General features: G+C 39.6%; 1 protein-coding gene, 2 long non-coding RNA genes, 1 other non-coding gene and 1 pseudogene across 13 annotated transcripts; 3 read left to right on the forward strand and 2 right to left on the reverse strand.

Moving 5' to 3' along the window:
• The first annotated feature begins 229,040 nt into the window (after window positions 1-229,040).
• Window positions 229,041-229,143, forward strand: LOC125094585 (U6 spliceosomal RNA). The gene has a single exon (XR_007125598.1). It is a non-coding gene; the product is annotated as a U6 spliceosomal RNA (small nuclear RNA).
• A 103,395-nt stretch (window positions 229,144-332,538) lies between these two features.
• UNC5D (unc-5 netrin receptor D) lies at window positions 332,539-890,900 on the forward strand. 10 transcript variants are annotated; one of them, XM_047717048.1, is made up of 18 exons: window positions 332,539-332,938; window positions 649,939-650,157; window positions 664,427-664,570; window positions 689,201-689,304; window positions 782,758-782,938; window positions 783,778-783,945; window positions 785,679-785,843; window positions 803,806-803,838; window positions 818,413-818,427; window positions 819,187-819,372; window positions 823,191-823,568; window positions 829,639-829,723; window positions 849,096-849,264; window positions 850,900-851,127; window positions 859,676-859,825; window positions 866,594-866,758; window positions 873,792-873,970; window positions 886,015-890,900. In XM_047717048.1, the coding sequence occupies exons 1-18, from the start codon at window positions 332,833-332,835 to the stop codon at window positions 886,217-886,219; spliced, it is 2,880 nt and encodes a 959-aa protein (XP_047573004.1). In that variant the 5' UTR covers window positions 332,539-332,832; the 3' UTR covers window positions 886,220-890,900. The 10 variants fall into 10 exon arrangements, with proteins under 10 accessions (XP_047573004.1, XP_047573007.1, XP_047573006.1 ...); XM_047717051.1 differs by having other exon boundaries at window positions 819,187-819,333; XM_047717050.1 differs by lacking the exon at window positions 818,413-818,427.
• On the forward strand, window positions 572,287-574,721 carry LOC125092735 (uncharacterized). Its single transcript, XR_007125058.1, has 3 exons — window positions 572,287-572,399; window positions 573,632-573,845; window positions 574,692-574,721. It is a non-coding gene; the product is annotated as an uncharacterized LOC125092735 (long non-coding RNA).
• Window positions 646,281-647,038, reverse strand: LOC125092733 (rRNA-processing protein FCF1 homolog; annotated as a pseudogene).
• On the reverse strand, window positions 802,373-804,208 carry LOC125092734 (uncharacterized). Its single transcript, XR_007125056.1, has 5 exons — window positions 803,893-804,208; window positions 803,429-803,549; window positions 803,070-803,133; window positions 802,773-802,946; window positions 802,373-802,459 (listed from the first exon to the last, which is right to left on the reverse strand). It is a non-coding gene; the product is annotated as an uncharacterized LOC125092734 (long non-coding RNA).
• Window positions 890,901-1,153,433: the final 262,533 nt, after the last annotated feature.

The raw sequence follows: 1,153,433 nt of genomic DNA on the forward strand, positions 1-1,153,433 counted from the left end.
TAGAGTCAATCTATTTTTGCAGGGTTTCTGATACTTCTGTTTCCTTTACTATGATTGTTTCCCAGTTACCATGTTGTACTGTGTTTCTTGAGTCTGAAAAAGTAGTAACTGCCTTTCCTTCATGAATGTGCAACTATTCCCCTTTATTTTTCCTATCATTGTTGATGTAATTATGTTGTCATGAGCGCCTGAGTAATGCAACCATTCATCATTAAAATAATATAACTTGAGTTAATATTGTCATTCAGAAAACCCTCTTACGACATTTTCCCTAAAACTCAGGACTCACAGTTATCTTACAGTTATAGAAATAAATATGTGCCCTGCATCTGACACTATATGCATTATCACTTTGAATGTCCACAGAAAATTGTCAGCCTCTGCTCTTCAGTGCCTGAAAAATAATAATAAATGAAAATTTTGCTATTATATAGAAAGAATAAGTGTCTCTTTCCATCACTCAGAAAAGATCGCTCATCTTATTTGTAGCTTCTCGTGTATTTTCAAAACTTCTAAAGATGAGTAAACTCATTCAGGGTGTTTTGGTTTCAGTCCGAACAATGTTGAGGAGGTAATTGGTCAAAGAGTGAAAGGCGGCATTGCTAGCCGTGGCATATTATTATCTTGCTGTCTGGGCTCTAGCAAATGCCATTCAAAGAAGCCAGATGCATCTGCCTAGGAAAGAGCCTGAAGAGGGACATTGTTATCATTGATATTCATTGCTGATGTTGATGTGATCATTATGAGGAATAAGGAAACCTGCCAAGTATGTGGTGAAATCATAGACTGGCCTCCACCACAATAGAAAATGTCTTAACAAAGAAAAAAAAAATTAGGACATGTTCTCTGGAAAAGAACAGAATCTCATCCAAGGGCAGAACTAGTAATAAAGAGTCCATATTGGATGAAACAAAACACTGATTGAAGGCTTGTGGACATCCTTGGAGAAAATGATGTAGCCTCGGATTGTAAAGGCTCAGTGCCTACTGACAATAAGTTTCTTTCTCTTCTTAGGAATAAAACTCAGATTCACAAAAGACAAACAGTATAACTCAAGGAAGTTGTACAATTACGAGAAGGGGTTGGCTTCTGGAATCAAGAAGCAAAATTCTGGAGGCACCTGGGTGCCTTCATGACTTCATGACTTCAGCTCAGGTCATGATCCCAAGGTCCTGGGATCGAGCCCCTCAGCAGGCTCCCTGTTCAAGGGGAAGCATTCCTCTCTCTCTCCCACTCCCCCTGCTTGCGTTCCCTCTCTCACTGTCTCTTTCTCTGTCAAATATATAAATAAATTTAAAAAGGAAAATCTAAAAAAAATTTTTTTAAAAAAAAGCAAAATTCTGATAAATCTGAAAGAAGAAGTAAGATTATAATGCCTGGGCATCTGGAATCTGTAATGAAGAGAAGAAAATATTTTCACTCGTTTCATTTTTCAGTACTCTTGTCTGTAACAGGATACAGCATAGTTATTCTTGGAACACTATTAATCCTTAAAAATGTTAATGTATGAAAAAAGCAAACTTTGGTGACATTCCTACCCTTTACTACTTACGCAACATTTGGTATCATTAAGATTTGAAATTGGCATTGTTATGCCTTTACTATTCTATGTTTACTTGGAAAGTTTCTAATTTTCTCCATCCCCAGGGAAAACTACTAGGTCCCCTGTTGTGTTCATTAGCATCGCCCAGTAAATTAAAATGTAGAAGATAGCCTGAAAGGAACAAGAGAGTACTATTTATTAATGAAGCATCCTACCTGAACAAGTTTTTACTCTTCAGGCTAGGGAAAACAAAGCTATGTTCAGCAAAGTGCCCATGCAGGGGAGAAGAGGGGAAGGAATCTTTGATTGGGTAAGTGAGGAAGGAGCTGGTATTCAGCCTAACCAACAAGGTCGGCCCTCCCCTGGCCTTTGTGCAGGGTCCGTGGCTGTGTGGTTATAGCTAAGTCCATAAGGATGTTGAAATGTTTGTTGAAATGGAGGATTACTGAGACATGTTCAGGATGTTGGGTTATAAGCAAACAACAGGGTTTTTTTCATGATGACGAAGGGCAAAGTGAGGGGACTATGTGTTCACATGGACCTCCCCTCAGTGTCTCCTCATTCTTACCTGTAACCTGCCTCGGCCAGCCAATCAGTGTTCAGTACCTCCTCCCTCCAAGTGGCAGTCTCCCACCCCATTCGACCAGCACATTCCTCGTAGTGATTGTCCTAAAAAGAAAAATCTGATCGTGTCACTCATGTGCTAAAAACCCCTTAGAGGTTTCCATAACCTGAAGGATAGAGATCAAAGTCTGTCGTCAAGCAAGGAAATCCCTGTTAGACCTGGCACCAGATGACCTTTTCGGTTTTCTCTCTTTCTGGTCTTTACCGTGTACACACTTGAGCATTAGCTGTACCAGACACCACCGCACCCCATCCTCCGTCAGACCACTGCACATGCTGTTCTGTGGTGAACATTACCACCCTCCTCCTCCCCATTCTGATTACTGATTAGCAATTACCCTTCCTGCAAGACTCAGCTCCAATACCATCTCTTCTCATAGTATGTATGTAGGGACACATGGATATGCATATATACACACCACCCTCATTGTGCCCAACAGTCCAGGACCATAAAAGTGAATGTGCAAGTCCAAGCCAAAGTAATCTTTTTATATTTTCCAATCAAAGTGATCATAATAATCAGTGGGAAAAATATATTTTTCCAGGACCTTTAAATTTTTGTCAAAATATTAAAAACTCTCTATGTCAGTTATCAATGTAGACAGAAACAATAAAATGATTATTTAGCACACTGATTAAAAACATTAGAAACATTAAGAATGAAAGTATTTTATTTCTTTTTAGAAAAGGTAAGGAGTAGTTTGAGCAGGGCTTTCCTCCCTCTCCTCATGGTATAACTTAAAATGTAGAGAAAGCATTTTCTCTCTCCCTTGGCAAATCTTCATACTCCTTTCTAAGTTTGGATTGGCTTCCAACATTTTGTTTTTTGCAACTTCCAATGTCACGAAATATCTTCTGAGTTTCTTTAACATGAAGATTTTTTTTGCCAGCAGCACTTCCATTGGGGCATCTTCATCCTTTTCCTTCACTTTCGTTCCTCATTTATGTCGACAAGTTTGTCCTTATTGAGTTCTTCTGGCTATAATCTAGGGTTCCTTGGATGGCAACATTATCAACATTCCCACAGTCAGCTATTTCTTTTGTAATTCTATTCGCATTTAATTTGAATTTCACTTCCAATGTCATCACTTTTCATTTCTTTGCTGAGATGTCATCTTTGTTAGCCAATTTCCTCTTTTGATTATTTATACTTGTAAATACCACATGGATTGGTAACTAAGAGACAAGAAGGCAATGCAACTACACACTGTTATCTATGCCTAAAGGTGCACAGTGAACAATTACTGACAGAATTCTTTTTTTTAAAGATTTATTTGTTTGAGAGAAAGAGAGAGCAGGAGTGGGAGGAGCAGCAGGAGAAGAGGGAGAGAGAGAATCCTCAAGCAGACCCCTCAATGAGTGCAGAGCGAGATACGAAGCTCAATCCCAGGATCCTGAGATCGTGACCCGAGCTGAAACCAAGAGTCAGCTGCTTAACCTAGTGAGGCACCCAGGCGCCCCAATCACTGACAGGCTTTATTTTTTCAAATTTGTTTATCTGTTTGTCTGTCAGAGAGAGAGCACGAAGAGGGGAGCAGCATGCAGAGGGAGAAGCAGGCTTCCTTCTGAGAAAAGAGCCCGATGTGAGACTTGATCCCAGGACCCTGGGATCATGACCAGAGCCTAAAGCAGATGCTTAACCAACTGAGCCACCATGGCATCCCATCACTGACAGACTTTAAAAGAAATGACATTTTAGTCACTTGATGCACATCTGTTATTTACATTATGATTTGTAAATGGAAGAGTTAGCAAAGGAGTTTATACTCTCTGCAATTACTCAGTTAATATACTGTAGAAACTAAAATTTAGATCATGTTATTGAAAAACTGGTATTATTCAAGCAAGCCGTGAGTCACAGGAACTGAAATTTATGCATACTGGCATGGTGCAAAGCTGAGACTGCCTGTGTGTATGCATGACTGTTAGGTAACAACTAGTGTGTGTATTAGATATGTAAACTATGAAGACATGTAGACAGGATCCCTTTCTAAAAAGAGTTAAAATTTGGTGTGTGTTGGGGAGAGTGGATAGGAGAAAAAATAGAAAGTAGGGAATATCAAACTCTGGTAATCAGTGAAGATTTAAAGGAACAGTGAAACTGGAGGTAAAATTTGAGGATTTGCCAGCAGAGCTCCAAGGAGATAAATAGATGAGGTCCTTCCAGGTAAAAGGAGCAAAGGTAGAAAGGCATGAAGCCATGCTAGAACATGGCATATTTGGGAGAATAGACATAACTCAGAAAGATTGGACTGTGCAAAGCATATGATAAAAACTGACATGACACCTAGAGTAATGGGCTCTTTGGGCTCTGCTAAGAATTTGAAATGTTGTCGGGGCACTTGGGTAGCTCAGTGGGTTAAAGCCTCTGCCTTCAGCTCAGGTCATGATCTCAGGATCCTGAGATCAAGCCCTGCTTCGGGCTCTCTGCTCAGCGGGGAGCCTGCTTCCTCCTCTCTCTCTGCCTGCCTCTCCACCTACTTGTGATCTGTGTCTCTGTCGAATAAATAAATAAAATCTTTAAAAAAAAAAAAAAAAGAATTTGAAATGTTATCATATGGGCTACAGGTAGCCATTAAGAAATTTCAAGCCGCAGACTCACATTAACTGATTTTTTAGTCAGAAGGGGCTTTGGGAAGGTGACCTTGAGAAGGGAAGTAGGAGGCAGTTGGAATCTTCTAGCTAAGCGACCATGGGAGTTGGAGGCAGGTAGCAGCAATGTACTTGAAAGGAGTGAGTGGCCATGGTGGAGAGACTTTGAAAATATGAAGCCCATACTGCTTGCTGATTTATTGGATGGTGGGAGAGAGGATAAAGGAGAAGAAATAGTCTGAGACGATCTCCAGTTACTAGTAATCAATGGGAATTAGAATATTTTTCAGGCTTTAGGAATACACTGAGTTAGGAAAATCCAAAAAGAGCTAAGTTTTTATAACTTCAAGTTCTAGCAGCCAAGTGTTTAATGCACTGTTGATGCTTGGTAATTTTTTAAAAGTTATTTCTAAATTGCCCAATGTCCTCTTACACTGCCCCCTCTCCGACCAATCCTGCAAACTCCCATTAAGAAAGACAGCATGACCTAATATTGTTTCTTTAAAGAATAATTTACGTGTTTCACTCTTCAATATACATGATGAAAATGTTGAGCGATAAGTTAGTAAAATGCTTTGACTATGTTCAAGCTTTGGAGCTCAGTTCTCACATTTATGAGCTGAGCATTCGGCCATCTGGATTTTCCACATGGATCCATTTGAAAAGGAAACTCCAAGGGTTTATAATGCTAAATTAACTTGTTTCAAGGGCCAAGCAACACATTTCTTTCTCCTTGTCTATCTTGACAGCTTACTTCTTTGCATTTCATCTGTGCACATATTTGAAGAGAAATGTGTCTTTCAGTGTGATTCCTGACAGCCATATTATTTAAGATTCGAAGTGTTTTGCCTCCTGAGAACTCGAGTCACATTTGTTAATTTTGATTTATAGCTAATGTTTGGTACTCCACTCATGACTTTCACTTAACACACTTAATGAGCATCAGTTCTCACAGTGCTCCATATGTGGTCTGAAAATGTTATTTACAGCCTCTCGATGAGGGAAATGGCACAACAAGAACTTAAATCTCAGCAGGCAACACAATAAACCAGACTAGGATGAGCTGGGATTCGGTAACTTCATACAGGCAATTTCAACAGGTCACATACTCAGAGGTGATCTTTCCTGTAGGCAATGGGTGTATATTTAGCTGGATAAATTAGTATCATTACAAAGTTTTCGACATCCAATTGTTACAAAAAATCAAGATGCCATCTTAGAGATTGAGACACTAACGGGCATTTGGATTTAACCAGTAGGTCATGAGTGATCATGACAAAGGTATTTTCAATAGATAGTAGAGTAAGAGGTCTGTTTTGGGGTTGAGGTAAGAATGAAAGTAGAAAATGGGTGCGTGGGTGGCTCAGCCAGTTAAGCAACTGACTTTTGGTTTCGACTCAGGTCTTGATCTCATGGGTCGTGAGATGGGCCTCAAGTCAGTCTCCATGCTCAGTGGGGAGTCTGCTTGAAAACTCTCTCTCTCTTCCCCTCCCCCATTCACACTCTCTTTCTCTCTCTCTCTCTCTCTCTCAAATAAATACATCTTTAAAATAATGAAAGTGGAAGAGTGTACACTTAGTTGTAACTGCTCTTGTAAGAACTGTAGTGGTGAAGGAAAGGAGAGAGAAGACTGTGGATTGTGAGTAAGACAATGGTGGAGAGGTTGGTTTTAACACCATTTTTGTAATGGTTAATTCTGCAGCCCATTTCTAGTTTAAGGAAAAAGAGCCAGTAATGAGACAGTTTGAAGAACAAAGAGAAAAAGGGAATGAATAAATGCTGGAGAAAAGAAGAAAAATTAAGTCATGCAAAGGAAAGATAACTGATTCTCCTTATGTTACCTAAAATGGAAGCAGAACTTTGATTTATTAGATTACATGTGATTAAGGAAATTGACTCCAAACAGAGGAGATTTGTGGTGAATCTAATGCAGCTTATTTTTAAGAACTTTTATGAGAACAGACCCCTCTCATTCAAGGCCCCAAGAGGAGCCCTAATAATGTTTATCTGTTCACATGTGTTTATACAGTTTCAAAAACACATGTTATTTTATAAGCTGTTGATAAAGATGATTATATATTCCTACTCCAGCTTCATTTCCACCGGGCTTCTCCTTGTGTCTGGTGGACAAAGAATGGCCATGGGCATAAGTGGGATTTAATTTAGAATAGATCAGTTTAGTTTTAGTGTAGCTTATAGGTATAGATAAACTTTTTTTTAAAATTTTTTAAATTTATTTTCAGTGTAACAGTATTCATTGTTTTTGCACCACACCCAGTGCTCCATGCAATCCATGCCCTCTCCAATACCCACCACCTGGTTCCCCCAACCTCCCACCCCTTGCCCCTTCAGAACCCTCAGATTCTTTTTCAGAGTCCATAGTCTCTCATGGTTCACCTCACCTTCCAATTTCCCTCAACTCCCTTCTCCTCTCTAACTGCCCTTGTCCTCCATGCTATTTCTTATGCTCCAACAAATAAGTGAAACCATATGATAAACTTCTGACCATCATTTCAGCATCAGGAATATGTTCCAGGAATATTCCTACCATGCACTTGTCTACTCACCAGGAACCGGGACATTTAAAGCATTAAGACCACAGGTTATCTGGTGGCTTGAAGGTACCCAGATGGTGTGGTACTGAAGTTTGAGGGTGATGGAGCAGAAGCAAAATATGAAATTCATGTAGCCAGAAGGCAATCTTTGGGAAAATCTTCCAAACAATGCAGCTAAAAGATGAAAAAAGAAACTTGGAAAAGATCCCCAAAATGGACAACATTCTAAATTTTATGACTTTATCAATGAGTTGTAAAGCTGAAAGGTACTTTTAAAAACTATCAATACTTAAAATGTAACAAGTTTAATAAATCGTAATTATTTTTCTATAGAAAATTGTATTTGAAAATCATTATATAAAGGAGCTGTCATATACTATAGCTATGGTATATATATTTCATATATATTCATAAATATAGTATATATGTTTCATATATACTATTTTTATATATACTATATATACACTATAGTATATATATTTTATATATACACTATAGTATATATATTTTATATATATACTACATATATATATACACTATAGTATATATTTCATATATATACTATAGCTATAGTATAGCTAAAATATGTAGGATAAAAAGAGTTTAGATGTGTCAAGCAGTTAATAAAATCTTTGCTATTTTTCTAAATTTTCAGATGATTAGGCTCTTTATCATTTCTTTAAAGTTCTTATGTTAATTCCCATGTAGTTAACATACAGTGTTGTATTAGTTGCATGTGTACAATATAGTGATTCAACACTTCCATACATAACCTGGTGCTTATCACGACAAGTGTACTCCTTAATCCTGAACACCTGTTTAACCCATCTCCCTACCGTCCTCGCCTCTGGTAACCTCCAACTTGTTCTCTATAGTTAAAAGTCTGTCTGTTTCTTGGTTTCTCTCTCTCTCTTTTTTCCCTTATGTTCATTTATTTTGTTCCTTAAATTCCACATATGAATGAAATCATATGGTATTTATCTTTCTCTGACTTATTTTGCTTAGCATTATACTCTCTAGCTCCATATATGTTGTTGCAAATTGCAAGAGTTCATTCTTTTTTATGGCTGGATAATACGTCATTGTATGGGTAGATAGATAGATATAGATATATACATATCACCTCTTCTTTACCCATTCATCAATTGATGGGCACTTGGGCTGTTTCCGTTTCTTGGATATTATAAATAATGCTGCTATAAACACAGGGTTACATGTATCCCTTTGAATTAGTGGTTTTTTATTTTGATAAATCCACAGTAGTGCAATTCCTAGATCATAGGGTAGCTCTATTTTTAGTTTTTTGAGGAATCTCCATGCTTTTTTCCACAGTGGCCCACCAACAGTGTACAGTTTTTCATTTTTCTCCACATCCTCACCAACACTTGCCATTTCTTGCATTTCTATATGACAATGAGGCAACAGAAAGAGAAACAAAGAAAGCAGTCCTATTTACAATTTCACCAAAAATAACAAAATGGCTAGGAATAAACTTAACCAAGAAGGCAAAGGACCTGTACTCTGAAAATTATAAAACACTGATGAAATAAATTGAAGACAACACAAAGCAATAGGTAGGCATTCATGCTCGTAGATTGGAGGGACAAATATTGTTAAAATGTCCGTACTATCCAAAGCAATCTACAGATTTATGCAATCCCTATCAAAATGCCAACAATATTTTTCACCAGAGTTAGAATAATCCTAAAATTTGTATGGAACCACAAAAGACCCTGAGTAGCCAAAGCAGTTTTGAAAAAGAAAAGCAAAGCTGGAGGCATTACAATTCCAGATCTCGTGTTACACTACAGAGCTGTAGTCATCGAAGCAGTATGGCTCTGGCACAAAAACAGACACCTAGATCAATAGAAAGGCATAGAAAGCCTAGAAACAAACCCATAATCATACATTTGCCAAAATAGGCAAGAATATGCAATGGTAAAAAGAAAATCTCTTCAACAAAGGGTTTTGGGAAAATTGGACAACAACATGCAAATGAATGAAACTGGACCACTTGCCTACACCACACACAAACATAAATTCAGAATGTATTAAAGGCCTAAATGTGAGATCCAAAACGATAAAAAACCCTGAAGAGAACACAGATAGTAATTTCTCTGACATCCCCCATAGCAACATTTTTCTAGATTTGTCTCCTGTGACCAGGGAAATAAAAGCAAAAATAAACCATTGAGACTACATAAAAATAAATAGCTTCTGCACAGTTAAGGAAACCATCCACAAAACTAAAAGGCAACCTACAGAATGGGAGAAGGTTTTTGCAAATGACATATCCAATAAAGGGTTAGTGTCCAAAATATATTTAAAAAATCTTATACAACTCAATACCCAGAAAACAAATAATCCAATTAAAAATGGGCAGAAGACATGAACAGTCCTTTCTCCAAAGAAGACATCCAGATGGCCAACAGACACATGAAAAGATGCTCACCATCACTTACCATCAGGAAAACACAAATCAAAACTACAGTGAGATATCACCTCACACCTGTCAGAATGGCTAATATCCTATTTTAAATATGTAATTTGTTGCAGTATCTTTCCCTTTATAAATATTCATCTTTGTACTTGACTTCACATTAGCAATTTTGTGGTCTTCTTCTCAAAAAGGGCTACCAAACTTGTATAAGTTTCAGGTCACACAAAAGCTGGATCCCCTATGGCATGTGCCTTAGTGTCCACCGATGGGTCAGGGGCCTCCAAATTTGAGAACAGGAGGTGAAAGAGACAGGGACCCTGGTGATTCACTACAGGAAAGAGAAGCCTAACTTCATAAATTCTTGTGTTCTGACAATAGGACCAATGGAGGAAAAGTGCATTTATGGTAGTATGTGGGGGGAGGTATTTATAGATCATCACAGCTCTCCAGACTCCACATGTCTTCTGATTCATTCAGTCCTCTCAGTAATAATATCTGACCCTTCTTGAACATTTACCCACTTACATTTGGCAGGTACTATTCTAAGCGTTTTATGTGCATTAACTAATTCAACCTTCATAACACACATATGAGATAAGTGCTATTATTATTCCTCATTATACTGTTCGGGAAGGTGGTCAGAACCCTAATTAGTGGGGGAGTCATAATTTATACACTGTTCTTTGATTTCAAAACTATAACCTTTTTTTTTTTTTAAAGATTTTATTTATTTATTTGACAGAGAAATCACAAGTAGGCAGAGAGGCAGGCAGAGAGAGAGGAGGAAGCAGGCTCCCTGCTGAGCAGAAAGCCCGATGTGGGGCTTGAACCCAGGACCTGGGATCATGACCTGAGCCGAAGGCAGCGACTTAACCCACTGAGCCACCCAGGCGCCCCTCAAAACTATAACCTTAATCCCTACAGTATGCTTGACCCACAGTGACATTTAATCCGTTGTCTTGCTCCTCTCAACTATACAACATCAGATAATCTGAATAATTTGTTCAAGGTCACATAGATTGTGATGGACCTGCAATCTAAAATTCTGAATAGTTTTGGGGCACCTGGGTGGCTCAATCCTTAAGTGTCTGCCTTCAGCTCAGGGCGCGATCCCAGGGTCCTGAGATGGAGCCCCACATCAGGCTCCCTGCTCTGTGGGAAGCCTGCTTCTCCCTCTCCCATTCCATGTGCCTGTGTTCCCTCTCTTGTGGTCTCTCTCTCTCTCTCTGTCAAATAAATAAAATCTTTAAAATTTTTTTTTTTAAATTCTGAATGGTTTTGAAGTCTACACATTTTTCAGCTGTTCCAAACTGCTGCTTATTAAGGCGAATCACTCCATACTGTTTGATCACCAGAAAACCCCCAAACATGACAAAGGCAAGAAGCACCCATGGGTCAGTTTATTGAAATTTAGGAACAGAAGGTCCTTTTCTTTTCTGATACTTAGTCCTCAGACCGAAGCTGGGTGAGGAAGTCAGAGAGAAAATCTTGAAGCATTTAGTCTGTGCACAATAGGACAATGCTCTTGGGCAAGTCATAGAGTAGAACTGTTGGGAGACATAATAGAAAATCAAGCCCTGAGTCAAGAGGGACAAGTCAGTGTAGGTTACAGCTTAATGTAGGTGTAACTTCAGAAATGAGAAATGCTGAGTGACTCATTGTAATTTGTCAGAAAATAGTGAGATAAATGAATTCATGCCACCTTTGTTTTCAAAATTGCTTCCTGTTTTGGAGAGATTTAGCTTTTGTTTTTTGTTTTTTTTAAAGTCAGGGAGAGGTTGTTCTCATTATACTTGTCACTGAAAATCACTTAGTAAACTATTAAGTGTATATGACATGACATAAAATGACAAAATCACTTTTTTTCCCCCTGAACTTAAATCACATGGGACAGTCAGCACTAGCTAAGGCAAATGGGAGAAGGCTTTTTAAAGTGTATTTATCATGAGTTATCAATAATGTGTATTCATTGCTGTGGCCATACCAATTTGGCAGAAATTAAATAAAGCGTAAATCACCTAGGAATTGTGTTCTAATTTTGGGAACAGACATTCATAAACAAAACTTCTGGATAAGAATGAATGTCCAGAACATGACATAGGAAGTCAGAGAATGGTGATAATTAAAATATAAGACTTCATCTAGTCTTCATATATTGAGTAAGATTAGATATATAGTGATTTTTAAAAAAAGAACAGAAGATTCATTATTAAGAAAGGGTAAAATGAAAAACAGAATGATATGATGGAGGACTGAGAGAAAAGAGGGTTTTTTTTTTGGTTGGAAAACTATGGCAAATGATTTTTGACAGATAAGTTGGATGTAGATTTTCAAGGCTGAATCGAGGAATCTAGACTTCATAGATGGAGAACTATCAAAATTTGAAAGATACCAATAGGTGGGTGAAGTCTATTCTTTTAGGAAAATTTATTGGGTGGCCATATGCAGAGTTATTTGAAAAGTATGAGTCACAGGAAAGATATTGAATGCAGGAAAATCCTGTAGGATATTATTAAAATTTTCCAGGATGAAATGCTAAGAGGCAGAAGCAGTGTGGGAAGTATAGGAATTCACATTTTTTAAAGATGAGAAGGGACTTGATGACTGTACAACTTACCTGAATGGGTGAGGAAGAGTGAAAGTATTTACCAAATAGGTACTATAGAGACATGATATGGTGTCCTCCCACTACTTCAAAAGAACTAAAAAGAGAGATTGAGAGAAAAGACATCATGTAGGAAATTTCAATATTCATGGAAGAGATTGGCCATCTGTGGATGTAAACCAAAGGACTAAAAATGTGTAACCTCTGTGTTTCGGGACACTAAACTCTTTAAAACATTATCTACCCCCCTTTGCTCTAGATCTAAGCTCACTGATCAAATTTCTAACTGTTTATTTGATTTCCCCTATATGTATATGGGAAATACATACATACATATATATATATGTATATGTATATACATACATATATGTATATATACATACATAAACGTGTGTGTGTGCACCTGCTGAAAATCACAAATACTATAGCTTTTAAAAAGTAATATCACTATTAGATGGGACAAAGACAGGTCACCCCAAAATGTGTCACTTGGTGTATTGATTATTTTGAATTAAAGTTACTTAAGAAACAGCTACTGCCAGAATATCCTGACCCACATTTTCCTCCAGAAAGGAAGAAATGAATCTGTACAAAAGGTGTCTTCTCTATACCAGGAGGTAAAATCACCAGAGCTAGAGAATTCAGGGCCAGAAGGTTATATATAAACAAAACTTGTATCTTTACTAATTTACTAACAGCCCAAATTCAGCTTAGAATTCCTTATTATTTGAAGCTCCCAAACATAACTTTTCTTTGTCCTGCCGATTCCTCAAAGATTTGTTTTTCTTTGCCTAAAACAAAAACTACATGTTTTGATCATTTCTTTGCATCTTAATTTTTTTATTAGGCCTCCCTATGCATGTAATTAAACATTGTTTTTTCCTCCTCTTAATCTGCCTCATGCCAGTTTAATTCTTAGACCAGCTAGAAGCATCTTGAAGCAGAGAGTAAAATTTTTCCTCTTTAGCACCATTGTAGGTAAACCATTGGCGTTCTTGTTTATATATATGACTCCTGTAAATTTGGCTAGCTAAATGTGTTCCATTGGGTCCAGTTAACTTTGGGGATTGAATAAACAAAGGTTCTGAGACTAGCTCTGAACTGTGCCCAGTTAACCAAGGTAATGTTTCTTGTTTGGTTCTTCTGTCTTGGTGCTGGTTTAGCTGTGTAGTCTCCCTGTGGGGTACACATATCATCATGTTGAGTCTTTCAAATTGCAACTCCCTACGGAGAGGAGACCATCCCTCTACTGGCTAAAATGTAATTTCTCTGTTTTATCCTTGAAGGCTCATTTGAGAAGTAAAAATTTTGCATTGATGATATGATTTGATCATTTTAGAAGGTACGGTGGAGAATATTATCCTGATATAAGTTACATTTTAATTATGATACAGTATTCATAAATAGATGTGACTTTTCAAGGAGAAAATCTAAGAGAATAACTATGAAAGAATCCTATAGGGGTGCCTGGGTAGCTCAGTGGGTTAAAGCCTCTGCTTTCAACTCAAGTCATGATTCCAGGGTCCTGGAATTGAGCCCCGCATCGGGCTCTCTGCTCAGCAGGGAGCCTGCTTCCCTTCTCTCTCTGCCTGCCTCTCTGCCTACTTGTGATCTCCATCTGTCAAATAAATAATAAATAAAATATTTTTTAAAAAAAGAAGAAAAAAAGAATCCTATGGCCTCAGTCCACACAGTCTTATGTGACCAACACTAAACCACCACATTTTGTCTTCTAAACTATAAAGCAATTGTGAGAAGTAATCAAATGTATTCCTATTGATTTGTTTCCCCCCATGAAAGGTGCTTCTATAAGGAAAACAAATACAATAAGAAGCAATTTATGATTATAGAAATGTTCTTAAATGACTTACAGCTTTATAACTTAATGATGTACAAACAAACACTATATATGGATTTTTATCCCATGTGCAGCAGACCATTAACCTATGATAGATCAGAGGCTAAATGTTTCTTCTCTTCTTTTTCCTCTTCCTTTCTTTGCCTTTCTTTATTTTTTGCTTTGTCTACATTGGAATCTATGATATACTGCTTCATCATTTCTATATCTTGATTACATTTTAAAATAAAATCAGAAATCCCGTATGATCCATGAATGTAGAGAAGAGAAGATAGAAATGAAAGGGTGTGAATGTTGTATGTATTTGTGAGATTAAAAAGAAAACAGAACAGTGTATCTTAGGAAAAGAGGCAATATCTCAAAAACCCAAACCCAGATGTAATCAGATTTCAATTCAATCTAACATCTTTTCAAATACTTTGCATCTAATAACAGCAGAAATGGGAGTGCATTACATCAAAATGACATATAGAAAGGGCTCACCCAGCTGGCAGACAGAGGCTCTTAGTGCTTGGGATGGTGTTATTTAATGTGTTTATGACTATTGCTTAAGCATGTTCAGAATTTTATAACAGAGATATGAATAGTACTTACTGTATCTCAATATAGCCACATCTGCTCAAAAGGCATATGGAAAATGAATTCCCTCTGCACACTTTACCCCAAATTACCAGTGTTAATGGATATCCAGGAATTTTATTGGAAAAACAAACACTGGAAATGAAAGCAAAGGTACAGTTGTCAGGAAGGAAGTTTAATTCTAGGATTTATTAGTAAGGAATATTTCAAACAAGCTTTTTATTAATTGCAAGTTGATGACTTCATCTTCAACTATGTATGTAATATGGTATCATTTTTCCCAGGCATCAAAGTGATGTAAACACTTTATCCCATAAAGGGGCTTTTGCTGGTCCTTTCAAAGTAGAAACACAGCAAAAGAAATACACACTATTGAATTTAGCCAACAAAACTGAGAAGGGACTCAAGTGAAGGGTGAATCCCAAGGAAAGCCATGTGACCACATACTTAGTGGCAGAATGCTAAGAGATTTTCAGAAGTATATTGTGAACACAAATAATCCTTGCCTATGTAAATGGTTTTGGGGATGCTGTACCCACAAACTCCTTGGAATATGTGGGACAGTTTACATTTCTCAGTATTTCCTAGCCTCTGAATTTAGTAGGTTCCCTGTTTTTCTATAACTCTTTTTTTTATAGCAGCAATTTTCATGTTTTTATAGCATTTTTATGACCCATTGAAAGGGCTCTTGGCACAATGTTTGGCAATGTTTCACCTCAGATGCTGTCACAAAAGAATTCACAATAGTAGGGAGAGGAGCTTCATCAAGGAATCCAACCTACACTTGCCCCAGATATAATGGATATCAGCCTCCATGTTTCTCAAATTACCACACAACTAATGTGATTCCACTCAGTCCTCAAAACAATGATGGCTAAGCCTGGACAGAAATTAGGAGAGCCTTTCTCATGAGTGGGTGAGTCCATAGCTTTAAGCCCTCTATCTTTGGGCCACCACATGGGAATCAAACTACTGTGTTGTCCCAATCCATTTAATTTGTTCCCTTACATAGGTTCAGGGGAGACTTTAGTTTCCTACCAAGACCAGAACCTTGCAGTAAATTGCAGATTAGTTGGTTGAAAAAGTACATTTCCTGCTCATTTTTTGCCACCTTCTTCATGCCACTTTCCCATGCCCCATGTTCTGGATCTGAGCCCTATAATCTTAGAATCTGAATGGAGCTCTACCTGAACTTAAACAAACCTTCCTGAAATTCTGATGCCTGACCCTATGACTGTCTGGACATTCTCAATGCTATCTACACCCCAGTTAGATTCAGTCCTGATTTCTATCTTCTACTCCTCATCCTGACCTCTGACTAACAGTACCTCTTTTGTAGGATCAGATTCACCTGTCTGTCCCTGGACAACTAACTTTGATAACTGGATCTACCTTATGAGATAGCCCAATACCTTCAATTTCGGTGCATCCCAAATATTGTCCCAGAATATACTCTGGCTAGCAGCTCAGACAGCTGGAAGATGAAGGTAAAAACCCATTTTTTCAAAAGAAGAGAGCCATGGGGAACAAAGGTCCAAGACAACCTAAACAGTGATTAAAAGGCTTAGATAAGTAGCAGATAAGGTAAAGGGAACTCAATTTTCCTTTCAGTCCTTCTCAGTTCAAATTCTTTAGTTGTTGTTTGTCAGAAGTTAATTATGAATCTCTTACTTTAAGAGCCTTATGCAGTCTGAATTAATGGCAGCCTGAGAAGCCTACTAAAGTCTTGCAAAAGTTAAGCAACTTCTATCCTGAGGACACTAAGGAGATTGTACGGTTTTATTTTTCCAGATCCCTCCTCTCTACCCCTAACACTATGCTTTAGTTACACCAAACCATTTCTTATGTCTTTGCTACATACCAACCTACTTTATATCTCTGTGCTTTTTAAAGATAATATTTCCCATTTCTGGAATCCCCTTTAGCCCCATTCCTGTGCAGGGAGCTGCAATTGATTTGTCAAACCAACATTAGATGTTACTTCCTCTCTGAAACATCTTCTATGGTACCTGTCCCTGTTTCTATTGACATAGTAAATCATCTTCCCCTCAGAACATTGTACAAATTTATATTGTTTCACAGTGCATGGTGGGTAATGGGAAATATACAGCTGAATAGGTAGATCACAGTACAGTAGACAGAAATGGCAATAATTATAATAGATTGTGATGACTATAAAATACAGTACAAATATACATGAGGTAGAGATTGATGGATCAAATTTATTTTTTTAAAGATTTTATTTATTTGAGAGAGAGCATAAAAAGGGAGAAGGTCAGAGGGAGAAGCAGACTCCCCATGGAGCTGGGAGCCCGATGTGGGACTTGGTCCTGGGACTCCAGGATCATGACCTGAGCTGAAGGCAGTCGCTTAACCAACTGAGTCACCCAGGTGCCCAGATGGATCAAATTTAAAAAGTGCTCTTAAGTCAATGAGTATTTTCCTGGGTGGAATTTTCATTTAGTTTTCCAAAAGACTCTGACTATATTTTACCTCACTTAACTTTTTTTGGTAGTTGTCGTAAATGAAAAAATAATGGCATGTGTATTTTGATTTACCAAACCCATTTGGACTCCTAATATAATTGATAAAAGATCAAAATTCAAAAATGCTTCGACAGACTGTATAGGTGGATGAAATTTAACTTACGGAATGGGGAATGGGTCCTGGATAGTCTCATAACTTGCTGATAGAATTGCAAATTCATTGATGCGCTTTTTTAAACATTGCAATATATATTAAAAAAATGCATGACATTTGAACCAAACATTTCACATCTAGAGATATTTTCAAGGAAATCATCAGATGTGCTGTTTAATTTTTTAATTTTATATACATGAATACCAGTTACACATTTGAAATGGTAAAAATGAGAAAGTGATAACATATTAGTGATGTATACCTATATATATATATATATATATAAAACATATATGCTTATATTAAGTATGTCAAACTTTGCAGATGACATGGCACTCTATAGAAAACTGCTACAACTGATAAATTCAGTAAAGTCATAAGATATAAAATCAATGTTCAGAAATGTTGCATTTCTATACATCAATAATGAAGCAGCAGAAAGAGAAATTAAGGAATCAATACCATTTACAGCTGTACCCCAAAACAGTAAGATCCCTGGGAATAAGCCTAATTAAGAGGTAAAAGACCTGTGCTCTGAAAACTATAAAACACTGATGAAAGAAATTGATGCCACAAAGAAACAGAAAAGCATTCCCATGTTCATGGTTTGAAAGAAAAAAATATTAGAATGCCTATACTACCCAAATAAGTTTACATACTTAATGCAATCCCCATCAAAATATAAACAATATTTTTCACAGAGCTAGAATAAACAATCTTAAATTTATATGGAACCACAAAAGATGCCAAACAGCCAAAGCAATCTTGAAAAAGATAAAAAGAGCAGAAGACATCAGAATTCCTGACTTCAAGTTACATTACAAAGCTTTGTGATCAAAATGGTATGGTACAGGCACAATAGACACATAGATGAATGGAATGTAATAGAAAACCCAGAAATTAATCCATAATTATATGGTCAATTAATTTTCAATGGTACAGGAAAGAATATTCAATGGGAAAAAGTTACCTCAACAAATGGTTTGGGAGAACTGGACCACTTTCTTATACTATACATAACAATAGTACAAAATGGATGAAATACCTAAATATGAGACCTGAAAACATAAAACTCCTAGAAGAGAACACTGGCAGTAACCTCTTTGACATCAGCCATAGCAACTTCTTTCTAGATATGATTCTGGAGGTAAGGGAAACAAAAGCCAGAATAAGCTACTGAGACTTCATCAAAAGAAAAAGCATCTGCACAGCAAAGGAAACAACAAAACTGAAAAGCAACCCATAGGTGGGAGAAGATATTTGCAAAGTAGATATCTGATGAAGAGTTAATATCCAAAATATATAAAGAACTGATACAACTCAACACTCCCCCTCAAATAATCCAATTTAAAAATGGGCAGAAGACATAAATAGACATTTTTTTCCAAAAAAGACACCCAGATGGCCAACAGACACATGAAAAGATGCTCAGCATCACTCTTCATCAGGGAAATGCAAGTCAAAACTACAGTGAGTCAGAACAGCTAAAATCAATAACACAAGAAACAACAGGTGTCGGCAAGGATGTGGAGAAAGGGGAACTCTCCTGCACTGTTGGTGGGAATGCAAACAAGTGCAGCCACTCTGGAAAACATTACGGAGGTTCCTCAAAAAAGTTAAAAACAGAACTACCCTATGATCCAGTAGTTGTACTACTAGGTATTTAACAAAGAATACAAAAATACCAATTCAAAGGGATATATGCACCCGATGTTTATAGAAGCATTATCTAAAATGGCCAAAGTATGGAAATAGGCCAAGTGTCTATCAACTGATGAATGGATAAAGAAGATTTTATATATATATATATACACACACACACACACACACACACACACACACACATATATACACATACATATGTATATATAACAATGGAATATTACTCATATATATAAATGGAATGTTACATATTTATATAAGTGAAATATTACTCATATATATAATGGTATATACTCAGCTACAAAAAATAATGAAATCTTGCAACTTGCAACAACATAGATGGAGATAGTATAATTCTAAACAAAATAAGTTAGAGAAAGACAAATACCATATGATTTCACTCATATGTGGAATTTAAGAAGCAAAAAAAATAATAATAATAAAGGGAAAAAGAGAGAGGACCAAGAAACAGATTTCAATATAGAGAAGAAACTGATGGTTACCAGAGGGGAGGGGGATTAAGAGTACACTTCCTGTGATGAGCATGAGGTGATGTATAGAAAGTATTGAATCACTAAATTATACACCTGAAGCTAATATACTGTATGTTAACTAGAATTTAAATAAAGACTTAAAAAAGAGAAGTATGTCAAATGCAACACACTTTAAAAATTATAAAGTATGTAATTACAAGATAAATAATATTGTATGAAAGTGAAAGACAAAAAACATAAGACCATTTGAATAATGTTTTATAAAGTCATATCATAATTCCATATATTACTCTAAGGTCATCGCAGACCACATTGGCTCTGAGAGAAATAGTTAAAAGCTTGATTTCTACTCTTTAGTCATGATTTATGGAACTGTAAATTATTCCCCCAAATTTCTGCTCCTTCCCAAGGGCTCAAGCACTCCTCCTGATGCAGCACCTAAATTTATGAATTATATCATTTTCAGGCTTCATCACCCCAGGTAAAATGTTCCATCTTTTTATCAGTTTCCATAAAATATCCACTCACACCAAGCAATTTATGAGTTTTTACTGAATTCATTGGAGATAAGGCAGCGTGTGTGGGGGTGAGCTGGGGTGAGGTATGGTTACAGAGGGGACATTACACTGCATTGCACTTGACTTTCCACTACATCTCTTGGCCTCCACAATTCCTGCCCCCAAACCCTGCCCTCTCCTCTCATCCCTGGTCCTCACCCCCTTGCTCTTGGTCCCTTGTTGTTATTCAATAATCTGTCTCTGCCTAGGGATCAACTTCTACTTCACAGATCAACAAGTATGATTATATATGTGTTAGCTCTTACGGTAATAATTCATTCCCAGCTAATGACATTTGCATAGATGAAAGACACAGCATGGGAGTATACCAAAACTTTAAAAGCATTTAATCATGGGGGCAAATTTAAAAGTGTTTTCACTTTTATTATTTAATCTATAATTTATAAACTTTCAAAAATGGACAAGTGCTACTTTTTCATTATAAAGAAAAAAAATTTTAATGGAGTTGTTTGTCTTATAATATGGTAAATTCTCCAAAATTAAAGACTAGATCATAATTTTAGAAACTCTTTTAGAGGTAATGGTATAGGAGGGCCCTTCTAACTATAGAATGTTATGATTCAAGGGTGTTTTTAAAATAATATAAAAGAGAGTACTTTGAAAAGTGTGGGTCTCCATAAAAATATGCTATTATTTTGATGCTTTGTGGTGCCATGATAAGTACAATTGTTGGTACTGAATAAGATGTAAACTTCTAGAATAAAGTAGAACAGAAATTTCAGGGTAGATCTAATCTAGTGGTTCCCAAAATTCATATTTGAAAATACATCCTGTCTCTTCACTTTTTCCCTTCCCTTTCTTCCTGATCTCTCTCTTGACCTGTGGGCAGTGGAAAGAAAAGAAAGGATAATCAAAGTTTCATCCCAATATCATGGTGAGTTTAAGAATTTGAATAAGTAACTATTGTCATATGATGTTTTATTTTAACCTATGACATCAGAGATCTCTAATCCATGTACTGTGTCTGTCATCGTTTCTAATCTCATAATTTTATTGTGCATAGAAGTCATTAAAAAGCAGATTCATGAATTTTTTGTAAAAAAAAAAAAAAAAGCAGAGTTTATAGGTAGGAAGGCTGATAAATTACATTTGGGGTTAGTAAAGTAGTCTGCTCTTTTCTGATTGCACCAGAAAAGACTAAAATCAAACAGATCCCTTGCTTGTTGGATCTGACAGTACTAGAAAATCTTTTAAATCATGATGGGTTCTTGTTTGTTTGGGTTTGTTTTTAATTCTTGTCTAGGTAATTTTAAGTAGGGCTTAGGATATAGAAAGAAAATCAAAGGGAAAATGTCCTTAAAAATATGAGGTCCCTGTCATCATTTTCAAGGAGTGTCATCCATGAATATAAAACATACTTTTGGCGCCATGAAACCTTCGCATTAAGATTATTGCACATTTTATTGGCCTTTCCTAGGCTCTGAAACTAGAAATTCATCTGCCTCTAACCTTTCCACCCAAGTCGACTTCATACATAAGTAAAGAGCAAGTTGAAATTACAGGGAGCTGTAAAGAAATAGAAGTTCTCCGCTTTCTTCTTTCAAAACCAATATTAAAATATATGAGGTGCAATTGTCAAACTAAAAAATCGCCAGATGATTCATAAGGAATGAGTGGCCGGCAGGCTAGTCTGACTGCTCCCTTGCATTACCGATTTTTAACGGGTCTTTGGGAAGGAAGATGGTTATTCCCCCATGGAAGTCAGACAGCAATGAAGATGGGGGATAGCAAGCAAAGGGGAGGGAGAATGACCAGATGCTGAACACAAACGGAAGATAATGCTACTCAGCACAGCATGCTCACATGTTAAATTTTTTAGTAAACAGCTTGTAAATGAAATCCCAAAGGACCCAATTTCTCCTCCTCCAGTTCCTTATCTTTCCCACCTGCCCCCGTCTTATCTTCTTCCCGAGGGGGAACAGGCATACCTGTCAGGCATCCTTTTAACTCGTCAGGGACTTAACTCTAGCAGAGGCAGTTAGACATTATAGCTAAATGGATTTACACATTTGAGGGTGAATATCTGCTTCTGTTCACTGAGCCATGGCATTGATGTCTAATTTGTTGCTTACATGTCACAGTAGCTTTGATTATTGTAACCAGTCAGTGCAGGAGGCAGGGGTTCCAGGTGAGCATGTGATCCTGTTTGCCCTGATTTGGCCAGCAGGGACCACATCTCTCTGAAAGGTCCTGGGTCAGCATCTTCTTGACTTGCTGGATAAGAAAATAGTATGAACTTAGAACGAAAGCAAAGGGGATATGAAATCTTAATCCTATTCTTCAGAAATCCCAGCACCACTTTTAAAGACTTTATTTATTTATTTGACAGACAGAGATCACAAGTAGGCAGAGAGGCAGGCAGAGGGGGCGCGGGAAGCAGGCTCCCTGCTGAGCAGAGGGCGTGATGCGGGGCTCGATCCCAGGACCCTGGGATCATGACCTGAGCTGAAGACAGAGGCTTTAACCCACTGAGCTGCCTAGGCATCCCATAAATCCCAGCACCACTTTTATGAGCATCATGATGAATAATGTCTGAGGCTTTTGCCTGCTGATTGGTCTATGTTGGGTACTGTGCGCTGACTTCTCCATTGATTCATTAAATATGTATTGAGAATGTTTATAAAGTTCTAGCAACTGTCCTCCAAGGCCTTGATTCTTGTGAACATGAAAACTGAACTGAACATATTCATATAAATATTTATATCTAGGATTCCCAGGGGACTGGGAAAGGGGTTTGCCAGCTGGAATTGGGCATTGTCAGAGTAAATTGTTGGAGGTTCTGATTGCATGAAAACCAGATAAACCTACTGGCAAAGATGGCTGTGATATATTGCAGTAAATGATCAGTGCTGGAGCTGGGACAACAGCATAAGAAGAGGTATAGGCAGTAAGGGTCCTTTCCTCTTGGGAAATGTATTAGCTGGGAAAATTAAGGTGGTATGGATCATGCTATAGGCACATTCATTGAATATCAGAGATGAGGAATGATTTGAGTGGGATGTTGTATGGTATTAATTAAAGCATTTTGTGACCTAGTCCTTCAGGGAAGACCTACAAAACCACTGTCTAAATAAGTTAAACAAGTAGCTCCAAATAATAGAGAAGTGATACCATGAATGATTAAAAACTAAAGAAAGAAATGGAAGTCCAAGCCCCACTGTTTGTGGTTTAATAAATAATCCTACTCCAGAGGGACAGAGCCCTTCTCCTTTCCAGCAAGGCAATTGCTGAAGTAAGGTTAGATATCAGAAAGAGAGGATCCATGGAATGATGCCATTAAACCCCAGAGTCAACTCACAGAACAGCTTAGAGTGAGAGATGCTACTGTAGATGGCAGGAGTGGGGTTACAGAGTTAGTAAGATTGGAAACAGATAATCACTGACAATAGTAACACATGTTTTTCAACCCTAGCTACACAATAGATTCATCTAGGGAGCTTTTAAAAAAAAATGCTGTTGTCTGAGCTCTACTGTTGCTCTGACATGAAACCCTCTCTCTACTGATTAGAATCCTTGGAGATTTTAATGAGCAACCAGAGTTAAGAACTACTACCATAAAGAGACATAGGGACTGGGTTAGCTGGTTCAAGCAGTTAAGCCAATGGGTCTTGGAGCTACAGACTAAGGTTATGATGGCTCACATCCAAACACCTGAAGACACTTGCAGTGGGTTGAGAAAGGCAATCTATACATAAAAGATCAAACAGATAAATATCATGTGTCTCCAGCCCGCATATTGGCCATAATCCAATCATGTTTTGTCCTATAATCCAAAATAAGTCTTAGGATATACATATTCAATACACACATACACACACAGTGATAATATAATAATAATGAACTATTATATATTCAATGAAACTGGCATTGATATATTCTTAGTAAACTGATCAAGAAATTCCCTATTTCTTTGCAGTAAAGCTAAAATACTCTTATGATCAAGAAGGATTTCAAGAGAATTTTTATAGGCAAGTGAAAGTGTGTGAGTAGGGAAAGAAAGAATATTCCAGACACCGGGCACAGATGTCTGACAAGGGTTTGAATGATTAAAGAGAATATTTAATAGGGTGGTTTTTTTTCATTTAATTTAATTTTTTAATTTCCTCTTCTTTTGGAAATGACCTCTTTTCCAGGGTGATTTTTTTTTCAGTGTTTATTTACAACCTGTGTATCTCTTAAGAGGATGGCTGATTGTAAGGTAGAAAACACTAAAACCATGAACAGGTCTCTCGTACAATCCCTCAGTAGAATTCTATGTTTTCTTATCTTTCTTTACATTAATTTATTTTCTAATTGCCAAGCATTGAAAATTATTGACCATCCTCTGCTCATGCAGGATCACTCTGTGTGTAGCTGACATTGTGTCTCTTTTTGGCCATTTGTCCTTCTGAGGTATTTAAAATAACTTCTAAAAGGTGATTGGAAATCCATTCAGAATCAAACAAAGACGGACAGTGACACAATAAAGAGAACTCGGCAATCCCTCTGATGTTAGTCTGATTGCCGTGTCAACTCGTTACCTTCACAATGCCCATGTGAGGTTCACATGAAGTATAGTGTCCCTATTTCAAAGGGAGAGAAACTGAAGAGAAGTAAATCGGAGTGGCTCTCCTAAAGAAATACAATGCATCAAGAAGAAAACATGAATACGTTGGCTTTCCTGTGACTGTGAGTGTTGGGCTTGGATTCCTGTGATCACAGGGTAATCCATGAGACAGCCATCTCGAACGAGGTCTGTTTTCCAGCCTTATTGCTCACCCTCTGTGTGATCTGACTGTTGTTGAATGTCAGGGTCCTCACGGCCAACACAGAGATAGTACTTGTTTTATAAACACTGGTGTGGGCGCCTGGGTGGCTCAGTGAGTTAAAGTCTCTGCCTTCAGCTCTAGTCATGATCCCGGGCTCCTGGGATCGAGCCCCGCATGGGCTCCCTGCTTAGTGGGGAGCCTGCTTCCTCCTCTCTCTCTGCCTGCCTCTCTGCCTACTTGTGATCTCTGTCTGTCAAATAAATAAATAAAATATTTAAAAACAAACAGTGTTGTGGAATTTCAGTGGGATGGCTATGCTATGTGCTGAGTATAATAAGCATTTAATAAATGGAAGTTATTATTGATCTTAATAATTGTATCTTAATTATTGATAGGATCCAACTTATGTCCAAATGGACAGATTCCTGGACTGTAACAAATAAACCTTTAAAAGGCAGCAATAGAATCAGCTTCGTTAAGGTGGGCACTGTACTTTTTGTTGTGAATCATCAGTGAATATATGATAACATGCAGCAGGAGACCATTTTTTCAGTCACATAAACTGAGCCAGAAGATGGGATATGAGAGACGAAGAGGAAGATGGAGTTACCGTTACTTCCTGTATATAGAAAGTGTGGCAGTGTGCAGGAAACCAGAGGTTTGAGGAGAGGGGCAGAATCAGCCAGGTTGGTGCTAGAATACTTCTTAAATATTCTTCTAGTACAAACATTTCTGTATGTGTGTGTGACTGATAAAAAACTCTGGACCTGAGCTAAAAGATGTACCTAAAATCTCACTGCTATTTCATGGTATAGATAAGACTAGAATCCCTAGATCTCCAAATGCCCAATCATTTTTTTAAAGATTTTATTTATTTATTTGATAGATCACAAGTAGGCAGAGAGGCAGGCAGAGAGAGAGAGGGAAGCAGGTTCTCTGCTGCAGAGAGCCTGATGCAGGGCTCGATCCTAGGACCCTGGGATCACAACTTGAGCCGAAGGCAGAGGCTTAACCCACTGAGCCACCCAGGTGCCCCGCAATCATTTTTTTTTAAACTCTTCTTCCCTTTTTACAATTTTGTCTATTATTCCAGTGTTTTCTAAGTTTAGCACATCTAAGTCAAATTATTTCCAGTCTTGCAGCTTTATTTTATATGTCTTACCCTTCCAAATGTTATATACCTCATCTGTCCTATGAAAACTTAGGGCCTCTCTGTGGCGATTAGTTTATCACCATAACTGGCCCCGAGATGATGGAGTCAAACCAGTCCCACCAGGAGACATGTGAAATGGAGGGACCACAAGAAGCCTTGGCATGAAGCTCCCGGGTCATATTTTCACCAAAAATTCCAATGAAATTACATCATCTATTTCCACATAAGCTAGACTTTGGAGGATAACTGAAGCAGATATACTTAAGAAATTTCAGTAATCCATTCATTCTCCAACACCAAGAATATAAAAGCTGATCATTTTGATTTAATGTGAAAACAAGACACAGGGGATATGAGACCACAAATCAAGTATCATTTATTTAGAAAAAAAGACAAATTTAAAATGTTTTGTTATTAATTGATAGCTTGCAAATTAATTTTCCAAATCCTATAGCATCCGTTCCTCAGTTCGAGGAAGACTGCGAGGGAGGCAGTGTTCTCTCCATCAGGGAGGTTCAGTGATTTTTCTGAAAGTCACACAGGTCCAAAGTTAAGAGTCTAGTACCTGAAGGGTGGTTTGACTCCCAGTATGATGTTCTTTCTAACATAGCACTACCTAATTGCCTCCAAATTATTTGGGTCACTCTGTCTTCTGGGCTGAAAATGAAATAAATGTGTGGGGCTTTGAGGTTTTAGGATAGGATTTTCCTGTAGCATTTTGAGCATAAACTGTATAGACAGAATGCAAAGAGGAAACCTCACTGGAAAGAGAATCTTCAAAGGTCGACTGGTTTGAGAGGGCAGTCAAGGGAAGCCATCTCAATTTTAGTGTGTTCTTGATATATGGATCTAAACACAATCTGAAAAGACTAACCTAATATCTTTCTGACCCAGAGTTGACCCAAACTCAATCCTAACTTGCAAAAGAAGGAAAAGCTGAAGTTGAAGGTTTGAGGCCATCAATCTTGTAGCATATCATAGATGGAAAACATCAGCAAACTATCCAAGAAAAGAATTACTGATCAAAAGTGAAGGAAAAGAAATAAGGGGCAGGAATATTTTTAGATGCACATTTAAAAAAAAAAAGGACTGTGGGTTTAAATATGATAAAGACCTCTATAATGGCAAAAATTTTCTGTATATGAACTGCTTATCTATACATATACCCACATGCATACATAGAAACTTCTTTTTTTTTTTTAACCTGGAAAATCAGTGTAGAAAAAAGGATAGAATATTGAGGAATGACCAACCTTTTCTCATAAGGAATTTAGAAGTATAAAATGGGACAGACTGTGTTCGAGTTTTGCAGAGAAACCGAACCAGTAGAATGTATGCATGTATTATATATATGTGAGTGTGTGTGCATGTGTCTGTATATGTGTGTGTATACATACACACACACACACGCACACACACAGGAAAAGAGAATGAGGAAGTAAGAGAGAGGAGAGAGCAAGAAATGAGATAGATAATTGATTCATTGTAAGGAATTGTCTCACTGGCTTATGTGACTATAGAAGCCGGCAAATCCCATGACCTGCAAGGTGAATTGGCAAGCTCAAGACCCAGGAGAGTTGATGGTTTAGTTGCACTTTGAAGGCTAGCAGGCTGGAAAATGAGGAGAACTAATTTGACTATTTAGAGAAAGGTCAGTCTTTTTGTTCTATTCAGGTCTTCAACTGATTTTATGAGGCCCACCCACATTGAAGAAGGCAATCCGTTTTCCTCAGACCCCCAAATTTAAATGCTAATCTCAACTAAAAACACCCTTCAGGAATAATATTTGACCAGGTATCAGTACTCTGTGGCCCAGTCAGGTTGATACATAGATTAAAATTAACCATGATAGTGACTAGAAGTAAAGAGACCAACATTATACAAAATCCTTAGAGTTTAAGTGATTATGGCCCTTCAGTATTAGTTCCTTTTGGTTAAAAAAAAAATATATATATATATATGCATATATATATGTATTTTATATTTTTATGTGTGTGTATACATATATACACATATATACACACACATATATGTGCTTATTACAGTAATGTGGTAGAAATGTTAATATGATGCCCTTAATTCAGGTGACATTTGCAAAGGATAAGGACCTCCAAGAAGAGAAATCCAATACTAAATTTAGGTTATGTGAAAGATCAAGTGGTTATGGAAAAGAAACACAGGGTAAGGCTTTCACCCCACTCAGTCTTAGGGCATATATGTGGAAGATTTTGTATCATCAGAGAAGTGTGTGCATGTGTGTGTGTGTGTATCAAAAAATGGCACTTGCATTGTTTCTTGATTATTCTTCCACCAGCAGATGAGGTAAATATAAGGTGGAATGTAGGATTTATCTAGCTTTAGAACAGTCTTCAGAAAAATCTTGCATTTCTTGGGAAATGCACAGAATTCTAAGATAGGTAGAAAATGTCTCATTTTGTGAAAAGCATTGTCTGTAATTAGCATTTTTTAAGAGAAGCTGGACAGGTAAAAATCAAAACAAACAAAAATATAAGAAGGCTTTAGAAGTGGTTAGCAAAGTGTGAGTTCTAAGCTTATTTTAAACTCCTGACATTCGTACATATATGGTTTTTCTGATATTTTTCCTCATTTTCTATTTCATGCAATTAGATACTGCATGTACTCACCATCAAACACCTAATATGGATGTAATAATATATAGTTACATTTCCAAACACTTTTAGATCCATTAATGATACTCACAGAATGTGTCTGAGGTTGATAGATTAGGTGTCTTATCTCCAGTTCACAAATGAAAAAATTGAGGCACCAGGCAGGATAATGACTTTCCTAATATGACACAGAAATTGAGACACAGATCTGGAAAAGGATTAGACTTTCTAGCTTTTATACAACAATACCATATATTTCCCATGAGTCTTACATAGATCATGCTTTCCCTGTGATTTCTGTATACATCTCTCCAAGGTTTGGGTTTTGTTTTTTAATTGTTTTGGAAGAGGAGATTATATATAATTTTTCTCTTTCCTATTTTCCATGGGCAAAACAACTCAATTACATCTGAATCAGAGGGACTGCCATTTTGTAGCTGTCTGGCCTCCTCCTGCTGCCCTGTGCCTGAGATGAAAGCCTGATGCATTTGCTCAGATCTTTACTTCAATTGCTTCAACAATGAAGAAAACATTATCCTAATCACACTCCGTGTGCACTATCTCTGGGCACAGCACTGGTGCATTCCTTCCAAGCCCAGCCATTAAGAAGTCTTACCAGTGAGAGAGCCCAGTAAGAGTGCAATACCAGACACTTGCCCTCTCACAACATCCATTTTTGCTTTCTTGCGAATCCTGGGAAAGACACCCTGTCAGGCAGGGCTTCGCAGTCCATAACTCTCCTTTTATTGTCACTTTCCGCCCCCACTCCCCTAGAGGGGCAGTTCGTGAGCCAACTCCAGAACACAGCCCATGAAACAAAAGCTTAAGCATGGTTTGGAGTCAGCCTCTTTATCAAATGAGCCCATGGAGTGTGAGCAAAAGCCAGCCTCTGAAAGATCTGCTTTGGCAACTGGTCCACCAGTGAAGATGCCTGTAGGAAAAGCAATTGGTATCAGAGACTAAGAATGGCACACTATTCTGGCTGCCTCAGAAACAATAGCTTAGGGTCCTTTCCTCCTGCTAACTAAAGTAATGGAAAAGAATTGTTAGTGGCCTTTGAAGATCACATTGCTGACCTACTATGGGTGGGGTTGGAGTTTTCCATCAGTGGAAATGGATGATGAGAATGCCAGATGTGCATTAAAAACTTGGTTTACAAAATGCATGCACTTCTATTAACTCCTTTGAAGATATAAACGCAAAAAATATGGCTTTTCAGTCCAAGATCTCTGCTCCTTACTAGTTATGTGTAAGTGTTATATATAACTAACTCCCTTCATGGAATATAGAGCCTCTCATTAAATGGTGGCTCTTAGTACTGACTGCAAAAGCCATGTGATCTAGGATCATTATCATTTTAGCAATGAGAACATTGAGGCTCAGATTTCAGTGACTTTCCGCATATCACAGACATGAAAGGGAGAGAAAAAAAAAAAAAAGCCATGACCCAAACATGTCTTCTAAATATAAAAAAACTATTACTTCTGTCATTCTAGAAATTCAGAAACCAGACACACAGCCAAAAATCAAAAGGCCTGAAGTTCTTTACCTTAGCCTTTTTTCATCTTTGAGTTGCAAGTATTTATTTTTTTCTAACATATGATGTATTATTTGTTTCATGGGTATAGGTCTGTGATTCATCAGTCTTACACAATTCATAGCACACACCCTCCCCAGTGTCCTATCACCCTGCCACCCCATCCCTCTTACCCCTCTCCCCTCCAGCAACCCTCAGTTTATTTCCTGAGATTAAGAGTCTCTTATAGTTTGTCTCCCTTTCTGGTTTCATCTTGTTTCATTTTTCCCTCCCTTTATGATCCTCTGTCTTATTTTTCAAATTCCTCATACTAAGTAATACTAATGTTATCCCCAGAATGAAATGACAAAAGTGAAACACAGAGAGGTTAAGCAGTTCACCTCATATCACACAGCTAGGAAATGATGGTGTTGACATGTAGTCTAGCTCCAGAGCTCTTTTTTTTTTTTTTTCAGAGCTCATTTTTGCATCCAAGATGATATATCCCATGCCAACACTTCTTGATCAGTCTATGGTCAAAGACTCATTTTATAGGCCATGTGCAAATACTTTTATAAGCTACAGGAAAAATCTGATAGTAGAAAAATGTAATTGAAATGATATCTAAAATAGAACTCCAGCTCTTAAATTATTATGAGACCTAACATGCATAAAACTACTCTGCAATTTACTGTATGTTTCTAAATGTCTTATCAGTGCTGACTCACTTCTTTATGGCCTGTGGTCCATGGTGTTCCCCCAGGCACACTTCGAGTAATACTGCTCAAGGCCTGGGTGGCTGATGGGGGCTAGGCACATTCTGTGTCATTGACATGAGTGAAGTCAGTTTCTATACAATAAGGCCAAATCTGATGCCAAGAACCCTGAGGTCTGTGTTCTCTCATCAACTCGATTAACCAGTCCATATACCCTGATTAAGAAATTAGCAGATGGAAGGATCCTTTAGAACTGAAATCAGGATTTGTTCTATGCCATACCAAAGGAAGCTGACTCTTCTACTCCATTAATGGATAAAACGAATGTTGCACTATTTCTCTTTCTGTAAGAACTAGCAATCTTCTTTCCCATATTTTTTCCTGTGTCTTAGTATGAATTTCCCATTTCCTCCAATTTTCTCATGATTAAAAGTATTTGGCCCATTTCCTGAAAACTACTAGATATTCAATAAATGTGACTGAATATTCACTTTTATTTCAGCGAATTCTATTTGTATTAAATGTTTAGGTATGAATGATACCATAGGGATACTACATGAGTCTTAAGTTGTGATACGCTCCCTATCTGGGTCTTTAGTACTTAAGGAAAAATATTATGGACAAATATCCTAAGTAATGGTTTATTCAAATGAAGGGGAGGTGAGGAAGGAAAGAGTTAAACTCAAAAGTGTTTACCACTTTGCTTTATTAAAAAATTCAAATATTTTAATATCCATGCTATAAACTTAATGTTCTTGTTATTATAACTTGGAGGCTTTAAGTAGTGCATGATTGCTCACACAATAAAGACTGTCTTCATAATGAAGTTTTGTATAAATGTCTTTAAATCAAGAGCGCCAAAGCTCATGTTAGTCTTCAAAAATACAATTAGTTATTATTTTTCTAATAATGCATGGATATGAGTCACACATAATGAGAGCATGCAGTTTGTCACATGTGGAAATCAACAAATCAATCTCAGCACCTATTAAATGCTGAGAACTTTCCTAGGTACTACTGGATAAAGATGGGGAGGGGACAAAGAAATAATATAAAATTCTGCTCACACAGCATTTCATTTAGTTGGGAACACACAGAAGAGTGAGGGAATGGTCCTCTTCCCTTTGTATAGCCAGACTGTGTTCCAATTCCCACAGCCACCCACAGTGCGAGCCCCACGAAAGCAGAGGAGAGAAGAATGCCTAGCTTTTCATTAAGTGTTGCCTTGTTTGGTCCCTCTGTAGGGCTTGTGGGGATCAGAGCACAGGTAAAAGCTGTCTGACCACTGTCAGTATCTTTTCTCTTTCTTATCAGAGTTTTAAACCTATTGGAAACTTTAGAGATCTTTAACCTAACTTCTCTCTTAGAGAAGAGAGGAATTTGAATCAGCTCCTGGAAGATACGGTACATTGACCCCTCCTCTTCCTCTTTATTGCCTTCCCTGCTAATGTAAAGTGACCGCAGGGTTTAGGACGCTGAGTGGTCTATAACACACTACAGTCTACATTGCCCTCCCCAACCCACACCAGATTCAAACCATAAACTTCACCTCCTTTTAGAATTAGTCTTTAAGCGAGTCTGTGTATGAGAGTCATAACGATCTCACCCTGTTTCCCATAACCATTAAACAAGTGAAAAAAATCCAGTCTCTTGGAACAGTAGGTACAATTCTGAACCTTCCCTTCTCTGCAAGGCATAGAAGGATTTTTCTCTAGGTTTTCTTTCTGAGGCATTTAGCTTTGTCTTTTTAGCTTATCTTCCATCTGGAATGGATTTCCTATTATCATCTATGTCGACACCCCCATTTTCAAGCCAGTCTGAGCCATCCTGTCCCTGATATAAAGATGTCCCAGAGCAAGAGCAGGGACGAAGAATGCCTGCTGCACCGCGATGACAGAACAAGAAAGTTCCATGATTGGTCATCTCACAGCTGACATTTTAATGTGGCTACACATCAAAGAAGATGGGAGGGAGATTCCTCCTGGTCAAGCTGGTCAGAAGACGAATTACCCAGAATAAGCTGGAATATCCTGTGGTAAAACATAGAGTCTCAAATTTTGGTGAATATACCCAGAAATGGCATATTTTTTTCCTCTGTGAAGTTAAGTATGCAAGACCCTAGGGATTCCCTGCCAACTAATGACTCAGGGATCCAGGCTCTTGCTACCTCATGGCAGCATTACCACCCAAGGCCGCCTGTTTCAGTGTCCGGGAAACACTTGAGAGCTAATGGCCTGAGGCATCCATGAATGTAATGAATTAACTTCTCTCTTATGCATCTAAAAGGCATCTCCTAACTGTGTGCCATTCTGGGAAGAACTCAGGAAACAGTGGCACGAATAACTTTTTATGGGCCTTCCCTTGCTCGCAGAACCTCAAATGTCAAAGTCTATGTCAGGATTTCCTTGGACTTTTCCACTAGGTCCCCTGTGTCCAATCATCCAAGAGAGAAGAATGTCACGAATTGCTTATGACCCACCTAGGGTCCACCTAGGGAGTGAGGTGAAACACTTTCTCCCTCTTTCCATGGGCCAGAAAGCCCCTGCCTGTTTGCAGGAAGTCCAGAAAATGGAATTTTCCTGTGTGCCTATGAAGAGGAAATGTTTTTGGTTTTGAGCATCTAGGCCATCTCTGCCATAAGAGCAACACAGGTAGTTGTGTAAGGCTTTATCTGATACCTTGTTTCTTCCTGGTGGATCATTGACCTAATTTACATAACATACTTTATTTTTTTTTAATTTTATTTATTTATTTGACAGAGAAATCACAAGTAGGCAGAGAGGAGGCAGGCAGAGAGAGAGGGGGAAGCAGGCTCTCCACTAAGCAGAGAGCCCGATGCAGGGCTCAATCCCAGGTCCCTGGGATCATGCCCTGAGCCGAAGGCAGAGGCTTTAACCCACTGAGCCACCCAGGTGCCCCTACAGAATGCACTTTAAAGATGCCTGGAACATAGTAGGTGCTGTAAAGGTGTATTATGATTATCGTCATCACCATCAACAGGGTTCTTACTACCGTTATTATCTGACATGAGCAATGCACTCTGTTGTAAAGATCCTCTTCCAAGTCTCTGTTCCTTTTGAAAAGAGGGAAGGAAGTTCCTGCAGGTAACATCTAGCTCTCCTCAATCAATCCATGGCTCCAGAATTCTTTAGTCCTTCATTCTTAACTGAGAACACAGGGAAGGGGGCTGTCTCTGGGAGAAGGGTGCCATTCCAACTAGGGAGGTGCTCTGGCAACTTGAAGCCTTGAGTAGCTATGACAACAGAGGTCCCAGCCAGAATCTCAACAGCAAATGCTAATGGCTGGGACCCCTGACCAGGAGCCTAGGGCCCTCTGGTCAGGGTGCTGGATGCAGGTGCTTGGTGTGGCCTTGCGCCAACCAGGGCAGAGGCGAGAAACCTCAGAGCACACCAGACTGAGTGGGGCTTTGTAGCATGCCTCCCACATCCAACGTCCCTCAGTGTTCTTCGAACTCCCTGGGACCAGTGGTAAGGGTTTTGCTTAGCCCTTCACAGTCCGTGCAATTTCATTGTCCCACTAAAATATCTAATTCCCCAAGGGAGCCTTTCCTACAAGCTTTAGTGCACTCCAGTGAACTCCCCAAACCTCCCATCTCAAGTGCCAGCCACATGCTACTGACTACAAAGCAGAGACCTCCCAGGGCAACACAGAGTAGCTTTTAATTTGCTTACTGTTCTCAACAACCCCCACCCCTTCCCCAAAAAGGACAAAAAAAAAAAAAAAAAAAAAAATCTACATCTTTACTGCTCCAAGCCTGAAAGGCTAGAAAGAATAGAGACAGAAAGATCATTTCACTTTACTGGAATTATCTTGCACGTTTTTTTTCTTTTTTCTTTTCTTTTTTTTTTTTTTGGTACTTCTAAAAGTTCCCATTACTCTGTTGTCATGGGTTCGCTTAACACTTAAGGTCCCCATTTGAAAGGAGAATGAAGTGTATGGAGAAATGGTTTCAAAATCCACTTTCCACAGAGAAAAGACCCCGGGTCCATTTTTGGACAGCTGGCAACCTCTTGAACATTTGTAGGTGTGTTCCTGCCTAGGAGACAAATGTGATGGTCTGTTTCCTATGACAGCGGCAATTTCTTCGATGGACTGGTCTTCACCCCAGTCTCTCATTAAAATTGTACTCATCCTTCAAGACCCAAAGGCAAATGCCTCCTCTGCTTTCTTTCCCCACCCCTCTTACAACTTTCATGGTACTTACCTCTTACCTCGAGGGGACTTGAGCTCCCCCACTATATTAGGAAGCTTCCAGGAATAAGATTTGTGTCTGATTCATTTCTGTATACCTCTTGGTGATTACCACAAATTAAAAGCCTAATAAATATTTTGAGCTGACAAACTGACCGCAGCTCATGTCCGCAATGCTGCCTGAAATGAGAGTGAACAATCAAATCCAGAATGTAGATCTATCACAGGATAAAAAGTAAATGTGAAAGACCATTCTAGGATGTGCATGAAATTCAAATGGAATTATATTTCATCTTCACTATGTGAATACATTCTCTTCAAAAGAGCAAAGTTACAAATGTCTACAGTGAAATATTTGCTTAAGTATCAACATATATATACAAATGTTTATTTTTATCTCTCCATCCTTAATTTAATTTTTTAATCCAAAACATCCTGTTAGTCCTATTCTATAGGTTATTAGTAACAGACAAGGCTTTTACCTACAGTGGTACCTAAAGATTACCAGGAAGATAAAATAAGACACAAATATGAGAGCATAGAGGTGCACATGGCCTTTCAGATATATTGTCTTCTGTTTTGTTTTGAAGATTTTATTTCTTTATTTGAGAGACAGAGAGATAATAAGAGAGAGCAATTAACAGGGAGGAGAGTGAGAAGCAGTTTCCCTGGGAGCAGGGAGCCAGTGTGGGGCTCGATCCCAGGACCCTGAGATCATGACCTGAGCCAAAGGCAGAGGCTTAACCCACTGAGCCACCCAAGTGTCCCTCACATGTGTATTTAAAGTGAGGGTTTTTTTTTTTTCCACATTTAAAAACATCACACAAAAATGTTATTGACTCCGGGCTATGTATGGGTATTAGATATTTGGCCTTTCAGGATATAGAGTGATGGATAAGTTCCACCCCTAGGAGCTTCCATTCTAGTTAAGAGGAATGAAACAAATACAAAAATAATAGGATACAATAAATGTCAGGCACCTAGGTGGTACAGGTCATGATTCCAGGATCCTGGGGTCCAGTCTTGCCTTGGGTTCCCTGCTCAGTGGGGAGTCTGCTTCTCCCTCTGCCTGCTGCTCCCCCTGCTTGTGCTTTCTCTCTCTTTCTGATAAATAAATAAAATTTTTAGATTTAAGCAAATTGTTAAGAGTGGTAAGAGACAGGACAAATTGTATCTCTTCTGATGAATCAGGTAAAAGATCCTACTAGGTGGCTTCTGAAGAGACCTCGATATTGGGAAGAATGTGTCTACAAAATAAAGTGATCAGAAGTAGCAAATACAAATAAATAAATAAAATCTTAAAAAAAATAAGGGAATAGTTAACAAAGGGAACAGTCCACCAAGAACAGAAGCACATATGATAAGGACTTCTGTCGTTCCAAAAACTTTTGTGATAAAGGAATCTTCTTTATTTAAATACGTGACTCTATGGCCTTCCCTCAACTTTATTCAGATGGTACTGTCATTAATTAATTACATGCGAGACGGTGAGGTGCGCCTTAGTGGCGCTGTGATGCCTTTTATGGTTTTACTGTAAGACTGGCCCTCCCAGAAATCCTTGGCTTCAAAAACATTCCTTGGGTTTTTGCCTCATTTACTGACTCTCACCATCTCTACCTTGACATTTTCCTTGGCTTTGACTAGTCCTTGTTGTCCCTGCCTCAGACTTCTCTGCGATTCGAGGATAAACACTGTTTCGTTTGCTCCAGGAGACACCCCTTCCAGGTTTTCCTTGGGATTCTGACTCTTGGTTTCATCTCCTTGATCCACCATCATCCCAAACTGGGAAACCAGGAAGTGCCCTACTCACACAGTTACAGAGCAAATACCAATTAATATGGCGAAGGTAACTTTTGGAACGTGTGAACTGGGAACCAAAATTCTTCTCTTTATTTAATCAAGATGTTCCTGTATAAAACAACTATTTTGAAGGCATAAGTAGATGTATCTTCCACGAATAACCAAATCTTTCCTGCGCCGACCCTATTGTATTCAAGAGATGGAATGAAAAAAAAACTTTAAAAATATTAACTTTTACAATGGAAATGTAAACAGAGCTACAGGTTGTGATTATTTCCCTGCTTGTGCTCAGTTCTCCAAGCTCTGGCAACATGAACACAAACGCATTAGGAAACCATTCCTGATAGACTGTGATCTGTTTTAAATCCATGCCAATCCTGCCCTCTATCACAGCTGGGCTTTTTAGCATGCCTAAAGGGAAGGAAATCAATGTCTGATTCATTTGTATTTGCTTTTCTTTGCCACCAGAACTTAAATATTAATTAATCGTGATGACGATGGTATGTTATAATTATTTTTAAAAATATAGAAAACACAGCAGCCACCTACAGAAATTCCATTTCTTCCCCAACTGCTCCTTCCCTCAGGCCATACAGCCTACTGCCTCGCCATCTGTTATCCCCCCTTTTCTTCATGCCTCATCCCCTTGTCCTTTTTCCAGGCTCTTCTACCTTCATTCTTTGCCAGACATTTAACGTGAGGCCCTCACAAAGAAAACAAGTTTAAGAGAGAAGAAGATAAATCCTGCAATTTCATAAAAGTGGTTGTTGTTTTCTGCATTTAGCTAAAAAAATTAATTTTCTCTATGCACCCACACCAGTGTTGTCTGCTTTAACAGATAAGCTTCTTGGGAGCAGAGACCATGTTTTTCTTAATTAAGTACAGGCTTTTTTAAAGCTTTTCATCCTGGACCAAGGTCTCAAGGTCCCTATAGGTGCTCGATAAATATTAAACACAGGCAATCATTGTCTAATGGCATTTATTAAGCATCCCCTTGCACATACTGCTGCTCAGAGAAAAGTTCAACAGTCAGAAGGCCTGCCTGCTAGGAACTGATGCTGAAAAATGGATAGCACTAATGCGACATTGTACTGAATTGATAAAACTAAGGAGATATTTTACATTGTGTTCATATAGACAAAGAATTGGCATCCTTCTCTTAAGTAAATACTCACAGTCTTGTCTTTGATTGGCTTTCAATCAAATCAGCTCTCATTTGCAAAATGAGTGACCACTCCTACGACAAGTTCCGAGAAATACAGAGCATTTGGAAGTCTCCTTCCATAAGAGACCTCACAACTTAATCATTGTTAAATTCCTATGTTTAGGGCACCGGGGTGGCTCAGTGGGTTAAGCCTCTGTCTTCGGCTCAGGTCATGATCTCTGGGTCCTGGGATCGAGCCCTGTATTGGGCTGTCTGCTTGGCAGGGAGCCTCCTTCCTTCTCTCTCTCTGCCTGCCTCTCTGCATATTTGTGATCTCTCTCTCTCTCTCTCTGTCAAATAAATAAATAATCTAAAAAAAAATTCCTAGGTTTAGAAATAAGTCAATGACTTGCATAAATGCTGTGACTTCATACATGGGAAGTCACATGACTAGATAGATGGTTTACATGGAGGTTAGAGTTTGAGTGGCCTTGGGGAAATGTTGAGTGGGTTTCTGCAAGCATCCCTTATTAGACCTAAACGTACTTAAAAAAAAAAAAAAAACAGTTGTAATTCCTCTAATCTATAACTGAGAATGTCAGTCAGATACCCACCTCCTCACCCCACCACTATCTACAATTTATTCTAAACACTTACTATAAAATGGGGTAATTCCTGATCATTTTCTTTCAAAGATAGGAACTACAAATTCATATGGCCCAGAGTGGCTTTAGCTCCTGAGCTGACTCTGGCACTTCATGAATGGAAAAAACTCTTAATATAGTATTGTAGCCTTTGAATCACTAAACAAGCAAGATGTCACTAATAAAGTAATAGTAATACATTCAGTGAATTATTCTGAAAAAAAAATACTCAATAATTCAAAAAACATTTCCTATTGGGTTATGATTTTCCTGATCCATAAGATAAGTAAGGGCATCTTGCTCAGATATTTTCCCAAAGCTTTGACATGTTGATTGATTACTACAAATGACCAAAGCAGTCATTCATTCACTCATTCAGTTATTTCATGACGCACACTATATGTCATGCAAAGTCCTGTGTGCTATGTATACATGACTGAACAAAACAGTCTTCACCCCTATAGAGTTTTCACTCTGATGAGAGAAGCAGATAAAGCAGGAAGGGGGGTATAGAGGATGCTAAAACTGGGGTTGCACTTTTACAGAGAGTGCTCAGAGAAGTCCTTGCTGAGAAAGTAACATCTAAGCATGAGTTTGAAAACAGTGAGGGAGCTAGTCACATGAACACTGAGAAGACAATGCTCCAGGATGACATGTGAAGTGGGTGCTGCCTGGCCCTTTTGAAGAACTCACTCCAAGAACCCAGTGAGACCAGAGCAGAGTAAGTAAAAGCATAGATAGTAGGAGTGAGTAGAAGAGGTTAGTGAGGAGAGCAGTATGAGTGTGTGTGGTGGAGGGAGAGGGGCTCTAGGAGAGGCTGGGGACATGTCCTATTGCCCGTGTGGTACTTCGGGTTTTACTCTGGGGAAAAGGGAAAACCTTTGGAGGATTTTGCTTAGAGGTTGGATACAAGCCGACTTAGGGTTTCACTCAGTCACTCAGGTTGTGGTGTCAAAACCAGACTGTAGAAAGACAAAAGTGGAAGTAGGGAGATGTATTAGGAGGGTACTGAAACTATTTGTATGACAAATGATGTTGACAAGGACAAGAGTAGGCACAGTGGATGTGGTAAGAAGTTGTGACTGTTTATATCTGTTCTGAAGGTAGTACCAACAGTATTTGCTGATGAGAGAGAGAGAGAGAAAGAGATCAGGGCTTCAAAAATGACTCTACAATTTTTGGCCCCAGAAACTAGAAGAATCACTTGCCATCCAATAAAATGGGGGAAATGAGAGAGGAGCAGTCTTTGGTGGGAAGGTTGGGGCCTCCATATTGGAGATAATCAAGTAGAGATAACTGGTATACATAAAAAAGAAGATGCCAAGTAGACAGGTGGACGTATGGGTCTGGAATAACAGGAAGAGGTACAGCCCGGAAGTATGAACTTGGTGCTGGTACCAAATTTATAACATGTGTAACCACGAGGGTTGTTGAAATAACCAGAGAAGTGAGTGCTAACAGTGAATAAGTTCAACATTAAAAAAACAGACATGGTTGAGTGACATTGAGGCTTTGAGACTACTCTTCATTTCCTCAACTGGGAAAAAAGCCAGTCAACATGGTTTCTACAAATTTTAGCATGATATAGTCTGACTTATTTTAAGTGTTGGCAACTCCTTATCCAAATAATTTATATAAAAATTGTTTTTTATGGCATTTTCTTCATTTTGGGGGAAATTATACAACATAGAGACACAAAATAAGGTTTTAATCTAAAATGAGGCGGGATCACCTTGGTTGTGAAATTTCAAGTTTAACCAGAATTAGGTTCCCATTACATCTGGAATCATATAGCTGTCATCATCCTCCAAAAGAATTATTTCTTATTTTGTAAGGACAATTTAACTTCTACAAAGTAGATGCCAAATTAGATGCTATAATAGGTGTAGGTTGACCAGGAAGTTTAAATACAGCAGCTAGCTGATTGGAAAAATGGTTTTTATAACTATAGCCAGCATATAACCCTGAATTGCTAAGTTGTCTCTATGGATTTCTGTCCTTATTTGAATCATGCAGTCCCTCTGTAGAGAGTCCCCTTAATTAAAAACTATTTTATGTAAGTAACTGGAGAGAGATCCTAGGGATGAAGGAAATAAAATTAAAATTCTTTTTGCATTACACATGTGTTTCTATGGGCAAATGGTTATATATCTAGTACTTCCTCATACACATATGCAGGTTTGTTTGTTTTTTAGGCAAAATAGTGGCTCATTTGAAAGGAAGTCAAAGAAAATATCTGGCATCAACAACTTACATTTTGGACTCTGGATGTTTTTTAGTTATACTGGGTAAAATTAATTTCTAGGAATATCATAGATTTCTCTGTTATAATCACCTTGACTTAGTTTTTTTTTTTCTTTCCTTTTTTTTTTTCTTTTTTGCTTTGCTTCGCTCTCTGAAACCAAAGCTAAAATAGCTTTTAAATGGAAAAGTGTGAAGTGTTAACATTTTACCAGGAAAGGCTTGCACATATAGTGTGAGCTCTGTTACAGAGAGATTATCAAGAGAGCAAGGATGGTTGCTAGATGTCTTTCCTTCCCCCAAACTAAAAGCTAACAGAATTTTCTCTCAGTGATATTGCTTTAGTAGGAACAGACTAAAGACTATGCTAAAATCAATAATATCATTTGAAAAGCAGCAGTATATGCTAGAATGAGCACAATCTTTGGAAGGGAAAAATGCAAATTAAATTCTAACTTGGTCTCTTCCGTCCTATGTTCCCTGAACAACTTACTTAACCTTCATGAGCATCAGTCTCATCATCTGGAATCTAGAAAGACTATTGGTAAACCTTAAATAAGCAAGATACAAAAGTGTATGAAGTGCTCCCTACAGAGTAGACAGTCACTATATTACTCCCTCAATTTATAATGTACTTCACTCAGCTTTGAACTTTCTTAACAGATACATATTGTGACAAAATTGTTGTTTGTATTTATAAAGTTGCAAAGGTAGAATGTTATTCTTATTGTATGTTATTCTTATTGTAACATGGGCATTCATGGTACCAAAGAATTATTGAGTTTTACATTGGATTTCTACATTTAGTTTGAAATATTTTCAGAAAAACTGTACTGTGATGCTGTATTAAAAGGAAAAGTCTTGCATATGCAAAGGTGCAGAGGGACAGATCTTCATGGTATAAATTCATGATACAAAAATGTACTTGACAGGACATGAAAAGGGAAGACACCCACAACTAAGAAAAGCTATGTGTCCTTGTCACTGAGACACTTGCAAAATGACTGCCTGTCACATGTCAGGCAAAGCAATTAAATGCTGTAGAAATTGCCAAATATCTTGGAATAGATCATAAGCTTTCCAAGTCGGGAGAGGTTATATGAACAAGTCATGACTCATGGAAAGTTATTCTTCACATGATGAGCATCTATCTTCAAATGCTTTCTAACCAACTCTCAGGAGAATCTGTCTAAATTCCATAGATTCTTAATTCAATCAAGGCAAAACCAACACTAATGTGACACTGAATCTTAAAGTATCCCATCATGGCTAAAGGGTGGCTACAAGTCAGGGACTATGATAAGCAAAATATCCTGATACATACTTTTCTTGTCGATGACCAAATGTGATTTAAAAATAAACTCTGAATACAAAGAGATCTGAGACAGAAGGTTGTTATGCAGCTGTATAAGAAATTAAGGTATAATTGCATTGGTAAATGCATGCCATTTTTGCTGGTTGAACAAAAGAGAAATATAATTTATTTCTTTCTATAAATAAAACTTGTTATGATACTATCAAATGTAATTTTAAAATAACAAATGATTTCTATAAGGAATTATAAAAAATAATATTTTTCTTTCTACATGGTTAAGTATTCCCAATATATTTAGAAACTATATATATATACATATATGTACATATATATATTAAACTATTTCTTTTTTTTAAAGATTTTATTTATTTATTTGACAGAAAGAGAGAGAAAGATCACAAGCAGGCAGAGCAGCAGGCAGAGAAAAAGGGGGAAGCAGGCTCCCTGCTGAGTAGGGAGCCTGATGTGGGGCTCGATCCCAGGGCCCTGAGATCATGACCTGAGCTGAAGGCAGAGATTTAACCCACTGAGCCACCCAGGCACCCCTATATTAAACTATTTCTATGAAGTATGTAATAATATATTATTTTATAGATAGAAGAGTAGACACAGAGATGCTCCATGGCATTGCTCTTATATTAGCTATTACATAACAAATTATCCCAAAATATACCAGCTTAGAACAACATTATCAAGGGGTGCCTGGGTCAGCCAGTTAAGTGTCCAACTCTTGATTTCAGCTCAGGTCACAATCTCAGGGTTGTGAGATCGAACCCCACAATGGGCTCCGTGCTGGACTCTATTTAAGATTTTCTCTCTCCCTCTCCTTCTGCCCCTGCACTTCTGCTCTCCACCCCCCCACCACCACTGCCACTGGTTCTCTCTTTAAAAAAAAAAAAAAAAAAAAAAAACCACCAACAACAAAACATTATCTTACAGAGTTTCTTCGGGTCAGGATTTCAAGAGGGCCATAGCTAGATTCTGCTTCAGAGTCTGTCATGAAGTTGTAGCCAAGCTGTTGGCCAAGACAGTGCATCTCTGAAGACTTGACTGGTGCTATACAATTCACTTCCAAGCTCACTCAATGGCTGTGTGACTGTTAGCGGAAGGTCACCATTCTCCCCCACAAGGGCTTCTCTACGAGACTGAGCTCAATATCATTTCCCCCCAGACCAAATGAGAGAGCAGGAGCAGAACAGATGCTATGGTGTCTTTTATAATGTCAGAAATAAAATACCATAACTTCTTCCGTATTGCATTGATCACACAGACCAAACCTGGTAGAATGTGGGAGAGAACTATACAAATGGATGACTACCAAGAGACAGAATCACTGAGGTCATTTTGGAGAATGGTCACTGCACTTAGTGTAGCATGATTGGTAACAACGCTGGTTCTAGTGTGCCCATCCCACTCGAAGATTCAAGAAGAAGAAAATTCTATTTAGAAACTAAATCACTGCTCTGCATCCTGAAAGGCTGAAAGACTTAGAATCATCTAATTTACTCCTTTTTGTTTTGTTTTGATGGTAATTAGAGTTAATGATTTGGTGACATTCACCAGGAATTTGTCTGAAAAAATGATACAGTAGTTCAAACCATGCACATGTCCATGCACACAAATGGACATATATGTGAGGAAGGGAATGATTGGGTAATGCTCCCTAAAACATGCTAAATTGAAAGCATGCTTACTGAGTGCTCCTGGCCTAGCAATGTGGAGCAGAAGGTAAAGGAAGCACTGGAACTCTTGACTAGATGCTAGAATGGATTGGGAAAGTCCATTTCTAGCCTGTGATTTTAGCAGCTCCAATCTGTGTAATACCTCCAGAAATATTCTGGTAGACAATTGTCTAATTTTCAAAGAAACTTTCAGAATAATATGAATGTTTGCAACTCAGAGTGAAAGGGTCCCAGTAGCAATAGCTATTGAAAATCCCAGTGTACTTAAGCAGTTGGTAATGGCACATAGTTTTAAGCTAGAGAAAAGTACTGGTCCTCCATGCCATTAGGCTCCATTGAGAATTTCACTGTGGCTCCAACCTCTCCTCTCATATTTTTGCCTCAATTTATTCAGAATCAATCCTTCTTTTATATCTTAAATTATTGCATCAATTCAGAATTAAAACAGGATTCTTGTGCCTTCATTAGGGTATGATTGCTATTATAGTTGTTTAGAATCTCTTAGTTTCATCAACTGAATCAAATCACTTGGACTTTAGAGCATCTATATTAGAGAACTTTTTTGGGACTATTACATGGTTATTAGAGAAGTTCAGTGGGTCCATGAAGCCCCAAAGAAATATGTACATCCTCTCAGATATTTTTGGTACCACCTACCCTTTTCCCCCAATAGCAATAACATTGTTTCTGGTTTGAAAACCTTCATATAAATAAGAGATGCTCTCCTTATCTAACCAACCTCCTTACAGGTATCCTTTTCTAGCGCCAGGGGGATCAAAGAGAATCTAACCAGATTGGCCCAGCCAAGTTGACTCACTAAATTTGTAAGCTATCTCCCCATCTTAAAATTTGGAAAGGCAGAATAAATAAAAATCTAAGAATAAATTCATGGTAATCCTGGAAGAATAAAAAGATGCCATTTCTAGACTGAAGCAGTGATTTCTAAAAGATATAAATATATTTAATGGAATGAAAGCCAACAGAGGACCTAATAAGCAATTAGGTCCTCTGCTTTTTGTAAATTATAATAAGCAATTACAAATGAATGGCAAATTCTCCAAAAGGAGGTGTGTCTTCCTGACAGAAAGTTATAAGGACTCAGTTAGTGGGATCCAATTAAAAAGAAAAAAATGGGCCATGGGCTAGTAGGCTGGTGTATTAATCAGCTTTTGCTGGAACAACAAACACATCTAGAATCTCATTGGCTTGCAGAAGTTCACGTTAACTTCTTGCTATTGTATGCGAAAGTTGGCTATGGAAGATTTGCTTGAGGTAAGAGTTAGGTTCAGCTTCTTTCCATATTATGTTCCATTCCAGGACCCAGGCGCATCCTCTCTGGAGTGTCCTGTTTCCATTATCAAAGCCTGGAGCACAGTAATGTGAGTGGAGTTATGTGTTTCCAACACCTCTGCTTGGAACTGGGGTATATTCCTTTTGTCAAAGTAAGTCACATGACCAAGCCCAAAATCAAGGGGACAGCAAGTATTGTCCAATTCACAGAGGGTGGGGAAGAACAGTGTTATTTAAATAATAAAACCTACTAGTCTTCCTTTTTAATTACAAATACTCACTTGATACAACACATAAAATACAGTCACCTTCTCTGCAATGAAGAAGCCCCAGAGTTCCCTTCAAACATGCCATCAGGCCCCAAATCCCTTTACTGGTTATAGATATAGGTCGTCTTGATTCAGAGACTTCTCTAAAATGACAGTTTAGGGGCATCTGGGTGGCTTAGTGGGTTAAGCCTCTGCCTTCGGCTCAGGTCATGATCTCAGGGTCCTGGGATTGAGCCGCATCAGGCTCTCTGCTCAGCAGGGGGCCTACTTCCCCCCCCCCCACCCCTCTCTCTGCCTTCTTCTCTGCCTACGTGTGATTTCTCTCTGTCAAATAAATAAATAAAATCTTTAAAATAAAATAAAATGACAGGTTATCTCCTCCCACAACACCCCACATGAAATACACACACATTCAGAAAGGGTAAAAGGGGAGACTCGTGGCAGTTCTGAAATCCGACAAGACAAACTTTGCAAGGTCTCTCATCCAGGTGGTGAGAAAACTAATTAGGTAACAGTCTCACCCCTGGGATTAACCCCTATTCCATTCTTCGTTGGCTCTTAATTCTGCCCTTAGAAATTCTTCCTTTTCCATTTCCCTCCTGGAATGCATCCAAAAAAGGCATTAGAATGTATTCACTCTCAGGTGGCTGAGCAGCATTCCCAGCCTGCTTTCGGGCTAAATCTGGGCTCCAGGGATCTTTTATATCTCAGAGTCACAGGCTTTTTAATATAGACTGGAAACACATTGGTCAAAAATTTCATGGTTTGTGTTTCTTTATTTGCCTTGGGCTGGTCAATCTATTTCATTCCATTAGCTCCATATACCAATGTCCTCATCCATAATTCTTTGCAAGAAATGATTCTGAGTTCATAGCTTTGAGTTTCCTGTGTGTCTGTGGGAGCTTGCCCTTAGTATCTATTATGAGTCATTCTGATCACCAGAAAGGGTCATCTGGGGTCAGACTAATCCAATCAGTGGATTTAACAAAAAGTGTAATCATCATGTCCTTTTTAGATCTTTGCCCTGAGGTCGAGTCTTGAACTGGGTCTTGCTAGGCCCTTTCTCACTCAAAGTGGTTTCCAATTTTATCTTTGGTTGTCAAAGAGGAAAATAATTGCATCATTCAACCCTGCATAAGGAAAATTGTGGATTTTCTCTTTTACCTCTCATTCCTAATTTCCAGTGAATTCATCTTTTCATTTGTTTTCCTTTAAGCTAACGTCATTTTCTTGTAGCAATTTCTCAAACACTAGAGGTAAGAATCCATTCAACTACAAATATTCCCTCTTTCTACTGCATCAACCAAAGGCGTGAGTTTTCAGATCTTTTGACTACTTTCTAGATTTTGCAAGAGGAAGTTTAATCAATTGCCTTGCTGCGATAATATATGGATTGCCTTTTTTCCAGCCTTCTCTAACAGCTCTTTGCCATTCATTGCTCTGCCCCAAAGCTAATGATATATAGTTTAGTTTCACTTTATTGTTGTTTTTGTTTTTTTAACAGCATCGCCCCATTCCTGGTACCAAATTCTATATTAGCTGGCTTTGTTGCAATAACAAATCGTTTCCAGATCTCAATGCCTTGGAATAAGCAGTTCCTTCAAGTTCACAGATCTGCAGTGGCTCTATTCTAGGCTTTGGGATGAGGTTGAAGGTGTTCACTTTTGTTATGTCCTCTGGTTTTCCAGGGTGCAGACTAAAGGAGCAGCAGATATCTGGGAAATTCTCTTCTCATGCTTGAATGCAGGAGTAAAAGAGGACAGGCAAACAACACAGATATTTTTTAAAGGCTCTGTGCCAATTCAGCATGTCCTTGCAATAGCCGAAGTAAGACACGGCAAAGCTCAGCATTATTGGGGCAGATGGGTAATCCTTCCACAGATGGGGTAAAACAGAAATGAATATATACTAAATAATAATGCAATTTGCTATAACCAGGCAGTAATCAATAGCTGTTGTTGAAAAATTGTGTCAAGTATGCATTTTCATATAAATAGGCATCGGTATTTGCCTTCAGGATAAAACTATGAGTCAAGTTTACATCTCACAAAATAATTAGAAATTCTGACAAGAGACTCTCAAAGCAGGTGCTGGCATTGTAGAAGTAGGACATCGTCCTACATAAATTATTTCTGCCAAACGAGGCAGGGAAATCTTACCCCCGGAAGATCCATGCAAACCACAGAGCAGGATTTATTAATGTGACAAGATAAGGGAGGATCAGTCCTTATCAAGACAGAAGACTTGTTTCATTTGACATTGTTTCGTTTTATTTGAAAAAAGGAAGACATGATACACTCTCCAGTTCTTCATCTTCACGGTAGCCAGCAAGCCTTACTCTCTTAAAACTCCAACAGCTTCAAATATTTGCTTTACCTACTTGGTCTCTAAAGGCAAAGCTGTCTCTCCAGTTCTGCAAGGACAGCCTGCAGGCCACAGATCTCCTCCTGAATGCCCTACCTGGTGCCAGGGGCAAAGGCCACATAACTGGAATTCTTGTTGACTGCTAGGAAAACAGAGTTTCCCCAAAGCTAAAGAAATCCTCTACTGGGACAAAAATTAGTCAAATAGAGAGTCTAAAGGAAAAAAAGTTTGAGAGAAAAATGATTATGAAACTAAGCTTAGAAATCAATACACAAGAAAGGAACTCAGTAAAGGAAGAGTTAACACAAGAAATATAAAGAGAAACTAGCTATAACTTTTTCCAGTTTTACTGAGAAATAATTGATAGGCTTCACCATATATGTTGAAGGTGTACAATATGATGGTTTGATTTACATATATTGTAAAATGATCACCCAACAGCTGCACTTAACATCCATCATCTCATGTAGATACACTAAAAAGAAAAGAAAAAAAATTTTCTCCTTGTGAAACTAAGTGCAATTTTAACTCTGAGATATAAATAATATAATAAGAAGGAAAATGGAAGTAAGAAAGGAGTATAAGAATGGGTGAGGTAGGGAAAGAAAGGACAGGGGGATAAAGAAAGAATGGAGATGCCACAAAAGAGCAGTGATCAGAATTGTTGGAAATTAAATTCTGAAAACTATGGTTGCAACCACAAAAGAAATAGAAATAAAGGGCAGATGTTCACAGACTGCATATCTTTAATATATAAATTTAAATTAGTTTGTAGCAAGAAGTATCCTTTTAGATTGCCAATACAAAGTGAAAAGGATAAAAATTCTGAGATTAAAAAAAATAAGAGGTATAGAATATTTGTGGTGAACATTCCATATCCCACCACACAGGGAAGATGTTTGTGATATTCGGCGAACCACTCAGCAAAGGGACCAATACCATGCCAGTCAGAAGACAAGTGGCCTTGGACACCATACTGGTAGTGAGCTGATTATTAGCACAGCTTTAAAAGGAGACCCTGGAGTAGAAAACAGAAAGAGCGAAGAGGGAACCATACTTGAAGTACTTAGGAAATAAAATTTTAATTTAGTTAATAAGGAATAAACTAGGTCTAGAATTCTAAACTGTAGTATTCCTGCTGGACTACAATAAACCAAATTTCAGAGTTCAGTGCAATAATAATAATGATGATTACTGTGATAATGACTATTCCTTTTTTTAATGATTTATTTATTTATTTTAGAGAGGGAAAGAGCACCTACGCATGTGAATGGGAGGAGAGGCAGAGACAGTGAGGGAGAGGGAGAGAATCTCATGCAGGGTCCCTACTGAGTGCAGAGCCCCATGCCAGCCTAGCTCTCAGGACCATGAGATCATGACCCAAACTGAAACCAAGAGTCAGACACTTAACCAACTGTGCCCCCCAGGCATCTGAGAATTACTGTTCTTTTTAGTTATTTTTATTCCTTAATTCTATTTGTAAGCAGTCCCTCCAAATAATGTCAGTCTTCACCTAGAAATGAAATCTCTTTTCCTATTGACTCAGTTTCGCAGCCATCTTGATTTTTCCATAACAGTTCAACTCCAAAAGTACTACCATTTTAGTGGACTCTTTTGCCTTCTTTATACCCAACCACCAAAGACAATGAAGAATTATTTAGAGAAATAGGAGAACTGTGGATTTTCACAAGGAAGTCCTTGGTGCTACCTATACCAATTTTTTTTTGTTTTCTCTCTTGCCTCTTGGGTAGATACAGCTGACCTTCCTGTCTGGCTTTTGATTTTGTGGTTGCCCCCAAGCATGGTCTCATATTGGCCTATAGGGTGGTAATCACATCCTATTTCCACTGCTGCCCATGCCAGGATCTGAGAATGTCACAACAGTTGAAGAATCCTAAATAGAAACTATGGCAGTAGGGAACTTGCTGTCTTTGAGATCAGAAATGAAGACATTTTCTCCCTAAGATGTATAGTGTCAGGCAAGTTGATGATCAGTTAAACCTTGTTCAAAAACTATCAGACCATAAATCAACTTTGTCCCATCATCAAAGCCAGAAGTTTTTTTTCTTAAATTTCATGTTGTTTGCAACTTTGTTCTCATAGCAGAAGATAAGGGAACCAGGGGGCCTAGTAGAAGGAGCCTCCCTTTCCAAACAACAAAGGCCTAAATTTGAGCATAGCTGTCTGAGTTTATCATACCAGTCTTATGACTTAGAAGTTGTTTGGACATCTCAGCATTTCAATCTCCTTCATAGATAATATGTGACTAACTCCTAACTTGCAGAATTATTGGGAAAATTTGTGAAAAAATTGTATCTATTTTTACTTTTTTAATTATTCTTTTGCTTTTAAAAGATTCTGAATTTTCCACGCAATAAGGACAGTATAGAGGAAGATTTCTGCAGAGGGGAGCACTATTCCTGGTTTGGCAGCCTGGTCAACAGAACGATTTGTGAGCTGGGGTGCCTGGGTAGCTCAGTGGGTTAAGCCTCTGCCTTCCGCTCAGGTCATAATCTCAGGGTCCTGGGATAGAGCCCTGCATAGGGCTCTCTGCTCAGCAGGGAGCCTGCTTCCCCTTCTCTCTCTGCCTGCCTCTCTGCCTACTTGTGATCTCTCTTTCTCTCTCTCTCTCTCTCTCTCTCTCTCTCTCTCTGTCAAATAAATAAATAAATAAATCTTTTTTAAAAAAGGATTTGTGAGCTGAGTGATGGGCCAATTTGTCGCCTGGATGAATTATATTAAAATAACTTTATATATCCCTCCAGAGAACTGTTTATAGGGTTACAAGCTCATCCAGATCCTGCCCTGTGTAATGGAAGCTGATTGAGTTTGAACTATGGTACCTTAAAGCAAAACCAGGCTGCCAAGTGTCTCACAAAACTGACTGGAGTTCTGTCGTCCTTTGCCCTCCACTTCCTTCTATTTTTGACAACTCAAGGTTGCAAACACCATTTCTCTGTAGCTAATGCTTTTAGGGCTGCAATCAAGTCTTGGAAAGGGAGAAATTTCTTGAGTGGACAGTTTTGTCCCTCCCAGGAATTAGCAGGCTCACTTGATCCCCTGAAGCTATCTCAAAGATTTGTAGAAATGTTAAAGATGGGGAGGAGAGGACGCCATGCCTCTGCGTAGTTTCTGTTAACGGATTCTAACATTAAAATTTGAATATGCTGCTTGTCGGAGTAGTTGCCTTACTTTGTTGGTAGATAAATGTTAATTAATAAAATATTACCTAGAAAAAAGTGTGTTGCATACATTATGTTTCATAAACAGTTCCTACATTGTTTCTTCATGACACGATGGGGAGCAATTGCATTTGTTTTTGAATAAAAGATGTGTGTGTTTCTATCCATTCCTCGAGTTTTCACATGGAGCATTTCTTTTTTGACCTGACTTTCCAGGGTCACCTCTTGCTGTAAGTCCTGCAGGGGCAGTCATTTCTACCAGAGTAGAGTCTGTCCAGGAGGATTTGTCACATGGGGACTTGGGTTTCCAGAGGATTATTCTCCTAAGTCATATCTATTTTCTATAAGCTCTTTAATTGGCCTTTAATCCTTCACCCCGCCCCCCCACCCCGTTCCTGTGCCAGAGCTAATTAAATCATATAGGAGAGCAGGCAGTCTCCATGATGTCTGCAGGATGGAACGCATGGGGAACAGGCCTGGGCTTCTATGGTGGAGACCATCAGGGGGCCCAGTGCAAAGATGGGAACATCTGGTTCATTGACCCCAACAGAGGAGCAGAAGTACCATAATCTTTTGGAGAAGATGGGATTTCTCCATTGGGAAGAGCATTTAATTCTGGGAAATAACGCAAGAAGGAGGGAAAGACTTCTGTCTAGCCTGAAGTCATGTTTCATGATGAGACAGATCCCAGTGGTGTAGCCAGCCACCACCACACATCTCCCCATAATTGGAAGGCGTCAGCTATGCCAGGCACACCAACAAGATATGCAGGGCTTTGGTTCCTCTGTGAAGTCTATCACCAATTACCACCCATCCATGCTCTCATTCTTCAGACCTTTTGTATTGTAACTATTGTATTACGATAATTCATGTGCTTCCTGATAGCATTCGTCTCAGTAGCTTGAAGGATTGTTTAGCTATATACACGTATCTTCAAATGTTTGAATATCTCATTTCTCGGGAACAGGTCGTACATGTATTTTTTTCCTTATGTTATTTTGCTAATCACATATAGTCTTCTAAAACCTCTACAGGTAAAGGCTTTTTGACTAGAAGATCCCAGTGGGTTGTGATTCGGCATTGCCAGAAGGTCAACTCCATTCCTCTGCCATTCATGCATCAGACAAACCTTTGATAAAGTAGGTTTACTTTTCCACAAAGTTCCTACCGTGTCCTGGGCTGTAAGGGTGCCTGAAAAGGGGACTCTTGTTCAAAAGGATTTGAGTCTCCACCAGAGCAGGGCCATCCAGGAGAACTTTCTGTGGGAAGCATTTTGTGTGGGAAGGTGTTCTCCAATCTGCACCATCCAGTGAGGTAGCAATCCGTTACATGTGGTGATGGAGCCCTTGAAATGTGGTCAGTGTGACTGAGGAATGAAACTTCTCATTTCGCTTTATTTTCACTTTAATTAAATTTTAATTTAAATAGTTCTAGTATACTGACCTCTACAATCTGTTCTGAGCCCCTCCCCAACAACAACAACAACACGCACGCGCGTATATGCACACACACACACACACACACACACACACACACACACACACAAAATTGCAAAATGCAGTTCAGTTTACAAATAAAGATGAGGTCTTTTTCCCCCTGGCTATTTACAAAGGAAACAGAAAATTAAAGTCATGAAGAGAAAGAAGCCCAAACCAAGACCATTCTGGGGCTGCAGAGCCCGCTGGAAAAGGGGGAGCCCTGCCTGCAAGCAGCTAATGAACTAGCATAGGAATTGCATCGAGTGAGAGATGTGGAGATAAAAGAACACAGATTGAGCTGTTCAGTGGCGTGGAGCGCCTGCCTGGAAAATAATTTAACCTTTGATAGTTCACTCTGGGGAATGCGGAAGAATGGATCTTACTTTGCCAAGAGAAGTGCTTTCTTATAATGGATCCCCATGCCGAAATGGATGAACTAGCTAGCAGCTTTTAACTAGATTGCAGATAAATGGAAATGATTATAGAAAGCCACGCAAATTAGGCAATGACTATGACATTCTCACTGACTCCCCACAGACACCTTTGGAAACACATTACGATCAGAGATAGTTCTGCTCATTTTTTACCATCTTATTTGTATCCCTCCCCTTCTAGGATATGTCACCCGGGATGCTTATGTAACACAAGCGGGACAAGATGATCTGGAGAACTTTGGAGCCCCTGCTGTTACCATAACATGGCAGAGGCACTCTGGCAGACTTACCACAAGCAGGCTGGTGACAGGTAAGCCCAAATTTTGTCACACCACACAAGGAGTTCCCATGAGCAGGAGTCGCTGAAGCTGAGCAAATTATCCTCCTGCTTGAGGGCTTGCTTGCTCTCACCTCCATGATCCTTTCGGACTGGGGTTTTGCCCGACTTGTGGCTAATGAATCAGAACCTTGTACACTGAGTGATCGCAAGGACGAAGAAGGTATTCATGGCGGGCATGACTCCAACAGTAACACTCAGATTCATTAACACTTGGAATCAGCATCATGAAACTGTCCACATTACTGGGGGTAAAAACGGAAGTCAAACACAGCAATGAATTAAGTGGTACAAAAACCTACCATTGTTCCCCACATTAATGTGTAATGTTGACGCTTCCCTGCGCACATCAAGAAAAGCACTTTGGGGAAATTCTACTCAGCTTCCAGTTCTCTAAAGGCAGGTAGAGTATTTTGTGCTAAACCGTCTAAACGTATTGTAACATAATTAGAGCTGCTCAGAGTTCTAGGGAACAGCCTGTCAATTCTTCCCAGATTTCATTTTTAATTTGCCTCAGGAGCATAGGACCCACTTCAGAGTCTGTTTAAATAGAGACAGTCTTGCACAGGTAGGAATGTAAATAGCCCTCCAAGGCTAAGTGGTGATGCCGAAAAGAGTCGCTACAGACATTTGCCAACTGGTTTGAGCTACACACTTGAGAAAGTCTGTTTTCTGGGGAGACCATTTTTGAATTTTATAATTGCCTAATAATTTTTCCTTATTCCTAAATATGCTCTTGGCTTTGTTATTTCTAAATGTGTATAGTTTGGGATCTTATGATTAGGCAATTCCATTCCCTGCAATGGACCCAGTAGGGGTGAGTATGTGTGTGTGTGTGTGTGTGTGTGTGTGTGTATGCACATGCACACGTGTGTGCTTGTGTTTCCTCACCAAAAGATATGTATAAGATTGTTCAAAGAAGCACAATTTGGAAACAGTCCAAATATCATCTACCAACAGCTGAATGGATAAATACACTGTGATGTATTGTTCTGGGGGAATACTACACAGCAATAAAAAAGGACCCATTATGACCACATGCAAGACAGATGTATATTACAGTATCACTAACAAAGTATTGACAAAAGAGCAAAGATAAATATCTTTATCTTGTATTTATGATTTTATATATATATGTGTGTGTGTGTGTATATATATATATATATATATACACAAAAAATGAACAATTTTTGGAGTTTCAACCCAAGATAGTAGAAGAGGGCACACAGAACTGTTTGAAGTTCTAGGGAGCTAAGGATATTTTCCTTCTTTCTTTCTTTTTTTTTTTTTTTTGATATTTTCTTTCTTGATCCAGACTTATATTATGTGTTTAGCATAGAAAAATTTATTAAACTGGTTCTGTCCTTCACTAAATAAATGACATAGCATATCACATAGCCTTTGTATGCTCTGGTTATATGAAGCAAATGACACTTGAAATCTCCTATTTTAATCAATATAATAAGGCATACGTTTGTGAGGCACCTGGGTGGCTCAGTAGGTTAAGTGTCTGCCTTTGGCTCAGGTCATGCACCCTAGGCAGCTCTTGATCCAAGGTCCCAGGATAAAGCACCATGTGGGACTACTGGCTCAGCAGTAAGTCTGCTTTTCCCTCTGCCCTTCCACCTACTTGTGCTTGCTCTCTTTCCTCTCTCTCTAATAAATAAATAAAATCTTTTTTTTAAAGGCATTACATTTGCTTCTGTCTAACTTTTCTTTTGCAATAATTTATACAATAATTACTGAATGTCTAGTTTATTCTCAGCTCTGTGATAACTCAAAGAAGTATATAACATGATTTCTTCCAAAAAGTTTACATGAGTTAGGAAAATAATGGATATGTAATAAACATTAATACAAATCAAGAAAGACTTTACAAGCAGTCTACAGGTGAGTTATAGAGAGAATCAAAAACAAAAAACAAAAACAAAAAAACACCTCCCAAAGACAAGTTGTCCAACACTGATATAAGTATCTTCTCAGCAAAAAAAAAAAAACCCAAAACACTACTAAGGCAGAAAGATAAAGGTTTTCTATGAACTGAACTCTTCGTGAGGATTCTGCAAAAATATTTTCCATCATTACATGGGTTCAGGTAATAATTCTCCAGAGATCATTTTAAAGAAAGTCTCTCGATCCAAACAATGTGCCAAAACAAAACTAAAAACTAAAAACATGTATTTTATGTGCTCGCTTCGGCAGCACATATACTAAAAACATGTATTTTATGACAATTATAAATGAAGCCAGCATCAACTCTTCATTGCTTAACTGAGCCCTAATTGTTTCTCCTATAGCATTTAATGTCCATACAGTGATTATGCTCTAGTTTCATGCAGGAGAAAACAGCTCTTACTATTTTAAGATAAAGAAAAGCAATTTTCCAGGAGGATCTAAATGGTTTAGAGAGGACTTCCCAAGCATACAGACTGACTTGGAAAATCAACAGCAATAAACCCAGCTTCCAGGTCTTACAAAATAGGAAGTATAACTATAGTCTGTTAGCAAGTACACCTACCAGGACACTTCTGCTGCCCCTATACTACACTGCCAGGAAAACTGGGACACCTCTGTGCTCATTGTTGTACACCACCAGTATCACAGCCACTAATGTTTGCATCACTTGCTTCAGATTCCAGGTCCTAGATGAGAGCATCTTATTGGCATCAAATGGCCAAGTTAGCTGCTGGAGTGAAGAGAGATAGAGAGAAGGTGTACCTTGCTCCTCACAGATTCACAGCATTATCTGCCACCAAAACACCAAGTGGGAAAGCATTCCCAACCAGGGAAGGTGAATAAATGCCAAATAGAAAAACAAATGCATCTGTTCAACAGTAAAATGATCCTATATTGTAATTGCTTGTCTCTTTTGTCTCTGCTATTGGTCTGTGATCAACCTGACAGCAGAAACAGCATCTTATTATATCTCTCAGTGCTTATAAGAATGTTTGAGTTTGCACGTATAAGAGAAGCTCAACGACTGTTTGATGGGTAGATGAATGAATGGAAACAGTTAGTGAATCAGCTCAAACCAGAAGCTATGCTTGCATAATTTTGTAAAGCTCTCAAAATATTCTTGTACTTGAATCTAAACTGAATCAGTATTTGATTTGACCTTACAAATAAAAAAGAGACTAACATTTCCACAAAAACAGAGTACTTAAACACAAAGTTCACAAAGGAAGAGACACAAATAATCAATTCACATATGAAAGACTGGCCAGTTGCTATTAAAATGGAAAATAAAGCAAGTATGAGACACTCTCTGGTTCCCTGGAATCTAGAGCAGATCTAGGTATATGTTTAATACAATAACCATTCCTTAGTGAATATTCAATTTACTGAAGAATGAGTGACATAATTCCACTCTCAACCATAAAATAGGCAAAGATTGATTAAATTATCATAGATAATGTTTAAGTTTGTGTGTGTGGCGGGGGAGATAAATAGGTGCAAAGTTTCCAGAAAACAGTTTGGCAAAATGTGCTAAAAACCTTTAAGTTCAACTAGTCACTCAACCATTTGTCTAAAAATGACCAAAACTCTACAAAAGATTTACATACAAGGATATTCATTTCTGAGAGGCCATCACCCACCTCAAATGTTAGACATAGCTCTAGATTCCATGCTCTCCCAGGCTGTTCCATCCTACTGCAATGGACCTAACAGTGGGCAAACTTGGCTCAAAATCTGAGAAAACTCTGAAAAGCCACTATTCTTATTACTAAATTTGAACTTGGGTAAAGACCATTCCTTCTCTGTGGGCATTTAAGAACTTTCTAGAACAATATGTTCTATGAGCCCTTTAAGAGGTCATGTTAGAACTCAGACTTTGCCTGCAGGTTGCTTCAGTTTGAATCCCAGCTCTTCCCTGTGCTATTTGAGTAATGTCCTGAACAATTAATTTAACTGTCCAGTTTCTTTGTTTCCCCATTGGCAATATAGACATAATTCATGGTAACTACTTCGTAGGGTTTTGTAAGGATAAAAGCTAGGGTTACATGGGATGTGCTCAAACATTACATGGGATAGAGTCAACACCACACAAGTGTAGCTCTTCCCCAGGTTGATTACACAGCCCTGCCTGTTCAATACAATCCCATAGCTTTAAATAACAATTTGAGAAACTAGGAAAGAAAAGAGCTTTGAATAATGTCAGGTATCAAAAAAAACTGAATAACACACCATTATTGGAGAAGTTAGGAGCCACATATACTAGGGGTTGTAGACATATTCCAGAAAGAGAATGGGAAAGAGAACCATCGTAGCATCTAAAACAGTCAGTGAGAGTATTTGCCTGATCTATGATCTCCTTCCAAAAAGTATATTTTCTAGACAACCCCTCCACCCAGAGGGTTCCAGGAGCTTGACAATCTGGAAACTGGATGAGATCATGAGGCTTTAGAGACTGCAACAATGAAGAGGCTTTTGATTCACAAACCAGAAGAAGGTCTGTGAGTTGCACATAGGCTGGCAGCGTGGGGTGATAAGGGAAGCTACAACTCAAGAGTGGAAATGATCACCATGTCAAACGATAATGCGCTTCCGCTTTTCTCTCCGTTCGAGTGCGGCTTCTCCAATGATAGAGCTATCACGAGAGTCGTTCACATTTCCCCCGAATTTTCATTCTTCTCCTGTTTGTTCCATAATCCGCAGGCAGGACCGTTCTCAGTATCTGGCTTTCACTAACGTTATCGTTTTTTCCGGTTTATTTGGCTCATCGCCAGCCAGAACATCGCTGCTATTCAGTGGCAATTTGAATAGACATAAAATGATTTTCCGGTGCAGATTTGACCTGATAATATTAAATCAACAACAAAATTCTTCTCTACGTTCAGCCTATATGGACAGTAATTAGCTATGACCTCTGGGTAGGAGAAAATAAAATGAAGAGTCTGCTCTCCCAAAACTAAGATATCTGGTAATTCTGGCAATAATTTTTTTTATAAGTTACAACATCTTGCTTATTTTTTTTTAAGTAAGAAGAAAAATACAGTACCATAAGGGAGAAATTCCCGAAAAGTGTAAATCCGTGGGCCCCAGATACCGCTATTTTTAGGAACTGAGAAAGAACCATATTAGAGTCAAGGCAAACTGGAGAAGAGGGTACTGTAAATCATACTCCTTTTTTTTTAAATAGTCAAAAAATTGGGTGAGTTCTTACATTCAGTCTCACATTCTTCTTTAGTTATTTTCTCAAAAATTTCTTTAAAAGAAGAGCATTTTTCATAGAATTTGTGGGAGATTAAAGGTGGCTCACGTACTTTGCCACTCCTCCCACTGAGACATCCCGTCTGAGTCCTCTCCCATTGAGTCTGGGCTCGCCTTAGTGACTTGCCTGACTGATAATAATTCCAGGCCTTCTGAAGTTAGGGTTCTGCCCAGGACTCTGGAAGCACCCCTTCCTCCACCCCCTTGAGCTCCTGAGCTGCCATGCAAAAAATCTAGCTCTTGGCCACCATGCTGAGAAACCGATGTGGAAAGCCAGAGAAATGACATGAAGCCAAGCGAGAGAGATGCCTCAGCTCAGCTATTCTAACCTCTCTAGTTGGTGAGTCAGCCAAATTGAGGGTCCAGATGCCATGAAGCAGAGACGAGTCAGCTCCACACATCCTGCCCAAATTTCAGACCTGAAAGAAACATAAATGCCTATTGCTCTGTTAACTCACTCATTGCAGGCCTATTTGTTATACAGCAATAGCTACCAGGAGCATAATTAATAAGTGTACAACCAACTTCCCTGACCAAGAAACATGAGCACACCTGGGTCAGGTAATACATCCCAGTGCCGATGACCCAAAGGGGAGAAGGTGCAGTATTTTGGAAGCCATAGAGGGAAAAGTACATGATCAAATACTTGCTTAGAAGGAAATTCTTAATTTGGGGCAGGCTCCCAAGTAGCAGCAGCGTCACATACAGCTTATATGGTCTCTTTATGCTGGAAACATGCTAAATGAATATTTCAACAAGTAATGTGGGGTTCATTATTCTACCAAGGGCTGCTCATGGGGTTTACAGAAAAGCTGGTCTCTAAAGTGCTGGTCTGGGGCACCTGGGTGGCTCAGTCGTTAAGTGCCTACCTTTGGCTCAGGTCGTGATCCCAGGGTCCTGGGATCCAGCCTAGAACTGGGCTCCTTGCTCAGCAGGGAGTCTGTGTCTCCCTCTGCCCCTCCCCTTGCCCGTGCTCTCTCTTCCTCTCTCCCTGTCTCTCTCTCAAATGAAATCTTAAAAAAAAAAGAAGTGCTGGTCAAGGTTTGGCTCCTGCCGTTCTTCAACTACTCATTGAGTTCCAGAGTTAGTCTTTTTCTCTTTTAATAATACTTTCTTGATATTTTATTTCATTTTTGGAATAAGCAAAGCCTCTAGACCTCAATGCCTGATAATATGGCTTAAATCTTTAATACTTTTCTATAATCTTTACCACATAGTAAGGAGTTTTGTTTTTTCTCCCTACGGATTCTTTTTTCATTACAGTATTGACTTTTGCTTTGAATATATATATTTTTCAATCTTTTATTCACAGTCCTTGGCTGAGGTAACAAAAGTCCTAGCAGCCAGTTGGAAGTGCTTGCCAACAAATGACTTAAATAAATATTTTTCTTATAAAAGTCACCTCTGATTCATTTTATTGGGATTAAGTCAATAATATCTCCTTTTTGCTTGTTTAGAAATGAGATATTCAAGAATGTGAAAACATGCTGTTAAGTAAAAAGAAAAAAGTAGTTTCAGCACTGTCTAGTATGTATCATATGATGTTATGTGAAATACAGACACACATATATGTACACAAACACAGAGAAAAAAGTCTCCCCACCATTTTTTAAATAGTTTGAGTAGTGGGTTCAACAGCAAGGGCTTTTAAATTTTCTCCTTCAAAATACATATTTTTAAAATCTCTATAGTTAACTTTTATAATTCAAAGAGAACACTTTTTTTCCATTTCATATGACATATATAAATTAAAGAGTAGTGTTTGCCTAATAACTTACAGTGTACAGAGCACTTACACATAATTTCGCTCACTTAATCCTCAAAATAATTCTCTGAGAATAAAATATGAATTTCTTTGGACTTCGTTTTTCTGGGACCCTCACTTTAGCTCTCTGGCATGAATTTTAGGCTGGCATTTCATTTTACAAATAAAAGATTCCGGGTTCAGAAAAGCCTTCCATAAAAGTCCCATAACTTAAACATGGCAGACATCTGACACCCAGAGCCTCTTGTGACATGCCCCTGTGCCAACTTCCTAGATACTCTCAGCTCATTTCTACATTCTCTGCAGCTTCATTTCTTATACCCTTTTAGGACACCTCTTGCTGTTTCTCTGAGACAATTGGTTTGTCCAAATGAGTTTTGCCTAGTAGTGTATGCTGGGAATGCATATGCTGATTCTGGCCACTTAGCCGTCCTTCCACCATGACCTGCACTCCCTCTCACACATTCACCCCCACTGACTCCAGATCTCAGCCCCATGCCATGGTACTTAAGTTCATGAAACGGAAGACTGGCCATGCCAGCTAAAGAAGTTGTTCCACCTTCTAGAACTTAAGTTGTTTCGCATGTCAGATGAGAATTATGGACATATTTCCCATTATTTTGGGGAAAGCTTTATGGGCACTTTACCAGAAAACTCTAAATAATTGAGTAACACCTTGTTAATTCTATATTAAGGGAGCTATGAAAAAAAAAGAACTTTAAGTATATATTATCTGATATTTTATTTAAGAGCAATAAGACATTTAAGTCAACTAGGGAGAAATAGCTACTTCAAATTCATGCTGTTTTGAATAAAACTATATCAATTTAACAAGATTTCATTGCACAAAGAAATGCTCTTGTTACATTGTTGCATACATTATGGAGAGGTGTATGGAATTATAATGGTGCTGGCCAAATTCTCATCTTCATGCTGATCAAAGTTCTGCGACATTTGCCTCTACTATTTGATAGCTTTTGGTGTGGGGGGGTCTTACCCTCCCTCAGGGCAGGCCTCCCTTAGCTATGTGTTTCCACTTCCCCTATCCTACGACTCTTAAGCCAGTCCAAACCACACATCACAGCCCGTGAAGACAAAATTACCAGGAGTAATAGCAACTGTCTTGGAAAGTGTGCTTCAAAGATGTCCTTCCATTGAAAGGAACTCTCTAGCTTGGAAATATTCTGCATTACTCTTTTGCATCCCTCAGTCTTCAATTTGACATAACAAGTTGGTCTCCCCAGCGTCTGGCCTTTGACTTCCTCCTAGACGCCTTGATACATGTCTCGTTTCTTGCTTGTCCTAACTTGCCACCTGTAATCTTGGAGGAGGGAGCTGAATGTGTGAAACCATACCTCGACCTGGCACTCGGGCTTCTGCCACAGTGAGATCACTGTATCTCACCCAGAGATCATTAAGATGTCTGTACTTGAGGTTGGTACCATGGCTGAATGTTGGTACCTGGGCTACTAGATCAAACCCTATAAGTAAGTTCTCCAATGGAAGAAAGGGAAGAATGGCAGGTGTCCTCAGGAATTTGACCGCATTTTCCCAATAGATTGGATTTCCATAGTCTTTAAGGTTTACAACATGCATCAGATGACTATCACTGTAACATGGGAAGTGTTGACAATCTGTTTTTATAGATTAAAAAAACCCTGAAATTCTGAAGCATAAGTGGCTTATCTAAGGCCACACGGATATTTAGCATATCAAGTTAGAATATCTTGGCTTGAAGACTGTTTTTATCATTTCCATTGTTGCAAGCTTTTGGACTTAGGCCTTAGGGTCTGGACTAGGAATGAGACAAAGCCCAGATGTCAAGATTTCTAAATCCAGAGTTTTAGGACTTCTGTGCCAGGAACCAAAGGCAGAGATGAGTATGTATATTTTCTATCATCTCACATCAGTGTTATTGATTTCATTCATGTAAGAGTCTCTCTGCCTCACCTTCTGATGGAGGTGTAGGTAGGTATAACCAAAGTTCAAAGATAAAATAGAAGAGCAACTCTAATGAGCAAAACCCTGGAATATTTACAGTCATAATCTTTCCCCAGATGTGGACAAGCTGACCAAACATACATATCAAATTCTCCGTAGCCAGAGCATAGGTCATAGAAGTTGGGGATTTTTCCCCTCTCTCTCTTTTTTATCTCTCTCTCTCTCTCTCTGTCTCTTTATCCTTTGATTGTTTTGGATGGCAGCAAGTGTCTCTTTTTCTATTACTGATGCATCCAAAAGCTATAATATTTGTTTCATCTTTTACTTTTGCAAATAAAACCTCTCAAATTTACTGCAGGGATTTGCTTTATTTTATCCTGCCTTTTGTTTCTTTATATTTCTCCTCTATCCTGGCTGGTTAGAATTGTTAGCTGCTTTGCCCATTCCCTGGAGAAAATCTTGCAAAGCTAATGATGCTGGTAGGGGTTCCATTCATTGCAGGAAAATGTCAAACAAGGTACTTAGGAAGTGGAATTGGCTGGAGAATGTGGCTGTACATTATTATTTAGAGTGGCGGGGGGAAGGTAGGTCTGTCAATTGCTTGCATTTAAATGTCATTCTTGTCTGTTTCACGGAGTTTTATGTCAGATTGAATATGACTGAGATTCAGCTAGTATGAGTTAATGGAGCTACTTCTGCTTCTAAATCCCTTTTTCCCCTTGTTTTCAGAGGTTATGTGAAAATCTGGGCAGTCTGATGAAAAATCAAAGTGGTTTTTTGCCTTACGCAGGCGTGCACGTGCGCACACACACGTACGCTTTCCATATAGTCTCTTGTGTCACTAACTGTATGATTCATGTGGGAATCAAATCGTGGGTCCTGACCCAGCAAATCTATTCCATCAGTATTCATCCAAAAAGCATGCATTCTTCCACCAGATCGTCTTACACAGAATCAGTCTGCCTCCTCTGTCTTCCCATTTTCCTCCTCGTTCTTTTCCTCCTTCTATAAAATATGTCCAGCAATATATATATATACTGTCTCTTTCTTACATATGAAGATTATGAGTCCAGTTGGTCTTTGTTATGAACTGAATTGTGTCCCCCCAAATTACAGATGTTAAAACACAAGCCCTAGTGTAACCACATTTGGAGATAGTGCTTTTACGGGAGGCTAAAGCTAAATGAGGTCCTAAGGCTAGGACTCTAATCCGAAAAGACTAGCATCCTTATAAAAAGCAGAGGAAATACCAAAGATTTCTCACTTTGCACATATGCACAGAAGAAAGGCCATACTTTTCTCTACCTAGTGAGAAGGCAGATGTTCACAAACCACAAGAAGAGGTCTCACTGGCAACCAACACTGCTGGCACCTTGATCTTGGATTTCCAGCCTCCAGAACTGTAAGAAAATGAATTTCTGTTTTTTTGAGACTTCCAGCCTATGATATTCTGCTACAGTAACTTAAACAGACTAATAAAATGCTCAAAAGAAAGCTTATCCTAAATTGTCTTCTTTCTTCTTAATGATGAATATACTTCATTTAAATTATGTGTACTTTCTCATCTTGCTCTCCTAAAATTATTTTCATGTATTTTTTTTTATTTTTAAAAGGGTTCTCCAAACTATAAGTAGACTTCCAGAAATGGCAAAAATAGGACACAAACTTCCTGTGTACCCTTCACTCAGCTTTCTCTAATGTTCACATTATGTACAACCATAGCAAAATTACTGAAACCAGAAAATTCACATTAAAGGGACATGATTAAATAATCTGTAGACTCGATTATCATCAGTTTTTCAGCTAATACCTATTCTACAGCTCTGGGTCCAATTCAGGATTCGATATTGCATTTGATCATTATGTATCCATTTTCTCCGATCTGTGACAATTCCAGTCTTTATTATTTCCAGGTTATTTCATAGTATGATATTGATCTCTCATGTACTTCATTATCTGAAGAATACTGGTGACATGCATTTTATTTTTACAGTATTTTGAAATTTAGATTTCTCTGCCATTTGCTCAGGATGAGATAAAGATTCTGCGTTTTTGGCAAGAAAACCACAAGAAGGATCATGTGCCCTTCTCAGTGCTCCCTAACAGGGATGATTATTGGTGATGTTAATTTTGATCAGTTTGGTAAGGTAGTATTTGTTTGGTATCTCCACTTCATAGTTACAATTTTTCCATGTGTCATTAGTAAGTATCCTGTAGGAGATACCTTGAGATTAGGCAAGTCTCCGTTTTCCCGTCATATTTTTGTCCCTAATTTTAGCATCCCTCAATGATTCTTCCCTGCCACTATTATCATTACTGTGGTGCTTTCCTAGTGCCAGTTTTCCATATGTTGTTCATTCTACTTTGTTTAACTGGACTTCTTTAAGAAGGGGCTTTCCTTTCTCCCTAATCTATTTATTTATTTCGGTTATTTATTTATATCAGTACAGTCCCAAGGATATTTCTTTTTATTCTTTGTATTACCATCTCTTGGTGTCGTTTTGTTGTTACTCAAGTTGTCATGCATTTGGCCGTTGAGAAAGCCTTCACTTGGCTTCAGTGTTCTCTTGGCATACCTCCATTATGCTTCAAGCGCTCTGACTTTCTGGCAGCCAAAGATCTCCCAAGATGGTCCAACCCTATTATCAGTCACACCTCTGAGGAGCCCTTCTTCTTTGTTGAAGGATGACATTAGAAAACAAGATCTGGCCACTAGATGTGTTCCTTGCTACAGGTATCCTTGCTTGTAGGTCCTCTGTTTAGACAGAGACAGTGAGGCGTACGTATACTCACGTGTACCTAGAAACAGCCTTGTTTTTTTTTTTCTTATCTTTAACTTGGTTTTCCAACAGTGTGAAGGGGAACAAAATTTGTCACCCCAAAATGTGACTCCTTGGCATAACAATTGTTTTAGGCTGGTTATTTGTAAGAAAGAGCAGATGCAGGAAAAGTTATAAAAACAAAGTAGAAGTTACCCTTTTGTAAGACATTTACATTTAAAAGGGAAATTTCCATTTGTAAGAGGGCCTCCCTCTCTGTACCAGAGTAAGAGGACTTTAAATCTCTAGAAATGTATCAATGGATAGGCAACACCTTTTTTAAAGCTCGCGTTTTAATTCCAGTTAGTTAACATACAGCGTTATATTAGTTTCAGGTGTACAATTCAACACTTTTATACATTCATCCAGTGCTCATGAAGATGAGTGCATTCTTAATCCCTGTCATTGATTTCACTCATTCCCCCACCCATTTCCCAAGTTAACCCTCTCTTTGTTCTCTACAATTAAGAGTCCATTTCTTGGTTTGTTTCTTTCCTTTTGCTCATTTGTTTTGTTTCTTGAAATCCACATATGAGTGAAATCATATGGTAGTTGTCTTTCTCTGACTGACTTATTTCACTTAGCATTATATTCTAGCTCCATCTCTGTTGTGGCAAATAGCAAGATTTCATTCTTTGTTATGGCTGACTCGTATTCCACCATACACACACACACACACACACACACACACACACATACATATGTGTATATATATGTATATAAAGAAGATATATTTATCTTCTTTATCCATTCATCAATTGATGGACATGGACACTTGGGCTGTGATAAGGTGATAACTTAAATCTAGATAAATAAAATAATAAAAAAAAGTTACCCTTCCTTACTCTACTTTTCCTGGAGACTTCATATTTTTTTAAAGATTTTATTTATTTATTTGACACAGAGAGAGATCACAAGTAGGCAGAGAGACAGACAGAGAGAGAGAGGTGGAAGCAGGCTCCCTGCCGAGCAGAGGGCCCGATGTGGGACTCAATCCCAGGACCCTGAGATCATGACCTGAGTGAAAGGCAGAGGCTTAACCCACTGAGCCACCCAGGTGCCCCTCCTGAAGACTTTTTTAACTGACCTCCCCTATCATCACCCCCCTAATATCTTCTTTTGTCTTTAGCTAAAAATGTTATTTAAGGTGGTGGCTTGGGCCATTTTGGGAAGTTACTCAGTTTTCCTGAGTCTTTCCCATATATACAAGAAGTATACAAGTTATTAAACTTCTGTTCCCTTTTCTCCTGTTAATTTGTCTTTTATTACAGGGAGTCTCAGCCAATAACCTAGAAACGGGGGGGGAGTTATTTTTCCTCCTCCACAAGTGAGAAAACTGGCTCTTATGATTTACTATGTATTTACTTATTTTCTCATTCCAAATATATACATAAATTATGTTCAGAATTACTAGTCCTATCCCTGTGGAAACCAAATATACTAACAAGAATGCCCTGTCACCACACACTTCTTTTTGCTGTTATCCTTACAGCATATAGCTGAAGTCATGTTTTCCAAAGTTATTTAGGTCTATCCTTTTCTTTGTTCCATCTTAAATGTGATTATGTTATTCAAGTTATTCAAGCATGACACAGTAACCCTCATTTGTTAGATTTTGAATTCCATTTGGGATTCCCCTCACAACATCCTTATTGACTTTAACTATTTTTTTTTTGAAGACTTATTTATTTATTTTAGAGAGGGAGGGGAGGTGGAGAGGGCAAGGAAGCGAGAATCTCAGGCAGGTTCTGTGGAGCATGGAGTCAACATGGGGCTCGATCCTACAATCCTTAGATCATGACCTGAGCTGAAATCAAGAGTCACATGCCTTACAGACTGCACCACCCAGGAGCCCCTTAACTATTTATTTGTGGAATAAGGGGTTCTGATCACTAAATTCTGACAGGAGGTGGATTTCTACTCACATCCAGTAAGCAATTTTTAGATAATTCAACTCAGTTCTGACACTATCTACTAGAGATACCTAGCACCAGGTACCAAAGGTTAGGGGCTCAGTCCTACCACACTGTTTCACCACCCCCTTCAGACACCAATTGCAAGCCCAGGTCATTACTTGTGCTTGTCTGGGTACAGATCAGAGGTTCCCAGGACCCCTTCCCTAGGTTCAGTTAATTTTCTAGAAGAGCTCACAGAAATCAGAAAGACATTTTATGTACTAAATTACCAGTTTATTATAAAAGGATCTATCTCAGGAAGTCAAATGGAAGCAATGAAATAGGGTAAGGTATGGGGTTAGGATGGGTGCAGAGCTTCCATGCTCTCTGAGAACACCACTCTCCAAATATCTGAGTGTACACCAATTCAGAAGCTCTCTGAACTCATCCTTTTTTGGGTTTTATGGAACCTTCATTACACAAGCATGATTGAGTAAATCATGGACCACTGACCATCTAACTCCAGTCCCTCTCTCCTCCCCAGGGGTCAGGAGTGGGACTCAAAGTTCCAACTCATTAATTACATAGATGTTTCTCCTGGCAACCAGCCCCTATCCTTAGGTGCTTCCAAAAGTCACCTCATTATGGCAACAAGACAGTTATATTGCTTTCCTCCCTTGGGAAATTCTAAGAGTTTTAGGAGCTCTGTGTCAGAAATGGGGAGGAATAGCAAATATAGATACAGATATATAGGATATTGATGTAGATATATAGACAAAGACATAGACTTAGATATAGATATTATATCACATGAAACATGTAAAACTTTACCTGGGTGAACAAGAAGATATATTTAAAGAAGTGTCCCTCTCTCCTCATCCCTTCCACTATTGCATTACATTCCCCCTGCATCCCATTCTTCTTCCTCACTCCTGTTAGGTCATCTGTCTCACTAGTTTCTGGATTGTACTTTCTCGACTTCTTTTTTGAAAATGAATAGATGTGTGCATACTGTCTCCTATCTCTTTCTTTCTTATAAAAGAAGATAATATCTTGTAATTAATTTGCATGGGTCTTGATAAGAAAACGGGATATATCCCAAGACATAAAACTGAAACATAGCTTATAAAACTGGAGACTAACAACCCAGATTTTGGGGGCGAATTGGAGCCCGACTCAATCAAGTACTAATTGTGTGGTCTTGAGAAAAGTAACATGATCCAAATCTTAGTTTCTTTGTCTACAAAACAAAGATAACGTTAGTATCTGTATTATAAAACTGCCTAAAAATTAAATATGCATTACATCTGAAGCTCTTAACATAGTGCTTGACATTTGGTGAAATACTCAAGAAATGTGGGAAGTATTAATAATATTAAGTATAATAATAGAGTAACTATCATTTTGTAATTAGCTAATTACCTATGGCTAGCAATTTTTTCTGTCATAATTTCTGTCTTTAAATAAAGACTATCATAAGTGCAAATGAATTTTTTTCCCAGGGAGTTATATAAAAGGCAGAATTGATCTCACTATGAATTTGGAAGAAAGCCCTCAACTCTGCCATACGGAAATTACAGTTCAGTGCGTCTGTTTTTTAAATGTGAACTAATCTTAATTTCTTTCACTTTCTACGAGAGTCAGGAAGCCTCTCTCTGCCTTGAGTTCATATATTATTTGTGACAGTTGAGTTTGTATAAGACAAGATCTTTATGGCTTCTCTAATTGTACTAGAAAAGGCAATGGTGGCTATGTAGTCCGATCATCAGCTACAGGTATGCTGTTGGAGTAATTTTCGTTATTCTATTTAAATACAAATTTAAAGTAGATGGGTCTTATGCAAACTAATCAGAATTGGTTTACTCCACCCTGTTCTGGCAAAAATTTAATTCATGATCGTTCATTAAGGGCCTGATGTAGGTCATGGGTATGTTAGGCAGTGAAGGTAAAATAATACAAAAAGAGATATCTCCTCCTTCAAAACCCTCACAGCGTAGCCAGCTCCTGCCAGGTGTTTGAGTTGGTAGAAAACTGTGTGAAAACTGGACCTTACATCTCAGATTCTCTTTGATCCAGGAAGAATCTGTCTGGACCATTCAGAAATAGTTAGGGCCATTTAGATTGAATTTTACTCATTATAATCAATTAGAATAATCTTTTCAGCCCTCCTTCAATCTACAAATATATATTGCATACATATTAGATGCCAGGCACTGTTTTAGATGCAGGACCTACCACAGTAAAGCACATTCCCTCAGGGCGCTCACACTCTAGAGGAACAAAGCAATTAGTTCATCCATCCATCCACACCATTCAGGTGAAAATAAATACTAGGGACGAAATTGATGAAGCGTATGGAGAACAGATGAACTGGATATCTTGTTCAGATTAAAAAGCCCTCTGATAACCGAATATCTGAGCAATTTAAGAAATTGAGGGTGGGTGGTATGTGTTAATCTGGCCAAAGTGAGTTCCTTGAAGCACATTTGGACTTCCACAGTTGTGGAACTGTGTGGCATGTTTCCATATGACTGGCATACTCTAGAATCAGCAAGAATGTCATAGGGAGAAAGAAAGTAAATGAGAGTGTAAAAAGACGTAAGGTCAGTATGGAAGTGAGTCCCTTACCTGTGAAGCTATGGGACAATTTTTAGCACCATTTAGCCATTTGGCCATTGTGCTGAAAATAGGCCACACAGGGATTTGGGTCAAAGGAAAAAACAAAAGTTGGAGAGGATGAATGATGGGTTCCTGGACAAGAGTATAAACAGTGGATCGGGTGCACCTGGATGCACCTGGGTGGCTCAGTTGGTTGAGTGTCAGCCTTTTGATTTTGGCTCAGGTTATGATCTCGTGGTTGTGGGATCGAGCCCCACATCTGGCTCCATGCTCAGCAGGGAGTCTGCTTGAGATTCTGTCTCTCTCCCTCTGTCCCTCCCCCCACTCATGAGCTCTCTCTCTCTCTCTCTCACTCTCTCTCTTAAATAAGTAAAAAAATCTTTTTTTTTAAAAAAGAGAGAGTAGGAACAATGGAGTGTTGATGTTCTGGTTTTCTCAAAGTATTGTGAATGTAGAACCTATAAAAAGTCACATGGGATGTGCAAAAAGAGAAGTTAAGAATGAATATAAAGTTTGGACATGAGCATCCACAAAAATCAAATCTGAATTATTTATTGTCTATTCTGGGTCCCAATACAGAAAGCATCCTCTCATCCCTTGTTGGGGGAAACTGTATCCCATATCTAGAGAGAAGAGGGAAATGACCTGAAATTAACAGAGAGAGAGAGAGATAATGTTTGAAACTGACAGAGGCTCCTCCCCTGCAACGCTTTGCTTATTACCTTGCCTGGAAAGACTGAGCATTGTGGTCTTTCTTGCTAGCATACAGTAGAGGCACCCAGAGCTGCAGGGACATGTTCTGATTGTGAGGAACAAAGGAAAAGCCAAGGAAGGTTCATTCCTATGAAGACCAGTTCAAACCTGAGTCAATGTGGTTCAAGTCCCTCGATTGTAATCTATCCACTTACTATGTCCTCTTTGGGGCTAGAAATAGACTGGACTCTATAGCCACTTTAGAAATTTTACTCTATTGGACTAAATGTCTTGGAATTTATTTGTAGCTTAGAAACACCATGCTTGAAATTATACAGTATTTGTCAAAAAATGAGCTGGGGTCCACTGTCTGTGAGGTTAGAACATTTTCTTTAGTGATAGAGTAGGATATGAGATTTTGCTACCCCAGTGTTCTTCTCACAATTTAGAAAAATCAGATATTTCTTTGCCAGTGGTAGAGAAATATATATAATATTCTGTCTTATTTCTAGATATGAAGTTTTCCTGTATTCTTTCAATTTTTGAAGGCCATAGGGTAGATTTATTTATTGTTGGGAATTGTCTATTTTTTTTCAGTCTGAAACACGTTTTTTTGTTTTTTTTTTTTTTTTGTTTTCTCTTCCACAGTGTGTCAGGTTGCCTACATCTATCCAGGTTCTTAGAAAAATAATAAGACTGACTTGAGGAAGTGAATTTATGTTGGCTTGCCCCTACTGCACTGCCATGTGCATTTTAGATGACCCAGAGGAATTATCCATATTAATAAAAATGAATTATTAATTGTGTCTTATAATTTAACAGTTGAGGGCTGATTTCTTTAAGTTTATTTTTAGAAAGAGGTTCCATTTAGAACTCTAGCGGGCACATTTAGGTATACTAATCTTTTTTCAAACCCTGCTTTCAGAGAAGGCAGCTCTAGTTACAAATCTTGCCACAGAACCAAAGGAGGAAGAAGTCCATGCGTGAATGTGACACTTGGACTATGTTACAGAAGCAGAGCAACAGCCTAAACTTTACTCCTGGGGTTTCTGGCAATGCATGCTGCTGGTAAAAACCCAATGAGCCTGTCGGGTCTAATGGGAACGACTGTGTTTCTGTACACATGGGCTCCATTTGTTCATTAAAAACTGCAAGTAAGCATTGCTCCCATGAGGATTTAAGGTCGGGTTCATAAGGGACCATGTCTACTCCTTCTGTTTCCCAGGCATGATTAAGCGAACTCAACACAGTTAATCCACTGATGTTCCAAGGGAGAGCACGAAAAGAGGGCTGGAATCAAAGTGTGGAACCAGATATTAAATGATGCTATTACAGGATCACAGGGTTCTTGTCTCACAGAGTCAAAGAATGAATCTCACGTACAAAGGAGAACGAGCAAAGCGGTAGAGTTTTATTAAGCAAGGATACAGAAAAAGCTCTCAGGAGTGAGAGTGGTCCCGAATAGGTTGCTACGGAGGATTTTAGTGGCATTTATGGAGAACTGACTGGGAAACTTGCGGCCTTGAGTTTCTTGTATCATCTTGGTGTGAGCATGGAACATCCTTAATGACTTAATTCTTTGAGGTTTGGCCATTTGCTATGATTACACTGTAGCCACCAAGGAAAATACTCCCTAACATTCAGGGCCAGGTGATCTCTTTCCTTATCTCTTGTTCACTCTGGCTTAGTGCTTCTGCCTGCCAGGAATAGTTTCAGAGCCCAGCCAGGGGCCCCCTCCTTCTCTCTGTCTATACCTTAACCCTTTCCTTATTCAGTGTGATGAGTGGCAGGACACATCAGCTTTTAGAGCCTTGGTTTCCTTGTCTGAGAAAGGGAGGGGGGTTGCAGTTAGAGTAAGTTCTAAAGCCACTTCTGAATTCGAAATGGAAAAGTTTTTTAAATGTTATTATCCTTTAGGAGGCTACCGGTATCTTAAATGACTTTTGATAATTTAAAAAGAATGGTTGTGCATGGACCAATGATAATGCACATCTGTGGCCACTTTCTTCCTTCACTGTCAGTTAGGGAAGGTCATGTAATGTGTTCAAGATCAATATCAACCCTTTGGCTTCTGACCCGTGGCATGGCTAAGGGCTGCCAAGGATCCCATCCTCCTGCTCTTACATCAGAAGGATGAATTACCTGGATCCATTTATATTTAACTCAGGACCAGATGCCTTTTAACTCTAAGCCCTAATAATTTAAAACAAGCTCTGACTCCAAAATGTCTCGGGATTCAACCCAAGTGGGTAGTCAGAATTTTTCTGTGAATCTCCTGAGAAAATGAAAGGAATGAAAGCACGCTTACTTCAAGTCACATCACTTAAAAACACAAATCCTAGATACGGGGAAGCCCTTTTGATCTTAAGAGATTTCTTTTGTAATTCTAGTCCTGGCTTGAAATGATCTCTTAATCATAGGAGAACCTCCCTCCCTAAGCCCTAATTATAACCCGGGCTCATCTATTAATGTTTGGAAAGCCAGAAAAGTGGCAGACTACCAGCTATTTAACACTTAACCAACATTGTTAGTTTCTTCCATCCTTAGAATTTCCTAATTTAGCAGGATTGATCATTCTACTTTTAATATGAAGAAACAGAGGAACAAAGATTTCAAGTAACCCGAGCTAGGTTACGGAGATGGCCAGGAGCTCAGCCAGTTCTGCAAAGTCTTGATGTTTTTGACTACTGCATCAAAAAAAAAAAAAAAAAAAAAAAAAAGGAGTGTGCTTAGTTTTTCATTTGTTTATTTTGGTTCCTGAAACTTGATGGCTTTGATTTCAGAATATATTTTTTAAATAGAATTTCAGAGAGCAGTGTAAATGAAAGTCATCATGTTTGGAGCATTAGAAATAAATGACCCAAACAGAAAAACCTTAAGGTTGTCAGAACTTGGTAACTAATATTTTCAGGCCTTCAAGTCAAACAGCTGTGGGTAATTCAGCCCCCTCAATGATGAGTATGTAATCTTGGGTGAGTTACTTTTACTGTCTAAATTCCCAAGAGGCTTGAATACCAGGCAAGTTTGCAATTCAGCAGCCCAGAAAACCGAGATCCAGTTCTAGGAATTAGAGTGTAAGATGAGAATTTGGTCTGAAATCCATATCGGAAGACCTGATACTTAAACAAAAAGAGAAAGGAGGAGATTAGAACCAAAGTTGGTTTGACTCTGAATGGAGTCACCTCAGAATTTCATGAGGACTCTCCCCTAAAACCATCCCTGACCTGGGGTACAGTTGAATCAAGAGCTCACAGTCAGTGACCACTGGTGTTAGCATTCATGCCTCCAACCTTGAGAAGAGGACAGAGAAGGAGTTAGAGATCCAATCTTACCACAACACAGAGGAAAATGATGAGGCTGGTATTTGAGCCGTGATCCACAGTGTTTCCTTCTGTAATTTGCTTCTCTGTTTGCTAATACTTTACTTTCCTCGCTAGAAAATTGGGGCAGGTAATTTCAGGGAGGGTATTTCTCCCCTTGAAAGCAAATAATCACCCAAGATTGTCATTGTTTCACAAATTCTTTCTCATGAGCATTCATCTTACTGAAAACTACCCAACAGTTTGCTACTCATCCTTTACTTCCTTGAAATCAGTTTTCATATGCCCATAATCAGATTAGGGAAGTTCTAGGTCAATCACAAATACTAATCAAAGGCCCTGCCCATGAACACCTATCAATTTTTCCTTTAACTAAGAGCTTCAAGGGGCAACTAGGTGGCTTAATCAGTTAAGCCTCTGACTTTTGGCTTTAGCTCAGGTCATGATCCTCAGGGTCCTAGGATTGAACCCAGTTTCTGACTCCCCACATAGCAGAGCGTCTGCTTGTCTCCTGCTCTCTCTTCCCCTCCCCCTGAACACACTGACACTCTCTCTCTCTCTTTCAAATAAATAAATAAATAAATATTTTTTAAAAAAAGCCACACACACACACACTTCAACATACTAAGAATTCCATGAAAACTTTGATGGATGCTTTAATGGATGCTTTGATGGATGACCAGCACCACTGGGGAAAAAAAGGCCAAATTCTCTTGTTATGAAATTAAAAAATTCACACATATCATTGACCAGCAAGTAACAACTGCAGTTTAATAAATTTTCCTGCATCCAAATGAACAAGTGACCATGAAAAGCAAACACACACAAAGAGTGAGCTTCCTTATTACTCAAGGCAACTAACTTCCTTACCAACCTCAAGGCAGAAAGAGATTCATTTTCTCTTTTCCTGACTTTTTTCTTCTAACTTGCATGAAACCTGATGATCAAACATGATATGTCCAAGACATGCCGCAGCAAGAAACACAAGCTCACCCCTCTGTTTCTGCTGTTCTCTGGAGTTCTGGAGTGAAGCAGAAAACAGAAGTGATATGCCAGCCACCTTGTGGTACAGAGGGACGTTCAGGGACTTGCTCAATGTTGATAATCAAAATGCTTGGCCATAAGGTGATTTGGATGGTTTCGTCATGTTTATTGGGAACATAGATGAACTGGATGTGATAGCAACTTGGATTCACATAACAGAACTTACAGACTAATTGGATTCTTCCACATGACATGCAAGTATAATGCGTTAATAAAAAAGTAATCACACCTTCATTGTTTCTACAGGTTCAGCTTAATTACATGGCAGTTAGAACTCTCTTTCTCTCCTTAGTCATACTCAAGGTCTGCCTTTACCATCTGCTGATATTTAATTAATATACACTATACACCCCGCTCTGTTATTAAATGTAATTTCATAGCTTCTTCTGTACTCTGTATTCAGGGTGACATGAATGGAAGATGTAAGAAAGCAGAAAATACTCCCCATATTAAAATATTATATATATTTATCCACATGCTACTTAATTTAATCCAACTTAGAAAAGATATTTTCCACCTCTTAAGTATGGATAGAATGACTCTTGGAAGCTTTTGGAGTTCATACTTTACTAAGAGCCAAGAGAGAAGTTTCTTGGCTAGCTGAATTATCTGATTTGAAAATAGCCTTCTGTTGACCCTATTTCCAAAGCCTGGAAATTTGAAGAATTGGCAGATGATTAGAGTGAACACAGTGTGTGTTTCTTCTTATCTAACATTTCCAGTAAATGTTTAATACTGATTTGTTCTAATGTGCAGACCTCAGAGGTGAAAGAGAGTGATGACAATTTAGAGAACATAGTTGCACTTGTTATAGAAATTCAGAATGTATCAAGGTTTCCCAGTAAATTTATATGACTGGCATTATAAACCAAAGACTATGAAACCTGTAAGTTTCTAAATTTTATAAGTTAGGGAACCGACCCAACCATTGGCATACCCAAGATTGCTTAGGTGAGATGGCAAAAGAATGAAATCCCAAGCCAATGATATGGGGATGCAGTTGGGATGGTCTGCCCTCTGACACAGGTGCAGGCAATGAAGGGGTAGTATACTGCCTTAAAGAGAAATTAACAACAATTATAAAACCAATGAAAATCAGGCACTTTTTATTGTCACCATGATGCAGCTGTTTCTATGAAAAAAATCCTCCTCCCCACGGGACAGGCTGCTCTTCCCAAATTTCTCTCCCCATGGATGGGTTACTATTCAGAGCTGCTGACTCAGCATTCTAAGCACATTTCATGACCTCATGCCATCCAATCTCAACTCATTTTCCTGGGGGAAAAATGCTAATAATGTATCAAATGGGCTTTATAGAGGTGGCTTTAGAGAGGTAAAAAATCCATGTTAGGTATATCTGAGCTCATCCAAATAATGCAGAAACCAGATTCTTTGAGAAGTCCTGGCATTAAACCATATTCTCTGAAAATATAGCTTTCAAAGAACCTCCATATGTACCAAGTTTATAAGAGGTAGGAGACAGGAGGGTCTCAGGAGTCCCCCACTCTGAACTGTCATCCCTGAATATCATTTCTAAGAATGAAATTATAGAATGACATTGCTGAATGAACCTACAGGTACCTAAGAATTACTCCATTATTTTAAAGTGAGATAAAGAAGTCGTAAATGATAAGTTTCTTTCTTGTTTGTAGGTTTCTTCCTCATAGGAAAGTAAATGTGACATTAACAGATAATTAACAGAGAGATAATCTATATGCAGAGTCATTAGGACTGTGTTTATTCCCTTCTCAAATCAAATTCAACTTGCCCAAAGATGAACACCTAATAAGCTGTGGATTTGGGACTGGGCTCAGGTGTCACAGCCTCAGTACTCTCTCCATGACAGAATGCTAGACTATCCCATACCTGAGTTGGATACTCTATTCTCTCCTGAATACCCCCAAACATCTGTTCTCTACCAACTTCCACTTACTGAAACTACTTCAAACACATATTATACATGTACAATGATTAATATGTGCCAGGTACTTTGTTAATTGGGGGAAAGGGTAGTAGTGAACAGAACTTTTTTTTTTTTTTTGACAGAGAGAGATCACAAGTGGGCAGAGAAGCAAGCAGAGAGAGAGAGAGAGGAAGAAGCAGGCTCCCTGCAGAGCAGAGAGCCCGATGCAGGACTCGATTCCAGGACCCTGAGATCATGACCTGAGCTGAAGGCAGAGCTTAACCACTGAACCACCCAGGTGCCCCAGTGAACAGAACTTTTAATGGAACAGGGAAGAGAGACTCTAAACTTGAAATTACAGTTCAAATATAGTGAGTGTTAAGATAGTGGTGTGGAGTGAACCCATAGATCTAATTAGCTCTTGGGTCAAGAAATGTTTCCCCTAGAAAAGATATTTAAGATGAGAGCTGAGGATCAGCAGAAGTTATACAAAATAAATCAGAGAAGTAGAACAACTTGTGTGAATTCTGTAGAGCTAAACATTATGGTATGCTCAGAGAATTAGAAGAAGAGCATTGGATGCCACTGCTGGAGCCCAGTTGGGAGAGGATGGCTGCCTGGGTGGCTTTGGTGGAACAAGGAGCAGCAACAGTAAGAGATGGGTACTGTTAGCAGGTGGGGGCCACCCCCCATGAGGAACAAAGGATGGTTCCTCACAGCCTAGGTCATCATGTCCTAGTGCTCCTACTCTCTATGATGCATGCAGCATACTCTATGGTACCTGATATTAACGTTCACTGTTGTCATGTCAAGTTCATAGAGGAGGCCCTATATTCTCCTTTATGCCTCTAGTACTTTGATCAATGCCTTTCATGTAGGTAACTCTAATGTCTATTAAATTGAAATTATTTGATCATAGCTCCTGTTCTACCAGATGACACAGAAAAAGTTAATTGAGATTATTTGTGTAAGATCACGTGGCAAAAACAGCAAAATTCCACATTTCTGCTTCTGAGATTCTCTTCTCAAAGTTCAAATAGGATCTATCTTTCTAGTTCAGTGAGGGCTAAAGGTTCAACTTTATTCCCTCAGGGATGATTTTTCAAGAGCCTCTCTCACCTCTTTATCTCCAGCAAAATCAAAATCCCCCTAGCATGAGTAATTTAAAAGACCTAAATGCCTGAAGTCTTGGTTGCCTTTGCAGGAACAGTAAAGGGAAGATGTTCTCCTCGTCATTGTGGCTGAAGTGACCTGTCACTCATTATTGACAAAAAAGTGCCAACAAAGCTATCCTGGGACCACGTCTCCCTCTCTGCTGATAATACTTGATAGGAAATGCTCAGTGAAGTTGCTGTCCCACAAACCAGTTCATTCCCAGAAGTTATGCAAATGTATCAGCCAAGACATTACCATCATTTCAGGGTTGCTTTTACTTTTTATTCAGTTATTTATTAGGGGGGACAGAAAGGTGGAGAGAGATCAAAGGGGAGAAAAACACCCAGTGGAGGCCTTGAACTGATAGTAGATAACAGCCCCAGGTGGCCCTCTTCTTTGTTTGATTTTATAAGTTGAAATTGAACATATCCCCTCTTCCACACACAGGAAGCCATCAGCAATTTCATTGCTGGCAGTACAGGGGCCATGCGCAGAGCAGAGAGTACCAGGCCCTGGTGTGGCCCAGCCTTATGATGCTCTCCCTGCAACAAGGTGATGGTGTTTCAGGCTGGACATAGTTACAGCCTTGCCATATTTCTTTCTACTTACACATGTCTGACCTCTGAAAAACATGTCCTGTTAACTGCTAAAGTTACATTTTCTCTTCTTTCTCACTTCCTTTTGCAGCACCAAACATTTTAAACATTATGTAGAGTTGGAAATATATTTCACATTGTAATCCTCTAACCATGCGCCATTAATTTTTGTGCATTTAAGTATGCAGTTGACCCTTAAGTAGTGCGGGGTGAGGGAAGAGGCGAAATTAGAGGTGCTGACCCCGGCACAGTAAAAAATCCACATACAACTTTGGCGCCCCCAAAACTGAACAACAAAATAGACTCATGAACCGATAGCATAGTCAGTTATCACATTGTTTATATGTTACATGTATTATATGCTGTATTTTTACAATCAAATAAGCTAGAGAAAAGAAAATGTAATTAAGAACATCATAAGGAAGAGAAAATGCATCTAAGGTACTGTAGGGCAAAAAATCCACCGTCGAGGTAACATGATGGCAATCCACAGATCTGTCTCTTATAGCGTTGGACAGAGGAGACCCAGGGATGCCCTTTCTTCCAGCCCCTGACCACCCTCCAACTTTTTCCATTCAACTTTTGAAACATCCTCTCAGCCATCCTCTGCCCCTCAGACCAGCTAACACCAGTCTCTTTAGCTTAACTCTCTATGGCCATCAACCCTGAGCTCCAACGTTCACCAGAATTATTTACTGAGATGAGGCCGCCATGAAGCATGTGATGGACATGCATGTGGACTGAATATTTGTGTCCTCCCCAAATCCGTATGTTGCAGCTTTAATCTCCAGTGTGATGGCGTTCATAAGATGGAGACTTTGAGAAATAATTGGGTTTAGAAGAAGTCCTGAAGGCGGAGCACTTGCGATGGGATTAATGCCCTAATAAAGAGGTGAAGGAACCAGAGCTCACTCTCTCCATCATGTAAGGATGTGAAGACACAGCAAGAAGCTGCTTCTACAAGCTAAGAAGTGGGTTCTCATCGACCCCAAGTCTGCTAGCACCTTGATATTGGACTCCCCAGCCTCCAGGACAGTGAGAAATAAATGTTTGTTGTTTAAGCTACACAATCTGTGGTTGGTTGGTTGGTTTTTCTAACAGCCTGGAGTAAATATGACAACTAGTGTTTTAATTTAATCTGTAGCTAAAGAAGACAGAACAAGTCACTTCACCCTCCATAGATTACTTTCATATTTCTCTCTCCATATTCCTTGAACTCAGTCTCTGCAACAGGATATAAGTTAATCAAAGTCCCCAGATATGAGCAGGACCACCTGACCTCTGCTCAGACATAAGCAGGAGCAGGTAAAGCAGAGCAAGGTTATCTCTGAGATCTCTTTTGTCATGTACCATCAACACAATAATTGTGGGTTTGACCAAATATGTGGGTCAAAGTTATTGTCTGGAGAATTTATTAATTGCACTAGTTAATGGGTAATTATCAGATCACACCCTGATGCTCTCCCCTTCTCCCCCCCCCACCAGTACACATAATACAGCAACAAATTTCCATTTAATATATTAATGGATTTGCCTTATCTTGTGTTTCACTGGGAATTTGTTTCACCAAGACTTCACTGATATGAGCAGTTGTTTAAATTGAAAAATCTCAATGCCTTCCCCAACAACCTTGATACAAGTCTTATCTGTGCGTGAAAGTGACAAAAACATATCTTTTTGTTGAGACAGTGTTGGAATGAGCTAAGCTACATAAAGATGTTATTTTCTATCTAGGATTGGAAATAAAGAAAAGTCCTGGTCCTTTCTTAGGGTTCACCTGATTGTCAACACTAACTTGATGTGAACGTATAACTCTGTCACTTCCCTCTGGAACTGAGAAGCCTAAAGAGGGAGGGCACTGGACTTACATGTACAGAAAGGTGTGGGCTTGACATTTAGGTTTAGGATGAGAGGAGATGATGGACTCGCAAGAATTTTTATGCAGGCTTCCTAAGTATAAATGGTTTATTAGATCAACGAAACATTTTTGTAGGGACAGCTCTAATGTATTTTATTAACAGACTGTTTTTGCGATGGCCATAGTTAAGCATCAAGATAATGAAAGAATCCATTCAGAAACGATTCCTTGACAAGGAAATGCCTGGATATGCCATAACATTTTGCATTTCCCCATCATTTATCATTATAATTTTCTTTACTATATGTAATGGTAGAAATGATAAGGACCCATGGTGTAGAGAGGAGGAAGAATGATTGTGCATGTATCAACATGTGTGTAGGTGTGAGTGTGTGTGCTTGAGAGTGTGTGTGAGAGAGAAAGAGAGCAGTGGAAGAGAGGGAATAATGTTATGGTTAGATATTAAGAGTATAAATGGCCAGATTACTAGACCTTAGGATGTCTACAGTTGGATGAGAAATGCTCCTCAGAGAATTACAGCTGGTTCACAGAAACGACACTTGCTGATATATGCACCAGGAACACACCGTTTCCAGATAAATCATTTCACAGAAGCCTATTCCCTAGGTGAGCTAGTAAAAGTAGATTATTAGGATGGAAAAAAAAAAAAGAACCAGGGAAAGATCACATGGTATATTTTAGGGTCTTAACTCAGTTCCTCAGCCTCGTAAAGATAAAAAATTAAAAAATAAATTTAAAAATTCTTGATCTCTCCAACTGAAGAGTGCATAGGATAAATATAGATAGTTTTCCTCATTGACATGCAGAGTCCCTGAGCTGGCAGTAACAAATTCATTATTATGAGGAACTTTGAGATGTCTTCAATCAGTTTTTTAAAAAAGTATAGACACATACATGTATGTAATATGTGCATGCACACACACCCACACACACACCCGCGCGCGAGCACACACACACACACACACTTAAGTGTATTATTGTTTGTACTTCTTTTCAGCAGCCACATCATCCCCAAAAGGGTTGGCTCACTTATTTATTTCTATGTATGTGAATGAAATGTATTTGTGTATAAGAGAATATAGTCACTGACCTTTCCATGATATAAGGAAACACCATGAATCTTAGTTCCTAATCACTCACTCCTCAGCTAGTCCTCAGCCCACAAGGCATTGGTAAAACATTACCTGTAAGAAAATGAAATTTTAAGAAGTCATGCAAAGGAATGACAGTAGCAAAAGACACCTGGTGCCTATAGGCAAAGCTAAGAAATTCCACACATGGCTCCTCATGGTGACAGAATTAAATGCTTCTACAGCTTCAGAGGCTAGTCTTGACTAAATTCCCTTCCAAATTTTGCCTCCTGGGATTCAATTCATAGCCTGTCAGCATAGCGTTGTCTTTTAGTTATCATGAGAAATGTTTAAGCTCCTTTGAGGGGATCAGTATTAAAGAGAAATGTCTTGACTTGGGCATAGCAGATGAGGGCAAGTAAATTCCACACTTCTCCACAGGGCTCAGGACTGGAGTAGGTGCAGATACAATGCTCTCAACTCTGGAGAATCTCACAATCCTTACCACAAGGGCAAGAAATCTCGACGTTGAACAGTGATAGAACAACCACACTAATCAAACACATCCTGTTGGTTTTGCTTGCATTAGCTTTAGTTCATATAATAATCTTCACAGGTAAATATTCTATTTTGCAAATGACTATGTTAAGGTTTAGACTAATTTCTTTTCTCAGGGTCACCCAGTTTCAGAGTCAAGATTTGGTCATCAGGTCTAATTGATTCTAAATTTTGCCATTACTTTAGAGTCAGAGTCAAGATTTGGTACAGGTCTAATTGATTATAAATTTTACCATCACTTCACAAAGCTCCTCAAGGGTCCAGGCTTGGAGCTGTTTTCATCCAAAATCATCCGGCAGTCACTCTCATCATAATACATGTGTGCTTTCTTAATATAAGATAGTCTGCTAAGTACTATGGGTCCACTTATGCAGACATACCATCATAGGAGAGAAAGAAACAGACACAGCACAAGAAAATTGTGGTGAATATATAGTAGATACAAGCACAACAGGGAGAAAAAAGGTCAGAAAAAAGGAAGAATAGGAAATAAATAGATTAAATCTGCTTTGGATGATTAAAAATATTCGTGAAAAAGATTTAAATTTAATGATGCCTTGAAAGATAACTACACAGATATGAGGAATGAGTGCATTATACCTAAAGCAGAAAAGAGAAGATAAGCTGTGAGCAAAAGTGTATGGCAAAATCTGGAAGTTTCATGATTTAGCTGGATTAATGGGTGAGTAAGGTTAAAGTAGACATTAAAACTAGTCCAGTTAGGGACATAGATCTCAAATGTAAATGGACTAAATGCTCCAATCAAAGGTAAAAAAAGGTAACCTACTAAAGGGCAAAAATATTTGCAAATCATATATCTGATAAGGGTCTGCTATCCAAAATATACAAAGAACTCATACAATTAAATAGCAAAAAAAACACAAACGATGCAATTAAAACACAGGCAAAAGATCTGAATAGACCATTGTCCAAAGAAGACACACAGATGGCCAATAGATATATGAAAAGTTGTTCAACCTCACTAATCATTAAGGAAATGCAAATCAAAACCATAATGAAATATCACCTTATACCTGCTGGAATGGCTATTATCAGAAAGACAAGAAATTAAAAGTGTTGGCAAGGACGTGGAGAAAAAGGAATCCTTGTACACTATTGGTGGGAACGTGAATTGGTGCAGCCATTATGGAAAACGGTATGGACATTCCTCAAAATTTAAAAACAGAACTACCATATGATCCAGCAGCAATTCCACTTTTGTATATTTGCCCAAAGAAAATGAAGATACTAACTCAAAAAGATTAATGCATCCCCATGTTTATTGTAGCATCAATTACAATAGCCAAGATATGGAAACAGTCTAAGTGTACATTGATGAATGAATGGATAAAGAAATTGTGATATCTATCTATTGGTGGATTGATAGATAAAATGGAGTACTCTTCAGCCAATTGTGACAACATAGATGGACCTCAAGGGTATTATGCTAAGTGAAATAAGTCAAAGAAAGACAAATACCGTATGCTTCCACTTATTGTGAAATCTAAAACAAACAAAACCAAGCTCATGGATACAGAAAACAGATTTGTGGTTGTCAGAGATCAGGGGTGGGAGGGAGAAATGAATGAAGGGGATATAAGTTTATTAAAAAAAAAAAGTTGGGAAATTTAGGTTGTGTTCTGCACACAAAGAGAGTATTTGAATTTTTCTAAGAAGGAAAGTGCTGTGATTGTTAGATTATGAACATAATCTGGTGCTGGTAGGCAGAAGGTAGAACTTAAAAGTCTTTAGGCTCTGGGCAGAGTACATGGAAATAAGAATAAAAATACCTGGAGGGGCGCCTGGGTGGCTCAGTGGGTTAAAGCCGCTGCCTTTGGCTCAGTCATGATCTCAGGATTCTGGGATCGAGCCCCACATGGGGCTCTCTGCTCAGCGGGGAGCCTGCTTCCTCCTCTCTCTCTCTCTCTCTCTCTGCCTGCCTCTCTGCCTACTTGGGATCTCTGTCAAATAAATAAATAAAGTCTTTAAAAAAAATACCTGGAAACAATATTTCTGCCTAAAAACAGATTTGAAAAGAGTAGTTGAGTGTCTTGCCAATATGCATGGCCCTAAATACCAATATGTAATGACCCAATGCAATTAGAGTCTTCATGTCTAGAAACTCATTCCTTGCACTAAAAAGATGATGATTGTTTTTAGAGGAATAGTTTGAATGTATCTCCTCCAGAGAATAAGCAATAAACATTGCTTCCACGAACTGTGCTTTGTATGAGCATTAAGGGCAGTGAACTTCCTGACAAGTGTCTTGGAAGCAGTAAAGGGTGGAGTCTTATCTCTTAACTCCTTGCTAAGGTAAGCTTTGGCTGACATCCTCTTATAAAAGTTGAGAATCTGGAGAAAACACATCTGTGCTTTTAAACACACTCATTTTCTCTGCACCTAGGCCTCCTACATATACATGGAAAAAAGATCAAAATTGTCTCTAATAAGTAGCTTCCAGTGGCCACATCAATCACCGAACTGCAACTTGCCTCCAGATTTTTTTTTAATATTTTATTCATTTATTTGACAGAGAGAAAGATCACAAGTAGGCAGAGAGGCATTGCCTCCAGATCTTAAACTATGATCATATAGGTCTAAAGATATTTAAAGCAGACAAACCCAAACTCTACACATCCTCATGATCATTTTTTCCAGGAAGGCTCCCAAGGATTCAATTGTGGATTTACTGCAAAGCTAATGAAGTTCAAGTCTCAATGCTCCTGATTTGCAGGACCCTTCTAAGGTTCTAGAAAGATCCTGACAACTTGTTAAGTCTGTGGTATTTGTTGGCTTTCTGTTTTGAGTTGCAATTTGTTGTGATTTATCTATTTATTTTTAAAGTAGACTCCATTCCCAGCATGGACCCCAACTTGGGGCTTGAACTTATAACCCGAGATCAAGACCTGAGCCAAGTCAGATGGTTAACCTACTGAGCCACCCAGGCACCCCTGTTGTGATTCATTCTTGTCTATGTAAACATTCACACTTCCACTGATTTTTTATTCTGTTTTTTAAAGAAGTCTTCCCCAAACATTAAAAGCTACCTTCCCTGATCAGCATGGCTGCTTTACCTTAGGCCATTTAACTCCCTGGTGGTCTCTCCACAGTAATTTGGTTGAAAATATTGGCCTAGCTAACTAAATGAATTAACTCACTAAATAAAATATTGATTCCGAGTCATTTAAAATATTAGGGATCCTATACCAATCATTAAATTGGTTTCATGATATTCGTGTTGTCTATTAAGACCAGTCTTTCTTCCTGACAAAAATCTGTGTAACCTGCATATGAGAAAAGGCATCATCATTTTGTTCTCTGTGGTAAAGGGCATACATCCATTTATCCAAGGGTGATTTCAAGTTATCAAGGACAAGTTACAGATGGAGATGAAGAACACATCTCCATTTGGAGTTGCTAAAAATTGAGTTGTTATCTGATATAGCTCTACTGCTACTATGAGAAAAGATTTATATGAACAATAAAAGCCCAGTCACCAGAGCTTATATTGAGCTCCAATAGTTTACCTGACAAACAATTCATGTCAGAGAGACAAAGAAAATTAAAAGGTCAATACCAGCCATAATCTTATATTCTTCCAGCTGAGTTCTACATACAATGATAAATAATGCCATTAATTGGGGGTCAACAGCAATATGACCATACATCAAGCTTGTTATCTCTTGGTGTAGAATATCAGCCTTAGAATGAACAACACAACGATCAATAAGAGAACTGGCAAATGTTTTATATGGAATGTTTAATGAGCTAATGGCAGCTAATTAGGAGAAATAAAGTTTTGTTCTTTAAAAAAAAAAAAAACCTGGTAAATCCTAAATGGGTTCTGGCAAACCAGATCATGTTTATGGAGTCAATCAAGGTAAGTAAAGTAGCAAGAATGTGTGTCCACCAGCCAGTAAGAGCAGAAAATCAACCCAACTTTTTCTTAAGTTTGTTGAGTTTTCTCCCGATCACGTAACTAAACACATACTCCCAGAATCTAGTCAGAGAATGGGTTGGCTTAATGAAGTTCAGGACAGTTGGCCTGCTTTGTGAAGCTTGGAAAAGAAGCTCCTTTTTGTTCATTAGGATCTGCACTTTTCCTTCACTCCCATCCCAGATCTGTTGGCCAGTCCAGGTCTTTGAGTCTCATTACATATTGTGATCACACTTGAGGTTCTGTGTTCTTAAAATTTCTATATGAGTAGGCAACTAATGTAAGTATGACAAAAAGCCTAGAAGAATTCTTAATATTTCCCAATATTAATTTATTTTGTTTTACATTGATACCCACTAATCCTTGTTAAACTTGACTCAGTCTAGAGCAAGAGTATCCTTTTCACTGATACACTCTGATGATAGTATTGTTGTTATGGCATCAATAATCTTTTGGCAATGAGTTGGAAGGGAAGCCTTGTTTCAAAGGACCAGAAGGAAATTTTACATTTTAATGATATTTATTACATATTTTCTAATTACAGAAGTAGTAAGTGTTCCTCTGAAAAACAACATGATTTTTTAAATGTGATTGTCCACATTCCTACTTCATATGTAACCTCTTGATATTCTGATTCAATAGCTTTGACATAGGACCAAGACATCTGGATTTTAAAACATTCCCCAAGTACACTAATTTTGAGAACCAATTTTGATTTATACATGCTGTATTTTTGTTATATCGCATATATTTTTAAATATATATTTATATACAAATATATACATATATAAAATATTATAACATTTTTATTTCATTTAAATCCTTTGAAAGCATGATTTTTGATAACCTCATGGTTTCCCATCATCAAAATGGATTATAAAGTTTAAATTATTTTTCTATTTTTAATATATAAGTTCATTCTAATTTTAATCTTATAAATATGCAACAATAAACATTTCTATATATAAACTTTTCAAACCTTCTGATAAAGTTCAGTAGCTAGATTCCTACAAGTAGTATTACTAGATCAAAAGATGTAGTTTTTTTAAGACTTTAAAACATGTTGCTAAATTATTTTCCAGAAGTTCTAATAATTTATACTGGTAGTTATGATATTGCTCTCATGACCCCACTCCACCAGTTTTAAATGTTCTAATTATTTTTCACATTGCCAATTTGACAGCTGAAAATACTAATCTCCTTGTATTCTTAATTTGCATGTATTTGAGTATAGAGGTTAAAAGTTTTTGTCTGTGTTTATGAGCTCTTGATATTCTTTCTTTGCTGAACATTCTATTCAGATCCTTTTCCAAGGCAGAAGTAAAAGCCCTCAGATAACCACAGATCACCAAAAGATTTTGAAATGCCCCAGAACATCTAACCCTTCTCCTTCCTCAAATCTTTCCAGTCTAACTAATGATGGCAGGTTGGGTCCCAGGTTACAACTTAAAAGTGTTCATCAGTCTACAGTGTTTCTTCTCAGAGCAAGGGATGATGGAAAGGATTCAGCTACCAATGTCATTCTCCCTCCCTAGACCTCATGCTACCACAGGCAGGAGGGAAGTTGGGGCCCCAGATTTCTGTGTGTTCCTGGTGTGACTCCATTCCATCTCCTGGGAAACTCCCAACTTTACCGACACCATCTAAGAGAGCATCAAGAGGAATTCCTCTGGTCCCTCTAACCCTGTCCACTACCCTCCCTACAAGAAACTCAGCACTACTAACTTTGTGCACCCAACATCCCCTAACCTAAATTTATCTCCCATGTCACTGGAATCATTTTGTTTTTGTAGACTCTACAGCAATAGTATTAGATTCCAGTCCATGAATTATCCCCCACCCCACGACCATTTATATCTTCTCTCTTTCTACAAGTACTTAAAAATCCTCAGTCTTAGTTCATGGCTGATTCTTATTCTTCTGAGGAAATAGGAGCAATGAGAAAATAACATCTCCATCTACTCAATTTAATGTGTCCTATCTACACTGCCTTGGCTCTTGTTACTACATACGGAAGATAACATTAATGGGTTTTCCATTCCTCTCTCTAGACACACCCTATGCCATTTTATTTGACAGCCCTTCTCATTAAGAGATGGATTATATTTCCTCACCTCTTGATTTTTGGATTTGACAGTTGTGACTTTTTTCGGCCAACAGAATGGAGCAAAAGTGATGGTGCCAGTTCTAAACTTTGGTTTCAAGTGGGCTTAAAATTTCTGACTGCTTTTCCTGTGCTTCAGTCATTACCATGAGCCTGAGCCCCAGAACAGGAGACATGTAGATCAGACCTGAGCCCACATCATGGAGACATGGAGCCCAAATCATGGAGGCACCTATAATTACCTGGAAAGAGTTGTCCAGCTTCTCCAACCTAGCTTAGATGTGCTGAACTCCAACACATCTGCAGAGCTATATAATGTTCATTGGTATGAGTCACTGAAGTACTGTGGTGTTTGCTATGTGGCATTGTTATAGCCATAGTTTCCTGCCACCCTATAAATAAGATAGGTTATCTATGGCCAACTTTTCCATTAAATTCCATTCTCTCACAACCACTTAATATTCCCAATGAGTGTCTCCTCTCCTCTGTATAATCCACTTTTCCTTCTCTCCTTCTTTCCTTCCATCCTAATAAAAAACATAATGAAATATCTGGCATTTTTAGAAACTATTTCTTCCTGACCCTATGCCTTTTTCTAGTCACCAACAAATTGCTCTCTTCCTATTCATAGCACATTTGCGCATTTTCTCCAATTCTCCTCCAAATTTCTTTTGAACCAACTTTCATCAAGCATTTACTTTGACCATTCAATGAAACAGTTTTGCCAAGGCCAACAAAAACCTCTACACTGGGAAATATCGAGGTCAGTTCTCAATAATCAGCTTATTTGAATTATTAGCAGCTTTTGACACAGTAGTTAACTCTTCTCTTGGAAGTGATTTCTTTGCTTGGCTATCAGTACACTCACTCACCTGGTTTATCTCTAGTCCCCACTGGACGTTCTTCTATGTCTCCTTTGCTAGTTTCTTCTTATCACTCAAATCCATATACTTTGGATGCCCTGGTACTTGGCCTTGAACTGCTTCTCTTCTCCACCTAAACTTTGTATTAGATAATCTCATTTGGTTTTATGGTTTAAATACCAATATATGTTATTGGGTTCCAAAATTATTTGTCCAGCCCAGGCCTGTCAACTAAACATAAGATTCATAGTATAACTTTGTAACTGAACTCTCAGTATAGAAGACCCCCATGGATCTCAAACTTCACAAGTCTGAAAACAAATTCTTATCCTCCAACAAACCCGCTCCCTTCCGTAGTCTTTACCACTTTAGGATGTAGTAACTCCATCATTCCAGTAGCTTAGACTAAAACTTTGGTGACATCCTTGAAAACACTTTCTCTCATCTCCTGTGCCCAGTCTTTCAGCAAATTCTCCTTTCTGTAATTCAAAGTATCCTCCAAACTCCACAAATCATCACCTCCACATCTAACACCCCTTTGGAGGCCATACTGCTCTTCCTTTGATTTTGACATAGGTTCTTTCAAGCCTTCTTACTTTTACCCTTGTCTTCTCCACCAAAAGACAATTCTCCATGAGGCAGGGAGGGTGCTCATTTTATTTTATTTTATTTTATTTTATTTTATTTTATTTTATTATTTATTTATTTGACAGAGATCACAAGTAGGCAGAGAGGCAGGCAGAGAGAGAGAGGAAGGGAAGCAGGCTCCCTGCTGAGCAGAGAACCCGATGCGGGGCTCGATCCCAGGACCCTGAGATCATGACCTGAGCCGAAGGCAGAGGCTTAACCCACTGAGCCACCCAGGTGCCCCCTGGGGTGCTCATTTTAAAACAAAAGTCATATCTCCTCTGCTTAAAACTTTTGAGTGGCAGAACATTCAGAAAACAAATACAAGTCCTTACAATGTCTCCTATTTCTCTTGTTAGCTTGCAGAATCCATGGATTTGTACTTTGCCCCGTGCTTATTGCATTCATCCACTCCACACTCTTTTTTTCCTCAGTCATTCTAGGCATACTCTTACCTATACTGGCTCTTCCTTCTTCCTGGAAAACTTCCCTCAGATAGCAACATGACTGGATTCAGTTTCTTTAGGTCACTCTTCCAACATCAACTTGCCTGACCAACTCACAGAAAATAGCATCCTCCACCCACTCACCACCTGGCTAGTACTCCCAATCCTACTCACTTGGTGTGTGTGTGTTTGTGTGTTTTCTGCGAGCTACCTATCACTTTCTGTGTACTCATTTTTGTTTATTGGTTATCATCCTCCCTTAAAATATGAGCTCAACAGGAAGAGCAACGTCTGTTAGTTGATTATTTTCTCATCTCACAGTACTCCTAAAACAGTGCCTGGAATATATAACACACTCAGTGAACATTAAACAAATGAATGGCAGTGATAAAATCTATGGCCCCAACCTCCAACAAGAAATATTTTTAAGCGTTTTCCCATATTTAATTTATACACACCAAATTCCACTAGATTTTATTCATCACTGATTTTTTTATTTTTTAATAATTTTAACTAAGAATTTTATTTTAATAATCATAGATTCACATATGGTTATAAGAAATAATAGGCTGCATGTATCCTTTACACACTTTCCCTTGTAAAGCTGAAATATCATATCACAACTAGGATATTGACATTGATAAAATCAAATGAAAGAACATTTCCCTCCCCACAAAGATCTCTCATTAGTACATTCTTATTCTTGGTACCACAGTTTGTTTAACCATTTACTCATTGAAGGACATCTGGGCTATTTCCAGTTTGCAGATGTTATAAATAAAGCTGCTATGGACATTCTGCATAGGATTTGGTGTGAACATAAGTTTTTCATTTTTGGGGGATAGATGCCCAAGAGAACAATTGCTGGGTGCTGTGATAATTACATGTTTATTTTTTTAAATATACAAATTGTTTTCCTGTATAGCTATACCATTTTACATTCCCATCAGCAATGTATAAATGATCAGTTTTTCCTTATCCTTGTTAGAATTTGTTGTTGTCACTCATTTTCATTGTAGTCATTTTGATAAGTGTGTAGAAATATCTCACTGTGGTTTAATTTGTGTTTCTTGATAACTAATGATGCTGAAGTTCATGACTGATTTTGAAGAGGGATTTTATATATTTTTTCGTATGTGTCTCCTGATACAACTAATTTTTTAAGTGAAATATAATTGGCATATAATAACTATTAGTTTCAGGATATCTAAACCATGTCTATGGCTTTCAAATTATGGCTGTTAGGAAATTTACCACTTCTCCCCATTACTCCCCAGTGGCTTCTAAAGCAGAAATTATTAACTCTATGATAGATAATGTTGATGAAGTAGTGAAAGATGATCAAAAATCATATGTTTAACAAACTCTAACATCCTTAAAAGGAGAATGTAAGTGTCAGAAAAAGTCACATCCTCACTTGTAGGAAACCACATCAGGAATGAATGAACACATTCAGGTCATAGGACAGGGGAAATTCAATGGTAGAATTCATAATATTGACATATATGTCGTACTTTTGCCCCGATACCCAATAAAAAAATAAATTCTAAATTAGAAGATCAGAATGATAACTGTTCTAACATCTCATCTCCTGGAAACAAACAATATTAGATACATTAATAAAGCAACACTCGTACATCTTCACCTTTCAGATCTCAACCAGTCATAATGTGGGAGAGATGGTGCATACTCAACAGAATATCTTAAATTTAAAGGAATAGAGCTCTTGACCTTGCTATTACTCTCAGTTCCAGGAAATCAGCTTTTTCCAGCAGAGTACATGGTTCCATCTGACTGACCCAAATGAAAATGACCCAGATGACTCTGTTCATCTGAGACAAAGTGGAGTTTGATTTACTAGAAATGGGGAAGATTATAGGAGTATGGGTTGGGTTTGGGTCTTACTGGTAAGTCAATCAAATAATGTTTTGTTCTTAAGGATTATAAGCAGGCAAAAGCTTGCATAAACATTTATGGAATAATGGTAGGAAATAGCATCACTCCAATAAACCAAATGTACCAAGGTGAAGAGAGAAGACTCAGCTTCTAGATCTCTTGATTTTCTGGTATGAGCTGTTTGAGGGATACAGCCTCTAACCGTGGAAACCCTGCCAAGATACCTTGAAGAACAGCTCAGAGGAGAAGTCTCTGAGCATTAGGGTTCAGATCCTCATTTATATCACCAAACCTACAACCATCCTCCATGCCAGACATCATTAAAAAAAATTAATAACGATAAATATTAGAGTAAAAAGACTTTCACTTTTTACTTTTTAAAATAATGACTATATGATAGACAGTTAAATGCAAATTAAAACTAAAATATGAGCAAAAATAAAAAGACTCAAGTAAAAGTCAAAATTTTTAAAAATTAAAATTCTAATAAGGTTAAAAGTTTAAAGGTTAAAAATAATAAGATAAAATAGATGTGATTCAAAATAAAAGATAAAGAGCAAGAAGCCAATAATAAGATAAAAGGTTAAACAAATAAAAGTAGAGAAAATAAAAATTATGATAAAAGGCTAAAGCACAGAAGATAAACAGTGAAATACGTAAAAGAAAATTAGACTAAGGATTAAGAATAGAATGGGCAACTTAAAACATAAAATCAAAAAATGTGAAATTGAAAAAGTAAAGAGCATCAGAAGAAAAACATTTTTATTTTATTTTATTATTTTATTTTATTTTGTATTTCTTTTCAGTGTTCCAGAATTCATTGTTTATGCACCACACCCAGTGTGCCATGCAATATGTGCCCTCCATAATACCCACCACCAGGCTCACCCAACCCCCCACGCCCCTCCCCTCCACGACCCTCAGTTTGTTTCCCAGGGTCCACAGTTTCTCATGGTTCATCTCCCCATCCAGTTTCCCCCAACTCACTTCTCCTCTCCATTTCCCAATGTCCTCCATGTCATTCCACAAGTAAGTGAAAGTAAGAGAAACCATATGATAATTGGCTCTCTCTGCTTGACTTATTTCACTCAGCATAATCTCTTCTAGTCCCATCCATGTCGATACAAAAGTTGGGTATTCATCCTTCCTGATGGAGGCATAATACTCCATCGTATATATGGACCATAACTTCTTTATCCATTCATCCGTTGAAGGGCATCTTGGGTCACAGTTTGGCAACTGTGGCCATTGCTGCTATGAACATTGGAGAACAGATGGCCCTTCTTTTCACTACATCAGTATCTTTGTTGTAAATACCCAGTAGTGCAATTCCAGGGTCATAGGGTAGCTCTGTGTTTAATTTCTTAAGGAATCTCCACACTGTTTTCCAAAGTGGCTTCACCAACTTGCATTTCCACCAACAGTGTAAGAGGGTTCCCCTTTCTCCACATCCTCTCCAACACTTGTTGTTCACTGTATTGTTAATTTTGGCCATTCTAACTGGTGTAAGATGGTATCTCAATATGGTTTTGATTTGAATCTCCCTGATGGCTAATGATGATGAACATATTTTCATGTCTCTGATAGCCATTTGTATGTCTTCATTGGAGAAGTGTCTGTTCATGTCTTCTGCCAATTTTTTGACATGATCATCTGTTTTGTGTGTGTTGAGTTTGAGGAGTTCTTTATAGATATTGGATATCAGCCCTTTGTCTGTAGTGTCATTTGGGAATATCTTCTCCCATTGCGTGGGTTGCCTCTTTGTTTTGTTGACTGTTTCCTTTGCTGTGCAGAAGCTTTCAATCTTATGAAGTCCCAAAAGTTCATTTTTTTACTTTTGTTTCCTTTGCCTTTGGAGACATATCTTGAAAGAAGTTTCTGTGGCTGATGTCGAAGAGGTTACTGCCTATGTTCTCCTCTAGGATTTTGACAGATTCCTGCCTCACATTGAGGTCTTTTATCCATTCCAGTTTTCTTTGTGTATGGTGTAAGAGAACGGTCGAGTTTCATTCTTCTACACATGACTGTCCCAATTTTCCCAGCACCATTTACTGAAAAGACTGTCTATTTTCCACTGTATATTTTTTCCTGTTTTGTTGAAGATTATTTGACCATAGAGTTGCGGGTCCATATCTGGGCTCTCTAGTCTGTTCCACTGGTCTATGTGTCTGTTTTTGTGCCAGTACCATGCTGTCTTGGTGATCACAGCTTTGTAGTAAAGCTTGAAATCAAGCAACGTGATGCCCCCAGCTTTGTTTCTCTTTTTCAACATTTCCTTAGCAATTCAGGGTCTCTTCTGATTCCATACAAATTTTAGGATTGTTTGTTCCAGCTCTTTAAAAAATGCCAGTGGAATTTTGATAGGGATAGCATTGAAAGTATAGAGAGCGGTAGGCAGTATAGGCATTTTAACAATGTTTATGATCCATGAGCATGGAATGCTCTTCCATCTTTTTGTGTCTTATTCAATTTCTTTCATGAGTGTTCTGTAGTTTTTCATGTACAGATTCTTTACCTCTTTGGTTAGGTTTATTCCCAGGTATCTTATCGTTCTTGGTGCTATAGTAAATGGAATCTATTCTCTAATTTCCCTTTCTGTATTTTCATTGTTAGTGTATAAGAAAGCAACTGATTTCTGTATATTGACTTTGTATCCTGCTGAATTGCTGTATGAGTTCTAGTAGTTTGGGGGTGGAATCTTTTGGGTTTTCCACCTAAAGTATCAAGTCATCTATGAAGAGAGGGAGTTTGACTTCATTGCCAATTTGAATACCTTTATTTCTCTTTGTTGTCTGATTTCTGTTGCTAGGACTTCTAGTGCTATGTTGAACAAGAGTGGTGAGAGTCATCCTTGTCATGTTCCTGATCTCAAAGGGAAGGCTGTCAGCTTTTCCCCATTGAGGATGATAGTCACTGTGGGTTTTTCATAGATAGATTTTATGAAGTTGAGGAATGTTCCCTCTACCCCTACTTTGAATCATTTTGATCAGGAATGGATGCTGTATCTTGTCAAATGTTTTTTCTGCATCAATTGAGAGGATCATGTGGTTCTTCCCTCTTCTCTTATTGATTTGTTCTGTCACACTGATTGGTCTGCAAATGTTGAGCCACCCTTGCATCCCCTGAATAAATCCCACCTGGTCATGGTAGATAATCTTTTTAATGTACTGTTGGATCCTATTACCTAGGATCTTCTTGAGAATCTTAGCATCCATATTCTTCAGGGATATTGGTCTGAAATTCTCCTTTTTGGTGGGGTCTTTGCCTGGTTTGGGGATCAGGGGAATGCTGGCTTCATAAAATGAGTCCGGAAGTTTTCCTTCTGTTTCTATTTTTTGAAACAGTTTCAGGATAATTGGTATTATTTCTTCCTTGAATGTTTAGTAGAATTCCACAGGGAAACTGTCAGGTCCTGGGCTCTTGTTTTTTGGGAGGTTTTTGATCACTGCTTCAATCTTGTTACTAAATATTGGTCTAATCAGGTTGTCAATTTCTTCCTGATTCAGTTTTGGAAGTTTATAAGTTTCCAGGAATGCAACCATTTTATCTAGGTTGCTTAACTTATTGGCATATAACTGTTGATAATAATTTCTTTTTTTTTTTGCATTTTTAAAATCATTTTTTAAATTTATTTTCAGCATAACAGTATTCATTTGTTTTTGTACCACACCCAGTTTCTAATTATTGTTTCTATTTCCTTGGTGCTAATCATGATCTCTCCCTTTTCATTCATAATTATATTAATTGTGGTCTTCTCTCTTTTCTTTTGGGTTATTTTGGCCAATGGTTTATTGATCTTATTGATTCTTTCAAAAAAACAGCTTCTACTTTTGTTGATGTGTTCTACTATATCTCTGGTTTCTGTCTCATTGATCTCTAATCTTGATTATTTCCCTTCTTGTGTGTGGGGTTGGCTTAATTTGTTTATTTATTTTTTTTTTATTTTTTTTATTTTTCATCCTCGCCAGCATCTCTCATTTCCTGACTTGTTAATTTTAGCCATTCTGACTGGTGTGAGGTGATATCTCATTGTGGTTTTGATTTGTATTTCCCTGATGCCGAGTGACATGGAGCACTTTTTCATGTGTCTGTTGGCGATCTGGATGTCTTCTTTGCAGAAATGTTTGTTCATGTCCTCTGCCCATTTCTTGATTGGATTATTTGCTCTTTGGGTGTTGAGTTTGCTAAGTTCTTTATAGATTTTGGACACTAGCCCTTTATCTGATATGTCATTTGCAAATATCTTCTCCCATTCTGTCAGTTGTCTTTTGGTTTTGTTAACTGTTTCCTTTGCTGTGCAAAAGCTTTTGATCTTGATAAAATCCCAATAGTTCATTTTTGCCCTTGCTTCCCTTGCCTTTGGTGTTGTTCCTAGGAAGATGTTGCTGTGGCTGAGGTCGAAGAGGTTGCTGCCTGTGTTCTCCTCAAGGATTTTGATGGATTCCTTTCTCACATTGAGATCCTTCATCCATTTTGAGTCTATTTTCGTGTGTGGTGTAAGGAAATGATCCAATTTCATTTTTCTGCATGTGGCTGTCCAATTTTCCCAACACCATTTATTGAAGAGGCTGCCTTTGTTCCATTGGACATTCTTTCCTGCTTTGTCGAAGATGAGTTGACCATAGAGTTGAGGGTCCATTTCTGGGCTCTCTATTCTGTTCCATTGATCTATGTGTCTGTTTTTGTGCCAGTACCATGCTGTCTTGATGATGACAGCTTTGTAATAGAGCTTGAAGTCCGGAATTGTGATGCCACCAACTTTGGCTTTCTTTTTCAATATTCCTTTGGCTATTCGAGGTCTTTTCTGGTTCCACATAAATTTTAGGATTATTTGTTCCATTTATTTGAAAAAAATGGATGGTACTTTGATAGGAATTGCATTAAATGTGTAGATTGCTTTAGGTAGCATAGACATTTTCACAATATTTATTCTTCCAATCCAGGAGCATGGAACATTTTTCCATTTCTTTGTGTCTTCCTCAATTTCTTTCATGAGTACTTTATAGTTTTCTGAGTATAGATTCTTAGTCTCTTTGGTTAGGTTTATTCCTAGGTATCTTACAGTTTTGGGTGCAATTGTAAATGGGATGGACTCCTTAATTTCTCTTTCTTCTGTCTTGTTGTTGGTTCTCCAGTTCTTTAAGGTGTAAAAAGAGCTGGTGTTTTCTGAATTTTTCAGTTATTGTTTGTTGTTTTGTTTTGTTTTGTTTTGTTTTGAGGGAGGCTTGGATGGCTATATATTTCCCCCTTAGGACCACCTTTGCTGTGTTCCATAGATTTGGAGCCAAAGTGTCTTCATTCTCATTAGTTTCCATGAATTGTTTAAGTTCTTCTTTGATTTCCTGGTTGATCCAAACATTCTTAAGCAAGGTGGAAAAACATTTTTAAAGGAAAATAGAAATAGAAAGCTTGAATAGTAAAGAAACAGGTGGTCTTAAAAGCATCCTCCAGAATGAGAATTTACTATTACGTATTTCTTAGGGGAACTTGTACCATTCTTCTTCCTCCAGTGGAATTTGTCCTTTGGAATCGCAGCCACCCTCCAGAGCCCTACATGGAGAGAGCTTCTCAATGCAGTACCTTATGGTAGGTCCTGGGGCTCAACTGCATAAATTAACAGTAGAATTGGATCCAGTTGAAAGAAACGGCCCCATTGTGCCCTCTGGTAAATTCTAGGGGGAAAAAATTGTGATATATTGACTCTATACTCATCACATACATTTGCCTGTTGTGTCAGTTGGTGAAGCACTTTCCAATTTATTACTTTCTTGTGACCTTCAAATCAGCTTCATGAGGTAGGCAGAGATAATTTGCCCCTTTGAGAAGAAAGCTGTTCTTAGAGATTGGAGGCTGATCCAATCCAATGATTGGAGGCATGGGGTCAGGTAGCATTATACTATGCATGGGGTCTACAAGCATGGGGTCAGGTAGCATTATATTATGAGGAAAAAAACACTAAATATGAGCCCAGTTCTTCTGAAGCTGAGCAATAAAACCATGTTAACACACTCATAAAACAGTAGGTAGAACTCAGGGTGGATAAGAGGAAACATTTCAGATTTTTTTTGCAACGAAGCCCATTTGCACGTCCTGTGCTGGAGGACCTCCATGAATTGCCTTAGGAAGAAGGAAGTCTCTAGAAGGACCTCAGTGCTATTTCAATAAAATCCCTTTCCTGTTTTCTGCTTGCCGTGCCGTATGCAATCTATCCCACAGCCATTTGTGCAGCCGCCTAGTGACCTTGCCACGGCAGGTAGGAAATGAGAAATTTTGAGGATGGCTGCACTCCCTGGGTTTTCATGGCCTTGGCATAAGAATATTTAGTACAGGTGCTTTCAAAGCAATGAACTGGTGAGGAAGGGTTGCAGAGTTCTCTGAGCCTTGAAGTCACCTTTCTGCCTATAAGGGGCTGCCCCAGCCTTGAGGGTTCTGGTAGTCTGTAAATACCAAGGCCAGCAAAAGGAGAATTATTGTTTCCTGTGCCATCATTAAGGAATTCCCACTTCCATGGGGCTTTTCCAGACTTTGCTATCAAAAAAAAAAAAAAAGTGTGTGTGTGTGTGTGTGTGTGTGTGTGTGTGTGTGTGTGTGTGTGTGTGTTTGGCTTTCTGCTGACCTTTGAAGGGGGACATTTTATAACCAAGAATTAACACGGATTTGGAAACTTTCTGGGTTTGAAAGAAGCATCATAACTTGTTGATAAACCTTGATATTTGATGTTAGAAAGCCTCTGGAAGAACTGGGCAAGGATGATTATTTACCATCCAGCCCCTGCTTCCTACAATTCTGAATTTCCTTAATACAATGACTTGATTTTCTCTGCTCTTGAGAGGTTGAAAGATAGAAGCAGCTAGATGCAGAAGGGAACAATTAACAAGGGCAACAAAATAAGGCTAGCAAGACTTACCTACTCTCTGTTGTAGGTAATAGAGAAAGACTCAAAAGACATTTTTACAGAACCAAAGTTTTCCTAGAGTCGTAAATACCCCAGAAATCTTAAAAGTGTCTCCTGTGGCTCCTGCACTATAGACTCATGTGTCTTCTCTGCTTTGACTTTCACTCCCTTTTCCTCCTCTCCCTTTTCTTTTATTTTCCTGACTTTTTAAAAAGTTAAGTTCACAGCTTCCTTCTAGTATCTTCAGCTCCAGGTAGCAGGAGCATAATATCACAATCCATTCAATCATCTGTCTTTTATTTAACAAATATTTTTGAGTAACTGTGATAAGCTGAGCACTATACTGGATGCTGATAGAGCTAATCACATTAAATGCTTATAATGAATATCTGCTATGTATAATAATATAGAAAATTAATATAGAAAATTCGCACAAAGCCTTCAGAAAGAAATGCTGGCTCATGCTTCCTTCACCAAGAAATGAATTTCTGCAGCAATCAGTTGGCTGCAAAGTCACTTCAAATACCATCTTTCTTCCCTTGACCTGTGTTTTTCATCTGCAGGAAGAAAAAGCACCAGATGGTTCTTGCTTATCACTTTGTGTCAATTTCTTATTCACCCAAATATCATTTCTATTGGCAGAAAAGTTGTAACTGGCATCTATCCTTTATCTGATGACAAAATATTAATGGCTTCTACATTTAAAGCAGAAAACAATATATAAAAAAGGGTTATCATATGAGGCAGGTCAGAATTTAAATGCAATGAAGACTGAAGACTTATAAACAAAAACATTTTTTTTAAATCTTCCAATTCTTTAATGCAACCCATTTTGCTATTGGACCTTTTTTAAAAAGCTTGGAATTAAGAGTAAAGGTCACTCCATTGTGAGATTTTGAGACCAGAAAATGTGTCACAGATGCTTGAGCCAGAATTAAACAGCAGGTATTAACAAGAAACCTAGAGGAAGCAGGTGGTACCATTACATCTCAGAAGACATCAACAAACACTACCCAGGGATGCAGAGCTCCAGCAAGTTGAAGCATGCTTTCCAGAATGTCAGAGTGTGATAGAATAACAGAGGCCCTTCTCTCTGTACCAAGTTTCCAACCTGGGAAGGAATATGGAGAGAAACAGTCTTGACAGAGAATTTAGCATTCTGAGTTGCCTAAAAGGAAGTTTCATTAATATAATTTAACAAGATTAACTATTTTTTCTCAGGAACAAGATGAGACCATGAAAAATATAAAGTAAATTAGCATTTTGGACAGAAGGGTCATTATATTTCAGATGACTTTCTTACACATTCCTTGGTCTACTTGGCCCTACCTGGAACTCTTTTCAGGAAGGAAAGCTACACATGTAGATTTGGTAACTGTTGATCTGTTAACAGGATGCCAGAGAAAAAACAGACCAACAAGTAATGTCAATTCTAATATGAACTTAACCTTACCTTTCAAAAGGTGTTCTAACACATGCCTTCTTGATGAGAACCTGGGCTCCCATTGTTGAACACCTGGAAACGAAAGCAAGTACTAGAGAATTTTTTTTTTTCCCATTACAACTGACCTGAAAGACTATTTGATCCAACCTTCATATGTCAGCTATACTTTTGTCATCTACCACCAAGCTCAGCAAACCAAAAATGAAAGAATTAGTCAAGTAAATGCATTGTTCTAGTAAATATATCACCTCCTTTATACCCTGTATTGGCACAAATGTAACTGACACAACACCTAAGAATTGGAAAAGGAAAAAGAACATTTCATAATGCTATTTGTTTCTTGCCAGTTTAAAAAAAAAAAAATCCACAAGTGATGAAGTTGGAAATACAGTCTGCCCTAATCAGGAGACTCTTATTGTTCTTTTATGTTCTCTACTGAAGCATTCGTTACAAGGACAAGATCTGGAGGTTTAATTAGGGAGGGACTCAGCATGGGACATTTGTGTCTTAGTTGGATGCAAAATCTCACCTGATTTCCAACATCGTTCGATAATAAATATTTAACAGGGAGCCATGCAGAGATGGAAGATATTCAACTCAGAGAAAGAGGTAGCACACCAGGCCAATGGTTAAACCAAATTACTGCATGTTGCAACTGGATACAGCAGATTTATAAGTGAACTGACAGAAAAATTGAACCACCACCTAAAGAGCATTGAGTCTGAAAGATGTTAATCCATCGCCTGGCCTCAATTATTTTCATTTAATTATGTATTATATGCATTTTCATTTAATTGTGTGTTTTCATTTAAAAGTCTATTTTCACTGAAACATGTATAAATACTTCATTTAAACACATATAACATGTAAACACATAAAGAAGGGAAATTTAGAAGGAGGAAATTTAGAAGACCAGGTAACCGCTGGTCCAGGTGATAGAGATCAGAGAAAGATGAACTGTAAGGAAAGGGTGGTATCTGTCATGCCCTGCCACAAGGACAAGACCCTTAAATGATTGTCTAGTCTGGTCAACACTGTAAATCAAATAGGATGGGCCTTCCATCAGACAACTAACAAGTTCTTAGTGAGTTTCTTACTCATCTTCAAAGCCTCTTCAAAGGCTGGTGACACCTGTTACCTTCAATCCCTCATCATTGCTCATGCAGACATTTGAAGATAGGGATTCCAGATTTAACAGGGTTTCCATAAGGTCTCATAAAATCAGAGACACGTAAATAGGTTAATAAATAATTAAAAGATGGTTCTCCAAAAGCTGTTTGCAAACCAATTTTCTTACAATCTGAGTTCCTTTTAAGTAGACCCAAGGAAATTTTGCCTTAAAGACAGCCCTGTCGTGAATCCTGTAAAAGCAAAGATTGCCTTGCATTTATTTTGTATGCTAGATTCCCACCCATGGAATTCCCTAAAGCATAGAAAACATAAATACCAGTGACAAAACTTACTATGAGGTTTTTAAAATGATCTGAACTATTCTTTTCTTCTAGCTTTCTTCCATCCCTTCAATTTTTCTTTCCACACATTTCTCCTTAAAAGGAGACTAAGTCTGATCTTTCAGGGCCATTAATTTTCTGAAGACAAAAGACATCATCCAACCTCCTTCCTTCTCTGTCCCCCACCTTGTTTCTGTTCACACCCTATGAGGGACCTAACTGTCTAATACGGGTCAGATATGAATATAAGAAAAGAAGATTTATGGGAAGTTGTCTTTTTCCACTTAAAATTCTTGAACTACACACATATTCTGACAGAGTCTTATGAAATCCAATAGCTTTAATTCATTTAAATTATAATCTTTCTCTTTTCCTCCTGTTTAAAAAAAAAAGGTATTCAATTCAAGTGACATTTTCCTAATACTGATCATATCCTTCAGTGACTATTTAATAATCTTGTAAGCTACTGACACTATGCCTTTGAGTTCTAAACACTGACTTACTGAGCAGTATGTACATGCATTTGGTATACATTGAAAATTTTAACACTTTTTAAAATATAAATTCTAGTTAATATACAGTGCAATATTAGTTTCTGGAGTAGTATTCAGTGATCATCAGTTACATACAACACCCAGTACTCATTACAAAAAGTGGCCTCTTTAATATCACCGCCCATCTAGCCCATTCCACCACCCATCTCCCTCCATCAACGCTCAGTTTTTTCTCTATTGTTAAGAGTCTTTTATGGTTTGTTTCCTTCTCTCCTTTTTTCCTCCCTTTCCATATATTCATCTGTTTTCTTCCTTAAATTTCACATAAAAGTGAGATCATATAGTACCTGTCTTTCTCTAACTTATTTTATACAGCTTAATACATTCTAGTTCTATCCATAGTCATTGCAAATGACAAGATTTAATTTTTTGATGGCTGAGTAATATCCCATTATATATATTATATATTTATATAATTATAACATATAATTATATAAATTATTATATATAAAATATATTTTTATGTATATAAACACACACACACATACACACACACATTTTGGCTCTCTCAGTAGTTTGGCTATTGTTGATAATACTGCTATAAACAAATGTATGTACCTCTTCAAAACTGTATTTTTGTATCCTTTGTAGAAATATGGAGTAGTGCAATTGCTGGATCCTAGGGTGGTTCTATTTTTAACTTTTTTTTTTTTAGATTTTATTTATTTATTTGACAGAGAGAGCACAAGTAGGCAGAGCAGCAGGCAGAGGGAGAGGGAGAAGCAGGCTCTCTGCTGAGTAGTGAGCCTGATGTGGTGCTCGATCCCAGGACCCTGAGATCATGACCTGACCCAAAGGCAGATGGTTAATCCACTGAGCCATCCAGGTACCCCTCTATTTTTAACTTTTTGAGGAACCTCCATACTGTTCTCCAGAGTGGCTGCACAAATTTCCATTCCCACCAACAAGCAAGAGGGTTCCCCTTTCTCCACACCCTTACCAATACCTATTGTTTCTTGTGTTATTAATTTTTGTCATTCTGACAGGCGTGAGGTAGTATCTCATCATGGTTTGATTTGTATTTCCCCAATGATGAGTGATGTTGAACATCTTTTCACGTGTCTGTTGGCCATCTGGATGTCTTCTTTGGAAAAGTGTCTATTCATATCTACTGCCCATTTCTTAACTGGGTGATTTGTTTTTGGGTATTGAGTTTGTTAAGTTCTTTATAGATTTTGGATACTAACCCTTTATCAGATATATCATTTGCAAATATCTTCTCCCATTCTGTAGGCTGCCTTTTAGATTTGTTCATTGTTTCCTTCACTGTGCAGAACTTTTTATCTTCATGAAGTCCCAAAGTTCATTTTTGCTTTTGTTTCCCTTGCCTCTGGTGATGTGTCTAATAAGCTGTTATAGCTGAAGTCAAAGAGGTTTCTGCCTGCCTTCTCCTCTAGGATTTTGATGGTTTCCCATCTCACATTTAGGCCTTTCATTCATTTTGAATTTATTTTTGTGCATGGTGTAAGAAAGTGGTCCAGTTTTATTCTTCTGCAGGTTGCTGTCCAATTTTCCCAGCACCATTTTCTGAAGAGACTGTCTTTTTTCCATTGGATATTCCTTCCCGCTTTGTTGAATATTAGTTGACCAAATAGTTATGGATCCATTTTTGGGTTCTCTATTCTGTTCCATTGATCTATGTGTCTGTTTTTGTACCAGTACTATAATGTCTTGCTGATTACAACTTTGTAAGCTAGCTTGAAGTCTGCAATCATGTTGCCTCTAGTTTTGTTTTTCTTTTTCAGGATTGCTTTGGTTGTTCAGAGTCTTTTGTAGTTCCATAAAAATTTTAAGATTTTTCTAGCCCCGAGAAAAATGTTGGTGGAAGTTTTATAGAGATTGTATTAAATGTGTAGATTACTTTGAGTACTATAGACATTTTAACAATGTTTGTTCTTTCAATCCATGAACGTGGAATGCTTTTCCATTTCTTCATGTCTTCCTTTAATTTCTTTCATAAGTGTTCTAAAGTTTTCAGAGTGCAGATCTTTTACCTATTTGGCTAGGTGTATTCCTAGATATCTTGTTGTTTTCAGTTCTAATGCAAATGGGATCAATTCCTTGATTTCTTTTTCTCCTGCTTTATTATTGGTGTGTAGGAATGCAACAGATTTCTGCATATTGATTTGATATCCTTTAACTTTGCTGAATTCATGCATTAGTTCAAACAATTTTTTATGGAATCATGGATTTTCTACATAAAGTATCATGTTGTTGCAAATAGTGGAAGTTTGACTTCTTCCTCACCAATTTGAATGACTTGTATTTCTTTTTGTTGTCCAGTTGCTAAGCCTAAGACTTCCAGTAGTTCATTAAATAATAATGGTGAGAGTGAACATCCTTGTCTTGTTCCTGATAATAGGCAGAAGGCTCTCAGTTTTCCTGCATTGGGGGTGATATTAGCTGTGGGTTTTTTGTTTGTGGCCTTTATGATGCTGAGCTTTGTTTCATCTATCTCTACCTCACTGAAGGTTTTTATCAAGAATCAATGCTGTATTTTGTCAAATGCTTTTCTGCATCTATTGAACAGGATCATATGGTTCTTATCCTTTCTGTTATTAATGTGGTGTATCACATTGATTGATTTGCAAATATGAAACCACACCTGTAGTCCAGAAATAAATCCCACTTGATCATGCTGGATAATACTGTTATAAACATCGGATTACATGTACCCCTTCAAACTGTATTTTTGTATCCTTTGGGTAAGTACCTAGTAGTGCAATTGTTGGATCCTAGGATATTTCTATTTTTAAATTTTTAAAAAGATTTTATTTATTTATTTGAGAGAGAGCGTGAGAATGGGAGAGAGAGAGCATGAGAGGGAAGAGGTCAGAGGGAGAAGCAGGATCCCTGCCAAGCAGGGAGCCTGATGCAGCACTCAATCCCAGGACTCCAGGATCACGACCTGAGCTGAAGTCAGTTGCTAAACCAACTGAGACACTCAAGCACCCCTCTATTTTTAAATTTTGAGGAACCTCCATACTGTTCTTCAGAGTAGCTAATCCATTTTGCATTCCCTTGTAGGAAACATATAGATGGATTGGTTTTTTATCCATTCTGATACCATATGTCTTTGATTGGAGCATTTAGTCCATTTATATTTAGAATGATTATTGAAGGATATGAATTTAGTGTTATTGTGTTACCTGTAGAGTTGGTGTTTCTGGTGATATTCTCTGGTCCTTTCTAGTCTTTGTTGCTTTTGGGCTTTTTCCCCCCACCCAGAGATTCCCCTTTAATATTTCTTGCAGGGCTGGTTTAGTGTTCATGAACTCCTTTAATTTTTGTTTGAGCAATTCTTTGCATTCAACAGTTTGCATTCCCTTGTAGGAAGCATATAGATGGATTTTTTAAAATCCATTCGATACCCTATGTCTTTTGTCTTTTGATTGGAGCATTTAGTCCATTTACATTCAGAACGATTAGCGAAAGATATGAAATCAGTGTCATTGTGTTACTTGTAGAGTTGATGTTTCTGGTGATGTTCTCTGGTCCTTTCTAGTCTTTGTTGCTTTTGATCTTTTTTCCCCACCCAGAGACTCCCCCTTAATATTTCTTGCAGGGCTGGTTTAGTGTTCGTGAACTCCTTTCATTTTTGTTTTTCTGAGCAACTCTTTATTTCTCCTTCTATTCTGAATGACAGCCTTGCTGGATAAAATATTCTTGGCTGCATATTTTTCCCATTCAGCACATAGAATATATCCTGTCATTCTCTTCTGACCTGTAAAGCTTCTGAGGACAAATCTGCTGCAAACCTGGTCTATCTTCCCTTGTAGGTTAAGGAATTTATTTTTTCCCCCTTGCTACTTTCAGGATTCATTCCCTGTCTGTGTATTTTGCAAATTTGACTCTGATATATCTTGATGATGAGAAGCTTTTGTTGAATTTAATGGGAGTTCTTTGTGCTTTTTGGGTTTTGAGACCTTTATCCTTCCCCAAGTTAGGGAAATTTTTAGCTATGATTTGCTGGAGTAAATCTTCTTCCTTTTTTTCTCTCTCTTTGTCTTCTGGGACTTTTCTGTTACAAATGTTATTCCATTTTAATAAGTCACTGAGTTCCCTAAGCCTACTTTTGTGGTCCATTACTATTGTTTCCCTCTTCTTTTCAGCTTCATTATTTTTCATAATTTTATCTTCTCTATCACTGACTCATTCCTCTGCTTTGTCCATCCTCGTTTTTATGGCATCTTGGTTAAAGCATGTTTAATTTCAGCTTGACTGATTTTAGTTGTTTTATCTCTGCTGTAAGGGATACTCTAGTGTCTTCTAGGTCTTTTTCAAGCCCAGCTAGTATCTATATAATTGTTGTTTTCAATTCTAGTTCATACATCTTACTTATATCTGTATTGATTAAATCTCTGGCCATCAATTCTTCCTTTCCTTCTTTTGGGGTGAATTCCTCCATCTTGTCATTTTGGAGGGAAAGAAGAAAAAAAGCAAAATAAAATTTAAATTTTAAATTTTAAAAATAATTAAAAAGAATAAAATACATAAAGGAAGCTAGATCCTAGGTGTGTTTTGGTCTGCTTGCTACAAAAAGCTTGATAGAAAGAAAGAAAGAAAAAAGAAAAATTTTTTAAAATGTAAAGTAAAAATTTAAAAATTTTTTAAATTGTTCTTTCTGCATTTAAAAAAAAAGGACCAAGACAAAAAAAAAATAAAGAAAGAAAAGAAACAAACAAACAAACTGAAAAAACCTTAATGGACCCTAGATCCTGTTTATCCTAGAGCTGAGGCTTTGTAGCCCTCTGAAATCAGTAGCGCTCCCACCCCCCAGGCGGGGGCAGGGCTTGGTGTAGCAGCTCTTTTCTCCTTGGTGGTGCTGTAGCTCATTGAGGTGGATCAAGCTGGTGGGTGCAGGGAGAAAATGGCTTCAACCCATTCTTTCATCTCTGGAGTGGAAAATGCATGCCACCCCTCTTCAGTAAACCCTCACAGATGCGCAAACAATGATCCCTCCTGTGTCCCTGGTTGCCATCAGATCCCCGCCTTTACCCTGTGTCCAAGCTGTCCACCTACCAAAGGGTTCAGCACTCTGCATTTTATCTCAGCCATGGTTGTGTTTCAAAACCCCACACTTCAGAGCCCCCTGCAGTGTGGACCCACAGTGATCCTCTGGGGGAGGGTCTCCCTGCCCTGTGGCGTGTGCTGGCTTGTCCCAGCATACAGTCAGACAATCCCACCAGAGTTCAGACTTTATGGTAAATTGCAGCATATAGCTGGCACCAAGGATTGCTGCCTTCAGCCTTTGTCTTTGTTCCTGTGTTGGTCAGCTGAGAAGCTTGATAGCGTCTGCAGGGTCCTTTGCTCTTGGAGAAGCCTTATCACCTCCACCAAATGCACTCCAAGCTGGGGAACTGTTTCTCCCTGTGTGACCCTGGGGATCCTGGAGCGCTGCCCTGCTACCCCATCAGACCATCACTCCACTCCCCAGGAGCCACACTGATGATGTTGCAGACCTCTAAAACTTCAGATTCTGTGCTCCACTGTTGACAGAAAACTGGTGGTACTGTAACTCTTTGTAACCCTTTCCTTTTCCCCCATCAATGGTTTTGGGAAACAGTTTTCTTATGCAGTCCTCTGTCTGTGGTCTGTATTTTCACTCTTTTTTCTTTTCCATGCTTTCTCTCTCTCTCTTCTCCTTTTCTCTTGCTATTCCCTCCATGATGAGTGCTCCCTCCCCTGGGCAGCATCCATGGCTTTTCTCTCCCATGAATCAACTCTCTGCCATCCCTACCTTCCACAGGTCATTTTTCTGGTGTGTAGATGTGCAGCTTTGTTCTCTGAGAACAATCAATTTCTTGGGTATTCAGAATGATTTGATATTTGTCTGGTTGTGTTTGAGGGAGGAGGCAAGGTTAGAGTCACCCTACTCATCCACCATCTTATCTCAAAAATTTAATACTTTTTAAGCTTTACATTTTTAAATAATGTAAAGGAAAGGTAACAGTATTAATAATAGCTAACATTTATTAAGAGAATACTGTATGTCCGATGCTGTTCTAAGTACTTTACATGTACTGATTTAATATTTACAACAATCCTGTGAGATGGTCATACTGTCCCCACTTAACGCAGGAGGTAACAGAGAGGCTGAGTTACTTGCCTAGGGAGCATGGACTGGAAGGGGCAAAGCCAGCATGTAAGCCCTGATAGACTATCTCCAGAGCCTGTGCTCCTAATGAACTGAGAGAATGAAGGAAACAAAAGCCTCTTTTAAGGAGAATGAGGTAAGATATCCCCAGGGGTATAGTGATTGAAAGAGTAAGCAATGCACAATTACTTACTGGAGAAGAGATGGCCAGAGATAAATATCCATGGCACAGCAGTCTTCCTCAAATCTTTTCGAGAACAAGTGGAACATGGAGAGAGAGCTGGTGTTCAAGATGTTCAAAAAATCCAAGGATAAGAAAAGGAATGGAGAAGAAAGTAAAGCAAATACCACTCATCCTATGATAAAGATGAGTTTGTTAAGAGAAAAGTCCTGAGAGTCAAATCCATAATCCATCAGCTGAGAGTCAAATCCATAAACAGCATAGCAGAAGGTAGAAGAGCAAGTACAAAGCTATGGACCTGAAGGATTCTAGGGAAGAAAAATAACACAATGCCTAGGGATCTATAAATTGTACCTATAAGTGAGAGGAAGGGCCCCTTCCTTAGAGAACTTGTGGCTTAACCACAAAAGTCAGGGAAAACTGTTGTTAAGCTGAAGAGTCAGTCCCAGCTGTGTTCACAATGGACTGCCACCAAGATTCAGCCTCAACTATTCTCAGAACACCTAAGTAGATTATTTCTCTACCATATGTTCTCAAGAAAAGCCAGAGTAATCCAATTCAAATATACATAAAAATATATAATTTCTCTACTGAAACTCTTCCCAGGGCTTCCCATCAATTGGGAACAAAATCTAAACCTTTCCTGTAGCCCACAGGCCCTTCCACACTGGACTTTACTTACTGTGTTCTGTCCTCCTTGCTGTTCTTCAATTCTCCTAAGTAATCTGTCTGCCTCAGGGTCTTTGCACCTTCTGTCCCAGTTGCCTGGACTTCTAGTTCTTGAAACATCAGTAAGCCTCCTTTCCTTTCTTCTTTATGTCTCTGCCCAAATGCCTCCTTATTTTGAGGCCTCCCACATAAGGCACTCTGTCTCTCCTGCTATATGTTATTCATAATCCATATTATACCGGGTATACTATTTACTTATTCATTGTCTCTTCCCACAAGAATGCAAACTTCATAATGATAGGTACCTTATGTTCATTGCTATATCCACAGCACTTAAAAACACTGGGTACACAGTAAACCTTGAATAATAATTTTTGAATGAGCAAATGCATTAGACATTCCTGAGAATTTTGAATAATGGCAATGGTATTAAAATATAGAGGGAGGAAGCCTTATTTTACTAGTCTGGGGGCAGTAGTGTGAGGGTTCCTAGGCTGACTGCAGTCCTCAACCATGTTTTGTTTTATCGGCAGAGCAATTTCCAACAATATAAACCAATATTTAAATATCAAGAGAATTCACATAAAAAGCCAGGATGCTGGCTTCTTCCCAAAATGTGAAAAGATTTGGCATCCCCTGGACCTATATTCTCACATTCCAATGATCATTTGAATTTGAGTAGTAGCTGCCTTTTTAAAGCCAGGCCTGCCTCCTCCAGTTTGTACACATACCTACAACTACATCCCCAACATCAAAGCCAAGTGTGAGTCACCATTTATCATTGTTATTGTACCTTTGTATGGATTAAGGCAGAGAAACATTTCTCTGTACCCATGTCTCTGTCAACAGTAGGAAAACGAAAGACTGAGAGAGCCACATGATTCAAGAAAAACAGGAGTGAATATATTTCTTTGTAGAAGTGAAGACATTCCTATATGTATAAAATGCCAACATTGGGCCACTTGTGCCATCTATATTACCTGCCTGGCTCCTGTAATCACTTGATTTTGCCATTCCTGTGCTCTACACAGACTTAGATAGACAAGGGAAGATGGTTGGATCCAGCTGGCTTCTTGGGAATTGGACTGCAGTGGACAGAATCTTGACTCAATATGTGTGTCTACTTCTGCACTATTGCTTTCAGTTACTACTTATTCTATGTTTGCCTTGGTTTCCTAGAAGAGCTTCTTTGGAAAAAAAACTCTGTGTCTCAGGTGAAGAGTATAAAATCTAAGACTTATTACCAAGTACTATGTGCCTTGAACAATGCTAAATGTTTTACAGGTACTTAGCTCATTTTATCTTCCCAGCAAACCTACATAATGATAATTACCATGTTACTTTATTTAACAGATAGGAAAATTGAGGCACAGATAGGAGAAATATCTTGCCAACAGCACCAAAGTTAGTAAATGGCAGAGGGAGAATTTAATTCAGATCTGTCTGACTCTGAAATCTGTGCTCTTAACCTTCTCATTGTGCTGCCTCCACTATAAACACCACAGCAGACTCACCACCTTGGTGCTATTGACATTGAGTGGTGGGCAGAGCTGTCCCATGTGTTGCAGGATGTTTAGCAGTGACCTTGGCCTCTACCCACTAGATGCTGGTAATAATCTCCCCATCCCCCACCATGTGACAACCAAAAATTTTTCTAGATATAGCCAACTGTTTCTTGAAGGACAAAGTGGCCCTTGATTGAGAACCACTTCAAGGAGAGGAAACTAAGCTTTGCTCGTCCCTTCCTGGCCACATTAGTTAGAAGACTCAGAGGAATGAAAGCAAAGGTGGTGGCAATATTGAACTGAAAAATTTAGATACAAATTTTTTTAAGAAAAAAAATTTAGATACAAGCCCAAAATGTGGCATATAGACAAAGAATAAACCGCAAGACCTGGAGAGATATATGGATACTAATGATTGTCAGTCCATTCTCATCATGAATTTCTCCCTCTCAAGTGATTCTGATGGAATCTAAAGCAAAGACACTTGCCAGACTTATCTCCATTGATCTCATTGAGATGCCGGAGCAAAGATGAACTGGAAAGATAATAGAACTAAAAGAGTGATAAATACTAAGATAGCCTAGCAATGCACTGGGCACCTAATTGGTTTTTAAAACATATATATTGATTGATAAGCTGATTGGTTTAATTTGTGAAATAGAATTAAAATATGTAGTTTGAAATTTCACTTTATGAAATACACATGTTTTCCTCCTATCCTAGTGTGAAATAGCGTTAAGAGTAAAATTATGATCTTCCCTGCCCAGATTTGCTTTGTGCTATTGCTACTCTTGCTAAGTGCCTCTTCTCAGATTGTCATTGTCAGTGCCCTTCGCTATAGAGTGGAGGCACCTTGAGTTACAAGGGTCCACTCCAGTAATATCTCAAGGCAATAAATGCTATTTCAGTTTCATTGAGCCATAGTGGCTTTTGGATTTAGTACTAGCTGTAAGATTCAGATTTAAGAGAATATTTATACTTCATAAAAATAAATATTGGCTGAAATATCTAAAGGAAATTTGTAGCTATAAAATAAGAATGAAGCAATTGATAGAAAAAAACTAATATAGCCAAAGCTCCTTTTGTGTATGTGTATTTGAGTATGCTTTCCCTTGTACTGAGGGAAGAATAATAGTATGTGTGTGGCTTAGCAAAATAACATTTATTCTTGAAGAACTGTTTGACAAGTAGCCTGTGTGCAAAAGAGTGCAAATGGGAGGCTGACATAAAACCCTTGCTTACAAGTAACTGAGGCCATCTCGAACTGGTTTAATCATAGGAAATTTATTAGAAAGATTCTCAGGTGCTGCACGAAATCCACAGATATTATTAATAACCACGACTTGCGAAGATGGGGGCCAGAGCAGCCTGGAAATCTTAATAGAGGAAGTTAACCAACTTTCCCTGGGGTTGTGCAGTTCACACAATCCACCCTTCATTCTCAGCTCTCAGAACCACGTTGGCCCTTCCTAGGTTCCTGGTGAAATCACCTACATCTAAGAACTCAGAATCCCATGGTCTGAGGATAGCTATGAGGGGCTCGTGTCTTGCTGGAAGTAAGGGCAGTTCTCAATCAATAATGTCTTAGCAGACACTCCAATAGATGTCTGGGATTATGTTTTTGAGATAGAAGAAAATACACATGTAGTATGCGGAGACGTAAGAATGCAGAAATCATGGGAGTACAGCAGAGATGTAAAGAGCATGGTCTCTGAAAAATTTGGATTCAAATTCTAGTCTACCACATGCTAATGCTGTGAGAGTGAGCAAGCACTTAACCTCACTGTGCCTCAGTTTCTCCATCTGTAAGAGAATGCCAGTAATATCTGACTTATAGAGTTGTTGTGTAGATTTAATAAGTTAAATACTAAGATAAATATTTAGCTAGTGCCTGGCTCATAGTAAATGCTAGATAAGTGTTCACTAGTATTACAATGGTAAAGACATAACCCAGATGGCGGGCTGACTGTGTAGCCTTGGCTCTTGGCCTTGCCCATCTCCAGAGCATACCAAGTCCAGACTTTGAGCCCACTCTAAGCACTCTCCAAAAACATTTCCAACTCCCCAATATATTAGTAAGAAAGAGAGAGAAAGTTTTCATGGGAAGTCAGAGTAAAAGGTTTTCATACATATCAAAATTCAATAAAAACCTTACTAGGTATCTCTGCTCTTTCCTTAAATTCCTCTGCTGCTGTGAGTTCATTCCTTCCTTTTCTTTCCATTCAGGCTATGAGTTCATTCCTTCCTTTTCTTTCCATTCAGGCTTTGAGACTCTTCTAATGGCTGCCTCACTTCAACCTGACTCCAAATTTGCATTCTGTTGAGAGAGTTTAAAAAAAAAAAAGTTCTGCAGTTAGCCAAATTCGCCATCCATGCCAAGGGGCCTATCTAAATACCCACACCTAAATCAAACAGGCCCTGTCCTGTCCCGGGTACTGTGAAAGGGAAAGAACAGGAAATGGAAGAACAGGGATTATGCTGCTAAGAAAACCTAAATTTTATTCCAAGTTTTAAAAATTTCAAGACTGGAGAATGTAGAAATATCATTTGTTGCAGGGCATAGGTCAGAGAGACGTGTAGAGAAAGAGTATATTGTTCTGCCTTACTGGTGGCCAAACAGGTGCAACAGGCCTGAACTACAAAGAGGGTCAGTGGATGATCTCATTTCCTGGGAAGAGGAAGACTAGAATGGAGGAAACCAGGGAAGGTGCATGGAGGACCACTGGTGGAAGGTGGGCCTTCTGATATCTGACACCCTTCAACCTGTGCTAAAGGGAGCCAGGCAAGTCTATGATCAGCACTCAAGCTTGGAATTGCAGTTCAGCAGCTTTACAGTAAGCCTTTGGCAAATTACAAGATCTCCTTGTAGTCCAGTTTTTCCATCTATAAAATCGGGATAAAAGTAACATATTCCTCATAGGGTCGTTTTGTTCATTAAATAATATAATATGTGTGCAGCGGTTACAACAGCACCTGTACATCCCGAGAACAAGCTATTATTATAGTTATCACGATGTATAATGAGGAAGGTGTCTTTCCATGAGGCAGATGATGCCTGGGGCTCAGGGGGACTGGGGATGAGCATGGGGAATCTGATACAAAAGCCTGCTCAAATTCCAAAATGGTTTAAGCTATGGATATTTTATCTGATATTTAAAGTTATGAAATTCTATATTTACATATCTTTCTTGTGATTGCAACAAACTATAATAAAGTAATTTTTCACCCTGAAGGATGGGGAGATGAAAAGGAGTTAAAAGGAGTAAGTCATGGCCCAGTGAAATGTGGTAGAGAAAGAGTCCTATCAGTTTCCGTCCTCATACCCAGTGGCTTCAAGTGCTGGGTCTCCCACCCTCAAAGTTGGCCTCACAAAAGCTGGTACAGGGTGAGTCGTTGGTTGCGCCCATACACAATGCCTCCCAAGGGCAGTTATCAATCTTCAGTGTCATCATGATCCAATACCCAGTTCAGCGCCTAGCTCAAGGCATATTTATTTAATAAAAAACAAGGTACTCTAGCAGGCACGTCATCCTCTTAACCTTGTAAAGGATGTATTATCGTCCACATTTACTGACAATGAAGCTGAAGTTCAGAGAGATAATGAACCCTCCAAGATCACACAACTGAGCAGTAGAAGCCAGGTTGAAGCTTTCTTCAGGTGTAACATTTTGCAACATTTTTTTTTTTTTCTGGAAGAAAACAAACAAAAAGAAAAACAAAAGGAAAACCCTCCTGCTGCTTCTCAGTGCAGTAAGGAGTCATTAGACTGACATTTCCATTTCTGCAAAGATCTCCTATCCATCCACCTTTCGAACCTTCCGTCCCACCTGTTTCATATGCGTGTTTTGTCTCCAGCCAAGCCAGACTGCTCTTGCTGCGTTCCCGAAATCGCTGCATGTCTTGCCTTTGCTCTGGTTTCCACTGCCTCAAGTAAATCATCCACATCCCCGTGTCTTTTCTCATCAAGACTTTTCTGACTTCCAACCTGGAATTCCTCGCCCTTATTAATAACGAGTGCACATATTTTTATCTGTCTGTTAAAGCATTTTTCATTTCTTAACTAGAAAATGACAATTGATCTGCCCTTTTTATCCCTGGAAACTTCTGAAGAGAAGGGAATCACATATTATACATCACTGTGATGCTTAAGATAATAAAGTTTCTGCAGCCTCTAACAGTTTGGGAGATAGGGGCATACTCAATCACTGTTAGTAAGAGAACGAGCATAGGAGATCATTTACGGAGGTGTTAACTAACTGGTAGAAGAGTGAAATGCATTTTTGAATGCTCATTTAGGTATGGTGAAACCTAGAATGCAATAGTTCCATGGCTAGGTAATGTCCTGTGGGTATGATATGTGATTTGAGCCCCCAGATAGCCAGGATGCTCACATCTGGAACACAAAGGTGAAAAAGAATGGATCTTCTCACTAGGATATCTAATGACCTACTAGAAGTTTCTTGTTTCTCATTCTCAAAAAAATGGGTTCCTTTTAAAATTCTTTTTTTAAAGAGTTTATTTATTTGACAGATAAGAGATCACAAGTAGGCAGAGAGGCAGGCAGAGAGTGAGAGGGAAGCAGGCTCCCCGCTGAGCAGAGAGCCCAACGTGGGGCTCGATCCCAGGACCCTGAGATCATGACCTGAGCCAAAGGCAGAGGCTTAACGCACTGAGCCCCCCAGGTGCCCTGGGTTCCTTTTAATTAGAAGTCTTAGTTTCCAAAAAGAGAAACTGCCAGGTGACCCAGCGATGGTTTCACTGACCTGATAAGTTGAGACTGACACTTTGGGATCATCAAACAGATTGTATGTTGGCTGGGTGACAAATTCTGATTATTAAGGGGAAACAGTTACTATTATACAATGGGGCATGAAGGAATATGCCTGTGATCCAAGGGATTCTCTGGGGAAACTCTTAGTGTCCCTGTATTTCATAATGAAAGTCAGTGAGAAACCACAATAACAAAATACAAGCAAAACTATTCAAAGCACAAACGCACCAGGATAAGACCCATCTGGGGTACTGGCTGAGTGCAAAGGAAAAATGAAGTGAGCAGTGGAGAGAATTATAAATCGCAGTTGTAGCCTTACCACCAGTTGCAAAAATGAGAACCAGATTATCCATGCATATTTTAATTGTTTTAATATATATGTATATGATATATCTTGTGTATGATACATACACACACTATGCCAGTCCATTTTCCCTTCTCCAATTTACTTTCTATCAGATGAAAGATGTGTTAATAGAGGGTGGTGTATGAAAGTGTCAAATTACTGTACTGGACACCTGAATCTAACATAATACTCTATGTTAACTAACTGGAATTAAAAAGTTTTAAAAATTAAAGAATAGGATGGGTTAATAGGCATTAACTCTATAACTCAGTATTTAAATGAAAGGATATCAGAAGGATTGTAAGTTACCAGAAGAGTGATAAATATCACTCAGGGTGAATAAAGTAGCAGACACAACTTGATGTGTCCATTTTGTGAGGAGATGAGAAAGTGTTTGTAGTCAGACAGCAGTACCATGTTAGCCAGATGTTGTTCTAGTCTTTCTTCCAAAGTTACATGGGGGTTAAAGATGTGATATGGATACTAGGTCAGCAAAGGGGTGGACTGTGTTAGATTGTAGATGACAACTTTTCACTAAGTCTTGCATGCAATGGCCATGAGAATGTGGTTCCCAGAGCTCAACTGCAGAGAGCCCACTTGTGGAAGGGCACTCCTGTGTTCTCTGAGATCCAACACCACCACCATACTGAGACCACACTTCCCTCAAGCTATATCCAGCCAGTGACTGGGTATGGCTACTGTATAAGGCAGGTATCTTTTTGGGAGGCCTGGGATTCCTCTACTGACTAACTTTGCCTTGAAGACTCCTGATATCCTGGTGAACCTCCTTTAGACTTTATGGCAGTATACATCATTTCTATCCAACCTTCTTTCTCTCTTGCTTTGCTAATAATCAAAATAGCATAATGATGCAAAGCTCCCTCCTAGCCTTCCCTAGCTTGCTCTTTATTTTTTTCTTACAGGCATTCCCCCTAACAAAAACTATGCATTTAATTCCATCTTGGAGTCAGCTTTGTGGATGAGTTGCACTAATGCACTGCCATTTAAGATCTAACCTTCTTTGGGTTAGAAGCCAGGGGCTACATTTCTAAGATATTCCTTTCCTGTATGGTTCTTGGAGAAAGTTTACCTATGAAAAGAACCTGTGTGAAATTTAGAAAACAGAATGGAAGAGGGGTCATTATCCTTTGGAGGTCTTTGTGAACAAATCTAATGACCTTATAGACTTCTCTGTGAGCTATCTCTTCACTATGGTAAACTGGGAAAATGGTGGCATCTTTCCCAAAGACTTAAAATTTGCAGTGGTTTATCACAGTACTATTGAAAAACACTCACTTTAGTGTTTCAGGCTGAAATTTTCAGGAACTCTTCTAACTGCAGTCTTCTTCCTATCATCTCAAATCTTCTAACTGTAGCCTCCCAGAATGTCATTGCCCAAGTCAGGTATAAACCATAACTCTTAAGTTGAAACCCTTTAATCCAGGAATAGCTTCATTTTCCTAATCCTATTCACACTGATGCAAGAAGAAACTGAGACTTTCCACCTCTACATGAAGTTTAAGATACATAAGCATCCTTCAGCATCCCCCACAGTATTTGAACATAGAACATGCTCAATAACTGTTATTTAAAAGAATGAATACAGTGGTTCATTTAAAAGGACATAATTATCAATTTTTAAAATTAGGTAAAATGCCTGATTATTTTACCTTTTTGACTTATTGTGCCCTATTCCATCATCTCCATAGACTCTTTTATTTGTACTCCTACCTCTACTCCTATCCATTGAGTTTTCAGTCCTACCCCTCCATTTCCCTCACTCACATTAAAACTACCATTATTCACTAGGAACTCCTCCATTCTGAACCAGACCACCACCTCCTGTTGGTTCACTTTGGTTTCTCTATTAATGATTTGCTCTTTCCACAGAAAATACAGTGCTCTCTCACACACAAGCCAGCATTATCTTTCCAAACCACAAATCTGATTATGTCAAGTTTCATGCTTAACATGTTTAAATGCCTTCCTATCGGTTTCAGAATTCAATCCAATTCAGTCAAAAATTCTTAAATTGATTTCAAGGCCATGTGTAATATTTCTGTTGTTATTTAAAGCATATTCCCCTTGCTCTCTATGCTTCCACTACCTCTTCTTGGGATTTCTCTAATGTATATTTTACTATTTTCTGTTTCACAGGTTTTTTTTTTTTCTCCTACATTATGTCCCTCTCCCTGAAATACTTCCTTCTGTAAACACACTCACTGGCTTGTGTATGCATGACACACACATCTTTCACACTATCTTTCTAATCTTAGTCACATTGCAAGTTTCAGCTTAAAACTCCCTTCATCAGGAAAGGCTTTACTGACACCCACTAGGTCAAATTCCTGTGTTATAAGTTTTCAACTATGATTGTATTTTAGTTAATTTTTTTGCAATACTTTATTTCTTTTCCATTTTCCATTTAATCTTCTTGTGGGAAGAGACCAACATTCTTATTTTTGTCATTGTATTCACACACATTAGACACATAATAAACATTTTTGAATAAATATGTATTCCTCATATCAACAGGCAAAGTTCATAACCTGTATTTTGACAGTATGTCTATTTTCTGTGTTGGGGTCCCAGAGTAAACTAGTGACAGCTCCTCATCTTCAAGACAAAGTATTGAAACTGGAGAGAACATATCCCAACTTTGTTTTCCTGGAAACATGATAACTTACTGGCTTATCAAGAGCCCAGATTCGTACAAGGAAGAATGGAAAATCACAAGGAAAATAAATTATTTGATATTGTTAGATAACTTAAACCAGTATCATTTAAAAAGACAAATTTATGTCCACGATGCAAATTTCTGTGGCTAAAGAGATAAAATTAGTAGTCTTGGTTGAATTTATTATAAACAACCAAAGAACACCACATATAGACAAGTTCTGATAAAACAATATTGGAAGCATTGCCCAGATCTTTCTTGGGTTAGCAGCATAGGATTATCAGATGGAGAAATGTGTCCTCCAAATTATATTTCAGGTGCACACTTGCCTCTTTAATGTTTTATAAAATAAGCATGCACAGCCATGCTTTAAGACAAGACTCCCACACTTCCCACTGACTTTGAGATGAACTATTCTATTCTGTACAAATAAAAATACAATATCTATTCCATTACTAATTTCAGAAAGAGGTAATATCTGGGAAAAGAACAATACTTCTGGCTATGCTAAAAATCCAAACAAGCAAAAAGTCACCCTTGAAAACCTCCATTGCTAGTAAATGGATTGTATTTATGTTACATGCTTCATTTTTTTTCCCTCCCAACTGAAACATTAAGAATGTCTCAAGGCAATCTGGTCTATTTGTCTAAACAACACCCCAGTGGTTATATATCATTCTTTTGGACCTTGACCTCAAAAAAATCTTTTCCTTTTCCTCACTTTTTTTTTAACTTTTCACTTCAAAGTTGGCTAATATCACTGGAAAAGTCTGTTTAAGCTTACCACGTACACAGTTCTAACAGCCTTGGTGAGTCATATTATATGCAGTCCTGGGCATGTATAACTTTTGGATAAATAAAGCCAGAACTCAGAAGCCCAGGAATCTAGAAATTGCCACCATTGTCCAGGATAGTTACCCCAAAGCATTATCCTTTCACTGAGACTATTACAGCCACCAGTGCCACCATTAAGGGCTTCAAAGATTTAACAGTAGGTGATTTTTGTCTTCATTAAACTCACCTGTTTGCCAGGTACAAAATTCTGTAGAGTGACTATAGGTTGTTATAAATTTAATCAGATGGTGATGTTTATCATGGCTATAGTTCCAGAAGTCGGATTTTCTAACACAAATCAACTGGCTCCTGATACTTGATATGCAGATATTGACTGAATTAATGATTTCATTTTAGTCTACATCACCAAAGATAATCAAAAGCAGTTTGCCTTCAGGAAGCACAAACTGCAACTCCCCTTCATGATCTCTACTTAAAGATAAGTCAACTCCCAGTCAATTATCTGGTGAGCCAACAAGATCTTGATATCCCATTGGAGACTACACTGGTCCATTACATTAAGGATAATTTTCCTCATTTGTCTTGGTTATTTCTTGCCATTATCCTATATGCTTAAGCAAGACACATTCATATCAAAAGAAGAGAGATAAACCCAATGAAAGTGCAGAGACTGCCACATTGGTGAAGTTTCTAATGGTCCACTGACAGGGGGCTTGGGGGGAAAAAAACACCTTTTAAAGTAGGGGACAAGTCTCTGTCCCTGTTACCATTCAACACAAAGGGACACAAAATTTGGGGGGGTCTCTTTGGATTCTGGAAGACAACATAGGCTAATTTGAATATGTTGTGCTAACCAATTTCCTAGGTAACCTAAAATGCTACCTGTTTTGAATGAGTTTTGGAGGAAGAGGAGACAGTGCAGCAGGTTCAGGCTATAACGTAAGTGGCCCTGTTACTTGCATCTTATGACCCAGGAGACCTAATGGTGTTATAAGCTACCTGTGGAACATAGAGATGACTTACAGCATCTGTGACTAAGCTCGCTAGCCATTTTGAGTAAAGTACTATTGGTTCCTGTAGATATATCTTCTATTGAAGAGCAACTGCTAGATTACTACTTGACTCTGGTAGAGACTGAATACCTAACAATGGGACATGGAGAGTCCCCTGAAATGCTGTTCAAGAACTAGGTGTTACCTCAAGAAACAACAAATGTTGACGAGGATGTGGAGAAAAAAGAACACTTATGAACTGTTGGTGGAAATGCAAACTGGTGCAGCCACTGTGGAAAACAGTATGGAGTTTCCTCAGAAAATTAAAAATAGAACTACCCTATGATCCAGCTATTAAACTACTGTGTATTTACCCAAAGAATAACAAAACACTAATTCAAAAGGATATACATGCCCTTATGTTTATAGCAGCATTATTTACAATAGCCTGAATATGGAAGCAGCCCAAGTGTCCATCAACTGATAAATGGATAAAGAGGTGGTACATATATACAATAAAATATTATTCAGTCACAGAAAAGAAAGAAATCTTGCCATATGTAATGACATGGCTGGAGCTAAAGAGTATAATGCTAAGCAAAATATCTCAATCAGAGAAGGACAGAAACCATATGATTTCACCCATATGCAGAATTTAAAAAACAAATGAGCAAAAGAGGGGGGGAAAAAGACACACACACACACAAATCAAGAAACAAACTCAATTATAGAGAACAAACTGATGGTTACCTGAGAGGAGGGGAGTGGAGGGAGGAGTTGAATCGGTGATGGGCATTAAGGAGGGCACTTGATGAGCACTGGGTGATATATGGAAGTGTTGAATCACTATATTGTACACCTGAAACTAATATAACACTATATATTAACTAACTGGAATTAAAACAAAAACTTGAAAATTCCTCCTGCAAAAAAATAAAGGGCATACAACTTCATGAAATTTAAAAAAAAAAAAAACTACTGTGTGTCATCTGATACATGGAACCATAAAATCAGATGATAAATCCATTTTCAAATAGAAAATAGAAATGCTATATATAAGGAGGTCCAAAAGTTACAAACAAAGTTTATGAGCAGGTGGATCAGATTCCTTTGGCACCTACATATCTGTTGGCCCCTCTCCCTTACCTCACATACATGATCAGGTCTGATTTATGGGTAGGCATGAGTACTATGCTGGTACCAGCTAGAAGCGGGTAGTTGCTACATTATAGCCCTACTGAAAGTTGGTTCTGAAAAATCAATGCTGAAAGGAAATCCTCCCAGTATAAAGAATACCTAGCAGAAAAACCCAGTCCATTTTCTTTGAAGAAGATATGATCAGAGGTACAGATAAATTTTGATTATCAGAGAGTACCTAATAGTTTTAGTGATCAAGGACTTGGAATACGATTGAAAAATTGATAAGATGGGAGACTTGGGGAGAGGTTATATGGTGGAGTTTCTTAGAAGGGGAAGAGAACGTAGAGCTATCTATAAATGTCCATCAGAAGGATCCATAGCTAGATTGTCAGTCTGCTTCTTTTCCTAGCCACCCCAATTTTTGCTCAAGATACCAATTTTAAAAGTGGTCATGGTGACAAAGATGGAAGTTTATCTTGAGCTCAATAACATGAATTTTGCTTGACTAAGGTTGCTCATACCGTGCCACTGCTGAGTGCCCAGGCTGCCATCGGTAAAAGCCAACGCTAAGCCTTAGTATAGCATTAGTACCCAGAAAGAGCAGACATCTATTTGGTTGCAGATTTATTACAATGGATCCGTTTTCATCACAGAACAGGCAATAATTTGTTCCTAATAGGATCTACAGTTAGAGTGTTGTCCTACAAGATGCAGCATGTTTCTTTCATGTGTAGGCAACATATACTTATGTCTACCCATAGTCAGTGTGTTGGTCCTGGCATCAAGGAATGCCAATGGAAGAGGTCACTTTAATACCTAAGACTTGGGGACTTCCTCTGGTCCTTCCCCATTAGCTTGAGGACAGTGGGTTTGGAGGTTTTAGTGTCTAAGAAAGAAGTGATTCTGTTGGGGGAATATAGTCATATTTCTGTTAGATTTTAAAACTGAAACTGCCTTCTAGCTATTTGATGTTCCTCATGCTGCTTAGCCAAGAGGTAGAAAAAATAATCACTCTACTAGCTGAGATGATTCATCCAGTTTACTAAGAGAGAATTATATATGTCAAGGAGTTATCGCTGAATATAAAAGATTCATTCAGATGCTTTTTTGAAAAGGAGTTTATTTGAGAGAGAGAGAATGAGAGAGAGAGAGAGCATGAGAAGGGGAGGGTCAGAGGGAGATGCAGACTCCCTGCTGAGCAGAGAGCCTGATGCGGGACTCGATCCCAGGACTCCAGGATTAGGACCTGAGCAGAAGGCAGTCGCTTAACCAATTGAGGAACCCAGGCATCCCCATTCAGATGCTTTTTAAATAATCATATTAATCAATAGAAAACTGAGGCAAAGTGATAAGATCTAGACTGCCAAGGACCCCAAAATTATGGTTTGTTTCATCCCACCTGGTAAATAATGCCTTCAAAATTATATGTGACAGACAGCAAGGGGATCATGGAATAAGTGGGAGAAAAAAGAGAATTTTGACTTCTAATCAAGGTCTAATGAGCAGCTATAGAAGTAGAGGCTTTTGCATCTGTATGTTATTTTAATTAATTGCTTTTTTGATAACGTCTCTTTTCCTTTTTTTTTATAATACAGAGCATATTAGTGAGGGTGAATGTTTTGGGCTTCACATGGAACTATGACTAAAATTACACACTCTATGATGAGATGATGACTGATGAGACTTTTTTTTTAAGATTTTATTTATTTATTTGACAGACAGAGATCACAAGTAGGCAGAGAGGCAGGCAGAGAGAGAGGAGGAAGCAGGCTCCCCACTGAGCAGAGAGCCCGATGTGGGGCTCGATCCCAGAACCCTGGGATCATGACCTGAGCCAAAGGCAGAGGCTTTAACCCACTGAGCCACCCAGGTGCCCCGACTGATGAGACTTTTAAAAGATACACATTGTCACCTAGGTAAAGAAACAAGAATGGACTATATTACATACTGTCATCGTCATCATATTTATCCCTACCAGTTACACTCTCCATCTTTTGTACCATTTGTTGCTCAGAAAGCCTAAACTGTATGGACTGCCTGAATCTTCTTGCCTCTGTTTGGATTCAGCCAATGAGAGGCAGTAAGGGACATCATAGGACAGAGGTTTGATGCCCTTGCATCTGTTCCTGTAAGGCCAGGCACTGATAAAAGTTACATTCCTCAACTGGGAGTCACATCTCCTTTCTGGCAGCCCTCTCCTATAGTTATATCTCTCCTCTAGATTTGGTAACCCTTACCTCCCATGGTCCTTTCAATGGGGCGGGATGACTTCATCAACTCCTAATACTCTTCATTAACCTTGTCAACATCTCTGAAAACAGTTCCTCACTTAAATTATCTTCATGTGTACCTTTTGAATGTGCCACGCATTTCCTGCTCTGATTCTGACTTGAGCAAATTCCACTCTCCTTCCATCCTGGGACTCTTTGTTTCTTTTCAGTGCTTGTTCTCTCTCATCTCCAGGGTTGACTTAGGCTTTTTCTCTTGCCTGGAAGATTCTCCTCCAATCGTACTATTAAATATACCATAACTATATACGCTTCCTTAAACTCAACATGTAGGATGAGTATATTCCTCTTACCTATTCTCATAGCCTCTGCACCTCCCATAGAACTTAGCATATAATAGGTACTTGATAAATATCTGCAATAAATCATTCTATGCCCTCAAATGCCCCATCCAGAAAAATGTTGCCCTGAGCCTTTATTTTTTTCACAAAAGTATTTCATGTAGCCAAAGGTTGATAATTCATTTTTGTTACCTGTCCTGCTTTCTTTCATTCATTATATTCTCAATTAAACTGAAATTACCTTATTTGCTCCAGGGGTAAATGTTTCTCTGCTTCTGTGACCAACATGAACTTGCAGGACAAATAGAATACATGATGATCCATGGAACATCGACTAGGTTCTAAAGTTTCTGAGCTTCCAACTTAGAGACAAAAAGTAATGTGTTCACTTCTGGTTTCAGCGTGAATATGTAAAAGGCATGGAAGTTGTCACTCCCATCTGTACAAGAAAAAAACTGAACAAACTAAAAAAACATGAATGGACCTCTCAGAGTGAGTTTGCAGGACAAATTTCTAGCTGGAAATCCAAAAAGACAGGGAAGTCAAGGGAGTCTCTGCTCATACCTAAAGCAAAGGTTTCTGGAGTCAAAAACTCATAGGAACACATAAAGTAAGATATTCCTGAGAGCTGCAGTCTGAAAGGAGTCCCCAGACTTTTGTGGGTTTTACCTCCAGGAATCTACAAAGTGAAGATCTAAGAAAGATTCTCTCATAGAGCCAGGAGGAAACTAGTCACTGTAAAATACCCCTAAGAGTGTTCTCCATAACAAAGACCTTCTCTTGAGGAGAAAGAAGATCTAACCAAACCTTATCTGAAATGAGGGGAAAACATTGCTGCCACTTTTGGCCCTCTAGTTTCCTGTCTCATCTAAAGGAAGAACAGAGCTATAAAAATGGAGAAATACTTGTGAAAGTTATGAACCAGAGACCCAGGCCCTTGAAAACAAGATTAAATCAGAAGATTATCAAATCCTTTTTCTCCCCTACTTACCACCACATCATGGCATCCATGATAAAAACTCTCCACAACTAGTAACAGAAGGTAATTTCCTCAACTTGTTGAAGAACATACACACACACACACACACACACACACACACACACACACACACACACCTACAGTTAACATTACACTTAATAGTGAGTTACAAGTTGCCTTTCTGGCTAAGATCAGTAACATTATTGAATGTCCTCTCTTATTTTTATTCAACATAGTACTGGAAGGCCTAGTTACTGCAATCAGATAAGAAAAAGAAATGAAGGGACGCCTGGGTGGCTCAGTTGGTTAAGCGGCTGCCTTGGGCTCAGGTCATGATCCCAGCATCCTGGGATCGAGTCCCACATCGGGCTCCTTGCTCGGCAGGGAACTTGCTTCTCCCTCTGCCTCTGCCTGCCTCTCAGCCTACTTGTGATCTCTCTCTCTGACAAATAAATAAATAAAATCTTTAAAAAAAAAAAAAGAAAAAGAAATAAAATATATTGATAGCTTGACAAAGAAGTAAAACTTTCATTTTTCCCAGATGATAGCATTTTTTATGCAGAAAATCCCAAGGAAGCAACAAATATACTCCTGAAACAATACCAAGTATAGCAAGGTTGCAGGATATAATGTTTATATACTAACATCAATTGCTTTGTCATATACCACCAATAAATGATTAAGATTTAAAATAAAATGAAAATATCACTAATAAAGCACACAAAAATTAATTCTTAAGTATAATTCTTAGGTATAAATCTAACAAAATGTGTGAAGGACATATATGTGGAAAACTATAAATGTCTGACACAAAAAGAATCCAAAATTATCTGAATAATTGGAGACATATTTTGTGTTCATAGATTGGAAGACTCAATATTATTAGGAGGTTGATTTTTCACAACTTGATCCAAAGATTAAATTTAATCCTAGTCAAAATTCCTGAAAGGTATTTTATAGATATTAATATGAGCTGATTTTAAAGTTTATGTGTAAAGGCAAAAGACCTAGAATAACCAGCACAATCCTGAAGCTGAACATAGTTGAAGAACTCACATCACCTTGATTCCAAGACTTAATACAAAGCCTCAGGAATCAACACAGTATAGTACTAGTGAAAGAACAGACACAGAGGTCAATAGAAGAGAAAAAAGACCCATCCAAATGTGATCAACTAGTGTTTAACAAAGGAGCATGGATAAGTCAATGGAGAAAGAATAGTCTTTTCAACAAATAGTGTTGGAACAAGTGGATGCCCCAATTGGAAAAAAGAGACGATGGGAGGGAGGGAGCCTAGAGAAAGGTCTTACACCTTTCAAAAATTAATTTAAAAAGATCATAGACCTAAATGTAAAATCCAAACTATATAACCTCAAAAAGAAAACATAGGAGGAAATTTAGGTGACCTTAGACTTACCGATGAGTTTTTGCATACAATATTAAAGGAAAGATCGAAGGAAAAAGTAAGTAGGACATTATAAAAATGTTTTTAGAAAAAAACTTATATTGTGTGAAAGATGCTGTTAAGAGAATGGAAAGATGAGCCACAGACTGGGAGAAAATATTTGCAAAACACATATTTGACAAAGGACTTATATCCAAAATATACAAAGAATCCTTAAAACTCAACAGTAAGAAAACAAACAACCCAATTAAAAAATGGGCAAAAGTCCTGAGCAAACACATCACCAAAGAAGATATACAGATGGCAAATAAACATATGAAAAGATGTTCATCATCATTTGTGTTAAGAAATTGCAAATGAAAACAAGTGAAATACCACTAAAGCCTATCAAAATGACCAAAGAAAATAAAAGACAATACCAAATTCTGGCAAGGATGTGCATTAACAGTAATTCAAAACTCTCATTTGCTACGAGTGGAAATGAAAATGGTATGGTCACTTTGGGAGATATTTTGGCAATTTCTTACAAAACTAAACATAGTCTTATCATATGATCCAGCAGCCATGCTCCTAGATATTTACCTAGCCGATGTGAAAATTTATGTCCTCACTAAAACCTGCACTTGAATGTTTATAGCAGCTTTATTTATAATTACCAAAATCTGGAAGCAAGCAAAATGTGCTTCCATATGGGAATAGATAAGCAAACTGTGGTATACCTATACAATTGAATGTTATTCAGCAATAATAAATGAACTAGCAAGCCACAGAAAGAGATGAATAAATCTTAAGTACCTACTGTTTTGAGTGAAAGAAGTCAGTATGAAAAGACTATATGGCATATGATTCTAATTATAGGACATCCTAGAAAATCTAAACCAATAAAAGAGGACAAAACAATAAAAAGATCAGTAGTTCTGGGGGCTTGGGGAAAAGGAAAAGAAGGCTAAATAAGTGAAGCACAAGGGACTTTTTAGGGTACTGAAACTATTCCGTGTGATGTTGTAATGGTGAATACATGACAATATGCTACTGTCAAAACTCATGGAACTGTACAACACTTAATGTATGCAAATTAAATAAGCAACATGTAGGAGGTCAGGAGAATCCCAAGATGGAATGCAGAATGTGACAAAACAATCTAACTCTATTACAAATGTATGAAGCAACCTCACTCTAGGGGATGGGGGAAATTGCTGATGTAAGTAACTTTGGAAATGAGTAGAATATGTCAAACTAAAGGAAAAAGAAACTATATGTAAGAGTTGTATTCTAGTTGATAAAATTGTCCTATGAGGATATAGATTAATCATTGATACTTATTACATACTAGAATTGAACACATTAAGTAAATGGACAATGGAAAAGAACCAGGTTTCTCACTGTTTGGTTAAGTTAGAGCAGATAAGGAAGGGGAAAGAGACTAGAATGATCCATTTGAAAGTGGATTTTAATTGGAGATACCAGTATGCACTCATGTTTGGGGTAATATAGATACAGACTGTTACACATAGAAATACTCTTAGCTGTGTCTATAGGTTAATACATAGGTTAGCATACACACATATATTACCTTGTTTTGTCAGCTAAGAGGATCTGGAAGCAAGGACACACCTTGTCTTTAGACCTTGGTTTCTAATACCATTTTCCAAATAAAGGAATGGGGGCAACTTGGAGAAATGGCTTAGTCTAGAGATATATATCTAGGTGACAGATAATATGAGTCTGGAGTATCTTGAAGTGCCCAAAAGTAAGAAATTACTATAAATACCTAAACAAACAAACAAACAAACAAAAAACCCCAAACACATAAAGGGGTATGTCAAAGAGATACCATAGCCATCTGAAAGAACTTATAATGGCCAAAGCTGGAATAATTTGAGCAACACAATAAATGATACAGTATTATAACCCAAAGTATAAAATAAATATCCATGAGTGCATACTGAGATAAATAAATGATATGTTGAATAAATACATAAAACAGAAGAGTTCCAAATAATTTATGTACATACTCTACCTTCAAGGAGGTAGAGTATAATTTCCCCCTACTTACATTTTAGGTTGCATATGGTGACTTGCAGAAGAAACAGATTGTGGCTGCTGCAGTGGGGAAAGAGCCAGTCATGGAGAAAGGCAAGAGAGAGACTAGCACACAAGGGAGCACACAGGGAAAACAAATCCCCATAGCAACTGGCCTGGAAAGTGAGAGGGCCTGAATTTCATGAATTCTTGCAACTACAAGGGCTTAAAGCCTAGAGTTTGGATGGTCAGGATGCTTGGCTCTGGGAGAATTCAGAGAACATTGGAGCTGCTCTTAGAGAAAAGACAGGCAAATGGCTATTGGTCATGTAGCATGTGAATAGTGATCTGAAGAGTACCTGGGGCACACAGTGGGGAGGTTATTTACTCTTCTTAGAGTATGAGCGAGAGACAGAGCTCACAGAAACACTCCAGGAACAAAGTAACTGGCAGGTGCCACTTCCCTCCCTTATCCCTCAGCATAATCACAGGGCCAACTGCAGTAACTAGTGCAGCACTGACATTTGCTACCTACCTTGCTTATACCAAGCCCCCTTCCCTGCTCCAGTGGGACTGCCCCTCCAATTCACCCTTGCCTGAGTCCCAGTGTGGCCAGCCCCTTTACAAAGAAAGCTAGTCCAAATCCAATACTATGTCTCCCAACCTGGGATTTTGGTGAGGTCTTGGTTTCTGTGGCAGTGGCAAGAGATTTCATCTCACAAGCACATTAGAGCACACCTAGATTTTAACAAATGTACTACATTTAGGACAGAGACAAAACACTGCACACAATAGGCAAAGAGAACCTCTGCAGACAACTGGCCTAAAAGATATAGCAGAAAGTATGTAATAACAGAGCACATGCAGCATACATTAGAGACACTTATAGAAGCTCCAGACCCCAAAGAACAGGGGACACTACACTTTAGGGCACTATAGGACCTCTTCTTCTTTTCTTCTTCTTTTTTATTTTTTAAGATTTTATTTATTTGACAGAGCCAGAGAGAGGGAACACAAGCAGGGGGAGAGGGAGATGGAGAAGCAGGCTTCCTATCAAGCAGGGAGCCTGATGTGGGCCTCGATCCCAGGACTCCAGGATCATGACCTTAGCCGAAGACAGATCCTTAATGCCTGAGCCACCCAGGTGCCCGGGACTTCTTCTTCATAAAGCCATTACCCCCAAGAACAGGGGATGTCACTGATTTTCCTAACACAAAGAAACGGGCACAGAGACTGAGGCAAATGAGAAGACAAAGGAATTTGTCCTGAATAAAAGAGAATGAGACCACAACAAGAGATCTAAACAAAACAGATATAAATAATATGCCTGATGGAGAATTTAAAGCAATGATCATAAAGATACTTCCTGGAATCAAGGAGTGAAGAACATTAGTGAAATCATTAACACAGAGATAGCAATAACATAGGCGAGATAAAGGGCTCAGTAAATGAAGTTAGGAAAACAGTTGATGGAATGCATAACAAACTGGAAGAAGCAGAGAAACAAATTAATGGCCTAGAAGACAAAATAATTGAAATTAATCAGGCTGAACAAAAGAGAGAAAACAGAATTATGCAAAATGAGAATGGACTTAGGGAACTCCATCAAACATAATAGCATTTGTATTATAGGAATCCCAGAAAAGAAAGAGAGAAAAAAAGGGGACAGAAAATATATTTGAAAACATAATAGCTGAAAAATTCCCTAATCTGGGGAAAAATCGTCTAGATCCAGGAGGCACAGAGAACCCCCATCAAAATCAACAAAAGCAGGTCAAACCAAGACATATTCTAATTATATTTGCAAAATATAGTAATAAAGGGAAAAAAAAAACCCTAAAAACACAAGAATAAGAAGAGAGTTACATATAAAGGGAACCCCATAAAGCTATTAGCAGATTTTTCAGCAGAAACTTTCCAAGACCGAAAGGAGTGGCTTCATATATTGAAAGTGCTAAATGGGAAAAACTTGCAGCCAAGAATATTCTGTCCAGCAAGGCTATAATTCAGAATAAAAGGATGGATGAGGAGTTCCATAGACAAACAAAAAGTAAAGGAGTTCATGATTCATGATCATTAAACCAGGTCCATAAGAAATATTGAAGGGAACCCTTTGAGTGGGAAGACTAAAAAGGATCATATGAAGATAGGAAACACAAAATCAGTAAAAATGAATATTTGTGATTTAAAAAAAATCAGTTAAGGAACTCACAAAATAAAAGGATGTAAAATATCACACCATACACCTAAAACACAGGAGGAGAGGAGCAAAGAACAGGTTCAAACTTAAATGACCATCAATTTAATATAGACTGCTATATGCAGAAGATGTTGTATACAAATCTAATGGTGCCACAAATCAAAAACCACCCATAAATATGCAAAGAAAATAAAGAGAAATCCATTTAGATCAGTGAAGAAAACCAGAAAACTATGAAGAGTGAAAGGACCAGAAAAGAAAGGACCAGAAAGGACCAGAAAAATCTTTAGAAACAACACAAAACAAGTAATAAAATGGCAATAAAAATATCTATCAATAATTGTTTTGAATATAAATAGACTAAAATCTCCAATCAAAAGACACAGAGTGATAGAATAGAATTTTAAAAAAACAAGACCTATCTATATGTTGCCTACAAGAGACTCATTTTAGACCTAAAGACACCTGCATATTGAAAATGAGGGCATGGAGAAACATTTGTCATGCAAAGGGATGTCAAAAGAAAGCCAGAGTAGCAATACTTCTACAAGACAAATATAGACTTTAAAACAAAGACTATAGCAAGAGACGAAGAAGGATACTATAGAAAAATAAAGGGGATAATCTAACAAGAAGGTATAACAATTGTAAATATTTATGCAGCCAACATGGGAGCACCCAAGTACATAAAAGTGTTAATAACAAACATAATGAACTAATTAATAATAATACAATAATAGTAGGGGACTTTAACATTCCAGTTACATCAATAGATGGATCATCTAAACAGAAAATCAACAAGGAAACAATGGCTTTGAATGACTTAATGGACCAGAGGACTGAATAGATATCTTCAGAACCTTTCATCCTAAAACAACAGAGTACACATTCTTTTTAAGTGCACATGGAACATTCTCCAGTATAGATCATAGGTAGGCCACAAAACTAGCCTTAAAAAATTCAAGTAGATTGAAGTCATAGCATACACCTTTTCTGACCACACCACTATGAAACTAGAAGTCAACCACAAGAAAAAAATCTGGAAAGATCACAAATACATGGAGATTAAATAACATGCTATTAAACAACAAATGGGTCAACGAGGAAGCCAAAGATTAATAAAAAGGTACATGGAAAAAAATGAAAATACAATGGTTCAAAATCTTTGGGATGCAACAAAAGCAGTTCTAAGAGGGAAGTTTATAGCAATACAGGCCTATCTTGAGAAGAAAGAAAAATCTCAAACAACCTAACCTTACACTTAAAGAAGCTAGAAAAAGAAGACAAACAAAACCTAAAATCAGCAGAAGGAAGAGCAAAAATAAAACAATAGAAGAGATGAATGAAACCAGAAGCCGGTTCTTTGGAAAAAACAAAACAAAACAAAAAAAAAAACCAAAATTGATAATCCTGTAGCCAGACCTAATAAGAAAAAAACAGAAAGGACCCAAATAAATAAAACCACAAATGAGGGAGGAGAAATAACAACCATTGCCATAAAAATCCAAACAATTATAAGAGATCATGAAAAACTATATGCCAATAGGTTGGACAACCTAGAAGAAATGGGTAAATTCCTACAAACATATAAATAAACTAGAACAGGAAGAAAAATAGAAGATGTGAACAGAACAATTACCAGCAAAAAAATATTGAATCAGTAATCAAAAAACTCCAACAAAGTTTCAGGACCAGATGATTTACAGGAAAATTCTAGCAAACATTTAAAGAGTTAATACCTACCTTTCTCAAAGTATTCCCAAAAAATGGAAGAGAAATAAAAACTTCCATACTCTATGACACTAACAATACCCTAATCCCAAACCAGATAATCACAAAAAAAAGAGAACTATAGGCCAATGTCCCTGATGAAAATACATGCAAAAATCCTCAACAAAATACTAGCAAACTGAATCTAACAATATGTTAAAAAAATCATTTATCATGATCAAGTGGGATTTATTTCTGGGTTGCAAGGATGGTTCTGTATTTACAAATCAAGCAATATGATACATCACATCAAAAAGAGAAAGCATAAGGACCATATGGTCATTTCTAGATGCAGGGAAAGCATTTGAGAAAGTAAAACATCCATTCATGATAAATATACTCAACAAAGTAGATTTAGAGGAAACATACCATGACATAATAAAGACCATATGAAAAACCCATAGCTATCATCCTCAATGGGGAAAAATTGAGAGTTTTTCCTCTATGGTCAGGAACAGGACTGTTGTTTTATTCAACATAGAATTGGAAGTCTTAGTCATAGAAATTAGACAACAAAAATAAAAATAAAAGGCATCCAAATCAGTAAAGAAGTAAAACTTCCACTATTAGCAGATGACATGATACTATACAAAGAAAGCCCAAAAGCCTCCACCAAAAAACTGCTAGAAGTAATAAATTCAGTAATGTCACAGGATATAAAATCTATCTATAGAAAACTGCTTCATTTCTATACCCCAGAAATGAAGCAGCAGAAAAGGGAATTAATAAAACAATTCCATTTATAATTGCACCAAAAATAAGATACCTAGGAGTAAACATAACCAACGTGGTGAAATACCTGTACTCTGAAAGCTATAAAACACTGATGAAAGAAGTTAAAGACAACACAAAGAAATGGAAAAATATTCCCAGCTCATGGATTGGAAGAACAAATATTCTTAAAATATCTGTATTACTCAAATCTACACACTTAATGTAATTACATCAAAATACCAGCAGCATTTTTTTTACAGAACTAGAACAAATAATCCTAAAATTTGTATGGAACCATGAAAGACTCCAAATAGCCAAAGCTATATTGAAAAAGAAAAGCAAAGCTGGAGGTGTCACAATTCTGGACTTCAAGTTATATCATAAAGCTATAGTAATCAAAACAGAATGGTACTGGCACAAAAATAGACACATGGATCAATAAAGTGGAATAGAAAAACAATAAATAGACCCACACCCATAAAGTTAATTAATCTTCAACAAAGCAGGAAAAATATCCAATGGGAAAAACACAGTCTCTTCAACAAATGATATTGGGAAAACTGGACAGCATCATGCAAAAGAATGAAACTGGACCACTTTCTTACAGCATACACAAAAATAAATTCCAAATGGATTAAAGACCTAAATATGAGACCTAAAACCATAAAAATCCTAGAAGAGCACACATTCAAAAACTTATTTGACATCAGCTATAGCAACTTACTAGATATGTGTCCTAAAGCAAGGGGGAAAAAAAACAAAATAAACTACTGGAACTATATCAAAATAAAAAGCTTCTGTACAGCAAAAGAAATAATCAACAAAATTAAAAGGCAACCTACAGAATAGGAGAAGATTTTTGCAAATGACATATCTGATAAAGGGCTAGTATCCAAAATAAAAAACTTACAAATCTCAACACTCCCCTCAAATAATCAATTAAAAAAATGGGCAGAACACATGAACAGACTTTCTCCAAAGAAGATAGTCAACAGACTATCAAAAAGTATACAACAGATGGTCAACAGACACATGAAAAGATGTTCACCCTCAGTTATCAAAAGGGAAATGCCAATCAAAACTACAACAAGCTGTCACCTCACACCTATCAGGATGGCGAAAATCAACAACACAAGAAATAACTGGTATTGACAGGTATGTGGAGAGAAAGGAACACTCACGCACTGTGGGTGGGAACGCAAACTGGTAAGGCCACTGCGGAAAACATGGAGTTTCCTCAAAAGATAAAAAATAGAATTATTCTATGATCCAGTTTTGCTCTATTGGGTATTTACCCCGAGAATACAAAAACACTATTTCAAGGGGATGCATGTGCCCCTATGTTTATAACAGCAGTATTTACAGTAACCCAGTTATGGAACTAGCCCAAGTGCCCAAAGATTTATGAATGAATAAAGGAGAGGTGGTATACACACAACACACACACACAGGAATATTATTCAGCCCTAAAAAAAGAGTGAAATCTTGCCATTTTCAATGACATGAATAGAGCTACAGAGTATAATATTAAGTGAAATACATCAGTCAGAGAAAAACAAATACCATATGATTTCACTCATGTGGAATTTAAAACAAAATAAATGAATATGATAGGGGGGTGGGGGAGAAAGGAAGACCAAGAAACAGCCTCTTTTTTTTTTTTTTTTTTAGATTTTATTTATTTATTTGTCAGAGACTGAGACCACAGGCAGGGGGAGCAGCAGGCAGAGGAAGATGCAGGTTTGTCACTGAACGGAGCCCGATGCAGGTCTCCATCCCAGGACCCTGGGATCATGACCTGGGCCGAAGGCAGTTGCTTAACTGATTGAGCCACCCAGGTGTCCCAACAGACTCTTAAGTATAGAGAACAAACTGATGATTACCAGAGGGGCAACGGGCGGGGGTAGGGGGTGCGAAATAGGTGATGGGGATTAAGGAGTGCACTTGTGATGAGCACCTAGTAAATAAAATAAAAACTTCCTTAAAAAAGAGAAAGGGAATATCACAGGATCTCTGTGGTTTTCCTTTCAAAAACGCCTACCCATACCCCAGTCTAATGATGAGAAAAATACCAAATTCCAGTTAAAGTACCTTCTACAAAAGACCTGATAAATCCTCCTCAAAACTATCAAGGTCATCAAAAACAAGGAAAATCTGAGAAACTCTGATAGCCAGGAGGAGCCTAAGAACATATGATGACTACATAGAATTTTGTGGTGTTTTGGATGGAATCCTGGAACAGAGAAAGGACATTAAGAAAAACAAAGAAAAACAACTAAAGAAATCTGAATAAAGTATGGGTTTTGATTAATGCAAGGTAAACAAATGATTAATCAATTAATCTTACCAAGAAATGTAATGAGTCGCATGTTCAAGTCTTAATTCACGCAAATGTTCCAAAATGAAATGCTTTCTCCTTCAGTTATTTAAGTCCATTCACTCTTTAAAATTATGCTAGAAACTACCTTTTTTTACCAAATACCTGACTCTGCTATTCTAAAAGTCAGTGATCTCTCACACTAGGCACTTAGTGTTAGAGTAGGTTTGGAGCCACCTAACCCCTATGTACATGTTACGATTTTCCTCTCTATTCTTTTTTTACCAGTATGCTGGCTCCTTGAATAATTTCAAGTGGCTTCGTCTTTACAAACTTCCTTTATATGGCAACCATCTTTGAGTACAATTCTAGGCTTAAGGTATGTGGCAATTAAAATCTATTGATTAATTCACAAATATCATAAGTGATAGACCTGCAAGATACCTTTTCAGGCCCAAAAGTATGTCTAACACTATGTACCATTTTCCTGTGTGTATGACCTATAGTTATTGAGAATTATAAGACTGGCAAAGACTAACTGATCTTCTCTTTCAAAGGATTCTGTAGTCCCCAATGACTGAAATATAAAATCTCAATTCATCTGTCTCTTCACAAACTAAATTCTGCCAACAACTTTGGTCTTAACCCCTTATATTCTCCCAAATTTACATTCTGCTCCAAAAAAACAATTCATTTATTGGTGGGGAGTGAGGGGGATTTTCATGCTCTTCTCTACCTCTGTATATTTACAATTGAACTTCTCTCTGCTGAAGCCATTTCCTCAATAAAGCCACTCCTAACCCTTCAGCTAGTCAGTCTTGGGTACTTTTTCTCTTGTCTTTCAATATTATTTTAAAGTATTATATCACATTATTTCAAAGTAACTATCACAATACTTATTACAGTGGTGTAATTACATTTACCCATCCCTCTATCCAACTATACTATGAGACTGTCAGTAATAAGGACTATATTTTCTTCATATTTACAGCCCCTGTAATTCAGAGTAATTGGCACTTAATATATCTTCAAATGAGAACTTATTGAATAAATGAATAAATGAATATGAATATGGTATGCAAGAAAATAATGTATTCTAGCCAGCATGATTCCCAAGGCCTAAAAACCCATAGAAAGTTGGCGTTGTTAATATATTTCCAATAATATTCCAGGGAATGCAACCCTTCTAAGAAATTCCCATGGGGAACAGCCACCAACCTTCTCAGTGAAAGATCTGAAGCTTTAAAGCATGTAGTCCATAGATGATATGCTGTATATATATGGCTTTTCTTTCACTTTATATTGTATATCCCTTATAACCTATCCTATGCTGTATACAAATCTTGACCAAACCATCTATTAGAAGCACAGATTATGCCTTTCAGATGCAAGCTCCCTTTGAAGTTTCTCTACAAGAATCTGAACTACCTGAAAATGTAACCTTACCTCCTATAAGCTTTCAGCCGAGCAAATGGAGTTTGCAAGGACATTGGCCAAGTGGCAGGTCTACACAGACACATAGGTAGAGCATTGCTTGCAGAATGCACTATCAGAGTATGGTAAAGCTAAAAGTAGGTTCCCTGCTTTCAGTCAGCACACATTTGGAGGCATACTTACTATGAGCAGGTGTTATGCTCGTCTCAGGGAGAGCTCCAGACCAACTGTTTCATTTCAAGCAAGTAAAGACAGAGGTCTAGACAGGTGGGTCGATTCGCTGCAGTCACCAAGTTAATTACTGACAGTAAAGACTAGAAATCAGGTCTCTAAGATTTCCCACTCACTGACACTTCCTAGACACTCTTCACTGGTGGAATCCTCCAAAAGGAAAAGTCCATACTTTCCAGAGTGTCCTCAGCACTGAAATCCCACCATCCATTCCTTTGGGCCTCTTCTCTTTCAAATTCACCTGAGAAAAAGTAAAAAATTAACATTATTAACACGTGTAATACTTCGGAACACATTAATTCTTAAGTGTGGATAAATTGGAACAGCACAGAAATGCTGGACACCTGGCAGGAAATAGATAATAAAAAAGGAAGGATAAGGGGCAGGAAGGAAACAAAATCTACGTGACGCAGCGACAGATGCCAAGTGCTCACAACATCGCCTCAGGCCAAGTTGGCCTGTTTCAGAATGGAGTAATTAGCTTGCTCAGGTCTGAGACCTTGGTTCCTCTGTCAGAAGGTTTCCTTGTGGTTTATAAACTTCATTCTTCTGCCTCAGAGTAAGCAGAACTAGTGAAAAGTCACCTATGACACGAAGTATACTGCTGCTTAACAGGATTCCTCCAGGGGTGCTCACTCTGGAGTCCGAAGAACAAAGAGTTTCAAGTGTTGATTGCAACAACGTTCTCCCTTGTTATGGGTCAGAAACATCAGCAGGAAGAAAGGACATTTAAGAAAAGATTTTTTTTTTTAAGAAAGGATTTTTTTAATTGTCAAGACCAGAAGAAATTCTAGCAAGAGCAGAAGCTTTCTGATAAGAGACAACCAAAAGACAGCCTAGCCTACCTGCCTGATTTTTTTTTTAAACTCATAAATTGCTTAGGAACAGTAGGTAGACCCTGGGTGAAAATAGGAAAAAAACACCCTGGACAACCCACAGGTTAAGCTTAATGGGGCTGTGCTTGGGCAGGTGGCCTGTTGGGTGAGTGCTTCCTATTCAGAAGAGAATATCAAAGAGAAAGGTTGATGCATTGCATTTTAGAAAGCCATTTTTCTCCAAGTTTCATACAAATCCAGCCACTAAAATCTAGGGCCACAAAAGGGAAGAATGGACCTATTCACTCTGCACTCCTCTTGTGGAAGTTTCCATAAGCACCTGACTATGTGGTTATTGCTGCCAATGACCCTATGCATACAGCATTTGGTATCAGGTGTGATGGCAGCAAAATCACCCTCCCTGGGAGGACTTGGCCAAGTCCATTTAACATGGGCCGGTCTGACTCTTTCACTCAGCCTCTTTGCTCAAAGACCAAAAACACCTCCTCGGAAAGAGTCGATACATTTACAAGCCCTGTCTTGAAGAGGTCAACAACAAAAAAAGAGAGATTGGATACCTTTGGATGCCATTTCATTTAGAAATGAGAACTTGTGTCTCAAGGGAGAAGCATTCGTCGGAGGGGAGTGAAGGTTTAGTCTTTGATTTGGAATCTGTGTATTTGCTGTGGGTTTTCATTCAAAATAGAGCAGATAACTCTGATTTACAAGCATAGCTGCAAGGTGTCTGGTATTTCCCTGATGCTAAATCTATACTTTCTTTTGTCTGTTTCTTTCTTTCTTTTGGCTTTTCATTGTGGAAGAATTCAAACATAAATGTGTAGAAAGAGTACACATGGGTGTGTTCAGGCACCCATCACTGAGATGCAAAATAAGAACTGTTGGCCAGGGACACCTGGGTGGCTCAGTGGGTTAAGCCTCTGCCTTCAGCTCAGGTCATGATCTCAGGGTCCTGGGATCAAACCCCACATCGGGCTGTCTGCTCAGCGGAGAGCCTGCTTCCTGCTCTCTCTCTGCCTGCCTCTCTGCCTACTTGTGATCTCTCTCTCTCTCTCTGTCAAATAAATAAATAAAATCCTTAAAACAAAACAAACAACAACAAAAAAAACTGTTGGCCAATCTTGTCTCCCACCCAACACCCACTGGGTAGTTTTAAAGCAAATCTCAGACATCCTGTCATTTTGTCATACATTCTTCAATGTCACTTCCCTTTGTATGACCTATAATTCTTAAGGTGCTTTGAACTGGTACCAAAAAAACTGGTTGGTTCTGCTGGGGATCTGATGTAGCATTTTTAAACAGCACACCCACCTCTCTATGCTTGGAATATTTCTTCTGTTGATGAAGATATGCCAATGAGCCTCTGATCTGGAAGCTTAGGGAGGAGTACAGTTAGAGACAAGGGGAGAGAGCCAGTTGATGGCATGGTGATTACTTCCGCCTGGCCCTTTGGACAGGGTTCAAGTCTCTATGATTCAAGGCAGGGCAAAGTGGATGGAATGATCTCCATGTGTGACTGAGTGAGCATCTGAGTCTGGGGCTAGTGCCTGGAGAGGTTGTTTAGGGGAACACAGAAAACACTGATCAAAATAAAAACTCTTCAGGGGCCCATGTATGCGATGGGTCTTGGCAGAAAGTCACTCTTCTGACTTTTGCATGGAATTTAGCAACACTCTGACATTTTGAGATTTATACAGTATTCGGAAGTAACTGCATTAGCAGAGTTTCAGGCATTTACACAAGGGATGCTTTCAGCTCTGGCAAGAGCAAATTCCCATCATTCATTCATTGTTTTTTCATTTTATTTTATTGTATTTTATTTATTCAAGAATGTATTAAGCCTCTGCTGTCGTCCAGATACTGTTTGTGTTACTGTGATCATAGCAGAGATTGGGATAGAAAAATTTGCTCCCATTTTAGAGGGAAAGAGGGACAATATGCCCTGAATATATAAGGTCAGGTAGATAAATGCTATAAGAAGGAAAGCAAACCAAAAAATTTTTTTAAGATTTTATTTACTTATTTGACAGAGAGAAGAAGCAGGAGAAGTGGCAGGCAAAGGGAGAAGCAAGCTCCCTGCTGAGCAAGGAGACGATTGCAGGACTCAATCTCAAGACCCTGGGATTATTATCTGAGCTGAAGGTAGATACTTAGCCAACTGAGCCACCCAGGTGCCCCAACAAACCAAATTTTAAAGAAGACTAACTTCAGGCGAACGGTGACGTTTTACACAGGTAGGATCTCTATGAAGAGATAACTTCTGATAAGAGGCGTGAATAAAATATGGAGACAAGGTACCCACAAGTGTGGGTAAAGGACAACTGGGTTAAAGGTACAGAAAGCACAAGCTCCCAGGGTTTAAATAAGTGTGTTGTGATCAAGAAAAGAAAGACCAGAGGTGCCTGGGTGGCTTAGTTGGTTAAGTGACTGCCTTGAGGGGAGCCTGCTCAGTGGCGACCTTGCTTCTCCCTGTTCTCCTCCCTCTGTTTGTGCTCTCTCTCTCACAAATAAATAAATAAAATCTTTAAAAAAAAAAAAAGTATGGCTATTATGTCGTGATCCAGGAGGAGACTGATAGAAGATAAGCCCAAGAAGCAGGTCAGGCCAGGTTTGCAGGGTTCTGGAGACTACAGTTGTATATTTATCTTCTTTTTTAAAAAAAAGATTTGATTAGAGCACCTGGGTGGGTAAATTGATTAAGTGTCTGCCTTTGAGTTAGGTCAGGATCCTGGAGTCCCAGAATCAGCCCTGAGTGGCGTTGGGCTCCCTGCTCAGCGTTAGGAGTCTGCCTCTCCACCCCCACCAAAATAAATAAATGAAATCTTAAAAAAAAAAAAAAAAGATTTAATTAATTTATTTGAGAGAAAGAGAGAGAGTGAGTCAGGGGAGGAGCAGAGGGAGAGGTAGAAGCAGACTCTCCCCATTGAGCACAGAGCCAAACACGGGGCTAGATCGCAGGACCCCAAAATCACTGCCTGAGCTGAAGGCAAGAGTCAGATGCTTAACCACTGAGCCACCCAGGTGCTATGTATTTGGCTTTTTAGTGTGTGTGCCTCAGCAGGGCCTCTACATTGCTTAATGACAAGGGCACCATTCCTACTCCCCAGAGTTGGCCAGGACACTGTCTGCTTCAGCAGGGCCTGTGGGCCCAAGGATATGGTTTCAAGCAAGGAGTAACAAGAAGGTAGATTCTCTAAAGCCAATTATATGAGGGACCTGGCATAATCAATTTCATAACAAAGTAGGATGGTTTTTGTATGGGACTGAGGGAAGGAATGAATGGGGAGTCATTGTAAAAATGGTTAAAGAGTTTCAGTTTTGTGAGAAGAGCTTTGGGGCTGGATGGTGGTGTGATGGTTGCACAATGGGAATGTACTTAATACTACTGATCTGTACACTTAAAAATGGTGAGGATGGTAAATTTTATGTTATATACATAATACCACAATTAACTTTTTAAATTAAAGATTAATTATTCTTGGGGGAAAAATAAAAGGCTGCAGATTTTAAAAAGAAGCCCCTATGAAAGCAAGTGATTCAGGGCAATACAATGAAAGCTGAGGCCTTATGAAAAGCCACTAGGATAATCTGGCAGGAGGAGATAACAGGCTGAACCTAACAAGGAGATAATGAGATATGTGTGGATTTAAGCTGCATTACCAGATGGAGCTGATAGGACTTGCTGATGGATCAAAGGGCTGTGGGTGTGGGGGGAGGAGACACACATCTTTGGGGTCTAGGCAGCAAGGTGCACAGTAGTGCCCTTTACCAAGATGGAAAAGAGGAGGTTGGGAGGGATATAGGTAAACACACCTCTAGTTCCTAACGAACCTTTCCTCCTTGTTCTCATTTTTCTGCTTTGTCAATCTGTCCGTTTCTGCTGATCATTCCTAGAAGTAACAAATGTACAATAACATTTCCCACCTCATAGCCACTCCCTTCAACTTCCTGGTTTTGCAGGGTCTGGCCGCAACAGGCTGCATATCCCGTGCTCACAGGTTAGCTGGCCTCTGCTGGATTTGACCAGTGAGAGGAAAATGAGGGGTGGGAGGGGGGAGATTGTAGGACAAGATGAATGAGAACTGAAACTCTTCTCCAGGCCCTCTGCCTCAGTGGCATCTCTGGTAGAACCAAGGACTTTGGCGTCCCAACTCTATTGAGCTCTGGAAGGTCAGGAGAATCCAGGAAAAGGGACTAAGATGGAGTAACCAACAGAAGAAGAGGAACCTGGGGATCAGTTGATTAAGTGTCAGCCTTTGGCTCAGGTCATGACCCCAGAGTCTCAGATCAAGCCCCACATCTGGCACCCTGCTCAGCAGAGAGTCTGCTTCTCCTTCTCCCTCTGTCCTTCCCCCCTGCTCATTTTCTCTCTCTCTCTCTCTCTCAAATGAATAAATAAAATCTTTAAAAAAAAAAAAAAAAAAAGAAAAAGAGGAACCCCATAAACCAATTCATAAATACTTTTCCAAAAGAGAAAACAATCAACTCTGTCAAATGCTGCTGAGAAGTAAAGTACGATAATGGTTGAGAATTATTTATTATATTTCACAGTTGATACTATAAGACCAATTTGGTAGGACTGGTGAAGCTAAAAGCTTGACCAGGAGAGATTCATGCAAAATCTGAGAAGAAGTAGAAACAAGTATTGCTACATTTTAAGACAAGAGAAATATGACCCTCATTTAAGAGGAATATGGTGTTTGGGCAGGAATTGTCTAAAGATGGGAGATCTATCCATCAGAGTCCACCCAGTAAAGCAGAAATCTCTCGAAGCATTTAAAACAAAGGTAATTTAACCAGATAATGCAAGAGTGGAGACAGCAATAGGGTCAGATGAAGGAACCAAGATTAGTGCCTGCAGACCTCTACTTCCTTCTGGCTAAAAGGACAAAGGAAAAAAACATGTTGCTAGAATCCAAAATGTATGGTCACCTAAAGAAGCTGGAATCACAGCATTTGTGTCTGTCTGAAGCTAGAACCCATGAAGAAGACCCAGCTTCTATTAGATGTATTCTAATTATTCAAGATTCTTCTCGCTGATTGTTGACTTCCAGGCAGTGATTCTTAACCATGTTTGTAAATACAGATCATCTGGGAAGCCTTTTAAAAATACCAGTACCCAGACTCTACCTCAAACTAATTAAATCAGTCTCTATGAAGTGGAGAGCCAAGCTTTGGTACGTTTTAAGAGATGGCCAAATGTTTCTAATATATAGCCAGGGCTGAGAACCACTGCTCAAAATTCTGTATGATAAAACAGTATCAAATGCTTCCTCACACAAAACTGCCTCCAGCACTCAAATCTGGTCCTAAGGTATCCATCATAGCAACAAATGGTAAAAACCTAAATGGCGAAAGCTCCGGGCATCATTGAATTAACTTTCTTAATGAAATCGGCTGCCTGAAAGCTCCCATCCCTTTAATGCTCTTTCGAGGTTAGAAGAGCAAAAGATGAAAAACCCCAGAAACAACATTCTCTGTGTTTCCTTTCACCGTAACAGAATAATTAAGCGGTGTGGTTACCCACATGGTGCCGAGAGACACATTTTTCAGGATACCATAGGTCACCGCTGATAGACGTAAAGGGGCGTCCGCTGCCCACGTGGAGGGAGGAATTAACGCACCTGATCTCTTTTCAAACCACTCCAATGCCTTTCAGAGTAGATCATGTTTGTACTTCTCTAATTTGGAATCTATTATGTCGCTCATAATTAGGGCTTCGCTCTTTCTGGGAGCCTGAAACATTTGTCACTTTTACAGAATCGAAATTTTGAGTCTGTGGATCAGAAATAAGCTCCTGGTCTTTTATTGGGAATCCTGCCTTTCGGGGAAGTAATTTCCCCAAGCAGCTGGGATTGAGTCAGTGTTCTTAGTTATAATTAAATGATAAATCTTCACATGGAAGGCATCCAACACCAAATATGTCAGTTCCATCAAAGTGGAAGAGAGCACAAGATACATTTACCTAGGAAAATGATTCCACTTTGGAAAATTATATTCTCTTGTCAGAAGCCAGATGACAAGCAGTTGCCTGTGAACAGTCGATAACAAAAGGCTCTTTAGTGGCTCGTGATGCATCTTTCAGACCCCGCATTCATGCAGTTTTCTGGAAATAGTGAGTAGCTCACTCCCTGTCTGACATTTCCTTATTGGCGTCAGCATCGCCGATGTCCAAATAGGCTTAGTGCTCAACATTGATTTAGGGATGCTGGAATCTTCTGGAATGTGAGGCACATCACAGCCTCCTGTGGCACCCCCATTGCTCTACCAGTCACTACTGTGACTTACATTCCTTTCAAACCTCTTCACTCAACAACCATTTATTAAATACTTACCGTGGACTGGGCTTGTACGAGGCAATGTGGGAGGTACAACACAGACTGTGACAGTTTTGATTCCTTTGTCCAGTCAGGCATCAAGAATTCATTAAGATGAGGGGAAGCAGAGAGCTTGGAGTTGGTAATTCAAAATTGTCCTTTCAACATTGAAAATGATATGGCTCTGTTGACATATGCTTGTGTATATGCATGTGTGTTTATATATTTAAATACAGTACTGTTTAACTCATTTCTGTATCCCATGTGTCCTAGCACGACGCACTGTAACTACTAAGAATTCAATAAGCTTCTGTTGACAATGCATTGCATGAATGAGATAATTAATTATGATTGCTGGAAATGCATAGCATAAATTTTTAAATGGTAACTAACACAAAGATCGCTTACTGTGTGCAGAACACTCATGAATCATTTAATCCTCACAAGAACCATAGGAGGTAAGTATTATTATTATTTTCACTTTAAGATAAAAAGTGGAAAATGCTTAGAAATCAAGGAATACATCCAGGCACACACAGCAGGTAAGGGGCAGAGAGAGAGTGTGTACTCGGGTTTTCTGGTGTCATTGCCCACCAACAAAACTAGAGTCAAGAGAGCTGCCATAAGTTAGTATTTCACCTAGGCTAGCATAGTTTCTCAGAAGTAGGGAAACATGGACCCTAGAAAGGTATTTGTCTTTGGGAACCAATATACCCAGCTGCACATTGATGGGCTATGTGACCTTGAGCCAGTTCATAGACCTGTCTGAGCGTCAGTTTCCTAATCAAAATTATAACTGTGCCCCTCTTGTTAGAAAACAGACTCTGAAGCCAGACTGTCTAACAGCCTCACAAAGCAAGCGATGTCACTTCTCTGGGCCTCAGTTCCTTCTTTGTAAAGGGGGCACAGAAAGGGGTAACTATCTGCTATGGTTGCCGTAAGGGTAACATGTATCTATGAATGAAATACTTTGAATAATGCCAACACCCACCAAGGGCATACTATCAATATCAGTTATTACTACATTGCTATAGATATTCCTATTATATTGGGCTTTATTAGACATTAAATATTTGTATTGCTATGTAAGGCCAACTCTTCCACTTGGCAATAAATCAGACTCTCAGGGCTCCTGGGTAGCTCAGTGGGTTATGTCTGCCTTCAGCTAGGGTCATCATCTCAGGGTCCTGGGATGGAGACTCACATTGGGCGCTCTGCTCAGCAGGGAGCCTGCTTTCCCCCCTCTCTCTGCCTGCGTGTCTGCCTACTTGTGAACTCTCTCTCTCTGTCAAACAAATAAGTAAAAAATTTTAATTAATAAGTAAATAAATAAGACTCTCTTTCCCCTACTCAAGGATTCATTCCAGGAATGCCTCTCTCTTTGTCTAGTATCATCCTCTCCACTGATCACTCTGATCAGTATTCAAACTTGCTACATTTCCTCCTGTATTCAAGAAACAACTCATTTTATTCCATTTCCATCCCCATTTCTGCTCCTTGTTATAGCAGTAGTCCATAAGTTGTCCATATTTGTCATTGCCAATTTTCCTCCCATTCTCTCTTGTTACAGTATATATAACATATATAACATCAAATTTATCTTAATCATTTTAAGTATACAGTTTAGTGACATTAAGTACATTCCTATTGTACAGCCATCATCACTGTCCATCGCCAGAACGTTTTTCATATTTCCAAACTGAAACTCTATGCCCTTCAAATAATAACTCCCTATTCACCACTCCCCCAACACCTGGTAGCCCCCATTCTACTTACTATCTCTATGATTTGGCCTACCCTTACTACCTCACATAAGCAGAAGCATACAGTATTTGTCCTTTTGTCCCTGGCTTATTTCACTTAGCATTTGATCCTCAAGCTTCACCTAGGTAGCTTACGCTAACTTCATATATTTGATGCTCTGTTATTGGGTGCATACATGTTTATAATTATTGTATCTCCTTATTGTACTCAACTTTTTTTCACTTGAAAGTTTGACTTTGAAAGTTTGATTATAATGTTTCATGGTGAGAATCTTTTTAAGTTTGCTGAATGGCGTGGGTGCTTTTTGACTGTCACTCACTTCTCCCCATGCTTGGGGAAGGACAGGATATAATACTTGGGTGTACTGGTCCAGCAGCTGCTGTGGGCCAGCTCTGCTCTTAGTGGACCTGAGATGTGAGATTCTCAGCATTCCTGCTCCTCCTCCCTGAAACAGCCAATTTTGCCTTGAGTCTGTGGTAGAGCTTGTGCAAAAGAGTTTCTCACCTCTCAGTAGGAGACCTTGAATATAGGATCTTCAACCTAAAACTCCTTCCTATTCTTTCTCTAGAACTAAAGGGATTTTTCTTCTGTCCTTTCCCAGAAGAAAAATAATAATAAGATTCACTGCCCCTTACCAAGAAGCTTAAAGCTTTTCTATTGTGTGAGCCGAGGGGTCTGGGGTAATGTGTGATGTTTTATGCCTGCTCTAGAGTAGCAATCAAACTCTTCTTACAAGCCTATCGCAGTGTGGGAGAGTCTCTGGTCTCCTGCTCTGCACCACCAATCTTTCCACCAAGCACCTGAATGATGTCCATGAGAAATAGCTTGTAAATGAGTATGAAATCTCATTGTGTCTGGGGCTTCTAGGGGATCTATGGTGTCATACTAGTCCATATTCAACTATGAACTGTTCATTACAGTATTTACTGATTTTTTTTCTTACCCATTGAATGACAACTGGTGCTTCTCCCTCCCCTTCTCTGTTACTTCTCTCTCCTTGAAAGGTCTTGTCCTTGACCTTTAGGCTGCTTGGATGCCCTACTCATCAGCTTTGTGATAGGTTCCAGAAAATTTAATGACTGTAGTTTATCTTCTTGTTGTTTTGGCACAAGTGACACATGTTGTAGCTTGGCACATTCTAATCATAAGCAACATTTATCCATTATTTTTTATACTAAACCTTTCAACTGACACAGTGAAAATCATCAGGCGGCTCTATACTGCTAATTCACTGGATAATTCTCAGTGCTAGTCTTTCTCCATTAGTAACACTAGGCAGAGTAGATCCCTCCCTTGTTCTGTAACATTTTACTTGGTTTTCACTACACAATATGCTCTAGCTTTCCTCTTTTATCCCTAGTGTTCCTTCTCCCTTTATCTTGTTGATTCCTCTTCTTCTTTTTAGTGTCTTAAACTCAGAATACTCCTGCACTCAATTATTTCACCTCTTTCCTTCCCTTCCCATATCCATTAGTAATCTCATCCAGTCTTATGACTTTAATATTAGCTCAAATTTTTCACTATCTAGCCCAAACTTCTTTTCTGCCACACGTCTATAAGCTTATTATTTGGCTTCTTCACCACAGTGTTTAATAGTTCAAACATATCTTATCAAAAAAAGTTAATTCCTTATCCTCATATTTGAATCTGTAGCACACACATTTTTTTCCATCTCTCCACATTAAAACCTCTTATTTCAGATTCAGAGGACAAAAACAAAAACTTAGTTATCATCACTTTCCCTCTTTCACTCACATCACCCAACTAACTCTTTAGCAACTGGTGTTGGTCCTAAAATAAATATTTCATTTATTTTTAAAACAAAATAAAAAATTCAGTTCCTTCTAACCACTTTGATTATTGCAACCAAATTACCATCCTCTGTTATCTGACTTACTATAATTATTTTCTCTCCAGTCTCCTTCATTCTACTTTTGCTTCAATACGTTTTCATCATGGCATTAAGAGTGAATTTTGGAGTGTATTTTATTAAATGAATAAATCTTCTCATTTCCATTTTTTTCACTATATAGTTTTATTTTTTTAATTTTTATTTTATTTTATTTTCAGTGTTCCAAAATTCATTGTCTATGCACCACACCCAGCACTCCATGCACGGGTGCTCCATGGCCTCCATAATACCCACCACCAAGCTCACCCAACCCCCACCCCTCCAAAACCCTGTTTGTCTCACAGAGTCCATAGTCTCTCATGGTTTGTCTCCCCTTCCAGTTTCCCCCAGCTCACTTCTCTTCTCCATCTCCCAATGTCCTCTGTGTTATTCCTGATGTTCCACAAGTAAGTGAAACCATGTGATAATTGACTCTCTCTGCTTGACTTATTTCACTCAGCATAATCTCTTCCAGTCCCATCCATGTTGATACAAAAGTTGGGTATTCACCGTTTCTTATGGAGGCATAATACTCCATTGTATATATGGATCATATCTTCTTTATCCATTTGTCCATTGAAGGGCATCTTGGTTCTTTCCACAGTTTGGTGACTGTGGCCATCTCTGCTATGAACATTGGAGTACAGATGGCCCTTCTTTTCACTACATCTGTATCTTTGGGGTAAATACCCAGTATGCAATTGCAAGGTCCTAGGGAAGCTCTATTTTTAATTTCTTAAGGAATCTCCACACTGTTCTCCAAAGTGGCTGCACGAACTTGCATTCCCACCAAGAGTGTAAGAAGGTTCACCTTTCTCTACATCGTCTCCAACACTTGTTCACTGTCTTGTTAATTTTGGCCATTCTAACTGGCGTAAGGGGTATCTCAATGTGGTTTTGATTTGAATCTCCCTGATGGCTAATGATGATGAACAATTTTTCATGTGTCTGTTAGCCATTTGTATGTCTTCTTTGGAGAACTATCTGTTCAAGTCTTCTGCCCATTTTCTGATGTGACTATCTGTTTTGTGTGTGTTGAGTTTGAGGAGTTCTTTATAGATCTTGGATATCAGCCCTTTGTCTGTGGTTTCATTTGCGAATATCTTCTCCCATTGCGTGGGTTGCCTCTTTGTTTTGTTGTCTGTTTCCTTTGCTGTGCAGAAGCTTTTGATCTTGATGAAGTCCCAAAAGTTCATTTTTTACTTTTGTTTCTTTCGCCTTTGGAGACATATCTTGAAAGAAGTTGCTGTGGCTGATATCAAAGAGGTTACTGCCTATGTTCTCCTCTAGGATTCTGATGGATTCCTGTCTCATGTTGAGGTCTTTTATCCATTTTGAGTTTTTGTTGTGTATGGTGTAAGAGAATGGTCAAGTTTCATTCTTCAAGACATAGCTGTCCAATTTTCCCAGCACCATTTATTGAAAAGACTGTCTTTTTTCCACCATATATTCTTTTCCAGCTTTGTCAAATATTATTTGACCATAGAGTTGAGGGTCCATATCTGGGGTCTCTAGTCTGTTCCACTGGTCTATGTGTCTGTTTCTGTGCCAGTACCATGCTGTCTTGGTGATCACAGTTTTGTAGTAAAGCTTGAAATCAGGCAACATGATGCCCCCAGCTTTGTTTTTCTTTTTCAACATTTCCTTAGCAATTCGGGGTCTCTTCAGTTTCCATACAAATTTTAGGATTGTTTGTTCCAGCTCTTTGAAAAATGCCGGTAAAATTTTGATTGGAATGGCATTGAAATTATAGATGGCTCTAGGCAGTATAGACATTTTAACAATGTTTATTATTCTGATCCATGAGCATGAAATGGTCTTCCAACTTTTTGTGTCTTCTTCAATTTCTTTCATGAGTATTCTGTAGTTCCTTGAGTACAGATCCCTTACCTCTTTGGTTAGGTTTATTCCCAGGTATCTTATCGTTCTTGGTGCTATAGTAAAGGGAATTGATTCTCTCATTTCCCTCTCTTTATTGTCATTGTTAGTGTATAAGAAAGCAACTGATTTCTGTACATTGATTTTGTATCCTTCCACATTGCTGAATTGCTGTATGAGTTCTAGTAGTTTGGGGGTGGAGTCTTTTGGGTTTTCCACATAAAGTATCATGTCATTTGCAAAGAGAGAGAGTTTGACTTCTTTGTTGCAAATTTGAATACCTTTATTTCTCTTTGTTGTCTGATTGCTGTTGCTAGGACTTCTAGTACTATGTTGAACAAGAGTAGTGAGAGTGGGTATCCTTGTCATGTTCCTGATCTCAAAGGGAAGGCTGTCAGCTTTTCCCCATTGAGGAGGATATTCACTGTGGGTTTTTCATAGGTAGGTTTTATGAAGTTGAGGAATGTTCCCTCTATCCCTATACTTTGAATCGTTTCAGTCAGGAACAGCATTACCCTAATCCCCAAACCAGGCAAAGATCCCACCAAAAAAGGAGAATTTCAGACAAATATCCCTGATGAATATGGATGCCAAGATTCTCAACAAGATCCTAGCTAATAGGATCCAACAGTACATTAAAAAGATTATCCACCATGACCAGGTAGGATTTATCCATGGGATGCAAGGGTGGTTCAACATTCACAAATCAATCAATGTGACAGAACAAATCAGTAAGACACAAGAACCACATGTTCCTCTCAATTGATGCAGAAAAAGCATTTGACAAGACACAACATCCTTTCACTTCCATTTTTTAAAAAAGAGTGAATTTTGGAAATAATAGGACAGATCATGTCACTTTTCTACCCCAAATCCACTAGCAATCCCTATTTAAGCCAGAATGAAAACCAAAGGTATTACAAAAGCTCTTTCTTTGGACCACACTATCTTAACATCATCTCTTACTGCTCTTCCTCTCACTCTCTAAGGTGAATAATGGGACACCTGGTTGACCCAGTTATTAAGTGTCTGCCTTTGGCTCAGGTCATGATCCCAGGGTCCTGGAATCAAGCCCCTCATCAGGGCCCCTGCTCAGCAGGAAGCCTGCTTCTCCCTCTCCCACTCCCCCTGCTTGTGTTCCCTCTCTTGCTGTGTCTGTCTCTCTCTTTCAAATCAATGAATAAAATCTTTTTAAAAAATTAGATGAGGGTTGCCTGGGTGGCTCAGTGGGTTAGGCCGCTGCCTTCGGCTCAGGTCATGATCTCAGAGTCCTGGGATCGAGCCCCACATCGGGCTCTCTGCTGGGCAGGGAGCCTGCTTCCTCCTCTCTCTCTGCCTGCCTCTCTGCCTGCTTGTGATCTCTCTGTCAAATGAATAAATAAAATCTTTAAAAAAATAAATTAGATGAATAATAAATTTAGTCTACTTCATTAAAAGTAAATTCTAACTATATTTGACTCTTCTTTGAAAGTACCAGGCATATTCTCCCTTCAGGGCCTTTGAACTGCATGTTCCCTCTCACTGGAACTCTTCTCTCCTGGGTATCTATAGAAATCATTTCTTCACCTTCAAATATTAGCTCAAATGTCATTTTTTCAAAACAATAACCATCCAACTTCCAACAAGCACTTTTTGTACTTCTGACTGTGCTTAATTTGTCTTCCTATTACCTTTACCATAGTATACAATTATTACTTCTACCACAGTATATAATGTACTTATTTTCTATCCTTATTGTTATGTTTCCTTCCATTAAAATAGAAAATAATAATTTTGTCTATCTTTTTCACCACAGTAACCCCAGGGTTTAGAATAGTATCTAACAAAGAGTAGACAGTCACCACATATTTCTTGAATGAACTATCCAGGTTGATTGCATGAATTAAATTAATTAACATAAGTAAAACACATAATATCCAACAGAATCTCAGTAAATACTTTCCACGAATAGAACAAGCAGTGACAGACACAAATATTCTTTGATAAACTAGTGTGACTTTTCAGTTTTTAAGTTTTAAATTTCCTATTCTGAGTAGAAACAAATAATGAAAAAGTACATATTTAAAAATTATAAGTGAGAAAGTCAGGGTAGTAGAGTTTTTCAAAGTCTGAGTAGAGTTTTTCTTCAACAACACAAAACCATGTGCTACAAGTACTTATCTATGAAAGGGTCCTAGGGTGCCAGTGAGAATCACCACTGTGACATAGAGACTTATTTTTCACTGAATGCATTTTGTACTTATGATTTTCTTAATAATATACATGTATAATGATTCAAAGCAAATAAAATCTGGTAATTATATTTATAGATATATTTGAATTCTATAGAGAAACAGAAAAACGTATGTGTGTATGTGTGTGTGTGTGTATATATGTGAGAGAGAGAGAGAATTATTTTAAGAAATCAGATAACATGATTATGGAAGCTGACAAGTCCAAATCTGCAATGTAGAAAACTAATGGTGCAGATAAAATTCAATAGGGATAATTTCCTATTGCTTGAAGAAGCCAATTTTTTTGTTCTGTTCAAGCCTTCAACTGATTAGATGAAGCCCACCCACATTATGGAGGGCAATCTTCTTACTCAAATTATAAATGTTAAGCTCATCCAAAAACTTTCTCCAAGTTGACACAAAAAATTAATTATCAAAATAGTTATTTAAACACTGTAAACACACATCAAAAAAAAACTTGTACAAAAGTTTTCATAGCAGTTTTATGCAGAATAGACAAATCTGGAAACCTCTCATTTGTCCATCAGTGAGAGAATACACAAATAAATAGTGGTATAATTATAAAGTGAAGTACTACTCATCTGTAAAAAGAAACAAATTCCTTATCTGCACCAATGTAGATTAATCTCAGATACATTAAGCTGAATGAAAGAAGGCTTACAAAAAAGAATACATAAAGTATTATTCTATTTATACAAAGATCTAAAACTGGCAAGACTAATCCATAGCAGAAAAGAAAAACAGGGGCAACTGGATGGCTCAGTGGGTTAAGCCTCTGCCTTCAGCTCAGGTCATGATCTCAGGGTCCTGGGATCAAGCCTGCATCATGCTCTCTGCTCAGCAGGGAGCCTGCTTCCACCTGTCTCTCTGCCTGCTGCTCTGCCTACTTGTGATCTCTCTCTCTCTCTCTGTCAAATAAATAAAATCTTTTTTAAAAGAAAGAAAGAAAAAAGAAAAGAAAAATAGAATGGTGTGTGAATCTGAGGGCATGTGGGTAGTTATTGATGAGAAAAAGGTATGAAGAAACTTTCCAGTAAAATAGTATTGTTCTGTATCTTGGGGACATGTAGGTGACTCAGTCAGTTAAGCATATTCCTTCAGCTCAAGTCATGATCCAAGGGTGCTGGGATCAAACCCCACCTCTGGATCCCTACTCAGTGGAGAGTCTGCTTTTCCCTCTGCCCCTCCCCCTACTCATGTTCTCTTTCTCTCTCTCTCTCTCTTTCTTTCTCATAAATAACATCTTTTTAAAAAAAAAGGAAAAGAAATATTCTGTATCTTAAAGGGATTATGGTTTTCACAGATGTATGCAGATTTCAAACATAATGAATTATACACTAAATTTTTTCATATAGTTATATAAAAATTATACCTTAAAAACAATAAACAAATGTTGAACACTAGTTAATGATATGTATGCTGAAGTATTTAGAGATGTCTAAACACTTCAGCATGCATATCATTAAGTAGATTTTAATATTTATAGCCTACAACCTACTTAAAATGCATCAAAAAACTTAAGTGGATTTGTAGATAAACAATGGGACAGATAGATGGTTATGTGAGAAAGCAAATATAGTACAGTTAATCAAGGAGTCTATGTGGTAAATATATGGGTATTCACTATACCTTTCTACGTTTTTCTATATTTGTAACTTTTTAAACTAAATTTTTGGGAAAAAATAAAATGTAAATAAAATAATTATTTATAAAAGTATCTTCCTATGCATTTAACATAACTGACCTCCTTTGGGAAAAAATGAAAACTCATCTTCCTAATTAATTTATAATTAAGTAGAAAACATCTACAAGTAAAAACTATAATAAGTTTTCATGTTCCTCTTTCAGTTCATTTTTTTACTGTAGAGCAGAAGCATAATATAAAACAAACTAAAGCATTGCTTGTTAAGAAATCCACATGATTCGTGCCTTCAACCAGGCATGAAAGGGAGAATTTTAAAGGAAAGCTCATGAGGTTCCTAACTTCCTGTCTAAAAAGTATTATTATAGCTTTTGCTATTAGAACGCTAGACCTAGGAGCCATGGGACATATTACTGGAATGTTGAAAACGAAGCATCCTTGCATCACTGAAATTCTAAAGTTGATGGGCTCTAAGTACTTCAGATAGAAGGGAGTGGTACATATCAACACTTTAGTCTGATCCATGATTGTAAAAATGAAGGTCTCATTTCTCACCACAAGTTTCACAATAATTTGTATAAACTGGTCAGTGACTTTGCAAATTAAGGGTTGAGAGAAAAAACAGTGAAACGTCAAAGTTTACAATGAAAATTTCAGAGGTAAAATAAAAACACTGCTTATATCTGAATGACTTCTATTAAGTTAATAATTCTGTAATAGTTATGGTGAACTTGATCATAGATACTCCCCATTACCATCTGGTAAGGACTCAATTATCTCTTCTAAATTGGAACCTTCTGGATCTCCATCCCACTTTTGTTTCTCTCCATTATCCCACTTTCTTGGAGTCCTCACTCAAATACGCATATGTTAATGCACATAGACATAGCCTAATAACGTTGAAAAAGTATTTTCCAATAATAATACTTCAATGCCAGGGTGCCTGGGTGGCCCAGTTGGTTAAGCATCTGACTTTGTCTCAGGTTATGATCTCAAGGTACCGAGATCAAGTCCTGTGTCAGGCTCCGTGATCTGTGGGTAGTCTGCTTCTCCCTCTCTATCTCTGCCCCTCCCTCTGCTTGTGCTCTCTCTCTCAAATAAATAAATAAAATCTTAAAAAATAATAGTGGTACCTCAGTGCCTTTCATTCACATAGTGCCTTATATTTCAATATACTTTAATAATAGTCCTCCACTAAGACTCAATAGGTAATAAGTAATGCTGTCTGCAACAATAGTGCTTAAATCATTATTAAAATAAAGTAGCATGAAAATCACTGGTGGCTTATTTTTTTTTTAAAGATTTTATTTATTTCTTTGACACAGAGAGAAAGAGATCACAACTAGGCAAAGCAGCAGGCTCCCTGCTGAGCAGAGAGCCCAATGTGGGATTCAATCCCAGGACCCCAAGATCATGACCTGAGCCGAAGGCAGAGGCTTAAACCACTGAGCCACCCAGGCACGCATGGTGGCTTATTTTTTTTTTTTTAAGATTTTATTTATTTATTTGACAGACAGATCACAAGTAGGCAGAGAGGCAGGCAGAGAGAGAGAAGGTAGGAAGCAGGCTCCCTGCTGAGCAGAGAGCCCCATGTGGGGCTAGATCCCAGGACCCTGGGATCATGACCGGAGCCAAGGGCAGAGGCTTTAACCCACTGAGCCACCCAGGCGCCCCTGGTGGCTTATTTTTAAACCAGGTTTATTTAAAACCAGGTTTATGAGAATGACCTTTCAAGTACTCAAAGAGAAAGACAGAATTCTTTAGATGGTACCCAGAAGTGTGTGTGTGGTGGGTGTGTGTCCTTTCACTCAAGAAAGTTCAAGAATCACATAGTCTTACCAATTATGCCTCTTCTTTGGCATGACAATCTTGATTGCAATTATCACCTGGGTTCCAGCTAGTTAGGACAGATATTTGTAACATACATGTAGAACTTCTGAAATTTTGAATTGGAAAAAAAAAAAAAAGGTTAATCGAAAATACTTCAATGTCCATGATGGAACGGCTTTATTAGAGCATGTATGTATGGAAAAAGAGAGGGACAGAGGTATAGACTGTGGAAGAAATAGGCAATAATTAGAGTAATATTTAAAATGTTTCCGGTTGTAATGCCTTATCCTTTCTTTGTAGCAATTAGTGATAATACTAATCAAATAAGCTTAACAACAGATCTTTGTTTGGTCATAGTCTTTTCTTTCTTTGTCATCCTGGGTCGCCCTTCTTTATCTCTGATTTCCAGTGGAATGATGGCTTCGTTATGGCAGCTAGGAAATTTCAATGTTGGGTGACAATTATCCTAGGTTTCTCATATTTCTGCATGTCTTATAAGCAGAGACACTGACTATATGATTGTTCTCACCTATAGTTTCTCAAATGTTTGCCTAGCAAGCAGCCTTGAAGGATAGAGATAGTGTCTTCATTGAGAGCAACAGGGAGGATTCCCTAGTGCCCAGCATAAAAAATGCATGTTTCCTAAAGCTCAAGGTTTCTTTCCTGTAATATAACGCACCACATGTACAAGTATCACCTGGTCCTCTACACATCACCTTGTGGGTGGCTACTGTGTAATTAATCATCCTTTATCTCTAATCTGGAGGTTATTTAATCTTCTTTAATCATCTGTGGTGGGGTAATTTACCAGTTTAAAGGTAAGATAAAATTCCAGGGGCTTCACAGTTTTGACAGTGAACTGCATGACATTTTCCATTTCTCTCTTACTAAAAGTTCAGACTAAGCAGCAAGCCCTTGAAAACTCTATTTGTATAATCTAGTTATCTCTATCGATAATTTACAAACTTTCAAGTGACTCTTTAACTTTGTAGAAAATGTAGAAAACACTTCTACAAGTAATTTGTAGACCTAGACATGACATCCCAGTTCTAACAAGGTCTGCACTCTCATATGTTGTCTCTCCTGAGAATTCTGATTTGCATTCTACTGAAGGGACAGGCTGGCATTTTATCTCACTATGGTCTCTGTATATGGAGCAACTTGCAGTTCAAATCTGAACTTAAACATATTCTCCCACTGATTTTATGATTGATTTTCTCAATGTGTCTAATAAATCTGACCATAGTTGCCTATGCAAGTGGAGAGGAAGGAGGATGGTAGGGTTGCCTTACCAATTTTATCTCTGTAGTCAAAACACTTTTATTTTGTTCCCCCCCCTTTTTTTTGCATATGTAGTATCATAGACTTAAATTTATTTTATTTTATTTATTTATTTTACAGATAGAGATCACAAGTAGGCAGAGAGGCAGGCAGAGAGAGAGAGCGGAGGAAGCAGGCTCCCTGCTGAGCAGAGAGCCCAATGTGGGACTCGATCCCAGGACCCTGGGACCATGACCCGAGCCGAAGGCAGAGGCTTTAACCTACCGAGCCACCCAGGCGCGCCCATAGACTTAAAGTTCAAAAAGATTTAAAACTCATCTCTGTGCAACTTCCTACACAAACTATAAGCAGACACTGCTTAATATCTACAGTGATGGTTGGGGCTCCTGGGTGGCTCAGTGGGTTAAAGCCTCTGCCTTTGGCTTAGGTCATGATCCCAGGGTCCTGGGATTGAGCCCCGCATCACATCGGGCTCTCTGCCCAGCAGGGAGCCTGCTTCCTCCTCTCTCTCTGACTGCTTCTCTGTGATCTCTGTCTGTCAAATAAATAAAATCTTTAAAAAAATAATAATCTACAGTGATGGGAGTTTATGGAATTCACAGGAAAGGGTTTATCATGATTAAGTTTATTTAATATTTAGAAATGTCTTACACTAAGAGTAAATCACTTATCCTAATCATCTCCTAGGACCATCCTCTGCAGCCTCCGCTGAATTTATCTATTACCTCTCAGATTCATAAGCGATTTCCTCCCCAAACTAAACTTAGCCTATTATTTTTTTAAATGGCATGACTTCAAAATCTTTGGGTGTTCTGGCAAAATCCATACTAAAATGTACTTTAGATGCTCTCATCCCACAACAGCCTAATAGCGAAGGTTAATACTGCATTTGTTTTTTTATGTGTGTGGAAATGCATCATATTATTGATTTATATTATGTTCACAGTTAACTAGAAATGTCAGGTCTTTTTCATATGAATTCCTTACAAATCAGGTTCATCACATGTTAAACTCACACAATTGATTTTTTTCTCTTATCTAAAGTAATCAAAAGGCACTGTGCTAAATTAGTTTGCTGGGTTTTAATCCATGTTCTATTCTCTTAGGAGTCTCTTTAAATGTTATTTCTGCAATCAAAACTATTGGTAGCTTTTTCAAAATTTGTCATTAAAAAATCTGAAACAAATGCCTTTAAACCTTTATCTAAGTTATTGATTAAAACATCAGATAGAATAGGACCAGTAATAGAACCCTTCGATCTTTAGCTTTCTCTCATAATTGACATGATTTTTAAGTCCTGTTTTTATGTGTCATTACTTAAAAGGTTTCAAATTTACCTTTCTATATTATCAGCTAGAATTTATTTAGTTATCTCATTCCCAAAGTTACAAAGACTTGAGTAAATTTAATGTGCTTTGCTGAAATTTGGGGAAAAATATTTTATTAATCTTTATTATAAAATGTATAAATACTTTTTTAATTTTAGATTAAGACCAAAGCAAAGATGAGTGAAAAGGTCAAAGAACAACATGTAAATATGATCTCACAGAGCACAACGAATTCTACTTTTAAAATGAATTTTAAAATGAAGTGAAAATGGGAAAAATAAAATAAGTTCACTGATTGGAGTAAAGAAAGACAACCATTCTAAACTGATGAATTAAAAAAGGAAGGTAAAAACAAAAGGGAATTAGGGCGCTATGAAAGGTAAAAATAAAAATATAATTTCTAGAACAAACAAAACAAAATGAATCCTTCCAATATACTAAAAGAAACTTTTTTTAAAGATTTTATTAATTTATTTGACAGAAAGAGAGATCACAAGTAGGCAGAGAGGCAGGCAGAGAGAGAGGGGGAAGCAGGCTCCCCGCTGAGCAGAGAGCCCGATGCAGGACTCGATCCCAGGACCCTGAGATCATGACCTGAGCTGAAGGCAGGGGCTTAAGCCTCTGAGCCACCCAGGAACCCGAAGAAACTTTTTATTTTAAGAAAAGGGAATTTTATGAGAAAAAAGTCATACATGACTTTCCAGAAATGTTCAATGTTAACTAGAATTCCTTCCAACCTCTCCTTCCCCACCCCCTCTCACCTTTTTCTCATTCAATCTTGGCTCTCTCCGTGGGTATCATCAGTACAAACTTCAATTTTTGGATTGCATTTTCATTTACTATTTCATCATGAGCATTGTCTATGCCAATAAATGTTCACCAAAAAAACATGACTTCTAATAGATTCTTATATATTCCATGTAATGGATGAATTGTTATATTCTTCTGAAATCTTGCTGGCTCATTCTGTGTTTGTGATCAAACATGCATCCATTATTCAATCATTTAACATGTATTTGTAAGATGTCTGTTGTATACATCTGTGAGCAGGATAGATGTATTCTCTGCACTTCTTGGAGGTCCTATTAAGTAATTATATGTTGATAACATGGAATTAATGTTAATAATTTGGAAACTGAGAGAGGTGTGGGAGCACGGTTTAAAGGGATTTATGTCAATCTGGAGATAAAGTCTAGGCCTACTTTAGGTACCCCTGTGGAAGGAAGTGAAACTTAAAATGAGCTGTGAAGAATGTGAAGTGGGCCTGGTGCCAAGAGATGGGAACCATTTGGTTAAACTTTCTTAACGTCTCCATTTTCTATCACTTTTAAAGGTTACATTTTTCTTTGACTTTTGTCCTCTCTCTGAACTAGATTATATTTACTTTTTTATTTCTAGAAGACTTGAAATTATTTTTTTATTCCAGTATAGTTAACATTACAGTGTTACATTTGTTTCCAGTGTACAATATAGTGACTCAGCAATTCATTCTTTCTTTCTTTCTTTCTTTTTATTTCTTTTCAGCATAACAGTATTCAGTGTCTTTTGCACCACACCCAGTGCTCCATGCAATACGGGCCCTCTTTAATATCCACCACCTGGCTCCCCCAACCTTCCATCCCCCGCCCCTTCAAAACCCTCAGATTGGGGGCACCTGGGTGGCTCAGTTGTTAAGCATCTGCCTTTGGCTCAGGTCATGATCCCAGGGTCCTGGGATCGAGCCCCGCTTCAGGCTCCCTGCTCAGTGGGGAGCCTGCTTCTCCCTCTCCCTCTGCTGCTCTGCCTGCTTGTGCTCTCTTGCTTTCTCTGTCAAATAAATAAATAAAATCTTTAAAAAAAAAAAACCCTCAGATTGTTTTTCAGAGTCCATGGTCTCTCATTGTTCACCTCCCCTTCCAATTTCCCTCAATTCCCTTCTCCTCTCCACCTTCCATGTCCTCCATGTTATTTGTTATGCTCCACAAATAAGTGAAACCATATGATAATTGACTCTCTCTGCTTGACTTATTTCATTCAACATAATCTCTTCCAGTCCCGTCCATGTTGCTGCAAAAGTTGGGTATTCATCCTTTCTGATGGAGGCATAATACTCCATAGTGTATATGGACCACATCTTCCTTATCCATTCGTCCGTTGAAGGGCATCTTGGTTTTTTCCACAGTTTGGCCACCGTGGCCATTGCTGCTATAAACATTGGGGTACAGATGGCCCTTCTTTTCACTACATCTGTATCTTTGGGGTAAATACCTAGTACTGCAATTGCGGGGTCATAGGGTAGATCTATTTTTAACTTCTTGAGGAATCTCCACAGTGTTCGTACACAAAGATAAACTCGAAATGGATAAAAGACCTCAACGTGAGACAGGAATCCATCAGAATCCTAGAGGAGAACATAGGCAGTAACCTCTTCGATATCAGCCACAGCAACTTCTTTCAAGATATGTCTCCAACGGCAAAGGGAACAAAAGCAAAAATGAACTTTTGGGACTTCATCAAGATCAAAACCTTCTGCACAGCAAAGGAAACAGTCAACAAAACAAAGAGGTAACCCATGGAATGGGAGAAGATATTTGCAAATGACAGTACAGACAAAAGGTTGATATCCAGGATCTATAAAGAACTTCTCAAACTCAACACACACAAAACAGATAATCATATCAAAAAAATGGGCAGAAGATATGAACAGACACTTCTCCAATGAAGGCATACAAATGGCTATCAGACACATGAAAAAATGTTCATCATCACTAGCCATTAGGGAGATTCAAATTAAAACCACATTGAGATACCACCTTACACCAGTTAGAATGGCCAAAATTAGCAAGACAGGAGAGAAATTGTGTTGGAGAGGATGTGGAGAGAGGGCAACCCTCTTACACTGTTCTTGGGAATGCAAGTTGATGCAGACACTTTGGTGACTCAGCAATTCTATACATCATTCAGTGCTCATCAAGATAAGTGTGTTCTTAATCTCCTTTACCTATTTCACCCACAGAAGCCTTGAAGTTTTTATAAAACATATCGAACCTCCTGTTTTCTCTAATCATGGTGTCTTCATTCTTGTACTGAGATGGGAAAGTACCTAATTTTCTTTGTTTCCTTCTCTGTTGCTCTTCCTTCATCAGTTTTGTTGTTAGAAGCTAGAACTTTAGATTCAAATTTTATGAATAATAATGTCTTTTATTATATATCTTCTTTATATATCTACAGTGGAATATTAGTCATCAGAAAGGATGCATGCTTGCACCTTACATCAACATGGATGAATTGGAAGGCATTACACTGAGTGAAACAAGTCAGTCACAGGAAGACAATTATATGGTTTCCCTCATATGTGGAATAGAAGAAATAGTGCAGAGGATCATAAGATAAGGGAGGAAAGACTGAATGGGAAGCCTTCAGAGAGTGAGAAAAACCATGAGAGACTCTTAACTCTAGAAAACAAACAGGGTTCCTGGAGGGGAGGTGGATGGGGGGGATGGGGTAATTGGGTGATGGGCATTAAACAGGGTGCATGATGTGATGAGCACTGGGTGTTTTTTGCAACTGATGAATTACTGAACACTACATCTGAAACCAATGGTGTACTATGTTGGCTAATTGAATTTAAATTTTAAAAAATAAATATAGATGTTTGCTCTATTCTATAAATATTTTAGTGACTGTTAACTTTGTGTATGGTTGTTGAGTTATTTTATACCACCACCTGTCCATTTTCAATTTCTCCCCACCCCCCCCCGGAAAGTAATATCCTTGTTGATATTTACATATATATCTTGTGTATGACATTTTTAAGGGAGATTATAGTAATTTAATTTTAGTAATTTAATCAATAAGGAAGTATGTTGTGGCAAGATTTATTCTTACAAATGAAATGATGATGGGTGCTGGGGTGGCTCAGTCAGTTAAGTGTCCAACTTTTGATTTTTGGCTCAAATCATGATCTTGGAGTTGTGGGATCAAGCCCCATGTAGGGCTCCGCACCCAGCATGGAGCCTGCTTGAGATGGGCTCTCTTCCTCTGCCCCTCCTCTCTTCTCTTTCTACCTCTCTCTCTTCCCCTAAAAAAGAGGAAAAACATGAAATAATGGTCATTAAGAATCAATTTAAATCCCATTTACCTGAAATGTTCAGGATAGGTGAATCTATGGAGACAAAGACAAGACTAGGGTTTGCCTGGGGCCATGGGACTGGGGAGCTGAGGTGCAAAGCTAAGTGATACGGCGTGAGGTTTCTTTCTGAGATAATTTAACATAACACTCATTGTGGTGATGTACCCACAACTTTATAAATATACCAGATGTCATTGAATTGTAAACTTTGGGTGGATTCTGTGGTTTGCAAATTATATCTCAATAAAACTGCACAAAATGAGTCAGCTTGTTATTTTCACTGTTCGGTAGCCTATTATTTGCTGAAACTTATCTTCTTTTTTGAAACCAGAGGCATCATTTGCTAATCTCTAGGCTTTTGGCATCTCTCTTCTTCACTGTGGTTTCAAACTCAAAGTATGAACTAGATGAAAATCACAGCAGAGAGAATTTCACTCTGTCTTGGCAGGATATAATAATATGGATTTCAAAATCACTTCCACTATGTACTTTTTGTTCTGCTTTGGTTTTATCTGTGTCTCTGATGTCTCACATTCTGCACTCCCCACACGTTCACCCCTTAGCCAAATAAGCTATTATGAATGTATCTGATCAACTGTTTCCTGTGTATAAAGGCTTACACCATGACCCCTGGAAACATCACAATGACAGAAACCCTTAAGTCGAAGAGCAAAGGTGCTAATGATGAAATTTAAGGCAACAGAAGAGATTAGAGAAGCAGTCGAGAATACAGAGATTGTCTGGTACCCTGCAGTCAGGACATGTGTGGGTCTGTGACCATGTATCCTGCTGAGGCTGGCTCTTGAGTGCACCTAGTTTACATTTCCTTTTGCCCTATAATTCTGAAGGCCATTAAGGCTGGTTTTTCACCAAGGACTCCCTTTTGTCTAAGCTGGGCTAGGTTTAAGATTTATTTACTTATTTTACATAGGCAGAAGGAGGGACAGAGAAACCTCAAGCAGACTCCCTGCTGAGCTCAGAGCCCAATGCGTGGTTTGATCCCAGGACCCTGAGATCATCACCTGAGCCAAAATCAAGAGTCAGTCCCTTAACTGTGATAGGTTCAATAACTTTATCATCCTTAGCTTGGATTTTTCCTCCTCTCCTTCATGGTCATCCCTCTGCAAACTGTAGATGGAAGATGTTTAAGGCCAATGCCATGAGGAAAGTTATAAGTTCAAAGCATTCTTATAAATGTATGTTGCTTTATTGAAACCTTTTATGAAGCTTGGCCTTTTTTTCTTCTCTTTATCTAAACGAATGCTTCACATACTTAAAATTACAGACAAGGCATTGATGAAGCCTTAGAAAGGAAAATAAGAAAAATAGAACTGGAGGAAACATGCTTTCTAAAGATTACCTGTATTCTTCTGGGAATTTTTCTCAGTAAGTAGAGGAGGAGGACAAAAAGCCATATAAAGATATATTTTAAATTAACTCAGCACTACCACTGGCATCTGGAGGTCTGTGGAAGTGAAGTCAACAGGACTGACACTTCCCAGTGAGCGCCAGCCTCCTTGGGAACTAGAAGAATGATAATAGAATCCAGGACTTCGGAGGAGTCATCTAAGGTCCCACCATCCCCTGCCTCCACCTCTATCCAATAGTGAGGGCTGTATCCACACAAGCTCTCACTGCTCACAATCAGATCCTTTTATGGGGGGGGGGGGGGGGGGATGGTCCTTTCATTCCAGGTAGGGTGCTGCTGTTTAACAACACTAACAGTGACATTTTTTGCTATTTTTGGACTACTTCAACACTCCTCAGCTTCAACATAGCCTTTTCTTCTCCCTCTTCTTGTGTCCAGTGGAAATGAAAGTTTATCATCCTTTCTGGGTTTCAATGTTGTTTATTGCAGATTTGCAAGTAAGGTCATCTATCTTTCTGTTCCCCCTGTCCTCCTCTTCTTCTTCTTTTTTTTTTTTTTTTTTTTTTTTTGGAAGTGGGTCTCAGAGACTTCTCTTACAGTTTTAATTTTAGCTCACATTGCAGAGTTGAACTCTGCGTCCTCTTCAAGGAGAAGCGCCCTCCTAGCATCAAGTCCTCCCACTTCGGAGGTTAGGGACCCTCGCTCACATCAGACTTGCTGGCCGATGGATGCTCTGCAAGGACTCCCAGGAGGCTACGGGTCCATCGCGGCCGCTTAGTCTTTCTCCTTCGCGTTTGCCCACAGCTCCTCCTGCCCTGACCGAGTTTGCTTTGGCTTTCTAAGAAGAACTTTTCCTTTGTTTCCCCTGCCCTTTTGCAGCTTTTCAGGGAGCCATGAGTGTCAGCTGCTGAGCCGCTTTTTAATTACGGACTCATCAGCCTTGGCCTTCCCAGGGGGAAAGGGAAACTGCTTTTTCCCATTTGTGCTATGGAGGGCCATGTGGAAGACACGATAAATAAATAACAGCGCGTGATGAATGTCTGATCCTCTGCAAGCCGCCAGAGAAAACGTCTGTCAAAGCAGCCATGCTTCTTTCTCCTGGTAACAAAGCATCACCGCCTTAGCTGCTGCCCCAGCTGCGGCCTGCAGAACCGTGAGCGAGCACTTCACGCTCCCCCAGTTTTGCTGGGCGCCGACGAGGAGGGGGGCAGGCTCCATAAATCCTCCATGGTGGGGCTCATCCATTTTCATCCTTCTCCTGGACCATTTTGAAGGGAAGAAGAACGGAAGTGAGAGTTGCTCTCTGGAGACCCGCGTGCGTGTCCTTGCTTCATCATTGCGGGGTTCCCAGCCGCTCCCTCTCGGAGCGCGTTAGGGTCTTACCTACAGAATAGAAACGCGACCGCGCTCTGTCCGCTCCGTGTCATTGTTAGGACACCCCGATGAAACGGGATGCGTGGAAACTAGGAAAATCGAAAGGTTTATCAGCAGGAGGTATTTTTCTGTTTCCCTCCTTCTTTAAGTTGGTGGATATTTGAAGGTCTGGGAAAGCTGCCCTTGACTTTGCTCACTGCTCTTCCTCAGGTACCTAAAATTGTGAGCACTCGTGAAATATTCGAGGAGTAAATGGCTGAAGGAATGAAGAAATGAGTTAAGCTTCTTCCGTGTGGTCACTGTGCCTGATGCTGGCTAATATGAAGGTGACTAAAATGGGCATGACTCCTGCCCTAGGGAGTCTTAGAGACCACATACAGATCACACATCATAGAAATTAGGGAGCTTGAAGCCAAGATACTGAGTTCTGCCTCCCTCCAAGTTAGGTAGACTGGATAAAAACAAAGAAAAGGAAAAAAAAAAATGCAACTAAGTCTAGGTCTAACGTTAGGTGAACTTTGGAAGCCAGCAAAGCCCTCTTAAAGAGCCGGCTTTTCTCTCTTATGTTCTCCCCGCCTCTCCTTAGCGACTTTCTTCCCCGCCTCTTCTCCTCTGTCAGATTACCCCCTTGTGGCAAATTCCGTTTTCCCTGTTTTCATACTCTTCTAGAAATATATCCGCGATGTTCATAATATTAATGCATTTCTCAAACTCGTGTCCTGGGAGATGCCAATATTTGCTTCCAGGAAAGCAGATTTTGGTACTGAATAGCTCTGGGAAATGGTTGCTTAAATGATGTTCAGTAGGATATCATTTAATGCATAGATGAATTTGGCAAGAAATGACATCTTTGAATGATTAACTCTTCCAATCCATAAATATGTATATCTCTCTTTTTACATAAGCTTGGGGGTTTTTTTTATCATTTTATTTTATTTTTTCATGATGATAAGTGCACCCTTTAATCCCCATTGCCTGTTTAACACAACCTTCTGCCCACCTCCCATCTAGTAACCACTGGTTTGTTCTCTGTACTTTGAGAGTCTTTTCTTGGTTTCCCTCTCTCTCTTTTTCCCCCTTTACTCTTTTGTTTTGTTTCTTAAATTCTGCATATGAATGAAATTATATATTTGCCTTTCCCTGACTTACTTCACTATGCATTATACTCTCTAGCTTTATCCATGTTGTTGCAAATGGCAAGATTTCATTGTTTTTGATGGCTGAGTAATACACACACACACACACACACACACACACACACACACACCACTTCTTCTTTATCCATTCATCTACCAGGGACACTTGGGCTGTATCCATAATTTGGCTATTATAGATCATGCTGCATATATCAAGGTTCATCCCTTTGAATTTATATTTTTATATTCTTTGGGTAAATAATCAGTAATCCTAGATCATAGGATAGTTCTGTTTTTAACTTTTTGAGGAACCTCTATACTGTTTTCCACACTGGCTGTACCAGTTTGCATTCCCATCAACAATGCACAAGTGTTCCTTTTTCTGCACATCCTTGCCAACACCTGTTGTTTCTTGTGTTGTTGATTTTCACTATTCTGACAGGTGTGAGGGGATAACTCATTGCAGTTTTGATCTGCACTTCCTTGATGATGAGCATCTTTTCGTGTTTCTGTTGGCCATCTGGATGTCTTCTTTGGAGAAATATCTGTGTCTTCTGCCCATTTTTAATTGGATTATCTGGTTTGGGGGTGTTGAATTTTGTAGGTTCTTTATATATTTTGGATACTAGCCCTTTATCAGATATGTCCTTTGCAAATATCTTCTCCCATTCTGTAGGTTGCCTTATAATTTTTTGATTGTTTCCTTTGCTGTGCATAAGATTTTATCTTGGTGTAGTTCCAGTAGTTTAATTTTGCTTTTGTTTCCCTTGTCTCAGGGGGTTTATCTAGAAAGATGTTGCTATGGCCAATGTCAGAGAGGTTACTGCCTGTGCTCTCTTTAAGGACTCTTATGGTTTCAGGTCTCACATTTAGGTCTTTATTTTGAGCTTATATTTCTATATGGTAAAAGAAAGTGGATAAGTTTAATTCTTTTGCGTGTGGTTGTCTAGTTTTCCCAACACCATTTGTTGAAGAGACTGTCTTTTTCCCATCGTATATTCTTTCCTGTTTTGTTGAAGACTAATTGATCATATAATTGTGGGTTTATTTCCAGGTTTTATGTTCTTTTCCATTGATCTGTCTGTTTTTATGCCAGTACCGTACTATTTTAATTAATACTGCTTTGTGATATAACTTGGAATCTAGAATTGTGATATCTCCAGTTTTATTTTTCTTTTTCAAGATTGCTTTGGCCCTTAGAGGTCTTTTGTGTTTCCAAACAAATTTTAGGATTGTTTGTTTTAGTTCTGTGAAAATGCTGTTGGTACATAAGTCCATTTAATTACATTGAGTAATGTTTTGTAGTTTTTTTGTGTAGGAGTCTTGCACTATACTTTTAAAATGTATTCTAAAGTATGTTGCGTTTTTATGTTATTTTAAACACTAATTTTGAAATTAAATTTCAAAGTGTTATTAGCATACAGAAATACAACTGACTTTTGTATATAAACATTTTATCTTCTGACTTTAACAAATTTATTTATTTATAGTTGTTTTTGTAGATTCTTTGGGATTTTTCTTTTGTAGATGATGAAGTCATCTGAGAATAAAGCAAGATTTTTTCTTTCCAATAGATGTCTTTTATTTTCCTAGCGTGCCCTATTTCATTGACTCAGACAGCCAGTTCAATGCAGAATAAAGTTAGTGGGATTAGACATTGGAAGATAATGTGCTCAAAGTTTTATCCTTATCCTGATGTTGTAGGCTTTTTTTGTAGATACCTTGTGTCAGAATGAGGAAGATTTCTCCTATTCCCAGTTTGATGAAAGTTTTTACTGGAATAAGTTTCGGATTGTGTCAGATGCCATTCTGCATCTAATGAGATGGCAGTATGATTTTTTTTTTATTCTATTAGTATGTCAGATTACGTATTGATTGTTTGTTGAATGTTAAACCACTTCTGCTTTTCTGAAAATAAGTCCTGTTTGCTCATAATATATTGTCATTTTATGTATTGCTAAATTTTATTTGCAAATATATTTCTTAAAGTTTGATGTCTATGTTCATGAGGAATATTTGCATGTAACATGTTTATTTTTGGAATATCTTTGGCAGGCTTTGATATCAGTATTTGGCTGGCCTAATGGAAGAGCTTGGTGTTTCCTCCTCTACTTTCTCAAAATATTTGTGTAAGATTGATGGTATTACATTCTTAAATGTTTGGTAAAATTCATCACTGAAACAATCTGGACCTGGAATTTTCTTTGTGGAACAATTTTTGATAAAATTTGAATTATTTTAAGGGGCATATAAATCTTCAGATTTTGTTTCATCATGTACCATTTTTGGTAAGTTTTAAATTTCAAGGAATTTACCCATTTTGTCTGAGTTTTCAGATTTAGTAGCAGAAAATTGTTCATAGCATTCTCTTAGTACCATTTAATATCTGTATATCTTCTGATACACTTTGTTTCATTGGTAATTTATGTCTTTCTCTCTCTCTCTCCCTCTCACACACACACACACATACACACACACACACACACACACACCAGTCTACCTAGGGTTACATCAATTCCATTAATACTTGCAAAAAAACAATTTTTACCTTTTTTTCCTATTATATTTTTGTTTTCTATTTAATGATTACCTGCTCTAATCTTTATTACTTCCTTGTTTCTAATTACATTATATTTACTTTGCCCTTCTAACTTCTGAAGGTGTACCTATGGATCATTGACATTAGACCTCTTCTGTTTTCAAATATAAGCATTTAATGCTATCAAGTTTACACTTAATTCTACTGATTTTGATCTTTTATCTTTTTAGTATTATTAGATAAAAAGTAATTTCTAATCTCTCTGTGATTTATTTATTCTTTGGCTTGGGGTTATATAGATATTATTACTAATTTACAATTTAATCTCATTATGAACAGAGAACATTGTCTATAAAATTTCAGTATTTTAGCCATACTGAAACATTAAAACTTTTGCCATATCAAAACTTTTTACTGCCCAGAGTATGGTTTATCTTGGTGAATGTGCAAAGTACACTTGAGTAGAATACGTATTCTAGTATAGAGTTCTATAAATTATAATTAGTTCAAGGATGTGTATAGTGTTGTTCAGAGCATTTATGAGCATACTAATTCTTTGCCTCGTTGTTCTATCAATTATATAGAAAGGGGTGTTAAAATTTCCAACTGAATGTATAAATTTTAATATTATTCCTTTCAGTTCATTCAATAGTCACATCGTGTATTTTAAAACTACTATTAGCCATATACATACTTATGATTGGTATGTATGTATATGGCTGAAAAAAAGACATATTGACCATTATGAAATTCCCTTCTTTTTTTTTTTAAGACTTTATTTATTTATTTGACAGACAGAGATCATAAGTAGGCAGAGAGGCAGGCAGAGAGAGAGGAAGGGAAGCAAGCTCCCTGCTGAGCAAAGAGCCTGATGTAGGGCTTGATCCCAGGACTCTGGGATCATGACCTGAGCTGAAGGCAGCAGCTTTAACCCACTGAGCCACCCAGGTGCCCCTGAAATTCCCTTTTAATACCCTTTAACTTGACATCTCCCTTACTTGATATCAGTATAGCCACTCCAGCTGCCTTATGTTTATGGGTAACATTGTGTATTTTTTCCATTTCTTTCTTTTTATCCTCTCCTTCTTTTATTTTTTATAGGAACTTATTTTTTTGAGCAGTTTGAGTTTCACCAAAAAATTTATGCGAAGGCACAGATTTACCCCCTGCTCCAGCAGATGCACAGCCTCCCACATTGTCAATATCACTCACCAGAGTGGTGCTCTTGTTGTAACCAATGAAACTACATTGACAAATTATCATCACCAAGAGTCCATAGTTGGCATTACAATTTACTCTTGGTGCCTGAGCATTCTGTGGTTTCAATGAATGTATATATCAAGCAGCCACAGTGATATCACACAGAGTATTTTCACTGCTCTAGAAATCCTCTGAGCTCCTCCTCTTCATCCTTCCCTTCCCTCAATCCCTGGCAACCAATCATCTATTTACCAATGACCCTTTGTTTCAGCAGTTTCCCCATTTACAGAATGCCATATGGTTTAAATTAAATAATATATAACCTTTTCAGATCGGTTCCTTTCACTTGTAATATGCATTTAAGTTTCCTGCATGTTTTTTCATGGCTTGATAACTCATTTTGTTGGGCACTGAATAATAGTTCATTGTCTGGATATACCACAATGTATTTATCCATTCACCTATTTTTTTTTTTAAGGTTTTCATTTATTTGTCATAGAGAGAGGGAGAGAGCACAAGTCAGGGGTGGGGAGTAGCAGGCAGAGGGAGAAACAGGCTCCACGCTGAGCGAGGAGCCTGATGCGGGACTCAGTCCCATGACCCTGGGATCATGACCTGAGCCAAAGGCAGACACTTAAACAACTGAGCCACCTAGGTGTCCTTATCCATTCACCTACTGAAGGACATCTTGGTTGCTTCCAAGTCTTGGCAATTATTAATAAAGCTGCTATAGACATCCATGTGTAGTTTTTTGTGTGGACCCAAGTTTTTCAGCATCTTTGGATAAATACCAAGGAGTGTGACTGCTGGGTCATATAGTAGGTGAATGATTAGTTTCATAAGAAAGTGTCCAACTGTCTTCCAAAATAGTTGTACCATTGTGTCTCCCTGCAGCAATATATGGTAATTCCTGTGTTCCACATCTTCACAAACATTTGGTGTTCTCAATGTTCCAGATTTTGACCACTCTAATAGGTGTGTAATGGTATCTTATTGTTTTAATTTGTATTTCCTGATGACATGTGATATGGAGCATAACTTATATGCTTATTTAGCATCTGTATATTTTCTTTGATGAGGTATTTGTTAAGGACTTTGGCCCAAATTTTAATCAAATTTTTTTTGCTTTCTTATTGTGGAGTTTTAAGAATTCTTCATATATTTTGTATGACAATCCTTTATCAGATGTGTGTTACACAAATATTTTGCCCAGTCTGTGGCTCATCTTCTCATTCTCTTGACACTTTCACAAAGCAGAAGTTTTTAATTTTAATGAAGTCCTGCTCATCAATTCTTTCTTTCATGGATTGTGCCTTTTGTGTTATATCTAAAAAAACCATTGCTATACCCAGGGTCATCTAGGTTTTCACCTGTTATCTTCCATGAGTTTTATAGCTTTGCCTTTCACATATAGGTCTATGATCCATTTTGAGTTAATTTTGTAAGGAGTGTAAGGTATGAGTTTACTTTTGTTTTTATTTTGTTTTTGTTTTGCTTGTGGATGTCCAGTTGTTCCAGAGCCATTTGTTCAAAAGTCTGTCTTTGCTCCATTGTCGCGCCTTTGCTCCATTTTTGGAGATCTTCCAACTTTCTTCTTCTCCTTCAATATTGTGTGGGCTATCCGGGGTCTTTTGCCACTCCATAATAAAGTTTAGAATAAGCTTGTCAATATCTACAAGTAACTTGATGAAATTTGGTTAGAATGTATTGAATATATAGATCAAAGTAGGAAGTAGAGACATCCTTACAATTAGGGTATCCCCACTCATAAACATGGAATATCTCTCCATTTATTAAGATATTCTTTGATTTCATTCACCATAGTGTTGTAGTTCCCCTCATACAGAACTTGTACATATTTTGTTAGATTTTTACAAAAGAATTTAATTTTTGGATGCTAATATAAATGGTATTGTGGGTTTTTTAAAAAGATTTATTTATTTATTTGAGAGAGGGAGACTCAGGGTTGGGGCAGAGGGAGAGAATTTTCAAGGAGACTCCCTCATGTGTATGGAGCCAGGAGTAGGGCTCAATCTCACAACCCTGACATTATGACCTGAGCCAAACCCAAGAGTCAGATGCTTAACTGACCAAGTCACTCAAGTGCCTCAATGATATCTTGTTTTCAATTTCAGCATTAACTTGTTAATTGCTGGTATATAGGAAAGCAATTGATTTTGTATATTGGTTTTTTAGTGATGTGGCTATAATTGTTTATCAGTTCCACGAAGTTTTTTGGGTTTTTGTTTCTCAATTCTTTCAGATTTTCTAAATAAATGATTATGTCATTTGTAAACAAGGATTTTTTTTATTTATTCTCTTCAGATATTTATCCTTTTTATTTTCTTTTATTGCCATTGGCAAGAACTTCTAGTAACATGTTGAAAAAGAGTGGTGAGAAGGGATATCCTTACCTTATTCCTGATGCTAGTGGAAAGCTTTGAGTTTCTCACCATTAACCATGTTTGCTAAAGGATTTTTGTAGACATTCTTTATCTAGTTAAGAAAGTTCCCTTCTGTTGTTAGATTGCAGAGAGGTTTTATTATGAATGGGTGTTGAATTTTATCAAATGTTTTTCTACATCTATTGATATAATCATGTGTTTTCTTCTATAGCCTGTTGATGTGATGGAGTACATTGTTTTTTGAATGTTGAACCAGCCTTGCATACTTGAGATAAAGCTGGTCATGAGAAAAATTTAGTCATGTATAATTCTTTTTCCTTAATGTTGGATTTAATATTTCAATAATATTTTGTTGAGGCTTTTTATATCTGTATTCATTAAAGATATTGGCTTGTAGTTTTCTTTGTTTGTAGTAGAATAATGGTGGCCTCATAGAATGAGTTAGGAAGTATTCCCCCGTTTCTGTGCTCTGAAAGAGATTATAGATTATTGACATAATTGTGTACTTAAATATTTGGTAAAATTCACTAGTAAATCCTTCTGAGCCTAGTGTTTTGCCTTTGGGGAGTTTAATTGTTGATTCAAATTCTTTAACAGATAGGGGCCTAATTAAATTGTCTAGTGCTTATAGTGTGAGTTTTTGCAAATCGTGTTTTGCAAATATTCATTTTATTTAAGTTATTAAATTTATGGACATAAAGTTGTTCATAGTATTCCTTCATTTTTCTCATGATTTCCATGGAGTGTGTACTGATGTTCCCTCTTTCATTTCTGATATTAGTAGTTTATGTCCTGTTTTTCTTTGTCAGTCTGGCTAGTGGCTTAGGGATTTTATTGATCTTTTCAAGGGCTACCTTTTAGTTTCATTGATTTTTGCTATTGATTTCCTATTTTTAATTTATTTCAGCCTTAATTCTTATTATTTATTTTCTTCTGCTTGCTCTGGATTTAATTTGATCCTCTTTTTTTAGTTCCCTAATGTGGAAGCTTGAATGGTTGATTTTAGATCTTTTTTCTAATATATGCATTCAGTGCTACATATTTCCATCTAAGCAATGTTTTCACTACATTGCACAAGTTTTGGTAAGTTGTGCTTTCAATTTCCTTTAGTTCAAAATATTTATTAAATTTCTCTGATTTCTTTTTAACCCATGTCTTATTTAGAAGTGTCTTGTTTAATCTCCACATACTTGGGGGATTTTTCAGTTATCTTTCTGTGTTGAATTTCTAGTTTAATTTCATATGATTTGAGAACAGATATTGTATGATTTCTCTTCCTTGAAATTTGTTAAGGCATGTTTTATGGCCTGCAATATCATCTACATTGGTGAATGTTCCATATGAATTGGAAAAGATGTGTATTGTTGGATAAAGGAGTGTGCAAATGTCATATCCAGTGGATAACTGGGATTATTGAGTTCAACTATGTTCTAATTGATTATCTCCCTGCTGGATTTGTCCATTTCTGATAGAGCAATGTTGACATATCCAGTTTTAGTAGTGAATTTATCTATTTCTCTTTGCAGCTTTATCTGTATTTTTTGTTGTTGTTCCATGTGCAGTTTGATGCTCTGTTGTTAGGTGTATATGCATTAAGGATTGTGGAAAAATTGAACCTCTTACATGACAATCTCTATCTTTTAATAGGTGCATTTAGACTGTTAATGTTCACACTGATTACTAATATTGTTGAATTAATATCTGGTGTATTTGTTACTGTTTTCTATTTGTTGCCCCATTCTTTGTTTCCATCTCCTATTCTTTTTCTGCCTTCTGTGAGTTTAACTGAACATTTTATGTTTCCATTTTCTCTCCTTTCTTAGCATATCAGTTATGCTTCCTTTTTTTTTAACTTTTTTTAGTAGTTGCCTTAGAGTTTACAATATACATTACAAATAATTCAAACCCAATTTCAAGTAATACTCTACCAGATGAATGGATAAAGAAGAGATGGTATATATAGGCAATGGGATATTATTCAGCAATAAAAAAGAATGAAATGTTGCCATTTGCAACAACATGGACAGAGCTAGTGAGTATTATGCTAGGCAAAATAAGTCAGTCAAAGAAAGACAAATGCTGTATGATCTCATTCATATGTGAAATTTAAGGAGCAAAACAGAAAAAAGGGGAGGGGCAAACCAAGTAGTAGACTCTTAACTATAGAGAACAAACTGATAGTTGTTTCCACAGAGGAGGGGGTTAGGGGGGGTGAGTAAAATAGTGAAATAGGTGATGGGGATTTGTTTTGATGGGTATTGGATGACATATGAAATCATTGAATCACTATATTGTACACCTGAAATTAGTATAACACTATATGTTTACTGGGATTTAAATTAAAAGTAAAAATATAAAATTAAATTAAATTAAAAATACCACTTCACAGGTAGTCTGAGTACTCTATAATACCAAACAATCCTAACTCCTTTTCTTCCTCTGGTATCATTGTTGCCATTCATTTCATTTTTATATAGATATATATGTAAGCATATAGATATAAAGAATACATAAGCACACCCAGAGTGTATTGTTACTCTTGTTATTTTGAACAAAATCTTAACTATTAGATCAATTAATAATAAGAAAAATAAGTTTTTTCTTTTAACCTTAATCCTTCCTTGATGCCCTTCCTTTCTTTGTGTTGATCCAAGTCTTACATATTTTACATAAATAAATAAAGTAGTTTTAACATTTCTTGTAAGGCAAGTCTGCTGAAAACAAATTCCCTCATTTTTTGTCTGAGATAATCTTCACTCTTAAAGGATAATTTTGTAGGATACAGAATTCTAGGTTGGTGGGTTGTTTTTTTTTTTTTTTCTCTCAATACTTTTACTATTTTACTTTACTCTCTTCTTGCTTGCATAGTTTCTGAGGAGAAAGATGTATTTATCTTTGTTCCTCTATGGGTAAGGTGTTTTTTCTTCCCTCTAACCTCTTTCAGAACTTTTATCTTCAGCTTTGGTTTTTTTGTAATTTGAAAATTATAGATTTAGGTGTAGAATTTGTTGTTGTTGGTGGTGGTGGTGGTGTTTTGTTTTGCTTTTTGCATTTAGCATTTATCCTGCTCTGTGTTCTCTAAGCTTCCTGGATCTCTGGTTTGGTGTCTGACATTAATTTGGGATATTTCTCAGTCGTTATTATTTCAAACATTTCTTCTGTTCCTTTTTCTCTTCCTCCTCCTTCTGATGCTCCCACTGTGTATATGTTCCACCCTTGGAGTTGTCCCACAGTCCTTGGATATTCTGTTCTGGGTTTTTTGTTTGTTTGTTTGTTTTTTAGTCTTTTGTCTTTTTGCATTTCAGTTTTTGAAGTTTTTATTGAGATATCTTCAAGCTAAGAGATTCTCTGCTCTGCTTCTAAGCCTTTCAAAGACATTCTTTATTTCTGTTATGGTATTTTTTTCATCTCTAGAATTTCTTTTTTGGTTCTTATAATTTCCATATCTTGGCACACATTGCCCCTCTGTTCTTGCATGTTGTCTACTTTATCCATTCTAGCCTTTAGCATACTTGTTTCAAATTCCTTGTCTCATACTTCCAACATCCCTGCCATGTCTGGTTTTCAGGATTGTTCTGTCTCTTCAACCTGTGGGGTTCTGGTTTTGTTTGGTTTTGTTCAGGGTTTTTGTTTGTTTGTTTGTTTTGCATTTGGGTATGTCTTATAACTTTTTTTTTTTTTTTGATAGCCATGCATGATGTTCTGGGCAAAAGCTTTATATAGTTCTATGATAGGTCTCAGTTTTTTAGTGAGGCTGTGACTCTGCACTATGAACTTTACGAGTGTATCTCAGTTTATTGTCTCTCCCCTCAGGTAAGAGAGGATGGCTAGAGTGGGCTAGAGTTGGGTATTTCCCTTCCCCCAGGTCAATTAGGCTCTGATAAAACACCAGCAGATTAGGTTCTAGTTAATTAGTTTCCCTTGAGGGCAGACCTTGTTAAGAAGAAGAGTGCTCCTGTTATTTCAAAATGCTTCCTTTTCTCCTCCTGGACAGATGCTTGAAGGGATGTTTCTTTATTATTTACTGTGGGAATCTGGTTGAGTTTCTGTAGGTAAATTTCACAGTATTTGGGGGCCCTCCCTATGACTAGGTCCCTGCTAGAGTTTTTAACTGTTAGAATTGTCCAAACTAAGTCTCTGGTTGTTCAATTACATTTTGAGGTTTCTCTACCCTGGCACTGATTCCTGCAGTAGTTTTCCTGCGTGAGTCTCTGCTCCAGTGAGTTGTTATTCTCTGTATTTCCCTGTCTCTCCAATATTGGGTTCAGTGGTTTATCTGGTGTCCTCCTCTTTTGTAGGTTCTAGAGGAGTTGCTGATTTTTCAGTCTGTTCAGAGTTACACTTGTTATTAGGATGAAGTGGCAATCACCAAGCTTCTTACCTGTGGAAGCAGAAATCGTAATTCATAATTTCCTGTTTTAATGCATCATTCCCACTCCTGGTCACACATGCTGTCATTCTCTTAACTCAATATCCCTTTCAGCAATCATTTCTCTCTTCCCCTTTATAAGAAAACTTGTTTCAAGAGTAAAGAGACATCGTCATTGCAGTCAATTAGTTTCCCATTTCCCCTGGGTTCATGCCAATAGGGCTTTCACCAGTAACACTTTACAGAAATCACTCTTATCAAATTCATATAAGCCCTCTATGATGGTAGGTCTGATGAGTAATTCTTAGTTATCTTACTTGTTGTAACACTAATACTTTGCATAATCAATCATTCCTTCCTCTTGGAAATATTTCCTCTACTTGACCTGAAGGATATCATACTCTTTTTTTTTCTTCCCCTTCACTGAGGGATGCTTCTTAGTTTCTTCATCTGGTTTTCCCTTATCTCCTTGCCTCCTAGGTAATCTAGGACTCACTCTTTGGACTTCTACCCTTTTGCATTTACTCTTCTCATTTTGTGATCTTACCCAAGAGACTAGCTTTAAATAGCATCTGTATACTGATGTCTCCCAAATTTGTGGGGCCGCCTGATCTTCTCCTATGAATTCCAGACTTGTAATTCCAACTACCAGCTATTACACTCAGCATGCCCATTAGTAAAAAGGCATTTCAGATTGAGTGTATGACCTTCTCCTCTAAATATACTCCACCCACATTCTACATTAGTTAGTGACAAGTGTGCACTACTTGAGATAGCTTAGGAAAATCTATCAGGAAATTGATTAAGAAAACTTCCTGTCTCCACCACAATATATATTCAGAATCCTCCATTATCACAATCCCTACTATAAGCCCCTTGCCAAAGCATCATTTGCTCTTTCCTGAATTATCAACATATTTTTATTACTTGTCTTCATTTTTTCTCTTTGCCAGAGCTCAGCATGCAACCAACTAGGCTAGATCCTCTTACATCTCTGCTCTGAACCTTCTGATGGCTTTCCACCCAATTTAAAGTAAAGGTCAGAGATCTTTCAAGAGCCTGGATGGTTCTACACAATCAGCCTCATCCATTACTTCTCAAATGTCATCTCCTACCACCTCTGTTTACTTATTCTGTTCTAGCAACACTGGCTCTCTTGGTGTGTGTATGTGTGTCCCACATTTTTTACATGGTTAGGACTTTTTGATAAAATGTTCCTATTTCCTGGAATGTCTTCCTCAGATAGTTGTGTGCTTGTTTCTTTTCCTCCTTCAGATTTTTACTTAAATGTATTATCAATGAGGTCTTCCATGATCATCTTATTTATAACTGAAACATTTCAACCTCTCTAACTTCCTTCTTTATTTTTTATTTTGGATCTAAACCACTCCTACTGTGCTACATGTATCTATTTATCTATTTATTTTTTGTCTTCACCTCTCTTGGTTCCATTTGTGGATATATGTTTGTTTATTCTAATCACACAATTAAAATAAATATATATTTATGGCCAAATATTAATTTTTCTAACCAGTGGAAGATAGAGATCTGAAGTATGAATAATGAAATAATTTTAACTGTTGAATAATTAAAGTAACCTTTATGTATTGAGAATTTATAATATGTTAACCTCTAAATTAAGAGCTATACTCATAGTATCTCACTTAATCATCACAGCCATCCACTTAGGTAAAATTGTTTTTTCCCAAAATTTCAGGCAAGGAAACTAAAGCAAGAGATGATGATTACCAAACAAGGTGATGGTAAGGTTAATATTTGAACCCAGGTATTCTGATTCTAGAACCCATACTCTCAGCCACCACACTAACATCTGACATAGGTCTGCTTTTCTACCAGGGATTCTTCCTGAGTTTTGCCTTTGGGTTGCTTTGTATGGGATATTTGTAAACAAATATTATTTATTTCTCCCATAAATTACACTCTGCCAGTGAGAGATCAGATCCTATCTTAGTCAACTTTGTATATAGGGTTCAGAGCAGAAAGGAGCTCGTTAAATGTTGGCTTAAGAAATAAAACCAATGTGTGGCTTTTTGATGACTTGATGAAATTTAAATAGTAACTTTGCTTATGGAGGTTTGATTCTAGAAACACAGGGAAGCTGTCCAATTTCCATCCTTTTTCTTTTAGTTAATCCATATCATCTGTTGCATGCTAGGAGATAAAAGCAATACTTTCTCTGAATGTTGCCAAGTTGATCTACTCTCGAACGTTGTAGAGCATACAGTTTTCTTCATCATTCATAAAAATAGAAGGGATTGATGTCCATAAAACTATAATTATGCAGGTTAAAGACTTCATAACTAATTAATGGCAAAGCACTCTTCTAGCTTTGTAATATATAAAAAGATGATATAAGTAAATTTGTCTTTCAATTAACTTGAAAAAATCTAATTGCCATTAAGATGGTTCTCTCCCCCTAAATGTAAACTTCCTTTAAATATCATTAATCAGGAAAATGAAAGCTTCTAAAGTTTTTTTGAATTAAAATTATAGAACCATCACACCTTGATAGGCTCCCCATCATGAGTTATGCAATTGTTAAAGTTACATTTTTTCTGTCATGGGCAGCTTTGAATTTACGGCTCTTAAAAACTCCTAAAAGGACACAAATAAAATTTTAATGGGCATTTCAGCAAATTCTTTCTGAATTTTGTATTAGATTTCCCTTTAGCCTTGGGTAAAGCCATAAAAAAAATGCCTGCTTAAAAATGTAATCATCACACAGGAACCTTCCTAAAGTCAGCATCAAATAGAATAAAATATATTTTATTAATGATACAATTCACAAAATTACCAGCCCTGCCACTCTCTGCCCTCCAGGGACACCTCCTCCTTCTCTTACACATACACCAGTAAGTGGTGTTTGTTCTGTGTAATTTAACCTTCTGATTGCCTTGAATGTTTAATGAGCCAGATTAAGTGAAATGCTGATTAGGAGTGTTGACTCCTGTTGGTAAAGTGGGCCAGTGAAATCCCTTTTTTGAGCACAGCCCAAGCAAGGCCCAGTCCTGATTAAAGAACCAGAATTAAGAAAGGACAGGCAAGCTTTGTTTGTTTTCACTTCTAAAGTGAAGTTTTAGTAAGTAAGTGGAGTCCGTTTTCAAAGATTCAGTCAGACCTGGGAATCCAAGCTGCTTTGCAGGGGAAGTGACCCCTTTCTACTTAAATGACTTATTTCTTCCTCAAGGCATATGTCTAGGACTCATACCAAATTATAACTGATCTCCTTTCTTTTGCCTCAATTTAGTCAGCTTATTCTTGTCTCAGAACTAAATAAGTTTCTTCCTCAAATGTGTCTCAGAGAAAGAGGAGGTGTACCTTCCTGGGAGACTAGTTCACAAAACTGAGGTTAGTTCCATTATAAAACCAACACCTTACTCTTTCAAAGACTCCCTGCAAGGTCCTGTGCCTTCTTAGAGAAGAAAAATTCTCAGGGAAAAAATGCTTAGAGAAAAATGCTTAGAGAAAAAATGCTTATCCTGCAATGGCCACAGTTGCCAATCTGTGGAAAGAACCAAGATGCCCTTCAATAGACAAACGGATAAGTAAGATGTGGTCCATGTATACTATGGAGTATTATGACTCCATCAGAAAGGATGAATACCCAACTTTTGTATCAACATGGCTGGGACTGGAAGAGATTATGCTGAGTGAAATAAGTCAAGCAGAGAGAGTCAATTATCATATGGTTTCGCTTGTGGAGCATAAGGAATAAAACGGAGGACATTGAGAGATGGAGAGGAGAAGTGAGTTGGGAGAAATCGGAGGCGGAGATGAACCATGAGAGACTGTGGACTTTGAAAAGCAAACTGAGGGTTTGGGAAGGGAGGGGTGTAGGGGGTTGGGAAGACCAGGTGGTGGATATTAAGGAGGGTGCATATTGCATGGAGCACTGAGTGTGGTGCATAAACAATGAATCTTGGAACACTGAAAAATAAAATTTTTTTTTTTAATATTAAGAAAGAAAAGAAATTCCAATTGTTTTTAGTGTACTACCAGCTTGAAGCATTCTGATGTGGAGGAAAGAACATACTGTTTAAAATCAGAAAGACTATAATTGAAAATTATGTTCTATTTGGAAAGTTACTTGAGCACTTTCATGGCCTGTGTCTACAGACTGGAATCATACATTAAAAGAGATATTATGGTCCAATTCAAAGTCAGTATATAGTGGGCACTCAAAATAAATTGTAGCTAAGGAATCCAGTGCTTGAATATTATATTTCTATTTTTAAGACAAGTTGTCATTGAAAGTTGTCCACATAGAGATGATGTGTTACCTTGGACTATATTTTGTTCAAGGAAGAATCACTTGAGTGCAATCCTATTACTATACAAATGTAAGACTCCTGGGTACCCAGTGACCCAGGGGAAAAAACTGTGATCAGATTTTTTTTATGTAGGCCGAGGAAGTCCAGTTACATTTAGTTGATGAGCTTTGGACAATAAGGCAAGCTAAAGAATATCAATGGGCAAATGGATGTCTCTTACTGAAAACCACCAAGGCTTCTATGAGTGTTTGGAACAGAAAAAAAAAAAAATCATCGTATCAGTGAACAAGATAGCTTTAAACTGGTTGGACCCATACTTCTTTGATTGCTAAGAGTATAAGCAGCAGTAATGAAGCAGCCCTCTAGCAGACTTACTATGTCCTACACTGTTTTGCCATGATACACTGGAGCAGAGGAAGCATCCTTAATTGCATGGACAATTCTGCCCTATTAGCAAATAGAGATTCGAGACATTTGCAACCTGAAAAATTTTTAATGTGTAACCTTATTCAATAATAGCAGTTAATTAGGTTGTAACCATTTCATTATTGTTACTAATAACATTATAATCATTATTAGGTAATGGCTTCATAGAAAAACTCCATGGGGAGAACAGAATGGCCACTTCTTCCCTCTTTCACGCCCCCTGAGTGTCAAAGGTTTCTCTGAAGCTTTTATTTTTTTTTTAAGTTCAGGCATCCAAGCTTCTGAACCAACTTCCTACCAATTTTCAGTGAACTCTTCTATTCTGCTTCTTTTCCAGAATACTCCATGGATCACACAGACACCATAAAAGCAACTGGATACTTCTACTTCCTCTTTAGAGAAAATGCTATCATGTCTTGTCTTCCTAGAAAAACCTTAAGCTCTTAGTAGGTATATACTATTTTAGGCTTGATTTGTGGTTGATTCTACATAACATCCAGCACAGTGAGTAGTTATGATTGATGGATTGGTTAGTTGTGAAAACATATTTTATAGTGGGTGGTGAACCTGGGAATTGAGAAAGCTCTCTGTCACAGCTGGAATTTCCAATATCCCAGAGGTATACTTATTGTGACTTTCCCATTGCTTTGCTGTGTGACATATGTTTCTCATCAGCATTCACCAAATGTTACTGTCCATGTTTCACTGTTCTTCATGTTGACTTTCACTGCTGCCATCCCCTCACCACCACTACCATTCCCCCAAAAAACCACTCACTGGAGATATTTTTGGTGGTATAGTTCATATATTCTAGTTGCTTTGGTATAAAATGGCAAGTCTGTGAAAATCTGTTTTATACAAACACCAACAAGAAAAAAAGAAGGCAGTTGCCATAAAAACTTTATTTAACTTGTCCTTCCCCAGCTCTAACATTACCTCTTTTGAACCCTTGCTCTTGCTCTTGCTTTTGTTATTCTGTTCTGTGACCACAACTATATTTAGTACCTTGACTATCTTCATTCTTTAAAGTGAAGAAAATGTTAATTGTGTCAAGTACTAAGCATCATTTAATTATACATTTTACAGAAAGTTAAAGGCATTTAAAATATTTAATCACCAGGTGAACCTCAGTAAAGTAACAAGGTTAGACAGGACAGTGTTCCAATTCACTGAGCAGCAAGCTGAATTTAAAGAATGTAAGTGAATGGAAGAGAAAATGTGATTAAAATGTCAGTCCTGCCGATTGTCAATTACTTTTCCCAAAAATATACTAATAGAGTTCTTTAAGCAGTTTATTGTGTTGCTTATCTGCATCATCACCTTTCTTTTGGGGGCCAAATAAGGCCTCTCATATGTTTCCTAAGTCCTTTTTTTTACCATTGAAGCAGATGTAAGCCTTCAAAAATTATAATTATTATTTGAAAAAACCAGGCGCTTGAATTTTCTGTCCTGGTTTATCTTCCTACTAGCAATTTCAGCCCTGAGACTTTCAGCCACCCAATTCTCTGATTCAGACTCATAATAGACTGAAAAACTCAGTGTGGGTGATTGGGTAAATGAGGTAGAAATGACTCATAAATGGGAGATGTAATAGGGAAGGATAAAAATTGATATCCAGATTAAGTCCAAAGTGCAAAGGGCAGGTACTCACCACCATACTCCCATTCTAAGGCTTCTCAGATATCAGACTATCCAGCATCAGTCACCACCCCCATCCATTCTGTTCTAATTCACCAAGTTTATATTTTTAAGTCTTTGCATTATTTATTCATTACAATCATTTAAAAGTAAACATATTTAATACCCCCTCTAAGCCAGTTATCATGTTAGAGAAAATGATTTAAAGAAATTAAAAGGTGGGGGACACCTAGGTGGCTTAGGAAGTTAAGTGTCTTCTTTCAGCTCAGGTCATGATCCCAGTGTCCTGGGATCAAGCCCTGCTGGGGCTCCCTGCTCATCAGGGAGCCTGCCTCTCCTTCTCCCTTTACCTCTGCCCTTCCCCCAACTCGGGCACTCACACACTCTCTTCCTCTCTCTCTCTGAAATAAATTAATTATATCTTTAAAAAAGAAAAAAAATAGAATGTATTATGCTAAGTGAAATAAGTCAGAGGAAGGTAAATACCCAAATACCATATCATTTCACTTATATGGGAAATCTAAAAAAAGAAGAAAAAAGGAACAAACAAACTAAACAGACTCTTAAATACAGAGAACTAATTGTTGCCAGAGGGGAGGTGGGGGTGTATGGGTGAAATAGATGAAGGGGATAAAGAGGTACAAACTTCCAGTTATAGCATAAATAAGTCACAAAGATGAAAACTATAGCATAGAGAATATAGTCTTTTCAACAAATGATGCTGGGAAAACTAGACAACAATATGCAAAAGATTGAAACTAGACCACTTTCTTCCACCATACACAAAAATAAACTCTAAATGGATTAAAGACCTAAATTGAAAAAAAAAAGACCTAAATATGAGACCTGAAAACATAAAATTCCTAAAGGAAAACATAGACAGCAATCTCTTAGACATCGCCCTTAGCAACATATTTATGAATATGTCTGGAAAGGGCAGCAAAAGCAAAAATAAACTATTGGAAGTATGCTGAAGTAAAAAGCCTGTGCACAGAAAAGGAAACCATCAATAAAACAAAGGCAACCTAGTGAGGAAGAAAATATTTGCAAATGAAATATCCAATAATGAGTTAAAACAATATATAAATATATACAATATATTTTTAATATACCATAGAGAGAGAACTCACACCACTCAACACCAAAAATAACCTAATTTCAAAAATGGGCAAAGGACCTAAATAGACATTTTTCCAAAGAAGACATCCAGATGGCCAACAGACACATGAAAAGATGCTTAGCATCACTAATCATCAGGGAAATGCAAATCAAAACCACAGTGAGATATCATTTTCCACCTGTCAGTATGTCTATTATCAAAAAGACAAGAAATAACAAGTGTTGTTACAGATGTGGAGAAAGGGGATGCTCTTGCACTGTTGGGAATATAAATTGGTACAACCACTGTGGAAAACACTAAGGAGGTTCCTCAAAAAAATTAAAAATAGGAATACCACATAATCCAGTAATTCCACTACTGGGTATTCAGCAAAAACAAACAAACAAACAACAACAAAAACCCATAAACACTAATTCAAAAAGATACATGCACCCCTGTGTTTATTTGCAATAATCAAGATATGGAAGCAACTCAAGTGCCCGTCAATAGATGAATCAATAAAAATGTGGTATATATACATTGGAATCTTCCTCTGCCATAAAGAAAAATGAGATCTTGCCAGTTGTGACAGCACGGATGGACCTAGAAGGTATTAAGTAACAAAAAGAGAGAGAGAGAGAGAGAAGAAGAAGAAGAAGAAGACGAAGAGGACAGAGAAGGACAAATACCATATGACTTCACTTTTATGTGGAATCTGAAAAACAAAACAAATGAACAAACAGAATCCAGACTCTTAAGTCCAGAGAACAAATTGGTGGTTGCCAGAGGGAAGGTGGAGGGGTGATGGGCAAAAGAGAGAAGAGGAATTAAAGGTACAAACTTTCAGTTATAAAACCAGTCACAAAGATTAAAAGTACAGTATAGGGAATATAAAATCAATAATATTGTAATGATGTTGTGTGATGACAGATGGTAACTATACTTATCATGATGAGTATTAACAACAACAACAAAAAAGTGAAATAGCATTTGAAACTTTTCCTAAGAGGCTCACACAGTCTTTCTGGGGCGCATTCAGATAAACAAATCAAAGTCTGCACCTAATGTAGTAGAGCATAGAAGAAAGAATACCCAATTTATGTAGGGTCACCAGCAAAAACATCACAGATGCATAGAGTTTGAGCTTTGGCCCAATAAATGAAGAGTAGGTAACACATGCCCTTGGAGAGGACAACAGGAATGAATGCACAATAGCATAAAAGGAAATGATACCTCCAAGGATGTATTTGTTGTGATGTCAACAGTGCAGGGTACGTAGAGGAAGGGCAGCAATTACAATAATTGAAACTAAAATTTTTTTTTAAAATGTAGGTTGAGCATAGGCCATAATAAAAGATTATTTCACTGATGGGAAGCTACTAAAGAATTTTGTTAAGGAAATCATGTGATAGTTTAAATAAGAACCAAGTCAAGGAAACTAATAGGAAAGTCACCCCAATAGCTGTGAAAAGAAAAGATAAAAGCCTTTGCAAAGGCAATGGTGATGATTATGAAGAAGAAAGAGGTTGAAGAGATACTGGAAATTAAAATAGACCTAATTGAGTCATACAAAAAGATGAAAAGAAGACTAGAGGGATTCCCTGGTCTCTGATGAGCTTCTGGGCAGCTTAGATTGTCTTTAATAAAATTGACAATATGTGAGGATGCACAAGCTTGGGTGGAAAACATAGCATTCTGATTTCACCATGTTTATTTTTGAGTTATATGTGGGATTCCCGAGGCATGGGCAGCCATATGTATCTGTAATCCAGGAAAGGATTCTGGTCTACAAACTTGGATGTAAGACTCATCACCAGACAGGCACTAAGAGCAGCTGTGTCTGAACCATTCAAGGTTCTTACCAACCCATTTCAACCTACAATCCCAACACCATCTATGGTATTTTTCTAATCAATTCCTTTCCTATAGAGAGCACATTCTTTTTACTATCTCAACACAAGTTTTATGCATTTTTACCCCCATGTCCATGTTAATCCTATTGCATTTTCCTGAAAGATCCTCTTCCTCTTTCTTGATGCCCAGCATGTTATTTTTCCTTTAAATTAAATCTGAGTCCTCGGGGCACCTGGGTGGCTCAAACAGTTAAGTGTCTGCCTTCGGCTCAGGTCATCATCTCAGGGTCCTGGGGTCAAGCCCCACATCTGGCTCCCTGCTTAGCAGGGAGTCTGCTTCTCCCTCTCACTCTGCCCTTCCCTCCACTTGTGTTCTTTCTCTTTCTCTCTCTCTCTTTCTCTCTCACTCACTCTCTCACTCAAATGAATAAATAAAATTTTTTAAAGAGAAAAAAAAACCTGAGTCCCTGTTAGTCTGGAAACCTGTTCCTGGGTAATTCAGTCTTACTAATGCTTTCACTCCTTTCTAATTCCTATTGGATATACTATCTATCTCCACTATTAGTTAATTATATATATCCTACTTAGCATTAAATTTATAATTTATAATAATTTATATAAACATAGAATATAATACACATATTCATAACATACATGTAAATACTTCTGTTTTATAAACTTATTATTTTTGCAAGCAATGGATTATAACCTTTATGGTTGTATATAATGTACCATAGCACATACATAATGGGTATGCAACAGTATCTGCTGCGAGTTTTATAACATACCTGTTGTAACTATACTACTAATAATGCTTATAAGACCCCTACAAAACTGTTGTGAGGTTCAGGTGAAATTTATGAAAAGTAAATTCTGTGTAATTGTAAAGCACTTTATAAATTTGAGAAAGATTATTGGTATATTAATTAAGGTATATATGTAAAATTACATACATTACTATATCCTTTATGCACAGTGAATGATTACAAGAAGTTTTGGATCAGCTAATGGATCATTACAGGCCAAACCTTGTGAAATATTGCTTCAGAGTCTTAGACTGTTGGCCTTTAATAGTAGGACCCCTATTTTATGATGAGGGAAATGTTTGTGTTCTGAACTCACAAAACAAAAGAAAAGAACAATTCTAGTTGTTCTGGAGGATATCATGTTATTTTCTTCTTATACATCCTTAGAATTGTTTTTGAAAAATGATGTCCATTTGTATGCATTCTTTAGAATGTAGAAATGACCATAGAAAACATCTCTTAAAAATAAGAAGTTGGGAGTTGATATCCAACTTCGAGACTTTAGTTATAAAGACAGTGTAGTATTGACATCAAGATAGGAAACTAGAGAATGATGAAAGTGAATAAGATATCCAAAAATAAACTCACGCTTACATAGTAAATTGGTTTTTTTTTTTTTTTTTCATTAAGATACCAAGAGAATTTATGTGAAAATCTTTCCACAAATGGTGCTGGAACAATTAGATACCTACATGCAGGAAACGAACCTTAACCTCACAGCTTAAACAAAAATTGAATCAAAATTGAACATTGGCTTAACTTTTAATTTTAGAATTTAAAATCTAAATTTCCTAGAAGAAAACGGAGGAGAAAATATTAGAGACATTGGGATTGACAATAATTTTTTAAATAGGGCATAAAAATTATGAACTATAAATGCAAAAATCAATAATTTGGACTTCATCAAAATTTGAAAAACTTGCTCTTCAAGAGATACTCTGATAATAGTGAAGTAACAATCCAGAAACTGAGAAAATTCTTGCAAACATTTATCTGAGAAAGGCTTTGAGTCTAGAGTATTTCAGTCTACAGAATATTTATAACTCAGTGTTAAGAAGATAAGCAACCCAAATTTTTTACATAGGCCACAAAGTTGTGAATGGCAAATTAGTATGAGAAAAGATGTTCAAATCTTTAGTCCTTAGGAAAGCACAATTTCTTCTTGCAACTAGATGGTACTACATACCCACTGAATGTCTGAAGTTAAAAATAATGATCTTATCAGTTGTTGGTGAGAATGTGGGAAAATTCGAACTCACATTCACTGCTGGTGGGATGTAAAATGATTCAACTACTCTGGGAAATGTTTAACAGTTTCTTAAAAAGCTAATCATAGGCATAAAATATAAGACAGATTATCAACTTTAGACATTTACCTACCCAAAAGAAATGAAAATATATGTCTAAACAATGATATGTACCTGAATGTCCACAGCATCTTTATTTGTAATAGAAAAACTGGAAACAAGATGTCCATCTATATATGAATGAATAAACAATTTACAGTATATCCATACAATGGGATATTAGTTGACAAGGTATAAGTTACTGATATACACAACACTATGAATTTATCTTAAATAGTTATGCTGACTAAATAAACTAAGTAGAGTTCATACTGTATGTTTCCATTTATATAAAATTCTAGAAAAAGCAAATAGAATTCTGGTGACAGAAATCCTATCAGTTGTTGTCAGGTTGGGGTAGAGGTGCAGGGGAGGAAGACAGAGAAAGGAGTTACAAAGAGGCATGAGACAATTTTGGAGGGTGATAGATATGTTCATTATCTTGATTAGAAAATGTATAGATGTCAAACTTATCAAAGTATACACTTTATAGTTTATCAAACATCAATTATACCTCAATAAAACTATTAAAAAATACATTAAAGGCCAAATGTCTACTTCAAACAAAAATCATGCCTATGTGTATACCTTCCTGAGAAAGTAGAAATTGCCACCAGAAGTTCAGCTATGTTAAGCAGAGTACCTACTTTGCTTCATATTTCTCTTTTTGTTCCTCCTAAAATCCCCACTTTCATACTCCATATAGTGTTTGTTCTGTGGAATAAGAAAGCTGGTGTTCCATCTAGGGACCAGGAAAGACATTTATCTGTCTCTCCAGCCTCACACACTGCTCATCAGGGCTCAAATGGCACTGTGTTTGGGTGAAAATTTTGCTAGGTCAATAAAGCAGGAAGCATTTCTTCTCACCAATATTGATCAAGTGATTTCATGACAAACTCCTTTTGTTTGAGACCAGACCTTTACCGTTATATATTAGAAGTCACTCAACACAGTAGAACCTATATGAGACACTTTTATCATCCCCTTCACAGAGCGAATCCTGAACCTTTTCTTGCCTCGGTAATTCCATTTTCTGACATCTGTGTGTTTCTAGGTACATCTACAGATTGTAGATATTTACATAAAAGTTACAACAGAAAGTTACAAAGAGAGTATGAGTTATTTCTGTAAGCAGTCTGAGTTTAGCTCAGTTGATGATGGAATGGGTGATATGTCCAAGAATGAAAGAGCTTAGTGTTCCTTGGAGGAAAAGAATCTTACCAAAAGAGAATGAGAATTGGAAACTCGCCTTCACTAGGCTTTTTCAGTATCATGCATTGAGAGGATCACTTGCGGACTGAATTATGAACCAACTCTGACCACGAGCAGCAGTATATCAAGAGATGCCTTCCCACCATCAAAGAGCAGTAAGCCTGAAGTTTCTTTCTGCATTAAATTTGGTGTCAACTTTGAATACATGTGGTCACTGAGTGTAGCTTCCCATTACCCATCTCTAAACAGTTTGCCTAGTCCTAAGATTTGGTTTTCTGAATCGTCTGATTACATTTCAATGCACTTCAGTGAATGGTCACTAAATCTTACTCTGTGCATTGAATTCTGTTAAATCACGGGACCACAGGGATAAATACTGATTGAAAACTCACTAGTACATGAAATAGAAATCTAAGAAATACACGGACCTTGATCTCAAGGAACTCCTCTAAAATGGGAGACTGATCACCAAGCTTCTTACTAATCCTGGTCCTATATCTATTTATTGATTGGTTCCACACATCTCCTCCTGGGGCCACTTTCTTTTGCTGACCCAAAACTCTTGCTACCATAACGGAGATCATCTTGGGCTTCTTGGGTACGGATCCACAATGTGTGTTTTCCAAAAGTTTGGGCACTGTGATTTGAATAACTGGCAACCCACCTTGGGATCATCCCTTCAGTTTGCTGTTAATACAGTCTATTCCTGCCTTCTTTATCTTCCCTAGAAGCTTGCTATAATGTTCCATGAATCTCTGTATCCAAGACTGACACACTAAGAAACTCCAGTCAATATTAGCTCCAAATATCATTATGACTCAATTTAATATTCAAATATTGTCCTTGACTTACCAGAAATTCAGGGAGGGCATCCAAAGTAAGTGAAAATATCAATGATCAAGAACTCAAATGCCAAGCAGAAACAACAGAGACCATAATTTTATCCAAATATTACAGTAGAATAATTTTGGCATTGTAGAGAGTGATCAAGAAAACTCTAACTTTTCCAGAATAATGGAATCTGGCCTTTGCTCTTTTACACAATAAAAGAAAGGAAATTGTAGGCAGGGAGATGCTCAAAGAGAGGGTTAATCCACTAGAACTGATTCTAAAGACAAGTGGATAGGAGAAAATGTTGGCAAAAATGAGGGATATAGTTTTATGCCATAATAGAGAGAAGAACAGGAAGGACACTGATATGTATTGAGATGTTAAAGAAAGTGAAGAAACTCAAGTCAGAAGTTTTCAATTCTGCCAGTATCATAACTGTAGTTAGAACCTTTAGGTGACATGTGCAGGGGTGGCAACCTAAGGAAATTAATAATGTGGAATAATGTGGAATAATGTGGACCAGTGACTGTGGGGGATGCTTTGTTGCATCCCTCACATATAAATAAATAGATCAAGGATTACTGAGCAGCATGGAAGGCCTGACTGTGTTTACTTAGCATGAAATTGCAGTGGACCCAATTATTTTAGTTTTGTGACTTCCTTTGTCTACTGCTGGCAGCTCAGCAGAAGGAGATGGAAAAGCTTGATGGGGTTATCCTGGGTTAGGGATCTATAAACTAAACTAGACAGAAGGTTGGGAGTGGTGGTAGAGAATCCTAAGATGTTAATGAGATGTCACTGAATTGTCCGACCATAGGTTTCAGGCTTTAGGGAAGGCAAGTGGGTTCAGAGAGAATTGTCAAACTATAAGAACTGGGAAAGTTTCAGGAATTCACATTTATGAAGCAGGTAAAAAGTATGTCAGAAGAATAAAGAATTAGAAAAAGGGCCTTTTAAAAAGATGATAGTCACCAATAAATAAATAAACAAATAAAAGCATCCCAGAGATCCCAAACTGAATGAAAATGAGGTCTATTAAGCATCCTTTCTGTTAGGTATGTGTTATGAAATAGAAGGAATATGAAGGTCAAGACAATCACAAAAAAAGTGGAAATGTGTAAGCGAGATGCTATGCCCATTGCAAAAGATAGGGCAACATCACGGATGTTGATAGAGGAATGTGGTGCATGTCTTCAGTCACCTAAAGGATGCTAAAGAAAATGGCATAAACTTCAAAAGTAAACAAGTTATTCAGTAAAGCCATAGTCTGGAAGAAGTTACAGCATGAAACAGGTTAAAAAAAATTTGACTCCGGGGTACCTGGGTGACTCAGTGGGTTAAGCCTTTGCCTTCGGCTTGGGTCATGATCTCAGGATCCTGGGATCGAGTCCCGCGTCAGGCTTCCTGCTCAGTAGGGAGCCTGCTTCCCCCTCTCCCTCTGCTCCTCCCCCCATTTGTGCTCTCTCTCCTTCTCTCACTCTCTGTCAAATAAATAAATTCTTTAAAAAATTTTTTTTGACTCCATCAACTTGTCTCAAGAATTGTCAAAGCAAGAGAACAAAGAATTTGGTAAGGAATTCAAGAAAAGGAAGCCATTGGAGAAAGCCAATTTTCAATTAAAGCTAAGAGATAGAAAGAGAACAAACAGAAAAGTCTCTGATAAGAGGGAAATTTCCTTGCTTACAGTACCACAGTTTCCATATAGGAGAGGAGATGGGAAATATGGAGGGCTGCTAAGACAAGAAAAGTTGAACCTGAAAAAAGTGGGAGTGACAAAGACAGGAAGGAAAAGTATTTGCTCCTGCAACAGCAAGTGTTGGTACTTGGCATGAAGGGAGTGTTGTTGGAGAATAAGAGATGTTAGCTCTACTCAACAATCCTTTGCTCAATTCCTTACACTTTCACATGACTACTTAAGGATAGTACTTTAATATTGAAAAATAAATCATTAAAGGTTGGTGGAAAAAAGAAGGTAAAAAGTAATGTGAGAAATAAATTTAGAATTCAATCAATTCTCACAATACAGAAAGTGAATTTACTGAAGTAAAATAACCCACCTCAACTTTCTCAGCTTGGAACTAGAATTCACGTCTTTTAACCATCTGCTCCTAATTAACTGTCAGTCAAACAGACTTGTATTTTTGCCTCATCTCTGCTGTTATGCACTTTTTGCTTTGTTTTTAATCACTACTTGCTCCTTTTCTCTTATCTTTCTTTTACATGTAAGTCCCACCAAAAAGACAGAGTGCTTGAATCTCCCTATGTCTCTTGGTAGGGTGACCTCAGCCTGACACCATACACTAGCAATACTGCATAGGGCTTCATTTCTTTTCTCAAGCAGAATGGCAAGATAGACTTTAAAGCTGATTTCAAGATTCTCACACTTCCACTGACAACTTTTGTCAAAATCTTATTTTATTAAAGTTGCACACAACTACAGGGTTTTCATTCTAGCCTGTGCTTTCCCTTTTATTTCTTATATTATTTCCCTGTAAAATAGTATGTAAAACATTAACAGACTTTGCTACTGACAAATGTTTGAACTATATCAAGTCAGTTCCTCTTCCTGGGACACTAAGTCATTCCTGTGTGAAATGAAGAAGTTGTACTACACTATTCCTCAAGTCATAAAAGCATATATAAGAATTATCTATGAAAGCCTTCATCTTTCCTATTCTCTCTTCCCTTTCTCCAGGACGTATCAAGATTTTCCCCAATCTCTATGGGTTCAAAAGGCTGTTTCATTCTGAAATGTGTAGCAGACAGAATCTACCCTAATGTCATGCTGTTGTAACAAATAACCCCCAAATTGCAATTTTTTTAAATTTTTTTATTTATTTGTCAGAGAGAGAGAGAGAGTGAGAGCACACAAACCGGCAAAGTGGCAGGCAGAGGCAGAGAGAGAAGCAGGCTCCCTGCAGAGCAAGGAGCCCGATGCGGGACTCGATCCCAGGACACTGGGACCATGACCCGAGTGGAAGGCAGCAGCTTAACCGACTGAGCTACCCAGGCGTCCCCCAAATTGCAATTTATATCCAAAGGGGCACAAAGTTTCAGTTATGCAAGACCAGTAAGTTCTGGATATATAATGTACAGCAATATGACTGTGGTTAAGCATAATATATTGTGTACTGGAAGTCTGGTAAGAGGACATATCCTAAGTAGTCTTACCACAAAAGAAAAGAAAAAGCTAACTTTGTGAGGTGACATCTATGTTAATTAGTTTGATAGTGGCAAGCATTTCACAATGTATATGAATATCATCAAAACATCAAGTCATACACCTTAAAAGTATACAGTTTTTGTAAAAAGATTTTATTTATTCATTTAACAGACAGAGATTACAAGTAGGCAGAGAAGCAGGCAGAGAGAAAGGAAGGGAAGCAGGATCCCCGCTGAGCAGAGAGCCCGATGCAGGGCTCGATCCTAGGACCCTGAGATCATGACCTGAGCCAAAGGCAGAGGCTTTCACCCACTGAGCCACCCAGATGCCCCAAAAATATACAATTTTCATTTGTCAATTATAACTCAATAAAAATGAAGATGTTAGTCATTCATACCAAGTCCACTATGAATCCCAAATTAACTTTTTTCCTTGTGAAAGCTCAGCATTCCAGGCAACTTTGATTTCACAGTGCCTCTCCCCTAGCACACACAATCAAGTCCTGGGTGAATAGATAGTCAAGCCCTAAAAATGAGATGCCTTATAAGAAGGTGACATGCAGTGCTTTTTAGTCTCATTATATAGGCCAAAGGGGTCTGTGGCTTTGTAGAATTTCAGGGGGTTGGGAAGTGCAATCCTCTATTCTCCTAAAAAGAGAATAGGTCAATGAGGAATATTTGAAATACAAATTATTCAATGGAAAAGTGGTATTTAGGTTCCATTTTTCCCCACCCTAAGTGCTGATAATAGCTAGAAATAATTCAATATTCTAAGCATACTTACATTAATATGCTATTAAAATGTGTATAGTTATACACAGGTACACATATCTCAGTTTAACCATTAGCTAAGGAAAACCAGTTGCTTTGTAAATGGTTATAAAGAATATCTGAGATTTTTGAACCTTAAATCACAGATGCCCATGGATTTAATTCTCCGTATTTTCAAATTCTGGCAGTTTTTATTATTTATGGAATTGGGTTTTTCTGTTTGAACTTTGGTCTTGGGTTTTGGTTTTTTTGTTTTTTGGCCTGTAAAATCATGTAGAATCCAAAAATCACTTATCCAATATAGATACCTGTTGTGCTAAATTACATATTACAATAATATAAAAATAAAATTCTTACCCAGCATGTAGTTCTGTGCTACAGTAAATAAAGGTTCCTAGCAGTACTATTTAAAAAGGGAAATAACAAAGAATAAATTCACATGCAAAAAGTTTGAATTTCTCATCATCCACATGGCAAAATTACCCAAAATTTATGGAAAATTAGTAAGCCTAAGATAGGCTCTCTGGATCTATGCTCTGAGATTTTCCTGAAGTTGCATCTTACAATGCACCTCATCATTGTCCTTGATTTGCACTTTACGTATGAAGAAGAGATGGACACATTTACTAAAAGCCTGGCAATTCATACTGGGCATTTTCTTAACATACTTCACTCTAAAATTAGTGGCTAATAAATAATCAATGACTCTATATCCTCTATAGGCTCTTTCTCATATAGTAGATTCCTACAATAATTACCAAGTAGACAAGTAGGACTCATGATTCTGAAACTTTCCCCATAGACGACCAGACCAAGGACAAGGGGTCACCTGACTCCCAAGAAAGTGAGAGACACAGTGTCTACCTTGGAAATTCTGAGCACTTTCTGAATCTGGCTGAGGAACACCCTGAAAACTAGCTACACTTCCCTCTCTGGTTTCCAGAAAATCATTACTTTAACTTTGGGGAAAAAACTTTTCTTTCTTTTTTAAGATTTTATTTATTTATTTGACATACAGAGATCACAAGTAGACAGAGAGGCAGGCAGAGAGAGAGAGGGAAGCAGGCTCCCTGCTGAGCAGAGAGCCCGATGCGGGACTCGATCCCAGGACCCTGAGATCATGACCTGAGCCGAAGGCAGCGGTTTAACCCACTGAGCCACCCAGGCACCCCAACTTTGGGGAAAAAATTTTTCATGTGTTTGCTTTGCTTAAGGTAGTTTTTAAACTTTTATATCTCTTTATAACCAAATTATCCATGATGAAGACACAAGGCATATGCTTAGATAATAGTCACAATGACAGGTAAAAATGTTGAGAATTTACTCTTTCAAACACTATTCTAAGTGCTTTTTATGTATTAATACTTTTAATCCTCACAACTACCCAAGATAGTCACTAGTATTATTCCCAATTTATGTAAGGAAACAAAAGCAAAGAAAGCTGAAATCACCTGACAAAATCACAGAGATACTAAGTGGCAGAGCCAGGATTCAAACCTATGAAATCTGACTCAAGAGCATGTGCTTTCACAACTGTGTTGTAATGCTCTGGTAGGCAATGGTGCTTGGTGTCTCTCTGCTTGGGTTTATACTTACTAATTCTGAAGGCAGAAAATGGTGGGTCTGAGAAGTTCCAAAGTAGAGAACCTCTAGTTTAAGATGTCTGGGAAAGCTTTGGGAAGCTGAGAGATTTTCGGTTCTAGAGATGCCACGGACTTATATACAGTAATCAGAACACTCCAGTAACTGCCTGAGAAGTTTGTTGAAATCCTTGCCTGGAGCAATGGTGGATGTGGAGTATGAAAGATATGCCTGGTGGTGGTAAGAGGAATGCTTCTGCTATTGCCGTATAGCCCCCTAAGAATTTATAAACTAAAGCATCGGCTTTATTATATACATGAATCATTCGCTAGGTGACTAGTTTGGTAAGTTTTTACCTTTCCTGAAAGATAATTGATTTCTATGTTTTGAACTATATCCTTTCTGTTGCTGATAAATTCAGTACTGTAGTGACTGGCAAAAACTTAACGGTTATGTTAATAATCAGGTAACTCCAACAATTGAATTAGACCCTGCTGCTTCATTACCAGCGCTAAGCTAGGCAAAGCATTCTGCTACCTGAAGATATTTCTGCAAAGACCCTTCCACAAGTCATGCTTTTCACTTCTTCCCCCTTGACAAGAGACATCAAGTATGTTATGAAGGGTGGCTGGTTTTATCCACTGTGTTAAACAAAGCACCTTTTGTTACCTCAATCATACTCCATTCCTTCATGGGAAACACTCAGCATGACTCATGGTACCTGCTGGTGCTCATTACCTTGGGCTGTGTAAGAGGTAAAATAAAAATGATCAGATTTAAAGAGGCAGAAGTAATAAGGAAGCAGAAGGAAAATCATCTGGAATAAATGGTTGTATGAGGACATGGCAAGTGCCCAGTAGCTAAGCATTGAGCCTTGGCAGTGCTTCCAGGCTCCCACGTCACATAAAGGCAAAACAAAATTTCCTACATTCTAAGCAGTAGGAAACAAATCAGTGACCCTGCAGGGAGAAATGCTCATGATTGTTCTGGCTCTTACATCTAGAAGTGTTAAGCAGATGAGTTAAAATCATTGCAGGATATCGAGAATACTTTACTACTAACAGGTGAACATAAAGTTTAGTATCCAGGCTGGGATAAAGGAGACAGTGTTAACTAATAGATCCATAAAAAATGTTCCCAGATGGAGGCTACTCAGCTATGTGATTCACTTTTCTTTCCTTTTGCCGAAGAAGTCAAAATGCTTTTGACAAATTTGGAGACTGAAATTCTGGACAGGCTACTTGTGGAACAATGTGTCACTCCCTGTAGCTGAAAGTTGCAGCTCCGGGAGACTACAAACCTTTTACTAGAATTTGGGAATTTCCTAAGTGTCATAGCCCTTGTTGGGAGCCTTTAACTGCTACAGTAATAGCCCCTTTTCATCAATTTGGCATTTTTTTTCTAGCAATTTTAGAGGATTATCCATCACTTTCATGGGGAGGGGAGCAGATGTATCATCTCAGGAGGTTTTATAATCTGCAATTTCCTTATCTGTTAGGCTCTTCCATCATTGGTCTATGTTAGGGATTTCCAAACATTTTTATATAAGAATCCCTTGGAGAGATAATACTTTTATACCAATGGCTGGGATCACTCCCAGTCGTTTTGGGTGGGGTCCGGAAGTCTAAATTTTTAACAATGACTCAGCTGATTCCTATGCAGATGCTCCAAGGACCACACTTTGGGAAATAACTCCTGTGAATCACCAAGTCTACAGAGCCCATTGCTTAGGAATAACCATGGCTAGGGCTCTACTGAATACCAATATGCAATTATGTTCAGAGGAGAGCCGGAGAAGGAAAGATAGATGAACAGGAAAGTTTACCCCCAGCCCATGATGCATCTATCTCCAGTGCATTTGCTGGCTGTCCATAGAAGCAAGTCTAGTTTTTTGTTTTTGTTTTTGTTGTTATTGTTGTTGTTTTAAGATTTTATTTATTTATTTGAGAGAGAGAGAGAATGAAAGAGAGAGCATGAGAAGGGGGGAGGTCAGAGGGAGAAGCAGACTCCCTGCTGAGTAGGGAGCCCGGAGCAGGACTCGATCCCAGGACTCTAGGATCATGACCCAAGCCAAAGGTACGCACTTAACCAACTGAGCCACTCAGGCGCCTTGTAAGTCTAGTTTTTGATGACTAGAAAAAGGACTCAAGAGCAAATTTCTAGGAAAATGGAGTTTCCTAATATCATAGATCCATTCATTCTAGTGGTCAGAATCTTACCCATTTTCAGTAACCAAGATAGTTCTGGAAGGTAAAATGATCTGACTTCTCATTGAGATCTGCAGTCTCAAGATCGTAGCTTTGCTCCTCTCTGATTGTGGCCTGGAAATCCCAGAGGTGCATGTCGCTCACAATTCTCTCTTTACTTAAGGAAACGCATACCAATATATTTTGGTATAGTTTCAGTGTCAGTGCTATCGAGTCCCGTAAAGTTACACTTTTGACCAGCCTGAGGTCTAAGTCCCAAGAGGAAACCTGTGATAGTTCAGTCCATTGCTAAATAACTGTATATCATGTGGCTGAATTTATTCCCTACCCCACATAATCATGCATATATAAAAAAAAGACCTACTGCAAAAAATCAAATGTGAAATTGATATTCTATAAATGTTTCATGGTAAAATGGATGAGTGGAACTATTACATTCTGAACAAAATACCAGTTTTAAAAATATTCTATTTTCCCAAACACTTTAATAAACCAGTTTATGCAACCACTAAACAAAGTCCTCTGATACCGGTAGTTAGGAGAACCAAACCATTTTTGAAACTGTTTAAAAAAAGAAGTGGACCTTGTTGATGTACTGTATGGTTCCTAACATAACTAGCTAACTAACTAAATAACTAAATAAATAAAATAAACACATTAATCTTAGCCAAAGAATAAAAAAATAAAGAAGTGGACCCTGTAATTAATTAAACTTTCAACCCCTGCCTGCCTCTGTGAATTAGCAAGATGATGCTTTGGTTCTTATTGGCTCTTCTTTCTTTTGGAATCTAAGATAAATCAAAATGGGGAATATTTCTGGCTTCTGAATTGATTAACTGCTTAACCAACATTTACAGAAGGTATCCATTAGGATCTATGGGAGCAATTTCTTAAAATAAGTACTTACAAGTTGCTTTCTATTTGCCCAAAGTGATCCTTCCCCTTAAAGAATAGTGAAGTGACTGAATGTCAGAGCTATTTCTTTGATGGCTAATAATGAGCCTTGCACTAAGGGCAGTGGCCTGGTCCATTTTCAATGACATTCCCGAGAAATACATCATGTCTGACACTTAACCCTTTTACAATTCAGTGGAAATACTAGCCCCTGCTGTTTCAGTGCCTATGGAAGAATCAAATGTGCTCAGGGATGAAATTGCTCCTTCTTAAAAGAAGATTTTGCCTTCAAGTAACCTGTTTTTAATATTTTTCAAAAGCTTGCAGCTCAGCGTAAATAAACCTGTCAGCAAAAATTGCTCATATTAAAATTTAATTGTATTACTTTTACAGAAGAGCGGGTGACTTCACGCACTTGGCTTTCTTTGACACCAAGTACAGGAACACAAGAAGCAGAAGTCACAGAGATAAAAACAAAATCTTGGAATGGTAAAGTGTAATAGGGATTTAGAGATGATGATGTCGACTCTCATTTTACAGATGAAGGAAGTGAGGTCCAGAGAGGTGTGTCTTGGCTCTCCCAGTACATCCCATTTTCTAGTGACTCACTTTTCTATCTCTGCCTGGAAATTCCAGCTGCCTTTTTTCCATGACACCAGCTTCTACACACTCTAAACAGAAACTCAGTGCTGCAACTCCATAGGACATTGTTCTTAGGATACACTTCTAACAGTATTCTTTAAATTATTGGCTGCACACCCATGTCTTTAGGGGCAGTGCCTTCATTGTCTTTCTAGTCTCAGTTCCAACTACAATGCGTTGTACAGAGAAGTTTCTTAAAGAAAAAAAAAATCAGAGTAACTTGCTCAAGTTCATACAAGTAGCCATGAAAAGGGTCACCGGTTTGGTTTTGTTTTTATTTTTAAACTCTCTCCACCTAATATTATTTCTACTTTGTTAGATTGGCTCAGAGGTTGTAGAAGAATTGGCTGTGTCTGTTATGTTTCTCTTTTTATCAGGATACATCTGGAAAAGGTATAAAGTGTTGAAAAGATTTAGCCAGATACATTTTTTTTAAAATAACAATGGATCCCGTATTTATAGAAAAGAGAAACAAAAACAGCAGGACCCATAAGGACTTACATAGCATAGGGTTAAAATGCTCGTTCTACTATCTATTTGTGAAATTATTCAGCGAATCTGAAATGTCTACCTGAAAAACAAATGTATCTGAAGCCCCCCTTCCTAAAAGGATTATTATAAAAATTAAATGAGGTTGTTTGTAAAGTATGACATTTTGTAGAAGTCACTTCTCTCCTGTCTTTCTCGCTAAGTTAACACTACATAATTTCCAGGATTTTGTTTCTAACATTATCTCAGCTGAGTCATTATAGCTCTGTGAAGTGACCAAGAGAGATATTACCCTCTAATTATAGGCAAAGAAAATGACATGTTTGAGATATGTTTCTGAAGATCATATAAATAAAAAACAGGCTTTTTTTTTTTTGCATCTATCAACACAGTATCCAACCAGTGCCAGGAATCAAAGCTTGATCTTCCCATGTGCTGATATATAAAATAAATATAAGCTCTCCCTTCCATGGATACCTGGACTTTCCTAGAAAATCCCAGGACAATCCAAGATGAACTGTGCTAAGGCCTCAGAAATAACCACAATCCAGTATGACAAGGACTAATTTGGGTCAGGCATGCTATCAATGTGATAAAACTATTTAAAAAAAAGGCAACTAAAAATATACATCAAACAGGATGGTGATTGCCACTCATTTGTAAATGAAATATAATGACATATCTTTCAATACAGCACCGAGGTGCTTCAGGTGATAGATGACCAATATTTTCTCTGGGTAGGTCAATGTATTCACTATGTCCCCAATCTCAATGATGGTTCTAAACCCATTTGACTAGCTGGTGGACCCAGGAAGCTCTAGTCATCCCTTATGTGACAGAGAAGACAGAAGTGAGATTGTTGAAGTACAGTGCTGCCCATGATTCATGTAAACTTGTGGTTATCCAGTTTTCCCAAGCTCATTTATTAAAAAGACTACCTTTCTTTTTTTTTTTTAAGACTTTATTTATTTATTTATTTGGCAGAGAAAGATCACAAGCAGGCAGAGAGGCAGGCAGAAAGAGAGAGAGGAGGAAGCAGGTTCCCTGCCGAACAGAGAGCCCAATGAAGGACTCAATCCCAGGACCCTGAGATCATGACCCAAGCCGAATGCAGAGGCTTAACCCACTGAGCCACCCAGACGCCCCAAGACTATCCTTTCCTCAGTGAATATTCTTGGCTCCCTTTTCAAGTATTAGTTGACAATATACATGAGGGTTTGTTTCTAATTTCCCAATTCTGTTTTTGTTGATCTGTCTATTTGTATGTCAGTATCATACTGCTTTGATTACCATAGCTTGGTAACATGGTTTGAAGTCAGGATATGTGATGCCTTCAGGTTTGTTCTTCTTTCTCAGGATTGCTTTGGGTTCAGGGTCTTTTGTGATTCCAAAAAATTTTAGGACTTTTTTTTTCTATTTATGTAACATAATGCCATTGAAATTTTGATAAGGACTGCATAGAATCCATAGATGGTTTTGAGTAAAATGGATATTTTAAAAAATAAGATTTTATTTATTTGACAGAGAGAGATGTGGTGATAGAGGGAACACAAGCAAGGGCAGAAGGAGAGGGAAAAGCAGGCTTCCTGCTGAGCAGGGAGCCCAATGCAGGGCTTGATCCCAGGATCCAGGGATCATGAACTGAGCCAAAGACAGATACTTAACAACTGAGCCACTCAGGTGCCCCTAATATGGATATTTAAACAATAATAATCCTTCCAATCCATGAACATGAGCTATCTGCCATTTGTTTGGGTCTTTTTCAATTCCCTTTATTTTTTATGATCACTTATATTATTATTTACTAATCAGTTCTTTTTAAATTTTTATTGAAATATAGCTGACATGCAATATTATATTAGCTTCATTGCACAACACAGTGATTCAATGATCATTTACATTATGAAATGCTCACCAGAGTAAGTATAGTTACTATCTAATCACCACATAAGTTTATTATAATATTATTGACTATATGCCTTATGCTGTACTTTTTCATCTTGTGATTTACTTATTTTATAACTGGAAGTTTGTATTTCTTAATCCCTTCAGTTATTTGACCCAATCCCCCCATCCCTCTCTTCTCTGGCATCCACCAGTCTGTTCATTCCATTTATGAGTTTATTTCTGATTTTGTTTGCTTGTTAGATCAATCATTTTGTTTTTTGATTCCACATATAAGTGAATTCATATGGTATGGTCAAAGCCCTGTTGTATTCAATGTACAGATCTTCTACTTCCTTGAGTTAAATTTATTCCTAAGTATTTTATTGTTTTTACTACATTTGCAAATGAGATTGCTTTCTTTACTTCTTTTTCAGATGTTTTGTTGTTGGTGTTTAGAAACACAACTAATTTCTATATGATTATTTTGTATTTTGCAATTTTACTAAATTTGTTAATTTTAACAATTTTTTGGTAGAATCTAAGATTTCCTATATATAAGATCATATCATCTGCAAACAAAAATAGTTTTACTTCTTTCTTTTCAGTGTGGATAACTTTCATTATTTTTTTATTCTGTGGTTGTCCTGGATGTAGGTTTGATATGTGGCTGTATTGTATTGAGGAATGTTACTTCCATATTCAATTCATTCAGCATTTTTATTATAAAAGGATGTTTTATTCTGTCAAATGCTTTTTCTGCATCTGTTAAGATGATCATATGACTTCTATCTTTTATTCTATTACTATGGTCTATCACATTTATTGATTTGCTTATGTTGAGCTAACTTTTCATCCCAGGAATAACTCCCATTTAACCCTGATACAAAAAAACAGATAAGAGCACTAAAAGAAAAGTAAATTATAGAATAATGCCACTGATGAGTATCAGTGTAAAAATTCTCAACAAAATATTAGTGAACTTAATTCAACATCACATTAAAAGGATCATATACTGTGAACATCTAGCATGTATAAAAATTTTTCTGGAGTAAAATGAACTTGAATGAAGTACTAGTATATCTTTTTTTTTATTAACATATAATGTATTATTAGTCCCAAGGGTACAGGTCTTTGAATTGCCAGGTTTACACACTTCACAGCACTCACCATAGCACATATCTTCCCCAATGTCTATAACCCAACCACCCTCTCCCTTCACCCCCTCCCCTCAGCAACCCTCAGTTTGTTTTTTAAGGTCGATTATGGTATGTGTCCCTCCCAATCCCATCTTGTTTCATTTATTCCTTTCCTACCCCCCAACAACCCCCCACATTGCCTCTCAACTTTCTCATATCAGGAAGATCATATAATTGTATTTCTCTGATTGACTTATTTCACCCAGCATAATACCATCTAGTTCCATCTACATCGTTGCAAAAGGCAAGATTTCATTTCTTTTGATGGCAGCATAGTATTCTATTGTATATATATATCACTTCTTCTTTATCCATTCGTCTGTTGATGGACATCTAGGTTTCTAGGTTCTTTCCATAGTTTGGCTATTGTGGTGTTGCTGCTATAAACATTCAGGTGCATGTGCCCCTTCGGATCACTACATTTGTATCTTTAGGGTAAATACCCAGTAGTGTGATTGTTGGATCATAGGGTAGCTCTATTTTCAACTTTTTGAGGAACCTTCATGCTGTTTTCCAGAATGGCTGCACCAGCTTGCATTCCTACCAACGGTATAGGAGGGTTCCCCTTTCTCCACATCCTCGCCAGCCTCTGTCATTTTCTGACTTGTTAATTTTAGCCATTCTAACTGGTGTGAGGTGGTATCTCATTATGGATTTGATTTCTATTTCCCTGATGCTGAGTGATGTGGAGCACCTTTTCATGTGTCTGTTGGCCATCTTGATGTTTTCATTGCAGAAATATCTATTCATGTCCTCTGTCCATTTCTTGATTGGATTATTGTTCTTTGGGTATTGAGTTTCATAAGCTCTTTATAGATTTTGGATACTAGCCCTTTATCAGATATGTCATTTGCAAATATCTTCTCCCATTCTGTCAGTTGTCTTTCGGTTTTGTTGACTGTTTCCTTTGCTGTGCAAAGCTTTTGATCTTGATGATGTCTCAATAGTTCATTTTTGCCCTTGCTTCCCTTGCCTTTGGCGATGTTTCTAGGAAGAAGTTGCTGCGGCTGAGGTCGAAGAGGTTGCTGCCTGTGTTCTCCTCAAGGATTTTGATGGATTCATTTCTCACATTGAGGTCCTTCATCCATTTTTAGTCTATTTTTGTGTGTGCTGTAAGGAAATGGTCCAGTTTCATTGTTCTGCATGTGCCTGTCCAGTTCTCCCAACACCATTTGTTGAAGAAACTTTTTTCCATTGGACATTCTTTCCTGCTTTGTCAAAGATTAGCTGACCATAGAGTTGAGGGTCTATTTCTGGGCTCTCTATTCTGTTCCATTGATCTATGTGTCTGTTTTTGTGCCAGTACCATACTATCTTGATGATGACAACTTTTTAATAGAGCTTGAAGTCTGGAATTGTGATGCCACCAACTTTGGCTTTCAGTTTCAACATTCCTCTGGCTATTTGAGGTCTTTTCTAGTTCCATATAAATTTTAGGATTATTTGTTCCATTTCCTTGAAAAAAAATGGATGGGATTTTGATAGGGATTGCATTAAACATGTAGATTGCTTTAGGTAACATAGACATTTTCATAATGTTTGTTCTTCCAATCCAGGAGCATGGAACATTTTTCCATTTCTTTGAGTCTTTCTCAATTTCTTTCATGAGTAATTTATAGTTTTCTGAGTACGGATTCTTTGCCTCTCTGGTTAGGTTTATTCCTAGGTATCTTATGGCTTTGGGTGCAATTATAAATGGGATTGACTCCTTAATTTCTCTTCTTCTGTCTTGTTGTACCATGGTGTAAAGAAATGCAACTGATTTCTGTGCATTGATTTTATATCCTGACACTTTACTGAATTTCTGTACAAATTATAGTGGATTTGGAGCGGAATCTTTTGGGTTTTCCACATAAAGTATCATATCATCTGTAAAGAGGGAGAGTTTGACTCCTTCTTTTCCAATTCGGATGCGTTTAATTTCTTTTTGTTGTCTGAATGCTGCGGCTAGGACTTCTAGTGCTATGTTGAATAGCAGTGGTGATAACGGACATCCCTTCCTTGTTCCTGACCTTAGCAGAAAAGTTCTCATTTTTCTCCATTGAGAATGATATTTGTGGTGGGTTTTTCATAGATGGCTTTGATGATATTGAGGTATGTACCCTCTGTCCCTACACTTTGAAGACTTTGGATCAAGAAAGGATGCTGGATGCTGTACTTTGTCAAATGCTTTTTCAGCATCTACTGAGAGTATCATGTGGTTCTTGTTCTTTCTTTTATTAATGTATTGTATCACATTGCTTGATTTGTGGATGTTGAACCAAACTTGCAGCCTTGGAATAAATCCCACTTGGTCGTGGTGAATAATCCTTTTAATGTACTGTTGGATCCTATTGGCTAGTATTTTGGTGAGAATTTTCGCATCTGTGTTCATCAAGGATATTGGTCTGTAATTCTCTTTTTTGATGGGATCTTTGTCTGGTTTTGGGATCAAGGTAATGCTGGCCTAATAAAATGAGTTTGGAAGTTTTCCTTCCATTCCTGTTTCTTAGAACAGTTTCAGGAGAATGGGTATTAATTCTTCTTTAAATGTTTGGTAGAATTCCCCTGGGAAGCCGTTTGGCTCTGGGCTCTTGTTTGTTGGGAGATTTTTGATGACTGTTTCAATCTCCTTACTGGTTATGGGTCTGTTCAGGTTTTCTATTTCTTCCTGGTTCAGTTTTTGGTAGTTTATATGTCTCTAGGAATGCATCCATTTCTTCCAGATTGTCAAATTTGTTGGCATAGAGTTGCTTATAATATATTTTTATAATTGTTTATATTTCTTTGGTTTTTTTATATTTCTTTCATTCATGATTTTTCTCTCTTTTTTTTTTTTAATTTGACAGAGAGATCACAAGCAGGCAGAGAGGCAGGCAGAGAGAGAGGAGGAAGCAGGCTCCCTGCTGAGCAGAGAGCCCGATGCAGGGCTCGATCCCAGGACTCTGAGATCATGACCTGAGCCGAAGGCAGCGGCTTAACCCACTGAGCCACCCAGGCGCCCCTTCATTCATGATTTTTATATTTCTTTCATTCATGATTTTATTTATTTGGGTCCTTTCTCTTTTCTTTTTGATAAGTCTGGCCAGGGGTTTATCAATTTTATTAATTCCTTCAAAGAACCAGCCTCTAGTTTCGTTGATTTGTTCTACTGTTTTTTGTTTGTTTGTTTCTGTTTCATTGATTTCTGCTCTGACCTTAATGATTTCTCTTCTCCTGTAGGATTTAGGCTTTCTTTGCTGTTCTTTCTCCAGCTCCTTTAGGTGTAGGGTTAGGTTGTGTACTTGAGACCTTTTTTGTTTCTTGAGAAAGGCTTGTATCACTATGCATTTTCCTCTTAGCACTGCCTTTGCTGTGTCCCACAGATTTTGAACCATTGTGTTTTCATTATTATTTGTTTCCATGAATTTTTTCAATTCTTTAATTTCCTGGTTGACCCATTCATTCTTTAGAAGGATACTCTTTAGCCTCCATGTATTTGGGTTCTTTCCAAATTTCTTCTTGTGATTGAGTTCTAGCATCAGAACATTGTGGTCTAAAAATATGCAGGGAATGATCCCCATCTTTTGGTACCAGTTGAAACCTGGTTTGTGACCCAGGATGTGATCTATTCTGGAGAATGTCCCACGTGAACTAGAGAAGAGTGTGTATTCTGTTGCTTTGGGATGGAATGTTCTAAATATATCTGTGATGTCTATCTGGTCCAGTGTGTCATTTAAGGCCTTTATTTCCTTATTGATCTTTTGCTTGGATGATCTATCCATTTCAATGAGGGGGGTGTTAAAGTCCCCTACTATTATTGTATCATTGTTGATGTGTTTCTTTGATTTTGTTATTAATTGATTTATATAGTTGGCTGCTCCCATGATAGGGGCATTGAAGTACTGGTATATCTTTAAGGAACTTGAGTCAAAGAACAAAAATTTATGGGAGAGAGGGAATAATAAACAAATAACCTATATCCAAGCAATATAGAGAAAGACATTCCCAAAACTGCATCTTGGATGTACAAAATAATAGCTGGTGACTTTGGGCTAGTAACTTAATCTTTCTGAGATTAAGAATATTCTTAAAAAAATAAATCTTTCTCCATAAGCATGTTTGGAAGATAAAATCTAAATCATTTAAATTGACATGGATGTAGTAGATTATTATAGGTAAGAAATTATCCTCAGGAGCTCTACTGCCTTGGTTCATACTCTACCTGTCCCACTACTAGTTATGTGACAAGTTAGACAATTTGTTAGATTGGATAATTTGGTTAGTTTCTTAGTTCTTAATTTAATCACCTGTGAAGTAAGAAAATGGTAAAGCAGAAAATTGGGCAGGCTTAAAGTGTTACCAAGAACTCTGATTTGTCTACTCTGAGTTTGTTAAGTCTTTGAGAAGGACTGGACCTATTCCAGAGAGAATTCATGGCTGGAGATATAAATATGGGAATGACAGGCATATAGGTGGTAACTAAAGTCAGTATTAAAGGTAGGGCTGATGGTCTGAAAACGTAGGAACTATTAAAAGTAATAAATGAATTTAGTAGGGTCTCAGGTTACAAAATCAATATACAAAAATCCATTGTATATCTATACAGTAATAACAAAATAGGAGAAAACTTAATTAAGAAAATAATCCCATTTATAATTCACATAAAAAAGAATAATTTACTTAGGAATAAATTCAACTGAAGGGGTGAAAGACCTGTACTCAGAAAACTATAAGATGTTAATGAAAGAAATTAAATGTGATACAAATAAATGGAAAGATATACCATGCTCATGGACCAGAATAATTAATATTGTTAAATATTCATACTACTTAAAGCAGTTGACAGATTCATGGCAATACCTATGAAAATACTACAGGGGTGCCTGGGTGGCTCTGGAGATTAATCACCCAACTCTTGATTTTGGCTCAGGTCATGATCTGAGGGTCCTGAGATATGACCCATGCCATGCTCTGTGGTCAGTACAGTGCCTTCTTAAGATTCTCTCCCTCTTCTGTCCCTCCTCACACCCTGCTCACACTCTTTCTCTCTCTATCTCCAAAAAAGGAAAAAAGAAAAAAAATCTGGCAGAAAAAAGAAGATGGTGAAGAGGTAGGGAACCCTATTTCAACCAGTCCCCTGAATTGAGCTGTATATCTACCAGACCATTCTGAACATCCACAAAATCAGCCTGAGATGTAAGAAGATATATCAGGATCTCCACAAACAGAATATCTCTGGTGGCTGATCTTGAGGTATGAAGTGGAGAGCCATGATTCTTCAGGCAGAAAAAATGAAGATAAACAGAAAGGGGAGGGACCTGCCATAAATGCCTGAGCCAGGAAGGTGAAATCACACAGGAGCACACAAAAGCCTCCCATGCTGGGACCAGGCACAGATTTGCAGACCAGTAGCATGGGGAAGGGACTTTAGGTCAGCCCCCGAAACCTGGAGCTTTGGGGGCATATATGTGAACCAGGAATGGCTTATAATTTTAGAAGCACAAAGGGCAGAGTCATGCCCAGACCTAGAACCAAGGACTGGGAGTGCTGCTCTGGGGTGTGTACAACCTTAGACACTGTGGTTTTTAGCAGCACAGAAACGGAGACAGTGTGGCCTGGAGAACTCAATGAAGATCAGACTGAGATATCTCTATGCTGAGACAGAGGTTTGGATACAGTCATTTCTGCTCTGATTCTCAGAAGAGTTGCAGAAAGCTACCAGGGAAAACCACCAGAGAACAAAAGCCACAAAAAAATGGTTTTCACTGAGCCCATCATCTCCCCTGCCCCTGCCATAGGGAGCACGGCATCTCTGTTCTAAAAGGGTTGCCTGGGTAATAGTGTGGCAGGCCACTCCCCCAGAAGATAGGCTGGAAGAACAAGAAGTCAACAACCCTAATGTCCCTATGAAACAGATGAATCTTGCTTGGGTTGTGGTCAATAATTTGGACTCTGTACATTCCCTCAACCACACCTCAACAGAATGACTAGGAGGGAAACCCCCAACAAAGAAAAGATTCAGAGAATGTGGCTTCTGCCACAGAACTACTGGATATGGATATAACCAAGATGTCAGAAATTGACATTAGAGTGACAATTATCAAGGTGATATCTAGGCTTAAGAAAAATATTAACAACAATATAGAATCTCTAAAGGCAGAAATGGGATCTAATCAGGACTAACTATGATATCTAACTATGACATTTAATCAGGCTTACAGATGATAGAAAAGATGGAAATTGAGGTGCCATGGGAAAAACAAATTAAAACCCAAGGACTCAAACAGAGAGATTAGTGACAGAACAAAATGTTCTAATATCAGAATTATTGCAATCCTTGAAGAGGTGGGGGGAGAGAGAGGTCTAGAAGATATATTTGAGCAAATCATAGTTGAGAACTTCCCTAATCTGGGAAAGGAAACAAGAGGCAGAGAGGACCCCTCCCAAGATCAATGAGAAGAGACCGACACCACGACATATCATAGTACAATTTGCAAATCTTAGATCCAAGGAAACAATCTTGAAAGTGGCAAGAGGGAAGAGATTTCTTACGTACAGAAGGAGGAACATCAGAATAATGTCAGACCTGTCCACAGAAACCTGGCAAGCCAGAAAGGGCTGGCAAGACATATTCAGGGTACTAAATGAGAAGAACATGCAGTCAAGGATACTTTATCCAGCAAGGCTGTCATTCAGAATGGATGGAGAGACAAGGAGTTTCCAAGACTGGCAGAAATTGAAAGAATATATGACCACCAAGTCAGCACTACAAGAAATTTTAAGGGGGGAGGGGTTCAATAAAAGGAGAAAGACCCCAAGAGTGATATAGAACAGAAATTTAAAGAGACAATCTATAGAAAGCAAGAGCTTCTATAGAAGCAAGAACTTCAAAGGCAACATGATAACAATAAAATCGTATCTTTTCATAATCACTCTCAATGTGAATGGCCTAAATTCTCCCTTGAAATAGCACAGGGTTTGCAGACCGGATAAAATATATGATCCATCCATATGCTGTCTACTAGAGACTCATTTTGAACCTAAAGATGCATCCAGACTGAAAATGAAGGGATGGAGAAAAATTTTTCATGCCAATGGACCTCAAAAGAAAGCTGGGACAGCAATTCTCATATCAGACAAATTAGATTTTAAGCTAAAGACTGTAGTTAGAGATACAGAAAGACACTATATCATGCATAAAGGGTCTATCCAACAAGAGGATCTAACAATTGTAAATATCTATGCCCCCAACATGGGAGCAGCCAACTACATAACCCAACTGTTAACCAAAATAAAGGAGACATATTGATAATAATATGCTAATAGTAGGAGACCTCAACATCAGACCTCAACATACGCTGATCATCTAAGCAGAAAATCAACAAAGAAACAAGAGCTTTGAATGACACCCTGGACCAGATGAACCTAACAGATAAATACAGAACATTCCACCCTAAAACAACAGGATATTCATTCTACTCGAATGCACATAGAACTTTGTCCAAAATAGATAACATACTGGGTCACAAATCAGGTCTGAGCCAATAACAAATGATTGAGATTATTCCCTGCATATTCTCAGACCACAATGCTTTAAGACTGGAACCCAATCACAAGAAAACATTTGGAAGAAATTCAAACACTTGAAAGCTAAAGATCATCCTACTCAAGAATGTTTGGGTCAACCTGGAAATCAAAAAACTTAAACAATTCACAGAAATGAGAATTAAAACCTTCATTCCAAAACCTATGGGATATCACAAAGGCAATCCTAAGGGGAAGATACATAGCCATCCAAGCCTCACTCAAACACACACACACACACATACACACACACACACACACAGAGAGAGAGAGAAAAATCCCAATTAACTTTACACCATAAAGAACTGGAGAAAGAACAACAAATAAAGCCTAAGCAATGCATTAGAAGAGAAATAATTAAGATTAGAGCAGAAATCAACAAATTAGAAACCAGAAATGCTGTAGAGCAGATCAACAAAACTAGAAGCTTGTTCTTTGAAAGAATTAGTAAGATTGATAAACCACTGGCCAGACTTATCCAAAAGAAAAGAAAAGAAAATGACCCAAATTAATAAGATAATGAATGAAAGGGGAGAGATCATGACTAACACAAAGGAAATAAGAACGATTATTAGAAATTATTATCAACAACTATATGCCAAAAAATTAAGAAACCTAGAATAAATGGATGCCTTCCTGAAAACCTATAAACTACAAGTCTGAGACAGGGAGAAATTGACAAACTGAATAGACCAATAACCAGTAACAAGATTGAAGCAGTGGTCAAGAACCTCCCAAAAAACAAGAGTCCAGGACCAGATGGATTCCCTTGGGAAATTCTACCAAACATTCAAAGAAGAATAATACCTATTCTCCTGAAGCTGTTTCAGAAAGTGGAAACCAAAAGAAAACTTCTAGACTCATTCTATGAGACCAGCATTATCTTGATCCCTAAACCAGACAAAGACCCCATCAAAAAGGAGAATTTCAGACCAATATCCCTGATGAATATGGATGCCAAAATTCTCAACAAGATCCTAGCTAATAAGATCCAACAGTGCATTAAAAAGATTATCCATCATGACCAGGTGGGATTTATCTCTGGGATGCAAGGAGGTTCAATATTCACATCAATAAGTGTGATAGAACACATTAATAAGAGGAGAGAGAAGAACTATTTGGTCCTCTCAGTTGATGCAGAAAAAGCTCTTGACAAAATACAGGATTTTTTCCTGATTAAAACTCTTCAGAGTGTAAAGATAGAGGGAACATTCCTCAATTTCACAAAAACCGTCTATGAAAAGCCCACAGTGAATATCAGTGAAAAAGCTGAGAGCCTTTCCCTTAAGATCAGGAACATGACAAGGATGCTCACTTTCACTACTATTGTTTAACATAGTGTGAGAAGTCCTAACAACAGCAATCAGACAACAAAAAGAAATAAGAGGTATTCAGATTGGCAAAGGAGATGTCAAACTCTCTCTCTTTACAGAAGACATGATACTTTATGTGGAAAACCCAAAAGACTCCACCCTCAAATTACTAGAACTCATACAGCAATTCAGTAATGTGGCAGGATACAAAATCAATGCACAGAAATCGGTTGCTTTCCTATACACTAACAATGTAACTGTAGAAAGAGAAATTAGGGAATCAATTCTATTTACAGTAGCACCAAAAACCATAAGACACCTTGGAATAAACCTAACCAAAGAGGTGATGGATATATACTCTAGAAACTAGAGTAGAGGAGAGTAGAGGAGAAGTAGAAGTGTAAAGTTTGGAGATTCTATTGAAGTTAAGTCGTTATCACCTTATAATAGGGGTTTATAAATTTTGATATTTTATGTAAACCTAATGGTAACCACAAGGGAAAATCCTGTGGCAATTATGCAAAAGAACATGGTAAAGAAGTCAATGTATACTGATATTGAAGGACATTAAAGCAGCCAAAAAAAAAAAAAAAAAAAGGATAGCAAGATAAGAAATAAGCAATAAGGAATCTGCAAAACAACCAAAGAGCAATAATTAAGAAAGTGGCAATAGTCTTTACCCATCAATAATTAATTTTTAAAAATTATTTTAAATGTGAACAAATTAAACTCTTCAAAGACATAGACTGGCATTAAAAAAAAATACAATGATATGCAGCCTACAGAGGCTTACTTTAGCCTTAAAGACACACATACACCAAAAATGAATGGATGGAAAAATTCATTTCAAACAAACAGTAAGAAAAACAACAACAACAACAAAAACAGGGTTAGCTGTATTTACATCACACAAAATAGACTTTAAACTAAAAATATGGGGAAAAAAAGAAAAAACAAAGAAGGTCGTTACATTATAATAAAAGATTTCATCCATCAAGAAAACAAAACAATTATAAATATTTATGCTCCCAAGATCAGAACACTTAAATATATAACATAATAACAAGAGATAAAAGGAGAAATAAAAAATAATGCTCTAAGAGTTGGGGACTTCAAAATCCCACTCTTGATGATGGATAGATCACCCAGACAGAGATTCAAAAACGAAACAGCAGATTTGAACAGCACAATAGACCAAAAGGACCTAACACATATACAGAACATTCTCTCCAACAACAGAAGAATAAACATTCTTATCAATAACACATGGATCATATCCTAGGATAAACAATATCTATGCCACAAAACAAATTTTAGCAAATTGAGGATTAAAATGTCTTTTCCGACCACACAGTATGAAATAAGAAATTAACAAAAGGAAAACTGGAAGATTCACAAACACATGAAAACTAGAAATTAATAACAAAAGGAACATTAGAGCGCACCTGGATGGCTCAGTCAGGTAGCCATCTGTCTTCCTCTTGGGTCATGACCTTGGGGACCTGGAATTGAGCCCCATTTTAGGCTCCCCACTAAGTGGAGTGTCTGCTTCTTCCATTCCCTCTGTCCCTCCCCTACTCATGTTTTCTCTCTGTCTCTCTCACTCTTTCTCAAAAAATAAAATCTTTTTAAAAGGGCAGGGGGAGAACACTGGAAGATAACAACACCCTGCTAAACAACGAATGGATTAAAGAAGAAATTAAAAGAGAAATAACAAAGTTTCTTAAGACAAAAGAAAATGGAAATGCAATATACCAGAACATATGGGATGGAGCAAATAAACCCTAAAAGGGAAGTTTATAGCAATAGACGCCTACATTAAGAAGCAAGAAAGATTCCAACAAACTAAATCTGCTTTAAGTAATTGGAAAAGGAAGAATAATCCAAGCCCAAAGTTGGCAGAAAAGGGGAAATATAGAGATTAGAAAATAAATTAATAAAATAACAGAAAAAGAAAATAATAGAAAATATTAACCAAACTAGTTGTTCTTTGAAATAATAAAATTGAAAATCTTTAGCTAGACTGAGATATAAAAGTACCCTAATAACAAAAAAATAAATAAATGAAAAAGAAAACATTACAATGACTAGAAGTACAAAAGATCCTAAGAGGCTACTACAAACAACTATATACCAACAAATTGGACAATGTAGAAGTAATGGAAAATTCTTGGAGAAATATAACTTACCAGAACCGAATCAGAAAGAAATAGAAAATCTATATAGATCAATTACTAGTAAGGAGATTAAATCAGTAATCAAAAAAAAAAAATGTTTCTCAATGAAACAACCTCATGACCAGAGGGCTTTACTGGTGAATTTTACCAATCATTTAAGGGAGAATCAATACCAATTCTCAAACTTTTTCAAAAATTCAGAGGAGGGAACACTGCCAAACTGCTTTTGCAATGCCAGCATTACCCTAATACTAAAACCAAAACAAAAAACAAAAACAAAACAAAACAAAAAAAAAAAGCACTGCTAAAAAAGAAAACTACAGGCCAAGTTCTCTGGTGAATGTAGATGTAAAAATTCTCAATAAACACTAGCAAACCAATTTCAAAAGCATATTTGAAGAATCATTCACCATGATCAAGTGGGATTTATCCTTGGTGTGCGAAGATGTTTCAGCATATGGAAATTAATCAACACAATACATCATGTTAATAGAATGAAAAAAAAATCATATGATCTCAATAGATGCAGAAAAAGCACTGGACAAAATTCAGCATCTGTTCATGATTAAAAAAAACTTTTAACAAATAAGGCATAACAGAAACATATTTTAACATAATGCAGGCCATATATGACAAGCCCACATCTAATATCAATACTTAGTGGTGAAAGGTTGGAATTTTTCCCTATAAGATTGCTAAGACACAAGAATGCCCACTTTTACCACTCCTATTCAATATAGTACTGGAAGTCCTAGCTGGAACAATCAGGCAAGGAAAAGAAAGAAAAAGTATTAGAATTTGCGGCACCTGGGTGGCTCAGTGGGTTAAGGCCTCTGCCTTCAGCTCAGGTCATGATCCCAGGGTCCTGGGATCGAGCCCCGCATCGGGCTCTCTGCTCAGTGGGGAGCCTGCTTCCTCCTCTCTCTGACTGCCTCTCTGCCTACTTGTAATCTCTGTCCATCAAATGAATGAATAAAATCTTTAAAAAAAAAAAAAAGAAATTCCTAACAACTCAATCAAAAAATGTCAGATCTAATCAGTGAACTCAGTAAAGTTGCAGGATACAAAATTAACACACAAAAATCAGTTGTTTCTATACACTAACAATAAATTTCCTGAAAAAGAAAAAATTTGATTTCATTTACAATAACATCAAAAACTATAATACATTTAGGAATAAATTTAACCAAGGATAAAAGCTCTCTACTCTGAAAACTAAAAGACATTGATGAGACTAAAGAAGATACAAGTAAGTGGATATATATATTCATGGATTAGAAATATTAATATTGTTGAAGTGTCAATACTACCAAAAGCCATCTATAGATTCAGTAAAATCTCTATTACATTTTCAATGGAATTTTTACAGACGTGAACAATACACTCTTAAAATTTAAACGGACTCAGAATAGCCAAAGAAATCATGAGAAAGAAGAACAAAGCAGAGGAGGCATCACACTTTCTGATTTCAAGGTAAACTAATCAAAACAGTACAGCATAAAAACAGAAAAATAAACCAACAGGACACAATTAAAAGCCCGGAAATAAACGTAGGCACATATGGTCAAGTAAGAGTTCACCAGGGTGCCAAAAATACTCAGTAGAGAAATACAATCTCTTCAATAAATGTTACCGAGATAATGGATATTCACGTGCAAAAAAAATGTGGCTGGACCTGTGTCTTCCACCACTCACAATATACTCAATTGATTGAATGTATTAAAGATTTAAACATAAGATCTGAAACCATGAAACTCCTGGGAGAACACATAGGAATACACTTTTTGACATGGGTCTTGGCAATGGTTTTTTAGATGTAACACCTAAAGCTCTAGCAACAAAATCAAAACAAGTGGGACTACATCAAACTAATAAATTTTTATAGCAAAAGAAACCATCAACAAAGTGAAAAGCCAACCTATGTATAGGAATAAATATTTGCTAACTGTATATCTAATAAGGAGTTAGTATCCAATATATATAAAGAACTCATACAACTCAATACCAAAAAGAAACTACCACATGTTGTGTTCCCCACTAAGTGGAGTGTCTGCTTTTCTCTCTCCCTCTGTCCTTCCCCCTGCTCATGTTCTCTCTCTCCCTCTCTCTCAAACTATGCAATTAAAAAGTGCACAAAGGACCTGAATAGGCTTTTTTTTTTTTTTCAAAAAAGGTGTATGAAAGACCAACAAGGCATTAAGGAAATATAAATCAAAACCACAACAAGATATCATTTTATGCCTATTAGAATGGCCATCATTTAAAAAGCAAGTGATAACAAAAGCTAGCATGGATGTGAAGAAAAGGAATTCTTGTGTATGATTGGTGGGATTGTAAACTGGTATAGCCACTATGGAAAACAGTATGGAGGGTCCTCAAAAAATTAAAAATAGAATTATCATATGATCCAGCAATTCCACTTCTGGAATATATCCAAAGGAAATAAAAACATAAGATATCTGCACACACACTCACAAACACACACACTGTTCACAGCAGCATTAATTACTATAACCAAGACATGGGAAAAAAAAACCTAAGTGTCCACTGATAGGTTAATGGATAAAGAAATTGTGGGATAGATAATAGATGATAGGCAGATGGATAGATGATAGGTAGATAAATAGGTAGACAGATGATAGATATATAGATAGATGGATAGATGATAGATAGATGGATAAATGATGGATAGATGATAGGTAGCTAGATAGATGATAGAGAGGTTATAGATTATATAAATAGATGATATAAATAGAGATAGATAGACAGACAGATAGATGCACTGGAATATTACTCAGCCATAAAAATGAGAAACCGTGCCATTTGTGGCAGCATGGATAGAACTTGAAGACATTATGCTAAATAAAATAACTCAGACATAGACATAGGCCTTATGATATCACTTATGTGTGGAATTTATACATACATACATACATACATACATACATACCAAGCTCATAGAAAAAGGGATCAGACATGTGGTTTCCAGAGACATGTGTAGGGATTGTGGGCTTTGCAATGGTATGACAGGGTTTTCTCTTTTTCATTTAGTTTTGTTTTGTAAACTTCCTTGTCCTTATCCTTTTTTTTTTCTTGCTCTTCCTTTTTCCTTTTATTTCTCCTTTCAAAATAAATGAAGACAATCAAAGGAAACAGGAAAATTTTACTGAATCAGAGTTTACTATAGCAAGAGAGTCAACCACCATCACCTGGGTTCTGGCAGAGATGCAAAAGCAGTCAGAAGAAAGAGAAATCTTTAGAGTGGTTAAAAAAAAAAAAAGTCTCAAGTGGGCCCTGATTGGAGATTGTTGGCATGGGAGGCTGTAGGCAGGCAAACTGGAAGCGGAGCATTTTATATGCTTAAGTATGAGTGCATATTTGACTTTTTATGGTTGGTCCAAAGTTGGAAGCAGGGACAAAATTTAGAGAAGTTGACAGTTAGTCATCAACTCCTTGCCATTTGGGACCAATTGTTATAGAAGCTATTGTTCCCCTTCTTGGATTGTTATTAGATACCAATCTGGCTTCTGATAAGTGATTTATAGAAGGCTGGATTCCTGAATACACTGTCAATAAAGGGGTTGGTTTTCCTGAGCAAATTGCTGCAAACTGTGGGTCAAATTTTTGTTTTCTTGCATGATCTGGCCATTGTCCTTATGTATATTCAGTTTCTTACTCCTCAACTTTTTATCTCCTCTTCTCCGTATCTTTTTCTCATCTTTCTTTATTTCTTCTTAATATTTATGTATTTTCTCAGAGCTTAGTAAAGATTGGGGAAAGGGAATGTGAAATGTGGTAAAGGTCCCGTGTTTAAGGAAACATTTTGTTCATTCATGTCACGTTCTGAATAGCTCTTAAATAAAGGATAGGCAATTTGGTAATTTTGTGATCCAGAATGTGCAATAAAAATTGTTCTTATGAACCAATATTAAATAACATGTTATTATTTAGCTATTCTCAAACATAACAATGAAGTGCTTTTTTTGTATAAGTTTCCCAGAAAATAGAAACTTAAATCTGAAAATGTCATTTAGTATCTTCTGAAAGTGAGATTGAACTGAACAAACCTTCGTTTCTCTACTCTAGACTTGCCAACATATGGGACTATTTTGAAATAAGACAGCGGAAAAAAATAACATAGCCTCCAATATGTACCTCCAAAATGTTTAATCTTTTTCATTTTAGAGACTATGAATGAATCTTAAGTATAACCATTTGGCCTAACAATTCTTCCTATTTGAAGTTGCATTCAAAATTTTAAAAACAGGCTTTAGAGAAAGTGGATGTTTGTTGTCTTTTTGGAATATTGCCAACCAAAGCAGTAAACCTAAGTGAGTCAGTGAGAATCAAGAGAGTTGGAAACTCATTTAAATTAACAGCCAGATCTGATATTTTTATAGGACACCTGCTCCTATGTGCTGAAGATCTATGATCAAAGTGCTAGGAGTATAGAAATATTTTATATTCATTGCAGATTTGCTAAGTTTGTGGATCACACTTTATTATGTGAAATGTCTTTTTACTGGCACTCCCTCTTTTCTGGACTTTTTAAAGCCAATTAGGCATCGATACCTTTAGCTGCGAACACCTATAGCATCTTCTCTTATCCACTCTTCATCTAGCATAACACTGGTTTTTTCCAGGGGAAATAATGTTGCTGTATAGCCCCAAGCCCAAGGAGGAAGGTGGTAGGTTAGGCCTCCAGATCATAACAGCCTCCTACTATACAAATGTGCCCAAGAACAGCATTTTTTGAAGGTAATCCAGCTGTGCAAGCTGAATCATTGCTCACAGTAATTTTACTAATGCATTCCATCCTAAATTTAAAAAGCCTGATGAGTCACCCTGTATCACCAACTGCTTACATTATTAAGCAGAACATAAAAGCATCTACATACATTGGCATAATCCATTGCTGGATCAACCACATTAACTCCTACTTTTATAACCCTTCAAACTTCACATGGACAAAATAAATTGTTCTTTAGCCAATAGAATATGCTGGCAAATATAGAATTAAAATGTCAGTTATTCTACTCTCTCTCATATTTTATGCCTATGTTGTTCTTCCATGGAAGTAGTTAACCAGTACACATGAATTTGAAGGACAACAGAGGACGAGGTTAAGTTGTCTAATGTGCTAAATGATACCCATGTAAGGATATAGGATGTTATCCTGGTATGGCTTAACAGGACAGAATCCTGATATTAACTTAAGAGAGGCAGAGAGTGGACTAAATTCTCTCTGAAAAGTGTATTGAGTCTAGAAAATTTTCAACTTCAAGAGAACCAGATCCTTATTAAATTTGAATAGAGTCCTTTATTCTTAAAAAAAGGGGGGGGATGTCACTGTGTTTTAAAAAAAAAATAGCTTTTTCCAGGTAACAATAGTGTCTCTATTCCTGTGGCCATTCTCTACCATTACAATCATCACTCATCATTTATGGTACATGGCACTTTTGATCTTCAGGACATTTGAGGCATTTTATTAAATTTTCCACACATCACTAGGAGGCACAGCTGCCTGTAACAGTAGATATCACACTGTACTCTTGAAAAGTATCTTGGGATTTTATTTACTGAGTCATTAATGATAGGAACAGAACATCTATATTTATCATCATCTCTAAAAGAACACAGTTGGTCATGTGTTCAAGACATGAAAGCATTTGCTTATAATCTCTAAGGAAAAGATATTATTGTTTCCCATGTTGTACTTTTCTCATGTAGTGCTTTCTCATTGTGCTTTTTATATATTTGCTCGGTATCCATTTCATGTTACCATGCTGTGTCACTAAACATCTAATATGGTCATTGAACATTTTATACCCAATGTTCATGAGATAATGATCTCATATAAACAATAAAAATATAACACATTTAGATAATATTTATGCAGTATCAAATCATCTTAAAGTTCCAGGGGTCTTGTAGAATCCCTAACCCTTTTTAACAGATGCTTGAACAGCTCTAGCAATAGATAACTTACTACCTTAAGCAGCTCAAGGAGATGTTAGTTTCAAAGCTGTATGGGGACTAGATTATAAACATGCATAAAAAGGTAAGAGATAAGGTTATAAAAGGATACAAAAGTGAAACTGAGATTAGCATATAAAATCAGAACCTCTGTAGAAGTACAGACTTAGCACATATGTATACTAGAAAATTATCTGCATACCAAACTAAGAAGAATCACAGAAGTTTGTTTAGGGTCTTCAATTCTTTGTTTTATTATGGCTTAGTTTCTGTGCTTGGGAAGAACCCTCTCATTCAGAAATTATATTATATGGATTTGAGATTTAACTTATTATACCCGAAGCATTAAAGAGCACCCAACCCCAAGCTAATTAAAAAAATAGTCCTTGACCAATGACAACTCTGGGGAGCTAACATAAAACACCTCTCACACATCTTAAAGTGTGTGAACCTAGGAATCTCTCCAAAATCTCTCCAAAAATCTCAGCAATAAATCATTTCATGAAACAAAAGTATAAAACATATAAGGAAATCCTCTACTATAAGTGAGAGTGAGGGATATTGGAATTAAAGTACCCTAAGATCTTTGTATCTTTCTCAAGAGGAGAGATATACTGCATATTAATTGTTGAATCCAAAAAGTCAAGTATACATGTTAAAAAAAGCTAAGGTTACATATAAAAAAAAGAATATACAATGTTAAATCAGCAGTGGTACATGGGAAAAATAATAAACTCTAGCAGACAGGGAAAAAGAAGAATCAAGATGTACCAAAAAGCAAGTAAAACAGATAGAAACAAATAAGATGGAATATTAAAAATCAGTGTGGGAAATTACAATTCTAAGAAGATGGAGTATTCCTATTTCCCTATTCTTCCCACTAAGTACAAATAAAAACTTGGACATTATAAATAAAATAAATATAAGAAGACTCCGAAAGGCAGAGAGAAGATAGATTGGCTGGGGATCTTGGAACATAAGAAACAGTACAGTAATGATTTCCCTGAGTTTTCTTTTTGCTTCATACATTCCATATGTAGAGTTGAAACAGACCGTAACACAGAAATACCAACATGTACAAAGAAAAAGAGCCCACAAAAGACTGTCCTCTTTCCTCAGAGGATCAGGAAAGACAGAAAAATTGTAGGAAATAACCATTCTATTTCAGTCAAACACCAATGGGGAGGGGGAACTGTGACCAAACCCCCATCCACATCAGAAAAAGCCAAAAGAGAAACCTAGAGTTACACTCTCAAGACACTATAGGCAGGTATCTTGGTATCTCTGCCAGGGTGGCATCAGAGATGACCAAATGGAAGCTTGACTTTGAATCCTTTTGTCTAGTAACAAGTACCACACCCATGAAATATCAGATGAGATTACATAAGAAGCTTGAATTTCAATACCCACCCAACACTGACAAGGTGCCTCAATTCGTTTCTGCTAGAGTGGCATCAGAGGAGGCTTAGTAAAGAGTCAGGACTTCCACCATTGCCCACAAGGGGGTTCCTCCACCCTCAGCTGTCAATAAACAGTGAGTGGGGGACCATCCATAGACTTCTGACTCCACACAGTAGGAAGGCAGGACCCAGGCACTCCCAACTTCACTGCCAAAGCAGTATCAGACAAAACCAGCTAAAATAGAAGATTTAAATAAGAACCAGAGTCTTATTTTTTTAAGATTTTATTTATGTATGTATTTATTTATTTATTTATTTATTTGTCAGAGAGAGAGAAAGAATAAGAGAGTGAGCACAAGCAGGGAGAACAGCAGGCAGTGGAAAAAGCAGGCTCCCTGCTGAGCAAGGAGCCCGAAGTGGGGCTTGATCCCAGGACCCCAGGATCATGACCTGAGCCAAAGGCAGGCACTTAATGACTGAGCCACCCAGACATCCCAGAACCAGAGTCTTATAGTATAATATGAATATGTCTGAGTTTAAATGGAAAATCATTCATTATATGTCACAAGGTACTCAATTAGAATTTTTTTTAAAAAGACAGACAATATATATCAACACAGATAACAAAGCTGTTACTACCTGACATAAATTTTAAAGCAGCTATTATAATAATGCCACAATAAACAATTACAAAAAATGCTGGAAACAAAAAAAGAAGTCTCATCAAAGAAATAGAAGACAGAGAGAAAATGCAAAAGGACACTTTAGAACTGAAAAATAGAGTAATCAAAATAAAAATGAATGGGCTCAACAACAAAATGGAGTGGATAGAGAAAAGAGTCAATAAGCTAGAATATATAGGAAAAGAAATTATCCAGTTTGAACCACAGAGAGATTATGGGCTAAATAAATAACAAGAGAACCTGAAAGGTGAGACTATAACAAAAGATTTAATATTCATGCCATTGAGTCTGGGAAGGATATGAGAAGAAAGGCAAGGCTGAAAAGGAATTCAAATAATTCTTTGCACAAAACTTTCCATGTTGGCAAAAGACACAAACCTGAAAATAAAAGCAGTGAGGGAAACCTAAACAGCATAAAACCAAATAAATCCATGCTAAGACACATCATAAGTAAGCTTTTGGAAACTAAAAAAAAAAGAAAAAAATCTTGAAAGCAGCACCAAAAAATGACACCATATCGATAGAGGAAAGACAATTAGAATGAGAGTGTATCCTTGTCAGAGAGGTCTTGGAGGCCAGAAGCGAATGTCACAATATTTAAAGAAAACAACTGACAACCCAGATTCCTCTACCTAGATAGTATCCTTCAAGGAATGAATGGGATCATCACAATATTCTCAGGTGAGGAAAACAAAAATAATTTGTCATCACAGACCTACACTAAAAGAATGACTAAACAGAAATGAAATGACATAAGAAGGAATTTGCTGTATCAGAAAGGTAAAACACAGTAAACAAAAATATAGGTTAATACAGAAGGCTTTCCCTCCTTCTGAGTATTGTAGATTATATTTGATGATGGAAGCACAAATTACAGAACTGTCCGATGCAGATCTACATGGGCGGAGATAAAATATTTAAGATGATCATATTATAGAAACAGGAAAGGTAAAGGGACATAAAATAAAGTGTGCTTTCTGCACTTCACTTAAATTGGTAAAATGTTGACATTAATACACTGTGATAAGTTATGTGTATGTAATGTAATACCCAGAGCAGTCACTTAAAAAAGCTATAAAAAACTATAGTCAAAAACACTGTAGATAAAACAAATCAAAATACTAAAAAATATTCAAGTAACTTAGAGAAAGTAACTTTAGAGAAAGACAGAAAAAAAGAAAACAGAGAAACAGAGAACAAACAGAAAACAAAAATTATAAGGCAGACTTAAGTGTTTATCCCAGAGAAATGAAGATTTGTGTTCACACAAAAACCTATATAGTAATTTCTGTAGCAGATTTATTCATGATAGACAAAAAATGGAAACATCTCAGATGTTCTTTAATAGGGAAAGACCTAAACTATAGTACATACACTACATTGAATACTACTCAGTGATCAAAAAGGAGCAAACTATATGATATACACAACCTGGGTGAATCTCCAGATAATTATGTGTATGGAAAAAGCAAAGTCTGAAAATTATACACAGTATGATTCCATTTATGTAACAGTTTTGGAATTAAAAATGTATGGATTTTTTATGGTTGGTTTTTGTCATATATCTTTCCTTATCCCTTTATTCTCAACATGTTTGCACAGGTGAATCTAAAGTGTGTCTCCTGTAGGCAGAATAGGCTATGTCTTTTAATTCACCCTGACAATCTCTGTTTTTAAATGGCTGTATTTACACCACTTCCATTTAATGGAATTGTTAATGTGTTAAAGCTTAAGTCTGCTATTTTTCATTTTGTGATCTCTGTTTTTCATTTTTGTTTTCTTTTCTGTGTGTTCCTATGAGATATTTGAATGTTCTTTAGTATTTCTTTTTGATATATCTATATGGTTTCTGAGTGGATGTTTTCTATAGATACTTAGTAGTTGCTTCATATATTACATTTTATATACAAAACATAACACAACCTATGAATGTTGACATTTTACCAATCTGAATGCAATGTAGAAACCATGCCTTAATTTACCTCTCCCCTTTTATAATATAATGGTCAAATATGCCCTCTATGATTATTTAAATGCATATCATTTAAGAGTGCTATAATTTTTGCTTCAGTCATCAAGCATAATTTAAGATGCTCAACATGACAATAACCTATTAAATTTATGTATGTTCACTGATACCACCCTGTGGTGAAAGATTTTTACCGTTTCCATTGTTCATTCATTCTTTTTGATGTTTTCTTCTTTTGTCATTTCCTGTTTAAGGGACATCTGTTAGCCATTTTTTAGAGCAGGTTTACTGGCAATACTTCCCTTAGTTTTCCTTCATCTGAGAATGTCTTGATTTCTACTTCATTCCCAAAGAACATTTTCACTGGATGTAGAATTTGGGGCTGAAATTTCTTTTCTTTTCACACTTAAAAATGATATGTTGCTTCTTCTTGGCCTCCATGTTCTCTGATGAGAAATCTGCTGTCTGTTGAATTGTTTTCCCTATAAGTGGTAAGGTATTGTTCCTTTCTCATTGTTTTCAAGACTTTGTCTTTAGTTTTCAGAATTTTGGCTGCACTGTGTTTTGATGTGAATATCTTTGAATTCATCATGTTGGGGTTTTTTTCAACTCCTTGAATCTGTAGGTTTATGCCTTTTGCCAAATTTGGATATTTTCAGCCATTATTTCTTTAATTACTTTTTCTGCCCTTCTGGGACTTTAGTGATACAATTCTTTAGTTACAATACCATAGGTTGCTGAAGTTTTGTCCTTTTTTTTTTTTTGGAATATTTTCTCTCTTCTTTTCAGAAAATTTCTATCATTTTGTCTTCATATTTACTGATTCTTCTTTCCTCCTCACCATTCTGCTGTTCTGCTAATCCACAGATATTTTTATTTTAGTAAATAAATATTTCAGTTCTAAATTTCATCATTTGATTCTTTTTATATCTTCTGAATGTATTAATTATTCACTGACACATTTTTGTGATGGTTGCTCTATCAATGTAGGATAATTCTAACTCCCATCTCAAGGTTGGTGTCTATTGATTATCTTTTTCCTTTTTTTGTTCAAGTTGAGATTTTCCTTTTCTTTTTTTTTTAAGATTTTTTTTTAATTTATTTGACAGATCGCAAGTAGGCAGAGAGGAGAGAGAGACAGAGGGGGAGGCAGGCTCCCCGCCAAGCAGAGAGCCCGACGTGGGACTCTATCCCAGGACCCTGAGATCATGACCTGAGTCAAGGTAGAGGCCTTAACCCACTGAGCCCCAGGCTCCCCTTTCCTTGTTCTTTTTATAATGAACAGCTGCCAGTTGAAGCCTAGACACTTTTATATTATGTTATAACACTTTGGATTTATTTTTATTAATGGATTTATTTTTTTAATCCGCTTTCTATGACACTGCTCTGACAAAGAAGAAGGGTGTGGGAGAGTGCTGCATTGTTGCTGCCATATCACATAAAAGTCTATGATCGCTCATTGGCCTTCACTGACATCCAATTAAGGGTGGGTGGCTCCTCATCACTGCTGAGCAGAGGTGGGAATACCAGCTAGGACAGGAAGGGGTGCTTTATCATTGCTTCCCATACAGCTCCACTACACTCCAAGCTCCTTCCACTAAGGAAGGGGGCTTTGTTAATGCTGGATGGTGGTGAAAGTTCTGACTCCAGTAGGCCTCTTCTAATATCATTCCAACAGGAAATGAGTAGGTTTCCTCATTATTGCCAGATGGGTGAGTAAGTAGATGTCTAGGCCCCGCACATTGTCTCTGGTGATACCATAGGAGTCAAAGAGGGGAGAACTTCACCATCTAAGAGGGATAAAACTCTTAGCTTTGTACTCAGCCTTCTCTGACACCACCACAGTGGTAAGGTGTTAAGGTGCCTCATTTCACCCTGGTGGGAATGGAAGTCTAGACTTCTAATTTGGCCATTGTTGACTTGGGTGAAGATGAAATATGTTCTGTGGTGTTTGGCTGAAGAAGAGTAATTATTGCCTTAAAAGTGTTCATTGTCTAATCCTACACCTTTCCTGATCCTTCAACTTAGACTGAGCAAGTTTCTGTTAAGGCTGGGGTTTTCTATTTGTTTTTTGTCTTTTTGATCTGTGCCCATTTTTAAGTTGCTGCTTCTAGTTTGGGACATATGAGGCAAACTGAAAACCTGGGGGACTCACCAAGTATTGTTCCTTAATATGAGGTTCCTAGCCATTCTATTTTTTTTTTCCTTCCAATCTGTCTGAATCACGTGGTTGTTTTATACATAATGTTCAACACATTTAGTTGTACCTGGTGGGAGGAATAGGAAAAAGTACATGTGTTCCATCTTCCTAAAGTCAAATTTCTTTAGGTTCCTTTTTGAAACTTCTTGTTCCCTGGAATAAAATATATTATAGCCAAGAGAACATAACATTTGTACAGCAGCTTGATACTTTCTTAAGTCTGTTTGCTAAACTTGGATATCTCTTCTCCTAAATTTAACCCAAGGTCAATATCCAAAATAGTGAAGGAAAAGGAAAAAAAATAAAATTAAGTGTACTTTCTTTATTGTATATCAATATAACATATTGACATACATATAACATATTGACAACTTCCCTCACACCTCTTTTTCCTTTTTCACTTTTTTCACTTCTTTTTTTCTTCCTTTTCACTTCCTTTTTTCACTTTTCTTTTTCCTCGCAGACTTTTTCCTTTTATGGTCTTCTAGTTTCTAATGTAATTTTAACATGTACTCATTATTTCTCATTATTTTTAGAGGTTTGCATATTTTCAATCCTACTTGCTATAATTTTTAATCTTAAAAGTAATTTCTCATTTTCCACTACAATTAAGTTAGTGTCCACTATGAATTTTACCAAGTGAAATGTGTTTTGCCAGTGATTCTACTATTGTTAATTTTAGAATGATGTGAATATAGATTTTAGAGTTATTTACTCATAAAACATATTTTTAAAGATTTTATTTATTTATTTACTTATTTATTTATTTATTTTAGAAAGAGCATGTGTGAGCAGGATGGAGAGAGAAAGAGAAAGAGAATCTCAAGCAGGCTCCGTATCAAGCAGACTACACACTGATTGTGGAGCCTGATACAGGGCTCAATCTCAGGACCCTGAGATGAAAATCATGGACTCTAAGCCAAAATCATGAGTCTGCCACTTAACTAACTAAGCCATCCAGGTTGTCCTCATAAAATATATTCATAAAACATACTGACTACATAGAAAAATAAACAGACTTCTCAGTCTCCATGGAAAGAGATAAACAAGTAAGCAAACCAAAATATACAGTGACTACATGTTGTGGTGAAAGTTATGAATGACTTTAAAACATAGAATAGTAGAATACAACAAGGTAAAGCAACCTAGAAAGTTGAGTCATTAAGGAAGGCTACACTGAAGAGTTTATAATTAAGCTAAGCCTCGAAGGAATGAAAAGAAGTCAGCCCACAAAGCATGAAATGGAGGGTGTTCTAGACAATGAGGGGCAAGAGAAAAAGTAGAAAATATCACAAACTAACACAAGAGGTGTAGTGAATGGCCCCACGATATTCTGAAACTGCCTTCCAGGGACCATTTCCAGTTTGGCTTTCTTCAACTTTTCAAGATGTTGTTTCTGCCTACCATCTGCTCAAGCAGAAGGTGGTCAAGCCTCAGGGACATTGGCAGTGCCAGTTTTCCTGGTGCTCCAGAAGCCTCTGGTCACTAGCTGATTACCCATTCCATCTGAATTCAAAAATCTCAGAACAATAACATTTTCTAATCTATCCAATCTCCAAAGCCCAACCCATGAGGAAAGAAGCTAAATAAAAAGGAATGTTTTGATGGAACAATTGTAGACTGTAGACAGGGAATAAAATACTGGAGTTCAAGGGCTAATTCTGCCATGCCTCATTTTTTTTTTTTTTACACGTATAGGCAATTGCCTTCACTTGACAAATTATTCTTTTCTCCCTGGAAGGATAAAAATCTCAGAGGTGGAAAAGATCTTATAGATTCAGCGGTATAGCTCTATTAACAGCACAACCAGGTACACACCAATTTTCAACCCTCATATCAAGAGATCTACTCCACCTCATAGCTGTTACACATAAAACCTGCCTTGTCTGAGCTCCCAGGAATTTAAACTGGAATAAATGCTAAGTGATCAGTCTACATGTGAATGTATGTATATAGTATTTATAAACATAATCTATATACATTTTTTAAAAACACAAGTGTAAAATAGTTGCACAAATGCTTTGATTTCCTCAGAAGAACAGCTATGCATATGCAAGGAAATGATAATGTTAGAGAAGAAGCGAAGTACATACAGTTTTTCTACCTCGATGTGTATTCCTACCTCTGCTAAAAGCAAAGATAGTTAACTAGTAATTGCCTCAGGAAGATGAGACACAGAGAACATTTTCTCTTTTCAGATAATGCTGAGCATCTTTCTAGAGAAGAATAAGACCTGACAAGGGGGGAAAGCATGGAAGAGATTTGTTTTTAAGTGATCTAAACACCAACTGTCAGCCTCAAAGGAAAATAATATGCAAGACAGAAATAAAAATGAATGATGACTTAATCAGGACATTATTAGAAAGGGCACTGAGAATTTTAACTCTACCACTTAAAAGTTGTTCTACTTTCAAAATCGAGGCATAATCTATGGCCAAAGATGAATCTAGCAAGAATTCAGATCAACTTTATGTTTCTGAAATTTAAATTTTTTTCCTTTTTTTTTTAAAGATTTTATTTATTTATTTGATAGAGAGAGAGAGAGAACAAGCAGGGGGAGCAGCAGAGGGAGAGGGAGAAGCAGGCTCCCCACTGAGGAGGGAGCCCCCATATGGGACTCGATCCCAGGAGCCCGGGATCATGACCCGAGCTGAAGGCAGACGCTCAACCGACTGAGCCACCCAGGCACCCTAAAACAAATATTTTCTGTTAACCATAAGTAATTAACATAAATATAGTTTGACTCTAGTGACATACTCTACCTTAACCATTGCTTAATGAGTTTCTTTGACGTGACAGTACCCACTCTACCTCTTCCAGGACCAAAATCTAAAGCATCTTCTGAAAGTCCCACTGAAGATTCAAAATATGCCTCAAAAAAAAAAAAAAAAAAACTCAGCTAAAAAGATTTCATGTGAAGTTAAATTCAAAAAATATGGAGCGAAATGAAGCTACATGTATATCTTCTTCAAAGATCTTAGCAAAATGAGCTGCATTTGCCATGTACATTTGAGCAAAGAACATATCTATGCATCAAAAGAGAGATTCTAGTGTTCCTTGAAACATAACTTGGGAGCAAAACCCTGGGCACTCTAGTCAGGCTTCAGTATCAATTCATACTTACTTCAGCATCACATATATTAAAATTGGAACAATACAGAGAAGATTACCATGACGCCTGCACAAGGAGACAGGCAAACCACAATTCATGGAATCCCTGTGTGAAACCAAAAATTACTTCCCCCTTCATGTTGCAGAAATGTTCCATTGGATATAAATCTGATCTCATTTGCCACTTAAGGAGCACAGTTTTGTGCTCTTATAACTTTCAGAAGCACAGAATGTTTTCCTTTATTCTCCTAATCTACCTCAACGCTTGTATTCTACAGTGTGATTATCTAATCTAGTTTTGTAGCTCAGAGTAAGTACCAGGAAATTTACCCTCAATATTCTCACATTTTTTTGTCTTTTATATTATGTATCTTTTGCTATAGTTATATATAGTTATATTTTATATTGTTATAAATAACAAATTCATGCTCATTGTAGAAATTTAACCAAAATATAAGAAAAGTAAAATCATATGATTTGATATTGTATAAAAGTATCTTAAGGTTTATATTGAGTAATAAATTCTTAAGAAAAACCAAGAATATCATGAAACAAAATAAAAGGAGTAAAGGTAGTATAGGAATTTGCCTTACCAAATATTAAAATATACTAAAAATTCACTTTAATATGATCAGTGTGATAGAGCATAGGAAGAAACGAATAGATTATGGGAACCAAACAGAAAATCGAAAAGTAAATCCAAGGAAAGATAATAATTTAACAGGTGACAAAGGGGTATTTGAATTCAGTGGGGAAAGATTATATATTTTTTAACAGATATGTGGACAATGGTTATACATTAACAAGAAATCAAAATTATATCCCTTCTTCATACCATATACAAAAATACAAATAGATTATACACTTAAATTTGTTTTTTAGCAAGACAATAAAACTCTTAGCAGAAAATCTAGCATAGTACATGTTAAAAATTTAAAGAAGAGAAGACATTCTAAACCAAACAAGAAAACTAAACCTATAGGTAAACTTAAAACATGTAAATATGTAAACTTTTGTATGCCAAAATGCATAATGAAAAAAAAATGACTGGCTTTGAAAAAATAATGCAGATGACAAAATAAGTACTTTTATTTGAAATACACAAGGATTGTTTAGAATACAAGAAAAATACAAACAACCCTATAGAAAAGGCAGAAAAATGGGAAAAGGCAATTCATGGCATAGAAAATTTTAATGACAAAATTAATACTAATTAGGTAAGTTCACCCTTAACATAACTATAAAATATAATTTTATACCACTAAGGTTGGCAAATATTTTTTTAAAGATTTTTATTTATTTATTTGACAGAGAGAGATCACAAGTAGGCAGAGAGGCAGGCAGAGAGAGAGAGAGGAGGAGGAGGCAGGCTCCCTGCTGAGCAGAGAGCCCGATGCGGGACTCAATCCCAGGACCCTGAGATCATGACCTGAGCCAAAGGCAGCGGCCCAATCCACTGAGCCACCCAGGCGCCCCTAAACAGTATTTATTACTAGCAGAGAAAGGAGATGAAAACATAAATTGTTACCATGTTTGTAGAATGTAGGAAAAAATCTGGCAGGAGCAATTACAAGCAAACATACCAGGATGCCTGGGTGGCTGCTGGTTGGTGTCTGCTTTTGCTTCAGGTCACAATCCCAGGATTCTGGGATTGGGCCCCCCATTAGGCTCCCTACTCAGCAGGGAGTCTGTTTCTCCCTCTCCTGCTCCTCCTGCTTGTGCTCTTTCTCTGTCAAATAAACAAAATCTTTTTAAAAAAATAAAAAATAAAGATAAATAAAAGTAAATATAACCTCCCCAAAATGTAAATATACTTATACCATTTGACACTGAATTCCTGGTTTTGGTCATACTTTCTATCGAAAAAAATCATCAGTTAATACGAATGTATATATAGAGATGATTAATATGAAATTATTTGTAGTGGCAAAATAGTTTATCTTTCACTGGGAAGTAGAAAGATGGAAAAAGAAGAGGATTAAGAGTATACTATCCAGGGTGGCTGAGTGGCTCAGTCGTTAAGCATCTGCCTTTGGCACAGGTCATGATCCTAGTGTTGTGGGATAGAGCCCCACATCAGGTCCCTGTTCTGAGGGAAGACTGCTTCTCCCTCTCCTGCTTCCCCTGCTTGTATTCCCTCTCTCACTGTCTTTCTCTCTTCTCTGTCAAATAAATAAATATTTTTTTAAAAGGGTATACTTATCCTTTTTTTCATAATGGGTTTGCCACCAGAACACAGGTGTCGTGAAAACCTCCACTAAACCTAAACCAAAATGGGAAAGGAAAAGACATCAACGTCATCCTCATTGGACACATAGATTCAGGCAAGTCTACCACTACTGGTCTTCTAACCTACAAATGTAGTGGGATCAACAAAAGAACTATGAAAAATTTGAGAAGGCTGCTGAGATGGGAAAGGGCTCCTTCAAGTATGCCTTGGTTTTAGATTAACTGAAAGCTGAATATCAATATGGTATCACCATTGATATCTCCCTGTGGGAATTCAAGACCAGTAAGTTTATATGACCATCACTGATGCCCCAGGACACAGAAACTTTATTAAAAATATCTCAGGCTGGGCGCCTGGGTGGCTCAGTGGGTTAAGCCGCTGCCTTCGGCTCAGGTCATGATCTCAGGGTCCTGGGATCGAGTCCCGCATCAGGCTCTCTGCTCAGCCAAGAGCCTGCTTCCTTCTCTCTCTCTCTCTCTCTCTCTCTCTGTCTGCCTCTCTGCCTACTTGTGATCTCTGTCAAATAAATAAATAAAATATTTAAAAAAAGTATATCTCACGCTGACTATGTTATCCTGATTGTTGCTGCTGATTTTGGTGAATTTGAAGCAGGTATCTCCATGAATGGGCAGACCCATATGCATGCCCTTCTCTTTACACATTGGGTATAGAACAACAACTAATTGTTGGTGTTAACAAAATGGATTTCCTGAACCACCCTATAGTCAGAAGAGATATGAGGAAATCATTAAGGAAGTCAGCACCTACATTAAGAAAATTGACTACCACCCCAACAAAGTAGCATTTGTGCCAATTTCTGGTTGGAATGATGACAACGTTCTGGAGCCAAGTGCTAACATGCCTTGGTTCAAGGGATGGAAGGTCACTTGTAAAGGTGGGAACACCAGTGGAACCACACTGCTAGAAGCTCTGGATTGCATTCTGCCACCAACTCATCCAACGGACAAGCTCTTTTATCTGTCTCTCCAGGATATCTACAAAATTGGTGTTATTGGTACTGTCCTTGTGGGCTGAGTGGAAACTGGTGCTCTTAAACTAGGCATGGTGGTCAGCTTTGCTCTAGTCAATGTTACAACTGAAGTAAAGTCTGTTGAAATGCACCATTAAGCTTTGTGAAGCCCTTCCTGGGGACAGTGTGGGCTTCAATGTCAAGAATGTATCCATCAAAGATGTTTGTTATGACAGTGTGGCTGGTGACAAAAAAAAAAAAAAAATGACCCACTCATGGAAGCAGCTGGACTCATGGCGGAGGTGATTATCCTGAACCATCCAAGCCAAATCAGTGCTGGATATGCAACTATACTGCATTGTCACACAGCTCACATTGCTTGCAAGTTTGCTGAGCTGAAGGAGAAGATAGATCGTCGTTCTGGAAAAAAGCTGAAAGATGGTCCCAAGTTCTTGGAATCTGGTGATGCTGCCATTGTTGATATGGTTCCTGACAAGCCTATGTGTGTGGAGAGCTTCTCACACTATCCTCCTCTGGGCTGTTTTGCTGTTCATGACATGAGGACATGTCATGAACATGTTATGACAAGACATGTTCATGTCTTATGACATGAACAAGAAGGACAAGAAGGCAGCAAAGCAGCTGGAGTTGGCAAGGTCACCAAGTTTGCCCAGAAAGCTCAGAAATTAATATTATGGATATTATGATTCATATTATGATATAATTTATATGAATAAAATAAATTAATAAATAAATATTATGAATATTATCCCCAACACCTGCCACCCTAATCTTTTTTTTTTAATTTTTTATTTTTTCAGCATAACAGTATTCATTATTTTTGTACCACACCCAGTCTGCCACCCTAATCTTAATCAGTGGTGGGAGAATGGTGTCAGAAATGTTTGTACCAATTGGCCATATAAGTTTAATAGTAAAAGACTGGTTAATGATAAGAATGCATCATAAAACCTTCAGAAGGAAAGGACAATGTTTGTGGACCATTTGTTTTTTGTGTGTGTGGCAGCCTTAATTTATTAGTTTTTAAAGTCATACTTTTTAATGGAAAAACTTGACTAAAAATCTGTCATAGAATTTTGAGACCCATTAAAACAAAAAAGTTTAATGAGAAAAAAAAAATAGAGTACATATACCTTGATGAGCCCAGAGTAGCACATAGAATTGTTGAATCATTGTATTATACACCTTAAACTACTATAACACCGTATGTTAATTACATTTAAATAAAAATTTTTTTAATTATTTTTTAAAGAAAAGCATAGATTCCATGAACAATAAGAAAAACCTAGAACAACTAAAAGTTACACCTTTTCTTAACCCCATTAGAGAAGCTGGAGTAACCAGAGATGGACAGGCCCATCCCAAGAGAGACAAAATAGACAGGCTGACTAGTTTGTGACAGAGCACAGGGAGAGGAGCTGGCTATCCAAGCTATTCCCATGGGTTCATTTGGAGGCTGTTTTTCACAGAACCTCATCAGGTGCTCCCAAGAAATACTGGTGACAGGACAGGAGAACAGAAGGTACCCCCCTCACACATCTGCTTTGTAGTGCAGATATGCAAGAGGGGATTAGTAGCCACAGTGGGAAGGGCACAGACCCACACCGCCCTTAATCCCCTACCACAGACATTTTTCACATTTCAAACCAAAGCCTGAAGCTTCTAAAAAGGTCTTTAAAATGCTGTTACCTGTAGGGTACACATCAAGACCCATGGTAACTGGTGAAAGGATAGAAGGAAAAACAAAACAATTCGACTACTGATGGAAAAGCAAATAATAATAATAATTAATAATAATAATAATAGTAATAATGGATCCTAAACCCCTTATTAATGCCATTATACGTTTCCTACCACTGAAGAGTAAATAAGAAAATCTCTTCTACACAAGATTTTCCAGATGCAGAGAAAGCTTTGGTTGTCATGGAGAGGAGACACCACCATGACAAAAAAGTCCCACCCAAAGACCCAAGCATTCAGGGCCAGCCTAAGGGGCTAATATCAAGACTAGCCTGGCAAAGCACTGAGAACCAGAGTCTGGCAATGAGGAAGGGGGCAGAACTTAGAGACAGACCTTCCTGTGTACAAGCGTAGGTAGGTTAGAAGGTAAAAGTAGGACACAAACACCAAGAAAAGCCCTCTGGCACCACAGCTACCTCCCTAAGCCCAGGGCAAGAATAGTGAACACTTGAGAACTTTTTTAGTAACAGCTTTATTGAAATACAGCTCACACATATACAATTCATCAACTTAAAGTGTACAATTTAACTATTTTTACCACATTTAAAATAGTTTTGTGCAGCCATCAGCAGAATCAATTTTAAAACATTTTTATCTCCCCAAAAAGAAACCCCATACCAATTAGATACCCCAACTCTACCATATCAATGACCCCCACCACAAAATCTAAGATGACCATTAATTTACTTTTTGCGTCTGTGAATTTGCTAATTCTGGATGTTCTGTATAAACAGAATCATATAATATGATTATTAATTGCAACCTTTTGAGACTGACTACTTTCAGCATGTTTTCAAGGTTCATCTATGTCACAGCATGTTTCAGTACTTCATTACTACTTACAGCTAAAAATATATTTAGCACATTTTGTGTATTATTTCATCATTTGGTGAACATAAGAGTTGTTCTCACTTTTAAACCTATCATGAATAATGCTGCTATGAATGTTCACATGTAATTTCTTAAAGATTTATTTATTTATTTATTTATTTATTTATTTATGGGCGAGAAAGCATGAGAGGAGGGGGGAGGAGCAGAGGGAGAGAGAGAAGCAGACTCCCCACTGAAGCAGGGAGACTGACATTGAGCTTGATCCCAGTACTCTGGGATCATGACCTGAGCCAAAGGTGGATGCTTAACTGACTGAGCCACGCAGGTGCCCCTCACATACAATTTTTGTGTGGATAAATGTTGTTTTGTGGGCTGTAGATACATAGGCATGGATTCACTGGGTTATATGGTAATTCTGCATTTAATTTTTTTGAGGAACTGCCGAACTATTTTCTACAAATTCTCCTGCATTATTTCCATTCCCATCAGCAGTGTATGTGGGTTCTAATTTATCTACAACCTTGCAAAATATATTACCAGTCTTTTATTTTTTTTAAGATTTTTTAAAATTTATTTATTTAACAGAGAGAGATCACAAGTAGGCAGAGAGGCAGGCAGAGAGAGAGAGAGGGAAGCAGGCTCCCTGCTGAGCAGAGAGCCCATTACCAGTCTTTTAGATTGCAACCATTCTAGTTGATGAGAAATGGTATCTCATTTTGGTTTTGATTTGCATTTTCCAAGTACTTAATGATGTTAAACATCTTTACATATATTTATTGTTCATTTATATGTCTTCACTGGGAAAATGACTATATAAACCCCTTTATAAACCCATTTTTATTAATTTTTTATTTTTTCAGCATAACAGTATTCATTATTTTTGCACCACACCCAGTGCTCCATGTAATCCGTGCCCTCTACAATACCCACCACCTGGTGCCCCCAACCTTCCACCCCCCACCCCTTCAAAATTCTCAGATCGTTTTTCAGAGTCCATAGTCTCTCATGGTTCACCTCCCCTTCCAATTTCCCTCAACTCCCTTCTCCTCTCCATCTCCCCTTGTCCTCCATGCTATTTGTTATGCTCCACAAATAAGTGAAACCATATGATAATTGACTCTCTCTGCTTGACTTATTTCACTCAGCATAATCTCTTCCAGTCCCGTCCATGTTGCTACAAAACTTGGGTATTCATCCTTTCTTTTTTCTTTTTTTTTTTTTTTACAGCTTTATAAACATATATTTTTATCCCTAGGGGTACAGGTCTGCGAATCGCCAGGTTTACACACTTCACAGCACTCACCATAGCACATACCCTCCCCAATTTCCATAACCCCACCCCCCTCTCCCAACCCCCTCCCCCCATCAACCCTCAGTTTGTTTTGTGAGATTAAGAGTCACTTATGGTTTGTCTCCCTCCCAATCCCATCTTGTTTCATTTACTCTTCTCCTACCCCCTCAACCCCCCATGTTGCATCTCCTCTCCCTCATATCAGGGAGATCATAGTTGTCAAAGATAGTTGTCTTTCTCCGATTGACTTATTTCGCTAAGCATGATACCCTCTAGTTCCATCCATGTCGTCGCAAATGGCAAGATTTCACTTCTTTTGATGGCTGCATAGTATTCCATTGTGTATATATACCACTTCTTCTTTATCCATTCGTCTGTAGATGGACATCTAGGTTCTTTCCATAGTTTGGCTATTGTAGACATTGCTGCTATAAACATTCGGGTGCACGTGCCCCTTCGGATCACTACGTTTGTATCTTTAGGGTAAATACCCAGCAGTGCAATTGCTGGGTCATAGGGTAGTTCTATTTTCAACCTTTTGAGGAACCTCCTTGCTGTTTTCCACAGTGGTTGCACCAGCTTGCATTCCCAGCAACAGTGTAGGAGGGTTCCCCTTTCTCCGCATCCTCGCCAGCATCTGTCATTTCCTGACATGTTAATTTTAGCCATTCTGACTGGTGTGAGGTGATATCTCATGGTGGTTTTGATTTGTATTTCCCTGATGCCGAGTGATATGGAGCACTTTTTCTTGTGTCTGTTGGCCATCTGGATGTCTTCTTTACAGAAATGTCTGTTCATGTCCTCTGCCCATTTCTTGATTGGATTCTTTGTTCTTTGGGTGTTGAGTTTGCTAAGTTCTTTATAGATTTTGGACACTAGCCCTTTATCTGATATGTCATTTGCAAATATCTTCTCCCATTCTGTCAGTTGTCTTTTGGTTTTGTTCACTGTTTCCTTTGCTGTGCAAAAGCTTTTGATCTTGATAAAATCCCAAAAGTTCATTTTTGCCCTTGCTTCCCTTGCCTTTGGTGATGTTCCTAGGAAGATGTTGCTGCGGCTGAGGTCGAAGAGGTTGCTGCCTGTGTTCTCCTCGAGGATTTTGATGGATTCCTTTCTCACATTGAGATCCTTCATCCATTTTGAGTCTATTTTCGTGTGTGGTGTAAGGAAATGATCCAATTTCATTTTTCTGCATGTGGCTGTCCAATTTTCCCAACACCATTTATTGAAGAGGCTGTCTTTTTTCCAGTGGACATTCTTTCCTGCTTTGTCGAAGATGAGTTGACCATAGAGTTGAGGGTCTATTTCTGGGCTCTCTATTCTTTTCCATTGATCTATGTGTCTGTTTTTGTGCCAGTACCATGCTGTCTTGATGATGACAGCTTTGTAATAGAGCTTGAAGTCCGGAATTGTGATGCCACCAACTTTGGCTTTCTTTTTCAATATTCCTTTGGCTATTCGAGGTCTTTTCTGGTTCCATATAAATTTTAGGATTATTTGTTCCATTTCTTTGAAAAAAATGGATGGTACTTTGATAGGAATTGCATTAAATGTGTAGATTGCTTTAGGTAGCATAGACATTTTCACAATATTTATTCTTCCAATCCAGGAGCATGGAACATTTTTCCATTTCTTTGTGTCTTCCTCAAATTCTTTCATGAGTACTTTATAGTTTTCTGAGTATAGATTCTTAGTCTCTTTGGTTAGGTTTATTCCTAGGTATCTCATAGTTTTGGGTGCAATTGTAAATGGGATGGACTCCTTAATTTCTCTTTCTTCTGTCTTGTTGTTGGTGTAGAGAAATGCAACTGATTTCTGTGCATTGATTTTATATCCTGACACTTGACTGAATTCCTGTACAAGTTCTAGCAGTTTTGGAGTGGAGTCTTTTGGGTTTTCCACATATAGTATCATATCATCTGTAAATAGTGATAGTTTGACTTCTTCTTTGCCGATTTGGATGCCTTTAATTTCCTTTTGTTGTCTGATTGCTGAGGCTAGGACTTCTAGTACTATGTTGAATAGCAGTGGTGATAACAGACATCCCTGCCGTGTTCCTGACCTTAGCGGAAGAGCTTTCAGTTTTTCTCCATTGAGAATGATATTTGCGGTGGGTTTTTCATAGATGGCTTTGATAATATTGAGGTATGTGCCGTCTATCCCTACACTTTGAAGAGTTTTGATCAGGAAGGGATGCTGTACTTTGTCAAATGCTTTTTCAGCATCTATGGAGAGTATCATATGGTTCTTGTTCTTTCTTTTATTAATGTGTTGTATCACATTGATTGATTTGCGGATGTTGAACCAACCTTGCAGCCCTGGAATAAATCCCACTTGGTCGTGGTGAATAATCCTTTTAATGTACTGTTGAATCCTATTGGCTAGTATTTTGGCGAGAATTTTTGCATCTGTGTTCATCAAGGATATTGGTCTGTAGTTCTCTTTTTTGTTGGGATCCTTGTCTGGTTTTGGGATCAAGGTGATGCTGGCCTCATAAAATGAGTTTGGAAGTTTTCCTTCTATTTCTATTTTTTGGAGCAGTATCAGGAGAATAGGAATTAGTTCTTCTTTAAATGTTTGGTAGAATTCCCCCGGGAAGCCGTCTGGCCCTGGGCTTTTGTTTGTTTGGAGATTTTTGATGACTGTTTCACTCTCCTTACTGGTTATGGGTCTGTTCAGGCTTTCCATTTCTTCCTGGTTCAGTTGTGGTAGTTTATATGTCTCTAGGAATGCATCCATTTCTTCCAGATTGTCAAATTTGTTGGCGTAGAGTTCCTCATAGTATGTTCTTATAATTGTCTGTATTTCTTTGGTGTTCGTTGTGATCTCTCCTCTTTCATTCATGATTTTATTTATTTGGGTCCTTTCTCTTTTCTTTTTGATAAGTCTGGCCAGGGGTTTATCAATCTTATTAATTCTTTCAAAGAACCAGCTCCTAGTTTCGTTGATTTGTTCTACTGTTTTTTTGGTTTCTATTTCATTGATTTCTGCTCTGATCTTTATGATTTCTCTTCTCCTGCTGGGTTTAGGGTTTCTTTCTTGTTCTTTCTCCAGCTCCTTTAGGTGTAGGGTTAGGTTGTGTACCTGAGACCTTTCTTGTTTCTTGAGAAAGGCTTGTACCACTATATATTTTCCTCTCAGGACTGCCTTTGTTGTGTCTCACAGATTCTGAACCGTTGTGTTTTCATTATCATTTGTTTCCATAAATTTTTTCAATTCTTCTTAATTTCCTGGTTGACCCATTCATTCTTTAGAAGGATGCTGTTTAGTCTCCATGTATTTGGGTTCTTTCCAAATTTCCTCTTGTTATTGAGTTCTAACATTAGAGCATTGTGGTCTGAAAATATGCAGGGAATGATCCCAATCTTTTGATACCGGTTGAGACTTGATTTAGGACCGAGAATGTGATCTATTCTGGAGAATGTTCCATGTGCACCAGAGAAGAATGTGTATTCTGTTGCTTTGGGATGAAATGTTCTGAATATATCTGTGATGTCCATCTGGTCCAGTGTGTCATTTAAGGCCTTGATTTCCTTGTTGATCTTTTGCTTGGATGATCTGTCCATTTCAGTGAGGGGAGTGTTAAAATCCCCTACTATTATTGTATTCTTGTCGATGTGTTTCTTTGATTTTGTTATTAATTGGTTTATATAGTTGGCTGCTCCCACGTTAGGGGCATAGATATTTAAAATTGTTAGATCTTCTTGTTGGACAGTTCCTTTGAGTATGATATAGTGTCCTTCCTCATCTCTTATTATAGTCTTTGGCTTAAAATCTAATTGATCTGATATAAGGATTGCCACTCCTGCTTTCTTCTGATGTCCATTAGCATGGTAAATTCTTTTCCACCCCCTCACTTTAAACCTGGAGGTGTCTTCGGGTTTAAGATGAGTTTCTTATAGGCAATTTATAGATGGGTTTTGTTTTTTTATCCATTCTGATACCCTGTGTCTTTTGATTGGGGCATTTAGCCCATTAACATTCAGGGTAAGTATTGAGAGATATGAATTTAGTGCCATTGTATTGCCTGTAAGGTGACTGTTATTGTATATTGTCTCTGTTTCTTTCTGATCTACTACTTTTAGGGTCTCTCTTTGCTTAGAGGACCCCTTTCAATATTTCCTGTAGAGCTGGTTTGGTATTTGCAAATTCTTTCAGTTTTTGTTTGTCCTGGAAGCTTTTAATCTCTCCTTCTCTTTTCAATGATAGCCTAGCTGGATATAGTACTCTTGGCTGCATGTTTTTCTCATTTAGTACTCTGAATATATCATGCCAGCTCTTTCTGGCCTCCCAGGTCTCTGTGGATAAGTCTGCTGCCAATCTAATATTTTTACCATTGTACGTTACAGACTTCTTTTCCCGGGCTGCTTTCAGGATCTTTTCTTTGTCACTAAGACTTGTAAATTTTACTATTAGGTGATGGGGTGTGGACCTATTCTTATTGATTTTGAGGGGGGTTCTCTGAACCTCTTGAATTTTGATGCTTGTTCCCTTTGCCATATTGGGGAAATTCTCTCCAATAATTCTCTCCAATATACCTTCTGCTCCCCTCTCTGTTTCCTCTTCTTCTGGAATCCCAATTATTCTAATGTTGTTTCGTCTTATGGTGTCACTTATCTCTCGAATTCTCCCCTCGTGGTCCAGTAGCTGTTTGTCCCTCTTTTGCTCAGCTTCTTTATTCTCTGTCATTTGGTCTTCTATATAGCTAATTCTTTCTTCTGCCTCATTTATCCTAGCAGTGAGAGCCTCCATTTTTGATTGCACCTCATTAATAGCTTTTTTTATTTCAACTTGGTTAGATTTTAGTTCTTTTATTTCTCCAGAAAGGGCTTTTATATCTCCCAAGAGGGTTGCTTTAATATCTTCCATGCCTTTTTCAAGCCTGGCTAGAACCTTGAGAATCATCATTCTGAACTCTATATCTGACATATTACCAATGTCTGTATTGATTAGGTCCCTAGCCTTTGGTACTGCCTCTTGTTCTTTTTTTTTTTGTTGTGAATTTTTCTGCCTTGTCATTTTGTCCAGATAAGAGTTTATGAAGGAGCAAGTAAAATACTAAAAGGGTGGCAACAACCCCAGGAAAATATGCTTTAGCCAAATCAGAAGAGATCCCAAATCGTGAGGGGGGAGAAAGGGGATAAAAAGGGGTTCAAAAAGAAAAAAAAAAAAGAAACTATTTAAAAAAAGAAAGCCGATAAAGAAAAAATATAAAAAGAGGAAAAAATATATATATTAGATAAACTATTTAAAAAACGTTAAAAAAGATAACGGTAAAAGTTAAAAAAATTGAGCAGAAGAAGAGAAAAAGAAAAAAAAATTGAAAAAGAAAAAAAATTAAATTAACTGCAAGGCTAAAAAATCATGGGGAGAAAGCCATGAGTTCCGTGCTTTGCTTTCTTCTCCTCTGGAATTCCGCCGCTCTCCTTGGTATTGAAACAGCACTCCTTGGTAGGTGAACTTGGTCCTGGCTGGGTTTCCCTTTGATCTTCTGGGGGAGGGGCCTGTTGTAGTGATTCTCAAGCGTCTTTGCCCCAGGCGGAGTTGCACCGCCCTTACCCGGGGCCGCGCTGAGTAGCTGAGTAATCCGCTCGGGTTTGCTTTCGGGAGCTTTTGTTCCCTGAGCGCTTTCCGTAGAGTTCCGGAGGACGGGAATGAAGATAGTGGCCTCCCGGTCTCCGGCCCGGAGGAGCCGAGAGCCCGGGGCCCCACTCCTCAGTGCGCCCTCAGAGAACAGCGCCCAATGACTCCCGTCACCCTGGCCTCCGGCCGCGCTCCGAGCTGACCGAGCCTGCAACCGGTTCAAGGCAACCCCGAGCTGAGAGTCTCTCCTCGGCTCTGTCTCTGCAGCCGGCTTCCCCGTTCTAATACCGGTAAGCTCTGCGACACTCAGACACCCCTGATCCTTCTGCGACCCTGCGGGACCTGAGGCCGCGCTGACCCCGCCTGGGCTTCCAGTTAAGCCTCTGGAGCGATGTCCCTCAGCAGAACAGACTTTTAAAAGTCCTGATTTTGCTCCGTTGCTCCACCGCTCGCCGGGAGCCGGCCCCTCCCACGCGGTCTATCTTCCCGTCGCTTTGGATTCACTTCTCCGCCAGTCCTACCTTTCAGATAGTGGTTGATTTTCTGTTTCTAGAATTGCTGTTCTTCTTCTCTTTAATCTCCCGTTGGATTTGTAGGTGTTTGCAATCTTTAGATAAGCTATTTAGCTGATCTCCCGCTACCCGAAGTAGTCTCAGCCTGCTACTTCTCCGCCATCTTGACTCCTCCCTCCCCTCCTATAAACCCATTTTTAATTGGGTTATTTGCCTTTTTAACATTTAGTTATAAAGATATTTTATGTTTTATATATAATTCCAATATATAATTGGCAAACATTTTCACCCATTGTGTGGGTTATCTTTCACTGTTTCCCAGCTTTATTCAGATACAATTTACACGTATATATTGTGAAATGCTTACTCCAATAAGGTTAGTTAACACATCCTTTACCCTGCATAATTAGAATTTTACTCTTGTTGGTACTATGGTTACAACACTAATGTTCCACTCACAAAGCAACTTTCAAATAAACAATGTCATATTGTTAACTACAGTTGATGTTGTACCTTAGATCCTCAGAACTTATTCATCTAATACTGAAAGTTCACACCCCATGACCAAAGATCTCACTTTCCATTCCTCAGCCCCTGGAAATAATCATTCTATTTTATGTTTCTATGAGTTTGATATATTTAGAGTCCACATTTAAGTAGGATCATACAATACTTTTCTTTCTCTGTATTACTCATTTCACTTATTATAATGCTGTCAAGGTCCATCCATATTGTCACAAATGTAGGATTTCCTTTCTTATGGCTAAATAATATCCCATGATATAAATACAGATCACATTTTTTTACTCATCTATCAATAGACATTCAAATTGTTTCCATGCCTTGGCTATTGTGAAGAATGCTGAGGTGAACATAGGGGCACAGATACCTCTTTAAGTCATTTTTTGGGGGGAGGGGGAGGGCATATACCTAGAAGTGGGGTTAGCTGGGTCATATGGCAGTTCAATTTTTAATTTTTAGTGGAACTTCCATACTGTTTTCCATAGTGGCTATACCAATTTACATTCCCAAGAACAGTATGCCAAGTGTCCCTTTTCTCCATATCATCACCAATATTTGTTATTGTTTGTGTATATGATGATAGCTATTCTAACAGGGGTGAGGCAGTATCTTATTGTTGTTAATGATTTGCATTACCTGAATATTAGTGAAGTTGGGCATCTCTTTATACACTTGGCTCTTGGTGTATTTTCGTTGGAAAATATTTGTTCAAGCCCTCTGCCCATGTTTTAATTGGATTATTCCTGGGGTTTTGTTGTTTCCTTTTGGTTTGGGGAGGTTGCTTTTTTTTTTCTTTTGGGTTGCAGTTGAGTTGTATACATTCTTTAAATATTTTGGATATTAAACCCTTATCATATAAATGGTGTACAAATATTTTCTCCCATTCCACAATTGCATTTTAATTTTGTTATTTATTTCCTTTGCAGTGCAGAAGATTTCAGTTTCATGTAGTCCCATTTATTGATTTTTGCTTTTGATGCTTGTGCTTTTGGTATTATATCCGCAAAAATTGTTACCAAGACCAATGTCAGAAAAGCTTTATCCATATAACCATATCCATTCTTCTAGGAGTTTTAGTTGCAGGTCTTATGTTCAAAGTCTTTAATCCATTTTGGATAATTTTTGTAAGTGATATAATATAGAGGCCAATTTCATTATTTTGCATATGAATATCCAGTTTTCCCAACATCATTTATAAAGAGACTATCCTTTACCCATTAAGTATTCTTGGCTCCCTTGTCAGATATTAGTTAACCATGTATGTGTGTCTTTAATTCTGAGCATATAGTTTGAATCAGGAAGTGTGATGCTTCCAGGTTTGTTCTTTCTCAAGATTGCTTTGGCAGTACAGGATCTTATGTGGTTCCATATGAATTTTAGGATTTTTTTCCCTTTCTGCGAAAAATAGGAATTTTGATAGGGATTGCATTGAATCTCTATATGTCTTCGAGTAGTGCGGACATTTTAACAATATTAACTCTTCAGATCCATGAAAAAGGAATATCATTGCATTTACTTTTGTTGCATCATCAATGACTTATAGTTTTCAGTGTGATTGCTTACTTCCTTGGTTAAATTTATTCCTGAGTATTTTAATTTCTGATTTTATTATAAATGGGATTGTTTTATTTATTTCTTTTTCAGATAGTTCGTTGTTAGTGTATAAAAATAAAACTGGGGGGCGCCTCAGTGGCTCAGTGGGTTAAAGCCTCTGCCTTCAGCTCAGGTCATGATATCAGGGTCCTGGGATCGAGCCCCACATCGGGCTCTCTGCTCAGTGGGGAGCCTGCTTCCCTTCCTCTCTGCCTGCTTCTCTACCTACTTGTGATCTCTGCCTGTCAAATAAATAAACAAAATCTTAAAAAAATATATTTTTAAAAAAACTGATTTTGTATGTTGATTTTATATCCTGAAACTACTGATTGTGTTCCTTAGTCCTAACAGTTTTTTGGCAGTCTTTAGGATTTCCTATATACAACATCATGTCATCAGTGAACATAGACAATTTTACTTCTTTCTTTCTGATTTGGATACCTTTTTTGTTTTCTTGATTTCTGCTTGCTTGGAATAGAGATTCCAGTACTATGTTGAATAGGAATAGGAAGTGTGGGTACACTTGTCTTCCTCCTAATCTTAGAGGGAAAGCTTTCAGCCTCTTATTATTTTTTGGGATACGAGGCATGGTTTTGTCATATATGGTCTCTATTGTGTTGAGGTATGTTCCTTCTATACCCAATTTCTTGAGCATTTTCATAATAAATATATGTTTTATTTTATCAAATGTTTTCTCTGCATCTGTTAAGATGGTCATATGATTTTTGGTTTTTTATCCTATTAATGTGATATATCACATTTATTGATTTTCATATGTTGAACCATCCTTGTATTCCAGGGATAAATCCTGTTTGATCACGGTATATGATCCTTTTAATGTAGTATTAAATTTGGTTTGCTAGTATTTCTTTCAGAATTTTTACATCTGTATTCATCAGAAATATTGACCTGTAGTTTTCATTTCCTATAGTATACTTACGTAGCTTTTGTATCAGGGTAATGTTGGTCTCACAAAATAAGTTTTGTAAGTATTCCCTCCTCCTCAATTGTTTTGAAGAGTTTGAGAAGGATTGGTCATAATTATTTAAATGTTTGATAGACTTCACCAATAAGGCCATATATCTGGCCTTTTTTGTTGTCATTGCAAGACACTGGATTAAAGTTTCAGTCTCCTTATTATTAATTGGTCCATTCAGATTTTCTGTTTCTTCATGATTCAGACCTGGTAGATTATGTTTTTTAATATCTATCCATTTATCCTAGGTTATTCAATTTTTTGACATATAATTCTTTATAGTAATCTTCTACGGTCCTTTGCATTTCTGTGCAATCTATGTCTCTTCTTTCATTTATAACTATTTACTTAAGTCCTCAATTTTTTTCTTGGTAGGTCTAAGTAAAGTTTTTTCAATTTTGTTTATCTTTTCAAAAAACAAATTCTTAGTTTATTTATCTATTTTATTGTTTTTCTGGTCTTTATTTATTTCTACTCTTAACTTCATTATTCCCTTCTCTCTGTTAACTTTGGCCTAGTTTGTTCCTTTTTTTCTAGTTCCTTGAGGTGGAAATCAGTATGAACTTCTCTCTTAGCCCTGCTTTTACTACATTTTGTAAGATTTCATATATTGTGTTTCCATTTTCATTGGTTTCAAGATTTTTTTAAATTTTCCTTTTGATTTCTTCTTGACCCATTGATTGTTCAGAAGAGTGTTATTTAATTTCCACATATTTGTGAATTTTTCAACTTTCCACCTGTTTTGGTTTCTATCTATACCATTGTGGTTAGATTTATAGCTAAGTATTTCACTTTGGGGATGCTAGTGTAAATGTTATTGTGTTTTTAATTTTGAACCCACTTGCAAATATTTACTTTGGTATATTTTCTTGCTATTATTGCTTATTCTTATTAGTTCTAGTAACTTTTTTGTTTATTTTTAAGAAGACATACAGATATATAGAGATATGTATATCTGCAAACAAAGATAATTTTATTATTTCCCTCACAACCTATACTTTGAGCCCTTTTCTTGTCTTACTGCAATAACTAAGACTTCTAGTATAATGTTGAAAGAGGTGGTGACAGGAGACATCCTTGTATTTTACCAAGTTAATGGGGAAGCTTCAGTTTTCTCATTATTAACTATGGTGTTAGCTACAGGTTTTTGTAGATATTCTTTATCAAATTGAGGAAGTTCTGTCTGTTCCTTACTACCAAGAATTTGTCATGAATGGGTGTTGGATTTTGTCATATACTTTTTCTGAATCTATTGATATAATCATGTGATTTTCCTCTTTAGCCTATTATGCAATGGATTATATTAAGTGACATTTGAATGTTGAATAATCTTGCATACCTCAGATAAACCTCATGTTTTCATGACATGTAATTCTATTTATACATTGTTGGATCTAACTTGCTAATATTTTGTTGAGGGTTTTTCATCTATGTTCATGAGAGATATTGGTCCATAGTTTTCCTTTGTTGTAATGTCTTTTTCTGGTTTTGGTATTAGAGTAATTCTTCTCTCCACAGAATGATTTCGGAAGTTTCCCTCTACTTCTTTTTCTTTTTCTTTTTCTTTTTTTTAGATTTTTATTTATTTATTTGACAGAAAGAGAGATCATAAGTAGGCAGAGCAGCAGGCAGAGAGAGAGGGGGAAGCAGGCCCCCTGCTGAGCAGAGAACCTGATGTGGGGCTTGATCCCAGTACCCTGAGATCATGACCTGAGCTGAAGGCAGAGGCTTAACCCACTGAGCCACCCAGGTGCCCCTCTACTTCTGTTTTCTAAAATAAATTATAGAGAGTTGGTATAATTCCTTCCTTAATTTTAGTTAGATTCAACAGGGCATCCATCTGTGTCTGGTGCTTTCTGTTATGGAAGTTCATTAATTAGACCCAATTCTTTTTTATCATTATTATTTTTATTGACATAAAAATGACATATAATATATTACTTCCAGGTGTACAACATACTGATTCAATATTTGTATATATTGCAAAATGATCACCACAATAAATCTAGTTTTCATGCATTACCACATATCTTTACAATTCTTCTCTTGTGGTGAGAATTTTAAGATCTCTCAGCAACTTTCAAATATACAATACAATAGTATTAGTAATAGGCACCAGGCTGTAATTTATATTCTCATGTCTTATTTTATAACTAGAAGATTGTATCATTAGACTCCACCCATTTTGCCCCCAATCCCACCTCCCAGCCTGCCTCAGGAAACCACTACTCTACTGTATTTCTATAATTTTTTTCTCTCTTAGATTTCATATACAAGTGAGATGTTAGGGTATTTGTCTTTCAATGTCTGCCTTTTTTCACTTAGCATATTGTCTTCAAGGTCCCTTCATGTTGTTGCAAATGGCAGGTTTCTTTCTTTTATGTGGTTCAATAATAAACTGTTATATACATATGCCACATTTTCTTTATCCATTTATCCTTTAATAGACACTTAGGTAGCTTCCATATCTTAACTACTGTAAATAATGCTGTGATAAACATGGGAGTGCATGTATCTTTTGAGTTAGTGTTTTCTTTTCTTTGAATAAGTACTCAGAAGTAGAATTGCTGGATGATATGGTAGTTCTCTTTTTAATTTTTTGAGAAACCTCCATACTGTTTTCCATAGTGGCTGCATCTATTTACAGTCCCGCCAGCAACCCTTGTCAACACTTGTTATTTCTTTTTGGTAATACTCATTCTAACAGGTATGAGACAATAAGTCATGTGGTTTTGATTTGTATTTCTCTGATGATTTGTGATGTTGAACCTATTTTCATGTACCTGTTGGCCACCTGAATGTCTTCTTTAAGAAAAATGTCTATTCAGATCCTCAGCTTATTTTTTAAATTAGATTGTTTTTGTTGTTTTGGTTTTTTGAGTTATGCTATTGAGTTGTATGAGTTATTTATATATTTTGGACATTAGACTATTATCAGGCATATGATTTGCAAATATTTCCTCCTTCAGTAAGTTGCCTTTTCAGTTTGTTGATGGTTTCCTTTGTTGTTCAAGAGCTTTTTAGTTTTATATGGTCCCACTTGTCTTTGATGTTTCCATAGAAATTTAGGATTGTTGGTTCTATCTCTGTGAAAAATGCCATTGCGATTTTGACAGGGATTGAACTGAATCTGTAGATTGCTTTTGGTATCATGGTCTTTTTAACAATATTAATTTTTCCAATCCATGAGCATGGAATATCTTCTCATTTATTTATGTCTTCTGCAATTTCTTTCAGTATCTTAATGTGCATTGTACTGCCATCTGGAAATAGTGACAGATTTACTTCTTCTTTTCTAATTTGTATGCTTTTTTTTTTTCTTGCCTAATTTTTATGGCTAGGACTTCCAGTAGTATGTTGAATAAAAGTGGCAAGAGGAGCATCCTTGTCTTAGTCCTGATCTTGTTTCAACAGTTTGTTATTGGTATGATGCTAAATTTGAGATTCATAGACTCAATTTCTCTAGTAGATACAGGCCCATTCAGGATATCTATTTCTTCTTCTGTGAGTTTTGGTATATTGTGTCTTTTAAGGAATTGGTCTGCTTCATTTTAATTATCAGATTTGTGGTTCATAGTATTCCTTTACTATCCTTTTTAATGTCTGTGATATTAGAGTGATGTCTCCCCTTTCATTTCTGGTATTCATGATATGTGTTCTCTTTTATCCTTAGTTAGCCTGGCTAGAGATTTATCAATTTTATTGATTGTTCAAAAAACTAGTTTTGGGTTTCATTAATTTTCTACACTGGTTTCCAATTTTCAATTTTGTAGATTTTTGCTCTTTTCCTCTCCTCCTCCTCCTGCTGCTGCTGCTGCTGCTTCTTTTTCTCCTCCTCCTCCTCCTCCTCCTCCTACTACTACTACTACTACTACTTCTTCTTCTTCTTCCATTAGTTTCAATTTGCTCTTTTTTCCTAGTTTCCTAAAGGGAAAGCTTAAATGTTTGATTTTATATATTTCTTCTTTTATTTACTCAATGCTTTGAATTTGCCTCTAAGCACTGCTTCTGGCAAATTCCACAAATTTTAATAAGTTTACTTTTACCCTCATTTAGTGCAAAATACCTTTAAATTTCACCTGAAAGTTCTTCTTTGCCCTGTGTGCTATTAAGAGGTATGTTTTTTAATCTACATATTTTTTATTCATTATATTTTTTTATTCATTGTCCTGTTCTTTGTTGCTATTTTTGTCCCTTGGTCTTTTTCTGCCTTTTATAACTTTAATTCAGCACTTTATATGTTTCTGGTTTTCCTCCTTTCTTAGCATATCATTCATACTTTTTTGCTTTACTCTTTTTAGTGGTTACCCTACAGTTTGCAGAATACATTTACAACTAATCCAGCTCCATTTTCTTTTCTTTTTTTTTTTTAAGATTTTATTTATTTATTTGACAGACAGAGATCACAAGTAGGCAGAGAGGCAGGCAGAGAGAGGGGGGGAAGCAGGCTCCCTGCTGAGCAGAGAGCCCAATGCAGGGCTCGATCCCAGGACCCCAGGACCATGACCTGAGCTGAAGGCAGAGGCTTTAACCCACTGAGCCACCCAGGCGCCCCAATCCAGCTCCATTTTCAAATAACACTATACTCCATAGGTTGTGCTAAATTCTTATAACAACAAAAGTATCCTAATTACTCCCTCCCATCTCTTGTGCCATGTGCCACTGCTGTTATTAATTTCACTTATATTTGGGGTGTGTGTGTGTGTGTTTAGTATACCTTCTGAAGTTACCCCACAATTCTAGCATTGTCTGTTCTGGTCTATTTTCTCTTTGCTTTTAAGTTTTGGCAGTTTCTATTGAGATTGCCTCAAGCTCAGAGATTATTTTCTCAGCCATGGTCAAACTATTATTAAGCCCATCAAAAGCTTTCTTAATTTCTGTTACATTTTTCTTTTATCTTTAGTATTTCTTTTTCTCTTTTCTCTCATAATTTCCCTCTGCTTATATTTTCTGTCTGTTCTTACATCCTATTTACTTTATCCATGGAAGTCTTAGTATTAATCTAGGTGTTTTAATTCCAGGTCCATCAATTTCAACATGCCCACCACATCTGAGTCTGATTTTGATGCTTTTCCTGTCTCTTAAAATGGGTTTTTTTTGCCTTTCATTATGACTTACAGTTTCTTCTTGGTAGACAGGCATGAGAAGTACTAAGTAGAAGAAACTTTTGTAAATATATTTTTAATTATGTTGGTAAGGTGTTAAGATAGGGGAAGTATTTTATAGCCCTATGATTAGGTTTCATTCCTTTAGTGAGAGTTTGCCTCTGAAATGTGAACTTCACTAATTCTTTCCAGTTTTTCCTTTCCTTAGGTGGGACAGGATAGCTAGAGTAAGCTGGATTTGCAACTCAATTTTTTAATGGCAAAAGATTTGGATAAATATTTCACAAATATGATATACAGTTGAAAAAAGCACATGAAAATATGATCAACACCATTAGCCATTAGGAAAATAGATGTTAAAACAATGATTTACAGACACACACACACACACACACACACACACACACACACACATATATATATATATATATAAAATCTTAAATTGGCCTCTGTGTTAATTTTATTTGTTGTCTTGTTTTTGTTTTTATTTATAGTGTATTATATTACCTGGTAAGAATTCTTCCCTTATTACTTTTAATATTCAAAATATTTTATTTTAATTTTTGAATCTTTAATCAAACATTTTGCAGGGTTCCCAGTCATTTTATTTTTACAGAATTATTTATTCATGCTTTCAAATTCCAAAAAAAAGAGACCTTTTGAGATTTTTCAATTCATTTGTGTTTAAACATATAAAATAAGTTGACATCCATAAAATAATCAATCTTCTTGTCCAAGAATGAAATGAGCCTACTGGCTTAATTCCTGATCATTCCAAAGTTTCGCATTGATGATGCTTCCAATCGATGAGGCTTTCAGTTACCTAACCTCTTCTCCTCCAATGGTCTTACCTTCCTCGTACCTCATTTATTCACTCCTATAATCATATCTTGGGCTTCTTGTGCCAAGGATTACATCTCTTCTATATCAATTTCAAGCACCATCTCCTGTCTTTCCAGTTCACTGCCCTTAGAATCCCAACTTCAAAGGCCCTAAAGTCCTTAGATCTTATAATCTCTTTTCACTTTCCACTACACTCTTTATATCCTCATCAGTTTCCATATACAATTTGGGTACTAGGTTCTCATTATATTGGTGATTATTCTTTTGTATAGATATATTCAACTCAGTTGCCCTTCTCTCCATTGATCCTACTTGCTCAGAAATTGAACCCTGATTAAATTCAGTTCTCTTTCTACTTATACCAGTATCCATGTAGCAGAATGTGGTTGGAGAAAAGCATACACCCTGCTGACTATCCTCACTCTAATTCACGACAACCATCTTCAGAGGGCCCTCGGTACCATGGGAGGATCCTATTTCCTTTCCCCTTTCCATTCAATTTCCAAATCACCTAGTCACTACTTCATACATTTGTTGCAGCCTTTAATGCTTTTTGCCTTTCTCCTCATTTTCAACTTATGATGTTACTTTTTTTTTAATTAAGAAAATACAAACAATTATCAAACAGAAAAAAAGTTCACATGCTCCTATCAGTACAACTTCTATGTCAACTCTATTTGTGTCCATATGGCCTAACTTCCATTCTGTTGTTTTGAGAGTTAAACTCTTTCTGCGGCTTTATAAAACCACACAATGATGATATAAATCTACCTGTACACCAAATTCCATTCCCTTTTTGCCTACCCCAAAACATAACTCTAATAATTGTTCCCTACTTCTACCACATCACAAAATTTCTCTTCTCTGTAGATTTATTCCAATTAGTATATGAATTTTTCCCATATTAAAAAAAATGTTATGTGAAGTCCTCTTTCACCAAATACTTCATTTACCAGGTTCTTTTTGCAACAAATTTTGTTGAGTTTTCTATCTGTGGCATCTCTAATTCTCTTCCCTTCCATTTTGTTTAAAACTACTCCAGTTATACATACACTCCCACATTCTATCCAAAAAAAATTTATCAGGATCACTGAAGTCCTCTTTTTTGTTAGATTTAATGCTCAATCCTCATCAATCTATCACTAGCATCTAACTTGATGATTGTATCCTCTGATTCCTTTTTCTTTCTTTCTTTTCTTTTAGGTTGGTTGCCTAGACAACACAGTTTCCTTCTTCTCCACTTTTCATCTCCTTGGTTAGTTTTTCATCTCCCCTCCAACAGCCTAAAAGAGACTGTCTCGAGTCCCCATCCTTAGTACTCTTCTCTCTCTGTATTAACAACATGGGTGATCACTTCCAGTTCCAAAGATTTTTATTAGGTTGAACCATATGAAATTGCTGCTATTTGCAGTCAAAAACCATCAAGCATTCTCAGTCATATATGGTTTAACTTCTATCCCATCTACATGGTGCCAACCCTCAGCCCAGATGTATCTTCTAAATCCCAATCAATATAGCCAAATGCCTACTCAGTATTTCCGTTGGCTATCTAATAGATATCTCACCCTAAACTGTCATGACTGAACTCCTGCTCATTTCCACCAACTTACTCTTTTTCATGCTAGCCATCTAAATTGATAGTAATTTCATTCTCTCATTGCCCAAACCAAAAATCTCTGAGTCATCTTTGCTCTCTTTTTCCTGTTCCCCAAATGCAAGCTGCCATAAATAAATAAATAAATAAATAAATAAATAAATCCCATTGGTTCTATCTTCAAAATATATCTAGAATCCAATCAACTTTCATTGCCCCCTACCCCACTCTTAGCCTAGTGCTAATCACCATCTTCTTTCTTCTGGGTTTTTGAATTTATTTATCTTCTAAGTCTCCTTGCTTCTACTTTTGCCCTCTATACTCTATTCCCAACAGAGTAACCATAGTCACCTTTTTAGAACATAAGTCAGATTATTTCACTTCCCTTCTCAAAACCATCTTGGCTCTCATATCACTCTGAATAAAGGTCAAATTTAATCCATTCATCTTTAGGACTCTGCTAATTTGGCTTCCAGTGACTTCATATCCTTACATTATCCTCCTTCCATCATTGGACTTTGGTCTTGATGGCCAAAGATTCCTTCTTGATGGCCTTGGTTCCTTCTTCCTGGAGTGTCCTTCTCCAGGCAGCAAAGAGGTGAACTTCTACATCTATCTCATATTCTTTCTTGAATGTCACATTTTCAGTGAGTCCTACCTTAACAACCAGCCCTCCCCCTGACCCCCACTGACACTCTCAATCTCTAAAATCCTGATGAATTTCTTTTTATTATTCCATAGCACTAACTATCCTTTAGCACACTACACAATTTACTTGTTTATTATATTCATGGCTCATTTTTACCTCTCCCTGTCAAAATGCAAGCTCCAAGATTGTCTGCTTTGTTTATGGATTGTATTCTAAGTACCTGGAATGGTATCTGGTACATAGTAGGTAATAAATACATATTGATTGACCCATAAGTGTGTTTATTCTTTAATTTTAAAAATATTACCTAAATATTAGAAAATCTACAAAATTTTACTTTCCATATTGATTGAGCTCAACTCTCTGCCATATAAAATTGTTGCAGTTCTATTTCTCCAATTACTATCACCCAGATATTCCTATCTTAAATTATGGGCAAGCCTCATTTTCCCCCTGATATCTATCACTTTTTGTTCATGCTTCCCTGCTTTTTTCTTTGGACTTCAAAATGCTGTCCAAAATCTTTGCCATGGACTGTGTTGACATCCAAGTTTAAAAGGAAATATCACTATATTTACAGTCCTTAAAACCTCTATGACGACTCACAATATAAAGTTTCTTTAATAACCACAGGTTTCCTAAATCCAGTTTTACCAGAAATGAAATTTCTTTAACTGATTTTTTTCTCTCTCCTTAAACTTTTTAGCTGACACACTAAATTGATGCAAGTCATGTGATATACTGGAATATGAATCTGCCATCCATCTTGATACATCCCAATTCAATGTGTCAGCTGAATTCATTTTCAAAAGCCTTGCAGCTCCACAGAAATGCAGCTTTTTAAAGTCACATAAAAATAATAAAAGATTGAAGGTTGGATGTTAACTTCTGAAACACCACAAGCAGTAAAAGGAATGCCTCAAAATGAAGTGCTCCCTACCCATCCCTCATAATGGTATGCACCACTCAACAATGATATGCAAGATATGGCTCATTGATCCTGGACTTCTTCCATGGTCTGTTTCTACAGTAATCCAAAAATCTTTATAATAAAGTGATCTCACATATATGCTGCCATCCCACACATGGACAGACATCAAAGCTGGCACAGAATATAACATTCAACTGTAACAGAAAAATCTTGCTCTCTACTCCTTTGAGTAACAACATTCTCTCTAGCCATCTCAAATGAGCGATCTGTAACTGACAAATTGTACTTCTCTATATACAATAGAAATACATTGTGAAATCAGATGTTGCATCTTCATTTATTGGCCCTGGATTTAGGTATAAGAGATCTGTTTCTCTTTGCCAAAAACAAATGCTTAGAAGAAAGGTTCTCATTAGGTAATGGTTAATTTTATCTGTCAACTTGGCTGGGCCATGGTATCCAGATATTTGAACAAATATTAGTCTAGATGTTATAGTCAAAGTATTTTTTAAATAAGATTAGCATGGAAATCAGTAGACTTTGAGTAAAGCAGATTACCCTCCATAATGTAGAAGGGCCTCACTGAATCAGTTGAAGGTCTTAAGAGAAAGATGGATGTCCCCAAGGAAGAAGGTTTTTGCCTTCTCTCTGCCTTCAGACTTGAGCTGAAGCATTGATCGAGTCTCTAGCCTGCCAGCTTGCCCTAAAATTTTGGACCTGCCAGCCTCCACAATCACATGAGCCAAGTCCCTAAAATAAATCTCTCTCATGTTCCTATCTTTCTCATTAACATGTAATACATATATGGTAAGATATATACATGGATTACTTATATATGTCTATATACATCTTATTGGTTCTGTTTCTCCGGAGAACCCTGAGAAATATACCTAACACTGAATACTACTAAGAAAACCATGTTCCAAAATAATATGAAGGCAAGTTAAAATTTGTTATTGCTTGTCATTCCCCTCCTTCTTAAACTAAATTTGGTATCAGTGAACCAAGAAACTTATTTATTTGGTTATTTTTAAGAATGCATGTTTCTAAGAAGGAAAATATTTCCTAATTTGGACTCCCAACAGAAGATTATATAACACTTCCCACAGTGGTATATTTCAGAGACTTAAATGTTTCTCTTTGCTAGTATAGGCTCTTGAGTATCTTTTACAGAGTGGTCTTAGAGAGCACTACTCTTGGATGACATTTGGAAAATTGTTTTTTTAATCAAAGTGTTTGAAACACTGGGCTTAAAATTTATTCTCAAAAGTTTTTTTCTTTGTCCCAAGATAACATAAGTAGGAAAAATAGGCTTATGTCAGAGCATATTATTAAATATGCTTGAACCTTAGGGGTGGGGAGAAGTAAATTTTTAATCTGGGTGAAGAACACTGTTTCTTACAAGCATGAATCAAGTTTGGCCATCTCTGTGTTGCATTTAGCAAAACTATGTGACAAAAAAATTCTAAAATGTTTAAATTTCTTTTTGAGTCATGCTTTAGTTGAAAACTGCAAGACATCATGGTGGTTACAACTGTGTCTGAGTCTGAATTTTAATTTTTGTCACCATTTTAACCATGTAATCAGGAGTTTTAAGTTCTCTGACCTTCTGTTTCTCATCTCTACAGAGAGAAAATAATTGTATCTTTCCAAAAGTTTTGTGCTGCTTAAATGAGTTTAATGCGTATAAACCCCTTAGAATGTAAGAAACACTCAAGCCATGTGGTCTTTGTGTATAGTGTATATATATTTCTTTTTTTTTAAGATTTTATTTATTTATTTGACAGACAGAGATCACAAGTAGGCAGAGAGGCAGGCAGAGAGAGAGGGGGAAGCAGGCTCCCTGCTGAGCAGAGAGCCCAAAGTGGGGCTCGATCTCAGGACCTTGGGATCACGACCTGAGCCAAGGGCAGAGGCTTTAACCCACTGAGCCACCCAGGCGCTCCTCTAGTTTATATTTCTGATTGTGTTTACATGTAAAACTAGTGGAAACTAAGAGACACATCTGAGTTCAGTGTAACAAATAGGAACTTGTTACTAATAATTTGATTTCACAAGTTTTATTTGATGCCTCCATTTGGGCATATTGGCTAATTGAACATGAGCTGTGTAAATCCACGTAATGGAGTTTCCCGTGTCATGACTTCATTTCTGGATATGGCTCTTTGATGGGAGGCCTCATACTTCTGATGATGATAGCAAGTAATCAGCTCTCCTGGATAGAGGGTATCCTTCTGAGAAATTTTCTGAAAACCATGCCCTTCTGCTATTTCAGCAACAATTTATAGACAAATAATTCCTCTTCAAATTCATTTCAAAAAAATTTTCCATGAAACACTTGAATATTTTTCCTTGTTCATCCATCTTCAATCTCTGTCCTTTGCCATATCCCTAATGAGTTGCATTCTTTCTTTGCTATTAGATTACATCTCTTTTTTGTTTTTATTTTTGCTTTTGTATCATAACTTCTACTCTAACGATTGACTTTACTTTGGTTTTTCTTTCTCATTTTCATTTTCATTTAGTTGCACTGTTGTTCCTTTTGTTTAATGACAGAAAGTAAAACTAAAAATCACATTCAGATTCATAATATGAATATCTAAAACATAAAATAATTCATTAAACAATTTCCTCCTAAATAAATTAACTGGATCTCAGTTGGCTTTTCAGCCCATGTTTTTCTATTGTCTCTTTAATCCATAAAATCAAACTAAATTCATATCCTTTCCTCAACTACAGGGGAAAAATTAATCTTTACATTTCCCCACTGTCTCATTTTACGTAAGGTAATTGCCATATGGACATGTTAAAAATGACATCTAAAATTGTATGTATGCAGATGTTCCACAAATACTGGTTTTAGAGAAATATAATTTTTTTCTGAAAATCTGGAACATCAGACATGTTCCATCTTTATTTAATGAAACAGTCTAAACCTTGCTAAAATTATAACTTTCATGATTGATTACATCATTGATCAAACCAAAGCTATTCTGGCATTAACATCTGTTAATCAACCAGATGTTCTCTATGGTCTCAGTGACTGAAGAAGACTCTTTCCCTGCTGGTTGTGGACTAATGGGGAAGTGCTTTCTGCAAGGGACGCTTCTCAGTGCTGAAGAAGGAACAATATAAATTCTAAAACAACAAAAATGGATGATGAGTCTCTTTAGATTTGTACTCTGGCATATTGGAGTTGAATATATACAATCTGTCTTCTTCTTTGGGTTAATAAGTATGAGTCACTTTCTGACATCAATTCCAATCTTATTTTAAGGGAGCATATTTTGACTCCCTTTCAGTGAAACATCTGGAATCCATGCACACAAAAATAAGTTACTTGTAAACCAAAGATCTTTACCTATTTTATAACTCAATCTCTTACCAACCTTTGGCTTATCCAAGTGAAATGTAAATATAGAAATATACCTACCAGCAGTAATGCCAAGCTCTCCATGACTAATTCATAATCAGAATCTCTTTAGTTACATCCATGTAGAAAAAAAAAAGAATGCTCCAGTGAACTTAGCCTTATCTTTTTTATTAAAAAGGAAGGAAGGAAAGAAAGGGAATGGAATGAGATATCATACTCTTTAATTTATCCTATCCCTAAGGATGTCTTAAATCGACATAGGGCCCAAAATTATCCCTAAAAAGTTTGAGGTCAAAGGAAATTTTAATTTTTTTGATCTTCCTTTTCACCTCATTCCATCCCCCCCGCCTTTTTTAAGATTTTATTTGTTTATTTGACAGACAGAGATCACAAGTAAGCAGAGTGGAAGGCAGGGACGGGGGGGCTGGGGGGAAGCGGGCTCCCTGCCAAGCAGAGAGCCCGATGCGGGCCTCAATCCCAGGACCCTGGGATCATGACCCGATCCAAAGGAAGAGGCTTTAACCCACTGAGCCACCCAGGTGCCCTCCATCCCTTAATATGTGCATAAGATCTGCTCTAAATAAACACAAAGGAGCACCAAAAGTTATAAGTTGCAAAACTTTTCATCCTTAGAGGTCTAAGGGGAAAAGGTAATTCCAAAACTAAGAATTGGTTTTTGTATTATAGGAAAGCTGAGGAAATACCTGCAGGTTTAAGCCCTGACTTGTTTTAGCAGCAGTTCACAGATCAGCCTTGGCTCCCTCCCTTCCCCCTATCTCCTTGCACCACATGCATGTCATCCCTGTCCAGGTAAGTGGTCATGGCAAGGGAAAAGCAGGACTTAGCACATCTACCCAAAGGCAATGGAAATAATACCACACTGGCGCTATATGAGGCTCTTTTTGTCACATTTTTTTTTTCCTTTATATCACCTTGTTTTCATCCTGACAACAAATCTGTGAGGTAAGCATGACAGCACTAATTTCATAGCGAAGGGAACTAAGGCTCAGAGCAGTCAGATGGCCACCCAGGGCATACACACATTGGAGCAGCTGGAATTCTTTTTTTTTTTTTTTTAATTTATTTATTTGAGAGACAGAGAGAGAGCATGAGAGGGGAAGTCAGAGGGAGAAGCAGACTCCCCATGGAGCTGGGAGCCCGATGTGGGACTCGATCCCAGGACCCAGGGATCATGACCTGAGCCGAAGGCAGTTGCTTAACCAACTGAGCCACCCAGGCGCCCCAGCAGCTGGAATTCTTAACCCAGTTTTCAAATCTCATGGTAGACGAGTTCTTCCTCTATTCTCCAAAGTCAAGGAGGTGGTTCACTGAAATGAGAGTGAAAGGTCAGAGAGGATCGGTGCTGAACAAGCTGCCACTTCTCCTTCCTCTGTATCACAAATTCTCTCAGCATAATGTACACAGACCCACCAACACACACTCAGATGAGCTCACACATCATCCTGGATCCCTAATGGGGAGAGGACATTTCCAGAGACAGTAGTCCAGCCATGTAACAATTGTCTGTATCCATGGAGAATGAAAGAACACTAATAAATTTATGCTCACAAGGAACCCTTAAAAAGAAAGAGGGGTGCCTGGATAGCTCAGTGAGTGAAGCCTCTGCCTTCAGCTCAGGTCATGATCTCTGGGTCTTGGAATCAAGCCCCACATCAGGCTCTCTGCTCAGTGGGGAGCCTGCTTCCCCCTCTCTCTCTGCCTGTCTGCCTACTTATGATCTCTCTCTCTATCTGTTACATACATACATACATACATAAATAAATAAATAAATAAATAAATAAATAAATAAAACCTTTAAAAAAGAGAGAGAGAGAGAGCCAATGGGCGCCTGGGTGGTTTAGTTGGTTAAGCACTGGACTCTTGATTTTGGCTCAAGTCATGATCTCAAGGTTATGAGATTAAGTGCCAGGTCAGGCTCTACACTCAGCACAGTTCCCTGGAGATTCTCTCTCTCCCTCTTCTCCCTCTTCCCCCACGCCCACCACCCCCTGCTGTGTGTGTGTGTGTGTGTTTCTCTCTCTCAAATAAATAAATAAATCTTAAAAAAGAAAAACCAAGAGCCAAAATTCATATTTTTGAGTGATTCCTGTCATGTGGAACAATTACTAACCGCTTCCTAAACCACACACAGTATTGGGTTTATATGCAGCCATGCTTCACCATAGAAAAACCACAGTGAGAATTAATAGTAACTCTCTGGACAGTAAGAAGGGTGAAGAGACTTTGATTTTAAAGCAGAAATTTGGCAGACCATTACCACTTTGAGCTTCTCATACAATATCCCAGAGTTAGGAAAAGCTGGCTTTTTTAGGAGACAAATCTTTTCCTTTCTCAGCTGAGTAGGTTTCCAGCTTCAGCCAAACCCTACCTGAAAAATCTCCATTTCTCCATTTCACAAGACGACCACAGACCAGGTGGTATAAAGGAGAAAGGAACTAACTCCGTGAGGTCAGATGATCTACCTCATAACTGAGAAGTGATAAAAATTGCTTCTAGCTCATAAGAGGGTCCCTATTCACCTTCCTGTCTTCTGCCTGGACTGGAGTAGAATTTTTCAGCTAAGTTGCCACATAAAAAAACCATTTTTCTAACCCCCTTCAAACTTAAGAAAAAGCAGTTTTCTACAGATCTTATGAGATTCCCAAGGACAAGCTCAGCTAATTATCAACACAAGATAACAAGGTTCAGCCCACCAGCCCACCACCCTTAGTCTCAGTCTGTCCAAGCTTAATCCTTTTTTTTTCCACTTTCTTTTGTGGTGACTGGTAAGCTCTATAGCCTTGCTTTATAATAAGCAGGTTGTCTTAAGGTATAAGAGTTTGTGTTCAAATGCCAGCTTTACCAATTTTTAGCCTCACTTTTTCCATCTGTTTAGTGGGCATAATGATAACTAACTTTTAGGGTGATCGTGAAGTGTATAAGAGTAAAATATAAAAAGCACTTAGCACATTGCCTAGCACATAGCAAGTGTTTAATAAACAGTAACTCTACAGAGAGCATAGGATTATATGTATCCCTCAAAGAAAAATAAGGAATACATCTCACACATTAAGGTGGGGCGGGGGAACTAAAGGAGAAAGAAAACTGCTAAAGATATAAGTCACAACTGAATTCTATTTCTTTTATAAGTCTTTCTGAAGTTTAATAATTTTAAAAGTCCTGCTTGTAGCTATCATACTATATCCCTAGCCCTCTTTCCAGCTCCTCAATCTGCTAAATCCCAAACCCCAGCTCCAGTGTTAGCCCTTCTAATTGGACTTGTTAATGCTATTGGCTCAGAGGAACAGGTAACAGCCAATCAGGATCACAGAAGGCGAGACTCTCTTCACATTGTCCTTTATAATTTAAAGGAGCTGAATGCCTTGTATACTCAATGGGCAATTCAGAGCAATGTCAGGTTGATTTCCCAAAGGGTAGAATTCAATGTTATAATCATCACACATATGGAATCCAGCTTCACACACTGGAAAAAGAGCTAAGCTAGAATGTATTCCTCGTTTGAAGTTAATTAAAGTGGTAGGGAAACAGCCCTTAAAACACTGTCTGCGGCCAACTAATTCTACTCCAGCGAGAATGTTGATCTATCTTGCTTCTGGTGCATCTATTTTTTCCGTTCTGCTACTCAAATAAACAAGAGTGCATTTTTTGTGTGAAAAATTACCGGAGACACTTAAAAGTGGGTCTTTCAAGGGCTCACGGCTGTCTTTTGTAGGCTGCCCACTTCAGCTCACACAAAAAAGAACGAGATCACTCTTCATTGTTTTAAGGTCAGGTAGGCTACAAAGAGAGGTAAGTTAGGCATTTACACAGGCTAAATATGGAAACCAGACATTTGTTTATCTACTTCTCTTCTCCCTGCACCAAGAACAGAGCCTGAATAGGTTATAAGTCCTCATGAATGTCTGTTTTGAATGCATACATAAATTTCCATTCTTCTTTTTTAACCTCTTTGTGCCCATACATTCACTTTGTATAGTCAGTAAGAATCAGGCAATTCCTAGATGCCACAAGCTGTTCTTCTCTTTCCAAAATTTCACACCAAGAGCCTTCTCTGAATTCACTCTGTATTACATCCATCCCAATAGCCTGTTGTGCTCCTGTCCTGCCAGCACTCACATTTAGAATTATTTACTAGATAGCTGACATTGTGCTATGCATTTTATAATCAGTGAGTTTTTTTAAACCTTAAAACACTCCTAGGGGGTATATATCATTTTCAATTTTAGGGATGAGGAAATGAAGGTTAGAGAATTTTAACGGTTTGATCAAAGCTGCATCATAGGGATGATACTAAGGCAGAGCTCATTTCTTCATGATTACACTGCATTGCCTTAACTAATAATTTGATTCACATTTGTAGAGAGAAGGGACTTAGAGAACGTTGAGTCCAGTTGCTTCATTTCACATGTGGGGAAACTAAGTGAGATTAGATGTTTAGCCCAAGGTGTCAGGGCTAAGCAGATCTAAATTAGAAGCCATAATGCAAATTCAAGTCTATGTTCTTTTCACATTTCTAGGATCCACAATCTATGGTATAATTCACCTCAACAAAAAACACACTTTGCCAATGCTTGTATTCATTGCTAATCGATACCATCCTTTACCTAGTCTCCTGCCCCTTTACTTTTCTTGCATTTTTCAGCAATTATTTCTGTCTTTACCAATTCTCATGTCTCTGTCTTTCCTCTCCTCTGCCCTTCTCCTGCAGTATATGCCGTTTTGAACTCCCCTTCCTTTTGCACTAGTCTGCTTTGGCTCCCTTGACTGTCTTGTTTCCCTATCTTCTTTGCACAAATCTGACTGTCTTTTTCTTTTCTTTTTTTAAGATTTTTATTTATTTATTTGACAGACAGAGATCACAAGTAGGCAGAGAGGCAGGCAGAGAGAGAGAGAGAGGGAAGCAGGCTCCCTGCTGAGTGGAGAACCCAACGTGGGGCTCGATCCCAGGACCCTGGGATCATGACCTGAACTGAAGGCAGAAGCTTTAACCCACTGAGCCATCCAGGTGCCCCTGTCTTTTTTGAACTCCTTTGCTTGCTTATATTCCTCTACCATATCTTACAATATGTGGCTGCTCCTGGTTCGTCCATGGTATTCCCTTTATCTCAATCACAACTTTGTTTATACTACCACCCCATCCTAATAATTCCCACATCAGAAACTCCATCCTGATGCTCGTACTCAAATTTAACACTACCTGCAGAATATCTCAACCAGCATGAAGTTAACACATGCAACACTAACCATGTCCAACCTTGAACTCATTTTCTTTACTTTCCATCAAACTTGCTTTTTAAAATTTTTGGTTCCATATCATCAACATCTGTGGATCATTGTAGCCAAAACTGGCCTATTGGTCACCAGTATTGGTGTTCTGTTCCTTAATGCCACCCATTCCCTGATTTCCTTGAGGTTAAATGGATCATGTGACTTAATGGAATTTGGGTGGAAGTGGTGTGAAGCCTTTCTGAGTCTGATCCTAAGGCCTTTAAAAATATTCCACTCTGTCTTTCTCTCTTACCTCACCTGTTGGCTCAATGCAGAGACTTCAGTGTAGGAATTCAAGTTCTGACAAGGTTGTGGAGCTCAGAATGGAAGGAGCCTGGGTCTCTGAATTACTTCATAGAACAGAGCCAGTCATGGTCACTCCTCTGTCAACTCACATTAGAATGTAAGTAAAAAAAAAAAAAAATACATTTTTATTGAGTTCAGCACCGTGTGGGGGTTGTCACAGAAATTAACTTACCCTAACAGCATCACCTAAGTAAGTAACTTTAATCATTAATCACCCCATACTTTTAGTTCTTTTACCTGGTCATTCCCAATTCCCATTACTTCTTCCTATCATTTTTGAAAATCTCTCCATTTTTACCACTATTATCCCAGTGTAATTGTTCCCATTTATTTCATGCTTTCATATCTTTTACTAGAACTAAGGCACTTTATTCTCCATTGTCCTTTGCTACAAATATCTGGCCAAATTCATTTGCTAACACAAGTCAACATCTAAAATATCAAGTCTTAAAATCATTCCATGGTCTTAAATCATTGTTACCAGGGAGAAGTCCGAACTTTATCTTGGCACAAGTTTGTTGACAGTTTTCTATTCTTTTACTGCTCCAAATTATTTAGCATTTTACTTGAACTACTCACACCCCTATTCCATCAATTTTTTATTCTATTTTTAAGTACATAATTATAAAAAATTATAATTCTTTTTCCTCCACTGTCAAAATTCATCAAGGATTAAAATCATAATCTCTATGGTACTTTCTCTAATCCCAAGGTCAGAAATGACTACTATACCCTTTGTGTAACTGTACTATCACATTGTTCACCTTAGTTCTGAATACACTTGTCTCTTCACTCCTTTGAGAGATTCTTAAAGCCAAATATTAGTGTCTTTTCCCAGTGTTTATTTTCTGGTTCCAAGTATTTATTTCTAGACCAGACTTTATAACTTAAAGTAAGTACCCAATAAAGATTCAGCAAATCTTTGAGGAAATAAATATATGGTACAAACGCAATATCAAAACATATTGCCCTTGTAGACCGCATTGCTAAGTACCAGTATTTATTAAAATGGTTCATGATATACTGTCTGCTTTCAAAACAAGGTCTAATGGTCTCTGTCTGTATATTCCAACTCATCAAAGATCTGTTACTGTTGTTTTCTATAGTTGTTCATTTATCTCAACTCTTTGAAGAGGTTGGAGTTCAAAGCTGCCTTTTAACTTCTTTTTTTCATTTTTTATGACATATTTTAGGTTTTCTTGAATTAAGAAGCATAAAACCACTTACCTTAGAAAATGCATAAGAGATCAAAGTCTCTGGAAAGTACATTTAAGAATTAGAAAATGGTAGTCATATTACCATATAATCATTTTAATTTACCCATTTTTCAAAGCCAGAAGAAGCCCCCTTTGCTTCTCTAGACCATCAGTGACCACCTCCTATGAACACATAGAACATGATATACCACTCATTTGCTAATTAATTGTTGACTTTTTAACATCCTCTGTTGTTGTTTACTACTATTATTATGCTACTTAATATGAAAAAGCACACACCTGATCTCTGCAAGATTTTAAACTTTTTAAGCACAAAATCTCCTTGGAAATGAGTGGTCTCCTCTATAACTTATTCAAATAATAACTGGATTTTTGTTTTGTTTGAATCCCTAGAACACAATGAAATATTCATGCTTTTTGTGTTTTATTTGGAGAAGGGGGTATATTCCTTTGGCTTCATTTGGTTAATTTAACTTTATTTTCCATGTTTGGCCTTTGCTATCCCTTACTTGAGTAATGGTGATCGCTTGATTCCAGCAACACTCACTTGGTGTATTTTGATTGGACAGAAGTTATTTGGTGGGATGGTATTAAGGGAAATCATTTGTGACTCATGTTATTTTGCTCAGGACATGAGTGTTTAAGCATACATGATTCTAGGATTGGTTTTGAGAAATGACAAAAAGGAGAGGACGAGATTCAGTCTGTGTTAATAACAGTGGAGTTTAAATGCCAAGACTGATTTACACTCAGTTTTCACTCCCATGGGCCAGTGGACTGTCAACTATTGCTTTACTCATTTCATTGTTTTTGTTTACTACACATATTGTCAGGAAAGAATTTGCCTCCTTAATGGTTATGCACTTGCCTCAGATTCTTATTCATATGTTATTTGAGTGAAGGAGAATCGAAAGCAAATGAGGGCTTGCAACTGGGTCCTCAAGGCTATTTAATTAAGAAATAAACTCTAAAGTGACCCATCTGTCTTCCTTCACCCTCCATTTTGAACTGGGGAGAAAGAGAGAGGAAGCAGTCAGAAGCAGGGGCAGAATTAAAGGTAATTATAAGAAAATTAGAACACCAGTGTTGCTAAGCATCCCTCTTTCTCTTCTCCCCATAACGACAACAGCAACAAGAAATTCAAGTGACTCCAGTTACATTTGGAATGGGAAGATAAGGCTGTATTGGTATTGAGTGTTTTTCTGAATTTTCTTCAGGGCAGCTCCATTCCGACCTCAACACAGCCATAATGCCTGGCCAGGTAAGCATCCACCGAAGAAACCATCTATTGACCTGGCAGCACCCTGCTGGGTTGTGGAGGATGGACAGTTTTAGATGTTAGAATGCCAGTATACAACCTGCTGTTCAAGGCCTCTGGAACCCCTGAGCCAGAAAGTCTACTTGCAGAAAGAAAATCCTTAATCGAATGTTCAAAGCTCGTTATGTCTATGGACATCTGAACTTTCTTCCCCGAGACCACCTGACAGATGGGAAAGAGGGACAATCTACTGTCATGGTGTCTGCAGGATGAAAATCTCGGTTCATATTTGTTAATAACATGAAGCCTTATATCCTCAGACAGTATTTCTCTTTCGTTTCGTCTGCAAATGCCTCACTGTCCTTTTTTCTGCCGAACAGAGTTAATTCCCAGAACCGGCACTAAAATAACACACAGGGACAGCTTCCCCTTCAGCTCAGTTTGGGGAGCAGGCAGTGTCGGGTTCAAAATGGTGGTTCCACGTCCGGTTGCCTTCTGTTCCCCAGTGGAAAACTGCAGCCAAACTTAATGAAATCTGCCTCAAAGTCAATTTGCATTGGTCTGTCCCCTGCCCTTTGTTACCAATAGGTGGAGCTGCTGCAAAGCAGATCAATATATATATATATATACTGTGCCTAAGGGATTGTGCTAGACAGACAGCGGCGGAGACTTGTAGGCGCTGGAGCATATGCGATCCAGTACGCCCTAACAGCAGAGGGACCAGCCTCAATTCTATCGCCAAAAACGGTATTTATTCATTAAGCGGGGGATCATCCACAAACTAAAATAGTGTAGGACTGCAAAGGATCCAAACTTTGACCTATATTTAAATAAATCTAGGCTTTCCTTTCATCATTTTTGGATTCTTTGCTTTAAATGAGCTTAACTATAGTTTACCTCATTAAAATATTTTACATATTCATTGCATTACAATTCCCTCAGCAAGTCCGGTTAGAGTATTGTTGTCAGTTTTAAGTATGAGGAACAAGTTTTCCTTTTTTTTTTTTTTTTTCTCCCCTTTCTTCCCTTACCTGACGCTGTCATCCTCAGCTTTGAGGAAAATAGCGTCTAATCGTGCCATGGGCCATGGACAAGAACACAAGCTCTGACTTCAGAAATCTGTCAGAGACAAGGAAGGAAAATCAAAACTGGATCAAAGAAGATATACACACACATATACCCATATTTATACATACAAATCTATGTGTATATATGTATGTATGTTTATCTTTCCTACAAGATTCATCTATGTTTTATTCATCAATGCCTTTCATATCTTGACAGAGAAAATGTAGTCATTTTATTAAAATGACATGCATAAAGTGAGGTTAAAATAACAAGTAACTCCTATACATCTGAAATGAGTTGCTGATCATGTAAAGAGAAGCTGCAAGGAAGTACAAGGTAAGTAAGGCCAGTGATCCTCCCCACCTTATGCTTGTCCATGTCCATGACCCCCATGTGGGGGTCTTTAGCTGGTGAGTGATATTGGGGCTCTGCGTCAGAGAATATTGATCCTACAAAGAATGTCATGTGGACCTATACAAACTCTTCCAAATTCCCAAGACATCTCTGAATTTTTTGCTTCATAGAAACATGACCTAAGCCTTTCAAAATTGATTCTGAATTTTTTTTGCTCGTAATTCTGGCAAAGCATTGATTTCCACTGATACCCAATATAACTTCCCCCTACATCATTCCCTCCCCAGGAGGCTACCAAAGGAAACTGTCTCCAAAAGCCACATCATTAAGTGAGAACAGGCAAATGGTCATTTCCTAAGCTTGGAAGAACAGGGAGGATAGTAGTATCCCAAGGCAGATACCAATAGAAATGGTTCACACTCAAGTCCCTGGAACTCACTTGTTCTCAACTCCAGGTGCATCACCAGTGAAGTCTCTTGGCCTGCCAAGCTCAGCCTTTGTAACAAGGGGCCATGTCCCCAGAAATGGGTTCAGCACATTCAGCTCAGTGTTCAGTGCATCTTGCACAATTATAGGTTTCTGGACATTCTTAGGATATCCCATTGGCGAAAGTTCCATGACTAATATTTTAAAATATCTGGATTCAGGAACTCTGTCTCTTCTATGTTAGGTAACAATGCATTTCTATATAAGAGAAATGTGACAGTATCAGGGAAACATCTCTGACACCCTGACCTCCATCCAAATAGAAAATTATTGAACCATAAATCCAATATTATGAAAACCAATTGCTAAACCTCCTACAGTGAAACATTAAGTTTGTTCCTGCTTTCCATGCATGATTACTCTACGTCTCTCCAGATGCTCTTTTAAATTAATTCATAATTTTCTTTAAAAAGATATATTATATCTTCCATTTCTAAAGATAGAATACTTGCAGCACAATTGAATTATTTCTCCTTGATAGTGAAAACATTCTTTAAGTCAACTTAGTCAATGCAGGGTCTATCCTAGATGACTATCGAGAAATTCCCTCTATTTCTGGTCTCTCTCCCACTCTGCTTCCCTACTTTTTATTCACCAAATAACATTTTTAAAAGCAAACAAAAAAATAGATGCTGAGCCTACTTCAGGAGATCCTTGTCCACTTGCTATGCAAGCAAGAGATTTTAGAACCAGAAATTTAGCAGAAGATTATAGTTTATTAAATTTCCTTTGAACAACATATTTCCAAAGCATCATTTCAGAAGACCCATTACACATTCATTGGTCTCAGTGAATTTTTGTTAAGTTCTTAGCCAGTGGGACAAATGAAATTTTAAGGCTCAAATTCCCCAAAGTGGTTCATTTCAATCACAGAACAATATTCTCAGTGGTACTCATCGCTCTTCCAAATTATTTATTTATATGCACATGTATTTTCTGACAACCAAATTAAATCTTGATCAAAAAAAATTTGATTAGGGTTTGATACATAGGGATTCAACAATTACAGATAAATAATGCCTTACACATGCTGTTGTTATATATGAAAATAATATAAAAAGTTAATTCACCTTCATTCATTGTTGGTGGGAATACAAAGTGGTATTAAGACAGTTTTGAAACCAGTTTTCCAGTGTCATGAAATTAAACACACTTGCCATATGACCCAGCATATGTGGGACCCAGCAATCCCACTTCTAGGTATTTACTTGAGTTGAAAATTTACACCCACAAAAAAATCTGCATGCAGATGTTCATAGAAAATTTGTTCATAATGGAGCTGAAATTGGAAACAGCCATGGTGTCCTTTTATAGGTAAATGGATAAGTGAACTGTGGTATATCCATACCATGGAGTATTACTCAATGATAAAAGGGAATGAGCTCTTAATGAAATTTAAATTCATTTTTCAATTTAAGTAAAAGAAACCAGGCCCCAAAAGCTACGTGTGGTGTATGGTCCATTTGTGTGACATTCTTGAGAAGGCAAAGCTATAGCAGAGGAAAACAGTATTTGTTTAGGGGATTCAAGGAGGGAGAGTGATTGATGCACAGAGGCATCTATGGGAATTTATGAGGTGATAGAACAGGTCTGCATGGCACTGGGAAGTATAAATGACTATGCATTTGTCAAAACCCACAGAACTTTAGTACATACTAATTAAACAAACAAATAAACAGAGCATGTTGGGAATCCCAGATGGAATGCAGACTCTGACTAAGAAATCTAACTATATTACAGATATGTGAGAAAGTCACTCTGAAGGGGGTGGGGTAAAAAATGAGATGACCTAAGTAAATTTGGCATGCAGTAGTTTAACTGGAAAATGTAGGACTGAAGACAAATAAGAACTTGACCTAAGCACTGTACTATGGTCGGTAACTTTGTTTTTCAGGGATACAGTTAAGCAATTCTGAAGCACTTTGTGTGTACTCTAGTGAGTTTAACACTCAGTAAATTAGTTGTAAATAATGGAAGCCAACTCTCTCACTGCCAAAGTAAGAAATGGGTTAGAGTAAGAGATGGTGTGTGTCTGTGTGCATGTGTGTGTGTGTGTGTGTGTGTGTGTTTGTGCATATGCAGAGAGAGACAAGTGGGAAAAGGGAGGGAGGGTGCTGAAATGTAGATATGAGAATATCCACAGGATAATTTCTGTACAAATAAATTTCCCAGTTCTGCGCAGTGAGAGGATTATAAAGCAATAACAGGCTAGTAGCAGCAAGCACACAGAGCTAGTGCCCAGGCCTTGGTTTCTAAATTCCTTTCTCTGATCATAGGCACCGAGACTTCTTGGGAAAATAGTAGATTCTATGGTTCATGAAATACAAGATAATATTAGAACATCTTGAAATTCCAGAAATTAAAGAAGTGTTCAAAAAAATAAATGGAGGCCCCTGCGTGGCTCAGTTGGTTAAGTATCTGACTCTTGATCTCAGCTTAGGTCTTGACATCATGGTCCTGAGTTCAAGTCCCACGGGCTCCACACTTGGTGGGGTGCCTACTTTAAAAAAAAAAATGGAGGCATGTCAAAAAGACATGAGTTTCTAAAGGCCAATACTGGAACAAAATAAAGAGAATATTAGATTACAACTCAATAATATAAACAAACATCTATGACATACTAACACAAATAAGCAATTGAATAAATGAATAAACGTGCAAATGGACAAATATTCCATATAGAAGAATCCCAAATGATTAATACAGAAGAAGTGAGGGAAATAGAAAAGCACCTTTAGACCATCATAGTAATAACTACTTTTTTGTAAGATATACTGATAGATGCTAAAGTTAATAAGCAAATGTTAAGAAGAAATAGGATAAATGAATAGCCTCAAAGCATGTCTCCCAGAACACTTAATAATTGCCATCATCATCTTTACTATATTTCCAGAAATCCTTTCATACTCCTTCCTACAAGAGATACGGCTTAATTTCCCTCCTCTGATGTGGGTTGGCTACACTTAGTGACTCACTTCTAATGAATAGAATATGAAAGGGAAAAAAATAATAACTTAGTAGAGAGACCTAACAGACAAAACTTAATAAAGTGTGTGAGGCTAACATTGCCAGTGATAAGTCACAGTGGCATCACATGCCCTCTGGTATAACGTGATGTTGGGGACACTTCATCTCTTCAGTTTTCTTCTTCAAAATCCATAACCTCCGTCTTGTCATGAGAAAACCCAAGACAAACACAGACAGAGGTACAGTCTACAGAACACTTGTTTAGTGCCCTTCAAAAATGTCAAGGTCACACACACACAAAGTCTAAGAAACTGTCACATATTGGTGGGGACAAGATGATGTGATGATTGAATGCAGTGTGCAATCCTGGATTGGATCCTGGCACAGGAAAAAGGTCATATTGGGAAAAAAGAGGGAAATCCAAATCAACTCTACAGTTTAGTTAATAGTATCATACCAAGCAAATGTCTTAGTTTAGATAAGTGTACCATGATTATATAAGATGTTAACATCATGGGAAACTGGATGGAGGGCATCCAGGACTCTACAGAGAGAAGTTTACAACACTTCTGTAGATCTAACATCATTTCAAAATACAACTTTAAAAAAGAAAAACAAGTTGATTAATGATACCTGCCAAATGAGTAGTGAAGACCAACATTGAGAAAGGACATCACTGTGAGCTCGAATGAGCAGATAAGGAATGGGGTGTTGCAGGGTGGTTGGGATTCGGACATGGAGAAAGTAGGAGGAATGTGTAGCATGAGCAGAGTTAGAGCCAGGAAGGGCACAGCTGGGTGGAGGTCGCCGTGAATGAGCCAGTCCAGCTAAACCTCAGGTCGGCAGAGTCAACAGGACTCCCTTCTTGTATAAATAATGGTTTTGCAGTATAGGCCACTGGATTTAATTGCTGGCAATATTCATTTTTCTAAATGAAAATATCTTTACCCTTATTCTTAGATAAAAGGGCGACTTCCTTAAAATAATCCAGACATTATCTCATCAACTTGTGACTGGTAAAGACATGGTGCTTGTTGTGATTTGGTTTTGGATGTTTTTTTCAGCTATCAGTGACTCCATTAGTGGTCCAAATGGTTGATAAAACATCTGTTTCTGTCAGTGTCTCAGAAGGAGGTTATATAGAAAAATTAAGACCTTTGAGTCTGATTGACTGTTATTATATGCACTACAACACTTGATATGACATGACCTTCCCCGGATCACTATGTTTTTTATATAGTTTATACAGTTGTCTGTCAAAGATCCCTATTTCTTCTCACAAGGAGGTTTCTACCCAGACATCTTGCCATCTTTGTGCATGAGGGATTTGAGCTCTTTTCTGGAAATGCTAGTAGTGTTTCTATATGATTTAACATTTATTTTAGTTAAGGAGTCTGCCTGGAGTGACTGTGGCATTGTGTATTTTCACATCCCCATAATCCTCATCGAAGGCTTCCTGCAGCACTCAAGAGCCCTCTGTGGTCTTTAGTGTGTAGCATCTTTGCCACTTGGACATTTTATGGGAGAAATACAAAGCTAGTCCTCTAGGGGTCTAGCATGCTACTTAGCTAAAGTTCAATTAATGATAGGAGCCACTACAGATACAGCATGGAAGCTAATTCCCATCACTGTCTTTGTTTCATTGACAATCGTTAAATGCTACGGGCAAGGTGCTTCCAGGTAGCAATCCCGCCATCCAAATGCACACACACATTGCCCCTCCTCATTGCAATCAGCACTTACACACACACACACACACACACACACACTAACACCCCACACAGACTGACACACACTCTTCGCTTTCATCACAGAGAATCAAGCCTAGAAATAATTGTCTGCTTTTGGAGAGGAAGATTCTTTCTTTCCTGCTAGTTGTGAAAAGTGTAAAAATGTGTCCATGAAAACTCTGTCTCTTAGGAATTCACTGCTGCTTGAGCCAAGATCTCGCTGGCAACAAATTACTGAGGGGAGGCAGGGAGGGACCCTTGATGGCTTTGAGGTGTCTTCATCAAATTCCAGGCACAGATCTGAACAGTCAGTGACAAATGAACCCTGGGAAGTGAGTATATACTTTGCACCACCCAAATGTGATCAAATATAGATAATTTTTAATAATTCTAGTTTTGTTCTTAAAAGTAATTATGGGGTAGTCCAGAAAGCACTGAAGATTAGTCTGCCTGACAAGAGTCTTATTGTAGGGGTTGGCAGGAAAACACTTTCCAGGATATGGACTTAATTAAACTGAAAATACAGAATGTTAACATTAAAACCTTAGACTCACAGTGTGGTTGGATCCAGCAAAAAAAAAAAAAAAAAAAAGCAAAGCCCCTTAATCCATGCAGAAAGTAATGGTGCACTAGAATGTGAATTTGTTGTCAGTGAGGGATCCTGGCCAGAGTTCCAGAGGCCAAGAGAAAACCAAGGTAATTGTAACCCAGAGCCCTCACCATAGCCTCCCTGCCTGCCTGGTACCTTGGCCTTGTCCTGCAAGTACCTCCTCTTTACAGAGCAGCAGGATGCTGCGTTCAGACTTTGGCATCACTCTGGAGATTCAAACACTTCTTTGGAGAAGTGGCTTTCAGCCTGTGGACACCCCTTGTTCTGCAGGGAAAGGGACAGTGTTTTGATACAGATTTTTTCCTCACTCCTCGGTGCTGATGAATTTGCCTGCACAGTCCTTTTCGCTCTCCCCGTGCTCTCAAATCCTTTTTCCTTGGTACACACACACACACCTGAAATTCACCGGAGCTGAGTCCCTGAGAAACCTGAGACACGGGCCTCTTTTTTATGCATGGTGCCAAGCAGGAGCAAACACTGTCTGCTTCTACCCATAAATTCTGTTTCATTTCAACAAGAAAGCATGCTCTTTTTCTGTCGCCATCATCTTTCTCTCTCTCTCTCTCTCACACACACACACACACACACACTCTCACTTGCACACATTGACTCACAGAAATTTTCTCCCTTTCAGCTCATGATCAATAGGAGGATACACTTCTGAGGAAAGTTGCAGAGGGGGCCTCTTGCATCTTGAAGAAACTCCGGGAAAGCTTTTCCTGGAAGAACCATCGGAGTGATCAGCGGGAAGCCTGATTTCAGTCCCCAACAGAGAAATTGAGTGAGCATTGACCAGGGTGAGTTGGTATCTACCCAGTCCCTTCACCAGCTAAACTTGTTACTGGCTGTTCTGACATGATGGCTTGACATTAGGTAAATAGATACACAGAATGAGAAATTGCTGAGGAAAATAATTGCACCTAACAGAGAGGGATGGTGTGACATTTCTGGATCCCCAACTGCCTTTTCTAAGAAATCATTCTCTGGCATCAAAAAGTCTCAGAGTTAAAGTCTGATAAGGTTAAGGGATTTTACTCTTTGTAAAGGAAAAAGAAAAAGAAAAAACAGTCAAACAAAAAATTTTAATAGGAAAACAATACCATGGTTTCTTTCACACCTCAGATGAGAAACTCAAAAATCAATTTACAAAGAAAGTCTTGCTTTTCTTGTGAATTAGGAACTCTGCAGATGAAAAATTCCCCTCTTTGACTTCAATTTCTGCTGCAAACCTGAGAAGCAGCTAGCTGATGTTCTTGAAAGTTCCCCCTGTTGAGGACTTACGATGTCCAGTTTTTTGGATAAAATGATCTTTTCCTGTCTTAGGCATACACCTTTCCTTTTTTTCTCCTTGATGTGTCAACAAATACAGGCAAGATTCTGCATTCAAGAAGACTTTGTCTTCAGTCTCCCTCTAGACATCATGCCTGAGTCTGACCTGAGCAATCTCAAATACTGCTCGATGAAATAATTTCCTTTGCTTGAAAAAAAAAAAAGGAGTTCCAAGCTTTGAAATATGATGTTATTTTTTTTTAAACCTCAGCTCATTACAATCCCCTTAAAAATAATCAGTAATGACCCTTTTTTAACTCTGAAATCTATCTTGGGCTAAAAGATTCATGAAAGTCAGCAGAAGTGGTATTCTCCCTTTCTAGGCAATTTGCTCTCAAATGTGTCTTCCAGAGTGTTCCCTCTCATCCGTGGCCACCTTGCTTTCCTTTCTGGGGTAGCTTTCACTTTACTCACATGCTTGTTTTTAAAGAATGATTCACTGTAAAATGAAAAAGTGACTTCCAGAACAAGGAAAATACTACCTTGAAAAGGAAGAGAGGAGAGATGGACCCCACCCATCCTCTATCATATGTCATAATGCTTTTTCTTTGTAATAAGCATATTCCAGGCATCACTGATCTCAAGTAGCAAATAAGGAGCCTGGGAGTGATTCACGCACAGCTCAGCTGAGAGGTAGGACCCGAAACCAGGCTTCTGTTACTGCTGAGCCTACCTTCCCTCTGCCACAGCGTACCCTCCCCAAGGTCATTAAATGGGCTTGTGAGATCTAGCAGAAAGGGTCCAGGAAGTCTCAAACTAGGCATTTTTTATTTCCTTGCCTTTCCAATAAAAAATCGTTAAGTCCTTCAGCTTCAGTTTTTAATATTAATGTCATAAGATTTTTTTTTAATGAGCACTAGGAGAAATCAGTTAATATAAAATAGTCTTCAGAAACTAATAAACGTATATGTTTAATTCCAAGAAAAATAGGAAATATTTTTACCTCTCTTTAAGCATCTTCTAGACCTTTTTAAAAAATGCCAAGAAAAGGAAAATGGCAGTGCTGAAAGCCAGAAACCTAATAGAAAAAATCTGGCCCTTTAATTACCCAAGCTGAATGGAATATAAAAGCACACAGTGAATGATGAGAAATCTTCTTTTTCCTCTGGGGGAAAGAAATCTATCTTATGTTAGTAACAAGAGCACAAAGCGTTTTTAACTCTTTGTGTAAGGCATTTACAAGTATACCTAGATCAACAGGTAAAGAATCACTACCCTCTACAAATTTAATACAATGTTAGCATTGTACCCTTAAAAATCTAATTTATGCAACTCAATTTATTGATTATGAATTAAAATGTGTGTGGTAGGGGCGCCTGGGTGGCTCAGTGGGTTAAGCCGCTGCCTTCGGCTCAGGTCATGATCTCAGGGTCCTGGGATCGAGCCCCGCGTCGGGCTCTCTGCTCGGCAGGGAGCCTGCTTCCTCCTCTCTCTCTGCCTGCCTCTCTGCCTGCTTGTGATCTCTCTCTGTCAAATAAATAAAATCTTTAAAAAAAAAAAAAAAATAAAATAAAATAAAATGTGTGTGGTAGAGAAACTTGAGGAATCATATACTTGAAAATCTATATAGCAATGAATACACAACATCTAATTGAATTCTCGTTTGTTTATGAATTTTGTAATTATAATTATTTTTCATGGAAGGTAATTATCAGAATACTATAACAAAGACTAGCTGAATATTTCACCAGTATTAGAAATAAATTTATAGAAAGTAGAAAAGCAATAGTTATATATTGCATATATCTGGTTTTAATGTATAATGTGTATGTGTGTATACTGCTTATTATGTATCTACACATATATATAATGTATAATGTGTATGTGTGAATGTATATTATGTATACACACACATTATACACTAAATACACACACGTTATACACACACATTTACTTTTAAGTTACAAGTAACTTTTTGTAACTTGTGAATTATGATACTTTTGTATCAGGGTTTGGCAAACCACACCCAAGGGCCACATCCTGTCCCTTTTTGTAAATAAAGTTTTTTTGGAACACAGCCACATTCATTTGTTGATATATTATCTGTAGCTGTTTTCATGCACACCCAATGCAGAGCTGAGTACTTGTACTAGAGACAGTCTGGCCTGCAAAGCCTAAAATATCTACTATTTGGCCCTTTACAGAAGAAGTTTGCCAATCGCTGATCTATGTATGACCTATAACTACTGATCAGTTTTTGTGGGATTTAGTTTCATTAAGGATCTTTCCTGAATGCATTGCAGCAACAGATTGTATAAGTTGCTGAACTGGTAAATTCATATGCTTGAATAAACTCTGTGATTATGTTTCTGTTTGGCATGATAAAAGGGAAAAGTCATTTTATATATATTGAGTTATATAATGTGGTATATAAGAAAACATGGACATATATAGGCAAAGTTCCTATGAACTTTCACAGAAGATTAGAAGTTGTTCCTTATCAACTCTGAGGCCTTTGTAGGCCTCAGTTTCCCATTGGTAAAACAATTTTAATAATAGGCATATTACTGCATACCGGCATCATATTGCCATAAAGATGAAAGGAAATGAATGCTTGGCAGAGCGCCTAGCACAGACTAAGCACTTAATAAGTGTAAGTTACTAATATTTTTATTACTGTTGTAGCTGTTATCAGGAATCTTTGCCCACAAGCAAGCACCTCTATCCATCTCTGAGACGTGGGAGACGTGGTGTGTAATTTTTATTGGGGGAGGACTTCATGTCATTATCTGAAAATGTTAGTTTTGCCATCTAGACAAGTTTGTAGAGCCTTAATGTGCCAACAGTCTGGACTCCAGGTTCTTGTCAGACCTTAATCTGGGGGAGCTCCTATTCGACTCATGTGAAAAGAAAACTCCAAATGATTGGAATATGCTAAGGGCAGTATAAGGAAAATGCTATTCGTCCATTCTTACAGGCTTTCTTGAGTTTTGGTTTTTTTTTTTAATTTTGTTTATTTATTTGACAGACAGAGATCACAAGTAGGCAGTGAGGCAGGCAGAGAGAGAGGAGGAAGCAGGATCCCTGCTGAGCAGAGAGCCTGACATGGGGCTCGATCCCAGGACTCTGGGATCATGACCTGAGCCAGAGGCAGAGGCTTTAACCCACTGAACCACCCAGGCACCCCCTCTTGAGTTTATTTTATACGAAGTTCACTGGTAAAGAGAACACATAATCTAGGATGTACTTCTTCACTTCGCACCAATTTATTGGGTGCCAGGGAACACCTTTGAGGCATCACAAAACACTAGCCCGGCCTTATAAAAATTACTCCAGATTGGGGGCTTGGGACATCCAATGACATTTGAGGTCTACATCTTTCCTGTACCTCTTTCTTTGATCAGCTCAACCTGCTTTTTGAATTATCGATGCCAGGTAATAGTTTCTTGTCTCTAGCTCTGGTTTCTCTCTCTTGAATGGTTTTTATCTTCTCTTGTATATTCCATCATTGCAGTGTTCAAATCTGTTTTTACTTAATTACAGAGAATTAATAAGATAAACTTGCCGTTTCTTCAGCAAACTTTCACCTCGGTTGGTACCACATGAGATATAGTAAAATACTCTGACTGAATTAAAATCTAACATGACATCCTAAGTTTTATGCAGGATCATGATAAGAAATATATTCATGGGACACACGGCTGACTAGGTCGGTAGAGCTTGCAACTCTTGATCTTGGTGTTATGAGGTTGAACCCCATGTTGGGTATAGAGATTACTTAAAAGTAAATAAAATATATTTTTTTTAAATAGAGATAAGTGTGTTCATGAAGTAAGATTTGCATCTTCTAGCAAATTTTCTTTTGAAGGACTCATTTGTTATTAATCAGGAACTCTAACATGAGGATCTATATTAAGTTGTTCCGTACAGAATTCAGTGTCAGACATTGTCTCTTTGAAATGAAATATATGTTTTTTTCAGGCTGTGAAAGGCGATATACCTTTTCTTATCTAACTATCTGTCTGTCTAGGGACTGGCTATCTGGAAGCTCTGACTAAATATGACATGTGAGACAACTATTGCATTAGCTAAGTTTCTATGAGAATTTTTATTCCATTTTCTGTGAAGCCACACATCTCTTTTGGGGACTTAAGAGCAACATGAAAACAACCCCCAAAATATATTTTTTTTGTTGTGAGATTCTTCTGATTTTTTTGTTCTTACGATTTATAGATAAGTTGGATTTAGTACTAGCATACCATATGTTCTGAGTAAATAAGCACTACTTTACGTTACAATGATGCCCTCTATATATGTTTGAAAAAAGAGTCCCTTTGTGAAAATGCATGGAGAGAAAATCAGATGCTTTTAAATCTGTGTATTGTTACAGATATCCACTGATATAGTATATCGGTATTTTAGCTTAATAAAGATACAGAAACAACAGTCTGCCTGTAAATAGTGATTGTTATATAAGGTAGGACACTAGATCTTGGGAAGTACAAAAGATGACATAAATACTTGCTTAAAGGAAATTGCCATTATTTTCCCTGGCTTCACACAAAAATTCAGTAATCTCCCTCTTAGTTCTAAGAGTCAACCAGCTCCATGACAGTGGTGTCACTTAGGGGCCTCCCACCCCACTGCAGTTAGGTAGTCATGAAGCCAGAGTCATCTGGAGTCTTTCTCACTCATGTGTGGTGCCTGCATGGGACGTCAGGGGATCTGCTTGGGCATGTCTTTCTCGCCCTCACAGCTTCTCTCCGTGCAGCCTTTCAGCCTGGGTTCCTTCCTGGCATGGCAGCCTCACAGTCATTGAACTTCTCACCATGGCAACTGACTTCCTCTAACCAAGTGTACCAGGAGCTTAAAATCATTTTAGGAGATAAAATAAAGCAATAGTAATATTTTAAAGAGTTATTTATTTGAAAAAGAGAGCATGAGAAGGGGGAGGGGCAAAAGGAGAGTTGGGGAGAGAGAATCCTCAGGAAGGCTCTCCACTGAGCCGGGAGCCCAACGCCCCTGCAATCACGACCTGAGCGAGAACCAAGAATGGATCACTTAACCAACTGAGCCACCTAGGTGCTCCAACAGTAGTAATATTTTAATGAGTACCTGTTTCTATGCCAGGTGTTATGAATATCTTTTATTTTATTCTCCTAATAATCTTGCAAAATGAGTATTATTTCTATTTTAAAGATGTGGAAACTGAGATTCAGAATTGTTACCTAATTGGGTTGGTCCACATTCCTGCAAGGTAGGCTCTCCAGGTTGTCTGATCTAGTTGTTTTGTCCAATTTAAATCCAAGCTCTTCTCTCTCTAGAACCCATATCCTTTCTCCTATGTTGAGCCAGTACTCATAAAACCATGAAAAATTAAATGGCACTACAAGAGATAAATAACAGCTCAATACACAATGCACATGAATCCGGTATGATTATTCGCTAAATTAAAATACAGATAACAAGTACTCTAGGAGTACAGCACGAGAGAAGTCCCTATGAAATAGTATTTCTGAGGAGCTTTTTTAGAATAAGTGATCTAAGTGCCACAAAGTTATGTTCACAAACTGAAGATAATTCAACAAGGTATACATTTTACTTATTTATTTATTTATTTTGTTTATCAGGTATTTTTTGCTTCCCTCAAAATTCTGTAGATGTCTTTTTCCCTCACATAGATATTAAAATTCCCGATCTGTAAAAGGCAGAGCAGATAGCATTTTCTCCAAGTGGCTTGGCTAATAACTCTTGGTCATCTAGATAGTTTTGCTGATTTCCTTTTTACTGTATTAGATTATATGGCCATTATTATTTAATCCTAAAAGAGTGTCCAGTCCGCTGATTAAAGCAGGAAGAAAAGACTAGTTCATTAGAAGAGGCATTGGTACTTTTCTCTATGGGGAGAATGACGATCACAACGGTACATTGCAGGAGTATTTTCTCTCCTCGTCGCAGAGAGAAAGCAGATAGCAAGCGAGGATTTGTACGACCCTAAAATGCTCTTCAAACTCTGCTTTGTGCCTATTGGATGTGTTAGTAGCAAGTTTAGAGCTTCAGCTTCTGTTGACTCTGGCTTCCGACTACACCCCGCCTCCCTCGTGAGAGCTCCAAGGAGGGTCGGTGCCACCAAATACAGACTCCATGCAAAGAGAGAAATGACGCATGCTCAGAGGAGACCTGCCGCCGATTCATCTTCCTGCTGATTAAATTGCCCAAATCAAGTAAAGGGAGTCCATGACAAATTAGGCAGTGCAGCCCTTTGATGGGTCTGCAAGCTGGAGACACAGAATTCACAGTTCACAGAATTCGCTGTCGCCAGAGCAGGAGCTGAGGGGAATAAGGTTGTCCAGGGCAAGCCTGGACAAGTGTTGTCCAGACTTTTTTTTTTTTTTTTTTTTGGTCCTCTCTCATGATGCTTCCCATTCCTGGACGTACACATTTGTAAGACTTCTCTGGTACCATCCAGAGTCTCTTAGTTTGGTAAAAAGAGTAACCCAACGATCCTGTCAAGGCATGGAAACTCTCCGCTCCTGAATCAGGCAGGAATGTAAGCAAGACAGTCAGATCCTTCCTGGCAGCGAGGGTGGTGTTTGCCCGCAATGATATTTCCTTTGCAAGTCAGCACCTCTTGCTTGCACACCTTGTACGCAAGCGATACAAACTCCCACAGCTGGCTTCCTACCCAGCTCAGGCTCTGGGGCTTGTCCACATGCCTTGCCATCATTCTTCACGTGCCTAGCTGCAAGTTTCAGCTAGGTGTTTTCCCCTCCAGGAAACTGTCCAAAGCCCCATTCCACGCCATGCGTGCTTCTATCACATCCCTGAACTAGTCTGTCAGCGGCGTCCATGTAATATATCTGGTTCCGTCAGCTCGCTGAGACTAAAGATCATCTCTTCTCGCATCCTTGCATCTCCGTGCCCAGCTCCAGGCCTGACTGGTAGTTTGAGCTCGGTTCCATTGGTTGCACAGAAGAATGGGATGAAACAGGAACTCGATGAGGCTAACAAGAGAGCTGGGCGTCCCAGATGCCACCGGCGTCTTCCTCGTCTCTTGGAAAAGGATTGCTTGTGCAGGAATTTTCTCCAGATTAACTCCACGCTGCCTCCCAGAAACTCAACTCCATTTATATTTCACTTTTTTAAGATCCAAAACTGCTACTGAAAACAGAATGGGGAAGTTCTAACAAGTCATTGAATCCGTCCCAGTTCCCTTAGGAGGGTGGGAAGGCCCAGGAGGAAAGAGGTAGAAACTGATGCCACCAGGGGGGTGCCACAGGCGTCAGGGCTGGAGTGGGGGGTTTCTGATGATCACCAGAGAAGCCCTGAATCCAGCAAGCAGACAGAATGGAGTGATACCACACGAAAAGGGTGTGCTCTCCTGGCACAGGAGAAAAGACAGCAAGCCAAAGAGCTTAAGCATAAATGGAAAGGAATTCAAGTTAATTTCCTAGAAGAACTGACACTTTTTTGAGACTTGCTTGGATGTGCCAGATTTTAAGCAGCCATGGGCTGAATAGATAGTGAGTGCTGGCTGCCTTGCGGTGCCTTCCAGAGATCAGCTGAGTACTCTGGTCTGCACCACAGCAGATCAGACATGAGAAAGCATGGGATGATGGCTGCCCCTGTGAAGGATCCCAGAGCCTATCAGCGGATCACCAGTTTATTTAAGGCAAGAGGAAACGAAAAAAGTATCAGGGTCCTCCTAAGGCTTTCTGATGAGCTTGGAAGGCAAGGCAAAGGGACTCAGCAGACCGTCCTCCAAAATCAGCGAACCATCATTTCCATCTCCTTGGGGAGTAGGGGATGGTGCCAACATGAAAGGACAGGAGGGCATTTCCTTCATTGTCATGCTGTGAAGCTGCTGGGAGCTTAGTCCCAGCCTCACTTGCTCCAATGCTCTTTGAATTAGATCTTCTGCCAAAATGCCGCTTTTGCAGAAGATGGTGCTAAGGTTTCTTGTTGGGCTTCAAGAAAAAGAGCAAAAGAACTGCTTCATCCTGCTCAGCCTCCTCATCAGTGAATGGGATTCATGACCCCAGACAGATGGAGATTTTTGGCTTCTCCCTGGTCAAGTCCTGTCCCCAGAGCAAGGCACATGGCTTGCCCTGAGCTGTTGAGAGGTGCTCCTGGACAGAGGAGAACAATGAATTGTGGTTCCCAACTGCATATGGAACGTTTCTTATTAGCTCACTCTCCTTTGCTGTAAATCAACTTAGTCTCCATTACAATAGATGGCAATCGTGCATTACTTGTCAGCAACATGCCGCATTAATAAGGCTCTTTCAGACTTCCTCGCAAATACGATCGTGATGTCTGTGGAAAAATAGAACGGCTTTTAAAAAGAATATGAGCAATAGCTCTGTAATAGGGCAGATACACTATTGAAACAGGAAGGTTTCTGAATTTTCTTACATCATGACAAGAAATTTATTGCGGAGAACATGGTGAAAATTCATTATTTAATTGGAAACTATTTATGAAATTGAGGTCCTATTAATTCAGCAACAAAAATATAGCCTCCAAAATATTCAAAGCCTGCTGAAACCACAAATTATCTGGTGGACTCTGGAACCAGCTGGAAGGATGGGATTCAAAAGCTTGCCTCTGCAGCTTACCGTAACCCGGGTGACTACAGGTGGGCTACTTAGACCCCCTCCTTACGTTGTCTAATGGAAGTCATAACAAGACACCAATACAGGCTTGTGGATTAAACAGGATAATATCTGTGATGTGCTGTAGCCATGCCTGCAACACAAGGGTCTGATCGATGTCATTTATTATTATCTTATGACCAATGTTTTCAGTTTCTAACACTGGGAGACCAGCAGCGCCATTTAATTCAGGACACCCGTAGGATGCCTGCTCCTTATTTCTTACCCTTCCCTTCATGCCAATATAGATTTGAATTCCCAGCAAATATTCCAGGAGGATTGAATTCTGAGCTTCCCAAAGGGAGAAATAAAGAGACCAAAGTCAGCTTGTCCCCACTGGGTTGGCATCTGACAAAGATCTGAAGTGGCTGTGAGGCATCACGGCGAATGGCTGAAAATCACATTGTCAGCCTGAAACGCATCAAAGCTATTTGCTGGCCTGAGCCACCCCAGGGAGAATCTCCAGTCGGCTTCGTCTATGCACAATCACTTTTGGCCCTGGCGGGATGGAAACTAACTTACCATCCCATATGGCACCTAGTTTGTAGTAAGCACTTGACGAGAAAGAAATCATGACAGTCATAACCCCTCTTCACCCACAAACAATACCCAGCTAAGGACATCTGGTACCATTATCCCCACTGCCACAAATTCTGATATTACCTGCAGCCGAGCAAAACCTGATGAAGCTCTTCCCTTTGTAGCTAACAAGGAGAGTGTCTCGCCTATGCTGTGAAATTAAGGAAGTCCGCCAGTGGCATCAAGCATGCCTACCCCCGCCCTCTGTGGCTGTCTTGTTAGCATATGGAGAGCGCTGATACAGCCTCTTTAAGTTATTTTTCTTGTGCTTAATTCCACTTCACTAGCAAGAATCTTCCTCTTTGTACCTCTGGATAACCCAGATTCAGCGCCAGTCTTATATTTCCTATTGGCTTAGGTGATGAACGTGTGCCCTCCTACCAGAAAGGTCTCTGCCAACTTGGGGAAGAAGTTCCAGCTAGATCCAGACCCAGGATAAGTCTCTCCTTGCTCGCTGAACGCATCAAGCCACTGCAGGTGCACAGGTCACGTGAACCTGGAATAATTCAGCTTCTTAGTGACCAGGGGTATCCAGTGTTCCTGGGACAGTGGTTTATAAGAAATAGGAAATCACTTTCAGTTTCTTTATTGATTTCAGGTTGTGCTACATTATAGGCTCTTTCTACCCAGAAGGAAGCAAGTTAATGACAGAAGGAGGCAGTTTTCCAAACTCCAGTATTGGACAAACGTCAGCCCAAAATAGAGACCTTTTTTTCTCATATCATAGCAGGTCTCAATATTCTGGTTGGCTAGGAGGAAATAAAATTTGCATGCCTGATGACTTCAAAGCAATGAGTAGGTCAAAGCCCAGTGAAATGTCTTCAGTCAGGGCAAACACTATCCACAACGTAAGTGATGAGTGAGAAATCCCTGCTTCCTCTTGCTTTAGGCACTGGTGTCTTTTGGAGCACTTGGGGGATGTCTGCATTTTCATACATGCTCCTCCTCGTTTACTCATCACCATGCATAAAAGATTGGGCAAGGGCACCTGGGTGGCTCAGTTGGTTAAGTGACGGCCTTCGGCTCAGGTCATGACCCTGGACTCCTGGGATCGAATCCCATATCAGGCTCCCTACTTGGCAGGGAGTCTGTTTCTCCCTCTGACCTCTCTCCTCTCATGCTCTCTCTCTCTCTTTCTCTCTCAAATAAATAAATAAAATCTTAAAAAAAAAAAAAGATTGGGCTAATGGTGAGATATTCTGATTCACAAAATCAGCTAGAAAAACTTGGAATTTAGTTTTTCTCTTTGTCACTGAAAATTGTTAGCATTCATGACCCCAATGCCACAAAAAACCTGTTGATACATAGGTAATATATTATTTGATCCAAAGCGGTCCAAAAACAAAAGTTCTAAAGGCCTGAAAATAAAAACCGGGGCTTAGGTGAGTAGAGTTATTCTTGACTTGTAAGAGATTGAGTTTCATACTTTGTTTTCTGTTACCTGTGTTCGGGTGAGCCCTTCCACCCACCCCTCAAATTACCTGTCCTCTGTAATCCTCCTCTGTCATGTGTAAAACAAGGGAAATAATTGTCCTATCTCATAGAGTTGTCATAATGACTAAATGAGCTAATCCACCAATGACATTTAATATTGTGCCTACAACACAGATTACCCATAGTGATGATGTGAAAACTCCTATTTCGCTTTGCATTTTAATAAACATTTCCATGTATACGAGCATGTGGGATTTTCTTCCCCATTTCACCCCTTTTGTTCTTTACTACTAAAAGGAGGGGACCATTTGAAAGATGGCCAATAGCCGCAAGAGAAAATTTTTATTGCCTTGTAAAATGCTCCACCCTTAAGGAGGTGAGTATCCAAGGCAGGAGATGAGAATTTCCAGAGACTAGTTTGTTTTAAGTGAGGATCCTAGGAACAGCAGTAGAAAAGGAGGGTGGTTGTCTCAGCTAGGCAGAGGGTACACAGAGCTGCCTTTTTGGGAGGTGAACTTGTCACTGATTGAATAGAGACCCAGGACAAATGAAGATGATAGTTATACCACCTCCTGAGCACAGCGTCTGTTCCTAATTGGCTACCAGTAAAAGCAGAGTCTTTTGGGGACGGGACAACGTAAATACTTCTCAGATATTGAGGACACAAAGGCAGGGTTATGTTAGTTTTCCACCAGTGTTTCAACTGGTGCCTCTGAGGGAGGCAGCAGCATTATCGACGTTAACAGTGTGGACCGTAGTTCCTTCTTAACCTTCTTGGGGTCACGCTCATTTTTTTTATCATGATAAAAAATACAACAGAAGATCTATCCTCCACAAATCAAAAACAATACTGTAAGTATTGTTAACTATAAGCGAAATGATATACAGATTTATCTAGAACTTTTTCATCTTACATAACTGAAACTTTATACATAAGGAATAACAACTTCCTGTTTCTCTCTCCCTCAACCCCTTGGCAACCATCATTCTACTGTCTGTTTCTAGGAGTTTGACTACGTTAGATACCTCATAGAAATGCAGTATTTCTACCTCACTGGCTTATTTCCCTTCACATAATGCCCTCAAGGTTCATCTATATTGTTGCGTGTGGCAGGATTTCTTTCTTTTTTAAGGCTGAATAATATTCTATTGTGTTTACACATGACACAGGGAGAGAGCTCTTGTATCTCTTCCTACACTGAGAAGCCTTATCAGGCAAGGTTCCCTTGCTTATGACCTCACTTAACCTTTATTACTTCCTTATAAACCTTATCTCCAAATATAGTCACATTGAGGTTAGGGCTTCTACATATGAATTTTAGGGGAGAGAAACATTCCATCCATAACGTGCACCATTCTGCATGTGGGGTTAGGTAGTAAGAGAGAAACATTTGAGCTTCTTGTACCAACGTGTCACAGACTGTACATTCTTTATGTTATTTAATCTCTGAGAGGTATTCTTGGGTAATTTTTACAAGCTTAGATGGTTGATTTCCTATCAAAAAAAAAAAGGGAAGAAAATTCATGCTAGGTTAGTGGTACAGTCTGGATCTGCTAGAGTGGTTTTCTTCCATCTAGTCAGCATGCGGTTTCCTTAGGATGGAGCTCTTCACATGCTGTTAATCATATGTCAACATCGATACACCATTAAGAGTTTCACTATATAAGATTTGATGGGGCAAGTGAAGTCTTGCATTTCTATTCCCACTGGACTGGCCGGCTCTCACAGTCTGGTGGTTGAGATTTTGTGTTCGTGGGACTTTAATGTAATTTTTGATTATAATAAGAACAAGATGATTCAGAAGCAGTGGATAGAAGCAGCTGGACCCCAATGTTTCATTCAGCTACCTTTCTACCTTCACCCACCCAACTAGGCTTCAGTGGACAGAGGAAGACATTTTTCTCTTCCATCTTTCACTTACCAATCTCAGCAGTCATTAACAGTTCAAGAGATCCTTTTTATAAGTTCAATGAGTGCTGTCATATCCCCAGAGATGGTCTTAAGCTGATTCCTCTTCCCTGGGGGGGGTTGTTTAACTGTGTATACTTTTGGGCGGGGGCGGGGGGCAGTCAGCACTGCACCATTGCTTTCTCACACCTTTTTTTTTTAACATAGACCATATAAATTAGCAACTTTTTATTTTTTATTTTTATTTTTATTTTATTTTGCTAAGTTAATATTCCTTGTCTGAGGTCCAAATCAAAAGATATTCCAGGGTTTAAATGATCTTGAAATAACAGGGTTTGAGGTGATTCCCTCCATGCAAAACAGCTTATACCACCATAACTTGTTTTCTGTTTGTTTTTCCAGTAAATTATATTTATTGACATATATATTTATTTGACATATATTATATGACATATATTTATTTGACATATATTATATGACATATATTTATTGACATATATAATGTCCATATATAATGGACATATAATATTGTATAAGTTTAAGGTGTACAACCTAATGATTTGACACATGTATACATTATAAAATGATCACCACAATAAGTTTAGTTAAAACCCATCACCTCACATAGTTATAGTATTTTTTCTTGTGATGAAAGTTTTTAATATCTACTATCTTGGCAAATTTCAAATACACAGTACAGTATCGTTATCCACAAACTCACATATATACAGTGAACTAATATTTGACAAAGAAACTAAGAATACTCATGGAGAAAAGACAGTCTCTTCAGTAAATGATGCTGGGAAAATTGGGTATTCACATGCAAAAGAATGAAACTAGATTTCTATCTTGCACCATTCACAACAATTAACTCAAAATAGATTAAACATTTAAATGTAAGACCTGAAACCACAAAGCTCCTAGAAGAAAATAGGGAAAAAGCTCCTTGACAATGGTCTTGACAATGATTTTTTTTTTAATAGGACACCTAAAAGCAACAAAAGCAAAAATAAACAAGCAGGACTACATAATGTTTTATTAATAACCTAAGGATGGCAACTAATATTTCTTTGTCCTTACTATAGGTGAGTAATACGCTAAGTACTTAATATGGGTTATAACATTCAATCTCATAACAGCTCCATGAGGGAGATGCTGGGGAAGTATCCCTATTATATAGATGAGGTAAGTAACTTAAGAGAGTTTAATGGCTTGCCGAGTGACAGACGAGAAGAGATAGTAAAATCAGGGTTTGAGCCTGGGGGGTTCAAATTTCCATCTTTACTTGTAACCACTATGTTCAGATGACAGATGACTCACTGATCAACCATCTTTCTTGTCACAGCTTTCTTCTTCCCTTACTTTATTTCCTTTCCTACATCTCAGTAGGGCTGGTGGTTGTGATTACTTGTGGCATAAGGCATTCGTTTATGGAACAAATACTTACAATAGCCCGTGAGTGTATAAAAGCGATTTCAACTGATAGATGAGGGTGGGGAGGGAATAGATACACAAAGAATTATTTAGTAAAATCCTAGATTATTTCTTTCCCCACATCTTCTGTGTTGGGTATAATCTCTCTATCCTGCTCTCTCCTATAGAGGCTCAGTAGCTTTTTTGCACTTAAAAAGCCCTACTTTACACTATGCAGTGCTGTGCACAACAATGTGTAAGATGTTTTAAAGACCGTCTTGGGTGACTTTGCTGTAATGTTTGAATCTGAAATGTTTTCCCCTAAACCCACAATTTTCCATATAGGCAAGCTGCTAAATTGCCTCTCTGAGAGGCAGAAATTACTCTGCTGATTTGATTTCTTTTGTTTTCTTAAGCAAGTATAAGATATTACTGATTTCTTTTTAATCCTACCACAATTGCCACGTCTCCCTTCTCACTTTTAAAACTCTAGACAGTTTTCAGTAATAAGTACCTGGAGAAATATTAATTTTGACGGAATGAGAAAAAGTTTGGGGTTCTAATGTTTTAATTGGCATCCTTAATGACTCTTTGCGAACTTTCTAGTCCAATTTCTAGCAGCAAACAAGCAATCACAGCAGCCAGGAGTCAGCATCGTCTTCTTGCTGTGCTTCCGTGTCTCCTGTTTGTCAAGCGGTGATGGCTAGCCTGCCTTAAAGGTCTCCCGTAAGAACCAGAGACAGATGTTTCTTGAAGACTTTTCTATGTGCTTAATTAGGCAATATGAGAAGATACGGACCTTTGCGTTAAGAAAATTTGTCACAGAGGTGGCACTCCTTCGGGTAGAGACGGAGTTGGACTCTTGTTCTACGCGTATCAGAGGTACTTAAAATTAGAAGCAAGCAAGTAGTTAATGACTAGCTTCTTCCCTGAACCTGGATCATGACACAATTAAGTCAAGAGAATATCAAGTAGGGATAATTTCTCTCAGTTACAGAACAAGTAAAGTATTATAAGGATTTATGCCACTTCTTTAAATAACCGAACCGATGATTCAAGAGCTTGAATTTGATTATGTACTTGTGACCAGAATCCCATTTTTGTACCTACTCTATAGAAAATTCAGCACCTCCTAAGAGTTTCTGCTTTGGCGAGAAGTTTCTCTATAGAATTTGGTCAGATTTTGAATGTCTGTTCCCTTTCATCTTAGAATATTTTGCTTATTCACTCTCAGAGTTGGTTTATGAGCTAGCTGAATATTGGTTTTGTTCTGTGGTATCTGATTTGGGATATATTAGGACTTCAAGGTAAAGATTTCATCAAGTTTATTTGAGATACCCATTAGGAAATGAAGGCTTGTGTGCTTCTGTGAATAAAAACAGACTACTTAGAAGTTTCTGATTTAAGGGGTGCCTGGGTGGCTCAGTCGGTTAAGCATCTGTCATGATCTCAGGGTTCTGGGAATAAGCCCTGCATCAGCTTCCTGCTCAGCAGGAGTCTGCTTCTCCCTCTCCTCCCTCCTTGTGCTCTCTCTCACTATCTCTGTCTCTCTATCTCTCTCAAATAAATGAAAAAAATCTTTAAAAATGAATTTCTGACTTAAACACATATCCGTGTGTACACACACAACACAACCTAAATTGATATATACAAAAATTCACTCTCACAAAAATAGTTTGGCTTTATTCAAGCTAAAATGGAAAGGCCTAGAATACGCCTCTCAAAAAAAGTGATTATTTTGATGAAGCATGTTTTAACTGGTTTTTATATACCTGAAATGATTTTCCTATTGAGATAAATCAAAGCCCTTAACTAAGTAATGAATTGAATGTTATTGGCCATAATCTCTTACACAGAATTTTAGACTTTAGATAATATTTATGTGGATGCTCATAAGTATGAAAAATAGGCAGGGAAGTTAATTTGTCCTTACCTGGTATTAAGCCTTCTTGCTTATCATGGTGCGGGGCTGGCTGAACAGAGCTGAGGTGACCTGTGTGTGAGGGAGAGAGCCTCCGGTAGAGGCTGGGGTGATCACCAGGCACAGACCCTGTGGTTACCATTTCAGTACACCTTGTGGAGCATTGTAGAATCTCTTATCACCCCACGAGCTTCTTTCATTTCTGTACCAATTCCTAAGCCTTCCATCCTGTGCTCTCCCAATCTTTTAACTCCTAGTGGCTGAACATGAAGAGACAAGTCATGAAAATGTATTCTCTGTTATCTCTTAACTCATCTGTCCCAACTCAATTAGACTGCCTGTACTATCCAGAAAAAAAACTTATTTATCATCTCTTATTTCCTTTAATAGCCCACAGCAGGTGATTCTACACCCCTTTCATAGTATTTGGATGCCCAGTATCTGTCATCTCCACATCCCTAACTCCCAAGGGGTGGCCTTTCTTCTTCTTCCTTACCTAGTTGAGAAATGCTAGCTCATCCAGCCTTAATTCCTGGTTCCATCTCTCTTTCACCTGATCATTGTTTCCCATCATTTCAGGGTTCCCCTGAATGTTGTGCTATGCTCTCTTTCCTCCTATCATGAAGAACAAGACATCTCTCTGTGTTACTGACACTATAGTAGACACTATAGTCTACTGCATCTCTAGAGAACGTCTTCATATTTCTTTTTCTTCACAATTCTATTTTGTGGCTTTCCATTGGCTTTTTCCCTTTTGTTTTTCTCTGTGTGCAAGTCTCCTCATGTATAAAAATAACTAAAAGCTAACAAATAAAGAGCACCCTAGTATGTAACGGCAAGAATTTAAATCAGAATCTTCCCCTTGTCCTCTAGGAAATCACAGAAAGAAATAATGAAAAAAATAAGTGCCCACAAAAAGATGCACACACTCCGTTTAAAATGAAACAAGAAGAGAGAAAGCTGTTAGGGCAGGGGGAGGGTTGTCAGGGAATTGGTGTAATATTTGGAATCAAGAGCAGCAGTGAGCCATGAATGAAATGAAAGGACCTCAATGTGGGAGTCCCCAGAACACCCTGGCAAAAATAATTCCTAAGATAAAGGTCATATCCTAAGGTCCAAAAGCTGTCTAGGAATGTTGAGAACAGAGGTGGGGATTATCCAGGAGACTCAATGCACAGAGATAGCAAGAAAAATGGTAACAAAGCTTGGACAAGAAGACAATTCATTACTGAATTAATTATTGATTAAGAAACAAGATGGAGGGGCGCCTGAGTGGCTCAGTGGGTTGAGCCGCTGCCTTCGGCTCAGGTCATGATCCCAGGTCCTGGGTTTGAGCCCCGCATCAGGCTTTCTGCTCAGCAGGGAGCCTGCTTCCTCCTCTCTCTCTGCCTGCCTCTCTGCTTACTTGTGATTTCTCTCTGTCAAATAAATAAATAAAATCTTTAAAAAAAAAAAAAAAGAAACAAGATGGAATTGGGAGGGAGACAAACCATAAGTGACTCTTAATCTCACAAAACAAACTGAGGGTTGATGGGGGGAGGGAGGTTGGGAGGGGGGGTGGGATTATAGACATTGGGGAGGGTATGTGCTATGGTGAGTGCTGTGAAGTGTGTAAACCTGGCGATTCACAGACCTGTACCCCGGGGATAAAAATATATTATATGTTTATAAAAAATAAAATTAAAAAATAAATAAATAAATAACCCAAAAAAAAAAAAAGGCATTTAGTGAAATACCCCTGAAATACATCGCATGAAAACAGCCCTTGCCAGCCCAGAGCTTGGTAGCAGAAGCCCTCCTGGACCAAATTAATTTCAGAAAAGGGTGGAGGCCTATTCACAAGTCATAGAGAGAAGCACACAGAAGTGTCATGCTGGAGTAAACAGCCTGTTGTTCCTCTGGCAGCAGAAGACAGACGCTTGAGTTATGTGGCCTTTTCCTTGCCCTGCACTTCTCCAGTCCCTCCTGCGAATAGCTGATCCAGAAAATTTTAACCCAGTTGACCTTGAGTCATAAAAGAACAGTGGCACAGAATCCATTCAAAAATACTATTAAAAATGTGTAAAGGAACAGTAAAACTTTCCAACAGGAGAACAGTCACTGGAAAAATATTGTCAAGTTGTAGCTGAAGATTTAGCCAAAGATCCCACCATTAAAATGAGTTATGAAGCAATCACAGCAAGAGGGAGGACCACAAAGCAGGAAAATAAGAGCATGTGGGAAAAGGCCACACAATGCAGACAAATGAAACAAGAGCTGACAACATTCAGAGAAGGAAGAGACAGAAGACAAAAAGATAGCACAAATGAAGATTATCGAAAAGAGCACAGAAGAGTTATTGTGGCTATCAGTAGCCCCAAGGGACAGTAGAAATGATAAAAGAGAAGAAATAAAATGGATGAACTCTTTTAACTCTTAGAAGTGTAAAGGAGAAAGGCAAAGGGCAGGAAACATATTCATATTTGGAATCCTTAAAATTCAACAACAAAAGCAATGGAATGAAACAAATGTTTTAAAATGTAATTCAAGGAACTTTTCTGAAAATAGAGAAACTCAGACTACATTGTGTTCTAGAAAATACGGACCAGAATAGTCAACTCTATGATGAATGCTAGTAAAGTTACTGAATGTCAAAAATAATAAAAGAATCTTCCAGATATAAAACAAAACAAAACAAAACAAAAGTCCTAAAGGAAAAAACCTCTATACAATCAAGGTAACATCAGACTTGTCTTTCTACCACAACATCCAATGCCAGAAGATGAAAGACAGTGAAGTAGCACTTAAAAAAAATACAAAAGGCACATAGATTATGAGTCAAAATTTTATATCCAGCTAAGCTATCCTTTAAGCATATAAGATATAAAAAGCCATATATGATAGCTACAGGCAGTTTAAAATAGAAAAATTCCAATAATACGTTTTCTATAAGCTCTACTTGAAGAAATGATTCAAGAATTTCACTCAGTGAAGAGATGACTGCAGAAAAGTTTAGCAACAGACTGTGGGATAAACTGTGAATATGTTTTGCTACAACTATAATTAAGACAAGTGTGGGGGTAAGGGTAACAGCGTCATATGGAAATACAAGATGGCTTGGTAACATACAAAGAAAACAGCTTTCAAAAAGAAGAAGAGAAGAATATAGACCAAGAAAAGAGGAACCACAAAAACAAAACTGAAGCCTTTATTTTAGGTCTTAGAACTGCAATTCAAGAGCACGGATTTGGGTAGCATCCCAAATTATGCCCTGTTGACATAAAAGACTTTATGATCAGGGCACCTGGGTGGCTCAGTCAGTTAGGCGACAGACTCTTGGTTTCGGCTCGGGTAGTGTTTGCGGGGTCCTGGGATTGAGCCCTGTGTCAGGCTCCACACTCAGCACACAATCTGCTTTAGAGTCTCCCTCCCTCCCCTTCTGTTCCTCCCATCTCTACTCTCTCTAAAATAAATAATTTTTTTAAAGCCTTTATTAGCAGATGGCAGAAGTGTTAGGAAACATACACAAATTGTTTTCCAAAAATTATGACCAGAAGATCTAATGATATTTTATCATTCATTGGTTTTCTGTGTACATTATGACAGTAACTAGGAAAATAGGTTTTTCAGTATCAAACTTTTATCAAGAATGGGGGTGTAATGCTTTGTGTTCAGTCATCAGCCCTTGCCCAGCTCAGTAGTTCAAGGTGGTTTTGGTTTCAAAAGGCTGGATAAAGTTTTCATCTCCCCAAATAAAGACTGCAATGTTCAGGGAGTTTACAGAGATTCACAACTCAGAGGGTGCCTGTAAAATAAATTTGCTAATGCCTCATGGTTGGTAGCCAAGAGGCAAGAGGTAGCGCTAAAAACTGGCAAATCGAATAACAGAAATATTTTAAATATCAGAGGATGTACAATTTTTAAAAAGCAAATAGTAAACACAGTGGAGCCTACCCTCAGGAAAAATGAACTAACTGGAACCTAACTGGAACCTAACTGACTTGGGGGAAGGGAAATACCCCACGTGAAGCAACTCCAGGCATCCCCCTCTACCCAGGGGAAGAGAAGACACCCTAAGAAACACTTGGAAGGCATGGGTTCAAGAAAAGTCTGAGTCCTGGGACAGCTGGGTAGCTCAGTCAGTTAAACATCGGACTCTTGATTTTGGCTCAGGTCATGACCTCAGGGCTGTGAGATGGAGCCTGGGTAGGCTCTGCACTGGGAATGGAGGCCGCTTAAGATTCTCTCTCTCCCTCTTCCTCTGCCCCTCCATCCCCTAAAAAAAAGATTGAGCCCTGACTACAGCATTACTGAATGCTTCCCCTTCCCCCACCCTTCACTACTACATCACTAAGAGCCCACTGACAGCAGTAAACACAATGGAACTCATTCATACCATACCATTCATACCATACCATGGTATGAATGGTATATTCATACCATACCATGGTATGAATGGTATATTCATACCAGCTTGTATTTGCATAAAGAAAAATTAAGAAAGAGATTCAAGAAGATGATTCACGTAGTGGCCTATTAAAGGCCAACTGACAAAACCAGTAAATGGAGACTCATCTTGACATTACACTTTTCTCTTGGTTTGATTTTTTTTTTTTTAGATTTTATTTATTTGAGAGAGAGAGAGAGAGATCACAAGTAGACACAGAGGCAGGCAGAGAGAGAGGGGGAAGCAGGCTCCCCACCGAGCAGAGAGCCCGATGCGGGGTTCAATCCCAGGACCCTGAGACCCCGACCTGAGCCAAAGGCAGAGGCTTTAACCCACTGAGCCACCCAGGTGTCCCAGTTTGATTTTTTTTTCCCAAAATGAGTATATTACCTGTAAAAATATAATTTTTATTCAAAATAAAAATTTAAAAATTTAAAATTAAATATTTAGAAATAAGACAAATTACATTCCAATAGCAAAATTTCATCAGAAAACTGTCCTTTGATTCTATTGTCCCTTCACATTACCACCTGACTTCGTTTTAATGTACATGCAGACTTCTTAGAAGTGTAATACATATTATTGTAATAAAAGCTTGAGTAAATTATATCAACTTTCTCCACTTTCTCACCCTTTTCTACTTATCACATAAATATTTGCAGTTAACTTCCCAAGGTCACAATGATCTCATGTGGACAAAGCTATAAAAAATTATCATCATTAATATACCTACTTTCACTTACCAGTTCTGTATAATGTTGTCACTAAGTCAAATGTCACTAAGTCAAATGTTGGTGAATTGAGAATATTAGGGAAGCTCACTATTTAAAGGAAATCAAAAAAGACCCTTTTTTTAAGCAAATGATATTTATCTCTTTTATTTGTTTCTTATGTTGCAGGTTTTGATAGTTTCAGTTTTGTTAATGTTAGATGAAATGATTTTGATTTTTTGAAATGAGAATTTAGTAAGAATATTACTTTTTGATTCTGTTATTTAAAAAAGGTTTGTGTTTTCCTACATTTACACAGGGCTTCATGAAATGTCCACACCCCCATTCCAGGGCACCAACTCACACATTACAATCTGACCACCCAATTCCACATCACATAGCACCCACTCACAGAAGCTCCTTAAACTCCTATCCCAGGGCCTCTTCTTAGATCCTCTCCCCCTACACTCCCACCGGTTCTGAGAATGTTTATTATTGTAGCAATAAATTCATCTATAAGTACTTGCTTCCTCTAGTTAATGCCACCTCCATTTTCCAGACTTGGTGTGAAGAAAAAAGAATCTGAAATTGCATTTTGTCTGAAGTAATAAGGGATCACTAATTTTCCTGAAACAACTGAAAGAAAATGTGTTTTAAAAATAACAAAGAACATATAACCTGCAAAATGGCCTTTGTTTTCCTCTCGCTGCCAAAGCTTACTTCATTATGCTAATTCCAGAGGGCCAGCAAGAGAAAACTGACTGAAATTGAAGAGTAATCCATAGTGAAACTGACTAATCTTGTTTCAGTTATTACTGACTCTGTTAAATGCAAAAGTAGTACATTAAATTGAAAATAACAGAAGACCAAACCGTATTTCTAAATTGCTAATACATTGGAAAGTCAACATCTTCCAGCACGAGGTATGCATGTAGCATAAGGCACATGTGTCAAATGGGAATTTTGCAGCCTGTTCTTATTAAAAAAAAAAAAAAAAAAAAAAAAAAAAAAAAAAAAAAAAAAAAAAAAACCTGTGTGAAACTCTATCAGAATTCAAAAGCCAGGGCTGCCTGGGTGGCTCAGTGGTTTAAGCCTCTGCCTTCAGCTCAGGTCATGATCTCAGGGTCCTGGGATCGAGCCCCATATCAGGCTCTCTGCTCAGCCAGGAGCCTGCTTCCCTTCTTCTCTTTGCCTGCCTCTCTGCCTGCTTGTGATCTCTGTCTGTCAAATAAAATCTTAAAAAAAAAAAGTGCAATCCTTTAAAAAAAAAATTCATACACCATAATCTTTAACTCAGGCAAGTCAAAGAAACATTTTTATCTGGCAAAACCAAGCACAAACAAAGAAGAGCAGGTAGATGGCAATTAAGAATTTCCTTAGGAAAAGCCATAAAACAATACAAATGTTCACTAGGCTATGTGAAGGATTTCCCTTTTCACAGATACCTCACATCTACACATTCCCTGCTCTCATCACAGAGGAGCCTCTGGAATGACAAGTTGTCTTCTTAAATACTGTCTCAGTTCCAATTAAAACAGCATTCTCAAAAATATAGAAAAGTATGTATGGTTTGCTATGATTCAGCTAAGGGAGGAAGGGAATATAATGTGTGTGTACATAAATATGTGTGTGTGTGTGTGTGTGTGTGTACATATACACGTGATATGTATGTTGCTTACATTGTTAAGAACACCTAAGAGGGGATAGGTGAGAATAAGGTAAAGGGAACAACAATTCAAGTTAAACTTCTTTGAATGTAGCTTGTTTTCTAAATTAGAATTTGAAATCATGTACATGCATTATATAATTATAAAACAAAATGTAAATTTAAAAAATGATCCTAGAAATAAAAAATAAAATGAAACAAATAATAACTGTGTAATTCAATTTTTGGCATGGCCAGTCAGAAAGGAAATATTTCAAGGGACTCTAAAACAGAATAATTTGGCTGCATGTCCATAGTGGAATAGATCCCAAGGGAAACAAATTACAAAAGAAAAAATGTAGCTGTTTTCAGTAATCATATTATTGGTGGTAATTTTGTATTATTGTTATGAGACTGTTGTGTCTATGAGATAAAGGAAATGAGTAATTACATTGATGTTACTGAGAACTAAGATTTGGGGCATGGGATAAGTAAAATCCTGATACTAAGTAAAATCTCTTTAGTCTTGATTTTTAATTGGAAATATCAGTATAAATTCACAGTGCATTTTGGGTCTTTTAAATGTATATTTTCCAGTTTTGTTCTCCTTTGAAGACATAGGTGTTACCAGGAAGAAAAATGTGTCTTCTCAGAATAATCAAAGACAGGATACCTGGGAAAGCATTAGGATTATGGAAGAAACAGGATGAGCATTTCTACACCAGAAAGCAAGGGAGTTACCTGACACAACTACACTGTGTCAAAAGAACTTAGGAACCAACTTAAATAGGTTCTCGCTGATCAAAGATGTGACAATTTGAGCTTTTTTTTTTTAAGGTTTTATTTATTTATTTGTTAGAAAGAGAGAGAGAGAGAGGGAGCGAGCATGAGCACAGGCAGACAGAGTGGTAGGCAGAGGCAGAGGGAGAAGCAGGCTCCCCGCTGAGCAAGGAGCCCGATGTGGGACTCGATCCCAGGACGCTGGGATCATGACCTGAGCCGAAGGCAGCCGCTTAACCAACTGAGCCACCCAGGCGTCCCAAGATGTGACAATTTGAACATCAATTAAGGTAATGGCCACAGTAGCTTGAAAAATATTAAACTATTTAAATCCATAAGTTCATAATTATGCCTAAAAACTCAGTCATCACCTTTGGAAAATATTAAGTCTCACTATTTTGAAAGCTCATAAATGGAAGAAAATAGCCAAGCATTAAACCTTTGACAGTGATACCTTAGGACAACCAAAGAGTTGATGAAGACAGATTTCTCTTTATAGAAGTATTCACAGTAATGATTGAAGAAAGAATGATGGAATATTACCCTTCTATAACCTCCAATGAACTAATTCATCTAATTGCTGATTTTCAATAACTACTACTATCATTAACAACAGGGAAAACTGGAAATTAGGTACACCTTATGGGAAGGACACACCACCACCTATAAAGTAGTCTGGAAAAAAAAACAATCTAACTTGAATATGATGATTACCAGGGTACATGAGATACAGAGAACAGAGTGTGTTAACATTATATATATGACTTCCATAACATAACAAACCTCCATAACAGTCTGCAATGAATTCTACAGGAAAAAATGACTGAATTCTATATCAGGAAGGGAAAAAAAATGCAAGAAAAAAAGAAAGATGGAGAAGACACTTAAGGGATATGCTAGTCACAGTGCATGGATCTTGTTTGGATCCCAGTTCTATAAGCAGAGTAGAGTTTATGACAAGTGAGTGATGTATCTAATGCTGACTACACCACAGGAACATTCCCTGTCTGTTCCAGATGTCAGAGGCAATGGTTCTTGGGCCTGCTGGACTCTTCCTGCATCTCTCTGAGGACATTTTCTGGCCTCAGAATCAGGCCAAAAGTCCCAGAACATAACTTTCAACCAGTGAGATGTGACAGAGGATAAATACCGAGTCTCCTTGACCTTCTGTGGGATGATTTGGGTGACTTAGACTTAGACTGGAGTGTGATTATAGGTTGATGTTCCATTTTTTTTTAAGATTTTATTTATTTATTTGACAGACAGAGATCACAAGTAGGCAGAGAGGCAGGCAGAGAGAGAGGGGGAAGCAGGCTCCCCGCTGAGCAGAGAGCCCAATGCAGGGCTCGATCCCAGGACCCTGGGATCATGACCTGAGCTGAAAGCAGAGGCTTAACCCACTGGCCACCCAGGCGCCCCAATGTTCTATTTTTTTTTTATTTAACTTTATTTTTTCAGTGTTCCAAGATTTGTTTTTATGCACCACATCCAGTGCTCCGTGCAATATGTGCCCTCCTTAAATACCCACCACCAGGCTTACCTATACCCCCACTCCTTTCCCCTCCAAAACCCTCAGTTTATTTCTTAGAGTCCACAGTCTCTCATGCTTTGTCTCCCCCTCCGATTTCCCCCTACTCACTTCTCCTCTCCATCTCCCAATGTCCTCCGTGTTATTCCTTATGCTCCACAAGTAAGTGAAACCATATGATAATTGACTCTCTCTGCTTGACTTATTTCACTCAGCATAATCTCTTCCATGTTGATACAAATGTTGGGTATTCATCCTTTCTGTCGGAAGCATAATATTACATTGTATATATGGACCATATCTTCTTTATCCATTTGTCTTTTGAAGGGCATCCTGGCTCTTTCCACTGGTTGATGTTATATTTTAAAAAGAAGTCCTTTTAGAGATACTTTCTAAAACCTTTACAGATAAAATTATATGATGTCTGAGATTTGTTTCAAATTAATTTATGAGTTGCTGGCAAAGTAGGTGACATTAGAGACATCCAAGATTGCCTGTGACTTGATAACTGGTAAAGTTATACAATGGGTGTATGGAGGTTTATTAAACTGTTATCAGTACTTTTAAAGATGTTTACTATTTTCTGCAATAAAAAGTTTTATCAAATTAAGTCCACACTAATGGCATCTCTGGAAGGATTCAAGGAAAATACAAAAAATTGTTTTCCTCTAGTAGGGGTCACCAGAGGGTAGGAAAATATGGTGGAAGGGAGATTTTTCACTGTATAATTTTTTATATCTTTTACAGTTTGACTATGAGACAGCATTACATTTTCCAAAAAATATAATTCTATAATAATAAAACTAGAGTTTAGAAGAGAAAGTGAAAAACAGTATGACTGATCACACCACTTTCGTGCTTAAAACCCTTCATATGAAGCCCATTGGTATAAATTGGTATAAAATCTTTACATGTCCTAAAAGTCCCTGCAGGAGAGTCCGTGTCCACTTCTCAAGTTTTAGGTGTTTATAACTTGGTTCATTATGCTCCAAACATGGACACCTGACTGGCTCAATTGGAGCATGCAACTCTTGATATCAGAGTTGTGAGCTCAAGACCCATGTTGGGTATAGAGATTACTTTTAAAAAGAAAAAATATATGTATGTATATTTATAGCTCCATATCTATATCTATCTATCATCTATCTAAATATATATCTCCATACAGATTTTATTTTTGTTTTTGTCAATCCTTTTCTCTCCTCAAAGACTTTGCACAGGCAATTCCCTCATCCTTAATTGGGCATTTCCTAATCCCAGACTATGTCCTCATTTCATATACACTCACAATACTCTATTCCCCTGTTGATCACAGTTGTGATTTCATTATTTTTATGTTATGTAATAATATGTACCACATCTATGATTTTAGTCCACAAACCCAGCTGTGTAAGAAACTTTATTTAGTTTCTGTGTAAGAAATCTTTATTTAGTGTCTCTTTCTCCCGTGTTAGGACTTCATCATTTTTTTTTAATCTTATTTATTTATTTATGAGAGAGAGAGAAAAAGCAAGACCAAGAGAGCACAAGGTGGGGGAGTGGCCGGCAGAGGGAGAAGCAGGCTCCCACTGAGCAGAGAGCCTGATGTAGGGCTCGATTCCAGGACACTGGGACCATGACCTGAGCCGAAGGCAGATGCTTAACTGACTGAGGCATCCAGGAATCCCAGGACTTACTTCATCTTTATGAACACAGTTACACTACCGTGGTCCCTTTGAAAACTCCAGCATATGGTAGACACTCACTCAGTATTTACTAGAAGGAGAGGGATGGATGGATGGATGGATGGATGGACAAATAAGTAAATGAATGGATGCATCCATGAGCAGAATCTTTTGAATTTTGGCCATTGATTTTGTTGCCCAAAGATTTGAGTTAACATGTGGCTGATCTTTGTATTTCAGTGTTTATAAAACCAAATGAAAGCCTTGGTTGTCCACTCGTATAAGGAGAAAGGGAGGATACTTGGTTGAAGTGAATACCTCCAGCTAAGCCGAGGCCACTCCACCCCCGTGTGTCAGAGTAAGCATCACTCTCTCTCAAAACTTAAATACTGCAGGCAGTGCAGAGAGGACTCTGTCTGCTCCACGACAACATGGGAATGTTTAAATGTCTTTGCAACGTTATTCCAGGTGCCATTAGGTAATAATATATGTCAAAGTGCCTTGCAAATGTCAAGGGTTTTAAAACCAAAGTTAGTTGGTACTTTAAATGATGTGAAAGTGAAACATGAAAGCCATTCTTGGGCAGGAAAATTTGTTATAAGAGACAAAATGCAGACATGGGATGTTCCTGGAAGAGAAGAAGATCATGTTGACTGTGGGTTTCCAGTGGAATTCAGTTGGCAAATTAGTTCTTCTTGTTCATTACATCTCATCTTTTCAGGATCAGTCTGTCCACTGGAATGTGGCCTTCTTTGAATTCAAGATGAGACCCTCACCAAAGCACCCTTCTGCTTCATGTTTGTAATGTATTTATTCTGTAACCCAGCCAACATCATTCCATATTGTTGGGAAGGTGAACCATCCCAACAGCTTATTTTCATGACTCCAGCTTCCAGAGAGCATCAATGTGCCTACAAGGGAGAGACTGTGCTTGTAACCTGGAGGGAGGTAATTTGGGAACACAAATTAGTTGCCTACAGGCTTCAGACCTGTATGTTTTATGTTCACATACATCCACACTGCTAATATTCATCCTGTATTTTTTCAAATTTTCATGGAAGATCAGACCCACCTCACCACTGGGGTAATTAAGAGAAGAAAAACTACACACCCTCACCCACAGGATTCCACAGTAAAGAATTCAGGGCATAGACGCTCCATGTGCGTTGGTATTCCTGAGGACAAGTCTCCCTACTTGATTGCCTCCCTCTTTACAGGGCAAGCATGCAAGCAACATGATTAGTGAGGATACCTACACATCTTGGGTTCCAGACTACACAGGTATGATTACCAGCAGTTTGCAGGAACTTTCTGGAAATGCCTGCTGCCCAGAAGCTAGGACTCCTGTAAACTTGCTCTGGCTCCCGTCCTGTAGGAAAGATCCCATGAATCCCTAAAGAAGCTGATCTTTGAGGCAGCCCCTCTAGCTTGGAGACACCCCTCCCCAACCTGTCCCACTAGCTAGCTCCTTGTCCAGGCCACCTGGAGGAAGTCCAGGTTCATTTTCAAACAGTCTTGCTCCTTGCATCACAGAAAGCGACGCTAACATCTGTTCAAATTCTCCCTGAGTTAGCAGGGGCATTCAGCACACAAAACCAAAAGTGGGCCGACCTGCACTGCCAGTCAACTAAAAAATTCAAGACTGAAAAATATACTTAAATAAGCAGACATGTTCCAGCTGTCCCTACCTGTGGATTCAGTTAAAGGGCTAACTTAAAATTCCCTTGTTTTTCTCCTGCTTATATAAACCCAAGGCCACCTCTCCTCAATTGAAGAATGCGTATATTCTTATGGCCATGCAATTCCCCCTCATTTCTATATAGAAAAGAGGAACAGTGTGCTCAGAAATGAAGAAAGATCTTGAAATCAAGAGCACAAATTGGAGCAGTAAAGAGAACCATTTATTTGCTGGCAGCAGGAGGGGATGCCCTCCCTTCAGGTAGTTAGCCGAAGTTTTATATGGTACAGCCTGGTCAGATGAAAAGCAGAGCAGGGAAATGAGCAGGTGATGTGAAATGAGGGAAGGACTTGCAGCGGAAGACCAGCAAGGTAAGCAGGTGCTGTGCACTAAGAGCCGGCCATTCTTGGTTCCATTGGTGTTACGAAAAAAGAAAAGAAAACAGCTCTTGGTCATGTAGGGGTTTCCAACACAAAGGTCCACCCTATACAGTAGCAAAAATGTCACAAAAATCACAGAAACAGCATGACCATTTTGATACTGTTCATACTGTTGAAAACAAGTGAAGAAAGTCTTTTAATTTCTAGGCAAAATCATTGTGGCAGGTTCTTGGTGGTACAAGATATAATATACGCTCATGAAAATGATTTTCCCCCCATAGGCACTTAATCTGATTTTTTTTTTTTTTTTACCAGCACAGCCGGTAAAAATCTATCCTTATATACTAAGTTGTATCTTAATTTTTAAAAAATACTTTCCAAAGAGAGCGAATATGTTGATTCCCCTTTCAGTTAGCTGTAATGACTCACAGAATCATCCCTTCTCCTTTCCCATGGCACTAACGTGTACCCCTGACTCAGCTACAAAATCAATTGAGTCATCAAGCTGATCTGTAATTGTTGCAAGAGGTTCTCATTCATCTTATGATGTTGCTCTGGAGTACCCAACACCAGACCCTGTGCATATGGTGTCACTAATGTTTTGTCTCTTGTAGTCATCTATTTTTACTTACTGATTCAAATGAGGGTCTTGACTTACATTCCAAACAGCTTCTGAAATGTAAATAATTACCAAATCTTCAATTCTTCCAGATTCTGCTAAGATTCTTAAGTGTTAGGCTATCCAGTTATGCGTGGTTTGATTGTTCAGGAAGCACAAATAGTGCTTAAATTGGTGTTTAAATATTAAGTGTTACAGGGTGGCTTAGTCGGTTAAGCAGCCAGATGTGGATTTCGGCTCAGGTCACCAACTCTGGGTCCTCGTGGGGCTCTGTGCTCAGCAGGGAGTCTGCTTGGGATCCTCTCTCTCTCTCTCTCTGCCCCTCCCCCTGCTCTCTCTCTCTAAAATAAATAAATAAATCTTAAAAAAAAATATCAAGTATTGCACAAGGTCCATTGTCTTTGAATTCCACCCACCTCCATCACACAATGAAAGAAGCATGGGAGCTGCCATTGTATCTGTGGTTTCCCAACATGACACTCTTTGAACCTACCTGGCACTCTCTGAACGTAAGGGACAGATATTTTTCCATGGAACCACCTGAATCCAAAGCACTAACAAGGAGAGGTTACCTGAATTCAGACAAGGCCCAGCCACTCCCACATCACCAGAACACAAGCTAGAGATCCCCCATGATAACCAAAAGGCAATTTTTTTTGGGGGGGGGAGGTTATAATCACACTTTTATAAAATACTAACATATTTACATTTTTGCACAGAAAAAAATGAGAAACTATCCTGTAAGGTGTTTCTAGTGGATTTTTCCAGGTGGTGGGATCATGAATATTATTTTCCTTTATTATTTAAATTTTTAAAAACTTTCATGAACATTCTTTTTGAATCTTTTTCTTCTTGCTAATTTTTAAAATTTTTTTATTTTTTATTAACATGTAATGTATTATTAGCCCCAGGGGTACAGGTCTGTGAATTGCCAGGTTTACACATTTCCCAGCACTCATCATAGCACATACCTTCCCCAATGTCCATCACCCAACCAAAAGGCAGATCTTTTTAGCAACAATACCACCACTCAACTCAGCTCCACTCGCCACAGCCCGTGGCTTACTTACCATTTTGACAAGTTTTGCACCAGTAACTGTGACTATTCACTAGAGAGTCATGCACACTCAAGAAATATTTTGGCAGAGCTCTGTTCTCATGTCTTATTTGGGTCACTATAACAGCACTGTGAAAGGGCATACACCAAAAATATCAGTTGGTACCAACGCAGAAAGACAGTGCTAAATGATGGTTTGGCTCAGTGTGATTATTTTTATAGCTCTTCTTACTGTAAGTCCTAACTCAAGGAATTACTCCAATAAGGCCAAGTTGGCTCCTTCCTCTGTGTCTAAAATATGAGGGGGAAGAAAGAGTCTAGATATAATTTAATTCTCTCATATACATAATAATATATATATGAATGGATGAATCTATGAATTTCATAGCCCAGGCATGTACATATATATACATTCATTATATATATATGGAAATATATATGTGTCTATCTACTTATTGTACACATACACACTTGTGCATACATATAATGACTTTCTGAGAGCCAGTAGTTGCCTTGCATTCTTACTGGGTTGCTCGATTCTATAACTGAGCACCTTGGTATGCTTTGCATCATTTACTAACATGCTAGTAATTAAATAACTACATTCAGGGAGAAAAAACACCACCAAGCAGATGTGGTATACTCAAGGAATGTCATATTTATTCTACAGTTCAAAACAATTGTATTAGTTTAAAGTAGGTAGATGTTTAGCGCAATCTTTCCCATGCCGTGCTTGTGCTTTTCCTCAAACTGTATGTACTCTATTCTGAGAGTATTTTTCTATTTCAATCCTAAAAGCCACTTCCAAGGTGTCAGTAAAGAATCGCCTATTTTGGGGCACCTGGGTGGCTCAGTGGGTTAAAGCCTCTGCCTTTGGCTCAAGTCATGATCTCAGGTCCTGGGAATCGAGCCCCGCATCAGGCTCTCCGCTCAGCAGGGAGCCTGCTCTTCCCCCCTTCTCTCTCTGCCTGCCTCTCTGCCTGCTTGTGATCTCTGTCTGTCAAATAAATAAATAAAATCTTAAAAAAAAAATGAATCGCCTGTTTTCCCTTGTCTGTAGCACGGTAAGTGAAAATCAGAAGTGAGCAGGTCATTTTCACAAGCAACACCAAACTATCCTTCCTTCTCTTGTTTTGTGATTTGCAGTTCACACTTTTCAAGAAACAGAATCCTCTTACACAAATGCTTATGCATAATACAATTCATTTAATTTATTTTTACCAGGTGGCTTTGCTCTGACTTGTTTCTTGGTACTTGAAATTCTGCCTTGTTTGTATTTCTTTCTGAGTACGTTTTCTTTATGTCATGATTTTTGTAAGAACCCCTAGATGATAGGGATACTGTCTGCCTTGTGTTAAAAATAAATAAAAACGAGCTGGTTAAATTGTCAAACCTGCTTTTCTGTAATGCAGCAAGAGCAACACTGACTGTGGCCAAGTTAATGTTGTGATGAATGGTGTGTTCATTCTTTGACAGAACACTTGAGCAATATACAATAAAACTGTTTTAAGTTAACTTAAAACTTATAACTTAAGGGGTGCCTGGGTGGCTCAGTCATTAAGCATCTACCTTCAGCTCAGGTCATGATCCCAGGGTCCTGGAATCGAGCCCCGAATTGGGCTCCCTGCTTAGCGGGGAGCCTGCTTCTCTCTCTCGAGCTCCTCTGCTCATGTTCCTACTCTCACTGTATCTCTCTCTGTCAAATAAATAAGTAAAATCTTTAAAAACAAAACAGAAAAACAAATTTATAACTTAAGTTTTAAGTTTTAAGGTAATAATCATATTGACCTGGCATAAAAAATAAGAACACATAAGCTTTTCATTTCTAAAGCGACATTAAGCAAAACATAATTGTATTAAATACTGCTTTGGGTGGGGCTGCTGGGTGACTCAGTCAGTTGAATATCTGACTCTTGATTTCAGCTGGGGTCGTGATCTCAGGTCACGAGACTGAGCCCTGCATCCAGCCCTGGAGCCCATTCCTCTGCCTGCCTACAAAATGGAGGTCACCCATCAGAACTCCAAAATACACACTGCACACCACAATGTTGCAGCAACAGGTAGGATTATTTATTTAGAAATTCCTATTTTTCTTTGTAATAAGTAAGATTTCTTGTCTGTCAGTTTAATATAGGCTTGGAATTACAAAGCAGCCAAATCAGTTGAGGTCAAGTCACTGAGAATAAGTTCTTGAACCCACTAAGGTGAGACAAGATTTTTGATTTGCAGTGTCAGAAATAAAGTGTAGATGATCCTTGTAGCCATGCTTTAAGTTGAATGCCAACTTCTCTCTGTCCAAGGTAGCCAATTGTTTTTGTCACATGCTGGTTAGTAAGCAGTTAATGGAAATACTTAAAAATAATGTGGTTTTTACAAGGCTAAGATTTTAGTTTCTCTATCTTCAATTTATTTGTTCTAAAATTGTCAGGATGCCTGGGTGGCTCTGTCAGTTAAGTGTCTGCCTTCGGCTCAGGTCATAAATCCAGGGTCCTGGGATTGAGCCCCACATCCAGCTCCCTAATCAGAGGGATGACTGCTTCTCCCTTTCTGACTCCCCCTGCTTGTATTCCCCCTCTTGCTGTCTCTTTCTCTCTGTCAAATAGATAAATAAAATCTTAAAAAATAAAATAAAATGAAATGAAATTAAGTGTCAATATTCAGAAATACCCTATCTTTCTTTATGATAAAATCTTTATCAAAATCATCATCATCATGGGGTGCCCGAGTGGCTCAGTTGGTTGGGTATTTGACTCTTGGTTTTCAGCTCAGGTTGTGATCTTGGGGTCATGGGATTTAGTCCCGTGTTGGGCTCCACACCCATTGGGGAAACCATGTGAGATTCTCTCTCTCTTCTTCCCCCAACACCCCACCCCCATTCTTCTACTTTCTATCTATCATTCTCTAAAATAAATAAATAAATCTTTTTTTTAAAAAAATCATCATCATCACATTTGACAGACAATGAGCCGTCTCATGATTCCATAGGCAAAGAGAGTTGATACTTACAAAGAAGTAACTCCCTTTACAACAATGGAACCAAGGCATTGTTTTATCTCTAGTAGAAGAACCACAAGTCCAAGGGTTGGGGTAATTTACCCAATGACACAGCTTCAAACTTTATATTTTTACCAATAGAATAATGTTATTTACAAAAAATAAATGAAATGCCATTTTTCAAATGAGTTTTAATAAAAATGTAAATTATGTATCAGATATACTCTTTCTTATTTTGCTTAAGGGGGCTGACTCCATACTTCAAGCTTTTTGTAGTGTGGAATTTACCTGTGAAATTTTGTCATGTGATGGATCCTGTGAATATTCATACTTTTAAATATCTAAATAATTGTTTTATGCTAGTCAGGAAAGATGTAGTTGTTTCTTAGGGCTTGTAAGGAAATGCTAGTTGTTGAAGTAGAGATTTAAAACATAAAAACGGTTTCATCTCTGGCTAGGTCCTTTGCCCATTTTTAATAGGATGTTTAACTTTTGGCTGTTGAGTTATATAAATTCCTTATAATTTTTTAATATTAAGTCCTTCTCAGATATGTAGTTTGCAAAATATTTTCCCATCCATAGGTTGTCTTTCATTTTGTTATTTCTTTTGCTGTGCAAAAGCTTTTTAGTTCATTATATTAGTGCATAGAATTAAAAATAAAAATAATGTGGTCATCTTAATAGGAAGAAAAAAATTTAGAGAAAATTCAAAATCAATTAATAATAAAAACTCTGAATAAACTGGGTATTGGAAGAACATACCTCAACATAATAAGGGTCATATATGACAAGTTCATGGTTAATATCATACTCAATGGAAAAAGGTTGAAAGCTTTTCCTCTAAGATCAAGAACACATCATGGGTGTTCACTCTCACCATTCCTATTCAACATAGCATTGGAAGTCCCCAAAGCAATCAAGCAATAAAAAGAAGTAAAAGTCATCCAACTAATAAAGGAAGAAGTAAAATTATCCTTGTTTTCAGCTGACACAATTTTATATAGAGAAAATCCTGAAGATTCTACTAAAAAACCATTTAATATGGTCAACAAGTTCAGTAAATTTCAGAATACAAAAATCACATAAAAAATCAGTAGCATTTCTATACACTAACTACAAATTATGTGTAAAAGGAATAAATAAAATAATCCCCTTTATAATACTATAAAATAATAAAATATTAAAAATAAATTAAACCAAGGGAGTATAAGATCTGTCTGTACACAGAAAACTATAAAACACTCTTAGAAGAAATGAAGAGACGCAAATAAATGTGTGTTTATACAATTGGAAGAATTGATATTGATATTTTTAAAATCTCCGTACTACCCAAAACCACCTATATACTTGTTGCAACTCTTTTTTTTAATTAATTTTTTAATTTTTTAATAAACATATAATGTATTTTTATCCCTGGGGTACAGGTCTGTGAATCGCCAGGTTTACACATTTCATAGCACTCACCATAGCACATACCCTCCCCAATGTCCATAATACTTGTTGCAACTCTTAATCAAGATTCCAATAGGATCTTTTGCAGGTAGAAAAAAAAATCCTAAAATTGTATGGAACCACAAAAGACCCCAAATAACCAAAGCAATCTTGAGAAAAAAGAACTAATACTGAAAGTGTCACACTTCCAATTTAAAGTATACTACCAAACTATAGTTATCAAAACAGTAAGGTATTAGCATAAAAAATAGACATAGAACAGATCAAGAGTCCAGAAATAATCTCAAGCATATACTGTCAACTAATATTTGACAAGGGAGCCAAGAATACTCAGTGAAAAAGACAGTCTCTTCAAAAAACAGTGCTGAAAAAAATTGGATATTCACCTTTAAAGAATGAAACTAGACCCCATCCTAAAGCACTCACAAAAATTCAGTTGAAATAGACTAAAGACTTAAATGTAAGACCTGAAACCATAAAACTCCTAGAAGAAAATACAGGGGAAAATTTCCTTGATTCTGGTCTTGGCAACAAGTTTTTGGATATAACATCTAAAACACAATTAACAAAATTGAAAATAAACAAGTAGGACTACACCAAACTAAAAAATATACTTTTCTTACAATGTCCTTGTTTGGCTTTGGGAACAGAGTAATGCTGTCATAGAATGAGTTAGGACGCATTCCCTCATTTTCTGTTCTTTTGGAGGTATTACAGAAGGTTGGGTGTTAATTTTTCTTTAAATATTTGGTAGACTGTACCAATGAAGCCAACTGGTAACTAGGCTTTTCTTTGTTGAGAGGCTTTAAATTACAGATTCCATCTCCTTATTATATAGAAGTCTATTCAGATTTTCTACTTCTTCATGATTCAGCCTTGGTAGATTATAGGTGTTTTTTTTTTAATATGTTCATGTAAGTTATATAATTTTATGGCAAACAATAGTTCATAGCACTCTCTTATAATCCTTTGTTATTTCTGTATAAATCTTTAAAATGTCCTCACTTTCATTTCTGGCTCTAGTTATTTGAGTTTTCTCTCTTTTTTCTTAGTCAATTTGACAAAAGGTTTGTCAGTTTTGTTGATCTTTTTGAAGAACTAAGTCTTGGTTTCACTGTTTTCTCTAATCTTTATCATATATTATCAATTTTTTTCTCTCCCTGCTATAATCTATGTTAACATTACAACTATAAATTTCCCTCTTAAAACTGCTTTGGCTGCATCTTAGAAGTTTTGTATGGGTTTTTATTTTCCTTTGTCTCAAGATAGCTTCTAATTTCATGTATGATTTTTTTCTTTGACCCATTGTTTGAGTGACATGTTTAATTTCCAAATATTTGCAACTCTGCTATTGATTTCTAGTTTTATTCCACTGTAATCAGAAGTGATACCTTGTATGATATTAATCTTTGTAAAGGATTAAAATTGTTTATGACCTTATGTTGATCTATCTGGAGAGTGTAATATGTGCAGAAGAGAAAAATGTATATTCTGCTATTTTTGGGTGGAGTACTTTGTATATGTTTGTTAGGTTTAGCTGGTCCATAGTGTTCATGTCTTCTATTTCCTTATTTATCTTCTCTCTGGTTGCTCTATTGATTAATGTAAATGGGGTTTTGAAGTTTCCTATGTTATTGTAGAGCTGTTTATTTCTCCCTCGAATTCTGTCAATGTCTGCTTTGTATACGTTGAAGCTCTGATATTTGGTGCATATATGTTTATAATTGTTATAGCTTCTTGGTGAATTGACTCTTTAATCAATATATAATGTCCTTTGTCTCTTGTAACAGTTTTTGACTTAGTCTACTTTGTCTGATTTTATTATAGATACCCCAATCTCTTTTGATTATTATTTGCATGAATTTCCGTGTCATCCTTGTATTTCTAACTTAGCTCCATTCTTAAATATAAAGTGAGACTTGTAGACAGCAGATAGTTGGATTTTGTTTTTATATCCATTCCACCAGGCTAAGGGTTTTGATTGGGAGGTTAGATCCATTTGCAAATTTTAAAGTAATTACTGATAAACTTATTTTGGACATTTCGTTAATTCTCTTTCTTGTAGAGGACACTCTTAGGCAACAGGCTTGAGCAATGGAAATCCTAGTAAGGTAAAAAAGGGCCCACGGTGACTACCAGGCTGAATGCAAATAGGCCCATTAGGGTGACCCACCTCAAAATGTCCATAAGCCCTAGCTAACCAATGGGCTACTTATAACTGTGCACTGGTACCAAAAAAGGAAAATTCCGTATGTTCCCATACCTCTTCACCTTCCCCCACTTAACTACAGCTCCCCACCACTGCCTCCTGGTAGATAGTCTCTACTTTGCTGTCCTACCTGCTTCTGTCCCTTTTGTTCTGTCTTAGGTGAAGCCTTTTACCACCTGTGCTGCACCCTCCACCCAACTGGGTCATACCACATGTCTTAAAATTTTATCGTCCCAGCTATATTTCTAGTGTTTTTTATGGTTTCTATTTCTCCTTCAGCATTTGGTTGCCTCTTTACTGAGTCAATTTTTTTTTATTTTTTAATTTTTTTTACTGAGTCAATTTATTATATTTTAATTTCAGAGTCCTGAAATTGTTCATTTTATCTAGTTTAAAAAAAATTTTTTTTTCAGATAGATTCCATGGAACTTCTTTTCTTTGAGTACATTTATAAACTGTTAAAAGGTTTCTCTACTAAATCCAATGTCTTGGCCCAGTGAATTTCCATGACTATCTTTTTTGCTGAGGATAGGTCACACTTCCCTGTTTCTTTGAGTGGCTCATAATTTTTGTTTAAAAATTGGACATTTAAAATAATATATCTTAGCAACATCCTGGGTTCTTTTCTGTTTTTTTATTTTGTTTTTTTCATTGTTTTGTTTTGAATATCTTGCCTAGAATGAAACCACAAAGTCTGTCTCCCACTCAGTGCAACTGATATTTCTCTTTATTTTTTGATTTTTCTATTTTATGTTCTAGTCTGGTTGCCTAGGGTTTACCCTGATGTCTGCATAGCTTAGTGGTTAGCGAGGTGATTTGGAAAGAGCTTATACCCAAACACCTGAAGCTCATAAGGCTGCCATCCTAAGCATTTAGATCTCTTTGTGGTTTGGGTAGTACATTCAACTTCAGAGCCAATGCCCACATCTCCCTTGCATTTTACTTTTTGCCAGATTGCTCCTGTATGTAGTTTCCCAGCCACCTAGGTAGATAGAGAGAACTTATCTCAGCACCTCTATAGCTCTCATCTTTCCAGAATCACATATTAATTTTTGCATGATTGCTTGCCACAACTTGGGACCTCAGTCTAGGAACTGCACAGTTGCAGGTGTTTCCCATTCATTTCCTATTGAGTGTTCCATTTCAAGTTGACAAAGCTACCAAATGTAACCCCTGCCCAAAACTGAGCCTCCCACTCTGGCAGCAAAACTGCTAGGATTGTTGCCACTGTTATGCTGATAAAGCTATAGTTCTTACCAGTCAAGATAGGAAGGAAGGATAGGAGTGTCCCAGGCCAAAAGGCCACAGACTGTCACTGTTCTTACCCTCAAACTCTTCTCATTTTGTCTCCTTGGTTTCTCTTGCCATTCTTAGAGCCCTAAAATGGCTTTTCCATCCAAAAACTTTTTCTATATAGTATTCATTAACACTCAATGCCAACAAAGGCCTAAGTTTGTCTTCTTTATCAAGTTTGAATACTCTGAAATAGTTGTTCTATTCTGCAGTCCACCAAGGTAAGTTAAATAAAACAATACTCTATGGATTGCTTCTTAATTTTGTTTTCATAAATTGTCTTGCAAAATTCTGTCTTCAGCTATATTGGCGAAGTTATACCAACCACAAACTCTTACTGAACATCTCTATCTACTAATTGTGTGTTGGATTATAAACATATAGAGAAGGATGACACACTCTCTGCAACCTTCCTGAGGGAAATGATCTATTTAGTCTTTTTGTATAACATCTTGTTTCTTGCCAGTCTATTTTTGATTATTTTATTTCATTAAATATCATAAAAAGTCTTATTTAAATTGTATAAACAAAATTGCACTATCTAAAATTTTCAGTAATGTGATTCTTTAGCTTGCTGACTCTGTTGATGGATTCTTCTTATTGATGCTTATTTTCCAGTATTTGTCATACAGATTGTAAGTTTATATTTGCCTGAGTTTTATCGGGAAAAATTCCCAGTGATCAAGAGTACTCGCTCCAAAGAGGACGTTCTTTTCCTCCTGCTACATACGTTGGGCCTGTGACACTACCCGTCTAGCACAAGATTTCATGATTTCGATTTTCTGTAACTACATAGGTAATATAATTTTGACCCTCAAACCTACATTCAGGGAGGCCTCATTTAAAAGTGTTAGAAATGGGTTTTTTTGTTGTTGCTCTTTTTTTAAAACCTAGATCTTAGGCCAAGACAGATGAGCCTTTCTGCGGCCTCTCTGCTGATAAGTGGATATTTCTGGTCCACACTTTCAGTTGTATTGAAATACTTAATGGGTCCCTGGTTTGTATGAAGATCTCAAGTCTAATTCCTCTCTTTTGGAAGACCTAAGAATTAGCGTCTTGTCCTCATAATTAGCATTAAAATGCAAGGCCCTAGTCTGTAGACATTGTCAAATTCCTCAGAACAACCACAGCCTCAAAGTAAGCTTATCATTCTGATTTCCAGGTCTTGAAAAAATTTTTGGCTTCTGTATTTTCCCCTTAGTTTAATGGGAACTTGACAATGCACTACAGAGAAGTTTGTGATATTTTATCCAGCATTTCTAGTTTTGTTTTCTTTTTCCAGGTGCCACAAGCAGAAATCACCATAGGGGTTTTAGTAATTTTTAGAGATTAGTTTCTACTTAGAAAATTATATGTGTATAAAGAAAAGAAATGATAATCATACATGTATAAATAATGTTTGTTTACTAGTCTCCATTATGGTAAGTATAATTTAATGATACAATTAACCTTTGAACAACATGAGTTATGGGTTCACTTACATGTGGATTTTTAAAAACAAATATAATTTTTTAAGATTATTTATTTATTTATTTGACAGGCAGAGATTACAAGTAGGCAGAGAAGCAGGCATAGAGAGAGAAAGAGAGAGGAGGAAGCAGGCTCCCTGCTTAGCAGAGAGCCCGATGCGGGGCTCGATGCAGGGCTCAATCCCAGGACCCTGGGATCATGACCTGAGCTGAAGGCAGAGGCTTTAACCCACTGAGCCATCCAGGCACCCCAACAAATATAATTTTTAAATTGTTCGAGATTGGCAATATTTGAGAAAACTTGCAGACTAACCACGTAGCCTAGAAATAGTGAAACTCTAAGACAAAGTTAGGAATGTTGTGAACCCATAACATGCATGTGGATGTTTGTTTTATCATATGTTACCATAAAATATGCACAAATCTATGACATACTAAACTTGCCCACACGCTTACAAACCATATATGGCCCCATGCCCAGTCTAGAGGAATGTAAACAAATGTTAAGATGCAGCATCGAGTCAGGACTGCATAAAATTAACTCTACTAGCTATTGTACTACTCAAATAATTTTGTAGCCTCATCTGGTTACTATTGCAGTGAGCTCAAGGGTTATGAGTATCCACTTGAAATGCCATGTGAGCCTAATCCTCTCTCCATGAACAGTTCATCTCTCCAGTATATCCCATATCACAGAAAAAAAGTGATCTCTTGCATTTCTTGTGTATTTTTCATCATGTTTAGTGCAATGGTGTAAATTTTGAATAATACCATGGGACCCTACAAAGTGCCACTAGTGATTCTGGAGATTCTCCCAAGAAGCAGAGCAAAGTCATGACGTTACAAGGCAAAGTTGAATTGCTTGATGTGTACCATAGTTTGAGGTCTATAGCTACAGCTGCCCATCATTTCAAGATAATGAATCCAGTGTAAAGACCATTGTGAAAAAAGAAAGGGAAATTTGTGAAGCCACTGCTTCAGCTAAGCCAACTGGCATGAAAATCTGAAATTTTTTTTAAATGTCTTTTTTTCTCGTATTGAAAATGCAGCTTTTATGTGGTTCAGGATTGCTATCACGAAGGCATACCTGTATACCTCTGATATGATTCAAGAGAAAGCGAAGTCATTATATGACAACTTAAACCAAAAGGAAGGTGAAGTGTCTAAAGCTGGAGGATGGATTGATAGCAAAGAATGGATTGATAATTTTACAGAGATGCTTTATTGCCAGGTGGACCTGGGGAGACCCCCTGGCCCTGAGGCCTCTACCCAGCCCTGGGTATTGGAGGTTCTTGGTCTCTTAGCAAGAAAGAATTCAAAGACAGACAAGACACAATGTTGAGCTTTGCAAGTAGGCAAGTTTATTAAAATGAGAATATACTCTCAAGGTGTGAGAGCAGGGGAGTTAAAGGGACAGATGAGCCCACTGTTTGGATCTCTATCTTTTATTGACAGTTGTTAAGTAGGGGGTGGGATATTCATTATTTGGGGAGGAGATTTCTTTGAGAGCAGGGTTTCATGCCTTTTCTGCATTCTCTGTCTTGGGCCTCTCTGGTTTGTTCCAGCTTCTTATGGCTTTATTTTTGGAGGGCTGCCAGGATAAGTCTCTGCCCCCCCACCCCATAATGGGTCATGATGTCCCCCTTTGGTGGCCTTTAGGTATCCTGTTAAAACCTAACTAACAGTGTACCCTATTAGTTAGGCTTAAAAATTGCAAGATAACATTAGAAGTATCTTCTGCCCAGCAAGAGGAAGCCAACAAGTCCCTAGGGGCCATTAAGAGATTTATTGAGGACAACAGATATCTGCATGAACAGGTTTTTTTTTTTTTAAGACTATTTATTTGACAGAGAGAGAGAGAGATCACAAGTGGGCAGAGAGGCAGGCAGAGAGAGGGAAACAGGCTCCCCTCTGAGCAGAGAGCCCAATGCAGGACCCGATCCCAGAACCCTGAGATCATGACCTGAGCCGAAGGCAGCGGCTCAACCCACTGAGCTACCCAGGCACCCATGAACAGGTTTTTAATGCGGGTGAAAGTGCCCTATTCTGGAAAAAAAAAAAATGCCACAAAGGACATTCATTAACGAGGAAGAGAAGTGAGCACCAGGATTTAAGGCCAGAATGAATAGGCTAAGTCTAATATTTTGTGAAATGCAGTTGGGTTTATGATCAGGACAGCCCTTGTCTATAAAGCTAATAACACTGAACCTTGAAGGGAAAAGATAAATGGCAGCTGTTGGTCGTTTGGTTGTACAATAAGGAGTCTGGATAATGAAACCTTTTTCTGGGTTGATTATAGTGATGTTTTGTCCCTGAAGTCAGGAAGTCCCTTGCTAATAAGGGACTGTCTTTTGAAGTTCTTTTGATATTGGATGATGCTTCTGTCACCCAGGATCCCATGAATTCAACAGCAAAAGTGTCAAAGTAATCTACTTGCTCCAAAACACGATGTCTCTAATTCAGCATCTAGATTGGGGTTCAGAAGGACCTTTAAGTCTTATTATACACAATACCCTAGGGAAAAGATGGATTGTCAACCCTATGGAAGAGAAACTCAATGAAGAGAACATCATGAAAGTCTAGAATGATCACAGCATTAAAGATGCCATCATTGTTATTAAAAAAAAAAAAAAAAAGCCATGAAAGCCATCAAGCCTGAAACAATAAATTCCTGCTGGAGGAAACTATGTCCAGATGTTGTACGTGACTCTTCACAGGATTTAAAAAAGAACCAGTCAAGGAAATCATGAAAGAGATTGTGGATATGGCCATAAAAGTGGGAGATGAAGGGTTTCAAGACACTGACCTTGGAGAGATTTAAGAGCTAAGAGACACCACACCAGAGGAATTAACCAAAGACAGCTTGATGGAGATGAGTGCTTCTGAACCAGTTCCTGATGACAAAGAAAAAGACATAAAGGAAGCAAAGACAAAAAAAATCCCCCCCAAAACAAACTGACATTAGATCACATGGCAGTAAGGTTCTCATTACTCAAAACTGTTGGTGACTTCTTTTACAACATGGACCCTTCTATGATATGGGCACTGAAACTAAAGAAAATGGAAGAATGATTGGTACCATATAAAAATATTCTTAGAGAAATGAAAGAGCAAAACATCCAGACAGAAGCTAGGATGTATTTCTGTAAATGTAACACTGAGTCCTGCCTTACCCCTTCTGCCTCTACCACCCCTGAGAGAGCAAGACCAACCTGTTCTCTTCCTCCTCCTCAGTCTGCTCAATGTGGAAACAATGAGGAACCACTTCCATTTAGTGAATAGTGAATAATGACGATGCCACACAGTTAAAAAGCCTACCTGTTGTTTATGTGTGTCTTTGTAGGAAGATCTAATAACCGTATAGCAGAAACTAGAGGAGACATTTTGCATCATCATCATCCTCACTTAGATATTCCTTGTGTAATACATGGCATGCAAGGCTCATGCAGAAGTAATTAGCCATGGGGCACCTGGGTGGCTCAGTCATTAAGCATCTGCCTTCAGCTCAGGTCATGATCCCAGAGTCCTTGGACCAAGCCCCACATCAGGCTCTCTGTTTAGTGGGAAGCTTGCTTCTCCCTTCCCACTCCTCCTGATTGTGTTCCCTCTCTTGCTGTCTTTCTGTCAAATAAATAAAATCTTAAAAAAAAAAGTGCTTAGCCTATCTTTACATAGGCATCATTTAATATCAATATTTAATATTGATAGCAATATTTAATATCAATTAATATTGATATTTATTTATTAATATATATATTAATAATTAAATAATTATATATAATTTTATATATAATATATATAATGTAAATATTATATATAATTATATATAATTATATATAATTAAATAATTATATATTTATTAATATTGATAGCAATATTTAATATCAAATTAATAATGTGGGGTTTTTTTTACTGTTATAACTTTGCTTTTGAAGAATGGCATTACTGGACATTATGTCTCTTTCTCACATAAACAGAGAAACTATGTATCAGCATATCATCATAGGTAAGTGCTTTTAAAAAATTACAATTTTCTAATACTGTATTGTGACTATGACTGCAGTGCTGTATTCCATGAAATTTTGTAATGATTAATTTATTAGTGTATGGGCTAGGCTACCATGAAACAATCATATCAATGACACAAAGCTGCCATCTGGTAATCGTATCAGTACATGAATCATTATATCTGCAAGTAAATATGAATTTCTTTTTCACATCATCTTTTCATTTTTATGCCTAGTGTTAGTAATATGTATAACAACTACACTGTTTTGTATTATATAAGACAATATTGATGTAGGTACTGACAGACGATTCACCTTGTAAACAGACCATGTAAACACAGGGTATTGGAAATATAGTACAGGACTGTAAATGTATTGTCTCTTTCTTATGATTTTCGTAATAACGTTTTCTTTTGTCTAGCTTACTTTATTGTAAGTGTACAATATATAATACATACGACACATAAAATATGTTTTAATCCACTGTTTATGTTATCAGGCTTGTGGTCAACAGTAGGCAATTCTTGAGGAGTCAAAAGTTACACACGGACTTTTGACTGTGTGGAAGATCTATGCCCCAGACTCGGCATTGTTCCAAGGTCAATTGTAGTGCATTACAGTGGCTGAATCATCCTGAACCTTGTTAAAAAATTAGGATGAGAGCACTGTAGTTCATTCGCAGTTTTAACGAGAATGACTATATTTTGCTTTATAAATTTGGCTCTGGGTTTGGAATAGTCAATCATAAGAGTGTCTTCCTCTTTTTAGGTTAATAACTTTTAGTCAGAATATATACCCAAAATGTAGCAAATGTCTTTTTCACATCTATTGGGATGACTGCCAAGTTTCAAGTATTCAAGTACTATAGTATTTTTGCCCAGCAAGGGACAGATGTTATCACCTTCAGGGGAGGAATCCCACTCCACCAGGAGCCACAGTCTCAGGACGTTGACTCCGTCCATGGTTTGGTGTGGCAACAAACATAGGAGTCACACAAATTTTAGACGGAACAAGGTCTACTTCCGAAGAGACAGAGCAACATCAGCTTTAGTAGTGGCTGTTAGGCCCCCCACAGCCAGTGGGTCTCTTCCCAAAGTGACAGAGAGATGGTCTTCATGCACCCGTATTCTGCAAGCAAAGGGTCCTGGCCCCTCCCCCATGGGGTCTGAAATTCAGAAAGCTGGGGGCGTGGCTGAGGGTCACATGATACATGCCCTTAAGCAGAACAAAGAAGCACACATCAAGCCCCAAATGGGGGAAAATACTCCCAGATGGGGAGGTATGCCCAGCACAGGCTGTGGGGACTTCTTGGCGTTCTGTAAGGAAATATTACAGGCCCAAGGCCACTCTTAAGCAGACATGCACGGTAGAAAGATACATGCACGAAAGGAAACAAAGGCCTTTCCCAACAATGTTCTAATTTTTTTTTTTTAGATTTTATTTATTCATTTGACAGATAGAGATCACAAGTAGGCAGAGAGGCAGACAGAGAGAGAGAGGAGGAAGCAGTCTCCCAGCTGAGCAGAGAGATGGATGTGGGGCTTGATCCCAGGACCCTGGGATCATGACCCGAGCTGAAGGCAGAAGCTTTAACCCACTGAGCCACCCAGGCGCCCCAACAATGTTCTAATATTGAACCACTCTGCATTCCTGAAAAATCCTTGCTTGGTCATATTTTACATGTATATAAACATATATGTAAATGTATATATTTTAAATATATATTTTATATGTCATATATGCATACATACATGTATAATATATTTGTTTTAATTTAGAGCTTTGCAGTTATATTCATATAGAATTTATTTTGTACACTCTGTATATTTCAGTGAATTATGCTACTTTTATAATTAGGAAGGAATTTTTCTTAAATTTTCCTCATCAAATTTTGAATTTCAAAGGAAATACCTGCTCATTTTATCTAGTGGAATAATGTAAGGATGCAAAAAATAAAGGTAGCAATCTCTTCCCACTGAAATTTCTCCCACTTTATTTCAACATTTTACTGTTAATAAAAATACAGAAATACTTTACATATTTCATTTTTTTGGTGCTTTGTTATTCTTATTAAAATAGAATCCATAGTGCTCATGACTTACTTTCCTCAATTGGATAAATTGGGTATCTCTTCAGGTCTATATGTACAAATGTGTCATCTGTTTTTTTTTAAGGGTTGCACAGTATTTCCCAATATGGATGAGTTGTAATTTATTCACATTTTCCTCCCATGGATGAAATAGGATTTACAAAGAATTTGTTATTGTTTTGTTTTTATTTGCCTTTACCAAAAATTAACATCTTTGTATATATAAATCATATGCAAATATTTTTAAGTTTATAAGATAAACTTATCCAAGTGTCACTGTAGTACAATAGATATTCTCAGAAAAGTTTCCCAAAGGGTTATGGTAATTCATGCTCATCAGTAAAATATGGGTGAGCATTTCTTCTTCACACCATCATTTTTGTATTGTATCTTACATTATAGGTGAGCAGTGGAGGAACATTTTATATTAAATTGGCTTTTCTTAGACTACTAATGAGATTGATCACTTCACGTGTTTATTTTCCATTGGATATTCTCTTTTAAATAATTGCCTTTCTTATCTATCCAAACTGCTCTTATCTATCAATATATAGAAGCATGTCATTATTAGAAACTATTTTTAGTTATTTTAGTAGCTATTTTTTGTTATTTAAGTTGCAAAAATATTCCCCATTTTGCTGTTTGTTTTTTGACTTAAAAAGTTATAACGTGGGGCGCCTGGGTGGCTCAGTGGGTTGAGCCGCTGCCTTCGGCTCAGGTCATGATCCCAGGTCCTGGGTTCGAGCCCCGCATCGGGCTTTCTGCTCATCGGGAAGCCTGCTTCCTCCTCTCTCTCTCTGCCTGCCTCTCTGCCTACTTGTGATTTCTCTCTGTCAAATAAATAAATAAAATCTTTAAAAAAAAAAGTTATAACGTTTGTGCATAATTTTTTTTTTTTTAAGAGAAAGAGAGAGTAAACCTGGGAGTGGGGTGGACAGAGGGAGTGGGAGAGAGAGAACCTTAAGCAGGCTCCAGATCCAGTGCTGAGCACCACATGGGGCTCGATCTCAGAACCCTGAGATCATAACTCTAGCTGAAATCAAGACTCAGACGCTTAACCAACTGAGCCACCCAGAGCCCTGGACATAATTTTTCTAAAATCATTACTGAAGTGTAAATTACATGTAGGAAAATGAACAAATCATAACTGTGGAGCTTAACTTATCATGAAGTGAGCATAGCCATGAAACCATCACCCAGATTAATAGGACAAAACCAGGAGCCAAAAACTCTCCTGTATCTCTTCTCATTTCATCACACTCTCCCTCATCCTTCACTTTTAACATCATGGATTAGTTTTGCTCATTATTAAAATGTACATATGTACACATATCTTAAACACATTATAATTTCATTGTTACAATCAATTTTCAGTTTACTAAAATTTATTGCTTTTCTTCTCCATTTTCATATTTGTCCTTTCACACGGTATCCTTCTCCTTCCGCCTGAAGAACTGCCTATTAGTAATTCCATTATATGGTATCTGCTGATGATAAATTAATTTTTTCATGTAAAAAAGTCACCCACTTTACTTTCATTTTGGAGGGTATTTTCACTGAGTCTAGAATTCAAGTTGACATTTTTTATAATTCTTTTGATTACACTTTTCCACTGTCTTATAACTTCCACCATTTTGTTGAGAGGGGAGCAATGATTATTATCATTACTCTGCCATTTCTTTGTTTTTACTGCTTCCTTCTAAAAACTAGTTTTGTCCTTCTTTTTTACTTCTTCCAACAGGTTTACTTGATGTGGTATTGTTTTATTTGGTATCCTGCTCCAGCTTTTTCACACTTTTGAACCTTTATTTATTTTATTTTATTTTATTTTTTTAAAGATTTTTTTTTTTTAAAGATTTTATTTATTTGTCAGAGAGAGAGGAGAGCGAGCGAGCACAGGCAGACAGAATGGCAGGCAGAGGCAGAGGGAGAAGCAGGCTCCCCGCCAAGCAAGGAGCCCGATGTGGGACTCGATCCCAGGACACTGGGATCATGACCTGAGCCGAAGGCAGCTGCTTAATCAACTGAGCCACCCAGGCGTCCCTTATTTTTTTAAAGATTTTATTTATTTATTTGACAGACAGAGTTCACAAGTAGGCAGAGAAGCAGGCAGAGAGAGAGGAGAAAGCAGGCTCCCTGCTGAGCAGAAAGCCCGATGCAGGGCTTGATCCAAGGACCCTGGGATCACGACCTGAGCCGAAGGCAGAGGCCTTAACCCACTGAGCAACCCAGGCACCCTCTGAAACTTTATTTTAATAAGTTCCATTGATTTAATAAAAATTTCAGGCATTATCTTTTCAATATTGCACCTGCCCTTTCTTCGTTCTTGTCTTCTGCTACTGAAATTCCAAATTAGGCTTTTCCAGAATATAGTATGTCTCTTTTGCTCTTTTCTCCTTTTATTTTTGTTTATTTTTCAGTGCTTCATTCTGGATATTTTCTTCTGATCTCTCTTTCACATCACCAATTATCACTTCCTCTGTGTCTATTATAATGTTACCCATCCAACAAATTTTGAATTTCAGTTACTAAATTCTTTAGATCTAGAATTTCTAATGGATTATTTTGACTTTTCTAGTTCAGTGATTAAATTTTCCATATTTTCATGTAATTTGCTAAAAATATTAATCATATTGATGTATTGATCTGTGTCCCTTAATCTTTTAGTGTATAAAACATCATTTAAAATGTTCTATACTATAGATTAAATTAATTATATTTTACACTGATACTTATTTCAGTCTAATAGTCTATCATTCCATCGTCTTTAGCCATCCATAATGGCTGATGTTAAATCTGTTTCTTTCGGGGCGCCTGGGTGGCTCAGTTGGTTAAGCGACTGCCTTCGGCTCAGGTCATGATCCTGGAGTCCCGGGATCGAGTCCCGCATCAGGGTCCCAGCTCCACGGGGAGTCTGCTTCTCCCTCTGACCTTCTCCTCGCTCATGCTCTCTCTTACTGTCTCTCTCTCTCTCTCAAATAAATAAATAAAATATTTAAAAAAAAATCGGTTTCTTTCTACATAATATGTATTTTTTTAAATCTCATAACTTTTATTTTTTTTAAATCTCATAACTTTTAGTAGTTATTTTAATCTTTTGTATTCTGTCATATCACTGTGATGTGTTGATATGTGCATATATTTTTTATGTATTTACTTAGTAGTTTAGTATAACTTTCAGCTGAATAATTACTTATGTCTTTAATCTTGGAATATTTTCATTTTCTCTTTCCTTAGAAGTTATTTCTCCACCATTTCCTTTATGATAATTTTCTGCAACTCTTATTAGATGTTTGTCAGAGTATCTCAATCTAGCCTCGTAGTCTTTTAATTTTACTTAAATTTTTCAATTATCCTTGTATATTTTTTCTATATTTGATGTCTCTTCAGTATTACTTTCAAATTGACTAGTTGTCTTTTCATCTTTACCAGCCTTGAGCCTTGTGTTTATTATTTTTCTGTTTTTTGACCATAACATCAAGTTTCTAGATTGATATTTTTTCATATCTACTAATACTCATTACATTTTGTTTGTTTGAATTCAGTTATTATTCATTTTCTATAATTTTGTAATCAATGTAGTTCTTTCTTTTATTACTTGGAGCATCCCAAATACATACATTTTAAATTCTTTGATGCTTTTCGTCTATAAAGTGTGACTTGATGTCCAAACATTGATTGTATTTTTCTGTGTCTTTTAACATCATGTTACCTGTTAGTGTTTTAGGATGCTGGTCAGTATGCTCATTTTAAGGGAGGGGGGTTCTTTTTCTCTCCCCTCCTCACTATCATCGGTCACCTTCTGGGATTACCACTCTTTGAACTGAAGATTTGTGTCCACCTTCACCTAAACCCAAGGCCCTAAGTGGAAAACTAGGTCTTATAAAAGTCATTCAGGACATCTGAGTTGTAGTATTAATGGTATGTATCACATTCAGCCCTTAAGCCAGTGTATGGTTAGGTACAGTTCCCAGTGAAGAAGCTGTGTCTTTGTAATTCTTGCTTCCCTAAATAACAGTCCTAGATTGGCTGAGTGTTTTTCAGGCAATTCCCTTGTGTATGGGAATTCCATGCCAATTCCTTCTTTAAGTTGTGCAACTGGCTCTGACATCTCATTTGTCATGGAGCCATTTGTTCCCTATTACATTGCATTATTCAGCCTTCCATATTCCACTGCCTGCTTCAAGAACCAGGACCCAGAAAGTACATGGATTTAGCCCCACTCATCATTTATCAGTTTTGTTGATGATCCATACAGATATTTATCTTGGTTTTGAGCCAGGCAGGCTGTATTTCTTCAGTTTCCTATTTGTTACACAGTCTCATGTCTAGATATATAGAGCAGACAAAAGTTAAAATTATGAGGTCATCTTGGTCAGAAGTCATCTTTTCTTAAAGAGCATTAAAAAATACTTCCGAGGGGCGCCTGGGTGGCTCAGTGGGTTAAAGCCTCTGCCTTCGGCTCCGGTCATGATCCCAGGGTACTGAAATTGGGCCCCACATCCGGCTCTCTGCTCGGCGGGAAGGGAGCCTGCTTCCCCCTCTCTCTCTGCCTGCCTCTCTACCTACTTGTGGCCTCTCTGCCTACTTGTGATCTCTCTCTCTGTCAAATAAATAAATAAAATCTTAAAAAAAAAAAACAGACTTCTGAATATTTCAGTTCTGTTTTCTCACACACACACACACACACACACACACGTACACACTTTGGTTGGATATGCCAGTTCATTCAAATACACACATAACACATACATGCATGTATGTTCACATATGTGATACATAATGCATGTGTGTAAAGATATATTGATTCATTCATTCATATATACAAACAGTTCATTCATATATGTATTTGTAAATATATAACATTCATTCATATACATGTAAATGAAATGGAACATCTGCCCAGAGTGTGTAAATATATGTATGTTATATATGTATTTGTGTGTATATATATGTATATGTATATATGTGTATATATATATATATGTATTTGCTTTCTCTTCTCAACAGAGAAGTATATTGTCAGTATTGAGTGAAGGAGAATCAAAGGAGTTCTAGCTTTATTTTCTGTTTGGATTAGTTTCTTACCAAAGTAATAATAATGATCATGGTCTTCTAGAGATTTCCCCAAATCTACTCTAGAACTAGATTGTCTATCTCCAGGGAAATTGGTTCTTGAATCAGGATGAAGTCATCCTTATACCTGACAAGATGAGTGGAATCTGTGGTTGAATTACATTGCAAATGGTACTCTCTTAAATTTTATTTTCAGTAAAATACTACTTAACATGTAAAGTAGATCTTTTCTTCTTCAAAATGCATGACAGCCATTTACTAATGAATGCTTTTAAATCTACTGCCTGAGCCTTAAGATACAGCAAATTATAAATTCATAGGGTTTTTAGGGGTTGGGCAATAAAGATGGAGAAAGGAAACAGGTATGGTAGGATTTGGACCATGAAAGTCAAAGCTTTATTTAAAAATTGGAAACAACTCTGTTTGTTAAGCTAGCATTTTCTCTTTGCACACCATCAAGTGGAATCGTGTAATAGTTACTCAAGTCCTGCTTTAAAGAATCTGCTAGAGTTGTCATCCTTTTCCTAGTGACAGAGATTAATTTATAATATCTTATTCCAGATGAGAAGTCAAGGTAAGTGAGGGGAAAAGGAAAATGAGACCAGAAAGTAAAAACTAGGAAGAAAACTTATGGTTATTGGTTTTTATTTCGTTTTGTTTTGTTTTGTTTTGTTTTGTTTTTTACCTTTCAGAGAGCCATTCCTTTCTTTTCTTAGTGATTTCTAACTGGCATTTGTACAAGTGGCTTATTATGATTAAAGACTTTTAGATAAATTCCTTTGTAGCATAGGCTACTCCCTAGATGTGTACACTAACATTCTGTTTGTTAGGTTTTTGTTCCAGAGGCCAGGTTCTGGTTCTGGTACTCTAAACAGGTGCATATTCCCTTCTAGTTTCCAATTTTGGCATGCAGATATCCTCCTGACTGTGTCCATTTATTACTTAGCCCTTGCCAGGGAGGAAAATGGGTAGCTTTAGTGTAAAAAGATACCTGCTGGCCCTCATCATGTCTGTATATGGAAACTGCACCAGACCCTACTTTCCCACAACAATTTGCTCTGGGTGATGTGCCAGAACCAGGGAAGTCAAACACCTCTGGATCTTGTAATGTTCATGAGGGGAAGGGAAGGTTGGAATATGAGTTTGCTTGACTTGTTACATTTTTGACTCTTGAGTCTATTCTTGACCAGAACCTGCAGGACAACCATCTCCTCCAGGCTTCAGCCTTCTGTTTGGAGATTAGCTGTGTGGTTAAATTGTGTGTTCTAGAAGGGTACACATCAGACTTTGAACTATAACTTTAATTGTCTTTGTTTTTTTCTTTTTTTAAAAAAAGATTTTATTTATTTGTGGGTGTGAGAGAGAGAGAGCTCGGGGAGGAGCAGACGGAGAGGAACAAGCGGATTCCCTGCTGAGTGCTGACCTTGACTAGGGGCTCCATCTCAGGACCTTGAGATCATGTCCTGAGCCGAAACCGAGAATCGAATTGGATGCTTCACCGACAGAGCCAGCCAGATGCCCCGATTTTACTTGTCTCTGGATGTCTCTTCTTTTTTTTTTTTTTTTAAAGATTTTATTTATTTATTTGTCATAGAGAGAGAGAGAGAGTGAGCACAGGCAGACAGAGTGGCAGGCAGAGGCAGAGGGAGAAGCAGGCTCCCCACAGAACAAGGAGCCCGATGCGGGACTCGATCCCAGGACGCTGGGATCATGACCTGAGCCGAAGGCAGCGGCTTAACCAACTGAGCCACCCAGGCGTCCCAATTTGGATGTCTCTTCTCTTGCCTCCTCCAGTAGGTATAGTGTCTACCAGAAGAGGTGAAGAGGAAAAAGATGAGTGAATGACTAAATGATGTCCCAAGGCAGAATGGGAAGGGAACAAATAGAAAGAAAACTGAGCAGGAAAAAACCTGCCCCAAATACACACTCCACAGAGGTTTGGCAGCAACCGCCACTTGGAAGTACGAGCTGTGGTGTTTTCTCCCAATGTGGAAAGACACCTACCACAAAGTGCCGGGATGTGTACATTGTCACATGTCTGATGCTCAGTACCAAGGTCAGGGAACTCAGGGGTCCCATGTTGTGCTGTCATCCGGGGCTGCATCTCTGATGGGTAAACACATCTAATCTTTTCTCAATTTATTCTTTTTTTTTTTTTTAAGTACTAACACATTAATTTTACTGCCAAAGAATTGTGTTTCTTGTTATTATTATGACGTTCTTTCATTCGTCTGTGTCAGCAGCTGAAGCTGAAACTCCAGGATGCGTGATTCCAGGAAGAATTCCCTGGGTACAAAATGGGGAAGGCACACTTGCAGTGTCAGGAAAAACTGGTTTAGTTAGCCTCTTATCTTGGTGCCCCGCTGCCCTTTTTAAACAAATGTATTGGATTTTTGTACTTTATTGCTGCCTCATCGCCCAATATCTCAAATGGACTTCTCTAATTTTGTGTGAGAGGGTTTACTTAACAAAAACGATCCCATATTGCTTTTAACAAGGAGGACTGTTAACCTGGATTATTGTGCACAGATAGAACATGACATGTGAGGAACTCACAGCTCCCTGGCTTTGAGCATCCTTTTTTCCCCCATGCTTCCAGCAGGTTCATGAATCATGAGCTGGGCTGTGAGCACACAGTGCGGCTGAATAAAATTCAGCATGTTCTCTGAGAGTCGCATGCATTTCTAAAATGGGCTGCTCTGATTGAACAAGACCTTCTTGGGAAATGACTGGCACAGAGTATTCCCAGTGGAAATAGTGCTTGCAGAATATCTCATTTACTTCCATCGTCAAGTTCACCCGTTGAAGTTGCCAGCTGTTGGCCTTTTGTCCAGTTGATTTTTGGTCGTCCTTATTTATTACTGTAATTGTATGATTAATAGAAATGGTGGCTTTTGTCAGAAATGTCCGCCAGTGGCAGCGCTAGAAGTACTTGTGTCTTCAGAAACAGTCATCAGGTTTGGGGAGGAGAGAGCCTACGGTGCTAACATCCCAAATGTGGGAAGACAGTTCTTCCTCTATAACCCATGCCTAGGAAAGGAACTGGGCGCAGCATAGAAAGGCCCTACAAAGCTTAGAAATTCTTAGAGCAGTTCTAACTAAAATTGCCAGTTGAGCCCAGGTTAGGTAAAATACACTACCAATATATTGCAGAATTCTTTTCGGTTCCTCTTTCCCTTAGTCTTTTTTTTTTTTTTAAGATTTATTTTAGAGAAGAGAGAGAGAACATGAGCAGGGGGAATAGAGGGAGAGGGAGAAACAGATTTCCTGCTGAGCAGGGAGCCCTACATGGGACTCAATCCCAGGACCCCAGGATCACAACCTGAGCAGGAGGCAGCTGCTTAACCAACTGAGCCACCCAGGGCCCCTTCTTTCCCTTAGTCTTAATGTTCAATGTTCTTAAGCCCATTTCCTCTCCTTTCAGCTACAGCTGTGTTCTGTTCCCAAGGGTCTTGATCTCACTGATTTCTGACACCCTGCTTTTGTTCAGATTTTAAATGAGGTACTTCCTGTTCCCAGAAGAATGCAGGTCAAAGGTTTAGGACTGTCCCAAAATATCTCCATACTTTTCAAAAGCTTTCATGTCCAAGGTCCTTTTGCTCTCTCCTGAGTGTCTGTTTCGTCTTCAGTAATCTAGATGCAAACTATAATCCCTTCACCATTTTCCATAAATTCACTTGCCTCTGTAACCTTAACGAGGATTTGGAGCTCCCAGGAGAAAGGCCACATCTTAGCCGGGTCTTGGCTTTCCACCAACCCCTTGGCCCCCCTTTTCCTTCCCCAAATCCTATAACAACAGACTTTTCCCCTTACTCATGTAGAATATTTCTATTTTCTTTAACTTCCCTTAGAGTTTTACTATTTACACCAAGCAGGTTGGCTAAAGTATTTAAATACTTTTTTCCAGACAAATACAGAGCTTTTCCTAAGGAATTATAGCAAGTCATTAAAAAAAATTCATTATATTTGGGGAAAAAAAATGTTACATTTGGAAGGACAGATCTCTCTATGCCCAGTCTCTATCTCCCCTCCTCTAATTAGATTCAACTCAGACATTTTCTATTTTTGAGACTAGTTGGGCTAAAGATGGCCAAAAGGCAATGGGAGTAGGAATATTCTACCTCTTTATCTTTATGTATAAAGTGTTAGAAAATAGGCATAGTCAATTCAAGCAACAAAGAATTGAGGACCCCTGGGGATAAAAATATATGTTTATAAAAAATTAAAAAAAAAGAATTGAGGAAAACACTACCAAGTCTGTTCACTGAATTAATATTACCTGGTTACAGCTAATATCTTTAGGGTGGCTATCATTCCAAATAACCTGTCTAGAGCACATTTTGCCTTTGTTACATAATTGCCCCAATTCCAGAACAGTGGCTTAATTTCTGATTTGGTTGTACTGAGTATTCAAAATCATAACATGCCACAGTTGAAAATGATGGATCTTAAAATCCTCTAGTTAAATACTCTCCTTTTCCAGATGAGGAAACTGAAACCAGGTGTTGACTTGCCCTGGGCTACGGAGCCAATCCCGGCAGCGTCATGGCCCTAGTCCCTTGGTTCCTGACTCTCAGGCTGGTTCTTCTACTATGCCTTGCTGGCTGGAGACGTTGATCCTGGGTAGTGACTATTCAATTTGTTTCTCCAAATGGAATGGGATACAATTCATACATGTTTAAAAATAGCCAGAATTAGATTAATACAGGATATTCTAATGTACAGAATTAATTAATGTGTGGTATATAATTCATAAATGATGTATAATATGTGGGGGTTAATACTGAAGACCCAACTTCTCTCAACTCAAAATAGTACTGAGCACGATGAGTGGAGTATCTATTTCTGGAACACCTGATTGAAAGGATACCACCTCAACCTTATCTTAGGTTTGGAATTCACAAACCCATGTCTCATTCTTGATGTTTGGACACTTACCTACGTGATCTTGGGAAAGTCATTCCTATACTCAGCCTGACTTTCCTTATCTGCCAATAAGGGATAATAGTACCTATATTCTAGGATTTGGTTCTGCCAAGGGAAAAGAAAAAAAATATATATATATGTGAAACAACCATTTCCTTGAACAGGGTATGCACTCAAGTTTTCTTATTTTCTCTCTCATTGCATTTGTCATTGCAATTTTACTTTAATGATTAATATTAGCTCAACTATTTCCCAGATTTTTTTTTATTTTTCATTTTATTTTATTTAGTTTTTTAAAAGATTTTATTTATTTATTTGGCAGACAGAGATCACAAGTAGAGAGGCAGGCAGAGAGAGAGGAGGAAGCAGGCTCCCTGCTGAGCAGAGAGCCCCATGTGGGGCTCGATCCCAGGACCCTGAGATCATGACCTGAGCTGAAGGCAGAGGCTTTACCCCACTAAGCCACCCAGGGACCCCTAGGTGTATTTTTTTAAAATAAAATTGTTTTTACTTTTGCTCCCCTCTGGGGACAGTAGTAATACTTAAATACTATCTTGGAAACATAGTAAGTCTCCCCAACCCCCACTTTTTTTTTTTTTTTTTTTTAAAGAAAGTGCTCATTTGTGATAGAACTGCCACGTACTCTTGAAGAATAAGGAACGTCAGAGGATGAATGACTACTTTCCAGAAGACAGGTAAAGCATATTTGGTAGATTAATTCTCAATTCACCTTCTCAGAGGAAAAGGACAAAACGCTCATTTACCAAGATTCTAAAGAGATTTTCAGGCAAGTCCCTAGCCAGCCCCACATTAGTCTTTGCTTTGAAGCATTCATTCCCCAGAGCTTGGTTTTCTTGACCAGGACTCAAACCTTTTATTGAGCTGCAAGAAGACTGGAGGAAGCAATTGGCTCCTCTCCACATTCACGGGTCTGGTGGCATTCAGGAGAGGGATGGCATATGTGCTTATCAGGGAATCAATCTTTCTGCCTCCTATCCTCTTTTTCTTCAGAAGAAAGCGAGTTAACGCAATTACCTCATCCAGAACAATTACCTCACTTTAAACTGTAAATTCTCCGGAGAAAGGTGTTTGGGAGCATGGAGCACTTTGGCAAGAGAGATATGGGTTTTTTTTAGAAGTACTTCTATCAATATTGAGTGTGGGCAGTGAGGAACTAACGGTTGGGAAGGTTTTCTTTTGAGCCAAGACTTCATTTTGGGGGCAACCAGGCAAAAGGGGACATGTGTTCTAACCGGTTGAGTTCTGGCACCATTTTGGGGGCTCAATGCTGTGAGAGATGGCGCGTGCTCTGACTGTGGAGTCTTGAACTCAGGGCCAACTCCCCAGGTGTGTTCTGTGCTCTGAAACTGCGTGGCCTAAGGCAATCTGTCCAAAGTTACTACTTCCGGAGAGAAGAGTAACAGGCAACCATGAGTCCTTTCAAAACCAGTTAAACAAAGATTTGACAGTTTATTAAAAATAAACCACACTTCTAAGAAAAAGTCTTTCTTCCTTCTTGTTACAAAGGCCAGCAGGACTCACTTTCCCTGATACTTAGAAGAAAGGCAATTCCCAGGGCCCAGATTAAAACAAACAAAACCAGGAGGCGTCAGAAATGAGGAAGCTTTCAGATAAGTTTAAAAAAAAAAAAAAAAAAGGTAGGAATAAAAATCTATCACATACCCCTTAAAGCACCCTTGACTGCAATTTCCCTACCTCTCTATTTATATGCATGGAGATTTAGCATAGCTACAATAATGGATTTATTCTAGTGTTATTTTTCCCCACTTGGCATTTAAGGCTTTCTCTTTTTTCTTTGAACATTTCGGAGTGCGGTCTGATCTGACATTAAAAAATGGAAGCAGGAGAGGCAGGACTGAGAAAGGGCTCAAAGTTGCACAAAACAGAGGTTTCCTGGAAGCGGCAGAATCTGAGTTGGACTGCCGAGATGCTCACATCTTTCCGCGCCGGGTTCGCCTCCAAGAGGCCCGCCGGCGCCACTCAAGTCCGCGGGCGTGCGCTCGAGTACCCGAGCCGGGCTCCGGACCCGCTGCCTCTGTCCGCGAGCGGGGGCCATTTGCGGCGCGTGGAGGAACCCGAGGGCGCGTGCCGCCACCGCGGGGCTCACCTGCGCCTCCCGGCCTCCCGCCCCGCGCGGCCCGCCGCCGCCCCGCCCCGGCCCGGCTCATTGGCTGCCGCTGGGAGGGGAGGAGAAGGGGCGGCCGCGGGGATCTCATTAGCGATGCGGACTCGCTCCTCCGCGCGGTAGTCCCGGACCCGGCAGCGGCGGGAGCGCGGCGAGCGGTGCTGCGGGAAGGAAGCGCGACTCCGGCAGTGGCGGTGGCGGCAGCGGTCGCCCCGCCGTGGGAGGCTATGGGGGCGCGTGCTGGCTCCCGGTGCCCGGCCAGCGGCGGCTCGGAGCGCCCTGCCCCGGGGCTGTAGGGAGCCGCCGTGGATCAGTTACTCGCCGAAGACCTCCGGGACCCGCTCGTCTCGGTCCTCGGCTCGCCGTGCTTCTCCCGGGAGCCCGGGGCGTGGAAGAGGAGCCGGACTCCGAGCGCGGCGAGGAGCATGGAGAGAGCGGCCGCCGCAGGAGGAGGAGGCGCTGGAGGGGCGCGCCGGTGGCTCTCGTGGCTGGGGCTCTGCTTCTGGGCGGCGGGGGCTGCGGCTGCCCGAGGTAAGCGTCGGGCGGAGCGGGCGGCGGGGCCGGGGGAGAGGCGAGGGGACGACGGCGAGACCCAGCGGGACCCGCGCCCATGGCGCTGGCTTCCCAAGTTGCGCGCTGCACCTCTGCGAACGCGGACCCCACAGGGTGGGAATCGGGCGGAGGACCTCGGAGGGGACCGCTCCTCCCACCCCAAGTTTGCGATCAGCCGCAATCCTACAGGTTGCTGTGACGGGGGCCCCTACCCTTGACGCCCACCGCCTGCTCCATTTTCCGAGCCCTCCCCAATTGCTGCAGACCGGGGTACCCATCTCTTCACTCCAGTCTCGCTCTCCCCTGCCCTCTCCACTTGCCTCTAAGGCGAGAGACCACGGGTGGTCGCGCACAGTGGTGTCCGAGAGTTCCTGGGAGAGGGGCGGGGTGATGGGAGTCTCTGTAGGGTGGGCTTGAATGGTGAGGAAGCCTTTTCCCTTTGGGGAGCGACAGCCAAGCTAAAGTCCGCTGAGCTTGGCAACCTACGGGCGACACTAACCCGAGGTCTTAGCACTGGGCTTTTTTTCGAGGAGGCCGCGGTGTGCGGGAGCCGGGGAGAGCTGTGTGCAACCCGCACGATTAGCTGTGCCCGCTGTGCGGAGCCGGGATAAGCATTTGGCCGGAGGCCGCTCACCCGGCCGCTACCCGGTGCCTCCTCCGGCTAGGGAGCTAGGGAGCTAGGGAGCGCAGGGCTCAAACCGCCGCTTCTTGCTGACTTTGAAAGACAAGCCCCGTTTTCCTGGATCCTCCGGACTCCAGTAGAATGAAATTTTGCAACTGGTTTCACCTCCACTGTGAACGAGAACCGGGAGCATCAAGTTAAAGATAAATCCCGCCGACTTGTTTTGAAGACGATCAGAAGCGATTTGAGACATAGCTTGAGTATTGTGGCTTTACCTTTGAAATAATCCCGAAGCTTCTCCTTCCCGCCCGTCTTTACCTTTCTCCTTCCCTGTGTGCCATCCATTAGGTTTAGAATATGTAATTGCACTGAATGATTTACCTAACGCTTGTCTGGCAAGAGCGGGGAACTGAGCTGACCGCCTCACCTTCTGCTCTCTTGGCTATCCTGGACATAATGAGTAGCCGGGAGACAAGAGGGAGGAAGGGGCTGTCCGCAATCATAAAAGAACCAACATAATCTAATTTTTATAACAGCTAATGGTGTGTTAAAAGCAGTCAGGGTGCCTAGAATGAAGAATTAAAAAAAAAAAAAAAAAGGAAAGAGGTAGATAGAAGCTTCGTTTATGGTCCTGTTCAGTGACAATTTGCATTTCATTTCCTGAAAACTTTTTTTTCTTTTTTTTTTGTTTTTGTTTTTGGTGGAGCAGCCTTCTTAAAAGGCAGCAAAGGTTTAAAAATGAGCCTCAGTGATTGCACACTCTGGGTTCTGGTGAAGCCTGGTTTTTTCCCTTTGCTGGAAGAAGCACAAGCTTCAGCCATTTAATTTACTATGGAGAATGCCTCCTTGCAAAGTCAGCTCTGAGTTGGTTTTAATGCACTGTTCTGGGGAAAAAGCGGGCCTTTTCTTTTCTAAATTTTCTAAGTGTCTGAATTCCCAGTTGCTGTTTGATGTGGAAATACCTAAGAGCACCTGACTCTGAGTACTGACCCCTTGGAATTTGGTTGTTGGAGTTGTCTTGAAGCTAGCGCCCAACGAGAGGTGGGGACATGCCAGAAGCCTCTTGGATGGAGTTTTGCTGGCTGGGAAAGTAAGGCTAGCACCTCTTGTCTGCAAGCTGTTCTTTAAAGGTCTTCTAGAAAACATGCTGTACACTCTGCAGGCTTATTTACAACAAAATGTCTTGCACAGATCATAGTAATGTTCAAGACACATGGAGTAGAGCAGTAAATCTGCCTAATATTTCCCTTGTAGTATTTTATGTTTTGGGGGGGGGGGGGGTTGAAGCCCGTTCCTTAGCATCTGTCAGGGATTCTGCATGAAATGAGCCGTAAGCCAGCTCTGGAACCTGTGAAGCTGTGGCACCTGGCTTCGGGCAGGTGGCCACCATGGAGTTTTCAGAATAAAGGGTGTGTTTCAGTGATACTTAAGTTCTGCCCATTCATTAAAAGCAAGATGAGTTGCACTCTTGTGGTATGTTTGTTGAGTCGTCTCACCAGACTCTGTGGGGTTGGCCTCAGGTTGTTCTTTATCCAACGAAATAGGTGTTTTTTTTGGCAAGTCTTTCCATGTTGATTTGAACCAAGGTATTCTGTCCCCTCCCCCCAAACCACAGGATGTATAGAATTATGTAGTTTGCGTTGATGATCTAAGAATATTTAACAATTCAGTAGCATTTTCTTTATAACGACTTATGCTTTTGTTTGCAAGATGAGTGCACCAACTTTTTTTTTTTCCTTTTCTTCTCCTCCATACTTAATGTAAAACCATCTGAAAATCAGAGGGAGGTTTCAGGTGATGGGCTTTAAATGAATATACTGGAAGAGGAAGATGCTTGGGACAAAGGACCACCCATAGAAACTGGTATGGCCCAAGGAGGAATGTTCTGGTTCTTTCCTTTGCAAACAAGACTTACGTTTTCAGATTTATGTTCCTGACTGCTGGCCTACTGTAAGGAAGGCACTTTGGTGCCATGATTACCGTATATCTTAACACTTTCCAACTTAAAAGAAGGTTGTTTAAAAGTTATTCATGACCTGCCAAGTGCTAATTGAATCCACATCGTGTTGTCATGTTGATTTGTTTTTGTTCTTTGAAAAAACGGGAGTAGTGCTGTAGATCTGGTTGTGATTCCCGTATTAGATACTGTACATAAAGATATCCTCATCTAAAGGCAGGGAGTGAGGTAATCTTAGATAGGCTAAACTTCCGCACAGTTCCCTGCTTTAAAAAATGTCCTGGACAATGACATCTTCCTTATAATCGCTATAGTAATGCATTAAGGGCAAGAGAGGTACACATTTATTTTCTGGGCATAATAGGCTCAGACCCTTTACACATACTTAAATCCATTTATCTACCTGGTTCATGCGTTTTAAAATCCATAGTCATTTCCTTCTTAACAAGCTTTATATACCCCCATTTCCCCCACCCCCCAATTCCCCTCTCTGGCCTTTCTCATTTTGCTCCTTTTCCTCAAAAAACTCTCCCTCCAGAGTGCTATGAAGAAAGTGTCTTTTCTCCCACTTTCCTCCCAGGAATGTTTTCTTCTGATTTTTTGGGTTGTGCTCTTAGCTTGAACAGTCTATGGCTGCTGGTTTTCCTGCCTGACGAAGTATTCTGCTCAAGAAATGCCTTCAAGCGGGGCAGTTGGGTGGCTCAGTGGGTTAAGCCTCTGCCTTCGGCTCAGGTCATGGTCTTCCCGTCCTGGGATCAAGCCCCTCATCAGGCTCTCTGCTCAGCGGGGAGCCTGCCCCCCACCCCCCCGCCTCTCTGACTACTTGTGATCTCTCTCTCTCTCTGTGTCAAACAAACAAACAAATAAAAAGAAATGCCTTCAAGTATTTTAGTTCTTAAGAAGAGATTATTTGTTCTAATCTGGCCTTTAGAAAGAAAGTTGTTCTTTTGCAGGGTCTTCCTATGAAAAATAAATGGCTTTCCTCAGTCTTTGACATGTGTGTGGTTCTGGAAGTGGTGGCCCATAGGGTGGGAAAAGCTATGGGGCCGGAATCCTCCTTGAGCGCTCAGAACTGTACAACTGGGTGAGTCAGGTAGTCTCAGACCCTGCCTCTTACTAGTTAGGGAAGCACGTTTCTCTCTACCATGACTTTGTGGTCCGCCTTTACTATGTATAGTACCTAGCTTAAAATGTTGCAACTCTAAAGATTTTCCTCAAGGAATTAGTTGTACAGGAGGTAGTGAATATTTGATACCGTGTCTTGTGCCTTTTCTTCTTTTTTTAATATGAGGGTTAGAGACCCAGGCTACATACATTTACGTCTAATCCCAAAGACAGGAATATGTACTAAGAAAGTTATATTCTATAACATCCTCTTAAAGAAGGTGGTAGTGGAGTTACAGGTGTCCCTGTAATGGACAGGCACACACACTGACAGAAAGTCCCGATGGAGATGCTTTTTTTTTTTTTTTAAGATTTTATTTATTTATTTGACAGATCACAGGTGGGTAGAGAGGCGGAGTGGGTGGGGGGGAAGCAGGCTCCTTGCTGAGCAGAGAGAGCCCCATGCTGGACTCGATCCTGGGCTTGATCCCAGGACCCTGAGATCATGACCTGAGCTGAAGGCAGAGGCTTAACCCACTGAATCACCCAGGTGCCCCTGGTCATGCCTTTCGATTGCACTTTTGCCATTAATTCTAATCCCATACTCAGGAAAGTGCCAGCCATTGACCAGCCATGTCATTGTCTTCTCTTCTGTCCTCCTCCCCCTCCTAATGCCTTCATGAACTGATGGCATGACCGCATGGCCAGCGGGGACTTTACTGTAGTGAGAACCACAAACTCTAGGTGAAGACCCCTGAGCAGCTCGCCTCCCTCATTTGCTAAATGGCCGCTTTTGGCATGAGATCTCAACGTCCGATTGCTGCCGCTCTTTACATCATGCCTATTCCTTGAGAGGAGGCATTTTTGTAGCCTTGTTTGAGTGCGAAATAATCATAGCAATTATTGTATTCAGTGTGTGCCATTAATTATCCTAAATGCTTTACATCTGTCAACTCATTTAGTCTTTAAAATACCACTATGAAGGGGTACCTGGGTGGCTCAGTGGGTTAAGCTTCTGCCTTCGGCTCAGGTCATGATCCCGGGGTCCTGGGATCGAGCCCCGAGTCTGGCTCCTTGCTCAGCAGGGAGTCTGCTTCCCCCTTCTGTCTCTGCCTGCTTCTCTGCCTACTTGTGATCTCTGTCTGTCAAATAAATAAATAAAAACTTAAAAAAAACTGCACTCTGAGGTAAGTAGTATTCTCATTTTAACATAGGAAAAGGAAGGCAAAGAGGGGTGAGATAACTTGTGCAAGGTCACAGAGATATGACGGAGGAGCCTGGATTCGAACTTATACCATCCTGCCCCAGAGCCTACAACAAGGACTGTTTTCTAAACTATGCCAAAAATAAAACAACCCTTATATTTTGGTGACAAAAGGACTAAAATTATTTCTCTATCACTGTGAGAGTTGTAGAGGAATTCAAAGTAGCTTAAATAAATCTATAAATACATTCAGATAAATCTCAGAGATTTGTGTTGTACGAAAACAACCACCCTCTCACCATTCAGCTTAATATACTTTGGGATTGGAACCACACTTAAAATTCTGAACGCCAGTTTCTAATATGATAGCTTGCTTTTTTTTTTTTTGTTTTGTTTTCAATTTTGAATTTCAACAGAAAATATTACTCTGATTGAATGCGCCATCCATGGAATGGCAGATCCCAAGAGAGTATTTGTTGCATGTCTTGTATTTTTAGCCTTGTTTGCCGGCGAAATGTGGAGCATGAGATTTCAGAGTAGATTGTTAACACCAGAGGCTGCTGTTTCTGCTGTTTTGGGTACTCCTGCTGCTGCTCTTTCGAGGCAGATGGCTCGATTCATTTATAGAAAATAGATATTCGTTCTATTTTGCATTTCCACTTTGAGAAGAACTTTTAATTGTTTGTGCCACATTGCGTTGTATGGCCTTACCGGGCGCACACACATGCTGTGTGTAGATAATTTTCAGAATTAGGCGGATGTTCACGTATTCCCTTTGGACTGCCTTAGAAATCTGCTGTGAACTCTGCGGTGCTTTTGCAGTATTTTCTTCTGAAAGCGGGCATGCGTGTGCAGGACGGGGTGTGAACCGCGTCTGCTGGGCTCCATCCCCTGTCCCTCCCCACCGACTTCACTGAACTAGTAATTGGGGGCAGGAGTCCTGGGTTGTGTTTCTGGGGCTTGAGTAGAAACAACACACCTGTGTGATGCTTCTCAGGTATATCAGACCACTCCAGGAATCAGAGCATTTCCTAATGTTGTTACTAACAAGACGAACAAGGCGAGGTCCGAATTCTTCCTCTATGACCAGTTACTTTCTTCATAAATAAGGAAACTGGAAAGCCAAAAGCTGCCTTCCAAGTTTGGTCAATGACAGCTTCACTTAAAGCAGATTTTGACTCTCTGTCCCCAAGTTTCTGGTTCATAAGGTGCAGAAGGGCCTTCCTCCCCAGAAAGAGAGACTTTAGCGTGCCAGTATCCCACCCACCCAAGCTGGCATTGTAAGACTAGGAGGAATCATGGGGGGAGAGCATCACTGCAGCAATGTGAAGCTTGAATAAGAATGAATTTCTCAGATGCTTTGTTGTTATCTAAAATCAAATGTTGTAATTTCTCAAATCAGGTGAGTCCACGGGAAAGTGATCTTGCAGAAATTTCAGAAGGTAGGTGGTTGGCAGGCAAGCATGGGAAGAAATCTTTCTGCATCCTTCAAAGGCTCAACTCACGCTGGCGTAGCTGTGTTTTGTGTAATATCATTCACAGATTTTGATAACTTACTATAAAGGCAAATTTATTTTCTAAATATTGGATGAGAAATTTGCCTCAATATATTTGTGCGCTTGTTGGGAGTAGTGTGAAAGTGATTGGTGGCTTCTGCTAGCCACAGTACTTACTTAGGACTTACCATCTTTGTTTGAATTTAATTTAATAAAATCTACTCGGAGAGGAGGGGAAACCAAATGATCCTGGGTTATGGAAGCTAAGCTGGTAATATCTTTGAAACTCACAAATCAGTGCTCTTCAGATGTTAATGTGCATGCGAATAACTGCAGATCTCCTTTAAATGCACCTTCTGATTTACTCAGCCCGCAGAGGGGGCTGGTTCTGCATTTCTCACAGGCTTCTAGATGACCCCATCCAGGGACCCCATCCCTCTTTGAGTTGCAGGGCCATATGGGATAGTAATTCAGAGTTTGTATTTTCAATATTGTTTTTCATGTGCGAGGCAGTAAGAAGTGGAATTCAGTGTAAGACTATTTTTAAAATGTCAACAGAGGAAGAGGCAAACACAAATGTCAGTTTTAACTCAGACACGCAGCCACTCATAAAACGAACACATTCAGGAGCTCCATTCTGAGATGATATATAGTCCATCTTCCAGCATTTATAAAGACAGATGCACTATTTGGAAAGTCTTGAAATCTGTTTTGAAGGAATTGAGGATGGATATTTGCATCTAATTTATTGCACGTAATAAAGAGGAAACTGAGTCCCCGGGAAGTTGAGCAGTTTGCACAAAGTCAGATTTTTGTTAAATAAGCTTTTCTACTCCTGTGATCACTCCTTCATTCTATCATATCTCTTGACTGTAGCTGCCTGGAAAATGATCTGGAATTCAAGATAATGAGAGAACGAGGGTATAGTTAAGGAAGAGGTAGGGTAAAACCAGTTGGTTCAAAACAAAAACAAAACGAAACAGAGCACTGTTCATAGAGCGTACTGAGGCTCCCCAGCTAGCTGGGTTGTCATTCTCAGGACGTTGTGTAGGAGCTGGTGTTTGGGGTCTCTGTCTCTGCTGCAAGGTAGCTCTCTGTACTTAAAGGGCCCATTGTGCTTGCCATTACTCACCCAGCCCCTGACAGTTGTTGTCCAATAGCCTACACCAACCAATATTTTTGACTCCAACCTCATTTTGTTAAGGTATGAGTACTATTTAGGTGGAAGTTCCTAAAATTTATTCAATATTGTGATAAAATAACTTAGGAAAGTTTAATTGCCAGAGAAAGAATTAAATAACTGTAAGAGGTTTATATATATATATATCTTTTTTTCCCTTTGATGGGTTGGAAAGCCTATATGCCTAGACAGACTATTCTAGAAATATGGTTAAGTGTAAGAGTGACACTCTCATGGATGAGTTTTTTGAGTAATTGTTCATTTGCATGGAACTTGACACTTTTAAGGGATGTTCACAAGTGTGATTACTCTGTATTTGTACATCCGCTCTGATCTCGAACAGATGATAAAATTAGATTTAGAGATTCTTCAACCAAGGCCAGACAGGGAGCAGTAAATAGTACCAGGCCTAGAAGCTGAGTCTCCAAATGGCTTCTGGGCCTTTTGGACTTCTTTACCTTGTAATTCTATTTTCTTACCGGATGGACTGATCAGACCTGAGCCAGATGATACAGCATTTTGCTGTCATTACACTTGAGACAGGGCCGTGGATGGTGGATGCGTGAACATATGTGAAATACATGAATAAAAATTTTGGTTGAGGGGAAAAAAAAAAAAGGTAACCTGTGTTGCTTTTTCGGTCTATTGGTATTACGCTTCTCATGGTTATAAACAGAGGTGGCCCTGCCTAGGAAATGTGCCAGAAGTGATTGGAGGGAAGTAAAATTGTGACTGTATCACGATGACATGCTATGGTATGGAGTAGGTTGTATGTCAGATACCCTGAGAAACTTGCCAAGCAGTAAGATTGTCTTAATCAAAGGAATGAAAGTGTTCATTAAAGTAGGTAAAAATCACAAATTAGTTCTCTGGTTTTATTTTTGAAGATGCCATTGTAAGCCAGGCATTTTAGAAATAGAAACGAGCCCCTCCATCTGCATGGCTTTCTAAATACCTTGTCTTTATTATTAATTTTGAGTGTATGTGCTTCATTTTTTTGTTCTGCGTATATTTTTAAAACAAGATTAAAGTCTTTCAATTTGTATTTGAAGGTAGTGCCGTGGCACAAGGCAGTTGCACTTCCAGTAACAGTTTTCATCAGTGTGTCTTCAAGAATTTTCCAGCCTGGGCTGCCTGGGTGGCTCAGTGGGTTAAGCCTCTGCCTTCAGCTCAGGTCATGATCCCAGGGTCCTGGAATCGAGCCCCACATCGGGCTCTCTGCTCGGCAGGGAGCCTGCTTCCTCCTCTCTCTCTCTCTCTTTTTCCCTCTCTGCCTACTTGTGATCTCTCTCTGTCAAATAAATAAAATCCTTTAAAAAAAAAAAAGAATTTTCCAACCTGTCTTTAAAAAAGAGATAGGGCGAAAAAAATACAGACCACCGAATAAAATTCTTTGCCAGGCAATATAAAATTCTTTGAAAACCTGTTTTCAAAGGGGCTGGAAAAAGTTTAACTTTCCTGCATCTAAATCGACAAACCTTGTATCTACCTTAGTCTTGGGACCAGAAGCTACACTGATTACATCAGATTTCCAAAGTTGTTTTCCTACGGGAAAAAAAAACAAAAACAAACCACACAACAAAAACAATCAGGAGGTTCACACGTTTTGTCAGTGTGAGGTGTGTGGGTGGGATATAAGTGTTCGGGGGTTTGGTTTAAAGAAATGAAGCTGAATAAAAGATTTGTTGTTAATTTCTTTGTTTCTTTTTTTAAATTTTACATTAGGGCAAAAATAAAGCCAAAAAAAAAAAAAAAAAGGAAAACCCATACAGCCCATTTAATATTTTTTCAAGTTTAACAGACAGCTTGAGGTGCATTTCGACCTCTGGACTGGTACTGTGAGAACACAGCTCTACCGTATCACATCCTGCAGCAGAGAAGACCATCACTTACATAGCCAATTATTAATAATTGTCAAGTTGATAAGTGTTTTAATACATGGGTATCTGTGTATATATTATATATTAGTGGAATATCCTATATCATCCTTATAGCAAACTTAGATCATTAAAGTTCTATGCTGTTAATTTAAATGACATTAATAACACTTGTATGTGAGATGTCGTTTTAATTTTGACTTCTGAGTCAGCTTCTTAATTTAGGTACTCCCATTTCTCTCTTTCTCCATGGTATATCTCATCTAACCCCCAAATCTTTGTATTTTTAAACTTTTAAAAATTTATTTATTTGTTGAATTTTTTTAAAAATATTTTATTTATTTATTTATTTGACAGACCGAGATCACAAGTAGGCAGAGAGGCAGGCAGAGATAGGAGGAAGCAGGCTCCCTGCTGAGCAGAGAGCCCAATGTGATGAGGGGCTTGATCCCAGGACCCTGGGATAATGACCTGAGCCAAAGACAGAGGCTTTAACTCACTGAACCACCCAGGCGCCCTGTCTGTATTTTTTTAAAAGATTATTTGAGAGAGAGAGAGTGAGAGAGTGTGCATGCGTGGATGTGAGCCCGGGAGTAAGGGGCAGGGAGAGAATCTCAAGCAGACTCCCCACTGGACATGGAGCCTGACGTGGGGCTCAATCATGACCCTGAGCTGAAACCAGGAGTTGGATGCTTAACCAGCTGTGCCACCCGGGCCCCCTGTCTGTTTCTTCCTCAAGTCACTTGCTTCTCCTTTAAGCAGTGTGATGAGCCTCGGAAGCTCTTGACCACATATTCTTGAACACGTTGCTTCGTTCTGTTTTTTTTTATTTCTACTGTGAGAAGAAATGACTAAATCACCTTTAAAGCGCCTGTGTGCTCTAACATTCTATGACGCTCTCCATTGTTTTCAGTCCCTTTCATTCACAGTATTTTTATCATTCCAGGAAGCATTTCTTGGCATTTTAAGTATGTATCAAAATCTTCAATAAAAAATGCTGTGGAAGTAGAATTTTCAGGACAAGTTAGTGGGACTTCAGGAAGGATGGTGTGGTAAGCCTTCACTTAGCCATTTTGAGGAATGTACCAATACCATAAAAAATTTAATTCCAGGTATCAGTTTCTCTTCAATCAGTAGTTGTAAACTAAAGCATACATGAGCAATTCTAGCAACCGAGGTGGGTTTGCATGGAAAATGGCCGAAAGTGTTAGGACCCCCCTCAACCCCACGGTGGCTCATTTTTGCTCAGTTGGGGGCAGGCACTTGTAGTTGTTAGAGTGACTGATTTTTTCTTTCCAATAGAAACCAGATTTATGAAATTTTATGTTTCCAGGTTCCGAGTCTTCTCACATTATTTTAATAAAACACCTTTGATAAACAAAACTCAGTATATAGAACACTCAGTCTTCTGGTTTGTCTCAGTGACCTTGGTGTATTTTGTGAAGACATTGAAGGGATCCAGGAGACAATCTCTTCTCACATTCAGTACTCCTCTTTCTTTGAGCTGCGCTTCTAAAATGTCGTCTAGCTTCGTGGAGGGGCACTGCCTCAAAGCAGAAGACAGAAAGCATTTACGTGACCATCCGTTTTACGTTTGATAAACATTAATTTGATCACCGAGTTTCTATGTACTTCTGTTTCCCACTTGTAGAGGAAAATCATAAAATTACTTCCCTGAATAAAACCCTAAAATTTCTAGGCCAAAGCCCAGATTTTTACAGGAACAACCAAAGTCTAGAGAAGCAAAGTAGCTTTCTTGACTTTTATAGGTCTTCCCATTGGTGCTTGCCTGTGAATCCAGATCTTCACTTTCTCAATGTCATTCTTACCTCTTTTCCTTTCCAGGGCTATAATAACAAAAGTGATCAATAGAGGCACAGAAGAATTCAAAAGAAATGATACCAGAAGACTAAAGACTATTGATCATTTTTCCTCTGTGTTAAAGGATGTCTTCCTTTTATTTAAAATGTTTGTATTTTTCTAAACACCTTTGAAATAATATAGATTTCTCTTCTTGGCTTAGTTCTTAGAGAACATTAGGGTTTTGATTTGAGGGGCTCAGGTTAGTTCAGTGTAGCAGAGCTAATTAAAGTCATACAAAGGATTTACATTATGGGTTTGTTCCATGTTGGGAGGAAATTTGGGGTGACCTTAAGCTTTTGTTTCAATTACTTCTGCATCCTTGGTAATAAATGTGTTCATTATGAACAAATACCAGTATCAGGGATCTACTACAATCACTAATAGGTCCTAAGTACTTTCTAAATGTTATTATTTTAAAAATCTGTACACAGAAAAGAATAGTATAGTAACTGCACTTCCACTAATTGTGATATTGGTGCCGTGAGTTACGCTTTACGTAAAGGATATGGTTTTAGAAAGGCATTTGCCGCACAGCTACAAATTCTTATCTGGGTAAATAAATCACTTCCAATTTCCAGTTTTCCGTGTGTAAAGCTGGGTCTTGAGGTGTGGTGAGAAAGTAACCTTTTCCAGTTTGAATGGTCCGCTGGGCCCATTATGAGTTGGTGGTATTCAAGTAGATATTAAGGTTGGACACTCAGGACACGGGGCGGGGCAGATTTCAAACGAGCATCAACATTTGACTTGTGGTTGTTTTAAGAGAGCTTTTGATATTGGCAGCCGCGTGCTTCTGATATCCACAAAAGGCTATAAATCTGCAATCAAAGAGAATGGATATAATTTTAAAGGCTTCAGTTGCTGCTTCTCCTGGAGTCCCTATTTTTCCTCATTTTCAAGTGAATTTTGCCCCTCTGAAGGCCGGGATAACTTACACAAAGCCATCCCTGTGGTTGAGGCTGGAATTTCGGGTGACTGGATCATGGCGATGATTCACATCCGAGCCACCTTGCTGGGGAAGCGTGAAACACATGGGGTTTAGGAAACTTCCGATTCCTGGAGGTTAGGTGTTGGAGTGTTCAGGTTTTGTTATTTTATTTTATTATTTTTTTATTTTTATTTTTTTTTTTAAGCAATTACCAGTGAGGGCTCTTGCTGCTGGAAATGGTGATCAGGTTTTAGATCAGCAAATCCCTGGTCCTCACCCAACGCTGTTTTTTTTCAAACCCAAGCAGAAAGGCAGACTTCTGTAGTGTTGTCAGCCTGGATAGGGGAGAAAAATCTTACGCAGGTATTTTGAAGGTGTGTGGGCATATTAACCTTTTTTTTTGTTTTAGCTTCAAACTGATGTTTAACAGTTTAAAGTATGTTTAAACAGTTTTATCGAGACACAGTAGATAGAAAGATGAGCACCAAGTGTTTATGTAGCCCTGGTTTATAGAAGTCCATATGGGTGTGATTTCAACCATGAAGACAGTGTCTCTCTGACGTTCTCAGTCTGCGGGGACCTCTAACTCAGAGCAGTCGAGTTGGAATCTCCTGGGGGAATGACCCACTCTTATATTTTTAAGCTTCCCAGGTGATTCTCAGTTTGGGAAGGCAGGATTGAGAGCCACTGATTTTATGGGTGCATTGATTGTGTACAAATATAGACTCTGATCTTCTTCTGAAATTTAGAGAATTGAATTGGAAATCACTGTCCTAAGGGATGGAAGGGGACCATACACCATTTGCCTCCCCTTCTGTGTTAGGTGTCGTCTTTCCACGTTGCTCCCCAGATGACTTGGATGAATGAAATCGGATGCTGGCACAACACATTTCAGCCTTTGGGAGCCCGACTTCTGCTAGGAGGGAACAACTGGGGTATTACTAAAAGGGATGACATTATTTGAGAGGGATTAGGTATTAAGAACCCAGGTTTGGAGGTTGTACCAATTTTCCCTTCTGGACAAAAGCACAGGGCCCACAGATAGAGATTCCTATCCCCTTGAAACGTCACTGAACATCTCCTAGGCCCATGATGTAACGTATAAGTGGTCCTATTTATGAACGGATTAATCTCTTTTTACTAGTCTTGGTGTCTGAGGGATATAGGCAGTGTAGCTCCTTCTGCAGTGTTGGGCAAAGTACCAGGCAGCACCACTGTTGTTGACGTAGAGTAAGTGGGGACGCCATTGCCATTCCAGGCATCTTGGTGTAGGAACTCTTCTGAACGCGCATATTTCTAATAATACTGCCCTGTTCCCAACTGCCAGTGGTTCCTTATTGGTCTGTGAATTCAAATACAAACTGTAAGACATTTTATATGAATGATTTTTTAAAAATCAAATTAAACTGGGTATTTGTCCACTTAGCACCTCATGTAAGAAGCAGGGCACGGTTGACCTGTGACTGTCAACATGTGTGTTTCTCCCATAATGCACTGCTCGGGTTCTCCTGCCCAAGCAATCGTGGCTCACATTCTGTGCTCATCCTCTCCTTGTTTCTAAAAAAATAAAAAAGCTTCAACAAATATGTATGTACTTTGACACAGACACAGTTTACTTCTGCTTCTTCTTGAGATGTATTTAAATTAGAGTCTACATATTTCTCAGCAGTCATTTGTCACGAGAAGATTGTGTTTCGTCTCTGTTATTACACATACCGTTGATTCACTTCCCTCAGATACAATATTCCGTGGTGTGACTCAACCGTAATTGACTTATGTTGCCATCAGTGAAATTTGGGCTTGTTCAAGTTTTTTCTTTTTTCTCTTATGAAAAGTGCTCCCAGGAACTTTGTTAGGCAAGGCTCCTGGTACCCATTTTTAAGTGTTTCTTACCTATCTGAGAGGAGATTACTAAGACCTAGAGTGTGAGCATGTTAAATTTTCCGACGATGCCACGTCATTTTTCAGCAAAATGTAAGTTCTCATCATTTCCCGTCAGCTACCACTGGATATTAATAGGCCTGGAGGTTTCTGCTCATTTTGAGTGGGTTACAATATGATTGTCTCCACACGGACTTAATTTTCATATTTCTGATTGCTGATGAAGTTTAACATTCTTCGTATATCTCATTGCCATTTATATTTCTTCTACAAAACACCTACTCAAGTCTTCTGCTCATTTTTTCCCTATGATTGTAGCTTACTCAATTGTAGTAGTTTTGAGTGTATATGTGTCATACATGTTTTATAGATATAAAATCCTTAATGTGTTAAGTGTGATTGAAATTTCTTCTAGTTTTTTTTTTTTTTACTTTATAGTATATTCTAATAATTTGAATACTTTGTTATTTTTCTCATGAACTTTAGTCTCAGTTTTAATGTAATCAGTGTTTTTGGTCTTACTATGCTTCGCTCCTTTGGGTTGTGCTTAGGAAATCCTTTCTGAATGTAATTAAATACATTCTCCTCGATGCTAAATTCACTATCCATGAATCTTCCCCACTCCTGGAGATTAACTTCTTTTTGTTGAATACTGTGTTTCCATAACTTGACATCACTTCTGATACTGCACCAATTAGACCATATTCTGGTTTTTTAAAATATGTATAAGTCTCTCCTGCTCTTGATTTTTACTGCCTGAGGTCAGAGGCGATTTTCTGTTGTACTGTATCTTCTCAACACCTAACACAGGGCCATGTTTGGAATACATTAGGTTTCCAAGATACTCTGAATGCAGCACCAGGCAGGCAAACAACCAAAACTTTTACGTGAGCTTATAAATATGTTCTGTTATTCCACCATTTTGGTGTATAATTCATTGTGATAGAATCATTGTGCTACTCCTTCTAACAAAATGTATGGGAATGATAACACACTTACACAAGTTAGCTGTTATCACGCTAGCCTAAATTAGCTGAAGAACCTGGTCTAAGTATACAAAGGTCCCACGTTGGGGCACCTGGGTGGCTCGGTGGCTTAAGCCTCTGCCTTCAGCCCAGGTCATGATCTCAGGTTCCTGGGATCGAGTCCCGCATGGGGTTCCCTGCTGAGCAGGGAGCCTGCTTCCCCCTCTCCCTCTGCTGCTCTCCTTGCTCGTGCTCTCTCTCCTTTTCTCACTATCTGTCAAATCAACAAACTCTTGAGGTGCCTGGGTGGCTCAGTGGGTTAAAGCCTCTGCCTTCAGCTCAGGTCATGATCTCAGGGTCCTGGGATCGAGCCCCGCATCGGGCTCTCTGCTCAGCATGGAGCCTGCTTCCCCCTCTCTCTCTGTCTGACTCTCTGCCTACTTGTGACTTCTGTCTGTCAAATAAATAAAATCTTTTAAAAAAAATCAACAAACTCTTTCTTTTAAAATTTTTTATTTTTTTAAATATTTTATTTATATATTTGACAGAGAGAGAGATCACAAGCAGGCAGAGAGGCAGGCAGAGAGAGAGGGGGAAGCAGGCTCCCTGCTGAGCAGAGAGCCCGATGTGGGGCTCGATCCCAGGATCCTGGGATCATGACCTGAGCCGAAGGCAGAGGCTTAACCCACTTAACTTAACCCAGGTGCCCCAAATCAATAAACTCTTAAACAAAAAACAAAGGTCCCACGTTAGGGAAGCTTTGCTGGGTTAAAAACAGGCTGGGTCTCTGAGTGAATGATGCTGTATATTTGGAATCTGTATAATCAGAAGAGAACTTAAGGATCGTAGGCATTTGAGTTGAAGGTTCAAAAGAGGACAGTTATGGGAAAAGGAGTGGAAATAAGGGGGTACCAGCTACAAAATGCTTTGGTTCAAGAGATGGCCTTGCAGTGGTTACAGTTCTGGAGTAAGCATTCCACCTTGCTCTTACTTGTAAGTCATGAAGGTGAACTCTTGAGTGTCTCCTCCACTGCTGGAAGCTTCCAGGCAGGAGAACATCGAGAGGCTAAGTCCATGAGCCAGCAGGGCTGGGAGTTTCAGGAGGTGGCATTCTCTTTTCCATCCTGGAAGTCACGAATCAGCTAAATGGTTAGATTAGTGCAACTAGGGAGCCCAGGGGAACTTAACTGTACTTACTCTGAGTGGTTCTTTTAGGTGCAAGTCTTTTTTCCCTTAATTTTGAAAGTATGTGTTTATTAGAAGAAATCTGAAAATATAGGAGAGTATTAAGAAGAACCAAATCCCAGTAGAGACGCAAAAAATAATCACTCAGGGGAATTCTCCAGGTAGAAGCCGTATTCCTCACAGTGCTTCTGTTAGTTAGTCTGTAAATCCCTGTTGTTCCTCTCTGTCTCTACCATTTTGAAAGAGGAACAACCAGTTATCTGAATACTAAACCAAATACTTCAGTTCTTCTGTTCTTTTCAGAATGTTGACTTCTCGGTAGCAGATTCTGAGTCTCCCTGTGACATACCTTCAGTGCTTTGGATAATGTGAGAACAGCACATATTTGTTATTTTTCGAACACGGGCCAGAGCTTCTGGACACCCATCGTAACTGCCGCGCCCCAAGACCCTTGACAACAATGTCTCTGGAGAACTTACATAGTAGTGCTTTGTGTTCATTGAGCTGACTCGATAAAAGAACACCAAATCATTTCTTAATCTTTCAGTATGAGGATGGTATGTGATTTGGTTACTGCTTTGAAATTCAGAATGGCAGTTTTTGTTCTTTTTAACATTCCCAAGACAACTTTGAAGGATGCTTTTTCTATACCTGGTACGTTACCACATATGGATTTTATCTCAGCATCAGGATGAGTCAGACCTTAGCTAATAAGAGCACTTCTATTGTAGACTGAAATAAATAGGGATACATTTGTTTGGAATATTTGTTGTTCTTACGTGTATGCAGGCTGTCTCAGTTGTGGTGAAGTCTATCCTTTGGTAGCCAGTAATAATCAGCAATACATACAGTCAGGTTCTGTATTTTTTTCTTTTCTTTTCTTGCTAGAAAGAATTATAGAATTTTCATAGGTAAAATTAATGAAGATTAGAGCAGTTAGTCTTTGACAAGTGCCCTTCGTACTTTCTTCTTAAGCTGATTTGTCAATAAAATGTATCTGAAGTAATTAAGATGTAGAAAATAAAAATCTGAAGACCATATTTTTTGGCAATGTGTGCCTTAACATGTTTTCAATGCATCTGTCCCCTCACCATCACCACCACCTCCCTTAGCTAAAATCCTCACCTCCAAAATGAAAGCTTCTGAATTTCCTAATGTACACAAATGTTTTCCCCAATGTGTGCATATCTGTAATGGTATCAGAGTTTCATAGCTGGTGGTCATCTGTGTAGTGAGTTGAATGCCTGTTTATGTTTCCATATAAAACACCTTGATGACAGGCTGGTTGTTTTCTGAATCTTTGCAAATACTTGTGGTTTGGTACATTTTAGTAATTCAAGGAATAAACGAATAGATGAATGGATGAATAGTTACTAAGTACAACGAATATTTGTGTGTTAACGGAGCTCTGGCTTGCTAACTGTATGTGATCATGAGACTGACAGCTATGTGTGCCGTTCAGTATGGTAAATGGTTGTCGTATATATGCTTTAATTCCTGCAATAACTGTGTCAGGTAAGCATTATTATTTGTTTCCAAATAAGGAAGTTGAAACTCAAGTATACTTTCCCAAGGCCATACTCGTAACAGTGGAAGGGGGAATTTGAGCCCAGGTCAGGTTAGCTTTAACACATGTAGGCTTTTCTGCATCCTATCAAGGTGCCTTCCAACTTTATGATGAAGATTCACACGAGTGTCTGAGATTCTTTGTATAAAATACTCCTGTGCAAGCCAGCTGTGGTTAGTTTTCCCAGCCATTTCTTAGTTACCAGGTATGGCACCCCTTCCCTAAGTGAATGTGTATTGGGATCTATCCTTTGGTTCTGTCCTTGGCTATTGTCTCTCATATCAGCAGTTTGTTGATTATAGTTTTTACTAATATGTAAATGTCCTTGAACACTAGCCCTATTCTTCTCTTTGGTAGTGGATACAGCAAGCATGAAGGAGGCTGGCTCTCTGGGGGCTCTGCTGGTCCTGTAAGCCCACTTCACTGGTCTCCTGTTGTACAGTGACCGGGCCCTAACTTGCATGGTCCTTGATGTTTCGGGGTCGATGCTTCCTGTGCACTAAGAAAAAATTGCAATAGTAAGCTTTCTGCCACGGACTCTGCGTTATGTATGACTGACCTTGCTTTGGGCAAAGATGGTACTTGAGTTGATGTAGAACTGATAATAGTTGGTAATATTAATTACAGACCAAATGATCACCTCAGGTAAAAATCAGGTGCCTGCATTTCCAACTGGGCTTTTATTGCCTGAGACTCACTACGAGAATTCGTCTCATTGGCGGGTATTTGGGCAAGAGAATGGACGTGTATTTAACATCCATGTGTGGTGCTAGCCAGATTGCAGGGCCTTTTTTTATTTAGTTCTCGAAAGGAGGAAACTGAGATTGCAGAGAAGGAAATAAAATTGGAAGATGTTAAATGAGCTCTTTTGGGATCATGCATATTGTAAATGATCTGAATTTTTTAATTCTCCCAAAAAACAATTGAGTATGTTTACTGTATGCATACATTATTTTTGACAGGCAGTGAAGAATAGCGATAAAGCACACAGTTTTTTGAATCAGACCATTTGAGTTTGAATTCAATTTTTAAATATTTTATTTATTTACTTGATAGAGATCACAAGCAGGCTGAGAGAGAAGAGAAAGCAGGCTCCCCGCTGAGCAGGGAGCCCCATGTGGGGCTCAATCCTGGGACCCTGGGATCATGACCTGAGCCGAAGGCAGAGGCTTTAACCCACTGAGCCACCCAGGTGCCCCTAGAATTCAGTTTTTAGTGCTTATTAGCTGTGTGGCTATAGGAAAATGGCTTCAGCTCTCTCCTGTAACATGGGGATAAGTGATAGAGGTATTCTGAGGATTAATTAATACAGTCAAAGTATTTAAAAATAATTCTGATACCGAATCATTTATATTTATTACTAGAACTACTGTATTTGAGTCACTGTGTTGGGAACGGGGATCTAGAAATAAGAACTATTACAACTGCTCTCAAGAGTCTTACAGTCTCATGAGGGGGATGGCAGAATAAACCTTACAGGGTATTGTGGGAAAAGAAACCACAGGGTGCCCTGGCTGCACGGAGAGCCCCCTCCACACCTGCCCACCCACCCCCCAGCCTTGGAAGTGTGAGTGTACCCGGAGGAACTGATACCCGGGCTGAGTGATGGATTTTAAGTAGGCAGGTCGCGATAGTAGTTCCAGAAGCGTTGCTCCCCTCAGACTTGCCACAAAGGTTTGGGTGGAGGCAGTGCCTCAGGCTGTGCTTTCCCCAGCGCCGTGTGTCCAGATGCTGGGGCTGCCCCCCATCACGTCGGCAGTTCATTTTTACCTTTTCCAAGTGAACACTTGAGGCAGACAGATTTACCTTTTTTCCTCCTCTCTGAAATAGAGAAGTGCTCTTTAGCACTTTTACCCTTTGAAAATATAAAATCACTCAAGGGCTTTCATATTTTCAAAGGGCAGAAGCAACTTTAGCGAGAGAGAAGCTGACTGATCTTTTTTTTTTTTTTTTTTAAGTGCTGTAATGAAAACATGTATAAGACATATCTTCCGGGCCCGCGTGTGTGGACGCCGCTAAAAAGGTAGATGAGGGAAGGAGGGTGAGAAGGAGAGAGGGATGCGTATTTGGGAGAGTTAATGACTGCTTTCTCTGTTGCTAGGATTTTTTTTTTTTTTTTAATTTTTCCCCTTTTTAACTTACTGGAGAAGAAAGAGCCCTTATCCCTGCCCCTCCCCCACGCCCAAGCTCATGCAGAGATAAAATAAGTGGTGTCCCTCAGAATTTTAATGGAGGACACACCTGCTTCCTTCCTCGGCACTGATTTGCCAAATGACTGACCCCGGAGAATGAAAGCATAACCATCGGGAAGGCGGCAGTGGCATTCCTGAGTGAGTTTTGCTTTCAGAGTGACGGGTGTAGTTATGTCTCCTTGACAATGCAGAGAGAACAGTTCACACGTCAGGTAAGAAACAAATAACCGAGCCACCAGCCAGGCCCATTATCTTCCCTCCGCACCACACCTGTGCACGGTAGGCACCTCTGGGGTGTCCGTCATTCGAAAGGGCCATATTTTACCCAATGAGGTGCTTACCACGAGCAGCCATCAAAATGATCTACTAACTCCGGCTCCGCTGGCAGGGCTGGCTGTTGGCGTCTATGCTGGATGGGCTGTTTGCCTTCTCCCCAAAGCGCGTACAACAAGGTATTATCTGCAGGCACGGTTTTACTTCTTTATGTTTATTATCGAATTCACACGTGAGCAATGGCCTAGGAGGTTTGTGGCGTTTGAGGTTCTGAAATGCTATTTGTGAGAAATGGTGTCTTCCTTTGGGTCCCTGGGGGCCACAGCATTAAGGCCAAGGAATTGCCCCAGACCCTCCTCATTTCAAGAAGACACCCAGGACATCACTGGCCGTTTGCAGAATGAGTTGGGTTGGGGTTTGCTAGAATCTAAAGCTGATAAGCAACACATTCTGCCATTTCAAGAACTCGGTGGTATTGTCATGACTCTGACACTCCGTCTCTCTCTCTCTCTCTTTCCTTTTCCCTCTCTCTTCTAAGACAGCCTGCACTGCGGTAGTCAGGAGACAGGGAGAATGTTCTGAGTGGTCGAGTTACACTCTTCCTTGAATTTACTACAGAGAAGCAATTAATTGTGAAACTGGGTAGGAGTTTATGATTCTGCTTCATATGGACTTGCCCGTCAAAGGGCCACTTAAAATTCCTGCACAGTAGCAACTGTGAAGGAATACCTAAGACTCATAAATAAAGCAAACCTATCTTAATTTATTGCCAGTACCTTCTATACCCATTGAGCTATTCAGAACTGTGCACAATTGATGTTTCTTTCCTCCAGTTATTTCAGTAAAAAATGAACTCTATTTTATGCCACACAAGCATACTAATAAACCAGTGTTTTGCTGCTTATAAAGGCAAACTGTCACCTGTTAAAATATGTAACTGTCATAGAAAGATAAAAAAGGATCATTTAATAATGATGAACAATGTGCATGTGGCATAAATAGAATCCAAAAGGTAAACAGCAGTTTATTATGCTATAGCCAGCTAGAGCTATCCCTCAGTGGAGGCTCTGTGCTCATCTTTGTACCCTTCCTTTTAAGGGAAACATAACCTGGCTGCACAATAATTCGTGTGTGCATGTGTGCACGTGTGTGTGCTTAACAGAGGCTCGTTACTGGTGCAAAATATGGACTTGCTCTTATTATGGGGGGAGCAACGGTTTTCAGACATATTTTCTTAACTCTGATGGGAGCAATCCCAAGTGCTCTGTGTTATTGTTTCCTAGTGCTGAATAATAGGGAGCATTTAGAAATTTCATTTTGCTGGTAGGTTTGGAAGGAGGATATTTTTAATTAAGCTCTTCAGCTTCTCCCCCCCCCAGTGTTGGAAGCCAAATATATCTCTAGCAAGAATATATCTGATGCTATTAAATAAAACCAGAGCTAGCAAAAATAAAAATGGGCTCGTTATATCTACCTGGGTTTCTTGATCTCTTTTTATTGAACTTTACAAATAATACCTCCAGGATACAGCAGTGAAAACTCTCCAGATTTCCTTCATGATGTAAGGGGACAATGGCAGGCGGTGGTACAGGGTTAAACTTTTGTACCTGCACAGTAAGTTTCAACAATCTTGGGGGGAGGGGTCTGGGTTTAGGTGCAACTAGTAAGAGATGATAGTGGGACTTTTTTAAAATTAAAAAATACTTCTGTTGTAGTCTATTAAACTCCAGGAAATTCAAAACCAGGAGAGTTACCAGGATAAGAGCTGCTTCTCTTTCACGGCTGTTTCTTCCCCCTGTTTCCAGTTAGCATGTATTTACATCGACTAATGTCTTGGAAACGACAATTATGGCTGGGTGAATAAATATTGAATGTTTTAAAGATTGTGTAAATATTTGCCCAATAGACAGCCCTGGCTTCTTAAATATTTGGCCTTTTATATTAGGTTCAATTTGAAATGATTTAAAAGCTTAACTATTAACTATTAACTATTAACTATTGAACACAGCCATACCAGCTTAAAAAGGAGGAAACAAAAAAGCGCCTTTTCAAGCATAGTTAAATTTAAAATATTGTATTCAGCAGGAAATAGAATTTTACCCAAGTCAGAAGAGCTAAGATTGTATTGAAAGAATTAAGAAGGGCTTCGTTGGAAAGCACAGGGTGAGCTCCAGTTCCTGGGATTGGGAGCTAAGGTTGCTGGCGTCCCAGCTCTACATCACAGTGCCCCCCTCGTGGGGAGATTCCTTGATCTAGAAATTTCATTTCTCAGCAAAATGCTTAAAATAACTGTGTTGTTTGCCCAAATGATTTATAGACCTAGAAAAAACAATCGCTTCATAAATTCAAGGTAGAATCTTCGTAACATTAGGTACTAGAGCAAGACTGGGCCACCTTCCCAGGTCCCATAGTTCCGTTAACCATTCTACCAGGAATCTGCTTCTAAAAGCCTCATTTTTATTATTCCCTCCCCTCCCCCGCACCAGTGGAAAGCAGTTCTCCGGTGCCTTTAAGCGGAAGTATACATTCCTTCATAATGTCATTTGGCCTCAGTGACTCTTCTGGTTTCATCTACCGTGTACTTTACACTTCAATCACAAAAACATTCCCTGAACTTTTCCCAGCTCTGCAGCTGTGCATATGCTTTTTTTCTAAGACACAAATTTGCCTGACCTTTCTGTTGGGCTGGTGAACTCCTACTTCGTCTTCTAAGCCCATTTCAAAGGTGAGCCCCACTGGAAATTCTTCTAATAATTCCACGGAGCGGAATGAATCACTCCTCTCTGAAGCCAGTAGTTAAAATTTGGCATTTGCTATATTAAGTTGAAATGAATAGATTGCCTATTTCTCGTAAGTTTGTACTAAACTTTAAGTGATTGTGTGTGTGTGTGTGTGTGTGTGTAAGGATTTTATTTATTTGAGAGAGGTGTGTGTGTGTGTGTGTGTGTGGTGTTTAAGGATTTTATTTGAGAGAGGTGTACGTGTGTGTGTGGTGTTTAAGGATTTTATTTATTTATTTGAGAGAGAGAGCAACACGCCAGAGAGAGCATGAGCTGGGTGAGAGACAGGGAGAAGCAGACTCCCTACTGTGCAGAGAGCCCAACGATGCTCGGGACTCTGGGATCATGATCTGAGCTAAAGGCAGACGTCTGCCTAACTGATGGAGCCACCTGGGCACCCCAGGGGATTGTGTCTTATTCATCTCTGCAGCACATTACAGAGACTTAATAAATTGTCATTTTTCTTTTTAACTAGTAATGGGCTTTCTCATTCAACCTAGTGGTGATGAAGACTCTCCACACATTATGACTTTAGACTTTAGAAGAGCACCTGACTATTAAGCCTTGATAACAGTAAGAGCAGATATGAGAAAACAAACCAAACACACAAACTGACCTTAGGAGTGAGAGAGTGACGTGCTTGATGTTTTCCGTTCTTCCCATCCTCCTGGATGACACACGGTTGACCACCGACTTGACTTGTGGCTGGCTGTCAGCAAATTTCCTAGCCTGTAACCTTCTCATTTGACAAATGAGAGTAAATAACGCCATTCTGTCCTTCTGTACTGGATACCAACTCCACTGGTCTAAAATTGCCATAAATTTGTCTGAAAATAATATTCACATGTGGCTTTTTTTTTTTTTTGACAGTAATTAATACCAGTACTCAATTTAATGTACTTCCCAGAAAAAGCAAAACCCAAAACACTTTGTGTTTTTTTTGAGACAGGGCTTACATGGGTCTTCTTTTATTTGGTCCAGGGGAAAATGTAATCAAAGCAGGACATGTGATTTTTAAGAGATGGTGACATTTTGGGGAGTGAAAGCATGGGCTCATTTATATCCAGCCACAGAATATACAGACTAAATCGACAGCACAAGCTGTAGCTTATCAATTCATTGATCTCTTTGCTCGGGCATTGCAGATGTTTTAAGTGCACATGAACGGAGGGATAAAATTCTCGCACAAGCCTTCAAAGTGGGGTTTGCAAGAAGATCTCTTGGTGTGCAGGAGCAACATAGGTTTTCCTGCGAAATATTTCAAGTACATACAAAGGCACAGAGAATACTATATTGTGATTATCTGTGGTCCCTGTCCCAAGCTTTGTCAGACATCTAACTTTGTATCTAGAAAATCATCAAAGATATTATGCTTTTAAAATATATAAGACACAGATTGGCTCCTGTGCCCACTCAGGCTACAGCAGGACCGTCCCGTGGCACATGAGGGGCTGGGGGGAAGCGGGGTCGACACAACCTTCAGGGCTCCAGGGGATGCTAAGGCATGTTCTTGTCTTAACTCATAGATATGAAATGAGCAGACGGGTCATGCTTATTCCTGCAAACGAACAGTACCTTGAAAATAGTGCTAATGAGGCAAGCGTTGATGAAACCAGAAGAAAACAAGAGTGATGTGCTTTTTCAGGTCTGAGTACGTGTACCCTGTGTTCTGAATTGTGAGGAAAAACAGTAACAATCAAATCAGGTTTGACAGAATGTCAGCCAGATCATTTTAAAGTGACGTTATTTGACTACAGTGAATAATTAATCCTGCCTTTAGTTTATATGTATATGTATATTTATATTCAGACTCTTACTGAATCATAGAGGGAAGCTATTTCCATATTACCAATCTTAATATGGGACTATAATGACTAGCAAGGCATATTATGTTACCTTTCCTTTTATTATTTTTTTTTAATACTTCATCTTTTAAAGTAGGGGTTGGCAAGCTTTTTTTGAATAAGGGCCAGATAGTAAACATTTTTGGCCTCACTGTACTTAGGCTTGAAGCCATAGGCTTGCTCTCACAGCAACTTAACTCTGTCAATGAAAGCAACTGTAGACAATCCATTAGTGAATGAATGAGTATGGCTGTGTTCCAATAAAACTTTATTTATAAGAGCAGGCAGCAGGCTGGATTTGACCTGCAGGCTGTAGTTTGCTGACCGCTGTGTTAGAGACGCATACAGAAATGCTTATGGAAATAATATGATATCTGGGATTAGCATCAAAATGTCCTGGGACTGTGGGGGAAGTGTGTGGAGATAAAGACAAGAAAACATGGGCTATATTTTGATAAATGTTGAAGTTGAGTGACGGATATATGAGGGCTAATTACATATTTCTGACTGTGCCCATTTAAACTTTTCATAAGAAAACCAGCCTTCAGGGCATTAGGACAGACCTCTCCCCGCCCCCCCCCCCCCCCAGAGTGTTTTAAAATCAGCATTCGGTGCAGTAGTTTATAAAATTTCACTATTTTTGATGACAAATGCTTAGGAACTTATTTGAGGCATCTTTAGGCCAAAAGGTAATTGGCTAGATACTACTGGAAAAAAAGTTTATTTCCCTTTCCTTGGTAAAAATGGATGAAGTAGTTAGTATGCCCCAAACATTATGGCATTCAAGTGAAATGCATTCCTGTGCTGACAATTACTGTTGGAAAACAGGGTAAAAAATATCAAAGCGTTCAAGGAACAAGTATTTTCACCACATGGGAAGTTTGTTGCATAGTTAGGTAGAAGTACAGAAGTTTCAACATCTCAGAAGTTATGTTGTTTGTTAGATTATGTTCTAATAGTGAAATATATAAAGATCTGTCCCAGCGACTATTGTATAATAAACCTTCCCAAGTTTAGTGGCATAAGACAACCACCATTTATTATGCTCTTGAATTCTGTAGGTCAGAAATGGAGGAAGGTGCAGGGAGGGTGGCTTGTCTCTGCCCCATGATGTCTGGGGTCTTAGTTAGGATGACTTTGAATGCTTATAAAAGTGACAAGAACGGCCGGGATTGGAATCATCTGGAAATTTCTTCACTCATACACCTGGTAGGTCGGAAGTACCTACATGTGGCCTTTCTCTGTGGCTGAGCTTCCCACCACAAGGCAGCTAGGTGCTCAGAGAAAGTATTCCAAGACCAGGCCTCCAGAGGGCAAGGGTTCCAGTCAACCTTGGAACCTCACTTCTGTTACATGGTGTAGATTGAAGCTGTCGACCAGCCCACCTGAATTGCAAGGAAGGGGACACAGACCTCACCTTTTGATGGGAAGAGTATCACCGTATTGGGGAACGTGGACAAATCTATCACAAGGACTGAATTTTTCTTTTGATGAGCCATTAAAGGGAAGTCAGAGAAGATAAATCTCAAGTGTAAGCAATACATCTGTGTGAGTGTAATCGCTGGTGGAGCAGCCATGTTGATGGCGATAAAAATGATTTTTTTCAGAGTCCATTTAATGAGAAACCACCTAGAGGAAGTTGATTTGTCTATCCTTCAAGACAAAACTCTCAAAGTTGAGAACCCTCAACCAGAGCAACACACTGAATAGCATGTTGCATTGATATACTTTATTTTATGAGAGAATAGAACTTGTTAAATTACTGTAGAATCTTGACAGTATTTTGTGATGAGTTGGGAAATGACTATGAACACTTTTGGAGCCATGCTGAGATTCTCTGGTTATCTTAAGCAAAATGACCTAAAGAGTTGTCAGATTAAAAGACGAATATCTTTTTTTTTTTTTCCTAAAAAGATTGTTCCAAGTTTGCTAACCTTTTCTGTGGTGACAAGAGAGTGTCACTAGATTCTCAGCAAAGTTTTTGAAAAATTACATTTGATTTTTTTTTTTTTTTTAAGATTTATTATTTGAGAGAGAGAGAAAGAGAACATGAGCCAGGGGAGAGACTGGGAGAGGGAGAAATCCTTAAACAAACTCCCCGTTGGCCTCAGAGCCTGACAATGCAGGGTTCGATCCCAGGACCCTGAGGTCATGACCTGAGCCAGAGTGCTCAACTGACTGAGTCAAAACCAAGAGTCTGAAAAACAAAACAAAAAAAAAAAAAAAACCAAGTCTGAAACTCAACCGACTGAGCTTCCCAGGTGCCCCATATATGATGTTTCTCATAAAAACAAGTAAAAACTTAGTGATTTTTAAAATAAACTACAATGTACAGACCATTTGAAAATGAGACTTTGGAAATGGCTTAATTTATATTTTGTTATCAAATACTGTTTATGTTCCCTAGAAATTTCCATATTCATTTAGAAAACTTAGAAGCAGAACTTATAAACCTACTTAAAGTCTTCCAACAGTTAACATTTTCAGTATCTTTCAACCTTTTGTTAAAAATATAAAATTTTCATATCTTCTAATTCATTTTTAGAACAACTGAATGACTTTAGCAAAAATGAAAATTTACTGGATGAAACTAACAAAAAATAGCTGAAAAACAGGTGGGTAAAACTGAAGGGTGATTAAACTACTTGTGAGTGCATGTGGAAATGTAACTCTTCTTTTGGTCACCTTGTTTTCCTGGGAGATCTGTTGTGATTCTAATGGCCATCATCTAGTTAGTGATAAATAGAATTTAGAACCAGAGCCGTGAATTCCTTCATCACCAGGTAAACCAAGGTAATCACAAATATCAGAGTATGTTCCATCACATTTCTTTTGCTAAAGATATTAATAATTGATATTTTGTGATATCAAAACTTTTTGTGCTCTTAATAAAATGACGTGTCTTAAAAATATTTATTTCAGGTTTTCTAATTTTTTAATATTTTCTGTTTTGATACATTTTTTAAATAATACTATTATAGTAGCTAACTTGTATTTAGAACTTGTAGATTCTGGGTACTGTCCTAAAAATGTTGCTCATATTAACTCATTTTATCCTCATACCACCCCTATGAAAAAGGTACTGTCATTAATTCCACCTGGAAAAGGTACCATCATTATTTCCACCCGGAAATCATGGAGAAGTGTCTTATACAAGGTCTCACAGTTAAATGATGTAGATAATGGTGAAATATCATTGTGTATTAATAAATGTACATTTATTGGGAGTCTGTTAACAAAATTATTAAGAGAAAAAGGCATATAATGATATTAAGTTTGGCTGCCATTAACCTAGAGGGCGAAATTCATAAAGCAACTTCTGGACCTCTTCATAGCCTGGCTCTGGTCCATAGTGACCCGATATCCTCAGGTCTAGTCAGGTCCCAAGTGGCCCTAAACACTTGTCTTTTTTTCATGCCTCCAAATCTGGGCTCTGCTCTCTTCTTTCCACGTGCTCACTTATTCTTGGAGATGGAGCTCAAATGCCTCCGTTTCCATGCTGTCCACCTTGACTATCTCTGCAAAATTTCTGGTTCCCATGTGCACTGTTTCCACTTATTTTATGTACCATACATGTATTCCTGCATTACCTCCCTTTTTGCTTAGTTTTCTCATTTATCTTTCCCAATAGAATATAGTTACACAGACCAAGAAGCAGGACTGTTGGATTTTTAATCCCCAGTGGCTGGCACAATGCAAGGCACATCCTGTTATGGTTTCTGCCATTGCTGGGTTTGTACTCCTATTCCCACTCCTGATTTATTTATTAAGCACTGTGTGTATTCAGCACTTGAGTAGATTATTTTGTTTAATCTGAACAATAAACCTAATAAGGGAGGTCTTGGGGGAAGCTGAGTCATCCAGGCAGATGAGGAGAGTCACACTCAGGTCGGTGACTATGAAATGCTGGCTCGCGTCCTCCTAGAGAGGTGGATAAAATCCTGTGTTCAGTACAACTTCGTTGGCACCTGCCAACCACCAAAGTTGGAGACATCTTCAGTTGTGCAAAAAAGGATTTTAAAGTTGTGATTAGGATGGGAAGAGAGCTGCTGTTCTGCCACTTGACTTTGAATATTTTCTCTTCTCGACACAATACAAAAATTGAGGGTAGGGGGCAAGAAATGAAATGGAGGCCGATGGAGATGTGAATTTTTACTTTCCAGTAGCCCTGGGATCTACCCCAGTTTCCCTTGTAAGAACTTCTTATTTTCTTCCTGTAATTTTTCAGTCTGATATGAAGCAATCCCCTACTAGATGCTTGTGTGTGACCACATAAACTCAATGTGGTAAGTAGTTCTTTTTTTGGGCTTTAGATATAAAATTGCATGTGGTTGTAGCTCTTTGTAGAATTAGGTACTAGATATTGCTGTGCCTACTAGTCTTACTGATTTCTTTATTTTGAGAGAGAGAGCTAACGTGCACACATGCGCATAGTGTGGGAGGGGCAGAGGAAGAGAATCTTAAGCAGGCTCTGTGCTGAGCGCAGAGCCTGACGCAGGTGTCAGTCCCACAACCCTGAGATCATGACCTGAGTGGAAATCAAGAGTCCCTTGCTTAAGCAACTGAGCTACCCAGGTGCTTCTACCCTTTCTGACTGACTGATTTAAGATTTTTAAAATTTTAGAGAGAGAGAATGAGCATGAGGGATGGGAGGGGCAAAGAGAGAGGGGGAGAGAGAAGAGTTCAGCAGACTCCCTGCCGAGCATAGAGCCCCCACATGCGACTCGATCCCAGGACCCTGATAACATGACCTGAGCCCAAATCGAGAGCCAGCTGCACAACGGACTGAGCCACGCAGGCACCCCATCCTTAACTGATTTAATTCAACCATTGGCCATCCTTGCAAGGGAATCAGTTTCTACTCCTTTTCTCAGTAGACAAACTTGATGACAATTTTCTCATTCTGGTTAAAATTAATTTTAAGCCTTATCCATCCAGCTTTTGCCTTTTTCTTCAGAATAACTTTAATAATAACAATAATAATAACACAACAGGCCGTCTTACTTTATTAGTTATTATGACAATTGATAGAGTGTGTGTAATTATTGTTATAGTAGTGGTTGGTGCAATCTAGTATATTCTTCAAATTAAAAGTAAAACCATGTGTCCTGTCAGATTTTAAATTATAAGGTCTAAGACAGAGTTGCACTGTTCATTTATATTTTTATGAACCTCTTCACTTTGTGCAAGTCTCCAGCAGACACCTGCTTCATGGCTATTTAAAACAGTGCTCATAACATGTCATAAATTTATAGGCAGTCATTTCTTGGATTCGCCAGCTTATGGTACTGTACTTGTGACTGCAATAAAAAAAATTACTATTTATTTCCTTAACTTTTAACATCGAAATGTGCCCCTAAGGTACATTATGGATATGTTACTCTATTCCTGGGGGTGGCCTCCTGCCATTTCCCATCCGCTGAGCACATCTGTTTGGGTGAGATTTGTTTTTAAAATATCCACATGTCATAATAATCACAATTGATCTTTTAGGGAGAGATTAATGAATTCTGTCCTATACTTACATTGCAGAAAAGTAACCATCCTTAAAGATAGTGTGAAAACTGGATTATCAGTGTTTCTTTTATTCAATAACAAATATATTTGCCAGGCATTGCTGTAGACACTGGGGTGAGAGGGACAGGTTTCTCCCCTCACGGGGCTTCCCTTTGTGTATGTTTAAAATAAATTGTATCTCTAAGGATAGCTTTTTAGAAGCCTTTGTGTCATTGCTGTAGATAAAATTATCATGGAAAACATAGTAAGGATGGAGGCTTTTTTGTAGCTACAAGCACAGTGTAGCCTCAGTTAGGTGTGACATATGGACAGTCTACCCACCACTGAAATAAAACTCCAAAAGATCCTAGCAGCTGTGGAATGGAGTTAACGCAATGCTGTTTTTGAAATTGTTGGATTTTTAGGGGGAAAAAAAAAGTGAAGTTGAATTGCTGAGTGTTTATGCAGCCGCAGACAAAACTGAAAAATGATACATAAAAATAAATATTACTTGAAGTAAAATTTCAGTTGTCTAGCTGGAGAGTATAATATTTTCTTGCATTTTTGAATGTTTCATCTTAAGTAACTGTCGTAGGTTGGGTTTCCTGAGAGGCACATGGCGGGATCCAGACCAGCATGCAGAATATTTGTGGCAAGCGTTCTGGGAATCAGTCCAGGGCAGGGAGAAGGGGGCAGGGAGAAGCTGCCCAGGAAGAAGGCAGTGTGGCTGCTATGGAGGCCTCAGGGGTTCCTGGGTCTTTGGAACCTGGAATGACCCTTTAGAATTGTCCCCAGATGAGGCAAGTGCCTCTGACTTTAAATATACTTCTTGGTCCCATTTCTGACCCCAACAGTCATGAGATCTGGCCTTCCCGTGGAGTGCTTCTTCAAGGCATGGCACTCTTTGAGAGACCACCCGAGGTGTCCCTGGCTCCCCAGTGGGTACACGGGGACCCTGCAGGGAACTACAAGCTTGAGATAGTTCAGAGTTTCCACCCTGGGTAGTTTTCCTTTCAAAACCAGGTTTCAGTTGTCAGTATGGGAAAAAGCAAGTACCATGTGAGAAACAATGCAGAACCGCAAAGGAAGATGCTAAGTGTCCAGTCTTTGAAGACTTGAAAAGTGTAGCACCTGATGGGCCCTAAGACATTAAGATTTGAATACATATTAAGTTGTTTGACCTACTTATAAGTAGTAGGTTAGGTAAGCATCTTTCTCATTCTTTTTTACAGATTTATTTATTTGAGAGAAAGAGAGAGCATGAGTGGGAGGGGCAGAGGGAGAGGGAGAGAGAGAATCCCAAGCAGACTCCATGCTGAGCACAGAGCCTGATGCAGGGCTTGATCTCATGACCCTGAGATCGTGACCTGAGCCAAAACCAAGAGTTGGAAGTTTAAGCTACTGCACCACCTAGGTGCCCCTAGGCACCTCTTAATTTAAGCAGTGCTGTGAAAGGCTCCCAGTTTGAGGAACATTAGAAGGGTGCTGGGAGAGGAGGGCTTAGCTGAAAGCCATCCATCTGAATAGCTGGGGAACACGTGCTTTTGTCCTGAAGGATGGAATCTGGTCGCAGCACATAGCATTCACTTTAATGACCAAGAACTGAGTGTCTCATAACCTTCCTGCCAGATACAAGTCTTGAAAGTCTACAGGACAAAATCAAACAAAACACCGCTTCCTACGTGAATCCGCTAGAGCCAACTGAAACAGTGATGCATGTGTGGCAATTCGTGTTTCTTCGGATCCGTTGGTTGCTCTCCACCATGTGAACACACGCAGACGTGTATCTGGGGAAGTGTAGAGCTGTTTCAAGATGGAATCAGAAGGTGTGATTTAAGCTCCTTACCCCACGTTTGCACTTTGGATCTTCATGCTGGATCTTGTTAGGATGAGAAACTGACAGCCTGGCCTCTTTTGGACTTCAGATAATCCAACTTCCCTCATGGTGGAGGGTCCTCCAAGTTCTTTGAAACAGTGGTAAAGAGCCCCTGGTGTGTTCAGAAAGCTCCCCAAAAAGTTGACTTCAGACTTAATTTTCCCCAGGGAAGGTAGGAAAAAAATGACTAATTAAAACTCAACAAAAATATATTCAACTTAATTTTGATATTTTACTTTCATATAACTATTCCAGGTCAGTAATTAAACATGTGCCATGTGACTGATGGATATTTATTGGTTTACCCAAATCCAGTTGCTTTTCCCGTAAGTGTGAGTCAGAAGGTGTCCATAGAGCTGGAAAAGTTTGTTAAATGTAAGTCTCACATCCTCCGCATTAATTTTATTTTTAACTCTGGGAGAAATACAGGGGTTAACCTCTCAAAGCATTTTTTGTTCTTTCCCTAGGTTTCCTGGTGTCATTTTTAAGCCTGTTATGAACTTTTAATTCATTGTGAAGTTTTTTTTTTAAACTTTCTCCAGAAGGAGGACTCATTTGTCTACTTCAACTGCGCATAATTATGGTTTGAATGGAGCCCATTGTAACCTTTGAGAATCTCAAATCTTGTCTCTGTAAAGTTCAAAAGATCTTGCTGGTTACCAGCTGGCATTTAAAGAGTAAAATCTTTTCTTAGTCATCATAATATTATGTAGGTTTCCTCCGATGATGATGTGAGTTTGAGGCTTTAAATACCCCTCAAAGCTAAAGGACTAGCTGGGTGAAAATCCTAAGAGTGAAATGCTTTCTTCAGATGATTTAGGGAATCTTTGGGAAGGATTTTTCTTAAGGACCCATGGCCTAAGTCCAGCGTAACAGCAATCACATTCTCAGAAACTAAACTGTCTCAAAAGGGAGAGAAAATGGTTTTCCAGCCGAATTGAATTTGTAATCTGTTTACCCAGCAGATATTGGATGAAGTCCAGCGCCTTTGGGGGGTTGGGGTGTGTGTGTGTGTGTGTGTGTGTGTGTGTGTGTGTGTGTGTGTGTGTGTGTATGCATGCGTGCGCCTGAGTACGGGTGTGCATGGGTGCAGCCGAAATGGTAATGACAGGAGGCTTCATGACAAGCGGTTTTATCAGCCTGGAAGAGAACCTTCAAACCTCATTGCTTTATGATATATACCTCATGGTGTCCTTTGGTGGCAGAGTTTAACAACATTAATTCCTTGTTTGTTCCCTAACACAGGTGGGCTGAGCAGCAATTTTATCACTTCAAAGTTCGTCTCTCTGGGTCTGAAACATTGACTATGTATTTTAATCATAGGTAACTACAGCCAGAGAAAATGACTTAGCAGGCAAAACGACTAAATATGTTGTGAAAGTGGTTTAAATTGATCAATTCTAACAATCTCCTTTTGATCAAAATATAATGAACAGGAAAATAAATCTGCACTGCTTTCTCCCTGCTCTTCCTCATTTGCCTTCCATATTTTGGCCCAATTTCTTTTCATAACTGCTCCTGTGTTGCCTGTTTTTTTCCACCACCCCTTCTCCCAAAGTCTTTCAGCAGAAGAAATCAAGTATTTTAGATTAAAAGTTGATAACAAGTGTCACCATCTGTTATAAATTAATTAGTGTGTCCTAATTTCAGGCAAAGTGTGTTGGAAAAAAAATAGTCATATAAACACAAATCAATATTATTGTGACAAATCAATGTGACAGACATGTCTTTTATATAGAGGAACTCAATTTGCTTCTTTTCTCTGGAATGATATAATTGAAAATTGGTATTCATTTTCTTAGGTATGTTTTTTTCTCTGCTTACGTTCAGCTCCATGAAATTATGCTTATTTAATTTGTCTTCATTATTTTAAAAAATATTTTATTTATTTGAGAGAGAGAGAGAGAGAGAGAGTACACACAAGTGAGCAGAGGGGCAGAGGGAGAGGGAGAAGCAGCCTCCCCACTGAGCAGGGAGCCTGACGTGGGGCTCGAACCCAGGATCCTGGGATCATGACCTGGGCTGAAGGCAGATGCTTAACCGACTGAACCACCCAGGAGCCCTGTCTTCTTATTTTTGAAGTGCAGCTGGTATGTTCACAAGAAGTGTGAACTTCGGAATCTGGCACGTGTAGGTCTAGGCTCTACCATTTGCTCTCTGTGAGACCTTCAGGCAAGCAGTGTCCCCGGTGGTTTCCTTATCTATAAAATTGGCATCCTGACCTTGAGATAGTATATAAAGTGCTACTGATTTGCCTCTAATTACAGTTTTGTTTGCAGGCTGTAACTCGTACATATCTCTGTCAGTGTATGGACCTATGTTTTTCATTTGAAGTTTCAAATTTATTCTCATAGCACCGAGCCCTTTGGTAAACAAAACAGTTGTAAATCTCTAGGGAATTAGGGGCAGATGGCCAGGGAAATAGGGATAGATAGGTGCATGTAATGATTATATTTTTTGGAAGTTGGTGGATAGAGAAGATTCCCTGTGACTTACTAGATGATCATTTTTTTATTGGTGATTCAGGGAAATTGAAAATAAAATGCACATTTTTTTTATAGACAGGTTATAAAGCTTCCAATGTATTGGCATCTAATTACCCCTCAATTTTTTTTTCAAATTCTTTGAGAAAATCGTCAGTACAGGGGGTTACACTGAATTGCCCCATAACAACCCAATAATAATGGCAGTGAGCTTGTCCTCTGAGTGTAAAATTGAAAAGTGACATGTCGTAGAGGAAAGGTCTAATATGTGGCATTTTATTTATTTATTTTTAGTCAGAATTGCTTCTGGGCGCGCAAGATTTGACTCTGACTAGAAACTGGGTGATTGAATTAACATAATGACCCATTCAAATATCCATCAGACTTCAGTGCTTGAACAGGGGGCCTCAAGGAGACCCTTGTGGCTAATGCCAGTGCAAGCACTCCCCAACTTACAGTGAGCTTTTGCCAGTGGATTTGAGCATTTTTGAGCCATTAGTATGGCGATATGCACTTTTAGATGGCTGTATCCAGTTACTCTAAGAGGATGCCATTAAAGTTTGGTTTATCCATCTCTGTCCATGAGCCATCCCGTGCTCAGTGAGCAGTCTTTTGAGTTATGATACATGTCCCCATGTAGGTCTGTCTGTGTGCAAGGAGAATCTGGGTGAATGTTGCATGGCGATTATCTATCACTGTTAGTTAATGGATCAGCATTTGGAAATACTGGTTTGTTGGTTGGCAGGCATAAATTCTAAGGACAGTATATTTTAAGGAATGGTAAATAGATTGTGTATTGTCAGAGCTTTTTCTCTGGAAAGACAAGTTTTCAATTACTTGTTCCTTTGATGATTCTTTTCCAGTGTTGGCTCTGTTCCCTGGCTGGTGTTCTTTTAATGCCTACTGGCCATCCTGGGCCTGCCTTCATTGCCCTTTATCTTTTAATTTTAAATTTTTATCACTTTATCCTTCCCTTTGGGTCTTGGGAGACTTTCCTTAAACTTTTTGCTTTGCCACCCTCCCCCCACCGGTTTCATTGTCACCTCTAAATCTCTAATTACCTGGGTTGGGCTTTCTCTTGGATTTCCTGTTTTTGACTGCTGCCTTTATTGACCACCTAGTCTCATTTCAGAGATGTGTGTCTTTTTGAGTTCTGCTAAAAGAATGCATTCATTTTTTATTTTTGAATTTTTTTTTAATTTTATTTTTTATAAACATATAATATATTTTTATCCCCAGGGGTACAGGTCTGTGAATCGCCAGGTTTACACACTTCACAGCACTCACCATAGCACATACCCAACCCAATGTCCATAATCCCCCCCCCTCCCCCCATCAACCCTCAGTTTGTTTTGTGAGATTAAGAGTCACTTATGGTTTGTCTCCCTCCCAATCCCATCTTGTTTCATTTACTCTTCTCCTACCCCCTTAAACCCCCATGTTGCATCTCCTCTCCCTCATATCAGGGAGATCATATGATAGTTGTCGTTCTCCGATTGACTTATTTCGCTAAGCATGATACCCTCTAGTTCCATCCACGTCGTCGCAAATGGCAAGATTTCATTTCTTTTGATGGCTGCATAGTATTCCATTGTGTATATATACCACATCTTCTTTATCCATTTGTCTGTAGATGGACATCTAGGTTCTTTCCATAGTTTGGCTATTGTAGACATTGCTGCTATAAACATTCGGGTGCACGTGCCCCTTCGGATCACTACGTTTGTATCTTTAGGGTAAATACCCAGCAGTGCAATTGCTGGGTCATAGGGTAGTTCTATTTTCAACCTTTTGAGGAACCTCCATGCTGTTTTCCAGAGTGGTTGCACCAGCTTGCATTCCCACCAACAGTGTAGGAGGGTTCCCCTTTCTCTGCATCCTCGCCAGCACCTGTCATTTCCCGACTTGTTAATTTTAGCCATTCTGACTGGTGTGAGGTGATATCTCATTGTGGTTTTGATTTGTATTTCCCTGATGCCAAGTGATGTGGAGCCCTTTTTCATGTGTCTGTTGGCCATCTGGATGTCTTCTTTGCAGAAATGTTTGTTCATGTCCTCTGCCCATTTCTTGATTGGATTATTTGTTCTTTGGGTGTTGAGTTTGCTAAGTTCTTTATAGATTTTGGACACTAGCCCTTTATCTGATATGTCATTTGCAAATATCTTCTCCCATTCTGTCAGTTGTCTTTTGGTTTTGTTCACTGTTTCCTTTGCTGTGCAAAAGCTTTTGATCTTGATAAAATCCCAATAGTTCATTTTTGCCCTTGCTTCCCTTGCCTTTGGCGATATTCCTAGGAAGATGTTGCTGTGGCTGAGGTCGAAGAGGTTGCTGCCTGTGTTCTCCTCAAGGATTTTGATGGATTCCTTTCTCACATTGAGATCCTTCATCCATTTTGAGTCTATTTTCGTGTGTGGTGTAAGGAAATGATCCAATTTCATTTTTCTGCATGTGGCTGTCCAATTTTCCCAACACCATTTATTGAAGAGGCTGTCTTTTTTCCATTGGACATTCTTTCCTGCTTTGTCGAAGATGAGTTGACCATAGAGTTGAGGGTCCCTTTCTGGGCTCTCTATTCTGTTCCATTGATCTATGTGTCTGTTTTTGTGCCAGTACCATGCTGTCTTGATGATGACAGCTTTGTAATAGAGCTTGAAGTCCGGAATTGTGATGCCACCAACTTTGGCTTTCTTTTTCAATATTCCTTTGGCTATTCGAGGTCTTTTCTGGTTCCATATAAATTTTAGGATTATTTGTTCCATGTCTTTGAAAAAAATGGATGGTGCTTTGATAGGAATTGCATTAAATGTGTAGATTGCTCTAGGTAGCATAGACATTTTCACAATATTTATTCTTCCAATCCAGGAGCATGGAACATTTTTCCATTTCTTTGTGTCTTCCTCAATTTCTTTCATGAGTACTTTATAGTTTTCTGTGTATAGATTCTTAGTCTCTTTGGTTAGGTTTATTCCTAGGTATCTTATAGTTTTGGGTGCAATTGTAAATGGGGTGGACTCCTTAATTTCTCTTTCTTCTGTCTTGTTGTTGGTGTAGAGAAATGCAACTGATTTCTGTGCATTGATTTTGTATCCTGACACTTTACTGAATTCCTGTACAAGTTCTAGCAGTTTTGGAGTGGAGTCTTTTGGGTTTTCCACATATAGTATCATATCATCTGCGAAGAGTGATAGTTTGACTTCTTCCTTGCCAATTTGGATGCCTTTAATTTCCTTTTGTTGTCTGATTGCTGAGGCTAGGACTTCTAGTACTATGTTGAATAGCAGTGATGATAACGGACATCCCTGCCGTGTTCCTGACCTTAGCGGAAAAGCTTTCAGTTTTTCTCCATTGAGAATGATATTTGCGGTGGGTTTTTCATGGATGGCTTTGATAATATTGAGGTATGTGCCGTCTATCCCTACACTTTGAAGAGTTTTGATCAGGAAGGGATGCTGTACTTTGTCAAATGCTTTTTCAGCATCTATGGAGAGTATCATATGGTTCTTGTTCTTTCTTTTATTAATGTGTTGTATCACATTGATTGATTTGCGGATGTTGAACCAACCTTGCAGCCCTGGAATAAATCCCACGTGGTCGTGGTGAATAATCCTTTTAATGTACTGTTGAATCCTATTGGCTAGTATTTTGGTGAGAATTTTTGCATCTGTGTTCATCAAGGATATTGGTCTGTAGTTCTCTTTTTTGATGGGATCCTTGTCTGGTTTTGGGAACAAGGTGATGGTGGCCTCATAAAATGATTTTGGAAGTTTTCCTTCCATTTCTATTTTTTGGAACAGTTTCAGGAGAATAGGAATTAGTTCTTCTTTAAATGTTTGGTAGAAATCCCCCGGGAAGCCGTCTGGCCCTGGGCTTTTGTTTGTTTGGAGATTTTTTTTTTTTTAATTTTTTATTTTTTCAGCATAACAGTATTCATTATTTTTGCACCACACCCAGTGCTCCATGCAATCCGTGCCCTCTACAATACCCACCACCTGGTGCCCCCAACCTCCCACCCCCCACCCTGTTTGGAGATTTTTGATGACTGTTTCAATCTCCTTACTGGTTATGGGTCTGTTCAGGCTTTCTATTTCTTCCTGGTTCAGTTGTGGTAGTTTATATGTCTCTAGGAATGCATCCATTTCTTCCAGATTGTCAAATTTGTTGGCGTAGAGTTGCTCATAGTATGTTTTTATAATTATCTGTATTTCTTTGGTGTTCGTTGTGATCTCTCCTCTTTCATTCATGATTTTATTTATTTGGGTCCTTTCTCTTTTCTTTTTGATAAGTCTGGCCAGGGGTTTATCGATCTTATTAATTCTTTCAAAGAACCAGCTCCTAGTTTTGTTGATTTGTTCTATTGTTTTTTTTTTTTTTTTTTTTGGTTTCTATTTCATTGATTTCTGCTCTGATCTTTATGATTTCTCTTCTCCTGCTGGGTTTAGGGTTTCTTTCTTGTTCTTTCTCCAGCTCTTTTAGGTGTAGGGTTAGGTTGTGTACCTGAGACCTTTCTTGTTTCTTAAGAAAGGCTTGTACCGCTACATATTTTCCTCTCAGGACTGCCTTAGTTGTGTCCCACAGATTTTGAACCGTTGTGTTTTCATTATCATTTGTTTCCATGAATTTTTTCAATTCTTCTTTAATTTCCTGGTCGACCCATTCATTCTTTAGAAGGATGCTGTTTAGTCTCCATGTATTTGGGTTCTTCCCAAATTTCCTCTTGTGATTGAGTTCTAGCTTCAGAGCATTGTGGTCTGAAAATATGCAGGGAATGATTCCAATCTTTTGATAATGGTTGAGACCTGATTTAGGACCAAGAATGTGATCTATTCTGGAGAATGTTCCATGTGCACTAGAGAAGAATGTGTATTCTGTTGCTTTGGGATGAAATGATCTGAATATTTCTGTGATGTCCATCTGGTCCAGTGTGTCATTTAAGACCTTGATTTCCTTGTTGATCTTTTGCTTGGATGATCTGTCCATTTCAGTGAGGGGAGTGTTAAAGTCCCCTACTATTCTTGTATTATTGTTGATGTGTTTCTTTGATTTTGTTATTAATTGGTTTATATAGTTGGCTGCTCCCACGTTAGCGGCATAGATATTTAAAATTATTAGATCTCCTTGTTGGATAGTTCCTTTGAGTATGATATAGTGTCCTTCCTCATCTCTTATTATAGTCTTTGGCTTAAAATCTAATTGATCTGATATAAGGATTGCCACTCCTGCTTTCTTCTGATGTCCATTAGCATGGTAAATTCTTTTCCACCCCCTCACTTTAAACCTGGAGGTGTCTTCGGGTTTAAGATGAGTTTCTTATAGGCAACTTATAAATGGGTTTTGTTTTTTTATCCATTCTGATACCCTGTGTCTTTTGATTGGGGCATTTAGCCCATTAACATTCAGGGTAAGTATTGAGAGATATGAATTTAGTGCCATTGTATTGCCTGTAAGGTGACTGTTATTGTATATTGTCTCTGTTTCTTTCTGATCTACTACTTTTAGGGTCTCTCTTTGCTTAGAGGACCCCTTTCAGTATTTCCTGTAGAGCTGGTTTGGTATTTGCAAATTCTTTCAGTTTTTGTTTGTCCTGGAAGCTTTTAATCTCTCCTTCTCTTTTCAATGATAGCCTAGCTGGATATAGTATTCTTGGCTGCATGTTTTTCTCGTTTAGTACTCTGAATATATCATGCCAGCTCTTTCTGGCCTCCCAGGTCTCTGTGGATAAGTCTGCTGCCAATCTAATGTTTTTACCATTGTACGTTACAGACTTCTTTTCCCAGGCTGCTTTCAGGATCTTCTCTTTGTCACTAAGACTTGTAAATTTTACTATTAGGTGACGGGGTGTGGACCTTTTCTTACTGATTTTGAGGGGGGTTCTCTGAACCTCCTGGATTTTGATGCTTGTTCCCTTTGCCATATTGGGGAAATTCTCTCCAATAATTCTCTCCAATATACCTTCTGCTCCCCTCTCTGTTTCCTCTTCTTCTAGAATCCCAATTATTCTAATGTTGTTTCCTCTTACGGTGTCTCTTATCTCTCGAATTCTCACCTCGTGGTCCAGTAACTGTTTGTCCCTCTTTTGCTCAGCTTCTTTATTCTCTGTCATTTGGTCTTCTATATCGCTAATTCTTTCTTCTGCCTCCTTTATCCTAGCAGTCAGAGTCTCCATTTTTTATTGCACCTCATTAATAGCTTTTTTTATTTCAACTTGGTTAGAGTTTAGTTCTTTTATTTCTCCAGAAAGGGCTTCTATATCTCCCGAGAGGGTTTCTCTAATATCTTCCATGCCTTTTTTGAGCCCGGCTAGAACCTTGAGAATCGTCATTCTGAACTCTGGATCTGACATATTACCAATGTCTGTATCGATTAGGTCCCTAGCCTTTGGTACTGCCTCTTGTTCTTTTTTTTGTGGTGAATTTTTCCGCCTTGTCATTTTGTCCAGATAGGAGTATATGAAGGAGCAAGTAAAATACTAAAAGGGTGGCAACAACCCCAGGAAAATATGCTTTAGCCAAATCAGAAGAGATCCCAAATCGTGAAGGGGGAGAAAGGGGATAAAAAGAGGTTCAGAAAAAAAAAAAAGAAAAAAAAAAAGAAACAAGAAAAGAAAACCAATAAAGAAAAAATATAAAAAGGAAAAAAAAATATATATATTAGATAAACTAGTTAAAAAACATTAAAAAAGAAAATGGTAAAAGTTAAAAAAATTTAGCAGAGGAAGAAAAAAAATTGAAAAAAAAAATTAAATTGACTGCAAGGCTAAAGAATCATGGGGAGAAAGCCATGAGTTCCATGCTTTGCTTTCTCCTCCTCTGGAATTGCGCTGCTCTCCTTGGTATTGAAACTGCACTCCTTGGTAGGTGAACTTGGTCCTGGCTGGGTTTCTTGCTGATCTTCTGAGGGAGGGGCCTGTTGTAGTGATTCTCAAGCGTCTTTGCCCCAGGCGGAGTTGCACCGCCCTTATGCGGCCTGGCTGAGTAATCCACTCGGGTTTGCTTTCGGGAGCTTTTGTTCCCTGATCGCTTTCCATAGAGTTCCGGAGGGTGGGAATGAAGTTGGCGGCCTCCAGGTCCCGTCCAGGAGGAGCCGAGAGCCCGGGGCCCCACTCCTCAGTGCGCCCTCAGAGCACAGCTCCCAATTACTCCCCTCACCCTGGCCTCCGGCCGCGCTCCGAGCTGACCGAGCCTGCGACTGGTTCAAGGTAACCCGGAGCTTAGAGCTCACTCCTCGGCTCTGTCTCTGTAGCCGGCTTCCCCGTTCTAATACCTGTAAGCTCTGCAACACTCAGACACCCCCGATCCTTCTGTGACCCTGAGGGACCTGAGGCCACACTGACCCCGCGTGGGCTTCACCCCGGTTAAGCCTCTGGAGCAATGTCCCTCAGCGGAACAGACTTTTAAAAGTCCTGATTTTGTGCTCCGTTCCTCCGCTGCTTGCCGGGAGCCGCCCCCCCCCCCCCCCCCCCCCCCCCCGCGGTCTATCTTCCCGTCGCTTTGGATTCACTTCTCCGCCAGTCCTATCTTTCAGAAAGTGGTTGATTTTCTGTTTCTAGAGTTGCTGTTCTTCTCTTGGATCTCCCGTTGAATTTGCAGGTGTTTGCAATCTTTAGATAAGCTATCTAGCTGATCTCCTGCTACCTGAAGTAGTCTCAGCCTGCTACTTCTCCGCCATCTTGACTCCTCCCCCCTTATTTTTGAATTTTTTAAAAAATATTTATTTATTTTAGAGAAAGAGCACATGCAGGGGGAACGCTAGGCAGAGGGAGAGAGAGAAGCAGGCTTTCCACTGAGCAGGGAGCCCAATGCGGGGCTCCATCCCAGGACCCTGGGACAATACCCAAGCAGAGGCAGATGCTTAACCATCTGAGCCACCCAGGGGCCCCAAAGGAATACCTTTAAAATCACTTCTCCTATTTCCTGTTACTATTTTTCTTAGGAAGACAATCGCTTTGTTTCTTCAAAATTTTGTTTCTATATTTGGTGGTTGGGGGGAATCTATGCTTTTCATAGGTTGGCAATTGTAGTGTGTTCTTTCAGAGAGGATATTAAGGGCCCTTCAACTTTCTCAGTCTTTAATGAAAGAAGATGGTAAATTTTCATAGATTCCATAGCTTGGGCTGCGGTGACCAGAACCAAAGCAGGTATCCCTACAGCTTGACCTGCTTGCCCGTTCCTTCTATATTTCTATAGTGTGATATGCAAGAACTAGTTGGGACTACTGTCTCCTTCCTTGGCCTGGTCTGGTTTCTCTAATTAGCAGGCAGCCAGGACTCTGCTTCATTCTTCATGCCCAGTGAAAGCCAAGTTTAATCCAGCTGTGAGTTCTGATGTGAAGTCCTGCTCAGGGAGCCTTCCAGCCACTTGTGCCCCCGAGATGTGTTAGGAACGTCACAAGCGCCTTCTATCACACCCACACTCATTTTCCAGACCTGCCATTGCTACCTAATGGGCATTAGCAACATTGATTTTCTGGGATCCTTTCTCCAACCTTCCCAGGTATATACTTCCTTTACATGTGAGATGTGTTCATCAGGTCATGCTTTCCCAAATTTTGATTGCATCCGCATTATATCTAACAAAACGTCCTTTTTGTGCTGTAAAAAAAAAAAAAAAGCAGGTTATTTTTCATTTGAAAATATCCAGTTGTTGATCATTTCAGTGGGTATCTTAATTAGGGGATGGAGCATCGTGTGTTCAAGGCTGTATATTACCCAGAGAAGGAGATGATATCTTTTAAAAACAATCCACTAAATGTTGTAGTAGTATTGTAGGTACCAGTTACTCTCTCCAGTAGTGAGTAATCATCTTCCCTAGGAAAGATGCAGGATTCAAGTAGATCAGCTTTCCGCCCTATCGCAGACTCCTTGCTCTGAGCCCCGCCAGACCAGGAGCATCTGGAGAGCTCTGGCAGAACCTCTCTCGCCCCGCAGAGATGCACCGAGGAAGATGAGGATCCTCTCCTGAATTCTAATAATGTTGTGTGGACTCAACATCTGTTTGTTCAGTCACTTTGTAAATAGGGACTGGTGCTTATGGAGTTGTGTTAAGGCATTATTCTAGAGTGTTTCCAAAAAGGGAAGATAAATACACTCAAAAGGAATAGGTGTGTCTTTACTCCCTTGGCCACCTGTGACAAGCTGTATTTGTGTTTTCTTCTGCGGTCAGGGGAGACGAGGTTGGGAATGAGGACCAGCTATCTCTGAGATATAGTGATGAACTTGTAAACTATTTGGAGAACATAAACATAATACAAATTTTATGTGGGTGGCAAATTGCTCCCAAGTCTCTTGACCCTTTGCAATGAAGAAAAAAATTGTCAGTGTTGTATTTTTGTTGTAGGTCACACTGGTGATTCATGAACACGGATCCCAAACATAAAATGTGGAGGAATCGGTCCTCCACGGCCAGTTAATAACCCAGTCTACTACCACAGTAGACCTCAAGGGATGATGATGATTTCCCTCTCACCTTCATCTCCTCTCCCTCCACACACATACAGAAGCGCTCTGATGAGGAACACTTCTGAAATGACCTTGCTTTGCTTCAGGAAGCCACGGGGGCAGAGACAGGCTTAGGCTGTTGCCGCTGCTGACTGCCATAGGCAAAAGATCCCCGGCTTCCGATCAGCCACAGCACATTGGAGCCAAAACAGAAACAGAAGATGGAACCTATGGATGTGGAAACATTCAGGATTCTGAAGGCTGTCATGGAGGGAAGGGGACATCACCTTTTCAGCCGTAGAGTTAAAGGCTCAGACAGCATATGACCCGGTAGGAAGATGTGCTGCCTTCTCTTTCTCGGGCTTCATCTGGAATTCCTCCACTCTGTAAAATGCCTGTGCCACAGGATCTTTTTGAGAAGACACTAGTAAAGTCTTGATATTGCCTCTGCATTAGTATGGGGAATAAATCCTGTCATGCCTTTGATGCTTCTTAGGAGATACTGTTCACTGCTAGCCTATGTCCTTGGTTTCATTTGGTGAGTGGTGTTCCTGTAATACCCCTCAACTCGTACGTTCCCTGTTTTACGAATTACTTTTATATCACTTCTTGAATATTCACATTTAATGATGTACCCCTTCACAGGTACTCATTTTTTTTTAGGTACTAAAATACTGGTTTTTTTTTGCATCACTTCATAGCAATCTAGGCAAAGAGTCAGTTGTAAAAAACAGTTCTCCATCTCTAAAGGCTCAGCAGAATTTGCAGAGGCAGGAATTTGGTCAAATTGACAGGAAAATCAAATATATATATATGTATATATATATATTTCAAATATATGTGTGTGTGTATATATGTGTGTGTGTAAAGTTAAATAAAAAATATATATTAACTTTACACACACACATATATAAATATATATTCATATATAATTTATATAATATAAATATATTTAAATACAATAAATTAATTATAATTAAATTTTATGAATAAAATATTTGTAAAATTATATACATATCTTAAAATAAGAAGAAAAACTAGTCCTAGATGGCCTCTTTCTAAAAATGCCTCATGAAACAGTGGCCACTCTCTGAATACTGCTGTTGCTGTTACCACATCATCCAAGACCAAGGAGAGCATTCTCTTGCCTTGCTGGCTGCCAACCCCATGAACAACTTCATTGCGCAGTTTTCCTTCCTTTTTTTTACCTGTTTTCTGCTAAAGTTGAGTTGCAAATAATGTAAATGTAGTGCAGTAAACCCCCTCTCCTGTAATAAGAAACAACAAACCAAACTTACACTCTACCACTCCTTGATCCTCACCCCCAGTACCAGTTTTAATCACTTTCACAAATGCATTATCAGAAGTTGTGTCACAACGTAAGTTCTCTTTAACAAGGAGGAGAGGTGGTTAGGAAAGGGTAGAATTTCTGTAGTTTTGTCTCGTGTCTGTAACTTTACATAAACCCTTCCAAGTTACTGAAGTTGGTATACAGGAGTTTATAAAACTTAACCCAGTACCATCATTTCTGAGGTGAAAATGCTCCCCATGCTTTTCAAAATGTTATTTCTGGGCTGAACTTTATTTTGCTACTTTAACAATTCAGAAAACACAACATATTTCCTTTTTTTTTTTTTTTTTTTTTTAATTACTCATTTGAGAGAGAGCATGCAAGTACCAGTGAGGTGAGGGGCAGAGGGAGAGAATCTTCAAGCAGCCTCCCTGCTGAGCTGGGGCTCCATCTGAAGACCCTGAGATTGTGACCCTGAGATCAGGGCCCGAGCTGAAACCAAGAGTCAGAGGCTTAGCCAACTGAGCCACCTAGACACCCCACATATTTCTTTCTGGATATTCCATCCTGGAGCGATAATATTTATAAGCTAAGAAAATCAAAATACTACTAATGGAACCTTCCAGATATATTGATGATGGATGTTTATTTTTTAAATGTAGAGTGAAGCGTCTTGTAAAGGAATCGTTTTTTCTTAAATCGCTCATTATATGAAAACATCAGTACATTTATCTTTTTTTTTTTTTTTAAAGATTTTATTTATTTATTTGTCAGAGAGAGAGAGGGAGAGAGAGCGAGCACAGGCAGACAGAGGCAGAGGGAGAAGCAGGCTCCCTGCTGAGCAAGGAGCCCAATGTGGGACTCGATCCCAGGATCGCTAGGATCATGACCTGAGCCGAAGGCAGCTGCTTAACCAACTGAGCCACCCAGGCGTCCCTGAAAACATCAGTACATTTATCTTAATAGACTTTCAGTCTTGACAAACACTTTTGATGTTTTATGAACTCCCAGTTTGGCTAAAACTATCAGTTTACATGTAGTTTACACGAGCATTATTCATTCGAAGACTTAATGCTCTTCAGGGCTTATTTAGGGAGGGTTCACTCTTGAGGTTGTCCATAAGAGATATAAAACGTTTTTCACAAGAAAATGGGATAGTCTGTAATTAAGATTGAGTACGGTAGACTGGAGAAAACAGAGTCTCAAAGGAAAAACTTGATTTATAAACAAAAACTGAATTTCTAAATAGAAGTTCAAAATGCTTTTATGAAGATGTTTAGGACGACAGTTTTAATTTCACATGTTGAAGTAAAACTACCATATCATGTACAGGGGGAGAATAATTTAATTTGAGAAAATTGACTCATGTAATAATTTCTCTTTTCCTTTTTTATTTTTTATTTTTTTTAAAGATTTTATTTATTTATTTGACAGAGATCACAAGTAGTCAGAGAGGCAGGCAGGGAGAGAGAGGAGGAAGCAGGCTCTCTGCGGAGCTCGATCCCAGGACCCTGGGATCATGACCTGAGCCTAAGGCAGAGGCTTTAACCCACTGAGCCACCCAGGCGCCCCTCTTTTCCTTTTTTAAAACAGAGCATTATCTGTTGGGGTCTTTCTGACTGCCTTTGTCCCCAGTATGCAAATAAAAGGGTTGATTTCTAACTATTCGTGGTAGAGTCGGTGACTGTGGTCAGCACTTACTGTGTTTTCTCTGTAGCAACATCTGCAGGTGGTGAGATGAAGCATAGACAGCTCTGCTGGGGACATGTGCCCCGTCAAGTCACAGAGTAGCCTGCAGCAGAGGTACCCAGATGTGGGCTGGAATCGCTTGGGGAAGCTTAAATCTACGGATGCCCACGCTCCATCTTCAAAGATTCTAATGTAGTATCCACGAGAATGGGGCCCAGGTGAGCATTTCTTAAGGGTTTCCCAGACAATTCTAGCAGAGCCAAGGGTGAGAACTACATCTATCAAGAATCATTCAAGTACCTAGACTCTTCAAAAAAAAATCTTGAAACCTTTTCACTTGAGTCATTTCTATAGGTGTGGAAAAGGACTCTTACTGGGAAGAAATTCATTTTAGAATAAGAAATGCTTTAGTGAGAATACCAACAAAAATATCTCGGTCTTGGCCAGGTTTGTGAATAAACAGAAAAAGATGATGATTACATGAAGCGAAATCAGACTGTATTATCCTTCTCTATACTTGTTGCTGAAATAATTGCATTGACTTCAGAAGTTATGTATATAAACTGGTTATAGGCTCAGAGGGCATAGGTAGCTTTTATTAAACTAATAATGAATATTATTTTTAAAACCTACAGGTTGGAAAACCTTTTTTAATTTAAATTTTAAAAATTGCTTCTGGTGACAGATTTTCTTTGTACATGAATGTCAAAAATATCACCTTCCTCTGCCACCTCCAGCGCTATCCATCTAAACTCCAGGGTCATGCAGTGACTTGGAGATAAACTACTTCCTGACAATTTCAGTAATCTGTACTAGTTATCCCTGGTAAAGAAACCACATCTCTTTTTGATTTAGCAGTGGGGAAAAATACTTTAAAAATACAATGTGCACAACATGGGGGGGGTTAAGGGAGTAGGAGAAGAGTAAATGAAACAAGATGGAATTGGGAGGGAAACAAATCATAAGTGACTCTTAATCTCACAAAACAACTAGGGTTGATGGGGGGAGGAGGGTTGGGAGGGGGGGTGGGATTATGGACATTGGGGAGGGTATGTGCTATGGTGAGTGCTGTGAAGTGTGTAAACCTGGCGATTCACAGACCTGTACCCGTGGGGATAAAAATATATTATATGTTTATAAAAAATAAAATTAAAAAAATACAATGTGCATTTTCTATAAGTCAAACATTTCTTGCTCTGAATTATGTACTATACAGTTAAGTTGTTTTAATCACTTTGCCTCCATTGATGTAGACTACATTTTTGCTTTTTGCTGCCTTTTTGACCTGTGATCTTAAAACAGACTCATTCTCGGGGGCTTTGAGATAGTTATTAGCACTTAAATAAAATACTCACTAAAGGGGCGACACTCATTTCTGGTGTGTTTTTAAGCTTATGCAGTCCATTACAACATCAGTAATTGTGTAATCGTAGTACTTTCACTTCCGTGGCCTACGAATCCCAACTTGTAGCTAGATGGATGGGCAGCTGTGTGACAGTGGTAATAGCCTTATTGTCAGGTTCATAGATGAGGCAAAGGCACGTGGGTTTCTTCAGCCCATTCTCTGCAGGATGAGGCCAATTTATCTTCAGGAGAACACCTTTCCCTGGGTCTCAGTAGGAGAATTATAGCATTCATGGTAAGACATTCTGTAGCAGAGGGAAGGTAACTGTTATTCCAAATGTTTGGCTACAATATTGATAGTAACTGATTTTAGAGGAAGCTTTGAGTAAGTTCGATTCCTAGGGTTCTATGGATCTGTAAATAAAATTAAATTTCTTCACAGGAGATAATAGATGAATCTGGGTGAATCTTCTGGGTGAACCTTCTGGAGAGCATTTCCTTTGCTATTATGTGAGATAAAGGGGAGGAAACTCTCAGGGTAATTGATCAAATTTATTCAGTGATTCGGGGTAAATAGTTTGTTCCTTTGGTCCAGAGCACAGAATGGTGAAGAAAATCACATCAAGTTAAGCTTCTTATTGAGGAACCCTACCCTGTTAAGACCCAGCAAAAAGGGTTTTGCCTGGAGAAAAGTTACCCCACAGAGGGCTGGAGGAATCCAGAGATCTGTTTCTTCATCTGTGTACCTGACAATGAGGCCGTCAGCACTGTCTAGCTGTTTCACATCTGTCTATCTATGGTTTGGAGTTGGCAAGCCACAGAGGCGCAAGTCCTATGATTATGTAGTTAATAACTTTCATGTGACAGTATAAATTTGAAAATAACATTAGAAACAGAAACATTAGAAATATAACATGATGGGTACTGGGTGTTTTACGGAACTGTTGAGTCACCATATCATAAACCTGAAACTAATAGAACACTGTATGTTAACATACTGGAACTAAAATAAAATTAAGAAAACTTGGAAAATGAATAAAATTTAGACCAGCACTCCAAAAAAAACGAAAAAGAAGTCACAGTTTAGTGAACCTGTCATTTCTAAGGAAAAAATTCAAAATGATAACTATTCATGGGACCCCAAAATTCTATATAAAGATGAAAAAGCTGTTTGGGAGTTATGAATTACTGTAACCTTCTGTTAAATCTGTCTTGACAACTGTTAAAAGGCATTATCATCAATAATAGGGCTGCGTTTCACTCTGTCCGTCAAATATAACCCACAAATCGGACTTTAAGAAAGTGTGACTACAAGGTGTGTCAAAGCAATTGGAAGAAATAGGCAAAGATCAGCTACTTGCTACTGTTGGAGAGAGCCTTTCGAATAAAACCCTCAAACCAATGTCTAGTACCCTAAGTGAAAACCGAGTTGTTCAGAATTCTCATTCATAAGCTGAGAGCACGTAGTATAAAGGATTTGAAATCACTTCTCTGTGTATAAGTCAAGCAACCCAACTAGTTTACATATGAATATTGGAAATGGCTCTACAAGGTCACATGACTGAGGATCATGTGTGGTCATGAGGCACCGTGTCCCAGGGGCTTCTGGAGCAGTTGGTGGCTGAACAGGCCACTGCGGTGGAGAAAACATTGAGTGGCAAACTGAAGACTTGGTTCTCGACCCAACTTGACCTGTCCCTGTGGTCAGCCCTTAGATACCTGGGTTTCTTCTAGACTCTGCTTCTTAATGCTTAAATGAGAGTAGTGGTGGATTGTATGGCCTTTAAGGCCATCTCACCTCTGACATGCCTTGACTGTAAATTCTCCTTCTTTTATTTCTTCCTCTTGCATTGTTGAATTTCAGGTACTATATAAATAGCAACTTGTAAATATCAGCAATATAAATATAGAAATATATATTACATATGTATATAATATATATACATAAAATATAACAAAATATAGCAATATAAATATAAATCCTGTGACTATTATTATGTATTTAACTATGTTAATACTATTTAACTGTAGTTAAAACTAATATTTAACTATATTAAATTTTTTTTTTAAAGATTTTATTTATTTATTTATTTGACAGAGAGCGAGAGAGAGAGATCACAAGTAGGCAGGCAGGCAGAGAGAGAGGGGGGAAGCAGGCTCCCCACTGAGCAGAGAAACCCATGCCAGCCTCGATCTCAGGACCCTGAGATCATGACCTGAGCCGAAGGCAGAAGCTTAACACACTGAGCCACCCAGATGCCCTTAACTATGTTAAATATTAAATGCATTATAAATATGTTACTTTAAATAAATTATATAAATATAATTAAATATTTATTAAACGGTAAGTATAATATTTACTTATAATATTATAAATAGCTACTTTTTTATATAAATAAAATTTAAAAAATAAGTACCTGCTTAGACTTTGAACTGAATTTCATCTTTATAGCAAGTGGTGTCACTCTGAGCTACATTTGTATCTGGTTAGTTGAAGTTCAACCCTGAAAAAGTTATGTGTTTAATATATTAAGTATAAATTTTTGCTATATTATATAGCAATATATAATTATTATTTTTATTTTTTAAGTTTTTTTTAATCCATTCTAGAGAGAGAGAGAGAATCTTAAGCAGACTCTGTGCGGAGCACAGAGCCTGATGTCAGACTCGATCTCACAACCTCAGCTGAAACCAGAGAGATGCCCAACCAAGCCACCCAGGCAGCCCAGAAATATATAATTATTGTAAATATATTATAGCTATATTGTAGGATATATAAATATACTATATTATATAATATATACATATAAGCTAATTATATAATTAGGTGTAATTATATTAGGGTATAAATCAAAGAATATATGTACATATAATCCTATATGTAATAAACCAAATTTATTCTTCATGAACTTAACTTGAAATGGTTGCTGTTGGTTATGAAAGATTTGTGTAGCTATGTCAAAAAGATATATTTTTCCCTAAGGCACTCACCACTGGTTTCTTCTGGTGCCTGAGACCACTGGTTGTCTTTCCCCCATTTTGGCTATCTAACTAAAGTTAACTAAACCTAACTAAAGTTAACTAAAGCTAACTAAGTTAACCTAACTAGAGAGATTCATAACCATAAGTTGGCCAGTTTCTTGGGAGATTTTGGAAAGTCAAAATAGCTGGAAGGAATTTTAACAATTCTCAGACTCCAAATCCCTTTGAGACAAATGCAGTTCAATTTTTCCTTATTTTTCTTGATTTGTTGTTTTTCCTCCCTTTGCTAGTTCCCAGTTTTTGAGGAGGGAACTAAAGTGTCCGAATTGCATTCAGGGCATTTAAAAAGAATTTGTTCTGCATCTCTAATTACCTTTATCTATTATGTTAGGATTTTACTCATTTTGCCAAATTGCATTGCTACAAAGCCCATTAGAGATTTTAAAAACCAGGATTAGTGCATATTCACAACTTCAGTTATTAATTCATTTCTAGTGGAAAATTTTTGTTCTAATTACTATAGCATTGCAATATTGGACATTGGTCAAAGCTTCCAGAGATAGTTATAAAGCAACTTGAGTTATTTTAAAATAAATTAGTTGATTATATTCAGGGTCAAAAATCAGTGTACCAGACCTGTCTCTCATATAGCACACTGTCTATTGTGTAAATCTCATATTTTCAAGTCCGAGAGCATTCAGCAAATAATATCATGCCAAATCTGTGTCATTCAAAGTCAACCACATAATAGCATTGGTGTTGGTGGATTCCTTAGAGTTGAAATGCCTATCTATGAAATTTTTTAAAAGGTGTTTAGTTGAATCAAAGGCACAAAAACAATTTTATTAGTTGTAGGAAAAACAGATGTTTAGATAATGACTGTCACTGGGAAGCTTATGTTTGTCTCCGTTCATTGGAATCAGCAGGGTTGACCCCAGGCAAAGTTGTGTTCTGTCTGACCATTGTTTTTGATGCCTCTCAAAAAAGTAAATGTTTTTTTAGAAAAACATTCTCTATTTAGAAAAATTTCTCATAACTAGTCATACAAGTATTCTTTGACTGTTGGATTTATTTTTAAGAAAACAATTGACTCTAAATTTTCGCTTAACCAGCTTTATCATTTTTCAATAAATTACAAGCATCTAGATATCAGTAAAACAATATGCCAGGAGGTTGGAGATGTTTCTGAAATGATGTTGTGTCTAGTTTCTTGGACCTTCATTTCCAGTGGTTTGAGTAGCAGAGGTTAGAAGGATTTATATGTTGGAGTCTACATCCGTTAAGGAGATTTTTTTTCCCCTCAAGAGGCTGACCGAGGCCATATTGGGCAGTTGAAGAGCCAGAGGGACCTAGAATTTACTCCAGCAGTTACCATTTGTCCTCCAGTGGACCTAATCTTAATGATGAAAGTGGGTAGAAAAGTTTCAGTCCTTTCCCTTTAGCATTTAATAGGTGATAGCTGTGACAAGTATGATTTGTAAACTCTTCTGTTTATCTTTTTTTTTAAATTTTAGCAAATTAAATATCTACACTCATCAGGGTACCAAGAATGGTACACCCTCGGTGTTACTCAAATTTGGGAGAGTCCCATGACTTCCTCTGGGTGGGTTAAAAAATGGGGCTTCTTGGTGTCTAAAACAGAGGGTAGGAGCCTGGTCTTTGGTCAGTACGGTTCTCCCTTAGCTTCACACTCAGCACTGGTGTTCTTTCTGACTAATCTCAGAGATGTTGCTCAACGAGCTGCTCCCTCAGGGTGAGACCCTAGGCTCACCCACAGGGGCCTCCCCCGTTGCTCTGGAAGGTCACCTCTACGCAGCTGCATCTCCTGACCGTCAGAGCCTTTTTCTACTTGTGTGCTTTGCATACAAGCAGGATATAAGACTCTTAAAAAAACACGCCCCCCCCCCCCCCCCCCCCGATCCTTCCTACTCCCAGAAAAGCCAGTCTTGTCTCCGCAGTCGAGCTGTTGGCCTTCTCCCACCTTTGGGCATTCCCAACCTGCCTCACCCCTAAACTTTGGCTCCATGGCCTCTTTGAATATGTTTTGTTTAAAAACCACCGTTAGTTCGCTTTTGGGAGGAACACTTGGTACAATGTAAGCCTAAAATTATTAGAAAGAGTTGCGGGAAGACATATAGTTTTGTGCCTGATTAAGTGGGGTGAGAGATAGTGGGGGTTGGGAGGAGGGCGAAAGGGTAGAATTTGACTCTTGTTAATCCAGTTTGGGTAAATGCAACAGCTGACCCTTCTGCTTGAAATATTTATTCAGCATTGAGCGGCCCAGTGGTGCTGTTGGGTTTTGAGGAACCAGAGAAGCTCCAAATCTCTAAATAGAGATAGGCCAAGAGCCAAAAACAGCAAATCCTTTCATGGGAGAAATTCAATCTCTCCACTCTTCTTAAGATTCTGGATGTTTCCTGCATTATAAAAGGGGAAAGCTAAGCCCAAATGCAACTGAAATGCAGTGCAACAAAATGACCTTACTCCCAAATGCGAGAATTACCAGACTCATTACATATTTTCTTTTCTCTGATACCGTATGACATCACAACTTTTAGGGGACTTTTCAAAAGCTGCTTGGAAGAACCTTCTTTCCAGGACCACGTGTAATAGCGGTAGCTGTGTGTGTGTACCTGAATGCAGAAGGTAGAATAGAGAGAGCAAGGACTTTGAAGGGATACTATCTGAAGGCAGGGTGGAAGATGAGATTATTAAAAGTTCTTTCACTTCTTTGGAGAACACATGTTAAGCATTGACAAAAATCTTGTATTGCAATGTATTAAAAAGAAAATAATGATCTAGGAAATTTAGATAGTTAATTAGGATTTTAAGGTATTAAATGTTCAAGATAAGTAGGCCGTTCTATTGTGTAATGTAGTAGAATTAATAAAAATTACCATTTATTGAGTGGTATGCCAGACACTAGGGAATATTGTTTATATATGTGCATTTTAATTTTTATAAAACCCTACAGTGTAGTTATTTATCCTCCTATTTGACAGATAAAGAATCTAATGTTTGGAGCAGCATTGTCCAATAGAAACATAATGCAAACCACATATGTACTTAAAAATTTTTTTTTACGATTTTATTTATTTATTTATTTATTATTTTTTTTTAAAGATTTTATTTATTTATTTGACAGAGAGATCACAAGCAGGCAGAGAGGCAGGCAGAGAGAGGAGGAAGCAGGCTCCCTGCTGAGCAGAGAGCCCGATGCGGGGCTCGATCCCAGGACTCTGAGATCATGACCTGAGCCAAAGGCAGCGGCTTAACCCACTGAGCCACCCAGGCGCCCCACGATTTTATTTTTAAGTAATCTCTACGCCCAGCGTGAGGTTTGAACTCATGATCCGGAGATCAGGATCCTCACACTCTACTGACTGAGGCAGCCAGATACGCCTGTAATTTTTAATTTTTAGTAACCACATTTAAAAAGGTAAACAAGTGAAATTAATTTTAACTGTATGTATATTTAACTCAATTTGTCTGAAATATCACTTTACTAGGTAATTATATAAAACACTCCTAATGAGATATTGCACATTTTTTACTCTCTGTCTTTAAATTGGCACTTCTTTATACATTGACATCTCAGTTTGGATGCTAAATTTTTATTGGAAATAGTTGATCTGTATTTAGATTTCACAAAATGTACCACTGAAACAGATTTATATACATAGGTTGTTCCAACATGCTCAGGGTTGTTCCAATAATGGAATAAAGTTACCTGTTTTTAAATTCAAATTTTAATTAATTAAAATGAAATAGAATTTAAAATTCAGCTCCTCCGTCACACTTAACCACATTTGAAGTGCCCAGTAGCAACATGTGGCTGATGGAGATCACAGGGGACAGAATGAGTTCAGAGAATTACAATTAGTTACCCAAGACCTCAGAGCTCATCAGTGCTGGAACTGACATTTAAATCTGAATGAACATGGCTCAGAATTTCATGATCTTTCCTCTAACTTCTTGTGCGAAAATACCCGTTGCTTAGCAGAAGCCGGGAGGTCACGAGCGTTTGAGTAGTTGAAGGTGTTCTCCCCTCTGCTTTTTGGTGATTGTATTTAAGCTGATGGGCCGAGGGCCTCTAATCCGTTGTCCACTGTGAGGCGGCTTGTTTATAAGCACGAGCAGGCTTCCAATCCTTCCGAGAGGATCAAGCAAACACAGTTCCTAGGCAGAAATGCTAATGTCTTTCTTGGTCAATCCCAGTCATCACCACAATGCAATGAGGACAAAAATGCAAATGGTTCGCTGAAACCATTTCACTCTGAAGGCTGGTTCTGTTTTACCCGGGTTCCCCCATGGAACTTCCTTAGTAGTCTGAGTTGTTTGTCCTTGTCATATCCTTTTTATTTTTGTTTTGTATATTTTGGGGCTTTTTCATGTTAAAAAAGAAAAGGCAATTAGATTCCTTCTCTCAAGGGACTCCCACTGATCTCTCCCCAGTGAGGGGTTTTGGCTTCTAAAACAAGAGAAATCTAGACAAATCCTTTAATTGCCAGAGAAAATTGCCATGGACTTGATTCCCACCCCACCCCCAGCATCATTAGAGAATTGCTTTGATGTTTTATATTTTTTACTACTACTAATATTTTTAGGAACCGTGCAAACACATTGGTTTCATTTCTTGATGCTGACCTGTCTGTTACGGGCATGTTTCTTAGGATAGACGCTTACCTGTTAGTGATTTGCATTTTGACAACGGGTTTTCCTTGGGAAAGTAAAACGTGCTGGGCAGTATCTATGAAAACAGAAAACCATGTTCTTGACTTTGACCATTCTTCAGATGGTGTATAATTGTTTTTGTACACAGAGAAGGAAAAGCGTAAAAGAGGAGAAATTGAATGACATGCGATTTTAGTTAATTTCATAATAACTTAATCTACATCAGACAAAATAAAATGAATCACAATGTAAAAGAAAATGACCTTTTAATGAAAATTATTCAGGCATGTCATTTATGTGTGCATGTTTTCCTATTAAACAGAAAAGCCATTCAATAGGAAAAAAAAAAGCAAATATTAAAAACCTGTAATAATTTTGTAAGCCAGTGTTTTGTTTTTCTCTTAGTTTTCTATATGAAATGTTGGATGCAAATTATATGGGATAAAATAATTGTTCTCTCCCTGAACTATAGTCACAGGGTGACCTATTGGGTTTGCTCTATTTACTGTGTCTGCGGCATAATTATGAAGACTTAGTGTTCTCCCAAATAGTTACAGATGTGGGAGAAAAATAAATTACTTTTGCATGCTAGTCCTGGAAGTTGTGCTGTTGTAATATAATGTAATCGGCCATGAACAAAAGGAAGTTATTATATTCATTTATATTAGTTTGAAAGCCAGAGAAATGTATTATATTATTTTAGGCTGAAGGATTGAAGCTGTGCCATTGATGATTTCCACCCCCACCCCGCTAATCCAGCTCTATCCTGAAGGTCATCTTCATGAAACGTGGTCATCCCAGCCTTTTCATTTTACTTGATATATAAGCAAATGATGATAGCTATCATCAAATATTTGAAGACTTACGGAAGAGGGGTTCTATTTGTTCTGTAGGACTTTGGGTGGGAGAAATAGGATCAATGGCTGGAAGGGACAACACAGATTTTAATTGAATATAAGGAAGTCATGATCATGGGCAGAACTATCTAAAGGCAGAAGGGAATTCCTTGAGAGCTGAGGAGTTCCCAGTGCCTCAGTGTCCTGGGAGGTTGCTTCCTTTAAGCGACCTTGATCTGAGTAACTAGATAGGTGGATTTAAAAACAACAACAGAAAGCATCTAAAGTCCTTTTACTTCCAGTCTCGAGACCCATGAAATCAGACCTCTAGAGGGAGCCTGGGTTTGTAGCAAAATACTGTTGAATTGTGAGGGAGCCACTTGGATATCGTGACTTTGGGAAAATTCCTCCTACCACTATGTAGGTATGCACACCTAGGAAGAGAGTGATAGGAGGAATTTTAATGTATAAATATATAAATTCCAAGTGTATTTAAAAAGAAGGTAATGATACTTTTTTCCTTTACAGGCAGAAATTCAAATAGGTTAATATGGCTTTCTGTGATATACATAGATCTGTTTGCTAAACTTTAACTATCACTTTAACATAAAGATATTGAAGTGTTTTATTCTTTATCTGGAACGGCAAAAGAACAACAAGACGTTGATTTAAACTGTATAGGGGAGTGCATAAATGATGCAAGATAGGCAAAAAATATATAAATATGTATGTACACACACACACACACATGACCTTTGAAAGGGGAGGCAGATGTTTTCCATGTGCTTTTTTTTTTTTTTAATTATTTTCATTTGTAAGATGTTTTCAGTATGTTCTCACCTAATGATCACCCTTTGACTCACCGGCTTAAAAATATCCACTTAATTTTTCTGTTTCTCGAGATTGCCAGTTATGTTTTCAGGTTTGAGATACACTTTTCTAGACATAATCTTGGTCATTTTTTAAATCACTCCGTTTTAAAGGGACAGATACTGTAAGCAGTGTCATTTTATCTGAATACCATGAAAAATTATTGAGACGTGTACACAGAGCGTGAGAGGCAGAGACACAGTGAGACAGGGATGTGTATCTCTTGTAAGGGGTTGTTTTGAGTGAGCCTTCTTAATTATTTAGGTTTTTAAATGCCTGGTGAAATTTTAGCAATTCTTGGTTACCAACCAGCTTGGTAAAACTTATGAACTACCTCTGGAAAGGGATTAGTTTAAGTTTATGTAAGGGCAGTAGAGGAAGAAGACCTCCCATAATAAATCATCACCATCACGAAACATTTCTGAAATTTGACATAGGGTTTTTGGTTTTTTACAAAGGGTATTTACTGAGTTGGAATTCACTTCTGGGGTGAATGGACATTTTTTTCTCAGCCCAAAATTCCATTTATGTTTGAAACAGTTCAAACTTGTTTAATGGGAAATTTGAAACATTACTGATTCCATTTACTCTGTTGTTGCACTTTTGTTTTTAGTTTGTCACTTGATATTTTAAGTTGAAAGACAGTTTGGCAATTCTCACATTTTGTTAGGAAAAGGACTCACAGTTTGGAACTTAGAAAATGGTAGTCCACACGGTAGCTTAAAATCCAAGGACAGGACTTACATTGAGGTAAGCGATGTACTTTGCATTGCCTCGTTAGTATTCACTGGTTACAGGTCATCCTAAGATTTCTTATCTGCCTGCTGTTCTCTCGTTCTGCCCTTTCCCAAGAGTTTCGGGTGAGATGGCATTGTTAATCTAAGTAGCTGGGTAATCTTTAGTATTCTCTGAGATGGTTGCGACCCAGCCATTTTCCTGGAGCTAGTTAACTAATGGGATGATGAGAAGACTTACCAGTGATTCTTTGGTTAAAAGAGAGCGAGAAGGGATGAGTTGGGGGAAGGGATGTCCGCTTAGTGCAAAATCATTGAAATGGCCTTAGATTGAAATGATAGAGTTTGAAACAGAAAAGGCAATGCGTCATCATTTGCGTTGTACCCGGTTTAATTAACCTTGCATTTCCACTTGTGCAGTCTTTGGGGTAGGTGAGGAGAGAATGCTCTGGGAAAAAAATTGACCTTGCTTTCCTACACATGCATATGGAAATGCCATGCAGGGACTTTACAATTAATATTGATTCAGTGTCAGAAGCACCACATTGATTGTGAGGGAAAAGACTATGGGGGGGAACATCCTGAAATTTTCATTTGGAGTGTATGAAAGTGCAAGCCCTAATTATTGACTGCTGGGGAGATCTTGAGGATATGTGCTGAGGCCAGTGATGATTCACTTCTCATTTGCTATAGAAGCAGTTTTTCAAACCACTTGGGTTATGTCATATCTATTTCTTACTAAAATGAAGGAAGGGTTTGCAGCAAGAAGCCACAGAGTTACCTATCTTAAGCCTTTTCCATGTAATGATAGACATAGGTCTCTAAACAAGCTTAGCGAGAGAGCAGCTCGTGAATTTTGTGTACCAGGGGTCTCTGTCAGAAGGACATCCTGTCAGTAATTAACAGAGCTGTATGTGGAATAGACACAAATTAGTAGCCACATTCTTACTGGTTAATACAATGCTCTTCTCACCTGGGACCCTCTTCTGTGACATGAATCCAAGGACGTTCTTCCAGGGAAGCTGTGGACATGCGAACATGTTTTATGACCAAACAGGACTGGGTTAACAACTACCAAGGGGAAGTCCAATTAACAAATTTATTCATTTGGGCCCTATTTACAGTTCTGCTGTCACCTCTAATTACTTATTTTTGAAATAAAAACTTTGGCCTTCACTGTGGTCTCCAGCGCCTGTCAGTGAATGATAATCTGTTTGAATCTCCTCAACTCTATTAGAATTTCACAGGTCTGCCATCTGGTAGTAGGAACCAAAGCTCAATCAATATTTATACATACAGAATGACAGTTCCTGAGAAGGGACCGTTTCAACTTCAGTGAACGCATGGTTAGTGTTTATACTAGAATTATAAGCACAGCCATGATTTGTGAGTCAGTAACGATTATCCCATGCCGTGGATGTTTTTAGTCTTTAATAGGAAGGAACCATTATGCTATGAAAAGTAGAGGACGTGAAACCTGTGCTTTCCCTGACGGAAGGCAGGAGAATTGGAGGGAGAGAGCCAGGTTGGAGAGACAATAGATAACCTCGAGCCACACGGGGTAGTGATGGCAAGACAGCCATGCTGCTTCCCACTTGCTTTGTCCTTGGTGCCTTCCATGAAAACTGCTGTCCACGAGAACACTGGCTCAGCTGGGCTCTTTGTTATTCCTCAAGAGTGAACAGCTCTGGAACCTTCAAATGCTTGGCAACTTCTCTCACAAATTTGGTATCAATAAACACTAATGTTTGCCAATGAACAGAGCTCCGTTTCAGCGTAGGGGTTTAGAAACTGAAGCATGAGGCCAATGAATGTCCTTGCCCCCCAAACACTCTCTCTCCTCAGTAGAAGGAGCTGCAGTGATTTCTAGCTCTACCCACTTGTGTTGCAGAGGTGGCACTGAGGCGTGGAGGAGTTCAGCTGAGGGATAGATGACGTGGTCGCTCATGGCCGCATTGGCTTAGGGACAATGCCCAGAGTCACCTCCTGTCCAGTCTTTCAGCCTTGTCATTTACTCGAGTTCTTCGTTGTCATGGGTCTTTGATGTTAAGTAGGAAATATGTGTCTGGAAAATGAACTTTTGTCACTATAAATATTGCTTAAGTGTGAGTCGGCTTTGGAACAAACTCAGAATGCTACAACATAAATATTAATTTGAAAGGTTAATTGTGGGTATTTAGTGGCTTTCCAAGCTTCTTTGTTCTGTGCTGAAATAGAGGATTCCCATGAATCATTTCACTCATATTTTTGTCAATACAAGGTATCTATCATGTTTTACCTAATAATCTGGAATGTTCTCGAACTTTCAAAGACAGAAGCTTTTCCTAGGGAGCTTATTTAAGGTGCAGACTCTTGGGGTTACAGGCCCCAGAGATTGCTGTCGAGTCCTGATGTCACAGGGCCCAAGATGTGATGCGTTCAGCTGGTGTTCTAGGTGGTTCTATTACAAAAAATCAAAATGACATTTTGGGACTGCCAAGTGTGCTGATTTTGAATTCTGATTATTTTTAAATTTTAGTCATTGTTTTTCTGAGAAATTTGTGAATTACAGCATTACCTTGAAATGAAATACACAGAAGTGATTCTCTAGTTTGGTGCTCTTCAAGATTCTTCATTTCTCAGCCTCTATTCTGATAACTCGATATTTTTTTTAAAAAATATTTTATTTATTTATTTGACAGAGATCACAAGTAGGCGGAGAGGAATGCGGCCGGGGGGGCGGGGGCCGGAGGGGGGAGCAGGCTCCCCGCTGAGCAGAGAGCCTGATGCGGGGCTCGATCCCAGGACCTCGAGATCATGACTTGAGCTGAAGGCAGACACTTAACTGACTGAGCCACGCAGGCACCCAAGATGATGAGTTTAAACAGAACCTGTGAAGAGCAAAGCTGGCATAGGACCTTGTGGGGAAAGCTTCATGGAGGGGATTATATTTGAAACCAGTCTGTGGTGCCAAATACGGTTTTGTAAAAGGAGGGGGAGGCAGAGACTTGGGGCAAGGGGAATGGCAGATGCTTATTTGGGCATCTACACATAGAAGAGATAAAAGTGAGGAAGTGTCCAGAGAAGTAGCAGGGCATGAAGCTGAGAGGTTATTTCAGAGAACGTTAGAAAAGGTCTTGACACCATGCTTGTGATTTGGACCGTGGATGACCGGCATTCATTTGTGAGGAGAAGTCACTTGATCCCTGGGTTGTAGATCCTGTAGCAATGGTCAGAAGTTCAGACTCCGACGCAGGGTGTTGTATGACCTTGGTTGGGTAAATTCCTTACCTTCAGAAAACCGTAGATTCCTCAGCTCCAAAACAGGGCTAACGCCTCCCCATCTTCGGGAGGCTGTTCTGAAGAATGAAGGAGAGAAAGCATCTGATGCGCTTGCCTACAGTGGACACTCAACCCTGGCTAGAGAGGAGATCATTTTTTTCACTTGGTAAATACATGTACGGTAGGTGTGATGCTCCAGCCAGGGGTTTAAGAATATGAAAATGATTGGGGTGCCTGGGTGGCTCAGTGGGTTAAAGCCTCTGCCTTCAGCTCAGGTCACGATCCCAGAGTCTTGGAATGGAGCCCCGCATCGGGCTCTCTGCTCAGCAGGGAGCCTGCTTCCCTTCCTCTCTCTGCCTGCCTCTCTGCCTACTTGTGATCTCTGTCTGTCAAATAAATAATAAATAAAATCTTTAAAAAATATGAAAATGATTAACACAACATAGGATTTACAATACATTGTCACATCGTCTGCACCTGCAATCAAGGCCAAGAGTTTGAGGAGTTGACTGAGAAGGAATTGGGGGAGGTCCTGGAGGCAAAGAAAACAGATCACAGCTATTTTAACAGTACAAGGAGGAGAATCTTCAGTTGGGTTCTCAAGAATTAGTGGGATGTGTTTTCATCTGTCGGATTGAGTCCTGGTCTCAACACTCCTCACTCCACATTGGCATAATACATTTCCATCTGTTTCCTAGAGCGATGGGGGGAAAAAATCCCCCATTCTTCTTTTTCTTTTGTCTTTTTAATTCCCTCCTTCTTTTAAAATTCTTGCTTTTATGCTCACACTGTACTCCAATCAATCAGTATTTCATTCTCGGAGGTAAAGTCATGTTTCCCAAACTAACATTGTTTTTCAATTAATTAAAATCAGTTAAGAAATATTTAATTGAGTGCTGTCACCAGCTCCATAAATCACTGTGATGCCTTGCTGTCATCACTCAGCTTCTGAAAGCACCTCTCGTGGCAAGATCCGACACAGCTTATAGTAATATCCAAAATGTTTAACCAGGATGACATAATTGTCAAATATGTAATTGTGCTTTTACTGCCTGTAGCATTCACTACCATTTGAAAATGTCAGATATTACTACCACAGGCAAGTCGAACATTTAAATATATGTCCGGAATACATCCTCTGCCAAGATAAAAAAGCATCACTTCTCCTTGGCGACTTTAAAGTTTAATGTCCTGTGTATCAAGAAGTGTCTGCCTGTGTGTTCACACTACATTTCAAGTTTGGGAAGAATGCAGGGTTGTCCAGCCCCGGCTGTGTGACTAAGAGTTATTAGATGTGGAAATTGGATACAAGGATCTTTTGATGGGAATAAGGATGGGTTTGTCATACTGGGTAATATTTTAAGATGAATTTTGACATGTTCAATAGACTTCCTAACAAATGATTAGCATCTCAGAATACTTATGGACTGTAGTGACACCAGCTGTCTTCGGAGGATGTCAGATCATAGGTCAGATTCACTGGGATCAAAGGAAGTGTTGAACTTGTGTTGAAATTTCCCCTCTATGTTAGCAGTTAGCGTTGTGACTTTGGACAGTATTCCCGAATATAAACTCTCACTAAATTGTCACTGTTGTCTAACATTTATTTACTCTTTGGCTTCATAGCCTAAATTGTCAAATTAGTGCCCCCTTGCCAGCCTCCTCCTGGACCAGCAGAGGACCTGGCTGTATCAATGGACATTCATTTGGTAATTTGGTCTCAGATGGCAAGACAGTTCCGTCTAACAGCTGGATAACCACATTAAAAGAATTCAGCAGGTCCTTTGAAAGGAATAATCTGTTCAAATTCAACGGCGATGTCTACTTGGAGTGGAACAGCCACCACTGGAATAGTTAGTCCACATGTATTTTATCAGACCACGATATGTCATTAGTATGGACTGTGCTTTTCTTAAAATACAAGGAGTGCAAAGTCCTGTAAGTTGCAAATATGATGCATCCATTCAAATATTTATCTAGAAGGATATAGTTCATGGAAATCTTTTCTCTGTCATTGAGTACAGTAATGCTCTTTAATATCATGGTGCTTTGTTTCTGTGATCCTGCATTCAACTGTGCTGAGCTGAAGCACAGAAAACATGGGAGCATATCATAGACTGCTCATCAAATTTTCTCTTCCATGAAATGAAATAGAGCCATGTCCCAAGTGATAGAAAATTACTTTAATTATCCCATTCTACATGGAAGCTTTGTCATTATTGGCTGAAAGAGAATCCAACAGTCCTTCACGCCAGCAATGGGCAGACTCTTGTGGTGGTCTTCCACTGACCTACCTTCCAAATGAGGGAACAGAGGTGGGAAGTCTGATTGATTCCACCAGCCATCAGGGACTGATTTGAGTTGTCTGGCTTTGTCACCCCCACTATAATTAAGAGGATGGACACAGGATGGGGCTGTCCAGGTCTAAACACTGGCTCTGCCCCTTAGGAGCTGTGTGGTTTTGGCAAGTTACAACCTTTTTGTAAGTGAGTTTCTTCATCTGTTACATAGGCATCATAACAGTAGCACAACCCTATAGGATTATTTTGAGGATTGAATGAGTTTATGTTTCCTTCTGTCTGAGAGCCGTGCCTGACACATAGTAACAACTCAGTAAATTTAGCCATTATTATTATAACTTTTGTTAATATGAATTGATGTGTTGATGTTAAGTACTATTAAGTTTTTTGATGCTTCGCTGAGCACAAGGAAGGTGTCAGGAGAATGGAAATGTTCTAATTTTCTAAATTGATGGAACATTTGGATTCTGAAAATAATAGATTGTTACAGTCTCTCCTTTGAAAAATTCTAGTTGAAATTACTAAACAGATGGCTTGTGAGTGCTCACAAAAAACCGTGGTGGTCACCACCATCATAATGTGTTAATTAAAAGCAAGTCATTTCAAACTAGCCTAATCCCGTTTTTGGAGAGAGTTATAGGGGTTGTTGGAAAAGAGATGCCTTATTGGGATTTCTGCAAGGTATATGGATGCTTTCGTTACATATTTTGATCAAAATGAAAAAAAAAAAGTGTTCAAATAGTTTCTATTTTTGTGGGTAAAATCCCACAAGAATGACTGTTATTCTCAAGGCAGCATAGCTCAGTTTAAAAAAAGTACAGTTATTTTGCCCCTTTCATTCAGTATTTGTATCCCTGGTTTCCATGAAGACTAGGGAAAGATGCATATTATGTGAGTGACACACATTTCGGAAAGGTAGCTGATGTTGATGACAAATGTACATTAAAAAAAAAGTAGAACAATGGTACATATGTAAAGTCATTATTTTTTAAAAACTCACAATAGTAAAGCACTTTAGGGTTAATAGAAATTTATTTAAAAATACTTTGAACCTTGGGGTGCCTGGGTGACTCAGATGGTTGGCCGCCTGCCTTCAGCTCAGGTCATGATCTCCAGGTCCTAAGATCTAGCCGCATGCAAGGCTCCTAGCTAAGTGGGGAGTCTGCTTCTCCCTTTCCCTCTGCCCCTCCCCTGCTTGTACTCACTCTGTGTCTGTCTCTGTCAAGTGAATTAAAAAAAAAAACAAAAAACAAAAAACAAAAAACAAAATAACTTAAAAAACCCACAACACTTTGGAACTTTAAATGCAAAGAGTTTTCTTTTGGAGTCAACTCTGGTTGGTTAGATAAGGTTGAATTAAGAGGTGTGGTAAAGAGGAGTCCCAGGTAAAAATGGTAACTAATACCCAGCCGTGACACAGGCCCTACTTTCCAGGAGCTGGTAGAATAGTGTTGGTGACAAATCTACAAGTAAAAATAGCAGGGTATGGATATACCAGAAGGGTGTAAGCACAGCATTCTCAAAAATTCTCAGGAAGGACATTTAACACCACAGAATGGTGTCAGCCATTGATCCTCAAAAGAGGCTCTAATTAAACTCAGAGGGATAGGAGTTTGTGAAGTTAGGGTAGGGGCATTGTATTGTATTCTAGGTTGATAAACTATGGAAAGGGCCAGAGATGGGAACACGTGGGTGTTCTAGGACCATTTGTACCAGTGGTCCAAGTAACAATCGAATGTGAGGTAGAGACCACTGAGTTTTGCTTTTTTTTAAGATTTTATTTATTTATTTGACAGAGATCACAAGGAGCAGAGAGGGAGCGGGGAAGCAGGCTCTCCGCTGAGCAGAGAGCCTGATGCGGGGCTCGGTCCCAGGACCGAGCCTTCTGAGCTGAAGGCAGAGGCTTAACCCACTGAGCCACCGAGGCGCCCTGAGACCACTGAGTTTTAATACCTTATATTCATGTATGTCTGGTACATGTGAAAGTGTTTTACTTTCCTAACTCATTTACTAACTCATTTAACTGTGTTTTATCCCATAGTTTTGCTGCATAGTAAACCCACAACTCGGTGACTTGCAACAGTCCCTTACTGTTATTTTGTGAGTTTAGGAGTCGGCAGGGTAACTGTTGGTACTGCAAGGCTTGGATTGTCTTGGCTGGATTTGCATCTTATCTTCATTGCTGCTCAGCTGGTTATTATTCATCTAATCCGGATGGTCTAAAATGATCTCACTCACATCTCTAGTAATTGCTTTGCTTTTGTCTGGGGCAGCGGAAAAGACTTGACCCCTTGTCTCTGGTCATTCAGCGAGTAAGCCAGACTTGTTCACCTGACAGAAGGTTCGAAGATCAGCAGGAGGACTGCTCTCAATGTTCAAGCACATTTACAGCCTCTGCTAATGTCCAAAGCAAGTTCACGGGGTCACCCCGGATCGAAGGGTGTGAGAGACGTGATTCACACCTTGAAAAAAGTGAAAATATGTATGACCAGTTTTGTAATCTGCTACAACTTAAAAATAGACCTTGAGGGTAGGTGCTTTTATTGTCCACCCCAGTTACCTCTAAAGTATGGGGAATATTTAGCTTGGTCAAGGTCATATAGTCATCAAGTGGTAGGTCTGGGATTTTCCAACAGGGCAGTCTGTTTCTTGATTCTCACCCACTGTAGTCGACTGGCATTTTAGGGAAGAGGTAGGATAGGTACAAGACTACGAGGAACAATGTATGTTATTGTGAGAAGTTGGGCTTTTATCCTGAGGGAAGAATGATGATCAGAAGACTAACACAATCATCTTTACAGCTTGGAAGGATCAGTAGAATTGCATGATGGGGAATTAATTCTAGGAGGACCATATTGAAATTTGACTCATCAGCCCACTCCTCAGTATATTAATCTGTCAGGATGCTGACGGAAGACCGACCTAAGGTAGTAGTAGTAATTGGATAGCTATATAGTTTTATCTAAATTAAGGAAATGCCATGTTAAAAATGATCAGACTTATATGACACTATTGACTGGCTGTTAGTAGCCGGGAAAAACTGGGATTGTGGGTCCGTAACACATTTTGGGAGGTACAATTACTTTATCATTACTTAGTCAATAATGAGTAATCAAGGCAGATAATTTTAGTTGATATAAATAAATGATTGAAGTTGACAATAGAGGTGTGAAAGGGACTTCAACGAATACATTTGCTAATTGGCTTTGTAAAGATGCCAGTCGCCATTCTTTCTCTATAAGGGAAACATGTAAATGGCACTTACTCAGTGAACACAAAACTCCTTTGTGATTGTCCATCTGCCAAACTAACTCGCAAGGTGTGAACATACATTTTTACGGAATACTGATTTAGCATCTAAGAAAAATCAGATACATTGCCCTAGCTACTCAAGAATAAAAGAGGGATTTTTGTTATCTTATTTGATTTAGCAACTCACAGCCTCTTGATTTCTGGGATGCTTCATGTGAGCCCAAATGAAAAGGATGACAGACTTAATCGAGAGTATAATTATTTAGGTTAGATTTTTATCGAGCCTGCATTTTGGTGTGATGAGTAAGTAAGGTCAGAGATAAGGCAGAGACTATGATTAGTTTTCTTCATTGCTTATATTATGTTGCATTTTCAGGAAATACACTGTCAGATGGGTTGGCAATATTAAGGGCCACCAGAGGACATTCATTTAATCACCGAGAGCAGCCATAACAGCCAAAGAGCCAATATTTGAAAGAAAAAGAAGTCATTTCAGCATAAAATAAAATGCTCTGACTTTTAGAGGATCAGCTAACATCTTAAAGTGAGAGAACATTAGAGCTTTGGAAGGGACCTCGGACAGCATGTATTTAATATCTCCATTTATGGATAAAGACATCCAGGTTCAGAACAGTTAAATAACACTTCCAAGGTTATATTGTCAATTAGCAGCCTGATTAGGGAAATAACCCAGCTTTCTACTTTTCATCCAATGCATTATCATTTAGTTATGATTAAATTGATCCCCAAATATGTTCAGAAGAGTGTGTGCTTATTCCTGCTAAAGTGAAGAACTCTATTTGCTGATGGAGAACATCTCTCCTTGAATAGTTACATGGTTCTGAAGCTATTTAGAAGAAAGCACCCTGGGTTGTATTGGCTAGCTGACTTCACTGTCTAGGAAGGACCTTGTAACAGTATCTGGGTAAGTCTGTCATGGTCAGAGGCATAATTTTTTACTTACCAGCCCAAAAATTACATGATGACAGTATACAGGATGTGACTAAGGATGCTACAACACATTAACTATACTTGGAAGACACTTACAGGTAGAAAGCAGAGTGTTCATCAGCTCATCGCATTACAATGACCATCAGTCAAAGGAGACATTCTTTTGGCTTTCTTGTGTGCACTGTCCTGCTTCCACTGACCTGGGAAACCAGGTGACTTGTCAAGGTCAGAGTTAGACTGAGAATAGGTATTGGTAATTGTCAGTTATTTCACAGTGCCAAGCTAATGTTGCCTCTTCTGTCTGTGTCTACTGTGGGACTGTCTTCTGCCAGGACACGTGGTTTGGAGGCATGCATAACACACCTTTTGGTCACTATGACCACTATGACCATAGTGACCAAAAGGTGTGACCAAAGCTGGCATGTTCTCAAGTTCCGACTCTCATCTTTTCTGATGGCTACTCCCGCCCCACCCCAGCCATCGCATATATTAATACTTTCCCAAGTCTTGTTAGACATCAGAGATCTCTCTGAAAGGGGGCTTTACATGGCTCTGATCTCCTTTTACTATTTAACTTTTGCAAGGCAACCTAATTCCCTTTACCTGCCAATTCTTGGAAGGTACCACATCACCTCATTGTCATTTCTGCATTCTGCCTCTAGCCCTGCCTCAGCTGGAGTCCAGATTCTACATAAATGTTGACATACTCTGCCAGGGGTTTAGCTGGACTGATGTAAAGAGCAGTTATCTTCCTGGTGCTCAGCAAACCTTCATAAGTACTAATTCTCATTCACCTATTAATAGCAATGAAACTGGTAGATTCTGTTTCCTGTAAGCAGTATAAAAAGTAAGCACATGAGAAATACATGAATCCCTGACATAGGGACAAAAAAGATGGACTTGGAAATCAGATGTTGAAGCAGGCCTCACCTCTTACCAACTGGGACGTGGGGCATCTGATTCTGTTTTGTCATATATGACATTTTATTTTTGTTTTTTAAAAAGATTTTATTTATTCATTTGAGAGAGAGAGCGAGAGAGAGCAAGTGAGCACAAGTGGGTGTGGGGGACATACAGGCAGAGGGAGAGGGAGAAGCAGGCTCCCCACTGAGCAGGGAGCCCCACGTGGGGCTCAATCCCAGGACCCCGAGATCATGACCTGAGCCGAATCAGATGCCTAACTGACTGAGCCACTCAGGCGCCCTTCATATATTATATTTTAATGATATTTGCCTTTTAAGATTGTTAAGATTTAAAGCAGTTCTGTACATGAAGGCTTTATTAGTATGGCTACCACATAGATGTTTACTAATTCTATATTGTCTACCCGAGAACTGTAGAGTATTCATATTTAAAGATGGAAAAAGTGACTTCACGTTGGCTAAGACTTTTGGATATCCTTAGCATAGTCAGAACAGCCTAAAAACTGAGCAGGGGGTGCTTCAATGTAGCACCTTCTCGGTGATGTTAACCTTAAAAATAAAACTTATTTTACCAGCGAAGCGGCTGTATTCCAGAACGGCAGAGAATTGCCATTGGGAACATGCAAGCTATAGCAAAACCGTCCGCAAGTCCAACAAACGAGAGGACCATTATTTTATGAAGAAGAGGGTGGAAGTTGGGAGCGGCTGTTTTGAATGAAAGTCCACTCAAGAAAAGCAGGGGTTCAGGGTGATAATGGTTTCTCATTGGCTGGGTTGCAGGGGTAGGCAGTTCCTTGTGGGGGACTCGGTGTGCATCCTTCCCTCTTGGGTTGTGTAACTGAGGATTCTTTCCTGTGGAGGGGTCTTCTGTGGGGGTCTGTAATTGACGGTTCTTTGTATAATTGACAATGAGTGGCACTGCTGTCCCTCTGTCCTCCCAGCTCCCTCTCAGTGAGGGTTCCCTGTATTAATTTTCACAATAAGACTATGAATTTTCACCAGAGACCTTTAGATACCTAAACTGTAACGATGCGAATTTCTGGAATCGCCGTAACTTACCTATTCAAGATGTAGCTGAGAGTGTTTCCTTAGAACACACAAAAATTAATCCTCACTTAGGAGTTTCCTTTAACAGCCAGTCTGCCTGAACGCACAGAGTCTTCGGGAAAGACCTCATCGACATTCCCTGAACAATAGTCACCTATTCTTTCAGGTCTTTAGACAAAGAAAGGATTCGGATGACCCCCCATGGTAGCATTTCGTAACCATATGTTGTCTGTGTTTAGCACTTAGCTGACAAGGCATCTTCCAGCTCAGCTGCACAAGTTGTGGTGATAAAGTCTGGATTTTTCCCCCTTGTATGAAGCATCCAACCGCATTATAACTTCCTCTTAAAATCTACCCTTCAGGCCCACTTAACATCTCCATTATAGAAACATGAACATATCTCCCTCTGCCCCCCACTGGCCTCGACAGTGTTGACTTGCTACAGTTTGTAGGATACATTTTTAATTTGCTCCTTCACTTGTCAGTAACAGCCCACATTTTGTTTTTGTTGTTACATAAGCAGCAGCCCAGAATCTTAAGGGATGCATGTAAGGCTGTCTGAATCCTTGGTACAGCGTGCATTTGGATAAAGGTCGGATTAATCTGTATTCCTTAATAAGATTGTTTATTTCTCTATGATATAGAATAGCTTTTGTCTCTATGAAAGTGTATATGGGTTAAGACCACTCCACTACCAACTTCCTTTCCACAAGCCTCTGCCTTTTTCTCCTTTAAAACGGTGGTTTGTTAAGAGAACCACCAGACTGAGATAAATTGACTTCAATTTACATAGTGAAGATGCAGAAAAGAACAAGACTGTACTTTGGTCATAAACTGCTGATAGGATTGAAACTTTGTAAAGTGGCTGAAGAGGATATATGCCTTCGTAATTCTCATGTTCTTCTGGGAAATATCAGTAGCATCTGGAGACCAAGGAGAAGTGGGGATTGTATATTTATTTCTTGTACCATGACTTATTTTGGACAGTGGGCTATAAGGATAGTAGGTCTTAGACCAAACTCTGTTCAACACAGAAACTTCTGTTAGGAGGCAGCCCCAAACTATCAGACAGCCTTTCTGTCGCTTATGTCGGACCTTCTGTCCTCATGACAGCAGCCAGCGTTGGGGACATGGAAGGTTAACTCCGTAGCAGGTTCAAGGGTATACAGATAATAGGACCGGGTGACTGTATAAGCAGATCAGAGGCCAGAGTCTCCCTTGAAGTCGGGGTCCCTGGGTCACCAGGATTTTATATTGTAAGTGCTGCCTCTAAGATGCTAGGAGGCTGCTGGCTTTCTATGCCATGATCATGTCTCATTTCACCATCCCTTAAACTGATTAACAAATACTTGTGCAGAATAAAAGAAAGTCTTTTGAACTGTTAGATAGATGTTTCTCCCTGTCTTGTAGGCAGGAAACGAAAATCCACAGTGCCTATTTCATGTGTACCTATTTCAAGGACTGCTTTAGGGACATATGTGTGAAATGCTCAGGCTGGTGCCCTCAACACAGTACACATTAGCTTTTATTATTGTCCACGTGATCAGTCATTGGTTGAGGACAAAAAAAATTTTTTTTTAAACATTTTATTTATTTATTTGAGAGAGAGAGAGACAGTGAGAGAGAGCATGATCGAGGAGAAGGTCAGAGGGAGAAGCAGACTCCCCGTGGAGCTGGGAGCCCGATGCGGGACTCGATCCCGGGACTCCAGGATCATGACCTGAGCCGAAGGCAGTCGCCCAACCAACTGAGCCACCCAGGCACCCGAGGACAAAAAATATTTTGAATAATTGATGTGAACATAGTATGTATTATCATCGGATGAACAGCTCCTGGTGTTAAGAGTTAGCTACAGAGGCCCTTGGGTGGCTCAGTCAGTTAAGTGTCTGCCTTCTGTTTGGGTCAAGATCCTGGGGTCCTGGGACTGTGTTCATCTCACTTCGGGGGGAGCTTGCTTTTCCCTCTCTCTCGACCTGTCACTCCACCTGCTTGTGTGTGTGCTCTTTCTCTCTGTCAGACAAATAAATACAATCTTTTAAAAAAGAGTTAGCTACAGTGAAGGGGTTATTTATTGATTTGATCAAGGATTTTCTCCTTCCTTCTTTCTTTTCTTCCATCTTTCCTTCCTTCCGCTCAGTTCTCAGGCTGAATTTCAAATACTTAATTGTTCTTATTCCTGACACAAAGAATTGAAAACAAATAAGGATTTTCTCTTCCCTCCCTCCCTCCTCTCTGGCTGCCCTCCTCCCTTGCTTTTTCCCTTCCTTCCTCTCTCACTCTCTCTCTCTGTTCCTTTAAATTAGACAAGAATTTTTTTTTCTGCAAGAGTACCTCCTGAATCAACTAAGACAAAGCATGTGTAAATCTTCATTTTACATACTCACCTTCTTAGCTTCTTGGGATTAGCATCTGCTCTGGGTACGTCCCTTTGCCTATGGTCACATACTCCCTGTGTCAGTCTCTTGTTTTCACACATTTATACAGTTTTGGATTCCCCCTGGGAACTAAAGGAAACATTGTGCTTTAATCCCCTCTCTGACCCAGCTTCCTTGGGAGGACTTAATCATGATGTGAATAGGGAATAAGTGTATGCGAATGTCTCTCATTTGCAATGCATGTTGTGTCTGCCTCTTTAAATAAAGTAAAGGTTAATATGTTGATTTCCTATTTATAGGTAACTTAATGCTTCTAATTTTTCCTAATCATGGCACAAGGTTTTGGCTTAGTACTATGATTTCTTAAATGATCTTTCTAAATCGTTATAATGATTTGATGAGTTTACTACTCTCCGAAGAGGTTGGATTGACAGGTTTAAAGAGACAAGTCATACAGTACTTTTTTTTTTTTTTTTTTGCCACATAATATCTAGTTATAGCAGCAGGTCCCTTCCATTAAGCAAACTGTATTTCTGGTTGATACATCTTTAGGCTTTTTTCTTTGAGCCTAGACATGTCTTCTTTGGCAATCCAGTTTTAACTAGGGCTCGTCTGACCTTCACATATATCAGAATAGAATCACACACTATTTAATCTGAAAGCTGAACTAATACTCTTCATCAGAGAAAGTAGATATTAATTCATTACATCATTTCCATTTCTGACATTAGAAAAAAAAAGCTTGACATTTTACTGTTTTTTTTTTTTTCTCCTCTTTCTCTCTCTCTCTCTCTCTCTTTTTTTTTTTTTTTTACAGGAATCAAAACTGTAGAAAAGCCTGTCAGACCTGGAACCATCTTGAGGAACTAACCAGTTACTAGTCTCTGCCTCGAAAGACTGGGAACAGGCTACCTAATTGGGATCTTTATGTGTTTTGTACAATGTATTTGATGCAGCCTTTCTTCTGGGTCACTTGGCCTTCTAAGGAAATGCAGCATACCATCTGTAATGAGTTGCAAAGTGACTCATCTGCCCACCTTCTAGTCCTTTATTATTTTTGAATCATTCTGGACAGTATAAACTATAAAAAGATACAGGTTTTCCAAGTAGAAACAGGTCTGAAGGATCATTTCTTGATTCACAGATAACCCTGGAGCAGCTCCTCATGGCAAACATGGTATGGGCGCTCCGAGTACTACTACCGCTAACTCCAGACAGAGAAGATATTGATGGTGTGGGGAGCAGAGCTTTACACGTTTTTACATAGATTAATCTAGTTTCCTTGGAACATCCACATGGGGCAGGGACTATTAGTATTCCCATATTAGCAAAGAATAAGCTGAAACACAGAGAGCTGGTTAACTTTTCCAGGTTGGAGTGGAATCTGTCCCAATGCAGTCCATCTCCAGAATCTATCCTGTTAAATGTGTCAAAAACTAACATTCAGCCCAGTAAACTTGAAGATCTAATTTGTTTTATTAAGCAGTTCATGAATTCGGCAGCAGCCCGTTTAGCCAGTAGAAAGGAGCTCCTAGGAGTTGTATAAAATGGAAGGTTTTTATTTTTATTTTAAAGATTTTATTTATTTATTTGACACACAGAGAGAGATCACTAGTAGGCAGAGAGGCAGGCAGAGAGAGAGGTGGAAGCAGGCTCTCCGCTGAGCAGAGAGACCCACACGGGGCTCAATCCCAGGACCCTGAGACCATGAACTGAGCCGAAGGTAGAGGCTTAACCCACTGAGCCACCCAGGCACCCCGGATGGAAGGTTTTTAGAAGAAGGAGGGTGCAACAGGGATGTTAAGAGTAAAACAGAAGAAAGGATTATTTCGGTTCAGGTAACTTTCCCTCAGGGGGAACGAGCAGGGCCTCTCAGCAGACAGATTAATTCAGCATCCACTGGGGACTTGGGAGGGTCCTTGTGGCAGATTACCTCCTTGGTGCCTACCAGAGAATTCCTGACTGGGCGAAACTCCATTTCTGAGGTGGGGAGGCTGACACTGCGTCCAGGTTACGTATGAAGCCCAGTTTGGTGACGTGGCCTAGCACAAGTGACTGTCTTTCGAGCCTGTGGTTTTCTTTATGACAAATCCAATATACATGTAACCAGCTGTACAAAAGTAACTGACAACAAAGTCATTGCCTTTGTCCTGCTCACAGGTTGGCCAGTCGGCCATTTTTGTCAGGAAAAGTCTCCCTGTTCCGCTCTTGTGAGCAAGCCCTTTGTACCCGAGTTCTGGTCAAACATAAGAATAGTGGTGGTTCATTCTACCCTCTATGCATTAGATGGATGTTTATTGAGTACTTACTATGCATCAAGTGCTATATCAGCCAAAAAGAGGAATAATAGAAACCATTTTCCCAATCTCATACGCAGTTTAAGCTGTTCATTACATCATTTCCATCTTTTGTTTTCCTGCTGTTTTAAAGTACTTAAAATGGGTAATGTAGATATATAAAGAGCGCTCCATAAATTCTAAACCGCTGTGCAGATATTAGGTTTTATTTTTATCATTGCTTCTTTTATTGAACAGCATCTCATGTGCCCTCCTCATAGGTAACTTTGGCCATTTGTTCATTCCATTTATATTCCATCCAAATGATTAAACTTGGTGTTGTGGTTACTGAGTAAAAGACACATAGTCAATTAAAATTTCAGAACTAATATTCAGTATGAGATGGCCATGTTGCTAAATGAAAATGCATATTATATGATGAAGGGAAGCTGCAAATTTACTTGGATTTTCCTATCAAATTAGCAGCTTGCTTGTTACAGAAAATGAATGCTAATTAGTTCTCTGTTCTGCAGAAGGCAGCCCATCTCTGCCCCAGGACGGTATTGTAAAGCCGTCTCAATTCTGAAGGACTGTTCCTGCCTCCTTTTTACCGGCACCTGCAGGAGAAAAGGACAGGGGAGGGTCACTGTCCTGTGCCAGGAGCTGTGTTGAATGACACCACGCATCACCTCATTTGCAGGCATGACTAAACCGGAGATGATCAGGTTTCTCAAAGTAAAAGCAAACCTTGGAAAGACTGGGGGTTCCAGATGAGGTGGGTTGTTCCTTGCCAGTGAAAAACGGATGCCTGTAAAGGCCGGAGATGGGGGACTCTTGGATTCAGGGCTGAGGCAGACAAGTGGAATCCAGTGGGAAATGACAAAGCCATCTTTATCAGTGAGTAAGGAATTTTGCACTTAGGGGTCAATGCTTAAGGAACTGATTTTCAAGACAGATCTTCTAAAGCCACAGTGTATAGAGGCTGGGGGTTGGAGACACAAAACAAATTTTCTGGTGATTATCTGAAGAGGGACTTAACTTGATCATGCTCCCCACATACCTCTAGGTTGAGATCCTGAGACCACCAGGGAAAATGGAGGAGGATCATACCTGGTTTTGTGACGGGTAGCTAGACACAAGGGCCAGGACAAGGAACACAGGCAGAAAAGTACGACTGAGGAAGCTCAGAGTGACATGGCGAGTGGGTGGGGGCAGAGGGAGGATAGGGCAGGTGTCTGTGTTGAGTGACCAGGGCGTGGGTACTGAGTCGGCACGAGGAACCAGGAGTGTATTAGAAGTGTAGCATTAGTACCAAACAAGTCCCAGTACGGCTCTGCACTGGCATGAACACACAGGAGGTAATGCATTCCATTCTGGGTTCCACGTTAAGAATATATATGTACTGGGGTGCCTGGGTGGCTCAGTCATTAAGTGTCTGCCTTTGGCTCAGGTCATGATCTCAGGGTCCTGGGATCGAGCCCTGCATCGGGCTTCCCGCTGAGCAGGAAGCCTGCTTCTCCCTCTTGCACTTCCCTGTTTATGTTCCCTCTCTCGCTGTGTCTCTCTCTGTCAAATAAATAAAATCTTTTAAAAAAATAGAATATAATCAAGTAGAAGGGGGAGTTTCCACTAGTATGAAGGGATTTGCAACTAAGAGACTGTTCAAGGAGGGATGACTCTTTACGTGTCTGAGGGACTGGCTTTTATGTGGGAGAAGGGGAGATAGAAAAGGAAGAACATCTGTGTATTGTCCCCTGTGTTCTAGGCCCTGTCATAGAGACTAAAATGTCACAATTAAGCTTCACCAAAGAAAATCATGGTCACTCAGTATGGAGTTGAGAAAATGAGGCTTGTAGAGGTTGGGTGTGATGCACAAATTCACAGCAGAAGTACCCTGTGTTGTCATGATCCCCACTAGGATCTCCTGGCCTTCGATGCCCATCTTCCTTATTTTCCACTTTGTTCTGTCCTCGGGGGTTAGAAATTGAGACCAATAGGCAGAAACTTTCACGATGATTTAGATTAATATAATAAATCCTTTTCTACCAAATTCTCTTACCATTCAAGAGGTTTTTATATGGGAAAGGAATTACGCAGTCCAAAGCAGGATGTCCCCTCAACTGAGAGTGTTTTAGGGACAATTCTGGATGACGTCCTCTAATATCCCTTCCAACCCTGAAAGTGTGTGTTTCCTGATTTTATGAATAAACCCGGATTGAGCAACAATTGAGCATCCAAGTGTAGTTAGCACATTGGAAACGAAGGAGGGTAACTGAATGCAGGCAGAGAAGGGACAGGTCAAGGTAGACAGTGAGAAACCAGAAGATATGTTTAAAAGGCAAGGCAGGGAAGGCCCACAGAGTAGCCCAGAGGAGCCGAGAGAGCTAGGTCTCATGTGGAAAAGAAATAAACAGGCCATCAGCCGGGCTCAGTCGGTGAAGTGTGTGCCTTCAGCTCAGGTCATGATCCCAGGGTTCTGGGATCGAGTTCCTCATCGGGTTCCCTTTTCAACGGGGAGCCTGCTTCTTCCTCTCCCTCTGCTGCTCCCCCTGCCTGTGCTGTCTCTCATTTTCAAATAAATTAATAAAATCTAAAAAAAAAAACAAAAAAAACAAAAAAAACAAGTCACCAGTACCTGGAGAGCATTGATTCAGAGGGGAAGTTCTGCAGAGTCCGCAGTCCCCAGTGACAGGTACAGTACCAGTGTGTGGAGTATAGGATCCTGGGTGCTCTACTCTGTATACATAGGTTGACTTCCAGGAGTAACATCATTTTGTTTTAAGGTCCAGCTGCGGTGGGTTGTAATGAACATTGCCCCCGACTGGGTTGACTGGTGGTGGTGGGGGGAGGGCATTTGTCTGAATCAGTGGAAGTGGTCGGATGTGTACCTGTATGAAGGGCCAAGAACTGAAGGCTCATTACCCAAGTGTGTTGGCAGAGAGATGAACAGGAGGAATTTCCTGTTAAAATTAGACGCCCACGGAGCTCTGAAACATACAGCCGTAATGATATTTTCTAAATCATGTTTCCCAAAGGATATTTTAGTGATAAGCATACAGTTCACTTACTTGAGACTATGTAAATTGTAGCAGTTAATTTTCGCATGGACTAAATGGCCTTTTCAAATGATTATAGCGATGCCCTTTGCTCTGGAATGCATTTTCTGCGTGTGTATGTCACAGGTGGCACGTCTGAGGACCCATCTCCTATCAGGGACCTGTGCATAAGTGGTGTCCGTTCATTCCAACCTCCTGTGCTCTAAGAAGGAGTTCCCAACTTCTAGAAAATGCCACATAGTCCCTATTTGTCAGGAAGACCCTTTTCCTTCCAGATTTGTGACTCCAGGGGGAGGACTGACAGGGCTCCTCGGCTCTTCTGCATTGACTGTCCAAATGCAGGATGCTTATCTCTTACAGGGGGAACCTGGAAAGCTGGGTTCCTAACCCGCTTAACTTTCTGAGCTTGGTGGTGGAACTATGACTGCTTTCCGATCTGCGGTGATGGATTGAAGGTGACAGTCTGAGTGAAAGTTCTGAGCTCCCAGCTGGTCAGTTGATTTCACAAGTACAATGTTGCAAGAGTCATTTATCAGAAGTGTGAACCCAGAGATTTAGATGTTTGAGGTGACAGCTGTTAGACACACTGCTTAGAGAAATAACTCACAGAAGATTAGGATAAGACAGTCTGTGATAGAGGACAGTGGGTTCATTTGTTAATTTTTGGTCTGTGCGATTGGGAAATCGTGGTAAGGGAAGATCTCCATGGACGTTTCTCTGTTTCCATGCCAGGATGGTTTCTTTCTTACTTGTGCCTGGAATAACACCTGCAAAGATTTGGGTGACCCCGTGTCTCATTGGCTGTAACCCTTGTATAATGTCTGTGTATGTATTTGTGGAGAAATATAAAAACCCTAAAGGGAAGATATCATGGAAATCATTTTTAAAGCAGGTTTAACTTTTTGTGTGTGTGCCTAATGCTGCCTTAACAGTAATTTGGTAATCCTTTTGAAAAGACACACATAGGGCGCCTGGGTGGCTCAGTAGGTTAAGCGTCTGCCTTTGGCTCAGTCATGATCCCAGGGTCCTGGGATCGATCCCAGCATCAGGCTTCCTGCTCAGCGGGGAGCCTGCTTCTCCTCTGCCTGCTGTTCCCCCTGTTTGTGCGATCTCTCTCTCTCTCTTTTTCTCTGGGGCATGTCTGTATTCCCTCTCAAATAAATAAGATCTTAAAATTTAGAAAAGCTGCACACAGCATTGGTTCAAATCCTTTTCAGTCACAGACCACGGAGTTCATGAGTGTCAAGCTCTTCAGACAATGAGCTCTTTCAGCCTCCCAAGGGAAGTAAAATTAAATCATTATTTCTGACACTCTTTTTTGTTTGTTTGTTTGTTTGTTTGTTTTAATTGTCTAAACATTGGCTTTGAGGAAGCCTTTTGACATTCATTTCCTGGCAGGGACCTAGGCCCAATTTGTTTCTATGAACTAATTGGCTCCAGTCACCGCAGAACCTCAAACTCTTTCTTTCTTCCCGCTATAATAATTAGGCAAATTACACTCCCAAAATATGTCTGTGAATCTCCCTTCTTGCAAACTTTCGCTGGTATCAGGCCGCCCGATGGAACATACTGGGACTTATGTTGTCACTCCCCAAGGCAGATAGGACTTAGAGTTGAGAGAAAATGTTAATACTCCAGCTGAGACGTCACATATAAACTTACTAAGGTCAGACTGGCCTGATGTGTCCACTGTTTTTCCAAAGCTGTCTGTGTCGGGAGCTGCGTTGACTCTTTGAGACAACGGGAGAAAGGCTTGAGCCTATTACTCGCGTGAACTGGTTCTTCCATGATCCATTTGGAAGTATTGTCTTTTCACACATGCATACTCATTACACTATTTGTCTTTCTCTGTTTCTTTTCTTTCTTTCTTTCTTTTCTTTTCTTTTTTTTTTTTTTTTTTTTTTGTATCTGCCCCACATCCCTGCTTTAAAAATACACACACTCATGCCCGAGTTCATGATCTCAATCTTACTCTCTGAGATCCTGACGAGTGAGGCCTTGGCAGAGTTCCCATACTTATAAAGTCCTCTTTCTCTCCAGTTTTGCTTTTTTTTTTTTTTTTTTAAATTTTGTGGAGGATAGCCTTTTGGTTTTGTTCTGTGTTTGGTCTGCTTCATCTCTGATGTGTGTTATACCCGCTACTCATCACCGGCACCTGTAAAATAGATATGGTTTCTCTCTTGTACAGGAAATTGTGCTCAGAGAGGTGAAATTACTTGCTGGAAGTCAGAGCCAAAATTCGATTTTGGAATTGTCTACCTTCAAAGTTCATTTTTTCCCTCCATGCTGTAGTCCCCAGTGCTTCTCCCTTTTTTCTGTGTTTAAGAAAATTACATATTCCTGATCAAAAAAAAAGAAAGATAAGCATCTGCCCTCATAGGCAAGGAGTGTAAGTAGGGAATATTCCCAGTTTCCTGGTTCTTATTCGGGAGACATATCTGGAAAAAAAGAAAAATTAGATGTCAATCCCAAAAGCGGTAAATTAGATGGGAGTTCTAATGAGACCAGAGACTAGATAAGCACCTGAACCGTCGTTATTAACTTCTGTTAAGAATGGCTAAAGTCTCATTCATTATTTCAGTTGTATTTCGTTATTTCCTTCTCCCTGATTCCTTTCTGTGTATTAGGCTACAGTCAGGTTTGCTATGTAGTTGAACCTGTAAAAACAAAAGCCTGGGAACTAACAATAATAAATAAAAAGTCTGAATCTGAGACCCTGCCCAGTGTGCCCAAGGGAGCGTCACTCTAACTAGGATCAGTGGCATCTCTGCCCTTTGCATTTGCCTCTGGGACTGTTCTGAACTCACCCCATTATTAATTCCCATTTCTCTGCTGGTCTCTAGGCTTGCATTTATAGCCCTAGAGCAGATATGCACAATGCTTTCTTCTCCTGGTAATAACAATAGCTAACATTTAATATACCTTTACTAAATTCCAGGCACTGTGCTAAACACGGTAGGTGCATTATCTCATTTAATTGTTCACACTCGCAAAGGAGAGGGTGACTGTGGGATAACATTGGGATATTTGTAACTTGTCTGAGGTTTCACAGGTGCTAAGTGATTTGCCCAAAGCGGCAGAGATAGTGGGTGGGCAAGTCAGCTTCCAACTCTTCGTTCTTCTGACTCCAAGGTCTCAGTCCTTGCACGAGATATCCCTTCTATGACCCAGTCTTTGTTCATAGTCATTGCTCGGAAGGGCTATTCGAATCGAAAAGAGTGAGACTGAATTCTGTTGAAGCAGACCACGGGCTTATAATCAGAAGGTCAAGGTTTGAATTGCATATTCTCCACTTTTTGCTTTGTGACCCCAATAATTCACATCACATCTCCGCACCCCCTTTTTCCTCAGCTTTAAAATGCGAGGGAAGGGGTTTACTGAGCTCTGAGTTCTCTTCTAAAAACTGACAAATACAGTGAGGAGTGGGGACTGGGAAAATCACTCAGAACTGCCCGCCGATGCGCCTGGTGGTGTGCAAATAGCTACGGGTTTATTCTAGTCGGTCTTCACTTCAGCTGGAGTGGCATAATTCCATTTAGATCCAATCTAGATACGTTTTTGCAGGGCCTCTATCATTTTTCAGAATGTTTGAAAAACAAAATACATTTAGGCCTCTAACCCCGAGTTTGGAAATCTGAAATATACATAAGATGATATGAACAGGGCTGACTTTGATTACCATACAGTGGCATAGCTGGGGGGCTGCAATAAAAAAAAAAAAAAAACCTATAAAATTGAACCCGATATGAACCGTGACAGGCCTCCTTAATGTGCGGATGCTTTGGCTTTCAAGTGTATTCTTTCGCTGCATTATACAAAATATGGATAAAGTGATAAGTGAGTTTAAAAATGATTGTATAAGTGAAGTGCACTGTCATACTGTAAAGCATTTTGCCCGGGGGAGACCAAAAATGTAAGGCAGCCTCATTTCCTTTCTTTTAAGTGCTTTCTGGGTTGCTCAGGGTTGCCATTGATGGGCTGGTTTGTTTGTTGTTTGCTAAATTGAGATAATCTTAGTCCTGAGTTTTTTTGTGTTTTTTTTTTAATGCATTGTTATTCAAAGGTGATTTGTGGAGAGGCAGAAACAAAAAGGCAGCAAGACGGAGAAAGATAAGAGCTGAGAAAAAGAGAAAAGAACCAGAGAGAGCGAAATAGATGTTAATTCATAAGCCTATAGATAGATACTTGAAACCATAAAAAGGCACAGGGCTGGTATCTTGGGGAGGACGCTGGGCTTGCTTGAAGTCCAATGATGCCAAAAAAAAAACAAACAAAAAAACAAACAACCAAAGTTGATGACCATGACCGCTTCTCTAGCAGTTTATAGACCCCCGAGTGTGGACATCACCTCTTTCCCAGCCTTGGATCCATGAATGTTCACAGAGCCCTTTGCTCTTCTCATATGGTAGACTGTCCCGTCCGTGGAGGTAGCAGTGGAACAAAGCTTCCAGAGGACCCGCAGACTGGAGGAGTGGAGAGGAGCTGTGTCTGTCTGTCTGTCTTATCTTCATGTCTTCAGTCATCTGCACCACTTGTCTGATAGGTCAGTAGCTAACCAGAGAGAAAGCGGTTTCTATTACCAGTCAGTTGCACCTGTCTTGGAACATGCACCAGCCTTTGAGGTCAGACCTCACTTTATACACATTTTTAGAATGTTTCCTTCCTACCCTGAGCCAGTTGTTCTCACCAAGAAGGATAATGAAAGTGACATGAACACCATCCAGCTGCCTGAGACACAAGATAAGAATGGGTTTTTGGATTCAGCCTTACATCCTGCCTCTGACACTATGGGCAGAAGGAAATTTTCCCAGTGCTTCTATCTCTCTGGGCCTCATTGGAAAAGAGGAATACAACGTTTCCTTCGGCAGATCTTGGGAGAGGTGGGTGCAGTACCCATAAGTCATAGTTCCTTGCGTATAGGTCAGGTTCAATGTTTGGTAGTCATTATTATTTCACTTGCACTTGTTCTCACTCTTGCCTGAAGGGAGCAAACTCTTAAGGGAGGGAGGCCTTGGAGTTGAACCATCTACTGTGAGTTGGAACTTCGGAATGACTCGTGAGGACCCTCCGTAGAGCGATAAACTCCTAAGCTCGCTGATTCAGGCCCAGACAGGCTAAAAACTAGGGTGGGCATGGTGCCAGGAGTGTGCTCCCTGGCACTTTTAAACTATATAATGTCAAATGCAGGTGGAGCGCCCAGGCTGCATCCTTTTCGGAGGCCTTCATGATTCGACCGGAATGCAGCAGAGCAGGTTCATAAAGAGCTCTCTCTCGAAGTTCCTGGTCGCATATTCCCAAAGGCATATCTCCCAGGTTCCAGCGGAGGATAGTGGCAATGTCACCACCACCACACGAAGCAGGTGTCACTCCTTTATTATTCAGTAAGAACCTGAAGTATTGCACACAATCCATGTTCAGTTGTATAGGGGCAGACCAGTCCTGCTCGAGACCAAGCAGGTTCTGGATGTCTCAGTTCTGGGCTAAGAAATCTGCTAATGGGCCACCACTGATGAGTGCTAAATGCCACTCTCCATCCAGCCTCACCCGGTAACTGCCCTGGGGTCAGAGGAGGGGTTTAGTTTGAGGTCTGGGAAGCTGCAGCATCGCCACCTGCCAGGTTCTCACCCCCGCATTCACCAGTCCCACATAGGCACCCATCAGAGCTCCAGATCCCCATCCCTCTTCTTCTCCTCCCCGTCCCCTCCCTCCTCCCCCCCTCCCCCCTCCCCTCCCCCTTCCCCTTCTTCTAGATTTTATTTAATTATTTGACAGACAGAGATCACAAGCAGGCAGAGAGGCAGGCAGAGAGAGAGGAAGGGAAGCAGGCTCCCCGCTGAGCAGAGAGCCCAATGCGGGGCTCAATCCCAGGACCTTGAGATCATGACCTGAGCCGAAGGCAGAGGCTTTAACCCACTGAGCCACCCAGGCGCCCCAATACTGTGACTTGTGTCAATGACTCGTTACCTGGTGTTCAGATGTGGGAAAATGTGGGAGAGCCTCAGGTTCAAACCCAAGTTCTCTTAAGTGAATTAGAATTGCATCCATAGAAATGCCTCTAACAACATTTCCTTCTGTAGGTAACGTGGGGCAGACAGCCTCCTTCAGCACAGATCCAGTTTGAAGATTTTTTTCCCACTTAATTTTATATGCAGGGTGTGCTTACCATTTTTACGTAACTTCACAACCCCAGGGATTAGAATAGCAGGCAGTGAGGAAAATAGACGAAAAGAATAAGTAAGAGAAAAGACCCACGTAGAGAAGCAAAACGTAACAAAACTGGACAGATCACAGCTGGGAAAGGTGGGCTGCGTCAGTGAGAACGGAGCAGCCACGTGGGGCCATTCAGGGTAGTGGTGAATTGATCAAAACTGAGATTGTCCCTAGGGATTTCATTGCAGGGAGGTAACAATCACACATTAGAACGACAGGCATCAATTAGCCCTTTATATTTAAATAGAGGAAAATAAGTGATGTTGCACTAGGTAAAACTGAATTAAACTCAACATGCTTCTTTTGCTACGGTAGAAATTTTATCATATCTGAGGCTCTATGTGTGTGTGGGCTAATGCACAAGCTTTGGAGTTGGAATGCTGGCGTTTTAAATTTAGATACAGTTAATGTACAATAAACTGCACACATGTAAAGGGCAGTTTGATGAAGTTTGGCCTATATTGTCCGTTTGAAACTGTCACTTCAATTAATAAACTGACCTGTCACCCTCAAACATTTCCTCATACCCGTTATGAGTCTGTCCCTACCTACTGTGTACTCACCTTCTAGGCATTCACAGATTATCTTTGTGTTACTGTAGATTAGTTTGCATTTTCTAAAAATTTATATAAATGGGGGCACCTGAGTGGCTCAGTGGGTTAAAGCCTCTGCCTTTGGCTCAGGTCATGATCTCAGGGTCCTGGGATCGAGCCCCGCATTGGGCTCTCTGCTCAGCAGGGACCCTGCTTCCCCCTGTCTATCTGCCTGTCTCTCTGCCTACTTGTGATCTCTGTCTGTCAAATAAATAAGTAAATAAAATCTTAAAAAAATTTATATAAATGGAATTATATATGTTCTTTTTATTTTTTGGTCAAAATTCTCACTCAGCTTGTCTTGAATTTCATGCACTTGTCATTACTTTTTATTGCTGAGTAGTATTCTGTTGTGTGTACATGTGACAGAGTTTATCCGTTTACCTATGGTGGATGTTTAGATTGCCTCCATTACTCAGCTATAACAAAACTGTTCTGAGCCTTCATTTGCAAGTCTTTGTTTGGCCATGCATTCAATCTCTTGGGTAAATACCTAGGAGGGAAACGGCCGGGTCCTATGCTAAGTGTACATTGACTATTTGGATTTAAATCTCTGTTGTACCACTTAGTAGTTGATGACATTGCATTAGTCATTGAATCTCCGGTATGTAAGGCACAAGTCTGTTTGAAGGATTCAGTCATAGGATTCATGAGAAGTGTTGAGCCCTGTGCCTGGCTTCTAGTGTTCAGAGGTGGGAAACTTTGGGAGCGACATTGATCATCTTCACTGTAATTTTTTTAACTTTAAATATTTTAAAACTTTAGAAAATTTCATTGTGGAAATTTTTTAGCTTTATTTCTTGGGGAAATTGATTCACAGGCAAAGGGATTATCCCACCATGCTACATAATGGCGGATCTAATAAATACTTTACTTAAAAGATACGTTTACTTGTTAACAGGAGTGATGTGCTGTGTGCATAGTTATCAGCCAAGGAAATACATAGAATGCTTACCAGGCTGGCACCCTTTGAAATGGTAGAGTGAATGAGAGATTTCAGTTTCCAAAAGACTATCCATATATTAAAATGCACGAAATTTGTAATCTGTTCAATGAGGGTTAATAATAAGTATCCATTTATATATGAAAAGTAAATGATAAAAGAGCTAAGATAAAGCAAATGCAGTTCTGTAGCTTCTCCTTGAGTTGTGGTGTAGTGCTTGAGGAGCGATCTCTGGTTTGAGAGGGGATCCACTTTCCTTATTAGCTGTGTTGCTCTAGGGACATCGTTTAACCTCTCTGCCACTTCGAAGAATTAGCCTCCAGCTCAAAAATCTATGATTCTGTGACACATTATATGACGTGATACTTCTTTAGCCATTCCGGCACTCCCTCAAATCTAAACATTGAGTTGAAGTCCTTTTTTAATTATGCCCATAGAGAGTTTTATGATTACTTAAGGAGAGGTGTAGCTATTAATGCATTCATGCAGAAGTCCGCACTGGGTGTCCGGGTTCAGTGCTGTTGTTATCTTTCTGGTCTGCATGCTGAAAACCAGCCAGGTATCACAGGAGACCAAGCTGAGCTCTCAGGTTTTATTCCCTCTGATGGAGGGTCAGAACTGGGCAGCTGCCCTCCCTCCAAGTTTGCTTGAAAGTCTCTTAGAAGTGAGCAGTATGCAGTCATTTTTCTTTCCTCCCAACCGTGGTATAGTACGTGAAAGAAAAAGCCCCTTCTGAGGATGTGGTTTTTGGGACACAAAGCCCAGAGAGACACAAGGAAACGCTGATTTTTCTTCTACTTTAGTTTTACTGTTGTTTGGATTCTTTTCGGCAGTGCCTTATATGAAATTAACCATCACACTGCACTTAAATTGACACCTGCTGTCTGTCTTTTCAACTAGCAGCTGGATGAACAGATGCCAGTGAGCAATTGCTGTCCAATAACCACCCTGCACTGTTTTGCCAGGACTATTATTTGCATTTTTCATATTTATTTATTTATATGTATAGCTGCTTTTCCCTGAGTAATATTCAAAACGCTGACCCCATTGTCGGAGAGTAATGATTTAGAAATACTGCAGTGGTTATAAATTCTGATACAATATATCATAGACTGGAACTGCAGAGCGATCTTAACGCTGTCTCTTTCAGAGGCACACTTGAGGAGACATCAGTGTCTCTAATAAATTTCGGTTTCCCTGCCACCACATCTCCGCAGGACCACCAGAGCCATCTGCAGGAGAGGAGTTTTGATAGGAATTTCCAAGGTTGTTGCAAATATCTCTTCAATTAAAAACCAGTTACTTTATTTGAGGAATCCTCAAAGGCCGAGTAAGTTTATTTGGCAGTATCTTATTTAGAGCTTGCTTTTAAACAGAATGATTTCTTTTCCATTCTGACATAAGGAAGTGATGTTTTGGGCCACTGCTGACATTTTATTCATGCGTTTAGCCTATACAGTGGGTCCGCTGGGACTGAGCACATGCACTGACTTCGGCTTCCAGTCATCAAGAAAGCAGTCAGCTTTTCCTACTGAGTTCAGAGAATATGTCCCAATTTGTGGGTAGTTCCTTTTAGCATTCCAGTGTGGTACACAACATACATTGAATTTTGTTCCCTTCAGTAAATCGCTAGAATGTTTTCTCTCAAACAAACTGAACTTCTGATCATCTTTGTTGGAAAAACTGTAAAAGCCTCATTCTATGCAAATATGGAAAAACTGTATTATCTTTCCCTATTCTGGGGCAAAAAAATAAAAAAAGGCAAATCAGATAGTCAAGAAAGTCAACTCTTGGTTTAATTTCAACATTCCCAAAGTGGTAATCATATTTTTAGTTATTACTGTCAAAGTTATAAATTATTAAAGGTCTGTGTTTGTGATATTTTTTACTTCTGCTTTATCCAAATTGATTGGCATGCGGTAAAAATTTAATTTGCCTTTTGCTTTCTCATTGCTTTAAAATGTTTGCAGAATGCAAATGGTTATATTAAAATTGTTGTACAGTATTCATAATCAGTGTGCTAGTTCATGTTTTAAAAGGAAACTCAAAATGAAACCTTTCAATGCTCATCCATTTATCTTCTTGAATGTCTTTATTTTTTTAACCTAATTTCTGGGGAATTAAATGACCATTTAACATAAAGTAATATATTCTCCTGTAGAGTGTAGAAATTCGCCTAGAACCTATTCTCACAGGATAGGCTGCCAAATGCCAGTATCCCAAAAGGGAGATTTGTCCAAATTTTCCAATTTGCTATTCTTAAGGGTTTTTTCTTTTTTAAATGTTAAGCAACTAATTAACAGCAATTGGCAGGAGGGATTTGTGTCTAAAATTCAGTGATGTCTTCAGCAATATTCATTTAATCAAATTTCGCTTCATGTGTGTGTTGTGTGTGTGTGTGTGTGTAAAATAAGAAAGACCTATGAGATGATTTGCCAAAAAACCATGTTTGATTCCTTAGGACAGATTTAAGAACCAGATCAACTAAGCCCAAGAGCACTCGGTGCATAAATCATATTCAGATTTTCCTGTGACCTTGGATATTTTCTGTTAGAGAAAATGCAGGATTGGCCTTGGGACACAGGGGCAGAGGAAGAGTTCTGTTTCCATCTCTGACTTCGATATGCTTTTCTTCCCACCTCATTGTTCAGAAACACTTCATTTCTTCACTGTTTTCACACCGCTGTTTACCTTACCCTCCTTCTGGCCCATGCCCCCATGCAGAGCGCATTTAACGAGGCAGTCCAGGACCGGTGAAAGAATTATCAAAGGCACTTTTGCACACCCCATGCTCACAAAAGGATGCAAATCAGTTTATCTCTATAGTACAAAATACTTCTCTGTCTGATAGCAGGAATATATGTTTCTAAATGCAGATATTCTTGGGAATGCCTTGTTGGACACCCTGTACGGGATTATGGAGAACACTGTAAACTGTTGAATGACACATCCGTCAACCTAGCACATGGTCGTGTGTGGACCAGAGCTGTTCTTACTCTGTGGGGTTTTATTTGGTGACAGATTGCTTTACTTGCAATATGGTCATGAGTTTGGTGTGTTTGCAGGTTTATGTGGGCATTATAAAGTGTAGATAAAAACAATAAGGCAGCAGATGCCATCGGAGAAAGTGAGTATCTCTTCATGGTCACTGGGGTAATTTGGGATATTCCATTTGTAACTTAAACAGAGAATTTAGGTCCGTTTTGTCTCTGGCACTCATGTCTTGAAGTCTCTGCTCCCTTCTTCGCAGTGTGCTTGGTCATATGGGATATACCACTGGGAGAAAAATATGAATGTGTGTATGGCAGTGTGCAGAGCATGGATGACATAGGACTCTGAATTTGTGACCCTATAGCTGGGTTATACATAGTAGCCACACAAGGGGACAAAAAGATTTGTTGATTACCAGCCTTGAAGCTCAGAGGTCATATGTTTCTAGTCAGATGTTTGGTGGGGAAAAAGTATTTGGGTCAAAAATCTATTCCTCTGTGGGACACCTGGGTGGCTCAGTGGGTTAAAGCCTCTGCCTTCGGCTCAGGTCATGATCCCAGGGTCCTGGGATCGAGTCCCGCATTGGGCTCTCTGCTCAGTGGGGAGCCTGCTTCCTCCTCTCTCTCTCTGCCTGCCTCTCTGCCTACTTGTGATCTGTCAAAAATCTATTCCTTTGATACCTGCCTTCTTCCTGAGAGTACAAGATATTTCCAGGAGAATAGAATGGTTTTCTAAATCTTATCTTTCATAGTTTAAAAATGGCTGATTTCAGAATTTAGGAACATAACCCTGACCTATGGCTATTGGAACAGCAGTTCTCTGGGATTATTCACCTACTGTATTCTGTGTTTACACAAGGAAATCACCAAGATACCAGTTTTGGGGAGCTGTAACAGAGCAAAACCCCTAGGATTTTCTACCATATAAATTATATTGAAATAGTTATGATTTTTTCCATTATAATCTAGAAATGATTTCTAAAAGTACTCAAAACTGAGCCTGTGAAATCGAAGACATTTGGCATCCATTTTTGATATATATCTAAGGTGGAAAGAGGCCAGGGCTAAGTTAAACAACAATTGTCTTTGAGTCGAGTTCAGCCTCATTCAACCCTGTCTACATGGGTTTTAATCCTGACTTATTTATTGCTCAGCGGGTCTTCCAGGTAGTGAGCAGACAAACCAGAACCAAAATTGAGGCAGGAATGTCAGGGAGAAGCTTCTGTTTTCAGAAGGGACAGATTCAAATGAAGTTGACTGAAGTGATCCTTGGGTATGCTAACAGCATTGTGTTTTCTTCTTCCCCTTCTCTTCCCCCATTTTAAAACATTTTAGCTCGTCATCTTGACGTAACCTTTACACAAGTACTCAGAAGAAAGTCAAGATGCTTAATAATCATGTAAATTAGGCAGAACAGACACATCTTTGATAGGAGAAATAACTACTAACAAAACATGTTATTAACAAGTGGCCAGTGATGTGACAAATATTTCGCATAAATGGAATTAATAGTGAAATATGCAGCTGCCAGCTAACGTTTTTTTTTTTTTTAAGATTTTATTTATTTATTTATTTGACAGACAGAGATCATAAGCAGGCAGAGAGGCAGGCAGAGAGAGAGGAGGAAGCAGGCTCCCTGCTGAGCAGAGAGCCCGACGCGGGGCTCGATCCCAAGACCCTGAGATCATGACCTGAGCCGAAGGCAGCGGCTTAACCCACTGAGCCACCCAGGCGCCCCCAGCTAACGTTTTTAAAATGAGAAAATCATAGCTAACTCAGCTTTATGAGACAGACGTATATGAAAAGATGTTGTGTAAATGGTTCATGCAGTAGCATGTGGGTTGTCCCCCCCCCCAATTATTTGTATTTAGGAGATAGGGGTATTCATCTACTGTGTGACCTGAGAATCCGAAGTCGGAATGTGTCTTGTGGATGGACAGAAAGAAGGAAGGCTGTTCTTGTACTCACTGAAACTCGTTCTTATTTATTGTGCGGGACTGACTTGATCTTCTAGTGAGAGACCACATGGCGAGTTTTGCATGTGTTCTGATTCAAAACAGATTGATTATGGTCTTCTGTGGTAGGTGCAGGAAAATAGGAACCATCAGGAAGTTGTTGGTAACTACTGTGTGCAGATAATGGGAGCGTGGGCCAGAGAAACACACCATAAAACCATCTGCGGGGTTGGTTTCTCAAATATAAATTGCTTGTATCTTCCGAGGTCGATGACTGCTCTGCCAAATCTATCGTATACTAACAAATATGGAATTTCTCTACAGCAGTGTTTTTTAACCATGCTCTTTTAAAGGGATGTAAGCCGTCATCCCAAGGAAAACCCAGGACACTTGGTAAAAACCCAGATTCCTGAGCACAGACCTGTTGTAACAAGATCTCTGGGAAGACTGTGTGTCATGTCCGCTGCATTTACAGATACTATTTGCCAGATTCTTTTTGTATCTCTTCTATCTAATGCAGAGGGGATGTTGTAGCACAAAGTCAGTTGCAGACCACTTGACATGTAACATTTCAAGCAAGTTTCTGCAGCCACATGATAATAAGTTATAATTTGAAACCAGTGTTCTGAGGAGTGGTTCCCCAGTTTGAGCATGCATCAGAATCTCCTGGAGGTCTTGTTAGAGAGTTTCTGGCAAGTTTAGTGGGTCTGGGCTGAGGGCTAGGGATTTGTGTTCCAACAGGCTCCTGGGGAAGACTGACACTGCTGCTCTGGGGACACTTGGAGAAGAGAATCTCTCGTAGCGTGTTGAAATACAGATTGTGTTTAATGAGGACTCAAAAAAAAAAAAAAAACCCACACACTTGTTTTGGGTCGCCTGGATGGCTCAATCAGTTAAGTATCTGACTCGTGGTTTCAGCTGGGGTCATGATCTCAGGGTTGTGGGATTGAGTGGCGGGCGAGCTGCTTGCTTAGCAGGGAGTTTGCTTGAAAGCTTCTCTCCCTCTGCCCTGCCCCCTACTTGTGCTTGGTGCTCTCTCTCAAAATAAATAAGTGTTATAAAAAACCAAAACAAAACTTATTTCTAGTGCAGTCTATTAACTTCCTTTTCTTTCTTTTTTTTTAATGCCTCTAATTTCTATAATTGGATGAGAATGGAGTGATACTTTAAATTATGCCATATATTTGTATTCTCATCAAATGTGTTCTTTTTTTGTTTGTTGTTTACTAAGTTCATCAGCCAAGAACCAAATACCCTGGGTGAGAACACAGATGAAGACCCAAGTCCAGTGCACGGCGTTCTTGGGGCAGGTTGCTCTGCAAGGGCTTGCATTCTAAGGACATTAGAGTGAGGACCCAGATGTATTGGGTGAGATTAGTGTTATCTTATAACACTTTTTTTTTTTTTTAAGATTTCATTTATTTATTTGAGAGAGAACGAGAGAGAGCATGAGTGGGGTGGGAGGGGGAGAGGGAGGGGGAGGAGCATACTGCGCACTGAGCAGGGAAGCCTGATGTGGGGCTTGATCCCAGACACTTAACTGACTGAGCCACCAGGTGACCCTGTAACACTTCTTTTTTTTTTTTTTTTTAAAGATTTTATTTATTTATTTGACAGACAGAGATCACAAGTAGGCAGAGAGGCAGGCAGAGAGAGAGAGGAGAAAGCAGGCTCCCCAAGGAGCATAGAGCCCGATGTGGGGCTCGATCCCAGGACCCTGGGATCATGACCTGAGCCGAAGGCAGAGGCTTTAACCCACTGAGCCACCCAAGCACTCTCCCTGTAACACTTTTTATTTAGTCTGAGTACTACTGTTGGGAGGATGTAAGAAAGGAGGGGACTTTTGGAATAATGTATGGCATTGTCACTAGGTAGCTGACGCTTTCTTATACAGAACAGGTAGGGCTGTGGGCTTTCTCTGGCTGACCATTATGGACCTGAGGGCGTATTTGTTGGAGATGGAAATTTCCAAGGAAATAAAGAGATGAATACCTCGAGGCAGGGACAGCTCTGAAAGCATCTAACAGCATCTCTCAGAGCTTCCCAGCAGGACTGGGACCCATGGCGCAGAGCAACCTGGTCTGATCTATATCATGTATTGGCTTCCTTCCCTTCCCTGCTTCCTTTCCATCACTATACCTCCAGACATCGCTATTCCCCATATGCGTGCCAGTGCTTCCTCGAAATACATCCCAAAGAAACCAACTTTCACTTATATCCCTGTCTCATAGGTTGCTTCAGGCGTGGGGAATAAAAACTTAAACAATGCCAGGAAAGTAGAATGAGCACCTAAGAAACATTTTTATAGCAACTCAGCTTTTAAATAACTCTTTGTGAAGTATACTTACTTTATTAGAAATGAATCTTCATTATAGAAGAACTAGAAATTTCATTTACCAAGACTTAAAAGTTTAAGTCACATAGCATCTAGAGGTGAATGTGGGGGTCAAATGACATACCATCATATACCCCTAACCGCGACTCCCAGAGTCTAATCTCAGAGCTGTAATGTGTTCAGAAGGACACATCCATCAACAGAGAAGCAGTTATAGTAGCACAAATTCTTTAATTGTATTTCTTGAAATATTTAAAGGTTAAGTATGTGAAACATGGTAATTCACTTCTAATATATCCTTTTCTGTCCGTACCTGTCAAATCCTAGGGCAGCTCCACAATTTTTTCTTTTTAGTAGTACAACTTCTTCTAAAACTCCCCTCACACATGCAAATCTACCCAGAATCAGATTCTTTTTGTTCCTAAATTTACATGATATTAGAAGTCTGAAGGAAGGGTGCCTGGGAGGCTCAGTCAGCTGAACATCTGACTCTTGGTTTTGACTCAGGTTTGATTTCAGGGTCATGGGATGGAGCTAAAACATCAGGCTCCCTGCTCTGGTATTCTGAGGTATTCAGGCTCCCTGCTCAGGGTATTCTGCTTTTGATTCTCTCTCCCCCTCTCTCTCCCCCTTCCCCTGTTTGTGTGCATGAGCTCTCTCCCTCTCGAAAATAAATAAAACTTAAAAGAATAAGAAATGGAACAGCAGTCTGAAGGAAGATGTCTGACTGACATCTGGGTCACTCCTTAGAAAGCTTGGGAGGGAAGTTACTGCAGAAGCAGATCCCCAGTCTCCCTTAGCAGGGTGGGTGGGGTTAGGGTGATCTGAAGACATTAATTGATTAATAAAATGTGTTCTAAGACACAGATATTTATAACATGCCTTATTTTTTGGTGACACTTTTTTTTTTCCACTTAGTGATGCATGAATACTTTCCTTTTTAAGAATTATGTATGTCCGGTCATCACTACTCTTGGATTTCATAGACTCAATCCAAGACTATATCATAGATTCAATGAAAGACTATAATTTATTTGCCCAGTCTCCTACTGGGCATGTATGGTATTTCCATTTTTTTTCTCCGATAGTAAGTTATGCTGTTTACATGTCTATATACTGACTTGATAATTTCCTGAGGATCATTTGCAGAAGTGGAATTACAAGGTTGGAGATTGCAATTTTCAAATATTATGATCTGTGTTCCTAACTTACCTTCCAGCAGTACATGGCTATGGTGATTTTGCCAGGACCTCAAAAACCCAAGAGGTCATCATTCTATCCTAGTCTTTGTTGATCAGATAGGCAAATAACAAATCAATAATTAATATCGTGTAAAACATCTGTTTTTTTGACCACTCTCAATATTGATACTTTCTTTTTGTAAGGTAGAAAATTCCGTTTTCATCGAGCAAATTGCTTTTCTGTCTGTAGCTTACTTTTCTGGTGAGGTTGTTAGTCTCAATGCTTTGTATTGAGGGGCTTAATAGGCAAAAGAACTTATATATATATCTGGGAACTATTTCCCAGTTTGCACATTTTCTGTTTATTTTTTAAAGATTTTTTTTTTTAATAAAAAGCACTTGAGCGGGGGATGAGGAGGGGTGGGGGGTGAGGCAGAGGGATGGGTGAGCCAACTCCCAGCTCAGCACAGAGCCCGTTGTGCTGAGGGGCTCTATCCCAGGACCCTGAGACTATAACCTGAGCCAAAATCAAGAGTCCCAGTGCTTGATGGACTCAGCCCCCCAGGCGCCCTTGGCATTTTCTTTTTAGCATGTTTAGCTTTTGTAGTGGCTACTTGAAGAGTTATACTTTTAATAAACAAATTAAAGATCTTCTTTGCTGGCTGGTTCCCTTTTCCCTTGTGGCTGCTGCAGGCTTCAATTCTTCCCATCACAGCACCTGAGGTATCTTGTCTGTGGTGGCCACTGTTTTTCAGAGCTTCCCATGTCGGAAGGCACTTACAATTCTGTAGCTTTGCTATTTCGAGCATAAATGAATTTGTTTGCAGATTCCCATTAAAGACTGCTTTTGTCATTCTCATGGCTTACAGTTATTTGCCTACACAGAAAAGTCATGAAGGATTCATCCGAAGGTTATATTAGATTGCGTATCAAAGTTGGTGTTAACAAGTGCCAGAGGATTTTAGAGAAGGCTTTGACCATTGCCATTGGAACCGTTGCTTCTCGTGGAGGCAGTGACTTGGAATGGCTCTGTTGGGGTCTCAAGAGGTAGAGAGGTAGGGAAAGGCAGTTCTGAGTCTGGTTCTATTTTCTCTTTACCAAGTGTGATAATAAAGGAAACTATTTAAAATGGAGTTGGGAAGCTCTAAAGGGGGCGCTCTCGTGCGCTTGCCACTCATTCAGTGCAGCCCTTAGAACCAGCAGAGAGAAAGAAGGTAAGAATTACTTGACAAGGGGCACCAGGTTGGTTAAGCATCTGAGTCTTGATTTTCGCCCAGGTCGTGATCTCAGGGTCCTAAATCAGGCCCCGTGTTGGGGATGGAGTCTGTCCCCGCCCCTCGTCCCCCTCCCCCCAAAAAAAGTATCTTGACAAGGGAGGACATTTTCCACAAAGGAATTTATTTCATCCCTGCTTTTAAGCAGAAGAAGGAAGATCCTTCGCTGCCTCATCAACAACACAGGAACCACCACTTGTAGCCAATGAGAACCCTCCACAACCTCAAACTCTTGTTCTTATACAGTGAATTTTATTTAAAACAACCTTCCTTGATTTGTTCCCAAAACCTAAGAAAAGCTGGCCCTTCCTCTGTCTCTTTGGTCTTGCCTGTGGTTCCCGATACCTTGCATGTCCCTAATTGCCATTCTTCTGCTATTCCAGAATAAATTCACTTTGCTCATGAAATAACTGTGCATTTTACTGTTAAGGTTGACACAAGAAAGATCTCGTCCAATACAAAGCAAATATATAAAAATAAATGGCAGTGCCAGTACCTGGGCCAGCTGTTCACTCACAATTGAGTTCCCCAGTATCGAGACTGACGTGGCCAGATGACCTGGGCTACTCTTCACATGCAAAACACATGATAGCTTGAGTCTTGGGTCATCCTTGGCGGCAAAAGTACTTGATCTCCATGATTCTGCTTGGAAAGAATTTTGCCTTCTTCTTTGTCTTTATTTTGGGTTCACAGGCATTGGCTCAGATAATCATACGGTGTAACTTTAGAAGACTGTAAATGATATTCCTTGATATGCTGAAAAGCTGTGCAGGAATAGAAATGATATTTATGAGGAAGTTGGGAGTGCTTTAAATATTGTGAAAACGCTGACTTTGACACATTGGGGATAATGATGCAGAAACAGTAGGCTCTTTGTAAACTGTTTAATGGCAACAATTTTCTAAATCAAAGCAATCTACCCTTCCCCATGTACAATTTCATCTCCAACTACTACAGTCTCATAAAGAGGTTTACTACACAGAATCTTTTGCTTTTCCGAATGGTTATCCAGTACACTGATGCTTCAAACCATTTATGTTTTATCTTTTAAAAACTTGGGAATGTTACTTGGGGCTTGGACGGGTTTGTCATTTTGGCCAGGACATGGTATTGTTAATCGTTACAAAATTTATGTAAGAACCACAAGTTTCAAAATGTGAGATGATGTCATGTTAATGTTTAGTATCCTAGATAAATACTAGTACTTCTGTAAGTGGGTTTGTGTGCTTGTATAGAAATAACATAATGGTAATATACGTTATGTCTCTGGCCTGTTGAGTAAAGTGTTTGCAGTAGTAAATGCCAGAAGGGTTCCACGGTACAACTCAGTTACACCTAATGTTTCAAATATAGCAGAGTTTAATCTATATATTAACTTCTGAATTTGCTAAATCATAGGCATTTACCTCAAAATGCATATTTTTCTCCTTGCAGGAGCCGGAAAGAATTCTTGTAATCTAATTATATCTAATTGTATCCAGTGCTGTTTACATTTCATAATGCCTACATTTATTCCTGACCTGCTCTATCTTCATTTCATGAGTTTCTCTGAGAATTTTCCATGACCCCTTTGCTTACATTAGAAGAGAAAATAAGTTGCTATAAAATAGCAGAAGTGTGAGAGAAAAATGCCTCTTGGAAAATACTTAAATCTTCCCTCGGGAACTCAGAGAGAGCTTTCCTACTATGTGGTTCTAAAAACAAAAACTCTGCCCCACTCTGCTTTAGGTACATTTGAATAACACATCTCAATGTTGGTAAGTTTCCTCTGACTCCATTTTCATTTAAAGAGAGGGATTTCTTTTATTTGGGAAAGTAATTTTCATCATCATTGACAGTATAAGGCATGGGAAGAAAAGTAAACGTAGCTGTGTGCACAGAAACACAATATGCCAACTTTATATCTCTGGGACTTTGCTATAAACTTTTATTTTAAATGTTCTTCTGTGTGCTCACAAAAATTTAGAGGATATGAAACACATATTAGATTTTTTTTTTTTTGGCCTCAAACACTGAATAAAAACTCATGCATGAAAGTGCCTAATAAAATGGATAATGTCCAAAGGAGGAACAAGGATTTTATGATTTTAATATAGACCTGACAGAAAAAAATGAAGTTCAAAAGCAGAGTCCTCTCTTTGTGAGGTGTATCAGCCATGAGTTGAAAGAGAAAGAAGATTTTGCACATTAAATTCCTGGTGGTCTTAAAGGTCTCTCTATAGTCTACCCTGACCTTTTGGGTCATGGTACATAGTTTCTGTAGAGGAGTTCCGAATCCTTCTTCAGCCGTTGAAATTCTTAAGAGAGAAAAAACATTCTGTGAGTTCAAAAACACTTTGCTGTACCTGATGCTCCCTTTCTATTTTGTATATTCTCCAGGGGAGAAAAGGAAATGAACTCTAGCTTGGTATAAAGTAGTCAGAAATGGTTGGTGGCCGCCATGATATCATCATTTAGATAAGTCAGAGCTGACAGAGGAATCCTGTGGAAACAGTCATTGTCTTTGTGTGGAATTGCAAATCCGATTAGAGACGTCCAGTGATAATAATGACTAATTAAATATATATTTATAGAGAAAGTAATGAAAACTAATGAGGGCTGCAGAGATTTGAAGGATTAACATAAAACCCTGGTGACAAGGAATTTGAGGTGTATTTTCATCTTTAAACATATGTGCGATTTTGCTTTTTTCCAATATATGATTGGACAGTGTATACATTATATAGTTGAAGCAGGCTTAATTGTAAAAAAAAAATTGGAGGGATAATATAGCGGAGAACAGTTTCCAGTCATCGTCTTCAGGAAAAATATAAAACCGTGGAATAAAGAAATATATATATATACATACACACACACACACAAACATATATATGTATATATATATATAAACTATGTTAAAATATAGATATTAGTATATATGAATAAATATTGCATCTTCATATAACCAAAAATTTTTAAGCTTAAATATTAATGCAATAAAGAATCAGAGGAAAATTTTGTCTTGAGTGTACAATGGAATCAGTTGCTCATTTGGACGGTAGATAAGGAAATATCACCATCCTAAACATTAATCTCTTTATTAGAGTTACAATGAGTGTGACTATTCTGAGGAGTCAGTAAGCCTTCACTATTCCTTCATCTGTACACCTTTTGTATATGTATTTTTCCCCTAATGATTCTATGTGTCAGGTATTGGCATCCACAGCAATGATTTTCTCTTTCTGTTTGTGTTTGTTTCTGCAAAACCACCCTGGATCTCTTCAGAGTAGCACAATACATCAATGTAGATGAGACAATTTATACATTAGAACACAATAGCCACTATTCCTTGGGTTAATTGGAGCTTGGCAGAAGTGGAACTGAAATTAAACAAATATAAGAGAGGGATGCTTGCCACTCTTAAAAGGATAGTGAAGAACAACTTAATGTTTTGGAAAATGGCTTTGGAGGCTTGTAATGTAAGTGTGGTCAACAGATCACACCAATTGATAAGTTAAAATAATTGACTCATTTGGACCAGAAATAGGTTCTTTTTCACAGAGCCTAAACAGAGGCTAATTCCAGGAGCAGCAGCTGTGGTGGCTCATGAGCTAATCATCTACCCATGTGGTAGGTTGTGGATGGTGTATATTTAGTCATTGTCTTTTCAGGATTTGTAACCTAAACTTCTGTACCATATTGTATGACTGAAATATGGCAGTGACCAGTCATCTTTAGTCTATACTCAATTTAATCCAAATACATTTATGGGGTCACTTTAATTATAGCTGATGTGTGTTCTCTGGGATGAATGAGAATTCTCTTAAGAACACTAATGCAGAACTTTTGCTAGAATCATCATAGTTGGTGTCATTCCCGCCTTGCCCAATATGCTTAGAGCTCATTCTCTTAAAACCATGATGTGATTCCTTTAGGGTTTGGTTGGAGGATATTCAAGTGCCCCTGTGCAGTGTTCAGACTCCCAACACATCCCTCCTGGCTATGTCCACTCCTATGAGCCTTGATATGGTCATAGATAGCAAAGAAAGAAAGTGACCTATCCTTAAGATCGGTGCTCCTTGCACATTATTGACTGTCATTCCAATTTGTGATTTTTGTATGATGATCTGAACTCTGTACAATACTCTAGAATTCGATTTACATTAATGCTGTGTAACCAAGCAAGTCACAGTGGAAGACCAGGGTAATTTACGGAAGACAAATGAGGATCTAACATAAGCAGAACTAAGAGTAACTTCTGATTGGGAACTCGGGTGAAAAAGAGAAGTGAAAAAGATTAGAGCAGACATATGTGGTCTCTGTGAGGGTGGGTATTGTTATCTATTTCATTCATGCTTGCATCTTTAAATAAGTAAAAGTGCCTAGCACATAGTAATGGGCACTCAGTAAGTGCTTTTAAAAATTTTTAAAAATTTTTTTTTTAAGAAAGTGAGCAAGATGAGAGAGTGATGGAGGGAGAAAGAGCGGCTCAGGCAGGCTCTGTGCCTAGTGTGGTGCTCCATGTGGGGCTCAGTCACACAACCCTGAGATCACGAACTAAGCCAAAATCAACAGTCCAATGCTTGACCAACAGAGCCACCCAGGCACCCCACTCAATAAGTAGTTTTTTTAAACAAATCAATAATTTCCATTAATAAAATTTCAAGAGTGTGCAAAACTAAACAATACAATGTTTAGAAAGCACCAGGGGAATAAGCTCCTTCAACCCTTCCCACTTCGGATTTCAGAACTCACATCTCGCTTTAAAATTGACTTGAACAGTGAGTTCAATTTTCCAAATGATTGTGTTGGCATAATTATTAGAACCAATCAAATTTCCTATCCTCCATCTTCCTTGGAAGTCTTCATGGAAGTGAGGTTTATCGTTCCTTCAATAAACCAGGGGATGGAGGGAATGTGGTTTAGAAAAATGGGTTAGAACATGCTGTTTTCTGTTTTTGCATGTGTTTTGATTTACAATCTGTGTATGCTCTTCTTTTGTGACCATCAAGTGCTTGTGGATTGTTGCATTTGCTGCTGTTTCCGTTGTTTTCCTATATTCCCTATACTTATGAAGTGAAAAACATTAGGATTTTATTTAAAGGGGAGTGGTGGATTCTGAAAATTAAAAATTTCTTCTAAATAGACGCTCATGTCTTGAGGCTCCGTGTTATTCTGGTGAGGGGGATAGGCTCCCCGCTGAGCAGAGAGCCCAATGTGGGGCTCGATCCCAGGATCCTGAGACCATGACCTGAGCCGAAGGCAGAGGCTTAATCCACTGAGCCATCCAGGCACTCCTCTTTTTTCATTCTTTATTCACCTAGTCCCCACATGGCTCGTGTAACTTTTTAAACAGTTACAGCTTTTAAAAGTTAGAGGTGATCATAGGGAGTGCGTTCTAAAATATTCCTGATAGTGGCATTTAAAGCAGCTGAGCTCAGAATATTAAAGATACCTATACATTTTATAAAAATATTTTTCAAGTCTCTTATATTATGGCAAATGGTACCATCAGAGTAGCTTCTTCCTTGCTAAATTATCGTCAGGGCCATTCTATCTATGGTATTCTTGAAGACTGTTGAACCAAACAGCTGCTCTTCTGCACATAAAGGCCAAGAATGATTATCTGAGGAAGGGAGAAATTCATTGCTTTGAATAACTACCACCTCCAGAAAATGAAATTTACTAATTTCATTGTCCCTAGGTGACATTCATCAGGCAATTGCCTACTGTAAGAAATGGTTTGTGTTAGTGGAATTATAAATGATTAAACTATAATTCTATTTAAAAAATGATTGATAATGAAAAAATACAAGTTAAAATATGAAAGTACCGTGTTTCCCCTTTGAAGATGAACAAAGGATTTAAAGTTTGATAACTGGTGCTGGTATTGGCATGGATGTGGGTATTGGACGTGTGTACACAGAGAAATTGGTGCTGGGCAATTATCTTGATGGTAAGTTCTCAGTACTTATCAAAATTCCTTGAAAGTGGTTCCTATATTCCCTTTTTTGAAATTTTTCCAGGAAGCAGAAAATAATCATGTAAATATACAGAGATGTTTTTACATAAGGACACATCTAAATATCTTTAGTATTTGCCAAAATGAAAAATAAGCTAAACCCAACATTAGGGGTTTGGAAAAATATATAAATTTAGAGGGTATTATATAATCATTAAAATAAATATAAAGTTCTGAAGTTATTGATACAAAAGGATGTTCTAACAATGTTAAATGAAATAATCACGTTCAATTTTTTGTTAAAAATCATACATATACACATGCATTGAAAGAAAGCAGGAAAGATATATATATGAATAATCGCTGTTATTCTGGTAGAGAGATTTCAACAATTTTGGCTTGATTTGATTGGTCCATACTCCCTTTCCAGGCTTTTCATAGCAATGATTTGTTGCGTGTTTAATTTTATTCCAACATATTGACACGTACACCTACTTTGGAATGACTATCCATATCAAGATCATTAACACGTTTGTCACCTCCCAGAGTTAACTATTTTTCTGTGCGGAGAACGCTTCAGATCTACTCTTCAACAGCTTCAAGTGTACAATACCATATTTTAAATTACAGCCGCTCTGTAGTATATACATCAGATCCTAAGAACTTAATCATCTTATAACTGAAAGTTTCATACTGTACCTCATTTCCCTCTCACCCCAGCCCCTGGAAACTGCCAATTTATTCTCTATTTCTGTGAAATCAGGGTTTTTAAAAAATTAATTTGTTAAGATTCTATATATAAGTGATAATACACATTATTTTATATTTCTCTTATTTCACTTAGTGTCACATCTACTAAGTTCGTCTATGTTGTTGCAAATGTCAGGATTTGTTTCCTTTTTTTTAAATTTTGTGAATCACATTCCACTGGGCGAATGTGTGTATGTGTATATATATCACATTTTCTTTATCCATCCATCAAAGGAAATTTAGGTTGTTTCCATATTTTGACTGTTGTGAATAACGCTGCAGTGACATGGGAGTGCAGATATCTCTTCAAGTTAGTTATTGGTTTCATTTCCTTCAGTTATATACCCAGGAGGGGAGTTGCTGAATTATTTGGTAGATCTACTTTTAATTTTTTTGAGGAACCTCCACACTGTTTTCCACAGTTGCTGCACCAGTTTGCCTTCCCACCAGTGGTGCACACGATTCCTTTTTCTCCACATCCTCGCCACCACTTGTTACTTCTTGTTTTTGTTTGCTTTTGATAGGAGCCAAGGGAACACATGTGAGGTGCCAACTTACTATGGTTTTGTCAGTCTCTTTAAATTTATTAAGACTTATTTGGTGAGCTCTTGTATGATCTATCCTGGAGAATGTTCTGTGTGTGTTTGAGAAGAATGTGTGTTCTTCTGCTGTGAGATGGAATGTTCTGTATGTGTCTGTTAGGTACATTTGGGCTCATGTGTCGTTCAACTCCATTATTTCCTTATTGACTTTCTGTCTGGATGATCTATCCATTGTTGAAACTGGGGGTATTAACGTCCCCTACTATTATTGCACTGCTGTCTATCTCTCCCTTCAGATCTGTTAACAATAATTCCCTGGATTTAGGCTTTCTGGTATTGGGTATGTATATATTTACAATTGTTGTGTCCTCTAGGTCCATTAGCCCCTTCATCATTATATGATGACCTTCTTTGTCTCTTATTATAATTTGATGCTGATAAATTTGCTGTTAGGCTTATCAGGGTTCCATTGTATGTGATTAGTCTTTTTTCTTTTGCCGGTTTCAAAATTCTCATGTCTTTGATTTTTGAAAGTTTGATTATAATGTGTATGGGTAAAGATCTCCTTAGGTTGAATCCATTTGGAGATCTTTGAGCTTTATGTGCCTGGGTGGCCATACATCTCCCCAGATTTAGGAAGTTTTGAGGCATGATTTAAAAAAAAAAAAAAATTTTTTTAAGATTTTATTTATTTATTTGACAGAGAGAGATCACAAGTAGGCAGAGAGGCAGGCAGAGGAGGGGGAAGCAGGCTCCCTGTTGAGCAGAGAGCCCAATGTGAGGCTCGATCCCAGGACCCTGAGATCATGACCTGGGCTGAAGGCAGAGGCCCAACCCACTGAGCCACCCAGACGCCCCGAGCCATGATTTTTTAAAATAAGTTTTGATTCCTGTCTCTCTTTTCCTGGGACTCCCACATTGCTAATATTTTTTTTTTCATGCTATCCCTTAATTCATGCAGGTTTTTCTCACTCTTTTTCATTCTTATTTCTTTTCTCCTGGTTAATAGTGAGACATCAGTTTCAGGTTTTTTTCTTCTGCTTGATTGAACCTGCCATAGTATCTCTCTGCATTTTTCATTTTATTCATTCTATTCCTCAGCTCTGTAATTTCTGTTTGGTGTGTCCTGGGGTGCAGAGCAGCTGCAGTGTTCCCCAGCAAGGACAGGTCAAAGCCATAACTTAGAACCCTTGGGGTGGGACACAGAGCTGCAGCAGTGCACCCAAGAATGGCAGGTCAAAGCCAAGACGGAGTACCTACTGTGGGCGGTTGCGGAAGAGCAGTGGCATGGCCCTGGTGATGGCCCATTAACACCTCAGGCCCCAGAGGTTCAAGCGCAAAGCAGCAACAGCAGGGTGCAAATGATCACAAGTAAGAGCAGTGACTTAGAATCTAAGGTCCAGCTGTAATGGTTATTGTGGGTCAGAGCTCTGACTTGGCCCCAGGTGGAGGGATGTAGAGTAGCAGCAGTTCAGCCAGAGTATGATGGTCAGAGGCCCAACTTGGGCCTTGAGGGTGGGGTGCAGGGCAGCAGTATCTCTGGTGCTAGGGAAGAGATGCATTGACTGGACTCTGGGTAGCTCCATCAGCTGTGTTTGGTGTGGGTGAAGACTCTGGGGTCTTCGGTAGCAGAGGCTGCAAACACCTATGGCAGTAAAGCTTGCTGAGTGTTTTCTACTCTTTTCCGGGTGCAGTGAAATTCCTCTGAAGGGATCGCTTCTGGTGGCCAAGCTGCTCTGGATTCTGGGATGGGATGACTCAGGGAAGATGCTTTCTATGTTATTCTATGTAGGAATCCTCAGTTTGGGGCTCTACAGAGTTTCTGTTGCTTTGTTGTAGTCCCAAGATTTCCCAGAACCATTTTTCCTCAATTTGTAGTTGTCTATTTGACCCTGTAGCCCTCCATCTTGTATCACCTCCTCAATAATTTAAAAGTAAAAAACTGTCAACATCAAAAATTATATAAAATTGTGCTGTCTAGTGAAAACCAAGAAGTTGTCTCCATTGTTTTTTTTCCAAATTATACTATAATTGCATTGATTTAAATGTTGCTAGAAATAAAGGATTCATTAATAAGGAGATGAGAAAAATTTTTGTTATATGAAGATGTTCTCAGTGATGGCGTTTCTTAATGACATTTGACTAATATCTGTTTGCTTTTGGTAGAGAAGGATGGTGGATTCATTAAAGCAAAATATATCAGGAAAAGTAGTCTTTGTGACTATGACCCTAAATGCACAAGCCACTGGTGAAAAGTTTGATAAATTCAACTACATTTAAAAAGTTCTCATAGAAAGCCCTCATACACAAATTCAAAGGACAATTTGGGAAAATAATTTTTGGAACTCACAACCAAACTGCTAATTTCTTTAAAGTATTTCTAGAAATCAATGGGAAAACTACTAACAACTCCATAGGAAAACAGAAAAAAGAATATGAGCCAGGGGTTCACAGAGTAGAAAGCACAAATGACTTATACACAAATAATGAATAGGAGAATTACAAGATAAGACCTACCAAAATACTAATCTGTCACCTGTTAAATTGGCAAAAATCTAACCATTTAATAAGACTGTTGTCATGTCTGTGGATATAGTTAGCCATTGCCTTTGGGATTGTAACTTCATACTGTCTCTATATAGGCAAATTATCTGTAATTATCCACATTATAAATATACAGAGAATTTACCCTTTAACAGTCCCACCTGCCCACCCATGCAGTTGAAAATCTTCGTATAACTTTATACCCTCAAAAAACTTTACTACTACTAGCCTGCTGTTGACCAGAAGCCAGCCTTACCAATGACAATAAGCAGTATTTATTGTAAACAATATATAAAATGTGTTGATTAACACATATTTTATATGTTATGTGTATTATATACTGTATTCTTACAATGAAGTAAGCTGGAGAGAAGAATATTGAGAAAACCATAAGGAAGAGAAAATACATTTATAGTACTGTACTTTATTTATCAGGAAAAAATCCACAGGTCAGTGGACCCACACAGATCAAACCGTGTTCGAAGGTCAATCAAGTACCTTTTCACCCAGAACCTTCACATCTTGGAAATGCTAGTGATATTTGCTAGCAGAGGATGTATGTAGGAGGTCGTTCATCATAGCACTGCTGGTAAGGTGCAAAGACTGCCGGCATCTGACGGTCATCAAGGGCTCCAATTAAATACAGAGCAGTGTGTTATGTATTATTATACCAGAAATGAGCAAGATACCTTTATGTATTAATATTGGAAAATCTCTCAAAAACATATTGGAAAAGGGAAGGTTTAGGACATTGTATGTGTAGAAAAGGGGAAAAAAGTTTTGTACATCTAGACATTCATACTTGAGTACATAAAATTTATATATAAAATGTGCATATGTATATATATCCCCATATACATGGCATATATTTAATATAATTGTATAAAAGCATATGTACTTTCATTGAATAAAATATTTCTAGAAGTATGCACAGGAAACTGAATATATTTCTTTTCCCCAGGGAATGGTGCTGCATGGCTGAAGATAGGGCAGGGAAAGTGACTTTTCTTTCTATTCTTATTTCCAAGTTTAGAGTTTGAATAATACAAATATATTACTTGGCCTGAAAGTATGTGTGTGTGTGTGTGTATGATTACTACTTTTTAAGGACAGAGACAGCAAGAGCAGGGGGGCGGGTGGATGGGCAGAGAGGGAGAGAGAATCCCAAGCAGACTCTACACCCAGTGTGGAGGCCACTCAGGACTCGATCTCATGACCCTGAGATCAAGACCTGGCCCAAAATGAGGAGTCAGATGCTTCTGACTGGCTGAGCCATCCAGGTGCCCCATATATATTTAAATATAAATAAGATACTAATATGACAGCCCACAGTTTGTTTCAGGCGTGTTCAGTAATTACTCACAGGTTGTACTGAGTACAGGAAAATGTATTGGCATCACTGAGAACTATTATCTCTTTTTCCTTTTTCCAAAGTCTTCATCTTCAAACAGTGAAATAAGTGGGTCATTTCTTTCTGGGCTATGTGTTTATTCTTTTTTCTTACCCCTGTCTTTCTTTACTTTACCCCTGTCTTTCTTACCCCTTGTCTTTTCTTTCTTCTGATATATTAGGCAGAGCGGGGACAATGCCCCAAGTACAAGAGTGACAGCTTGTCATTGCAAAAGTTCATTGTGGGAATTTTTATGAGTTGATGACATCTTTGTTAATAAGCACTTAAAATTATCATCTTACAAGATGTTAACAGTGGGGTGTAGTGAGCTTCTGTGCAACTCGGGCTATTTCATATGCATGTGTTTTCAAGGTGACTGAGCTTTTCCTTTTTGTTATGCATAATTTATTCTGTTTTGCTTAGTCTACATAGTAACGACCATCATTGGCCTGGTCACTATTTATGTTGCTAATATGCTTTCACTGAGGAGAGGGAGAGGCTCTCTTGATACCAAAGAAGCAGTTTTTTACTTAGGATCCTAAAAAAGTGGTCTTGTTTTCTTGGTTCACTTATAATTTCATCCCAGTTATCCTTAGATAATTGCTGCATAACGAGTACCTCAAAACTTAGAGGCTTTCACAACCATTTTATGTGACTCCTGACTTTCTTTTGGGTACAGATATTAGGAAGAGTTCGACTCTGTGGTTTGGTTTTCATCTGTGGCTGGGGCTAGAGGATCCGTTTCCAAGATGGCGTCTTCACTCAAATGTGAGGCACCTCAATTCTCTGCAGCTTCTCTGACCATGCAGTGTTTTGTCCTACAAGAGCCTTCTTGTGTAACTTGGGATGCTCACAGTGTAGTGGTGTCAGGGTAGTCACTCTGCTTCCATGGCAGCTGGTTTCCTAGACAGGAAGTGGGAGCTGTCAGTCTCTTTAGGATGGACCTGGAAACTGGTGCCAAGTGATTTCTACCATTATTCCTTTAGTTGATGCAGTCTCAGAGTCACTGAACTCAGGTTGGACATGGACCAACCTGTTGATGGAAGGCATGTCAAAGAATTAGTGAATAATTTTAATCCTCCTAACTTTTATTATTATTATTATTGTTATTATTATTATTATTTTTGAGGAGCTTGGACAGGATCCTAAGGGCTTTTTTAAAAATTTTTTTAAAATTTTTTGACTCTTAATCTCACAAAACAAACTGAGGGTTGCTGGGGGGAGGGGGGTTGGGGGGTGGGGTTATGGACATTGGGGAGGGTATGTGCTATGGTGAGTGTTATGAAGTGTGTAAACCTGGTGATTCACAGACCTGTACCCCTGGGGATAAAAATATATGTTTATAAAAAATTAAAAATTAAAAATTAAAAAAAAAGAAACATGAACCTCAGGAAAGTTAAAAAAATTTAAATTCCATTAATTAACATAGAGTGTATTATTAGTTTCAGAGGTAGAGTTCAGTGATTCATCAGTCTTCCATAATACCCAGTGCTCATTACACCATGTGCCCTTCTTAATGTCCTTCACCCAATTACCCATGCCTCCGCACCCCCTTCCCTTCCAGCAACCCTCAGTTTGTTTCCTATGATTAAGAGTCTCTTATGGTTTGTTAAGGACTTTATCGGGAGGTTTCAAAGTGCCTTCACTCAGCTCAAACTGCAAAGTGTACCTTCCTTCCTTGTTAGCAGTTGGCCTGTGCTTCTGTGCCAAGTCAAAGCAGCTTACTCTTCTTGACCTTATTAGGAAATACCTGCCTAGATGGGAGTTGTGAATATTGAATTCAGCCTCTGTTCTTCCTCTTCATCCTAGCAATCTGTAATCTGATCCTCAGTCCCAAAGCTGTGCTTATCTGTGCTTCCATAAAAGCCTTTTAAAAATAGCTTTCTTGGTCTTCCATCTTGGTATGTCAAGCAGATCGAAGTAGCTGCTGAGAACCTTGTTAGGCAGCGCCACCATTAACAAGGCACGGGAGCTTACTTCCAATTCTTCTGCTCTCATCATTCAACCAATGCCCTGGACTGGGGGGATACGTAAGAGTGGGCTCAGCATCTTGTTTGTGTCTGTTTCCCCAGCACCAAGAGGCTCTGCGAGGTGGTCAGTGCTCAGTATAGCTACATGAATGAATGGTGATGAGGCAGCTATTCTCCCGTTACACTTCATGAACCTATCGCCCGACCCATTTTATCTCCCCTCTCTACTATTGCTTCTGTTTTGGTTACTATTCTAGATCTCATTCATCCGAAGTCTCCTAGTTGATTTCCCTGATAACAGTCTCATCTCCTGTTTTATTCTTTACATTGCCACTGAGGTCCTCATCCTAATGTGAAAATCTAGTGATGGGATATTCCTGCTTCAATTTCTTTAATGGCTCTGTTGCCACGGAAGTCAAATAACTTATTGTCTCTGAATGATCGGCTCTTGCTTTCCTCAGGCTTCACTGTGGCCCGCGTTCCCCTTCTTACTTGGTTCCAACTGGGTGAACTGTTCTTGCTCCCCTTGCATGCTTTGCTTATTCTTAACTTCAGGCATGGTGTGCATGGTGTCTCCCTGCCTCGTTCTCTCCCCTTCCCTTCTCTTTCCTTCACTTCTTAAGTCTCAGGTGGGAGCACGGTTTCTTCAAGGGGCCTTCTGCGACCCACCAAGGCCTGGTTTCCACTGCATATGATCCTGATTCACTCTTTTTTTTCTCCATGATAGATAAGATTGCATGTTACCGCATTGGCTTTGCTCATTTGCTGGTCTGGTATCTTCTCTTAGAAGCTTGCAGGGCTGAAGACTGGAGTTTTTTTGTTTGTTTGTTTGTTTAGTTGGGGTATAGTTGACACACAGTGTTACATTCATTTCAGGTGTAAGAGACTGGAGTTTTTTGAAGCTTTATTGCAACCTGCTTTGAATAGTACCTGGTACATCCTAGGCCTCACATAAAGATCAGATGTATGGAAAAGTAAAGCTAGTAGTAAATACCCTTTGGTTAGTGGTTCTTTGGTTAAAGCACTGTTGCCCATTGTTATTGATAGCATACTTGTGGTTGACCCAGAGAGCTACCCAGTTTGTTTCCCTTCCCTGCCCTTCCCTTCCCATCCTATGACTTTTCTCTCTTCTTTTTTCCCCTTCATTTCCTTCCCCTCCCCTCTCCTCCCCTCTCTTCTCTTTTCCTTTTTTCCCCTCTCCTCTCCTCTCCTCTCTTTCTCCCTCCCTCCCTCTCCTTCTTCCTTCCTTTCTCTTTTTGGTTCTATTTTAATCCAGACAGTTGATATTTCTAAATGACTGACTTCCAGATGAGTGGGAAGGTACTATAATTTACAACAGCATTTTTCCGTATTTATATCATATTTGAAGGTCTGGGAAATTCTTCTTTGGCCTCCAGATCTTTCCTTAAATCTCCAAATATTTTAGATCAAGTTCTGTGTTCTACATCTACTATATCATGTTTTCAATCAAAGTGCAACATTCATTTCTTCTTCATGAGATCTCTTTTTTTTTTAAGATTTTATTTATTTATTTGACAGAAAGATCACAAGTAGGCAGAGAGGCAGGCAGAGAGAGAGGGAAGCAGGCTCCCCACTGAGCAGAGAGCCCGATGCGGGGCTCGATCCCAGGACGCCGAGATCATGACCTGAGCCAAAGGCAGAGGCTTGACCCACTGAGCCACCCAGGTGCCCCTTCATGAGCTCTCTTCTAACCCTTGAGCCATTCCATCACAACTACCTTTTTTCTTAGGAAGCATTCTTAGATTTGTGATACACACAGTTTTGTTCAATAATTATTCATGCCTCCCTATTCAGAAAACTTTAGGGACTAATACTGCATCTCTCTATGCCTGCGGAGCTGATACCACCGTACAAATTTACTAGGTTAACTGGAAACTGGATTTTTTTTTAAAAGATTATTTATTTATTTGACAGAAATCACAAGTAGGCAGAGAGGCAGAGAGAGAGGAGGAAGCAGGCTCCCTGCCAAGCAGAGAGCCCGATGCGTGACTGGATCTCAGGACCCTGGGATCATGACCTGAGCCAAAGGCAGAGGCTCAACCCCCTGAGCCACCCAGGCGCCCCTGGAAACTGGATTTTTATATGAAAATGTTAAAAATTAACCTCTTTAAAATCATGATTGCTTATTAACATATAAGCTACAGGTGGAAAATGGGCCTAGGGATTATGTCTTTTTTAACACAGAAATTATATTTGTTTTTGAAGGGACATAGCTTTGATTGGTTTTACATTCTTGCTTTTTACATTTAGCAAAAGTCTGAACACCTCTGTGACCCTGTGGTTTCCTTTTCTTCCTTGTACACAAATTATCAACATTTATCCTCAAAGCGGAAATTCTTTACACAGCTACCAGATTCTGTGAGATTGCCAAATCATGGGACAAGAAGACTTCATCACCCCTTTAGAACATGTATCCCTTTGTATATGTTTATATTTATTTATTTTAGAGAGAGAGAGGGAGAGTGAGCGAGTGAGAGAACAGCAACATGGGGAAGGGTGGAGGGAGAAGCTGACTTCTGGGATCATGGGATCCTGGGATCATGACCTGACCTGAAGGCAGACCCTTAACTGACTGAGCCACCCAGGTGCCCCTGTATATATTTTTATTTATGGACATTTATAATATTACGAGGTCTCCTATATGTGGGGGGATTGTGGTTCATGTGGCAATCCATGTGAACTCTGGATTCTTTGGCCTGTAGTATTCTGGTTAATTGCATATCTGACGAAGTTCCCATTTATACCCATGTGGATTGATTGCCTGGTGTCGAAAAATAGTTATTCCCCTTCTTTCTTATTTCATAATACCCACATTATGACCATTGTGTCTTCTAGTCCTGTAGCAGTGAGTACAGTAGCTTATTCAAAGTATGCTCTGCCTTGCATTCATTAAGCAGATGTTTCTGTTGATTTCCTATGATGGTTCATAGTGGCATAGGATCTAAAAATTACGAATACCAATTATCATTTTACCATAAAAGCTCGAAAGTGACTGTTAATGGAGAGTTTCTGTACATTAGCTGACTCTATGATCACTTTCCATTTTGTTCTGAATTAGTTGAAATTACTCTACTTAGTGCGCACACTCAAATGAGAATGCATTAGAAATTTGGTTTGTTTTAGGTTTTGTCCTAAATGTCCGTTGGGCCATTCTCGGTTTCTTTCCCTGTCCTTGAAGGCTCTATCTGCAGCACATTGATAAGTTTGGGCCTGATATGGTGCTTATCTCATCACACCTCAAAGATCAGCTTTGTCTCTTATTTTCTCTCACGTGGGAATGTGAAGAGCCCTTCCAAGTGGTCATCACATGTTGAATTCCTGTAATTCACTCATCTCTTCTGTACGGAGGACTTCAATTAGAGAATCTCCGTACTCTCCGTTTTGTCCAAGCCTTCTCCCTTGAAAGTAGCTTTTGTGAACTTTACTAAATCAGAGTTAGGGAAGATGTGATCTCTCATCTTGGGCTTTGCTGAGCTGCTGATTGGCGTGATGCACTGGTCAGCCTCGTCTCTGGAATGCTGTGTTCCAGGATTCCATAATCTGTCTTGTTTAGTGCACTGCCTGTAGGTTACCAGTCATTACTTGAAAAGAAAATTGTCTTCTCTGTTCCATGGACCTGAATTTTAACCGTAGCTGTGCTATAAGTCAAGTATATGCATTTCTGAATTCAATCTATTAATTTCTGCTCACTGAGTACATATTTTAGGAGTGTGGAAGATTAGATGGGCATGGTGGTAGGTGTAAAGTGCGGCTAAATACATATGAATACATATACTAAGAGGTGATAGGAAATTGGCAATATTTTTTTTTTAACTCAAACTACAGCTACTGACAATAGTTTAAAAGTCCTACTGTGTTTTTGCAGTTCATCTCCCCAGGTGGGAGAGTTGTGATTGGAATACTATTATAAAATTGCTGTTGCTTTAGATGGCTCTATTTTTATACAATGTGCTTTTAAAAAGATTTTTAAAAATATGTGCCCTCAAACATGAAAAGCACATTTTGACTCATTTTTTAAAAAGGAAAATAAGTTTAATGGATGTGAAAATACATGAAAACAAGTATGTTTGCCAGGATTGTGATAATGGGCATGGGGGTAGTGGAGGAGTTTTAAGGTGGTTGAAAACACGGAATCAGGCTCATTTCTCTGCATGATGAAATGGATGGGCTATGGGACCAGGAGTGAGGACACTGGGCTCTGGTCTGGCCTCTGCCCCAGTCTCCTTTCTTGTCTTTCTTTATGCAAATATTCACACCTCTCTGCCCCCGCCCTTCTCCTTTGTGGAATAACATCTAGATGGTATCTAAGATCCACCTCTGAAGTCTTCTGGCTGCCCTTGATTTTAACATGGACAATAGACAAATAAGGATATAAATAGGGTAGTTTGACCTTAAATTATCGGACTGCACAACCTCTCCAGAACAACAAACATTCAGGACTAAAATCACAAAAAATTAGCCATTTATCCCAGTCTCTCCAAGATGCCAGCTCTGGATGTTTAGAAATAAGGACAGTGGACTGATTTCTTTCAGGTGGGATATTGACTGTCATGGATACCAGGAACAGAGCACTCATAGAAATGCAGAGATGTGTGAGAAGGTCATTAGTTTGCAGCCAACAGAGTCTGTACAGGAGGTAATTGGGGTTCTCAGAATCGCTTGTGTAGCTTCTTTCTTTCATCAGAGCTGAAATTTTCCAGTGTTGACCAGCATTCCCATTAGTGTGAGTCTTAGCAACGGCTTTAACTGGCCATCTGCTTCAGTTGTTGTTTTCTTTACTTGGGCAGACCTGGAGTATCATTGCACGGAGAACAATCCAAATTGGTAAAAGGTACCTCCAAAATATATATTGGTCACACATTTGAGTATATGTCGTATATTGTAATTCATTCAAAGATGCACATTTTACTGTTTTTGAATTTAGAAGTACTTGTACTTGATGGCATATTCAGGTAAAATTGGCAAAGCCTTTTCTTTCTGTGGTCAGTAAAATACTGGTATATCTTAAAATTATTGGTATCTTAGATTGGATGGATTGTGAGATTAACCTGTATCACCAGGAAGGGTATGGGTATGAGTCTCTTTATTCAGACAATATTCATCGTAAAGTAGATACAGAAAACCTCCATTAATATGTTTGGGGTGTTGGGATGGAGGAATTGTGCTAAAAATAACCCTTTCATGCGGTTTCCTTGATGGTTGGGTCAGTATCTCATGCCGCTCGTCTCAGCTCTTGCGGCTTACTTTACTATCTAGTAAAAAGTGTTTTTATGGAATTAGAAATCTCTAAGTAAATGGATTTTCCTTTTTGCAAATGCACTTCTTTACAAGAAAATAGGTGTTAAGCACTTAGCCTAGAGCCTGACACAGAATAAATGGCGACCATAAAGTGTGTTCTAGGTAAGAGCACTTTCTGGCTGAGTGCATGGATTTTGCATTTCCATATTTAGTGCCTTGTAAAAGTAGCTGTCTCTCGCCAGAGGCAATGAAGGGCCAAACGTCAGTGTATTGAAGCCAAGGAAGAATCCATCTTACAAATGAATGAACCACTCTGACAATGGAAATGACTAGGCTCCAAGGTATAGATTATTTTGAATTTTTCATTTTGAAATATTTACAGACTTACAAAACAGTTGCAAAAACAGAAATTCCTGTAAACCCTTCTCAGATTCCCCAAACTGACATTTTCAAAAACCACAGTGCAGTGACCAAAATCACAAAATTAGCAACCTTGATGTAGTACCATTTTCTGACCCAGGGATGAGAATCCTTTTTCTGTAAAGGACCAGAAAAAAATGAATATTTTTGGTGTTGCTGGAGGTAAGGTCTCGGTCGTTAGTGCTCATCACCATTGTAGTTCAAGAACAGCTATAGATGATACTGACATGAATAGGGCTGGCTGTGGTCCAAAGACCTGAATCCTAGAAATAGGTGACCAGTTGGCCCTCGTTTTCCAACCTGTGAGCTCTAAGACCTTTTTTCAAAATGTGTTTATTTTCCTACTAATAATCCTTTCTTGGTCCCAGAGTCAATCCCAGGTCCCATGCTACATGTCCTCATCCTACTCATTATATTTGGAACAGTTTCTCAGTCTGCTTTTATATTTAGTGACCTTAAAACTTCTGAAGCCTATTGGCCAGTTATTTTGTAGGTTGTATGTCAATCTGGGCTTTTCTGATACTTCTTCATGGTTGTATTGAGATTGTACGTTTTTGTTAAGAATAACACAGAGGTGATACTGTGACCTTCTCTGTGCACCACATCAGGAAACAGGCAGTTTATTTATTCCATTATTGGTGATGCTAACGTGGTTAGCATTGGTGGTGGGTCACGTGGATGGCATGTTATCTGCCAGGTGTTTCCACTATACACTTACTCTTTTTCCATTTTCAGTTTAAACATTACAGGGTGCCTGGCTGGCTTAATGAGTAAAGCATGAGACTCTTGATCTCGGGGTTGTAAGTTTGAGCCTGAGACCGGGTGTGGAGATTAGTTAAAAATCTTAAAAAAAAAAAAGTTATTTTTTTCCTTTGCAAAGATCACACTTTGAGACTATGTATATGACACTATGTGTTCATCCTTTTGCCCATTAATTTTAGTGTTCATTTTTTATTCTTTCCTTAAACAGTTTATAACCATATTGTTTGTCAAAAGGTACATCTTTAGTTTCATTATTCATTTTCCATTTATCAGCTGGAATTTTACTGTAAGGACCTTCTTTTCCCTTATTCCCTGTTTGTTTATATTAGTATGAGCTCACGACTTCTTTATTTTGTACATTGGGCTGAGTTCTGTTGCTATCCTCATTTTGTTTCTGGAAACATCACGATTTAGCTGATGGGAGGCCCCTCTAGTTAGCTGTTGTATCCTTTCGTATGCCGCCATCAATTTTTAATCACTTTTTTTTCTTTTTTTAACATTTTATTTATTTGATAGAGAGGGAGAGAGACAGCCAGAGAGGGAACACAAGCAAGGGGAGTGGGAGAGGGAGAAGCAAGCTTCCAGCTGGGCAGGGAGCCCGACGTGGGGCTCAATTCTAGGACCCTGGGATCATGACCTGAGCCGAAGGCAGATGCTTAATGACTGAGGGACGACAGGATGTTCCAGGTTCATCTTGTACTTTGGTTGCCCAAATCCTGGAATTAGGGCATTTTACTAAGAACTGCTGGCTCATTTTATTAAATAATAGTGTTTAGGAGCAGTGAAGAGAGGAAGTAAGCGTGGTGGTGTTACTGGACTACCATAGGCTTTATGTCCTATCAGTGAACTGAGCTGGAAAAGAAACACATGCAGGTATACACACACACACACATTTGTGTGTGCATTTGTGTCTGTCTGCCAGTGTATATATTAAAATTCATACCAGTACCTTTAATTTCAGTTCAACATAAGGGGAATCCAGCCTTTCCCTCTTCCTTATTTATAACTCCCTTCCTTTCCACTGAGGAGAGTGGCTCCCGTTATGCATGATATACTGACTTCTTCAATCCTAGAATAAACAGGGTAGTTTTGAAATTGCTTCTCTATGCCCTTGTGAAAATATACCTACTATTTGTGTGCATTTTTTTTTGTCTTTAGCCTTAGATTATATAGTCAGTGTATTATTTTCCAGGGTGATCGAGGTTACCCACCTTCAGCATAGTGATGCCGTTCATTTGTAATACAGTTAATTTCATTTCTTAGTGTTTGTATACTGTCTTCCCACATTTATTTATTTTACTTATTTTTATTTTTTAAAGATTTTATTTATTTATTTGCAAGAGAGAGATTGAGAGAGAGAGAGAGAGAGAGAGAGCAAGTGTGAGCGAGGGGAGAGGCAGAGGGAGCAACAGACTCCCTACAGAACATGGAGCCCAACTTGGCACTCAATCCCAGGACCCTGAGCCAAAGGCAGGTGCTTGACTGACTGAACCACCCAAGGGCCTCTACATTTATTTATTTTAATTGTGTATTACATAATATCTAAAACTTTACCATAGTTCTAAAGTCAGAAATACATGAAAAGTTATCTTCAGAGAAATGTCATTCTTTCTGTCCCTTCTACCCCAGTTCCACGTACAGTTTTCCATTCTGCTCCCACTTATCCCTTGGATGTAACTATTCTCCTTAGTGCCTAGTAGATGCCTTCTATGTTTCAGTTTATACAAGTGAGCCAGGTACATGGAAAATGTATACATTCTCCTCTACCCAGCAATAGGAAATGCATATGTATAAAATACGTTCATTGCAGCATTGTCTATACTGGGAAAATATTATGAACAACCTAAATGTCTGCACATAGGAGAAAGGTTGAATTAACTATTGTAAATAATACATCCATACACATTGGTGCTGGGCTGTGTAGCTATAACAAAAATGACGATCTCTAGGAACTAATTTGGAGACAATTCTAGGATATATTGTTAAGTTAAAATAAAGAAGTACATAAGGAATAGCTTTAAGAGAAGATCCCTACTGGGATGCCTGGGTGGCTCAGTCGGTTGGACGGCTGCCTTCGGCTCGGGCCATGATGCCAGGGTCCTGGGATCAAGTACCACATCGGGCTCCTTTCTCAGCGGGGAGCCTGCTTCTCTCTCTCTGCCTCTGCCTGCCTCTCTGCCTACTTGTGATCTCTCTCTGACAAATGAATAAATAAATCTTAGAGAGAGAAGATCCCTACTAGAAAGTCCTTATAGAGTGTGCCTTCATGAAATTTCTTCCCATCCCTTCTTTGTCCAAAATTCTCTGAGTGGAGGATGATCTCTTCAGTGTGCAGCTTTTAAACACCAACCCCCCACCCCCCCCCAAAAAAAAGTGAGGGATAACAAAGCAATGAACTGTTACCAGTCATCATAGTTGGAGAGATGAAGGGTATGAGAACTTCCTTGGTCAAAGATGGCAGGAATGATTTCCTAGGGCTAGCCCACACTGGGAGGAATGGGGAAGGGTATCACGGACTGGGCTATAATTTAGTCAGTGAAAGTAACAACCAGCCACAGATCTCTTGACCTAAAATGGTACTAGTAATTCTGTTACCATGCAGGGAACTGAGCCTGCCATGTAAATACTACTGTTCATTGCGACTCTCACAGAGAATATAGTATTGGCCTTTGCACAATGATCCTGGAACACTTTCTCTTTCTCCCCACAATGCAGCATCTTGTGGAACTAGAGATTCTCATTCTCTTTCCTTTTCTCTCTCTCCCCCTGCTTTCATGATCTTCCACAACTCCTGTTTGCCATTCAACTTCTTTTGTTTTGCTCATTTTCTCACTTCTTCCCTATATACTAAAAAAAAAAAAAAAAAAAAAAAAAAAAAGGAGGAGTTCAGACATGTTAGACTTTCTCACCAGCGCAGGATAACGTGATCGTAACTGAATCATGTTGCAGACCAGTGTGTTGGGAGTGGACGTGAGAACGTACCCTGACATCTTCCTGGAGGGAGAAAGCATTCCTAAGTATTGGGAACATGCTAGAACTCTTGAACGTGCTTATCTCAACTATGTACACTCCAGAGTGCTTCAATTCTGAATCCGTAATGGTATAAAATAGCGGATCTAAAATAGTGATGTCAGCAATTAAAACAAAAAATATGGCATTAGAGACATCTGTAAAACAAAATGGGCAAGAAGAGTGAATTTATCTCGGTGGTTCTCTGGGCTGCAGGAACCTTGAAGCTTGCTTTTACAGGCTTGTTTGACCAGATGCACCAAACCAGTTAATCATTCTTCTGTGTGGTGTGGAGCATAACAAAAAGATTGCCAGTCCCTGAGTCACTTACAATAGCCTCAGCTCCTTCCTTTCTCTCTGCCTCTCTATATTTTTATACTTCTCTATACCTCTATTTTAAATGTATTAACAAGGAGATTTCTTTGAATGTGTGCATTTGCACACAGATGTCATCCTGCTTTTGGCGTTAATGGAAATAGTGGTTTAATAATGTGGCAGAACATTATTATGGGGGAGCAAAATAGATCAAGTTTCGTCCATTAAGTGATTTATTTCCAAATGCCTAGGAGAAGAAAGAGGTCTTAAGGCTGGCACAGCTATAATAGTATTATTTGGGTTTTGAAACATCATTTTGGTTAACTTGGTGATTTTCCCAATTTTTTTTTAAAGATTTTATTTATTCATTTGACAGTCAGAGATAACAAGTAGGCAGAGAGAGAGAGAGAGGGAGGGAGGGAGGAGGAAGCAGCCTCCCCAGTGAGCAGAGAGCCCGATGTGGGGCTCGATCCCAGGACCCTGAGATCATGACCTGAGCTGAAGGCACAGGCCTTAACCCACTGAGCCTCCCAGGTGCCTCTTTTTTTTCTTTTTAAAGATTTTATTTTTTTCTTTTAAAGATTTTATTTATTTATTTGACAGACAGAGATCACAAGTAGGCAGAGAGGCAGGCAGAGAGAGAGGAGGAAGCAGGCTCCCCGCTGAGCTGAGAGCCCAACGGGGGTCTCCATCCCAGGACTGGGATCATGACCTGAGCTGAAGGCCGAGGCTTTAAACCACTGAGGCACCCAGGCATCCCATTTTCCCAATTTTTATTTTGAAAAGTTTCAAACCTATAGAGAAGTTGAAAGAGCAGCAAATACATTTGGGTGCAGTTCTCATTCAGATTTACAGTGACTGACATTTTGTAACATTTCCTTTCTCTCTCTCTCTCTCTCTCTCACACTACACAGAGTTTTAAACTAACCTCTTTTAAAGAAATTTGCAGAAATGTTTACAGTTAATTGCTGAATACCTGAACTTATATTTCCTGCTAAAAACAAAAGCATTCTGTTGAATTGTATCATATCACACTCAAGAAATTTGACATAAATTTAAATGTTTAATATAAATTTATTTAGGGGCACCTGGGTGACTCAGTTGGTTAAGCATCCAGCTCTTGATTTCAGCTTAGGTCATGGTCTCTGGGTTATGGGATGGAGCCCTGCATCTGGCTCTGCGCTCTGCGGGGAGTCTGCTTTGACATTCTTTCCCTCTCCCTTTCCCCCTCCCCCTGCTCACACACACGCTCACTCTCTCTATGATAAATAAATAAATCTTAAAAAATGTATTTAATCGAAGTTAAGATATATAATATAAATTTAAGATAACATGATATAATCATGTATTATATATGTTATATATAACATATATAATATATATTATATAATGTATTTATTATGGACTGAATGACTGAATGTATCCCTCAAGATTCATAAGTTAAAACCCTAACCCTCAATATGATGGTGTTTGGAGATGGAACCTTGGGGAGGTAATGAGGGTTAGATGAGGTCATGAGAGTGGGGTCCTTACGCTGGGATTAGTGCCTTTCTAGGAAAAGACAATAGAGAGCTTCCTCTCCCTATCAAAGTGCACATGCTGAGGGAAGGCCATGTGAGGAAACAACGAGAAAGTGGCCTTGTGCAGGCCTGGAAGTGAGCTCTCACCAGAGTCTAACCTTGCTGGACCAGTGTCCAGATCTGTGAGAAAAGAACTTGGAGTTGTTGAAGCCACCAAATCTGTGGTATTTTGGTATAGCAGCTTGCAGTAAGACGCCACTATAAAATTGTCGTATAATATTTTATGATGTAATATAAATATATTTAAGATAATATATCTTAATCCTACCTTAAACACATTTTATCTAGCAATGTAAGGACTTAATGTTCTATAGAACGATGTCGGTGATTAGCATGCGGTCATGACAAGCCCCGTCTCTCCCATTGTCTCTGTCCCTAAAGAGTGAGCTTCTAAAAGGTCAAGGATCAGGTATAATTTGTGATTCACATACTAGCCATCTTTATATTCTCAGCATCCAAATAATGCTGAGTGGGATGCAGAAAACTTGATGAGTGGAGCTGTAATTTGAATTCATTTTATTTAAATTAATGGGTGGAATGATACTCCTTTCAATAGTCAGGTTTTAGGGCATTTGAAATAGAATTCAAGTATACATACACTTAGAGATAGTGCTTTTATGGTCGGGTGGAAAACACTAATGGGGATATTTATCAAGAGCGGTTGGGCAGGTGTTCGCTCAGATTTTTCTTGCCTCTGCCCAAGAAGGCTCTAATCTCTATCATGTGGGTAGATCTACTGTCTCAGCAGCTTCCCCCTCTTGCCTTGGTCCAGTAGGACTGAGTTTGTTTAAATGGCTATGTTCATCCATGGATGCGTGCTCACTTATTTCCTGGGTTGCAGATTTCTGTTTTTTTGCTTTGTGTTTGGCATCTCTTTTCTTTCTACATTCTTGTTTTCCACTCTTAGGAGTATTCTAAGTGTGTTTCCCTTTCTTCATTTTTCTTATACCTTGAGATCAATTTATGATGAACATTTTATCTACAGTCTAAGAAGCTAGCACACCTGTTGGTAGGGGGCGCGTAGAGGCTTTTGCTAGTTAAATTTTACCTATGGTCTTTCTCACTTGAACCTAGTAAAATATGACTCTGTGATAATCTATAGGGCAGAATAAATGCCATAGATTAACCATGGCTATTCATTTCTAGGGAAGGTTTCAAATGGAAAATTAAAAAAAAAAAAAAAGCTTGGGTGCTCTGCCATGGCATATGGCAATGCTAAGATAAAGAAAAAATACACTTTGTAGCAACAGATGGATTTGAACCACACTTGGATCTGCTGAATACTTTAATATTTAATTTACAATGAATCTTTAATATAACATTTAACTAAGTGTTCTGTCATATTCTTTTAAATGTATGAAGCCTTTTCAGTGTAATTGTGTCTAGAAGATTTCATAAGAATATTGAAATGTTTAAAATTAAAACTGTCGTTGGAGGGGAAAAAAAAAACAGTAATTTCCCCAAGATTTTTATGGTTCACTTTTATTTGTGCTGTTTAGAATGTTATATATATATATTTAACAGTCTGTCAACTTCTGCTTTATTTCCTATTAGCTGAAAAAAAATGGAACCAAATAATAAAAGTAACTTTCGTCGTGAAAATAAAGCATGGCCATATTCGTTGACAGCCATGCTGAGGCCCCTGAATCCATTCTATTTGTTGGTACGGAGCCTGGTACCAGCATAGTTTTCTATCAGCAGGAGAAATTGTGGGGTGCAGCATAATCAGCGTTACCCCCCCTTCATGGGGAGAGGCAGGATAAATGGAGGCATGAAGAAAGTGCTGAAACAGCCTCGTCAGTCACATCTAAAGAAACCCAAGGAAAATTTCTGTTGAATTCCTCATCATGTACCTGTTACATTTCATCCAAAATTCATTTTTTATTTTTTCAAGAAGTGTATCAAGCCGTTGGAATGGAGGATGTAGGTAAGGTGTGTTCTGATGTAGCCTCCAGCTGTTTTGCCATTGGACCGTTATGTCTTAGTCATTTTGTAACACCTGGGTCCCATTAATATGGAAGAGAGAAATGAAAAATCGTGGTGCTCTTTCCGGGCTGGTACTAATTTCAGTACTTCCCTCCCTTGCACTTGATGACGTCCTCTGTTTTGGCGTGTGTTCGATTGGCATTATCTTTAAAAAAAAAAAAAAAAGTATGGAAGATGTTAGAGGAATGAAAGGTTTATTGCAACGGTTGGCCCAATATCACGCCTTTGTCTAGTAAATGGCTGGGTTGAGAAGGAACCCTGTTGATTGAAGGTCTGTCTTTCCTGGTTTGGGAAATGGAACTTGAACCACTTTATAATTTCTTAGGTATTGATAGCTGTCAGCACTTCTCAAGCCTCATCCTGGAAAGAGAAGTTGGTCCCAGTTATAATTTTTGCAGTCTGAATCTCCGACACTCCCGGAACATCCTTTTATAATTCTGAGTTCTATAGGTTTTTTGGTTTGGTTATAGTTTTATCTGTCTCACTGTGTATTACGGTAAGTATTTCTGCATACTGTCCCATCAGGAGGTTCAGATGTTTAGATGTTTAGAGTTAAAGACATTTTGGCAGTGGTTCTTCATAAGGACCTATAGGCTTTGGTCCTTTTGAACAGATCAAACAAGTATAAAAATGAACAGTTGTCTGATTGGGTGGCTTAGGAGGAGTCATGGGGACATATGTCACCTACTCTTTGGTTCTTTGATCTGGGCCTCTGATCTGAGTCCTGTTATCCCTTTCACTTCCCCCATCCTCATGCTGACCTTTAGTAATGACATGAGAAGATATGTTTCTTGATTTGGCTCCTCACCGTTTTGGGCCCTTTGAAACTGCGTTGATCTTGTATATTTTTAGGGGTTAATATATTTTTGCAGAAGAACCACATTGGCTTATCTAACGAAGCCATCGTTTGATGTGTGAAACTGAAGCTTTGGAAGGAAAAGGAATAGGCACCCAATTTCCTAATGGGTCAGGCAGTCTGAATATTTTAGTTCTACCCATTCCATTCCTACTTCCTTTGACCACATCATCTTTTTGTCCAGCCCAGTGAGCGCCAAAATACAATTCAAGTTCGGGGCCAATGATTTGCTTTATTTCGCGTGCTAGGTAAACAGCATCTTCATTTTCTCCGCCTGGTCACTCCCATCTCACACACTGGCTAACGCAGGTACCCTTTCCAGAAGGCTAGCCTTTCCTCTTGTATTTCTACAGTGGCTTCATATGTAAAAAAGAAGAACTTCGCTCATGCACAGCCTTTCCTGATTCTGAAGTACCCCAAATGGCAGCGTTCTCCAAATAGTTTTACTTTTTAAACAAATAAGAGTACAAAGTGAAATGAATTGTGAGTTATTTGTGCCCCACTGTTCAGTGACATTACTGCACCATATGGTGCTACACTGAATGATTTCAAACATACTGGGAAATGTTACCTACTCCACGGTACACTAGGCATTTCTTTAAAAAATACATGTAGCAATAAAGCATGGCCATATTTATCCTTCTCTTCTGTCAGGCACATTTTTTTTTTTAACACAGCTTTTATTTTCTAGTTAATAAGCGTCACATAATAGGAAGCCGCGTGCCTGTTCTCCTTGCACTGGGACATATGCGTGAGCCGGTGAAGGTTTAATTACTATCTCTGGTGCAATAAAGCGACAGTTCGTGCAGCCAAGGGGCCCCCTGATAAGGAAGATGATGTTGTTATTTTGGATTTACCCTGTCTTGAGAACTTATCAGCTGTGCATTTAGGATTGGCTTACCCTGGAAAGCGGATAGGGAATTGAGAAGAGAGGACAGAATCAACGATCTGCAGTTACACACTGTGTGAACATGTAAACCCCAGAGTTAACTCAAAATTCATGAGTCTAAACTTGTCTTCACTTTTTGGTATCATTATAGGGGGAAAAAAATGTCGATGAATACATCAGTACAGGAGGCTTCCTTATCTCATTTGAGCACCAGGGTTCCAGAGATCAAACTGGTCTTTCTTTGCTGTGTGTTATTTTCCAAGATGGGCTGGGAACTATTTTGTCTTAAGGGAAGGGATAAGCAAGTGGGTGAATGATGTGCATTGAAAAGACTATTTTTTTTTATACAACAGATTAGCTGCAAAAAATACCCTGAACTTTGCAGAGAAATTGTGGGTTTTTTTGGTGACATACTGGTAGTTTTATATACATCTTAAATGTGTATTGATGATGTTGCGTTTCGGTTGGAGAAATTACCGCTGTACTTTTACTTTGCTTTCACCATAAACTGTTCCTTTGCTGTTTAGTACTGGAAGTAATTCACTTAAATGATGACAGGATGTATATGTTTTAAATAGACTTTGTCTGCTGTTCCCAGCCAGGTGTCCAAAGATGATGATGTAACGGTAAGGGTTGAAAGTTGCACTTTTGGTCCAAAAGAAGTTGGAGGAAAGAAATACTAGTGAGAATGATTTTTCAAAGGGTATTTGCCCCTTTCTGGTCAGAATGAGAAGCTGCTATGAAAACAGTCTCCTGAGGGCTGAGAAGAAGGTAACATACAGCTTAGAGGATGCATAAAGCTTTTAGTGTATAAAGGATGGACTGGGTGTGGTAGAGCTAGGTTGGGTCCATAAAGAGAACAGGTCCAAAGGAGGCTATTAGGAATTAGCAGCCTCCTGCCTCCCACCCCACCCCCTTCTACCCACGTTCGTATCCGTGGTCCGCGTGGAACCTCAGCAGGCTCCCAAATGCTTGTTGCTGTCCACCCCCCTTCCAGGAAACACACACACACAAAAGACTCACTTCAGTTAGACTTCATTGTCCCTGCTTTCCAACAGTGGTCACAAACATACTTTCAGGATCTTCATCAATTCCGACCCTTTGTGGGGAAAAGTGAAATTATTGGCAAGTTTGGATTGTGGAATTTAAAAACTGGAGCATGTTTTATTGCTGTGGAATGCTGTGTGAACTAAAAGCTCACAGGTCTGCTTTAATAAGGAAGTAAGACTTGTTTTAATTAGCTTTAGCAGATCAAGTTTTTGTATATAAATGAACCTTCTGAGAATGAGAAAATTTGTTTTATTATAAGGAGCTAAATGTTCTTTTTATAACCCTTTCTATATTATTTATTTGCATGGTGTTTTTTAATCATGTATAATATCAAGGTGGAGGTCAGCTAAAATTATATGCAGATTATTAGAGATTATAACAAATAGTTGAAAGTAGTGAGCTTGTTTTATAGGGGAAGATATGTGAACTGCAATCTAGGTTGGAAAAACTAATCTTTTACTTACATGTGGATTCATGTTATCTCTCGCATAGTGAAAGGGGAAGGAAGAAAGAGGTCTTATTAAGTTTGCTTTCTATTAAAAACTGTCCAGGAAGAACCACAAAGTATTTGAAGCAAAAAGTGTCTGTTGCCAACACTTTGTTAAAGGATCAAGATATTTCGTATGAATCACTAAAGTAGGCCTTTCTCAAGAGTTCATACCTTGAGAATTGGCTTACTTGCTGGTACTGGGGAAGAGAGAGAAGAGAAAGAAAGTGTGCATGTAGGAATCCACCTGTAGGATTTAGAGATGGTTATAAGAAGCCCCCAGCTGCCGTTGAGCTTTTATCTAATAAAAAAGACAACAGGCACACAAACCATAACGGTGAGTTATAGTTCAGACCGCACGAATGATGGCAAACCAATCCTCATACAATAACAATAGTAACAAATAAGATTAATGGTGGTGGCTTTACAATCTATATTTAATTTTGACCGTGGGAATTCCATTTGTTAGAAATCACTAACATTTTAGAGCAACAGAATAAATAAAGGTCGTTGAGAATTTTCTTCTCGAATCCAAACTATTGATTTCAGTTGAGCTTCATGGAGGCTGCAGTTCCTGAAGCTATAGTGGATTTGCTGGGCAACTAAATTTGTCCCATTAGTTCAATTGCTTTTTTGAAAAGAGGAATTATATTTTTAATCCCTTTAGAATAGGAACCCAGGGTGGTATATGGACTCCCAAATGATCATTTTCAGATTCTTTCAATATGAAAGTTCCAGGTAGGAGGACCTGGGTGGTGCAGTTGGTAAAGCCTCTGACTTGGTTTTGGCTCAGGTTATGATCTCAGGGTCCTGGGATCGAGCCCCACGTCTGGCTCCTTGCTCAAGAAGGCATTTGCTTGAGATTGTCTCCCTCACCCTCCCTGTGCCCCTCCCTCCGCTTGTGCAAGCTCTCTCTCTCTCTCTCTCTCTCTCAATAAATAAATAAAGAAAGAAAGAAAGAAAGAAAGAAAGAAAGAAAGGAGATTCCAGGTAAAAACATTCTTTGTGTTTTTGTACCTCCTGAATCTCCGAAGAAATGTGAGACTATCTTAGAAGTGGGTTTCTGCCAACTGCAGTCTGTATCTCATTGTGCCAAAGAAGTTCTTATATTGTGCATTTTATTATTCGCAGAAAACCTTATCACTTTCTATCTTTAATAAAACTGATGTTTCAGGGGTGCCTGGATGGCTCAGTGGGTTAAAGCCTCTGTCTTCAGCTCAGGTCACGATCTCAGGATCTTGGGATCGAGCCCCACATTGGGCTCTCTGCTCAGCAGGGAGCCTGCTTCCTCCTCTCTCTCTGCCTGCCTCTCTGCCTACTTGTGATCTCTCTCTGTGTCAAATAAGTAAAATCTTAAAAAAACAAAACAAACAAAACAACAACAACAACAACAAAACCTGATGTTTCAGGGGCGCCTGGGTGGCTCAGTGGGTTAACCTGCTGCCTTCAGCTCAGGTCATGATCTCAGGGTCCTGGGATCAAGTCCCACGTCAGGCTGTCTGCTCAGCGGGAAGCCTGCTTCCTCCTGTCTCTCTCTCTCTCTCTGCCTGCCTCTCTGTCTGCTTGTGATCTCTCTCTGTCAAATAAATAAAATCTTAAAAAAAAACAAAAAAACTGATGTGTCAGAAATAGATTAAATGCACCTTAGTGGAGCTGAAGCGTAAGCAGAGCACACTAAGTATTGTCTTCTTGGGGGAACCCCTTCGGTTTGGTGTTGCTCATCAGCACTTACATCGTGTGTCCTTTTGATTCTGACCATCCTGGTGGGTGGAAGCAGCAGCTCACTGTGGTTCTGATTTGTATTTTCTTGGTGACTAATGCAAAGACCTATCTAGGGCAGTTTAGGAGAGAGAAACAGATTGGTGGAATGCAACGGATGGTCCGGAAATGAACACTCACACTTAACGGTCAGCGGATCATCAACAAGCGTTCTGTGTATCCTGCACCTTCCCTTGCACTAGCCAGCATGTAAGCACCAGCGATGGAAGCAAAGACAGGCACGTAGGAATTTGAAGCCTCTCCCCGAAGGCCTTTGCTTAAAAGGCTTTTCTTATCATAACTTTGGACAATAGGCCAGAAGGAATTTCTGCACAATAAAATATTTGATAAAGAAAATGATGTTGGCTTATGTGATGTCCTCTGTGAGACAGAACAGATACAGGGCTCGGTGGCCGAGTAAGTATAATCCACGGAATGCTGGCTGGTCAGCTTGGTTGGGAAGAGGCTCCGGGTTAAATAACTCGAGTTATATGTATGTGAGTGAGCAGGGCTATATGGAGGGCAAGGTGGGAACGCAGATGCTTCTTTGCTAATGAATGCCATTGAGAAAAAGAGAGAGTGGCAAGGCATATCCTCCAAATCTGTGACTCCTTTGGGTTTTCTTGGCAGTCAGTCCCAACTCCAGACCTTTCAGTGGCTCCTTTCAGTGCATGGAGCCCAGCTCCCAGATGCTGGGCTCCATGCGCAGAGTCTTCTGCCTGCCTCTGCGTTATCCGTATGCTCTCTGATGCAGTCTCTGCTCTGTCCCCAGCCACGGTCTTCCTTCCTCTCTTAGTTCATGATTTTCCTCTAGCCAGGAGCCATCATCCCAGCCCACCATAGTCCACGTACCTACAAAAATCCTAACCGTCTCATAAGAACGTCCTTGACTGCTCCATCTCATAATGCTTGCTCTCTTTTCTACTTGGCTTTTGTAAACCTGGGTCTCCATCTGTGAGTCCTTACTTCTTACATATTTCTTTTATGTCGGAATCATCTTCTCCAGTTCACAGAGGATATACTGCAGAGTGCTTTGTTGCTCAGCAAATACTTGTTTGGCCACATGGAGCATCGCAGACCCTGGTGACAGAAGTGCCTTTGGATGTCCGACCTGAGCTGGGGCCTGGTAGCCCTCTCGCCTTTGTCACAGGGCAACGTTTTCTGGTAGACCCTTACCCTGGCTCAGGTGTGGGAGGTCTATGGTCCTATAATGTGGAACATAGGTCTTTTCTCTGCATTTGAAATCTTCCAGGAGCCACTGAACCCGGCTCCCAGGGTGCGCAGCCTCCTGCAGAGCCCAGTGGGAGCACAAGGGCAGAGAGAGTGAGCGGCATAGCTCTGCAGGCTTTGGGTTCGGGGTGATTAAAGCGGAGTGCTTCTGTAAGTGCCGCACAGTGGGAAAGCTCCCCAAGTCACCTCCTTGTCTGCTGACCCCAGCTGCCTGCTGTGCAGCCTGGGAATATATTAGTAAACCTCTAGAGGAGTGCAGGGACGGCTTGAATTCCTTTGATTTGTCTGCCCTTTTCCCTCTAGTGTCTCTGTGTTTACATAGAAAGGTGGTGACGTGTCTTGGACGAGTCTCCAGGTGAGCCGTGGAAAGACATTCATATTGGTGGATACTGCTGGGTCCCTGGGACACCATGGGTCACTTTTCTGAAGGATTTAGCAAAAGGGTCACATCTCCAATTTTTTTTTTTTTTTTTTTTTTTAAATATGCTCTTCTTCCGAGTCTGTCCATTTGCTTTGGGCTTCCAGTGCTCCTGAGAGGAGTTGTCCATTTCGATTGTATATACTTTATTTCTGCTTTCCTTTTTATGAGATTCAAGCTCTGTCCTCCTACCATATTAGACATTTCGTTGGCATCCAGGACGCTTGCTGCCCCTGTGTTACCCTCCCTAGAACCGCTTGTATGACATTGGCTGTCCGGTGATGAGGTGATTATGAATCATTTGTAGCTACTACTGTCTCATTACTCATCTCCTGTCCGTTGGTACCCTCATATCTTTAGTGTTCTTTAAAATGCCCCTGTGAGGATAAACATGCCGGCTTCCTAACTCTGATGCCCTTATCTCCTTGCCTGCAGTGCCGTAGGACAGCCCTTCCTCTGAGGGCATAAACATGGGGACCTTAAGAACATCTGACAGATAGGAAAACCTGTATGAGCACCATTTTCTGCCCATGGAGGAAATTTGTACCTTGGACTCACTTTTCACGTGGCTTCTACCCTCCTGTGCTCCTGTAGCATTTCCCTGGAAGCTCCAGCCTCCTTCTTGGGTTTCAGGTGGAGCAAAAAGGATGGAGGAACCCTGCCCAGTTCTGAAGGGTCAGGCAAGCCTTCCGTTCCATGTCTGACTGAAAAGGATGTGTCCAATCACATGTGAAGCAGAAGCCCCTGTCCCAGGGCCCTGGGTGTGCCCTTTGTCCTGGGTTCTCCTGCCCGACAATCCCTGTGTCCCAGAGTGTGGCCTGGCCCTCCTGTTTGACTCTGATTCGTGCTCCTGCTTCCAAACTATAAGCTGAGGTGGTGTCAAGAGGTTTTGCCTCCTCTGGTTTGGCCCATAGACAAAACCTCACCCTACCACCCGAGTCGGTGTGTTCGGGTATCTCCTGCTAACAGGGTTAGGCATCCTCTTTCAAACACAGTGCACAGCTTCCATGTTTTTGGCTGCATCTGCCTGATCCTGGCCTGGTTTCTGGTTCTCGCTCCTGCTGGAAAGCCCTGTGGTCCCTCAGGACAAGGTGCTCAAGCCTCTTTCTCTTCGTTTTTGAGCTCAGTCAGCTTCACTGGCTCATGAAAGTCGTAGACAGAGCTGAACTATCTGAGGATTTCTTCTTCCTCTTTCTTTTAAGGCTTTTACTTTTATAGGGACAGGAAGGATAGACGGAGAGGGAGAAAATCTCAAGCAGACTCCCCTCTGAGTGCAGAGAGCCCCATGCAGGGCTCAATCGCAGGGCCCTGAGATCCCGACTGGAGCCAAAAACGAGGGTTGGACACTTAATGGACTGAGCCATCCCAGGTGCCCCAATCTGGGTATGTCTGTCAAACACCTGGGTTGTGGAAGTTCTGTGGGGTGACAGGGCAACATGGAAGGAAGGACGAGGAATGGAACAGGTGGGCCCTGCAATTGTGGTGATGGGCTAGGAATTCCTACCACTCCAGTCCCGTTGCCTTCTCATGGTGCTCCTCTCATTCCATTAAAAAAGCAGGAGGCCACGTCCCTGTTATGTCAGGTCACACAGATGTGGAGGTGCCCCCGCAGGTGTCCTTGATTATCGAGAGAGCCCCAGAAAGAAGGATAGCAGGAAATTCTCTGGTGTCTCTCTCTCACCCTCTTTTATAGCTACTGCCCATGTCAAGGAGAATAGATGTTTCTTTTGATTTCCTATATTGCTGATTGGGGAAATAGGAGCGATAACACTAGAGTTGTAGTCTCCTGAGCTGAGGGAAGAATAAAAGTCATCTAATTCAGCCTGCTCATTTGACAGGAGATAACTGAAGCCTAGGGTGATTTACCTGTCCTGCCAAGGTCACCGCTGCTCAGCGAGGGTGCCTGAGCTCTCCCTCTCTGGGGTTCTTTTTGCTCTGACAACGTCCACATTGTTTCTTACATTTTAGCTCATTTCCCACCAACGGTCTACCTTCTTCTTGTCCCTCTCTACAAATGGCATCACACCCAACTCCTCCATCTTCTAAGTTGAAGTCCTTGACATCTCTGCCCTTTCTCTTGACCCCTGTCAGTTACTAGGACTGGTGGATTCTCCCATCTCTAGATCTGTTCTTACCTGTTCCCGTCCTTCATTATCTTTGTCTTCTTTGGATGTGGCACTTCTGTCCACAATGACTCTTTCCCAGAACAGTCCCAGTAGTGATTGCAGTGGGTTTTCCTGATTTCTGGGGTATTCTGCTCTAAAATCCCACTGCCAGTTCCACGTACCAAATACATAGCTGTAGATCTACCTTTCTTCTCCTTTGCCTTTTATCTGAGCCCCCCCTCCCCTGACTCCCCGTTACCTTAGTGTTTCTGTTTGGGACCCAGAGACAGAAAAACCAGTGACTTAATTGTAGTTACACAAAGGCACCTTGTATTTACACAAAGGGTTCTGTGAGGAGAGATGAAGGGAATATTGGTGCTTCCTTAAGGATATCTTTTCCTTGTGTCATAGCCTGAACAGTGTACAGTTTGACAAGTAAGGTTGCCATTTTTATATATTTGTATTTTATACTTGTGTACATTTAATATACACACATACACAAACACAAATGTGTATGAATATATTTGAATATATTATAGTATGGGCTCGTGAATTATGGCTGGAAAGAATGTTGTTACATCTAAGGGCATGATTTTTGTTTTTGGGGGAAGTTGAAATCTTTTTGTGAGGAATACAATGTAAGGAGTTTTTTGGGGTGTGATTTCCTTGAATGTTGATTATATTTTTAAAATTATAATCTCATGTTTTTAAGAATCTGCCTTCTGGATTAGAAAGTGAAAAGGAAGCCTTCTTTGAACTTGATCTCATAAAACAGAGGAAGCAAACAGTTTACTTTAAAATTGCAAATTCGACAAAGAAGGAAGATTTGGGATCTTACACAATTAAGAATGACATACACTGCTAATTATAGCAATATGTCACTCTGGGTATATTGTGTGGGAACTGATAGGATGTATGTGTTTGAGTCATAGTTCTTATGTTAAACCTGTAGCAGGTTTTAGATCTGCTCTTGAGAGAAATAAAGAAGCCCTGAAAACGAAGAGCTTGGTCTAACATCATGTTCTCGGGAACCCTTGCTCTAGCCATTAGCCTTATAATCTCCCCCAAAATATTCACTGGGTAATCAGTAGAATGGGTATTGTGTCAGCCCCTGTGGATAGATAGAAAGCTCTATGTGTGTGCATGTGTGCATGTGTGTGTGTGTGTGTGTGTGTGAGAGAGAGAGAGAGAAAATTCTACCAGGATGAATTATTGATCTAGTTAAATATATAAGGTAGTCAAATTAATATGATAATCAGCATGGAAAATCAGCTTCCTCAATGTTCCAGAGGAATGGAAGCGGGAACTCCTAGGAATCTGAATGAGATCTCTATGGGTTGACTGGGGTGATCATCAAAACTTTTACGGAGCAAATGATACTTAAATTTTGCCTGTAGAGTCCAAATAGTTTATCTTGTTCTTTTTACCTCTACCTATTCCAGGGCCCTGAATCCTGGGTGATTTATAACCGTAGACGTTCACACTGGAGAGGAGCTGGGCCAGCTAAGGCTCTGTTAACAGATCCATTCTAGCTATAGCATTCCACCCCCCTCCCACCCCTACCCCTGCCCCCACACAGGGCGTCAGCTTTGGTGAGATCCTACACTAATCACCAGCTCTGCTCCCGGCTCCCATGCAGCACTCTGCTATGGCCGTTATTATGTTTCTTAACTGTTATTATTTAGAGTGAGTAATTTAATTCAAGAAAAGATGATCTATATTCTTTTAAGTTTCATTAAGTAGTCATTAGAATGCTTAATCTCATGCAGCCTTTTTTCCCCCCAGTCGGAAGCACTGCCATTAGTTTAGATAGCACTTATTAAATTTTTAGCCCTGCCAAGCCACACTGGTAACATGAAATATTGAAGTTTTGCTCCTTTGATTCTAGCAGAAAGCCTTATCACAAAGCATATAGTCACCCTGCGCTTTGCACACTTGCCTGGGTTTGATTTAACAGAGCCCCGGCTTCGTCTCCTCTTCTTGCGTTCTTGTCATAGATTTCTGCTGCTTTGGTTTTGTGACAGAGTTTGCATTTCATATGAAATCTTCATTAACTTCAAAGGTGAGTGGATGTTAGGACAGCAACACTGCCAAGATCACCTGTTTAAAGGGTGGAAGGGACATCAAAAGTGAGTGTTGCAGTGTTTTGAAAGCATTCGTCTGCCTTTCGGGATTTTAAAGTAACTTTGTAATTATGGATTATTTCCGTGCAAATACATTTTTCGGTAACAAGCGCCTGAAAACCTTGACCCGGTAGACCCACCATAAAGCGATCTCCAGTAACCTTGAGGAGTTCTTCACAGTCCTGCCCAGACGAAGATAATTTCTGTCAAGGTGAATTGAAAGGCATCCAGAAGCCGGGAGTGTGAGGGTTTGTGTTTTCCCCTACAGCAGTTGATGACATTATTTGATATGAAATTCGGGTCAGACAACTGCATTTCTTATCCTCTTTTACGTGGCTGTGATGTCCTTAAACAGAAGAGGAAAAGAACACTGGAGAGATTTTTAGAATTTATTCAAGTCTCTTTTTCTAAGAGAAAACTGAACCTGTTTGGAGTCCTTAGCTTATGCTACTGTGAACAGAGATGTTCATTCTTATTTTTTGACTTAAAAAAAAAAAAAAGTAATGCTCCCTTTTGCTGATTTGGGAGTTTACAGATATTTTATTTATTTTAAAAAATACAGGTTTTTTTTTTTTTTATTCACCTTAGAGTTTACTGGCTAAAGTACTTTATCTTTTTGTATTGTCTTGAGGCTAAGCTTTAATATTTCATTGGTGATAAATTCCAGCAAATGAATAGGAATTGCAAAGGAGATTTTTGCTTTGGAGATTTACAATGGCTGTGCCTGCGCTCACATCTCAAGGAGGACAGCCATACCTGCCCGTTTACCATTGCTGCTTCATTAGCACCACGCTCTAACCAACTGAGCTAACCGGCCGCCTTTCATTGCTGCTTCATGGAGCTCAGCACCCTGGGGAGGTGCTTTGTGCTCCTGGACTGTGAGCGTGGCTTTGATGCTTCTGTGAAAATGTGTGCCTCCCATTTATATCCCTGATCATCATCACTTCTCCCACTCACAGATATGACTGTCATTTTGTTAATACTTTCCTCATCGACTTTCCATTGAGAGTCCCAGGAATTCTGTGCCAGAAGGCTATCCACGTTAGGTGTTAGATGGAACCTGGCTTAAAACACTCCCCGCTGAGGAGGAGGACAGGAGAACCTGCATTTTGAGTAGTGATCTGACAACCCATTCCAGTGGAAGGAACACTTTCGTATCAGTGATCCGATTTAAGCAATTCAGCCGTCGGGCCATTTCCCTTCCAGGTTTTGCATATAAGGCAGCTTTGCCACAATGATTTTGAAAAGTTTGTCCAGCAGCTCACCACTGGTAAAACCAGAGCCCTGGCTGGCACCCAGGACTGTTTAATTCAGGGCCGGGCTTGCTTTCACCGATCTGTGTCATTTCCTGCAGCACCTGTCACAAACAAGTGTTTCACTTAAGAATCCTAGTTAAGTATTAGGAATATCCGTATGCATATTACAGTAAATAGATCATGCCCTTGAGGAGCCCAGAGTCACAGAGAGGGAATGAACATTGCAAGGCAAGTTGAGAAGTGCTATTAAAGTTAGATAATTATATACCCCTTTCTTTGAGTTCATAGGGGAAAACCTGACTGATGTCATCTGAGAGATTTCCAGGAGGAAAGCTCTTTCCCGCTGGGCTTGAAGGATAAGTAAGTGGTAAGGAGCAGCTGAGCTAGGGGACATAGCACTGGCAGAAGTATGGTGGTGTGAATGCCTGTGGTTTGTGGTTGAGCTTTGGAAGAAATGGTAACAAGTGAGGCTGAACAGGTGGGATTCAAAATAAATTATAGACTAAAGCTGAGTTTCCGGTGTTCCACCTTGTTTGGTAGTTGAAATGTCCTTACATTTTTAATAAAGCCAAGTTCATTGTGCAACAATGTGCCTATGACAGTAGTTAAAAAAAAAAAAAAACAACATTTAGAATAAGATGGTCTCAGAAAATTATTAGTGTATTTGAGGATTAACTCTGTCTCTCAGGGTATTTAGAGTAGGTTGTGCACAGAGAGGTTCAGGGAAGACTTGATTTGCCACAAGAATGTGCTATAAATGTGGGTGCGTGCGTATATGTATGTTCTGTCTCGTCTTGCCTTATGTTCCAGGTTCTCTCTCCTTCTTCCCCATTGAAGTTGGAAGGAGTCTCTATCTTTCAAGTCCACACCAATGAGTCAACCCTCTAAACATGCCTTCTGTTGTTAATGTCTGTTTATTTGGTGGAACTTTGCTTCCCAATGTGTCGGCTTGTTCCCCTCAACAGTTTTGGCAGTTAATAATAATGCCAGACTCTTAATCAAAGTTACAGATGGTGGTACTTGCACAAACCCAAACTAGGGCGGAAGAGAAGACAGAGGTGAGCAGTTGACCCACATTTAGGGATTGTGCTAATTAATTAGCCAGCGAAAGGTGCCTTTATTTTATTCTCAGTGTTCAATTTGACAGGCTGAGTGGAGATTTTTGCCCTCCCTCCCCCCACCCCCCCAAAAAGAAGGTTTATCTACCTACCGTTAAGTGTAGCCCTTGAGATCAATAGAGGTAAAGGTTTACATTTTGGGGGCTGTGAGTTTACAGCAGTCTGACAGCAGCATGGGGATGTCCGGGACGCTGGAAGGCATGGGACTTCGCTTCGGAATTGGCATGAAAGGGTGGTAAATGACATTGGAGCTTTGGGGAACAGGCATTGCAGTGGAGGTGGTGAGAAAAATCTCGAGCCTCCAAGCCACGTGTTGAAAGTGTACCCCAAGTGGTATTCTGGGAATGCCAAGGTGAAGTCAAAGGAGCTTTGGCAAGAAGCCATTGCTCGAAGCACACTGCTTCCTTAGTGAAATTCCCTTGGTGTGGATAGTACTGTGAAGTCATAGAGATTCAGATAGGAACAGTCTCTTCGATGTCCCCCACTTCTTACCTCTCCACTAGGCTGGGAATTGTTCCTTAGAGTTGAGTCTCTAGTTCTCTGTCTAGTCCACTTCTAACTGGCACAAGTGATAAGGTATTGATCCTTCCCAGTGGTGAATTTCTTTTGATGTGTTCAGGCTGTCATTCTGCACACAGACTCTTGTAGGTCCTCATTAAGATTCTTGCATCCGCTGAAACCTGCATGCCACCAATTTTTCAATGGGATGGTTACTCTATTAGAGAAGGTCACACGCACGTGGCTCTGTGTCCACATCTTTCTGCCTTCCTCTTCCCAACAAAGACGGCCATAGAGGCACCCGCTTCAGAGCTGTGCGGATTATTTAGCCAACAAAAAGGGGAATTGCTTTGTAGCTGAACGTTTCATGGTTCACAGTCATTTCCAACACGTCTAGCCCTACGCAGGTAATGGTTCTGTATCAGGTGGTGGTAGACTGCCTTCACTTTCACTTCTGACTGTGATCCAGTGTTCTGTGTAATTATTTGTCAATTCAGTTCGCAGGCGTGTCTTGTGGCATGGAACAATTATTGTATTACTCAGAATAATAAAGGAGGTTATTCTCTATTTGGAATGTCAACCTTCATGCCTCATTTGATTTTTTTAAACTTCTTTCCCCCAGTTTCTCTTTCCTTAGTAAACATTTCGGGGGGGGGGGAGAAGAACTATAAATTCAGCTCTCCTTATTTCCAAACCACGTAACCCAAACTCTGTAAGAGCACCATGTGCTCAAATTTATAGATGGACTTTTCAATCAGGAACTATTAAAATTATTAGCGAAGAGTAGAAATACGATACATCTTTCTTGAAAGGGACACACACACACACACACGCATGTGCGCGCGCACGCACACGGATGGTTAGCAATTTATATAAGGAAATCACTCAGCCCCGAGACCTATAAATCAATTGCTTCCCTTTTTAACAACGGTACCTCATTGTTTTCTAACTGAAACATCGAGTGATTTCTTCTGTTAATTATTTTTTTGTAAAAGGAGACTCAGTGCTGTGAAAGGGAAATGCCCAAAAAGCCCAAGGAGAGAAAAAAATGTCTAGGTTATAATTTTAGAAGAGCTATTGCTGTATTGTTAACCAAACTCCAGCTGCAGCAGGTGCACCGAGTCTCTGACCTATGAAAAATTGTTTGGATTCCCCCCATTTATCTTGTTTGAGCAGTAAAGAAAATATAATTGAAGAAATGGCATTGAAGAGAATCTGGGGTTATTTGTTATCAAAAGTGGCATGCAGGAGGCTTTCCACATTAAATGCAAACTCAAGAAGTGGCTAGATCTGTGACTATGGGAAGGGTAGAAAATGATATACATGGGGCTCTGGTAGAAAATGATATACATGGGGCTTCCTTTTTTCTTTTTTCTTTAAAACCGGGACTCTCTTCTGAAGGTGATAATGAGGGGGAGTCCAGGATTGAAAATGAAAAGTGACTTAGGAAATGTGATGAATGTAATTTACAAATGATGGATGTTGAGAAAGAATGTACCTGCCCCCCACCAGCCCCCCTCCCATAGTGACAGCATGAATCAGACACACACTGATGTATGGTGCAGAGTTCTTTAACATTGAAGAAATGAGAGGTAGCAAGAGACTAACAGGATTGGGGCACCTGGGTGGCTCAGTTGGTTAAGCGCCCAACTCTTGATTTTTGGCTCAGGTCATGAACTCAGGATTGTGAGATCCAGCCCCATGCTGGCCTCCCTGCTGACCCATGGAGTCTTCTCTAGATTCTCTCTCTCCCTCTCCCCCTGCCTCTCCCCACCCCACAGCTCGTTCTCTCTCTCTCTCTCTCTCTCAAAAAAAAAAAAAAAAAAATACAAACAGGATAGGGATCCAATGTGAAGACCCTTGAGCTGGCTCTCTGTATTTGAATCCTAGCTAGGCCACTTGATGCCCGAGCCACCGTGAACCCTGTCCTTAACCTTTTTGGTCTTCAGTGTCTTCCTGAAGACATCATCATAGGGATGATACAGGGATCATTGTGTTACCCACCTGAACAGATTTTATGTGTATGTATGTTTAGAGATGGTGCCTGGGGCCTAGTAAGCATGGAGTAAAGTTATCTATTATTTTAATTATGACTAACAATAAAAATAATTTTGGAAGAGGTGAGCTAAGGTGTTTTGATAACGTGTGAATGAATGCTATCTGGTTTATTTCTGAAAGCAGCCTTTGATGGGATAAACAGTTAAGAAGAGAAATAATACCAGATTTCTAAAGGACCGTACACAAATCGATGAGGAAAGGATCAAGAATGGGTAAAGAGTTATACTGAAGAGGTATTTCCTTAAGTCCTGTTCAGGGATCGGCTTTTTATTAAGAAGGAATGCTAATTCAGAGCCCTTCAGTTTTTAAATTTTTTAAAAATTTATTTTTATTTTATTTATTTAGTTACTTTGGCTAGGGGAGGAAAAGAGGGAGAGGGAAAGAGAGAATCCCAAGTAGACTCCTCCCCTGTTATGGGACTCAGTCTCTCGACCTTGAGGTCATAACCTGAGCCAAATCAAGAGTCAGACGCTCAGCCAACTGAGCCACCCAGGCACTCCCCAATCCAGAATGCTTTAAACAGCCTTCTCTTCCCTGTGTTACAGAACACGGAATGTTCACTCCACCACACTTCGAGCGCGTTCAGCGTGTTCTTACAAAGGCGGTGTGGTGCCTTGTTTCCACAGCATCACGGATTTAAATCCAAGCCTTCTACAGTATCATAAAACTAACCAAAATAAATGGGTTTACAGTCCGAGAGATCAGTGGCGGATGTGTGGCATGACGGTACTTTTTCAGTGAGGATTAGGACTCTTACCAATCTACAGGCATGTTTTCAGTCCGTGCGCTTAGCTGCAAACATTCGGTGCAATCCCCATGCTCCAGGCTATAGATATAAGCAAGTATGAAACAAGTATGAAAGGTAGTTCAGTTCTCAAAATTCCATGGTATTTTTCTAAATGGCTGTTCTCTTTTGCTTTTCTAGTTTTTGAATTGAGAGGCACTGATGTGTTCCAGAATGTATTTGAATTAAGGATCTTTTGAGGTAGAATCTGAACATTGATAAAGAAGTCAACATTTAGAAATGAAAAAAAAAAATATAGTTCATGTATATGAAGATTTCTAAGGTTAGTAAAAGGAGTAAGTTTTTTTCCCCCCCAAAAGACTTAAGAGTCTCTTGGAGTGAATGGAGTAGTTCCTTTCCCTGAATCCATTCAGAGTTTTTGTTTTGCTTTTTAAAATGTAACTTTCCTATACTTCAGAGTTGACAAATAGACTGAGGAATGTTTGGGAGGGGGTGTGTGTGTGTAGTTCGTTCTTAACTGGGTGGAAAGAAGAGTCTTTAAACTTTGACCTGTGGTCATGTTCCCAGGGTCCTGGGTTCGAGCCCTACATCGGGCTCTCTGCTCAACAGGGAGCCTGCTCCCTGCCCCCCCCCCTCTCTCTGCCTGCCTCTCTGCCTACTTGTGATCTCTGTCTGTCAAATAAATAAATGAAATCTTTTACCAAAAAAAAAAAATAAAATTAAAAAATAAAAACTTTGACCTGTGGTTTTCAACACTAATTTACCTCACAACCACCTGTGTCCAATTTTCTTTAAAAATACAGAAGCTTAGAGTAGATTTCTGGTGATTCTGACTTTGTAGGTCATATTTCACCCTAGTGTCTAATAGACAGCTAAGGTTGAGAAGCCCTGCCTTTTTTAAAAAATTTAAATTCAATTTAATTAACATGTAGTGTATTATTAGTTTCAGAGGCAGAATTTAGTGATTCATCAGTTGCATATGACACCCAGTGCTCATTCCATCGAGTGCCCTCCTTCATGCCCATCACCCAGTTACCCCATCCCCCCACCCAGCTCCCCTCCAGTGACCCTCAGTGTGTTTCCTATAGTTAAGAGTCTCTTATCGTTTTTTTCCCTCTCTGATTTCATCTTATTTTATTTTTCCTTCTCTTCCCCTATGTTTATCTGTTTTATTTCTTAAATTCCACGTATGAGTGAAATAACGTAATTGGCTTTCCTTGATTGACTCTTTTGCTTAGCATAATACCCTACATTCTATCCATGTCATTGCAAATGGCAAGATTTCATTCTTTTTTGATGGATAAGTAATATTCCATATATACGCATATATATGGAATATATATTTTATATATTATACACAAACACACACAGTCCCCACTTCTTTATCCATTCATCTGTTGATGGACATCTGGCTCTTTCCATACTTTGGCTATTGCAGACATTGCTGCTATAAACACTGGGGTGCAGGTGCCCCTTCCAATAACTATGTTTGTATCCTTTGTATAAATACCTAGTAGTGCAGTTGTAGGTCGGAGTAGGGTAGCTCTATTTTTAAGTTTTTGAGGAATTTCCATACTGTTTTCCTGATTGACTACACCAGTTTGATTCCTCCCAGTGGTGTAAGAGGGTTTTCCTTTGCCCACATCCTTGCCAACATCTGTCCTTTCCTGAGGTGTTCATTTTAGCCATTCTGACTGGTGTGAGGTGGTATCATTATGGTTTCGATTTGTATTTCCCTGAAGCCGAGTGATGTTGAGCATGTTTTCATGTGCCTGTTGGCCATTTGTATGTCCTCTTTGCAGAAATGTCTGTTCATGTCTTCTGCCCATTTCTTTCTTTTTTTTTTTTTTAAGATTTTATTTATTTATTTATTTATTTATTTGTTAGAGAGAGAGAGAGAGAGCAAGCACAGGCAGACAGACAGAGTGGTAGGCAGAGGCAGAGGGAGATGCAGGCTCCCTGCCGAGCAAGGAGCAGGATGTAGGACTCCATCCCAGGATGCTGGGATCATGACCTGAGCCAAAGGCAGTCACTTAACCAACAGAGCCACCCAGGTGTCCCATCTTCTGCCCATTTCTTGACTGGATTTGTTGTTTCTTGGGTGTTGAGTTTGGTAATTCATTTTTTTTTTTTTTTTAAAGATTTTATTTATTTACCTCACAGAGAGAGAGAGTGAGCATGGGCAGGGGGAGGGACAGAGAGGGAGAGAGGGGGGGGAGAAGCACACTCGCCTCTGAGCAAGGAGCCAGATGGAGGGCTCGATCCCTCCTGAGATCATGACCTGAGTCAAATACACTTAACTGACTGAGCCACCCAGGTGCTCCTCTTAAATCCATTTGGAGTCTGTTTTGTGTATGGGGTAAGAAAGTGGTCTAGTTTGGTAATTCTTTATAGATCTTGGATACTAGCCCTTTATCTGATAAGACATATCTTCTATTATGTAGGTTGCCTTTTAGTTTTGTCACCTGTTTCCTTGGCTGTGCAAAAGCTTTTTTCCTGATGAAGTCCCAGTAGTTCATTTTTGTCTTTGTCTCCCTTGCCTTTGGAGATACGTATATCTAGCAAGAGGTTGCAAAGAGGTTGCTGCTCGTTTTCTCTTCTAGGATTTTGATGGATCCCTGTCTCACATTTAGGTCTTTTATCCACTTTTATTTAACATTTTATTTATTTCTTTGAGGGAAAGATCAAATGAGAGAGAGAGAGTGAGCATAAGTGGTGGGAAGGGCAATTAGGCAGACTCCCCTGCTGAGCAGGGATCTGGACGTGGGGCTCAATCCCAGGACCCTGGGATCATGACCTGAGCCAAAGGCAGACACTTAACTGACTGAGCCACCCAGGTGCCCCTCTTAAATCCATTTGGAGTCTGTTTTGTGTATGGGGTAAGAAAGTGGTCCAGTTTCATTCTTCTGCTTGTGGCTGTCCAATTTTCCCAACACCATTTGTTGAAGAGACTGTCTTTTTTCCATTGGACATTCTTTCCCACTTTGTTAAAGATTAATTGACCATAGAGTTGAGGGTCCATTTCTGGGCTCTCTATTCTGTTCCATTGGTCTATGTGTCTGTTTTTGCGCCAGTACCATACTGTCTTGATGATGACAGCTTTGTAATAGAGCTTGAAATCCAGAATTGTGATGTCTCTAGATTTTGTTTTCTCTTCAACATTCCTTTGGCTATTCAGGGTCTTTTCTGGTTCCATTCAAACTTTAGGATTGTTTGTTCCAGCTCTATGAAAAATGTTGTTGGTATATTGATAGGAATTGCATTGAATGTATAGATTGTGTTGGGTAGCATAGACATTTTCACAATATTTGTTCTTCCAATCCGTAAGCATGGAATGTTTTTCCATTTCTTTGTGTCTTCCTCAATTTCTTTTGTATGTGTTCTAGAGCCTTCAGAGTACAGATCCTTTATCCCTTTGTTTAGGTTTATTCCTAGGTATATTATGGGTTTTGGTACAATTGTAAATGGGGTCAATTCCTTGATTTCTCTTTCTTCTTCATCATTGTTAGTGTATAGAAATGCAGCTGACTTTTGTGCACTGACTTTATATCCTGTGACTTTACAGAATTCCTGTATCACTTCTAGCTATTTTTTGGTGGAGTCTTTTAGGTTTTCTACATAGAATATCATGTCATCTGTAAAGAGTGGAAGTTTAACTTCTTTGCCCATTTGGATGCCTTTTATTTCTTTTTGTTGTCTCATTGCTGAGGCTAGGAGAGAAGCACTGCTTTATTCTTAACTCCTGGTACAGGCTTTCTCAAGCTACAAGAGAAAAGAATCTAGGTCATTGCTCTCAAATTTTAATGGCCATGCAAATCACTTGGACATTTTGCCCAAATGGGGTAGGGCCAGGGCTTTTCATTTCTGAGAAGTTGGGGGTGATGCAGATGTCCTAGGTTTTCAGCCCATACCTTGAGTAGTAAAGAACTAGATCACAATCTACACTTTAAAAAACAATATTGTACCGTGACTCTAATTATGACAATCCCGAATCCCTTGTTCTTCCCCTTCCTGTTTTATAACAATGGAAAAGAATATTACAACTTTCTAAATAACTTGCCCTTTCTTTCTTTACATGATTAAACGTATATTACCAAGCCTGAAAATGACTTTGTAGTATAGAAAGGATTTTGCAACCACGGTTCACCTCCTTAATGGAATTCTAGAAGTTAATGTTCTGACTGATAAAAAAGTCAGTCTTTTGGGGCAGTATATAGAAGTAATGAGAAGTTAAAAGGAAATGAGAAAGAATATGTTCGTTGATATCCAGATACAGTTATAGCTACATAATTATAATCATCATTGGCTATTAAGAGAAAATACCTCCTGGTTATACCCACCTGTTAAGAGCATGGATTTAAAATAGGTTTGAAACTCTCTGCATACACAGTAAATTTTCAGTAAATAGTAGTTATGGCCATCATTCTTGTTGTTAACATTATCCTCACTGGTGGCAGTGCTCCTTTTTCATAAGGTCCTTTTAAGAGAACTCCCTCAGCATTGGTTACAATATAAGAAGAATAAGAATAATTCTGAAGAGAAAAATTCTGAGAATCAAAATCTTTAAGGGGTAGGATAAAACCAAAATATAACAACTTGAGGAAAAAAAGAGCAAAAATTCTTTTTTTGTTAAGTAAACATCCTCAAGAAATATTTTTCCTGTTCATTGATAATACTCTGGCATGTCATTAATCCGGGCCAAGTCTCTCTAAATTTACTGATGCATGTGTTCCATTTTCAAATATCTCATTAGTTCCCCTTTATGGATTAAATGTTCATGTTCACTAGTAAACACCCAGTTCCAAGAGAGGGATGTAATCTGGATGTAATGGATTAGAACTCTTCTTCATTGTCATTGGAACTGGTTAAACCAATGCACCAGCCTACTCTCTTTATTGTTCTGAGAGAGTTAAAAAACAATAAGAATGAGAACAAAAGCTCAATTCCACATGCCAAAAGGCAGTTGCTTTTAGTGATAATGTTGGAATGCTTTAAGGCATTCAATGAGCCTTTCTGTTTTGTGTGAGGTTGGAGCTTGTGGGAGCTGAGTCGCTGACCTTTCATCTGTGACTGGACAACAGGGCACTCGCTGGTGGTTAGTTGGGGGGCGGGGGATAAAAGCTGGATATCCTGTGCCCTAGGCATGGGTGGAAGAGTCTTTTTGAAGAAAACCTGTGACTGGACTGATTCTGTTGAGGTGAGATATTTGTTCCATCTTCGTGTTATGGAATACGTGGTTATGGAGTGAGGGAAAAGCCATCCTGTTTGCTTTCCCTAGTTGGATGAGTAGACCTCTTTCTTTCCGTCATTGTTCCTCAGCTCCAGATGGAATTCCTCAGTTCTGTGTAACATGAGCCAAGTTAATTAGCTGTTGGAGACTGACTTAACCCATCTCCATGTAAAATTTCTATGACATGTAAAGTTTAGGTATAGCATTTAAAAAAAGAAAAACAAGTGAAGTGGTCTTCAATGTACATTTTCATTTCTATCATTCTGTTGTGACATATCAGTCAAAAGTGTACTTTGGATCTGTACGCCTTTGCCTTTATAGTTATGCAAAGAAATTTTCAGTTGTGCCAGTGGAAGAAATGTCCTGTGTTGTGTGCGACTTCCCCTCAAATAGGAAACACTATTGATGAAGCATAAGTTCGGTAGACTTATTGCAGTAAGGAAGAATATCAACTTGAGGAGTCTTAGGAGTCTCACAAAAGGAGAAAAATGAGGGAAGCTGTTTATGAGGTAAAAAGCCTGGGGTGGGTGAGCTTGAGGCAGGTCTTGCAAGTAAAGAGCTGGTTAGGATTGCAGAGTTCTTTGTGTAAAAACTGATCTGGAGGGTACAGTGAGATCAGGATCTCAGGCCAGCTGTTAGTCCTGTCAATAAGTCATCTATTTTACCTGGTTTATGGTCTTTTGCTTCCAGAGACAAACCAACCAACCAACCAACCAACCAAGTATTTCCTTCTGCCTGATTCTGGTATTTCTTATCACAGGAACTGGAGTGTGTGATAGTTTCAGTTCTCAAACATCATGATGAGAAATAGGAGGTATTAGTGTCCCATTGCTCTCATAAGTTACCACACAATCTTAGCGGCTTAAAACAACATGTGTGTTAGTTTACTGTTCTGGAGGTAGGAATGCCCACATGGGTATCACTGGACTCCTTTCATAGTATTGGTAGAGTTAGATTCATTTCTAGATGTTTTCCAGGGAGAATCTGTTTCTTGAACTTCTCAACCACCACAGGTTGCCCAGACCCATTAGCTAGCGGCCCCTTCCTCCCATCTTCAAAGCCAGCAAACTTGCATCTGTCTGACCTTCCTTAGTTACGTGGTCATCTTCCACTTTTAAGGACCCTTATGGTTGCATTGGACCTATTTGGATGACCCAAGATACCCCCTCCACTGCAAAGTCACATCTTCAAAGTCTCTTTTGCCATGTAAGAGAACATATTTATAGGTTCTGGAGATCAGGATGAGGACATCTTGAGGAGTGGGGAGGTTGCAGTGTTTGGCCTATTGCACGGATGACAGATTCCCCCAGAAATTGGGAACACATTATCCTCTTGCAAGCTTTGGCTACCAAAATGACTTCATGGTACAGATAATTCTTTGATAATTCTTAGAGCGTTTATTTATATTCATAAAAAGCAAGAATTATAGAGCTTCTTCTTGTAATCAGATGGATGTCAATGAGATCTATTTGATAACATTCATATATTCTGTGCTTTTAAAAAAATCTTTTCTATGGTGTTTTTTAGAGGAAACTGCCATTCTGTTCTTGGTTTGCTAGTGCGCCCCAGGAGAACATGGGATACCTACTTCAGATGATTATGCAAATATAGCTAAATATCTGAATACCTATTCCTCCATTTTATCCTCTGTAATCTAGTGACTCCCTTGATACAGTACTATTTCAAATTATCTTCGGTGAGAAATGACTTGCATTTAGCTTTTTATATCACACCGTCATCCAGATCATTCTCAGTATCATTTTACATAAAGTAGGAACCTTCCTTTCTTTAAGACACAGTGCAGATAGTATTCCCCAAGTTAAAGACATCAACAGCCCAGATTTTGCCCCATTTGGAATGGCACCAGTGGTACCCATAGATTTGAGTGCCTTACTTTTGTTGCTAAAAACGAAAAGCACAGGGAAGACTCAAGCCATCTCATGACTACCCTGTGACACCTATGTGAAGTATGTTTTAAGGAAAGGGGAAATAACTAGCTTTGTTAAAGTGTCAAAATTGGCCTTTTTAAAAAAGATTTATTTATTTTAAGAGAGAGAAAGGGAGAGAGAGCAAGCAGGAAGGAGGGGCAAAGGGAGAGGGAGAAAGAGAATCTCAAGCAGACTTCCCACTGAGCATGGAGCCAAATGTGGGGCTCAATTTTAGGACCCTGAGATCATGCCTGAGCTGAAACCAATAGTTGGGTGCTTAACCAGCTGAGCCACCCAGGTGCCCCTGCCCCCGCCCCCCTCTTGTTCATGGTTGTTTGAAATGAGATTGGAATAACCCATTGTAGAGCTTAAACCAAGATAATCTCAGTTTTAAACTTTTGTGTGACTAAGTGAAACATAGGCATAGGTATAGAGCCGGTATAGGAATTTCTTTCTGTCCCTCTTCTTTCTGCTCTTTTTCCCTTTCCCCTTCTCTTCTTCCTTTCTTCTCTCTTTCATTTTTCCCCCCCTCTCTCTTTTGGTTTCCTCCCCTAGGACTTTAAATGACATCTCTTTTAAGCACACTACCTGACCATTCTGTCCTGGACCCAACAAGGTTTGTGTTACAGAAGTAGTTCCTTATAAGCAGAAGAGAATTGCATGCTTAAGAGGATTTGTTAAGTGATTCACCACATGATGAAAAGTTGGAAATTAACTAAATGCCTATCAAATAGAGTTAAGTTAAATAATTCAGGAAAGCAGAGCAGTGTTAGTGAATATTTACTGACCTGGAAAGTCGCAGACAGTAGAATCCCATTTGTGGTATATTTGCAATGTTTCTTTATCTGGGAAATAGTTGCAGAGGGATGAAAATATAGAGAGGGTGTGCACCAATGATATGTGCACTTTTGTGTATATTCATTTTATTTTAATACTATTAAAAATGATGTAGGGGCATCTGGGTGGCTCAGTGGATTAAGCCGCTGCCTTCGGCTCAGGTCATGATCTCAGGGTCCTGGGATCGAGCCCCGCATCGGCCTCTTTGCTCAGCAGGGAGCCTGCTTCTCTCTCTCTCTCTCTCTCTGTCTGACTCTCTGCCTACTTGTGATCTCTCTCTCTGTCAAATAAATAAATAAAATCTTTAAAAAAATTATGTATCTATATTTATGCTGAGATAGAAGCATGTGGATGGCTATATTAATAACTTAACAGGATTAGAGTCGTGCTGGGGCTTTTACTTCCTGCTTCATGCATATCTGGAGAACTTGAAATTTATGATCAGCATTTATATTTACTGTCTAAAGAAAGAAAAATGAAGACTGGTGAATTTATGTTATGTAACACAGCTTAGTAACACGATTTAAGCAAATGAAAAAGCAAAAACTTTAAGATACTACTAACTACAACAAAAAAATGAGGCAAAACAATACCAGCTTCTGTGTCATCCAAGTAATGTGAAAATTAAGAAAATAGGATAAGTTGAGGCACCTTGGTGGCTCAGTTAAGCGTCTGCCCTCGGCTCAGGTCATGATCTCAGGGTCCTGGGATGGAGCCCCGCATCGAGCTCCCTGCTCAGAGGGGCATCTGCTTGGGATTCTCTCCCTCTGCTCTTCTCCTACTTGCACATGCACTCTCTCTCTCTCTCTCTCTCAAATAAATTTAAAAGAAATTAAAAAAAAAAAAAAACAATATAAAAGTGTCTATGTATATATGAAGAGGTATTCTTTCTCATAGTGCCAGAAATCTGGTCATTACAATTGTCAGGTCACGTTAGTAATGAGAAAGGCAGAAGGGCCAATTTTTAGATCAAGGGTAATGTAAATTGGGCTTCATACTCTTTTCTTAATCTCCAGAATCTAGCAGAGAACCTGGTACTTGTCGGCAAATGCATTTGTGGATTGAATAAGCGGATAGAGCAGTGGGAATACCTTAGCCTACCTTACCTTTCTTTGGCAAATAGTTACTTGTTTTCCCTTTGTAGTGCCTTCAGTATTGATGTGTAAAAAATTAAAAACAGAAACAAGCACCCCTTCTCCCAATTCCAAAACCATAGAGCTACTCTTTTTTCTTTGTGGCACTTGTGGGAAATTACATGGACAATGTGTATTGAGTGCTTTGGGAATGTCAGGTCAGAAGGGAGACCTTTTATTCCAAGCAGTAGTGGGCCAATGCTAGAATCTTCAAAAGCAAGGACTCCCCCCTATGTTTATTACTTTCCAGCAATATCTAGCATTATAATTTGAACATTGGATGGTTGATAAAGCTATTTAATTATAAAAGTGAGTAGGTAAATACTGTTTTCCCCTAAACATGTGGCTAGGAAAATAGAGGGCCTAACCAGATAAGGTCTTTGCACATCTGATCGAGTAAAAAGCAACACTCATCTGAGCAGCCTTCTCAGCATCATTTAAAAGAAGCAAAAAGAGAAAGCTAGCCAGAAGAGACTGTGGGGTAGAGTTAATGTTATAATTATCCTAACGTTTATTTGGATTCTTTTTTGCCTGTATTGCTAGAATTGTTATTTTGTATTTATAGAAGTTTTTCTCTTAAGAACTTATTTTTAGATGTGTAATACTAGAGAGTAAATCATTTCAAATGCTTGGAGAAGTCATGAATAATCACCATACCAGTACCAAACCTGCTCAGAATTCACATCCCTGTGTTTAGCGCCGGTCCCCTTCCATCCAGAATAGGTAGGCAATGGCTAATTCTATATTTTCACAAGATAAGAAAGCACCTCTTTTTAAGGGGGGAAAAAGAAATCCACAGGCATTTCCTCAGCCCCTGACATTATTTTTCTCAGACATCAGCGGGACCCCATCTCCCCTCTGTTGCAATCCCCAAGTGCTCTGTGTGGCCCACAGGTGCAGAATTTAAACTCGATTCTTCAGCACAGTAGAGAGGCCAGGCACTGAGATACTAGAAAATTTATCCTGAATGTCATGAAAATACTGTTAGCAGTAATTCCTTTTCTTGGTATGGTGACTTTATCTCCCTGAAGAGAGGAAGGAAAAGCCCCAGAGCTTGAGCTGTGGGAACACCAGGCTGGGGTGCATTTAGCATTTAGCATTTAGTGTTTATTAGACTAAGTAGTTCCAGAAGTCCTGTCTCTGAGGTATTTATTTATCCTACATTGTCCACTCTTCCTTCCCCTTCTTCTATTGCATGTTAATGCTGAAATCTCCATTTTGGGATTTGATTATTGTGTCAGAGGTCTCCAAGGTCACCCTGGGGTTGGGTGGTTCACTAAGAGGACTCACGGCCATGGTGTTTTAAAGCCAAAGGTACAAAGCAAAAATCACTGAGGGAGAAGGTTCACAGGGCAAAATCCAAGAAAGGTTACAAGTCATGAGAGACTGTGGACTCTGAGAAACAAACTGAGGGTTTTGGAGGAGGGTGGGGTAGGGGGTTGGATGAGCCTGGTGGTGGGGATTAAGGAGGGCACAGATTACATGGAGCTCTTGGTGTGGTGCATAAACAATGAATTTTAGAACACTGAAAAAATTAAATTAAATTAAATTTAAAAAAAAAAAGAGTCAGGGATCCAAGCGACCTTTCTCAATGGAGTCACACACGGAGGGACTTCGTCCCTCCAGAACCAAATTGCCACAGTACATGTGAGGTGCTGCCAATCCGATGAGGGAAGTTCATTAGGGACTATGCCCAGGGTTTTGGTTGGGGCTGGTAAGGTAGCCACTGTCTGCCTGGCATGAACCAAAATTCCAGACTCCTACAAGGAAAGCAGATGTTCCATTCCATGATGTTCATATAAGAAGTTGGTCATGTGGCACCGTTCTTCCCAGTTCTGGGAATGGTGGGAGCCTTCGGAAATCCAAGTTCACAGAGGCCAGTTAAAGATCGACTTTGTAAACAGGCCCTTGAAAAGATAGCCATCTGGCCTGCTGGGTTGTTCCTTTTCTGCACCATCTATGTATTAATCTATAATCTTCTCAACTTCTTTACCTGACCTTTTGAAACTTTACATAGAGTAAGCTCTTGTTGAAAACTCTGATTACATCTAACTTTTTAAAATTTTGGCTGAACGCTTAGTAGGTGCTTTACTTTCTTTCTCCTCCATGCCAGCGCACAGTCCTCTGTCACATTCCATGTCCTCTGTGCCTAAAATAGATCCAGAGACCACCCACTTTCTTTCTTTTGCCCTATCCTAGTTTAGGACACTCGTCTCTTGAAGATACTGTCGCAGGGACCACCAAACCGGCTTCCATGTGCCACAAAGCCACTGAAACTGTTTCTTAAAGCTGATTAACATTACTCCCTTCCTTAAAGCTCTTCTAGGAGCTCCCATTGTTCTTATGATGAATTGCCAAGTCTGTGACATCAGCTTGCTCTGACTCATCCAGCCCATCTAGGACCATTCATTCTCTCTCTTATTTTGCAGCGACACTGGCCTTCCCTGCTATCTTCAAATGCCCCAGCCTCTCTCCATCCTTAGGAGTCACACAAGCTCATTCATAGACCTGGAAGGCTAATTTTCTTTCTTTTTAGGCTAAAACGTGCCATTTATAGCTTACTTTAAAGTAGCGCAACCATGTAATTTATCATCTGAACCAGGATACTGTTTAGAGTAAAAGGGAATGTTATTTGTAATTCTTCCAGGTCAGCAGGTACAACCTTGGAAATGTCGTCATCCTAGTAATCGGTCTCTCCCTTGGAGGACCTTTCTTGAACCCGTCCTTCTAAATTGGATGACTGTCTGCCTCTCTATAACAACCTGTCATTTTCCTTTCCACCACTCATGTCATAATCATTATGTACCAATTTATGTGATGGTTTGTTTAACATCTTTTATCTCCACTATGCTATGAAGCTTCACAAGTTCATGAGCATTACAGCCAGCAACCAGTTGTGGTGCCAGGAGGCAATTTATAAATAGTCCCTCAATTCACAATTAGGTAATGGCCGTGCTTCCAAACAGGCATTTTTCTTTTTCTTCCTTTCTTACTTATTTATTTTTATCTGTCTTGTCTTTATTCCTCCTGCTTTGTTTTTTCTCACACTGAACTTGTATTGGGGGATCTCTTCATTAACTTCTCGGATTTTTCTTTTTTCTTTTCTTTTTTAAAAGATTTTACTTATTTATTTGACAGAGAACACAGGTAGGCAGAGAGGCTGGCAGAGAGAGGAGGGGGAAGCAGGTTCCCCGCTGAGCAGAGAGGCCAATGAGGGGCTCGATTCCAAGATCCTGAGATCATGACCTGAGCCACAGGCAGAGGCCCAACCCACTGAGCCACCCAGGTGCCTCAACTTCTTGGATTTTTCTTCTTGTATTTGTCTTACTGAGTGTGTGAAAGGATTAATTTGGTTAGGTGTTGACGTGTCACCTCTGCAAAAACTCTCAGGCATATTGGTTTGCTAGTGATTTGTGTGCATTTTATTTTATTTATTTTTTAATTTAATTTTATTTTATTTCAGTGTTCCAAAATAGATTTGTGTGGATTTTAAATGGGCATGCTTCAAATTTTATTTCATTCATTTATTTTTTAAACAGAAACACTATTCAATTAAAAAAAAATGGTTCTCTTTATATCAATTAATTCATCTCACCCTTGTAGGTGTGGATTTGCTCTGATCTCCTAGAACCAGTCAAGCACAAAATTAGTTTCTATGAACAAAGCCGTGTACTCCAAATGCTAGGAAGACTCTGGCATTTCCCAACCTTTTAGGTGGTGATCCAGGCACTGCTTTCTTCTTTTTTTTTCAAAGGTCTAAACAGGTCATATAGGTGTCCTATTGTGGGTAGAATTAACGATTTGGTGCAACTGCTGTCATCCTGCTAGTTTAATTCCTTTTTCTCTAGAGTGAGAGCTTTTATTTTGTTTCAGATTCAACCCAAAGCAAAGGGTTTATCAATTTTCAAGCCACGTATTTTCCACTATCTTTGGAAATTTGTTTATACACTGATTTATACATCTGGGCATCACAAATTTCCATGCATATATATGTCAAAAGTTAGTATACTTAACATCTGTGTCTCTTTAAGGGATAAGAAAAAATTGAGAATTAGAACGGAGACTGCTTTAATTACAGAATAAAGGCTTTTCATTGATCTTAATTCAATAAAACAGTTTAAATTTTAATTGTGAAAGCTGGCTCTGGACACAGTTGACTGCCTACTCAGTAGGGTTCCTCTTTGCCAACAGAGCTGTCTTCAACTATAGGGCTAAAAGATATAATACTCCTGAAACCCCAGCATCCAGGAAGTATGCAAATGGCACATTTAGACCAGAGGAGAAGACTGACAGTAGGGAATAGGGTTGAGTGTAGTCAGCCTGGAAACTCCTAGAAATGTTTCCCTAATGATTAAAAACAGCTATATGTGGAGAAACTGCCCCCTTTTTGGGTTTTTTTTGGCCTTTGGATAAGGTTAATAAGAATGTGATGTCTGGAGCTATGGCAGCAATCTTTTGACCATCTTTTGGCCAGATGGAGATAAGAAAAGAGATGTATCTTTAATGACACCATTGGGCATTTGCAGCAACCTTGGAAGCACTGGGTGTCCCCCAAAACTTAATGCATGTGAGATAATACATGTCCTTGTAATTTAAGCCAGTTTAGATGAGATTCTGTTTTTTTTTTTTTTTGAACAAAAAAAAATTTGTCAGTACACTGAGGAAATTAATTTAAAAATTCAAATGAGATACCTATTTGAAGAGTGTGTGTGTGTGTGTGTGTGTGTGTGTGTGTACTGGTGAAATATTTAGTCAGTATCTGAATTTAGGCAATAGGTATTTTACCACTAGGCTTAACAATCACATTATTCATTATCCTGGATTATATTAACAGTTATGGCAAAATTTTGTTAGCAAGGGCACTTTCTCCTTTACTGGCCTTTTCTGTTCCCCAGAGGCCTAACCACAGGTATAGATTTCCTTTTTTTCCGTAATAAAATAAAACCCTACCTTCATCTCTCCTGTGTTCTCCTTCTGGTCATAAAAGCAACAAAGATACCAGCGTGATGCATTTTATCAACATAGGTGTTGTTTGACTAGTTGATGAAAACTTTGTAGACTGGATTTTGGAAAGGGATACTTTTTTTTTTTTTAAAGATTTTATTTATTTATTTGACAGAGAGATCACAAGCAGGCAGAGAGGCAGGCAGAGAGAGAGGAGGAAGCAGGCTCCCCGCTGAGCAGAGAGCCCGATGCGGGGCTCGATCCCAGGACTCCGAGATCATGACCTGAGCCGAAGGCAGCGGCTTAACCCACTGAGCCTCCCACACGCCCCAAGGGATACATTTTGATCAAGTTTTGTAGATATTCTACCACCATCAAAATTGACTTCGGTTACAATTGTATACCACTCCTCCCTGCTCAGTTCATCTGTGAGGGAGTGGTAGGAGAAGTGGGATTGGAAGGTCTGTCATTTGTGGCTCTTAGTTCAGTTCTTTGTCTTACTGGGTAGTGTGTGGATGTCTGGTGGAAGGGGATATATAGCTGATACATAATGTCTACTCGTTATCACTCTTTAATCCCCAGGAAGCAATCAGCCTCACTGTTACCTTGGCACCAGTAATACAATTTACATTCATAATATTCTTTAGAAATACCAGAAATAAGCAGTAGGGTTACATGATCTCAAAAATGTCCACCCTGATGAGCCATACACATCTTATAGAAGAAGAAGATAGAATGAGCAAGGTCCACTTAACCATGACAAAGATACTGCCCCCCCCCCCCCCCCCGCAAAAATGAGGGAATGAAGCTGGGAGAGAAATATTAGCTTCCATGATAATTAGCTTAATTAATTAATATTGATCTTAATTTGGCCGCGTGAATAATGGATTTAACCTGGAAAGCTTTTGCTCACAGGCGTACCTGTGCGCTCTCTGATCAGTCTTTGTATGATTGCTTTTCTGCTCCATTATTCATGCTCAAGGTGGGTCACTGAAATGTCCTGCATTTCTGAATGTTAAATCTAACCTGCAAGGAGTTTGGTTCGTTTCTGTTCTGTTGAGTGGCTTACAGAAAACTGAATCTCTATCTGATGCGTCTATCATTATTTCCTATCCTTCTAGGTAGGAATTTGAAATTTATGCAAACTCCATAGGGGAGAGGGGCTTCTTTGGCCTGTTCACCAACTTGATGACCAATTAAGCTGTCTCACAATAGCTTCTCATGTTGTCTGTCCAGTGGAGGAGGCATTAGGATTCTCCATTAGGAGCTTGATTACCTTTCACAGTACTATTACTATTCTTTGTTATCCTTAAGCCTTCCTTCCCATTAGTCCCAGAAGAATTGTAAAAAGTTGAAAACTGTTACCGTTAAGGAATTGGGGGCGGTTTGATGCCCCCCCTGTGGGGTTCTAATGGTCCTGGCTTTACTTCCAGTACTACCCCCGTCTTTGAAAGCCATACCTGCATAAACATCCATTTTCCCTCAGAGACTGGTTCTCTTGTCATGGTCAGGTCCTGCCAGATCATTGAAAAATAGGCATTATAGGGTCCTGAAAATCAGGGAGCATGTGAGTGAACATTTGCCACTTTTTACTGTTCTGCTCCCTGCCCCTGTATTTATTAATCAGGATCAGCCATCCCATTACACAGTGTAAATCATGGAAATGAAAGCATAAGCTATTGGTAATGATCTCACCTTTTGATGAAGATTGCCAGCCAGCAATCTCCAGTCCCTTTGTCACATTTGTAATAGCCACATTCATGTCACCTCCTCAGACCTTTATGTTGCTGCCTATTCTGGATGGGATGGATGGTCAGGATAGCTGGAGGAGATGCTTCTATATCCAGCCTGAGGCCTACTCCTTAGTGCTGTAGTCCTCTTGACCATTCCAAAAGCCGCCATGTTGCTTGTACTGTGTGGAAGACACTGAACGAGGCACTGGGCACATAGTCTCGAGAGGTACCTGAGGTAGAAGAGATTGTAAATACATCAGTGCCCTGAGTTCACTTATAGTAAGAACATTCTGCTGCTGATGTGGGAGATTATCTCAGGAAGGGATAATTCTCATCATCTTCCTCAACTGTCCTCTGGCTGACTAGAGCTGATGAAATCCAGTTAGTCACTCTTGTGTGGCAATCACAGTGTGGGTATTGTGATGTGCTGTCTGCACATATTCTGCAGATGGTGTTCCCTTCTCCAGCCTTGCCACCCTGGAGGCCTGAGGCAGCCTGCTACAGTCCGTCAAGCGCCTGTGGTCTCTCTAGTATTGAAAACAAGGAGACAGGGGTGATGGGTGGCTCAGTGGGTTAAAGCCTCTGCCTTCAGCTCCGGTCATGATCTCGGGGTCCTGGGATCGAGCCCCACATAGGGCTCTCTGCTTAGTGGGGAGCCTGCTTCCCCCTCTCTCTCTCTGCCTGCCTCTCAGCCTACTTGTGATCTCTGTCAAATAAATAAATAAATAAATATTAAAAAAAAAGAGGACAAGAAGACAATCATTCTGATAAATGGTAACTTTTGATGGGTCTGTTAGAAAATACAAGAACGTGTGTAATAGGATGAAAGAGAAGATTTGCCCAGTGTGGTTAGTCACGTCTGGAAGAATAGGCCTCTTAATGGTTTGGGAAGGGTCCAGAAGAGTCATTCAAGATTGACACCCCTATGTGAGATACATTCTGCCTTTCTGATGCCCAGCAGTGGGCTTGAGGAGGAAGAAAAGAAGTAGATATTATTTATAAAGACAGTGAGGTTCTGGGGTGCTGGGGCTATGAAGAAAACTGGGGTTTGAATGTTGACTATCATTTTGTTCCTCCGTGTGTGACCTGAGAACAGCAGAGTTGACATCATCTGGGAGATTCTTAGAAATGCAGGGAATTGGGCCCACCCCAGAACTGTATCAAATTAGATTGTGCATTTTAACAAGATATCCCAGTGATTCTCTTTCTTCTCCCCCAGTTTTATTGATAAGTAATTGGCAAACGTCGCTGTATACATGTAACGTGTACGGTATGTGTGGCATCTGGGTGGGTCAGTCAGTTAAGCCTCCAACTCTTGGTTTTGGCTCAGGTCATAATCTTGGGGTCCTGAGGTGGACCCCCGCATCAGGTTCTGCACTCAGCATGGAGTCTGCTTGTCCCTCTCCCTTTGCCCCTCCCCACACATGCTTGCGGGTGTGCGTGCACACACGCGCAGGCACGCTCTCTCGCTCTCTCAAATAAATATAATAAAATCTTTAAAGAAATAGAAAAAAACTGTACAGTACAGTTTGAATTATATACAGTATGAAATGATTACCATGATATGTTCAGCTAATATCCACCTTCTCATAGAGATAGAATAAAAAGGAAAGAAAGAAAAAAGGGAGAAAAAATTCTCCTGTGAGGAGAACCTCTTAGGGGTTTCTCTGATGACTTTCTTGGGTATCATACAGCGGTGTTAGCTGTAGACACCACATCCCCAGTCCAATTTATCTTCTAGCTAGAAGTTTGTGCCTTTTGACCACCTTCCTCCAATTCTGCTTCCCTTTACCCCCCACTTTTGGTGACCACAGATATGACTATTTTTCCTATGAAGTTTTTTTATCTGTTTGTTTTTTTAGCAAATGTGAAATTATATGCTATTCATGTTTTCCTGTCCTATTTCAAATGGTGTAATGCCTTTTAAGTCCATCCATGTTGTTGCAAATGGTACAACTTCCGTATTTTTTATGGCTGAATAATATTACATTACGTATGTTTGTGTATCTTTGTCCATGTGTGTGAAAACAACTTCTTTACCCACTTAGGTTGTGTCCATGTCTTGGCTATTATAAATGCCACTACTATGGACATGCATTTACAGATGTGGGGTTTTTTTGTTTTTTTTTGTTTTTTTTTTTTTTTGAGTTAGTATTTTCTTAGAAGTGGAATTGCTGGGTCATACAGTCATTTTATTTTTATGGGTTTTTCTTTGGGCGGGTGGGGGGTAGATCCTGTATACCACAGTATACCTGAGTTCCATACAGTTTCATAGTGGCTACCCTGATTTACAGTCTCACCAACAGGGTACAGGGATTCCCTTTTTCCTTATCTACACCAGAATTTGTTATCTCTTGTCTTTTGGATGATGACAGTCCTAATAGGCATGAGGTGATATCTCATTGTGGTTTTTTTTTTTTATTATTTTTTTATATATTTTTTTTAAAGATTTTTTTTTTTTTTTTAATTTGACAGAGAGAGATCACAAGTAGGCAGAGAGGCAGGCAGAGAGAGAGAGGAAGGGAAGCAGGCTCCCTGCTGAGCAGAGAGCCCGATGCGGGACTCGATCCCAGGACCCCGAGATCATGACCTGAGCCGAAGGCAGCGGCTTAACCCACTGAGCCACCCAGGCGCCCTCATTGTGGTTTTAATTAGCATTTCCTTAATGGCTAGTGATATCGAGCATCTTTTAATGTTCTTCTTGGCATTTGTATGACTTCTTTGGAGAACTATTCAGTTCTTTGGAGAACTATTCTATTCTATTCAGGTACCTTTCCCACTTTTCAATTGGGTTATTGTTGTTGTTATTTTGCTATTGAGTTGCTATATGAGTTTGTTATATATTTTGGATATATGACTTGTGGATATTTTTCTAATTCTGTAGATTGTCTTTTTACTTTGTCGATGGTTTCTTTTGCTGTACAGAATCTTTTTGTTTTTTGTAGTTCCACTTGTTTATTTTTGATTTTGTTCTTTACGTTTTAGGTGTCCTATCCAAAAATTGATTACTAAAACTCCTGTCAAGGAGCTTTATTCCTATGTTTTCTTCTATGGGTTTCATGGTTTTAAGTCTTTAATTCATTTCAAGTTAATTTTTGGAAGTGGTATAAGATATGTGTCCAGTTTGATTCTTTTACATGTGAGTATCCAATTATCCCAGCAGCATTTAGTGAAGACTGTTTTTTCTCCATGAGTATTCTCAACTCCTTTGTCAAATATTACTTGACCATATCTATTTAGGTTTATTTCTGGCCCCTTAATTCTGTCTTATTGGTCAGTTTTGTTTTTTTTTTTAATGTCAGTATCATACTGTTTTGAGAACTCTGGCTTTACAGTATAGCTTGAAATGAGGAAGTGTGATGCCTGTTGATCTTTATATTCAGGATTTCTTTGGCTATTTGGGGACTTTTGTGGTTTCATATATATTTTTGGAGGTTTTTTATTTTTTTTTTTCTACTTATGTAAGAAAACGCCATTAGAATCTTGATAGCTTTTGGTAGTATTGACATTTTAACAATATTAATTTTTTAAATCCATGAACATGGGATACCTTTCCATTTATTTGTGTCTTCAGTTTCTTTCATCAGTTCCTTGTAGTTTTAAGAGTAGAGCTCTTTCACCTTCTTAATAAACGCATTCCTAAATATTTATTGTTTTGGATCAATTTCTTTTTCAGAAAATTTGTTATTAGTGTATGTAAATGCTACTGATTTTTGTATGTTAGTTTCGTATCTCACAACTTTATTGAGCTCGCTGATTTGATGTAGTCATTAGGATTTTCTATGTGAAAGAAATGTTATCTATGAATAAAAATAACTCTGCTTCTTCCCTTTCAATTCTAATATCTTTTATTTCTTTTTCTTGCCTCATTGCTCTAGCTAGAACTTCTAGTACTGTGTTGAATAAGAGTGGTGAGAGTGGGCACCCATGTCTTGTTTCTCAGATGATTCTTAGGCACATTCAAGTTTCATAAGCATTGGTCTTACTAATAACTGTTAATATTATGCTTTTGGTGTTTTGGTATCCTTATCTGCAAAGTGGGGATTTTAGTAGCTATCTTACTATTGTTGTAAATATTTAAAAAATAATTATACATTTGAAAACACTTATGAAAACACAAGCAGTTCTTAAAATAATATATAAATCGAGAGCTGTCAAGGTAAGTTTAGAGACTTTGTACAAAATATCTCATTTTTAATAGCAGCAGCAGTTCCAGCCCACATGACTGTAGCTGTTTTCACCTAGATGTTGCGGAAAGTGGGAATAGTTGGAAATCAAGGATGGGGGTAGTGTATTGGGTTGTTGGGGGTATATATTGGCTTCCACTGAAAATGAGCCCTATACTCTAATTAATATGTTATAATATTTGAAATTCTAGAGATCAGTAGACAAAATATCAGAGATACTTGTGAATTCAAGCTGAGCCTGTGTTTCACATAGTACCTTGTGTCAGATTTGACAAACTGGCTTTAAATTGCATAGAAAGCTGACATGGTGATTGTATTATATATTTGATGATAATTGAAAATATTTAGCTTCCATTAAATGTGAAAGGAGAAGTTAAAAATAATCCCCCCACATTCTTTATTTTCATAAAATTGTATGTTCATTTGGTAATGAAGTTTCCTCCAACGTTAAACTGTTTTCAGGAGTTGACATTCTCTATTCACAACTTTTTTTTAATAGGTTCTGAAATCACATTATCACAGTTGATTCATTTTCTAATTTTCAACTTCATTTCTAGTTACGACTCTGACCAGCTTTTAGCACTTCTTTCTTGTAGGAAAATATTATTACATGTGACTATATATTTCCTTTTGGTGTGCTGAACGGGAGTATATAAAAATAATATCTATATGAATATAATTTGCTGAATTTGGAATCCTGACATATGTAACTCAAAGATTTAGCTGCAATCTGGGTTTGTAGATTTAAATGGGATAAAAGAAAGGGAAATGAAAATATACATGTTTCTGAGCTCTCTATATTTATTAACATAAAATTAATTCAGATTAATTATGGAGTACAAAAAATGCAATGTGCTTTGTGAGATCTCATGTCTCCTTCCATTTTATCCTATTTTGGACTTGATGGTGAAATAGTGTAAGTGAGATGGAATAGAGATAACAAACTTATGTTCACCACATTATAATTACCTTTTTTTTTTTTAATTAAGTAGGCTCCATGCCCAGTGGTGAGCCTGTCGCACGGCTTGAACCCATGACCCTGAGATCAAGAGTTGGAGGCTTAACAGACTGAGTCACGTAGGCACACCTAGTTAAATTTTATTGTTTTAAAAAAACAAAACAAAACAGTAACAGGTATGTGGGTGGCTCAGTCCATTAAACATGGGACCCTTGTTTTCGGCTCAGGTCATGATCTCGAGGTTGTGAGTTGGAGCCCTGAGTGGGACTCTGCACGCAGCAGGGAGTCTGCTTCAGATTCTTTCTCCTTCTGTTCCTTCCCTTGCTCATGCACTGTTTTCTCAAATAAATAAATAAATAAATAAAATCTAAACAAACAAAAAAACAGTAACTGAATCTTCTTCCGTGGTATCAGTTGAATGCCATATCAAAAGAAGACAGTAATTGGGAAACCTTAATTATTTTTATGTTCAATACTGAGACATTGACAAGTTAGAAATATTTTTAAGAATTATGAGTAATGTTGCTTTCAAGGATACCTTTACCTTGATAAAACTTAGCTACTTTAATTTTTCAAGACTGTGTGTTATCACAATCATAATGGCCGATAGTGAAAGATCAGTGTAGACAGTCATTCGCCCAAAATTTTTAATAATGAAAGATATGAGTAGCTTCCGCTTCAGAGAGTGTATTTCTATGAGAGACTTTGGTACTGAGAGAGGGGGAAGAAGGGCCAGGCAGAAGAACGAAACAGGAGATACTTAAGTTCCCATGAAGGGCTTCCTTAGGACTTTGATAGAACTTTAGAACTTGAAATGAACTTCTAGATTTAGGAAACTAAAGGATAAGGAAAAACAAATACCTTTTCCAAGGTGTCACAGATAAGATTGTAGTCTCCTACTATATTGGTCTTGTATTCCAGTAATATGTTCATTGAACAACGAACTCAAACATCCAGAATTACATTTATATGAAATATATGGTATACGTATGTATATGTGTGTATGAACTACCATGTATATGTGTCTGTATGTATTTATATAAGTAAAAAGTATATATGTGTGTATGTAAGTAAAAAACACTTGATAGTAATACTTTTGAGCATGAATTATTTTTTAAAGATTTTATTTATTTATTTGAGAGAGAGAGAGTGAATGAGAGAGAGAGAACCGGAGCACAGGGAAGGGCAGAGGACGAGGAAGAAGCAGGCTCCCCGCAAAGACATGGGGCTCGATCCCAGGACCCTGGGATCATGACCTGAGCCGAAGGCAGAGGCTTTAACCCAGTGAGCCACCCAGGTGCCCCATTAAGTATTTTTGATTGTCCAGTAATATACTTTCAGACAGAAACACATACACTCTTACATAGACTTTGACCAGTTTCTCTCTCTCTCTTTCTTTTGAGATTGATTACTTTCTGAAAAAAGTCCCAAAGATTGCATTATAGAAATGTAAGTTTTAAAACAGAAGAATAAACTATAATTATTTTTCCACTTTTAGATCATTTGGGATCAGCTCTCTGTTCAGGAAAGTTTGTGATCACTCATATCATTTCAGCCATGTACTTTTTATAAAAATACTTTATAAAATTATTAATATTTGAAAATAAACCTAAAGCGTACATTTTAAATGTGTTCATATATAATAATTTATTTTCAATGTTTGTTATCTTTTTAGTTGAGTCAGCATTTAAAGACTAAAGAGCTCTTTGGTTCACATTCCTTCATTGTAATTGCTGGTATTCCTGAAAATTCCTTGCTGTTTTATTTTTATTTTTTAAAGATTTTATTTATTGGGCAGACAGAGATCACAAGTAGGCAGAGAGGCAGGCAGAGAGAGAGGGGGAAGCAGGCTCCCTGCAGAGCAGAGAGCCCGAAGTGGGGCTCGATCCCAGGACCCTGAGATTTTGACCTGAGCTGAAAGCAGAGGCTTAACCCATTGAGTCACCTAGGGGCCCCAGAAAAGTTCTCATCGTATACCTTTTTCTACCTTTTGAACTTTGAAAAAAAAATTTTTTTATGGCAAGTTTAATTTTATTTTTTTTAAAGATTTTATTTATTTATTTGACAGACAGAGATCACAAGTAGGCAGAGAGGCAGGCAGAGAGAGAGGAGGAAGCAGGCTCCCTGCAGAGCAGAAAGCCCGATGTAGGGCTCGATCCCAGGACCCTGGGATCATGACCTGAGCCAAAGGCAGAGGCTTTAACCCACTGAGCCACCCAGGTGCCCCTGTTTTATTTTTTAATTATGACATATAAATAATAATCCAGGAATGAACATCTTTACTTTACTACCAATAGGGTCTCAACTCACATTAGGCAAAATGAAAGGTCTGTTGGAGTAACAGCTTATGTGTGTGTATGTGTGTGTGTGTGTGTGTGTGTGTAATTTTTCATGTGTTGAAATGTGATTATATGCAAAGCCAAATCTGGACAGTTAGCTCCAATGATACTGCTTTCTACTAATATTTGCTTGTTCATTTACATGGCTGTGAGAACGTGGCTAAAATGTATTATTTAGCAGGTGTGTGGAGGGGGCAAGCAGAAGGAATGTTTCCTGTATTAAATCAAAAGTGTGCTCATAAATATTACATGCTTCAATGCCAGCACAATTTAAAACTCATATTCACTGGTAAGATTTCAGAAAAAAAAAAATTCCACAATGTAACCACACATTTAGATTCCTAAATAAGGAGACAGAGATTTAATAGAGGTAGAGATGATCTGTACCTCTATCTACATATGTCATAGATGCCCATGTATTTAAGTTGGTTCAAATATATTTTCATTTGCAAACAGCGAAATGCATGATTCCATGAATCTTGACAAATGTGTAGTCATGTAATCACCATGACATTCAAGATCCAGAGCACTTCTATTATCCCCCAGACATCTCCCCTCCTGCCATCACTTTGTAGGGAAACACTCCACTCTTAGCTACTGTCAGCTGCTGATCCCTACAGTGTTGCACTTTCCAAAATCTCCAATAAATAGAACATGTAGCCCTTTAAGCCTGCTTCGTTTCACTTGGCTTAATGCCTCCATGTTTCATCCGTAGTGGTGCATGTACCCATAGGTTTTTCCTTTTCTTTTCTGAGGGGCGTCCTGCCATAGGGAGGCACTGCCCTGTGCTTATCCAGTCCCCTGTGGAGAGCCACTTGAATTGTGTGTACTTTGGGGCAGCTGTGGAGAAGGATGCTTTAAAAATTCTCACACGGGATTGTGGGTGGAACTAAGTTAATTTCTCATGGCTAAGTATCTAGAAGCCGGAATGCTGCTTCCTGTGTTAAGTATATGTTAACTTTATTTGAAACCAAAACCAACCCCCCCCCCACCAAACTTCCAAACTTTTATTAAAGCTGTGTAGCTCTTTAGCATTCCTGCCAGCAGTGTGTGAGCCTTCTAGTGCCTTTCCACACCCTTGCTGTTTCCAGCTTTTGTTATTGTTTCAGTTTTAGTCTTCCAACCAGGAAGAAACTTCTTCTACCAGGTAGAAACTGGTATCTCATTATGGTTTTATGTCACTCTAAGTGCTTTTTTGAAATATGTAGATCTTCTTTAGTAATGTGCCAGTTCAAATCTTTTGCCCAGTTTTTAAAATGGAATTTTTGTTGTCTTGTTGAGTTTTGAGAGTTCTATATATACAAACACACACACACACACATATTCTGATTACAAGGTTTTTTTTTTAACTGAGTATGTGATATGAAAACATTTTCTCGTCTGTCTATGTTTCATCTTTATTTTCTGTGTTTAGCAAAGCAAAAATTCTTAATTTTGACAAAGCCTCATTTATCAAGTTCTTCTTTTGTGACCAGGATTTCGATGTCATATCATATCATCAAGACCAGCATCACTAACCTGAGACAATATGGAGTTTCTCCTGTTTTCTTCTAGAAATGTTAGAGTTTTACATTTTATGTGTAGATCTCTAATCCATTTTGAATTAATTTTTGCATGGAGTATGATTTATATTTTTAGATTCTTTTTGGGGGGAGTGATGTCAGAGGGAGAGTGAAAGAGAGAATCTTAATTAGTCTCCACACCCATTACGGAGCCTGATGCAGGGGTTGATCTCACAACACTGAGATCATGACCTGAGCCAAAGTTGAGAGTAGGACGCTTAACCAACTGTGCCAACCAGGTGACCCAGGTTCTTTTTTAACATAGAATATAGAATATCCAACTGTTAAAGCACCATTTGTTGAAAAAGTATCTTTTCTACAGTTATCTTTGTACTTTGTCAAAATATTGACTGCATTTGTGTGATTCTATTTCTTGGTTCTCTTTCATGTTCCATTGCTCTGTATCTGTGTCTTTACCACTACTGCCTTATCTTCTCTCTCTCTCTCTCTCTCTCTTTAAATTTGAGTATGGTTGACACAGGGTGTTATATTAGTTTCAACTTCGCAACATAGTGATGCCACGGGTTTTTACATTATGCTCTGTTCACCACAAATGAACCTGCCATTTGTCGGGATACATCCCTCTTACAATATGACTGACTATATTCCTTACACTATACCTTTTATTCCCATCACTTACTCATTTCATAACTAGAAACCTGATCTACTGCTTTCTCTTGATTGCCATCATTTAAGTCATGTAAGTCTTAAAACTGGGTTGTGTGTCCTCTGGCTTTGTTCTTCTTCAGAATTGTTGCCTATTTAGTGCCTTTGCCTTTCTATTATAAATTTTTGCTTCAGCTGGTCCATGTCTATGAAAAAATTGCTGGGATTGCGATTTTGTTGAATCTATAAATAAACTGGTTGGGAAGAGTTGACATTTTAACAACAATGAGTATTCCAATCCAGGAGCACAAGTATCTCCATTTGTTTAGGTCTGGGATTTATATTTAACTAAGGATTGTGTTCTAACTTGAGAACATCTAGTTATCTCCTAGGAGCAACTAGTGTCTGGTATATAGTAAGCATTCAATAAATATTTATTGGATAAAGCAGCAGCTTAGCAAAGCTACTATTGATTTTGTCTTTTCTCCTCATTCGTTTTATTCAAGGGAAACCTTTAGGGGTAAAGGAAATTGCAATTTTTTTTTTCTTTGGGTGAGGGAAATAAAGAAGAGAAAAGAAGCCTTCTGGTCACTCACTGCATAGTTACTGTGTTCAGATGCCGAACGAAGTTTTGGCTGTATCATGGTAGTACCTTCTTCTACCCTCGAAAAGTAGAAAGTAGCAAGTGTAAAGCAGGATCAGAGTTTGTTTTTCAAAAAGGTTCCCCCTCCTCTGCCCAGCTATGATCCCAAGTCTGAGAGGTGTTAGAATTCCTGGGTCCACGGGGTAGAAAGAGGCTTCAGAGAACATCTCTTCCGGTGATTATCACATTGTTTCCCTTTTTTTCCATCAGGGCACATACATTTCAAATGAAATCTTACTCAGAAATACAGTCAAAATAGATAAAAGCAGAGCTGCTCAGGTTGAACTGGACTCGGCAGAGATATTTGAAAGCCTCCTATGATGAATGCGGTGATGAGAAAAGTGAGCCTCAAAGAGATTATGTAACTTGCCCAAGGTTGCACAACACATTGTTGCAAAAGCATAAATAGAGTTCCCATCTCCTGATTCTTAGGACAAAGCCCTAAATGACTGCCTTTTCAGATTTTCCTCAAGCTGGGTTCTTTGTTTCTATGGAAACCCTGTTTTTTGTTTCCTTTGTATGCTGTAGTCAGAAATGTGACTGGACTTTTAGCTTCAGTGTTTGATTTGCGAGAAGGTTGTCTTGAGGCCCCTCCCCCGTAGTAAGGAGACCTGTTCGGTAGCTAAGTCTCACCGTCAGGATTTCATTACTTTATGTTATTCCTGTAATCCAGGTGGAAAACACTGACAGACTTGAGAGAGAGATTACCAGAAACTAGGTGTCAGTGTAGTTTAATGAGGCTTCCTGGCACAGGACCGTTGCTTTTCCAGCCATGACCCATGGCATGTGGGTTATTCATGGCCCATGAATCATTCAGGAGCTTCAGGCCCTCAAAAGTTTGTACTCACCTTGGAGTAAAATGTCTCTTGCTGTCTCAGAATCCATGAAGTCCATCCTGAGATTTGCCAGTGAGGCTGTTCAAACTTGTTGCATTTATGATTTCTTAAGTGTGTGAATTTGATTTGCTTGATAGTTGAAGAAGAAACAGGTCAACTGGAACATATTGCACGAGTCATCTATAAAACTACAGATACCATTCCTCATTTCCAAGTGATATTATTATATCTTGCCTTTCCTACCACTTAATAGTTCTTACAGAGCAGGGGCTTTGGGAATGCCATTTTCTTTTCTTTTTTTTTAAGATTTTATTTATTTATTTGACAGAGAGAGATCACAAGTAGACAGAGAGGCAGGCAGAGAGAGAGAGAGAGGGAAGCAGGCTCCCTGCTGAGCAGAAAGCCCGATGCGGGACTCGATCCCAGGACCCTGAGATCATGACCTGAGCCGAAGGCAGAGGCTTTAACCCACTGAGCCACCCAGGCGCCCAGGAATGCCATTTTCTAATGTCCACTAACTACCCAGAACAGTGCTGGGCACCTTGTAGACACTGACCCAGTTTTTTTTTTTTTTTAAAGATTTTATTTATTTATTGGACAGAGAGAGAGATCACAAGTAGGCAGAGAGGCAGACAGAGAGGAGGAAGCAGGCTCCCCGCTGAGCAGAGAGCCCGATGCGGGGCTCGATCCCAGCACCCTGGGATCCTGACCTGAGCCGAAGGCAGAGGCTTAACCACTGAGCCACCCAGGCTCCCCGACCCAGTTTTTTATGAATGGCTGAGTGAAGGAAATACTTCTCATTAGATCTCAAGTTGAATGTCACCTGAGAAGTCCACCCTGGCCACTTAATCTGTATAGACAGCCCCTGTTACTCTTGATTCCATTAGCCGACTTCTCTTTTTAAAAGATTTATTTATTTGAGAGAGAGAGAGAGAATGAGAGTGGACGCACATGAAGCCGGGGGAGGGGCAGAGGGAGAGGGAGAAGCAGACACGCTGCTGAGTAGGGATTCTGACATAAGGCTCCATCCCAGGACCCCAAGATCATGACCTGAGCCATCACTGAGCCATCCAGGTGCCCCTATTTTCTTTAAATCTCATATTATAAACAGCACTAGCATTATATTACCTATATGCTTATTTCTCTCTCCTTCCTCTTGAATGTAATTTCTGGGATGGCAAAGATGGTGTTTCCTTTGTTTACCGATGTATCTCCATAGTACCCAGTATGTCTTTGCTTATTGTATTAAAAGGTATTCCATAGGTGTTCCTTGACTGAATGAATAAAATGACTCTTACCTGCTTTTAATAATTCTATTAAAAATGAAAGAATAGATCATGTGTTACCTTCTGTCCTATCCTGCCCCTGTGACACTAGGGTAAGTATTAAAGAGAGGAGGGGCTTTCACAATGGACAGAACATCTTTTATTATTATTATTATTATTATTAACATATAATGTATTATTTGCTTCAGGGGTACAGGTCTGTGAATCATCAGTCTTACACAATTCACAGCACTTACCATAGCACATACCCTCCCCAGTGTCCATAACCCATCCGCCCTATCCCTCCCAACCCCCACCCCCCAGCAGCCCTTAGTCTGTTTCCTGAGATCAAGAGTCTCTTAAGGTTTGTTTCACTCCCGATCCCATCTCAGAATATCTTTTAGTGAAAAAGGTTTGTTATCTGGTGTGCTGGCCCTCCTTGGATTTCCTGATGGGTTTTATCCCTTTGTTATTTATTGGTGACTGAAGTGCCTCTGGTAAACATCTGGTGTTCTCCTTTACATCTTCCGCGTGAAGGCTTCAGGTGTATCTTGAAAGCAATATTGGCGGTTAGGTTCTCTGAGCTCCTGCCACTCATCCTATTTTTAGATGCCTCCAATGGGCATCAGTTAGGAACTTCCTTAAATTGTCCACACTGATAGTAATAGGGATAAAGTGTCCTGTGCAGATTGGTGGGCTTGGCTCTTCTGATCCAATCTTATGCTAAAAATATGTGCACTATTGGGTTAAGTGGAAACAAATGATTTGGCAGAAACTTTAGAGATGTTCCCTTGGGCTAAGGATGCTCACTGGATTGCTGAGGTCCTTTGCTTTTTGTATGTAATGACAGAAAAAACACGAACCACAAATCTGAAAGATGTGACTTCTAATCTCAAATCTTGTAGGGTTTCTCTATGACCTCAGGCAGAGTACTTAACCTCTCCCCGCCATGGTTTTATCATTGTTAACACACAGAATGGTGTCTTCCTTTTTAAGAATGGGAATCTTATCAAATGAATCAGTACATGTAAATAAAGCGCTCAGCCTTTTGGGAAGGAAATCCTTGCAATAAGATAAGATGGTGGTGGATTTGCCATTTAGCTCCTTTTTGTGATGAGCCTTTCCTACTGGGTAGACTTCTTGTTATTGGTAGGGGCGCCGCCCAGGTGTGTACCTGTTTATCATGCCCAGCTAGTTAACGTGCTTATTCCAACTCCCCAGTATTAGTCTTCCAGAAACAGAACCAAACTCTAATTCCATAGAGAGCTGCAGAAAACTTTCGAGAGGGAGGCGAGTGTGCGGTCTACACAGAAAGAGCATCATAACACAACGTGTAGGTCTCCCTGGCTTCCTTTCCAGCATCTAAAATAACTTGGTTCTATTGAATTTCACTGTTAAAGTAGTTTTTTGTTTACACTGAGTGGCTCTGAGCACACCGTGTAGTGGATTAATGCTCAGAGCTGCATACAAAGTTTGCTGGTATTGGTCTGTTTACTTCAAAGGACAACCGTGAATTGCAGTGTGCAGACAGTATAAAATGAATCTACATTAGCTGTGTCCCATCTCCCTGCATTTTGTATTTCTAAAGATACCCCTCTTAGGTTTTCTAATGGGAGATTTTGACCCCCCCCCCCCCCCCCCCCCCGCACTTCTTTGCAGTCCTAGGCGAATTGGAGAAGGACATCTGGAAACTAGGGTTTTCACAGACTCTGCAACAAAACAAAGCATTCAGCTGTTTGTTCTCTCCCCTCTTAAACTCATTAAGAATATAGCCAGAAGCCTGATGCTTCCAGGAGCCTTTTACTGCTGCATTTAAAAATGTGAAAATGGCAACTATCGCCATACTGCCCACAGGCGCTAAATGGGGGTGGTGATGAGGAGGATGGTGGCAGGTGGGGAGGATGATGATTGCCCTTTGACTTCCTGCCATCATCTAAGTCACGTGACAGGATGTAAAAGGAGACAATTTGATCTTGATGAAAGGGTCTTTCTACCCAGGGAGCTGGTAATAATGTGCAAAGCCCAAAATACTTATTTCAAATTCCTCCAATCATCCATTCAACTCAAAGAATGGCTGAGATCTTTTCAAATGCCCTGTGAACGTAGTGAGGCTGGCCTGAGAAATCACAAAAAGTGGAGGAAAGCGGAGCTGCTCGAATCCATCTCTTATTAAATTGGGAACAGAAGAGTATTTTTCCCCCTAGTAGAATTGGTCTACAAATTTCCTGTCATATAGAATTTCAAGAGTATAAAGTCTACATCAATGGGTCTTAATGCTGGCTGCACATTAGAATCATCTTGAGAGCTTTTAAAAGATATCCATGTCCTGGAGCCATCCTTGGATTTTTGATTGGAATGGGACCCAACTCTCAAGGTGATGCTTCTTTGTAAAGGTCCCCAAGTTGTTTTAAGGTGCTGTTCACTCTGAGAACCCCCTGTCCTATAATTCATCGATCCTGGCTCAATCACCACCCCCCCCAGCTCTATTATATTAATCTTACTGTAAGGTCTGCATGCAACATTCTCATGGAAGTTTAAAAGAGATCCAAGAACTCTTGATGAAATTGTAAGTCACTCAAGGGCTGCAGCTGTGCCTTTCTTATGTCTTCTTTCTGTCCTCTTGAATATTTATCTTGTATGTCTTAATGCAAGATTTCATGACCATTAAAGTTTAAAATTTATAGCGATCACCTGTTCTCGGGTAGTTCTAACACATGCTGTCTTATCTATTCTCCAACTATAGTCTTCTTTTTCTACCTTTGATATACTCTTATTATAGTCTTCATATGTCTTGATTAAAAAATCTTCTAGTTCAGTTGTGAGTCTCATATCAATATTCCGGCTACTTATTTACAAATCTAAAACTCCACAATGAAAACAAAAGCTACGATTTTCTGTCAGGATAATTTCATTTTTGGAAAGCGAGATTTGAGAACCAAAATATTAAAAAGGACACAATTTTTAGAGGAAGTTGAAGAAAACTTCGGAGAAGTTGAGCTTCTTAAAAAAAAAATGCCTTGTCCTGCTTGTCACATTTTACCACGGACTGATGTAAATTTTGATGTTGGTAGGAGGCTTTAGAATTTACTTTTGAAGAAATTCTGTCTGTTACAATGGTTGTTCCATTCATTCATAGTTTTCCTTCAACTCTTCATGGGCCAGTTTTCCAAATCATTATAATCTTGATCTTTTTTTTCCTGTCTCAGGAGTGAACATGGAAATATGCCCTGGGCCTTGACTAGGAAGACTCATTATTTTGCTCTATCTCTTGTCATTTATTAGAAAATATTCTCTAATAACTACCACAGTATTTAATGGAACGCTCAACTAGCAGTGTGAATCCACAACATCTTGGGAATCTCCATTAAGTACATAATGACTAGACTTCATCCCAAACCCACTAAATCAGAATTGTGTTTGGGGAAGGGAAGGTCTGGGAGCTAGATGACCATATTAAAACAAAATTATCTAGGAGATTCTGTTTATGACATTTTGCCTGTCCCACCCAATATTATTACAAAAATTTATTGTAGATTTTCTGCTTGTTATTTCATACTTTGTATTTGTTTCTAAATTTATAACTGATCTTGACATAATTGTGTATGTTTAGGGTCTGACAAACCTCAGGATCTTGCTTTTTTTTTTTTCTTTCCCTCACATGGATAACCAGGTGACTCACTATGACTCAATAATTCTGTTGTGAAGTCAATGTTGAAAAGCAAATTTCCAGTCCACCTAGGACACTATAGTCCACCTGGCTTCTTTTCCTTTTTTTTTTTTTTGAACTTATTTATGTATCAAATAACCTATAAATGCACATCTTGAATTATTTAAAATCTGTTCAAGATGAGACAGAGAGAAGAGAGTATTCTACCTTACTCTCCCCTGGCCACTTAGTTTTCCCTACCTCCCAAAGCAGTCACTCTTCAGTTTCCTGAATATTCTCCATATGACTCCTTTTCAGCGAGGTAGCTATACACTTCTCTTCTACGTTGGCTGTGGAGGATGCATGTGATGCCCTCCCACTTCCAAATGGAGAATTATCTAGGTCATTCTTTTTAATTTCCGGTCATCCACTGTTTCTGCTACTTTCCTGATTTTCGTGTCTACTTTCAGTGACATCTTTGGTAGCATTTAGTATTTCAAATTTATACCACTAGTTATGAAGCCCATGATAGCTCCCCTGTTATGCTCTCTACTTTCTTATGGTCGACTGCATAAACTACTTAAAATTTGGAATTATTTTATGCATCAGAAAAGTGAACCACAATGGATTAGGAAGATAACTGAGTTTCTATTAAAAGATCTGGATTTGATTTCCTCTGGGAATACTGAATGAATTTAAGTTTTGTTATTGCTACTACCGTTGCTATCTCCTTTATATGATGCACAATTCCAAGGTACCAAGAGGGGTCAGGCATAACCATAGGAAGATTGACTTCATCTAGGGATTGCACCTGCTGGCTTCTTTGTTAAATTAATCATTATATTAGAAAAAGAGAGCCAGATTTTGAGCACAGAAAGATATAGGGAATAAGATAAAAAGAGAAGCAGATAGCTCAGCGACAAAACAAAACAAAACAAAAAACACAACTCTTTCATATTGTCCTGCGTTGATTTTTGTTTTGTTTTCACTTAAAAATGACTAATTCGGAGCACATTTAAATCTGGCATTTGTTTTAGTGGGTATTTCATAAACAAGTTGACCTATAAAAGCCTGGACAATGTAAATATCAACAATTGTTAGCCAGTCCTAAGAGGGAAAGTTGAAGAGAACCCTAAAAATATCTAATTGGATAAATGTGTGAAGAAAACACAGGTGGCCTCACTGTCCATGTTTGTTGTGTTGTAGTAAATATTTGCATTGATGGCCTTTCCTTTCTCATAATAAGAATCAAGGCAGCAGTAATTGTGATTTTTTCATCTGGCAGAGAAGAAAGTGTGTGTGACCTTTCTTTCCTAAGGATGACATGACACAAAGAGTTTTGTCTCTGTTGCAGACAAACTTCATTCGAGAGGCAGCTTATGAGTGTATCATTGTTAAGGGTGCAGCTTTTAACATCTGTGGTCTGACTGCAAGCCCGGTCATCGTTGAGATGGAACTTGGCCATCTAAGGGTTCTTTAAAATGAACCATTTGAATGTGGAGTCTGTTATTAAGAGTTAACATCTAGAACTTGGTCAAGAAAGGATGTGCAGAGTGATTTTTATATCAGATTCAGTGGGGCAAGATGAGTTTGGGTACTTGTATTAGGTTCGGATATACATTTTAAGTAGGATTGATGTGGCTAAGGAGTGGATTGTACAAATGATTTATTTTCTCCAACAGAGCCATTTGAAAAAAGTTAGTGTGCAGAAAAGCAATATAACATGGAATGAATCAGCTGGTACAGCACTCCATTCTGATTTTGCTTGAAGTAATGGGTCAAACATATAGATTTTTTTTTTAAATGACACCAATCTAGGTGTTACACAAATAAATTTTTCTCCTTTAAACATGCTAATGCCTTTTCATTTGCTTATTTATGATGACAGGTACTCACCTTTTTGGTTATTGAATTTCCCTGTCGAAATGGGAACTGTCCTTTCATTTAAAAGTGATTGCCCAAGAGACCCCTGGGCATGTCATAGTTCTGCTTCTGTGTCTCTAGGCGGACCAACAAAAGAATCATTACCCCAGATTCACAGATGTGAGAATATCCAAGGCAGAGTATTTGTGTCACACAATAAATCAGTGGAGTGAAGACAATGGGACTTCTGACTCCCATTTCTGGAGTTTAACTATGCTCATTTTCAACCCCACTGAACAGTGCTTAGGTGAGGTAGTTTGAATCTGGTGAGCATGTTTACTTCCCATCGTAAGCCAGGAGCGACCCTCCGTCCAGGCCCTGAGCCCCGCTGTCCAGAGCGAGTGCTGAGGTTTGAAAACAGAGATGGGGCTAGAACCACCTGGAAGCTAATAAGCTTTAAACATTATTTTTATTTAATTAAAAAAATTCTGCCCCGTTCGTTTTTGTGTCCTAGTGTTCAGAAGTTATCTCGGTGTCTGGTTATGGTCTCCTCTGCCTCCCTTGCTCTGTCCACAACAGGCTCTGGGGAGCAGCTCTTAGCAAACACTCATCCTTTCCCCTCGCAGGGCTATGGAACAGTTGCCAACACTTCATTTCATTGTCCCTCCCTCTGCAGGTGCCGGAAGCTTACTTCACAGTTGATGGGTAAAGGTATTTGGGGCATATTGTTGTACATTAGTGATGATTTTATTTTATTTATTTATTTTTTTAAAGATTTTATTTATTTATTTGACAGAGAGAGATCACAAGTAGAGAGAGAGGCAGGCGGAGAGAGAGAAGGAAGCAGGCTCTTGGCTGAGCAGAGAGCCTGATGCGGGACTCGATCCCAGGACCCTGAGATCATGACCTGAGCCGAAGGCAGCGGCTTAACCCACTGAGCCACCCAGGCGCCCCCATTAGTGATGATTTTAAAGCCCTTTGGCCTCCCCGCTTCTCCACACGCTATTGACCCCTGTCCCGGGCTGATTAAACACAGAAATTTTACCTCTGTCGAATTGGACAAATGTGAAAGCATTTGCTCTTCTGTCTTCAAAATATGTCAGGATGCCATTCAGAGTCTTGACAGAGTTCCTGATTGTGATGCAGCAAACAGAACAAAACAAAACGACAAGGAAAGGTGGAAATGAATAGGAAGGACCCTGGAAAGGAAAGCCCCCCCCCCCCCCCCCCCCCCCCCCCCCCGTCTCTCCTTCACATCTCACGAATAGTGTTGTGTTCTACATAAAGTGAACGTGGTGGAATCGTCTTCTCCTCCCCAGCAAATTCTGGCCTATTGAGCTCTTCTCTCTGTCTCTACAGTGTATTAAAAGTCATGTCCAAAACTGTTCACAAATTCCTGGAACCTTCCCTGTTGAATCGGGGAAAACGTTTGGAGGGTTGGAAGGATGCAGAGGCATAGGTTTTGTGGGCAAACAGCCCAAGAGCCCATGGGATGGTCCCTGACTTCAGCTGGGCATTGGGACCTTGGAAATGGGAGCACACTGTTCGTTAGGGTCGTGGAAGCAGCCAGAAAATTTCAAGAATCACTTATTAGTAGAGAAATTCACTTTTTTTTTTTTTTGAGAAATTCACCATTCTGTGTGGTTGCCAAAATATAGCCATGGGTATCACAACGAAGTGGCTCATTAGCACCTGCTTTTAAACTACACTTTGTAAGTGGAATCACTGCCTTGCAGGAAGTAGGATACAAATTGCGTGTAGGTTTCTGTGTAGCAAGAATGCTCTAGCATCAGAAGTCCCGCTAATTAACCAGCTGACTGGACTTCCCTCAGGGAGGAATCCTTGCATCGCTGTGGCCAGCTAATGAAGACTCATTTGAGCCACTATTTTTCCTTTTCCTCTTTTTTTTTTTTAATAAGAAGAAAAGAATATAAAATTAAAGAGTCCCCCCTTATAGAAGCTGTGAAGCTTTTATTCCTATATTTGTAATTTAATGGCATTCGCAAACCTGATAAAAAGCTCATAAGCATCCTCTTGATTAGAGATTTAAGAACAAGATTTGACTTTCTAGGAAACTTCTTTTTAGAGTCCACTAACATAGCATTTTCTCTTTTTATTGATTTCCCTTGTACGGATGCCTTTCTCACTGTTCGTAAAGGTAGTTGCCCATGTCGTATTGTATGAGCTGCCTTATGATGGATCCCGAAGTTAGATATGAGAACGGAGCTCATGGTAAAGTGTCAGCTACCTCCATTAATTTGACGACAATTAGTCTGGAGTCTCTGGAGGCCACAACTCAAGAACAGACCAGCAGATGCATTGTGAAGACACCACTTCCCCCGTAGGGAGCTAGATGTGCTTTCTGTCTTTCTCTTCCCCCCTTAATAGTCTACAGGTTAGGAGGTAAGTGAGTGGAAAAGTCATGCCGATGCCATATTAATTAAAGGCATTAATACCCCGGGCTTTTCTGGAGAAACTGCTATTTCCGTAGGCTGGAAGAGAGTATGTGTATATTTCTCTCATGCCTGAGTATAGAAAGGGAAGACCCCTGAGAGCTATAAAAATCACCATTATATAAAGTGTCTGACAAGTCAAGTAGGATACAGGTCAGAAATGATGTGTGACTCCTTTGTTCTGGCATTACCAGAGAGTTTGACTTAAGTTATAGCTTGGTTGCCGCGATCTTTCTTTGCAAGGCTGGGCTGAGGCTACTTCATGAAGGTATAAAGTGTTCCCTTTTCCCGCAGTGCGCTGTATCCTTCCTTTACTTCTTTTTTGCCATTTAGGAACTCTGTGGCTCAAAGTGCTATTTCCTCCATCTCCCCGGACTCTCAAAGTCCGATTTTCAGAAGGGTGATGCATGAGTCTTGAGCTGAGTATATGTCAGTTCTGCAGATGCACAGTCAGAGTAGGTGAGAGACTTGTGGCATTTGAGGGCGAAGCGTGCCTTCTTCATGCAACCGAAATGCAATCTTATCTCATCAAGCCCTCTACTTGGGGAGGATTGTCCCCAGTCTGCCCACTTCCCTGCCGAGTCAGCCTTGGCATTGGCCTCAAGACCTCACCTACTAACTGTAGTGGAAAGAGGAGAAGAGAATTATTAGTATTGTAGATTAAACATGATTTGGGAAGGGAGGTATTTGTATTGTTGACAGATTTGTATCAGGTCCCCATGGAAGTGATTTGGTAAGTACAGCTCCTGTTTTTAGAGACTTTTAAATTATGCTTTAATAATGGGAGTTGTTTGTAATTTATCCGTTTGTTATTTGGCAACTGCATTGTATATAAAGTAGTGTTATAATTTATACATGTCAGTATTGATTGCGTTAGTTTCTTTTCTTATGCGCTTGTATTTTTATAGTCATAAAATATTTATATATCAAATATATGTTTGTATGTGTGTCTCTGTGTGTGTGTGTGTGTACCCAAATAACCACATCCTTCAGTTTTAGATTTCTTTGGACTAATCTAAACTTTTAGATTTCTTAGATTTCTTTTAATCTAAACTTCTCTTTATACCATCATTTAACTTTTAAAAATAGTGAAAAGGAAAACTTAAACTCAGCATCTATATATGCACATATTCTGTAGTGGGCCTTTCTGAATAAATAAATTTTCATTGATGTCCCCCTGAAAAGACACAAGATACAAACTGAACTTTGAACAGGGTGTGGTATACCTTCTGCCGTCTTTCTGTCCATTAATAGGGGAGTTTTTTCAACCATGGCGTTTTGACAGTTTTAACTCGGAAGTGATCATTCGTGTGTGGTTATTAGCTGATTGTGTATGCATGGGGGTTCCTGGAGCTGTTTCAAGAATGCAGAGACCCTTATGTTCTCTAAGTTGCTGCCAGTCGTCACAGACCTCAATATGGCCCTTTTCCTGTGAGCTTATGGCACACGGTAACGACAACAGTTGGACCACTGTTCGTGGCGCTTTGTGGAAACAGCAAAACAGAAGAATGTGCTAATGAAAATGTGTCTGCGTTAGGAAGAAGTTGGAGAGGAATGAATTTCATTGGAGACCATTCTCTCAGTTAGCCTTTGTTTTGCGGAGCAGAGGGTGTTTGAATCAGTCCTGGTGTGAGAGAGGGTTTGATCTCTGAAGAAGCAGTGTTCTTTCATTGTCAAAGAAGGTCTAGGAACAGTTGTCATGCCTAGCAGGAGACCAGTCATTGGGTTCAGGCATTAATGAGTGGAAGAATTGCCTCCACAATATAAAATGACAAAAGGGGGGTGCCTGGGTGGCTCAGTGGGTTAAGCCTCTGCCTTAGGCTCAGGTCATGATCCCAGGGTCCTGGGATCGAGCCCCGCATCATGCTCTCTGCTCAGCAGGGAGCCTGCTTTCTCCTTTCTCTCTGCCTGCCTCTCTGCCTACTTGTGATCTCTGTCTGTCAAATAAATAAATAAAATCTTTAAAAAATAAATAAATAAAAAATAAAATGACAAAAGGTGACATGTCTTCCCATGAATACTGCAGTTCCATTTCCCCATGAATTTCAGTATCTATGCACAAAGAGAATTTTTGTTTTGTATTTGACTAAAACTAGTGCCGATTTTGTGCAAATAAAAATTTGAATGTGGCTCGACATCACGTGAAATAATAATAATGGGGAGAACACCCGTATCATTCATTGAACTTCTACTATGTGCCAGATGCTTTATATAAATAATCCAATTTAATTTTTTTAACAACTGTATGAGATGTGTGGTATTTTCTCTCTTTTAAAATTCGAAAACTGGGGTTGAGAAATATTAATAGTCTGTTTCTGAAGTCCTTGCTGCTTCTGGTCTACCATCTTGTGGTCATGGTAAATTAAAAGTGGGAAAAGGTGCAGATGTCTTACATGAGGCTCTCAAGTAAAAATATCTCACAGAAGAGGACACAAAGCCCCATACTTTAGTGACTTGCCGCAGATTGTACAGTTACTACCTGAAGAGCTGGTTCTGGAATCCAGGTCTTATCACTCGTCCTTCCATACTGATCCTTGTCAAGTGGAAATTACCCTTTCGCTTTTGAGAAACAGAAGCAATGCAGCTTAGCTAGTGGTTTGATGGCCAGTATGATATGACGTTATTCCACTTGCATGGGGAAGAGTGTTCGTGGCTCAGCCCATGAGGCAAGAACAGGTAAGATAATTGTATTGAGTATAGGGTACCCCCCCCCACTCATCCACACAAGTCTCTGTCACCACATGGGTCTGTAAGCACCTTCACAGGAACCAGGCTGGCCATGTTGTACCCTATAGATGCCCTACAGACCTTCACCTCATGGTGTTTCTCCTCTCTGTCTCTCTTTTTTTTTTTTAAGATTTATTTATTTATTTATTTGACAGAGATCACAAGTAGGCAGAGAGGCAGGCAGGGAGAGAGGAGGAAGCAGGCTCCCCGACGAGCAGAGAGCCCAATGTGGGGCTCAATCCCAGGATCCTGGGATCATGACCTGAGCCGAAGGCAGAGGCTTTAACCCAATGAGCCAACCAGGCGCCCTGGTGTTTCTCCTCTCTTGACTGTCTCTTCCTCCCTGCCAAGTCAGCTGCTCCTACTCCAGGAGCGGGTGATGGACACACATGAGTCTTCTTCTGTGATGAGACTAATTTTCTTCAGGCTAAAAACCATATACCTTATTTTACTTTTTCCCCTCAGTTGATTAATAGACACATGGTCATAGAAATTTACTCAATTTTTCAATGATTATGCTCAATAAATAGAAAAGTGACAAATACTTGAGCTATCACCCCTTTTGGCAAGTGGCCATTGATCACCAAATATATAATTCGAGTATAATTTTGGATGGGTGCCAAGTTTAGAAGATAGTCATTGGAAAATTCTCTCCTGAAGGATGGGAAACTAAGGATAGCATCATTTCTACAGAAGCATGAAGGGTGACTGCTGCTGACATTAATTGAAACCAAAGGGCTCAAGAGAAGCTGGAGTTAGTGAAGACATAGAAATAGCAGTAATGGGTTTATAAATTGAAAGATGTTTTTTTTATCCCCTCCCGAAAGATGTTAATAGAGAGTATATTTTTGAATGACCTTGAATGATTTCCTTCTGTGGAGCATTTGTATGAGACAGTGGATGGGGAAGCACATGCTTTGAAAATGTGACCATCTATGGAAATATAAGAGGTAATATATGCAGTACCTGTAGGTCACATATGTAATTTTTAATGTTCTATTTACCACATTAAAAAAAAAAGGGACCAAGAGGAAGTAATTTTAATGATATATCTTATTTAACATGATATATCCAAAGTATTATCATTTGAAATGTCATCCGTATTTTACAGTCTCTTTTTGGTCCTAAGTTTTAGGAATCTGGTATGTCTTCTTCATCTCATCTCCATTTGGATTCGTCATGTGTCAAGTGCTTAGCAACTCATGTGGCTTCTGTATTAGGCAAGGCAGACCTAGTTTAGCAGTGTAGGAACGATCCTGTGGTTCTTGTGTGAGTCGCACAATTCCCTATCAAGCTTTATGAAAATAAGATGTTCTAGACCCTGTTCATAGAGGTTTTGACTTGCTAAGACTGGGGTGAGGCCTCTGCATCTGTTGCTGATGCCTTTTAAGTGATTTCAAGGTGACTCTGAGGTTCAGTTCCTGACCCTAACCTCCCTACGGTGGACTCAGGCCTCCGCCCTCTTTTCAGTTCCAAGGGCTCTGCTTTGCAAAAGGTTACTCAGCTATAACAGATTTGTTCTTATGTAAGAGAGAGATGGACTCATGGGAGGCTGACACTTGAGTGGTGAATCTTAGAGATATGCTAACTTTCTGTCTTTCACCCTTGGTTGTGGGATCGTCATGGGGCTATTATTTAAGGTGGGTGGTCAAGAGCAAGGTTGAAACTGTCCCTCTTCTAGCTAAGGTGAGTGCTGGGGAAGTTGTCTTCACTCTGTTCTTAGCCTGGCTCAAATGCCCATTACCTGGGAACACTCTGTGTAGAAACAGAGTCAGTGAAAAGGCAGAAATCCGGGAAGGCTCTGTTTCAGCCCCTGGCTAAATGCATTATTCTTTCCGCTACCCTTTTAGCTTCTTGATGCTTCTGTTTATCCAGCCACAAAATGTGGTAAATGCTGATGTATCAGCCCTCGGAGACCCCCAGGTTAAAACACTGCTGTGCTCAGTATACCATGTCACCTTAGGATTATGGTAAGCTACACAGCATGCCCGTAAGTTAAGTGAGTGTTTATAGAAATTTGAACAAAGCTGTACTTTAGAAGGTCAGATTGACTGTTCAAGGACAATACATATCTCAAGGGCTCTGATTCTCCTCCCTCAGAGCCAATTGGCTTTCTCCTATTTACTGTTCAAATCTTCTGGCTTCTCTATCTGCCCTGCCCCCGCTTTGGAGGGGTAGATTGGCAGGCTTTGAGTTTGTGAAGGGTTGCGTTTTGGCGACCGAACAATGACCTGTTTTCTAACCCTCGGGGTTGGAAGAAACCGAAAAACAATCTGGCTTAACCCTTCATGTGATTTTTGAATATCCTTTTTCACATCCTGACATTTTTCCCTCCTTTTTTTTTTTTTTTTTTTTTAACACCACCAGTGATGGGAAAGTTCACCACCTCCTAACGCAATCCGTGTCATGGAGAAATAGCTCATTTTGCCTTTCAATTCAATGGAAATAGTTATCTCTGCAACTTCTCTCCTTTGAAGCTAAGGACACCTAAGTACGACAACCCTTCAAGTATTTGAAAATGAGGATTTTGGCTGATTCCTTGCCTCTGTCCCCCAACATATTCTTCCTGCCTTTCCCTCTTTGGGCTGAGTAATCCTGACTTCTTTCAAGTGTTCCTTGTAAAACATGGTTCGAAATTTCCTTATTCTTCTCTGAAGGGACTTCAAGGACTATGCAGCATCTAATGTGTTATTTTCAATATAATCTGACAAACACAGATTCATGAAAGGTGGAAGAAATAAGGAAATTAAATGAGCAGCAGAAACCGAAGTCAAGGTTTTCTTTTTTCTTCTGAATAATCATAGAATTCACAATTTAGAAAATAATTGAGCATTCCCCTTCTTGCGTTACTTTCCTGAAACCAAGTAGGAGGACAGTGGGCGTCTTTCAGTCGCTAAATATTCCTTTCTAGTATTACACTAGGAGAGTTGAGGTTAACTTCATATAATTAGTAAAATATCTTGTGATGATCTTACATGGGCATCGATATACTCATGTTTCTTAACTTGAAAGCATGTATCTCTTATTTTCACAGTTAGCAGACTTAAAACTATTAAAAGGTGGTATTTTTAACTTCACAGAGTTTTGTTGCCCCCATATGCCCCTTTTTAGTGTTTGAAATTAAACAGTAGGGAGATTTAGGCGGAGTGTTCCAGGACCATTATAGTTAGCTAGACCTCTGAGATGCATTCAGCTTTGCAGAACTAACAGAGTACTTAATCCACGTCATTGCCTAGACTCTAGGGTGTGCGCCCAGTGGAAGGCATTTATTTACCAAATTAAAAGCACAGCAAGTAAAAGCCAAGGTGTTATTTAAGCACATTTATCGACTCCTATTCTGCTACTATTTACTAAATTTCTCACTGATGAAAGATGATGAACGAGTTGATTCTTGCAATCGCTTGGCTCCACTAAAGGTGAAATACCTCTTCCTTGATTTATTCCTCTTGCATTGACAAGACAGGTTTTGGCAGAATTGGAGGATATCCAGCTCTTGCTGGATACAGTATGTAGAATTCAGGGTTCTTTTTTTGCCCTTTTGAATTATTCTGTCAAGCCTGTTAGATGAAATCACCCGTAAAGATATGGCGACATGCCTGGGATTCGGTGCCTGTTTTCACCTCTGCTTACCTCCGTCCCTTCTTTCTCTTCTTCCACTGGATGTTCACACACACACACACACACACACACACACACACACACACACGCACGGGTGCACACTGACCTTCAGAGACTCACCTGTGGCCACCTAGGGCAGCATCCATCCAGACTGGAAAACGGAACAAGTCCGGAGACTTTTCTCATTACTGCTGTATGAAATTCTACTTGCTGAACTGCTTCTGTGATCAAAGAATTTCTCATAGGTTTTTGCAGGATGGATGCCAAACAGAGTTTGATATCTTTGTCTACCATCAGCCTTGAGAGACAATCTGCTTTTTGAAGGATGGGTAGAGATAGATATTAGATAGAGTGGTGATGGAGTTCGGGTGAAATAGGGAGAAATTGTTGATCATGGGTTATTTGAGGTAGGATATTTTCTGCTCTGTGATCCCGGGAGAGTAGCTTTTAATCCATGTCCTTTTTTTGTACACTGACCAGGCTAGACTAAGTTATTTTTGGTACTCTTGGACAATTTTGCCCTCACTGATAATCTTTAGGATGAAGTCAACCTGATCAGATTAAGGTTTTCTCTGGAACACTCATATATATGTCACAAACTTCTGGGGGCATATTTGCCATTTTCTGTGAATAAAATAGCAAGTTATTCTGTGTCAGGGCAACTCAGAGCCTATGCATCTAAAACTCATTGAGGCAGTGGGTCTGGTGAGTGTTATAAAACTGTAGTTTGCAGGGCGCCTGGGTGGCTCAGTGGGTTAAAGCCTCTGCCTTCGGCTCAGGTCATGATCTCAGGGTCCTGGGATCGAGTCCCGCATCGGGCTCTCTGCTCAGCAGGGAGCCTGCCTCCTCCTCCTCTCTCTCTCTGCCTCCCTCTCTACCTACTTGTGATCTGTCTGTCAAATAAATTAAAAAAAAAAAATCTTTAAAAAAAAAAACAAAAACAAAACTGTAGTTTGCAAATGCTTTAAACAGCCAATTTTTTTTTTCCAAAGTGACTCTTTTCTGGAAGCCCAATATTTGATATAGATAAATGGCATAGTTCTCAGGTTGAACCAAGTATGGAGAGTCCAGAATCCTAATCCTAATCCTTCACTGTTAGAAGCTGAGAGCCTTGCTCATGTCGCCTCTTCCTCATTCACTGACTTGAGTTTGAGGGGCTCAGTGGTATGTCACATCATATTTTTAAACCTACTTCTTGCAAAATAACGGATGGTACTCCTTCCTGGCTCTCCTCTGCCCCACTTAGGATGCATTTTGCCTTGTGCAACATAGGGTCACTCTGCTTGTATTCAGAAACTATGACACACAAACACATAGAACATAAACATATGCACACACAAACACTCAGACTATAATTCTTGTCAGATATCTGTGTATCTCAATGAGTACGTGAGATTAATTAACAAGTTAGTGTTGAACCCTTGACTAGCAAGGACTCATCTACCAGAGTATTCTATCACATCTTAACTTGGAAGAAAAAGTTCTGTGGTAGTGAGGAAGAGATAGCTCGCTAATGTAAAACAGGAAACCAGCCGTCATGGGGGTAGGGTTGGGTGGGGATAGTGGTTGCTCTCCTGACCATTTTTTGCTCTTTGTTAAAGGCTTTACAGCCTTCAAACAAACAGTAAGTAATCACTGGAAAAAGTAGGCAATTTACAAAGAAATTTAATATGGTAATTGATTAGTCATTGAGAGAATGGGAGATGTTGCTAAGCTGGAGGAAATGCATCTCTTTGCCCCAGTTTGCTAGTTAAATGGAAAATATGGTAGCAATGAAAGTGAAATCTGTTGGCTATTTTATGCTTCATTTACATTGTATAAAACACACATCATAGTTGATTGTCAACATGAATATGGTCTGTGCTTTTCCTATATTCCTCCCCTTTTTAAATCTTACTTTTTTGATAACACAGAAGGGGGTGCAGTGGGCATTAGTGTCTTTAAAATGTCCAGGAATGTTGTGCAAATGATTTTGAACTGTAGCTTTTTCCCAGAGATAGATAAACTAAGGTCGTAAATTAAACAGTTGATTAGATTTTTTTTTAAGATTTTATTTATTTATTTGACACAGAGAGAGAGAGAGAGAGAGAGAGAGAGAGATCACAAGTAGGCAGAGAGGCAGGCAGAGAGGCAGGCAGAGAGGGAGGAGGAAGCAGGCTCCCTGCTGAGCAGAGAGCCCGATGCGGGCCTCGATCCCAGGACCCTGAGATCATGACCTGAGCCGAAGGCAGAGGCTTAACCCACTGAGCCACCCAGGCACCCAGTGATTAGATTTTTTTACTGTGTGACCTGTTTTCCCATATGGATATTTCAGTGGATAGAGTATCACTAACTTAGTGTTTTATCTCTAGTAGAAACCAGGATGGGTTTGTTCAACCATATCTGTTTATTTACGATGTCAAACTCAAAAAAACATAAAAGTCTATATATGTATGCCATAGTGTCTCTAATGTCTTGAATCCTCATTCTTTTTGAATACTTTATATTCAGTATACTTTATAGTACTGTTATTATTTAACCTTTCAGGTTGAAAATATTCCTTGGGCAAATAAGTTTCATAAGTATATTCTACAAGGGATAAAATAATGTTTTCCCCTATTTCACAATACATTTTATGTCATCACAGTACAATTTATGTGTAATAAACTAAATCTCTGCTTTAAGGGTTCTCTTTGATGAGTTTTGACACCATCCTAATTAAGATACAGAACATTTCCATCACTTCCTAAAGTTTCTTAATATCCCTTTGTGGTCTATTGTTGCCCTAGCCCCCAGCCTATGGCAACTACTGACTAATCCTATATTTTTTTAGTCTCTGTAGAGTCTAATATTTTGTTTGAATTTGTCCTGGAACTACCCTTTAAAATTTCAACACCTAGTTTTTTTTTGCTTTTGGCAAACAATGGTAGAATGAAAACTGTAGTAAGAATTATATTCAGTTTGGCTTTTCATTTGGAGGTTCAGTATAAAGACTCTGTTATGTCATCAATAAAACACAAACATTATATATTTATGCCAAACTGTTTTATGAATAAAATCTAAAAACTCTAAGCATTAGGTAATGAAAGACATTTTGTACATTTTAATAACATATCACTACATTTTTCACTCTATATTTTCATAATGTGTGTTTGGTTCCCGAACCTAATACAATGTAATATTCAATTAAAAGTAATTTATAAATTGTTTTTTGTCTCAGATGATAATAGTAACAATAAATTATTCTTACAATGTATTAAGTAGCATGGGCCACTTATTCAATGGAAGAAAGTAAACAATTTTCTGTGTAAGTTATGATTAATTTTAAGCAGAGTGTTATCAGAAACTTTACATTATAATACTTAAAAACATATTCATTTTAACTTAAACTTTCTTCTTTATTATGTCACAGAAAAATGATTAAGAACATGGGGTCTGGAGTCAAGATATTTGTCTTGGAATACTGGTTCTGTAATATACTGACTGTGTGATCTTGGGGGAAGTTATTTAATCTCACTTTAATTAATTAATTAATTAATTTTTAAAAAGATTTTATTTATTTATTTGGCAGCCAGAGATCACAAGTAGGCAGAGGCAGGCAGAGAGAGAGGAAGGGAAGCAGGCTCCCTGCTGAGCAGAGAGCCAGATGCGGGGCTTGATCCTAGGACCCTGGGACCATGACCTGAGCCGAAGTCAGAGGCTTTAACCCACTGAGCCACCCAGGCACCCCTGACTTTAATTATTTATTAAACAGGGGAAGTAATGCCAAACTACATCATAGTGTCATTGGAAGGGTTAACCAGCTTAGCTACAGAGAATAATTAAAGTCATATCAGGCAGATAGAAAGACCTCTGTCATCATCATCATTATTATTATCCCTCACCAAAATAGTTTTTTAATCCTCCAAGTTTTGAAAATATAGAATATCATTATGACACAGTTCAGTGAATCAGAAAAACTTTGGAAACACTCTGCTGAGAGATCTCCAATTTTCACTGTCTTGTTTTATGAGATAGGTCCTCCCTTTCTGGCTCTGTGCTACTGTCCAAGGTGCTGAAAAGGGCCATCCATTTTTACTGTTAGTATTACCCTTTATACTGAATATTTTAATTCTAACTAGAATCACTTGGGTTAGAGCATCAAGGTTAGTGCATAATTCTATTAAATCAACATTGTCTGCCCAGTGGCAGAAAAGCAGGAGAAAAGTGTTTGATGATGGAAAGACTTGGAAAAGTGTGTTGCTTGTCAGTTAAATAACAAACCATCCCTTATCTCACTTACACTGAAATCACATTTTGTGTATTTTCCATATTTGCATAAGAGTAAAGATTTCCAATTTCTCAATTCAGTTCGCCAAATAGTTGGATGTCCTGCCTGAGTACTTTTGATCTGCAATCACTTTCAAAGCCAAGGGAACTTTGTCTAGTGCCAGGAACAATTAATTTCTTGAGACTCTAATAAAGAGTGTTTTATTTAGCTACACAGGTAAACAGTGGATTTATAGTCAAACAAACCAACAAACAGGATATTCAGGAATAACTTCTGAGATTTCTGAAGGTCAAGATCAATGTCATATACAACATTATGTCCTTGACAGTTAATAGTGTTGACATATATTAGGTGCATAAATTCTTATGTAATTGAATTGAATATTTACCTGATTTCCAAGGCTGAGTCTGAAAGCTAAAATTTATCTTCACTGACTATATCATGTTTTGCATGAAGACTTAGTTGATAAATTTCCATTGCTTTGCCAGATTTCTCTAAAAATAGCAAGAATCAAATTATAGGATGAATAATCTAATGCAGTGGTTAGGGTCCAGGAAGATATGGATCCCCCTGGTCTCTAATGTTCATAGGTACCTAGGAATCTCCCTTTTCATCTCAAAATCTTTATTTCTATGGTCCATTTACTAAGAATACAATATTAAGTTTGAAATTATACAGAATATTCTCTATTTGGATTTTCTAAAATTTCTTTCTTATAGTAGGAATAATATACAAGAAAAAAACACTGACTCCTAAAGAAAGCAATAGTAGTTTATATGGGTTTGAATGGACTAATTTCAATCAATCTCCCACCCCCAGCAAAAACATAATCTTAAAATCTATTTAATTCTGTTGTGAAAGACTACTGTTAAAAATAATTCTATATTTTACTGACATAGAACATGAACATAAATGAATAGAACATTCATGGACAGTATATTTATATTTACTTTTTATATCTTTAATGAGATTATTAAACCGCCAGTATTCAGAGGCCATAGGAATGAAGAAAGTTCCATTGTAAATATTATAATGTAGAATAATTCTTAGCTTCATGTTAATGAAGAGGACCATTTTCACTGATAATCACCTTATGTTCTAATTTATATCAGTAAAACATTATCAACTCAGTGGTGGTATAACCAAGCTATCTTTTTCTGATTCCTAGTCTATTTTGTGATACATACTTACAGTATGTTTTATTATTTCTTCCTACCTTGTTTAGATGTAATTTTTTTAAAGATTTTATTTATTTATTTATTTGACAGAGAGAGAGAGAGAGAGATCACAAGTAGGCAGAGCAGCAGGCAGAGATAGAGGGGGAAGCAGGCTCCCCGCTAAGCAGAGAGCCCAATGTGGGGCTGGATCCCAGGACCCTGAGATCATGACCTGAGCTGAAGGCATACTGTAGGCAGGATTCACTGAGCCACCCAGGCACCCCTAGAATGTAATGTACTTTTAAAGTAACATTTTTTTCATTAAGGAGTTAGAATAGATAACATGACAAGTCTTGGGATAAAACACTAAAATCTATTACTTGTTTGAAGGAAGTAAGAATTTTAGCTCTTTTTGAAAAGTCTGGTGAATTTTATGAAATCTTATGATGGACTTGACATTAAATTAAATCTAAGCAATTTCATATGGATTTTTATATATCAGCTGATCCATAATACTGAAATATAGAAATAAATTGGTATCATCTTAATGGAAATATAGTAAGTTTTACTAATAAGAACTGTGGCTTAAATTTGGATTTTAAAAATTATGAATTATTGCTTTAGAATTGCTCTGAAATAATTTTTTTTATGGGGGGGGTTCTTAAAAGAGGGAATGGTTTTAAAATTATTTTGCTTTTTTTTTTTTTTTTATTTTTTAATTTTTTTTATTTTTTTCAGCATAACAGTATTCATTATTTTTGCACCACACCCAGTGCTCCATGCAATCCGTGCCCTCTACAATACCCACCACCTGGTGCCCCCAACCTCCCACCCCCCACCCCTTCAAAATTCTCAGATCGTTTTTCAGAGTCCATAGTCTCTCATGGTTCACCTCCCCTTCCAATTTCCCTCAACTCCCTTCTCCTCTCCAACTCCCCTTGTCCTCCATGCTATTTGTTATGCTCCACAAATAAGTGAAACCATATAATAATTGACTCTCTCTGCTTGACTTATTTCACTCAGCATAATCTCTTCCAGTCCCGTCCATGTTGCTACAAAACTTGGGGATTCATCCTTTCTTTCTTTTTTTTTTTTTTTTTTTTTTTACAGCTTTATAAACATATATTTTTATCCCCAAGGGTACAGGTCTGCGAATCGCCAGGTTTACACACTTCACAACACTCACCATAGAACATACCCTCCCCGATATCCATAACCCCACCCCCTCTCCCAACACCCTCCCCCCATCAACCCTCAGTTTGTTTTGTGAGATTAAGAGTCACTTATGGTTTGTCTCCCTCCCAATCCCATCTTGTTTCATTTACTCTTCTCCTACCCCCTCAACCCCCCATGTTGCATCTCCTCTCCCTCATATCAAGGAGATCATATGATAGTTGTCTTTCTCCGATTGACTTATTTCGCTAAGCATGATACCCTCTAGTTCCATCCACGTCGTCGCAAATGGCAAGATTTCATTTCTTTTGATGGCTGCATAGTATTCCATTGTGTATATATACCACATCTTCTTTATCCATTCGTCTGTTGATGGACATCTAGGTTCTTTCCATAGTTTGGCTATTGTAGACATTGCTGCTATAAACATTCGGGTGCATGTGCCCCTTCGGATCACTACGTTTGCATCTTTAGGGTAAATACCCAGCAGTGCAATTGCAGGGTCATAGGGTAGTTCTATTTTCAACATTTTGAGGAACCTCCATGCTGTTTTCCAGAGTGGTTGCACCAGCTTGCATTCCCACCAACAGTGTAGGAGGGTTCCCCTTTCTCCGCATCCTCGCCAGCATCTGTCATTTCCTGACTTGTTAATTTTAGCCATTCTGACTGGTGTGAGGTGATATCTCATGGTGGTTTTGATTTGTATTTCCCTGATGCCGAGTGATATGGAGCACTTTTTCATGTGTCTGTTGGCCATCTGGATGTCTTCTTTGCAGAAATGTCTGTTCATGTCCTCTGCCCATTTCTTGATTGGATTATTTGTTCTTTGGGTGTTGAGTTTGCTAAGTTCTTTATAGATTTTGGACACTAGCCCTTTATCTGATATGTCGTTTGCAAATATCTTCTCCCATTCTGTCAGTTGTCTTTTGGTTTTGTTCACTGTTTCCTTTGCTGTGCAAAAGCTTTTGATCTTGATAAAATCCCAAAAGTTCATTTTTGCCCTTGCTTCCCTTGCCTTTGGTGATGTTCCTAGGAAGATGTTGCTGCGGCTGAGGTCGAAGAGGTTGCTGCCTGTGTTCTCCTCGAGGATTTTGATGGATTCCTTTCTCACGTTGAGATCCTTCATCCATTTTGAGTCTATTTTCGTGTGTGGTGTAAGGAAATGATCCAATTTCATTTTTCTGCATGTGGCTGTCCAATTTTCCCAACACCATTTATTGAAGAGGCTGTCTTTGGTCCATTGGACATTCTTTCCTGCTTTGTCGAAGATGAGTTGACCATAGACTTGAGGGTCCATTTCTGGGCTCTCTATTCTGTTCCATTGATCTATGTGTCTGTTTTTGTGCCAGTACCATGCTGTCTTGATGATGACAGCTTTGTAATAGAGCTTGAAGTCCGGAATTGTGATGCCACCAACTTTGGCTTTCTTTTTCAATATTCCTTTGGCTATTCGAGGTCTTTTCTGGTTCCATATAAATTTTAGGATTATTTGTTCCATTTCTTTGAAAAAAATGGATGGTACTTTGATAGGAATTGCATTAAATGTGTAGATTGCTTTAGGTAGCATAGACATTTTCACAATATTTATTCTTCCAATCCAGGAGCATGGAACATTTTTCCATTTCTTTGTGTCTTCCTCAAATTCTTTCATGAGTACTTTATAGTTTTCTGAGTATAGATTCTTAGTCTCTTTGGTTAGGTTTATTCCTAGGTATCTTATAGTTTTGGGTGCAATTGTAAATGGGATGGACTCCTTAATTTCTCTTTCTTCTGTCTTGTTGTTGGTGTAGAGAAGTGCAACTGATTTCTGTGCATTGATTTTATATCCTGACACTTTACTGAATTCCTGTACAAGTTCTAGCAGTTTTGGAGTGGAGTCTTTTGGGTTTTCCACATAGAGTATCATATCATCTGCGAAGAGTGATAGTTTGACTTCTTCTTTGCCGATTTGGATGCCTTTAATTTCCTTTTGTTGTCTGATTGCTGAGGCTAGGACTTCTAGTACTATGTTGAATAGCAGTGGTGATAACGGACATCCCTGCCGTGTTCCTGACCTTAGCGGAAAAGCTTTCAGTTTTTCTCCATTGAGAATGATATTTGCGGTGGGTTTTTCATAGATGGCTTTGATAATATTGAGGTATGTGCCGTCTATCCCTACACTTTGAAGAGTTTTGATCAGGAAGGGATGCTGTACTTTGTCAAATGCTTTTTCAGCATCTATGGAGAGTATCATATGGTTCTTGTTCTTTCTTTTATTAATGTGTTGTATCACATTGATTGATTTGCGGATGTTGAACCAGCCTTGCAGCCCTGGAATAAATCCCACTTGGTCGTGGTGAATAATCCTTTTAACGTACTGTTGAATCCTATTGGCTAGTATTTTGGTGAGAATTTTTGCATCTGTGTTCATCAAGGATATTGGTCTGTAGTTCTCTTTTTTGTTGGGATCCTTGTCTGGTTTTGGGATCAAGGTGATGCTGGCCTCATAAAATGAGTTTGGAAGTTTTCCTTCTATTGCTATTTTTTGGAACAGTTTCAGGAGAATAGGAATTAGTTCTTCTTTAAATGTTTGGTAGAATTCCCCCGGGAAGCCGTCTGGCCCTGGGCTTTTGTTTGTTTGGAGATTTTTGATGACTGTTTCAATCTCCTTACTGGTTATGGGTCTGTTCAGGCTTTCTATTTCTTCCTGGTTCAGTTGTGGTAGTTTATATGTCTCTAGGAATGCATCCATTTCTTCCAGATTGTCAAATTTGTTGGCATAGAGTTGCTCATAGTATGTTCTTATAATTGTCTGTATTTCTTTGGTGTTCGTTGTGATCTCTCCTCTTTCATTCATGATTTTATTTATTTGGGTCCTCTCTCTTTTCTTTTTGATAAGTCTGGCCAGGGGTTTATCAATCTTATTAATTCTTTCAAAGAACCAGCTCCTCGTTTCGTTGATTTGTTCTATTGTTTTTTTGGTTTCTATTTCATTGATTTCTGCTCTGATCTTTATGATTTCTCTTCTCCTGCTGGGTTTAGGGTTTCTTTCTTGTTCTTTCTCCAGCTCCTTGAGGTGTAGGGTTAGGTTGTGTACCTGAGACCTTTCTTGTTTCTTGAGAAAGGCTTGTACCGCTATATATTTTCCTCTCAGGACTGCCTTTGTTGTGTCCCACAGATTCTGAACTGTTGTGTTTTCATTATCATTTGTTTCCATAATTTTTTTCAATTCTTCTTTGATTTCCTGGTTGACCCATTCATTCTTTAGAAGGATGCTGTTTAGTCTCCATGTATTTGGGTTCTTTCCAAATTTCCTCTTGTTATTGAGTTCTAGCTTTAGAGCATTGTGGTCTGAAAATATGCAGGGAATGATCCCAATCTTTTGATACCGGTTGAGACTTGATTTAGGACCAAGAATGTGATCTATTCTGGAGAACGTTCCATGTGCACTAGAGAAGAATGTGTATTCTGTTGCTTTGGGATGAAATGTTCTGAATATATCTGTGATGTCCATCTGGTCCAGTGTGTCATTTAAGGCCTTGATTTCCTTGTTGATCTTTTGCTTGGATGATCTGTCCATTTCAGTGAGGGGAGTGTTAAAATCCCCTACTATTATTGTATTCTTGTCGATGTGTTTCTTTGATTTTGTTATTAATTGGTTTATATAGTTGGCTGCTCCCACGTTAGGGGCATAGATATTTAAAATTGTTAGATCTTCTTGTTGGACAGTTCCTTTGAGTATGATATAGTGTCCTTCCTCATCTCTTATTATAATCTTTGGCTTAAAATCTAATTGATCTGATATAAGGATTGCCACTCCTGCTTTCTTCTGATGTCCATTAGCATGGTAAATTCTTTTCCACCCCCTCACTTTAAACCTGGAGGTGTCTTCAGGTGTAAGATGAGTTTCTTGTAGGCAACATATAGATGGTTTTTGTTTTTTTATCCATTCTGATACCCTGTGTCTTTTGATTGGGGCATTTAGCCCATTAACATTCAGGGTAAGTATTGAGAGATATGAATTTAGTGCCATTGTATTGCCTGTAAGGTGACTGTTATTGTATATTGTCTCTGTTTCTTTCTGATCTACTACTTTGAGGGTCTCTCTTTGCTTAGAGGACCCCTTTCAATATTTCCTGTAGAGCTGGTTTGGTATTTGCAAATTCTTTCAGTTTTTGTTTGTCCTGGAAGCTTTTAATCTCTCCGTCTATTTTCAATGATAGCCTAGCTGGATATAGTATTCTTGGCTGCATGTTTTTCTCATTTAGTACTCTGAATATATCATGCCAGCTCTTTCTGGCCTGCCAGGTCTCTGTGGATAAGTCTGCTGCCAATCTAATATTTTTACCATTGTACGTTACAGACTTCTTTTCCCGGGCTGCTTTCAGGATCTTTTCTTTGTCACTAAGACTTGTCAATTTTACTATTAGGTGACGGGGTGTAGACCTATTCTTATTGATTTTGAGGGGGGTTCTCTGAACCTCCTGGATTTTGATGCTTGTTCCCTTTGCCATATTGGGGAAATTCTCTCCAATAATTCTCTCCAATATACCTTCTGCTCCCCTCTCTGTTTCCTCTTCTTCTGGAATCCCAATTATTCTAATGTTGTTTCGTCTTATGGTGTCACTTATCTCTCGAATTCTCCCCTCGTGGTCCAGTAGCTGTTTGTCCCTCTTTTGCTCAGCTTCTTTATTCTCTGTCATTTGGTCTTCTATATCGCTAATTCTTTCTTCTGCCTCATTTATCCTAGCAGTGAGAGCCTCCATTTTTGATTGCACCTCATTAATAGCTTTTTTAATTTCAACTTGTTTAGATTTTAGTTCTTTTATTTCTCCAGAAAGGGCTTTTATATCTCCCGAGAGGGTTGCTTTAATATCTTCCATGCCTTTTTCAAGCCCGGCTAGAACCTTGAGAATCGTCATTCTGAACTGTATATCTGACATATTACCAATGTCTGTATTGATTAGGTCCCTAGCCTTTGGTATTGCCTCTTGTTCTTTTTTTTGTTGTGAATTTTTCCGCCTTGTCATTTTGTCCAGATAAGAGTTTATGAAGGAGCAAGTAAAATACTAAAAGGGTGGCAACAACCCCAGGAAAATATGCTTTAGCCAAATCAGAAGAGATCCTGAATTGTGAGGGGGGAGAAAGGGGATAAAAAGGGGTTCAGAAAGAAAGAAATAAAAAAAGCTATTAAAAAAAAGAAAGCCGATAAAGAAAAAATATAAAAAGAGGAAAAAATATATATATATTAGATAAACTATTTAAAAAACGTTAAAAAAAGAAAACGGTAAAAGTTAAAAAAAATTTAGCAGAAGAAGAGAAAAAGAAAAAAAAAATTGAAAAAGAAAAAAAAATTAAATTAACTGCAAGCCTAAAAAATCATGGGGAGAAAGCCATGAGTTCCGTGCTTTGCTTTCTTCTCCTCTGGAATTCCGCCGTTCTCCTTGGTAGGTGAACTTGGTCCTGGCTGGGTTTCCCGTAGATCTTCTGGGGGAGGGGCCCGTTGTTGTGATTCTCAAGCGTCTTTGCCCCAGGCGGAGTTGCACCGCCCTTACCCGGGGCCGCGCTGAGTCATCCGCTCGGGTTTGCTTTCGGGAGCTTTTGTTCCCTGAGCACTTTCCGTAGAGTCCGGAGGACGGGAATAAAGATGGAGGCCTCCTGGTCTCCGGCCCGGAGGAGCCGAGAGCCCGGGGCCCCACTCCTCAGTGCGCCCTCAGAGAACAGCACCGAATGACTCCCGTCACCCTGGCCTCCGGCCGCGCTCCGAGCTGACCGAGCCTGCGACCGGTTCAAGGCAACCCGGAGCTGAGAGTCACTCCTCGGCTCTGTCTCTGCAGCCGGCTTCCCTGTTCGAATACCGGTAAGCTCTGCGACACTGAGACACCCCCGATCCTTCTGCGACCCTGCGGGACCTGAGGCCTCGCTTACCCCGCCTGGGCTTCACCCCAGTTAAGCCTCTGGAGCGATGTCTCTCAGTGGAACAGACTTTAAAAGTCCTGATTTTGCTCCGTTGCTCTGCCGCTCGCCGGGAGCCGGCCCCTCCCCCCGCGGTCTATCTTCCCGTCGCTTTGGATTCACTTCTCCGCCAGTCCTACCTTGCAGAAAGTGGTTGATTTTCTGTTTCTGGAATTGCTGTTCTTCTTCTCTTCAATCTCCCGTTGGATTTGTAGGTGTTTGCAATCTTTAGATAAGCTATTTAGCTGATCTCCCGCTACCCGAAGTAGTCTCAGCCTGCTACTTCTCCGCCATCTTGACTCCTCCCCCGAAATTATTTTGCTTTTAAGTAATAGCTATGTAAGAGCAGAAACAATCTCTTTTTACTTCTGATATAGAAATGTAGAATATTTGCTCTCAACTTTTTTGCACACTATTAACATTTTTGTAAGAATCTGTTTCCCAGAGGGGCACCTGGGTGGCTCAGATGGTTAAGCTTCTGCCTTTGGCTCAAGTCCTGATCTCCAGGTCCTGGGATTTAGCCCCATGTCAGGCTCCCCACTCAGTGAGGAGTCTGCTTCTCCCTTTCCTCTGCCTCTCCCCCTGCTTGTGCTATCTCATTCTCAAATGAATAAATAAAATCTTAAAAACAAAAAAAGGAAATTGTTTTCCAATTTTTCTTCTTCCTCTTCATTTCTCCCTTGTCTTCCTCCTTGCATATTTGTTATTCACTTACTATAAATCTTGGGTGACTGCTATATTGCTACATTTAGTTTAGAAGTAGCTACATTCATTATGAAGATTGTATTTCTAAAGATCCGAAAATTTAAAAGCAAGTTGGGTGCCTGAAAAGTGTCATGAACGTTCTTTGCTAGATCAGGTTTCATTAAAAAAACAAAAACAAAAACAAAAAACTATAATTTTATTTTCTAACAGTTAAAATATATTCTCTTTCAAATAATAGACCCAGAGCAATTATTCTATTGATTATTAGTGAAAGGATGGGAATGAGGTCTGGTATTATTTGAGTTGTGCGTGTGTGTGTGTGTGTGTGTGTGTGTGTGAAAGAAAGAGAGAAAGATTTTTTTTTACATTAGCTAGTGCTATTTTTTTTTAATTGTTAGCAACCTTTAAGACTAGAACAACCTTAGAGTATGATTTTTCTAAAAGAGGTTCAGTCATTCAAAGGGGATTGAAAACAATGTTCTTTTATTTGATTGTGTGGGAGTTTCTCCAAATCTTTTCATCTTTATTTCATATACAACTGTCTGCAATTTGTCTTGGAATGTCTTAGCATGATAAATGTGGTTAATCCAAGAATATTTGTGAAGAATTAAATATCCACATACTAAAGCAGACATTAAGGATTGCATTTCACTTCAGGAATGAGGAGAAGCTACAGCATAACTTTATCATAGCATGAAAACATTCTTAAATTCTGGTCATTTCTTCAACTCACTTCTGGGGAAAACTGGAAAAAATGAATTGCCCTCTAAAACGTGACTGATTTGATAATACAGAAATCCTCTATTTTCTGAGAACTGGAGATTATAGGTACAATCACCATGAAAGTTGTAAGCAAAGAGTACAACATAGCCATGTGTTAACCATAATCCAATTAGATATATCATTATCTATGTTTTTAAGCATATGAAAGTGTAAAAATCTATATAAGAGAAAAAAACCTTCTTTGGAGATTATGTGGAAATTTGTCTTGAGGGCCAAAGAAATGTAAAATCCAGCCACAGAGGTTTCTAAGTTAGTTGTGGGTGGAGAGATACACTGTAAAACTTGAATTTCAGATGTTGGAACCCGCATCTTTTTGGTTATTGACTGTGGAACCTATAAATAGTATTCAGACTTTCCTGTAAGGATAACTGTTGAAAATCCAGTCAGCCTCTTGGCTTGAGTTTTGGTCATTTTGGGAGTTGTAGAACACTGAGAAATTAACTCCAAATTTACTTTAGAAGGTTACATTGTGGAAGCTGAAATACTTACTTTCTGGGGAGTAAGCATTTGTTAAAGTCTTACAAAGTTTTTTTTTTTTTTTTAAATTTTATTTATTTGACAGATAGAGATCACAAGTAGAGAGAGAGAGAGAGGAGGAAGCAGGCTCCCTGCCTAGGCGAGAGCCCGATGTGGGACTCGATCCCAGGATCCTGAGGTCATGACCTGAGCTGAAGGCAGAGGCTTTTAACCCACTGAGCCACCCAGGCAGCCTGTCTTACAAAGTTTTAACATGAAGTAAAGGGAGCATAGATTGCTTTGTGTTAGTATTTATCCAAAAAAGCATTTATAAAAACTTGTAGTGACAGGGGCGCCTGGGTGGCTCAGTGGGTTAAGCTGCTGCCTTCGGCTCAGGTCATGATCCCAGGTCCTGGGTTCGAGCCCCACATCGGGCTTTCTGCTCAGCAGGGAGCCTGCTTCCTCCTCTCTCTCTGCCTGCCTCTCTGCTTACTTGTGATTTCTCTCTGTCCAATAAATAAATAAAATCTTAAAAAAAAAAAAAAAAAAAACTTGTAGTGACAATATTTAAGAGTATTTGATCTAGGGGCACCTGCATGGCTCAGTTGGCTAAGTGGCTGCCTTCGGCTCAGGTCATGATCCCAGGGTGCTGGGATCAAGCCTCACATCATGGCTCCCTGCTCAGCGGGGAGTCTGCTTCTCCCTCTGCCTCTCCCTGCTGGCTTGCACTCTCTCTTGCTCACTCTTTCTCTCTCTCAAATAAATAAATAAAATCTTTGAAAAAAAAAGAATATTTGAACCAATAGAAAAATAGATTCACCTATAACTCCAATTCTAACTTAATTATTCAAATTTATAATTTGAATAATTAATTTAGAAGCATGATTTTAAATTAAGTCTTAGTAAGCTTGTAAACATTATTGGAACACTTAATTTATAAATTTTGCATTTCTTCACATTAAGTTTAAATATATTGATTTTAACAGTAATTTAATTACTCACTAAGGCCTATATTACAAAATTTTAATGTGTAAATGCAGTTTCAAATGTTTGAAGATGTTTAAATTTATAATGAAAGCAAACATTATTCACAGCACCCTTAAAATAAGTTTATTAGATTTGTAAATAGCACATTGATTTCTTTAGTTTAAAAATTTAAGAAAGAGTTTGAGCTTACACATTTTTTAAAAATCAAATTTTATAACAGAAAGTAAAGAAAAGCTCTGAATAGACTTTTCTGTAGGAAAAATTACTCTTGAAGACATGAAAAAACATATATTTAGCTGAGAAAGTTTGTGGCATTTTCAGCAATTGACATTCAGTTTTGTTGACTGATGAACTCGTCTAGAAGTCTTTGGAACTAACTTTGGATTTTACCATGTAAATACTAATAAAAAGTCTATTTAGGAGTCACAATAGGAGAGAATCAGAGTATATTCATTAGATCAGGAGGCAAAGTTTTCTGATAAGTCCTGAACTCATTAGGGACCACAACTTGAAAGGAATAACTACTTAAGAGTCAAAATTCTTACTGTGGTCCATCCAGTCCAATGGCTGGTCCAGTCCAGCTCGAGGCTTTTTTTTTTTTTTTAAGCCTTTTTTAAAATGAAACATTTAGTGCTAATTGGTATATGTATCTACATTGGGGAATAAAGGAAAGTATTCAACAAACTATTTCAGATGCATCTTTAATAATAATACTGGGATACTCAATTTAGTACTGTAATGAATCTTCATTGAAACATCTCGTTTTCATGTTCAGTTATTCTGAGGGACAAAATATGCTCTCATGTTCTCAGGATGGATATTACATTTATCTTTTCATTATAAAAATCTAAGTATTTAGACTAAGAAATATTACGACTAATATTTCCTTGAAAACCGCCATATTTTGCCCATACCGTTGAATTCTTAATTTCTCAATGTATTAAATTTTTTTCTGTAGCTTGGAATGAGTAGATGCTACATATGTAATTAAAAGCTACAATGAAAAAATATATATAAACCCATTGATCTGTGTAGAATGGTCAGCAAAATTTCTCTTCTGGCAAGACATAAACATTTCTTCCTGTATCTGTCAATGTTATGCCAAATGAAACAACATTTGTAGATCTACCTGATGATAATAATACCTATTAAATGTGCTAGTGTCTATTCCAAAATTATGCACAACTATAACATTCACATACCTGAGTTATGTTTTATTAGCTTCCTGCAAAATCAGTTTGTCTTCTCCACCCTCTCTCCCTCTCTCCTGAATTATGCTTTGCAGTGGTGCCATTAGCCAATAGTAGAGGACACTGTAGAAAAGAGACCTTTAAAATTTTTTTAGGTTTGTCGTAAAAGATGTTGTGATTTTTTTTCATTGGATACAATATCCCCTTTATGAGTGCTTTTAAGGTGAATTGGTTTGCTGCTTTCTGGACTTAGTACCAGCAACAAGTTTCTTCACATCAGTTGATGGTTTTTTCCTGTTCGTATTGATACTTGGTTTATAAACTGATTAGCTTTCTCTCATGTGACGCCAGAATATTGAGTTATATGTTAAATAATTAGACATTATAGTTCTATCTGGCTCCATTTTAAGTCTCTATTTTCTAGTATTTGTATTCAGATTTCCTCAGATTTATGTTATCTTGATACATTTTATGTTTAATTGTAAGCTACTTTCCATCCATTTGTTGGAAAAGACAGAAAAGTACATCAACTATTGGACAGACAGACAGACAAGCAGGTGTTCTTGAGACTTTTAGGAAAGCCTGCTGGAGGGCGCCTGGTTGACTCAGTGGGTTAAGTGACTCGGGTGATGATCTCAGGGGCTTTAGCTCAGGTCATGATCTCCGGGGTCCTGGGATTGAACCCCGCATCAGGCTTCCTCCTCAGCAGAAAGCCTGCTTCTCCCTCTTCTGCTGCTTCCCCTACTTGTGCTCTCTCTATGTCAAATAAATAAATATAATCTTTAAAAAAAAATAAGGAAAGCTGCTGGAGAACAGTATAATATGGAAGAGGACTGCCTGAAGCCTCAGTTCAGACAAACTTGGGATTGAATTTTCCCTCTGTTTAGTTAACCATCCATCATTGATTCAGATATTTTAAGCTCTCTCATTTTCACTTAGCTCACTTACATAATGGGAATAAGGTTAGCTACATTTTCAAACTCACAGAAAAGTAAAGTTGTTTGGGGAACGCCTTTAGTGTCTCCGTAGTGCATGTGATTGAGGTAACCTTAAAGTTTATTGTTCAAACAGACCTAGTTGAGAGTTAAATGGGGGCATATTACTAATTATACAGGACAATCAACATGAAATCAGGTCTGGTCTAGGCAAAGATGTATAGTCACCTTGTATATAGGAAACTATAAATGCCTTTACATTCACACCTGCTTTCAAGGATGACTATATTTGGTGATATATGTGTAATGTGTGTGTGTGTGTGTGTGTGTGTGTGTGTGTGTGTGTGTCAAAGACTATGTAACATAAGACAAACCAACCACCTTTGGTGGAAGACTTGCTTTGATCCTGGCTTTCACAAAATTTGCTTTGGTGAAATCTGAAGCAGGTTGTAAGAACTAAAATAGAAGGTTGAAGTTGAGGTTAAAAACTCCAGTGAATGAACGATCAAGAACTTCGAGGTAGAAAACCATCGCTAGAGAATTTGGAATATCAGCTTACAGTTATCAGAAGCCCCTTTACTGTAATTAGGGCATGAGGTTAGAGGGAAATATCAGGTACAGATCTCACCGCAGCGATAACAGGGATAAAACTATATGCAGACAAAGGGACCTCTGTGGCTGGCGAGACGGATTCAGAGGCTGGAAATCTGCCTAATGAATTAGACAAGTCTGGTCCAAATATTTATTTGGCCAAACTGAGTGAGTAAAGGCAAGTTTTTAAAATGATCTGAGCCCTCTTTCTAGATCTTACAATGTAGATAATAATACCTTCCTCTCAGAGTGTTTGAAAGATTTGAAAAGTCCTTAAAATAGTGCCGCCTGCCTGATAGGCTCCCAGTAAACAGTAATTATCGTCATGCCCCAGCGCCGTGGCTGCATTCTGCAGGCAGGTCCAGTGTGTGCCACTATTAATAAAACAGCGTGAGAGTGGCCTTTTCTTACTTTGCAGGAAACTTGAGTATGGTTGGGATATTCTCCATTGACAGTTTGTCTGCGATCGGTGTTTTCACCCTTTGGTGTTTACAGCTCATTGTCTGCCAGGGGGCCGCTGCAGATGACAAACCAAATGAGTGAGCAGTATCAATATTTCATGCTGTTCTTCCCAAATCAACAAATTCCAAGTGTTTCACTACTTGGACAAGTTTAAGAACCAATGTCTGGTTTGGAACGCTGTGTCTCTGACTTAATGAATGCTTGTTGTAGCAAGAGTCTCTTGAGACCACAAAACAGCTACTTCCTATCTCTCAGGCTACCCTTTTGCTACCTACAAAGAAGTGGTGGGACAAAACTCTGTCTAGATTCCCTGTCATTCCCAGGAAGAGTGTCACTTTGTAGCTATGGAAAGTATCTTTTCCTAGGACACTTTGCTGTGGGGAAGAGAGGAATAGTCTCCACCCTTTGCTGACTTCCTGCCTGAATCAACGTATCAAAAACTCTCTTGGTCCACCATAATTCATGTTTTAAAGGTAAATGAAAGGAGACAGGAAAATTATTAGCAGTTATAAGAAGATGTATTCAGGGGTGCCTGGGTGGCTCACTCAGTTAAATGTCTGCCTTTGGCTCAGGTCGTGATCCCAGGGTACTGGGATTGAGTCCCACATCGGGCTCCTCACTTGGTGGGGAGTCCGCTTCTCCCTCTCCCTCTGGCTGCCACTCTGCCTGCTTGTGCTGTCTCTTCTGTCAAATAAATCAATAAATCAATAAATCTTAAAAAAATTTAAAGGTATATTCAGTTGTACTCTATAGGGATCTAAAGGTCACCCAGCAGGTGCTTTCAGATTTAGTACTTCCCCATCCCATCCCCCACCCCAGCATCCTTACTGATCCTCCCTGTTTCCTTCCCACAATTGTCCTCAAGTTCAACTCCATTACTCTGGTGACCTGTATTGCTGAGCAGTAGCAATGGGCCCCTGGTGGCTCTCACTAACTCCGTCCTTTTGTTTTGGAGAAATGTTTCTTCATAGGTAAAAAACTAAGCATTGCCATCTGGGCTTATCTAAGATCCTAAAAGCCCTCTGAATGTGTGTTGATGGTCTCATTTTAGAGTCCCCAGTGCATCATTGGAGCACATCACAGGAACACAAATCACTGCTAGAGAGTGCATTCTTCCAAACCCAGTCAGCCTGTGTCTCTCAGAAAATACATCCACTTCTGGCAGCTTTTCATGAAGCATGCCTTATCAGGGGGAAAAAAAAATAAACATGAATTTTAAGATTTTTGTGTTTTCTGGTGTGTGTGTGTGTGTGTGTTTAAATTTGAGCTTGTGTCCAGATAGACACACAGTATAATGATTCCTTCTGTTGGAGCTTTCTGATGAATTCAGACCCTTTGTCAAACTTAAACCTCACTGAACTTGGGCTCTTAGACTTTCTCCGCACAACTTTCCTTGGCTGCTCTTTTCTTGATGAAAGACAAGGAATATTAATACACGTGGAAGTGCTATGCAAATGTTCATTGCTGTTGCCAATTTTTATCTTCCCTAAACAACTCTGCCACATAAAACATTTGTCATAAATTAATTTGTATATATCCTTTGATTAATGAGTGCTATTTTTGTCTTCTAATACTGTCCCTGATTCATGTGTTTTCAAATACATTGTTCGGTGATTCATACATGGTGATCTTATCTCCATGAGCAGACTATTAATGTTCTAAGATGAAGGCAAAGAACAGATATTATCTGCTTCCTTAACTATGTTTAATAAAGGTCTGCTGTTTTGATGTTTTCTAAAATGTTGGCTGGTGGAAGATTTGCAGGTCTTCGGGATATGCAATTTCCTGTTGGTGTACACCTAATTCCTCATTCTTTGCCATGATATTTGGTTTTCTTGTGCCAAAAGATCTTTATTTTTTTCAACCACCTTATTGAGATGTGAGTAACATGTAAAAAAGGCTGTGCATATTTGGGGCACTTGGGTGGCTCAGTGGGTTAAAGCCTCTGCCTTCAGCTCAGGTCATGGTCTCAGGATCCTGGGATCGAGCCCCGCATCAGGCTCTCTACTCGGCAGGGAGCCTGCTTCCCCTCCTCTCTCTGCCAGCCTCTCTGCCCACTTGTGATCTCTCTCCCTCTGCTAAATGAATAAATAAAATCTTAAAAAAAAAAAAAGCTGTGCATATTTAATGTGAAACTGACGTGTGTGGGGATAAGCATCATCAGTGATGATGAAACCGACCCATGCAACCACCACTGATGGCAAGGCTGTAGATGTATTCATCACTTCTGTTTCCTTGCATGCCTCCATTATTGCTAAAATATTGTACATGTGGCTTTGAGTATGCATCTTTTTTTTTCCCCCAAGATTTATTTATTTGAGAGAGAGCAAGAGAGCAGGGGGAAATGGCAGAAGGAGACAGAAAGAGAATCTCCAGTGCTAGGCAGGGAGTCTGGTACTAGCCTCGGTCCCAGGACCCTGAAATCATGACCTGCACCATCACCAAGAGTCGGGCGTTTAACCGGCTGAGCCACCCAGGTGCCCCACTGAGTGTGCATCTTAACATAAGATCTACCAACCTTGCAAATTTTAAGTATACAATACAGTATTGTTAGACATAAGCACTCTGCTATATAGCGGCTACCCATTATTTCTCTTGCATAACTGAAACTTTGTGCCCTTTGACCATCATTTCCCTATTTTCCCCTCTCCTCCACAACCGGTAAAACTGCTTCTATGAATTTAACTTTCTTTTTTTTTTTTAAAGATTTTATTTATTTATTAGACAGAGAGAGATACAGCAAGAGAGGGAACACAACAGGGGGAGTGGGAGAGGGAGAAGCAGGCTTCCCGCGGAGCAGGGAGCCTGGTGTGGGGCTTGATCCCAAGACTGGGATCATGACCTGAGCCAAAGGCAGATGCTTAACCAACTGAGCCATCCAGGCACCCCGAGTTTGACTATTTTAGATTTCACATATATATAAGGTCATACAGTAGTAGTCTTTTTATGTCTGGCTTATTTCATATTGTGTAAGATTTTCCATTTCCATTCGTTTCCTTGTTTCAGATTCTGATTTCAATTCTTTTGCATAAATAATTGAAAGTGAGATTGCTGAATCACATGTTAGTTCTGTTGAGTAGTCATCATACCGATTTCTGTAATAGCTGTATTTATTTACATTCTCATGCACAGTATACAGGATGTGCTTTTCTCCACATCCTCGTCCATCCTTGATATGTTATGATTTTTTAATAATAGCCATACTAATAGTTGTGAGGTGATATCTCACTATGATTTTATTTTTTTTTAAAGATTTTATTTATTTATTTGACAGAGATCACAAATAGGCAGAGAGGCAGGCAGAGAGAGAGGGGGAAGCAGGCTCCCTGCTGAGCAGAGAACCAGATGTGGTACTCTATCCCAGGACCCTGGGATCATGACCCAAGCTGAAGGCAGAGGCTTTAACCCACTGAGCCACCCAGGCGTCCCTCACTATGATTTCAGATTGCATTTTCCTGATGATTAGTGATGTTGAACACCCTTTTGTATACCTGATGGCCATTTGTATGTCTTCTTTTGAGAAATATCTATTCAGGTTCTCTTCTTATTTGTTAATTGGGTCTTTATTGAATTATATGAATTCCTTATATATTTTGGATATTAACCTCTTATCAGATATATGACTTACAAATATTTTCTCCTATTCCATTGGTTGACTTTTTATTTTGTTGATTATTTCCTTTGCTATGAAGAAGTTTTTCAACTTGATTGTAGTGCCACGTGTTTATTTTTGTTTTTGTCGTCTATTCTCTGGGTGTTAGATCCAAAAATCATTTCCACATCCGATGTCAAGGAGCTTTTCCCTTAGGCTTTCCTCGACGAGTTTTACAGTTTTAGGTCTTACGTTAAGTCTTTAACACACTTTGAGTCAAGTTTTAGATATGGGGTAAAATAGGAGGCTGATTTCATTCTTTTGCATGTGGATGTCTAGTTTTCTCAGTAACATTTATTGAAGAGAGAGTTCTTTCTCCATTGTATATTTCTGGACTCCCTAACAAAACTAATTGGCCATGAAAGCATGGGTTTATTTCTGGGCTCTCTATTGTGTTCCACTGGTCAGTATGTCTATTTTTATTATAATACCGTACTATTTGGATTACTGTAGGCAAGCCTCATTTTATTGTACTCTGTTTTGTTGTGCTTCAGGTACTGTGCTCTCACAAACTGAAGGTCTTTGGCAACCTGGCCTTTAGCAAGTCTATTAACACCATTTTTCCAATAACACTTGCTCACTTTGTGTCTGTATGTGACATTTTGGTAATTCTCACAATATTCCAAACCTTTTATTTATTTATATTTATTTATTTATTTACATTTATTATTTATATTTATTATGATGATCCATGATGGATGATTATAGCTTGCTGAAAACTCAGATAATGGTTAACATTGTTTAGCAATAAGATATTTTTAATTGAAGTATATTCTTTTTTTAGAATAATGTTATTACATACTTAATACACCTGCAGTATAGTATAAACATACATTCTATATGCACTGGGAGATCAGAAAATTCATTTAGCTCACTTTACTGCCATGTGCATTTTATTGCAGTGGTCCAGACCTGAGCCTGCAACATCTCTGAACTGTGTCTTGTAGCTTTGTAACATAATTTGAACTCAGGAAATGTGATACCTCCAACATTGTTTCTTATTGCTCAGGATTGCTTTGGATATTTGTGTTCTTGTAGGATTTTTACTCCTGCTATGAAAAATGCCATTGAAATTTTGATAGAAATTGCCTTGAACCTATGGAATGTTCTGGATAGTAGGACATTTTAATAATACTTATTTTTTCCAATTTTTGAATATGGGATATCTTTCCATTTATTTGGGTCTTGTTCAATTTCTTTCATTGAAGTTTTTATGGTTTTTAGTGTACAGATCATTCACCTTCTTGGCTAAATTGATGCCTAAGTATTTTAGTTTTTTCAGTTATATTATAAACAGGTTTGTTTTCTTAATTTCTTTTTCAAATGGTTTATTATTAGTGCATATAAACACAACTGATTTATGTATGTTGATTTTATATCCTGCAACTTCACTGAATTCATTTATTTTTTTGCTGGAATCTTCAGGGTTTTCTATATTAAAAATCATGTCTTCTGTAAGCAAAGACTTCCTTTCTGATTTGAATGTATTTTATTTCTTATTCTTGCCTAATTGCACTGGCTAGGATTTCTCACCACTATGTTGAATAGAGGTGGTAAGACTGGGCATTCTTGTCTTCTTCTTGATTTTATAGGAAAAACTTTCAGCTCGTTACCTTTGAGTAGGATATTATCTATGGGTCTGTCATTATAACCTTTATTATGTTTGAGTACATTCCATTTAAGTAATTTATTGAGAGTTTTTGTTATGAAAAGATGTTTTATTTTGTCAAATGCTTAATATCTATTGATGTAATCATATGATTTTTCTTTTTCATTCTATTAATGTGGTTTATCGCATTTATGGGTTTGTGTATGTTGAACCATCCTAGCATCCCAGGGCTAAGTGACAGGTGATAATTTTGTGTGACCCGTTTGTTTATTTATTTATTTACTTATTTAAGATTTTATTTATTTGGCAGAGAGAGAGAGAGAGAGAGAAAGATCACAAGCAGGCAGAGAGGCAGGCAGAGAGAGAGAGAGAGGAGGATGCAGGCTCCCCGCTGAGCAGAAAGCCCAATGCTGGGCTCGATCCCAGGACTGTGAAAGATCTTGACCTGAGGTGAAGGCAGAGGCTTAACTTATTGGACCACCAGATGCCCCTTGTGTGATCCTTTTAATGAGCTTTTGAACTTGGGGCCTTAGAATTTTGTTGAGGGTGTTTGCATATACAATCATTAGGGGAATTAGCCTGTAACTTTCCTTTCTTGTGCTGCCTTTGTATGACTTTGGAATCAAAGTGATGCTGGCTTAATAGAATGAGTTTGAATCTGTCATTCCTCTTCAAGTTTTGGAAAAGTTGAGCAAGATCAGCATTCATTCTTCTTTCAGTGTTTATAGAATTCATTTGTGAAGGCATCTGCTCCTGTTTTTTGTTTGTTTGTTTATTTGTTTGTACTTTATGGAGAGATTTTTTGATTACTGATTCAATCTCGTTCCTCATTATAGATCTGTTTAAATTTTCTGTTACTTCATGACTCAGTCTTGGTAAGTTTTATATTTCTAGGACTTTATCCATTTCTTGTAAGTTATCTTACTGTATTTATTGTATCAGTTGTGTCTCCTCTTTCACTTATAATTTTATTTAAATTTTTATTCTCATTTTTCTTGGTGTAGTCAAGAGTTTATCAGTTTGGGGCACCTGGGTGGCTCAGTGGGCTAAGTACCTATCTTGGGCTCAAGTCATGATCTTGGGGTCCTGTGATAGAGCCCCATGTTGGGCTCCCTGCTCAGTGAGGAATCTACTTCTCTCTCTCCCTCTTCCTGCCACTCCCCTGCTTGTGCTCCCTCTTTGTCAAATAAATAAGTAAACAAAATCTTTGGGGGGGGGAAAGAGTTTATCAATTTACTTTATCCTTTAAAAAAAGCAACTCCTTGATTTCTTAATATTTTCTGTTGATTTTCTTATCTCTATTTTTTTTATGCTTTGATCTATATAATTAACTTTGCTAAATGTGGGTTTTGTTTTTTTCTTTTATTTTTAGTTCTTTGAGGTGTAAAGTTTGGGTGTTTGAGATCATTCTTTAATATTAATACCGCTATTTATCACTATACACTTCTTCAGCATAGCTTTTGCTGCATCCTGTATGTTTTGGCATGTTGTGTTTCCATTTTTGTTAGTATTAAGATATTTTTTATCTCCCTTTTGATTTCTTGTTTGATCTCTTGGTTTTTGAGGAGTGTGTTGTTTAATTAATACATATTTATGAATTTTCCAATTTTTCCTCCTGCTCTTGATTTTAACTTTCATACCATTGTGGTTGGAAAAATGTATTTGATATGATCTTGATCTTTTAAATTTAAGACTTTTTTTGTATTCTAATGTATGATATGTCCTGGAGAATATTCCTTGTGCATTTTAGGGAAAAAAAATCTACTTTGCTGTTATTTGAAGGGATGTTCTGGGGCACTAGGGCAGCTCAGTCAGTTAAGTGTCTGCCTTTGGCTCAGATCATGATCCCAGGGTCCTAGGATTGGGCCCCATGTTGGGCTCCCTGCTCAGTGGGAAGTCTGTTTCTCTCTCCTTCTGTGCTCCTCCCCCGACCTCTCACATAAATAAATAAAATCTTTAGAAAAAATGGAATGTTCTGTAAATGTCTGTTGGGTCTCTTTGGTCAATAATGTTAAGTCTGCTTTTACTGACTTTCTGTCTTGATGATCTCTATTGTTGAAAGTGGGGTTTTGAAGCCTTGTTCAGGTGTACTAACTAGTGATTTGACATTTAGATACATTACAAAATCGTCACCAAGATAAAACTAGTTACCATCTGTCACCATACAAAGTTATTACAATATTATTATCTTTATTCCCTGTACTCTACTTTATATCCCCATGAATTACTTGTTTTGTAACTGGAAATGTGTACCTCTCAACCCCCTTCGTCTGTTTCACCCATTTTCCAACCTCTTTCCCTCTGACAGCCACCAGTTTTTTCTCTGTGTTTATGAGTTTATTTCTATTTTTTAATTTGTTTTATTTTTTATTTTCTATTTGAAAGGGTATTTTCCTTTCTCAGTCTTATTTCACTTAGTATAATACCCTCTCTAGATCCATCCATATTGCTGCAAAATGAAGTATTTCATTCTTTTTATGGCTGAGTAATATTCCAATGTGTGTATATATATCACACTTTTGTCCATTCATCTGTGGATGGACACTTAGTTTATTTTCTTAGCTTGACTATTGTAAATAATGCTGCAGTTAATGTAAAGGTGCGTATATCTTCTCAGTTAGTGTTTTTGTTTTCTTTGAAGAAATGCCCAGAAGTGAATTTGCTGGATAATATGATACTTCTATTTTTAATTTTCTGAGTAACTTCCATACTATTTTCCACAATGGTTATACCAATTTACTTTTCCACTAATAGTGCACAAGGGTTTCCTTTTCTCTACATTCTTGCCAACATTTATTATTTGTTGTCTTTTTGATACTAGCCTTTCTGAATGGTGTTAAGTGATATTATGGTTTTGATTTGCATTTCCCTAATAATTAGTGATATTGAGCAACTTTTCATGTGTTTGCTGGCCATCTGGATGTCTCTGATAAAATGGCTTGTTTAGGTCTTCTGTCCACTTTTTAATCAGATTTTTTTAATTTTTTGGTGTTGAGTTGCATGAGTTATTCTTTATATATTTGGATATTCTTATTGGATGTACCGTTTGCAAATATCTCCTCCCATCAGTAGTTTGCATTTGTTTTGTTGATGGTTTCCTTCTTATATAAAAGCTGTTTAGTTTGATGTAGTCCCAATTGTTTACTTTTGCTGTCGTTGCCCTTGCTTGAAGAGACAGCCCCAAAAACACATTGTTAAAACTTTGGTCCAAGTGTTTCCTACCTATGTTTTCTTATAGGAGTTTATGGTGTCAGGTCTTACATTTAGGTCTTTACTCCATTTTGAGTTTATTTTGTATATGGTATTAGTACGTGGTCCAGTTTTATCCCTTTTCTTATAGTTGTCCAGTTTTTCTAATGTCATTTATTGAAGGGACTGTCTTTTCTTCATTGTATGTTCCTGCCTTTGTCATTGATTAATAAACTAATTAAGCATGAGTTTATTTCTTAGTTCTCTTTTCTGCTCAGTTGATCTGTGTCTCTTTTTGGCCAATGCCATATTGTTTTAATTACTACAGCTTTGTAGTATAGTTTGAAATCTAGGAACACGATACATGCAGGTTTGTTCTTCCTCAAGATGGCTTTGGATATTTGGGGTCTTTGTGGCTCTCTCTATATTTTCAAATTATTCTAGTTTTGTAAAGTTATTGGTATTTTGATAGGGATCACATTGGATCTATAAATCGCCTTGGCTAATATGGGCACTTTAACAATATTTTTTCTAATCCATGGGCAAGATCTATCTTTGTTTATTTGTGTCATTTTCAATCTCTTTCCTCAGTGTTTGATAGTTTTCAGAATACAGATTTTCACTTCCTTTGTTAAGTTTATTTTTCCTTTGTGTTTTATTCTTTTTGATGTACTCATAAATGGGATCATTTTCTTAATTTCTCTTTCTGATAATTCATCGTTAGTGTATAGAAACAACAGATTTCTCTATGTTAATGTTCTATTCTACAATTTTACTGAATTCATTCTTTAGTTCTTCATGTCATCTACAAATAGTAAGAGTTGTATTTCCTTCTTACCAATTGGGTGGCTCTTTTTTCCTTTTCTTGTTCGATTGCTTGTGACAATTACTTCCAGTATTATGTTGAATAAAGATTTGTTAATATTTTTATGTCAATTGGCTCTGATTTTTTTCTTTCTTTCTCTTTCTTTCTTTCTTTTTATCTGCTACAGGCCTTTCCTTTGCAATTATCATGAGATTTACTTATAACAGTCCATTTTAATTTGACAACTACGTAACTTCATTCATGTGTAAATACTCCATACTTTGACTCCACTTTCCCACATCTTATGTTATTGATGCCACAATTTACATCTTTTTTCTTTCTGTTGATGTCACAATTTACATATTTTCACATTTAGCATGTTTTGTACTGAGGTATGAAGTAGAGCAGCTATTTGGAGCAGTGTAAGGGCCACAGAATAGGTTAATGAGAGAGACTGACTAAAAGTCTATACTAGGTATTGCCTGCGAGAGGCAAAGGAAAATCAATGTTGTATTCAACAGACTCATGTATCATTATAATTCATCAGTATCAAAAAGGGAGCAAACAACAAGAAGCAGAGATCCTTCAATTAGGGACCCAGCCATGTGCCAATAAAATTCTGATTCTAGGGCCTATTTGATTTTCACAGTAATAACATACTGCTTTTTTAGTTTAACATTTAGTTAACATTTAGTTAACACTACCTGTTGTCTTTACCAAAGCCTGTTTGTGTTTTTGTTTCATTTCCTTGAAGAAATACCCAGAAGTGAATTTGCTAGCTAATATGGTACTTCTATTTTTAATTTGTCTATCCTGTGTATCCTGTGTATCTCAATAAAATACAAAGTTATTATTTTTTCTTATTTTTCTCTCTATGGTTTGTAAATTGAGGGAACCAAATTTGGTTTTTCATAATTAAGTGGTTTTGGTGCCATTTTATTGTTGTTTTGCTTTGTTTTTTTAATGAACAGCCATTGAAGGTAGGGACAGTTGCATGTATCTTCCTTGATAACCTTGCTGTCATATGTCGAAGTACATTTTGATCCAAACCTTGCTACAAATACAAATATTTATTGGAATGAAAGTATGAAATTAGTCATAATCATGTTAGCTGAACAGCAACATCCAGTTCTTTTAGGAGTTCTATCCACAGGTTGTATAAAAATATTGGCTACATCAAACACAACAGTTATTCTAGAGGCAAGAATTATTTAACACTATAATTGGCCTTCATAATCAGAATTTTCTGTAATAGTGTTGAGATTCAAGGCTGTTTAAAAACCAAATCTCAGGTCCCATTTCAAAGGTAAAGACTTTGTATAGCAAGTTCATGCAAAGAAATGTGTAACATTTCACATTTCTAGCCTACCCACACAATTTGAAGTTGCACCACCAAATTCGCCAACGAAACCCCTTTTGAAAAGTTGTTTACGCTCTTTAATAAAAAAAATCTATTTTGCTGATCAGAGATAAAGATAACTGTTTTAGTAGCTACTGTATCCTGTAGATTATAGGAGAACAAACCCATTTCAACAAATAGCTACCCTTGGTTGTAAATTAAAGCTCTATTTACCACTTAACACACACACACGCCCCATTATGCTTAAGAATGTTAATATCTATTATAGACATCATGACACCATTTATAATGAGGACCATTAGGCTCAGAGAGGTTAATTAACTTGCCTCTGAAGTTAAAGCTAGAAACTGGGAAAAGAGAGTTGATCCCACATGGTCTTCATACATACATATATTCATACATACATACATATATTCATACATACATGTTCCTTATACAATACCATACCTCCTGAGCTTTTTCTATCGGTGGGTGCTAAAAATGAAATAACCCTACTTATTTTACTAAGCCTGATGTATTCCTTGGTACTAAGAAAAAAATGCTAAGGACTTCTGTAAAATATGTATCTATTGCAGTTTCTTTCTTGGGGCACATAACGACTTCTATGCCCTGAGTCAATTTGCTGTGTATGACAATGAGGTACAGTGTCCAGGGGAGAAGCATGGAGATGATTCAGCAGGAGTTAGTCTCAACAGATCTCTAAATTACTGCTGGCAGGGGGAAGTAAGCCACAGAAGCTGGCATGCTCAGATGGGGACAAATGAGAAAAAACTCCCAGCCAGATACTGAATAGAAGAGGTATGTTCTTACTCAGCCTCGATGCAGCTTGGGGTAAATGATGTTGGTGGCTTTAGTTCTTTGGTGATTCTCAGAAGATAAGATTATGGATTCCAATGAGATTGTGATAAATATCTAGTTCTAATCAAGAAGAAAGGTACTGCATTATTTCTGCTCCAGATCCTTTCCTGCTGATGGTTATAGCTTCACACTAGAAAGAATTCTTTTTTCTAACAAACTGTGGTTAAAAGCGTGAGATTTCTTTTTAATGAAGTGGTGCTTTCTGAAGTCATTCCCTTCAGGTCTGATTGTTGCCATAAATTTAACACCTGGGAAGTAATATAGAATTAGATCCACATATGGAAGTCTATATGTTAATGTATCTGAGGGTGATGTATTAGGTAGAAGTAGCTGATCACCTTTCATTATGGGAACTTAGGCAGGAGTTTTTAGTTGTGTCGATCCTTTTAGAAGAGGCACATAAGAAAGGGCCACTTTCTTTACTGCTTCTAATATGGAAACCAATGGTATTTATTTTTCTATGTACTTTTTCTGACTCATATTTAATCATGTATTTTGGTTGAAAAAATGAAATTATTTGATATAGCTTAATAAGATAATTTGGGATTCTTATCCACTGTTTAAAGGCAGTTTGTTTGTATTTTCAATTGAAGTTTAGTTGATGTATTAGCTTCTAGCATAGTGACTCAGCAATTACCTACATTATGAACTACTCACCGTGCTGCATAACTACACTTCTGAAGGGTGCCTTTTCTTGACCTACCTCTGAATGTTCATTCTCCTGACAGAACACCCTAGGTTGGCAGTTATTAGGGGAACAAATATCATGTTCCCTATTGTACTTTCTGTCCTACTGAAGTGTCTAGGTGCTACTTCTTGCTTTTATGCTTCTCTTCATACTCTTTGTACATTCTGCTAGTTCTTCCTCCTAAGCTGAGTGATAAACTCTTTGGGGGACTTGGGTAATTTCAGTTTGGAAGCACATTCAATCTGAGATTACTCAAAATGTTTAGAGAATGTTTACCTCATGGAAAGTAATCAGTCTCTTGTGGATTTTACCCTGGTCTTTGTGGAAGGACCTGATTGATTTCTTTTTCCCTTTGATATAACACATGGAATGAGAGTGTGTGTGTGCGTGTGTGTGTGTGTGTGTGTGTGTGTGTGTGTTTGTAATGCATGTGTATGTGATGATGAAAACACACACACACACACAGTGTTTTCTCAAATCCATTCATCTGCTAAAATCAGACCAGAGCTGGGGAAATTCTTAAGTAAACTTAGCCTTAGAAGGGTCAATGGCAACAGAAATTATAGGATAGACATTTCTGGTGTGGACCATCTTGAATTTAGGTCTCTTTGTCTTCCAGGTTTCTATTCTTTCAACTATATCATGCTTTCTTCTAGACAGTATCTGAATCCCAAGTCCCCAAGGTAATCCAAATCTGAGGAGAATGATCTTTGTTGACTCGAGGGAAAAGATAATTTCAATTTAGTAATTTTGATTTCAAAGGAAGGGGGGTGGATTGTGGCTAAATTCTCAGTTATACTTTTTGGTCCATTGGAATAATGTTACCCCACTCTGTTCATATTTAAAGCATCTCAATTTGGATGAGAAATTACAGAGTCACTCTAGCTATGGGCAGTGTTTTTATCCTGGGGTCAAATTGTAACATGTACATGTACAGTATCTCACCTGACCAAGTGATGTAGACATCCATCCTTATCCACGTCTTCCACTGGCTTCAGAGCATAACTCTCAGCTCCCAATCCCTGGGACACCCTCTGACACTTCATAGGTCAAGACTCAGTTGGCTTTCCTATCTACTACCAGGCCTTCAGTAAACATAATTTTTGTGAGTTTCTGAATGACTCCATGGGAACTAATGTCTGTGTATTGCTACAGCTTCTGCTTTCTGTACCGTGCATCTCTTTTACCTTTACACGGAGACAGGGAGGTTTGGGGGCGGGGACAGATAACGCATAGCCCAGCGACTGTCGTCACCATCATCATCATTACCATGATTAGTTTGTACCATCCAGGCTGTACTACGTGGTCTCTGTGGACTAGCTCAGTTAGTTTGTATAAAAACTCTGGGAAGTAAATACTCTTGTCACCACAGCGCAGAGGGGAAGAAAGTTTGCCTAAGGTTCTGTGGCCGAGAGGTGGAATAGCTGAGTGTTTACTGGTAAAACACTTACCACAAAACCTACTGAATCTCTACTTACGCTTATTGAATTGATGAAATTCCATTTTATGTGGGAAGAATGTGGCATTCCAAGGGGCCAAGGTATTTGCTCAGGGACAAATCACTGGCTGTTTGGTGGCGAGCTGTAGGAGGTCCTCATTGCAGCTGGGAGGTTGTGATGACACACTTCTCATCAGCTGCGTATAGGAACAGGCCCAGGAGAGCACAGGTGTGAGAGTCCAGGCTTCGAAACCATTTGGATCCTTCTGCTAACATGTATGACTTTTTGACCTTCAAGTCATTTATCTTTTCTTACCTCATCCGTGAAGTGGACAAAATACTAATATTTTTCTAGAAGATGTTGTAAGGGTTAAATGGCATTTAAAGTACTTAAAAATGTGTTTGTTAGGCAGTGGTGCCCAACACATGGGCGGTTGCCATGAAAACAGAACACTATTTGGGTGAGCTACCTTGTGTGTTTCAGAAAGGTACTGCCATTGCATGGAGAGGAAGCAGTACCTCGGACGACTTATTATTCATTCCTTCCTCCCCACCTAGGGTGGATAATTTCAGCAAATTTAGCTCCAAATCGTTCTTCTGCATCTTCTCGTTTGGAGTCTCCTGCTGTAATTATAGTCTTAAACCAGTCACAGGAGAACGTCAGGAGGTCTGGAAATTCAACAGTATTCTATCAGGAAATAATACTACTCTGTCTGAAAGTTTCTGAAATTTTCCCTCCAAAAATCCTGCCATTTTTGACGCTCTTCTCTAGCATTTTCCAAAATCTCCCTCTCCCTTCACCTCCCCTCTTTCTCCTTGTAGAATTTTTAGCTTCAGCAGGGACACATTTTGCCATCAGTTTGAAATTAACCTCTTTTAATAAACAGGCCATCCCAGAGTAAAGAAAGAAGGAAGGTAAGGAAAACAAAGACCATTGCTAAAGAGTTCCATTCTATTCTGCCCCCATCCAATGAGGCTGGTGTTGTTTCATAGGCTTTTTGACCACTGGAGTTTTGTTATTGTATTTTTGGGACCATTAAAAGAATATTTTAAAGATTGTTTTAAGGAAAGGATTTAAGTGAAGGATTAGTTTATTGGCCTTAAATATGATGATGATGATGGTGGTGGTGGTGATGACAGGATGTTTAGAAAGCTAAAAAATAATGTCTTATTGTTCCTTAGTAAATTCTTTTCCCCCAGCTCTAATTACTTTCCAAGATAGACTTCACTCGACCCAAATTCCTTGCTGTCTAAGTTCTTACCCTCTAGATCAGTGCTGCTTAAATTGTGGAGGGAGGGCAGGCAGCATCAGCAGCACCTGGAAGCTATTAGAAATTCAAATCCTCAGAACTAATAAACAAATTCAGTAAAGTTGCAAGATACCAAATCAACATATAAAAATTGGTTGCATTTCTCTGCATGAACAGTGAAATATCTGAAAAAGAAATAAAGAAAATGATCTTATTTATGATAGCATCCAAAACAATAAAATATTTATAAATAAATTTAACGGAGGTGAAAATCTGCACTCTGAAAACGACTTTGATGAAAGAAGTTAAAGAAGACACAGCAAGGAGTGCTTGGGTGGCCCAGTGGGTTAAAGCCCTGCCTTCAGCTCAGGTCATGATCCCAGGGTCCTGGGATCAAGCCCCACATCGGGCTCTCTGCTCAGCAGGGAGCCTGCTTTCCCCTCTCTCTGCCTGCCTCTCTGCCTACTTGTGATCTCTCTCTCTGTCAAATAAATAAATTAAATCTTAAAAAAAATAAAAGACCCAACAAGAGGAAAGATATTTTGTGTTCATGCATCACAAGAATTAATATTGTTCAGATGTCTCTACTACTCAAAGCCATCCATAGATTGGGTGTAATCCTTATCAAAATTTCAATAGCTTTTTCCACAGAAATAGAACAAAGGATCCTAGAATTCAAATGGAACTACAAAAAGAACCTGAAGAGCCAAAGCAATCATGAGAAAGAAGAACATAGTTGAAAGCCTCACACTTCCTGGGTCCAAAGCACACTAGAGATCTATAGTTACTAAATCAGTGTAATGCTAGCATAAATACAGACACATCAACCAACGGAATAGAACTGGGAGCCCAGAAGTAAAGCCATACATATACAATCAGCTAATATTTGACAAGGGGATCAAGAATACTCAATGGAGAAAGGACAGTCTTTTCAATAAATAGTGGTGGGAAAACGGAATATTCACATGCAAAAGAATAAATTATACCCCTATTTTATACCCTTCACAAAAATTAACTTAAGATACATTAAAGACTTGACTGCAAAACCTCAACTTGTAAAGCTCCTAGAAGAAAGTATAGACAACAAGCTCTTGGAGGGTGGTCTTGACAACTATTTTTGGATATGACTGGTACAGGGAGCGTACCTTTACCATGAAAGGTGACATTTCAGGGTGACAAAGGAAGGTCAGAGGGTCCTTCTTCCACAGGCTGGCTGTTAACTACCTTCAATTCAGATAACTGATATGCCAAAGTGGCGTATTTTGGCGTGACATACTCTGTTCCCCTTTCAACCCTAGTGATCAGCATCTATTCATAGGGAGTCTCAAAACTTCTCTTTCCAAGTTGGTGATAACGGTCCTCATTACTGGACATTATCATTACTGGACCAAACTCCAGTTCCTCTGTCCCCACCCCACCCTCAGTTTATCCTTGTAGGGCCTTTTGCCTGGAACATGACATCTCCATTCTGCTGTGTCGTGGAAATCTGCCTATTGTCCAGACTCAGTGCCCACAGCAGCTCATTCATGTAGCATTTCTTGACTCTCAGACTCACCCTCCATAGTATTGGTCTGTACCCCAGTTTTGTCTAGAATATTTTAAATCTCCTTGATAATTCTTCATTAAACAAGTATTTACTGAGCATCTACTTTGCCAAAATAGCAAGAAAACAGCTTTGGTTCCTGCCCTCACGGAGCTTTATATTTTCTGTGCTTGGGAACTAGAATCTTAATGTAATTAAACTCATTTCACATCAAGTTGTTAGTATTTTTCTTTTTTTTATGTATTTAACTGTATTGAAATCTGCATGAGATCACATTCCTCTCTTTTAGCTTGCTGCCTCTGGGACCCTGCCTATTGTTGTTTATACTCAGTAGTTGTTTAGTGTGTTTTAGTTCCATTAAGGTCCTCTCTGATAGGTCCCCCAATAATGGGTCCGTGATTAAAGGAGGGAGACTGATATAAAGCGAAGGTCAAGCAAAGCTTTATTCCACGCCAAGCATCAAGAATCAGACCGAACGTTTGGGGCCGCTTCTCTTACAAGAGAGGGCGACCTTTCTCTGTTTCACAGACTAGTTTTTAAGGGCAAAGGCCATGCGGTTGAGCCTGGCCACACACAGGTGGCCAATGAAATTGTAACACACAGAGAAAGCTGCATGGTGATGCTAGGTGACCAGCTGAATTACAATTTACCCTATAGTAGACATTTGACCTAGCCTATCACCTTGTTTAGAATTGGCACCCAAAAGGCTCCCAATGGGCGGGGCCCATACTCCTTGGTAGCTAGGGAGACAGTATGCATCCCCTCACTGATTGGATGTCTCCACCTGGCCTGACCCACCCTTGTATCTGGGCTTTGTTACCTGGGGCTGGTTTCAGGGACTTGTTTTTAAGTAAGAAGGGGAGCAGGGACAGTTGTTTTTTTTTTTTTTTTTTTAAGATTTTATTTATTTGTCAGAGAGAGAGGAGAGCTAGCGAGCATAGGCAGACAGAATGGCAGGTAGAGGCAGAGGGAGAAGCAGGCTCCCCGCCAAGCAAGGAGCCCGATGTGGGACTCGATCCCAGGACGCTGGGATCATGACCTGAGCCCAAGGCAGCCGCTTAACCAACTGAGCCACCCAGGCGTCCCGAGCAGGGACAGTTTAAGGGTTAAACAACAAGGTTACTGTTTAACCTAGATGGCTAAATAGGTCCTTACACTCTCTGTATTGTAACTACACTTACTCTAACATTGACTGCTCTGCATTGCAACTGCCAGTCTTTGACCTTTTGCCTACAATGTTGATCTATTCAGCATGACCTTTGTAACTGTTCTGTGGGTTTCTGTCTTTCAAGAATCGATTCCCACATGTAATGTTGTCATTTATAATAATTAACATATATTTAGGCTTTGACTCCTTTTCTGGCACCAGAACTCCTAAAAGCCTTGGAATTTCCAGAGCAGAGAGCAAGAAAGGTGTTTTTGTTATGTAAATGAGGTGACTTTCAGAAAGCCCCTAAGCAGGTGGGCTGCTTGTCTAGAGAACTCGTCATGTGATTGGAGGGTTGGAACTTTCAGGCCCCCTCCCCCACAAGAGGTGCTGAGGGTTGAGTACAATTGCTAATGAGCAAATATTACAATCAGTCATGCCTAAGTAATGAAGCCTCCATAAAACCCTGAAGGACAGGGTTCAGGGAGCTTCTGGGTGGAGGAACCAGAATGCTTCCATGTGCCACCATACTGGGCTGAGGACTCCCAGAAGGACAGAAGCTCCTCTGCATCTGCCTGTTGATTCAGATCCTTTAAAATCCTTTGTAATAAATTGGTAATCTAGGGAGTAAGCTAGTTCTGGAGTTCTTGTGAGCCTCTCTAGCAAATTAATTGAACCTAAGAAGATGATTATAAGTACCTCCAATTTGTATAGCTTGTTTGTCAAAAGCCCAGGGAACAACCTGAACTTTTAATTTTTTTTTTTTTCCAACCTGCACTTTCGATTGGTATCTGAAATAGGGACAGCCTTGTGGGACTGAGCCCTCAAGGTAGATAGAGTCGGGGTTGAGCTGAATTGTGGGACACCCAGGTCCTGTGGGAGAACTGCTCAGTGGTATGGGAGAAAACCCACAGTCAACAGAACTGTCTCAGAGTCTTGCCATTTATCCTCCTTTTCCACAAAGCCTTTTTAGACCATTTGGGACCCATAATGATTTCTTATAAAATACTCTTCTCTGGATTTTTCTGGAACTGTTGTGTGACACATTCTTGTTAAGTTTATATCATACTAGACATGGTACCTCAGCTAAATTTTAAACTCCTCGAAGGCCAAAAATGCAAATGGAGCTTGTTTAGCACTTAGTAAGATGTCTTGTCCATGAGTGCTGGATAAATCTGGATTGATGCGATGCATGCTAATGCACTCTAATGGCCACTAAAATGCCATCCTTGTCACTTCTAGTGACCATTAGTTTATAAGTCCTGTGCCTTGCCCAGAGTAGGTTATTACTCTCCTCTACCAATAAAGAAAATATCCTCAGTAAGATAGCCACCATATGCTTCCCTGGGTTTTCCTCTTCTGGCCTCCTCTGATTTATTAATAACATTGAGCTCTATAGTAATATGTAGATTGGTTCTTTACCTTGGGACTTAGGAAGGCAAAAGTGCTTTGGAATTTGTCTAATGATAAGGTAGTAATTCATGTGACACTTTATGACACAGGGACTATTGTCTATATTATAGAGGGATAGATATGTACTGTTTATAAATTATACTTACAGTTGAAGATTAATTAATTAATCTTTAATTAATTAATTAAGTACTTCTTTTTTTAAGATTTATTTATTTATTTGACAGACAGAAATCACAAGGAGGCAGAGAGGCAGGCAGAGAGAGAGGAGGAAGCAGGCTCCCCGCTGAGCAGAGAGCCCGATGTGGGGCTCGATCCCAGGACCCTGGGATCATGACCCGAGCCGAAGGCAGAGGCTTTAATCCACTGAGCCACCCAGGCGCCCGAAGATTAAGTACTTCTTAAAAGTGATCTGCATCTCCCTCAATAAGAAACGAGTAATCTTGTTTTTTTTTGTTTTTTTTTTTTTAAATAACCTAAGTGACTAATTGAATCATTCATTTGTTAACAAATCCTTATAAAACACTTGACTAGGTACCAAGTATAATTTTAACATTTTTTTATATATGTTAAGACATGTAGTCTTCACCCTGGTCTAATGTGGTTGGAACTATTACTATCTTAATTTTACAAATGAAAAAATACAGGTATAGAGAGAGGGAAGACATGCTCAACCAAGGTCACATGGGTGGTTGGGCTCAGGTTTCAACTCCAGAAGAAGTGTTCTGGAGTTTATATCTTGTCACGCTCTTAAATGGTATGCCATGTAGGAAATTAGGCATTTCCATATTCTTGTCTGTGTGTCCCAAACGGTGTGTGTGGGCACCACTATGATGCTGCTTGCCTCTTATTACTGAATATAGGTCATTTTTAGTCGGCCCTTGTTGCTGAAAGTCCGTTAGTTTGATCACGGAGGGTCCTGCCTTGGGTCGTTCTAAGGGATGGCGGAGTTCTCTCTTCAAGTTCATTTTGTTCTGCCCACTGTGGTATTAAGGGAAGAAATTTGAAATTCCTTTGGTAAGGGAAAGCCCCATCCCACTGGGAAAGAAACCTAAACTAGAGCTTTCTTTGGTGAAGCACCCACACTTCCTGTGAATCCCCTTTCCTCACTCCCCACACCCACTCAGGCAATGAGCAGTCCTTTGACACATTTGTTTAATGAGAGAGTTGCTGATCTCACTTCTCTGTGTTGTGTAAGCTGTTTATGGACAAGCAGTCTCTGTCCAATTTGAAGGGCTGAACTCAGGGCCTGGCATTGAGCAACCACTTAACAAATTCTTAATGAGTTAGCATGTGAATTGATGTGAGTCACAAGCTTACCATACAGATTCGTCAACTTAATTACTTAGAGCTTTTGTGCGCGTGTGTGCGTCTGTGTGCACGCACGTGTAGAAAAAAGATTCCAATTTCCTTCATTAACAAACGTTATCAAGCACCAAAGCCACACAATACTATCTCCCTTGCCACCCAAAGTTAGCTAAAAAGAGACATAGTAGAGGCCTATTTTTTTGAATTTGGGATGATTTAAAGCACAGAGACAGTGTAGCTGATGAATTTGCACAAGGCGTGCAGACAAAGCAGGGCATTACATAGAAAAATAAATGGATATTACTGACTACCGCTCCATGAGCCGTAGGTATTTATTGTCCAAATGGACTAATGTGAAAGGTTTCTAATGGAAAGATAACAGACTAAAGGCCTCTTCAGATGGAGGCATTAGTATTCTGATCTAAGAGTTTCAGAGGCATTAGTTTACTTTGAATATTTTCATATCTTTTTACCACTGGGGCCTTTCGTATTGGAACAAATTGATGTCTAGAGTCCAAAAAAGCTGTTTAGTGTGTGATAGTAGAAAATTAAATAATGCATTTGTCCTGCAGGCTTCTGGCTCTCACACTTATGCAAAATCGCTAGAATACCCACAGCCTCTTTTTATAATGTGGGATGTCTTCATTGGAATGTGAGGAAATCTTTTTAATTACTGACCTCAGATGGATGGCGTGGGAATGAAGGGGTCCTTCTACATTGGAATTTCTGTTCCTATCTCCAGTAGCATTTGTTGACCTTGAGACAAATGAATGCTCATCCTCAAATTCCAGAATTTTTTGTAAGTCATACATGGTGCCCATTCTCCGCACCATCTCCATCAAAATGGAGAGTTAAGACCGATGGAGTGAATGCATTGTATTTTGATGGCCTTGAAAAACAGATGCATTAAAAAGGATATCTAAGGCAAATTTAACTCAGAAGTAGGTGCCGTTAACTCTGCAAGTTCAAATTTCTGGCAACTGCTGGTCATTTGAATCTCCACAATTATAATTTGAGGGACGGATGGGGTCCATCCTGACAACAGAGTCCTCAGAGTAGTTAAGAGTAAAGCAAATCAAATAACAGAAAATTCAGGTTTTTTTTAACAGTGAATTTTATTTTTTTAAAAGATTTTATTTATTTGACAGACAGAGATCACAAGTAGGCAGAGAGGCAGGCAGAGAGAGAGAGGAAGGGAAGCATCCCTGCTGAGCAGAGAACCAGATTCGGGGCTCGATCCCAGGACCCTGGGACCATGACCTGAGCCCAAGGCAGAGGCTTAACCCACTGAGCCACCCAGGCGCCCCATTTAACAGTGAATTTTAAATTTGTCACCGAGAGAATAAAGAGGAGAAAGTCCTCTGGCATTTTCCAGGTTAATGCCTCCTCCTAATTGCTGTTTGGCCTAGTTCTTTTTTTGTCTGTGTTCCCTCCATGTGGGGCTTCTAGCTGCTTTGCATCTCAAGGGGTAGCATATTCAGGACCCCACTTTCAAATGTGGGTTTCTAAAAGGCAGAGTGAGACATCTGCCACCCACCCACTCTCCTGCCTACCAGGACATTCCTCATCTTGCTTTAGCTGGAGTGTAAAATTAACCTCCTGCCCACACTCAGTAGAAGGGGCTGTTCTGTTTTTTGTAAGCCATCACTTCCCCCAACCCCCACACCCTGTTTCTTCTAATGGCAGAAGAATATAGAAGCAGAGAAATAGAGGAAAGCATTAAGAAAAAAAGGTACCGATACTGGGCTGTTCCCACTGCATAACATAATAAGTTGGCCCAGTTTACTTGGATCTTGGGTTTATAACTCACCGTATGACCTACCAACCTGATCAGTCTTCCCTTCCCAGTCTCGCCCAAATTTTTTCTTGTTATATAGAAACCGGGTGATGGGTATTAAGGAGGGCACATGTTGTGATGCGCATTGGGTATTATAAGCAATTAATGACTTGTTGAACACTATCTCAAGATCTAAGGATGTCCTATATGTTGGCTACCTGAACATAATAAAAAAAGAAAGAAAGAAGAAGGGAAAGACAGACAGACAAGTGGAAAGGGGAAAATAGCCTGTGGCCATCACTGTTGCAGTTGTGATTCTTAAACCTCTTTGCCAGGATGGGTAGGGATCCAAGCTTAGAGGAGGTCACACGTACATGAACACAGCAGAGGAAAGAGAACCAGCAAGCAGAGACATTTTTCTTCACTGACTTAGAAATTTGGGAGTTACTGGTGAAGGGGATCAGAATATGCCACCCCAAAATACGCCACTTTGTCATAACGATTATGTTGAGCCAAAGGCAGTGTTTAAAAGCAAACCCAGGAAGAACTCTCTGCTTTCCCCTTCTTGGCCCCAAAGCAGGGTATCGGCTTTTCATTGTGAGTGTACCCTCCTCCCTTCCCCTGTACTAGGGGGAGGAAAATGACTGTAAGCACCAGAGATGGAAAGATTGCCTTGAGAAAAGTCCGCACAAACTCATGTTACTAAAATAACTCTTATTTTTCGTTAGTTTCCGAGCATATTTACTTTCTCAGTTTACTGCTCCTAGAAGCTCAAACCCTTTTCCTTTGTCTAGTCACTTCTCTACAATTTATCACCCTTTATTAAAATGGTATTTAAGTTCTCAAGCCTAACGATTTAATTGGTTTGTCCCTTGTTTTCTATGAAGTCCTGGTCCCATAAAAATGAAAAGTATCAGTAGAACATATTTGCCTTTTTTCCTGTTAGTCTGGCTCTTTGTCGGTTTAATTCACCAACCCCAGTGACACAGTATAAGAGTGTAGAGGAAAAGTTTATCCTCCCCTGCGCTAGTGAAGAACTGTTTCTTGATTGGCAGCTTCTCTTTCTGGACTCAGAAAAACTTCTCTAGAGCTCATTTATAACTCTTGAGTTTCAAAGGAAAAATACGCCACACCAGGAATTTACTCCTTTTATCCAACAAATATTTTATTGAGCACTTTCATGAGTAAGACTTACTTCTTGCTCTCCTGTGGTTGGTAATCTAGCAGAGACAACTTTTTAGGCTTTTAGAGACTTCAGATTTGTTCCAGTGAAAATTACCAAATAGAAGGTACCATGCTATCTACCAATCTGTCATTTATTTATTAATCATCCATCCATCTGTCTTTCACTCCATGTATTTATATCATTGTGCTTTCAAATATAAACTGTATTTGATAAAGTACTAATAAATGTTTCACCTTCCTAGCCATCATAAAGTTTTAAAAATTGAAAAATTTAAATTAAAAATTTTTTTTAAATTTAAATTTAAATTTAAAAACTTTAAATTAAATTTAAATGATATTCTAATATCATGTAAAAGCCACAGATTGCGTTTGTGAAATAAATCTACAAAACAGCCAGGAATTAAGACACTGTACTTTAGAGCAGTTAAGGTAAACCTAATGGCCTGCATAATTCAGATTTTACTTTTATTTATTTATTTTTTTAAAGATTTTATTTATTTATGTATTTGACAGAGAGAGAGCATGAGATCACAAGTAGGCAGAGAGGCAGGCAGAGAGAGAGGGGGAAGCAGACCTCCCCGCTGAGCAGAGAGCCCTATGTGGGACTTGATCCTAGGAACCCGAAATCATGACCTGAGCTGAAGGCAGTGGCTTAACCCTCTGAGCCACCCAGGTGCCCCAGATTTTACTTTTCTTTTAAGGAAGAGCATCCATTTATCAAAACAGGCAAGCATATTTCGGATTCCACATTCTGTAAGGAATTTCATTAGAATATTACCTAGCATTATAATTGGCCGAAGCTTCTGATTCTTGCCCTCTTATTTAGATTTTGAGAGAGAATGTGCATGCGCACAAGCCTGGGGAGGAGCAGAGGGAGAGACCAGACTCAAGGGGAATCCACACTGAGCTTGGAGCCCAATGCAGGCTCAGTCTCATGACCTGGAGATCATGACCTTGAGATCATGACCTGAGTCAAAACCAAGTCTGATGCTCAACCGATTAAGCCACCCAAGCACCCCCTTTCCGTCTTATTTAGAACCTGGGTTACTAGGCTGCTGTTCCCTTTAGGCCACACGTTCTAAACTGCGATGAGTATTTAAGTCACCGGGAGGGCTTGTTTGAAGTGAGAACACAGATCGGCTGGGTGGCATCCCCAGGATGGATTTAGTTTTTTTCAAGCCTCGGGTTGGAGGCCCTCCCAGGCTAAAGATGAGTAAACTTAAGATTTTGAGTCTGCAGGTCTGGGATGAGGCCCAGAATCTACATGTGTAGGTGATGCTGGTGCCACCAGTTATGGGAACACACCTTGACATCTGCGACTCAAGGACACAGTGGGTCACAAAAGTTAGAGAAATGTGGGTGAGATTCACCCCTGCTTTGTGGATGTTCAGTGGACAGTTGCAGATCATCACATGTGCCTAACCTTTAGTATTGTGTCCTTAATGCACCAGCCCCACCAGGCTTTCGTTTCCGTGTGGCTTGTCTCAGCATCACGGTGCTTAAAAGTAGAAATGTGTTTGGTGAGGCAGGACCTGCCTGATCACAGCGGGCCACTGGAGAAAGAGTTATTGATGTAATTGACCTTATCTGTCAGAATATTTGTTAAAAGTCAAGAGTTGTTAAATCCAATAGTGCTTTACTTCATTGCATAGGAATCTGGGTCTCCATGCTACAGTTCTTAGTAATGTTCTCTGGCTTGTTAAGAAAGGACGATGGGAAACACAGTTTAGGGTGTGAGTTTTGGGCCTTTCTCTCCGGTGTTAAAAGATCACACTCACTTAACCTGTGTCTCACTTTTCACTTCCTTAGCAGCTCTGGTCTATGTAATACATAGGTAATACACATGCCGTTACCTATTTTACTTGTCCGTGCATTTAGATAAGATCTTTGTCTTGGCTCAGAAATTTATTAATGGATGCCCTCGAGCACATTTCCTTATTGTTTCCAACTGGGCCACATTTCCTTCTCTGCAAAGGGGATGATAATACCTAGCCTTAATTAGGTTTACTTCGAAGATTCAATCATATAGTCTGTGGGATGACTGGCATGTAATAAATACTTCATTCTTTCCCTTTCTTTTTATGTCATTTGCTTAACATTAAAAATCTTCAAAATTAATTGAAATCTCCTGATTTCAGACGTAATTGGAAAGATTTTTTGGTCTCATGGTGTTTCGGTGTTCTTTAAGACTCAGACAGGAGGCCTCCCAGTTAAAGACTGGTGAACTTCCAATCCTGACCACCTGCTCCCTTTGTTAAAGTCTTTCCTGCTGTGTCTGAGCAGGATGGCAACACCCAGGATCTCACTGCTCCAGCTGATTCATTCTTACAGACTATCATCTCCAGGGTAGCAAGTTTGAATATGTCTTTCCCTTTCTGATCGGTACATTTGACTTGGGTCCTGCTGCTGGCAGGGATATGGAACCTGATTCTAAGTGGGGCGGGATGGGTTTGAACGGTGCCATATGCCCCTAATCCAAGGGACATGTCTGAGGGAAGTTCTCTGCTGCTTTTCTAATTTCCCAGGCCACTTGTTCCCTGAGTCCCTTAGAAACCTAATGGGAAGAATCTGCTTGAGGACACTGGGTCTTATTTACTCTCTTATTCTTAGTGTTTGGCTCAGTGTCCACACAGGATGGGCTCAATCACTGCTTTTGAATAAAAGAGCTTAGTAATAAAAGAATTTCTACACAATCCCAAGTCATGCAAGGATCTCATGAAAGGTTGGCAAGCAACTTTTTAAAAGGCTTATTCAAATTGGCCGTAAAGCATGGAGCATCCTGGTAAGACCCTGTAAAACTGTTCATTTTCAGCCCTTTGATGGATGCTTTGCACCTTAGTCATGTGGCAGCCAGACCGTCCCCCCTCGTGCAGAGCAGAACGTTAGAGCAGTCTCTTGGAGATGGCCCAGGGGAGTCCCCTCATTGCGCAAAGGAGGAAACTCACTGCCCGTCCGGGGAGATTGTGTTTTCTGGCATGGATACACCTACCGATGCCTTTTCCTACCTTGTAATGAACCCAGAAATAAGTCCTGTAATTTCGTACTAATGATCGTCTGGATATGTTCCACAGAGAAGTGCTGCTAATGTTGGTCATTGACCCTGTCGATTGCTTGCTGCTGAGGGCTCACCACAATGGGTAGCTGAATAGTGCTACCATTTTCTGAGGCCACCAGCACTGACCTGTTGGCCGTGGGGTTCAGTCCCACTTCATCCCAACAAGGAATCTTTAATAGCATCTAAAGGAAAACAAGAGAACAAGGCCAGCACGGAAAGCCCTCACTGTTGCCCCTAAGGAAAACCAAGATGCTGATTTTTTTTTTTTTTAAGATTGTATTTATTTATTTGACAGACAGAGATCACAAGTAGGTAGAGAGGCAGGCAGAGAGAGGAGGAAGCAGGCTCCCCGCGGAGCAGAGAGCCCGACGCGGGGCTTGATCCCAGGACCCTGGGATCATGACCTGAGCCGAAGGCAAAGGCTTTAACCCACTGAGCCACCCTGGCGCCCCAAGATGCTGATCTTAAATACCGAGGCACTTCCAAATAGGTGAAAACAGGTGCACAAAGAGCAGAGCCCAGGGGTGCTGGAACTTGTTGGTACACGTCCAGGGTCAAAGACATGCTCCAAAAGGAAAGCAATGAAATGAAACATTACGAATAGTCTTTTTAAGGCCAGTGTACCTCAGGCAAGCTTCTGATTTTTGGGTTTTTCCTTTTCTTTCTTGTTTTTATCCAGATAAGTAGCATTTTCATTATCTAAGTATACAAACCACTTCTCTCCCTGCCCTCTTCTCCCTCCCCCCAACTTTTTTCCCTCTTTTGGTCCCCACTGCCATGCATGTGTGGTTAAGACAGTTCAGAAGGTCCATGAGCCAGTAGGTATTTTAGCGGAGTCATGGATTGATGCACTGATAATTAATTTTCCCTAGCTCTTTTTGAGGCTGTGGTATGAGGAGGAGGAGGAGGAGGGTAATGCCGGACAGGCTAATCCATCTGATTTCACGAATAGTTGTGGTTCCCTGTTGATGACAGCCTCTGGTGGTCTGCCACATTCATTCATTTGGCGTGTCTTAGTCAGTTAGGTGAGGCTAGAGAATTTCAAGAAGCAATGCTAAACCTTTAACCAGAAAGGATGGTATTGCCAATAACAAGGAGAAGCAGGCTAATAACATTTCAATTTTTACATTCTTGGCCCCATTTTTCTCTCACGCTGAAATGTTATTGAGGTATAACTGCTTGTTGAACACACATTAATTCTGGAATTTGTGGTGAATCCAATCACACGTAGCTGAATTCACTGGCTCACCGCATAAGCCTTTTGACATTTGAGGCCAAATGTTCAAATCACAAAGCTGAAGGTCGTGGCATGTATTAGACAGAGAAGAATTAAGAAGATACATAGCCCCTATGATCTCTTGCACAGTCTTTACAAACCTGTCACCATCACCAATGCATTATTTATCAGATTAGTTGAAGGAAATGCTATTTTTTTTTTTTTTTTAAACAGGGCTTAGTTATGGGGGTGGGTGGACTCCACGGGTACTGTCAACTAGGAAAGCATCTTATTTCACATGTAGACCCTTCCCGTTCCACTAATGAGCCCTCTGCTTTGATTCGTAACATGTTATTGCATGTATTTTTAGGTTGATTTTATGCCATTGGACAGTCTGTCTATAACTGGTGAACATTTGCATGAACAGGGCTCATTAAGTATTTTTAGATCTGCTGTGGCCTTTGCAGAATGTAACTGAACTGGAGAGTTCTATCCTGCAGGATTCAGCTCTGTACACTCAGGAAGGGGTGAGGACAACTGGTGAAGGTCAGCCAGCTCCTCCGAGCAGGAGCGCTGGTCCCTAAATGATCTGGAAGTTTGGAGTGCGAGAAAAGGAAAAATAAGCTCATTTTGACATCAACTGAGAAAACTGGAATTGTCAAAATTTCTTTATTTCCAGGGCATTGAAAGACTGTCCTGGGCAGTCAGATGGCAGATGCCGGCCCTGGTGCTTTCTGAACAACAGAGAGGGGGATGCATTCTCTTCCTTGAAACATTCCTGAGGCTTCCTTTCCCTAAAAGATGTTATCATCTCCCTAGGGAGAGCTGTCTTGACAGCTTGAGAGACACTGGAGTGGAGCAACTCAAGATATCTCATGGAAATGTAGTTAAAAATGAACGCCACATCAGGAAATGGTCCAGATGCTGTCACATGAAGTCTGAACTTGTTAACCTGAAATTATACCAGGACCACAAAACCTCTGAAACACACATGGCTTCATCAGCTTACTCAAAATCCCCTGGGTAGATAAGGTTTCAGCCAAGGAAATGCAACGACTCCAGTGCTAAACCACAATCCCAATTAATTTTTATTCATTGATTTTTGAGGGTATGTTTTATTTATCATGCCTGTGTCTCCTCCCCACCCGCTTTGTTTGGAGTGATGCAGAATCCTTTAAAGTTTTGCAAGCTGCCCTTGAAGCCTTGGCTCGCCCGTTGGAGACAATTTTCCTTATCGTTCTCTTCCTAGCTGTTTTTCTGTGTTTCTTGCCCTGTTCCGTGCGTATGCCCTTCAGGCTAATTTGGATCACCCTGTCCTTTAATTCAGCACATTTAGAAGGCTCATTGGTCCTTGCCATCAGCAACAGTGATTCATTCTATTTATATTTTTTTGGACTTTGTTCATCTAGTGGTCTGTTTTATTGGTAAGCAAAACAGGAAATGTGGTCAGGTTGGTTCCCATTATTGGTTCATGAGCAGATTCTTACCTTTATTATTCTGCTTGTGCATTTAGGCAAGCGAAGCCGACTAGGTCCCAGTCCTGGCTTGGGATTGCTGGATATGACACTGTTTTGAACACAAGATGGGGTGGTCCCGAGAACAAAGTCCTCTAGGCGGAGATGGCATGATGAGGTAGTTACCCGAATAGCTGGCAGAAATGTACAGTGCATTCTCGTCTTTGACAGGAGAGGCGATGGGGGAGTCAGTTAGAGAAGGGACATTTAATGGAAGGGTATTTGTTGACAGATTCTGTGTTCCATTGTTTCTGTAGGTGGGCTGGGGCCTCTCAGTTCCAGAGCTATTTCTGGGCTTATATCTCACGCTTCTGCATCGCTTACGTTCCGAAGCTCCTCCTTCTGTGCTATATTCTGATGAAAAGAGGAAGGCTCAGGGTTGTGTCTGGAAAGATTCCATGAGCAGAAGCAAAGTGGAGCTGTGCAAGGTGGTGGAGAGCCCATCCGTCACCCGGAGGAGGTGTGCAAAAACCCAATATACACGGTCATTAATGGGTCGCAACACATAATGATGGCGATTCCATTCCAGCCGGAAAAGAGGTGCGTTGATCCCGCTCTTTGAATGTTGTTCACATCCACCTTTTAGCCTTGTAGGGACAAACAAGAGAGCACAAAGTGGTTATATACATGTCTTCGTGAGGTGCCGCCTCTACATGAAATGAAGAAACACTGCTTCCTTAGTCCTCATGGCACCCCGAGGAACTGGGGCTGGGAAGTCGGCTTCTTGGGTGTGAGGGTGGGAAACCACTTACTTCTTTTTTTTTTTTTTAAAGATTTTATTTATTTATTTGACAGACAGAGATCACAAGTAGGCAGAGAGGCAGACGGCGGGGGGGGGGGGGGAAGCAGGCTCCCTGCCGAGCAGAGAGCCCGACGCGGGGCTCGATCCCAGAACCCTGGGATCATGACCTGAGCCGAAGGCAGAGGCTTCAACCCACTGAGCCACCCAGGCGCCCCGAAACCACTTACTTCTTCAGGTCCTCACCGTGCTCCTGGGGTAAGAATGAAATTAGACCCAGTCGCCCTTTGGAGGAGACTGTAAGTGTCACCAACGATGAGTAACACACTGCCCAGCAGGCTGGATACAAGACCTTCAGCTCTTTATAAGCAACGGGCTGGGATGTTAGAAGTACTTTACTTCAGGGCTTTTATAACCCATGAAGCCACAGATACTCTGAGTAGCCACATGATACCTGCGTGAACTTTTTGGTGTTCTTAAACCATGATTTTAATCCTTAGAAAGATTATTGAAGGGCTACTTTCATTTTGAATATTAATATTCGCTTTATTAAAATTACAAACTGAAAAACTGAGTTCTTAAGCTTTAAGTTCAATTTACAATCTAATTATTTTACTAAATCTGGCAACTTTAGCAATCACATTTTAAAGAGTCTTTTTTTTTTTACAATCTAGTTAATTTAATCACTTAAATATTTTAAACTGCACTTATAAATTTAAGATACTCGATTTTCTTTTTAAGTACTTAAATTGTCTAACAAATAAACTTTCTCCTGTGCTTCAATAACACTTGTAAATCTCATAAATTCAAGTTGTAAATATGGCGGATTTTAATTCTTCTGCACGTTACAAGATTATTTACAACTTTAGAACTTTTTTTATAACTACCAACTTAAATTTACAGTTTTAAAAGTTAGGGGTGCCTGGCTGGCTCAGTCAGTAGAGCATGTGACTCTTGATCCTGGGGTCAAGAGTTCCAGCCCCATGTTGGGTGTGGTGCCTACTTAAAAAAAAAAAAAAGTTATTTAGTTATGTGTCATTTAAAACTTGAACCATAGGGGCGCCTGGGTGGCTCAGTGGGTTAAGCCTCTGCCTTGGGCTCAGGTCATGATCTCAGGGTCTTGGGATTGAGTTCCGCATCGGGCTCTCTGCTCGGCAGGGAGCCTGCTTCCTCTTCTTTCTCTCTCTCTGCCTGCCTCTCTGCCTACTTGTGATCTCTCTCTGTCAAATAAATTTAAAAAGAAAAAAAAAAACAAAACTTGAACCATAAAGATGATTTCTTAGGTATTCTATATTGAAGTCTCTTAAACAATACAGATAATGTATTTAAAATATCAGTTGTGCACAGAATATTCTTAAATTTAACAAAAATAATCATAGGCTGGGACTGATCAACTTTATAATTTTTGTACTTTTTTCCTAAATTTCCCTGGGATTAAATGACACTTGCAACGAACAAGAGGAAGAGAACATCATACCAAGGGGGTATGGGGTCCTTGTCTTTGCATAGGTGAGTTAAGGACCCAAAATATTAGGGTGAAACAAACAACTTGGTTTTGGCAAAGACATTGCTCTACTGATGTGTGCAACGAAGTTGAATGTGTGAAGGGATTTGATCTCATAGCTCCAGTCTCCATTTTAAGTAAGGTCAGAACTTAATTCTCTCCTCACAAAGTCGCAACCATCTCTTGACATGTAGCTAACACAGGTGGGTTTTTCAGTCTTTGTACTTTTTTAAGCCATGGAATGTCTTCCCCTCTGGAGCGTCAAATCCTTATATAAGATTTCCAATACCTCTTTGGATTGGGTACATGTTGGATCTGTATTCTCAACAAGTGTTTTCTTCTTGGCAGAACTACAACTTGTTTAGGTAGATATTAAAAGCATTTCCAGTTGGATTTGCACATGTCACAGCATTGCCTGAATGTGTTCCCACAGACTGAAACCCTGTCCCATTTCTCCCACCTAGCATCTCCCCCACTCTACTGCTGAAGCCCAGGATGGCTTTCTTTTATTGATATAACTCTGACCTTTAATATTAGTTATGAGAGAAAAAGTGAGAAGGTAAATGGAAGCATCTATGCAGATCTGGACAGTCACTAATGCTAATGTGAAATGCAGCTATTTTTAAAAATATGTTAGGTATCACTTTTTTACATCAGGGACTAATTATATCCCGAGAGGCAGGACCTAGTTACTCTGAGCCAGACCACCTGGCCTTGCCCCCAGCTCCACGTCTCCTGGCTATGTCGATCATACCTGCTTCAGGTACCTCATCAATAACAGTAGTAGCAAGACCTGCCTTAGAGGACCGTTGAGTGTATGAAATCCACGAGAACAGAAGCTTCGGGAAGACCAACAGTTGCATCACTTTGGTGATGGAGATCTCCTCAGCACCTATAATGGTGCCTAGTTATTATATCCATGCACTTACTAACTGTAAAGTGCTTAAAACAGTGACTGGCAGGGGTGCCTGGGTGGCTCAGTTGGTTAAGCAACTACCTTCAGCTAAGGTCAGGATCCTGGAGTCCTTGGATCAAGTCCCACATCAGGCTCCCTGCTCACCAGGGAGTCTGCTTCTCCCTCTGACCTCTCCCCTCTCATGTTCTCTCTCTCTCCAATAAATAAGTAAAATTTTAAAACAAAAAAACACACCAAAATGAAAAACCAGTGACTGGTAGGTAGAACATTTCCAGCCAAAGTTGGTTATGATTTTGTTTTGGTGACAACTTGCCTGCCGTCCCGTGCAGATTTCTAATTTCACATTGATCTATCAGGAAATAGTTTGCCAGTGATCCCGTGCCAGTGGTTCCAGACCTCTATAGATTTTGATATTTGTGATTACTTTCACCTGGAGAAAGCCATGGGTAAATCTGAATTACTCCAGCTCTTGGGTGCCCAGGTTAATTTCAATTTCCTGGGTTTGTAGGTCTTTCTTATCCTGCTCAACATATGTGCAGCTTTCATTGTTCACTGTGTGGTTTTTGTTTTTGTTTTTTCCCCTTTAAACTATCTTGTCCTACGTCTTCCTTCTCTCTGTCCTATCCTTTTTCGTGTTCTCTTCTTTTGTGCACCCTTTACGTGGAGGCAGTCTCCGAAGGTCAATTCTTGGCAGTTTTTTTGTTTGTTTGTTTTCATATTTCATCTAGTCTTCCTGGTCACTTTAAGTAAAGCTCCCTTTATCCTCATCCCTGACCATTTCCTCAATCATGACCCTCCCCCGCCCTCAAAAACACTTGTATAATATCTACTGTGTTCCTAAGTTCTGATAACAGAGCAGTATTTTTCTCACTTTTGAGACCTGAGCGGTGGTAGAAGCTTCCATTCGCTTGTCAAAGATGTGTCTGTTCTCCCTTATTCAGTGTTTTTCCCATCTGCTATGTATATAGTCACTGTGATCACCTGGGCTCTCCTCACTGGTCTCCCCACCTCCAGCACGTACCTCATCGTTCACCTACCAAGGTGCAACCAGAATTGTGTTCTGCGTAACAAGAACCAACAGTAATCTCTCTGCATGCTCAGAAGCCAATGGGGGAGTCTCAGGTCTCTCATTTCCAACTTCATCTCTCCTTATGTCCTTCCCATAGGCCTTTGTTTCTTTACCTCAAGCCCATCCTACCCACCATCTCTTACTGTGGTCTTTTCCCACGGTGATAGGTAGAATAATACCCCCCCACCCCTGTTCTAGTTCCTAGAACCTGGGAAGATGTTAGGGGAATTCAGGCTGCAGATGGATTGAAGATGCTAATCAGCTCGCCTTAAACTAGGTCGAGCATCGTGGGTGAGTCAGGTGGGCGTTGTGTAATCACTAGTGTCCTTAAAAGTGGAAGAGGAGGGGAGAGGGGAGAGTCCGGACGGGCTGTGACCTCAGAAGAGGATATGCATGACAACATGTGACATGAACTCCATTTGCTCTTGCCCGAGCTTTGAAGGTGCCCTGAGCCAAGGCATGTGAGCAGCTTCTGGAAGCTGGGAAGGGCAGAGACGCAGGCTCTCCCCGAGGGCCCCCAGAAAGGAGCGCCGCACTTTTGAGTTAGCCTAGCAGGACCTGTGTCAGACTTCTGCAGAACGGTAACATCATGAATTGTGTTTTCAGCTACTGTGCTTGTAGTAAATAATTTGTTAACAGCAGCGATAGGAAACTAACATACCCACCTCTGTGCTTACACGGAAGCCGAGGTTAATGTTGAAGGTGCGCTTCTCCTTCCCACTGATTTACTGAAATCCGGTAAAGTTCAGGGTCCAGTGTAAATCTCACTTGTTCCAGGACTTGCTAGGTACTTGCAGGCAAAATTCATGTCGGTAACCCCTCCCTAGTTACCTAAAACTTTGCTGTGTCCGCGGTTTCTCTCCTTTATTAGATGCACATGTGTGTCTTTGTAACCTTGCGTTGTGAATGCCCTGAAAATAGGATTCGTCTATTACGTATTTTTGTAGCCCCTCACAGAAGCTTTACACTCATGCCAATGCTTTTTTGAATCCCATTGTAAAAATGCAGCACGTTGTATAGAGTGCTAAACACGAGTCCTAAATGCCCACAAGATGGAGATATTTCCTTAAAAAAAATAATTTCCTTATCCCCTGAGATCATTTCTCTTTGACCCCTCTTGAAAACAGAAACTCCTTGCTTTTTAGTTGAAAGTGAGAGCATTGGCATTTCAATTTTTGTGTCTTTAATCATAACTCAGGATTTAAATATATATATAAATATAGTGGAAATTTAATCGGCCATTTTAAGGTAAAGGGTTGCTATGCACGTAAACTAGAATTAAATCGATTGGCTTAAGAGGACTTGAGTCAACAGCACAACTTCATGGTTGCAAGTGCGGTGTGGACTAACGGCGACGTGTTGTGGAGGATGGTTGTATCTGATAGCACGGATTCTGTGTACTCTTTAGGAAGAGGTCAGGAGAATATGAGGAAATGGTCTCCCTTGCTACAACTTAGTTTCGTTTTTTCTATTGGAATACAAATTAAAGTCAAGGATACTCTCTGCCCCTACCTCAGTGCCATGTGCCTTACATTTAGTAATGGTTGGCTAGTTTCTCATGTCTATTGTCCTTTTCTGAGAACTCCGCTGAAGCTACCTGTTCTCTTTCCAATGCCAAATCCATCCTGGAACTGTGTTCTGGGAAGATGAGAAGTGTGGGAGGGTGTGTGGACATGCTGAGTTCGTTGGTTTCAAAGTGGGTGGATTGACAGTTTGAAAGCACAAGTTAAGCTTATGAAGGCAGGGTTGAAAGATAATTTAAATTCCACGGAAATGTATGAGATTGTCGGATTCATCCCCTTAGGTATGCAGCATTAATGTTCAGAGTAATCCAGGGCCATTATTTTACATCTGAAGGCACCCCAGCCATAAGGACACTATGACTGGGAAAAAAAAAAAATGCTTGTTTGAGTAACCTGTCAATAACTGTCTCTAATATTTAAAGTCTTTGCAGATAGAGAAGGAAGTGGGGCATATAGCGCAAAACCAGAACTTATTGGCAGATGCTGCGGGGAGGTAGAGTTCATTCACTCTTACAGAGCATCATCTTATAAGCTAAATAAGCGTGGAATGCACTTATAATGACCTCTGTCTTTCACCAAAAGGCTAGAGGATCACTTAGTAGGGAAAGATTGGGTGGGAAGTGATACTGGGTAAACTTCATGATTTTTTTTCTTCCTACCAAACCTAAAATTCTGTTATCAAAAAGACACATGTACACACTCACATGCGTGCACATATACACTCTCTGAGTTTTGTTTCTGTAAAATATTAACCCAAATTAAAATGAACACTGGAACAGACTTTACTAGCTGTTGACTTTCGTCGGGTAAATGAAGATGGCACTTCCAATGCAGTGGTGGATGAAACCAACTTAACCAGGAAGCACGCTTCTGGTGTTGGGTTGGTGAAGGCTATGAAATGAGGCCTCAGATAAACAGGAATAGGAAAGTGCTTTTGAGTTTTGTAAACCAAAGATGACCAGCTCTTCCTGCCAGCTGTTACTTCTCTGTTTTGCCTGCATTCTTTGGGATACCAAAATTTTCCTTCAGGTTGTGTAGAGTAACTCATTGTGGTGAACACTGTATTTCAGTGCTCCCCCTCCCACCCCTCCTTTCCTACTAAGAAAGAATGAGTTGTCAGTATTGGCTACTACATCCTCAGCTCTCCTGTGCGCAGCTCTGACCCCCGTGTTTGGTAGGGTCTCTGTCTCCTTAAGGGATTGTATTTTTTGGAGGGGGGGGGTCAAGATTCTCTGTTCTTGCAGATTCTGTCACCGCCTGGATGGCTTCCTGCACTAACTGGGTTATCACCTGGCCAGTGGCAGCTAATTGCTCTGGGGGATTGAATCTTGCAGAATGACCAGAGTCCCATTTTGCTGTCACTGAACACCTCCTGGCAAAGAAGGTGTGATTTCCATGGGGTGGTGCAGATGACTTTTTAATTAGGATTTTTCTCTTTAGCGTGTGCTGCATTAATAGGTGGGTTAGAAAAAAGAAACTCGAGGGTGTGGGAGCGCCTGGGAAATGGGGGAGCTTTTGTTAATTGGCATTAGAAACCAGAGAAAAGTAGCCAGAGAAGCCTCTGCAGAAAGAAGCTATCCATGCTGTGTGGCAGGTGGGAGTTGGAGAGGGTGGTAGCTGATAATAGGGACTAATCCATGATTACACCTTTCTCAGCAAGTTAAAAATGCTCTAGCCATGGGACAGGAGCTATTAGCCCGTTCTGATCAGAGAGAGTTCGAGTTTTACCGATTGCATTTTTTTTACCACACCAGCATAGGTAAAAGCTTCTAATTATCAGGAGGACGTACACTTCGTTAAAATTTGGAGCCAACTAGATTCGACTTAAACTTACAGTTCATTTAGGCTCCACGAGTCTCATTTTCTTCATCTTTAATGTGTGCATAATAGCGCTTGCCTAATCACATTATCTTGCAAGTTAAAGCAAATGATACAATGCAGAGAAGGCACTTAGGCTAGGATCCGTCCATAGGCAGTATTCAGGCATTAGCTTGGGTCCTGAAAATATTTTAATTCCAAGGAACCTAGAAGTTACCAAACACTCTGTCACCCTTTCCTGGAACAGCCTGGATCTGATGCATATATTTGGGGTTGGAGAGGAGGTAGGACACTCTGCAGCCTTGAGTTTAATGATTCCTTTTGCTTCAGAATACCTATTTAATTAACACATCTATGCCTTAATTTCCCAACCACTCCCAGAGCTGGATAGCACTAACTGCCCCTATCTCACAGAGAAGCCACAAAGGTAGATATTTTGAATTTATACAATATTTTCAATGGACCAAAGAAGGGCATTTGAAGGAAACTGTAATGCATTTCTCCAAGAAGATCTGAGTGAACCATATAAGGTTTTCAGCTCAAAATCCGATCTCCTGACCAAATTATTCATTTATGCTTGACATACATCAGTTTTTATACCTTAAGAGAAGAAGAAATCTCAAAATAGGATGGAGATTTAGGTATATGGCAAAGACCTTTTCTTTTCTTCTTTCTCTCTCTCTCTGTGTGTGTGCATGCATGTATATAGGAGTGAAGGAAGGGATGTTGGAAGTCTTTGGCCTTCTTGAATGTGTAATGGATACCACTTAATGGCTAAGCCACTCCTTTCTTGTCTCTTTTTTTTTAAAGATTTTATTTATTTATTTGACAGAGATCACAAGTAGGCAGAGAGAAGGAAGCAGGCTCCATGCCAAGCAGAGAGCCCGATGCAGGGCTCCATCCCAGGACCCTGAGATCATGACCTGAGCCCAAGGCAGAGGCTTAAACCACTGACCCACCCAGGCACCCCATTCCTTTCTTGTCTTTTGGGTCCCCTTGGCAAAGGATGTTGTAAGCATGGTATTGGGCAAAATACTGTTTCTGGCAAATACTTTTCAGATTTGACCTTTGAATGACTTTCCAGTAGAAAGTTAAGTAGAATCATGAACAAGTATCCGCTAGTATCTGCTAGGTGCTGAGGATTAACAAGGAAGTACAAGCAGAAATTGAGACAAACTGTGTAAATAATTCCAATTAACCGAGACTATTGATGTAGGTTTGCTTAAAATTATTTGGAAATACCACTGGATGGTGTGGGGGATTGTAGGGAAAGACTCTCGTTTTTGAAAAAGCATTTGTGGCCATAGGCTGACATGATACAATTCTTTGTAATTTACTCATTAACATAGCAAACATGTATTGAACAACTTCTGGTCCTGGCAGTTAATTGGTTTGTGGGAAATTAATTGTGCATCCTGACATTAAGGAGGTTATGGTCAGATGGGGAAGGAAGACCTACACACACACACCCTTAGTGTAAAGACTTAACGTAGGATTGCCTTGCCATTGACTGGTAAAGCACAAGTTGGCATCAGTGGGTGACAACCTGCTGCCCTCCCCCCATCACCACTTGTATTTTTATTAGGTGTTTTACGTGCTTTCCTAGAGATCATCTCACATAAGCTTTGCAACCAACCTTTGAGGTTGACTTCCTATTTTGCAACTATCAAAGCCAACTCAGATGCTTAAAGGATAGTCTTAATCTCCCATAGCCTGCTATTACAGGTTCCAGCCCTTGAACTAGATTTCCTGATTCTGGTATCTTGAAACTGATTCCTTGATCCTAGCTGTTTGCCCACCCCGACCTGTGGTTCAGAGCCATTGCTTGAGAAGGACTATTTGATGACCTTGTTCTGCACCCAGGAGTGACAGATGTTGTTTACCCACTAACACCTTCTCACCTCAACATTTATTCAAAACCCCCAATATCCAGGGAATAACCACTCTGAGAGTCCTGGAGTAAATATCTCTATTGATACAGGCTGTAGAAGATATTTCACAAGGAATAGAGAATTGAGGAATACACCAAGCACTTTCTTGTCTTCCCCATGCGTGCTACTGGAAGGCACTGCCAAAATTCATCCAATTCTAGCTAGGAATACATTTATTGAAGGCTCTTATAATTGCAGTGAATTGCAATACCTTGCTAACTTAGAAAACGTTGGGAAAAAAAAATTCTGAATTTTTTTGTTGTGTTACGTCAAGTTCCCCAGTGGACTTTAGAGTAATTAATACCAAAAGAAAAGTAGTAAAAACCTCCAACTGTTGCTTTAACACATTCTGTCATATTCCATCTTTCTCTTGTTAGTATATATTCTTGTTCTTCATAGCTAAGACTTAATTAATATTCTGGGATCTGGTAGTGTTTTCATGATGCACTAGGCCACAACTACTTTTTTTTTTTTTTTTAATGTTTTACTTAATGAATTAAACACATACTGGTAGGCACATCTTTTGCCTGATGGCTATTGTAGAATGTGGCGTTTGGTGAGTATTTAAAGATCCATTGAGTTATTAAAAGAGGAAGCTGCCATTACAAGGAGATATATCGATGCTTTATTGTGGATTACTGCCAACCAGTTAATGGCTACATAAATTAAAACAAAACAAAACAAGCAAACACTTCAGTGTTTGCTTTGTCGTTCAGTACCAGACGAGTAAAGCTGTTGAATTTTCTTAGTCCCTGTCTAAGGAATTAAGACAACAAGAATAAAATGAATAAACACAAAACAGAGTTACTCCCATAAATACAGAGAACATGCTGGTGGCTGCCAGAGGGGAGGGCAATGGGGAAATGGGCAGAATGGGTGAGGAGGAGTCCGAGATACAGGCTTCCAGTTATGGAATGAGTAAGTCACAGGAATAAAGGGCACAGCATGGGGAATATAGTCAGTGACACCGTAATGGTGCTACATGGTGACAGATGATAGCTACACTTGTGGTAAGATTATCATAACACAGCGTTGTTGAATCACTGTGTTGTACCTCTGAAACCAATGTCTACTACTCTGAAAACACAATCAACTGAAAAGAGACAAAACAGATTTCACGTCCGTAGTGTTGAAATGAAGTTTTCCACTTACACAGAAACTAGGGATTCCATTCATTGGAGGAGAGCAAAAGGAGGCTTGAGGTTTGTATATTCGGACAAGAAGGTCTCCTCAAGGGGCGCCTGGGTGGCTCAGTGGGTTAAGCCGCTGCCTTCGGCTCAGGTCATGATCTCAGGGTCCTGGGATCGAGTCCCGCATCGGGCTCTCTGCTCGGCGGAGAACCTGCTTCCTCCTCTCTCTCTCTCTCTCTCTCTGCCTGCCTCTCTGCCTACTTGTGATCTCTCTCTGTGAAATAAATAAATAAAAATCTTTAAAAAAAAAAAAAAAAAAAAGGTCTCCTCAAAAGAGCATTCCTGAACCCCATAGGTCAGGAAAAACTTCTGGGGAAGGAGAATGTATACGTCAGTGTTTGTGGCCTACTTAGGGGAATGGTGCCCATGCAGGAGTGAGCTTTGGGAGTTTAGAATCTGTTTAGGTGCTCCCTAGTTTAGGAGAGCAGCCCACAAAGGGAGGGGATGATGAGTGATAGAGCCAAGAGTGGGTTGGCAGGATGAGTAGGAGGTTGATACGTGGTCTTAAGCTGTGATGAGTGGTGAAGTGGGAAGAAGTTACAGAAGGGCTATTTGGAAGAACTTTGAGAAAAGTGTGAGGCTTTTAATCTGAATGTGAATTGCCCTAGTAAGGAACCAGATGAACTGTAACCTTGTGTTTTTAATGGGAATTAAGCTACGGTCTGACAAGAATGATAGCACACTTATGGGAAAGGATGTGGGGAATCGAGACCATTCCAGGAAAAAAAAAAAAAGGCCAGATAGTCTCTGTTACCATAAAGCCCCTTGGTAAGTAAAAGGGGAGGAAATAATCTGTGCTCAGACACTCTGAACCAAGCAATCTCTTGAAGCACAAAAGAGGAAAAGTGACTTGCTCAGAAGTCTAAGAAGTATTTTGTTGTCCATATTTTGTTGTCAGGCACAACTGACAAAGTATTAGTAGAGGACCCACATTTCATCTCAGACTGGACCTGTCCATGACACCTGACTTGTCCTGGCTTGAAGAATAAGGAGAAAACAGTAAAAGATGGAAAATAAAGACTTGGGGATGGAAAGCATTATATAAAGGTGTAGTGTTAGAAGCTGATTTTTCCACAGGGTTCAGGGCACAGGTGTGGGAGTCACAAAATCACATCCGCGAGGCAAACCAGAGTTGTCCTGCTGGGCTGACCAAGCAGTGAACTAGGCAACACAGAATGTGAAAATAATATTTGAGTTGTCGACTGTAGAATGTAAGGTTTCTTTAAAAGTGCTTGCCCTGACAGGAAGTGACAGAACTTCCTAGAAATGAGTGTGTGGATGACCTCTGTTACCGGGAAGGTGTGAACCTCCGTTGACAATGTGGGAGAACCGAGAGAGGATGTGGTATCGGGAAATAGGCCTATGGAGTTCATCTTGGGGGCTGGGGAATAAAGAGAAGACTGAAGAAAATGACCAACTGGAACACTTGGAAACCAGGGAATGTAGTTATTCTAGAAGGTGAGTTTGATGAAGGCACAGATTTTTGTAGGCTCTATTCACTGCTTTATCATCAAACTTAGTGCCTGACATGTGGGAGGCATTCAGTATTTGTTAAATATTTGGATGATGAGTATATTATCCCTCTGACACTTAATTTTTCCCCAACCTTTAAGTAGTAATTGGTGTTTGCCCTGTATTAAAAGATACATCTTAGGGGCACCTGGATGGCTCAGTCAGTTAAGTGTCCAACTTGATTTTGGCTCAGGTCATGATCTCCGTGTCATGAGATCGAGCCACTCATGGGGCTCTGCACTGGGCATAGAGCCTGCTTAAGATTCTTGCTCTCCCAGGGTGCCTCGGTGGCTCCGTGGGTTGAGCAGCTGCCTTCAGGTCAGGTCATGATCTATCAGCGCCCCCCCCCCCCCCACCCCGTGGGTCTCCCTGCTCAGTGGGGAGTCTGCTCCCTTTCCCGCTCCCCCTACTTATATTCTCTCACTTGTATGCTTGCTCTCTTTCTCAAAATAAATACAATATTTATTTATTTATTATTTTTTAAAGATTTTATTTATTTATTTGACAGAAATCACAAGTAGGCAGAGAGAGAGGAAGAAGCAGGCTCCCTGCTGAGCAGAAAGCCCGATGTGGGGCTCGAACCCAGGACCTGGGATCATGACCTGAGCCGAAGGCAGCGGCTTAACCCACTGAGCCACCCAGGCGCCCCAAAATAAATACAATATTTAAAAACAAAAAGATTCTCTTTTCCTCTGCCTCTTCCCCACCGCTCTTAAAAAAATAAAATGAAAAAGAAAGATCTTAAAAATATTTTTTTAAATTTTTAAAAATTAACATGTAATGTATTATTAGCCCCAGGGGTACAGGTCTGTGAATCGTCAGGCTTTGGACATTGGGGAGGGTATGTGCTATGGTGAGTCTCAAAAGTATTTTTTAAGTTGAAAACATTCCCTTTATAAGCTCAAGAGCCCCCTGAAGCTTTAAGAATGAGGTGAAGGGCCTCTCTTTTTCTTAAATCAGAAAGGGCCACAAGGGGCGCTCAATGGTAGAAGGTACCAACTATCAGGATGGAACCTAGTCTTCATTTGCTTAGGGGAATGAATCACAAACTTGCCATATGTCTGAGCACGACTGACAATATATCAGGTCCGTTTGCTGGGCGTGTATGTGTGTATGCTTCTACCATAAGTTTACATTCAGAGGCAAACCAGGGTGTTCCTCAGAGGTAATACCACTGGTGATTCTTTTTCTTCACCCCTTTCCTGATAATTTGCCACAGTTCACTCTTGACCTTGTCTAATTTCTGATCCTTTAGTATATGCAAAAACAAAAGAATTTCCTGTTTGATACTGTTTAGTTAATTTTTTTTTTAATGGTTTTCGATGTACTCAACTGCCTCATTAAAACACTGGAAGAGAAGGTTTCCTAGCATTCAAACGCAGGAAAACAACTTAGGAGAGGTGGACTATGGGAATATGGGGAAAAGGATCATTCCAGACAGGACGTATATACTAATGTCATATGTAGATAATAATTATTGCTGTCATTGTAGATCGCATACACTCAATATTTCATGAGCTTCCTTATTTTTACGGGTCTCTTGAGACTGGAGTGAAGCCATCGAGCACGTTCTGGCCACTGAACATAAGTGTGACGAGTTACTTCTAGATGGAGGTAGTTAAAAGCCAGCAGGATGCCTTGTTTCTCCCTTCCCTGCCTTGGCAACCTTGAGATGGTGGCATCACAAGATGGCAGCGTTATGGGTCCCAGAGTCCTGGATGTAGGTGGTCCCCCACTGACCTGCTTTGGATTTTATGTGAGCAAGGAATATCCATTTCCTGTATCAGGCCACAGAGCTCTCATTCCCTGTTGTACTGGTTAAGCTAAATTATCCTGCCTAATAAAGTTTTATACAAGGTTTTAGTGAACTGAACCACTTTATAGTGGTGGAAAGGAGGCCCACCAGAGGAGTGAATCATAAAGCTCTCTTTATGTGGGTGGGGTTGATAATCTGAGCCTCAGTAGGTGAGATCCTTCATTATGTAAATCACTTAAATGCAGGGGATTGAATTGTGAGGAATAAACAGGAACTGAGTTCATTGTCCTCCCCAAGGGGTCTGGGAAGCTTAATCTGCGCTTTAACTTTTGGGAGATTAGGAAAGAATATTTCATGAGTAAATTGAAAGGTGTTTGCTTGATTGGTTTTGCTTTGGTTTTACTTGTGTTTTTCTTAAACTTTAACAAAGATGTTAGACAAGGAGGAGTTACATTTGGAAGTCTTTAGTAAGATCAGTGACAGTCGAAGTGAAAGCACCCTAATGAGACCGGCAAAGGAGGGCTGCTGCATGTCTCTTTATCTCCAGTCTGCCCTTTTTTGCTGGACTTGCCTACACAGCTGTCGGACCCTACAGGTGACTTAAAAGCTACCACAACCACCCAGAAACTGGCCACCTCTTCCCTGTGTTGGCTCTGACCCAGGACTTAAACTTCGGGCAAGGCGTTCTTCTGTACTTGGTCTGTTGGACCTTTAGCCTTCTTCTTCTTTTTCTTCTTCTCTCCACACCCAGCATGGAGCCAGCATGGGGCTTGAACTCATGACCCTGATACCAAGACCTGAATTGAGATTAAGAGTTGGCTGCCCAAGCAGTTGAGCCACACAGGCACCCTGGACTTTCAGCCTTTAAAAGTGCTGCAGGCTGATCTTGTACCTCTAGCTTTGAGTAGCCCTTTCCAAGGAGTTCCCAAGGGACCCAACCTACCATAGCTCAGGCCTGACTCCTGGGGAACAGGTGTGTGGGAGATTGGGGAAGGGAGGCAAATTTGGCACCTTCTTTGAGAACTGTCCCCCAAACCTTATGTTTTGTATCTTGTTTCAACACGAAGGTGGGGGCAAATTGGTCTGCATCCTAATTTGAGTTTTTTTAAAAACCGTGGCAGTTTCATGCCTTTGACATTTGATGACCATAATGACCCTCTGCCGTTTCGGTTCTGAGCATGCGTGGGGAGTTGACCTTCCATGCTGTACTTGGAGAGGAATCATTTCTTCATACTGTTGAGCATCTGTTGGTCACCAGCTGGCAGGTCCTAGCATCCTCACTATCCAGTGTCTACAGAGCGCCCCCTGGGTGATGGCCCTAAATAACTAGATGAATGAACTCTTGGAGGGCAGTGTTTTGCCCTCATTGACTTTCCGTCATTGGGTACTGTGTGCAGTACCTTGCACACAGACCTCGATGAATGTCTCTTACATTGGATTTAAGATAGTGGTGCTGTGTGAGAGCTGGAATAATTCTTTCTGGCTCAGGCCTGCTTGCCTTGTCAACTCTTGATATTGGGTTAGGACCAATGTCCCAGGGATCACTTTTTAACAAGCCTACAAATGACTCTGCTCCAAACACCTGTGGGGCTATGGACCCTTGCAAGCATGCTAGAGCAACATAGCAGCCTTGAGGAAAGGGTGCCTGGGGTCTAGGTCTGGTAACATTTCACCTCTCTGGGTATTAGGTTATTCATGGAGCTCTAAAGTTATGCTATGAAATGCTTGTAAAGCTTTCTCCCAGCTCTACAGTTTTGAATTCTTTTATTCATATCTGCATTTTCCCAGGAGTGTCGTTTGGGTGTTGTGCATGAAGGCTGATAAGAGAAAGGGGCATCTTTTGTGACCGAGAACATGGACACTCTGTGGCTTTCACTTGGCCTTTGCGATATGGGCTCAGAGCAGTAAGCATCTGTCCTCCACTCCACCACTGACAAATAGCTTCCTGAAGTTTATTTCCAAGCTGGTTTCCCTTCTCTGGTATCTCCCACTCTGCCTTCTGCAAGGCTATTTGTCCTGTGTTAGCCTCGAGTGGGTTTCAGACCTCTCCTGAAAATAAGACCGCCTCCTCTACAGACATTCTTTCCTGTTTATTTTTCTCCTCCAAACTCATGCATAATCATTTATTTTTCCAGCCTATCTATCCTTTTAGTTCCTTCAAGCTTCACAGCCCAGGGTCAGGGTGTTGACTTGTGAGGCTTTGATCACCCATTCTGGCATTAAGACTGCTTTCCATTCTGTTCTCCTACCCTTGCTCCTGGAATCAGGCCCCTCTCTCCAGCGTCTGCATCCCAGTCCTTCTGTGATCCTTATAGCCGGGCATGCACTGGAATGTTAGCAACTTCTATTGCATTTACCAGGCAGCCGGCCAGCCCCCTTGTGGGCCCTTCTGGTTTATCTGATGTGCTGCACTTGAAAAGCCCCTCCGTCTCCTCTTCTAAGGTAATTTTCTTTGTACTTTAAAAGACATTTGCTTGCTTTTAGGATTCATTTCACTTAATTTTGAAGTTAGTCCAGGGTTTAACTTTAATGCATTCAAAACTTAGACTGTAGTCTTTTTCTCTTTGATTAGTTTAAGAATTTCCTTCTCATTTTTTTATAATAACTCTTCCTAGTGTACATGTTGAACACACAAGCCTGAGATTTATGATGGTATTTTATCTTCTCTTTCCCTTCCTTCTTCTTCTTTTTTTTTTTTTTTGTTCTTTCTCATCCATTACATATTATTTGGGTATTTACCTGCATGATTTCAAAGTCTGTATCACATCATTGAAAATCAGCTTCTTTTCTCTTGCAGATGATTTTTATGATGCTCATCGTTGAGAGACGCCACTACTAATGATGTTGGGTTTTCATACAAAAAAAAAAAAAATTCTTGAATTTGTGTGTATGGAGAAAATTTGAACGGACCTAGGCACAAACTGTTCTGACATCCAATCCAAGGCAATCCTATATGGCTATTAAGCAACATGGAAAGAAAAACAATAGTAAAAACCAAAGGCTAGCTACATCCGGAGTCTCATGGACAGAAACATAATATTGCATTGTTATTCTGCACATTCTAGCAAACATTCATTAATCAACACTCAGTGATTGCATCTGGAGACACAGTGCAACTTAGAAAAATTACAGAATCCTACCGTGTCTTGAATGCATGCTAGTGATCACACGGACAAAAGTAATTAATGACTTCTGTTGAGTTTCTACTTACGTTTTTATTACCAAAATCAGTGGCTTAAGTTGGAAGATACTCTTCGAACATTGGCACACAAAAGTAAATATTCACAGAGAATTTTGAACTCCATGCCAGAGGCCTGTTATCACTAATAGAAGGCCTTCTATTTATCAATGGATTATTTCATTTTAAGAAATGGTAGGTAGATTTATAAATCTTGCACCTAGCCGCGGTCCTTTCCATCGCCCTTAGATATTATTGACGCCTTAAGCCAATATTTAGAATCTATTGTGACATAAGAGAAAAATCCAAAATAATCAATACAGATGGGTGTGCTACTTCAAAAGTTGTTTGAATTTTTATTTAGCTTATTTCAAAATGTGACAAACCTATGTGAGCCCCCTTGAGAAAAACAACACCGTGACCTCAGTTTAAAATATTACCACACTAACTTTCTTCTTTTAAATTGGTGACTAAAATGAATTGGATACCAGCAGTCCATAGGTTGGAAGCACACTCATAAAAGCTCTTCTTCCTTCAGTAGCTCTCGTGGAAGTGACTTGTCATCACCAAGTTGTAACTTATACTCTAATATTATGATAAAAACCTATATGCAAACTTGTATTTCAGTATCTTTTCTCACTAAGATTTGTATTTCAAAATCCTGTGTTCTACCAACCCTCTTGCTTGGTACTAAAAATTTACTTGTTGATAATAGAGTCAGATTTCAAGCAGAAGACCATGCTTTAACCTATAGGGATCTATCCCTCTCTGGTGGGAGAAATCCACACTGAGTTCTGATCCTTAATTTTGGTTTTATTTTAAATGTTTTTGAATATCAGATCTGAAGCTGACGGTATTGAAATGTGTTAATAACATTAAACATTCTGTGCTTTTTGATCAAGTGTGAGGTATCCAAGGAAGCGAGAAGTCGAGTACAACATTCTTTAACCTGCTTTTAATTAGATCATTAGGGATTTAAGGCTCAATTTGGTTGAATTATACTGCAGCTCCTCACTCTTAGCTATTGGGTTTATTTAAATTACATTTCAAACTAGTCATTATAGAAAAGGGTTTTAGGAAATTTTCTGTGTGAAATAAAGGACAACTCTTTGAAGAGCATGATGGTGTCTTTGTAGACTGAGACTTTGGGAAATGTCATTTGTCTTTGGAGCTCAGAAATAGGAAGGTAGTTTATACCATCATCTTTTGAACTGGATTGCTTCATTTTTTGTGTGTCACCGTACTGTTTGCTTTGAGAGGCTTTGAAGAGCATTCACCCTGCCTTTCGATGGTGTAGACACACAGAGAACCAGTGAATCTGTATTGCCTCAAACTTGGGGGAGGACATCACCCACCTAGAATTTCTAATTATTTGTTAGCCTTTGAGAGGCTTTGATTCTTTATGAATTTTCTTTTACTAGAGAAGAAATACAAAGAATTAAAATCAGTAATTGCTGTGCTGAGTATCTAATTTCTAGGGCAAACTGTCCATCCTATGACTATGGAGCCCTCCATTAATAATATATGCATAGGGCGCCTGGGTGGCTCAGTGGGTTAAGCCTCTGCCTTCAGCTCAGGTCATGATCTCAGGGTTCTGAGATCGAGTCCCGCATTGGGCTCTCTGCTCAGCAGGGAGCCTGCTTCTCCCCTATCTCTCTCTGCCTGCCTTTCTGCCTACTTGTGATCTCTCTCTGTCAAATAAATAAATATATTTTAGTATATGTGCTGCCGAAGCGAGCACTGTCAAATAAATAAAATCTTTAAAAAAAATTTTTAAAAATGATATATGAATTAAAATTTGGGGAATCCATCGCTTTGTCCTTTGGAATGCCCTGCTGACTTATCTCTACCATGTGGTTCTAATGGTGATCCCAGGACAAACTACGATCTCTTTTTAAGTTACCAATGAAATGTTAAAGGCCTATTCAAGATCACTTTAAAGATTATTTATTTATTTACTTATTTGACAGAGAGCGAGAGAGAGATCACAGGTAGGCAGAGAGAGAGGGAAACAGGCTCCCTGCCGAGCAAAGAGCCCAATGCTGGGCTCGATCCCAGGACCCTGGGATCATGACCTGAGGTGAAGGCAGAGGCTTCAGATAAAGAAGCATAAATCTGTAATGAATTAAGGGAACAACGAAAACATACTCAGGGGCTTCAAACATTAAGGAAAAAGTAACAATGTTTCTATAGGCTTCTTGGGCCTGAATTTCCTATTTCTGACAATAAGGATGTCCTTACCTCCTGGTTCAGGGAAGGTACTTTTGACGTGGGAGATTTATTTCCTGCCTTCTGGAGACGAAGGTGTGTTAGAGTATTCTTCTTGCACTGGCTGTTTCTAAAGTACCTTTAATTAAAAAGTTAATATGCCATCAAGACACATTTTGGGGTGGCCTACCTTGCACCACTACAATATCAAATAAGAGTATTCCAGGCAGAAGGAAAAGCCCAAGTGAACCCTCTACAGTGGGAGAAGCCCGTGAGGTTGTAGGAGAATGTATATTTGACGGGGGAAATAAATGGGAATAAGAATCATTTGAAGGGTTTGGTCAAGGCATGAAACGATGTGACTTACCCTTTTTAAGCCATGACTCTGTCTTCTGTCAGATTTTTAGAGCCTAGGGAGAAAGTAGTAGGATTAATTGTGAGGCTAGTACAACTACTTGTCTAAGCATGCTATTTATTCTATTTGCTTCAGTCATTCCAGTAGCAGTGGGTATGGTAAGATACAGGTCTGATTTGGATATGTCTTGAAGGGAGAGCCAACAAGATTTCCAGATAAGCTGGACTTGGGATGTGAACAAAAGTCTATCAGCAATATCTCTGATCCTCTTGGTCTGGCTACCTTAAGATGAAAGTTGCCCTTCACTAAGACTGAGGAGAATTTGGTGAAAATGGGCAGGAGGTAGGGATTTCAGTCTTGGATGTATGTAGTTTAAGATGACAATTAGGGCTCCTAGGTGGAGATATGCCAAGTCACGATGTGAAATTGCATCTAAACACCTGTAATTTATGAACTAAGAAAGAAACTGAGAAGGTAACAGGTTCTTGCAAACGGTCTCTGTGGCCCACACTTAGTTGATTCTGTAGATGAAATAATCATTGGTCGAGCCAATGGACTTTATTTGCTTTTTAACATGTAAAGCTGTGCACATACTTTATCGAGCAAACATACCCTACCAGAAGAAACACTTGACCTTTAACATTAAATGAAGTGCTCACAGCCCATCTGATGGGCAGAGGATTAGAGCACAGAAGGCAGAAAGGTGATAGCGTTCCTGTTATCAGCATGGAGGCAGAGTGTGTTTGTTCTCAGCAGGGCAATTAGTAAATGGATAACACAATAAAAACTTAAAACCAGACCCCATTGTATACAATAGATTTGTATTGGCTCTCTAGCCCCCACATACCTAGCCCCTGAGGACATACTTGTTTTTCTGTGTCGTGCAGTATTAAACTCTAGAATAAGTAAGACCAGATATTCTTTTTTTTTTTTTTTTAAAGATTTTATTTATTTATTTGACAGAGAGATCACAAGTAGATGGAGAGGCAGGCAGAGAAAGAGAGAGAGAGGGAAGCAGGCTCCCTGCTGAGCAGAGAGCCCGACGCGGGACTCGATCCCAGGACCCTGAGATCATGACCTGAGCCGAAGGCAGCGGCCCAACCCACTGAGCCACCCAGGCGCCCCAAGACCAGATATTCTTCCTGAGCAAACATTCTTGTCTACCTCTGGTTCAGGTGTAAGCATTAGTTTTGTGAAAAGTCTAATATTGAAAGAGGGTTAAAACAACTGATGATTAAAACTGAAACTGCTCACAGTCTTAGTCTCAAGTCCGTGGCTTCATTAAAAAGTGTCCCCATTTAGAGGTGCCCCAGGGGCTAAGTCAGTAAAGTGTCTGTTGCCTCAGGTCATGATCTCAGGATTGTGAGATCAAGCCCTTATGTCATCAGCCCCCATGCTGGGCAGGGAGCCTACTTAAGATTCTCTCTTTCTCCCCATGCCCTGTGCCCCTCTTCCCCACTTGCATGCATATGCTCTTTAAAAAAAAAAGATAACATTTGGGGCACTTGGGTGGCTCAGTCGGTTGGACATCTGCCTTAGGCTCGGGTTGTGATCCTGGGAGAGAGCCCCACATTGGGCTCCCCATCAGCAGGGAGTCTGCTCCCTCTCCCTCTGCCCCTCCCTCCTGCTTGTGCATTCTCTCTCTCTCTCTCAAATAAAATAAAATATTTAAAAAAATTAACTTTCTGGGGCGCCTGGGTGGCTCAGTGGTTAATGCCTCTGCCTTCGGCTCAGGTCATGATTTCAGGGTCCTGGGATCGAGCCTCACATCGGGCTCTCTGCTCAGCAGGGAGCCTGCCTCCTCCTCCTCTCTCTCTGCCTGCCTCTCTGCCTACTTGTGATCTCTCTGTCAAATAAATAAAAATCTTTTAAAAAAAAATTAACTTTCTAATTATGGCCCATAAGCATAGGTAATAATTGGATGTTATGCTGACATGGATAGAATTTTGTATTTTTAATTTTCATTTAACTTTGTAATATGCTAGAATCTTTGTTCACTTGGGTTTGTTTTTTGGTTTGGTTTGGTTTTAGATACCTCATTCCAACACTCTGATTTCCTAGACAACTACTATGAACAGCCTGATTAGACCTCTGCACCTTTATGTAGGTGTTTTTGGCATTTGGTATATTTTAAAGAGCATGTCAAAAGAATTTTCTGGAAAACTGGATTGGTAGTGTGATAGAAATACACTGAATGTGGTCCTTTTAGGATCCTACTACACACATTTCTATAAGTAATTTGAATGGTGAGTATCTTGCCTGGTCTGTAGATATAGGTGTAATCATTGTTTTTAATATCCAAACAATAGTTCATGTTATCAATTTGTCATATTTTTTAGTTCCTCTATAGATGGACAGTCAAGATAGTTTTACTTTTTTGGTACTGACTACAGTGCTCATGAAACATGTTATGCAGTGTGTGGGCACAGAGTAAGCACACAATAAATTCTAGCTGCTATTATTGACGCATTTGATTACATAAGTGCTAGAGCCCTGTACTCTAACATGGTTACTAGAACTTCCCTCTTCCCCCTTGCCCATACTCGCTCCTATCTTTTTCTTCCTTTTCTCCTCCAGTAGCAGCTATAATGCTTCTGAGTCTTAAGCTCTCCCTTGGATTTGAGATCAATGTCTGACCTTAGGATACATTTTTCCATATATTTATATACGTCCCTCTAAACTTTTGGTTTGAAAATCAAACGTGGAAAAAAAAAATCAAACGTGCATTGTTCCTCCAAAGCTAATTCTCCCCCACATTAAAAAAGAGTTGTATCAATGGTACAGATATCTCTTTACCCATCTGTACCTTGAAATTGTCATCCTATGCCTTTGTAATGCCTTCACCCCCATATCTAGTTAATCACAAGAATATGTGGATTGGATTGTTCCCATATCCCTCAAATACCTTTTTCCTATTTATCCTTACTTTTATCATCTTAATTAAATATTTATGACTTCAAACCTAAGCACACGCTTTTGTCTGTATCCTGTCAAATACTTTACCAGATTAAAATGTTAGGACATGCTTTATAAACATCACTTCTAAAAGACGCCAAAAGGTACATTTAAATCTATACAACGAAAATCCCTGAATCATAACCTTTTCAGAGGAAGGGACATTACCCTAGGTCAAAGCATCTCCTCTGTAGAATTCCAGATGACTGTGGTCATTAAGGGGTGGTTTGAATACATCTGATAGTGGGATCTGCCCTTCTTCCCAAGGGAAAGGCTTCATTTTTATATAATTTAGATTCTAAGCATGTTCTTCCTGAACTTGAGTTAAATATGCCTTTCATTGCTTTACACACATTTTTCTTTTTTTTTCTTTTTTTTTTTTTAAGATTTTGTTTATTTATTTATTAGACAGAGATCACAAGTAGGCAGAGAGGCAGGCAGAGAGAGAGGAGGAAGCAGGCTCCCCACTGAGCAGAGAGCCCGATGAGGGGCTCTATCCCAGGACCCTGGGATCATGACCTGAGCCGAAGGCAGAGGCTTTAACCCACTGAGCCACCCAGGCGCCCCTACACACATTTTTCTTAATTTTGCCTTTTGAAATTCCACAATAAGTCTAATTTCTCTGAAATATAATTTTCAGCTCCACAAAGAATACTACTATACCTCCATCCCATTCCTGCAATGCCATTTCTGACTTTTATGTTGTTAAAATAACAGACTTTCTAGGTTCCTTTGCCATCTCGGTCAGTCCATTCCAGATACAGTAAAAATCCTCTTAAAATATGGACCTTCGAATTGAAAACAGTTGTCTAAATGAGAAAGAATTCATTAATTTATCATTATTTGTTGAAACACTATTAAAAAGTAAAACGCAATTGAGTAAATTTTAAAGATCTTACTGTCTTTGCTCGAAGATTCATCAGTCAGGCAGCATCCAGTTTGGCAGATAGAAAGGGGCTCTGAGGAGCTCTACAAAATGAAAGATGTTAGGCAGAAGGGAGAGGGAATAAGGAAATGATCCTGGACAAAAAAAACCAAAACAAACAAAAAACAAAACAAAAAAAAACAAAACAGTTATTTCAAGGTCACTTAGGTCTCCCTAACTAGAGCTTTCTTGTTTGACTGATTTAAGATGTTATTTCTGGGAGAATCAAAACTAATTCTCAGATTGGTGACATGGGGCTTAGTATAGTGATTCCATTTTAGCCCCTATTGTATTTAACAGTACTTACTTTGTGCAGATTCAGTGTGCTGGGTAAATAGGAAAACAGACACAAATACTAACCTCAGGAAACTTAGGAGAGACCACAAAGATAAAACATGAAATCTAAAAATGTATGTATCTGCCAAGTAATGCAATTGTCATTAAAGAGATCCTTCCAGTCTTTTGTGCTGCTGTTCAGTCTGCGGGGAGATAGGAGAGAGACAAGGTTCATCAAGAGTTGTAGGTCTTGGTGGGCCAGCCTCCAGAGCTTTGATCCATGCACTGACAGCACAAGGTGATCCATATCTTTTCTGCTTGTGAACTAAGTAGGTTCACAAAGATTCCTCCTTCCTAAGTTCAGAATGACCTCGCACTACCAACTACAAGAGCTTTCTACTGACGGTGGGAAAGGGGAACTGGATTTGTTACCCCAAACTATGCCTTTTTTGGGGCACAAGATGACCTCAGGCTCTTTGTAAGAAACCACAGACAGCTCTGAAAACGGAGAAGTTACTTTTTCGTAAGAGGCGTTTTGTATTTATAAGGGAAATCTCTGTTTGTAAGGGTGTCACCCTTTCTGTACCAGGAAGAGCAGGGGGACTGTAAGTCTCTAGAAACTCTTATTTGTGGAGAAGACAGTGATGCAAGTCTCTATCTTACTCTTGTTTACTGTGCTTTTCCTGGTAACCTCCCATAACTCTCTCCCCTACCCCCAACATCTTTTTTTTTCTTTAGCTGGAGATATTGTTTAAGGTGGTACCTTGGGCCATTTTGGAGAGTCCCTCAGTTTTCCTGGGTGTCTCCCATGTGTATAGGAGGTATACATGTCATTAAAATGTTTGTTTTTTCTCCTGTTGATCTGTTTATTTTAAGTGTGTCTTAGCCAAGAACTTGTTAAGGTAGAAGGAGAATTACTACCCCCCCACAATGGCCAAGTTAGAGGAATTGTGTATCTGCTAAGTTTACTGGCTGTAAATGGTTCAAGATACATAGTCTGTATCCATCCCTGATTACCAGTGTATATATTTGTGTGTGTGTGTGTGTGTGTGTGTCTGTTTGAGTGGGGGGGGGCTTGGTCACATTCTCTAGTTCATATACTGCCCCCAGACTAATCTTCCTGAAGCACAGATTAGGTTGGTCATGCGTAAGGGTGACTTTTGTTGAGTGAAGTTTGGCTTGAAAGGGAGAAACTTACCTAAGAACTAGAGCATTTTTGTTTCCCCTTTGATAGCAATATGGTTCTTCCTCTAATGCTGAATTCCCTAACAGAGTGACTCAGGAATTTCTATTTCTCTGTTATTGTCTTAGAGGTGTTTAGGCACAAAGAAAACGAAGGGCTTTTCTTTATGTACCCCAGCCGCCTTGGGTCCTAGGAGGTATTGATTAAAAAACACCACTCATAGGAGCAGTGGTTGAATTAATACATTAGTGTAGGATGAGACATGAGAACAGATAAAAACATTTTAATTATTTTCTTCTTTAGGCAGTCACTTAGACTGCTTTCTGACATCTGAGGCTCAGAGTGTAGTGAACACAGAGCTGCTGGGAGTACGGATTCCAGGCAGGATGTTTGCACTGCATCCAAATGTGGGGAGATGGGGAGGGACTTGTGAACTGGCCACTCGATCAGCTGCCTCCAGAGACCTGGCTTTGGTTCACAATATAATCATATCTAGATAATGACCCTTAAGGGAAAACTGAGTTCCTTTATCTCTGCCTATAATGAATTAAGCATATTTATATTTAATCACCAAGACCTCAATGTCAAGCTCTTTGTCAAAAGCCTGATAAGGTGGGGGAAGGAAAGGGAAAAAAACCCTTGCAACTCCACAGAACTTTTGTCCTGTTTTCTTATAAACCTTCTCAAAGAACCAAAGCCCAAGGCACCTTCTGCTCACTGTCGGGGCTTCCCCTGGGGCTGGCCAGCTACTCTTCAAGCCAGAATGTCCAGTTAATCCTCATTTTCTCTTTTCCTCGCTCTACCTTGATCTGTCATCAGAGAATTTTATCACTTACACTTGAATCCTGTTTCTATTCCCTTCATTTTCTCCATCTGCTCTACCCATGTCTTGTGTTAGGCACTATTCCATCCTTCCTGTCACTGAACCAGCCTCCTGACTGGTCTCCCTACATGCACGCAGGCCCCTTGAGGGTCATTCTTCACCTGGAAGAATGATCTTAGGAGTAACTTGGATAGCACCCCTCCTCTGCTCAGACCCCTGTGGTGACTTCCCACTGACCTTTAAGTGAAATGCATACCACATCCTTCAGGGGCCTTCAAGGGCTCCCATCATGCTCCAGGGCTCTCCTTGAGTCCTTCTTCCTTCTGCACTCTAGTTTCTCAGCGCCTGCCGCACCCTGCTCTCTGTCCTGCCTCAGGACGGGAGCCTCCTTTTCTCTGCTTGGAATATTCTTCCCTACTGTGCATACCAATCTCCCCCCACACTATCTTGGGGTCTCAGGTGAAAGGCCACCATTTCAGAGAGGTGACCCTGACCAGCCTATTTACCCTCCCAGTATTCTTTTCCTTGTTGGCATCTTTCTTGTTTGTTTCCTTCAAGCCATATGTCACAAAGTAAATTTTTTTTCATCTACTTTTGTTTTGGTCTTTTTCCCATGATAGAATATACATTTCACGAGATCAGGGACCATGCCAGTCTTGTTCACTGTTGTTTTCCCAAGCATCTAGGCTAGTGCCTGAGCACAGTTAATGCTCAATAAATAAATATTTATTGGTGGTCAGTACCACTGAAGTAGCCTCTCTGTCCCCATATCTATGGACTAGAGCAAGAGGAAAGACTGAATTTGATGGTATACCCCATGAGAAAGTAGGGCGCTTTTGTTTTCTGCCTCAGGATCCATAGTGCAATCCTAGTACTTTTTTTTTTTTTCTTTTTTAAAGATTTTATTTATTTGGGTGGAGGGGAGGAGGAGTGGGGAAAGCATAGAGGCAGAGGGAGAAACAGGCTCCCCACTAAGCAGAGAGCCCAATGCAGGGCTTGATCCCAGGACCCCAGGATCATGATCTTAGCCAAAGTCTGATGCCTAACTGACTTAGTCACCCAGGTGCCCCACAATTCTAGGGTGTTCTTACTCAGATGCCATATGCTGCGTGTTCAGCCAGGCCTGCTTTATGGATTGGTGGTGCCAGTATGACATGATTTGGGCAAAGATCATCCCAGCATTCTTAAAGCCTTTCCTTGACTTAATTGACACGGACTCCAGCATTCCAAGAACAAAAATGTTTCCAGCAGATACTATGTGTCTTCTACTATGCCAAGTGCTCTGTGTGCTTCCCACCACCCCTTTGTGGATAGTATTATCACCATCTTCAGTGGAGAAGCTCAGGCTGACGGAAGTGGGACGGTATGCCCAGCGCCCCTGTGGCTAGCGGATCCTGGATTGTAATGACAGGCTCTGACTCCAGTTCTCAGTATCTTAACTCTAATACATAGGTTTGTCATAAATAGTCTCCCCTCTAAAATGTTCTATTTTTACTGATGTTGTGGTGATAACATTCTACATCACCACACAGTATTTCCCATGATTTCATTGGGTCACTCTCCTCTATGACAGAAATCCAGAAATTCAAAAAAGACCAAGCCTGACAGGCAAAATGCACAGAAAAGAAGGGTAGGTAGTGATGTGATACTGAAAGTTTCATACCAGCTATTTTACTCTTGGCAACAACAATGGCTCCTACATCCTTACGGCTGAGCCAATATTTGTTTCCCGAATAGCTTCAAAATAACTTTACTGAGAGATGGACAAGATGACTGGTATATATTTTCCTTAAATTTGTCACTAGTTTCAGAATTTAGAGTGAGAAGAAGAAATCCTCTGGTTCATGATGTTTTCATGTGGTACGTGTTCACACACTGACTTTATATGGGTAGTATCTCCTTTAATCTCTATACCATAAGATAGTAACTATTATAACATTATAGAGTGGTAGAGTCCGATTTATGGGAAGCTTTAGGCAATTTAACTTTATTTATTTACTTACTTATCATGGAGGGAGGCTTCATGCCCATTGTGGAGCCCAACATGGGACTTGGACTCAGGATCTTGAGATCAAGACCTGAGCTTAGATCAAGGGTCAAGGGTCAGACACTTAAACCACAGAACCACTCCAGAGTCCCTAGGCAATTTTATATTCCAGACTTTATATTAATGTCCGCTGTGTTAACCCTCTTGCTTTGTGGTGCTACCCGCCCCCCCCCCCCCCCATACTGCTGATCTCCTGAGTAACACGGCAGTAGGACCAGTGAAACTAACAAAGGTGTCAAAGACAGATGGACTTTGCTTGTCAGTCCTGGTTCCCACTTTTCCTAGCAGCGGAACCTGAGCACAGTTTTCACGTTGCTATGGCCGAGGTTTCTGCTGTATCTAGTGGAGATGATCTGAACCTGAGAGTTGTTCCAAGAATTAAATGCAGTAACATGTGTAAAACCATGGTGGACACAGGGGAGGTGATCAGATGGTGTCGCCTCACTGCAGTCTCCAGCGTAGGCCGTGTTGTCTCCGGTCTGAGTTGCACTTGGCCTTCCCCTCTCTCTGGTTCTTCAGGCTGTGCATGTCACTCATGCCTTTCTGCGGCTTGGGGATTGCATGGGGACTGGATCCCTATTTCTCAATGCTTTAAATGTCATCCTGCTGCTTTTCCTAGGTAGTAATTTACCTTTGACAGTGATGGATTATTATTCAGCTATGATTCATAGTGGGGTTTCCATATAAGGACAGAGTGGCCTATCAATGAGGAGTGCTGCTTTAAATATGGGAAATATTTTCAGTAATTTCCTAATTAGCACGAGTAGCTATAAAAGCCGTTTGCTGAGCTCTGTGAGGAGCACGTTCTAACTCCCGTAATGCATACATGTGGTTAAACTCCCTCTGGAGTGGGGGTTCATCCAGAACACGCAGTCTAATGGGATCTGTCCCCTAAACATGTGACCTAGTGCCCTGGTTGAGGACCGTGAGCTAGAGGAGATCAGATGCCGACTGAGGGTGTTGCCCAGGGAGACATTAGAGATCTTTGTCGGAGCTTCTCTTTCTGATAAGTATGATAACGGTCTTTGACCCTTCCCACGCCATGGGAAACTTACAAGGATCCGAATCTGAAAAAAATCCAAACTTGGTTTTGTTTAAATCATCACTGACTGGTTTGCTGCATGAGGTCAAAGCCAGTTAGAGTCCGAATGTCTATGATTTGTCATGAGGGGATCAGGTAAGGAAAGCCGATTAAATAATATGTCCATCTTTAAAACTAGGAAAAAAATGCAAAAACCAGGCAAAAAACCCAAAGCTCCCACTTCACTGAATTCCGTTTCATTATTGTCCATATGCAGAAGTGTCCTGTATTGCCATCCGTCCAGGGATATTCCCAGAGCTATTTGGAGAGGTAGTCTTGAGTGTTGTCATTGCAGAGGTAGAAGAATCCCTCCGCTTCTAATACACCCTCTCACTGAGCACTTAAGGCACCAAGGCTGGGAAATGTGGTCCTATAACAAACTGCTCATAAGGTTAGACCCTGAATCTTAAGCCTCCCAGCCTCGGACTCTTACACCAAACAGTGGCTGCATCCTAGACCATACTATCCAACCTTTGGCCATAATGTTGTAACTGAGATTCAGTACGTGATTTTTGTTACACCCGAGTTTTCGTGTCCGAGAGACCACCAAGGAGCCAACACCGATGCAATCACACGAGGGTTTATTTAACAAGCTTAAGCTTGGGTCCACGTCCCTACTAGGCCGTGTGGGGTATACTTGGGCCCAAGCTTACGCTTGTTGAATAAACCCTCGTGTGATTGCATCGGTGTTGGCTCCTTGGTGGTCTCTCGGACACGAAAACTCGGGTATAACAATTTCGATTACACTCAAAGCTTCAAGCAATTTTAGTCCAGTTACTCCTCTTCTCTGAAGGTAAAGGTTTTCAGAGTCTGTGGAACCTCTTCTAACAGACCATAGCACTATTGATGCATATACCTTAGGGAAACTAAAATGGTACTTGAGTCATGAGTGACTTTGTGTCAATGTCCAAGAGTCCCCCAAGCAAGAAAGAATTCTGCCAGCACGTGGTCTTTAGACTCAAACTTCACTTCTTCCCTGGGTCTCCAGTCTGTTGGCCATCTCTGCAGATTCTGGACTTATCACACCTCCACAACCATGTGAGCCAATTTTAAGTCTGTCAATCCTACTCTCTGTCTTTATGTGTAAATGTAGACCTCATGAAACTTAGAGGCCACACATGTCCTGTTGATTCTGTTTCCACTTGATCCCTGATTAATACAGATTTTGTTATTGGGAAATAAATGGTTGGTGCTTGTAACAAATGCCTAAAAATGTGGATGTGGCTTTAAAACTAGGTAGTGGGTAGAGGCTGGCACAAGATAGAAAATGCCTAGCTTACCTTGTGGTGACAGTTGGTGGAAATATAGATGTTAAAGGTTTTGTGGGAGGTGGAATTTGAAAATAATGAAGTTAAATGTTTCATTGAGTGAATTTCTACACAAAGAGTTGAAGGTGTAGCCTGGCTTTTGATTGTTGCTCAGAGCAAAATGCCAAATGGGAGAGCTAAATTGGGATGCCTGGGTGGTTCAGTTGGTTATGCGTTGCCTTTGGCTTTGGTCATGATCCCGGGGTCCTGGCATCTAGTCCCGTGTTAGCTCCTTGCTCCATGGGGGGCCTGCTTCTCCCTCTCCTTCTCTCTGCTGCTCTGCCTACTTGTGCTCTCTCTCCCTCTCTCTGACAAATAAGTAAAATCTTAAAATTAAAAAAAAAAAAAAAGAAAGATAAAGAAGGTGTTCTTATAAGGAAACCAGAGCTTGAACATTTGTAAAATTCTCAGCCTATCCATATTACAAAAAACTGAGCAACCCCTTCCAGAGGAAACACCAAAGGTGTGGCTGGGCAGTCATTTGATAAAGAGATTATGGGTGTGATTCCTGGACCGAATCAGCCTTGTCAACAGGACTTGGGAACAGACATGGGTTTATAACAGAAACACTGCCAGTTTGGACTAAAGTGGGCAGAAATAGAATGACGTGAAGGAAGACTGTCAGGTTTCTGGGTTGCTGTGGGGTGAAACAATAGAGCTATCTGTCAGTGAACATGCCTTGCCCTTCAAGAAAAGGGAAGAATGACCTACAAGGTGATTGGGAGATTGGCAGAGCTGCCGCTGCCCCTGTGGGCCCAGAGGGCACAGGTTAGGGAGGTGAGACAGTTGTCTGTCTCCTCCTCAGTTGTAGAAGGCAGGGCCCTCTCCTAGGCTTTGAGGGGCCCCCTGGAGCTCAGGCAGAGCCATCACACTCACTGGCCCCCAGGAAAAAGCATCAGACCAGTGTGGATTAATTTTGACCCTTAAAATCTAACGGACTCTGCCCTGCTAGGTTTCAGATTTATTTGAGACCTGTGATTCACTGCTCCTTTCCTGTTTGTCCCTTTTGAAAGGGAAGGTCTGTCTGATGTGTGTCCCACCACTGAATTTCCGAAGCGTACAATGTGCCCAGTTTCACAAGTTCACAGCTGGAGATGAATTTTGCCTCAAAATAAATCCTTAAGTCACACTTATACTTGATTTATAAGAGATTTGGGACTTACTGTTGATGCTGGAATGGGTTCAGACTTTGGGATTCATTTAGGTGGGGTGAGTATGTTTGGTATGTGAGAGGGACATGAATTTTGGGGGGTCCAGAGTGTAGAGTGTTATGAGCTCAACAGTCCCCCACCCCCAGATTTCATATTTCAAAGTCCCAAACCTCAGGACCTCAGAATGTGAGTATATTTAGAGATTAGTCCTTTATTTATTAAAGTTTTTTTAAAAATTTTGAGACAGAGTGAATGGATACAAGTAGGGGGAAGAGGCAGAGGGAGAAGCAGACTCCCCGCTGAGCAGGGAGCCAGGTGCAGGGCTCAGTCCCAGGACCCTGAGATCATGACCTCAGCCAAAAGCAGATGCTTAACCAACTGATCCACCCAGGTGCCCCAAGATCATACTTTTGAAGGGGTTTGATTAAGTGAAGATAATGCCATTAAGTTGGGCCCTAATCCAACTTGACTAGTGTCCTTCTAGGAGGAAATCTGGACACTCAAAGATGCTGGGGATGAACACATGCCCAGAGGAAAGGCCATGTGGGGACACAGGAGAAGGTGGCCATCTGTGAGTGAAGGGCGGAGGTCTCAGGATAAATCAAACCTGTCCATACCTTGATCTTGGACTCCCAGCCTCCACACCTTTGAGGAATTAAAGTTCTGTTCCTTAAGCCACCTATCCTTTGTTATAGCAGCCCTAGCAAACTCGTGCACTTGGCAAGCTTCTAAGTAGATCATTCTGAACTTCTCAGTTGTTAAAGTCTGCCTTCTCTGTGTGGTTTCCTTCCACATATATGATGGCTTGGGTTGATTATTGTAAAACTTAGGCAGCCAGAGGTTTTCTGCTACTCTGGAATCCCGAGACCCCACGTGAGCCAGGTTCATCAAAGATTTATACTGAATTACAATTACAAAGATTTATACTGAATTACAATTACATCCAGCTTTAACTGTATTATAGGCTTTGTTGTTGTTGTTGTTCATGTTGAAGATCATTTAGTTTCCAGAGTTAATAAATATGGCCCATTGAAAAGCGAGAGATAATCACTATTCATATACCATTTTTTTTAAAGATTTTTTATTTATTTATTTGACAGACAGAGATCACAAGTAGGCAGAGAGGAGGAAGCAGGCTCCCCGCTGAGCAGAGAGCCCAACACGGGGCTCGATCCCAAAACCCTGAGACCATGACCTAAGCCGAAGGCAAAGGCTTTAACCCACTGAGGCACCCAGGCACCCCCATATACCATCTTTGACTTCACTTATGAATAACCCCAGTGGGAAGAATACATTATAAAGATAGTATATTTTATTATTATATATTTTCTTAAAATTGTGAGTTGGTTGTTGTTTAAAACCAGATCTCTCCTTACTTAGCAGTTCCATTTTCTCTCTTTTGACAGCCACTAGGAACATGAGAACGGGGTTGTCTTAATATATTTTGCTTTTATTAAGGATTCTGGAGGTTTGTGGGAGGGAAATCTCTAGATAATCAAAGTTGTTTTCTATGTACCCAAACTGAAAGAGCCCCTCTAGTAATCCTGGACGGAAATGTCTTTATGCGCACGAATGATGCCTTAGCTTGGTGTAATAGATAGCCTGGACCGGGATCTCCTTATGAACGCTATTATTCTTCTGACCTCTAGGAGAGCGGGGAGCTCAGGAGATGTTTATTACAAGAGTTCAGTGCTGGTTGTCATTTTACCAAACAGCTTCAGGTAACTATGACTTGAGTTCTTGAGGAAAGTCTTAGAATTTTTGCTTTTTTTTTTTTTTTTAAATCAGAATTTTCCTTAACAATATTGGATTGTTTCGTTTTCTTCCTTTTCGTAGGCTTGTCTATAGCATTCCTTCTCCCCATTCCTTATTTGCTTTTTTAAATGATGTAAAAAAAATTCACTGCACACTTACATAATTGAATTGGCTAAGTGTTGTTTGCAAAGTAAGGAAAAATAGGCGTGATTATAGGCCTAATTTATAGTGCTTGAACTTTGTAGTATTAACATTCATTTTTAGAGATTACCCTATGCTTTCTGTTGGCTTGTTTACATTCAGGTAGTTGAGGCTGCGGAGTTGAACTTAAGGGAAAGAAAATACTTTTATAGCGGGTTTCATCAAGCAAGGACCTCTTTTGAAAAGGTTATCTCTTCCTGTCCTTTGACGTTTTTCTGCAAGTGAGATGTAAATGCTTTGTTTTAGAGGACACCTGATCATTTATTTACCATCTAGTAACTTTTCAAAACAAACATTAACCGCATTAGGGAGACACTGACTTTTAATGTGGCTATTAAGATGACAGACCCAAGTCTTTAAGCAATAAGTCTGCGTTTGATAAATTCCACTTGACTTCCATCAGAGATGTCCTTCTTCAAAGGTACCCCAATACAAGATCGTCCCATTACCACGTCCTTCAATTTGAACTAGTTTTCACAAACTAGATGTTTTCGATGGCTCATTTTCATGAAGTGAGGAACCCAAGCATTATCTTATCCATGGTAGCTCTGGCAACATACTCAAAAATATACTTGAAGACAGCACTTGAGACATTGTTTCCTTGTGGGAGGAAATCCGCAACTCAAAATAATTCTTTTTTGTTCTTTCAGCTTCTAGGAAATGTCTTTAGGGATGGATAAAATGGTGCTTTGTGACACAGGTATCCTTTGGTTTCATTTCTTTTCCCATCCCCTGCCCTATCCTTCCAATATTGAAACTATTTTTTTAAATTCTCCACCCAGACCTTTATTTGCCAGAAATGATCAACTCTGTATATGACCCATCATGAGTTTTTGTAGGGATACTTTTTTTTTTTTTAAGATTTTATTTGTTTATTTTGACAGAGATCACAAGTAGGCAGAGAGGCAGGCAGAGAGAGAGGGAAGCAGGCTCCCTGCTGAGCAGAGAGCCCGATGCGATGCGGGGCTAGATCCCAGGACCCTGAGATCATGACCTGAGCCTAAGGCAGAGGCTTTAACCCACTGAGCCACCCAGACACCCTGTAGGGATACTTCTTAATTAGATCCCTCCTGCCTTAGTTTTGTTTGCATGTTTTTTTCATTTTGTGGGTTATTTTGTTTTGTTGTTTTACTCATTTCCTTCTTTCTCTTCTATGAGAACCAATGCACCCTTCAACTTTGATAGACGGCATTGCAGGAAGCACATATTTGAGAACGAGTAATGAACTTGTCTCAAATATCTCACTAGTTAATTTACTTTATATTCTGTTGCTTCCTGAATACCGCACTTTTCTCTTTTGCTTTCTTTCCTGGAGTCCAAATGTCAGTCTACCTTTCTTGTCATTATTTCCTTTAAGCAAAGTATGAGCTTCAAGTTTGGGTCGCAGGCACCTGCTAGCTAGGCTGTTCCTCACCTTTCAGAGCTTACGGATTTGTCTTGTCTTTCACCTGTTTTCTTTTTAAGTATGACATGATGTGAGTCCAAAGAAATAACTCTTGTCAGTGGGATATGTGCAAAAAGAGAAATAAAAGGTGACGACTGGCATTTTCATCCTCAACAAGGAAATGCTAGTTAGCCATCAGTGAGTGAGAATTTGGGGTCCTAGAATGTGTCACATGCGTGGTGACACTGAACACTTCCTCTTATCTGTACTTTAATTTTACTAACAGTTAAGATTTGCATCAATGAAGCCTGTGACAAAAACCAGTTTGCTTTGTAGTTAAGCATCTGTTCCTAGTCTTGAAAACAGGCAGCATGTTATCCCTCTTGCTGAGAGGGAGTGCGAGGGTTGTATGTGTTTTCAAATGTTGTGTTACAGAGGGTCTGGAAGCCAATTACTTTAAAACTCCACTGCATTTCCGTATGTTGTTGGTCCTATGTTTATAATTACTAAATTTGCTTTTCCAGTTGGTACATAATTTAAAGGTAGCTTTCGGTTGCTTGCATCACAGAAAAAAAGAAAGTGAACCATCAGGAAAAAAAAAGAAATCAAACCCACAAATGGGATTAAAACAAAAACAGTTTTTGGTGTTATAAATATGAGAGAAAGAGTATTTGAAATTGTTTTGAATTAAAGAGAATATTGAAGTTTTCTGTACTAAGTTTTTGGTTTATAGCATGCTTTATAATGGGTTTTAGTCAGTACTATATTTTTTTTCTTTAATTGAAAAACTGCCTACCATATTTCTGTGAGCAGGAATTTCTGGGTTTTACTAGAATATATCAGGGAGAAAGTTACTGAAATTAATAGGTGGTTTTTTTTCTCTTACGCAAAGAAAAAAACATTTTTAAAATGAAAACATTTTAAAATTAATTGCATTTTTTCATAACTTTGTTTTCAGATCACTAACATTCAAGTATACAGAAAGAAGATTTTAGCGACCTTTTACCAGTGGTTGGATTCCTTTGATAAAATGGTTGTCAACTGATGAGTCAGATTCTCAAAATGATCTTTCTCATCTTGCCATCACGCTCATCTGGCCTCAATGTTTACAGTTTCCTTTTCGTTGGCTCTCCCTCTCCTGCAATCTGTGTCTAAGATACAGACTACCTTCTCTGTGAGATTATTGGTACTTAGTGATACAGTTTAACTGCATAACTTAGTATTTAACTTGCATTAATTAAGTCTCTGATTCAATCTTTGCCATCTCCACAGAACAGTTCCTAAGAGTGTAGTTCAGAATGTTTCTAAAGGATATGAAATAATGAAATAATGTATTAAGCACTATTTTGCATTATAATGTGCTTTTTGGGGACACCTTCAGATTATTTACCCTAATGACAGATGTATGATAATGTAAGAACATCTTTCCTAATCAGAACCTTTACTTAGGCTACAATATTTTTGTTACTCTTTAAAAAAAAAATCCTGTGAGAAAGCCAAGTGTTATTATATTCATTTTACAGATAGGAAATCAATTCTTTCTAGAGATTATAGATTTTCTAAGAATTACAGATAGATGGTGACTGTGATGAAAAGCAGTGCCCTCCATTCAACTGTTTGCTACTCAAACCATTTGTACACACTGGCAGAATTCTAATTTTGTGTGTGTGCCTCGCATAAGTTGAGTCAAATGTGTTGGAATATTTATTCAGATGCAATTGTCCAGAATAATTCTGACAGGTTAGGATTTTGTCCCACATCTAGAACATCAAAATTTGTCAGCTACCATCTTTGTGATTTTAGTTCATATGTATTTTAATTCTGTTTCATTTTTTAAGATTAAAAAGATTTTAAGATCTTTTTTAAAGATTTTATTTGAGAGAGAGAGCATGTGCGTGCACACACAAGTGGAGGGGAGGGGCAGAGGGAGAGGAGGAAGCAGACTCCCCACTGAGCAGGGAGCCTGATGTTGGGGCTCCATCTCAGGACCCTGGGATCATGATCTGAGCCTAAGGCAGATGCTTAACTGACTGAGCCACTCAGGTGCCCCAAGATTTTTTGTTTTGTTTTGTTTTTGAGTAATCTCCACATTCAACATGGGGCTTGAACTTGGAAGCCTGAGATCAAGAAGGCAGATTCTTAACCTGACTGAGCCAAGCATGTGCCCCAATTCTGTTTTATAAAAAGGGACTTTTCTTTCCCTGTTTTAATTATACTTTTTCTCTTTCCCTATTTCATTTTTAAAGTCTCTGACAGAATCTTTAAAAATCTTGTTTTAATACTTTTTTTTCTCCACAGTTCCAGTGTTCTTTCCCCTCTCCATGGCCTTTAGGGCTCTGGGTTTTGAATTAAGAAAGGATACGTGGAAGATGGGCCCCTGTGAGTCTCAGGGCTTACAAAGTAGTGTCGGGGTTAGGACTAGACACCTCACAGCTAACCTTATTGCCAAGTGATGGTCGGGAGCTTATTTTAATCATAGGAAAGAGGGAGAGACTGAGGAATCTGGACTTGCTGGAGGTGCTGTCATAGCTCAGAACAGAGGCACAGGGAGAAGTCAGTGTACGCAGAGATAAGGATGGGATGTCAAAACATTTATTCCGAGCAGAATTTTGGAGGAGGCTGCACATTTCTATTTGGATGACCGAGCCTCTTTCTATTAAATAGGAGAAAAGCCACAATTTCGAGACAAGCGTTGAAGTAATTTCTGCTTTGATCTTTAAGGAAGTGGGGCTTTCCCATTTTTTCCCATTCTGGCTGCTCCTGTCTGGGCCTCTCAGACACCAGACAGCTTGTTCATTTTGGTCCTCAGTTTACCTGATTCACGTCCCCATGATACGGCTTTAAAGTAGAACACAAAGGGCCACCTGGGTGGCTCTCTTGCTTAAGCGTCCTGCATTTGGCTCAGGTCATGATCTTGAGGTCCTCGGATGGGACCTCATGTGGGACTCCCTGCTCAGTGGGGAGTCTGCTTCTGCCTCTCTCTCCGCCCTTGCCCCCGCTTGTACGTGCATGCTCTCTCTCAAATAAATAAACAAAATCTTTCAAGAAAATGAAGTAGAGCATAAAATGGGTGAATTGAGAAATATTTTGGTAATCTGATTGGGAGAGTTTAGGGAATAGGTTGACAAGGGAGATGACAGAGAAAAGGGCAGGAATGAAACATGACACATATCTATGTAATTTTTGAAAACTGTTTCATTGAGATACAATTTACATGCCACAAAATACACCCATATTTTAAGTATCTAACTCATTAGATTCTAGTGTAATTTTAGAGTTGTACTGTTGTACTGCCAGCATCAGTTGAACTGAAAAAAATCTGTATATTTGACATACAATGTCACATTAATTTCATGTGTGTAACAGTGATTCAGTTTCTTTATGTGCTCTGCTGTGCTCACCACAGTGTAGCTACCATCTGTCTCCACACAACACTATGACAATACCATTAACTGTATTCCCTATGCAGTGCCTTTTATTCCTGTGACTTATCACTGCTTAACTGGAAGCCTGTATCTCTGACTCCCTTTCACTCATTTTGCCCATCCCCTGACCCCCTCCCTTCTGGTGACCATCAGTTCATTCACAGTCTAATTTTAAAATACTTTCATCTCCTTAAAAAGAGAAGTTAAGCCCATTTACAGTTACTCTCCATTCTCATTCTCTGGCCCTAAGGCAACAGCTAATCTAGTTTTGATCTCTGTAGGTTTGCTTTTTCTAGACATTTCCTATAAATGGAATCATACAATGTGTTTTATGTCTGGCTTTTTTTTTTTTTTTTTTTTCCTCTCCACTCAGCTGAATATTTGAGGTGCATTTGTGTTGTGGCTTACTTACGCCATTCAAAACCTATGGGGTCCTTTCTTTTAGAGAAGTAGCACCAGAGGAGACAGGATTAGCAATGAAGAAGGTAAAGGTGATAAATTAGATTTTAGATATGTCCGGAGTGAGGTGCCTCTTAGATTTCCAATGAAACCATCTGATTTACAGATGGTAATTGAAACACTGCACTTAGATTAAAAAGCAAAAGAGGAAAGGAAAAAAGGTGCCCTAGGACTGGACCTTGGGGGTATTCAACAGTTCAAAGGAAATACCCTTTGAGCTAAGAGGACTGACAAGAGTAAAGTGATGAGAACATTTCTAGAACAAGGTAATTGTTAAATATGTCAAATGCTATAGATAATGTCACTTAGGTTGGGTGCTGAAAACTTCCACTGGTTAATTATCATGGAAGCCATTGGTGATGTTGGTTAGAGTTGTGTGGCTTGGACGAGTCTAGTTTGAGTGGGTCAAAGCTTGGGTAATATGGAATCATGAACGTAGGGCCACCTTTTGTGAAGGAGAAGAAAGATAGGTAGAGCTGAATACTGCTTTTGATAACAGGGTAGAGATTTTAGCACAACTAAATATGGATCAGGAGGACCAGCGTAGGGAAACTGGAAAGCTGTATGTAGTCAAGAAAGGCAACGTGGTAGGCGAGCATCCTGGGAAAGCAGAAAACCAAGATCAGGGGCATGCTTTCATGAATAGGAAGATGGACTCCTTCCAGCATACCAGGAAGGTATGGGGTGGAGAAGTGAGATTTACCGTTGGTTTTAGGACTTGTTTCCACCCTGCTGATAACATTTGGATTGATAAAGCTGACCTGTTTCTCTAAGGGCGGATGGGTGTAGACATGAGGCATGCTCAGTCTTGTGTATAGAGGAGACAGAAACCTGGCTTCATGAGCTCGAAACTCACAATTACTGAAGGAAACATGCGACTCCTCAACAGTTGACAAAAATTACGTTTTTTCAGAACTTACCTTACAGATTTTCATGACTTTGGGTCCTGTGTCCTGCTTTCCCTGGGTAGTTCCTGCTCCCTAACACTTAATTGCTTGGAATCAGGACCCCTACCAGCCTAGTCTAAAGCAGGATGTGAATAACCCTGCAGTAAGCACCTCTAACGTTTGAATCAGCAGTTGGCTCCTTCACATCTCTTTGCTTTAATCACAACAATAGATCTGCAAATCAAGTTGAGGGAAGAGCTTGGGAATTGGTTCAGACCCATCGCTTCGGTAAATGAAATGTTTCTCCGGCTAAGAATACACACCACAGCACAGGGGCCATTATGACGGCGGTGGGGGTGGGGGCAGGATTCTGTTTCATTTATTACTGTCCTCCTGCCAGTTTGTAGGTGAATACATTCGCAAACCGTTCAGACCAGAGGCCTCATAAGCATCTACCTTAGGTCAATAATTGCACTTGGGAGGAATCTTTGGTTAGTCCCCTCCTTGGTGGAAGATGGAGTATTGGCCCTGCTAGCTCTGTTAGTTCTCCCACATGGACATTTGTCTCTCTGATTCATCATAATGGAATGGACCGACATGACAGAAACCTTCTCAGCAGGCAGCCCACATGTGATTCCAAGTGACTGTCTCAAGTTCCATGGTTGGGAAAACTTTGCTCTCTGGGGTGAAGACTTCCAAACAAATGTTGTAAATATATTTTAATTATGTCTGTTCTGGCATCACTGCGCCAGAGGAAACAATTTTTGAGGAACTCATTTAATCTCCCTTGAAAGTTCCGGTTTTAATGTTGAAGAGCTCAAAAGAAGAAAAGCTTGGAGGGGGGCATGGGGCAGGGGAGAAGCTGTAGGACTAAGTCGCATGGAAGAGTCCCATCTTCATTCCCAAGCAGGGCATCATTAATATGTAACAGTTAATAACCTATATTGCTTCTTAACTATTGCTTATTAGTTGGAGCATTGCACAATATTGGAAAACATCCGTGAATCATGTAGACTTAAATATCCATTTCCCTACCCCATGATGTTTCACTCATGCTGGAAAATGTGAAACATCTGATATTCTAATCCGATTTTGTGCAAATGAAATTATCAAGTTGGGAACGGGTAAATGTTACCTCGCTCCACTCAAACCCAAGACTGCATTAGCAGCAACAAGAACAAATTAGTACCATCACCCTTCATTTTAGGTCATTTATTTCATGTTTGAGGGGCATTAAGCCATGTGTGCTAGTCCTGTTACTTCGTTTTCAAGATTTGTCTTTACCTCTTTTACTGACTCTGATAGGCTTATAAGATGCCAGATGATTCTGTTAGCTCTCCATGTGTCTAGTCATGCTCTGCGTATGTGAACCAATGACTTACATGTAATATACATTATACTCCTCTGTGAAGCCCTTCTTGACCTCACTTTTCAGAGCACATCAATTCATGCTCCTTGGGAGTGTTTCCACCTTGCCTGCTAGACTCTGAGCATCCTGAGGGCTGTTTCTTCCCATCATGCTCAGCACAACCCTTGTAAAACTTGAATGATCAGTAAAGAATTAGAAATCGAATGCACGCATATGAATGAATGGAAGCATTCAAGAGTCATTCAAGATGGGGCCAGACCATTGTGAAATTCACCAGATGTTATCTACGTTGAGGGGGTGGGTGTGGATAAATAAGTTTTAAGAAATGAGTGAAAAGGGGGCACCTGGGTGGCTCAGTGCGTTAAGCCTCTGCCTTTGGCTCAGGTCGTGGTCCCAGGGTCCTGGGATCAAGCCCCACATAGGGCTCTCTGCTCAGTGGGGAGCCTGCTTCTCCCTCTCTCTGCCTGCCTCTCTGCCTACTTGTGAACTCTGTTAAATAAATAAATAATTTAAAAAAAAAAGAAATGAGTGAAAAGTATAACCAAAAACATTCTGTGATAGGGCTTCATAAAACTGTTAAAAATCATAAGATGACTATGAAGAAAAATTATAATGAAATAAGTGAAGAAAAAGTGGTGAGAAAGATTTCTTGAGGCATTTAGAATACCACAGGTCTTAGAAGTGTGCCTCTGAGTACACTCTCAGGGAATTTGTCTGAGTTGTGCATCGCTGCCTAGCATCTGACCTGGTATACAGTAAGTGCTCAATACACTTGGTATACAGTAGGTGCTCAATAAAAATGTGGTGTCTGAGGACCGCAAACAGGTGACCATTAGCCATGAAGGTGCTCTGTGGAAAAGTTCACCCATTTCACAAAGCGTGATTACCAGGGCAGTAGATCTAGGCCCATAGATGTCGAGGGGCTTAGTGCCAGAAATAAATTCTCTTAATGCCATCACTTCTAGGTGCCGCCTGACCAAGGTTAAAAGTGAAAGGAGCCTTCAGTGGCCAGCCCAGAGGGTGTTTGTCCCCTAGGTGTTGCTTTTATGCTGGTGGCTGCTTTCCTTTAAGTTTTTGTACCCAGGATCCTATGGAAGCAGGAAGAAAGGTCTCAGGTAGAGACCACGCTGGGCTGCAGCTTCCGGCGGAGGCCATCTGTGCTGGGAGGGATAGGAGAGGCCTCTGGGGGAAATGTTCTCCAGTTACCCAGAGCCAAAACTTCCCTTTGGCATCTGACTTTCTGGGTTGTTGATGTCTTTGTGTAAAGGCAGGTGGACAGATTCTGTAAAACAAAAATGTCAGGAAGCTTCTCTAGTTCTCCTTAGTTGCATCTTCAAAACAAAACAAAAACAGGGAAGGAAAAAACAATATTCTCAAATCACTGCACTTCTCATTCAGAGTTGAAATAAATGATTTGGATTAAAATACCGCATCTTTACCGTCATTAGAACGTATTATTGAATACAGATTCCGTTGAGTCTTACAGACTTCCCTCTCTGGCATTTTACCTGTGAGCAAATAGTATCTTCGGCTTCATTTGATGTATTAACAAATAAAGCTTTGTGTGTGTTTGAGGGACTGACTCATGTTTTTTGAATGTGGTTTCTGTTCTTAATCTCTGCATTAAGTAAATGTGAGAGACAGTATTATAGCTTGCAATATACATAATATTTAAAATTTGAGTGTTTTTTTGGTTTGTATATATGTATACATAGGTAGATAGATAGATATGTAAAAATGAGGAATTAAAATGCAAAAGGGGCTGCCATGGGATGATGATACTGTCTTTTCAGCTACCACTAGTGTTTTATGAGCTTATTAATCCTCATTGGTACATGTAAATGTGTTTGTCTCCCATAGCCAGATAGAGACCTGCTTTACGGGAAGTGACCCCCTCTTAATTTCTGTGCAGTCTCACTGGGCTCAGGACGTCCTGGCAGGACTTACCTAAAACATAAAGAGAACAGGGTGGGGGGTGAACTTAGAGACCAGAGCTGCCCATAAAGTCATCCTTCCTACAAGCCAAAGTCCTCTCTAGTCCAAGAGCAGGTACTATTCAGATCAAAGCAGAGTTGTCCCAGCTGTGTGTGAGCAGGATCAAATTTCAGGCTGTTCTTAGGACCCTGGATGAAGTCTCCCAGAGAACTAGTCCTCATGTTTAATAACTGGCCTTCATTTACATATGGTATGTCCGTGGGCCCCCTAGTGTTTTCTAAGGTTGGATGCTTTGTACTCAATATAGAGTATCTTCTGGAACCCTCACAAAGACTCTGATGTATATACTATTATTTTTAACTTCTTTCTTAATGGATAAGGAAATTATGCTTCTGCAAGTGTGGTCCAAAGGCCGTGAGCATCAGTATCCGTCAAAAATGTAAGTCCTACCTTTTCCCAGAATGACTTAAGCAGAGCCTGCAACTGGCAGCATTTCCAAAATTCACACATCTGATCACGTGGCCCAACCAGGGCTCAAAGGCACCATTGGCACCAGCATTCACATTCAGGTAAAGTGACTTGCCCAAGATCCCAAGCTGGCATGTGTCCGATAGGATGTGACCTCGCTCAAGACTTTGCATAGTTCTCTCTCTGTGCGTGCGACAGTTGTATTCTCTTATGGAGAAATTAAGAGTAATGAGTAGCATAAGTTTTTGTTAATTAAAATGCTTAAAAGCTCGGCGGTAAGTTTTCTTAATAGGAAGGGAGTTAGAATCTTAATTCCCACTCCCACTCCTGGTGTTCCTCCCTCTGAATCATCACCCTGCGAGAGCACATATTAGAAGTGCCTCCTTGTGTCTCATGCTATCTTAAGATCTAAAGAAAGCGAGTGGGCCAGTGAGAAGAACGTTAAATATAGCTGCCCGCTATGCGTGCTAGCTGCGTGCTGGCCCAGTGCTTATTAGCATTTACATATAATTTAAATTTCAAGAAACTTATAAAGTCGGGAACATTATCTCCTCTGATTTTAACCCATGAAATGGTTGCGGTGTTCGGTTGACTTTTGTTAACCACGGGCCTTAAAGGATGGATAAGAGGCAGAGAGAAATAACGAAGGCGGGGGCGGGGTGGGGGTAGCATCCCAGGCAGGGTTGAAAGTGTGTGATTCAGTTTGGAGGGAGGGAGTGTCACATTCATGGGGCTTGCTGGCTGGAGTGAGTCAGTAACTACCGAAAAATTCTGAGTTCTGGCATTGACGCGCTGTTGTGAAAGGGCCCTCACTCTGGAACAACACGGCTGGATCCAATCCTGGATCGGCCACAAGCAGCTGTGCGACCTCGGGCCAGTTACGTAACCTTTCTGGTTTTAGATTGGCAATGTAGCAAAATGACAGGAGCACAGCATCGTGAAGAGTTACTGAACCTCGGGAGCGCTTAGGCATTGCCTGTCATAGGTCCTTTATCTGTGTCAACCCCTGGTACTGTGTCAGCCCCAAGCCACTTTGGGAAGACGAAAGTAGTATTAGGTATAGTCCCTATAAATACAACTGTGGGGCTAATGATCTACTTGGGAAAGGGTGGAGAAATGTCTAAGTGGGATGTAATTAGTAAATTGTATGAGAACAAAGGAAGAGAAGGGAAAGGAGACAGGTTTACCCCAGGCTTAAATACCATGTGAAAGTGTTTAGGTACCATTCAAACCTTCTACTTTGTTGGCCCCTTTGTTCCTTCTGGTCATTATGGCCGTTATGATAAAGTCCTAGATTTTTTTTTTAAGATTTTTATTTATTTATTTGACAGACAGAGATCATAAGTAGGCAGGGAGGCAGGCAGAGAGAGAGGAAGGGAAGCAGACTCCCTGCTGAGCAGAGAGCCCGATTCGGGACTTGATCCCAGGACCCTAGGATCATGACCTGAGCCGAAGGCAGAGGCTTTAACCCACTGAACCACCCAGGTACCCCCAAAGTCCTAGATTTTAGTGCACATCAGAATCTTTTGGGGAATGGTTTAAAATGAATATCCTTGAGCGGTTTAGGTCTAAAAACCTTGTGTTAAGTCTGGGGTAGGACTCTGACATCTGAGTTCGTACAAGTCACTCATTTGGTGGTAGTGGATCTTTGGTGGCTTTTTTCCTTGTGGTAAAACAGAACCCATCTTCACGACTCGGGACCCAGCAACCCGTCTCTACCCTCAAGTTCCCTGACACCGTATGTGCCTAAAAGATAAAGGAGCCATTGTTCTGGACTGGGTAAACATGTGAAGACAGGAACTTGTTCGGGGTGATTTGGATCAAATCCCTTGGGAACAATGAAGAAGGATGTTGGAAAATTATGGGACTATTTTGGAGATAGGAAAAACAAAATGGGTCCTGGAACAACTGAAAAGTCAGAAGCTATTTTGGTAGGCTGGCTTGAAGAAACTGAATCAGGGTTTGAAAAAAATGACATTGGGGTATGTGCAGTGGTATGTAGCATTGGGAACTCCCAATGGAAGGGAGCTGGTTTTGACAATCAGGTGTAGCAGCACCTGGGTGGCTCAGTCTGTTGAGCCTCAGCCTATTGGTTTCAACTCAGGTTGTGATCTCAAGGTCGTGAGATCAGTCCCTGTGTCCGGCCTCCATGCTCAGCGGGAGTCTGCTTGAGATTGTCCTCTGTCTTTCTGTCCCCTCCCTTGCCCACGCTATCATACACTTGCTAAAAAACAAAACAAACCCCAAAACAGAGAATCAGGTAAAAGTGGGGCTCATTTGAGACCAGGGCTGGGGTAGGGATGTAGGCCATCAAAACACCATTGGGCAGTTTGTGGTGAGGGTCAGTGTGGATAACAAGCTCAAAGACAGAGGTGGTAAGGGGATGAGTACGCAACGGCAGTGGGTGAGGAGGCCCGATGGTACAGGATACAAATGGAACCCATTGTTAACAGAATTAACAGCGTATTAGAAAACCTTCAGCTTTACAGGCGGAATGGTCTATATGGTGGCTTTATTTTTAAAGCTAAACCTGTTACCCCATAGGAGAGTATGTAAGTAGGGAAAGAGATTTTCAGTGTTGGCTCTGGACCCAGACCTCTTGTGCTCAAATGCCCGCTTTCCTGTTCCCTCTTGGGTGAATGGAACGGGTGCTGTAACCTGCCTGTGCTGTTCCCTCACAGAGTCTGAGGGTCCTTGTGATAATTAGGTCAGTTAATATACTGAAGTGTTTCAAATAATACTCGACATTGAAAAATTTCTTGATGTTAGATAGTGTCATTATTTTTACTTAATATGCTTTCTTGCAGGTTTAAGTGGTAGGAAAAGACTTGGATCAGATTGTCTAAATCATAAGGATATTGATTATTTGATGCAACATATTATATTACTTCAGCATTCAATAAGGATATCAGAAAACCAAGTTCTTTTGGATTTTATTCTCTGTAATCCCCAGTGAGCAGGGTCTAACTTCAGATTGGCTCTACCGTTGGTAACGAGATCACTGTAACAGTTCTAGCCATCACATCCAGACATAGCATTGTCTAGTAGAAGGAAAAAAAAAAAAAAGGTCCTTTCTTCTTGGGTGTATCTTTTTAAGTCCCAAAGTGCCCTAGCATCCTGTCATTCAGATCTCAATGGTCAACATTGCTTCCGGTGTCTATTACTGGTAAGGCAAATGGCTTGGAATTTTTCTGATTGGCATAAGAAATTGCAGGGCCTCATGAAGAAGAGTACAAGATGGGGTTTGTCTTCAAAAGGAGGAAGAAATTAGTCAACAGTAGTATCCACTAGAGATACAGGTAGACTTAGCATCAAAAAGAATCTGAGATTCAAAAATTCAAATAGTAAGGAGGTATAGCTCAGTGGTAGAGCATTTGACTGCAAAAATTCAAATAGTTTGCCTAATATCTCATTTAGAAAATGATGAGCCTGTCTTTGAACTATTGTGGTTGGCCCTAAAGCTCACAATTTTTTTTAAGATTTTATTTATTTATTTGACAGAAAGAGCAAACGCAAGTAGGCAAAGAGGCAGGCAGAGAGAGAAGGGGAAGCAGGCTCCCTGCTGAGCAGAGAGCCCAATGTGGGGCTCGATCCCAGGACCCTGAGATCATGACCTGAGCCATAGGCCGAGGCTTAACCCATTGAGCCACCCAGGCGCCCCAGGCTCACAATTGAAAACTCTTCCTTACACTGTGATTCATAGACCCATTTGCTTTGGGGAGCGCGTGCATCTGTTTGGAGTCTGAGAGCGCTGATTCAGTCATTGCAGGGGGATATTGTAGAATGGAGGGTTCACCACAGGACAGCTGTGTGGTCCAGCATGAGCTCATGACTCTGTAGGCATCTAAGGACTGAGTTGGAAGTGACCTGTGAATCCAGAATGGGACACGCGTGACTTTGTGGGTCAGGGCTCTTGGAAAAGAGCTGTCACCCTCTATGACTACATGAGATGGACCACATTGCTTGAGCTGATTTATTTAGTGTCATTCTGGCTTTTCAGCATCATGTGTGACAGATGAATTCATGCCCTTCGAAGGTGTTTTTGTATGGGTGAGTCCTTGGGGCCCATCTCCATCCTCCTTTCCCTTCTCATCAATTCCTGTTGACAGACCTGCAGCACAGGTGAAATAATATGGTTATTGGGGCCTTTAGAGGGAGTCTGTCCTTCACTCTGTAATAAGAATGGCTTCATGGCATAGGTGCCAGAGGACAGTGACAGTACAATCTGGTAGATTGGGAAATTGTCAGCGGTCCTTGGTTGACTGATAAAAGAGGAGTCAGAAAAACCATAGAAACCTTGCTCTCAGAACTGAGTGGGTTGCAGAAGCTGGGCTTTCATGGAATAGTGCGGGGCCTGAAGTCAGAAGCCCTTGCTCTGTCGCTGGCTGGTCCTGAGATGGCCAATGTCTTGAATTTTCTTCCTCAGTAAAATGAGTTTAATCATGGCAACCCCCTAGAGCCCTTATAAGAAATGAAAGGCTTGAAGCATGTAGGAATGCTTTGAAAGTTAGAAACTGCCCCTAGGAACGTCCTGCATCTTGACATCCCTGTTACCTCACTGTTTGGACACCAATGCTTTCTAACTGTGGTGACTTTGGAGGGTTTTTTGTCTGTTCCTTTTAAAGGGAATGACCATTTTCGGAGGCAGCTGGGAAGAAATGTTAAAACTCTGACCTCAGTCTAGATCATTTCAATTTTTTTTAATTATCCTCGTTAGCTGAGGGCCTGACATTTTGACTTTATCAGAGCACCAGGAGTTTTCTAATGACAAAGATGGTCCTTCTTTTCAGAGACCCATAAGGAAACAAAAATGGGGAGGGTTTATGCTAAGCTGCTGCACCTGTCTCCTTCTGTCATTACTACGTAGGCAAGTCAAGATGGAGGCCTCCCGAAACAAACTGCACCCTTTTTGAAGTCCTGCTGGAAAGTAGAAACTGGCTTCACATCTCGTCAGCTTTCTCCTCAACAAGATTTTAGAGAAGAAAATGGCAAAATGGCAGGAAACAAATTTTGATAGATTGCGGGGCGCACAAGGGTTGGGGCTATGTGTCTCCGAATGCCACTGAAGCACTGAGCGCCGTAATTCCACATGCTGGTGATAAGCTTACATGGAGCTGAGAGGGTGAGCATTGGAAAATCAAGATCCAGGGCTTCGTTTGCCGTCTAGAAATGAGCTGGAGGTAACTGGCAGAATTCAGTCAGCTTCAGAAAATGGAGTTGAGCCGTGTGGGTGCCTCAGGTTTGATTTAGTGAGCACAGTTTAACACTTAAAACAATATTTCGAGTTTACTAGTAGTAACTAATGTCAGGGTGGCCCAGTCAGTAGAGCGCCTAACTCCTGGTTTTGGCTCGGATCATGATCGCCGGGTCATGGGATCGAGCCCTGCCTTGGGCTCCACACTCAGCATGGAGCCTGCTTGAGATTCTCTCTCTCCTCCTGCCCAACCCTCCTTCCTCCACTTTAAAAACAAAACCAAAAACTAGTGTCTAAATAAAATGTAAAATTAGTTTATTTTCATCATGTCTCGCTGCCACTCCTCAAGGTTGGATGTTCTAAAATGCTCATTCATAGATGAGCCTCTCAGGAGCCTTCGTGTCTCCCTCACAAACTGATATCGTCCACATTCAGGTGGAACTGGCTGCTGGCACTTGCTCTTTCCCCATAATTTTTACTATGTTTTGGAATAATGGCCTATATTCAGAAACTGTGTCGACATGGGGAGGTAGCATAGATATGCGGGATAGAGTTCGGGGCAGGAGAGAGTATCAGAGTCACAAGGGGAGCACAGTCATTTTCTTTCCTGTGGCTCCGTCGGGATAGATGTGGTAGTGGGAAGATGGGTGAGAGGCCTGGCCTCAGTCCTCCATGGCAGGTGTACCAGGTCCAAGAAGTACAAAGTGGGAGGTCCAGGAAAGGATACTGATTGCAAAGGTATTATAGCAAGGAAGGGAAGGCAAGGTCAACATGGATCCCATATGAAGATCTTCAGCTTGCCTGGCTTTCTGGGGCAGTCCTTTTTATTGGGGTTGGGGGAGGCAAAAATGGCTCTTGGAGACCCTGGGACATATCACATGCTGGACTTCTTCCCTGCACTGGATACGTTCCCCATCCTTTCTCATCAGCTCCTTTGTTAAAACAGGCATCACCAGTTGTGGGCTTGCATGTTTTCAACACCTCCAAGGACTTATTGCCTCCTGGCTCTGACTTGTTTAGGGAAAATAAAGCTTCATTGAGGAGGATGTGACAGATTGCTTCTTAAAACCCATGCCTCATGAGGATGCCCTAAGCCCAGTAGACAGGTGTCTCACCACCCCCTTAGCCCCACCAGTTAAGCTCAAATGCAGACCACTTGCCCAGCATTGAGACAAGTCATGCTATAGATTGGAATCAGTCCCCTTGCTTTTCTAAGGTGATTTTTGCCTTTTTTAAAAGTGGTTTCCATAGGTACCATGAAAGTTCTCCCATCACCTTACCTAATCTGTGCTCTTGTCACGATGAAGGACTTGAAAAGGAAAATTGATATGTACTAGAGATACTAAAGATGACACACATAAATCAATGTCTGGTATTTATATAATGTCACATTTTAATTATTAATCCCTTCTTGACAGTAACAAATGTATAGTAAAATTTACTAATTTAGACTAATTGAAGGAAAGGCCAATTATATAGCAAAGCCTCCATTAACTGGAATCCAACTAGCAAGACCCAAAATTCGTCCATTCTGGGTCTTCCTGAATTTGTAAGAGAATCCACCACTCTTCGGAAAACCAAGTTTTCAGGGACTTACCCCCTCAAAAGTGATTTCTAGATTCTATCTTATGGTCAGTGCAAGAGAGTTCCTCTTTCACCGAACCCTGCTCTTTCCCTCTACTTAGCTACATGAAGTGCAGCAAAATCCTGAAATGCCAAGAAAATGCTAAAATGAAGTCTTATAGAATTCTAATTAACATCTCCAGCTAGCCCTCAGAAGCTCAAAACCAGTGTGCAGAGCCAAGTTAATGACAGTAATAACAACAATGTAGACTTCAGTATCATTCAATAACAAGCGTTTTCTGGGGTTTGGTTCTTCATTTTTACCACCACGCTAGGAAGAAAGTTCTTTGTTTACACCTGTTTTACATGTAAGAAAACAGAGGTTCATGGGAGTTAATTATTGAAGGTCCCAGTAGTAAGTGTAGTGGTGGGGATCTGAATCCATGCTCTGACTCCAGAGCTGGTTGCCTTAATCACTGCCAGAACCTTCTGAGTATCTGGCCATTTGAGAGCGAGAGAGAGAGGGGTCTTTGGAGGCGGTGATGTGCTCCAGTAGGAGATGGACAGTACACTGAGGAGTGCTCAATTGAGATGAGGGACGCCTGGGTGGCTCAGTCGGTTAAGCAACTGCCTTCGGCTCTGGTCATGATCCTGGAGTCCTGGTATCAAGTCCCACAGTGGACCTCCTGTTAGGCCAGGAGTCTGCTGCTTCCGCTGACCTCTCTACTCTCATGCTCTCTCTCTCTCTAAAATAAAATAAAATCTTTAAAAAAAAAAACGCATTTAAAAAAATAAAGTATATTGAGGTGGGATTAGTATCTCAGAGTTGGAATAAGACTTAAATATAATTCTAACAAGGAAACATACCTGGCCAAAACACCTTATCCTCCTAGAATATCAGCTAATGGATATCAACTATGGTATGCTATATTACGGTTATAATGTATAAATTAAAAAAGAAACTTGGTAACTTTCCCACTTCATAGCATCATGCAAATAAAGAGTTCTAGCTTCCTGAGTGGAGATACCTGGACTCCATGTGGAATGGAGGCTTCTGAAGTCTTTGAAAAACAGGAGTCTTTTCACTAGCTTCACATTTTTTCCTTCCCCTGTCTTTACGTTGGTGAACTCTCCGTATCAGGATAAAGGATCATCATTTCTAATTAGAGTATACAATGAAGGGTTGTTTACTATAAAATATATATGGCTAGTAAATTATTGAAATTGAGACCGGCTTGCAGATGTCTGTGTTTGGCTGAGCCTCGACTCGCCACACATTCTGAGGTCTATTACTCAAAGACACGTACTCCCATAGAAAAAATGAATATGGGAAGGAAGATTGTCTTTCTGTATTAAGACCCAAAAAGAGCAATCTGGTCTGCAGTTGCTTCATTAGTTACCTGGCTGCATTCTTGTTGGTTCTTAGAAAATTTTACCATTATCTATAAGAAAACTAATTAGATTTACTAAGAAGAATTTAAATTACATTTCTTCCCTGGCCAATTATTAGATAGGATTCTAATAATCTGACGAAGAGCAATTTCTTGAACTTGGGAGGGTATAACAGTCTTGAAGGGAAACACTGGCAAATGTGTTTTTTTAGTTTCCTTCTCATAGCAACTCATTCCTCCCTTCCCCGTCTCCTCCCCTGTCAATCTGGGTGATAAAACATTATTCTTTGTAGCACCCACTTTCTCAGAATTTCCCTTTAGTATTCACAATATAGATTTTTTTTTTTTAAGATTGTATTTAAGAGACAGAGAGCATGAACAGGGGAAGGGGCGGAGAGAAGCAGAGTACCCCCTGAGCAGGGAGCCCGATGTGGGGCTCAACCCCAGGACCCTGAAATCATGACCTGAGCTGAAGGCAGACACTTAACCAACTGAGCTACCCAGGCACCCCAAAATATAGAAGTTTGTAAGAGCTGTTCTGGATTCATTCTTAGCATTTTAAAGACCTTCTTGGATCACACAAAACAACTGACAGGATTCACAGCCTTGCTAAGCCCCTACTGAGTGCCAGGGCCTCGTGTAGGTATCTGGGACTCATCTGTGAGCCAGCTGAATACATGTCCCTGCCTTGGTATATTGGGCGTTTCTAGTAGAGGAGACCTGGAATACACAGTGTATATTATAAATCAGGAATGTAGGATGACAGAAGGTGGAAAGGTCTATAGGGTAAGAAGTGAGCAGATTAGAACATGAGGAACTGAGAATGAAGACTGTGCAGGTTGCAGTATTAAATAAGGTTGTCAAGGTAGGCCTCAGAGGAAGGTAACGTCTGAGCTGATGTGAAGAAAGTGAGATTATGACACTTCTTTCTAGAAACTCTAAAGGTCTGTCCCTTCCCTCAGACTCAAATTCCCATGTCCTAAAAGGCTCCACATGTGTACTGTGCCTTCTCCCCTTTATTTTCCTATTCTCCCCATCTCCCTGCTTTGCCTCCTACCCACTCTTCCCCCATACACAGCTTCCTCTGCATTTGCTGCCTATGGTTCCTCCAGTATTGCAATCATATTCTCACCTCAGGACCTTTGCACTTGCTCTTTTGCATAACTGAAATATACTTGGCTAATAATCCATATGCTTTCTTACTTCCCTTGCTTTCCTAAACCCCCCTTAACCACATTATTGTAAATTGCGCTTCCTCCTAACCCAGGAGTTTTAATCCCTCTTACCTGCTCTATTTTTCAACATGGCACTTTATCATCAAATATGCTATATATTTTTAAACTGGTAAAAACGCATTTATTGTCTGTCTCCCCCTAAGAACATCTGCTTGAAGGGGAAGGATTTTTGTCATCTTTGATTGCTGAAATACCACTCCTAGCACAGTGCCTGGCACAGAGAAAGCATCAAAGATACTGTTTTTTGAATGACTGAATGGTGTGTATGATGGTTGTTTTATTAAATGGGTTCTTCTAAAATCTAGGAAAAGAGTTTGCTTTTTAAAACTAATGCATTTTGTTTACAGTCTTTACCATTTTTAAGCTATTAGAAAAATACACTTCATCAGTGGATTTCATAAAACTCTAGCTAAGTAAATTGGAATTAATTGGTTATTGTTACAAAAACAAGCCGCCTAAAAATCTATTGGTATAAAGTGAGGGGTGGGGGAGAGAGAGAGTCTTCCGAATAAACAAGAATAGATTAAATTAAGCTGTTCGGTACAGTGTTTTAATACTGGAATCCTTATTGCCCTCCTGTTCTCCAGCTGAATCCGTTTTACATCTCAGCAGCCACATGAGCTGACATGCGTAAACCCCATGCAGGAAAGAATGGTTGAACAGTTCATGGGCAAGACTGAAGACCCAGAGTGCTTGTGTACAATCGTCTCTCTGTCATTAACTTGCTACAAACCCGTTTAGCCTCCCCATGCCATCACATACCCATCTGCCAGGCTCTTCTATGGTTAGGAAGTGAGCAAATGAGGGTCTTTGAGAGAAACCTTTAAAGGAGACATTATCAGAATGTTCGTGATCCATCTCTGCCTCCCAGAGCAGATGGAAGTCACTGTAACCATCCAAGAAGACTCAAAGCCCAACATACATTTTCAGGCTAGCTTGTGTACAGCATTCCAATCAGAGAGGATAATCTCATGGTTTCTAGGAATAAGGTGATGGTGGGAAATGATCTTTTGTCCTTGCATTCGGGCCCGAGAGATGCCACTAGCCTCGGACAGCTTTCAATATGGCTTTACTTTGTTTGAATGTACCATTTATTTTGGCTTTTTTTTTCTTTTTAAATATCTGAAAATATTTTCTCTTTCCTTAGTGGCAATTCAAACACAAAGAGAAATCAACATTTTAAAATTCAGATAAGCGGGAGTTAGTTTACAGCTAGAGATTTTGAGTACACTGCTTTTGTGTGATAATATTTGAAATTTATTTCCACAAGTTATTGCACATTCATTTCTGGAGTTTTCATTGCAGAAAATTGCCAGAAGGAATGGATTTTGTCTTCTTCAGCTGGCAGAACAATTTTCCACCTGTCGCCCAAATATTTGATGAGAAGGATTATGTTGCCGGCTTTGAAAGTTTATACTGTGGATCTTTGGAAGTGAGAGGTCCCTAATGAAACTACTACCCTGATATCAGAGTCCAGCTTGCAAAAGTGTCTATGGAGCTGTGGAAGGATTTCTGGTGGTTAGGGGCAATTTCCAAAAGACTAGTTTCGATGACGGAAACGTGCGTTTGTGCCAATGAGCGCATGCGTGCGCACACGCTTTTCAACTTGCTACGTGGCAGTGGATGTTTTCCTTTTATGCTGCAACAGAATTCTTATGTTTAGCAAAACTCTTGTGGCCTTGCCGAAGATCTGAATTAATTGCCTGAAATTATCGTTGTTCATCTTCCTGGTAAATGGAACGAAGGAGAGACACTGGTGCATGGGTATAAATGAAATTGTTGTTTGATTTCAGGTTCAAGTAATTGACTGTCTGCACTGAGTTTTATATCCCTCTGTAGTTTGTTAGCTGTATAGCCAGCGTCGTCTGTGCAATCAACAAAAACAGATTTCAAAAATCCATGCATAATGGCAGCAACCTTTTAAACTGTCAGAATAAATATGAAACTGTTTTTCCCTTGCTTCTTCAAACCCTTTATGGACATCATAAGTAACAATAATATTGCTGCTGTCAGAGAATTTTTTTCTGAAACCTGGATTTTGCCGGGGTGTATCAGGACTTTTCAGTTACCTCCAGAGGAAGGGCTAACATTCATCGCCTGCGTTCATGTCCCTGGATAATGAGCCCCTGTCTTGGATTTTCTATCTTATTTTCCTCTATCCTCTGAACCCTGCAAGCCAGTCAAGCCCAACTGTGGTTTCCTGAATATTCCTTGAAAATTACCTAAATTGCCATGCTTTAGTTCATGCTGTTTCTCATCCTATTGATCAAATTTTCATTCTAACTACCCATCATGACATAATACAAATTCTACTCTCCAAAAAGCTTTCCTGAAGCATGCAACTGGAAATAATGCCTTGGTGAACTCAGATCACGTCATAGACTTTATTTGTGGAATCTTTCAGCTTACTATTTTTTTTTTAATTCTCGTCAGTTGTATACAAATCTAGAATAAGATGGATTTGATCTCTAAGTGCATTTTGTTAGGTTTTTTATGTGGATGTGATAGCTCCACTCCTGAGTTATGTGTGTTTTCTTCTGAAAACCTACTCCAATTTGTACTGGATGTTTGTACTTCCCACCGCTCAGTAAGGTCACCTGACTTGTTATTTCCTGTTGGTCCGTCACTGGCAGAGCCACCCTGGTGGGCTGAGGGCTTCAACAATCTTCTAGAAGCTATAATCTGTCCTTATAGCATTGTCAACTGATGGAAACACAACGTTCACGATGGGTGTACCCAAGACACAGGATGGAAAAGCTGACGGATCGTCCTTCAGCTCTCCCCTCCTCTCTGTGTCCCCTCCCAGGTGTACCTTCCCAGAGCTTTCCCTTCAGGCTTAGCCTTTGGATTCCTTCTTCCTTCCTCTGTCTGGGTACAAATCCAATGAATATCTTTGCTTGCCTATTTTGTGCTTTCCAAGAAGATATATACCATCCTGGGTACAGGCAATGTGCAAATGGAGGAGGAATCATCTTTTTGGAGCATTAATTTTACTTAAAAATACAAGACCATTTTTTGTTTTGTTTTCATTAGCTAGATAAATCAAGTAAAATTCAAAATTTTCCCAAATTTTAAGACGAAAGAGGTAATAGAGAAATGTCTTGTGTGTGGTCCCACTGTTCTCCTCACTTGACCCTCTTAAGAGATCTACATTCTTTCTTCTGCCTTTATGATTATTTCAGTACAGTAATTTAAAAAGCAGTAGGATTAGGATTTTGAGGTCATTTAGCCTTTTTGTAGTTGATAGATTTTTTTCCCTCTTTACCTTCTTTTCTGAACTTTGTCTTCTCTTCTCCCCAAAAACCAAAGTTTCTGTCCCATCTTCGTGAATGTGCTTCTCTTTGATTTCTCTAACCGAGGTAGCTAGGCGGTTGATAGAGCATCCAGGTTGTCATGCAATCTTGTTCAAAGAATTTGAGAACCAGATATATGGGTGGAAAAGAATGGAAAGGAAGGAACTACTTCTTGCCAGTGGTATGGTAACTCTGTAACAGAGCAAATCCTGACATGGGAGTTAATTAAAAATTGGCAATGTGTTGGTTGGTTGCGTGTTTCCTTTTATTTTTAAAGAGCAGGAAATGAGATTAGGAAGCTGATTACCTGTTTGTGCATAGACCTGTGCTGTTCCAGAGCTGGAGATATGTAAGAGAGCTTTGTTGTCCCCTTGACTTTAACCTAGGATGCCATGGGGTTGCGGAGCAGTTGGGGAAAGCACACTATTTCCAGTGTTTAACAAAGCATTATGAAAAATGAGCATTTATTCATGGCACGTTTTTCTGATTTGGGTTGGAACTTCTGAAATTCAGTAGGGTTACACTGGGAATAATGGATTAATCAGAGATTCTGATTGTTGTCTGAGGATTTTAAATAAATGTATACCTATTTTTAACCTTGGTTATTTTTAACTATTATTTATTAAGTGGTATTAGTTTTCTATATTTGCTTGGTGTGTTTTTTTTTTTTAAATTTTATTTATTTATTTGACAGAGAGAGATCACAAGCAGGCAGAGAGGCATGCAGAGAGAGAGGGAAGCAGGCTCCCTGCCAAGCAAAGAGCCTGATGTGGAGCTCGATCCCAGAACTCTGGGATCATGACCTGAGCCAAAGGCAGAGGCTTTAACCCACTGAGCCACCTAGGTGCCCCTGCTTGGTGTATTTTTAACAAGAGAAATAAACAGTATAGATAAAAATCAAAGTACTTTTTTTTTCATACCTCTGTTTCCCCAAGAGCACCTTCTCTTGGCAATTTAATATCCTTCTATTTTATTTTTATATTTTAGCATACATTTATGTACTTGTGAGTAATATTTATTGTATTGCTTTATGGTTATGTTTTATAAAATTTATAAACATGGAATCCTACAGATACATTCTTCTGTAATATGTTTGTTTTTTCCTTATATGCTAAGATTTTTCCATGTTGGTAGATAGATCAATGATCCCTTCTTATTTCAGTATAGTATCCTATTCCACAAATATGCTTTACTTGATTTATTAGTTCTACTCACAGTAGATGTGTATATTGATTTTACTTTTTGCCTAGAAAATATCCAGAACATATTTATGCATGCTTATTTTGGCTCGTGTCCTGGTAGAAATTTCTCTATGTCTCTAACTAAAAAACAGTGGGAGAAATTATTACTTAACAGAAATTGGTTGCTAGGCAGAGTATTTTAAGTGATATACTCCAAAGGAAGGAATGGTCAAAAGAATTGAATGTATTTGACATAATGCACCCCTCTCTCTATGAACAGTGATAAATTTAAGTTATTTTAGAAATTTTCTCTTTACTCTTTGAAAAATTACCAGACTGGTGATGCTGGATAGGCCAAACCCTCAAGATGGGGGCCATCACGCCCCTCACCAAGAGGGTTCTTGGCTTTGCATGAGAAAGAACTCAAGAGGAAGCCATTTGAGAAAGGGACAAAGAGTTATTAAGTAGAGAAGTAAGAAAGGGGCTACTTTATAGACAAAGTCACAACGTCTCCTCTCAGATGGATAGGAGGAAACCCCCCTTTGCCTCAAATGAAGAGTTTTATAAGTTTTTGTTTTTGTTTTGTTTTATTAATTAGCTAACCAAATACGGAGGTTAACTTTGGGTTTGTCATTACATTGAGTGGTGAGTTTTTCCATTGTCTTAGGGTTGTGTAATTACCAACAGAGAGCAATTTTAGGAATGTCCAGCCTACATGGCCTTTACTTCTAGAGGAAGTGAGGTCTTGCGGTTTTCTGTGAGCCAGATCTTGTGATTCTTCTTATGACCTGCTGACTTTCAGGTTAAGGGTCAGCCTAAAACCAAAATGGCTTTCCTTTGGTCAACTTGTCTGCCTGGTCTCCCTTCTGACCTTCTTCAGTAGGAGTCCATGGATCCTTGGGTTACATATTTTAGTATCTCAGAACACTAAAGTTGGAAAATTTTTCATAGCATTTGACCTAAAATCTTTTCGATTTATTTATTTAAAAAAATTTTTTTAAAGATTTTTATCTATTTATTCTTTGACAGACAGAGATCACAAATAGGCAGAGAGGCAGGCAGAGAGAGGAGGAAGCAGGCTCCCCACTGAGAAGAGAGCCTGATTTGGGGCTTGATCCCAGGACCCTGGGATCATGACATGAGCTGAAGGCAGAGTCTTTAACCCACTGAACCTCCTAGGCACCCCTACCTAAAATCTTTTCTAATTGAAGTCCCATTCTCTCTTTTTTTTTTTTTTTTCTGCCACAAGTGAGGAAGACCAACTACTTGCCTCTACCCTTGAAATAACTGCAAGTTCCCATATGCTGATCTGAAGGGTTTTCTTACCTTTAGACTTCATAAGTCTAGTCTCTTAAGTTGTGCTCCTAGGCCTTCTTGCCCTAGGTCATTTGTGTAGTTCTAATCAAGGATTTTTCAGATTGATCCATATCTTTTTTTTTTTCTTTAATGGCTCAAAATTTAAAAATGTGATGGCCTCGAACAGGGCTGACTGTATTACTTCATAATTTTTATATATGAATTTCTGAATTTATACTTCTGTATTGATCTGTATATATCTGTTGCTTTATTTAGGAAATAGATATTGTGCTCCTTCTGAGCAAGCCTTCAAAAGTTAGAACAAATATGTATACTCAGTACACATCATGCACTAACAGTACTGGGTGGCTGGATTACATATATAGGAGCTAAGAAATGCTCAGTCTTTCAGACTTCTCCCAAGCGTGTAGCCTATTTGGTTGACCAGTTAGGGCTTTGGATGTGGTGCACAAAGGCAGTTTTTACTATTAGACATTTATTTAGTTGATAAAAGGGGGATGATATTATTTAGAGTGTACTAGAAGATATGTCAAGAAAGTTCACAGCAGAATTGTTTTCACTAGCTGAGCAAAACGAAATGAAGTGAAATGGCCGTTGACAAGAGAATGGATAAGTAAATCATGATATATTCATGCAGTAGAATATTGCAGTGAAATGCATGATCTCCAGCCACATGCATTGACAAGGATGGATTTTTAAAAACAATGCTGAATGCAAAAAGCAATCAGAAGAACAGAAATGGCCAATTAACATAGGAAAGATGCTAGACATCCATAGCCATTAGGGAAATACAAATCAAAGCCATCATGAGCTAAGGCTTCACACTCACACTAGGATGGCTGTCATCAAAAAGAAAGATTGTAAGTTTTGAAGAGGATGTGGAGAAATTTGAACCTTGGAACGTGGTTGGTGGGAATGTAAAATGATGTGGACAGTATGCAAGAAATAGCTGTTTCTCAAAGAGTTAAGCCTAGTTACCATATGACCCATCAATTTTATTCCTATGTCCACACAGGACTCCTGGGTGGCTCAGTTGGTTAAGCATCTGCCTTCAGTTCAGGTCATGCTCCTATGGTCCTAGGATTGAGTCTTGCATCGGGCTCCCTGCTCAGGGGGGAGCCTGCTTCTCTCTCTGCCCTTTCCCCCTTGTTCATGATCTCCATCTCTCAAATAGATAAATTAAAATCTTAAAGAGAAATCGTATTTCCACACAAAACGTGTTTGTGAATATCCAGAGCAGCATTATTAATAATAGTGAAAATGTCCCAAATGCCCATGAACCAATGAATGAAGAAAAACAAACTATGGTATGTATTTGATAATTTAAAGGAAAGGAACCCTGAGGAACGCTACAATATGGATGAAGATTGAAAACATGCTGCTAAATGAGAGAAGTGGTCACCATTCATGTTATATGATTTCATTAATATAAAATGTCCCGAATAGGCAAATCCATACAAACAGAAGCATATTAGTGATTGCCGGGGCAGAGAAGGACTAGAACTGCCAACTCCATTGGTATAAAAATTTCTTTTTGAGGTGACGAAAACATTCTCCGCTTAGATCGTGGGGGTGTCTGGTTGACTTGGTCTGTAAAGCATGTCCCTGTTGATCTCAGTCATGAGTTTTAGTCCCATGTTGGTCAGGGAACCCACTTCAAAAAAACAAAGCAAACTTAGATTGTAGTGGTGGTTATCTAATTGTGAATATGCTAAAACCATTGAATTATCCACTTGAAGTGGGTGCATTTTATGGTATAGGAATTCTATCCTAAAGATACTTATATTTTAAAAGGAGTCCAAAGAATGCATGTACTCTATTGTGATTTTTTTGAAGCTCAAAAACAATCAAGTAAACAGAATGTTGTCTACGGTTACATACCTGTAGGGTAAAACCATAAACCTAAAGGAGGGAGTGAGCTGAAAAAAGGAAAATAAGAAAAATATAGCATAGAGTAGTTAACAGTGCATTTCAGACAGGATGTCCTGTCAGGGGAACATGGAGCCATGGTGTTGGGAATATTCTGTTTCCTTAGGATGAGATGAACATTCCTTTTTTTCCCGTGCTGCTTCCCTCATGTTCACACTATGCATGTTGTTTTAACCATTGCTTACTACTGAAATGTTCATATGCATCAAGAACTGAATAGTAACAATCTGAATTCAGCCTCTCTATCCTTTTTTTTTTAACTACTTGTATTTATTTTGAGAGCGAGAGCATGCATGAAAGAGAAAGTATGATCAGAGGAGAGGGACAGGAGGGAGGGAAAATCAGGCTTCCTGCCAACCCGGGAGCCAATAAGGGGCTTGATCCCAGGACTCTGGGACTATGACCTGAGCCAAAGGCAGAGGCTTCACTGAGTGACCCAGGCCCCCTTCTCTATCTTTTGAAGGAGATAGTGCACTTGATATTCGTGGAACCGTATGTTTATACTATTTCTATTCCCTCAGACTGCTAGGGAGGGACAAGGGGTAACATCTGGTAGAGGTGGCCCATGGATTAGCATGTTAGTGAGATTTGGGTTATACAAATCTGAATTGTTTTGTAGTAGAAAAATAGAGGGAAAGCATTTTTTTTCCTAAAAGGAAGGATTTTGTTTTATTTTGTTCTGTTTTACTCTTTAAGAGGGAATAGCAAAGGAGGGATAGGTGAGGGTAAGAGGTGACCTGAGAGAAAAAGGCTAAAACTACGTGGGGGAGGGGCGCCTGGGTGGCTTGGTCCCTTGAGCTTCCTCTTTTGGCTCAGGTCATTCATTGTCTCAGGGTTGTGGTCTTGAGCCCCAAGTCAGGCTCCCGGCTTAGCAGGGTGTCTGTGTGGGGTCCTCTCCCTTTCTCTCTCTGCCCTTACCCTGCTAGTTCGCTCTAAAATAAATAAATCTTAAAAAAAAAAAAAATTACATGGGGGAGGAAACAAATTCCTTTTATCAAAATGACTACCTGAAACCCAATTTTGATTGTTTTCCTGTTATAAAAGAGGAATTGCATCAATAACACAGAAAGGAGGTAAACTGAACTAGTTTAGAGAGGGAGAAAGATATAGAAGCTAAGAAATGCTTAGTCTTTCAGACTTCTCCCAGTGGCTCCTTGTAGAGATTAAGAGCCGTTGATCCTAATGCTGTGATTTCCAACCCCATGAATGGTTTGGTTGTTGAGAATTTTATTTGAAATCCCATTTGAATCTTATAAGATATATATATAAGCCATGATATGTATTACATATATGTGTATCCATCCTTGGGTTGTAAGATATTTCTACCTTCTGAAACATCCCTATTGCCTTTTTTAAATATGTCTTTCTCTTTGCATATGTGTCCATTTTTCAAAATTGTAAAAGTAACATGGTATTTTAAGCAGCTGCTCTAACGTTGTTACACACTTATCTAAATTGGGTCTCATCAGCACCTTAACGAACAAACTCTCTATAACCCAGTCTTAATCAAAATGTTTTTTAAAATTAAAGCAATGATCAGTTTCTGCACTTCCCTTAGCTGTTGAACTTGAGATGCCTTGAGGAACAATTCGCATAATTGTTTGAATATTCGAAGTCTGACATTTCGTGACCACATGACCCAGCCCCCAAAATGTGGCACATTGTATGCTTTACTAATCCTAATATCCTCGTGTAATATCTGCTAATTCTAGAAATTAACATTTAAGTATGTTTACTTTGTTCAAAGACTATTTTTGGAATAAATTCTATGACAATGCTTTAGGGAATTGGCATCATACTTGAATGTCTAAAATCAGATTTTAGGAATCATTTCTAATCAGCTGTGCACCCACTTGGCAGTAATCTGATCTAAACTCAATTCTTTTAGTCTTTGATGAGCTCTCATGTGGAGCCAAATCTAAATTCCCTCAAAGAGCTATGTTTCACTTGCTTCCTTTTTCTGATCAGTGGAGCCCTCCAGAACTCTGAGAGCTTGCGAAGATGATTACAATGAGCTCTGCGATTTCAACCAATTCCTGAAATGCCTTCGCATATTTTTACCTGGAAAGGTGTTTATGCAAAGAGAGGAAGTTTCAGCTAGAAGGAAAGAAATACTTTAAGGTAACTTTCGGTTTAAATGTCAGGTTTTTTCACTTGAATCTTGGTTTCAGGTGGCAGAAAGAATTCTATTAAGAGCTGTGTTTCTAGTTCCCTAAACTTGACTTCATCATTAGCTAGTTGAGTAAACGTGGCAAAGTTAATAGGTACTATGATTGGCATTTTTCTTCTCCCTAAAATGAGTTAAGTGGGATGATTTCGATAGTGCTTTCTATCATTAACACACAAAGATTCCTAAGATAGATTTGAACCACTCTGCCCCTTTCTGCCCTTTCCATAACAAGGATGACCCAAATCCCAAATGTCCCTACAAAGTACTTTTCTTTTCTTTTTTAAAGATTTTATTTATTCATTTTACAGACAGAGATCACAAGTAGGCAGAGAGGCAGGCAGAGAGAGAGAGGAGGAAGCAGGCTCCCCGCTGAGCAGAGAGCCCGACGTGGGGCTCGATCCCAGGACCCTGGGACCATGACCCGAGCCGAAGGCAGAGGCTTTAACCCACTGAGCCACCCAGGCGCCCCTACAAAGTACTTTTCTTAAGCACCTATCTTCAAAATAGTGTCATCGAGTTTTGCCCGTGCTCTGAATACTTGCTGTAGAGACCTGATTAATAGAATTTACCAATTAGTGATACCACTTGCTATCTACCAACTTTGTCTAAAACAGCTCTATATTAAACAAATTATATTAAATAGATCTAGAATGGTTTCCTTCTTCGAGTCATTTTGTGACTTAAGACCTATTTTAAGGGATACCTGAGAGACTCCGTCGGTTAAGCGGCTGCCTTTGGCTCAGGTCATGATCCCAGGGTCCTGGGATTGAACCCCACATTGGGCTTCCTGCTCAGCAGGGACCCTGCATCTCCCTCTCCCTCTGCTGCTCCCCCTGCTTGTGTGCTCTCTCTCTCTGTGTCAAATGAATAAATAAACAAATAAATAAATAAACACCTATGTTTTACTTGTAATTACGATGGCATTGTTGTGTAGGTTTATCTAAAACGTAACTTCACAAACATAACTTCACAAACAAAAACAACTATGAAGAGATACTGCTATATTAGTAGATAATTTTTAAGGAATGACAGATCTGGGGCACCTAGGTGGCTCAGTTGGTTAAACATCTGCCTTTGGTTCAGGTCATAATCCCTGAGGGCCTAGGATCCCGCCCATGTCAGGCTACTGGCTCAGCCAGGAATCTGCTTCTCCCTCTGCTCCTGCCCCTGCTTGTGTGCACGCTCTCTCTCTCTCAAGTAAATAAATAAAATCTTAAAAAAAAAAAAAGATATCTGATTATTCACTAGGATGGTCAAATGGATAAAATTAGTTTCAGAGCAGAAATTCCTTTTAGAAATTAAGAATGCTCTCTTTTCACTCTTCAACTTTTATTTTTTGTTTTAATTGGGCAGAAAAGCAATGTGTTACTTCAAAGATATTTAGTCATAGTAAAATCCAGTGTAGCTATTAAAAAAGAAATTCTTTTCTCTCCCTGCCCTAGAGTGTTCATAAAGAGTCTACAAATACGGTCTGTTATTTTGTGTGTGTGTCCCAAATATAACTGGCATAATTATCTTCATATTTGGCTCATTAAGCATTACATTCTTCTGTGAATCACTGCAGTGTGACAATGGCCCAGGAGTGAAATAGCTCCCTGTGACAAAGGTAAAAAGTATGATTCTGTTCTAGTCGTTTTACCTTTAAGTCTACCATTGTCAATTGAGAACATGGCTTTGATGTATAATTAATCTAACTGAAGCCTATTGCTTTCCACTTACTAATAGAAAACCAGTAATCTGCATTTACGACAAGCCCAGACCTTCAACCAAGCCCGCAGTCCACATTTATCTTGCAAGTTTGTGTTGTTCCCTGTAGTCATGGGGAGAGCAGCACATTCTTCAGAAAGTGGCTCCTCGAGTCCTTGGACACCAGAGTTATAATAAGAGTGGGAGCTTGCCTCATCAATCTTGGCTGCGTCTGTACCGCGCATGCGGCCTCCGAAGTGTGTGGTGCCTTGGGAGCCGAGTGGATTCCCCTATCACCCCCAGTCTTTGTGGTTGTCCTAGTGGTTTCATCTGGGGTTAGTGAGAGGTGGGGACTACAATATAGGATAGACTGAAAGAGTGAATTGTTTTTTTGGTTTGTTTGTTTTTGTTTTTGTTTTTTGCAATGTTCACCTTTTAATCTCTACAGGGTTAGGCCAAGAACTTAAATGTTGAGAGATGATTACTTTTCTTTCACATATGAAAAATCTAATTTCTGCCATCCAAGAAGAGGGAATTATCCAAGAGGGATAAGTGTTTATGTCACTTACAGTGGTTTTCACGGAGTATTCAATGCGCCTCATATCTCAGTAATTTTTAGTGACAGCTGAATGCCCAGATTGCTCCATTAAGTGAGTACTGAGATATTCGATCTTTCCGTACTCTCCATGCTGATATTTGTTCCAGCCCCATACTTAGGCACACTGCCTATGTGAGAGTAAATGGTTACTTGTATTTATGATGGCTCAAAACTTTGTGTGCCTTCACTTTTGCTTTTATCGCATTTTATTGTGCGCTTCTGTCTATAACAAGTCACCTGGACAAAAAAATAAATAAGAACACCTTAGAAGTTTCACACTGAGATCTTACAGTAAGCAATTGTAAGATCCTTAGTTTTTTTTGTTCTTGTTGTTTTGTTTTTTCTCTTTGTTCTGAATTGAGACTTTCAGGGTCTTCTCTTTTTGCTCCAAGGACCTTGGTCTTGCCAGTGGCATTCCATATAGTAGATAAACAAGGAGGTGGTGTTTTGATTGGAATCCCTTGCTTGTGGTGATAATCATTGTACTCCAGAGGCTCTGACCGGAAAGATGGACAATGTCCAGTGAGATTTATTGTGACTTCTAAAATCAACTGGTCATTTTTAAAAAGGTTTTATTTAATTATTTGAGAAAGGGAAAGACCGAGATAGTGACAGAGAGCACAAGTGGGGAGGTGAGGGAGAAGCAGGCTCCCCACTGAGTGAGGAACCCCATGTGGGGCTCGATCCCAGTATGCTAGGATCATGACCTGAGCCGAAGGCAGACATTTAACTGACTGAGCCACCCAGGCACCCCTCAACTGGTCATTTTTATAGACAGCATATTGTGTTATCATCCATCCAATGGGAAAAGATCATTTCTAAGTCTCTGTTTAATTTACATTTTGCATCTTAGGGATTGTATAATAGGGATGTAATGCAGTATGGGTCTAGGAGTTTTTCTGGTGAGTGGATTCTAATGTCATACTTAATAGCTTTCTCCAGGACGGCTGTATACCTCATTTGTCAACTTTAAGCACTGTCTTATACTAATTTCTAATGTCTTGAATTTGTTTTCTTCTGATAAAAGTATTGTGTGCTTTCTGTCAACTTTGCAGTTATGGTATTAAATTCTAATTCTAATCAACTATAAACATCTTTGTTGGTCTCTTCTTTGAGAGCCCTTAGGTTGATGATTGTAGAGTTACCTAAAGATCAATTCTAGGGGTACCTGGGTGACTCATTTGGTTAAGTGTCCCACTCTTGATCTCAGCTCAGGTCTTGATCTTAGGGTTGTAAGTTCAAGCCTAAGCCTACATTAGAAAAAAAAATATATATATATATATATCTCAATTCTAAACAAGTATAAGTTAAAACATTTAGATAAAACTGTATCTGAAAAGTACAGGGATCATTTTTAAAGGAAGGATACCAGAACATATTTCCTTCTCAGATTTTGCAATGCTATTGCTTCTGTAATACTTAAAATGGCCACAGAAATTGTATTTGATGAGGCAACTATTGTAGTCAAACTTGCTTTAATGTATATTTGCACTTCAAAAAAGACTGAGACAGGAGAAGAAGTAGAAGAATGATAGTGTAATGATCTCAGCATCCATTCTCTCTTTTCCGCACTTACCTAACAAGAAAATTTTGATCCTCTCCCAGACTCCCTACATCTTTGCCCTGGAAATTACCTCTAAATGGTAGGAAAGGTTTCATTCCTTCCAGGGAACATGGACCCATTTGATTGATGGTTTAATATCTTCCCCCAAAGTACCAACTAGTATTGGTTATTTCTTTTAATTTCAGAACCTGTTCAGTAGTAACACAGGTCATTACCAATCTCCTGACCCAGACCCTAGGTGCCAAAAAAATTAAATGCTCTCTATAAGCTATAGATACCTGCAAGGTATCAGCCTCCTGATGACGAGTAGCAAACTGGAGTGGCCCTAGCGATATGTACATGTTGTCTGATTCATACTCATTTGTATATGGAGGTAAGTTGCTGAGATCGCTAAATAATTAAATCACATCATGTAATTAAACTTACTGTTAGAGTGCTCTTCTCCTTCCATTGTTCTTGCTGACAGCATGTAGACCAGGTTTCACCCCAGTGCAATTAAGCTGATTAGGTAATTCTAAGCTGCTCAAGTGTGTAGTGGGCTTTTCTGTTGTTTCCATTTGTTTTTTGTTTTTTTTTTTTTCTTTTTTTTTTTTTAAGAAGCTTCATAAGTCAAATGCCAGATTCTCAACATATAACTTTAGGTTTCTAAATGATGTGTTAGCTACTTAGGTACACATACACACAAACACAGAGGCACACACACATTTACTTTTTTCCCCCCTGTGCCATGAGGATAAGTATTTTTGACATAAAAAGTTATCTATGGTCTTACTTCTCTTCATGGTACAGGCTCTCTATCCACATTCTTTTAGAGAGGGGAGGGAGAGGTGTAAAAAACCAAAAACCTTTTACTAAATCTGTTGGGTCTTTGATTGCCTTCAGCTCAAAATAATCTACATGTCATAGTGCCATATTTCGGGTTCATGTATTCTCCCCAAGAATCCCACCTTTGAAACTTCCCCACGAAATTTCACAGTCCAGATGCTGAATTGGTAGATTGCTCTCTTTGATCCAGGCTCTAGTCCTGACAATAGGTCCATCCAGTTAAAATCATTTTACGTAAGCAGTCAGGTATGCATTAGGAGAGCTATAGAAACAGAAGGACAACAGTTAATGATCGGAGGAGGGCCAATCCTGGTTTCAGAGTTCTGAGGGTAGCCAGTCAAGAAGATTTCTAGCTGTCAGGCCCAGATGGAGTAAGGGCAGGCAGTGGCAATTCGACAGAGTTTCCTGGTTTGCAGTTGGACTGGCAACAGGCACAGGGACTGTCTATACATGACCTGTTTGTGATTTCTTTGAATATATATCATGGTGTCCAAGTTCAGCTTACATGGCTTCAGTAAAACTACAGTGTCCTGTTCTCAAGGATTTCAAGTTAGAAGGTTAGAGAGAAATTGGAAGTGTTAGTTTGGAGAGTGGTAGCGAATAATTTCGGATCCAGCCAGCTTACGGGAAGAAACAAAACCTCAAAGACAATGAACAGAGCTAGAATCTAATCTTCATATGTGTGTATTCTACTGAAACATTAGTTTTCTCTCTACAACCACCCCCATTTCCATCGAAGATAACCATAGTAAGACTAATTTGTTTGCCGATCACTTCTAGTTTCAATAAAGTTGGTTTGATAAGTCCAGCAAGAATAGTGATTGTAGAGAATCTTTTAATCTGTTGTGCTGGAAGTTTTTAGAAAGAACCTCAGATTTTTAAAAGCCTTTCAAGGCTTGCAGATATCCTGAGCTGCTCGTACCTATCAGGAGTGACCTTCTTACTCACCTGGTAAGGCTGCGGGGATCCCTGTTTTCAAGGGGACTTATTGATTCCATAAAGTCCACAGGAGCTCCTTAAAGCTTCCTGGTTATATCTGCCTCTGTGCCCAACTCTCTCCAACGTGGCCTTCTAATCAAAGCCTTAGTAGCCTAACGTTTTCATTTTTGTGCTGTTACAAGGAGAATAGATTCTAAGGGAACTTATACAAATAACTGTATTGCCATGAATTAAGAATACTAAGAGTTTCTGAATTCTGGAGGGATCAAGTGGGGTGGATAAAGATGTTTCCATTCTGCCTGTAAAGGTATATTTTACCAAACTGCTGTCATTGTTCACTTAGGAAGAAAGGTTTCCTTATATCTGGAAAACAAAATATTAAAGAGCCAGCAGTATTTCAAATAAAAAGTCATAACACTGATCTTTCTCATCACTTTTCTCGTCCCTTGTAATTCTTGTTGATCTTGGTCTTTCATTTTATGAAGACCGTCAGTGTTTTTTTTTTTTTTTCATTAAAGTTCTGTAATTTCTTAACCTAGTTCAGTGATAGAACCTGAAAGTTCTTAGAAACCTGTATTCTCTAGTACTTGTCACAGTCCTTTCCATGAATTTCTCTAAAAATGAAAGTGACGCTGGCAGGAATACTGTTGCAAAAGCGTCGGAATAAAACAATAAACTTCCTGTAAATGACCAAAAACGTAAAAATGGCAGTCATTGAAGATCAGGGAATCGCTCACCATTGATAAGGAAACTTGGTTATTTCTGTGATGCAGGACATTTAAGATAATAACTTGAATTGCAAGAGATAACATTATACCAGGACATTCTAGATATTTTAGAAATCTCAATCAATTGTAGAATATTGGTATTAATAACATTTACCCATATAATATAACCTAAGAATGTTTCAGTTTAAGTAATCTCTAACTCCAGCATGGGGCTCAAACTCCCTACCCTGAGACCAAGAGTCAGATGCTCTTTTTTTTTTAATTTTTAATTTTTTATTAACATATAATGTATTATTAGCCCCAAGGGTACAGGTCTGTGAATTGCCAGGTTTACACACTTCACAGCACTCACCATAGCACATACCGTCAGATGCTCTTCTGACTGAACCAGCCAGGTGGCCCAAGTATAACCTAAGAAGATATATTATCATTTATTTCACAGTTATCCCATATAATTAATTTACCACTAAGCCTAATTAGTGTAACCTACCTCTTTCTCTTTCTCTCCACCCCCCTCCTTTTTTCGTATGGAGACAGAACAAATCTTTTGAGATGTTTTAGAAATTGCTCAAGCCTAAAAAATAGTTTGAGGCCAAGAAGACTTCATTTAGAAATTGAATTTTGGGAATTGTGTCAAAAATATCAAAAATCTTTAGGCATTTAACTAAGATTACAGATAATTATGAAGCAAAACTTAATTATCCATTTAACCAAACTGACAAAAAGAATTCAAAGACAAGTATAGAAGGGTACATAGTCCGAGCAAAACTTAGTGGTTTCAGTACCAGGAAGATTTGGGTTTGCTTCAGTAATCCAAGACCTGATGATAAAGATAATGTGAAGTGCAGAAAATTAATTTGATAAAACATTTGTTTCTAGGCGAATTACTTAAGAGGTAAAGAAAAATTTTTCACAGTATCTTATCAAGAGCAGACCAACCCTCCAGGAAACATTGTCCTTCCAGCAGATTTAGATTTATATTAAGCACACAGGTGGTATTAAAGCTTGATTTTAAGACTCCTATTATAACCATTTAGTTTTTAGCCAACTTGACCATATAAGGTTTCTTCTCCCCACTCCTCCACCTCCCCACCCCCCAGTCAACTTTCTTTGCCCATAGTTGGTCCTTTCTATTAGCCTTAATTATATGTTAGAATTCTTTTTTTTTTTTTTTTTAAGATTTTATTTATTTGAGAGAGAGCTAGGGAGCAGAAGCAGGGGGGAGGAGCAGAGGGAAAGGGAAAGGCAGAAGGAGAAGCAGACGCTCCATTAAGCGGGGAGCCCAATGCTGACTTGATCCCAGGTCTCTGGGATCCTGACCTGAGCCCAAGGCAGAGGCTTAACCAACAGCGCCATCCAGGCGCCCCTATATATTAGAATTCTTAACCCTTGGAAACCTTAATTTTTAGTGAAAACTAAGTCCTTCTGAACTGTTTGTTATATCAGCATTCTTTAAGTTGGTTGTGAATATTTCATGATCTCTTAGAAGCATACACTTTCTCATAGTACAGTTTATTTTGCATGTGGTACCAAACATGGATACTGGCAGATCCAAGTATCTTTAGTTTCTCGGTAGTAAGCCAAAAGGAGATAAACTTCTGTAAATAACCAATGTTTCTGTATTTCATATTATTTGGAAATGATCTAGAGAGTCAACGAAATGCCATCACTTAACCTAGCACAACTCTTACCAGTGGATATCAAAGAAATTTAGCTACTTTTAGGTAGATATACCATAGAACAATCATTGTTGGAATGATTACCTAAAAAGTCTCCTCCTACTTCTATTTAACTCCCCTTTTGAACAACCATTTTTAGATTCCTTATTAAGATTTCATGAGACATTAAAGCAGTTAGCTATCATTTTAAGTTATCTTTCTTGCTGACAAAGTTTGTAACAGAGATTGTATGAGTTCATTTGACTTTTAGTAAACACAGGTGGAATGTGTTATACTTACTACTGATAACTTTAAAATTAAACCATCAAAATCAAACTAGCTCTTGCCAAAGAATTATAGGAGACCATGTGAACTTGATATACCTATGAGTTCACTTCCATTATATTTCTGAGATTTAGAAATACTTAATTTGATAAGTACTTATTTATCCGTAAGCTGGCTAAATAGAGTTCTTGATGAATTAATTTGGCAATAATATCTAGATGTAGAAAGATGTCATATATGACCTGCATCCATAGAGGAATATAAAAAGGCAGACACAGAGACTTTGTAGCTTCCATTCTTAAAATTTTAGCTGTAAATCAAGCGTAGTACAAAATTCACGAGTTTATGAATCCTGGTGTCTGTGCAGATGGAACAGGAGAAAGTTACCCACTTAGATGGTTCTAGTTTTTTGCTAATATTTGTGGAGAAGTCTTTTAGGATTTGTCTTTGTCCTCGACAAGTGGTCTTTATGATGGCTGTGGACCAGATTGGGCAAAGGAGCTTTTGCAACTCCTGTCTTATTTTTGGTCATAGAGATGGTATAGCTTCCGTTCCTCCTGGGGTGTTTGCACTTCAAAGACATGGTAAGATTTACATCTTCAATGACAGATAGGAATGCAAGTTTTCTCCTGGGATTTTTGGAGTGTGTTTGTCTATCAGAAATCTGGGGCAAATTTCTCATTTTTCTTGAGTGCACAACAATTGTACTTTCAATGTCCTGATTATTTTTATGATGTCTTCAAATGTCTGAAGGCAAATAGGAAAGGGTGAGTGGACTTGAAGTTGCTCTTAAGAGTCAATAATTTTGTATCTCTAAAGATTCAAGGTACAAATCAAGAATTATTCATTCTGATTCTTTTTGTTTTGTTTTTTGGTGGTTTTGTTTTGTTGTTTCTCGGTCTACATTTCTGCAAGCTGTGTTAAAAGAATTGGGTAGTTTTTTTCCCACTGTAATAATTTTATTATTAAAGCATTTGACTGGCTCACCCAAGCACACTATTTTGATGTTGCCTTTTTATCAGGGAGAATACTGTCTATTAATATGTAAAATACAAGATTTTTTTGTGTTCTAGAACCTCAGGGTTTAGAGTGTATGCCTTTTTTTTTTTTAAGATTTTATTTATTTATTTGACAAAGAGAGATCACAGGTAGGCAGAGAGGCAAGCAGGGGGTTGGGGGAAGCAGGCTCCCCACTGAGCAGAGAGCTGGATATGGGGCTCCATCCCAGGACCCTGAGATCATGACCTGAGCCAAAGGGAGAGGATTAACCCACTGAGCCTCCAGGCGCCCTAGTGCCTGCCTTTGAAAAGACTGTACAAACTGTTCAGCAATGGCCTTTGTACCTTCTCCTGCTTTCTGAGTGCCCAATTTAACCTTAGATCAGTTCACCTGAAGGGGAAAATCCTCTACTTAGGTTTCTGTTAATCCCTGAGTGTCAGCCTCCTGCTGAACCATTTCCTGGTCGTGTACAGGAGGGTCTGGAGCTTTTTCCGGCCAACTGTTACCTCTGTGAGGGAGGTTTTATATGGCGGGGGTGGGGGTGGGGTTTGGCTTGTGTGGTAACTACAGTATTATCATGGTTGTGAAGAACACCCCTTAGCAGCCAAATATATTCCCAGTGAGGGGGCTTGTGAACGGCCACTAATCTTTTTAATTCCTCTTTAAAACTTGTAGGATCTTCTAAAAGTAAGGGTAAAGGGCTTGGTAATTTAGATGTGCTGTCGTTCACGGGACACACATTCTTTGAATGGAGGTCCACGATATATCCACAAAAGCCCTGAAACTCAGAGCCTGATTACATAGCCCAGCAAAAAAAGAGCCTTATGGTTTGTTTATCCCAGATGCTTCTCATAAATTTGCTTCCTGGCCTTCTGCATTTATATGAGTAACTTTTGCATTTGGGGCCTAGAGATGAGGCTGGAATGCTCTGTAAATCTTGTAGGAAAAGAGAGGCTAAAACAGGCAGCTGAATGTTTAACTGATTTTCTGGGAAAGTGGAGGAAAACATTGGGGAGGTAAAGGAATTTGGGGAGGCCATCAGGCCAGGTCTTAAAAAGGGAAATTTATGTTGGATATGGGCTCTAGTTTTTATTCTAATTTCTGTTCTTTCATCTTATTAAGGAAATCTCTACTTTTTCTTTGGTCTTTCTATAGAAACCAGTAAGACAATTGCTTTTGTGATGAGAGCTTTCTATTTTTTTTTCCCCCACATATAGTTTTCCTAAGTCAAAGAATCTGTTGTTATCATCAGTTTCATCCATTGATGAGTAGGATTTTATTCTTCTTCTTTTTTTTAAGATTTTATTTTATTTATTTGACAGACAGAGATCACAAGGAGGCAGAGAGGGAGGCAGAGAGAGAGGAGGAAGCAGGCTCCCTGCTGAGCAGAGAGCCGGATTCGAGGCTAGATCCCAGGACCCTGAGACCATGACCTGAGCCGAAGGCAGAGGCTTTAACCCACTGAGCCACCCAGGCGCCCCGGATTTATTATTCTTAATAGCTATTCAAACCAGTAAGCCTTTTTATGGCTTAACTAAGCATGCAAGAGGCAGTCCAAAGGAAAGTGCAAAAGGTGTGGCCCGCATAAGATCCAGAAAGTTCTCTCCTGAGTTAGACCAAGAAAGTGAAGCCCTGTGTTGTCATGGGTGGTAAGAATGGTGTAGTGGAACCATGTCTGTGGTCTGCCATGGGATCATGTGATGCCTCTAGTCATAGAACCACTGGTCTGTGACATGGGAAGGCACTGCTGGAATGCAACTTTTCCAGCACTGCCAAGAAACAGAGGTTGAGAGGACAAAGGCCCTTCACAGACTGGGACCTGTATGACAAATTTCCGTGAGAGCTGGCGTGGCTGGACAAAGAGTGCTGCTTTTGACTCTGTGTCACAGACTCTCAGGCTATTCGACTGGCCACACACTATGCACCTGTACTTGCCCCTTCCGGCGGGCAGAGACCTGAGGGAATATTCTCACTGGTCACGAAGCTAGCATCTCAGTGCATGAAAGAAGATGAAAGGAAAACTTCCTCTGGTTTTTACGTAGGAGACCCACAGCAAAGTTGTCTAAACAGACACTGATCTGGTGAGAACCTTGAGTCTGTGCTGCCGGCGGGAAACACAGGCTAATGGGACCTCTGTCTGGATTCTAGCCTATGGTTTTCTCTCTTACAACAGTGACATAAAAGACTAAGAGGAGAACGATGGCCATCTCTTGAAGGAAAAGGATCAATAGGAAGCAAGAGTGCCCTTACTAGATTTTTGCCAGAGTCGCTATACCCAAGGAACTAGCTCACGCTAATATTTTTCTCTTGCTAGTCTGATTTGGGGGGGAGGGTGGGGAGGGAAGGAAATTCACCATTTTCATTTCCACCATATCCCACAGCCAGAGATCAGGAAAACTGACATGGTAAGAATTTTTACCATCTGCCAGCTTCTGTCAGAGGTGCTGGGATCTCTCAGTCACAGAGGCTCTGGAGGGAGCAGTCCCAGTGAGTGGAGGGCTCCATGTTGGGGCACCAAATCTTCAGGGGAAGAACACTTTTTCCTTCTCCTTTTTAAGTCCCTTACCTGGACTAATAATTAAATTGATATAAAACAGGTTAACAGGAGAAAACAAATTGATTTCCTGCATAGGGGAACCCCAGAGAGATGAGGCTCCCAGACAGCCAGGCGGTTGAGGCCTATATGTCACTCTGAGTGAAGGAGAAGAGGTGAGGTTGTGGGACTTCACAGGAGAGGAAGATAATTCACAGGAAGATAAGAGAAGCAACTGCTCAATAAGCAAATGTTTGCCATGTCCCAGGAACCAGTCTTTATGATTTAAAAATTTAACTCTGGCATTAGCTCTCTTCCTGATTCAGACTCGATCTAAATTGTTTTAGACAGTTAAGGGAGAAGTAAAAAGCTCTTAATGAGTCTTGGCCTTGATTGTCTTATCTTGAAACAGTCCACATGCAACCATGGCATGTTTTCAGGTCGTGTATTCTCCTCCCCCTGACTTTGTAAGGAAAAATATGTAAAAATTTTTAGGCATTTTTTGGAGTGCTGAGTACCGGGGTTTCTTGACGTTGCCATTTTTTCCTCAAAAACAAAACAATCTGCTGGATGGAAATCTGCTTTTGTCCTTTGCCCATCCATCTGTCCCTTAATTTTCATTTAATAATTAATAATATGCTAATAATAATTTCTTTTATATAGTGAATGCTTATTACATGCCATATAATAACCTGGTCAATTTACACTTACCTCCTTGGAGGTATAAAACAGTTTTATAGTACTACAGTACTATAATACTACAGTATTCTTTTTCTACATGGAAGAATTCAGAGGATAAAGTAGGTTAGATATCTTGCCTAAGATCATATAACTAATTTTAAGAGAACCTGGATTTGAAGCTCTAACTGCAAGCCCCAATTTGTTCCCTTGTATCAAACTGCCTCTTGATAAAAGATATCAGGAGGAACAGTATTTCATGTTTCTAATACAACTTGGAATAAATCTGTTTCTATAGGGTCTGACATCCTCTCTAAGGAGGATAAGGAAATTAAGCCCCCTCAGTTGTACACATTCCACCTCCCAATCAGATGACTGTCAGATCAAGTCAAGGCACAGCTTCTGTTGCTGGTCACTAGTGCCATGTGGTGTCTTGTCAGTCTTTACTAAATACCACATCTCAGCAGGATCAACTAAATCTGTGTATTGGGAAAAATAACAAAGGAATTGAAGGATTTCATATGAGCATCCAAACTTCATCCTCATATCAACATCTTATGTGATTTCCAGAAGAAGGACTTTGTTGTGCAAAGAAGGTCATCTCATTAATAGAAGACAAATCTTGTTCCTCTTACTTTTCTTTATGAATCCTCCTCATAAAGTATTGATTTCTTTTTTTTAAACTAAGTTCTTCTCTACATAAGACCTTTTTTCTCTAGAGCCAACCATTTTAGTCAAAATTCTATTGCTTTTGGAATCATGGAACTGATCATTTGATTTCTGTAATTCCAAATTAGTGATGAATGAAGGAATTAATGGATTGATAGAAATAATGTAAAATTAGGGTATAATTGGTTTGATTAAGCACCTGATACGGAAACAATGGAATCTATGCATTTAAGTTATGTTTGTACTTAATTTTAGAGATTCTATAGCTACATTTTTCTTAAAAGTGGAAAACAAAATCAAAATGGTAAGAACTCTGAGTTTGCAATTTGTAAAAGGGTAAATGAAAATAGTCAATAAACATGTTTTAATATTCAACTTGGCTGGTAACCTAGAAGTATACGTGAAACACTATTCATTTTACCCAGCAATTTATCCAGTCTCCCCAAATGTTTAATTCTGCTGAGGATGAAGAAAATTGGTGAAGTTCTATAACGCTGGAGGCTATGTCAATTTGCAAAGTTGTTTTGAAAATAAATTTAGTCAGACCTCCTATGTGCTTAATAAATATTTGTAACCGAGAATGGTCAGAGTTTCATCATGGCTTCACTGAACCGTTTATTTAGATATGCTTGTCCTTTGCCTTCATGGAACCTCAAGGAAGGTTCGTTTGTATACATGAATAATTATATAGTAGTACAAAGTATTATGGAAGGACAAAGAAGGAATGTATCCCGGAATTTCTGTTGTCCCAGTAGGGCTTTACATATGATGCATCAACTAAATAAAGCCTGAAAGATGAGAACAGGCTATATAAGTCAAACAGGGAGAAATTGATTAGTTAGGCGGAAGGAAAAGCCTGGTGCAGGCAGATCCCAGGTAAAGAGCGCTGGAACCCTGAATGAACTGACAGTCCCTGGAGCCTCCTGGTGGTGTAGTGATCAGGGTGAAGGAGAATGAGCAAGAATGACGATGAAGACTGGACCAGTGATAGTCATTTAGAGTAGTGATGATGTTTAGGGGCAGAGTAGAAGGAATAGGGATGAAAAACAGTTACTGAATTACAAAGATATTTAGGAGACAGAACCAGTAGGGCTTAGTGATACATGGGATGTTGGGGGGGGTGAGCAGGGGGACATAGGGGATGCCCAGCCCTGAGGAACTTGAAGAACTCAGTGACTGCTAAGGTCATTCTTTCTTTTGGGGAACTTAGGCTAAAGAACAGATCTGAGGGGCCAAGTAATAAGTTGTGCTTTAGGCATAAAAAGTTTGAGCGTTCTACAGGGGCCTGGCAGTGGGGGTGGGGCTCAGTCAGTTGGGTATTGACTCTTGATTTCAGCTCAGGTCATGATCTCAGGGTCCTTGGATTGAGCCCCCTGTCAGGCTCTGCGCTTAGCAGGGAGTCGGCTTGGGATGCTCTCCCTCTGTCGGTGCTCCCGCTTGCTAGCTCTCTTTCTCTGTCTCTCTAAAATCTTAAAAAAAAAGAAGTCTGAGGGGCCTATAGGGACATTTATGTGAATGTATCTGGAGGCAATTTCTTATACAAATTTAAATGTCCAGAGAGGGAAATGGGTTGAAGATAGATATTTGTGTCAAATCAGAATATAGGTAGGTGGAGCGTTAGAATATCAATGTAAAATAAAGTTTGAAAATAACTGTTAAATAGTGAGACAATGGCAAGATCAAAACTGATACCTACTCTCAATCATTAAAGAATCTGGCTAATGAAAAGTAATACCATGACAAGATGAAATGACAACTCACAAATATGCACAGAAAACCCCAATATTCAATATGTATCTGATAAAGAGAGATATGGGAAAGAAATACACTGAATGATGAATTGCAGTAGTCTTTGGGAATTTGGTGACAGTGGATAACAATGTTTTCAAGAATAATATTTGTATTTTTCTCTAACATTTCATAATAAGACAATTTGCAATAGAAAACATAAAAGTTAAAGATTATATTTTTTGTTGTATTCGATTTTACTAGAATGTTTGCAAGTTACAAGGTCATCAGGAGATTATACAAGGTTGTTTTCTGTGTATAATATCTCAGATGATAACACAAGACTTAGTTGTATATTCAGTCTTTTGTGTCCTGTCCAAATGAAAGCAGCATAATGGGGAAAATATTATTGTAAGTGTCAACAGAGAGATTTCAACCTAAGCTTGCTCCTTGGAGCTCTCTGACAAGTTGTTATACCTCTGAGGGCCTGAGATAAGATTTGGCCCAGATTTTATCTAAGGTGAACTCCCACTCTGTTTTGCTTGAGTCCAGATCACATACAAAATAATGTATCAAACCACGTTGCAGTCAAATTGGCCCATATTAAAAATTTGAGTTTTGTAACTTATGGGTCACCATCTGAGTTTTTAAAATGTGACCTGACATGTAATGGAAGTGTGTGTTTATTTCAAAAGGAATTTAGTGTTTGTTCCTTATGCTTTTGTTTCCCACCTTTTGTTTCTTCTTTTTGTCATAAAAAGATTGAAAGTCCCTGCTGTATTCATGTGCAGAACATAAAACACGAAGCTCTTCCTGAAAGGTAATTTTCCAAGAATGAAAAATATGAGAATGGTGTTTGATTGTTTGGTTTTCTGTCATTCAGTGTTGCATTAAAACAGCCATTTTTCCATAACTATGAATGGTCTCACTCTCAAAAACTGTCAGTTACAAATGAAAAGCGATAACACTTTGAAAAGCAAAACCTTTTCCCAAATCCCACTATGTTTTTAGAAGAATTTGAAAACTAGTCAGTCGTACACATTCATACACAAATGTATCCATTGTTGGAAAATTTTAAGAAACAATTTCTAAGCTTCATCTTATCTACTATGTTCAGCAAATATTACTCTCCTCTTTTTACATTTTAGAATGAATAATTTTTATACATCTTAGTCTAATCCTTTACATTTTTTCCTAGGTACAGGTTTGTTAGTCTTTCTCTGATTAGTGAATTTTAATAGAAGGTAGACACCATGAAGTAAAATCTAGAATTTGCCATAGTTTACAGAGTTTTTTGTATGCCTTCACTCAACAGATAATTCTGTGTATGTATGTATGTGTGTGTATGCACACACACACACACACACACGAACACAGTATATATAAGTATATATAGAATATATTTGTCTTCTAAGTATTTATTTTTGGAACACATTTTGAAAATAGAGTGAAAGCAAAACAGTAAAAATTTAAATCCTCAATAATCTCATCACACATAGAGAACCACTGGACTAAATCTAGTCTCTTAATATCAGAGTCCTACTGGAGAAACCCTTATCATGGGAACAAGTGTTTCTTGCTAAATCTGATTGTATAGTGCTTGTTTCTGTTCAGGAACAAGGCCTGCCATCAGAAAGAGAGTAAAATCTCTGACTTAGACTCAACGTCAGAAGAGTTTTGTGTAAGATGGGATTGGGAAGGAGATAAACCATAAGTGACTCGTAATCTCACAAAACAAACTGAGGGTTGCTGGGGGGAGGGAGGTTGGGAGAGGGGGATGGGGTTATGGACATTGGGGAGGGTATGTGCTAAGGTGAGTGCTGTGAAGTGTGTAAACCTGGCGATTCACAGACCTGTACCCCTGGGGATAAAAATATGTTTATAAAAAATAAAAATTAAAAAAAAAGTAAAAAAATACCCAGAAGTGTTTTGTGTATAAGTCAAGGGAGAACCAAAATGTTGGTCATTTTAAAAACAAAAAGAACTTTCCCTGTGGCCTTGGGAGATAATGCCACTTGTGCTGGTATGGCTTTAAGAGTAACTCCATCCCATGGATCAGAACAAACATGGCTTCTCCCTCATTCAAAGTATACACAAAGAACTACTTTAACATCGCTTTGGGGCCTGTGTTGTTAAACCAAGAATGCTATCTCTCTGTAGTTTGGTAGTTTATCTTTGCACCTCAGAAAGCTCTTAGTCAACGGCACATAGAAACAGATGTTGGGGGAATGCCTGGGTGGCTCAGTCAGTAAAGCATCTGCCTTCGGCTCAGGTCATGATCCTGGGGTCCTGGGATTGAGTCTAGCATCTGGCTCCTTGCTCAGCAGGGAGTCTGCATCTCCCTCTCCCCACTCCTGTTTTCTTACTCTCTCTCTCTCAAATAAAATCTTTTAAAAAAAATTCTTAGAGACGTTGGGGCCAAGTAGGGCCAATGGTTTATTAGAAATATTCAAATAAACTCTAAAATATGAGTTCTAATGAAGATAAATTTATCTGTCCCTAAGTTTTTAACTTGTATTCCGTGATGGCACCTGCCATGACCTGGAATGCCTTCTCCCGTTCTTCTGTTCAATTCTCGTGGCCAAACTATGCTGAAATGTTTCTTCCTTGTGTTGTTTGCCATGAACCCTCCCAAGGAAAGTCGGACTCTTTCTCCTCACAGAGTTCCTATGACGTTTTGTGTATACTTCCAATATACTGTTGACATGTTGATCATTGTTTGGTAATTTTTTGGTCTCTCATTTAGTGTGTGAGCTCCTTGGATAAGTTAACTAGGTCTTGGTTAACTTTGAATCTCCAATACAGAGAACGTTGACTAACCGTAGTAGGCATGCACACAAACGTCAATTAAAAAAAAGAACATATGAAGGTGAATTATGATAATTTGGGGAATAGTGAATGTGCTTTCATAAGCTCTGCTGAAATCTAAAGTTTCTTGTTTGAGGAACAAAGAATGACCCTTCATATTTCTTGGACTGTGTTGTAAGCATTGTTTATCATCTTCCACTCTGCAAAATTTAAGATCTGCTCAATGGAATAATATCCTAGGCTGACGAGATAGAAGATCGACACAGGTGAGGTGAACTATGCAAATGAAGTGATATAAAAAACATTTCCATTTTTATTAGATGTTGGCAAGAAGGCAGAATAGTTTGAGTTTAAAAAAAAAAAAAGGAAACTTACTGAGACCTGGGGAAAGAGTCTGTGTTTCATAAATTGCATTAAATATTTGGTATGTAAAATTCCAGCTGCTCCGCATTCAGTGGGAGCAGTGCATCCCCTAGCTAATTAAATAACCATATGGAGACAACCCACATTTCTGTAAACAAAAGCGAAGACCCCAGCTCTATTGTGTTGTCTTTAGATTATGCAACTTGATTTTCCCTCCTATGGCTTTCTGCTCAGACTTGCATATTGCTTTGGACCAATATGCTCCCAGACACTGAGCGGAATTTAAAGAGCTCTTTCTGAGGTGCCTTGCTTCATTTAAATATTACAGTGAGGGACGCCTGGATGGCTCAGTGGGTTAAGCCTCTGCCTTCGGCTCAGGTCATGATCCCGGGGTCCTGGGATCGAGCCCCGCATCAGGCTCTCTGCTCAGCGGGGAGCCTGCTTCCTTCCCCCTCTCTCTTTGCCTGCCTCTCTGCCTACTTGTGATCTCTCTCTGTCAAATAAATAAATAAAATCGTTAAAAAAAAATATTACAGTGATATGGGCTCTGGAATACTGGGAAATCTCCTATGGTTAATAACGGCTTGCCTCTTGAAGGCAATGGTTTTGGGATCTGGCTAGCAGGAAATCCATTGTGTATCATCCTCTTGCTTTGCAGGATGACCATGTGCCTGGTGGACGGTATAAGCATTTGCTACGTGTTTGTCGAAATAATAAATGCTTAGCAGCATGTTTTCATGGGTTTTGACCTAGCAAAATTATGCTAGCATACATATGGGTTGCAAATAGTAAAAAAAAGTGTTACAAGCAACAGTTCATATCACGAGGGCTCCAGGATGAAAATAAGAGTTGTACACAAAATTGAAATATAAATATTAGAATAATAAGCTTGGGAATGGAAGTCATAGAGATCATAATTAAATAAATATTTTTCTTTTGTTTGCTCTCCTTTATCCAGGCACTGGCGGTCGTAGTGGTGGCATATTGTATTTATGTAACATTTGGGCATTTACCGCGTATTTTTTATAAACATCATCTCATTTTAATGTCACAAACCACTGACTACTTTCAATTGCTCATTTTTATGAAGGAGAAATTTGAAGCCACATAGTGAAGTTACTCACCTAAGTTCACAGAGGTAACCCAGAGTTTAAGTCAGATTATTTGTTTCTAAAGGTCTTCACTTTTACCACATTTAGTCTTTGGTTAATGGCAGAATTATTGGTTGGACACTGAAACAAATAGGAATGTTTTGTACCAGTAAGAGTACAAGCATACTTGGGAGATAGAAGGGGTACATTTTACCCACAAGAAGTCCTCTTGTGGGTAAAAATATGAAAATAATTTGGAATTTCTCAAAACCTCAACTTCATTTATACTCTAACCCTGTGCAATACCAGCATACTTTGCTGATACCCCAGGGTCTTATGAATTCCACTTTGGAATGACTCTGGCCTCCAGTGTGCCCAATCCTGTTACATATTTAACAGATCAACCAGTGGAATAGTGGCAGTTTTGTATGGTTAAACATGATAGAATAGCATTACCCTGACTACAGCCTCTTTCTTACTGTCTCCTATAATACTCCTTGCTTTTTTCTGTTGTTGTCGTTTGTTTTTTTGATTTATTTCCTTATTTTTAGAGAGACAAGTGTGCATGCAAGTGCACAGGGGGAGGGGCAGAGGGAAAAGGAGAAGTTAAACAGACTCCCAGCTGAGTGCAGAACCCTATGTGGGGCTTGATCTCATGACCCTGAGATCATGACCTGAGCTGAAACCAAGAGTCTGACTCTTAATGGACTGTGCCACCTGGGTGCCCTACTCCTTGTTATTTTTAATTGGAGTTTCAGTAGTTAAATATTCGTGCTCAGAGGTGAAACTTTCCAAATGAAATACTGAAAAAGCTTTCTCATTATGTTATTCTCAAACACGTATTCGTCAACGTCTTTGTTTTCTGACTTTAGTGAGGAGACCCAGTCATTTGATCTTAATTAGTTGAAGACTTGCTGTGTTGTTCTCTCAAAAATATTTTCTCAAGACCTGGTCTAGAATGTGTCCGTAATATACCTGGAACCACAGTCTAGCTAATAGGATAACTGTGTTTGCAATCTTTAAGAATATTCTACTTAATGTAGGCTGTGAGGTACCACACACATAAGGTATCAGTTTATATCTCCTTTTGGTTTTATGAACTGCTCGCTACTGTCATAAGGCACTCACTAAATTACCGTACCAGACTTCCAAGGGTCCATTCATCAGAACTAAAATGGAATTGCAAGGTGATTGGAGTCAGAGACCTGCGTTCAAATTCTCAGCCCCATTGACTAGCTGTATGACCCTAGACAAGGCACAGAATGAAAGCATTTTGTCAAATGCAAAACAGGATAGAATGCCCACCACAGAGTGGATAGGGAGATTAAGTGACCTAATCCACGTAGAAGGCATATCACCATAATCTGTAATCATTCACTACATGGCCACTCTTACATTTATTTTCTGCAATCCTAGTTTCCATGTTTCTTAGCTGTCCCAAATTCAGTAACACTGAGAGCATTCACTTTATTAAGTGAAGCTTGGAGCTCTGGCTTTGTTGAAGAAGGAAGATCTAGTTGTATCAGAGAAGACTCTCTTGCAAAAAACAACAGAAAATCTGACTGTTAGTAGCTTAAATAAGTAAAGATTAAAAAAAATGTCTGGAGATGGATGTCCTGTGGTGTTATGTCAGCCTCTATATTGTCTGCTCCTTTGGGACTTTTTTCCTCTTGATCTTCCCTAGTTAAGGCAGGGACGAAGGCGAGAAGGGGCAGAATGTACCATACCTATTTCCTTTATCAAGAAAATAAAAGTTTTCTCAAGAATTTCTGCTTAGGATTCTTTTGCTAGGAGGTTGTCCCAGGACCGTTGCTACCTGCAAAGTAAACTGACCCCATGACTTCTCCAGCCTCTACTGTAAAAGCAGGTATGGGAGAAGGCAGTTGACTGGGTCATATGGTTGCCAGCATTCATCACACCAGCTTTAAAACTTTTCTTTAAATTAGAAACCAGTGGCAGATGTACTGAGATCATTAGAAACATTTACTCTGAAGCCCAAAAGTATTCATGCTGGCTTCCATAAAACCATTTATTAAAGTAAGTTGTCTCTTCCCACCCCTACCCCCAGCCCCCAGGCCCCTGCCACCGCTGAGAAGAGAATCTCTTGGCAGCTTTTAAGCCCCTGAAAAGTACCCATGTCACCTCCTTTCTTTCTGTCACATCCCTTTTGCTTGATGAATCCCCTGAGAATTTCCATGAGCATTTAGGTTCTAAGCAGTAGGTGGGGTGGAGGACAGTGGACAAATGGAGGCAGATGACTTCCAGCCTCGTGGGATAAGGAAGGGGTGTCAGCATGGAGGTCGGCCTGTGGGGGAAGAACCCAGCCTTCTTGCAGAACCGAAGCCATCCGAAGGGCAGGGCTGTAACGTGAACTTGATCCTGAGCCCACCATGGGACTTAGGGGAGGAGGAGTCGGGCTAGGGAACAGTGTTAGGTAAACACCATTCCCAACACTTCACTATACAAAGGTGCAGGGGGGGAAGCAAACAAACAAAAAAATCATTTATTTCTTTGTTGAAAGGATACAAATAAATGGTGGTATGTATGTAGATCTATCTATGATCTCACATTCCCACTGCTACCCTTGATAAATAGATTTTTTCCTTTGTTTCTTGTTTTCATGGGTTCTGGCCCTTTTCCTATACACACATGACTTTGACATGGCTTCAGTAATAATTAAGATGTAATGTTACAATTTGCCTTATCTTCCCCCCCCCCCCCGCCTTCTATGGGCATTAAGATTGATTGATTCTTTTTTTTAATTTTTTTATGAGCAATCATCTGATTTATAAAAAAAAAAGCAACAATATTTAAAATGATACAAATTATCAATTTCAAAACAATACCAAAAAGTGAGTGTATTTAACCATACTCAGCTCATAACAGGAAAAGGGTAAGAAGAATAATTCATGCTATAGCATGTTGCTAATATGAACCGGCAATAGAAAAAGTTGGTAAAGGAAGGCAGAGGAACTCTATCTTTTAAGAATTAGAACCGAGGGGCTCCGTAATCATCTGGCATCCGCTCAATGTTGTACCTATGGTTAGAAATGTACATGATGGGAACTCCAGGAATCTTCCGGATCCTTCGTTTAAGGTCTCGGTCAACTGTGGCCACAATGTAACACTTGTGCTGAGTTACTCTCTGCACTAAGCAGTCATCTGCGTAGGTTCCTCTGTGTGTGCATGGTAATCGTTCAAATCTTGGATCCTTGGCAATCCTTAGAGCCACTCGATACTTCTGCCCCAGTTTCTCAATTTCAGCCATTACACAGTCAGTTATACAAGGGATACACTTGGCATAAAGACAGTCCCTCATTGACTGTACTAAGTCAAGTTTGGCTTTAATGGAAAAGTTGATAAAGTTGGTATCAACCAGGATGTGGTAAGGTGGGCCCAGCTGTGTGTTATATTGGAAGAATAAGCAGGAAGGATGTTGGGGGACTTCTCTTTCCTTGAGTGCACTGGGATCTTTCTTTTCTTTTTTTTTAGGTTTTAATCTATCCTTTTCTTTAAGCCTCTGATCTCGGAGACTAAGCATTCACTTCATTGTCGCATACTTCCTTGCTTTCTTTTGCTTCCCCATGTTCACGTCGTGCTCTCGTTTCTCAAGATTGATTGATTCTTAATGGAGGTCCTTGAGTTGGCCGGGACACTTACGTGCATACTTTCCTCTTCCACTCTCCTGCTCTGTTTCAGGTGAAAGCAGAACCTGTTACTTTATTTAAAGGGTATTTCTTAAAATAACAGGAGGGTAGCCTCGTTGCTTTTAGAACAGCATTTTGTAAATTGGGTGGTTTAAACTCGATTTTGATCTAGTGCCTTTGTCATTTTAGTTATTCTGATAAATGTGACCTTATTATTTATTTAAGAGTAGTTATTTATGATGCTCCCTGCATTGCTTCTCTACCTTTTGGCTAAGATCAAGTGTATGATGCTCCCTGCCCCCATTTTAGTAGTTACTTTGGACATTCACGCACTGTTACTAGTCAAGCAAGATGCACCCTTCACAGCCTGTGCCTGTGACTGTTCATTCAGGCTCTCACCTTAGGGTTTGGATATCCTTTATCAGGTGACCCTCTTCTACAGCAGCGAATTACTTTGGACAGAACTCAAGCCCGTGATGGGAGTGTGAGCTGTTTGATGTCCATATAAAATCTCTTAATACCTTTGTCGTTTCCTCTAATGCATGGATTTACAAAAGCCTGAGGGACTTGGTATTTATTGAAGATGGAAATTGGCATGAGCGGTCAGTAACAAAATGAATTAATATATGATCTATTTCATGAAGTCCATTGGAAATGTAATCTAAAACACTAAAAGAAACCCTCTCAGATTCTGTCCTAAGGGCACCTGGGTGGCTCAGTGGGTTAAGCGTCTCCTTCAGCTCAGGTCATGATCTCAGAGTCCTGGGATCGAGCCCCGCATCGGGCTCTCTGCTCAGCAGGGAGCTTGCTTCCTCCTCTCTCTCTGCCTTCCTCTCTGCCTACTTGTGATCTCTGTCTGTCAAATAAATAAATAAAATCTAAAAAGATTCTGTCCTGAAACCCTTCTTATTCCATATGGCATATACACATTTTATTTTCTGGGTAACTATGTTGTACTATATTATGACATAAATTGTTTATTCTCTTGCTATTTAGAGCATTTGCTTTATGATGCATTTTTGTTTTATGATGACTTTTTTTAAAGATTTTTTTTTTAATTTATTTGACACAGAGTTCACAAGTAGGCAGAGAGGCAGGCAGAGAGAGAGAGGAGGAAGCAGGCTCCCTGCTGAGCAGAGAGCCCGATGTGGGGCTCTATCCCAGGATCCTGGGATCATGATCTGAGCTGAAGGCAGAGGCTTAACCCACTGAACCACCCAGGTGTCCCTCTGACTTTTATATTACAATAGCATTTTTAAAGCTTACAATACCTTAAACGCTTTATTGTGTGAGGTCTTCCCCCTTATGCTGATGTATTTAGTGGAAGAAATAGTTTAGAGATGCAAGCTCTTGTTTCGTTTAACTTATTGTGGGGGCCGTGGGGTGCTTTTGTGTTTCCATGGCTAGACGGGTTTTTCATAACTCGCTGTCTTTTATTTCCTCACATAAAAATAGAATTAGGGGCAGCCATACCTCTTGTGTCCTAGTCCCTTCCCCTTGATTTGCATTTGAGAATGCCCCAAGTCTTAAAATATTACCCCCTAGTATTGTGACTTGGGTTTACCTTTGATGGTACTTACTTCATATAGGTGACTGACTTAAGTGCGACACATAAGAGGCTTGGTTGGTTGTTCTGAATGACACTGGAGGGACACAGCGAGCCGGGTAAATCACGGGATGCACCCTGTCTGTCATCTAGGCTCGCTCTGAATGAACTGGATTGTTCCTCCAGTGCTTTCCTTAGGTCCTTTTTCCCAGCTTCTTCCTGGAGACAGGTTTGCTTTGAATGTGAATAACCCTTTCCGGGGCATAGCTGATCTCACTACTGAAATTCTTGCTTTCTTTGATCTTTCTCTGGAGTAGCCATGGAAGTTGCACTTGTTCCTTCTGGTCATTTCCAAAGTGTTTAGTTAGTGCTCAGATCATGCTCCCCTTGACTTTGCCATAGTTTTCCGGGACTTAAGTCCCTGCTAAGTGTAGTGAACAGGTAGTGAAGCAAAGTCTTGGCTTCTACTTTTCCCTTTTTATTTTGCTTCTCTCTACTTACCAGTTCCTTAAATTTAGGGAAGAATCATGTCCATTTTTTTTAATCTTTGAAGAAACCTAATTATAGGTCCCAAAGTAAAAGCTCACGGCTATCTTAGGGATTCGTTTTAGTTTGTCGCCTTGGAAGTGAGATTCGCAGTATATCGAGGGGAGTGTCGGGGCAGAGAACGGAGCTGTGAGCCTGCGGAACACATGTGCATTCCTTTTAGAAGCGTCAGTAGGTTGGTGAGGTTTTGGAGAAAACTCTTTCTAAGGTAGACTACCAGCCAATCTCCAGTTTCAGAGGTAGAAAAAGTAAACAATTTGGAATTCTTTTCACATGTCGTAAGACTGAGTATCCTCTGACAACATGGTCATCACCCACGCTCGTTTATGAGAGAACAGAAGCTGTTTCCGCCATTATTTCAGAGTCTGAGGCAGCTTGGGGCTCCCATTGAACACCTTGAGATAACCACTCACCAGGCTGAATCTTAAGGTTCAGCCTCTCACCCATCCAGATGTTGTCTCTGTTCTTTCAGCAAAGACCTGCAGACTCCAAAGTGTGGTCTGAGGGATTCTATTCCTTATTTTCTGCGTCTGGTGACCCTGAAGGTGTGTCCAGCTAGTGGTCCCATACTACACAACTTCAGCCTCTAAAAGAGAATTATCTGCACAGGCCTTACAAGCATGCTGTGTGGACAGGATGCGGTATTTCCCAGCTCAGATTCTTGGAGCCAGTGGGGGTTATGCTTTGCGTCCTGATGCGTATGCTGTCACTACAGGCGGTGTCCTCATGGCCTCTTCGATTTTGCAGGAAGTGACAATGGCGAAGCCCTCCCGGAGTCCATCCCCTCAGCTCCTGGGACGCTGCCTCACTTCATCGAGGAGCCAGACGACGCTTACATCATCAAGAGTAACCCCATCGCGCTGAGGTGCAAGGCAAGGCCAGCCATGCAGATATTCTTCAAGTGCAATGGCGAGTGGGTCCATCAAAATGAGCACGTCTCCGAGGAGAGTCTGGATGAGAGTTCAGGTAAGGATGAGAAACCATTCTTAGATCATCACCTGGTGTCCTCCCATGGTTGTATGGCTGGGAAAAACTGTGCGGGTCACCCATCGGTGATTTATTTGAATGACTACTAGTGAAAATTAATAACATAATTAATCTAATTAATATAATACAACATAATAATATAATTAATATTGAATGAATATTAACATCTCCCGGAAATATAAGGTGCTACCATACGCTTGCTTATTTATTTATTTATTTATTTTAATTCAATTAACCAACTTACAGTACATAATTAGTTTCAGATGGAGTGCTCAATAATTTATCAGTTTCGTGAAATGCCCAGTGCTCATCACATCACGTGCCCTCCTTAATGCCCATCTCCCAGTTACCCCATCCCCCCACCCATCTCCCCTCCAGCAGCCCTCCATTTGTTTCCTAAGGTTAAGAGTCTCTCACGGATTTTCTCCCTGTCTGATGACTTCCTATTCAGTTTTCCCTCCCTTCCCCTATGGTCCCCTTCCTTGTTTCTTATTGTATGTTTAAATGACTGCACAGCTCTTTGGCTAGCCTATTCTTGGAGGGTAAAGGGGCATTTTTATCTCCCTACACTATATAACTTTAGCACCCAATGTTGTATGGAAGCTAGTATCCTCACAAGAAATAAAACCTACCAGTCACTGCTTTCATTTTCTCAATTCTAAATATCTTGGAAGGTAAATCTTCCACCAAACACCTTTTTTTTTCTTTTTCTTTCACCAAACACCTTTTTAAGCAACATAATTTCAGTTTCTTTAATCTTTCCTCCTAGATGCTATTCTAGGTGCACATCGTTCTCCATGGTTGTGGTTTCTGAGCCTCCTTTAAGTTCTTTTGATTACTGTATAATGACAGAGCCCAAATTTGATTGCCAAATTTGAATAGTATCTCCAGTATGAAAAAATTGAGGGACCATCTTTATTAATGTGGCTGACTTGGGCTTATGAGTGGTGATGATGAGAATAATGATCATATTGCTAGTGTTTATTGAGCACTTACTGTGTGCCAGATCTCATCCAAGCATTTGACAGACCTTATCTCACTGTCTTTCCAGCAGCCCTCTGGGGTCAATGACATTATCATTACCTTCTTATGGATAAGGAAATGAGACTCAGACACATTAAGTAAACTACAGGTTTGTGCTGGATCTGAAAGCAAGATCATTTAACTTAAAACTGTAGTCAATTAGTTGCTAAAAATTAGTAAAATTTAGGAGCGCCTGGGTGGCCCAGTTGGGTTAAGCATGTGACTCTTGATTTTGGCTCAGGTCATGGTCTCGGGGTCATGGAATCAAGCCCCACGCTCAGCAAGGAGCTGGCTTTTTCCCTCTCCCTCTGCTCCTCCCCCTGCTTGTGTTCTCTCTTTCTCTCTCTTTCTCAATAATAAGTAGATCTGAAAAAAAACCTGCAAAACTTATAACTTGTTAAAATTTAGGGTGTAACAGAAACAGTATATGCTTTTGAACTTTTAAAATTTAGCCTCATCCTAAAACCAACCTGCTCTCAGCCTAGATTATTGCGCTTAGTCCCCACTCACTGTGTAGATAACAGATTTTGAAGAAGTCAAAAAGCCTGAGTATAATTAGGAAGTTTCAAGTCAGCTTAGTTTATTAACTATATGCCACTGCTACTCGATTACTGGAGGCCTTGCAGTGTTCCAGGAATGCTAAGATGCAAACCGTGATCTCTAGGACTTTATACCTGTTGATAGGTAGAAGTCCAGTATACCCATAGTGCACTTAACCTGTGGAGGATTTAAAAAAGATTATGCCCAATTAGGATTATCAGGAAACGTGTGGAAGCTGTAGCATTTGAAAGGGACATCAATGACTACTTAATTCAAATTAAGTAACTGAATTAATTTATTAATTTGAGAGAAAGAGAGAGGGATCTCTGTGGCCTTGGGGTTTCGACATTAGCAAATGAAAGAAAGCTTAGTATCTGTTCAGCAGGAGGTTTGATTTGGTCAAAATAGAAAACGGATGTGGGAACTGACAAATTCAGTTCACTCAGGGGCTCAAAAGGTCTCATATAGGAAGTGAGGAGTTCCTTACTTAATTTTATGAATCTTGGAGGTAGTGTAGGTTGATTGTATATGGGCAAGCAGTGGCTGGAGCTCTGCTTCAAGGAACGAATCTGGCGCAGGTGTTTGGGATGCCAAAAAGAAACAGGAATGGATGAGTTAGGAGACGTCGTCAGTTGAGGTCAGATGGGACCTCAACGTCAGTTGAGGGAAAGAAAAGTCTGTCTCTAGAGCGGTGGTCACAAAAACAAGAACTAGATTTCTGGTATGAGAAGGACCTTAGCAAATCAGACTGAATGAATGAATGAATGAATGAATGAATGAATGAATGAGAAGGAGGAGTAACAATCTCAACAGAAGCAGAAAGGGGATGCTATTGATGTAAGTAATTATGTTAGCAAGGAGAGAAGGCTGAGATCATGGGACAAGCTGAATTTGTAGTATTTATGGGGTGTAAAGAAGAGGTGTAGATCTGGCGTTTGTAGAGCTGAGAGACAGAAGAGTTAATTGGGTAGTCATTGGGGAAGGATGAAGCCATGGAGGCAAAGGAGATGTCCAGAGAGAATGAGTAATAGGAAAAGGAAATGGGTCTAGAGCACTACTTCCTTAGGAGTCAGGAGGACGGATATCAGCCAGCAAAGAAGCAAGCAGAGGAAGAGTGTGCTGTCTTCCAAAGCAAAATGTGACACTTGTTTCAAAAAGATCTTCGGGCAATACTGTTTCTGCCTGGGAATCAATAAAGAACTAACCCTACATAAACAGTGCTAAACACGATACGGTTCTGGACTCTTTGGGAATTGCATTATAGATGCATAACTTCAAAAGGCAGAGGAACACCTAAAACCTTACACAATTCCCTGTTGCAGTTTGGAACTGGTATGAGGAAGGGAAAAAAAAATGCCTGTTTTCGAGGTGGTGTTCTTCAGACCAAAAGCATGCTTAGAATTCTGGAATTTAAATGTGCAAACTGGAAGGGACCTTAGTGATAACCTAACAGCCCTATTTTATACAATAAAAATCTTATGTTCCAAGAGCTGCAACAAGTTGAAGGCACAGCTGTTTCTAGAACCCAGATCTTCTGGGGCACCTGGCTGGCTCAGTCAGTGGAACGTACAGCTCTTGATCTCAGGGTTGTGAGTTCGAACCCCACATTGGGCATAGAGATTACTTAAAAATAAAATCTTAGAAAAACAAAATAGAACCCAGATCTCTGCTTTCTACTTCAGATATACTTTTTCCATACTTATAAGCCACGTTTACCTACAGTTTCCCGTTCTCCTTCCTAGTCTTGATATTGACAAGTTCACTTACTGACATAAGGATGGGTTTCAGCACATGGCTCCTCGTTTTCCATCATGAGCCTGTTTCATATTTCTGTTTCTCAAGTGTGTAATCCCATAGCTATCCCATTGGGATTTCTTTACCCTTCATCATTTCTGCCATCTCTGTGAGGGCTAATCCTTTATTCTAGGCCATGTTTCTGGCACTGTTAAAGACAAGTTTATAGCAACTGAAGACCTAGAGATATACATTACAAGGTATAGTCTCCCTCTTAAAAAAAAAAAAAAAAGGATTTGGCATAATCAAGGCAAAGGAGGAAGACAAATCAAATCTTGGTGTCAGCAAAGTTTCTTCTTCTGTGTTCCCAGGGTTGGGATCTTGGATACTCCTTGTGTTGGGAGAGACTGGTTCCCAAACAAAGCAGCCCCATTTATCTTGATGTGAAACTTCAAAGGAGGTCTCTGAAATCTGGGAGAAGGCAATGAAGGGAACAGCATTTGCCATGGGAGCAAAAGCCTATAAAACAATGGGAAAATATGAAAGGCTTATATATCTTCAATTAGTCCAACTGGAAAGGACTCAAGTACCAGGGGCACAGTGAGGCTCTGTGTTTTATTGTCAGATGCTTCTGGCCTAGATTTTGTCCAGTAATGAACTCAAAATAGCGGAATCCCATTGGGTAAACTCTAAATGAAAGCTAGGAAGAACACTGAAAAATGGCTGGGTATTTTTTGATACCACTCCTAGAAAATCCTATATCCATTCTCCTAGAAAGACCTCTTGATAAGTATTGCAAGCCAATTTAACACTGTGCCCTCTTGTAATTTTGCAATGTTGTGTTTTGCTATTGCTTCCCCCTTTTAACTTCTCTGGCATTGCTAGGCAACTCCATGTCTTGCAGATAGCAGCGCTGATTACATTCTCTGTTTCCATGTAAAATCTCCCCTCTCCACTTAAAAAAAGGGGGGGGGGTTGGGAGAACAAAAAGACCAATAAAAGTCACAAATTTCAAAGGAACTGGGAAGAACACAACTTCCTAAATGACGAAACCTGAAGAGATTATATACCAATTTTTTGTTGAGAAAGAACTTATATTTTAGCAGCTACCTTTCTGAAAAGAATTTAATAAGCACAACCTTTTCTTCCAAGTCATTTTGGTTGAATCAATAGGGGGAAAAAAAAAAGCTGTCTCTCCCTGAACAGTTTTCTTCTGTACTTAATGAAAATTGCTGTCTACTACGCACTGCAATTATGTTTCCTAAGGTCGGTATTAATAGAGGAATAGTGGAAAGTGGAGCAAGAGGAGTGTAGGCCAGACCAATACATAAGGGCAATTAAAGTTGGAAACAAAATGGCCTCTGGTATTGAAAAATAGATGCATTGCTTCCCTTGAGCTCTTCAAGGCTGAGCTCAAGCACAGGGCTTGACTTAATGGCTTTTGATTGAGTTTGCAAAATAACTCCTGCCACTCTAGTAAGAGGGAAGGATGCCAATAGACGAAGGACAGTAGGACCACATTTGAGCGGTGGTAGAGAATTGTCTGTGTTCTTGTAGGAAGTTGGTCATAACTGCTTATGTATCTTTGGCCAACATGTTCCCTGTTTCAGCACTCCCAGAAAATTTTGATATTCTTTTTGCTTAACATTTTCTTCCTTCAAAGTACTAATGGGAAATGCGTAAGACCCAGGAGTGTTTGGAGTAGACACGGAATCTTTTGTATTTCCAAATTGGAAGCAATAAGTCCTTGCAGTTGTTAAAGGCTGCAAAATGCCTTTGGTCTTTCTGGTAATTTGGCCCCGTCATCTAAGAGTTCAAATAAGAAGAAAAAGGATTGTGTGTTTTCACGCAATTTAGCTTGGAAAACCCAGAGCTAGAGTTCTTTCCTGCAAAAGGCACAATTTATTTGACATGAGTTACTGTGTTTGCACAGACATGGCTATACCTCTTAGTAATGTACCCTTTCAGTTCTGTGCACAAGCCAAGGGTCCTCTTTCATTTGTTCTGCCTCATTTCATTTGGAAATATGGGAACTCTTCTTCCTGGTGTTTTTCCTCTGTTAACATCTGGAGTTGAGAGGTAATCCCAACCGGGGAATCGCGCCCCTGATAAATAGGCGGGGAGTGTTCAGTACCAGAGAAATTAAGATATTTAACGTAACAAACAGGCAAACACACACACACAAACACCCCCCGAAAAACAACCAACAAGAACCAGCAAAATACGTCCTTGGCAATCAAGTTAATGCAGCCTGTGGGAAGCTCGAGTTATCAATAAGCAAAACCACTTCTTTATTGTTCAATAAAAACAGGGGTTCCCTTAACAACGCTCCATGGCTCTTATCTTATTCTACCTTGGAGATATTGAACTCTAATGAGTGAAATAATGCGTATTCCAATGTGTTATGGGAAAAGTCTCAACTCCGGTAAACTAATATTTTTCTTAAAGAATATCATTTCAGAGCTTTCATTGTTTGTGATTTCCTTCTTAAACAACTGGAGTCCCTCTCTGGGGATAAAAGGTTAATGGATTGTGTTGAGAAAAGGGAGAAGAGTAGAAATAAAAATGTATTAAATCTTTAAAGTTTGTATCCAAGAACTTTGCTGTGCTAGTGATGGGGATTTGAATAGAGCTTTTTCCAGAAAACCATTAATTTTGAAGTTACCCTCGATGATTCACAAATCACCAAGGTACATTTGGGAAGCATATATTTTAGTTCACATAACGCAGAAATAATCCATCTCTCAGGTGTTCCATTGACAGTTTGTGGGTTTAAAACTCACTTTTATAGAAATGTTCTTCCATCCCACCCAGATTTCATCTTGTTCATCACTCTGCTTCTCAGAGAGGACTGACCTATTGTTACAAAGTTTTCAGGAAAATAGTATGAATTCTTCCCTAAACTTGTGACAGAGTATAAAGACCTTGTTTCTTGTGTCCAGTTTGACCTTAGATACAAAGTGTTGGTGTGCATTTGCACTCACTCCATCCTTATTAGAGATGGAAAGCAGCTCACCGTTTATGTAATTGGTTTTTTTTTTAATTAAAGATTGTATTTACTTATTTAACAGAGAGAGAGAGACCGTGAAAGCAGGAACACAAGCAAGAGGAATGGGAGAGAGAAAGCAGGTTTCCTGTGGAGCAGGGAGCCCGATGCAGGGCTTGATCCCAGGACCCTGGGATCATGACCTGAGCCCAAGGCAGACGCTTTATGACTGAGCCACCCAGGCGCCTCCATTTATGTAATTGTTAATAACAGTTCCTGATAGGGACCGGCAATGTTGTAAACACTAAATTCTTTACCAGTGCCTTCGGACTTTTCCCATTTTTTCTATTCATACAGCACTCAGAAGTATGTTTGAAGTAGGAATGATAAGAATCTAAAAGAAACCCTGAAGACGATAGTGGTTAAGAGCATGTGCTATCAGTGTTAGATGGTACCACGTTTGTTTGAAATCTGGCTCTCCCTTTATGGAGTCTTTCTGGTACATATGTTTCCTCGCTGCCTTGTACCTCAGTTTTCCCAAGTGTAAAATAGCCATAATTGTATCTACCCCATGGAACTGTTTTTTTTGTTTGTTTGTTTTTTAAAGATTTTATTTATTTGACAGACAGAGATCACAAGCAGGCAGAGGGGCAGGCAGAGAGAGAGAGGAGGAAGCAGGCTCCTGCTGAGCAGAGAGCCCAATGAGGGGCTCGATCCCAGAACTTTGGGATCATGACCTGAGCTGAAGGCAGAGGCTTTAACCCACTGAGCCACCCAGGCGCTCCTACGCCATGAAATTGTTATGAGGATTACATAGTCTGAGGGCCTGGTATCTAGCCAGTGGTCAGTCAAGGTTAGCTTTCAAAAGGATATATCTAAAATGGCGGCTCTTTCTTTCTTTCTTTCTTTTTTAGTGGAGCAAGTGGCTGTTGATTACTTTTCCAAAAACAAATAGAAAATTGGGAACTTTTATAAATCCAAAAAGACAAAAGGACTGATAATATTAAGAGGCAAATATTGGTCTCTCGTGGAAGAATTTGTTCCTGGCTTGCGTTTCATTGCTTTGTTTTGCCCAAGCTTTATGTTATTCTCTGAGCCAATGGTAGCACTGTGGGAGGTAAAAGTATGATACAGACCCTGGCCTCAGGGCATGATCTACTCACAGCAGGTAATCGGAGTGACTGCTGGAAAGGAAAAGTCACTGATTGGGGCGGCAAGGTTGGAAATGTCATGACTGTTGCCCACGAAGCTGTGAGTGTGATGTGTGAGGGATCCTTCAGGGATCCTTCATGGGGTGCTGTCCTCTAAATAACTCTACTGTGTCTACTCTGGGCTCCCGAGTTTCCCTCTCTCTGCTATCAGACAACGCTATCAAGTTAATTTGCTTTCGTCTGCCAGACACCTCTGTGCTGATTAATTCTAATCTCTGGTGTGGAAGAAACTGGAGAGCTCGAGCGTATTCTGAGTTTCTGTACTTAACACTGAACTTGTGGTACTTCTGAGGAATCCGTGGAGTGGTTATTATCTGGGGGCAACTAAAGAGTATTCATTAGGCATCGTGCACATTCAAAGGATTACTATTTTTTTTAATCAAAATACATTTCAATCTTGTTGCTAGGATGAAGTGGCAAAAGACATTTAGCCCTAATTAAGCATCTGCCAGTAAAATGAAATATGGTTCTACCTTTTAATTATCTACATTTAACATACTATTTTCAATAGTGTGTTGGCCTGAAGAGATCTACGGTCCCCAAAGAAATGGAGGCACGCTTCTGTGAAAATGCTTCCCTGATATCTCAGACTTTTGAAACTTCAGTTCCGTGTCCCGATTCATGTGTCCTTACGAGAGCCTTGCTTTAGACGTCGTTCTAACTAGATAAGGGGAGAGACTTCTAGTCCCAGGTGGAATGAAGCTTCTAGTGCCGCCAAGAAGTGGGAAGCCACTCCCGTGTGGTCCTAAGCGGTCTGCACTCCTGCCATGGTGGTTTTCTTGCCCTGTTGTTGGGGCAAGTTGAGAGGTCTCCCCCTCTAGCCTGTAAGCATCTCTAGGGCAAGAATCTTGAGCATCTAATCTTTAAAAAAAGGTGGGGTAGGGAGGGGTGTGCCTGGTGGCTCAGTGGGTTAAGCATCTGCTTTCATCTCTGGTCATGATCCCAGGGTCTTGGGATCGAGCCCCAAGTTGGGCTCCCTGCTCAGTGAGGAGTCTGCTTCTCCTCTGATCTCTGTCGCTATCTCTCAGATAAATAAATAAAATCTTAAAAAAAAAAATCTTAAGCATCTACTTTGTCACAGTATCCTCAGCTCCTGGCTGAGGGGCAGGCACTTTTGATGCTCTGGGTTACTGTTCTCAAATAATGTATGTTGCCAACCGTGTAACATCTTTGATAGGTTTCCTATGATGTGGGGACTTGTGGCAAGATAAGAACAGAAACAATAATAACGCGGTGTTAGGAAGAAATAAGGTCATGCATGTGATGGCACTAGTAAAAGTCAAGGGCTGTAGAAAGGTATAATAATCAGTAATGATAATAGTGATGTTATTCAAAATATGGGGAAGCTTCTCATTGTGGAAGCCTGCTTTCGAGCCTCTAGCCCTGGACGTGGAAGAGCCCCTTGTCGAAGTGGTAGACTCCCTTCCTCCAGCAGAATGGGTTGTTTCCTGTCTTCTCAGGACACCGTGGAGTAAGGAGGGACTATCTCAGAGGGGACTGAGACACCTCAACAAATGATGGTTCATTAAAGCGGGTTCCTGAATAAGAGATGGTTGCTTTTCAGGAGGAGTTTGATATTTTTCTTCTCCTCTTCTGAAGAATTGAGGAAGGCCCTATGCTACCCATGAAGCTATACTGCAAATAAGTTGGTGGGGTTTTGTTTGTTTTTGAGCTTTGTGTACAGAAAGCAATATCCTCATTCTCTTGACGAATCATCCCCAATCATGAAACACTATGATGTGGAAAACGAAGCATCGGATTGGAGAAACACTGAGCTACCCTGGTCCAGGGAAAGGGCATCAGAGCCTTGGATGAAAAAACAATTCACCAAAACCTGGTTTGCTAGCTTTTGACATCTTCCGTGTGGTTTTCAGATATGAATGATATCTCCGAGGAGGAAGTGGGGTCCTTAACTTCCCGTCTTGAATCCGGTTATCCAGTGTAGTTAAGCCAAGCATTACAGAGGGACCGCCGAAAGACTGACGGACAAGAACCCATGAGGGGCGGCAAGTGTCAGAGAGCTGGGTCCAGTTCCTCCCCAAGTGCCCATCAACAGGTATATGTGAGAGCAGGTTGACAACCGTCCCCACGGCAGGATGCTACCTCGGTGCTTTGTGGAAGTGTGCTAATGAGCAGTAGATAAAAAGCGTGGGACAGCTGTTAGGTGCCAGGCTGCGGTTGGCATGGTGCTGAATGTTCTCCTCTTTCTTCTCCATGCCACAAGTTAAGACTAAGGCTACAGAGCCCTTTTATTAGACGTTGGACAGGAAGAAATGATTTTCCTCCTTTTTCTCGAAACATCGCGCCCCCCCCTCCCCCCGCCGCTGTCTTCTGCATTTCTCTTCTTGGAACACTAAAGCGTCTTCCTTCAATTAGTTTGAAAATTCTGTAACTTTTAGTCTCCCAACAGGATTAGACCTGCTAAGAGTAACTAGTGTTTTCTATCTGATAAATAAGGGGATTACAGCAATAACTGCTGTCAGCATTTTTCTCATTTAAACAAATAAAGCTGACAAATGATGAAGTTCTGTGCTGCTCTGTTATGTTTAGTACATGCAGAGCAATTATTCATCCACTGCCAACGTTAGTCTCCATACAGCTGAACCATCCGACGGCAGAGAAAGCTGATTAGCATATCCATCCCATAGTCATATTTTTATATTCTGGAAGACTCTAGTCCATAACAAAGGCTGATGGTTATAATTTACACAATAATTTAAAGGGTTGGACTTTTCCATGCTTGTTAGAGTTGCACGAGTTCTCAGGTACAGCAGGGCTCTTATTTAAGAGACATCTTCTGTCTGCCTGGGAGTTTGGCGCCCTGCTCGCATTTTCCACGGACAAGTTAGCGGTTATCTCTGGAGGTCTCGGAGTGGATGGCCATCTCTGCAGCCCCCACTGGAAGAACCATGGTGGAGGGGAGTGGGTGGAGATGTCCTGAAATAGAGCTGCTTCCCATGGATGTTTGTCACGCGCACAGTTGTGTGTGCGTGTGTGTGTATATATATCACTAGACAGCTAGAATGGAGATTGGAGAGAGAATACACTATTTAAAATTTTTTTATTCAGTAGAATTATTTCTGTCGTGGTAGAGATAAGTATAATAGAAAGTATTCATGGTTTTCCATGAGTTCTCCTAGAGGGAGTGACTTGACAAGACTGGAGGCTTCCTGTGGTAAGAAGGTCTCATCCAGACAGTGTATCTGGGGGTCTGGGGGTGATGATGTACTTGGGCCTCTTAAGCCTGTCACCCCGATGCTCCCTGCTGGGGAAATGCACCGTGTTTAGAAATAGTTGGGTTATATTCATTTGGCTTCTCTGATCCTCTGGGAGAGCCTCTGAGAAGGACTTGTAACGGAGCCATCCTAACATTGAAACTGTTAACTTCCACATGGGTGTTCACCAGCAGTTAGTCTCCTAAGATGGTGGTGGGATCAGTGAGGACCTTCGCGGGGACCGTCAGTGGTCTACAGTTTATATTTCCCAAAGCAAATATGCAGCTGTCTCTCTCTTTGTCTGTGTGTCTGTGTTTAGTTTCTGTATCTGATACCATGACGTCTTGGGGTAGTGCTGCTCCTGGAGGGACTGTCCAGCTAGAGGGCTGGCTGATTCCCAGAGAAAGCCAACAACTGGCTTGTGAGAGTGCCTTTCAAACCAACCAATCCAAAGCCCGTCCCCTTAACCACTTCTTGTATTAAGCTCTTAGACTCCAGGGCGATAGTCCCCTGTCCTCGCTCTCAGCATCAGGTACCTGGCAGCTAAGGATGGCCAGAGCCCACTGAAGTTTTCAAAGGAGCCAATTCTAAGCCTGTTTGCCCAGCCAGTTCCCATGGGAACCACAGTAAAGGCTCTCGCCCCTCTTTCCCCCATACCCCTCTGCCTCCTAGCGTCCCCCGGTTGGTCCTGCATGGTATGTTCTGCCTATTGTCTCTAGGGATTTCTGAGTGTAAATGTCTCCTTTTCAGGATGGTTGTTTCCATCTGATGTGCACCTTACCACACCTCAGTAAAACAAACCCTGGGTACCCTTAAAACACTGTGTGCCTAGGGGCACCTGGGTGGCTCAGTGGGTTAAAGCCTCTGCCTTCGGCTCAGGTCATGATCCCAGGGTCCTGGGATCGAGCCCCACATTGGGCTCTCTGCTCAGCAGGGAGCCTGCTTCCTCCTCTCTCTCCGCTTGTCTCTCTGCTTACCTGTGATCTCTGTCTGTCAAATAAATAAATAAAATCTTAAACAAAAACCACCGTGTGCCTAGAGGAAATCATAGCAAGTTTTGATGTTTTGATGTCAAAACTCCCTACTTCATAAACAGGATCATCCTGAACCATCTTGAAGGGGGTGTTTGTCTCCATTTCCAACCTAGATGAAGCTGGTAACTTAGATGTTCTCATAAGATTGGGAATGAATAAATACATAGAATAGAATAGGTCCCCATTAGCTTGAACACATTTCTAGATTTTTAAAAAATTTATTTGCAAAAGAGCAAGTACGAGCGAGCAGGGGAAGGGACAGAAGGACAAGCAGATTTCTCAAGCTTATAATTGAATGCTTCTCTGAGAGACCCCTGATCCCTAAATGGTGGGCATAATCTGTCTCAGTAGGTACCTTCATCCTGTGACAGGACCTCTGACACCTGGGTGCAGTGATTGGGTGTTCTCTCCCTTCCCTTGCACTAGTCAAAGTAAATTATCCACTGTTTGCCTCGGATCAAAAAGAAAAAGAGTACACAAGCCCTCTGTTCGAAGCCCAGCTCCTTAGTTTTGTTTATTTCAACTTACTTTTAAATCCCCAGCATGTGCCACCACGCTCCCATTTACTTTCTGTCCTAACCATCCTGCTTTGTCCGATGGCATGATTTTGATTCTCCTGGTCTCTTTCACCCGCCAACCCCACCACCTCCTCACCTTTTCCTCCCTCTCATACTTTGTATTTCTTTAAGTGCAAAGACGAAAACACTACTGCCCTTCAGAACCCCTCTAAGGCTTCTTTCCTCTTTAGGAAAGGGGCACAGCTTTTGGGACACTCACATCTCTGCCAGGCAAAAAAGGCTCCTTCTGCACTGGCCCAAACTGGGAAACATGGCTTGTCAACTGTCATCAGGCTGATTTTTTGTATGTGGTCCTTTCTCAGAATTGAGAGAGTCTAACTCCCATTCCCCACGGTGATTTATGTGGTCATAAAACTCTCTCTCATCACACACTGTAAGTAACATGCTGTGGATCGGGGAGACAGAAGTGTCTCCTCAGCCTTGACCAATCCTACACCCGTCTTCTTGTTCTTTAAATCCTGTCACCACCCAGGATAGAATCACGCTCCACCTCCTCCATCAGGAGCCCCCGGCTCATTTAATTACACTGATGATTCTGTCCCGTGAATTCCTTTTGAATTTAAAGGGAAAAGCACAATTGTGCACCTAATTTTTCTTTAAATGTTCCCTGCATTAGTCTTATTTCCGTAATGAAGTATAAGCACCTAAAATACAAGGACAGAATTTTAATTTTTGAGACAGACCTGTACGTGGGCTGGGTTTTCAGGAAGACAGATCCAGATTCAAACCCCAGATCTGCCATTATCAGACCATGTAACTGCAGACAAATGAATTCGTCTAAGGCGGTTCTTCAGACTGCCTAGTGGGGATGCGAGAGTTTCTCCTGCTTCTGTGTGTTGTGAAAATGTAGTGAGTGACGAGGTTAAAGGCTTATCGTGATGCTAAGTATGTCGACGGAATTCAGTCGGCATGGCCTCTTTTTCTCCCAGACCGCCTACCCCAGGGCAAGTTACAGACTTAGCATGCTGGCTGGACAGAGCGAGCACACGGACTGTCAGGACTGCTCTGTGGCTCATGATGACGGAGCTGGTAGGAGTAGTAAGGAGTGTCCTCTTTCATCCTTGGCAGTCTATGCAAGGTGACTGTGCTCCCCAGAGCGAGGAAGGCTGATGATCGTCCTGGGTCAGGGGGTTGGAAGAAACTCACACTCCCTTGTAAGAAAGACCCAGCATGTTTTCTAACTTCTCAGGAGGATACAAAGTAATGAATTATAATAATAAACATTAAGATTATAATAATAAACATGAAGGCTGTCTTAGTTTTATCTTATTTTGCACACGTAGCCTCAGCTCCTTTTCCAGTAAGAGCCTTTCCTTCCTTCCCTACCAGATGGCCCCTGCTAGAGGGCCTTCCTGGGCTCTCGTGACAGGGCTTTGAGACTAACTTAGTTTAATTTGTCTGTGTCTCATTTGTTGTCCAAAGCTTTTAAAACCGAGGATTGGCCTTAACTGGGTTTCCCTGCCCGTTTGCACATGATCACGGTTCCCTCTTCTTCCTAAGCCACACTGTTAGACCCCTGCCCGCTGCTGTGTCAGGGGGAGGGCCATTTAGAACTACCTGGAATACATCTCTGGGGTCCATGGGTTGAGGCCTCTCTACCTTCTAGAATCCCAGAAGTTAGTGATACTACATTCCTCATCGTAGGTTTCATCCTAAGAAAGACCAAGAAGAAGCACCAATTGAGATCCTGTGAAAATTATTATATTGTATTAGACCCACGTTGGTGGGTAATACTTCACACTCCTGCTTTCCAGCCTACTCAGCTGTTGGAATTTAATTAGCAGCAATATATTATTGTCAGAGTAATTAAAACCTTGCCTTGATTAAAAAAAGAATTGTGTAATTAACAGGAAAATGTTTGGCTAGCCTCAACTTTCTGATCGGAAACGGCAGCGGCCTCAGTGGATGTGCTCTGTCTCCCCACCAGGCTTGAAGGTCCGGGAGGTGTTCATCAACGTCACCAGACAGCAGGTAGAGGATTTCCACGGGCCCGAGGACTACTGGTGCCAGTGCGTGGCCTGGAGCCACCTGGGGACCTCCAAAAGCAGGAAGGCCTCCGTGCGCATAGCTTGTGAGTACATTGGGGGGATGGTCTTGTCTGGTAGGACTGCGGGCCAGAGTTCAGTGCCGCCAAATGGGCTTGGGATGCATTGGGGGCTTCTGTAGAATAGAGATTAGCAGACGTCAAGAAACGATCAACGATTGCTATCCCTGTTAAATTTACTCTTTTAAAGTTGTATTTTAAATGTTTGATAATTTCCTCTGGAGTACAATCAGCCAATCAGTTAGGTGAAGAGATTCTGCCTAGACCCTCAGAGTGCAGGTGTCTCCACAATGCCAGGAAAATCGGTTCCTGGGAGGAAAAACACCTCAGGTGAATGCGTTCTGCTGTTCGTTATCAGTGACGAAGTTCAAGGGGCATTGATGGAAAGAGGTGAGCAGTGACTGTTTACTGCTCTTTCCAGCAAACCTGCAAAAATAAGACATTAAAGATCGGGATTTTTATAGCCTACTATTAAACCTCTTGTTTCTGGGGCGCCTGGGTGGCTCACTGGGTTAAAGCCTCTGCCTTTAGCTCAGGTCATAATCTCAGGGTCCTGGGATCGAGGCCCGCATCAGGCTCTCTGCTCAGCGGGGAGCCTGCATCCTCCTCTCTCTCTGCCTGCCTCTCTGCCTACTTGTGATCTCCATCTGTCAAATAAATAAATAAAATCTTTAAAAAAAATTATAAAAAAAAAACCTTGTTTCTGAATCTTAATACATGGAAATGGGGTTTAAAACTGCATGTGTTTGGGGGCGCCTGGGTGGCTCAGTGGGTTAAGCCGCTGCCTTCGGCTCAGGTCATGATCTCAGGGTCCTGGGATCGAGCCCCACATCGGGCTCTCTGCTCAGCAGGGAGCCTGCTTCCTCCTCTCTCTCTGCCTGCCTCTCTGCCTGCTTGTGATCTCTCTCTGTCAAATAAATAAATAAAATCTTAAAAAAAAAATAAAACTGCATGTGTTTGACCCACGGAGAACTCCAAAAAAGGAAAAAAAAAAGAAGAAAAAAAAGATGCTTGAAGAAGGGAAAATAAAAAAGAAAAGAAAATTGCTCCTCAGGAGAGTCCAAGATTTCTTCATCATATTTCAGCATCAGTGTTTTTATCATCTCAAACATATTTAGAAGTATAGGAACTTCCTTTCTCCTCCTTTAAGATGTCTTCATTCCCCTAACCCCATTATCCCACCCCGACAGGTCCCCATAAAACCTCCTTTGTGAGCCCAAGAGTGTAAAAGCTCCTCTGGAAAGAAATTGAGAGAAGGAGGGCAGACTTGGTTATTGTTGTTTTATTCAAATGCTGCCTTTTGAGAGTGCCATAAAGAATACGGGACAAGGGGGATTTATTTGAGGACTCAAGGAATTCATAGCAGATGTCGATGGTTTAGGGATTGAGAATAGGAATGAATTGCTATTTGCAGAGACATTTATGTTTCTTGGGAAATGAAATCTTCTTCTCAAAATATGCATTTCACCTTCACTATACTGGCAATTTGGGAGGCCCTTTCCTGAGTGTTGACTGGGCCCTGGTAGGCCAAGGAGAAGAGGTCATTGCGTGAGCTGTGCTCTTGATGTAAGAGCCACGGGGAACCATTTTCCTATAGTTATTTAGTTAGTTTTAGCCAACAAATATTTTATGACTCTAAAGTGGAGGTCAGCTGAGAGAGGGAACAGTATGTTCAATTTTTACTCTTCCTTTCTTAACACCACCAGCTCTGTGATCCCCACCTGGCTTTGGCTAGGCTAGTCGCCATCTTTGACCCTCGTCAGGGGGATGCAGATTATCTTCCAGGCTCTTTCTGTGTCTCTGAAAAAAAGGCCAAACAGCACAGGGGTTTTCATCATGGCTTCCCTCCATGTGCGGCTTCTCCGCATCACTTTTCCCAGTCCTCCTCTTCCTCCATGTCTCTGAGGCCCCCATGACCTATTCTTTTTGATTTACATCTCACTGATCTGTCCCCTCCAGGCTCTCTCACCTCCACACTTGCTCCCTTCATTTCTGATTGTCGCCTGCTTGCCAGAAAGCTCCTTCAGGGGTTTTCCCCTCGCTTACAAAGTTTGGCAAAGAATGGTCCTATCTCTCCTTTGTTCATGTCCCATAACCTTTGATCATGTACACCGTATCCGTCCAGGTACTTGGCTGTTCTACATGTCAACCTCACTCTAACGTGGGACGTTGCACCTGCAATTCCAGTGTCCCCTGTCACTGAAGCCAGGTGCTTCATTCCTCTCAGTTTTCAGTTCCCATAGTTGGTTTTGTGATGGTGGACAAGTTATTCATCTCTCTGTGTCTTAATGTCTCCAGTGATAAACGGGTGCCTAGTTCATTGAATTATTGCGAGGGTTACACGTATCGATAACTAGAAAGTGTATAAATTTCTACTTGGCACAGAGAGTTGGCCCTTCTCAATCATTAGCTATTGTTTAAAGACATACTTGAGAAATGGAATCCCTTTCAGTAGGTGTCTTACTACTTACTGAAACTAATTGCACGGAATTATAATTGTAGTGTTGTAGCAAATTTTCTGTAGGTTATGGCTATATAGACTCTAAAAATCCCATTCTCAGGCAGCCTTAGGATCTAGCTCTGCCAAGCAGGATAGGACCAAAGAACACGACAAATGGAAAACCCTGTTATATCATTTCCTGCCTTTTTTGAATCATCTGATACTTTTGTGGTAATAATCTTCCCAGTCTCTTCAGGGATTAAAAAAATCATTTTGTTATTCTTGTATATGATATGCACATGAGAATATGATAAGCATGTGATTTCTAAGTTAAAAAAAATTGATCATTAAACCTATGTTATACGGTTAAGGCAGTCTCCTATATTTAAATGTATTTTTAATTTTTTGTGTGTATCAAGTGACACATCCTTTAATTTAAAATTATTTATGCAAGTCAAGATATGATTTGTCATTAAATATTGCATTTGACTTGGAGACCAGTGTACATTAAAATGTAAATTGAAATTTAACTATGTTTAATGGCATCAAAAGTGGAGGGGAAAACTGCCTTTAGGACCTTGCTTGAAATTCTTTTCATTTGCTCATGGCGGAGTGGAGGGGAAGGCGTTCTCTCTCTCTCTCTTTTTTTTAATAACTTTCATGTTTTGTTGAAATAAGATTTCTGGCTGCTATTTGCAAGTACTTCCCAGCAAATAACACATTGCACATGAGGATAGTCTTTATTCCCAATAAATGAAAAGCCAAATTGGATATAATTGTCACTGTGTTTCTTCTTTTTAAGATTGGTTTTTGAAGTACTAAAGACATCTTAATGTGCTAAATAAGGATTTTGATAGATGAATGTAGCTTATGAATCTGATGACAATTGTCTTGAGGGGACTTTGCAAAATTAGTATCATTTTTATATTATTCATTAAGTTATTGTAGTTCAACATCAGAGCTCCGTATGCTTCCTATATTGAACCGATGATGCATTCACAATTTAACAGTTTCAAAACTGCAGCAGGCAAAACCTTCATGGCAGTTGGGGCCTTCAGCCAAGGAATGTATTGACTGGAGTGCCTTGACGTGGTCATATTAGATAATCAAGAATATCAGGAAACTCACTGGCATGATACCATTTAGACATGATTTGATCTTAAAGGGAAACAGGATAAATACAATTTTTTTATTTATTTAACTCATAATTTTTTTTCACATGGACCCACATGGGTTATCAGTTAGATGTGTAGATTCCTGGCATCTGTCCCAGGCCTGTTGGACTCAATTCTGGAGGAGGGACCAGGGAAGCTGTGTTTGTACAATGTTATTCAGATGATTCTGTGATCAGGTAACCTTGGGATATCCTGCCCAGGGACAGTGCTTCTCAAACTTTAACATGCATGAAAATCAATTGGGATCTTATTAAAATACAAGTGATTCAATTAAAATGACTCTGAAAGTCCGGTTCAAGGTCTAAGGTTCTATTATTTGTAAGAGTTCCTAGATGATGCTGCCAGTGGGCCATACTTTGAGTAGCAAAGTAGCCCCCACAAACAAACAAAACAAACACAAAAACCAAAAACACCTTTATGAAGCACTCTTTTTTTTTTTTAAAAGATTTTTATTTATTTATTTGACAGACAGATCACAAGTAGGCAGAGAGGCGGGCAGAGAGAGAGAGAGAGGAGAAAGCAGGCTCCCCACTGAGCAGAGAGCCCGATGCGGGGCTCGATCCCAGGACCCTGGGATCATGACCTGAGCTGAAGGCAGAGGCTTTAACCCACTGAGCCACCCAGGTGCCCCTTTATGAAGCACTCTTTGGGAAATGTTGATTTAACCATTTGTCCAGCTGCCTCCTTCAATAGCTGAATAAGTGATGTTCAGGAAGGTTAGGTTGGCTTGACCGAGGGTCCACCCAGCAGATGGCAGACGTGGAACCAGATAGGATACCCTTTCCCCCCTCCTCAGTACTCTTGCTACTAAGCCCTGTTGATTCCTCTCTATCGGATGGAATTTGAGAACCAACATAGAAAAGTTCACATGCATTGAAGTGTTTCCTTAAGGAAAGCAGTGATTGCTTTTCCATTCTGTTTCTGAGTAAATTCCTCCTCATGGTAATGTTATTGCATTTACTGAATATATTTCAATGCATATAAGTTGTATGTATTATATATACACACACATATGCATATATATGTGTGTGTGTGTGTGTGTGTGTGTGTGTGTAGGTGTGTGTGTGTACACATATGCATGTGCACACACACATGAAGCCACAACCCAGCCTCTAGAAAACAGGATGGGCTTTGTTTTAGTAGCCAAAATGCCTGTCATCTTAAACTATTGTATTTTCCTTAATAATTCCACACTGTGTCAGGGACATGTTGGCCACCTTCCAAATGCCTGGGGCTGGAAATAGCTGAGGCCCCGTTTCAAAAGTGATTTTCTTAAAGGTAAAAATAAATAAATAAAGCTACCCCCCACGCCACCCCCACCGGGCTGGCAGAAGTCCGTCTCCAGGGAGGGACTCCCACGGGCCTTCTCTCCCTGGTCTGATTCAATCCAGCTGGAGGTAGCCGGGCCGCTGTGGCATCTGTTACTTCTGTTGCTGGACGGTTGTCAAAACTGGGAATATTCAATTATTCGTAGTTGTTTACTTTCATGAGTGAACATTTGGCTGCCTAGCTGTTGCTTTTCTTTCCTATTTTTCTCCCTCTTCTTCATCTGCTTACAAAATGTTTTGCCTTTATCATTAACCCTTGGTCGGTCAAATGCTGCTTGAGACTTGAGCCTTTACTGGGCTAGAAGATTCCAACTGGGGCTCGAAAGAGGGGAAGCCTGTGTCTCTCATAGTCCCATAGCAAGTTGGCCCCCTGGAATGAAACACAGCAGGAAACCACTGTTTTGTTCATTTTTTTTTTTTTGAAAGCTCTATAAAATATACATCCTGAATGTAATTTAAACAAGCTGCTTACTTGACGTTCTCCTAAAATATCCGTGCTGTTGTGCCAAGAATGAGTGGAAAGTTTAAAGGAGAACCTCATGTAAAAGCCAGGGAGCTCTCTCTACCCAATTTTATAGGCACACCGTGAAAACGGTATTATTTTTATTTGTTTCCTTTTTGGGGGTGGTGGTTTCTTTTTGAAAACTGTGGAAGAGAGACATCTAATTAAATCTGCATTATGGATCTCAGCTTCATGGCTCTGACAATTTCACCTGCTCAAAACTGTTAGTGACCCGCCCCCCTCCTGACAGCACATTACATATGGGAATAAATAGAGGCCCATCTGCCTGGCATGCAGATGCAGCCTTAACCTACATTTCCAGCCTTGTCTCCCATAGCAAGTCATGCAGCTGTGCAGAGCTCCCACTAAGTTAGCCCAGCTCTGATTCTGGGACTTGAGACCCACTCTTCCCCTCTGTGACGTGCTCATATTCTCTCTCCTCCCTGGAGTGTATTTTCAGCCCCACTTTACACTCCTACCTCTTCCCACCGAATTCCCACATCCAAGGCCCATCTTGTATGTTGTCTCCTCTCTGAAACCCAGTTAACTAATCCTTAATGCTAGCTGACCTCAGCACCCGACAAGCCAGCTGGGCCCATTAACAAAGATACCCCCCCAACACTACACCACCCTGCCCAGTAGCATCTCCAGCTTCAAAATTAATAATAAGATCTAAATATCCACTTCACAAAGCTGGGCACTGTATGGGAGCATCTATCCAGGGAAGGGAATGGGGGTTGAAATGCAGCCTGCATCCCACCAACCAGATCAGGTACCTGAAACATGACTGCAGTCACCTGAAGTCAGGGGCTGGTTTTTCTCCGCACAGAGGTGATTTTTTTCCAAGGCTCCTGTTCACATTTGTCTGATTTACACATAGGCTTATGGCAGCAGGACTAGGTACATAATTTTCAGGACTGGGTGCAAAATGATGGTGTGGGCCCCTTGTTTCAACATTAAAATTTTTAAGCCACCCACATGGGATCTTTCAGGGGGCCCTGGGCAAGCCCCTGGCCCCATGCCCTCGAAGCTGGCTATGACTGGCAGTAATGTGATGGTTCAGGAAATAACTGCATATAGGTAATGTTTATGTAAAAAGGGAATAATTGGCCTAGAAAGATCAGGGATTCATTCACACTGATTCCTTGTAGAATTGGGAACAGGATCATTCTGTTTTACTCCAAAGCCAGAGGAAGCATCATAAGCTCTAAGTTTTCAAATGCATGATTGGGGTCAAGTTGGCAACTGGAAATGTTCGTTGACAAAGTGTTTTTCTTTCGGAGAACAGGTCCTGTTCTCTTGTGAACTGTGCATAGGCCAGCAAGGGGTACATGTCTGCTGGAGGTTCTCTAGAAGGAATTACTGCATTTGGTGGATAGTGAAGTACGCAGTCATAGAGGTTTTTAATGTTTTTTTCTATTTTGACGTAATTTCAGACTTCAGGGAAGTTACAGTATAGTACAAAGAGTCTCCCTAAGTCTTTGACTGAGAATCTTGAAATGTTAACATTTTACCACCTTTGCTTTGGTGTTGTGTCTCCTTCTGTGTTTATGTATGGTTTTGTATGTAGACTATTATGGTTTATTTTCTGACATGTTTAAGATTCAACTGCAGACATCATGCCCCCTTTTCCTTAAATACTTCATTGTGTCTGTTTTTAAAGAGCAAAGATATTTTCTGACCTAACTAGTAGTAAAATTATGAATAATAATTAGATATAGTACAGTTAGGAAGAAATTAACATGGATACAATGCTGGCATCTAATCCTGAAACCTGGTTTGTAGTGCATCAGTGGCTCAGTAACATCCTTTCAAACAATAACAAAAATCCTACATCATGGATTATGTTCAGTTAAAAGGTCACTTTAGCTTTCTTTAATCCAGATAATTCCTCAGTCTTCCTTTGTCATGCATGACCTTGAGTGAAGCGTCAATGTCAGTTATTTTGTATAATGTCCCTCAATTTGAACATGTAAAGAGGAGATCTCAGCCAACTAGAAAGGACTCCCACTGGCCAAATCTGGGACAATTTGAGTATCAAAATAATTGGTAATGACAGATGACAACTCAGTCCATAATCCAAAAATCCATACTGGTGTTTTGAAAAATGACTGAATGAACATATAAATAAATGGGTGCAAAGTGAGAGCTCTTCCTTAGAGTAGAATAAATGGATAAATGGAAAATCATTATTTAGCACCATCATAATATTCATTGATTTAGACAAGTATCACGAATGCTTAAACTAGAGAAAGTTTCAGGAGTAACAGGATATTGATATAACCTCGAAGTATCTCTCCACAAGATACTTAATAATTACCAAAGGGAAATCTATAGCTTTTCAGTGGAAAATCCTGCCATCTACCATCTTTATCAAGTGATGGGTGTTGATGTCACAGTAATGGGACCTGTCTACAGTGTATGTCTCCCGATGTGAGGGACAGAGCAGATTGAATCACTTAGTGATGTTTCTTCCAGAAATGTTTAATCTGTATTGAACCATAGGAAAACATTGGAACAAGCCTAAATTGAGGAACGTTTTACATAATAGTTCATTTTTAACTTCGCGTGTCTTTCAAAATGCCAGCCCTGCATGTAACAACACAGGGATGTTCTGGGGAGATGAGAAGCCTCCGATGGACAAGCTGCCTCTCTGTAGAATCAGCTATATTTCCCTTTTAGGTCAGTCAGATATAAACATGGATTCAAGGAATAGAAGGTAAATTTTTCTTAAATTGGGTGAATATGCAACTTGAAACTTTAAAGCCATTTCGTGTCCCATCTTTCTAGGCTCTGCCCATCAATGCAGGGGAGATATGAATTTGTTCTCCTCTGCCCATAGGAGAATAATAAGATGTTGTAAATCTGTGAACAGAGTAGAATGGTTGGGATGGAATTGATGGAAATGGTGCTTCCTTGGCTTCACTTGTGCCCAGCTGAGTATACCAGATTCCCCAAATAATATTCCTTTATGCTACTTTTACTGACCATTTTTTGACAAAGAAGAATTTGCAAAAATATGGCCACCACCTTTTTAGCACCACCAGGCTGCTCTTCTTGTGGTAACAATAAACCTTCGACTTCCTAGAAAATGGCCATTTCTGTAAACACTTTAGTGTAGCAGGGAAGAGGATACAGATTTCATTTGATCTCAACTAGGAAACTTTCTGACGGATAATGCAAACAGCATTTTCTCATTTTCTCAACTAAGGAAACCTTCTGACGGATAATGCAAACAGCTGTTAAGCAAAACAAAAATAAAACTTTGTTAATCTTCGAGGACTCTGAGCTTAGTGATAGTATTAAATTAGTCTTTCATCCCTCCACAAGAACGAGGACATTCTAGATGATAAGTAGCAAAGGAAAGCTAAGTTTCATATAGAAGTGTTAGCCATCCATGAATAATTCTGTCATATTCTAGATGGCACAACCAATAATCAAATTCCATCCCTTCCTTTGAAGAGTTTACAGTCTAGGGAAGGGCTGTGTTAGGAAAAAGTATTTTCAATGAAGCATGGTTAGTGGTCAGTAACTTCATTGTGTTTTGGGAGCCCATAGGAGGGGAAAATTGTAGCTTCTCAAGATCTTAGATACACTTCCTGAGTTGATATCTGAGAAAAGAGAAGGGTTAACAATTTAAAGAACAGGGCAAAAGCACAGAAAGATGGAACAATATGAACTACTTAGAAAAACTAGGAGATGCCACTAGGGGTAGATAGGGTCACATCAGAGAGGGTGTTTGAATTCTCGGTTGAGTTTGGACTCATCCAAGATGGGGCCTGGTGCCACTGAAGTGTCATGAACAGGGCAGTGTTGTAGCCTTGTTTTCGAAATCCCATGCCCTCCCATTTCCTTGAGCCAGAGAGATTTAGGGGAACAAGACAATAGCAGTCCAGGAGTGAAATTCTATAAAAGGTTAAAGGGTGAACAGAGAAAGAGACACAGAGGAGACGGAGGTTGGGGGGAGAAAGGTTGAAGAGGCCCTGGGAGACCCAAGAGGGAGGGCAGACTTGTATGAAGGTGTCAGCGGTCGTTAGTGTCCTTGCGATCCAAAGATGAAGGTAAGAAGTGAGAAGAGTCTGTGAGATGTGATCACCTCAAGGCTTCATTGGGTCTGGGCAAAGCAGTGTACTGAGAGGAGGAGTTAGGAGATCATGGTGGATCTAGGTATCAATAGGAGATGAGGAACTAGAGGTGTTATGAACAGCCTTTTCCAAAAATCTGGCCCCAGAGAGAAGTTAGAGCAATGACTAGAGTTAACCATGTGAGGAATGGACGGTGATTTAATATAAGCATGAAGGTTAAAAGGCTTCCTATACTCAAAGCTGATGGAGAAGGAACAGGAGCAGCAGAACACATGACGGAGAGGTCAGAAAGAGGTGGCTTTGCATTTTGGGTTCAACTAGGTAGCTTTGCACTCCTGCATAGAACCCCCCCAGTCCCACTGCACGTGAGATTCACATGAGAGATGCTTCGAGATTAAGATGATTGGACCTTGCTGGAGAGCCACGGCATTGGACTCTCTGGGGGATGGGGCCCAAGCTTGCTTTTTGTGACAGTTGCTGTCTTTCCTCCTTCTCACTACCCACAACTCCATTTGCTGTGCAGGTTTCCCCTTCTCTTCCCACCTCTAAGTATTGGGGTGCTCTAAGCCTCCCTCTTGAAACGTCTTCTGTTCTCAAGCCACAGACTCTCCCAAGGTGAAAGCTTTCCCTCCATGGCTTCAGGTCTTGTCTGTTGACTGCGGATGACTCTCAGCCCTGACCTTACACCTCCTCTCCTGACTTCTTTACCCACTGCCCACCTCATCTATCCTTGGATATTTGGGAGGCACCCTTAATATAATACGTGCCAAAGAGAATTCTGTTGGTTTTCACGCCGTCAACACTGCTGCAAATCTGTGTTTGTCCTCCAGTCTTTCCTGGCCCAGTTAGTGGCCCCTCAGGGGCTCCTGCTAAGACCTAGGCATCATCCTTGACTTCCAGGCACATCCCACCCAGTAGCAACATTATCTCCAGAACACATCCAGAACCAGCCCACTTCTTTCCATTGGTACTAACAATTGTTATTCCTTTACCCTGATGATCTCCTCCCTGCTTTCACTCTTAACATCTTAAAATCCATTCTCCACACTGAAGCCACAATGCTTTTGCTCCCAGAAAGGTGCACAGGTTCTGGCTGGTGTGATCTCTTAGATCCTTCTTGTTCTGGCAAGATCGATTCGAAGTAAAGCAGAATGCAGTTTTTCCTCCTTTCTCTCCATTGCCGTATGGGGCCCAGTAGGAGGCAGGGGTGCTAGATGTTTGGTGGTATATGGTTGGTTGACATGCTCAAGACACTGGCCACATCCTGTGCCGAACGACCTTCCTGGCCTCAGGGAGGCTTGGAGTTGGGGGAAGAATCAGAAAGCTGATAAGGCAGGTAAAAAAACAAAACAAAACAAAAAAACTCCCTACTGCTGGGGTGGCCTTTTCTTTTGGACTCTCCTCCTCTACTTTTTATTCCCTGTTCTGCCCCCGCCCATATCTCAGTAGCACTAGTGCTGAATTCTAATGAGACAGTGGGTCTGGAAAACTTCAGGTTATTTTTAGGTCATCTCTTTTGAACCTCATTGCCAGTTCACATCCTTCTAATCTTCTGTGGAGGGCTGTGAGGGTGCCAGGAAAGTCAGGAATGATTCAACATGTCTTTGTTGCTCTTAAAACTCTGTCTCATCAACGAAGGAGTCTGTTTTGCATCCGAGTGTTCATCAGGATGATGAGCTGTAGGAACTCTAGTGCAGCTGGGAGAGGGGCTGGGGCTTAAGGGACACTGGGGAGAGGGAATCCTGACAGTAGGAAGAGGAGCAGTGTGACCTTTCTTTATACTCCTTCAGAGCTGGGCATCCAGTCTAGTCAATGATTCCTGGGATGGGGCTTTTTTTTCCCCCTCATCAAAAGCACTTTGGTTCGGTGTCTCCTTCTCCCTGCATCTCAGATTCTGTGTCCCCATTACCACAGCAGGGAAGAACAGTCATGGAGGTTAGGGGCGTGCTGTCCCGAGAGCGTTCAGTGGAACACGATGTAAAGATACAATATGCAAGTTACTAGCTTTTTTTAATTTGATTGAATGCTTTAAAAATAAGGGAGCCAAGAATTTCTGTATTTTCACCTAATAACTTTTCCCTCTTGAAGGTTGTGAAGATCTGCTATTTAGGTCAAACTTCAGCTCTCCTCTATGAGCCAAATCAATATAATCAATACACAGCAAGTGCCTTTAATGGAGCTTGGAGTCCAAGCAAACCTCAGAAATCCTTCTACAGGCATAGTTCCCTTGTATGGAGTCTTGCATATATCTCTTTGTTGAGGGAGGCAGTGTTGATAAGCCTAGGTGGCCACGCTGTGTCCCTCTGAGGCCCGCTAGCATGTCCATCGGACCAAGAATGCATATCTAGGTTGACTGCATAGGAGTAAATTCAGTAAGAGAGACCCTCTTGAGAAGGCTTCACGGATCATGTACTTCTAGATTCTTGCTCTTCTGAGGATGACTTAATCCTGAAAGAGAATCGATGGTTGGCCAAGGCAAGAGAAAGGGACAGACAGCGACAAAGAAGTAGGTTGTGGTGGCCTGAGACAGGAGAAGAAGACATGTGTGAGTGCAAGCAACAGAGAAGCAGACCTTTGATGAGAGCGGGCGCAAGTGACCAAGGCCACCTCTATGCTAAGAGGACTATGCAGTCACCCAGCACATAGAATCACATTGGATCTCTTCATCCCCTTGCTTGGCCATGTTACAGTCTCTTTAGGACCTGCTTGTTATGACACTTTCTCTTTCAAGCCTGGTCTTTCTTGGTTTCCAATCAGTCCCGGACTCAAAAGGAAGATTCTTGTCCTTCTGATTTTCAATAAATGCTCAATTTTTGATGGACTCCCAAGTTTTGCATCCTTGTCGACAAAAGAGGCCCAATGCAATGGAATGGATTGACTTGGGAATAGCTTGATAGAGAGCTGAGAGTGGTTTGTAAAGCTGCAACTGTTTCTCCCCGCCTTAATGTGTCCCTACTGCTGAATGCTGCTTTTGCAACACCACTGGTGCCTGACAAACTAGGCTACTTAGTGTGCAAGGGGTAGTGACCCACAGGACTGGTTATAAAATGATTTATGGATAACAGCCATTGAACAGCAGAGGGATGGCTCAGCACGAGGGATCTAGCAAAGTCCCAGAGTTATTCCGTGTCCCTGAAAAACAGCCTTGAGGAGTCCCTGAATGACAGGACCCCTGTTATCAGCCAAATGCCTTCTTGTCCCCATAAACAGAGCCCACTCATGGCTTGGCACCAGGGTGGGGCTAGGGGGAGTACAGAGAAGCCCATGCACTTCAACTATGGCCAAAGGTGTCCCTCCTTCACTATTGCTGCAGGATTTACTCGGCAGGAGGCCAGCCTACAATAGTCACAGATCTTAGGAAAGACAGACATAGATGTGGAATTACACTTTGGGGCCAGTTGTCCTTTGAGGACACACTGGTGAAATCAGAACTAAAAGATCCACAGTGAAGACATGAAATGAAAGATAAGAACAGTCTGGCATCACTGTGGTTCGGTGGTCAAGAAATGTGCAGAATGCGTAGATCTCAGCAAGGCAGAGAGCTTTAGCCAGGCCTGCAAGGAAAGCACATACAGAGGAAGGAATGGACCTGACAGGAGGCCTTTTATATGCTTCCTCAGGGAACTGGAGTTAGGAGCTGACATCGTAGGCCGTAACCACCTAAAGGCTGGAGGACCGAGGCAGAACCAAGTCGGGGCACTGGGCCTTGACTTTCATTTTGCTGGCATCCATCTGTTCTGCATTTGAAGCAGCCCCTTTATCCCAACAAATGATCTGTATTTGGCTAAGTTACAAATTTCTTTTATGTATGACAAATGGGGTTTGTTGTTCCTTCCGAAAAATATGGGTGGGAAAGATTCAGAGCTGATTTGCATACCAGTGTCGTTGGATGCTAATGGGACATGGTACCATCCTCCTGCAATCTTAACAAATGACTATGACTATTAAAAAAATGACTATGATTTTTCACTGGCTGATTTGGTTTGAATGAGTAAATTATTTTTACTTCATTGCATTAACTGCCAGAACATTGAATGAGCCGATAAGTCCCTGGTGTTCCTGAGCCGCAAAGAACTATTATTCGGAATTGAATTTTTATTGATTTTCTTGTGCTACAATGACTTTTCTAACATAGTAGCATGAAAGGAAAATGAGAAAAAGGCCAAGTAGGGCATGGGGTGAGGAAGGGGAGACTGCTGCTTCCCATGGCCTCGCCCCAGATGGACTGCTTATTGGCAGGTACTGCTGACTCGGGATGATCCTGGCACTGATGAGATGATTTATAGGTTAGGCAAATACCTGGCTTCATCACCTTGCCCTCCTCTTCCCTTCTGCTGTCCTTGTTTCCAGCCACTTTGCGCCTCGATGGCATTCTGCCGTGGAGCGGGACTGGGTGGTGGGGTGAAGAAGGAGCAGAAGTAGACAGGGAAATGCTCCATGTTGGTCAGTGCCGATCCTGATAGCATCATTAGCACATGTGCACACGTGCGCGTGTGCACGCACACACTCATGGGAAATGAGTGTTTCTTTAACATTATTATAATATATTTATCTCTTCATGTTTTTGTTTTTTCTAGTCATCATAACTATTGGAGATCTAGTTGTATATAAGTTCATAATCATTCGAAGGAGATGAAATGGAAACTCATTCATTCAACGAGTACTTACTGAGTGGCTACTGTATACCCTGCTAGGTCCTACAGGCAAGTCAGTGAACACAACAAATAAAAAATTTTAACCTTGTGCACAGATTCCTATGAGTCAAATTTAAAAAGAATATTTTAGAATTGACAAAAGTTTGAAAAAATAGAGTCCTCCTTGTTTCCTTTAATAAACATGGTAAAAGTGAAACTTGCTACAATAAAATGAAACAAAGTGTCCTTCTTCCCTGGTTTCTGATTCACTTTGATCTACTTTAGAGAATCTTGACAACTCCTAGGAAAGAGTGACTTTTTTTGGACAGTATTTTTTTCCAGCTATAAAAATAATCCATGTTCATTGCAGAAATTTTAGAAAATGCAGAAACCAATGAAGAAGCGAATTGGTACACCCAGACTCATCCAGCAGCAGATCGTTGACATGTTGAATTATTTCTCTTTAGGGCTTTTCCTATAACACATATAGTAATCCCACACCAGTTGCTATTTTAAAAATTTAAAACCTTCAATCTTGCTGTGTATGGATGCAGTTTGGTTCAGTTCCCTTATACAAAATAACGTGAAAATTATTATTTCTCTTCTTTCCAGAGGCTGTGGGAGCATGATTGTAAGTGAGATCGGAAAGTGGAAATCTATTTATATTCCACCCTCTCAATATATATGAATAGAAGACCCAGTCTAATAAAAGAGTGTCCTTATGTGATGTGATAACTTATGGAAAGAGGGGTAGTTAGGCAGGCATTTTGCAGAAACTTGCAAAAAAGAAACGAGAGCATCTATGTGCAAAAAAAAAAAAAAAAAGCCAGTAAATGCCTGATTGAAACAATAAAAGTGGTACAGTGTGCATTATGTAGGCTGGGTGATGCTCTACCTCTGTTTACCTAGAATTTTCTCAAGGAACTTTCCTGGGATCACTAGATTAATGTAGGGTCCACTGTGGTAGATCTGTCTCCTCATTCATTTGTATACATCTTAATTTCTTGTTTCATGTCTCTTCTCTCTGCCGTCATATATTCTGTGGGAGGGCTGAGTTGGTGTGTGTCAAGTTCAGTAAAGCACCTCCCTGCCTGATACAAAAGTGTCTGGCCCATGGTCCACAGCATGAGTGGATGAAGGATGCTATTGCACATACACTGAAAACCTGAAGGCAAATTAGGAGGCGTGCCTACCAAAGCCAGTTTGTATGTAGATGTACTTACTTTTATCTGGAAGTAGATACATTCTATAAAAACATAATTATTACATTTTGAGGAGGCCAGGTCTCACATATTAAAAAATACATAAAAGAGACCATTCGCTCCATGCTATTTTATCTCATGTAGCAATCTTTTCAAACATTTAGTTGCAATTTACAATAATCTTTGAGCTTTTTAACACCTGCATAGTATTCCATTATATGAATGCACCAGAAGATGTTAGCCAGTATTGTATTATTGAACATTTAAAATGTTAACAAAGGTTCAGCATTATAACTGATGATTTGAGCAATGTTCCCATACCACATTTTTCTAGGTAGCTCTGTTATCCTTTTCTTAGGAAAGGATTTCTTGAATTATGTAAATGAACCCTTTTAAATAATAACTTTATTAAGATATAATCCCCAATACCTTGCCACCAGTGCATCTATTTAAAGTCTACATTTTAATAGTTTTTAGTGTGTTCTCACAGATGTGCAACCATCATGAGTCTGTTTTAGAAACTTACATCACACCAAAAAATAAAACTGTACCCATTAACTGTGATATTTCCCCCACCCCCCACCCCAGCTGCCTGCAATGCTAGGCAATCACTTGTCTTTCTCAGTCCCTGGACTTGCCTATTCTGGACATTTCATATAAACGGAATCATACAATATATGGTCTTTGGTGTCCAGCTTCATTCACCGAGCATATTATTTTCAAGATTCATCTGTGTTGCAATATGTACTTCAATATTTTATTTCTTCTTATTACCAAATAACATCCCATGGTATGGATATGCTACATATTTATTTATTCATTAGAAGTTGAACATATAAGGGATGCCTGGGTGGCTCAGTTGGTTGAGCCACTGCCTTCGGCTCAGGTCATGATCCCAGGGTCCTTGGATTGAGTCCTGAGTTGGGCTCCTTGCTCGGCAGGAGGCCTGTTTCTCTCTCCACTTCTGCCTGCCACTCTGCCTGCTTGTGCGTGCTCTTTCTCTCTCTCTCGCTCGCTGTCTCTGATAATAAATAAATAAATAAATAAATAAATAAATAAATAAATAAATAAAATCTTTTAAAAAAAAGAACTTGAACATATAAATGAACTTGTAAGTTCATTTTGACACATTTTATAGCTAGCTTTTCATGTTGACTTATTTTCACTTCCTCTAGCAGTATTGCCTATCTGGTTTTCCATACTTTCTCTTTCTCTTCTCTTCCCTTCCCTTTCTTTTACTTATTTCTTTGAGAGAGAGAGAGCAGGAGCAGGGCTAGGAGCAGAGGGAGAAGCAGACCTCCCCCCCCCCCACAGCCCTGAGCAGGAGCCAACCCAACCCCAGGGCTCCATCCCCAAAGCCTAGGATCATGACCTAAGCCAAACACAGGCGCTTAACTGACTGAGCCCCCCAGGCACCCCTCCACACTAATTCTAGGGATTAGTACTTAAAGAAATGGACAAAAGAAAGCCTGTTTGGAAATGTAAAGAGACCCATTGGTGCTTTTTAAATGGACATTTCTTTATAATTAGTTCTGTTGGGTCTTTATTTATCTTTATTAGCCCTTTATATCTCTTCTTTGTAAATTTTGCTGAAATATCACTTTGCCATTTTATTTTAGGGTATTTATCTTTCCCGCTTCCTTTCAAAAGTGCCCTTTATGTATTAAGGCTATCAAACCTCTGCCTGTAATGCTGCTTGTAATTTTTGAGAGTGAAACAATTTAATTTTAACAGTATCTGCCAAAACAATTATCTGCCAATCATTTCTTCAAGCATTCTTCCTTTCATTTTGTTTGAAGCGTCTTCCCCATCTTAAGACCCAGTAGGTATTTTACTACTGCTGTGGTTTTACCATATACTAACTTACACTTTTCATTTGAGTGTCTTTGAAAAATGCTCTAAATTTTATAATTAATATGTATATCTGATTTATGAAAAAGCCAACCCCTTTTCATCGTCACAGCCTCATAATAGGATTTAGTCATATCTCTGACCTTGACTAACCCATATTATATACCCTGCTCTTGAAAAGATGTTGAACTTATTAACACATAATGCTCACAAAAACTATATGTAATGGAAATTATTGTCTTCATTTTACAGATGAGGAGCCAAAGGCAGAGAGAGCTAAAGATATTTGTGGAATCAAGGTTCTAGTAGGTGACAGACCCAGAATTCAAACGGATACTCAGTCTCCACTCCCACCTTCTTCCACTAAAGTGTTCAGTCTTCCCCGCTGGAGTTCTGAAAGAAATGACCTAGGAGTTTAAATCCTTATCCTTAATTATCATGCATGATTATGATGTATTACGCCTTTCTCTTTCCGGAGTTTTGGGATAATTACATGAATATTCCTTACTATATTAAAAAAATTTTTAGATGTAAACATTTTAAGGTGGTTTTTCTTGGCCACTGCCAAGTTTTTTGAAACCACAACTTCCGAATATTTAATTCATTGCTTTGAGCCTCATCTACGAAAGTGATGTTTCCAGGAAGGATATGTGGCTGATTACAATCTCTCTTGGCCCTGTTGTGTCTGAGATGATATAATTGTTTGCTCATGTATAATAACTTGTTTGGGAATAAAAAATTAGTGCCCATGCCTTTTTGTCCTCAAAAATAAAAAACACAGATATGATTAATTATACTCCGGTATATGCTAATACAGGAAAAAGTTTCAGTCATAGCCTGATTTTTGTTTCATTGTCCGTTACTTTTTTTTTTTTTTTAAGATTTTATTCATTCATTTGACAGAGAGAGACACAGTGGGAGAGGGAACACAAGAAGGGGGAGTGGGAGAGGGAGAAGCAGGCTTCCTGCTGAGCAGGGAACCCAACCCCAGGCTTGAACCCAGGACCCTGGGATCATGCCCTGAGCCAAAAGCAGAAGCTTTAACCCACTGAGCCACCCAGGTGCCCTGTCAGTTACTTTTTAAAAAAAAATTTATGTAGCTGTATTGAGCTATATCTGACAAATATCATTGTATAACTTACGGTTTGTGATGATTTGATACATGTTTGTATTGTGGAATGATTGCCACAATAAGGTTAGTTAATGTATCCATCACCTCACATAGCTACATTTTTTTTTTCCTTTTTTTGTAGTAAGAACACTTAAAATTTACTCTCTCAGTAACTTTCAAGTGTCTGGTACAGCATTGTGAACTATATTCACCGTGTTGTATGTCAGGTCCCCAGAATTTACTCATCTTGTAACTAGAAGTTGTAACACTTTAACCTCCATTTTGCATTTCCCTCACTCCCCAGCCCTTGGCAACCATTCATCTACTCCTTGTTTGTGAGTTCAGCTTTTTTGTATTCCAAATCATACGGTATTTGTCTTTCTTTGACTTATTTCACTTAGGATAATGCCCTTAAGGTCCATCTGTGTTGTCACAAATGGCAGGATTTGGTTCTTTTCTTAAGGCTAAATGAATATATATATATATATATATATTGAATGAATATATATATATATATATATATATGGGAGTATATCTATAATACACACACACACACACATATACACACAAACTCTATCCATTCATCTGCTGATGTACACTTAGGTCATTTCCATGTTTTTGCCAATAATGTTGCAACGAGCATAGGGCGTCAACATCTTTTTGAGATAGTGATTTTTATATCCTTTGGATATATACATCTAGGAATGACATTGCTGCATCCTGTGGTAGTTCTGTGTTTAAGTTTTGGAAGAATGTCCATACTGTTTTCCACAGGGGCTGTGCCAATTTACATTCCCACCAACAGTATGCAAGGGTTCCTTTTTCTCCAAATTCTAGTCAACCTTTATCTCTTGTCTTTTTGGTGACAGCAGTGCTAACAGGAGTGAGGTGATATCTTACCGTGGATTTGATTTGCATTTATCTAATGATTAATGATGTTGAGCATCTTTTCACACACCTGTTGGCCATTTGTATGTCTTCTTTGGAAAAATGTTTATCTGAGTCCTTTGCCCTCTTTTTAAATGGATTGTTTATTTTGCTGTTGAGTCGAATGAATTCTTTGTGTATTTTGGAGATCAGCCCCTTATCAGGCATATGGTTTGCAGATATTTTCTACCATTCTGTAAGTTGCTTTTCTACCTTGTTGATCATTTAGTTTGCTGCACAAAAACGTTTAAATTTAATCCAGTACTGAGTGGTTGTTTTTGCTTTTGTTGCTTGTGTTTTTGTTGTCCCCAAAAGTTGTTGTCTCCCATCCAAGTACTAACCAGGCCCAACCCTGCTTAGCTTCCGAGATCAGACGAGATCGGGCGCGTTCAGGGTGGTATAGCCGTAGACCAAAAGTTGTTGTCAAGGCCTGAGGTCAAGAAGTTTTTTCCTCCTAGGTTTCTTCTAGTCATTGATGGTTTTAGGTCATACATTTAAGTCTTTCATCCATTTCTTCTTCTTCTTCTTCTTCTTCTTCTTCTTCTTCTTCTTCTTCTTCTTCTTCTTCTTCTTCTTTTTGGGAGGGGGGGATTTTATTTATTTGAGAGAGAGAGAGTGAGAGCTCAAGAATGAGTGGTGGGGAGCAGCAGAGGGAGAGGGAGAAGCAAAGTTCCTGCTGAGAGGGAAGCCTGTTTTGTGGCTCAGTCCCTGGACCCTGAGATCATGACCTGAGATGAAGACAGGCGCTTAACTGACAGCTACCTAGGCACCCCAAGTCTTTAACCCATTTTGAGTTAATTTTTGTGAGTGTTAAAAGATAGGAGTCCAGTATAATTCTTTCACATGCTGTTATCCAATTTTCCCACCACCTGTAACTGAAGAGAGTTCCTTTCCTCATTTAGTATAATTGGCTTCCTTGTTAAATATTAGTTATCTGTATACTTGAGGTTTTATTTCTGGGCTCTCGATTCTGTTTCATTGATCTGTGTGTCTGTTTCTGTGCTGATACTATATTGTTTTGATTACTGTAGCTTAGTAATGTAATTTGAAATCAAAGTATGGTGCCTCTAGCTTTGTTCTTTTTTGTTTCAATATTTCTTTGACTTTTCAAGGTCTTTTGTGGTTCCATGTGAGTTTCAGAATTTTTTTTTTCTATTTCAGTGAAAAAAGCCGTTGGAGTTTTTATATGGTTTGTGTTGAATCTATTGATGGTTTTGGATAGTATAGAAATTTTAACAATGTGAATTCTTTAGGTCCATGATATCATTAGTTATATCTGTTTATTTACTCCTAAGATACTTATAAAATTATTATGTGTATATTTTTCTCAATTTTGTTAAAATTTAAAATTTAAACTTTGACATATTTAGGATCTTTCTTTTTTTCTTTTTAAGACTATTTTACCTTGTATCCAGTGAGCTCTTTTGCAAACTCAAGTCTTTCTACAGCTCAGAGAAGAACTATCTATTATTAAATAGATGATTATGTATTTTCTTTCAGCTTGTTGTTTTCTTCTAAAATTCCTGTTATATTTAATATTGTATTTCTCTATCTCAATGTTATTTATTTTATTTTCTGGTAAATTTATTATCATTTTATCATTTCCCTTTCATTCATTCAACATATATTTATTAAGGACATGCTATGTATCAGATGTTTAGTAGGCACTGGGAACCTGCGGGTGACTGTCCCAGAAATAAAGCCCCCCTTCTGAGAACTGATGATCTAGTGAGGAAAGCAGATAGGGGTAAGCAGTTACAAAAGCTCTGCTAGAGGATATTTCTTAAACTGGATTTTGTTGGTTACAGAGCTTTTATCTCTTGCCTCTAAAACCACTGCTTTACAGTTTGTAAAGCTGGGGCTGGGGACTTCTTTGATGGATCCTGGCTCCCTATAACGTTTCACCAGCAGGAGGTACCAGAGGGGACTGAACAGTGGAAGAGGGAGAAAGGTTGCTGCTTGTTAATTTTCTGCCTAAGTCAGTATCACTAGCCACCACCCCCTGCTCCTGGGAGAATTTCTTCATCCTGGAACCTGGAAGTGGCAGTTGCTTCTTGTTTCCAGCTTACCATTTCCCCCCAGTACTTCCAGAGCCAGCTTTGTCTGACCCCACAGAAGTGTCAGCACGAAGGTGATGGGCAGTCTTTCTTCCGAAGTCAGGGTCTTGACTTGGATCCCTCTTCCAAGTTCCTTAGGTGCTAGTACCAATACCCAGCGCTATGCAGCTCCATTACCCCAAACTCTTCCTTTTGGCCCCCTTGTCCCCCTTTGCCTTTTTAAATTTCCTGCCTGGATCCTCCCTAGTTTGATTTTCTGCAGTATTCAGAATGCTGTTTACAGTCTTTATGATATGTATACTTCTAACTCAGCACTTATGTTGTTTTTTTCTTCCCCCTGCATAGTGGCAGTTTTCTTGATCTCAGATGTTATCCTATTTATAACTCCCTACTCTAGATTCTCAGTTGCTATTTCCTTTTGACTTTAAAGAGCTTAAATTAGAAGTTATCCAAAAATGCCTCTTGTTTCTTGTCTTAGAGGAAGCTACTCAATCTTAGTTCCATGGTTTGCCTCCTTTATTTGTAGAATTCTTTTTATATGGCGGGGGATGGTTTCCCTACTGTGGGAAGTTGCATAGGTTCCTATCTGAATTTTTCAAGCCTTGGAACTAACATAGATGATAAGAGTACTTGGTTTTGCCAATTCAGAGACTTAATTAGGTTGGGCGACCTGTGGCGTGAATCAGAGATAGAGCTAGAAGCATGTACATCTGTGTCTAAGAGTTAATTTCCATGGTTTTTGATACATTTAGTAGCTAGCTGGAATTTTTCAGGTCTGTTTGCCCTTCTTGGGAATCACAAATGCCAGAGCTCCCTCCACCAGGCTCTGGTATAGGCCAGGGCTCGTTGATACATGCTTTCTCCCTTGGTGTGATGGTGTTCGTAGTTGGCTGCCTCTTAGGATCCTGATACACGACATCGCATTTTTACCCTGACCCCGTAGTCTGTTGCTGATTAATCTTTAATCTTTATATCTCTACACCGAAGAGAGTTAGATGATTCTTGTTGGAACCCTTCCAGTGATTTCCAGTGTCAGTGGGGAAGAGCAAAATGTTGGGTAGGTCCCTTCTTTAGTTTGGTCCTGGCTGGATGAGATCTGTTAGAACTTTCTCAAAATTTCTTCTCAAGTACCTTTGCCTACATCCCAGGGTCAATACTGGGTTTCCTTTTTTAATATACATATTTATTTCTTTTGTTGAGCAGTTGGGAATGGGGAGGGAAAATGATTTCGCTCTCATTTTCTTTTCATCTGCCTCCATATTAACATAGTGGAGTGCCGAACTAATCATAAACTATGCATTTTGCTACCTTGCCCATTTCTTCTGATCAAAGAAAGGCAATGGGAGCGGAAGATGGAATAGAAATGCCCACCATCCGTTTTCTGTGCTTCATCCGGTTGAATACACAATATTTGGTGTTGTCAAAGCTGCAACCATTCTGTAACAGCGCGAAGTGAGGCTTCATTTAGAAAACAAAGCAATCAAGGAAAACAAAGTGGCAAAGAAACCAAACAAAAATAACCACCAAAACTCAACCTTTTCTATCAGCAAAGTGAGTATTAGCAAAACTCATGCTGGAGTCACACTCACACTATACTATAGGCTGATTTCCATGCGGTCCTGATGAATAAATGAACGCAGTGGAGGAGGGATTTGGGGCTCACAGCTTCCTTGTTGGGAGAGCAGAGGAGACTTGGTGGTCCAGTGGTCCAGGCAGTGGAAGATTTTTCACAGTGGTCTTTACCCATAGTTCCTCACTCACTTTTATCATAAGTCAGGTGGCCCTCATCCCCCTTGGAGTCAGAAATTCCAAATCATAAGGGCTATGACAGTTTACAGATCTCGAATAGAATGAAGTTAGCTTTAGGATTCGGGGGACAGCAGAGAAGGGAGAAGAAGGATCCTGGCCCCTGCCTGCCATGCAAGCCCTGTTCAGATCTTTTGCCTCATATATACTCATGAAGATCTCTAAATGCATAGCACTACTGACAAAAGACATCAGTTGCCTCTGGGAGGGAAAACATTAAGAGCAGAATTCAGAAGAAAGTGGATACATGGATTACTCCGCTTGATATTCACCCAGTGTTTCTGACTTGCTAAAAGCAAGTTTAATGTATTTATACAATTTGTAAAAATGTAACTGATTCTGGAGCTCTGCTCTTTACAGGGAGCATATTTCATGTTATTGTAAGCACTAAAGAAAATTAAATCAATAAATCCACAGCCTGTAATTTGAGATACTCAACTGGAGAAAAAGACATTGTCTGGGAGGGAGGGGGAATCATTTACATGGAGAAAGACTCATAAAGCTGTCTTCACTCCAGCTCTACCATCCCACAATTTCGAGTGACAGCAAGAGTTAAGCCTGAGGTGTAAAATTATCAAAGGGTTGTTGTGACATCTCAGAGCAAAAGCAGAGGCCAACTCCCACTTTGGTTCTTGAAGCAGAGGCTCACGTGGAAAGCCACGCAAGGCAAAGAGCTTCCTCTCTCAACTCTCTCTGTGTCCTTTTTCCTGGGAAAGTTTGGCTGGTTAGTGGGCAGAGACTGGCTGTCCGGAAGCTCAGTGACTGTTTCCCCGTCGCTGGCATTGATGTTCTCTGTGACCACTGGCAAGCCAATTAACCTCTCGAGTATCACCCTTCCGTGTGTAAAAGGTTAATAGTACAGCTTGTTTGCAAAGTGCCTTGAGCCTTCCGTGAAGGGCACTACACGGATACCCAGCATCGCTGTTTGACTGGAGGGCGTTGTATTTTTTAATTATATGTTTGGTTGGATGGGTTATAGATTTGGTTGTGGTTGGATGTTGCCTCATTCTCCCTGGTTACACATAAAAGACTAATAGATAATCTCACTCTCTTACCATCTTCTGGAGCCCCCTAGAGGGTTAAGAGAAAGGCAGAGGTTACAGATTAATAAGGCATTCTTCAGTTAATAATAATAATAAAAAAAATCACGTGCATCTCCACTGCATAATAGCTGTGGATAGCAATTTATTAGGCCAAGTGTTTCATCAGCTGCTAAGCAGATTACGCTGGCAGAGACTCGGGGAATGATGAGTTGCTTTTTATTTGTTTGTTTTCATTCTGCTCCCCCGCTAAATCTTTTCTCCTTCACGTCAGTGTAGAGCATTAGGAAGTGCCGTTAAGGTTTATTTCCAATGTGCTTGTGAGTATTTGGGAAAACGATTTTCTTCTCCAGGAATTCCTGAAACCCAGACTTCTCTGTCTATATCTAGTTTTTGATGTTAAGCTCTCTATTTTATTGTATTGGGAACAAATATGAATAATACTGGCCCTAGAGCAAATTGTCATGGACCTCATACTTTTTTTTTTCTCCCCCGTCAGATTTACGGAAAAACTTTGAACAAGATCCACAGGGAAGGGAGGTTCCCATTGAAGGCATGATAGTGCTGCATTGCCGACCGCCCGAGGGAGTCCCTGCGGCTGAGGTAAGTGACTCGCAGGACCAGAACTGGTCCCAGGAGGGAGAGTGACGTCCTGTGTGGTCCTAAGTGAAGCAGAAGAGCTTGTGTGTGGCATTCTTGCTGTCCAGACCCATTTGCTAAAGGCGGTGAAGAAACGGTGAAGGAAATTAGTTGGAAGAAGAAATTGTCTCTTGTCTGCGCTGTGGTTGACAGAAAGCTCTTGCAAGGTAGCCTGAGTAGGATTTAGTCTGTGTTCTTGATTCTGGTGACCTCAGATGACACAGGTGGCATCTTTTATGTCCTCAGTCACCTTGGATGGTGTGATACACACATTGGGTCCTGGATCACCCTGAACTCTAACAGGCAAAACCACGTGAAAAAGTGCTCAGGAAAGGAGATCAGCCCCTACTGCCAAGTCTCACCGACGTTTGTACTTAAGTCTTTCTTTACTTAAGGAACAAATGTTCCTCGGACATTTATTGGGCTGTAGGCCCTGTGCTGTCATGGCAGATATAAAAGGCGGATGGAGCCAAAGGTCTCCTTCACAGTGGGAGTCTAGAATCCAGAGTCACTCTGGGTTTTGCTCCCTGCGTGTTTTCTAGAAGGTCTACCATGCCTTCTAGAAAACATGCCACCATGTTTTCTAGAGCGTCTACCATATAATTGGCAGTGATGACATATTATGGTCATAGGGAAGCCTTCCTAAGTCTTTCAGTCTCTCTTAAAAGATGTCCTGATAGAGGAGTAATATCGTGAAGCCAGCAGTGGGGGCAGGGACAAGCTAGGAAGGATGAGGAACCCTTCCTATAAATGATAATTTTTCTAAATGGAGGTCTGGGTTGAGCAATAGATAGTCCAGTTGTGGGAAGCTAGGAAACTGTCCTTAAAGCCATGGTTTGTTTATTCATTGAGAAATAGAGATTTTTTAAAAAAAGAAAGAAAAAGAGGAAAAGGAGCCTTTGCTTCACATTTTTCACTAAAATTGCTGTGGGATTTTGTAATTGGAAGGACAAAAGAATAGAGAAAGGGGAACAGAAAAACACACACACACTTGCATGTTTAGACAGAAAGCATGCTGGGTGGACACTATTCAAAGCTCAAGTAGTTCACAGAAATGAAGTAAACGGACTTGAAAATTGAAGTGAACCTTCCATGCATGATAGAAAATGATTAGAAAGGAAAATGCTTATTTTTAGATTTTTATTTAATGTGAAACAAAAAGATTTTTGATCTTCTTGTGCTCCCTTCTTGTTCCTTACAGAGCGTGTTCTGGCTTCCAGAGTGGGGAGGGGGGCAACAGGGCATTAAGTGCACAGGTGAATGTGTTCCTCCCCTTTAGGACCCCCCAGTATCTCTGGGAGTCTGACCTGGGCATCAGCAGTCTGCTCAACCCACCCCTAAAAATCCCGATTTGCAGATGTCCATGTGGACATGAAATCAGGGGGCGGCGTGGGGGGAGGGCTGTTTAAGTCAGTGCACTTCCCATTCTGCCTTTGACATCATATGACCCTTTTATTTTAACCACGTGTATGTTATTAGGAATAAATTTCAGAGCCAGGCTGGCTGACTTGAAACAGAGGGCCATTCCAAGGAGCATCCAGGCTAAGAGTGAGAGGAAAGCTGTGTTTTGTACATTCTGTCTTGTAGGATGGATATGGAGAGTGTTTCTGCTACATGGGGGGTTAATGAGCTATTGTGGGGCCCTGACAAGCATTGATAGCATCATCATAATGCAAGCAAGTATCCCAGTTCTATACACTTGGATTACCCAGGAATTTATGAGTTGAATACTACCTACATCCACACACCAATATTTACAGCCCTCTTAGCATGCAATAGCTTACACGGTCATTATTACCACCAACATCTGTGTTTTTGCTGAAGGGAGGGCAGAACGAGAGAAGAAAGCTGAGCGAGAGAAGGACGAGGATAGGGAAGGAAAGGGAGAACACGCATACCCTTCTAAGTGGGTCTCCCCAGGTGGAGATGCCTGCCCCTGCCGGTCACATGGTCTTCAGATCTCCAGCGGCGCTCCACTCTGCATTCTGACCTCACACTCAGGTGACTACCTGTAGTTCATGATTCTCCAGGATGGCAGTGACTGGGAACTCTGCTTGGAAATTGATCACTTACGTCAATATTCTCACTGTAAAATACTGCCCTTTATCTTCCTTGAGTGGGGACATTCTTCCCTTTCCACCATGTGGTTCCCTTTCTGCCCACCTGCTGTGGGGCTGCAGGGTCATCCCTGAATCCTGGCAGGACCCCTGGTGCATCAGCTGGTCTTATCCTGCAGTGACATGTGAGATCTCCTCCTTGGCACTTTGAAGACCTGCAAAGGTACCTCCTCTCTGTGAGATAGAACTTCCTAGGCAACTAACTCCCCTGTGCAAGCACAGAAGGTAGTTTGGAGAAGCATAGGAAGAGCTACCATGTATAGAATATCCCCATGTGCTGGGCACTGTGTTCAGTACCTTCTCTGTATTATTTCATTTGATTTGCCAAAGAGATGCCAGAAAAATATAGGGGTTTTCATGTCCTTTTTATAGGAACTTATCCAGGCTCTCAGATCTCAGGAAGCCAATCTAACCTTAAAGCTCAGATTTTTTTTTCTTCTCTCTAATATTTTTTGTTGGTTTTTCATGAGCCTGTGGGTTCAGCCAGTTTCCTCAAGCCTTTTTGAAGCTTGAGAGCCCCTCAGCCAGCAGTAACCTTTCTGTTTGCAATAGTCCTGGACTTTCAATCCTTAGAAATGGATTTTTCAGATTAAAATTTCTTCTAGCTAATATGCCAATCCTAAACCTTGTGTAAATTATATTCTTTTGTTTGAGATAGGTAATTCTGTGGTGAAACGAAGAACAGTGCAATGAAAAAAATGGGGGTTTGGGGAGCTCAGGGGGGCAAGGAGCCTGGGTTTGATATCTCCTGTATCCTAGGAGATAGGAAAGTACTGGATGTCCAGAGATACAGGGAGAAGGCCATGGAGGAGAAGAAAAGGAGACATATGAAAGGGGAAGGGAGAGATCCTAGAAATCCTCATTACATTTTTCCTATGTCTGGCATTGGCCATGACAGATCTCATTTTCACGAAAGGTCAGGCTCTGACTATCACTTCCCAATGCTGTGATCTCTAGCAATTTACTAGCCACTGTGAACCTCAGATTCCTTATCCAGTAATAGGAACCATATTTTGTCCTCATAGAATTGCTAGGACACAAAGAAGGAAAAAAAGCTGAGAATATGCAAAACAGTTTTTAGTACTAAAGACATAGTAGAGATCGCACACTTTGGTTCTCAGAGAAAATGTTAGGGCTCCACTGTGGTTGAAGACACGGATTAAAACTGAGACTCTTAAGGTATCTGACATATTTTCAGCCCCAAGATAAATCAGAGAGCTGCTAATACCATCCTTACGCCACACTGCCCATGACCCCTGCCTCCTGTCTGAGTCCTCTGTTCTTACTTCTCAAGCTCATCCAAGGACAAAGACATGCTCTCCACTTCCCTCTCTTTTAATCTATCACACAGAGGAAATAAATGGTTATTAACAGAAGCTGGTGACTACGCAGGTTTGTTCACCTCACTTACCCCTTGAAGAGCCTAATGTATGGTATCATTAGTAGTAAAACACTTTACAAAAGTAGCATACGAACTGGAAGATTCTCACCAGATGCATTTACACACTGGTTTAGATGAAATAATAGGTCACACGCTCTTTGCAAAATACCTGAAATGTGAACAGATGATAATTCAAGTTTTTCTAAATGCCATGAGCTCCTCCTATAGTTGGGTGTATTAGAGCACATTTGTCTCTCTCCTGTTTGAGGTTCCATTTAACCTTAACCTTGGGACAGTTCTAACTAAAGAAAGCAACTTTAGTGTTTGACACTTGTTGTTTAGCTAAAACGAATTTGCTCTTTTCAAAACAATTCATTATCCCACACTGCACTTTTTTATACTCCCCAATTAAATGGAAAATCTATCTTTCATAAAAGTTAGAAATTATGTCCAATGAAAATCCGACATTTTAATGGTTTTCCACAGATTAAAATTGTAGAGTTCTCAATAAACCCTGATTTACTGATGTTGGCTATAAAATGGTTATTGCTGTTAATAAAGCCTGTAAATCTTAACAGGTTATATTTGCCTTGGACAATAAAACTTGCCATAAAGGCTTAGTGTCTAAGGCTAATTCTGCTCACATCAAGGTAAACAGCCTACTCAAAATAATTCAATGTCTTTGAGAATTAAGGCCCCAAAGCTAAGCAACTGGCAGAATCTAGCCTTGAGCCGTTGCATGCCAGGCACCATTCTTGTTTCTATCTCACCAAGGAGTCAGGACGGTGCTGGAATTAGAAAATTCAAGAAGGTCAGGGACCTTAGCGCAGTGTGGGTAAGAAGAAGGTTCCCTTCTTTCTGCTGGGCAACAAATCAGTTTTGTCATTGACTGATGATTAGGTTGGAATGCTTGTATAACAAGGGGAGGTTCCAGGAGTGGAACGGAAGAATGTATTTTCTGTTTCATAAAGTGTGTGAGAGTCCTACGAGTATAAGAAGCCAAATTATTGGTGGGGGTTTCGGAGGGGAGGCGGGGGCAGGGATCTGGGGGCAGGAGAGCCTTTCCTTTCCAGATGCCCAGGTGGAAATCAAAGGAATTTTGAGAACCTCTATTCATCTTGGTACATTTGGGCCATTTGACATTTTCTTACATTTGTGGAATATTTTTGGATCCCCTTTTTAAGGTAAAAGATGAAAAAGAAAAGCGGATTGTCTACTCTTCTTTGCGGTTAGTCCCCCATGAGTCTGGTGTTCTTGAGCAGATTGGGAGGAGAAGTGAACGGTGTCATGCTTTTTGGACTGTCAGGACATTGCCGAGGGACTCTACAGTGTGGTTGAACATTTTCCTGGCTGCTTGGCACCTTGGCCTGGCTCTTTGGCCTCCCTGGAGGCTCTGGATACTACTCATATTTTTTTAATCAAGTCCTTTCCTGCATACACAAGCTAGAACAGGTTTGTTGTTTGCAGTCAAGAGACCGGACTATTACAGTGCATCTAACATGTCTTTAAGGATGCCTTTGAACCACACCTCCAAGTGACCTTTGGAATAAAGCAAGTCACTACAAGCTAAAGTTATGGGACATTAATATCTTTTTTCTTTATCGATAAAATAATCATTATCTGTAAAAGTTATGGGATGTTAGTATCTTTTTTCTTTATCTGCAAAATAATTATCTCTAAATATTCCTGATGTATAAACACTGAAATCCACATCCTTTCTATGACTCATTTTAATAATTCTGCCCAAACTCATGCCAGCCAGCTTTTGAAGCAGAAGCCCTTTGCCCTTATCCCCTGTGAGGGTGTTCTTAATGAATGGTTCATTTGTTTCAAATGTGTTCATTGGCATAAAACCCAGGAGAGAATCTTATGACATTGAACTGTTTAATACAAGAATCACTAGACTATTGTGTTTAACCTCAATCAAACAGACTATGAAATGAGGACTTTATTTTAAAAATAAGATTCTTAATAATTCACTAGAGAAATGTTAAGTGAGGTGCCCAAGTTGTGAAGCAATGAACCTCAGGTATAAATAATTAATCTAATTTGGTGCAGCCAAAGCAGAGAGAATGTCTAATAGTCCAGATAAACTTGGCTTTGAGGAGACTGACAATGAGGACCTTTGCAGAAAGCCACATTTGATTAGAATGTATAATATTGTAATAGAAACCTAATGGACTCTTAAGAAAAGAGAATGTTGAATTGGTTAAATACTAGTAATTAAGTGCCAGTAAATTACTTCTCTAAAAACATTTCTGCCAAAAAAAAATTTTTTTTTTTCTGTAGTAGGAGAGATGGGAGAATGAAGTTAATATAAGTTACTTAAGAAGTGACTGTCTACAGCCCAAATACCCTCATGGTTAAAACTGGTCCTTAAGTAAATCTTATTAATGTACTGACTTTTACCACATCCTTATCTGGGAGGCTCTGTTTCTTCACTGAGGAAGAAAAGGAGAGAAAACATCTGAAGTTCCTCATTTGTATTTATTTTTGTCTTTTCTTCTTGTTCTGTATTTCCCTGGAAGATAGAATTGCATTTCTCAAAGCCAAGGGCAGGGACCCACAATGAGTTTGCAAAGGTTGCCTAGTTGCCGGTCTTGCCTTCGTTTTTCTTTTTATCTCCTCCGTTAGCTGCACACACCCCATCTCTTTCTTACCAAGCACTACGCTCTGTTATTCATGGTCCTATCTCTGTGTCTCCCCAATTTCTCCTTGCCTGGAATGCCCATGACTTTCGACATCCATCTATAGCATGCATGGTCTTGGAGGATCCATCTTAACCCAGGCAGTTTCTGACTCCTACCTTGGCCATCCCAGCTGACAATGAGCTCTCTTACACGGAGACCCCTCATCTGATTGGTGTGGACTGCTCAAGGAAAGGCAGCATCTTCTCCTTCCCTCTAAAGACTTCTATAGCATATTGCTTTGAAGGTTTTGTTTTCTCTCCCCAGCCCAGTTCCTCTGTATTTAACTTTTCATGACTATTTGTCTTATCTCCTCAAGGTAATTCTCCTCAAGATAGGAAATGCAAATTAAACTTTTCACTGTCCTTTCCCACCTCCCTTAGCAGATAACACAAATGCACCTGGCCAGTGTTTGTGACTTAATGGTTGAATATTTACACAATGGCTGTGTGGTACATATAAGAATAAAATCTTTTGGGGGGATGGAGGGGGAAGAAGAAGACAAAGAAAGAGAACCTTAAGTGGGCTCCACACTCAGCAAGGAGCCGATGTGTGGCTCTGTCTCCTAACCCTGAGATTGTGACCTGAGCCAAAATCAAGAGTCAGACACTTAACCAACTGAGCCACACAGGTGCCCAAGAATAAGCTCTTAAATTTAAGCTATCACTTTAAAATTTACATAGATCTTCACGTATATTGACTCATTGGGTTCTTAAAGCTACAATTTGTAGGTAGGCAAATATAGAAGTATCTCTGATATTTATTTATTATTGAACTGTAGTTGACATAGAATATTATCTTGGTTTCAGGTATATGACATAGTGATTCACCATCTGTATACATTAGGAAGTGATCTCTACTATAAATCTAGCTGCTATCTGTCCACATACAAAGATGTTATATATTATTAACTATGTTCCCTATGCAGTATGTATCCTTGTGCCTTATTTATTTCATAACTGGAAGTTTGTACCTTTTAATCTCCTTCCTTGATTTTGCCCATCCTTCCACTGCCTCCCCTCTGGGAAACACCAAACTGTTCTCTATATCTATGAGTCTATTTCTGTTTTGTTCTTTTTTTTTTTTTTTTGGTTTTAGATTTCATGTATAAATGAAATCATACAGTATTAGTCTTTCTCTATCTGACTTATTTAGCTTAGCATAATACTTTCTGGACCGATCCATGTTATCACAAATGGCAAGATTTCACTTTTTTTTTTTAGATTTTTTTTTTTTTTAATTTGACAGATCACAAGTAGGCAGAGAGGCAGGCAGAGAGAGAAAGAGAGAGGAGGAAGCAGGCTCCCCGCTGAGCAGAGAGCCTGATGCGGGGCTTGATCCCAGGACCCTAGGATCATGACCTGAGCTGAAGCCAGAGGCTTTAACCCACTGAGCCACCCAGGCATCCCTCACTTTTTTTTTGAATGACTGAGCAATATTCCATTGGACATAGATATATATAGATCTATCTAGATCTATCTATCTAGATATATAGATATATCTAGATATATCTAGATCTATATATATAGATATATATATGTGACATGTAAAATATATAATTATTATATCATATTTCATACATAATATATTTTATATTTATATATAATATATAAATATATCATGTTTATAATACTATATAATTATATATAATTATATAATATTACATATAATATATTATTATATAATACATATATATGTGTGTGTATATATATACATATACCACATCTTTATCCATTTATCTACTGGACACTTAGGTTGTCACCTTATCTTGGCTATTGTGAGTAATGCTGCAATGAACATAGGAGGTACACATATCTTTTCAGTTTAATTTTTTTTTTCCTTTGGATAAATACCCAGAAGTGGAACTGTTTGGTCAAATAATAGTTCCATTTTTAATTTTTTGAGTGCTAACCTCCACACAGTTCTTCCTAGTTGCTGCTCCATTTTGCATTCCTACCAACAGTATGTGGGGGTTTCTCCACATCTCCAAGACTCGTTATTTCTTGTCTTTTAAATAATGCCCATTCTAAGAGGGATGAAGTGACACCTCATTGTGGTTTTGATTGGCATCTTCCTGATAGTGCGTGGTGTGTAGTGTCTTTTCATGTGGTTGCTGGCTATCTGCGTCTCCTTTGGAAAAATGCTTACTCAAGTCCTCTTACCAATTTATAATTGGATTGCTTTCATTTTGTTTGTTGTTGTTGTTGTTGTTGTTTGATGTTGAATTGTGTGAGTTCTCTTTATATTTTGGATATTAACCATTTATCAGTTATATTATTTGCAAACATGTTCTCCCATCTAGTAGGTTGCCTTTCCACTATGTTCATAGTTTCCTCTGCTGTGCAAAAGCCTTTTAGTTTGATGTAATCCCATTTGTTTATTTTTGCTTTTGTTGCCTTGGCTTGAGGAGACAGATCCAAAAAAGTACAGCTTAGACCAATGCCCAAGAGCTTACTGCCTCTGCTTTATCTAGGAGTTTTATGGTTTCTGGTGTTTAATCCATTTTGAGTTTGTTTTTGTATATGGTATATGAAAGTGGTCCAATTCCATTCTTTTACATATGGTGGTCCAGTTCTCCCAATACCACTTACTGAAGAGACTGTCTTTTTCCTATTGTACATTCCTGCCTCCTTTGATGAACATTGATCATGTAAGCTTGGATTTATTTTTGGACACTCTATTTTATTCCATTTCTCTTTGTTTCCGTTTTTGTGCTAGTTTTGATCACTATAGCTTTGTAGTATAGTTTGAAATCTGGAAGTTTGTAATACCTCCAGCTTTGTTTTTCTTTCTCGAGATAGCTTTGGCTATTTGAAGTCTTTTGGAGTTCTATACAAACTTTAGGATTATTTATTCTAGTTCTGTGAAAAATGCCATCGGTATTTCAATAGGGATTGCATTGAATCTGTAGATTGCTTTGACTATAGTGCATGGGCATTTTAACCATATTAATTCTTCTCAATCCATGAGCATAGTTATTTTTCCACTTACATGTGTCATGTTCGTTTTCTTTCATTAATGTCATAGTTATCAGAGTACAGGTCTGTCACCTCCTTGGTTAAATTCACTTCTAGGCATTATACCTTTTTTGATTCACTTTCAAATGAGACCACTTTCTTAATTTCCCTGAGAGTTCATTATGCAATGACTCTATTTACAGAGTCATTTATTCTGATAGAAACTGGTGCAGAAACTACTGTATAGCTAACATTTATTGCATATACACTCAATGTCAGACACAGTTCCCTGGGCCCTCCTGACAGCTCTCTGAGGCAGATGCTGATAATCTGCCAGTTTTATAAATAAGGAAACTGAGGCTTGGACAGCCTTAAGCACCTTACCGGAGGACACAGTTGCTAAATGACTGACCCAATAATTGAACCCAGGTAACCTGACTTCTGAGCCTGTTCTCTTAAAATCCATCTGATGAAGCTTCTCTATGTGTCAGACATTGCACGTGGGGTAAGATCCATGCCCGGCATTAACTAGACCACATCTCATTTCATGCATATTATAGCTAAAAGTATTAAGGTAAGATAATGACATCTGTAAATACACATGCGTGGCCCACTCGCAAGCCTATTATTGCTTTTCCTCCATGTTGGTGCTCATGTCTGTGATGACAGGTCTGAGCCTTATTGCTCCTCAGTTGCAGTGAAACCCCATCACCGGACGGCATTGGAATTTGCATTGTGTTCAAGTTCTCGAGATGGTTTTGCCAAGTGGCTCAGTGCCAGTGACAACTTTGAGTGGGCTTTGATGGGTGTAGAAACCCTACTAACAGAGCATCTCTTTATCCTCTTCATTTTTTTTTCCTTGACAGGAAATTACATCCTTTATCCTTTCAGAAATATAAAATTTGCATATTGTGTTTAAGGTTTCTCAAATTGGGAGAAGAAGCAAATGGATCAAGAGGGAAGGTGGTTTAGAGGAAAAATCAGAAGGCTAGCAATCAATCAGTAGTAAAAAATAATTTAAAGGAAAACACATAAGGAAAAGAAATGTATGATTTCTAAATTAACCTAATGAAGGCGGAGAGCCATTTCTCTGTCCTGCGCCTTTTTTCACAGTTTAGCGGCAATAAACAGTCTTTATATCTTGAATTATGCAGAAGTAAAAGCAGTCTGGGAGGCCTCCACATAAAGCCGCGGTTCTGTAATTCAGCAGTAATGCTCCATGGGCATGAATCAAGAACTCCATCCCAGTCCTGCTGAGACAGCATGGATTTTCATGTCCCTGGGAAGCACAGCACACACCATCCTGACTCACTTAGCCAATGCCGTTGTTTTGTAGGCAGACCTCAGGAGAATAGAAACACCCGGCCGCTACCGTAATCAGCTTCTCCGGGTAATCCTTTGCCCCCCCACATCCTGCCCGCTGTCTGTAGGGTCTTTTTGGGGAGACAGTGCCACTTACTGTAATGCCTTTTTGTTTTTAGTTAACTGTGGGGGACTAAAAGGTACATCAGCTCCCCCCCACCCTCAGGCTTCACACAACCACCCGTAAAATAGAGTGTGCAATTTTGGCCTCACGGGGCAGGGACTCCGACTGGCACCTGCCTGCGGAGCTGCAGAGCTACCCCTCCCCCACCGACCTGACTGCAGCTGTACTTCAGTTCCAGAACCTGTGCCTGCCGAGAGAAGCCTCAGTGGCCTCTTGAGCCGCACTGCACGGCACTCAAACTTCACTTCGTAAAGTTTAAAGGGGCCGCGATCTCCTGTACAGCCACCTTAGGTTCAGTGCAGTGAGTACACTGTGTGAAAGAGAGTGACTTACTGAGACTTGGTTCTATCAGTTAAACCCCCCCCCCCAAAAAAAAAGAAAAGAAAAATCCCTTGCCATGGGGAATTTTGGTTTAGATATAATGAGTCTTTCTTGACTCTGGTTTAGCTATATTGGACCTGTTCTTTAATGGCTGATCCAGTATCAGGCTTAGAGATCCGGCCACCCATCTGTCCTTCCAGTGGGATCTCTGTAGACGTGTGTGTCACCCGTGTGCAGTATTCCTCACTCTCCGTGCACTCCCAGCCCTGGTGCCCGCTAGTTACAAGTGATGCTTTAAACCTTGATTTCCGTGTGCGGGAAGTGTCAGACGGACGATTCGTGTGCTGGCTCAACAGTATCATTTGGAGATCACCTTCAGGAGGCGGCTCAGGCATCCCACTGCAGGGCAGGGAAAGAACGGACCAGCGTCATACTCCCCCTCCCCCGACCCAGATTACACAGGAGCAGTCACTCTGGGGCATCAATTCTGTATGAGGCTAGGTGGTCAGTTTAATCTTCCTTTTCACATTGTCATCTGTGCACGCCCTGAAATGCCATTGTTACAGATCTGGGTATGTTTGTTTATTTTATTTTATTTTATTTATTTATTTATTTTGACAGAGAGAGATCACAAGTAGGCAGAGAGGCAGGCAGAGAGAGAGAGGAGGAAGCCGGCTCCCTGCTGAGCAGAGAGCCTGATGTGGGACTTGATCCCAGAACCCTGAGATCATGACCTGAGCTGAAGGCAGAGGCTTAACCCACTGAGCCACCCAGGCACCCAATCTGGGTATGTTTAGAAGGGGTCAAGGATTATGTGGTAATGGACGTTGTACATTTGCCTGGTGGGGTGGGGGGAAGTGTCTCTTTCTTCAGAGCCCAGGAACTCACCTTCTCATTTTTAATTAAATAATTCAAATAGGAGGCAGCAGGAATTGACACTATAGAGGAGTAATAGTAAAAAAGATGACAAAGCTAATGGGGCCCAAAGTGGAGATGGCAGCTGTATATGATGGATTGTGTTTATATGCCATGACATTCAATATTGTGTTTCGCCAAGATACTAGGCTCCCCATTAATGATCATCTTCGTTAGTTACCATGTATCGAGGACCACATGGCAGGCTCTCTGCTGTAGGCACTACCACCTGTCATCCTATTTCATTCTCTCAGCTGAATTATCATTTCCACTTTATAGATGTGAAAACTGAGGCTTAGGTGAAGTAACTTCCCCAAAGCCCCTCAGACAGTAAGGGGCCATGTTCTCTTTGATTACAAAGCCCAAATCTTGAGATAATGCAAGTGTCTCTTGTTATTGACCATATGCCATGCATTTGGTAAGCAAGGAAGATGAGATCCCAGCAGGGATGTGTCTGATTCCAGTATTGAGTCCTATAGCTCATATCACCCTACCCACCCGTGGGTGCTGGGTTAGCTTTGTGGTATCAGGTGTCAGAGCATGACTTCAGGACAACTCGTGGACAGTCTCTTGTGTGGTCTAATACAGCTTTAATCTCTTCCTACTTTCACAGATGGCTTCTTTGTCTCAAGACATACAACAGTAGATGAGAGATGGTCTTTATTCCTGACTAGCTCCAGCATCCAGTAACTGGGATATAAATATGTAAATAATTATCTAAGACCACATACTCCCTATTACAATAACAACAATAAAACAGAAGGTGTATAATTATTTCTGTTGGCCAGAGTGGTCAACCAGGACTTGGCAAAATATAATTCCCATACAGGTTTTTGAAGGATGAGGAGGAGATCATTGCATGGGACATTCTGAGAGCAAGATCAGGATGGTCAAAAGCACGCAGCTGTGAAATAGCCTGGTTGGCCAGGAAGTCCAGCTAGTTTTGATTTGAGGCAGCATAAAGAACACGTGGGAGAATGACTGGGATGGAAACTCTAGGTCATAGGGAGGCGTCAGAGGAAACCTTGTCTGCCATCCTAAAAAATGGACTTTTTGCTCCCAAGTGGTGGGGAGCCCCTGAAGGATTTGAATCCAAGAAGTAAGACGCCAGATTTATTTGCTCGTGTGTTTTCTCAGTGTCCATATATGATTTTTTTTAGTGCAAGGACCCCATAATGAGACTGTAACAGGGAAGCCTGTAGGAAGTTTTAAATACATGTGTGTCTATGTCATTGTGGCAACTCGCTTTTTCAAAACTGTTTGCACTTAATGGGGAACCGGCAAGTAGCTGGCCTGTCTTTCCAAAGCCTCTTGTCATTCCTGCGCGTGGAAGGAAGTGCAGGCAACGGGGACATCTGCGTTCACCAGCCTCGATGCTTACGCCTCCGAGCGCGAGGACCTGGATTCCCTTCGTTCCCACGGCACAGCTTACCGAACGGGCTCCCCCCTTCCCTGCTTCAGAACAAAAGTGGCAGCTGAAGAGAAGGGTCGCCATCTGCCTGTCGGTAGATGCCCCTGCGGCAGCCCTCCCCCCTGTATTCAGCGTGGACTTCCCGAACAATCTGACGAAGCCTTTGAGGTACCCTTTACCTCCTTTGTGCTTGCTCCACATTTTCCTTGAAACATGCCGAGCTCCTTCTGTTGCCGGCGACTTGGAGCCCATTAGAGAGGCCTGTGCGGCAGCTCTGGCTTTTCAGGCTGTCCCATGTCGTTGAGTACTTCGCTAAAGCCTGGGTTTCGGGGCAGACAAAGGACAGTGGCGTGTTGTCATTATTTCTGGGAGGCAGGATCTTTTCATCCAGAGGATGTGGATATCCTCTCAAAGGTTCTTTGGAACCGCAGTCGTGGAAAGAGCTTTTGTTTTCTCTCAGATTATCTCTGCAAGGCCTCATGTGAAGTGAGTTTCCCCTCACACCCTCTCCGTTCGTTCCCCGTTGTCTCAATTACCCTTTGCATTTGCTGTCGCCCCACATGCGTTTTTTTCAGTTGGGCTTTATTCAGCCGCGTGTCCTCGTGCTATTACGGCTTCCCTCCCCGCCTGCATTTAGAGTGCGGGGACCATTATTCCTTTGATTTGCCTGCTTTTAAGTCTCAAATCTGCCTCTAATTCACTTCTGTACCTGGGCCTCATCAGGCTCTCATTACTGGGTTTTCATCCCGTTTCCTGCTTTCTGTTGACTTTCTGGCTCCCGGAAGCCACTGTGGGTCCTGAGGCAATGGAGGATAGCTTCTATCAAAGAGAATTCCTTTCTCTTTTCTGGGACGGGTCACTCAGTACTTAACACTGACCCAGACTCAGAGGAGCATAGAAGAGAGCGGGGTTCTCAGCCTGACCGTTGTACACATTTGGGGCCTGATACTCCATTGTGGGGGGGCCCTACTCTGGGGGGGGATGTTTAGTAACGTTCCTGGCCTCTACCCATTAGATACTAGCAGCACCTTGACCTTCACACCCCGTTTTGCGACCACCAGAAATGTCTCCAGACCTTGCCAAATGTCACTCCTCATTGAGAATCCCTGAAACGCGGAGTTCTTACTGTAGGTTAGAATCCCACTAAGATGCCGTACGCACAGCGTCTAACCCACGAGCTACCATATTGCAGGTGCTCGTAATTTTTGGTTGGATTGAGCCCAGCATCAACCCGTAGCTGTTCACATAGGCCTGCTGGCCCATGATTACATTGAGATGGTGGAAACCATGCGGTATTCATCTTCATAGCCAGCCCCCAGCACAGTACCTGGCAGGCAACAGGTACTCAAAGTACATGTCAAGGGAGTGCTTACATGGAAAGAGGAGGCAGGGAGCTCCAGCAGAAGTGATTGTTAGATTTTGCTGACTCATTGAGGAGCTACACGTATTGGGTGTATGAGCTGACCCGCCGGTGAAGGGTGAGGGGACCGTATACAAGAAGAGACGGATAGAGAAGAAAGCAGTGGGAGAAGCACACGGAGTCAGACGGCTCTAAGTTCTGTTCCCAAAGACTGGTCATCGTCTACCCTCTGCCTCCACTCCTCAGATGGCCCAGTTTGCTCCACGTGGTGGGGGGAAAAGCCACATCACACAACAGTGGGTTGCATCTGTGGACTCACACTGCTGGCTCAAAAATGTCCACCCTGCATGAATCCCGTCAGGCCACCACCCTGCAGTGGAAGCCCCCTCCAGAGCACAGGGCCTGCTGACAACCCCAAAAAGGTGCACAGCAGGGAGGAGCACGTGTGCCTGGAGTGTGTGCCTCAGTCCCCACGAGGGTGGTCCCTTCAAAACCCGAGATGTCCAGCAGCACCCTGTAGCTCCTCTTGATGTGACAGGAGAGGAAACGGGATGTGGGTCCCACATCCCCTTCTCAGCCTCATAACTGGCAAAAGTTAGAATCCCTTGGAGTTTCTTTAAATGGAACAATTACCTTTCCTACTTGAAAGGCAAGGGATTGGGGGGGGAAACAAACAGTCTTTTGGAGGGCCCTTAAAATCCAAGGGAGGCATTATTTACTATCAGCATATTATTTAAAAGGATGTGTCTTGGAATCGTAAGTCCGGCAGGTACGGCTTATCAAGTCCCGTCTTTTGTCAGCTGCATGATCTTGGGCCCATTCTATAACCTTCCTGAACTTCAGGGCCCTCATATGCAAAATGAGATAATAACGCCTCAGAAGGGTGCCGTGAAGATTGACTTAAATAATATAGCATTTACTTTGATTCTTAGCACTTAGTGTGGTCAATGGATATTGTTATTGGTTATTGTAGTATTAGACAATGGAATCTATTAATGCCTTATTTTTAAAAAATTTTCCTCTTTGCTCATAGCATACCACTCACAAGTTTGAGGAACTAGGCCTGCCTCTGTGTTTCTCTCCCACTATAACGGGTTCCACTGTAAGGTCGTGTTGAGGTTTGCCTCTATTATGCCGTCTTCCTAAAACCCTATGGTCCAACCTCACCCCCATCCCCACTGCACTGTCATAGTTCATCATATTCCAGTCATGTCTAATGCGTTGTTTCCAAGCCATCACGATCTCTCTCGATGTTAGGGGATGTAGCCACTGTTGGAATCCTGTTTTCTCAGTGACAAATCCATTTACTTTCAAAATAAAACAATGAAGAATGTGAACAACTTGATTTTGTCACTGGAAGTGCACTGTACCAGTCAAAGGTGGAAGATCCAGAATCAATATGACTAATGGATCCAAGCTCTAAGAGATAGAGTCAGCAAAAAGGATAAATTATCACTTCCCCATGCTTCCTGGATGGCAATTTCTTCTCACTGCCTGCTCTGTGATAGCCAGCGCTGTGCCCTCCGTCGTGGCTGTCAGCCCAATCGCAAGCCAAGACAGGGAAGCACTTGGTCCATACATCCAGGGTGTCGAGCTTTGAGTCATTTTTATGTTTGTTTGTTCCCCTTATTACTTTCTTTGGCTGAGTAAAATCTCTATTACTTTGGGCTCAGGAACGGAGAATGTGCAGTGAACACCCAAGGCGTACATTTTATTTTATTTTTATTATTTCTTGTGATGACTTCATTATTCCCCTATGCCTGAGTTTTTCCAAAATTGTTTTTTCTCCCTTCCTCTCTCTCAACATTCTCTTCTTTGGCTTCGCCATTTCTTCATTCACACTGCGTGGTACTGAGCTTGTGCCATTGCTTGGCCTCTCTCTGCAGAGCAGTGAATGGTTCCAACTTCTGAATTTCACAGACTGGGAAAATCACTCCCCTTGCCCCTCTCTAAGAGGAGGGACTGGCCGATTGTTGCCAGCTCTTAACTTTTTTTCCCCCTAGGAAAGGACATTATGATACCATAATGGCCACTTTCCATAATCATCATTTCATTTAGACAAGGACATTGAAAACAACATGCAATCTAAGAATTACACATTTTAGATAAATTTTGCTCTGTAAATAATGCATCATACTGGTCTCATTCTGCAGAACTAAAAAAAAAAAAGTCATTCTAGATGATGCGTTTTGTGAACAAATGATGTCTGTTGCCGTCTTCGCGGAACACTGGTAGGGAACACTGCTAGAGGCCATCGAGAGTGGAAGCAACAGTTGAAGATTCTTTTTTCTTTAACCAATTCCTATGCATTATTCTCATTTTCAGGAGTACTGCTCTAAACATTTTGTTGCCATGTTTGCATTGAAATCATCACTGCCCAGAAGAGAAATTATCTTCCATTTGCATTAAAAACCACACATCAGAGTTTAGTTTATGTAAATATCCACTGGGATGTCACATCAGGCAGAGCCCATTAAAGTGCCAAGCCCGTGGAAACACTCTTGTTACATGCGTGACCACTGATTCACCTTTAAGATGGATAGCATGCATCATTCATTCACAACATGCATGACTTATGTCTGTTTTGCTTTTGCCTTTGACTTGTACATTCATTAACAAATTGCCTGAACTTTTGGAATCAACAGACAAGGATTCAGACCCTCTTTTTGACAGTCCCTGGCTGAGTGATCTTGGACAGATTTCCTTTCTCTAAGCTGATTTCTCCCCTGGTGGAAATGAAAGTGGTGATAATGCCCACCTCTGGATTGTTCTAAGACTTAAATGAGAGGAAGTATGTAAGAATGACAGTACCCTGCCTGGCATGTCGCTTGATGGGGTACACACGCATTCCCTTACTCTTTTTCATTTAACTTGCCAGCACTTTTTTTCAGAGAAAACCTAAACGGGGTGTTTTAAAATGGTTCACAGTCTTTCTCCAAATTAACTAATTGCTGTGTTTCTTCCCTCTCCACAGTCAGCCAGCTGTTTTGAGTCACATTCCATATATGTATTTGACGACATTAAACCTCCTTGTTAATTTATTCTTTAAAACAGGGCCTTTTCAATTACGGGAATGTTAATTATTATTTATCACGCCTTAATTATTGTAATCGACCACACGCTTAGTTTGAGTGTATGTGTGCGCGTGTGTGTGTGTGTTTCAAACCCGCGGTCTGTGAACGTCCGCCTTTGATAGCCTTTTATCTGTTTTTTTCCCATCACCGTTTCATACCCAGCCCTGACGGGGCTCTCCGCGGTGATGCACCGTACAGCTGCTTTACCGACAAACATAAACTTGCCTTGATTTTTGAGTGTTCTGCAGAGGTTGGTACAGTGTTATAAAATATCTTTAAAACTCTATCACTTGAAAAAAATGTTAGGAATGTGCCTTTCAGATACTCTTTTATCAAATGTTTAACACAGGGTTTGGCACTTTAATGGGCTCTCCTCGGTGTTCTCGTGGATATCTACATAAACTCTGATGGTTTATTTACTACTGTAGCTTTTAATGGAAATGTAAAATAATTTCTCTTCTGGGCAGTACTGATTTCATTGCAGACACATCAACAAAATGTGAAATCCACATAAAAAAGAAAAGTTGGAAGGATCACTAAAGCTGGGAGAGTCATTGCTGCATATTTTAGATGGGCTAGTGTATTTATGGTTCTTGTACACATACTGTAAAATGTAATGTGGCAGGATTGCTATATTGTAATAAAACAATGTGGTGCTTGCTGAAGAAAAAAAAGGGGGCTGGTGAATTATAGCAGTCATTGTACCTTGTTTCCCGTTATTGAAAATGGAGTATGATTATTAAATGCGTGCCGTGTGCATTTTACACACTTAGTTATAGATCTTGGTTTTTATGTGTGCCTGGAATATCAATATTTGCTTTACTTTTAAGGAACATTAGTTACAAATACAATAAGTGTGTTTCATTTTTCATCGAAGACATACCAGCTTCAGTGCTCAAGTCAGAGTATGCAATATATGTCTCGATGATTATTGATCTAAGAGCCCCATTGAAAGTAAGCAAAATTGGTTTTGTAATAAGCAAACATGGGTGCCGCTGCCGCTCTCTGAAGCCCGTGAACCTGGAGTGAGTGGCAATGAATAAGTGTTTAATTGAATTGCTCCTTGGCATTCTCAGGACTGTCTTTCAGCTGTAGTTTAGAACCTGTGGGGTCTCTTTTTCCTCTTGATGTATGTGTGGCATTCTCATAATACCGACGGGACCGTAGGCACTGAGGGGGCAGCTGACCCCACGTTCCATTGTGTCCGCAGAATATCTCATGGAATTTTCTCCCTTGGGCCACTCATGAGGGGGAAAAAAAGGCAAAGGAGGAAGGAAATCTCAACGTTTAAGAAAGTCTCAAGGTATAAACTCTAGGCATTACTCTCAATCGCTTACAGATGCTAAAATAATCATCATAGTATCTTAGAAATCCTTAAAAAATGTCCACTTGAGTTTTGTCGTGGGACTTAGTTTCAAATTGTAATTATAACCAAAAGATTAAAATATAGCCTCCCATTGGAATTTAACTCTGATTAGCTATATGCATATATGTGATTATGGTGCTTGGTAAACCATGGAAACCATGCTCCTAGGCTAGAAGTGAATGAAAATGATTAATTAGATTCTGTAAGGTGTTGCGTTTATAGCAGGGCACACGTAGCCTTCAGCTCATTTGGGTTCAAAGCCATCTGAAAGATAGGAGTGCTTGAAAATGATTAAAGCAGAGCTAGCAAGGTACAATTTCCACTTGCTGTGTTGCTCTTCCTTTCCCTAGAGCACCGACTAGGAATACATATCATCCAGGCATCCTCAGCACTCGCAAGAGATATTTCATTATTTTTCTGTTTGAGTTCAAACGTTTTCGGGAGAATGCTATCGGGCAAACCTCCATATACATGTAGAGACCACATCTGTATATGAAACTGCCTTGCTGGTTTGTAATTGCTTGTGTCTTTGCCCGGACATCTGATGTGCTGGTGCTAGAGATAGATTCACTTAGTAAAGTTCTGCAGACCAACTCTGAGCACTTAACACTCAGTGCTCCTAATCTAGTGAATGCTAACTCTCCGTCTGTAGAAACTAATGCTCCACTCCCACCTACCCTTCATCCCCCATCCACTGGGAAATGGTTAAGAAGGCAATGACTGCATTCATCTTTCCAAATGAAGTGCAGGTGAGAACAAATGTATTCGGGTGTCTTTAAAATCAAAATGACAAGAAGTGGAAAAAAGCTTTCCATAGGCTCTGCCATATTAGCCTCTTCTTCCCTAATTCTTTTTTTTTCTTTTTAAAGATTTTATTTATTTATTTGACAGAGAGACAAAGACCATAAGTAGGCAGAGAGGCAGGCAGAGAGAGAGAGGAGGAAGCCGGTTACCTGCTAAGCAGAGAGCCCAATGCGGGGCTCGATCCTGGGACTCTGGGATCATGACCTGAGCCAAAGGCAGAGGCTTTAACCCACTGAGCCACCCAGGCACCCCCTTCCCTAATTCTTTGTATGTGCTTTATATACACCCTCTAGAGTAAAACCCAATGACCTTTAAGGTAGAGTTACGAGTTCCGAACAATAACATTCAGACATAATCACCTGGCTTAATTAATCTAGTAATTTCTGCCCTAATTTGTTTGATTCATCATCTTGCAATGACAGAGGAGCCGGGGGTGGTTGGGTGGGGGCTGCAGATTCTTAGTACACTCAGGGCATCCTTGTTGTATTAATTTGTCACCATTCCCCTCATAGCAGTCATGCCATCTTTTGCCCTGGTGAATAATTTATAGTGTGTGGGTCTTCTTCTGCCCGAGCCATCTTTACTTAGCAAAATCCAGCCCTTTTGTTTCTGTGGAAAATAACCCAGGATTTTCAAATAGTCATCATTGCAGGATATTTCCAATGCCATTCTCCAGTTGCTATTACTTTATGAAAATAATATACTCCCCTTTTGTATTCACTGTCACTTTTTTTTTTGAAGGAAAGGTGTGCATTTGGTCTTTATGTGACAGATAATACCATCTTTCATAGATTTTAAGATGATAGCAATTATAAGAAGAACCATTACTTTATATACCACTGAAATGAGTCCACTTTTTAATTTTAAGATATTAACTATAAAACCTGTCCTGATTTCAAGGTGTCAAAATGAAAAGTATGCATGTACGTTATAGAATCAGAGAAGTATGTACTGTGTCTACTCTGACTTTTCTTTCTTTCCTTTTCCTTAGTGTTGATGCTTAGAAACTTTGCAACTCAACAAACAGTTGTTTTTAAAAACAAAACACAAAACTCTGTATTTAGTGTTCTAGGAAATGGATCAGTTATTAAAATACTAGGTACTACATAACCCTAGCGCGATAGGTTTTCTAGGTTCATAAAGAAGTTAGGTTTATGAAGAGAATAAAGAACAAGCTTGTTATCACAGACACCCATGAGAAGCTGGCCTAACCCCGTAACACAGTATGAGCCTTAACGCTTGCTGATACGATGATTAAAAGAATCCAACAGGGTGGCCTCTTCTAGAGACTATCTGTATATCTTCTAGAACTGGTGATTGTCAAATCTGGATAGAATTATACTAACTGTCTAGAGTTGTCCAGCCCCCATTTAGGGATGAGGAGACCTGTCTTGGAATGCAAACACAGAGAAGTTCCTGTCTGATACTCAGACCTCCCGGTGGGTATTCTTATTCGGTTTCCTTGGTGTAGAGATGGGGAGCAGACCTGTGGTATGGTTTCCATCCAGAACTTCTAACCTGTGCCTTTTGCGTTTGCTGTTTTTCTCCCAAACTCCCAGCACCCTTTCAATAGAAACCATTTTTTTCTACTAAAGAATGGCAGCAGTGTGTTGCGTTGTTTTAAATCAAGGAGTAGAAAGCTACTTAACATGAGCACTTTCCTACATTTTGAATCACTCATTTTTCCCATAATTAGAAAAGGGAATGCTTTCGTTTCACAAAAGTGAATACAAATTCTAGCACACAGCTTGCGACCTCTGTGCCCTAATAGATCGTCGGTTTAGGACAATCTTTAGTTCCCCTCTGAGTCATGAGAGTATTGACATCATTATAAATGAGGGACTTGTATGATGCCTAGGCCCAGAGTTTTATTGTCTTTTGGAGTAACCATAAGACTTTTGTCTGTTTGTTTTCCCCTCCTTTTTAAAATTGAATAATTTGGGGAACCTGGGTGGCTCAGTGGGTTAAGCCTCTGCCTTCAGCTCAGCGGGTAGCCTGCTTCCCCCTCTCTCTCTGCCTATGTGTGATCTCTCTCTGTGTCAAATAAATAAATAAAATCTTAAAAAAAAATAAAATTGAATAATTCATTTACAATATTTTCTTAACCTGGTAAACATTTCCTAGAGAACAAAACATGTAATAGATATTTACATATGGAAAAGCTTTCATTCGGTCTTTTATTTTTTGGACTGTAATTGATTAATCCAGTGAAATAAATTTAATAAATTGCTTCCCTGACAACAGACGAACTCTGGATTTTTTATACTGGAACTTTACCTACTTCACACAGGAAATATATTTATTTATTTTTTTAATGAAAATGGAATTAGTGGTAAAGATTTTTTTTTCAGTAACTTGGACCCTATACAAATACTCTTGTGTTCGTTGATCTGCAGATTTTCTTTTTCTCATGCTTGCAATTGCTTTGTGTGATGAGTGTATGATCCGGGATTAGTAGTCACTCATATGCATTCTGAGCAGTCCTGAGCTTAGAGAATAGGGCTCCCTTCATGGACAGCTCAGTGTTCCTTTGACAGTGACTTGAGTCATCCAGACTAGTTATACCTGGAGTAGAGGAAAAGGCGAAGCTAAGTCTTGTTAACATCCAAGAAACAGTCATGTCCTTTTTTTGTTTCTGTGTCACCTGGCCAGGAATATCATGGCAATTAGATATGTTTGACAGTGGTCTGGCTCTCTCGCGAGGGGCCACAGTGCAAATTCTTGTCTTAGTAATGTCCTGGGATTTTCGGTAGAATTTTAGGACTGCACCATCTGATCCAGTTTCTCAGTCTCTCTTACCTAGTAGTTCCTAGAGAAAAAAAAAAAGTGATTAAATCTTCCCCATCTAATTCAGTTACCTGGTTGAAAGTGCTACCAAAGTTTTCATGATTAATTCAGAGCCAGAAGAGTTGACAAGAGGGAGAAAATCTGTCAGAAGTTTGCAAACTTCATCGTGAATGCAGGCTAGGTTTTACCCAGCAGCATGACTGTGGGTCTCGGGCATTCAGGATGGTACTGATGGCTCGGTGCACGGAGATCATCATTTGTGAATGAAAGCATTTTCTGTGGATGGTGGGTCTGTGACCTCTGCTTTGTAGAAACAGAATAAATTGAGCTGGAAGGTGTCTTCGGGATTCTTTGGCCATACTGCCTCATTTTATGGAAGGGGAGATGAGATCCGAGAGGCCTGATGATTTATGCAAAGTTGCACCGTTGGTCATGGTCATGGCAGCCTCTCAGTGGAGCCCCTCTGGCTCCTGGTAGAATATTCTTTAATATTCTTTTAGCTGCAGTGTGCACTGCTGGATGGCTCCCCCTGCCCACCCTTAGGAAATTGTTGACCCAGTCCCCTCAGATCCTTGGGCGTCAGGCCTCATTTGGCCTTGTCGGACGGATAGCACAGGTATGGACTGGGAGCATTAGGGTTAACTGAAGCCCAGGGTGCCTTACATGTTCATTTCCACAGCAAGTAGTCTGAACAGAGTAGGTGAAGAAAGAACTTACTCTCCTGCTTAGAGCTCTTATGCTATGTATTTTGCCTCCCTGGGAGCCGGTTCCATACTCATAATAGGAGGACATTGACCATGACGACCCTTAGGCCTGGCCTTATGTGACTGTGCATACGGATTGTTTATAGTTGTAAAGCTTTGGGATCCAAAGCTTGGGATTCCACCACTCTCATGCATTCTCTAGAATGGGTTTCACATGACTGACAAACTTAGGTTCATGTTGATTATGATCTTATGTTAGCCAGTAAATAATTCCCTATGCATCATTTATCCAGTACTCTAATGACATGATGAATGCCTAACGGGTACATTGGGTGTTTGCCCTCTGCATGTGCCTGGCCTTGCAGACTCTTTGGCAGGCCTCGCTGCTCTTTCCAGACCTAGGCACAGAACCCGCTGCCTTCCCACAGAGGAGCCAGGGTCTCCTTGCACATGGGACCAAGAACCAGCTATAACCAGACCGCTGACTCAGATACGTGCATGTGTGAGCTGGGACCAGTAGCAAACCTGTAACCCTTCTGCCACAGAATCAGCATTCATATTGGAAAGTTTTTCCATTTCTCCTCTTTGCAGTGAAATTCAGTCTTTTATCCACTCATGCTTCCTTGTCAAGATATGTAGAGGGAGTGGGACCGCCTGGGTGGCTCAGTTGGTTAAGCAACTGCCTTCAGCTCAGGTCATGATCTGGAGTCCTGGGATCAAATCCCACATCGGGCTCCCAGCTCCATGGGGAGTCTGCTTCTCCCTCTGACCTTCTCTCCTCTCATGCTCTCTCTCTCTCCCATTCTCTCTCTCTCTAATTAATAAAATCTTAAAAAAAAAAAAAAGATATGTAGAGGGAGGAAATCCTACATCGTTTGAAGAATGAATCTCTTTACCATGGCAGTGATCACCTCCAAAACCCGTAACTGAAAGCCTACCTACTTTTATTTGGCTTGTTATATGGGATGGCAGACATCTCTTCCTTGTGACCACAGTGACCACAATAGTTAGGAAAGCTGAGGAAGAGGGCCTGGATCCCCAGAGCCCAAGGGACATTTGGCCTCAAATCCCGTGATTGTCCTCTGGTACAAGTCACCTCTAATCCAAGGGGTTAAGAGAACCTTCTAGCAGCCTGGGTCTCATCCCTGTGCTGCTAGGGCTACAGCATTCACAGATAAGAGGGGAAATGGAATTCTCTGAAGATCACGTTCCTGAGGGCAGGGCTTGCACCTCTTTTTGCTGTTTGTCCACTGCAGGGCAGGGCACACGGTCTATGCGAGGTCACACCCCCCCCCAGGGCCGTTAAGCTCCTCCTGGCTATTACCACCTTCCAGGCCAGAGCCACTCAGGCCAAGAAGTCTGGGTTCATTCTCTCCTCCACCACCAGGGGGAGTGTGGTCCAGCTTGTTCCAACAGTCTCTGTTTCTTAGCTACTGACTCTGGTATCTTCAGCACTGCTTCCCTAGCTCGAGACCACCCCTTGACAATCCACATCACCACAAACTGCCTGCCAATAGATTTTTCACCTCCTTTGTTCAGACTAGAGTTTTAGTAGCCAGCTCCCACATTATAGAAGAGGAGTTGGTTTGGGGTTCTCCAGGGGGCTCAGTGAGTTAAAGCCTCTGTCTTCATCTCAGGTCATGATCCCACGGTCCTGGGATCGAGCCCCACATCGTGCTCTCTGCTCAGCGGGAGCCTGCTTCCCCCTCTCTCTCTGCCTGCCTCTCTGCCTACTTGGGATCTCTATCAAATAAATAAATAAAATCTTTAAAAAAAAAAAAAAAAAAGGAAGAGGAGTTGGTTCTCTAGTACCAATTTGCAGATCCGAAAATCTGGTTCCCAATAATTCTCACCAAGTCAGTGGGCTTGGGGTCTGTTCTGTAAGGCTCTCCCCCTTTCTCTGACAGTGCTGTTGACAGCAGAGCCTGAAACATGCTGCCTGAGATATTCTGTGCCCCTTGATGTTCTGGGCTCTCCTGGGGAAAAGATTCAGGAAGCAAAAAGTTGGGATTATAACTCCGCAATGTTTAGGTAAAGCAACAGTCTGTCTTTACATTCTTGTGAACTTGCTGCCAGGTTCAAAGCCTACATGCTTCTGTGCAGGCGGGCCTCTGTGTCCCACCTTTTCCTGATTTATAAAGACTTTTTCTAAACCACAACCAATCATTTAAGGGGTCCGTATACCTTCTAGTCTAATATTGAGCCATTTCTCTTAGCCTCTTTTTGATGTGCAGGATAAAAAGTCATATTCTGTTTGGATGCCCAGTGCAGCCTCTAAAAGTCTTAGATCAGAATGGCTACACTTGCAGGTTCTGTTGTCCCATACAAACTTTCAGTCAGGCAAGGAGCCAGATCAGTGAGGTCCATGCAGCAGTGTGATGCCGCAGAGCCTGGGGCAGGCATGAGTAAGTCACGTACCCACAGGTCAGAGTTCATAGAGCGAAGAATGGTCATGTGGAAGGTAGAATCTTGGCAGGAAGCCGGATCAGAGCCCAGAAACTGTTCCAAATCAGACACCCATTAGAACTGACAAAAAAGAACACAGGTGTTATAGTAAAACAAAAGAAACCAAACGCTGGCATCTGATGTTAACTCCACCACTTGTTAACCCTTGTGATCTTAAGGTTTCTCAATCTCAGTCCCGATAACAACCTCTCTCTCCCTCGATTGTTGGTAAAGTGTGAAATCAGGGCTGTTTGAAACATGACTTCTCAACTCATAAGTGAGAGGAAAATGGTAGCCGTTTTGCTTGTGTTCAGCTCTTAGGCATTTTCCCAGAATGACACAGAATTTCCATTCAGTCAAGGCAAGGTAACATGGTCCTCTTCCCTCGGAACCAAGAGGCTTGCCTGTTTTTGCTTCTGTGTTAAGCCATAAACCAAACAAGTCCGCCCACAAAGGAGTAACAAAGGTTACAGAAATGAAATGCTGGAGCCAACACATTCCCACTAATGGGAGCGCTAAAGTGAGAAAGATTTGCATCACGAGGTCTTCGGGCCCTGACTAGAGGGCTCCTCTTAGAGCTGTGTGAATTCATTTCCTGGGCCTAGGGTGACCTAAATGGATCTATCTGATAGAATTAAGAGCATTAGAAGACGATACTGAGTTGCAGGGTACTGAGAGACAAGTTATTTAGTTTCAGAAGGTTGCAAGCACGGACGCAGGGGAGGAAAATAGAGGGGGGATGGCACATATTGATTTCAAAGTGCTTTTTGCACATTTATAAGGCAAATAAAGGTACCATTCTTATGGTGTTTTTTTTCCCCCTCTCTGGATTTTTCTACAAAGTTTCACGAATTATATAGAGTTCTTAGAAGGGCCCACTAGGATTTCCCTACCCCCCAATCCCTACTACCCTTTGGTACCATGATCCCCATCCTGTTGTGGGCAGAGTGAACCCTCCTTAGTCCAGACTCCTGTTCCTGCCTCTGCTCAGGGGTCTCATTTTAAGTATTTGCACCCAAGTGTTTCCTCTGGGTTACAGGGATGATTTCTGTAGACCGATACCTTGGCTGCTGTCAGAACAGCACATCCACACGCAACAAAGTCTTCTGCTTTTAGGGATGCCCATTTTCTTTTAACCTGTGAAGTATTTGTCTTGTGCTTTTCCTGTCCCTCATCCAAGGTCTGCTCACCTACCCAGGAAACCGGCTCTGGCTTGGAGGCAGTTCAGCTCTTAATAAGAAGTTGAACAGAAGTTATAATAACTCATTGCCTTGCCTGCTTGGAAAACATGATAATGCTCCTTAGTTGTAAGAAATCATTTTAACCGCACTGACTGGTGGCAGTTCATTGATGAAGGCTGTGTGAAGCATGCTATAAATAGCACAGGCTGCACGCAGTAAAGGCTTCTTCTGTGTGGCATTTATTTATTTGTAATTTATACCCTGTCTACTTTCACAAAAGGATTTGAGCCGGCTGACAATAAAAGACACATATACAATAAGATTGTTATGTATGTAGGAATGGAAGATCAAAAAATCATATGGAATGGGAAGAGGAAAAGAGTTATGCTCGTAGTGTTTTTCTCCTCATCAAGGCAACAGAAGATTATGGTCTCGGCCTTGCCTCTCTGGGACTCACGGAGGTGCTCTGAAGAGGGGACGTGCCATTCAACCCTCGAAAAAATGAAACGAGTAAAATTACTCTGCTGGATGTAGGGGAGGAAACTATATTTAGAAGAAAGGAAAAATCTCAGAGATCTTATTTTGGGCTGAGAGCAGGTACGGCGGGGAAGACAGTGGAGTAAGCTGAGCTACATAGTGATTATATTTTTCCTCATCATTTAGAGTTCTGATTACCTCCTGCCCAGTCTGTATGGCTCTTACCTGGCATGATGCAGGAGCTATTGATTTGTTCTGTACTCATTTGTGTAAATCAATTTCACCGAGGGGCGGGGGGGGGGGAAGCAAACAGAGTCCAACAATAGGTTTGATACCTACAAAGAATCATTTTTAGTGACTGAGCATCTTTGCGAAAGATGCAAAGGAGATGGTGATTGACCGAGAATCAAATAAGTAAAGGATATGTTCTTTTTTTTTTTTTAAAGATTTTATTTATTTATTTGTCAGAGAGAGAGAGGGAGAGAGAGCGAGAGAGAGCGAGCACAGGCAGACAGAATGGCAGGCAGAGGCAGAGGGAGAAGCAGGCTCCCCGCCGAGCAAGGAGCCCGATGCAGGACTCGATCCCAGGACGCTGGGATCATGACCCGAGCCGAAGGCAGCTGCCCAACCAACTGAGCCACCCAGGCGTCCCAGGATATGTTCTTTTGATTTAGATCAGACACTGTTGACATCTGGAGTCCAGTAATTGGCATGGGGGTTATCCTGTGAATTGCAGAAAGTTTAGCAGCATCCCTGGGCTCCACCCAGTTGATGCCAATAGAACCCCTCCCCCACCGCAGCAGTGCCAGTCAGAAATGGCTCCAGACATTGCCAAATGTCCCCGCTAAATGGTTGGCAAAATTGTCCTCAGCATAACCATGGGTTTAGGTAAAGGCTGGCACAGAGACTTCCTCATGGAATAGGTGATACCAAAGAACCTTTCCTCGGTTCTCTCTTCCCCAGTGAGGGAACCCATCTGCCAGGGAAATGCCCCCTGGTGTGGGAATTCCCTCTGGGTCCCCTAGAAGCATATCCTTCCCTCTTCTTCTCATGAGGTCCATGCATGCGAGCATTTTGGAAAGTTGGCATTCCTGCTTACTCAGCAGATACAAGTAACCCTGGTGCGTTGCTGTGTTTACCCCAACAGTGGATAAATCACAAGTCAGTGTCGGGTTCATTCCCACGTGGAGGAAGTTCTTCATTTCTGCCTGAGGTCTGTCCCTGTACTCCTTCTGACTTCCTCTGGGGAAGATGCTAATAAACCCTCTTCTAATTCAACTGTTAAGAAATGTTGGAAACAAGTTGAATCGCAATGTGTTCATGCCCAAGCACGTAGTGCAATTAATTGCGGTTAGTTTTCCAAGTGGAGAGCCAATCACCAGTTTCCGAAAGTGGTTCGCGATTTACAGCACACATTGTTCATATGTTAGGTCCACAGACAGATTCATGCTCTGAAGAGCTTTTGTCTTTTTCTTTTCTTTTTTAATGATCACACATTTTCTTTGTGATTGAATCCCAAACATACTTAAGCTCAACTCAGGTTCAGTTGTCACACCAATAGAAAATACTGTCTTATCTGGGTGTCATGAGGAAGCCAAGCATCCCAGGTGCATAGAATGAATTAATTTCTATCTAGTTCTACTTCAATTTCCATCTGAAATCTCCAAAGCACTTTGGAGTATCTTTACAATTATCTTTACAGCACCTGAATAAAATGGAGAGGGAGCTGGTGATAATGAGCCCATTTCAGGGGTGGATGTAAGAGACAGGGTTAGAGAACACATTTTCAGAGTCCTCTTGAAATGGTCTGGGGTAGTCTGGGATCAGGCAGGATCAGTATATTACCCCAGAAGATGAAGTAAACACATAGGGGTAAGATCTTAACACAAGTCACCCCACTCTGTTGGCTTTGGTGTCTCTTGGAGCTATTTGGGATTGTTCATAGGTGTACATCCGTGGGGAAAAATGGTGCACTCCATTTCCTGAGACAGATCTTCTTCATTCCTACTTGGTGGTGAGGATGCTTAAGAGACACACAGCCTTTGGTATTATTCAAGAGCTGTTTTCTGACCTGAGGGTTTTGCTGACCCTGCTCTTGATCCCCAATGCACCAGCCAACCACTGTACAACATGATAGGTCATGTCCCTCGATTATGTTTCTAATTCGGGCCCAGCTGTCACTACCAGCCCTTGCTCTCCAGCATATCGCTAGAACAAGGCTCTCCAGGTCTTGAGAAGGATGGGAAGGAACAAATGAAAAAGTCTGTGGTATATCTTTTGCATGGAATCTTCTCACATTTTTATTCTAAGAACTGTGTGTGTACCAATTAAAGATTGTTCACACATTTTCGTCTTTAAGGGAAGGCAGTTATTTGCTGTTTAATCCAAAACAGTGAAAGAAGTTATTTCACTTACATTTCCTGCACATATTTTTGTTATGAGAATAAACACTTGTCTCATAACGATTAAACCATAAGGCACAGTAGCTTAGATGCTAGGCTTGGAGAAAGATAATGGAAGCCAACAAATACAGGTATAGTGTGTGCTCATAAAGGTGGGTACACAAAGAATTATCCGAATCAGAATTCACTGCCAGCAGTAATATCTGGCATGTAATAGATTTAGTTTGACTAAATGAATGATAACTACAAGAGTACACTATGTCTATTATTATTATTATTATTATTATTATTATCATTATTATTATTTTGTTATGTTTTGGTTTTTATCCTCTAATAGGGAAAGGATTAAAGTTTAATATATCCTGAGACTAGCTACAGTCTATCAAGAATAGGCAAAAAGGACCAAAGTGAACATTCTTACTTGGAACTGAAACTTACTGGGGCACCTGGGTGTCTCGGTTAAGCATCTGCCTTCAGCTCAGGACATGATCCCAGGGTCCTGGGATGGAGCCCCACGGCAGGCTTTCTGCTCAGTGCAGAGTCTGCTTCTCCATCTACCTCCTACCCACCCATCCCGCCATGCTCTTATGTTCACTTGCTCACTCTCCCTTTCTCTCAAATAAAAAAATAACATCTTAAAAAAATACTGAAACTTATTGTTGTTAAGACATGGTAAAGGGAAGAAGGGTATATGAGTTCTACCTACTTTGGTTGATTTTCTTTTCCTGATATTTGTTCCATCTCCTATAGGTCAGATTCAGGAAAATTCTATAGATATCATGATAAATATACCTTCCATCTTTGACTTGTGTACCCAAGCAAGACTCAAGTGTAAAAAAACCAATGCTAAGCAAAAGGCTCCAAGGCAGGTAACCCTGATGGAAACAGAGGGATAGGGATGTCCAGAAAGCTTATCTCCAAGGAGACAGTGGAATCAAAGGGTACCTAATTTATTCATGTAATTCATCTTGTATATATTTGAGAGGTTTACAGTTCTTTTGGAGATTTTTTTTTAAAGATTTTATTTATTTATTTGACAGAGATCACAAGTAGGCAAAGAGGCAGGCAGAGAGAAAGAGGGGGAAGCAGGTTCCCTGTGGAGCAGAGAGCCCGATACGGGGTTCAATCCAGGAGCCTGGGATCTTGACCTGAGCCGAAAGCAGAGGCTTTAACCCAAGAGGCACCCCTCTTTTGGAGATTTAAATGAAAAATTTCCTCCACCGAAAATTAATGGAATTATTAACTCCAGGGGGTAAAAAGAAGGTGTTAAGAAAGAAAAGCAGGGACACCTGAGTGGCTCAGTCTGTTAAGCATCTGCCTTTGGCTCAGGTCATGATCCCCAGGTTCTGGGATCAAGTCCCGCATCAGGTTCCTTGCTCAGCGGGGAGCCTGCTTCTCCCTCTGCCTGCTGCTCCCCCTGCTTGTGCTCTTTCTCTCTCTCACAAATAAATACATAAATATTTAAAAAAAAAAAAAGAAAGAAAAGCGGTCACAACAAACTAAGTAATTAAATGCCAACAATGCTAAATAGTCACACTAGAAACTTTGAATACTAATTTAATCAGAAGTATAATATATTTATTATATTGCTAGGGTGATTAAGAAATATGCTGCTGAGGGATGGTATAATATTAAGTCCTTCTCCTCAATAGTGAGAAGCAAATGGATAATTGTTAGAATCTCAAATCTAATTAATTACCAGAAAATCACATTTATTTAAAACATACTGATGTAAATAGTAGAATACTAGAAGATAAAACTCAAAGGTAGGAAGGAGTAGGGGAGGGAAACCAACTCTTTTTCATTTAAGTCATGTAAAATCTCCTGGCTTTGGGGCTCCTGGGTGGCTCAGTGGGTTAAAGCCTCTGCCTTCGGCTCAGGTCATGATCTCAGGGTCCTGGGATCAAGTCCCGCATCAGGCTCTCTGCTCAGCAGGGAGCCTGCTTCCTCCTCTCTCTCTGCCTGCCTCTCTGCCTACTTGTGATCTCTGTCTGTCAAATAAATAAATAAAATCTTTAAAAAAAAAAAATCTCCTGGCTTTTACAGTTATATACAGGGCTCATTTTACTCTTTTGAAAAATATTTAAGATATCTCCTAGAGACCTTCATAAAATGGAAAAAGAGAAATCTGAAGAAAGTGAAAACAGTGGTTTCTACCAATTATAAAAAGCCCAGCTTCTGCTTTACACTTTTGTTCTTACTTTGTATCAGGAGGTTAAACCCAAACTAGGCCAGATCTGTTCCAGCTCTCAGAGTTCCTTGGGTTCTACAAAACTGAGGATTCATTCACTCCTTGACCTTAAACTTTCATCTCCTGATCAAATTGTATCTCTGCGTTGAGGATTATGGAATGAAACACACAGCCCTTCAAGAGTTCCTGTACCCAGAAGAAAGCAACTGATCATGGGCACGTGGCCATTATGCCCCCCCCCCCTTTTTTTCTCCTCCTTTTGATGTGATTCTCTGTGGAGTGAGTAGCTTGAATTCAGGTTCTAGAGTTTGATCTTTAGAGGATGACTGAAAGCTGGCATGAGTGACTCTCCCTGAGTAAAAGGCCCTGGTGTTAGGAATCTCTGGCATCTTCCATTATCACAGATCTGCCTGCAAAAGATAACCTAAGAGGATATTATAGTCATTGGTGGTTGAACTACACATTCTGCCCTGATTCCAAGTAAGTGTATCTTCCAAAATCTAAACTCCCTGGAAGCTCAGAGATCTTTTCACACTTGTCACCTTACCTGGCAGGTCTTTTGAATTCTTATCTATTGGGCAGTTCCTATTTAATACAGCACAGATTTTAAAGTAGGCAGAGTCCATCTATCTGAGCAAAGGAATACTTTATGGAATCAGTTTTTTTAGAATTTTTGTCCTGTTTTTCTTTAAACCTAACTCTCTGACCCCACCCCTCCTCTCTGTCTCCTTCACTCTATTCTCTCCAGTGAGTCCCTGAGCCATAATCTTTAACACCCAAGAGCATGTCTTTTCTTCGGGTTCTTTTTTGCTTGTGAGATAGCCTTTTTGGGATATGAAAGTATACATCCGATGTTGACCCAGTCAAAGCCTAGAACTGTAAGCTGTTTAATACTAGATGTTCACGAAATACAGATTAGGGTTGGGAAAGTTTCTCAGAGACAAGCATCTCACGCTTCTCTGACCTACAGAGCCAAATGTGTCCAGTGTTTTCTATGTTCATACTCATCTGGTTTGTTACAAAAGCAAAGTCTACCAAGTTATATTTTATAGCTGCCAAATTTTTCTAATCATTCACTGTCTTTTCAGCTTTAGGCCAGCAAAAATGTTAACTGCATAATATATTTTATTGCTAACCGGGGGAAAAAAGGAGTCTACGACATTTGGGAAGGCAGAGGTCACTGGCTGGTGGGCCTGATGAGATCTTTGCCAGCTGCTTAAGTCAATGGCCCTGCAGAGGCTTAGTAATTACCTCTCCCAGGGTAGGAACACCTATTTTTAACCTTCATTTTAACCTTCATTTTTTAACTTTCATTTAACCTTCATATTTTAACCTTCATTTCAAAAGTAATGCTAGTCTTCATTAGTGATTGAGTCATGTTCTCAATCTCATAAAATTTATAATATTTTATGACAGTGTAACATAGCCTGTAGTGTTTCATAGGTAGAAAGAAAGGAAAGCAGAAACTGAGACTCAGACTCTTGGGCTGCATTCACGGAGCCTGTGCGAAATACTGCTGTTTCAAGCTCGCTGGGGAAAACAGGAGCCGGGACCTCTAAGCAGATAGCCCTTGAGAACAATATCATTTATCTGAAACTCTGGGCTCACAGATCCCAATTCCAAATGCTATCTATGACTTTTCTAATCTGAATAGAAAGGCCTGGCACAATCTCAGAGGGACCATATTTCTCCAGGTTCTTTCTTGGGTGCATACGGGGTACCATCTCACCATTTAGTACCCAGAAAATCCCCTTGGCTCGCTGGCCTCAGAAATCACTTCTCTTCTGGATGAGACTCCAACAATACTACTCCTACCTACTCTTTCAGTTGTATAGCTACGGCAGATCTTAACACAGTAATCTCACATTGATAGAAGAATTTAACAGGAGGGGGGATCTTGGGTGGCTCAGTTGGTTAAGTGTCTCCCTTCAGCTCAGGTCATGATCCCAGGGAGAGCCTGCCTCTCTCTCTCCTCCCCACTCATGCTTTCTCTCTATCTCTGTCACTATCTCTGTCTCTGACTCTCAAATAAATTAAGTCTTTTTTAAAAAAAATTAACAGAAGTGCGCAGCCCCTCACCTCATATCCTCCCTATAAATTAAGTGTATGACCCACAGGGCCGGGGTGTTGACGAAAGCAGTATTAGGTCCCAGGTCCTGGGATCCAGAGATCTTTCTTTTACTGCACCTTTCTTCTTTGTCCATTTTTATTAATAGTAGATAATATATGCTATTCCCCTGTTTTGACATGACACTTATCACCAAAGTGATGGAAAAAGGCAGGAGAAAGCATTGTGTCTTTTGGAGATTTTTCGGTCTTCCCTCTTCCCCTGGCCAACTCTTTACTGGGCAAGCTGTAGGTTGGATGTCTAGGTTTACACCAGGCTTTTTTTTTTTTTTTAAAGATTTTATTTATTTATTTGACAGAGAGAGATCACAAGTAGAGAGGCAAGCAGAGAGAGAGAGGAGGAAGCAGGCTCCCTGCTGAGCAGAGAGCCCGATGCGGGACTCGATCCCAGGACCCTGAGATCATGACCTGAGCCGAAGGCAGCGGCTTAACCCACTGAGCCACCCAGGCGCCCTGTTTACACCAGGCTTTAACCAGTGGGTGGATGTTTTCCCTGATAAGCCACGGGTCACCGGCTAACAGTGCTCCTCTGAACCTTACCAGCTCCGAATCAGGGCAGTCTACTCCTCAAACCAGGCAAGAGAGGAAGCATATCAACAGATTGCTCTCCTAGCTGGCTTCTTGGCTAATCTCAAAGCATTTGCTAAATTTAATTAGTACATACCCCAAAGATTACTGGAAAGTACTATTTTTTGGCAGGTACAGATTTAATTTTAATGAGGCATTAAGCACCTATAAGACATTTTAATGATGCACTAAGCTCACAGAAGGTACATTTTTGCATAACTGCAAATTGCTTTCCCCCCCAGCTTTAGTTCCAAGAATTGTGTTTTCCTCTTCTCCCTGTCCCACTCTAAATCTGGTGAAACATGTGTCCTTTGTTGAACAGTTAACACCCACTGAACGGTTTATTATCTCAGGCTTAGGAACATGCTAAAAAGTCATCCTTAGGAAAAGGGACAGACACAATAGCTTCTGGCCATCCTGCTAATTCTTGTCTCTAGAAAAGTCAGAGTTATTAATCTCCCTACATTGGGGACATTGGGGGCTGGATATCTCTTTGTTTCGAGGGCTTATCCAGTGCACAGTAGGCTGTATAATAGCATACCTGGCTTTTACCCTCCAGAAGAAGCCACTAGTATACTTCACTCCATTTGTGACCACAGCTGTGATTCTGTCTCCATCATGAGTCTCCTTCATGCAGTCCTTCTGTTTTAAAAGCTCCACAATTGAGGTTTACAAAGCAGAATAGTCCTTACATGACTTTGACGTCATTTAGTGGCTTCTAAGTGTCTGAAAATGTTTCAGAAGGCTATAACGGGTCAGGAAAGAGAATGGAGAAGGGAATGAAATCTGGAGAAATTGTTTTACCATTTTAATTAAGCAATGTCAGCAACATTGAAATAGGTTAAAGAATAAAGCCCTGGTCTTTATCAGGCTTCAGCAGCCCAAGACTGTTGTCATTCCCCAACCTCACCTGGAACCCACCATTCCTCTCATACCCACAGGTCACAAGGGGAGAAGAGTACAGCTCTTGGAGGTGTTGGGCCATCAGCTGTGTATCTCACCAGTTTCAAGATTTACTTCTACCCACAGTTTCACTAGGCACACTTCAAATTTGTGAGGGCCCGGCACAGTCTCAGAGGGACCATACTTCTGAATTTCAGAAAATTAGAAATTGTCATGTATCATAGGCATTTGTTTTTTTTGCTAAGAGAGGGGTCAAAAATCCGGTGTCTTCTGGGTTGAAACTGAGGCTTCTATAGAGTTAAGATTTTTGATCTCCTGATCCTTTTTATTTCAGAATGGATTGGGATATTAGTGATTAACAGAGAAAAGGGAATGGGATTTCCCTTGGGCCTATTGTAGACATGTCTGTGGCCATGCTTTGAGCATTTAAAGAAAACCCTCATTTCTCATCAGCACCACTGACGTCAGGAATCCATCCTCAGGGGACGAGGAAACCTGTCTCCACTGTAGCTGTGTTGATTTGTGCTGATTCAATATCTTCCCTCTCCCTCCATTGCCCCCCGATACTTGTAAGAACTTGAGAATTAAGGTTGACTCTGGGCCTCAGAATGGAAAGTTTCTCATCACACCAGTTTCTGGGTACATAACCTAGCACCATTTTGAGCATTTTTAAAGCTCTCTGGGCTCATCATATTGGACTAGACAATCAATCAAACGAATAAATCCAGTGAGCCCGAAGCGTGCTTATGCTGTAACCTTCACTCATGTTGTCATCCTGTTAGTGCCTCTTTTGGCCCTAATTGATAAAGAACATCTTGGATTCTATTTCAAGAATGCGTAACGGGATACCTGGAAGGTTCAGTGGGTTAAGCATCTGCCTTTGGCTTGGGTCATTATTCAGGAGTCCTGGGATTGAGTCCCGCATCAGGCTCCCAGCTCATTGGGGAGCTTGCTTCTCCCTCTGCCTCTGCCTGCCGCTGCTTGTGCGCTCTCTCTCTCTCTCTCTGTGAAATAAAAAGAATGCATAGCATTTCCTCCCTTCACGTGAAAGTTCTCCGATCATCTGATCATCTTGAAGGGTTATGGTTCATCACATGCGTGCCCAGCTAGGACAAAACCTGCAAACCATAACCTACTTGTAACATTTCTCCATCCAAAAAAAAAAAAAAGAGAAAGCATATTCTTAAGTGAACTCTGCCTTGTTTCTAGGACTTCTACTCTTCTTTTCATCATGTGCAATCTAAATGAGGTGAAATCACTAAGAGTCAGATGTTTGAGGCCTGGAATTTCAATCAGCATAGACACAGATTAAATAAACAGTGAGATTTAGAGCAGTGACTAGTGGAATTCTGGGACTGATCCTTTTCCAAATAGTCGATATAAATGTAATCATACCTAGGAGTTCTAAAGGTCTTTGTCTCTCCGTCCCACAGATCTGTTTTCTCTTGGACAGGGTAGCTACCATATCCCGTGCTTTGTGGCTCCCATTTCTGGCGCTTTGAGAGCGTGCACATGTGTGTGGGAGCACATGCATACACGCTTGCGCACACACACACATACACACACACAGAGGAACCTGCCCACATCCTCACCTCTTCTTTCTGCATGAATCTGATTTTGTTGTCTTCATATAAATGTGTTATGAACCCTGGAACTCTTGGACGAGCTTCCCTGAGCTAGGTAGCTACACAGAGGGACTTCTCTGGATGGGTGACAGAACCTGTATGTGGCTTAATGCACTGCTTTTGAGGAAGCTGAAGCAGCAGCCTTGTCTCCTAATTAATCAGTTATTGAAGCCACTGGGCACGCATTGTGTTCTGTGAGGAAGATGCACAGGGGCTGCCTGCTTTGCAGTTTTAGCCTCCGGGTGACCCTTTCACAGAACAATGAAAGAAACTGGAGGGAAAAAAAAAAGGCATGGAAACCGTAAGATCCTTGTACCCACATGCAACATTTTTTTATAAAAAAAAATCTATTTTTTAAGTGAATTATCACTTGTTTTCAGTACGTCCGTCTCTCTTTCAGCATATGTAATCTAAGTGAGATGTTTTCCCCCGAGTCAAAGACCTAGAGCCTCACTTCCTTGCAGTAGCATTTTGTGAGTGTCTCTGAACTAGGACACTTTCAAGTAGAAATGGGTGTCCTTCAGAAAATCCATAGTGGCAAGGCATAGGAATCACATTATAATGTCGGGGGTTTTGTTTTCTTTGCTACCCTCCTAGACTCGCTAGGTCCAGGTCAAGACAGATGAGATGGGGAAGAGAAGTGAGTTGGGGGAAATCGGAGGGGGAGACGAAGAATGAGAGACTGTGGACTCTGAGAAACAAACTGAGGGTTTTAGAGAGGAAGGGGGTGAGGGGTTGGGTGAGCCTGGTGATGGGTATTAAGAAGGGCTCGTATTGCATGGAGCACTGGGTGTGGTGCATAAACAATGAATTTTGGAACACACGCACACAAAATTAAATTAAATTTTAAAAGATGAGACCTTTATGGCAGAGAATGATGACTTAGGCCCAACTTTCTTTTGTCTTTAGCCTATTTCTTGGTCCTGGATAAGAGTGAGGTCTGTGTTCCGTTAGGGGGTTTAATTCCTAAAAACAACTCATTTTTAGGATTTCGTTTCTAGGAGATATATAAGTACATCTCTTATACTCAAGAGATTGTGCTGAGGTGTTCCAAAATTAAACCAACACTAACAATAGTAACAAATTCCCAAATAAAACCAATAGCAACCTCTGTCCGTTGGGTTCAGCAGACACTGTTGACACATGAAGTCATATAAGTGACAGGAAGGCCCATGAAGTCACGTAAGTGACATCTGAAAATCAAAAGAGAGCAGAATAGTAATAGTAATAAATATTATTAATAGTAATAAAAGCTTTTTTTAAGGTTTTATTTATTTATTTGACAGAGAGAGAGAGATCACAAGTAGGCAGAGAGGCAGGCAGAGAGAGAGGGGAAGCAGGCTCCCTGCTGAGCAGAGAGCCCAATGTGGGGCTCGATCCCAGGACCCTGAGATCATGACCTGAACCGAAGGCAGAGGCTTAACCCACTGAGCCACCCAGGCACCCCAATAAAGGCTGTTTTTATTGAAGGCAGCAGCCCTGGTGTGCAATTTGGCACACTCACAGCTTTTCGAGTACTTACTCTGGGTCTGGACAAGGCAGATGAAGGCAGCCTCTGCTTTAAATGTGTAGATAATTAGGGAATAAGTGAAGTTGGGAAACAAGAGTCACCTACTTAGATGTGGAAAAATCCAAGAGAAACAGGCTGCCCTCCCTTTCTTCTACAGAGTTAAAACTTTTTTTTTTTTTTTTTTTTAAAGTCATGACATGTCAAAGCCCTTTGAGTCAAAGACTCTGGAATGAAGCAGAGGGAGCCCTGGCAAGAACACAGGAAGGTGCTCACGAGCCAGTGAAAATCAGCTCCCCTGTCTCTGGTCCTGATGTCGCCTTTAGTTTACCACTCCATGACTTCAGCCCACTGGTGGAAGTACTCTGCAGTGTAAACCATGGACCCAGAGTCATGACTAATGCCTGTCAGTGATGTCCTGGGGGAGGGGGAGTTAAAGGACAGTATCGTGGTACTTAAACACTAGCGTCTCTGTAAGCACATCTCCCTCTCCGTCTGCTCCAAATCAGAGTGTGGGCACGTATACATTAGCTTGTGCCTCTACAATGACAGATAGATAACGGAGACAGCCAAATTAGAGCAGTGTTTATCCCTGAATGATGGGATTGTTGATGACTATTTGTTCTTTGTTTTCTTCAGTTTTTACAATAAATGTGTGATCAGTGAAAAAGAACAGTATTAATTTTAAAGCAGGAACTCTGACTTGATAAATATATTTAACATAATATAAATGTGTGTTTGCTTAGGTGAAAATGGGATGTCACCATTGATGGACTGTATTTTTTTTCTTTAGCGTTAACAGACCCCGTGCTTGTTTGGTAGTTAGTATTCATCCAGCCATACCACCTAAATGTAACACATTTGTTAACCAATAATTGTATTTCTTCAAACATAGATGCAGCATTGAGTTCAAACACTTATTCCCAGTGCAAATGGGAGGATGATTCATTAGCAGATCTTAATGATGTTTCTATCTGTCTGACTTCACCTGCATCGTATAAACAAACAAAAAATGTACTCTTTGAAGGCAACTGTTTATCAAGAGAAAACGTCTTATATCTGCAGCCTTCCTGGTTAGCTATAACTCTAAACGTAATCACATGTAGACTCTATTGCTTTTACAGGCAGTGCAGAAATATTCAAGTTGCTGCTGTAATCAAAAATAAGGACCACACAAGCCAGCGATGGAAAATAATTTATTTTTTTCTGACCATGGTACATTTATCATGATGCTTCATTAGCATTAAAAAATCTTAGTTTTGAGCTCCTGGGTGGTGTTGATATCTGAGAGAGAGAGAGAGAGAGACAGACAGAGTGTGTGTGTGTGTGTGTATGTGTGTGTGTGCGCGCGTGCGCGCGCATGCACATGCACGCTTGTGTATACGTGTGCATCAATTGTGTTTCTTTTGGGACCTCCAATGTTATACATTTTTTTTCCTAAATTTTATTCAGTCTTCTTACTACTGAGTTCTCACATTAAAGGATGGGAGATACACAAGAACTTTATTGATTTATCGCATTAGGTTTTCTATAATTATGTCCAGATCCTTATCTCTCGAAATGAGTGCTAGACAAGCACTCTCTTAGAAGATTATACAAAAATACAATTGGTGCATTCTTATCTACCGTTGTCCTTTTGCACGGTTTATCTGTTGGCAATGTGTAGGCACTTCCTGGTTAATTATAAATGAAGACAAACTAGAAACAAGTACAGACAATGATTTTGGACTTCTTTTATCTGTTGATCTAGATTCGAGAAATCTGCTTACATCGGCATTATAGAAAGCAAGGCTTTATGTTTTCTGCCTTCTTTACTCCCCAGGTTAGCAAGATAAAGTACTGTTCCAAAGACAACTCACATAATTTGCTGTTCTCATTCCCATGAGCAATAGTCAAGGGATCCAGAGTTTCAGCACTAGTCAGGTCATTTATTTCTTACTAGAGAGTAATGGAAGTCAACTGGTCTCTGGGTTGTGCATCACTTGAAAGTGTACCATGTACATGTACTGAACTGAATGTGGTCTTTCTGTCACCAGTGAATCATAGTCCAGCATCTGCAGAAAGGAAGAGGTGAGTGGGAATTGCAAGTAAAACGGGGTTGGGGGGGGAGTCAAATAGCTCTTCCTTATAGAATGTGGGTCTTCCATTAGCCGGTCGATCACATCTTTAAAGTACATAATTGTTATGTAATGGTAGGGTCTAAACCGAGAACCTGCACCCTATACCTTGCAATAACATTCATCATGGGACTGTTAACATCATTTATAAATGGGGCACGAGCCCCTGCTCTCGCAACAGCCCCAGAGGCAGGAATCCTTAAAGAAATTAAAGATTCCCTAAAGTCCATAGTGAGAGAAGCTGCAGAGAACAAGAGGTCAAGTGAGAACCCTTGTTAATATTTAAGTCAAGATCCAATAACGTAAAGTTGTGTCATTGACAGATGGAGTTGAGTTCATCATCCTTTGGCATGAGATGCCTGGGAAGGCCACCGGACAGGCTGAATACCCCCTCTGTCCTCAGGAGGTGATCATCTCAAACACCTAACACTGATTTCTGTATGCAAAAATGTACAAGCCACTCTACAAGGTCTAGCAAGGCAATGCAATGTCAAAAACAAGAATTATTAGAAAGAGATGATACTGCATTTTTGTCACACACTAAGACTTCGCTTGTCACTGAGATTACATTCTTGGAGAAAGAACAAAGGGAAGGAATCTTGTCACATTTCCATAATCACATTTATAAATCAGGTTTTTAGAACCATTGGCTGAGAATATTTCTAGAATGGGGAAAATTTGTCAAAGTGACACAGGAACACTGTTACAATGAACAGGCAAGAGAGGTTGCAAACCTTTCCACGTAGACCACAAAGACAGAGATTAAACAAAGGACTATGAAACCCATATCTGACAAATAATCCCACGGCACCAGGAATTTAGAATAGAAAGTAGATGATGACTAAGGCTCTGGCTTCTGCTCTGTGACTGACTTGGTGTGCAATCTTGTGGTCCTTTAGCTCTCTGGTTGTTCTTTCTTCCTTTCGGGTAATATTAACCTACTGTGGGTGTCAGGAGCCTCCATGAGTCCTGCTAAAGCAGTTTCTGATGTGCCAGATTGTTGAGAGCAGGAGTCTTTTTTACTTAACGATCACTACCCTGGATTACAAAGTAGAGGCACTGTCTAAAAAGGTGGCTATTTTTTTTGATGTAACACTGGCCTGCACTTGCAGCAAAGAAGCCAGGAAGCTAGAATGTCTGTTGCTAATACCATTGAGCAATTTTGCAAATCATGATGACTTTCAATGTTAAAAAGGTACTTTATCAAGAATTAAGCCTTTTTTTTTTTCCAGTTTGTCCCTTCATATTCCTTGAAGGTCTTATATTCTCAGTAGCCTAACAGATGTTTGTCTCTGTGGTCATATGTCAGGCTCTGCTCATAGAACTTTCCATATCTATCAGGGATAGTGCAGTGTTCATGTTGCCCCTGATATATTGCTGGATACAGCAGAGCTAGTGTCCTTTAAAGGACAGCCCTGAGTGGGGAGTAAAGACACACAACCTTTATGTTTCTGATATTAATATATAAACTGGGTCAATCCAACTAGGATTTTTTTTTTTTTTCAAACAGTGCATGTGAATAGGAGTTCCCAGGGGCCAGGCCCGAACAGGAAGGTTGTATGTAAATATAGGGAGCCAGAGAAAAAGAAGAAGGGCTTAGCTGGTGGGACCCAAGGTTAGAAGCTAAGAGCCACCATAAAAGGTGCATAGGAAGCAGGAAATGGAGAGACAGTGGTTGAGAACAGAGCTAGGAACCAGGTTTGCAGATGCTGAGATCAGACAGTTTGAGAAATCAAAATCTGGGTATGTGGGATGAATCAAGTTATGCTTTAACTGGTGTGTTTTTAATGGGAAATACAAAGACTATAACTTGCAATTTCAGCTCAAAGAAAATTAAGAAAACTTCATCAAAACAGTTTAAAAAATAAAAGCTCTGGGTGACTGACCCCTCCCACCCCATCCCTGACTTACAGCTTCTTTCTCTCTCTACTAAACATCACATTCGTTTTGAAATTTGGGCTGTTCATTCCTTTATTTTATTCAGTTCTTTTATTTTCTGCTTTATATATTGGGTATATTCCTAAATAATATGCTATTCGGTTTTACCTAGTTTTGAATTCTATGTAAGTGAAATTGCACTCCTCAGTGTCTCCACACACGGTAGAGTATTACTCAGCCCTAAAATAAAATGAAATCTTGTCATTTGCAAAAACATGGGTAGAGCTAGAGAGTATTATGCTAGGTGAAATAGAGAGAGATACTGTATGATTACACTCATATGTGGAATTTAAGAAACAAAACCAATGAGCAAAAGGGAAAAAAAAGACAAAGCAAGAAACAGACTCAACTCTAGAGGACAAACCGATGGGTAGGGGGAATGGGTGAAATGGGTGGTAAAGATTAAGGAGGGCATTCTAACTGGTGTAAGGTGATATCTCAATGTGGTTTTAATTTGAATCTCCCTGATGGCTAGTGATGATGAACATTTTTTCATGTGTCTGATAGCCATTTGTATGTCTTCATTGGTGAAGTGTCTGTTCATATCTTAGGCCCATTTTTTGATATGATTATCTGTTTTGTGTGTGTTGAGTTTGAGGAGTTCTTTATAGATCCTGGATACCAATCTTTTGTCTGTACCGTCATTTGCAAATATCTTCTCCCATTCCGTGGGTTGCCTCTTTGTTTTCTTGACTGTTTCCTTTGCTGTGCAGAAGCTTTTGATTTTGATGAAGTCCCAAAAGTTTATTTTGGCCTTTGTTTCCTTTGCCTTTGGAGACATATCTTGAAAGAAGTTGCTGTGGCTGATATCGAAGAGGTTACTGCCCATGTTCTCCTCTAGGATTCTGATGGATTCCTGTCTCACGTCGAGGTCTTTTATCCATTTTGAGTTTATCTTTGTGTATGGTGTAAGAGAATGGTCGAGTTTCATTCTTCTACATATAGCTGCCCAGTTTTCCCAGCACCATTTATTGAAGAGACTGTCTTTTTTCCACTGTATATTTTTTCCTGTTTTGTCGAAGATTAACTGACCAGAGAGTTGAGGGTCCATATCTGGGCTCTCTATTCTGTTCCACTGGTCTATGTGTCTGTTTTTATGCCAGTACCATGCTGTCTTGGTGATCACAGCTTTGTAGTAAAGCTTGAAATCAGGTAACGTGATGCCCCCAGTTTTATTTTTGTTTTTCAAAATACCCGGTAGTGCAATTGCACTTGTGGGTATTTACCCCAAAGATACAGATGTAGTGAAAAGAAGGGCCATCTGTACCCCAATGTTTATAGCAGCAATGGCCACGGTCGCCAAACTGTGGAAAGAACCAAGATGCCCTTCAACGGACGAATGGACAAGGAAGATGTGGTCCATATACACTATGGAGTATTATGCCTCCATCAGAAAGGATGAATACCCAACTTTTGTAGCAACATGGACGGGACTGGAAGAGATTATGCTGAGTGAAATAAGTCAAGCAGAGAGAGTCAATTATCATATGGTTTCACTTATTTGTGGAGCATAACAAATGGCATGGAGGACATGGGGAGTTAGGAGAAGGCAGTTGGGGGAAATTGGAAGGGGAGGTGAACAATGAGAGACTATGGACTCTGAAAAACAATCTGAAGGGTTTGAAGAGGTGGGGGGGTGGGAGGTTGGGGGAACCAGGTGGTGGGTATTAGAGAGGACACAGATTGCATGGAGCACTGGGTGTGGTACAAAAACAATGAATACTGTTATGCTGAAAATAAATTAAAAAAATGATTAAAAAAAAAAAGATTAAGGAGGACAGTTGTGATGAGCCCTGGGTGTTATATGGGAATGTTGAATTACTGTGTTGTATACCTGAAACTAATATTATACTGTGTGCTAACTACTGGGAATTTAAGTAAAAACTTAGCAAAAACACCTTCGGATTGCAAACAATTCTCTTATTTCTGCTCTTGATATGTTTCCTGTGCAGAGATGTACAAGTTTCTCTAGGGAACACACCTAAGAATAAGCTGGCTAACAGAGTGTGCATATCCAACTGTGCCATGCTGTGCCAAATTATTTTTCTAAGTGGTTATATAAAAGTAAACTCTTAACCAGCCCTAACTGATCCTTATGGCCCTCCTCAGCAACCCTTTATGTTTTCAAACTTTCAACTTTTTGTTGGTAAGCAGGAAGGTAAAGTGGCATGTTATTAAAGTTGAAAAGTTTGTGTTCATTTTTATTTTTTTATTATATTCAGTTAGCCACTGTATAGTACATCATTAGTTTTTGATGTGTTCAGTGATTCATTAGTTGTGTGTAACATCCAGTGATCATCACAACACGGGCCCTCCTTGGTACCCATTACCCTGTTACCCCATCCTCCATCTCTCCTCCTTTCTAACACCCTTTGTGTGTTTCCCAGGGTCCAGAGTCTCTCATGGTTCATCTCTCTCTCTCTGATTTCTCCCCCTTCAGATTTCCCTCCCTTCCCCTGTGGTCCTCCGTGCAATTTCTTATGTTCAATATAGGAGTGAAACCATATGATAATTGTCTTTCTCTGTTTGACTTATTTCACCCAGCGTAATCCCCTCCAGTTCCATCCACGTCAGTGCCAATGGTGGGTAATCATCCTTTCTGTTGGCTGAATAATATTCCATTGTATAGATACGTTTGTCTTAAGAAAACTTACTAAAATGTAAAACATGTTCATTGTTCCTCAGAATCAAAGGCTTATTTTAGTAATTTTTTGGAGCATTTCTATCCATGTTTCAACTGCTACGTCTTGATTTCCCAAATTGAGATACTCACTGTATTACTCCTAGAAAATGAGGATTGACTTTCCTTTTCTCTCTTGAGCCTCCTAACATACACGCACACCTCCTAGTGCCCATCTTCGCAATATAGTTGTACTATGTAGACCATTATATGATCACTTATATTAGGAGTACAGAAATGCTGTTCACAGATGAACAAGGTATAGTGTGATTACTTTTATTGCACAATATTTTGGTTTCCCTGGAGAGTAATTACTAATCTTTCTTCTCCCCACCTTTCTTACTTTTCTATGTGATTATCAATCACTCAGCCCCTAAAATTTTTGTCAGGAATGAAAATACTTTTTTTCTTTTTATATTCAAGCATGTTAGGTATTGTGTATTCAGTGAATATTATCATCTTGAAGCAATCTTTCCTTTAGGCTTCTCAGCAGCTTTTATCTGCACTGACCTCTCTCTAGGCTAGACTGTATTCTTAGGATTTCCTATGACTCTAAATTGAATTTCTTCATGGACTGTTTTTAAAATCTTTGGTCTTCCTTTTTTTTTAAATTATTTTTACTGTAAGTGAGGATTTCTTTTTATTTATCCTGTTTGGGACAAATTGAACTTCTTGAGACTAAGAGTTGGTCATTCATTAATTTAATACATTTTGAACTACACGTAGGTCTGTGTTGTGTCTTGAGAATATGCTGATGCCAGTGCTCGTTATTCTAGGAACCACACCTGCACCAGACTATGTTAGACCTTCTTATTCTATTTTCCTGTCATTTAACCACTCAATCATAGGTGCCTTATTTTCTGTCTCTTAGTGCTTCTTTGCATGTAATTTCTTGATCTATGTGTATCAGTTTACAAAGATCCTCTTCAACTGTTAAATTTTATATTTTCAGCTTTATTCATTTGAGTTTTAAATTCAAATGCTTTTCATTTCTTTAAGTTCTATTTGTTTCTATTTCATTATTTCCCAATTTCAATAGACTTGTTTCCATATGTTATACTTTCATATATTCTTTGATTTAAATCTATTGAGGCTGTATTATATTCTGTACCTATTAATTACATGCAATCAGTCTTGCAAGTCAAATACTTTATTTTTTGTTTCTGCAGGTTCCTTCATAAGACTTGCTTCCCCAAGTACTTGGAGGCATTCTTTATGATGACATTATATTTGTTAGAATTCATGTATAGGACTTCTTTGTGGGCTACGCTTAGAACGTGTTTCTCTAGAGAATATTTGTAAATTGTTTATGCTACCTACTTAGGGACACTACTCATTTGATACTTCCTGAGATCTTTCTTATCATGTGAATCCTGGCCTCACTCTTTGGAAAATGGACTTTGGGCAAGGAACTCTCAAGAGAAACTTTGTTTTCCCTGTCTCACTTAACGTCAACTCCAACTGCTTTTTTTTCCAGTGTGTCTTCGGTGAGCTGTTGCCCTTTGTCAGTACCTGCTTTATACGGAGGTCTCTGATGACCTCCTGCTTACTTGGATGTCAGGCTTTGTCCATATCCAGTGTGCATTTCTCACTACACCAGGGACTAGACGGCATAACAATGGAAAATCCTGCTTCTAGACTCACCTACCCAGAAAATACCTTGAGATGTCTGGTCCCTAATTTTTTATCTTACCAGCACCAGCCTAGCCATCCTTTTAAAAATGTTGTTTTGTTTTGTTTGTCATATGTTATCTACCATTTTTAATTACTCTGCACTAATAAGGATTTCCCTGTATAGCTGCTCTGTCATATTTATAGAACCAGAATTTCTAGCTTTTTTTTTTTTTCCATTTTTAGCAGAGTTTTTTATACCTTCCATGGTGTGGGTGACTAACTTTGATTAAAATACCAGACCCAGGGGCGCCTGGGTGGCTCAGTGGGTTAAAGCCTCTGCCTTTGGCTCAGGTCATGATCCCAGTGTTCTGGGATCAAGCCCAACGTCGTCGGGCTCTCTGCTCAGCGGGGAGCCTGTTTCCCTTCCTCTCTCTCTGCCTAGCTCTCTGCCTACTTGTGATCTCTCTCTGTCAAATAAATAAATAAAATCTTAAAAAAATAAAAAATAAAAAACCAGACCCGAAATTACAGGTCAGTCATGTGATTTCAGGTAACTTGTATCCCTCCTTTGCCCCGAGTGTTCTTAGATCAAGAGCAAGAAGGCTGAGCTAGGCGAACTCTAGGCCTTTTCCATGAAATCCTATGATCGAAGATGGTGGAAATGGTGCCCCAGATCTACTTTGTAATGTGGAAGGTCAACTAAGTAGCTGGAGGTGCTAAAGCAGTCAGCAGAAATAAGTGGCCAGGTACAGTGTGCTGGCTTATGGAATTCAACTCTTCAGTTCTTTTTTTCTCATAACAAAAATAGGAAAACTATTACAAAAGTTTCTTCCAGCCTATTTCACATGGTAATTTTTTTTTTTTTTTTTTTTTTTTTTTTTTTTTTTTTTTTTTAGAGTTCGTGAGGTTATATCAGTGGTTCCACATGGATCCTAAAAATGTTTTAGGTGAAGTTTTTCGTGTTCATCTGGTTTTGGCCCTTCATCCCTTGGCTATTAGCCAAAAATATTGTCATCTTCTCTTATTGAAATGTTTAATTTTCCTGGTTATGTAGCAAATGTTGATACACATTATATTCTCAATTGGTGTATTGGGCAAATGCCCTTTTCTTTAGGGTATTTAATTGGTATCTAAGGAGCTGTGCAGAAATAATAGACTTTTTGACCATCTCTCTAACTCCTTTTTATTTCAGTTGTTCTGTTAGAAGGACAGCGATCATTTTTGTACTTATTCATAAAAAGAAGCAGTATGGTCATCGTTTTAATAATAATTGTTGCATAATAAACAATAGTTAGATATTCAGGATCTCCAGAGATATACTTCATTCCTTTGTGGGGTATCCAATTTAGTTGAGGAGATGGAATTATGAAAAAGTAATTAATAATATTAGATAAAAGTCCCAGTTGAAGGTGTGGAGAATAAATGCTGTAGGAATTTTGAGGAGGAAGAGGCAAATCATTACAAGAAGAATAACTCAACTAGATAGCATCGTAGACACAAGAGAAGACAGAGTGCCAACAGCCAAATTATAATTAATAATTGCAATGCATAGGCATTTGTCTAAAATTCACTAATTTTGCTCATTGCAACTTTATATTCTAAATTTGAATAATATAAAGCTGAGCCCAACTTCAGTCACATATTTATATAAAATGCTACCTGAATTTTCATGGAAATGATACTCAGCTTGGGGGCTACTGATATTAACCCTTTCCACATTCAGCAGGAAGAACATGTTACAGTTTTCATGTTACGCTTACATGATCTAAGCGTCAGCCTCCCTCTGTCAAGAGTCACCTTCTTTTTCTTTATGTGGGAGGAGAAGAACCTGTCTCCTCTCCATTCCTGAGCCATCTGCCTCTCAGCTGGTAGGCAGGTGTCCTGAGCTCCTGCTCACCGTTCCCTTATCTGGCACAGACCACTGCTAGCTGTGCTCTCGGTCTCCGGAAACCCTTGCAGTCCAACTTCAATGCAAGAGAAGTGTGTTTGGCAGGACACGTTTGATTTCCTGTCTGCAGCCTATACTCCTCCCAGTATAACCAGACAAAGCTATAAGATGCATCAGATTTTACCAAGAAGTTAAAGGTTAATAAAGAGGGAATTTTAGCTTAGAAAACAAACAAAAAATTGAATATAGCTGATTAAAAATGATTTTCCCCATCAATCAAGGGAATGCAGTTAGAGTTAATCACTTCACAGGGCTCCCTTCTTGAACATACCCCATTTCCTAGCTTTCCTTGTGCTCCTTCCTCCCTATCCTTAAGTCACACCAAAGAGTCACTTCCTTCCAGCTTTCATAATGCAAACCTTAGCCCTTCTGAGGGAGCTCTACCCCAGAGCTCCATCACTGTTAGGTTGGGTCTTAGTCCCAGACTCTGTCTCTCTCCCCTTACTTTGCAGTCTTAGAAATGTAAGTACCAATCGCAGTACATTCCCCAAAGCCACACAGGGAAGCTTCAGCAGCACAGGACAGAGTGGAATTTGCTCCTATAGTTAACGACCATAAAAGAGGAAGGTACACCCATGCCTTCTCATTCTTCCCACTTCCAGCAGCTTTTAAAAAATATAACAAATAGAAACACACATGTACATGTGCATACCCACACACACACCCCTCCCAAAATAAATATTAATTTTCATATATTGCAGTCTAGAACCACATTCAACACTTTACCATGAAAATCCATACATATATATATATATATATTATATTTGAGAAAAATATATTTATATTATATATTAAGAACCAGGTGCTCTTTGATGCTCATTCTCTGTCTACACAAAGATCTGGCTGAAAGTTTGAAATAGCTTGAATTTTTTGTTTTTTTGTTAGTTCCTTCAGCCACACTAGATTTTTAGGTACAATATATACTTATATTAATGTCCATATGCAATAGGGGGCACTATGAAGATATACTGATTTTATCTAAGAGAGCAGAAGAAGAGCTGCATTCCAGTTATAAGTTACAATTCTTGATTATTTCTGGCATTTTGCCTGAGATTGTGATATTTTTATAGTCTTTAAAATTAGCAAATCTTCTACAAATTTTAAATCAAGAGAGGAACTTTTCATCTTCATCAAATTATTGGACCAGCCAGGCACACTATGATAACTTCATAAGTAAAGTGAAAATTTACATGAGTTTGGAAAAGTCAGTCAAGATGAGACCTTTGAATAAATATGCTCTGTAACTTGTTACCATCAAAGGCATCATGACTACCTCATGAAAAACAGAATGACATCTTCTAAATTATGTGTGAGGTAACCAATATATTTGTTTAATATTTTTCTCATCCTTAGTAAATTCACATCTGCTTAGGTTGACATGGAACTATAATATTATATGGTCTTCACAGACTAATGGTTTTTTTAGGGGTCGCAGTATTATAAAATGCAGGAACAACTTTGTCTATAAAAAAATTTTAGGTAGAAATATATTGTGTCCACAAAATTTATTTTATAAGTGATGTTCTGTTCATTATAGGTAGGTCAGCAGGTACAGATCAATATTTAGGAAGCTTCTTTACTTGGGATTAAAATTATGATTTTTTTTTCCCCCAAAAAGTATTACATCGTCTTTGAAGCCAGGGAACGCATCTATTTTTCCATCCCAGTTAACAGCAGGCAAAGTGAAGGACTTGTCATAGATGCTTTATAATTAGATACGTTGGTGGGTTAAGGGTGCCCAGATGTTGCTTGATGTTATAAAAACAGAAGAGTTGATGTGATCAGATTGGCGGGGGTAGGGGGGGCTATTAGGAAGTGACCTTTTGGGAAGATTCATGAATGAAATCTCTTTAAAATGTCTGATTGCACAGGAAAATGGAAGTCAGCATAATCCTCCACTTGGCAGTAGGACTAGGATAACTTAACAATGGAAACAGGAAGTGGAGTAACGAGGGAGCATTATCTGAATGTCTGAAATTATGTTATGCTATGCATTCTTATCATACCCTGTTGCTTTCTTTATCCCCCCCTTTCTTGGGCCTTCGGAATAGAAGTAGAAGCTGATTTATGAGTTGAGAGCCAGTGCAGAGTGTCAGGTTTCTATAATGAGATTATATATTAAATCTAATGAAGGGAAAATATGCTTACCCAAACCAAATGACAGTGCCATGATTAAAGGACTCAAGATCTCTCCGTGGATTTGTTTAGACAATATCACAGGTAAAGTGACCTCCTCTTCTCCTAGGTTTGTGATCAATTCTGTGAAATGAAGATTTATGTCTTTTATTATTCTGATGACATAACAATATGATCATAGGAGCAAACATGCACAAGATGGAACTAGTAAACCAAGGGATGTGTTCTGGATATTGTGGAGGTCTGCTTCGATTAATCACCCATGTTACGTTTTATGGCAACTGCTGACTTCCTTGTAACAGTGCAGTTATGAGCCTCTATTTATCCTTTAACTTAGGTCTCCAAGGTACATATTTCTAAGTGTGCACATTGCATGGGTGTGCTCCTACCCAAATCCACACCCATGTGCCAAAGGATGACTTTGTAGGAGAAGAATATTTTTCCCTTCTTCCCTTCTAAGTTCTTTGGCTGGAATCATAATTAAATTGGCATAACAGGGGCGCCTGGGTGGCTCAGTGGGTTAAGCCTCTGCCTTCGGCTCAGGTCATGATCCCAGCGTCCTGGGATGGAGCTCCACATCGGGCTCTCTGCTCAGTGGGGAGCCTGCTTCCCCGTCTCTCTCTGCCTGCCTCTCTGCCTACTTGTGATCTCTCTCTCTCTGTCAAATAAATAAATAAAATCTTTAAAACTAATAATAATAATAAGTTGACATATCAGAGATGAACATGAGAAAAACAAATTTAATTATGTACATACAAGGACCCCACAAAGACGTGAGGGTCCCCCCAAAAGTCAACCAAGTTAGGTTTATATATCATCTTGAGCTGTGGAGAAAGGGGGTAAGGGTCTGGGACTTCAAAGAAGGAGAGAGACAATTTATAAGAGGATGTGAGGACAAATTCCTGGTAAACAAGTGTTTGCCGTGGCATGCAGATAAGTCTTTCTGATGTAAAACCTTATGTATGGTTATTAGCTATCTTTCTGGTGTGGACTCTGTATCTGAATTATTTCAAGTCAGTTAAGGGGGAGGTAAAAAACTTTTCGAGTCTGTCAGGCCTTGATTGTCTTCAGCTTGAAGTAATCTGCATGTCGAGATCACATTTCTGGGTCAGCCTGCCTTGAACCCCATCAGTTGCCTCCTCTGAAACTTTTTCCCTGGAAATTTGACATATCAAAAGCTGAGCTGTAGGGTTGTTCCAGTATTTCATTGAATTAATCTCTGAGTCTTGAAAATAGGTCAGTTCAGGTAAGCAGTTTTGTCTCACTTTAGGAGGTGGTATACAGCTGGGCTCTTGAAGTTAGGCCTATATTGTATGAGAAAGCAGGTGTTTCATAAGGAAGTTCTCTGGAAGCAAAAGAAAAACGATGGTTGATGATTGCAGCAAATTATAAGCCAGTTTCTGAGTTCTGAGGAGAGTCAGTCAAGAAGATTTCTGTCAGCCTTTAAAGCCTCGTCAGATAGAGTGAGGGTGGGCAGGGCAGTTGGAATCTGACAGAATATCCTGGTTTCCAGGTTGAATCTGAGCAGTCTTTCTGAGTGGTCCAGTGATCTTTCTGAGTGGCCCACACAGCCACGGGCATGAAGATTGTCTGTACGTGGCCTGTTGTGATGATTTCTCTGAAGTTGATATCACATTGTCCAACTTTAGCTGGCGTGGTTTTGAAGAAAACGGTTTTGGTTCTCAGTGATTCCAAGTCATAAGGGTGGGAGAAAAATGGAGTTAGTTTGGAGAGTGGTAGCCAAATATTGGAGGAAACAACAAGAATTTAGGATTCAGTTCAGTTTACAAATAAAAAATAAAATCTCAAAGACAACAGAACTAGAATCTAATACTCACAAGTATGCATTAGAGTTTCTACTGAAACATAATTTTTCTTGCAATGGTCACCCCCATTTCTCTCAAAGATAACCATAGTAAGACTGATTTGTTGGTATAATATGTCATTTTAATAAAGTTTCCTTGATTATTTATATAAGGGCAACAAGAAGAACTATTGACCATATAGAATCTTTTAATCTCCTTTGCTGAAATTTTTTATAAGGAATCTCAGAGTGGACTTTTTTTTTTTTAAGATTTTATTTATTTGACAGAGAGAGAGCACAAGTACGTAGAGCAGCAGACAGAGGAAGAAGGAGAAGCAGGCTTTCCACTGAGAAGGGAGCCCAATGCAGGGCTCTGTCCCAGGACCCTGGGATCATGACCTGAGCCGAAGGCAGCCGCTTAACCAACTGAGCCACCCAGGCACCCTCAGAGTGGACTTTTAAAAGCCTCTTGAGCCTAGGAAACCAGGCTAAGAACTTGCCATCGGATTATGCCTATAGTCCATATAGAGTGGGTTAATTCATCTCTTTGCAAAGTACCCAAAATATCCTGAGGTTCTCACACCTGCCAGAAAGTGACCTTCCTTACTAACCTGATAGGGCTGCTTAGAACCCTGTAAACAAGGTCCCAGGCCAGTTTTTCCAAGGGGTCTCATGGGCTTCATAAAGTTAAGCTTCATTCCTTAAAGCTGTCTGGTTTTCTCTGAATCTTCATACATCTCTCTCAGATATGACATTCCAGTCAAAGCTTTGGAAATATAATCAAAGTTTCCAGTTGTGTCCTGTTACAAGGAGGACGACAGATCCTTAGTGAACATCTGCCACCATACAACACTATGACAATACCATTGACTGCATTACCTATGCTGTACCCCGTATCCTTGTGACTTACCCCATAACTGGAAGTCTGTATTTCCCACTCCCCTTCACTTGCTCTCTCCATCCCCCCACCCCCTCCCTTCTGGGACCCACCAGTTCTCTGTACTTAGGAGACCCAGCCTTCTTAAGTAATCAGAGACTTGATATGAAACAGAGGAAATTATTTTGACAAGACACAAAATCTTTGCTTTAGGCATATTACTTACTATGCAAAGGAAAACTCCAAAACAGCAAGAACAGATCAATAGTCTGAGGAAATTTGGTCCTTTTAGCAGATGAAACAAAATTAAGTTTCAGTTTTACATAAGTATGCTGTTGTTATTAAAACTTCATTTTAAAAGAATTCGGTTTTTAGCCAACATGACCACACAAGATGACATCTTTTTTTCTCTTGTCAATGTTCTGTATCCATGTTTTTTTTTTTAATTTTATTTTTTATAAACATATAATATATTTTTATCCCCAGGGGTACAGGTCTGTGAATCGCCAGGTTTACACACTTCACAGCACTCACCATAGCACATACCCTTCCCAATGTCCATAATCCCACCCCCCGCTCTCCCAAACCCCCTCCCCCCATCAACCCTCAGTTTGTTTTGTGAGATTAAGAGTCACTTATGGTTTGTCTCCCTCCCAATCCCATCTTCTTTCATTTACTCTTCTCCTACCCCCTTAACCCCCCATGTTGCATCTCCTCTCCCTCATATCAGGGAGATCATATGATAGTTGTCTTTCTCCGATTGACTTATTTCGCTAAGCATGATACCCTCTAGTTCCATCCACGTCGTCGCAAATGGCAAGATTTCATTTCTTTTGATGGCTGCATAGTATTCCATTGTGTATATATACCACATCTTCTTTATCCATTCATCTGTTGATGGACATCTAGGTTCTTTCCATAGTTTGGTTATTGTAGACATTGCTGCTATAAACATTCGGGTGCACGTGCCCCTTCGGATCACTACGTTTGTATCTTTAGGGTAAATACCCAGCAGTGCAATTGCTGGGTCATAGGGTAGTTCTATTTTCAACATTTTGAGGAACCTCCATGCTGTTTTCCAGGGTGGTTGCACCAGCTTGCATTCCCACCAACAGTGTAGGAGGGTTCCCCTTTCTCCGCATCCTCGCCAGCATCTGTCATTTCCTGACTTGTTAAGTTTAGCCATTCTGACTGGTGTGAGGTGATATCTCATTGTGGTTTTGATTGGTATCTCCCTGATGCCGAGTGATGTGGAGCACTTTTTCATGTGTCTGTTGGCCATGTGGATGTCTTCTTTGCAGAAATGTCTGTTCATGTCTTCTGCCCATTTCTTGATTGGATTATTTGTTCTTTGGGTGTTGAGTTTGCTAAGTTCTTTATAGATTTTGGACACTAGCCCTTTATCTGATATGTCATTTGCAAATATCTTCTCCCATTCTGTCAGTTGTCTTTTGGTTTTGTTAACTGTTTCCTTTGCTGTGCAAAAGCTTTTGATCTTGATGAAATCCCAATAGTTCATTTTTGCCCTTGCTTCCCTTGCCTTTGGCGATGTTCCTAGGAAGATGTTGCTGTGGCTGAGGTCGAAGAGGTTGCTGCCTGTGTTCTCCTCAAGGATTTTGATGGATTCCTTTCTCACATTGAGATCTTTCATCCATTTTGAGTCTATTTTCGTGTGTGGTGTAAGGAAATGATCCAATTTCATTATTCTGCATGTGGCTGTCCAATTTTCCCAACACCATTTATTGAAGAGGCTGTCTTTTTTCCATTGGACATTCTTTCCTGCTTTGTCGAAGATGAGTTGACCATAGAGTTGAGGGTCTATTTCTGGGCTCTCTATTCTTTTCCATTGATCTATGTGTCTGTTTTTGTGCCAGTACCATGCTGTCTTGATGATGACAGCTTTGTAATAGAGCTTGAAGTCCGGAATTGTGATGCCACCAACTTTGGCTTTCTTTTTCAATATTCCTTTGGCTATTTGAGGTCTTTTCTGGTTCCATATAAATTTTAGGATTATTTGTTCCATTTCTTTGAAAAAAAAAATGAATGGTACTTTGATAGGAATTGCATTAAATGTATAGATTGCTTTAGGTAGCATAGACATTTTCACAATATTTATTCTTCCAATCCAGGAGCATGGAACATTTTTCCATTTCTTTGTGTCTTCCTCAATTTCTTTCATGAGTACTTTATAGTTTTCTGTGTATAGATTCTTAGTCTCTTTGGTTAGGTTTATTCCTAGGTATCTTAGTTTTGGGTGCAATTGTAAATGGGATTGACTCCTTAATTTCTATTTCTTCTGTCTTGTTGTTGGTGTAGAGAAATGCAACTGATTTCTGTGCATTGATTTTATAACCTGACACTTTACTGAATTCCTATACAAGTTCTAGTAGTTTTGGAGTGGAGTCTTTTGGGTATTCCACATATAGTATCAAATCATCTACGAAGAGTGATAGTTTGACTTCTTCTTTGCCGATTTGGATGCCTTTAATTTCCTTTTGTTGTCTGATTGCTGAGGCTAGGACTTCTAGTACTATGTTGAATAGCAGTGGTGATAACGGACATCCCTGCCGTGTTCCTGACCTTAGTGGAAAAGCTTTCAGTTTTTCTCCATTGAGAATGATATTTGCGGTGGGTTTTTCATAGATGGCTTTGATAATATTGAGGTATGTGCCGTCTATCCCTACACTTTGAAGAGTTTTGATCAGGAAGGGATGCTGTACTTTGTCAAATGCTTTTTCATCATCTATGGAGAGTATCATATGGTTCTTGTTCTTTCTTTTATTAATGTGTTGTATCACATTGATTGATTTGCGGATGTTGAACCAACCTTGCAGCCCTGGAATAAATCCCACTTGGTCGTGGTGAATAATCCTTTTAATGTACTGTTGAATCCTATTGGCTAGTATTTTGGCGAGAATTTTTGCATCTGTGTTCATCAAGGATATTGGTCTGTAGTTCTCTTTTTTGTTGGGATCCTTGTCTGGTTTTGGGATCAAGGTGATGCTGGCCTCATAAAAGGAGTTTGGAAGTTTTCCTTCCATTTCTACTTTTTGGGACAGTTTCAGGAGAATAGGAATTAGTTCTTCTTTAAATGTTTGGTAGAATTCCCCCAGGAAGCCATCTGGCCCTGGGCTTTTGTTTGTTTGGAGATTTTTGATGACTGTTTCAATCTCCTTACTGGTTATGGGTCTGTTCAGGCTTTCTATTTCTTCCTGGTTCAGTTGTGGTAATTTATATGTCTCTAGGAATGCATCCATTTCTTCCAGATTGTCAAATTTGTTGTCGTAGAGTTGCTCATATTATGTTCTTATAATTGTCTGTATTTCTTTGGTGTTCGTTGTGATCTCTCCTCTTTCATTCATGACTTTATTTATTTGGGTCCTTTCTCTTTTCTTTTTGATAAGTCTGGCCAGGGGTTTATCGATCTTATTAATTCTTTCAAAGAACCAGCTCCTAGTTTTGTTGATTTGTTCTATTGTTTTTTTGGTTTCTAATTCATTGATTTCTGCTCTGATCTTTATGATTTCTCTTCTCCTGCTGGGTTTAGGCTTTCTTTCTTGTTCTTTCTCCAGCTCTTGTAGGTGTAGGGTTAGGTTGTGTACTTGAGACCTTTCTTGTTTCTTGAGAAAGGCTTATACCGCTATATATTTTCCTCTCAGGACTGCCTTTGTTGTGTCCCACAAATTTTGAGCCGTTGTGTTTTCATTATCATTTGTTTCCATGAATTTTTTTCAATTCTTCTTTAATTTCCTGGTTGACCCATTCATTCTTTAGAAGGATGCTGTTTAGTCTCCATGTATTTGGGTTCTTTCCATATTTCCTCTTGTGATTGAGTTCTAGCTTCAGAGCATTGTGGTCTGAAAATATGCAGGGAATGATTCCATTCTTTTGATAACGGTTGAGACCTGATTTAGGACCAAGAATGTGATCTATTCTGGAGAATGTTCCATGTGCACTAGGGAAGGATGTGTATTCTGTTGCTTTGGGATGAAATGTTCTGAATATATCTGTGATGTCCATCTGGTCCAGTGTGTCATTTAAGGCCTTGATTTCCTTCTTGATCTTTTGCTTGGATGATCTGTCCATTTCCGTGAGTGGAGTGTTAATGTCCCCTACTATTATTGTATTATTGTCGATGTGTTTCTTTGTTTTTGTTATTAATTGGTTTACATACTTGGCTGCTCCCACGTTAGGGGCATAGATATTTAAAATTGTTAGATCTTCTTGTTGGACAGATCCTTTGAGTATGATATAGTGTCCTTCCTCATCTCTTATTATAGTCTTTGGTTTAAAATCTAATTGATCTGATATAAGGGTTGACACTCCTGCTTTCTTCTGATGTCCATTAGCATGGTAAATTCTTTTTCACCCCCCCCGCACTTTAAATCTGGAGGTGTCTTCGTGTTTAAGATGAGTTTCTGGTAGGCAACATATAGATGGGTTTGTTTTTTTATCCATTCTGATACCCTGTGTCTTTGATTGGGGCATTTAGTCCATTAACATTCAGGATAAGTATTGAGAGATATGAATTTAGTGCCATTCTATTGCCTGTAAGGTGACTGTTATTGTATATTGTCTTTGTTTCTTTCTGATCTACTACTTTTAGGGTCTCTCTTTGCTTAGAGGACCCCTTTCAATATTTCCTGTAGAGCTGGTTTGGTATTTGCAAATTCTTTCAGTTTTTGTTTGTCCTGGAAGCTTTTAATCTCTCCTTCTCTTTTCAATGATAGCCTAGCTGGAAATAGTATTCTTGGCTGCTTGTTTTTCTCGTTTAGTACTCTGAATATATCATGCCAGCTCTTTCTGGCCTGCCAGGTCTCTGTGGATAAGTCTGCTGCCAATCTAATATTTTTACCATTGTATGTTACACATTTCTATTCCCGGGCTGCTTTGAGGATCTTCTCTTTGTCACTAAGACTTGTCAATTTTACTATTAGGTGATGGGGTGTGGACCTATTCTTATTGATCTTGAGGGGGGTTCTCTGAACCTCCTGGATTTTGATGCTTGTTCCCTTTGCCATATTGGGGAAATTCTCTCCAATAATTCTCTCCAATATACCTTCTGCTCCCCTCTCTGTTTCCTCTTCTTCTGGAATCCCAATTATCCTAATTTTGTTTCGTCTTATGGTGTCACTTATCTCTCGAATTCTCCCCTCGTGGTCCAGTAGCTGTTTGTCCCTCTTTTGCTCAGCTTCTTTATTCTCTGTCATTTGGTCTTCTATATCGCTAATTCTTTCTTCTGCCTCATTTATCCTAGCAGTGAGAGCCTCCATTTTTGAATGCACCTCATTAATAGCTTTTTTGATTTCAACTTGGTTAGATTTTAGTTCTTTTATTTCTCCAGAAAGGGCTTTTATATCTCCCGAGAGGGTTTCTCTAATGTCTTCCATGCCTTTTTCTAGCCCGGCTAGAACCTTGAGAATTGTCATTCTGAACTCTGGATCTGACATATTACCAATGTCTGTATCGATTAGGTCCCTAGCCTTTGGTACTGCCTCTTGTTCTTTTTTTTTGTGGTGAATTTTTCCGCCTTGTCATTTTGTCCAGATAAGAGTATATGAAGGAGCAAGTAAAATACTAAAAGGGTGGCAACAACCCCAGGAAAATATGCTTTAGCCAAATCAGAAGAGATCCCAAATCGTGAGGGTGGAGAAAGGGGATAAAAAGAGGTTCAGAAAGAAAAAAAAAAAAAAGAAAGAAAGAAAGAAACAATTAAGAAAAGAAAACCAGTAAAGAAAAAATATAAAAAGGAAAATATATATATATATATTAGATAAACTAGTTAAAAAACGTTAAAAAAGGGTAAAAGTTAAAAAAATTTAGCAGAAGAAGAAAAACAATTCAAAAAGAAAAAAAAAATTAAATTAACTGCAAGGCTAAAGAATCATGGGGAGAAAGCCATGAGTTCCATGCTTTGCTTTCTCCTTCTCTGGAATTCCAGTGCTCTCCTTGGTATTGAAACTGCACTCCTTGGTAGGTGAACTTGGTCCTGGCTGGGTTTCTTGTTGATCTTCTGGGGGAGGGGCCTATTGTAGTGATTCTCAAGTGTCTTTGCCCCAGGCGGAGTTGCACCGCCCTTACCTGGGGCTGGTCTGAGTAATCCGCTCGGGTTTGCTTTTGGGAGCTTTTGTTCCCTGAGCGCTTTCCGTAGAGTTCTGGAGGGCCGAATGAAGGTGGCGGCCTCCCGGTCTCCGGCTGGAGGAGCCGAGAGCCCGGGGCCCCACTCCTCAGTGCACTCTCAGAGAATAGCGCCCAATTACTCCCGTCACCCTGCCCTCTGGCCGCGCTCTGAGCTGACTGAGCCTGCGACCGGTTCAAGGTAACCCTGAGCTTAGAGCTCACTCCTCGGCTCTGTCTCTGTAGCCGGCTTCCCCGTTCTAATACCTGTAAGCTCTGCAACACTCAGACACCCCCGATCCTTCTGTGACCCTGCGGGACCTGAGGCCACGCTGACCCTGCGTGGGCTTCACCCCGGTTAAGCCTCTGGAGCGATGTCCCTCAGCGGAACAGACTTTTAAAAGTCCTGATTTTGTGCTCCGTTGCTCCGCCACGGTCTATCTTCCCATAGCTTTGGATTCACTCACCAGTCCTACCTTTCAGAAAGTGGTTGATTTTCTGTTTCTAGAGTTGCTGTTCTTCTTCTCTTCGATCTCCCGTTGGATTTGTAGGTGTTTGCAATCTTTAGATAAGCTATCTAGCTGATCTTCCGCTACCTGAATTAGTCTCAGCCTGCTACTTCTCCGCCATCTTGACTCCTCCCTCCATGGTTTATTTTTTTTATTTTCTTCCTTTCCGTTCTGAAATAATCAGATTCATTTTGGGACAAAGCAACTTTTTTCTTAATAAAAATGTGTCTCCATACCTCCTATCTTTTTTTAACAGAAAAAAAAATATATATATACATCCTACTTTGTCTGCATACAGAATTGTTTCCCCTTATTACTCCTCGTAGTTTTAATAACATATATTGAAATTTTTAACCCTTAAAAACTTTGCTTTCTAGGGAAAACTAAGCAGTTGTGAACTGTGCTGTTTATATTGGCAAATTTATAATTTCATAATTTCTCAAGACTTATGCTTCTTCATGGTGCAGTTTCTCAGTGTGACATGAAATATGTTTACTGATAGACCCAAATAGCTTTAGTTCCTCTGTAAAAGGACACCAAAAATGGATAAACCTGTGTCCAGGTATTTATGTTTCTATGTTTTATCTTATTTAGAAATGATCTAGATATTCAGTGAATTTTCATCATTTAATTGAACTTGGCAAAACACTAAGGGTATAAGTTATCAAAGAGGTTTTGCAAACTAAGTAGATATATGATAAAGCAATTATTGCTAAAAATTTCACTAAGAACTCTTAATTCACATTTATTTCATTTGTCCTTAACAATCACACTGAGATTTCTCATGAAGATTTTATGAGACATTAAAGCATCTAGCCATCACCTTATTTTTGTGGTGAACAAATTTTGTAACAGAGACAACGTGAGCTTATTTGATGTTTAGTAATGACACATAGTATAAAACTATTATACTTAACATTATTAATAGAGACATGTCTGTATTAATTAAACCGGCATACCTAAATCAGCTTCTATTTTCTTAAAGTTATCCTAGATAATGCGAACTTGAAAACTATTTGGGTTAGTTTCTATTATATTTCTTTCTTTTTTTTTTTAAAGATTTTATTTATTCATTTGACAGAAGGAGAGAGATCACAAGTAGGCAGAGAGGCAGGCAGAGAGAAGAGGGGAAGCAGGCTCCCCACCCAGCAGAGAGTCTGACACGGAGCTCGATCTCAGGACCCCGAGACCATGACCCGAGCCAAAGGCAGAGTACTTAACCCACTGAGCCACCCAGGAGTCCCTCTATTACATTTCTTAAAAAAAATAAATTTAATGCCAGTATAATGTTAACAAACAGTTTTAGATTAGTTTCAGGTATACAGTATAGTGCTTCAACAATTCTGTACATTTCTCAGTGCTCATCATGACAAGTGGTACTCTTTAATCCCCATCACCTGTTTCATCCATCCCCCACCCACTTCCCGTCTGGTATCCATTAGTTCTCTGTAGTTAAGATTCTGGGTTTTTTGGGGGTTTATTTCTTTTTCTTTGTTTTGTTAAATTCCACATATGAGTGAAGTCATACCTTTGTTTTTCTCTGGCTTATTTCATTTCTCATTATACTCTCTATCTCTATCCACGTCTTTGCCAATGGCAAGATTTCATTCATTTTATGACTGGTATTCCGTGTGTGTGTGTGTGTGTGTGTGTGTGTACACACTTTATCCGTTCCATTTTGTATATATATTTCTTCTTTATCCATGGACACTTGGGCTGTTTCTGTAGTTTGGCTGTTGTAGATAATACTGCAATAAACATAGGGGTGCATGTAAACCTTCCAGTTAGTGTTTTTGTACTCCTTGGGTAAATACCCTGTAGTAGACTTACTGAATCACAGGGAAGTCCTATTTTTAACTTTCTGAGGAACCTCCATACTGTGTTCCAGAGTGACTGCACCAATTTGCATTCCCACCAGCAGGGCAAGAGCGTTCCTCTTGCTCCACATTCTCACCAACACCTGTTGTTTCTCGTGTTGATTTTAGCCATTCTGACAGGTGTGCGATGATATCTCGTTGTAGTTTTGATTTGCATTTCACTGATAATGATCATCTTTTCATGTGTCTGTTGGCCATCTGGATATCTTGTTTGGATAAATGTCTCTTCATGTCTTCTACCCACTTTTTAACTGGATTATTTTTTTTTTTTTTTAATTTAAAGATTTTATTTATTTATTTTTAGAGAGAGAGAGGGAGAGAGAGCGAGCACAGGCAGACAGAGTGGCAGGCAGAGGCAGAGGGAGAAGCAGGCTCCCTGCTGAGCAAGGAGCCTGATGTGGGACTCGATCCCAGGATGCTGGGATCATGACCTGAGCCGAAGGCAGCTGCTTAACCAACTGAGCCACGCAGGCGTCCCTATTTGGGTTTTTTTGATGTTGTGTTCGTTCTATATATATTTTAGATACTAACCATTTCTTAATATGTCATTTGCAAATATCTTCTCTTATTGAGTAGGGTGTCTTTTAGTTTTGTTGGTTGTTTCCTTTGCTGTGCAGAAGTTTTTTATTTTGATGTAGTTCCAATAGTTTATTGTTTTCCCTCAGGAGGCATAACTAGAAGGATGTTGGAGAATTACTGCCTCTCCTCTCTTCTAGGATTTTTATGGTATCAAGTCTCATATTTAGGTATTTAATACATTTTGAGTTTATTTTTGTGTATGGTGTAAGAAATGGTCCAATTTCATTATTCTGCGTAAAGCTGTCTGGTTTTCCCAGTGTCATTTCTTGAAGAGTCTGTCTTTTTCCCATTGCATATTCTTTCCTGTTTTGTCAAAGATTAATTGACCATATTGTTGTAGGTTTAGTTCTGAGCTTCTTCTTCTGTTCTGTTGATCTATGTATGTGTCTATTTTTGTGCCAGTGCCATACTGTTTTGATTCCTACAGCTTTGTAATAGAACTTGAAGTCTGAAATTGTGATATCTTCAGTTTTGGTTTTCTTTTTCAAGATTGCTTTGCCTATTCGGGGTCTTTTGTGGGTCCATACAAATTTTAGAATTGTTTGTTCTAATTCTATGAAAAATTTTGATAGGCATTGCATTAAATCTGTAGGTTGCTTTGGGTAGTATAGATATTTTAACAATATTTGCCCTTCTAATCTATGAGCATGGAATTTCTTTCCATCTCTCTGTGTCATCTTCACTTTCTTTCCTAAGAAATTTTACAGTTTTCATACTACAAGTCTCACCTCTTTCATTAAGTTTATTTCTAGGTGTTTTATTTTTGATGGAACTGTAAATGGGGTTTTCTTATTTCTTTTTCTTGCTGCTTCATTATTAGTGTATAGAAATGCAATGGATTTCTATATGTTGGTTTTGTATCGAATACCTTGATTAATTCACTCATCAGTTCCAGTAGTTTTCTGGTAGAATCTTTAGGGGTTTTGTTATATAATATGTCATCTGCAAATAGTGACCGTTTTATTTCTTCCTTATCAATCTAGATACATTTTATTTCTTTTTGTCATCTGATTGCTGTTGCTAGGACTTCTAGTACTATGTTAAATAAAAGTGATGAGAGCGGACATCCTTGTCTTGTTCCTGACCTTTAAGGAAATATCTGATCTTCAAGGAAATACCTGTTTTTCGCCATGGAGTATGATGTTAGCTGTGGAATTTTCATATATGGCCTTTATTATGTTGAGGTATGTTCCCCTTTAAACCTATTTTGTTGAGAATTCTTATCATGAATAGATGTTGTAGTTTGTTAAAGGCTTTTCTGCATCTATTGAAATGATCATGTGGTTCTATCCTTTCTCTTATTGATGTGAAGTATCACATTGTTTGATTTGCAAATATTGAACCACTTTTGCCTCCCAGGAAATCCCACTTGATGGTGGTGAATGATTTCTTTCCTTTTTTTTTTTTTTTTTTTTTTTAACTGTATTCTTGGATTTGGTTTGCCAATATTCTGTTGAGGATTTTTGCGTCTTTGTTCATCAGAGATATTAGCCTATAGTGATCTTTTTTTTAGTGTTATCTCTACCTGCTTTTGGTATCAGGATAATGTTGGCCTCATAGAACCAATTTCAATATGTTCCTTTCTCTTCTAATTTTTGGAAAAGTTTAAGAATAGGCATTAACGCGGGACGCCTGGGTGGCTCAGTTGGTTAAGCAGCTGCCTTCAGCTCAGGTCATGATCCCAGCGTCCTGGGATCGAGTCCCACATCGGGCTCCTTGTTCTGTGGGGAGCCTGCTTCTCCCTCTGCCTCTGCCTGCCACTCTGTATGCCTGTGCTCACTCTCTCTCTCTCTGACAAATAAATAAAATCTTAAAAAAAAAAAAAAAGAATAGGCATTAACGCTTCTTTAAATGTTTGGTAGCGTTCACCTATGAAGCCTTCTGGTCCTAGACTTTTGTTTTTGGGGAGTTTTTGGATTACTGATTCAATTTTGTTGCTGGTAATCGGTCTGTTCAATTTTTCTGTTTCTTCTTGCTTTAGTTTGGTAGGTTATGTGTTTCTAGAAATTTCTTGACTTCTTCTAGGTTGTCCAATTTGTTGGCATATAATTTTTCATAATATTATGTAATCCTTTGTATTTCTTTGTTGCCAGTTGTTATTTCTCCTCTTTCATTTGTGATTTTGTTTGAGTCTTCTCTCTCTCTCTCTCTCTTTTTCTTTTTCATGAATCCGGCTAGAGAATTACCAGTTTTGTTGATTTTTTTTTTTTTTTTAAGGAACCAGCTCCTGGTTTCATTGATCCATTCTACTATGTTTTGTTTTATTTTAGTATCTATTTTATTTTAGTGTCATTTATTTCTGCTCTAATCTTTATTATTTCCTTCCTTAGGCTGATTTGGAGTTTTTTTTTTTTTTCTTCCTTTTGTAGCTCCTTTAAGTGTTAAGTTAGATTGTTTATTTGAGATTTTTCTTGCTTTTTGAGGTAATCCTATATTGCTGTAAACTTACCTCTTAGAACTGCTTTTGCTGCATCCCAGACATTTTATACTGTTGTAATCTCATTTTCTTCATGTAATTTTTTATTTGTTCTTGGTTTCTTAGTTAACCCATTGTTTGGTAGCATGTTATTTTACCTCCATTTATTTGTGGTCTTTCCAGATTTTTCTTGTGTTTAATTTCTGGTTTCATAGTGTTGCGGTCAGGAAAGTTTCACAGTATGACTTCAGTCTTTTTTAATTTGTTAAGGCTTGTTTTGTGACCTAGTGTGTGATCTATTCTGGAAAATGCTCTATTTGCACTTGAAAAGAATGTGTGTTCTGCTGTTTTAGCATGGAATGTTTTGAATATATTTGTTAAATCCATGTGGTCTAGTCTGTCATTCAAAATCACTGTTTTCTTGTTGATTTTCTTTTGGGATGATCTGTCCATTGGTGTAAGTGGGGTGTTAAAGTCCCCTACTATGTATTACTAATACATGTAATACTACTAATAGATTACTATCCATTAGTTTTTTTTAATGTTTGTTATTAACAGTTTTATGTATCTGAGTGCTCCTATGTTGAGTCCATAAATATTTACAATTGTTACATCTTCTCATTTTACTGTTCACTTTATCAGTATGTAGTGTCCTTTGTCTCTTGTTTTAGTCTTTGTTTTTTCCAATGTAAGTATTACTACCCCAGATTTCTTCGGCATCCATTTGCATGATAAATATTTCTCTGGGGCTTCACTTTTTTTTTTTTAAGGTTTTATTTATTTATTTGACAGAGAGAGAGATCACAAGTAGGCAGAGAGGCAGGCAGAGAGAGAGAGGAAAGCAGGCTCGCCACTGAGCAGAGAGCCTGATGCAGGACTTGATCCCAGGACCCTGAGATCATGACCTGAGCTGAAGGCAGCAGCTTAACCCACTGAGCCACCCAGGCACCCTAGGGCTTCACTTTTAATCTGTAATCCTTAGGTCTCAAAGGAGTCTCATGTAGGTGGCATATAGATGGATCTTGCTTTTTTATCCATTCAATCACCCTATGCCTTTTAATTGGAGCATTTAGTTCATATACATTCAGATTAATTACTGATAGGTATGTATTTATTGCCATTTTGTTACTTATTTGGTATTTGTTTTTATAGTTTTCTGATTCTTTCTTTTCTTGCTCTCTTCTCTCATGGTTTGCTTGCTGGCTTACTTTAGTGATCTACTTGGAGTCCGTTGTCTTTAATTTTTGCATACACATTACTGTTTTTGATTTGTAGTTACCATTAGGTTTGTAGATAGCTTGTTATGCATTTAACAGTCTATTTTAAGTTGATGGTCCCGTAAATTTGTACCCATTCTTTACTTCTCTGTCCCCTACATTTTAGATATATGGTGTCATATATTATGTCCTTTTTATTTTGTGAGTCCCTTGACTGATTTTTACAGATACACTTATTTTTACTACTTTTGTGCTTCCTACTTTTCTTAACATTACTTATGTTAACATTTCCTATAGAGCTGGCTTAGGTGTCATGAACTCCTTTAGTTTTATTTGCCTGGGAAACACTTTATTTCTCCTACTCTGAATGATAACCTTGCTCGATAGAGTATTCTTGGCTGCAGATTTTTTTTTTCCTTTTAGTACTTTGAGTGTATCATGCCACTCTCATCTGGCTTGCAAAGTTTCTGCTTAAAAATCAGTTGATAGTCTTATGGAGTTTCCCTGATATGAAACTGCCTTCTTTTTTCTTTCTGGTTTTAAAATGCTTTTTTAATTACTACTTTTGCCATTTGAATTACTATGTACCATGGCTCGGACCTCCTTGGATTGATTTTGTTGTGGGATCTCTGTGCCTCCTGGATCTGGATATCTGTTTCCTTCCCCAGATTAGGGAAGTTTCAGCTATTATTTCTTCATATAAACTCTCTGCCCCCTTTTCTCTCACTTCTTATGGGATCCCCAAAAAGCAAATGTTATTACACTTGATGGGGTTGCTGAGTTCCCTAAATTTATTCTCATTTTGCATAATTTTTTTTTCTCATTTGCTCAACTTGATTAGTTCCATTATCTGTCCCCCAGCATGTTAATTCTTTGCTCTGATCCTTCCAGCCTGCTATTTATTCCATCAACTGTATTTTTCATTTCATTTATTGTGTTCTTCATCTCTTACTAGTGTTTATTTTTTGTTTTCCCTTTGTTAAGAGTCTCACTGATGTCCTCCACTCTTTTCCGACATCCAGTGAGTATCTTTATGATCAGTACTTTAAATTCTCTCTCTCTTTCTCTCGCTCTCTCTCTTTCTCTCTCTCTCTCTCTCTCTCTCTCTCTCTCTCTCTCACACACACACACACACACACACACACACACATTTATAAGTCTTTTGCTTAGTTCTCTTGCAGTAGTTTTGTCCTGTTCTGTTATTTGGAACATAGCTCTTTGTCTCTTCATTTTATCTAACTCTCTGCCTGTTTCTTGTGTTAGGAAATTCAGCTACATCCCAGGCTCTTGAAAGTAGAGGCCTTATGAAGAGGAGGTCCTGTAGTGCCCTGCAGTCCAGTGTTTGCTGCTCTCCAGAACTTGGCTCTTCCTGGGTGTCTCCTTTGTGTTTTTGCGTGCACCCTTGTTGCGGCTTGAACACTTTTTCCTTCAAGCCAGTCATTGCAGTGGCTCTCATTCCCTCTTGTGGGCAACATTTGGTTCCTGTGGTGTTAGTGGGCCAGTGTTGGGCCCCGTTGGACTTGTGGTGAGTTGGATCCGCATCTGCCAGAGATGCAGTAGCAGCACACTACAGGGCACTTTCCCCGTGTTGTCCCTTGAGAAGTTTTCCTTGGTGGGTAGGGTCTGCAATCAGACCAACTCTTTGCCCCCAGCCCACTGCTGGGGCCGCCATTCACAGGTGCATGTGGTTGTCTTCCCCTCACCCCAGGGATGGAGGCACTTTGGTTTAGTGCTGGCTTCTGTAGGAGCTGTTTGCTCTCTGCCAGCCTTGCGGCACCACTTTGGATGGACCCCAGCTGAGGGCATATCAGAGGAGACATGCCACCACCCTGGGACTAGACTGGCATGGCGGACCCAGTTTTAATACAGTGTGTGCTGGCCTGCTTGCCAAAGAGAACCTGCTGTCAGGCTGCTGGGACTGGATGGGCCTGGTGGATCTGCAAATTGTGCATGGGCGACATGCCCAGTTTTAACAAGGTGCATGTTAGTCCTCCATGGGCTGCCACAACTGCAGCTGGGACCCAGGCCCCACAAAGCACACAGGTGAGGGGATGTGTTGGCAAGATTTGCACTGATCTTCTTAAGGAGGGGACCCACAGCTCTGGGACTAAGGCAGACGTGATTGGAAGGAGCAGATCCTCTGAAGTATGGGGAGGTAGGGCTTGGTGTAAGCAAGTTAGGTATGGAATGCAGGAACAGCACTGGTTTCCACAGGTGCGGATGTATTTATGCTGGGAGTGGGTTGGGAAGGAGATGGTGCCTGCCAGCTCCTTTGTTCCTGAAGGGGTTTTCCTGTGATCCCTGCCATCCAGAACATACACAGACTTACATAAACATGCCAGTGAACAGAGGTCTTTTAAGCTTCCATTGTAAAGTTTTAACGATGAATCAGATATAGCAATATAAAACTCACTATTTTATAAACAACAGTTGAAGTAAGTTAAGTTTATCTGCTCAGAGGAGTAAAGCTTTTTACTGTTTGTGGAGAAAACTTTCAGGATTTGTATTTGCCCTTGACATGTAATCTTAACAGTGCTGTGGTCTAGAGTTTGGACAAGACAGATTTTTTGGCAGTTCGTATTTTATGTATGTATGTATGTATATTTACTTGAAAATGGTTTTTTTAATTCTTTTTTCTGTCTTAGCAGCTATGTGACTTTGGGCAAGTTAACTTCTCTGTCCTTACCTGTGAATTGAAGATAATTATATATCCCTTATTGTACTGTTGAGCATGAAAATATATAACATATAAAAATACTCATACTGAACGAAGGTAGTTATAATAGTCACTAAGTTTACTGTTGTTGTTTATATTTTTAAAAGGTCTCTTTTCTTTCTTTTTTTGAAAAAATATTTTATTTATTTATTTGACAGAGATCACAAGTAGGCAGGGAGGCAGGCGGGGTCGGGGGGTGTGGAGGGAGCATGCCCCCTGCTGAGCAAAGAGCCCCATGTGGGGGCTCAATCCCAGGACCCTGGGATCATGACCTGAGCCAAAGGCAGAGGCTTTAACCCACTGAGCCACTTTATTCCTCTTCCTCCTCTTCCTAAATCACCACTACCATCACCCTTTAGTTTCAAGGAAGTATTAATTACCTCCTGGGGTGTTTACATTTCAAAGACATGGTAAGATTTACATTTTCATGGGACAGAGAAAGAATGCCTACACTGGGCCTCCAGATTAGGTTGGAGTGCTCTCTGTAAATCTTTCCAGGGAAAAAGGAAGCTAAAATAGGCACTTTAACCAATTTTCTGGGGAAGGTAGAGAAGTTTAGGAGTGGAGGCAATGAACTGAGTTTCAAGAAGGGGAGTTTATTTGTTCTAAGTTTGATTTTTGTGTTTTCATTTTAGTAAGGGAGTTCCCAAGGCCAGCCACTATATCCTTTTGTACCCACTTTATAATTGGGTTCCTAAGTACCAATAAGATAATTTTCTAAAAAAAATTTTTTTTTATACTAAAGTTTTTCTAATTTAATGTAACCTTCTCTGGCCATTGACGGGCAGGATCTGTGCATCTCTATAGTGAGTCAAACCAGTAATCCTTTTTTTACACTTAACCCACAACACAAGAGGTGGTCCAAAGGAAAGTGCAAAAGGTATGGCCCTCATAAGATTCAGAAAGTTCTCTCCCTGAGTTAGCCCAAGATAGCAAAGCCCTTTGTTGTCATGGGTGGTGAGAATGGTATAGTGGAACCATGTCTGTGGTCTGCCATGGGATCATGAGATGCCTCCAATTCACAAACCCACTGCTCTGTGACACCAGGCAGGCACCACTGGAATGGGACTTCACTAGCACTAACAAGACAACCAAGGTTAAGATGACAAAGGCCACTTATGGGCTGGATCCCTTAAGACAAATTTCCCCGAAAGCTGGCATGGCTGGACAAAGAGTGCTGCTTGTGACTTTGTGTCTCAGACTCTCAGGCTATTCGACTGGCCACACACTATGCACCTGTACTTGCCCCTTCCGGCGGGCAGAGACCTGAGGGAATATTCTCACTGGTCACGAAGCTAGCATCTCAGTGCATGAAAGAAGATGAAAGGAAAACCTCATCTGGTTTTTATGTAGGAGACCCACAGCAAAGTTGTCTAAACAGACACTGATCTGGTGAGAACCTTGAACTCACCAGTCTGTGTAGCTAGCTGGAAACACAGGCTAATAGGACCTCTGTCTGGGTTCTAGCCTATGGTTTTCTCTCTTATGACAGTGACATAAAAGACTAAGAGGAGAACGATGGCCATCTCTTGAAGGAAAAGGATCATAGGAAACAAGAGTGCTCTTACTAGATTTTTTTACCAGAGTCACTATACCCAAGGAACTAGTTCACACAAATATTTTCTCCTGCTAATCTGAATTTGGGGGGGGGGGGAAGAGGGGGGTGGAGAAAAGGACATTCACCACTTTTGTTTCCATCTGGTTCTTGCAGCCAAATAGGTCCAGGAGACTGACATGGTAAGAAGTCTTACTTTCTGCCAGCTTCTGGCAGAGGTCCTGGGATTGCTCAGCCTCAGAAGTCCCAGTGAGTGGAGGGCTCCATGTTGGGGCACCAAATCTTAAGGGGAAGAATAATTTTTCCTTCTCCCTTCGAGGTTCCTTGACTGGTCTAATAATTAAATTGATATAAGACAGGTTAACAGGAGAAAACAAATTTAATTACATACATTCAGGAGCCCCACAGAGACAAGAGGGGCCCCCTGACAGGCATTTGAGGCTTTTTATCCCATCCTGAGCTAAAGAGAAAGGGGAAAAGGGTCTGGGATTTCAAAAAGAAAGAAGGCAATTCACAGAAAAATGGGAGGGGCAAATTTTTGGTAATCACTTGTTTGCCTTTGCCATGGGGACAGTTATTTCTGATTTTAAAAAAAGTTCTTTGATAATCACTTATTTTCTGGTATGGGCCTTCTATTTAAATTATTTATTTTTTTTAAAGATTTTATTTATTTGACAGAGAGAGATCACAAGCGGGCAGAGAGGCAAGCAGAGAGAGAGAGAGGAGGAAGCAGGCTCCCTGCAGAGGGGAAAGCCCGATGCGGGACTCGATCCCAGGACCCTGAGATCATGACCTGAGCAGAGGCTTAACCACTGAGCCACCCAGGTGCCCCCTATTTAAATTATTTTAGACTGTTAGGAGCAAAACAAAAAGCTCTTCTTGAATTTGATTGTCTTCATCTTGAAATAACCTGTATAGAAAAGTGGCACATTCTCAGGTGACCAGTCTTGAACCCTATCAGCCTCATGCTCTATTTTGTAGGTAACAGCAATTTAAATGGGTGTTGTCCTCACTGCAAGTGAGTGTTCAACAGGAGTGGTTTCTAAGATACCTCGGCTTCACTGGAGCAAAGAAATGAGAGGTAACTGGGCTTTTACATGGTCAACATTTGAAAACCGTGATATATTTGAGTTCTAAGCATCTCCACCACTATCACCACCCATTTTTAGAAGGAAAAAGAATACAGATAGAGTAGCAGTCAGCCCTGTAGAAAAGAATTTGTGTGAATGAAGGAAACTATTTATGGGCTATCACTTAAAGAAGATTTAATTTACTAAAACTTCCATCCATTTCCAGCTAGCCTTCATTTTCTCATTCTTGCCTGAAATTTCACCATTAGAGAGTCATTTCTTAGATTAAACCTTTTGCCTTCATTAAAATGCAAATATAGGGGACTGTGTCATTTTGTAATCTCCAAATACATATTGTCCCCTCTGTGGGCAGGACATGCTAGAAATGGAAAGATTAAGGAGCTTGGAAAGAAGAGAGAATGGGTGAAACAATGTATCAAGAAGAAAAAGTTTTATGTCTATTGTGGTTTTGCCTAGAGGGGGCCATATGACAGGAAGTAAGCCTGATGAATGTGGTTTTCTCTTAGTAGCTTCCTCTACTTACTTTTAGCTGCTCCACTGCTGTTTTCTTCTTTAATATTCATGCATTTGAGTTCTGTGATCTGTAACTGAGACTTCATGGTATTTAGCGTTGCCACATGCAGATACTTTTAAGAGCGACTCCATTAAAGATCATTTTCTCCTGGAGCATTCTGTGCTCTCCAGTGGTATTTATCACCCAGCATTTAGTTTTGATCCTTGTAATGTATGCAGAACCAAAGACACCCCTTCATCACTCTCATTCTTCTGGGAGTTGGTTTATGTTATAAAACTGGGGAAATGGGAAAAAAGGGAGCCAGAGGGAAGCAGAGTTGCATATATAGAGTTATGCGTTGAGATAAAATAAAGCCATGGCACTAGACAATTAGGGAGTTGGGTTGGGAATAAATGGATTCCCTCCCCTCAGGGCTGCATATTTACAAGCAAATTCTGGCTGACAGCATTCTGCTTGGGTTTTGCTTTTCTCTTCTTCCATGACATGAACTTGGAGCAAGCCACCTTTCTCCCTCTTCCATGCCCTCCAAGCCGTAGGTGTATATTTAGGGGTTCTGGTCCCTTGGTGAGGGTCCTAGCTAAGGACAGGAAATAGGTGACATGTAAATGCCTCTCCTTTCAGAGTACATACTGCAAGGTACAGCGCTCTTACCCCTAGGTTGCCTTAGACAAGAAACTTTTATGAAATTCGCTGCAGTGGAGAGGAGCTTGTTTGAAAAGTACTATTAGATATGTTGCTTGTTCCTCCTAATAGTTGAAATAATGAAACATCCTTGACTGAGCATAGAGAAAACTCAGGATCTGGAACCCATGTTTCAGATTAGGCATGCCCATTTTAGTGCCATCCATGTTTCTGTTTAAAATTTCATTTCATTTTTTTTAAAGTTTGATTTTTTTTTTTTTTAAGTTTCTCCTCCTTCTCCCTGGTTTAATTTTTAACTTCTTCATTTCTGGTTTAATCTTGGTTCTGGTTTAAAAATCCCCATGGGAGGAGTGCCTGGATGGTTCAGTCAGTTAAGCATCTGCCTTTAGTTCACATCATGATCCCAGGGTCCTGGAATCGAGTCCTATGTTGGGCTCTTTGCTCAGTGGGAGTCAGCTTCTCCTTCTCCCTCTGCCTCTCTGTCTCTCAAATAAATAAAATATTTAAAATAAAATAAAAGGGGCACCTGGGTGGCTCAGTTGGTTAAGCGACTGCCTTTAGCTCAGGTCATGATTCCGGAGTCCCGAGATCAAGTCCTGCATCGGGCTCCCGGCTCCACGGGAAGTCTGCTTCTCCCTCTGACCTTCTCCCCTCTCATGCTCTCTCTCACTCTTTCTCTCTCTCAAATGGATAAATAAAATCTTTTAAAAATAAATAAAATAAAATAAAATAAAAATCCCCACGGGAGATTTTTGGGTAGGAAAGACTTGGGTGTGGGCCCTATACTGGCAGATTTTGATGGAAAGCAGCCATACAAAGAAAGAGTGTACTATCTTCACATTCACAGCCATGATTAGCTTTCCTTCTGTCCTTACGCTGCTTTAGACTTTATGCTCAGACCCTTGGCCCCAACTGTAGGATGATCTTTTATGTCAGATTCTAGAACCCATCCTCTGCAAGATTTGGGAACTCTGAGGAGCCCCAGTAGACATGTAGGACACATCAACCTTCTGATCAGCCAGAAGTAAAGTTTCTGTCCATTAACTGTCTCTATCTTGGCACAGTTGACCTCTTTTGGGTGCTCACCCTCTGTCACAGGTGATGTACCTATCATTGAATGCAAAACCAAACCAATAACTGTATTTGTTTAGTGAGTGTATGGGTTTCCCACTCTTCAGGTTTCTTGTCTGGGACTCCCAAGTGGACCCCAGCCCTAATCCGAGGCAGTTCTGTTGTGACTAAGAGCATGCGTTCAACTTAATTCCTGCTCTATTGTGCTTCCCTCCCGGCACTCTAGATTGTGTGGCCGAGGACCTAACATCATTTTGTGCCAACATTATCTTCTCATAGGAAATAGGACAATGAGGTTGCACAACACATTTTCTGCTGCCAGGACTGATTACTCTCCTAAACGTGTATCAATTCCAGCACTGTCCCTGTTATGAACTCAGAGGACGTGTGTGCCTTTGAGTCTCTTTGCTTTTAGCAAAATCAAAAAGACACAAAACAGAAGCTTAAAAAAAAATAGAACTGTACACAGTATAGACGGATTTCACTGAAACCTGGTTCTCTAATGAGATGTGGTCTGGCAGCCCCATCTATAGTTAGAGTTACAGACTCGACTGGGAGAGCGCAGGTAGGCCCTGTGCTTTATGGAAGCTGTAGCAGTTCATAAAGCAGACAATGCCCTCTGGTGATACTGCATTATCGCCAAGGTTGATAGGGATTGCAGATGTGTGGATGAGAAAATGAACAACCACACTCGGTCTGTGATTTGTGTAAAAAATATGAGCTTGCAGGAGAGGAGTCTTGGTTTAAAGCAAAGTAAATACAGGGAAAGGGAAGGGATCCTATAGTTCCAGGAGCCTGAAGGGGAGGGGAAGATGCCCAACCCAGAGCAGGAAACACCGAGCCCTCCCTGCATACATTTATCACCCTCCTCCCCCATTCATGTTTTCAAACAGGCAAATCCAGGCTAAAAAGGAACAGCCCTGCAAAGGAAACAAAGTCATAAATGGTCACAAGTTTGCTGTTACTGTACATCTCCTTTAGGGCCTCATTGACATTTATTTATTCCTAACTGATATGTGCCAGAGACAGTGCTCAGGGACGAGGCAACAGAGCAAGCACGTTTCTTGTCTTTAGGCAGCCCAGAGCCTCATAGAAAATGATCGATCTTTTTAGCACTTCCTGGCCAACCAGGCTTCCTGCCCCTATTCCAATTCATTGTAGTCTAAAGACAGATCCAATCAGCTCACATTTTTGTTCTTCTTAAGCACTAGACAGACCGACTCTATTGATTACAGTGGTAGCTCCAGTGCACTTTTGATGGTTTGAGCCTTTTGGCCTAGAGATAACATAAGTATTCATGATATGCTAAGAATCCACAAGAAAATAAGGAAGGTACCCTTTCTCTGTAATCATGTCTGTCTAGATCACTCGGGCACTGGTGATGGTCAGTGTTGGTGAGGAGGGTGGTGTGGAGAGGTTAGGGTAAATATGTCTAGATGTGTGGACAAGAAGGACATAGAAGAGGAAAGAATATTTTCGAAATAGAAGAAAGAATTTGATTCTAATTATTCCCAAATATAATGTCCCTGCTTCTATCTCACATATTGTGCCCTTTGTAAAATGATGACAGAAAGTATCCAGTAATTGTTTAGTTTGATGTGTCCTACTTACACTAGGAAATGCTGATGAGAAGTGGTTGGTTTAAAAATAAGGGGTCACAGGGGCGCCTGGGTGGCTCAGTGGGTTAAGCCTCTGCCTTCGGCTCAGGTCATGGTCTCAGGGTCCTGGGATCGAGCCCCACATCGGGCTCTCTGCTCAGCGGGGAACCTGCTTCCTCCTCTCTCTCTCTGCCTGCCTCTCTGCCTACTTGTGATCTCTCTCTCTCTCTCTCAGTCAAATAAATAAAATCTTAAAAAAAAAAAAAAGGGTTCACAGATTAACTGAGGTAAATGGCTTGTGAACAAGCAATGTGGCAAGTGTTAAAACGAACTACCTTCCAGGTAATAGAAGAGCTGGGCAAGCATGCCCTGAACTCTTCAGAATTTCAGTGCCACAGAAACTGGCATGATTGGATAGTCCATATGGGTATGCTATTGTGCCCTTGTGTGTCTTGTTTTCCCATTTGCTTCCATGTTCCTTGAGCAGGGCGCCATGTCACTATCTCCACGTGCCCACGGCGCTCAGTATAGTGTCACTTACATAGTAGACGGTCAAATAATGCCTGTGGAATAAAGAAATAATTTTCTCTCAAAAAAAAAAAAGTAATAAAAGCAAAACTAAAGGGTAAAGAGTTTTCAACTAAGTTTTTTTAAATAAGAGCATGGGCTTATAAACCAAAAAGAACAGGCTATAAGAAAGTGAATCCTAACCACCAGCCAGATGTTGACCTTTTTAATTTTACACTGGTTCCAGGGTGATCTTGCCTTCAGAAAATGATTGATTGCTCTCCTCAGGGAGTGGTGACATTCTGGATGAGGTACCTCTGATGTTTGTGTCCACTTTTTTGACCACAGTCAAAAGTCAGACGTGTATAAAGGCCAGAGTAGCTTCCTCTTAATTCAAGAATTATAAAGTTATTTCATGATGTGACCTATAACGTGATCCCAACCAGAAGCCCACAGAGAAGCAGTGTTTTTATTGATGATTACAGCGCCTGGTGGGATTGCTCTGTTTTCTTAAACCAGAAACAGTGACTGTTGCCTGTTGCTGGGATATCTGTTTAGCTGTGAGTCCAGCTGCTGGAGTTGATGCTCCGTTCTTGAAAGTGGCCGACAACGTAGAAAGCATGTACCAAACAGGTACCTGACCTTGAAGATCCGGGACCCCTGGTATTGGTTAAGGATGCACATTGACCAAGCTACAAACTTGTGAATTAGGCACGTTTCTTCATGTCCTTCATTCACCCCTTCTCTGATGATCAATTACTACGACGTATCAGTCGTATTTATTCTGTGTTGGATCTTCCCTAGGTTTCTTTACCTACTGCCTAATGCAGGCCCTCACTAATCCACAGTCACTTGGCAGATTCGCATTAATACCAGAATGATTTTTTCTGAACCCAAACTCTTCAGGTTAAAACTCATCAGTGGCTTCTTAGGGCCTTCAGGGTTGAGTTCAAATTCCTTGAGTGGCATGTAGGACACATACTCAGCCTGCTCTTGCCTGAGCCGCACAAGACCATCTATCTGTTCCTGGACTCTGCTACCACATTACATTAATTTCTTGCTTTATATTTGTACCCAGATCATTTCGTCGATGGTTTCATTCTCAGCCCCCCAAGATCCCTGCGAGGACGGGAAAGTAGGGACCATTTTGTATTTCTCATTTTACAGAGGAATAATAGGGGATTAACTTCACACTGATCTAACAGGCAGGTACTACACAGAATCAACTCTTGATAATCTTTATGTACATTATAGAATTCATGAGTTATCTGTGCAGAAAGTGCAATGTATATTTTTATGCTCTAGCATATTACTCGTCTCTAGGACCCTATATTCAGCTAATTCTTTAAGAAGAACTGTATGCTTACTTAAGATACATGTATATACATTTATATTTCCCAAAAATGATTAAAATATTCCATTCCAAAATAAGTTATGCTTCTCTTTTTCAACAGTTGTGACCATTTGATCATTAAATACTTTTTTTTAAGATTTATTTATTTAACAGAGAGATCACAAGTAGGCAGAATAGCAGGCAGAGAGAGGAGGAAGCAGGCTCCCTGTTGAGCAGAGAGCTGGATGTGGGGCTCGATCCAGGACCCCGAGACCATGACCTGAGTCGAAGGCAGAGGCCCAACCCACTGAGCCACCCAGGCGCCCCGATCATTGAATACTTTCAATAAGTAATATGGAAAGGTAGAATTTTTAAGGCACATAAACTGCTAAATATATTATATACAGATATAAAATATATAACATCTACATCATAGACAATGAATGATAGGAGTTGGGGGGGAATTCTAGATTAACCTGTATATGCATAGAAAACAAGTGTCTCCCCTAGTGATATTAATGGAATATCATAAGCTCATTTTAGTACAAAAATTTAAATTAAAAAAGGAATGAGGGGTTTATAGCATAGAGGCTGTTGAAAAGTCTCATTTTCAGCAAATCTGGAAAAAAAAAAAACACATCATGAAGGCAGTTTAATTTATTTTTTAAACATTCCCTGTAGTGTTGTGAAGACCAAAAAGCAGCTTTGAGGTAGTTCATAAAAACCACAATGCAAAGAAGAGGGGGATAAACTGGGAGGAAACAAATAGGAAACCATCCAATTTAGTTGGCCAGGCTGAAACGTAAACATTGTCCCCAAGTGAGACAGTGTCACCGTGTTGGACGTGCAGATTCACTTCTGTTTAGATTCCTCTTGGAATGTTTGTAACCCAGGACACTACCTGTGTTATTTAAAATAATAATAATAAAGGGGCGCCTGAGTGGCTCAGTGGGTTAAGCCTCTGCCTTCGGTTCGGGTCATGATCTTAGGGTCCTGGGATCGAGCCCCACATTGGGCTCTCTGCTCATTGGGGAGTCTGCTTCCTCCTCTCTCTCTCTCTGCCTGCCTCTCTGCCTACTTGTGATATCTCTCTCTCTGTTAAGTAAATAAATAAAATCTTTAAAAAAAAATAAAAACAGATTTGGAAAAACTCAATTTTGCTGATCAAATTATATAGTTAACTGAAGTAAACATGATGTGTAAAAGTAATATAATTTCATTTAAATTTTCCTCCGTGGACTTAGAGGTTAGAGTGTGAATGCGATGACTCACTAACCATGATCTACCCTGTGTAAGATGATGCAGAAATGAAGGAGTTATCTAAAATAACCAGGTAAGGACTCCTATGAAGACAAAATGCAGTGTGGGACAGTCACTTAGCCTGGCAGCCAGCTAGAAACGGATTGCTTTTCTAGTTAATATATTAGTTTGTGGTGGGGAAGAAAGATACGCAATTTAAGATAATTTGTTTACCTCATAGAGACCGGGAGTGTTAAAAACATTTGGAGGAACATATCTTTGTTTAATGAAAATAGCTTTTTTCTTTCTGCTTAAAAACATAGTATAGATGCCAGAAAATAAGGTAAACTAGATTACGATAAAGAAACAACCAACCTAGAAATCTCAGTAGCTTAAAACACGGAAGATTGAGTTCTCTCTTGTGTTACGTAGCTATCATATGTCATCTGGTAGCTCTGTCCATGACGGTCTTACTGCAGTTCCAAGGTTAATGGAATAGCCATTCTCAAAAAAATTGTGAGCTGTAATGGCAGAGGGAGAAAGAGAGAAGTCAAGAGAGTCTCAACACAGGGAAGTCAATTGTCACTCCTGAAACTGACAAACAGCTTCCACTGAGGACTCATTGACCAGAACTAGTCACATGACCCCATCAAACTAAAAAGGGACCAGGGAGTGGACCTGTAATTATAAAATAGAGAGCCAGAAATTTGGTCAGATAATTCATACTAAAAATTTCAACCCTATAGGGATTTAGGAAGAAGGAAATTTTGATCACTGAAAATTCCACCACCCAAATAACATTTGGGGGGCTGCCTACTAGCTATTTGTGAGTGTCTGAATGGAGAGATGATAGAAATACAGTTTTAAGATCCGCTTTTAACACTTAATGAATGTCTCACGGAGCAATGTCCCATTAGCAATGCATCCTTCTTTTTGATGGTTGCATAGTATTCCGAGGAATAAATGTGCATAATTGATTGAATCTGTTAGTGAACAATTAGGTTGTTTCCACTTTCTTCATTAAAATAAATAAGGCTATAATTATCATCCAAGCACATATCTCTGGGTTTTTACATCACACGATGGCAGGATTTTCAGTTTTGGTAAAAGTTGCAAGATTGTCCCACAAAAGGGATGAACTAATTTAGACCAGCACCTAAAGTAAATGAAAGCATCTATTTCTTTACAATTTTGACAACCCTATATGGTTTTAGGTTTTTTGCCACAAGAATAGGCTAACAGCAATCCTCTCCTTTTCATTTTTGGAGAAGTTGAACAACTTTTTATATGTTAGTTCTCCATACATATTTTTCTCCTAAATAGTCTATTCATGTACTTAGCTCATTTTCTGTTGGAAGTCATCTTTCCTATTGATTTTCGCATGATCTGTGTATATTAGAAAGCAAGCGGACATTCAGTACATACTGGTAGAGCATATTATCCAGCATCCATTTTTATTACACAGGCATCATGATGCACAGATTGCAAGATGTATTTAATATCTCGGTTGATTTTAGTATAACAACACTTTGTCATATGTTGCAAACATGATTTTTAATGTTTAAGGCGTCTTGTACATATGTTAAACTTTAAAACTTTAATAGTCAATCTTTGTGGCTTTTGCTTTTATACCATGCAGGAATTTCTTTCCAGTCTAAAAATTACCAAAACACTCACCTGTGCCTTCTTACGGTACTTATGGTACTTTTGTGGTTTCACTGACTATATTTTTAATATTTTATATGCCTGGGGTTTGTTTTATTGTAAGGACTGAAGAAGAGATACTGCTTTATTTTTCAGCTGGGCCAATTGACTTTGGGGAAATTCTAGTGAATACTGAGGAACGTGAACAGAGGAGGGAAATATTTTATTTATTTAGTCATTCATTCTTTTATCCATTTACATTCATTAACAAAGAATGGAGTCCTTTAGTTCACATGCTGTAAGAGGAGCTTTGGTGTCGAAATGGAGCCTAGGACTTTACTATACTCAACTTTTACTTCAGGGGTAATTTTTAAATACTTAAAATGTTTTCATTTTGGCTTCCATGACACATACATTTCTGATTTCTCTCTTCAATATCAACAATGTATTTTTGCAGTCTCCTCTTCCCTTTTTGTGTCGTTAAAATGGTGATTTTCTTCAAGGGCTTTTTATCTTGAACCTACCCTTTCCACCCCCTGCCAGCCTTTTTACACTTTCTGCTTGATATCACACGTGCCTGTAGGCTTGGATACAATTTATTCTGAAGCCTGTGGAGGAAATAGGCCCAGAAAGTAGTTGACTATGTTGGTCTGGAGCTGAAGAGAGATCTGGGTTGAAGGTGTTTATTTCAAAGCCTTTTTTTTTTTAAACATTTTATTTATTTATTTGGCAGAGAGCGACACTGAAAGAGGGAACACAAGCAGGAGGAGTGGGAGAGGGAGAAGTGGACTCTCTGCTGAGCAGTGAGCACGATGCAGGGCCCTAACCCAGCCAAAGGCAGACCTGAGCCAAAGGCAGATGCTTAACAACTAAACCACCCATATGCCCCTATCTCAAAACCTTATATACACTGTAAACTTCACTGTATGTATCACTGAGTTATTCAAATACTTTGCTTATTTTTCTGTTGTCATGTTTGTTTATGTCTATTGATTTGAGAATGCTCTTTGTATATTAGGACCAGCGTAATATTCAGTCAGTGTATATTGGTACAACATCCCCAAATAACCTTTTCATCTGTGTCCCCTATATCACTTGTCCGAGTCAGAAATATGGGTACCAAATTTCGACTGCCCTCTCTTTAAATCTTTTATCAAATCAGTCACAAATTTTCATTCATTCTGTTTTACCCCTTCACTTCTCGTCAAGGCTCTTTACGATATAGACCCATCATAGCCTTCCAGTTCACTCTACCAGGGTCTCCCCAAGCATAATGTTGCAGTCTTCTAAGGATTTATTTGCCTTAGCTTTGCCTGTCCCTTCCTGCTCCACGTAGTCTATATATGACTATATATGACATCAAGAGTGTGCTTTTTAATGTAAAATTATCACCAACCCTCCCATTTCTTCCATGAATCCCTATTTTCAGATGAGAACCGTTCCAATATTATAATGTCAGACATGTAAAGAAATTTTCTTATGCAGCCATCAAAAGAAATGAAATCTTGCCATTTGCAATGACATGGATGGAATTAGAGGGTATTATGCTTAGCGAAATAAGTCAATCGGAGAAAGACAACTATCATATGATCTCCCTGATATGAGGAAGTAGAGATGCAACATGGGGGGTTTGGGGGGTAGGAAAAGAATAAATGAAACAAGATGGGATCAGGAGGGAGACAAACCATAAAAGACTCTTAATCTCACAAAACAAACTGAGGGTGGCCGGGGGGAGGGGGGTAGGGTGAGGGTGGTGGGGTTATGGACATTGGGGAGGGTATGTGCTATGGTGAGTGCTGTGAAGTGTGTAAACCTGGCGATTCACAGACCTGTACCCCTGGGGCTAATAATACATTATATGTTTATAAAAAAATTTAAAAATTAAAAAAAAAGAAATCTTCTATTCCTTGCTTACTTTTGGAAGAAAAAATACTCTAAATCCAGTTCCACATGTTGAGCTTACAGTATCTTTGAAGCATACAGAAACAGATGCTGAGCAGGCATCTGAATATAAGAAGCTATAGCTCACGGTCAATGAACTGAGGATATTGATTTGGAAATGTTCAGTATGTGGCCATGAATGACACACAAGTCTGGTGATATCGTATGGAAATACATTTTACAGCGTGGTGTAGAGAGGGGCCTAATCCTGAGAGCCAATGAAATGCAACACTTCATGTTTGGATAGAGAAGAAGCCAATAAAAGAGACAAGGCCGGATTGACCAGAAGGGTGGAAAGAGAGAACATGTGGAATTATTAAACAAACAAACAAATAAATAATGGGAGCACCTGAGTGGCTCAGTCGTTAAGCATCTGTCTTCAGCTCAGGTCATGATCCCAGGGTCCTGGGAATGAGCCCCACATTGGGCTCCCTGCTCTGGAGAAAGCCTGCTTCTCCCTCTCCCATTCCTTCTGCTTGTGTTTCCTCTCTTGCTGTGTCTCTCTCTGTCAAATATATAAATAAAATCTTTAAAAAAAAAAAAAAACGAAAGAGAAAATTTGAGAATGTTCTCTATCTCATTATCCCTGAAAGTCCAATAAGAATGCAAAACAATGTACATTTAGTGAATGTAGAAACTTGGAGGTCACTGGTGGCCTTAGCAAGAGCAATTCCAGTGAGTCAATGGAGTGGAAGCCCATTTGAAATGTCATGATAGGGAATGAGCATTTGCCAAAGAATTCAAGAGACACAGCTATGAAAAAAGAAAGGAAAGAGGCTTTGTTTGTTTATTGATTTAAGTTGCTAGAATTTTCAGCATGTTTGAATATTTCAGTTCTTGCCTTCTCAATTACTTTTTAAGTATAAAAACACAAGGATGCCCAGTTCAGCAAGTAGGTTAAGATGTGGAAGAGCTTAGACTAGTCTCTACTGTATAGCGGTCAGTACAAGTAAAATGTGAGTCTCCCTTCCCTTCCCTTCCTCTTTTCCCTCCTCCTGCTCTGCTGGACCCGCCACCCTTTGTAACGGGACAACCCACTGTATGTCATCACAATAGAAATGCGGTTTCTGTCTTTCTCCATAACCTGCCCTCTCTCGAGCCTCTCTTTCATGTCTGTTTCCTGGGTGCACACTAATACATATGTATAATCTTATCTAGTTAAGTTGAATTGCCTTTTTTAGCTCTCAAATTTGGAGACTAAATCTGTTGCCCTCTTTACAAAATAGATTTAACTCTCCTGGACCCTTTCCAGACGGGCAGTGGTAAACAAGGCAGCAGGTTCTCTGTACGATGGGAAGGCAAAAACGAAAACAGATGAACAGCAGTGGAATTACCCGAGCCAAACAGCACTATGTTTCTGCACGGAGAACTTCTGTTTGGAGCAGATGATGACAGGTTTAGTCACAGTTTTATCCCTCATCAATATTTCGGAGAGAACACAAGAGGTGATGGGAATTACTGTCTAAAATTTAAAAGCACTATCTTTACCCACTGATCTAGGGAAATTATCCATACAAGACTTTAGACTTTACAGTTGTGTTATTATATTGAGCATGATTTTTTTTTTCATACAGCGTGTATTATTTTTCTTCTTTCATAGTGGCTTTGTGTCTGTCAGCTAAAAGGGAGCTTGTATGGAGTGTATAGTAATCAAAGAGATGAAAGATGAACGAGTATAGAACTATTTTTTTTTTTAAAGCACTATTAACTCAATGGCATCTACCTGGAATGTAGATGCACTTTGGTGATTTCATTTTGATAATGCTGTACGCTGGTCTTTGATAATTGCCTTCTGTAATTGGAACAAATTTATGATTATGCTAATTCATTCTCAGCCACCCAATATACGGAAGCTAATCCATATCTGTCCATGCATTTCCTTTGTAGATCATTACATGATTAGCCTTTCACTGTGGCTGATGGAAACATTTTTATTCTGAGCAGACTAGATTTCTCAAGCGGTGTGTATATATGTATGTGTAAGTGATATGTGTTTGTATATCTTTATCTAATTGTATGTAACTCAGATGTCAGCTTCCAAAACCAGTTTATGATAGGAATGTTTAGAGTCTTTAATGCTTAAATCCTTTAAAATTGCCATTTTCTCAGAGCTTGAGCATTTGAGTATATGTTACATGGTAGCAAGGAACAGGAAAAGGGAACTGTTAATAGCCACCATCTTTATACCTGATTTACATAGTAGAAATTATGGGAGAAAATGTGAACAGAGAAACAGTTTTGAGTCTCTCTGAAAGTCAGCTCTTTACAGTCTTGTTAATTCTTCCCATCCTAAAATAGTCTCTTAAAATGAAATGGCATGTGACACTATGATCATGATCACTCCTTGGGATATCAAGCTTTGGAAGCATCTTCTAGGTGTTGCTTCATCAAAGTTCAAACCCAGAATCTTCTTTTTCCCTAGCAGATGGGAATAAGCAAAGATGTGTCGCACTGTGGAAAACACAGCTAAAAATGGTAGCAGGTGCATCCCCTGACGAGTCCTCTGCCCATCGCTTCTCTCTCCCCCTTCTCCTATTGACATTTCATCAGTTCCATCTTATCTTTTGCCCTGATCATCATTCCTGTAAATGTTTTACATTTACATTTACATTTACATTTACATTTACGTAAGGTAAACAGGGCTCATTCTTCACTAGTGACAATGTTGCTGCGCTTTCGGTAAACAGTGGATCCGGGTGTTCCCTTTCTCAGATACCCTTTTCCCTGTCAAAATGAATAAGAAAATAACAGACTGCACCTGACTTTCATAACTGAAAAGGGGAAGTTAAAGGACAACACTGATCTGACAAGACGCAGACAGTGTCAGAACATCAAGTTGCATCATCAGAATTCTGGCTTCTGCATGTCTGTCATTTCCTTCAGCATCAGCGAGTGCAATTCAATCTGTGATCATTAGGTTTCTATCATTTGCCTGGTTCTGCTGCTCTGACTTCACAATTAAGCTGGATTTCTGGTTCCTTTTGTGATGCATAATCAGATAAGTAGAGCTAAAGTGAAGAAACTGCAGTGTAGGTAGCTTTAAAATCAATCTATACAGTCTGGCAAGAAAAAGAAGACAAAAGGGGAAACCTGATAGTATGGTTATAAATAACTTGAAAGAAATATTATCAAGGAGAGAGGAGAGGACAGGTGACATCTCATCTGAAAGCAGCAAAACAAGTAATGGCCTGAACTAACCTTAGAAAACAGTATGCTCAGGGGCGCCTGGGTGGCTCAGTCGGTTGAATGCCGCCTCTTGGCTTTGGCTCAGGTCATGATCTCAGGGTTGTCTCAGGGTTGTGGGATTGAGCCCCACAATGGACTCTCTGCTCAGCAGGGAGTCTGCCTCCCCCTCACTTTCTACCCTCCCCCCACTCACATGTGAGTGTATGCCATCTCTCTCTAATAAATCTCTTAAAAAAAGAAAAAGAAAAGGACAGTATGCTTGATCATGAGTAGAGGAATGTCACGCTATGCAATAGGTAAGTCACAGTTCAGACTTATTCGAGAAGGGCACGTCAAATTGTGAGAAATGTTAAAGAACAGCACGTTATGCGGTCAGTAAAAGACATAAGAGTGTTTTGTGGTAGAAAAAGTATTTGGAGGGGCGCCTGGGTGGCTCAGTGGGTTAAGCCCCTGCCTTCGGCTCAGGTCATGATCTCAGGGTCCTGGGATCGAGCCCCGCATGGGGCTCTCTGCTCAGCAGGGAGCCTGCTTCCCCCCTTTCTCTCTGTCTGCCTCTCTGACTACTTGTGATCTCTCTCTCTCTCTGGCAAATAAATAAATAAAATATTTTAAAAAGAAGAAGAAAAGAAAAAGTATTTGGAGGCTACTGCTTCTAACACTGCCATTTTCCAAGTATGCTCTCTATTGGGCAAGTCATAGAATCTGTGAAATGGAAAGAAAATCTTTTCTTTGCGTACCTTGGAGTTCTGAGAATCAAAGGAGATAACGTCTTGTGTCACAGTGTATTGACTTGGGAGTATAAAGACCATCACCAGCATCTCTGTGGCTTCCTGCCTTTTGCTCATCGTCACAGGATGGCTGTCATGTCTTTAGAATCACATTTGTGCCCAAACAGGTAAAAGGCCAGAAATACCTATTCCTTTTCTCAGGAAAGCAAATGTTTTTCGACATATCCCCCAATGTCTTAGATACACTCAGCCTTCTTAAATATTTTAGGACTGCAGGCTTTATGGCCCCAGCCTGATTTCATGGACTGTGTGCACCACTCATTTCTGCTCACTGGCCAAAAAGCAAATGAAACACCAGATAACTTTGAGAGGGCTACCATAACTTTTCATGAGTTATACATGGACAAATATTGAGTAATTTTTTATGTCAAAACAACTCTGGCCACATCCTGAACAATTCTGACACGTTAGTGTAATATAACCAGAAGGTGCACATTCGAATGAGAGCTGTCCTTTAAATCAGGCCTCTAGGAGACCATACACTTGTTCCAACAGTGTGGCTTTTATCAAGAAAATTTTTACAGCTCTTCCTTAGGAATGATCATGAAATCCTGAAATATGTCTACAAAATTATCTTTGACGGTGCCAGTCCTCTCTATTTCAGTGTAATTTTGCAAATAGCATATGGTCATTCTGCCCAAATCTGCCAAATGGTAGAGATGGCTGAGCACAGTTGTTGCCAACAAGTTTCTCAGTTTCCGATTCTGGCCCTGCCATTGACTATGTATCTAACGCTGGGCAAGGTATCCTTGGGTGCTGACTCGGTTTAGTTAGCCCCTGATCAGGTAGAACGAATTCCTCTGCTTTCTCTCTGTTTTCTCACAGAAGTCATCACATTTGTTATTTTGTAAGGTGGGCACTTCACAGAAAGTTTGAGATGTTTCATAGGGAATGACCACATTGGGAACTGCTATGCCCTTCTAATATTTGCCTGGCTCTTCCTCTCTTACTCCCTAATGTAGTCTTTCTCTCCACTGTGTCCTATGGGCTGTCCTTCCCAAGCCATCCCTAGTTGTAGTAGGAAGAAAAAAAAATGATTACTCTTATATAATTTATACTTGGAGCAAATACATAAAATTCAACATAAGACCATTATGAAGTGGCTCCCAGAATATATTTAAGAACAACTTCGATAGGGGCTCCTGAGTGGTTCAGTGGGTGAAAGCCTCTGCCTTTTGCTCAGGTCGTGATCCCAGGGTCCTCAGATCGAGCCCCGCATCGGGCTCTCTGCTGAACAGGGAGCCTGCTTCCCCTCTCTCTTTCTGCCTGCTTCTCTGCCTACTTGTGATTTCTGTCTGTCAAATAAATAAACAAAATCTTAAAAAAAAAAAAAGAACAACTTCACTAACAATGTCTGTGTTCTGTATCATATCTGCACTCAACTCCAGGATCTAAAGCTAGGATATCATTCTCCTTTGACCCTCACAGCGCAGCTTGAAGTTTTATTATATGTCTGTATGTATAGCACACCAGTCTCTAAATTTGTAATCACATCAATTTGAGATAGAAAATGTACTTTAAAAATAAATAAATAAAGATTAAAATCTTAAAAAAAAATGTATTCAAGAGATGCCATTGAACATCCTTGGAAGTAGGTTCTGTGAAAGAGGTAAGAATATTTAAAACATTGTTCATATTCTTAAGGAACATGCCACTGAGTCATTTTCAGAAAGAAGATGATCACAGGCAATGAGTAAATGGAGAACCTTCATAAGTCATAAATCTGAGTTTACATCTATAATACATATGAACAACTCAATTTCGTAACCAGTCTAGCAAATCCTGACAGAAGATTGGAATTGGCAGAGAGGTACATGATATCAATAAATGGTCCTCACTGGCATTTTCTCTGGGATATTAAGGAAAAATTTCAGGGTGATGCCATCTAGAATTCAAAGGAGAAGTGGTTTGGGATCCTGCATAGGAAGAGAGCTGGCCTATGAAAATCGCTTTTTCTTTCTAGTCTTGTTTGTTTTGTTTAGTTTTGTTTTGTTTTTTTACATTTCTGAAAGTTTAGTAACACTGCCTTCTCATTCTTTTATGAAATATTAAGAACAAGAGCAGGGACATTAGAATTCTAGCATAATGTTTGATGGAAATATTTAAGTATAAGGTATATGTGTGTACATTCATAGATGTCTCGGACAAAAGGTCCCTAGAGGTGAAATGTTAGGTCTCACGTGAACATTTTCACCTATAACCCAGGTCTCAGATAAGGGAAGCCCCCACAAAGCATTAGTCCATTGCTCTTCCAAAGGAGGTTCCCTCCCCATCCAATTGCACCTTGCCGCCTGTTGTTGAGAAAACCTATAGGCTCATCAATTACTTATATTCGGTCCTCAGCTAACCAGAATGACGGATCAGGAACCTGCTGTCTGGCACGAAATCTAATTGTCTTTGATGGTCTGCTTTTCCAGATTTGTTTATCAACTGGAAAAATCTACAAATTGCAGACCATCTGTACATAACACTATGCTAATAGATGCAGGCATCCTGCAAATCCATAAGCTCATTACCTCTAAGTAACTAGTTTCTTCACACACACGCCTAACTGGGATTATCCATCTAAACCGCATAAGGAGAAACATGTGAAGCATTGTTTCTCCGAGGAGTGAATGCCTCTAACAACCTTCTGGACCGGTAAGCCTCTCTGTCAAAGAGATGACCTGTGAGCACGAGGTCATTTGGCTTTAGTGTTACAAGTGTCCGTTAGCCTCAAGACAGTCAATGTATTGATCCCATAATGCTAATTTGGAAAATTTGTGTTGCTTCTGTTAAGGGCTTAATGAAGGCATTCTCGGTGTCGGCAACCTCTTGTAAAATAATTTTCCAACTTAATATTCATGCCCTTATGATACTTGTCAGACATTTCCAGGAGAAAGCCTGGAGAGTGGCATATGATACATATGAACCATACCATTTTTGGATGATGGGGAGGCAGAGCTAATGGAAAGGAATTAACTTCAGTGAAGGACGCCAAGCCCCTCTATGTGGGAACGTTCACGAGTGGCCAGGAGGCTGATGGGTTGTATCCGTGGGGAAGAGGGAGTGGGTCTAGTTCCTGGATGTATTTTCTTTGGCCCTTGCAATAAATTTTTGAGCCATCGTGTTAGAATCGAGAAATATTACATGAGACTAGGTGTCCCTGGTTTTCTCATGAGAGTTGGAAGCTCTGGTTACACTGGTAGCCACCGTCTGAACCTGACTGGTGGCTGCACGAGTCATATCATCTACATTTTGTCATAAATGGTGGCCGCGTTCCCATACACCCTGACATGGAGGCTCCATACTCCAGAAATTGAAAGACCGCCATGATACTTTAAAAGCAAGAGATTTTTAAGCAAAATGAGCTCGTTATCTCTTTCATTATACTTGTGGGTTGGTTTCTTTCTTTCTTTCTTTCTTTCTTTCTTTCTTTCTTTCTTTCTTTTTAAATAGTCATGTTCTACCTCAAGTGGGAAAAACAAAAAAAACAAAACATTTTTTAAGACAAATGAGAGTGAGCTCATTCCTTTGGGGAAATGAGCAGCCCCTTGTCTTTAATATGCAAGCGATGTTCATGGATGTCTTGTACCCAGGGCCACTTCTGGGTATTTATGATACCTCCCTGGCCCCCAGGAACATTTGAGTTTGCAACTGCTGGTTTAGGGTGTTTTTTTTTAATCTTATTTATTAAACTACTCAACATTAAGAGCACTTAGCTCATCAAAAATGTTTTAAAATTTCTCTAAGTGACAAAAGCGTAAATCCAAGAGCAATTTGTCATTTTTATAAGCCCAGAAAATACCAAACTGATCTCCTCATAAAGATCCTGCCACCAGTTTAATGGATAAACTATTAGTTTACAGATGAAAAACAGTCCCACAGTCAGGAGTGTCCTAATGCCCCACTTGTTTATAGACATAATTGGATTGAGGGACCTCAGTCAGGACACCGTAAACACTTGAGTGTACCACAACGTGTATATAACTATGATATCAAATTCATCCTGTACCAGTGTTTTTTCAGACTATGAACTGGGGAGACCCAGCAGCAGACCATTGCATATGTCCATGGTCCATATGGGTGGGTAGGGGGTAGATAGCATGGTGGGGGCAACTTGTATGGTGGTACAGGTTGTGTACTGAACATCTCTGCAGGGCATGATTGACATAGGGAAGGATAAGAATGATCTCTCCTGGAGTTCTGCTAGCAGTGGCTCTGGGAATGGCCATGTTAATGCAGTGTAGGGTCCCTCGCATCTGTGGCTCCCGTACCCACTTCTTCAGCAGTTATAAGAAATTTCCTAATCTCTTTTTTCATCTTGGGCTTTCAGATAAGCATTAGACTGAGGGAAACATTCTATGGTTAAATATAAATTTGAAAACCACTGCGCCACATGGTAATTAAGAGAGATTTTTTAAGCTAAAGTGATTTTGTCAGATTACTAAATAGCTTTCCGTTGAATGTGCCACAATTAACCATCAGGAAGAAAAGGTTTCTCTTAAAACCTCTCTGAACATATTGCATTTTTCTTCCATTTCTTAAGTATATATATGTTCCTGATTTTTTTATTTTATGAATTTATGATAGCAATAAACATAATTTTGCATTTTGACTCTTTCATGTATTAGGAGCATTTTCTATGTTTTCACTAGTTGAAATCATGACTTTTCATGTCTATATAACATTAAATCCTATTGTTGCATCATGATTTATTTAAACAAAGCTCTGTTTAGCATGTGGCTTTGGCATATGTTTTCTTTCTCCCTCCCTCCCTTTCTCTACCAAAAATAATTTACTGTGTTTAGATCCTTGTTGTATCCCTAATACTTCCCTTTAGTAAATTCCTAGGATCACCATTATAAGAGCAAAAGACATTACTATCTTTAAGACTATGAGGTGGAGATAAATATTAGAAGATTAAAGCAGATAGGACAGAGTAGTGGAGCAGGAAGGGAGGCTGCTTAGGAAAAAGGTCTATTAGGCAAGACCTCTCTGAGGAGGTAACAGTTGTCAAAGATTTGAATGAAAGTGAGATTGAGCCATGAGGGTGCTTATGGGAAAGGCCTTCCAGGCAAAGGAATCAGCAAGTGTTAAGGCCCTGAAGTGGGAACTTGCTTTGAACTTTCTAGGACTGGAAGTAGTCCGGAAGGACTGGAGCAGAGGGAGCACAGATTACCTGGGTTGGGGGAGGGCGGTCATCATTAGTGCCTATGCCTCCTCCAGGCTGGGACACGACAGGGTGACCCCTTCAGGAACTCAGGCTGGTAGTCACCCTTTCCTCTTTACTTTGTGGCCCTGAACCACATTCCTTTTTCTCCTCTTCCTGATATGTAAAAGCAGTTCTCAGATCGCTTATTCTAGCTATTTTGTGTCACTTTATTTTCCAAAATTGACCTCTTAGAGGGTAGTTTTTGGATGGTGATATTTTGGTACTCTGAACTCTTGTTAATGGGGGAGTACCTGTGGTAAATTTCATCACAGAGACCAACAAATCTTTACAAAACCAAACTGTTGTACAACAGATGCCACTTGTTTATTGGAAATTAGAATTCCTTGGATTTAAACAGGAATGAGTTATCTTATTCCAAAACCAACTTTGAATCACCTGCGCTAATGGTGGGCAGGGTGTGAGGGAAAGTCCCCCAACACATTTGCTACTATGTGGTGTCTATTTGGGGTAGTCACTGCTATAGCTTTTCTGTGTTAAATTATGGTTTTGATGTGTCTGTTAAATATCTGCGTATAATATACACTGATACCTAGAGGTAAATGGTTGTTGTCAAATGAGATGCATCTAGTGCTACCAAGATGGCACTAGAGAGTGGAGATGTTGTTTAGATGTGGAAGCAGGACACAGTGAGAAGGTAGGCAGTTCAGGGGTGAAATTGGCCCTTTTGATAAAATAGGGGCACTAAGGGTGGTGAATTCTATCTAGGGGGAGGGTGACGATCCAGGGAGCAGAAGGTTCCATCTCTGTCTTCTCCAGATATCCAAGGAAAGTGACATTTGGGTTAACAGTTGGATTAGAGCAGAACTGGAAAGAGGAAAATAGGTTCTCCAGGAGCAAACTAGAGAAAGTATATCAGAGATGGGACTAGTCTGTGTTCAGAGAAGTCCTCTCTTCCAGAAGAGAAGCTGGGCCTTAAGTGTGCTGGGCATCTAACCCAGCCTAAATTGGATAATTGAAGGAGTTTTTACTAACTGATCACTAGAGAAATGTATCTCCAAGACTAGAGAACACTGAGATTTGGATTTTAATCCCTATGATTGCCCAAATCTGTATTATATTGGCCTTTATACATTATCACACCTTTTTAAAAAAAATTTTTTAATGTTTATTTTAGGAAGAGAGAGGGACAGAGAGAGCGCAAGCAGGGGGAGAGGTGGTAGGGGAAGAAGGGGAGAGCAGACTACCTCTCTGAGCACAGATCCTGGGGCAAGGCTCAGTTCCAGCACTCTGAGATCATCACCTGAGCTGAGACCAGACCAAGGGTTGGATGCTTAACCAACTCAGCCACCCAGGCGCCCCATTCCACCTTTCTTAAAATGTGTTTAAATGCAGACATTGACCTGAAACCTTGTGTGACAACATAAATATCCTCTCAGCACAAAGTTCTGCAATATGTGTTGATTTTCTGAGCTCCATATTGGACTTGTCATGGAAACATAGTCGTCATCATCAGTTTTGCAATAGAATGAAATATAATGAAATGACCTAATTGTAGTCTCCTCTTTTCCCTCTTTCATTGCCTTTTTAAAAAATGGGGTCAAAGTCAGTACATATCATGTACTAAATGAAGTAGTCATTTCCTGAATATGCCAGATTGCCTAAATAAAAGGAATGAGATATGGAAAAAATCACTGCCGTTGCTCTATATGTTAGGAATGTGTATCTCCCCCACACCAGAACTGCTCACCTAGCAATTCCAGGAAAGAGTTCTTTTTCTTTTTAATGACCAGGAAGCATTCTTTTCTTCCTATAGGTAGAGTGGCTGAAAAATGAGGAGCCCATCGACTCCGAGCAAGACGAGAACATTGACACCAGGGCTGACCACAACCTCATCATCCGGCAGGCACGACTCTCGGACTCAGGCAATTACACCTGCATGGCAGCCAACATCGTGGCCAAGAGGAGGAGCCTGTCAGCCACAGTGGTGGTTTATGGTAAGACCAGCCCAAAGGCCAGGAATGGATAGGGAGGACGGAGAGCAGAGAAGGAGAGGGATATGTATTTCATTACAACTTCGATTGTTTAGAGCTGAAAGGACTTCAGGGGTCATCCACTACTGTGGTCTCTCCTGCCTCTCCCACTTGGTGGGGGAGATGTGTTTGCTCTTCCCTCCAGTACTGGACTTCTGTGAGAGAGTGACATTTCTGATCCCTCTTTTAAAAAATTATTTTAAAAGTCGTTCATTTTCTCCCATCGTGTTTATATTTGAAAAGAAGCGAAGTGGGCAGCTTCTGCCTCCGACCCTTCCCAAATCCGGCATCCACCCCCATCCTCCCCAGACATGCTGTGGGCGCTTCCTCTACTGGCATAGGAAATCCACCAGAAACAAACATTACCATTTGCTGAATATCTCAGGTATCTGATAAAAGAACTTCCCAGCTATTTAAGTAAAGGTATTCCCTTTCACCACAGAAGAGCCCTGGGATTTATTTCTGAAGCACTTAAAGTAATAGAAATTCAAATGCTGGTATTTTCCTCCTATACTCTGGCTTTTCAAGTGCTTTGGAGATAATGCTGATGACTTCTTCCCGTTTTTCATAATTTCCCACAGAGGAAACTCTCTGGGTCCCTCTCCTATCAGATGAGTAGACAGAGGGAGAGAGACAAGCTGAGCCCCACTGTTGCCTCATGATGGAGCAGACAGTCGGGTCCGCAGGGTCTCTTGGTCCCTTTATGCCGAACTCACAACACCCGGCGCAGTGGCTTGCACATAGTAGGCAATCAGTAAAAACCTCTCTCCTTTCTTTCTCCCCTCCCCACTTTTCTCTCTCAGTGAATGGAGGCTGGTCTTCCTGGACAGAGTGGTCAGCCTGCAATGTTCGCTGTGGTAGAGGATGGCAGAAACGTTCCCGGACCTGCACCAACCCAGCTCCTCTCAATGGTGGGGCCTTTTGTGAGGGAATGTCAGTGCAGAAAATAACCTGCACTTCTCTTTGTCCTGGTGAGATATGTGTAGATTCCCTTTTTCCCTTCTGACCCACCAACACTAGTAAGCTGGTGGGAAGCACTGAGTAGAACCTTCCTTCCCAAAGTTATCCTCTCCCACCATCTCACAATGCAGCCTTTGTCCAAAATGCTGGGATAGCAAGCAACTGGGTGAGATTCCTCCATTTGGGGGCGTACATATGTTTAATATTCATTCACATGATCCTGGACACTCACCATCAACAAACCAAAGTCTTTGAAGTATTTCCATATCACCCATGTCTAGTCAGGCTAAGCCCTCCCTTCTCTCCTTGGGTTCTCCCATCGGGTGGCACTTATATGATAATGGAGATGGCGTTGTCCATGAGCACAAAGCAGGTAGCAGAAATTTGCCCCATCTTCATCACTTACCAATCAACTAACCTTCTCGGCGTTGTATTTATTTCCAGTGCAGTTGGCGGAGATCATACAATATCACAGCAATTTCTATTTTACATGTGGTCTGTGTTTGCCTTCCTTTCTGTAGAAGCTTCATTGACCAAATATGGCTCTTATAAGCTCTTTTGTTCATCTTTTACTGGCTCTAACCCAATTTCTACAATGAGGAATAGATGAGATGGAAGATGACTTTCTTTCTGGAAAGCGTATCCTCCCACTGAGAAATAAATTGATCCTGGGTCTCACATGCGTTATAAAACATTAACTCCAAGGACACTGGACTCGAGCCTCAGGTCTTTAAAATTTCAGATCTAGTTCCGCTCAGAGCTAAGCTGAGGCTCTTGCCAGCAGCTGATTCTTGGAGTTTCATTTTAAACTCGTATCCAGTAAACATTTATTGAGTGCTTACTATGTGCCAGGTACTGTGCAAGATACTTTTATACATGTAATGTCGTTTAACTCTGTGTTGTGAGTTTTATTAGCCCCCATTTGACAGAAACAGTAAAGTAAGGCTAAGGGATTGCCCAGGAGCCAATATGTGAACATAACCGAGACAAGTAGTCGGACATTTTGCTTCAAGTTCAGTATTTTTTAGGTTACCCTCTTCTCGACTCATTGCTCTAGATTAAAAATTGCACAATCTATCTTAACCCACATAAGCGTGGTTGGACTATTCCTAGGAGGTAATGGGACAATTGCCTCCAACAGCTGCCATAATCTCTAGGGTCAATTTTTAGTGGAATTAAAATCAGTTTGTTCATTTCTACATAGAGCAGCAATCTGTGACCCACGAAATTCTATTTATGTAAGTCCTGGTATCTTGGGGTTTGACTGACCTGTTTTACTTTAATACTGTCAGTATATATAGGTTTAACTTCTTATTGTTTAGGGCTTTTAGGGCTTAAAGATAGTTCGTTCTACTCTCTGTTCTGAACTGTCAACCCACAAGGAACTGATGATCACCCCCATATACTTTATCTGTCCATCTAAGAGGTACTTGGGCATGCAAGACTGGGAAAGAATGGGTAATGACATTATTAGCCACCCCAGGGGGCACTGATCTTGCAAATGCTTTCCTAAATTCAGTAACTGGTCTCCTCCTGAAATAGGCAGAGAATTACACCACCGCTTTTGTTAGTCTCTGTCTTTAGGAAAGAAACTATGGAGAGAAGATAAACAGAATTTTTTTTTTTTTTTTTGTGGTAGTGATTTCTTTAAAATCCAGCTATAAGAACAACAGCAGTCCTGGGGTGAGTCTCCTGAGAGCTGCCCGCGTCATTCTAATGGTGGTTCCTTTTGTTTCCCTTGAAGTGGATGGGAGCTGGGAAGTGTGGAGCGAATGGTCGGTCTGCAGCCCAGAGTGCGAGCATTTGCGGATTCGGGAGTGTACGGCCCCACCCCCAAGGAACGGGGGCAAATTCTGTGAAGGGCTAAGCCAGGAATCTGAAAACTGTACAGATGGTCTCTGCATTCTAGGTAACACCTTCTGTTTCACATTTTCAGTGTTTGTCCACAACATGGAAAGAAATGTCATGACCATTCATTTGCTCAAACACATGAGCAGAACGTGAAATCATTCTCTGAGAGCAAAAAAGAAAACAAGTGAGAAGAGTAGAAAAAGTGATCCAATACATTTTTAGTAGTGACAGGGTCATTTTAAATATTGTCTCACTGTTACTTCCTTAAATGTGCGTACTTCTAATCTAACCAATAATGGTTTAAGAGAACTGATTTCAGAAAGTGGTTAACATTGCTTTTTAGCTCAGCAGTTCTTTTCTTTCACTAGCCACCATTTTGAAGTTTGGTGACATTCTGTTACTGATCACCATATGCTTTTATTGAGGCCAAGAATTTCGCAGTACTGTAAAGCATTTATTTATTATATATTTTGTATTTTATAAATTTTGTATTACATATATTTACTATATATTTTTTACTGTTATATATATGTATATATATACTATATTTATATTTTAATAATCTCCAGAGACCATGGTTCTGTGGCAAAGGACATGTATTGTGACCGTTACCTTACAAATGGAGGGAAGGAATGACCCTTGAGGAGATGGGTGGTTTTGTACCAAAATAAAATGTCTAGTTCAAAACTCCCAAGCCTCTGCTCTATTCCTAAGGTTATAATATCACCATCTCCAGGTGACAGTCTGACCGGGTAAGAAAGTATGGGAGGAGCAAAGCATCACATACAGGTTTTACTTTGGTGCTATCCCCTATACGAGCTTTGTGACCTGGTCATGTCACCCAACCGCTTAATTCCTCTCTGTAAGTATCAAAAACTCTGTTATTGGCAAGACTAAATGATAAAAGAATATATGTGAGTATTTCATGGCACAGAGTAAGTGCTCAGTAAATACGAATCCCTTCTTCACTTGCCAACTCAGATGAGCTAAGGTGTGTTGACTTTGCTTTTAGGTCCTTAAGAAACAGGAGATTCGGGACACATTTATTCTCTAGAACTAAGTAGCCTTCCTGGAAGATAGCCAGCAAAAAATAATATAGCTCAATAGTTGGTCATCTTTTCAGGAATATGTGTTGCTATTTAGGAAAATGACAGTATGAAGGGAATGTCTGAGTTGGACTTACTTTTCTGCACTGGCATGATTGGATAGCCTTCTGAGCAAGGATATTCAAACATGCTGTTGTATTCTCACAATAAATCTATGTGCTTAAAACATTAGCGAAAATGATTACTACTTTGAAACGACCACTTATTGATGTCCATAGTGCCTTTATTTTCTCAACTCCAAGTACTAAAGGCCCCACAGGATTCAGTGCCAGGAACTGTATCAGAAGCGGTCTGTGAGGGCAGAGCCATGCTCTCTAGTTTTCCAACCACTGGCCTTCCTCTGAACACCTTCTCTCTCCAAAAATGTAAGGAAATTTAACACAAACTCGGTAGCAAGAAGTTTAAGGAAATGTGTTTTTGACCATCCTTGACTACCACCACATTTTCTGAAATAGACCTTTGAGGTCTATTTTTTAACCCAGAGCCATATATTTTGATACAGTTAGGACTGTGAATCTTGGCTGTCTTCTAAAGAACCGCTGACAGCATAACTCTTTGGCTACTGGCTGAATTTTAGATGATCATAGTAATAACCCTCTCTATCAACCATCGATGAGATGTGCACCTGGGGGAAATCTGTGGCTAAAACTTGGTCTTCGAGGTACTGCTGGAAGCAATCGTTAGCCCTTAAGGGAAGAAAGAATTGTCAGATATGTGAATATTATCTATTCACGCTTGCACTGTGGTACACAGGCATTTGTCATTTGAGTAAGAGTTCTCTTTAGAGCTGAAAGGAATTACCAGTCCTTAAAGTGTCCTGGTCAACCTAGACTTCAAGTCTCAAATTTGAAAGCTGTATAAACACATACACACGCACCCCTTAATACATATATACCTTATTAAATTATAAATTATATAAATTATAAATATATATTTTATATGTACTTATATGTATTTCCTTATATTATATATAACATTTATATATAATAAACTATAAATGAGCCATATATGGAAATGGCTCATTTGATTATAAAAGCCAGCAAGTCCAAAATCTTTAGAGGCAAATGTCTCAGTTCAAAGACAGTTAGGCAGGAGAATTCTCTTACTCCGGGCATGGTTGTGCCTTAAACTGAGCTGGGCTTTGGCTCACCCACATCACGGAGGGCAGTCTGCTTTTCTCAGTCTGCCAATTTAAAAGTTGACCTCATCCCAAAACACTCGCACAGCATGATTTTCAACCAAATACTTGGGCAGCTGATGGCCTAGTCAAGTTGACCCATAAAATTAATCACCACAGATGCGTATTTACTTGTGAAGTTCCAGAGCTTTGTTCTGCCACTAGAGTGGGTCACGGCCATAGTTGAGGTGGTTGCTTGAAGCAGTCCTTTCGTTTATGGAATGAACCTCTCTGTAGACATTGGCCATGTATGGTTTAGTCACACATGTATAGTTTAGTGCGTTTTTGGTTTCTGTTTTCCTATAGTGGAAATAAAATCACTAGGGAGACGAGGAACCTTGGAATATGTCCGGCATTGGAACTAAGATCACTGTGAAGTCCTGCCATGAGTTTAAAATGCTGTGAGCCTTTCCCCTCTGTACATTCCTCTGTTGTCTACTAAAGCATGGTTTTCTAGCATCCTTAGCCTCCATCTTATGCTTATTGAGATGTCAGTCAGATATGATCAGAGACTCTTGATGGCTACAATGACTAAGCATTTTGAGGGTAAAAGAAGAAAGCCTCTGAAATCGTAGAGGTGAATAAGATCTATTTTTATATCAGTGGAAAAGTGTGTGTTTATATGAGCCCAACACCTGAACATAGAGAGTGGCTACCAGTGTCAACAAACATGGATTCCATTTTACCATCTCTGCAGGAAGCAATGAACAGCAGTCTAGTTAAATGATGCCAACATCACCGCACGTGTCACTGGTAGTCTGCCATAGTGCTCTTGGTAAAACGAGCTGTTTCAGCAATGAGGGCCGGATTTGATTAAAATAGCATCGGGCAACAGCTTTCTGGAGCAGGAGCTTTGCAAAGGATCTAGGTCATGTTACAGTTGGGGAATCTCCTTCATTCTGATTTTTTTTTTTTCCCCTTTCATGCCAAACATGACCTTAAAGCAATTCCTCAGTTCCCAACTTCTCTTGGAGGCTTAACAATGGCGCTGCTGACTCTTAGATGACCTACAATTCTTAGATTTTATTTAGTTTTCAACAGAGTATCTGGACTTGCTGGTTGTCCCTGAAGGCTGCATTTTTCCTAGAGATGGAGCTGCCAGCTCTGAATGATCGCTTTAATATTTGGGTGTGATTGTTGCTTGGTCAGTTGTGACTGGTGCACAGAACCTTAGTGTTATGCTATCACAGACAACCACACCTAAATGCTTTCCACAAGAAAATAAATGCCCAAGACTGGTGAGAGTAAGATCAGGCAATCTTTGCCAATAACAGTCCGAGGATCCAAATTACAAGCTAAACTATATATCCACTGCTTTTATGCTAGCGCATTTCTCTTCCAGAAAGATAATTTTGTGGTATGATTATCAAACTTCTAAGCTTAAGCACCAGCCTCGGGTAGTTTTCTGACCAAGGCTCTTTCTACTTGGTGAACCTAGTGGCTTCTGTGCTGGGAGGGTTGCAGCCAGAAGTCAATAAAAGGTGCATGCCTCATTGACGGGAACAGAGGGTGAAATTGGTGGGGTGTTAAGCTTGAACCTGAGGAAAAAGAGAAGCCTGTTCCCTCTCCCTCTCTTCTAGCAGATAGAAAACGAAGGGCTGTGGCTTGAGAAGATTAAATCGGTCTGCTTCAGAGGAGATTAGTGCCTAGCTGTGTCATGAGACTGAAGCCAGAGGAATGCCATGGGGGTCTGAAAGAGAGAGGAAATCTTTAAGGCTGAGCTACCTGGTAGCTAATCCGTCCTTGTCAAAGATGTGAGATAGGTCAGTTCAACATTGACAGCTCAGAAAACCAAAGTATCAGTTGAATGCTGGTTTGGTTTCATTTCTGATGGGTATATTGATAGGAAAAGTTTGAATAGGCAGTTTGGAAACAAAATCAAGGATAAAGACATCTGTACAGCAGAGGGTTCAAGTAAATATCCCCAAGCTACCTCTAATAATCTAACCACATTGTCTATTGAATGATCCGCTAAAATGACCTAAAGGAAGCTCCTGAAAAGGTGAGCCTGTAATCGCATCAAAGAAAAGGCTGACTTGGTAAGCATTTTCTCTTGGACCATTCTGAGCTTTATTGTTATCCATTACAGTAATTACCTGGGTCCCTTCCCGGTCTTTCCTAGGGCACAGAAGAGGGAGAATTTTCATTCTGGGTTAGCTCAGTGAGTCCAAAACAACTTTTTTTGCTAGTGGTTTACAGAATGCCTACTTTTTGTATATAGGATTACAAAGGGTGAGTTTCCCTTTACCAAAACAAAACCCATCCTTTTCTTTCCTTCAGGCAGAAGAGTCCAGAATACCTACTTGACTCATTCTTAAACTTTGTGTTGGATAAGTTCGTATTTGAGAGCCAGCTGCACTGCACAATTGCTTAATTACAGCATAAACTTTACATAGCAAAAGGAAAATGGCGCCAGTAGGATAACATGCTAGCACAGTGCATTCTTAAGTTGTCAAGAAGTTAAGTACTGCCTGCTAATTCTCCCAAGTAGTTTTAATATTAAAAACCCATTTCCATCCCATTTATAGTACATAGTAGGTTTTCCTTCTTACACAAAGGTTTTTCCTTGAAATAACCAACAGCTGTCTTTCTGTATAACAATTGATTAATTCAGAGTTGCCTTCATGTATATTGCATAGCAGAAGTGGAAATAATATTGCAGACCCACAGGAGTAATAAGAATGTAGATTTGGACACATATGGTATCATTAGCAGCTTAGCAACAATCTCTCCCCCATGCCCCAGTAAACACTTACCCATTATGGGACCCAATAAGAAAGCCTGTGAGTAACAAGCTTTAATGAGACAGAGTGGAGTGCCTCATGACTAAAGTTTCCAGTGTGCTTAATTAAAAAAGAAAATAAAGCAGAGATATCTCAATACTCATGTGTTTTAGTGAAAGCAGTTTTTTAATTCTATAAGGCTAAAACTGTCATTTTTGTGTCATGTCCTGAGTGGAATGGAGCATAAAGAAGATAAAGAATAAACCATATCCAACAAATTACCATAAAATCTCTCCCCTTTGTTATCCATCCATTATAGACTTCTCTACTTTTAGCCTTGTTAATAAAAAGATAAAGACATCTGATCATTTATCTAGCATAATCTTCCTTCCAAGTAAAGTTTGGCTTTCATCCATTGGTCTGTGATGGATGTATATTTTGTAAGTCATTAAAAATCTATGACCCTTCTTATTAACTGGTTTTAAAACACTTAACGTGCCTTTTTCCATCTAGAACAGTTTTCTTCTGTCATCACTTTCTCTTTAGTTCTTTATAGAGCTACACGCTACATATACATAGTCATGACAGAGGAACCTAGGGAAGAATTTCTCTCCCAACTAATTGAAATCAAGGCAACTATTGTACCTGTCTGTCTCTTCCATCCACCTTTTCCTGTCCCATGCCCCACCCACATATTTCAATGTGTACTTTTATACTATGTGTACATTGTTTTGGTGGAATTGGACAGAATGTGCTACACATGCTTCAGAAACATCTCTGAAAGATTGTTTATCTCAGGCACATCTTGTTAACTTGGCTCATTTTATGAGCACAATTGAAATAAAACACCTCCACTGTAAATAGGAAGGACTATAAAATTAAATTTGGGCAGCTGGAAAGCAGGATACATTACCTCCAGATCATATTACTTAGATTGGAAAAAACAAAAACCCAAGAAAAGTAAACAGATAAGAACAGATCCCCATGGCAGCGTGAACTTGAGACATCCCATTAGAAAACTTACAAACATTTCTGAAGGAAGTGAAATTTCAGCCACAGAACCAGATAGTTGGTGGGAATGCACATCCATAACAAAGTAAATAGAAATATTTGTAGAAGCCATACCCAAGAAGCCCAGGGAAGTCATCAGCACTGACCTGGGACTGATTGTCGAAAGGTACAGAAGTTGAGCTCATGGAGGCCAACCCAGGATGGTGAATCTGGCATTCAGAGCAGAGGCTGAATAGCCTTCAAAGGTTCTCTGTGATTCTCAGTTGAAACTGGTTATTCTGCTTTTCAAAGATTAGAAATGGACCTGAAGCTTGGATTGAAAGAAATGGATGAGCCAAGCCTAGTAAATCTGGACATTTATCCTGTAGGTGAAGAATAGGTTGAAGAGTCAGGGCTCTGGGGTCAGACTGCTTGAGTTTGAATTCTAATTACAGTCCTATGAGCAAGTAATTTCTCCAAGCCTAAATTTACTCCTCTGTAAAACAAAAGCTTGAATAGTATCAGGGCACCTGGGTGGCTCCGTCGTTACATGTCCAATTTCAGCCCAGGTCATGCTCTTGGGTTGGGAGATCGAGACTCACATTGGGCTCCACGCTAAGTGAGGAGAGTGCTTGTCCCTCCCTCCCTGCTCGCTCGCTCACTCTCAAATAAAATCCTTATATATATTTTAGGGGCGCCTGGGTGGCTCAGTGGGTTAAAGCCTCTGCCTTCGACTCAGGTCATGATCCCAGAGTCCTGGGATCGAGCCCCGCATCGGGCTCTCTGGTCAGCGGGGAGCCTGCTTCCCTTCCTCTCTCTCTGCCTGCCTCTCTCCCTATTTGTAATCTCTGTCAAATAAATAAATAAAATCTTTAAATATATATATATATATATAATTTTTTTTTAAAGTTCTAATAGTGCCTGTTGAAAAGGGTTCTTTTTGAGGAGGAGATGAGCTAATCCGTGTAAGGCATCCACAGAAAGTGCTCCATTTGTGAAATTATCATGTGTGTGTCTTCTAGGGAAGGAATTCCTGTGGCAGAAAAACTATGTTTTCCTTATTCTGCTAAATATTGACACTATGACACTTTAGATATTTTCTTAAAACATTTCCTAATATAGCTGATGAATATAGTATATGTAATGAAATAAAACATACTTGTCATTAAAATCTATGAAATACAAATTGTGTCCTTTATACCATCCGGTTCTGATTGCTAGTTGTGGGAAAATAGAGTTTAGGAATCATGATTTTTTTTTTAAGACTTATTTATTTGAGAGTGAGAGACACAGAGCTTGTGAGCAGGGGAGAGGCAGAGGGAGGAGAGGGAGAAACAATCTCAAGCAGACTCCCACTGAGCATGGAGCTTGTCCCAGAGCTCCATCCCAGGACCCTGAGATTATGACCTGAGCCAAAATCAAGAGGCAGACTCTCAACCCACTGAGCCACCCAGGGGCCTGAGAATCATAATGATTCTTAAACGCTGTGTCAAACCAGAGATTGAGTGTCCTTTCTCAGAACTTTCTGAACAGCTGAACAGAGAGCTCTTCATCTTCCAGTCTCCCTTTGCAGGTGGAACTTGGTCCTGAGGAGGAGAGAGGTGATTTTTGAGGTCCCAACCAGGTCTAAAATTCTATGATTCTCACCAGTAATTCAAAGTCACTTAAGGGGAAGGCCACAGAGAGGGGCCTGGATGATCCCGCATGAGAGAATCAGTCCTCACAATATCGACTGGGGAATTAGATAGGTTTCCTTCACGTTATAAAATACACCTGTTCTGACCACCTCCTCAGAAAATCAGTTTTTATAAAGTGAGTCCTAATTTTTCCAACACAAAATCAAAAATTCTTTTTCTCTAGAAAAGAATTCCAGCATACACACTATGAGACTGTATATACAGATTCCAGAATTACTGAACTGTTGCCAACCATTCTGGATTAATATTTGTTACATGTCTGGTACTTCCCTTATTCTGCATTCCCACATCTGAAAATTAGCAATTTTGCCATATTTTTCCATATTTTAAAAAAATACTTGCTAGGTTTGGTTTATCAGTAACTATGGGTGTCCAAGGTCCTTTTTTGGAAGTTTCCAAAAATTTGGCTTTCTGGCATGTAAAATAAACTCTTTCCATGTCATTAGTAGTGTGAATCCAGATTCTACCTCTGCAGTATATCTAATCGGGGTTCAACAGTACACAACTCTGGGTAAGAAATATTAGTCTAGACTAGAGGAAGATTTAATGCCTGAGATCATGGAGTGGTCCAGCTATAAAAGAAATGGCAAGAACCTAATCAAGGAAGTGATTTAAAACAGAGGAGAGAATTCAGTGGCCTCTGGGGTGTACTACCAACATGCATTAATAGAGAGGAAACTTCTTTGTGTTGACTCTACCTTTTCTCCTTAAATTACATATGTTTGCATCTCTTCAAGGTCATGGAGAAAGGTAATACCTAAAATGAAGATGTTAACATCATCAGCAGACATCCTCATCACCCTGGCCTTCCCCTTTCTCCAGAGAAGTGTCAGTATCAGAGTAAGAAAAGACCTGGCTTTGCATACATGTGTTTGCCAGAGGACAGTGTGAGTGTTCAGTGGAGTGGAAAATTGCCAAGATCACTGAGAAAGAGATCACGGGGTAGTAAAAAGGGCTCAGAATCAGGAATAGGGAGTCCTGGGTCTTTGTTCAGTTGTTTTGTTAACTAACATGTGACCTTGAGCAAATCTCTCCGGATTCTGTGCCTTGCATCCGTATCTATTAAAAAGAACAGGTTGGGGGCACCTGGGTGGCTCAGTGGGTTAAGCCTCTGCCTTCGGCTCAGGTCATGATCTCAGGGTCCTGGGATCGAGTCCCCCATCGGGCTCTCTGCTCAGCAGGGAGCCTGCTTCCTCCCTCCCTCCCTCTCTCTCTGCCTGCCTCTCTGCCTACTTGTGATATCTCTCTGTCAAATAAATAAATAAAATCTTTTAAAAAAATAAATAAAAAGAGCAGGTTGGGCAAGATGATTTCTAGGTTTCATCCCATGATAAAAACATGAAATATTATAATTTTATATCTTAAATGTAGCTTGCATATACATATATGTATGTATGTATATTTCATAGGTAATTTTCAATAGCTTATGGTTAATACATGTGTGCATATAAAATATGAAAACAATACCATAGGCATGTCAGTGCTTTCAGATACTTGTTTTTTAGCCAGTTTTGAGGAGAAATTTTGTTTGTATGTAAAATTGGCCATTTGGAGGACTATCCAGCAGCATCAGGGAGGACAACTTCTACATATGAAACAAAGGTAAAACCAGGTCAGCCTCACCTAGAAAATGAATCAGCAAATCAGTCCTCTAGCATTCCATTTCAATTCCTTCACTGAAAGGCTACAATATCCTATGAATTCATATAGACCTTAGGGAATTTATGGACCCTGATTTTGTATTCCACAAAAACTTGTTGAAGTATTCAACAAATACTTATCAAGAGCCTACTACATTCCATTTACTGTTCTAAGGACTGGGAATAGGTGGGAAAACACAGAGATAAACTACATGCAAGTCACTCCGTCTATAATGGTAGGAACACGTATGGCTAGCATAGGGACTGATGAAGCTTAAAAAAATGTACAAGTTGGGACACCTGGGTAGCTCAGTTGGTCACGTGTCTGCCTTGGGCTCAGCTCATGATCCCAGGGCCCTGGGATGGAGCCCTGCGTCAGGCTCCCTACTCAGCAGGGAGTCTGCTTCTCTGGCTTCCCCTGCTTGTGCTTGCTCTCTCTCTCTCTCTCAAAATAAATAAAATCTTTTTTAAGAAATGTACAAGTCAAGGTTTCCTCACAATTTCTCATTAAGCAAAATTTTTTTAAGGCAGGACTGATACCCGATCTCTATCAATTGCTGAGTATTTTCTTAGCAACTGGTAAATAGTGATTAAACAACCACCCTCCTGAATCATATCCCTGTCCATTCCCTACCCACACTTCCCTATGATCCAACAGCAAAAGGGACAACTCTGGACACAGCAGGAAGCCACACGACCCTATGTCAAGGCCAGCACTTAATTGTAGAAGGTTTTTAATTTTATTATGTTCAGTTAGCCAGCATATGTACATCGTTAGTTGTTGATGTGATGTTCAACAATTCATTAGTTGCATATAACACCCAGCGCTCATCACAACACGAGCCCTCCTTAATACCCATCACCCGGTTATGCCGTCCCCCCACCCCCTTCCACTCTGTAAAAGGCAAAAGATTTATACGATCTGAAGAGAAACCAGAGCATGCCCCCTCCATTCTGGAAACTTCAGTTTGTTTCCTGGACTCCAGAGTCTCTCATGGTTCATCTCCCTCTCTGATTTCTTTCTGTTCAGCTTTCCCTCCCTTCCACTGTGGTCCTCTGAGCTATTCCTTATGTTCCACGTATGAGTGAAACCATATGATAATTGTCTTTCTCTGCTGGACTTACTTCACTCAGCATAATCCCCTCCAGTTCCGTCCATGTCGATGCAAATGGTGGGTGTTCATACTGATGGCTGAGTGATATTCCACTGTATATATGGGCCACATCTTCATCCATTCATCTGCTGAAGGGCATCTTGGCTCTTTCCACAGTTTAGCTATTGTAGACATGGCTGCTATGAACATTGGGGTGCCTGTGCCCCTTCTTTTCACTAAATCTGTGTCTTTGGGGTAAATACCCAGTAGCGCAATTGCTGGGTTATAGGGTAGCTCTATTTTTAATGTCTTGAGGGGGGTTTTAGATTTTTAAAGAATTTAGATATCACTCCTGCCTTAAGGTAAAGAAAGTAATCATCAGGACCTTAACCAATAAGTTAATTCCTTAAATTTATATTATCTGAACCGTGTTTTGTTTTGAATGTGTGTGTATTCCTATTGTGGTTGGAAGGGAGGGAATCAAAGCAAATTAATTTATTGGATAGGAAAAGGATTTTAATAGACATCTTCCCTTGGAGCTGAGTTAGAAACATTGCATTTTATTACTTTGAGGCCAATTTCTGATAAAGTCTTTGTGGACCCGTGCTTAGAAGTGTTTGCAGCGACTCAAGAGCATATTTTACTCTGTTTATCACAAAAGAACTAACACAGAGAACCAGTGGGAATGGATAGAATTTCATAACTAAGATGGTATGGATTCTAGAAATTCAGATGATCTCCCTCAAAAATGAAATATGCAAATGCTCCTTGTGAACATGGTCATTATGGACACTGACTTGTCTGAGTTTAGAAAATGCAAAGGGCATTTCTATAAAGAGACCTCAGATTTGAAAGGTGGGGGGAAGACGTCGCCTCCTAATTGCACACTAATCATGTGCTTTGACTGAGAGCCAATTCTGGAAGGTCACTGTCAAGAGGAGTTGACAAGAGGAGCTCTCTGTTGTGTACCTGTCTGACCTACCCTAATTAACATGATGGGATCTGGAACAATTTGTAGGTAGAAGATGTCCCTAGAGCTGTTTTTATTTACTAATAATGTATCTCGGGCCTTCTGACTTTTTATTCAGGTGGATGTTTTTGCCATTCAGTCCCAGAATGTCACTAATTACCCAGATACCTCTGGCCAGCAGGGAAATGCTAGGAAAAATCTCTAAAACCCTCGTGTTTTCAGCATTTGTCCTCTACAGATGTGCTCAGAGTGCATTTTCAAAGGAGCAGTAGATGTTGGAATAGTCTGTACAGGCTGGGTAGGGGTGAGGATAGGAGGGATGGGTGAAGAAGCAAGAATTGAACGAAGCCAGTAATGTGTGTCCGCAGTCTGGTCTCTAAAGTGTAAGTTCTGACCAGTATCTTTGAAATGAACCAAAACCAAAACGCAGCGAGGAAGTTAAGAACTCGAAAGAGTGGAAACCAGAGATGGGCTCTGTTTAATGCTCTTTTGGTTTTTCTGTGGTTTTGATCTTTGGAAGAGTTGGAGGAACACAGGGCTGGTGGTGGTATCTATGTGTTCTACTGCCTACAGGAACTTTCAGCTTCAAGAGGAGAACAGAATAGACCCCCTCTTGTAATCTTCAGGGTTTGCCTGACATATTCAATTGCAGTGGTGTCGCCAGCGCAAAGCCGGCTTTGTGTTTATCTAATTATCTGCCAGAGCTAATATAAGGCAGATCTGGCAGGCCCTGGGATTTCCTGCAGCCTTGGCTAGCATTCAGAGAGCATAACACTCGTCCTTAATTATTTCTAGTTATGGGAGGGAGCAAAAGCATGAACAAATTAAACACATTGGTAATCAATAACATCAACTTCTTTTCAACCAATCAGTAAATAATCAAGCAAATTTCCTTTTTCCTCTGTTTTTCTTGCTGTGATTCTCTGGTTGCAGTGCCAATTATTCATGAGCGAATCATTTAAATATGATTTATATGTTAGGGACCCATAATTGACCATGATTAAACAGTAAAGTAAATCAAATGAACAGTTCCAAAGTATACATCTGGAAAAAAAAAAATCACATTGTATTTTTTTTTTTTTTTTTAAGTAAGCCCTACACCCACTGTGGGTCTCGAACTCACAGGCCTGAGATCGAGTCTCATGCTGTACAGACTGAGCTAGCCAGGCACCCCCTCCCACATTGTATTGTAGTGACTATAAGTAAGATAAACTGTCCAGAGAGGTGTGACATTCCTGTTAGCAGAGTAATCACGAAAAAGATCATGAATGCCTCAGAAACTGATCTGTGCCTGAGAAATAGGACATTTTTACATAGGAGAGAGAAGGGTCTCCTAAAGAGAGTCAGTAACACTGAGGTGAGCCTGGAGAGCTCAGGGATTGACTGGACTGGAGCTTAGATTGGTGTTCAAGTGCTACAGAAATGAAGTCACTTTTTTTTTTTTTAATTTATTTGACAGAGAATACAAGTAGACAGAGAGGCAGGCAGAGAGAGGAAGGAAAGCAGGCTCCCTGCTAAGCAGAGAGCCCGATGCAGGGCTCGATCCCAGGACCCTGGGATCATGACCCGAGCCGAAAGCAGAGGCCTTAACCCACTGAGCCACCCAGGCGCCCCATGAAGTCACTTTTGATATGGTGGGACCAGTTCATAGAAGACTGGAAAGGCGGGCAGAGCATTTGGCCGTGACTTGAAGGCAATGTGGAATCAGGGTTGACTCCTGGGTGCTGATGCTAGAGAATTATTCTACCGAATACAAAAATAGCTAGAGAATGACTGAGAAAGGAGGCATGACTGTTCTACTGACTTCAGAAATCAGCTCTTAAATATTTTAAGATGACAAAGAATGGAGAGTCAAAACCGTCAACACATATCTTTGGCAGGGGTGGGGGGGCTGGTGAAAAGGGTTTCAAAGCATAGGATCTATGAAGGAAATAATAAAGATGGTCTTTGGAGATGAAAAAATGGGGCATGGCTGGTTTAGTGAAATTAGAGAATGGTAATAATCATTAAGTATAATGACATATGTGAATTACTACCGTGGGGAAGAGTCTGGGCTCACTGTTCTGGTGGGTTTTCAGTCCCACTGAGTGGGCTCTGTGCCTGATTCTCAAAAATAGTGACATAGACTCTGATATCAAACATACCTATATAGTCTTTAAAAGGCAAGGAGCTGATTTCAAATAATCAACCCCAGGTTTTGAGGACCGGTCTCTTGGCCACCCTATGGGCTGCAGTTAAACTCATCTGTCCCCCAGTGCCATTTCTCCTCAGGCCTGCTCTCTGTACACCCCTGGGATAGGAGCTAGGGTATGCGTAACTGAACATGCTTGTTCCTAGCAGAGAAAGGATAAGGCTGGCTGTGGGTGGGAAGGTAGGGGTGCAGCTATAAATAGCTCCTAAGAACAATGGATACCATGGGAATGCTTGGGGAGCATCTCCTGTGACAGAGGAAGCAAGAAAAGTAAAGATGGCAAAGAAATGAATCATGGCCAAAAATAATCCTCTCTTTCCCTTTTTTCTTAATCATTTCTTATATATAAATATGTATATCTCTACACACATGCAACACAGACAAAAGCAGATTGTAAAACAATATATAAAAGGCAATTCCATGTCTCTGTAGGTAAAAATGATCAATTACTATCAATCTTCTATAGTTTCCTGCAAATATATATGTATAAACATATATGTGTGCACAGTTTTATATATACATATATGAGGGGGGGAAGCCTAGGCTGTGTATATGTAACTTAACATTAATGATGGTTATCTCTTGGTGTGGAATTACAGGGGTTTTTTGTCTTTGTACTTACATATGTATTTTATTTTGCATGCACTCACTGTGTACCGACTATGTAAATAATAACAAAGATCCTTAAAGAAAACTTGACTGTATAAAACACACTTTTGCGTATAACACCAGGTGTTATATGCAACTGATGAATTACTGAACTCTACATCTGAAACTAATGATTTCTATATGTTGGCTAATTGAATCTAAATTTTAAAAAAAAACATATTTTTGCATCTTTAACTTGTAAGTACACATAATCATTATAAGACTGAGTTGTAATGACATCAGTTTCCATTTACCCAGAAGGTGCCCCAGGAAAACTAGTGATTTTCTCAAACTATAGCTCAGCTGCCACTAGCTCAGAATTATATTTTTCTGCCTGCAGGATACAGGAGGGCTCCTCCTGGGTCCATTCGTGTACTGCGGCCACCCTGAAGGTTCTCAGAGAGGCAAGACAGCTGAAGTTGAGTACACAGGGCCCCAGATTTGTTGGTGGGAAGTATTAGTACACTCGGTAATCACAAAAACACAAACCCCAATTAGTCAGGAGGCCTTGGACTGGGGCCCCGGCATGGATATTTGCTTAAAAGCTCCCCAGGTGATTCTAATGTGCAGCCCACATTAAGAACCATGGCCCTAATGGATTAATTTACTAGGAGGTTATTTGAACATGGCCTTGGAGAGAGGTAAAATGAAAGCAGAAAGGATTTGGTTGACCAAGGCCAAGTGGATGCATGGCCCAGGGCCTGTGAGAATGATTTTGCAAACAGAATAAAAGAACATGGAGTGTGGGGTGGGCAGTTCTTCCAATAGAGAGGGAGGTCAGGGGGTAGGCCTCTCTCTCAAGTTCATGGTAGAGCAATCTCTGATATTTCAAACCTGGAGAATGTTTAATGATAGCAGCTTGCTGTCAGGATACTGGTTATCTCACAGAATCCAGCAAGGCCCAGTTTTGATGTTGATGCCAGGGGACAGAAGCTGTCTTGGGCACCAGAGGCTTCTAGCCTTTTCTTTTAGAGGATACACACTGACACGCTAACAGACCCTGCGGTAGAGCAGTGGCCCTTCGAATATTTTTTTGCTCTGCTTTAGGAAATCATTCCATAGGAATTTCTGTGGAATGCCTTTGCTTTTAGTCCACAGGTTTATAGTAGGTGAAAGCTAGGGAGCCCACAGAGGTCTCCTGGTCCTTGTCCTTTTTTCATATCAGGAAACTGAAGTTTTGACTTGTGCTCAGTTTCCTAAAGCAGAAGCTAGGACTAGACATGGTTTCTTAACTCTCTTCGAGAATCCCTGAAATCCATTACAGCTTCTGATTTGGACTTGTGATGTGTCTCAGGCAGGGTGGCACAAGGGGTCCTGCTTTTACTCCGAGTGACTGACGAGGATGTTCTTGTTCAGAACATGTTGAAGTTATATATCAGCTACCATTGATGGATACTGAACACGTGCTAGCCCTGAGCTATTGGCTTTATATTTATCATGTTTCATCTCCGCACTGATGCTCAAGGACATTATTATGTCCATGTTACTGTGCAGAACACGGAGGTCACACAGATAGAATGAAGGCCATCCACGACGGAAAGCCTGTTCCAATCGTGAGAGTGTGCGCAGTTTCCACAATGCCACTGCCAGTCACAGTGTCCCCAGAGCTGAGTCAGGAAGGGAAATGTCCCATTCTTCTGCCCTGTGTGCCCTTGTGGCCCGACCTTGTCTCATGACCAGTTAAGCCCTGGCTTTCCGCCCCAATCACTCTTTCTTCCTGTGGAGCTGCACCGGGTAGAACCCGACCACCTCAGTGTTTTAACAACCTGACTGTATTTGATTTATTTTCTGAGGAGTGGTTCTATATCTCACCTGTTTTTAATGGAGTTTCATTTTGCTACCCAGCATAATCTTCGTTCCTGTGGTTTAGGTGGAAGAAAATGCTGTTAAGCTCAGCGAGAGTCCTAAACAGATGTTCTGCATGTCTCTGTGTGTAACATTAGCAATGCATCACTTCTAGATGTCTTGGCCTGGCCTGCCGGCATCCTGCGCCCGTGCCAGACACGTTCCGATAGCAGGCAACAAGCAAAAACTGAAGTCAGGTTAAACCCACCAAAGTCAGTGGATTCTAAGTCTTGAGCACATTATCATCTGGGCTGGGGGAAGGGCTACCCGCTCTCAGGCCAACTAGCTGCCCCTGATTCATGCAGGAAGGGGGATCCAAGTGTTGTCTGTTTTAAGAAATCTGACGGTGTAAAAATCTAAACATGATCCTATCCACCTGAGCAAATATTATCTTTTATGAAGATTTTTCATTTTAAAGAGAGATTTGTCAAGAGTTATCCCTTGCCAATTAACCTTCTCCTTGTAATGAGAAAAAAACAATGGTGGTGCCGTTGCGAGAGTGTGACTTAGAACTTTTAAAAGCTCCTTCCATAAGAGATCGGATGGCAGAACACACGAGAGCTGTCTTCCGTAAAGCACAGAGCAAGGGTTTTCTGTCAGAGTCAGTATCAAGGGCAGCAGTGGGTTAGGGTAATACCTGTCGGGGTGACGAATTCAAACTATAGCTGTGTCTCTCTGCCTGGGAGGGTTTATGTGGTAGTCAGATGTTTCTGAAGTTCTCCAATATGTACTGGGCGAGATTTGATGCCGTTAAAAAGGTAATCCAAAATGACAGTGTCTCACCCCGCGTGGCTCGCCTTCAGGCAAGTGGAGGAAAGGGACCGTGTAAGGTGACCTCTCAAGGTCCCCCTGCCGTAGTGTGACTCTGTGAATGATGAGCAGCAGCCTCAGAGCTTACAGTCTGACCATGTTCCGTCTAAGTCCTCGGGAGGGGACTGGTAAGAGGGAGGGCGTGCCGTGGGATCTTCTGGAATCTTGACATCACTAAAGCCGCATCTTCTCAGGTTTCTGTGCCGTGGTGGAGTTGCGTTAGCCTGGGACAGCCAGGGAACGGGGACTGAGAAGTAGACGGTCTGTGGTCTAAGACAAAGTTAGCCACGGGCCCCAAGTCTCAAAGTAATGTACAGTGTTCAATAGTGATGGCAGACAGGGCAGGACAGAGTGGCTGGAGGGCAGTGGGGAGAAATGACAAAAAGGTCTCACCTGAGCCTGACCCCTGAATGGGATTTCTCTGTCCCCTTCACCTGCCTGCTGCACTGCTCAGTACCTTGATTAGGGAGAGATGATACACATTGTAACAGATCAGAATGATATGAAACAAACGAACTGCTCTTTTCAGAGAGATGGTACACATTGTAACAGATCAGAGTGATATGAAACAAGCAAACCTCCAACTAGCTCACAGTACTACACCCATCCTGGATAGGGACGGGCACATTCCATAGCCTGGAGCTTTTTCATCCAGACTATGAGAGCTGCTAAACCAATGTAGGATCCCTTTAAATATGTACTCACGAGCTCCTTTTTTCCCCCATCACGCAGAGTGAAATAACATCCCTTACCTGATCCGTTTACCTGATCTGTCTTCTGACTGTATAGAAAGTAGGGACTCGCTGGGAGCTCACTGCTCTCATCATGCTGATAAGAATCTAGTAAATGCAACAGAGAGAAACTCTAGTAAGCCTGAGGGAAAAGAAAATATAAAATAAAATAATAAATAAATAAAAGGAATGAAGCAATCACCCCAGGAAAATATTGCACAAGAGAAAAACACGAAATTAGAATGAAAGGGGAAAATATGAACAACGTAATCCACACCGTCTGCAAAAATAGAGAAAATGTTTCATTTATAGAGGTGGACATACAGTGATATAGGAAATCTGTCTGCTCCATGTAAATTTATTAAATGAAACTTTCTTTTTCTCTTTCTTTCTTTTAGATAAAAAACCTCTTCATGAAATAAAACCCCAAAGTAAGTTATTTTTCCTCTTGTGAATATAATTCATTCTCATATTTGCTGCCTTACTGTTGTATTTGTTTAGGAGCCAAACAGAATTGAAGCTTGTACGAAAGACCCAGGGTTTTCAGGGCTTCTCCTCATTGGGTTTGGAATCGCAGATCAGAGGTTGAAATTGAAAGGAAATGTGCACACCCTTCCCCTCCCTCCAGTAAAAGTAAATCTGTCCTCTTGATGCTGCCTGCCTGTAAGTTCATTTCTCTGCAAATGTCATCTAGGATTCTTATTGCTGAGGAGATTTATAGCATTAAAATTAATAAATATTTGTCAGTACAAGCTTTCAGGAGAGCAGCCTTGGGCAAACGCCCAACGACAAGCCTTTCCACCTAGGGGGAGGGGGCACCTGAGAAGCAAACCGGGAACTCCATGGCAACTAGGTAGATGAGAATCCAGTATTCCACAGTGGAATCATCAGGACCTGCAAAGTTTGGTGTCAGTGCTGTTTCTCGAGACCTCCTGGGGAGGCCTTTGCCTTATGTGGGCTGTACGCAGCCAGCAGATTTGGGAAAAGCTGTGCAGCGTGAATGGTTGGCTGCTTAGCCTTTGACCCTGTGGTTTTCAGCCTTGACTGAACTTTAGAACCACCTGGAGGCCTTTTAAAAACCCCAGTTCTCAGGCTGTACCTGGGACCAATGCGATCAGAATTGGGGTGGTTTAGAATCCTTGTTTTTTGTGTTTAGGATGTAAAAATGTTAATGCATATTTCAATACATATTTTTTTCCATTGAAGTATAGTTGATAGTACTATATACACAGTGATTTGACTTTTATGTACATTAGGAAATGATTGCTGTGATAAGTTACCATCTATCACCATATGTAGTTATTACGATATTATTGACTGTGATCCCTTATGCTGTACTTTAAATCCTGTGACCTGTTTGTTTTATAACTGGAAGTTTGTACCTCTTAATCCACCTCAACTATTTCCCCCACCCCCCCACACTCCCCCCACCCCTCGGGCAACCATCCCCTTGTTCTCTGTATTTATGAGTCTGTTTCCATTTTGTTTCCTCATTTGTTTTGTTTTATAGTTTCCACCTCGATGGGTAGGAATGCTTATTTATTGAAAGAGCCTCAGATTCCAACGTGCAGCTTGGGCTGAGAGTAACTGTCTTAGAACAATATTTCTCAAGAAGTGGATCAGCAACCATGTGCACCAGAATCTTGGGGGTGTGGTGGGAGCTTGTTAAATATACTCCACCTCAGAACAGAACAAATGAATCAGAATTCCTGAAACAAGGTGGGGGGATGGGGGAAAGGTCCTCCTGGGAATCTGTGTGTTCATATGTTCTTCTCATGATCCTGAAGCACTCAGAAGTATGTCAGGCATTCCGGGGAGATCTTGAGATGGAAGAGCCTCAGCAACACAGCTCTCAGTAACAGGAGAGGTAGCGAGCTGCCTGGTTTTGTTTATAAGCCTGTAGAAGATGTCCCTGGCCAGTATCTCCCCTTTTAATATAAAGCAAATGACTTTTGATCTTTTCAATCCTAGGGTACTAAAATTCAAAATAGTTTGGGAGAGCTAATAGCTTTTATGAGCTAACTTCTTTGAAGGAATTAAGACCCTGTGAGGATAGACAGAAATAGGTACCTTGGGACAGGGGTCAGGAGATGTGAGAAAAAGATCCAGGAAAGCTGTTGGGTTCATACTGCGTTATGTTGCTCCAGGCAGGCTTGAGAGATAACGGGGGGTTGGGAGGGAGGGCATTACTTGCAGAGTTGGAGAACTTGGCAAAACAACACAAACTTCCTTCCTTAACTTTTTTCCCCTGAGGTCAGCTGCCCGTTAAATCACGAACAGTACTTAGAGAGTGGTCCCCTGACATCCTGCGTGCTTGATTTTGAACTCAGGAAGGTTGAAGGTGGGGAAACCTTGTTGTGTATGTGTGTGTAGGTGTATGAGGGAGGGAGGGAGGGAGGGGAAAAAATTGGGTCAGTGAATATTTGCCTTGAGCCTGTGTCAAGAGCTCAGGGTGACAGCTGGACTCCCAACTGCCTCCTGGTGACATAGCCATACCCACCCACCCCCCACCGATGGTCACGCAGCATACCCACAGGATCATGGGTATCTGTGTGGTGGCCATTGTGAGAGTTACTTAGGAATTTTTTTTTTTTTAATTAATTTCATGCTTAGTTTGTGAGTCCTGTGCCATTCTAATTTGGTTACATCTGTACTTCCAGCCATAAACCCCACAGTAGCTATTTCTAGTCCTCAGGGACTCCTGAATTAGTTTTTGCTTGGGGTTCTCGCTCATGAACACCATGCTTAATTGCTGGATACTGCAACGGAATCGCTTAAACTGTTTTAATTTGTGATTTCCTAAAAATAAAACCTTAACAGAATCAATGTGATTGCAAAAGGCTCTCAGAGGAATCCAGTTGGGGTTCTGTAAGCTGCACGGTTAGGAGTGCATTATACAAACTCAGGCTGTGGTTGTTCCGTGAAAGAGGGGCTTAGTTTAAAGACTACATGAATCATCACTGATGCAAAATCAAAGTCAATTATGAAGATAATTGAGAAACAACCTGTTCCCATATATAGCTGTGCTCATGATCCTCCGTGAGGCCTGGTGGATAGAAGACATAACTCAGAGCTCGCGAGCGGCGCTGTGTGTGAGCAGGCGGGCCGAGAAGCCAGCTTTGAGTTGCAGGGAGGTGTAAAGAGAAAGTGAGGTCTTAAGATATCTGTTGGCAAATCATAATGACAAACTGGGGAAAATATGTGCACTGCATAGCTCATGAAAGCACTTATTGTAAATGAGATAATTTAATCAATTACGTTTCCTAATGTACTAAACCGAATGTTTCATTTTCTGCTTCTGCACATCTTAAATTATCTTCAGGTGCTTTATGAGATTTAATCATAGTTAATAGAAACTTCATTACCATCAAATGTGCTTTCAATAAATGTTGTGTAACAATGTCAGGAGGTGCAGTAAAATATAGTAGGTTCTGAATGGCAAACACGCACCCCCAGAGTCAGATGGGAAAAAAGGCCGCCTTCAGACAATGGGACTCCTAGGAGGGTTGGGGCCATGGCTTTTCTGAAAGGCCACGGGCTCCAGAGGAGTGGCTTGTCCAGCATGTTCACCTTCGCAATGAAAAGGATTTCACTTTCCCCTAAAAAGTAACCGAGAACCACACACACACACACACACACACACACACACACACACTCTCACGGTCTGCTCTTCATCTCCTTTCCATGTAGCTGTTTTGCATCAAGCAGCGATGGCTGCTCAGCATAAATCCCATTAGCACATCCAGAATCCGGAGTCGGCCACCTTCTGGACCTTCATCTCAACTTTTTCCAAAGTGACTTTCTCCTTCTCTACCCCTGTTCTTCAGTCCTGCACCCTTTCTGTAGTTCGGTCATACCGCACCATCAACTCACTTGTCCATGGGTGGGACTTGGGCAGTCTCTGGGACCCCTCTTTTCCCTCTGCTGTCTCCTGCTCTGCTTATTACTCAAGAAATCATTACAGTCTACCACCTGGACGGATCTCTAGTTCATCAGCATCTCCCCATTTTTACTCTACCCTTATCCATCCCTCTGTTCACTCAATAGCTGTTTGTTGAGTGCTTGCCACGTGCTTGGAAGTGGTGGTGGGGAAGCAGTGAGCTGAACAGGCACAGTTTCTGCTTCCACAAAGTGTCCAGTTTTAATGAGTGGAGATGGATGGATGCAAACAAACCAGAAAAACCTATAGGGCTGATGGTGAGTGTCACGAAGGGAAATGAAGCAGGGTAAGGGGCTCAAGCAGGGTCAAAAGGAGCGTTGCTTTTTTTTGTATAAAGTGTTCAGAGCAGGTCTCTGTTTAAAAATTATATTTAAGAAGAGACCTGAAAAAAAAAATTCTGGATGTCTGGGAGAGAACGTTCCAGACAAAGGGAACACCAGAGGCAAAGGCTGTGTGGTGGGGACTTGCTTGGAGTATCTGAGGAACAGCAAAGAAGCCAGGATACCTCAAGCAGAGTGGCAAAGGGAGGAGTCCTGATAGCTAAGATTAGAGAAGTGGGATGAGAAGGGAAATTGCCAGACATATCATAGGCCATTGTAATGACTTTAACCAAAGGGAAGCCATTGAGCATTAGTCATAGTGACATGACCTAATATTTTCAAGGATAAACTCTACTTGTTGCATTGACTGTTAACATAGAGTAGATCAAAGCAGAAACAAGACCTGTTGCAGTGATCTACTGTAACCATAATCTGTTATAGTAATCTAGGCTGTTCCAATATGGAGGCCCTAACAGTACCAAGGTTTAAGATGACTGTGGCTTGACGTAGATAGATGACATCAGAAATTGTAAAAATGGGTCATACTTGGGTATCTTTGGAAGGAAGAAAGGATTTGCTGATGGACTGGATATCGAGTGTGAGATAAAGAAAGGTGTCAGGCATGATTTCAAAAGTTTGGCTATGGCAGCTAAAAGGATGGAGTTACCATTACTGATGACGGAGAAAGTGTGGTCTAGCAAATCCGGAGGGACAATCAAGAGTTCAGTGTGTTACTAGTGCTAACTTTGAGATACCTCTTCAACATCTAAATGGAGAGGTTGAGCAGACAGTTGAATATATGAGTCTTGAGGTCAGAGGAGAGTCCTGGCTGGTGACATAAATCTGGGGCTTGTCAGTGTCCAGATGATATTTAAAGCCATTAGGTTGAAAGAGATCCCAGGCTAATGAATGTGTGTGGAGACGGGGAAGAAAGTGGAGGACTGAGCCCTGCGGGGCATCAACATTTAGATGCAGACGAGGTCAGAAGTCACTGCAGAGAAGACAGAAAAGTAATAGCCGCAGAGTAAGAGAAAAATCAAAAGAAAAGAAAATGGCGTCCCGGAAGGAGAGTTTAAAACGTTCAGGCCATCTTCATTCCCAGCCAGGATTTCTACGGTGGCCTCCCTGGATTCAGTCTTGCCCATCGTCAATTTATCTGATCTTTCCGAAACATAAATTCTTGTCATACCATCTCCGTGTTTAAAGCTCTTCAGTTGCTCACTGTTCGTTCTAAGATCAAGTCCAAGGTACTGAACTGTGATCTGGTCTCAGCTTCCCTTTCTTCATCATCTCTCTCAATCAGCTTAATCATTAGGTAAGCTCCTTCCTACCTGCTCACCACTTCCTATATTCTTCAGCCAGATAAAGCTTCTGGGTTTTCTGGATACCTTCTGCCCATTTTAACATGTACGTTCTGCTACTTCGCTACAAGGCACTTCTACTTCTGCCCAACAACTTGTTCCCACCACCTACCTGCTCCTTAACTTGTTAAGCTCATTCTTCATCTCCTCGGCGAGACCTTCACCCACCCAGCCTCCAAGCGCTGGTCCAGTTATTTACCCAGTATCAGACGATTTCCCTAATTCTCTACTCTATTTTCATTGAATTGATGCTGGTCTGGATTCCCATTCCCATTCTTGGACCTAATCCCAGCCTGAGTCTTATTTACTCTTGTACCTGTAGCATTCACCACTGGCCTAGTATGAACTAGATGCTCAGAAAACACTTGAGTTAATGCCTTATATCCTCCTGTTAACTCCTTATGGAGTCTTTTATTAAGATGAAAATAAAATCTGCTTCTAAATATTTTTACTCATTTATGTAGTAGCTATTTATTATACAATTGTTGTATATAAATAGTCTTGTCCCAGTGAAGCATGAGGGAAAAATAAGAAATGTTCCATCCCCACAACTTCAGTACAACATAGAAGATGATAAATGACTTGAGAAAAGGGGAAGGAACAATTTTGGATAATCATTTATTTTGTACCAGATATAAAGTTAAAGCCCAAAAGGTATGCTTTCCAGAACCATTTCCATCAAAGAATGGCCCAAATGTGTCCTTAAAGACTAAAAACAATTTATACATTTCTCACTAACACCCATCGCATTCTATATCTTTTCTAAAAATGTACTGCCTTCATCCATATTGGAATTATATGGAGCCTGGGAATCCCCATCTTCTGTGATCTTCACAGGGCTGGGGAATGCCTCACAAGATAGGGGGCCCACACTACTTTTAGATTTTTTTTTAAAGATTTTATTTATTTATTTATTTGACAGATCACAAGTAGGCAAAGAGGAGTTGGGGGAGGGGAAACAGGCTCCCCGCTGAGCAGAAAGCCCGATGCAGGGCTTGATCCCAGGACCCTGAGACCACGACCTGAGCCGAAGGCAGAGGCCTAGCCCACTGAGCCACCCAGGCACCCCTACATTTAGATATTCCTTTCTACGAAGACTTGAATAGTGCCTTGAGCCCATAGAACTGTCTGTGACTTTGGGACCTACCTTTACGTTCTCAACAGAATTTTAGGCTCTGCTAAGCTAACATTAGGCTACTGGCATCAATGCTGATCTTCTAACCATGCTTTAAAACACTTTTTTCCCCCATCATTTTTCTTTGCCTCCTGCGGATTATTTTCAATTACATAAATACAGCACTTTCTGCAAATTGCATGACTTGCTTTGTCCTTCAGGATCATCCCTACTGTGAATCAATCCAATATGTCTTTATAGGCAACATTGTAATTTTCTTACCACTTCCAATACCCTTATTATCCAATTTTTATCCTATCATGAGTGTGTGTCTTTTCTTACTACTCTTTTCAATGACATTGTTGACTCTGCCTTTAATGAATGTGATGGGAGTTTGTTCATTATCTACCTAAGAACTAAGCACAGAGGAGTAGTTGAGAGACCAATATGTTCTTCACCAAGAGGGTGAGTTGGAATATGAATTTTCAGGTCCCATCTTTCCACTTGTCAGTGTTTTCAAAGTTTATAGAGTTTGTGCCTTCAGTTTTTAGGATAGGACATTAAATAAAGTGAAGTCATTTTTCTCAAGGGCTGGAATTCGACTCCTATTCTTTTTGACTCTATCCCTACTCTAACTTGGTCTTCCTGTTTGATGGGGAAAAGCACAGTTCTTTTGCAGCCAAAGGTAGAGTTACCAAATAAAAGAGAGGACCCCCTAGTTAAATTTAAATTTCAGATAAAGAAATTTCTAATGTAGGCACATTTCAGATATTGCCTGGGAGATACACTAACATTGTTGTTGATCTGAAATTCAAGTTTAACTGTGTCATACTTTTATTTGCTAAATCTGGCAGCTTTGATTAAAAGGAGGAGTATAGGGGCGCCTGGGTGGCTCAGTGGGTTAAGCCGCTGCCTTCGGCTCAGGTCATGATCTCAGGGTCCTGGGATCGAGTCCCGCATCGGGCTCTCTGCTCAGCAGGGAGCCTGCTTCCCTCTCTCTCTCTGCCTGCTTCTCTGCCTACTTGTGATCTCTGTCTGTCAAATAAATAAATAAAATCTTTTTTTAAAAAAAAAGGAGGAGTATAACATGCATGAATGTGCACTATCAAAAAACATTTTATAAAATAGATTATCTTTATTGCCAGTCTTGGAAGAATGGTTAAAATTGAAACAGATATTAGAGGGGCAAGCCTTTCAGTAGGAGCAAAAAATCTGATTCAAAAAATAAAAAATTCTCCTGTAGTACAGGGTCTGCTTGAAAAAATGAGTAATCAGACTTGGCCAGAGAGTAGGGTCCATATGAATGAGAAGTGGGCGAAAGCTTTTGAAAAATGGGATGGTGCAGAGCATAAAGTATCTTGAGCCATAATATAAGTCCTATTGGAGTGGACTCAGTTCATACTGGAGAGTCGTTGAAAGGTGTTGGAGTGGCAGTACCAGGACTGTGTTTGGGAAGACGAATCCACATGTAAAATGGCTCTGAGTGACCAAGACTGTGTATACTAGGAAAGATGAGACCATACACCATGGGTGGCAAGTGGGGTATCCCCTACTGAGATTGAGACGTGAGAGGCACTGCAGATGTAATGAGTAAGACATGTGAGTGGTTTGGGGAAGGGCTCAATGGGGGCGAAATGAAAGATGACTCTTCAGCCTCACTCCTGGTGTCACATTACCTGAAAAAGGGAATTCAAGAGAAGAAAATATTTGAAGAGATAAGAATGATGAATCTAGAAGTCAGTGGCAGATCGGAGATGTTAGCACAATAGGCAAGTAGTTTTGTCCAATGAGCAGGAAGGAGATGTGGCCTGAGGTCTGCAGACAGGAGATGAGGCAGGAGATCACCAATGGAGAGTGTTAGGTAGCAAGGAACAAGTTAGCACTGAGAGCGATGATCCAATTAGATTGGCCTGGAGAAAGGAAAGGGGCTAAGAACTGACCTTTCAAGTCTGTTTATAGAACTTTGAGAGTGGAGGGTGGTTACTAAGTAAGAAAGAAGAAGGTAGGGGAATCGAGTTTAAGGAACATTTTTTCTCTCTCTAGAAGGAAGGTTGGCTTGGCTGGTCCATCACTGCAGAGCAGTGGGAAGGAGTAAGATAGAACATGACTGTTGAGGCAGTGGTTGTAAATAACCTTCAAGAAGGAACAGTGATTTGGCGGAAAGACAGACCTTAAAGGGTAAGAGAACAACCAAATATAGAAATACTGGACTAATTAAGTTATCATACAGCCTGGCAATGGGCGAGGCAAATGTAAAAAGAAGTGTATCTCCAGGTTCTAACAGAAAGACCTACAAGATACTGTATGTGGAACAGCAACAAAAAAGCGAAGTACAGTAAAGGAAATATAATGTGGAGCCTTTAGGATTAAAAAAAGATAAAGGACGTTCACACACACACACACCCCCCCCCCCCCGCCCAAAAGTCTCAAAGATGCTATCAAGACTGCTTCTGGAGAAGAGCTAGTTGGAGGATGCATTTTCTCCTTGCATACTGTCCATTTTTATATTTCCTAAAACATTTTCTCCCCTTATGTATACAGGTTTTCCCTTAACCAGGATAGCAGTTAACTGGTTAGAGAAATTATGCATTAAGAAAACACATACTGGGGCGCCTGGGTGGCTCAGTGGATTAAAGCCTCTGCCTTCGACTCGGGTCATGAACCCAGGGTCCTGGGATGGAGCCCCACATCGGGCTCTCTGCTCAGCGGGAAGCCTGCTTCCTCCTCTCTCTGCCTGCCTCTCTGCCTACTTGTGATCTCTCTCTGTCAAATGAATAAATAAAATCTTAAAAAAAAAAAAAAAAAGAAAAGAAAACACATACGGGGGTGCCTGCGTGGCTCAGTGGGTTAAGCCTCTGCCTTCGGCTCAAGTCATGATCTCAGGGTCCTGAGATGGAGTCCCGCATCAGGCTCTCTGCTCAGCAGGGATCTGCTTCCCCCCTCTCTCTGCTTGCCTCTCTGCCTACTTGTGATCTCTCTCTCTCTGTCAAATAAATAAGTAAAATCTTAAAAAAATAAAAAAAAAAACATACTAAGAAATGCTGGATGTTTAAAAAAAATGCTCAAAGTTCTTTTATACAAAGAGCTAAGAATCCATGGATATAGAGAAGACCGCATCTTTGAGACGTTTATCTGAGAGTAAGTTGGGGGAAGGATTTGGGGAGAGGTGATTTAAGAAGTCTAGACTGCGTGTGGAGGCAGAGGGCAAGGCTCCAGTACAGAGGAAAAGTTTGAAGATGCAAGACCAAAAGGGAATAATGAATGAGTCCGGGTCCCGGTGGAGGTGGGAGAGGGCGGAATCGGAGCCGGCCTGACACAGAAAAGGAGCAGCTCTTCGGGGAACAGAGAAAAGGGAAGGAAATGTGGGTGAAGAAGCTGAGGAATTTTCGAGTTGCAGGGGAGTGAGCTCGCATGGGATGGCCTCCATTTCTTCAGCTAGAAGGAAGGGCAGGTGAGCAGGAAGGCGCTTACTGAACCAGAACGGCACAGGGCACATAGCACATTTCAGAATTGGCACTTCGGTCATTCCTTACAACAGTAAAACAACACCACCACAAGAACAATAGTGAGGTTTTTGATGAGAGATCAGAAAAGTGGAGGTGCTGATTGGTGAATGGGTTGTAGGATTCCAAGCAGTGCAGATATCATTGGAATGGTTCCCCATGGTTGGCCGTGGCTGGCCATTTAAAAGCTATTTTCTGATGTGTTATTAAAAAACTTTGCCTCTCAAAGACAGCAAGGATAAACCACTGTAACAGTAATTTCCGTTGTATGATATGTCAGCATCTAATGAAATATTCTGGCACATGACCTTGTATCCACAGCACTTGTGCAAGGGGCCAGGGGCAGGTCCTGAGATGCCTGGGAGCTGCCCTTCTAGGGGAGTGAGCACAGCAACAGCTTCTTTGATGGTGTGGGTTCCTTGATAATTCACCATCTCTAGTATATGTCAATTCAAGTTGTTGGTTTTTTTTCTGAAATGGCAGCAGTGGTCATTCTACCATATTTAATCGGAGATAGGTTTTGCTCTGCTCCTTTATTAATTTTGTGTAGCTATCTAATTCTATAAAATAGATTTTAATCTGATATATAGTTAAGCTCATAACATGAGAATTGAGTTATATTCCCACTAATTAGTGGCAATGATCAGTGTTTCACATGGGAGTCATGTGAAGAAAGGCAAACCGAGTAAACTGCCCTTGTATTTCGTCCTTTGGGGACTACATTGGTTCCTCTAAATGACTAGGTATGATGGCAATTCCTAAAGACACAGAACTTGCGGATGCCTCATCCTGGCATTAGGAATTTCACAGGGGCTCTGAAAGGCCAGTTACTCCTCCTCACCAGCATTGACCAAAAATAAACAAATAAAACAACTGCAGACACTTGTCAAGTCATGCTATTTTTTTTTTTTTTTTGCAGAGACCTTCTGAAAGTAAATTTTAGTCTCCCTCAGAACTACACCACACTTTTTTTTTAAAAAGCCCTCATTGCAGAAAAGGTCATTTTAATATCTAACCAGAGTCCCAGTTGCTATAATGAAAGGCCATGTCCTCCTTTTCAGTCCTTGTTAGAGATGGCAAAGTGTTGGTTACTCACGTCATCATAAAGGAAGGGTCACTGAGTGCCTACTGTGGCCTCTTCTCCTCTTGTGACAACACTCTGTGCATTAAAGATCACCTCCAGTCACTTTACAGCTCTCCCTTCTCCAGGCCAGATGAGCCCATAAACATATCCTCTCTGGGGTCCTAATTTCCAGCTCTCATCTTTTCAGCCTTTCTCTGCAGACATTCCAAACTCCTTCCAGCAACAAACATACTCCTCAGTAGTTCCTGACCAATTTGGAATACAAGAGGTTTCTCAGTCAGTTCTCGGTTTTATTTTCTTTTCTCCAAGGTGTAGATTTTATGCAACATTTTTTTTAATTAATTCCAGAGGTAGAATTAGTGATTCGTTGGTTGCATGTAAGACCCAGTGCTCATTCCACCCTTAAGGCCTATCATCCAATTACGCCATCCTCCCACCCACCTCCCCTCCACCAACCCTCAGTTCATTTCCTAGAGTTCAGCATCTCTTATGATTTGCCTCCCTATTTTCATTTTATTTTATTTTTCCTTCCCTTCCCCTACGCAACCATTTTTTTTTATACTGCATGTTGGGTCTTTCCATGCTTTGCTTTGTATGGCTTTTGGATCAAGGAAAGCTTTTGTGACTCTTGGATCAAGGAAAATGGGAGTGAAGACATGGGAAAGACGTCAATAACACATGGGTACGTAAAGCTTCATTCACGAAACAGAGAGGAAAGTATCCTGTGCCCATAGAAAGTGGAATAGCATCAGTCACGGGGTCTCAGTGCTTCTGTTCAAAATCACTTTGAGCAAACAGACCAGCAACACACGTGTCTGTGAGCAAGCAGACAGGTGTGAACACGTATATGTGTTCAATGTAAAGGGGGTCCCTGCGGCAGGAGTTCAGTAATCAGCCTCAGACTGTGATTTCTTTAATGCTTCTCCTCCCACCGTTGGAGACCAGGTGAACAATCAATAAATAGTTGCAGTAGTTTGCAGATTTCTGTGGGAAATTGTAGAGATAGTACTGCTTTTAAAGCGTGTAAAGCAGTTAGGGAGAATGCATCGTCATTCAGATAATTCAACAATAAAAATGATGATCCAGAAGGTGTTGGAACCCTGAAGTGATGCTGGAGTTTAGAAGAACATGGTTGGCAGGGTTGGCTGGATTGGCCAGACCAAGTTTGCTTTCTTGGAGGAGGTGGACCTTGAGAAGGCACCTGTTGGATGAGTGGTACCTAGATGCCCAGTGGGGTGGCGTGATATTTTATAATGACTTGCCATCCAGTAGCAGGCACCCATCCAGCAGGTAAATTCACGGTTGAGTTTGGGGTATAGGGCAGTGCAGCAAAGGGGAGCATGAGCACTGACATGACCATGAAGAAAGAGGTCAGTGCCTGGGTAGTGGTGGTGCCAGGTGGTCATGTGGTTGAAAGACTCCTCTGGGAAGGAGCAATGGAAGCTTCCAGTACTTGGATGTTGAGTGCGTGCCTGCATGTGTGCGTGTATGCCCACATACAACCCACGTCCCCCCTTGTCCCATGAAGTCGTAGCGTAGAATATGGGACTAAATCTCAGGTTCTTCTGGAGCCAGTCCTGAACACACAAGAAAAGTGAATGGGTTACGCTTGTAAGCATACAGACATCCTTATAGGGGAAACCACTCTTCTTTCCTGGAGGACAGGTTAGCAAAGAGTGAAGCAGAGAAAAAAAGAAAAAGAATAAGGCGAGATAAAAGCAGGTAGAGAGAAGAGAAGAGAAAGAAGAAAGAAGCACTGTGGTCCAACTTTGGAAGGGTTTGAGCTGTGGGTAAGGATGTCTGATTCCTTCTCTCCATACAAACACGGGTGGTGTCGAATGATTTGTGTCAGCTCCTGTCAGAATCTTATCACTACTGTTGGACAAGAAACAAGAATATGTTAATTCATCCGTGCATCCCCATTTCCATGGCATGGCTGGCCCTTGACAAATGTTTGTTGAATAAATGAAATTATTAGATTCTGGAGTTTTTAATTCCCCAGACAGATTGTTCTTGTAAAGTAAATACCACATTGCTTATCCTCCTGTAGGAATCGATTGACTTCTGGCTTTTAGATTAGACTGTCCCACCAAGTGCCAGGATAAACATTATATGGACACGGTGCCCTCCATATGGTCTCACTCCCTTCTCGCCCGACCCCCATCCCCATAGTCTCCATACTTTTTTTTTTTAATTCTGTAATTCAGCATTTCATTCCCTTAAGTCAAATAGATTCTGCAAATATTCTTGGGAAATGCATGGAACCATATCAAACATTTAAATCTCAATCTGCGGGCATATGTAGGGTCCTTTCCTAAAAACAGGGTTTGTGTCTGCGAAGGAGAATTCTGGTTGTCTGGATAGCATAAAGAGCAAGATAGGAATACAGAGGAACAAGCACAACTTGTTCCCGCTACTCGGTTTCGTCGTGGGATGTCCATTTCCAGCCGAACTCTTTTGCCCTGGTCATCCTCCTGGCTCCTGCTCCTGCCTGTTTTAGTACCTGGGACGCTAAAGGGGTCATTGTCTCTCCTTTGCCAATTCAGCAGCTGCATTCAGTACACTGCCAGAATGTTTCTGTGTCTGTGCTTCAATGCTGAGCAGGTGTGTTCTCCCCAGATATGCCTTTTAAGCTGATAGTGTCATCAGTCAGTAGTGCCTGAGGAACCGATGGCAAGCAGGGGGGAGGCTAATTGGTTTCAAGCCAAAGTTCTCTCACTACTCCTGGTCCCCTGTTGTGTTCTGTGTCCTCTCTCCACTCTGAGTACAATTACCTCGTCCAGGGAGCTTAATTGAGGAGAGGGAGGGTGGGAGTCTAACTGGGGGCAGAGGTGCCCTTCCCTTTCTCTACGAGACACAGGCAGACACTGAAAGTCTGGGATCGGCCCCAGTTACCACATGCCTGGTTCTGGGTGGTCAGAGCAGACTCACCCAGAAGCCTCCATCTCTCTGCCTTCTCCACCGGGACCACCGTGACACTGGAACTAAAGCCCGAGTCATGTCCTGTTTCTCAACACCTCATGGGCCGTTGTGGTTACTGACAGTGTCTTACAATCCGTGAACCTTTCAGATACTGTTCTTTTGGATGGTTACGCTCCCTTGCACGTTATTTGTATGTGTTTGCAGCCCTGTTGCTGAACTGGCTCTGCTTGATTTCCTCATTCGCTCTTTAATTTGGTAGCACCTTATTTTACAGCCCACTAACTTTGTCAGACATAAATGCCTTTTACCTGTGTGGTTAGCAGCACTCAGTTGATAACGTGAGTACCATGTTAGGCTGCAGTGAAGGCATGCTAAGCAGCATGCAATTACAAGGTGAATATACAAGAGCTCTATTTTAGCCTCTAAACCCAATACAGGGTGACAGAGTCATTACTTTGGGACCTATTAAGTGTACTCACCCCATAATCCATAGGGAGATGAATTACAGAGTTCGCACTTGCCACCTTCTCCTTCCACATACTTTCCAAGATGAAGCCTCTCTCAGGGTCACGTGGTCTTGGATAATCCTCCTTCTGAACCACAGTAGCCATGACAAATGTCTTCCGGAATGAACCACACCCACAGGACAACTAGCAAATGAGTTGGAAAACAGCTACAACTGATCTTGGGGGTTGGGGAGACACCCACATTCTCAATTCAAACTAACGCTTTTATTTTTGCTTTGCCTATGCATTCAATAGGATGGAGTAGGAGAGGTATGGGAGAAACAGCATGTACCCTTTTAGAGACCGGTCCTCCTCCACAGAAACGTATTAAGTCTAGCACTTAATGGTGCTAGAAAACATTGACCATGGACATCGGAGCACCTAGGACCAAGACCTCCATATCTCACAACAGAAATTTTCTCATAATGATTGTAAATGCCCTAACCTGATGTTGTCAATGTTCTCTTAAACGGAACGATTTGTGCCAAAGCTAAAAAACAAACAAACAAAAAATTCTTATTTGTGAGCTCTGGTCTTCTCTCTCTCAGCTCCTGGACTGTGTATGAGCCTCTCACCCCAGCCCACTCTTTACGAATGCATGTGCCCCACATCATATAGAAGCAGAATAGTTCGCCCATGTTTTGTCATTGTATGTGGCTCTCATGTCCCCCCTTCAAGTAAAAATAAGATGGGTAAATATGACTTCCTAAACCAAATCAGTTAAGGAGTTGTCTGTTTCTCCTTGAAAAATATTACATGCTTTGCAAAATTGATTCTCTTTAAGATTTTATGATGATGTGGTCAGCTACCTTAATGCAGTCAAGATATTTGACTGGCGTCCCTCTGATTTATACAGGGTATTTGAGAAACATGATTACATGTAAGAGTAGAACTTACAACTAGCTGCATATTTTATTTTGTCCGAGCGGCAGCTCCAGAAAATCCAATAGCATTTCATTTGGTATCCTAGGGTGGCTTTTCAGCTCTGTGCCTGTGTTGGCCATTTAGGATTTCTCTTGTGTCTTTCAGGCATTGAGAACGCCAGCGACATTGCTCTGTACTCGGGTTTGGGTGCTGCCGTGGTGGCCGTTGCAGTCCTGGTCATTGGCGTCACCCTTTACAGACGGAGCCAGAGTGACTATGGCGTGGACGTCATTGACTCTTCTGCATTGACAGGTGGCTTCCAGACCTTCAACTTCAAAACGGTCCGTCAAGGTCAGCGGCGTAGGTCCCCCCAACACCTCGTCCTCAGGACCATAGAGACTACGCTTACACAGGACCCCCAGTGCTCTCCGGCCCTGTGTGAAGGTAGCTCTTGGCACTGGGAGCCGCTGCCTGATTGTCTTCATGCGTTAGGAAACCAGGCCCCGTGGGGTAGTCTGCCTCAGTCACTGGCTACGAGGAAGACGAACGGAGAATCTCAGTTTACCGTTAGCAACAATCTCAGTGAGGCACTCCCATCTTTGATATGCAGTAAACTGAGCAAATTATTTTGTCTCAGATTATCCAACTTTCTATCTTAACAAAACTGCTTTGAGAATATTTCATTAACTAAAATACTGATTATTCAAACCTGAGCACCAATGACTTTACCATAACCTCCCATGCATATGAATCTATTACAGACTAGGTAGAGTTATTTTTGTTACTTCTATTTTGTAGAAGTCAAAAGGACTTCAGAGAATAGCCAGCAGGGGGAGAAAAAATGGAGTTCCCAGCTTAAATGACTCTCACCTGTTGCCCGGTCGAGGCAATCTTTTGTTGGAAGGAGAAGGAAATTGATCATATCACACTATATCCATGCTCATTTTCAAAACAGAATCATTTAATTCTCTTATGTGAGCCAAATCTTTTTTTTTTTTTTTTTAAGATTTTATTTGTCAGAGAGAGAGGAGCAAGAGCGAGCACAGGCAGACAGAGTGGCAGGCAGAGGCAGAGGAAGAAGCAGGCTCCCTGCCAAGCAAGGAGCCCGATGCGGAACTCGATCCCAGGATGCCGGGATCATGACCTGAGCTGAAGGCAGCTGCCCAACCAACTGAGCCACCCAGGCGTCCCCCAAATCTGTTTCTGATTGCAGGGTGGAGATGAGCTATACATGGGTTTTGGTTTAGAAAAAATGAAACTATCTCCTTTCAGAGGGTAAAGTTTTCCACCTTGACCCTTCCTGTCAATATTATCACCGTTATTTCTATTTATTATGCATCACTAGGGCCTATAGCCCTGGACAAGAAGAAATCTCACTGCTTGGTAGTGATTGAGGAGTGATTAGGTTCCAAAGTGGAATCCGAACACACTAGAAACTGGGAGATGGCTGGTAGAGACAAAATGCTTTCTTGCCTGCTGCTCACTTCTGGGCATCAGAGTTTCAGGTCTGAGCCTGCTTCTCCGAAAGGGCCACAGCCCCTTGACTTGGGTGCATAGCTTAGTAGATATGATTTCATTTTGAAGGAGCGGGGGGCGGGAGTGGGAAGTTGGGTGAGCCTGGTGGTGGGTATTACGGAGGACACATATTGCATGGAGCACGGGGTGTGATTCATAAACAATGAATTCTGGTACACTGAAAAGAAATTTAAAAAATAAAAAATTTAAAAATACAAAAAAGAAACAGAAAAAAAAATACTGGGTTTAATGTAAAAAAAAAAAAGAAATCAAATGAAGAGCTGATCTTTATACTCCATAAGAAACTGGGAAGATTTTTCTATCAAATATAAGATCTCAAGGTCTCAGACTATACCATTTTAAAATAGAAGAAATACAGTCATTTGAGAGACAGAGGCTTTGAAGTCAGATAGATAGAATCCAAAAATTGCTGTATAACCTAGTTAATTGTGTTCTGGGTCTCAAGTTTTATAGCTATAGGGATCCTCCTATCCACATCAGAGGGTCCTCATGAGGATTAAGTGACCCAGAATAACAAGGATTATAAGCCCTTGGCATATAGAAGGTGCTCAATAAATGTAATGAGTGTGAGTCAAAATGCTAGTGGTTTCCTCTGACTTTGGCCCAGGAGGCCAGTGTGTTCCCTGGAACAGCAGGTGAGGGGGTGGTTCCCTTGCCTAAGCGTTTGGAGAATGCTGACTTGCATAAGCTGAACCACATCTCCTCAGTGTGGGCCTGCTCAGAGCTTATACTGTATTGTGACTCTCTAAAAGAATAGATAGCCCTTCCAAACTTCCTTTACCATTTTGGTTTTATTTTTAACCAAGAATATCCCAAAGCTAGTGGTTGAAGCAAAAATCTTTTACTAAGATTCTCCTCCACCCTAGATTCACTGTGATGCTACATACACCTCCCATTGACCCTCACATGATCTTCACCTCCATTGTCTTAAGTGACATCCCTTCTTGAGCAAATAGAGCTGGAGGATGAATGGTGATGAGACTTTTAAACAGAATGCCATGCTTCGATTTGACCAGAAGTTTTAAAAGGATTTCCAAAGGGAGCTGTGGAATAATCAGCCAACTTTCTTCAACCGTGGACTCTTGTCATATGTACATACTTTTGTAATCAGGCATTTTCTCCTTAAGGTAGCCTTCAGTGTAACTCTAGGAAATCTTTTTTGCTGCTTGGCTTCACATAAGCTGGGAGGGTCTTTTAAAAGTGACCAAAAATTAAGCTCCAGAAGGTGAGGACTTGAGATAAAATAGCCATGAGTCTCAGGGATGCGATTTTTTAGGTCTCGGTGGAAGGGCCTGTTCCAAATTCTTTTCAGATGTGACATGGTTCTTAAGTTCTGCTTCTTGCTCAGTAAGACCATAAACAAGAACCAGGCTGAGACCTGTAGAATTCAGTGCAGTTCCATTAAAAAGCACAGCTCCTTGATTGTGTCTTGACACCAGAGCCACAAGTATGAAAAAAATGCATCATCAAGGAGCCTTTAGATCTACAAAGCCTTTTCATCTCATTTTGAACCTCCTCCTCTATGATTTTGGATTCTTAGAGCATCTGAACAAGAGGTGGGAAAAGTCAGGTTTATAGATTTCCTGCTGGCATTGCTACAAATTATGAGTTGGAAGAACAACAGAGGCTAATACAATATGGCCTAGAATTGCAACATTTTCAAAAATATCATACTTTAAACATTTTGTCATGCCCCAAAGGAAAATTGTTTAATATGGTTTGGGTTTCAATTTGAGAAGTCACATTGATGGACTGATACGGGTGGGAGGCTTGGGACTGAGAGTTATTTCGTTATTTACTAACAAATGAGGTTACTTCATCACAAGAAAATAGCACGGCATTTCTTTTTTAATATTTGGCCTAGAAAATATCGGTGAAAGTCCAACAAATGAAAGTCCAATTTCTCAAGTTTTTGTAAAGATTTTTTGGTTTCAGTTGTTCTGAGATAGAAAGGAAGCCGTTCTCAGCTGCTCCCCAAGTAGAATCAGGAGTCTCACTCTCCCCGTGTGGGGCCTCTTTTTCCTCTCTGGGTGACATATGCGCTGTTAGAGCAGACTCAGACACGGAGTGATCCGTGGGCTTCCCTGACCGTTTTGCCCAGAGGACACAACGTTTCCTCCCCCGGCTCCAGAAACTGCCCAGAATGCCACGTGAGATGTGCAGCCACCAACGCCGTTCTCGTTATAAACAGCCCTACCTCGCTGTGTCACCTCTTACCATTTCAAATGAACAGATGTTATTTTTCCTCCAAACTGGATTCCAAAACATCTTTTTTTTTTTCTTTAAGCTTCTCTCCGCCAGTTAAAATAGTCACATCAACAATAATACCTGAGTTTGCTCCCTAACGGAGTGACAGAAATACTTGTTGTGAAAAGATGGCATCCAAGGAGCTCTGGAAAATGTTTTTTTCCTGATTTGGGTTCACTAACATTTGGAGACTCTGCTGGGAAAGCCAGAGCCCCCATTTCCAAGGCTCTGGTCACTCCTGACCAGCCTGTCAGAGCTGCCGCAGAGGCTGGGGCATGAAGGGCCGCTGGCAGGTGCATGGGTGGTTATGCAGTTAGAGGCAGAGGCAAGGGGGTAACTGGGACGCCTTTTCATTTCTGAGTGACAGATCAATTTTCTTTGACCAGGTAACTCCCTGCTCTTGAATTCCTCCATGCAACCAGACCTCACGGTCAGCCGAACATACAGCGGGCCCATCTGCCTCCAGGACCCTCTGGACAAGGAACTCATGACGGAGTCCTCGCTCTTTAACCCTTTGTCCGACATCAAAGTCAAAGTCCAGAGCTCATTCATGGTGTCCCTGGGTGTGTCTGAGAGAGCTGAATACCACAGCAAGAATCATTCCGGGACTTTTCCCCATGGAAACAACCGCAGCTTTAGTACGATGCATCCCAGAAATAAAACACCCTACATCCAGAATCTGTCATCGCTCCCCACAAGGACGGAACTGAGGACCACTGGTGTCTTTGGCCACTTAGGAGGACGCTTAGTCATGCCAAATACAGGTAGGTCGTTAAGTGTGCATTTGTGTATTTCCAAGCATTCTTTTAAATGGTTGATATTGATACAGTCATATCCCGTAAGATTCGTTTTTAAGATGCTTACCATCTTTGTGCCAGAGGTACCAACTCTGGTTCTATAAGCCTCCTTGATTTATGTGGCCAACCAGAATCGATGCTGATTTTAGATTTTCCGGTCGTCACTTCAGCACAGATCGCTTGCTCTATTTGACACCTTTTCCAGTTGACAGCCAGGTTTGCTCAGGAGGGTTGGGTGGTCCCCAGAGTTAAACCCCCTTGAACTATATTTCCTAGAGCATGATCAGGAAGCGCGGAGGACATTCCTTGATAGGAATGAGAAATACCATGTTTTGTAGCCAAACATGGTTTATACACTAGTAGATAATTTAGCAGAAGGACACTGGGAGTCGAACTTCCTCCATAACTGACCTAATAAACACGGTCGAGTGTCCACAGACCTTGCTATCATGTTACTTTATGAGGATCAATGACAAAGATTCATTACCGAGGTGCTCTTTTGAATACAAACTTCAGGTCCAGGGCTAAATCGTGCATACAATTAGTTCTTAGGAATTTTTTTCCTCCTTTTGGTTAGCAGGGGGATTTTCTTAATGTTTTGACAAGGATACTTTAGGTATATGGACCAAATAACTTTTGTTTAATTTTATTTTTTCAGTTTCCAAGATTCATTGTTTATGTACCACACCCAGTGCTCCATGCTCCCTCCTTAATCCCCACCACCAGTCTCACCCATGCCCCCACTCTCTCCCCTCCAAAACCTTGAGTTTGTTTCTCAGAGTCCGCAGTCTTTCATGGTTCCTCTCCCCCTCTGATTTACCCCAATTCACTTTTCCTTTCCTTCTCCTAATGTCCTCCATGTTATTCCTTATGCTCCACAAGTAAGTGAAACCATATGATAATTGACTCTCTCTGCTTGACTTATTTCGCTCAGCATAATCTCCTCCAGTCCCATCCATGTTGATAGAAAAGTTGGGTGTTCATCTTTTCTGATGGAGGCATAATACTCCATCGTGTATATGGACCATATTGTCTTTATCTATTCGTCCATTGAAGGGCATCTTGGCTCTTTCCACAGTTTGGCTATTGTGGACATTGCTGCTATGAACAGTGGGGTACAGATGGCCCTTCTATTAACTATGTCTGTATCTTTGGGGTAAATACACAGTAGTGCAATTGCAGGGTCATAGGGAAGCTCTATATTTAATTTCTTAAGGAATCTCCACACTGTTTTCCAAAGTGGCTGCACCAACTTGCATTCCCACCAAGAGTGTAAGAGGGTTCCTCTTTCTCCACATCCTCTCCACCACTTGTTGTTTACTGTCTTGTTGATTTTGGCCATTCTAACTGGTGTAAGGTGGTATCTCAATGTGGTTTTGATTTGAATTTCCCTGATGGCTAATGATGATGAACATTTTTTCATGTGTCTGTTAGCCATTTGTATGTCTTCTTTGGAGAAGTGTCTATTCATGGCTTCTGCCCATTTTTTTTTTCAGATTTTATTTATTTGACAGAGAGAGATCACAAGTAGGCAGAGAGGCAGGCAGAGAGAGTGAGAGAGAGAGGAGGAAGCAGGCTCCCTGCCCAGCAGAGAGCCCAATGCGGGACTCGATCCCAGGACCCTGAGATCATGACCTGAGCCGAAGGCAGATGCTTAACCCACTGAGCCACCCAGGCGCCCCGGCTTCTGCCCATTTTTTGATGTGATTATCTGTGTGTGTTGAATGTGAGGAGTTCTTTATAGATCCTGGATATCAGCCTTTTGTCTGTAGTGTCATTGCAAATATCTTCTCCCATTCTGTGGGTTGCCTCTTTGTATTGTTGACTGTTTCCTTTGCTGTGCAGAGGCTTTTGATCTTGATGAAGTCTTAAAAGCTCATTTCCGCTTTTGTTTCCTTTGCCTTGGGAAACACATCTTGAAAAAAATTGCTGTGGTCGATGTCAAAGAGGTTACTGCCTATGTTTTCCTCTAGGATTTTGATGGACTTCTGACTCATATTGAGGTCTTTCATCCATTTTGAGTTTATCTTTGTGTATGGTGTAAGAGAACGGTCAAGTTTCATTCTTCTATATGTAGCTGTCCAATTTTCCCAGCACTATTTATCTAAGAGACTTTTTTCCCACTGGATATTTTTCCTGCTTTGTTGAAGAACATTTGGCCATAGAGTTGAGGGTTCATATCTGGGCTCTCTACTCTGTAGGCCAAGTAACTTTTAAAATGACATCCTGTCAATGGATTAGTCTTCAGAGATGCCATCTAAGACCTAACTGAGTGTCCGAAGAGGGCATACTCTCCTCTGATTTCTAAGCAACAAGAATTAGGTAGTGCTCTGAATCATCACAGGTTGGCCACTGAGAGGAAAGAATGCACTCTCTCTGCAAGTGTGACAAAACAACCAGAGAGCATTGAATCAAGACCATCAGGGCCTTGACAGCCCACTCTGAGGTATAGCTAACCACCCTCTTCAATGATTTTATCCTCTAAAATGAAATCTGCCATAGGACTAGTCTGAAGCTCCCATTCCAGCTAACCGACCCTACAGTAGCTTACTGAGTTGACACTGCACTTAGGTTCAAGTTGAGAAATGCTGTCTTGTTCTCCTCCCTCAGCTGATTCCTTAAAAATTGCCCTTAAATGCAACACTACTCATTATGATTTTGGTTTCTGAACTTTCAGTTCTCGAAATCTTCCCCAGTCCATGTTTTAGGACATCCTTAAGAATCTTCATTTAAACATGCATGAATGTCAACATGGGACGTAATCCTCCCTGGTCCTAATTGGCCATCAGGAGACTCAATGCTGAAGGAGTCGGTCAGCCGTGCTTACCAAGTACCCTTTTTGTAAGAATCTATAAACTGGAAGTATGGGCTCTGGGAAAAGAAAATGACACAAACTGCTCCTAAGAACAGGATATATTCATAAAAATCCTGGAAAGTTGCATTTTTGTCTTCCCTTTGCTTCCTAACCCAGTGTGTGGCACTTCACAAGCTCCCAGTAGATACTGGTTGAATAAATTGGCCCACACTCCTCCTCTCCCTTCCTATCTTAGTGTGTTTACTTACATGTGGAAGGCAGGCCAAGATCAACCCATTCATTGGCTCTGTTTAACGTTCATCAAAAAAAGTGAGATGAAACCATGACACAGATTTTTCTTTTTCTTCCCTTTTGACTTGAGAAGTACTTGCATTGCAGACGCAAAGTTTTGATAGCGTTGTCTGATTCCCAAACACCTCCTCTGTGAAAGGACATTTTCAAAGCTTCTAGTAAGAAGTCCTGGACAAGATTGAAGCTGTTCACTGGGAATGAGTTTGAGGAAAAATAAGTGTGGGGAATTGAAACATATGCCATGTTATTTGCAGAACATAAATGCAAAATATGCCCTAGGGGGCTAAAGTGTAAAGAAGCAAGGCACAGCAATTAAATTGTTCTAATGCCATCCATCCCGAATTATTGTATGATGCCTGGCAACGATTTTTCAAAGAGGATGGGATGGTCCCCATGCTGTAGTAGTCATTTATTATGCAAAATATGAAGCAAGAAATTCAGACAGGTGGTTCTGTTATCATACCAAATAAAAGGCTGTCAGGGTAGCAGGTGGAGTTTGGGGGAGAGTATGTTTCTTTAATCAGAGATAACTGGTGAGTGACATCGAAAACGGACTCTTCTTAAGGGGACCACACGCATAAAGATTCCCCACTCTGCCTTTCCTCCTTCATAAGCTGTAATTTGCCGCCCTCACTACCACCCACCATGACCCTGCCTCCGTGGTTTTGTCCCATCTCTGTTTACAATATGCTTATTTTAGTGGGAGGAGGGAAGTATGTTTGAAAGAGAATTGTGAAATTTCTGACTGAAGGAAAGATGAAATCATTTAAAGCTCTAATGATCCTGTAGATTCAGATCGTATTTAGGAGTATTATGAAATAATGTTTCAATCTGAACACAGGGAATTAAGCTGACTTGAAAGGAATGAGATAGGATCCGTTCTACAAACAGCTCTATCTCAAAAGTCCACATGCATATTTATTCTGATTCAATGTGGGAGTCACCTGTCAGGCACGGATGATCTAAAAAAGAGACCACGTCTCAGCGTCTGGCTTTTTTTTTTTTTTTAAACAATTTCAAATCCTATACCTTCATTTATTCAAGATTTGGTTTTTATTTTTGAGTGCCTACTGTGTACCAGGCATTGTGCAACATGTAATTGATATAATATGCTTTTTTTTTAATTTTAAGCACACTGTAGGATTTATTTGCGAGTTTACAAAAGACACACTAATCAACATATCAGAAAGCAAAAAGGATCATTTTTGTTGGCAATCGAAGAAAGGACTATAAAGGGCACCAGGCAACTCTGTGGTGAACTTCTCTGTATCTTGACTACGGTGGCGATTAAGAGAGTATATATGAGAAACTCATCAATTTGTACTCTTAAAATGGGTACAATTTATTGCCTGTGAAATATACCTACAAAAAGGAAAAAAATAGAAAAAGAAAAATGGGAGCACGATAAAGTTATTCTTTCATTGTTTGATGATGCCATATTTGCTTCTATATCTGAAGAATTAGAACTGAAGATCTCTGTTGTCCTAAGGGCCTAGAGTGTCTAAAAGAGAGTCAACAGAGAAAAAGTACTGTGTCAGAGAATACAGAGTGTGTTGGGTGTGCGTTCAGCTTGACACCCACACCCAGTGAATATCCTGTGTATCACAACTTCTGCTCCACAGCAAGGAGGGATGTCCTGGAGTCCACTTCATTTGGCAACTACATTTAAAAAAGAACAGGAAATGAAAGGAGGAGCCTGTTCAGAGGCCCCTAAGTATGGCAATTACGGTTCCATTGACATTAAAGTCCAGAATATATGGATACTCTTGCTGAAAAGCTGTAAGCAAGATTTAAATGTGCCTCATTCTTAGTGCTGGCGAAAGATACTGATGATAACTAGCATGTTACTGAATAATGCTCATAAATGTGCATCACAAATAACATGTTTTGCAACGAGTCTTGCATTTCTTGATTCCACAGCAGCTAACAGGCACACAGAAGGATATCAGTAAAGCCTGCCATCTTGAGATGTAAATTACCACCGGCAACCTGAAAAGCTTTCTGTGCAATTACGTTAGCACTAATGAAAGGGGGGAAAGGTGGGAACTGCATTATTCAAAGACTTGGAGGATGCCCTGAGATTTTATTTTGCAAAGGTCTTACTGTGTCTCTATTTCATCTCTTTTTATAAATAAGAAACTACATTAAAGAGAATCTTTACCCTCTCTAGATTCCTCTCTCTTGGCCAAAGTGAAATATTTACTTCGCAGTAGACAAGAGGAGAGAGAGGACGTTGCACACACAGTGTGATATGCCTTCCTGGGCCTTCCCTGTCCTACGTTACAGGATTTTGCTGAAGTTAGACTACTGATTTTTCTTTGATTTGACACGAATATGGTTATGCCACTTTTAACTTTCATCTTCTTTTTTTCCACAGCAAATATAGGTTGTCATATAGCTGGTATTTGGTCCTTTAACATCCCTAAATTCATCCATGCTTTTTTTTTCCTCCAGTTTTCTTGAAAAAAATATAGCACCTCTTTAAACTTACTTTGAGATGCATAATTTATAAGATAATTTCATACCAGGCCTGAGCTAAGCATTAGAGGGCTTTCCCACCATCTCGGACGCCTTTTCTGGAAATGACTGGAGAGAGATGAGCTACAGCAATACAGTTGGATAAACTCTTATATTCTCAGACAGGTTTGATGGTGTCTGGTCTCAGGACGCCCAATCCTTTAAGAGAATTAAAAAGTGCCAAGAAGACTCTAAGTATTTTGAATTTGAGTACACAGTCGAGTAACATGTTCTTCTTTATGTCACTGTTGGGAAACAATGTTTTCTCCATTAGTTCTTAGACTTTATAAACTTTGCAAAGATCAGAATTTCATACATTGCTGTGAGGTGTGTGTTTTCTGTAAGGTGCTCAGCTGTGGGGCTTCAAGACTATTGGAAAATTGGCAAATAACCTCTGGGCTTTTTCTGTTTTAGGAGTGAGTTTACTCATACCACACGGTGCCATCCCAGAAGAGAACTCTTGGGAGATCTACATGTCCATCAACCAAGGTGAACCTAGGTGAGAGACAGAGAAGGGTGGCATATTGACGACATCTTAAATGCAGAATGGAGCTTCTGCAGAAAACCTGAGGTTTTTGAGATAATTTGGCATGGAGGTGTAAAGCTAAGATCCGTGCGTTACTTGACTATACAGAGGGAAATACCAGTTGCAAAAGTGTAGGCTAAAATGAAAACACACAGAGCTAGCTCTGCAATTTTCAGTGACTCATCTAGGTCACTGACCTCTTGACCGCAGGCAACAAACAACCGTGACTCAGTAGGCAAGTCCTTAGCAGGTCCCCTCCATACTGATTGCCTCACCTAATTTTTCTCTCAAAAAAAAAAAAAAAAAAAGAAATCATCCCAGCCGGCGCTTTTCAGTGCTAGGCATTATGCAAATGATGAGAATGACCAACCTGTGACCTCTTCAGGTCAGCACAAGACCTGCTGTAGGCTGAGAGGGGATTTCTCAGGTAATCTTCCCTCCGTGGAAAAACACCTTCTACGCTGCAGTAGCTTCCAGGTCTGACACATTTCAGTAGCATTAAATTCAATTACATATACAAATCTTGTCGCGGAGTCTTTAATGAAAGTAGTTGGTTATTTTCTTAGCACAAGTATAATATTTGTGGAAATGTTGCTTTCCTCCACACAAGATAAAACCCGGCTCCTCTTTAGAAAGCAATTTCTCTCATAAACTGGATATGTACCTCTGGCATTTTCAGTCTTAACATCTTGGTTCTTTGAGGCTAGATTTTTTTTTTTGTTGTGAGCAGAGAACACGTGAAGGAAAAACACTGGAAGGAAAAAGAGCCAGAGAAACAGATGGTTTGAACAGATTCTGAGAGCTGTCTCCATGAAAGGATTTGTTGGTGCCCAGTGGTTTTAACTTTCTGCTCAAGAGAACTTGGAAGGAATGGAAAAGGCTCTGCTAGCTGGCTGTTGGCAAGGTGCTCAGAGGGCGTGCGAGTAGGTCGTGGTGTGGCTGGCTCTCGTGCTGTTCCCTTCAGTCCTGGAGAACTAGATCCCTCACCTCCACACCTGAAGGCACACTAGGGTCTAAACACCTCCACGTGCAAGTAGAGGCGACCAAGTCGCAGAGGGGTTTGGAGAGTTTACTCAGCATCTCACTTAAGCAGACCTAAAAATGGAGTTTCCTGGATAAGGGTCACCTCTTTTTTATCCCTTCAGTTGACTTCTATGAGAAACCATACCTGTTTAAAATTTAGGTCAGGGTCCATTCTACACATGCTGCTGAAGATGTCATCCCACAAAAATCAAGAACGAGGCCGAATCCAGTCAGCCCGCCCAAATCACAGCCTCTTGCTAACCTTCGCCCCAGCCTCCAGCTTCCTTCCTTATAATCCAGCCACTGGGCCTACGTTCAGCTCTTTCCTCTCAAACCCAGTGTCTTCCACCTCAATAAATAGGACTTATGTGGGAAATATCACTCAAGCTGTCCTGCAATTACAAAAGAAGGAGGAGAAATATATTAAAGACATGCCAGAGTCCACAGACCTTGAAAGACAGGTTTGGCCTGATGCAGTCGCCTCCTGGACCACCATGAGCTTTGTAAGTTCTGTGCTAACCAGTCTGGTTTATCCATCCATATCTAAGATGTGAGTTTATACTGTTGTCCAGGAAGGTGGACAGCAACAGGAACGGTTCTTCAAGGACTTCAGCTCTGTGAGGTGGGCATTTTCCTAGACAGGAGGATAAGATACAGTTGCAGGAGGCCTACATTCCTTGTTATCCTGCTGCTCAAACCTCCCCAGATGTTCCTAGCTCTTAAGAAAATGACCAGTTATAGGCTACTGCTCATTTAGCTTTCTTGACAATCTTCATTTCAAAATGCTCCAAACTACTTATGAAAACACTAAAAATAGCACATGCCTTTCTGCTGCTACTTTTCTTAAGCTTGGTGATTTTTTTTTTTCCATCCCTAACAGGAGGTTACTCAGATCTAAGTTCTGCAGCTTTTCATCCTGGGGTTAATCAGAAGGCCATTAATGTAGCACTGTTTAGTGTCACCTTGCCTTTGGGACATCACTTAAAAACCCATTGTCATCTTATGGTGTCCTTCTGTCCTGCTGAACTTGTGCTCAGAAGAAGGCCCGTTTTTTTCTACCATCTGTAGACCTGGAACAGCACAGTTCCATCTCTTTAACCTCTGACTCTCCGTCACTTCCACACCCAGAATTACAGTCAGATCTTGAAAACAGCCTCTTTAAAGTCCATTCCATTTTCCTATTGATGGCACCTTTCTGTTGCTTTTTTCTGAGTGACATCTCTGGGATAGCTAGGTGATGAGTTAGTGGAACTGTCACTGAAATCATTGATCCAAATTCAGTAGCAGATTCCCAGAGACAGGGCTGTGTAGAATGAATCACAGACTTAAAATAACCCCCTGTATTCAAATAGGTTCCTAGGGCTGTATTTTGAAATCTGGGTAGGTTTTCAGTGAGGGTGTTCATTGTGTGAATTTATGCACCCTGGTCCTCTCGGAAGGCCCGGCTTCTATTGCTGGGAAGTCTCCAGGAGGACACTCTGTACTTCCCATTAAATGGAATGATGTCACTCTTCCTCAGTGTCCCTGCTCTGTCTACACTTTCAGGCTTAAACTATGATTTTAATGAATCTCTCCCAACCTCATGTAGCAATCTGGACCTCTGGTTGCCCATAATGCTTAAGAGATGATCTCTGTTGGCTTTTTGGACAGACATGCGTATTAAATGGATGAGGACTTTCCATTCTTAGAAAAGTAATAATTACCTCTGTTTCTGTGTAGCTTGCAAAGTGCTCTCGCATGCATTTGACTCATTTAGTCTTCCATTATGTCAAAAGAAGAGGATGTTGTAGCAATTTTAGAAAGGAGAAAAAAAAAATCTAAAAACATGAAGGTTCCAAGCAGCAAAGCTGCTTCGAAGGGCATGTTACTCTCCTGGTGGAGCTGGGATTTGACTTCAGGCTATCTGACCACAATGGCCGTGCTCACACACTAAAGGATGCCATTTCTCCCTGATGTCAGAGCCTTTACAGAAACCACTTTCTGACTTCATGTTCCAACTCTCGGCCCCTAGAATGGGGCATCCTCTGGAATCGCTCTCTATGAGCATGAGAATTAAGCAAGGCAGAAAGATAAGATCAAGTTGAGTTTTTCTTAGAAGTACGTTAGGAAAATTGCATTGTTACATCATAGAACTGAGAGCACAGAGGCTAGAAACAAGTCCCACCAAAGTGCTGAGTCTCAGGGGACACAATGTTAGGAAACATCTAAACGCAGTGGCTACGAGTGTGAGCTCAGACATCAGAGGCTCTGGGTTCAGATCTAAGCTTCACTGCTTCCTCCATGTGACTTTAGGGAAGTTCGTAAAACTCTTTGCAACCCAGATGTGTCCTTTACCTTATAGGGATATGGTGGGATTGTGTGGTACACAGGGATACAAAAATCTAAAAGGTGATAAAATAAGTATTCTTTTCTTCCTTGCTACACTTACATTTGACAAAGCATTCTACCTATAGTATATCCTTTCATCTTCACATTGAGCCCACACGGTAAACAATAATGATTATCCTAATTTTTATAGATTTGAAAATTAACAGCAAGAAAAGTTCGTAAGCTCGACTTGGGTTGTAGCTAGATGAGGCACCAAAGCAAGATGATCTGGCTTAGAAGGCATTTCAATGCTTCATCCCAGTCCCTACCTTAAGGCACAGTTAGGTATGTCATCCATGAGTCCAGTGAAGCACACTTGGGGAGAGACAAGGCTTACGCCGAATGATGGAAATAAACCATGAAACAGATGGGGAGGGGCCCAGATTGCGGAAGGCCAGGGTCACTTTGCAATTCAATGTGGAACCACACTGCAATAGGGAATCTCATGGAAAACCATGGAAAAATACAAAATGGCCTTAATCCAGTCCAAGCATAGACACACAGATGGGGTGTAGAGAAGAGTGCTTTCCAGAAGATGTCACTTGATCTGAGTCTAAAACATCAATAGAAATTAGCCAGGCAAAGAAAGGCATAAGGGCAGTAAATAACCTCAATGTTCAGCTCCAGGATACATTTTCCATAATCTACATAGCATAAGAGTGGCTGAATGCAGATATCTTTCCCTGCTTTTAAGTCATTATCTTAAGCAGCTTCCTTCCAACTGTAGCCCAGGCCAGGGCACAGATTGGACAATGAGTTAGGTTTCACACACTGAGCCATTCAGAACACTTAGTGGCATCACAGGAATGGGAACTCGAGTAGCCTCACAGAAAGGCAAGAGCATGAAATCGAGGCTGCCAGAAGTATTTGCTAGGGGAGCCCTGGGGCTCCTCCCAGATCAGGAGCATTTGGTCAGCTAGCTCAAAGTCAGAGGTGACCTCCTTTCCTATCGGCCCCCTTTGGAGGGCAGGAAATCAGTCCTGATCATTCTCAGAAAGCCCCTCTCTTTTCCCAAACTTCAATTTGAAAGAATCTGGGGGGGGGGGACACCTGGGTGGCTCAGTGGGTTAAGCCTCTGCCTTCAGCTCAGGTCATGATCTCAGGGTCCTGGGATCGAGCCCCGCATCGGGCTCTCTGCTCAGCAGTGAGCCTGATTCCTCCTCTCTCTGCCTGCCTCTCTGCCTACTTGTGATCTCTCTCTCTCTCTCTCTGTCAAAAAAAAAAAAAAAAAAATTTCATAAAAAGAAAGAATCTGGGGTTGTTGGTACATTTCGATAGGAAGCTTTTGGGGTCAAATTCTTCTCATCCTTTCTGACCGGGTTTTGATAAACTTTTATAAAATGCAGGTATCTCGGCAAGGGAATTAAAATCTCATTTTAGAGATTCTTCTCGCATGGATTACAATAAGAAAAGTTTTGCATGCAGCACAGCCTTCCCTCTACCCCTCCCACAGGTCTCGCACCAGGTCTCGCACCCCTCCCTACCCCATAGTCAGAGAGTAGAGAACTGGACCAGAAAATTATTATATGGAGCTTTCTTCCAAGAAGCAATAAAACGAAACCAAAGGCAAACACTCATTTCTTTTTCCAATTACACTGTCATGTGGATATCCCTAACCAAATGCCTAAACTGGAACTGGAAATATAAGTAATCTTATTGAAAAATTTACAAAAGGACACATAGTTTTGAATTTGGGCTCAGCCCAGATGGCGTATTTCAACCACTTTTTCTCTTCTGGTTTTGTTTTGCTTCTGAATGGTCTGAGTCAGTGGGTACTTCTTGGGGTGAAGAGCAGGAAAACAGATGTGGTGGCATGAGGAAGCATGAGCTGTTTTTACAGTGCCTTGATGGAGCAAGAGTTTTAACAGCAAAGCATGAGGTAAGACCAAACACAAGACCAGGAAGACACAAAAAGTCACCCTGGGAACTGAAGAGAATTTCTTTCCCAGGAATAGCTCACCACGAAACGGTGTGGTGGAGGCTGTTCCTGTGGAATATGGCTTCCTGTAGCTTTCCCTCCACAGTCACAAGACCAGCGTGCATGCACACAGACACGCACACGCACGTACGTCTTCATGACTCAGGCCTAGCAAAAGATATAAACCTTCAGAAACACACTTAGGCTGATCTCGTTTCTAGAAGAGTAAGAAGAAAATCTGGCTATGGATGTCCATTCCTGTAAAAATGAAATTTTAATGATGACCAGTCTTTGTGTGAAAGACATTTGAGGTCAATCTAAAACCCCATGTCACAGAAAAATAGGAAACCACATACACTTTCCTGGGGCCTCCCAGAGCTCTGATTTCTCACAAGGTAGTGAACCCTGGTTCCACCCTGCCACCAGGTGACTTCTCAGGACATTGCCACCAGGGAGAAAACCTGACTAAAAGCTTCTGGGTTGATTTGTATCTCTGTTGGCTTTCTCCAGCTTGGGAGACCTACCTGCTAGGGTCCGTCTCAAGCCATCCCCCAGCTCAGGCAAAAAACACTGCCCCTTCAACACTGCAAAACTGTTGTAGACTTCTGGGAAACTTTTCCCAATTAATATTAGAGCTCGGTATAGTCTATGACTATTAAGCCCCAAATCTGCCCAGTACTGTAAAGCAGGATAAAATATCCCTTCTATAAGGAGTTTATTTCTGGTGGAGGTGATGGTAGGAGGACCAAGGTGGTATATACGTATCAGAATGATGTTTGTGGGTACAGTGGCCTTTTCTGTATTCTGAAAATTGACAAAGCCCAGAGCATATTTACAAAAAGAGACCGCCAGAGAGAGAGAGAAGTGCCCCCACATTCTAATTTCAGAGATTTTCAAACTATTATGCCAAAGGCTGATTTTCCCACCTCCCTGCCAAATCTTCCAAGAAACTTCATTTCATCAGCATGGGCACTACTGCTCCCCAGACCACTCACAGACCAGGTCCTCTCCCTCCCTATTGATAGAAGAAAAGAGAAAATAAGTCCTATTTTGGAGGAGAACAGTCATCAAAAATGGCCGCCTCTGCTCTCTCCAATGTCAAAGAGAATAGGCTCAAGAGAATTCCTTATAAAAGTTGGGCCATCTGCAGGAGAACTGGACAGTGATATTTGATTTTCTCATTGTTTATAAGCTTGTTGACTTGTCCCATGATGCTAAAACCAAGGAGGGAGGAGCAAAGAACACTTCCATTATTCCCAGGTCCCCATCCTTCCAAGGGGTAGAGAAGATGGACCCAAACCAGAGACAGTAAGTGAGGTTGAAAACAGGTTTGCCAGGGGCCAGTGCAATGTGAGGCAAAGAAGTCAGAGAGCAGAGTCAAGCTGCTGCCAGATGGAGGCCAGTTGGCGGAAGTAACCGAGACCCGCAGAAACTACAGATGCTTCACAGCAACTGTTTGCTGTCCCATCATCAGCACCCTCTGTCCCAGATGACTTTTGGCATCCCCACCTATCTGTACTGAATCCGGTAAGGATTCTCTTAAGACTTGTAAGTCATCTGAGAAAATATTATCACCTTGTCACAGGTAGTTACATAAGGAGGTGGTGTGCTTTCCTATCCCTGTTCTCTCTCGCAGTGCCATGGGGATGAGCTCCTGGTGAGGGAAGACAGGAAGGAGCAGGAGGCCTGCTCTAGAGCCCCAGGTGTGTGTGTGTGTGTGCATGTGTGTGTGGTCACGTGTGTCTGTGTGCATGGGTACCAGGGGTCAGGGTGGAATTTTGAATCAGATGGAAGATTAAATTTTTAACATAGTTTTTAGGTCTCCTCTGTTTAACTATTAAAATATAGTATCACACTGAGAAGTTTTCAAGGGACCCTGTTACCCTGGGCAGTTCCAGTAAGCACAAGCATTAGCAATTATAGCTGACCCTTGAACAACACAGGTTTGAACGCTGATGTCCGCTTCCATGAGTTTTTTCAGTACAGTACAGCGCTGGCAATTTCCTCTTATGATTTTCTGAACATGTTCTTTGCTCTAGCTTACTTTACCATAAGCGTACAGTATATAATACATGTAACATACAAAATATCCATCAATTAACTGTTTATGTTCTCAGTAAGGCTTCCAGTCAACCGTAGGCTGTGAAGTTTTGGGAGAGTCAAAAATTATGTGCTCATTTTCAACTGTGTTCAGCTATATCATTCAAGGGTCAACTTGCACTAGGAAAACTAGAGCCACCTTATACCACAATAGATGAAGCCCCCAAAGCAAACCCAGTTACTCAAATCACCAATGATAATTGCACCGTGATCCATACAGTGACAGATACACATGTACTAACCAGAAGCAAAGGGATGGGCCCTGTGTAAAGGCTCAGGGAAGGCTTCCAAGAGGAAGGGACAATTGACTTAAAAACTGAACATGAGTAAAAAGTATTCCAGTCAAAGGGAATAGAAGGTGTAATGGCACAGGGGTATAAATAGCATCATATATTTTGGAACTAAGCAAACCCAAACAAAATATGCAAGGAAGAGTGATAAGGACTAGACTATGTTAGACAGTAATTTGCTGCCTAGGGGAAATTGATAGTTACCTGCTAGATAGGGATTAAGGAAGAATCAGCTTCAGGAGATCTGGTCCACCATTTTTGGTATCTTATTTTCTGCCTTCAGTTCCAGGACTACTTCCCAGTTCAAGTCTTCCTTATGCCAGCACCCTCCTTGTGAGGAGAGTGAACATGGGCCTCATTTTTGCCTAGCACATTTATTAATAGCGCCCTCTTCATCCTCGGAAGTATCTGCATGTGGGCAATAAATTATAGTCACTCTACTTTTGAGTGTCCTTGTCTTTGGTTGTGCACGAGAGATTGGGAGGGGGCTGTTAATGTGAGTGATGAAGGAGTCGAAGGTGATTCCCAGAATTCTGCCTTGGGAACTGACGATTAACTAGTTGAGAGAGATTTGCCAGCTGAAGGTCACCTGACAGTTGGTGATAATAGTTGCTCCAGGAGCCTCTTTGGCTTTCTTTCCAGGGAATAAACACAGCCCTCTGACTTAGAAGAAAGGGGGTAGAAAGGAAACTGATTAAAGAATAAATCAATACAATGCAAAAACAATATTTATAACCAAGAAAAAAAAGACAACTGCTGAATCAAAATCCCCGGTGAAGCTTTTGGCCAGACTGTCTGGCAGCAAATGCTCGTAGAGCAGAAAGTCCTGATATTGGCCACAAACCCTGCCTGCCTGCCTGCCTGCCTGCCTGCCTGCCGTGTGCAGGGCAGAGTCTTCTGCCTACCTTTGTTTTCTTTGCCTCCCTAGCTGGGTAAGAATCGGCCAGTCCTGGAGTTCACTGAAGTGAAACGACAACATAACTTGTCGGGAAAGTAGTATAGACGCGGTCACTGGCATCCCCTGACAGGTAAAGAGGGATCAGAAAGGAGATGATGGGTGGCAGTGAGAACCACAGAGATTCCGAAGGCCTGAGTTCCAGCTCCCCGGTGACTTCTCCAACCTGAATGACTGTGAGCAAGTCATTTTCTTTCTTTGGGCCTCAACTGTACCATCTAGAAATCCTGTATAATATTAGCTGCATTCCAGGATTTGGGGGAGACAATAAAGTGACATATATGAGAAGTCTGGTGCAAAGTATAAAGTACCATACAAATGCTATCTTTTGATATTATTGTCTTTCATCCGGCCTTATTTTTTTTTTTTAATTGCATAGATAAGTTCTCTGGAGTCCCTGGAATGTGCTTTAGTTCTGTCCCCATGATGCTGGGTTCCTTTAGACAGCTACCACATTCCTAGACTAGGAGGAAAGATCAGTGATAGCACACATATTAACTGTTCACTCTAAGATCAGAGCTTGTGAAGATACGAGGACTCGTCTGCTTCGATCTCTCCTTACACGGGGGCCTAGGAGTTATACTCTAGAGGCGTATTACGTGGAGTCCAAAGAGGAGACTCGTGTCCACAGTAGGAGATCAGTGGCCAGTGAAGCTGGGCTGGCGGCTTAGGCCAGCCTTGAACAAGATCTGTCAGGCTTCCCTTGCTAGACTGTGATGGACAGAAGTGAACAGATTGTTTCTGTCACGAGTTCTGTTCAATGCTCAGTCATAGATTGGAATCCCGCTTGTGGCTTTAAGGGAGTTTTAGGGATTTTTTACTGGAAGACTCAGAATGGAAAACATCTTCCCGTTGGAGGGGATTCGGCATTAATGAGCTCTGTGTCTGGCAAAGGCAACTGCTGACGTGGGAAGGTGCTTTCTAAGGAACAAAGGGGCTCTTTGCGCAAGTGCAAGGGGAACAGATTGCTGCCATTTGGGAGACACATTAATTCGTTCACACTACCAGTGCCATGCAGTGTGATAAAAGGGGCAATTAATCAAATGGTATCTTAATGGCTTAGAAGGGTTAATGCACCTTCAGCTGAAGACTGCTCTTTACTGCCATGAAATCACGGAGGCTCCTTCACAAAGTCATTTCAGTTCGAAGAGAACGCCATTACCCCCACAAACGAGAGGAGGGGAGGAGAGAAAGAAGGAAGAGGGGGAAAGAGAAAGGGAGGGGGGAAAACTCTCATGCTGTCATCTTCTGATCTGCTTTTTTGGGAAAGAATTTCCACACACCACGCTCTTCACCGCTCCTCCCACCCCACGGCCCCTTGGTCCACAAACAAATATGCATAAATAAAAATTGCCATCATTTTCATCAGAGTATGTCGGAAGCCCCTGTGAGCTCACAATGTGAAGTGATTAGAACGGTCCAGAGGAGTCTTTAATTAAAGATGCCATTGACAAGATAACAATGGTTTGTGAATGTTGTTAATAGATCTGAATGGAAGGTGCACCTTAATTCAATAAGAGGAAAGTCATCGGTTCATGAGTTTGATTGCGCATTGTAAAGGAACACCACATACTGTAATTATTTTTATTTGTATATGCCATCTCTTTTATTGCCCACGCTGGAAGTAGAAATAACCTGTCCTATTAAGATATTTAATATATATCATCCTTTCCACTTCACTTAGTTATAGCCTCATAAAAATGCCAGAACACACCAGCCCACACTGAGGCTGGCCTCCATGCTTTCTAAGACAATCCACACAGCCCTTGAAAAAACCTAGGTGACCAACCTCCTAACTCCTTTGGTTATCATCTTTAAGACAAAGGAATGGGAACTTCACAGGACCCCATAAAGTTGTATGCAGATAGGGAGCTTCACTCTGGAAACGAGGATGGGCATGCCCAAAGGTCAAACAACACCTCGGTCCAGTTGTGTGGCATCTTGGAGACAAGAGGGGATCAGGAGACAGAAGCAGGGGGATCTCTAGGTTCTAACTTTAAAGTGAACATGCCATGAAAAAATAGGTAGCAGACAGAAGAATGCACCCCCTCCCCAAAATGTCCACACTAATCCCTAGAGCCTGTGGATGTTATGCTGCATGGCAAAGGGGACTTCACAGGTGTGATTAAGGTTAAGGACCTTGAGAGGGAGAAATTACCCTGGGTTATGCAGGGGGGTTCGTGGAAAAGTCCTTGTAAGAGGAAGGCAGAGTATCAGAGTCTGATACAGAGCTGTAAGGATGCTGTGCTAGTGGCAGATGGAAGAGGGACCGCCAGAAGCTGGAAGAGGCAAGGAAATGGATTCTTCTCTAGCACCTCAAGAAAGAATGCAGCCCCTCTGACATTTTAGCTCAGTGAGACCTACAAAACTGTGAGATAGTAAGTTTAGGTTGTCTTAAGCCACTAAGTCTGTTGCTCAGGGATAATAGGAAAATACCACAAGCTTCCATTGCAATCACTGTACCTCAGTGCCCACCATCTTCCTAAGATGCAGTCCCTATGAATACACCTTATAACTCTCATGCCGGCATTTGACCTTAGAAATGCCAGGTTTAGGGAATGTGTCCCAGAGAACATCGGTTCCTTCCCCTGCCTGCCCCCGCACATATCCCTCAACCACCACCACTAGCAGAAGAGACTAGTCCCCCCCCCCGTCACGAGCGAGGTCCAACTTTGGCTTGTTGCTCAACCCCACCCTCTGCCCTGTGTTTCGTCATCTGAACAAAGATGGTATTGGGGCTGATAGCTCCTGAGTCCTTTCCCAGCCTAAAAGAAAATGATCCTAGAAATAGGACTCAGGTTTGCCCCAGAAGAGTCTGTTTTTCCCATTCGAGAGGGAAATGTGTCAACAACTTGGTAGGTGTAAAGACTGTCATAGCCGTGTGCCACATAGACCCACACACTCCCGTCCCATCGTCCACCATAAAGCATCCCAATGAGCCATCGTTCTGCCACTCCTGGTAAACAAGCTGAACACAAGCCCAGCACTGCATGAAAGATGAGGCTTAAATTGTGTCTAAGAACTGGTGGCTTACACATGATTTGTGATTCCTTCAGTATATTAATTGGTAAACACCTATGCATGTGTGTGTAAACTAAAGCCGTTTAATGTATGCAAACAGTCTAATCTCTCAGTGTGGTATCGCTCCATTTCCGCAAACTCAGAGACACACTCCAGTATGAATATAATTCCCCTCCCGTCCCAGCCCCCCTCGTGCCATCTCTCCTCCTGTGATCCTATTTCAGACAATACCAGGTGGGTGACCCAGATCTTTAAACCCTTTTGTCGTAGAGCCATATGCTTCTATCCTCAGTGAATTGTGCTTGTTCCTTGTTGCAATCCACTGCGCTAACTGCTCTGTTCCCCACCCCAGCTAATGGAATATAATGGCTTGATGAGCTATAGCGTTATTTCCAGTTACTGCTAATCGCCCCGCCCTCAACCTGAAATCGTTGCTTATTAACCACATGCTACTCAGAGAAAGGGGATGTAGGACAATCCCTATGTGGTTCTATTTTCCACCACAGTAGCATCATCTGAGGCCTTAAGACAGAGCGTTTAACCTTGACCAGCCTCCAACTTCCATTCGGAAGCCTACCCTCTCTACATTGGACAGACCACCAAGTCCCCGTTTTCTCAAGAACTACACAGTTTTTCTCAAATATTAGCAGCAGGGCTACCTTGTATGTAAGGAACACAGGTGTAAAAAAAAAAAATAACTGTAGGCTCCTGGGCCCTGCCCCAGAAATATAGAATCAAAATCTTTTTTTTTTTTTTAAGATTTTATTTATTTGTCAGAGAGAGAGAGAAAGAGCACACAAGCAGTGAGAGCTGCAGGCAGAAGGAGAGGGAGAACCAGGCTCCCTGCTGAGCAGGGAGCACAATGTGGGGCTCCATCCCAGCACCTGGGGATCGTGACCTGAGCTGAAGGCAGACGCTTAAATGACTGAGTCACCTAGCCATTAACAGAATCAAAATTTTAACGGACAGTGTCTACAAGTATCATTTTCAATAAGCTGCCCGAATAATTCTGAACCACTCAATACTTTGAAGACCACTTAAACCCTGAAGGAGGAATCCACAGTGATAAAGAGAAGATTTTGCTTAACTTCTGTCTTTGTCCTCTGTTCTGCTGCTCCTCACGCCCCTAATCTCCCTTTGCAAAAGTCTTTTCTTAACTCACACGTGGCAGTTACGGAATGAAAAGTCCTCAGGAAGCCTGCTGATGGTGTTGGGGTTGACTGATGAGCCAGCGGGCTTTCCCCAACTCCTCTCTGCAGGGGGTTCTCCATGTCATTTTCCTGGGGCCTGGCTGAATGATCTGGTCAGAGCTAGAGAATGAGACAGGTATCTGACTCCAATAAGATAAAAGGAAGAGTAAGCCCCAAACCTCGATTTTTTATCCATAGCAAGGTTCACATTCAGGTCAATAGAGGAGGTTTTTAATGAAAAGAGAAAAGGTATAATAGTTAAAACTATGTATCTTCTTGGGCAGGAAACTGTAGGAGGCTGGCGCTACCTTGTTTTCTGAGCTCCAATCTTAAGACTAAGTATAGCTTCCATCTCTCTGCCTTTTATGTCCATTCCATTAAAATATGATTTAATTATGTATCGACCCAGGGTCTGGCATAGTAAAACTATCATTACTCTCCTGCCTGCATTCCTGAGTGATACTCTGGGTAAAGGTGATCAAACCTACATTAATCTATAATATAGACCATGAGGAGGAAAGGCGGGAGCAGTAATTACCAAGCCCAGCATGGCAGACAACAACAACAATGAAAATCTCATCTCGAAATATGGAGCTGGTTGTTTTGCTTGAAGGGGGTGACACATGGCCAGTCCAAAATAAGGTGAGGAAATACTGAGAGCAAAAGCCGAATGTGCACAGATCCACCTCCAGACCCACAGTGGTTCCCAGTTGCACAGGGTCATGTTTGGCGTGACCTTCTGTTGCCATTGGTGTGCACATGTGTGCTGCAGAATGGAAGTTACCAGGTGGCTAGTGTGGCCAAGCTTGGACAACCAGCTAGAGCACCTGTCACCCTCCAGCGCACATTTTATGCAGTAGTCAGTGACCCTGATTTCATTATAGGTCTGCAAATTTTTCCCTGGGCTTCTGTCTCCATGCATTCATTCATTCGTTCAAAAAAATTATTTTTGACACAACTTCAAACTTAAGGATGGGGCACCTCGGTGGCTCAGTTGGTTAAGTGTCCAACTCTTCAGCTCAGGCCATGAGATCGAGCCCCACCTTGGGCTCTGCACTCAGCACAGATTCTGCTTGAGGTTCTCTCCCTTTCCCTCCACAACTCCCCACACATGTGTGCATGTGCTCTGGCTCTCTCTCATAAAATAAAATCTAAAATAAAAAATAACTTAAGGGAAAGTTGCAAGAATATAATTTCCAGCCATCCCACAGTTATATTCACCTCTGTTAACATTTTACTGATTTGCCATATTCTGCTCTCTTCTCTCTCCATATGTGTGTATATGTGTGCATATACACATAAAATACAGATGTATATACACACACATATACATATATATTTCCATAACCATTGTGAACAAGATATACCTTTGACCCTAGATACTTTGGTGTGTATATCCTAAAAAGGAATTCTCTCATATAACCGTAGCACAATTCTCAAAATCAGGAAGTTAACATTGATACACTTCTATTATCTGCGCCACAAACTTTATTCATATTCTTCCTGTTATCTGAATAATGTCCTTTGTGGCAAATGAAAATCCAAGTCCGTTCATTACATTCTATTGCCGTGTGTCTTTAGTCTCCTGCAATCTGGAGCAGTTCCTACGTCTGTCTCTATTTTATGACTTGGACCCTTTATAAGAGTGTGGATCAGTTCTTTTGCACCGTGTCCCTCAATTTGGGCTTGTCTGATAGTTTCCTGTGGTAGATTCAGGTTGTATATTATTGGCAGGAATGCTACAGACAAATGTGAAGTTCTTCTCACTGCGTCCTATCAGGAGGCGTGTCTGGTCCATCCATCCCGTTACTGCCAGTGTTAACTTTGATAACTTGGTTAGGTGGTGTCTGCCAAGGTTCTCCCCTGTAAAGTAGTCTTTTATCCTTTGTAATTAGTAAGTCTCTTGCCGGGGGGGGGCAGTGGAGATACTTTCAAACCCTATAAACAGTTCCTTTTTATTTTCTAAACTTCCACCAAGTAGATGAGCATCTATTCATAATTCTTTCTTTTTTTTTTTTTTTTGAAAGATTCTATTATTTGACAGAGAGAGAAAGCACAAGTAAGCAGAGAGGAAGGCAGAAGGAGAGGGAGAAGCAGGCTCTCTGCTGAGCAGGGAGCCCGATGCGGGGCTCAATCCCAGGACTCTAGAATCGCGACCTGAGCCGAAGGCAGCCGCTTAACCAACTGAGCCACTCAGGCGCCCCCCCTACTAATAATTCTTCACTGAATCAAGTATCAATATGATTGGTTGCCAAATGATTTTCTGCATTTATTACTTGGCTTCTGCTGCATAAGAGTTTCCCCTTCTCATTATTCATTCATGTATATATCCATGTATCTCATGAGTTATGTTATTCAATGGGTTATAATCCTATACTACCATTATTTCCTTTGATACTCAAAATGTTCCAGTTTTTGGCCAGTAGGAACTACTTCAAGTGGACTTCTCTGTCCTTCTCAACATCTATTTCTGAGTGCTTACAACTGGCATCTAGTAGACATTGTAGATACAATGACAAACAGGAAAAGAAAATAAATTTCCTGGCCTCATAGAGCTTCTATTCTCATTTGTGAGAGACAAAAGTAAATAATTATGTAAATGGTATAGTGTATTAGAGGGCAGTTAAGTGTAGTGGAGAAAAAGAAAAGCAAAGATCAGCTTCGGTGATGGGAATGGTCAGGGAATGCCTCACTAGTAGATGTCTTTGGGGCAAAGACCTGAAGGGCACGAGGGACCCTGTCATGGAGCTGCCCGAACGAAAAATTCCAGGCAGCCAGGAGTGCTCTAGAGCAGCAGAACAGCCGGGATTCCTGGAGGTGGGAACGTGTTGGCATTTCCAGTGGGATTCCTCTGGTTGCCAAGTTGAGGACAGACTGTGGGAGGTAAGGATGGAAGCATTGCCAAGGTGCCTTAAATTCCCTTAAATAGTGCACATCTCTAAGGCTGTGAAATGTCTGTTAAAGCATATCTTGCTAGAATGACAATTTATTGAATCAATTAGCAATTTCAGAAAGCACAGTTCCCATGAAAATAAGGATCCTCAAAAGGCAGGAAAGATGGGCATTTGAGATTGGGAGAAGCAGAACCTCAACCCACTGAGGACATAGTAGGTGTTTTTTGTGCTGTTGTTGTTCTTTAATTCTCAGAGCAGTCTTCGAGGAGGCATTATTTTGCATGTAAGGAAAGTGAGGCTCAGAAAGGCGCGGGCTTTCTCTTCTGCCACACTGTGGTTTTCATGACAGCAAAGGTCAGACGAGGGATGTGGTATCAACGCGGAGCTGTGAGGAGTAGCGAGGACACAAGCGGCATATGGAGCTGTGAGGAGTAGCGAGGACACAAGCGGCATATCGGGATGTTCTTTTACCCACTTCTTGTGTCCTCTGCAGCTACTCTTCCATGTTTTCCCTTTCTGGTTCTAAACAAAGTAGCAACATGAGTCTTCCTGTCTTACCAGATTATTAGGTCAAATGCTCTTGTGGCTGCTATGAGCACCCGCTCCCCCATGGATATTGTGGTTCTCTGCAAAGCTGGCAGATTTCCCTAGAACCCTCAGCTGCACTGTGGAAGCAGAAATTGGCATTCATAACCTGGTTACCCTACAGTTGCCCCACAAGCTACCTGGCTCTTAATTTATTGATATTTTTATATCCTTAAGTGTTCATAAATATGTACAGCATTTGGATAGATGGATGGATGGCAGAGAGATCAAACACAAGGAAAAAGACAAGTAGCAAAAGTCAAACACACCCAGACTTTTCCATCTACACTAGAGCGTGTGATGCCTGGAGGTGGTTCTAGGATAGCCTTTGGAGTTGCTGCTGTTTGTAGCTCACAGCAATTTGAGGGGAAAAAAAAAAATATATATATATATATATATTTTTTTTTTTTTTTTTTTTCCTCCTAGCAGGAGCATGAATACTTCCTTGTCAGATGTGTTCTGGGAAAATTGAAATGCCATCCATACTGTCCTCGGGAATCTTCAGTTTTGCTCAGGCCCAATTAAAGCCTTCTCTCCCCAGACCTCCTTCCTCAAATGTCCTAAGTCTGCATCCATGACGACACTTGGACTATATGCCCCGCTTCCGTCATCTTCACTTGGGACATCACGAGAGCCAGCAGTGTGCCCAGAAAATCTGTTAGTGGTTACAGAGGAGGAAAGTCCGTCCGGTCACAGAGAGCAGGAGCCTGCGTACGAGTCAGAAATTTAGGGGGCATTTTGTAGCTCATCGCTTTGGCGAACTGCTCTGTGACCTTATGCTGGTAACACCTGCCTCCACAGGTGTGTGAAGAGCTTTAATTAATATTTGTAAATCTCCCTGATTGCCACATAGAGAAGATGGCAGAGAAGGACAAATTATTATAAATCGTGGGGGGAAAAGAAATGGAGAGATATAAGTTTAGTTCCTTCATCAGAGACCTACACCCACAGACCCTGTTTTCACAGTAGGAGGCTTAGCTGTCAATCCTGATTTGCTTCCTTTGCCTTGGTGGAAATACCCAGGGCCTGCTTAATGCAAAACTCCCATTCCCTGCTCTGCCTGCCACGCCGTGCTCTGCCTCTGCTGCCTAATGCTGTTAAAGTTATCACGGAAAGGAGCCTCACTATTCACGAGTGTGAGAGTTCATCTAATTAGCTGATTTCAGTTCATTTGGCATTAAATAATTCCCCAAATTCCCATATGTTGGAACAATATGTTCAACAAGGGGGATGAGTCTCTGAAAGCAATTAAGTAGTTCTTTTAGGAGAGCTTGTCATCGGTCACTCCCAAGCATCCCTGCTATTCCTGTCTGTGACAAACGCAAGCAGCAATGACAAGGAAAGCGCTTAACCTTCTCTAATGGCTGCTGGCAGGCATCCACGGACAGGCTGCCCCACCCCGTGCTGCTTAGAGCTCACCCTGGAATCTTACCTTCTTTTTCTCCGCTCGCCCCCACACCTCAAGTATATTGTATCCAGACTGTTCAGCGCACGTTTGTTACTTGCTGATACACTACTTACTGACTCTGCCCGCCTCGCTCGCCTGCTCTTAAAGGCAGATGCAGACTATTTTCAGGTCCCCCTGCGCCCTTGGGAAGAATCGTTGACTTTGGACTAAGGTTGTCTAGGTGGGTGGTCGGATTTTGTGACTGTGGCTTCAGCGCTTCCTGAAGTGGGGAGGACACTGCAGTCACGTTCAGGTCTGTTTTAGATACAGTGGAGAGAAGATGTTTCTGCCCACTTCTGTGTCTGGACTTTAAAGCAGCAGTAAATTACAGATAATGAGCTGGAGTAGGACCATGCCTAACGCACAACGTCCACAAAAGCAACTCAGAAACTAGTAACATGTTAGATGCCCTCATAGGAAGCTGTTCTGTTTATACAAGACCATGGGATAGGTGGCATCTCTTGGTGCTAAATTTCATCTTTATCTTGCTCAAGGGGTGGCTTTGTTGATGAGGGATGACATATCTACATACCCTTCCTAGGTCATGTAAGAGCAAACTTCTGTCTTAATACCAATTGCAGTGCTCATACAGCATTGCTCATCTGAGAGTCCTAAATGGCTTTATGGACTATATTCTGGGTCACTGTATTTCTTACAAGTGAAAATACACCCCCCCCCCCCCAAAAATCAGATACCTTGTTCAAAAACACAGAAGCAGTTGGGGAAGAATGAGCAGACTTGTGGGTTCTTCTCACTGACTGCTGGCCTATAAACCAGCCCACCTTACTTTTGGGGACAGAGATTAAAACCAAAAGACAAGAAATTGAAAGATATCATGCAATGATATTTCCCTTTAGTTAAATTTCACCTCCTTTTATCATTTCATGACTCTGCATCATGACTCTGAATAATTCACAATACAGAAAATTCTCCACACTAGGTTGGGGTGGAATGACTTTAGATTTAGAACTAAAATAGTGAAGAGTTGAAAGCTATGTACCTATGTATTTTATTATGGACATTATAACCGTCTTTTCTGCTGTCACTATGTAACCTATGTATTTGTGCATTGGCAGAAAACAAATGTTTTCAAAACCAGAAGTGACATACTCAATCTGGGTATGACTGAAGGGTTGCTTTGTTCTGTAATAATTTGTTTTACCACTTACTACCATTAAAAATATTTGTATAATGGGTTGTTGGGAGGAAGGAATCTGATGGGAAGATTACCAGAGCAGTCCTTCCTATAGAGCTCTCGGCTTTGGTCATAGATAATGTTATCAAGGAGAATAACACACCAGCCAGGTCTTTGCTGCCTTCTGTTCCGCCCTGTATTTCTGAAGAAGCACCTGTTATTTTGTGTGTCAAAACTTAGCTTTGAAATCTAAGCTAAACTCAGTCCTCGTGTTTGAGCCGTTCAGGATAAATGGCTATTGCCCAGACCAGCCCTTGGTCTTGAGGAAGCCTCAAGAAAGCCCCAGTCTATATAACTAAATTCTCATTCAAATGTGCCCCCTTCTTTACACACTTCTTGTATCCTCTCCCAACCATAAAGCCTCCAGTCCGATGGATCCGAGGTGCTCCTGAGTCCTGAAGTCACCTGTGGTCCCCCAGACATGATCGTCACCACTCCCTTTGCACTGACCATACCACACTGTGCGGACGTCAGTTCTGAGCACTGGAACATCCATTTAAAGAAGAGGACGCAGCAGGGCAAGTGGGAGGTGAGACCCTAGTCTTCCTTTTTAAAAAATAGGGTTTAGCTTCCACCTATGGGATAGATTTAAGCTTACCTCTTTTAACACAAGTCTGCTGTGAAACCTGTAAGCATGTTCTTGTTTTTGGAGAGGACTGGCGGCATGGGCGTTACAGTATCCTCAGGGTTCTGGCTGGCGTTTTTCCATGATAATAGAAAAGAGAAGCAGGTGAGGGTCCAGAGAAAAGTTAAGAATACAGTTGTAATTCTCCGCAGAGACTTATCCCCTTATGTGCCCATTCCTGGTACATAAAACCTATACTTCCACCCTTCCTCCCAGACCATGTCCACGTCTGAATTGACTTTCCCTGTGGCCGCTGTGGAGATCGGGAGGCGGCTCAGGGCACCCAGGGTGTGCTCATAAAAGAAACTTCTCTGATTCTGCCATCGTAGGGATGAGAACAGGTTGAAATGTTCAGCAACACAGCAGTTGCTAAATGTATGCTAAATATATTTTGGTGAATTAATGAATGCATTGAGAATTATTGAGCGTCTGTTGCCGTGTGTATAGGAGTGTATGAAAGCGATACAGCCTAAGAGGAGAGCCAAAGAGAGACAAGACAAGGAGGCAGCTTATGAGGAGGGAAACAAGAGAAACAGACACAGCAACTATTGCACTATTATTACTATTTTAAGAGAAACCTCTGATTTATCTGTCTGATAGGGATTCCTTTTATGACTGCCTGAAGTCAGTTTGCATGAAAGCAGGTGAATTATCTTGCTGGAACACAATGACCTATTCCAGCCAGCCCTGGGATCGTCCCTCCCAGGAGGTGCTTCAGGCAAGCAAAAGAAGTAAAAAGGAAAATCTTATTTCTTTAGGAGAAGAAAATTCCCAGTTGCGACAATGGATTACATTTACCCTGACCAGCTATCTCTGCAACTAGCCTGTACTTTTTGTTGAAAATGCATTCTGCTAGGTATTCAGTCCTAGTCCAGCCAGGGGCACATTTCCCGGGCACAAAGTTCCATGGGGTTCATAAAGGGGCCGGATTTGGCTCTCTTTTCCATTATAGTTTCTTTGCCTTGATTTTTACCACTTGAGTTTTACCGTGGAGCAAGTCCTGACAAGCTTTTCATCCAGATGGTGTTATATTTATGCTCTACCCAACCAGTCACACAAACCAAAGTTCTTATCAGGGAAGGTGAAATATTCTTGAACATCTTATCAAAACCATTTATTTAATGGTCCCTTGTGAATGAATTTGTTGGGAAGAGGATAAAATATTTGAAGGAAAATAAATATTACCTTAAGGATATTGAAAGAAGATTTTCAGAAATAGAACTTTCTCAAGACAGAGTTTGTTTGTCTGGTGTTAATATTTAAGAGTTTTCTTAAATCCATTGCTGCACAAATTAACGGAAAAAAGGAGAACTTTGGAAATGAGGTTTGTTGTAAACTATAAAATTCCAACACACTGAATATAACTATTTCTTGAGTCCCTGATATAAGCAGTTATTTTGCTAGAAAAAGAGTATTTAACATCAAGGAAATGAGGACAGTAAAAATATCCTGAAAAAATCGTGTCTGTCCATGCAACGTCATTATTAAATCGCATCTTATTTTGAAGCTGAGAGAATTTCCTACACCTTTTCCCCACAGGAAGTGATGTCAGTGGAGGATGAATCCACATCCTGCTACTGCCTTCTGGACCCCTTTGCATGTCACGTGCTGCTCGACAGCTTCGGGACATACGCCCTCACCGGAGAACCAATCACAGACTGTGCCGTGAAGCAACTCAAGGTGGCGGTTTTTGGCTGCATGTCCTGTAACTCTCTGGATTACAACTTGAGAGTCTACTGTGTGGACAATACCCCTTGGGCATTTCAGGTCAGCCTTTTCTCTAAAATTCTTCTTTTGGTGTCATGAAAGCGTGGGGTTTCCTAAAGATCAGTATCAGTGGAGAATTCTATTGCTGGGGGTCTGCAACATGGAGCCACATCACTGGCTTACTGGGGATGCCTATCCTGAAGCAAGAGGTGTGTTACCATATGTCCAACAATGTGCTGAGGTCTGAGGACATGACACCCAAGAATAGAGAAGAGTCAGGACGCCTAGGTGGCTCAGCTGGTTAAGCATCTGCCTTTGGCTCAGGTCCTGGGATCTCAGGGTCCTGGGATCGAGCCCCACATGGGGGCCTCCCAGCTCAGCGGGGAGTCTGCTTCTCCCTCTCCCTCTGCCCCCTCTCTCTGCTCATGTGCATGTGTCCTCTCTCTCTCAAATAAATAAAATCTTTTAAAAAAATAGAGAAGAGTTACATAAATACATATAGAAAACACTGTGTACTGATTTATAAACTGACTGAGAAGTGTAGTCAGAATTCAGAAAATAGAGACCCAATTGCAATAGATTCGAGAACAGTCTCTGAGAGCCCTCTGTGAACCTTCATGGCTGTCATTTAGGGCAAAAGAGAAAGGGCTGCCATGTCAAGAAAGGAGAACGGCATGAGCCACAGGAAGAGCAAGCGTTATTTGATGTGCAGAAGGCAGTGAGAAAATTGCTTGAACAGCTGAAGGTTATACTTAGGGAACAACAATTATAAATCCTATCTATCAGCGGGCAGTCATATTATATCCTGGATACACAGTCTATTAATAATTAGGGCTACTAGGGCAGAGGTAGTTCAAGGTTCTTTTCCATTTTTGGTAATTTTAATCACGTTAAGACTCATTTTAAATTAGCTACTCATGAAGAGTGCAAGTTTATTAATAGCAGCAAAGATAATGCAGAAGTACCTGTGTAAGCTTTGCCCATATATAAATAGCTTAGCTCTCCTGACACACCTCATCCCAGATCCCTGCTATTACAGTCCTGGATCATTAAGTCCATTATGCAGAGCATTTCCTCAGTAACTAACTTTTAAGACACTAAGCTGGAAAACTCATGTTTACCAATAGAGGAGATACAGTGACCTGAATCCTTAACACAAACCAGGAAAGGTGACTCACTGCCAACCTATGTTCTCGAACGTTCCCTCTTTCTTAAGTAGCACCAGTCATGTTGAAAGGCACACTGAATATACGGCTGCTCATAAAAGGTCCTTTTTGCAGAGGGGCACCATTTTGGAGAGGAAAGAGCTTCCATGTGAGTTGTTAAACGTCATCCTGTGATTGCTATTTGATAACCTTAATCTGTTTTCACCACCCCTAATAACGTCTTTTCCAAGATAAAACACATTAACAGACATTCGGCAACCAAAAATAAAGAATGAATTGAGGTCGTTACTACAGCTGAATGCCTCATGACTCAAGTGGGATGTTCAGTGACTTGGCCAGATTTTGTAGGCTGAGTAAACTGGAGTGAACACAGGGGCCCGGGGAGGATTTCCAGCCTCTGGGCTCATACGGGTATAACCCACTGCTGACCAGTGTGCCTGTGAGGGTCTGTTTAGCACAGGTGCCTCGGAAGTCGGCCCTCATAGCCATTTTGATCTCACTTTGAATAATGCTGATGTATATTTTATACTAGTGAGTCCGACATTTGCTTAAAGAAAAAACTAAGTTTTGACTTTCAGATAATCTATTTTCCTTCCTGTTGATTGCTATCAGATTCTACCACAGCTCAGTTGTTCACAGATGAATGTGAATTGCAGGGAAAGTCACAAAAACAAGGCCCTAAACACAGCTTTTCAAGCCACTCTCCTTTCCTGTGGGTAATATTCCCTTCTTCGTCAGTGCTAGGGGAAAATGGTATTCTCCCTCGAAATTGAATCCAAATTATCTTTATTTCATCATATAGAGATACTTCTTAAAACCATATAATTTTGCGTTAGAGAAATGTTTTCTAGTAGAAATACTCTTAACCCCATTTGTCATAATCTATTTACCTCAGTGATTCTTTCTCTCCTATTATGTCCAATAAAGCTGATTTTAAAGTTGGGTTTGGTTGTACTTGTTATTGCCAGGATGTATGTGACAGCTGTCATGAGCAGCAAAGGCCATGCTTCCCGCTGGGCTGATGAGAGACCGTCAGCTTTGGTCGAATAACTTTTCTGGCCCACAGAAAGATTAAAACATAACCTGTAACTTTTCGGAACACAACTGTGCAGTCTGCGGTCTTCATCTCTGGGTTTTGTTTCTGAGAGAATCTGGCTTCCTTGATTTTTACCCTGCTAATAAGTGGACATGTTCCGGGCCTTCTGCCCAGGTTGCTTTAAATCACCTTAACATCCCAAATCATCCATGTCACATTTTTCACAGCTTGGTACGTGGTATTTAATTAGAAGGGAAAATTATATAGTTACTAACCTATTAAAACTGTTCCACTTTAAGAAAGCCTTAGCAACAGTTCACTTTTTGAACCTCTAGCAGACTTCACACGTTAATATGAGCTCCCCCAACTTGTGTGGTGTGAGCTGAAAAATATTATATGCAGTGATGACTCATGTTCTGGAACTCAGATGGAACCCTGACTTCTTCATCAAGAGTAATGGGTCATCTCTCAAGAAGCATTTCTGCTGAAATCACCCATCCTGGAATTCACCTCCATTATCATAGTGTTAAAAATGTTTGTTGGGAGACGCCTGGGTGGCTCAGTTGGTTGGACGACTGCCTTCGGCTCAGGTCATGATCCCGGAGTCCCGGGATCGAGTCCCGCATCGGGCTCCCAGCTCCATGGGGAGTCTGCTTCTCCCTCTGACCTTCTCCTCGCTCATGCTCTCTCTCACTGCCTCTCTCTCAAATAAATAAATAAAGTCTTTAAAAAAAAAAAATGTTTGTTGGGATTTGGAAACAGACACAGTCTTGGTTGCAGTAGTCGCCGGGGTTTATTATAGTGCATCTTTCATGTCTCAAAGAAATCTCAACACATATGTGCCCAGCTAGGATTGTCCTCTTAATCGGGGAAGAAGCCTAGTTGAAGATCATGGTGAGGTCTTTCATTTCATTCATAGTTCAGTGAAGTTATATCTAATAGAATACTTAAAATCTACCCCCTCAGTGGAAACCTTGGAAGGAGGACAGCTTCCAGACCCAATTCTTCTGTCCTCTTAGAACCAGTGAGGGTCTGGTGACATAATGGTCCCACCAAATTGTAGTCCTGGGGGTTTTAGTACTGGAACAGAAACCCTGTCTCCTTCAAGGCCTGCCCTCCTCCCCTCTACCTCCTGCAGGGGCTGCTGTGCTGGCTTCCCCTTTGCTCTGGGGATACTTCATCTGAATAATAGTACCGGTTTCTCTCAATGACAAAAACAAAAGACCTCCTACACCTTGGTAGGAGATAATTTAGTTTCAGGTTTTTGAAGATCTGTTCTGATAAATACATCTACAACTATCTCTGGGAAGCTAAATCAACTCAGATATGTTTTCTTTTCTTTTCTTCTTTTTTTTTTTTTTAAGATTTTACTTATTTAAGAGAGAGAGAGAGCTCCAGCAAGGGGGTGGGGCAGAGGGAGTGGGAGAAGCAGGCTACCTGCTGAGCAAGGAGGTGGACTTAGGGCTCCATCCCAGCACCAGAACCCTGGGACCAGGACCTGGGCCAATGGCAAATGGCTTAACTGACTGAGCCACCCAGGTGCCTTATTTGTTTGTATTTAATAAAAATTTGCCTGAAGCTGAGAGGAGAATAAGAGAACAACCCATGACTTCTTGTCCTTCCTGTTTCTGTGTTTCTGTGATAATTAGAGCGGCCATTTTGCCTGTGTGTGTTTGACATCATCTCCTTTGGGTGACTTCAAACCAAAGGTTGAGGAATGGTGGTAACATCTTAAGACCTAGATTCTGTTACTGTCCATGTTTCATTTTCTGTGTCTGTCTCACACAAACGCACGCGCGCATACACACACACACACAGCTCAAACAAACCTTGACTCAGGGAAAGCAAGGAATTAAATGCTTGCCCCATCTTAGAAAGAAAGACGGAAAAACAACTAGATTTTTCTCCACTGCTCCCAGACCTCCTATTCAGTACCTCTCGGTATTCATTACTTACTTGGCATTCATGTGGATTTAGAATCTAATTTCAAAGGATTTCCTCCAGATGTAGTTCTTGTGTTTATCCATAATGCAACCTTGGGATATATTGTTCATGTAAAGCATTTAAAGGAAAACACAGCAGTGACATAATTTCTGTGTGTGTTGCGGGGCGGGGAGGGGGGGGGGAGGAGGCATGCGCATGCATGTGCACACACGTGCTTAAAGTTCAAACAGTTTTGTCTCATAAATATGTAAATTTAGCCTGCCTGTTTTAGTATCCCTGAAGCACACCTGAATATTGCTGCCTGTCTCATTAAATCAACATAAAGAGCTCACTGAGGCACAAAGCCCAGGCTTCTCCTGGCCACAGCTCGCGGATCTGGAGAGCTAGCAGCCCCCAGGGTGAAATGAAAAGGGAGACGGACTAGAACCACCACCAACCATAGCCTTTGGGTACGTTTTATAGGAAATAAACTAGCCAGAGACCCTATTTCCTAGTTTAATTAATGCAGATATCAATTTAACAATAGAACCGGAGCTCTAACATAAGGTCCTTGTCATGTAGGAGGCGGATAGGAAAAAGTAGTGACTACCGGCCCTCACGCTCCGGCAGATACATCTACTGAGTGACTCAGAACTAGCTCAGTAGAGCTGTTTGTATCACTGATTCTCAAACCCAGCTGGACATCAGGATCATCTAAAAAGCATTTAAAAATACAGGTGTCCAGGGGCACCTGGGTGGCTCAGTGGGTTAAGCCACTGCCTTCGGCTCGGGTCATGATCTCAGGATCCTGGGATCGAGCCCCATATCGGGCTCTCTGCTCAGCGGGGAGCCTGCATCCCCCCTCTCTCTCTGCCTGCCTCTCTGCCTACTTGTGATCTCTCTCTCTCTCCCCCCGCCCCTGTCAAATAAATAAATAAATAAATCTTAAAAAAAAAAAAAATACAGGTGTCCAGGCCCAGCCCTGAAAAGAATACAATAGGTTGTAGGCATGACTGGGAATTCTGTGCTAAGTATAATTTATTATTTTTGGAGAGTGTTTTAAAGTTTGTACTCAGGAGTTTCTTTAACTCTGAAGCCAGTTGTGCCTTCACAGATCTAGAAATAACAATGATTAGTTTTTTATTGGACTTCTTCATTTTAATAATTACTTGTTTGGTTACAGAGTAATTATGATTACTTAATATTTGGTGCAAGATTATGAGACACTGTTAATTGTATATGGTGAGTCCAATGTGTGGAGAAGAAAGTAAGCTAAGGAAAAAAAAAAGCAAAAGTAAATCATGATTGTATTTAAATTGGGGGCCATAAAGCAGGAATTTCTAAAAGGTACCATTTTCCTCTGTGATAATTGTAAGTAGACATCTATTAAAAATTTCTAATGTTCTCCATGCTGCATTTCAGGGACTGCTTAGGCAGTATATATAACCGTAGGGCAAATACAGACTGACTTATATCATCTTTATATATATCTCGCACCAGTGAAAAATTATTTACGGGATAGAGTTAATAACAGTCTGACCTTCACATAACTCAAAAAAAAAAAAAAAATCAAGTACAGAATAGAAAAAGGCAGTGAAATGTAGAAAAAATACCAGACCACAGTCAAGTTGCCCTTTTTTGGTCTTTACTCCGTCACTAACCCTGTAAATAGGAAGCGGCCTTTCTTTGGGGGAGAGGTGTGCTTCAGTTTTCATCTGTAAGTAAGGTACATGTGATTTAAAACTACAGTTCTCTTTCTAGTGTGATGGTGCTCCCTATCGTTTCTAAATATTAAAGTAGCCGAGCCCTGCGCTAAGAAATGCACCTTCTTGCACAAGACACTTCATCTTCTGACCTCAGTTTACTTCTCCGTACACTCAGACAAGTTAGATTATTTAAAGAAAGGGGGGTATGCTTTAAACAGCCCAGTCAAATGTAGGTGGAAGGGTCCACACTGTTGTTATTTGTGTAGCTTTCAAGTGGTTTTAATAAGTACCTTACTTATTGGTCCTTGTTTCTAATCTCATACTAGAATTGCACAGAGGTTAACAGTATCAGGCTGATGGCGTTGCTTGGCCAGAAATAAGCCCAGCTAAGGAACAAAGGCCTAAAGAGGACGAGTACCCCACCCAAAACCACATGGAAATGTGACTGGTGTCCTGTGCCTCCATTTTTGGTTTACAAGATTCTTCTTTTGAGCACATGCACTCCCCCAGAAATTCTTATACACCTTAAAACCCAAGTATCCATGCTCTAAAATTAAATACAAAGTCCTTAGCACAGGAAGCGAAAATTCATGATTTGATGTTCATCACCTCCAGCCACTCACCTTCTACCCTACCTTGTCCCAGATCTGCCTCGCCTGGTACCTTTGCACAGAACCTGCTCACTGTCCCCAGTGCACGCCCCCTCCTTTTCCTGTGCCCATCCCCGATCTTTACTTCAAAGTTCAGCTCAAGTATCACCTCTTCTGGTGATTTCCCACTTCTTTTTCTGGCCTCTCCTCCCATCTGGGTTAGGCTATAGCCTGTGTCTTGCATTGACCTCCTAGGTAGACACGTTATTTGTAATACATAGATATGATCATCAGAAGCCCATTGTTCTGAGCCTCTCACTAGACTGTGAGCTCCCTGGTGGCAAAAAAGGTTTTGTAAACTCGAGCCCAGCTCAGGTATAGCTCCAGCGGACACTCATTAAATCTCAACAAGGAAGCATGGTCAGCATCTGTAAAGATTTCCACTCAGCCTTTGGAGTGAATTCTCCCCCCCCCCATACTGCCATGATCCTTCTACCCTTTGCAGTAGCCATCAGAGGCCGGCTACTATGTCGTCATGCCCAACTCCCAGAAACCCCCACTGTTAGGAACTACCAAGACCGTGCTGTTCAGTATAGTAATTACTAACCCCATGTGGATATTTAAATTTAAGTAAATGAAAATGAAAAACTCAGTTCCTTCCTTGGTCTAGCCACATTTCAAATGCTTAATAGCCTGTGGCCAACGGCTGCCATATTGAGCAGCACAAATAGTGACCATTTCCTACATCACAGAAAGTTCAGCACTGACCTAAGAGCCCCCAAGGAACACCCCTCTCATTAAAATAACCGGAGCAAATGACCTTGGAATCGAATCATTTCGTCCTGAGAAAAGATACTACTAACAACTGATTAACAATACGGGTATGTGACAGGTAAAAGCGGGACAGCTGTGTCTTAGTAAGACATGTTTTTTTATTCCTGTTATTCTGCACCTAGACAAGGGCCAGTAAGATAACCTCTGGGGCTGCTTTTACTTGCTGATAATTGAAATGTAAGTTTTATTGTATTTATAAGCCTACTTGCCTGACTCTCACAATCTATTTTAGAATCTGGGAAGATACAGGACATAATTAAAGGATCTCAGTTTTCTTATTTATTGTACCTCTGCAAGGGAATTATAAGTCAGTTAATGGTGATTTTAAGAAATGGATTTAGGGAGCTCTCTTATCTCCAGTAACACGAACGCCCTCACCCCAATGGCAGGTTAACCTTTTGAAGAATTCATGTCGGTTATTTTACTTGGCTTATCATCTCTCCAATAGGATTCTAGACACCACAAATTTGGAACCAGTTAAAATGGCTTGCTCCATAGAATGTAGGTGAATTGTGTTTGTATTCAATATAAAGATTTCTCCACAAAGGATACAGGAGTATTTACCTTCGGAATCTGATTTATTTTTTCTGAGCTAAAAGTAACTTGATAAAACAACCTACTTCTTCACCTTTTGGCATAACTTTAATGAACGTTACTAAAAATAAATAGGATACATTCACTCTATAATATTTATCTTGAACCAAAGAATAAGTATTGTATAATGTCCATATTCGTGGTGAACATGTGAAGGGGTAGAGGGGTGAAAGGGTGAAATTGTTGTTCAACTTTCAGTGTAAAAATTGAATACATCCCAGTGCTCCTGGGTGACTCAGTCGGTTAAGCGTCTGCCTTCCACTCATGTCATAATCCCAGGGTCCTGGGATAGAGCCCTGCATCTGGCTCCCACTCAGCGAGGAGCCTGCTTCTGCCTCTCCCTCTGCCTGCTGCTTCCCTACTTGAGCTCTCTCTGTCAAATAAATAAAATCTCTAAACAGTTCTGTATACATTCCTTGATTATGGTTATAGCAGATGAAATTCACACACTTGTGGAAACTCAACAGTATAACATTTCGCTTGGGGCAGGGGAGGTCTTTTAGTTTTAAAGAAGGGCCTGGTATGTTTAGCAAATAATGAAGAAAAATTGTTTCTTTCTGCCCAGATTCTTATTAGTCAGCAGCTTTGAGTCCCCAGTCCTGACTTTGCTGGTCAGGGGGTAGCAAAGAAGCGTGGGTCTGTTCTGCTGTTTGTCTGTTTCTGGGAGACATAGGTAGGGAGTATACCTATTTATGGAGAGAAATGTGGCAGAAATTGGCTACTTCATTGTTGTGCCTTTTTCTCTTTCCTGTGCTATAGGAAGTGGTTTCAGATGAAAGGCATCAAGGTGGACAGCTCCTGGAAGAGCCAAAGTTGCTGCATTTCAAGGGGAACACCTTCAGTCTTCAGATCTCCGTCCTTGATATCCCCCCATTCCTCTGGAGAATTAAACCATTCACCGCATGCCAGGTATTGGCCAAACGGGCTGCTATCAGAAATAGCTTTGCTTTAACCAGGAAGCATGTCACTAAACCCTGGTGAGGGTGCTTTTGACTTACATCCTCCTTTAAAAGTATGGATTTAGTCTCAAAGTGTCACAGAAATGTAGCAGTTTGGACGGTACACAGGGAATTAATCATGTTGTCATCAACTCACAGGTTTCGAGCAGGTTGGGGGGAAGAGGTGCTTGATGTCCAGTAATGTGAAGTTTCTCCTCTCCCCCACTTAAACTCTTGCTCAGTGTAGGTTGAAGATAGTCATTTAGCAACTTAGAACGAAGTTGGTTTGTCGTTTGTTTTTATTAAAACCAGTTCATTACGAGACATGGTTTTAATCATGGTCAGCTATGAATGACCCGGCTGTCAGTCCTTCTGGGGGTGGCGATTTTGAGTTCTGGGGAGCTCTGGCTGGTGGGTGGGCACAAGAAATTTCATCCTGAATATATGAAGTGTTTGCCACCAAGTGAGCGGGGTACGATGGGAAGAGGAAATTATAAATGGAGAGCCAAAGAAAGGATCATGCCTCTTAGAATCCTTTTACAAGCCTATAAAGATATTTCTGTATTATTATTCACCTATCTCTGTATCAGAGAATTTTTAAAACATTGCAAAATGATTTAGTCTCCCCAGATGACTTTTATGGGATTTGAGTAATTGCTTAGCATAGAAAGATCTCTTATCGATGTGTGACCCTGCCACCAAATGCTACAGAAATTCCCCGTGATGAGTGCCATCATTGTAAGCAACTAACTGCTCTGTAATCGTTTCCTAAACCAAAGTCACCTGTGCTCCAAGTGACAGGATAGGTCCTTAACTTTGGAAAAGCTTCTGGTGGGCTCAGATTGATCCAGAATCACGGGAGGCTTTCAGATGCCTTTGTTTCTGTCATAAATGGCAGAGCCCTATGGGGTTTTAACCTTTCCATCCTTGTGGCATTTATTAAAAACAAAAACCAAAAACTTGCACAAGGTAAACCAGCTTGTCAGAATGGGAACAAGGCAAATTACAGAGAGAAAAACCTTGCCTGCGCCATGAGAGTTAGAAAAAAGAAAAAAAAAAAAAGTTGAACCACCAGCCCTTTTACCTTCAAAAATTCACGATTTTCAGATTGGACAAGGTTATAGTTTCCTGTTTACTTTTCAGACTTCTCATTACCTTGGGAACTGCCCCTCTGTGTACACTTTGAGGGCATTCAGAGCAACAAAAGCATCTCTCATGATTCTAAACCATGTTTTTTTTTTTTTTTTTTTTTGACACATTCAGCGTATTTCCTTATGGTGAGAAGTTTTCTATGAATAAATGGGATGTTCTAAGACCTAGATGTCTCTGTGTCCAGGAAAGCAGGATTCAGAGTTTCCCATCCAAATTGAACTTCAGGGCATTGTTAAAACAGGTCCTGATGGCCATGTAAATTCCTGTGTATTAATCTTTATAGGCTTAAAGGTATTGTTCCACTGGATCTAATGCAAGTGCCTCCATCCAAAGTAACTATTAAGTTTAATGTTTAGAGATAAAAAAAAAAAAAAATCAGATGAAAGGACCATAACCTTGCACCGGCTCTTAAATAATAATTCCAGCACCAGGAATTCCAAGGAGAGTCCCGGGCAGGAAAGGCTTCAGGGGCTAATAGCGTGTGGACCTCAGAGCAGGCAACACGGCCGCCAAAGCCAAAGGGCATTGGCTCACACGGAAATGCAGCAAGCTTTACTCCCGGGATGGGTTGGATTGCATGGACGTTGTGAACATGGATAAATATTTGCCTTCTGTAATTGAGCATAATTTGAAAGTCTTGGAAGGCTGAGAAATAATTTAATTTTCTCTGCACCAGGAGGTTTGCCACCGAGTTGCGTTTCCACTTCATTTTTCTTACCCACAAATGGCTTTCTGCTCTGTTCCTCCTCCCCGCCGCCACCACCCTCCTTGCCGCCAATTGTCTTGCCCCTGTCATCACTGAAATCCCCTCACTTGTATGAATGCATATTGTGCTGCTCTTAATGGCCCTGCTGTGTTTGTTCCAGGCATCGGATGGAAGCAGTTTGGGGAGGGTTTGTGTTCATCCTGCTTGAACCTCATGTCGAACATGATGTGCACTGATAAACTTGGCGTGGATAATAGAGAATGGCTTTTCATTAGGGCTTAGTGGATGGGAACTAACCGAGAGCTACTGCAGGGACAGAAAGTCTCACTCTTCCTGACATCATTTATAGGTCTCTCCTTCAACTGGTAAATCTCCCTGTCGTCTTCCGTCATCTCCCAACTCGGCGCTTGGAAGACCACTGGCCTTCCTCTCTCCTCCTTTCTCTAACTTCACATCAGGAATCTGAGAAACAACATATTCCTGTTGAAATTCAAAGCCTATTCTCCTCAGAAACCTGCCTTTCTTCTTTGGAATTCACTAAGAACTTTCAGGTTGGGGAGAGACCCACTGCACAGAATATTTGCCCTAGCAGACACCAACCAAACTGCATGAGGAATGTTTTTAGAATCATGTGAATTCAAGGTTGGATCCAGAGCTACGTGTGGAAACTCTGTGTATAGGCAGACCAGCTGGCTTTGAAATATTTTTGGGTTAGGTTCAGGAGGATTACAGCTGACGAAATGCTACACTACAACCCACATTACTAGTCCCCACCCCCAACCCCAGGGCCAAAAAATACCCAAGTATTCCTTCTCTTTTTCTCAGGCTTTTTAAGACTTGAGCACAGTTAGCAGACCTCCACAGACTTAGCAGACCTCGTCTAGGAGGTAACTAATTCTGCTTTCCATTGGTTCCTGGGACCTGGGTGCTCCTGAATCGTATGTTCTGCTATTTCTTGCTGACTGTGGGGTGGAGAAGCTGGAAGAGACAGTACACAGTACAATATTATTCTTTAAATCCTACAAAACAGAAAGTCGGGCTGTCCCTTCCCGAAGATAAAAGCAGCTGTCTTTTCAGCATACTTTGTGTCTTGGGGAACCCAGTGTCTGTCTCCTGCTAGGATGTGATTTACATTCTCTCCATCTGCCAGGAACCTAATTATAATAGGAATCAAAATGAAAACATTTCCAGAATGCTTTAAATACCCCTAACTTTGCTACACTTTATCCTCCCATATAACTTGCTACAACATTTCTCTCACTCGGTGAGAATCTTGATAGTTTTTGGTTTTGTTTTGTTTTAAGATTTATTTATTTATTTATTTATTTATTTTATTTTATTTTATTTTATTTGAGAGAGAGAGCGAGCATGAAGGGGAGAGGTCAGAGGGAGAAGCAGACCCCCCCACCGAGGAGGGAGCCTGATATGGGACTCGATCCTGGGACTCCAGGATCATGACCTGAGCCGAAGACAGTTGCTTAACCCACTGAGCCACCCAGGTGCCCACGATAGTTTTGTTTGTTTGTTTCAATAAATGAAAGCAAAAATGATTACCCTGACAACACACTAATCACTATGCTTCTAATTCTGTTACTTTTAAATGTTTTGTGGAGCCCTATTGGCAGCTGCTACTCAAGCCAACAATAAAAAGAAATATTCTTTCGAGACAGTCTTAAAATCAGATTTTTTAAAATGTTTTGATTGTGTGCAGTGGGATGTAAAGAGGAAAGAGAGGAGTATGTGCTGATTCTCATGGCTTTCCACAAGGGAAGACAGTCTGCAGTGGGCATTACTCTCTTACCTTTCTGCCATCATTCTCTGGAGAAATGTAGCAAATTATACCAGAGAAGATACTTTTCAATAAATGGCCAGTACCATTGTTTTGTTTTGTTTTAGGTTAGGAAGCATTATCAAGTATTCAGATCTACCACACAATAAGGAGGTCAGTTTAAGAGCAGGATCTTGAATTCAGCTCTGCCTGGCCCTGACGTCTGAGAACTTATGTTACACTGTAAAGACTCAAATTTCCTTTTAAAAACACAAAAACCTTAATTTTCTTTTTTTTTTTTTAAAGAGTTGGGGGGGGGGGAGAGAGAATCTTAAGCAGGCTTCACACCCAGCATGGAGCCTAACAGAGTGCTTTATCTCACAACCCTGAGCTCAGGACCTGAAGCAAAATTGAGAGTCGGACACTTAACCAACTGAGCCACCCAGGCGCTCGTTTAGTTTTCTCAGTTAGGCAAAAGGACCTGTTAACCACCGAGCCCTATGTTACAGTTTCTTTCATGGAAGGGGATGGTGCAAAGGAAGTATAAAAAAAATGTACTAGTTTGAAGGAGAGTTCATTTGAGGGCTATTAAAATAAAGATGGGGTGCACCTGGGTGGCTCAGAGGGTTAAGCCTCTGCCTTCGGCTCAGGTCATGGTCCCAGGGTCCTGGGATTGAGCCCCACATTGGGCTCCCTGCTCAGCGGGGAGCCTGCTCCCCCCCCCCCGCCTGCCTCTCTGCCTACTTGTGATCTCTCTTTCTGCCAAATAAATAAATTTATTAAATCTTTAAAAAAAAAATAAAATGAAGATGGGACAACAAATGATGGAAGCACTAGGCAGGAGACTCAGGGGGCCATACTGGGCCCCCATCTCAAAGGATTCTGGGAATGAGAGCACAGTGCCCAGCAATCAGGTCACATCAGTGTCCCCCCACTCATGATTAGAGGTTAAAGACACATCACGATGCTATTTCCTGATGAACACCAATCAGCTGCGTCCTGTTTCCCTCTCCGGTCAAGCCCTAACCCCCTCATTAGCTCGGTATTGTAGAAAGTGCAGGCAGGGGACTGGGGAGTAGGTCACTACAGTTAGCTCTAATGAGGAGAGAAGAGGATCATTAATGGTGATAGGAAAATTAGAGAAGGACAAGATAGTGAATGGTGATAATCAGTTTTGAAAAGGTAGAGTTCTCAGAGAAAGTAAAGGCCAAATAAAATGATTTGTAGTGATTAGGGGTATAATGTCAGTGATTGATAATAATGAGATAAACTCCAGAGATGTAGCCACTGGGAGTTCTCCACAGAGAGGTGGCAGTTGGGCGTCTGTGAGCAGATGGGATGAGTTCAGCATGCAGAGAGAGAAGTGTTGGAGCCTGAGATCATGAAGTAAGGGTTACCCACGGCTTGTAAAATGGAAGCAGCCTTAGGGGGAGAAGGACAATAAGAGTCAGGTTGAAGAAGAAGAAGAAATGTCAGAACTTGTAAATATATATTATTATCTGGTGTAGAATTTGGTGCAGGTGAAAAGTCATTTTTGAGTGTCGTCAGGAAAGTGACCTCCTCCAGAGATTGCTGGGGGACCTCACCCATCCACCTCACTTTTCTCTGCTTCTTGAAATGAAAATTCCACTGCCTTTCCCTCGGTTTAGGGTTAAGAACGAATGAAACAAAACCACAATGCCTATACTCCTTGCTGGGATGTGAGGTAGGAGTTAGGGCGAGAGTTTCTTCTCTCAGACTCCCTCAGCTAGCCCTCCTCTCTTCAAGTGGACAACAGTCAGAGTCCATCCCTCCTTGCTGGTCGCACCCCCCCCACCCCCCGCTTCCAGGAGCATCCAAAATCCACAGAGAAAACTAAACTAAGAAAAAACGATATGCCCATTAGAGCTCAGGAAGAACTAGATTACCCCTAGTTCCTCCCAAGTGAGGAGACTGAATTTGAATCATGGCCCCCAGTCTCATAACACATGATGGTTTCATCACCAGTCACACTTCAGAGTATCAAACCTCCAAACCTGATACATCTTCTGCCACCTGCCAGTGTGAATATTGGAGAAAATGGTATTTATAGTTACAGGTAAAAAAAAAAAAAGAGCACATTAACGAGAGGAGAAAAAGAGAAAAAGGTGAGGATGAACCTTACTAGAGGCTGGTCATACATGGGTCATTGCCAAGAATCTCAGCTTGTGACCTCTTGTGATCAGTGAGTGACCTCTAGTTCGCATTATTGTAAAGCCACGTGCCTGAGTGTGGTCTGCTCAGTGGCAGACGCTGACTAGTAATGGGGAAAAAGGCTGATGTATATAGAGTTTATTATTTCCCCCCCCTCATTTAGTAAAAATTGGTTTTGCCACTCAAAAATTGGTTTTGCAACTACCTGTGACGGTAGAGACGGAACCTAGTTTCCTGTTCCTTATTGTTCATCTTGTACAGCATCTGGTCATAAGCAGGCACCAGGCACATAATTGCTGAACAGATGAATTGAGTGAATGAGGAGTTGGCAAACAGGACTGTTCTGGGGAGCCTAGTTTGTTTGTGTCTCTTTCTGGAGAGTGTGTGCGCGCCTGTGTGTATGTGTGTGAGAGAGAGAGATCGGCAGTAAGTATAATTTTTATGTTGGATACATTAGCAATATCGTGTTCTGTTTATACAATTCTTATGAGTTTGTGTGGTGTTGGGATATGTTCTGGTCAGTCAGTTCTTTAGCATAATTTTCACTTAAGGGAAAAGATACCATCCTACCCCAGGCTTAAGAAGAAGGACGGACCAAAAGAGTCTTCTAAAAAAATGTTTTTTTCCATGGGAAAATATGAGGATGAATTTTTGATAGTATGCTAATTGTGTGTCACCAAGTGAAATCTGAGTTCTGGCACTGTGGTTTTGGAATTCAAATGTTATCAATTGGAATTGACATTAATTACTTTCTGTGCTGCTTGGCATATGCTGGAACATTATTTCTACAACAATTCCACCAAAGTCGCTTGGGCAATTTTCTCTGCTGCAGTCGTTGTCATCATCACCATAATTATTGCCATTAAGTCTCTCCTAGTCACCACTCATCTCAGCCGGGCTCTGCACACCACAGCCCTCTTCTGTCCCCCGTTTCCCTGCAGGAAGTCCCATTCTCCCGCGTGTGGTGCAGTAACAGGCAGCCCCTGCACTGTGCCTTCTCCCTGGAGCGCTACACGCCCACCACCACCCAGCTGTCCTGCAAAATCTGCATCCGGCAGCTCAAAGGCCATGAACAGATCCTCCAAGTGCAGACATCCATCCTGGAGGTGAGTCCTTGGTCAGCAGGACCATTTGACTCCATTTCGACAGGACACTAATGTCAATGTACCTATTTCAGTCGTGCTACACAGGGTCCAAAAGAGCTTCGGAATGCACTCAGTCTTAATCCTTGTTACCCATAAGGGCAAATAAACATTTCCCGGGCTGACAGTTGAACTGAGCTTCCTGTTGGACAGAGAAACTCATCAACCCATCAGAGCTTAGGCTCCGTGGAGAGCTCTTAGGGGAAAGAACTAGTAGAAGGCTTTTTATACACAAAACCGTGAGCAATCTAACAGTCGGTTATAGGTTTGGAATATCTCCTGAGATTCTTTGGTGGCTGATGGTACATCTGAGACACGTACCATGAAGAGGCAGGCACAAGGTCACCATGGGGCTGTTTTTCTCCTGGCTCTGACCAGTTCTCCGGAAATCGTCTTCAGGACCGGGGTTCCCTATGGTCTTACGAGGTCTCCTAACCTCCAGATTTGGGGTTCTGCATAGCCCCATCTCCCACTGAATCTAGATTCATCAATGCACTCATGTACGACAGAGTAGATATAAGTCTCATACTACAAAGTAAGGAAATACAAGTGCAGAGAGGGAGAGGATACTGTCCAAGGTCATATCACTACTGAAGGGCAGAGTTAGAATGGGAATCAGAGGAGAATTCACTTTTGCAAAAAGACACCTGATTTCCGCCGTGGCTCCAATTTGCCCTAAACCACTGAATGGCTTCATGGCTGTGAACTTGGCTTAGAGAGGAGATGATGGCAGTTCCTCCTGGATAGTTATTTGAGAGTAGAGGGCTAGAGTAGCTGAGGGGAAGCATGCAATGCTTTTGTTGAGGAATTCCAAGGTAATCCCTGGGTAGTGTAGAAAAATGCATTTTATTGCTTATCAGTAGAATATATATATATATGCATACGTGTGTACAGGCACACATATTTATGTACAAATATATAAATAGTATGTATTTATTCATTCAGGTTTGGCAGAAGGCTTAACAAATGGTATATACATACCACTCAATTCGTTTTTTTTTTTAAACCTTTAGCTTCATAGCATTATCACTTCATTCTCATTTCAATTCATTGTTTATGCAAAGTGAGCATTGCTAATTCCGAATAGTTTTTCTGAAATGCGGATGGCTTTCCAAAGGATTGTGCCTCAAAACTGATAGCTGTCTTAACTGACATGTTTGTGCAGCATTTGCATTCATTATTGCCAATTAACATTGTGTGGTAAAGTAGTTTTGATGGGAAAGGTAGATCCAGAAACGTAGGGTAGGATATTTCGAGAGTCTCTTTCTTGAACAGTCGTGGCATATTTAACACAGTACATTTCAAAGTAAAATAAAAAAAATTGCAGGAAAGTTTTCAAATAAACACAAAGGGAAAATCCAAGCCGATTTTCCTTCTGGTGTTCAGAAAAGCATGAAAGGGCAGGATGGAAAGATAACCTCTGATGCAAACTGCCCTAAATGTCTGATCACAGATCAATGCAACAATTCCAGGCTTAAAGGGTTTTTATTTTTTAAGGCACTCCAATAGTGAGGACCAACTTCTGCTATTACAGGAAATCCATGTTAAAGGACTGTGAGAGAGCTGATACAGCTTGGTACCTGTGCTCCTTGCTTAAACACATTTTGGAAGTGCAGGGGAGGAAAATGAGCTAATAAACAGAGTCTTACCCTTTACTCTCCATTTCCTTGTCTAATGCTTTGCAAGCTTACAATCACTTTGAAATGCCCTGAAAAAGACAACACCGTGGCCAGCATCTGGATATTTATTCATTGTCGGGTTACCACCATCCAGTTTGAGGCTACTCCCATTTTAGAAGCTCTAGTAACCCTTTTGATCCTGGAAGGATCTTTTTTTTTTTTAATTTTTAATTTTTTTTTTTTTTTTACAAACATATAATGTATTATTAGCCCCAGGGGTACAGGTCTGTGAATCGCCAGGTTTACACACTTCACAGCACTCCCCATAGCACATACCCTCCCCAATGTCCATAACCCCACCACCCTCTCCCTAACCTCCTCCCTGGAAGGATCATTTTATTAATGGCTTCAAGGCTTACTGCTGGCATTTGGCCCAGTGCATCTCTATCTCTGTGTAATAAACTGTATTTTGTTATTTTGTCAGCAGAAAATTAAGAACTTTTGAAAGCCACTCTGTTTCGGTACCATTTCATGCTGCTTTAACATGTAACCATCCAGCTCTGTGGATTAAATACTATACTGTCACAATTTGACATGATGTAACATTTTCTCAAAGAGGTCAACGCTCTTGCTCAAGATGATAAAACCAATAGTGGGGAGCCAGAGTTTCCAACCGAGGTACCTGGCATCAAGGTCAAAGTCTGGATTTCCATCCTAGACTACTTCCGGAGGGAAGTCTAATTTAGCAATACTGACTGTGGGCCTTGTGCTTAATGTAAGCCTTCTTTCTGGGGGGCTTAGGCACTAGTGACAGACAAATCGAAAATTCTGTCTTCGCGTATGAAAGTAGGTGAAAATTGGGAAGTTCTTTTCTCAAGACTGCAGAAGTATGGGACAGGCTGGCATAAGTATTCATTCTATAGGTCTTCAAGAATAGAATAGATTTCCCACATGTCAGTCTGCCTGGAAAGGGAGGTCTTCAGTGAATAATTGGTCTCTCACCTTCTTTCCAACTCCAGAACTGTCTCATTCCTGGGAGAAGCATACATCTGCTGATAGGTCTAGTCAATACAAAGCATCTTCCTTACCCTAAAAATGACCTGGGTTTTTGTAGTAGACAGTTCCAGAAAAAGTAAAGATCCATAAAGCGCTGAGAAATAGGGGATTACCTGGGGAGGAGACAAGATACATTCTAGACATGAACTTGTATCAGTCAGTGAGTTGGGCATAATAGATCTGTAAGGGGGTCATTCCTTATGGCCTCTAGGCTGGAAGACCCTGCATTAGGGGGTTTTCATAAGTTAGTAATAGCATTTCTTTGATTAAAGATAATAAAAATAATAAGGAAATAAATCTTTTGAAGCCTTCCAAAGACATCTGAATTTTTTAAGTATCTGTTCCTCTTCCCACTCCAAAAAAAATAATAATAATAATAATTCTCCGTATTGTTAAGTTCAGAGCTCCAACTTCCTACCTTACTTTAATAGATCTCTTAGTGTGTGTTTCATGAATTTAACAATGGAACCATGAGAGGTAAAAGAGATACGTATGTATGTGGTTGTATTTATAAGATAATATTTATTTTAAATAGCTGAATCAGTGCAGTGATTATCCTTATTGAAGGCCTTTGGTTCTTCATGTTGAGCCTCCCATGCCATCACATTCCTTCATGCCTCTCATCTAAATGGCCTTCCAAATAAATACAATCATCCATGTCATTCTCACACTTAAAAGTTATCTCAGTGATCAAGATAACGTACTTTTTTAATATTTTTTTTTTAGAGTGGCCACTACTGGGTCTATCTGTAAAAGCAGGTGGTTCTCTTTAAATGTAACCTCACTGAATTACCTAACAATTATCGCCAACTGATAATTCTGTAAAAGCAACAGTATCGACAATCTAAAAATTGTGGAGTGAATCAAAATAATTTTACTAATATTGAAGAGATGAGAAGAATCCCTAAGTAACTGATTGCACCATATCCCTTGTTAATGTAATATTACTGGAAGAGCCTTTTTTTTTTTTTTGATAGAAAGAACTTAAATGGGAAACTTGCATGTTACAATTTTCCCTTCAAGCAGTTCTCTTATCTTTCTTCCAAAAGTGGTGGAAGGTTGGGGGATGATTTGTCTGTTGCAAAATAGACAGAATCCTTGGAATTTCTCCTTGATTTACAACTCCCCAGCTAGCCAAGTAGCAGCTTCTTATCTCAGATGTGCAGAGCATGAAAATCTGCTGTTCCTCTGCATATTTAATTTAAACAATCAGAAAATGTGATGTATCTACAGGATTCTTATTACTTGGCCCAGCTGTCTTTTAGAATGCACCATAAATGTTACATAAAGTGTCATCCTTACACATGGCAAATATTTAAATTGGGAAACTTTATGAGGGAAATGGGGGCCCACTTATTAGTGTCAAAAATAGAAAAAATACTTAAGAGTCAGTCTCCTACAATACTTTATTCACTTTGAAATCCTACCACTTCTGTCCTGAGCACTGTGGATCTGGGGTGGTCTCTCTCCTGCCAACAGTAAAGGCAGAGCCTGGTGAGCTTGGTCTACTCAAAGATGCCATAAGAGATTGCACAGCCAGCCCTGTCTATGCAGTCGTCCCTCAGGGATACTTTCAGTGTTCTAAGTTACACTGGCAAGCCACCTTTTCACATGTGAACACCCTTTGCATGCCAGTTTATAATGACAACTCCCATGTTATCTTGCACAGAATTCCTTTTTTTCCTCTCTTTGGTTTCTACCATCTTCTTAAAGTACATCCTCCTGCCTTAAGTCAGGAAATTGAAGGAAACTGTTTTCGATTTACATTTTTTAAAGGCTAGGAGAAATTTCATGAGCCATGATTAAAAATGTTTCTCGTAACCTGTTTCATACATCAAGAAGCCTGAGTTGGTTCATTTTATAACCATCCAACATATCAGAATAAGAATTGTTCATTTTGCAAAGAATCACTAGTTACCCACTCAGTTTCTATTCAGTCAATAGCTTTTGGATCACATCCTTTGAGGCCCACCAAAATGCCTCCTCCAGGAAGCTCTTCCTGCTTTTAATTCCTGAAGCATAAATCTAATAATGCTCAGCACTTTTCTTAATCACCTGCCTATTTTGCAGTAGGGTGGCATAGAGAAATGAATCTTGGTACAGGTGTTAGGAAGTCAGACTTCTGGTTTCAGCCATGTTACAAACTACCTGGGTAATTTTCACCACATTTCATAACCTTTGTGGCGTGTATAAAAAAATGCCAAAAGACTGATTAGGAAATTGGACAGATGTCATGGAGCATCCAAAGTTGCTGAGCTAAAAAGTATAAAATTATACCCCAAAGCAAGGTTCCCTCTGCCTCTGAAAACCATGATTTTTTTCTATTACCCCATGCTAACACGAAATACTGGAAGAATTTTGATGAGTGTTGTTCTATAATATTCCAGGGAATAGAACTAAAACCAGTAAGTAGAATCTATTTAATGTGATAATATGTACTTTGAATTTCCAAGCAGAAGATATAATATGCAGCATTTCTCAAATGTATTTGACCAGAGATCTGCTCTTTCTTGGAACATCTTCTGAGATACCCTTTTGGAAATAATGAATTAAGGCACCATGTTTCTAAGACACAGCCCTCAAAATGTAACTGTGTCAAATGGTTATGGAACAACAAAACATATTATCATTAATAAGATCTCTGCATGAGCCAGCTTCCTCAATTAACAGATTCTTGAAGGCATAACACTCACTGAGGTTTATAGCTATGTGAGCCTGGCCACTTGCCAAGAAGGTCTGTCATGGCTGTGGTGCCTGCCGTAGGAAGGGGTGTTAAGGTTGGAAAAAGCTTCAGGGGAGGATCCCAGAAGAGTTCATAAACAGCACATGTTGGCTTAAAGGAAAACACAAGAGGACACATTCCTAACATGAAGGATAGGTTCTTAGGATTTAAATAGTCCTAACTATTTCCTCAACCCCATGTCAGATTTGATGTTTTAAGTCCTCTTTATATTATTACTATTCTATTTTCTTTTTTGATCTATAACAAATTACCATAAACTTAACAGGATAAAACAATAACTATTTACTGTCTCATATTTTTTTTGTAGGCTGAAAGTCCTGACATGTCATCATTGGGTTTTCTGATCAGGACCTCACAAGGCTGAGATCAAGGTGGTGGCTGGAAACACATTCTCACCTAGAGCTCAGGGTCCTTTTCCAAGCTTATTTGGATTGTTGATCAACTCTAATTCCTTGCAGGTCCCCATTTTCTTGCTGGCTCTTGGACCAGGGTCATGCTCAATTCCTAGAGGATACCCTCAGGTTCTAGCTCCCTGCCCCTCTCCACAGACTGTTCACAGCCTTGCTGTTTGCTTTCTACTAGGCCAGCAGGAGAGATGCCTTTTCTCTCATCTAAAGGTCATCTGATTAAGTCAGGCCCACCCTGGAAAATCTCAATCGATTTATAGTCAACCAATTAGAGGCCTTAATGAAGAATCCCTTGTGTCCAGTAACCTATCATAGTCACAGGAGAGTGATTCAATCAGATACTTTTTGGGCTTTGAAATTCTGTTGGTTCACATAAGCTTATCAGCAGCCACTTTAATCTCACAGATATCAGTATGGTCTCACATTGGGGATGATGATCTGATTGCTAGAAGGCACTGAAATCACCAATCCTCATTGGACAGCTCTAAATCAGAAGTAGGGTGGGCAGCCAGCGGGCAGAAACCTTCCACCACCCCACAGGCTCTAGAATACCTCACTGACTAATGGCAGGCTCATATATACCCAAAGCAATGTCATTCTGAAACAAGACCAAGATATTTACTATGGAATCACACACTTCACAACCAGGGCAGGCCAACACAAACTTAAAGATGATCAATATTCAGTCAGTTCCCCTTTGTAGCTTTCCTGACCGGTACCTGCCCAACCAGCAACGTGGCTTAGCCCATTTGTCTTTGGTCAGCTCTATCACAGGGTCATTCCTTACACTGAACTGGAATCTGTCATTTGGGGGCTTCTTCCTACTGATTTAGATCTATCCCTGAGATTAAAAAAAAAGAAAAGAAAAGAAAGAAAAGAAAAGAAAGGTTTAATTCTACTGTCACCTGACATTTCCCTGGGTATAGGAACCGGACCCCTCCCCAACCCTGAGTGGAAGACACTGTTGTAAATCTCCAGCACGTGATTCACGAGGCCGCCGGAGAAGTTATTTATTATGTTAGAAGAAAAGGGAATGTGTCAATGTATTTTACAGAGTCCCTCACAACAGGCAGTCCTGTTGTGCATGTGTGTTAATGGATTTTCTTAAATAAATAGAAGTGTTGATCGGTAATGCTTCCGTTTAGATCTGACCACGCTTTCTTTCTTTGTAGAGTGAAAGAGAAACCATCACGTTCTTTGCACAAGAGGACAGCACTTTCCCTGCACAGACCGGCCCCAAAGCCTTCAAAATCCCATACTCCATCAGACAGCGGATTTGTGCCACCTTCGATACCCCCAATGCCAAAGGCAAGGACTGGCAGATGTTAGCTCAGAAAAACAGCATCAACAGGTAATTGGGGATAACCGGAAAGAAGACATTCCTGAGGGTTTTGAAAAACAAAGGGGTTGGGTGTATCCATGTGGTTTCTAGGTCCTGATATCTTTATCAATCCTTCTGGCCATATTTCTTGTGAGGCCTGATTATGTATGTTGGCAAGGGATAAGAACTGGATGCTATATGTGGCATTTTCTTCCACCCATTCTCCTTTGGGGACATTATAGAAAAGTCTTACTTTGGTCCTGGTCGCATCTTTAGGTTGGCTAACTTGGGCCACCCAAATGGGGGTAGAGACTAGGTCATCTTGGTACTTGTGGGAGATCCCAGCACAGTCTTGAGCCAGTGATGATAGAAACAAAGAAGTGAGCAGCTCAAGCCTCCTCCCTACCATCAGGCCACCTTGGGCATTATTTAACCCTTTCTGGGGACATGCTCAGCCTGCAAAAGTGGGTACGTCGGTATTAGACATTTGAGGATGAGAATTCCCAGATCTGAAGGCAGAGGACATGAAACAAGTAGATGACCCAGGCATGTGAATGAGTCTGCTGCTTCACCGGACTGCCATTACCAATGCTAGCACTGTAGTGGAGGGGAGAGTAGAATAGAGAGATTTGTAATGGACTTGATTACTTTTCATGAGAAGCAAGACTGATGGTACCCCGGGCAGCACTGATGGGCAGAGAGCTTTAGCTGGGCTGGAAGGATAACCAGCAGGGAGAGGGCAGTGGCAAGCAATACCTCTCTTCCCCCACACTCGCCTCTCCTCAGGTCCCAGAATGAATAGAAAGGAGAGCAACTTTTGCCAGAACATTTTTACTTCCCTTTTCCTCTGGTACTCTTTTTTACTTTTTTTTTTTTTCTTTTGAGGCAAAGCCTTATTTTCTCACTGTTTGGCTCACTCTGTCATTTCCATTTTGTGTTCTTTATTTCCACAGACATCCTACCTGACTCTTTCTTCTCTGAAAGGGAGGTGGGTGTCTGCCAGGAAATGATAGCATGCCACTCCCGGTTTCAAAAGGGATCTGAAATCCAAGAATGAAGGACCCAGCTAGAACGCAGTCAGGCTCAGAGAGGCAAATCAAGGAAGGAGGCACGGCTGCCAAAGGAAAGGGAATTTGCAGAGATAGGCAAACCCAGGAAGAATAGATACATTCTTGAGAGTCAGTATATTGAAAGTGAAAGAATACAAAAGTCTATGTGTACAGGAAAAAAAAAAAAAAAAAACTTGGGTTGAATATTTCCCAGCAAGTCGGACAAAGGGAGGAGATGCCTCATTTATAACCCATGAGCACCATGACGATATCAAGTTCACTTTCTGATCAACACAGGGACAAGAATGAGAAACCAACCCTGAGAACAGAATTTGGTTGACGAAGAAAAAAAGCGGGGGGTGGGGGGAGCATATTGGGTCCCATAAGACATCCCTCCTTCTATAACCCATACCAGTCTGCCTGAACACATCACTCACATGCTATTTCTTTTTCTACAATTACAATTCATAGAATTCGAACTGCATTAACACCTGAATCCATTCTGACCTTAAGAGTTGATGATTTTTAATTCACCGTTTGCATGAAAATTATTGCATCAGAATATCTGTGGGTCCACAGAAGCTATCATTCATTTGCTGAATGAGTCTGCACACGTTCCTCCTGCCTCATCCCATTTCATTCTCTGCTTACGGTCCACCTACAGAAACGACAAGTGTCCCCAAAGGCAGCGGTTGGGGTCCTTGCACAGTAGGGAAAATGCATTTCAGACGGGAGACTCGAGTCAACAACCTTTGGTGTCATGTGCTCTCTCATGAGCAGGAAATGGCTGTGCAGGAGCAGACCGCCCATCTGGTGTTCAGGGTCCTCGGACGTGTACACTGGGTGTGCCTGTTTGCTTGCTTCAGGCTTTCACTAAGACCCCTTCTCCAGGAAGGCCTAAATTTCCTTGACATAAGAAACACAAATGACCTACTTTATGGAAAGTCTCTAACACAGTGCCCAGAGAATGTTGATTTTTTTTTTTCTTTTTTAAGATTTACTTATTTGAGAGAGAGAGCATGAGAGGGGAGAGGTCAGAGGGAGAGGCAGACACCCTGCTGAGCAGGGAGCCCCATATGGGACTCAATCCCAGGACTCCAGGATCATGACCTGAGCCGAAGGCAGTTGCCCAACCAACTGAGCCACCCAGGCACCCCCAATTTTCATTTTTTAAAAATATTACTTATTTATTTGACAAAGAGAGAGCATAAGCAGGAGGAACAGTAGGCAGAGGGAGAAGCAAGGTCCCTGATGGTCAGGGAGCCCAACTCATGGGGCTTGATTCCAGGACCCTGGGATCATGACTTGAGCCAAAGGCAGGCACCTAACCAACTGAGCCACCTGGGTGCCCCCTGAAAATGTTGATTTTCAATCAGTGCCGCTCTTTGCAATTTTCACTAATAGCAAATTAGGATGGCATGAATACGTGTAATCTAACTTTACATGTTCCTGGGTGGACATATTCAACTTCAGTGAATGGCATGTCCTGCCTCCCTCTTCATTCTCTAGCTTAACCCTCCAAAAGTCATGTACCAAGCAAGAATAGTTTATACTGAGAATCAGCTAACTTCTTTCTGTTAAAGAACCAGATGGCAATAGTTTAGGCCATAGAGGATCAATGGTAATTGTTGGGCACCATTCAGCCCCGTTTCTTTAATGAGAATCATCCAGAGAAGATGCATGGAACATAGCTACGCCTGTTTGTCTAACAAACTTTGTAAGAACAAGCAACAACCAGCATTTGCCCTATAGACAGCAACAACCAGCATTTGCAAACAGTAGTTTGCTGACCCCTCATTTAGTAGGATTTCTATAGGATCTTGTTGCTTCAGTCAGAGGAACACTGAGAGATGAGGCTTCTCAGTCAGCTCAGCATCCAAGCTTGGGGTGTGGGGAAGGGGAAGGGACCCTTTTCTGCAGACTGGCTGGTTCCAACAGAAGGGCGACCAGCATATTCACAGAAGCAGAGTAAAGACTGCTGAAAACCACCTTGCACCACGGTAACTCATTCTCCTTTGGCAGAAATGGTCAAGCTACTTTTATGTTTTCATTACTGTACCAAAAATCTGTCTTCTCCTACATGGGAAGATACTCTACATAATAGAGAGGAATGGGATTTTCGGATGTAATTTGTCACAACTTCCTATTGCATAATCCCAAATCACTGGCTGGGCTCTCTTAGGGTTACAAATAATATAGCCCGGAACTCATCATTCATGTGTGTTAAGACACCAAAGTTTGACATTGTCAATTGCTTGAGAGCCCATCCACCCTGGGATCACAAGACAAAGATGATAACCAAGCACACGGGCTTTCTGTTAGAGAATTCACCTTCCATGATCTCCTGACAGCAACTTTTCACCTGCCTCTCCCCCTCCTTTCAATTTCCAGACGTATCCAAAAGCTGGCAAAGCCACAGCCCTCAAATCATGAAGGAAGAGTTTTCAAAGGGAGTGGAGGGAAACGTTTGCTTTTATTTTATTGCCAGTGAAAATGCTCTCCTACCCTCCTTTTGGGAAAATGCAAATGTCACTGATGATAATCTGCCTTTTTGCCGAACAAGTTTCTACTTAGATCTGAATAGGGGGAGAAAAGAACTTGGAATATCAAGTGAAAGGCTTAGCAATCGATGGGATGTGAGAAATGTCAGTGGTGTGTGTTATGAGGCGGCAACACAGGTGGCCTTGCCACTCGCCTGGCATATGGATCGCGCTAAGAAAGCCGCACAGCCTAGCAAAGAATGTCATCGAGAGCAGTTGTAATTATAGATGCCGTGAGCAGACGTTCACTGCTACTCAGAGTCCACACTCGCTGCATTTCAAAGCTGAGACTGCACATTTGTTCTCTAAATTCAGCTGCAGTCACCCTCCACTTCGGTGCTCCTGCCCCACGTGATGGGGAGGTGGGGAGTGCTGAGAAATAAAGAATTGGCTGCGTGAAGGTAGACAGCGGGGAGCATCACTAAGGACCAAACAGATTCATGTGGGAAACTTAACTGCTTTAGCCCGAAGTGCTAAACTTGCGTAGACACTTTGTATCGTTAGTGATGGTCAAACCCACCGAGGGGGTTCTCTCCCCTTAGGGGAAATTCAGCCATTTTTCCTGAATGAATGACATGAACTCTTTCATTGGACACTATCCTTGCTTGACCTCAAAAACTTTCTCCCTCATAAATAGGACTGATAGGACTAAGCATCAAAGGATTTTGAAAATAGGTCTCCAAGGACAACGGTTTACATGGCTGACATGAGGGAGGATTCGGATCTCTTCTCTCGGCTCTCACACAGTCCCCGAAATTCTCCCATTAGCTCATTCTTCTTTAAGGCCTCATGATTTTCATATTCCAGAAACCCTTGAGAAAACACAGCCAGCTTGACCATGTTGCTATGGGAACGGCTGCTGGGTAAAGTGCATGAGACATGGGAGTCTGAGCAGAGGGGGAGCAGCCCAGATGGAAGAGAGGTTGCCAAGGTGGAAAGAAGCACATAATTACATCTTATTAACGGTTTTTCGTCATAGTACACAGTTGAACCTTGAACAACACAGTTGAACCCTTGAATTGCACTGGTCCACTTATACTTGGATTTTTTTTTTTTTCAGTAAATAGAGTCCAGTGCTATAAATGTATTTTCTCTTTCTTGTGATTTTCTTGATATTCCTTTTCTCTCACCTACTGCATTGTAGGAATGTGGTATATACTACACATGACATACAAAGTCTGTGTCAGCTGTCTATGTTATCAGTCAGGCTTCCCATCAGCAGTAGGCTAGTGGTAGTTAAGTTTTGGTGGAGGGAGGGGGGCAGTCAAAAGTGATACTGGACTTTGGACTGTGTAGTAGTCCCCTCAAGGGTCAACTAAAACATATTTCTTACTGCTCAGGGGTTAAAGTAGTTCATTTTGGCTGCTAATGTTTGTGGGTGATAGTGCAGCAGTTGTGAGCAAATGAAATTTCTCAGACCTCATGGCTGATAAGCAGGGCTGTATAACCAGTTTTTTCACCAGGACCTCTAATGAGAAACAGAATCTTCTCATACTGAGGTCATATCCTTTCATTCCCTCTGTCCACCCTCTTAATTGGATGCACAGGAACGGCGAAATGACCAGAGGGCAGTGGAGGAGGACAGAGGAAGGTCACAAGGCAGCTTCCTCATCTATCTTGGAAGAATGGATGAGAATCACCAGAAGTAGAGCAGCCCCAGTGCCAGCTGCCTTTTGGGGTGAGGGAGGAAGAAGAGAACCAAAGCCATAGAGGATGCCAGCTTCCTAGGCAGGCCACTGAGGGGGGGGGCCACACAGTTTTCATTTTTGTGGTTTGGGGTTTACCGTGATGACACCAAACTCCCCTTTCTTGGTCCCGCGGGCTGGAGGCTAGAAAACATATCCTAACCTTCAAGTAATAAAAATGGATGTGAGGCCCTCGTTTCCAAAAAAAAAAAAAAAAGACACCTTTAGGACACTTTCAAGGAAACTTAATACATAGGGGGATAGCATTACACGGGGCCTGGGAGACAAAATAGGGTGAAAGCCAAATCAGATATCCCTGGTTCTGGCCCCGGAGGCTTATGCAGGGGGTGACATGCAGAGAGCCCTTCCAGTGAAGCCAGAGGGACCCAGCACATAGTGCTCTATGCTAATAGAGTTTTCAGAAAAGATGGACACGCCCAGGCCCCCTTTACAGCCTAAATAACCCCCTTCAGAAGAGCAGTCTCAAACAGTACTGACAAAGCCGGCTGGCGTCGGTATGCCTGCAAAGGATGTGTTCATCATTTGCGAAAATTAGATTATAGGAAGGATTTTTACCTAGTTCATTAGAGTATCCTTTAAGGGATTAACTGTTTCTTTTCAGTGACTTGCGAGGTTTTATTAAACCCATATTGAGGGGCGCCTGGGTGGCTCAGTGGGTTAAAGCCTCTGCCTTCGGCTCAGGTCATGATCCCAGGGTCCTGGAATCGAGCCCCGCATTGGGCTCTCTGCTCAGCAGGGAGGAGCCTGCTTCCTCCTCTCTCTCTCTCTGCCTGCCTCTCTGCCTGCTTGTAATCTGTCAAATAAATAAATAAAAGTCTTTAAAAAAAAAACTTATATTGAGTATTTTGCAAAGGAAGCTGTCTAAATACCTCTTGCTTCCCTCACACGGCAGTAGCACTGGGGTCTTTCCATGCGGAACAGACGGTGGTCGTTCTCCTTCACCCTCAGGACGCTTAAAATGTCTCAAGGTTATGGAGTGGGGAAAGTGGTTTAAATGAGACCTATTTTTCCTTGATACATCTCAATTCAAAGAAAACTAGAAATTTGACTCGATAGTTTTCATGGCCCTTCACTTTGAAATAGGACAAACTGTCATAGACAATTTCATCCTGTGAGGAACGAGACTAGAGAACTGACAATGGGGTCTACAACCGGCCTTGTTCTCTTTTGGCAACTCATAGGTGTCCCTGAAAACTCCAGGTCCTTAAATGTTTGACAATTCAAAAAAAAAAAAAAAAAAAAAGTTGCCATTCCCCTTCAAGAGTCGGATGATAGAAGAGACAAAAGGAAAAACTAAGAGGAATTTCATGGCCACATTAATTGACCTAAAAAAACAATGAATGCACCTGTCTGAGGGCAGGGCAGAGTGGGACTCCATGTTGTCTACTGTCTGTTCCCTGTCCTTGTGGGTCACCCCTGCCCACTGCCTTGCACTTGAGTGCAACCCCAGGGAGGCTGAAGTTTGGGGATGAAAGCCTGACAGACAGGACAAATGCTTTTGTTGTGTCCACTGTCTGCTGTTCAGTATGAATGGCTTTTCTCTTCCATCCACATTGAAAGAACCATATGGAGGGTTGGTTTTGGTCACATACGAGACTCTCATTAAATGAGACCATGAGGATGATAGCAGGAATATTAATATTTCTTCATTAGGATTCTGTTTCCATTCCCTCTGGCACTAACAGTAGGATTATGCACTGCTTCTATAAACGATGGCTCCTGATTTGTTATGGGCAGCTTAACTTAGTTTTCCCTTTTTATACCGCAAGCCTACTCGGAAAGAAGCTGTTTTTAAGATACGCTTTTTAAAGTCCAAAACAATTCAGTTGACTGAGATGTAAATGGCAAGTTTGTAGAATATAAACAGACTTGTTGCCCAGAAGATTACAGGGATAAGTGCCCCTCCCCCACCTGAAGGTGCTGGGTGAAATCCTCAATTCTGAACTAATTTACAGCATGCCCCTCGTATGAGGGGCTCTTCCGTGCTAATGACATTAAGCTGCAGCTCTAATGTGGTCCCCAACTAGATTTCAATAGGAAACCCATTCTCCTAGTCGGTCACCAGAGGAGTTACACCTTGGATTACAGCCCCCACCATAGCAGGATTCTGACACACCAAGAGTTTGTTATCTGGAATTTAGAATGAAAGGGAGCCCTTATAGGGCACACACAGTCGGACCTAAGAACACTGAGCCAGGCCATCTCCAGTGTGAGCACAATATGAGAGCTTCAGTCTGTTAGGGCTGAGACTGACCCTCAGACCTGCTGGCCCTCCTTACTCTTATCTTCCTCCTAACTGATTAAAGGTTTAGATGTCGCTATTCCTGAATATATTTACATTTGAATATGCTTTTAAGTACTTAAGAAAAGGTGGTATCTCTAAATTCATACCAAAGAGTACCCAGCCACTTTTCCTCTTCCTAACACTAGCCCATGTTATGTAATAAGGTGTAAAGACATTGGAGGGCAGAATTCTATCATGGGCCCTTAATTCTCCTCTTTGCATCCAAAAATGGAAACAGCAGAGTCCTTATTTCCAGAAATCCTCAAATTTTAACCTAGTTTCTGTTATTCATTTAACATGGTCATTAATTTGAAGATGTATTTGGAAAACTGGGATTCTGCATAAAAATTTGGTTTTGGACCATATACAGCATAATAGGTTGGCCTGTGTCTAGCTAGCGAAATCACAAAGGTAAAGATTTATGCTCCAAATTCTTCTCCTGGTTTCCACCCCAACCATGGGATTTTTAATTGAGGATAAGGGATGGGGATAGGAAAGGCTCAGAAAGAGGAAATTACTCATGGTAATAAAACAACCACCCTCCCTCCTCTCCACTCCTTCCTGCCCAGAATGCAGGTGAATAGAAGGCATATAGGCTCTAACAAAACAAAATTAAATTTGATAAACCATTACTACTCAATAAACTTACATGGGGAAATCTGTCCAGGTGTCTTAGCATGTTTTTTTGTTTTTGTTTTTTATGATTTACTCTTTAAGTGGGAGTTTCAAGGGGCTTCATCTTTTCCTTTGGATCTACAAAGCTTAGGACAAATAAACTGACCTGAAGACCTAGAAGGAGTCTAAAGTCAATTCTTAAAATTTAAGAGTATTCTTACCTATATAATATGCAACATCTTTATGACACCCCAAAAAATGAAATCCTATTTTTTCAAAATAATCTCAGTCTATCAGAATGCTAAAAGGCTATGACAAAAGGTCACCCAAAGTTCAGAGCATAAAAAAATAAAAGTTTGAAGCATCTAACACCAGCACAATAAACATTCAGTTGTTTAAACAGGTTTCAAAGAGAAAGAAAAAAATTAAGTTTTACTCTGAGGCATCCACCTAAATTTTAAGACTTCTACTTTTGCTAAATGTTCTGGTTTCATTTAAAAAAAAAAAAATCTAAGACACTCAGAAAATTTCTTAATTACAACTATTGCTATGAATCCTATTCTCTAGTAGTAACACAATTACCTGAATTGTGTGTGCATTCACCTGCTAGTGTCTGAATGTATCACCGTTATGAAGAGAAAAGAGTTGTATAGATTGGAATCAGAATAATTTCAAAAGGGCAGTATGGAAACCACCTAACAGATGTATGGAATACCAATTTTCAAAACAAAACAAAAATCCGCGCATTTGCATGCATGTAAATGGTTAAATTAACCCAACTATCTTGGAGGAATAGCCTATTGCATTAGGATTTTAGGGTCTTTTATAGATGAATTATTCTGGTGTAGATGGGTAAAGGTAATTTAATAGGAGGTCTCTTTATCACAAAGCTAACGGAATCATTTTTAATAAGACTGATTATGTTCCTGTATGTATCTACCAGAATTAAGTGGAACTTGAGATTTGTGTGTGTTATGATGAATGTGCTTGTATAGAGGATAAATCAGAGCTATGCTTTGGGGAGCACACTTGGCTTGTTACAATATGTTCAGAGACTTGTGCCAAGCGAGAGTTATATTTCTGCCTCTTTTGATCACTTAGCTTGCTTTAGCCCTGGGTGCCTATTCTACAAATCAGGACGGACATTGGCAGGTCTTTGGAGAACCAGAGCCCTTCGCCAGTCCTGCTCCTCTTCCTCTAGGTGGGTGTACTTAGAACACACACCTCCCCATCCCCACTCCCAACCCCACCACGGATTCATGAAAACTTCTGATACCATGCTGGGACAAAGATGCACCCCGGCCTCCAAAACCTATTCTATTTATATTATTTATATATATATATATATATATAAAAAAATAACATATTTATTTATTTATATATATATTATTTATATTATTGCATTTTTATGCCCGGATCTTCCTGTCATATCTGGAAAGGTCAGAGATCCCAGAACACTTACTGAAGATGAAGTTCTCAAAGTGCTTGAGGCAGGATGTGTAACTTGTGGATTCAACAGCCTAAGCCCTGTGTGTCCTTCAAAGGCAGCACAAAACAGTAAGATCGGTTTCATCTTCTCTCAAATAGTTACCACCTCTGGAAATCGAGCTGCAGTGGTAAGACAGCAGAGGATAGGGATCAGCACTATGACCTAAAAGCTGAATTTGGCCCACCACCTGCTCTTCTAGAGCCCAGGAGCTAGAGTAGTGTTAGGGTTTTTTTGTTTGTTTGTTTAACATGTTCAGGAAAGTAAGTTAAGTAAGTAAATAAATAATCAAAAGAAGAGGAATACTGGGTGATGTGACAACTGCAGGATGTTCAGATTTCAGGGTGTCTCATTGAAGTTTTTCCCTTGTATCCGTCTCATTCACATGTGTCCATCTATGGCTGCTGTCACACTACTGTCACAACATTGAGTGGCTGCTTTAGAGACCACATATGGCTCCTAAAGGCAAAAATATTCACTAGCTGGTCTTTATAGAAATATTTGTCAACCCTTGGTATAGAATAAAGCCTAATGTGGGGCTTAGTAAGATCACAAGGATTCTAGTGATTCCCACAGGACGCTAGTCCATTGTTGTTCAAGGGAAAAATACAAAATATAAACCCTCAATAGAAAGATGAGGGATCTGTGCTTTTGTTTGGCTTGCTGATGTTTTTCTGTTTTTGAAACATTAGAGTGCATAAATATTTACCCATTCCAGGAACAAATGTATGTTTATGGTCTTTAGTCTCAAAAAGGACGTGGAAAGAGATGCTCACACAGCCTACCCAGCGTCCACGCGCACCTAATCTCTCAGGAGGCCTCTTTCTCAGCTACACCTTCAGTTTCTGTTCTGCCTGGATGTTGGGAAGGGTGTGTCCATTGACTGAACAGACCTAGAGGTATAGAAGCTTTCTCTATAAACACTGGCCCATGACCAGGAAGAAATATTCAAAACAAAGTTCTTAAATAAAAAGAACTAGGATTCCTTCAATTGCCCAAGCAAGGTTTGATTTGCCACTTGCATTAGCATAGAAATAAATAACTATATTTGACTGCAACTGAGGGGAAGGGGCTGGGGGTAGGGGAGGTGGAATAAGGAAAAAGATAAAGGAAACTAGAGAGAACATTTTTAAGCTGGCCTCCTCCTGCTCTCAATTGCAGATTCGGATGTAGTTGAAAGTATATATAGTACCCTGATATTTCTGCTGTTTGGCGACCAACTAGCTTTAAGCAGTCCCTTGAGACCTTTGAATAAAATAGCACTTTATTCGCTCAAAATTACTGTATGTGTGTGTGACGCTTGTAAATGGTAATGTGCCCTTAAAAGCTTGTCTTCTCTTCCCAATGCTCTTAGTTACGTGAGTCTTCTTTACGATTATATGCTGGATGTGGTGAAGGAAAATAGTGCCATCCTCAAAATAACCAATTCTTGGTTGACTCTCAAAAGTCTTTTCAACTTATCAAAATTTTACCAAAGGTGACATTTCCATCCCTGCTCTACAAGTGCCTCTGAAAAACTGTGACCTTTAATCTTTTGTGTTATCTTAATCTTCATCATAGCAAAGTCCTCGTCCAAAAGGTTACCATTTGTTTTCACTGAAGATCCCGTATCATCTGAAAAAGGCTCATAGCAATCAATTCCTCAAGACAATGGATATTGAATAAACACCTGTCATAGTATTATGATAAGGACTGTTGCAGAATCAGAAGATTATTAGCTAGGATCCTTTCCCTTCAGATGTCTGTAATCATGCTGGGTGGGCAAAATTCACATGAAATATATAAACAGTTTATTCATATGAAATTTTAAGCACAACAATACGAAGAACTCAGAGAAGAAATAAAGCATGTTAGGCAAAGAGTAGAGGAGGATTGAACCAGGCATTACAGGAATGTAAGGTCTTGAGAAACAGAGGGGAAGAGAGGAAGTAGGCATTCCAAGTGAAGAGAATAGATTGAATGAAAGCAAGAAACTTTCAAGCTGGCAAGTATTACCTAAGCCAGCATTAATGGCTCATAGGGCAAAGGAAGACGGAATATATCAAAAAGAAAGCAACAGCATAAAGGGAAAAGTCAAAAATAATGTCCTAGTGTGAGAGATTAGAAGGAAATTTATAATTACTGGGATACTTGTTATAGTTACAAAGGGGGACAATTTGGAGGCACAGGGAAGATACCCATTTCTGATGCGCCAACTTTGAGGAGGTGGAGAGATATCGAATCCAAGCAATCCTAAGGTCATTTGATGACCTGTAACTAGCTCCCATTAACCTCCTACTCCTACTATAAGACTATCCATCGCAATTCATTTTAGGTCCCTATAGTGATTTTTATTTGTTCCTTTATTTCTTTTTTCATTTTCATTATTGTTTGTTTCCTAAAATCTCTGTCTAGGAATTTATCTTATTTTGCTACACAAAGTAGTCCATCTGCTGTCATTTTGAACCTGTGGGAAGCTCGTCATCAGCATGATGGTGATCTTGACTCCCTGGCCTGTGCCCTTGAAGAGATTGGGAGGACACACACGAAACTCTCAAACATTACAGAAACCCAGCTCGATGAAGCCGATTTCAACTACAGCAGACAAAATGGACTCTAGTCCACGACCGCTCATGAGACAGTGACGGCCAGCTTCGGGACATTTGCTTTAAATGGGAAAGAGGCAGCTTTCTGCCCGGTGGCATTTGGAGAATTCAGCCTTCATTTACAATCAGTGCGAATCCCTGGTTGAAAAAACTGAATTTTATATAGGTATAATATGTTCATAGAGAAAAGTACAAGCTCTCTTAAATATAAGAGGGCTTTACTGTCTCATCTGAATCCACTCGGGTTAACACTTGTTGAACTTTCTTAGCTTTGGAGTGGGGAGGACAAAAGTGAGGGTGTAGCTAGAGGAAAGTAACTGTGGGGGAAAAGACGAGCCACGATAAAGCCAAGAAGGCAGAGATTGAATTGTGCATGTTTTGAAACGGGTTTTTAATGATGTGCCCCAAAGGGCCAGCTGATTCTGCTACCAGATTGTCAGGGTTGTCTACCAACTGGCATCCGTGATGTCAACAATCATTATAAAACTGGCCTTGCGAAGGGACACGGGGCTGCCAGCCCATTTGTAGGACTTCGGTAACGTCAAGGAGGGCATTTAGAATCCAGACTCTGAGTCCATCACACCAGCACCGATTCCCTATTTATCTCAGCCACTTAATGGAAACAAGAGGAGAAGGTAAGACAGACCACGAACTAGTTCTTGCCACATACACCGCCTTCATTCTCTTCCGGAGACCAATCTACCCACCTTCTTTCTTCCCCTTCCTTACCCGGTTTCAGAGCATAATTAAACTCAATATGGATAGTTACTTCTAATTCAACAAAACAGAATCCTGTTCCCAGCTTAGCCACTCAAATTGCAGAGCGCTGTTAGAACGCAGCTCCACGCGGATTTGGAGGGGGCGGGCAGGGCAGTCAAATCGAGCCCAGGGAAAGACAGGGCCTGCAGATGCCACGGGCCTCAAAGAAGCTATAATTCCAGGATAGATGTATTGATCCAGTCTCTAAACATTGTTATAAGGGGATGAGGGCCTCTGCTCGACTTTTCAATCCAGGTTCTTGAAACTTTCTAGCCTCTTGGTACTGCGTGATCACAAAATCTCTCCATAGGGCTATAGGGCAACCTCCTTTTGCCCCTTGGAAAATTAGCAGATAGTCTTTGGCTAAATGATTGGAGTGAATAGACGTGAGGGATAGGTCTCCCACAGTGTCCCAGAAACCACATACATTGTTCAGGAAGCTTTCTAGCTCTGATTCCTCAGCCTCCTCAAGCATGTTTTCTGTATGGGACCATGAACATAGGACTGTTGCTCTAAGATTCTTTTTATTTTTTTTTAAAAGAGCCAATGATATTGTGGAAAATGGAAGTCCACAGAGAATTTGTGAACCCCGTCTTAACATTTAATCCATATTTTATCCTATTAAATCGTTTTTGACAAGATGCCCTGGTAGACTAAAGAGGAGCAGATTTGTTCCTGCACATCTTCTGGTGGATGTTTTAATTAGCTGTCCACAATCAGGACAAGCAAGGTCAAGGACCTAGATTAACTACAAGGATGATTAGATACTTAGAAGTTGGCTACATTAGAATAAAGTACAATCAGGGAATGGGGAAGTTGGGGAATATTTGGCAATGGGGATATGGTCAATTAAAAACAACAACAATGGTTTTGTAAGTCCTGTGGTTAAAAAAAAAAAGAAAGAAAGAAAAATGTAAATCTCCACAAAAGTAAAAAAGACCTAGAGATAGGTAGAATTCATGATACCATGGGTAAGGCATTAAGAACTCTTGAATGTGTTAGCCATTTTCTCTAACGTGTGGTATAGATGACCCCTATATTGGATGGAAGACTTTGCTACACGAAGTTCAAAAGCACCTTGCTTTTCTCAGGAACCAAAGGCATATTATACAGAACAAACAGATCCTCTTAGAACTGCCGAGCATATTTTCGAAATACCATCTCTAGATCAAGCAAAGACCCTTCTGTTTACATGCTCTACTTGTTTATTCCTTCTGGGGAACAACAAAGAGAAGGCATGAGAGGGTAAATATTCTGACACCCTTGCTAACATTTCTGGAAAAGCAAGAAGTTGAAATAGAAGGTCAGTCACCCAAAAAGAATTTGCATTGTTTAATAATAACTTGTAGAAAACATATTGTTGAGCACTTTTGTCAGTTTCTATCTTGGAGGATTTTTGTTTTAAAACCATCCTACCCTTTATTCCTTTTCCCTTCTAATTGGCCTTATCATTGCTTTATATATTCTGTGAATCTACACAGATCCTTTTTAGAGCTGATATGTTTTTTATATCTTAAATGCAAAATTTTAATGTTTTCCCTAGAATCTAGATTTTAAGAGATTATCATCAATCCCTCAATGTCTAGAATTTCCTCCCATAGACTTTTTTTTTTTTAACCTGGGTGTTTATAAATGCCTGTGCTATCATACCATATTGAATAACAAAGGAAGCAAATTAACATGAATCACCACTGACTTCAGCTTAAGGTTCAAATATACCCTTCAGTCCATTTTGCTCCCTGTTTTCATTTCTCTTATTTCTGCTGGAATTCTACATGGGATTCCTACACAAATGTATGAAATTCTGTGGCCATTGTATGTCCGGATCATACTTCACACTAGAATTCCAAAGAGAACCCATGTTGGTGAGATGTACAGACACAGGGGGTGTAGGAGTGTCAGGGAGGAACGGAGATCACAGATCAGAGAGACTTCACTGACATCTGAACTTTCGGTTATCTGCTGTGACCTAAACCCTTGTTCTAGTTTAATGTCTTCCCGTCACAACACAAATGCCCCTCTAGAAAGAGATTTCTGCCCTAACGTAAAAGGAACCAAGATATTAAAAGTGGGCTTTAATACCTGGTAGGTTACTTCCATTTTTTTTTTTTTTTTACAAAATATCCCACTTAATGCCAAACCTTTCAGGCCTCAAAGGCATTTTAGTCTAATGGTCATGCTTTAAACAGGGCTTCAAATTATGCCACCAAAATGGTGCACTTCACAGCTGTACCAGACTACCACTGCATCATAAAGCGAATTTACGGTTTTTACAACACTGCTTGCACAGTCTTACTGGTTTACATTAAAATCCTTTACGCCAAAAGGAAGCTCACTCTACGGATTTAAATGCAAACTTCATTTACCAGTGCAGAAAGTCTCGTAAAACTCAGATGTACTCCCACAAAAACTTTATTGGCCTTTTTGTAAGAGATGAATAGGAATTGACACAATTCTCTTTAGAGAGGGGACATTTTCTCTCTTTTTATTATTTTTATCTCCAGCTGCAGGTGTTCTCCGGTGCCATGGTCCCTTTTTTTTTTTTCTTTTAGTTGACTTTGAGAGGGGTTATTAAGTCAGATGACTAAGACAGGGTTCTCTTTGGATTAAAAGTCCTGTAATTTACTGCTTCTCTTTTCCTTGAGAAAAATTCTCAACATCACAATTGATAAGCCAAGGTGGAGTATGAAAATGGTATACAGATCTTCCTCGACTTATAATGGGGTCATGTCCCCATAAACCCAGCATAAGTTGAAATATCTTAAATCGAAAATATACTTACTAGAGCTAACTTGCCCAGCACCAGAGCTGAGCCTAGCCTAAGGCAAGCGTGCTTAGACATTAGCCTCCATTAGGCACAGTCATCCCAACACAAAGCCTCCTTTATAATGAAATGTTGAAAATCTCATATAATGAACCGAAGACTGTACTGAAAGTGAATGATGGAATGATTGCCCGTGTAGTAGTGGTTTACCCTTGTGAGGTCGTGACTGATGGGGCTTCAGCTGCCCCTGTCCAGCCAGCATCACGAGACGGTCAAACCTGGTTTCGTTAACCCAGGGAAAGATCCAGGTTCCGAGCTGCCAGTACAGTTTCTGCTGAATGCCTACCACCTTCGTACCATTATCAAGTCAGAAAGTTGTTGGTCAAAACGCTGTAAGTCGGGGACCATCTGTAAGTGGTTTAGAGTGTATTCTCCACTTGCCAAACTTCTGGCAAAATTGACCTACGGATTTCAAAATGTTGGAAGACCTTTCCATGTGCTTGTTTTTCCTTTCTGCCATTTTCACTGCAATTCCTTATTAGTCCTTCTGTAAAGGTGTGGAATACTAAGTAGCAGATGTGGGGAAGGTGACATTCCCTCAGAGGTGTTTGTTCCAGATCTGTGAAGGTCATAGGCACCGGAAGGAGCTGGAAAACATGATTCTTATGGCCCATCGTGTGGCCCATTCCCATTACTTTTCCTCATGAAACATTGCGATGTTCTGAATCCTGGTACCTCCCATTGACTGGACTAGGGGTCACAACCACAGCAAATGGGAGAGCAAAATGTTGTCCTACAGGTAGTGACAAAATTTTATTAGCTCTTCAGTGTTAGTGTATGGCCATAGTGCTATATTTGACAAATCAATGCTTTAGCCAAAAGTTGAACGGCCACCCTTTTCTGCAGCTTCCACTGTTTTGTCTGCATAGAATTTTCCTGAACTACAAGCAAAAATGTATTTCGTCAAATGTCACAAAGTGAAAATGTTGCTAATCTTAGATGTGTTACATATTTTGTGTTTTTTACTTTCCATACTCTTTCAAAAGCTGCCGCTATAAAGCTGTTTGGCTGTATTGACAGCATGTGGTGTTCTTTGCAAAAGCAATTCTAGGAGAGCCAGCGTCTACCACGGACTCCTCACATCCCCACTCCAGGGTCGTCAGCAAAAAGCAGAAAAAAAGGAAGAAGAAAAACAAAAAGCAATTTGTGTGCTGTGTTTTTTCAAAAAGATAAAAGGGGATGGAAATCAGACCTGGCCGTTAGTCACTAGTGTGTAGTACTGTGATCTGAAGTAGGAAATTTAACTCACATAGAATAATTGTGGTGCTTGAAGCAGCTACTTTTTCTTTTTGCTGTGAAGATCATGGATTTGGAATGTCCTCACGAGGTGGGCCTAAGACAGTGACCCTGAACTTCACATCTTAGTGCCCACCCTCCATCTGAACCCAAAGATTAAAAAGGCAGTAAGCTTCATGTTTAGGCCTAAACTTAAAAATATCCTTCCCCTCCCCGCCCCTAAGACTGAGTTGGGCGGAGGATACATCCTCTTTTCCAAAAAGGTACAGCCTTGAATTATAAAATGGATCACTAAATTTGGCAATGTAACTCTCTGCATGAGTGGAAATGTGTGTCAAGTACTTTTCCAAAAAGCATGATTATGACAAAAATGTCCTTTTGCCTCAGATCTTGCTAACTAACCCCAAAGAGTATTTCACTATTGCAAGCATTATATACATAAATTCCAAAATGGGATGAATTCTACAACTCCCTTAAAATTAGAGAGAGACGAGAGGTAGAGATTTAACTATGGTTCTGTCGAATCATGGGAAGATGATATTTTAAGGGAATTGGTAAGCAGAATATCTTGCCTTATGATCCTCATTACAATCAGAGATGGATCTAATAATTCCAAAATCCTTCCACTAGGAGCTCTGATGAGACTGAAGTAAGATCACCCCTTAATCAGGAAGCTTTGATCTAAGCCTCATCTGAGTGTAGCTAAAAAATTTCCATCACTCTCTATGGCCCAGGCTAGATTATGAAGGCCCTTCCCATTCAAAACGCATTTCTATAAGAAGGTTTAAAAAAAAAAAAAAAAGAAAAAAAGAAAAAAAAATCTCAGTGTGGGAATTTCCTGGTCAGGAAAACAATTTCCTCTTTTTCCAAATTGGAATCAAGACAGATTTTAAATTTCCCATTCTTCACACACATTTCTAATTGATACAGAACATGTAATTGATAAGGTCTGTGTCGCCCTAGAAATAGGGCAAATATAAGCAGTTAGAGGGAAAACTGGCTTGTTCTCCTGACCCGAACTCAAAAGATCTGAGTAATTGTTTCCTTCCATTTCTGTATGGATGAATTTTAAAACAGATTTCATTTTGTTCTGTTTATTTTGGGAAGGTGCGTGGGGAGGGGGGGAGGTGGTTTTTTCGTGATTCATATCTCCAACCCATTCCACTCTCAACTTTTATTTGATATGTTCAAAGCTGGAAAAAAAAAAAAAAAGGCAGAACTGAACACTTAATTTGACATGAAGCTGAAGGAGAGAGCAAGCCAGAGGAGAGTTTGAATAAAGCATGGCCTTGGCTTCATACCACACTTTTTGTGCCTTGTATTATCAATGTAAATTCTGAATGTTGTACAGTAAATACTTGGATGGACTTCTTAGAAAAGGCTGCACTGGCTTCTTTTTCAGCACATGTACATATCTATAAATATATATACATATATATTTGGTAATGCCAAACAGCTGTGTTATATTGTACTGAACAAAATGGACCGTTTGGATGTTTTATGTAGAGTTTGCAAAAAAAAACAAAAAACAAAAAACAAACAAAAAAAAACTGGATGGTTACTGACTTTTCAAGATAAATGTACAGACGTAAATTATCGCATACCAGTTATTTATGAATAAAGAGTCTTTTATTGACATTTTAGGATACTCCATGAGTGGAAATTTGAAATCCCAAGGAGGAGCCCCTCTGTGCACTTCCTGCCACAACCTAGCAGGCACTGGAATTCCCTCCACATTGAGGACAGTTTCCAAATACCTATTAAGGGACTGAACCTAATTTCTCCTTGTGGCCTCAAGAAAGAGGTACTAGGAGGCTACTGGAAACAAAGATGAGATCATCTCCTACCATTCTCAACCCAACCACCATGCACACACACACAAGTACTCCTAGGACGTAGTTTTACAAACTGAGAGAATCCCGACCAGACCATTGTCTGGATACCATTCACCTTTGTCCTCAAAATGCTTGGGTTACTTTTTTTCTTTTTTTCTTTTTTTTCAACACACACTTGAAATTTTCTGCTTCTCCAGGGGCAAAATGGTACAAAAATAAGTACAATGTTGCACATTTTAGATAAGGCTTCACTGACTGAATCTGTTTAAATTGTTTTAAAAATACTGAACACTCCCAAGATCCCAAGAATTCAATCATAACTCTTCAGAGTGGATCAGAGTCCCTTTAAACAGTGTGACCCAAAGATGGTTTCTGATTTAAGTGAGTCATAAATTAAAAGGTCACAAATTGGTTTAAAACCAGTATTTTCCAAAATCCATCTTGAAACAAATACGATTTCCATAGTAAGATAACAGGTTTTGGACCCTCACCCTGACTCATCAAATTAAGTTTGGAAAACTATGGCATAAAATGAAATCACATTCTCTAGATTTCTGAAAACCTTTAAGGGTACAATGTATCTAATGTATATGAGAGATCACTAAAAGAGGAATATATGCAACATTTTCTAAATGTTTGGAGCATGTAATTCTTTTTATGGGTCATCTTATAGGACTAGAAGGGATGGTAATATCCACAAAGTGGCTGTGAGTGGTCCCAGTGCTTTAAAGCTAATTAGTGTATATTTAAGTTACTGGTAGAATGAGAATTGGTTTTAATTAACTAGGTAAATCAATATGATTAGGCAGAATCAAACCAAAAATTCCAGAACTATTTTAATAGAGCAAACAAATCCAATCTGCATTGGTCAACTATAAAGAATGCTGTGACTGGCAGAGAGATTCAGACAGACTAGCTCATTTTGATAAAAATAGAACATATCAGCTGCAGTCTGTAATCCACTGTCCCAAATATTTAAGTTTTGTCTTAAAAACATTTTTATCTATCTAGTAACTGATTCTGAGTGGATTAAGCTACTTTGGGCTAATGTTTGTTCTCTGTATTCAATACTTATTAGAATTTGATCAAATTTATTCTGATAGAGTTATTCATTCAAAAATATTTATTTTGGGGCACCTGAGTGGCTCAGTGGGTTAGGCCTCTGCCTTAGGCTCAGGTCATAATCTCAGGGGCCTGGGATCGAGCCCTGAATCGGGCTCTCTACTCAGCAGGGAGCCTGCTTCCTCCTTTCTCTCTGCCTGCCTCTCTGCCTACTTGTGATCTCTCTGTCAAATAAATAAAATCTTTAAAAAATATATTTATTTAGATTGCCATATGATACCAAAGCCTGGGTTCAAATCCTGCCCATGTCACTTAGCATTTAATATCAGACAAAATACGTAATGTTTCTACTTTAAAGAATGATAGAATTTTAGATTCTTTTCAACGTGTGAAGATTAAGTGGGGAAAAAAAAAAGATAAATGTAAAGGCCTTAGCACACTGTATGGTACTTAGAAAGCAACAATGAGGGTTCACTTTTACCTTATTTAGAAAGGCAGTAAGCATGGTAGTTACCAAAATGTGTTTGAGATTAACACAGCCTAAATAGTAATCCTGAGTCTGCCATTCTCTGGGCACATGACCTTGGCCAAGAAACTATCTTTAGAGAAGATAATCTTATCAAGCTCACTAGATCCAAATAAATGTTCAAAAAATAGTATGATGATTAAACACATCTCTAGCTATCTCTCGCTTGCCTTGGTTCTGAACAGAACCGTACTAGAGTGTTCATTATATAAACATAGCAACGTGACAAGAGGGGCAAAGATTACTCAATATCAATTTTTCTGATAGCTAGCTGAATGTTATTTAAGGCAAAAAAATAAAGTCATACAACCCCTGAAATAAGTGAAATATTTTGTTTTTCAAATATAAAGGTTAATGCTTAATACAGTAAACTTTAAATACTCTAATAAGGTCCATTATATCCACCCACCTAAAATGATTTTAGAAGAGAAGGAATCAGTCAGATGATGGGGCAAATACACTTAAAATGTATCACTAAGACAAATAACATTATTTAAAATAGTGATTTTGCATAGAGTAGATGGCCCATCAATGAAAGGACCCATTTTCTGGTTTTCAGACAACACAAAGGCCTTAAAGTCTTACGAGTATATACACAAGTTAAAGAGTTACCTGGGCATTATTACTCTCTCCTTGCTAGACCCTCTCCAACAAAGCAGGCATTCATAAAAAACAAAACAAACCACACACACACACACACACCGACTCAACCTTCATAAAGTGTAGGCTCTCTGTATCAAGAGGTTGTCATACCATCAAACAAGCACCGTGAAAGAGATGAGCACAGATTGTTAAGGGTGAATGAAGGAGAGGTGAGACCAGGTTGTGTTGTGTGAGGGAAGGTAATATGGACACGTGTTGACTGGCTAAGATGTAAAGATGATATACTAACATAGGTATCTCTATGATAACACTCTGCAACGAGCCCCGTAATCTGTGGCTTAAAAGGAACCATGTATTATTCTTACAGAGCTATGGATCAGTAGGAAGTTCCTCCTTGGCTATCTCAGCTGAACTCACACCTGTATGTGCTGTATGTTCGCTGGGCTAGCTCTTTCAGACCAGGTTCTTTACATGGGGGGAGGGGGACCTTGGCTAGAACAGTAGGAAGGACTAAGCTCTTCCCCCCTAGGTCTTAGGATACAGTAGGTTCAGCTAGGTATGTTCTCACAGTAAAGGCAGAGGATGAAAAGCATTGTAGAGCTTTTTGGAGAATAGTCTTGGAACACCATCATTTCTGTGATATTTCATTGGTCCACCTAATTCATAAGACGAGAGCATTCATGACATTCATGACAGAAATAGAATCCAACTCTTGATGGGAACTATTGCAAAAATCACAGTGCTTTAAAGGGTATGGATGCAGGAAGGGTGGAAAATTTGGGTCATGATTTCAATTTTGGCATCAGAGAGGAGTAAGAATCTGTCAGACAAAAATAAAGGAGGAAAAGCCTTCAAATGGGAATATTATCATAGATAGATTTGTAAGTATCTTATTCAGAAGAGGCTACCATACTGCTTTTCATGCTTCTAGTCTTTATGATCCACTGGATCGTCTATGCTATGTTATTAGGTACTGATTAGGTACTGATCCTACATTTTGCCATGTTTGGGGAAAGCGGCCTTAATCACATTTACAAGGGCTTCAAAACTCTCAAAGGTTTTTACATAATGAAGGTAGTCGATACTTTTGAATACTTTCAATCTGCTATGCACTTTATACAGAATCACTCATTTAATCCCCTAGCAACAATATGAAGTCAGTACTATTATTAGTCATAGTAAATAGGAAAGCTGAAAAAAGAATTATGCTAATATAAATTTTTAATCACTCAACCAAGGCTACAGCATCTATAACATTTTCCAAATACTTGTCACTTACTCCTACTTAACGAGCATGTAGTAACATCTCACAGTTAATATCCTAGGATCTACTTTTCAGCAACGTAGAAGAGATAAATTGGGTCCTACATCCTAAATTAATTCAGTCTAGATTTACTTCAACTTTTTCTCATCTACCAACTCATTTCTTTGCACTTTGCAAAATCTCTCATCTCTAAGTGTATGCTAAGTGCATAGCAACCTTTTTTTAACATTTTAATTCTTGGCTATGAATGATTTCCTCTATAATTAAAAAGGCACACTTAAAACTGATAAGAATGAGTTGTAAATATTTTGTTCCACCTTCTAAAGACAGGTTTAAAAGCTAGGAGGCATCTGTCCATGAAATGACTTGTATCAAATAACCTCGCTTTCTCTAAGCTCAGAGAAAAATTCAACACATCCATCCTCTTAAAGGGGTGAGTGTTAGGTGTCTAGCCATGAGGAAGATGCTGTGCAGTGAATAGAGCCCAGAGCAGGTTAAGAAGGCATTAAGTAATGATAAGTAATGAGTGCTCTAAGCTTAGCTATCATGCCTGCCGGTGGAGTCTCAGTAACCCATTTTACTTTTTGAGTCCCAATTTCCTCATCTGTAAAATCAACATCATGCATATCCTGTCTCACTTTATCAGTCCATAGCCAAAAGAAAACAATGGGATCTAAATAGGAGACCAAATTGCTAGACACACAGGTTAAAAAAAATAAAAAGTGTGAATGACCAGGACTTGTTCATCTCCTTGGATCCCTAGCTTGAATAATTTGGTTAGGGTACCCAGAGAAACAGAGATGGTCTCTTCTCCCAGCATATGAGCTCTAAACATCCACATACTTTGAGAAAGATCATCAATAGGAGTGTGTTCTTGACAACATCAAAAGTGAAAAATTATATAAAATGCTTAGGTCAACAACTGATTTATCATCACCAGAAGAACTTAAGAGTAAACACTTCTGGGGGTACCTGGGGGAGTCAATCGGCTAAGTGTCACCTCTTGATTTCATCTCAAGTAATGATCTCAGGGTCGTGAGATCCAGCCCCATGTCTGGCTCAGCTCTGGGCGTAGACCCTGGTTAAGATTCTCTTCCTCTCCTCCCACCTCTCCCCAACCCCTCTCCCCCTCTAATAAAAAACAAAAAAATTAATACTTCTGGCTTTTATGGGTCCCAACTGTCATTTCTTTGTATCATGCTTTATATTCTTAGCAAAAATGGGGACAATTTACCTTTCAAGTGTGCCTCCTTTTGAGGCATTGAGTTTATTTAAAAAGTAGTAGTTATTGTCCTCATTGGGGGAAGCACTCAAAAAATGGGAATATGGTGGTGAACAAAAGCCACCCCACTCACAGATTTCATTCATTCTGAAGGGGGCCAGAGAGTAAAGACTAAAGGAAAATATAGAGTCAGACAAAGAAAAGAAGAATGAGGTTTCTGGGGGTGTGATTTGGGTTGTATTTTTCAATAAGGTTATCAGACAAAAATCTTACTGAGACTGGCACTATTGACATTTGGAACTGGATAATTCTCTGTTGTAAGGGGCTTGCTCTGTGCTTTCTAGGATATTTTGCAGCCTTCCTGGCCTGTACACATGAAATGTCAATAGTTCCTACCAACGATGACAAGCAGAAACATCTCCAGACATTCCCAAGGATCCTCTAGGGAGCAGCCCCAACTGAGAACCACTGGTTTATATATGTTGATTGGTCATAGTAAGTAGCTAAGATCAAAAAAATCACTGGAGTTTCAAAACTCAAGGAATTAGAATAGGGAGGTAGAGGAATCATCTCTATGCATCCTCAAATCTCCAAAATTTAAACGGGAATGTGTTGCACAGAATGACAGTCAGAAGCTAATGCTTCAGTGAGTAACAGGAATTGACTTGGGCATCCATCGATTATTACAACCATCAGAGATAGTGGCTTCCATGCTCTCAAAATAGGGTATCAAAACATGGAAAATATTAGGGAGATGAGAGATGGTCTGGACATGGCCAGGAGCAGGAAAGACAACTCCTACCCCACCTTGGGTGATACAGAAAGTATAGGAGAGAAAAAAGTAATCAAGTTAAAGACAGCAGCGGAAGGAGTTTCTTTAAGAGCCAGTTTTCACTAACAGCAAGAGAAAGGAAATGTTCAGCGATGCAATTTGCAGAGGAGAAAAAAAGTTTTCCTCTATTCTTGTTGGGTCTTTGGCTGGGCCTGACAATTAAATGGACACAAAACACATGAACTGAAGAAAAGCATACACCTTCTTTTGAATTTGTTCATATACAGGGGGAGTCTTCATAGAAAACGAAGGGACCAGAGCAGGAGCCTTTTATACCTTTCAGACAAAGAAATGCTACATTGGTGAAGAATCGATAAGACAAAGAGTAAATGGTGAAGAAGTAACAGGTCTATTCACACAGCTTTCTCGGCCCTACATTCCCTGTCTCTGGTGATAGGGATGTCTCCCTTCCCCCCAGCAGAGGGGGAATACCTTCCACATGGAGATTTAGTTCCCACTTTCGGGGAAGAAGGGGAAGAAGGGAGGTCACAGTGACCTTCCTTTTTCTGCCATTTTCTCACACTCCTGCATCTTAAAATATGCCAAGGTTCCATATTTTAGGGTAGTGTGTCCCAAACCCTATCAGGATGTAGAGCATTTTGGTGAGGACTGAAAGCATAGGGAAGAGTTTCGCAAATTGGGAAAGTGGGAAATGGAGCAGATGTACAACAATTTAGGAGGATCATGGTCTATTGGATGGGAGATATGGACATCCTCTGGTGACTGACCTCAGCAGGGATAAAGGTCACGATAAGAGTAGTCATTAAAACTAAATAGATTGGGCGCCTGGGTGGCTCAATGGGTTAGGCCGCTGCCTTCAGGGTCCTGGGATTGAGTCCTGCATCGGGCTCTCTGCAAAGCAGGAGCCTGCTTCCCTCTCTCTCTCTCTCTGCTTGCCTACTTGTGATCTCTCTCTGTCAAATAAATAAATAAAATCTTTAAAAAAAAAAAACCACAACTAAATAGATTAAGGAATTGATTGACCAAAAGCCCCTTCAGCTCATCCACTTATTCATCATTTAGACATTATCTGTTCTGTGTCTAGAAACTTTCTTCCAAGTCCTGTGAAGTAGGTAATCAGATGCTTCTTCAAACCAAAAAGTGGAAGGGAAATGCAGTGCTTAGCCAAAAATTACTAAGCTAGTTGGTGGCAGTTTAAACCAGGTCTTCTTCCAGAGTGCTATTTCTAGAAAACAAAGTTTTTGATTTGGGTTTTCACTTTTTTTAGCCACACTCTATAGCGAACAGAAAGTCTTAGATCAAGGGCAGAACACAGGACTTCTGACACAAGGGATCACCCAGGCACACATTTAAGGAATTCTACCAGCTGCAGCTTCTGGAGTCTGCAAGACTGACCTCCTGCATTGGCTTCCCATCCATCGCGGTTTGTTCCAGGCTTCTGGGAGCCCAGTGCTTCTGTTTAAAGGAGAAATCAGCAGCCCTGACAGATTGGAAACCATCAGAAGACACTAGAGTTGGTCAAGACACTTTAGTACCTTCCAGAAGCTTCCATCAGAACAAATGAATGCATTAAAAAAAAAAATGCTTTGGAAGAAAACCTATTTTTATATCTGAAAGATTTTTTTATAGTGAATACATGAATACATTGATATAATTCTTTATATTGTTTAAAGAATGTGTTTTCCAGGGAATTAAAAACAGCTCACATGTGAACAAAAACTGAACATGTCAACGATATACCTAACTCATTAATGAAGAAACTGGTTAGCGTTAGTCCACAGAAGAATTTGAAGAACACATACACATGTACACACATGTAGACATACATGTACATATCCATGGGAATTCTGAAATGGAAATGCTAATAGAGAAAAAACTGTTTAACATCTTACAGGGCAGTAATAGATGTCCTATAGGATATTTGGCAATTTTGTAATATTAGCCTATATTTCAATATCCTGTTATATGATAAAAATATAGTATTTGAGGTTGTCTTTTCTACTCAGTTATAGCTGGGTAAAATTCATTTGCATGACTTACAGTTTTCTACAGTTTCTCTTCTCCCCCTACAGACCTATAATGTACGCAAGCCAACAGAGGTCACAGAAGCACACCCCTACAGAATCAAACAGTCCCCCAATGGCCAGTTCAACAACACCCAACAATTCCCTGAAAAGACACTCAGTACTTTTTGCTGTGTTCAAGTCTCTAACAAGTTGTTCTCGAAAATACTCAGCGTGTCTGGAAAATCTCCTGGGAGACTTTTATTTGTGCAGCATCTCTCAACAACTTTACAAGTCACTACTGTGCTTTGTGTTTTTCCCCCCTTCTGTTACCCCAAGAATTGGCAGGTCTATTTCCTTTCTTTGCCACCAACATCAGTAACTCCACATGTGAAACCACTAGGGGAAGACAGAAGTCACATGGCCTCTCCTACCATCATCTCCATCCTTGCCGAAATCTAAGCAGTTGCCAGTTCTGCACTTGTTTGAGGACTGTTTTTCATGGTTACTATAGAATAGTGAGCCTGTTGGGGAGGAGAGGGAAGGTAAAGTCTGTTTTGATGTGTGAGGCTTCATCCATCACTGACACATACCAATGTTCCTCTTTTTCTTGCTTTCCTGTCCCCCCTCCCTCCATTTTCAATACAGTTAGACTCAGGGGGACTGGATATGGTCTTCAAAAATTTGAAAGTCTGTCATGGAAGACAGATCACACTTGTTCTGCCGGGTCCCAAGAGGTAGACCTAGGGCCAATTCTACAGAAACAACAAGGAGACTTCCCTTCCCCCCCTCTTCCATAAGAGGCATAATTTTCACAGAGCTGTTCAAATCTGGGATGAGCTTTCAAGGAAACTTAAGAGCTTCTGGTCATTTTGATCCATAACTTCCATTGAAGCCTATGAACAGTGCCCACGTTCTCTTTATTGACAATTTTTTTTTTCTAGTTTTGGTTAAGTCCTTCCCTCCTAAGACATCATCCAGACTTTTTTTCTCATTCCCTTCAAACTGAGATTCTTGGTTCCTCCCACTAACCAGATCTTCATTCCCTAGTTTAGGGATGAGCACCCGGTTTGGGTAGAGCCAGAGTGTAACATTAGGGGGTATAAGGTCTCCACTGAAACTACTCGACTTGCCACTGTAACAAGAAAGCAGTCACAGACCATGTATGTAAACTAACGAGTGTGGCCTGGTTGCAATAAAAATTTATTTATAGACACTGAAATTTGATTTCCACATAATTTTTATAGGCCACTTAACACCGATCTTGATTTTTTTTTTCAAGCCTTTTAAAATGTTAAGACTATTCTTAGCTCACATAAGCAGGTAGCAGCCTGGGTTTTGAGGGCCATAGTTTGCCAACCTCAGCTCTAACCTTTCATTACCTTCGGGAGGAACAACTTGTCCAAAGAACGGAAGTAGATTCATTCACGTCTCAAAGAGGACCCTGCAGATTGCAGGACTGGGGAAAGGAAGTCTTCGTGTGTTAATGTTTTTTATCTAAGTGGGCAGTTTTAAAATGTGGTTTTCATTTGAAGATACAACAAAGGGGTATGTGCGTTTTGTGTGTGTGCGTGTGTGTGTGTGTTTCGAACATAATATCTAGAGTAAAAGTCAGAAACTCAATTAGGGAATTAGAAAGCAGAACTGTATTTATTAACAAAACTCTTTTTTGTGACTGATCCCAACTCTGGAGTGGTAGTTCTATACTTGTCAGAGAGCTTCTTGGGGATAAACTATTCTGTGGTCTGCCTCACAATAAAGTTTGACTGCACAGGCACATTATTGCCTTGTAAAACCAGAACATCCCCTTCTATTATTATCTACTCCAGGCTTAAACTATAACAGATTACAATAAAGACTCTCTTTATATGTTTAAAGATTATTTCCTAGCCCATTTGATAGCACTTATGTTAATACCATCAAGGCTGATCCCCAAAAAGTACTAAGGAAAAATTTCAATAGCACTTACAAGATTTTTTTTTTTTTTCAAAGGGAGCTTCTGCTGAGAGCTCCTTCTTTTGGAGGAACCAGCAGAAGGGGAAGTTCTAAGGTACTTCTCTCTGTTTTTGTCGATTTGTTTCGGTAGGTGAGGTATCATCCATCACTGACACATACCGATTCCCATCCTTTTCTATATTTTCCCCCCTACTTTTAATATAATTAGACTCAGGGGGACTTGATCTTTGTCTTCAAATATTTGAAAGTCTGTCATATGGAAGAGGGATTAGACTTGCTCTGCCTGGTCCCAAGAGGTAGAACTAGGACTGATTCTGCAGAAGCTACAGGGAGACTTTTTTTTTTTTTTTTTTAAATTCCTTATAGGGAGCACAATATTCATATAGAGCTGCCCAAAACTAAGATGAACTCAAAGAATTTCAGGTCACTGAAGGTGTTCAGAGGCCAGACTACTACTTGGAGAGGATTTTGTAAAGCAAACCAGAATATCCTAAAATAATGGAAATGCCAGTTCCAAGATTCTGAGTCAGCGAATTGTTGCTATTATATAATAGCAGCTGCATTATTTGACTATTTATTGTTGTCATATACTGTACTGAAATCTACATGCTTACTTAATACAATAAGGTCTGCACTATCAGTGTTTAAATTTTCTAAATGATGATACCAAGGTCTGAGAGGTTAAGTAATTTGCCCTAAACTACACAGCTAGTAAATGAAAGATTCCAGATTTCAATCCAGACTTTTAAAAATTATGCTGCTTCTTTGTAGTGGTGGTACACAAAGTGTTTTATGGACCTGATTTGTGTTCTAGGATAGCTTTTACTCTAAGATAGACAAAGGTAAAAGATACAGAATATATGCTTGGAACACTTGATAGCTGTTATGTGAACACATCAACACATACACATCATGAAAATGTGTTGCATATGAAGTTACAGAACAATATGTATAATACACCACTATTTACATAGAATTTCAAACATGCAAAAGAAAACCACTAATTTTTTTAAAGATTTTATTTATTTATTTATTTGACAGACAGAGATCACAAGTAGGCAGAGAGGCAGGCAGAGAGAGAGGAAGGGAAGCAGACTCCCTGCTTTGCAGAGAGGCCAACGTGGGGCTCGATCCCAGGACCCCAGGATCATGACCTGAGCCAAAGGCGGAGGCTTTAACCCACTGAGCTACCCAGGTGCCCCCAAACCATCAATTATTTAGGGCTACATATATGGACATTAAGATCTCCACATGGATGGGAATAAGATCAAATGAAGTACCTATCTGAGGAGTGAAGGAAATAAAATTGAATAAAGTTAAGGGAGGTTTTACGTATGTATCTGTGAGATACTTTGATTCTTTAAAAATGAGAGAAGACAGTGGGCACACAAGGGACAGGGACAGATACTAAGTCAAAGATGAATCTGAAGCAAAGATGACCTAAACAGTAAGACTTTTCAAAGCAGGTGTGGATACATATGTTACTTCACTTTTTATGCTTCCTATACAATCTCAATGCTTGAAATTTTTCACTTAAAATATATTTAATATATATGTAGGGGTGCCCAGGTGTCCCAGTCTGTTAAGTGTCCGATTCTTAACTTTAGCTTAGCTAATGATTTCGTCGTGAGATTGAGTCCTGTGTTGGACTCCACACTGGGTGTGGAACCTGCTTAAGTTTCTCTCTGTCCCTCACCTCCCGTCCCTCCCCCTCCCTTTCTATAAATAAATAGAATATATGTAATTATGATAATCAAAACAGAAAATCATTCACTGAGCTTTGCAGCACACTGAGTACATAATATTCATCTCTCCCATCTCCATTGTCTACAAAAATGGCACAAAGGAATGAAAATGGAAAAAGAAAAAAAAAAAGGAACAAACTGCATAAACCCACAAAGACCACAAAGACAGAAGAGCAGGAAAGGATTAAAGAGCAGTGAGGAGAAGTTAATCTGGGTAGAAGAGGGATAGCTAAAGTAGCATATCTAAAGAGGCTGAAGCCCAGACAGCAGGGTAGGAGTCTACAGTAAAACATGAAAAATGCTCAGGAATCAGAGTCAAAAGTTGTAAATCATTCATTAGTTGAACAAATATTTAGTGAGTGCCTCGTATGTGCCCAGTGCAGTTCCAAGTGTAACAACCAAAAATGAAGGGGAGGTTGTGAGTGGTGAGTCAATCAGCCAGCAGGATTAATTTTAAACAATCTTCTGAAATAAGCTTTAACAATTTCCGATAGACCCCCAGATACCTTCCCCATCACACAAGGTGGCTGCCCTGTGCTGATCAGACGTGGTTTACTTTGAAGAAGCTGAAACAAACCAGCTGTAGAGAAACCTTTCAGGTTCAGCTACAGAAAGGAAGGTGTGCCATGCTTGGAACAGGGAGAGTGACAGTAAATATATAGAACAGTGAGACCATGACACACCCTTCCCCCACCTCTGTTCTCAGACAGTGCTTGTAGCACTCATGCAGGAAATTGGTGGGTTCTTCTCTAAGGATATGAACGCAACTTAGAAGAACATTAGATCCTAACAATTTGTAGGCCCTCAAACAAGACAAGCAGCATCAACCTAATTACCTAACCCTAAAGCTTATCAGTTGAGGAGCCCTGCCCATCTGAGTTTTTGAATCAGGGTGGGAGTACACACTTCATTTTTAAATATGAATAGACGGCCAATGATAACCAGACCTTTGAGGAAAGCCTCAAGAAACCAAAAGGATACACCAAAATTGAAAGAGAATCAAGTAACTGAGGAAAATGAAGACAATATAAGAGGAAGGAATAAGACGAACTAAAAAAACAAGATACAGGGGCACCTGGGTGGCTCAGTGGGTTAAAGCCTCTGCCTTCAACTCAGGTCATGATCTCAGAGTCCTGGGATCGAGCCCCACATCGGGCTCTCTGCTCAGATTGGAGCCTGCTTCCTCCTCTCTCTCTGCCTGCTTCTCTGCCTACTTGTGATCTCCGTCTGTCAAATAAATAAATAAAATCTTTAAAAAAAAAAAAGATATAAAACAACAATGGGGAAGTGAAAAGCATCTACGATTAACATTCTTAGAGGGATAAGACAGGCAAGTATAAAACATAAAAAAAAATCCTATTTTTAAAAAGTAGCAGAACAAAAAAAGGAGCTCTGAGGACTAAAAATAGGACACCAACATTTAAAATATCTAAAGACCCATTTTCCATGGAAAATATTCGTAGTTTCAACTTAATGGTTGAGAAAAAAAACTCCCAAACCTAGAACAAAAGATACGAAAATTAGTTGAGAAAACATAAGTAAATTAAGGAATTTAACTTGGAAATTAGTGTTCATATAATAGCCATTCGGAAAGGTAGATAGTATTTAAAAGAAATTGCCCAGAATAAAACAAAACAAAATTCAAATGGCAGGGCATGACATAAATTAAGAACATTTCTGAAATACAGAATGAAGGAAAATAAAAGATCCACAGTGAGACATAGTACTTTCAAATTTCACAGTGTCTCGAATAGAAGTTCTTAAATGTTTCCAGAGTCAAAAAAATAAAAGAACATGAGGAAAGATGTCCTCAGTCTTCTCTATTCAAAGGGAAATGATTTGCAACCAGACGTTCTCTACCTAGCCAAGCTATCCCTAATCAAGGGGGATAGAAAAAAGACATTTTCAGACAGGAAAATCCCAACATTTTCTTTTCTTAGGGAACTGCAGGAAGATATGCACATGTAAACAAGAGAGAAAACTTGGAAAAGTCCAGAATCCAGGAAAGAGCTCCAAAGCAAAAGAGAAGCCAAAGGGATTCCCAGGATGATGGCACAAGTTCTGAGATCTTGTGAGCTTCCAGCTTATCGGGGAATCCATCAGAATTGGAGCAGGAAGCACCTAGGCTCCTGGAGCAAGATCTCCAGCAAGATAATAAGGAGAACATCTGAGTTGTTTGAGTATATTCAGGTGATGTCTTCAAATCTGTTAGTGGCTCTGGAGAGAGACTTGTGAGCGATACAGAGATCACCAAACAAAATTAACATGGGGTAAAGAGGGCCACCAGGAAGGAGTTAACATTTTATGAGCAAATATGACTGTGATGAACTATATAGTTCAGCTGTGAATGACTGTTTCGTAGTTTTGGTGATATAAACCCATTACTAGTAATATAACAAAAAATGTGATATAGCTTCATTGGAAGAAGAGAGTAACTGTATTGAGGGAATAAGGTATTTATGAGCGAATGTGATTGTGTTGTGTGTGCATGTCTTTGTGTGTGTGTGTGTGAGTGGGTGTGTTAAGTATTTAAGAGAACCAGGTTCTCATCCTCCCTACTAGGTATTCTATAGAGAATATATAAAGCTTTAAAAAAAAATTCAGGGAAGTAGTAGAGAAACAGTATTTACAAATACAGAAGTAAATAGGAAAGAATAACCAAACATTGAAAGGGGTTTTCTCAGGGGAGCAAGAAGTAGGAGTGAATGGGATGGAGAAGAAAACTGCTGTTTTTCAGGAAAAGCTTAGAAGTACCATTCAACATTTAAAATGTGTATTTTCCTGTGATAAAGGGGGAAACAAACAAATACACCAACAAACACACAATTAGACAATGAGGCATCTTCAGAAGAACAAAAGGACTTCCATGGCAAGGGCAGTTCACGGTAGAAGGAAATAAGTGCCTAATTATTGTGGAATGCCCCCAATGTGCATTTGTTCACTTTAAACTGCAGAATGGAAAGAAGAAAAGGAAGGAAGGAAGGAAGCAAGCAAGCAAGCTTTACCAACCTTGTCAATACACTTAAAACTGTTGACTAAGCAGAGCAGAGCAGAAACCAGTGGGAGGCCAGGGTTCCCCGTGTGATGAGGTTTTCCACAGTTCTACCACCAACTTCAATACCAAGCCCACGTGTACAGATGCAATTAAAATTCTAATTATCCTCAACCTACATGGTGTTCTTAGGGCTGGTTATGCGTACGAAATCTGAGTGAAAACACACTCCGAGTACATGCCTTTTCGACACATAGAAGATTCAATCCAAGTCAGATCAATGATGTAACATTACTTCAGGCTGTGGGAGCCAAGACAGGTCAGAGCTACAGTAGCAGCAAGAAAGATGAATTACCTACCACAAACACAAACCACCAAGTATCTCATCATACATCAAACATCTCTCTGTTCTGAATTTAAAAAAAAAAAATGTATTTCAAGCCCTAGAAGGTGAATGTTCAGGATGGTTTGATCAAGAAACATGAGCTGTACCAGGCAGTAGATCGTTCAACAAAATCAACTCCATTCTTCCCATCGTGCTAGGTTCTTTATGAAATACAAAGGAAATGTAAGATATAGTTCCTGCTCTCAAGAAGTAAACAGTCTGGTTGGGGAGACATGGCTGGCATACAGGAAATGTGAAGAAAGAATTTAGAAGTTCTTATGAATAGTAAGTAACCAAAACTAAAGGCAAAACTATAGGACACAGGGCTCAGAGCAAGGGAATGAGGGGCAAGAGGATTCATAGGGAAAGTGGCCTTGAGTGCAGCTTTGGGGAATAGGTGGGGATTTTGGCTGGTAACTGGAAGAGGTTCGAACTATTTATGCTTTAGAAAGGAGATGGAAGCAATTATATTGGGTTTAGGGTTGATGGGGGAGGGGAGCAACAGGGAAGTGGTCAGAATTAAGTGCATCATGTTTACTTTTTATCAATTTGCTCTGAATTCTGGCTTTATTTCCCTTCGAGTCTTTCAGTTTTTTCTTTGGGAGACTATGCCCACATCAGTTACCTAATACTCACCAGATGCACATGGTAAAAACATTTGTTGGTATTGTCTTCCTTTCAAATTTCCTTTGTTGCAACGCTGATTTTTTTTTTTTTTATATTCAAGTCATCTCCCTAGTAAAATTATTGCTCACTACAAATGTGGTCTTGAATACACCACTGAATAATTTATCTAGTAGAAAGCTGGGAATGGGGAAGTTAAAAAAAAAAAAAAAAAGGAAGAACATTTGAAAGTGATTGGCCATTCATTTTAAACAAAATGGGGGAAACTAAGCCCAAGCTGGGAGTTTTGTTTCTCTACCGTTAAGATACTTCCATTAACAACCTCTTGCCACTGCTTCCCCCAGAGCCTTTTGTGAACTCTTCTGTGGAAGCTAAATCTTTGAGACTGAGCCAGGGGCAAATGGACCCATAGGACACCCTCCCCCATCCCTAATTCCCACTGCTCACCCTGCAGATAAGCTGGAAGAAATCATGGAAACCCACAGAAGTAAATCACAGGTAGTTCTAACCTCAGATCAATCAAACAGAAGGAGTAAAGAAGAGAAAGATGGATCTTTTTCTTCATCATTTCAGCTTTCTTGTCCTTTGAACCGCTGTGCTGTGGCTTAGCCAACTACACATGGTTAAGAATGAGTTGTTGCTAAGTAGGAATAAAGATGAATTTTTACCATTCTGATACTGGACTATAAATAATAGAGATTCAGTGTCCATAGAGTCTATAAATAATAGAGATTCAGTGGCACATACAATTTTATGATATTTGCAAAAAGAGAGTTTACAAGATATTTGCAAGAATTAGTCAAGTGATAAAAATGGCTTCATGGAGCTCCCCTGATGGCTGTAAAGAAAGGTGTCTGTGGGGAGGCCACCCCATCTCTTCCTTACTTACTGGGTGAGTGATCCTGGCTGTATGGAACACTTGCCTGGAGTCTGTTGTTGTTCTAACTTTTATTTTGAACTCTCTCAACGACAGGGTTCCTCCAACAGCCTCTCAGGGTAAGGACTTTCTCCCCCCCATCTTTGCCCAGGTGAGGTTAATAATCTAATGGAGGCATGACCCTTTGGGGCCCATTTAAGTTTTCAGATCTGCTTAAGGAATAGCCCGAGGCGTTAAATGTTAGATTCAGCCCAGAACCCCTATTTTAACGGGAAATTTGTAGACATGGAGTTTCTTTAAATGTGAGCTTCTTATCCCTGGAAATTCTTATAAGAGGATGATGGTGGTGGCTTTAATTATTAAATTTAGAAGGCCAAAAAGAAGCTGGGGTAGCAGGGAAACAAAGGGTTTCTCAAGTACTTAACACCATAGTGTGGTACGCAAAATCCAACAACATGGACCGTCTGAACAAGAGTGACCGTCAGAGGAGCCCAACACCAAGCCAAGGGTGACAATATACAAAATAATACTCAAAATATGCAATATGCAAGACACACAAAATGCCCATCAAGGAGAGCGATTCCGTTCTGACACCAATTCCCATGTATATTTTTCTTCCCCACACCACCAAGGAATTCTCCGACACCGGCTGGATATCCTACAATTTAACTCAGTTCCCACATTATCTAGAGATACTACCAGATCCCCAGGTCAAGGGCTCAGTCCCAGAGGACTGCGGCCCCCCTCTTTAGATGCCAACTATAAGCCGAAATGATCACCTCTGCTTCTGACCCACCAACATAGATAGGAGGTTCCTCCATACCCTCCTTGGTTTCCGTTAATTTGCTAGAACAGCTCCTAGAACTCAGAGAAACATTTTACTTACTGGATTGTTGGTTTCTTCAAAACAGGCAGATGGAAGAGATGTCTGGGGCGAGCTTCCATGATTCCTCCAGGCAGGTCACTCGCCCTCAGCCTCCACATCTCCTTCAACACGGGAATTCTCCAAACCCCATCCTTTTGGGTTTACAGAGGTTTCTTTACTTGGTCAGGACCGTCAAATCACGATCAGCCCCTCTCCCGCCCCCGAGATCAGGGGTGGGACTGAAAGCTCCACCCCTTTAATCACGTGGTTGGCTTTACAGGCACCTGGCCTCCATCCTCAGCTGCTTTCCAGTACTTGCCTTATTAACATAACAGAAGAGTCCTTTACCGCTTTCTTCAGGGGAAATTCAGAAGGTTTCAGGAGAAATGAGGGAGAAATGAGGACAAAAACCAAACACATTCTTAGGAAGTGCAGCATCACTAGCAATAAAGTGAGCAGATTCCCATTTTGCCTCAGTAACAGTTTAACAGGAGGAGATTAGAGCAAAGTTAATGTAAATGAAGAATATTGAAATTCTTTTTTTTTTAAGATTTTATTTATTTGACACAGAGAGAGAGATCACAAGTAGGCAGAGAGGCAGGCAGAGAGAGAGAGGAGGAAGCAGGCTCCCCGCTGAGCAGAGAGCCTGATATGGGGCTCAATCCCAGGACCCTGAGATCATGACCTGAGCCGAAGGCAGAGGCTTAACCCACTGAGTCACCCAGGTGCCCGAAGTATTGAAATTTTAGTGCAGGAGTTTGGAGGTGGCTCTCTTCACCTGAGAACATCTAAACTGTGTTTTCTTTAGGTTTTGTAGAGCCAAGCTCAGGAGGATTAGGTGACTGTGACTCAGAAAATTTAGCAGAGAATTTTAGACCTAAATAACATTTTTAGCAGGGGGGCTGCTATGGAAATTAGTGTTCCAAGATCCTGAGCTTTGGAATTGGAAACACCTGGATCTGAGCTCCCATGCCATCCCACTTACTACAGCTCTGACCTTGGGCAAGCTACTTAACTTTTCTAAAAGCTATAGTTCTCTTGTAATTTGGGGAAAATCATAGGATATAGTTCAGTGAGGTTTTGTTTTATTTGAAGACTGAACAAAGAATGTTGTTGGCGTGTAGCAAGTGGTCCATAACTGTTAGTGGTTGTTATGACTAGGCCCAGGAATTACACTGTTATTGTCTTTCCCTGGTTGGTGGGTCACTAAGTATAATGTAAAGTATAATGTAAAGGTCATAATACATCTATGATTTACATAGAGAGATATGATTTACAAGGAGAGCTTTCTACCAGAAATATGTTCTTAATGATAAAGAATTGAACATCATTTGGGGCTGAAATTTATTAATTAATTAAACTAAAAAGGGTCTGTTCTATATCCTACGTTGTATGTAGAGACCACGGTTGTTCCAAGTAGGATCCTATAGCAGAGACCAAAGAACCTGGATTTCTGTCATAGCCAGGTACCTCGTCACCCACATAATCTTGTAGCATCTACCAATGCTCAACTTCTCCATCAGCATAAACGGACTACCAAGAATTCCACCTTGCCTATGGACTGTTGTAAGGACTTAGTATCTACAATATATTCAAAGGTGACCTGAGAACACATGGGATGCTGAGCACAGCTGCAAGTTACTATGATGGTGTAAAAAAGAATTAAACTTTATGCAATGCCTACCATATATCAGAAACTATTAGAACATTTAGATACACCATTGGTACCACCATTATCATTGGCATAATAGATAACTAAGAAAGGAAAGAACATTCAGGAGAGGATTGGAGACATTAATATAATATACACAGAAGATAATTTCTGTTTGTTAAAAGGGACGCAGTATATATAATATATGATAATGAGAGAAGTATTCCTATAGACCTCATAAAGCAGAATCATTTACACAGTATATTGTGCTTGGATTCCTCTCTACTAAAAAAATGTCATTCTTCTGTTACAGATGGTTGATGATGCCTGAAATCCGATTACCTGATAAGTAGGGCATTACCCACATTGTTTTCACTATTAATATTGATACTGAATGAGGTGGAGTACAATGAGGTGAATTTCTTGGCTGTCCTCCATTTAAAGTTTTATATTGGGACAATCCAGTCCATCAGACTCTCTCTCTCTTGTTGTCAGAGACTTTAATGTTTTGAAAGATATTCATGTTATTAAGGAAAAGACAAAAGCAGGTTATAAATTATTATGCCAGCTTTACAAATATACACACAGTTAAATGACAAGAAAAAAAAATTCCTCCATATGCTAACACTATTAATGGTATTCATCTCTGGGCAGTGGGACTTTTAGCAATTTTAATACGTTTCCTGATACTCTTTAATATTCTCTAATTTTTTTTCAATAAGTGTGCATTATTGCTTTTTCTCCAGCATTACTGAGATAATATTAACATAAACTCATATAAGTTTAAGGGGTACAATTTGATGATTTGCTACACATATATATATTGAGAAATGATTATCACAATGATATTAACACCTTGATACATAATTATGTTTGTGTGTGTGTAAATATGGTAATAATATTTAAGATTTACTCTCTTAACAACTTTCAAATATATAATACAGTACTGTTAATTATATTCACCATGCTTTAAATTAGATCTCTAGAACTTACTAATCTATTACTAGAAATTTGTATCCTTTGCCTAATATCTTACCATTTCCCTCACCGCCAGCCCCTGGTGACCACCATTCTACTATTTCCATGAGTTCAGCTTTTTTAGAGTCTACATATAAGTGAGAATGTACAGTCTTTGCCTTTCTTTGCCTGATTTATTTTTCTTAGCATAATGCTATCAAGGTCTCTCCATGTTCTCACAAAAGGCAGGATTTCCTCCTTATTTAATATGGCTGTGGCTGCCTAATATTTCATATTATATATATATCACATTTTCTTTATTCATTTATCTGATGGTGAATCCTTATATATATGAGATACTGAAATGAACATAGGGATACAGATATCTTTTCAAGATAGTGATTTCCTTTCCTTAGGATATAACCAGGAGTAGGATTTCTGAATCAGAAGGTAATTCTATTTTTAATTTATTTTTTAAAATGTATTTTTTTAAGTAATCTCTACACCCAACATAAGGCTTGAATTCACAAATGAAATCAAGAGTCCCTAGTAAATTCTCTAGTTCTGTCACTGTATTTTTCAACTTTAGGATTTCTGGATTTTTAAAAATAATTTCTACTCCTTTGTTGAACTCATTTTATTCATGCAATCTTTCCTAATTTCCTTTAGTTGTTCATTTGTGTTTTCTTGTATTTCACTGAATTTCTTTAAGAGGATTATCCTGAATTCTTCCTTAGACAATTCACAGCTCTTCATTTTTTTAATGTCAGTCTTAGAAGTTTCATTAGTTTCCTCTGGTGGTGTCATGTGTCCTTGATTATTCATGATCCTTGTGGCCTTAGTTGGTATCTGTGCATTTGAGGAAATAGGTACCCTTTCCAATCTTAAAGACCGGCTTCAGCAGGGAAAGCCCTTCACCACCAGTCAGCCCATCCAGAGATTCTGTGTGGACCATCTGGTGGGGTCTGTGGGCAAGCTTCTGTAGGTAGACATGTTGTCTCGGTTAAAAGTTGAGAAAGCCTGGTCTTTGGGTATATGGAACCATCCTGGTGCCTGGGTAAGTGGGAGCAGGCTTAACCCCGTGTTCAATGGGGCAGGACTTGTCCTTGAGTCTGTGGTGATGGATTTGAGATCTAGGTCTGTGTCGGGGGATAGGCACCTTGAGTCTTAAAGGGCTGACCAGAAACTGGGGACTAGTGGTGAACCTAGTTTCTGGGTTTGCAGAAACTGATCCAGTAGGGATGGGCAAGGAGTCTGGCTTCATAAGATTCAAACCTAGAAGCTAGGGCTGTGGGGACCTGCCTGGCTCTAGGTCAAGTCTATAATCCAGAGCTTTAGAGGCCAGATTGAGGTTGAGTCTGTGGGGCTGTTTTGGTGTTGGGATGCACCCGGTGTTGGGGTAGGTCAAAATCATGGGTCCGTGATAGCCAGCCTCATGATGAACCTGGCCAGGATCCTGGTTTTGTAGGTGACCATGTGGGCCTTAGGTTTGTAGGAGCTTATTGGGAGCCTAGTGTCACAGGATCAGCCCAGAGCCATGGAAGCCTGCAGTGCTGAGATGTATTAAAAGTCTAAATTCACATGACCCTGCCAAGAGCCTGTCAGACTATCTCTTGGATTGTCACTAGAGTAGCAGCCTCAGGAGCAAATTCTATCATGGATCCTTCCCCCATTCTAACAAGAAATTGATTTAAAATGAACATCATGGGGATGCATGGGTGGCTCAGTGAGTTAAAGCCTCTGCCTTCTGCTCAGGTTGTGATCCCAGGATCTTGGGATCGAGCCCCGAATCGGGCTCTCTGCTCAGCAGGGAGCCTGCTTCCCCCCAACCCCCACCTGCCTGCCTCTTTGCCTACTTGTGATTTCTGTCAAATAAATAAATAAAAGTCTTTAAAAAAATAAAATGAACATGTTGTATATTATATTCCCCAGAATTTTATTTATAACTGAAAGCTTGTATCTTTGACCAGCTTCACCTAATTCTCCTATTCGTCACCCACGTCCCCTACCTCTGGCAACTACAAATCTAATATCTGTTTCTGAGTTTGGATTTCTTTGGTTCCACATATAAGCAAGGTCAAACAATATTTGTTCTTCTCCTTCTGACTTGTTTCATTTAGCATAATGACTTTATGGTCCATCCATATTGTTTCAAATCTAGGATTAGATCTTTATATATATAGAAAGATATATAGATCTTACTTTCTATATATATAACACATTTTTAAGTTCTCATCACAAGAAAAAATTTATAACTATGTGACATGTGGATATTAACTAAACTTGTCATTGTAATCATTTTGTAAAATATATATCAAATCATTACATTATACACCTTAAACTTAAACAATGCTATGTGTCCATTATCTTAATAAAACTAGAGAAAACATCAGAGCCTCCTAGTAAAAGTTAATAGCAATATGTAGCCCAAACACTCTGTGCATCGAGTAGGGGAAGATCATTCATTTGGCCTTTGAGAAGAAGGATCAGACATTATTAATACCAATAATAATTGGTATTATTAGCAGGTATCGGACACTCCCATATGGGACCACTGGGTTGCCCAACTCCACAATGAATCATTCACATCATAAAAGTTGTAAACAAAGCGCCTCCAGATACTTCAGTGGTGGTGCTGCTACTCTTGCCCTGCAGTTTATTGAAGACTGTGTATGCATCATTTCACCTGGTCTTTAAAGCAACACTGAAATAAGAGTAATGTAATAAATGGAAAGCATTTATTGGATGATAATTATGGACTAAAAACTATGATACATTAATTATGTAATTTGATCCTCATAATAGTTCCACATATTTGGGATTACTCTTATTTCTTCTTTCATTTTACAAATCAGGAAACTGGAGATTAGAATATCTAATTTACTCAGTCAATAGCTGTTAAGTTATGGAGTTAAATTACAGGGATAGGTCTTGATCTTCCAAGATTGGTGCTGCCCAAACTTGAGACGGTTACCAAAATCCTACCTTGTATCAGGTAATTCTTCAGCATGCCTTCAAGTTAACACTAACTGGTTATATTTGAGTTTCTCACATGGGCTACTGAGGACGCCTGCAGAAGATGTATACTGCATAGATTAGAATGATATGATGTCCCAAAGCCATGAATGCATTACCTTCACAACTATATCAGGCAGGCCTAGTCCTTTAGGAAATAAGGTTTCTAGCAAAGCATTATGTGGATGTGTGTGGTTTGTAAGAGTCAAGACCCCTCTTGGTACATTTCACAGATGTATAGTTTAAATGATCCTTATATAACTCAAGCTGTTTGTGAACTATTTGTTGTTGTCGAACTCATGTGACTGTTTAACTCTAGACACTGAGAACCAATACATAACCAGAAGTAAAAGCTGATCCTTTCATAAAAAACTTTTAAAAAATAAAAGCCAGTAACACATAGTTCCAGATGTAGGTGTACTGGTATTATGTATATGACACTTTTCCTTCCTCATGAGTATAAGCCTAAAGCCCATAAACATCAAGTCCTGTTATGTTCCCATGTATAAGATCTCACATGTATTTTACTCCTGTAGCCTTCTAGTATTCCTCCACCAATTTAAAACAAAAACAAAAAGGAAAGAGCAATGAAGAATGGTTCTTATCAAAACTGTTTTGTGTGACCACAGACACTTTTGCTTAACCACCCAACCAAATCTCTTCTGTTCTTCCTTACTGGCAGAACACCTGATGTGTTTGGGTGTTCTTCTTTCATTCCATGACTCAAGAGTTAATTTCTGATTAGTCCAACTTATTCATGGTATCTCATTTCTTTGTCAGCAGTTGGTTTAAGGATGGGTATGTTACCAGTTCTAGACACTGTGATATGAGGTGAGACCCTCCTGGGAGAACACTGGAAAAAGTTTCCTCATTCTTAAAGAAGAACAGACAGGGAAATACAATCCTTTTCTTTTATTGGTCTAGATTTGTGGAACTACGGTGTATCTTACAAGATGAGAACTCTTGATTTCCCCCATCCTGGGCTTTTAGAAAATATTTTAATATACTTTTAATTTTTTTCAAAATACATGTATTTACTGGAAAAGGATCAAATGATCTACAACACTTACTCTAATGATAATGAGCAGCTCCCTGTTCCCATTCCCAATCATTCATTCGGCAGAGGCAGATACTATTAACTCCTTTAATTTTCTTCTATTCCATGTTTCTAAGTAACATTGCTATTTCTTAAATTTTTAGTTTTAGACATTTAAAATTTTTCTTGATAAAAGATGAAGATTTAACTCTTACACTACAGCTTCCACATAACTTGTACCATTCTATCCTCCCAAATTACTTATTAAATAAATAGTCAGTGTTTATAGTTGAGCCAAGTGGGGCAATATATCACATTGTCTTATTGTACCATTTGTTTTCCTTGGAGTTAACGATTGCCTCAATTTTTTTCTTTTCTATAGTTTTAGAATATATGTCATGACTTGTCTCTAAGCTTTCTACTCACACTGGAAAATTACTCTCGATATAGCTAATAGACTCACAGTCTATGAGTTCAGTTTTTTTTTCCATGCTGCATATCAGTGTCAGCAGAGGAAGTGATAGACTACATAGTAGAATATGGAGAAATGGCAGGCTATCTCTCTCTACTCCCCTTTAAATACCTACCCCACTGTTTTTATTGATATTTTGGATTTTACCTTCTATACTTTTCTTCCTTCTGTTAGCTATTAGGTTATCCTGATGACCTTCTGTGAAAATGTGCACATCTATCAGAAGGACATATTGAATAACCAACTTACTAGTGTGACCAGATTATGCATATCTTTTTTTTTTTCCTATGGCAGAGCAAGAGGGGTAGCATGGAAAGACCAATAAAAGGACAGACCGTGATAGCAAAGAAGCTCTTTTTATTTCCCAGACTTATCCTGCCCACCTCTGCCATAGGGTTCTTTATGTTTGTTGAAGCACCAAACAAAGAAGAGAGCATTAGTCAGGTTTGAGACAATAACATATATGGCCTCTCATCCCCTGGAATGAATAATAAGTGGTTCTTGCCTTTAAAGGCCACAGCTATTATTCCAATCCCTCTCTGAAGATTTTTCTTCACAGGTGAATGGCAATGACGGTTAGCAAACACACACATGCACACACACACACTCGCATGCTGCATGTGTGCACACACAAATACATCTACACAGAAAGCCTACCCAGAGGAGAGCTGAAATAGACCACAGGGCTTGATTTTGGCCTGCTGAGAAAGAACTCATGCTGTATCCTGCCTTTTTCCTTCTACGGCAATGTTGTTTCCAGCAGTGAGTGAGTAGAATAAAAAAGCTGAGTCTAACATGAAAACAGTTTTGTTTCCCTGGTATCCACATAGATACCTTCAGACATATAAAACAGTTTGAGCTGCAGGTGATGAATAGAATAGAAAACTAGTATTTTCCTTATTCTCAATTTTTGGTTAAATTTGACAAGTTTCAGAATGCAACACCTCCATGGGCAATATTGACAGGATCATTAGGTTATGGTTTAACAGCGTGCAGCTAACATTTGTTTCCCCCTGTGTAAGTTGGATCTTTATATATCATTTAGTGAATTCCAGATAAATCAGTTAATGTCAGGGCTAGCTATTTCCAAATTTACTTATTTTCTTTCATTTGCTTTTCTTCTAATCCTTCTCCTATCTGGTAGTACCTCCAGCTAAATGCAGCTCAATCTAGTATATGCAAGAATGTGAGGTTAAGAAGACATTTTATTAATCCCCATCCCTAAGAATAGCCACATTCCATTATATGCCTGGAATGGAGGCAGCCAACAAGAAGGTAAAACCTGACCACAGCGGGGATGCAGAATAGTATAGATATTTATGAGGAATTGAAGAGAGCCTGGTAGAAGCCAGATTGCAGGGAGAGAAAATATCAGCATAGAGAAGGAAGGAGTCTGGCCCAATGAAAGGGTGATAAGGTAGAAGGAAGAGTATTTCTTCGTACAGTGAAACTATGTTTGAATGCATCCCAATTCAGCCCCCTGAGGGGAAGATAGCTCCCTTAGGGGGAGAGGTCTGGGTGGTAAACTTCCATCGTTTTCATTCTTTGGAGGTGATGTCAAGAACCTGTGTTGGGACATGTCTTACTGCTAAAAACAATGATTTTAAAAATAAAGGTGAAGGAATTCCCTTACAAGCAAGAGAGATAGAGACAGAGAGAGACATACACATCAGACATCTGGACATCAGAGTTAGGAATTTCAAACAGTAAATGCGTGAGTACAGAAGCCCTGGGGCCTGTGAATATGGGGTGTATGTGTGGCAGGGGTGGGGGAATGGGAAGTAAGATTAGCATAATCCATTTTGAGCTGGCGTAGGTGGTATCAACTGGAGCATGCGCTCAAAGATACTGGGCTGGCAAGAAAGGCAGATAGCAGGGGCCAGAGAGATGTGAAACAAATGTCCGTGTCCTGTTTATTCCTCTCTTTGAATACGTGGACTAACAGAATGAACACCTACTCTTCAAAGGAAGATTACCCATATTAAGGATGTAGGATCTGATGACTACCAGAATCTGCCTTAGGACCCATAAGGTGGTGAGCCTGGTGGACATTAAGAATTTTATATGGTTACGGGGCACCTGGGTGGGCTCAGTGGGTTAAGCCTCTGCCTTCGGCTCAGGTCATGATCTCAGGGTCCTGGGATCGAGCCCCGCGTCGGGCTCTCTGCTTAACAGGGAGCCTGCTTCCCCCACTCTCTCTGTGCCTGTCTCTCTGCCTACTTGTGATCTCTGTCAAATAAATAAATAAAATCTTAAAAAAATAATTTTATATGGTTACATATACATATAGGCAACACATAAATACATGTGTATATTACATGTGTATTGTATATAATAAAAATGGCACAACTATATATATGAGCACCATCTAGAACAAAGGCTAATGTTTGCTTTACAACGAAAAACTCAGAGAACTCTGAGAAATGATAACATATGCACATAAATATCAAGTATTTTTTCTCTTATGAATGAATCATGCACAAGAGGAAAGCAAGTGCACGTATTTCTTGAATAGAAAATGGTAGGGATACTTTTTCTCTGGGAGCTTTCATGTGGTATGGTTCTCCTAATTAATATGAAAAGAAAATACTGAAATGGAGAATCTTGGTTTGGCTCTTGCCAGCACCTCCCACCCTCTCAGCAATATGGCTTTAGGCCATTCTGTCCAATAGTTCCCACCATATGGCGTTAGCAGAATAGTGTTCTTCCCATCTCAATGACCTGGCTACAAAGAACCAACAAGTCTGCTGAAGGCCTAAATGGTTAACATAATTCATGAGCTTTTTCTCATATTTGGGTCATGCACATGAACTCCTGGGTTCTCTTCCCAGTCCCAGGCAGGAGCTCTGAGTGTTGCTAATGGTTCCCAACAGGGCTGCTTCGCGGCGACAATACCACCTTGCATGGGCAAGAGCCCGGGCATTGGCTGTTCTCGCATCTCCCCTTTGTAACTGGGTCCATCTTGAGGGAAGCTGAGAAGCTTGGGCGACAGATTCCCCCTTCCCTTTTGGTGAGATAACCAGCTCATTAAATCTCAATGTGAAGGGCATTTTATTATGAAGAGTCAAATCCGAAGATTTACTTGCCCATTTGTCACCTGCCTCCCCCTCCTGCTTATTCCTTTGTATTCGCTAATGGCCTTTCTCTAAGTTATATAATGCTGTCACGGGTATAAAAATATCACTCCAAGGCTGCTCATTTGGCCTAAATCATTTAGCCGTTAGCAGTGACAGGGCGGGTGTATGAACCACACTGGAGGCAGGAGGACAGCTGTCCCACTCTCTACTCGTTGTCACTGAGCTAAGAAACGCTGAGATTTTAATAAGATCATAAAGTACAGTGACATGGACTGGCATGATAGGTAGTTTTCATTAGCATTCCGAATGCCTGCGATAATAAATTAGAGCAATTGAGCAGAAATGGGCAATTTGATTATTCAACATTTTTCAACACCAGCCCAAGCAGCTGGACCCAGAGCAGTTCTGCTGACTTCTCCCCACGCAGCCCAGCTAGCGGGCACAGGTGAGTGCACCGCCATCATTTCCTCCCACCTGGGCTCTGGGAGGGAGCTCAGCCGATGGTATCCTACATGCTCCGTGAGTGGGAATTGATGACCAGGTGGAGGAAGTCTTCATGGATCTTTGTAGGGGACATGGCGGAGTTGGACTGGCTGACTCTCTTTTACTGCAATGAGCCCACACTGATGGAGGGACTGCCGGTGCAGAGTGAGGAGACAGGAGCCCCTGAACACAGCATTTGACATTCCTGCCAGAGGGGCGGGCTCTCAGTCCACACGGTTTTCCTGTAGAAATTCTAATACAGCATGAGACTAGTCTTGAACGTACTACAGGTCAACTTTTCCAGAGTATCCTCAAGCCATATTTATATGTATTATAAATACCAACCTTGTGGATAAATTGATTAGATGGGGCAGTAACGTAAGCAATCATGGAGTTTCATGTTTAATAGGACACAGCATCATTTGAACCGCCGTAATATTCTCACTGTTCATTTGGGTTTCATGTTCTTCCTGTTTGTTTTTTTTAAATTTGTATTTCATTAAAAATAGCTTCAAATTTAAACCGCTAATAAGAAGGCAAACGAAGGAGTGCCTGGGTGGCTCAGTCGTTTAGCATCTGCCTTCGGCTCAGGTCATGATCCCAGGGTCCTGGGATAGAGTCCCGCATCTGGCTCACCGGGAAGCCTGCCTTTCCCTCTACCAATCCCCCTGCTTGTGTTCCCTTTCTCACTGTTTCTGTCTTTCTGTCAATTAAATAAATAAAATCTTTAAAAAAAAAGAGGTGAATGAAGAAATGTGCCTTAAAATAAATAAATTATATTCATGATTTAAAAAAAAAAAAAAGAATGGATGAATGCAGAATGGTTTTCTTAGATATTCGCATGGGCATCTTTAAGGAAGCTCGAAGTTCTGTTCAGAGCCACACATGGCTTAATGAGTTCCTGACTGAGAGCGCTCTGTTTTGACATCTTGTTTTCGTCACCATGAAACTAGGGAGTAGACGTCACGGCTTTTTTTTTTTTTTTTAAAGATTTTATTTAGTTATTTGACAGACAGAGATCACAAGTAGGCAGAGGGGCAGGCAGAGAGAGAGAGGAAGGGAAGCAGGCACCCTGCTGAGCAGAGAGCCCGATGTGGGGCTCGATCCCAGGACCCTGAGACCATGACCTGAGCCGAAGGCAGAGGCTTAACCCACTGAGCCATCCAGGCGCCCCCGTCACGGCTTTTTTTGAACGAAAAGCCTTTTGGTTTTCTCAGTTTGTCAATCCATTAATGATAGATACTTGGCCTTGCATCCTGGTGTCATGGAGGGGGTCTCACACTTTTAGTTTAAATAGTAGAAAACCTCAAAAGAGTTCAGTGCTAAAATCGATTTTGATGTCACAACTTAAAAAACTTACCAGTTCAACCATTGTAGATCATGCATAGTGATGTGTAACAGAGGGTTGTCATCATTCTTCAGTGCCTTTCAGGGTGGGGTCCTAGTGTGTGGCATGTATACACATTTGTGTTGTGTGCACACCTATGGACATAAATATACATATGCATTTACATGAAAATTAATTTTGCCTTTGAATTAGCTTAATTAAGAGACTACTCACCCATCCCGGGACCACAAAACTCATTTGGAACTGCTCTTCACAGATGTTTTAATACTTACATTACAAAAAGTTAGATAGCATCCTCTATTAGCCAAATATTTGTTTACTCTTTTTCTCCTTATTTCTTTTAGTTAACTTTGCTTCCTTTCACTCTCTCAGTTCCTCTGTCAACAGCCTTTAGAGACGCAGAGTAGGTATATACTGAACAAAACCCAGAGAGCCAGCAAGAACCTGGGGACTGAGGAGGAGGAGGGAGGCAGGCACCGAGGGTCCTGCCTGAGGTTGGGACAATGGAGAAGTTTGCAGGCCAGCAACATGGGGAGGCTTGCCTTGGACTATTAAAGGCCTGGGCTCTGATGCTCAGAGTCAAGTTCAAGTCCTGGTTTGGGTACTCACAGCAGTGTGGCTCTTGATGAAGTTGTCCTCTGAACTTTGGTTTTCTTATCTGTAAATAGGGATAATCACTGTTACATCAGGAGATTATTGTGAGGATTAATTATGGGGGAAATGCTTAAAAGCGCGGTAGTTAGTCCTCTTCTCTCCTCCGTCTACACTCCCTTAGTGGTCTCACGGAGTCTTGGACATCAAATGTCTGTATCCAGATGACTCTCCAGTGTATTTCTCCAATACACACCTGACTCCTGTGCTCCAGACTGTCAGACTGTTGACCTAACACCTCCTCGGGGATGGCTAATGGGCATCTAAGATTTAACAGATTTCAAAGGCATTTTTTTTTTTTAAGATTTTATTTATTTGAGAGAGCGAGCAAGACAGAAAGAGAATGAGTGGGGGGAGAGGCAAAGGGAGAGGGAGAAGCAGACTCCCCACGGAGCAGGGATCCTGATGTGGGGCTCGAGATCATGACTTGAGTGGAAGGCAGACCCTTAACCAACCAGCTGAGTTACCCAGGCGCCCCTCAACCTGACTTCTTCATCTTTGTCCCTTCCCTGGCTTTTCTCGTCTGGTACCCTCCCTCCCATTCCTCAGGCTGAAAGCCTTGGAGGTTCCCGCGACTCCTCACTCTCTCTTCAGCTGCAGATCGAACTCATTTGTAATCCTTTGGGGCCTAACTTCAAAATCATTCCAGAATGCAGTCACTCCTCACTATCTCCTCGCTAGCAATCAGCTTGACATAGTTGACGTTTATAGAATACGTTGTCAAACAACAGAAAACCGCACACGCCTTTCAATTGCCCCCTGAAACATTTACCAAGAGAGACCATATACTGGGACATAAAACACATCTCAGCCATCATTACCTCATGCCCAAGGCGCTAGCTAGCTTCTGTTCGCCCCCTCTGAGCCACTGTCTACCACACTCTGTGGCTTGCTCCCTGGAGGCAAACTGGTGTGGGCCATTAGAGATCAACAAACCTTTTCTGTGAAGGGCTAGACAGTAAATATTTAAGGCTCTGCAGTCCAAATGGTCCGCAGATAACTCAGGGCTGTTGTGGTGTGAAAACAGCCGTAGATAATCAGGAAAGGAATGAGCATGACTCTGTTCCAATTAAACTTTCTTTACAAAAACAGGCACTGGGCTGTGTTTGACCTGTGGGCCAACCCTAGCACTGTATCAGGGTCTCCCTTGCCCCATGGATTTCCCTGGGTTTGGTCAATGTGGAAACACTGGCAAGGAATGAGGGGGGGGGCGGAGCATGGCCTGTAGGCAACTGCAAGGTTACGGCAGCCAGGCTCCATCCCTCAAGCAAAGGCTCGCCCTCCTTCAAGCAGCCTGCTCCACGCAGGACTCTCTGTTTCTGGGTTTTTGTGACAAGTTTCTCCCTCACCTCTTCAGCCCTAGGGGTGGTAGGAATAAATGTTCCATTCCTCAGGGTTTCCTGACATCCTGCCCATTGTTTTGTAATAGTCCCCTTGCTAAACTGTTCTTCAAATTACCCACTTTAGTGTGTCAGTGTTTCATCTGGGATCCTGACTGATACACTTAGATTATAGCAATAGCCCTGTGACCACCCTGCCTCCCTCTCTGGTCTGTTTTTAACACAGCAGCTAGAATGATCCCGCTAGGACTGGTAGCATCAGGTCATGTCAGTCACCTGCTCAGACTTGATGGGCTCTGCATCTTTCTCAGCGTAAATGCCAAAGTCCTCATGACGATCTGTAGGTTCTGTGTGATTTGCCCTCTGCCACCTGTTATGGCTCACTTCTTTCATTCTACTGCCCCCTCCCTCTACTCCTGACTCATTGGCTTCCTCACTGATGCTGGAACACAGCAGGCTCACTCCTGCCTCAGGGCTCTTGCACTAGCTACTCCTCTTGCCAGAAACGTTCTTCCAAATATCCACAGGGCTTCTTCCCACCACCTGGCTGACTCCCTCGTTTTTGGTCAAAAACAGTGAGAACCTCATTTAGCATTTTATATGGCCCTTCCCCCTCCATTTCAGGCTGGTAGCTCAATTTTATTTTATGAAACACTCACCAGGTTCTAACATACTATCCACAATGTCATAGGCATGTAATACCTATTAAATGAATTATTAAAATTAATCATTTTTAATAAATAAAGAATTTAATCAGTTAAAGTAACTTGTGGAAAGTGCTCTGGACTCACAGTTGGGAAACCTGGTCTGGACTTCAGGTTCTGCTTCCTTTTTCCATCCTTGCTTTCCTCCCTCCTTCCCTTTGTTGTTCCCACCTTCCTCTGAGAACCCTTGAAATAAGTTTGTTTTTATAATTGCACAGAAACTTTAACAGAAACCTTTCTCTAATGAAATCAAACAGTATTTTCACCTTCTAAGCCTCTCAATATTGATTTCAATATCCAATGTTCCTTTCCAACCATTGTTCATCTGCGGATACGATTTTTTTTTTTTTTAAGATTTTATTTATGTGTGAGAGAGAGAGAGCACAAGAGAGAGTGCGAGTGTGTGCCCACAAGCGGGATGGGAGGAGGGGCGCAGGGAGAGGGAGAAGCAGACATCCCACACTAAGCGGGGAGCTGGTGAAGGATTTAATCCCGGGACCTGGGGATCATGACCTAGCCAAAGGCAGACGGTTACCTGACTGAGCCACCCAGGCGCCCCTGCAGATACAATCTTAAAATGATAAACATAATTAGATACTGTTTTTGTATTTCACTTTTTGACTTAATTTTTCCACAATGAAAAGGGCTTTCCCCCTGCCCTCTCAATTTTAATTATGGGCTCCTTGAGAAAGAAATGAACGCACAAATTATGAAGAGAAAAAAGAGATACTAAAGTCTCACTACCTGAGAGACTGGTTTGAGTGTTTTGATAATCATCCTTATAGTCCTGTCTTTAGGCATATATGTATAAAATCAGAAAAAGGTCAGCCTGATAAAAGCTATTTTTAGTCACTGAATCTATTTAAAAGCAAATAAATAAAAATACAGTTTCTTCCACCAGGATACTAACCTGGCATGTAATATTTTACCTATAGCTTTCTTTGGTTTGCTTCACTCTCAAGTTGAAACTTCAATGTTTGCTTTTTCCTAGGGGAAACAGTGAAATTGCTCTCAAACTTGAAAATTTTGGATCATTTTAAAGTCAAAGTTATCGGAAACCTTGGGTACTGACTTTGGTTATTTTGTGAAAATGTTAATACCTGCTAACATGTAACTCCATGTTTCCTATGTTCATAGTTCTCGAGTAAAACCAAAGCAAGTTTGTAAATTAATTACAAAAACAACACTGTAAAATCAATAAAATTCAAATTAATGACCTTAATTTAATATGAAGTATGGTGCTATTTTGATGAAATTTAATTACTAATGTTTAGTTCAACGATTGTACGATACAGCCTCAAGTTTGGGCCTGTATTTAATTTCTCTCGGTATTTTTACTTCAATAATACAGAAAATGCTAATTTGTAATTGTGTTTTACAAATGAGTATTAATACCTTGAAGGCATCATTGGCTAGTTCAAGTTAATCAGGCCACATACTTAATCAAAATTGCCACCAATCAATTCATGATAGCAGATTTTAATGAAGTTTCATTCTATAAAGTTGTTTTATTCAATTAAAGATACTGGTAATCTTAGCACTGCTGCATTATTGAAGTCTGCATTCAAATGGTCAGTTTTCACTAGGATTAGGAATAGAAATTGTTTTCGGTGGCATCTTCCTGTTGCTGTACCAATCCACACAGAGATGGGCATCTTTGTGGGATGTCCATGGGCCATCTGTGGCCCCAAAGCTTTGGTACAGCTTTAGCTGTCTGAGGTTGCAGGGCGTGGGGTCATTCCATTTTTGTACTTCTGTTCCCTATTCATTTATTTTTTTAAAGATTTTTTAAAAATTTATTTGTCAGAGAGAGAGAGAGAGAGAGTACAAGCAGGCAGAGCGGCAGGCAGAGGGAGAAGCAGGCTCCCTGACGAGCAAGGAGCCCGACGTAGGTCTCTATCCCAGGACCCTGAGATCATGACCCGAGCCGAAGGCAGCTGCTTCATTGACTGAGCCACCCAGGTGCCCCTCTATTCATTTATTTTTAAAGATTTTATTTATTTGAGGGAGAGCTCGTGCGAGCAAGAGTGCACAAGCAGGGGGAGCAGCAGAGGGAGAGGGAGAGGCGAATTCCCCACTGAGCTGGGAGCCCGATGTGGAACTCAATCTCAGGACCCCAAGATCACGTCCTGAGCCAGATGCTTAACCGACTGAGCCCCCCAGGCACCCCTACTTTTTCTCTGTTTAAATCACAGTAAAATATCACAATAAAATACTGATCTGTAAGATGTTCCCTGACGTTATTTGGTTATCACTTGGAAGCAATAGACTCAAAAACACAAAGTCAGACTTTTAGGTAATGTGGTTACTACATTGGTACTAAAAGATGGTCAACGTGATGATAAAGGTGCTTTTGTTTTTCATGGAAATGATTACCATGACTAAGGCCCAAATTAATACAACATCTTAAAATTGCTGCATGGCACACTGTAAAACATAAACATCATGAGATTTTTTTTTTTTTTAAAGATTTTATTTATTTGACAGAGAGAGATCACAAGTAGACGGAGAGGCAGGCAGAGAGAGAGAGGGAAGCAGGCTTCCTGCTGAGCAGAGAGCCCGATGTGGGACTCAATCCCAGGACCCTGAGATCATGACCTGAGCCGAAGGCAGCGGCTTAACCCACTGAGCCACCCAGGCGCCCCTAAACATCATGAGATTTTACATGTTTCTTAGCTCAAATGATGGCTTCACAACTCACAAGCTACGCAGACTTGGGCAGTTTAGTGAACCTGCCTGCACCTCACTGTCCTTATTTATAAGACGATGATCATTCTCGCTGCTCACACGAGGACTTAATGAATGCGGCATACAAACGCATGGCCAGATCGCAGTGTTTGGGATCTCTTCCTTGTTGCCCTTGCAAACAGCGCAGCTGGTGGAGCCTCTAGCCCCAGGGAAAAAGCCTCAACAGTTCATTTGCCGAGTTCCTAAATCACTGCACTGAGTGGGTGATTATAGACTTAATCACCAGCCAGATATTAAGACCCAATTTTATAACCACAACATTACATAATTTTCCAACGAGCAAGGGGATAATCTTTTCACATATGACCAGTCCCTGATCTACAAGGAGCAGTTTTCTAAGGTTAAAACCCAAACTCAGTCCAGAGACAGCAGGCCAGTTAAATATGCATCTGAATTATGAGCTGCAATGCTCTTAAGGACCAGTGTTCCGGGCATAGGAGCATACAAGGCAATCAGGAAACTTCTGTGGCTGGTTAAGTGTGTGAACAGCTTTCCACATCTGATGGCAATAAAAACAAGAACTGGAGTTCTTGCTGGGGTTGATTTTGAAGGCTTCCATCTAAAGAGTAGCTTTCAGGGCGCCTGGGTGGCTCCGTGGGTTAAGCTGCTGCCTTCGGCTCAGGTCATGATCCCAGGTCCTGGGTTCAAGCCCCACATCGGGCTTTCTGCTCAGTAAGGAGCCTGCTTCCTCCTCTCTCTCTGCCTGCCTCTCTGCCTACTTGTGATTTCTCTCTGTCAAATAAATAAATAAAATATTTAAAGAGTAGCTTTCAATTCGTTTTGTAGATGTCTCTTTTTTAAAATTAATATTAGTTTTTATTATGTTATGTTATGTCCCATACCATACATTAGTTTTTGAGGTAGTGTTCCATGATTCATTGTTTGTGTATAACACCCAGTGCTCCATGCCATATATGCCCTCCTTTATACCCATCACCGGGCTCACCCATCCCCACATCCCTCTCCCCTCTAAAATGGTCAGTTTGTTTCCCTGAGTCCATAGTCTCTCATGGTTCACCTCCCCCTCTGACTGACACAGACACACGAAAATATGTTCATCATCATTAGCCATCAGGGAAATTCAAATCAAGACCACACTGAGGTACCACCTTACACCAGTTAGAATGGCAAAAACTAACAAGGCAAGAAACAAAAAATGTTGGAGAGGATGTGGAGAAAGGGACCCCTCTTACACTGTTGGTGGGAATGCAATTTGGTGCAGCCACTTTGGAAAACAATGTGGAGGTTCCTCAAAAAATTAAAAGTAGAGTTTTCCTATAACCCGGCAAATGCACTCTTCGGTATTTTTGGGTACCCCAAAGATACAGCTGTAGTGAAAAGAAGGGCCATATGGGGGTGCCTGGATGGCTCAGTGGGTTAAAGCCTCTGACTTCTGCTCAGGTTATGATCCCAGGGTCCTGGGATCGAGCCCCACATCAGGCTTGCTGCTCTGCGGGGAGCCTGCTTCCTCCTCTCTCTGCCTCTCTACTTGTGATCTGTCAAATAAATAAATAAAATCTAAAAAAAAAAAAAAAAGAAGGGCCATATGTACATAGTAGCAATGTTCATAGCAGCAATGGTCACAATCACCAAACTGTGGAAAGAGCCGAGATGCCCTTCGACAGATGCGTGGATAAAGAAGATGTGGTCCAGACATACAATGGAATATTATTCATAGATATTTCTTGAGACCTATTGTTTCTTCCAGAACCCCATGGAGGAAATGGTAGTATACTGAAGAACATTCATAGACATAGGACCGCAATACAGTGTGAGACAGTACCCATTCCTACCTAACGCTGAGCGGGGGTTGAGAAGAAGTATTACAGATAAAGCAAACCTTTTATGTTTATTTATTCTCCTGCATGCTTTTCGAAGCCTAGTCTGTACTTACTACCTTCCCAGACAACTTGCATTTTCTCTACGGTCAAAGTTCGGAGCATAATTACCTTAAGCTGGAGTCTATTCGGAAGCCCCGTAAGATGTGCATGTAGCCGGGCCATGAGACTCTGAAGAGCTCCTACAGACCCGGACCTCACACGGAGCTAGGAAAGAACTTGCTGTCCTTCCTGCAAGACAACTGGAAGCTTGCTTTTGTCCTAGAATGCACACTCCCTGAGTTGGTGCTGGGGAAGAGCTGGTTTAAAAAAGGGTCTAGCTGGTGTCTTTAAAAAAAAAAGGACTAGAGAGCTGAATATAAATTACCAGGGGAGGCTGGCAACCCAGAAATGACACTAACTGTGTTATCCCTGTAGTAACAGGGGCTCTACGCCTGGCACCAGCTGACAACAATGAGCTGTAAGCCAGGGATTAGATCCAGCGCCAGAGCAAAGAAATATTCCTTTCTCTCCCCACGGGAGCTCTGGCCACCTTCCGTCATTATTGCCATTATCTCTTCTTCCATGAGGCCACCTGGCCACTGCCATGCTTTCCTCAGCTGACACCGCTGATTGTGTTTATTCAACGTTCTCTGCGTGTCTCGCTCTGGCTCAGCGTCCCCCCCCCCCCCCCTTCTGGACTACGTGGGGCTGTGGAGCTTTACAACTTTCCTTTCAACAGCTGGCAGCTACAAATTAACTTTTGACTTCATTAGGCTAATATACTGAATTATCCCTAATTTGGAGCCCCTGAAGCATTCCCCACCACCTCCGTCTCCTCCCCCACCCTCCGCCCCCTCCAACCACCTTCTCTCATCAATCAGGGGCTGAGTAGCAGGGAAGCAGCATATGGAGCAAAAGACCAGCTTGGTCAGAGCCTAAGTGTGTTTTTCTAGCCCTGCTGAAGAGCGGAAGGTCCCAGACTTTTGCAATCAACACATCCTGTGGTCAGGGCTGGCGCAGTACAAGATGTCACCGCAGTTGCAAAACAAGTGGACGTGACCAGACAGGTCAATCATCCCTCCGCTTTGGGGGCATGCACCTGTCCTCAAGTAATTTCCATCCTGGATGGCCGAACTCAGAGGTGCCTTCGGCAGCATGGATACTTCTGATTGTCTCCAGCATTCCCAGAAGTCAGACTAAGTAGAAGAACATTCCCTCCCACCCTTCCCCATTTTCCCAGCAGTCAGAGGGCCAAAAGCTCTTACCTCACACAATCAGTGAGAAATGGGAAAAAAGCCCCCCAGATCAACCCCGCCCAAGTTTTATAGTCTTTCCTGAATCACACCTGCGTTTACTGATAGGGGCTCCTGGCTAGCTTCCTTCCAGCTGGATTTCCTTAAAGCCCCAAAATAGTTCAACACAGTCTATAAAGTTGAACAAAGATCTTCCCACTATCCTGTCAGGCTCAAGTGCCAATTTTCTTCCCAGAGAGTTTTCCCTAGAGGGCACTGAAGGAAAACCAGCACAAACAGAACTCTTAAAATCTCTTTCGGATCCATGGTGCACGGCTCCCTGCAGTTTTAGCGGATAAAACTCTTTTCATCATATGGCTCTCCTGGAACCTTCCTTTCCGAAAGGCTTGGCCTGAGAATGAGGCTGGGGAGACGGGAGAGGCAGATAAACAAGATTTGCTGGAACAAAAAAGCCAAAACATCCCTGACTTAAATCTTATAAGGGGAGTTACACTTTGTAAAAGCAATTCGGATGCACTTTGTACATGGAGCAGTGGTGGAAATAGTTTCTTCAAGATAGAATTGGAGCATAGAAAGTGAACATCGATGCCAGAATCCTAAATTGGATATTACTTGATTTTCCTCCCCTGAGGGTTTGTTTTCTGCAAGCTTTTGTTTTTATAGTTTATAGTTCGGGCAACCATATGTCCTAATTTTCCTAGGACGATCCTTGCTTCCACCTGTTACCCTGATGAAATTTTCAAAAGGGCCTTCTTCCACTTTCAAAAATACTCCAATTAGAACAATGAACTCTAAGGTGGCCCTATTTGCTGTGAGCTTCCCAATAACCGTTGGTCTACTCTCCCAAACTCAAGATGCTAGGCAGGGTGGATCAGCAGCTTTTTGAGAGTTTATGTTAACGTTGTGAGAGAAGAGGTAGCATTTCCAGTGTCTTTTTTTCCCTCTGTCACACTTTCCTCACATTGGGGTAAAAAGTGATCTAGAAGCCACATATTTGCTGGAAAGAGTAGAGAATTTGGAATGATATGGGCTTGGCTTTTAAACCCCTGCTGATACTTACTGTAACTTTGAGTAAATTTAGCTCTAATTGTACCTCATTGTCTTTGTCTAAAAGATGAAATTATAGGAAAGATAATCGAAAAGATTATATTTATTCATTTTCAGAGAGAGAAAGGGGGGATGTGGTGGGGGAGGGGCAGAGGGAGAAAGAATGTGAAGCAGGCTCCACGCTCAGCGCAGGCTCGATAGCACAATCTCGACCTGAGCCAAAATCAAGAGTCAGATACTTAACCGACTGAACCACCCTGGCACCCCTGAGATATTTATATAAAGATGCCATATGTTTGGAACCAGCATGGTGGCTGGGAATAGCAGCTCGAGCCGGCTGCAAGAGTGATGGCGGCGGCGGATGCTGGTGGAACAGCCTCAGAGTAGCAAAGGAAAGGCTCTAGATTTGGATCAGATGATTGCTGTTTAAGCATTTCCTGTGTAACCAAATAGCTATGTAACCTTGGAGGAGCAAGCCCGTTTCCTTCCCTGAGTTTCATCTAGGTCTTGCCTAAATTGCAATTTCTTTCTTTTAAATGATAAAATGAAATAATGCTTATGAAAGACTTTACGAACTTGCAAGTTGTACGAACATCAAATACCATTTCCTGGTTGCTCTATTGATGCTGTTCTGGAGAACATTCCTATATGTTATGAAAAGATGGTTCACGTCATAGTCTAGGTGCTGGAAAGTACGTTATGCTTGAGAATGAGGGTCCTGATTTCTGAAACCCCAAGGTCAGCAAGGACTGATCTGTGAGCTGATGTTAACGGATGGAGGCATGTAGAGGCAAACCAGTTGTCAACGGAAGAAACACCTTAATTATCCAGGTGGTTGGAGACACAGTGTCCACTCTGTGTGACTGACACAATTAATTGCTTACCCAAGAGTCACCTTCTCTTATTTTCTGCAAACAGACACCTGATTTCAAGGTGGAAAAAGGTCCTCCATTCAGTGAAGTTTGGACCTGCTCCTCGTCCCAGGGATGAGCTATCGGATAGGGCAATCCCATTCCCTTCTGCCAACTGAGTGCCTTAGGAGCCAGTTCAAGTTCAAATCCTGGCCAGTGAGACATAAAGCAAGGTGTGAGAGATGGGAGAAGTTCGCTTCCAATATAAAAAGGCAGACCTTTAGCAGGAATAAGCCTTTTCCCCCGTGCCTAGTCCCTGCCTTGACTTCATTATAGGAGTTTGATGGCCGCCAGGCAATCAAGAGATGGAGTCCATGAGGGCGAGCAGCCGGAATGGAGAAGGCTGTGCCACCATCCTTGCTCAACCACTGATAAGCTCAGGAGTGTCTACCACTATATCACTTTCAGGAAATAATAAATATAGATGTATTGTTTGCTCTACTCTTAGACATACAGCCAGAAGACTTCTGAAGCGACACATTCCCCTAAGTTAGAATTAAATAAGGGAATCCAAACAGTTTCATTTTTTTTCCACTGTTTTCTTTCAACTGTCTCTGGGGATTAACAGTTTGGCTGAATATTTTGCCTGGGTCATGAAAAGAAGATAAAATATAAGCTGTAGATGAGACTCTCATTTCTTTCTTTCTTTCTTTTTTTAATGTATTCCTACATATTTGCAAAGATAAATGTGGAAATTATGGGATAGTGAAAGGATGTTGTTTTCTGAAAGGAAAGGATTTTTAGACTCCCAATCAGTGGAGGCATAAAATCCCGCTGTGAGCTGTGATGAAGCCATGAAATGTAACTCATTCAATTGGTCTGAACATTTCGAATTTGTATTTTTGGGAATCTGGCATCCTTTATGTCTTCAGACCACATCATCTGTATATAAAAATGAAGAGTTAAAAATAATAAAAATAAGATTTGAAAAACCACATTGGGTTTCCTCGGCAGTGGTGGTTCCATTTTTATGTGTCAGAATTAATATTTCACACATACCAGCTCATTAAAAAAAGTAACCTTGGAACACAGTGTCAGGTGGAGATTTTTTTAAAGATGTGCTGGAAATTACGCAGCCATAAAGAGCATTCCCACTAATTATCTTGGCACTCACGTTATGCTGACCGGTCTGTCACCAAGTTGGGGGTGGCAGAGTAGAGAACCCCCTCCATGCTGCCTCACGCATTGCTCTGCTCCATTTTCTCTACAACTCATTTACTCCATGTGCATATTTATGCAAGAGAGGGTAATGAGGTAGCCAAAGGTTATAGGGGGTGCAAAGGGCTTGCGGATGATGAGAGCATTGGTAACTAGGGAGGCCAGCCTCGGGCTGTCTGAAATTGAAATTTGGGGCTAAATTAATAACTCAACCTGAGCACATGCACTTTTACAGTAAGTCTCTCTCCTCTAGGGTTGACATGTGTAGGTTGACATAAAAGGATCTCTAGATATGATAGGAGAGATTAAGTCCAAGACTATTCCATTGGAAGGAGTGCCTTTTTTGAGGGGAGGAGGCAAGCAGAAAGGGTGGTGGGACACCAACTCTTCAAACTTTCTCCAGAATGTACTTTCATATTTCTGTCTATGGTGTATATTTGCTTATGCGCAGTTTCAGACATCGACAATGATCTTGCACATAATTATATGCGCAAACAAACGAGGCATCTGCTCTGCAGTTAACACTCTTCATGATTCCCTCCAAAGTCAGTGTCAGCTGGGTCTAGGTAAAGCTCAGGAGCAGAGCAAGATGCTGATCGGATTCATTGGTTTTCCTTTTACTTTATTTCTTTGCCTTTCAGGACAGGGAACATTGAGATAATCTCCCAAAGTCTGGTGAAGGATATGGGGGGAGGGTATCTATCTGTATTTTCAGAGTGAGTATGTTCAGGGGAATGTTCCGGGGGCGGGGGGGAAGAGGCAAAGGTGACCATGACGATGAATAAGCCAGAAAAGGAGACCTGAGAGATATTATACATTGACCTCCAACGACAGTAGCTTCCGGCTGCTCTGTAGAATGAAAGGCAGTCACAATTTGAGTATAACAGAGACAAATGATGATGAAAACAGAATCTTACCTTTATCCCAAACGATGTTTCCTTTCCAGTTTTGGATGATATTCGTGATTATGTTTCAGATTAGATGTAACCTCTTGATAGCATCAAGAGAAAGACACCAACCAAATGGAAGAAGAAATGGGGTTGCTCTAGGCTGGCTAACTAACATTGTCGAACTATATAATGTGGAAAGTCATGGCCAAAACATGGGTGACTGGTGGCTACACTGGGGATGGAATTGGCAACTTAACCAAACTTGCAATTTCAAGTCTTCCAAAATTGGACAAACCAAAGGATTTTTTTTTTTTTTTGTATAAATTAAGGAGACAGGATTTCAGTGATCTTTTTAATGTCATCCAGGAGCCACACTGGAACCACGGTGTTGTGATGGATGCTGCAGGGGGTTTGCACTTCCAGCAGTTCCTTGTGAGCTGAGCTATGAGGTGAAGGAGTGACAGGGTCTCCAAGCTCTGCTCCAGTGACCTGGTAGGATGGTACCATCTGACCATCTGTGACAGGCCAGTGATGAGGGCAATCTCTGGCCACGGATAATGCAAAGATTGTGAGGTGGTCAGTGTACTTTTTCAGCAAGAGGTGCTCTGTGATTTCCTTTCTTTTGAGAATTGGTTCTCTCACCAGTCCAGGAGTCGCACAGGGTGAAAGGTAAGACCTTTTCCTCTCCTTTAGCACAACCAAGAATAAAGGTGTTTAAAAACTTTTATTTAACTTATAAAAAGGTAGCTCTTAGCTAGGTGTCCTTTCCCACTTCTTCTCCAATAAGGCAGCCAGAAGCTGAATGGTAGTCATGCTAAGCTTTATAACCATTACCCCTTATAATTTGGCCCCACTTTCTACTTCCGATCTAATTTCCCAAAACCCAAACCCTAAGTCAAACTGAACTGCATTTTCCTTTCCACGGATGCTCATATTCATGGTCTTCAAACCCCCAACAGTGGTCCCTTTTTCTAACTTTCTTTCTTTACCATCAGGAAATTCTCTGGTCTCCGGTTTCACACAGGACCACAAGTACAACCTCAACTTCTCATGGCCAAATCTCCAAACCCTGTGCCCAGGCTCATCTTCTGTGGCTTTCCTATTTCTTTTTTTTTTTAATTGAAGGTCATCCATGTTCTCCAGAGACCATCCCTTTTGGCCTTTTATGGGACATTATCCTACTGGTTACTTGTTCTTTCACTTATATCTTAACTTCATCTCCTAGATCCTGCTACTGGGACTAGAATGTGCTCACAGGTCATCCATTGTAAAAACACCCTCCCTCAATCCCACTCTCCTGATGCTAAAAACTTTTCTCTTACCTATAGCATATAGTACCTTTACAGTTACAGGCATATAATAATTATATAATTCACTATATAATGTTTTTCTTTCCTCTTTTCAAAAGTGTTACAGAGCAAGGACTGGGCTTGTTTATCTCATTAGTGAGTATCTGGGGCCTAGCACAATGTCTCAGCTATAGTAAGGAGGTATTCAGTAAGTTTTCAATGACTATTAATAAATAAGTGAGTGAAGGAATGTATGAATAATGTCCTTCCTTTGGCTCCTTGCTCAGATTGTTTTTTCCCTGTATTAGAATGCTCTTCTCTGTCCCCTCTTTTTCAAAGGTTTATTTATTTATTTGAGAGAGAGAGAGATAGAGAGAGCACAAGCACACATGGAGCAGGGAAGGGCAGAGGGAGAAGGAGAGAGTGAGAATCTCCAGCAGACTCCCCACTGAACAGAGCCTGGTATAGGGCTAAATCTCATGACTGCAAGTTCATGACCTGAGGTGAAATCAAAAGTTGAACGCTTAATCGACTGAGACACCCAGGTGCCCCTGTCTCCTCTTTTTCTTATCCAAATCCTATATATTATCAGCTGGTGATCAAATGAACTGCCCATCTTCCCCCACACCAGCAGGATTCCCTGATGTCTCTAAGTTCCCTTCTTAAAATGCTCATTAGAAACTTCTGGTACCTTATACTCTAGTAACTTGTATGCATGACTCTTCAGTAAAATACTGAATACTTATTGAGGGTAGTTCCAATATGGTGGCATCATGTATCCCTCACCAGATCCCAGCTTTGTACAGGGAAAGGCTCAACAAGAGCTGAACTAATCAAACCATTCATTTGTTCATTTGATCAACTATTTATTGAGCTCCCACCAAGGCCCAGGTAAATGTGCCAGAACTAAAATGATGTATAAGACATAGTCTCTGTCTTTACAAAATGTATAGAAGGAGAGACAGAAGAATTAACAGGAAATTATGTTCATTGGGTAGGTATTAACCGTAAGGAGAACTGTGAAAAGGGGCACATAGGCGGCTTGTGGAATTCAGAGAAGGCTTCTCAGAGAAAGGGGCACTTGAGTTGAGTCCTACAAGATGAGCAGAAATTGGTCTAGGCTAAGGAGCAGGAGGACGGACATGTGAAAAGCTTCGAAGGTGAGTCAGAGAATGGTGAACTGAGGGAAAGAAAGGTCTGGGCAGGTAGAGGGGAAACCAGAGTTACATATTCAAGAGCTTTATTTAAAGACAAAAGGGAACCACTGAATTGGAGAATTGCATGACTGGGTTTGCTTGGTAGGATGTTCTCTCTGGCTGTCGTGCTTACACGTGGGCACACACATTCACACCCACATGCGCACACACAAGTGCACACACACACACAATGAGGACTCCCTCTGTAGAACGTGGAAGCTGAACTCCCTCATCTTAGATTTTTCTTTCTCTCGATGTATACATTTTCTGGAATTTACCATTTGCCCCTGAGGTAGAATGTATTGTGCATCTTGTCCTTTGGTCAATTTTTTCTGTGAGACTTTAATAGTCTTCTCAGGTTGTTCAGAATTAATGAGGCAAATGTCCTCAATCAAGAAGCAATTTAAGAACATGCTGCTAATTTCAGTGAGTTCTGTAAATGAACTAATTTAATACCAGTTGACCTTTTATTTAAGGAGAATGATTTGTGGCTGTTTTCCTGATTTGTGCCTATAAACCTTGGCAGTCTGAATGGGCATTTTGAGCCCATGGGTAAACATTAATCATAGTACCAGGATGGCACACTTCTAAGCAGAGTATGGCACATTCACCTCAGTGAGAAAGTGGAGGGTGTCTTTTTTTTTTTTTTAATTTATTTGACAGAGAGAGAGTTCAGAAGTAGGCAAAGAGGCAGGTAGAGAGAGAGAGAGAGAGAGAAGGGAATAGGCTCCCTGCTGAGCAGAGAGCCCGATGCGGGACTCGATCCCAGGACCCTGAGATCGTGACCTGAGCCGAAGGCAGAGGCTTTAACCCACTGAGCCACCCAGGTGCCCCTGGAGGGTGTCTTATAAGAGGAAGTTCTTACTATGTTTAAAAACCAAAGGCCATAGAATAAAGAACACTATACTTCTCTGGTGACATATACCAGGCAGAAAGATGCTGAATATGTTAGGAGATTTTATTTTATTTTATTTTGTTATTTTTTAAAGATCTTATTTATTTATTTGACAGAGAGAGAGAGATCACAAGTAGGCAGAGAGGTGGGGGTGGGGGGAGGGGGGAGCAGGCTCCCTGTTGAGCAGAGAGCCTGATACGGGGCTCGATCCCAGGACCCTGAGATCATGACCTGAGCTGAAGGCAGAGGCTTAACCCACTGAGCCACCCAGGTGCCCCTTAACCATGTCTTACAGATTTTCTACCCTATTCTTTTTTATTTTTTTCACCTCTTTGGAGCTGGGATGGTACTAATTGCTTTTTTTTTTTTAATTCTTTATTAACATAGAGGAAAATCTTACCTCCTGAATAAACTCAATGTACGCTAAATTATACTTTAGTGATCTTGCCATTGCTTCTGCCTCTTAGCACTTCACCTAGTAAAGGACTCATATTTCTGTAGCATTTCCTTAAGATCAAGCTATCAGTAGGAATGTGTCTTTTACTGATGACTTTATGTGAAAGGTTTTGCCTTAAACCAGCAAATCTCCAGGTCTACAAACAATGAGAAGATTTGACAATGCCATCATACCAATAAAAGGATGAAATATTGTTTCTGCCACTGAAGCAGTTTCCATTTAATGGGAAAGTATTGTTCTAAGTATGGTTTAGCATTGTTGAATCGAGGCTGAATCAGCAGCTTTCAAGTGCCTGGTAAACTCAATCTTCTTCGAAAACCAAGGGAAAGGAAAATGGAACTGATAAAATCAGGATAGGGTAGAATTTCTTTCAAAGTGGCAAAAGCACTAACCATAAAGGAAATGATTAATAAAATGACTACATTAGAATCAAGAACTCTTATTCATAAAAAACAGATAGTATGAACAGAACAGAAAGACAAGGCACAGAATGGGGAGATATTTGCCACACGTTTAATTGCCAAAGGGCATGTATTAAGTATTAAAAATAGAGTTCTTGCAATCCCATAGAAAAATGGTTAAAAGTCTTGAATAAACATTTTGGGAGAGAGGAAATCCAAAGGTCAATGAATATTTGGAAAGGAGGTCAAATCCTTTAGCAATTGAGGCCATGCAAATTACATTATTGGATGTCATTATATGTCCATCAGATAGGCAAAAATGAACAAATCGAACAATCCACCTTAGTTGGCCCAGACCAAGAAAAACAGGAACTCTCCCAAACTGCTGGTAGGACCAAACTTATTAAGAACACAATGAAAAGTAAGTTGGCATTACCTAGAAAAGCTGAGGGTGTATGTCCCCTGTGATTCAGTATTTCTACTCCAAAGTAAGAAAGTCACACATATGTGTGCTTATAGGTTTTTTCCCTTAAAAATATCTAGAAGATAGTTTATTTTGCTTTGTTTCATTTTGTTTGGATATGGGAGAGACTCTGGATCAAATACAGGGCCAGAGAGACTTAGGGAGTAAATAAAGGGACATTTGCACAAAAAGGAAGGAAGGAAAGAAGAAAGGAAGGAATGAAGGAGGGGAGGGAGGAAGGAAGAAGGAAGAAAGGAGGCAGGAAAGAAGGGAGGGAGGGAGGAGGGGAAGATGTTTTTTGAGGCTCTTTGCAAAAGGAGTTCTTGAAGAAACTGAAAAATGTTTCAATTGTGAGGGTCTGTAAGCCAGATAATTTTCCTTAATTTGTATGGGACAGTAACTAGGAAGAAGAAATCATATCTTAAATTAGATGCTATGGACTTATAAGCTAACATTGCCCAGAAATGTGAGAAAGAATAGAGGGAGCCCTCATTCATCTGGAATTATCAGAAAAGAAAAGCCAACGGGACGCCTGGGTGGCTCAGTGGGTTAAAGCCTCTGCCTTCGGCTCAGGTCGTGATCCCAGGGTCCTGGGATCCAGCCCCACTTCCGGCTCTCTGCTCAGCGGGGAGCCTGCTTCCTCCTTTCTCTTTGCCTCTCTCTCTGCCTGCCTCTCCGCCTACTTGTGATCGCTCTGTCAAATAAATAAATAAAATCTTAAAAAGAAAAGAAAGGAAAAGCCAAAACCTACACTTAGGGAAAATGAAGTTGTCCAGGTAGGTCCTTGATTCTTAAATAAAACACACAGGTGTACTCAACCTTTCTTCCTTTGAGCTATACACCAAACCCATTTGTGAAAGAGAAACTTAGCCGAACACTTCAAAACCCAGATCCCACCCCCACCCCCCAAAAGTCAGAAAAATGTCTTTTTTTTTTTGCGTGAAAGGAAGGGCTCCTGGTATCACCACTCCTACCTTCTCTGTTGAGTGCCCTAGGGTGCAGGTGCTATTTTCGCCTGTGGAGAATCAGGAGAGCACATGAGCAGCAGGTCTGGCCCTCTCTCCCCTTCCTATGATTCTATGATTCCTGCTTTTGATTTTTCACCTCTGTGCTTATTCAGGTGGAGCAGAGATCCTGGAAGAATTTGTCGTTGGCAGAACGAGTAGCTGATCTTCAGGAATTAGGGATACTTACTGAGTTGTATAAGGCAGATCAATGTAAAAGCTTTTAAAGATAGGGATATACAGATGATTTATGTATATTCTTATCCCATGTGATCAAGGATATCAGATCTTCTGGGTTGGTTTTTACTAGTTCTGTTAGTTTCTTCTAGAACCTATATGCATATTACCTGCTGTGTAACTCCAACAAAGCCTATATTTGGCCATGGCCCACTGATGTCAGGCTGGAACCCAGAGCCCCTGGTGGGGAATGACTCCCGTCTCAGTAAGTTGGTGAAATCGTATTCACAACTGTGTCAAACACTCAGAAGAAAAATGTTTTCTTTCCCCCCCCTTGATTAAATGTCAACAAATTTATTCAACACACCCATGTTCTTTGTTTACCCATATTTTCTGATTCCACACTGGTTCGAAACATGATGCTATGTCAGGAAAGATGTCCTTGTCCTATGGCAGCACTGGGATAAGGAGGTAACCATGACAGTTTTTGGTACTATGCGAAGCAGGCATATATGGAAAGTGAAGGTCTTTGCAAGCTGGAAGTCAGCTTTGGGGGAGATGCAAAATTTACACGTTGAGGGGCGCCTGGGTGGCTAAGTGGGTTAAACCTCTGCCTTCGGCTCAGGTTATGATCTCAGGGTCCTGGTATCAATTCCTGTATGGGGCTCTGTGCTCAGCGGGGAGCCTGCTTCTCCCTCTCTGCCTGCTTCTCTGCCTATTTGTGATCTCTGTCTGTCAAATAAAGAAATAAAATTTTAAAAAAATTTACACATTGAGCACCAATTCAATGCCACCAATTTTTCCCCCCTTCTTTTGGGTAATTCATCCGTCCTTAATACCCAATACTCAAACAAAAGCAATAACCATTATCAGTGACACAAAGTAGCTAGTGACATCATTTTAACTGCCTGATACCACTATGGAAAGCATACTGAAGAAATCGAATGCATGCCCTTTATCAAGGAGTGTGTACCAAGTGGTTTATTTGAAGATGCATTTTTACCTTTTCAGTAGCATGAATGGAAATTTCAGGGGAAATTCTTCTGTTCTCTGTGTCTTAATATGCTCTATTTATGCATGTTGAGTCTGAGCTACACAGCAACAGAAGTATCTCAGCTACTGGCGCTTTCCATCTTGAGTGAAGTATCTTAAGTCCACATACTCCTGAGTTAGTAACATCTAAAGAACAAGAAGCAAAGGGAGGGCATAGGAGTAAAGAGTAAAGTATATAAGGTATGTTTTATTCCGCAATCTTAGCATGCATTGCTTGAGGCCTGAGACATCTTCTTTTGAAAGGTAATTTCACAAAGAAGATAGAAAATGACATCTTGGTGATTTTATTAATTTATATTTTATCCAAATATTACCTAGGTTTCTGAGTCTGAGTGATTTCTATTCCTCCAAATTCTTTTTTTTTCTTTCACTGACATCTAGCATAACGTGATATCTATATATCTCATTGATTGCTATTAGTCAAATGGACTAATATCCATTTTCCTATTTCTAGAGGAAATGGTTATGAGTATCAATGATGAAATAGGATGACATCGATAAACTAATATGCTGAGCTCTTTAGAAAAAAAAAAACTTTACAAGTAGTCTCTGCTTTTCTATAGCTTTAAATTTTAGTCTCTGCTTTTCTATAGCTTTAAATTTTGCTGATATACTTATCTCAAAATGCTTACCACACACTTAAATGTAGTATTTATTGCAGCCGGCTGAGTATCTGTCACTTTTCTTTCTTTCTTTTTTTTTTTTTTTTTTTAAGATTTTTATTTATTTGACAGATCACAAGTAGGCAGAGAGGCAGGCAGAGAGAGAGGAGGAGGAGGCAGGCTCCCTGCTGAGCAGAGAGCCCAATGTGAGGCTCGATCCCAGGACCCTGGGATCATGACCTGAGCCAAAGGCAGAGGCTTTAACCACTGAGCCACCCAGGCGCCCCTGTCACTTTTCTTTAATGCGGCGGAGAAACGCAAAGTGAAGAACGCTTGGCGGTGGAAGGCCATCTGGTGTCGATGGGGAGTAACTACGGGTTTCCGCGGAGGCTTTTTCTGCGTTTCTGCTTTGCGGTGTGTGTTTCGAAACAACACAATGCACATCCAGACAGGCTGTACAGGGGCCCGTCACGATCTCTACCAGCTGGGAACAGTTATGGTGCCTTTTTGGTATTATTTTTACTATGTTGTGGCCTAATTTTTATAGGTTTTGAATTTAAGAATGCATTTGAATTGGGGCGCCTGGGTGGCTCAATGGGTTAAGACTCTGCCTTTGGCTCAGGTCATGATCTCAAGGTCCTGGGATCGAGCCCCATATCAGGCTCTGTGCTCAGCGGGGAGCCTGCTTCCTCCTCTCTCTCTCTGCCTGCCTCTCTACTTGTGATCACTCTCTCTGTAAAAAACAAACAAACAACAAACATTTGAATTACTATTCGACTACGAAAATATTGGACAATTTGAGATTTTTTAAAATACAGTACAACAATCCCGTATAAAGTTCTGACTCTGAAGACTCTAGCATGCTGTTTTGTTTTCCTACTGAGTCCAAGCAGGACTATTATGATCTCTGAGATACCCATAAATCTCTCCTTCCCCTCATTCTTGCCTGTGCCACTCTGCCCTTCTTAGGTTCAGGGAGCCGTAGGTGTGTCACTTGGGACATGGGGCTCTTCCAACTCGTTTGGGCCTTCAGGACAAACGGAAGGCCTGCATGCTTTAAAAAGAACAAAAGTGTCTACTTCTCTAGGAATAGAAACACGTAGTTAAGGACTTAAAGGCAGTAATAGTGGGAGCCAAGTTGCGGGTGACAATACCATGGTTATAACTACCTGTTTTATTCCGGGCATGCGGTAGACAGAACAGATCAAAGTCATTCCTTACCCTTGGTGAAAAGCTTTAAAAACGGAAATTTCAGAAGTTATAACTGCAGAACTTATCATATTCGATTGTTCCGGAGTGAGAGCAAATAGACTCATTCAGTTGCTTTCATCTCATCTCATTTGTTTGTTTATAAACCCAGAAGGACTCGCTCAGGATGGATTTCTCTAAAGAAGTGACTTGGAATTTAAATGGACCTGAAATTAACGTTGTTCTCTTCGGCGATTGCTTTCTCTTTCACAGTATAATGGATGAGGTTGTCCATAATTCACTCAGTTTTGGGAAATAACTTTTGTCACCTACCCCTGATCTTCTCCATGTTTTCTGTTTTGGGCTGATGAATGCTGAAAGGATAATGGAGATATTTGTTAAATAGGAGACTGGATTTGGGGGCATTTCCCTTTCTCCTTTGGCCTCCCATGGAGAGTCTTGGAAACCGAGTGGATAATATAATATCCGGTGGATAATATAAAATGTGGGGCAGATTAAAATTAGTGGGGTTGAAGTTCTGATCTCTCTCCTTTTGGACTATCTCATTAAACTTCTTGATGCCTCAGATTTACTGTGAAGCAGGAGATAAAATAGGAAGTGAGAAAATAATAAAAAAATGTATTTTAAAATTGTAGCTATTCTCTACGGGCTGGTGCTGTTAGAAGTGAAGCATTTTGCTATGAAAATGGATGGGATGCTTTCTGCTTTGCTGGAATGTCAGCCAGTGTAATTCATTAGTGGTTTGAAAAGTGCTTTGAGCTAATGGAATGAGAGGCACTGGAGAAATTTGAACTAATATTATTAAAAATGAAAAATTGCAACAGAGAAACTTATTTCGCCCTGAACACAGACATCAATATTGAGTCTAATATTGCCAAAAACACCAGTTTGAGAAGGGAAAACGCCAGTCACTCTTCTGGACAATTTGTCTACACATTTCCAAATTACCAACTGACTGATTTTGTTCTCCCACTAAGTTGTATACATTCAGTTTTTCTATGAGAGCCATGGAAAGCGACACTGTGTGGTATAAATTCTTCGATTACACTGCCTTTACTATCCATAACTCTATCTTGACCAGTAAGGTCACGTGTATTCTTCTCCACCAATCCCCATACACTTTTTGAAAATCAAATTTCAAATCAGTGCACATCCTCATCTTTAGAGATGGTCGTATTCATCATATCACTGTAGTAATTAAGACGGGACACGGGACATCCCGAAGTCAATGTAACAGATAGCAAGCATGTGTGCAGGTTTCTGAGACTATGATGCACATTATTGCTTTGTTCCCATGTACTTTTTTCCACAATAACTTTGAGTTGTGTATTAATGAACACAATTAGGGCTTTTTGATATGGTAAACCTCAGAATCTATTCATTATTCTGTTAGCAGAACCTTGCTAATTTTCTTCTAAATTAATGTACTCCTGCAGAGATGTACGTTGTTTTATAATCCAACACAGTCGGCTTTCACTTTCCTCCCTTTGTTTATTGATTTCGGTTTCTTTGTTCATGATGTCATTCAGGTGGGTTATAAATAAGAATAACTTCCAATCATACTTCATCTGAATGATAATTTTTTATCACTGCCATTTCCCTTTTAATGTATTATCCAAACACAAAGACCAAAAAATTTAATAATATATATCTTAAAATGCACCCACGAAGGACTTTGTGTGATAGAAAAGAAGGTCCTAATTTCCTACTTCCTTTGGAAAATCATACTTCATGTCTTCTGTCAGGACTCTTCACACAACTCATATTTTGTTGTTACTTTGTAATGCAACGTAAAGTGCCTGTGGCAACCAGAGAGAGTGAACATTAGTGAGTCTACACATATACTACGTAGATGCTTCCAGCCTAATTACCAAATAACTCTGCATGGAGAATGGAAAGGAGCGAAGGTTAAGTGTTTGCTTTTCAATAAATTTTAAACCAGGATGAACTACTGTAGCCTTCATGCAAGAACGGGGTTGGCTCACGCTAATTTACAAAGGTATGTGTTCGCTACAATATTTTATTGTTATTTTATTGTATTTCTCAGCTGCAGAGAGAGGAAGCTCTTTCTCATTAATAGCCCTGAAAATTGGCACTGGAGTAAATTCAAGAAGTGAATTAGTTGTCCCTACAGTGGGAGGTGGAGGCAGGCGCCACATTGAATTGGCCCTTCCAAGAGACGTTCCCTTACTTAAACTCATCTCTTTTGCACTAAAAAAATTTTTTATCATTTACACATTGGCCATGTTCTTTCCTTTTCTTTTTGTCTTATCTCCTTTCCTCTTTCCCTCCTTCCCTTTCTTTCTCCCATCTTTTCACCTGGGTGTGTGTGGTGGGGGCCAGGGGAGGTGGGGAATGAAAGACAACAAAATTACTTGCCACCGGATTTCCACAGAAATGCAGAAGGTGAAAACTGCCAAGTTCAAGTCGTGTGAAACCTCTGCCAGAATTTGCCCTGCACTGGTTTTCAAACAGCTAGATTTTGTGTGTGTGTATGTGTGTGCCCAGTCTATTTTAGACAGCTTTAATGTCCTGGGATCTCCTACGCCTAATCAAATTGGAGTCCAGTCTAATAGAAAAGTCCACAGAGGATTAAGTTTAATGCACTATAATAGGTTACTGAGCTTTTGTTAGTGCACATTTTATAAATGTGACTCTTAGGAAGGACCCAGAAAATTAGGTTTACAAGCATCTTGGAATGTTTCCTGATGGCCTTTTGCATCCTTTCTTTTATGTGGTGATCTCCAAAGAGACCATCTGAATGTTGGAAATACCAAGTGAAGAGTCAGAGGAGGGAGGGAGACAGTGAGACTTTGAAGCCTGGTGTCTTGAAACCATTTCTTTGAGAGGCTGATGGTGAGATTAAATTGAATTGATTTACACAAAAATTGGATACAGGGCACCAAGTAAAATGTCAAACGCAAGGAAAGAATTACAAAATCTTTAAGCATGATAATTATGCAAAAGAATAATAATGATTTTCACAGCGAGGGGCTAAGCATGTCTGGCTTGAGTTTATTTCCCTCTGTGGCAGAACAGAAATTAAGGACCAGTGAAGGTAGTGTGTCCTCTCATGTTCTAGCTGGTAACCAGATTTTTCCCGAGCGAAAAAGCCAACAGGCCAATAGGCTTACAATGATAACCTGTATGTGTTTAGAGTTTTACATTTTCCAGAGCAACTTTGCTTTCATATTTTTAATTAATGTTCCCAATTATTTTGAAATGCGGGTAGTGTAGGTAACCCACTTCAACAGATGAGAGTATTAACACATGGCAAAAATCACAGAAACAAATGCAAATGCAGATATTTTTTGTTGTTTTTGTTGTTGTTGTTGGGTTTTTTTTTTTTTTTTTTGCTTTACTAATGCAGCCACGTAAGCTGCGTCGTTCAACCCATGTTCATTTACTGTTCATGAACTTCAGAGAGTGGGAGCCACTGAAGATTTCTAAATAGAGAAATATCAAGATCAGAATTGTGTTTTGGGAAATATCCAGAATGCTTTGGATGATGTGTGGAGGGGTTTCCCGACAGGGACAACAGACTACATTCATGGAATATTATGTGAAAAGGATAGGATGCTTTTGAAGGGACTCTGAAAGAGAAATCTTACATGTGCTGGGGATGAGCCGGCTGGGGGAGAGGAATCAGCCCTGGGAAATGGTGGAGCTCCCACCAGGTTGGCAGAAAGGCCACTGGTTTTTCCCACATTTTCAAAATCATTTTCACGAGTTCAGAGAATTAAGTCTTACAGTAGTAATTGTCATGATGGAATCTGAATTCTATCCCTCCAGAAGCAAATAATCTTAGAGATGGAATAAATACTGTAATAAACCACAGTTTTACTAATCTGGAATCTGTACTCTCTTGAATAAGGTCTGTTCGTTGGAAATTCTCTACCATCTGTAGAAAACAATCACTCTCCTTGGGCAGATTACTAATAAAGGCAAGCCGGCATTGTCCTCGAAACCTCAAGGAAATTAATTGTTTTCCTGGATTTGGAAACCACTTGAGCAACAGTCACCAGCCATATGATTAATGTTAAAAAAAGTAGAAAAAGTTTCATTAATATTGCAACTGGAGTGTTTCCTAGCCTCCCACTGGAAATAGTTTAATTATATCATGTGTGATATATATGTGCTTCAAGTAACGTTAACGTTTGTATATTCTGGATATTTCACTTCTGCCTAATTATTCTAAATTAATGTGGGTTTACTGACACTGCAAATTCATATATTAGATTTGTAAGATATGTTTTATTTTCCTTATATTCTTGGGCTCCCAGAGTCCCCATGTTCAAACAAAATTAAGCAAGTTGAAACAAGTTCAGATTAGTTCCAGACAGTTGTAACTGACTCCAATTCACCTAGCTATGTTCTATGTTATGGGAGGATATGGAAAGAAAGTAAACCAAGCTATGGAACTTCAAGGTCGTTCATTCATTTCACCATTCCTAATTCTGCTACCCAAATATGATATACTTCCCAGTGAACACTAAGGCCTTATTGATTTGCTCTACCAGAGGGCCTGTGGGTGTGTGGGTTGTCTAGGGATCCACAGCAAATCACTGTGAGCTCACCCCATTTATGAATGACTTCCTACCAGCTTCCTGTTTCCACGCATGTGAAATTAGGTTCAAGGAACATCAATCGCCCTTTCATTTGATGATGTTGCCAGGCTATAGGGACTAATTTTACACATATGTTACAGAAAGGGATTTGAAAGGCAGCCCTTTCTTCCAGTGATATATATGCAAGATGGTGGCCCTAATTCACTGTGCCTGTCATGTGGACATTCTTAATTTAACTGCTGGGAATCTCTGCTACATTTGAATTAAATAACATGATGCAATTGGTTTCTTGTTATAGCAATTTTGTCTTAGAAGAGGCAGGGAATTTTACATTAAAAATAATGTGATTTGATTCTTCATGCTTATAACCAGTTTTTTGACTGAATGCCGTGGTTACACTATAGAAACTTTCAACATCTGCTTGCTAAGACATTGGAGAACAGTTGTCTTTTCTTTTATTTTTATTTCAAGCTTGATTCTGGCTGCCTCTTTTGGTCTGATCCTGAGCAACATGTTTCATATAGAATCATGTGGATGTTCACAGTAGATGTCTCTGTTTCTGAAGAATTTCAAATGGAATTATCCATTTCCTTTGGCTTAACTTTTTGCCTTATTTTAATTGTACCCAGGATTTTTTATGAAATCATGTCATGTTGTCAGAAATGACCTCCATATCAAACTTTGCCTTGTCAAAATAATTCTATCATTCATAAATATTTCAGTGAAACCAAAAGCTGCTTATAAATGATTGATTGTGTAGAGTTCACTGACCTTTCCTGTGAAGCCTTTTATTAAAATTAGAGTATCCCATCCTAAATCTAACCATTAATTGTTAATAATGTGGTGATTAAAACCTAGGTTTCTCTAAAACATGAGGAATTAAATTGGTAGTTATAATGATATACTGAAATTAAAGAGGGTCATTGCAGTTTAAAGCTCATTCTCCTGCTTAGCTCTATGCTAAAGTGTATTTTGGCTTCTAAATTAAATCAGGCAAGCTTTCTACCTGAAGTATTCTATATTATCCGGAGAGTTCTGGAAGCAACACGGTGAAGAACCCTTTGGGAAACTGGAGATTAACATGGATGGGTTACTTATGTCATCTGTTCCATCTTCACCATTTCTTTTCTTTATTGAAGGATGGCATTGCTATTTTAGGTGGACCTATAAGAATACTTATCACTTAACACAATTACCACATGTCCTGAGAGTTGAACATTCTGATTTTTTTTTTTGAAACATTCTGATATTATACAGAGCCAATCACGGATGTAGGGCTGAGTTATCTTTGAAGCAAGAGCCTGTTTTTTTGCTTTTGTCTTTATAAGCAAAGTTGATTTTTTATAAAAAAATTTGCTTTTTTATGCTTTCCAAATTCTCTAAAAAAGCACATATTGTTTTCATGAAAACCAAAAGTTAAAAATAAAAAGAAAGCAAAGGCAAAAACAAAAGCAGGAAATAATTCCACCAGCCCTAGATACCATTTTAAAAAGCACATTTCCTTTTAGTTTTTCTATACTAATTTTTTGCAGTTTATCCAAGGAAACAAGTATTTGTGGAACAGGACTGTGTGCTGGGCACTGAGAATGGAAACAGAAGAAGGCAGCGGCTCTGTTCTGCAGAAACATACAGCCCAGTTATAGAACCAAACTGGGTGCTGTAAGTTCTCAGCGGGTGTTTCCCAGGGACAATCCTGTCATGGGAAGACTTTGGAGAGGATGCAGATGTTCGTCTGTGGTGGTTAGGGAACCCTGGATGGAAGGCAAGTGGATTGAGTGTGTTCAGGGCTGGTTCCCCCACCCTCCAGTGGCCGGTGTTGGTGAGTGCAGCACACTGTAGCTTGTGATATAACACAGTACACGGCTCTCTAGGGCTCCGTGTCTACCACAGGAATTGAGAAATGAACTTCCTCCACCGCACATGTTCATGGTGCCCTCACTCTTCCCTGTCTTTGCCATTTTTATGTAAGCTGGCTGACTTCCAATGCCAAGCCCCTGCTCTCTGGCCATCCAGACTACTGTACCACTATTGTGTAGACCAGAAATACTGGGGAGTCAATGTCCCAGTTGAAGGAGTTTTGGGACAAATGACTGCCAGGAGGTCGTGGCTGAACACCTCAGGTCCCTTGGCTCTCAAACAGAATATCTCTGGGGTGTAACCTACACAGTCTTCTAGAATTCCCTGGTTGGATGGAGGGCTACTTAAAATGTGGTAACTAATAACTAATTAATAACACACATATTTATTTTTCATTTTTTGTATTATGTTCAGTTAGCCACTCTCTAGTATATAATTAGTTTTGATGTAGTGTTCAATGATTCTTTAGTTAAATATAACACTAGTTAATAACACATTTTAAAAAAAAGATTTATGTATTCATTTGAGAGAAGAGGAGAGGAGAAAGAAAGAGAGGAAAGAGGTGGGAGGGGCTGAGGGAAAGGGGAAGAGAGAGAAAATCTCAAGCAGACCCTGACTCAGGGCTTGAATCCACAACCCTGACACAATGACCTGAACCAAAATCAAGAGTTGAATGTTTAACTGACTGAGCCACCCAGGTGCCCCTATTTTTTTTTTTTTTTGTCTTCTAATGCTTATGTGGAAAATGCAAAAGATGTAAAGCAAGATCATTCAGTAACATCCCTGTCTTCTAAGTGAGCTTTCCAGCAACTGAAGACTATATGTCTTATGTATGTCAGAGGTTATCAAAACCAATTACCTTCTACCAGATGCTCTAGACACCCTGTCTGCATCCCCATGGCCCACCCTGGAGAGGCTTTTCCCAAGCTCAGGTACTTTCCCTGCAGCTCTCTGTACTCTGGGAGGGGAAGCCTGCTTGGTCCCCATGGAGCCGGACTAAGCGTCCCAGAAGCAACTGGCAAGTCACAAAGTGCAGGTGTGTATGAATACACACCTGGAGGGGAATTCTGAGAAGTCAGCCTCTCAGAGCATCTGCAGCAGGATTTCTCTCTCGTTTTCCATAGGGTTAACTCATTGATCAATAACTCTTTTTCTTTTTCTCACTTCCCTACTCTTCCCTGTGCCTCTTGGAGTCGTTGCCCTAATAAAATACTTGTGCCTCGGGTGCCTGGATGGCTCAGTCATTGAGCCTCTGCCTTTGGCTCAGGTCATGATCCTGGAGTCATGGGATCAAGTCCCGCATTAGGCTCCCCACTTGGCAGGAAGCCTGCTTCTCCCTCTCCCTCTCCCCCTGCTTGTGTTCCCTCTCTCGCTGTCTCTCTCTGTCAAATAAATAAATAAAATCTTTTCAAAAAAATATTTGTGCCTCAAACCCTTATTCAGTAAGTGCAGAAGAGGAACTGGGACTGGGACACTCCTCATTATAGAGAAGGGGAGGGGATGGGGGCCAGGAAAGGGAGTCACTCGCCAGCAGGCCTAGAGAGTTTTGTTAGATGGTAGAGATTCTGTCCGGGTGCAGCTTATGTCATCTTTTCCTCTCTGACCTGTCTTCCCAGTACTTGAATTTAGGTAAACATCTTTGAAAATAATAATCCATCATGTAAAAGAAACACCATTTACTTACCCAGTCCCTAACGGTGGGTGTCTGGGGCTGATGCATCGATGGACAGAATCGTGGAAACTCGTTGAGGGAAAGACGGCTTTGCCAGAGAAGCTCCCAATTCCACCTGAACAGAAGAAACACTTCAGTTGCATTTATAAATGTCAAAGTCCACCCTCCTCCGCCTGTATTTATGAATACCAGATGGGCTTTTTTTGAATGATAGCACAGTAAAATAATGGCAAACCCTTAAGGTCATTAAGGGAAGCCTGTGGGAATTTATAATCAGGGGCCTGTCATTTATGCAACCAGCTAGAATCCATAAACTACAAGGTAATCAGACATGCATTTGATTTCTTATCAAGTGAATGCATAGGAACTTCCACAACCTTAGACATGAGGCATCTTCAAGTCCTGTCCAGTGCTGTCTGCTCGTGTCCCTTTGGTTATCGTTTCCACTGTATTATTCAGGGAGAAAATTAATTGCTAACTGCTAGGTTTCCTGAGCACAGTTAATGCCCTAAGCCTGTTTACGGTGTGCCAGATGGTTCTACAGTTATTCGGGAAGGGACAAATATCCGCAAAACAGTGTCTTAGGTATAAAACGGTGCCACCCAACGGGTCTACATAATGGATATCTGAAGCTAGGGGACTCAAGGAAAAGAACAAACTTTCTAAGGGGTTGCAGATTCCTTCTTTCCCTGGAAATAATCAGGCCCACGAATGCTTATTCTGTAGCCCCAGTGCTCTGCGTGACAAAGAAGAAAAACTTAGCATTAACATGGGTCCTACTCTCCTGCAAGAAGGTGCTTTTCCGTGTTCGGGCTGGAACACGCTCCCCTTTCATCGGACGTTGTGACTGAGGGGCACTCGGCCGTGCTGTTAGAGTGACAAATCCATCTCAGCTTCTGCCAGTAGTGCCACCAAGGGCTGACATGTTAGCCCCGGGGCTGTCATCTGAACAGTACACTCCTGCTGCTTGGGGTGGACTCCCCATTGCAATAATCATTTTGAGAAGTCGCTTATTGATTTTTCATATTCAGGGCAAAGGAGGTAGAAAGAAGTTGCTCTTCTTGGCAAGTGGTTGGAGGGTCTATTAAAATCAGAAAATACCATCTTAAGCATGTCTGGTTTCTCCTCTAGATTAAAGCCCCGCAAGCTGAAGCAAAATGCAAGTTTGTAAGCATGTTGCCTGGGAGGGGAGCACAAAACACTCTTATAAACCATTAGCACATGTATGCAGGTTAGATTACTATAATCGCTTTAGCATTGCAGCAAGATGTTTTGGGAGGAGAGAGGAAAGGGAACAGAGCACACTGGGGGTCATAGCAGGCTCTGGGGAGTAGTGGGTAGTGGGAAGACATCTGGGGGAGGAGACACTAATTGGGGTAAGGTGGGGCAGGAGTAGAGGGTCCCTTAGGGCCTCACTTTACTTCCGTCACAATACTGCCCTTCCGGGGACTGCTTTTTTCTACATCCCCAACAAGGATCTGTTCAGTGTCTCCAAAATTATAGATGTGTCTATGAATATGATGCATGATGATGAAGCAGGTTATAAAATGTTACAGGATCTCTGGGGAGATTTGAAGAGCCATTTCTTGATCAGATTAGGAAATAGAATGCCCATTAACATTATCACTTGGAATTACTTTTAGACCAAACATTAGCATTTAGTTCGGAATGAAGCTATCCTTCTGCATTTAGAATTTGAATAACTCTCTCCATTAAGAAAATAAAAGAAAATTTGTCATCTTTTAGCCACTACATAAAGAAAAACTTTTAAGTTCACCTTCTAAGACCCAAACTTTCTTCACATAGTTCTGCTGAACTCGGCACTAGAAATCCATCTACATTCAAAGGATTGATGGCAGAGTATACTTTCATCAATATAAACCCAGAAGTTTAAGAAGAGGGGTGAGTTCAATGTTGCACAGGGCTTGTCAGTTTTGATGCTTGAAAATCCTAACGGAATACAAACAGAATTAAACGCTCACCCTTTCTTTTCTATTTTCTTTCTCCCCCTTTCTTCTTCCTCCCTCTTCTCTCTGTTTCCTCCTTCCTCCTCCCTTCCTCCTTCCTTCCTCCCTCTTCCCTTCCTCCCTCCTTTCCTTGCAACGACAAGTGTACCTTTTCGTGACACATAAGCTTGCCTCCAGGTAAATGATTTTATGCCTCCCATTTTCTCTTGGGCACTACTTCTTTTTGAAGGAAGATTGGCAGTCAGAGGACTTGCATGACAATCAGAAATGGCCTCTTAGAAGAACTGGCTATTCCTCCGGTTGGCTTTTAGTCACAAGCCTAAATATTGTGCCCCACTTGGAATTGTTTGGGTGTTATCTTTAAAAAATCTGATTTCAGGGAAAAAATTCACTGGGAAAAATCATTCTGCTGGACCTATAGAGTTGCCTGGGAAAAATAAACCTTGACTCTTAGGACATGAAGTGACATTTTCAAAATTTGACAAATGAGAGTTGTACCAAGTAAACAGTGTTTATTGCTTCATGATTTTTATCGCTTTTCAGGATCCCCGGAAATCAACCAGTTTCTATCTGTTGTGGCTAATGGTTGCAGAGGAGAAAGTCAATTGGTACAAGCTTGACATGATATCCCCGAGTTCCCTTTTCACACCACTCTGTAATTTTACAGAAATTGGTGATTCAGAAGTGGGTGTTTCTCTAATCAGGCACTTTCTCCCCCCCAAAAGTGCTAGAGTTTTAAGTTTCATATGACCTCGCTGATTTAGATGAGGGGCAAGTACTGTGGAATATGAAAATAATTTGTGAAAAAAAACAAGTCAATGGGCTTAATATGATCTGAGAGCTGTGGTTTCTTTCTTTTTTCTGTCTTTCTTCTTCTTCTTCCTTTTCTTTTTTTTTTTTAAATCAGGGCATAGTTGCTGCTTCAGGACCTGAAGAAATAGATTCTTAATTGCTCTTTGGTATTATACTTATTCCAACTAAATAAATGTCAAAGGTGTGTTAGTTGGTAATGTTGAGGGTCATTAGCTCTGACAATTGCATCATGTCCTCGTGATTACATTTGCCTAGATTAGCTGTATGTAGTATATAAATGCAGCCATGCTGATAGGCACAGAAAAGCTCTGGCCTTGAGATTCAATAGTGAAAATCACTTCAGCTCATATTGGTCAAAAGTCAGAGAACAAACATGCTTATGAGGAGTTCAATCTTTGGATGGTAGAAATTTTTAAAAAATGATCTGCCTTATTAACAGCATTCATATCTAGAGCCAAAATATGTATTTTCTGCAACAGTGGTGTAAAATGCAGAGGGTGGTTTCTAAAGCTGTCCAGGAGAGTCATTCATTTCTTAGTAGGACACAGGTTTGGTAATATTGAGAAGCTTGAACCAGGTAACGGGATCTGGTTAGGAATAGAGATCACATGTCTAGCAGTTAGTTGTTCTTGCTGGGAAACTTAATGAGGCAAGAAAAAGGAAACAAATTCTCCTAATACCTCTATTGTTAAAAAATATATGCTACCACTAGAAGTTTAGTTGTATGCCATTGCTAGTTTCCATGAGGTCTGGAATTCTGTATGATGTTTAATACCCTAAATCCTTTTAAAAATAATTTATTTTACTGAGACACAGAGCACACTGGGAGGGAGGGGCAGAGGGAGAAGGAGAGAGAGGATCTCAAGCAGACTCCTCACTGAGCACGGAGCCCCATGTGGGTCTTGGTCTCAAGATCCTGAGATCTTGACCTGAGCCGAAACCAAGCATCAGATGCTTAACCAGTTGAGCCACCTGGGCACCCCTTTATACCCCAAGTCTTATATATACTTACTAAGGATTTAAGTGGGGAGGAAACAAAGAAGAGAATGAATATTTATTGAATATACTGCCTGCCTGCGACTTTTCAAATAACAAGCAAATTCTTGCAGTACTACCTGAGAATTGTATTTTCCTCAGTATCTCACAGGTAAGAGAAACTAAGGCTTAAACAAGCTCTCAGGGGTTGCATGCCGCGGAGCTTCCATGTGAGGCCAGCACGTCAGTCCATTCCACTGCAGTGAGTGAGATTGCTGGTGGTCCCCCACACCCACCTCCATATCTTCATCGCAGCTGTGACTGTCCTTGGAGCAAGGACGGAGGATATGCTCTAGTGCAAGTTTGGTGAGAGGAAGGAGCCGATTCAGAGGACAGACATTCCTTGGCAACCAGTGAAATAACAGAAGATACAGGCCATCCGTCCAGGAGTCCCCAAGACAGACAAAGATATGATTAAATAACTGAATGGATGCATAATTGAGGCCAATCTCTTAAGGCCACAGACGGCTGCTGGGTTGATTCGTGAGTGCAGGGTAAGGACTCAAACCCTCCCAGCACATTTCCACTGAACAAAGAATATGAGTCTTTTAGTCTTTCGGTTTTATAAGGCTCTGAGGCCAGGAAGAAATGGGAACTATCCCTGGAGCATGTTAGATGCGTTCAGAAGAAAGCAAGGAACTAGGATGGTATTGAGTGCTCTGAGTATTTCCATTAGGGACATGAGACCAGAAAGATCTAAGGAAGAAAGTGGTAGGAAAGGGAGTCCACATACAAACTAATTTCAAGTTTTGTTCCTTGTTAAAATGGGTGACCAGATTACTTTAGAGAACAAACGTGTTCAAATAACATTGCTCCTCCCAGGTGAATTCGTACGTGTTACGGACATACAGATCTCTTGTCTGACAGGAGTAACAAATAAATACCATCTCACTGTTACGATAGAATTCTCTGAGCATGAGAAATTATTATCAAAGCTACAAAATGACGGGCTCCATCAACCACTTTTAGGCTGAATTTAGAAAACGAGGTGAAAGATCTAAATATTTGTGGTGGGTGACAGGATCTTTTTCTTCATCCTTAGAAAAGTAGCAGGAGAAAGGGAGGAAAGGAGATAGTGCTGTTATCACGTTACAGATCGTGTCTGACATGGAGAACACAGTCCCACGACATAGCCATTAAGTGCTAGGATCAGAGGCAAGATTCATATATTCTGCAAAATGGCTTAGTTCAGTCATTCAGTGAGTCAACACATTCCCTTAAGACACAAAGCAGTTGGCAGATGAAGTGAGCTCTTTGCTGTTGTCTTTGCCTGTAGCATTCATGCTAATCTTGTCAACACTGTGAGTATAACAAATTGCATCTGCTTATTTTTGCTGTTTTCGAAAGGTAAGAGAAGATATTTAACTTGAGGTCTATCCTCACTTTCTTGCTCAGCCTAGAAACATTTTCTGTGCGGTTCTCAGATCAAGATGCTCATAGAAGGTCTTGGGCATTGCAAAATGTGCTGGGCAAAGAAACTGGGTCTCTCAGAAGAGAGCTGTGGTGAAAAACAAATACATAAGCAAACAAAATCTGAATTCAGATTCCTTCAGGTAGGAAAAGCAATGTGCTTTGACATTTCTGCCTTAATATCACCTTTCCCTTTAAGTGTGTGTGTGTGTGTGTGTGTGTGTGTGTGTAAGAGAGAGAGCAGAGAGCGAGAGAGAGGGAGGAAGGGAGAGGGACACCCTCTGCTACTCAGACTTCCAGTCAATTTTTAAATGGCATACCACTTCTCTCAAAATCACAGTTGGCTTTTGGCCCCCACACTCCACAACCAACGTAAAGGGCAGGACAGCTGGGCAACAGAGAAGCCAGGAGGTAGGAATACTTTACTCTGTCAACATGTTTTTTGAAAAAGTCTAGAGTTAAAAGTAAAAGTGAAAAATGTTGTAAAAAAATGGAAATAGCCACAGTGAAAGGCAGGACAAGTATTTCCAAAACAGGTATATCCAAAGAAGAAGGGGGTGTGAATTTAGAGGTGCTAAATGACTTCCGGACTCAAAAGATGTCTAGCTGCCCCTACCAGAAGTGACACTGGTGCTGTTCCCGACGGGTGGGGAGGTTTCCTGCACTCTGCTAGACCTCAGCATTATGGAGTTGAGAGAAGTTAGAGGGAATCTATATGAACATTCTGAGCCATCTTGACAATTCCTGGACACCTGAGGGAGAGAGGCTCATGAGTAGTGAGTGAATCATTAGGACAGCAATCCGTGTGTGTGTGTGTGTGTGTGTGTGTGTGTGTGTGTGTGTGTGTGTGTGTGAAAGAATATGAAAGGAGTCAAAGGGACATTTCAGAATGCCTGAGGTTTAAAAATATGTGATTTGAAAATATTCCCCAGGTACTGATTGATGATTTTCCTTCTCAAGCCCTGAAGAAATAATGGTCCGTACTCTTCAAACCCAGCTTGCATCAGAAGCACAAGGAGGGCTTGTTAAAATACCGATTGCTGGCCTGTGTTCCTGTAGTTTCTGATTCTGGAGGTCTGTGAGGAAGGCCGGGAATTTACATTTCTCTCGGTTCACAGAGGATGCTGATTCTGCAGGGCTGGGAGCCACCATCTAGTGTGATTGGGTCATTATGTGGTATGTATTTATTTTCTCTCCACATTTTGTAGACGAGGAATTGGAATACCCAGTGTGTGTCTCCAGGAGTTGTGATCCCAATGCCAGACTAACTGATGAAAATCAAAATAGTGTTTAGAAGGATCTTTCTCAAGATTGGCCCAAAGAGTCAATCGTTTGCAGCCAACCAGAACTTGGGTCAAATGCATTTCAGCCCTGAGACACCCCCAACTCAGGATTTGGTTAATTAGTTCTTCTTACTGACGTGTTTCCCCTCGAAGAGCTCTCTTTGGCACACTGAGGAACCTGTTACATTAGCTAGCTTTTCCCCTTGCATTTTAATAATTTACAATAAAGGTTTAATTTTTTCATTTAAAAAGTAATATTGGTGCCTGTTGAAAATACAGTAGCAGTATAAATAAGAGAAGAGTAACCTTTAATTTTATCAAGCAGAAATGATCATGGTCCATAATTTAAAGGTTTTGAGGTTAAGCTCTGTTTAGTGGAGTTGTATGAGTTTTTTTTTTCTTTTCTTAAGACTTAAAAAAAACAGATTTGTTAATTCATATATTCATATGAAAATAGAATTCACATACCATACAATTCACCATTGAACGTCTTTTTTGTGTATTCAGACAGTCGTAGAAACCTCAGTACAATCTACTTCAGAAACCCTTTCATCACCCCCAAGTGAAGCCTTGCTTTAGTGGTCCCTGCTCTCCTCTCCCCGTCCTGTCGATCTCCCAGCCCTGGGAAACTACTAATCTACTTTCTGATTCTATGCCTTTGCCTACTGTGGATGTTTTATATAAATGGACTCATACAAAAGGTGCTATTTTGTGCCTGGCTTCTTTCACTTAGCATAATATTTTCAATGTTCATCCAGTGGTCGCGCATATTGGCGCCTCCTTTCATTTTATTGTTGAATAATGCTTCATTGTATGCACACACAACATTTGTTTCTACGGCCCACCCTTGGTGAACATTTGGGCCGCTTCCACTTCTTATCTATCAAGAATGGTGCTGCTTTAAACATTTATGTACAAGTTTTTATGTGGATATGTCTTCTGTTCTCTCAGGTATATACCTAGAAGCCGGATTCCCGGAGTGTATCATTATTTTTAACTTTTTAAGGAGCTGTCAAACTATTTTCCAAACTGCAGCATTTTACATCCTCATACATCAAGCAATGTGTGAGGGTTCTAATTTCTACACATCCTTGCCAACACTTGTTATCTGACGTTTTGATTGTAGACATCCTAGTGGAAGCGAAGTGGTATCTCATTTGGGTTTTGATTATATTTCCCTAATAGCTAATGATATGGAGCTTCAATTCATATGCTTATTGATGATTTATAGCCTCTTTGAAAAGTGCCCAGTCAGATCCTTTGCCTCTTTTTAAACTTGATTATGTTTCTTTTTGTGAATGAATTGTAGAAGTTCTTTTTATATTCTGGATACAATTCCCTTATCAGATAAATGACTTGCAAACATTTCTCCTGTCTTACGGTCTTTTCATTTTCTTGAACATTGTCTTCACTGGATGAGGTTCAAGTAATCCATTTTATTCTTTTTTTCTCTTGTGCTTCTGGTGACACATCGAAGGAGGGTTTGCATAACTGAAGATCACGAGAACTTACATATTTTCTTCTAAAAACTTCAAAGGTTTAAGTCTTACATTTTGGTCTATGATCCATTTTGGAGTTAATTTTCTTTGCAATGTAAGGAAAGGGCTCAATTTTATTCACTTGCATGTGGATATTCTACTATCCCACCGCATTTATTAAAAAGACTCTTCCTGGGCACCTGGGTGGCTCAGTCAGTTAAACGAGTGCCTTCGGCTCAGGTCGTGATGCCTGGATCCTGGGATCAAGACCCACATCAGGCTCTCCTTGCTCTGTGGGGAACCTGTTCTTCCCTCTCCTTATGCCTGCTACTCCCCATCTTGTGCTCTCTCTCTCTCTCTCTCTGTGTCAAATAAATAAATAAAATCTTTAAAAAAAAAAAGACTCTTCCCCATTGACTTGTCTTGGCAACTTGCGTATAATTTTCTATCATGTATTTACATAGAATTTTAGGAACATTCCTTGATTGTTTTAGATATATTCCCCAGTGTGTTTTAAATGACAAGTTACTGTCCTTTGGTAGGTGTATCTTTCCACTTGCACTCAGGAATTAATTTAGGAAATTGCCCTTCCCACTGCCTGCACTGAACTAGGTGTCCTGTAAAGATCGTGTGACCCCCTATGCTTTGGTCATAGTTGATTGGACTAAGGTGTTGCATTTTAGGGAGGTCTCTACTTCACAAATTCAAAACCATTGGAAAGACAGAAGCAGGAAATGGCAGATGTTGGCTTTATTATTGATAAGGTGATTGGAAAATGTGACTCTGAAACTTTGGTCAAAGTAGTTCAAATTCCTCTCTCACCCTTGCCCAAAATCCAGACTTTGGAAAGGTCAGCCTGAGTGAAAGATTGGTTCCATACAGCAAGAAACTCTTCCAGATCAAAGACAGAATGAGAAATAGAAAGGACATTCATCTGGTTCATATCATCCACCTAGGAAATATAGACAAATGAATGTCGCCTCTATGGCAAGAAATAATAAGAGGGAAGAGGTCAGGACTGTTAGTCTAGTGCAGTAATTTTCAAGTTTTAGCATGCATCAGAATCAACTGAAGGGACTGCTACAGTCATTTATTATTAAGGTTTTTATTTTGAAATAATTGTAGACTTACAGAAAAGTTGCAAAAATGGTTCCCATATACTCTCCATCTAGTTTTCCTTAATCACAGTATAATTACCAATACCAGAAAACTAACACTGACACAGTAATAATAATAATTTATAGACCTTATTCAAATTTTAGCAGTTTATATGCCATTTTTCTTTTTCCCTTCCCAGGATATAATTCACATTGGAGTTAGTTGCTATTTTGCTTAGTGTTTCCCAACTCTATGAGAATTGTTTAATCTTTCCCTATTTCTCATAACCTTGACCCATCTGAAGAATACTGATCAGGTGGTTTTGCAGAATGTCTGTCACTCTGCAAACAGAAATAATTTTCCCTCCTAACCTATCCTTATGCTTTTTTTTTTCTTATTCAACTGAACTGGCTAATATCTCAAATACAGCATTGAAAAGCAGCAGACATAGCGGACATCCTTGATTTGATTCTGACTCTAGTGGAAATGCCTCTATGGTTTTGCCCATTGAGTAAAACACTGGCTTTAGAATGAGCTATATTTATGGTACCATTTTATGAAAAGTAGCCTTTGAGCCTTATTTTCTTGGATGTTTTTATCATGGATGAGTGTCAAATTTTTAAAAGAATTTTCAACACATACAGAAATAATTACATAATTGTTCCCTCGGACATATTATGTGATATCAATGGAGTTTCTAATATTAAATCTACATGGCATTACTGGAATACATTGCAGTCAGTAATAGCTTATTACCTTCTTGTGGTCTTGAATTCTGTGTGTTAATAATTTAACCTAGAGTTTTGCATTAGTATCCGTAAGTGGATATTGTGATATTGGTCTTTCTTTCTTTCTATCTTCTTTCCTTCTTTCCTCCCTCCCTCCCTCCCTCCCTTCCTTTCTTTATTCATATTGTGTCGTTAGGTTTAGGTATTAATATTAAAAGTGCTTTGTAAGAATAACTCGGGAATTTCTTCAGTTTGAATGTTCTTAAACTATATGTAGAACACTGGAACTATCCTTTTTAAAGATTTGGTAAAATTCTAATATGAACCCATCTGAATCTGGTGCTTTTTTGTAGGGTAGTTCCTTAATAAATTTCTCTATATCTTCCATGGACATTAGTTTGGTTGATCTTCATAATAAAATTTCTAATTCTAATGGACTCAAATTTGGCAATCTGTATTTTCCTAAGAATTATCTGTTTTATCCAGGTTTTCAGATTTACTTGTAAGGCATCTGCAGAGTAGTATCTTATGAATTTATTTTTCAATTTCTGTGGTTGTGTCTCCATTTAATTTCATATTTTGCATATTGTGATCTCTTTCTTTTTCCTTCCGTGCTGGCTGGTGGTTTTCTATTATGATTTTTCTAAATAGGGATTTTGATTTATTGATTAGGTCCATGTTACTGTTTTTATCTGCTTTCTGTTTTTATCTTTGGTGTCTGTTTTTATCTTTATTTCTTCTCTTGTTAATTCTTTCAGTTTATTGTATCTTTTTGTTTGTTTGTTTCTTGATCTGGTAATTGAATTGAGTTATATTCATTCCTTTATTTTACTGATGAAAATGTTTAGTGCAATGCAGTTTACTCTGATCACTGGTTTAAGTGTATTCCAAATTCTGGTATGTAACATTTTCATTTTCATTATTTTAAAAAAATTCTGTAATTTCAGTTTGTATTATCTAACTGAAGAGTTATTTAATAGTTAAAAAAAATTCCAGGTGTAAGGGCTGTTCTGTTTTTTATTTCTTACTTCTAATTTTGCTGTACTGTAATATTTCTACTATATGAAATTACCAATTTTTTGTTACCTAATATTTGGTTAATTCTTATGAATGTTCATAAGTCCTTGAGAAAAGTTTCTTCCTGTATTATCAGATTGTAGAGATTAACATATACCCATAAATTCTACCTTGTTGATTGTGTTAAGTATCCTGTCTCTTTAGTTTTATTTGCTTGATCTGACTGTATTGTGAATGATGGTAGTCAAGTCTTGTATTTTTACTAGGTTTTATCTATGTCTGTTGCACCTTCTGTATTTTTTGCTTCATAAAGATGGTTACTGTGTTATTTTGTGGACAATAACTCATCAATTTTATATTTTCTTTGTGACCTGTCATGTTTAGCATTAAAAAGTGCCCTTATTATTTGTTTGGCTTGACTTCTACTTTGTCTGACGTCAGGATCATTACTCATCTCTTTTTCTTTCCATTTGCCTGATATACCTTTGTCTACCACTCATTTATTCTGTTTATTTTTCTTGTTTTAAATTTGGTTCTTGTGTCCAGGATACACTTGGGGTTTGAGACACATTTATGAGACACATTAAAAATTTCCTTCAGTTAATATTGTTGGGTCAGCGGCTCCGGGAATGCAGGAGAAACAATAGAAATGACCACCGGGCCGCCATCTTCCAGCAATCCCCCCTTCCTAACCCTTGACTCTCCTGCCATAAGGATGTATGCCCAGGTCACATCTCCACAAGTAACCCGATACCTATGCAAGAAACCGGAACATCAAGACTCCCCCAACCCTCCAATCCCCGAATACCATACCTTATATGGCTGTGAACCTATCCCCTGTCTTAACCCAGATAAAAGACCCACTCGACCCCCTCCCAGTGCGACTTCCCCAACTCCCCTTTCCAGAGTCGCAGAACCTCCCCCGAGGGTGCCCATCTCCTTCCGGCATGACTTTCCTGGCTCCCTTTCTCCTGAGCCCTGAAACTTCCCCGGAGAGCGCCTTTAATAAATCTTGCCTTGTACCTACCTCGCCTGGTGTCATGTTTATCTCGCCTGTAAAACCTGACAAATATGTGTGTTGAGCTTTTTTTTTTTAAATGATATGTCTAATATGTTGGTGTTAGTATTTTTTTTTTAAGATTTTATTTATTTATTTGACAGACAGAGATCACAAGTAGGCAGAGAGGCAGGGAGAGAGAGAGAGGAGGAAGCAGGCTCCCTGCAGAGCAGAGAGCCCGATGTGGGGCTCGATCCCAGGACCCTGGGATCATGACCTGAGCCGAAGGCAGAGGCTTAACCCACTGAGCCACCCAGGTGCCTGGCGTTAGTATTTTAAAATTATGTGTATTTCCCTGTATTTCCATAATTTTTGCCTCTGCAATATTGTGTCCTTTGTCCTATGATTTAAAAAGTTGGTATTTAGGGGTGCCTGTGTGGCTCAGTAGGTGAAATGTCTGATTCTTGATCTCAGCTCAGGTCATGAACTAGGGGCTCTGAGATGGAGCCCCGCATTGGCCTCGGTACTCCGTGTGGAGTCTGCTTGAAACTCTCTTTCCCTCTCCCTGCTCCTACTCTCTCTTTATCTCTCAAATAAATATATTTAGCCTCCCTTGCAGACATTTAGCAACATCTGGAGACGTTTTTGAATATGGGAGTGGGCAGAGGATGGTGTTGCTTCTGGTATCTAGTGAATAGAGGCTGGAGAAGCTGCTAAATACCCTACAGCTTCCGGGAGAGTTCCCCAAACAAACAATTATATGGCCTAACATGTCAATAGGCCCAAAGTTGAGAAACTCTGGCAAACAATCTGTAAAGTGCTCACCATCAGACTTCTCACTGAAGTTTTATCCTCATATCCTTGTGATGTGTGGGTGGCTCAGTCGATGGAGTGTCTGACCCTTCGTTTTGGCTCAGGTCGTAGGACGCAGCCCAGCGGCAGGCTCTTCATGCAGTGGGGAGTCTGCTTGAGGATTCTCTCTCTGCCTCTTCCTCTGCTCCTCTCCCTGCTTGTGTGCTCGCTCTCTAAATAAATAAATCAATCTTTAAAAAGAAAAGTCACATCCTTAACTGGTAAAGCTTATTCTTTGCAGATACTTCAAGAAGGGTATCTGCATGTAGAATTCAAGTTCTCTTATGTTGAAAACTGTTTCTTGTCCTCAAATGCCTGCTTGAGTGTATTTGGTTCTTTGTGGAATGTCATTTTGCAGTTTTCTTCTGTTTCGTGGTTGGGTTTTTTTGGGGGGGGGGCGGTATTTGTCTTCTGAAATTGATGTGTACTGACCTTTTGCAATACTGCTGTATAGATCTGTTGATTTTCTTCTTGGTTAATTTTTTTTTGTGGTATTGAGTATTTTATAAGAATCCTGGTTCAACCACAACTCTTCTGTCAGATTCTTTGGTGGAGTTTTGTTTGGTGGTAAAGGAGGGGCTGTGAGAGATGTGTGTATGTGTGTGTTTCCTTTTTTTGGTTAAGATGTTTCTCCAACAGAGCTTATTTAGTGCTTAAACCAGGTGATGTGGTAGTGTTTGCCTTAGTCCACTACACACTTTCATCAGGCTTTTCCTTCCTCATTTAAATGACCTCCCTCCCCTCCCATTTATGCAAACTTCCTCTTTGAAAGGTTATAAATACATTGATTTTGGAGACCACTATTAAGCCTTTTCAGATGATAATTCTAGCTTGTATCATTTCTTAGCTCTTGGATTCCTTTGCACCCTTTTTTTTGACTGGACATTAGATACTTTTTATTTTTATTTTTTTAAGATTTTATTTATTTATTTGAGAAAGGGAGAGAGAGAGAGCATGAGTAGAGGGCAGAGAGAGAGGGAGAAGTGGACTCTCTGCTGAGCAGGGAGCCTGATGTGGGGCTTGATCCCAGGGGCATGATCCCCGAGATCATGACCTGAGACCAAGGCAGATGCCAAACTGACTGAGCCACCCAGGTGCCCCAAACACTTTTTAATAGACTGTTTCACTCTTTAGTCCTTTTAATCATTTTTAGCTTCATTTTGTTGATTAATTTCTCTTGGTTTCCCAACCAGAAACTCAGACTGCGAAGACAATATACATACGCCTCAGAATTTTTTATCTTAGTATGCATAGCATGGTGCCAGGAATATAGTAGGCATTCACTAAACATGTAGTGCTTGGTAAGTAATGGAAGCCCAATTTTAGTGAGGAAAGGAGAAAAACCTGCGCAGCAAAGCAAAGTCATCAAGTCAATGTGTCTCCCCCTCCAGCTGTGTTTGACACACGTCCCAGAGAAGCCAAACAGGGGGAGACATGTTCAGGACAAGCTGTGGGACAACAAGCCAATGAACAGCTGGAGGAAAAGAATTCGTCCACAATGCTCTGTTCGCACCACTTTCTAGTGTAATCCTTACTGGAAAACAGAAAGATGAGAGAGAGACTTGATCTTTGGTTCAAAGATAAGCCAACAAGTCCAGCTTGCCCAGTTCCCTGGTTTGCCATAGACTGCCTGATCCTAACCTTAATATGTATGGGCAGTATACCTTGTCTGATCATCTGCAAAATGACAGGTATTAATATTGGTCTGGTAGATGGCTGGCAGGATTGAATGAGAGGAAGGTGGAGGGACAGGGGGAAGCCTGACTCTGCATCTGTGACTTTGGGCCAGTTGCTTAACCTCCTCTGCTCCACGGCTTCATTTGTTACGCAGGGGCATTAATATTATTTACCTCAGAGGGCTTTTGTGAGAACTAAATGGACTGAAACAAGGAGAGCCACTTAGGACAGTGCTTGACATATAAGAAGACCTCAGTTAAGTTTTATTTTTGACTGTGATGGTCTATCTAAAGCACAGTGTCTGACACAGGGTAGGAACTCATTGAATGCAGTTATCATTAACTCAGTATTTAGTAACATTTACTAAGATTGTTGTCCGTGACAACAAATTAAAAAAAAAAAACAAAAAACGTTTATTTGTTTATTTTAGGGAGAGAGAGAGAGAGGGAAGGGAAGGGGCAGAGGGAGAAGGACAGAATCTCAAGCAGACTCCATGCTGAGTATGGAGCTGGAAGAGGGGCTCAATCCCACGACCCCGAGATCATGACCTGAGCTGAAACCAAGAGCTGGACACTTACTGACTGTCCCAACCAGGCCCCCCACTGACAACAATTCTTTAGGGAGCAAAAATTCTCCTTCTCTGAAACACTGGAAAGGATAGAGGGGATGGTGATTCTAATAGCCACAGAGCCTTTAACCATGACATTATTAATTACTCCGTTCTCTTGGCCTCTGTTTATTTCAGCTATAAAATGAAGAGTTTAGGAGTTGGTCTCAAGCTTGCTTGCAAAGCTGAGAACTTCCATCCTTTCAAACAGAGGGAACCTGGGTGTCTCAGTTGGTTAAACAGCTGCCTTTGGCTCAGGTCATGATCCCTGGGTCCTGGGATTGAGCCCCACATAAGACTCCCTGCTCGGTGGGGAGACTACGGAATAGGCCTGGGTTAGCTCAGGGCTAGATTAGTAATTCTCAAAATGTTGTCTTCAAGCCAAAAACAACAGCATCATCTGGGAACCTGTTAGAGATGCAAATTATGGGGCCCCCCTTCCAACCTCCTGAATCAGAAACATGGGGGATGGGACCCAAAACCTGTAGTTTAGTAAGCCCCCCCAGGTGATTCTGGTGCTCATTAAATTTTGTGGAACCCTGAACTGGAATACCAGAGGAAACTTAAAGAAAAATATGTCCTTGGTGGTTAAGGAGACTCTAAGGAGAAGCAGTGGTTCTCAACCCAGTTCATACATTAGAATCACCTAGGAAAAAGACCACCAAACACAAAATTTGGCTTCAGCTCTAAAAATTCTGATTTGTTTGGTGGAGATGAGCTCCAGGAATCAACGTCTTTAAGAACACCCCAGGTGGGACGCCTGGGTGGCTCAGTTGGTTGGACGACTGCCTTCGGCTCAGGTCATGATCCTGGAGTCCCGGGATTGAGTCCCGCATCGGGCTCCCAGCTCCACGGGGAGTCTGCTTCTCTCTCTGACCTTCTCCTAGCTCATGCTCTCTCTCACTGTCTCTCTCTCAAATAAATAAATAAAATCTTAAAAAAAAAAAAAAAAGAACACCCCAGGTGATTTCTACTGAGGCTCACTGCTTGTTAAACAATCTCATTATGCAAACGAATAAAGGAGTGCTCTGAGAAATTAGATTGATCACCAAAGTCATAGAACCAATTTGAACTCCAACTCAGGTGACCTAATCCTTCAGCCAGTCTTAAATCATGTTTATTTATTGTTTTATTAATTAAGTTCTATAATCTCCCCCTTTTGGAAAAAACACAGAGTCAAAATATTCCAAATACTTAGTTATCTAATATGTTTGCCCAAAGAATGTCCAAATCTTTCCATATTAGGGGGTTATTGATGTTTTATTTTTCATTTAATCAGTGGTTGTCTAAATATATCCTTACACACATGCACATACACACACACACACACACACACACACACCCCACCCAGAGTTCCAGTTTCCTACATAAACACGTGTATGTGAACTAGTTCATATAGGGTATCAAATGTTCTCTTGTAAGTTAACATTTAACAGATTATAACAATGGAAAGTTGAAAATATCAATCTCCATATTGGCAAATTTCTTTAAAAAAAAAAAGATTTTATTTATTTATTTGTAAGAGAGAGAATGCGCAAGCAGGGCAAGTGGCAGGCAGAGGAAGAAGCAGGCTCCCTGCTGAGCAAGGAGCCCGATGCAGGACTTGATTCTAGGACTCTCGGATTATGACCTGAGCCAAAGGCATATGTTTAACCAACTGAGCCACCCAGGTGTCCCTTTATCCTGGCAAATTTCTAAGAATAGTGTCTTATAGGGAAATAAGAGAGAACTTATGATCAGTGATTCCTGGGCATCTACCAGACACATTAATTATTGATGGCTTTTGGAGTTAGTATTTAACCAGGATAATTTTAAAAAGTGACTTAATAGCTCCAAATGTACTTTGCACTTAAAGGAACTAGAGGAAGGCAATTTTTTATACTGTGGGGATGTTTAACTAGTATAGCCAGTGCTTTACAGAAATTTGCTAAGTGAAATATGGCAAGATACAGCAATATAGCAATCTAGACTGTGCCTTTCAAACTATGTTTATTCCTCAGAGGTGTTTATAGATTCTGCACATGATTTAAACCTCCTTTTTATACTTTATTTTAAGCTGTTTTAAAAGTTGAATTAAAAAGAAAATAGGCACATTCAAATGTGTTATATGACATTTAACACACTGAAGATGACCAATGAAATTAGCCTTATTTATTGATCAGCTTTATGACAAGTATGTGTCATAAAGTTGAATTCAGTTAATATTTGCAAGTGTAAAATATACTAATAAATATGCTTTTACTTGTTTTATTTATTGAGAGTTTGTGTGCATTTCATTAAATACACATGATTCTACATTTACAAATTTTAGAAATCACTGGACAAGAAAAAGATAAATAGAATTGCCTAAGAAAAATCAAATCTACTGGCTAACATCTAGATAAAATAGCCAACTGGAAAGAAAATATTTTTAGGTGTCTGAGGCACACTGACAAATGCTAATTTATTTGGATGGATTACTAGATTAACTTTATGTGCATGTATGTGTGTGTTTATGTGTATGTATTATGGGTTTTGCAAAACGTATCCAGGATCTAAATCAGAATAAAATTCCATAGATCATGTAGTCTTTTCCTTTTTATAGGTTCCTGCATTGGTGGTATTTCCCTGCCCCCTGCCCTCAGAGTGCTCTATAAATAAAGGACTCCATAGACTTGGTCAGAAAAGAAAAAGATAATCTCTACCCCCTGCAAGAAAGTAAGAAAGAGAGAAAAGAAAGCGATCCCTTTACAAAGTTTCTTCCTTCTCCAGGTATAATCTATATTCAAAGACTGGAAGTAGAAATATGATCAGGAATGGTAAATCCATAATGGCAAAATTATGAATATTTAAGAAGTTTTTCTACTCTCCTATCCATTGTATTGCAAATTTCAACACCTCTGATCTCCCACAGACTACAAAGAGCAATCGCCATTGCCAACACGAACCAAGGTTTGGTTTAAGAGGACCAAGTCCCGTGTCAGAGGTAAATTAACCATAGCTGCTTCTCTCACTTCTTGTGTTTGCCACTGGCTCAGCCAGGCCCATATTTTAAGGTCTATAATTTCATCTTCTTTTAGGCAACCTCTGGGTTTCCATAATTGTGCCAACAATAGAAGTTCTGCTAAAGGAAAGTGGCCTCTAATAGAAAAGCCCTGTTCGGTGCCCCTTCTTAGCCCTGAAGGATAATGACAAGAGAAATTCTTCTGAAGAATAAAAATGAGGCTGGCCAGATTTCAACAAGAAATCTGTGCTTTTCCTAGAAAGGAGAACATGGTACTGGATATTGCTCTCTATGTTCTACTTTTCACCATGGGAATTTTAAACGTGATGATCTTTTTGTATATCTTGTAAATTGGAAGTATTGAAGATGATTGCAATTTTAGCTCAAAGATCAAAAAATTCTCAGGCATGTATATAGGATCTGATTAAGTTTGAAAATGAGATGCATGGGTGCCTGGGTGACTCAGTGGGTTGTGCGGCCAACTCTTGGTTTCGGCTCAGGTCATGATCTCAGGGTTCTTTGATGGAGCCCCACATCAGGTTTCATGCTCAGCAGGGAGTCTTCCTCTACTTCTCCCTCTGCTCTCTCTCTCTCTCAAATAAATAAATAAAATCTTTAAAAAATAAAAGAAAATGAGATGTAGAAAGTGGATATGGTTTTGGCTTTTCTCTAGTGGAGAAGATTAATATGGCTGTATATAAAGCATTGTATTATGATAAGCAAGGACATTTTTCAAATTGTATGTATATGAAAGGGTGTGTGTACATAATGTACACATATGCGCATTATGTACACACACACACATTGAAAAGAGACACAATGTATTAAGTATAAATTGGAGTGGTTACCTGGCTTCCAACACAAACCTCATGGCTGTTTCCTTGCTTCCTCTCCCTTCTTCAGATAGAACCCTAATCCTCTGGCCATTAATTGATTTAACAATGAGTACATGGATGAAACCAACCCACTGGGTTCCCAATTCCAGTATTTTTCAGGTGAAAACCAGTGGGAAAGAGACATTTTGGCCCTTGGTCAGAGAGCTATGAAAATGTCAGTTCAAGGCTGTCATTTTTATTATTTATATTCCCACTGAGGACATTCACACTTGTTTTCCCCTTGGAATTCTCTTCCCTTGATTTTTCCATGGCTGGCTGCTGCTATTCATTTATATCTCAGTTCAAATATCATCTCCATAGAGAAGGCTTTTTAAATTTATTTTTATTTATACAAATATAAATTTATTTTTATTTATATGAATATTTGTTAGTCTATTTATACAAATCTCAAGTTTTCTGCCTCACTGCCCAACCCCAGTTCTGTATCACTTCATTTACTTTATGTAATCCTATCTCATTTTCTTCATTGCTTTTATCATTACTTCAAAATATGGATTTGTGTCACTCTCAGCTTCTGTCCTCACTTTGTATGTCTGTGCCCTCAGACTTTGAGCTGTGATGATACCACTCTCATGGACCAATATATAGGACTCCATCTTTAGTTACTATTTCAGTTTCAACTCCATCTTCTACTGCCATAATTTCATAGTTTAAATTCCTAAGATATATATATTTTTTCCTCCGACCCTGCCCCAAAGCTGTGTCAGATGGAAGCAATCAGTTTAAATGTAATATAATCTAGGGTCAGGTGCACACTCCTACATTATGGAGGATAATCCTTTCATCTTGCTTCATTTTCTCAAGTGGCTATTTTGCACCAGAAAAATACTTTCAATGTGTGGTTCCTAAACAGCATTTAATATTAACTAGACATTTGTAAAAAATATACATTCGCAGGCCCCACCCCAGGCCTATCGAACCAGAAACTCTAGAAGTGCTTTCGTAATCCATATTTCAATCCATGTTTTTATAAATTGTCTAGGACTTCTAGGTAGCTGGAAGAAATGGTGGCTGCCTTTCTTAACATCCCCTAATATTTCCTCCGGAAAACAATACAGAATAATAAAAAGGGAAAGATAAGTTGACACCAAAACAATGCTTTTGGCATAACTTAAAAACAGAAAATGCCCAAACTTCAAAATAACTGTAAAGAAAAGTGACCAAATTTTAGTGAGCTATTTCTCAGATTCACACCCCAACTCTCCTCCACAGCATGGCTTTTGGCATTCAAAGAGAGGCTAAGAAAAACTACAGGGAAGACAGAAGATGGAGGACTGTGAAGGAGCCAGGGGTCAATCTCAACACACCACTAAAGAGACTGAGCCTATCTTAAGTCTAAAATTGCTAAAAAAAAAAAAAAAAAAGAAAAAAAAAAGAAAAAAAAAAGAAAAAGAAGAAGGAGGAGGAGGAGTATACAAGGAGATCAGAACACAGACTACAGGGAAAAGACTTTAAAGTATGTACAGTTTGAAGGCTCAATCTTCAAATATTTAGATTCTGGGAGAGAGAATAAATGGAAGGCTCAATAAAACTTAGAGAAAAAAGGAAGAAAAAAATCACCTCTCAGTAATAGGAAAAGAAGCAAAGAGGAAAAATGTGGAGTCCTGACGTTCAAAAGGTAACCACAAACAATAAGAAAATAAATAACCCAATTAAAAAATGGTCCAAATACCTTAAGAGACACCTCACCAAAGAAGATATATACATGGCAAATAAGCATATGAACTGATGCTCCACATTATATGTTATGAGTGGAATTAAAATTAAAACAACTATGAAATACTACTATGTACCCATGGGAGTGGTCAAAATTTGGAATGCTGACAACACCAATTGTTGGTGAGGATATGAAGCAACAGGAACTCTCATTCACTGCTGGATGGAATGCAAAATGGAACAGACACTTTGGAAGATAGTTTGGTTGTTTCTTACAAAACTAAACATGTTCTTACCATACAGTCTAGCAGCTTCACTCTGTGGTAATAACCCAAAGTGGGTGAAAACTTATGTCTACACAAAAACCTACACACAAAATGTTTATGACAGCTTTATCCATAATTACCCAAGCCTGGAAGCAACAAAGATGTCCTTCAGTAGGTATATGGATAAATAAGGTTTGGCACATCTGGACAATGGGATGTTATTCTGCACTAAAAAGAAATGAACTATCAAGGCACGAAAAGACATGGAGGAATCTTAAATACATATTACTAAATGAAAGAAATCAAACTAAAAAGGCAACATCCTGTATAATTCTAACGACGTGACATTCTGAAGAAGGCAAAACTATGGAGAGAGTAAAATCAGTGGAACGCAAAGGATTTCAGGTAATGAAAATATTCTGTATGATGTTATAATGATAGATTTACAATAATATATTTGTCCAAACCCATAGACTGTACAATACCAAGAATGAAACCTAACATAAACCATGATATTTGCGTGACTATAATGTGTCAATGTAGATTCATCCTTAGTAAAAAATAAACAAAAACAAAACAAAACAACAAAAAACAACAACAAAACACACACACACACACAAACAAGTACTTCTCTGGTAAGTGATGTTGGTAATGGAGGAGGCTAAGCAGGCAAGGGGTCAAAAGGTTTATGAGAAATCTTTATATCTCCCTCTTAGTTTTATTGTAAACCTAAAGCTTCTCTAAAAAATAAATTCTTAAAAAAAATCACATGTGCTCACACACACACACATACACACACATATCTCTTACAATCCCTCCATTACCTCCAATCAAAGATCCACTAAAGTATCTTTCAGAAGAGGACTTGTTAAACTAGGACTCTTGTAAAACACAGAATACCACGAAAAATCACTTTGTTTAGACACTGAATAGGCTTTGTTGAAGAAAGGTATAAGGAAAAAAAAAATCAACAAAATAGGGTATGGCCCCATACCTTACTGCTATTCTGTGTAGAGTTGCACTTGATGTTTTCACAACAAAAGCTTAGGAGGGATCCCACAAGCAGGAGAAAAACACTGCACTTTGTCAGTTGCTGCCTGTTGAGAGACCATTCTTTATGAGACTCTCACATTTCTGCGCATTGACCAGCCTTCATTCAAATTATCTTTTTAAAGATGTTTATATAGTGAACTTCCTTAGAAGAGAGATGATGTCTTCCTCTGGAGCAAAATGGAGCAGGTTTATTAAAGCCGTGGAAGGTAAAGAGAGTGTTTCCCTCCAGAACAAGGGCAAACATTTGTATGTCCATTATAGAGGATCAGGTTCCCAAAGCTCTGGGTTTCTCTCATGGAGTGCAATCCACTGCTTGTGAAGATGTCATATGTCATGATTACTATGTAGGAATAAGGTGTAGGTAACTAGAACCACTGCTATTACTCTTAGTGCTATTGCTGTGAGCAAGAATCTGTCCTTTGTCTCTGATTTAGTGGTTTCATTTCTTCTGCTAGGATCCACCAAAATGCAGCAGGTTAACTTGTTAGCTAGTAAGTAAGGTAACATTTCAGACATTTAACAGTTATGGAGACATGCATCTATGTAATCGTGACATTTAGGACCACTACGGTCAGAATCTAAGCAATTGTTAGAACTTTGGCTGATTCTCTTGATAGGAAAGAACATGTAATGCTTGTGAAGGAAAGAAGGTAACAGCAAGATCATCTTATGGCTCAGTCCCTCCTGCATGCAGCCTTTTATGCAAACATTAGATCTATTTGAAGATGACTATAAAAAGTCTCAGAGTTCTTTGCAGCAAGACTTGGCAGCTATAAGGGTGTTCAGCTCTTTGGGGAGATTTCCCTGAGAGAGACAAAATCCTGTGGAAAACCATAGATAAGGCAGTGAATAATACTTGGGCTCTTGCCCCAAAAAGGTTTCAATGTTGAGGAAGGTGACCCACTGGAGAATGAGAAACTGCCTCAAAGGAATTCAAATACATTCTGGTGATCAGTCCCATTGTCCTAGAATACTGTCTTATTCCTTGTATTGAAATCAGGCAAGAATTCACAAGATGTCACCATGACAATGAAGAAGCAAATGCTTGGGATTAAGATGGACTCCTTAAAAAAAGGTGTTACTGTGGCATAAGAATAGTCATATAAATCAATGGAATAAAATAATCTAGAAATAAGCCCTTACATTCATGGTCAATTGATTTTCAACGTGGATAACAAGACAATTCAATTTTAAAAAGTGCTGGGACAACTGGTATACATGTGTAAAAGGATGGAATTGGACCCTTAAATATAAACAAAAATAACTCAAAATGGATCATAAACCTAAATGTACGAGCTAGAATTTTGAAACTCTTAGAAGAAATTATAGTAGTAAATCTTCATGACCTTGGATTACGCAAAAATTTTTTTGATAAGACATCACAAGAAAAAGGAAAAAAAAGATTAATTGAATTTCATCAGAATTAAAATCTTTTGTGCTTCAAAGGACATCTTCAAGAAAATAAGAAAACCCACAGAATTGGACAAAATACTTGCAAATCATATATCAATAAGGGATTTGGATGTAGACCATATAGAAAATGTCTATGGCTCAATAATAAAACTATAAGTATCCAATTAAAAATGAACAAAGGACATAAATGGACATTTCTTCAAAGAAGATACATAAGCATAAATAAGCACATACAATGATGCTCAATATCATTAATCACTTGAAAAATGCAAATCAAAACCACAATGAGATGGGATATCACACACATTAGGATGGCTATAATAAAAAAGACAGATAATAACAAGGATTGGTAAAGAGGTAGAGAAATTAGAATCCTTATAAGTTATTGGTGGGGTGATAAAACCATTGATTGGGTAGTTTGGCACCTCCTTCATGAGTTAAACATGAAGTTTCCATATGACTCAACACTTCCACACCTAGCCATAAACTCAAGAACATTGAAAATATATGTCTACACAAAAACTAGTTCATGAATGTTAATAGTGACCTTATTCATAATAATTAAAAAGTAGAAAATAAAAAAACCCTCAAATGTCCAACAATTAATGAATGGATAAATAAGACATGGTATTCATATGATGAAACATTTGGTCATAAAAGGGAATGAAGTACTGACATGTCATATGACATAGCTAAATATTGCCAGGGGATAGAAGGAATGGGGAATTGCTAATGAGTACACAGTCTCCCTTTGGGATGATGGAATATTTTGGAATAAGGTAGCAGTGTTAGATGCACAATATTGTGAATATACTGAAAACCCCTGAATTGTCGTATACTTTTTAAAATGGTGAATTTTATGTTGTGTGAATTATACCTCGATACTAAAATACTGCCCTCCCCCAAAAAATACATGGTTGAAACTCGAAATCATTATGGCAAATGAAAGAACCCAGACACAGAAGGCCACATATTATATTATTCTGTTCATAGGTTTCCCTTGTATTCTGAAAGTTTGCTTTATGCCACATCACTTTTGTAAAAGAGCTATCTTAGATTCAGTTTTTGCTAACTGAAAGAAATCTGAAGAGGATTTTTGTTTTCATGAAATGGCAATTGCTTCTTTGCTTTAGGCCATTTTGGCTTATGAAGGTTTCATAGGAACATTCTACTTTTGGATAGCAGGTGAAGCCTGCATAGGAAATAATGTCCAGAATAGGCAAATCCATAAAGACAGAAAGTAGATTAGTGGTTGCCAGGTGCTGGGAGTGGGGGTGGTGTGGTGGTAAATGGGTAGTGACTGCTAATGTGTCTGAGGATTCTTTTGGAGGTGAAGAAAATGTTTTAAAATTGAATGTGGTGATGGTTCCACAACTCTATGAAATACATGAAAAATCATTGAGTTGCATACTTTATAAAGGTAAACTTTATGGCATGTGAATTATACATCGATAAAACTGTCATAAAAAGAACAAAAATTTTATCTGCTTAAGAAGTAGAAAGTGATGCAGTACCCATAAATAAGGAAATTGTTTAATAAATCTTTATATCTTATTATCTGTAAAAAAAAAAAAAAAAGGTGCTACTATGCAAGTAAAGCCCGAGTTCACAAAAAATGTAAATCCTGAAGTCGTAGGTGGAAGATAATGCTCCAGTGGCTGCTGAGTTCCAGGGTTCCCAAAGTGGAAATAGATGGACTTTGAGTGGATAAAAAATACTGGAATTTCATTTTGTTGAGTCACAAGCTGCCACCATATTACTCAAAACTGAAAGCAAACATACCTTGTTATTAGTGTCACCTAGACTTTCCTCCACTACCCCAAACCCAGCTGCTTTAAGGAGAAGATGATTAGAAATAAGACTGAGGTCTCTCTGTTCCCAATGACTACCAAAGGCCAAATATACCAGTCCCTACTAGTGTGAGTATGGTAGGGAAATTCTGGGTGGCTTCAACTCCTATGTTTCTGTTGATACAGGCATCCCAAGTCACTGTTCTACCCAATCTTGTGAAGGGACACGGGTCCCTGAATTCAACTAATGGGTTTTGGGAAAGATTAGCGAAAAAGGAAAGCTAACATGACTTTGTGGGTGGGGCTTTGAGACAATTCAGTATACTGATGTTTCCACATCAGTGAATGCGTTGGAAGAACTGATGTGTTACATGGTTTTACTTCTCAGTCCCATAAATGACAGAGAGGATTAGTCTGATTACGAATTGTTGCATGTAGAGAGAGACTCATAACTTTGAAGTCCCTTAACTCTAAAGACTACTCTGAATTACAAGTCTCTGTGACTTACAAATTTACCAATGGGAGCTTCCAGCAATGGGACCCAGCCTCTACCTGGAAGCATTTTGGATTTGTTGCCTCCCCTTTGAAAAGCAGCTATTAGCTTACTATTGGACATTTTTTTTTAAAGATTTTATTTATTTATTTGACACAGAGAGAGATCACAAATAGGCAGAGAGGCAGGCAGAGAGGGCGGGGGAAGCAGGCTCCTTGCTGAGCCGAGAGTCCAACTCGAGGCTCGATTTCAGGACCCTGAGATTATGACCTTAGCTGAAGGCAGAGGCTTAACCCACTAAGCCACCCAGGTGCCCCTTACTATTCAACTTTTGTCAAAACCAAACCTTAACTCATAGAGAATTTGATACTCTACAGCCTGATGCTTCTATTTTGGAGTGGATCAATTCATACTTACTGATTGATAAGGTGAGAGGGGTCAAACGAGATTGCTTTTCAATTGGAAATGGCACACTTAAGAATATAGAGGGTCTGGCTCCACCAGTATCTCAGTTTTCATGCAAAAGTGACAGCCATTCCATTTGGGAGAAATTTCACTCCCAACTCCACTGCCTGTAGCAAAGTCATTGGCTCAGTGGGACTCTCGATTTCCAGGGGTTCTCCTAAATGACTGGGGCTGGTTAACAGATGGCTTGGCTAAGCTGGCGTCCACTGTGCTGCTGTACCAGCTGCATAACAGTGAAAATGGATGTGGTTGTTCACTCTAAACTCTTCCACTCCAGTGGACAGGACACAGGGGTGTTCCCATAGCTTTGGCCAATACGTGCCTTTATGAACTTGTTATATTTTTACTGATTCTTGAGCTATTGCTGGTGGTCTGGCTATTTGGTCTGCCACTTGGAAAACCAGAAGCAGACAGATTAAAGACACCCTTAGGGGTAAATTAAAAGCACCCTCTGGAGAAGATTAAAGGCACTTTTGGGATTGCTGATTGAACCATCTGTGTCACTCACAAGGATGCTCTCGGGAAGGCCCTGTTCTCTGATAAGACCAACTGTAATCAAGCTGCTTATGAAGCCTGAACTACACAAATCACCAAATGTGCCTGGGTCTACCATCATAGCCTACACAAAGACACTCCTACCATTGTAGGCTGGGTGAGAAAGACTTTATGTTGCTGATTCAGGTAAGTGTGTGGCCGTGTCAGTCCATTCAGCTGATCTAGGTCTCACCATGTGGCCTTTGAAACTAATTGCAGCATGTTTTCAGCTTTTCAGATAATTTTCAGACTAAAAATGTGATGCTGTAGTGTACGTTTGTTGCAACAACCACTCAACAAAGATTAATAAGAAAGATATTCGATGGATGGTATACATTCCTTGTCATACATCAGTACCTGCGATTATTGAGCTTGGAATGGCCTCCTTTAAACTTGACTCAAAAAGATTTCTGACTCTACCTCCTTTAGTTGCCGTATACTCTAGTAAGGCAGTTTGGTCCCTCATGAGTTCTCCCTAGAGATATCCCTAGAGATCATTTTCTCTCAGCTACTTTTTGGGTAAATGATCAGTATGAATAAAATAGGAAATAATAGAGACATATTTTGAAAATTTGGGATTCTTCCCTGACTATTCTTGGGAATGATGCTTTTTTCTTTCCCCAACAAAAATCCCAGGTCAACCTAGTTGGCATACCTTCTGAATGACAGCCTGACCAGGGGGGGAACCTAGGAGACTGAAATTTAATTCTGGTTTGGCTTTTGGATTCTTTTGTTTGGTTGACAGGGTCCAAGAGCCTAAAGGTAATAAACACTTGGTTGAGTACATTGCTTGCAGAATTCCCGCATGGAGGCCCTCTGGGCCAAAATCTGGGGATATAATGGGTCTATGTAAGATTTGTAAACATTTACTTTCCCACTTGCACCTGGCCCTTCTGAACAAAAGTTCTGAGTGCATGTGGGGAACAGGTCATGTTATTGTAGCAGTGGAATGAAAACAACAATCTTGGTACTTGGGAGGGAACAACTTAGACCCTGAGAGATATTGGAAGGCGGAATGAATGAATGATCTCTGTCTTCCAGAGTTGTCTCTGGAACTTTCTTCACAAAGGAAAATACCCTGTTGCAGTGTTCCCAAACTATTGCAAATACCTTAAATTTAATTGAGTGTTGGGTCTGCCATTCCTGATGAGATAGTCCTGACCACAGTTTGATCACATTTTCTCTTAAACTTGCTGACAAGTCTATCAGGGGACCCATAACAGCAGGGGATGCCCCCAGTTTCTACCTGTCATCACTTTCTGATGTCTTCTCCACTGTTTTCAGTAATTTGTTGTGGTGTGGATAAACATGACAGACTGAAAGACTGACTTTTGGGTGTTTCTCCAAAAATACTTATTTAAAGTAAACTGGAAAACCCAAGATCTGCCATCTGAATGGGAGGCTATCCTGAAGGTATTGTCAACCTTTGCCATCAGACTGATGTAGACTCCACTTGGCAGGCCCTAATAATTGTGAACTCTTTTAGGTGGTACTATTTGTGCCTTCAAGACTGTAATTTTTGGTAAGGAAGTCAGACATTCAGTAACTTGTCTCTCTCCAAAAATATGATGACTGGCATCTTATTTGTGATCATGAGAGACCTTTGAGTATTTAAGGATACACCAAAAACAGATCATACAGCCTTTAGAGCTATCTAAAGTAAAGCTACCCTTAGATATCAGAAGGAAATTCTTGGAGGGATAACTGGATCATTATTTAGGCTCACCTTGTAGACAGTTATCTTTATAATGGACAGTTACCTGTATGATAGGTGTCATTTAAGTAGGGGGAAAAAGTGGTAAGAAATTTGTCTCATTGACACAAACTTTACCCTAGAAAGCATTCAGTTTAGCTCCAATTCACTGGTAAGAACAGTTATGGATTATGAGATTATTCTAGGCTTCCTTTTAATGGGTCAAGACACAGAGTCTGGGAACGTGCCAAATACATCCTGCTGTATAAGAATTAATGTTCCAGGTCAAGTGGGAAAGTCAACACAGAAACATAAAGAGAAAGTCACTTGATTTTCTAAAGTAAACCATGACGGTCCATGTGTTTTTGTTCAGCTGGCTGGAGCTAGGATCCTAGGAGGGATGGTTGAGGTTGTGACTTCAGGCTGGCCTAATCCTGCTGCTTGGAGTCTTGCTGTTAGTAACCTTTATTGAATACTTTATGAGACTGAATGGATTTGGTCCCAGCCTCTGCCGATCAGATTATTCAGAGCAGGCAGTGGAGTGAGAAACTCATGGGAAAATTCTCTAGAAACAGGGATGACATAGGAATGAGAGGTAGATGTTGGTAAGATAATTCTCTAGGAGTCTCTTGTATTTCTGTGTATCTTGGGAAGCAAGACATTGACTGGCCTTCACTCTAGACTTGCATAGCAAACATCCTTGGATGGTAGAGATCATGTTTCCCTCCACAGTAATTTACTTATGGTCTTGGGAGACAGAGATGTTTCTTTCTGGAGCAAAACGCAGGCATGATTTCTGACCATAATAAAAGATTCTAGTTCCCTAACCTCAGAGTCCCTTTCTTGTAATAGCACCTACTGCAAGTGATGGTTTCACTTGGACTTTTCTGTGTCACTGTCTCAGAGAGCCAGCATAAAAGCTAGCACTCTGGCGCTTGATGTTGTGAGTAATACATGTCCTTTGTCTCTGACATGGGAATTTTATGTTTTTTTAACTTGTTAGCTTGCAAGTAGAGTAAAATTTCACAGAGGAGTTACATGTCAGAACTAGAAATAGTGCTGATCGTACTAAAGATACTGAGACCTTCGCAGGTATCTCTTTTGCTGAGGTGGAAGGAAGAAGAATTTTGGGGGCAACATAGAGCAAACACACTGAACAAATAGAAAGTCCATTGTCTATATTGGACTATCACCTTAAGTGACAATGCGATCACTCATGAAGATCAGTATGCCAGAAAAAATATGATGAAAGCAGCTTGTTAAGGTACATTAACCTGCTAGTATTTTGCAAAATGGACCATGAATCAATGAAACAAATTAAATTCAAGCAACATATTGAACACACTGAACACCTACTATATAAAGCCACTACGCTGTCTGCTTTCTACAAAGTTCTACAACCAATGCAGAGGCGAATGAGATGAGCAATAAGAGACAGTTTATAATTTGGTTGGGAAAAATTTTGTATAAAATCATAGTACAAACTTGAACAAAGTAAATTAAATATACTGTATAAATAAAGAGATGAAAGTCAAAAAGGACTTAAAATTTTGGAGGAAGAAATTAAGTAACTTTGCTTTAGTTTTAGCTTTGCTTTGTTTAGCTCCATATGTGAGAGCTCCACACCCTTTGTTGACCTACACGTTCCCAATGAAAAGTTAATGAACAATCCTTTTTCAAAGAAGGTCAGAGCAGGGACCAGAGAAAGATTCATTACAGAATCTGCTCAAACCTGTGAAGACTTCATGGCACTGACCCAGGTTTACTGAACCTAAGTCTCAGAGTTGGGGGTCACTCATCAGTCACTGAACAGAATATCATTAGAGTTGAGGAGAGAGCACAAATAATGGATTTAAGTAATCAGGAGGTATATGAAGAAAAAAATATTCTTAATCTTTTTACTTAGGGTTCTGCTTCTGTGCTTAAGTTTATAGATAGGGAGAATCCATAACCTAGATTCCTACTTCTATCTCCAAGATTGCTCACAGCGGTACATGGTACACCATGATGGCTTTTCTCCTCAAGCACCTGCACACGTGGGATGTACAAAGTTAGCCTATGATAAACTGATCTTTATTAAAGTTTATATTTTTGAACAAAGAACTTGAACAGGTAGCTTTATTTGCTAGCAAATCTTTTTTTATGGATGAATTTTAAAAAATTTTAATTTAATTTAATTTTTTTTCAGTGTTCCAAAATTCATTGTTTATGTACCACACCCAGTGCTTATAGTCTTTCTCTAGCAATACACTGCTTTGGGATCACCTACATAGGGTGGTTGTGAGGATTAACCAGATTTAATATATGTGGAAAACACTTGGTAAACTGTAAAAATGGTAGGTGAATTTTGGAATTTATTTATATATTCATCCAAAGCTTTGCTTCAGAAAGAAGTTAAGGACTATTATTTATATTTCTATGAATAGCTGGTCATCTATCTTTTGGCTAGAAGCCAAGCAACTCAGAGATCTTCAAACTTTTATTCTGACTCCACTATCTCTCCCCAGAGTTCTTGTGCTTGGAAAACTCTTTCCTTCATAGGGTTGGTTTGCCTTTGGGAAGAATAAAAGAAAAAATATACATAATATATATAGTTTATATAACTACTTCCCCCCCATTATAGATTTCCATCTCAAGATATTTAGAAAGGAAAGACAGCTAGAAAAAAATGAAAATTACCCTCTGAGAAAGTGATTATTGATAATACTGTACATCATATCATTTTTCTAAAGATCATACACATTGAGCCTATTTTTAAGTTGTTTCCACTTAATGCTTTATGAACATTTTCTCATGTTCATAATATTCTTCAGAATCATAGTTTTAAAATTATAAATGTTGCATCATGTTCCATTTGGAGATAGTACCATTAATTTATTTAATTATTGTTTTTTGTTTAGATGATGTAAAAATTTTCATTTAGTGAATTAAACATATACCTACCACATTATCAATAAGCCATTCCACTGCTCAGATATTTATTTACCCAAGAGAAATGAAACACCTGTTCATACAAAGAGTTATATATGAGTATTTTGTAACACCTCAAACTGAAAGTGACGCAAATGTCCACCCATAGGTGAATGAATAAATAAAATGTGGTGGTACCTACATATGATGCAACACTACTTAGCAATAAAAAAGAACGGACTAATGGAAAAAAGACAGTCTCTTCAACAAATGGTGCTGGAAAAATTGGACAGCCACATGCAGAAGAATTAAACTGGAACATTTCCTTACACCACACACACAAATAAGACTCAAAATGGATGAAAGACCTCAATGTGAGACAGGAATCCATCAAATCCTTGAGGAGAACACAGGTAGTAACCTCTTTGACCTCAGCCACAGCAACTTCTTTCTAGGAACATTGCCAAAGGCAATGGAAGTAAGGGCAAAAATGAACCATTGGGACTTCATCAAGATAAAAAGCTTTTGCACAGCAAAGGAAATAGTCAACAAAACCAAAAGACAACCAATAGAATGGGAGAAGAGATTTGATTATGACATATGAGATAAAGAGCTAGTATCCAAAATCTATAAAGAATTTATCAAACTCAACACCCAAAGAAAAAATAATCCAATCAAGAAATGGGCAGAAGACATGAACAGACATTTCTGCAAAGACATCCAAATGGCCAATAGACCCATAAAAAGTGCTCAACATCACATGGCATCAGGGAGATACAAATCAAAACCCCATTGAGATACCACCTCACACCAGTCAGAATGGCTAAAATTAACCATTCAGGAAATGACAGGTGTTGGTGAGGATGTGGAGAAAGGGGAACCCTCCTACACTGTTGGTGGGAATGCAAGCTGGTGCAGCCACTCTGGAAAACAGTATGGAGGTGCCTTAAAGAGTTGAAAATAGAGCTACCCTATGATCCAGTAATCACACTCCTGGGTATTTACCCTAAAGATACAAATGTAGTGATCCAAAGGGCACTGCACCCCAATGTTTATAGCAGCAGTGTCCACCATAGCTGAACTATGGAAAGAGTCTAGATGTCCATCAACAGAGGAATGAATAAAGAAGATGTGCAGTGTATATACAATGGAATTCTATGCAGCCATAAAAAAATTGAAATCTTTCCATTTGCAATGATGTGGATGGAACTAGAGGGTATTACGTTCCGTGAAATAAGTCAATCAGAGAAAGACAATTATCATATAATCTCTCTGATATGAGGAATTTGAGAGGCAGGGCAGGGGGTCATGGGGGGTAAGGGAGGGAAAAAATGAAACAAGATGGGACCAGGGAGGAAGACAGATCATCAGAAACTTTTTTTTTAAAAGATTTTATTTTTATTTATTTGACAGAGATCACAAGTAGACAGAGAGAGGCAGGCAGAGAGAGAGAGACAGAGGAGGAAGCAGGCTCCCTGCCAAGCAGAGAGCCCGATGTGGGGCTCGATCACAGGACCCTGGGATCATGACCTGAGCTGAAGGCAGAGGCTTTAACCCACTGAGCCACCCAGGTGCCCCCCATCAGAAACTTTTAATCTCTGGAAACAAACTGAGGGTTGCTGGGGGGGGAGGGGGGTAGGAGGAATGGGGTGGCTGGGTTATGGGCATTGGGGAGGGTGTCATGCTATGATGAACGCTGTGAATTTTGTAAGGCTGATGATTCACAGACATGTACTCCTGAAACAAATAATACATTATATGTTAATTTAAAAAAAGAGAACGGACTACTGGCACATGCAGTGACATGGATGAATCTCAGAATCATTGTGCAGACCAAAAGAATCCAGACAAAACATAATGTGCTTATCATTCCATTTATGTATAATTTCATAGAATACAAAGTGCTCTATAGTGATAGCAGTTGCCCGAGGACAAGAGTGAGGGAGGATTAGATGAGAAAGCATGAGGGGATGGAAATGTCCAGTATCTTGATTTTTTCTGATTGTTTCATGGGTAGAAACATGAACCAAAACTCATTGGGTTGTATAATTTAATTATATATTGTTTAGCATACATAAATAATACTTCAATAAAGTAATTTAAAAATTGCAGTTTGGTTTGAAAATAATATGTTGATATATGATGACCCACTGAGTCATAAAAATATTTCTTTTTTACAAAACTCTGTTTTTTTAAAAAACATATTTCTAGGCTCTATTTTCCTGGGAAGAAGGATGTGAAATTTTAGGGCTTTGGGCACATATTGTGCAACTTCCCTTGAAATAGATCTTAATATGTGGAGTCCCACTAGTAGTGGAAATAGAGGTTCATTTTCTGAGAACAGGGGAGCTACTTACATCTGCACACTTTTTTATACCAGTATGAGTTAAACTCACTTTGTAGCTTATGTGCAGTTCATTTCTAGGTTAATTATCAGAACAGAACCAATTCCTTCTCAAATTGGACAGTGTCTATTTCCAAGGATGAATGCTTATGAAACAGAAGAGAAGGGATTCTTTGGCAGGACTGTTATTCACCACTGGTCAGAACCCTACCAAAAAGAAGCTCCTCCAAGTTATTTAGACTGCTTACTCAAACTGCCTGGTCTTCTGGGTAGATCAGGGACCTGAACATATCCACGTAGCCATGGAGATCAGGATGGGAATTCCATGTGCTCTCAGTCAGGTGAAGAGGTTGAGAAGAAGGACATGGGCGAAGGACCCAGAAGATCCTTAGGGCACATGAAATCTCACTTGGCCCTCTCCATTGCTGACTTCACTAACATCTTAATGCATGAGGACCACTAAAATACAGCACTCTGTGGCTCTTTTTTCCTTTCTCTCTCTCTCTCCCTTTCTTTCTCTCTCCTTCCTTTCTTTCTCTTTTCCCCCTTTTTCTTTCAGATTTTATTTTATTTATTTATTTATTTATTTATTTATTTATTTATTTATTTATGAGAGAGAGAGAGAATGACCCAGATGGGGTTGTGTGTGAAGGGCCAAGGAAGAGAGAGAATCAGACTCCCCTCTGGTCAGGGAGCCCAACGCTGGACTTCAACCCAGGACCCTGAGATCATGACCTGAGCCAAAAGCAGATGCTTAACTGACTCAGCCACCCAGGTGCCCCACAATACTTTTTCTTTATTCCAGCAGAAAATATCTGTAACAAATATCAGTCTGTGTGATTTAGTGGAAGGACCAGGTTTTGGAGCCGGCTTCAAATATGTGACTTAGGACAAGTTATTTATTTCTCAGAGGCAGATTTGGGCAGTGAAATTTATCTTGCAAGATTGTTTTGAGGAAAAATGAGAAAACATATATAAAAATTTACAATGCCTAGTGCAATGTTAGATATTAGGTTTCTTCCCAATTAAAAATGTTAGATATTAGTTTTCTTCCCAATTAAAAATTAAAAATTAAAAATAAGTCTAATCTTCCCCCATAGATTGTCACTGCATTTTATATACTATCTAATCTGTTGTCGGAAGGAAAACATGACAACGATGAAAATGTTTTGTAAACTGTAGGTTGTCATACACATCTGAGATGCCAGTTATCTTTGCTTTTAAATCCTATAACACCCGGATCAAAGTTAGCTCCTCTTAAAAAACCAAAAAGTCTATAGCGATTGATTAATAGAGTAAAGAGACCTGGAACTCAGACCTTTCAACAGATGCCAGGATGCTAAACTATTATTTTTTTAATATGTAGAAGAAAAGCCCAGTGCTGACTCTGTCCACTGGGTAATTATCTTGAGGATGCCAGTGTCTGCTGTAGGCACCAGTTTCTGGTCATTGTGAAGCACCTGGAATGGAGCCAGGCAATTTTACTTAAGGAAGGAGGGTTGTTGATAAAATACACTCACAAAAGCATTAATGGTCATGGTTTCTAACAAAGGAGAGATTTCAAGAAAACTAGGTTGGAAAGAAAGCATTTTCTTACCCTTTATAACGAGGTCTATGTTGATCGCCACTGTGAATTTGAAACAGCTGACCTGCTGTTAACAAAATGCTTACATGGACTGCAAAGCTGGAAGAAAACCAGAGAGCCTGTGTCCTAAGGGGCAACGAGCATGCCGACACGCTCTCTCCAAATCTTAGGACAGCTTGGGAAATCTCTGAAGTTACCTTGTATTTTTGGAAAGTGGGAAGCCAGGGGGAAAAAAAAAAATCCTGGGAAACCATCCAAGTTTTAAAAACATCTTTTCTCTTCCTGGCTCTCCTGCTGTTATTTCAACTCTTTGCAAAGAAGGACAATCAATAGTTATTTTTAGATATTTAACACACCATGAGATTGGTAATTAACCAAGGCAATGTTTCTGAAAATAGTTTGCTTCTATATATGAAGGTAATGTTTGCCTGAGGGTTTTCCTCCCCTAGGGCAAATGTTTGTTAAGCTCATTGCAGACTTTTATCCCTGCCAGTCATATACAGAGGTCATGGAAATCTGTCTTGCTGCAAATTGTTTCTCTACCTTGTACCCAACCCAATATAACAGAATGAGAGGAAAGGGATCAAAAAATCTGAGCAAGCGGAGGTGCTGAGAGAAGATGTCTGGAAACCCCAGATCACTGTCTTCTTCATTTGGAATAAAAAGGTAAGAGATGGGAGCACCTGGGTGACTCAGTGGGTTAAATCCTCTGCCTTTGGCTCAGGTCGTGATCCCAGGATCCTGGGATCGAGCCCCACGTCGGGCTCTCTGCTCAGCGGGGAGCATGCTTCCCTTCCTCGCTCTCTGCCTGCCTCTCTGCCTACTTGTGATCTCTGTCTGCCAAATAAATAAATAAAATCTTTAAAAAAATGGTAAGAGATGAAGTAAAACATAAAAGATTGAGAAATACGCAGAGGAAAAAACAGGTAATAGCTGGTGAACTGTTCTGATGGCAGGTGAAGGAAAAAGAAGGTAATGTTACAGGCCATTACATTTCAGAACAATGCAAAAGAGGGAGCTCTCAAGCAAGAAAATCATGTTTAGTTTAATCTAAACAAGCATGTAAGAAATAACAAAGATGATTATCCCATCTTTAATAGGCAGCAAGCTGATTCCTTGTTTCCATCTTCTTTGAAGATACAATCTTTAAAATAATGTATACCTGTGTGTGTGTGTGTGTGTGTGTGTGTGTGTGTGTGTGTATTTTTTTCCATCAAGAGTGGGAGGCAGTCTCTCCACAGGTCAGCACGTTCTCTGCCAGAGCCATGCCATTTTCTTATAATTGTAAGATCTGCTTTAGAATTGTGACGTCCAGGGGGAGAGAGATGCCAGGACATTAGCACATTGTGAACATCTGACCTCTGATTTGGGGAAATGATGAAAAATTAATGGGTGCAGATGTGCTCATCCTGTGGCGGACAGATGTTCTCTTTACACACCATTTAGAATCCCCTAGTGTGTTTGACTACAGGATGATGAATACAAGAGCTGAATGATGTGGGGATCAGCAAAAGTGCTGGGAAAACCAAAGTTTATGCTAGAGGATGGCCGAAGTGGTCTCCGTCAATGGGCACTGTCATAGAGAGCATGCTGTCAGGAGGGAGGTGGCTTCATCTGGGGCAGAGGTCGCATTCAAGTGGACTCGAATACTGCGACTCATACTCTGGTCTCAGTAGAGGATAAAGTAGGGACATACCGTTCTTGATCCAAACTCAGCATGCGAAGCTCAGCGACTTACAGATGGGCTCAAATCCCTTTGTCATCCAAGAGTATGATCATATCCCGGACCATCTGTAATAACAGAATTATCCCCTAGGCTTCACTGATCTGTGTGCCTCCCTTGACATGGCACCAACAGACTCAAGTTTGCGTTTAGGAAGTGATCCCTTAGAAGTGGCTTTGTCATCTCACCTCACTGCTCAAAACTGTTCAATGGGTTCTCATTGCCAGAGACATTTAAAAGTGACTCGTACTTTGTCCAAGTGCAACATGTTTACATGGCAAGATAGACTCCTCAAGATGTCTCCAAAGAGGTGTCCTTAGAAAAACCAAAGCACGGAAAATAGTAACTATGTGTAAAGGTTAAATAAAGAAAATAAACACATCTATCTGAAGAACAGAAAGCTTGCTGGTGGGATAATAGTAGTTTTAGGTCCTCCGCAAAAACTGGAAAAACAGTATAGATGGTTACATTAAGCAATACAGGAAATTGGATCGAAGTAAAAGTGTCATGACTAAAGACATTTCAAACCCAAGAATGGTATAAAAACAATACTTGGAATCCATATTCTTTAAAATAGGACAAACATCCCTCTCACAGGAAAGGTTTATGAGCCAAACTGTCTAAAGAGAGGCACGTGGAATGAATCAAAGACAGGAGATTCCTTCCAGAAATGAAATCTTCTGAGACTACTAGAGAACAGGGGCATCCAATAAAGCCCACATTGTAGTTACTTCTTCAATTTCTTCTCAGATTACAAAATCTGATTACAAAGTTTTCCCTACTCTCGTTGCTCTTGCCAATATCTCCCCATATCCTCCTTTCTACTCAGCTGCTATACTAATCTGAAATTATCTCATGTATTTCATTAGGTCACTAGCATTGAGTCTCTTCCCCTTCATAAAAATGTATGATCCACAAGAGCAGAGACCTGGCCATTTCTTCCCAGCATAAAATGCCTTGTGTACTATCTAGTAGGTACTCAATAAATATTAACAGAACAATAAAACTACAAACATGGTCACTGGGGTGATGGAGGAAATGAGATAGAAGGGGATGAGGAAAAAAGAACCCTCTCTTTCTCTTAGCTATTTACGTCAGAAAATGCTTTTCGGAATTACTTCAGTTTTCTGTTTTTGGCGACGTGATGGAAGGCAGAGTGGCAGCCAAGGTTCCCCTGACTGAAAACTCAGGCACTGAGGAGGCTAGTCCTTCCTCAGGTTTCTTGAAGATCATTAGGTACCTTCTGGTCTGATCCTTTTTGCTGGAGGAGTTGGCTGCCTTTCCTGAAATTATTATTTTTTTCCTCTTCTATTATGCTTGTTCGATGTGGCACTTACACTTTAATGCCTTATAGATAAAATGATCTCTGTCAGTCCGCACTTCTCATGCCTGGAGAAAGTTTTACTGCTTCATAAAATCCTGTAATGCCCCAGTGTTTAAAAAAGATCTATCACTCTATCAGTGGGTCTTTATGGGCTCTGTGTACAATTTTTTTTTTTTTTTTTGCAATGCAAGGTTGGTTTCTTGAAGCAAAAAAAGAGACAGAGATAAATGGATCTCTGTGTGTTAATGAATGCCAAGAATTCAGCTCAATTTATGCAGAGGTGGTACTAAATGGCTAAGCAAATTGAGAAATGTCTGAGATGCAACCGCATTAAACATCACGAAGAAACTGTAATAGAAGGTTTCCCCTCCGTAAGTGGTTATAGGAAGATGACTGTTGTATTCACTGTTTTGGGCCCTAGAGTGCTGATGGGTACAGCTTCCATTCTTTCCTTCCTGACAGATGCTCCGCAGCCTGATGCTGGTGGAGTTTACTTTGTGAACAGGGGACCCTGGGCATGACCTTCCTCCTGCCACCTGCTCTACTCCAATCATCTCTGTGTGTCTTATAAAATCTTTGAAGGGCACATTTTCAAGATGTAAGCTAAAGGGATTTCTGTCAGATTTCAGGTATGAGATGTAGCTCTCTAATCTGTTGGTTTAGGACTGGCCGATTTCTGTCAAAGGTATGGATATGTGTGGGGGGGGGCATGTGTGTGTGTGTCCACGTATGTGTACAGTCACCTAGATGTGTGGCACCAGGGCTATGTCTCTATGTGTGTGGGTAACCCAGACTGGCCCAGCAGAAACATGTGTCTCCCAGAGCTAGGAGTTCTAAGTTGCCTCTTCTCTCTGCAGGGCTGTTGGGTCACTGCTTGTGGTGTGTGGGTGCCTACAGAGGAGTCCGTCTCCCCTGGTCACAGGTATCTGCAGTGAGAAGATGAAGACAGCATCACTTGCTCTATGGCCGGGTGGAGGGAATGACCCCACCACCTGTTGCTAAGTGCTGGGCCAACCAGGCGTGCAACTCCCCTGCCCAACCCTCTGCCACATTAGCCGCTCGTCTCCCCATCTCTTCATTGTGGTGCACTGAATCTTGTACTCAGAAGCTGTCAGGGAGTAAAAGAGCATCTGTTTCCGCACTGCTGAACAATTCTTGTGTTAGGTAGGCTCAGAATGTTATTTACTAAGTAGTTTATTTATGCTTTGTGGGTTGATAACAACGACAATGAATAAACACATAGTGGTAGTAACCGGAAATGGGAGCTGATGCAGGAGTACTTGGGCTTCAAAGCAGATGATGCAAACACGGAACAGAAAGCCAGCAAGCAGGAAGCAGGCAGTGACTCCACCAATGTGCCCTTGAAACCTGCTCCCCTGCAAACTTTCTGCATCTCTGCAGCTGGACAATAGTGTACGGAGCAAATGAATATGGAGAGTCAACTGCTCGTCCTCCCTGGCCCCGTGGGGATCAAAACCACAAGGCATAAAACACAAAAACCTGCCTGGGAAGAGTTTATTTTTGACCTTGAAAGATGTGGTTTTGGAAGGATGAGAGAGAAGGAGTGGTCTGTTGGTATGGAGAGGGTTGGAAGCCCCCTTCTTAGCCCCACCACAAGCCATGGAAGAAGGCCCTCTTACATCACTGGCAAGGAGCAGGGGGACATGTGAGGGAAGATGGATTCTGGTCACCACACGGCTTCTACACCCCTTGTGTCGTATGACCTTGTTCTTTCAGTCTTCGCTTCATGTGCTGGAGAAAAGAAACGTTGTGTCAGGTAGGAGAGGATAAAGAAAGGTTATCTTATGGACTTCTCAGGGTTTTTGTCTCAAGCAAGATGTTGCACGTGTAAGGGCTTTGGGAACTGGGTTATGCTGTACCAGCCAGTCATTAATCATGAGGCGGGAGGAGCGTGGGCTCAGGTGACAGGTGGGAACTCGACACAGGTGCAAGGGATGCTCACGGGAGGGGGCTGAAGAGGCAGATCTCCATTCCATGGGCATGTGTGTGTGTGTGTGTGTGTGTGTGTGTGTGTGTGTGTGTGTGTATGGGGGCTCTCAGTCCTGTGCTCCTTGCCCACAGCTCTCCTTACCCCTCAAAGCACTGGCATGAAGTAGGACCCCAGTGAAATGTACCTTTCGTTACTATTTTTAATGTTAGCATTGCAATTCTAATAAATACTGTGTAACCTACCCAAAGCAGTATCAGAACCCCCACTCAGGGTCATTCTGCAATATTACAGAACCAATGACTTTGGAATAAAAACATTAATTTACAGGCCACTAGAGGACCAAGGCGATCATGGGTGGTGCAAAACTGAAAAGCAAATACGTTTATCTTTACACCAAACTGTTTGGGTGCGGGAGGGCTTTCCTTCACCTCTGTGGATGTGTTCAATTATGGTTCAAATCTGTCAAAGAAGATAGGACACAGCCGGAATGTCAATCCTAGCCTGAGGACCAGCTGTCACAGAGATGGATCAGAAATCTGGAGTCCCGAGTGTCAGTCAGTAAGTGCTGAGCCTGGCATCCTGTTACATTAGAGTCTAATTGATCTGCAGCCTGGGTCAAGTCTTTCTAGGGAGGGTCCTTCCCTCTGCCCTGGAGGAGTCCAGTCTACACGCCTGCTTTCCTGTCCCGGCTCCAAGCTTATGTGCTGGCTCCCTTGAGGGACTGGCGCCTAGCCCAGTTCTTGGATTTGACCCCTCCCTCTTTCCCTCTCTGCAAGGAGAGCCTGCTCACAGTATCTTCAGCTTAGTTAGGGACCCAGATTCATTCAAACAATGTAACATAACATTGTAACACAGTGATCCAGTTCTGGAATATGATTCTAAAAACTTTGTTGCTTAAAACCTTCAAGAGAGGGCCCCTGGGTGGCTCAGTCAGTTAAGTGTCTCCCTTCAGCTCAGGTCATGATCCCAGGGTCCTGGGACCCAGTCTTGCACTGGGCTCTTTGCTCAGTGGGGAGTCTGCTTCTCCCTCTGCTCTTCCTCTCCCCTGCTCAGGGCTCAAGCTTTCTCAAAAATAAATAAATAAAATCTTTTAAAAAAGCTTCAAGAGAATTTTCTGCCTTTTCCAATGTGTGGGTTTGATTTATTTTTTCTGTATAACTGCATAAAAACTCATATATTAAAAATACAGCAATAACAATGACAAAAACTCATGTATTACAATTCTCCCCTCTCCCCAAGAAAGACGGCTAAAATAATGATGTTTAAGAATTTGATGTTTAATAATGATGTTTAAGAATCTTTTAGGAAAAGAGAGATAGGAAATTGATCTAGGGGAGATCATGTGGGATGATGGGGGAATGCTTTTTTTTTTTTTAAAGATTTTTATTTATTTATTTGACAGACAGAGATCACAAGTAGGCAGAGAAGCAGGCAGAGAGAGAGGAAGGGAAGCAGACTCCCCACCGAGTGGAGAGCCCAACGTGGGACTCGATCCCAGGACCCTGAGACCATGACCTGAGCCAAAGGCAGAGGCTTTAACCCATTGAGCCACCCAGGCGCCCCGGGAATGCTTATTAATATAAGCTGAAGGATAAGGAGGAAAATTAACACATAACTCCAATGGTCCTCCTGGACCATTGGACTGAGTTAGGAGCTATATGATTAAGAGACAATGTCTGTTAATTATAAAATTATTTATAAGAAAGTTTGTGGGTCTCTATTCTTAAGTCAAACTGCTTTAGGTACCAGGTGACAAAATATAGCTTGGAGCAAGAAACTAAGATGCTTTCTCTGCTTCTGCAACAGAACCTAGTCTGCTTTGACTCCCTGAAAAATAGCAGCTTTGGGCCTATCAGAGGCTATATCCCTGTGTCATGCACTGTGGCTCTCATTATATTTGCCTGAGCGGTGGTGGCAGGGAGACATCATGGATGTGATGAGTGGAAGCCAGAGTAGAAGAGGGCATATGTCACGTAGTGCTTATAGACAAATGACTGGTCTTTGGGCACATGTGAAGTGACACTTTGGAAACCACTGGAAAAGAAAACCCCTAATGATGCTTACCAGAGGGGACAAATGTCATGCTGTAATGCATTTGGAGGTATTGGGCCAAGAGAACTTGAGCTGCACATGAGCCACTGTTATGCCACCTATCTGAAGAAGCAGGATCACTGCCATTCAGTGGCACTTGCTGCTCATTAGATAGGACAGATAGATTGTCACCACCCATTTTTATCTACCTGGATCCTGCTGTGGACATTCGTTGGGCCTGCTGAGAAGCACTTTTAAGAGATTATTCCTTGGACCATAAAGAAATTAAGTCCCTTTTCTGGGGGTCAAAAACTAGAGATTCTTGAGATGAAGAAATATGGTGAGAGAATCTGAAATGCTTAAGAGATTATAGGTTTGGGGATGGCCACATGCAGGGAGAGACATGGGAAAGAGTCTTAAGTATAGAAAGATAAGGCAAAAGGTGACAGAATAACATATCCATGAAAAAGCAAAGTGCATAGATACAATAGACATGTTTACCAAAGCATAGGATGAAAGAATTAGGGTCTTCATTTTAAATTTCCAAGAAGGTGATTAGTGAAAATATTAAGTGTTGTATTAGCATGTTGTTATAGGAAGTAAGAAATAATTTGCTGGACCCTTTAGAAAGCTTTTAGCCATTAATACTTTTTGCCAGTTTGGAAAATATATTTTAAAATTTTTGAAGTAATGAGCTAGTGCAGAAGTGTATGTCCAGGGGACATCCTTAACATCCGAGGTAGAAACCATGGAAGATAAACATTTTCTCTCCACACTGTTAGCTCCTCTTAGACATAACCTTGGTGCCTGATGCCATCATCTCAGGGATACTATTGGTAGGATGAACTATAGAAAGAATCAGATTTGGCATTTACAGTTGTTTAACTGTTTTCAGTACCATCTTAATAACCTATGAACTTGAACAGAATCTTTGCAATACCAAAAGGATTAACTTTGTTATAAATCAGTAAAATTTTTTGAAACAAAGCCCTAGAACTGGTTAATTCCTCCAATACCCTCCTAAATTTCCTAGAAATAAACATGTTTAGTGTATTTAAAAGATGTCTGAACTTCAATCCAATGAGCATCTATGGATCAAAGTTCACTGTTACAGTGAAATTTGCATCTCAAGAAAGTCCAGGCCTATGGCAGGTGCTAGAAATTTATAGCTGAATAAGACAGGGACACTTAGAGTCTTTGACTCTAGGGAAAATGCTCAGAACTATTTTTATGCCCCCACTGAGTGAGCTTTCTGATGCTCTCTTAAGAGATCTAGAAAGGAAGAGTTGACATTATGGGCTCGTAAGGCAATTTTATTAAGCGCCCTTGCCTCCGATTGCTTGTCTACTCTTTCAGAAAGTCTTATACCATCACCCTAGGAATCTTTGCAGTCAGAAGGTTCTCACTGCTGCTTAAGCACGTCGGTTGAGCTGTATTCTGTATGGAGAGGAGCTGAACAGGGGAGGAATGAGATGCAGGCCAGGGGAGGGGATAAGAAAAACAGTTCTCTCCCAGAGGAAGAAAGGAGAAAGGAAAGAGACAAACAAGCTAGATGTTCTGCATGCTGTAGAGATTCTGGGTGTCAGCAACATTTAATGAGAATAACCTTCAGAACTTTCTATGTTCTTAGCAAAAGTCAATTTAGATGCTGACCCTAAAATGGAGGATCTGTCTAAATTAGAGAAGCTATTTAATGTTATGACCAAGAAATACCAATGTTAGTACAATTAAATTAGTATCTAATATGTTGTGACAAATATCCTATGATCTTACTTGTATCTGGACTCTCTAAGAAAAAAGAAAAAAAAAAAAAACCCAGTGAGCTCACAGACAAGAACAGATCAGCGGTTGCTAGAGGGAGGGGGTGGGGTGGGGGTTGGCAAAATGGGTGAAATGAGTCAAAAGTTACAAATGGAATCAATAAAATGAGGATGAAATGTACAGCATGGTGACTGTAGTTAATAATACTGTACTGCATATTTGAAAGTTGCTAAGAGAGTAGATCTTAAAAAGTTCTTATTACAAGAAAAAAATGTATAACTAGGTATAGTGACAAATGTTAACTAGACTTATTGTGGTGATCTGTTTGAGGAGGTCAGGAGAATGTAACACCCAGTTGACTTTTTTTTTTTAAACTTTCTCGTTCTTGTTTTTTTTTTTTTTTTAAAGATTTTATTTATTTGACAGAGAGAGATCACAAGCGGGCAGAGAGGCAAGCAGAGAGAGAGAGAGGAGGAAGCAGGTTCCCTGCAGAGCAGAGAGCCCGACATGGGACTCGATCCCAGGACCCTGAGATCATGACCTGAGCTGAAGGCAGAGGCTTAATCCACTGAGCCACCCAGGTGCCCCCCAGTTGACTTTTGAGCTAGACCGGGGCCATTAGAGGCTCCTCACCCCCTTCCCTGTGCTTTCTTTCCTCTGCTGGGAGCCATTTTCAAGAAGCAGTAGGTAGTTGAGAACCTCTTGGTGCTATACATGACTGAATCTTTTTTAAGATTCAGGTGGGCAGGTATGGAAATATGCTTCTGTAGTGGCCTGCCTTTCTTTGATCTCTCCTTGCTCCCTATGGGGCAATTTGTGAACCAACTTGATCTTTTTCAATGTATAAAAATATCAAATCCTTATGTTGTATATTAATGTATATGTGAATGTATGAAACTAATATGATTTTATGTCAAATTTATGTCAATAATCCCTCAATCAAAAATAAACTATCAGTGTAAATAAAAATTTAGGTAAGACTGTAAATGCATTTCAGAATTTAAAATATGAAAGCGGGAAATGTATATTTACGGAGGCTAGCTAACATAAAAGGAAATTCTGCCAAGTTTCTAGTAAAATCAAGTTAATCCTGAATCCCATTTAAGATTCAGGAGGTCTCAGCATAATGTATATTGGAATTCAATAAATTTGAACCAGATTTTTTATTAAATATTCTTATATGATAAATAGGAAAATTATTATTAACACAAGAGGGGAATGGTAAAATTGGGAAGTGATCAGAGATAGGACTGTTAATTAACCATCCCTAGGATCTTTGCTCTAGTTCCAACATGTAAATTATTGAGACAATAGCTTAGAAATCCCATTGTTTCCTAGGGCTGTAATAAATTTAGCCAAGAGAGGAAGAAGATGAGTTTCTGCAATTAACATTGTACAGCTTGGAAGGAAATGGGCTAACCTTAGAGAGTGTTTTCTAGATAACTGAATGGGAGGAGTGTTGTTATCTCTAGGAGTAATTCTAGAGCCTCAACCAGCCCTAAAATTCAGAGTGCACTTTCCTAAAATACAGTGATAGTTAGTGAAAGAGCTCCTGAGAAGCAGCTCCGTGCACTTTCCATTCTACCTGACTGCCTGCTCTGCCCCAAGTCCCGCAGTCTGGGGTTACAAGACTTGCCAAATATTATTTTTGAAGAACTAGCTTAAAATCCAGTTATAACTAGCTGAAAACTAGTTTTCAGCTACATGTCAGCAAAAGGAAATTTTTTTAAATTTATTTTTTTATTTTTTATAAACATCTAATATATTTTTATCCCCAGGGGTACAGGTCTGTGAATCGCCAGGTTTACAAACTTCACAGCACTCACCATAGCACATACCCTCCCCAATGTCCTTAACCCCACTCCCCTCCCAACCCCCCTCCCCCCAGCAACCCTCAGTTTGTTTTGTGAGATTGAGAGTCACTTATGGTTTGTCTCCCTCCCAATCCCATCTTGTTTCATTTACTCTTCTCCTACCCCCTTAACCCCCCATGTTGCATCTCCTCTCCCTCATATCAGGGAGATCATATGATAGTTGTCCTTCTCCAATTGACTTATTTCGCTAAGCATGATACCCTCTAGTTCCATCCACGTCATTGCAAATGGCAAGATTTCATTTCTTTTGATGGCTGCATAGTATTCCATTGTGTATATATACCACATCTTCTTTATCCATTCGTCTGTTGATGGACATCTAGGTTCTTTCCATAGTTTGGCTATTGTAGACATTGCTGCTATAAACATTCGGGTGCACGTGCCCCTTCGGATCACTACGTTTGTATCTTTAGGGTAAATACCCAGCAGTGCAATTGCTGGGTCATAGGGTAGTACTATTTTCAACATTTTGAGGAACCTCCATGCTGTTTTCCAGAGTGGTTGCACCACCTTGCATTCCCAGCAACAGTGTAGGAGGGTTCCCCTTTCTCCGCATCCTCGCCAGCATCTGTCATTTCCTGACTTGTTAATTTTAGCCATTCTGACTGGTGTGAGGTGATATCTCATTGTGGTTTTGATTTGTATTTCCCTGATGCCGAGTGATGTGGAGCACTTTTTCATGTGTCTGTTGGCCATCTGGATGTCTTCTTTGCAGAAATGTCTGTTCATGTCTTCTGCCCATTTCTTGATTGGATTATTTGTTCTTTGGGTATTGAGTTTGCTAAGTTCTTTATAGATTTTGGACACTAGCCCTTTATCTGATATGTCGTTTGCAAATATCTTCTCCGATTCTGTTAGTTGTCTTTTGGTTTTGTTAACTGTTTCCTTTGCTGTGCAAAAGCTTTTGATCTTGATAAAATCCCAATAGTTCATTTTTGCCCTTGCTTCCCTTGCCTTTGGCAATGTTCCTAGGAAGATGTTGCTGTGGCTGAGGTCGAAGAGGTTGCTGCCTGTGTTCTCCTCAAGGATTTTGAAGGATTCCTTTCTCACATTGAGATCCTTCATCCATTTTGAGTCTATTTTCGTGTGTGGTGTAAGGAAATGATCCAATTTCATTTTTCTGCACGTGGCTGTCCAATTTTCCCAACACCATTTATTGAAGAGGCTGTCTTTTTTTCCATTGGACATTCTTTCCTGAAGATTAGTTGACCATAGAGTTGAGGGTCTATTTCTGGGCTCTCTATTCTATTCCATTGATCTATGTGTCTGTTTTTGTGCCAGTACCATGCTGTCTTGATGATGACAGCTTTGTAATAGAGCTAGAAGTCCGGAATTGTGATGCCACCAACTTTGGCTTTCCTTTTCAATATTCCTTTGGCTATTCGAGGTCTTTTCTGGTTCCATATAAATTTTAGGATTATTTGTTCCATTTCTTTGAAAAAAATGGATGGTACTTTGATAGGAATTGCATTAAAAGTGTAGATTGCTTTAGGTAGCATAGACATTTTCACAATATTTATTCTTCCAATCCAGGAGCGTGGAACATTTTTCCATTTCTTTGTGTCTTCCTCAATTTCTTTCATGAATACTTTATAGTTTTCTGTGTATAGATTCTTAGTCTCTTTGGTTAGGTTTATTCCTAGGTATCTTATAGTTTTGGGTGCAATTGTAAATGGGATTGACTCTTTAATTTCTCTTTCTTCTGTCTTGTTGGTGTAGAGAAATGCAACTGATTTCTGTGCATTGATTTTATATCCTGACACTTTACTGAATTCCTGTACAAGTTCTAGCAGTTTTGGAGTGGAGTCTTTTGGGTTTTCCACATATAGTATCAAATCATCTGCGAAGAGTGATAGTTTGACTTCTTCTTTGCCGATTTGGATGTCTTTAATTTCCTTTTGTTGTCTGATTGCTGAGGCTAGGACTTCTAGTACTATGTTGAATAGCAGTGGTGATAACGGACATCCCTGCCGTGTTCCTGACCTTAGCGGAAAAGCTTTCAGTTTTTCTCCATTGAGAATGATATTTGCGGTGGGTTTTTCATAGATGGCTTTGATAATATTGAGGTATGTGCCCTCTATCCCTACACTTTGAAGAGTTTTGATCAGGAAGGGATGCTGTGCTTTGTCAAATGCTTTTTCAGCATCTATTGAGAGTATCATGTGGTTCTTGTTCTTTCTTTTATTAATGTGTTGTATCACATTGATTTGTGGATGTTGAACCAACCTTGCAGCCCTGGAATAAATCCCACTTGGTTGTGGTGAATAATCCTTTTAATGGACTGTTGAATCCTATTGTCTAGTATTTTGGTGAGAATTTTTGCATCTGTGTTCATCAAGGATATTGGTCTGTAGTTCTCTTTTTTGTTGGGATCCTTGTCTGGTTTTGGGATCAAGGTGATGCTGGCCTCATGAAATGAGTTTGGAAGTTTTCCTTCCATTTCTATTTTTTGGAACAGTTTCAGGAGAATAGGAAGTAGTTGTTCTTTAAATGTTTGGTAGAATTCCCCCGGGAAGCCGTCTGGCCCTGGGCTTTTGTTTGTTTGGAGATTTTTGATGACTGTTTCAATCTCCTTACTGGTTATGGGTCTGTTCAGGCTTTCTATTTCTTCCTGGTTCAGTTGTGGTAGTTTATATGTCTCTAGTAATGCATCCATTTCTTTCAGATTGTCAAATTTATTGGCGTAGAGTTGCTCATAGTATGTTCTTATAATTGTCTGTATTTCTTTGGTGTTAGTTGTGATCTCACCTCTTTCATTCATGATTTTATTTATTTGGGTCCTTTCTCTTTTCTTTTTGATAAGTCTGGCCAGGGGTTTATCAATCTTATTAATTCTTTCAAAGAACCAGCTCCTAGTTTTGTTGATTTGTTATATTGTTTTTTTGGTTTCTATTTCATTGATTTCTGCTCTGATCTTTATGATTTCTCTTCTCCTGCTGGGTTTAGGGTTTCTTTCTTGTTCTTTCTCCAGCTCCTTTAGGTGTAGGGTTAGGTTGTGTACCTGAGACCTTTCTTGTTTCTTGAGAAAGGCTTGTACCGCTATATATTTTCCTCTCAGGACTGCCTTTGTTGTGTCCCACAGATTTTGTACTGTTGTGTTTTCATTTTCATTTGGTTCCATGAATTTTTTCAATTCTTCTTTAATTTCCTGGTTGACCCATTTATTCTTTAGAAGGATGCTGTTTAGTCTCCATGTATTTGGGTTCTTTCCAAATTTCCTCTTGTGATTGAGTTCTAGCTTCAGAGCATTGTGGTCTGAAAATATGCAGGGAATGATCCCAATCTTTTGATACTGGTTGAGACCTGATTTAGGACTGAGGATGTGATCTATTCTGGAGAATGTTCCATGTGCACTAGAGAAGAATGTGTATTCTGTTGCTTTGGGATGAAATGTTTTGAATATATCTGTGATGTCCATCTGGTCCTGTGTGTCATTTAAGGCCTTTATTTCCTTGTTGATATTTTTCTTGGATGATCTGTCCATTTCAGTGAGGGGAGTGTAAAAGTCCCCAACTATTACTGTATAATTGTTAATGTATTTCTTTGATTTTGTTATTAATTGGTTTATATAGTTGGCTGCTCCCACATTAGGGGCATAGATATTTAAAATTGTTAGATCTTCTTGTTGGACAGATCCTTTCAGTATGATATAGTGTCCTTCCTCATCTCTTATTATAGTCTTTGGCTTAAAATCTAATTGATCTGATATAATGATTGCCACTCCTGCTGTCTTCTGATGCCCATTAGCATAGTAAATTTTTTCCACCCCCTCACTTTAAATCTGGAGGTGTCTTTGGGTTTAAAATGAGTTTTTTGTAGGCAACATATAGATGGGTTTTGTTTTTTTTATCCATTCTGATACCCTGTATCTTTTGATTGGGGGCATTTAGCCTATTAACATCAGGGTAACTATTGAGAGATATGAATTTAGTGCCATTGTATTGCCTGTAAGGTGACTGTTACTGTATATTTCTCTGTTCCTTTCTGATCTACTACTTTTAGGGTCTCTCTTTGCTTAGAGGACCCCTTTCAATATTTCCTGTAGAGCTGGTTTGGTATTTGCAAATTCTTTCAGTTTTTGTTTGTCCTGGAAGCTTTTAATCTCTCCTTCTCTTTTCAATGATAGCCTAGCTGGATATAGTATTCTTGGCTGCATGTTTTTCTCGATTAGTGCTCTGAATATATCATGCCTGCTCTTTCTGGCACTTATCTCTGTGGATAAGTCTGTTGCCAATCTAATATTTTTACCATTGTATGTTACAGACTTCTTTTCCCAGGCTGCTTTCAGCATTTTCTCTTTGTTTCTAAGACTTGTAAATTTTACTATTAGGTGATGGGGTGTGGACCTATTCTTACTGATTTTGAGGGGGGTTCTCTGCACCTCCTGGTTTTTGATGCTTGTTCCCTTTGCCATATTGGGGAAATTCTCTCCAATAATTCTCTCCAATATACCTTCTGCTCCCCTCTCTCTTTCTTCTTCTTCTGGAATCCCAATTATTCTAATGTTGTTTCATCTTATGGTGTCACCTATCTCTTGAATTCTCCCCTCGTGGTCCAGTAGCTGTTTGTCCCTCTTTTGCACAGTTTCTTTTTTTTTTTTTTCATTTATTTGACAGAGAGAGATCACAAGCAGGCAGAAAGGCAGGCAGAGAGAGAGGAGGAAGCATGCTCCCCACTGAGCAGAGTGCCCGATGCGGGGCTTGATCCCAGGACCCTGAGATCATGACCTGAGCCGAAGGCAGCTGCTTAACCCACTGAGCCACCCAGGCGCCCCTTGCACAGCTTCTTCATTCTCTGTCATTTGGTCTTCTATATTGCTAATTCTTTCTTCTGCCTCATTTATGCTAGCAGTGAGAGCCTCCGTTTTTGATTGCACCTCATTAATAGCTTTTTTTGATTTCAACTTGGTTAGATTTTAGTTCTTTTATTTCTCCAGAAAGGGCTTTTATATCTCCTGAGAGGCTTTCTCTAATATCTTCCATGCCTTTTTCGAGCCCGGCTAGAACCTTGAGAATCATTATTCTGAACTCTAGATCTGACATATTACCAATGTCTGTATTGATTAGGTCCCTAGCCTTCGGTACTGCCTCTTGTTCTTTTTTTTTTTTTTTTTGTGGTGAATTTTTCTGCCTTGTCATTTTGTCCAGATAAGAGTATATGAAGGAGCAAGTAAAATACTAAAAGGGTGGCAACTACTCCAGGAAAATATGCTTTAACCAAATCAGAAGAGATCCCAAATCATGAGGGGGGAGAAAGGGGATAAAAAGAGGTTCAGAAAGAAAGAAAAGAAAAGAAAAGAAAAGAAACAATTAAAAAAAGAAAACGAATAAAGAAAAAATATAAAAAAGAAAAAGAAATATATATATATTAGATAAACTAGTTAAAAAACGTTAAAAAAGAAAAGGGCAAAAGTTAAAAAAATTAGCAGAAGAAGAGAAAAAAATTGAAAAAGAAAAAAAATTAAATTAATTGCAAGGCTAAAGAATCATGGGGTGAAAGCTATGAGTTCCATGCTTTGCTTTCTCCTCCTCTGGAATTCCGCTGCTCTCCTTGGTACTGAAACTGCACTCCTTGGTAGGTGAACTTGGTCCTGGCTGGGTTTCTTGTTGATCTTCTGGGGGAGGGGCCTGTTGTAGTGATTTTCAAGTGTCTTTGCCCCAGGCGGAATTGCACCGCCCTTACCAGGGACCGGGCTGAGTAATCCACTCGGGTTTGCTTTCAGGAGCTTTTGTTCCCTGAGCGCTTTCCGTAGAGTTCCAGATGATGGGAATGAAGATGGTGGCCTCCCAGTCTCCGGCCCGGAGGAGCCGAGAGCCCGGGGCCCCACTCCTCAGTGCGCCCTCAGAGAACAGCGCCCAATTACTCCCTTCACCCTGCCTCTGGCCGCGCTCTGAGCTCACCGAGCCTGTGACCAGTTCAAGGTAACCCCGAGCTTAGAGCTCACTCCTCGGCTCTGTCTCTGTAGCTGGCTTCCCCATTCTAATACCTGTAAACTCTGTGACACTCAGACACCTCCAGTCCTTCTGTGACCCTGCGGGACCTGAGGCCACGCTGACCCCGTGTGGGCTTCACCCCCGTTAAGCCTCGAGTGATGTCCCTCAGCGGAACAGACTTTTAAAAGTCCTGATTTTGTGCTCCGTTGCTCTGCTGCTTGCCAGGAGCCGGCCCCTCCCTCCACGGTCTATCTTTCCGTCGCTTTGGATTCACTTCTCTGCCATTCCTACCTTTCAGAAAGTGGTTGATTTTCTGTTTCTAGAGTTGCTGTTCTTCTTCTTTTCGATCTCCCGTTGGATTTGTAGGTGTTTGCAATCTTTAGATAAGCTATCTAGCTGATCTCCTGCTACCTGAAGTAGACTCAGCCTGCTACTTCTCCGCCATCTTCAGTAAAAGGAAATTTTGACTGTCACAAATGTACCCCATTTCATCTATTTCAGAAGGGTGAAGGGTGAAGGGTGAAGGGTGAAGATGGATTCTGTGCAAACCAAGAGAGTTTGGGGTGTCTTTCTTTGTTGTAAAGTCAGACTCTCTCTTATTCCTTCTCTGGGACCACTTCAGAGGAAGAGTGGTGATGGCCAGGGCAGTTGTGTAAATGCTTAGGCTTTAGATTTGGGTCCATTTCCATCGGTTTGAACTTCAGCCTTGATGCTAATATGTAAGGGCCCCTGAACAATTTGTTTAAGGTACCAGAGCCTCAGCTTGCATATCTCTGAATGAGGTTCATAGCATCAATATCATAGTAATAATGTGAAGATTAAATGAGGTGGCCTATGGGATATACTTGGGATATACTCTAGGATATACTTGGATAAATGACTGACTCATTGAATAAAATATTCAATAAATAATAGCTCCTGTATTGTCTAATGTGAAACAAATATTAATTGTCTGGAGACATTTCCTTTTTTTTTTTTTTTAACAAATGGTTGAGTTTGTTTTTGGTTTTGGGCTAGGTTTATCATAGGGCAAAACCGATTTTAACACAAATATTCTTACAATCATTTGTACCACAAGCTAATTTATGAAAAGGATGGGAATGTGGATGGGACCCAGAGGATAGCTTCACCAGCTTTGTCACTATATACAGTGTGGGCACAACCAGGAGGTGCCTGGGATTCAGGCCAGAAATCACCAATGAGTGCCAGTGTTGGCTGAAAGGGTTCAATCAACATTAATCCTTAAATATTACTTACAGAGTTTATGGGGAAGAAAATGTGATTAATCCACACAAAAAAAGAACAAAAAATAACCCCATTTCTCAACTGAGGGGGAAAATTCCTTTGAGCATAAACAGATTGCACTATTTATACATGAAATATTTTCTGCATTTATAAACTTACCATGCTCAAGTATTCTAATTAATTGTGGTGGTTGCCAGGGAAACCAAACTAACTCAATTATAGGTCTGCAGGAAGGTACAGCATATTTATGACTATGAAGCAGGTACTTTTCTGTGCAAAAACTAAAACTGAACAGATGCCTAAAGATTTTCAATGTTTTAGAGAACAAGACGTTATCTGAATGGATTTCCTGAAAGTATGTCTTGATTTTCTTTCTTCCTGACAACTTGGTTTGGTGATCTAGACCATCAATGTGATAAATTGAGAGGACGAAATTAGGAACATGATCAGTAATAAAACCACAGGAAATGACTGAATTAGGAGGCTGTCATTCCCACTGAAAGAGTCTTAATTCTGTGTACCAATTTTGGTTTGGCTATCTTCTTAACTAAATACCTGAGGTCCAAAGAGGGTAAGAGCTAAAAGGGAAGCAGCTGGCAGTGAAAATAATAATAATAATAAACATAGAACCAAAGTGTTCAGTTGAAGTAAATTGTGGGAAATTAATGACATTTGACTAGAAGACCCAGGAGTGTTCATATTTTCCCTTCTAAGAACCTATTATCCCATGAAGATCCTCAAAAAGGGGGATACAAAGAACTAGTAGGAAATGAAATAAATGGAAAATGAGGGATCAAGCTCAATCAGGCTTGAGAATCCACCATGCCATACTCATTAAATAAAGGTATTATAATTTCTTAAAAATATTTATTTATTTATTTGAGGGAGAGAGAGAGAGAAAGCACATAAGTGTGGGGGGGGGGGGAAGGGCAGTGGGGGTGGGAGAGAGAATCCTCAAACAGAATCTCTACTGAGCACAGGCTGTGGAAGGCCATCCTTCAGCAATGCATGAATCTACCAAGCCGCAGGACAGCTTTCCATTGTGTAGCTGCCTCCCTTGAAGCACAAACGGATTGTTCAATAGAGAAAATAAAAAATTAGCTTTAGCAACTTCTTGGCACTGACTCTCTTGATCCTCAGAAGGGTTTCTCTAGTGAGTGCTCTTAAAGGAAGAGAGATAAAACAGGAATCCTAGCCATTTCTGGCATCTTGTGAGACAACTGGAATGCCTATAAGATGCTCCTTATTTCAAGAATAATACCCAGAAAGGAGACTGTATTCTGTGCGGCCTGACCAACCTGGCATGACAGCACATCACATGGTGCCTTTGACAGCAGCAAGGACTGGAAAATGGAATTGCAACTATCAGGCATCAAGTTATGTTTTAACATTTAGTTATAAAGGCCATGTCATGCCCTCTGAGATGCAGCAGGGGTATTAGTCCTGACATTTTGAATTTCAAATGCAAATTGGAAACTCCAACCTAAACTAGGAAAGTCATTGCGTGTAAATGGACTGAGTTCAGTATTCAGAAGTGGCTCCTGGAGGAGACTAGTCAAGTCTCCCCAAAGCTCTTGTTTTACTCTATCAGCCACACAACCGAAGAGAAGTTTCAATTAATATGTCTAAATAATATCTGAAGAGTACCACCTAAACATTTTAGTTGCTAAAGGGATTATTGGTAAGTTGTACCTAAACGATACAAGTAAATTATGCCATGCGAATCTAACTTGTTCCACAACGAGATTATTGCACAGATTTTTTTTCCTTTTTTTGAAATACGTATTCAAAATCTCCCAATAATGGTACCCATAGTAGTAGATTTATATTTTCCAGAGCTTTAAGGTTAACCAGTTACCACTATTTTTCAGAGTAGTTAAGGGACCTGCCCATTTTGAGAAAGTAATAGAATTGGGGCTAGCGCCTGTCTGATTGCCATTTCACTGCTTCGGCTCCCACTTCAGCACACTCTATGACCGCATGCCACATACAAACAGTTATGATGAGAAATGGAGAAAACACATAATTGAAACAAGTCCATTCTTTTTTGTTTAATAAGCACAGGTGTTTGCATAGGAGGGAAACACTGGCCAGTAAATGCATGTCTTTCAGGTGGGCTAGAGGCCCTGATAACTTACTGTGTTCTCAGTGTCCTTTTTAGAACACAAATTTGATGAAGTTCCTTTCCTTCCACCTTTAGGGGCTCCCCGTTGCCTAGGGTCAAGTCCAACTTCTATTGCACAGCTTATCACTTCTGGACCCCCCCACCCCCACTTCTTGCAGTTCTCTGAATGTTCCATGCTCTCTTCACACGTGCGTCTGCAAATTTGCTGGTCCTTCTATTTAGAAAATGTTTCTTCTCTTTCGCCCTTTGCCTGGCTAATTCTTGTTTGTCTCATTTCAGCTGTTGTCACTTCCTCCGAGAAACATTTTGTGTATCCCAGATCTAAATTAGATTCACCTCCTATGTTTTAAGGCATCCAGTACTTGTTTTATCATAGGCATTATAATAGGCACTGAAACAGCCTGTGTGTTGGTCTTTATTATCCATTATTCCCTATGCACCATGTGTGTAAGATCTGTATCTATCTTGTTCTTCATTTTATTTCTGGCATTAACACCCTGCCTGGCAGATAGTAGACACTCTATATATTGGAAGAATTAATGAATAAAAAAAAATCTGACACTTTGAGAAAGGTCTTCTTCGATGGGCAAAGATCTTTACAAGGACAAATGCCGCACTGATTTATTATCTATTATGTACTAGCCATTTTCTGTATGTTATCTCTCATTTAGAGGTATTTTTATGGAAAAAAATAAAAAACAACAACAAAGACCTCGTAAAAGATTGTTTTATCGGCTAATATTCAGTGCTCTTCCCTGATGGTTCACATCCTTGCCCTGTTGAACTCTGGTATGAGCATGTGAAATGGAAGAAGTGACAAGTGTGACTTCTCTGCAATAGCTTTGCCAAGTGGTTCATGGTGGCTTGTCTTGTAATTGATCACTTATATGTTTCAAAAAGAAATGTCCTTTAACTAAAGCCTCAGAGACTGTGGAACAGAACCCCAGCTAACTTGAACCGAGTGAGAAATAGAAATGTTTGTTAATATAAACTATGAGTAACGTGTATGAGAAGTAGAAATATTTATTATTGCAAACAATCATGATTTGTGTGTGTGTTACAACCACAAACTACAGTCTATCCTGACTGATGGAGATCTGTTCAACCCAGTTCAAATGACGCAGAGCTCAGTGAAAGGATTTGACAGGGAATCGTAGGCACGTCATAGATTAGAACCAAGAACACGTAGGTTTCATGGAACAGGAAACTGAAAGTCAGAAACTGGTGCTATTTTGTTCACATTTTAGAGCTGCATAGACTCATATTTCTGCTTCTCTCTGCTTACCTGCTACTTTTTCCCTCTGTCTTCAGTAAACTTTACAAACATGCTAATCATAAATTTGACCCAAATGAAAATGATCTCCAGCTTTTGTCTTTATATGATCTCCTATCTCAGAACCCATTTCCAACTGCTGCTTTCCTCTGAGTCTCTTGGTTTATATTCTTGAGGGACATAATTGTGGCTTTAGTGTATCTTTTTGAACAGGTTGTAGGCCAGATGTCACTGACTAGTCAGTGTAATCTGGTTACTAGTCTAATGTTTGCCCAATCAGTTGTGCCTGTGTATGAGTGTGTCAGGGAGGGTGGTGGTAGTTCAGTAACAAGCCATGTGGTACTAAACATGGCTGTTTGGGCCAGCAAACACAAGGTGGTAGGATTCAGTGTCTTAAAAAAGTCTACATAAAGAAGAAATATCTTAATATATATTAATATAGCGTGGTTATGTTGGTTTTATAAGGAAAGTATTATTAGTATCATAATTACCAAATTTCAGATTATGAAACCAAGAGCAACAAGGTAACTTGGGTAAATTTGCATACTAATATGTGAAGGGCAGGGTAGATTTGAAATTTAAACCTTAGTATGGTTTAGCTGACCCCAAATTTCATGCTCTGCCATGTAATAAATCATGTCAAAGGTTTGAACTCTCCCTATCAGTGAAACAAGTATGAATAACTTTATAGAAAAAAATGAAATAAAATAAAAATTATGTAAAGGTATAACAGATGGGGTTATTTTAGAGGAGAGTGGTATTATTGGTGTATACTAAAGGTTAGAAAGGGTTTCAGAGCCCCAAAAATGTTTTCTTTCCAAACCCAGTATTCCAATATATTTTTTTAATATTTTATTTATTTATTTGAGAGAGAGAGACAGTGAGAGAGAGCATGAGCGAGGAGAAGGTCAGAGGGAGAAGCAGACTCCCCGTGGAGCTGGGAGCCCGATGCGGGACTTGATCCTGGGACTCCAGGATCATGACCTGAGCTGAAGGCAGTCGCTTAACCAACTGTGCCACTCAGGCGCCCCCCAGTTTTCGAATATTTTATTGTGAAAAAAATTTCAGTGTATAGAACTTTAGAGTTAAAAGCCATATATTCACCATCTAAAATTTATTTTTGTTATATTCTTGCTTTATTGAATGTCTGTGTATCCATCCATCAATCCCTCTTATTTCGTATGCATTTCTAAGTCAGTTGGTTGGCCCCTTATCTTTTAAAAATATTTATTTTTTACTTTTAATTGAAGTGTAGTTGACATATAATATTAGTTTCAAGTGTACAACATACTGTATGTTCCCCAATTCTATACACTACCAACTTCTCACTACAGTTAAGTGTGGTCACCATACAACATTATTCTAGTAGTATTGATTATATTCCCTGTGCTGTACTTTTCATCCTTGTGACTTATTTATTTTATGACTGGAAGTTCGTACCTCTTAATCCCCTTCACCTATTTTTTCCTATTTCCATGGCCCCCTCCTCTCTAGCTAATGCCAGTTTATTCTCCATATTTATGAGTCTATTTCTCTTTTTGTTGTTGGTATTGTTGTTTGTTTTAGCTTCCACATATAAGTAAAGTCATATGGTATTTGTTCCTGACTCATTTCACTTAACATAATGCCCTGTAGGTCCATCCATGTTGTCACAAATGGCAAAAGTTCATTCTTGTTTATGGCTGAGTAATATTCTATTGTGTACATGTACCTCAAGGCCCCTATCTTCAAAGATTGAATGAATTTGGTGTGGTCTTGCAAAATTATTTTCTTAAAAGCTCTCTAAGTCCTTGCTACTCAAAGTATGTCACATTGCCACCAGATAATGATACCACCATTGGCATCATCTGAGACTTTGTTAGAAATGCAGAATCTTGCATCCTACTCTAGATCTAATAAATCATAATCTGCATTTAACTAAGATTCTCCTAGGTGATTTGTGTGTGAAGTAAGTATTGAGAAAGACTGTTAAGGATGATTCCAGCAAACACTGTGGGTGAAAAGTACTACATTAGACAAGTAGTTGTATGTTTCTTCCACTTGCCAACAGTACAGTCTTGGATAATACTTATTTGAATCTTAAGATTTTTATCTCTGGTATGGGGAGAACAATACCTACTTTGCAGATATGATGGGTTAGATATGATCATTAATGGGGCAGAGCTCTGGCATTGTACATATTATTTCCACAAGTAAATGTGTGTTTCTAAGGGCATGCAAGCAGTAGGGTAAAATTTAAGAGCTTCCTTCACAAAATTGTTCAAACTCAGTCTTGTATTATTAACCAATTTTGTAGATAATGATAGAGAAAGTAATCTGGATTAGGCCTAAACAGATGGAACAGGGTTTGAAGTAAATTGGATAAATCTGATTAAAGGCCTGAATGTCTACAAGCAGGAGTCCAGGCTGCATGTGGAGGGAGAAAATAGAGTTTTGTGTGAGTCTCAAGGCTAAAGAGAAGTGAGAAAGGTGCATTTCCTTGTCATTTGTAGTTAAGATATACTGAGATGGGAAAGGACAATATGGCAGGGTCACTGATTCAGAGATGCCAAGATTTCTGCAAAAGGGTAAACGTGACCAAATAACTTGACAGTGGGATCTATTAGAAATTAGCAAACATTTATTGATGAATAGTAACCATCACACAAGAGCACACGTTGTTTGCTGATCAAGAATGCTAGACGCAAGAGGAGGCAAAGGATAGTAAGTTTGAATTGTGAGACAGAAATGACTCTTTTTTTAAAAAGATTTTATTTATTTATTTGACAGAGAGAGATCACAAGTAGTCAGAGAGGCAGGCAGAGAGAGAGAGAGGAGGAAGCAGGCTCCTTGCTGAGCACAGAGCTGGATGCGGGGCTTGATCCTAGGACTCTGGGATCATGACCTGAGCTGAAGGCAGAGGCTTAACCCACTGAGCCACCCAGGTGCCCCATGAGACAGAAATGAGAGAAAAGAGAACTATATCACAAATTCCAAGATCTCAGAACAGAGAGAAGAGACATATACTTGGTAGAATAACAAAATTCAAAAGGAAAGCAGAACAATCCTGTGAGCATTTCCATGGTAAATGCATGCATATCAGGGCTCAAAGGCAGCACTGCCATACTCAATAGCCAACCCCCCCCCCCAAAATCACAGGAAAGTTTTGTAGTATCGTTACTCAATTCTTTATTATGCCAGCACCTCTTAGGTCTACAGAACTTATATTTGAGCCTCTAGAATTGGGCCAAAGTCCTTCTAGTGACTGATTCCTCTGACTTAACCTCCTTGTTGAGTCATCAATTACTCTTTGTTAGTCTCTCTCTCTCCTTTTCTTTAAAAATAAAGGCACAATGAAAACAGGGGAAGCCCTTCACAAATAGAAAGTCCCAATATAAATACAGAAAGCTGGGGCACCTGGGTGGCTCAGTGGGTTAAAGCCTCTGCCTTCAGCACAGGTCATGATCTCAGGGTCATGGGATCAAGCCCCGCATTGGGCTCTCTGCTCAGCAGGGAGCCTGCTTCCCCCTCTCTCTCTGCCTGTCTCTCTGCCTACTTGTGATCTCTGTCTGTCAAATAAATAAAATCTAAAAAAAAAATACAGAAAGCTAAGACCACTTACATTATACCCTAAACATGAGTAATGCTAAAATTTTGTCTGTTTTCTACTCCAGCTTCTTAGAGATATCATTATATTGGTATGGTTGTGGTGTCCTAAATGCTTTAGGCGCCTTCTCAAAAGCGTCACCTGATAAATGCATTCTTTCTACCAGATGTTCCTCTTTCTCATCAGCAGTTATGGATGTTATTTTTAGGTATGACTGAGATTTTGCTTTCCACAGCAGGGCTGTTGCTTCAGTTTCTTTTATTTTACTTGCTTCCATTTGTTTTTGTTTTTGTTTTTGTTTTTTTAAGACTCATTTCAAAAAATTTCCAAAGATGCCTTTAGCAAATTTCAATGCTATTTCTTCCTAGTCTCTTAAATAGAACAGGCCAAAGAATGTAGCCTTTAGAATTCTCTTAAAAGTATTTGATTTGGGAAAAACAGTCTGATCTGTAATGATGTTAGGTAAAGAAAAATCCAAACTGGCCAAGGGTTGAATATTTTTGTTTTAAGGGAAAGAAATGAGTGGTCAACAAGCAATGGGAAAAGTTAGAGATACAAAATTTCTAGCATAAATGGAACTTGTCTTCTATAGCAAATGTATTCTTATTTCAAAATAATACTTTTGTTCTATCCCATCCCATAAGTTATTGTAAATGATGCAGGGTAAAAGCAATGTCCTGGACAGTTGCCATTTTCCTCTCCAGAGTCACTCTCCAAACTTTGCTACCCTACTCTGGCTTGCACTAACTCTGTGCTAGTAGGCTTCCTTGTCCTCTGACCTGCAGATGGGTCTGTCCAAAAGGAGGAATCAGCAGGGTATATGAGGGCGAAAGAAGGAAGAGGTCTGTGTATTTGTCTTCCCCATTATTTTCCCACTGTGTCACCTCTGATCAGTGGCATTCCCTCTACTGAAGTTTATACTTCTTTTAGGCAGTTTTGTCTTTATAGTTTCTCTCTTCATATTTTGGCCTCTGATTCCTTTGCTTGCTCCTTTAGGTGTAGGGACAACAACACCATCCCACTGTTCCTGGCCCCAGGGTATTTCACCATCCTTACTGGTCCCCTCTAATCCTGTCCACGCTTTTTGTAAGTAAGAGATTTAAACTTTACCAAAACTTCCTTATTTGAATTTTTCATGTACTCTCTGCAGGTGCCCTGACTGATATAGATGAGTTCAGCATCATTCATTCATTCCTTCATTCTTTCATGCATCCATCTATTCCTTTTCTGGCTCATTAATTCAACACATATATTGTATGTCTCTCGTGTGCTATGTACTATTTTGGGCCTTAGAAATAGAAATACTGAACAAAACAGTAAGACATTTCTGCCCCTATGAACCTTAAGTCCAGGCAGGGGAAACAGCCAGTGCATAAGGAAAGTAGCTGAATTATAGTATGCTAGGAGGTGGAAAGTGCCATGAAAATAAAACAAAGGGGGGGGTGGAGGGATAGAAAGCATGTATGTAGGAAAGGACATGTGTGATTTTAGATAATATGGTTAGGGAAGGTCTCACTGAAAAGGTGGCATTTAGATAAAGATTGTAGGAAATGAGAAAAGACAAAGTAGAGGGGAGGCATTGGAGGCTGAGGGAACAGCAACCACAAAGACCTACAGGAAGGGGGTGTGCATAGATATTTAAATACAGTTTGGCTAGAATAAGTTAAGAGAGAGGAAAGTTCTATGAACTGAGCTCAGAAAGCCAAGGGGGTGTCAAGACATACAGGGCAAAAAGACCATTAGAAGGACTTTGACTTCTATACCGAGTGAGGCACAGAGCCATTGGGAGGTACTGAGAAGAACAACAATATTAAAACTTTTATTTCAACAAGATTACACTGGAGGTTGTATTGAGACTAGACAGTGACAGTGAGAGGGTGAGATCAGGGAGGTTAATTAGGAGACTCTTGCAATAATCAAGTAGAGAGATTATGTTGGCTTGGAGCAGGCAAGTGGAGGGAAGGTAAAAGTGGTCAGCTTCTGGATAAACTCCAAGAGAAAAAACATAAACCCAACAACCACTTGACAGACTTACTGATACGTTGGATACAGTATGTGCCGTTTATGTATTTGCAGAATTCATGCTTTGAAACTCTAACCCTCAATGTGACATAGTATTATGAAATAGGGTCTCTGGTTGGTGATTAGGTCCTGAGAGTTGAGCTCTCATGAACAGGGCTAGCTCCCCTGTAAAAGAGACTTGAAATCTCCCTGACCCCTTCCATCATGTGAGGACATTGCAAGAAGAGGGTTGTCTATGAACCAGGAAGGAGGCTTTCACCATACACTGAATCTCCTTTTACTGGTGCATAATCTTGGAATTTCTAGCCTCCATAACTGTGAGAGATTAATTTCTGTTTTTTATAAGCTACTCAGTCTGTGATAGCCCGAGGAAACTAAGACAGTGTATGAATGAGTGCATTCCAGAATAACTCCAGTGCTTTTAGACTGAGGAAATGGAAAGATGGAGTAGCCATCAACTGGGTGGACAGGAGGAGAAGGTTTCAGAGTGAAGAACTGTATTTTAGGTTTGAAAACTTTAAACCTGAGATGATTATTAGACATTTAGGTATAGATGTTGCAAAGGCAGTTGGATATATCAGTCTGGAGTTCAGAGGAAACTTCTGGGTAAAAAATCTAGATATGATAGTCAATAGGTTTTATGTTGTTTTATGGGCCATAAATCTGGGTGAATTTATTTAGGGAGGAAACCTTAATAAGGAGGAGAAGAGGTCAAAGGACTGAATCTTAGGCTACTCCTACAGTAAGACATTTTGAAGAAGAGGGGGAAATTGGCAGAATAGACTAAGAGTATCCAATGGAGTGGAAGGAAATCCAGAGCAATATGGAGCCCTGGAAGCCAAGTGAATACAATGTTTCAATTAGGAGAAAATACTGTAGCAAATGCTCCTGACACTACAAAATGAAGTTTAAGAATTGTCTGTTGGATTTGAGTCACTGGTGACCTTCAAAAGAGTAGTCTCTACAAAGTGGAGAAGTTAAAAACTTCTTGGAATGGGTTCAAGAAGGAATGTGAACTGATGAATCAAGGAAGAAGTACGAACAACATTTTGAGGAACTATGCTTTAAAAAAAAAGAACAGAAAATTGGGCAGTGACTGAATGATAAATTGGTGTTGAGAGAAAAAAATAGCATATGGTTGTGTGCAGGTGGGGAATATCTGATAGAGCAGCAAAACAGTATTATATATGGTAGTGAAGTGAGAATTTCTGGAGCAATGTCCTTGAGGAAAGGGGATAGAATAAAATGTTACTTGTGTGGGAAGTGGCATTTGGCAGGGGCAAGACTATATGAATAGTAACAGGCAAAAATGCAGGCAGGTGAGAAGACAAGATGGTGGGAATAGTGAGGGTTCTACCATTAACACTTCTATTTCATCATTCATATAAAAAGAAAGATTGTCAGCTGAAAGTGAGAATGGAGAGGACATGTTGCAGATTTGCAAAGAGAAAAGAAAGATAAGGAACAGTCTAGAAGAGTATAAGAGCTACTGGGCAAAGAAAAGATGGTAAGATTTCTGGGCAGCCCTGACAGTCTGTTTGAGGTCAGTGGGCATGGAGGCAGAATGAGACCGGCTGGCACTGCTGTGTGCTTTTCTCTAGTCATCATCAACTTCATGGATGTAAACAAGGAGTGAGAAGAGCACTGTATTCAACCAGCGTGTGGCTTAGCCAAATGTCATAGGCTATGTTCCCTGGGAAATAAACTCTGAAGCTGACATTTGCATACAGATGGTTTTGTCCTTTTGGGAAAGACAGTTCTAAGGGAGGAAGGGAAGAAGATTCGAGGAGAGGGAGGAACTGAACTGTTCCCTGGTCTGGTCCCTCAGGATTCCTCAGGATCCTGACACTGAAATGACTCTTAAAAGATTGAAAAAAGAGAGGAAAGAGCCTTTAGACCCCCATACCAATCAGTCACTAATGTGGGCTGCCTCTAGAGCTGGAGGGCAACTTCTGACTAAAGCTCTCAGTCCTACAGTTGCAAGGAAATAAATTCTGCAAACAATCTTAGTGAGCTTGGAAGCTGGCTATTCTCTCTCCTCTTAGCTAAGAGGAGGGCACTGGACTTTAATAGAAAGGAATGGGACATGGGTGCCTGGGTGGCTCAGTTGGTTAAGCCACTGCCTTTGGCTCAGGTCATGATCTCCAGGTCCTGGGATCAAGTCCTGTATCGGGCTCCCTGCTCAGCTGGGACCCTGTTTCTCCCTCTTCCACTCTCCTTGCTTGTGCTGTCTTTCTTTCTCTCTGTGTCAAATAAATAGATAAAATCTTAAAAAGAAGGAAAGAAAGGAAGAAAGAAAGAAAGGGAGAAAGGAAGGAAGGAAGAAGGAAAGAAAGAAATGGGACATGTCTGCGGCCCCCAAATGTTCAGGAAAATCTGGCCATTCAAAAATTGGAAATGCTCATACATTCCCATCTCAAGTCTCAGAACCACATTACTTCTGAATCTGAGCCCCAGCGTTGCGCAGTAGACTTTTCAGGTTGCAGAATTCAAGCTTATGTGGTACTCCACTACCAGCTGAAGTCCTGGGCCTGATCTTCAGTTTTCTTTTTCCCCCCTCCAGTTAGAGCAGATGAGAGATTCTTTCCATGTTGCCAAGGATACTATCACTATGTGCCTTATACTGATTAATTATCTTTGGCCTTTCACTATCCCTCTACAATATTTTAACAACCCCCAGTAGCAGCTGTCCAATTCTATAGCTCATATGATTAGTATTTTCCTATATCTCTCAAATGCTTCAGACATTATATCTCAGTGTATTCTCTTCCATGGATATACCATTTCTGTTTACCACAATCATGACACCATGACACACCAGGAGCTATCCTAAACCCTCTGTCACCAGGGATGTGGTCTTTATTACCAACCTGGAGACAGATGATCCCATTCCAAATTTTGAGATTAGGATCTACTCTCTTGTTCCTCTTCTAATTCTAACTGTTTAAGTCTCCATCCCAGACTCCAAGGTGGAGATTTGCATACAGGTGTTTTCTATGACAGCAATCTGGGGAATAAACCTGCAAGGATAATGGGAATAGGATAGGGCAGAGGGAGAAGTTGAAATCCAATGTGGTCTTCAGTTGATCCTAGTGGGAGAACAGAGCTGAGAAGACCCTTCAGAGATGTCTCTGACTGAGACAAAAAAGACTGAGAGAAAAAGACTGGGGTTTTTCACTCCTACCTTAACCAGTCATTGAAAGTAAGATGCTCCTGGGGAAGAGGTGTAATCTTGGATAATCTGGTTCCCTTTGGTGGAAGGCAGTTCCTGGGGGGCAGGGGGAGACTCAGATGTGACCAAAAGACATCCAGTAGTCTTAGCAGTTGGGTGAATGGATACTGATGTCCTGAAAGGGGGCTCTGGGTGGTGCATTTAGAGGAAGTGATGCTAGAGAGGGTAAGGTAGCTCAGAAAGATCATGGAATTTAAGTAGATGAAGGGAAAGAGAAAGATATGATAGGTGATGATGTGGTATGTCAATGGATGGTAGGTCCTAATGATGTCAGTGGACTTTTGGGAATTAGAATTTGGAAAGTATGATGATTATAACTGAGATTTTGGAAAGCCTCATTCCCATGATTATTTATTCTCGAGTGAATTACTTAATCAGAATGTTTTGAGATATATAAAATTACTTGCCCAATGAAAGCTTTTCTGGATATACCAGTGTACAATTCTATTAGGATTCTATGCATTTAAACACACTCACATGTACCATCTTAAGACTGTGAAGGCTACAGTCATTTTTGCTCTGGTGCTGGCAACAAATTACATTGAAAAATTTGGTGATAACTACCTCAACAGTTTTCAAATTACCTCAGTGGAAATAAATGGTGTTTTTGTATCAGAAGTAGCTCTCACCACCGCCCCCCCATCTAGTTAAAAAGTGGATATCAAAATATAAGTAATCAAAAATTCTTTGTCTATCTACACTTCAAAACTAATTCTTTTAATTACTGGCCTCTGAAATACTTTTATAACAATTGAAATGCAGGGTTTTCTTGGTAAGGAAAGCTTTGGGGAAAAATTGAAGTTTGTAGACTTCAAATGCCAAATAAAAGTCTATAGTCCTTTAAACTCCAACTAAAGTATCCTTCATTAGGAACTTCAACTTTTCATTTATTTCCGGAAGAAACTCACTATCCTCCACTAAATTCTGAAGGCTGTCAGCATAATTCAGATTGAAATGGTGACTTGCACAGGGACATAAGGCAATGATGTGAACTTTAATCAAAATTGGAGACTGAAAGGAATATTTGAACTGTTCCTTCCCCACAGGGTAGATATTTCCTCCTGTCCAGTAAAAATTTATTTTAAAAAATTCTACCTCTAATTCTGCAGCTGTATTTATACATGCACACATATGTCTATAAATGAGTAGCTCTATTCTGGGTAGAATCTGGAAAACCCCAACTGCCTGACTTTTTTTCAGGGCCCTTTGAATGCTTTCTCTTAATATTCATGACTGATTTTCCCACATGTGTTGAGGCAGTATTGTGTGTCTCAGAGCTGAGGCCCCAAATGGCATGACCAAGAGGGGCAGACAATCTCACAAATGTATGCTGACTATTGAAGAAGTAAGAGGATTAAAAAGAGAAAGAATGTGCATAAACACAAAACCAATAATGACAAAAAATTAAGATAAACACATTAAGATTTCAGATGCATTGTATTGTATTATCAAGATAGGATTTTCATGTTACTCTTCAAACTTCTTTCACATAGTGTTTGAGACCACCTGCCAAAAGGTTTGAATCAGTGTGACTAGCCAATCAGATCACTTTTGAGTATCCTTCAAGATTTACTTTTGCCCCCTTTCCCCTTTGTATACAGTAGAATGTTCAAAGGCTATTCAGCTTTTTTTTTGTTTAGTAGAATCTGATTAAACCTATATGTGAGAGATATTTTTTTAATGAAAAAAATTGAGTGGCTAATGGACCAAAAGAAAGTACACATTTATTTTGTTTTCATAGAAAAAAAGATAAGCTTGTGTCTGGTTAGGGAGTACTAATATTTTCTAATATTTTCTAGCTCCCCCAAAGAAACTGAAATTGGGTGAAGGGTAAACAAGGACTTCAACCTTATTGTTCTAGTTATTTAAAAAGTAACCAAAAGGAAATATATCACATTCTTAGTATACTATTTGACAGTCTGGGTGGTAGCTACAAGGATCTCCATCATAATATTCCTTTTTTTTTGTATGTTTGCAGTATTTCATAATAAATATTATACAAGGTGCTCATATGAAGTGTAATATTAAGTTGAATTATATAAATTTAATTGTATTCAATTGTGTTTAACCCATGAAAAATGACAATTTCATACAGTTCAATCTCATGCTGTAGATATTTGAAATATTCCCTCCCTGCTATTGCTCACGGAGTCATGTTTCTTAATCTTTTGAATTGGTCCAAGGAAGGAAAGCATACTTATAAAGTTAAGTGTTATATTACTAATCCAGAAATACGGTTTTTTTGATGTCATATTTATTTTGTAACCAGAAATGTCTAGTGTATCTATATTACTCTAAATAGAGAATCTCATAATATATGTTAACTTTATTCCTTAATATCAGTGTGAAATATTAAAGGTGGCTGTCATGTTTGTTTTCTGCAGTGAAGTATTCTACACAGAGAAAATGAAAAGAAAACCAGTTGAAGTGTATGGTAAGTTGAATAATGGCCCTCCTAAGATGTCAAAATCCTAATCTCCAAAACCTTGTGAATAGGCTACCTTACATGGTGAGAGGAATGTGCAGATGTAATTAAGTTAAGGAACTCGAGGTAGGATATTATCGGGATGGACCCCAAAGAATCACAAGAGTCCTTACAAGAGGGAGACAGGTGGGATGGAGCCAAAGAGTTTTTGACATGTGAGGCAGCAGAAGGAAGAAGAGGTGGTGATGGAAGCAGTAGTCAGAGTGATGTGGAGCCATGAGTCAGGAGAATGAGCAGCCTCTAGGAACAGGAAAAGGCAAGGAAATAGATTCTTCCCTAGAGCCTCCTGAAAGAATCCATTTTTGCTGGCCCATTTGAGCTTTCTGCCCTCAAAAACTGTAAGAACATAAATTTGTGTTGTTTTAGGCCACTAAATTTGCTGTGAGTACTTTATAGCAGCAATAAGAAACTAATACAAAGTATTTTTCCCCTATTTTTTAAAAGATTTTATTTATTTATTTGACAGAGAGAGATCACAAATAGGCAGAGAGGCAGGCAGATAGAGAGGGGGAAGCAGGCTCCCTGCTGAGCAGAGAGCCCGATGTGGGGCTTGATCGCAGGACCCTGAGATCATGACCTGAGCCGAAGGCAGAGGCTTAACCCACTGAGCCACCCAGGTGCCCCCAGAGTATTTTTGTAAAGGAAGAATTTCTGGTACTTAAAAAAAAAATCTATGTAGGCTTCATATACTATTGGTTAAAAATATTGATCTTTATTTTTTAGACCCATTTCTGGAAGTATAGACTTTAAGGATATTTTAAGGTCTTTCAACCAATGAAACTTTGGATGTTTCAATTTCCCTAACCTTGTCCATCACCAATGAAAGTAAATCCAGAAGTGCTTTAAGAACTTTTGTACAGCTGTATGAAAAAGGTCTTTTTCTTTATGGGTATCTCCTATTGGTCTTAGATTTACCTTTGAGATTATACCAAATAAGACCCATTTATATTTCAAAATAAGGCCCATTTATATTTCACTAAAATTTTAGAAGACAGCTACTGGAACTATCCTCTTTGTAACAGAGAAACCCATGTAACATGACAGAAAAATACTTTGATTTCTGGCTCAAAAACCATTCCTTATTTTCCCCCAACTTTATTTAGATATTGGGTTGCAGCAATGCTTAAGAATTTCCCTGTCCTTGGAAATGAATCCTGATTGTTCCAAAATGGTCATTGTTGCTGTATTCCCACAGACCAAAGATTATTCTAGGGTATATATGTGGCAAGTTATGACAAGAGCACATAAAGTCTATTCTGCTGTTATTTCCCAATTAAAAAAATAAAGGCTCATAAAGAGAAAATCACCTTTTTGATTTGGTTATGGGCGTGTGAAGGAACAATGCAGGAGCCATCTTGCCAACATGAAGGGCCAAGCATGAAGAGCAGAAAGTTGAGGATAATGGAGCAGAATGATATAATGAATTTGGGTCCTTGATAACATTAGGAACAACTGAAACAATGCTTGAACCACCAACTTCTATACATCTTGGCTTTGGAGATAATAAAATAACATATTTGTATCAGATTGAGCTGCAATAATAAAATACCATAAACTGATGGTTTAACAGAAATTAATTAATTAACTAATTATTTAATTTAGAGAGAGAGAGTGAGCGAGCATGCATAACCAAGGGGAACAGCAGGGTGAAGAAGAGGGATAGGGAGAAGCAGACCCTCCACTGAGCAAAGAGCCGGGTGTGGGGCTCCATCCCAGAACCCTGGGATAATGATCTGAGCTAAAGACAGGCACCTAAGACTGAGCCACCCAGGTGCCCCCAGAAATTTATTTTTTAACAGTTCTGGAGACCGGGAGTCTGAGATCAGAGTGCCAGGGTGGTCGGGTTCTGATGAGAACCCTCTTCCTGGTTTGCAGGCAGCCACATTCTCCTCCCTGTGTCCTCACATGAAGGAGAGAAAGAGTTCTGGTCTTTTCCTCTTCTTAAAAGGACACTGATCTCATCAGGGAGGCTTCATTCTCATAACCTCATCTAAATCTAGTTACTGCTTAAATACTCCACCTAAAGTGCTATTATATGAGAGCTTCAACATATGAATTTTGGGGGATACAAATACTCGGCCCATGGCGTTTAATCCACTTTTAGCTGAACATTCTGTTTAATTCTTGCATTTCTACTCCAGTTCTTTCAATATTCTCCATCTAAATTGGTGCCAAACTTTTCATTGCCTTGCTTAATTTACATTTGTTTTTCTTACATTTATCTATTTCTCTTTTCAAGAATGAGGGTATGAATAGAAGACCTAGGTCTAGGTTAAGTTGGACAAGACAGAGAGAGATTATGTCAATACTAATTTTAGATTTTATGGTTCTATTAGTTCAGAATATAATTTATAGGCTTTTTTTCAGTAACTTCAACCTTCAGTTGACTCTAAATGAGTTCATCATTGACTCCCTAGCATTTGCTAACCACGACTCATCTGTCGCATAATAATGCAGTTGATTGTTGGGACCCAACTGTATGATGTTAGTCTTATTATCTTAGACCTATTTGATTTTTTTAAGATTTGTTTTATTTTCTAGTATGTTCTAATATTCTTAATTTTGACTAAAAGGTTGCAAATGGGTAATTTCCCTGACAGTCTTAGATGATCCTCAGATGTAATGGATGCTTACCTTTTATCTTTTTTTTTTTTTAATCAAGTCCCTGGAGAGGACAGTACCTTGCATTATTCCATGTGAATTCTCAGTCTCAGTTCAGTCATTCAAATTTAATAACTGCATAAGATTACACACCAATTACAGTGTGGTTATCTTTACGAGGGGACCAATATTTACTCATCTTTACCAGGTATGGGACATGCAACACTGTTTTCTGGTAGGAGGGTACAGCATATTTATACATTGGTCCTTCATCCAGCCGGCATATTAGCATACCCTGTGAAGCCTTTATAAAATACTAGTCTCATCCTAGTCCCTCTGAATCAGAAATTTTGAGTGTTAGGTCCAGGCACTAATATTTTTAAGAATTGTTTAAATACAATTCTGATGAACTCTTAGAGTTTCAAGCCACTGATTTTTGAATAATTGTTTCATGACTCTGGTTCAAATTCTTTTATCATGTCCCTTAAGTTATTATACATTAGATATACTTTTGCCATTTTTCCTTTATCACATTTTGTTCTTATTAATAAGGCATATAAAGGTCTCTCTGTTCTTTCATGGGTAAGTTACTTAAGGTATCAGACTATAATTTCTTTTATGTAACAAAGAGTAGAGTGCCTTCCATGTACTAGCTACTCAATAGAGGCTTAAATAGAACTGAAAAACGATGTTTATGAGTAAGGATTGGAAGTGATTTGTCTGTTCTTAGAAGCAATCATCTGAATGTTGTAATCTTTTTATTTTGCTTTTAGTGATAATACACTAATTTGGAACATATTTCCATGTTGGTTTTCTAGATGGTCTTCCATTAGAGATTTTGTTTTGTTTTACTTATTTGTTTGTTTGTGTCTCTTGCTAAACTGATGGGCGGAGAGCAGAGATTAGCCAGTGTTTGGCAGGGACATTTTTGAAGAGAGAGAATTTCACCATGTGTTTGCCATATGTATGTCTGGTGTTTATATAGTGTAGTGTGTATTCTGTGTAAGAATCAAGATTATATACTCACTGAGAATCCTTCTTGGCCATGGAAATTATGTAGTCTGGATATTTGAAGGCACAGAAGATAGTAAGACATGGAACAGGAATATACCAGAATGCTAGAGTGACTTAGAGTGGGTTAAGTCCAGAGCAAATTTATTTTTCAGTAACTGATTGCTACCATAGTTGATGCCCTGCGTGCTTTCTATATTTTTTTATTACTGACACAAATATCTAATTTTTATGCTTAGATGCTCTTGAATAGATAATCTAGCAAAAAATGTGGAGTGAAGTAAATTTTACATATTTCTGGCAATCAATTGAAAGTTACCCTCACGTTGGAACCAAATAAGCTCTTTATTTACAGGTTTTGTTTTGGTACCTCTTGCAGAATGTGTCATCATCAAGCTTGGTTTCTTGGTTTATACACTGAGAAGATTTTTAAGAGACCAGAATAAGAGGCCAGAATAATAATGTTAAAAGACACCATTTAACTTCTCTGATCCCCAATTTCCCAATTAGAATGAAGGAAATTAACCAGGCGAGTGACTTTTGTTTTTTTTGTTTGTTTGTTTTTGTTTTTGTTTTGTTTTGTTTTGTTTTTTAGGAATGGGATACTGTGGGGCTGCATGTGAGCCTGAGCAGGGAGCGAGAGCCAGGAAGCCGCATTGTGGGGAAGTCTGAGCTCTAGCACTAAGGAGCCATGTGCCCTCAAGAAAGCCTCTATGTTTGAGGTCCAAAGCAAAAGGGGATGGTCTAGCCGTTTCTAAATATCCACCCCAGCTCCGGGATCATCGGGTGAGGATTCCGGTTAAGGCGTTTTTAAAATTTTCCTTGGCCTCTTCCATCTCCTGTTCATGGGTGGCTTTTTTGTTCATCAGCAGGCGGACGTGGCTATTGGCTGACTGCACCATGGAATAGAACTGGTTTGCGGAACACCGATTCACCTCCCCACGTTCAATCCAGGAAAGGAGCACGGTGATAGCGTCTGAAAACTTGCTATCATCTTTCAGCTTGTAGGCCAGCAGCGCGGCCTCGTGCTCGGAGTTGTGTATGATGGCCAGCGGCGAGGGCGGCCGCAGCCGGTCCTCCTCCAGCTTGCGCCGGTGCCGCTCCTCGCGTGCGCGCATCCGCTGCTTGCATTCCCACTCGAAGTGATATACCTGCTCAATTGCACTGTTAGAATTAAATCTGGGGGCGCCTGGGTGGCTCAGTGGGTTAAGGCCTCTGCCTTCAGCTCAGGTCATGATCCCAGTGTCCTGGGATAGAGACCTGAATCGGGTTCTCTGCTCAGCAGGGAGCCTGCTTCCTCCTCTCTCTCTGCCTGCTTATGATCTCTGTCTAGCAAATAAATAAATAAAATCTTTAAAAAAAAAGAATTAAATCTGCATCTTTAGACTTTCTTTCTATTTACATTATTTGGGTTACTTTTAGAAAAGCAAACAGACTTTAAAAGAATATACATACTACTCTTTTTTTTTAAATGAAATCCACCTAGGATGACATATTGATGTCTTTCTTCCTACTTTGCCTAGGTTTGACATTTGATTAACTTGTGAGATTATTGAACTTATCCTTACCCTAGCATGACATTTTTTTATACAAATGAAAATCAATCACATGTACAAAATTCTGTTTCTTCTATTGGCAGACTTTCTATGCATATCAACCCTAAAACTTTAGTGGTTTCTTGAATGGCATATTTTTAGATCATGGGTTGCAACTAAAGTATGACAATCGTTTCTTCAGAAAGTTCACTAGACTCAATAAATTGCCAAACAACTTTAAAATAAATAAGTGTCAAGATGATTCCTGAGTTTTCATCAATTATAATAAGAAAAATTATAATTATTCAGTGCAAAACATCCAAGTGGAATAAAATTTCCATGCCTGCTAGTGAAACACTAAACCATCTGGTTTGAGTCAAGGTCACATTTTTTTGGAGGCAGCATGATAACAGTAGAAAGATCAAGAAATTTGAAACTGAATGGACTTCAGGAATTAAACTGTATACTGCTATTTTTCAGCTGTATGACACTGGGATGGGCTATTTGTCTTTTCCAAGCTTTACTTTCCTCATGTAAAAACTGAGGGTAACAATACTGGGTTATTTTTAAAGTGAAAAAAATATATGAAAAATTATTATGCTTATCAGTTACTTAATATTTATAGTTAATAGATGCATATTGACTATAACTAACTTCCAGGAAAACAGCTAATACCAGATTCTAATAAGTTTTTGTGTAGGTTTCCTAAGTGCCTTATTATGTTCAGTTGGCTTGAGAGTTAATTTACTTTGAAAAACAGTGTCTTCTCCATTGGAAAGTTCAGTGAATGAGTTGTTCTAATTGCAACTTATGTTAAGTCTACGTCCATCTTATGTCACACATAGACTTGCTGACAGAACAAGTTTCTGTGCCTGAGAAGAAGTGGAGGAACGATAGACTGAGTGCTTCCTAAAGCTTAGCTCTCCATGAAACTAGGTTGACAATAGATATATTCTATGCTTAAGAAACTAAAGAAAGCATCTTCTTAACAATTAATGATATTTTCACAGCGACACTTAACTCAGTCAATAGATTTACTACTTATAATGGAACTACTTAAGTAATTTGAAAATGCACTGAGAAAGAATGCCCGAATTCCCTAAATTGTTGGCTTAGTACACAAGAACATATACATTGGTCTTAAGACCTATCTGTGCAGGTGAAGAGAAGACCCTAGGAAGTTCAAATCATGGACAAAAAGTGCAGTTACTATACACAGTAGAGGAAACTCTCAGCTCCCTTCTCTATACTGAAGTCTTTGGTCATGAAGCATAAAATAAATATATATTACTAAAAAAGCCACATGCCAAAGATTTTTACAAGATGGGATGACAAAATCAGGTTCACATTCCTGCCTGAAACAACTAAAAAAAAAAAAATCATAAAATAACATCTCCCACTGGGCATCAGGTGACAAACTCCAAATTGTGATGAACTCTACATTTTCCTCAGACTATTGCCTTGAAAAAGTTTCTAGGCCAAGGGCTAGAGGAGGGGGCAAGGAACAGCCTGGGAGAATCCTTGAATTGAAGAATTAGAGCTACAAATCTGAGAAAACCAAAGCAACTAGAATTCACAGGAAGGAGTACCAGAGATCAAAGAATTGTGCAAGAAAATAACTCCAGAGAGCTGTGGAAGGTTTCTCTCATGTATTCAGTAGAGTATCAAAGTATGTGTTTGATGATGAAATATGTGTTTACTCATATGGGGAAGACTCATCTAAAATGATTAGAAATAATAGAACCTGTTATATGTCATTTATACCTGAGTAAAAAAGAAAAAAAGAAAGTCAATTGATTATTTAAAAAAAAAACAGAAATAACTATACCTAATGCACACAGAATTAGAAGTAGTGCCTGTTCTCAAAAACTAGACTGAAAAACCTCATAATTAAGAAGGTACTGGGGAGAATACACAAAAAGGTCTAACCTCAGTTGTGGAACCTAAATAGCCCTACTAGGCATTGTTCTAGTGCAGTCTTATAAATCTTAAAATGAAGACTGAAGGATCACACTGATTCCAAGACAATTAAATCCATTTTAGAACAAAGCTTAGGAGTATTTGTAGGAATATTAAAACATCTGTCATGTAAAATATTCAGGCGAAAATATAATATCTGGCTTCTAATAAAAATTTTTTGGCATGCAAATAAACAGGAAAATAGGGTACTTGAAAATGAAGAGATAAATCAGTCAAAATAACCCCAGACAAACATAAATATTAAAATGAACAAAAACAACATTAAAATTAGTTATTCTAATTGCATTCTATATGTTCTAACACTTAAATGGAGTCATGGAAGATACAACAAATACCCAAAATAGATTTCTAGAGATTGAAAACATCAGTGTGTGAAAAAAAAATACATAGGATAGGATTAATGGCAGATTAGATATTGCAGGAAAAATTATTAGTATATTTAAATACATAATAGTAAAAGTTATTAAAATTGAAACAGAGGGAGAAGATAATATTAAGAAAAAATAACAAAGAAAGCATCAGTCAGTTGTCCAATATTTCAAGCAATCTAATATACTATAATCGAATTTCAACAAGAAGAAAGCAGGTGGGTGTGTAGGCAAGCAAAAAAAAAAAAAAAAAGAAAGAAATATGGCCCAAGGTTTCCAAATTTTACGAAAGCTACAGACACATAGATTCAAGCAGCTTAATAAAGGCCACGACAAGAAACATGAATAAAATTAACTGAAATAGATTATAATTAAATATTACATATTCATTGATACAAAGAAAGTTTTAAAAAGAATCAGACAAAAATGATTTTATACACAGGATAACAAAGGTAAGGATGACTGCAGATTTCTCATTGGAAGCAGGATAAGTGAGATAACAGTAAAGCAACATCTTTAGAGAAAAGCAAGCAAGTAAGCAAGCTGTCAACCTAGAATTCTATACCTAGCACAATTGTCTTTAAAACAATGGCAAAACAAAAATGTTTAGACAGAACAAAGCTAAAAGAACATACCACCAGAAAGACTACTATTATGAGTATTTCAAAGGAAGTCCTTCAGGCAGAAGGAAAATGACAGGGAATGAAATTATGGTTTTCACACCAAGGAAAGAACACTTAAAATGGTAATGACATACATAAATAAAATACTTTATTGTGATATAAATATCTTTTAAAGATAGTTTTAAACTGCTTAAACTAAATGAAAATATAGTGCATGGCTTATAATTTATGGAAAATTAAAATATATGGCTATAATAGAGCAAAAGTCAGAAGGGAACTGAACTCTGCAATTGTAAGATTCTAATACTATAGGTCAAACGTTATAATATTGCTTGAAAGCAGATTGTGATACATTAAAGACATACACCAAGAGGTAATCTATGTAATAAGGTACAGAATAATATATTTGCTTAAGGGGTGAATATCCAGATTATATAAAGAACCGTACAACTCAATGGCAACACACACACACACACACACACACACCCCACAAAACCCAACAAAGTCTGATTTAAAGCATGGACAGAGAAACTGAATAGGTATTTTTTTCCAAAGAGGACATACAGATGGCCATCAGGTTTATGAAAATGTGCTCAACATTACTAATCATTAACAAAATGCAAATCAAAACCATAATAAGATAATAGCCATCTTAGAATGGCTATTATCAAAAAGACAAGAGGTAACATATGTTGGTGAGGATGTGGAGAAAAGGGAATCCTTGTGCATTTTTGGTGGGACTATAAATTGGTACAGCTAATATGGAAAATTATATGGAGGTTCCTCAAGAAATTTAAAGTGGAGCTACTATATGATCCAGCAATCCCACTTCTGGGTGTATATCCAAAAGAAATAGAAACAAAATATCAAAGAGATACCCTCATTCCCATGTTTATTGCAGCATTATTCATAATAGCCAAAATATGTAAACAACCTAAGTGTCCATCAAAACATGGGTGAATGGATAAAGAAGATGTAATATGTGTATATACGGCATATATACTCAATAGAAGTAAGTCCTGCTCTTTGTGACAACATGGATTAATCTTGAGGTCATTTTGCTAAGTGCAATGAGACAGAAAGAAAAATACTACATGGTATTACTTATATATGAAATCTAAAAACATAGGTCAAACTCATGGAAAAGTGGTTGATGGGACTGGGGATGGTAAAAGAGGGAGAAATGGCACAAACTTTCAATTGTCATACGAATAAGATCTGAGGATCTAATGCAAAACATGGTGCCTATACTTGATAACACTGTGTTGTATAATTGAAATTTTCTAATAGAACTTAAATGTTCTCATCAAAAAAAAAAAGTGAAGTTGGATATGTTAAGCAGTTAGGTGGGGAGATTTCTTTCATAATATATATATGTATATCAAGTTGCCACAATGTACACTTTAAATATCTCAAAATTTTATGTTATTTAAACCTCAGTATAATTGAAATTAAAAATGAATGCATACTATACTCTATAAAACCACTAAAAGTAATCTCTAGCTAATAAGCCAATGATGGAGATGGAATAAACTTTAAAAACTTCAAAAGGTGACAGAAAAAAGGGGAAAATGCAACAAAGATTAGAGAAGATAAATAGGAAACAAGTAGGAAGTTATTAGATTTAAAAGTCATCCACAAAATTAAACACATTATATATAAATGGTCTAAATAGATGAATTAAAAGGACAGGATTAAAAAAAAAGGGAAGATCCAATTATATGCTGCCTAGAAGAAATGTGCTTCAAATATAAAGACAAAAATCGCTTAAAAATAAAGGATAAGAAAAATGTGTACCACTATAACACTATAAAAAAATCTGGAGTGACCATATTAATATCAAGCAAAGCATATTTTAGAGCAATGAATGTTACTAGAGATAAAGAAGGTTATTTTATGATAAAGGAGCAATTCATCAAGAAGATATAATATTTTGGGAGGAGCAAGATGGCAGAGGAGTAGGAGACCTAAATTTCGAAGGGTCCCAGGAATTCAGCTAGATAGTTATCAAACCATTCTGAACACCTACAAACTCAAGAGGTGATTGAAGAGAACAATAGTAGCAATTCTATGAACAGAAAAGTGACCATTTCTGGAAGGTAGGACAAGTGGAGAAGTGAATCTGAGGCAATATATGGGAAGATAGACCGCATGGGGAGTGGCTGACTCCTGTGCAAGCAGAGCACAAAATTGGAAATTTTAGAAGTGTGCTCCACTGAGGGACATCACTCCAGAGTCTAAGTGGGGGTTGGAGCCCTCACAGGGACAATGTGGTCTCAGGTCTCTCAGTCACAAGAAGACTTGGGGTGGCTGGGTGTGGCAGAGCTTTCAGGTATCAGAGCAGAAAAAGTGGTTGCAAAGACAGAGCTGAGAAGGGCGGGGAGGTCTCAGCTCAGGGTTCCATAAACCGTGATTCCTAGCACAGTTGGGCACCAACTCTTTGAACAGGGACCACACAAGTAGCAGATCTGGGGAGCTTCACCTTTCTTCCCTGGGAGAGTGGCATGGGAATGCACTGCAGGAATCTGCTGGGTCTGGAGACTCCTAACAGGGTTGAGTGCCAGAGATAGAATTGTTTGGTCACAGGCTGGGTGAGCACAGAGTGTGACTGGAGACCAGGAAGATGGGAATGATTGACTGTTTTCCTTTGAGGGTGCTTTGAGGAGTGGGACCCCTAGCTCTCGGCTCCTATGGGGCAGGAGATTTGGAAGCCACCATTTTCATTCTCAGCTTCCAAAGCTGTATGGAAAGCTTGCAGGGAACAAAAGCCATCCAGAGCAAACCCAAGCAGATTACATAGCCTGACCCCTGGCAAGGGAAGTGCAATTCTACCTCAGGGAAAGATATTTGAGAATCACTGGAACAAGCCCCTCCCCCAGAAGATAAACAAGAACATTCAGCCAAGGCAAGTTCACCAATCCATGAGAACTGCAAAACTTCAGCTAGGGAAATACAGCACATAGAATTCATGGCTTTTCCTCCATGATTCCTTAGTCTTTCAAAGTTAAATTTTTCTTAAATTTTTTTTTAAATTTTTAAGTTTTTTCCTCTTTCCATTTTAACTTTTTAAACTGTTTTATCTTATCAATTCCTTTATAAAAGTCTTTTTAAATTTTCACCTTTACAGTCATATTCCATCCCTTCATCATGTTTACTCTTATTTTTGTATACATATATATGTTTCAGTTTCTTTAAAATTTTGGGAGGCAGTGTCTTCTAACAGACCAAAATGCTCCCAAAATCAAGTGTGTGGGTGTGTTCTATTCAGAAGGCTAACACACACACACACACACACACACACACACACACACACACACACACGTATGTGTGCATATGTATGTACATATATATATATATATACACACACACATATATATATATATATATATATATATATATATATATATATACACTTTTTTTTTCTTTCCTTTCTTATCCTCCAAGTTTCTGATCTCTTCTAATTTGGCTAGTGTGTATTTTTCTGGGGTCATTGCTACCCTTTTAGTATTTTGTTCTTTCATTCATCTTTCTTCTCTGGATAAAATGACAAGGTGAAAAAACTGACCTCAAAAGAAAGAACAAGAGTCAGTATAGTATGTGTAAAGTTTTTCCGGCGAGATAAACACAACACCAGGCAAAGTGGGTATAAGGCAAGATTTATTAAAGGCACTCTCTGGCGAAATTTCAGGGCTCAGGAGAAGGGGAGCCAGGAAAGTTGCGCCGGGAGGAGGTGGGCACCCTCGGGCGAGGTTCTGTGACTCTGGAAAGCAGAGTGGTGGAAGTCGCGCCCAAGGCAGGGAGAAGGGGCTTTTAAGGGGCCTTGAGGGGAGTTCAGGGGTCTTTTGGCAAGTTTCCCTTATTTGGGTATTTCGCCTGCTTGTCAGGGTCCCATTGGTCCACGGGAGCCCGGGGCGGGGGGTTTTTCAGATTCCTGCTTGGGTCTTTGTTCTCCTGTCTGAGCTCAGGTTTTGTGGTGGGAACTTTTGCCATCTTAAGTAGCCCTTTCTTTCTGCCAGCCCAACAGTATGGACTGCTAGGGACCCAATCAATATGGACATTAGTAAGATGTCAGAACTATATTTCAGAGTGATGATTACAAAGATGCTAGCTGGGCTTGAAAAAAGCACAGAAGATATTAGAGAATACCTTTCTGGAGAAATAAAAGAACAAAATCAAATCAAGTTGAAATAAAAGCTATTAATGAGGTGCAAAAAAAATGGAGTTTTGTACTGTTAGGATAAATGATGCAGAAGAGAGTATCAGTGATAGAAAACCAAGTGATGGAGAATAAAGGAGCTGAGAAAAAGAGATATAAACAACTACTGAGTCAAGAGGGGAGAATTCGAAAGTTAAGTGATACCATATGATGAAACAATGTTAGAATAATTGGGGCCCCAGAAGAAGAAAAAAAAGAGGGGCGTGGGCAGAAAGCATATTGGAACAAATTATACCAGAGGACTTCCCTACTTTGGGGAAAGGAATAAGCATCAAAATCTAGGAGGCACAGAGAACCCCCCCCCTTAAAATTGATAAAATTGTCAACATCCCATCAGCTAATAGTAAAACTTACAAGTCTCAGTGACAAAGACAAAATCCTAAGCAACTCAGGATAAGAGGTCTGTAACATATAATGGTAGAAATATTAGATTGGCAGAAGACCTGTCCACAGAGACCTTGCAGGCCATAAAGGACTGGCATGATATATTCAGAGCACTATTTGAGAAAAATATGTAGCCAAGAATACTGTATCCAGCTAGACTGTCACTGAAAATATTAGTAGAGATAAAAAGCTTCCAGGACAAATTAAAACTAAAAAAAATTGCAAACACCAAGCCAGCCCTACAGGAAATATTGAAAAGGGTCCTGCAAGTGAAGAGAAAGACTAAAATTAACAGACCAGAAAGGACCAGAGACAATATACAGTAACAGCCACCTTCCAGACAATACAATGGCACTAAATTTTTATCTTTCAGTAGTTACCCTGAATGTAAATGGGCTAAGTGCCCCAATCAAAAGACACAGGGTATCAGAATGGATAAGAAAAAACAAGACCCATTGATATGCTGTTTGCAAGAAACTCATTTTAGACCCAAAGACCCCTCCAGATTTAAAATGGAAAACAATTTACCATGCTAATGGACATCAAAAGAAAGCTGGGGTGGTAATTGCTATATCAGATAAATTAAATTTTAAGCCAAAGCCTGCAATAAGAGATGAAGAAGGATACTATATTATACTTAAAGGGTTTGTTCAACAAGAAGATCTAACAGTTTTAAATAACTATGCAACTAACATGGGAGAAGTCAATTATACAAACCAATTAATAACAAAAAAAAAGAAACACATCAACACTAATACAATAATAGTAGGGGACTTTAACACCCCCCTACTGAAATGGACAGGTCATCTAAGCAAAAGGTCAAAAGGTCAACAAGGAAATAAAGGCTTTAAATGACACACTGGACCAGATGGACATCACAGATATATTCAGAACATTCCATCCCAAAGCAACAGAATACACATTCTTCTCTGGTGTACATGGAACATTCTCCAGAATAGATCACATCCTGGTTCACAAATTGGTCTCAGCCAGTACCAAAAGATTGGGATCATTCCCTGCATATTTTCAGACCAAAATGCTTTGAAACTAGAACTCCACCACAAGAGGAAATTTGGAAAGAGATCAAATACATGGAGGCTAAAAAGCGTCTTACTAAAGAACGAATGGGTCAACCAGGAAACTAAAGAAGAATTAAAAAGATTCATGGAAAAAAATGAAAATGAAAACACAACTGTTTAAAATCTTTGGGATGCAGCAAAGGCTGTCTGGGGAGGAAAGTATACAGCAATACAAGCCTTTCTGAAGAAACAATAATGGTCTCAAACACACAAGCTAACTCTACACCTAAAGGAGCTGGAGAAAGAACAGCAAAGAAACCCTAAACCCAGCAGGAGGAAAGAAATAATAAAGATCAGAGCAGAAATCAATGAAATCGAAACCAAAAACAGTAGAACAGATCAACAAAACTAGAAGCTGGTTCTTTCAAAGAATTAATAAGATTGATAAACCCCTGGGGTACCTGAGTGGCTCAGTGGGTTAAGCCTCTGCCTTTGGCTCAGGTCATGGTCTCAGGGTCCTGGGATTGTGCCCCACATTGGGCTCTCTGCTCATCAGGGAGCCTGCTTCCCCATCTCTTTCTGCCTGCCTCTCTGCCTACTTGTTCTCTCTCTCTCTCTCTGTAAAATAAATAAATAAATCTTTAAAAATTGATAAACTGCTGGCCAGACTTATAAAAAGAAAAGAGAAAGGACCCAAATATATAAAATCATGAATGAAAGAGGAGAGATCACAACCAACATCAAAGAAATACAAATGATTAAGAACATATTATGAACAACTATCTGCCAGCACATGTGACAATCTGGAAGAAATGGATGCATTCCTAGAGATGTATAAACTACCAAAATTCAACCAGGAAGAAATAGAAAACCTGAAGAGACCCATAACAGATTGAAGCAGTCATCAAAAATCTCCCAACAAACAAGAGCCCAGGGCCAGAGGACTTCCCAGGGGAAGTCTATCAAACGTTTAAAGAATTAATACCTATTCTCCTGCAGCTGTTCCAAAAATAGAAATGGAAGGAAAACTTCCAAACTCATTTTATGAGGCCAGCATTACCTTGATTCTAAAACCAGACCAAGATCCCATCAAAAAGGAGAATTACAGACCAATATCCCTGATGAACATGGATGAAAAATTCTCACCAAAATACTAGCCAATAGGATCCAAGTGTACATCAAAAGGATTATTCACCACGACCAAGTGGGATTTATTCCTGGGCTGCAAATTTGGTTCAAATTCCACAAATCAATCAATGTGATGCATTAATGAAAGAAAGAACAAGAACCATGTGGTACTCTCAGTAGATGCTGAAAAAGCATTTGACAAAGTACAGTGTCCTTCCTTGATCAAAACTCTTCACAGTGTGGAGATAAAAGGCACATACCTCAATATCATCAAAGTTATCTATGAAAAACCCTCAGCGAATATCATTCTTAATAAGGAAAAACTGAAAGCTTTTCCCCTAAGGTCAGGAACATGACAGGGCTGTCACCACTACTGTTCAACACAGTACTGGAAGTCCTGGCCCTCAGCAATCAGACAACAACAACAACAACAACAATAGAATAAAAGGCAACTGAATTGTCAAAGAAGGAGTCAAACTCTTACTCTTTACAGATGACATGAAACTTTATGTAGAAAATCCAAAAGACTCCACCCCAAAACTGCTAGAACTCATACAGGTATTCAGTAAAATATCAGAATATAAAATCAATGCACAGAAATCAGTTGCATTTCTATACACAAATAACAAGACAGAAGACAAAGAAATTAAGGAGTTGATCTTATTTACAATTGCACCCAAAACCATGAGATACCTAGGAATAAACCTAACCAAAGAGGCAAAGAATGTACTCAGAAAACTATAAAGTACTCATGAAGGAAATTGAGGAAGACACACGAAATAGAAAAACGTTCCATGCTCATGGGTTGGAAGAACAAATATTGTGAAAATGTTTATGTTACTTAAAGCAATATCCACATTTAATGCAATACCTATCAAAATACCATCCATTTTTTTTTTAAAGAAATGGAACAAATAATCCTAAAATTTGTATGGAACCAGAAAAGACCCTGAATAGCCAGAGGAATCTTGAATAGAAGAACCAAATTTGGTGGCATCACAATTCCAGACTTCAAGCTCTATTACAAAGTTGTAATCATTAAGACATCTAAGTTGTCAACTATGATTCCCTGACTGATGTATTACTCTGAATTTGAAATAAAAGAAATGGGAAAAAAAAGACAGTGTGGTACTGGCAGAAAAACAGACACATAGATCAGTGGAACAGAATAGAGAGCCCAGAAATGGACCCTCAACTCTATGGTCAACTAATCTCGACAAGGCAGGAAAGAATGTGCAATAGAAAAAAGACAGTCTCTTTAACAAATGGTGCTGGAAAAATTGGACAGCCACATGCAGAAGAATGAAACTGGACCATTTCCTTACATCACACACAAAAATAAGACTCAAAATAGATGAAAGACCTCAATGTGAGACAGGAATACATCGAAATCCTTGAGGAGAACACGGACAGCAACCTCTTCGACCTCAGCCACAGAAACTTCTTTCTAGAAACATAGTCAAAGGCAATGGAAGCAAGGGCAAAAATGAACCATTGGATTTCATCAAGATAAAACTTTTGCACAGCAAAAGAAACAGTCAACAAAACCAAAAGACAACCAACAGAATGGGAGAAGATATTTGTATATGACATATGAGATAAAGAGCTAGTATCCAAAAATCTATACAGAATTTATCAAACTCAACACACAAAGAAAAAATAATCCAATCAAGAAATGGGCAGAAGACATGAACAGACATTTCTGCAAAGACATCCAAATGGCCAATAGACCCATAAAAAGTCTCAACATCATGTGGCGTCAGGGAGATACAAATCAAAACCGCAATGAGATACCACCTCACACCAGTCAGAATAGCTAAAATTAGCCATTCAGGAAATGACAGGTGTTGGCAAGGATGTGGAGAAAGGGGAACCCTCCTCCACAGTTCGTGAGAAAGCAAGCTGGCGCAGCCACTCTGGAAAACAGTATGGAGGTTCCTCAAAAAATTGAAATATAGCTACCCTACAACCCAGCAATCACACTACTGGGTATTTACTCTAAAGATACAAATGTAGTGATCCAAAGGGGCACCTGCACCCCAATGTTTATAGCAGCAGTGTCTACCATAGCTGAACTATGGAAAGAGCTTAGATGTCCATCAATAGGTGAATGGATTAAGAAGATGTGGTAATTTGTACAATGGAATACTGTGAAGTCAGAAAAAAATGAAATCTTGCCATTTGCAATGATATGGGTGGAAGTAGAGGGTATTATGCTAAGTGAAATAAGTCAGTCAGAGAAAGAGAACTATCATATGATCTCTCTGATATGAGGAATTTAAGAAGCAGGGCAGGAAGTCATGGAGGGGAAAGGAGGGAAAAATGAAACAAAATGGGACTGGAGAGGGAAACAAACCATAAAAGACTCTTAGGACACAAACTGAGGAGTACGGGGAAAGGATCGGATGGCTGGGTTACGGACATTAGGGAGAGTATGTGCTATGGTAAGTGCTGTGAATTGTGTGAGACTGATGATTCACAGACCTGTACCCATGAAGCAAATAATGCATTATATGTTAAGTTAAAAAAAAATCACAAGGTGAATAAAAAGAAGATATAACATTCTTTTTTTTAATTAATTTTTTATTTTTTCAGCATAACAGTATGCATTATTTTTGCACCACACCCAGTGCTCCATGCAATCCGTGCCCTCTACAATACCCACCACCTGGTGCCCCCAACCTCCCACCCCCCACCCCTTCAAAATTCTCAGATCGTTTTTCAGAGTCCATAGTCTCTCATGGTTCACCTCCCCTTCCAATTTCCCTCAACTACCTTCTCCTCTCCATCTCCCCTTGTCCTCCATGCTATTTGTTATGCTCCACAAATAAGTGAAACCATATGATAATTGACTCTCTCTGCTTGACTTATTTCACTCAGCATAATCTCTTCCAGTCCCGTCCATGTTGCTACAAAACTTGGGTATTCATCCTTTCTTTTTTCTTTTTCTTTTTTTTTTTTTACAGCTTTATAAACATATATTTTTATCCCCAGGGGTACAGGTCTGCGAATCGCCAGGTTTACACACTTCACAGCACTCACCATAGCACATACCCTCCCCAATATCCATAACCCCACCCCCCTCTCCCAACCCCCTCCCCTCATCAACCCTCAGTTTGTTTTGTGAGATTAAGAGTCACTTATGGTTTGTCTCCCTCCCAATCCCATCTTGTTTCATTTACTCTTCTCCTACCCCCTTAACCCCCCATGTTGCATCTCCTCTCCCTCATATCAGGGAGATCATATGATAGTTGTCTTTCTCCGATTGACTTATTTCGCTAAGCATGATACCCTCTAGTTCCATCCACGTCGTCGCAAATGGCAAGATTTCATTTCTTTTGATGGCTGCATAGTATTCCATTGTGTATATATACCACATCTTCTTTATCCATTCGTCTGTTGATGGACATCTAGGTTCTTTCCATAGTTTGGCTATTGTAGACATTGCTGCTATAAACATTCGGGTGCACGTGCCCCTTCGGATCACTACGTTTGTATCTTTAGGGTAAATACCCAGCAGTGCAATTGCAGGGTCATAGGGTAGTTCTATTTTCAACATTTTGAGAATGTTTTGCATCTGTGTTCATCAAGGATATTGGCCTGTAGTTCTCTTTTTTGTTGGGATCCTTGTCTGGTTTTGGGATCAAGGTGATGCTGGCCTCATAAAATGAGTTTGGAAGTTTTCCTTCTATTTCTATTTTTTGGAACAGTTTCAGGAGAATATGAATTAGTTCTTCTTTAAGTGTTTGGTAGAATTCCCCCGGGAAGCCATCTGGCCCTGGGCTTTTGTTTGTTTGGAGATTTTTGATGACTGTTTCAATCTCCTTACTGGTTATGGGTCTGTTCAGGCTTTCTATTTCTTCCTGGTTCAGTTGTGGTAGTTTATATGTCTCTAGGAATGCATCCATTTCTTCCAGATTGTCAAATTTGTTGGCGTAGAGTTGCTCATAGTATGTTCTTATAATTGTCTGTATTTCTTTGGTGTTCATTGTGATCTCTCCTCTTTCATTCATGATTTTATTTATTTGGGTCCTTTCTCTTCTCTTTTTGATAAGTCTGGCCAGGGGTTTATCAATCTTATTAATTCTTTCAAAGAACCAGCTCCTAGTTTTGTTGATTTGTTATATTGTTTTTTTGGTTTCTATTTCATTGATTTCTGTTCTAATCTTTATGGTTTCTCTTCTCCTGCTGGGTTTAGGGTTTCTTTCTTGTTCTTTCTCCAGCTCCTTTGGGTGTAGGGTTAGGTTGTGTACCTGAGACCTTTCTTGTTTCTTGAGAAAGGCTTGTACCGCTATATATTTTCCTCTCAGGACTGCCTTTGTTGTGTCCCACAGATTCTGAACCATTGTGTTTTCATTATCATTTGTTTCCATAAATTTTTTCAATTCTTCTTTAATTTCCTGGTTGACACATTCATTCTTTAGAAGGATGCTGTTTAGTCTCCATGTATTTGGGTTCTTTCCAAATTTCCTCTTGTTATTGAGTTCTAGCTTTAGAGCATTGTGGTCTGAAAATATGCAGGGAATGATCCCAATCTTTTGATACCAGTTGAGACTTGATTTAGGACCAAGAATGTGATCTATTCTGGAGAATGTTCCATGTGCACTAGAGAAGAATGTGTATTCTGTTGCTTTGGGATGAAATGTTCTGAATATATCTGTGATGTCCATCTGGTCCAGTGTGTCATTTAAGGCCTTGATTTCCTTGTTGATCTTTTGCTTGGATGATCTGTCCATTTCAGTGAGGGGAGTGTTAAAATCCCCTACTATTATTGTATTCTTGTCGATGTGTTTCTTTGATTTTGTTATTAATTGGTTTATATAGTTGGCTGCTCCCACGTTAGGGGCATAGATATTTAAAATTGTTAGATCTTCTTGATGGACAGTTCCTTTGAGTATGATACAGTGTCCTTCCTCATCTCTTATTATAGTCTTTGGCTTAAAATCTAATTGATATGCTATAAGGATTGCCGCTCCTGCTTTCTTCTGATGTCCATTAGCATGGTAAATTCTTTTCCACCCCCTCACTTTAAACCTGGAGGTGTCTTCGGGTTTAAGATGAGTTTCTTGTAGTCAACATATAGATGGGTTTTGTTTTTTGATCCATTCTGATACCCTGTGTCTTTTGATTGGGGCATTTAGCCCATTAACATTCAGGGTAAGTATTGAGAGATATGAATTTAGTGCCATTGTATTGCCTGTAAGGTGACTGTTATTGTATATTGTTTCTGCTTCTTTCTGATCTACTACTTTTAGGGTCTCTCTTTGCTTAGAGGACCCCTTTCAATATTTCCTGTAGAGCTGGTTTGGTATTTGCAAATTCTTTCAGTTTTTGTTTGTCCTGGAAGCTTTTAATCTCTCCTTCTATTTTCAATGATAGCCTAGCTGGATATAGTATTCTTGGCTGCATGTTTTTCTCATTTAGTACTCTGAATATATCATGCCAGCTCTTTCTGGCCTGCCAGATCTCTGTGGATAAGTCTGCTGCCAATCGAATATTTTTACCATTGTACGTTACAGACTTCTTTTTCCGGGCTGCTTTCAGGATCTTTTCTTTGTCACTAAGACTTGTAAATTTTCCTATTAGGTGACGGGGTGTGGACCTATTTTTATTGATTTTGAGGGGGGTTCTCTGAACCTCTTGAATTTTGATGCTTGTTCCCTTTGCCATATTGGGGAAATTCTCTCCAATAATTCTCTCCAATATACCTTCTGCTCCCCTCTCTGTTTCCTCTTCTTCTGGAATCCCAATTATTCTAATGTTGTTTCGTCTTATGGTGTCACTTATCTCTCGAATTCTCCCCTCGTGATCCAGTAGCTGTTTGTCCCTCTTTTGCTCAGCTTCTTTATTCTCTGTCATTTGGTCTTATATATCGCTAATTCTTTCTTCTGCCTCCTTTATCCTAGCAGTGAGAGCCTCCATTTTTGATTGCACCACATTAATAGCTTTTTTGATTTCAACTTGGTTAGATTTTAGTTCTTTTATTTCTCCAGAGAGGGCTTTTATATCTCCCGAGAGGGTTGCTTTAATATCTTCCATGTCTTTTTCAAGCCCGGCTAGAACCTTGAGAATCGTCATTCTGAACTCTATATCTGACATATTACCAATGTCTGTATTGATTAGGTCCCTAGCCTTTGGTACTGCCTCTTGTTCTTTTTTTTGTTGTGAATTTTTCCGCCTTGTCATTTTGTCCAGATAAGAGTTTATGAAGGAGCAAGTAAAATACTAAAAGGGTGGCAACAACCCCAGGAAAATATGCTTTAGCCAAATCAGAAGAGATCCCAAATCGTGAGGGGGGAGAAAGGGGATAAAAATGGGTTAAAAAAAAAAAAAGAAACTATTTAAAAAAAGAAAGCCGATAAAGAAAAAATATAAAAAGAGGAAAAAATATATATATATTAGATAAACTATTTTAAAAAACGTTAAAAAAGAAAACGGTAAAAGTTAAAAAAAATTTAGCAGAAGAAGAGAAAAAGAAAAAAAAATTGAAAAAGAAAAAAAAATTAAATTAACTGCAAGGCTAAAAAATCATGGGGAGAAAGCCATGAGTTCCGTGCTTTGCTTTCTTCTCCTCTGGAATTTTGCCACTCTCCTTGGTATTGAAACAGCACTCCTGGGTAGGTGAACTTGGTCCTGGCTGGGTTTCCCGTTGATCTTCTGGGGGAGGGGCCTGTTGTAGTGATTCTCAAGCGGCTTTGCCCCAGGTGGAGTTGCACCGCCCTTACCCGGGGCCGCACTGAGTAGCTGAGTAATCCTCTCAGGTTTGCTTTCGGGAGCTTTTGTTCCCTGAGCGCTTTCTGTAGAGTTCCGGAAGACGGGAATGAAGATGGCGGCCTCCCGGTCTCCGGCCCGGAGGAGCCGATAGCCCGGGGCCCCACTCCTCAGTGCGCCCTCAGAGAACAGCGCCCAATGACTCCCGTCACCCTGGCCTCCGGCCGCGCTCCGAGCTGACCGAGCCTGCGACCGGTTCAAGGCAACCCCGAGCTGAGAGTCACTCCTCGGCTCTGTCTCTGCAGCCGGCTTCCCCGTTCTAATACTGGTAAGCTCTGCGACACTCAGACACCCCCGATCCTTCTGCGACCCTGCGGGACCTGAGGCCGCGCTGACCCCGCCTGGGCTTCACCCCAGTTAAGCCTCTGGAGCGATGTCCCTCAGTGGAACAGACTTTTAAAAGTCCTGATTTTGCTCCGTCGCTCCGCCGCTTGCCGGGAGCCGGCCCCTCCCCCCGCGGTCTATCTTCCCGTCGCTTTGGATTCACTTCTCCGCCAGTCCTACCTTTCAGATAGTGGTTGATTTTCTGTTTCTAGAATTGCTGTTCTTCTTCTCTTCAATCTCCCGTTGGATTTGTAGGTGTTTGCAATCTTTAGATAAGCTATTTAGCTGATCTCCCGCTACCCGAAGTAGTCTCAGCCTGCTACTTCTCCGCCATCTTGACTCCGATCCGAAGATATAACATTCTTAAATGCATATGCATTTGGTAACTAAGCTATAAAATGCATGAAATTAAAACCAATCCAATAACAAGGAGAAATAAAAAATTTACAATTACAGTAGGTATTGGTAACTTATAGAAGAAGTAGACAAGAAAAATCAGCAAGAAATGTATATTTAAACAACTTCATCCACAACTTTATCTAACTGATATTTATGGAATACTCCACTTAAGGGCACACACATACTTTTCTTGTGCACAGGAAACATTTGTGAAAATAGACCATAATCTGGGCAATAAAACAAGTCTCAACAAATTTAAAATAATTCAAGTAATACAAACTATGCTCTCTGACTGAAATGGAATTAAACTAAAAATCAAATATGGAAGTAATATCTAGAGTCTGAAAGTCATGTGAAACCACAAAAGATTTAGAATTGCCAAAACAACTTTGAGAAAGATCAATAGTGGCAAACTCACACTGCATGCTTTTGAGTGTTATAAACCCACAGTAATGAAAACAGAGTGGTATTGGCATAAAGATAGAGATACAGCTCAAAACAGTGGAGTAGATTTGAGAAATAGGCCCACATATGTATGTTTCACTAGTTTTCAATGAAGGTAAGAAAGTAATTTAGTGGAATAAAGTCTTTTCAACACAATATTGAAACAAGTAGACATCTCTATGCAGAAAAAAAAAGAAAGAAAATAAAGGAAAAAAAATATTGTCTCATACCCCACATCATATCCAAAAATTAACTAAAAATGAATCCTCAACTAAGATGTAAGACCTAAAATGATAAAATTTCTAGAAGAAAGCATAGAGGAAAACTTTTGTGACCTTGGGATAGGCAAATATTTTTAAGATATGACACCAAAAGTGTGATCATAAAATAATTAATTTATATATTGGATTTCACCAAAATTAAAAGCTTCTGCTCTGTGAAACATGTTAACAGGAAAATGGTAGCCACACTTGTGGTGAACGTGTTGAATCTCTATATTATCCACCTGAAACTAACATAGCATTATGTGTCAACTATATTCCAATAAAAATTTTAAAAAAGAGAAGCCAAAAACTGGGAAAAATACTTGTAAAGTATAGCTTTGGTGGACAACCTATATCCCAAATACTTAAACATAGTAATAAGAAAACAAAACCCTATTACAAAGTAGGCAAACGATATGAATAGATGTTTCAAAGAAGATTAAAGAGCTGGCAAATAACATTTAACATCGTTAGTCTTTTGGGAAATGTGTATTAAAACCACAATGATATTTCATTACATATCTATTAGAATAGCTGAAATTATAGAATGACCATGTCAAATGTTGCCAGTGATGTGGAAGAATTACAACGACTCTACACTGCTGATAGTAATGTAAAACTCCTTTGGAAAAGTTAGGTATTCTCTTTCCCTTTTTTTTAAAAAAAATTTTTGTTCTTTCTTTATTTTCTTTTATTAACATATATTATTGGTTTCAGGGGTATAGGTCTGTGAATCATCAGTCTTACACAACTCACAGCACTCACCATAGCACATACACTTCTCAATGTCCATCACCCAGCCATCCTACCCCCTAAACCCTTCCCCTCCAGCAGCCCTTGGTTTAGGTATTTTCTTTAAAAAGCTAGGTATATCCCTACCATATGGACCAGTCATTTAACTTCTAGATATTTCTCTAAAAAAAGGGGAAAGCATATGTCTATAACAGCTTTATTTGTAATTGACAAACACTGGAAACAACTCAAATGTCCATCAATAAGGGTATACATAAACTTTGGTATCTACATACAGTTGAGTACTACTCAATAAGAAAGAGAAATGAACTATTTTAAAAATGATTTTATTTAATTGAGAGAGCAAACACAAGTGGGGGTGGGGCAGACAGAAAGGCAGAAGCAGACTTCCCGCTGGGCAGGGAGCCTGGTGTGGGGCTTGACCCCATGACCCTGGGATCATGACCTGAGCCTAACACAGAAGCAAAAACCACTGACCCACCCAGGCGCTCCAAGAGAAATGAACTACTCATACAACAACAAACACGGATGACTCTCAAAATAATTATGTCAAAAGAGGCTGGACAGGGGCACCTGGGTGGCTCAGTGGGTTAAAGCCTCTGCCTTCGGCTCAGGTCATGATCCCAGAGTCCTGGGATCGAGCCCTGCATCGGGCTCTCTGCTCCACGGGGAGCCTGCTTCCCCCTTCTCTCTCTGCCTGCCTCTCTGCCTACTTGTGATCTCTGTCTGTCAAATAAATAAATTAAAAAAAAAAAGAAGCTGGACAAAAAAGAGAATATATAATTCCATTTACATAAAATTCTTGGAGATGCAAACTAATCTACAGTAACAGAAAGATTAGTGTTTGCCTAGTAGAGGGCAAAGCACAAAGGTGTGGAAGGGAAAGATTGTAAAGGGTTACTAGGAAATTTTTGCTGGTAGCGGTGGATACATGTTCATTATCTGGCTGTGGGGATTATTTCAAGATACATATATATGTCAAAAATTATCAAATCATACACTCAATGTATACACAGCTTATTGTCTGTTAATTGAAAACAAAAAGAACTACCCCCCTACATGCTTCTTTATCCCAAGGAATAAATGCCCAAATACAACAGTATTATCAAGTAGGAGCTCTATAGTGCTTTCATCATATAAAGCATTTAGAAGCTAACAAATATTGATTAATTTAATCTTCATAATCAGTGATTATGAGATGATCAGAGATTTTGTATATCTAGTTTCTAATCCTCCCCTCACCCATTTGAAATCCCTCAAATGTTCACACAACTTGGAAATATTCCTGTGAGGAGTATCTTTAAAATCGGCATATAACCGATCAAAGCAAAGGTGTGCAAAATCCCCATTCAGAGTCAGGAATGTCTTTAGCTAGAAACACTTGATTGCAATTTAAAAATATCAACTTGACTGAATTGATTAAGGGAAGAATATGCCAGTGATGAAGGGATTTGGCCACCAACAGAAGCCTAGGCAAAGGAGCATCTTGGAGGTATCTTTTTCGAGTGACCACTAAGTGCACTCCAGGAGAGTGATCAAGAACTTGACCTATCCTATTTCTATGGCATGTGTATCCTTGTTATGAGGATGGGTTCATAGGTCTGAGTGTATTGTTTTCAAATATGTAGAGTCAGATAATTAAATGTTCTGCATATTCAGAAAACCCCTTCTAATAATAATCTGGCTTCCATGGACCCTGCCTTCAAGGAGATAGTGTACTGACAGAGAAGTGCAGTGCCCCTTGGTAGATATAGTTTTCATTTTAAATTGAGCACAGGCTTTCAGAAGTTAGACCTCAGTCTTTACATGCTTGGCTAATGTGAAGCATCACTGGAAAGACAGCCATTCCCGCCACTGAGCCTGCAAGATGGAAATGCGGAATGGGACTTCATAGCAAATGTGATAATCATCCCACTCTGTGAGGACCTTGCCACAGCGGTACAATAGCCTTTTCCATGAAAATTTCTTTGGCTATTTTCCTCCTGTTTTAGAAATTCTATAATTAGGTATTGATATAGCTATTTTCCAGATGAAAAAACAGGGTCAGTGATGTTCTGGTTCTTGCTCAAGTTCACCCTATTGGTAAAGAAGAAATCTTAGGGTCCGTCCTATCAAGAGCTTCTGCCTCCAAGTCCAAACTGCTCTTTATTGTTTCCTGCTAATGAGGTGTGGCCAATGTCAAGAGAGGTAACTCTGTTAATGCCTGTGAGCTCTCTATAGGTCCTGGTACAAGACCTGGGGGCTGGTGAGAATGGAATGGAGGTGGAGCAGGGAGAAAATATTTGTTAAAATGCAGCTACCACGTGAAATAAAGGCAGTGAAGTCTTTAAATGGTCAGTCTAAACCCTGCCTTCCTGACAGCAAAAGCATCCACTGCCAAAATTCTGCCTCCTGGCATTTACTGACTTGTTCAGACTCAGAAGGTCTTTGCTTTGACTCAGGAATAATGTGTGTCCATGGGTGCAGTCCGTCTGCTTCATGTATGCAAGTGGATATGACTAGGTGAGTGTTCATGATTATCTTTAGACATTGTTGGTAATTGGAAATGATTTCACTTCAGCAGCAAATGCTGGGTTGGAATCTGATTGGGAATTAGTACATGCCTCACTCGCATAGGTAAGTTTCAAGGGCTGGGATTATCAAGCTTAGTTCAGCAGCTAGTTCCATTAGAGTTCATTATCTGTGACTGCCTGTCTCAGGAGGCCTGCAGTGCCCTGCTAAGACATTCAGGAGGTATCAGCCTAAAGAGTTTATACGTGAAAAGTGGAACGTGAGGCCATTTTTTTTTTTCATTGTACTAAAGCAGAGGTAATTAAAAATGACATAGCTAATCTGCTATTAGGGTCAACACGGTGGTTGGTTATTTCTGCACATTCTAGGATGACAGATTGACCTCACACTATCTTCTTCCCAAATGAAAGAGTCAGCATTTACCTATCTTACCAAATAAAATGCTCTGCACTGATTTATAATCAGCTCACTGTCCAAGGGAGGTGAGGCCCTGGTATTTTGTAAGAAAGTGGGGATTAGATTTTCAAGGTCTTTAGTGGAAGGAAAGAATCAACTCCCAAAGCAATTAGCATTTATGTTGGAATGGGTTCTAAATTCCTTTGGGCAAGAACTATATTCTCTTCCTTTTGTATCATAAAAGATTAACTGGTTACATAATAGATGCTCAATAAAAATTTGCAGTATTTCACTAAAGCATTATTTCAAAAAGAAAGCCATATCACAATTCGGGGCTCTAAGAATTTTGTTTTATGAATTTTTTTCAACACCGGTTCATTCCTGCCTCCCTTTGATGTAATACCCACAGTTCTGTTGAATTGACAATAGCAAACTTGTTTTGCCTGACACTTAAGAGACAGGGCCCGCAAACTTACACTTTATTCTGGAGTTGATAGTAGCTAATAACTTTGATTACTTAAGTTTGAATTGTTGAAAGGTGAAGGGAATGCATCAGCTGTGTCTGTACATGCATTTCCATCTAGAGGTAATACAAATAATTTCTAAAAATGTGTATTAAAAGGCTTTTAATTTTGTCTAAACTGATTCATCAATCAACACATTTATCTAATACAAACTATGTGGAAATCACAATGGCAGGCAGAAAGCAAAACACAAGGAAAGAAAAGGCAGGTTATCTGTTTTTATAGAGCTAACAGTTCATTTGGGGGAAAATAATTCATGCAACACACTTTTTTGCTGCATATTTCACATTACCATGTAGAAGTTATAGTGGTGGTTTTCTGATGGCCATAAAAGAAGATGAAAACACAGACCTCAACTAGCAGGAGGGATAATACAAGTATATAAACCTATTTAGTGATTGAGTATGAAATTTATTATAAGATAGATCTAAATACAGTATTACAGAATTCAAAGAGCAAAGAGAGCATACGTCATGTAAGGGGTTTCATTGAGCATGTGGTCTTTGAAATAAAGTTTGACAGATATAAAATACCAATTGCTTTCTAGTCACCTTCAATATTTCTAAGACACCAAAGAGAGTTTGACACCCTCTCCATTTCTCTTAATAGTTATAATTCCAGATAGCTCAGAAGAGCTATCTGGAATTATATCACATTCATGATAGAATGTGACACGTGCATGTGTGTGTGTTGGGTGCGTGACATGGGGAAACGTGACCTTATAGGATCTTTACAGATGACAGCGACTTTTGCAATCTCTTCTGCGCCCATGACTTTAAACAACCACGTGCATATGAATGACAAACTGACCTGGATCTTCAGCCCAGATCTCTCATCTGAGCTCCTAGCCCCACAAAGCCAACTGTCTATGTAACATGTTCCTGAGGTATTTTAAAGGCACTTCAAACTCAGGTCTGTGATTGAATTTCCATATTCCCATCAATTCTGGTGGTAGTAGTCAGTGCTATTTCTGGAGCTCTTCTTTTTGGTATATTGTACTTTGTTTCCTTGAAGTGTGGTGTAGTCATATAACTTACTTTGGTCAACAAAATATGAGCGGAAGTGACATGTATCACTTCTGAGTATAATCCTTTAAGAGCTGCTCTGAAATTGGGTATAGTCCCTTCCCTCCTGACCAAGAAATCAACATTTCAGGTGGTTAAAATGCCATCAACTTTGTTCTTAAATGAGGATGCCATAGAAGAGAGTCCCTGTCTCACCTCACATGGACATGCAGTGTGAATGCAAAATGAATCACAGTTTTTTATAGCTTTATCAAGATATATTTCACAGACCATAAAATTAAGTCAGTGGTTTTTAGTATATTCAGACCTGTGCAACCATCACTACAATACAATTTTAGAACATTTCAAAGCCCCTCAAATGAACTCTATATACATCAGCAGTCATTCCTCATTCCCACTTACCCCAATCCCTACCTCCAGCTCTGGGTGACCTCTGATCTACTTCTGGTCTTGGAACTTTTATTGTTTACATCAGTAGTAATTGGAGGATGCTAGTTTTTGAAGCATAACTTAGCTGACAGATTGGCTTTCTTCTAGTGTTCTCTGTTTTAATAAATGGTGCAAACTGCTAGTCTACAACTTCGGTGAATTTTACCTCCTACTTATTTCTTTGATTTGTCTATTTCTCTCCAGTTTCATTGTTATCACTATAATTCAAGATACTTCCATCTCTTTCATGCACTTTTGCTAATATGTCAAAATTTCTGACAGATATTGAACTTCAGGATTTGTGAATGAGAAGTCAGAATTCCTGAGGATGTTTTGGAAATCCTGAAATCCTAAACCATTCTGTATTTTTCATAACAATCTATCTGTTTTTTGGTGGCAGAGTTGTAACAGTAATTCTTTAATTTAATTTTTTCAGTGCTCCAAGATTCATTGTTTATGCACTGAAAAAATAAAATTAAAAAAAAATTAAAAAAATAAAGAGATAATACATGACCAAAAAACCCCAATAATTCTTAACAATGTTTACCTGTATATATTTACATTCATTAAAAGGAACAAATGGTTGTTATAATAAAGCATGCATCATTTTTTTGTGTGATAGTACTGTACAGAAGTTTCAGAGATTTTCTATAAAAATATAAAAACAAATGCGTGCTTTCTAATTATCATGAAACAACATACTGTGACAAAATTCCATATTTCAGTAATATGTAAAAGTGATCTCTGCCTGATAAAGGCATTTGATGGCAGAAAACATTAAATAAAGATATCAGTAATACAAAATAAATGCCAAAATATAAGTCCCTTAAAAATTGAAATATGAAATGCCAAATATTTAATAATTATTCTTAAGATGAAATGTAAAAACACACAAAGCATTAATTACTCTAATGGCCTTGATGTTTGTTTCATGACAACTATTGCAGATGTAACAAAATTTCTTACATTGCTCTTTGGCATTCACATTTTAAAATTTTTTTAGTTTTTATTTTCTCATTTTTAACTGATGTCAGAGATTCTTTTTTTTAAGATTTTAGTTATTTATTTGACAGAGAGAGAGAGATCACAAGTAGGCAGAGAGGCAGGCAGAGGGAGACGGAGGAAGCAGAAAGGCCGCCTGCTGAGCAGAGAGCCCAATGCGGGGCTAGATCCCAGGACCTTGGGATCATGACCTGAGCTGAAGGCAGAGGCTTAACCCACTGAGCCTCCCAGGTGCCCAAGAGATTATTTTTTTCTAATTACCTCTTTAATAAGGTATTTTATATGGTTATTTTGTAGTTGCATATGTAATATAAATACATTTAATATTGTTTTAGATTCAATGAACCTTTTTCTCTTCATCCTTTTTTTTTGGAAGTATAGTTGACACATGAAATTACATTAGTTTCAGTATAGCGAATTCAACATACTCATTCAACAACTCTGTATGTTATGCTAGTTCAGTGCATCTATATGACAAAATGTAGCTACTATCTATCACCATACAACACAATTAAAGTATCATTGAGTATATTCCCCATGCTATACCTTTTATCCTCCTGGCTTATGCATTCCATAACTGAAAACCTATATTTCCCGCTCCCTTTCACCCATTTTGCCCACCTCCACACCTCCCTCCCCTCTGGCAACCCTCAGTTCGGTTTTTGTATTTATAGGACTTTTTCTGCTTTTTGTTTGTTGATTCATTTATTTCTTTAATTTTTTAGGTTCTACATGTAAGTGAAATCATATGGTCTTTCTCTGTCTGACTTACTTCACTTAGCATGATAATCTCTAGGTCCATTCATGTTGTTGCAAATGGCAAGATTTCATCCTTTTAGGGTGGAGTAATATTCCATCATATATCTGTATCTATCTATATCTATAATAATCTATCATCTATCTATCATCTATATCTCCATCCATCTATCCATCCATCTATTGAGGTTTTGGCTATTGGGCAATAAACACAGGGGCACATGTATCCTTAAGCTGGTGCTTTTGTTTCCTTTGGGTAAATACCCAGTAGTGGAACCACTGGATTGTATGGTATTCCTATTTTTAACTTTTTGAGGAACCTACATACTGTTTTCACAGTGGCTACACCAGCTTGCATTTCCACCAATAGCACATAAGGTTTCCTTTTTTTTCCATATCCTCACCAACACTTTTTACTTTTTGTCTTTTTGATTCTAGCAATTCTGAGAGGTGTAAGGTGATATCTCATTGTGGTTTTGATTTGCACATTCCTGATAATTAGTGATATTGAGCATCTTTCCTATGGGCAGTCAAATTTTTAAGAGTTGGTCCAGAGGCATTTTTAAGCTGGGCAGTAAGGTACATAGTACTTCATATCATCTCATTTTAAAAAAATCAATAAAAGTATTCTGCCTGATCATCCCAAGTTTAGTTTTGCCATGAAATCCTTAGTGTTTTTGCTAATTCAAATTTCAGATCAGTTTTTAATTTTGTATGGAGGTGTCCACAACAATATCCTCTTCTCTTTGTGTTTCCTCTGTTCAAGTGTATACACTGAACTGTAGCCCACAGTAAATATTCAAGCACTAGACAACACTGGTGAATCATTTATTGAAAAGTATTAAAATAACATGACTTCATATCTTCTAACAAGCTTAAAAACACTACTCAGAATCATGTGTCAAACTGCCAGATTAAGTACTTTGCATCCAAAACTTATTTTTTTGGAATATCACACATAGGATTTGTGTAAAGTATACCATGTGAATACATTTGTTAGTTATTTCTATTTGGATGAACAACTCACCCTTATCAGCATACGGGGCTACAGAGATACCTTGTAATGTGACAAGAGCTGACTGACTGGTTTGATTGTGACCACTTCTCTGCTATGTGCCCCTGTCTCCAATCCTAGAAATGTTGACCTTTGCCTTCTATTCCACGTGTCCATGTCAGCATTTCCTGCTCTGACCTGTCACGCAATGTCAGTGGAATCTTCTAAAACAGTAGTCTCTATATGGATTGTGGAACTCTTGTTCTTACAGGAGGAATATGTTACTTTTTTCTGCTTTTCTGAACTCTTGATTAAGTTTTCTTGGGATTGTTAAAAACAAATGCCCTGAGACATGTGGGAAGGAATTCCTATATGGAAATCCCAATTCTTACAGTAGTCTCCCTATATCCAGGCCAGTGTTCCTTTTTTCCTTTATCACATTCAGGATTGTTTTCTGAAAACACAAATCTGATGGAGTCTTCCCCAGGTTGAAATGTCTTTAATGGCTTTCTCATTGCTCTTAGGAAAAAATCCAAATCCTTAAAATGGCCTTTAAGTTACCTGCAAACCTATGGCCTCTCATTATACTCTTTTTTCCCTCAATGTCTGTGTTACACTTGAGCTCCCCAGGTCTCCTTTTAATTCCATGCTTTTCTCATCATAGGAAATTTGCAGGTACTGTGTCTTGCATCTGAAAATCTTTCTTGCTATTTATCCTTCTGATCTCAGCTCAAATGACATTTCTTTAATTAAGTTTTGCCTACCTCAACTTATGTCAGGCTTCTTTATTAAGTGCTCTCTAAGTCTATCTGATTTTCCACAAAACACTTAGCTCAATTATAATTATACAGTCATTTGTGTGGGGTTATCTGTGTAACAGTATGCACAGCACGCATAAGGCACTTAAAAACATGTTGGATGAATGCTAAATGAATAAAACTCAAGCTTCAGGAAGAAACAGAACATGATATGTGTAAAATTTAAGGTTCCTGTCAGATTATGTTAAAAAAAAGTTCTGTAGTCAATATTCAACAATCCAACTGAGTATGTGTTACATACCAGGCACTATGCCAATTTCTGGAACAAAAGAGAACAAACCAACAATAAAAATCCTCTTCCGCATTGCAGCTTATACATTCTTGTAGGAGGAGACTTCAATGTGAAAAATTAGTAAGTATATGTAATATGCTAGATAGTGATAAATACTGTGGGAGATAAATATATCAGTGAAGTAAGATAGCAAATTTTGGGGGGTGAGAATTTCACATTTATAAAGGTTGCCCAGGAAAGCTTCAGTGAAGCTGACAAAAGGGGCAAACAAAGCCTTGAAAGAGGTAAGGAAATATGCAGTGTGGATATCCAGTAGAAGCATATTCTAGGTGCAACTATGAAGTGGGAGGATGTCCGGCATGTTCAAACCATACCAAGAAAGCCAGTGCAGTTATAGAAGAGTGAATGCAGAAGGGAGTAGGAGGAGGTAAGTTTAGAGGTGATGGGGGAAAGGGAAGGATCCTATGGGACCTTGTAGGCTATTGCCAGTTCTTTGGTTTTTACTCTAAGTGAAACCACTGGAAGGTTTTAAGTAAAGTTGTGACGTGACCTGACTTTACTTTAACAAGATAACATTGCCTTTGTTGAGAATAGATTGTAGTGGGTTAAAGACAGAAGCAGGTGATTAGGAAGGTATTACAATAATCTCAGTAGTAGTTCACAGATGGTAACAGAATTATTATGGTAACAGGGAAGGAGATAAGAAGTGGTTGGATTCTGCATATATTTTGAAGTTGAACCAATAGGATATGCTTCTGGATGGGATGTAGGCTGTGAGAACAAGAGAAGAATCAAGAATGACTCCAAATTTATAGTTATAGTCTTGATAGAAGGATGAAGATATCATTACCCGGAGTGGGAGTGGAGAGAGGGATTTGTGGGATTATAGGTTTGGACTCGGGGAATCTGGGAACCTAGGTTAGAAATTTTTAAGTCTGAAATACCTGGAATCAATCCAAGTGAAGATGCTGAATAGGTAATAGGATAAGTTTGAAGTTCAAGAAAAAGAATGGGACTGGAGATATTAATTTGGAGTTATCAGTGTATAGATTGTATTTAGAGCCATGAGATGAGATGATGTACCCAACAGAGTGACAAACATTAAAAAGAAAGGAGATCTAAGAACTGGGACCTGGACATTTTAATAATACAGATCTTGGAAATTTAAAAAAAGAAGCCAACAAAGTGCAAAGAGGTGGGAGGAAAACCTGGAAAGGACTGGAGGTCTGGACAACATAGAAGTCTAACTCTGAGTGTAGGTAATTCTTTTTCATCCTAGCTGGTTGGCAAAGCAGCAGTCTTGTATCAAGTGCACAGACAACTTCTTGTTTTCTGCTGATGAAAGCTTCAATGCTGACAGAGGAATGGTACTGCATTGAGTACCTTAGGTCACCACTTGACCCACAACAGTGAATTCTAGAAGAAAGGCAGCTGAGCTCTGAGACTAGTTGCTTCCTTTTGGGCTCTGTTGATGAGGGTATCAAGACGAGTCCAGAGCTGGTTTTACTTAATATGAGAAACAACTATGCATTTGTATGAATGTAATAAGATGATTTACAAGAGAACTATTGAACATAGACTCTGTTATCTTGTGCTGATTAGAAAATATTACTTTTTAGCTTACCTTTTTTGTTGTTGGAAAGGGAGTAATGAAAGCAATTAAGACATTGAATCCTGAACAAAAACTCCTCTCTTTGGTGCTGGCTGGTGACAACACAGGATAGTAGGATGGGTTTAAATTCTCAGTCTAGCCACTTTTCTCTTAAACCATGTTGTGTGATCATCATACATGCCAATGTAATTTTATATGGTGTTCAGATATTTTTCAGATGTTTCTTGTATAGACAAACTATAATAATCATTGTAAAATGAGGATGAGGTACAGTAACTACCTTTCCTTTGGTTAAAGATAAAACTCTGTTATTGTTCCAGGGGCCTGGTGATGTAAGCATACTACTGTTAAAATTAGGACCAAAGATACTCTAAAATATTAACCAGATCAGACAAACAACCTCAGCTGAATGTACTGATCTTCCTTAGGACCCTGAAGAACCTAGTGTTAAGTTAGGTTCAAATCCTGACTGACTCTGTATATTCAAATTACCTTGGGCAAGTCACTTAATGTTTCTGAGACTGGGTCAATATTTATAATATATAATAATATCACCTTCATAGGTTCCCTCAAGGGTTAAAGGACATAGTCCAAGTGAAATCACCTAGGATCAAGTCAGTAAGTTGAATATGTGTAAAGTGAGGTAAATATAGCCATGCTGTGTCATAGAGGACATAAGAAATACACAATTAGCTCACCATTTAGAAGACCTGAAGAATAAAGAGAAAGAAAGAAAACGTTAAGGGGATACTGAATTCTGTGATTTCACAGCCAGTTACTTCCTGGAGGGACAGTAGAAATGCAGAATGCAGGTAGGCAAGAAGCAAGGAAACCTGCATGGGGATTGGACAGGTGGTGTAGGGGACAGTATGAAAAACCATCCCCAAATAAATATTTCTAATCATAAAAAAGGAGTGGGGCGCCTGGGTGGCTCAGTGGGTTAAGCCGCTGCCTTCGGCTCAGGTCATGATCTCGGGGTCCTGGGATCGAGTCCCGCATCGGGCTCTCTGCTCAGCAGGGAGCCTGCTTTGCTTCCCTTCCTCTCTCTCTGCCTGCCTCTCTGCCTACTTGTGATCTCTCTCTGTCAAATAAATAAATAAAATCTTAAAAAAAAAAAAAGAAAAAAGGAGTGAAGAGTAACGACAACTAACAGTTATCTCTGATACCTACATTCATCTCATAATTACCCCACTCCATATGGGCTGTTGTCCTCATTTCACAGATGAGAAAAGTTGCACACAGTGTTTAAGTGACTTAATCAAGGTCATTCAGGGTAAAAATTACTGTGGAGCTGGTTGTAGAATCTAGGAAGGACTTATATTTTATCTTTCAGAGCTGATTAAGAAGGAGGAGGAGGAGGAGGAGAGAATGGCATTAAAAGGAGAATGCCAAGTCGATGCTTGACAATTGAATAAGCATAGTAGTTTAGGAATATATAAACATTTCTTGTAGAACAGTCATTGAAAATATGTTAAGAGCATAGGCCATTTTCAGCTGCCAGCAAGACAACAGCAAAAATCATTTAGGAAAAGGGTACAGTACCATCAAGGCCTATAGGATGATTAACACTTATTTGCCTCTTCCTGAAAAATAGAGCAGTGAGGAAAAAAAAAAGTCTACAGAGAATGAAAATGTGTCTTATTCACAATCAAATGAAATGTTTTCGGCCTGGAGCCAAAAAAATATTCTGTGATTGAATTTTTTCAGATGTCTAAAATTAACTTGCTCAATTTTATTTTCCCTTCATATCCTTCATCATCTACAGAATGAGGGCTTTTGACCAAATAATCTCTATTTCCTTTCCAGTTCTTAAATTTCATGACTCTATTCAATTTGTTAGTTAAATGAGGACAAGAGAGACTTTAATTTTTAGTAGGAAATTTCTATTTCTTCAGAAAGATAAAATAATATGTCCTTGACTTAGTAATTCCCTATAGGAAATAGTTTTCTCTTTGTACTTTATGCTTAATGCATCAGTAAAAGAAGATCTCAAAAAAAAAAATCATTTTAGGCCTGATAGAGGTGGGAGGATCATAAGTATAAAAGATATGACATCTACTCTCAGAATCCTAATCCTAGATTGGAAAGTTTCTTTTCTTTTCTTTTCTTTCTTCTTTTCTTTTCTTTTCTTTTCTTTTCTTTTCTTTTCTTTTCTTTTCTTTTCTTTTCTTTTCTTTTCTTTTCTTCTCTTCTCTTCTCTTTTTCTTTTCTTTTCTTTCTTTCTTTCTTCCTTTCTCTTTCTTTCTTTCTTCTTTCTTTCTTTCTCTCTTTCATCTTTTAAAAGATTAATTTATTTATTTATCAGATTGAGAGAGAGAGAAAGAGAGTAAGGAATAGGGGAAGCAGCATGTTTCCTGCTGAGCAGGGAGCCCCATGTGGGGCTCCATCCAAGGACCCTGGGATCATGACCTCAGCTGAAGACAGATGTTTAACTGACTGAACCACCCAGGTGTGCCTATTTGAAAGATTCTTAAGCATATTTGAGAAGTAGGAATCAATGGAAATTTCTACATAATGAAAATTATCGAAATTCATTATCTTGAATGATTTGTTTAGTGTAGCTATTCTAATAGTTTGGTGTGGGGAACAGTTGATTGATTACACTGAAGAACTAATAGATAGACAACATCAAATCTACAAATATGAGAAATTGTTACAAACATTTTGAACAGAGGTTTAAAGTCCTCTAAATACTTTAATAGCAATTTACACTATTATCTGGATACAAAAAGTCAAAGACAGGTTCATCATGTGAAATGCTAGGCATGGGGGTCTCCTCAAATTCTTGTCAGCTTGTCAAATACCTTTTGCAAGATATAGTACAACCCTATCAGGCCTCAGAAAATTGAGAAAGAAATAAAATATGTTTATCGGATTCCTATTGCTAAGCAAGAGTGAAATGTATTATAGATAATGTAATCAGATTAAATTAAGAATTACTAGAAATAAGAAAATGGGTAGTTTTAAAGTTCTCATACCATTGAAAACATATTTATCAGACACTTGTTCAGTAATACAGAATAATCTCAACGTGACAAGCTTCATAACCTAATGTCAGTATATTATTTTGTGTAAATCAGTTAAATTCTTTGGGACTCAATTTCTTCATCTGTAAAATGAGTTAGATTGGATTAATCTTCTCCATGAAAGCACATAAGAATAGTAAATGTTTATTGTGCATTAACTGTGTGTCAGGAATTGTCCTAATGTATGTTTACATGTATAAATTCATGGTCTTTACAACAACAGTGTGAAGTATTTACTAATTCTGTCATTTCTGGTTTTACAGATTACAAAACTGAGGCACAGGGCATTTCAATAATGTGTATGGCATTGAGATTTCATGGTTATTGAGTGGCAAGATTTGAAGTTGCCATCGAGCACCAGAGTCCATGGTCTTAATCATTATGCAATACTGCTTATTTGTCAAACACATGTGCTACTATACCCTTCCTCCCCTCTTACTTGAGATCAGTGGTGGTGCATAGAGTAATGCCCTTCCTCCCCCAAAAAGAGGTTCTTAGAAGTCCCAAATCTTAATCCTGAAAATTGTGCAAGTATTACCTTCTATTGCAAAAGGGACTCTGCAGATGAGATTAAGATAGGGATGCTAAAATGGACAGATTATCCTGGATTATCTGCCTGGGCCTAATGTAGTTACAAGGGTCTTTTAAGAGGGAGGCAACAGTTTCAGAGTCAGAAAAGGAGAGTTCTAAGTAGGCCCGAGTGATGTGATTCCTGGAAGAGACCCACAAGACAAGGAATGCATTTGGGGAGTCTCTAGAAGCTAGGAAAGGCAAGGAATGGATTCCCCTGGAGAATCTCCAGGTAGAATGCAGCATTCTCAACATCTTGATTTTAACTCCGTGAAACTCATTTTAGACTTCTGACATGTAGAACTGTTAAGAGACAATACTTTTGTGGTAATTTGCTATAGCAGCAGTAAGAAACTAATACACTACCAGGACAAGGTAGTTTCTTGTCTAACAAGGACAACTTGTTTCTTAGGTATGCTGAGTGAAAGAAAGGTCATAAACCCATGAATTAGATACCTCTAGTGTCTGTTTAGCTTTGAGAACATGCACATGTATATGATAGGTATTTTGTATTTTGTAGCTAGCTACATGTGGTAAATTTCTGTCTTAACAGTTAGTCTTTAAGATGATGCTTTAGTAATGGCTCATAAGAACAGCAACAGATTATAATTATATGTATGAAACAATGCAGGAATTTACAGTTAAATTTAAGTGATATATAGTGTCAATGTTCTTCATGTTGCTGTATATATTCTGCAAAATTATTTAAAACATTAAATGAACAAAGTTTCAACATAGAAAACATATTAATGTATTTTATTTGTGAGAAGTATCTAGTTGAGCTTACTTACAAATAAACTCAATAAAAGTGTTCTGAATTAGTCAGATGCTATTAGATGAGTCTCAATTCAATATCTGAAAATAGTTGAGAAACCCTTTGTTTTCCTTTTAAAATATTAATTTTCTTCCTCCAAGGAGAGAAAATCACAAACTCTAACCTTCTTGATTCAGTATTTAGATTTTGTGTGTGCATGTGTCTTACCCTCAGACAACAGCTTAATGGAATCCAAGGTGAGGTGACAGCGATGAAGATGAACTGATTGAGACAGTTCCAATCTACCTCATTTCTAAGCAAAACCTGAATCATGATAAAATGAGATTAAGTTTTAAAGAAGTAGGGAATTGTGTTAAATTCCCAGAAGGAAACATCTACGTGCATAATTCTTGTGTATTCATTTGATGAGCTTCTCCAAAATTTCCAACTATCAGAAAATTTAGAGTTGTTCTTATGACAACATTGAGCTGACATGAGTGATTTTGATATTGTCTTACACTCAGGTTGCATATGAAGGGATTTTTCTCACTTACCTGCAGGGATATCAAAAGGAGGTTCTGAAATGAACTAACTGGTGAACGTTTAAGAGGTACTTTCTCTGGAGCATATAAATTACAGCGTTTTATAATGCCTTACAGAATGCTAGAATAATTTAGAGTATCATGGCAAGAAGCTAAATCTCAGTGGAGCTTTTAAAAATATTTTTAACATCTAAGGATTTCCAGTCCATGTGGAAAAATGGATTCCATTTCCTAAAGAGAATATAGTAAGTGTGTGAGTATTAGAACAGAGTTGCTTGTGTAGCTCAGCTGGTTTTACCTGAAACTTATTACTGTATAAATTGAAAATGATTGTATGCATTTTACAAAAACACTGTGTTTGTCTGAAAGTAGTATCTTCCATCAGCTGTGTGAGGTTAGGAAGTTCATTTCAGTGGGTTAGCAGTTGTTTATGAAGCGGAGATTTGTAAAGTGCATGTTGCGTAATTACGAGAGGTCAAAAGAGTAGTTAAAAAAAAAGGAAGTGAATGTGGTTTCTCAAGGATCTCTTTTGACAAACAAAAATATATGATCAAGATGGAGAAAAATGGAGCACATAAACTAATGTACAGGAATGCGGCCTGGGATGTGACCATGCGGTCTGAGGAAAGTCAAAGTGAAGATCAATGTAAGCCTCAATTAGTGAGGAAAGGCTCCTAGAAGAGAAAAGCCTTGACCAGCTAGGCTGTGGAATTAATTCAGGATTTAGAGGGTCTGTGGAGAGAAAGAAAAGAATTCCAGGAAAATCGGGATGAAGAAACTAATGGAGAGTTCATTTATTCATTCAAAAAACATTGACTGATGCTTCTGTGTCAAAACAACACAAAAAATGAATAAAGCAGTAAAAAAATCACCTTCCACATGGTTTACATTCCATAAAAATAAGTCAAATGAATGCTTAGAAGATGATAATTGCCATGGAGAAAATAAAACAGAAGAGATGACTCAGGACTACCGGAGGAACTCTAAATAAGGTAGTTCTGGAAGCTCTCACTTAGACTGTGACATTTGAATATCTAAAGGAAGTGAGGGAGCAAGTCCTGTGGAGATCTAAGAACAAAGTGTTCAGGCAGGAGGGTCATGCCTCCATATGTTTGACCAAGAGCGGGTGGGAGAATGTTGCTGGAGCAGGAGAAGCAGAAGGGAAAACTGTAGGAGATGGTATCAGGTAAGTGATAAAAGCCAGATGGTATAGGACCAGGTGGGTCAGTTTGAGGATTTAAGCTTTTACTCTGAGTGACAAAGGGAGGCCCTGGAGAGTTAACAAAGAGGAAGGATATAACCTAGTTTCCATTCGGCAGGATTACTCTAGAAGATGTGCTCCAAATAGATTACAGGGGCAAGCGTGGAGGGGAACCATGGGCGGGACATTAGCTACTGCAGAAATCTAGGAGATAGTGCCTTGGACCACTGTGATAGTTGCAAAACTTGTGAAAAGTGGTCAAAGTTTGAATTTATTTTATAGGTAGAACAAATTTTGCAGATGGACTGAAAGTGTCCCAGGAAGAAAAAGGAAGGAAAGGGGGAAGGAGAGGGATCTATAAACGAGAATTGATTCCAAGCAACTGGAAGGATGGAGTTGCTATTCGCTGAAATGGGGAAGATTGTAAGAAAAGTAAGTTTGAGGTAAAGATCAAATGCTCAGTTTAGGGCAGGTTACACTGATGATCCTTTTTAGATATTCAAGTGGAGATGAGGTTAGGCATGACTCTAGAGTTGAAGAAGAGATATATAAGTTAGACAGTTATAAGTGCACATTGTATTTAAAGACTTGGGATAGCATTAGGTCATCAAAAAACTGAGTATTGATAAAAATGAGCTTCGAGGCAGGAACTATAGGGTTCCAACATTATGAAGTTGGAGAGATGAGGAGAAAGTAGTACATGAGATTGAAAGTAAGCAACTAGTTATCAGCAGAAGAAAGACAAGGAGCTTTTGATGTCCTAGAAGCCAAATGAAGAAAGTTTCAAAGAGTAAACAGTGATGCCTGGTGTTACCAAAAGGTCAAGTCAGATGAGGACTAAGATTTGTTCATTAGATTTAGCTATGTAGGGTTTATTCATAGCTGAAAACCTCGGCAAAGTTTGATTGTATAAATGTAATCATCATTTTCCTAGGCCAGACATCCCCCAGGGTACAATATGGTTTCAGTACAAATTATAGAATACTTTCAGGTTTCCGGTGGTTGGAAGATAGTATCACCAATTCTTTGATACATTCTCCTTTAACATATGGGGCTTAATACCCTTCCTCTTGAGTGGAAGCTGTATTTAATGTGTTGCTTCTAATGTATGTGATGGCAGTGAAAGTATGTGAGGTCAACTGGGACCTAAAATATTGTTGTTTCTTTCTGGATTTGACTGCAGCCTCAAGAGGTACCTTGAGCCAGAATTTTCCAGTTATAGGCATGCTCAATTTTATGACTCAGAGAAGCTGTGAGATAATAAATATTTGTTTGTTTGTTTTTTAAGTTTTGGGATAACTTGTTATGTGGAAATAGATAACCAATATACTTTTTGGAATCTGAAAGTGAGGTTGCTATCATAACAAATACTTCAAAAATGGGGGTACCTGGGTGGCTCAGTGTGTTAAGCCTCTGACTTCAGCTCAGGTCATTGTCTCAAGGTCCTGGGATTGAGCGCCGGGCCTGCTTCCCTCTCTGTCTATGCCTGCCTCTCTGTCTGCTTGTGATGTATCTCTCTCCATGCCAAATAAATGAATAAAATCTTTAAAACAAAACAAAACAAAAAAATACCTCAAAAACGTGGAGTGGCTTGGAACTAAGTAATGGGCAGAAACAAAGAAAGACTTTGAAGAGAATGTTAGTGAAAGCTTATGAACCTCAGATAGACTGTCAGTAGAAGTTAGGACTTTTGAGTGGCTTGTCAGTTAGACTCAAAGCAAGGTAAGGACTATCTTCCTGGGAACGAAAGGAGGAAATCTTTGTTCTGCAGTGGCAGGCTGGTTAACAACACTGTCACCTGTGATAACCTGGAAGTGGGAAATGACTTGAACTGAACAAACAAGCTAAAGTACTTTCTACGCAGAATATTGAAGGTACTACTTGGTTTCTTCCTACTTACAGTAAAATGTGAGGCAAGAGAGACAAGCTTATGGAAGTTAGGCTGAATAAAAAGTAGATGGAGTTTTAGCTTTAAAGATTCCACAGCCTCGGGGCACTTGGGTGGCTCAGTAGGTTTAGCGTCTGACTCTTGATTTCAGCTCAGGTCTTGATCTCGGGTTCATGGAGTGAGCCCTGAGTCAGTCTCTGTGCTCAGCAGGTAGTGTGTTTGGGATTCTCTCCCTCTCCCTTTGCCCCGCCTCCCGCTCATGTGATCATGCATGTGTGCATGTGCTCTTTCTCTCTCTCAAATAGATAAGTAAATCTTAAAAAAAAAATTTCATAGATTTTCCAGATGGTGGATGATGTTAAAATTCAGAAGTAGCTTTTGTACAAATATCAAATCAAGGGCTCTACCAGTTCTAACATTGAAGCTGAGGGTGTGGTTATGAAATCTCTTATTAAGTCTTCAGAGGGATCAATGGTGCTGCCTCAGAATACCATTTAGTCAGAAAAAAGGGGCCCTCTGAAGATCCATATGTCTCAGACCTCCCCTCAATCAAACAATATGGCTTCTAAAAAGCTTACAGATATTGTCCCTCAGCAGAAGCCCTAGATAGAGAAGAACTTATCTTGATTTATAGGTGTAGATTTATCTAATGAATTGGAGCCCAACAACATTCACAGGAGACCCACAAAGTTTTAAAAACAGAATTATATCAGCAGAAACACTGTCAGCTTAGACCGAAAGTCCTGAGACAGCACTAAATAAAAAGGGGAATCACTCCTCCCCACCACTGCGACTAAGGGGAGTCAGGCACAGGAAACTACTCAGTTACAAACTGGAAACAGGATACAAACAAAAGGATAACTCAGAAGGTAAAAGTAAGAGTGGGGCCAAGAGCTGTGGAGAATTAACCCCAGGCATTGAGTTCCAGTCAAGAAACTGCCAACCCATGCTAGTTTGGATTTCAGAATTGGTCTACACCAAGGACACCTGAGCATCTTCCATGTCTATTAGAGTATATCTTGTGCTTCTGCTTCTCCCTCCACTGAATGTAGGGCATGGACAGAGAGCAATAACTCATTTCTTTGGTTCACAGGTCTTCAGTCAAGAGGAACTATACTTAAGGAACTAATACCTGGGAAGATTCATTCATTTGGATCTCATTTATATGACAACATCCTGGATTTCAAGCTAATACTTTTTTGGGGTTCTTGGGAAGGGCGCTGAATGTGTTTTGCATGTGAGACAAATAAAAGTAAATGTGGCCAGAGTACAAATTGCAGTGGTTTTAAAATACATCTATGGATTCTCTTTTTCACATATGTATGATTTTAAAGAAATTAATACATATTTATAAATTATAAATTAAAATGTATAATACATATTTAAAATATGTATCATAAAATACATAATATTTTAAAATATGTCTATGAATTCTCTTTAAGATGTAGAGTGTGGGCTGGTCTTTGTGACTCATTTCTAAGGAATACAGTTAGATAGAAATGACAGAATGTGACTTCTGTGATGAGGATATAAAAGACACTGCAGCTTCTTTCTCTTTCCCTCTCTTGGATTGCTCGCCTGCGGAAAGCCAACTGCCATATCACAAGGACACTCAAGCAGCTTTATGGCGTGAGACCTGAGGCCTCCCTCCAAACTGCTGCCTGAGCTTGGAAGCACATCATCCAGCTCTAGTCAAGACTTCAGATGGCTGAAGCTCCAACTGACATTTTCATTTCCACCTCATGAGAGACCCTGAGACGGAGCCACTCAAATTAATGACCCACAGAAACTGGGAAAATATATGTTTCTTGTTTTATGTCACAAAGTTTTGGAGCAAATTGTTATGCAGCAATAGATAACCAATCCAAATTCATCAGTCTCTAACAGAATCTCTGGAACCCTCACCTCATAAATTCTTCTTTAAGGGCATGTGAGTATGTGGAAGGGGATAGGGCAAAATTCCAGGGCTCATGAATGCTGCTCTTTCTTGCTCTTCCATCTGGCTTTTCTCTTCTGGAAAAGCCCATGGGACTCCTTGTCCTCTGCCACAACCCTGTGTGTTACTGTCGCGGTGATACTGTTTTATCTTGTGCCAGCTCTCATCACGCTGAGCTGGAGAAAGTTTCCTTCTCCTCACCTGTGCTACAGTCTATCCCTGAAGCCACGAAAGAATTTCTTTCTTTCTTCCTTTCTCTTTCTTTCTTTCAAATTTTATTTATTTGAAAGAGAGAGAGAGAGCACAAGCAGCGGGGAGGGGCAGAAGGAGAGTTAGAATAAGCAGGCTCCCTGAGCAGGGAGCCAGACATGAGGCTTGAACCCAGGACCCTGAAATCAGGACCTGAACAAAGAAGTTGCTTAACTGACTGAGCCACCCAGGAACCCTGAGAATTTCTTCTTCTTCTCCTTCTCTTCCTCCTCCTCTTCCTCCTCCTCCTCCTCCTCCTCCTCCTCCTCCTCCTTCTTCTTCTTCTTCTTCTTCTTCTTCTTCCTTTTTCTTTTTTATATTTAGTTTCTAGCCTGGCCTCTAAGAATATCACTCTTCTATTGGCCTGCCTTGTGTTTTCAATCCACTTTCTCCTAGAAAACAAACTGACTTTGTTCCTCAGGGGCAAGGTGGGAAAACAATCTGAGAGACGATACCCTGGAAGCCCTTGATATCCTGTCTACCATCGGACTAGCAACCACTGCTTAGGTCAGATGCCTGTATATTACTCCTTTCTGACTAATCCAATTAAGCTTGTGTTATCTACAATATAACTATGATGGTAAAGATAGATTTTTAAGTTAGAGAACTTAATAAATAGTGATAGGACCTGAAGTATTTTACTAGATGATTTCTTCATAAGATATATAAAGTTTAGCATTGTCATAAGTGGTAATTTATAATGACATAGAATGTACTTCCTCAGTAGAAATTGCCCTGAAGGGACCAATAGGCTGATAGGCCCTCAGAGTTTCATAGATAGATCTCTTTAATATAATCTCCAAGCAATGACAACCAAGCAAAATGACAACCTCTTAAGTCTCCTAGGCAAGATGACCAAAAGTGACTCCTTACACACACGTTGCCAAACTTCAAGCCTTTTGACTTTGCCACCCTGACCACCAAAGACTGTCCTGTGGGGGAAGTTCTGTAACAGACAATTACTGACAGAGGCTGCACAGAAGCAGGTAAGGTGGCTTGGCATGAAAACCTTATACCATATGAACAGTCTAGATTAGACTATGACTAAATCTTCTGAGAGAGGATCTGATTTTATCAGTTTTTCCTGAGACACAAAGAAAGGTGATAGAGTGCTAAAGAAAAGTATGGATTCAGAAAGGGAGTTGAAGCCTGGGTGGCTCAGTGGGTTAAGCCTCTGCCTTCGGCTCAGGTCATGATCCCAGGGTCCTGGGATCAAGCCCCTGCATCGGGCTCTCTGCTCAGCGGGGAGACTGCTTCCTCCTCTCTCTCTGCCTGCCTCTCTGCCTATTTGTGATCTCTCTCTCTGTCAAATAAATAAATAAAATCTTAAAAAAAAACAAAAGAAAAAGAAAAAAAAAAGAAAGGGGGTTGAAGGAGGGATTGTGGATTATGTGGAAGAGCCCCTGCACTCAGTGCAGAAGCTGAGCAGACAGCAGAATTGGAAAAAGACAGATCCTTAGATTTTGTGGGGAGATGGGGACTTTGGGGGCATCTGAAACTTTCAGTTTTCTAGGAGGCTCTATTGCACTTCCCATGACATTGATTCCCTCCCTTTCTTGATTTCTATGTGGTTTTATGCTAAACTCCTGTCACTGGAGAGAACCTGATTATTTGGTTCTTTTATTAATTAACAAAAAATTTATTTATTTATTTATTTATTTGTCAGAAAGCAAGAGCACAGGCAGGGGGAGCAGCAGGCAGAGATAGAACAAGGAGCCCAATGTGGGACTCAATCTTAGGACCCTGTAATCATGACCTGACCCAAAGGCAGATGGTTAACTGACTAAGCCATCCATGTGTTCCTATTTGGTTCTGTTAGATGTCGTGAATCAAGTATAGCAGTCTTAGTTCTTAAGGCCAGCCATTAACCTCATTATGTCCACTTGGCCTTCCCATAAACTTCATCCTCAGGTGTTTATAAACATGACCCTTGTTGGCCAATCCTCTCTTCATCCTTGTCTAAATAATGACAATGGGGGGCACCTGGGTGGGTCAGTGGGTTAAAGCCTCTGCCTTCAGCTCAGGTCATGATCCCAGGGTCCTAGAATCGAGCCCCGTATTGGGCTCTCTGCTCAGTGGGGAGCCTGCTTCCTCCTCTCTCTCTCTCTGCCTGCCTCTCCGCCTACTTGTGATCTCTCTCTCTCTGTCAAATAAATAAAATCTTAAAAAAAATAATGACAGTGGATGTTAGTTACTGAGAAAGGTACTGTTTTCAACATATGTCACCTCAATCTTACACTGATCTGAAGGTTTCATTCACTTAGTTAACAAATATTTATTTAGGATTTATGATCACCTTTTTAAAAATGAGGAAATTAAAATTCAGAAAGATGAAGGACCAGCCCAAGGTCACATTGGTATTACATACTAGAGCTGGGATGCAAGCTAAGCATTATCTGGCTCCAAAGTTCCATCTGCTAAGGTAATAGTTTTCAAATCTGGCCCCAGACAAGAGTTTGTTCATTCAACGTGTAAATACTGAGCAACAAATTTGAGCCAATTACTGCTCTAGGCACTGCGGACTTAGTCATGAACAAAAGACAAAAAGAGCCTATATCCTAAAAGACAGACACAGACAACACAAAAAAATTGTTAACTCATGGGCTTAATAATAAAGAATTCCAGGTGTTAGCTCCAAAGATCGTGTTTTTGGAGGTCAGAGAATTGCACTATGAAATCTGTCTTTTTAAAGGAGGATCCTGGTAGCATTTTGGTACTTAGTTTTGACTTCACTGTGTCAGAGAATGCTGACTCCTGGAACATGTGTAAATTCATCGTGGCTATGCTAAGTCCTCATTCCTGAATACTTCTAACATAGTGTTTTCTTAAAATTATATTTAAGGAGAAATGGTAAGATTCTCTTAAAATTAAAGGTTAACCCCAGATAGTGCAATGTATGCTGATTAATACTAGGGATCCTGCAATGCATGCATTTCTAAGTATTTGATTAGGATTGGAGAGAGATTTAGCCTTATAAATCCACTAGAAAGGAAAAACTGCTTTTAAAGGTGCAATCATGGGGTTTTTCAAAAGGACCTCTGTTGGGGCTATTGATTATTATTTTATAAGTTTGAATTTTATAGGCACATCATCTCAGGAAGAATTAATGAGATTTAAAGACCTGACCTTGGAAATTCTAAATCTCTAAATAGGGCAGGGGGGAGGGGATAAGAGGACAAGTAAGAACATTTGTTAGAGGCCACCAGATGCTGACATATGCTTTGATTTAATATAGGAAGTGATAGGGAGGTATTTCATTCAAAACCCGGAAGGAGGAAATAGGCAATTAGAGCACATGGGTGGTCTGAGGAGAGGAATAGCAACTGCCAAATTAATTCATTTGCTCAGGGAATAAGGGACCACTGGTGAGTCATTGGTTCCAAGTTGGGCTTGCTTTGTTGTAAAGACATATTTTCAACACTCAGAGATGAAGACGCGGGCCTTTAAAAAACTACCTCTCCGGGCGCCTGGGTGGCTCAGTGGTTAAAACCTCTGCCTTCGGCTCAGGTCATGATCTCAGGGTCCTGGGATCGAGTCCCGCATCAGGCTCTCTGCTCAGCAGGGAGTCTGCCTCCTCCTCCTGTCTCTCTCTGCCTGTCTCTCTGCCTACTTGTAATCTGTCTGTCAAATAAATTAAAAAAAACTACCTCTCCCATCTTTTTCATGTTGTTCCCTAAATTTTCTGGGTCCCCAGACTTCCCTGAATTGTCTGGTATCATAGAAATCGTCTTAGCCTGTTCTAACTGGACTTGACTATGAAGTATAACACTGGGACCCTCAAATTAGGCCAGAACCATGGAAAGCGCTGCACGTCTGCAGGGCCGCCCCATGGGCCTGGCCTGGGATTCCGAGTGGTCCCGTCAGAACCCCGCCAGATTCTAAAAACCCAGATTCTAAAAGACAAGCTGCATTTCTCATTGTTTTCCTCTCCTTCGGTCAGGACTCTAGAGTACATGTTGAATAATAACTATGCAAGAAATTGCCAGCATGAGCCCGCCTTATTACAGATGAACAGTTCATCGCTAATGTATTTAACTCAAGTTCTTCTTGTTCTAATGAATTAACTGCACTTAAGTGGCCTGCAGCTGAGAGCTTGTTTGGGGAAAATGGCTCAGATACAAATCCCATCTGTAATCGCCCCTTTGAAACATTTAATACTAGTGCAATATTTAAATCAAGGATTCTTTCCCATTCCATTGTCAGACGTCTTAAGGTAATGTAAACCTTTGTGATTTTTTAAAAATATGGAAATAGGCAATGCATGTAGTTAACACATTAGGAATAAGTAAAAACAAATATAAAAGGCTTCTGTAATTGGGATCTCTTTTCTCCTTCAGGATGTAAGCACCGTGTTCCTGTGTAACTTAACTATTTCACCAAAGAAAATTCCAGCTGATGACTATATCTACAAGGCACAAAATCATATTGTAGATCAGTTCTCAATCCTGCAAAGTCAAACAACCACTATTTGATTTATCCACAGTTTGTAGAAAGTAGATACACAAGTCTAAAGTGATTCTTGGGAGTTAATATCAGAAGTGCCATAAGATCATGTATCGTGCAGTTCATCATGTGGTGATTTGAGCAGCATTTGGGAGCCCCCTGTCACTTCACTGAAGGAAAGCCTATAAATAAACACTGCTTAAAGTGCTTTCCCTATGAACTAACAATGTCAATAATGTCTAGAGAGAGCCACAGTCCTACTGCAACTTCCCTTGGCCAGTCAGTAGACACAAGAGTCCTCACCTGCAGTCTTTTGGCTCAGCCAGACTATCCTGACCTTGAGTGTGAAAAGGACTCACTATCAAATGCTGAAGCTTTAATAAGACACAGACACATAGATGCTACTCAAAAATCAGCCAAGACCTTAACAGAACACTGCACCAGGTTTAATTTCGTATGTGAAAAGAGATGTTTGGAAATTGGATGGAGTCCAGAGACAAAAATAAGAGAGATAATTAAATGGTAGGGGAATAATGGTTTCTAAAAAAGTCTAAAGAGATCAGGATTTTTTATTCTGAAGGAGTTGGGAGCTAGAAAGTATTTTTTTTTAAAATCATGTTCCTTTTTTATATCAAAATATTATAAAGGTAAATTGACAGGTTGTAGATGGAGGTAGTGCATAATATAAATGAGTTTATAGAGAGCATAAGGAAAATGTATTCTCTGATTTGAAAGTTTTCCAAACGCAGGAAAAGGCCACTGAGGGTGAGAAGGATGATTTTTTCCTGTTTGAAAATCACCAGTCTCAGAAGCAGGATTGGCACTGCCTGGGCCATCTCCACAATTAACTTTTGGTTTTATTTCAGTTTGAGTATAATTTCTCTAGACTCTTATTATTCATGCTCCCTACCAGAGACTCACTGATTATGATTTTTTTTTTCTAGTCCTGCTTGCAGGATAATTTTTTTCTGCTAATTTTTATGTACTTAACATATTGGGTTCAAAATATCTGATGTAGCTTTATGAAGTATGGGCTTCCGAATTTCTGCTTAGCTACTCTTGCTCAGTACAAATCATCTATTTCTGAACACCAGCCCCCTTCATTTTATACACTGCAGACTAACAACAGAAATATCTTTAACTTGCTGGCCAACTAAATTTCCTTTCTGACTATTCTCGCCAAGGAGATAGATACAGACTGTAAAAGTATTAGTGATTAATTCAGCCTGCCCTACATAATTAAATTCTCACTTAGGTAGAGGTCTTTTGACAAAACCATTATATAATGTAGTCAAATAGTTTTCATAAATGAGGAAAGAAAAGGATTAATTTCTCTTTCTTTGGGTGAAAGGTGCGTCAAAATCACTCTGAATAAAAGATGTATATGTATTTATAAAACATTTGTTGAATGAATGAACACATGAATGAATGGAGTGCTTTTGAAAATCATGTCTTAAATACCAAAAATTACTATCCAATCACATACTATGGTGAAAATTTCATATTGACCATTGTCTTGATTCTGCCTGTTCTCAGTGGGTCACCAGATCATTCTCAAAATCAATAAAGACATTTTTTTTCCATCTTGAATTGATAGTCAACTCCACCTTCCTTCTACCCATAACCATGAGCCACAGCAGTCAAGAATATATGGCTAGCATTGAAAAATCACTCTATAGAGATAGCTCAAGTGTAATTCCATAAATAATGAATCAAAGACTCCCACTGTATCTCTTGTACCTTATTGAATCATTGCACACTTTAAATTGCTCTGTGGTGTGTTTAACAAATCTTTAACCATGTCCCAAAGTATTACTCATAATTTAGTCTGAAACACTTAGCAATTTCATAACGTTTTGCATTCTGGCTCTAAAGTGAGCCTTTAGAACAGAACTGAAATGTTAAATGTGTTTTATGTAAGTAGAAGTGATGTGAATTCATACATTACTAACGTTTTTATACTTCTTTCCATTTAACCATTAATGCTTTTTTCCTGCATGGCCATTAATTTTTGTTGTAGCCAACAGATATTAAGCCCCTTCCTGCTCACTTATAATGAAGCCTACAGACACGATAGAATAAAAGAAAATGGAAGAAGCTTTCATTCAGACCTGCTTGGTGTCTTGGAATGGCTGAATGTTACTGTTAATAACCTTGGAAGGGTAGAACTCAGAATGTGAAGAAAATTTTACTGTCACTACTTGCTGGCTAGGCAAGCTCTCCCATACGGGTTGAAAAGATAAATTATTTTAGAGAAGAGGGCAGATGCCAGAAGCCATCATGAAATCATGTGTCTATCAAGTAAGCACTAAGCTGATTCTCTCCTCTGCTTCCTTTTCCTTGTTTCCTTTTCTGTCACCTTCTTTTCATTCTGAGCCAACTTCACATCTTCTTTTATCCCCCTCCTCGCCAACTTCCTTTCCTGAGGTGTTGATTTTCAGCAGATCCAGCCCCTCTGACTGGACGCACCTGTTCCTTTTGTTTCTGCTCCATGCAGACAAGGTGATGAAAGAGGAGTAGGAGTAGAGAGAATTATGCCTGAGATCTGTCCCATTGTTCTCCCTCCATCTACTGCACAGCTTGCTTCTCATGCTCTAATCTACAATCTTAATTTGGAAACCATCTCATGTTTGCTTCTGTGAATAAAAGTTTAAGGCAAAAAAAATTTGAAAACTTTTTTTTATAGAATTTTACACAAGGTTTATGAAAACACTTTAGTCTCTTAACATAAGGTGGTATATTTAACATAGTATATTCATTTTCTCCCACTGCATAACAATTGCATTCATTATCTTGCAGTTTCCACGGGTAAGGAGTCTGGGGCTCACTTAGCTAGGTCCTTTGCTCAGGATCCCACAAGGCTACAACCAAGGTGTCAGCCAGATTGGGGGTCTTATCTTCCAAGCTTATGTTGTGGTTGGCAGAATTCATTTCCTTGTGCTTGTAGGAATGAGACCCTTAGCTCCTAAAAGACACCCATCCTCCTCCCCCATTAGAAATTTAGCACATGGGGAAAAAAAAAAAAAAAGAAAAGAAATTCACCACATGGCACTTGGATTCTCAATTGCCAGCAGGAGAGCCATTCTCTAACTTCTCTTTTTTCTGAGCTATAGACCCACTTTTTTTTTTTTTAAGATTTTATTTATTTACTTGACAGAGAGAGATCACAAGTAGACGGAGAGGCAGGCAGAGAGAGAGAGAGAGAGAAGGAAGCAGGCTCCCTGCTGAGCAGAGAGCCTGATGCGGGACTCGATCCCACGGACCTGAGATCATGACCTGAGCTGAAGGCAGCGGCTTAACCCACTGAGCCACCCAGGCGCCCTATAGACCCACTTTTAATGGCTCACCTGAAAAGGTCAGGCTCACCCAGAATAATCTCCTTCTTGATTAGCTTAAAGCCAATTAATTAGGGGTCTTAATTACATTTGCAAAATCCCTTATCTATGCCATATAACATAACAGAATCATGCGAATGATATCCCATCACTTTTGCATCTTCTATTTGTCAGAAGCAAGTCATAAGAGAGAGGATTCCACACTAAGAGGGAGGGGGCGGGATTCTACAAGGGTGTGGGTCATTGGAGGTCATTTATAGTTCTGTCAACCACAGGTAGGAATCAACACATTCAACAGTTTCCTAATTTTTTTCCCCTACCCATTCTTTCAGTAGTTGCCCCTTCCCAAAAAAAGCCTTGTCAATTATTTCCACCTTTCACATCAAGAGTGACTTCAATTTCCATTTCTATAACCTCTCCAACATACTATCCTCATATGTCTTTCTTTCCTTTACTTAGTTCTAAAGATTTTCCTGAGCATGACTCAAGCTGTATGCTTTCTTTGTCCTAATCTTCATCATCAACCAGGAACCAGAACTGTACCAAATTAGAAACCTTAAATGCAGACATCCCACTCTCTCACCTTAGACTGTTATCAGTCAAGCTCATGTCCTCACTCCAACAACATTTACTCTGGCTGTGGATAGGCAATGGACTCATGACTGTCCTGTTGTCTCCTGGATTATCAGCCACCTATTGACTTACTCATTTCCCTAACTAGTTTGACTACTTAGTTTATTTCTTCAGTTGCTTTCTCAGTGGCATCCTCAATTCCTTTGAAACTCAGTATTTCCACTGTACCTTCTCTTCATAAGCTTAACCTTATAATACCTTCAAAGCCCTAGACTACTTAGCATTGGTGAAGAAAAGGAACAAAGTGTGCCCTTTCAAGTCATTATAAACTTACAGGAGGCAAGGCTCCTAATTATCTTACACTTTAAGTTTTTATTTGATCTCTCTCCCACTCCTCTCAGAGTGTCTTTGGTATTCTGTTCAAGAGTCTTACCCAACTCCCATATCCTTTCATCTAAAACCAAATGTCCTATGTCTCACATAGAAAGTTGAAGCCTTCAGGAACAAAAAGCCTGTTCTTCCCACCACTTACAAAATGTATCTTTAACCTTGCTTCTTGACAGCCATGTCCCTTAAAATCAATGATTATCTACTTTCTCATCATCGTAGTCAACTTTCCTTCACTTCTTAATCCTTACCTTTTTTTGTATGAATAAAGAAGCAGGTAGGTAAATACCTACCAAATGAGAACACAGCACACCCCATCTTTCCTATTACCATAGCTCTATCTCTTGTTCTCATCATAATTCATTGAGTCTATGGAAATAACATCTTAACTAGACTCCCTGTATTCACCACTGCTAGAATAATACATATAAACTAAAATATCATTATGTCACTGCTTAGAGACCTTCAGTAATTCCCCTTGGCTTCTAAAACAAAAGTACCTCCTTAGAGTTGCATATGGCACCTTCTAGATACAAGTTTTCTTCCAATACTCCAGTACTTTCTTAACCATTCCTGTCCTCTCACTTTATATCTTACTGCTAATGAACATCACCCTTCAGGTTGAATTTTGTGGGAGATGACAGTATTTGTTGAAAATATGTGTTGCCCTTCCTTGTGAGAAGGTTATACATTCCAACTCCATTATGTTAGGCTTGATCGTATGACTTTCTTTAGACAATACAATGTGGGTGAGAGTGGAAAGTACCACTTCAAACCAGAATCTTTAAGAGCTACCATGTCTTTCAACCATTCACTATTTTCCCTTCTGCCATTAGGCTGGCACATTCCAGATGGGGGATGCTCCTTCAAGCTTGGGTCCCAAAATAAAGAGGATGTAGAGTGCAGTCCCAACCCATTACCAATGAATATGAATATAAGTGAGAAACTTTAATTATTGAGATCCATTAAAGTGTGGGGGTTGTTTCTCATTGTAGCAGTATCTAGAGAGATTGGACTGATATGAAAATGGGTTCCTCCATTAAAAAAAGAGCTAAAATATGTACCTTTGGGTTTTGGGCCACATGGTAGGAGTTGGCGGAACTGAGGAAACATGTTTTGTCACTATTCTTCCAGCTTGTGTAAAACCATAACCTACAATAACTCAAAAGGCAAATAATGCACCTCATAAACTTATGGCTTTAGGGAAATAAAGAGAGAAGAAGAATATTGGTGTCATGATCACTATTGGCTGTATTTGACAAAATACTGTAGGAAAGGATGAGCTCATAAAAGAACCAATTGATTTGACCATAATTGAGAGGAATAGAGAAAATCCAGAGATTATGAGACTTGCAGAGTTTGAATATGCAACTGAATGCCATTTTCAACTAGTAAGATATAAAATCTAGAAGATCTGTGGATACCAAGGGCCAATTAAAACAGCCTAATGGCGCAGTCCAAATTTAGGGTACTGCCAACAAAGTTTCTGCTGAAATTTCTGAATTGTATGGAGAATATAGTCAATCTTGGGCCCCAAAGATTTTACAGCTAGGAAGCAGGCTGAGATGATATTGAGCCTCTAAGAAAACTACTCTCCAGCATCATCTTCAGATGTAGCCAATGAGAATAGAAGGAAGAAAAAGAGCCTTCCAAAGATGCAGCCAAAGGTTATAGACATGGTGAACTGAAGAGCTTTTCCTAGGTTGTAAATCTTGGGAAGAATTTAATTCAGATCTCCAGAGTAGGAACCACTTACAACATCTATCTACCCTGTGGAATTTTTGGATTGATGTAGATGAGCAAGTGATGAGTGTCTTATTTCTTCTCCCTTCCAAAGAAGAGGGTTTATTTTAGTTATAACTTCCCTGTTCCACTAGTGCACACTGAATATGTGAGGAAATATAATTTATCTCCTTAAGTTCACAGGTCACTGTGTAAGAAGAGCCACATGAAGATTTGCTACAGAGACTAGGAAAAGACCCTAGATTTTGAATCTGAGACTTTTTGGTTGTCTCCTTTAGAAAGATGGGAGAGTGAGTGAACTTAGTGTACAGAAGGGAGGAAAGAGAATATCTGTGATCAAGACACTGTTGTTTATTTTGTTTGAAATATTTACTATCCCTCCATGTAGATGTTTATATATCCCCACTTCACTGAAGTCAGGCATAGCCATGTGACTTTCTTTGGTCAATCCAATATGAGAGGAAATGAATCCTATGATTTTCCCAAGTACCTTTAAGAGTCATTGTGTCATTTGGCTATTTGCTCTTCTCTCCTTTGAGGCAAGTTATATCTTTGGGAAGGACTGATTTTACAACCTGGGGCTTGGAATGAAGATTTGAAAGAGAAATGCAGCCAAATACAATGGACATTAATATAATTAAAACAAGCCTATGTTGAGACTTTGCAATATGTGTTAGGATATTCTAAAAGTGCTGATTTATATACTCTCTCTGTTACTTCTCCTTGTTTCCAACTCAATTCCTATTGTTCTTTTGAGTCCTTATTTCATGCATATTATTTAATGCTTAACTCAGTTTAGAAAGGTGTTTTTTTTTTTTTTTAACTCCCAGGCTGGGAGAAAAGCCTGTATAGACTTCCATAGCACCTGTGTGTATCTGTACTTCTAAAATGACCAAAAATATGAAAAATGTCAGTTATGCAAAAACAGGAAAAATGGTCTTACTCTGCACATTACTTACCTAAAATAGTATAGTGCCTGTGATGGCTTTGTGTTGTGTCAATTTGCTAGGCTTAACTGTATTTTCTGGAATTTACTTTTTTGTAGATTTCCTGCTAGGGTGGGCCATGGGGGGGCTGGGATCCTTGGGAAGTTTGGAAGGCAGAAGAAGAGCAGCGGCCACTGTGCAGCTTACACACATTGATGTCTGTTGATGTACCTTGCTGGCATGAAGTAGCAGCTGGGCCTGTAATTGTTCTACCTATCCCTGAATCCTCCTTCAGCTTCTTCAACTCCTAGGCCAGATGTGAGTGTGCAGAAGTCTGTAATGAAGGGTCCTGACTGCTGTAAGATAACCTCATCACCAGGGTCAGAGGAATAAGAACAAATTTGAGATCCAGTCTGTTTTTGGAGGTGGTGGTGGTGGGGTCCTAGCTATTCATGCTTGTGGATTCTAATCTGCTTGTGATCTTTCCTCCCTGTTTGTCCTATGGACTACAAGTTCCAGGATCAGATACAGAGACAAAATACTCTTATTTTTTAATTTTTTGTTCAAGTATAATTAACATACAGTGTTATATTAGGTTCATGTGTACATTATAATAATTTAACAATTATATATGTTTCTCAGTGTTCATCCAGATGAGTATATGCTTAATCCCCTCTATCTGTGTCACCTACACCCTCATTCACTGTCTGGCAATTACCATTTTTTCTCTGTATTTAAGAGTCTGTTTTTTAATTTGCCCTTTTTTTGTTTTATTTCTTAAATTGCACATGAGTGAAATCCTATGGTATTTGTCTTTCTCTGTCTGACTTACTTCTCTTAACATTATACCCTCTAGGTCCATCCATGTTGTTGTAAATGGCAAAATTTCATTCTTTTATATGGCTAGGTAATATTCCCCCCTCACATCTACTTTATCCATTCATCTTTGGATGGACACTTGAGTTGTTTCCATATCTTGGCTATTGTAAATAATGTTGCAATAAACATAGGTGTGCACATTCTTTTCAAATTAGTGTTTTTGTTTCCTTTGGGTAAATACCCAGTACTGGAATTACTGGATCATATGGTAGATCTATTTTTAACTTTCTGAGGAGCCTTCATACTGTTTTCCAATGCAGATGCACCAGTTTGGATTCCCACCAACAGTGCACAAGGGTTCCTTTTTTTTCCACATCCTCACTAACACTTGTTATTTATTGTCTTCTTTTATTTTAGCCATTCTGACAGGTGTGTGAGGTGATATCTCAGTGTTGTTTTAATTTGTATTTCCCTAGTGATTACTGATGTTGAGCATCTTTTCCTGTGTCTATTGGCCATCTGTATGTTTTCTTTCGAAAAATGTCTATTCAGGTCCTCTGCCCATTTTTTAATTGGATTATTTGTATTTTTGGTGCTGAGTTGTGTAAGTTCTTTATTTACTTTAGATATTAATCTCTTATCAGATATATCATTTGAAAACCTTCTCCCATTCTGTAGATTGTCTTTTTGCTTTTTTGATGGTTTCTTTTGATGTGTAAAAGCTTTTTATCTTGGTATAGTCCCAAAAGTTTAATTTTGCTTTTGTTTCCCTTGCCAGAAGAGACATAATTTGAAAAATCTGGCTATGGCTGATGTCAAAGAAATTATTGCTTATGTTTTCTTCTAGGAATTTTATGGTTTCATGTCTCACATATAGGTCTTTAATCTGTTTTGAGTTCACTTTTGTGTATGGTGCAAAAGAGTGGTCCAGTTTCAGCATTTTGCATGTAGCCATTCAGTTTTCCCCACCATTTGTTGAAGAGATTGTCTTTTTCTCATTGCATATTCTTGCCTCATTTGTTGTAGATTAATTGACCACATGGGTTTATTTCTGGCCTCTTTATTATTGATCTATGTATCTGTTTTTGTACCAGTACCATACTGTTTTGATTACTACAACTTTGTAGTATGTCTTGAGATCTGGGGTTGTAATGACTCAAGTTTTGTTCTTATTTTTCAAGATTGCTTTGGCTATTTGGGAGTCTTTTGTGGTTCCATACAAATTTTAGGATTACTCGTTCTAATTCCATAAAAAATGGTGGTATTTGGAAAGGGATTCCATTAAAACTGTAGATTGCTTTGAATACTATGGACATTTAAGCAATATTCGTTATTCCGGTTCATGAGCAGGAAATATCTTTGCATTTGTGTCATCTTCAATTTCTTTCTTCAGTGTTTTATAGTGTTTGGAGTACAAATCTTTCATCTTCTTGGTTAAGTTTGTTCTTAGGCATTTTATTCTTTTTGGTGCAATTGTAAATGAGATTGTTTTCTTAATTTCTCTTTCTACTGCTTCATTATTAATTTATAGAGATGCAACAGATTTCTGTATATTAATTTTGTATCCTGTGACTTTACTTAATTCATTTATCAGTTCTAGTAATTTTTTGGTAGTCTTTAGGGTTTTCTATATATAGTATTACGTCATCTTCAAATAATGAAAGTTTTACTTCTTCCTTAATGACTTGGATGCTTTTATTTCTTTTTGTTGTCTGATTTCTATGGCTAGGACTTCCACTACTGTGTTGAATAAAAGTGGTTAGTTAGATGGACATCCTTGTTTTGTCAGGGGAAAAGCTCTCAAATTTTCACCATTGAATATGATGTTGACTGTGGGTTTTTCATACATGGCCTTAATTATGTTGAGGTATGTGCCCTCTAAACAGTCTTTGTTGAGAATTTTTATCATGAATCATTGTTGTACTTTGTCAAATACTCTTTCTACATTTATCAAAATGATCATATGGCTTTTATCTTTTCTCCTGTTGATGTGATGTATCACACTGATTGATTTACAAATATTGAACCACACTTGCATCCCAGGAACAAATGCCATTTGATTGTGGTGAGTGATTTTTTAAAAATGTATTGTTGGATGCAGTTTGCTAACATTTTGTTGACGATTTTTGCACCTATGTTCACCGGAGATATTGGTCTGCAGTTCTCTTTTTTTACAGTGTCTGTAATCTGGATTTGGTATCAAGGTAATGTTGGACTTGTAGAATGAATTTGGAAACTTACCTCCTCCTATTTTTTGGAATAATTTGAGAAAAATAGGTATTAACTGTTGAGTTAGAGATAAAGCCACATAACTGATCACATGTGTAACACTTTAACCTGAACAAAGTGATTGATGATTTATATTTTCCTACACTCTGTAAGCTCCTTGAGGGCAGGAACTTATTTTGTTATTCATTTCTATGTTCTTAAAGCATCTGTAGTATATTGTAGTACATCTAGTACATTGTTTTGCACACAGTTGATGTTCAATAAATGTTGGCACACTCAGTTTATTCCCATTATGGTATGTATCACATTCTTTATTTCTGTATTTATTTACTTACTTTTCATTTATTGTCTCCCACAAATAGAAAGCTAGGCAGTGAAGGAACTTGTCTACCTTGTTTACAACTATTAACTAGTCCTTTGAACAGTGTCTGACTGTTAATAACTTAACAGATATTTATTAAATGGATAAATGTCATATATAAAAGTATCTGGTGTGCAGTAGGTGCTCAATAAATTATACATAAACAATGAATCTTGGAACACTGAAAAAAATTTAAAAATATCTTTGAGAAATGTGCAGCTTCAAAGTGAGAGAAAACTCAGTTAATTTCCTTTCAAATCAGCCTCTTTCCCCATTTATAGAAGAAGAAAATTCCTTGTAAGAGGAATACATTTTAGAACTTGAGGAACATCCATCAGAAAAATGGCATAGGCATTGCTATTTTTCTCTAGCCTTAAAAACAAACAAACAAACCAAAAAAACCAAAAAACTAATGTAGCACTAAAAATGTCTACTTGAATGACACAAAGCATTATCCAAAGCACAGGGTGTATCTAGAAGGTAGGTTTAGACATACTGTAATATGATTACATTGTTTTGAAGTTTCATTACTTTTTCATCTGAATTAATATGAAACCTAGAATATTAATACAATGAAGATTGGCAGTTGATGACCCTACAGAGGCTGCTCCAAGTTGCTGATAAAACATGGACTGTGGTACATCCAAAACTCAGAGTCATTGGTAGTTGTCTATAATCAGGATTTGCAGGTGATGGTACATGGACTGTTCTGTGGTCATTGTTATTCAATGCCATCATCTACCATTGTCTGTAATCATAAGTGGGCTGTCTCATCTATCAAATCTCCCCTTCCTCTACTCACAGTATCTGGAGGATCAGCAGAGCATGTAAAATCACCATTTTACTCAGTCCTTCAGTGGGTGCTGCTTCTGGCTCTTGAGAATTCTTACTTTCCCCACCACTACCCATGACAATTTATAGCCCACTCCGCATTTGACTTTTGCAAATATCTTCCCTCAGATATAATGAGACCCCCTGGTGCTGAAAGGTGAAGGGGGTTTTGAGTAATGCCATTTCCTTTTTTGATGCCTTCATGCCTGAGTGCCATGTGGAAGATTTAATACCAACTCTATTCCTCTGATGCATATGACAATATAATATTCTCTAATTGCATCTGTTATGTCTTTGTACAAGGAGGAAAAATATTCGTTACCGCAGGACTACAAAATTGCACACATTACGACTGAATAGTCAGGTATTAAAATAGGTTTTCTTGCTTGTTAGGGAAAAGAAGAAACTGGAAATTGTTTTTATTTTTATTTGGCATTTTATGTACTATGGGCCTGAAGGACGTGGATGGGTAATTTTACAGGTGTTCTAAGATACATGGTTCATGGATATTTGATAGGAGTACCTTGGGATGACAAAGTTCCTTCAAGTAAACAATGGAATAAATCTATGTTATTTTTAGTGCTAGTAAGGAGAAAGTTAAAGGGTGATTGAATTGCCTTTTTTTTGTGTGAAAAAGAAAAAGAAAAACAAAACAAAACAACATCTGTTTGCTTTTTACCGCCTTTAGCCATCCAGAGTTTTGCTAAATCCATGTAGTATTTAGTTTAGTGCATTTTGTCAATATATGCAAATATCTGGCTGCATATCTATCCAAATTTGACCATTTGTAAGAGCTGTGTCATTTGCAGAATGCCAGGCCCTCCATGGCCACTAAGTAAATATAAACCCAAAGCAACTAAAAGTGGTTTTCAATCAATAAAACATACCATTTATTAAGCATCCACTTGTCTTTCCATGTGCAGACTCATTTCCTTTATTTCTGCTTCTAAGGAAGTCATCATTTTCAGTAGCCAATAATGGCCCAGACCAGCTGATAAATGACAATGGACTTATAAACAAATAAATAGCTTTTGTTTTATGTAAAGATGGTGTTGCCATGATCCTGAGAAATGTCCTGGTAATGTTCCTTCCTGCACAATCATCCTCGCAGAAAGACAAATGATAACACTCATATCTCAATGCCTGAGTCAAAATTTCATTCCTCTAAAACTGGGCCTTCCAGATGGGAATACAGCATGCTATCTTGGTCTCACAATACATGATGCATCAACAAACCCAGGTATGTTAGGCTCCACAGTGGAAAAAGAAAAGGAGTCTGTGGGAGTGGGCCCACAGACTCCTTTTCTTTTTCCACTGTGGTGCCTAACATTTTGCATCTGGATATAAAAAACACCTATTAACTTGTATTTTTGAGTAAAGACTACATTGATGCTCAACACCACTTAATCATCAGGCAAATACAAATCAAAGTACAATGAGATATCACCTCATACCTGTTAGAATGACCTTTTTCAAAAAGACAAGACATAACAAGTGTTGGTGAGGATGTGGGAAAAAGGGAACTCTCATGTACTCTTGTTGGGAAGGTAAATTGGTGCAGCCAATGGATGGAAAACAGGATGGCATTTTCTCAAAAAATTAAAAATTGAACAACCATATGATCCTGTAATGCCACTTTCTGGGTATTTGTTTGAAGAACACAAAAACCCTAACTGGAAAAGATACCTACACCAACATTTTGCCCCTCCTCCTCACCATGTTCACTGCAGCATTACTTAAAATAGCTGAGATATGCAAACAACCTAAATGTTCATCAGCAGATGAATGGATAAAGAAGATGTGATATGTGATATGTTTATCTAATGGGATATTATTCAGGCATAAAAAAGAATGAAATCTTGCCAATGCAACAAGATGAGTAGACCTTGAGGGCATTATGCTAAATGAAATAAGTCAGAGAAAGATAAATGCCATGTGATTTCACTTGTATGTGGAATCTAAACAAAACCAAAAAATAAAATAAGCCCCAACCACAAACTCAGAGAACAGACTGGTGGTGGCTGGGGTTGGGGGTGGGGGGAAGCACAAAATGGGTGAAAGTGGTCAAGAGGTACAAACTTCTAGCTATAAAATAAGTAAGTCATGGAGTTGTAATATATAGCATGGTGACTAAAGTTAATAATACTGTACTGCATAACAGTCTCAGGAGACTGAGAGAGTAAATTTTAAAAATTTTCTCACAAGAGGGTTTCCTGGGTGGCATAGTCAACTGAGCTGCTGACTCTTGATTTTGGCTCAGGTCATGATCTCCAGGTCTTGGAATCATCTTGGGGTTCTGGGATCGAGACCTGTGTCAGGCTTCCCATTCAGTGGGAAGTCTGCTTGAGGATTCTCTTTCCTTCCCTTTGCCCCTTCCTCTGCTCACAACTCTCCCTCTCAAATAAAATAAATAAATAAATTCTTATCACAAGAAAAAATTTTTTATGATTGTGTATGGTGATGGAGGTTAACTAGACTTATAGTGGTGATTTTACAATATGTATCCATAGTGAATCATTATGTTGGACACCTGGAACTAACATAATGTCACATGTCAATTATACCTCAATGAAACAAGAATACATTTTACAATGCACACACAATGTAAATAATAAAATAAATAGCTATCTTATCACTCATTTTGTTATTGAGTTCACTCTCAGTGTTAGAACTACACAGAAATACACAGTATGCTTGAGAAGGAGCAAAATACGGTTCAGTTTACTAGTGTCTTCTTGGTCCTAGGAGACTTTATCAGTAAGAGTATATCTTACACTGTCGGTGGGAATGCAAGTTGGTGCAACCACTTTTGAAAACAGTGTGGAGATTCCTTAAAAAATTAAAAATAGAGCTTCCCTATGACCCTGCAATTGCACTACTTGGTGTTTACCCCAAAGATACAGATGTAGTGAAAAGAAGGGCCATCTGTACCCCATGTTTATAGCAGCAATGGCCACAATCGCCAAACTGTGGAAAAAGCCAAGATGCCCTTCAATGGACGAATAGATAAGAAAGATGTGGTCCATATATACTATGGAGTATTATGCCTCCATCAGAAGATGAATTCCTAAATTTTGTATCAACATGGATGGGACTGGAAGAGATTATGCTGAGTGGAATAAGTCAAACAGAGAGAGTCAATTATCATATGGTTTCACTTATTTGTGTAGCATAAGGAATAACACAGAGGGCATGGGGAGATGGAGAAGAGAAGGGAGTTGGGGGAAACTGGAGGGGGAGACGAATCATGAGAGACTGTGGACCTTGAATAACTGAGGGTTTTGGAGGGGCAGGGGGTGGGAGGTTGGGTGAGCCTGGTGGTGGGTTTTAGGAGGGCATGTATTGCATGGAACACTGGGTGTGGTGCATAAACAATGAATTCTGAAACACTAAAAAGAAATTTAAAAAATAAAAATTTAAAAAATAGTATATGCACAGCCTTAACATATTTCTCTTGCCTTAACATGAAGCATTAGAATAGAACTAGGTGACAGAAAGAAATGTAAAATGTAACAACTTTTATAAGCAATAATTAAAATCATGGTTTTTGAGTCTGTGATGGGTGAAAACATCAATTAATACTCTTCAAAAACAAGGGGACAATTACTTCACCCAACCTGACTCCTTCCCCTCATCTTTCTTGGATATAACTAAAAGGTGATTAAATAACAAATTAAGAGCTTTCACACTCAAGATCAATAATTAACTCTGTTATACAGGCCATTTGAAATCGTCACAAAATTAATTGGCCTCCCTTTGTTCAGATTATATTGTCAGATTATATCTATGATATCTACAATGGAAATCTCTGTTAGTGTAAAACCCATCCTTTTTTTTTCCTTTTGCATCAAAAACTAAAAGTACAAGATCATTTGCATGGTGTACAAGGCCTTCCTATTACATGTTCTGATCAGAATCCACCTCGTGATTGCTAATTTTGCTCCTTTATGAATATGTACAAAGACTAGAAGTTCATGCTTCAAGTTTTCACTTCTCCCACTATAACCAGGCCCTGGAAAAATGTTAAGTAAATTTAGTATGTCCTTGTACTTTCTTTCTTTCCAAGTCCCACTTGAAATATTTTTCCCATCACCTAGTTTCACTTGTTCTATAATGAAGTCCTCACTGTTAGCTGTCAATTTGACACAGTGACAAGGGAATTAAAGAGTCATAGACTTTTAGAGCCAGAAGAGAAATTAGAGCCTATCAGGCCTTCATTTTCAGATGAGGTTACTGAAGTCTAGAGTGCTAATGACAGCTAGTAGCAAAGTTAAGGTTAGAAACTGTGTTTCCTGACTCCAGGATGAAGGTGCCATCTGTTAAATGATGTAGTCACATATGACCCAGTGTGACAGCAGGGTTAAGTTCTCCTACTAATGTTACCGAGTCAAAAGGATTTAGTATTTAGCTTTGTTCTATTCAAGACCAATGATCTGAGCACATCTGTATTAGTCTTCAGAATATGAAACATCTCACTTTCTGCTAATAAAGTTCTGAATTGCCCATCTGCTGTTGTTTCATTTATTCAATAAATATGTAACAAATGCCTACCCAAAAGTGCACTAGGTACTGAAAAATGCAGAAATAAATTCTGCACTTCCTATTTTGAGATAGCTTGGAAGACGACTAAGACAGGAGATGGCTTAGATAACTTTGGAGCCAAAGAAGTAAGGAATTGAAATAATCTACGCCTGATGGAATCAATTTTATTGTTTATTTTTTCAATAGAAAATATGTGGTCTTATGAGAAGTATGAAGGTCAAGCTGGAAGCTTGAGGAAAGAGGAGGATCTATCTGTTTTTGAAGAATGAGAAAGGGCACAGTAGAGATGAATTAAAGGATTACCAGGCAGAGCTGTTCTCTCTACCCTGAAAGAGGATGGGGGGAAAAATGGACTTCATTGTGAAGTCTATTACATTGATATTGTAAGTCCAAGTGCATTGCCAAGGAAGTCCAATGTACAGCCATATAACAAAGGAATCTTTTCAAAGCTTGAGAGAGCACATCGAAATGTTTAGTCATGAGTTCCAAGCAGATGAGAGAGGAAATGGAATTGAGAAGATTTATCAGGAAGTAGGAGAAAAAAGATTCAGAGTCAGAAATCAATAAGAGCTTCAATGAAAGAATGTGACTAAATTGAGAGAGGGGTGTAGTAGAAAGGTAATTGTTGTCTAAGAGAGGACAATTTTAGAAGTTGGAGATGATGGCAAATTACGGTTCTCAGAATGGCTCATTGAGACAGAGTAATGGTGAAATACATTTAAGAAGAGGAATTCGTGGAACTGTACAATAGGGAACTGAATAGCCCATTAATGTGACCTGGACACACACTCAGAGCATTAGGAGAACAATGTGTGACCTGGATGCTGGTGGATGTCAACACAGAGGACAGGAAGAAAGTGTGCTTATCTGTGTCCTGTCCTGAGCCCTGGAATATGAGGTAAGTGAGAGCTACATTCTAGTAATAGATGAGTAGATAAATGAACAACATATTTTAAGGTAGTGACAATGGTTATAAAAACAAGGCAAGGTAGTGAAATTAAGAATGTCTGAATGAAGGACCTATCAGAAAAGGCACAATTCTAAGGAGGTTACATTTCATCTGAGGTATGAGAATACAGCCATGCTAGGAGTTGGGGAAAAACATTTTAGGCAGAGGTAAAAATGTGTACAAAATCCCTGAGGCAGGAAAGTGATCTGTTTCAGGAGGAAGACCAGCATGACTGAAATGGAATGAATAAGGAGGAGACAGTTAAGAGGTAAGGTTTGAGAAGTGAGGACCAGAATTTTTGAAGGTGTGACTATCCATAAGGAATTTATTTGCCATTCTAGGTACAATTGGAAGGCATTAGTGGTTTCCAGGGAACAGGATTAACTCCAAATTAGGAAGGATTATTAAACAGAAGTGAAAGATCATTGTCTCCAAACGGTAAGCAAAAGGCAAGAGAATGCTTTGCCTTCTGCAGGTCCCAAGATATTGAGGGAGGAAGAAGCGAAGAAGTAGGGGAACACAGAATTAAAAGTCAGGATTAGTTTTCCTCAACCTTCTTGGATATAGAGAATGTCAAAAAATCAGTAATAATCACAGGAGAAGAAAGAATTTGATAAATTCTAAAATCCTTTGGCCTTAATTATCAGGGAATAGGCTCAAGTATGATCCTCCCAAAGATAACTATGCATTTCAACAAGGGACTCATGGAGCCAGAACCCCACATGTGCAGCAGAAAGAAAGCATTTGGTGCCAACACGGGAAACATTTTGGAAGGTAAGTGTATTTTTTCACTTTCCTTAAATGTAAGCACAGAAGCTTCCACTTCATTCACTCACTGTTGTGGCTGACTCTCCTTCTGCTTCTTCTAGATGCCTGCTCTTGGTTAAGATCAGGTGGTGGGAAGGAGCAAGATGGTGGAGAATTAGGAGACCTAAATTTTGTCTGGTCCCAGGAATTCAGCTAGATAGTTATCAAACCATTCTGAACACCTACAAACTCAATAGGGGATCGAAGAGAAGAAGAGCAGCAATTCTAGGAACAGAAAAGCAACCACTTTCTGGAAGGTAGGACATACGGAGAAGTGATCCCAGACTGTGGGGTGGGGGGGGCTGGGGGGGGTGACATTTCCCAGCAAGCGGTAGAGCAGTGGAGCACAAAATTGGAACTTTTAGAAGTCCGCTCTACTGAGGGATGTCTCTCCAGACACTAAGCAGGGGGTGGGGAGGGAGTCCTCATGGGGACAGTATGGTCACAGGACCTGTGAGGGTCACAGAAAGACTGGGGGTACCTGAGAGTGGCAGAGCAACCAGGTGTCAGAGTGGGAAAGCCAGGTGTCAGAGTGGGAAAGCCAGCTGCAGAGATGGAGCCGAGGAGGGGCTCTGAGCTCAGGGTTACCTTAAACTGTAATCTGAGGCAGAGTCAGGCTACAATTCTTCGAGCAGGGACCTCACAAGTGGCAGATCCAGGGAGACTCACCTTCTGGGAGGAGCAGTGCAGGAGCACTGCAGGAATCTGCTGGGTTTAGAGACTCATAATGGGGCCATGCACCACAGACAAAAACGCTTGGTCACAGGCCGGGTGAGCACAGAGCGTGACTGGAGACCAGGGAGATGGGAGTGATTGACTGCTTTTCTCTGAGGGTGCACTGAGGAGTGGGGCCCCGAGCTCTTGGCTCCTCTGGGCTGGAGACTGGGAGGCTGCCATCTTCATTCTCCTCCTCCAAAGCTGTATGGAAAGCGTTCAGGGAACAAAAGCTCCCCAGAGCGAACCTGAGCAGATTACTTAGCCTGGCCCCTGACAAGGGCAGTAAAATTCCACCTAGGGCAAAGACACTTGAGAATCACTACAACAGGCCCCTCCCCCAGAAGATCAGCAAAAACATCCTGCAAAGACCAAGTTCACTGATCAATGAGAACTGCGGAACTCCCCTTTTTCCTCTTTCCCATTTTAACCTTTTTAAACTGTTTTATCTTATCAATTCCTTTTTAAAAATCTTTTAAAATTGTCATTGTTATAGTCATATTCTATCCCTTCATTGTATTTAATTTTATTTCTTGTATACATACAAGTTCTTCTTTCTTCAAAGTTTTTGGGAGACAATTTCTTCTAACGGACCAATATATACCTTAAATCTAGTATATGGCTTTGTTCTAGTCTCCAGCCTGATCACATTCTTTCCTTTTTACTTATTTATTTTTTCTTTCTTCAACCAACTTATCTTATCAATCCCTTTTTAAAAATCTTTTTTTAATTTTCATTATTACAGTCATATTCAGTCTTTTCATTGTGTTTACCCTTATTTTGTATATATTTACAAGTTTGTCTTTCTTTAAAATTTTGGGAGGCAGTTTCATCTAACATACCAAAAACACCCAAAATCAAATGTGTGGCTCTGTTCTATTCACCAGTCTAGTCTTTTTTTTTTTCTCCTTTTTCCTTTCGTCTCCCCACATTATGGGTCTCTTCTGATTTGGTTAGTGTATTTCGGTTAGTGTCTCCCTGGGGTCATTCTTACCCTTTTAGCATTTTGTCTCTTTCATTCATCTATTCTTCTCTGGAAAAAATGGCAAGGCAGAAAAACTCACCTCAAAAAAAAGAACAAGAGGCAATACTGATGGCTAGGGACCTAATCAATACAGACATTAGTAAGATGTCAGAAATAGAGTTCAGAATCACAATTATAAAGGTGCTAGCTGGGCTTGAAAAAAGCATAGAAGATACTAGAGAATCACTTTCTGGAGAAATAAAATCTCTTTCAGGAGAAATAAAAACTAAAATCTTACAAAGTCAAAATAAAAAAAGCTATTAATAAGGTACAATAAAAAATGCAGTCTCTTAATGTTAGGATAAATGAGATAGAAGAGCAAATTAGTGACATAGAAGACCAATTTTCCAGCACCATTTATTGAAGAGACTGTCTTTTTTCCACTGTATATATATTCCAGCTTTGTCGAAGACTATTTCACCATAGAGTTGAGGGTCCATATCTGGGCTCTCTAGTCTGTTCCACGTGTCTATGTGTCTGTTTTTGTGCCAGTACCATGCTGTCTTGGTGATCTCAGCTTTGTAGTAAAGCTTGAAATCAGGCAACGTGATGCCCCCAGTTTTGTTTTTCCTTTTCAACATTTCCTTAGCAATGTGGGGTCTCTTCTGGTTCCATACAAATTTTAGGATTGTTTGTTCCAGCTCTTTGAAAAATGCTGGTGGAATTTTGGTAAAGATAGCATTGAAAGTATAGATTGCTATAGGCAGTATAGACATTTTCAAATGTTTATTCTTCTGACCCATGAGCATGGAATGGTCTTCCATCTTTTTGTGTCTTCTTCAGTTTGTTTCATGAGTGTTCTGTAGTTCCTTGAGTACAGATCTTTACCTCCTTGGTTAGGTTTATTCCCAGATATCTTATGGTTCTTGGTGCTATAGTAAATGGAATTGATTTTCTAGTTTCCCTTTCTATATTTTCATTGATAGTGTATAAGAAAGCAACTGATTTCTGTGCACTGATTTTGTATCCTGCCACATTACTGAGTTGCTGTATGAGTTCTAGTAGTTTGGGGGTGGAGTCTTCTGGGTTTTCCATATAAAGTATCATGTAATCTGTGAAGAGAGAGAGTTTGACTTCTTCATTGCCAATTTGAATACATTTTATTTCTTTTTGTTGTCTGATTGATGTTGCTAGGACTTCCAGTACAATGTTGAACAACCGTGGCAAGAGTGAGTGCCCTTGTCATGTTCCTGATCTCAAAGGGAAAGCTGTCAGCTTTTCCCCATTGAGGATGATATTCACTATGGGTTTTTCATAGATAGAGTTTATGAAGTTGAGGCATGTTCCTTCTATCCCTATACTTTGAATCGTTTTAATTAGGAAAGGATGCTGTATCTTGTCAAGTTATTTCTGGATCAACTGAGAAGATCATGTCGTTCTTCTCTCTTCTCTTATTGATTTGTTCTATCACACTGATCAATTTAAAAATGTTATACCACCCTTGCATTCCATGGATAAATCCCACCTGGTCATGGTGGATAATCTTTTTAATGTACTGTTGGATCCTATTAGCTACGGCCTTGTTGAGAATCTTAGCATCCAAATTCATCAGGGATATTGGTCTGAAATTCTCCTTTTTGGTGGGGTCCTTGCCTGGTTTGAGGATCAGGGTAATGCTGCCTTCATAAAAGAGTCTGTAAGTTTTCTTCCTGTTTCTATTTTTTGAAACAGCTTTAGGAGAATAAGTATTATTTCTTCTTTGAAAGTCTGGTAGAATTCTCCAGGGAATCCATCAGGTCCTAGGCTCTTGTTTTTTGGGAGGTTTTAATCAATGCTTTAATCTTGTTACTAGATATTGGTCTATTCAGGTTTTCAATTTCTTCCTGATTCAGTTTTGGAAGTTTATAGGTTTCCAAGAATGCATCCATTTTGTCTAGGTTGCTTAACTTATTTGCATATAGCTGTTGATAATAATTTCTGATGATTGTTTCTATTTCCTTGGTGTTAGTCATGATCTCTCCCTTTTCATTCATAATTTTATTAATTTGGTCCTCTATCTTTTCTTTTGGATTAGTTTGGCCAATGGATTATCGATCTTATTGATTCTTTCGAAAAACCAGCTTCTAGTTTTGTTGATGTGTTCTACAGTGTCTCTATTTTATATATCATTGATCTCTGCTCTAATCTTGATTATTTCCCTTCTTGTGAGTGGGGTTGGCTTAATTTGTTGTTCATTCTCCAGTTCTTTAAGGTGTAAAGAGAGCTGGTGTATTCTGGATTTTTCAATTTTTTTTGAGGGAGGCTTGATGGCTCTTGATAGATAGTAAAGAAGCTGAGGAAAAGGAGATAAATAACTACTGGATCATGAGGGGAGAATTTGAAAGATAAGTAATACCATAAGATGAAATAATATTAGAATAATTGGGATCCCAGATGAGGAAAAAAGAGATAGAGGGGTAGAAGGTATAATGGAACAAATTATAGCAGAGAATTTCCTTAATTTGGTGAAGGGAACAAACATCAAAATCCAGGAGGCAAAGAGAACCCCCCTCAAAATTAATAAAATAGGTAACATCCTGTCATCTAATAGTAAACTTACAAGTCTCAGAGACAAAGAGAAAATCATGAAAGCAGCTCTGGACAGGAGTTCTATAATATACAATGGTAGAAAAATTAGATTGGCAGCAGACCTATCCATAGAGACCTGGCAGGCCAGGAAAGATTGGCATGATATATTCAGAGCACTAAACCAGAAAATTATGCAGCCAAGAATACTATATACAGCTAGGCTGTCATTGAAAATAGAAAGAGAAATAAAAAAGCTTCCAGGACAAACAAAAACTAAAAGAATTTGCAAACACCAAAGCAAACCTACAGGAAATGTTGAAACCCCTTTCAATATCCTCTTGAAACCCAATTCAGTATCCTCTGAGCAAAGAAAGAGCCTAAAAGTAACAGGCCAGAAAGGAACAGAGACAACAGTAACAGTCACCTTCCAGGCAATAAAATGGCACTAAATTAATATCTTTCAATAGTTACCCTGAATATAATGGGCTAAGTGCCACAATCAAAAGACACAGGGTATCAGAATGGATTAAAAAAAAACAACAAAAAAACAAGACCCATCAATATGCTGTCTGCTAGAAACTCATTTTAGACCCAAGACACCTCCAGATTTAAAGTGAGGGGTGGAAAATGATTTACCATGCTAATGGACATCAAAAGAAAGTTGGGGTGGCAATTGTTATATCAGATAAATTAAATTTTAAGCCAAAGACTGCAATAAGAGATGAGGAAGGATATTATATTATACTTAAAGGGTTTGTTCAACAAGAATATCTAACAGTTTTAAATAACTATGCCCCTAATATGGGAGCAGCCAATTATATAAACCAATTAATAACAAAATCAAAGAAATACACCAACACTAATACAATAATAGTAGGGGACTTGAACACCCCCCTCACTGAAATGGACAGATCATCTAAGCAAAAGGTCAACAAGGAAATAAAGGCTTTAAATGACACACTGGACCAGATGGACATCACAGATATATTCAGAACATTCCATCCCAAAGCAACAGAATACACATTCTTCTCTGGTGCAGATTGAACATTCCTCAGAATAGATCACATCCTGGGTCACGAATCAGGTCTCATCCAGTACTAAAAGATTAGGATCATTCCCTGCATATTTTCAGACCACAATGCTTTGAAACTAGAACTCAACCACAAGAGGAAAGTTGGAAACAGCTTAAATACATGGAGGCTAAAAAGCATCCTACTAAAGAATGAATGGGTCAACCAGGAAATTAAGGAAGAATTAAAAAGATTCATGGAAAAAAATTAAATGAAAATACAACTGTTTGAAATCTTTGGGATGCAGCAAAGGCAGTCTGGGGAGGAAAGTATACAGCAATATAAGCCTTTCTAAAGAAACAAGAATGGTCTCAAATACACAAACTAACCCTACACATAAAGGAGCTGTCGAAAGAAGAGCAAAGAAAGCCTAAACCCAGCAGGAGAAGAGAAATAATAATGATCAGAGCAGAAATCAATGAAATCAAAGCCAAAAGAACAGTAGAGCAAATCAATGAAACCAGGAGGTGGTTCTTTGAAAGAATTCATAAGATAGATAAACCCTTGGCCAGACTTATCAAAAAGAAAAGAGAAAGGACCCAATTAATAAAATCATAAATGAAGGAGGAGAGATCACAACCAATACCAAAGCAATACAAACAATTATAAGAACATATTATGAGCAACTATACCCCAGAAAATTTGACAATCTGAAAAAAATGGAGGCATTCCTAGAGATGTATAAACTACCAAAACTGAGCCAGGAAGAAATAGAAAACCTGAACTGACCCATAACCCGTAAGGAGATTGAAGCAGTCATCAAAAATCTCCCAACAAACAAGAGCTCAGGGCCAGATGGCTTCCCATGGGAAGTCTACCAAACATTTTTAGAAGAATTAATACCTAGTCTCCTGAAACTATTCTAAAAATAGAAATGGAGCACTGGGCGTGGTGCATAAACAATGAATTATGGAACACTGAAAAGAAATTTTAAAAATAAATAAAAAATTAAAAACTAACTAAATAAATAAATAAAAATAAAAAAACAGAAATGGAATGAAAACTTCCAAACTCATTTTATGAGGCCAGCATTACCTTGACCCCAAAGCCAGAAAATGACCCCATCAAAAAGGAGAATTACAGACCAATATCCTTGATGAACATGGATGAAAAATTCTCACCAAAATACTAACCAATAGGATCCAACAGTACATCAAAATGATTATTCACCACGACCAAGTGGGATTTATTCCTTGGCTGCAAGGTTGGTTCAGCAACTGCAAATCAATCAATGTGATACATTAATAAAAGAAAGAACAAGAACCATATGATACTCTCAATAGATGCTGAAAAAGCATTTCACAAAGTACAGTATCCTTTCATGATTAAAATTCTTCACAGTGTAGGGATGGAGGGTATATACCTCAATATCATCAAAGCCATCTATGAAAAACACACAGCGAATATTATTCTCAATGGGGAAAAACTGAGAGCTTTTCCCCTAAGGTCAGGAACATGGCAGGGCTATCCACTATCACCACTGCCATTCAACATAGTACTAGGCTAGAACTAGTACTAGCCTCAGCAATCAGACAACAAAAAGAAATTGAAGGCATCCCAGTGGGCAAAGGAGTCAAACTCTTACTCTTTGCAGATGACATGATACTTTATGTAGAAAATCCAAAAGACTCCACTCCAAAACTGCTAGAACTCATACAGGTATTCAGTAAAATGTCAGAATATAAAATCAATGCACAGAAATCAGTTGCATTTCTGTACACAAACAACAAGACAGAAGAAAAAGAAATTAAGGAGTTGATCTCATTTACAATTGCACCCAAAACCATAAGATACCTAGGAATAAACCTAACCAAAGAGGCAAAGAATCTGTACTCAGAAAACAATAGAGTACTAATGAAAAGAATTGAGGAAGATCCAAAGAAATTGGAAAACATTCCATGCTCATGGATTGGAAGAACAAAGATTGTGAAAATGTCTATGCTATCTAGAGCAATCTGCACATTTAATGCAATCCCTATCAAAATACCATCTACTTTTTCCAAAGAAATTGAACAAATAATCCTAAAATTTATATGGAACCAGGAGACCCCGAACAGCTAGAGGAATGTTGAAAAAGAAAATCCAAAGTTGGTGGCATCACAATTCCAGACTTCAAGCTCTATTACAAAGCTGTCATCATCAAGACAGTATGGTACTGGCACAAAAACAGACACATAGATCAATGGAACAGAATAGAGAGCCCAGAAATGGGCCCTCAACTCTATGGTCAACTAATCTCGACAAGGCAGGAAAGAATTTGCAATGGAAAAAAGACAGTGTCTTCAACTAATGGTGATGGGAAAATTGGACAAACACAAGCAGAAGAATGAAACTGGACCATTTCCTTACACCACACATGAAAATAGACTCAAAATGGATGAAAGAACTCAATATGAAACAAGAATCCATCAAAATTCTTGATGAGAACACAGGCAGCAACCTCTTCTACTTCAGCCACAGCAACTTCTTCCTAGAAACATCACCAAGACAAGGGAAGTAAGGGCAAAAATGAACCACTGGGACTTCATCAAGATGAAAAGCTTTTGCACAGCAAAGTGAACAGTCAACAAAACCAAAAGACAACTGACAGACTGGGAGAAGATATTTGCAAATGACATATCAGATAAAGGGCTAGTATCCAAAAGCTATAAAGAACTTACCAAACTCAACACCCAAAGTACAAAGAATCCAATCAAGAAATGGGCAGAAGACATGAAGAGACATTTTGGCAAGAAGACATCCAAATGCCAATGGACACATGAAAAAGTGCTCAACATCACTCAGCATCAGGGAGATACAAATCAAAATCACAGTGAGATAACACATCACACCAGTCAGAATGGCTAAAATTAATGAGTCAGGAAATGACAGGTGTTGGTGAGGATGTGGAGAAAGGGGAACTCTCCTACATTGTTGGTGTGAATGCAAGCTGGTGAGGCTACTCTGGAAAAAAGTATGGAGGTTCTTTAAAAAGTTGAAATAGAGCTACCCTTTGACCCAGCAATTGCACTACTGAGTATTTACCCTAAAGATACAAATGTAGTGATCCAAAGGGGCACATGCACCTGAATGTTTATAGCAGCAATGTCCACAATAGCCAAACTATGGAAAGAGCCTCAATGTCCATCAGCAGATGAATAAAGAAGATGAATATAGAAGATAAAGAAGATATCTATATCTATATCTATATTGGTATATATAAGTATATATAAAATATGGAATTCTATGCAGCCTTCAAAATGAAATCTCTCCATTTGCAATGACGTGGATGGAATTAGAGAGTAATATGCTAAGTGAAATAAGTCAATCAGAGAAAGATAATTATCAATTATGATCTCACTGATATGAAGAATTTGAGAAACAAGACAGAGAATCATAGGGAAAGAGAGGGAAAAATGAAACAAGATGGAGCCAGAGAGGGAAACAAACCATAAGAGACTTAATCTCAGGAAACAAATCGAGGGTTGTGTGAGGGGATGGGGTGGGAGGGATGGGGCGGCTGGGTGATGACTTTGGGGAAGGTATGTGCTGTGGTTAGTGCTGTGAATGGTGTGTAAGACTGATAAATTATAGACCTGTACCCCTGAAACAAATAATACATTATATGTTAGAAAAAAAAAAAAAAAAGGATGAGGTGGCAGTCTTTGCCTTGCCTATTCCAGAATCATGGCAGCAGCCAGAGACTTTCCAGAGAAGATGACTCTGCTTACTCTCACCCCTGGAAAAAAGGTCTTGGAAATACTTCTTGGTCAGCAGTGGTGCCCTTGTTATGTGTCTGGAGTAACCTGCTTTCTTACTTGTTTTTCTCAAAACAAACGAAACCAAAATCTGTTGTCAGGAAGAAATCTGGTGAATTCTTTTGCCATTAAGTGTCACCCGGGTCACCAAAAAAATGACTAAGCAGAAATATCCTGTCTTCTAGTTATGTTTGGGAATCAAATGCTCCCCACTGCAGAGAAGAGCTGGGCTCTAGGTGACGCCCAGCAGGATGGCAAACAGAAGGCTGAAAACGTTGGACACAAGGAGATTGTGTTAGGGTACAGCACATTCAAAGCAATATGCCTCATATCCCACTTCACGTGTTTCAAACCTTCGATTGGTTTATTCTTTCACTTGCTAGAACCCCACATAGTGGGCGCCTGGGTGGCTCAGTGAGTTAAGCCTCTGCCTTCGGCTCAGGCCATGGTCTCAGAGTCCTGGGATGGAGTCCCACATTGGTCTCTCTGCTCAGCGGGGAGCCTGCCTCCCCCTCTCTCTGTCCCTGTCTCTCTGCCTACTTGTGATCTCTGTATGTCAAATAAATAAATAAAATCTTAAAAAAAAAAGAACTCCACATTGTCCTAGTGAGAATAAGGTAGAGAGCAGTTCTTCCAGATGAAGAACCTGAAGCCACGAGATATAGCCTAAGCATAGTCAATCTGGTTAACATATATGAGGTAACACTGCACTAACAAACCCTTAAATACAAGCAGTTTAACCAATAAATATTTCACTGTCACACAGGGTTCAGGGGCCTGTGTTTTCAGTCAGGGAGGGGCAATCTTGTATCTACTATGTGGTTGTGCCCTACTCCAGAGGCTTCCATCCTGTCACCTTCATTCAGCTAGTACACAGGGAAAGAGTTCATTTTTATGAGCCAGGCATAGAAATGGCAAATACACTTCTATTCACATCTCATTGGTCAGTACTCTGTCCTATGGTCACATTTAACAACAAAGGAGGCTGGCAACGGTAGCCTAGCTCATGCCCAGGAGGGAAATGAGCAGTGTTGGCCAGCAAAGAGCAGTCTCTGCCACAGTCAGTGACAGATCACAGGGTATGCTCTCCTTGGGTGCTCTTTACATTGGACTCCTTCTCTTTTGCTAGTGGTCACTCCGAGCCCCAGTTTCAGATTCGCTTTGCTCAATTCCTCAGCGTGGGCATTGTCCCTAGGAGAGAGGGCAAATTCACAGATTCCATTTATTTTACCATCCACCAAGTCATTCTAAAAGTCACACATTCTCTCAAGAGGATTTCAAGAAACAGCCAGATAACAGAGAAGCAAAATGAGCTTTGACCATATCTGGGAATTTGAATTCTGACAGGGACACCTCAATGCCATGAGTTTTTCATCCCTCTATTAAATTTTGTGATAATAATTGAACACAAATTCTAGCAAGGTATTTTGCCCAGTTCTGTGATTTGTAGATAGGAACTCAAGCAGGTGAGGGGGGAAAGAGCCCCCCCCCATGCCTTTGCCATTTCAATCTAGATACCCACTTGCTGCTAGTGATGTGGAGGAGAACCCACAAATGTTTCTTAAATTACTCCTTTTCTCACCTTCCCTGGTTTCCTGGTTCCCTGCTCCTTTCACTCTTCCTAAATTGGAGAGTTTCCTCCCTGTGTTCTCTCCTCTACTTTCCAATTTCATGCCTCAGGCAGGTGTGTAACCCTGTGTAACCCCTGTGTAACCCTTACCCAAGGGTTCTCTAAGCATAACAGAAATTTCTCCTAATTTGTGACTTGACCAACTTTGTGGCCTCCCCCACCACCATCTGGCTTTTAAGGAGCTCTAGGATTCAAAGAATGAAAATAGGGTATCGGGAGGAGACGTAAGATTCCCAGCCACGGAGGGAAAGTTCACATGCATGTTTTAAATATTTTTCAGGAGGAACCAAATTGTCTTTCCCAATGGTGAGGACCATCTTAATTTTCACTAGCCTTGGACAGCTGAGTAAGTAATTATCTGTAAAATCTGGTAAGATTTAAGGAATATGTGTGTGTGTGTGTGTGTGTGTGTGTGTGTACCCACACATGGAGTCCTGAATTCTTCCCTGGCATTTATTCTGGTAGAGAGGTAAATGGGGAGAGAACATTTCCCTCCGTCACCACCATGTGTGGAGCAAAAGGAGTCTCCATCTCTTCTTGATACTCTGTTCTTTATGGGGTCTGTCAGGTTGCTTCAGTTTTGAGAATTAAATGACAACATTATTCTTTTTTTAAATTATTATTAAAAACAACAACATTTTCAAATCCTTTTCATTATTTTTTCTGAAGTTCTAGGATTTAGTCTTCTTGTCTTCTTGTTGGTGTGGCATCTGACATTAAAATAACATTTACCCTGAGGCTTTCATCAAATTTTCAGACCACCTTTAATATGTTTAACCTATTGCCAGTAACATCTCCTCTGGCTTGCCATATATATATATATATATATATATATATATATATATATATATATAGTTTTTTTCTCTTTTAAATTTATATTTTATATTTTTTCAGCATTCCAAATTTCATTGTTTATGCACCACACCTAATGCTCCATGCAATACGTGCCCTCCTTAATACCCACCACCAGGCTCACCCTGTATTTCTCTCCATCTCAGTAATTCTAAGGAGAGTGATGGAATAATACCATTTACTCTCTCACCCAAAATGAGAACAGTCTGCTGGAGGCTCACAGATTAAAGAAACAACCTTGACACTGTGGGGTTTAAAGTAAAACAACTTTTTTTCTTGTCTGTTGTCCTCTCCTAACTTTCTAGAGGCAGAGTTATGAAGCAAATGTGTCTTCAGTCTTCTACCTCAGCCATGTTAAAGGCCCGTCATGTTGTCTTCAAGTTGCTCATTCTTGTCCACACAACACATTTCTCAATTCTCTCTTAGTCCGTCCTTTCCCTAAAGTGTCATTCATTCACTCATTCATTCATTTCCATCCATTCATTCATGGGCATTCATTGAGTGTCCTCTATATGCTGGGCATGTTTCTTTGCATGAGGGATCTAAGCTCCCTATTATCCCTAAATTTTAAGATCTGAAAATCTAGTGAGAGAAAAGACACTGAATCAGTTTTGTACAGGTATCAAAAACTCACCTCAAGGTACCATGAGAACACAGAGGCCAGGATAGCAACTCTGCCAGGTCACCTGGAGTAGGGGTTCCAGAGTGGAGACTGCTGACCGGATACTTAAAGATGAATGGGAAAACCAGAGGAGGATAGTGCTGATGAATGTGTATGGATATATATGAAGAGGGTAAAGTACTCAGGGGAAAAATATTAAAATTCCATCTTCTAAAAAATCCCACTCCACAAAATACATTTTCTTTAATACAGACCAGTGGTTCTCAATATTATTTTGCAGCCCTGACATACGGAGAGATACAATGTGCTGTCATTGGTAAAAGTAACTCTGTGATTGGGAGCATATCACAGTGTATGTGCATCTCTGCAGAGAGAAGAATCATAGGGCATAGTTCAGGAAAATCCCCAGGAGTGATTTTGACATACTTTCATGAAGAATCATAGGCACAGATACTCCTAGGCAAGAGTGACCAGTATGTCTTCTTTCCTTGGTAAAATTTATAATTCAAAAAACAAACAAACAAACAAACAAACAAAAAACAAAACCTGTGATAAATTAAAAATAAAATTTCAAAACAGTAAAAGGAGAAACCTCTCAAGAGGAAGAGGAATAGGGATAGGTAGATTTTTAGACTGTTTAAAATATAATCCTATAAATAAACAATGACTTTACTAGCAGTCTCTATGAATAGTTAACTTAAAAAAAAAAACTTACCTCCAAAGTTCATTCTGTTGGAGAGCACCCTTAAAAACTGTGGCATGAGCAAAGGAGATTATAATTTTTTAAGGTAAATTATTATGTTTAGAATAAAATAATAGGTAAATTAGAAATAATATTCCAGAGGATTCAACTTGGTATCATTCTCAATCGAAATGAAGATTTTCTCTCATTTGCTTCAAGTCTGTAAAAAAAAAAAAAAATTCACATCTGCCTTAGGAGATTCATTATCATATGGAAGAGTTGGGACAGAGGGAACAGTCAGAGTAGGATAGATAAAGATGTTCCAAAATATGAAGGTCTCTGGAACAGTCCTTTTTTATGTTGTCTCATAGCACAATTTGAGTGTAGGAGCTACAAAGTGATCAGACGGTAAATTTAGAGCCAATAAAACGGAAACACTTCACAGGGCATGTAGCTTGCTTGTGGGAATCTCTGACATGGAAGGTCAAGGAATTAAATACTAGAGTTGGATTTATACTAGAGCTGACTGTTTTTATGGCCAATACGACATTTATTGGTATGCTAGGATAAAGTTAATCAAGTCTTGTGCTTCATGGTGGGGAAGCAAAGATTACCTCTTGAGAGTAAGGAAGGGATCTCCCCCAGAACACCATAGTATAAACACTTGCACAATCGTTTAGTTTTCTCTCCTCTCTGGAGGTTATTAGAAGTTCAAGTAAGATGTGATGAGCCCATAGGCTCTTAAGAAAAAATGGGCATCACTGTGAAGTTGTCACATTTTCTGGGGTGCACTGTGCAAGCTTTTTTATATTTAAACAATTTCTCACAAGGCCTTCTAATTCTGTTTTTAATTCTTTTCCTAATTCTTTGTGGAGTCAAAGGCCAATATCCCAAATTCTCTGATTTCCTTTTTCTTCTTTAAAATTGGCTTTCATACGTTGTAGGGGTGATGGATTAAGTGAAGGCTTAGAATCTATTATTCTTGCAATGTATTCTACAGTCCAGTTCTCAATTATTAATGACCATTTTAGCATTTACTTACTTATTTTTTTAAAGTAAGCTCAATGCCCAATGTGGGGCTCAAACTCATGACTATGAGGTCAAGTGTTGCACGTTCTGTTGAGTGAGCCATCCGGGCATTCCTTTTAAAGGCCATTCTAGGGGGTAGTGTTAGTGTGATGTCAGGCTGACAATCAGCAATACCAATAGGTCTGTATTTGGGGAAATAAATTTATAGTTTGGACTTCCCAAAGAGATTAAAAAGTATCATCAAATGGTTAATTACTGATTAGTCTGAGACCAATATTTCAGAGCTTGAGTTAACTAGATCAGAGACAGTTGAAGGTTGAAGAGGTGTAGGGCAACCCCTAATGAGCAGCTTAATGTCATGAAAAAATAATCAAGGTTCAAATCTTGGCTCTGCCAATTAATCTCCACATGACCTTGACCGGCCATTCACCTTCTCTTGACCTTGGTATCTTTTTCTATAAATTGGGGATATTGAAAGCTAACTTGTAATGTTGTGCTAAAGATTAGACTGAATAAAGGATTTTAATAGGGACCGTTTTGTCCCCCAGGGAGGATTTGATAATGTCTGGAGACAATATTTGGTGTCACTAAATAGGGCAGGAGGTACAACTGACATCTACTGGTAGAATCAAGGGTTGATACTAAACACACTGCAATGCACAGGATAGTCTCCTACCCACCCTAACAAAGAATTAGCTCATCCAAATGTCAGCAGAGCTGTGTTTGAGGACCGCTGGATTTAATTTGTTTTAAGTGATTAGAATTGTATCTGGCAGAAAAAAACAACAACCAGAATGTTGTCTGTTATAGAGGAAATTGTGTTTTCTAAAATTTATACATTGAAGCCCTAGCTCCCAATACCCTAGAATGTAGCTCTATTTGCAGATAATGTCATTTAAGAGGTGATAAAATTAAAATCAGGTCTTTAGGATGGGCCCTAACCCAGTATGATTGGAGATTAGAACAGAAGACACTGGGGCACTTGTTCACAAAAACCAAACATGTGAAGACACAGTGAGAGACTAGCCATCTGCAGGCCATGGAGAGAGGTCGTGGAAGAAACTAATCCTGTTGACAACTTGATGTGAGACTTCTAGCCTTTAGAACTGTAAGAAAACAAATTCTATTTTATTATGGTAGCCCCTGTAGACTAACACAGTAACAGCTACTATTATCATTACTATTCAAAAGTAAGTACTTGGTTTTGAAAGAAAAAATTACCACAAAACTCAGAAGTAGAATATTAACTCTGTATTGGTATTCTACTAGCTTGTCACCCTGTAAGCAAAAGAGTACCTAGAGATAGTAAAAAATTTAAAAAATGGAAGTGCTTAGCCCATGGGTATGATAGAGTTTACATTAGCAGGGATCCCAGTGGTCAAAACTTTATTCTCACACACACAAAAAAAGACTTTATCCTTACAAAATTGACACAGGTAATTCTGAATAGTTACTTATATTACTTGAGTTCAAACTAACAAGGATCAGATGTAGTGAAGCTTATAGGTGGGTGACGAGTAGGTGATGTCACAGATTCCTGAGTGAAATCTGCAAAGGGCACAAAGCCAGCAAATAAATACTCTTCTTAAAAGCTGATGTTCTGGGACGCCTGGGTGGCTCAGTTGGTTAAGCAGCTGCCTTCGGCTCAGGTCCTGATCCCAGCGTCCTGGGATCGAGTCCCGCATCGGGCTCCTTGCTCGTCAGGGAACCTGCTTCTCCCTCTGCCTCTGCCTGCCATTCTGTCTACCTGTGCTTTCTCTCTCTCCCTCTCTCTCTCTGACAAATAAATAAATAAAATCTTAAAAAAAAAAAAAGCTGATGTTCTGGTCCCACACAGTGAGTGGAACCCCAATTCTAATATGCCTTTCTGGGCACCTGTGGGGTCTGTGGATACTTTTTGTTTGGCTATCCCCACCCACCACCAAAGAACAGACCCCTTCATGCTCTCATCCCCTAGTTCAGACCTTCATTTGAAATGATAAGGTCTTACTCTTCTGATGATGAGAAGCCAGAAAAGACACCAAGGCAAAGAATGTTTCTCCCAAGGCCTAGAACAGAAGTTGTCTGACCAATGTTTCCCTAAACATTCCCCTCAGACCTCCTATTGACTTGTTCCTTCTGAAAGGAAGTTAATCTCAGACATTAGGTATAAGAGGGAGAATGTCACTAACAATGAGTGAACGTTAGGTGATGCTTTTATGAGCATAAAGCATTGCTGCTGTTACCACATGCTTGTACTCAATTAGAAGGAAATGAACATTATATTAATCCATGGTTCAGGAGGAGAGGATAATACTTGTTCAGGTCTCACTCCCATTTTCCTAGAGACAATGAGCAGAGATCATTAAGGGCAATACAAAGGCTAACCACACATAAATTTATGAGAATTTAAAAAGCATCTCTTTTGGTAGGCACATGGGACATTCATATTCTTATTGAAAGTAGCCTATTTTAAAAATTTGGAAGAGACAGCAGTTTGTTCCAACAGGGAGAGCCCAGCTTGGCAGGCTGCCCAAATTTCAGCCCCAGAAGTCCCCTCCTCCAGGTGTCCTTGTTCAGTGAATCAGAATGGTGGAATAGTTTACGTCCAAGGTTATTACGACTGTAACGTCCTTGGTTTGAGGTCTAGAGAAGGAAAGTGATGTACCAACTTGAGACGACAGTTAGTCATGTAAGGGACCTCAGGTTGCAAGTGTTCTGATTGCCAGGACATGGCACTTTCCACTCTACCATGTGTGCAAGGCACCCACCCTGAAAGACCTTCCCAAGGGAGAGTGAAGATATAAGAACCACCAAAATTGCACATCCATCCTAGAACATTCATTATCTTTGTTCTCATCCTCCTAATTATATGGACCCTCATGTCCTCCCACTCCTAGACTGTACTGTATTCGTGAAGATTGGATCATAATCAGGAAATAGTTTTCAGCATGAAATACATCCATAGTATAGATTGCCATCTAGGTTTTTAATTTAAGATCGAAACAGTTCTAGTCTTTACCAAGTCTAACAACTCTCAAATTTTCTTTTAACAAAAGAACAATAATAAATTACATAGATGCAATAATAAAGTCAAATGAAATTTTTGAGAGGAGGTAGAGGAATAAAGATTCTAGAATTGGATAACAGAATTTGATAACTATGAAAATAGAGAAATATATCAAGGAGGAGTGAAAAAAAGAGGAAGATTTCCCATCACACACACACACACACACACACACACACACACACACACACACACAAATCCTGGACCAAAGCTGGTCTGCTTATTATTTATGGTCTTGGACAAGCTACTTAGTCTCTCTAAATCTTGGTTTCTTCAACTCTAAAATGGGAAAATTATATTTAACAAACTGGGTTCTAGCAACAATTGGTGAAAATTTATGTCAGTCACTTAGCATGGTCATAGGGACTTTTATTGGACTTTATTATGCTCTGCTGATAATGTGTTTTTTATAAATTGAAGGTTTGTGACAACTGTTCATTTAGCAAATTTATTGAAGTTTTTTTTTTTTCCTCAACAGCCTTTGCTCACTTTGTTTCTGTAACATTTTGGTAATTCTTGCAATGTTTCTAGCTTTTTCTTTTTTTTTTTTAAAGATTTTATTTATTTATTTGACCGAGAGAAATCACAAGTAGGCAGAGAGGCAAGCAGAGAGAGAGGAGGAAGCAGGCTCCCCGCCAAGCAGAGAGCCCGATACGGGGCTCGATCCCAGGACCCTGGGATCATGACCTGAGCCGAAGGCAGAGGCTTTAACCCACTGAGCCACCCAGGTGCCCCTAGCTTTTTCAATACTATTATTTTTGTTCTGGTGATCTGTGATCAGTGATTGCAATTCACTGAAAGCTCCGATGATTGTTAACATTTTTTAGCAACAGAATATTTTTTAATAAGGGCATGTATGTTTTTATACATGTTGTATACATATGTATACTAGTCATACTATTGCACACTTAACGGACTACATTATAGGATAAACATAAGTTTTATATGCACTGAGCAACCAAAAAATTCATTTGTCTCCCTTTATTGTGATATTCACCTTATTGCAGTGGTCTGGAAGCAATCCAGCAATGTCTCTGAGGTGTGCCCAGATTGAGTAGGGAGGTAGATGGCAAAAATGGCCCCCTTTTGTATCCACAGCCTTTTCAGGATAACGTTGCTGCTCCTTTTCTCAATCCATGGAGTCTAATTCTGTACCTAAGGAATGGAGCCTCATCCCAAGGCTTGCTTTGGGGAAATAAGTACTGCCCCAGTTCTACTTGCTCTCTGGGACCCTTGTGATTGCACATACACATTCCTGGGCTAGCCCCCTGGAAGATGAGAACAATGTCACTCAGTTGTCCCCATCCGTCTAGCCAGCAGCCAGACACCTCAGCAGCAGCACTGCCTAGCTGGCGTGCATTTGACTGCACAGGAAGCCCTGCCCAGGCCAGAAGAACCATATGATAAAGCAGCTTCAGTTTCCAACCCATGGGAAAGTGAATCAAGTAAATGCATGTTGTTTTAATCCACGACGGCTCAGGATTATCTATTACGCTGCAATAATAAACCAGTCCAGGTAGTGTTTTTATGAGAGTGTGTAAATCACCAAGAATATTACAGTAAGTTTAAGCAACTCCAGGCTTCCTAAATTTCTCATGCATGCAAAGGAGAGATGCAGAATTTTCTTTCCCAGAGTACAGGAGCATCCTCATTAAAAATTTTTAATTTGACTCTGAAAACACTGGATTTGTCCAAAATGTAGGGAAGAAGTTTAAGTAAATGACTACAGCAAAGAGCAGGTACAAATGGTAACAAAATAGAGTAGAAATTCATGTTTTTCTTACAAAAAATAGTTCTTCTAAAAGAGATTTTAAGAAGGGTCTGAAGGAGTAGGGGAATTATTGTTAGAATGATTTGATGATAGTCTCTAGCTTTCAGTTATTAGTTACATGCTCATGTTCCCTTTCTCTCTCCCTCCCTCTCTCTCTCTGTCTCTTTCTCACACACACACACACACACAAATACACATACATACTTTCCCCTTGAAACAGATTTTCCAAGGGCATTTGGTAGATGACTATACTCTTTACCCTTCTCCAGAAAAGAGTATCAGCCTCAGGCCACCCATTGTCCCCAAATGTTTTCTGTTTAGTCCTCATGTCAGAAATCAGCTCATTTATCCCACCCGACACTGACCTCTGCATCTTCAGATGCGTTCCGACAGAGTACAGCTTGGCCCCTGTCTGAATGAGATTCCACAAGGAAGCTGTGCTGGGGTCTCCATGCCAGATGTCTGCCTAATGGGCAAACTGGGTATGGTTTGCAAACAGACAGAAGATGGAGACTCTTGAAAGCAGTTTCCTTTGGCTCTTGCTGGGAAACAAGGGTCCAGACATCACGGAGGATTGAAAAATCAGGTCACATGTGATGGGAACTTGAACAGAGGCAACTGTTGCTTTTTATATCTGTGTTTATAGATTTTTTTTTCTGTAGAAATAGCTTTCCAAGAGCAGCAGGCATGGGGAACTTTGGCAGAAGAGAAAGTTTCTTATTTCTTTTCAGCAAATTGCTCCTGGATCTATCTTTGGCTGGATGCCGGGCCAAAGGTACCTTCCAGTTTCACCTTCAGTTTTGATAAAGAAATTGAGTTATGAAAGAGAGTGTGGTACTATATATCTTCTCAAACTCAAATCCAAGAAATCGGCACAAGGAAGATCAAAGAGAACAATTTTTTCTTCAATTGTTCTGCATAGTCATGAAGATGTCAAAAAAATTATATTTACATGGAGGGGACAAAATAGAAAAGATCAGAGAATTAAAACATTTTAGGCATTGAATAGATTTTAGAAATCCTAGCATTTTATAGATCTTAGAAATCCTAGCATTTTAAAGAAACTGAGGTTTAAATAGTTGAAGCTGTCAAGCCAATACCTTTCTCTAGAAAAGCAGGTGAATTTAGAGATCTGGGGTTGGACAAAGTTAATTATGCAAATTGGAACACAGCAGATTAATTTCTCAAATAATTTCTTGAAGGAATTGGCAAATGTGTTTCCTGAGTTGTAGAAATAACATCTCAATTTTTCTCCCCTCACCAACATCCTATTTCAAGCAATACCCAAGGATTCTGAATATTCCAGATTTAATTCTAAATTAGCTAATAGTCTACGCATCGTGGAAGACAACCGTCCACCCCAGAAAGTGAATTCTATACCTGTATGTGTGCATCACTAGTTCCCGCTCAGGCTCCAAGGGTGAATATCTTCAATTACTGGAAAGATGAACTAATCTACAACTTCCAGTATTACCATTTCCCAAAAAGCTCTATAAGGCTATGTGGTAGTTCTCTTTGAAATTCACAGAATGGGCACAGAATTGTTGCAGATCAAGACTTTTCCCCAGAACTGATCGTCACAGTGAAGTACCTGAGTGATCCTTTTTATCCCCACTGTTTTGTAAAGATTTTTATTTATTATTTGAGAGAGAGTGTGTGTGCGTGTAAGCACAAGCAAGGGGGAGTGGCAGGCAGAGGGAGAGGGAGAAGCAGGCTCTCTGCTGAGCAAGGAGCCCAATGCTAGGCTGGATTTCAGGAGCCTGGGATCACAACCTGAGCCAAAGGCAGACACTTAGCTGACTGAGCCACGCAGGTGCCCCTGGCCACATAATCCTGCCTCTGCCTACATCTCCAGGCTTACTTCTTGTCACTGTACTGTAGCAACTCTGGCTTACTTCAGATTCCAGAATCCAGCATGCTCAAGACTCAGGGCCTTTGCGCTTGCTATCTCTGCAACCTAGAAAGCTCTTCCTCATCCATGCCAGGAGACTGGTTTCTTCTCAGTCTTCAGGTGGTAGCTTGTATACCTCCTCCTTAAAGGTGGCTTTCTCAGCTAAGCCCTGTCTAAATCCTCCCTAATACTTCCTACCATAGCAGTCCGCTGTTTGATTTTTCAGTCCTGAAAACAGTTGGTTCGCAAACAGGAGTGTTTCTGCCCTCCAGGATCTACTTGGCGGTGCGTGGAGACATTTTTTCTTAGGAAAGGAGGGCTTGCCACTAGCATCTAGTGTGTAGAAGTGGATAAACACCCTACTGTGCTCAAGACAGACCCCACAACAAAGTATCTTCTGGCCCCAAATACCAGTAGTGTGAAGTCCTGAAACACTGACTGTTGAAAGAGGCTATAGGGAGGGTGTGACCTCTGGCTCACCTGAGAGCTAGCCCTTTGGAATCAGAGGCCCTTTCTCCTTCCCTGTCCTTGAACTGTGGACTCTGCCCATCATTCCCACAGCCAGAGCCATTTTCAAGGAGGCTTGATAGAGCAACTGGCACCTCTTTAAGGAACCACATGGAGGACTGCTGCAAAGAAGGGAGCCTAGCAGATGGTCAGTAAATATTCACTGAATATTTCTGAATATTTCTGAATATTCACTGAATATGATCCAGCCACATTTAAAGACAAAGCTATGGCTGACAGCCTTTCGAGGCAAAAATAAGAAAAAAACATAGAGAAAAGATATATTCCAAATTTAGCAGGATGCAGTATTCGATGAGGCACCAATGAAATTATTCTTCTCATTAAAATCAAAAGGTTCTCCTCAGGATTTGACGCATAATCTGTTCTGGTCAGGAGAGGACATATGAACAAAGTGCCAAGCAGATCAATACTGGTTCAAGGAACTGATGAGTCAAGATGGCTCAGCCTACAGAGCCAATGTTCCTGCGGTGGTCACTAAACCAGAAAAGGAACTCCGTCATGAGTGCTTGAAGTTGATCATGAATACATGTGACTAACTATTTTTGAAGAGACCCTCCATAAATGCATGCATTTATTCATAAATTACGTGTATATACTATGGCATTAGCTTACATCATAAGAAACATAATTTACTTACCTCGGAGTCCATTAGGAAATACAACCAAATGACATCCATTGATTGGGTAAAAATCCATGTCTTAAGTGACTTTCTTAATTTCTAAAAATTCTGACAACTTCATATGAGCCCTCATTAACAATGCTTTGTTTTTTCCTTGTAAATTTGTAAAAAAAAAAAATGCAGGAAAGGTAGATTGTCAACTTCATCAATTTTTGGTGTTCATTTGTGCCTGCATTATCATCTTTAATCAGCAGTGTTTTTATTCAGGAATACATTAAGACAGTTGTATATTTTTGAGAGTTGATTTAGTAGAACTAGATACTACAATTTACAGACCCACTTAAGTGGACAAATGAGCCCAGTATTGCAACACTCGAAAAGCAAATGAGGATGCCACCATTTACCTATCCATGTAGCAGACCCCTCCTCTTTATTCTGGGCACTTTGTACTCTATGTATGACATGTGATTCCAAAAGTAGGAAAAAAATGAGAATGAGTTAATATGATTCCATAATTTCTTTCCTTTCCCCAAATTTAAAAAAGATATAAAGGAAAGTTCTAATAGTTTCTTCCTGTACTCCAGGAGGTTATCTTCCACAGTCCAGGGGGTGTATATACCTCTCTTTGGGCATCACTGATTCAGAGGACAGGCAAGACGACCAGGCTGCCCTTTGGCCAAGAGTGGCTCTCCTGCGGGAGGAGAGCTCAGAGAAAGCATAGCCTTGGAGCTGATGTGGAGTGCCTTAACTTGAAGTATATCTGTTTTCAGTTCTAAAGGGAAGGAAAATGACCTATTTCTTTCTGAGACTGTGGAATCTGATCCCAAAGGAACTCCCTTAAAGTTAACACCCTTAAATGAATGAATGGATAGTGAACACACAGAGAGTAAGGGCATCATGCCATAGCCTCATCAATGATAGAAAAAGGGGCAAAACTATGTCCTGTGAAGGTAGCAACATCTGGCAAGATGATCCTCAGACTTCAGACACAAGCTGAAGTATCTTTAGCTAGCAAATTTTGAGGCCCAGGAAGTATATATTCCCACTGGAAAAAAAAAAAAAGAATATATATACATATACATGTGTGTGTCTATACACACACACACACACACACACACATACACATCAGTGTAGGAAGAGACAAGAAAGAAGCCACATAGCTTTTTTTTTTTTTGCTTCCATTTATTTATATCCACCTATCTCTGCCTATATATATGGCTTCCATAAATCTCTTAGACCATCTTACATAGGAAATGAGGAAAAAATTTGAAAATGATTAACATCTTTATGAACTGCAAGAATGCTGATGTAATAAAACCAACAGCAAAAAAAAAAAAAAATCCTATTAGTCCAATTATTTCCAGTAAATCCTGGCTTCAGAATATTTTATTTCTAGAGTTCTCTGTGTTTTCTTGATCAAGATAAAACAATGAACCAATAGTTAAGTTCCTGCTCATCTGGAGACTAAATAAACCCATGAACATTCGAATCCTGCTTCTGAGTTCAACAATTTGGGGGAAGATGGGCCAGTGTGGCAGGTACAAGTATTTTGAAAGGATAGGACCAGGGCCAGGAACCCTGTGAGAATGGAGCCTCAAATCATAAAATGGAACGACTATGGTTGGCATAATCATGTTCTTTTTCTTTTTTTCCCACACAGTATCTTGAGATTCTGACCTTTGCGTTTTAAAAGTTGTACCAAAAATCCAGCACAATCATGCTAGAGTCGAGAGGGATTACTATTTTCCATCTACCCCCAGCCTCGTCTACCTTAAAGGAAACACATGACCTTTTTAGCAATCATCCAAGGGTCAGCATGCCAGAGAAGGATTATGCAATCCTTCCACTTCCCCTTTGCTCATTGCTACCCTCAAATAAGCCTCTTTTCTTGGATGCAAGAGGCTGGTGTAAAGAGGGCTCAACATTACAGGCCAACGTTGATGAGATCGGGAGAAAGGAGATGAGTAATCCCTCTGTCTTCTCTCTAATCCAAGCCCAATAGGGATATTATACAAACTGTTAAATATATCAGCATTTTAAGTACCCTAATAATCCCCCCTCTACACTTTGCAATACTCACTGCTGCTCTACACTCAAGCCTTGAGGAACAGAGCTCTTTTCTACATGTTAAGCTAGAATTTCCTTGACCTAGAGGACCTACCATAGGAAGGCCCTGTCATGGTGCCCTTCAGGGCTGCTGCACACTTGCCATACTGACTGAGGCAACTGCCATTTGGTAGCAGAATGGACCTGTCATGGAAACTGGCTATGTCCCTCTGACGCTATGCTTCTGTATAGGAATTGCTCATTATCTATGTATGTTTTACATTCTGATGAGAAATTGTGTTGCGTTGGTAACACCTGTGTTATGCACAAAAGGCTTAGAGTCTTGATCAATGAAGTATCCACAGATGCTCTGAAATTCCATAATCAGTGGGTGATTCCTTTTATCCTCCACAAATAGAAATTGTCAAACACAAGATCATTAAAATATATAAAAGATTTGATTCAGTGAACTACCACCTGGAGGAATCAGAATGTGTGTTTGGGAGGTGGGGAGCAGGCAGAGTGTAAGGTAGAGATTCTTAAATGTAAGAAAATGACAGCAATTTCTGTCTTAACCTCTTCAGCTCTGGTTGCTAAGTTACCATGACATACCACTGTGTGTGCTTTTCAGTTTTTGGTCTTGGGCCTGACAGTTTGATTAATTCTCTGGAGAGCAAAATCTGCACATTGAATATTTAAAAATTACACACACATGCACACACACACACACACCCACTCACCCAGCACCCCATTATTGTTTCTGATTTATAAAATCTGTTTTATAATTGAATTGACATATGTAGGTGGAAACTTTAAATGCTGCTTCATTTTGGGAAGAGAAAATCCTCTGCTATGAGATGTTTCTTGAAATCTTCCTTTCACTGCAACATGGTCACTCGTCCCTAATAGCAGGCATATTTCCCTTTTTAATGTGTTTTGACTTCATGCTGAAGAAAAGTGGAAAAATAAGACAAGTGTTATTTAACAGTTGTCACTGTTTTTCCTTCTTCTGTAGGTCTTACTTGGTGTGTGATTGAGTTCAAAGGTGTCCATAAATATTACCATAAGCTGGATGACTAGTGAGCTGTGGGTTGTCAGATGTATCTAACAAGAGAAAATGTCAGTGTCAGCTAGCTAGACCAGTTGTGGCTCAAAATCCCAGGGCAATGCACTGAAGATAATGCAGTAAACATTAAAAAAAAAAATGTATACCAGAAAATGGCTTCAAAGCTTTGCTGTTGTCTTGTTCTTCAACATTTTGGTGCAGAGGTTCTATAGTTAAAGGACATAGTGCATTCCTCTCCCAGTCTGTGTGCATGTTTCCCTATTTTTAGACCTTTAGAGCAAAAGTGACAACTTACAAATCCTTATCACTAAAACAAAATGAGTTTTTAAACACTGATACAAAAAGATTCATAGCTCAAGTATACAATGTGTGAGTAAATGCAAGCAAAGCTATTCTAGATGCTGAACAGAATCTACCTTTTACTATCCCTGCTGCATTGTTATCCCCAATCTGGGATCTGACCTCCAGAGGACAGCTAGAGAAGTTAGAATCTAGGGCTTTGCTAATCAGATGGTGGAGTCTTTGACTTTGTTATCTGATTTTTGCAGTGCCGAATTAGGACTGGGTTGCTCTACTGAGAAAGGAAGGATTGGTAAAATCTGGAATCATTCTACAAGACTATAGGCTTATCTGCATCCAGTCTTCGTTTTCCTCCTTCCTTCTACAATAGCTAAAGTTGTCCCTTCTGTTATCCAAACCTGGTCCCTCATATATGTTCTGGACCCTATTCCTCAACTTCCCAGGGATACTGCTCTCACAGTTCACCTCTCCTTGATTTGGTCTCTTTCCCCTCTACAACATCATTATGATCAGTGAACAAACATGCTTTAGAATCTCCCATCTTTTAAAAACTTGCTTTGATATGCTATTTTTGAGATTTTGCCCCATCTTTTTGTCCCCCTCAGAGACAAATATCTTGTAGCACTTAATCCCACATGCTATCTCCACTTGCCTGAGTGCAATTCATTATTTTATCCCTCCTTTGTTTTGCATTAATTTTTAATTTGATGCTTTCCCCCCCCAGCTCCTTCTCCTCCTCCTTCACTCCACCATTCAGAGTTGCACTTGTCAAGATGGCTAATGACCTTTGTGATTTCAAAGTTTTTTAAAAAGATTTATTTATTTATTTGAGATAGAGCGCGTGCACAAGTAGAGGGCGGGGTGTGTTGGGGTGCGGACAGAAAGCAGTCTCCTTTTGACTGCAGAGCCTGAAGTGGGGCTTGATCCCAGGACCCTGAGATCATAACCTGAGCTGAAATCAAGAGCCAGATATTCAAATAAATGAGCCACCCAGGTCCCCCTGATTTCAAATTTTGAAGACATCACCTTCCTCAACCTCATAGCAGCTCCAACATACATGACTACTCCTCCTTCCTGAAAACTTTCCTCTTTTGGCTTTCATCTAACTATACTTCACTATTTTTCTTTTTCTTTTTTTTTTTTAACCTTACTGTCCTCTCCTGTTTAGTCTCTTCTGATGGCTCTTTGTCTTCTACCCAAATTCAAAGTGTTGGGGTTACCAAGGACTTTCTTACCTACTTTCTCTCCTAAGGTGGTAAGTTTCATTCATATGACTTTGAATTCTATGTATATGCTTAGGATTCCCAAAATTAAAGACTTCCCAAAAGTATCACATTCAAATGTGAACTCTTGATTTCTCTTTCCCTTATCAATTTCCTCCTCTCCCAGTCATTCACATCTTAGAAAAATAGATTGCGATCTGCTCCATTGTTCAAGCAAGAACATTAAATGCATCCTTTGTTCCTCCTGTCCTTTACATCCTGCATTTAAATGAGTGGCAAGCCCTGCTGATTCTATCTGTATGTGTGTCCACTTTTGGTGTGGATACTGTCATCATCTAAATGGTCTTCTTGCTTTCACTCTTGCTGTATATCTCCATTCCCCACTCCAGAATCATATTTTTGGAAACATATCACATTACTCCGTGTTTAAAATGTCATGTCACTTTCTATTTTAAAATCATTCAGGGGTTTCCCACAGTATTTAGAATTTAGCCCATATTCCTTACCTCGAAAATCTATATGTTTTGGTTTATGCCCACCTCTCCAAATCCCATGTTATGGCTCTATTCCCAATATCCTCCAGTCATTCTCCTGATTTCTGTCTCAAGGCCTTCCCTCTTGCAATTCTGTCTGGGACACAGATAGTCATCCTCACACTACTTCACAAAACTGGCTTCTTCTCATTCTTCTCAACTTACAGAAGAAGTCTCCAGCCACAATATTTAAAGTATTCCCCTCTGCATTCTCTATGACAGCTCACAGTTTACTTTCTTCATAGCAAGTAACATAACTTTTATAAATATTTATTTGTTCATTTACTTGTTTACTGGCTTTCTTCTCATTAGACTATACATTGTAAAAGAACAAGGGCTATATTTGTATAAGTCGTAATTATATCTTCAGTGTCTAACACAGAGCCTGGTAAATAATGTTCGTTGAACAGATGAATTAGTTGAATGATTGCTAGTACAAACAGGCATGGAAAATATCAGGGAGGTGAAAGGGATGTGAAAAGACATGAATCAGCCAGGGAACTAGAGCTTTAGTTGAACAGTGAGCCTCTCTTGTATATCCTCTGCTGAGGCAACACTTAATTATCACTCACAATTATGAATGTATGCCCATTTCTCTTTAAAGGGAGAAGCATACCAGGGCAAAAAGGGTGTAAATATATTCATTTGTTTGACCAAACCTTTTAGACTACTATATGTGGCAAAGTTAAGAATTCGCCTCTCATCCAATCTCATCATTGAGAAAAGAGCAAAGTATGCACATTTTTAATAGTGCAGAATAGTCTGGGTCTTAGACTCTAGAAAATGCAGATGTAATGAGGAATGACCATGCGCCACAGCTCAGATGAAGTCCTGAGGCAGAATGACAAGCCACATGGAGAAAAACTTGATAAAGTATTCAATCCATCAAATCCCTGTACGTGCATACCTCAGAGGAGAGAGGTCTTCATTTTCAGAGGGAAGAAAGCCAATTTCTACTGAGTAGGGCTGGTTCAGTACTCCCATTTTCCCTCACTGGACTTGATTTACCAAACATTTTTCAACATGAAATATAATTAATGATGATAATGTAAGGACAGGGAACTTCACAAGTTAGACCTCAAGGTTTTAAGGCAAAGGGCTGAAAGAGAGCTATTTTTTTTAATTTGTTTTTTTTTTTTAAGATTTTATTTATTTATTTGACACACAGAGAGAGTGAATGTGCAAGTAGGGGGAGTGGCAGGCAGAGGGAGCAGGAGAAGTAGGCTCCCTGAAGAGCAGGAAGACTAATGTGGGGCTCAATCACAGGACTCTGGGATCATGACCTGAGCTGAAGACAGACACTTAACCAACTGAACTAACCAGGTGTTCTGAGAGCTATGTTTTTTCACTTACCATTTTTGATCAGTAAAGAAGCACAGATTGCTTCAGATTATACAGGTTAAGCTTGCCCCCAACAGGAAGGTAATCAAGTCAAATAGAAAAGACTCTTTAGGTGAGCCATTCTAAATGAAAGGCTACATAACCACTCGAAATAGGTTTGGGTCTGTGTACCCTATTTAGCTTTCCTGCTTGTCATCTAAGAGAAGGCAGAAAGCAGGGAACCTGGGTGGCTGAGTAGGTTAAGTGGCTGCCTTCGACTTGGGTCATGATCCCGGGGTCCTAGGATCAGAACCCACATCAGGTTCCCTGCTCAGTGGGGAGTCTGCTTCTCCCTCTCCTCCTGCTCATGCTCTCTTTCTCTCTCTTGTATGAGCTCTCTCTCTCTCAAATAAATAAATAAATAAAGTCTTAAAAATAAAAGATATTCTAAGAAAGGGCAGAAAGAAATCAACAGTGAGAACCAACCAAGATTTACCCCCTTGCTTAAGTGCATAGATCTTTCTTTCCTGAAAAAGGAATGAAGAAAAGAAGGAAGAAAGGAAGAAGCAAATAAGATGGATCCCATAAAAGAAATCTGCGATGTAAATGAGAATTTAAGCACAGAAGGAAAAAAGTATGTCTGAAAATGATTTACAATTAGAGCAGTAAATTTCATATGTATGTCATATATTTGCTCAAGAAAATTTCACAAAAACAGACTCCAAAATAATATGTGAAAGCTGACATAAAGCAGTAGCAGAAAACTGAAAAGTACAAGATGCTGGTTGAGAGGCAGAAGGAACAGAGAGCTGAATGGGAAAGCGACACTACAACGTAAGTAAAAATATAATAGGATAATTATATTGGTATTAAATTGAATCAGTATTAACTGCAGTAGGAGCAAAATCCACACTGACTTGTGAATGACATACAGCATTTCCTTCAAAAATATGGAAAGAAAGGAAGTAGGGAGAGATAATATACATATGGAAGAAAGAGACTGGAGATCAAAAACAGAGATAACTGTTGCTCCCTAGGAAGACACCAGAATATAGAATCAAGAAGAAATAAAGTCATAAAGTAGGTTTTCCCAAGTTTGAGAGACCTAAAACCAAAAATCAAAATAGCTAGCAAGCACAGTTAACAAAACAAGATGCATAGGTAAACATATCTTGTAAAAGCCCAGAACTGGAAAACAATGAGCTTCCCTCCCTGAACCCCCAGGTTTCTTTTCCCAGACAAACTCTCCTGCTACACCACAACCTCTCATTCATCTCCTTTGCATTCTTCTACCATCCACCAACTTAGAGGCCCCAGGAAATGAGAAGGGGAGGGAGAACGAGACAGGAAGTCAAAATAAGAGAAAGGGAAGGAAGGGGAAGACCTAACTCCGAAAGACTTTCTGGAATTTAGAAGTTCCTCCCTTCCACCCGTCACCTCAGTTTGGAAACCAATCAGTCAGGGTCAGAGCTAACCAGAGTCCTACCCCTCACCGTGTCTTCTGGCTCTTGAGTTGCTGAGTTTAGCTTAAGCCATCCCTGGACTCCATGAAGACCACTCATCTCAGCAGGCAGTAAAAGGCTCCAGGGGAGCTCACTGACCTCATGAACAAGGAATCCAGAGAGGCTTCATGGTTTTAGCACAGCAAGGTTGAGGACCTAGATTCCGTTCAGTGCCTGAGCCTCAGAGTGGAAAAGTAACTGACAAATTTGAGTGGATAGCAAGCCCAGGTATAACTGGGAGAAGATCATCTTAGGGCCGAGATGGAAATTGAAATTCTGATAAAACAAAACCTACAGTGCTCACGATGCTCCAGATGACAGTACTGACACTCCCACCTTGCAAGCACATTGAGAGCTTCAAAGACGGGTACTGTGCTCCTCATGATGCAAACCAGCATTGCATGGCCCACTCTGGATTCTTGATTGATTAGTTAGCTCCAGTTGCTTCCATGAGCTGGGTAGCAGAAACTGGAAAATGCTTGAAATCACCCTTGACCTTGATACAAGGGCACTTGGTAGCAGGTCCATTCAGAGGAAGACTAGAGCGGCAAAGGAAGTATGGTGTTGTATATGGAAAGGTACCTTGGAATGCACAGAATCGTTACTCCTCTAGATGGTTTTAGATTCTCCATAAAGACCCCACTCCCATTCCCGACCCAAAATGAATCTGAGGCCTGGAGTCCTCTTCAAGGAAAAGATAACAGTACCTTCCAGTCTTCCCAGTCCAGTTGAGCTACTCTGTTTTGGAGAGGGGAAAAAAAAGTACACTTGGGGGAAAGTGCTGATTTGACTGTGAGGGCACTGGAAGTAGGAAAGTAGCTACAAAAGGCATAAGAGAGTAGCCAAAGTTAAGAAGATGGTATGGAGAGACACCCAAGAGCAGAGCAAAGCCCCAGGAAAGGGAACAGTCAAAGCCTAGAAGTGAGTTGTAGCAGTCTGACAGTTCAACCTCTTGGAGAAGGATGAAAAGCACATTAAAGCTGTTTTGTGCTGGGCTCTGCCTCTTGATCTAATGCTATGGGCTAGAAAGGCCTGGGGGCGCTCCCTTGGGCCCCAGGAGCTTCCCACTGATAACTTCCCTATAAACCAATGTTAGTCCTGGATCAACCCCGTGGTTCTTATTACGATTGCATGATGCCCTTCAGCAATAACCATTAGGAAACTTGAAAGGAAAAAAGGGTTTATTACTTACCAGCCCCAGAGCATACAAGGCATGACAGAGGCACACAGCGAGGTCTCTGGCAGAGAGCGAGAGCCTGGGGTTCTTCTTGTATGAGGTCCAGGGTGGGGATCTAGGGTTTCAAGGGCTCACTCCCTTGGCAAATGTAAAACATAAGAGTAAGACTTTAAAGACAGGGGAAAAGAAAAAAAAAAGTGACCCAAATGGTCAGTTATCAAAATCAACCAAGATCAGTAAAATAAAGGCTTCTTAGTGGGGGAAGGAGACATGGCTCTTTATGTAGTATGTGGCTAGCAGTGTGTTTATTAGAGATACTAATGTGGATGCCTCCACAGCACTCAAAGCTTGAATCAGACACTGGCACTACAAACAGAAACAACTGTTGGGGCTTAAACACTACAAAGGCAGATTAAGGAGACTTAAAAATAACCATTGAATGAGGAGGAAGATTCTCTTTATCTGAAGAAACTGGCAAGCCCTCCTTCAAATAGAACTCTTGGGTGAAGCAAAATTTGGGTGATGCAAAGTCCAAGTTCTTGCCCTTCACGAGTGCTCTTATGCAGCAGTTAAATACAGTGCTGGTGGAAAAAATAGCTCCAGTCATGCAGTCCAAGGAAAATGCAGCTAGGGAGGAAAAGAGAGAAGCGAGGGGCACTAAAGTGGGAATTCTGTTGGTGGTCCAAGGAAATGGAGCAAAGACTACTAGAAGGAGAAGTAACCAGAAGCAAGATTCCAGATTTGCACTCTAGCCAGAGAAATCTGAGGAAAATCCAGTTTCTTCAAGGAGGGCAGAGTTAATTGGGAAGATAAAAACAAGGTGAGAAATTACACAGACTTGAACTCCCCTCCCCTTCTCCCTTATGATCCTGGAACATTCTAGAACTGTACAATCCAATGTGGTAGTCATCACCACTCCCATGCAATTATTTGCATGTGATTAATTAAAATGTAATAAAACTAATTTGTAGTAGCTACATTTCAAATGCTCTGTAACCACATGTGGCTGATTGCTTCTGTACTGGGTAGCACACATAAAGGATATTGTCATCACCACAGAAAGTTCTATTGGATAGCTCTGTCCAAGACCAAACCCACCTTCTATCCAGACAAGAGAAATGAAAATTTTGCATGCATACAGAAATGGGAATTAAAAATAAATACAAAGGAGCATGTAAATATTCTGACCTCAGTCTTCTCTCAGATGGTCCTGATTAGAAGGAAAATCAGTTAGAGGTCACCTGAAGGCAACAGTAAGAATTGTTGTGTGAACATGAGCAGAAAGTACATAACTTTTATAGATTTATTTTTCTGGGAAGAAAAATGTTCAAACAGGTCTTCTGGATAACTTAGAGAAAAATGAAACCAAAGAACCCAAGAATGGGAACATTGTGGTATAAAAGCTAGAAGTAAACCTTGCTACTAGTTAAATGGAAAAGTGAGATTGAAGACTTATTGTAAATATGAATAAAATCAAAATTAAAATATCAGAAAATTTTTTTGATGAGGGAGTCATTAATGTAAATGACATTGAGTCATTTCTTATATTCTTATATTCTTATATCAGATTTTTCTTTCTTAGGAATGTGTAGGGGACTGGTGGAGAAGGTGTAGGGAGAGTAGAAGCACCCTATATTCTTAATACTGTGTTGGTGGGAAGCAGTACATTATTTCTTTTATTACACTGGTGTTTGAGAAAGTTTATGATTATAAATATTTGAGAGTATATACTATTATAATATAATGTATATTTTCTAACTTACTAGGGAAATACATACGTATTATATATATAGCAAAAGACATTGGTAAAACACCCAATAGTGAAGAAAACAAAAAGCAAAAAGCTTCAAATGTAAGAAATATTTATGATGTGTCATCTGTTAGAGGGCAAAGGTTCATATTAGTTAAAACAACCAAAACACAAACCTTTTATAGTTTTTTACAAGCAGCACAACCATGAGATAATTTTAATAAGTTAACATTTGGAACAAAGATTTATCAGAGAATATCAAGACGAGAAGGCCAGAGCTACCACCCGCATCAGAATAGAAAACAGTTACAAAAGAAATAAGTAGCCAAAGATGATGGTTTAATTTTGGTGGAAAATTCTACAATGAAGATATAACAGTTATAAACCTCGAGACACCAAATAGTGTAGAATATATATATACACTCAACAGATGCTTTTTAAACATGCAAAAACTTTTCGGCATAGCCATAGTAGTGGAAGATATTGTAACACATCTTTCAGTTTTGAGAGATCATTCAGGGAAAAGGAATATATGACAATAATCATCAGTTCGTTGAATTATAAATATTTCTTGAGTATGCCTGGCATTGTGCCATGCCTTAATGACACAACAGTGAAAAAGGACAAATATAGTCCTCGTACTTTGGAGCTTAGTGTATATGGAAAAGCTTATTGGTAAAGATGCCTATATATTAAAAATGTGTATTAAGATTATACATGCAGGGCTGCCTGGGTGGCTCAGTCAGTTAAGTGACTGACTGTTGGTCTCAGTTCAGGTCATGATTTCAGGGCTGTGAGTTCAAGCCTTGCAAGGGGGTTCTGAGCTGGGCATGGAGCCCATAAATATACATGCAAATATTTGTGTCCTCTGGAAAATATATTGCCTTTTAAATATTCATGGAAAATTATTTAAAATGAAGATGACTGAGAAAAATAGGGAAATGTCAGTTACCATACAGGTAAGATTTCATCACCATCATGATCTAAACACAGGAATTGTTTACAAAATATTAAAGAGATGAAGCCTTTTGACCTGGAAAAAATCAACTCTCCTCAATAGCTAAAATCAAATATGATTGTTGTAAACTCATTTAAGAATAAAAGACAAGAAGAGTGCTTTGTATCTGTATGATAATTTATAGCATATGGTCAAATCTATGTTCAGAGAAAAATCTATATTCTGAAATGCTTATTTATTTTTTTTTATTTTTTATTTTTTAATTTGACAGACAGAGATCACAAGTAGGCAGAGAGAGAGGAGGAAGCAGACTCTCCACTGAGCAGAGCGCTCAATGTGGGGCTCGATCCCAGGATCCTGGGATCATGACCCAAGCCGAAGGCAGAGGCTTTAACCCACTGAGCCACCCAGGCCCCCCATTTTTGAAATGCTTATTAAAAATAAATTAGACAATCATTTTACTCTAAATTCTAGAAAGAGATCAAGAAAATATGCCAAAGAATTTAAAGGAAAATATGGATATTAGTGAATTAGAAAACAAGTATAATAGTGATATATAATAGCAATATATAACATCACAAATATATAAATATATATGAATAAATTTGGAAAGGCATGTACAGAAACTGTGTAAAGAATTACATATATGCATATATAGAGACACATATACATAAATATCTATGTCAAATATTATAACAGAAATATTAAGGAAATTCTTTTTATATGTTATTTAGAAATAAATTTGGCAATCATATATAATATCTATATGAATAAAACTACAAAGACACCTTAAACGACGATGTATATAAATGGAGAGATATATCATGTTTCTGAAAGGAAAAACTCAATACTGGAAAAATATTAGTTCTCACTATGTTACTCTGTACTTCTAAGAAAATGAAAAGTTCCAACAGGATTTTTTGGGGTGTGTGTGAGGGTTCGGGGACTATTGGCAGAGTTATTTTAAAATTCTTCTAGGAAGAGATTTGTGAAAAGAGTGAACTAAAATATCATTTTAATTTTATTATGACTGTAGATGTCAGTGCTCTTTAGCCAAAGACCCCAGCACCACACACGTAAGAGAATGTTGGGTTTATAACTCATATCATGAGACATTGTAGAGAACAATGAGGTGCCTCAGAAGGAAGATGTTATAAAGTGGATTAAGTACTGTCAGAAAATGGGGACAATTCTCTAATTGAGTGTCTTAACAAATCTGAGCTGTGAGGATGGCAGTCTAGAGTTGGACAAAGGAGGGATTAGTGTGATTATTACAAGAAAAAAAAGTAGCATTCACTCACAATAGCCAGGAGAGGGGTTGTCTGGCATTTTGTAGATTGCACAGTGACAGTGACTAGGTGTAGACAGTAGTGTAAAGTGATCTTGTTTTGTCTCACTTAATTGTGATTTCATAGAAACTTTGTCTGAAGTCAGTGTTCTGCGAGAGTTACTTATATCCAACAGGAGAGGCACATGGCCTAGCTTTGAGAGACAGACCTACTTCACAGAACTCTTTGGACTTAACTCTAACATCTTACTTTTTTCTTTTTTTAAATGGATTTATTTATATATTTGAGAGAAGGAGAGTACATGTGTGAGAGTGAGCATGGGGAGGGGCACAGGGAGAGGGAGAGAGAATCCTCAAGCAAACTCCACACTGAGCACGGAGCCCCAGGGGGGCTTGATCCCAGAACCTGGAAATCATGGCCTCAGCCAAAATCAAGAGTTGGCTTCTTAACAGACTGAGCCACCCAGGTGCCCCTTTATTTATTTTTTAAAACCAGTTTCAAACTTCCTTGTTTTCCTTTATTCCTGACCTTTCTTGAATATATAATATGTTTTTATTCTTTTAGTGGTTACCCTTAAATCCTTTAACATCCTTTCCCTAAAAATCTAGTTAGCCAATAGTCCCTATATTTTTGTAGATTGGTACATGAGTTTTGGAGTATTTTCACTCTGATTTACCTTCATTTCCCATGTCCTATTTAATTTCATCTTAGTTTATTTTTATTTTTAAATTTTATTTATTTTGTGTCATAAGAATTATATTTATTTAAATTTAATTAATTAACAGATAATGTATATGTCAACATATATATTATATATGTTAATTGAGTTTAAATAAAAAATAATTCTTTTTTATTTACATAACAAATTACCTTGTTGGTATATTGTGAACAGTCAATCCTCATTTAAATCCTATCAACATTTTTTTAAAAAATTCTTTATTTTGATAAAAATATCAACATATTTTTAAAAATTCTTTATTCACACTTACTATTTGTTTCCCTCTACTTTCTTCTGGTTCCGTTTTCTTTCCTATTATATGACATAGATCTTTTTAGAAGTTCTTTTGCTCGAAGTTTGTATTGTGTAGATTTTTTTTTTTTTAAAGCTTTTCACTCTTGCATGATAGCCTAGCTGGGTACAGAATTTCAGGTTGAAAGCAACTTTTTTTTTTTCTTACCAGTTTGGAGATAGTGTTCTATTGTTTTTGAGAATCTATTAGTACTGGTATGAAGTCTGCTATACAGGAAGAGTCATGTCATTTGGTGGCTTTTAAGATTTTCTTAATCTTTGATGATTTTTTATTCCTTTCTATGAGTGTATTAATGTTTGTATATTATAGAGTTAATAATATTCTAGCAAACCTGGGTGACCCCAAAGATTGTGCATTTATTTGTTTAACAAACGCTTATTGAAAGCCCATTACTTGCCAGGCAGTATTTCTATGTACTTTGATTACATACTAACAAATGTCTGATGTATAAAATATTATATATGAAATGGTTTAACTAAGCTAACAGTTTAACTAACAGTTTTCTGCTATCTAGTTGTTTGGCTTCAAAAATCTGAGAAGAGTAATTACCAGATGACCTCTACAATACAATGCTAATTCTTTGGATGATTGTTTAATGATTTAGTTTATCAAGTATTTCCACCTTTTATGAAATAAGGATATTAACTCATTAAAGATTTGGAGATTGGCACAGAATATATTTTTAAAGAGTTCTCAGAGTCCTTATGGTGGGGTTAGGGGAGCTCAAGGAAAGCTCTCAGAGAAATTGACATATGTCCCCTGGAATTTGGGGGATCTAGAGACTAATGATTCACAGTTATAAAAGTTCAAAAATTATCAACAAGCTGGTGTAGCCTCTTACTGCATGGTGAGAAGAGAGAAGCTATGATGGAGGAAGTTGAACTTTCACTGACAGTGGTGGGAGCCAGGGTGTGTGGTGTCCGTGGGCCAGATGAGGAATCCATTGAAGGAAACCATACTTTAGTCTGCAAATCCAAATGTTTTCTTTTCTTTTACCTTGTAGTACTTTAGTTAAGATCTAATGATTTGCTGCTGGGTCTCAAATGGTCCCTGGCCCAAATAGAGAGTAATAGTGCCTAGATTTACCTTCTTACCTGGAACAACAAAAATAAGGCATGATAAATGAAACAATAGTTTCTATAGCAATGACTATCCTGGGGGACCTGGGGGGCCCAGTTGGTTAAGCATCTGCCTTTGGCTTAAGTCATGATCCCAGAGCCCTGGGATTGAACCCCATGTCAGGCACCCTGCTCAGTGGGAAGTCTGCTTTTCCTTCTCCCTCTGCCTCTGCTCCTGCTCATGTTCTCTCTCTCACTCACTCTCTCTCAAATAAATAAAATCTTAAAAAAAATAATTGACTATCCTGTAATAAAGAATAGTAGTCTTTGAGAGATGGTAAAACAAGTGAGATGAACCTGAGGACTTTCCAGGCTATGGTGCAGGCGGGGGAGCCCCAATGGAACGCCAGTTTCTCTTACCAAAGAACACAGAACTGACAGCTCTGAGAGGCCAAGGAGGTAGAGTTCACAACTCAGAGTATCAGAGAAGAGATTCAGAGAGAGCAATAGAGGATCCCCCTCTCTAGTCTTCAGTTGGAAACTGATCACCTCATGCATGTAGGAAGATATTTACCCAGTGAACCAAACAGCCTCAAAATTACATGAAGTATTTCCTATAACTCAGCCAGGGTCAGGGATGATTTGTTCTGCATCAAAGTGGAAAACTTTATAATTCATGTGGTAATGGGTACTTAGAAGGGTCTTTCTTAAATAGTAGTACAAAATTAGTTCTAGACCCCCCAAGTCAGATTGTTTTCATTTAATTTAAGTGACTGTCAAAACAAAGCCCCAAATATTTATTGTTAAATAAATATATTGAACACCCCACAAGGCAACATTTACAAAGCATGGCATCAAATAAGAAATTACCAGGCATGAAAAAAAAGCAAAAAAAAAAAAAAGTGACAAATAGAGAAAATTTTTAAAAATTACATCAAGATAGATTGAGAAATCACATTGATGATAGAATTAGTGGAAAGAGCCATCAAAACAATGATTAGAATTGTCTTCTGTATGTTTAAGAAGCTAGAGGAAAGATTGGGTATGATAAGTAGAGACTTAAAATATGTTAAAAAATTCAAAAACCAAACCAAGCAAAAACCAAATCAAACTTTGGGAGGTGAAAATTACTACATATGAGATTTTAAAACATATGCTAGATGATCAAGAGAATGAGGAGATAAGCCACACACTAGAAAAAAATATTTGCCAAAGACATTATCTGATAAAGAATTGTTATCTAAGTTATACAAAGAACCCTCAAAACTCAACAATAAGAATCAAATAACCCAATTGAAAAAAGACAAAGACCTTAACAGGAACCTCCCCAAAGAAGATATACATCACATATCATTAAGGATTGAACTTTAAACAATGATGCAGTTATACTACATACCTATTGTTTTGTTCCAAGTCCAAAACTCTGACAATACTATTGGCTGGTGAGTATGTGGAGCAATAAGAATACTCATTCAGTGTTTTGGGGAAAGCAAAATAGTATAGTTTTCTGTACTTTGCAAGACAGTTTGATAGTTTCTAAAAAACCAAACATACTTTTACCAAACAATCTAGCAATCATGCTCCTTGGTATTTACTGAAGGGAGTTGAAAATTTATCTCTGCATAAAAACCAGCATATGCATATTTTTGCAGTTTTATTCATAATTGCCAGAACATGGAAGCAACCAAGGTGTCCTTCAATAGGTAAATGGATAAGTAAACTCTGGTGTGGTCACACAATGGAATATTACTTAGCTCTAAACAGAAATGAGCCATCAAGCTGTGAAAGATACGGAGGAACCTTAAGTATGTATTACTAAGAAGAAAAAAGCCAATCTGAGAAAGCTAAATATTATTTGATTCTAACTAGATGACGTTCTGGAAAAGGTAAAATTGTGTAGACAGTAAAAAGATCAATTGCCAAGGACTGGGGGTGGGCAGGGAGTGGTCAATAGGAAAGGTAGGTAAAGCATTGGAGAACTCTAGGGAAGTAAACTGTTCTGTATGATACTATACAGGTGGATACATGCTGCTTGCTATACATTTGTCAGAAATGATAGAAAGTAAAATGCAAAGAATGTACCATAATATAAACTATGGATTTTGGTTGATAATAAATGTGTCAATGTTTGTTCGTTGATTGTAAAAAATGCACCACACTGGTGAGGGATACTGATGGTGGAGAGGCTGTGTGGGAGGAGAAAGGGGCATGTAGGAACTCCATATACTTTCTCCTCAATTTTACTGTGAATCTAAAACTGCTGTAAATATAAAAATATATTTCACCTACACTAGATGAGATACAAGATTAGATGTTGCAGAAGAAGCAATTAGTGAACTTGAAGACATTGCAAGTTTGAAATTTTGGTTAATATATTTTTCAGTTCTAAAATTTCCATTCAGTTTATATAATACTTCTTTGCTGAGATTTCATGTTTCTTGTGGAGACTTTGCACTGTTTTCTTTGTTTCAAGCATGTTTGTAATTGCTCATTGGAGCATTTTCATGATGGTTGCTTTAAAATCTTTATATAACTTTATATAACTCTAACATCTCTGTTATCAGGGTGGTGGCATTTATCAATTGTCATTTTATACATGGTGAGATTTTCCTGACTCTTGGTATGACAAGTGATTTTTTTTAAATTGGAAGCTGGATATTTTTGGTATTATGTTGTGAAATTCTAAATCTTACTGAAGCCTTCTGTTTTAGCTGGCTTCCTCTGACACTGAGCCAGGGAAAACAGGCAGTGCTGAGTCACTACTTGTACTGGGAGTAGAAGTTCAGTTTTCAAATGGTCTCCATTGACCCCCAGCAGAGGTGGGAAGAAGAACTTTTTACTTTTTTGTGGGGGGCTAGTGTTTGCTTCACACTAGGCCTCTGCTGATACTACCATAGCTGGGAGGAGTAGAGTGTCTCACTACCAGTCCTCATGTGGCTTAAGTACTGATGGGGGATGGCCTCAGTACCAATGGAAGCCAGGGAAGTTTTTAACTCTCTATGAGACCTCCTCTGATAGAGAGGAGAAGGAATGTCCCATTACCTCCTGGTTGGGGTAGAAGTTCAGGCAATGCAAATGGTGTCCACTGATACCATGGGGGAGCCTTGTTACAGCTTGATGATGATGAATTGATGATTCCCTCCTTTGCCTTTACTGACACCGCCCTGACTGAGCTGTTGGGCAACATGTAACAAACAGTTCCATTCAGATAGGACTCTATGCTCCCCCTTCACCTTTGCTGTAGGGTAGTTATTGTATAAAAATTTTCTTTTTATGCTACCCCTTTCCTGAGCCTTTTATTAGAAAGGCAAAGCTTTTGTTGTTGGGTTTGTTTGTTTGTTTGTTTTTTAAGTGTTAACACGTTGGTGTTTTGGGGTGGCTGGCTTTCTCAACCATAAATCCAGGGTATATGATGCAATAGAAAACCCAGGAAATTCACCACCATGTCATTCCTTGGGTCCAGTACCCTACAGAGTACCTTTTATCTCCATCCTTCAGAGTTTTCTTAGAATTATTTTGTTTATAATGTTTAAGGTTTTTCAGTTGTACTTAGTGGGAAGGACAGGGAAAAGTACTTCTATCCCATTTTCCCAGGAGTGGAAGTGATAATGATTTTATATACCCCCCAAACTTCCTGTATTATAATCAGGGGCTGTGTATCTCTTTCTGTCTCTCTCTCTTTTTTTTTCCCCCTCCCAATTTTGCTAATAAAGTAACCAATCAAGTTACCATCTCTTAATTCAATTAGATTTGTTCTTTAACATCTTACACTTCTCCTAGGCATACACTATTCTTTCCTCCTTAACTTACATGTGTTTTTTAAAGAGTGTATTCATCTAACAACTCACAGTGTCTTTTTATTTTTTCCAGCTTTATTGAGCTGTAATTGGTATATAACAGTGTGTAAGTTGTGCTGTGCTCAACTGTCTTTATGATTGTGTTCCATGGCTCTTGGTGCTTAACTACCAAACTCAGCAAAACCCATGAAATTATCTTGGCTAATTGGGGAGAGGATATAAATGCGAGAGTATTGTAATAGCTTTTGACATCTTGAGATGGAGGCCACATTTCAGAATCAAATAGCAAAAAGGATTTTCATTTCTGGTGCTATTAGCATTAGTGTTCTCCAGTTCTTTTGCCATAACTTAAAAATGCTGACAGAGACTTGCCTCCACAGTCATTGTAACCTTCTTATTTATAAATATAAGGAGATACAGTGAAAAATATTAACTCATCTTTCATGGCTTTATCTTTTTCTAGAGCAGACAATAGTTGAATGTCACTTAAAAGAAGGAACATAGCATTTACTTTTGACAAATTTCCCAAAAAATTTACCATGGAAAAGAAAACCAGAGCAGCATCTTCTTTTTCTTTCCCTTACTTTCTCTCAAACCACTTCCCATTTCTTGGATCAGGTAGAAAATGCTGGTTCCCTCATAGGAGTTCTCACAAATGCAAGGTTGTTTTCTGAGATACTGGAATTCTGTCCATGAAAAAAAAATGCAGAGGATGCCTGAAAATTTCTCTCTCTTTTCCCCCTTAGTACAGTGGAACAGAGAACCTGTGTACCTGGAGCCTCTAGTACAGGGGACTTCATCCCACAGATCATCAGGCCAGAAACATGAACTTTTATCATTATCATTATTCAGGATTTTTATAATTCCAAGTAGAAATATCTCATTTTCATTGAATATTCAAAACTCTACTTAGACTGAGGTGCAGAGACAGATATATCAACTTTGGAGATGGTAAGCAAATGCCTGAGGTTATCTTGAGTGCCTCTATGAGGTAGAAGTGGAGACTTTACATAAACTTTTGTTCTGTTTTTCTGGGGTAGCTACAACTTTTAAGGTACTTGAAGCTTACAATTTGAGGAGATCTCTACCAGAAAACAAATACAAAAATAGGTCTTAGAGTCAATATTTATTTAGAAACAGGAAAGATATCACAACGAATTTAATCACAATAATAATTATTGTCTTTATCAATAATTCAGTTTCTCATCTACCGTGATTGATCAGTATGTGAGTAAAGGTTTAGAAAAGTTACCTTATTTCGTTCACAATTCATTACATTGTCATATAAAATTTTTAGTAGTATAGCCAAAATTTTAAAAACCTTTATCCAGTTTCTTTCATTTATGAACTATTACAAACATGCTCATTGCTATTTTTAGTATCCCTATAGTTTTGTGCTCTACAATAACAAGAATGCAGGTAAATTCTATTTGCATGATTACCATATAAAAATGAAAATGTATGGTGCTTTTATAATTTTATGTTGCATTATTGAATATATTCCTGTTTTGACTAGACATTGATGAGAACTAAGTTCTCTGCTTATAATTTTACATGTCTAATGACTGAAAGAATTTCATATAGATGAGCTTCTAGTTCTATATTTGTAAATCTTGTTTTTCTTCCACTAGTCACAGATTTTTGTGCCAGGTGTTGTACAACACATTCATATTGTGATACAGCCTCTATTTTTGCATCTTAATGCCACAGTGGTGGTTGAATCAGCAAAGTAGCCAGAGATAGAATTCCTGAAGCCTTTTTTTTAATGCAATAGCTAACAGTAAATTAACTGTACTGAAAAATACTTATAAACAGCATAAATGTATCCCACTAAACCCAATGAATACCTAGTCCAGCTTTGCTTTTAGTAATATTCTACACAATGCCCACAGCCACTTCAATCCTATCCATCATAAGAGAAAAATGTGATAGAGGGGAAGTCACAGTGGAAATATATATTTGTCTTACTTTTGCACATTTACAAACATGTATGGTCTTGTGTACCCATGTCTCCTGCCTGAGATCCTGATGGGAGATTATACAAACAAGGGTCCTTGAAGTTTAAGATTTGTGAGATTTTTATAAGTCCATCTTTACTATCTTTGTTCTGTCTGAAGTAGCATTGTAGTTAGGCTCTTCTACATCTTGTCCACCATTGGCTGGGGGACAGTGCATCTTCCATAAGAGGTCAAAGGCTTTCCTTAAATGGAAACCAAAAGTAAACTTTGGGTTGTTTAGCTTCTTAAATAAGTTATTTTAAAACTGTCTCAACATATTAAGTATGGAACAAAGATAAGTTTAAGGACTTCTGGAGGTAGATTAAGCTACCTTTTTAGTTTTGTTTTGCTTTCCAGCTTCTTGGCTACTTGGAGAACCCAATAAGCATAACTTGAAAGAAGATCTTACCTTTTTTTTTAATGGTCTTCCCCCCTGTCTTTTTTTAAAGGTGGGGAAGGACAGAGGGAGAGGGAGAGAATCTCGATTAGACTCCCCACTGAGCACAGAGCTGGACAGGAGGTTCTATCTCATAGCCCTAAGATCATGACCTGAGCCAAAAACAAGAATCAGATGCTTAACTGACTGAACCACCCAGGTGCCCCAACCTTTGTATATGGTATTTAAGAAGATGGTTCACTGATCATGCCTCCAGCATATGAGTAATTTTGACTTGAGAAAAGAAGTATGATTAACCAAAGACAAAATGAAATAATAGTATCAAAATATTAGATGTAATTTTTATGAGAATTATAATTTTTGAGCACTTAATAAAAGCAAGGCAATATATTAAAGATGTTATATATTATATCAGTTTGAGTCTCTGCAGGAAAGACATGGCACACTCAAACAGGATAATTAAGAAGAGATCAATAAAGAAGTTGTTTAGGTAAGGACATGTTTAAGAAAAACCGATCAAAGTTGGTGGAATACCCTGAGACTATCAATCTCTGAGAGTTGTTAGCATCCCTAGGCCTGAAGGAGCTTAAAATGTGGATGCTACTGAAGCTACAACTAGCTGAAGGGGAAGGCCATGTGAGAAGAGCTATAGAATTCATTGGATGAATGTGATTGCTGGTCAAACTGTTATCTAACAATAAGGAAGTTAGGGAATAAATATTCTAAGCACACTCTCCTCCTGTCCTGCAATCTACTTCCTGTCCCTACTGAATTAACTGGAAGCCAGATGGCAAGAGAGCTATTCATGCAGCTCTGGCTCTTAGAACACAGAGCAGAGTTTATGTCAAAATGTATGGGCTGGGGCTAGAAGGGCAAATGAATATCAGCAAGATATTAGGTAGAGGTATGTGAAATTGCCAACATTTGACCATCTTTAACCTATAACAACAACAGTGTATATACTATTATGACATTTAAACTTCTCAACAAACTTGCAAGGTCTAATTATGATCCTTACTTTATAGTGACAATTCTAGGGGCTGGAATAAGGCACAATTAGGTGTTAGTGGTTAATGGGTACAGAGTTTTGGCTGGGGAAGATAAAGTTCTGGAGAAAGATGGTGTTGATGGTCGCATTCACCATTATGAATGTACAGATCTGCAGATCTGTATGGATAAAAATGGTTAAAATTGTAAATTTTATGTATATTTCATCATAGTAAAAAGGTACTAAAAATTCACCAAAGTATAGTCAAATCAATACAGCAGTTATTGTTAACATTGTTAATAACTTCTAAATATATGGGCATGCCAAAACACAGAGAGGTAAAATACCTTGCACAATATTATATGGTTAATGAGTATAGAGCCTAAGCTTCAACCCCATCCATGTCTTCTGATTGAAAATCTAGTTTCTCTTCTAGAAATACAAAACATTTTACAAACCCACCCCAGGGTCCAGAATAACCCCCATGTTTATCATTTCTAAAGTTACTGAATAAGGCAACTGATGGTTTAGTGAAGGAAATCAAATCCATTTCCATGAATAAGTAATGTGTTTGTCAAGAACTTGCTAATTGGTAAAATCCATAATTCTCAAAGGTAACTATTAAGGATCTGATGCATAGTATTTGATTCTCATTTAACAGTGTTGTTAGTTTTGTGGTATGATCTTGAATGTTTGTTTTCAGTGTTGTTGAGATCTACAATTCTCAATGCCTTTTCCCTCATTGTCCAAAGTATGGGAACAGAGGAATTGCTTTTGTGTTTTTGTTGCTTTTTAATTTTATTTTCTGCTTTAAAAGAGTATATGAAGATTAAAAAAAATCTGTGTTTGTGCGGGGGTTGTGGTGGGTGTGTGTGTGTGGAGACAGTGAGAACAGAAGAGTCAGTTTTGGTTAGAGAGTTGCCTTACAACATTGACTTTTCACTGCTCTTGGCTTGAGAAATGCTGACAAACATTCACAGCAAGAAGGGAAAAATAAGAAAACATTTTATGTTCGTCTTTAAATTATGAAGGAATATAATTTCTAAGTTTAACTGTAGATTTATGTGTTGTTAATCAAAACCAGAGCTAGAAGGTTTTGGTTGGGTTACCATTCAAATACCTGTGTGGAAAACCACACCACAAACTTTTATTTGACACAGGATACAATGCAACATAGGTGAAGGCAAAATACCCTAATTGAAATAAAAAACTCTCCTTGTTAGTGATCAAGTTTATACATCTATTGCCAAAATTACTAAATACTTTTCCTTAATACAGACATTGACTTGTACGTGAACTTTAACCCTGATACTGTCCCACCTAATTAGGCAAAATAGCAAAGAAAGAAAACAAGTCAAACCAGTTAGCAATATGGACACCATTGGGAGAGGCTATCAATTAAGATACAGTTCTATCAACTTTAAGTGATACCTTTAGTGTTCTTTTAGGACCCCAGCCTCAGCTCCTTAAGCTGTTATAGGGTGGACTAGGACCTAGAGATCAAGTAGATCCAAGGATTACGTAGGATGGAATCCTGATATCTTTCAAAATCAGGATGTTGATGTTGATACCCATGGTTGCTCTTAAGGTCAGGGACTGGGTTATTTTCTCTTTTTAGGTCCAGTTCCAAATAGACACTCAATAAATATTTGACAGGAAGGAAGAGAAGAAGGAATCAGAACTTAACTCTACATCTGAGAGGTTCATCTGTGTGAGAAAGAAAAATCTATGCAGGTCAAGATAAGGCAGAGCAATAAATAGGTAAAGCAAATAAACTGGTGGCATGTGTAGAGATTTAGAACAAATATTGGGGAAATTAAGGTTAGGGACAAAATCTAGACATTTGTATTCAGGAGGCTAAGGCACCAACTTTATCATCATAACTGGGGAATGTGGCATGAAACCAGTTATTGGGAACTTTGACACCAAGGTCAGAAAAGACCCTATAGTAAGACTGACTTTGAGGTTGAGCTAGTGACTTCCTGCCACACTTAAGCAATTCATATGTGTCCCTCATTTGGGGTGAAGATTAGTCCCAGAGTCGGTAGAAGCTGGCTCTCTTGGCAGGCTTTCATTAAGCATATTGAAGTTATTACTGTAGAAGTGAGGAGCTGAGTGGAAATTACAAAGGCCAAAGAGGGAAAACGAGCCCATTCCCCGGTGATCTAAGCAGGTTGCAGTTTGGTTTGCGATTTTTCAATTTCCAGATTTCCAAGAGTGAGCTCTGCCTTTTCTCAGTGCAGACTTCAGCTGCAATGCAGGAGGGAGTTTTAAGTTTTAGGGAGCCATCTTTGGAGACTCAGGAGCACATTTGTCTAGGAAAAAAAAAAAAACTATTTTCCAATATTACTTTTCAAAATTGGAAACGTCTGGATGCCTATTTCCTTGAGTGACTCTTAATTTTCCCTGGCTTCTCTGACGTGTGTACTTTGTTCTACCCCCACTGCCTACTCGCACATATTCCAGCTTGGATTTTCATGTTTCAGCAGTTAACATAAACCACTGAATTTGTGGGTATTTATCCAATATCTAGTGTGTGAACATTTGGAGGTTTGCTCACAAGTCTCTTTCACTGAAATCTTCTTTTCTGGGCACTGTATTGGGCTGAGCCCACAAAGTACAAATTGGCTCTTGGGACAGAGATGCTAGGCTGAAGCTGATAAAAGATTTACTGCAGAGTGCTTAGAATCACTGAGCTTTGTTATGGAATTATTGTAGCCTTTTCCACCGGGATGCAATGATTTATAACCTACCGATAGACAAGAGTGTTTAACTCTGTTCCCATTAATTGATTGAACAATTTACTTTCTGCTTTGAGCTCACACCTGCTCTTGATCAAAGCTGGTTCATATTCTGCTCTTGGCTATTGCATGATGCTGTATTAATGGCTTATTGGTTCCACTGTGCCTATAACACAACAGAGTTTATGATGTTTAATAAAATGACATGTCTAAATAGTCTCTTGGCTTTGTATTGTCTTTTTATCAAATTAATTTCATGATGTGGGTTTTCCTTGTACTTCAGAATCACAAATTCTGTGGAAATCTGCCACACAACACTTTAAATTTTTGAACAGTACACTCACTATAAATGAAAGGAGGAGAAAGTACTTTCTTGCTAATTGGTGTTCTTTGCCATTTACTTCTGTCACTTAGAGGACTCCAGTAGTGGCCTCTGGGGAGGGAGGACCAGGATGAATGAAGACAATTTTATGCATGTTCTATATCTCCTTCTCCTTGAAATCAGGAATTTTTAGGAGAGAATGAAGGGTGCTTTACCCTGAGGAGTACATGGGAGAAGGTGAAGACTTTTTTCTGAAACAAAAGATGTCAGAACACTGGTGAAAGCACACGGCAAACAAAAGTTCCATGGTAGCTGAGTTATTTTGGCCTATTTCTCTAAGGAAACCTTGGTGGCTTGGAATACCTTCTCTTAGGGTCATAAGAGGTCACGTGGGAGGTAGGAATCTCCACTTATTGGAGTGATAAGTGATCACTTATAGAGTGATACCCCTTATCACTATGCCATTCTGCCTCCAGCAATAGTAAACATTTATTGATACCTTTCTAGGTACCATGTACTGCATGAAGAATTAAGAGGGTGATTTCTGGAGTCAGGCTGCTTGGACAAAATTCCACCTCCATAAATCCGAGGCATGCTAGGTCTCAGGCTCCTCTGTGAATTGGGTAATATAACATCTAATCTTGGTTGTTGAGGTTTAAATGAACTAACGTTAGTAAAACTCTTAACATGATACTTGGCATTTAATAAACACTCTACAGATGTTAGAGGTTAGGACTATAACAAGGTTAAATCATAGATATTTCTACTTTGCCATATAGGTGAAAGGCAAACTACCCGGTACATAGAAGGAAGGAAGATGAAGGGGATAAATACATAGTAGTGGAAATTTCCTTGGTGGTGACTGATCAGGTCAGATTAATTGTTAAGCACCATGTTCAGATTAATTGTTTGGTTTAATATATTGGCCTGCTTTTAGTAAATGCTCAACAAATGGTAGTAATTGCCATGAAAATTGCTTCTTAGCTTTTTGCTATATTACTTTTCTCTGTCCTTGGTTTATATGGGTCAGTCAGCTAGGTTATGTGATCAAAGATTGCATTCCTAACCTCAGCAAAAAGCTTTGGACATGTATGCTCGAGGGAGGAAAGCAAGGAGACTAGGTCATCACCAGTGGAAAAACAAATCATGCAAAACACAGACTCTGCTAATGAAAATTAGGTTCATCTACAAAGAACTTCATGATTTTTAATTGTAAGAATCTAATGTCAAAACAAACAAACCAAAAATAAAAGTGGATAATGTCAAGCACATGCTTTTCCTCCTTCCTGGAGTGTTCTTATTCTGGCTCTTCAAATGACTATCTCTTATTTATCTTCAGCTTAAATGTCACTTTATCAAAATGGTCTTATCTGACTTTCTTTTCGAAGTACCTCCCCTTTTCAGGGCCTCCACTAGTCTGTACGGTGTCTTTGGGTAAATTGGGGAAAAAAAAAAAAACAAAAATTAAAAAAAAAAAAAAAACAATTCCGCCCTCAAAACAAAAACAGTTCTTCCTCAAGACTCTTTACTTAGATTGTTAGAAAATGATTTTAATGTACCAATTTATTTGAACAAGAAACTTTACTGCCACCTGCCGGAAATTTTTTTCAATAAATATACAAATCTGCAATGTCCATGATATGAATAGTGCCTCCTAGGGTTGTGTGTGTGAAACATGCATGATTGTACGCAGCACTCCCATAACCCTTTATCCTTTATAACAGCGTCCAGTTTGTTTCATTCACAGGATTTACTGCATGCTGAAATTATTGGTTGCTTATTTATGTCTTATTCCTCTACTAGTTTAGATGCTCCAGGAAGACAGGGACCATGTCTATCTTACTTATTGCTATATGTCATCAGTACTCAAAACAGTACACACTTCATTATAATTAATATTTGTTAAATAAATGAATAAATGATTAAATAAATGCTTATATTTGTTGGATATAATAGATATCCATTATATATGGATACACACACACACACACACACACATACATATATGGATCTATATATCCATGGATATATGTGGATATATATAATGGATATATTATATCCATTTTATAATGGACCTTACCTTTATAAAATCAATACCTACTCTGAATGATCATAACAACAATTTAATTCTCTTTGGTTTTCAAGGTAAGAAAGGGGATATTGGAGGTAAGTATAAGGCAAATTTTGAAGTCTTGCTTTGATGGGACCATGGTTTTGGAAGTAAAGACTCACAGGTATTTTGAACGTACCCTCTAGCCATAGATCAACCTTCTCACCATTTTGAATCTCAGTTTATACATTTATAAAATTTTGGATGAGAATTCTCAGATATTTTAGGTTAAGGGCCAATATAGCATCCATCTATTATTTTGAGTTGAGAACCCTGGTTTAAGATGGTTTCTTTCCCTTAGACTATAGCAGTAAGTGAATATTATACCTCGCTGTGACTTAGTTTTTGCATCTATGAGAAGGGAAGTAATGCTGCATGTTTTCCCCATCTTGTTATGAATTTAGTAGATATATGTGATGCCATGCTGGTGCATGCTAAATAGTCTTGGGCTCTTTGGGCTAATTTAACTCTCACTGTAATTTCCAGAGTCACTGAGTCATGATCTGTCAATTGTTTCAAATAAGGTTATTGTCCTTCTACTCCCTGTGGCATTAATGAAATAATCAACTCATGCTTGTGTGAGTAAAAGATGGTTGTAAATTTGTAATTTGAAACAGAGTTACATTAGTCAGGATCTATTTATCAAACAGTATTTAGAGTATTTAGAACAGAAAGACTTAAAGGCAGGGAACTGATTATATAGGTGACAGAACTGAGAAGCCAGAAACTGGTAGCAAGGCCATTCAGGAAATCAGGAATACAGACGTAGATTTTGATGCTTTTTATTTCTTTTTCTTGCGTAATTTCACTGGTTAAGACTTTTAGTACTATGTCAAATAAAAGTGCCAAAAGTGGGAATCCTTGTTTTCTTCCTGATTTTAAAGGAAAAGCTAAGCTTTCAACTCTTCACCATTGAGTATGATGCTAGCTCTGAGCTTGTCATATATGGCCTTTACTGTGTTGATGTATATCTCCTCTATACCCAGTTTGTTAAGAGTTTTAATCATGAAAGGATGCTGCATTTTGTCAAATGCTTTTTCTGTGGCTATTGAGATGATCATATGATTTTTATCCCTTATTTTGCTAATATGGTGTACATGTTGATTGATTTGCTGATATTGAACCATTCTTTCATTCCCTAAAGGAAATCCCTCTTGATTATGGTGTATGATCCTTTTGCTGTACTGTTGATTTGGTTTGCTAATATTTTTTTGAGGATTTTTGCATCCAGTATCCAGGGATACTGGACTGTGATTTTCTTTTCTTGTAGTGTCCTTGTCTGGTTTTCATATTAGAGGAATGCTGGCTTTGTACGAGAGTAGAAATTTTGCCTCTTCTTCTATATTGTGGAAGAGTTTGAGAAGGATAAGCATTAATTCCTTCGTAAATGTTTGGTAGAATTCACCAGCAAGGCCATTTGGTCCTGACTTTCATTTGTTGGAAGATTTTTGGTTATTGATTCAAGCCCTTTACTATTAATTGGTCTGTTCAGATTTTCTATTTCTTCATGATTCAGTCTAAATAGATTGTGTGTTTCTAAGAATTCATTTCTTCTACGTTATCTGATTTGTTGGCTTATAAATTGTACATAGTAGGCTCTTGTGGATCTTTTGTATTTATATATCAGTTATAATGTCTCCTCCTTCATTTCTAATTGTATTTGTTTGAGCTGTCATACTCTTTTTTTTTTTAAAGATTTTATTTATTTATTTGACAGAGAGAGATCACAAGTAGATGGAGAGGCAGGCAGAGAGAGAGAGAGGGAAGCAGGATCTCCGCTGAGCAGAGAACCCGATGTGGGACTCAATCCCAGGACCCTGAAATCATGACCTGAGCCGAAGGCAGCGGCTTAACCCACTTAGCCACCCAGGCGCCCTGTCATACTCTTTTTTATGTAAAGTCTAGCAAAAAGTTTGTGTTGCTTATCTTTTCAAAAAACCAGCTGTTAGTTTCATTGATTGTTTCTATTGTCCTTTTAGTCTCTAATTCAGTTGTTTCTGCTTGGTTCTTTGTTATTCCCTTCCTTCATCTAATTTTGGGCTTAGTTTGTTCTTCTTTTTTTAATTCTGTGGTGTGTAAAATTAGGTTGTTAATGTGAGATCTTTCATGGATTTTTTTTTTAATGTATGCATTTGTCACTTTGAACTTCCCTCATAGAACTGATTTTACTGCATTCCAGGAGTTTGCTACATTGTATTTCCATTTTTGTTTATTTCAAGATTTAAAAAAATATCCATTTTTGGTTTCTTTTTTGATTCATTGGTTGTTCAGAGTGTGTTGTTTAATTTCACAGATTCATGAATTTTCCAGTTTTCCTTTTGTTAATGATTTCTACATTGTGTCACTTTGGTTGGAAAGGATACCTAATGTGATTTCAATCTAAACTTCCTTTTTTTTTTTAAGATTTATTTATTTATTTATTTGACAGACAGAGATCACAAGTAGGCAGAGAGGTGGGCAGAGAGAGAGGAGGAAGCAGACTCTCCACTGAGCAGAGAGCCTGATGGGGGGCTCAATCCCAGAACCCTGAGATCATGACCTGAGCTGAAGGCAGAGGCTTAACCCACTGAGCCACCCAGGTGCCCCTCAACCTAAATTTTCTAAGACTTGCCTAACCTGCGATCTAAATAGGAGATTGCTCAATGTGCACTTGAGAAGAATGTGTACTCGGCTGCTGTTGAATGGAATGTTCCACATTTTCTGTTAGATACATTTGGTCTGAAGTATAATTCAATTCAAATCTTACAGATTTTCTGTCTGGATGATCTGTTATTGAAGTTGGGGTATTAAATTCCCTTATTCTTACTATACATGAGTCTATTTCTCTTTTGGATCTGATAGCATTTGTTTAATATATTTAGTTGTCTAAAATAAATATATTTGCAGTCAATGTTGGCTACAAATATATTTATAGCTGTTTTATCCTCTTGATGAGTTCACCCCTTTGTCATTATATAATGATCTTCTTTGTCTCTTTTACAGCTTTTCAGTTTAAGTTTATTTTGTCTGATGTAAGTAGAGGTACCCCTAGTCTCTTTCGATTTCCAGTCAGTATCTTTTTCTGTTTCTTCCTTTTGAGCCTATGTGTGACCCTAAATCTGAGGTGAATCTCTTGTAGGCAGCATGTGGTTGAATGTTCTTCTTTTTGTTCATTCAGCCACAGTATGCCTTTTGATTGGAGAATTTAATCTATTAACATTTAGAGTAATTACTGATAGATAAGGACTTACTAATACCATCTTATTCATTGTCTTCTGGCTGCTTTGTTTCATATTTTCTCTCTTGCTGCCTTCCACTGTGGATTAATGATTTTCCATAGTGGCATGATTAGATGCCCTTCTCTTTATCTTTTGTGTATCTACTGTAGGTTTTTGCTTTTTGCTTTGTGGTTACGAGGAGGTTTACATAAAACATCTTATAGATATATCAGTCTGTTTTATGCAGATAGCAACTTAACTTTAAGTGAATACAAAAACTCCTTTTATGTTTTTGATATCACAATTTACCCTTTTTTATATTGTGTATCCACTGACAAATTATTATAGCTATAGTTATTTTTAAAGTCTTCTGTCCTTTAATCTTTTCACTAGAGTTAAGTGGTTTAATATACTACCATGTTACAGTATTAGAATATTCTGAATTTGACTATATACTTAACTTTCAGTGTATTGCATATTTTTATCTGCTTTCATATTAATAATTAGTGGTGTTTCATTTCAGCTTATAGAACTCCTTTGAGCATTTCTTGTAAGGCAAACATTGTTGTATAGTTGTGGTGTACTCTCTCAGCTTTTGTTAGTCTGGGAATATCTTTATAGGTCCTTAATTTCAGAAGGAGAATTTTGCCTGATAATATACTCTTGGTTGGCCTTTTTTAAAGTGTGATAAATTCTTCCATTTCCATAGGTTTATTAAAATTTCTTTCAAAAATATGTTATAATATTTTAGTTTATAAAGTCTGCATATCATTCAAGGTATATTTTCTTAGGCATTTAATGTTTTTTAAAATCTATTGTATTTAGTATATTTTAAATTATTTTATTTATTTTTGCTAGTATATAGAAATAAAACTGATTTTTAAGTATTGATTTAGTAACTTGTGACCTTGCTAAAATCATCTATTTTTTAAAAGATTTTATTTATTTAATTGACAGAGAGACAGACAGCTAGAGAGGGAACACAGTGGCAGTGGGAGAGGGAGAAGCAGGCTCCCCGCTGATCAGGGAACCTGATGCAGGACTCGATCCCAGGACCCTGGGATCATGACCTGAGCCGAAGGCAAACACTTGATGACTGAGCCACCCAGACACCCCTAAATTCATCTATTAGTTGCAGTATTTTTTTAAAGGTATGTATGATAGATTTTATATACATAATCACATAGTTTGCCAGTAATGATAGTTATATCCTCTTCTTTTCTAACCATTTGTCTTTTGTTTCTTTTCTTATTTTATTAAACTGCTTGGGACCTCAAGAATAATGTTGAACAGAGTGGTCTTCAGTGAGAATCTTTGTCTTGTTTCTAATCTCTGGAACAAAATCTCTTACAGCTCATTATTGAGAGTGAAATTTGACACAGATTTTTTTAAAAGATGTTCTCTAGTCCTAATTTGCTAAAGTTTTTTTTTTCTTATTCATAGTAGATTTTGAATTATTAGAGGGTTTTTTTTTCTATATTTATCTGGATGATCCTATGATTATCTCAATTGTTTTGTTACTGCAGTAAATCAAACAGATTAATTATTGAATTTTGAAACCATCTTGCACTCCTGGAATACCCAAGTGTGTTGTAGAGTATTATCTTTTAAAAACTATATTATATACCATCGGGTTTATTTTGCTAATATTTGCCAAAGATTTTTGCATCCATAATTATATGATTCTGGCTTGTAATTTTCCTTTTTTGTAATGTTCTTTGAAAAATTTTAGAATCAAAATGTATGTTAACCTTATAAATACAGGCAGACTATTCACTCTTTCTTTCTTTCTTTTTTTTTTTTTTTTTTGAAAGAGGTTGTATGAGATTTGTGTAGATTATTCTGTAAATACCCAGGGGAATTCCCCAGGGAAACCATCTTCACAATACCAGAATTTAGCAAGTGTCTCATAGGGAAAACTGGCCAGTCCCTCAAAAGTTTTTTCCCTCAGATTTCCAAATTGAGTCCAGAACCACATAATCTCTCCAAAATTCCCTGTCTCTCCACTTCTCCCTTCCCACCTCCCCAAGAAGGGGCTCTCAGTAAGTGCTATTGTCAGCCCAGGCACAGAATTTACAAATGCTCCTAGATGAAGATAGAGGTTAGATGTGGTCAAATTACCTTGGAAATATTCCACACTTCTGGGGTTTTAGACCATCTAATTCTTTTGATGCCTTAAAATATATGGGTTTTGGTAATATATCTATCTGACTCCTCCTGGTTGTTATTACAAAAGCGCTGGCCTGCAATTATGGGCTGCATTCTACCCATGTGCAGAAGTGTAGGTTGCCTCAGTTTATCAGACAGATGGTAGGCTTTCACTTGTCTGGATCGAAGGTTCTAGAAAGGTCATAAAAGTTCTTTATGACTTTTTAATATTTACAAATGTCTCCCATGCATTGATTTTTTTTTTTAAATTCAGAAAATCATATCTGCTGACTGTATGCATATGATAGCCATTGGGCTCTTATAAATTCTCAAACTGGATTAGATTAAAAATTGTTCTTTCTTGTTTAAAACAAGATTAAAGATTGAAAGGACTCAGTTCTGGAAATTCTCCAAAATAATTGGGTTGGAACCTAGGAATCTGTAATTTTAATATACTTCCCTGGCAATTCTAATACAGTCCATTCACACAAAGGCATTTGGAAACCACTGACCTGGGCAGGAAGTGATTAAAAAGTAATGTCATGAGTCACTATTTTTTATGACAGAATGCAGAAACTGTAAATAGGGGGAGATCAATTTTTAGTTCCCACTCTTCATAGGTATGGAACTATAGATCTCTAGAAGAAGTTTAAAACAACTTTCCAACATCACAGTACATAAAAGAAAGTAGTGATGACAGAAGGAATGTAAAGGTCAGAATTAGAAAATTCTGATTCTAGGGGCCCATTGACAGCACAGTCAGTTGAGTGTCCAACTCTTGGTTTTGGCTCAGGTCATGGTCTCAAGCTTGTGAGTTTGAGTAGAGAGCCTGGGTCTGTGCTGAGTATGAAGTCTGCTTAAGATTTTCTCTTGTCCTCTTCTCCACCTTGAGCACCCCCCGCCGCTCCCAGCTGGCTCTCACAATTCACTCTCTTTCTCAAATAAATAAATAAATAAATAAACCTTTAAAAAGAAAAAAAAACAAAAAGAAAATTCTGATCTTACATGTAGGGCACCGTCACTCAGTTGAAGCTGTGCACAATCATTTTATTGTGTTCATAGTTCCAAAGCTAAAATATCTTTTAAAGTATTATTTTTAAAAATAGATTTACTTGGTAATACCTCTTACCTATTGAAAGCAAGAATTTAGTACCCAGAAATGGTAAATTAAGGCAATCTTTGCCAAATTCTCTCTAATGAAGCCTTATCTATGTGTGCCACACGTTAGGTGACAGACCAGATAGGCAGTCAGTAATTTAAAGGGTCCAGGATGAAAACAGGCATACTTAGTACAATGTAACAAGAGTGATTGTGAATGGATATATAGGAATGTATATGCACTGAGTACAGAAAAGTGAGCACCCAAATCTATTTGGTGGAGGAAGTAAGGCCAAGGAAGTTCCATCAGAGAGATGATCTTTGATGTATTTAAAAAATCAGATATGAGGGGCGCCTGGGTGGCTCAGTGAGTTAAGCCTCTGCTTTGGCTCAGGTCATGATCCCAGGGTCCTGGGATCGAGCCCCGCATCAGGCTCCTTGCTCAGCAGGGAGCCTGCTTCCCCCTCTCCTTCTGCCTGCCTCTCTGCCTACTTGTGATCTCTATCTCTCTGTCCAATAAATAAATAAAATCTTTAAAACAAAATCAGATATGAATAACAGGTGGATAAGTGCATGTCAGGGGACTCAAACATAAGAGACAAAAAAACAGTGGCCTCATCTAACATATGGTGTGCTCTGAGAAGTACAATAGTCAGTTGGACTGATGACTTTAGTTAAAGTACAGATGAGAATGAGGTTGGATAAGTTATGGAATATTTGACTTCAAGTGACATTTTAAACAATGTTAATAAATTTGGACTTTATTCTGATTATAGTCATTGAAAATTTTTAAACAAAAGAATGGCATGTACAACTTTTTTTTTTCATTTCATTTTATTTTTTTTTTCAGTGTTCCAGCATTCATTGTTTATGCACCACACTCAGTGCTCCATGCAATACGTGCCCTCCATAATACCCACCACCAGGCTCATCCAACCTCCCAACCCCCTTCCCTCCAAAACCCTCAATTTGTTTCTCAGAGTCCACAGTCTCTCATGGTTTGTCCCCCCGCTCCAATTTCCCCCAACTCACTTCTCCTCTCCATCTCCCCATGTCCTCCGTGTTATTCCTTATGCTCCATGAGTAAGCAAAACCATATGATAATTGACTCTCTCTGCTTGATTTATTTCACTCAGCATAATCTCTTTTAGTCCCATCCATGTTGATAGAAAAGTTGGGGATTCATCCTTTCTGATGGAGGCATAATACTCCATTGTATATATGGACCGTATCTTCTTTATCCATTCATCCGTTGAAGGGCATTTTGGTTCTTTCCACAGTTTGGCGACTGTGGCTATTGCTGCTATGAACATTGGAGTATGGATGTCCCTTCTTCTCACTACGTCAGTGCAATTGCAGGGTCATAGGGAAGCTCTATTTTTTTTTGTTTGCTTGTTTGTTTTTTTTAAGATTTTTATTTATTTATTTGACACAGAGAGAGCAATCACAAGTAGGCAGAGAGGCAGGCGGGGGAGGGGGGAAAGCAGGCTCCCTGCTGAGCAAGGGAAGCTCTATTTTTAATTTCTTAAGGAATGTCCACACTGTTTTCCGAAGTGGCTGCACCAACATGCATTCCTACCAAAAGTGTAAGAGGGTTCCCCTTTCTCCACATCCTCTCCAACACACTTTGCACACTTTGTTTACTGTCTTGTTAATTTTGGCCATTCTAACTGGTGTAAAGTGGTATCTCAATGTGGTTTTGATTTGAATCTCCCTGATGGCTAATGATGATGAACACTTTTTCATGTGTCTGTTAGCCATTAGTATGTCTTCTTTGGAGAAGTGTCTATTCATGTCTTCTGCCCATTTTTTGACACGATTATCTGTTTGTGTGTGTTGAGTTTGAGGACTTCTTTGTAGATCTTGGATATCAACCCTTTGTCCACAGTGTCATTTGCGAATATCTTCTCCCACTGCATGGGTGGGTTGCCTCTTTGTTTTGTTGACTCTTTCCTTTGTTGTGAAAAACTCTTTTAAGAAGATCATTTGGGCAGTTTTGTCCAAGAAGGGGAAATTCTAAGGGCAGAATAGCAATCACAGTTACTTTCCAAGACTTCAGTTGTGAGGATGTAGAGGAAGAGATGAATTTTAGAGACATACTGAAAATGTAATTTATAAAACTGGATTACTGATTAGTTGAGTTGTAATGCAAAAAAATGAAAATTTTAGAATGACCTCAGGTTTTGGCTTCATTAGTATTATGGTGGAAAGAACAAAAGATAGAAAACATGAGGAAAAGTGGATTTATAGGGGAAGATAATGAGCTTAGCTATACACTTGATAAGTTTGAGATTTTTGTTGAGTATCCATGAAGATATAAAATAGAATAATGTGGTGCTTTGCTTTATAATAAGAAATATACTTGGTCTTTATCCTTATTCCTGGCACAGAGTATGTAAAACCCTTGGAATTTCCCATGTGATGAGAACAACAAAGATGTCTTTTGTTATAGTATTAAGGTGACTTTTGAACTTCACAGAAGGATGGGGACTGGTAGGCAATGTAAACAACCATATGAATAAAGGGTTGGAACTTACCTCTGGGGAAGGAAGAAGGGCTGGAGATTGGACCAGTGACCAGTGGCCAATGATTTAATTACTTATATCTATGTAATGAGGCCTTCATAAAATCCCCAAAAAATGATGTTTAGAGAGCTCCCAGGTTGGTATACACATGGATATTCCAGAAGAATGACGTGCTCATAGAGGGCATGGAAATACCACCCCATTTCTCCCACCTTGCCCTAATGCATTTCTCCTATGTGGCTGTTCTTGTGTTAGATACTTTTATAATAAACTAGTGGTCTATTAAGTAAGTTATCACTGAGTTCTGGGAGTCATTCTAGCAAATTAACAAAACCCAGTGGGGATTTCATGGAGACTTCTGATTTATAAACCATTTGTCAGAAGTACAGGTGGGTTTGTGATCAGAGTCTGAAGGGTGCCATCTTATAGGACTGAATTTTTAACCTGTGGAATCTGACATTATCTCTGTGTAGATAGTGTCATAATTGAGTTGAATTCTTGGACACCTTACTGATGTCCCAGAACTGTTTATTAGTGGTGTGGGAAGCCTCCATTCCCACCCATCCCCACCCCCAGTTGGAATTGGGTCTAGAAATCCAAAAGAGATGACACATGCATCAATTTTAAGCTTCTAATAGAAGACCTGGGTGCCAATAAAGAAGTTGGAATCATCACCATATATGTAGTAGTGAAAAACACAAATAGAACATTTAGGAAACATAAGTAGAATAAAAGAAACAAGAAGAACAAGGACAGAACTCCAGGGAATATCAACATTTTGTGGCAGGAAGAAAAAGAAAAGCACCATAGTGGACATTTATGAAAAATGGTCATAAAAGTGGAAGAACTACATGAAGAGGATACTGAATAAGGGCATCGATGGGGATAAATCATGCTGAGGGATCAAGTAGTTAAATAAGGTTTGGTAATTGGGACCTATAGACAGCTCATTATTTTTCAGTATTTATTCTCCTATTCTTCATGGTGTTAAAATGACTGCTTAGAATTAGCATTACATGCTTTAACCTTCCCTGCTGATAGCTATGGCCAAATGACTATGTTCTTGCCAAAAACACATTAGAATAATTGTCCAACCAAAATTTCCAGATTTTTTTTTAAATTCTCTTTTTTTTTTTAAAGATTTTTATTTATTTATTTGACAGAGAGAAATCACAAGTAGGCAGAGAGGCAGGCAGAGAGAGAGAGGAGGAAGCAGGCTCCCTGCTGAGCAGAGAGCCCGATGCGGGGCTCCATCCCAGGACCTGGGATCATGACCTGAGCCGAAGGCAGCGGCTTAACCCACTGAGCCACCCAGGCGCCCCTCCAGATTTTTTTTTTAAAGTAGCTGATAGAGGTCTTTTGTTTTCTTCTTGTTTATTTTATTGTTCTTTCCTCTCTTTGAAATACAGATCTTATTTTTGTTGATGGAGCAGCCATCTTCAACTACAGTATGATCCTATGAATGGTGGTCCTGCTAGTAAAGCCATATGTCTAGGGAGCCTATGTTCCCAAAAATCTCATGGAGCAGCTCTGTCATCATCCCATGGCAGGATTTCATCTTGAGTAAGAAATAAATTTCTATATATGCCTTTTTGTTTTATGTTCTAGTGCTACTTGTTGTTGAACCTAACCCTCAACATGAGTTCATTGGTGGATTTTGTTGGGGCACTTTTCATGAAATAACAGGTGTTAGCCCTATCAATCTACACGATACAGTGAATGATGCATGAGTAAGTAAATGTAGTAAGAGACATCTATTCTTTTGAGAGATCTGATCATAAAACCATAGTATATCATCTCTACATTGTGCAGTCCTTTTAACTGATGCTTAAGTAGTATAATAACAAGGAAAATTGTTTATGTTACAGGGTTATTTGGAAAAGCAGGGTATACAAATTTCAAATACTATATGAATAAAATAGCATGAAATTACCCTATTTGTTGGAGGCAAAAGATCTAAGAATATAACATCCTCTTAAAAATGTTGGTTTTGAAGAAAGGATCAGTACATGTTATCAATTTTCTTTATAGTATTTTGTATTCCAGATTTTGATATAATTACTTTTTATTTAGTATGGAATAACTATTGAAGGTAATGAGGGAGAGAACACTGACAAAGAAAATAATCAAGATTTTCTAACAAAGAAGTAAGAAATATTTTCTTTTTTAAAAAAAGATTTATTGATTTCTTTGAGAGAATGAGAATACACAAGTGAGAGGGGCAAGGAGACAGAGAGCGAGAGAGAGAGAATCTCAAGCAGACTCCATATTGCATGAGCCTGACATGGATCTCTATCTCACTATCCTGAGTTCATGACCAGAGCTGAAACCAGGAGTAGGATCCTTAACCTACTGAGCCACCCATGGACCCAAAGAAATATTTTCTATTAAGAAAAAATAAAAGATTTTCTGGCTGACAATTAAGGCATGAATGTTTAATTACACCAATCCAACATGTGGCAGAATGATCTCAAGTATTGTTTCACAGCTCTGGTATAGGAACAGAGAAGTCAAGAGGCTGGAATGACTGGTCCTGTAGTTTTTCAGGAGGAGGTGGTGGAATGGGGATGGATGAGGAAGTTGTGACTGAAGCAATGGACCTTTGGGGTTTGACCAAGCAAGGAAGTAAGTGAAGCCAGATGACTGATTTCTTTGGGACTCTAGTTCTCCCAAGGCTAAGATCAGGTATAATGCAGAGAGGAAACGAGAGTTGAAATAATCATAATAATAAGGGAGTAGTTTTTCAAATTATAAAGATTTCAAAGGGGTATGGATTGTGATGATTACACTTGCTGCTTGTGACCCTAAGGTGGGCTACTGAAGATGAGTACTTCATTGAGGTCATTGGAGACCTGTTAAGTTCATTAACTACTGATTAGTCAAAATGTTTCAATGAGGCTTACACTATCTTTACATTAGTGGGAATTCACATCAAGTGACAGCATCACAAATGTGAACAGATATATGAGAATAAGTGTAGTATCTAATAACTTTCAGACTGTTTCCTAAGAAATGATTAATTCATCATTTATTATCCATTATTGATTGAAAACAGAAAGAGAACCTTCAATTATGAAAGTTCTTCTTTAAGTAAAATTGAGAAAATGTTTCTAAAGGAAAACTCAAGGTAAGTGCACAACAAAGATGTGGAAAAATACATTACAGAAATTCCACTTAGACCCTCTGCCAGTCTTGTCATTCACATTTGCTCACATAGCACCTGCATTTCATGTTCCTCAGAAATCAACTATATTTATCTGTCTTCATATGCTCTCTTAAACATTAAAGATTTTGCCTTAATACTGTCAAATATTGCACAATGTTTGGCACATTATAGGTACTCAATACATTCTGTTATACGTATGTTTTTCCTGAAATGGTGCTAAAACTCTATATTCCAATAGCTTGCAATCTGAGAGTCAGTCATTCAAAATGAAAGATCTTACATTTTCAAACTTATACTACATTTATACATAAGTAGAGGGCTTACTAGTTATGAATAGAAAGGACACACTGACAGTGGGTTGGGAACTGAAAGGTTTTACATACTCCCTTCCAACCTTATAGATTCTGTGAGTCCATAACAACTAGTTGTTTGTTTCCCTTGATGGGTTAATAAGGCCATAAGTGTACATTTATACTGGAAAACATATCAATTACCAGTAGTACATTTTATTATACAATTATGGAAACTTAGTGTTCAAAGGAACATTGCATGTCACCTCACCCAAGAGCCCATCTGCTTGAAAACCTCCAAGTTATACAAGAGAAATTCTAGACACAAGACAAAGAAAGATGATTACTTCTCAATTCCCTCACTTTTTTTTTTTTTTTAGCATTACTAGGGTTCTATGGTTCTTATAAATAACGCATTTTATCCCCTCCCATGCTCATTAGATATTGAGACATAAACAACAATCAAATGGAGATAAAAATAATATTGTTAACTAGCTTACAATGTGTGGTTGTAATGGATAGCCTATTATTCAACCCTGAACTGAACTTCTTCCCCCAGACTGAAAGGCTTTACCTTCTGAAGGCAGAATCTGATTTTTGTAAACTTATCACATGCTGAGGACCATACCAAAATGCATTTTCTCTGTAAGCACACCAACGCTGAGCATGAGGAGTCTGAGTGGAACAAGTTCCAGGTCTTCTAAATACACCCATAACACAAGTGACTCCTCCTTTTTGGAGAAGGAGGAGTGAGAGGATTTTCCCCATACTTTTTTCTTTTGTGGGGATTAGAGTCCCCTCCTACTGTGAATACCCTCTTTCTCCCTTCACAACATCCAATGCCCAGCCATTATCTTAAGTGACACAAGTGTTTCACAAGATCACCCTCTCCAGTATTGTCTTGGCTAAAAATATCTAATGGTTTTCTTCTTCGCTGTCATGTTCCCCATTTCCTTATGTCTCTGCTCTACATACTACCATGGAAATGGTTGATTTGGGGTAGTGTGTTCCACCCTTCATTAATAAGGTATTATATTGTACCTCTGGAGTTCTTCCTTCAAGGCTCTGAGAGGCTGTTGGAGAAAACATGTAGGGAAAGCAATTAATAATAAATGGCTTCAGTACATACATCACGGCAACAGATAACACCAGGGAATCAGCCCCACTAGGAAAGATCATCTTTTGGCTGCTTATGGAAGTGCATTGCAGTTGCAATATGTTTATTATGAACACACACTTTTCAAGATGCCTTTCTTCTTCCCAAACAAAAGATACTTAGGAATAAAAGTCCTATAGCCCATCCATATCACCCCGTGTCATTGATGATTATCTGGTTCCTCATGCTTGCTTCATATAGCCAGGGAATTCCTAAATTGTAGGCCACAAATTCAAATAGCTATAGAGGCCAAGAAAGCAATGAAAGGAGCAAAGCAGAAAGCTGGAATTTATAAGCAAATACTGGGGACAATATGCAAATAGAAAGTATACATCCCATGTGAAGAGGTAGTTACTAACCCATACTGTGGTTTGTTATGATTGTGTGTGGTAAACTAGCTGTCCTTCTATCTTCCAAGTTTTAAAAGGAAGCTGAGAAACAGATTTTGTGTGAAGTCCTTTGAATGGGAAATATTTGGAACTAATTTAAAATACAAAATAAACTTGTCACCACACTGACACAAAACAAATAAAAGCAAAATAAAATAGAACCCCAAGCTAAAATACTCAGACTGTGTAGGGCTCAATGGCTACACCTTTGCAGCTATTCTTCTTCGTTAAATCATTTGACTCTTAATCCACCTATTCTTCTATTTGCCAGGTAGTGTCCAAGCCTGAACCTCCCAGCCGGTCTTTTCTGCCTGACCCTCATGTTACAGCCCCTGCCCTGTAATTGGGAATTGTATATGCAGAGCCAAGCTCCCCATCTGTTTCTTCTTAGAGTTTCTGGATCAGAATCAGAATCTTTTTCAAACTGGAGTTTGACTTTTAAAGACAATATACATTTTCACAGGGAGCCTGAGTGGCTCAGCCAGTTAAGTGTCTCCCTTCAGCTCAGGTCATGATCCCAGGATCCTGGGATCAAGTCCTGCATTAGGCTCTCAGATCAGCAGGGAGTCTGCTTCTCCCTTTCTCTCTGCAGCTCCCCTTGCTTGCACTCTCTCTCATAAATAAATAAATAAATGCTTTAAAAAATAAAATAAAGACAATATACATTTTCACAATATGAACCATAGAATGCCATTATAAATTTGTTTCTTTTACATTGGACCTGCCACAGGCAGAGTAGAAAGGATTCAGTTTAACTTTGGTGGTGTGACACAGTGAACAAATTCTTGGTGAAAAGTCTGCTGAACATCACTTCTAATCTTGTCTCTGTCATTTCTTAGCAGCATGAACTTGTTCAAGTCCCTCAGCTCTACTGAGTTTTCATTCACTCATATGCAAAATGGAGCTACTAATGAAGGATTGTTATAAGGATTAAATGGGATAGTATAAAAGAAAGTACCAAGAAACCCATAAAAGTGTTACTGAAACATAGAGCATTATTATGATTGATGCTTTTAATATTTAAATGTAAACTTGCCTTGAATTTCTTTTGTTTTATTGAAATTACTAACTTTTCTGTTTTCTAGAATGCAATTAGCAAAAGGCCATATAAAAAGGGGAATAACTAAATCTCAAAGCATGGAAAGGTTTTAATGGAATATATTGATCTGGTGCAATATTTTCCTCAATTTTTCATTCTTAGAATAGATATTTATTGAGTACTTGCTATGGGCCAGATATTGTTCTAGCCACCAGGTATATAGGGATGAATAAGACAGGAAAAGAATCTGCCCTCTTGGAATTCATATTTCTAAGTAGGGAGACATATCATAAACACTTAAGCAAATAAATATATAATTTAATGTGGTTTAAGTGATTAAGGTAAAAGATACTAAGCAAGATGGGGGGGGGATGAAATTAGGAAAAAGGGGAACTCTTTTCAATAGTATGGCCAGAGAAAGCCTCTCAGAGCAAGTAACATTTGAGCAGAGATTTGACTGAAGTTCAGGAAGAAGCCAGGCAGGTTCCTGAGGGAAAGTGTTTAAGGTGGAGGAAGAAACACATTCAAAGCATCAAAAGTCAGAATACACTTGGTATAGTCAATGAATGAAAACAAAGACCACTATTGCTGAAACAAAGTGAGAGAAAAGGAGGAGGTAGGGGGTAAAGTCTAAGAGTTGGGAAGGGCTGGGTCACATGGAGCCCTATAAGTCATGGTGTGGCAGAGGGGCAGACGTATGCATTTTGTTCTGAACATTGTTAGGTCTGACCTGGAGTCAGATCACTCAGCTGCTAAGTGAAGGAGAATTGGTTTTCAGGGGATAGGAGTGAAAGGAGGGAGAGTAGTCATGGAGAGATGTGATGCTGGCTGTAAGGGGTTGTAGCAGACTACACAGCAGAAAGTGTTGTGATTTAGTGTAGCCTGTGGAGGTGGAGTTGACAGGGCTTGCTACTTGGTGTGTCACGTGTGAGTGTGATGCTAGAAGTATCTCATGTGGTTTGGGACCTGACTTACTGGGTGAATGGTATTGCCATTCAATGGCATGGGAAAGACCAGGGAAAAGGCAAATAGGACGGGGATGGGGGATGAAATTTAAAAAGTCTGTTCCAGACAGAAATGAGACACTCAAGTAGAGTTATCAGGTAGGGAGCTGGATGTGTGCACCTATTGCTGAGAGTAAGGCCAGGGCTGGTGTAAACCACAGGACTGGATGACATCATATAGGGAGTGACTGTACTTACAGAAGAGAAAACAAAGACCTTCAAGCACCACAACATTAGGCGGTCAGGAAGATAAGGAGATGCTGACAAAAGTAATGGGAGGAAAAAGCAGTCAAGGTGGTAGCAGAAACATTTTAAGGAGACCATTTTAAAAGCACAAAGAAAACCAAGGAACAATCAAATGTGTCAAATGCTTTTCATAGATGAGGTAAGATAAAGCCAGAGGAATGACATTGCTTAGGCAACATGGAGGTTGTTAGAGTAGTTTTAATTCAGTGTTGGCATAAAGCCTGTTTGGAGTAGGACAAAGAGAGAACAGGTGGGAGAAAAATGATGACAGTTGACTACAGACAAGTTCTTGGGCTTCCCCCCACCTCCCCCCAGGAAACACAAGCAGGGACATAGGCAGTACCTGAAAGACTTAATGAGGCCTGTAGACTTTTTATGTAGATGCAGACAGTGAGTAAAGGAGATAGGTCAGGGAACTAAATCAAGAATGTGGTGAAATTGATGAGGAAGAATTATATCAGAGCCTGTGAGTCAGGATTTCATGAGACTAAATGGGATTTTGATCCTATATTTGTAAGCACAGGTGACCCATCCTTTTTTTAAACCTAAATAGAACATTTGAGTGCTTCTTCCATGGTCAGGTGGTCTGTATGGCAACCACAGTTAATCTGAGGCTCAACAAAGTCCTTACTTGTTCCTGAATTTTGAGGGAAACCATGTTGTCTTTTACCACTAAATATGATGTTACCTGTAGGCTCCTTGTAGATGGTCTTTTACAGGTTGAGAAAGTTCCTTTCTATAACTAGTTTGGTGAGAGATGTTACCTTAAAAGTGTATTGAATTTTGTTAAATGCTTTTCATACATCTATTGTGATAATTGTGATATTGTGATAATTCCAGGACTCTGGGATCTTGACCTGAGCCAAAGGCAGCCATTTAACTAACTGAGCCACCTAGGTGCCCTGATTAATTTCCTTCCCTCCCTCCCTCCCTCCCTCCCTCCTTCCTTCCTTCCTTCCTTTTCCTCCCTCCCTCCCTCCCTTCTTTCCTCCCCCCCTCTCTCCCTTCCTTCCTTCCTCCCTTCCATAGAAGGAGGAGGTATAGGAACAGGGAGGAGTGTCTCCAAGGGAGGGGCAGAGGGAGGGGGAGAGAGAATACTAGGCACTTGCCTACTGAGCAGGGAATCTGACATGGGCCTCTAACTCACGACCCTGAGATCATGACCTGAGCCAAAATCAGGAGTTTGAGGCTTAACAGACTGAGCCACCCAGGTGCCCCATCTTTATCAACTGATTTTTAAATGTTAAAGTAATCTTGTAGTCCTGAGGTAAACCCCATCTGAACATAATATGCTACCCTTTTGATATACTGCTGAGTTGACTTGCTAGAATTTTGGTATTTTTGCACTTACATTTATGAAGGATGTTGGTATGTGGCTTTGTTTTCTCTTATAATGCTTTTGTCTGGTTTTGGTGTCAGAAGGGCAGGACTTCACAGAATGAATTAGAAATTATTTTTTCTTTTAGTATTTTTCTGGACGGTTTTATGTAACATTGGTATTATTTATTTCTTAAGTATTTGATAAAATTCCCCAGTAAAGCTATCTGGATCTGGAGTTTTCTTTGTGAGCAGATTTTTAACTATAAATTCAATTTGTTTGATAGATGCAGACCTATTACAGTCAGCCATTTCTTCTCGAGCCAGCTATTTTAGTTTGTGTCTTTGCAGGTATTTGCTATTTAATCTAACCTGTCCAAGTTGTTGACGTATTGTTTTTTCATAATATTTCCTTAGTATTATCTTAATATCTGAGGAATCCATGGCAATGTCACCTTTCTCATTCCTGATATTGATAACTTGTATTTTCTCTCTTCTTCCTGACCATTCTGTCTGGCTAGAGGTTTAGTGTTTGTATTGATCTTTGTAAATAACCACCTTCTAAATCTTCTTGTTTTTCGCTAATGTTCTGCTGTTTCCTCTTATGTTAGTTTTTGCTCAGGCCTTTATTATTATTATTACTATTATTTTATTTATTTATTTATTTTTACTGTAAGATGAGGTCATTAGGTTTAGGTCATTAGGTCATTCTTCTTTTCTAATATAATTGTAAGCTATAAATTTCCCTCTAAGTACTGTTTTATATGCATCCCACCAATTTTGATATGTTATGCTTTCATTTTCACTCAGGGAAAATGCTTTCTAATTTTCCTATTGATTTCTTCTTTCACCAACATACTATCCATTTCCCAAATATTTGGGGATTTTCTGGATATCATTCTTTGATTTATTTCTAATTTAATTCCATTTTGGCTGGGTCCATTGCATGTAAATAACCTGAGGCTCAGAAAATATGCTATCTGTCTTCCTTCCTTTTGTCCCTGCAGACCCATTCTCCACTCTCCACAGACCCATTCTCTACTCTCCACGATTTGTGCCTTGGAAGGCTGGCTCTACAAATTGCAACAAGGGACACTCTTTTGCTTTTGCATTTGCTTTTGCCCCTGCTTTTTGTTTTTCAATGGAGAGCAATGGAGGAGACTGGAGGGAAGGAGGGGATGCATATGTGGCCAAGGTACTAATTTTCTTAATACTCTCCTTATAGGGACACTATACCCAGATGCTTCCTTTGGACAAAGATCAATCAGCATGCTCCCCAAAGCTTTCTCTGCTTCTGACTTATGATGACTGCTGTCTCTTCTAACCTTTTAGAACTAGTCAAGGAATCAGTCCTATAATTACTAGTCCCCGAATACTACACCATCCCTCAGGGGTTGTAAATAGCCCTTTTACTAAATTTTCTGAAATTATCCCAGTTTGAATGTGCCATATGCTTCCTCTGGGACCCTGACTGATACAGAAAGGACTTTGAAGGGTAGAAGAGCTAGCTGTT

This window comes from Lutra lutra, chromosome 2 (assembly GCF_902655055.1).
Source record: "Lutra lutra chromosome 2, mLutLut1.2, whole genome shotgun sequence".
NCBI lineage: Eukaryota > Metazoa > Chordata > Mammalia > Carnivora > Mustelidae > Lutra > Lutra lutra.

Bases quoted from the DNA above. Each gene is read 5' to 3' on its own strand.
- UNC5D (XM_047717048.1), top strand. From the start codon at position 332,833: ATGGAGAGAGCGGCCGCCGCAGGAGGAGGAGGCGCTGGAGGGGCGCGC. The intron at 650,158-664,426 runs GTAAGGATGAGA...TCTCCCCACCAG, and splicing joins GAGTCTGGATGAGAGTTCAG to GCTTGAAGGTCCGGGAGGTG. The intron at 783,946-785,678 runs GTGAGATATGTG...TTTCCCTTGAAG, and splicing joins CTGCACTTCTCTTTGTCCTG to TGGATGGGAGCTGGGAAGTG.